At 36.7% G+C, this 1,153,433-nt stretch overlaps 3 protein-coding genes, 10 long non-coding RNA genes and 2 pseudogenes across 29 annotated transcripts; 9 read left to right on the top strand and 6 right to left on the bottom strand.

The window, feature by feature from the left end:
* Positions 1–18,525: 18,525 nt before the first annotated feature.
* Positions 18,526–36,578, bottom strand: C4H5orf22 (chromosome 4 C5orf22 homolog). Its single transcript, XM_077896354.1, has 9 exons — positions 36,427–36,578; positions 34,638–34,783; positions 32,702–32,851; positions 29,912–30,341; positions 27,376–27,438; positions 27,017–27,138; positions 23,934–24,000; positions 22,365–22,504; positions 18,526–19,300 (listed from the first exon to the last, which is right to left on the bottom strand). Exons 1-9 carry the CDS (start codon positions 36,526–36,528, stop codon positions 19,168–19,170), a joined length of 1,353 nt encoding a protein of 450 aa, XP_077752480.1. The 5' UTR covers positions 36,529–36,578; the 3' UTR covers positions 18,526–19,167.
* A 170-nt stretch (positions 36,579–36,748) lies between these two features.
* DROSHA (drosha ribonuclease III) lies at positions 36,749–157,606 on the top strand. Of its 8 annotated transcripts, none has more exons than XM_077896349.1 (35): positions 36,752–36,921; positions 38,201–38,327; positions 39,721–39,786; positions 40,962–41,795; positions 46,269–46,361; positions 51,955–52,065; positions 52,300–52,531; positions 56,251–56,392; positions 58,053–58,207; positions 61,130–61,210; positions 68,180–68,266; positions 70,935–71,021; positions 76,805–76,876; positions 78,649–78,730; positions 79,692–79,766; positions 89,781–89,950; positions 97,518–97,618; positions 99,274–99,373; positions 100,812–100,919; positions 110,737–110,844; positions 111,369–111,507; positions 111,847–111,907; positions 121,478–121,537; positions 122,889–122,988; positions 126,836–126,938; positions 128,851–128,921; positions 134,770–134,814; positions 136,293–136,450; positions 137,923–138,028; positions 148,857–148,998; positions 150,504–150,586; positions 150,678–150,781; positions 152,866–152,958; positions 153,775–153,821; positions 157,190–157,606. In XM_077896349.1, the coding sequence occupies exons 3-35, from the start codon at positions 39,770–39,772 to the stop codon at positions 157,318–157,320; spliced, it is 4,098 nt and encodes a 1,365-aa protein (XP_077752475.1). In that variant the 5' UTR covers positions 36,752–36,921; positions 38,201–38,327; positions 39,721–39,769; the 3' UTR covers positions 157,321–157,606. The 8 variants fall into 8 exon arrangements, 7 of the variants coding, with proteins under 7 accessions (XP_077752475.1, XP_077752476.1, XP_077752473.1 ...); XM_077896347.1 differs by having other exon boundaries at positions 36,753–36,921; positions 97,518–97,642; XM_077896350.1 differs by lacking the exon at positions 70,935–71,021 and having other exon boundaries at positions 97,518–97,642.
* Positions 65,124–145,960, bottom strand: LOC144313042 (uncharacterized). Its single transcript, XR_013378722.1, has 3 exons — positions 145,787–145,960; positions 144,497–144,549; positions 65,124–67,154 (listed from the first exon to the last, which is right to left on the bottom strand). It is a non-coding gene; the product is annotated as an uncharacterized LOC144313042 (long non-coding RNA).
* Positions 157,607–211,118: 53,512 nt separating the features above from the next.
* Positions 211,119–334,567, bottom strand: CDH6 (cadherin 6). Its single transcript, XM_077896355.1, has 12 exons — positions 334,414–334,567; positions 266,022–266,378; positions 242,522–242,816; positions 239,196–239,315; positions 237,076–237,243; positions 234,892–235,079; positions 232,316–232,569; positions 226,717–226,853; positions 224,072–224,193; positions 222,894–223,011; positions 222,519–222,770; positions 211,119–217,150 (listed from the first exon to the last, which is right to left on the bottom strand). Exons 2-12 carry the CDS (start codon positions 266,247–266,249, stop codon positions 216,660–216,662), a joined length of 2,373 nt encoding a protein of 790 aa, XP_077752481.1. The 5' UTR covers positions 266,250–266,378; positions 334,414–334,567; the 3' UTR covers positions 211,119–216,659.
* LOC144313045 (uncharacterized) lies at positions 264,093–293,495 on the top strand. The gene is made up of 5 exons (XR_013378725.1): positions 264,093–264,358; positions 275,519–275,596; positions 288,477–288,598; positions 289,336–289,424; positions 291,564–293,495. It is a non-coding gene; the product is annotated as an uncharacterized LOC144313045 (long non-coding RNA).
* LOC144313043 (uncharacterized) lies at positions 313,491–317,064 on the top strand. Its single transcript, XR_013378724.1, has 2 exons — positions 313,491–313,713; positions 316,386–317,064. It is a non-coding gene; the product is annotated as an uncharacterized LOC144313043 (long non-coding RNA).
* Positions 334,568–360,721: 26,154 nt separating the features above from the next.
* Positions 360,722–915,306, top strand: LOC144313047 (uncharacterized). Of its 9 annotated transcripts, XR_013378733.1 has the most exons (9): positions 360,722–360,884; positions 477,161–477,288; positions 579,116–579,176; positions 684,149–684,238; positions 695,106–695,217; positions 735,083–735,219; positions 763,832–763,979; positions 886,381–886,552; positions 891,351–891,940. It is a non-coding gene; the product is annotated as an uncharacterized LOC144313047 (long non-coding RNA). The 9 variants fall into 9 exon arrangements; XR_013378734.1 differs by lacking the exons at positions 579,116–579,176; positions 695,106–695,217; positions 891,351–891,940 and adding exons at positions 906,348–906,507; positions 915,154–915,306; XR_013378728.1 differs by lacking the exons at positions 579,116–579,176; positions 695,106–695,217 and adding an exon at positions 512,343–512,443 and having other exon boundaries at positions 360,723–360,884.
* LOC144313050 (uncharacterized) lies at positions 379,816–397,573 on the bottom strand. Its single transcript, XR_013378740.1, has 3 exons — positions 397,253–397,573; positions 396,763–396,863; positions 379,816–380,428 (listed from the first exon to the last, which is right to left on the bottom strand). It is a non-coding gene; the product is annotated as an uncharacterized LOC144313050 (long non-coding RNA).
* LOC144313048 (uncharacterized) lies at positions 391,238–418,283 on the top strand. Its single transcript, XR_013378737.1, has 2 exons — positions 391,238–391,478; positions 417,873–418,283. It is a non-coding gene; the product is annotated as an uncharacterized LOC144313048 (long non-coding RNA).
* LOC144313046 (small ribosomal subunit protein eS24 pseudogene) lies at positions 451,857–452,414 on the top strand (annotated as a pseudogene).
* LOC144313051 (uncharacterized) lies at positions 482,888–509,074 on the bottom strand. The gene is made up of 3 exons (XR_013378741.1): positions 508,694–509,074; positions 507,033–507,230; positions 482,888–483,420 (listed from the first exon to the last, which is right to left on the bottom strand). It is a non-coding gene; the product is annotated as an uncharacterized LOC144313051 (long non-coding RNA).
* On the top strand, positions 558,123–559,069 carry LOC144313052 (uncharacterized). Its single transcript, XR_013378743.1, has 2 exons — positions 558,123–558,180; positions 558,926–559,069. It is a non-coding gene; the product is annotated as an uncharacterized LOC144313052 (long non-coding RNA).
* Positions 722,835–725,810, top strand: LOC144312005 (transmembrane protein 125-like; annotated as a pseudogene).
* On the bottom strand, positions 781,029–793,646 carry LOC144313049 (uncharacterized). 2 transcript variants are annotated; one of them, XR_013378739.1, is made up of 4 exons: positions 793,511–793,646; positions 786,772–786,931; positions 783,980–784,182; positions 781,029–781,210 (listed from the first exon to the last, which is right to left on the bottom strand). It is a non-coding gene; the product is annotated as an uncharacterized LOC144313049 (long non-coding RNA). The 2 variants fall into 2 exon arrangements; XR_013378738.1 differs by lacking the exon at positions 781,029–781,210 and having other exon boundaries at positions 783,762–784,182.
* A 166,407-nt stretch (positions 915,307–1,081,713) lies between the features above and the next one.
* On the top strand, positions 1,081,714–1,093,946 carry LOC144311953 (uncharacterized). Its single transcript, XR_013377423.1, has 3 exons — positions 1,081,714–1,081,824; positions 1,091,919–1,092,039; positions 1,093,851–1,093,946. It is a non-coding gene; the product is annotated as an uncharacterized LOC144311953 (long non-coding RNA).
* The last annotated feature ends 59,487 nt before the right edge of the window (positions 1,093,947–1,153,433 follow it).

The raw sequence follows: 1,153,433 nt of genomic DNA on the forward strand, positions 1-1,153,433 counted from the left end.
TAATGAAATAAAATCTCTTCCACAGGGAAATTACGATCCGGGGCCACTTTACACAACTAGCTATAAAATAATGTGAAAAGGGAAAGAAAGAATAAAGGGTTGTGAGAATAGAGAGGACTCAGACTTTGCAGAGTGTCTGGATAGGATACACTGGGAAGAACTCTCCAAAGAGGACACTTTCTTGCTTTGACTTGGAAAGTCAGACAAGTCAGGGGAGAGAGCCTAATGCCCTCAGTGGGGGAGCAGCAGACGCAAAGCATCCAAGGGCTATCCCAGTACCTCTGCCTCCAGAGGTGATTAACTTTGGGTCCCTTGTTGCCCTGACCCCATCATTCCCCTAAAGTCACCTACATCCCCTGGGAGGACAATCAGAAGCCTTGAGGCTGTTGAGTTAGAACTGGACACGCCAGCCAGCTGGGGTGGAGGGCAGGGAGGGCTCCATGGAACAGGGAATGGCTGTTTCATTTCTAGCACAAAGAAAAATGCATTGTAAGCACATATGAATAAAGGAGTGCTCTATGAATAGTACTAAATTTGAAATTCTCGAACAAAAGGATTTTCTTCAAGTTCCAGACGATTCAGGTTAATGCAAGAGAAGACTCGACAATTTCTATATGCAAATCGGCCATGAGATGTTCTTTCTTTTAATAATTACTTATTGGGTTGCCTGCTATGGGCTGTTGTCAGTGTTCAAGGCACTAGGAATTTAAAAAAAAAGTTCTTGTGTTTGTGACATATTCTAAGAGCTTCTTTTTATTTATAGTTCATCTTTCTAGATTAAAAAAAACACCATTGCCAGAAATCAACTTAACAATTCACCAAGGCCAATTTACAGGATTTACTAACAATATCGAAGATATTTAGATGCAAATGTGAGGAAATGGTTTTTAAAAATTACAAGAAAATTTTACCATTGCCCTTACTGATACAGAATTACAAAACCGAGGGCTTCTTTGAGAAATCTGGTGATCTAGTGCCACCTTGTGCCCCAATTTCTCAATTATATGACTTAACAATAAAGAGTCTGTAGGCCTTTCCTATTTGCAGCTGTAGCAAATTCCCACAAATTCAGTGGCTTCAAAACAACACACATTTATTATTTTATAATCCTGGAGGTCATGAGTTTGTAATGTATCTCAGTGGGCTAAAACCTAGGTGTCAACAGGGCTGTGTTCCTTGAAAGCCCTAGAGAAGGGGCGCCCGGGGGGCTCAGTGGTCCAGCATCTGCCTTCGGCTCCGGGTCCTGGGATGGAGTTCTGCATCAGGCTCACCGAGGGGAGCCTGCTTCTCCCGCTGCCTTGTCTCTGCCTCTCCTCAGTGGGAGAAGCAGGCTGCATGCAGGGAGCCCTAGGTGGGACTCGATCCCGGGATTCCGGGGTCACGCCCTGAGCCAAAGGCAGATGGTCGACCACTGAGCCACCCAGGTGTCCCAAATAAATAAAATCAAAGGAAAGAAAGCAGGCAGAAAAGCAGGAAGGAAGGAAAGCAAGCAAGCAAGAAAGCCCTAGAGAAGACTGTTTTCTTACCTTTTCCACCTTCTGGAGGCTGCCTGAATTCCTAAGCTGGTGGCTGCCTCCAACTCCAGAGCCAGAAATGGCCAGGAGATAAATCTTTCTGACGCTACCTCTCCTCTTGCATTTATAAGGACACTTATAATTACATAGGGCCCACCTGGGGAATCCAGGATAATCTCCCCGTCCCAAAATCAGTTGATTGGCAAACTTAATTCTATCTGCAATTTTACTTCTCCCTTGCCACATGACATAACGTATTCACAGGGTTTGGGGATTAGGATGAAAACATATTTGGGAAGCGAGGCATTATTCTGCATACCACAGAATCTATTGTGGGTTTTTTTGGGTGAAAATATGCGACTTTTTATGTTTCAATCAAATCAGTCAAGACCGTAAACTGTTCTGCCCTTATTCATAACTTGGAACTGATAAACAGAAAAAAAATCTTTTGACAGTGTCTGCAAAATAAGCCATGCACTTAGAAATCCTCCCAGTGAATTTTTACTTATGTTCTACTAATCTTAGCTGGAATAAAACCCAAACTAAACATATTGTTAAATCCATCTTTTTTTTAGAAAAGATTTTATTTATTTATTCATGAAAGACACACACACACACACAGAGGGAGGGAGGGAGGTAGAGACACAGGCAGAGGGAGAAGCAGGCTCCATGCAGGGAGCCCGATGTGGGACTCGATCCCGGGTCTCCAGGATCAGGCCTTGGGCTGAAGGCAGGTGCTAAACTGCTGAGCCACCCAGGGATCCCCTCGTTTGTTTCTTAAATTCCACATATGAGTGAAATCATAGGGTATTTGTCTTTTTCTATTTTGCTTAGCGTAATACTTTCTAGCTCCATCCATGTCCTTGCAAATGGCAAGACTTCCTTATTTTTGTGGCTGAGTGATACTAATATTCCATTATATATCTATACATATATGTGTATACGCCACATCTCCTTTATTCATCAGTCGATGGACACTTGGGCTGTTTCCATAACTTGGCTATTGCGGGTAATGCTGCTATAAACATCAGAGTACATACATCCTTTTGAATTAGCATTTTTGTATTCTTTGGGTAAATATCTCGTTGTACGACTGCTGGGTTTTAGGGTATTCCTGTTTTTAACTTTTTGAGGAACCTCCCTACTGTTTTCCAGAGTGGCTGCACCAGTTCGCATTCCCACCAACAGCGCCAGAGTTTTCCCCTTTCTCCACATCCTCGCCAATACCTGTTGTTGCTTGTGCTGTTGATTTTAAAGTGCTTGGGTTTTCAATAGCACCTCCCCTACCTTTTCTGGAATGTCACATACAGTGTGCTATGGGGAGGGTACATCAATATTATCCAGGTAGCTTGAGAAAGAACATAATTGCAGATTTATTTTTCTGTTGTAAAATTTTTTTACCAACTATTGGCAGGACTGACCTGGTAATGCAAATCTTTTCAGGGCCCATGTAAGGCCCAGCTTGAGGAAAGCTTCATCAAAACATTAAAACACCTCCAGCAGGATCTCCTTACAGAGTATTTCAATAAATTAGCAGTCATTTAATTACAGTGTAAGTCTTGGCAGTAATGTGCTACAGTTTTCATTGTAGAGGTTTTACATAGCTTTTGTTAAATTTTCTCGAATTATGTGAGGTTTAAGGCTTTTAAAAATACTAAAGGTTTTATTTCTTCCTTTGTAATATGTGTGACCTTTATATCTTTTTCTTGCCTTTTCACACTGGATGGGACCTCCAGCATCATACTGATGCAAGTGGTGCAAGTGAACATCTTGTCCTTGTTCACTGTCTTGGGGGAAAAGTATTTAATATCTCACCAGCAAGTGTGATGTTATCCTCAGGTCCTTCCTAGATGCCATTAACAAGAAGTACCCTTCTAGTCCTACTTTGCGAAGTGTTTTTTGTTTTATTTTATTTTTTAAAGATTTTATTTATTTATTCATGAGAGACACAGGGAGAGAGAGGCAGAGACACAGGCAGAGGGAGAAGCAGGCTCCATGCAGGGAGCCCTACGTGGGACTCAATCTCGGGTCTCCAGGGTCAGGCCCCAGGCCGAAGGCGGTGCTAAACCGCTAAGCCACCTGGGCTGCCCAGTGGTTTTTGTTTTAAAATCATGATGGATATTGGATTTTATCAGAGGCATTAAAAAAAAATTTATCGGGATCTCTGGGTGGCGCAGCGGTTTGGCGCCTGCCTTTGGCCCAGGGCGTGATCCTGGAGACCCAGGATCGAATCCCATGTCGGGCTCCCAGTGCATGGGGCCTGCTTCTCCCTCTGCCTGTGTCTCTGCCTCTCTCTCTCTCTGTGACTATCATAAATAAATAAAAAAATTAAAAAAAAAATTTATCGGTGATCATACAGGTTTTCTCCTTTGTTCTGTTAATGTGACAAATAAACATAAATATATTTTCAAATGTTAAGGCAATCTTGCATTCCTGGAATAAGCCCACTTAATCGTGATGTAGTTAGTGCTGCTAACTTTCAAGTTGCTAAATTTCAAGTTACTAATATTTTTTGAAAGATTGTTGCACCGTGAAAGAGGTCAGTCTCAAATTTTCTTGTCTTTTGTCAAGTCTTCCACAGGGTTACATTGGTTTCATAAAATGAGTTGGAAACAGTTTCTATTTTATAAAAAAAAGTTTGTGTAAGATTAGTATTATTTCTTTCTTAAATGTTTGATAGAATTCCCCAGGGAAACCATCTGGACTTGCAGTTTTCTTTGTAGCAAAACGTTTGATTAACATTTCAAGTTTAAAAATAGAGTTACTCAGATTTCTCTTTCTTTTTGTATCATGTTGTAAGTTGTGTGTGTGTGTGTGTGTGTGTGTGTTTAAGAACCTTCTATTAATCTAACTTGTCAAGTTTACTGGCATTAAGTTGTTCATTATATTCCATAACTTGCCTTTTGTGTCTGCAGAATCTGTAGTGATATCCCTGCCTTCATTTTTTTCTTTTAAGATTTTATTTATTCATTCATGAGAGACACAGAGAGAAAGGCAGAGACACAGGCAGAGGGAGAAGCAGGCTCCTCACAGGGAGCCTGATGCGAGAATTGAACTTGATCCCAGGACCCCGGGATCACGACCTGAGGCAAAGACGACACTCAACTGCTGAGCCACCCAGGGGCCCCCCGACCCCACCTTCATTTCTTATGTTGGCAATGTATGCTTTCTCTCCTTATTCTCATGTTCAGTCTGCAGCAAAAGTATCTCATGGCAGTGCTGTTGTTTTTCTAGGATGAGCCAAAAGGATGATCTTTCAATATGAAGAGGTAGCCCCCTCTCTTCTTCTGTTTCCCATTGTACATACACATACTTTCAGGGAAGACAGACTATACCCAGGAGATCCCTCATTTCCCAATGACAAGTTCCTTGAAATGTTTTTTTTTTTTTCTTATTTTTTAAAAGACTTTACTTATTTATTCATGAGAGACACAAAGAGAGGCAGAGACACAGGCAGAGGGAGAAGCAGGCTCCATGCAGAAAGCCCAAGGTGGGACCTGAGCTGACAGCAGATGCTCAACCACTGAGCCACCCAGGCGCCCCTTGAAATGTTTTTTAGACAATTAAAATATATAAACTTTGGGGGATATAGACAAAATAGAAAAGTATCTACTTACAATTGTTAATCACTGTGATTATACATATATTTATTTTTTTAATATTTATGTATTTATCTTAGAGAGAGAGATAGAAAGTGCAAGCAGGAGGAGGGGCAGAGAGAGAGGGAGAGTTTTAAGCATCACTGAGTGCAGGGCCGATGCAGGGCTCGAACCCACAACCCTGAGATCATGACCTGAGCTAAAACCAAGAGTCAGCTGTTTAACTGACTGAGCCACCCAGGTGCCCCATTCAGATATATTTCAAATCAAATGCTTTATTGTGTTAAAAATATCTGGAACATAAAACTTACCATTCTGGCCATTTTTAAGTATACAGTTCAGTGGCATTAAGTGCACTCACCTTGTCATGCAACCATCACTGCCATCCATTTCCAGAAGTTCTTTATCATCTCAAACAAAAACTCCTGTGCCCATTAAACAGCTCTCTATTTGCCCTCTCCTTCCAGCCCCTGGTAACCTCTATTCTATTCTTCTCTAGGAATTTGCCTATTCCAGGTACCTCAGACAAGTAGGATCATGCAATATGTGTCCTTCTGTGTGTTATTTTACTTAGCATAATATATTCAAGGTTCATCCATGTTGTAGCATGTATCATTCCTTTTCAGGGTCAAATAATATCTTGTTATATGAATGGACCACAGTTTGTTTATCCATTCATTTTTGATGGACATTTTGGTTGTTTCCATCTTTTAACTACTGTGAATATGCTTGTAATGAACATTGGTGTGCAAGTATCTGAGTCCCTGCTTTCAGTTCTTTTGGGTATATACATAGGAATAGAATTGCTGGACCATATGATAATTCCATGTTTAACTTTTTGAGGAACTGCCAAACTGTTTTCCACAGTGGTTGCACATTTTTACATTCCCACTAGCAATATAATGAAGGTTCCAATTTCCAAAGCCTTGCCAACATCTATTTTCCTTTTCTAAAAAAATAGTAGCCATTAAGGGGTGTGAAGTGCTATTTTAGTATGGTTTTGATTTGCATTTCCCTAATGATGAATGATATTGAGCATCTTTTCATGTGTTTATTGGCTAGTTGTATATCTTCTTTAGAGAATTATTTTTATATTCTAGATATTAATCCTTTATCAGATACATGATTTGCAAATATTTTCTTCTATTCATTGGACTGTCTTTTCACTTCCTTGATCATGTTCTTTGATGTGCAAAAGTTTTTAATTTTGACAAAGTACAATATATCTGTTTTTCCTTTGTTGCCTATGCTTTTGATGTCATATTAAGATGTTATTGCCAAATCCAACATCCTGAAGATTTTCTCCTATGTTTTCATCTAAGAGTTTTATAGTTCTAGTTTTTAAGTTTTTAAGTCTTTGATCTATTTTGAGTTAATTTTTGTGTGTGGTATAAGGTAAGGGTCCAGCTTCATTCTTTTTTTTTTTTTTAAGATTTTATTTATTTATTTATGATAGAGAGAGAGAGAGAGAGAGAGAGAGAGAGGCAGAGACATAGGCAGAGGGAGAAGCAGGCTCCATGCACCGGGAGCCTGATGTGGGATTTGATCCCGGGTCTCCAGGATCACGCCCTGGGCCAAAGGCAGGCGCTAAACCGCTGCGCCACCCAGGGATCCCCAGCTTCATTCTTTTTTTTTATTTTTTATTTTTTTTATTTTTTATTTTTTAATTTTTATTTATTTATGATAGTCACAGAGAGAGAGAGAGAGGCAGAGACACAGGCAGAGGGAGAAGCAGGCTCCATGCACCGGGAGCCCGACGTGGGATTTGATCCCGGGTCTCCAGGATCGTGCCCTGGGCCAAAGGCAGGCGCCAAACCGCTGCGCCACCCAGGGATCCCTATTTTAATTTATTTTATTTTATTTTAAAAAGACTGATTGATTGATTCATGAGAGACACACAGAGAGAGGCAGAGACACAGGCAGAGGGAGAAGCAGGCTCTCTGCAGGAACCCGATGCAGCACTAGATCCCCGAACTCTGGGATCACAACGTGAGCCAAAGGCAGATGCTCAACTGCTGAGCCAGCCAGGTGTCCCCATGATTCCATTTTAATCAAACATTTCAGATGCAACTTCAACATAGCCTATTCTGCTACAATCCTTTAAGGTGGATTAACTCATATGAGATTGGAAAGTAGGGAAATGAGGTCAGTATGCCATGGAAACTATATTGGTTCATCTGCAAAATTTCCCAGCATGTAATATTTTGTGCCACCAAGTAGAGCAGCGAGATGCAAGCATACTAGCATGATTGAATACAGTAAATACAAAGACGTAGAGTATTAAAAACAATGCCCCTTCTCACATGTTCTTTTTTTTTTCTTTTGAAGTAATTTTTCACTTGGAGGAAAGTTACAGAAATAGTCCAAAGAGTTCACATACGCTTTTTTTCTGACTTCCTCTGATTTTCACAATTCCGTGACTATTATACAATCACCAAAACCAGAAGAATAGCATCGGCATGTACTATTAACCAAGTGCAGACCTTGTTTTCTTGATCTTGATAGTTGCCTTGTGGAATGTCTTACAACTTGGGTTCATCTGTTTTCTCATGATTAGACTGGGATTTTGCATTTCTAGCAGGATTACCACAAAGGCAATATGTCCATCTCAGTGCATCACCCTGAGCCAAAGGCAGATGCTCAACCGCTGAGCCACCCAGGGGTCCCAGTATGTGTTCTTTCAGTCTTTAGCATTTCAGTATCCAGTTAATATGTTTTCCTAAGTTACTTAGGTTAATTCTTTTCTTCCCCATCTCTTTCAGTATGAATATGTTAGTCATTTTTAATGTGTTTAATTTGTTGATTTGTTACTCTTTGTATTCCTTTTTGGGTTATTTTCCTGTCCTGGTTGATTTTTTAATAATTTGTGTTTTGGATATGTGAAACATTACTCCAGCTCTGAGTCAAAGCTACACACTAGGTATATTCACTCAGAGGAGTCTCACTATCTTCTAATTCCACTCTTCACCCCTTTGCTACCCACACCATGTAGGTTACCAGTCACTTCCCTTCAGTTTCTGATGTATCTTTCATATATATCATGTATATAAGATGCAGGTGTATTTTCTCATATCTCCTTTCTTATGTGGAGGGTAACAAACATACTACACTTTTCTATACTTTGCTCCCCCCCGCCCCTTCACTGCCTCTTCTTTTTGGCTCAATTTGGTGATAGGCTCTATTTTTGATTTAATACTCAGTTTTCACCATCTTTGTGCATTTTGCTTTTGTCACCACATCCTGGAAGCCCCACTCATTCTATTTCCTTCTATAAAACCACTCTCACCCTCCCCCCCTTTTTAAGGGTAAGATTCTAATCTTAGTGTGGTCTTTCTTTATTAAGTATTTGTCATTTCTTACTATACCAATAATTCATACTGGATTATAACCCTTTAAAAAATTATTTTGTTAGAGAGTTGTAGAGGCTTTGAGGTCCTGCTTCAACACTTCCCCTCCCCACCCATACACCCTGTTTTTCTAGTGTGCAAGTTTGCAGAAGATAAGGCTTTTGCAAAAACACTTCTATCAGTGGTTTTATTATTACTTTTTGAGTCTTCTAACACATTTTATTTTTTTTTCTCTAACACATTTTAAGAGTGTATCAACTTCAATTCCATCTAAATTTTCAAAAAAAAGCACACTTTTGATTTTGTATGTGAGACTGTTATTGGAAACTTCATTCTGAGCCAAGTACCCATGTACTATTTGTTATATACACAACATAACCATTTACTGTATTTTTTCCAAAAGCTGTTTATAACATCTTGCAATTGGGAAGCCATCCTGTTGGAATAAACAGTGAATCTGTGTACATTTCTTTACCTCATTTTTTATGAAAACCAATTCATCCCATAAGCATCTAAAATTATTCAAACTTGGGACGCCTGGGTAGCTCAGCAGTTGAGTGTCTGCCTTTGGCTCAGGTCATGATCTCAGCGTCCTGGTATTGAGTCCTGCATCGGACTCCCTGCATGGAGCCTGCTTCTCCCTCTGCCTATCTCTCTGCTTCTTTGTGTCTCTCATGAATAAATAAATAAAATACAATAAAATAATTCAAACTCATCTAATTAAGGAAATTCAAGCCAAGATGCTACTGCTTGATAATTAGTGGGTGATGGCTCAACTTTTGTTAATGAAAGTCTTCATTAAGGTCAGCAAAGGGTGGGTTTGAGATGTTTGAATGGGCATTCTGACAACAAGACTTCTCCTTTGGCATGTTTAATTGTGATGTATAGTGGGCATTCTTGCAGTTTAAGATGGCACTTTAAAAATAAAATTCTCTCCTGATGACTTGCACCCTGCCACTCCAGCAGAGAATCAGCAAAACCTGTAGGGTCTTATTTGGAATTGACATTTTCTATTGTAATTTCATTTCTGTTTATTTTTAAATCTTTTTGTTTCACTATAAAGGAAAGATGATGATACTCAGTTTTAAATGTTAGAAGTGTTTTTAAAAAGTTGCTTTGTTACAATAAAATGAAGCATGAAAAGTCCTCACCAGGTGCAAAGGGAAGAATAGCTAAAAGAGCTTCTCAACACTGGTGATAATGATGCTAATATTATTTGACTAGGGTAGAGCTTTTAAGCTCTACTAGGCATAAAAATTAAAAAGGAATCTTGTTGAAATGCAGATTTTGGTTTAGCAAGTCTAGGGAGGGACCCAGGACTCTGTATTTCTAACAAGCTCCCAGGTGATGCTGATGCTGATTTATTATTATTTTTTAAAGATTTTATTTATTCATGAGAGACATGAGAGAGAGTCAGAGACACAGGCAGAGGGAGAAGCAGGCTCCATGCAGGGAGCCCGATGTGGGACTCGATCCCAGGACTCCAGTTTCACGTCCTGGGCCAAAGGTAGGCTCTAAACTGCTGACCCACCCAGGGATCCATGCTGATGCTGATTTATAGACCCTCCTTGATGAGGAAGGTTGGAGATATTAACAGGGTAGACATCAATAGAACCTTTTGGAATAATGGAAGCATTCGTATCTGTGATGTCCAGTACAGTGGCCACAGGCCACACGTGGCTACTGAGCACTCGAGTTGGGGCTGGATGTTTAGCTACAATCTAGTCACTTGTTGAACTCTGTTATTATTTGCCAGTTTTCATCATATTCGTTTTCACAGTCTATCATTTGGTAGACTAATCCTACCCTGGAGCCTCCATCTGTATCCCGAATCTCTAGGAATGACAGAAAAGTCATGTAAAGAATAAAATCCAGGGCAGCCTGGGTGGCTCAGTGGTTTAGGGCCTGCCTTCAGCCCAGGGTGTGATCCTAGGGACCCAGGATGGAGTACCACGTCGAGCTCCCTGCATGGAGACTGTTTCTCCCTCTGCCTGTGTCTCCCTCTCTCTCTCTCTGTGTCTCTCATGAATAAATAAATAAAATATTAAAAAAAATTAAAAAAAGAATAAAATCCACAGCGTGGAGAAATACCCACACTTCCCTTTCCCCATGTGCACCACAGTGTGTGATAGTATACTGTATACACTGTTAATCATTTTATATTTTCTGCTCCCTCCCAATAGTTGTTCAATATCAGTACACAGAGGGGACCCTTCTACTCATGGGTGATACTGTATGGATGTACAGTAATTTCCTGTGTCCTGCCTAGGAGCCCTTTGCCCAATCTTTGACTATGACAGTTGAAAATCCCCGTATGCAAGTCTGTGCACAGATATCTGCAGGATCAGTTCCTAGGACTGAAATTCCTAAAACCTGGATCAAAAAGGATACGCATCTTCACTATTGATAGCTGCTCTCAAACTGCCTTCACGGAGGCTGTCCCATACACGTTCTCGACAACAGTACACAAGCACACTCTTTTTCCACGCCTTCAGCAACGCAACCTATTTTAAATGCTGTTTAAAATTGCCTGAAAGAAATAGAGAGAACGGGCATCTGAATTCTTTTTTTGTAGCAGATGCTGCTGAAGTCCCACCAACTTTACCTGCGGCCGTAGAGGGCAGTTCTGGCACATTCTGACCACCTAACTTGTGTCTGGATCTTTCTGCTTCTCTTCCTGAACTCTTGTGTGGCGCCACAGGAGTTTGCTTAGCTTATGCAAGGGTGGGCCTCCCGTGGTGGCTGGAAAGTACCAGCAAGTCAGGTTCTCAGAGGCAGCCTTCAACATATGAGCACTAGGAACCAGTGGATCAATGGGCAAGCTTCCCTTTCCCTCAGCCGGCAATTCTAAGCCATACTCTCGCCGATTCCTGAGCGGAGTTGAACTCTTGTTGACTACCCTCACTGGTATATCTTTTACTAACTTTTCCACCTTCCTGACTTACTTTCCCTACTCCCTCATGTCTTGATATTGCCTTTCAAATAAACCACATGCACTCAAATCCTTGTCTCGATACCTGCTTTGGGAGGACCCAAACTAAAATAGGTGGTTCCATGTTTGGTCCTAGAAAGTTGACACTCAAGAATCAGACTGGAGAATTTGTTGAGCAACAAGAATCTCACTGTGGGTTTAACTGGGGGTTGTGATCATGTGTGACATGCTGTAGCAGCGCATTTACTAAGTACATCGTGCTATTGTGGTTGTTTGGGATGAGGTGGACGGACTAGGCTATGGAGTAGTTATTGCTCTTGAACCACATGGGGCAATGGTAATTAGTAAGGACTGAGGAGGAGGCTGATTTCTGTTAACATTCCTGGAAGACTTGGAGAATGATGCAGGTCAGTCAAGGATCAACTCGGGGCATGCCAAGAAAGCTAGAAGGCTTTCAAAACCAAATTGTTTTTTTTTTTTTTTTTCAAAACCAAATTTAATTAATTAGGCTCGGGGATCTCTGGGTGGCTCAGCGGTTTAGCGCCTGCCTTTGGCCCAGGGCACGATGCTGGAGTCCTGGGATCGAGTCCCACATCGGGCTCCCTATATGGAGCCTGCTTCTCCCTCTGCCTATGTCTCTGCCTCTCTCTCTATGTCTATCATAAATAAATAAATAAATCTTAAAAAAATAATTAATTAGGCTCTCATCTCTTGAGCAGGAGGGCAGACTCTGCTGAGTATGAGCCTCAAAAGACAATCATAAAAATGTCCGAGCCACACGGAGACCTAATGCACAGCCAGAGCAGGTGTCCTCCCCTAATGTGAGAGTCAGAAAGGAAGAAATAGGATTGTGAGCCTCGGCACGGTTGTATTTAGGTGAGCACTGCACAAACCTCACCGAGTATTTCTCTGTATCTTCCGGGCGGGCATGCTGATTTAGAAAAAGGCCTTTTTCTCCTGTGTCTTCTAATACTTTTCTTCCCTCCCTCCTTTGCTCCTTTTTGTTCAAATTTAATCCAACTTTATTTTGTTGTAAAGAGTTAATTGGGAATCTGACTTCATCTTTTTTTTTTTTTTTTGAGCCAGCTGTCCAGTTCTTTGGCATCAGTTTTTGCATATTTTATCTTTCCCCACTGATATAAAAGGCCAGCCTGACGAATTATGCTCCAGTATGTTCTTGGGTCTTATGGGAGAGAATGCTGGGTATTCACCAAACCTTCTCCCTCCTCTTTTGGGGCACACAACAGGGTGATTCCTAACTTTCCATGAAGTTAGGAAATGATGGACTTCGTACCTAAAGTCTTCTGCATGTGACCGTCCATCCTCCTAGCCTTCTGCTAGGTGGCATAGAGATATCCTCCAGGAAAACTCAGGGAGCCACGTGTCCAGAATGGCAGAGCTACAGATGCAAGGAGCACGATCCCAGAATCCTTGTTTGCAGGAGAGCCTGCCAAGCAGAAACACCTGTTTTGGATTTTATCCAAATGAGAAAAAATCTTTTGTTTTGTATGAGCCATTTTGTTTTTCCTTTTCCTTAAACTAGATATCCTTCTTTTAACTAATATAGACTATTTGTGGACTCTATTCTGTTCTACTCAACTATCTAACTGCTCATGTGCTATTATTAGTTTTAATTAATATAATTTATAATGTATTTTGGTACATAGTAGGACTCATCCCTTTATTAACTTTTATGGTTTTTTTTTCCAGTTTTCCTTGCATGATCACTTTTCCATATGAACTTTAGAATTAGCCTCATTACCTGAAATAATATTTCCTTCATATGTTTATTGAAATTGCATTATATGTGGTTTGATATGGGAAACACTGACATCTTTATAACTCTGAATCTTCTCAAATAAACACATCTTTCCATAGATATTCATGTCTTCATTTATATTCTTCAACACCTTCATAAAGCTTTTTTTGTATAAGTGTTAATGTTTCCTTTAGTTTATTCATATGTATTTTTTGAGTGAAATTGTGCTATTGTAAGATCTTGTCTTCTGTTATAATTGGTTGTTGCTTATATAGAAAGCATAGTAGATTCTGTGTTGCCCATTTAGCATGATGTCAAATAAAAATAAAACACCAGTCTGACATCCAAGAAAAGCACTTAAAAGTAAAATAAATCTTTAAAAAAAAAAAAAAGGTTTTAGATGTCTATACTCCATGGTAGAAAAACAGACTGTATAAACAGAAGGTATGTTATGGTGGGTTTATTCAGAATGGTCAGAGAATGTCCTCCTTTTTGGTTGGGATTCCAAAGAGCAACCACATTTATAAACCTTCCATACTATTTAACAAACATTTTCATGTTGGGGTTTGTGGAAGCCCAGTAGACCTAACTGTTCTCCACTATGTTTCTAAAACAACTTAGAAGTAGGCATTCAGGCAGATGAAGATAAAAGTGTCACCATCATTTCTGATAAAACTGATGTTAAAGAACACGGCTTAAACCTATGGCAACAACGGGCTTCCTGATGCTGCACCCCAGACAGCCTTTGCCATCACTGCACCACTGTAAGCTCTCCCACAGGGCCTGTTCTTACAAACCATGGCATGGAAGGACAAAGCAGAATGTTCATATACTTCTAGAGGAGGGCATTTTAGAATTCCCTTCTTTCACTCTTCCTTGCTCTGGAGAGGAGTAAAGGCACAGCAAGGTCAGGACTCTAATGGAAGGTGCCTCCATATGGAAGGAAAATCGGAAGTGAGGAACTGTTACTCTGCCAACACTCAGCAAAGCTATACTCCAAGAACAATGTTCTTTTTAGGGACCAAAAGTTCATACCCAGTTTTTGTATGGTAGTGTCAAATGTGATTTTAATTTTAGGCCAAAATTCAAACTTTAACATAAGCATTGTGGAACGAGGTTCTTACCAGGTTTTTATCCCTAAGAGAAGATTGCAAAATGGCTGGTAAACTATTGCCTTTCTTTTCATTTATAATGCAGTTATTCTAGGGATATAATCACTAGATTATATGTATTATCTTTTAGCTCTTTTGGACTCTTGTTTTTAACACACCTAATCCTTGGTAAATGTTCTTGTATTAATGCTTCCGTTTGTTCGATTTGCTCTCAAAGATAGCATGCTCACAAGAGGATGTACAGTATAGGGCACATAGTAAGGCTTGTTACTGCCAGGCCTCTAAGGACAACTGGTATTTTCTGTACTCATTAATTCATTAAACATGATGACAGGGACTATGACAGAGCCTGGGGCTACAAGATGTATGACACGACCTCAAGGAACTCATGGTACACTGGGGAGAGTGAATGTAAACAGCTAACTACTGTGCAGTCCCGGGGCACAGTAGAGTCCCTGAGGCACACAGGGCGGATCTCCAACCATGTTGAACACCAGGGACTGTGACAGGTTAAACTGTCGGGCTCACATCATTAGGAGCCAGCAAGGGAGTATTTGAACTTAGATTTCAAAGCCACCAGTACCTTCTGTTTAAGGATGCTGCCGCCCGATGGGGCAATGCTGCAGACGGCGGATGGGGCTGCCCTCCAGTTCCCAGGGTGGTTTCTGCCTCCACAGCTGGCTTTCCAGGCTAGCTCCAACCCTGACTTAAGGGAGACAAGGATGGCTCTCCCTCCTTGAGCCATCACGGCCACGTCTGATGGGCTGCTACGTAACCTTACCAGGCCAAGCTGACAGAGGCACGCCCCCCCGCCCCGCCTGTCTCTGATGACCCCATTTTCCTTAAGGTTCACCAGGCACATGCAGCTGTGTAGTAAGGCCGAGACCTGGATGAAGGATGCTTGTGAGGGGTCTGGAAATAACAGTGAAATATTTGTAGGTACTGACTCTACCCCCACCTCCCTATCAGGCTCTGGCTGATACAGGAGGGACTTTTTTTTTTTTTTTGCTTGAGGTCATCTATAATCAGCAACTTCAAAAATGCTGAAGATAATTCTAGAGTCTATGAAAGTAAATTATAAGTTGGGGGTAGCAACTTCCAAACACTGATCGTATCAAAGGTTTAGCATCACAAATCCTAGCTTTATCTGCAAGCAGGCAGCAGGTAAAGTGTAAAGAGGAAAAAAACCCTAGGCAGGCTTTGACTTTCCTGACACCTCCCCCAACACCCCTGCCACCACAGGCCCTGACATGAGTACAAGTTGAATGAGTACAAGTTCTTAAATTGTGAATAAATGAATGCTTGAACCAATTTCAAGACAAAACTTTTATACTATGAGTAACTCTGCTCAAAACCGTTAACTCTTTCTTTATGGGCAAGGATCGGCCTTCTTTGACTAAAGACATTGAAATCCCATCATTCATGGAAATACAGTGGAAGCTGACAGAGTTAAAAAAAAAAAATCATGGGGCGCCTGGGTGGCTCAGTGGTTGAGTGTCTGCCTTCAGCTCAGGGCGGGATCCCGGGTCTGGATCGAGACCCCCATCGGGCTCCCCTCAGGGAGCCTGCTTCTCCCTCTGCCTGTGTCTCTCCCTCTCTCTGGGTCTCTCATGAATAAATAACTAAAAAAAAAAATAAAAATAAAAATAGAAGTCAGGATTTAGGAGAGGCATTAGAAGAGCAGTTGAAAGTTGGAATAGCCATCATTGGATTTTCAAAGTAGAGCTGAGTTTGGAAATAATGGCCAATGTTTACCGAATGGTTCTTGTATTAAGGGTTTCATATGTGTTATTTCTCAGAATATCCCAACAAGTTCAGTTCTTACTGTGATAAGGAAGCTGAGGCTGTGAGGGCACAGGGCGAGAATGTGGAGAAGGGACACTGGAGCCAGGGAGTAGCTCTTGTAAGTTCACACTACTACCACTATGCTCGACTATATTCAGTTGTAACACTTCTTATCTTCATTTTGGCACGTTTCACATCAACTGCGGTGCTAAGGCCCCTGAACAGTGCTGATGGATATGCTTCGAGGTCTACCTGCCATTGACGAGCACTTTGAAGTTACAGACATGGTAGGGAAGCTGTAGCTGGAGGTCAGCTGACTATTCGACAAGGCCCTCAAAGGAGGTAAAATCCTACGATCTCAGCCTTGCTTCAGCCTCGGTGATGAGCTCCTGCTTCTGAATTATAGGAACCAAACTCATAAGACAGTAATGTATCAAATGCCGACTTACTACTTCCAATGATAAGACATACCCTTCCAGTGAGTGACCGGAATGTTTACTGTTCAGGGAACTCCCTAAGGATCCAGGTCCACAGAAACCTTCTCAGTGACTGTAACTTCATTTGTTGAAACCAAATGAGAATAAAGGGGAGAATGGCACTGATGTTTGGAATCCCAGGAGTACAGTTAGAACTACAAACCAGACAGTGCAGGACCAGTTAACTTAGAAACAAGCGCTACAAGAGAGTGCTGGGACTCAGGACGACCAGGCACAGTCCAATAAGGACACAGTTACACAATTGACCCTCGTGTATCTCGAGCAGTTCTGAAAGATCCCCAACAAAAACTCCTTCAGTTTTATGCAAGTGCTTTCTCTTAAGATGGATGGTGAATGAGATAATCATTCCTGTATTAAAAAAACACCATTGACTATAAACTACTAGCAGTAGGATGTATCCATTGCCAGCAATCCAAGCCACTACTGCTAAAACAGATAAAGGATTTGGAGAGAATATCATATAAAGAGTGAAGAACTTTGACTAAGAGCTCCTTGAGGAGCCAGAACACAAAGATAGAGGTCTACAGAAACTATTTCTGAAGGGGGAAAAAAAAAAGACTTCTCTTCTTTGATACTGGGAAATATACACTTGTTAATACCAAAGCTCTTGGTCAATGCTTACATTTAAGTCACACACACACACACACACAAAATTGCTCAAAATCCCATACTTCAGTGATATTTGCACATAATCCAAATCCCTGTATGGTGGTAGTCCTCATTGGTACTTAGAACACGAATGAAGAATGTCTTGATAAAATATCTTCCTATTTGAAATGCACAGTGACATAATTTATCAAGTTGGTGGTAGTCAACAAATAGGGACTGAATTTCATTCAAAGAGAATCACAGAGCAGGAAAACTAAACAATATGAGTATCACAAAAAAATAAATTGATGCCCTTTTATTTTACCTGAGTTAAAACAATGATGAGTCACATCGAGTTATGAGAATCGTAATAAATGACTACTCAAGCAGATTAATAAGATCAGTGCTATGAACACACTGAGATCATATACAATTAACTAGTGCTAGTTTGGTTTTAAATCTTTAATACCTCAAAACATACCTTTTTTGTTTCTTTTAGCACACAAAATAATTTACTCATAAAAGTAACATCTACTTACAACTCTAATAACATTTTTTCGAAATTTAAAAATAAACAGCACTGTTAGCAATTCTGAATTTACAGAGAAAACTTTTTGGCACGTAATGTTCTATCAAAGTGGAAAGCTGAATCACTTTGCTTTGTTTTTCACAGCAGAAATAGGCATTCACACTACCAGCCTTGGGAAATCAATTTGGTGACAATTGAAAAATGTGCTGGAAAACAGCATTTTTGGAAAAATGGGATCTGGTGCCATCTACTGAGTGGCAATGGTAATGTGACTCGGTGTTAGCCATCAAGTTATGTAACCACTACAATTGTAGCTACATGCAACTCAACATGTACACATGTGGTCAAAGCCAAAAAATTACATGCAAAAATGAAAAACAACTGCTGTGCTAGGACCGAGGAATGGATGGGTGTTTTTCCCCCTCTAAATACCATCCTATTTAAAAAAAAAATCAGGTAGGTAAAAATTATTGCTGAACATGAGGAGTACTCAAGAGGGAAGACTTTGATAAATTAAGCAAATGAAAAGTTCCCTGATTAAGAGGGACTCAGGCTCTCTTATGCATGGAGAGGCCGATGGAAGGCAGTTAAGTCTTTGGGTATTTACGGTAGGTCAGAATTAAGAATTAATTAATTATTATCCTTTTTTCTATTTGTATTAAAAGCTAACTTATTTGACGAAATTATCAACCTGGGCTGCCAATTAAGTAGCACTCAGGAACTATAATCGATGCCCATACTGATGATCATCCGGAGGCACTGAAAACCCTGAAGAACTTTTCTGATTAGCAAAGAAAATTTTGTTAGTTGACTTCACTCTTCCATCCCAACTGTGAGAGCTGGGCCACAACCCTGGCAGTCTTGGCCACAACCCTGGCAGTCTTGGAAAGGTAGATTTTCTGCAATATTTTTGTGGATTGCAAGTTTGTTTACTTATTTATTTATTTTTGGTAGTAGCTTTTAAGAATGTTACTTTCTTATACAGCCTAGATACCCTGAGTACTAAAAGCTTAAAATAGTTTGTGGTTGTCCTTTCCTTCATAATACTTCTCATAATCCAGAATTTGTTTCTCAGCTGTCCTCTAAGAGGGCAGGAGACCTTGTCTATTCTGTTCATTACCATACACCCAGCACTTAATCATGTTTGGCACTTATAAGTGCTCAATAAATGTCAAGTGGTTGAGTGAATAAATGAATGAATGAATGTTGTACAGTCCAATTAGCCTAGAGGGAAAGTGGAAAAATACCAACCCTTACAAAATGAAGAAGACAATGGTGAAAAGGAAGAAAAATAAGCAACAAATGGTGGGGGTAGACCTGATGTTAAAAAAATTGTCATCATTCAACAACTGATGATATCTGTCTTGAGATACAAAATACTGAAACGATTTTAACTTAAAGTTAATATAAAAACCAAGTCTTCTCTGGAAGACTCATTTACAAATAAGTTAATGAAGACCCTGTTATTACAACTAGATGTAATAGGAGCCTTGTGTTTTGTTGTTTCAAGGTGGAGAACATTCTGCTAAATACACCAAGTGAATGTCTACAGCTCCATAGAGGGAGCGTAGCACATTGAGGACTTTCTCTTGAATGGTGTCAACTTGCTCAGAAGGACAGTAATCGTCCAGACTTGACCTGGAACCAAGAGGAGAAAGAAAAAAAAAAAATGTAAATAAGATGAGATCATACCATGTCCTGAGGAAAAGTCTGCATGTGTTGATTTCAGTATAAAATAGAAATGAAGGTATGTTGAATTTTGCAATAGTAACAGTTAAAAGCTACTAAGTTTAATCTAGGTCAGGAGCATTACATTATGTTCTTTAAATCTTCTCAGCAACTCTATGAAATATATAGTTTACTATCCCTTTAAAAGAATCTGAAACAGAAAATTAACCTGCATAGGTCACCTAGTTCTAAGTGCTGGTGATGGGATTCAAAATGACACATCATGTCTTCAAAGCCTCAGTGCTTAATTGCGGCTGTTTCCCTCAAAGGGAGATACTGCAAATACTGGGAGGTTATTATCTTAGTGATTGGGCGTCTTTCTCATTCTTTTATTATGGGAACAGAAGGGCTAGAAATTATTAAGAGTAGAGGCTTTCCAACTGATAAATGGTTTCTTTTTTTAATTATTTTTTAAGATTTTATTTATTCATGAAAGACACAGAGAGAGAGGCAGAGACATAGGCAGAGGGAGAAGCAGGCTTCATGCAGAAAGCCCAATGGGGGACTCGATCCCAGAACTCCGGGATCATGCCCTGAACCAAACATAGACACTCGACCACTGAGCTACCCAGGCATTCCTGATAAAAGGTTTCTGCTTCTAAAAACTACTTGTCAACTATACAGGTATATAGAATTATCCAAAATGAAATGTGGAGATGTGCTGGTATTGGGATTAGTTTCCCAAGTGGTATTAAGGAGAAAAGAAGGGATATATATACCCATATATACATGCAGATAAAGACCTACTTTGAGAAAGTTATCATATATAAAAGTTTAATTTATAAGCCTTAACAAATAAGGAGTACTTCAATGCTTTCAAAAAGATATCTGGCTTCTTTAAAACACTGTTAGAGTAGTTCTTGGGAGCTACCCCCAAGAAGGAGTATTGGAAATCTGTAGGTACATTTTGATTGTCACAGTAACAATTAATGGGCCAAGGCAAGAGGGCAAGGCTGCTAGAATTCTTGCAATGTATAGGACAGTCCTGCAATCTGAATGTAAATAAAAGTACTTGTCTTCTGTCATATATACTTTCCAAAGTCCACAGAACACTCACATAAGTGAAAAAACCTGTTTTTAATTTTTTAAGGCTAGAATTTAATACTCTTCTACATATGAACAAAGTATTTTTGAAAATGGATTAAATATGAAATTTCCCAGAAATGCAACTACTCTGTATATTTAGGGAAGACTGAACTTTAAGTTCAGAACTTTACCAAGAGGTTATGACTAGAAAAACCGTGTCACTATGGCAGTGCTGTGTTCATAGTATCTGTTCAATACATCACATGAGCAATTGTCTGCACATATAATTGTTCTATTTAGTGACTCTTTGTAAAGATGCTAGTTTTCTGTGGCTTAAAACAATTTTTTTTTTTAAAGATTTTATTATTTGAGAGAGAGAGAGGGCGTGCACGCATGTGAGTACATGAGTGAGGGGAAGGGGCAAAGGGAGAGGGAGAGGCAGATTCCCTGCTGGGTAGGGGGCCTGAATGGGACTCGATACAAGGACCCCAAGATTAACCTGGGCCAAAGGCAGATGCTTGACTGACTGAGCCACCCAGGCACCTTTTGTGTGGCATTTTAGTGCATACCAGTTTATCAGTTACTTTCATTTCTTTTACGTTACGATGATTTGTGTGTGTATATACACATATATAAACATATATTTAAATTATGTGTACAGGTAGGTTATTGCTATAGACTAAATATGTCCCTCCAGAATTCATTCATTGAACCTAATCCCCAATGTGATATTTGGAGGTGAAGCCTTTCAGAGGTGATTAAGTCATGAGGGTTCTCATGAGTGAGATTAGTGCTATTATAAACGAGTCCCCAGAGAGCTCCTTTACCCCATCCATTATGTGAGGTTATAGGGAGAAGATGGCTGTCTGTGAACCAGGAAGGAGGTCTTCACCACATTGAATCTGAGTGACTTTATCTTGGACTACCCAGCCTCCAGCACTGTGAGAAAGGAATTTCTGCGGTTTATAAGCCACATGGTCTATGGCATTCTGTTATTGCAGCCTAACTGGACTAAGACAATTATATTATCTATATATATTATATATAACATTTCCATATACTTAAAGTGTGTATGTATGTATGTGGATTACGTTACCTATGAATTTCATTTCAGATGGTAAAAGGGCACTATAAAATATTTGTCATAAAATACATTAAAGTGTTAACCTCACAGTTCCATATAAAACCAGCCCAAAGATTAATACAGAAAAGTTTCATTAAATTGTTGTAACTATGCAGCATATTATTTTCAAATCTGAAATATGGCATCAGGTAAATATTCATCTGTAGACACACAAATGGGAATTCTTGTGTTAATCTGAATAGTATCACCAACTTTAAAGACAAGATAACAAGAACTATATGTTGTTTGCCAACCATTACTAAGAGGAAAGAGAAAATACAAATCTGAATTTTGAGTTGAATAGGTAAAAAATTGGTTAGAATTACTGTATTAGTTGTAATTATTAGATTCATCTATGGAGACTGTATTAATAATTTCCTATGGCTGCTGTAACAAATTACCACACATTTAGTGGCTTAAAGGAACAAAACATTATAGTTTTGTTGGAGATCAGAAGTCCTAAAATGAAGATGCTATCAGGGCCACATTCTTCTCTAGGTTCTAGGGCAGCATCTGTTTCCCCGTCTTTCCAGCTTCTAGAGGCTGCCTGCATTCCTTAGTTTGTGGCCCTAATCCTCCATCTTCAAAGCTAGCAGACAGCATCTTTTCATTTCTCTGATTCTGACCCTCTTGTCCTCCTTGCTTAAGGACCACTGTGATCACACTGGCCCACTGGATAATCTAGGGTGATCTCCTCATTTCAAGATCCTTAAGTTAATTATATCTGCAAAGTCTCTTTTCCTGTACAAGATAACATATATACAGGTTCTGGAGATTAGGATGTGAATATCTTTAGTGAGCCATTATTCAGGCTACCATACTTACCTTGCAATTGTCACAAGAGTAGGTTTTGGTAAATTTTTCAGTAAATAATATACAGACTGAATAAGATACTCAATTTCTTGTTCTGTGCTGATATGGTGAGGAAGTTCTGAGTAATCGCAGGTTAGACCAGCCTGGTGAACCTGAAAATAAAAAAAATTAAAAATTACACTGTAAGGCTTTGTTGTTTTTAGAAGATTCTTTAACCATTAATGTCCTTGCTGATAAATCTTACCTGTTCTCTAAAGTTTTGGAAGAACAAGCCTGTACATCTGTTTGGGCCTGATGTCTTTTTTTTTTTTTTTTAATTTTATTTTTATTTATTCAATCATGAAAGAGAGAGAGAGAGAGAGAGAGAGAGAGAGGCAGAGACACAGGCAGAGGGAGAAGCAGGCTCCACGCAGGGAGCCCGATGTGGGACTCGATCCTGGGACTCCAGGATCATGTCCTGGGCCGAAGGCTGGACCAAAGTTGGCCCAGGCTAAACCGCTGGGCCACCCAGGCATCCCAAGCTCAAAGCATTTTTAAACCCTAAGTATCTTCTAACCTTATCATTCTTAAAAATTGCCATTAAAAAAAAAAGTGGGTTTTGGGTTAGGTTCAATTTAACCAAAATATTCTTTTGCTAGTATTTTTTATTCTTAAAAAGTTGGCACTAAATCAGTATATAAATTTCAGTTCAAAGAAGGTGGTTTGATTGTATTCTGCAACTAAAGAAAACACTAGAACAAAAACACAGTTTATTGAAGTCAAAAAGGCACCAGGAGTAAAAGAAGATGACTTGCAGGTCTCAGTTTTGGCACAAAATCTGAGAAAAGGCATTTGAACTTCAAATGAGAAAATTTATACTTCAAAGACTGCAAAATGATATAAATAAAAGAAATTATCATTGAAGGTATCCACTTTTACCACAGCTTTTGGATCACTATTGGCAAACAAAGTCAGTGATACAGCTGATGTAGCTGAGTTGCACTTGCCAGAGCACCTTCTTTTGTCTTTCTCCTGGTTTTTACAATCAGAAAAGTTTTCAGAGAGAGGAAAGAAAAAAGAAGGGAGTATGAAAATAAATTAACAAACTTTAAAAATTGTATACTTCCTTCTCTCTGGCAAGTAGAGATCTGACCATAAACAAAATAAAAAAATACAGCACTTTTGCTTTATACATAAAATTGGGAAAAGTTTATTTTTTTTTAAAGATTTTATTTATTTATTCATGAGAGACAGACGGAGAGGCAGAGACACAGGCAGAGGGAGAAGCAGGCTCCATGCAGGGAGCCTGATGTGGGACTCAATCCTGGGTCCCCAGGATGACGCCCTGGGCTGAAGGCAGGTGCTAAACCGCTGAGCCACCCTGGCTGCCCTAAAAAGTTAATTTTTTTTCTGGAAAATCTTTCCAGTATTCTGACTTCTAAAAAGTTATATATTTTTTCATTTCTCATTTATAAAAAATAATTCATTTACACTTTCCTGGAACACAAATAAAAGAAAACCACTTTAACAAAAAGTACTTTTTCTACCCAGAAAAATGCTTTCCTAAAGGATAAATTTTATACTTCAATATAAAGTATTTACCATTTCATAGTCTGGTACTTCCATCCGTTTTTTCAAACTCTGTACAAGTGGAATTAGTGATTCCATTCTGGAAAAAAGTCACCCTTTAATTAAATATCACACTGCCTCAACTAAAATTACAGAAGCAAATGATATATTACACTTAAAATTACCTTTAACAATGTTTCATATGATGCTTGAGAAATGAAAGATAAAGATATTCAAATATCTTAAAATATTAAAAAATAAATGTTCCCTGTTTTTTCTTACCTCCAAGACTACAGATTGTGTTAAAGGTTGAAAATTAGTATAAGAAATTGAGATTTTCCTTTTATTTAAAAATGTGACTTTAAAAATTATTTTGAACAGCAAGAAAACTAAGTTTTTAGCACACGGTGATAAAAAAGTTTTCAAAAAATTTAAGAGCAATGACATACACAATTACAAATGGCAAAGTTCTAACAATAGTGATATAATTAAGTGATATAATTTAGGTGGAACACTTTGGGAGCCATGATTAATTAATGTGTCTAGTATTTTGCCTCCCCTACCAATATCTACTCATCTGGTGGGAGGGGGGAAAAAGAAAGAAAAAGTGAGGCATGGAGGCCTATTTGTCCACTCAACCTGTTACTTCTTTTTATTAGGAACACTCTCTGGGCTTCTGGACCCTCATCACCTACCTCCTCTGCTTTTTAATAGTGAAGACTCCTTCATGCTGAGGATCTGGCCCTTCAGGGGCATGGTAAGTTTTGGGGAGACCTTTCTTGCTTGTCTCACCCACTTTTCCTCTGTGCTATTCTTTTATTCCCCCAATTCCAGTCATAGTGTGAACTTGCTTCTGTTGTAGCCTCAGTGTTTCTTCAAGTCTGAGATAGAACTCTCTGCAGGTGATGAAGAGTTAACTGGGCATGCTCATCGGGCACAGTAGATATCAGTGAAAGGTGGCTCCATCTATGGGCTAGATTCAGGACTCCAAAGTTTTCATGCAATTTTGTTTTAAGTTTTAAACTTGGCTTGAGACATCAAAAATCACAAAATAATAGGTACTTTTCAATATTTCCAGAAAGAATCACATCTTGTGAATTATTCCTACATCTCCCTCTTCCACCATAATTTCAAAAAGGAAGGAATCATTTCTTGAACTAGTTCCCTATACTGAAGAGGAAAAGTGTGAACTGATGTTCAAATGCTCGGTCAATATTGACTGATGTGATCAATATAATACTACAGTTTTCCTTAGTGATAATAAAGTTTTATATTTATATTTCAGAGATGTTTCTCATTATTTTGTCTTTAAACAAAAATTACACTGAATATTTTGAAGAGGTAATATACACATAGTAAACGATTTTTCTTTCTCCTAACTTCATCTTTTAGTCATAGAATTCCTCTCACCAAAGACAACCTCTATTTGTTTCTTCTGCATTCTTCTAGTTATCTGATGAATTATTTTAAATAACTATGACATAACAAGTCTTAATGGCTCAAAATACTACGATTCTAACTCTGATTTAAAGAATTATTTCAGAGACCTAACATCACTAATCTCCAGGGAAATGCAAACCATAATCACAGTGAGAAATGATCTCAAACCAGTCAGAATAGCTGGAATCAAAGAATAGGAAGTAACAAATGTTGATGAGGATGTAGAAAAAGGGAGACTTTGTGTTCTATTGATAAGTATGTAAATTGGTGCAGCCACTGGGAAAATAGTATGCAAGTTCCTCAAAAAATTAAAAAATAGAAATATACAATCCAGTAATTTCACGGCTAGGTATTTACCCAATGGAAAAAAAAAAAACCACTAATTCAAAAAGATCTATGCATTCCTATCTTTACTACATTATTTACAATAGTCAAGATATGGAAGCAACCCAAGTGTCTATTGACTGATGAATGGATAAAGAAGATGTAGCATATATAGACAATGGAATATTACCCAGCTATAAAAAAGAATGAAATCTTGGCATTCATTGACAACATGGATGGACCTACAGATTATCATGCTAAACGAAGTTAAGTCAGATAAATACCACATGATCTGTATATGGATGTATATGGAAGCAGAACAGATGAACAAACAAAAACAGAAACAGATTCATAAATACAAAGAACTGGTGACTACCAGAGGGGGTGGGGAGATGAAGGGGATTAAGAGGTCCCAACTGCCAGTCCTACAATAAATAAGTCACACAGATAAAAACTAAAGCATAGGGAATGTAGCCAATGGTATCGTAATAACATTATATAGTGACAGATGGTAACTATGCTTATATTATATCTGTATAATACAAAGAATTATCAATTCATTATTTTATATACCTGAGATTAATGTAATATAGTAATGTAATATAGTATGTCAACTACACTGCTCTAGAAAAAAAATAGATTTAGTTCAGGGAAAAGTAACTGTACTATTTATCTCAATACTCTTCCAAACTTGCTTTAATACCAAAGGCACTCTTTACCCCACCCTATAACTTGACAGATGCTATGCCAAAAGAACTTTTTTCTCCATGTTTTCAAAGTAATCTTAATGCTGGACAATCGGCCAAACAGAGGACCTGATGAAGGATCCAGCTATCAAATCCAATTCTCTCATGCCATGGCCAGCTTGAGCTTCTACTCATAGTCAGGCTATCCTTAAAAGGAGGCAAGTTTTCACATTAGAATTTCCTTGTCTAGTCATTTGCTTTTTTATTGATAGGTTATTTTTTTTTCTTATTCTTACAATAGGGGCTGTCTTACCAATCTCTAATCTTCCTTAAGACCTAGCACCACATCTTATATATAAAACAGGCAGTCATTATGTGATTTTACGTGATTTTGAGCAACTTAAACCTCTGGGCCTTAGTTTCCTCATGTATAAAATGAACATAATAACAATGAAGCCATCAAATTGTTGTGGGGGATAAGTGAGAGAAATGCAAGGAAAAATCTTAGAATTGGGCACAAAGAAAACACTCAGGAAAGGCTAACCATTGTTAGTAAATTTGTATTGGCACTTAATATTAATTTTTAAAATGTAATTTATCTAGCAAATTAAACAATATATCTATGAGTAGAATAGAGTTGGGGAAAAATATGTTTCAAGGTCTTACCCAGGGTTTGAAGCCCATTTCTGTACAGTTTCTTCATTGTCACCATCACACAAATCAGCAAAAGCAGCTTCTAAATCTTCTAACTGATGAATTCGAGTATCAACACAATCTACCAAATCTTCCTTTAAACATATTGAAAAGCCAAGAATATAGTAATTAGTCTTTGAAAAAAATAAGTGAAATCCCATTGGAATTAAAATACCAGTTCAATTAGTTAAAACCAGGACTTGTAAGTACTAAGCATGGGCTTCCCCAATAAACACACAAAGATTTTGGTTAGATGTGAGAGCACTCTAACGAGCTATATTATTAGATATGTGATAAATAGACAAAACCCAAAAGAAACAAATGAAGGATACCTCTGTCAGGTTGGTACCAGGCTTTTTAAACTGGTACAACTCTTGTAAGATTTTGTACTCTTCCTGGAAAACAAAACAAAAATCCATATACTAGAAAAAAACCCCAATTGTTGTTATTTTTTTTTTTTAAAGATTTTATTTATTTATGAGAGAGAGAGAGAGAGAGAGAGAAGCAGAGACACAGGCAGAGGGAGAAGCAGGCTCCAGGTAAGGAGCCCGATGTGGGACTCAATCCCGGGACTCCAGGATTACATCCTAGGCTGAAGGCAGGGGCCAAACCCCTGAGCCACCCAGGGACCCCCCTAATTGTTTTTTAATGATATGCTTTAAAAGTAACAAATGGCTATGATATAAGGAGAATATCTTAGACAATCATTTAAAGATTAGCCTGTGAAAGTCAGGAAAAATGTATAACTCAGACGTCATTGTAAACAATGTCATTTCTTTAGGGTAACTCTATCCTGACAAGAATGCATGAAAATTAGCTATGGAAAAAGACTTGACTTGAAAGAAGATTTCTAATAATATTCTACTGTATAAATGGATACATCCTAGGATCTCAACAGATTTTAGCTATGTATAGGAAATAAACATGTCTTTAATAACAATCAAAACTCCATATTCACTTTGCAGTCCTTTCCAAGCCTGCAGAAGAGAACTTGGAAGTTCAAAGGCAATACTGGAGGCAGATATAACAGAAGGATGGCTGCTAAGCGAAGACTTTGCAAGAGGATGTCTCTCCCCATTTAGCACACTAAATAGCTCCGTTATAGGTGGGTGTATCTGGCCCCAGTAATCCCATTTAGGAGTGTTGTTGGGAAGAGTATACATGCAAGAGCTGAAGTTCACTAAGCACAATGTGCCACTATCCTCATCATACTAATCCTGTGAATTTTGTCATTATTTTGATTTTATACTTGAGGAAACCGTGGGTCAGAAAGGTAAAGTAACTTTCCCAAGATCATACAGCAAATAAGCAGTAGAAATAACAGAACTAAACTCATTCTGGACTTCAGGCCATGCTCTTTAAAAAAGGTAAACAACTTTTTTTTTTTAAGATTTTATTTATTTATTCATGAGAAACACACACACACACAGAGAGAGAGAGAGAGGGGCAGGGACATAGGCAGAGGGAGAAGGAGGCTCCCCATGGGGAGCCCGATGTGGGACTCGATCCCAGAACTCCAGGATCATGCCCTGAGCCGAAGGTAGACGCTCAACTACTGAGCCACCCAGGTGTCCCTATAACTGACTTTCTTTACTGTATTAAAAAAAGGCTATTAAATTATAAAATATAATACATGCTCTTTTTCAAAAGTTCCATAGTACCAAAGGGCATAAAGGATACAAAAATCTCCACTTCTCAGGTCTCCTGACAGCTTTGGAAAAGGAGTGACTGTCATTAAGTTCCTTATATAACTTTGTAGAAATTTTCATTAAAAATATGTGATGAGAGTATATTTGTAAGATACATTCCTAATACCTTCCAGATATGCCTGTTCTTCAAGTTTTATAATAGTTCTAAGGTCATTTCATGATTCTAAAAACATGGTTTATAACCACTGGCTCGTGTACAAGAGCAGGAAGAAACAGCAATTTTTCTCCCTTATTTGCAAGTTGGGAGAATACTCTAGTTCCCCCACTCTTGTTTCAGATTACACTAAATTCTCAAATCTTACCTATTTTTTAATCAATACTTATTTAGAGGTCTTTGATAAATCACAAAAGCTTCCAATACATATGCAAATTAGGATTGTAAAGTACAAGATCATTAAAATCAAAGACTGAATTTAGGTAGAAAAAATAGTTAATTTTAATTTCAAAAAGATTAGATTTGAACAACCTCCCAAATGTTAAAGTAAGCAGTTACTGTGCCATAAAATGTACCCAGGCATGCTCACTTGGGAGTTTCTCAAATGTTGCTTCTCAGATCTGTGCATGCTAATATTGTTTGGCTTTCTGCATTTAAGATCTGATGAACAGGCCTGAAATATTAGCTCCAAGAGTACATATGTAACAGGCATTTCACCTCATTGTCCAGTGAAAATTTGTCACACAGCTCTTTATATACATATAATATCTCTGGAAAGATACACCAAGAAACTGGCCATGATGTTTGTTTCTGAAGTAAGAAACTGAGGGAATGGGGATGGGGTGAGAGAGTGATATCTTCAATGTATAAACTTACTTGTACTACATGATTTTAGTTTTTTTTTTAACTACCCATGTAGTTATCACCCCAATTAACAAATAGAAAATAATAAATACTATCTAGAGCAGGGATCTGCAACCCACAACATATAACCTGTTTTTTTGTATGGCCCTCAAGTTAAGAAAGATATATACACAATTCAATTAAAAAAATAGCTGCATATTTAAAAAGGTTTAACAACAACAAAGAATGTGTCAAAGAGATCATATGGGACCTCCAATAAAGTAATTAAAATCTAGCTGTTTGCAGAAAGTTTGCTGATCCTTGATCTAGAGAAGTGTCATACAAGTCTTAAGATCTACATTTTAAAAATGCCACATTTACCTGAGTGAACATTTCTTTGAAGGGATTCTTGACTGAAAAAAAATCCAAGTCAATATCTAAAACAAATGCATCCCCTTTCTTCAGAATTTCCAGAATTTCCCCAGTGCTGATTGTAGTCTGGCATTCTTGGCTTTCAGAAAAACATGAACATGATTGCTCTAGGCAAGTCTGGCCCCTCCTCTGTGTCACTGTGTCCTTTTCCAGTCCTTCTGAATAGGAGTCACAGTTACTAGAGGCAGTGTTTTCTGCATCTTTCAGTGCTAGCTTTGGCTTCTTAGCAGAAGACACTGCATCATTTTCTTCTTGACTATTACAGAGTTTATACGGTTTTACCATAATTACATCCAATTGTAAAGGTTTTTGGTTCTCTAGCTGGTCTTCAGTTACATAAAGGCCATCACTTAGAAAGTAATGATCTGTACTTGTAACCCTGGATTAGAGGAAAAAACTATTTTAAAGACAAATGGACAAATTAGTTGACATTTCAAATAGCATTTCCAAAGCAGTGCAGAAATGTAACAATATATTTAACAAAAATGGAGAGCTTTCTCTACTTTTGTTAAGTCTTGTTCCTCTGCAGAAATAGTATTCCCCCAGTTTTTAGGTGGGCACATAACTACCTGAAATACGTAAAGGCTATACTTCGTAGCCTATACTGCAGCTAGGGGTGGCCATTTGACTAAGTTCTGGACTACGGCTGTGAACTGAAGAGAAGGGTTCATAACGGCACTCTCCTCTACCTGCTGACTGGCACGTGAACGTGGAAATGGCAAGCCCGCCTTGGATTATGAGGACAAGGGCAATACTCTAAAGATGAAGCAAAAAGGTAAAAGGAACTGGGGTTTCCAAACCTGTAAACTGCCAGATAGGCCCTGGACTATGTGCAGTAAACTCTAATATGAGAAAAAATACAAATCTTTAAGCTGATGTCTTGGATCTTTCTCATACCTGCTGCAACTTCGTCGAAATAATCACTAACGGAAAAATTACATCTGGAAAGAATTTCTCTTAACAAACGCTCCTTCAGATGTGTTTCAAAGTTTTGGCAAACTTTATATAACCATAATTTTTTTTTAAAGATTTATTTATTTATTCATTCAGAGAGAGCGAAGAGAGAGGCAGAGACACAGGCAGAGGGAGAAACAGGCTCCACGCAGGAAGCCCGATGTGGGACTCGATCCCGAGTCTCCAGGATCACACCCCAGGCTGCAGGCGGCGCTAAACCGCTGTGCCAACGGGGCTGCCCTAACCATAATATTTTAATGTGGAAAACGACTTTAAAAAATCTTATACAATGCAGAATGCATTTTACAAGTTACAGATTTCTGATTTTAGACATATCAGTATATTCTTAGCTTTTCAACTATATTATACCTTAGGAAGTACTTGGAAAAGCAAAAATAAATGCTTCTTTCAGAGCCAGGCTCTATTCAACTAAAATAATGGTTAATATTTATTTTATACTGAAAAATAAAAAAAATAAAAAAATATTTATTTCATACTCACCTTCCTCCAGCTATATAGTCTCAAATTTTAAAAGGTATTAATTTTCCAAAATAAGATTAACGACATAATACAGCTGATATCCAGGCTTGTTATAAATTGTGCTGTCCTAGAAAAACAAAGGCTATATCCCCCAAACCTAAATTCGTATTATTCCTTAATAAAGGATGCTTCACTTTGTTCATATCTGTATGAACACATGCATCTCAGACTGCATACCTGTATGTGTCTCTTCTATAAACTCTTACTTACCGAATTCAGTAAAATCATCAGATAATCAAAATCCTCCTAATATTGTTGTTTACATTACGTTTCAAATGTCTGTTTGAAACTTAAAATTATTTGATTTTGCAAAAACCTGTTACAGGTCAAATGAGGTCTACTCACTGAAGTACTCAATATATGCACTACCATTCTTTCACATATATCAGTATTATATATATTTATTCTATGTGGAGTTCTATTTATTATTTTATCCCAAGTACAATTTTCATGTATATAGAAAGTTATTTGTGTAATTAATAAGAACATACAACAAAGGTTAACTATATCATTAAGGATAAATCAAAACTAAAAAGTATCACTTACAATGAGAGACTGTGTATTTCATTTTCAATATATTACTACCCTTTTATTCCACTCTCCTTTCCCTTTGAGAAAGTTATGCCATCACTGCTTAAAACATTCATTCCATCATAAGAGACTGTAGAAAGTCAAGGATATGATAATATTTTTAAAGACGTTTGCAGTACTGCAATATTCCTAAAACGTTGGTTAAACAGCTTATTTAACAAAAAGTTGCACATGCGACTTAAGTCAGCTTTAACTTAATTTAGATTCATTATCGAAAGCTAATCATATTACTAAAATTAAAACCCCAAATCTACTTTTTAGTCATTCAATTTAAAAAAAAAAATGCAAAATGAGATAATTTTGCTTTTTTAACTGCAATTGTTAAATTCAGCAGACAATAATTATATTGTAAGGAAGCAGTGAAATGTATCATTAGAAATGTAAATCTATAAGATACTTCAATAATTTAATGGAATTAAGTCATCAACACAGCCAGAATTCCAGAGGATGAAGATATTATTCTCAACCAACCTTACCAGTAACAAAATATAGATGGTTTGTGAAGGTCAAGAGACATGAAAACCTGTTCCTGGTGTTTGTTTAATCTGAGCCCATCTGTATGTAGGCAACTCATGAGTTATGGGGATTCAAAATAAGACAAAAGCAGCATTCACTCCTTTACATCCCCTTTCATACTCATAAATATGAGATTACCTGATTGTTGTAGTAGAAGTGTCTCTGCCTACTAAAAAGTGATGTTTGCCCTCTCTGATTTGCTGAGCCCATGGGGGATGAAGCCACAGAACATGAGAAAAATGGCCAGCATAAACTGCAGGCATAATCCAATTCTCAATACTTAATTCTCTGAAAAAGAAATAGAAAGCATGGAAATTACTGGTGAGTGGTTTTTCCAAATATAATTTCACCCAGAACAAGAGTTTAACAATTTTCCTAATAGCATTAAGGCATCATTTCCCTTTTTCACTGTATTGACATTTGCACTGATGGTACAAGACAATTATGGGTTGGCATCCTAAGACTGATGAAGGCAACAGTACCAAGTCTACTAGTAGTCCCCCTCTAAAGCCAGTTTTATGTAAAAAGTTCCTTCATAATTTTATTAAATTTTGAACTTGAATATACATTTTAAATATTCTGGGTGGTAAAATGAGAAATGCGCAGAAAGTACTTCTGCTACAGTCTTCGAAGTATAACGGTTGTCTTAATGAAAAGCACTTGTAATTCAATTGACAGTTGAACACCATCATTTTTCTTGAAAGAAAGACTGATCAACATACAATGGTTATTCAGACTTGAATTTGAATTGTTGGATTCTACATTTGAACTAAGCTTTAAAAAAAACACCACTTGTCAAGTTTTGGTATAGTATTGAATATTCATAATTATCTGAAAAGGCTATAAAAATACTCTTCCTAAATTTTCTTCATTTTACTTCCACCAAAACAACATATGGCAACTGACTGAATGTGGAAGCAGATATGAGAATCTAGCTGTTTCCTATGAAGACAAATATTAAAGAGATATGCAAAAACTTACACATTCTTACTCTTCTAAGTTTTTTGCTTTAGAAAATACATTTTTTAATAAAAATAATCTTATTTATGGTAACATGTTGAAGTCTATTTTGAAATGAATTAATATTTTAAACATTTCTCAGTTTTAATTTCAAATATGGTAAATGTGAATAGATACTACCCAAACTTAGAAAAAAAGCTTAGTAATTTTTAAGAGTATACAGGCATCCCGAGACTAGAAAGTTTAAGAATTATTATTCTATGACTAACTGTACATACTTGTTTCATAATTCTCTTCAATTTCTAAAATATAAAAACCTTTAAATATAAAAGACAGTTAACAACAATGGTAGAGCTACCACACTTTAGAAATCAGTGGTCCAAAAAGGGGTTCCAGAAAGTCAACTGAAAGAAATGTAGTAGGCTAGAGTTAATTCACCCAAGCATCTATCTTGTAGTTTCATATTATAAAGAAAAATAACTATTTTATTTTGTCCGGGCTGCCTTGAACAACATGTTTAACACATTTTCTTGTGCCTTTGTATCCAGATTTTTTAAAGGAGAGAGGAAGGGAGAACTGGCTCAGGTAACTTCTAAAGTCTCTTCTACTTCTAAAATTCTAAAGCAGAGGTTGGCAAACATTGGCTAGGCCATCTGTTTTTGTAAATAAAGTTTTATTTTAATATAGCTGCAGACATTTGTTACATTAATGTCCATGGTTGTTTCCTATACAGAAAAGAGGAGAGAGAGGTATGAGAGGAGAGAGAAGGTAGTTGCAACAGAGACCATATTGCAAGCAAACCTAAAATATTTACTATCTGGCTCTTTAGAAAGTCAACATTTGCTCCAAATAAAATAAAAAGGGAAAACGAAAACAAAACTCATGACCTCAGAAAGTCTATTTCCCTTAATTGTTAATCATGTACTGCAAATTGTATTTCAAGCATATAAAAGATCACTAAGTGCCTGGCTGGCTCAGCTGGTGGAGCATGTGACTTGATCTCCTGGTCCTGAATTTGAGCCCCACACTGGAGGCAGAGTTTACAAAAATAAATAAATAAATAAATAAAATAAAATAAAATAAAATAAAATAACGAACAAAAACCACATATTACCCGAAAAGTGTTTCCTTGTCAAACACAGTGTCAGCTGGCATATTCACAGGAATAAGGAGGTCTGGATGTGAATCAAAATGCACAAAACTTATGTTACCGGCAGGAAGATGCTTCGAGCCAATGGCCCGGTATATATAAGGCAGGACCTGTGAAAACACATGCATATGTTCAGAAATGTCACTGAAATCATGAGCACACACTCTGCTGCAGCCTGAAAAACAAGGCTTAACGTAACTGCATATAATGTTAAGCACATCAAGTTGCTAAAAAGTAGGGAAATATAAAACTTGTTCACTGTAGACGGGCTTATAGAGAGCGGTCTCCAGTTAGCTTTATGTTTTCCTCCTAAGTTCCCGCTTGCACCTCCACAGGCTTTACCCGGCATCTCCTGCTTCCATCTGGCCCCGCCACAAACTCAATGTTGGTAAACACACAAGGACTGGCCCTCAGGAAAACGTACAAACTGGCAGTTAATGAACATTCTGGCACAAAGAGGTGTTCAAGGTACCATGGGTCTCCCGGCCTTTGCCACACCTCTGGATGATGGATGAACCTAGGTGGTCTCCAAGTCACCTAGTGCTGCGTTTTTCTTTTTTAAGATCTTATTTATCCATGAGAAACACACACACACACACACACACACACACACACACACACACACAGAGGCAGAGAGAGAAGCAGGCTCCATGCAGGAAGCCCGATGTGGGACTCGATCCCAGGTCTCCAGGATCACGCCTGGGCTGAAGGCGGTGCTAAACCGCTGAGCCACGAGGGCTGCCCGGGTTGTGCTGCGTTTAATACTGAATTTGAAAGCACCGCTTAACCCGTGCCTGTGCTTTTTCTCAGGCCCATCCTCACTACTCTTTCTACGTCCTGGGAAACCCAACTTCCTCCAGCCATAAACCCTCAATCATCGTGTCCCTCTTTCATATCCAGAGAACCCCCAAGGGGGCTGCTGGTTAAAACAATAAACAAAAAACAAACAATAAGCAAAAAACAAAAACAAAGTTTTGACTCTATGGGCCTCCCTTATAAGGCTTCCAGAAGATGGGATGAAGTCATCATTTTAGCTACTCCAATGGAAGATAGTTTTGGTGTTTATAAGAGCAGGGCTCGGGGGATCCCCGGGTGGCTCAGCGGTTTAGTCCCACTTTAATCCCAGGGCGGGATCCTGGAGCCCCTGGATCGAGTCCCACGTCGGGCTCCCTGCGTGGAGCCTGCTTCTCCCTCTGCCTGTGTCTCTGCCTCTCTCTCTCATGAATGAATGAATGAATGAATAAATAAATAAATAAATAAATAAATAAATAAATAAATAAATAAATAAATAAATTTAAAAAAAAAATAAGAGCAAGGCTCGGGTACGCAGACTCGTGTACACACCGAGCAGACAACACTACCAACGGCCCTAAGGGTGCCACGACGCCAAGTCTCTATCACGGACGGCAGCCCACATCTTTCTTTTTTTTTATTTTTTTGATTTATTTTACTGGAGTTCGATTTGCCAGCGTGTGGCAGGACCCACGGTCAGTGCCGTGACCCCGTGACCCCGGCCCGCGCCGCGGCGGACACGAGGCCTCCCACCCAGACGCCGGGGCCGCGGGAAGGCTCGGCTTCGGCTCCGGGCGAGCGGCGAGGGGTGAGCGAGCCGCCCGCCGCCCAGCCAGCGGACCCCAGCCGCCCGCGCCTCCTCCTCCTCCGGCTGGTCGTTCCGGCGCCTCCCCCGCAGCCATGCAGCCGCCGCGGGTCACGCAGTCCGCTTCCCTCCGGCCCCCCGCGGCCGCCCGCTCACCTCCTGGTGATCCTCCACGACCCACACCGGGAGCGCGGGGTAGCGCCGCAGGCCCGCGCGCCCCGCCGCCGCGTCGCCCGCCGCCTTCCCGCTCGGCAGCATCCCCGGCGCCGCAGTCGCGAGACCAGGACCCGGGCCGCCCGCGCTGCCCCTCCCGGGTGGAAACGCGCGCTCACCCGGTTGCGGTTCCTGATTGGAAGCTGTAGAGGGCAGGGGGCGGGCGCCGGCGCGCTCCACGAAGACCATTGGCTTACGTGTCCATCGCTCTCGAAGACGCGCCAATCACCGCGCACCAGGCGCTGTGGGCAGCCCAAAAGCTTCCCCCCACCGCCCCCCGCACCACCCCGCGGTCGCGGTCCAGCTTCTTCAGGTTCGCTTTTTAATTTCCTCGGTTTCCTGTTCCGGAGGCGCGGGCGGCGCTAGGGTCTCGGCGGCTGCAGAATCAGCCTGGCTTTGCTTTGACGGCTCCCTCGCGGCCCGAGAGCGTTTTATAAGGTAAAAGGGAGGTGTGTGTGTGTGTGTGGGGGGGCGCCTTGCGGGTGTGGGAGACGGAGCGCCGCCGAGTGTCGGGCGTAGGCGTCCGGGACTGGGACTGGGGCTGGGGCTGGGGCTGGGGCGGGTTCGGGTCGAGCGGCCCCCTCCTCGGGTCTGCAGCCGACGGGCAGAAGAGCGACCGTAGGCCCGAGCCCCGCGAGCAAGTGGAAGTGAAGAAGGAGACCTTTTCATTCATTTGTGGAGCGCATGCGCGGGTCCCGGCCTGGGGCCGCCCGGGGTCGCCGCGGAGGGAAACCCGGAGCCCAGCGCTGGCCTCGTGGGGCGCGCGGCCTGGCGGGAGATGCAAACGGGAACCACGCAGCCGCCCCGCAGCCGGGCCGAGTGCAAGTGCGGGGAAGGGAGGCACACTTCGCGGCCCTTGCGACGTAGACCGATGCTCCCGGACGTGTTACCTTGGCCAAACAGCCCCCGCAGCGTCCCTGCTTCCTGGGGTAGGAACCCAGCAACCTGGGGGTAGACACGCGGAAAACAACTACCCTCGGCCGCTTGCAGCGAATTTCTTGACTCTCGATTTTGGATCAGTTTGTGCTGCAGCAGAGCCGGACTGTGCCTTCAGAATGTCAGCTTCATAATCCGTGTTTTCAGGTATTCTCTCTATAGGAACATGCATGACCTAATCGCGGAAGGTCAGCTGTCGTGCACTGTGCAAGTGTTAGTGACCCCGTTTGCATCTCTAGGTTTGGCACACTCCTTTGTGTTCCCTTAGACCCTGGGCGTACCTCTTTTCTCTTGTTTATTTTATTTTATTTTTTAAAGATTTTATTTATTTACTTATGAGAGACAGAGAGAGAGAGGCAGAGACACAGGCAAAGGGAGAAGCAGGCTCCATGCAGGGAGCCCGACGTGGGACTCGATCCCGGGTCTCCAGGATCACGCCCTGGGCCAAAGGCAGGTGCTCAATCACTGAGCCACCAAGGCGTCCCTTTTCTCTTGTTTATTGACTTATTTATTTATTTTCCTAAAAACATGCCTGTAAGTGGTTTCAGAACTTGAGTCTTGCAGGCTGTGCATCTTACTCAACTTGGAGTCCACACGGTCAGCGTGACAAATCTGGGCTCATTGGGTATCACCCGAATCTGTGAAAAGGCCTCCTCTTTGTCTGGATTTGATAATGCAACTATGTCGTGGGTATATGTGAAAGGGAAACGGATGGTAGCAACATAGAAACATTTGCCATTGGTAATGTAGTAAACATTTATTGACCACCTACTATGTGCAGGACATTGTGCCAGGGGCTGTGAAGGATACAGAAATGACCATGAATCAACCCATGTCCTCGAGGAGCTAAAAGTCTAGTGGAGGAGTTAGAAATGTGCACACATGACTATAATATGAGACAGTCTCTGGTAAGTGCTGTAAAAGAAGTAAGTAAGTCTAGAGGGAATGGGATTACATTCTAAAGGGACCTAGGAAAGGCTTCACAGAAGAGGTGGCATTTGACATAGGTGGATGAAATTCAGTGGGCACATTCACAGAGCAGGGGATTTTAGAAGAGCAGGAGCAAAGAACAAGCTGGGTAATAGTACTTGGTATGTTAGGCACCTGGGAAAATCTGGGTGATAGGCACTTCACGGGGAAGGTGATGGAGGATAATTCTGGAAGAAATTGGGTCTGGGTTGTAGAGGGTTTTATTTTATTTCAAGATTTTGTTTATTTATTCATGAGAGACACACAGAAGCAGAGACACAGGCAGAGGGAGTAAGTAGCAGGCTCCCTACAGGTAGCCCGATGCAGGACCCGATTCCAGGACCCCAGGATCACACCCCAGGTTGAAGGCAGCGTTAAACTCCTGAGCCACCAGTGCTGCCCTGTGGAGGGCTTTCTTTTTTCTTTTCTTTTCTTTTCTTTTCTTTTCTTTTCTTTTCTTTTCTTTTCTTTTCTTTTCTTTTCTTTTCTTTTCTTTTTTTCTTTCAGATTTTATTTATTTATTCATGAGAGACACAGAAAGTGAGAGAGAGAGAGAGGCAGAGACACAGGCAGAGGGAGAAGCAGGCTCCATGCAGGGAGCCTGACGTGGGACTTGATCCTGGGACTCCAGAATCACACCCTGGGCCGAAGGCAGGCGCTAAACTGCTGAGCCACCCAGAGATCCCCGTGGTAATGGGTTTTAAATGCCAGACATGGGAGTTTGAATTAGATTCTGTTGGCCAGGAGCCATGAGTAGCCCATGGTGGTGAGATCAACTGTGTAGGTCCTAGGTTTATCATGAAGGCCTTAGGCTGAATAATAGTCACCAATTAGATGTTTTTAGATGCCTGCTAGTTATTAAGCACAGTGATTGATAGAGCTAAAAAATCTGACATTACTTTCTTGAGCCTTTTGAAAATCTACCTTAAGCTTATCGGTGAAACTTTTAGTTAGATAGACCTTAGGAAGATACCACTATAGTCAAGTTTTTTGCACTTAGTATTTATTTAAGTTTTAAAACTATCTTGTTGAAACTTAAGCATTTGGAAAGCCATTCATGTTCACAGCATTCTTCAGTGGAAAGCTGAGGATGAAATCAAGGATAACTGTTGTGTTTACAAATTATAGTTATATTTGAATTTGCTTGTTAGTCTCACTGTGTGATAAGGACATCTTAAAAGTTAGTTGTAAACTTTACTTCGGGGGAATATACTCTTAATTTTGTCAGTATGCTCAATGTATTGGAGAATGCAAAATCATTGTTAAGAGAATTGCAGACATTAGCAGTTTGGGAAACCTTTTTATGCCTGTTTTATTCTTTCTGTCCCCTAGCGCTTATATTCCCTGTGGAAGATGTGACATATCCAGACACCGTGTCACGATGCAAGGCAATACGTGGTGAGTGGTGTGACGGTAATGGTGGAGGTTTTGGGAGAGCAGAGAGAAGAGCAAACCCCGATTTTGGTAACGGGAGAGGAGGAGGTGTGTTCATGTGGGCCATGGACATGGCTAGGAGCACAGACCAGCTCCTGCCCTCATGGAGCTTATAGTTCTGAGGTGCAGGCAAACATGAATGGTGGAATGAGGTAATTAGTTGGTAAATTGTAATTACTGTAGGACCTACCAGGAAGCATCACAGAACGTGAGAGCAGGGAACCTAACAAAGGCCTGATGGGTAGTGCTAGTGATTATAGAAAGACCAGTGGGGTTGTTACTATAGCAAGGGAAGAAATGATGGTGTGAAGTGGGTGAACTTAGGAAGTATTTATGAAGCAGAAGTGATGGGAATTTAAAATACATTTTTGGGTAAAAGGGGTAAGGGAGGAAAAGTTGTCAGATAATTGGCTGATGTATGACTTGAGGACCAATAAATGCTATTATCTATTGAAATAGGAAACACTGGGGATGCCTGGGTGGTTCAGCAGTTGAGCGTCTGCCTTTGACTCAGGGCATGATCCTGGGGTCCTGGGATTGGGTCCCACATCGGGCTCCCAGCATGGAGCCTGCTTCTCCCTCTGCCTGTATCTCTGCCTCCCTCTCTCTCTGCCTCCCTCTCTGTCTCATGAATAAATAAATAAAATCTTAAAAAAAAATATAGAAACCGTAAAAGAGCAGCCATTGGTATTGTTTTGGAGGGGAGGGTCGTTAATTCCTTTTAGGACCAGGTATGTTGAATTTGTGGAGTCTCTGCTGAGTGTGGAGGAAGGTGAAGACAGGAAGGTGCTGGTGCAGATGTAGAGAGTGGTGTACAGGTGGGATGACATGGCGAGGTTCAGATTTTTGGGGAGCCTGAGCAAGGACATAACAGCATATGATTAAATAGTCGGATGTTGAGTTCATCATTCTGGAGGAGGAGCAGCTTTAGGGAATGACAGAAGCCAGGGACTGAGACAGGGGAAGAGGACTTTATTGGCCATGAGGAGTTTGAGGTATTACAGAGAGCTCAGTGTCAGGTAGGTAGAATAATCCAGGGGCTGAAGGGGTCAGTTGCTCTTGAAGATGGTCAGGCATTTGTGACACCCTGTTTATGGTGAGTTTTTGGTTTTCTTTTCTTTTTCTTTCCTCCCACAAAGTCATAGAATGTCGTTCCATCCAGGACGAGGGTGTCCCCGAGGGCGAGGAGGACATGGAGCCAGACCCTCAGCCCCAGCCTTCAGGCCTCAAAATCTGAGACTACTTCATCCTCAGCAGCCTCCTGTGCAATATCAATATGAACCTCCAAGTGCCCCTTCCACCACGTTCTCGAACTCTCCAGCCCCCAATTTTCTGCCTCCACGACCAGACTTTGTCCCCTTCCCTCCTCCCATGCCTCCGTCAGCCCAGGGCCCTCTTCCCCCCTGCCCTATACGCCCCCCCTTCCCAAATCACCAGATGAGGCCCCCCTTCCCAGTGCCTCCTTGTTTTCCTCCTATGCCACCTCCAATGCCCTGTCCTAATAACCCCCCAGTCCCTGGAGCACCTCCTGGACAGGGCACTTTCCCTTTCATGATGCCCCCTCCTTCCATGCCCCACCCCCCACCCCCTCCGGTCATGCCACAGCAGGTCAATTATCAGTACCCTCCAGGGTACTCACACCATAATTTCCCACCTCCCAATTTTAATAGCTTCCAGAACAACCCCAGTTCTTTTCCACCCAGTGCTAATAACAGCACTAGTCCCCATTTTAGGCACCTCCCTCCATACCCCCTCCCAAAGGCTCCCAGTGAGAGAAGGTCCCCTGAAAGGCTCAAGCACTACGAGGATCACAGGCACCGGGATCACAGTCACGGCCGAGGCGAGAGGCATCGGTCCCTGGATCGACGGGAACGAGGCCGAAGTCCTGACAGGAGAAGACAAGATAGCCGCTACAGATCAGATTACGACCGAGGGAGAACGCCCTCCCGTCACCGGAGCTATGAGCGGAGCAGGTAAAGCACATGTGTGGTTTTAGTGAACTGCAGAGGTCCAGACATGGGCCATTTGGGTTTCTCAGAGGACCGAACCAAAAAGGTCCAGCAGTGCATTTTGGTTTATAAAGGGAAGAAAGCATTTTTGGAGCTGTTTTAAAGAGGAAGAGACAACTGACAAGTAAAGTAGTTAATGTCAGAAAAGCCACTTTTGAAAATCATTTCAAAATCATCAATGTAGATTCATTGCAATGAGCGTAAGCTGATTACTCTTGCAAAATACAGCTGATGTTTTAATGGTGATCTAATGAAAGTTCACGTACTACTTTTTCGTGTTCTTTGCATTATCATATTTACTTTTGTTCAGTATGATCACCATATCAGGTTAAAACACCTGAGTTCATTTGGAATCGATCTCTATGTTATCAATGAGGAATCAAACTAGTTCTAGTTAAGTGGAACTTGCTTTCTGGCTTTTAAGATAAGTGGAACTTTATTGTACATAGTTGCCTTCTTGCTCTGTTTTCCTTGTAAAGTGCAATAATGTTGGTTACACATCATCAAAGTTTTCAAAATAGCATTTATTTATTTGTTTATTTTTTCAAAATAGTTTTTAACTTGATTTTGTTGCATTGAAATGTTTTTATACTGAAGAAAGTTGTATTTGAAAAAATACTGTTTCATTCCAGATTACATGCGTTTTTTTCAAGAGACCAAATATGTGTACCAGATACATGTAAGAAAGTGAGATTTCCAGCAGGCATTTCTAAACCAGGATTCTTAGATGGGTTTATAGAAATGCTCTGAAGTTATATGCAGAATGTTATATGTGTATGCATGTTTTTCTATAAGTAAATTGGTAGCTTACAGCAGAATCTCAAGACTTTTCTCCAAAAGTCTAAGAACTGTTGGTTTAGGTGGGAAAATAAAAACATTGATAACGATCATACCAAATACTTTGTACCTTCAGTGAACTTCTTGTATGGTTGAAGCTTCCCATTTGTTTTTTTTTTTTTTTTTTTTTTTAATTTTTATTTATTTATTATAGTAACAGAGAGAGAGAGAGAGAGAGAGAGAGGCAGAGACACAGGCAGAGGGAGAAGCAGGCTCCATGCACCGGGAGCCCGATGTGGGATTCGATCCCGGGTCTCCAGGATCATGCCCTGGGCCAAAGGCAGGCGCCAAACCGCTGCGCCACCCAGGGATCCCGAAGCTTCCCATTTGTTGAGCTAGTAGCGATGCTTCTCTTTCTGTCCCTTGTGGTGTGTTTACTTACCTTCATTATCCTTAGGAACTTCTGTGCTTAAAGGGTTTGAGCTTACCAAACCGAGTCACTTCACTATGTGGGTTTGTAGAGAGCTGGTCTTGGTTCCTTTGGAATCAGTTTGCTTCTCGGTTTCCACATTTTTATCATAGCTGTTGAGTTTTCATGTTCATGACTGAACATTTTGCCAGTAAGTGGTGTTGGTCATTCCTAGTCCTGAAGAGAGTGATTAGTGGTTGGAAGGTTTGGAAGGAAAATGTGTTGTTTCCTCTTCCTGATGCCCAGTGGAAGGTAGAAGGAAACTTGTTTCCTGCAGAGATGACTGATTTCTGGTGAGCCAGAGCTAACTCAGAGTTGATAGACTAAAAAATTTTCTCAGCACGAATTACCAATTCTGGTCAATTTTGTCCTTAACTATTCTCTGATGGACTAATTGGCAGAGGCCTATGATAGTTTATTTTAGAATTTTATGATGAAACTCTAAACTGGAAAGTGTTTGTTAATAGTTTTCTTTAGACTTTGAAGTGATTGTTAATAATCCTATTTCTAGGGAAACACTTCAATGCAAACTTCAACATTCTAGTGGGCACTTTTTTCCCCATTTTGGGGTGCCGCAGTTAAGAGTTTTTAGGACGCTGCTGTAAAAATCCTAAATTCTTGAATCAGGCTTAAACTTAGAGCTATATGTTTGCTTAAAGAACTTCATGTCCTGTCAACTGAGGGACCTGTAAGTGAAATCAAGTGCCAAAAAAAATTACGATTAATATGCGTTATCCTAAATGACACTCCTTGACTATGGAAAGACCTGCTTAGGCAGTTAGCTCATCTTTCTAAACGGCCTTTATTTATCTTGGAGTTGTTTTGGGATGCACTTGGGGTGTTTGCCCTAGAGCTGCCTTAGTGTCATGGCCACATAATAACCAGCTCCCTTTGAGGTCTTAGGTAGAGTGTCAGTCATCTGTTTTATATGGAATATTCCTATAAAATAAAAATGGGGCATGTGATGTCGTAGCATAACTTCTGGAAGTATATTGGAGAAAACCAAAACTTCACAAATTTGTGCATTAAACTGTATTAAGTTTTTTTTTTTTTTTTTCATTTATTTATTTATTTATGATAGTCACAGAGAGAGAGAGAGAGAGGCAGAGACACAGGCAGAGTGAGAAGCAGGCTCCATGCACCGGGAGCCCGATGCGGGATTTGATCCTCGGTCTCCAGGATCGCGCCCTGGGCCAAAGGCAGGCGCTAAACCGCTGCGCCACCCAGGGTTCCCTAAACTGTATTAAGTTTATGTTAGTTCTATGGTCTGTCCTCCGGCTACTGCTCCCTTTGCTTCTTAGGGTAAGTCAATCTATCCTTTCCCAGATTCCGTCTTCCTTCTTTTTCTTCTCTAAAATGTGATTGAATACAAATTACCAGATTGTTTTAGAACAAACTATTTCTAGAGGAAGTTTGTGAAGAAGTGGATATGTGCATTTGTTAAGAAAAATTAAGGTTACTCTGGGGAATGGGAAAAGAAATGGCCACAGATATAGTGCACTCGACATGCTGTTCTGCAGGGTGGTGGGGACAGTGCAGTGGCTTCCCGTAACTGAATGGTGCTACAGCACGACAGTCCCCATAGCTGTCCTGGTGAGTACAATGTGTAGCCATCAGAGAGCTAATATTATGTACCTAAGGAATATTTTAATGCTTGCAGACAAGAAAGAGTCTTTGGAAAAGTAACCCAAACATCGTTTTTCTTGGTTTAAATGGATTCACTATATAGTATTACTAATGTGCTTTATATTATCCAAATTGGCCTTTTCAACTCATACCCACTCAGAGGTAGCAATCATCATCAGAAATGTCGTTCTCAAATGCAAAATTCTATTGCCTGAATGTTAAAATACAAAAAATTAGGAAGGTCTTTTCAACAGATTTTTACTTGGAAATATAGATGATTATTCTTTTCAGCCACCATGTTATTACATGTTATATTTTATCTGTCACGTGACACCACTCGTTAGTTGGGATTTTACTGCTTTAACGTAAGCTGTAATTTTATTTATTAATTTTTTAAAGTATTTCCTACACCCACTGTGGGGCTTGAACTACAATCCCGAGATCGAGTGTTGTATGTTCTACTGACTGAGCCAGCCAGGTACCTCAGTAAACTGTATCAAATTAAAAGAATGTAGACTCCCAAGCTCCAGCTACTTTATTTGGACAGCTAATGTATACCTGAGGCTTATACGTATGTTAAAAGTATATTATTCAAAGGAATCTTTCTTGAGGTGGAGGTGATCTTTAAGTGAAAAAACAATTTGTTTTAATATCTATAAACAGTCACATTTCTCAATCATTTTTGTAAGTCTTGATTTTCAGTGTGTTTATATTTCCTCTCTTTGGCCATAGGTTGGGGGAAGTTTTTGAGTTCAGACATTTTTATAGTCTTCTTATTGGACTCAGACTAATATAACATTTTTTTTCCCCATTGTAAGATTGAGTGGTTATTTCCCTTAGGTTTAGCTCTGATTTAAACACCCTAGAGTTCCAAGTTTTTGTTCCAGATCTTCATTGCACTTATTAAATAGACTCAGAAGTTATTATTGTTATCATCATCAAATTCCCGTTTTACATTGAAAAATTTTAAAATCCCTCATTCTGTCGTACGTTGTGGATACCCAATGTCTCCATTTAGAGTTGTTTCCGATGAAAACAGCATTTAAAGGTAAAGTGATTTAGAATCTCCTGCCAGTCACCTATACCTAGAACTACAACTCAGGCCTCTAACATATAAGAGTTTAGAACTCTTTAATTATAGAACCTTATCTCAGTTTTCGCAATAAAAGCTTTAATTTACACTTATTTGATAGATGAAATTGGGAGTTTTCTAGAATTCACTAGGTAGTAGAATCCTTTAAAGTTTTCCCTGTAGGTCCAACAACCAGGGGTAGGCTGGTTGGAACATCTGGAGAGAAGATTGTGATAAATACCTTTGTTGCTTAGCATCAAGTAGGACTTCTTTCTTTAAAGAAAACAACAAAAGACATCCAAGTTAGTTAACTTTTGTAAAGTGAAGAGCAACTTTACCCTTTAATAAGTGATGAATAAAAATATCCCATAGAGAATAGTGCCTGAAAAATTCATAGGTGAGGGCCATTTATGTAGAAGATGAATTCAGTAAAAAGAGATGGTGTTTTTGAGTCTTTCTGTTGAAAACAGCTCTGTGTATTAATTCCTTTAAGAGAGCGGGAACGGGAGAGACACAGGCACCGGGACAGCCGAAGATCACCATCTCTGGAAAGGTCCTACAAAAAAGAGTATAAGAGATCTGGAAGGTAAGCAAGGAGTTGACACTGAAAGAAGTCATAGATCTCCTTGAATTCAGGTTTTGTGCTTATCCATAATATCACCAACTCTTCAAAATAGCCCAAGAATCTATCCAAAATGCCCTGTGAAAAGCTAAAACAGCCGATAACTAAAAAACCTTTACTTTCAAGATGTATTGATGACACACAAGGAAAATCTTGATAAATTTCCAAAAAAAAAAAAAATTAGAAATTATATAGGCTACTTTTTCTGATCTCAATTGCTATCAAATTATATACGCAATAATTCAAAGCTTAAGATTTTGGAAATTCATAATTATGCTCTTAAATTTACTTGTTTCTGAGAAGAGTAAAACTGCGATCACACTTTATGACATTGATATTGTTGTAACTCAAAACCTATAGGGTGTAACCACTTCATATATTGAGAGGTAAAATTTATGGCCTTATGTAATGGTAATCAAGAATAGCAATCTGGAATCTGACAGATTTGGGGGCAGTTATTCTCCCAGCTTTGATATTGGGCAGAGTTATCTAACCTTTTTAAGCCTCAATGTCTTTGTCTAAAATAAGAACAGTTATACTTGCCTTATTGAGTGGTGAGGAGTCATTGAGATAAAAATGTATAAAAAACTCTTAGAACTGGGTCCAAAGTTAGTGGCAAATAAATGGTAACTATATATGTATATATTTTATATATGAGATTACATATAACATATAAAATATGTTTATATCATTATTCTCTGATCACTTAGTTGGTAAAGTATAAGAAAGGTTAAGAAAGATTTAAAGATAAAAAGTTTTTTTTTTTTTAAAGATAAAAAATGACATAGGAAACAGAACTATAGCACTGTAACAATATTTAGAAGTAAATGCAAGACTTCTTTGAAAGGTCATATGATTTAAAATGTGGCAAATCAGGAAAAGAAAAACACATTCCATTATGTAGAAGAATGTATCATAGGAATGAAAGGGATTTAAAAATTATAATATGTTGGTATAAGTACAGATACCATATTTACAAAATTTAAAAACTTGGATGTGATGAGTTGATTTCTGTAAAAGCAAAAATTCCAAACCACATAAGAAGCAGAAAATTTTATTAGGCTGGTAACTACAGAAAAGTGGAAAAAATTGGATGTGTATCACCTCCAAAAAAAACATTTTAGACTGTTCTAGAACATTGATGAAGATGGAAGGAGAGCTTACTTAGCTCCATGCTGTGGTGTCCAGAAAACCAAGATGGCTAAACCTAACCTGATGGAAAATAAACTACAAAGCAATCTTTTTTATAAATATGGATATGAAAATGCTGAGTATATTAGCCAGTTGTTTTCAGTAGTGTTAAAATAAATTTACTAAAAAAGAAAAAAATAACAGTTTACTCCAAGATTGCATGAATAAATAGGTTAGTATTAGGAAATCTATAATTCTATCAAAATCTGTAGAGCTATTTCAGTTCCTGTTTATTAGATATTTAAAATAGAAACAGGATCCTTTTAGAAATAGAAGCTTTGGTAAACTAGGTATATAAGCAGACTTCTTTCACATGATGGAGAATATTATCTCATGATGAACATGATTGACACCATATCAGAAGAGCCAAATTTAGTTTTGAAACCTTTAGGCTTTCCCATTCAAGTGAGGAAAAAGATGTGGCTCTGTTGCCTATCGCTGTCACTTAATGTATGACTTAATCAAAAAGTGAACAAAGAACATCGCACCCTGTGTGTCCCAGGTATTATATTGGCATAAGTGATACAGTCATTCACAAGAGTCTCCACTTTACAGGAATGAGAAAGTTAAGTGCCTTGAGAAGTGCTTTTGACAGAGCAATTACATGTTGCTCTGGGAACACAACAGTGAGAGCTCAGTCTTGGGTAGTCATAGAAAAATTGACATTTTACCTTTTTATAAGTGATACTTGAAGTGTGTGTAGGAATGCATTAGGGAAGGGGATGGTAGAGGGAGAGAAAAGAGCATGTGCGAAAGTTGCAGTGGAGACAAGTGCTCTGAGAGGATCAAGCCTGGACGAAATAAGTTTAGATGTCTTTTTTAATCTGTACAAGTGATTGTACCTAACCAGCGCAGTGGCAGTGGTAATGGGGAACAGTAGAGGTAATTGAGAGGTATGTATGAGGTAGAGTCAGTGGGATAACTGATGGTGAGGAAAGAAAAGTCAGTAGCCATCACCTGAGATCTGGTGGTCCCCATTGGGGATGGGGAGCACTAAAAACGATGCAGGGATGTGTACAGTTTGGGCATGTGGAGTTTGAGAATCTGTGAGACCACCAAGTGGAATTTGTAGTAGTTAATTGAATACACAGATATAAAGTTCAGAAAAGAGATCCTAGCTGGAAATATTAAATGCCATGGATTAGAGATTAACTAGGAAGAGTTTGTTCAGAGAGAAATGACCTGAGGAGGAAGAGCGAAGGACAGGAAAAAAAGCCAGGTACTGTGTTGCTAGAAACCATTGAGGGCCACATTTGAGGTTGGTGAGTTTCATTGTAGAGTGCTGGAAATCTCTTTGTCTAGTGGTTTCTTCTCCAGTGCCCAGTAGCTTGTGGAGAAGGCAGAGACTTGGATTCTATGAGTTCCAACTAATGAGAAAATTAAAACCAGAGATGTAAATACTATAAAAGAGGAAAGAAAACTTAGCATTTGTATATAGCTTATTGTTAAAAAACAAGTTCAAGTTTGGATTTTGAAATTTGAAGTGCCTGAGACACTTACCTAAAAAAGATGTTTTGTTCCTGTTTTGAAATGACCTTCTCAAAGTGTTAAAAAAACAAACCAAGATTAATTGATGGTCACAACAGACAACCTTAACTATCCATCATTAAAGAGACCTGCCTTGAGGGAGGTGGCATGAAGGTGTTTTTGCCCTTGTTTCTAGGTAATAACAATAAACATTTGGTGAGATTTTTTTTTTTTTAAGATTTTATTTTTTTATTCAAGAGAGACAGAGAGGCAGAGACCTAGGTAGAGGGAGAAACAGGCCTGATAAGAGACTCGATCCCAGGACCCCAGGATCATGACCTGAACCAAAGACAGATGCTCAACCACTGAGCCACCCAGGTGCTCCTTGGGATTTTAGTACAGGTCAAAATGCCTGTGTCAAACAACCGTATTAGCATTTAACTACCAACTTACTAGCTTTGTGATATTGGGCAAGTGATGCAGTTTCTCATTCTGTTTTCTCTGTAGGAGATGTTCACATCTGCCTCATAGGATTCTTCTAGGGATTAAATCTGAGTGTAAAGTGCTAAGCAGAGTATCAGGCTTGCAGTAAGCACTAAAATAAACATAAACCAACCCATACTAGTGGGAGCTAAAGGTTGCCATTATTAGCTAATGGTATTAGCAGGAAAATTCAAGAGGTTCAGCTAAGAAACCAATTCACTGAAGTTGACAATTATAAAACAAATATATCAAAATTAATATCTTTCCTAAATACTGGAAACACCTAAGAAAATGTAACGGGGAAAAAAATGTACGTTCACTATAGAAAGGTTCACTATAGAAAATTTAACTAAAATTAAATATCTTAGTGAGCTTTAAAAATATATAGATCAGTTTGAAGCAAACTAGAAATGTAGCTGAAGAGAGGGTGACAATGAGTGGAGGGCGTGCCGTAGTCCCATAGTGGAAGTGGAAGACAGTGTTGTGAAAATAACAGTTTTCTTCAAATAACTTATAATTTCAGTGTTACTTCAGTTGAACTACTGGTTTTCAAACTTTATAATGACCCAGATTATTCTTTGGAATAGAAGTGAGAATAATGAAAATAATTATGCAGGGATACTTACTTTAGTAGAATTAAAACGTTAAATACATAGAATGATTAAAACAATTTGATATGGGTATAAAATATCCCAAATATTGAGCAACATTCAAGTAATATACAAATTTACATCTATCATTAAATTGTTTCACATTTGAGGAGAAACTGATGGGATAATTGACAAGCCATATGGAGTAAAAAAATGAAATTGTATTTCTTATATCTTAGTTAGAATTTAAAAATATAATGTTAAGTAACTGAGGAAAGTAGAAAATATGTATTTAACTTTGGGATGGGAAAAGATTCTAAGCATTGCACTAAAAGTTAGGCAGCATAAACAAAAAAGTCTCTAGAATTAAAAGGGAAACAAAAAAGTGAAAAAGGTTGCGTTACATTTGACAGGAGCAGTTATAAAGAAAACTTTTTCAGTAAATAAAACTACTAATTTTAATAGTACTGGAAATTGCACATGACTGGGATGTTCATAAAGGGAATGAGCATAAAACATTATTTCAGTAGTGATAAAAATTATAAGTCAAATAAAATCCTTCTTTCATCAGAATGGCTGAGATTAAAAATAATCATGTTGACAGGATGTGTGGAAATTGGAACTTGCATATGGTTTTGAGTGTAGTCTAAACTGGTACTACCTACCTATAGAGAAGCCTTAAAAAGAAAGGTATACGTTCTTTGTGTGAAATAATTTGACAAGTGTGCAGAGAACAAGTGTTTTTACAGTAGCATTGTTTATGTTGGCAAAAAACTCAAGAGGTAATAACCTAAATGGCTATGATCAGATCCGTTAAATTATGGCATACGTATGTAAAAGAATAGTAGGTGCCTATTAAAAGTGGTTCAGTTATAGATGTATTGAAATAGAGGATGTCCTGATGTTCTCTTGAGTGAGAAAGGTAGGCTATCAAGTTCCTTTTTTTTTGTTAAAACATGTATATTATTATGTATATGCATAGTCTTATATCTGTATATTTTAACACATTTGTGAAATGTAGTGGTTATCTTGGAGTGGTTTTATGGATGAGTTTTGTTTTTTTGTTAATGCTTTATTAGCTTGCTACAGTGGATGTATGTACATTTTACTTTACAGTAACTCTGGTAATAAAATTAATGATATACGGTGTAGCATTTAGAAGTTATATCAATAAGTAATCAATATATATAGTCTTTCTAATCAGGTACCCATTCCCCCTACATACACACTCCCTGTCATAAAATTAGAAGTTAGTGGTAGCGTTGGTGCGAATAGTTTATGACTTTAATCCAGTTGTAAACTTTCTTGGATTATAGTAACTTTGTTAGTGTGCCTGCAAAGGATGCCGATGTAACACAAATAAAGCAGTTACTCTCTGTGGTTGGATTCTTAGGGTCTGTATGGTTGCATTTAAATATTTGGATCTTAAGTTAAAATCTATCCTGTAGGTTTTTCCCTCAATGCGTCCATAGGATGGGCCTTTGCATATTTCAAGCCTGAGAAATTCAAGGAGATTGAGTTGTTTTTATCCTTTGTAATTGAGTTAATACTAGTATATGCAGGGATCAGAATTAGAGTGGTGGTTCACTAAGTAGTAACCCAAGTGTGGGCTTCCAGAGAGATGGTTAGGGATGATATAACTGGTTCACTCATCGATTATGGTCCTCAGGCTAAATTTATGGCCAAGTTGAAACCATGTTTCATGAAGTTTTTCTTTTTTTCTTGGCAAAGGAAGCTGTGGAGGATTCAAAACTAGTATTCTCATCGCTGAGATTGTCTCATTTGTGGAGATTTTCAAATATTTCCGAAATATCTTTCTCTTCTAGGAGTTACGGTTTGCCGGTTGTCCCTGAACCTGCTGGATGCACACCAGAATTACCTGGGGAGATTATTAAAAATACAGATTCTTGGGCCCCACCCCCGGAGACTGTGAATCAGTAAGTAGATCTGGGGTAGGGCCTGGGAATTTGTATTTTTAAACAACTAACTTCAGGTGATTCTGATGCCATCAGACTAGTGTTTGGGAATCACTGGTTTAACAAAAGTAAATACGTCTTGGTTTGGTATGGAATTTTTATTATAGGTGAAAAGTGAACTTAAACAGGTGAAATAGAATAGTTTACAATATAAGTGCATTTTAAATAATGAGCCTCCTTTGCCTCCTTTTAAAGTCGCTCCCCAAGTAGGGAGAAAAAAAGAGCTCGTTGGGAGGAAGAGAAAGACAGATGGAGTGACAGCCAGAGCACTGGCAAAGAGAAGAATTATACCTCAATCAAGGAAAAAGAGCCGGAGGAGACACTGCCTGACAAAAATGAGGAGGAGGAAGAAGAACTTCTTAAGCCTGTGTGGATCCGCTGCACCCACTCAGAAAACTACTACTCCAGTGACCCCATGGATCAGGTGGTAGGTCTGAGAAGCCGTTGACCAGGCTTTCTCCACTTTGGCACCTTTGGCAGTCTTTGGCAGAGTCGGATAATTCCCTGTGGTGGGGCCTGCCCTGTGCACTCTGAGATGTAGAGCAGCATCTCTGGGCTGTCTGCACAGCCCCTCCCCACCTGTGATACCAAAGCTGTCTTCAGATGTTGCCGAGTGCCCCTGCCCTCCTCCCCAGTTGAGAACCACTGCTGTAGACCAAAGCTGTTTGATCTGAAAAAAGGCAAAAGTGTAGTAGATTAAAGTATCTCTTCAATCTGCATTTTATAACACTGCTAGTCTTGATACTGGCGGTTTTATAAGCTTTCACACATAACTACTCTATGCAGCTTGTGGTTGTACGTGTATGTGTGTGTGTATATTTTCCTCCCAAAATGGGAATTACAGAAACCTTGAGTTTGTCTTTACAAGTCTGTCCTTGACCAAAGATGACCATAGGAAGTCTCCCGTGCATATTGTTTGGTATTGTGGAATGGCGGCATCGTCACCCTTCATAGTCTCTTGAGGGATCCAGTGCACATGCTGCTAAAGGTCCGGCTCCCAGGCTTGGCAGCTGACTTTCGTTGCAGTGTTGGACTCCATGACCTCTTTCATGTGCTCTCTTCCTTTTCCTTTGTTTTCTTTTATCTCCATTGTATTTTTGGTCACTGTCTCTTTGTTTAGTTACTTTTTTTTCCTCCTGATAGGTGTTAGGGCTCCATCCCGTTAATTTAGGCCTATTGGCCACAGGGTAGACACATATAATGTTCATTGATTAAATGGATGAATGAAGGAATGATCATCTACCAGTTTGGTGGGATGTAAGAGATTGGAGATGGCAGCTTTAGTGGATGGGGTTAGATAGAAGAGCTTTAAATTTAGAATTTTATGAGAACAGCTTCTCCTTGGCCTGGGCTCTTCTCTATAGGGGACTTAAAAGTAGACTGTCTTGTCTTTGGGAAAAAGAATTTGAGAAATCTCATGGTGGTGTGATATTTTACTTGATGAATAAGAGTAGAGTTTTAAGTTGTGGTTCATGTGATATAGGAAAGGGAGGGCACCTGGGTGGCTCAGCGGTTGAGTGTCTGCCTTTGGCTCAGGTCATGATCCTGGGGTCCTGGGATCGGGTCCCGCATCAGGCTCCCTGCAGGGAGCCTGCTTCTCCCTCTGCCTATGTCTCTACCTCGTTTCCTCTGTGTCTCTCATGGATAAATAGATAAAATCTTAATAAATGAAATAAATAAAATCTTAAAAAAAAAAAAGAAAGGGAAGCTCGCATACTGAGCACCCCTATGGTGTCACAGCTTTTTACTCGTGCTTCTCCTATTGCCTTACATAATCCTCAAAACATTCCTGGAAAAAAAGATATGTCAGTTAAGAATGTGGCTGTGAATAATAATATGTGACTAATTGTGACTTAAGCCAGGTTTATTTTTCTCAACAGGTTTTCTGGAGGGAGATGGTACCTAGTGTTCATTTAGTGGCCCAGAGATGGCAGGTCTCTGAGTTGGTATCTGGTGCTTTCTGGAGTGTCAACCATGGTTGCAGGATGACTTGCAGGCATCGTGTCTTTACATACTCTGTCCAGACACAGGATGCAGGGGAGTGTTGGATGGGGCCTTCTGCCAGGAACTTGCCCAGAGCTCCCATGGATTTTTTCTTCCATCCCTTCCCCAGAACTACATCATATGTCTTTCCCAGGGCTTCATCTTCCAGTGCTGCCATAACAGGTTTCCACAAACTTCATGGCTTACCAGCACATGCATTTATTATCTCACAGCTTCGTAGGTCAGAAGTCAAACTTGGGTCTTCCTGCCTAAATCAGCATGTCAGCAAGGCTGTGTTCCTTTCTGGAGAGAATCTATTTTCTTCCTTATTCAGGTAGTTGGCAGAATTTAGGTCCTTGTGGCTTATAGGATGGAGGTCTTTGTTTACTTGCTGGCTGGCTGGTGAAGGTTGTTTCCTGCACCTTGAGGCCATGTGCATCCCTTGGCTCAGAAATCCCTTCATCCTTAGGTCAAGTGTCTCTTGTACTTTGAGTATCTCCTGCCTCTTCTGTTGCACCCTCACTCCTGTTGGGAAAGGTTTTCTGCTCTTAAGGGCTTGTATTAGATTGAGCCTACCCAGATTATCCAGGATAATCTTTTCTTCTCAAATTCTGTAATCTTAATCATATCCGCAAAGTTTTTTTTTTTTTGCCACATAACATAGTTCCCGGGGACTAGAACAGGGATATCTTTGAGGGTGAGAGGGACTCTGGCTGAGCCTACTTTTCCTGAGACCAGGAATTTTCTACTCCCAATCATGGTTCTTTTAGCAAGGAAGAAGAGGAGAATGGCTGCTATGGATATTATTTTTAAAATAAAATTGAAGATACAGAGGTTCAAAGAGTTTAAACAGGCACAGGTGTTTTTCTTTTTTTTTTTTTTTTTCTTTTCTTCTATTTTTATGGATGTATTAAAACTGGTATAGAAGGAAGGCTAATAAACCTGAAACCCAACATTTGCCTTTGTGTTTTGTCATCTGGTGCAGAGCTGGCAAGGATGTCAGCTATCCTAGCTTTGCCAGTGTCAGTAATGAGGGGAGCTTCAAAAAAGCAATTACTCTCTTTTGGATTAACTGCAGATTTTATGATTTGCTTTAATTTGCTTTTTATGTTTGATAGGTCTGGTTCTTACATTTTGAAAATTACTAAGTTGAAGAGTATGGGCATTTAAAGTGATTTCAACCTGGGAAGAGAGAGTGGGGGGAGAGTGGAGAATTTCCTCTCAGAATGCATTGTAGAACTCTGTAGAGTGTGTGTGTGTGTCCATCCCTGGGTGTCTGGGGTAGTATATATGTATATGGGGAGATGTAGAAGATTTTTTTTCGTTTTTTTTTTTTCTTTAATTAAATATTTTATATATTTATTTTGAAAGAGAGAGTACACAAGTGGGGGAAAGGGCAGAGAAAGAGGGAAAGAGAATCTCCAGCAGACTCCATGCTCAACTTGCTCTCATGACCCTGAGATCATGACCTGAGCTGAAACCAAGAGTCAGGCACTTAACTGATTGAGCCACCCAGGTGACCCTGTCTTGACATTTTAAATGCTACCAGGGTGTTTCTTTTTACACATTTTTTTTTAATTTAAGTATAATTGACAGTGTTACATTAGTTGTAGGTGTACAACATAGTGATTCAACATGTCTCCTTTACGCTATGCTCACAAGTGTAGCTACTACCGTCTATCACCATGCAATGCTATGACAGTGTCATGGACTATATTCCATATGCTGTGCCTTTTATTCCTGTGACTTCTTCATGCCTAAGGATATTTATTTTTGATCATTGTGGTTAATGTGGAAGATAGACTCTCAGTGATTTTTAGTAGCAGAGAAGTGCATGTTCCCTAGGAGAGTGTGGGGTATCATGAATTCTTGGGGAGGGGTCATGATTTATTTTGTCATATCAAAAGGACATACATGAACAGTTCTTAATATTTCTCAGTATTAGCAAAGTACATGTTCTTGAGGATTGTGTTAGCCTTAAATGTTGTATGTGATTCAGGACACCATTGACAGTATTGGGAATTTTGTTTTTAAATGTTTGGTTAAATCGAAGAAAATGGTATCTTGGATGTTACAAATCTTTGATTATTTATGAGGTCGTATGTCTCTTTGGTATGACTGTTATTAATGAAGTTCCTAATATTGATCCTTTATTTTTCAAAGGGAGATTCTACTGTGGTTGGAACAAGTAGGCTTCGTGACTTATATGACAAATTTGAGGAAGAACTGGGGAGTAGGCAAGAAAAGGCCAAAGCTGCTAGACCTCCGTGGGAGCCTCCCAAGACAAAGCTAGATGAAGATTTGGGTGAGTCAGAAGTTCTTAGACCAAGACCCTGTGCTCTTGTTATTGCTTAAACCTTGACTTTGGGGATATGTTCTTGAGAGTCTCACATTGAAATTTCCTCTTTTTCTTTTTCTTTTCCTTAATTATGGTCAGCAAAATATATAACAATGGAACTTTGTCTTTTTGTTCTTATTTTTCCTTGATTACATTCAGCAAAATAGATCTCATTTGCAGGGCATGTTAACAGTTGTGTCCCTTGTAGAATTGTCCAGTCTTCAAATGAGGAGAGACCGTAAGTGTGGCCTCCCCATCAAAAGCAGGAGCCTGTTCCCTGTGCCTCAGGCCTCTCATGGACAGACATTCCCTGTAGCCCTCTCCACTGCTGGGGAGCCCTTGCTTTGATGAGGAAACACCAGCGCTAGGCCAGTCTGATTGAAGGTTTCTTTCAACTCACATGGATAGTTTCTGTAACTTTTTCATATGGTGGTCTATTTTTTCACAAGTATTCTGAGGTTCCAAGTAGATGCTAAGGTCTTTTAGGGTAGAAACTGCTGTCCTAACTTTGCAGCCCCTAGCAGAAAGCCATCCACAGATGAGGCATTCCCTGTGCCTTTTCTGTGTTTTCTGTCCCTCATCTGCCCTCCTTCATTATGTCTCCTGACTGAGAGGCAGTGTCCATGGTGGGCAAAAGCACTGATAGGACCAGCTGGCCTGGGTTCAAGTCCCTGTTCTGCCACTTGGTATGTGACCTTGGACAAATGATTTAATCTCTCCATGTCTTTTCTCATCTGTAAAAGAACAAAGACTGTAGCATCTATCTCATGCAGTACACTATAAAATCCAACTAGGTAAGGCTTGGGTTTTATTACTGTACTATACTATATTACTTAGGTTTAACCTAAGTTCTAGGTCTGTTTTAAATTGTGGTAAAGTACACATAACACAAAATGTACCATTTAACCATTGTTTAAGTATACAGTTCAGTGGTATTGAGACCATTTACATTGTTGTGTAGTCTTCAGAACTCTTTTCATTTTGCTCAACTGAAACTCTGTACCTGTTAAACAACTCCCCAGTCCCTCTTTCTTCTAGCCTTTTTCTACTATGCTGGTCGGTGGAAAAATCACTTTTTGCTCACCAATTTCCAGAGAAGCACACCAGCATCCTACATCATTCTACTTTCTGTTTCTATGAATATGAGCTCTCTAAGTACCTCATAGAAGTGAAATCACACGGTATTTGTCTTTTTTGTGACTGGGTTACATCAGTTAGCAAAATTCTCAGTCTGTTTTTATCCAGTCACTTCCGAGGACTAAAATCTTTTGCTACCACGGAGAGAAAAAAACTTAAATTCTTCAGTCTGGTATTCAGAGCCTTCAATCTGGCTTTCATGACACTCGAACTCCATACCTCCTGGTATTTTTCTGTGGGGCCTTTGCTCTAGCCATTATCCCTGTGCTCCTCTCTCCATGCTTTTGCCTGAGTGCTTTTTGGTCTTTTTCCAAAACTCTTTGTTTTCATTGCTTCCTTAACTAGATTGTGACTTAGCTCTCTGGGCTGTATTATTTTCATGATACTGCTCAGCAGAGTGCTTGGTGCGGAACAGGCACCCAAATGTTTGTTAAAAGAATAAACAATTGTGAATTCCTTCATCTACACTCTTTCCCCTGACCTCTATTAGAGAGTTCCAGTGAATCTGAATGCGAGTCTGATGAGGACAGCACCTGTTCGAGCAGCTCAGACTCTGAAGTTTTCGACGTCATTGCAGAAATCAAACGCAAGAAGGCCCATCCTGACCGACTTCATGATGAACTTTGGTACAATGACCCAGGCCAGGTGCGCATGTTTTTATGTCGTGTTCTTGCTCTGAAGGTTACAGACCCACACATCACATTTATTACTGTAGGCTCAGAAGATGCATGTTGGCTGGTATGAAAACTGAATTTTACTCTAAGGTTGTGTGTCATTTCTCGGAGCTTATTTCTCTTCAGCTTCAGAGTTTGGCACCAAAGCATAAGCACCAGAGCAACTGTCTCTTGAATCATGTTTGACGACGTTTGTAAATTCTGTGTTAGGGAGCAGAATAATGGTGCTGCCTCATTAAACTTGCACTAAACGGAAGGAGACAAATGGTAGGCTGAGGGAGAGAGCACTTGTAGGTCCTTTTAAAAGCAGTTCATCTGGAAGGCATCTTGCAGCATTATAGTAAACAATGTCTTAAGTCCAATAAGGCTTTAGGTTGCTTAGTTGATAATAGTCACAACTCGTTGTAAGTTCTGTTCCTTGTTAAGCAGTTTTGAGCTAATGATGTCATAGCTGGACATAATCATTTTTATTTTTACTTACTGCTTTATTACGAAGTAACAATATCAAATAGTATCTTTATAAAAGATTTGTTTTCTACAAATATACAATACATATAAAAAATAGTACTTTTAATGCATATGAAGTTATTAACCATGATAAAACAAACACCTATAAAAAGGTAATATAAAACATACTTTGTAAATAAATGCATACTGTTTTATATTAATTTGAATGCTTTTCTGGTTCTTGTTAGATGACAGCTATCTGAGTGGCTTTTTTCTTTAGAACTAATATAGTTGGAATGCCTGATAGAAATGTATTTTGTGGTGCTTTTTGCTCTTGGAATTGAGCAGAAATGTTTAATAATTGTGACTGCATTTTGAAGCTTACTTTGTGTTATTAACCATGCATATGATCTCTTTAAACAGCTTTAGTGAATTACAATTCACCTAATACGCAATTTACACACGTAAAGTGCACCATTTCAGTTTTTTTTTTTAAAGTGTAGTCACAAGATTTCACAGCCATGATCACAATTTAATTTTAGAGCACTTTTGTTTCCCCTAAAAGAAATCCAATCCTCTGTCCATTAGTTGTCACTCCCTTTGCCCCGTATGTGGTCTTTTTAACACATTGTTCTATCAAGAAGCCTGTCCCTTGGTTTCTGTATGTTCTTATTTTTATTAGAGATTTACAAAGGCCTTCTATGTAGTCTCACCATTCTGTTCACTATATTTGGTTTGTATCCTCTGTACAGTTGTGCCTTGTAAAGGGTGAACCTGCACTGGGGCTGAGACCCTGGTAAAAGGCAGGAATGTAGGATGTTGGTGTGCTTCTCTGGAAATTAGTGAGCAAGAAGTGATTTTTTCCACTGACCAACATTGAGGAGAGTGTGTTGTGACTTTTAAGTGAAGCCCATCACAACTCGGTTTGCCAACTGTTACTTTGGATAATATCTTAATGTGATTTATTTTTTTTTTTAGGGAGCAGTGTTATCCCTTTGCTTGTGCTACCTGAAGCTTTACATTTCCCAAAAGGATAACGAAAGTTATTGTTTTTCACTTTTAATATTTCTTTTCGAAGTTTTATTGAGACATTTTATTAGATATGAGTTATAAATCCCTAGAACTTTAAGGGAGCATGTTGTGTTATGTGTTACGTAACACATACATATATATATATATATATATATTTTTTTTTTTTAATTTTATTTATTTTTGATAGTCACACAGAGAGAGAGAGAGAGGCAGAGACATAGGCAGAGGGAGAAGCAGGCTCCATGCACCGGGAGCCCGATGTGGGATTCAATCCCGGGTCTCCAGGATCGTGCCCTGGGCCAAAGGCAGGTGCTAAACCGCTGCACCACCCAGGGATCCCCCATATATATATTTTTTAATTAGTACAAAGAAAGTGAGAAATGGAACTATACTTTTCCATTCTCCACACTGATGCTCTAGTCTGTGTTTTGATTCAGTACTACCATTTGTTTGGAATAAACTCATGCAACTGGCTTTTAAGGCCCTTTATGATTTTGACCTCAGTTCTGCTTCTTTGGTCTTCTTGCTCACATAAATGATCTGTTCTGTTTAGATGGGTATCATGTCCCTAGAGCAAAACATAGGCTTTCTTCCTTTCCTTTTTTTCTCATGCCTGTGCCTCGCGTGGAGTAGCTATTACCTTCTTTTCCTGTCCTCTTCTGCCCTTCACATTTGTTTCTTTAAAGCCAGTGGTTTTATATTGCCACGTGGACTCTTTTTCCTTAAATTACTAAGTATGTTATTTGCATGTTATTTGTCCTGTCTAGAGTAAATATTCCTTGAGTATATGGACCCTGAGTTAGCAGTCATCTTTCTACCCAAGAGGCATCCAGGAATTATTCAGTCATTTTATCATGTGGATGGAGTTCATGGCAGTAAAACAAATTCAGGTGAAAAAACAGACATTGACTCACCTGATTAGCATTGAGTTTCTCCGCTTTAGTAACATTTTTTTTTTTTTTTATTCCTCTCTGCTTTAGATACCTTTAGGTTTCTCTTTTGGAAACATTTAATCTGCGGGTCACCTTCAAAGCATTCTCTGTGTTCCTTCAGGGTATAAAATATGCTTTTCTTTTGTGAAAGAGTCATTTTTTCTGAAATAAGAAATGGGAGAAACTCACTGGAAAGTGGTAAGGGAAGACGGGGGCAAACGGTATACCGACATTGATATTTTCTGCTTGGCTGCACAAATAACTTGGGAATCCACCGTTGTCATACGGTTTCCCTTTATCAGACAATATAGACAGTCTGCAGCTTTATTGGTTTTGGAACATCCGTTTAATCTTCTAACCGTGACAGCCTCTTCAGAGCTCTCATACTCATGACATTAAAACCCACACAGTTTCTGAGGCCTCGTCGTGCGTGGTGTGGATTTTCCCCCCAATAAAAAAGAATTACATTCTGTTTCTGACAGATGAATGATGGGCCACTCTGCAAATGCAGCGCCAAAGCAAGACGCACAGGAATCAGGCACAGCATTTATCCTGGAGAAGAGGTAACTCATTTGGGTTATTATATTTGTAAGTGCTGAGAAGCCAGAAGTAGACAGATGCTGTTACTGTTCTTTCCCCATAAATGAAATAATACCATTGAAATAGTCTTTTTATCTTCCCTAATAGTCTCCGTTACTGATAATTGGAGAAGAGTGCTTCGGTTTTTGAGGGTGAGGTGGGGAATGTTATAAAGGAAACTTTAACAAGTTTTGGAAGATATACTGTTTAAAGTAGGCAGAGTGTGTTTGAGGGGTTTTATTGTTACTTTAAATACCTTAAAACTGTACATAGAGTAATTTTTTCATGCCTTTATTATAAATGGTTATGAATTAACCTGGAAAAATGATTTTATTAAAATACTGTAAGACACATATTCTTTTTCTGTTGGGGCATGTAAGCTATTGTCTTTGTTAGTCTGGTCCCTACTAAACTGTGAGTGGCACATGAATGATTTCACCTGTGTACCCCATCCCCTGGTTTATCGAAGACACTCCAAATATATTTGACTAGATAAGTTGAATACTTTTTATCATTGAGTTATATGTAACTGCTCCCTTTCAGTTATTTTCCTTCATTTCCCCCCCTGCTATCTTTTCTCTGTGTGTTATTCTTATTTGTCCCAGATTATCACTTAATGATTTAGCACATTCTGTTTGTTTGCTTATTTATTTATTTATTAATTAAAGATTTTACTTATTTATTAGAGACAGAGAGAGGGAGAGAGAGAGAGAGGCAGAGACACAGGCAGAGGGAGAAGCAGGCTCCATGCAGGGAGCCGGATGTGGGACTCAATCCCGGGTCTCCAGGATCATGCCCTGGACTGAAGGCGGTGCTAAACTGCTAAGCCACCGGGGCTGCCCCTCTGTTTAAACATAGTATTTGTAAGCCCTTAATTTCTATGTAAAATTGTTTGAGACCATAACAATAAGGAGAATAAAGACTATGAGGCAGTGATGGATATTTTTAACTACTTCCTTACTTTTACTTTGGCTTTGAGTGTCAGCAAGTGTAGCAATGAACTGTGTGACAGGATCTGCACCTTGTGAGCGTCCACACCTGTGCCACAAGTGGGGCTCTCTGAAAGCAGGTGCTGTAGAGTTTGCAGTATGACATGTTTTGTAGGGATTAGGCAAGAAGAGAGTGGAGGCAGGATTGAGCAGAGGGAAAAGTCCCCGAGACAGGTCTCATAAAGCTGGAATTATTGGAACTATCTTGTATCAGGCTGGCATAGCCTTCACACCTCCTTTGCCCTCTGTCTCCAAAGCAGGCTGCCCTGGGAAGGACATGGTCTTGGGGAAGGGGCTCTGTAGTAGAGGCTGACCTTGAAGGAGCCGGTGGCTGTAGGCTGTCTACTTTCCCTATAGTTACACAGCAGGCCCTTCCTTGAAGGAAGATCTGGATGGCTTGCTGGCTGAGGACTGGTGAGAGGCAAACCCATACTCAGAGTACATGTTTATTCCTGTGAGAGCAAACTTGTGGCCCTTTCAAGATAGATGGGGCATATGTAGTCAACTACTACTAAGTAGCAGGTTGGTCTCCTCAAGAAATGGTGCCATTTTGGGGGGCCCATCATTGGTCATTGTTGATGGCCTGTTAGATGTTCAGTATTGGCGGGTGGCTTAGCCAGCTTAGCCTTGATAAGTCAGATCCATGCTGTTGGGCTCATGTGAAGCCTCCATCTGTGCTACTGTGGCCACTTCATTCATGTGCCCAGATTGTCAACTCTGAGTAGCTGATGATTGAGGCTGGCTGACCCCAACTGGCTGAGTCATTTTGTCAGTGAGATTTAGTACCTCTTCTGTGGTGTGTGCCCGCCAGTGTACACCCACATGTGATAGAGATTGTTGCGTTCACTCCCGCTTGTTCACCCACATGTCTACTCCAAGACCTTTTGTTAAATTTTATTTTTTAATTAAAAACATTTTTAGTAATCTCTGACACCCAATAATGGGGCTCAAACCCACAACCTCAAGATCAAGAGTCACATGCTCCACTGACTGAGCCAACCAGGCACCCCTACCCCAAGACCTTCTTATCCCTGATCTTCCAATCTTTTTCCTTCTAGGCCTCTGACCAGCTGGCATGGCCACTTGCTTCTGCCATGAGTCCATCTATATTCTAACCTCAGGCTACTTCTCTTTCCACACAAAGTGGATGACCAGGTACATTGCCTGAAACTCTGCTCATTGGACAGACTTCCCTCATTGCTGTCTTTCAAATTCCTCCTGGAATGAGGCTGCAGCACAGTCCATCTTCAGCTTGCTCCCCCATCCCTGACTGACTCATTTGCAAACCAAGCTTGGGCTTTTCCCTCTGCTTTCATCCTTCTATCCTTGGTCATCAGCTGAGGGAGGGTGCTGGTGCCACAGTGGTGGGCCACCTGCTCATGCAGCTTGTCTGTGCCTGCTGCTCCAATGTGTGCCTGATTCTGGATGTACAACCTCCATCTTATGATGGATTGTTGCTGGTCCCTTCCAAACTTCCAGCTGGGTGAAACCCACAGAACCCAGCTTATGATGGACAGTTCAGCCTTAGGCCTGTTTCTGTCCCTTGGCCATGCCTTCCATATCTACCAGGGCCCAGTAGCACACTGGTTGTTTTTCAGAGGCATATAATTCTTTACTATAGATGGCATGGCTTTGCTCCAGAACACTAGATACCAGCATTGTAATTCTCCCAGTATGGCCACAGACTCCCCTCTGCATCTTTTCCCACCAGCAATGTAGGATTTGCTGAATTATATGGCCTCTGCAGCAGGGCTGCTTGCACTATAGCTTGGAACCACAGAAGCGGATTTCTCACTTGAGCCATACTGACAGCTAGAAGCCTTGTGCAACACTCTATTAATGAGCTGGAACAATATTCCTAGGTGGGGGCTATACTGCCCCCCAAAGAGGCCTGCCTAGTGTTGTGCTTTCTTCTTCATTGTAGGAGGTGGAAGATGCAGTGATTTGTCTTTTACTGTGGACTAATGTCTTGGCACTCAGATCACTGGCTCATAAAAATGGTGTGGCTGGGGTAAGCCCCTGAATCTTTGTAGGGTTTCTTTTTCACCCTTGGGAGCATGTGTGCTTTTTCAAGACTTTTAGTTTGATAAACATAATACCACAGATGCAGTGGAGCGTTAGAATGTTCTGCAGTATGTCCAGAAGGTCAAGAGCTCCTTGGGCTGTTGGGACAGTGAGTGGGGGAGTTAAGACAACCTGGCAGCAAAACTGTAGATGTTGTCTTTTCTCTGTGAATGAGCATAGAATGTGAACCATTTCTTATCCTCATTCTGATTGGGATGGAAAAGAATACATTTAGCAAATCAGTTGCTGTATACTTTGTACCTGAAATCATATTACTCTAAACTGTAGCACCTGGCACAGCTGGTGCAATCAGAACTACTATTTGGTTGAGCTTGTGGTAGTTTGTAGTTATCCTATAGGATCCCTTTAGATTTTCTTTTTTCCTCCCAGAAGCCAGATTGTTGAGTTAAAGATAGGTAAAGACTGTCACCCCTGTGTCTTTTGGATCCTTAAGGACGGCACTAATCTATACCATTTCCCCAGATCCTGGTTTTGATGCCTCTGTCAGGGATGGTGGTAATTTTGGTGGCTTCTACTTGAGCTTTCCCATATGATGACTCTTACTCCATAGAACAAGGACCCAGTGTGGGGTGTTGCCACCTACCAATTTTGTCAATTTCAGTGAAACATTTTGGAGACAAGGGGAAATGCCTGCTGAGCAGATCTGTAGACTCAGTGGACCTACTGTAAACCAGACCTTGACTGAGATTCCTTTTTTTTTTAAACCTTGGCTTTGTATCACTCTAATGTGTACCGAGGTGATGTATCAGTCTCTTCCGAGTATTAGTGTTGATTCAGATGCTGTATCTGATACTCCTTTTTTTTTTTTTTAAAGATTTTATCTCTTTATTCATGATAGACAGAGAGAGGCAGAGACACAGGCAGAGGGAGAAGCAGGCTCCATGCCGGGAGCCCGATGCGGGATTCGATCCCGGGACTCCAGGATCGCGCCTTGGGCCAAAGGCAGACGCCAAACTGCTGAGCCACCCAGGGATCCCCTGTATCTGATTCTCCTTAAACACTCTTTGGTTCCCCTTTCCCCGGTGTACAGTTTTTTTGGTAAATGGCCATAGGGCCCTTTGGGGAAGGACAGGGTTGTCGAGACTATTTTTGCTTGTAATGGTATTGCAGGGCCTTTTTTACTATAGGGCTGGAACTGGGAAAGGGATCATGACTTTAACCTGCCTTCAGCCCCTTGGTTAACCATTCTTAATGTCTTCTGTTGGTACAAACTAAGTATTACTCGTCAGCTTTTCGGTTATCTTACCTAAGGATACTGTGTTCTATTAACTACTTCCATGACTTTTGTGGGCCAGACCTCTATAGTTGCCTCTTTGATCTTGCTGGTTATAATGATAGTGTGAGATCTGGCTTCTAGCAGTTAGTCCCATCATCTTACCTCCCTTATTTTCAGAGTCCTGTCATCCTCATTGCTATCAGCAAGCTCTGCTCTCTGACCCCCTTTTTTACGGTTGGCCCTGGCCTGCAGAGGAGACCACCACTGACCTTCCTAGTGAGGCTGGTGTCCCTTCACCAGCACATTTCTTTTGGCCCCTAGGAAATGGCCTTTGGCATCTCCTCTGGGCCTTCAGTTGAATATGATATGATAATCTGGTATATTTTTCAGTCATAGATATTGTATCCATTCTAATGTGCTCACTTCCTGACTCTTTGAATTATTTCCTCCTCTGTCATGGCAGTTTGGGTATTTTAACTACACTCATGTGGGCCATTGCTTTTTCATGCTTTCAGGAGACATCTTAATAGGGAGTTCGTGGTATCTGGTGTTCTTGAATCCTGAATGCTCGCTAGTCAATAAACTCTTCCCTAACCACTTTTATGTTCTGGCCCTTTTTGGTCAAGCACTCTCAGCATCCAGTCTTGTGCAGACTCCTGCTGCTGGCACATGCTGGCCAGTTCTTGCAGCTCCTTTGGGATATAATCTCTCTTGGCAGCACCTCCCCTGCTGGGTTATGCTGTGAAGTGACCCTAATTATAAATCTGTTGGCCAGGAGGGGAGTCTGGTTGTGGGGAGGCAGTGTTGCCTTGCCAGTGTTCTGTGGCCTTGAGACACAGGTAAGTGATCACCCCTGATAGATAGGATTGGGCCTCCTCTGAGGAAGTGGAGGGTTTTAAGGAGTCTAGGCGCTTAAAAACCTGTATGTCCTCTCAGGTTTCTAGGTCCCATCCCTTGGCATACAGATCTACCCTGGTTGGCCATTAATTGTCTCTAAGATCTACCCATCTCTGACCCTGGGCTTGGTCTTGGCACTCTCGGATTGATGCTGCAGGGGACAGCTTCTTTGTGTGCCTCCAGTGGTCTGTCTGGCTTCCAGTTGCCTTTCTTCTCCTTCTGTTACAGTTCTGTGGAGCAGTGGTTCTTCCAAGTGTCTGCTTCACCTGGGAACTCATTAGAATAGGTTCTCAGCCTGCCTCATCTGCTGAATGAGAAACCCTGGGGGTGGTGAGCAAAACATCTGAGATTTAGCAAGCCCTCCAGTGGTTTCAAGGCACACTAAAGTTTGAGGGGCATGCTAGATCATCAGTGGTGCTTAGCAGTCGCCATCTATCCTGTTACCCTCATAGGGCCCATTTTCTCGTAGTCTTAAATACCTGGTACACTGCACTTGCTTCCACTGGTACACCCTCCCAATTCACCATCTTTGAAAGTTTTCACTTGGTCTGCCATCTGGTGCCAGGGACTCCACCTATCACCATGAGGGGGTCCTCATTGCCAGCAGGTGGTAAGTGATTTGGCTCCAACATCCTGTGTCATTCTGCTTTCTTGAATCATTCCTGGAGCTACACACTGGATTCTCCAGAAGCAGATGCTAAGATGAAGTTTGGGTGCCTGATGTTTCTTAGGGATCTTCACCTGTGAGAAGAGGAGTGTGTAAGCAAGACTGGACATAGGGATTAGGTAGTTGAGCTGTGAGTCAGCCCAGCAGAGCCCCGGTCAACCTGGTGGTGATCCAAGGAAGAAGAGCAAAAAAAGCATCAGTTTCTGTCCTCTTTTTCCCATCATGAAACTTCACGCATATTTTATTCTGCGCCCTCTTATGTGTCCTTCATTTCTGGTCCCTTCTATTTTTACTCAGTTTATTTGATCCTTCCACTGTTTTTGTTCCCCCTATCAAAACCTGCTTTTACTTTTCAGATTTTTTTTAAAGAGTTTTATTATTTATTTACTTGAGAGAACAAGTTAGAGAGAGAGCACAAGTGGAGGGAAGGGGCAGAGTGAGCGGAGAAGCAGACTCCCCGCTGAGCAGGGAGCCCGATGCGGGACTCAATCTCAGGACCCCAGGATCATGACCTGAGCCAAAGGCAGACTATTAACCAACCAAGCCACCCAGGCGCCCCACTTGTGAGGTTATTTTTTTTTTTTCTCTCTCTTTCTCTTTTTAAAGATTTTATTTATTTGAGACAGAGAGAGAGAGAGGCAGAGAGAGAAGCAGGTTCCATGCAGGGAGCCCGATGTGGGACTCAATCCCAGGTCTCCAGGATCATGCCCTGGGCTGAAGGCGATGCTAAACTGCTAAGCCATCGGGGCTGCCCCCCCCCCCCCTTTTTTTTTTAAGCATTTGGGAGTTTAGCCACAGGTCAAGTATTGTGTTTTGTTACGAATAAAAGGAAGATAGTCATGGAAATTAAGATCCAGAAAGATCTTTATGTTGTCTGACCCCCTTGTATCACATGCACATGAGGGAAATGGTAGAGTCCTGGTGACCAGCTGGTTCTTTTTTTATTCATCTAGTTCCTGGTACTGCTTTTCTTACTGACCCGTGAAGGAACACACATAAAACCTCTCTTGTCAGATGCGAATTTAGAAATGCAGTTTGTTTTTAAATAAAAATATTTTGCTACTTGACTCTTAAACTCACTTTTATTTTTCTCCCTCAGGCCATCAAGCCCTGTCGTCCTATGACCAACAATGCTGGCAGACTTTTCCACTATCGAATTACAGTCTCCCCTCCTACCAACTTTTTGGTAAGTTCCTAACAAATCAGATTTCATTTATTTTAAAATATAAATAGGTTGGATATATACAAACAGGTTAAAAATGTGAATAGGTTCAATACTAATTCAGTTTTTAAATTTTCTTTAAAAATATTTTTATTTTTATGTTGATAAAACTGGCTTTTATCTTAATGACTTTTATTTTGCCTTCTCTCACTATACTGCTTTCTGTACCTTTTTGCAGGTCTGTTTTCAGTATCACATAGTAGCCACATTCATAACAGCCATGACTTCTAGAGCTATTCATTGGAACTATGGAGTTGGAAGAGTTACATTCACATCTCTTAAAAATCCTTGACTAGCTAATATATTACCTAGTCAACCAATCAAGAAGGTCTATTATATTTATGATAGTAATAATAATACCTAATATTTGTTGACTATGGTACCAGGCACTGCTCTGAATGTTGAACACGTATTCACTTATTTCTCACAACAAACTGTATTTCTCACTACGCAGATGAGGCAGCAATCTATGTTTTACGGATGAGGTTAAGTAACTTGCTTAAGATTATTCAGCTAGTAAGTGGCAGAGTGGGGATTTAAACCTTGGCAGTTTGACTGTAGTCCGCACAACTGTCTGCTAGTCTACCATGCTGTTAATCTTTCACAGCGCAAAATTGTTCTAGTTATTTCTATCCTCAAGAAATTTCTGTTTCAAATTTAGATGATTAGTAATTAAATATTTTAACAACTTTATCAAGATAGCATTCATATACCATAAAAATCACCCATTTAAAGTATATATTTCATGATTTAATTCTTTTCACAGAATTGTGAAATCATCACTGCAATCTAATTTTCGAACATTGTCATCTTCCATTCTCAAAAGAAACCCTGTACTCATTAGTAGCAGTCAGTTCTTTTGTATCCCTCAGCCTTCAACAACTGAGATACTTTCTTTCTCTATCATTAGCCTGTTCTAGATATTTCATATGAATGGGATCATAGAAAATGTGATCTTTTTAGCTTCTTTCACTCAGCATAATGTTTTTTAAGATTCATCCATCTTAGAACATATAACTTTATTCCTTTTCATGGCCAATTAATATTCCCTTGCATAAAAATACTGTATTTATCCATCTATTAAGTTGATAAACATTTGGGTGGTCTCCACTTTGGGGCTCTTATGAATAATGAATAATGCTGCTGTGAATGTTTGTGTAGAAGTTTCCATATGAATGTATGTTATCATTTCTCTTGGGTATAAACCTAGGCCTGGAGTTGCTGGATCATATGGTAACTCTGTATTTAATATTTTGAGGAACTACCAAATGTTTTCCAAAGTGGGTATACCTTTTGTCAGAAGTTCTTTTCATTATATTTAATTTACACTAGCTTTATTTAGAATTATTTAAATACAAAGTAACAGTAATACTGGCAAAACAACTAATGTACATGTGGGTGTTCTTTAGCATCCTCCTCCAGTTCTCATAAATATATAATGTTTAAAAGAATAATGTTCAACACCTGTGCTTAAAACTGTGTTTTTCAGGGCAGCCGGGTGGCTCAGTAGTTTAGCGCCACCTTGATCCCAGGGCGTGATCCTGGAGACCCAGGATAAAGTCCCATGTCAGGCTCCCTGCATGGAGCCTGCTTCTCCTTCTGCCTGTGTCCCTGCCTTTCTCTCTCTTTCTCTCTCTCTCTCTTCTCTTTGTGTCTCTTATGAATAAATAAATAAAATCTTTAAAGCAAACAAACAAAACTGTTTTTCAGGGTGCCTGGGTGGCTCAGTTGATTTAAGCATCTGCTTTCAGCTCAGGTCATGATCCTGGAGTCCCAGGATGGAGCCCCAAGTCAGCCTCCCTGCTCAGCAGAGAGTCAGCTTCTCTCTCTCTCTCTACCTCTGCCCCTTCTCCCACTCATGCACACACTCTCTCTCTTGCTCACTCTCTTTCACAAATAAATAAATGAAATCTTAAAAAAACCTCTTTTTTAGGTTGCCTATCTTGATAATTAGTTCCATATTTAGCATCTAGGATTAAAAATGATGGTATATAAGAATAGCATAAGGAAGAGAATCTTGGATGCTTAGATTAACATTTGTATGTTTTAATTATAAATTCAATTTTCAAATAATTAAGATTTTTGACATTATGTGGGAATTGATTTACCATATGTGGTGGGTGGCTTCCCCTTGGAGGTCCTGGGAAAAGAGCTGTGAGGGGTTGAGCCTCTGGCACCCTGAGTCCTTTCAGGGCCTTTCAGGCTGTTGTTAGTCTTGACTGTCATTATGCTGAGTCTTTTTCCACTTTAAGCTATTAGTTGACTGTGCTATTATCTTGTTCTTGTTAGGACTTTCATTAGTTCAGAATACAGTTCAGTAAGAATAGATCTGGTAGTGTTGTGGGATTAAATAAAACAAGTTCCTAGAAAATGAAGCCATATAGCCTTTTTCCCCTTTATCATACCCATAATAAACATTCTTGAAGGTATCAATATGTAAATATTACTGAAGCCAGAGAATTCCACCTAAAATTAAACTTTTATATAAAATTCTCCCTGGTGGTTTAGAAAAATGTTCACGGAGCCTATGGAGTCCATGCACTTCTCCCGTTGGCAACTTTGTGTTCTCATGGATTTTGGCACATGCAAATCATGTTATTAAATTCATTCTTTGTGTTTCTCTTGCTTTTAGACTGACAGGCCAACTGTTATAGAATATGATGATCATGAGTATATCTTTGAAGGATTTTCTATGTTTGCACATGCCCCCCTGACCAATGTAAGTATGTGCTAATTGGCTGGCTTTCTCCTTTCCTGTACCCTCTTCTTTCCCTTCATTCTTTGTTTCTGAAGTCAAAATAAATTTCTTTTCTTCTGACTTCTAAGTAACATTTACTTTGTGTCCCTCTGCATGAGCTGCAGGAAGTCTGAGGCAGCGTGTGTCAGGTGGGGGTGTGACATCTGTGCTAATGAGTCACAGGTTTGGTCCACATTAAATGGTGTAAGTAAACATGTGTCAGAATAGCATTTTGAGAGTGTGAAAGATTGAAAAAGAAAGATAAACTGTGGAATAATGTGTCAAAGCTATTTTGGGTTGGGTGTCCTTCAAAAGAAAGTTGGAAAGTTTTAAGGAGCAGCTATTATCTAGTGTCTGAGCAGTAGGAAAAGAGAGAGCTGTGTTCAAGACATTTGGAGTCTGCATTAATTTCCTACATTTCTCTGCTTTCGAATCCCAGGACTATGTTTTAAGAGATTTTGTCTGACATACAGATCTGTGATATTTTTATATAATATTTTATATTAAGCTTGCTTTGTTGGTAATTGGTTCAATGGAAGTTCTGTATCTGTGAGTCAAAATGTGCTGTCTCAAAGCTAACAGTCTTGGGAATTGTCTTACTTCTGTATTCTAGTTGGACATAGAGTAGAATTTGCTGGCAGCTCAGGAAGGGAGCAAAGCAGTATATTCAGTCTGTTTGAGAACTTGTGAAATTATAGCTGTGATGTATCTACATCAAAATACAGTGTTCTTTAATCCTTTCTGAATTGGTTATAAGAAATTACATCCACAGTTTAAAAAGTTATTTAAGTGCTGTTTGCTCAAAATGTGAAATTCTGTGTCATTGGAGAGTAAGGAATAAAATTATTGCCTGACCTTGTTCCTTTCTATCATTCTTTTTTTCTTTATAAGTAGACATGATTCTATAGTAGTGATACTATATTAGTGATACTAATTTAAAACAAATTGTTGGCTTAGTGTGATTTTCCTTATTCCACAGTATGTTTTATCTTGGAGAATTTTATTTAGAAGGTGATGACATTCTAAATATAAAAATAAAATTGTTTGATAATACATATTACATTTACCTCCAATGTGGACCATAATGTAGATAGGGGCATAATATTGGGCCATTCTTTTTTTAAGATATAATTGACATATACTATCATATTAATTCCAGGTGTACATACAATGTAATAATCTTTCAACATTTGTACGTAGTATGAAATGATGAAATGATCACCATGTCTAGTAACATCCATCACCACACGTAGCTACCAGTCTTTATGAAAAGGCACTACTAAGAGGTTTGAGTTTTGATGGTTCTTTGCTTTTTTTTTTTTTTTAAATGTCTCAGCCATTCAAACCCTTTGTTATACCAAACCTTGTAGTCTTGGACTGGGAAAGGCCATTGGAGGTCCTCTGGTCCAGCTCTTCCCACATAATGCATTTCTCTCTCTCTATTTTTTTCTTCCCCAGTGGGCTTGCAAATGTAAATAATTTGGTTACCATGAAAATCTTTATAATTATCTTACTTCTTATTTCCTTAGTAGTGATATAGATCTCATTTTAACTTTTAGGATCACCTTACTCAAAGGAGGAAAGCAGTGTGGCTTTAGAGAGACCAGGGTTTAAACAATAGTGAGGGGATCCTTGAGTGGTTCAGCGGTTGAGTGCCTGCCTTCAGCCCAGGGCGTGATCCTGGAGACCCAGGATCGAGTCCCGCATCGGGCTCCCTGCATGGAGCCTGCTTCTCCTCTGCCTGTGTCTCTGCCTCTCTCTCTGTGTCTCTCATGAATAAATAAATAAAATCTTTAAAACAAAACAAAAAATAAACAATAGTGAATTCCACTTACATGCTGTATGATTTGACATTTCAATCTTTATAATTCTTGATTTTCTTATCTGTAAGATAGAGGTATTAGTTGTAGCAATCTTACTGGTTTTTGTAAAAAATAAATGAGTAGACACATGAAAAGTGTCATGGTTTTTGGCGTACATGTTGTCATTTCTTCTTTTGGATAAGATGTCAGACCTGGGTTTGTGTCTTCTAATTCTTTTTTTTTTTTTTTTAACCAATTCTTAATATTTATGTGATTTTGGAGGAGTGATGCTTTGAGCTTTATTAAAGCCTGTCAGCACAAGGTTTGGCACTGAGAGGCTGCTAATGCTCAATTAATTGCAGTTGTTACTGTTATAAAATGAAAGATAGGACTGAAAATTCCTGACTCCACATATATTTTATATAAATACTCAAGTTCTTCAAATTTGAGAACTTCACTCTGTAATGAGAAGATAAGCCTCATCATTTATGTTAGAGATGTTGATAAAATAAATCGAGTTTTAAGCTGAATGTTGTATAGTTCATAGGGATTAGATCCATCAAAGGCCTCTTGAATTTGAAATAGCCTCCCAGAAAAAGAATTATTAAATCGCTTTACTGATCTGATTCATTTTCTTGCTAGAGAGAGCATAGCAGCAAGAAGGGCATGCAAATGATGGTAATGTTAGAATCTCAGCCAATCTAGTTCTAACAAGTTTTCTTAAGATCTTCTTGAATCGGAGTGGATTGAAAGCTTTGTTGGCTAAGTATAGAGCATTTGGGAGCGTTTTATCCTTTTATGTAGCGCATTTACTATGACTTAGAATACCTGATGTTATTAAGGACTTTGACAACATAACTAAAGTTATAAAGATACATGTATTATAACTGTATAATATCTTATCCTCCTCAAAAGCACAAGAAAACCCCTGCTCTTAGTTGGCTTTCCATTTCCAGTGGCCTCACTGCCCTGGATTTAGCCATTCAACACCTGGAAGTAGTAGAGGTAGAACGTAGAAGTTTAGGGAGGGTTTTTTTGTTTCTTTATGATAGGATGAATTAAGAGTTAATGTCAGTCGGTATTCAAACATGTTTTAAGAAATGGTAGGCATTTATATTATTTGATTGACCATTGATCTTGCAATAAATTGAGCTCACCATATGTAGAAAAAATGACAAATTCTCTTTGACACTTAGAGATGGAAGTTTGAATAGAAATGGAGATCTTGCTTTTCCAGATTTGTGTATCTCAGAAGGGCTCTGGTGGTATGGATAAGAGCCCCAAAGAAAATAAAATATATACAAAAGAAGAGCTCAAAGAAGGAATCCCAAGAAGGGATTTTAGTTGAAATGATCCAGGGGTAGGACTGTCCTTGCTTAAATCATCCAGCAGAGTTGCTTTTGTGCATGCCTGCCTCTTGACTTCCCAAGGGCTCTGGTCCTTTTCTCTTTTGGATGCTCTGAGTATTACAGTCTCAACTACAGTTTTTCCTTCTGTGCATCTTTGGATTCCCCCCCCCCCCCCCAAGTTGATGTTTGTAGCTATGACATGGCTCTGTGCTCCACTCACATTTCATATTGCCTTTTGGACATACCCACCTTGATGATATCCCCTCAAGTTCCTTACTGTCAGCCTATGCAAAACTGAACTTGTCCTCTTCCTCGTATATTGAATTTGAGGTACTTGAGGGACATCCTATGAATTTCTTTGTATTAATGACATTGTGATTTGTATTAATGTCATTAGGCTAGAAACTTTTCTCTCTTCTTCTCTATCAACTTCCACATCAGAATGGTCATTGTATATTTCAGTAACATCTTCTATGTTTAAAATTTGCCCTCTTGCTTCCAGTCTTTGTCTTTCGGCTTCTGGACTGTTTCATCAGACTCCATTCTGGTCTTCTGGTCTTTTGCCTTGCTCTACTATAATCCATTTCCATAGTGTTTACATACCAGCCCATCCAAAATGTAAACTATGATAGTCTCTCACTTAAAGTATTTGGGTGACTTCTCATTACCCTAAGGACAAGCCCATAATCCTTAAGGTGGTTAATATGTTTTTTTGTCTAGAGTCTCCTTGCTTCTATGTATTTCACTCCTGAACAGCTAAAAGACTTGGACTCCCCACAGCGCCTAAACATCGTTCTTTCCCAACTTTATTCTTCTGGATGACCTGGAAACTTATCTTTAAAGACTCAAATGTTAACTCCTACTTGGTTCTTTTGTACTTTTTACTTTTTTGTTTGCGTATTTGTTTTTAATTGCACTTAATACATTATATACATTATATTTTATTTATACTTATCTACATGCCTGTCTTCATCTTTAGATCCTTACCTTTTAAAAAAGGTAGGGGCTGTGGCTTGTTTTAGAGTAACTACACACCTAATGCAGGTTGTTAGCAAAGGATAGGTATTAAAAATATGAATAATACACAAATTGGTGACTCTCAAATATGTTTAAATGATTATAGGAATAAAGAACTTAAAAATAATAGTGGCCTTTGTGTATCACTTTAGTTCGTTTAAAACCCATTACCACGGGGATCCCTGGGTGGCTCAGCAATTCAGCACCTGCCTTTGGCCCAGGGCATGATCCTGGAGTCCCGGGATCGAGTCCTGCATTGGGCTCCCAGCATGGAGCCTGCTTCTCCCTCTGCCTGTGTGTCTGCCTCTCTCTCTCTCTCTCTCTCTCTGTCTATCATGAATAAATAAATAAAATCTTAAAAAAAGAAACCATTACAAGGTTGAAAATGGATTTTTTTAGTAAAGTGAATTATAAATTTCACTCAAATTAGCCATTATCCTTAAAAAAAAAAAAAAAAAAAAGACAAAGAAAAAAAAGAAAAATCACCAAAGAACTAACCTTCATTTCTGAGAAAAGGATTTCCAGTAGATGGCATTATAAGACTATTTTTGTTTTTCTTTTACCATTTCTTTTACTGGTAGAATTAAAGTTTCTTTCTTTCTGATTATTGTGGTTTGTAAAACCAATTACATCTATATAAAATCATCTTATGGACAGATTGGCCAGAAAAGCCTGCTTAATACATCTCTAGGCTTCCAAGTTTATTTTTTTTCTCCAGCTCGTCAGCTAAACCACTTGAGTAACCTCACACTTTCCCTCTCATTCCTTCCTTCATTGAAAAATACACTTATAGAAAACTTACTGTGTGTAGGCACTAGGCTAGTGTCTGATGACCAAACAAGATAGATGTAGATTTATTTCATCTGTGCCTGCCTTCATTTTCAAATAAACCTTGAGTATCCATATGTAATGAGAGGTGTATATTCTAGTGGCCCAGAGCCGTACCAAGAGTTTCTTAGATCGGCTACCTTAGACAAGATACCTGATGACACTGCCTTAGTTTACTCCTCTGTATAATAATTGTGCCTATCTCATGGGTGTGGTTTCATGAGCAACAGTATGTGAAGCAGCACAACAGTGCCTGGCTCGATAAGTGTTAACTGTTAGGATTGTTACTACCATGGTCTCTTTTGCTCCAGAGCCGAAAGGCAGCCCGAGTTGCGTGCATTTCAGTGACGTATGAGTCTATAAGTGATGGGTTGTCATCTTGTTATCCCTGATCTACTTGAAGAGCTAAAGATTTTGAAAGATTTAAAAAACCTGAGAAAAAGAAATCGTTAATTGTGATTTTATCAGTATTTTAGAGGTGCTATATTTGGTTTTAGTGAATTCTTATGTTTGTGTTGCTACTGCTGATACAGTTAATTAAGCACCAACGTTATGCAAGTTTCCTATAGAAGCTGGGCTAGCTGGGTTCATGCCACTAAAATCCAGCAGTTGTGGTCAAAGCTTCATGTACAGTACTGCTGGCAGCTTGGATTCAGGTGAAACTATCTCACTGGGTTCATGACCTTGTGGGTCAGATAGCAAATACCTATGCACTGTGAGCCTGCAGGAAGGTAGTGCAGAACTGAACTTCTCATTTTTATTGTTGCAGATTCCACTGTGTAAAGTAATTAGGTTCAACATAGACTACACAATCCATTTCATCGAGGAGATGATGCCTGAGGTAAGAGAAAAGATTATTCAGTGGCCTGATGTGGCTTGTTCTTTTTGTTTATTCCTCACTTATATCTTTAAAGCATTGAACCTGGCCAGCTTTGGCTATTTGCCATAGGAATGCCCCTAAAGAATGGTGTTCGCTGTTGAACGGGTCAGTGAGATATAGCTCTAGGAGCAAGATTAAAATTTGGGTCATTTTTCAACTTCTGTTGACCTATTTTTGACCTTATTTCTCCTCACGTTGCATCTGCTGATAGTAACTTTTACATCTGTTTCCATTTTGTTTTGGATGGGGGGACAGATTTTGGTTACTGGTCGTTATCCGAGGGGAAATTAGAACAGTGAAACCAAATCTGATAGCTGTTGGAATAATCTTATTCATTATCTCCAGTGACAAGATCAATGCTTGGTTCATTTTTCTTCCCCATATATTTACATATTTTTCCTAATTGTTTTTCATTGCGGATGCTCAGCAGCAGATTTATCTAAATATATGCAAGAAGTTTAAAATTCCAAAGCAAGATTAATGTGAATCTCAGAATGATTCATTGCCCGATCTTGAATTTAGTGGTGTCAACAAATCACACGAAGAAATAACAACTAGACAGCAAAGAAGCTTGTGCACTTAACATTTGTGGAATCGGGGTCGATTTCCTGAGCCCCTGGCTCTTCTTGCAAACCTTGTTTAACAGTGAAGCTCTGTCATGGGCAGTGGAGCACTGAGGGGGATTGATGAGCATGACACACGTGCTTAGTGTGCACCTGTTTCACTCTGAGCTAGTCCTGGTAATTCTAGCTGTCCTTCAAAAAGAATTAAAGAGAAAGGGCCACCCCTTCATTCTCCAACTTAGAAGGGCTTCCTTTTGATTTTTAAGGTCATAAGCCTTCATTTGCTATTGTAGAAGTTGATGACTTTTGGCGTGATCTCACACAGGGTGATTTATGGATCCTAGGCAAGACAAGTAGGAGGAAGAATTATGAGACAGGTCTCACTTGTAAACATATCATCTGTTAAGCTTGTTTACAGGAGGAATTTTGGTACAAAGTTTTGTGGTTTTTCTTAGCCCTATATTCACCTTCATTAAGAATTTGAACTTTTTTGGCAAAAGACCTCTTTTTATTAGTGATTCTGGGTATGTTTGAAGGATGGGGGTGAGCAGGGGTGGGGAGGGGGAGATAAACCTGCCAGTGTGTGTACACGTGTGTACGTGCATGTGTGCTTTGAATTAATAAAAAAATCCCCAGGAGATTCTGAGATTTAATTGCCTAGAAAAATATAATGAGATTTTAATTTTTTATTATTTTTTAAAGGTTTTTTTAATTTATTCATTTGAGAGCGGGGAGAGACAGAGCGGAACAGAGTAGGGGGGAGGGCCAGAGTGAGGGAGAAACAGACTCTCTGCTGAGCAGGGAGCCCAACATAAGGCTTGATCCCAGGACCCTGAGATCGTGACCTAGCTGACGGCAGATATTTAACTGGTTGAGCCACTCAAGCACCCTGAGATTTTAATTTTTTAATTTCACATCATTTTACTTGTATGTTTGTAAGGGCTGAGTTTACATTCTTGTAGGAATCCTAATGGTATTATTGCCTATTTCACTTATGTCTCAAGCCAATGAGCTATTGTAGGACAGTGGCTAAACTTTTTAGGAAATTATGTGTTTTTTTAAGTATAGTTTTAATACATACTTTTTTAAGACACTTGACTAGAACAAGTTGAACGTTCAGTCTATATACATTGACGATACTATAGTAATTTGATTGGGTTTATTTTTCAGAATTTTTGTGTGAAAGGACTTGAACTCTTTTCGTTATTCCTGTTCAGAGATATTTTGGAATTGTATGACTGGAATCTTAAAGGTAAATAACAAGATTTAAAGAAAAGTATAATGCTTGTAGGAGATAATTGTGGTATATATAAAAACTTGAAGCAGCGAGAAGACAATTGAAATTCTCCTTATTTTAAGTACGCAGGAAAAAGTATGTTATTCATAGGAACACTTGCTATACTTTGACATGAATAAGTCCTTATGGGTCTTATTTTAAGTTTTAATACAATTTGACAGTGTTTATTACCTAAGATTACCATTATCTGTTATCTGATACCTAAGAAGATGATACCAGTTACTATGAGTAACTACTATCTTGATTTATGTACACCAGGGAAACCTCATTAGTTAATATTTTAAATCTATTGAACCTTACTATAATAAACTTCTTACAAGATGACAGTTTGTTAAAACAGAGCTTCAGTCAGCCTTCAGAGCACACATATACACTTTGAGTTACATAAGTTCAAAACTTGGTTCTTAGATAATTGTTCATTTCTTTGGAGTGTTTATATTCCAGCAGACATTGACTTATTTATTTTTAAAACAGTGTATTGATGAATGGCTTTTGAAACCAAGTTTTTAATAGTATTTGTTACTTTTCCCCCCCAGTGGTATTGATTAAAATAGAAAAGAATGAAAACACAAGCATATTATATCATGTAGTAGTTCAACTATAACAAAAATCTTTATATTTTTGGATTTCTAAAAATAGTTTTACTGCATATGTCCTATATGGGGTATATCCTTGGAGCTTTTATTCCCCTCTGACTTTGAGTAGTCCTCTCACTGCAGTCTTCATTGGATGTTTGTGGCAGTTATCTCATGATTGATTGAGCTACTGAGGAGAAGAAGGGGTGGTGTTTTTTTATGTCCCGACTTCTCTGGTGGTGTTTCTTTGTGGTTATCATAAATCTTAGGAATTAAGGCACAGTGTTTGTTTTCTAAGGCTGTTTTATTTATTTTTTCTCCTTTTCACTTGTTTGCTTTAGGCCCTTTGTTTGAAGACAATCCTCCCTGCTGCCCAAGATTTCATTTCATGCCACGTTTTGTGAGATTTCTTCCAGGTAAATCTTTTGGCTTGTCAGTGACCTGGTGAGATAGTGCATCTGAAAATAAGCCTGCCATTCTCTTTTTAATCTTTAGGGACAACTTCCCACCTCAGACACTGTTAATTATCTACTTCTCAGGTCAGGGATGAAATGTAAAATTATACACCCTGATTTGTATCCCTGTGTAATTTATGGTAGCCCCAAATTAGATGAGCAGTGGGACAAGTGATAAAAAAAAACTTTGAAAATCTACCTGATAAAATATCGTGCACCTGTTTTTTTTAATATTGTGCAACTATTAAAAGTAACATGGATAAATGTTGCTCTAGAAATGCTTATGGTTAATTGGAAAACAATTAGTATAAAATTTTGTATGTACTATGATTATGTTAAAAATTACTGCAATAAGTCTATTAATGTAGTGATATTATTGGTGATTTTTTTCCTATTTTTTTGACACATTCACGTTATGGTGAAAAATTAGTTATTTTCTCACTAATTAAAATAGGTAAGTAAATATATTTTACTTTTTTAAGGCGGTATTATGAGCTTTAAAATTTTTTTTCAAGAGTCTAGCTATGAGTGTGGCATTAGTTATATTTCATGTTTTTAAAAATGGCTAGGTTTTATGAAATCTTTGGATGCCTTTTGGTGTGCAAAATCTTCACTTAAATGAATTTATCCCTTGAATCTCACTCTGGCATCTTACTTTCTGGTGACATTTTTATATTCCTCCAACCTCTTATGCCCTAGTCCCTTTGCTTCTACCTGAATCTTCCCTTTTCTTCCTGTGTACAGCTACCTTTCTTTGCTTTCTCACTTAAGTCTTGTGCTCTCAGTTCTGTGTCTCAACTCTAGTGACCTCAGCGCCTTGTGCCAGCCACCACTTTCCACTAAAATGTCAATTCTGCCATTTGCCTTTTCTTGTCCTGTTTCTGGGCCACTCAGTGATACTGGAGAAAAAAAACAATTAGCTGCTATGTTAAATCTGTGATCCACAATTTCAGATGGGGAGCTTTATGGAATGTAAACTTTTTTTTTTTTTTTTAAGATTTTATTTATTTATTCATGACAGACACAGAGAGAGAGAGAAAGGCAGAAACACAGGCAGAGGGAGAAGCAGGCTCCATGCAGGGAGTCCGATGTGGGACTCGATCCCGGGTCTTCAGGATCATGCCCTGAGCTGAAGGTGGCACTAAACTGCTGAGCCCCCTGGGCTGCCTGGAATGTAAGCTTTCTGCCCACATCTGCATGTCAGCAGTTTCAGGAAATCAGCCCTGTGCTCATACTCTCCTTCCCGTAGCCCTTGTCCTCCTGGGGGCTGGAGACCTGGCCTTCCCCATGCCTTACTACCCTGGTTTGAGCCTGTCACACCTTGTGGTCCACCCACAGCTCAGCTTTGCTTGGGCGCCCCACTCCCTCTAACACTGTCCCTGCCCTGCCACAGCTGCTGATACCGAAGCTAGCCTCCCAAAGATCACATCTAGTAGACACACTGTAGTTCCAGTCTCTTCCCTGATGTGGTACCTGGGCCCTTAACCCTGTCTTCTGTGTGCTGAGCTCTCCTTGCTTTCCTCCTGGCTTTCTGATTTATCTTTAGTTTCTGGTCTGCTCATTCTAGTTTAGATTTCAGGATTTTGTCCTTGATACTGTTCCCTCAGTTCAGACAGTCACAATGGCTTATTTTTATTTTATTTTATTTTTTAAAGATTTATTTATTTGACAGAAAGAGAGTGCACAAGTAGGCAGAGCGGCAGGCAAAGAGGCAGGCAGAGGGAGAGAGAGAAGCAGGCCCCCGCTGAGCAGAGTCCCGCAGAAGGCTTGAACCCAGGACTATGGGATCTTGACCTGAGCCAAAGTCAGATGCCCACTTGATTGAGCTACCCAGGCACCTCTTATTTTTATTTTAGAATAGCATTACTCATATTTTCAGTATTATTGTTAATGGTTATTTCATTTGGAAAATGCATTCAAAAGCTTTTCTCCTTTGTACAGCTGGTATTATCTTATTGAGAAATCTTTTCTTTTCACGTGAATGCATCTTTGATTTTATAATGGAGCTTTAGCAGCAAACTTATTAGAAGATGGTGCTAGACTGAGCTTGTTGAAAGCCTTTACTTCCCCTGTCTGCCTCTAGGCATTTTATGACCAGACAAATCTCTGAGAGAAAGACAGTTATAAAATCATCTTAAAGAAAAATCTTATGTCGAGATTTACTTTGTGAGATTTGAACTCTTGTAAAATGTTTCTTATAACTATGTAGGGATAACATTTAGGTTGTCATAAAGAAAAGGCCTATTTATTTATTTATTTATTTTTGGATTTATTTTTAAACAGGATTTACCTTTTCATTAGACTTCCCTTTGAAAATACATATATTAAAAAGCCCTGAAAGATACAGAAAAATATCTAATGTGTGAAATGTATTTTGGTATTGGGTGGCAAATTAGGATTGATTTGCTTTTTACAATATGACTTCATTAAAATCTTTTACTAATGGTAAATTACGAGGCACCTGGGTGGCTTAGTTTGTTAAGCGTCTACCTTTGGCTCAGTTCATGATCCCAGAGTTCTGAGAGAGAGCCCCACATGGGGCTCCCTGCTGAGCTGGTAGCCTGCTTCTCCCTTTCCCTTTGCCCTTCCCCCCTGTTTGTGTTCTCTCTCTCTTGAATAAATAAAGAAAATGGTGAATTAAAAAGAAAAACATTTTAATATATATTTTCTTTTTTTTTCTGTGTGTAGGCTATTTCTACCTAATTGTCATCATACTAATATATGATTTTGCATCCTAGTTTTTTCTAATTCATTAAGCAGATGAATATTTTCAAGGAACATGGTAGGTAGTGCCAAATTTCTTATCAAAAGAATAGCATCAATTTATGCTACCGTGAAAAATGCATTCTTAGTCTTCTTCATATTTTGGACCCCCCCCCTTTCTTCACTTCTTCCTTCTTCCTTCCTTCAACTCCGTGAGGCTTCAACACAGTGTCTGTCTTGTGTCAGTGCTAACATACTACTTGGCACATAGCAGGGACTCAGTAAATACTTGTTTACTGACTTCATTTAATTGAGCACAGTAGCGCCTTAGCTAATTATTGATGTGTTTTTTTTTACTAATGAGAGTAAATTATTTTTAAACATTCTTTGGTACTCTCTCTTATTTTTTAAAAGTAAACATTTGAAGTATGACGTAAGCACTGAATTGTGCACGTCATAAATTTAAGACTGAATTTTCACAAAGTGAATGTGACTGTGTACTCAGCACCCAGATCAAGATGACCAGCATTCAGGACTCCCCTTTCAGGCACTTCCCAGCTTCTCAAGGGTAGCCTCTATTCTGACTTAAAAACACCATGTTAATTTTACCTATTGTTTAATTATAAGAACTAGAATTATGTGTTCCTCTTTGTTTTTGTCTTCTTTTGTATTACGTGTTTTTGAGACACCTGTTAGAGTTAATTGTAGTTGGTTAATTCTCATTACTACATAGTATTATATGGTATGACTAAGGTGTATTTAAGCTATCTGTGATAAATGGACATTTGGATATTCAGTTTCTGGCTCTTTCAAATAGTATACATATGTTCACCATTACACTCATACATGCCTTTTGGAGAGCATATATTTATGCTTTCCCATTGCAGATATTTACCTAAGAGTGGAAATTCTAGTTTTGTTTACATTAAGCTTTGTAGATAGTTTCCAACAGTTTTCTACAATGATTGCTTCATTTTCCCTCCCCACCAACAGTGTATAGGATGCTTCAGGATAGTCCACATTTTCACTGACACTTGACATTTTTCTTTCATTTTCAAGGTAGCCATTTTGATGATTGTTTTAATTTTCACTTCCCTAATGACTTATGAAATGGAGCCATCATTTCATATATTAATTGACAATTTGGATATTATCTTCTGAAGTGCTATTTGAGTCTTTAGCTTATTTTTCTATTGGATGATACCTGTGTTTATCTCATTTATTTGTAGATATTTTCATATATAAATATATATTGTACATGAGACTTTTGTCAGATGTAGAGATTGCCAGTACCTTCTCTGTGGATTGCTTCTTCACCATGTTAATGGCGATTTTTGATGGACAGAAATTCTTAATTTTAATATAGTCCAATTTACATATTCTTTTATGCTTATCTTGTTTATGAAATGTTTGCTTACCGTGAGGTCATCAAAAAACCCTCCCTATATTTTCTAGAAATTTAGATCTCTAATCTGTCTCAAAATTTGTTTTTCAGTTGGTATGAGATCTGAGTCAAGATTCCTTATTTTTATTTTTATTTTTTTAAGACTTCTAATTGACTTATGGATATCCAGTTGACTCTGCAGCATTTTTTGGAAAAATCATTTGTTTTTCATAGAATTAAAGTGTTACTTTTACTCTTTATTGACTCATCTCTGTGTGTTTGTGTACACAAACAATATGAAAGTGTATAAAGTAAAACAGTAAACACCCCTTTCTAGATGTGTGAAAATGAGTAGGTACTATATATGATTTGGTTTGTATTTGTTTTAATCTATATAGGGAAAATTATACTTTTTTCTATAAGTGGATAACACTAAATATATTATACAATTTGCCTTTTTTACTCAACTATTTCAGATGTCCTCTATAAAAAACATTGCCTCATTCTTTCACACCTCCATAGCATTCCATAGTATGAGTGGACATAAATTTTTTTGACCATTCCTCTAGTGATGAATATTTTTGAGGTCTCTATTTTCCCCCCATTACATATAAATACTTGACAGTAGTCTTATGAATCATCCATAAGGTAGAATTCCAGAAGTAAAATTATTTGTTAAGACAGTATTTGGAAAGTTGGTGTCCGTTGTTCTCTAGAAAGGACATGATATGTAGCTCTAACCAACATTTTTAGCAGTACCCTTTTTCTGTTTCTGTGGATATACAGTCTGGATGTCATGTCCTCTACAGTTGTGTCCATCTGAGAGACACAGTGTAACCTCATGGTTATTATTTGCCTCTTACTTGAACTGTAATGAGAATGAGCAGCTCTCACATTTCAGGTATTTCACTCTCCTCTCATGCTCATTTGCTCTCATCTACATCAGTTTATTATATCTAATTGAAGTTTTATCAGTCATCATTTTTCTCTAGTTTCCCAGTTTTGAAGAAACGGTCTCATTTGCTCCATACAAATTTATCTAAAATTAAGCTTATAGCTTAAACCAGGGATTGATTGATTGATTGATTATTTATTTATTCTTTATTTATTTATTTATTTATTTATTTAAAAGATTTTATTTATTCATGAGAGACACAGAGAGAGAGGCAGAGACATAGTCTGAAGGAGAAGCAGGCTCCATGCTGACAGCCCGATGTGGGTCCTGATCCTGGGACTCGGGGATCAGCTCTGAGCCAAAGGCCAGACACTCAACCACTGAGCCACCCAGACGTCCCACACCAAGGATTATTTAATTCAGGCCAGGAGTCAAATCACAAAGCAACCAGTTTATTGAAATTTTAAGAATGTTCTCAAATTTGTGTTTCTTTCTGATCCCTGCTTCTACCTTTGGTAGCCAGTCCATTGATAAGAGCTCTCATAAATGTAGTTTAAGGTTTTATTCTTGCTGGAGCTAGGGCTAGGGGAGAATTCAAGATAGGAAGGCTGCTCTCATGGAAAAGCTTGTTCATTACTTGTATCATCAGTGTTTGCAAAGCTTCAGAATTCCGGAATCAGTTTTGCAAATTGATTATTGTGCAAATTGATTTCTGGAAGTTGCCCCATTCTGAAGAAGTAGTTTGTAAGTATGGCTGAGAGAGCCAGGGGTGGGAAACTATCTCAAAATTCCCAGGGAGCTAAGTGTAGTTTAAAAAACATCATTCGATACAATATCTTAATATAACTTGCTATTTGGAAAGTAATTTTTTTGTGGGGAAATTTAGAAAATATCCGTTAATACAGATTTTCAAAATTTAAGATTATGTAAAGACATGTTGGCAAGAATATACAGGAGACCTAATAATTCGGTTATACAGTTATTCTCAGTGTAGGCAAACAGAAAGATATTTTTATAGTTCTTAAAATAACTTACTACACTGTTGAGAAATACTTGTTTAACCAGCCATATTCTCACCACAAATCCCCTAACAAATTGCCCCCCTTACCATATAAATAATCAAGCAATATAAGCTGAGAGAATTGGGCCTCTAAGAAACAGTTTATAAAGTCTGTCAGTTCATTAATGACTGTCCAGATTCATTCCCTGAAACACAAACTCCAGTTCTTCCCGAATAATGAGCCGTTGTCACAGTTCCAGTGCCAGTGCTGGCGGAGTTCCTGCTAACCTTAGCTTACCCGCTCTGATTTCTCATTTATATCATGTCCTATTTATCTCAGCCAATGAGATAAAAATTACTTCCTAGCCTTCGGTGACATAGTTCCATAAATCCCCAACATAAACATGTAGCAAAGCAGACAAACCAAAAGAGCCAATTCATTAACATTAGTAAGTTCATGGCAGTCTGCAAGCAAGTGGCTGTGTTATTTATCTGCTTCAGAAAGTCATTCCACAAATATTTATGGAGTGTCTTTTGTTACTGGCCTGGGTGTGAGCGAGGCAGCCCTTGCCCCATGGGCTCTGACAGGACCCTTGCCTGGTCTTCCGTGAGGACCGTGCCTCACTATGGAACCTGGAGCAATGCCTTGATCTCCCTCCTCGGTAAACCTGTCATTTCAGGTTCTCTGTTCTGGGTTTCTGCTTTGTCACAGTGATAAATACCGGTCTTTCTTAGCTTTTAGTCGCCATTTAGAATATTTAGCAAGTTTCAACGTGAATTTATAATTTCTCCTTCAGCATTACTGAATTTGCACCTGATATATGTTTTTAAATGTCTCTAGTTTCTATGCTGCTATAAAGATCTCCTTTCTCATTAGCAGCTTTGCACTAAAGCATTCTTACAAGCATTTGGTGGCCTTTTTTCTTTTTTTAAGATTTTATTTATTTTTTTGAGAGGGGGGGGAGCGCACAAGTGGGAGAGGGGCAGAGGGAGAGGGATAAGCAGACTCCCCACTGAGCGCAGAGCCCAAGTGAGCAAGTACAGAGGGGTTTCCTTCTTTTTTTTTTTTTTTTTTTTTTTTTTTTTACAGAGGGGTTTCTATCCCAGGACTCCGAGATCATGACCTGAGCTGAATTCAGATGCTTACCTGACAAGCCACCCAGGCTTCCCATGGCCTTTTTTCTTTATATTGCAGTTATTCTTCACCTAAATTGGGCCCTGTCCTTGGTTTGTAGGCTCAAGTATTCCCCTCTTCCAATAGCTTTTTTAGTTTTTTAGTCTTTTCACTTTAAATTCATAGCACTTAGTCTATTTCACTTCTATTTGCAGTGCCATGAAGTCAGCCCTCTGTAACTGCTGGTGAGGAGATTTTAGTGCTGTTCTGTATACCTGGCATTGCATATATTTGCTCCTTCTACCATACACCAACTTCCCCAAATAAAATCTGGGTCTTTTTTTCTAATCCTTGTAACAAAACAACTCTCTCCTTCCTACAGCATGCTGGGCTTCTGATGGATCCTTGTAGGCTCACAGTGCTCTTTAGTGATACTACCAAATATAGAGATTATGAGCCAAATACTATTTTACTCTTTTCTTGATTCCTAGTGAATCTAGTCAGTGTGGTAGTTCTTTTCAAGGCTCTCTAGGGTTCCTTTTTGTCTCTGCTGTTCTCAATGTGTACACATGCAGTGTAAATGAACATATTCTGGCCTTAGTGTTCTCTTTTTCCATCTGTTTGCCTCAGACCCCCTAGAAGTAGAGACTACTGTGGGCTCAGACACGGACAGACATTGTGATAGGCATTATGGCTTTGCCAGGCTCCTTAGCAAAGAGGGGAACATCATTGATTGAGGGAGGCATGTTAAATGCAGGGAGATTGAAATGTCTTTTGAGACAGACTCTTGAGAAATATGCCCTTTACAATAAAAGTTTGTTAATCAAAGGTGACTCTTGGGTTTAAAGCAGATGTTTTGTAATGAGGCATAAAAAATTTCACTGCTGTGAACAATAATCTGAATCAGTAGGTAGAACATGTCCTCATGTGGGTTGATTGTATTTTAGTCACTTCGTGGACAAATTTTTGTTTTGTTTTTGTTTTTAGAGATTAGAGACTCAGTGTCTTTGATTAAGAGAAGTCTGCTTTTAGAATGTTATCTACAAAGATTCCTCTAGGAACTATTGTGACTAATCATTATTAGCCTATATGCTTCTTGAGAGCCTTAAAGCTTTTGTTTTTGTTTGTTTTTTTTTCCATGACTGTGACACAGGACCACTCATAGTGCCTGGCACATAATGATAAAAAACCTACTCATCTGAGAATAAAATCCAGAGCTCTTCCTGTGTTCTGTAGAAGAAGCTTTGCAAGATCCAACTTCCCTGCCACCTCCTTCACACTCCATCCTCTTTGCAGTTGCTGGAACACATCAATCCGACTTTACCATAGGACTTCTGCTAGTTTTTTCTAAGACAGTCTTCTTCCAAATTGCTGCATAGTGGACTCCTCTCTTCTTTCTAGTCTTTGCTCACATGCATCTCTTCATAGATTCCTTTCCTGACCACTATTTTAAATATGGCTGCTGCAGTCCTTTGCCCGTTTTGATTCTTCTTTATAGGAGAATCTTTATCTTAACCTAATGATCTATTATGTGGTTGTTTTTTACTGTGTCTTTCCTTTCTCTGGAATATAAGGGGTTTTGGTTGTTTAGATCACCACTGTATTCCCAGAGTCTAGAAGAGTGCCTGCTGCATAATAGGTACTCAGAGAATATTTGTTAAATACAAACAAGTATTTAATGAATGCTTGCCTGCATATATGGTCGCTCTATAGCAGCAATATGCTCTAGTTCCGTAACATCTGAAATTTAAAAAAAAAAAAAGAAAAACGGATCAAAAAAAGATTTTGATCTTTGCTCTCTTTCTCAGATGTGTAGTTCTGTCCAGGTTCTTAGCCTACAGCAACTGGTATTTAAGATCTTTCATCCTCTTTCTAGTACCCCAAATTCCTTGGGTGCCATTAACTCCTCTAGCACGAATATGACACTCTCATTTGTGCCCACCCATCTCCACCATCTTGGCCCCTCATTTCTCCGTGGAGTGATTGGCCCTATACTGGTGTTCCTGGCATATCTCATGACCTGGGGAGGGTAGTCGTTGTCCTCCAAACCTTCAGAGCTCTTGTCCTTTCTTGGGTTGGGATTAGGCAAAGAAAAGAGGGATAAGGTGATTGCATGTATTGATCAAGAAGTTAAGCCCAAAAAAAAGGGGCAGAAGCTTATGGACCCAAAATTAATGCCCACATTATATGAATGTCTTTGGTTCATCAAGTATCAGATTGACTCTTTCTAAGGCACTTTAATTATGTCCCTTGTTTTTATCCTCTGTATTTGGTAATATATGCTTCTGTAAGCCTCAGAATAGCTGGTATTTTTTCCATGTACTAACTCCATAATGAACTTCATGATAATAGTACAGGCTTTTTAGCGCCATTCATCACGGCAGGTGCAGCACATTAGCACCAAAAAATTAGACCATAATGCAACAATAGCTTATTGGAAACATCCATAAATATCTCATAAAAGCTTAGAATTTCCTTAAGACAGTAACATCACTTCTAAAGAGCTTTCATCTGTTACCTTAGAAGGAATAATAAAATATTTAAGACATAACATAGTTCTGTATATTATAAACTGTGGCTCTTATGCTAGGTGGTTTTAAATTTATTTAGGTAGGCACTCTTTTTATATTCATACCTCACAAATGGAGCCTTTTATCATTTATAATGTTGTTGCCATTTTAGTAAATGAGATGGATTATGAGCACTGTTCATCAATGAAACAAATGGCTTTTGTATTATTTGGCACCTGGTTAAACAATGTAAATTCTAAATTTTTATAAATGCTCTTTTTTTCTTCATTGTCTTTGTTTTTCCTTTTTTGGCTGATGATTGACTGTTGAGTAGCTTTATTTTTGCCTCTCTTTCCACTCCCACCCAAGATGGAGGAAAGGAAGTGCTGTCCATGCACCAGATTCTCCTTTACTTATTACGATGTAGCAAAGCCCTGGTTCCCGAAGAGGAGATCGCCAATATGCTTCAGTGGGAAGAACTTGAGTGGCAGAAATATGCAGAGGAATGCAAAGGCATGATTGTCACCAATCCTGGAACGGTATGTTCTGGTGCTTACACATTCTGAGACTGACACCCCCCCCCCCTCCGCCCTTCTTTCCAGTTTGTGTGTTCACAAAAATAGTAACAGAACATTTAAAAAGTTTTAAGTATTCTTTCTTGTTCTTTGAGTAAGTTTTTCTTTTAAATACTTATTAGTAAATTAAAAAAAAATATTACAGTGTAGTCATATTTAGTAGTAAATTCACCTGATTAGTAAATTCTGCCCATTATGGAGAATTTCGAAGTTTTTAGATATGTTCAGATCTGATTTTTTTTTTTTAAGATTTTTATTTATTCATGAGAGACACAGAGAGAGGCAGAGACATAGGCAGAGGGAGAAGCAGGCTCCCTGTGGGTGCCTGATTCCAGACTTGATCCCAGGACCTTGGATCACGACCTGAGCCAAAGGCGGATGCTCAACCACTGAGCCACCTAGGTGTCCTCAGATCTGATAATTTTTTTTTTACTATAAAAGTAATATGTTTTCATTTAAAAAGTTAAGAAAATAGAAAAATAGCCCAAAGAAGACAATAAAAAGTTATCTGTGATTCCATTTTCAGAGATGTTAACTGTTGTTCACTTTTCTAGTCTTCTTAGAGACTTTCATGTTGTTTTAAAACAAAATTGGCATCATAAATTATTCTTACTTAGACCTTTTTGTTCTTATCCTCTTTCAGAAACAACGATCACAAGATTATTTTTCCATAGTCTTAAATTTCTTTACAAGTGTAATTTTAAAAAAGGCTCCCAAGTCATTTAATTAACTCGCTATTATTGGACATCTAGGTTGCTTCCAGGTTTTTGCTGTCATAAACAGTGCTGTATTGAATTTGTATATGTGTGTATAACCACGTATATACATAAACATGTATATATCTTTGAAGATGTGGCCATTTAATTTTTTTAGGAAGATGTCCTATGAGTGAAGTTAATAGACTGAAGATATGCACATTTTTAAGGTTTTGTTGTAAATTCCCTTCTAGAAGTGTTGTAAAATTTGCACTTCGACCAAGAGTATATGAGCATGTCCTTTTCTTCAAATTGGTTATACTGTACTAGTTTAACAAAAATAACTTTTTGATAGGAAAAAAAATTACGTAGTTCAGTTTTGTATATATTTTGGTTTCTAGCAAAAACTGATATTTTAAATGTTTTCTTTGGTAATGGCCTATTAATATCACTTGTTGAATTTTCTTTTGTGATATTTGTCCTTTTTTATCGACCCTTTGTCATACTTACTACAAATATTTCCCATTTCTTTGTTTCTTAAGGTTTTTGTATTAAAATTAGCTTCTGATGTTAATTTTTGAAGTAAAAATATAAAAGGCAGATTTAAAGGTTAAGTAGATTTATGAAGAAAATGCCATTTTATATATTTATGTGAATTATAATTTTTTTCTCAGAAGTATATTATTGTTTCATAAGATAGTTATATATTGGCATCTTATCAGGATAAAGTTTTACAGAAATGGAGAATTAAAATATTTTTATGTAAAGAAACAATAATCTATTCACACAAAGCTGTTGTTTTTAAAAGGCTGCCAAATTGTTTAATAGCCTTGATTCATAAAAATAAAAACTCTAGATCAACTTTTTGTAGCATGACAGTAACATCTGCACAAACAAAATGTTACTATTTGCAAATCAAACATTCCAGCTAATACTATTTCAAAAAATCTAGAAAGTGAAAGTGTTTTATAAAAATGTTTAAACATAAAACTTGTTTCAAACTTAGGAAAATCATACTCTAGTAGTTTTTACTATTATATTGTTAAACCACATAAATAATTGTTCAAGTAACTCTAAAAGAAACATACAGGTCATAGCATTATGACAATAACTCTGAATTTGAATTTTCTTCTTTAAACTGTTGCATAAATTTACATTTCTTCTGCTAGCTTCACAGTGGGATCAGAGGGTGGGTGGAAGTGAGGGTGGTGTGAGCCACACCTTTTCATCTTGGTAGGTCTGCTTGAAGAGTCCCATGGTCTACAGTGGACACTTTGGGACTTTCACCCTGGGGCTTCCTTCCATAGCATGGTTAACATTTCCAAAAATCCTAGAATCAGTTGGAGGGCCTTTGAAAATGTAAGAATGCCCTGATCCTTCTCACCCCATATATACTCCCAAGTAATGGGGCCCAAGGATCTATAGTTAAAAAAAAAAAAAAAATACCCAGGTGCTTTTCTGATTTATCCATTACTTGTTTTTGAGCCAGTGACATAGAGGACATTTTACTCCATTACTATGATTATTATTTAGCTTATTTGTTGGAGGGGATTACTATTTGAGCCTTGTGCTAGTGAAGTATATAGATTATACATACTGTTTGTCCAGGCACAGGCTCATGGTATATCCATATGAAAGGAGACTGTGATGAATTATTGAATTCTTAGACCAGTCAGTACAAAAGCCAATCAGGAAAGCCTGTAGTTTCAGGCAAGATCACTGGACCAGGATGGGAGGGCTACTTCATAAATGCTAAAATGAGGTTAAGGAATCGAGAAATCGTATGACTTATTGGCATGCTTAAATGTATATACTTGGGAGGATATATGGCCAACTTTGAAGATAATAAAACCAAATTAGTCAGGATGAAAATTTGATGTTGGAAAGTAATCAGAAATAAATTAAGAAAGGTAAGTTTGGGTGCCAGACTTGGAAACATGTTAAAGTTAATAAAAATATGTTTGAAGGAGGAAAATATCCTGAAAACTTGGTATCATGAAAACATCTTTTCATTATATCTTTTGCAAATACAGCGGAGTAGACATGGCACCACATTTCATCCTCTGCAGTACTTGCTTTGAAAGATTACCCAGTGGTAAGAATATTGGGGAATTTATTAAAATTTTCAAGCCATTATGGTCACATTAAGTACTTTATTGCTGCAGAACTTAACGGAATTAATCTCCCTCCCGAGGCACTTTGCCTCTGCCAGGGAATACTTTGGTCATTAGGGAAAATATTTTTTATTCTTCCTCAAAGCTGGTATGATGGATATTGTAGGGTGTGGCCAAAGTCTAGAACTTATTTCATCTCTCCCCCCTATAAATTTAAAGATGCTACAGATATTTTAAATCACTGTTTCCTTGGTTGATGCCATAGCATAGTGTTTAAAAATCACAAAAACATGAATAATTCAGTAGCACTTTGAGTTGTGCAATTCCTCCTTTAAAACTCTATCCTGCTGCTTTGATATACAAAATTTTGACAAGAATTCCTAGACCTAAATAACATATTGCTACTGATGATGGGCATTTAAAATAATTTTATATTAGGTTACCTGTGACCAAAATCTTCTGTAGTGTATTAATTTTGAGAGCAGAGGTCAACTTTTCCAGATACTAGTGACCATTAAGTGACATTCATACATTCTTTTAAAAACTTAAATGTAAGTTTTTTTTAAAACTAATGTGTATGAATTTACACAAATCTATTCACTTTGTCACCTGCTTGTATTTGTCAGATGGCTGACTGCGGCTACAGCTGGGGGAGAGTGGGTAACCAACCAGCTTGTTTCAGTTGCTGGAGGCTTTCCTGGTTTTACCATTGAAACCACTCTGTCCTGGATAAAACCAGACACTAACCAGACTCTGGTTGTGGGCATTGTTTTCCAAAAGAATGAAATTTGTTGGCCTCCATGTGGATCAGTTCTATAGCATTTGGCTTGAAAGCAGCTGAGCCAAAGATGCCATAATCTCTTAGTAAGAGTTTAGTTTCTAATTAGAGACTGCTGTGAGAGTTAAAAGGAAGGAGGTTCCTAAAACTGTGATTTCACCATCTTTTTACAAACTTAAACTTTTAGGATGAAAGGATGGTGTTTTGTTAACTGAAGAAGGAACCACCTGTTCGCTTCTTCCTGTATTAAATGTTTTTTTTTTTAAATGAGGTTTTCTATTAAAATTTAAAAATGGCCTACATGGTCATAAGAGAAGCTTAACCATTTGGTTTTTGTACCACCATACCTTCTATTTTGAAGATTTGAATTAAAGGAATATATTAGACCAGGAGCAAGATAAAGATGCCCACTTTTATTCAACATAATAGTGGAAGTCCAGAGCTATTAGGCAGGAAAAAGAAATAAAAGGCTTCCAAATTGTAAAGGAAGAAGTAAAACTGTTACTATTGGTAGATGATATGACTTTACATGTAGAAAACCTTTAAAGATTCTACAAAAAAGCTGTTAGAGCTAATAAATGAATTCAGTATATTTGCAGAGTAAAAAAATTCAGTACACAAATTTTTTTGCATTTTGTAATATACTAACTGAACTATCAGAGAAATTAAGAAGCAGTTCCATTTATAATTACATCAAAAGAATAAGATACCTAGGAATAAATTTAACCAAGAAGGTGAAAGGCCTGTACTCTGAAAACCATAAGACATTGATGAAAGAAATTGAAGGAGACACAAATAAATGGAAAGGTATTTTGTGCTCATGGGTTGGAAGAATTACTATTAAAATGTCCACATTACCCAAAGCACTCTATGAATTCAGTGCAAAACCTGTTAAAATTCTAATGGCATTTTTCACAGAAATAGGATAAACAGTCCTAAAATCTGTATGTAATCACAAAAGATCCTGATTAGCCAAAGCAGTCTTGAGAAAGAAGAACAGACCAAGATCTATAAAGAACTTATTAAACCCAACACCAAAGAAACAAACAATCCAATCATGAAATGGGCAAAAGACATGAACAGAAATCTCACAGAGGAAGACATAGACATGGCCAACATGCATATGAGAAAATGCTCTGCATCACTTGCCATCAGGGAAATACAAATCAAAACCACAATGAGATACCACCTCACACCAGTGAGAATGGGGAAAATTAACAAGGCAAGAAACAACAAATGTTGGAGACGATGCGGAGAAAAGGGAACCCTCATACACTGTTGGTGGGAATGTGAACTGGTGCAGCCACTCTGGAAAACTGTGTGGAGGTTCCTCAAACAGTTAAAAATAGACCTGCCCCACGACCCAGCAATTGCACTGTTGGGGATTTACCCCAAAGATACAAATGCAATGAAACACCGGGACACCTGCACCCCGATGTTCATAGCAGCAATGGCCACGATAGCCAAACTGTGGAAGGAGCCTCAGTGTCCAACGAAAGATGAATGGATAAAGAAGATGTGGTTTATGTATACAATGGAATATTACTCAGCTATTAGAAATGACAAATACCCACCATTTGCTTCAACGTGGATGGAACTGGAGGGTATTATGCTGAGTGAAGTAAGTCAGTCGGAGAAGGACAAACATTATGTGTTCTCATTCATTTGGGGAATATAAATAATAGTGAAAGGGAATAGAAGGGAAGGGAGAAGAAATGTGTGGGAAATATCAGAAAGGGAGACAGAACGTAAAGACTGCTAACTCTGGGAAACGAACTAGGGGTGGTAGAAGGGGAGGAGGGCGGGGGGTGGGAGTGAATGGGTGATGGGCACTGGGGGTTATTCTGTATGTTAGTAAATTGAACACCAATAAAAAATAAATTAAAAAAAAAAAAAAAGAAAGAAGAACAGAGCTGGAGGCATCATGCTCCCTTATTTCAAACTGTACAACAGAGCTATGGTAATCAAACAGTATGGCAACAGACACACTGGTCAGTGGAACAGAATAGGGAGCCCGGAAATAAACTCATGCATATATGGTAAATTAATTTATGACAGAAGAGGCAAGAATATACAATGGGAAAGGACAGTCTCTTCAAAAAATGGTGTTTGGGAAAACTGGACAGCCACATGTGAAAGAATGAAATTGGACCTCTACCTTATGCCGTACACAAAAGTTAACTCAAAATGGATTGAAGACTTGAATGCAAGATCTGAAACCATAAAACTTATAGGAGAAAATATAGGTAGAAGCTCATTGGCATTGGTCTAGGCAATGATTTTTTGGACCTGACTCCAAAGGCAAAGGCAACAACAAATGGAACCACATCAAACTAAAAAGTTTGCATACAGTGAAGAAAATCATCTGCAAGATGAAAAGGCTACCTCCTGAATGGCATACGATATTTGCAAATCAGATATTTAATAAGTGGTTGATATCCAAAACATAAAGAACTTACATAGCACAATAACAAAAAATAATCTGATTTAAAAAGGACAGAAGATATGAATAGACATTTTTCCAAAGAAGATAATGTGGCCTGTAGGCAAATGCAAAGATACTCAACATCACTATTCATCAAGTGTAAAGTGTAAATCAAGACCATGAATTATCACCTCATGCCTTTCAAAATGACTATTTTCAAAACAATAAGATCGTTTTGGTAAGGATGTTTGGAGAAAAGGGACTCTTGTGTGCTGTTGGTGGGAATATAAATTGGTGCAGCTCCTATGGAGAACAGTATGGGAGTTCCTCAAAAAATTAAAAATAGAACTACAATATGATTCATCAGTTCCACTTCTGAGTATTTATTTGAAGAAAACAAGATATGCACCCCTGTGTTCACTGCAGTATTATTTGAAATAGCCAGATATGGAAAAAAATCTAAGTGTTCATCAATAGATGAATGGATACACACACACACACACACACAAAACGCACTCTGGAATACTACTCAGCCATAAAAAAGAATGAGATCTTGCCACTTGCAATAACATGGATAGATCTTGAAGATATTACCCTAAGTGAAATAAAAAGACAAACACTTGTGGTTTCACATACATGTGAAATCTAAAAAAACAAAACAAATGAACAAACAAAGCAAAACCAAACTCAAATACAGAGAACAGATTGCTGGTTTCCAGAGGGGAAGGGGAGTAGGAAAAGGAGTGAAGGGGATCAAGAGGTATAAACTTCCAGTTGTTAAGTAACTAAATCATGGGGATGTACTGTACAGCATAGTGACTATAAGTCAATAATACTGTGTTTCATATTTGAAAGTTGCTAAGAGAATAGATCTTGAAGGTTTTCATCGTAAAAAAATTTTGTAACTTTGATGGTGACAGATGCTAACTAGACTTCTTATGATGATCGTTATACAGTGTATGCAAATAATGAATCATTATGTCCAGCACCTGAAACCAATATAATGTTATTTGTGAATTACACTGCAGTTAAAAAAAAAAAAAAAGAAAAGAAAAACAGGGTACAGAGAGACCTAATGGAGAAAAAGTATATAGAGCGGTTTCTGTGCATCCTGGATGGAAGTAAGCCATTCATTTGAAATGTGAAATGAAACAGAGTAAGCTAGCACACTTCTTCCCCATGATGTGAAATATTTTCCTTGTGCCTTTGGAGAGGTTAAAGAAAACTTATATCTGGCTAGGTGTCCTTTTAAAAGTTTAATTTTTAAAGGTTTCTATGTGGACTGCAAAAAAGGACAAAATCATTGTTCATTATTCCAAATGGCATAGACTCATTTACAGGGATGACATTATAGTTTTTATCTAGTATAGCCGCTATGATTAACGGGTTTTAAGTGACATTTTCCCTTGGGGGATGAGGCTTTCCCAGAAAAAATCCGCTTAAGTTCTTCATTAGGAAGGTTAAAGTCAATACTGAAAGACTTCTTATGGGAATAAATGGCTTTGATTTTTCTCTCTAGAAACCTAGCTCTGTCCGCATTGATCAACTGGATCGTGAACAGTTCAACCCTGATGTGATTACCTTTCCGATTATCGTCCACTTTGGGATACGCCCTGCACAGTTGAGTTATGCAGGAGACCCACAGTAAGATATTTCTCGGTGTTTGTCTTAGCCAATTTCACCTTCTACTAACAGCTGAATTAGCAGGGGAATACCCTTGAGTGGATATTTTATTAAAAAATTAAGACCGGAAATGAGCCATGATTCCAAATTTAGGTTACCAAATGAAACAAGTTTTAGTAGCTCCTGAAAAATTATTTTCTCTTTCGATTTGACTGCAGGAAATTATTACTCATTAGATTATCCTTGGCAATTTTGGTCAACATGAGTCCCATATATTTTTAACCTTTAAGGAACTTTTCCTTCATTCATCATTATAATATTTATTGTTATTATTATTTATTTTTTCAGTGCTCTCTAGAGGAAAGTAGCACCATGTTGATTCCTAGCACTGCCGGATTTATGCAGAATTCTATTTTGGGAGGCATCTTAATAAGAGCTCAAGATCCCATGCAAAGTCAAGGGTTGTGTTGTAAGGAGAAGGCATGACTTCTGACACTTAGAGTTGATGTTACTTTGCACATTTGAGTTTTTCCAACTTCTTGTTAGTGTTTTTCTGGGAGAAGATGAGGATGTGTGGGAATGGAAATAGTACCATTATATTCTTCAGAAGTGTTTGGATTTCCTACCTCGTTAAACAAACAAACAGCTTCTTGACTTAATTTTTTTTTTTAAGGATTCAAAATGGGAGAAAAGGGCATGGGAGATTTTCAATTCATAAATACATTTCTGGCTGATACATTAGAAGAGGCTAAAGGGTTTTGTTCTTTTTTTCCCCCCTTTGGATAAAAGTATGAAGCAGTGAACCAGGCACTGTGTAAGTACTTCTTTCTTTCCTCCATTCTCTAAAAAATTGTTACCAAAAAGGAGAGACCCAGCTAAGGCCAAGAAAGGAGCAGTTTTAATAGGGACAGAAAATTCATTGAAAGTCCCTTCTTGTCACAAATGTTAGTAGAATGTGATAGGCTCTCGTGGATTCTCAGGTGGCAGGACTATGTGCTGCTGCAGGACTGCATTTCTCTTCATTCCCAGGATGTTTTAACAAGATCCTTTAGTCTGATCCAGCTTATCACATATTTGTGATATGCTGCAGCAAATATGCTTATTTTTGTCATGGTAAATACAAATGGATGCACACCATTTGTCTTTTTCCTTCTCCAGTGGAGAAACGGATACAGCTGTAGAGCTCGGGTATTGACACAAGTGGGATTCTCTTTTCTAATACTCTTCAACTTCTGTTTTCAATGTAGGCAGTTCAGAGACCAACAGTCCTTGTTAAGTAAGAGGTCTTTCTTTCAATAACATCAGAAAGTACATATTTAAATAAAATAGGTAATGATGAGAAATAATACGTGTTTCTGTTGGTTTTTATGTGTCTATGAATTCTTTCCACAGAGATTCGGGCACTTATAGGGTACCTCATTTTCAACACAGACTTAAAATTATCAACTTAACCACTAGGTTCCAGATGACTCTCGGTCATCCTGCCCCACTGTCCCCAGATCATATGCTTCCTTAGAATGAAGGTTTGTTGCCATTAAGGATATCTAAAGAATGTAATTTATGATTCAGCAGGCCTATTAAAACAGCTGGTTTTATTGCATTTCAGATTCTCCTACTTTTTTTCTGAGATGTCTGTCTGTCCTTTTCCTTAGGTACCAGAAACTGTGGAAGAGTTATGTGAAACTTCGCCACCTCCTAGCAAATAGTCCCAAAGTTAAACAAACTGACAAACAGAAGCTGGCACAAAGAGAGGTTGGTATCAAATCCTGTTCTTCTGGGATTAATGTTGATGTGTTTCATGTTTATTTCAAGATTATTGCATTATACCATACTTCTAGAATAAAATGGAAAAACACTTTTAAAAATACACTTTTCTTTCCTCACATTAGTATACAGATTGATATTTTTTTCATCTTTTAGTATCTAGAGGAGCATTATCACCACCACCACCACCACCACACCAAAAAAGGCCTCTTTCTTAATGGATTCCTACCATTGGGAATAAATATATCTTATAGAGATTTTTCAAATTTTAAAATTGCTGGGTCAACCTTTTATTGTTAATTAGACTGTACATAACACAACTTGGGTCTTGCTCAAATTTCTTGTACTTAAGGTCGTAAAAGATTGCCTTTCATATGTCTTCCATATGTCTGTTAGTTTAGTAGGGTAAACTTCTTTCATAAGGTTTTATGTCCCAAAGTCCATATTTTTTACTAATGGGTAGTATTATCCCTGTACTCCAGGATCATTTTTAAGAATAAATCAATTCAGTATCAACATAAATTTTGTTTCATTGAGGTTTTATTTTGCTTTGGGCAGTGTTAGAGAGCAAGGCTTTGAAGCTGGGAAAAGTGTTTGAATTCTGGTCCAGTCACTTCCTGTGACTTGAGCCAGATAGCTTCATTATAAAGAGAGAACTAGATTAAGGGAGGATGACTGAAATTTGTTTCTGTTGGTGCATCTGGGAAAAAAAGGTGGTTGTGTGGACTTCTGAAATACTCCGTTTAACTTTCCTCCGATGGTGTTTGATCTGTAGTAGGCATTTAATGAGGCAGGTGGTGTGATAGTTCCTGTTGTTATGAACTCTTATGAGATTTTTATTGAATAAGTGTACAAATATAAAATTATTTTTATAATTAATTATTTGAAGGGAGGTAAAAGGGAAGAGTCAGCTCCTTTATATCTTGCAGAAGTTTTAAATCATTGTCTTTTTTAAATAAAAAGGTACCCTTGCTGCAAGAGGTTTTGTAAGGGTTTTGCAAATGAGAAGACAGCTTTTAGAATTATGTGGGTTGCAGATTAGTTTACTGATTGTCTTTCTTAGATGTAAATGCTTAACATAAGGCTTGATATAAATATAATTTTTACATGCTGATTTTAAGTCTCAAACATCACATGTTGTTTCTTTTATCAGCAAAGGGGCATTTTTTGTTTGAACTCACCAGAATGGTCGATTTGGTTTAGATTTTTTCATATCTAGGTACCAGGAAAGGCTGGCATATACCCAAGGCTTTGAGCATCCTGGCCTTCATTTCAAATAAAATATTATAATTTAACATGAAGAGGTTTGAATACCTGAATGTAAGGGTGATATTGAATGAATCCAGCTTATTTTCCAATGCTTGATGTTTGGCTTAATATTGCTTTACAGCTGTCAGTTTACTCATCATAATGAGTTCTTTTCTAGGAAGCACTCCAAAAAATACGACAGAAGAATACAATGAGGCGAGAAGTAACAGTGGAGCTAAGTAGTCAAGGATTTTGGAAAACTGGCATCCGTTCTGATGTCTGTCAGGTGATGACGCCTCTAAGAACACATTATACCTATATATCTCTTTAAAAGGCATCTGCCACTGAAGTTTTCCTAATGCGGATGAGATGAGTTGCTACAGAACATACAATCTTGTAGCTAAATGGAACACCAACCATAAATTGTTTTCTATTGTTTGGGTTTTGTTTTTGTGTCAGTTTTCATCTTGTTTAGCTGTGTGTGTGTGTGCGCGTGTGTGTGCCCCTGCATGAATGCATGCATACATGTGCACGGTGGTAGGATGAGTTGGGGGGCAGTTACTTAGTAATGCTAAATTCTGTCTCTGCCTGTTGAGTGAAGGCAAGTGTGTTTTTCAAATGCATCTGCCTGTGTGCAATGCGTGTGGGCGCTTGTCAAAAGAGCGATTCCAGCAGCTGTACAGGCAGACTCCTGAAGATGATGTGTACAGACTTTCCAGACTGATGAGTCAAACTTACATTGCAGAGAACTGAAGGCATTAATGAACAAAATCAGTATGAATTTCATATTTGAGTCAAATGATAACAGATTTTTTCCTTAGATGAACTAATAGAGGAACATTTCAACTATATATAACTCTCACTAATAACTATTTTTGTTTTCCCTATGAGTGGAATTTATAATATATTAGAGACCCCTAAAACCCAACATATTCTCTGACTCTTCACTCAATTCTCTTGTTATGATTGATACTGGTTGTGCTCCATGGGAATTATAGTAAAGGCGAGGAGGTCACCCAGGCAGGGGTCAGGTCAGGTAGTGTAGTGTGCCATGTTCAGCCTTTGGGAAGAATGCTTACAGGCTTCCACTCACTCTTGTTTTGTGTAGCATGTGTTTGGTAATACGTTCAAGCAGTCTTGGGTATTTATTTCATCATAATGAGGTATTTTTTCTTTAAGTCAGTGTTGGCATTTAATTATTATATTGAACAGTGGGATTTAATCTTATTATTAAAGGTACTGCTAGGTGATTCATTTACATTGTGATTCCAGAGCTATATATTTTTGTGTTAAGATGGACTACTGTTGATGCCATGTTACTAGATGGAGAATTAATTCTCTATAGTGGCAGCCAGCTGTATCTACCAAGTTGTCAGTTATTTTGCTAACTGACCAATTTTTTTTTTTTAATTTTTTACTCTAAGTATTCAGAAATGAGTATCTTCTGCTGATTTTTTCTTAGGACCTTGACGCTATATTATCTAATTTTTATTTTCCTCCAAAACAAACATAATGTCATCCTAAGGTAGACAGCATAAGAATGATGAGCAGAGGGTGCCTGGGTGGCTCAGTTAAGCCTCTGCCTTTGGCTCAGGTCATGATTCCCAGGATCCCTGCTCAGTGAGGGGCCTGCTTCTCCCTCTCCTTCTGCCCCTCCCTTCTGCTTGTGATCTCTCTCTCTCTCTCTCATCTTTCTCTTTCCTTCTCAAATAAATAAATAAAATCTTAAAACAAAACCATGAGCAGAATGTTCAACAATCTGCTCAAAATCTGGTCCTCTCAATGATAAGTCAGAGTTGATAGAGACATCATAAAATTGTAGAGCATTATTAACTGGAAGGGACCTTAGAGATCTTTCAGCTCAGTGAATTTTAAACTTGTGTTTTTGGTTAACTTTGAACTTTTTTTTAAAAACAAAATTCTGTAGAGCCCTAATTTGTAAAAAGATAAAAAAAATAACTGATTGGTGGGTGGTGGGTATGGAGGGAGTTCTCCCGTTGTACTTGATTTCCACCCTGTGTAGCAGGCCCTGAGGCAGTTCTGTTCCACTGAACACAATTTTGTTTAAAGCATCGAGCCCGCTTTCCTCTTTCTTTTGGCGACATGCATGCATACGGGTGCAGAATCATCTGTTCCATTGCAGTTCTGTGTTCTTCAGCTGTGGCACAAATATCTTACGCTGACTTCTTAGATGAGAAGCAGCCAGAGGACGAGGTTATCAGATCTACATGTATTATATTTTACATTCTGTTTGGAGACTGGCTGGCAAAAACACTCAGTTCCTTTGACTAAATGGTCAGAGAAATTGGATCCTGATTAAAACTCCTGCCAAGGTGAATACTCCTTGATCTAATAATAGTCCCTTCCTCTGTAGGACTCCCCCTCTTCCAAAGACAACTGCCATCTGTTTAGAAGCCATGTTTCCAGTTTCCAATCCTCCTATTTTTTACCAGTAATGTTGGCTTTATTTAATTTCTTATCCTGGAATAAATGTTTCTTTTTTGTATGTGTTCCTCAAATAAGATGGCACCTGGCATGTAATAATACAGTTTAAAACCTTCAAAATAAAGGCATTTAGTATGTTTGGTATTGAAGGAGAAGAATCTGAGAAATAACAGTTAAATAATAATCTTGAATAATCTTTTTTTTTTTTTTTTTTTAATTTATGATAGTCACAGAGAGAGAGAGAGAGAGGCAGAGACACAGGCAGAGGGAGAAGCAGGCTCCATGCACCGGGAGCCCGATGTGGGATTCGATCCCGGGTCTCCAGGATCGCGCCCTGGGCCAAAGGCAGGCGCCAAACCGCTGCGCCACCCAGGGATCCCTCTTGAATAATCTTAAAGCCTGTAACAGACTCGTACTTAATTTTAAGGAAAAAAAAGCACTTCTCTAAAATCTTCAGGGGTGGGGATAGGGGAGGGATTCTCTATTTGCTAACTCATTGATACAGAACCTACTGTTCATTGGTAATAATTGCCAGTAGGTTGCTGGCAAAAGCCTTGTGATGTTACCTGGCTGCTGCTGGAGATAAAACTTGTTTTGATAAATCTAAGGTAGAGAAACCTAAGTACCAGCCTCTTCTTCTAGAAGTATAATTTCCCAACCAGAGAAGTTATTAGGGTTTTTATGTGGTTAGAAAATTCTACCTGATGCCCCAACCAATGTTAGGAGGATGGAAATCCAGGGCTGGGCCTGGAACCTGTAATTACACGTGAACTAAATGCAGAACTTGAAACTGTATAGAGACAAAACTATTGAAAGGTTTTTTTCTGTGTTGCTGTTTATTAGAGTGACTTCTAGGAAATACGGGGGCCAAAAGCAAGAATTAAAACCTGAAACTGGGGCAGCCCCGGTGGCTCAGCGGTTTAGCGCCTTTGGCCCAGGGCCTGATTGGAGACCCAGGATCAAGTCCCGCGTCAGTCTCCCTGCATGGAGCCTGCTTCTCCCTCTGCCTGTGTCTCTGCCTCTCTCTCTCTCTCTCTCTCTCTCTCTCTCTCACTGTGTGTGTGTGTGTGTGTGTGTGTCTCATGAATAAATAAATAAGATCTTTAAAAATATATATATAAAAATAAAAAAATAAAACTTGAAACTGAGGCTGAAAAATTCAAGTATGCCTCAGAAAAGGAAGAAAGGCAGCATGTTGCTACAGGATCTGTATTTTAAGAATGGGGTCCTGCCCACCGAGGTTGAATTGGTATCTTATAGAAGCAGGTACCGGTATCCTCTGCTGTAGTAAGGAGGTGGTTCGTGAGAATCCGTAAGCTGAACCATAGAACGGGGAATGGATAAAGGTGACAAACAGACCTCAAAAAAGGCGCAAGGAATGCACTACCATTATGGTTATATAACCCTTATAAGGTTATGCCGTACCTGGGGGTGCTAACTCCCTGAGCAAACTACAGAGGTCCAGGTGTGTGGAGAATTGCCCTTGGCGCCAGGAAGACAAGCTGAGCTGTGACAGTTGGTATTTGTACTGAGTAGACATAGGGCTGTTTTTGGACTCATTAATAGCTGTGATGTCTTCACGCAGTGACTCTGGAATGCAATAGAAGGCTGCCATGCAATATCGCACTAACTGACATTCTCACTTCGTGATCTACCAAGGGGTGACTGAACGCTGAAGAAAAATATCGAGAGATTAAGAGGTTTTGGACAACACATTCAAAGGAATCATTTTCTAAGTTAGAACTTGGGGAGGAAATGGAGATTTATACCTCTGAGAGACATATGGCTTCATAGTTACTGCTAACAAATTTGGGGGCCATGTGAGATAGTTCTTTTTTTTTTTTTTTAAACTAGAGATAGTGCTTCTTCTAAAGGAAGAGAAGCAGATTTTGCTTGAAGGCTAACTGGCCTGATAGAGAACTGTTAAAGTTACATTTTTATTATGCAAATTTCGAACATCTACATGATGAAAGAAAAAAGTGTAGTGAGCACTTTGCCATCCTCACACAACGTTAGTTGTTACCAGCAGCATCTCTATGACATCACATACAGTCACTGTTCATGTTTTCCAGATTGTCTGCTAGATCTGTTTCAGTTTGCTTGAATAGGCATTCAGACAAGGTCTGTACATTGTGATGAGCTGATGTGTTTTAAGTCTCTTTACTCTTTAGGTTCTCATTGCATTTTTCCCTTTGTTTTCCTTGCAAATCTGTTCTAAGGTCTAATATGCTGATTGCGACGTCATGGTATTGTTTAACATGTGCTTCTCTCCCCTATATTTCCTGTAAATTGTTGTAAACTGCTGTCTGGTACAATACCACTGACCATACGTGGCTATTAAATTTAATTTAAATAGAATTAAATGAAATAAAATATTTGGTTCTTAGCTGTCCTAGCCACATTTCAAGCACTTTATAGACACATCTGGCCAGTGCCTATTACAGCAGCGGAGGTGCAGAATGTTTCCAGCATCAGAAGTTCTGTTGGTGTCAGTGATCAGATGTAAGTTTATTTTTTTGCACAACTTTTTCATAGGTGGTAGTGTAGTTTCTCTCTCTCTCTCCATTTTTATAATAAGTGATTATCCAAATATTTAATAGTTCTTTTAGAGAATAAATTCTGTTCATAGAAATCTGACCAATTTTCAGTTGAAGAAATAAGTCTTCAAACTAGAATGTATTTCTTCTCAATCATATACATTATGAAATACCATGGTAAGTGTATTATGGTTTTATTGACAATATTCCTTGTGCTGTACTTTTTATCTCTGTGACTTATTTACTTTATAACTGGGAGTTTATACTTCTTAATTCCCTTTACCCATTTCATCCATTCTCCTAGCTCTGTCCTCTTTGGTAGCCTCCAATTTGGTTTTTTTTTTTCCAATATGTTTTTTGTATTTATGAGTCTGTTTGACTTTTGTTGTTTGTTCATTCATTTTGTTTTTTAGATTCTGCATAAAGTAAATCACAGAGTTTTTTTGTTTTTCTCTGTCTGGCTTATTCACTTAACAATACCCTCTAGATGCATCCGTGGTCTCTTTTTTTGTGTGTGACATTATTAGTCACTGATGAATAATGACCTAGACCCAGTATTCATTAAGAGCTGCCAAAGTGATCTTTTAATTCTTTATTTTTGCATTTATTAATTAGAATACTTGAAAAAAAGAATCTTCTCTTTGGTACTGATCCCATATAGGGATTCCATATAGCACCAAGATAAATTACTCATTTGATTTATTCTGTAATACATAAACAGTAGTCCCAGAATAACAATATTAATGGCTACACCAACAAAATGATTACGGGAAGTAGTTGTTTGTTTGTTTGAGGGTATTCCTTTTTGTCTGTGATTATCTACAGTTATATCACACAAAGCATGCACTCTCAGAATACTGTGTTTTAGGTCACTTACGCTTATACTACGAACTGGTTACACAGATTCATTTATTTCATTTGACTTTCGATTTTAAGTATTTCTTTTAAAAATTAAATATTATTTTATAATTCTGTAAAATATTTACCATAATTTCAAACTCAGGTTTACAAAGCCAAGTCTGTTTTAAAAATCTAATTTGTATCTCTTTTCTTCTACCCCATTCTTGCCATCCCATATTCCAAAGGGTAGCCATCTTTTAGAAATGATTTAATTTTCTTTTTTAATATAAGCACACACACACACACACACACTTTTCCCTGAGTTTTGTAACTTCTTTTCAAATCTTCCTTTCATCCAGTCATTTCATTTCTGAATTACTATAACATTATATTATATATATATTATATATTATATTTATATAATTAATATTTATTTGTAGTTTTTTTTTATAGCTTCTGTTGCTTTCTTGATTTTGTTTAGCATGTTTTGAAATGTTAGGTTACAGCTTTCGTCTGTTTTGTTGGCATGTTTTTCTGGCTTTTTAAAAAATTACTGGAGGAAACTTATTCTATTCCTTTTCTCTGTTTCCTGATAAAATCCTTGGGTAGAATTTGATCATGGTTCTTTTCTTTGCTCTTCAAGTTAAATAATGTTGTATAAGTAAGTGAAATATTTCCCTGTACTTTGAGGAAAGAGGTATAAGCCAAATTAGCTTTTCATGGTTCTAGAGCCCCTCCTGCTGCTTTTGCAAAGTGATTTAAAAAAAAAAAAATGGCCTCATGATACGTGAGACCTTCCCCTGCTGCTTCCTGCCCCTATTTTATCTGGACTTTCTCTTTTTTTTTTTTTTTGCCCTTTATTCCTCTCCTGCTTAAATGTGACTTACTCCCAGCGCTTTCTTCACACCATGGGGCTTTACCCTGGAAGGGAGCTTCAGTTTTTAATTTTGAGCATATAGAGGGCCTCTGCTTCTTGGGCATGATTATACAGTCCTCTTGTACTTACCCAGTTGGTTGGATTCTGCAGAGCCCTCTCCAGTTTTGGTCATATTTCTTATGAATATATGTTATTTTGGGGGTTCTTGCATTATTAGGAGGGTCAGAAGCCCTGCTATGCTCCCTGTCTTTTTGATCACTGATGCTGAGACCTCCTTGGGTCTTTGTCCTCAGCCTGTCTTGTTTAGGCATTTACGGGGGTACAATGTCTAATTCTAACTGTTCATATTGTTTATAGTTCTGTTTTGCTATTCTACTTGCTCAGTTTTAATGAGAGAATTTAAATAGCTTTAAAAACTACATAATGGGGGCACCTGAGTGGCTCAGTGGTTGAGCATCTGCCTTCTGCTCAGGTCATGATCCTGGGGTCTTAGGATCAAGTCGGGGTCTTAGGATCAAGTCCCGCATCAGGCTCCCCACAGGGAGCCTGCTTCTCCCTCTGCCTGTGTCTCTGCCTCTGTGTGTGTGTGTGTGTGTCTCATGAATAAATAAGTAAAATAAGTAAAATAAGTAAAATCTTAAAAAACAAAAAACTACGTAACAGTCATTGCCAAACAATCTATAAATAAGCTTTTTTTAATGAAAACATTTGCCAGATCTGGGTTGGTGGGTTTCAGGGGAGATGCTCAGCGATTATATTTTAACATTGCAAAGATTGATAATTTAAAAAAACAGAGCTAGAAATTTTAACAGTCTTGCAGGTAACATTGAGACTTTGTTGTCTCGGTTATAGGATGGACTTGGGTCATATATATATATACCTTTTAGTGGTATTCACAAGAAATACTTTCCAGGTATTCTTACCTGGAAAGAGAAACTGGTTCCATTTGGAGCAAGTTTAGAGGAAGTAGTGAAGGAACTCAAAGCTGTTTAACATGAGTGAAGGTTAAAGGAAATAAGACTTAGGGTAACCAAGAGAAGATGTGGAAATGTTGCTGTTACGTGTTATTTTGTTTGTTTCTGGGGGTACAGCTAGGTTAAAGGGAAAAATCTTCAGAAGAAACAAATTTGGGCTAAATGTTAATAATAAGTTTTTAATCATCAGGGTACTCTAAAAAAGGTGTTCTTTCCTTTTTAAAAAAATTCATTAAGTATAGTTGGCATACAGTGTTCTATCAGTTTAAGCTGCACAACATAGTGATTCAACAATTCTATATGTTATAAGTGCTCACCATAAGTGTAGTCACTATCTGTCATCATACATTATTACAACACTATTGACTATATTTCCAGTTCTGTACTTTTCATCGCTGTGACTTATGTATTTTATAACTGAAAGTTTGAACCTCTTAATCTCCTTCATCCATTTTGTCCATTCTCCAGCCCACGACTCTTCCCACTGGAAACCACCAGTTTGTTCTCTGTATCGTTTTGGTATACTTAAATTTCATTTATTTGTTTCTGTTTTTTGTTTTGTTTTTTAGATTCCACATGTAAGTGAGATCATATGGTATTTGTCTTTCTGTAATTGATTTATTTCACTTAGCATAATACCATGAAGAGCGTCATTTTCTTGACAGGTGATGATCCATCCCTCAGTGGAGATATTAAAAAAATATAGGATTCACCAGTTTGAGTTCATACTTTAGAAAGATAAGTGCATTGTGTAGTCTTCATGACCTTTCTGCCTTGAGAAAGGTAGAAATAGAAGCATCAACTCTGTTGAGCTTTCTGCAATTTAAATGCCTGGAAAGTGATACTATCCTTTGGCCACACATTTTATTTACGTATTACTGTATATTTTAATGCATCACTTATAAAAACAAAGTGGACAAAATGCCAGTAATTCAGATCACAATGACACATCTCTGGTAAGCCCTTGAGGGCAAAGAATGTGCCTTTATCCTTTTTCTCTTCCATAACTGTAGTAAACCTTGGATGAGGAGGTGCTCAATCTGTATTTATTGACTTGAACTGGAAAGAAGGACTTCCTTTTGATTGGAGTTCCTACTTGGGAGCACTAATCTTTCCTTATTGAGTTAATACAGGAAACTGATTTCTGCAGTTTCAAGCAAATCCATTTTCATGTATTTTTAAACAATACCATTTGAAAACACTTCAAAGACTAAAATGATATAAAGCACATGTCAGTCATTCTGTGGGCTGTGCCCGGCCTCTAGGTTCTGATGAATAAGAATGACTCCTCCTTTCTCTTGAGTTCTAGGGAAGTGTTATTTAAAAAAAAGAAAGAAAGAAAGAAAGAAAAGGCTATGCTTCTTATGAAATTATCTCCCAATAAGGAAGGAATCTTTAGTCGAATGAAAAGTGATTGAAACAAAAGTAAAAGTTCTATGTCCTCAGGTGATTTAACTGTATTGGTGGTTTTATAAAAATTGTCCTTGAAATATTAGATCATTAAGTATTAAACCTAGAATGGCTTTTTGAGATCATCTGGCTAGGAAGTTCTTTTTTTTTTTTTTTTTTTAATTTTTTTTTTAATTTATTTATGATAGGCACACAGTGAGAGAGAGAGAGGCAGAGACACAGGCAGAGGGAGAAGCAGGCTCCATGCACCGGGAGCCCGATATGGGATTCGATCCCGGGTCTCCAGGATCGTGCCCTGGGCCAAAGGCAGGCGCCAAACCGCTGCGCCACCCAGGGATCCCCTAGGAAGTTCTTACTTAGAGGATAGTGGTGGGCTTTTAGGGGTCTGTGAACCCATTAAAATTGCATACATTTTTGGTATGTTTGTGCACATAGGCATTTTTCTGGGGAAGAGTCATTTTCCTTAGTTCCCATAAGTGTCTTGACCCTGACAGAGTTTCGGAATTTGTGAGTTCTGGTCCATTCTCTTAGCATTAAAGATACACAAGGAGACACAGAAATTCTGCTGGCTTACTTGAGCTTACCCTACTGAGTACTGATGACGAAGGGCTTTTCCTACTTGAGTGAGTGCTAAGGCTTTGTACTAAACAGTATTTTGTATCCGCTCATTTAATCCTTTTAACCACTGCCTTCCCATCCCCAAAGTGGCTAGCTATCCTGATTATCTCCATTCTGTAGGTGAGGAAACAGAGTTCAAATAACTCCCCTGCCAAGTCCCACAATGAATGAGACACAGCAGGAAATCAGATGCAGGCATTGTGATTCCAGAGACTATACTCTTAGCAAATATAATGCACCACCCCTCAAGAGGGAATTTGCAAGGATGCCATGCGGCCAATAAACTGTTTCATGGCTTTGGCAGTTGAAATCTGGAATAGGAAAAATGGTTCTTGTTTGTTGTAAAATAAATGAAGCAGTAAGTTTTTTATAAAGTTAAACATATTGAAATTTTTTTCTTAGCATGCAATGATGTTACCTGTTTTGACCCATCATATCCGCTACCACCAATGCCTAATGCATCTAGACAAGTTGATAGGATATACTTTCCAAGATCGTTGTCTGTTACAGGTAAGAATTACTTTCCTGTACACTCGCATAATAGCAAAATAAAGTAATTCACCTTGCAGGTTACAAATGCAGCATTGAGATTCTCCATTCAGGGAGATGATGAGGATGTTTAGAAGAAACATTGCTGTCTTCATTACTCCATTCTGGTTGCCACTTCCAAACACTTTTTCTCACTTTTTTTTTTTTGGGGGGGGGGGGACACTGTCCCTAAAGAAATAGATGAAAGCTAAAATTTGCCTGTCAAACCTGAATCTCTTCTTTCAGTCTTCCCTTCTGTCAGGCTCTTCTTTCCAGATGATGACTGTTCTAATTCTCCTTCAAAAATGTGATTTTGGGGTTTCCTTTTAGAAAGGGCTTGTACCAGAGCTCTAGAAATTTGACCCTGGAGAATATAAGATGGAAAGATCAGGGCTTAAAATTTCGACTGGATAGATAGATCTCTTTTCTCTTTTATTTGAGGTGATATAAAGATGGCACTTCTATGCTGAGTTTTTAAGACTAAATTTGTTTTGTTGAAATTTTAGCTGGCCATGACTCATCCGAGTCATCACTTAAATTTTGGAATGAATCCTGATCATGCCAGGAATTCTTTATCTAACTGTGGAATTCGGCAGCCCAAATATGGAGATAGAAAAGTTCATCACATGCACATGAGGAAAAAAGGTATGTTTGGATTCTACTCTTGTGTTTTGGCCTGTGTTCCCTATTATAAATTAAATCCCCATCAGGAATAGTTTCCTGGTGACTGTTGCATGCTCTCATTGTGTAGTGCTTTCTGACCCATACATAACAGCATTTACTTTGAGCATTATTAGAAGGATGAATGAGTTTTCTAGGAAAAGTTTTTGCTCCTATCAAGTGTTTTAATTAACTAAGTTGACTTGTAGACATGCAAATATCAAGCCTTTTGAAGTCAAATGGGGTAAGATAGATAATTTTCTTTCTTCAGATCATGGTCCTAGAATGCTTCTAATAGTATTCACTTGTTTATTTTTTAAATAGGAATTAACACCTTAATAAATATTATGTCACGCCTTGGCCAAGATGACCCAACTCCCTCAAGGTAAAGTAGCTTTTGTTAATAACAGCTTTATTGAGATATCTTTCACATACCATATAAGTCACCTGTTTAAAGTGTACAATTCAGGGACACCTGGGTGGCTCAGTGGTTGAGCCTCTGTCTTCGGCTTAGATCATGATCCTGGGGTCCTGGAATGAATCCTGTATTGGGCTCATTGCAGGGAGCCTGCTTCTCTCTCTGCCTAAGTCTCTGCCTCTCTCTCTATGACTCTCATGAATAAATAAATAAAGTCTTTAAAAAAGTAAAAATAAAGTATGCAATTCAGTGATTTTTAAAATGGTCACAAAATGGTGTGATCATGATCACTACTTAATTTTAGAATGTTTTCAGCATCCTGAAAAGAAACCCATACTCTCCATTTCCCCTGAGTCTGCCCAGGCCTCAGCAACCACTATTCTACTTTCAGTCTTTATGGATTTGCCTATTCTGAACATTTTGTATTAATGGTATCATACAATATGTGGTCCTTTGTGACCAGCTTTTTAAAATTATTGACTTATAATCATTTTTATATATTCCAGATACAATATGGTATCATAGAATATGTGGTCCTTTGTGACTTTTTAAAATTACTGATTTATAACAATTTTTATATATTCTATATACGAGTTTCTTATCAGATACAAATTTGCAAAAAATTTTTTTTCATTCTGTGGATTATTTCTTCATTCTTTTGAAACTATCCTTCAAAGCAGAAAAGTTTTGATGAAGTCCAGTTTATCTATTACATCTTGTTGTTGCTTGTGCCATTGGTGTCATGTCTAAGAAGTCATTGCCTAATGTAAAATCATAAGAGATTTACATCTTTTTAAAGAGTTCTATAGTGTTTTTTTCTCTTGCATTGAGAGATTTGGTCTCTTTTGAGTTAATTTTTGTTTATGGTGTGGTATAGGGGTCCAATTGCATTCTCTGGCTGTGGATATCCAGTTGTGACTGCATCATTTGTTGAAAAGTCTAGTCATTTTCCACTACATTATCTTGGCACCTTATTGAAAATTAATTAATGGTGTATATGAGGATTATTTGAAAATTAATTAATGGTGTATATGAGGAGATTATATCTGTCAGTTCTTTTCCACTGATCTGTATGTATGTCTTTATGTAGTACCACTCTCTTGATTACTGCAGCTTTATAGTAAGTTTTGAAAATAAGAAATGCAAGATCTCCAGCTTATGTTTTTTTTCAAGATTATTTTGGCTATTTTGAATCCATTACATTTCCATGTGAAATTTTGGATTAGTTTGTCAGTTTTTGCAAAGAAGCCAGCTGGGATTTTGATAGGGATTATGTTCAATCTGCAAATCAGTTCGTGAATGATTGCCATTTTAATACTAAGTTTCTGATGAAACTTCTCATTTGTTAGCTCTAATAGTTTTATAATTTTTTAGTGGATTTCTTAGGATATTTTTTGTGTATGTGATCATATTACCTACAAATAGAGATAGTTTTACTTTTTCCTTTCCAGGCTGGATGCCTTTTATTTCATTCTCTTAACATAGTTGCCCCGGCTAGAGCTTCCAGTATAATACTGAATAGAAGAATAGATCTTTGTCATCTTCCTAAAATTTTTAGGGGAAAGCATTCTTTTGCATTGAGAATGATATTAGCTGTGTATTTTTCATAGATGTCCTTTATCAGGTTGAGGCAGTTCCCTTCTGTTCCTGGTTTGCTGAATATTTTTATTATGAAAATGTGTGGAATTTTGTTAAATGCTTTTCTGGGGGGCATCTATGGACATGATCATCTGCTTTTTACAGTTTATTCTACTCATATGGTATATTATGTTCATTGATTTTTGGATGTTGAACCAACTTTGCTTTTCTGGGATTCATCTCACTTGGTATGGCATATAATCCTTTTTATATGCTATGAACTGTTAGTATTGTGTTGGGATTTTTGTGTCTATATTCGTAAGAGTTTACTGGTCTGTAGTTTTCCTTTTCTGTGATGTTTTGTATGGTTTTACTATTAGGATAACACTGGCCTTCTATAATGGTTGGAGATACCCTCATATACTAACATTCTTATTTTTGTGTGGCCTTGAGCCACTAAGAATCTGGGAAGGAAGTGGACTGGGTCTGAACTCATTAACACCCATGGAAAACTGAAGGAAAGCAAAATGCCTAATGGCTGATGAAGCTCTGATGTCGCTCTCAGGAGGCTTATCTGTGTGTGAAACACAGCAGGTTATATTCTGGAAGCCAGTAGAGATCACTTGAGGGCAGATTTCTTTTTCAAACAAGCCATTGAGAAGTTGAATAGCCAGGCTTGTTGTCCCTCTTGGGTTCCAGGGGTTAGATTGATTAAAGGTGAGTAGAGCAGGGTTAGAAGTGACAGAGTTGACAGTTGCTATAGCTCATAACTGGCCTCCACAACCAAGAGAATGACCAGCCATAGCCAGCATAGCTTCCTTTTCTACCTTTTTTTTTTTCATCTGTCACTTTCTTTTTAAATTGGCTTGCCTTGAGTTGCTCTTTTGAAATTATCATAGGCCATACTATCTTCCTCTTCAATCAAGAGGTAAAAAGAAAGGCAGGATGAAACTTTAAAATTCCTGTTTGAAGATGATCATACGCCTTACTATGGTATTCTGTGAGAGTCTAAGATCAGAAAAGAACTGTCTAATTAAAAGAGCCCTTAATCACACCCTCAGGGATAGTGTGGCCATGATTTCATTTTACCCTGCTATATTGTAGAGTCTCCAGATGACCAGTTCTGTATTTTAATAAGTGGAACCCTGAGTTTCCTGCAGCCCTGTTAGCAAGGCTACACATGCCCTACACGTGTACTTTTCAGTGATGAAGGCATGAACTTAAATTATTTTTGTCTCATCTATCCCAGCCCTAGTTGTTGGTATATAATTGTCTTTTGATAGCGTTGTTCACATGTCCTGATTTAGGTTTCCTTTTGCTCTGTCAAAAAGAAATGGCTTTCTCACTGTGGCAGAAGGAATTGTATCTGAGAAGCTGTATTTTTGAATTCAGCATGTTGAAAATGATAGAGAATAAACAAATATCTCTTGTCCTTTGCTGCTTGTGGTGAGAGCCTCTTGCCACGTATGTACCTGATTTAAAATTGCTGATGACAGAGTTGAGCCCAAGTTTCTGTTTAGGAAGAGCCTCCTCGTTTTTCCGGTGGCTTTGGTTTGCTGCTGTCCGGCAGTCAGTCCCAGCTGTGTGCAGCTGTGGGAGCCGTACTTAGGAATCTTCATACAAATGTTATTCAACAGAATGTTTATCTAGTACCTTTTGAGTTCGAGGCAGTTTGTAGGTATTTTAGAGGAATTTAAAGCAAGTAAGACAAAACTCCCACTCACCAAGAGGTGTGACTACCTCAGGTGAGATGAGTGCTACAAACATAAATAACTTTTTGAAGGTCAAAAACAACACATGCATAGTCTGCTGTGGGGCTGAGGATAGCCCTGGTGGTTGTTTAGGGATTATAGGTCAGTTTTATGTTGTGCACTTCAATAATTGAGTTCACTTGAAATGATTTGCCCTCTCCCTTCTTTGTTTGCTATTACAAAATGGGATGCAGTTGTCCCTGCTCCTTGGAAGTGTTTGTAGATCTTTGAAGCAAACACTATCCAGTTGCAAGTGTCAGTGGTTGTATATTTTCTCAAGCAGCTTGCTCAGAACTTCAGGCTTGAGGAAGGAAAGAGGGTGAGCTTCTCATGGTAGTGGGGATGTGGAGGAGCTAGGCAGGCAAGAGAGAGGGTTGAGGGGAGGGGCTCTTGATCGAATTCTTTTCCTGGTCCTTCTGGAAACCACTCTTCCCAGCCCTGCCCATCCTGCACTGCGGTTAGTGACCACATTTTGCCAGTTCTACTCTCACAATGCCTCTGCAAGTAAGTCATCTTGCTATTTCTGAAGACTCGATTCTAGTTGTTAGCTGTAACCTGGTTGAAAGCTTTCAGTGATGTCTCATCTACTGGATAAGTCTGAACGTCCCCATCTGAACCCAGCAACCGTGACCTGGCCCCAGGCTGCTTTCCTGGGCACATCTTTCTTTTCCCTGTGATGCTTACATGCCAGTAAGACTGAGGCACTCATTGTGCAATCAGGCATACTCTTTTCCTTCCTCCAACGCCAACAGGCATTGTACAGCTCTTCCCTGGAATGCCTTGGAACCCTGTTTTATGGCCTTATTTTCTTTACTATAAGCATTTTGAAGGTTTATTATCCTACTCTTGCTCTCTCTTTTTTTTTAAATTTCCTTTTATTTTATGCAGATAGTGCCATTTACAGAGCAGAAGCTCAGTAAATAAGTATTAAAGGAAAGAATGCCATTCATGATATTGCTTTCATCTCAGGTTATTGTTTACCTTTCCCTAGAAATAGGGAAACTTGGATGTTAAGAATTGTCATGGTCAGAGCCAACAGCAGAGGTTTAAATAGCAGGTTAGTATCTTACTTAATCTGATTTGGCACCAGCTAGGATTTGCAGAAAGGCATGAAGTCTTCAGATAAATAAATAAAAACCTGCCAGGGGCTCCTGGGTGGCTCAGTCATAAGCATCTGCCATTGGCTCAGGCCATGATCCCAGGATCCTGGGATGGAGCCCAAAGTCAGGCTCCCTGTTGAGCAGGGAGCCTGCTTCTTCCTCTCCTTCTGCTTGCAGCTCCACCTGCTTGTGCTCTCTGTTTTTCCCTCTCTGTCAAATAAATAAATAAAATCTTTTAAAAAAAATCTATCAAAACTATAAAATAATTAACTTTAGTGATATCATCTTGCAAGAATATACCACCCATAATTTTTTTAAATGTTACTATTTAATCACATAAATCTCAGTTTTATAATCATATTTAATTTATACCATTTGCAATGAATTGTTACCACAGAAGGGTCTCTGAAGGATTAGGCTTTTGGTCGCATTCAAGTAATCCATGTATTATCAGTAAGACCTTTGGGAAAGAGGGACTAGAAGACTGGTAATGGAAAAATGAGCTGCCTTGTTTCGTTTTGTTTTTTGATTGGTTGAGTCATTGATAGACATAATGTTTAAGAATCTATTGGAACAAAGAGAGAGAGACACATATGGACTATTATAAGTGTCTCTGTTTAAAGAAATGGTAGTCACAAAGTTTCTATCAGTTGTATATAAGTGTCTTCAATTCAAGACAATAAAACATGCTTGAGTATATGTGAATTCCACTAAGTAGATTTGCTGGCCTAAATATTTCAGGTTAAATTCCAGAGATGCTTAAACTGGGATCCCTAGCTCCAGTGGGTCTCAGATATAGTAGCTCTGTGACCTCTCCTCCCACTAAGTATACAGGTAGATGTAATGAATAGAAGGAGTTCCTGAATTGGGTGGAAGGTTCAGCTGATCTCCAGCACCCCTTCTAGCTTTACTTCACCTGTCACTGGTTGAGGCCTGGAATGCAAAGGTGAGAAAATGTCCATACCCTTTCTGTAGCAGTTACCCTTAGACTCGGCCCAAGATGGTTTTCCCTGGAGTCAAGGACACCTTACAGTAATTACTATCACAGGGAGACTGTTATGTTTTATAAAGTGCTTTGAATTACTCAGACCAAATGTGCTATATAAATGTTATAGTTAATCTAGATTTCATAATGCTTTTGTTGATTTAGTTCTCAAAAACAAATGGAGTGTTTATTGCTCAGTAAACATTTCCTCTTAGAGCTTGCTAGTATTTATAAAGAGGGTGATTAAAGAATGTAGAAACAATAGAAGAGGGAACAAAAGCTTTGCTGCTACACTCAGCAGTGACTAGCAACTCACTCTGTCCTTTTTTTCCAGATAAACCATTGGATTAGGAATTGTCCAGTGTAATAATAAACTAAAGTGGTATTTAATCCCCATTTTTGTTTGTGGCTCCTTGCCAGTGTTTAGTCACAGTGTAGATACAGAAAAACATATGCTGGATATGGGCAAATTATTTATTGGATGGCAGACTCACTATTGAGTAAACCTGTTTAGAAATGTGACCTTGTATTTTAACACACTGAATAATAGTCTAACTTTGTGGTTATTAAAATCCTAGCCATAATTCTTGTCTCCCTAAAAGTTTATAAAACAAATTAAAGTGAAACTTAGGCCAGTATGACTTCATTCAAATAGTATATGACTCAAAGCAGCTATTATTCTTTGACAAGATGTCTTATTTCTTAATAAAATCATAAGATAGTCCAAATATGGTTTGTCCCCATCCCAGGTGCAGTTTCTGGCTTTCCATGTCAAGTAGATTTTCTTGTATAGTACTTTGAACTATTGGGAATAAAATAAAGTCTCTGCCATAGAAAATACTAATTTCGTTTTACTGACTTTTGGAAAAGAACAGGGTAATACTAATTTCTTTCTTTTTAAAAACTCACCATTTCTTTTCTTTTTTCCCACCATTTCTCAGGACACCAGTTTATTAGGTTTCTCGAAATTAAGTTGGCAAGAAGTCTGAGGGATTAACATGTTACCATGTTAACTAGGGCCTCTGTTCCTTGATGCACTCGCCAAGAATGATGACAGACACTTTTGGAGTACTGGTGTATTTGACAAAAAGCAACATGCAGTATAGAATAGCTTCTAAAAGACATATTTTTTAAATATAGTGTTAGTCAAGGGCGTCTGGGTGGCTAGTAGATTATGAATTCTTCACCACAGCCATAAATGGTTCACTCTTTCTTTTCATTTTCCATTGCTGGCTATTAATTGCTTTCCAGAATGCCTTTTTCTATAAATAAAGGCCATATATTGAAATGAGCATTCAGAATCACATCTTTGTTGCTCAGATCTGTCTAGTTTTCTCCTATTATGTTTATTTCTCCTTTAAAATTCTAAAATGTGGAGGAATGTTAGGGTGGAAAAATTAACTTATGAGATATGTGAAATAATATGAAACTAAACTCAAATTACTAAGTAGATGATTTGGTAACCAAGGGTTATTTAATTTATAAATAAATATATTTTTTATTTTCCGCATATATTGAAACTATCGGGTGACTTTAGATATGGAAACTAAACTGGCACACATGAAGCAGAGAACAATAAAAGATAATACATAATTTTGAAATAAATTGAGTGATAAACATTTCAGTCATATGGGGACAGGGGTGTGGGCAGGCAGTGAGGGTGGGCCAGTGTTCCTGGAAGCTCTGGGAGTTAAGGCAGATCCCCAGCTGACTTTAAGAATGAACAGAATTTGGGAGAGGTAACAGAAGGGAGAAACAGGCATGTCTGCTAGAGTTCAGAGATTGGTCAACTCAGAGTTGTGAATTGCTGTTGAAAGTGGATGAGTTGGGTGACCGCAGTGGAACTAGATAAAGAATGGCCTTGAAAACCAGGCAGGTTTGGACTTGATAGCTATTAAATTTTTAGAGAAGATGAGGCTCAGTGTCAGAGATATTTAAAGAAGCGCCTGGAGTCAGACGAGATCCTGCTCAGGCCTAGGCCTGTCCCTTGCTTTCTTTGCTCAGGTCCCAAGGGCTCACTCGATGAGCTCTCCTTTCCCTGTCACTTTTGTCACATCCTTTCTGGTTTCCACCTGTTGCAGTCCCCCATAGTTCGTCCACTGCTGGCCCTAAAACAGACACTCAGGTTCTTCCCATGTGCAGCTTCAGACACATGTCACATCGCAACCTGCTCTAACCAGAATCAGGTGGGTCTTCCCCACTTCACACCACTGGCCCCCGGTGGCCTCCACAATGTCCTCAGCATTGCTGCATCAGGGCTGTCTTTGCATCTTACTCAAATCTGTCTCTTTCTTCACACTTGCTCTTGTCTTTTATCTCCTTTTCTTCCCCTCACTCCAAGCCAATCCTCTTCCTTTGCTGGTTTCCTTTCTGCTTGACCTCAAGTGTGACCCTTCCCTGGGTTCAGTCCTGGAAGGAATTGGGAAGGCTCAGTCCTTTTCTCAGGGCTCAGCTGCGTTTTCTCCCTAGGTAGTATCATCCAGTTCCATTACCTGAAATCCTGTCTAAACATTGACCACTCCTGAAGATTTTTTACCAGCTTTGTTCTTACCTGTAAATATATTATATAAATAATGTATGCTGGATATATAAATATATATACTAGATTTTTCCATCTGGTTGTTGTATGGACATTTCAAAGCGAACAGGTCTAAAATGCAAGTCCTGCTTCTGCCCAAACCTTTTCCCCTTTGATGTCTTCTCCTTCCAGTAAATGGCACCACCTTTCATCCGGCTATGGAAGCCAAACTCCAGGCACTGACCTTCATTACTTCTTTTCTCCCCTCTTCCGCCATCACCTCCCCAGCCTGAGCCTTCATCATATCTCACCAAATAGCCACAGTACCCTCCTCAGTGCTTGTCATCATTCCATGCATTCTTTGCACAGCAACCAGGGTGGCCTTTTAAAAACCTAAATCAGATCATATCACATCTCTGCCCCACCAGAGATAGTGATCTATTTTAGCACTGAGGGAGGCTGGCTGTGCTGGACTTACTGAGAGGTGGAGAGAGGTTTTCTATGGACCACCCTCTCAAGTCATTTCAGCCTTCTACTTGGACCTGAGGACCTTAGTCTGTGAGATATGCCTTCATCATATGATGAAAGTATAAATAAAGTGTGAGGGCAGCCCGGGTGGCTCAGCGGTTTAGTGCCACCTTCAGCCCAGGGCCTGATCCTGGAGACCCAGGATCGTGTCCCACGTCGGGCTCCCTGCATGGAGCCTGCTTCTCCCTCTGCCTGTGTCTGCCCCTCTCTCTCTCTCTCTCTCTCTCTGTGTCTCTCATGAATGAATAAATAAAATCTTTTAAAAAGAAAGAAAGAAAGAAAGAAAGAAAGAAAGAAAGAAAGAAAGAAAGAAAGAAAGAAAGAGAAAGAAAGAAAGAAAGAAAGAAAGAAAGAAAGAAAGAAAGAAAGAAAAGAAAAGAAAAGAAAGTGTGATATGTACCTAGGAGGAAGTATTAATTTTGATGAGAGGAGTCGGGCAGGGATTCATAGAGAAGCAACATTTCATTAGACCTTTTGGCATGAATACGTTTGGCTCAGTGTCCAGGGAAGATGGTGGAAAGCTTCAGCACGGATGCCCTTTTCAGAGTACCACTCAGTCTTGGGGCAGGAGCCCAAAACATAGGTGGGAGAGGATAGCAGTGGATACTGGGACTTGAAAAAGTAGATTAACTTCTTTTGAAGGACTTCAGAAGCTAAGTTAGGTTTAGAGTTTGGGCATTGGGAAGCTGTTCTTAGAACGTTGTACCAAATGGATTTTTCACTGTTCAGTTCTAAGTCCTTAGGAATGTATTCTCCTTTCTCTCACCTACCTGATAGCAATGTGGAAAGATTCACGGTTGTTAGGGTGATATCTCCTTGCTTTAAATCTGATTTGGAGGGGAGGGAAGCCCCCAGTTTGGAAGGCCTGAACCACATAGCAGGATACAATGCCCCCTCCCTTACCCAGGAGGTGCCTCATATTCCGGCTAAAATGGTGGTCAGTGCTTTTCATTATGAGAAATATGGTAGGATGTTTCAATTATAAAAGGAGCTAACTCTCATGTGTCTTTTCTTTGAGAAGAGAAGGCAGGATGTAAATATTTCCTATTTTAAGTGATCTTTTTAATTCTTCTACAGGATTAATCACAATGAAAGGTTGGAGTTCCTAGGTGATGCTGTTGTTGAATTTCTGACAAGGTAAGGAGGTTTTTCTACTGTCCCCCAAGAATTGCATTTTATAGGTAACATGTTTATATTACCTTCTTTATAATTAGCTAAATAAGGCATTGAAACACCATGTATTTTATCCCTTCTGTAGAGCTTGAAAGACACATGTCTTGGCTCTTGCCCTGATAACTTGTACTCACTGACACTGTAATGCACAAGATTACAAGATGAAAGGCTAGTGTCTTTGTCCTGTCAAGTTTATGTTCAAGTTGCCACAGCCACAAGACATCAGCTTGTCTTGGTCTAGATGCTTCAGAGCTTATATTCAATTTGTAGAGAAAGGGGTGATATTTTAAAATGTCATTTCATTTTCTAGGATTTGTCTTTGATTTATTTCTCCCTCTTTCCTATCTCAAGGGAAGTAAAACTTACAAGTAATTTTAATTACGAGATTTTGGTGTGTATGTATGTGTGCCTGTGTGTGTGTGTGTACATTTACACGTGTTTTCTCCCCAGAAGTATTTTTGTGTTCTTAATTTGGTGGTAGGGGTAGGAAAGTGCATTTTCTGTTTGTTTCCATACCCACATAGTTTCTCTTTTAAAGGCAGACAATACATGCTTCTCTGGGAACTGCCTTGAGCTATTTGTATTGTCTCTGGGTCATTTCTTTTCCCCAGAGGGACAAAATGAAGCAGAGAGGTAGCTCTCCAAGCCTGCCCTCACTGGACACAATAGGACTAAATAAGCTTAGCTGCCCTGATCAACAGTGGATCCTAAAAACTGGTGTGAGATTTAGAGAAGGCAGTTGCTGCTGTGGTCCAAATTGGCTTTGCATGTGGCCTTCTTCCAAATCCCCACACTTTTCCTCATCAGCCAGTTCAGTTCACTTATCCTTAGGGCACAACCAGCCACACGTGCTACTCAGTTCTGTTTCTATGCCTGTCCCTGTCCCTCCTCTAAAGGACATGCCACCACTGCTGCCTGGCCCAGGCTTCTTTTCCGAGGCCACTCGTAACACAGCCCAGGCAAAGGTATTTGTTTCCAGGCCCGGTTTCTGAGTGCCACGTAGCTTTGCTCCTAGCAGTACGTGACCAACTGCTCAGGTCTTTGTTGCCAATAGATTTGTCACAGAAGTCTTCTACCAGAAGTAAATGTGAAAATAGAAGTGAATGGTGCTGTTCGGGTTTTAGCATATTCAGATATACTGTGCTTACTATTTAACTTTTAAAGACTTTTAATCAAATCCTTCAGTTTAGTTCAATTCAGCTGGTATCTGTTGTGCAGATACTGTGTCCAGGTTTATTTTTATGATGAGGAGATACAGGCAGAATGTTGTGAGGATGCATATTTATTTATATGCCTTTTTTTTTTTTTTTTGCAGTGTCCATTTGTACTATTTGTTTCCTAGTCTAGAAGAAGGAGGATTAGCAACTTACCGGACTGCCATTGTTCAGAATCAACACCTTGCCATGTTAGCAAAGGTATGTCAAATGTCTGACGCATTTGTAGTAAAGTCTGACATTTTCTTCTTCAGTCCACGCATAATTTTGCATTTGAATAAGTAACTCTTTAGGGTGTATTAGGAGTTTAATATTTTATAGACTGGGAAGGATTTTTTTGTTTGGGTTTTAAATATTCAACCGTATTAGTTCTGTTACCTTTGTGAGTTCACCATCAGCTAATGAACTCCATGGTGAAGTAACTTGATAACAGAAGAGGAAAAATTTGACAGATGTGTGTGAACAGAGTTAAACATTTGGGGAAAAGAACAAGAACAGAGCCAAAGAAATGAAATATTTTGTATTTTCCCTTTGTGTAATATTTCTGTATTACACTTGTCTTTAATTTACATTAATAAGCAGCATTATAGCTTTGAATAGACTATGTCTGCCCATTCATACCCACAAGAGATACTTTATAGATCTTTGAGAATCCCCAAACATCACAAATTCCAGTAATTAAGATTTAGGGTTGAGGCTGTCTAGCTTACCACACTAACTTCATTTTTTGACTAAGAGAACCTTTTCTCAATTTAGATTGCTGGTAGACATTTTACTTATTGACATTATCTTATTTGGTATTCCTATCTCTGTGTGGTATCTTAGTATAGTAAGTTACAGCACACAGAACACAGTTTGGATTGGCCATTAGATTTCCAGTCCACGCCCTTCTTGCAAACGGGGGGCGGGGGCATAGACAAATTGTCTCTTCTCCAAGTCTCTGCTTTCCTATCTGCAAAATGGAGATGGCATCAGCACCTGCCACACAGGGTGGTTGTGAGAATCAAATGAGATTATTATTTGAGTTTTAATAATTCAGGTTATAAAGTGCTTGGCACAGTCCTTGCTTGTAGTAATCACACAAATAGGTAAATAAATTAGTAGGAGTTGGTTGTTTTTATTGCTGCTACTACCACTATTCTCATTATAAATTATTACATTTTATAGACCTGTGGGTTTACTCAATAATAGGGGAAACTGGCTCTTAAATTCCCCAACACCAGTGATTTACTGGAAAAGCTTTTTTGAGTTTTCCTTGATTTTTCATGTAGGTATTTTTTGTTTCTTTCCCCTTCATTTTGTTATAAATGTGTGAATTTGATAGAAAAGACTAGATAAAACCTAGTTGTTAATTTGATCTTGCTAAGGCATTAAATAAGTATAGTCAAAATGGTTAATTTTAGACTCTGGTTTTTATGTTAGCAAGAGTGCATTATTTTATTTATGTAACATCATCATCATAGAAATGGCATTTGAAAATATAAATAATGATGTGTTAGCAAAGAGCTATAGGCAACAGGATGGCTCAGTTGGTTTTAGCAGCTTTACCATGAATGAAATTCCACAACTTTACCTAAAACTGCTTCAGTGTTTAGTTGATTTGATTGTCAAAATGTTTCCTGATAGGGCACATAAATGTCCATTAGAAATACTTGTGAATAAGTAGTTTTCAACCCACTCCCAATTTTTTTTTGAAGATTTTATTTATTCATTCCTGAGACACACAGAGGCAGGGACATAGGCAGAGGGAGAAGCAGGGTCCCTGCAGGGAACCCAATGTGGAACTCGATCCAGGACTCTGGGATCAGGCCCTAAGCTAAAGGCAGATGCTCAACCACTGGCCCACCCAGGCCTCCCCCACTCCCAATTTTTTTTTCAGCTTAAGATATAATGGAATTGTATAATTATTTTTCAAACAGTTGTAGGGAAGATACTTACAAAGTGTTAAAAATTGCCATAATAGGAAAACAGAAACTGTTATGTGCCACATTAGGCGATACACAGAGCCCTCAGTAATTTTGGCCAGTTTCGGCCTTCAGCTTTCTATATGATCTTCTTCCACCCCAAGTACTGACATTCCCTACCATTCAACACCCATCTACTCTGGTAGAAGGCACTGGTGTCCTTGCCCTTGTTCTAGACTAGTGACTCTTAACAACCACTTGGTGACTTGGGTGGGGGAGAGGACTTGACAGAGGATTGCTGAGAATTTTTGAGAATCTAATGAAAGCTCCAGGTCACCTATCCAGACAGTGAACACTTCAACACATGTACCAGCTGAACACTACTCTCCTTTTTAAAAGTCCTACTAATGCCTACATGAAAAAGTAAAGATGTAGAACAGGAATTAGGAAAAGTTGGAAAATTCATAGCTTTCCAGAATAGTTGTTTGTAATTTAAAATATGGCTTGCAGTGTATTCTCAAACAGGGCTCCAGAGATTAGCAAACAATTGGATTTTCCCAGTGAAGTTGTGAAATAGATGAAATTTACATATTCTAGCGTAAGCTCTTGCACTTAGGGATCAATTTTTTAAAAGAGGTGTTTTCTGCTGTTGCATTTGTGGTAGTCAAAACTCATTTGAATATATTTTATACTCATGAATCCCTAGCAATACAGAATACTGATAGCATATACCTCTTGTTTTTATTGTCTCTTTTTCCAGTATAAATGGATACATACTGAGACACACAGTATCTTATCTGAGGACTGATGAGACTCATTGTCCTAGGTTGTTCATTGACTTGTAATTTGTTCCATATTACGTAGCATGTTCCAGCTTAGTACGAATTTATTGAATTGAATTATAGGGTAATGGAAACAGATTTATTGCATGCTTATGCAATGTTTGTATTTTTCGCCTTTTATGGAAGGAATTATGATTTCCACTTATTCCGTCTCAGTTTTAGTTAAAAAAAAAATCATACCGTGTCTAGTACTAAAAGGACTTGAATTGACTTGTATATTATAATACAGTAGGATAAGAAATAAGTAGGTACTGAACCTAGACTAAAGAAAAGATATGGTTAAGACAGGAGAGTGAAGCCAGGAGTAAAGTTACTATTCACAGATATATTCATAAGTCCTCTACTATTTCAAGATCTTGGCCACAAATTTGGTTCTAAACTTTTCCGAGGCCAAAGAAGAAAAGGAAGCATAATTCATTACAAACAATATTCCTAGAGCCCTAAGTTAAAGCCAACCCCATTGCTCAGAAGATCTCACTGAGCCTTCAGAAAGAGAAGTCATAGGGGTGGCCCCAGTGGCACAGCGGTTTGGCGCCGCCTGCAGCCCGGGGTGTGATCCTGGAGATCCGGGATCGAGTCCCACATCGGGCTCCTTGCATGGAGTCTGCTTCTCCCTCTGCCTGTGTCTCTCTCCCTCTGCCTCTCTCTCTCTGCCTTCTCCCTCTGCCTCTCTCTCCCTCTCTCTCTGTGTCTCTCATGAATAAATAAATGAAATCTTTAAAAAAATATATAAGTCATAGAAACCTTATAAAGGACATAGATAAAAAAATAAAGGGCCACAAAAATCCTTACCAAATTAAAAGAAAAAAGATTTAGAAATGTAAGGCATTTTGAAGTCTTCTGAGGGTCCCCATTTATTCTACCATATAAAAATCCGTTTTATATATATAGTACAGACATCAATGCTGTGTAACTCAGGAGTCTAAAGAGGTCAACTTTGGGTTGGGTTTGTGTCTCTCTAGTCATGTTGGGTAAACCCAAAGGCCCATTTTCTTATAGCATAGTCTTTTTCCAGCTTGGACTAGTGCTTAGTCTGAACCTGGATTTAGACTCAGATCTGATCAGTTCTGAACCATCAAGAGTTGAAACATCAAAGTTCATCGAAGCCTACTTGGGGAAAGGTTGAAGTTAGTCAAATATGAACCATATGTAAGGGCTCCTGATGAATGGTAAGCTAAACTCTTAATAAACTGACACAAGGCCAATTAATTTGCAACCATTACTCCTTATCCCCAGGAGATGTTGAATTGTTACAGGTATGACTTTGCCAAATTCTTACTTAGTCCATTTTGAATTTTGTAGAAACTTGAACTGGATCGATTTATGCTTTATGCTCATGGACCTGACCTTTGTAGAGAATCAGACCTTCGACATGCAATGGCTAATTGTTTTGAAGCATTAATAGGTAATTCCTCTTTTTATAATCTGTTTCTTGCACGTTTAAAATGTTGGGAGAGCATATAAAATTCAGTGTGGAGACTTGGGACAAAATTACTTGTTTCCAAAGCATGTGAAGTCCCTAGTATAACACTAACTTTGTTGTATTGTGGTTAGTGTAGCTCTTGCAGAGCCTGCAGTCAATGCTTTCTTTTCTTGCATTCCTAATGCCTGAATTGGTGTCTGATGTCATGTGCGTGCATAGTTAGTATATACTGAATTGAACTGAAATGAGTTAATCTGTAGGTTTCTTTCCAGATTCAATTCAGGATCACATGCATAAACAAACAGTACATAGGTTGGTGATGAGGCCCCAGTATTGTTTTTGATCACAATTTAATCTGTTTACAGGATTTTCTGATTTAAGCATCTTGAAAACACTGCGTTTTTTAAATCCCAGGTCTTGAGTCTTTATGACTACAACTTATTCACTTGAAGCAAAACTGATGCAGGCACTTTACTTCCTCAGTTTCTTTTTTACTGTAACCAGAATATAGTTAGCTGTTGGTACAAGAAAGTTATGAAGAGTTAATTAGCTGGTGATTGCAAGTATGCTTTACAATGAAATGTTACAGTAGATTGACAATTCCTTGATTTTTTTTTTCAAGTAAATGATTGAGTACATTTTATTTTTCAAAGGCCTTTGTACTTGCTTATCAAATTTTCCTTCTTCCTTTGAAAATGAATATAAAAGCATCCCATTATAGTTTTGTGCTGATGATGGTAACAAGAGAATGTTTAATAATTATTATCCACAGTCTTTTCACAGCTATGTCTATTTTGCACAAATATGTCTATTTTCAGAGATTTTGTCACATGGAATTACTGTGCTCTGTACACATAATAATTTTGACAGTGTTATAGTTGGCTCCCGAGCCAGGCAGACATGATTCAGTACCTTTTTGCTTTATTTATTAGTACTGTGTCTTCACCAAATTATTGAGTCTCTTTGAGCCTCAGTTTCCCCATTGATGACATGGAGATAGTGTCACTTATCTCACAGAATTGTTGTAAAAAATCTTAATACCCAATCCTGGCAACATCTAACTCCCAAGTTCCATTTCCTCAAACCCTTCTCCAAATAACCTACAGGCCCAAATCCTATAAATCTTTTGTAGTATTCTCTTACTGAGGTGCTGGTGAAGGTAAAGATAAGAATGTGAAAATGCTTTGTGCTGTGCCTAGGGCATGCATGGCCCCCAAACCATGGCTTCTACTACTATCGTTATCATTATTATTAGTGTTATTATAACTACAACTATTGATAAATAACGTATTCATCAAAGACCCTGGTGACTAAGTGTCTTAATATTTTACACTAAAATGCCTTTCTGAAGACAGATATAAAAATATGATTTCAAAAATACATGACTACCTTACTCTAGAGTTATTTGATACCCAATTAAAATGTTATTTGATTGGATACCCAATTTAAATGTTAAATAGTTATTTGCAAAAAGCCTTCATTGATTTGAACTCATGTTTTATCAGGTTTTTTATGGTCTGAAACATAAACTATACATAGAAAGCAAAATAAAATAAAACCTAACATGCTCATAAAGCCAGTGTTTGTGCCTAGTTCCCTTAGTAAGTTCATACTCATACCCCATATGGTAGTTCATATTAGGAGGCCTCTTTTTACTTTAAATATTGGGTTTTGATTTTAGTAAACTGAATCTCATATTTCAGTCTAATTTGTAATACAAATCCTAGCTAAAAGAGGGGAAATGCTACCTTTAGAACAATTGCTTCTGGTCTTGTCGATTTTTTTTTTTCTGTGAGTGGGTTTTGGCTTGCCTTTTTTGCTTTTTATAGAGATATGTAATTTTCTCTGAATATTAATACAGTCTTCCTTTTGGCTTTCTCTTCCTTTTATCTAGGAGCTGTTTACTTGGAGGGAAGCCTGGAGGAAGCCAAACAGTTATTTGGACGCTTACTCTTTAATGATCCGGTATTTATCTTGAATCATTTGCTTTTTCTCAGTTATATTTCATTACAGAAGATTTTATATTAATTAGTGACAGTGTTTAAAGAGTGTGCAGGAGAAACAAAGTGCCCGAATCTGCCATAGATGGTAGACTTCAAGTACGTCAGAATAGCTTACTTAACTCTGTTGCAAATGGGAAAGTACTGTGGACACTTACATGAGAGGCTTGTCTTCTACCTGAAACCCTGTCTCTCTTCATGGCCACTTACAAATTCAGTATGAATACTTTGCTTTAATTTGAAGTATCTTGAAGTTAATTATGATTTTCTGTTTTATAATCATTGGGTACCTACCCCAAGCAGGCTAATATTGCCTTTTGGCTTTTCTGTTTATGATTTATCTTTATGTAAATTATGTAGACTAGATAAATGTATATTTATTTTAGAAAGTCAGTTCATAGGGAGTTTCTGATAGGGCCATGAATAAAGAGTATGGAAGTCCTTTTTTTTTCTCTTAAGCAAATTATAGTTTAAGAACAAATGATAGATTCTAAAATAGTTTCTGTTGTTACTAAAGTATTAAGCTATTAATATTGCTAGAGCTACCTTTTTAGTCCTGCGTGTACTAGAGCATACTAGATGCTTTTTGTACCAAAACAAGTCAATTTAACATTTAAAGGGAGAGGCAACTCTGTATTCCAAATTGAAATGTCATTATAATTGAGTGAAATAGCCCTCGTGGAGCAATAAAGAACATAGGAAGCCAGTGTTTTAAACCTTTCTGAAACCTTCAGCTTAAGTTGCTGTCAAATGTTATTACTGTATTACTTAAGATAGTTTAAAAAAAAGAATCAATAGTTTTGAAAAATGTGACCTGGATGATGTTCATATCTGAGGATTTGATTTTTTATATTTATTTTTATAGAGATATGTGATGATTTTATGTGTGTGAGTTTTCTCCTGATGGGAAAGTTATCTACAGATGTTCCATGTCCCCATTTTGTCCTACACACATAAATGAGTGTGCATCTTGATTTATATCTGTAGCAGATGGCATGTATTTTAAGTCTTTTTCTCGAATCTTAAAATATCTTTGTTCTGGCCTTTATCTTTTGTTGGCAATTTCAGCAACCTCTTTACTTTTTTCCTCCCTCCAATCTTGCCTTAAACTGGTCCTCCTGCCCCCTTCTCCCATATTACCTGCATCCCCACCCCCAATCCATTCTGTATTCTTCCTTTCCTAAATTATATGCAGTTATGCACTGTGTTCTTAATTGCATCAATTTTTGTTTAGATTCTTTTTTCTCTTTAAATTCCTTTTGTCCCACTTGTCTCCTTAAGCAAGCTTATCTTATATTTCCAGTAGCTAGTGCAGTGCTGGCAAGTGCAGCATTTAATAAATATTTGTTAAAGGAATGAAATGAATAAGTGACTAAATGAAAAAGCAGAGTCTGAACATGATCTTACGAACAGGATGGCTGAGATTCAGAATTTGTTTGTGTGTCTTTTATGAAACTGAGCAGTGCTTAGTAATAATATATGGTTGTTCCATTTCAGAATTTTTTTTTAAAGATTTTATTTATTTATGCACGAGAGACAGAGAGAGAGAGAGGCAGAGACACAGGCAGAGGGAGAAGCAGACTCCATGCAGGGAGCCTGACATGGGACTCAATCCTGGGTCTCCAGGATCCCACCCAGGGCTGAAGGCGGCACTAAACCGCTGAGCCACCGGGGCTGCCCCATTTCAGCATTTTCAAGTGCACACACTAGGACATTCTAACGCATTTGACATCTCCCTACCAGTTTACGTCTGTTAGGTGTGGCATGTGGGACACACTGGTGAACCATTGAACTTTCTTTTGAGTAATGTTATCATGGAAGTCTAATCAGCCACAGGCAGCCAGACACAAACCTGTAGGCCCAGAAAGTCAGATTGATTGAATCCATGTAGCAGGGGAGGTGTGAGTCCTTTCTTAGGCCTGGGCTGGTGCTGGCAGAGTCTAAGGAGGGGCCGGGGAAGCAAGGATCAGTTCTTGGTTGCCTGCCTTTTCTGAGGCTGGATTACAAGAAGCCAGGGATTAATTTGGGATTGGGTGATTCAGGAGCCAAAAGCAGGTTAGCAAAAGTGTCCCCAGTAATTTTATTTAGAGGATAAGACATAGCAAAGCAGGTCAGAGGGCAACACTGGCAGGAAAGCAGTAGTCCCTCAAAGAGGGTGTCTGTTCCGACATTTTACAGATGCTGTAAGATGGTGAGGGAAACATAGTTTCCTGCTAACTTGCAGCAGGCTTTATCTGTTGTCGTCCCTCCAGCCTGTTAACAGCAGGGCTGTTTTTCCCTTCTTAGCCTGGTCTGCTGTTCATTTACTCTTTCAGCCCAGACTGCTTTCCCTGGGTCCGTGTTTTCATCTTTGTGTGACCCTTCGTGGTTTCCCAAGACCCTCAGATCAGTTGTTGCAATTTGATCATCCCAATGGGCCTCTTGGAATGATAGGGAGAGATTCCTATATGATCTTTCATTTTCTCCCACTCTCTCCCCACCCTGTTTTGGCCTTTACATATCTGTCCCGGTAGCTCCGACCCTGGCCTTTCTCTGGAGCTCCAGAAAATGGAGTGTCTTTTCAAATTGCCCCTGGGCAGCTTCACGCGGGTATTCCACAGACACCTCATTTCAACATTTTTAGCATTTGAACTCATCACTTTAACATCAAAACATACTTCACCTCCCTTACTTTTATCATCTAAACCCAAAACCTTAGGATTTTCTTTTGTCCTGAGGCTTTTTTCTTCCCCTTTCCATTCAGTTGGCAACTCCTATCAGTTCTGTCCCTAGTATCCCTTGAATCAGTTCACTGTTGGCCGTCCAATTGCTTGAGTGTTTGCCCTTCTCATCTCTCACATGAAATGTTGAACTGGTTGTGATACCCCACTACTCTAGTTCCTCGTTCGTACTACATTTAGTGTTGTCTTCTTTTTAATGCATGAGTTTGATTCTGGTCTTTCCTGCTTAAGGTCTTTGATTTTTTTTTACTATCTGCCAAAATCTGTATTATACAACGGAGCATTTAATAGTTTTCATAATCTGACTCTCATCTATTTTTTGTCTCCCAGCTTCTTACTCCCCCTTTGTGCCATTCTAGGAATTCCTTTTTTTAATTAAAAATTTTTTAAGGCGTGATTTTTGTTAGAGCAGCTTTAGATTTAACAGCCAGACTGAGAGTAAAAATTTCCCATATACCCCTTGCTCCTACACATTCATAGCCCCTCCCATTTTACCAACATCACCCATCAGGGTGGTACATTTATTACAATTGATGAACCTACATTGGAAGATCATGACCAAAGTCTGGTTTACCTTGTACAATCTGTGGGTTTGGATAAATGTATGTTGGCCATGTTTCCATTATAATATAGAGTGCATTTTCACTGCCTTGAAATCCTCTGTGTTTTTCCTATTAGGAGTTAGTTAACTTTTTGTGCCTTTGTTCCTTGAGACATACCATTTGTGCATGTATGGTATCAAAAGCATTTTGATTCCCTCCCCCTGTTGATGTGCCAAATTCCTCATGTTCTTCAGGGTATATCTGAAGAGTTACCTCTTCTTTGAAGCTTTATCTAACAGCCCCCAAGCAGAGTTTTCTTTACATTTAGTATGTATCACTATTCTAGAACCTCTCTCACTCAGTTCATTAAATTACACTTACTTACTTTCATTTTTCCCTACTATGCTCCTGTGAAGATAGTAATGGTATCTCATTATTCTTTGTAAGCTAATACGTAGTAGATATTCAATAAAAATCTGTTGCTAAACAAGTGTTGACAAAGATGAGAAAAGGAACGCTTATGGACTGTTTGTGGGAATGCAAACTGATTCAGCCAGTGTGAAAAACAGTACGGAGTTTCCTCAAAAAGTTGAAAATAGAGCTACCCTATGATCCAGTAATCACACTATTGGATATTTACCCTCAAAATACAAAAGCACTAATTCTAAAGAACACATGCATCCCGAGGTTAATTGCAGCCAAGCTATGGAAGCAGCCCAAGTGCCCATCAATAAATGAATGGATAAAGAATACATACACACACACACAGGAATATTATGCAGACGTTAAAAAGAATGAAGTCTTGCCATTTACAACAACGTAGATGGAACCAGGGATATAATGCTAAGAAAAATAAATTATAGAAAGACAAACACCATATGATCTCTCACTCATATGTGGAATTTAAGAAACAAATGAGCAAAGGAAAATAAAAGGAAAGACAAAGGAATAGACTCCTAACTATAGAGAACAAACTGCAGGTTAGCAGAGGGGAGGTGGGTGGAGGGATGGGTCAAATAGGTGGTGGGGATTAAGGAGTGCACTTATTGTGATGAACGAAATAAAATAAGAAAAAAAAAGTTGCATTAATAAATATCCCAGCATTCGAGCATTTTCCAGGACACTCTGAAGGTAGAAGTTTTCCCTTGAGCTAGTAAATGCTAAAGCTGGAAGTCCAGTCTGGATTTTTTGCGGGATATTTTCTCTGGCATCAAGATACGGAAGAACCTGATGTCTGAGCAGGGCAGATGAAAGGAAATGGAGGCAGTTGAAACAAACTAGTTGTGGGGAGTTAAGCAGTTACACGTGGAAGACATCTAAGGCACAATCCTAGTGTCACTGAGTGAAAAACACAGGAGACAGGAAAAAGAGGAATCAAGTTGCTGAGAATTTTGAATTTGGGAGATGGGAGTTGGTTGGATGAGATGGCTGTTCATTGTTACTGTTGGATACGATCAACATTAGTAGTAGCTCTTTCTGCATGCCAGAAGTGGGCTCACTGTTTTGAGAAGGAAAAAAAAGCATGAGAGAACGTGAAAAAGTTGCAAGAAGGAAGTGACATTCAGCATAATTCATGCTACAGAGAATTCAAGGGAAAGGTTATTGAGTTGGTTAAGAGAAGCTCTCTAAAGTGCCTTAAAAGAACAGTTTGATATTTAAGCTTTTTAATTTTTTTTAATACTGGCAAAAATAAAATCCCTCTAAGTGGGATGCAAGTTGCTTCAAAACACAGGATATTTTATTTCACTTTGTCATCCTGTGTGTCATAGTGATAATAAATATTCCTATATTTTGTTCCCCCTAAATTTTTAAAAATATTTTTCCCTCTTTTTAAAATTTTTGGTTATTTGTTTGAAAAACCTAACATCAAGGCCAGAAAGTAGATTCACTCAGAGGCTCCCTAGAGTCTAAAACTGCAGGAAAGACACTTTAATCCTGAGGAAGTTCTAATTATAACTGCCTCTAGATTTAGCTCAGTGGATAAAATAAGGTACTGGGCTTCTCCATAAAATTCACTCATTTCCATATTTCAAGGAAACATTTGTAGTGACCTGCAATAAAAGTGTGGTCTTATAGATCTGAGAATTTAGGAACTAGATTTGGATGTTTTCCACCCCATCTTAAAGCAGCTCAAATGCTAATGAATGAGTGCCTAAAATAAAAGACATCTGAGATGAGTTTTAATTACAAAAGGCAGAGCTGATGCACATTTCTGGGGAATGGTAAACTAAAAAATATGATTAAAACAGCAACCTAATCCCAAGTATTAGGTTAAGCAAATGTGTAACTGAGTTTTAAAAGGTATCTTTGACTTCTGGGGGTGGAGGTGGCTCTTTTCCTCCCCAGCTTAATAGGCTAATTAGAGTCACTACAGGCAGTTTGAGTGGTGAATACACTTTAAAAAAATTAGTTTGCTAGCACTATTGAATTTGCAATAAGTGGAGTCAGCATCTGAAATAGTTCACTATTTCAAATAATGGCGTTTTATTTAGTACTCCAGAGCATGTTAAATGGCTCCCTGGAGCATTAAAGGCATCACTCTGTTTTCCAGGACCTGCGAGAAGTTTGGCTCAATTATCCTCTCCACCCACTCCAAGTAAGTGTTACCTTCCTGTCTGCAGTGAGCTTTAGAGCTGCATGTTTTCATGTCACTTTAGTTTGCCTGTTTTCCCTCCTACATTTATAAACCTCTGATTCCTTTCAGTGACATTATGAGCTTGAGCTAAGCATCAGGTAGAACTGGAAAACTTTGGAACAGATAGTAAAACAGACTCATTTATTGCATCTATTCTCTGGAGTGGGGCGGGGGAAGCAATGGGAGTCATCTTCCCTTACAAGGCAGGAGGAACTACTTCTGTGGTTGTGGTTTGGTGCCCTCTCTCCCCCAAGAAAGTGATATTAAAAACTTACTGTGTTGATCCAGTATATCTCCCTGGCTGCTTTATAGAGCAAATAATGTGGAAGCAAGTGTGCGCTTAGTAAAAAGAACAAATACTAAATTAACATTGCTAAATGGTAACCTAATTTAGATCTTGGAAATTGAAGGCTTTGACTCAGATTGCTTAAAACATACTGTAAATTAAAATTTTAGTACAATGTGATGACTTTTTACTAAAGATTTTGGTATTTAAAAGATCTATATGCGATAATACCCTTTTTCCCCAGTTGGTTTAAAAATTCTTTGTATTCTTTCCTTTTATTTCTGTTTTACGTGGAGACATGTATATGTATGCATGTACATATGGGTACATTATACATATATAAGAGTCACTAGTGGCTGAACTCTAATGAGAGGCTTTACAGTAATAAATGGCATTAATTCAAAGAACTTTAGAAACGTTAGTATGAAATTGTCCAAAGTTATCAAAAATGTTCACTTTACTCTTTTCGTATTTGCTCTTTGCTCTCACTTTTGCATTGAGTTGTTCAAAGCTCATTGTTATGTGGAGCACCTGCCTAGTGGTATAATAATCTCCAATGTAAGCTGAATCCAGCTTTAATCCTGTTCATTTGCCAAAATAGGCTGGTCCCTAGAAGACATACAGTCATATTCCTGTAATGCAGTGGTTCTCAAAGGGCAGTCCCCATACCAGTAGCATTTGCCTCTCCTGGGAACTGACAGGAAGATTCTCAGTCCTTACTCCAGACATACTGAATCAGAAACTCTGGAATAGGGCCCAGCCATATGGATGTAACAGGTCCCTACAAGCATTCTGATGAACGGGAAAGTTTGAGAACCACTGCATTGCCAGATACACATATTCTCCACCAGCAGTTCTTCACATTGCCTCTTCCTTGGAGAGTTAGTATAATACTTGGGATTTTGAACTATCTGTGTACAGTACTTGGCCTTGAAATTTGAAAGAAGATTGGAAAATATTATTTGAGCCTTCTTTAAATATTAGGTTTGTTTGCCATTCTAAGGGATGAGAAAGAAGCTTCCGTGTTCTGTTGGCATTTTAGAAATTTCTGCCCATGGGAGAAGGAATTTTACAAAACACTATCCTAGAATTGATAATTATTCTTGTAACCAAAAACTGCACATGATTTTTATTTATTTTTCTTTTCCTGCAGCTACAAGAGCCGAATACTGATCGACAACTTATTGAGACTTCTCCAGTTTTACAGAAACTTACTGAGTTTGAAGAAGCAATTGGAGTAATTTTTACTCATGTTCGACTTCTGGCAAGAGCATTCACGTTGAGAACTGTGGGATTTAACCATCTGACCCTGTAAGTTAGAATTACCCGTGTAATCCCAATGTGACCATTTAGACAGGCAGTTCCAAACCTTTGCTGTGTGCCTTTCAAAGACATTGGGATTTCAAACATATTTCCAGGAAAGTCACATCATGAGATGGGTGAGTAGCCAGTTGCTGGTGTGGATCAGGGGATAGGTTTCCAATACAGTATTTCTTGTTTCATAGGCTCCAATCCAGTGTTTTTGGTTTCATTGTCATGTGTCTTATTTCTTCATAAAGTATAAGAGAAGTGTGTAAATTTTATCTGTAAAGGGACATATACTAAGTATTTTAGGCTTTACAGGCCATGTGGTCTCTGTTGCAGGGATTTGACTCTGCTCTAGTAGCATAAAAGCAGCCACAGAGAAAATGTAAATGAATGAACATGGCTGTGTCCCAATTAAACTTGCAAAAACAGACCGTGGGCTGAAATTGGCCCTCCATCCTAGCTCTAGATGAGCGATTTGGAGATGAGCTAATATAATAATTAGGAAAATAACCACAATGTTATTTCTTTGCGGTTGTTTTTTATTCAGTTCTTGGCTTCTCTCCCCTAAATCAGATATTCACAGCTCTCTTTAAAGTGTAAAGATTTGGGATCCCTGGGTGGCGCAGCGGTTTAGCGCCTGCCTTTGGCCCAGGGCGTGATCCTGGAGACCCGGGATCGAATCCCACGTCGGGTTCCCGGTGCATGGAGCCTGCTTCTCCCTCTGCCTGTGTCTCTGCCTCTCTCTCTCTGTGTCTCTCATGAATAAATAAATCTTTAAAAAAAAAAAAAAAAAAAAAAAGTGTAAAGATTTGAGATTCTTGTCATAGATTTTTTTTTTTTTTTAGTGTCCTTAAACTGGATTCCAGATTTGAATGATAGAGAGTATATTTCTTTTTTTTTATTTTTTATTTTTTATTTATTTTATTTATTTATGATAGTCACACAGAGAGAGAGAGAGGCAGAGACACAGGCAGAGGGAGAAGCAGGCTCCATGCACCGGGAGCCCGACGTGGGATCCGATCCCAGGTCTCCAGGATCGCGCCCTGGGCCAAAGGCAGGCACTAAACCGCTGCGCCACCCAGGGTTCCCGAGTATATTTCAATAAAGAAGTAAAGATTTAACAAAGAAAATTCTTGGACTGTTTTGCTTTGTTTTGTTTGAATGAAAGTTAACTATGCAAGATTGTTATCTATACTTTATTTTTCAACTAATACTCCTTAACTTCTGACCAGGCACTATTTATCGGTTGTTTAATTCTTAGACGTTAGTCATTGTACTCTTCTTCAAAACTCAATCTACATTGACTCAGATCTCTTCTCAATTGAGGGGCTTAAGGAGTTGTATTTAGTCTTATGTTTTAAAGCAAGGTGAACATGTTGCTTTTTTTAAAACCATACCTTTTTAGAAATTATGTTTCTTTTTTTTAATATACAAACACTTTATTGGTCTCTTTGCATTGATGTTGTTTTTTCCAGAGGCCACAATCAGAGGATGGAATTCCTAGGTGACTCCATAATGCAGCTGGTTGCCACTGAGTACTTATTTATTCATTTCCCAGATCATCACGAAGGACACTTAACTGTGAGTTTGGGTTAAGTCATTCCCTTCAGTAAGATTGCTGTGAAATAGAGTGAAGATTAGAGGAGCCAAATATGTATTTATGTAATTGATTACTTAGTTCTTGGTGATGTTAGCATATCACATGGTTTTGTTCATTTCATTATGCAAATTGTATACAAAGCAGTATGTGAGAAGAATTCTTCCTGTACTCCTTCATTTAATGATTACCAACCCTGTGCAAGACATTGAATTGAGCTAGACTTCATGGGAAGAGCAGATAACTTAGTCGACACCTATCCATAAGGAGTTTAAAAACCATTAGCAGAAATGGAGAATATAAGTAAATAGCTACAAATGTTGTCTCTCTCTCTCTCTCTATATATATATATATATACATACATTATATATTATATATATAATGTATGTATGTCATGTGTGCATGCATACATGTACACTGAAAAATAAAAGTAAGTAATGGTAACTAAATATAGGAGAGAACCATGTGGAATATTAGGAAGAGGCATAGATAAACTGCTGCACTTGTGTTGTTTAGAAAAAGATAAGATTTCTTTTAGCTCTGGATTTCCAAGAAGGCTTCTTGGATATGATGATGTCTGAGCCTTTAAAGATGAGTGGGATTTGGCCACCAGGAGTTAATGGCAGAAATTTCTATGCAAAGACATGCCACACTTTGGGCCTACTGAAACAAAGGGACAACATGAAAAACCAGAAGATAGAGAGACAGCAGGGAATCAGTTTGGCTGGATCCAGGACAGAGTTGAAAGGGGCTTAGAAAAACTAAGTTTGATTTATGAACAAAGTGAAACAGTCCCCATTTCTCTCACTTTTGTTTCATTTTATAAAATGGCATTGAGCTTTTTTATTTGTTGCATATGGTTTGTACTCTGAAACTGATCAATAATATAGCTAGAATGGTGAACAAAGCATGTTTGGAAGCCAGTCGTTGAGGATCTCTCAAGGCGCAGAAATAACCTTTGAGAAAACCCTCTAGAGTTGGGCATTGAGAAAGCAAATACTTTCTTGGGCCAAGAAAAATAGTATTGTGCTCTAAGATATTTTGTTAGTGTGTAGCCTTCCTTTTTTATTATACTTGAAGCAAATAATAAGTCTTTCATACTTTGTATCTCTATGATTTATATGCATGTTTTGCTCTGAATAGAATTGGATCTTATCTCTGCAACTATGTACCCTGGAAATAGTTTATGTGAGACACAAATATTGGAATTAAGGAGAATATGATGATTTGACTATGTTTAGATGTAATTTTTCAGTGAAATTTCTAAGCCTAACAAAATACAGTTCTTTTAGTCACTCACTCAGTGAGTATTGTAGTTCTCTCACTATGCCCCATACTATTATATAGGAAATCAGCAATACTCTTTGTTTAAATTGTTTTTGTTTGTTTGTTTAAATTGAATTTAAAATCAATAGTTGGATTACCATTTAAAGTTAACTACTTTTGGATGGACAAGGAAGTAGTTCCTCTCGATTAATATTAAATTTTTTAAGGACATAGGAGTATTTACCAAAAATGAACTAGTATCTTGTCTAAATGTCTAGTATCTTGCTAGATATCTAGTATCTTTAAGGAATCAATAAATTTTTTGTCAGTATCTTCCATTGGGGAATAGACTTCACTGCTGTCAGAGTATCTGGTTGGACTGAGGAATGGCCAAACCAAGTCAGATATCTTGAAATCGTAATTCATTTTTTGGCCATATAGAGGCCACTATTGAAAATGCATGACTTAAATGCACACATTTGCCCCTAGTTTCTTGCAAAATTAATTGTGAACTCTGGGATTTTGTGGAGGTGGGATGTTATAGATCAACAAGTTTACTGCTTCCCATCATGGTCTAGATAAAGGCAAAACCAGGACTATACTAAAGACTCTAGTTTTATGTTCTTTCCAAAATTGCTTCAGTTCTATAACCTTTAGTTTTATTCAAAATGTATTTATCAGCCTTGTTGTCTTAAAATTAGAGGATTATTGAAGAGCTTATTAGAAAGATGGTAAATGACAAAATTATGATACGGTTTTATTAACTATGTTCACAGGAAGCTTTGGTAGAAATCAATAGGACTGACAGATCTGCTGGTAAAATAAAGATGATCTGTCATCAGTTGAATACATACTTTAAAAGATATTAACTCTCGGGATCCCTGGGTGGCGCAACGGTTTGGCGCCTGCCTTTGGCCCAGGGCGCGATCCTGGAGACCCGGGATCGAATCCCACATCGGGCTCCCGGTGCATGGAGCCTGCTTCTCCCTCTGCCTGTGTCTCTACCTCTCTCTCTCTCTCTCTCTCTGTGACTATCATAAAAAAAAAAAAAAAAAAAAAAAAATTATTAACTCTCATCAGTACTGGCACAATTGTCCCTCCCTCCTTTTTGAAACACTGTCCCTCGTTGGCTTCTGTGAGCTTCTGTTAGCTTCTCTCATTCTGTACTCTGGTTTTCTTCTCACCTCTTTAGCCACTCTTCCATAGCTTCCTTTGCAAGCTCATCATATTCTGTACAGCTGATGGAGATTCCAGCATCTGAAAGGTTCCCACCTAGGCCCTTGTCTCTTGTCACAAGAGCACCTCCTAGGCAGTCTTTTCCATGTATGCACTGTCAGTTTCACTCTAGAGACAATGACATCCAAACAGATCTCTTCAGTCCCATTTCTTCCTGAGCCCCACTAGGTAGCTGCCCTCTCAGCGTCTCCACATGTCCAAGAGCAAATGAACTTAGAATTTCTTCCAGTGTTCCCTGAGTAATTGAACGACAATGTCAACCATCCTGTGTTGCCTGTCAGAAACCCAGGAGTCATCTTTGATTCCTCCCTCTGCCTACATCCCTATATTCTCGACCACTTGTAAGTCCTGACATTGTTACTTCTTGAGTAAACGCCTCGTCTTCATTACCTAAATCCTTTCAACCAACGTCTGTCACCCAGACTGCTGTAGCAGCTTCTGCGTCGGTAGCAGAACATTACAGGAATGTGCTTGACAAACCCCGTTAGAAGGGGTGGCATTTATTAAATTGCACAGGATACGATCTTAAGGTTGCCTTTATACCAAGCATGAGGCAATGCAGGATGTTCAGATTTCCCTGATACGTATGCCACTGTTTGCAAAGCCGTCCTTTGTAGTTCTGTGCTTTCCCACAGTGGACATGGTCTCAGGCAGAAACCCTGCAGTTGGCCCAGGTTTCAGGCCTGTTGACCCTGTCGTAGCTTCCTAACTGGTCTATCTACTCTTGCTCCATCTTTTGATGCATTTTCACAGTGTGGCTGGTGGTGTCTTTTCACAGCAGAGCTCCTATGACCATATTCACCATTCATCTTCAGTCTGCTTTGGTTATTCCTCTTATCTCTCCAACCGCTAAATGCTGGAGCACCCCCCTTCTCAGATCTCTTCTCTTTTCTCTTGACCTCCTTTCTGTGAGTGATCTCATGGCTTTGAGTACTTCTCCACACCACTTCCTAAGGTATGTCTTCCACCTGTACTTCTCGCCTTAACTCTAGGCTCTTTGTTTATATCTTCACATACACTTGAATAGCTAGATATAAAGATATACTGGAGGGACACCTGGGTGGCTCAGTGGTTGAGCGTCTGCCTTCGGCTCAGGGTCCTGGGATTGAGTCCCACATCAGGTTCCCCACAGGGAGCCTGCTTCTCCCTCTGCCTGTGTCTCTGCCTCTATCTGTGTCTCATGAGTAAATAAATAAAATATTAAAAAAAAGATATACTGGACTCTCTAGTTGGATTTCTATTAGGCATCTCAAGCCTAATATGACCAGAACAAAACTGATATTCACCCCAAAGCCTGCTTTTCTTTAGGTATTCTCCGTATCACCAAGGATCATTTCATTCTTAAAGTTGTACAGGCCAAAAACCTCGAAGTCATCCTTAATGGTCCTCTTTTCTTCATGCTATACCTGTTAGCTGCTAGCATATCCTGTTGATTTTACCTTAAATATTTGCCCAGAACATGACTACTTTTCACCACCTCCATTGTTATCACCCTGGCCCAGGCTATTATTATCTTTTCCTTAAATTACAGCCATAGCCTCCCAGCTGGTTCATTCCCCGCAACAACCCCCCCCCCCCCAAGCCATCAGTCTATGTTTAACACATCATCCAGAGGGACTGTTTATAAAGGGAAGTCAGATTACAACCCTCCTTTTGTGAAAAACCTTCCAAAGATTTCCTGCCTTAAGGGTAACAGTGTTGTTACCTACAAGACCGCATGACCTTTCTCCCTGACTGTCTTTGTCTCCTAGACTCTTCACATTGGATCCTGTGCTATTCCTGTAGAACACTAAGCAAGCCTTTGCCTCAGTGCCTTTGTATATGCTGTGGCCAAATTCCTTATGTCTTTCAGGGCATGGTTCAAATGCTATCTTATCAGTGAGGCCTTTAACTTACCCTGCTTAAATTGTGACCTCTTCCCCTTGTCCCTAGTCCCCTTCTTCCAGCTGGGAACCTCATTTCCATTTTCTCCTTAGCACATACTATGTATTTTACTTGTTTACTTTCAGTCTTCTCTTGTCAGAGTATAAATTCCTTGAGGGCAAGAGTGTTTGTCTGTTCTCTTCATTCTTGATTCCCTGGGTCCTTGGAGTTCCTGGCATATATTAGTGCTGAGCCGATAGGCTGAATGAATGATCATCCTATCCCAGGCCAGTGCTGTTTGTTTATTCTTTGGATAGTAACTAAAGAACAAGCACGGCCCTGGCTGGTCTGAGTTGCCCATCTGCCCTCCTCCTGCTATATGCTCTTCTTTTCATTATGGGCCTCTACACTGCTCTGTTTTGTGTTCCTACAAGCCCCTTCTTGCCATCAGGCTTTGCATGTGCTGTTCTTATTCCTGTTTCCAACCCTCATCTGCCTGGTGTCTCCTACTCTTTGATTAGATGTTAGTTCTGGCTTGACTTCTGGCTACAAGGAGAACCTTTCCAGATGGCCTCCTCAGTCAAATTCCATGTTCTTTTCTTTCCTGGCACTTACTGATTTCCATTTGCTTGTCCCACTAACCTAGAAGTTCTGTGAGAGTGTGTTTTCATGTATCACTCTATGCCCAGCCATATGGTAGGCTTGCAATACATGTTTGATAAATAAATAAAAGAAAGAGTTTTGTAGGTAGCTAAGATGTATAGAAAGGGAAATAGAAGTGGCGTTGGAGGGAAGTGACATGTTGTTTTATGTATAAAGAAGGAGGCTGGGGATCCCTGGGTGGCGCAGCGGTTTAGCGCCTGCCTTTGGCCCAGGGCGCGATCCTGGAGATCCAGGATCGAATCCCACGTCGGGCTCCCAGTGCATGGAGCCTGCTTCATGCATGGCTCTGCTTCTCCCTCTGCCTATGTCTCTGCCTCTCTCTCTCTCTCTCTGTGTGACTATCATAAATAAATAAATAATTTAAAAAAAAAAAGAAGGAGGCTGTTATTTATGAATGTCTATAGATTAAAATTAATTTAAAATATGTGGAGGATTACTTACTACAGTTGCATTTGTATGAGAGGGGTGGCAAATTATTCATTATTGTGATTAAAGAACACACAATTACATTAATTCACACCGGGAGGCATTAGTTAGCTTTGAGCCATTACTTTGTGTGCTTGTTTTACAGGGAATAGGACAGTTGAACAAATGAAATCATGGATTTGAAGTTTTGAATGCTGATGGGGAAAAACATAGTGTTGTGTGAGTTGGATCAAAAAGGCCTGCTTGGGAAGGAATCTCAGGCATAGATAATTGTTATAGGAGGACTGAGGTTGATTTCATAGACTGAAGTATTTGATTTTTTAGGGTAGGACCTGCCCAGTAGGGATTAGGTAAGTAGTGGGAGGGTCCCAAAGATCATTAGCTCAGACCAGGATGCCTGTCTTGTCACACTTGCAGGTTTTAACACCTGCATATCATTCTTCTCTCTATATCATTCCTTCTTCTTAGTCTTCACTGTGTGCTACTGAGCTAAAAATAGTTGCTAATCCCATGCCTACTGTGTGTAAGGCACAGTGCCCACTGGTGTGTGCATCAGTGGAATGAATTTGCAGACATTTTTGGTTTTTTATAGCGGAATGATTTGGGATAATGAGAAAGCAGGGATTACAAATAAAAAGTTTGAGAACCAGTGATCTAATCCCTCCCTGTTGCCTCCTGCCAGCACTAAGCATAAATCATTTAGACAAACGCAGATTTCATCTACAGGATCTCTTTGAGAGGATAGATTCCACAAGCCTCCTGTTGGAGAATTTCTCTGTCACTGACATAATTTGGTTCTTTGTATCTGACCTGCATCCCGCCTGCTAGCATTTGTGCACCTTTTCTTTAGTTATCATAGGAAATGGAGACCATCTGGCTACCACTCTTGGTGTAATAGACCTGTGTGGTACATCACTGTCACTTTTAATAGTATATTCTGCTTTCACCCCATGTTCTTATGTTAAAGCCCTTAAAATAATAAATCACAGTCTACTTACTTTACACTAGGTGGCCCTCTTCGGTTGCTCATGTCCCACTGCTGTGGCTTCCTCTTAGAATCAAAAGCGAATAGAGAGGTTGAAGGAAGAATGCCAATATGTTTCTTTGTTTGTTTTAAGCCAATAAACCTTTTTCCTATTAAAATTTAAGTTTAGTCATGAGAAACTGCTGTGCCGAGATAGTAGAAAACTCCCTGGATTCTGAAAGTCAGAATTGGAGACATGTGACACTTCTGTTGGTCCTGCCATTGCATCAGGGACTCGGCCATCTTTTTTCTCAGCTTCACAGAAAGCCCTGACTACAGCTTTCTTCATTTTTTCTGGTGATTTCAAGTATAATTTTGTCTTTGGTGGGAGGAAGGGTTGAAGAAAAAGTTGTGAGGGACAGCCTAGCACTTGGTAAAATGGAGGGCTTCAAGGACAATATGTAGACTGATATCTAGAACATCTGTGGAAAATTCAGAGGAATTCCTAAAACTTTCTATAACCAAAAGAGTGAGCTCATCTGGCATAATAATGAGGATGCCACTGTGGGTAAAAACAGCAGCTAACATTTCGTGTGTTTTGATCATGTGCCAGCCATCACAGTGTAATACATTACAACCCTGTGAAGTAGGTACTGCTTTGCTCCATTTTATAGATGAGGAAACCATACCTCAGAGAGATTTAGTAACTTACCCAGGGTCACTTAGCCAGGAAGTGGTAGGGCCACAGTTTGAACCCAGGAAGTTTGGTGCCAAATCTCTAGCCTTTCATTACCACATCTAACAGAAGGCATTGTTTGCAAAAACAGTCTAATAACTAACTCAAGCTCAATTGGATACTTAATATTCATTTTCTAGAATTCTACTTAAAAAGCAGATATTTCCTCTTTGTAAAATAATAATCAATAGCATCAGCGTCTGCAGACTTTCCAACCATATGTCTTGTCCCAGTCAAATCCACTCATCAAAATGATCTTTCTAAAATCAGAATATTATATTGCAACTGCTCCTGTTTGACACTTTTTAGGCTTCCTTCTCCCTTACAGGAAAGTACAGGCTTCTTTACATGACCTGCAAGACTGCCCAGAGGCCAGCCAGCCTCGTCTATATTAGCTCTCCCTGACTCTGCTCTGACCTATCCTCCAGTCCCATCCAGTGATTACCTTGCTGTGTCATGGCCCTTTGTTTTGCCAAAGCTGTTCTCTCTTCCTGGAAAACCCTTTCCCACCATCTTACTCTATTTAAGCTGCTAGAACAAAATACCACAGACTAGGTGGCTTATGAACAGTAGAAATATACCGCTCACGGTTCTGGAGGCTGGAAGTCCCAAGATCAGAGTGATAGTCTGGTTGGGTTCTGGTGAGAGCCCTCTTCCAGGTCACAGACTTCTCATTGTACTCTCCCATGGGGTAAGGTGCTAGAGATCTCTCTGAGGCCTCTTTTATAAGGCCTCAGAGATCATATATGATCCCATTTATGAAGGCTCCACTCTCAAGACCTAATCACCCCAAAGGCCCCACCCACCTCTTATGCCATCATCTGTAGGGATTAGGATTTCAGTGTAAGAATTTGGGGGGGAGGGAACACAGACATTTAGACTATAGCACCTACCCCTCTGGCAGCCTCATTTTTTTTCCGGTTCTGACTCTGTTCATCAGAAGCTACCTACATGAATTTTTTTTAAATGCATATGTCCAAGTTGTATCCCCAGAAATACTAACGCCTTGGTTCGTGGAAGAGGCCCAAGCACCCGTATCTCAGAAGCACTTTATGATTCTGATATAAGAGCTAGGTCAGTGAGCCTCTGAAGTGTTTTTACTCAGGGGTCAGATCCTTCAGGAGGCTTCTGGGGAAGGCTGGGGTAGAAGGGGGCTCCTGCGTGCCCTGTGTCCTCCGTGCTGTCACAGCAGCTACCGCAGAGCATCCTAAGGGCCAATTTGTGTGGCTTCCTTGGGAGATGAGCAGCAGTGGGTGTCGATCATGTTGGGGTCTTCAGCTGTCAGCACAGTGCGTAGCACAGAGTTGGGCTCCACAGCCCTTACACTGAACTAGCTGAAGGTGCTTTTCTGCCTTGTGACCCCCCCCCACCCCCATCTTGATCCCACCTGTTGGCAAACAGTGTGATTCATTCTGGAGTCCAGCAAAGGCCAAGGGTGGAAGCAGACATTTAAAGAACTGCCATTTGGCAATTGTTTAGGTAAAGTACAAGGTCTTACTTCTTTTCAATTCATCTTCTAAATTTAAATTGACTCCAAAAATATGGATGATTTATAGCTTCCTTCTCCCACACTGAGTTTTGATTCAGGCTCAGAGTTCTGGCAAGAACTTGAAGATCACGTTCTACTGGTTACCCTGTGGCTTCATGGCCTGTCAGGGTGTATCTTAAATAAAACTGGAAGCATTTGTTTCCATCCTCACTGCTTTCTTCCTTCTCCGTCGGACAACCTTACTGGATAATAACCAAAGAAGGAGCCCTGACACCGGAAGGCAGCTGCCGGGGCCTGGTAACTGGAGATATATGGTGTTTTGTGTGCATTTGTGTGTTGTACCTCCGATTCGTTGATTTTGAAGCATGAAAACTCCATATAGGCAGCCTAAGTTAGAGCTTTATCTTCTCACCAAAGCACATATTAAGAGAGAACCCAGTGGTGCTGTTGCTCAGCACAACCGTATTCTCAAAATAGCCTTCCTGTTCTCCCCCGGCCTCTACTTTGAGAACTGCCTCCTGCCATCTCCCCATTGGGAACACAAATGAAAAAAAATCTCTCCCTTTTAGCTCAGTTATTTTATAATTACAAGATATTAGGCTGATGGGCTCCTGTTGGTTGGGTCTTCTAATATTATATGGTAGGCCTTTTTAATTTTGAGCTTCTCTGTGGATATTAATTTTAATGAAACATTTTCTATATTGAGGAAAAAGAGTTGGGCGAAATAGGAGGAAGAAGGGAGCTGAGACAAAGAATAATAGTCTGTAACTCAACAGCAGGCATGGCTTATGAAGATCAAGTTGTATTTCTGCTTCATGCATCACTGTCAGACAAATTAAGAACATATTGTTTCTTATTTATCTATTGTCAAGGATGCAATCTCAGGCATTGAGAATAAATCTTGATTTTCATAAGCTCGGTTGACACTGGAGTCACAGAGCATAAAACTTGCATCTAATAAACAAAGCGCAGTGTGGAACGGCCAGGGGTAGAACACTAGCACAGCCCACAGCTGCTTCCCGCGCCTTGGCCCTGGTGTCAGGGATGGTCCTTAGCAGGAAGGGATTGTTGTAGTAGGACAAAAATTTGTTATAGCCGTTGTGACAAAAGTTCTAGTTTTAGGTATGTTATTCCCCGAAATCTTAGCTTTTATTTGGTCCATCGTGGTTTCTGTCTGCTTCCCCCAGGCTCCTCCCCACTTCCTCTAGTGAGCCATTACCGAGTGCTCAATTCTTGAACCGTGCTTGCTGTCTGGGAACCTCTGTGATGGGTTTGTTGTGTAATTTTCATGTGCTGTGTAATGTTACTACTTGGGATGGTGTTTGGAGGACTCTTTGCTGCCCGAAATTGGTACTAGAAATTTTTGTTTTGAATTTTTAAAGTTGAAATATGAAAATTCCATTTTAATTTGATTAGAGATGAAGAGTCCCAATTTGATAAACTATGACTCAGGATATATAGTATACATCTTTAAAATAATAAAAGTAAAACTCTAAATAAATAATTTAAATATTTTAAATAATGCTTACTAAAACATTACTTCCCCAAATCCTATAATATCAAAATTAGCATCAGTGCTGTGAAACTTGAAGTTGTAGACTTTTAAAAAATGCTCCTTTAAATCTAACAGTGACAGAAAGTAGGTCAGGTTTGCCGGATGGGTGGTACATCGGATTGATTGATTATGATTACAAAGGGGAACATGAAACTTATTTGGGGGTGAAAGAAATGTAGAAAGTTGTCAAAACTCACCTAATTGTACTTGAAATGGGTGCGTTTTATCATTTGTAAGTTATACTGCAATAATGTTGATTAAAAAAATTTTAATGCTCCTTTTACTTAGTAGCATTACATTTAGCAGAAGGTATGATCTTTAATCATAGTTTAGTACCCTCCCCTCACCACGGCTCACTGCTACGAAACAACTAAATAAACTATTCAGATGTTAGCTAGGTAAAATCCAGGAGCAGAGGAAGTTATTAAAGGGGAAGCTGGAAATACACGGAGGTTGTCACGGCAGCCTGGGGGTAGAGGTTGAGGACTTAAACCATTGCTTAACTTGGCATCCCTGTCAGTGACATGATCTCGGTCTGTTTGGGCCCAACACTGAAGGAGGAGAGAGACCACATTGAAATGGTTTCTAAACATCCCTTAATTACTCTTGGTCAGTTGCTGCGAAGCTCTTTGGTGAATAACAGAACTCAGGCCAAGGTAGCAGAGGAGCTGGGCATGCAAGAATATGCCATCACCAACGACAAGACCAAGAGACCTGTGGCCCTTAGGACCAAGACCTTGGCAGACCTTTTGGAATGTGAGTCTTAAGTTTCTCTTAACCTGTAGACTCAGAATTTAAATCAAATGTACCCACATTTATCTTACTTCTCATTATTATTATTATGTTCTAAGTAAAGAAACCTTTTCTGTTTAATTTTTATTCATGCTTTTTCCAAAGTTTATTACTAGAATAATTTGGAAATAAGACATGTAAATAATGAGTTTTATGTTCAGTCTGTATTCAGTGGTATCAGCCCTCCATCCCTGCCTCTGTACCCTTCCATCCTAATGCTCAGCAGTCACATCCTTTATAGGAAATGGTAGCAGAGTGTGGAGATTGGTAAAAGTGACTCATAGCTTTTTTTTTTTTTTTTTTTTTTTTTTGCCACCCAGCAGCCTTTATACAGGGCCATAGAAGAAAGAAGGCTAATTTATTCCTTACATACTAAAACTATTATCTGTTGTTTTGAATAAGCTCAAAACTCTATGGACATAGTTGTCATCTTTGGCAACTTCTGATATGGTCTGGAAGCATTATAAATAATCCTATTATGGCTAACTAAAGGATTATACACATAATTTTATTGTTTCTGATACTGGTTTAAAACGAGTGGGCCATTCACTGGGGCTTGGAACTTTAAAATAATATATTATGATATTTTTGACTATTGGAATTATATTGCAAGTATTAAAGTCTACCGTGCAAAACCAGCTCATTTACAAAGTGCAAAGGTAGTCTGACTAAGAAACTTAAAAGAACCTCTTTTTCAGTTAAAGAAAGGTAACTTAAATTAAAATTACAAAAACGTTGAATAATCTATTTCACTGGCAGGGTTTTTGGGGTTTTTGTTTTTTGTTTTAAGCTCAGTGAAAGCTGTTTTTATACCTTTTAAAAACTCACCATTTGTTTCCTTGGTTAAAGTATCTTTTAATCAAGTCCTCTCTGGGGTCACCATTTATTTATTAATGCAAATTTGATATATTATGTTGTCACTAAGCCCAGTATTAAGGTTTTCTTTGTGTGGGCAGAGACTCTATAGTCTCTCATAGTCCTGAGACTCTATAAATTGTCCCATATCTGTTCATGAAATGTAACATAGCCCCTTGTCAATGGCTAACCTTCTCAAGATTGGTGTTGAGAATGGCAGGCCCCAAGAATGTGCTCATTCTGGTGTCGCATCTGATCTTTAGGTTTTCTTTTGATTTGTTGTTAACATGGTTGTATTCCCAGAAATCATTTTCTCCCAGCTGTATGAGAGCATTCTGTGTGTCATTTAACTATTTATTTAGCCTTTAGCCAAATGTAATTTGGTCTTTGTACTCTTTGATTTTTGCATTTTTAATCACACATCTATGCTGTTGCTTCTGATATTAGTGATAAAGGGAAATACTTGTTTGAAGAAAGAGGATACGATAATTCTAAAAAATAAAGAGGGCCTGGGAATTACAAACCTCATTACATTTCTTAAAAGTCTGGTCTCTTACTCTTTCTGGGAGATGGCAGTGCATTGTGGTTTTATTTTTAAATATTCTCTTTTTCAGCATTTATTGCAGCGCTGTACATTGATAAGGATTTAGAATATGTTCATACTTTCATGAATGTTTGCTTCTTTCCACGATTAAAAGTAAGCTCATATAAAATTTAAATTGGTTATCTACTTTATGCTCAGTGATTCCAGAACCCATTACTAAATACTTCTTGGGAACTTGCTCCAGGAGTTTATTTTGAATCAGGATTGGAATGACCCCAAATCCCAGCTTCAGCAGTGTTGCTTGACACTCAGGACAGAAGGAAAGGAGCCAGACATTCCTCTGTACAAGTAAGTACTTGCTCTCACGGGCATTGGATCCAGTGAGTTCAGAGCCGATGCTCCAGGGGTCTGGAGGAAAAACAAACCACTGGGGTAATCATGATGAGGGGCCTGGATTGGGACTTCTTGACACCGACTTTGGGCCCAACTTGAAATCTCTTTGGGCGTCTCAGTCTTTTCATTCTAAGTAAGTGGGTCACCTTTGATTATCTGTGCTTTTTATGTTTGTTTTATTTCTCGTAACCTCTGCTGGGCTTTGCATCTAGATCAGAAGGTTGTGCTTGTTTTAACAGTATTTGGGTGTCTCTCTCTATTCCACTTTGAAGCCTGATGGCCTCTGTCCCTGTTGTCTGACAGCTATGGCGTGCTCTCTCAGGCAGCCACTGTAGGAAGCAGGGCAGTTCTTCACTGCCACTCTGTTACTCAAATATTTGGAGTTTTTCTTCTATAGAATGTGTATCAGAAACTGCTGTGTACTTTTGAATATCTCTAGTGACAAATCATTATCCTCTGAGTGGTAGCCAGAAGTTATTCAAAAAGAATGCAGGTCACTACACACATAATACCAGTTTTGATGCAAACAGGAGATTTTACTGGGAGGTAGAGTAATTATCCTGAGACTCTCCTTTGTTGACTCAGAAGGTGTTTTCAAAGAGGAATTACAAAAGGAAAGGATTATCAAAATAGGTGGATTGCCTCCCGAGGTATTTTCTGGGTATGTGTTTTTAAGGATGTTTAAAAATCTAGTTTGAATGCAGGTTTACTCCTTGTCTGTGCACACACATGGTTGCAAGTGCACACATTTGTGCAAATGTTCCATATGGAATAAAAGCCCCTCTCTGTGGACTTTCTCAAACTTCAAAAGGAAAAACACCAGAGTGGCAGTTGCGAATTTTAAGTCCTTTTTTATGTGTTTATTTAATAGTCACAACACGTTATAGGCTTTTTCGCTACAAGAACTGAGGCCAAGTGAAGTTTGAGTCACCCCACAGCAAGCTACGATAAATTGTCCCAAGAAACTGTCACTGCTAAACAATGTTTCCTTTACTTATTGGGAAAAATCCCCAAATGTTTAGAAATAGCACTTTAATATGTACCTAATAAGCATAATGAATATCCAAACTGTATTACATGAAAGGCTCAAAATATTTCCTCATCAAAGTGATAATTAAAGTTCAATAAATAAAATGAGGATGATAAACTTCTCATAGCACAGGCGTGATTACTGTCATAAGTGCTACCTTAAAGAAGGCATCCATGTGCTTTCATCCCACGGAGTATATCAACACAAAGGAAATGACTCTGCTCCCTTCTCATAAATCCCCCAAATGCAAGTACACGATGAACTTGTTCTTTTCTATCAAGATGACAGGGATGTTTTACATATTTTTTTCAAGATTACCGTGTTCGTTCCATTATCTTTGTTGGCTACTTTTAATTTCCCTTTTCCATAAAGTTATCAGTTTTACTGCATTAGAAATCTGCGCCGTGTCATTAAAATCCAGAGTACCTGGAGTTTTGTTTTTTTGGCAGTTGTGTTGTGTACTCAGCATTATAGCCTACCTTTGAAGTGATCTCAGATGTTTCAGAAATTAAATACATTTTCCGATCTTTTAGATAAGATACCAGGCATTGGAGAGAACTCATAAGGGATGAAACCATTCAGATGTGGCTTGAGATGCATTGCCCAGATATTTATCATTTTTAGTTGTGATTAGCATTGAAGAACAATTAACAGACTAAGATGGTTAACTTTTCACTGCTGAAAAGTTTGTTAGTTTTAGGATACTTGGAGTATACACGCTTTGAAATTGTTTAAGACATTTTATACTTCACTGGTAGCCTTCAGGTGCTATTTATAATGCTTTGGGGAAAAAAAAAACGTATAAAAATCCAGTGTAGAATTTTAAAAATTTCCTACTTTAAAAGCTCTCTATAGATTTGTCAGCATAGCAAATAAACTTACTCCTTTAATTTTCATGTTATTTTTACCTTTCTCTAAGTGATAAGTACACGTTTTCTTAGAGTTATATATTAGCAATAACAATGAAATAATACCTTACCATAATTAATGTTCCTTTTTTTTCTTTCAGAACGCTGCAGACGGTAGGACCCTCCCATGCTAGAACCTACACTGTGGCAGTGTACTTTAAGGGAGAAAGAATAGGCTGTGGGAAAGGACCAAGGTATGAGAGAAGATCCTTTTAACTTCTTCAAATGAACATCCTGTGTGTCTGAAAAGTCCCTACTGGGTACTTCCAAACTTTGCAGTCTGTCATTTTAAACTCAGAGTATAGAATGTTCAAGGGTAATAAAGCGAATCCCAAGGATTAATGTCCCCACCAAGCCCAGCCCCAAACATGAGCTTGGCCTTGGATAGTGAGAGTGCCATTGCATAAGGAGCTTGGCTACCTTGAGAGGGCCTCATTACCTGGTGTTGTAAAGGTAAGATCTGTCCAGTGTCAGTTACCCAACAGGGTACCCAGTGTTGCTGCAAGCATTTTATAGATACGTCGTGCATGACACAGCCATTAAACATTTGATTTCTCACTGCTACTCACTTGAGCTTTGTTGGAAATGCTACCTAACATCTTCTCTCAGGTAAAAAGAATTATGTATATTATCGTCTTTCTCTGAACCCTCTAATTTATATCTTAAACTGAGAAGTGATTGGAAGTCTGTCTACATTTTTTAACTCTCCTCTTTTTTAAACTTATGTTAAGGAAGTTCAAACTTAAAATACTTCAGACCTAATATAAATGGAAGATATTTTAATCCAGTATTAAAAATGTGGAACAAATAACCTCAATAGGCTTTGTGCAAATAAATGATGTTTCTGCATGCCTTTGTGTATAGTCCTAACCTGTGTGATTCAGTATGTGACAGAAGTAATCAGATAAAATTTTATGCATCAGACATGAAAACCTGAATAATGTGTGGCCATACCTTGTGTTTTTGAAAAAAATCTTTAAACTGCACTTTACCTTTATTTTATTTGATAGTATTCAGCAAGCAGAAATGGGAGCAGCAATGGATGCACTTGAAAAATGTAAGCCTCTCCCTTTTTCTATAATTATATGTTCATAATACATGTTTTATAGAAAGAAAATGGGGAAATATAAAAACGGTAAGTACTGATAAAATGTGATTTTTTTCTTCATAATTACTCTCCACATAGAATGTAGTAGAATGTAAGATATGTATAAAATGGACTGATAATTTTTCTGAAAAGTATTCCTGAATGCTTTTTGATTTTCATTTTCCTTTCTTGTGTGGAGTCCCACTCAGCCCAGATTGCCCATATGAACAGCCCAGTGTATCTTTTTCGATTTATTTCCCTATACTTCTAAAATTTTATACAAGTGAAGGTTTTTTTTTCTTTTTAGTTTTTGGCCATTGTTTTATGAGAATGAGATATTTACACACTTTTCTGCATCTTTTTGTTCTTGCTCAATAATATATCACAGGTGCCCCTCATTCATTCTTTCTTAATGGCTGCATAGTATTTCATGCAATGGATTTGCCATATTCTAGTCAGCTCTTTTAGTTTTGATGGATACTCTTTCTGGTTTTTTTTAAATCACTGTTGACAGTAAATGTCTAAATAGTCCTTTTGGTTCTATGGGATAGATTCCCAGGAATGGGATGGCTGAGTGGAGGATACTTCAGTGATGTCATTGACCATGTAGGGAACTGTATAGTCTTTTGTAAATTGAAGGCTTAAATGCAAAGAATTTTTCTTCTGAGGTCTACTGTGCTATACTGCACAGTCTGTGCAAAACAGGACAGTGCAATTCCGTTATGCTCCAAGTACCAGCTAAATGTGGGACAGAGCAAAGCGCGGGAAGCTAAAGTCAAGAGGCCCAGGATTCTCAGTGTGGGAGATTCCAGGAAAGGAAAGAGGGCTAGGAGTCAAGTGGAAATCAGCAGACAGTAGCTTCCTAGGGTCAGGGAAGGGAGGACAAGTTGGCAGTAGCTTGTATTTCCAGGTTCCAGTGTCTATGGAATCTTCACTGAAAGTTTTAAGTTAACTCTGTTGGGGAATTTTTTCATTCATTATATACAAATGCACAATCACCTATTGAAATAAAAGTGAGATTCCATTTTCGACCTATAAAATTGCCAAAGGTTCTCTTTGGAGGTTTTTTTCATTCACTTTTAACAATAAAACAGTACTGGAGAGATGGTGTGTTCAGAGACTGACCTCCACATGCATATTGGTAGGAGTGAGTCATTTAAACTCCCAGAAAGCACTTTAACCGTCTGTTTCTAGTCATTAAAGAAGTCCATACCTTTTGATCTGGAGACTTCATTTCTAGGAATCAAACTTAAGGAAATGACTGGAGTTACGAGCCCCAGTTCACATGCCATGATAATAGTGACAACTTGATTTATAACAGCCAAAAAATAATTAAGTCAATCAAACTGCATGTTTAACAATAGGGAAATGCTTAAATAAACTATGCTATATTGCAGGGGTTGGCAAACATTTTTTGTAAAGAACCAGATAAAAAATATTTTAAGCTTTGCAGGCCACACAGTCTCTGTCACAATTACTCAACTCTGCTACTGTAGCGGGCAGGAATGAATAGTATGCAGATGAGCAGATGTGTCCGTGTTCCAATAAAACTGCATTTACAAAAACAGGTGGTGGACTGTATTCGGCCTATGGGCAGTAGTTGACCAATTCCTGCTTTTATCCAAGTGTTCTTACACTTTGTAATCATTAGAGTGCTGATACAGAGAAATACTTATACTAGAATAAGTTTTTTTTTAAAAATGTACCCATGAAAATGTATGTATGCCATTCTCTCTCAAAGTAAGGGTGCATGGGGGAGTGATTAAATATTCATATGTCTATATAATACATGCACATTTACACTATGTATGTATGTGTGTACCATAACTCTTAGGAAACTGTAAGGATACATTCTAAAAGTTTATCAATGGTTAGAACTGAGTGGTGGGATTTTTTTAATGCAAACTAAGTTCTAGAATAGAATTTACCAAGGAAGTAGGGTTCATTTTGTAGTAACTAGCTTTACAGCTGACTTTTTTCCGATTTGTTTTTTCCAAAAGCACTTATAGTACTTGAAACCTGTGTTTTATACAATACATAGGGTCAACTTGATATCATTTAGGGAATAGGATTAGGTTCCTGTTTTATTTTTAAAATACAGGTGTCATTATGTATCTCTTGTTTAAAATCAGTCAGTGACTCAGATATTCAGAGTCTTTACTGATTGACTGCCTGTCTCTCAGATACTTTTCCTAGCACCCTGCTCCTGTCCCTTCCTCTCCCCTGGGGCGAGAATGGGACATTATATAAAAAGGGAGAGAATAATTTAGGAATTTGCTGTATATTTAAATCCCTTTTGTTATTCTTCAACCCAGACAAAAGCCAAACTTGCTCTTCCCCAAACATGCCATCTCTCTCACATCTCTGAATCTTCATATTTAAAATATGAAGTAGGAACTCTTGTATATAACAACCCCTTACCCAGTTAGAGAGAAGAGTGTCATTTTCCCTCTGTGTTACAGGTAACTTGTGTGGCTCTCATTCATGTTTATATGCATCCTTTTTTTTTTTTTTGTATGCATCCCTTTTTGATGTTTGTTGTTGAAGTGTGTGTTTGTTGACTAAGTGTATAAAATGACTTTTTTTCTTGTTCCATCCTCAATTTCTTACTCTGCCAATGTACTTGCTATATACCTCAAATGACAACTGAATTGTAACATTTTTAGACCTTAACCAAGATTTCCACTGTATCTTGCACAGGGTCAAATATCAGACCAAATGGAGCTTAAACTGTACCGTTGAGTGACATGTTTCCTTTAACCAAATAAAAAATGCTCTACCTGCATTGCTGTTGCTAACATAGCATTGGGGAATCTTATGGTAAACTTTAAAAATAGAATGATCAGAAATAATAACTTAATGCCTCTGTCCTTCAGATCTTTTTCCTCTTTTCTCAGAAAATTTAATTCTTGGTAACTGGTGTGATAATATCATTATTGGGAGCTTTTGGTTTGAGCTTTGCAAAAATACATAGGCCCATTTGGCTACATTCTGTAATCTCTCCCTGACCATCACTTCTTACTAGGAGAACCTTGTTCAAACCTGCCTGAAACCACTTGGAAACAACACATCTGTGTTTTAACACTGCTATATGTTTTGGTGCCTTTTATACTCAAATCCACGTCAGATGTTGCACTATAGCGTCGGGGTACTGGTGCAGACGACGATTGGGTTTCTGAATGACAAAAGACCAAGGGAAGACACCGAGCAGTTGTCTGCCCCCTGCCTTAGAATATAGAGCTCTGTGTTTCTCGTGAATGTGTGTGTGTTTAGTTTGCATCGTTCTTTGCACCAGAGGCTACCCTTTATTGAGTATAAAATGTATTTCCTCGTGTCAGATAACTTTCCCCAGATGGCCCATCAGAAGCGGTTCATTGAACGGAAGTACAGACAAGAGTTAAAAGAAATGAGGTGGGAAAGAGAGCATCAAGAGAAAGAGCCAGATGAGACTGAAGACATAAAGAAATAAAGGAGGGCACGGAAATGGTGGCGTATTTACTTGCTTAATAACTGTGACTGTTGCCCATCGAGATCTAGCCTAGTTTTCCTGCAGACGATGAATGAAGTGTGCTCGTTGAAATAAAACACAAGGTCAACTCGCTATTGTTGTTTTACCGATCTAATATGTTATTTTGAGCTGGATGGTCTTTATTACAAAGTATATGGTTTCTCTTCTCTTTAATGGAAAACCTCACTTTGGTGGATGTGCATATTCCCTTTTATTTTGTTCTTTCAACAATAAAATTCAAAAAGCATCTTCTACGTGGAATAGATCCTGTTTTTCTCTCTCTATCTGAGATTGTGACATAAGACTTCAGCTGACAAATGAAAAATTCACCTCACCAGATATTTGGGCTACACTCTATTAACATCTATACTTTTGGAAGTCTCTGGATTATTAACTAGATTTTTCAGCTTTCATCTGGATGTTTAACGTCTTCTCAACTGCAAACACTGAACTTACTCTCACTAAGCATTGAATCTTTTGTAGAAGGGATCCCTTTAATGTTTTAACTGGCTAATGTGAGTGGGGAAGGACATATTTGAATCAAATATATCCTTTGAATCATTAGAATAGGAGGAGAAATCATGATTCCAAGCCACACAACACTTTAAATCAGATACTCTAATCCTGGGGTCAGTGGATGCTTTAAGAAGTTCATAAACAGACTTGAAGGAAGTCTCAGAACCTCCTGAAATTGTGTTTGATTTTATGTGTGTGTGTGTGTGGGGGGGGGTGGGGGTGGTGGTGAGGGCAGTGGTGAGGTTGGGAGTGGGCCGGAGCAGGATGAGGAGTCTTTATAGCTTTCATCAACTTGAAGTGGTCCCTGCAATAAAGGGCTAACATTACATTGAAAGACATGACATTTTTTTAAAATGTTATTTTAAACTGAGTATCATTTGTTTCTTATTAATAAAGACAAAGTTTGGGGCACCTGGGTGCTCAATGGTTGAGCATCTGCCTTCGGCTCAGGTCATGATCCCAGGGTCCTGGGATCAAGTCCTGCATCAGGCTCCCTGCAGGTAGCCTGCTTCTCCCTCTGCCTATGTCTCTGCCTCTCTCTGTGTGTCTCTCATTAATAAAATAAAAACCTTTTTTAAAAGGGTGGGGGCAAAACTTCTCTTTTAAAACAAATGTGTTTTTATTCATTATTTTAATAAATATGTGGTGAGTACCATCTGTGTATCATGCATCATTCTAGGCTCTGGAGCTATAGCAGTGAACAAAATAAAATTCCCTGCCCTCAGGAAGGTAATGTGCTAGTAGAGGAATGCATACAATAGACAAGGAAGTAAAACATGTGGCACTTGATGGTGTAGATGACGGCCAAAAACAGAGCAAGAGGGTGGGATGGGTGCAGTTTTAGTCAGGTGGTTCGAGAGATCCCCCTGAAAAGGTATCATTTGAGTTAAGATCTGAAGCAGGAGAGGGAATGAGCCTTTCAGGTATTTGGAAGGTTTCTTATTTATAGGACTATTAAATGTTACCTATACAAGATGGAAAATTTGGGATCCCTGGGTGGCGCAGTGGTTTGGCGCCTGCCTTTGGCCCAGGGCGCGATCCTGGAGACCCGGGATCGAATCCCACGTCGGGCTCCCGGTGCATGGAGCCTGCTTCTCCCTCTGCCTCTCTCTCTCTCTCTCTCTCTCTCTGTGACTATCATTAAAAAAAAAAAAAAAAAAAAAAAAGATGGAAAATTTGGAGAATATATTACTTTTATTAGGAGGAGAAAGAAACAACTGCTACTTTGGAAATCTTGTGGAGAAAGTCGAAAGCATAGGCAGAAAAGTAAATCACCCACAATTCCATCCTCTAGAACTTTTGTATATTGTCAGACCTTCTGTGTATAGACACACGTACACACATGCACTCAAGTGTGCGTTAACAATTAGATACCATACCCGTGGTTTCCATATCCTTTTCTTTTTTATTAGCTACTACATCATGGATCTCTCTCTGTTGAATCCACATTTACATTGATGGCTGCATATTAATGCATATCTTAAATACCAGTTATGGATGCACTATAATTTGTTGACTAATGAAAGATGTATAGGTTGTAAGCAGTTTGTTCCATCATAAATAATCCTGCACACATGTACACATATATATTAGAGAAGTGAGAGAAAACCTCTAGGGCTTTTTATTTTGTTAATCATAAAATGTAAGATTGTACCTGTAAGAAAAGGTTGTCCTGCTGCTGCTCCTCCCTACAAAGAGCAAAACTGGAAGGGAAGGCCACTGTTGTCATCAGTGGCCTTGCAAATGTTACCAGGGAAAATATTTGAACTTTTTTTAAAAAGCTTTTATTTATTTATTGCAGAGAGCAGAGCCACAAGTTGGGGGGAGGAGCAGAGTGAGAGGGAAAAGTAGATTCTGTGCTGAGCCCAGAGCCTGATGTGGGGCTTAATCTCAGAACCCTGAGACCATGGTCTGAGCCGAAATCAAGAGTCGGACACCCAGTTGACCACTCAGGAGCCCCTGAACTTTTTTTAAACAAGCACTTCCACTAGTCTTCCATATGCATCAAAATAATGCCAAAGCCAGCATGCTGCTTGGGACTTTTTATTGGGCTTTGACTTTTTCTCTCTGTAGTATCGTGGCCTTTTTCATTTTCTTTCTCCATATTAATAGCTCTTGAAACCTGAAGTGAAGTCTGTAAGACACTAGAGTACCTCACAGTGAAACATACCAAACACACCATCAGGGCGGGGTAGCTCCCGGGGCTCTATAGGAAACAAGGAGGCCAGCAGCCAAACTGTACCCAGGCACATAGACCAACTCAATGTAACAGGCCACTGTGACCACCATGTCCACCCTGCCTCCTGCCCAACCCAGCCCAGCCTTACTTTCTAGTTCTGATCACAAGAAGGGCCAGTGACCGTGCACATTCTTAGTTACTTCAACTGTGCTGTTACTGCTCATAGAGGCTGAATATGAAGGTTACTTCTCATAAGTCACTTGGGTCAGGGATGCCTGGGTGGTTCAGTGGTTGAGCTTCTGCCTTTGGCTCAGGGCATGATCCCAGAGTCCTGGGATTGAGTCCTACATCGGGCTCCTTGCATGGAGCCTGCACCTCTTCCCTCTGCCTCTGTCTCTGCCTCTCTCTGTGTCTCTCATGAATAAATAAAATCTTAAAAAAAAAAAGTAAGTCACTTGGGTCTAGTTTGGGAAACACGTGATGGTGTGTCTACAGCCAGGGGTCTTCAACTGAGACTGGAGGGGGAGGAGGGAGAGTAGACCACACAGGAAGGTTCACATAAGAGTTAATTTTGGGGAGTTAACTGAACCTTAAATATGAGAGAAAGGTTGCAAGATGGGGGGAGGACATGTGCTTTCAAAGGAGCAACAGGATTGGGTGGAAAGAAAATGGGTAGGGGCGCCTGGGTGGCTCAGGTGGTTAAGCATCTGCTTTGGCTCAGGTCATGATCCCAGGGTCCTGGGATCAAGCCCCGCATCAGCTCCCTGCTCAGAGGGGAGTCTGCTTCTCCCTCTCCCTCTGCCCATCCTTGTTCATGCTTGCTCTGTCACTCTCTCAAATAAATAAATAAAATCTTAAAAAAAAAAAATGGGTGCGGATCCTCTTGTATTTCACGGGAGATAGGATAAAGGACTGTAACAAGGCATTGGGAATTGGGGTGCTGAGACAGAAGAGATTTGAAAGATACAGAGGTGATAGACCCTACAGGACATGGAGTAGGGCAAAATACCTTTATCCTAACACTGTTGGCACATTTTGAGCTGGGTAATTCTTTATTGGGGGCAGGAGGGACTGTCCTGTGCATTGTAAGGTACTTAGTTACATTCTTGGTCTCTACCCATTAGATCCCACTAGCATCCCTTCCCCCTGGTTGTGACAGGTGAACCTGTCTCCAGACATTGCCAGCTATCTCCAGGAAGCAAAATCGCCCCAGGCTGAGTACCCCTGAGGTGGGAGAAATGAAGTGAATGGACACCAGGCTAAACTGTACAATTGTGGAGAAGCAGAAGTAGAAAGATGGTGAGCTTTGTTGGCTGTTGAGGGGGCCTGAGGTCGGTCTCTGGAGATGTTGAAGAAGCAGTTGGACACAAGGTTTTGTAGCCCAGTGTATTTGAGCTGGAGTGCAGATTAGAAGTGCACTTAGCACCTTCGGCGGCATTTGTACACCTACAAAGGAGAACACTGGTTTTCCCAAGTTGGAGACAGGACACCATTCCAGTGACGAATCACTTTGAAACCATAGGCTTCACACATGAGAGAAATGTCTACCAGAGAAGGAACTGAACACTCACCCGAACTATTTCATCTCTAGATGAGATTTTCTTAGACCAGTGGGCTGTTTTCGGAATTACTTCTATCATCTTCCTTAAGCTTTGGAAAGTTCTTGTGACATTTCTCTACAGTGACCTTCTACAAAGGGAAGAAGGCCCTTCGTGAATTCCTCGGGTTTCATGAGATGTCCTGAACTGAGAGTAACAATGTATTTACTAAAGCACTGCAGACAAGTTCCCTATAGCCAATAGCCCCAAATTCTTCACTAGACCCTTATGACTTCTTCTATTTTATGAGGGATGAAAGAAGCATAATTGGGCATAGTATTTCATTTGTATAAATGTCAGAACACATAAGAGAATGACCTGTGGAAGAGGTGCTTAACTGGCCACAAAGGATTTTTGTTCTTTGTTGAATTGTTGTCAGGAAGTCCCTGCCCAACTGGGCACCATATTCCAGCCTCTTTGCCCTGAAGTGAGGCTGAGTGGCTAGTTCCCACCCCTCAACTGTCAAGAGGGGTGGGAACGAGGCACTTGTCTTTTTACTTCAGTTTACTAATTAGGGGTCAGTATCCAGGGAGGGTGACTTTGAAAGCCACCTTCAGTGAGAATGTGCATGGCTGCATGGAACAGAGTCTTTACCTCTATCACACCACTTGCCCTCCCTCTCTTGAGAGGGGGCTCCTGCCTGGAGTCTACGTAAGGGAGAAGCAAACAGCTGTGTGTTAAGCCACTGAGATTTGGGGGCTTATCTGTTATAGCAGCGAGCATCACCTCAACTAACAACTATTTCTGAGGCAGGCACTGAACAACCCAAATTCAATCTCTGCCAGTCTAACCACATAAAAAAGAACATGTTCACCTACCTGTTACTGGATGCCACACTGAACCAGTGCTGACGTATTTCTTATTCAATTTTGATATGTTTTCTTTATGGTTCAGAAATGCCCTCATCTTATATTTTGTGATGTTAAAATGTAACAACCGTGAAGTAAGTAAATTCTCACTTTTGACTTAGGGGTTTGGAGAACGTTCATCCTAGGATTTATTAGTGTTGGTAGCATCTACTCTATCCTAGGTGTGGAAGATTGAAGCAGAGTCCTTGTCCTCAAGGAGTTCACTATTTAGAAAAGGAAACACATACACCCATGTGTGTAAGGGACCATATAGAGGATGAGAGCAGGCGTGACTCATTCCTTCTGGAGGAAGGGTGGGCACCACAGGATGTCAAACCTCAGTTTGATCTTGGGAGAGGTATCAGCCCCCATGACTGTTGACTCTCCTGCCCGTGACAAAAAGCCTTTTTTTCAGGTCAGGTCAAACAATTGTTTTGTTTTTCAATTTCTGTGACACCAAACAAAATCAACAAAAGCTCCTTAATAACCCCTGATAACCAGTCCATATTCAGAAGTACAGCTAGTTTGTCCAAGTAATTATTCAAGCAGGATCCATACATTGCCTTTGGTTTTTAGGTCTCATAAGTCACTTTTAATCTAGAGCATTCCTCCACTCCTCTTTTCGTAATTAGTTGAAGAAGCCTGGACAGCTGTTCCATAGGATGTCCCACATTCTGGATGTGATGCACTGCTCTCTTGTACCGTTTTCTTTTTTCCCTTTATCCTCTGTATTAGATCTAAAGGCTTGATTTTAGATTTAGGTTCAAAATTTGTGGCAAATGTGGTCATTTTAGCCCTCCTCTCAGCAATAATGATTTCAAATTCTTTTGGGTAATAAGTGGTTGCGATGGTTAATTTTACGTGTCAGTTTGGCTAGGCAAGGGCAGCTAACTTTATGGTCATTTGTTATATAGTGATGGGAAACAAATACATTCTCGTTCTGTTTCTAAAGGGTCAATCTCTTCATGTTACTATCCTGTTTAAAATACTTCACGGGTTCCCCATTGCCTATAAGATAAAGACCAAATTCCGTACCAGGGTGTTAAATTCTCTCATGACCAGAAAATCAGAGCTGCTGCTGCCTCCCCCTACTCCTGGCTCCATCCTGACTGAACAGGTTGCAGATGTTTAAACAGATTTTTACGTTTCCCCTCCAGAATTTTGCACCGCCTGAAATGGGCCACCTCCTTGCTAATTATCTCTTACTTACTTTTTGGGCCTCAGCTCAGGAACTATCTCCTGCAAGCCTTTCCTCACCTCAAATTCAAGTGCACATCCATGGGCTCCTTCCTCAATCACTTTCGTCATGCCATCTTGTCATAACCCCTACTGTCCCCCCATCTTTCCTCGTTAGACCAGCAGCTCCTGGCAGGCAGGCCAATCACTAATTGCCCTTGAACTGTGGGCTCTCTGTCACTGTCATCTGAATAAAGATAACCAGACTCATTCTTGCCTCAACTACCCTAAAGCAAAACCCCAGCTTGCTCCTGCAGGAACTCTGAGGCTGAGGCACAGAGAATGACCCATTGGAGACGGCATCTGCACGCTCTCTGAACCTCCTACACTTGGACGCGGTAAGGAGCCTGTGGCTTGAGTGGGACGGCACGAGCCCAGGGGGACTCTGAAGGAAGCAGGGGAGCTGGCTTGCCCCCTCTTGTCTACCCGGAGCTGTTGCTCTCACCCCTCTCCAAGGTGGGGAGCTCACCTACATGCACAAGACAATGAATAGCTCCAGGAGTTTTGTTCTAGATGATGAGATAGAGCCACAGAGCCCAAGGAGGAGAGGCGTGGTCATCAGTGACACCTCCAGACAGGTGACTTGGGACAGGCTATAGTCACCTGACCTTGTAATCTCCAGCAGCAACTCCCTCTCCAGTATCTCTTGCTATGGACTAATGATCTTATTCAACCTCATATAATTGCCCCGTGTCAACGCAGCTCCTGTTGGCATCTCCAACAGGATTGCGGCTCCTGTTTGGGAATTTGGGAGCTGCTGTAACCAAATGAGGGCCAAACCCCCAGTTTGCCCTCCATATCACCCCAACTAGATTCTGCATCTCCACCTCCCACCATCAGAGGCCCCAGAGACATCCCTTTGAAGAGACCCCTGTCAGAGCTCTACCAGTAACCCAGTGGTGAATGAACACAGCTGTCGCATCACCCAAATAGCTGCTTCTCGAAGTTTTCTCTCATTTCTCCTGAAATATTAGTCTGGCTAAGGAAGAAGCTTTGAATGAAGTTTAAAAAACAAACAAAAAAAATACAGCTAGCTAATCATTTGTATGCTGAATATTAGCCCATCACAATAGAAAACTCCCAGATAAAACAACTCATAATGAAAATGCAGCAAGACCCTTAACTGTAGCGATGCTAATGCTCACCTCTATTATTATAATAATAGGGGTCTCAAATGGAGCTGCGGAGAACAGTGGCTGCCCCTGACTAGAATTCAACTGGAAAGATCAAGAGAGAGCCCTAATTGCCTTTCTTCTCAGATCAAACAATTGACTTAATTCTCCAGGCCTACACACCGAAATGTGTTTGAGGAGATTCAAATAGGTTACTGTAGAGGATTAAGGTTTCCTCTGCAGATTATACTTTTATGCCCTGTAGTTCATTGCTTGAAGTGTTAAGTAGTTTTGTCAAAATAAGCAGGGCTGGAAGGATTTTTGGAATCTTACAAATCACACACACTTGCTGAGTAACACAAGGGACGTCTGTTTTTCCCCTATTCCGTCTTTTATTATTATTATTATTTTTAATTTAATGTTTGAGTCTGGGGGGGTGGGGAGAAATTAAGCACATTAAAGATTAGTTGGAACTTGCAAGAGGCCTCCCAGATAAGAGCAGTACAAGTATGGGGGGTTATTGTGTTTCGCCTTTTAAAAATTGTTCACAAAGTGATGCAGCTGAAGAAGCTACATAAAGAGAAGGGATTTTCTTGTGAACGCTTAACCGCCTGAAGAGAAAGTCCAGAGGGGCCGTGAAATCAGACCCTTGAGGCTTCTCTGCAGTGCTGTGCTAATCAGGGTTATTTTACTCGCTAAGACTTCATTTCTGCCTAAAGGAGTTGGTGGCAAAATAAGCTTTCGTTTTCTTACAATAGAGTATTCCCAGGAAAGGGCACTTGTCGGAAAGTCTTCAGTGACCCTCTGTCCTTGGTTCCACAGGTGGCTCGGTACCCTGCCGGGGCCCCTCCGGGGAGTTCATTCCTCCTCAATCAGAAGGTTGTTGGATGCACTCGCGCAGGGGGCTCACTGCGGAGCTCTGGGGCCCGCGCCGCCCCCTTGGGTTCCCGGGCCCACCCTCTGCACAGAGCCGCGTTCAGTAGCATCGCTGATGGGGCCGCGTTGCACACGGTACCTGGCAAGCGCAAACTGCCCCGGTAACGACTGGACAGCCTCGGTGTGAACCTTCCCCGCCTCCCCGGAAACCTCAGCAAGTCTGTCTTGCTCCGGCCTGGCTCAGGGACGGTCACTCCTGGGTCACCTTTTCAGTTTTTGCCGAATGCGCTGCGTCTTGGCAGGTGCCAGGAAGATTATGCTTCTTGGTTTGACCTCTCAGCTCTGGCTGGGGTCTGGCCCCACTTTCCTCAGCCACGTCTGTCTTCCCATGTGTGCAAAATCCCTACAGAGACAGCAGCACTTGCCGATACTTCCAGACCACCAGCGGGGACGCTCACAGCACCACCACGGTCCCAGTGTTCCGGGGCCAGGAGGGCCAAGAGAGCTCAGGGGTGTTTCTGCGCCCATCTCCTCCCTGTCCTCACCCCTTCCCCCAAGCAGGTCACTTGCTCCTTAGACCTCGAGGAAGAGCGGGGCTGTGAGTGCTGGGATGCCAGGGGCCCTGGACAAAGCTAAGTCAGGAGAGGAGAGGAACCAAAGGCCTGGAAGGAAGGAGAGACTGCAGGCCACTGGGGTCCTCAGAGGCTGGGAGCATCCTGCCCTGAGAGAGGAGGATGGGTGGCTGAGCGGACGAGGTGCAAGGACAGGTGGGAGTGGTGCTGGAGAAAAATCCAGTGCAGCATGAGGGGGGTCCCAAGTGATCTGTTCCTCACTGCAGACTCCCTCCTGTCTCCCTAGAGAGAGCATCAGAGCCCTCTGTTGCTCCTTTCATCCCTATTGCTCGGTAATGGGAGAGAGACATAGAGTGAACGATGTTGGGTCCAGTGCCCAGACTGCCCACGGAGGCAGGGAGACCCCACCAGGACCTCCTTGGATCTGGGCCCATCTCCAAGGGGACTGATGAACAGATTTCTTCCACTGCTAGCTTTTTTACATCTGTGCTCTCCTCTCTGTCACATTTCCCTTTTTTTTTGGCCAACCCTTCCTGGTTGAGTCCTAAATGGACCCAATCTGCTCCTTCTGTCCCCAGGCCTCGGTATTCTCTGTATAGAGAACACCTGTCCCGTAGATTCTCAGCTTAAGTCCCTGTGTGGTATGGCAGTGTTTGAATTGATGAGGACCTTGGACTGAAGAGCAGAATGAATGCTTTAAGACAGTGGTCAGCAGACCTTCTGTGTAAAGGGCCAAAGAGTACGGATTTTAGGCTTTGCAGGCCAACAGGCAAAAATCAAGAGAATTACGTAGGTACTTCTAGAATAAGAAAAAATAAGTTTTCACAAAATTTTTTTGTTAAAATTAAAAACCATAGACACTGAAATTTGAATTCCATGTAATTTTCACATGGCACAAATGTTATTCTTTTGATTTTTCCCCCCAATTATTTAAAATTGTAAAACCTATTCTTAGCCTGTGGATCATGGGGTGGATTTGGCACACTGGCTAGAGTTCACTGATGCCTATTTTGAGAAGAATGAAAAATATCACTGAAAAGGAAGCTGCACTCACATACCCGGTTCCATTTCTACAGATTTGTTTGTGATGATCTGGGTAAAAATGCTGGTCATCAGAACCTCAGTTCCCAAATCAATGCCTGCGATTCAAGACAGGTAGGCAAAGGGAGCGAGTTATAGAGTTTCCTGGTCTCCTTACAGATAATTGCCAGAGGCCCAGGCGCCTTTGTAATGAACGTAGCTGCATCCCCATGTGTCCTTTGTCAGGCATGCTGCTTGACATGGGGACGATCTTACATTTTTGTGGCAATAACACATGGTTTTCAAAGCACTTTAACTTACAATATCTCATTAGTTCTTAACAATCTGGGAGGTTGACAGGGTGATTATTATCCTCATTTTATGATTGAAAAGAACCTAAACAAAATCAAGTCTTCAAGAAGTCGTGGAGTCACCTACGATCAGGGATCCAGTAGAGAGTGGGGTTCAGACCTCCATTGTTGCTAGGAGCAGAGGACAGAGCAACAGACACAGACTTGGAGCTTCCGCTGAGAGGGGCAACAAGCAACAGGGAAAATAGAATAATCCTACCAACATTAAAAGCATATATTAAGATGAAAAAACACTCCCTCTTTGAATTTTTCCAGAAATATTTAACCTTGTTTATTGTAACCTGAAAGCATATCTTAAGGCAAAAAACTCTAAAGCTGAATAAATTCAAAAGATAAAAAGAACAGGCTTCAAGGTAATAATTATACTTCCAAAAAACAGTCCCAGGATGCTTCTAAGGGTCGGTCCCTAGAATGCGTGTTTTGTTATTACCATATGTGTTAGTCTTCAAGCAGGCAGCAAAGAGAATGGTAAGAAAATCACAGAGTACAGGTTGACCCTAAAGGAATGCATGAATTGGGGGACACAAAGGCGGTGATCATGACCCTTTGTCACAGAACCGGATGAGATTACAGAGCCTGAGACTTTAATGAGCCACGGCAGGTTAGTGATGTAGGCTGTCCGGCTGCCCACTTACAGCCGGCTCCCTTCTGAGGAGAGGTCAAGGAAGCAGGGACAGCCTGCTGCTGCTGTCTGCTTCTATCACAGCCACACGGTGACATCACACAAGTCCAGAGTCCTTTGAACACTGCCCTCAGGAAGTGTCACTCAGTGACAGAACTAATGCACTTAGAGGATAGTGGTTAAGAGCAAGAGCTCCAGAGTTGCACTAGCCTGGGTTCAAATCCCAAGTCCTCCCCTTACTGGCCTTGACCTTTGGGGAGATGGCCTTTGTGTTGTAAATAGCTTATAAGGGAGTGTTACCATATACCATTGGCTCGTGGGGAGCACTAATTGAGATGATAATGTATATAAAATGCCTGGCACTTAGCAGGTCATCATAAGCGTGCACCATTGTTATGGGTGTTATTTATTAGGCCCAGCAGCAAACCTGAGATGGCTAATCCTCTGGAGAGGCAGCTCAGAGGCAGAGGAAGAAACACTGGGCTGGGATCTCAAAGACTCGAGTTGCACGTCAAATTCTGACCCTTGGGAAAGATTAAGTAATCTTAGGGAAGTCACTCACCGAGCCTAGGTTGCCTCATCTCAGAAATGGAGTTACTAATGTCTATTTTACAAGGTCATCAAGAGCATTGAGTAAGATAGGGTGTGAGATTGCTTTATATAATATTATGTAGTTCCACAAAAATATTCATAGCAGTATCTCTAAACACAGTAGTATATAGCTATATATATCACGTTTTATTCCATAAAAGATTTGAGATGTTCTGCAAACTTTAAGCAAAGCTCAAACCCCACATCAATAAAAAGAATCCACACAAAATAATGAACCATAAACATGACTTAAAAATGAGGACCCAGGAATAGGTAAGAGTAAGAACAAAAGAGCCAGGAGAAATAAACATTCAGAATTGTAGATCAGAAGATTTTTATCTGCTATTCAAATTGAATATCCAGTTTATGTCTTAAGTTTTCTGAGAGTCAAAGGGAAAAAAAAGGAGATGTGGTTTTTCATTCTTAGTGAAAAAAAGTACATCTCTTTCGTGCCCTCTCCTCCCCGCTCCCTCCTCAATTCTTCAAGAGAAGCAATAATTGGCAACCTTTACTACAACCTTGGCAAGTAAGTACTATTTATAAATGAATAAACCGAGGCTCAGAGAGGTTAGCTCGCTTGCCTGAGATCATGCAGCTAGTAGGAGGCAAGGTCAGGCTTCAAATTCAAGTCCAAAGGCACCAAAGTCTTGCTCCCTCCACTGTCCTGTAAGTAAAGTTGTTGGGCAGGAGCCCTCCTGAGCTGTAGCGGCCAAGGACACTGTTCCCTAGGGAGTTAGCTGGAGTCTGTCTTGGTGCCCCAACTTTCTGCTTGACGTGTGATTCAGTAGATGATTACTTTTGCAAGTAACATACAAGGCAAAATATGCAAAATTAAACCCTCTTATTGTGTCAGTGCTGGGCCAGCAGAACCAGCCTTCATGGAGGGTGTGGATTGGAGGCACCGAGGAAAGAAAGAGGCAGTTTGCTCCCCATGGGCTTGTAAGTGGACTCAACAGAGGGCACTTGAAATGGTACCCTCCTAAGGCAGCAATTGCTGAAGGCTCATGTGACATAAATGTGAGCAAGTGCACAGAATCTCGCAAGAAAGTGCTCAGAAACAAGAAAGAAAATTTCAACTGTAGAGCACATTCATCAGCAGGAAAGGGACAAGGCAAGAGGAGGAGGAAAACAAAATGATTCTCAAAGTCCCAACCAGCCAAGCCTTTTATTAAGGCCTGGTAACTGATACCACAACTCTGTTGTCCAGAATTCCCAGTCATCGTAAATAAGTGAAGTTCAAGTTTACTATATAGTATAAAGTATATAGTTCCCACTGGTCTTTTTAATAGATCCATAAAGTCCTGAGTTAAGGAGCTCCTCCAGGCACCATCATATTGATATCCAGACTGGAGGAACCTACCCATTATTGTAGCCCAGAGTCCGCGACACCCGTGATTTTAACAAGGTTTATATCTCTTCGGTTGGCTATAGATTATGTTAGCATGGGTTCCAAAATGCATTTCGTGGTAGGTTCATAAAAGGGGCACAGAGTGACTGAGAGTGCAGTGTCTTCAAGCGATATTCCTACAGCAAGTGTGGCATCTGGTCTGGTAAGCCTTTCCCGCTACAATCCCTCGATCAAAGCCGAGGGCTTGGCGCCTAGGATACAGCTTGGGAAGGCAGTTCTGCAGAAGCCAAGACCACTTGATTCTGTTCTGCGCCTTCTGCTGTCAAGTTTGATCAAAGGATAGACTTTCTGTGCCGTTGGGTCATATATTCTAAATAATTGTCCATGGGCATCCCTGTTCTGAACCTGATGTTTTGATAAGAATTGGACAGTCGACGGTTGGGTCTTGTATTTTTGAACACTGTCTTTTAAAGAGAGACAGTAGGGGAACTGAGGATGGAACTATGTTCTTTGGAAATAAAAAATAAACAGATGGCGATTTTATACTACTTTATGAAATGTCAGTAGACAAAATATGTTGTCTACTCGGATTGATAGCCGCTGGACCACTGCATGGAGGCCGAACGCAGAAAACTGGTATAGTTCTTAGGAATCGGTTCTGGGGCTTTTTTGGTACTTGAAAAAAAAAATGATAATTAAGTCCTGAAAATTTTACACTATATAGAGCATGCAAAGAAGCTTTAGGCCTGTAAACTGTTAGAGCACTTGTTACTAGTTCCCCTCAATGACCACATAAAACCTGGATAATGTGCCCACAGATAACACAGTCTTGATCAAAGCAGTGTTCTGGTGAAACTGCCAGGATGCTTTAATTGAAAGATGTACTCGCTTTAGCTTCTAAATAAATGTACCTGTTTTATGAGATAATTGAATATGAACCAATTACGTTTTGGACAACATCTGCCAAAAATGATTTTAGTTGGGCCCTATAATTAATTAACTAGAGGTCCTCTGAATCCGAAGGGTTTGTTTGTTATCAAATGTAATTTGCAGGAATTTTGGGCATAAATCCTCAGCAGTGGGGATTGTTTAACTTTGGTCATAAGTGTTTTAGAGCAGGAGCTGCTGTATTTCGAAGAGGGACCTAACTGGAACCCTTCCCTCTACTTTGAATGACAAACATTCACAGACAGGACCAGTGAAGAAAGACACAGGGGTGACCAAGACAAAAAATGCGAGGGAGCATTTCCGAGGCCAGACCTTACCCAAATGAATTGGAATGCCACATTAGTAAGTCCAGATGGTATCAGGCTTCACAAGGAAGTCAATAACCACTCTGCTGATGGGAATCTAGCTTTGACAGTAAGGTTGTAATGGTTACATATTATATTTATGTTCTTTTTGTTCACACATTTTTGCTCAGCAAAGATACCGCCAGCATAACTAGGAATAAGAGAGTCTTTTCAGACTAGACATTTTGCAGACACTAGAAGTGGGAGCTTATCAAGGAAGAGCCTCAGGTAGATGATGGCCTTCAGGAAACCGGGTCCGTTGTCAATAAACAAATATTGTCTTCATCCTTTGGGATGCCGGGGGGTTACTGAAGGAATGTAATATCCCACTTATCCGCCTTACATCTTCCACTTCAAAATATCAACTTCAAAATGCAGGTCTGACTCAGAAGTATTAAAAAGCCTCACTTCAGAAACTCTGCCCCAAATGAAGCCATGTATTTACTTCCTTAGTTCTTCTCTCAGATTTATTGGATCTTCTGGAGGAAGCTTCTTAGCAAACACACGAGCCTGGCTTATCCTGCTCTTTAGACGAGAAGCGGTGCACTAAGACAGGAAGAGAAAGCCAGAGAAATGTTAAGTTCAGAGTAATAACAATAAAAAAGCCAATTCTAGACATGGAACCATATTTTATATAAGAATAAAATATTGTATATGATAACAATTCTGAATCAAGATCTGGCCAAAGTGCTCTTTTCCAGGGCACAAAATAATAAATGTTAAAATTGACCATAAAATAAATTTGTAAGGTCAAAATAAAAAAAATATTTTATCATGAAGCAGATTTCACTATATGAAGGAAATCAAGTTTGTACCAAAGACCAAACAATAAGAGAATTAAAAAAAATTAAATGAAGAAAAGAGAAACATTGATTTAACAGCAATTGCTTTCCACAGGATGTTGCAGAAAGCAAACATCAGGCTTCTCACAAAATCTGGGCCACAGAAGCTCAACGTGGTTGGCACACATGACTTAGAAGAGATCACTGGCCATTAGGCTTTCCATCAAGGAAGAACTGGGAGGCCACAAACCAAGAAACTCAGGACACAACACCACTCTCAGAAACATGTATCTGTACGAAGATGGGCCTGCCCAGTGAAGCGTGGACACGAAGCCAGCAGCCTGAAGGAACTGCCTGGGGAGGTACAAGCTAGATGGAGGCTGTGCTGGGTGGAAGCCTGCTGTATAAATGTGCAGGTCCAAATATGTGTGGTTGTGAACATTTGGGGGAAACCAAGTCAGTGTAAAGAAGGCATTACAGGCAGACCAAAGTTCCTCTTCTTCCTCTTCCTCATGTTTACCTATCAGCAAGGGCTAGGGGAGTTCATTTGAAGATGTGTGAGTTAAACTGGGATCACAGCAGGACAGGCACTATTTTGGTTTGGTGACTAGGGAGTAGAGATGAGGGGCCATGTTTAGTTTTCCCTATTTTTGAATCTTTGGAAATGTATGCTCCATTTCTGAAAAGTTTTCATAAAATATATTTAAAATAATAATTTTTAAAAAACGCTGTGACCTTCACAGAGGTGATATTGTATAGTGGTCCTGTATCTGACAAAACAAGTTCAAGGCCTGGCTTTGACTCTTGTTATTAGCTGTATGACGCCAGGCAACTTTAGTTACCTTACTTTTTTTTTTTTTTTTTAAGATTTTATTTATTTATTCATGAGCAACACAGAAAGAAAGACAGAACACAGGCAGAGGGAGAAGCAGGCTCCATGCAGGGAGCCCAACGTGGGACTTGATCCCGGGTCTCCAGGATCACGCCCCAGGCTGCAGGCGGTGCCAAACCGCTGCACCCCGGGGCTGCTCTAGTTACCTTATCTTAAATGAAGAAACAGACCATCTCAAAATGATCAATACCATTGGCAGAGGTGTGGTTGGGAGTATCTGTGTCTCACCTGAGGGGCATCACTGGTGACCCATTGTTTGCTAGTTTTCCTGATTCTGAAGTCTGCTGCTTAGTGTGTGCCAGGCCCCTTCCAGTGCTTGCTTGTCTGACTTGTGGGGAGAGTTCACAAATGAGATGGAGTGACTGGAGGAGGCACCATGGAGAAACTGGAATTTGATCTGAATCCTGAAGTAGGAGACAGGCTTTGGAGAGGCAGATAAGTCCCCACCTGGCCTGCTGGAATTTATAGAGGCTGCCAAAGCAGCTCTTCTCCTGGGGGTAGAGAACCTCTCAAAAGGCATTGTTTCCACTGTTTCTCAGAAGTCTCATCGTCTCTCAGTCTCAGTTTCCCTGAGAAAAAGGCCAGAAGGCACAATAGTTATGTTCAGAGAGCCTGATCTTGGGCTGCATGAGAAATAAAGGCCATTTCCTTGATTTCCTCCTGATTCAGCCACATCTGGATTCTCAGAGTAGATCTGTTTGGAGAGTAGGCTTGGCTGAGAGTGTTTCCTGAGCTAAGTGAGGCTGAAATGAACAACCTCCTATTCTGTTTCTCTTCCTTTTTGGTGTGGTCTAGAGAGCCTCCACTTACCCTTCTGCCTCCATATTCTTTGAATTCATTTGTCCTTTCCACGCCCATAATCTTGAACGATGCTGCAAGAGTCAAGAGATGCAGGAAGCAGCTGGGCCTTTCAGACCTAGTCGTGCAGTCATTGGCTCCTACTGATGGATGGATGTGTGGGAATCAGGGCTGCCTCGAGCCTCTCCTTGCCCTGCATGACAAAACACCTGTTCCTGGGGAACACCTGTTGGTTTGCCATGACTCTATTCACATCCTGGAACTGACATCTCCTGCCTTGGTCATCTCTGGTCTGAGTGAACGCCATGGGCTTGGCCTTGGAAAATCCATGCAGTCACAGTACTTAGTGAGTGGCTCTTTTGTTGCCCACCAAGGTGCTGATCATGTGGAAGGCAAAAGTCCAGAGTCTTCCCACAAATGCAACTCCTGCAAGGGAATGGAGCTGGACACTGGTCCTGAGCAGTCCCAGTAACCTCCTGCTACTAGGGAAGGGCAGTTATCACTGTTTCTGGGGCCTCCAGTGGTGAGTCCCTCTTCAGGTGGCCTTGGAGAGGGAGAGTGGAGGATGGGTGCTATTAGAGCAGCATATTCAACAAAAGCACAGAATCTTATTTTTGGGTAGAGGCACAGATGAGGTGGGGGATGAGGAGCTTGGGGTTAGGATGCAGGAGATAGGTGGTTGGGAAGGACCATGGGGACTACCAAGGCAGCAAAAAAAAAGCTAAAGAATGGAGGCAAGGCAGAGGTGGAAGGTGGGGTAGGGGATGGGGCCAGTAGGGTTTAATCCTGTACTATGGCAGAAAAGCCTATAGTGACTGGAAGGAACATCAAGGCTTGGTGTGGGGTACGTGGCCGGGAAGAGTCTTCTAGATGTTGCAATATCATACATGGCAGAGAGTCCCAGGGAGGAACTGCTGGGGAAAGACAACAGCAGAAAGAAAAACAATGCCTTTTGAGGGGATCTCCTCCCATAGAAGAAGAGCTGCTTTGGTAATCTCTATAAATTCTAGCTGGCCAGGTGGGACGGCAGTCTTATGTAGGGTCTTATCCTTATCCTCTACCCTCTCTCTGTAAGTGCACACTAGCTATCTAAACTGTTACTCTATAAAATCCTTGTTTTCAAAGAATTTACAATTTGGCTGATGATATATCATGTTTGTTCAATGGAAGGTTAAACGAAAACCTAGCAGCACAGGGTAAGTGGCCAATAAGTGGTATTCAGAATGAGTGAGTGTTCTAATAAGAGGGGGTTCACAAATGAGATGGAGTGATTGGAGGGGGCAGCATGAAGAAACTGGAATTTGATATGAAGTACAGGGCAGGCTTTGGAGAGGTAGTCGCTGGAGAGGTGTAGGAAGAATGTACTGTGACAGAGTTGAGGAAGCCATGTTTTCAGGAAAAATACAGCAGGCTGGGTGGAAACTGTATGAAGGGGAAAATGGAAGATGCTTGGAGAATAGCAAGTAGGCCACAGTGCTCTGTGGAACATGGAGGAAAGAAGGCTGTCAGTACACAACATGCCAGAGCTTAGATGCGGGTCGCCTTTAACACCAAGCTGTGTTTTTGGCCTAGATTGCATTGTAACAAGATAAAATATATAAAATTAACACATATAAAGGAAACAATCACAAAAAGTGGGATTAGTCAGTCTTATAAGCCAAACAAAGGAAAATTTGGCCATCCCCATCAAAGTCTGTCAAGAAGGGAGTTTTATCCAAATGATTTTGTCTTCTGGTCTTATTGGTAAGAATGTCACATGGGCAGATGTCCACTCCAGAAGCTTTGAGTAGCTACCCAGTTAGATGAACAAATAAATGATTGAATTTTCAGTTAATCTGATTCTTCGTCTCTCTTTTTCTTTTCTTTTTATACTCAGCAAGCATCCTTTTGATTATAACTTAGAATTCCTTTTAGATTTATCTACAGACAATGACTCATCATAGATGTCTTAAATATTTTAATCTCTACCACAAGAATTTCCTACTGTAAAATAATAAACTGGCATTCTGGTTTCCTACATTATGCTCATGAGTTTGACTAATGGAAAAGATCCATTTTTGGTTTCTGAGGCTATCAGACACTGGATGGTGGTCAATTTCACAAAAACATCTTTGCATGAGGTTTCATGAGGACAGCCTTGCCATGGGTTGAGTAAGTGCTATGTGCAGCCTGATTATGAAGGGTGTTAGTGCCAGTGCAGTGAGTATTGAGTTTATTCTGCAGGTATTTGGGTGTGGCTCAGGTCAGTGAATACTCTGAGCACTTGCTGCAGAAGAGGCATCTGTGGAAGCATTAATAAACAGTCTCTACGATGTAGTAGGGAAGGCAGCTCCTCACAAAACCATTGGTGATGAATACTGAGATAAAGGTAGAAAGTAGACTTCAGGAAAGAAATGGCTTTCAACCTGGGCCTAAAAGAGGAAGGATAATTGTAACTGGCAGGACTAGGGGAAAGGCCATCTTAAGATATGGGAGTGACAGGATGCCTGGGTGGCTCAGCAGTTGAGTGCCTGCCTTTGGCCCAGGGAGTGATCCTGAAGTCCTGGGGTTGAGTCCCGCATCAAGCTTCCTGCATGGAGCCTGCTTCTCCCTCTGCCTATATCTCTACCTCTCTCTCTCTCTCTCTCTCTCTCTCTGTGTGTCTCTCATGAATAAATAAATAAAATCTTTAAGAAAAAAAGATATGGAAGTGAGCTAAGAGATGACGAAAATCCCTTGAAGATGAGTGATGAGTATGGGAAAGAGAAAGGCCGGGTGAAGCAGAGATGACCTTGATCAATGGCCTATCCTGTTCTGGTGGTTTGTGAACAGGCAAGTGATGCAAATAGATTGTATTTCTTTTAGAAATAAGTTCAAAGGTTATGAATAATGAATCTGAAGAGGACATTTTGGTGGAGAAATATATATTATAAGACTGTGTTGTGTATCAGGTGAAAGATAAAGAAAAGCCTGAACTACAGATACAAAGAAGAGACAGTGGGAGTGGAAAGAAAAGGGCAGGTTTCAGGGCAGAGTTTTTAGTAGTGGCTGAGAGGCTCCTACAAATCCCGTGGATGACCTAAGGGGATGCATGAACCTCAAAATCTGTGTGTTAAATTTTGTGGGAGTGCAAGTGTGACTTTTTAAAAATGATTTTATTTATTAATTTTGATAGCAAGTGAGAGAGAAAGAGGAAGAGAGAGAGCACAAGCAGGGGGAGAGGCAGGCAGAAAGGGAGAGAGAAGCAGGCTCCCCACTAAACAGGGAGCCTCATATGGGGCTCGATCCCAGGACCCTGGGATCACGACCTGAACTGAGCCACCCAGATGCCCCACAAATGTGAATTTAACTGAGGAAAGGATTCTGTTAGCCTGCATCCCCCATCAAGCAGATGACAACATGCCCTCAAGAAGAGTATAGATTGAGCAGAGCAGAAGGTCAAATGTTTTTGTTTTAGATGGAGATACTGAGCTTCACAGTCCTCATACATGGTTGAGAGAAACCAGGGTAAGAGTGTGAAGGTGTGGTGGAACAGGAAACTTCTACTATTGTCTGAGAGTTCAGAAATCCTTCTTGGTGTTTCTTGGTGCCAGTTATTTATCCACAAGACTTGAATTTCTATAAAGCAGAAGTGTGTGGAGGATTGATTCAATGTTGTCCATCTGAATAGCATGTCTTTCTTTTTGCATGGCAGTTGTTTTAATTTCCTCCGCGGAGTGGATTTTCATTACATCATTTTTTGTTCTGGGAATATTTTGTTTCTAGTGTGAAATTTATGCTTTTAACTGTTTAGAAAATGCAAACTTTCTAACACAATATATTTCCTCTTTTCTCTTATTACTAGAGCATTACTCAGTACTTAATTGTAATAATGGCTTAATCTTAGTCCTAGTAAGTGATTGGTAGTATATACTTGGTGAATTACTGAATGAATGGACTAGTTTCTTCTGATCAACTTGGTTCTTTTTCTGAAACAAATGTCATATTTTACAGTACGCTTGAGCTTGTAAATTATTTCAGGTTATCTTGGAAGTAGACTGAAAATTAATCTTGGATTCAATCTATAAAACAAAGAAGCAAACTGCATCTACAAAAAAAAAAAAAAACAACAAAAGAAGACAATGAGTTTCTTTGATTTTTTCCCCACATCTTAGTGTAATACAATGTCATGTATAAGAGCACAACCAATGTTGATTTCATCTTTAAGGAAAGTCAAAAAGAAAAATCACTATTCATACCATTTTTAGTTAATACTTTGAATTGGTTCAAAGAAATAAGGTCAAGGGAGGAGCATTGTCTCTGAAGTCAGACAGATTATATAAAACCTGCTAATGTTGTGACCTTGGAAAGCTAAATAGCTTCTCTGAATTTCAGCCTCTTTGTCTGTAAAATGGAAGCAATAATGCCAGATATCTCTTAGGGTAGCTTATGAGTTAAATGAGATGAATTATAGGAAGCCCTGGATGTATGCTCAGAAAGAGCTGAGTGTTCGGAGGATTTGAGATCCCTCCCTCCCTTTCCTGTGAGCATCACCACGAGCAGAAATTCAATTATGGGAGAAGAAAGGCAATCAAGGAACACTCAACTTTCCTTGCTCTTATAAATCAAGAACATATTTATGAGTTATATTTTAGTGTGCTTTACCAGAGAAAATGAAAACAACAAACAGAAAAAAACAGGTAGAAAAATCTCACTGTTCTCTTGTATTATCATGATTGCAAAATGTCTATGGGTAATTTTTGTTTGGCATTTAAAATCTGGTGTGTCTGAGTCCTCCGAGGAAGCCCACAAACCACTCACTCGGCTTCAGGTATTGACATTCCTGTGAAGAACTGATATTTTTTATAGGATTATTACTCATCATGACTGAAGTTCAATAGATAAATTAAAAACACAGCCACTCCTCAGCCCTGGAAGTGACTCACTTCTCAAGTAATGCTCTGTGTTCACTTCAAGATAGGCTTAAAGATGCCCTGAATCAGAAATGCTCATTGTCAAAGTGGCCTCTGGACTGTTCCCAGAAGAATTTGTGGGTTGTCTAATAGAACTGCACAGGCATTTGGCCGAGTGCTTTCTGGAGCTTGTCCTGCAAATTCCTGTAATTTGCACCAGGTCACTTGTTATCCATTTTAGCTGACTGAACAGTTTGAATCATGGGTGTGAAAAGGCAATAGTTAGCAGAGACCTTCCAGGAATGTGCTCTTGCCATCCTGATCATGTGTAAACAGGGCCATGAACTATAGCAAGCTCTACACTTTGCAGTGAGCGCGCGCGCGCACACACACACACACACACACACACACACACACTTTAAGAATAATTATCCATTGCTGTGAAAACTGCCTTACAATGAGAATCTGCAGGAAAAAAAAAAAAAGAAATTTAAGCCTGCCTGGAAAATACTTCAACTAACTGAAAGCAAACGCATTTAAACTCTAATGAGTCTCCAGCCTTTTTTTTTTTTTTTTTTTTTTTTGGATATTTTCCGTGTCCTTTTTAGATTGATTAGAGCTTAAACAGTTCAGCGTTGTTCTCTATGTATGTACATTGCGAATGTAGTGTTCAGGTACTTATTTTCCAGTTTAGCATTTCACTAATAGTCTGTTATTTTCCGCCTAGGTTGCTTTGTGACAGTCTCATGCAGAATTTCCTCTTATGTGGTCCTTTCTCTTTTAGATATGTCTTATTATCCATTAAAGAGTAATGAGATAAATAGGTGCCATCAAGTTACTGTAGGGAATAAGTGCCCAGCACAACCTTGCAAATAAATAGTTGCTCTCTCACCTGGAGAGCTTTAAAATATGTCCACACTGGAGACATTTTAAAGGGCTGATTTAAAAAAAAAATCTTTTCTTAGTATTGCATCTATACTGTTCTCACAGGAGCTTTGTTAAAACTCTACTTATCATGAATACACGTGGGAGTTTATAGAAGAAAGAAAGTGAATATGAAATGGTTTTCCTGTTGGGCATGTTTCATGCAGGTTGTAAAACACAGAAGTGACCAGAAATGCTAGATTTTTAAAAAAGATTTATTTATTTATTTTAGAGAGAGAGAGAGAGCAAGAGCAGGAGGGGCAGAGAGAGAGGGAGAGAGAATCTCAAACAGACTCAGGCTGAGTGTGGAACCTCGGGTGGGGCTTGATCTCATGACCCTAAGATCATGACCTGAGCCAAAATCAACAAATTGGATGCTTAACCAACTATGCCATCCTGGCGCCCCAGAAATGCTAGATTTCTGAAGAGGAAGCCAGCTACTCAGCTCAGAGCCCTGAGTAACGGTGGTTGAAGGCTGAAGTGCTATGACTAGAATAGCTGTCTGCTGCTGTCACCAGGGCAGCAGGCACTTCGTGGGCTTTTATTGCAGGAAGGAGGAAGCGTAAGTTTCCCCTGAGGACCTGATCCTCTAAGGTGGAAGTAATAACCTGTGGCTCACTGTTGAATATAAGGGATGAGGCAGGCTGCCAGTTGGGCCTTCTGCATTCGATGTTGGGAGATGCTTATTAGAACAGGAGGTAAAATGATGCACCTACAATTCCAGACACTATCATTTGCTGCCTGCTAAAGTGTCCTATAGAGTTGCCACATGGTCCGTAGCATTCTCTGACCTCTGTGTTCCATGGTCAGTGTCCAATCCTCAGATTCCTTCCTAGTTATATTGGTGAAATGGACTTCTGAAGCTGGAATAACTCATAGATTACAGTCCCAGAAAGTTAAAAATAATTATTCAAAAAAAAATTATTCAGAAAATCTCTTACATCTCCTCTATCCACCTGAGTATCATGGGAATTCAAATTTAGAGATTAGTTTCTCCTAAAATCAGGCCTAATGTTCATGTTGCTGTAGTAACACTGCTAATGAAGGAGAGTTTCCATGAGCCCCATTTGTCAAACTCTGTTCCAATTACAAGGGCTGGATTTAAAAGTTTCATAGACTACTTCAACTTTATTCCTCCTTTGCAGATTCATGTATTATTTTATAGGCAGAGAGCAAACTATGTAGTTGGATTAAAAATTAATAAAATACATGACTGGTAGGCTATCTACTTGAGACATATTGGGAAGATCATGGCCATCATTGTACACAGCCAGTGTTTTCTTTGTTGAGTTCATAGAAGCTTTAGGGGCAAATTTTTTCCAAATCCTACCCTTAGCCATGATATAAAGACAGAGGCTATTAGTTCTCCCCAGTCCAGAAAAACACCAATATATTCAAACTTCTGGAGTTTTGGTAAATTAAGTCCCAATCTCATATTTTGACTTTAACCCCATTCTCAGTTTGATGTTATTAGTAGTGTGCAATGCATTCCTTCAGAAATGATATGCTGGGTGTTACAGGATATACTCTGTAACGTATGTGCTTCATTCAGTTTGAAGATGGAAGATTGAACACATATTTGCCTTTTGACATTTCCCAAATACGATTGGGGGAAAAAGGATAGAAGTAATTAATCCATAGTGAGAAGACCAGGTTAAGGGGAAAGAGAGATATGTCACCAATGGATAAGAAATTTCAATGAATTTCTAGGTGATAGAGAATGGAACTGTGTGGAAGGAAGGAAACCCAGAACATGCTGTGGAAGATAGCAGTGCAAGTAAAAACCAAGAACCTTGAAGAGACTCCAGGTTCTGCATCAAATTGTGGGTTAAAACAGGAGAAAAGGCCATTAGTCAAGGATAATATGGAACAACTGAACAGGTGGGTCCCACACTTCTGTATGTAGGCTAGGACTTATCTGTAAACCAAACCAACCACCCAGCCAACCAACCACCCAACCACCCAACCAGCCATCCAGTCCACCAATCCAACAACCAATCAGCAAAAACAAAAAGCTTTTTTCTAAAACAAATATAAACTCTGGAAAAAGTTAAGGTCCCAACTGTTAATGACTAGAGTAGACCCCCCTTCTTTCTGTCCCTGGCTAACCTGCAGGCCAACAGAAGCTGACCTTTCAGTCATTGTAAAGCAAAACTGGCAGCTGACATATCTCATCCATGTGAACAGACTTCCCAATCAGAATTCCCTCAGAAAAGGAGAGGGCCTCTGAGAATATAGCTCTACTTATACAATAGCAGGAAAGCCACACCAGTCATTCTGGTTTCTGCTCTCAAATGTGAATTTACATTATCAGTCATTGAACAAAATAGGACAAATCATCAGTCCTGGACAAAAACCAGTCACATGGAAAAGAAAGATCAAGTAACCTCTATCAGCTAGGATGCATTCAAGTGTGAGTAACAGAAAAGTCAACTAAAATGGACTGGAGTAAGGAAGATGTTTATTTTCTCATATAAAGAAAAATCTGGAGATGGAACAGTTCTTAAATGGAGTATCTCCACAATGTCATCAAGGATTTGGGATTTTCATCTTTCTACTTCACTCTCCTCAGCATGTTAGTGATCTCTTTCTTCATGGTTATGGCTGGCAGGAGGTATTACATGAGTAAAATTGCTTTTAATTTTTTTTTTACCAAGTGTTACTTATTATTAGTGATACTATCTTTCCCATAAATGTTGAAGGAGATTTTTCCCTAGGGTCACATTGGAGCTCATGAATTGGGTCTCACCCCTATAAAATCACTAGAAATGGGAAGGAGAGTATTGTGTATAGCCTAGACCAAATTCTCCCAGCCTTGGCACTATTGACATTTTGGACCAGGTAATTCTTTGCTGTGGAGGGTTGTCCTGGACATTATAAAATATTTAGCATCATTCCTTGCTTCTACCCACTACATTCTAGTAGTACCTCTACCATGTTGTGACAACTAAAAATGCCTTTAGACATTGCCAAACGTCCTCTCGGGGGCAAAGCCACTCCCATTTGAGAACCTCTACATGACAGTAATTCCCAGACCTTTGATTTTGCACTGATAGGAAGTAGACTGCAAAGTCCTATATCATTCTAGAGGAGTCGGTTCTCAATGAGTCTTAAGTAGGCCGTGAAACACAATGAACAATGAGTTTCCTAGAGAGCAGAACCAAGGGTAGGAGAAGGACCATCAAAGCTGCATACAGAAAGCAGAGCCAAAGATCAACTTTGCTATAGTGGGATTTGATAAAAAAAAAGCAAAACAGTCACCTCTGTACACTTCCCATTCTGCCATTTTCCAGATGGGCGGTATTTGTCCTGTTTTGTCTTGTTTTTTGGTTTGCTAGTTTTATTTTTATTTTTCAGTTATTATGTTTCTTCTTCTCCAGTGTGTATCAGGTGTACTGTTTCTTAGCATAGACCGCTTGACCCCAAGGAGAACCGTCTACACCTGGCAGAGAATAATCACTTAGGGACTGAGAACTTCAAGCTTGACACAGCATCTGAACGACACTCTGTGTATGTCTCCCGTGGTGAAGGGATGAGTGTGTTCTGCTAGTGTATGTGGATATTGATGAGCCAAAGGGAGGACTTTGGCAGATGCTGTAAATTGAATTACTCAACATCTATTTCCAACCTCCTTCACTTTATAGATTTAGACAGAGGTTGTAAATGTACATACTTACCCAGTCACCCACACAACTAATGGTAGCCACATGACACAGTTCTGATCAGTAAGACATAAGCAGAAGTTTATGGAGGAGACTGTTCTAGGGAAGCATTTGCTTTGTTGATAAAGGAAGCAGATGCAGATGGTCCCAGCCCTTTCTTCCTTTTTCCACTTCCTCCTGCCTGGATCCCAAATGTGATTCCTGGCTCTGCAATCATGTTGCAGCCATGGGACCACAAGCCAACATGCTCAGAATGGCATGATGGGAAAACAGAGTCTGGATTTTCTATGATCTCATTACTGTTCTATCGGTTCTGGCTTGTCTTTGCTGGACTTATTGATAATTGATTTATAAGTCAGATATTTGAGTCATTATAAGTCAGGTGTTCTGTCCTTTGAAACTGAACAACAACTGATCGATGACATAAAAGAAGGTCGAGTGAAGGAGAAAGGGTGTAATGAAGGATAGGGATGCTAATAGCTTCACCTTATATATGGTGGAATTGAGATATTGACTTCTGTCTTTGGAATCTGGCCCATGATAATATTTGGTAATTCCCCATCTACCCTCACCTTTTTTTTTGTTTTTGTTTTTAATCTCAAGATCTTTTCCCTATTAAATATAGTCTATTTGGCTGAGGCATTCTGGGCTTATTACCTGGAGGAAGGCTGACATAGTCAAGTGCATCAATCAAGTTCTTGGCTTTTGAAATTCTAAGTATGCTTTTGAAATTCATTTTCTTGAAATCCAAAGATTTTCAATTTGTAAGAGCCAGGCTTCTTGAGAAAGAACATGTAGTTAAATTCCAGAGGCTGGGTTTTAATTATCCAGAGAAAAATCTCTGAAGGAATGGGGACATAAAGGAGGGTGTGCCTGAGGTAAGAGGGAAGGCCAGAGGTTTAGGGAGTTAGGAGGAAAGCAAGTACTTGGGAAGTCACCTGCACTCTGCCCAGCACTCTTCACCCTAGTCCTGGAGGGGGAGAGGGTGGGTTTGAAAATGTAAGAGTAAAAAGAAGCAAAGCATTCTTTTATGCATTCCAGTCCTGGCAGGCAGCAAGCCAAACAGCAAACCTCACACAAGTCCCCTTAGTGCCTAAAAGAAAGATGCTTCAGCTGTACCATGGGCATTGTGGGAAGTCAGGCCAAGGCAAAGAGTTAGACAGCCTCATTGGGTCTGCTCTGTCCTCATACATCATAGAGTCAGAAAACTGCTTATGGCCCCAAAAAAGGATCAGAAAAGGGTTAGGATGGCTAGTGAATCTAAAAGGATCTTTTATCAGAGAACACAGATACACAGTCCATGTGAACTAGTGATCAGAGTTTCTGCTGGTGCCTGGATCAGCTCAGTGGATGTTAAAAGACATGCTGATGACCAAAGATCAGGAGATGCCAAGGAGGACAAAGGTCAACCATAGATGGAAGGCTACCTACTTGGAGAGCTTTGGTACCACATAAATACCTTAGGAACAACCTTCACTCCCATGAACATAGGCAAGAGAGGAATGAAACCTGACTACATAAGAGTTTACATGTAAAATGATTGAGTTTGCTTGGAATTGATAATGATTAAGGTTTCTGCCAGCTGGTGCAATAGGATCTTTTAGTTATAGAAATGAAGTTAATCCTATTTATGCCCAAGAACACAGCCTGAGAAAATTGAAACTCTCTATGTAAGAAACTGAGGCATGAGTATGTTATTGAAAGTAGTTAAGATAAAGAAGTAAATAAATAAAAATGATAAGGCACAAAATATTTTAAGGAGGAATGGGTGGGAGAGAAGAGACAGTGGTTGTAAAAGTTAATTAAATCCTCATCTTTCATTTCTGAAAGACAATAGACTAACTATAAATTTGATACATTCAGAAATCATATATTCATGTTGTTTAGTATTTTGAAGGTAACAAGTGTAAGAACAACAACAAAAAAATCAGATTGGAGGTTGCTTCCTGGGGGAGGGGCTGGGGGTAGGCAGGAGATTTTCTTTTCATCATTAATTGTGCTTTACTATTTGATTTTTATTCTTACAACATAGTCATGTTACTTTGATATAAATTAAACTAGATAAAAAACAATCATGAAACTGTGTGTGCTTTGCTATATGCTGTAGTGGCATATGCTAGTAGAATATATACACAAAAGATAACAGCAACATACGGAATATAATCAATGGTATTGTAATAGCGCTGTATGGTGACAGACGGTAGTTACACTTATGGTGAGTTTGTCATAGGGTATAGGGATGCTGAATCACTATGTTGCACACCTGAAACTAATATAGCATTGTGTCAACTATACTCAAATAAAACAAAAATTAATGATAAAAGTACCCTTAAATTTTCTAAGAATATGGAATATTATGCACTAGAAAATGGTTTTGCAGAGCCCTGTAAGAATTCCTAGACTCTGTGGGTAAATATGGCAACCAGTAGGCCATGAGGAAATGGATACTATGGATCAAGAAAGAGAAGGATAAATATGTATGAAGCTTAGATAGGGAGACTTTTCAAAACAGTTATTCTGAGAGAGATTGTATCAAAGGTTGTGTCCTGGCAGCTGGAGCTGCGAGATAACAAATGTGGAATTCGAATGGTCTTGTGTGAAATGTACTAGGAGCATTTAAGGCATAAATATACACATGTGTGCACATCCACCCACCCACACACACGCATACACACACACACTCATATTGAGTTTAGCTTGCGCTGTAGCCCACCAATCATCTTTTTCTCATTTGGCCTTCAGATCGGATACTGGGAGCCCCATTTGAGGCCTCAGAAATAAGTCTGTGATGCTCTCTGATCTCCCTACTTCATCCATGGCCCCACACAGACAGAGGGCTGACAGACAAGGGCTAGGAGGTCATGACTGCAATCAGTGGTCACTTGACCCATGCTGAAACATGCAGTTCCTGGAACAAAGGACTGAGACTTCAAGGGGGTCTAGGAAACAGACCAGCAATCTTTGTAGTGTTAAGCACATGACCCCGTGCAATCAAATCTCTCTCTCTCTCTCTCTCTCTCTTTCAGTTTGGGTAACTTTTGTACCAATAACTTCAGCGAATAGCCTTCATTATTATTTTCGGGCTGATGGAGCTGTAAAAGTAGAGAAACATTCTGGGACAGGTGAATTAGTGATGTGGATGGCATCTGCTAATTGCTTTCTTCAGGGCAATCAATGCAAAGTAGCATCTTCAACATGCTACCAAGTTCATTCTCGTAGCGTCTGAAAAGGCAAGTAAGGGTTATATGTATTTGGAGCCCAAATCAGTTCAAGTTATTTATGTCTGGTAACAACAATTAGTGGGACTAATTAAAATTTTCAGCCTGACAAATTTCCTGAAAGCATTTGCAGAAACTCTTGAAAATCAGAGAATAAGCCAAGATTTGTTTTTTAAAATTGATTTCAACTTGTGACACCAAGGGTATAATCATGCTGTTCACAACTATATTATGGTCCCACCAAAGAAAAATTCTATTCATGTGGCTACAGAGAGGTGAATGGGAACTTCTGACCTCTAACAGTGCAATTTTGCTTTCCCAATAACAGCATCCTAGAAGCACTGGGGTAGATTGCTTTCGCTAGAATGCAATACCTGAAAACTGGCCTTTGCTTTCTGGCCATTCATTTGACCACCTAGGAGAGGGCTTATTCACAGCTGACAATACAGAAAGAGATTTAATCAAAATCAGGCTCCATGCACATATTTTATACCTACAACAGGGTGCTTTGGTTGAAATTCAACCCTAGGATTTTTGAAGTCTTGATGGGTAGGAGTTGGAAAACCTGTCATTTAAAAACTGCCAGCAGCTGTCTAGTTCATTGGAAGCGTCGGAGCTCCTTTCTGCACGAGATGGTTCTTTTGTTCTGGGTGAACCACCTGAATGGACTGCCTAGTCGACTAAGCACAAATACACCTAACCCTCTTCTATCAATTTGAATTCTTTCCTGAAACCCCTGCCATTACGTGAAAACCTGCTACATGAAAAATACTTCCATTAGTTGTAATGAATTCTGTCCTCACCTAAGGTTTTCAGTTTCATCCGAGAGAGCCATATGTCAATTGGATAATTAAAATAAGATTCAATAGTTAATGAACAATTGTAAAATACACAGAATTTGCACATAAACTGTAACATAATGGAGGTTTACTGCACTTTTTCTTCTTACACTATTTTCTCCACCAATTCTTCAACCGTTTTAGAGCTCATGGTTATCTGGATCTCAAACCACATTTAAAAATAAATTTAAGCACAGAAAAATATCTTTAGGGAGAAATAAAGGCTAAACATGAGAGAGAACTTCGAAAGACATGGAAGTATGTAAGACAGACTGAAGATCAGCAGATGCCACCTTTCCATTTTTCTTGCTCCATGTGGTCACACAAAGCAAAGCATTGAAGCATACAAATATGTGTGCAGTTCAGACTTGTTCCAGATAATATTCTCTAACCAGAAGCTATTGGCCTAAGTAAATTAGTGAATGTGTCTTTGCCTGAAAGTAGAATTTCAAAATATCACTTCTTATGGCTATTTAGCCTGTTTTGGGATATGAAGTCATTATGCTGGAAAAAAAGAGTATGGTGGGCAGTATAATGGCCCCCTCTCCAAGATATTTAAGTCCCAAACCTCCAAATCTATGAATATATTACCTTACAAGGCAAGAGATTTGCAGATGTGATTACATTAAGGATCTTGAGATGGGAGGATTGCTCTGGATTATGTGGTTGGGCCAGGTGTGATCATGAGGGTCCCTACTGGGGGGAGGCGTGAGGGTAAAGAAAGAAGTGTGATAATGGAAGCAGAAGTCAGAGTGATGCAAGGAAGGAACCACCGGACGAGGGGCAGACCAGTGGCCTCTAGATGCTAAGTAAAGGCAGGGGGGATGGATTCTCCCCTGGAGCCTCCAGCAGAAGCATAGTACTGCCTGCCATTCCATTTTAGATCTCTTGCCTGAAAAGTTGTAAGAGAATTAGCAACTTAAGTGTCCATCAGTGGATAAACACATGAAAAAGGTGAAGTATAGCTAAAAAATGGGATATTCTTCTGCCGGGAAGAAGAAGAAAGTTCTGCTATTTGCAATAACATGGAACTTGAAGGCATTGCACTGAGATAAGCCAGAGAAAGACAAATACTGCATGATGTCCCTTGTATATGGAATAATAATAATAACAATAATAAAAAAAGTCAAACTCAGAAACAGAGAGTAGAAAAATGGTTGCCAGGGGCTAGAGGGCAGGGAACATAGGGAGAAGTTGGTGAAGGGGTGCAAACTTTCAGGTATAGATAGTCAGATTTTAAGAATTAGTTACTGTTGTACACTAGGTCAGAGAATCATCTTTCATTTTAAAGACTTCTAGTTGAACACAAAGGGTCTGCTGATTACTTACCTAAACAACCAGAAATTTAAAACATGGTTTTGAAAGTTATTTTCCATAGCTCTTCCTGGGCTTGATACAACGTGGGCTTGATAAGTAGCAGTGTATCCAATTCGGTTCAGCAAACCTTTAGTGGATATTTGTTCTGTTTTTCTCTTTCAAAATTCTGTCTCAGGAAATTCATGGGAACACTTTTCCCCATTGCAAAAATCAATCTCATTAAAAGATGTCTGTTAAAAAGCTGCTATGTGAGGTACTATGAGATCCACTACTGTAACTTTAAACCTGGCCCAAGGAGAAGATACCATATGTCTGGTACGAAGAAGAAAAAATTATTGTTGGAGTCAGAAAACCAAACTCAGATAGGCTTAAACAAATTTAGAAATTTATTGACTTAACTGAAAAGTATAAAATTAGGCCTGGCTCCAAGCACTGTCTTCCCAGAGTTTCAAAATATCACATTTTCTTCATGATTCTTTTAGTTGTCCCTCCTTTTTGTGCCAGATTTATCTTCAGGCTGGCTCCCCTCATGTTAGCAAAATGACTTCTACAATTCTAGACCTCACACTCTCAGCACACCATCTGAGAGAGAGAATATGTCTTCTTGGAGTTCCTTCAGAAGATAAGGGAGACTTCTGTTCTCAAAGCCTCAGCAGATACTTCTTAGGTCTCATGGGCTTTAACTGGATCATATCTTCTTTTCTGAACAAGATATCAAGACTTAGGGATGGAGGGCAGGGTGGGACTAGTGGATCGTTTATGTTCCACTTGAACCACAAAAGAGGAGTAAATTCCACCCAAATCACATGGCTGAGAACAGGACGGGAGCAATTGTCCAAGGAAAAATGTGGGTGCTGCTCGAGGGAAGGGATGAATCAGTATGTGTCTACAGAGGAGAGTAAACAAAATGCAGTGAGATAAGCACAAAGTGCTATGATGCTATGTTATCAAAAAGAGAAAGGCTCAGTCTTTTGTCAGTGCTGGGGAGATAAGAAAAGATTTCATTAAATAGCTGTGATTTGCCTATTGATTCAAAGGTCCATCTTAGAGAGGGGAAAAAAGACATCTTTTGAAGTAGGAACACAGCAGCAAAAGGAAGGAGGCAGAAAACTGTAGAGTTGTGTTATGGTGACACTAATTAATGCAGCTTGACTACAATACAAAACATTGGAAGACAGCTGAAAAGGGAAGCTGGAGCCTTATTGTGTAGGACTTCCCTTGAATTCCAGCAGGAGGAGTCATATTTAATTTAGAAACCAAAGGGAAGCCATTGACAGGTTTTGAATAGGGGAAAGATATAACCAAATATGCCTGCTGGAAATATTAATCTGCCAGGAATGAATTGGACGAATTGCAGCAGAGAGAGACACAATTCATGGAGAGCAGTTAGGAGGCTATTGTAGTATTCTGATGAAAATAATGAAGTAAGGTGGCAGCTAAGAAGTGGGAGGAGAGGCTGGGCATGAGAGACTTAAGATGGTGGGATCTTCATACTTGCTAATAAATTAGTAGTAAAGAGTTAAAGGAGGAGGACTAGCAAGTGACACAGAGCTCTGATGTCACTGTGATTAGCAAGACAGTGGTATCGTTCATGAAAATGGAGAACTCAGAACCATGAGATGTTGTGTGACCAACAAGCCCCCCAAGGAGGGAGCCACAAGACTGCCTACCCCTGTGCCAGTGGATCCTTAATTGCTTGAAAAGCAAAGGGCCCCTCTGCTATAATTCACTTCTTTTATGAGCAAAAGTAGTTAACTCTGACCTTTTTTTATTGTGTCGATTCATTAGCTCTTAACATCACAGAGCCATAACCCAGGGGCAGAATCACGAGCCTTCAGGAGTGTTAGGGTTTGAGTGGGTTAGAATGACATCTGTTTTTTCTCCCCCCCCCCCCCCCCCGCCCCAAGCAGCTTCAGATTTGAAAGTCTAGACTCAGGAGATGGAGATCAAAATATTATCTCTAGTGCTGAATAAAACTGTAGGAGAATGAGGCTTAGTGTGAGGGTCAAATGGACTTCCTTAGAATTGCCCCTGAGAATTAAAGCAACTGCCTGATATACCGTCAGTGCTCGGGATCAGGTTTTCTCCTGCAGGGACAGAGCCTCTGAATGAAGACTTACTCCACGTCCTAAGAGAATGACCCTTTCTCCATGAGCAGACAGGTCCCAGAGAGAAGAGGGAGACATACTAGCCCATTTCTTTTATTCGACAGTAGATCCTTCTTCTTCCCTTGGGAGGAATGGGTGAGAGGGGCAGAGGCAGGCCTGGGGTTTTGTTCTGACAATGGGACTGTCTTGTGACCCTGTGTAGAACTTGTCTTCCTTTTCTTCATCATCAAAGACTGGTGTCCCTGACTCATGAGGGGCTCTGGATTCTGATGCCCCTGGCCTCAAAAAGATATAGAGGAAGCCAGATTAGGCAGATTTCCTAGTGACTATAAGGAGCTTGAAAGATTTGGATTAATGACCTGTAGTGGTGGGGTCGGGGTTTTAGAAGATTCATTCTGGTGACAATGTAGGAGAATGGCACATGGTGGAAAAGCCAGTTAAGGAGTTTGGGCTGGGCGGTGCCTGGGAGCTCAGTTGGTTAAGCATCCAATTCCTGATTTCGGCTCAATGATCTCAGGGTGGTAAGATCCAGCTCTGTGTAGGGTTCCTTGCTCACTGGGGAGTCTGCTTCTCTCTTTCTCTTCTTCTCCCTCTGCCCCTCCCCCAACTAGTGTTCACTCTCTCTCTCTAATAAATAAATCTTTAAAAAAAAATTTAAAAAGGAGATTGGGCTGGAATCCCCAGGGAAGGTGACAAGGAGATGTACCAAAGCATTGACCACGGAGTTGGAGCTGGGGAGCAGATTCAAGAGCTAGTTAAGAAGAGGAATCCACAAGAATACAGGTAGACAGAAAGAAAAAGTGAGATAACGCCAGGTGACTGCCTTGGGCCCATGGTTGAACAATGATGTCACTATTCAAGAAAACTATAGGAAGATGAACATATTGAAGGGGGGCAAAGTGAGATTTCATTTCGTGGCCTTTTAGCTGCATATGGTGTTTCCAAATGAAGATGACCAGAGATGACTTCGCTTCTTTTTGAAGTACAGATGAAAAAGCTTGAGATGGCTTGAAGTGGGAGTATGGAGACACTTATTTTTCTTTTCACTTCTCACATTTCCATAGAGAGGAGGGAGTTACACTGTCCCACCCAGAGGAATAAAGAACACTCCCAAGCTCTCTCTAATACTTTACTCACTCCTTTGAGGGCATCCTCCCTCTTCCTCACTGGTTTTGTGTCCTCTTTCTTTCAGATCCGTCTGCCTATCCAGATAGTGCTTCTTCAGCTCCTTCAGCCGATGTTTCCAGGCAAGGCCTGCTGCTTTGGTTTCAATGCAGGCTCTATTGACTACCGATCCAAAGCCACATTCCTAAATCAGTTTTATCCATATTATAGCTTTGATCCCATCTCTCTTTCCTGTCACTTGTTTCTCATTTGGCTCAGAACTCTGGAGGAGCATGTCTTAGCTTGCTAGGGCTGTTAAAACAAAGTATCATGGACTGGGTGGCTTCAACAACAGAAATTTATTTTCTCACATTTCTAGAGGCTGGAAGTTCAAGATCAAGTTGTTGGCAGGGTTGGTTTCTTCTGAGGCCTTTCTCTTTAGCTTGTAGATGGCTGTCTTCTTTCTTCACATGATCTTTGTTCTGTAGTTGCCTATATCCAAATTTCCTTTTCTTACAACAAGATAGTCATATTGGATTAGGGCTCACTTTCATGACCTAATTTAAACTTATTTATTTATTTATTTATTTATTTATTTATTTATTTATTTATTTATGATAGACATAGAGAGAGAGAGAGAGGCAGAGACACAGGAGGAGGGAGAAGCAGACTCCATGCTGGGAGCCCGACGTGGGACTCAATCCCGGGACCCCAGGATCGCGCCCTGGGCCAAAGGCAGACACTAAACCACTGAGCCACCCAGGGATCCCTTAATTACCCCTTTAAAGACCCTCTCTCTGGGGCACCTGGGTGGCATAGTTGGTTGAGTGTCTGCCTTGGGCTCAGGTCATAATCTCAGCACAATGGGATTGAGCCCTACATCAGGCTCCCTGCTCAATGAAGGGTCTGCTTCTCCCTCTCCCTCTGCTGCACCCCCTTCTTGTGCTCTCTCCCTCTGTCAAATAAATAAAATAAATAAATAAATAAATAAATACCCTATCTCCAAATAAAGTCACATTCTGAAGTACTGGGGTTTGGGGCTTCAACATATGAATTTGGGGCATGGGAGAGAGGTCACAATTCAGCCAAAAACAAAGATTGGTATTTATTGACCCTCTAAAACTCTATAAACCAACCCTATCTTGTCTTCTTTCTTAAATACAGTCTCATACACAATTTTGAGACAGATTTTTTTTTTCTCCATTTATTTCAGTGCCAAGAACTAAGAAAATTTTAATCAGGGCACTGTTTAGTTTCATTAAAAAAAAAAGCAAGGCCGTAATGCTCAAAGGCTGGTTTCCGGGGTGGGGGTGGGAGGGTTTGCTAGGTTGTGTATCACACAGAATTGGTTCAGGATAAGACCTGGTAAGAACCTGATCCCCTGATTATTAGGCATCTGTAAACCTTCCCTCAGAAACAGTATGGAGCAATGAGATGATTGTTTGTACAACCGTATGGAATTTACAATTTGCCAATATACTCATGGTCGGTATTGTTGCATATTTAGGTTCATAAGTAATTATAAGGCTATAATCCAAGACTGTTTCTCCCATTAGTTTTGCTCTTTGATATTTCTCTCACCAAGTTTGAGCTTGAATGGTTTTCCCAAGGGGAATATGCCTCTGGAGTGATGGCTGATTTTATGGAATTCTGTTAATATCCTATGTGACTGAAAATGGTCATTCAGAGCTTTGTTTCAGGGACATAAAACCTTTAGGCATCTTCGCACAATGAAAGGAAGAAATGACAGATCTGTGGCGAGGAAGCACTTTTTTTGATCAGTGTGATTATATTAGAATGCTCAACTTGGATATATTGATTTGTCTTTGAGAGCGCTTTGTGCCACATAAATCTCATAGAAATATCTTTAAGGAGCTGCCCCAGAAGGCCACTACTTCCCTCCTCAGCAAAGAGAAGCAAAGCCAGGGAGTCATTTGTCAAAGTTTCAAACAGAATGGTCCATTTATGAACTGACACTGCATGGTTTCCTATTCTGACATTCATGGGATTTTAAAACAAAGATGCATTTTATGATTAACCTCGGCATATAGAAGCAAAGAGCTATATTTGTCTCTTTTGAGTTCAGCAACCTGAATTTTTAAAAAATCACCTTCAAGGAGAATCATATTTATTATACTTCAAAAATTCAGTTTATATGCACCATTGTTCAGAGCAATTTCTTTTTTCCTACATTTAATAGCCAAGTGGTCATTTGTTTTGAAGTTGCATTCATGCTTTGGAAGATTTGGCCACCAATGGAAAAGAACATTCTTGAGGGTGTTTTTTCCTCTCCCACTGCCTTAGTACCGGGAAAATAATTCTAAAGAATTATACATGAATTTTAAAAATATTGATTAAATGTTATCACTTGCTTTGTATTCTGGGACATATAACCTTAATTTTCTAATTTTTAAGAGCTGTCATGAAAAGATCATCTTTTTTCTCTCTCTCTTTTGAATTGGATGACCTTGAGCAAATTATTGAATTGAAATTTACTTTTTTCCCCTCATAAAATGAGTATTATGATGTTTGTATTACTAAGCAGGCAATATTGGAGAAAGAGGAGGGTAGGTTAGCACATTATTTATTTAGGAACATGGATTTTGAGCCAGTGTGGCTTGGTAAATCTGTTACTTACTATTTGGATGATGCTGGACATGTGACTTCACCCCCTAATCCTCAGTTTCCATATCTTTTAAGTAGGCATAACATTGCTCCTTCTTCATGTGGTTGTTTGAAAAGAAAATGAAATTATTTACACACATAGTACCTAGCACACTATAAATGTGAGCTCATCATCATCATCATCATCATCATCATCATGAATATAACAAACAACTATTAACTGGTTTAATTATTTTATTTCCCTTAACATAATGAGTAGGATATAGACCCCAAAGGAAAGTAACCATAAAATTAAAACTATGTGCTGGGCAGAATGGATTGAAACCAGATTTATATAATTTGGAATATAACTCTTGAATATCTACATTCATATATACATATACATGTGCACATATATATACACAGATACATACATAGATACTTAAATAGCAATATGAAAAATATATCTATTTATAGTCAGTTGAAATTTCACAGAAGTTTTAAATAACATCAAACGTATTTACCGAGATTTTATATTACAAATACATTTCCGTTTCTAATGCAAAACCATTTTCTAAATAAAAAAATATTTAGTCACAAGTACAAAATTGGAATAAGATTTAATAATCTCCCCTAGGAACTGATTTTAAGGTTTAAACTGTCCTTTTATGAACACTGCATTAACTCTTAAATCCTTCTTATAATGTCTTCATATTTAAGCTTCAGTGGAGAAAGAGAGGGGTGCACCATTCTCTCACTTATTTAAAAATATTCCTGGATTTAAAAATATTAAGAGGTGCTTGGAGATGGCAGCATAAAGATAATTGTATTAAGCTCCACTCTCTAATATCAACTGAAAAAAATGACAAATTCTAACAAAAGAGTCCATCTTTAATGAAACCAGGAGACAGATACAGCCCCAAACTATGAAGAATTGCTTCTAAATATAGGGCCATTTGGCCCCAATTCCAGGCGGATGCCAAAAGTGAATGCACACTTTACAGTCTCTGCACACTTTGCAGAGCGTTCCAATAGCAGGTGCCACAGCTCAGAAGCATTCACCAGTTATCCCTTACTGGAAACCATCAATTCCACATCCCACACCAAGGCAGTGCACACCAGATGGGATTGGCAGGAAAGGAAAAAAAAAATCCATTAACTTTGCAGGAATCATCCTGGAGGCAGCATATATACTGGGAATGGTAATACCGCAAATAACAGTATCAACAGTAACAGTGGCCAGTATTTGTCAAGCGCTTACTGTGTGCTAGGCCCTGCTTTAAATGGCTTTCATAAACCAACCCAAGTGATCCTCAGTGACCTGATGAGGCTACTATTACTATGCCAGTTTGACTCATCAGTTACAGAGCCTGCACTTTGAACCCTCATGCCCTGCGGCATTTCTGCGGTGTGTACAGAGTCAGCTTCCACCAGTGGCTCAACATCAGTTGAGGAGAATGAAAATAAATGTCCAGTCCTCACAGGAACTGAATTCTTCCACTAACCGGCATGGACTTGGAAGCAGATTCTTCCCCAGAGCTTCCATATGGTAGCCCAGCCCAGCTGACCCCTGATTCCAGCCTTGTGAGACCCTGAGCGGAGAACCTGAACATACCATGCCAGATAGAGAGAGAGAGAAAAAGAGAGAGAGAGAGAGAGAGACAGAGAGAGAGAGAGAGAAGCAGACTCCTTGCTGAGCAGGGAGCCTGACACAAGGCTCGATCCCAGGATTCCAGGATCAGGACCTGAGCTGAAAAAGGCTGGCACTTAACCGACTGAGCCCCCCAGACACCCTCACCATGCTAGACTCCAGGCCTTACAAAACTCTGAGCTAATAGGCGGGTGGTTCAAGCCACCAACTCTGTAATAATTTTTAGATAGCCGTGGAAAGCTAATACATAAACATTTTCTAGCTTAATAGGTCTCAGAGAAAAATATGATGGTAAATTCTAGATGGGAAGAGGTTAAGGTAACACTGCAGTGCTTTTGCAAAGAGTGACTAAACCAAAATATAACTAGCTCTTTTCCTTCTTGCCTGTCCATTGTCCTCATGGTCACCAGACCGGAAAAAGCTGGTAGTCTTCAGAGCCCCTGCTTCTTTCTGTTCCTCTCTCTTGGGCAACTGGTTCTGTCATGTGTACATCCAAAATATTTCCTCTAGTTCTTATTCTCACTCAGTGGTCTTACTTAGAAAACTTCATTACTTATTAAATTTTATTTTTTTATTGAGACATAATTGACATATTATGTTCTATTAGTTTCAGGTGTGTAAGATAGTGATTTGATATTTATGTATATTGGGAAATGATCGCCACAATAAGTCTAATTAACATCCATCAGCACATATAGTTACACCTCTTTTTTTCTTGGAGGGAGAACTTTCGTGATTTATTCTCTTTGCCTTCATTACTTCTTGATTAAATTAGTATAGTGACCTCCTAATTCAGGGCTATACTCAATTCTCTATCTTGTTTTTGTTTTGAGGTTTCTGAATCCCTAATTTGATTCCATAACTTTTCTACTTCAACTCCTTTAAGGACCTCTTATAGCTTTTAGATGAAAATTCAAACTCCTTGGCATAGTATTGCCAGCTTGAATTTCTCCCACACTTATCATTGGCTGTAGTCATACTAAATTACTTGCTTTTGCTACAGTGAGGCATATTTTTGCACCACTCCATGCTTGGAAGACTACTGCCAATTCTTTCTGGAAAATTGCTATTCATCCTTAAAACTCAATTTGAACATCCTCCCTTCCAGAAAGTGTTTTATGAGCTAGATATGGACACTTCTTTCACAGGGCCTTCTTCATTAGATAGTTCAGTGCCTTCTCACTGGGTTTCTTCCCTTCCTCATTCAGATTCTGACAACCACTTTCACAACAGGCAGAGGGACCCTGAATTTAGATCAGGGTCACACAGATGTGCATCCAACAGGGTCTAGTCCAGGCCCAAAAGTGTAACTCAATCTCTATTGTTGTCTTAGGGTATGACCAGCTTTGGAGCAGAGATGGGGAAATTTGTGTAGGCAACTCAGAGGTGTTGGGAAAGATGGTCTAATCATTCCTCCACTTCTTCGCACTGAAATTTGATTTTGTAGAGACATTAGGGTTGATAGGCTTTACCTGATGAACATCTAATGATAGAGAAGAACAGAGAGAGTTGTGAAAGGTTTAACACAAAGGGATGGTGTTTCTGGTCTAGTAAGTGCCTTGAATGGGTTCATGTGCATTACGTGGGAACGGAGAGGATGGTGACGCAGGCCCAGCAAGGCATGGCCCATCTTGATAGACAATATGGATCACCCTCCCTTGAAGAATGTCCTCACAAGCACCACCAAACAGGATGGTCAGCTGCTGCAGCCATGCCTTGCATTTTCACTCCAGGATGGCTCTTTAGCCTGAGGGGGCAGCCTTACACCCGTGTAAGTGGCTGAAGAATGGAAAGAAAATGGATGCGACCTGAAGGTCTTGGCTGGTTTCCTTCATACTGAGGGAACATTGGGGAATAGGCAGGCCCCCTTGAGGAGCTATTATTGCTTTGATAGTTGGTAGCATGGGGTCTTTGTTCTACTTGTGGTGCTTTGGACATGATCTGCCCTAGCCAGCTTCTACTCCTGAGCCATGTTGCAGGTGGGAAGACACGGTGGACTTCCCTCTGCTGTCAGTATATTAGTGTTTGAGCAGAGTGCTCTGTGACCTAACCATTGCCTATTGTCACCCCGAACTACCACTTTTTATAAGTTTTCTTAGTAACGTTTTGTTTGATTAACAGAAACAAAAGTCACCCTTTTACTTTCCTCACTCCATGCAAAATAGTACCAACAAAACTATGTAAGTACCTCTGTAAGTAACAGAAACAAAGCTTGAGCTGCCAAAAGCAAATGTCTAACCAACTATGGGAAGGAGACCTTAGTTGTGCTGAGGTGGAATTGTCAGTGTTCAGCCAGTCATGGCTGGGCATATGTCTCAACAGGTGTCTACAAGAACACTGACCTATATTCATTGGTTTGCCTGTTGGTTTACCCAGCCAACTTTTTAGCATTTTAAAGTCATTCTTTTTTTTCCTATTTCTAATGAGTATCTAATTCACAATAGGCAATTCAAAAAATGTCAAACCGATTTTAAAAATGCGGCATTTTATATCATGTATTTTTGTTCTTATGTTTTATTATGATACCTGGTTTTACAGACATAACATGCATTCTCAAAGGAAGATGAACTCTGATAATTAAGTGTGCTCCTTAATTACAAGTTATTTTGATACTTGAGAAAAATATTTGATGCAGATTTGTTGGTAACATAATTTTGTTTAATCAAATGAATACCATGAAAGTTATAATAAAAACACTGCTCTATTAACACATTTAAGGTGTACTGTTTTCCTCCAACTTTGAAAATTATCTAAAAAAAATACAAAGCTTTCCTCCATAGAAAATATAGAACAAGTTAGCAATAAAAAATACATATCAAATGATGGTAGTCCTAAATGATATTTAGTTACATCAAATGCTATCTCACACCAACAAGAAATGTTAAATATTTATTTTTTTTCATAATTTTCCCTCGAATTCTGTGAAAGGAATTAGTAATTCAAATGATAAAGCAGGGACACTAGTGATTTGGATTATTAATCTCTTAAAAATTTTACTACAGATGGGAAAAATACTTTCCATAAAACCTTTTTCCTTTCCTCACACTAAGCAAAATAATGCAAAGTAAAAGGCTTTGAGATACTTAGAAGCATGATTCAATGTATCCAATTCTACAAATGGAAATGTAGCCTATTAATTTCTCCTTGGGAGTTTATTAACTCAAGCCACACAACAGACTAGTTAGAAAAGCATCCATTATAGGTAAAATAGCTAGAGGTATCAAGTAATTTTTTCTTCTAACTGGTGAGAGTATATACAACCATTTTTAATGAACAATGCTGAACCATTCCCAGCATGAAAATATTTAACAACTCTTTCAGGATAAACAAGAATCCTACTCCCTTTTTATCTCTGACAAGGCTTTCTAAAGAACTTTGCATGGAGCAGGTGCATGACAAATGCTTTTAGAAACAAATAAATAAATGTATGCAGAAACAAAGAGAAGTTAGTACAAGAGTTTGCTTAAAGCAAAACCCACATTAAATATCTTGGATGTTTGGGATGTTGAGAGTAAACTTAGAACAAAATACTTTTTGCATGTAAAAGTTTTCCATTTCATTAATGCTCCTTTGGAAAACCATTATTTTTTTTTATCTAAACCAGTGATTTAAAACATCTTTTTTCCTGGCCTGAACTTTCTGGCATTGTGCCTCAATTTTTTCTCTTTGTCACGCTCTCCAACAATAGACCAATAGACATAGTTAGTGAAATTCAGAAAACAGTGTTTTCTTTTCACAAAGGGCCCCAAATTCAGAAACAATATTCATCCCAAATCTTTAAAAGAAATAACCTATTTTTGAAATTTCGAAAAAAGTATTTTCAAAGCTTCTAGATGAGACGTTTTCCCATCAGCTTTGATTGTGCAGCATTTTCCGTGGTCCACACGAATATCCTAAACATTCTGCTTGCTCAGCACCATTCTCCTCTCCATTATCATGTATTCAGAAGAGATGAGCATTGCCTTTCAGTGAATGTATAACAGTTGTCCCCCAGGTATTCAGCCTCTTTTCTCTTTATTAAGAGGCCCAGCTGCAATATTCAACATTAAAAAAAAAAACTAACGTCTTTTCCTGAGTCACCATCCAACATTGTGCCCAGGGATTTCAAGGTCAATGTGTGTGATAGCCCAACACACACACACAAGCCCAATCTTGACTATGGGAGATCATTGCAAACGGGAAAAAAGATGCTTTATGCACTTGCTATCTGAAAGTGAATGTGAAAGCATGTAAAATTTAAGGTATAAAAGCTTAGGAAAATATTACAGTTGTCATACTTGATTACTTTTAGACACAGCTTGATATTCCTGAAGAATAGGTATTAAAGAGTAACTCTTCTTCAAAGATATAAAAATTCACTCATTCAGGTATTCAATAAATATTCATTGGGGGCCAACTGCGTACATAACACAGCAGGTACATTGATGGGTAACAAAGATGTATAACGTATCGTATTGACCATGCGTATCATTTCCTAGAGGGCTTTTACCAATGAAGCAGAAATAAAGAGGACTGATTACGTATTGTAAATGGTGTTGAAAATTATTCTTTATGTACCATAATAACATGACCAGGCATACCTTTAATAACCTTGTCCCCCCAAAGATACATTATATACTACCCACCAATAACAAAGGAGAATCTTAAATAAAGACTCTTTGATGATGGAAGTAGATCCAAACCAAATTTGATTGAGGATAGGTAATCTGAGCACCAGTGCTTTAAAAAATTTCCAAGTGAAATGAGATAAGCCTGACTTGATTATAGAGGTCATCTGTTTTCTGAGAATCATACAGATTTAAAACAATAAGGTGTCAGTGCAGTGCAACATTGGGATTCCAAGATTAGGAGGGGGAATTTTGCATTTATAGGAAGCTGCTCATTTCTAAGGACCTAATGAATAGCCTTTGAAACTAAGGGAGCAAGAATAATCAAATAGGTTGTTTAAAAGAATCATTTAAAGCCTTTCCCCTGAAGAAATATGATCTTTCAAATTGTGAAGTAGGTTGTCAAGAGACTGAAATTTTAACACTGTTGAATATGTCACTGGATTGTTCTATAAAATACAGTATTACTATTTCCCTAAATTTTCTATGTAGCTTACAAGTGTGATGGAAAGGTGAATGGCTTTATATCACCTTCCATCTTTTAGGCTTTTGGAAGTAAGGAGATGGTTCAAATTTCACATCAGGCTAGAGACTGGAGCTACTACAAATTCATGCTCTTGAACAACTTGGACCTTAATGCTACCTGGAAAGCTTTCTCTCTTCAGTCATGTCTTTCTCATATTCTCTGTAGAAACTCTAGAAAGCTCCTGACCCTAAATCTGTCATCTTAGCAGTACCTCACGTCCTTGCCATTATACTCTCTCACTACTTCTTAATTTCTGGAGAGTTGGTAAAGTTCAGGACTTCACATCCTTACCCAACAACCTGGCTAATGTCCCATCTCCACTGCAACTGCTGTATCCAAGGTCATCTACTCCCTCTTTTTCTCTGTGTCCACTGGAAACTTGTCAGTTCTTATTTTAGTTAACCCCTGGGTAATATTTTATACTGTTGACTTTTCCATCTTTATTATAACTCTTTCCCTAAATTGGAAACAGTGACATCCTGATTTCCTCCTAGTTCTTTTTTTATTAAAGACTTTATTTATTCATTTATTTACTTACTTACTTACTTACTTACTTATTAGAGACACACAGAGAGAGGCAGAGACATAGGCAGCGGGAGAAGCAGGCTCCTCGCAGGGAACCCAAATGTAGGATTCAATCCCTGGACTCCAGGATCACACCGAGCCAAAGGCAGATGCTTAACCACTGAGCCACCCAGCCATTCCTCCTCCTAGTTCTTGAGAAAATGTTTCTCAACCTACATAGCAGGTTCTTTTGTTTCTGTCTATCTCTTAATTGCTGGTATTCTGATAGGTTTTGTCTTGTCTCTCCTTCCCTTCACAATCTACAGACTTCCCTGCAGTCTCATCCATTCCTACCTTGAAATTGTTGCCTATATTCAGCTGGCTCTAAAAGCTACATCCGTATCCCAAATCACTTTTCTTAAACTTCAGATCTATATATTCAACCACTGCTTGACTTCTCCTCTTGTCACATGAATGCCTTAAACTTAGCGTGCTTAAGTTGAACAGGTTGCCTTCCTTCAAATCCCTTCATTTTATGGGACCTTGTCTCTGATGGTATCACAAGCCATGTAATTTACTCAGTCCAGAAACATGTAGGAATGGCCCACAATATAGTCATTCAGCAAAACCCTTCTAAATCTCTCAGGAGTCTGTGGACATAAACATAAAATCGTTATTACCCCCATGCTGGTACCAGCTGTTTTCACCTCCTGTCTGAATGACCACACTAGCCTTCAACTGTGTCTACTTGCTTTTAGTTCCATCTGCCTTTCAAGCCTTTTTCCATGCTAGAGCCAGAGGTTTTTCTTTCTTTCTTTCTTCCTTCCTTCCTTCCTTCCTTCCTTCCTTCCTTCCTTCCTTCCTTCCTTCCTTTCTTTCTTTCTTTTCTTTCCTTTCTTTCTTTTTCTCTTTCTTTCTTTCTCCTTCCTTCCTTCCTTCCTTCCTTCCTTCCTTCCTTCCTTCCTTCCTGTCTTTCTTTCTTTCTTTCTTTCTTTCTTTCTTTCTTTCTTTCTTTCTTTCTTTCTTTCTTTCTTTCTTTCTTTCTTTCTTTCTTTCTTCTTTCTGATTTTATTTATTTATTCATGAGAGACATAGAGAGAGAGGCAAAGACACAGGCAGAGGGGGAAGCAGGCTCCCTGCTGGAAAACCCAATGTGGGACTCCATCCCAGGACCCTGAGATCATGACCTGAGCCAAAGGCAGACGTCTGTTCAACCACTGAGCAAGGCAGGTACCCCAAAGTTATCTTTCAAAAGAAAATCTTATCACTCCCCTTTTCTAAGTCTTATCATGGCTTCCATTACAGAATAAAGTCCAAACCCTTTAAAATGTCTTCTACTGCTCTTTATGACCTGGCTTCACTCCCCTCAACCTTTCCTGTCTCAGTGTGTGGCTTCTCCCTCACACTGTGCTCCAATTATACCACATTTTTAAAGTTCTCTAAATGTACCATGTGATCTGTCAATTTTGAGTCCTTTCATAGGCTGTTCATTTTGTTTGGCTGTTCTTTGTCTCATCTCATACTTCTTTTTCACTGTTTAGCATAATCATTTATTCCTCTCAAAAGCCATGGTTTATAGTATCCGTACCCCCCATACTTCTATCATAGCTCTTTATTACAGCTGCTTATTTATCTTTTCTCTGTTATACTATAAACCCCCAATTTTTTATGTTCAAAGTTGTAGTCCCAAATATTTATCTTGATAAATATGTATTCATATTCACTGATTGAATATAGGAAAAACACGTTTAGAAAAACTTTAAAAAGATGAAAGGAAGATAAATGAGTGGCAACTTACTTAGTAGAATGGAGAAATTGAAGCCTAATTCCTAGCATGGGGTGTGAATCAGATAAGAAGCAAGCTGATCCATAATGATCTAAGGCAAGGTCAGAAAGTGGAGGTGCCGGGACCTCTGACTGCCAGGGTGTGGGGTGTGGCTGAGAACAGATTAACTGTAAATCTGTATCAGGAGCAGGTAACCTCAGATCCTTTTCCTACCCTGCATAGCCAAGGTGACTTTTCTTCACTATTGTTTCTCCATCCTAGAAGAAGGCAAGAGATTTACCCTCTAGAAAAGCTGAATCAAAGAGACTGCACTCAGGAACAGCAGGTACGGTTGAGAGTCGGAGGTAGCTCTACCTTAAGATTAAGTGAAAAATCTAGATTATGAACATTGAGATCCTCCCACTTCCTACCCCACTTAAAGCTCTCTGAATATTGACAGCTAGGATTGGACCTTCAGGGAGAAGATGAGAGGTACAAAAGATTTACAAATGCTGACACATTTGGGTGCTCCAATGAAACCATCAGTGTCCTTCGAAGAGCCTGTGGTCAGGCCCACCCGCTGACAGCCAGAGCTTCTAATGAGCTTTTCAGGAACTCATTATTAAGTATGAATAGACAGCTAACAATCACTAGACATTTGAGGAAGACTTTTAATATGAAAAAAAAAAAGACCAAAGCAAACACTGAAATGAGATTCAGATAAAATAGAGATAAGCGGCAGAGAGCAGAAGAAAATGTTTTAAAAAATTATTCATGACATTGGAGAGATGGAGAATTTCTGGAGTCATATTGCAAACAACAGAAAACTAGTGGAGATTACGTGGTTTAGAGGAATTTTAGAATCACATCAGGAAGTTTTTGACTGAATTATGACAGGTATGTAAAACATTAAGCAATTTTTTTTTAAAAAAGAGGCAATTATGAATTTCAGGAAAAAATTAAGTTGAGTGAGAAAGAAATTTACATTGCAGTATAGGCTCAATTGTGAGCAATATTTACATAGGGCAAATGTAAACTCTTAACTACCAATTGTGTTATAACTATATTGGAAGGATGGGAGAGAAGTGAGCAATATGTATGCGTGTACACATTTAGGATGTTGTAGTAAATCTAAATTTTTATTCTAGCAGGAAGAGTAAGGTAGACAATGTTCAAAACTGTAAACCCAAAAAGTGGTAGCTTTAGTTTGAACTGAGGTTGTTGATATTTACCACATTTTACCCACAAAAATGACCATTTCTTATGATTCAACCTAATATGAACAGCATTATTTAGAAATGTGGGAGTAAATACTAGAAGAACTATCTGGGAGAGTTGAAGGAGATTACCTCTGGGTAAGAGAATGCGATCGAGTGGTAAGTTTTTGCTATAAGCTTTCTAGAACTATTTGGCATTTTAGACACCATACATATATTAATTTAATAATAATTAAAATTAATAAAAGAATGAACAGGTGGCTTACTTCCAAATTACCTAATTGAAAAGACCTAACTTTACTTCCAGGAATGATTAGCAGTGGTAATTGATCTGATTATGCTCACCTTTTCTCCTTTAAGGATTTTTACCTTTTAAAAAATGACTATTAGGAGAGCTTTCTCTGAAGAGACAAAAATAGCTGTTCTAATAGCTCCTTTAGAACTTTAATTGGAAATTTGGTTGTGTCTTCTTCCAATTAAGCTAATTGAAGTGGAACTCTGATTGGGCCCTGGGAGAGGAGGCACTCCCCAGCTGAGGCTCATAGAATAACAGCTGACTTTAAGAAGAGAGAAATAGAAGCAAATGCTTGGGAAGACTGGTGAATCAACTCTGGAGGGATTTCAATTATTTACTTACTGACTGACACATACAGGGAAAGTAGCCAGAAAAGTTCTGGAAAAAACGGTGGGGGAGTGGAGAGCTTCCCTTGAGGCTTTAAATAGGTATGTATGGACTACTGGCATTTTAACTGAAAACTTGCAAACTTTTCTAGGGAGGGCTCCTGTGTTAATCCCTTTATCATTTGCTAGACAAGTACATGCTTTGCATCCAGTAGGTAAAGGAAAATCGGAAGGCATGTGTGAGAATATTAGCACTTACATCTGTCCTCATCCCTTGTAGGGTCTTCTGTGCTAGTCAGACTGACCTACCTCCAGTTGCTTGAGTACGATTTTGCCTTAGTTACTTCACTAGCTTCACGTGGATCTTGAATTCTGGTGTGTATAAAAATCACTGGGGAACTTGCACTAAGTGCAGATTCCCAAATCCCTTCTTCACTTTAGGATGTCTTTGCATACATTAGGCAAAACACACACACAGTACCTATTTGTTCTCAAATGAACTATAACCCCCCCCCCAAACCCAAATTTTAGAAAGGGAGACTTCAAAATACACAAGGAAAATTACAAAAAAAAAAAAAAACAATAAAAGTCTAATGGTGTATATATTATGTAAAGTAGTACACTGCAACCTGATTCATGTCTTTGAGGCAAAGTGTGGGTACATTTTAATATGTTTCCTATAATGAAAGATGGAGAGCCTCCAAAATTTGGAATGGCCTACGGTCAGTGAAGAACATAAAATAGCCCTCATTGATTCTGGAGTGGGACTGGGGAATTCACATTTTCGAGAAGCATCCTCATGACTTTGCTGTAGGTTCCAACGCTCTTTTGGAGGCCCAGCTCAAGTCTTAATGCTGGAATCAATCAGCCTCTCAACCTTTCTCACCCGAGAGCTATCATTTGAATTTTGGTGTCATTTTGTCAAATTCTTTTAAGGTAGATATATTTCTTTGGCTCCAAAGGGAACCAAACAGTCTGGATTTAACATGCTTATTGTTTTCAGTATAAATCATTTGTTAAATATATATTCAATTGTGATTTAATTTTTGTAACTTTGTGAGATTTTTCATGTAAATGTATTCACAAATCAAAAAACACTTTGTCGTGATCTTCTTGACTTATTGTTAAGAAAAACTATATTTTACATATAAAGTAGGTAGGAAAGTTCTCATCGTGTAGTTGTTCAGAAATCATTGAAAACTGGCTCAGTCTTAACATATTATTTAATATATTTTAATACTACAAATGAATACTTTTTGTAATGCTTGAGACAGTAAAGCAAAAGAAAATACCGTTATAAATTCCCATTCAATTTGAAATATTGACATTCCGTGGTAACTTTCAGCTCTGAATCTTTGCCGCAGCCATAAGTCAGGAGACAATCAGGTGTCTTTCTTAAGCTTTTGATCCCGACCTTCTGAGAATGAGAAGTAATGACAATAACATAAAGAAACATTTCTGATCAATGAACTTCAGCCTCCCCATTTTGTGATAGGTGGAAGGACCAACAGGGAGGGCTAAGAGAATTCTTCTGGTTTTTTGTTTTGTTTTGTTTTGTTTTTTGTAGAATCCACCCACCCTTCCCAGCTCCCTGAGCAGGTTGGCTTTAAGCCCTGACTGCCTTCTCTTCCTGCTAACCCCAACTCTCTATGTCACCATAGCTTCTTAGAATTAGCGGTAATATCAGGAAGGCTTGCAGAAAGAAACCCCAAATGATTAAAGTTGACTTTCTGCTGCTCGCAGGAATCAAGGTTCAAAACAGAAATTAAGCTCAGTTATAGAAAAATATGGAAAACACATTACTTGTTTATAAACAAAGATTTATAGCTACTGTTCTGCCACAGGGACACCACCTCACTGGGCTGGAGATTTTCCGGGGCTATCACAGACACCATATTACACTGGAGAGGGTACCAGGATTTAATGGGTGCTCGAGGCCAGAGCAAGTCCCTCTCCTTCCACAGCTCCTGCTTCAGTTATGGAATCTGAAGTGCTTAAGGAGTGCTAGGAAGTCCTCATTCCTTGCCTTTTCCCTATCCTGTTAGAGGGCATTGCTGCCCTACAGAGGACTTACCACAATTTGATGTCTGAAATACCAATACTGTCAAGATTATTATCACAGAAACAGCTACAGCTCTTGCTGTCTTGGGTGGAATTTTATATTTCTTGGGAATACTTTTCTTTGGGAACACTTCTAATTTTATGATGGAAATCAGTCGGATAATTGGGATCAATAGGCAGAATTTTCTTCTCAGGCTTTTTTTTTTTTTCCTTCACAGAGCATTTGGACTGAACTTATAGGTAGAAAGGCCTTTGAGGCTACAGCCATCAGCAGAATCCAACCTCATCTGAATTTGTGTAAGGAAAAAAGAACCCTTTTCCACTCCCAATAAATATTTCTCTCAAACGGATGAGATTGGATTATGTATACAAAGAGGAAAATGTAGGGTCCAGTGGCAGGCTTACAGCGCTTGGGTTAAAAAAGTGATTTTAATTCTAATTCCTGTGATGAGACCTCAGGACAAATGACCCCACTTTATTTGTTTGTGTAATGGGAATGATACAGCCTATTGTGCAGGGCTTTTGTGAAAGTTATATTAAGTCATATATATAACAGTTATTTCTAAAGTGCTATATAAAAGTAAGGCATTATTATCAGGCAGCTAAGCAAAGTTAAAAGCCTTAATAAAACCTATCCTTTACTGACTATAAGGAGACATTTTCTTACCAATGTGCAAACAAGACATATTTGCCATTAAAAGTTTAGTTTTTGCGACTAAATGGCTCAGGAAGCAATAAAGATGATCTAATATGTCAAGGAAGACATTTAAAAAAAGGAATAAGTATATTATAGACAGAAGTAGGAGACAATCTACTTTTTTAAAAGAGCCATATCTATTCATAGCATATTTAGAAAAGTATTGAATTCAGGAATATGAGACCTAGAAAAGCAATCTAAAGAATTAGGGTGTCATTCAGTATAAAATGTTTAGTCAAGCAAACTAAGATTAATAATGGGAGATTAAATCATGGCAGTCCTTGAGAGAAGGGTATGCATAGAGCAGGGAGTGTATCTGTCTCTTACCACTATAACCCAATCACCTTGATTTGTGCCTGGCCCATTATAGATTCTCAAATGAATTTTGCAGAATGAATGCAGAAATTCAGGAGTATCACTGAGGGGATATGCGTTCCCCAAGCCGAAATTAATATCTGAATTGTTCAAAGACACATATGCTTGTTGGCTCAGATTTATGAAATAAAGATGTGGGCTACTTATAATGGCAAGTGAAGCTTTTTAGCTTCCTTAATTATTTCAAATTTTTGACAATCTCAGGATGAGAATGCTCTTCCCAAATATCACTGGTGGTTAGTCAACAAAACTTAGAATGAAAGAAAACTAGTCTTTCACTGGAGAACTTAATCTCTTAGGTTTGGGATACCAAATGGGTCAATATTATTCTATCGTTGGGGCATTCCTGTTAGGAGTTCTAATGCTATATCTGGAAGATCTATGAATGCACTGATTAGAAATATCTGCCATGGGCATTGAGATCAGGGATGGTAGACGAACTTCCTTTAGAAGGGTTTTCAAGTTGAAGGTTGAATTTGTGCATGATTTCCTAACTTTCTCTTTTGATAACAACCTCATGATTATTATGAGATGTGGCTTATTATGATGACTGAAACTGGAGGGATTTGGGAACAATACTGCAAGACTGACAGACACTGAGCCTGTAAGTGGCAGATGCATATTAAATATATCTTACATGTAAGTTACACTCACCAGAATGTATCGCCCAATACACAGGTGTTTGTCTACATCTCCCAGCCTCTGTCCATGTAGTGTGGGACCATACGACTGAGTTCTGGCCAATGAATTGTGAACAGAAGTGCTATAAGTGATGACTAGGTCCTGCGCCCTTAGAAATATCTCATATGATCACCCAGCAAACTCTCCTCTCCTGCCATGTAAACCCTGGAGGCAGTGTGCTCCAAATGGCAGAGCTACAAGGAGAAAGGCTCACAACCAACCCAAAACACCATAAGGGTAAGACAAACTTTATGGAGATTTTTTTTTTTTTAATGGAGATTTTGGATTTTGTCTGTTGCAGCAGCTAGAGTGAATTATTCTAATACATACTAATACAAACCACTGTTACGGGAAGTGGTTTGTTTTGGTTATGGGAGATGGGTTAGGCTGTCTAAATGTTTGCAGGAAACCGCTTCCTGAACTGGGTCCTTGACAGCACATTGCCCTTCCTGCCTACCTTACCATCACATCAAGGAAGTTTCCTAGATCCTGCAGACTCTGCTTGCCTTGCAGTCGTGAAGAGCTGGGTGTGTGTGTGTGTGTGTGTGCAGGGGAGGGGCTTCGCTCTAGCACATTGTGCATACTACTGTGCAATGTGCATATCCTTCAAAAACGTGTATTTCTAATACCATCATTCCTTTCCACGGGGTTCTGGCTCCCACCAAGTTAACTTTAAACCCAGTGGCAAAAGCTCCACAAAAAACAACAAAAATCAGCTGCTATGGTAAGTGACCCTCTGTGTTCTGGTGCCCCGTGACTTTTCCAAGCTTCTTCCCTTTCGAGGGAGCCTCAGCTAAGATCAGTGGCATTGCTTAAACATCCCTCTCTCTTCTTTCTTTTCCCTGCTATTCTTCTTTATTTCTTATCTCCCTTTATCTCAGTCCTATGAATTCCTAAACCTCCCACACACTCCTCCACCTGGGCAGAAACAGTTTCTTCTTCCTGTGAACATTTGCATCTCTCCCTCTCTGAAGACATCTCCCCACCACCTTCTGGTGGACACTATAGTTAGGAGTTTGTGGCAGACCTTCCTCCTGGACCATGAACTTCTGAGGAGAAGGGAAAATATATCTATTTGGCTTACTGTAGAATATTTCATGGCACACAGTGGATTGCCTACTACTGAACAAATGAATGAATTAATGGAAGTCTCCTTTGCAAAGCTATGAATTCTCTCAGTTAAAAAGTTATGAAACAGCTTCTGTAAAAATAGGAGAATAGGAGACAGCTTACAAGAGAGCAAGCATATGAAATATTATAGTTCTGAATATGCTAAAAACATTTTATTTACTCATAGTATCAGAATTCTGGAAGGATTTTATCCTTATTTCCCTCTGGTCTGGCTCTTGCTTTTTCTTTTTTAAATCAGAGATCCATAGACATTTTTTTTTTCTATGGGAGTGAAATAAAGGATGGAGATTTGGGATGGGCAAAAATATAGAACTGTCTTTTTTTATCTAAAGCAATTACCATGAGGAAAAACAGCTTTCTTCTTAATACAGCAATTCCATAAATAACAGTAAAATTCTTGATGCCCCAGCAGTAAGGAGTCTGCAGGGCAGCACCAATGATGTATATTGCTGGCTGGGAGAAACTATTGTTTACAAGCTAATTATCATATAACAAGTTGGCTTTAGTTAGCAATTTGAGAGGTTCAATCAGCAGATTTGGAAAGATAAAGTGTGTATCGGCAGGTACATTTTTTTGAAATCTCTGATTAAAAACAATAGCTTGAGAGAATTGGAAAAAACAACTTAGAAAAAAACAGTTTATTAAGTAATATCATATAAATAACTTGTTACAAAAATTGATTTGCAAAAGGCATATTTACTCTTTGTGAGAAATCACTTTTTAAATTGCATTCTTTTCAAATTTATAGTCTAAGAAAACAAAGGAAAATAAAAGAAGCCATTTCAAGGAGCGTGTATTTGCCATTTGACTACACAAAAGGCCCGGCCACACTGCGCTTGAAGGTAATCATCTTACCTCTCCTTCTAATACAGGAAGCTTTCTCATGTAAACTGTGAAGTTATGGAAATCTCCCCAACTAGAAATGTTGATGAAAGCTGAGCAGTGGTGGTTTCTCTCAGGTGTTCTCATCGCCAGATATAGGCGATACTGAGAAAAACTGTATGACTGAGCATTCCAGCCAGTAAATCTTCAAGGGTGGCATCAGCTTCAATTTATACTTGGGAGTATTTTTAATTAAAAACAATCAATACCAAAAAGCTTTTATTTTCTGGATTTAAAATCACAAATTACAGTAGGAGAATGCCAAATTGCCTTAGCTTGGTACTACTGAAGACGCACGTAGCATTTATTATAAGGCCTATTCTTATGCAGTTTACTTTCAAAGCAATGAAAATAATCACAAACAAAACAATATGGTGGTTTTGAAGTGTTCCTATGTTTTTTTTTTTTTTTTTTTTTCCGAGAGCAGATCGGTTTGTTTGCTACACAGCATTCCCCCTGAATGCCTAGCAATTCTATACATCTGATTCCTTAATAAACACTAAACTAATAGATCATAGAAAACTAAAAGCTTATAGAAGGTGCCTCTAGACATATTTACATAAATAACATAGTCTCGCAAGAAAGACCAAGATCTCATTATAGTGGAATGCTTTTTCCACAACGCTGGGTCCATGCCTCATTTGTCAAATTAACCCCATTTGAAGAGAAATTTGAGTTTGTGGTCCATGGGTTTAAAAAAAAAAATGGAATTAAGCAACTTGTAAAAGCTCTTTTGAAATTAATCTAATAACCCAGTGGCTCTCAGGCTAAGTGCCTCGGTCCTGTCTGAAATACAGTGGGTAATAGGCTTTGTTTCCATTTGACCTCCTTTTGGCACTTTCATCTGCTGGCTTCTGTCGGACTAACGTTCCCCCCAAATTAAAAAAATGAAAATGCATCATAAATAAGGTATTACAAAATGGGGAGTAGATTAAAGATCGTCTCAGCAATGCTTAAATTAAATTGACGATGCAGAGACCATAAACTTCTGGCTTTAAAAATGAGCTATTTCTTTATTAACTTTTAACAAGTGTGTGAGTCAATGTCTTTCCTTTCTAAGAGGGTTTTCTTCTGCACATTGAATATGATCAGGGTCTGATGTTTTTTAGTAGAGAATTGCCCCTTTAGAAAACTGTTCCATAAAGATGCCAAAGGGAGATGAAAAATGCTACAAACGTAATAGTCACTGAACTTTTAAGGTGACCATACTGTAATTCTGTATTCTCTGGAAAAGAAAGCTGCTTGTTGGACTTTGGAAAATAGTTCGTCTTCCTGAAGGTCTGTACACTAAGTCTTACTCTTTCCACTCTTATAATCTGATAAAGGAGGCTGGGTTTTAGTGTTAAATGTAAATGCTTGGCTGTTTAATCCCCTGTCACAATTCAAAAAAGATTTCATCTAGATGAAATCATAAAAAATAAAATTACACTAAAATGATCCTTTTTAATAGGATATCTTTCAAAATAGTGGGGCATCATGACTTTCTAGAGTGTTCTTCCAAAGTAATTATATTGCTTCAAAACTAGTGACTAGGGTAAGATAATTGATTTGGTGGTTTGGTTCCTGGGGAAGATGAATTTGGATGATTTAAATACTTAGTTTGTGTCCACGAATCAACTCTGTTTTTCCCTTTTAACTGCTTACTTTTATGGCCCTCAAGTATGTAGAATTGAGAATTCTTAATTCTTAGTTTATACAGGATTATCTTCAATGAAATGCCCATTTCAAGGCAAAGTGTTTGATGAAAGGAATTGCTCAGTAAATCAGGACATCTAATATTTATGTACTTAGAAATGAAAGTAATGGAGATTTTCTGAAGTTAATTTGGTTTCGTAAAATTTGGATGCTTCCAAGATAGAGATTCAACTTTTAAAGAATTTTTGTACAACTTTTTTGAAGCTAAAAATGAACACTAAGCCAACATTTTTTTTTAATGAGTTAAAATTGAATTGCCAGGTTTTGTTACATTTGAAAATGGAGTCAATTTGTATCTGAAAATCCCTGTATGCAACTAAACTTAAAGCTAAGAAAGCTCTGTAAAAAAAAAACATTTATTTACTGTGCTCAGAGCTCCTGTCAGATGGTTCCATGGAACCATCTTTTCTTTTCTTCCATTTGATTTCATTTTTTTAATTTGGGGACAAATGTTTAGGACAAATGTTTCTGTTTTCAGCAGAAAGTGGCTATGAAGTGAAGAGGTTGTAAACTTATGCACGATAGCTTAACATTTAAAAAAATCGCAGCTTGTTTTAGGGAACATCTTGAAGAAACTCTCCCCTTTGAATGGAAGGGAACAAAGTTTCAGAAGGGCCTCAAAGTCCTTGAAGCAATCCACTAAACTGATCTGCTTATAATTAATGAATTTTAGTTTCTTATTTACTAAAGCAGATATTAAATTTTACCTCTTCCCATTTTCCCTCCATCCTTCTTGTCACTAACATCTGATATCAGGACAGGGACTTTGTGAAAACTGAGCCAAAAACTAATTTTTTTTTCTCTCCAGTAATCATTCGTGTTGACTGGGGTCTTGGACTCGATATCTTGGTGAGAAGGAAGTGAGACCCACACAGAATGATGGAAGTATGGCTCTCATGATCTCCATGACATCAGAGAGTTTTAATTATAGGAAAAATACTTATAGGACCTTGTACTAAATATTCAGCTGTAGTCTTAAATTGTCCAATTTCTTAGAGATTCACTTCATCATCAGGTTTTGTGGCAAGAGATTAGGCAGTTATTTCAATATTTAGTCATATTAACTTGTTCTTGGTCCACTGTACCATCTTCAAGATGGGATAATATACCCTGCCAATTATATCTCGAATTCCATTACAGAACTGCTTACTTTCACTTACAGGGAAAGAATAAACCTTACCCTTAAACAGTGGAAGTTGCTAGTGTCGACCCTCAGACATTCCAATTAACCCAAAAGTTCAAAAGGAAGACTTCTGATGATACCTTTCTTTTTACAGTACTATCTTTCTTGATTCAATTTATTACATGACATGAAACATAAGGACAGAGAGCTCTTTAGTTTTACAGTAAGTCATGTGATTAAGGTGGTTTTCTATTGCTATAAATAACTAGTTCTTACTAATTAACTTCCCTAAGCTATCTTTTTTGCAACACTTAACTGTGACTAAGATATTCATTATAGTGAAACCCTCCTGTAGTATTTTGTTTGCATTCCTGCATGTGTAGGAAGAACTAGCCAAAGTAAACCCTGAAAACATGAAATACTTGTTAGTATGTATACGGGGAAGTCCGTTATAAAATAGGAAACCATTCGGTAAACGCAGGGAAGAATATGGTTGTAAAACTTTTTCACTCTAATTGAGTGACCCAAAAGACTACATTTCTCTTATTTTGAAAGTGCCGTCTTTACTTCCTGGGTAACACACCTATTTAAAACTTAATAAAAGTGTGTTTCCAAATAGAAGGTATGTGCTCATATGACAGGATCTCCAAATGGAAATGACATTAAGATTATCTGTAGGAAATTAACATTAATTGAAAATAAATCCCTAAGACTAATAATTGAAGTCAGCATATTCTTAAGTACATAATATATATATATATATATATATATATATATTTATAAGTATACAGAGCCTGGGTTTGGTTTTTTTTTTTTTTTTAAATTTTCAAGACAACTATGTTTTCATTACAGTACTTTGGAAATTTCTGATGATCGAACAATGTAGGATTCTAATGATACAAATCATTAGAACAGCCATATGAAATAAATGATTTGAACCTGCCAAAAGGATTAGTTCAGTTCAGTTGGGTCCTCTGGATAATAACTATGATGCTAATTGCATACTTAGAGAAATAATAGATTGGATGGATTGTACATTACTTTTCCGTTGTAGTATGAGACCACTACTTTATCATTAGTTGAAAGACAAGGATGGCAGGGTTGCCATAGCAACAAAGTCAAAAACAAGGAAAAAATATTAATGCTTTTGAAAGTCAACTATCATTTTAATAGAATCTTAAACACTCTTACTGAAGAGAATCAAATTTGTCCCTATGTAAGCGTCTTCCAAACATGTAATACGTAGTTTTGCACTATGATCTCAACAATATATCTAGATCTGTCATGTCATATAAATATATAGATGTTCCCAGATGTGGAGGACAGGATATCAAGTTCAAGTGTGGCCGGCTCTCATTTCCCCATTAAACTCTGAGGGCGGGATTTGAGTTTTATTTAATCTATCTTTACTAATGCAACTTAATTGTGTACGAAGTATCTGAAGAATATGGATTATTGTACTTCACGCTGCTACTTTCAAGTATATTAGAATAATACTGACAACAACTACAGACAAGGAGTTAAAATTTGTCTCAGAAGAGTTCCTTCAAGAATTTTTAACAATTAGACTTATTTGTAATTAGCCTACTGATGGTTGAAATAATTTGGAGTGATCTGTGGTACTTTTGGTGGCCCGAACTTTAAAATATGCCAAATATTTCCTCCGTTAACATCATTAGCTGTTTTCCCTTTCTCTTTATGTGGTGCAAGGGCAAACTTTTGCAGGTATCGTATATAAGAAATTGTGAGTTAGTGGCAAGGAACGAGGTACTATTACATTTTGCTCGTTTGCTGTTTTTGAACGTCGCCATTGCATTTGCTTCTAGTCCTAGAGAGGACCAAGAATCTTAAAACGTCGGCGGGTCTGATGTTCGCAATAGTCGTTGGTGCCAGATGAAGTTCTTGAAGAACAGAACAGGACGGGCAAATGCCATTTTAAGTCCTTTGCAACGCACCCGTAATACACACCCACGTTCAGCGCATTCATCTCCTTGTGAGCTGATGTACCAGGGCAGGACCCACCTGGCCGTTGCGCCCCCCTCGTTTCTCTTTTCCGAAACTCTACCTTTACCGTCAGAGCTCGGTCCCTCATCGCCTGAGCGCGGGAAGTGTGCGGTCAGAGCAGCCGGCTGACCCGAGCCCCCGGAGTGTGGCGGGGGGCCCGGGCCAGGGAAGGTGAGCAGAGCCAGGGAGGGAAGGGGACGACTCGGGCTCGCCCTCGTCCTCCAGCACGGGGCCGGTCGGTTGAGTGGATGCGCTAGAAAATTAAACCTGTGCGTCTCGGAAGCTCATAAAAGTGTGCTAGAAAAAGGTGTCTAGCGCGGGCGCCGCAGGCAGGGCCGGGCCGTGGGCCGTGGGCCGTGGGCCGTGGGCCGTGGGCCGTGGGCCGCGCGGTGGGGGCGCCGCCCGCAGACCTGGGGCGTCCTGCAGGGCGGGGGGTGGGGGTGGGGTCCCGGGGCGCGCACTAGGAGTCCCGGTCGCCGTCCGCGGCCCCGTACAGGTCCGCCAGCTTGCGGAAGCGCGGGCCCCACTCGCGCAGGTAGTCGTAGCTCTGGTCGCTGTCCGTGGTGCTGGACTCCAGCGAGCTGAGCGAGGCGGCCGCCGAGCCCGCGCCCTCGTAGGCGTAGGTGGCCAGCGAGTCGTAGGGCGGCGCCGTGGGGTCCCGGTCGTGCTCCTGCAGCCGCTGGCGGAGGAAGTCCCGCACGTCCGTGCTGTCGGGGGCCGCGGGCGGCCGGCGGGCCGGCAGGAGGGCCTCGGGCGCCACGTCCCTGCGCAGCTTGCCGTCCTCCAGGGCCGCGGGGTTGCGCAGGGTGCCGATGTCGAAGGCCTGCGTGTCCTCCTCCCCGCCGCCCTCGTCGTTGTAGCTCACGATGTTGTCCCTGATGTCCTCCTTGGATATGATCAGCGGCTCTTTCTTGCGCTGCCGCCTCAAAGCTGCGAACAGCACCACCGTCACTGGGGGCAGAGACAGAGCAGAGCGGGAGGGGTTAAGGCCCGCGACCAGCCCCGCGACCTGCCCCGCGACCTGCCCCGCGCGCCCAGCCAGGGCTTCGGGCCTCGGGCCTCGGGCCTCGGGGCGCTGCCACCCCGCGCCCCCCTCCCCCACCCCGCCCCCAACCCCAACGCGGGGCGAATATCTGCAAGAAAGTTACGATTTAACTAGAGGATGAAACACCTTCCCGGGTTGTCAGGACTTAGTTCCCTTTGGCTCCGACACGGCAAACTAGCTTCAAGGGAAGGGAAGAGGAACGGAAGGACAATAATGATCATAAAAAGGCTCAAACGCAGCGAGAGTGCAAATTATGCCGAACACCTAAAATGCTCTGAAACTGCTTACAAGCACAAGGCTGGCACCTTCGGGATGTGTTGAAGGTTTGCATAACTCCGCAGCTAAAATAACTTTTGCACCATGCCTCCCTTATTTTATTTATTTATTTTTTCCCCTGAGAGAAGTGTAAAATTAGTGTAAGGCCCAAAGTAGAGATGTGAATGTCTGCATGCCTTTCTACATGGAAGAAACACTATTGCAGATAAGACCCGGAGAGGCCCAGGTGCAATTCAGAAAGCCATCCTGACCTTCAAGATCAGCCCACTTGAAAGGGGGCAGGTCCTAAGACTCGCACCAGCTTGTTTCTGTTGTAGCCAAACAGACACATGTAAGAGGGAACTTTAAAAAAGAAAAAAAAAAAATCTTTCAAAGGTCACATTCTCCAAGTTTGTTGCCTGGAATGTTTGTTCTTTTGATTTTTTTTCTCTCCCCCCCCCCCACCCCAACTCAAATTAGAGGCCCAACAAGAATTGTGTTTAAATAACTCCTGATGGTTTTTCACAGCTCGCTGGGTCAAATGCAGTTGGCTTCCTGTAGAGAGACGCATCTAGGAATGGACATAAGGGTAGGGAAATAAAAGCATAGCGACAGCTTAGAGAGGAAACAGCCATGCAGGGCAGAAAATGCACTGTTAAACTGGGTTGGTCCAGGGGTGTTTATTACAGGAAGTACTAGTAACTGTTTTTACTTTCTCATCCATGTCATGGTCCTGATTTTATGAGCCATAAAAATGGAAATATTGTAGTAAGAGTTACAGAATAATGTCTTTTGGTGGATATGTATATTTACCTATATAATGATGGATATATCCATACCCATATGTATCTATATATTAAAATTTCAAGTGTTAATAGTATTAATAATAATTATCTATTGAGAGAGTTCTGTGTGCCAAGCACTGTGCTAAGTGCTCTATATACTGAATCTCATGTAATTATCACAGCAGACCTACAAAGTAGGTATCATCATTTTATTATATACATATTATATAATATAGTAACCATCTTTCATAGGAGAAATTGAGTTTTAGAGATGTCACATATACAAACAATTGAAATCCAAGTCAGACTAAAAAGCCAACACTCTTAATCACCATGCGTTAAAGCATGTTTGGATTATAGACTACTTTTAAAGGATATCCAATGTTGCCATTTCAAGTGCGTGGTTGTATAACATACTGTACACATCCTCTCTTGCTGCCAAAGAGCATCCTCATGCCTCATTTGTCCCAGCCATTCAGGGCATTTATATATTTACTTATTCACTAAATATTTATGTAGTTCCTACTCTGTCTGTGCCAGGGGCAGTTCTAGGCACTATCAATGGAAAACATTAATCAGGAGGTGGGCAGGAGCGGTGGGGGTGGTGGACAGAGACAAATAATGTGTATAATAAATAAGGAAATTATTAGAAGGTGATATGTATACCATAAACAAAAAGTAGAGCAGAGGAAGGAAGATGAAGAGTGCTTCTGTGTATGAGTGAGGGACTGTATATGTTTTTTAGGAGGAGATTGCATCATTGAGGAAGTGACATATGAGCAAAGGTGTGGGGAGTTATTCAAGGAGCTGTCGGGTGAAATGGACAGAGCTAGAAGAAAGGCCCTGAGATGGGAGGGTTCCTGGAGTGCTTGACAAACAGCCAAGAGATGCTACAGCTGGACCACAGGGAGCCCTGGTCAGGGGACAGGAAAGGAATAGGGAAAAGCCATGTATTTTGGGGCTTGGAAGCTGTATGTCTTCATTTTACCCTGAGATGTGGGTGGGTGGGTGGAAAACTGCAGGGCTTTGGGTGGAGGGATGCTTAATAATCTATTCTTTATGGTGGATTCCAGTGTGACCAATGAGAAGGATTTGCAAAACAAGAGGACTGTCACTAAGGATGGCCTCTGGGGTTAGTGAATAGAATTAAGATGACTGTCTCTCAAAGCATTAAACCCTATGTACAATGGTTCATGCCATCATTTAAGGCAAGATAGCGGCATTTATCACTTCCTAATTCTGCCCCAGTTTAAGTTATCTGTATCTTTTGTTTTAGTCCTTTGCACACCCGAGAAAGTGTAATGTCTAGAAGAGAGAGAGCACATTGGATAATTCAAAGACATTCATTCACTGCCTAATTCCTAATTCCCCTACAGCTACAACTGCCTGTATCTTTTCTTTTTAGCCCAATGTACATCTGAACAGAAATTCTAGAAGGGAGATCTTTCTTAAAGCTAACTTTTATAGACTTGAAGACGTGAGTTCTAAGCACATGGAACAACAACAACAGAAATACATTCTGAGAAAGTAATAGCTTTCTTCCCAGTAACTATTCTCTTCCCTTTTCTCTACCCGCTGAAGCCAGAGGACAGCAGTGAGATTTGGGGTGAGGGATGCTTGGACCAATTTGTGCTCAAATCCCATTGTAAAGTTAGAAGAGAGCAAGGCATTTGAAATCAGGCTGCCTAGGCTCCCTTAAAGAATTTGACCCTTTTAAGTCTCGTTTCTTTCTGTAAAAAAGAGGCAATAACACAGTGCCCCATGTTGTCATCAGGAATGAGTTAGTAGGGGATCCCTGGGTGGCGCAGTGGTTTAGTGCCTGCCTTTGGCCCAGGGCATGATCCTGGAGACCCGGGATCAAGTCCCACGTCGGACTCCCGGTGCATGGAGCCTGCTTCTCCCTCTGCCTCTCTCTCTCTCTCTGTGTGTGTGACTATCATAAATTAAAAAAAAAATTAACAGAAAAAAAGAGGAATGAGTTAGTAGGGCAGCCCCGGTGGCCTAGTGGTTTAGCACCACCTCCAGCCTGGGGTGTGATCTTGGGGACCCGGGATCGAGTCCCACGTCAGGCTCCCAGCATGGAGCCTGCTTCTCCCTCTGCCTGTGTCTCGGCCTCTCTCTCTCTCTCTCTGTGTCTGTAATGAATAAATAAATAAAAAAAATCTTAAAAAAAAAAAAGGAATGAGTTAGTAAATGTGAAAGTTTTGTAGATTCTTAAAGCACCATAGAGACACGAGATGTAGTAGTTGTTTTCACCGTGGTTTTATTTTTGTAAATAAAACAAGAGATGCCACATGATCCACTTTATTGACTGCAGATTTCCTCCTATATCCGTGTGGCTTTCCTTCTCTTACAAAAATCTCAGGTTTGCTTCCACCTTCTTCAATTGTTTCATTTTCAGTTCGGGCTCTCTTTCAGCCTGGAAATTGCCCTGCCTTCTGTAAGCTCACAAAGAAAGTAGAGTGCAGTGTGGAAGCACCAAGGCTCAGGGGGAGAAGACCTGGGTTTGGAACTTTGTTCTACCACCTGTTGGCTGTGTGACTTGACTACATGACTGCACATCTTGGAGCCTTGGTTTTCTTATTGGAGATGCAGATACATGTATACCAGATGGTTCTGAGGGTTAAATGAGAAGAACAGTTGTGAAGCATCTTGACTAGTGTGTAGCCCACAGTATTAGTCTAGTAAAGGGTCAGTCCCATTTAGCTCCTTTTTAAATAGGTACAGAATTCCAAAGAGACTAGACCCGATGTAGGGAGCATGGAGACAAGTTAGGAGTAACGAGGAGACAGTGAATTTATTAGAGGAAGAAAATGATAAAGAGAGGATAAAGGGAGTTGGTGAGGAGGAAAAAAAATTGGGTGGTGGTGGCAGAGAAAATGGGTGAATGATGAAGGAAAGGAAGCATCACCTCTTTGAGATGAGAGTCAGCTCGCCTTCTATAGACCACAGAAGAGTCCATGGAATTCTCACTGACTACAGCCCTGCCAATTCAGCCCTTCTAAAAACAACCTTTTTTTTCCTAATCAAAAAGAATATTCATATCCTCCTCTTCCAAAACAATTTTTACAGACTCACACCATTAGAAACACTGATTTGTCTTTGCATACTGTCAGCTTTTATTTATCCTCATATCTTAAAATACTTTTCCCCAAATTTTCGTTGACAAAGAGAATCACAGTTTTGTAGTTTAAGTTTCAAGACTTATAATTAGCAAAATTGATATGGAATGTGAAGCTCTTAAGCAGGGATCCCTAGGCATTCTCTTCTTGGAGAAATGTAGGTCTTGTACTCTTTATTCTTCTCAAAGTCGCTATACTGTCATTTTAAAAAAGAGGTTTCTCTCCTGTGCAGTCCAGGTTGACACTTAACTTCGTACCTTTCTTCCCCTTGCGTAGGCAAGCTTACTTTGATTTTTGGAAAGACTGAATTAACTAGCATTTGATTTCTTAGTTCACAACAGTCAATGGCCTATTGAGCATTTTGAGCCCAACCTGTGTATTTAATTCATGGGCTGGGGGAAAAAATTTTCATTCGAATCATTGCTGGACCTCGGTTTTTACTTTGATTGCATTCATTTCCTTTAGGTCTCAGATTTATTTCCTCAGTCACAGAAGTTGTTTATTATTCAGAGTCTGAGAAATAATAGACATTGTGTATGTGGCAATCAGGGAGCAATGCTAAGAAGGTAGTTATTCAAATGGGTAGAACAAAGCAAGTTGGCTGGAAGAAAATTTAATCGCTTTTTATTTCCTTATATGAGAGAGAAAAAGTCATCACATTTCTCTTTCCACTTTCCCATTGATCTTTAAACTTTACCTTCTTAGAAAGGGCCATCACCACACCCTCCATGCCAGATGACTTTCTCTCTTTAAAATTTAACATGTTTGCCAGGTTAAATAGTAAACAACAAACGAAATGAAAAGGGCATATTGACGGTGCCCTCAAGTCCCTCTGGGATTCATTCCCAGTCTGCCAGATGAGAGATTCTTTTAGTGGAATGATTCCCTGGGTAGGTAAAGACATGGTCAGGTTTCACATCTGTTCATCCTCTAAAGCTATTTTCAAGCAAAAACTAGTTCATGAGTGAACAAAACAAATTCTCAGCATATAACTCTACTCACCTAGATTGGGCTGTATGCCTTAATGGGGGAGGCAGATAAATCTAGGGTGTCACAGTAACAGTGTGTGCCCCTCAGCATGGGGAGATAGGATGCAGGGAGAAGCAGTTTACCTAGTAGGGTCACGATGCACAGAAGGATGGCAACCAGAGCCCCCGTGCTCAGTCCCGTGGGGTGGATGAGGGCCTCCGCGTGGCAGGACTGCATGTTCCCATGGTGGTCACATGCACAGACCCGGACAGTCACTGTCCCAGTGCTGCTTTGGACTGGGTAGTCGTTGTCTGAAATGACCACAGGCAGGAGATAGGTGCTCATCTCGTGTCTGTTGTAGCCATTTTTCCGAGTTAAGATTCCTGCTGTGTTATCTGGAACCAGAAAGCAAAGTAGTGAAAGTTATGTTCGTACCACATCATGGATTGGAGCAATTGTGATGCTAATAGATAGACAGAGGTATAAATGTATCGACAGAGATGATCACTTGGACTCACCTTTGTTGTCTTGAATGGTAAAGTTTGAGCCACTGGCTGCTTCAGGGGCCAAAGAGAATGAGAACTGGTGCCCGCTGTAAGGGTCATCTTTGTCAATGGCTCGTAGGGTCTGAATCAACTAAAATCAAAACCATAAAGCTGCTATAAAGTTTTGCTAACTCAAAAGTGTTCCTTATGGTTTTGCAGTAAATTGCTTGAGTAAATGATTTCTAATTTTAACTTAAAAACAATAGCCTCTAGAGAATTTTCAACGAATCTGCTTTACGCAATGAACTGACGGGTTTGAAACAGAGCTAGGAATAATGTTTTGTTATGGGCTGTCCTGGGTCCTGTAGGATGTTTAGCAGCAAGCCTGGCCTCCTCCCACTACGTACCAGTCACACTTTACACTTTGTGACGATCAAAAATGTCCCCAAACATTGCCAAATGTCCCCTGGGGGCAAAATCACGGGAGGTGGGAAACACTGCCCTAGAGTAACACAAAGCTATAAAATATCACGATGATTTATGATAACATTTCAGCTAAAAGAAAATCCAGGCATTCTTTGGATGCAGCCTGTTTAGAAATGCAGTCTTGACAAATATGTAAGCCACTGACTTGCATAAAAGCTAAAAGAAAGTTTGCACATAAAATACAAGTTCAGCTTCCCTCTTTCACATGTATTTTAACAGTGCCCTTCTATTTCGACAAACTGTAACATAATTTTTATATCGCTGGCAGAAAAGACCTACTTCAGGTAGGGACAAATGTATAAAACAGGAAAACATTCACGAATTTGTATTACTTGTACAGATGGGCAATATAAATAAGTGAAACTATGAATTATAGGCAATTGTAAAATATGTTCTGGTTATTGCTTTCCAGTGTATATGGTAATTAAAAGTATCTGCTCACCAATTAAGATTTTTCCAATAAAGCTGTGACTAATCTATTTTAATGAAAACATAAGACTGATTTGAATCAGCATCAGTCTCTGAGAATGATGAACTTCCAGTTCTTAAAAACTATTTGTTCTCTTATGCAAGTTAAACATTCATTCTGGCCCTTATTTATAGTATTAATTTTGTTAGCATTTGCTTCATAGATAATTTAAAACTCACCCTCAGCTCTGCGTATTAGAAGATCTAAATTAATCTGACTAAATTAATTTACTTTTTTTTTTTTTTATGAAACTCACCTGATCTGCTTTTGCTTTCTCACAGACGAAGGTTTCATAGAATTCAGCAAATTCTGGGGCATTGTCATTGACATCTAGAACTTTTATATATAGAGGGACTCGGCTGCTTTGCTTCGGATTATCTGCAACATGTCAAAAAGAAATGGGCATTTATATATTGATCACCAATCCCCTTTAAGATAATAGTCACTCCCTCCTTTCATACACAGTTTCCCCAAGGCTGCTCTGAGTACCACACGGCATTGTGTACCAACTTAGCCACAAAAAAGAATTAGATAGGTACTTCTGGGGTTAGATACACCTGCTGGAAATACCTGGGAGACAAAGCTACTTGTGTCAGTGTAGTGCTATTTTGTATAGCAAACCCCGGAGTCACAGAAAATGAAGAAAAGCTATCTAGGAAAGGCAGTTTAGAGGCAGATTTTAAGAGAAGCCAAAGAAACAGGGAGATGGGGAAATTTTGGACAAGAGAAAGAGCAAGGGGAAATGAAAGAAACCAACTGGCTGTTTTGGCCTTAGTTCTTTAGTTTTTATGCTGAATACAAGCTAGATATGGGGCTCAGCCCTTTGCTATACTATCCTATTTAATCCTTGCAAACTTTTGAGGTAAATACAGTTATTGCCCCTACTGTATAGATGAGGAAACTGAAGCACAGATCTGTTAGGTAAGTTGTTCATCTTCTCAGAGATGATAAATAAGAAGTAGAACTTAGATTTCAACTTAGGTCTGTCTGACTCCAAGGCCCCAGGTGTTCATCCAGGATAATGAGAGAGCAGCATCCGTGTTTGAAGATGAGGAGTGGGGTGGGGTGTAAATGAGTATTTTGGGTAGTGTGGATGACAGATTCCCAGTCTGAGAATCAGGGGTTGGAATCTCTGAGCTCAGCGCTCTTCATTCACTTCACTTATACATCTGTTTGTTCACATCATAAATATTTAGTGAGCATCTAGTGTCTAATATATGCCAGCCACTCTTTGGGGTGCTGGGACACGTGGGGAACATGACAAAGATCCTGCATCTCAGAGCTTTATTCTACTGGGGGCAGACAAGCTGTAAACACATAAATATATAATGCGTGAGATGGTAAATGCTGTGGAGAAATTAAACAGAGAAAGGGACTGGAGAGAGGTGGAGGTGCTACTTTGAGTGGGATGACCACTCGGGCTCATCTGATGGGATGCCATTTGTACAGAGACACAAATAAAGAGAAGAATTAAGCCATGTGACTATTTCTGGCTCTCCACATAGAGGGAACAGCAAGTGCCAAGGCCCTGGGATGGGAGTAGGCTGGTTTTATGTAAGCTCTGGGCTTCTGTTGCATCAAAGATAGTTAAGAAGTTTAGACAATAAGATTCTTAAGCTCCTTTGCCTCTAAAATGTTGCTCACATTATTCTTCCAAAGTTAGAGCTGCCGAAGAGGAGGTTTTAAAAGGTCTTTATCGCTAGTACTTTCAAATATATCACAGAAACATTAAATCTTAAAAAAAACTTTTTAGGCACAAAGCTTAAAATACACAAAAATGACTACTTCAATAAAATATAAAATTTCATGATGTTATAAAAAATGGTCCTTTTCAATGTGAAAAATGATTTTGTGATTTTAAAGCTTTAAGTATGCTCTGTCATTGGTATCTGCATTAATCCCTCCACATAAATTCTGAAGAGCAAATTCCTACCTAACAAATTTGTAATTAGGAGCTCTTAATGCTATCACAAAGCGATGCTTCATTTTGTCCATATTGGTTATTTATTATTCTACTCAATATTCTTCAGACATTTCAAATCTCATGAGTAATGTTGACAAAGAATACTACTATAATATACCATTAGATATGGAATATTTCACACTAGATACCCAACTGAGCTAAAAATATTTGAACTTTTAAAATCAAAAACAAAAACTAAAAAATGAGCTATAATTTGGAAGCCTATATTTAAACATTTAAATGTTATTTTAAAAATACTTTTTCTTTCATGTACTTAGGCCTACACATTGTGTTTACATTACACAATTCTCTCTGTGTATAATCATTTTATTTGAAGCATTCATTTGGCACTATTTTTCTTTGCCTTCAATTTCATGGGGACTTCCATAAAATTCGCTCTAAACATTTTATTGATTACTTGGTGGTTTGGATTGCTCACTTTGGTGTAGAGTGGAAAAGCAAAAATTTATATCTCTTACTTCTGTAATGATTTTGAAATAGAAATTCTGTAGAAAGCTGGAGGATAGATCTCTGAAAGACTTCTAAGTAATGCCTACATTTTTAAATGTATGTGATTCCCCTCCCCTCCCAATTCTAACCATGAGCCCATGTTTTTCAGCTTCTTCTGTGGTGTTCTGATTTATAAAGCTTTGTGGAATCAAATCCAGTATGTACCAGTTCAACCTCATTTGAGAGATGCATTCTCATTTCATTATTTGTGAATTACAGGTCATCCATAGGTACCTCTGCATTTGTGAATGAGTTAACACCTGCCTAGAAGAAACATTACTGCAAATCGTTAGGCGGCTCTTTCCTTCAATATGTATCGAGTAGGCTATCTGTACATGGTGATGAATTTCAGCCTTGCTTCAACCCGCCCTTGCCGGGACACTCACTCCGTCAATTGGGGGACAGTTGCAGTGTGAGGTTAAACTTACTGATCTCTGTTGCTATCACTGTAATGTTGTGCCACAGCAATGTTTCTCGGTCAAGAAGTTTCGACGTAAAAATTGAACCATTTCCAGAATCAATGTTGAATATTCTGTCCATATCTGTGTGTCGATCAACAGAATACCTAAAAATGCAGAGTAGAATTTAGAATGGTTTTCTTTTCTTTTCTTTTTAAAATGAAATATAGTTGACACACAGTTACCTTAGTTTCAGGTGTACAGCATAATGATTTGGCAAGTCTACATGTATGCTATGCTCACCACAAGTGTAGCTACCATCTGTCCCCATACAATGCCAGAAAGGTTTTCTTTGTATTTGTTATTCTCTCATCCTAAAACTATTTCCAGAATGCCTGTTATGTGATTTTTTTTCTACTTGTAGCACATATTGCATATCTATAAGTTAATATTAAGCAAAATATTCTGGGAAATTCTTTACAATTGAGGTCCTAATGGTAAACCCATTAGACAAGTTCCATGAGTTTGAGAATCACCAATAAAGTTTCTTGTATATGTAATTTGTATCAAGTTTATATAGTAATGGTCACATTTTAACTCAAATTTCTAGAACCTTAGAACTTTAATGTGTACATGAGTGTTTATGTGCATAAGTAGGGTTATTGTCTAGTTTTCTGTTATTCACTTTATTTTTAAAATCATTACGTAGAAAGAAGCAAAAACTGGCCAGTGTGGCTACAGTTAGTGAGGTGGGAAAAGGGAGAGAGATAATGAGGTTGGGAGGGACCTGGGTGGCTCAGTGGTTGAGTGTCTGCTTTGGCTCAGGTTGTGATTCTGGGGTCTTGGGATCAAGTCCCACAGGGAGCCTGCTTCTCCCTCTGTCTGAGTCTCTGTCTCTCATTGAATAAATAAATAAAATGTTAAAAAAAAAAAAAAGAAAGAAAATGAGACTGGGGAGAGATTCAGAGTCTGGACTGTAGAAGAGTGGGCTGACCATGGCAAGGAGTTGAAGTTTGTTCCAAGAGCAATGTGAATCTACAGTGGATTTTAAGCAGGGAAATGTTCCAATCTAAGTCACGTTTAGTAAAGATCACTGGTTTGAATTGAGGAGAATGGTTGGTTGGTGTGACCACACACTGATAGAAGAGAAGAACAGAATTTGGGGAAGATCCTAAGTTTCCATTTTGATATATTGAAGCTGAAGTGTCCAAGGAAAGTCCGGGAAGGAAAAGGTCTGGATTGACAACTTAGATTTCTCATTTGATTGTTTAGGAAGAAAAGGTCTAGGGAACAGAGAAAAACATTAAGGACCTGATCACTTAAAAGATGATGGGAAAATGGAGACCCACAGTGCTCAAAGCAGTGCCCAGAGCAGAGTAGGCACTTGATAACTATTTAAGGAGTTTTGAGAATTCAAAGAAAACTGAGAAGTGTCTTAGAATTCAAAGGAAGACAGAGTTTTCAACACCGAAATTGATGGAAGACTAGGAGATTTTGAGAAATGTTATTTTCTTTATACATTTATTACCAATTTTTGGAATAGCTATATATGGGGAAAATATGTTTGCACTCTACTTTATGTAGGGGACATTAAAGAGAAAACTCAGGAGACATTTGATATGTTAAGGTCATTAGAGGAAAAAATTTGCTCATTTCAGCTGGAGTCTCAAAATTTATGTCATGATGGGAGATTTAAAAATGTTGGCTCAGTAGAAATACAATTAAGTAAATGAACTAACTAATCATATACATGTAGACTTATTATGAATGCTATAAGAAAAATAAGCACATTACTAACTTGTAATAGTGTACCATGTTCAAGGTTTTATTTCAATTGATTATTTTGCTTTAAAATGTAACTGGTAAAAAAAATAAAACTGGTAACTGGTAAATTATAATAAATATATTTTATTATTTATATTTATAAAATATAAATATATCATAAATAATATATTTTATTATTATATTGTAATAAAATATATTTTCGTCATCTATCAGGGCAAAATAAAATATATATTTGATTATTGGAGGCTATTTGAACCTGATATTAAAGAGAATTAAGAAGTTCAAAGAAATATATTGGGCAGCTCTGGTGGCTTAGCAGTTTAGTGGTGTCTTTGGCCCAGGGTGTGATCCTGGAAACCCAGGATCGAGTCCCACGTTGGGCTCCCTGCATAGAGCGAACTTCTCCCTCTGCCTGTGTCTCTACCTCTCTCTCTCTGTATCTCTCATGAATAAATAAATAAAATCTTAGAAAAAAAAGGATATATATGTATATATCTCAAGTTAGGTTAGAATTTTAATTTTAGTTTATGTAAACCTAATATTATTATTAAGGGTTCATCTCCTGCAGATAAAACAGCTATTATTTTTGCCATTTATGTCATGAATCAACGTTTATTAAGAATTTAGGCAACTCATTGAACTTGATCACCTGCCTTCATTTTTAACTTGAGAATGATAAATATTTATAGCACATAACTAACTACCCCAAAAGAAATCTCAATATTCATAGATGTTGCAAGAAATTTAATAATTGCTACAAATATTTTTTTCCCTCATGGAAAAGTTCAAGCTTAAGATGTGCTGCTTACTGCCTTTATAAGCTGTTACAATTATATACAGCAGTAATCTTTTCTTGTTCTTTGTTTTCTTCCTGCTATAATTTTAAGTTTTACAAGTAGTCATATTTTCCTGTTTAAGCCTTTGAAATAAAGAGTATGGGGTGAGGAATTTTTAGTTGAAGCCAGCTTTTGATTTTAAAGAGAAAGTAACTATTTAGGAAATACCAAAATTGTACCTGAGTATTTCCCTTAATTGGGAGATTTAAAAATTAATAGGAAATTTCAGATGTTTACATTGTTTAGGAAAGATGTTTGCACATGAAGCCTTATCTGTTTTTTGTTTTTCTTTCCAAAGTCATTTCAATTCATATCTAGTATATTTACCGCCCAGTCACATTAATTGTAGTCATAACAGATAAGGAACAAGGTAATCAATCTTAACATGATTATAGCAGATTATTTTGCTAGGTAGCTCTTTCTCCCCCCCCAGAAATTTATTATATTCTGTGATTCAATAATTTGTCTTCTAATGTAGCCTCTCAAGTCAGGGAGATTTGTGGGTCATGAAAGGAAGTATGTTTGCATATAATTTTTCATAATGTCTATTCAGAGTGACATTTTATAAGACTCATGGAAGTCAAGGGCATTTGTGATAAAGTTACTGGAAGAAAATTATTTTATGTAATTAAAGAATTAAATATTTGTGTCTGCATAACAATACATCAATGTTCTGGGAAAGATTATCTAGTATTAATTATGTACTTAACATATTGTCTAGCACCTAATTGTTCAATATTTACATCTTGGATAACCAAAAACTATGTGTGGATGAACTTTCCCAATATAAGAATCATGTTTGTCCTAAAAAAGGGCTCATTGGAATAGAATTTATATACCAATATACCCTTATTAGTATTTTTATCCTTAAATCTATATCTACATATGAAATCCATATGTACCAAGAAAAGGCTGGCATAAAAAACTTCAAAATTAGCTGACAGCCAACCCAGTCTGACAAGTTAACTACTTCTTTTAATAAAACATAAAATAATGCAGTGGTATTCATTATAAAAAATAAAATAGACAAAAATGTAGCCTGAATTCCCAGGAGACATTATCTCTTTCAATTAAAAACATGTGGATTGATTAAAGAGGTAACAAAGCTCATATTTATATAAACTTCCAGCATTAACACTTTTAAATTGGTCTTGACATTGACTTGCTAAGATTTTTTTTTCTCCATACACTTAGGACAAACTTCAAGTGAGAGAATCATTGTGAAAGTACTTAAAATTATTTGTGTTGCACAACAAAGTCTGTTATTCATTTTCCTTATTAATAATATTAAATGTATATGGAAGAACACTTGATCCATGGAGCTTAGATGTGGCCGCTTTGGGTTGACCATAGTCCAGTTCAAGGAGTCTATAGATATTCCAGTAGAATGATAAAACAACAGAGTCTATTTTCCCAATGATTTTAAACTATTCCCTGAGAATAAGCCAGCCATTTTTGTGTTTTAGATGTGGGACTTGCCATCAAGTTTCATTTGAACAAAGAGCTTATGGCTGAAAAGTTAGAAAATGATTGCCTTAGAAGCTCTAACTCTTTTTATCTGCAATAATATTCTTCATGCGGCAGCCAGTGTGATCCTCTTAAAAAGTAGTTTTAGATTAGGTAATACTACTTTTCAAAGCTTTGCAGCGGCTTCCTACCTCAGTCAAATAAAATCCAGTCTTTACCAAGAGCTACAAATGCCCATAGGACCTGCCACACTCACCACCATACCTCCCTTTTGCCTCCTACCCTACCAACCACTCCCCGCCTTGCTTATTCTTTTCTAGGTAAGCCTCCTTGCTACTCCTTCATGCCAAGCAAGCTCTGTTATCAGACCTTACCCTTTCCCCCCCCTTCTTGGAATGTTCTCTCAGGTATCATCGTGGTTCATGCCTTCAATGTTTACTCAGATGAATTCCTACCAAGGGCAGGCCTGATTACATTATGTCAAATGGTACCCCATTTCCATGGTATGGAAACCCTTTGTTTCCGTATTCTGTCCTATTTTACTGCTTGCAATGTATTTTATCTGAAATAATGCATATTTGTTGTTGGCCTATTTCTGTCTGCCACAATAAGAAAGTAAGCTTCATGAGATCAGGACTTGATATTGTTCTCTGTTAGATCTCTAAAGCCTAGAGCATAACTGGCATATGGCAGGTGCCCTGATTGGAATTTATCCATGGGCTCACTGGCAAGAGTTCCGCTAGCTTGTCAGTCTGCTGCCTTTTTTTTTTTTTTTTTAATGGGGGCAAATTGATACAATGATATTTTGATTTAGCAGTTTTCTCATCTAGTCAACTAAACTACTGACTCAAGGCTGGAAGTTGTTGACTCCGGCGCTTTCATGATAAAATTCTAGAATACTAAAGCATCTATGGTTTCAAAGATCAATGAGGTTTTCTTGCAGTGTGATTTACAGCTAAGGTATAAGGAATATATAGGGAAAATAGAGCTTGCTTACACAGTATAAATTATGATTCAGCTCTATTAATTTCCCCAGGATTTCACAGACATAATCATGAAATGGTTCTTATTTTTATCCATGTCTGAAAAAGAAAAAAATTACGCATCCAAATGGAGCATAATTCTGCCTGTAAGTGTTACATGAGAGGTTCTTGCAAACTTGAGAAACAGACTCTCAGCTCTGTGTCTTGTTTGTTAAAAATCACAGAGCTCTCTCCATGTCACTCTTTGACAAATCTAAGACCTTAGAGAAAAATTCCAGGCCATTCTGTTGTATTTCCTTATACCATTTTTATGTGAGTAGTAAACTCCTATAGATCATTTTGTGTTTTCCCCTCAAACTTTGTGTTTTTTAGATTCACACTGCTGCCAAAATAATGTTTATGTTGAGCAAGGAGAGTGAAGATGCTGTTTAGAGTAGTTTTTCAGGAAGACACAAGTGTTTCGTTGGAAAAAAGGATTAATTTTCTAACTTGTAGATGATACTTGCACAGCAAGTGGCTAAAGCTTATGAAAGAGACGTGTCGCAGAAGTGTGCTTACTTGACAGGATTCCTGGCAGCATCTGGATCTTGGGCTGTGACTGAGCCTATTGTTGTGTTTATCTGAGCATCTTCTCTTATTTGTAGGATGTAGGCCAGTTTGCTGAAGACGGGAGGCTCATCCACATCTTCCACCATAATTCTGACTGTAGCCGCATCTTTGAATGGACCCAGGTAGAGAAAGCGGGGTTCAACATGAGGATTGGAGGCTTCCACTTTGAGGGTGTACACTTTCTTCTTTTCAAAGTCTAAGAGCTTGAGGTGGGTAGGAGAAAGAGACATATTTGAAGCAACCAAGACACACAGAAAGACAACACATGAGCCATTTTTAGTGCAAATCACATGGGTAAATGAATATGACTGTATTGCTTAGAGACATCACCCCATAGTGTGATATTGGGCAAAGGCATGGGAGTTCAGATACTACACCATCCTGATGAAAAATGTGGGTTGAAATTGTTGCCTTACAGGTGGGTGCAAGGGTGCAAGGTATCATGGACAAGGAAGGGAACCTGGAAGGGAATCTCATAAGATCTCCTTTAAACATTTTTTTTTTAAAAGATTTTATTTACTTATTCATGAGACAGAGAGAGGCAGAGACACAGGCAGAGGGAGAAGCAGGCTCCATGCGGGGAGCCCAATGTGGGACTCGATCCCGGATCTCCAGGATCACACCCTGGGCTGAAGGTGGCGCTAAACCGCTGAGTCACCAGGGCTGCCCTTAAGATCTCCTTTAAAAGGTTCTTGTAGGGACGCCTGGGTGGCTCAGTGGCCTTCGGCTCAGGGCATGATCCTGGGGTCCTGGGATCAAGGCCTGCATCAGGCTCCCTGCATGGAGCCTGCTTCTCCCTCTGCCTGTGTCTCTGCCTCTCTCTGTATCTCTCATAAATAAATAAATAAAATCTTAAAAAAAAAAAAAGTTCTTGTATTTGGAGGGAGCCATGTCAGGGGCAAGTTGGCAGATACATAGTATGTTATTCTGTGTCATACCTGGCTGTAATTGAACACTTAATGAGTGTTTAAAAATTTGCTAGTATATGGACCCCACCCCGGATCATTAAACTAAAATATCTGCAGTGGGGGTGGAAATCTATACCTTCAAATACCTCCCTGAATGATTCTGATGTGCACCCAGAATAGAGAACCACATGTTTGTACCATGACCCCCTCTTCCTCATTGAGATAAAATAGATTTAATATGGTTTTGGTTTTTTTGTGGGGTTTTTTTTGCATGTGCATGAGTTGATAAAATATTCCAAATGATATCCTGATAAGGGCATTGGGCTAATTACTTGCCAACGAAAGTAATGATCATTGCTGTCACAGGTCTTTAGGAAAAGTATCTCTACTTCTGGAGACATAGTGAACCCAAATGCTTATTGCTGACTTTTAGTTTTAGATGATGATATGACAAGGCTCACTAGAAACACAATTAATCAAGGCATTAGTGAATGTGATTTAGTTGGCTAGGCAAAATTTCAGTTTGAATCTGATAAGGCACTAAGAAAATTAAAAAGGTTAATGCACACTAATGGGCTTCCTAATTATATTATAGTATAAAACATTGGTCTGAGTGTCGCTTAAACATGTTTTATTGTGTTTCCAGGTATTGAGACATGTAATCCAAAGCTTAAGAGGAAAGAATTTTCTTGTTAGTTATGTCCACCTATGCTTATATTTACCAGCAAAGATAACAGTGTGCTAAAGGAGAGAGAAAATATTATACCACACATGATAACAGTGCAGTGATTAAAAAAAGTGACCAAAATTAATATATTTTTATATTGAATAAATATTTCTATTGAAGCACACAGTTTATTGGTTTTAAATTTTTTTCACACTTCTGTGTACTGCTCCGTGGTGCTAGATAAATTTGAGGAGTAAATAGTGAATGAGTACATAGGGCAAAAATTGGAATTCAGAAATTAAACAAAAATTATTGTTGTTCTAAAAAGTAGCTACAGAACTCATTGGAAGTTTGTGTTAATTTATTTTTGTGGTCTTTTTATAGCCTCTCTCTAATTCAGGCCATCTTTATCACTGCTTGTGTTACTCTCTTCATTCAAAGCATGTAGCAGGATTTATAACTATACATTTGTTTGTTTGTTAATTTGTTTCCTTGTCTCTTTCTGCCTTAGATTGGCAGCTCTGCGAAACCAGAGACCATTCTGCTGAAGGTACCATTGTACCTCCAGCATCTAAAATAGTGTCTGGCACACTGTTCATTTATTATTCATTGACAATATTTATTTTATGTACTTTAATATGTATTATTTATATCATTTATTTATACTTATTAGAAGGTTCTTAACATTTATTAAAAGTATGAAATTAATGAATGCATCAGATTCTCAAGGACTTCTAAAAGCCAACCATTAGACTTGGTGTTTAAAAAAAAAATTAGTAACAGAAGAACCTAGAGGAATGTTCATGTGAGGTGTAATTGCCCCACTTACTCGGGGGCCGGGGGGAGGCAGAGAAAAGTGAATGTCTCATTTGCATGGTATTTAACAAACAGCATTACCTGTTTTATTTATTTATTTATTTATTTATTTATTTATTTATTTTTAGCATTACCTTTTTGACAGTAATAACCCCTTCCTGGGTTTCCTGGTCGGTGACGACATCAAACATGTCCAGCCCCTCTCCCTCTGTAATGCTGTACTCAATTTCAGCATTTTCTCCCATGTCAGCGTCGCTGGCTTTGATCCTGCCAATTGGTGTACCCGGTGGAGAAGACTCGGGGGTCTTAAACTGGTATGTACCTATTAATCACCAGACAGATACAAGTCAAGCACAGATGAAGGATACTCTATCATAATAAAGACAAAACCTATTTTCTAACAGTTCTTGCAGACATTACTGGGATGCAGGCAGATTGGTACTTTCCTCACAATAATTAATGGTGCTCTAGCCTCCTTACATCCTTACTTTCATGATTGTTCAGAATATTTCTCCTGTCATGACCTGTCTCTTTGCAAATGGAGAACACTTTTCTTGTCCTGTAAATGATGGCAGGAGAGACTAAGCGGCTAGAGGGGGGTGCAGAAGGTTTCAAAGCCCCCGTTAACTCATCTAGCAGAAAGAATGGGGAAGAATTTAACCTGACCTGTGATTGAGCCAATTACGAGATAGTTCTTAAAAGGGTTCTTTGTGTCATTGCTAATAACAACTGAAGGTGAAAATAAATGACAGCGATCTGGAGGGTGTAACCAAGTACTGTCTCTCTCATACAGGGAGCTGGTCTGGCTGTAGTTAGGGATACAGATAGAGGCATGGAGAGAGAAAGCTCCTAATTGTTTCCTTACTAATCCTTTCTTTTACATTTCAATACAGTATTTTTTCTATGCGTAGGTTTCTCCCATTCTTGTATCTGTACTGCTGATTTGAAACCTGTATTTCGTAGATGTACATTTTTCCTTTTTTTATGATGCACATTTTTCTGATGTCCTCATGTTGCAAAATGAGTTTAAGGAGACTGTGTGTGGGTTTCAATTTATATATGCCAGACCAGCATGTACTTAGGACAAAAGAGAGAGAGAGAGAGAGAGAGAAGAACAAAATTATTTTGGAAAAGACACAGACTATGACGCCACTGGAATATAGTCATGCAGTAGTGTTAATCCATTCAGTAAGTGTAGGGCTCATCCTTGGCAAAATGATAACACAAGCCAAGGTTTTCCTCTAGAGTGACTCCCTTCTGCACATTATTCAGCAATGATCTCGGGCTCTCCAAGGAGAGGAAAGTGGTTTTCTAGGTGGTGGCGAATACTTTTGTTATCCTCCCCCAGGGCATTCCCATGTTGGAAAGGAGGTTCGTGGGCAAACCTGATATTGTCATTTCAGGCCTCTGGGGGTGGGGCTGGGAATTTTAGGGCCTGTAAATTCTTTCTCCTACCCATTTCATCAGCTAGATATTCTGTTTTTTGCAATTCACTGTGACTAAGTGCTTGAAAAAAACTAAAGAAAATTCAACAATTTCTTGTTGATCCATATGTATCTCCATTATAAAAGAAGCCCCTGTTAGCTGACCAACTTTAAAGAAATGCCTTGATTGGGTAAGTGGGCTTTCTTTTAAATGGTGGGCAGCTATTTTCTCCTGGAAGACAGGATTCAGCTAGTTTTCTTAGATCACAGTCAGAAATGAATTTTGTTCCTGGAAGAGATATTATATTACAACCAGTACCCACTTGAAGTGCTCTCTATGAAGGGCTCTAGTATACTGCTTGATACAAAGTGGGCATTTAAGAATGTTGTTTTTCCTTCTTTTTTTTCTACCTAGTCATGAGAGTTAATGATTTTAGAGATGACTTTTCATATCTCAATTAACCGTAATGTAGAAAACTATTTATGATTACAAATGGATTAAGTACATGGTTATTTCCCCAGTTGTATTTTTAGAAACAGTAAAATGATAAATCCTTCCCTTATAAAACTTTGCGAGGATTTAAAAGAGATTACATGACTGATTAAATTCACAAAACATAAAGTCAGTTTTTTTCTAACCAATAGCAGCACGCTTGTGTACATATGTTCTGCACAAGCAAATTCATGTCTGTGGTAGTCTTTTTAATAAGGAAAAATAAAACAATTGTGTTGCCTTTACAACAATAACCATAACAGAAATTGCCCATCTAATAAAGGTATGGTTCTTACTAAGGTCACCAGTATTGATAATAACAATGGAAAATAAATATCATTCTTAACGTTAGAGTTTTACAAAAGTGCACTGAAGAAGTTCATTCAATCAAATGTTCCTACTCTGGGGAAACCGGGGAGGGTTGTCGTTGACGTCAGTCAGAGTGATGTTCACTGTGGTGGTCCCCGATAATCCCCCCATCTGGCCACCCATATCCTTGGCTTGAATCACCACTTGGTACTGCTCCCTGTTTTCTCGATCCATGTTGAGCAAAGCTGTCTTGATGATGCCTATAGATGTGAAATTCAGAAGTAGAAAGGGATGTATTAAAAATACTTTATCAAATTATTTATTTATACAAACATGGTTTGATTGTAGATAGCCTTCATGCTGAAGGAAATTGCAACCACATGGGGGAGATAGTCTATTTAAAAACAAAACAAAACAAAAAACACCTATCGTACAAGGAGAGTTAAGTGCAAGTCAATTCTACAATGGGATAGATTGTAGGTAGTACAAAAATCATGTGTTATAAGATAACATAGCAAAATGTAACTTGGCATGTGGTACAATGTTATCCTCCTATAGCTGCTTGATAAAAGACATTTAAATGTACCATGAGGAAATTGTTATGCCATTTATTTGAACTGAGCTTGAGTTTTGCTTTATCGAATGAGCTAATTGCTCATCAACTATACCAACCGTAATGAATGTTGGGAGGATTTTCTAAACTACAAAACTATGGTCTTTAGAAAACACAGCATCAGTTCTCCCACAGTTATCATCCTGTATGATCCTAGAGGACTTAAGTTTTCCTAAAGCTGATGTGAGCATTAGTTCAACTGGTCCCAGCAGTGACCAATGTTCTTATGTTGGGTTACATTTATCTCTGTTGTCAGGTAGTTATAAAATAAGTAGTTGAAAGAACTTCTCAAAGTTTGCCTAATCTCTATGTAGGCTTTATACTTAAATTAACAACATTCTTTCAAAAATCTTTATAGGCTTTAAAGTCTTTGAAGGCTTTAAAGGCTTTATAACCTTCTCTGGTAGCACATTCCAGTGCTTAACAACTAATGAAGCTGAAAATATCTTTTTTTTTTTTTAATTTTAAACATGAGTAGACAACAGGTTAATCTTATTCCTGTAGTCCTGGCTTCAGTGACCATGCAGCTGCACCTCCCTTCTCCAAGGACAGTACTTCTCCATTTAAACACAGGAGATTCCCCTTAGCCTTTTGTCCTTTACATTGCATATTTCTAATTTTTCATCCTTATTGTTTTTCAACTCAACATTTTCTTTTTCCTTAGGATTCTTTCCAAGTTCATTGCACCTCTTAACACATCGATTTCCAACTGGATGTAGTAATCTAGAAAAATTTTTATTTCTACTAACAGTAATGGATGCTTGAAAAATGTACAAAAGGAACCCGACTCCTATTATGGTAGCAAAAATATATGTAGAATTTACTGTACAGCACAGGCAATTATTTCCTAAGAAACAATTCATCATAAGATAATATGCCGCTCTGTGGAGAAAATGCAGAAAAATGAGATGTTTAAAAAAAGGAATCCATTAAGGAAACCATTTTGTTGATTAGGACGGTATCAGTGAGGATGAGCTAGACAATGTCATAACAAACCATGCAAAATCTTACTCGCTTAACACAGCTAACATTAATTTTTTGTTCATGCTCTGAGTATACCAGCAAGAAGCTCTGCTAAGGATAACAGACATCCAGGCTGGAAACCAGTGTCAACATTGGTTTCCATTCATGATCTCTGTGGCAGGAGGATAGGAATGTGGATTGTGCACCAGGTCTAAAAGTTCTGCTTGGAAGTGACTTGAAATACTACCCAAACAAATCTCGCAGCCATTTCTAGCTTCAGAGGAGGGAAGAGATACCAAATAACTAGAAAAAGAGGAATTGGAATATTTGTAAATAGCCCTAATGGCTATCAGAAGGGATTGGTCTTTAACCTCAGCCCAAACCAGAAGGAAAAAGAACATTGTAGAAGTTTTTCTAAATCTACCCTATATAAACATAATGGATGAAACATCTATTGTCAGATTTCTTCGTTGAAATTATGTAGATATCATGTTTATAAGTATATTGTTGATATCTGGCAGATGACTAAGAAAATTCAATTACACTGACTTTTTAAACTAAGAAATATGCCAGCTCAGCTGAACATGTTGATTAACATTATAGATTGTAAAAAGAAGATAAAAAAGGAATTCTAACCTGTTTCTGATTCAACTGAAAAATAGGGCTGCCCCTGTAGGATACTATACACAACTTTAGCACTGTTCCCATAAGTTGGATCATCAGCATCAGTTGCAGTGACTTGGACAACAAATGTGCCTGTAATGACAGAAACATGAATTGAAAATGAATTAAGGGTTCGTATGGATCCTTGATGCATAGCCAGAAAGAGAAAGCATGATCTTACTTTTGTACAAAACTCTCATGGCAAGGGAATGGAGAACTTCAGGACAGTATTAGGTTAAATAGCCTTGGATTTCTCTGAAGGAGTGTGATCAACATTTTTAAATGTTGTAAAGGTTAAGTTAAAGAGAAGCATGGGGATGGTCATGACCTTGGGTGGAACCAATACCAATCAATCTCCAAAGGATGAGATTTGATTGGATTCTTGGTACAGTCATCCTTGGAAGTTATCCAGACCTAGTCAGTCAGCATCTTGCATTACTTTGTCTATAGGGATTACTTTTGGGGTTCTTCAATCAGGAAGCCACTTGTTGGGAATTCTGTGTCATAGGTGCTTTTTCTCCTATACTGTAATGTGCTGATCTAGACCCTGTCAGTGCAGCAGCTATTTTGTGACCTCAGAGATGCCTGCCTGAGGACAAAGCTGAATAGGACAGGAAAATTTCAGAGGAATAGTTGAACCCAAACCAAACCATGTCTGAAGCCCACTTTGCTTTTGACTTAAGTATGACTTAAGTCAATAAATACTTGTATTTGTTTAAACTAGTTTATTTGGGTTTTCTGTTACTTGCAAATATAAGTACCCACTGATAATTCTAGGAGATTGAAAGACCTTAAACCTTAAAAGAGATAGTGTTGGATTAAATTAGAATACTAGAGCATTCGCATCTGGAAACTGTAATTCCAAAAAAAAAAAAAAAAAAAAAAAAACACAAAGAAGGTTATGGTATTTTAGAAAAGCATTCTTTTTTTTTAATTTTAATTTTTTAAAAATTTTTAAAATTTATTTATGATAGTCAGAGAGAGAGAGAGGCAGAGACACAGGCAGAGGGAGAAGCAAGCTCCATGCACCGGGAGCCTGATGTGGGATTCGATCCCAGGTCTCCAGGATCGCGCCCTGGGCCAAAGGCAGGAGCCAAACCGCTGCGCCACCCAGGGATCCCTAGAAAAGCATTCTGTTTTTAAGGACCATTGTCACCTAATGATCATCAATGTATTCGTAACCCCCATGAGATTCCACACAAGCTTGTGTGTGTTTGCTTACATGTATATTTCATTGAAGAGGAGATCTATAGATGTTACCTTATTCTCATGGGGATCTGTAACTTCCAAAAAGGGTAAGACCCTCTGATGAAGATCGTTTCATGGCTGACTTTCAATATTCATATCAGAGAAACAGTAAGCTTACTGTTAGAGTCCATGGAAAGGGCAGGGAAGGTACAATCAGGGAATATGGAAGTTTTACATTGCTTTTGTAATAGCTAAACAATCCCATTTGTTGGGCAAGTATATTGTGCTGTGTTAGGGTTGGATGCTCTGGGTTTAGCATGTTGATGCATGAGATAGACCACCCATCCTTGTAATATGGGAAGGAAGGTGGGGAGAATGAAAGCATTTATATGATTTTAGAGCAAGAGCTAAGAGTAGAAATGAACAAACACCCACATTCTTATTTGACATCAATATTAAGTTTGAATGCTTTAAGGTATGATTGTCTGGATTTTAAGCCCCTGTTAGTTGCCAGATATTATACTGGGGGCTCTGCACCTGTTTTCTCATTTCATCTTCATGATAATCCTTAGGCGTTGACCTTTATTATTTTTGTACATACGGAACTGAAGGATTGGAGACATCGGGTTGCTGCTTATTAGTAGAGTTTCAAACTCAGGTCTGTTTAACATCAAAGTGCATTTATACCACCCTGCTGCTGTCCCCCAATCATGATGTAATTTCTTTAAGATGCCTTTTTATATCATAATAATGACATGTTAATTTATGATAATGGTTAATATGAACATAACTGTGCCTGTGTGCAAATTAGAAAAACTTTCCTTCCTCAAGACACGTTAATTCTAGCTACCTCAAATATTTGTAATACATACTTAATTCTATAATGGCTTCAAAAGTGAATGGCACCCCCATAGTTGTGCAGGGACACCTTGCACATCAAGTTTTGTTTTCTAGAAACTGTTTTATTGGGTGGTGCTCACAATGAGACTATCTTTCATTAATGCTTCCTGCCTTTTACCGCATAGAGGAAAAATACTTTTTCCTAACAAATCTTCCTTTTAAAATCTTCCTTTTAAAAGAGTTCTAATCCCTCTTTTTTGCTTTGTTGATGGTTTGTGGTTTTTCTGAAAATACAGAGTGGCTTTAATAATGAGATGAGCAACTTCTTGATGAGAAAGATTTAGAGGGTTTACAATAATTTCCATGGATTAGGTTTTTCCAAGTCTTGGAACTGTGACCCAAAACGCCTCTGATATCTGACTCACAGAATTATAGAAAAGTTATTATGTAATTTAGCCCTTCTGAGTTTGATACTGAATGAAAATAAAAATAACTCTTGGTTCAAGTAGCTTAAAATTTATCACTGTCTCCCATGAAGTATTTTAATGTGGCTAAGACTGATGTCAGTAGGATTTTTTAAAATTTAAATTCTGTTGACCTTCTCCCAATTTAAGCAAATTAGAGGCAAACTTTATTAACTTTGAAATTGGTAGAACTGTGCACAAAATATTAATTCACTGTATTAATGTCATGAAAATCTTTTAATATCCATCACTTAATAAAGGATATATCCCCTAGACAACATCATCTGCACATTGTTTATGGATTTTTTAAAAAAAATTTTCTTTGGGGCTCTTTCTCAAATACATAGTTAATTAAAGCAACTGTTATTACTCTTGAGTCTGGATTGTAAATTAGGCTTTTGTTTTACACTGGGGAGATCTTCACCTCAGGCCCAGTACCAATATGTGCTAAGAGAGGTGGAGAGGGCTGCTGTCTCTCAGTGTGAGGAGCAGAGTGGGCACTTGGGGGGTAGGAAGTAGATGAGGTGATGTCTCTTTCTTCCTCCTGTTCTTGCCTGCCATTTTTCATCCCTTTATCATGAGAGGAAATGCTATTTTCTTAAAGATAATGATAAAATGAGACTAAAGTAACATTAGGAAACGCAGGTGCATTTACAAAAAGGTCATAAAGGAATTGTTTGAAATACGATAGTTTTAGAATTTAGCATCTAAATTCACTCAGCTCAGCAAATTTCACTCATAGGATCCCTTATTCAGTTGATGTACTAGAGGAGAAACATTGTGTGGTTGAAATTGCATCTCACTCACCAACATCAGACATTTCGGGAACAGTGGCTGTGTAAACATCCTTGGTAAATATTGGTTCATTGTCATTGATGTCATGGATCTTGATGATGAATTCGGATTCAGGCTCCACGGGTCTCCCTGTCCTTCTGTTTATAGCTTGAGCTCGAAGGATGTAAACAGGTTTTTCTTCCCTGTCCAGCCTCTTGGTGGCCTGTATATCCCCTGTGTTTTCATTGATAATGAAGAGATCTCCTGCTCCATCTCCTGAAAGGATATATTTAAGTGATCCATCTCCTCTATCCTGGTCTGAATGTAACTAGTGTAGAAAAAAAAAAATTAAAGAAAGTAAAAGTCAAGCATGTGATTCTAAACTGTTTGTCTTTATGATGCTTGCTATGTCAACTTTCATTCAATCCTTTCTGAGGGATACAGGTTTGGAGGTTTTCTTTTTTCCTTTTACTGTTTAATTAAGCCCTCAATAGTAATGCCATTCATTAAAGAATATGTTTCCTTACAATTATAGAACTTTCCAGAACTGGAACAGAGCTTATAGAAAATGCAGTAATCTTTGTTTTGAAGAAGGGAATTCTAAAGGCCAGAGTAATAGCAATTGACCCAAGGACATATTAGCCTGGTTGGAATGAAACTTTTTTCACTATATTCTTATTTTCACGACAGCATTCAGATTCTACAAGTACACTCTCCTCCTCACTTTTATGTATCTGGACATACAAGAGCAATGATATGCTCTTGAGGAAAGGATTTTGATTTCTGAAACAGAGACCTGAGTACATTCTGCCTCATTATATTCCTATCTTGGTGAATTTAGGGAAGCTACTCAGTCTCTTTGAGTCTTATATGATGGAGTTTATAATCACTTTTCTGGGAAGATATGTATTTATTTAATTATGTATGAAATTCAACTCAAAGCACTTGAGAAACATCTTAAGTGTTGCCATGAACAGTGCTTTGAAAATCCCTTGACTAGGTAATTTACAAGGTCACTTTGAACAAGAACATTATTTCATTTAATATAGGTGAGGATATTCTAAAAAGTGGAGCCAGACTAAAATGGAATAGTCTGCCTTATGAAGTAGTGGGTTCCCTGCTCCTGAAGGTAATCAAGCAGAGGCTCTGATGAGATTAAGTGTCAATGAAATGGGTCTGGGTTAAAGGTTGAATTAAGCAAATGCTCATATACCATTGAAGTAGAAGATAATGATTCTATCTTGGATCACTTGCCCACGTTGCCTATCTCAGAGATGGTTTCAAGAGTGTTGAGTTCCTGTTGTGTCCCTAAATCCCCTTTTCTCTATCTAAGCAAAAGTTTAGAAAGTATTTTTCCTAGGTCTTCAGATAAGCTAACCCTATTCACGAATTTGCAGAAGTGAAAATCAAGGAAACTATTTTAAGGTCACAATTATAAGTATCAGCTACATACAGACCAGATAATTTATTGGGAAGGCAGGTAATCCTTAAACCTTATTTTAGCTCTGTCTAAACAGAGTACGGGTTGTGTTACAAGAGCGGCAACACTAGCAACAGGTAAGCCAACTGTGTCCTGTTGATTCATACTACACAAAATGCCCAGAGTAGTGTCTTTGAGGCATTTGAAAACAGACTCTCAAGCCAAAAAGGGACTTTTAAAATAAGCTCATCCAGTCTTTCTAAAAGTATATTTCATGGACTATCGTTTATACAAAGTGCTAAGGAAAAGGGGTTCTTTGCTCCCATGTTTGGGAAATACTTCATTTTCTGTCTTTGTCTTGGGAGTCACCCAGTGTACATTAACATATTAAAGGCAGTGAATGCCTACAGTTTAAAACTGTACTTGATTTTATTTAATCTAGGTTTCCCAACATTCTTGTGTGAAGAAACCTTTTTGGGTGTTGGCATTCCTGAGGACGGTTTTCCAACACACTTTGGGGAATGTGAGCTAACTGAATCCATCATTGTGGAGTCAAGAAAACCAAGGCTCCGGTTTATGGAGTGTTTTCAAAGTCATATACACACCTTGTGTGAAAGTCAGAATATTAGAACTTGAGCACAAGAAGAGGCCCCATAGATTACTCGGTGCAACCTTCTTGTTTTTAGAGATAGGCATACTGTGTCCAATGCCACACAGCTAATGCTGGTTAATAGCAGAGTTTGAGGAAGAGAATATTATTCATACAATTAGTAGCCTTGAAAGCAATTTGGCAGAAATAATGGAAGATAAATGGCAACGGGGAGGGATTGCTTAGAAGTGAGACAAACGCAATAAGAAATGTAAAACAAAAGAGGACTCCATGATTTGTGTAATGTGATAAGCTAAGGAAATGTTGAAACCATGATTACACAGAAAGAGCCACTGGGGAAACTTTAACTCTCAATTGTCAAATTCTAATGACTGAAGAGAGCTCTTAAAAAGCTATTTCATTAAGTCATGAGTAATGAAACCAACATCACTGCCCATTGGATCTGGCTTCCGGGCAGCCATGGTTAGCAAACCTGGCACAGTGCAGGGGGCACCGCACCAGAGTCCCAAATAGGAGTTGTGTTCATTCTCTCTCACTCACCAAGTGTAAGGTCATAGCAGAGTCAATTAGCCTCCCTGAGCCAAGATCCTTATCAATAAAATGAGGTTAATAGAAGCACAGGACCAGGCTATCAGGAAGATCTAATTAGAGTCCATGGCCAAATACTATATTAATTCCTATATAAACATGCAGTAAAAGCGCATTTTAAGATATCATTCCTATTAGCCCCTCGTTCGTAAGAAGAACGTTTTGGCTCTTATTTTGACTTTGAGAAGTTTGTCGTGAGGACCTTGAAAACCCAATTTTACAAACACATGGTATCTCTAAGGTAGAATCTGTCATCAAAAGCTAGTATTCTTCTACCGGGTGGCAATTGCTGTCTTTCCATGTGATATATTAGATTCCACCTTCCACAAGATTGTAGACTTCCCTTGGCCGGTTCTTTCATCACTCTCAATATTGTAATTGTTGCAACTTAGTAGGTGAATACCGCATCTGGTCACAAGATTTATTCAGGTAAAAGTAATCAGAAACTTATTTTTAGCTGTCAGGAGAGACCATTTCGATGACTTATAGAACAAACATCCGAGACAGTATGAAAGGGCAGTGGAGACACCAACTAAGAGTATGAACAGGATTGCTCTCCAGATCCCAATTCTGATTTACCAATATTTGAAAACTACTGGGAAAATGCATCTCTTTACTCAGGCATTGTCTGATAATAAAACAGTTTAACCTCATCCCCCTCGAAGTGCAGTGCCTATGTCTGATAGAGTGCAGAGAGCAGAAACCTCCAGAAGCCTTTATGTGTTCTTTCTCCTTCCACTGAATTCCCCTGGGGCCAGTTCTTGTCTCTCTTCTTGGAGAAAAGAGGAAACATAACACATCAGTGCTAGTGAACGTGGTGGTGCCAACCAGACATTAGGGGTTTATTGAGCACTTAGATTTTAATTGGATTTTTTCTTTTGTGATGTCATTCATCATGGCCACTGTAAAAGGCAGAAGTTAAACAACAACAAATAAAAGGTTGTAGGCTGCCCGAGGCATGTTTTTACTAATTTCAGTTTAATGTGGCTGTTCCATTAAGTTTAATCATCTGGCTCACTTTTAACGATTCACCATCAAGTAAAAATTATCCACTTTCCTCAGAAAGTCACATCTCATCTGGGGCTGGCAGGACTTTTTACTACTGTACCTGCAACATTTTGTTCCAGAAGGAGCTCGTGGTCTTTGTTTTTCTGTTGATTTATTATTATTTTAAAGTGCAGCACCTTGACAAATAAATACAAGGATTTGGGGTTGTAGACATGGCCCCACGGAGGGTAACACCAAAGCAGTGCCAGCCTCTTTTTACCCGCTACGTGTGCCAGCTCTCATCTGGATTTTGACTCTAACTCAAAAGTATAACACTAATTGTGCAGGTTTTTCATGGTTTATGAAACTAGCTAATGCTGCCCTATTCCTCCCATTACCTATGGGTCACCAAGTAACTATCTGGCTCAGTAATCAAACTGAATCTTCTACGCATATGAATCATCGAGACAGAAAACAGTGTAAACCGTAGCTTACCTCTGTGGTGTGCCTGGAGAACTACCCACAACAGCCCGAAAGGGGTTAGGTGATTTTTTTGCTGAAGTAAAAAATTAGATTATGGCTGATAGGCTCATAGAGTATAGTGCCAATGTTATGTGGCCATTTAAGAAGTGTTAAAGGTTGATAATCAGGTATGTCATAGGGCAATGAGAGAACAGTTGTGAAAAGGTGTCTGAATGGGGCTGAGACAGAGAAAGGAGTTACAGCAGAGAGAGAGAACATCTTTCTGCTAAACAGATTGAATATTATTTTAAATTAAGAAAATAAGTCTACAATCAAGTTAGGACAAACTGAGGCTTCACTGAATTCAATATATATACACACACATATATATATTGAGTATATATGTGTATAGTACATACTTCGCTCTCTGCAATGCTAGTGAATATTCTTAATTTTGTGAAGGCTGTAAAGAGCTTATACCGGGAAGAAATTCAGCCTTGCTTGAAGTACATGGTGGGGATTAGAAGTAGGTTCTGTATTAGAGATTATAGGGTCAGGTAAATAAAAATATCTTTCAATAAAATTTTATGTTACGTACGTGTTTTAATATGCTGAATTTGCATGTTAATGACTTAGTATGAGTTAACTACTTTATATCTGATGACTGCTTTACAAATTAAAACGCTGATGGCAGCATGTTATTGTGGCAGGTTGCTGGAACTAGTTGGAAATGGGGCAAATTCTCAGGCCCCACCAACATTCCAAATCAGAAGCTCAAGGAGTGTCATCCAGCAATCTGTGTTTTAAGAAGCCCCTCCAGGTAATTCTGATGAGTGTTCAAGTTTGGGGCTGCCTTAACTAGTATAACCACAATAGTTAAAAGCATGGACTTGGGCAAGGGAAAGGAATGGGCGTAGGGGAGCCTGGCTGGCTCAGTCGGTGGCGCATGTGACTCTTGATCTTGGAGTTCTAAGTTTGAGTCCCATGTTGGGTGTAGAGATCACTTAAAAAGATAAAATCTTAAAAAAAAAAAAGAGATATGGGTGGAAATGCATGCTAGGTACTAGCTGTGTAACTTTGGGAAACTTCGTTAATCTCTCCGAGTCTCAGTTTTCTCATCTCTATGTTAGGAATAATAATGATACTTAGTTTATGGGGACATTACTCTGAAAATTAATAAAATAACATATGTAAAATGCCTCAAAGGACGGCTCAGAGAAATGCTTCAATAAATCATTTTCACATCATAAACATGAAGTATTCAGAAGGTGGAAAGATTTGGGTCTGAATTCTGACTTTCCTGCTTAATTAACTAAATTAATGACACTAGCTTAGTATAATTCTGTCATCCATAAGATAGAACTCAGAATAAGGAACATCGCCAGCTATTCCTCCTGTACTTGCTGCTTAACAGTTGGTCACCCTTAAGCCGATGTCTTAGATCCTTGTCTTTCCTCATTTCACATATTTTTCCCCTGATGAGATCATCTCTCTATTTTCTACATTCAAATATTATCTGTGCGCCCTCGATACCCAAACCTATAGATGACCCCAGGGCAGACCATCTTCTGGAGATCTAGAGTCAAAGATGCATCTGATTTCCAGGTGAGTCTTGTGGACAACTTGTAGACAACTTACACTCAGTACTTCCAAGCCTACTTCATCACCTTCTCTCCAAACCTGCTCCTCTGTCCCATCTCCGTAAAGGCCACCACAGTCATTCTAGACCCTCCCCTCTGCCTCCATCATCCACTTCATTAAGCCACCAAACTCTTGTCAGTTCTACCTCTTGCATCTATCTGGAGTCACCTGCTTGTCTTCATTTCCACCACTCTGGTCCAAGTTACTGCCATTTCTCCCTGGTCTATCGCAGTGAGGCCCTCACACATACTCTGTCTTGCTTCCTCTCAGTCTATTTTTCTTTTCACAACTGGCCCGACTTAAACAGTAACAACACCAACTCTGAGGATGCCATTCTAATTCAGTCCTCCAGGGTTTTCTCTTTACTCTCAGGCTAAAAGTGCCCAGCCTCACTCCTTAACATGGCCTCCAAAGTCCACAGTGGTCTCTGCCCCTTCACTAGCCTCCTCAGCCACCATTCTTTCCCTGACACCCATATTCCAGCATACTCTGCTTCTTCCTAAAGGATACATTGATCTCTTTCATATCTAGGCCTCCTTGCATATGGTCCCCTTGGCATAAAGTCCTTTTGAAGAACTTCACCTGGTGATCCCACTCCTATATCAGGTCTGCATAATCTCTATCTCCTCAGGAAAGCCTTCCCTAAGCTACTAGTCTAAGTTAGATTCCTCTGCTATACATTCTCAGTTTATTCCCCACTTAGCCATTAGAGGATTCTATCCTTTTGATGACTCGTTTTCATGTTTTTTAATCAGTAAATAGCTAGATTGGAAGTTGCGTGAAGGAAGGTACCAAAACTGTCCAGTTCATTTCTATATTCTCAGCACCTGACATACTGGACATTATAGGTCCTCAATAATGAATGATTTTAAAGAAAGAATGAATGAATTTTGTAAAGATAAAATTCGACAAAATATCAATAATCAATGAAGGTTCTGACATATAGAAAGTAATCAATAAATCTTAGTGTCCTCCATCTCCCATCTCACTGGATTTTAGTGTGACTCTATGTACCAAGATTATACATTCCTGAAGTTGCCAGATCACTTAGCAATCACTACCAAACACCAGGCACATGGTCCAATCTGAGCAGTCTGAGGGAGGAGTTCAAGGTACTGCCTTAGATCTAAAAAGCTTTCTTTAATAATCAATTAAATCTTAGTACAATAATAAAGCTAACATGTATTGGGTTTGGTGAAGAAAGTAGACAAGTTATAAATACAGTGAGTGCACTGAACATTATAAGTACACTGAGTGTTGGGACAGAAGTCATCTGTTAAAGGTGAAGGAGCTTCAAGACTTATGGTGCTATATTTTAAATATCCTCCTATTGTAGAAACTAATGGATAATGAATGGAAAATGCTCCATTTCACAGAAACATTATTCCAATAATAAAACTAATTTAACTTTGTGAACCAAGACCATTTGGAAACATATATGGGCCTGAAGAGCTGCATGAGACAGTGAATAAAATAATAAAAAAAAAAAACGCAGCACACGTGCCTTCTACAAACTTGCAGTTTGGCTTGGAAGTACTCTGAATAAAAGCAGAAATTAGACACTTGAGTACTCTTATTAAGTATTAAGAATAATAAGATAAGTAAAAAGTTGGGAGAATAGCATAGAAGGCACTTCTATATTGGATAAGTTAGAGTCAGGGAACATGTCAACCTTTGATGGTTTATGGAGACTTCCTGGACGAGGTAACATTACTGATGGAAGAGAAATGATTTAGCATCCAGCATGAGCACGTGGCATGGTTTCAAGGCTCAGTGTGGGAGAAAATCAGAGGAGGCTTTGAGAATGTGCCTGGGGTAATAAAAGCAATAAAGTCAGCTAAAATAGAAACACTGCTTCCCTTGAGTTGCTGGGCCACATATTTTCGCACACTGCACTCAGATGTGCAAGGGAAGATGCAGCTTCCTTTTTTTTTTTTTTTATAGTTTATCCCTTAAGCTCTAATCCTATTGAGTATTAGGAACTCAATATTAGGTTGCACATCGAGTCAATAATTTAGTGCAATCCAATAACGTCTACCTGATTCAATAATAGAGTCTCTTTAGATAACTCTTTTAGATAAATCTCAGTCTTTCTGGCTTCTGCTTTCTCCCCTTACCCCTGATCCAGTCCAAGATACCATCTGGGTGTATAAAGAAAAGAGACTCAGATGGCCTGTTGTCAGAGGGAAACTTGGGGGCTTTTGGAGTCAAGGGCAGTCCTTGTATTGCCCTCTGGCCCACTGGTTTCTTGGAGATATCTCTCATCCATTACTTTCCTCAGTGGCATCTGTGCTTTTTGGCAGGTGGAAGCATGATATCAGTTTTCCAAGATCAAAGCTGAGTAGCTCCATCCTGTATGCCTCATTGCCATCAAAAAAGCTCCTGATGTCTGACTGTGACTTCCACTACCCTTGGCTCCTGTGGTCTCAGCTACTGGGTTGCTTTGTCTTTGATAGGTACCAACTATGGGATCATCCATCCCTTCCTTGCCCTGGAGAAGCCTGGGAAGTCTCCTGGGGGCTAAGAGGGGGTTCTCCTTCACCACATGATTGCCCCAAAAGGAAATGGACAAAAACCAGTCTACTTTCACTTTTAACCCATAAACCTGCCACTGCTCCCTGGGGACTTCAGATACATAATCTCAAGGCTATATATAGAAAGGACTTCAGGTCTGTGGAATCCCTCCCTTGATTTTAGAAATAGCAAAATGAGTTTTGGTGACAGGAAGAGCCAATTCCCAGTATAAAAAATTAAGAAGTCAGTGGGAATGGAATGGAAGCATGACCTGCAGCCAAGAGCCTGGAACCAGTAATTTTTGGTGACTATATTTATAAATGGAATTCATGAGTTTTATTCTAGTTGGTTGGGCCCATCTCTTGATACATTAAATGGGCTTTAAAAAAATCAAGAAAAATCTCTTTTTCTCTGACAAAACCTAGGATCAAGCTGCCTCCATATCCCATGTTCTTTTTCAAGTGGACTATGTTGCTTTTTTATAATGACCTGAAAAATTATATTCTTCTATACAATATAAATAATTTGATTGATTTTTATAACAGTGGAAATATTTTATCTTTAAAGCATTCTCTTATATGATTCATCTGTTTGACAACTGGTCTGGCTGGGTTTTGGGAAAATAATAATAGCAGACATTTATTAAGCCTATTCTGTGGGCCAGGAAATGTGCTGAACTCATTACATAGATACATAAATTGTTACGCATCATGACACTCTTCATATTTCCTCTTAACTGATGAGGAAACAGAGGCAAAATAAGAGTTAAGTAATTTCTTAGCATCATACAACCAACGAGCAGTATTTGAGTCCATATGATCTGATACCTCCATGTATTCTGTTAACTACAACACAAATATTATCTCTGAATGTTTGCATTCAGATCTATGAACGTTCATTAAAGGATTACTCTGTACCAAACAATATTTTATTTATTTTTTAAAAATTAAAAAAAAATTTTATTTATTTATTTTAGTGGGGGGGGGAGGGGTAGCTATAGAGAGAAGCAGACTCCCCACTAAGCACGGAGCTGGACTTGGGGTTCAATCTCATGACCCTGAGCTGAAATCAAGAGTCGGGTGCTTAACAGACCGAGCCACCCAGGCCCCTCCCAAACCGTATTTTAAGTGCTGAGTTACAAAGATCTATCTAATTCAGGATTTTCAACCTCTGCAATATTGACATTTTGCGCTGAGTAACTCTTTGTAATAGAACCTATCCTATGCATTATAGGATGTTTAGCAGCATTCCTGGCCCCTACCCACTAGATGCCTGTAGGACTTTTCAAGTTAAGACAATCAAAAATGTCTCCAGATGGTGCCAAATGTCCAGTGGGGGACAAATTGCCTCCACTGAGAACCACTGATTGAATTCTGTTTGTCTATCTATCCATCTGTCTGTAGTCTATTGTCTTTCTATTCTTCCATTTCTTTCTCATTTGTGTACTTTGTAAATTTAAAATACATTCAAATAATACTATACAGATTCTGCATTTGCAGAGACTCTACACGACCCCACTCAATTCAATTTTTATCTTTTGTTAGATTTAATAACCATTGAAACAGACCTTGTGTTATGTGGAGGAGAATTTCTGACAAAGTGCTAAAAGCAAAAGAATTTTAAATCTAAACTCAGGAGAAAATTTTTAATTCCCTTGACATTTATCTTTTATACTCAATACCTTGAATTTAATGTCAAAAGTACCAGAGTAACTATAAAATGAACAAAACTTTAGTGCTGTAATAGTTGTGGGAGGCAGGATAATAGCTCTCCCAAAGATGTCTATGTCCTAATTTCTGGAACTAGTGACTAAGTTACCTTACCTGGCAAAAAGGACTTTACAGATGTGATGAAGATAAAGGTTTTTACACAGGGAGATTACCCTAGATTATCCAGGCAAGCCTTATAAGGGAAGGAGGTAGGGGAGAGTTAGAGTCAGATGGAAATGTGATGATGGAACAGAGTTCAGAGTGTGTGTGTGAGACACAGTAGGCTGCTGACTTTGAAAATGGAGGAGGAGACTATGAACCAAGGAACACAGGCAGCCTCTAGAAGCCCAAAAAGTCAGACGGATGCTCCCAGAAGAACATCCTGCAGACACCTTGATTTTAGCCCAGTGAAACCCATTTCAGACTTCTCACCTCCAGAATTGTAAGATAATAAGACTGTACTCTTTGAAGCCACTGAGCGTGAGGTAATTTGTTTCAGCAGCCATAGGAAACTAAGGCAGTAGTTCCTTATCCTTGGAATTCAAGGTGGTCTGAAATTGAATGTGGTCCTTCAAGAATCCCAGCAAAAAGTAAGAACACTCACCTTTGGTGAGCTCTTACTATGTGTCACATACTGCAAGAAAGTGTTGTGTGTTACATCAGTTAATGCTCATGACTCCAGGAGCTAACATTTACTCTCTCCATTTTTTTTTTCTTTAGGAGAAACTGAGGTCAGGGAGGTTAAGTAACTTACCCAAAGTTCAGGGCATGGGCAGGAGGGATACCAAGATCTGCCTGTCTCCAGTGTCTATGCTAATTCACACCAGAGCATACTGCCACACAGCACTCCCCAGGATGATTACAGAGGTTTCTGCATTCATTGTATTTATTATATTAGACCCCAGGCTAAGTTATTTGTAAATTCTATTGGCACAAATGATACAAACTGTAATAGATGTTATTGTTCATTTGGGATTTATCAATTAAACAAATGCCTTTTGGTTTATTCATCACATGAAGTTATTTCCCCAAAAAGGCATTGTTTACTGCCTTTAGCTTGACTCTGGATGGCCAAGGTCTTTGGCAGACTGTGACATTAGTCTCAGCTCTTGCTTAGTCTAACATTTTCATTTTCAAAAAGCCAGTGGTAAATCAAGCTGAGAGCCAGATACCCAGTCAAAAGTTGATTTAGTAAGGCACCGTAACTCACTGGTTACAATCCTACCTTTTTGCCTGATGGTATCATCTCTTTAGTAATTGTCAAATCTAAGGACACATGCCCACACAAAGGTACATGGACGCTCCCTGGGTCCCTCCTCTCTGATTTCCCCTCTCGCTCTGACACATACACTTTGGAAGAAAATATTAAAATATAAATGCAGACATTTGAGACATGATGACTCAAATGGCAGAAATTTCTTAAAAAAGGTTTCTCACTAGCTAATGGACTTTTCCTAAAATGTGTTTTTCTTCAGCAGTAAAAGATATGTAGGAAGGAATATTCTTATATTGACTCTTAGAATCTAAAAAGTTCAAGTTACAATTTTTATAAAACAAGTAGTTTGTTTGAGAGAGGGACTATTTCTTGTTCAAATCTTAACTCTCAAGCATCCTGAATGTACTCAATAAATGATGACTAAATGGAATTCTGTAACCTACTCATAAAGTTCTGGTGACTGATTCTAGGAGATAACATTATAAACACATTCATTTATTAGTTTTCCTTGCTTGGGAACCAGTTTATAAGTTATGATTTGAACAGTTTCTTTTTCTTTTTTTGTTTGTTTCTTTCTTTCTTCCTTTCCTCCTTCCTTCCATCTTTCCTCCCTCCCTCCCTTCTTTCTTTCCTTCCTTCAAGAGGCCGATGAAACAATCAGCGAAGAGAAATGTGTAGGATCTGGATGGCCAGGCTGGAGACAGTGTTCACAAGTGAGCTAATGCCATGAATTTGAGGGCTCTTCTCATACAGTTCCAACTTCTAAGCAATTATGCTTTTGTTTCATCTGTCCATCATGTCTAAAATACTTTCTGCTACTCCAATCACTTTGCCTGCCTGGCACTGATTCCTTTTGTGTTGTGTTTTCTATTCTGTCTCTTTATCCCGTATCCTCGTACCCTTCCTTTCTTTAGAAAGTACTTGATGGTTTGCCATTGTAGTAAAGTTTCAACTGCTGCATTATCATTTTAAAACTGAAGTAAGTGATGTCTAGACTGTTGGAAGGGAGATAAAATGGAGTAAAATACTGCCACTCAAGTTGGACCAAGTCACTTAGTTTTTCTTGATTTGGCTCTAAAAATATTTTCCTTAAAAAGGAAGGTGGATGGGTGATGACCAACATCAGAGCTTTTGCACAAGATAAATAGCCCCTCCCTTTTTTACTCTTTTTACATAATACCCATAGTTGGGAAGATGGATAGGACACTCAAGATACAAATCGTCTCATTACAAAAAGAATTTTTTTCCTTTCTTTTTTTTGTCTATATGAGATGAATCCTAGCCACGCCAAACCTCGTGTAGTAATAGTTGTTTCACAGCATGTAAATCAAGACATCATACCTTACACCTGAAACTTAAGTAGTGGTGTATGTCAATTATTTCTCAATGAAAGTGGAGAAAAAAGATACAGTTGGACAAGAAGGTAACTTTTTACAGTCCATTCTGCTTTACTTGACTTCTAAAGTGGAAGTTTGCTTTCCGGAAGGTATTTACCCTCACTGGGAGGTGAGGTGAGGAAGGGGGTGAGGGTGAGGAAGAAGCTGTAGGCTATAGATTAAGTAAGGAAATGAGCCAGTCTCATGCTTCCCAATTTGTAGAAAGAAAACAATAAAGCATGCTAAAATTTTGCATGACTGTATGTTAAAGCCGAATTTTTGGGCATCTTTTTTTCCTGTTTCTCTTCTGAATTGTGCTCATCTATAAATGGTAGAAAGAGTTAAGATGAGATTATTTTCCAGAAATGATTATTTTTCCTCTGAGAACTCAAAATATGTTGATTAGGAGAACATACAGTTGGTAAAGAAAAGAATTGGTCATTATATAGAATTTTTCTCTTCCTATATTATCACATTTTCCCCCATAGTTGATTTTCTGTGTGTGAATCATTGCAATCAACATTTTCAGGTCTTAAATGATTTCTTTTTTGCCAGGCCCTTGAATTGTCTGCACAATGTAGCTTTCTAGGAATTTTAGGAAAAATGTGCTTTCTATTGGTCAACTCTCACTTTTTCCCATTTTGCTTCAAACTTTCTTATACTGAGACCCTAAATGATGTCTGGTTTTCATTTGTAAAAGTCCTAAAGGAACGAACTTTTATGATATGATATTATTTGCTGTATATTCTCTTTTTATCTTTCTTGTTTATGCACATACAACTGTGTTGTCTTCAGTTTCTCTGGTTTGCACTAAGGTAGCTTGAGCTTTTTCCATTGTATCATAAAATATTTGTGTCATTTTGATGTGAAATTTCCAGAGGTAGCTTCCATGGAAAGACATAATAAATTTAGTTTATATGTTTACTACCTAATATATCCTTGAACTTTAAAGACTTTAGATTTTCAGTTGTCAACCCAGTGACACAAAACACTATCAGTGATATCCATATCAAACTATGCACACCAATAAACTGGGAAACACTTCTAGATTACATGGCAGGTTTTTATCTCTTTAGTCATTGCAGCTTAATTCAAGTAATATTTGGTTGTTTCCACTGTGCATATCTGTGCCAGGCACTTTTAAGGATACAAACATGAATAAAACATGTAGTCTAGGGTCTTGCAGAGTTTACAAAGATATAAGTATGTGAAGATTCAAATTCAATATCTAAAGTACTAATTGAAAAAGGAGCCCTGGGACCTGACATAAAACACTACTCAATATATTGAAGGTCAGAGTTGAACTTTAAACAAAGAATTAATTATTTTGCTCTTAAAAAGGTGAAGCATTCAGGACAAGAAATTAAGTCAAGAGTGATTTTCCCTCAGTAAAACTTTGGTTCAATAACACAAGAGATTATGATATTAATTCCAACCTAACAACTTAATTACGATTATTCCAACTTAAAACATGAGTATACCCTAAGTGCAATAGTCATTTCTTGCATTGTTGGATGCATTCAAGTTTGTACTGAAAAAATAATGAGACCTAATCAGACTTTTACCATTTCATAGTGATTTAAATAATATGAACTCCAAATTGTGCCGTAAGGGGATGATGTTTTAAAATGAAATAAGAAATAGCCTTACTAGAAGGATCTACAAAAGTTACCAGGATCATCAAACAAGGTGAAGAGTAGTGCACATTTTATTTTTAGTTTGGTTGGGATAATAAGGAAGACTTCATATTTTTATACATGCGTAGTTCTGTGAATTGCTGTTCTGAGTCATATCTGCAGCTGCCTTAGCGGCTTGGCACCGTCTTCTGGCCCGTGATACTTGACTTCACGGAAGGAGACTGAACCCTAGTGCAGTAATCCGCTGGGCACCTTTGCTTCTTCCTTCTCTTCCTTGGTCCCATTCTTTGAAGGCACACTTGATTGCAGGGTGACTTCCCTTCTTAGATGGTCTTCCCTTTGTGAGTATATGCCAGACCCCGTTCTAAGCCTTTCTGTGTATTAATTTATTAAATCCTCACCTCAATAACTTTCTTACTCCCTCATGTAACAGTCGAAGAAATGGGGAGCAGGGATGTTAACTACCTTGCCCAGTATTACCCAGGTGGTCATAGTGTAGCTGGGGGCACAGACACAGGCAGCCTCCTTGGCTATTAGCTTAACTCTCTAGTGCATAATTGTCGAATGAATGAAAAGCATTTTCTCTCCAAACCTATTAAAAAATGTCATACCCGAGATAACTTCTTCAATTGCCTCCTTATCTCCAATTTCTGTGTCCTCTAGTCACCATTAAATCCCACATCCAGCCCCATTCCTGCCCTCAGGTCTTCTGAAACATATCAATTCAAATATTCATATATTTCACACATCTAGACATTTTAATCTTTCAAAATGCCCCTCTTTAAGAAAAGAGTGTGTATGTATTCTCTGTGAATGGAAAACTGGAAGAAGCTGTGACTATTTTCCTGGTGAAATATTTTGTCATGCTGCTTTTCTTTTTTTATTCCAGGTCACGTAATTTCAAATTTGATTCCTCACATTGACCTTTGAGAATATCTATTCTTTCTACTTATTTATCAAAATAGCAATAAAAAAAATCTCTTTGTCTTAGGAGAATTCTGTACTTTCATTCAACCTCTTCTTTAATTCCAGATGGAAAGATAGGTTGCAAAGAATATTGATATATTTAGCATGCTCATGAGGATTATATTACATTGTCATTTTAATAATTGACAACATAAAAGCTTATAGGAAGGTGGAATTTGCTACTAGCAGACTACATCTACGAAACAAAAGATGCCTTCTTTAGATTCCAATGACACATTAGCATATCAAGATAATGTCTAAATTTGATGAAGGTTATCAAAGGCAGAACCTCTACCAAAAAAACCTTGTTTATTTTGATAAAACAGGACAGAGCATAAGGAAGACATCTTTTAATTTTGACGGGAGAGATAAAGCCTTCTGAAAGTTAAACTTATAACTCTGGTTACAGTATATTCTTGGCTTCTCGTGTTGAAATTAATGTCATTTAAATCAGTGGAGATGAAAAAAAAATCAATAAGTCAGGGATATTTATCTGAATTTTGCAATAAAATTTAGCCAAAATGATAATTAAGGATTTTGATTTGAAAAGAAATGTCAACCGGGATGTTGGCATTTTGCATATTTAAATTCCCATCTCCTATGGTGGGCTGATAATATGACAAAAAAAAAATTCTGGTGCAAATCAAATATTTGTATTACTTGATAACTGCACAAATAAGTTAAGGTAATCAGTAAATAAATACTTAGGAATGCCTATGGTATAGATTGGAGGGGATTTGTTATAATGAGCATGTAGAGTGCCTATAACTTTCCAACAACCCCTAGAACTGTTCAGTTTGTGGAGTTAGGAGATAATATAGCTCAGTGGGAACAAAAAGGATCTGACTCCTTAACTCTCTTTTATTCACCTTGATCCCTCCATTTTGTTCAACAAATTGAATTACAAGCAGGAGGATATGGGATTCCACAGACATAAATGACATGGAAGTTGGAGGATCTGGGGTTGGGTCCTTCTTTGCCTTGTTATATTTTACTTTGATTGTGTGACCTGGGCAATCGAACAGTGTTGCCTTTGGGTTTATGACCAAGGTCAGACATTCTAACCATTTTGCTCTCTACACGAGCAGCTGTGCAGAGAGGGAACGTTTAAGACTCAGAGAACTGCTGTCACACAGGACATCTTAGCATCAAATAGCAAATTGAAGCTTATGTCATTAAGAAAGGGAACTCAGTTGGCGAGAATGGAAACACAATGAGGATTACTGCCAATATTGGCAGTTGGGAAGTTACTTTTTGAAATATTTCTTTCAAAGTACAGTCGACCAGCCATTCCACGGTCTCTTAAATACACTAACCAATTGAAATATAAAAATGTTAAGTGGCCTAGCATTAAATTTAAATGATGAAAAAGAAAGATGTGCCCAAGGCACTTGTCCTGACTCAGGGAGAAAAGATTATTGCAGGTCATTGAACCAGAATAGAAGTTTAGAGGTTATCAAGGGAAATAAAAAGAAAAGACACACTTTCACCACGATGACCAAAAAGACTGCTAATTGCATATCTAGTTTTAAAATGCCCACATGTAACTATTTTGAATATCACTGATGTAGTCTGAAAATTAAGATCAAGAGAAAGTAAAGGGAATGTGCGTAATCATAATGCAAACATATTTGTGTAGCTCTTTAACATTAGTCTTAATTTTTTTTTTCCCTTTCTATTTACCCTTGGGTTTCACACATCAGATTCCTAGCAGATATTTCTGGCATTGAGCCACATGCAGTCACTGAATGTCAAAGCATGTTCTGGGAATGTTTTTTCATTCGTGCCTTGCAATGGCTCTGTGAGTAGTGGACGTAAGGGGAAGGACTCTAAGTGAGCAGTTGTGAGGTCAGCCAAGCTCATTGCCAAGTCTAGCAGGCTGAGCACTTAGGCGGAAATACTTGAGTACTCTGAGCCTTGGTTTACTCATCTGTAAAACAGGGATATAAATCATATCTTGGCATTAGTGTTGCTATGAGGATCAATGAGATAAGACACTCGAAGCCCTGAACAGAGTGTCTGGAAAGAAGCAATAATGCTCAGGAAATGTTAGCCGTGACGATGCTTTTAATCAGATGCTGCTGTTTGAAGTGACTGACGGTGGTGAAATGACTCTCCGAATCACCCTTCAAATTAGTGCCAGGAGGTTTCTATACTGAAACTTAAGAGGCTCTTTTCAGAAAAAAGAAAGAAAAAAAAAAGGAATACAAGAAAGCAGTATCTTAAGGATAGCATCTTTTAAGTGGCCTTCCAGGATGAATATCATATTGCTTCGTGTTTACTGAATTCAGACCATGTGATTCGAGGAACAAATAACTGTTCATTACTAATTTTAAGGGGGTATATGGATGACAACTTTTATTTTTACACACCGTTAAAACATTACTGTTGGGCAACCCTGTCGGGACCCCTCTCACTTTTGAGAACTTTCTCTGTTTCTCTGCTTAATAAACTTCTATCTCTTGGCTCAAAAAAAACAAAAACAAAAACAAAAAAACCCAAAAACCCCACAAAAACAAAAACCCCACAAAAAAGCAAAAAACAAAACAAAACAAAACAAAATAAACTACTGTCTAATTATCCTTTGTTAAATGGGGTAGACATTAATTTTAAAGACTCAGGAGACAGGCATCTTAGGAGGACCTGTACATTACAGCCTCAAACAGAACCCAAATTTTCATGTTGTTTAAAGAAAGCACAGGGCAGCCGGGGTGGCTCAGCGGTTTAGTGCCTCCCTTCAGCCAGGGGCCTGATCCTGGAGACCTGGGATTGAGTCCCACATTGGGCTCCCTGCACGGAGCCTACTTCTCCCTCTGCCTGTGTCTCTGCCTCTCTCTCTCTCTCTCTCTGTGTGTCTCTCATGAATAAATAAATAAAATCTTAAAAAAAAATAAAGAAAGCACAGCATATCTATTTTTTTGGGGAAAACTCCACAAGAGAAAACCATCATCAGCTTCCAAAAGGGCATCAACTTCCAAAAGGGCAACATCAGAAAATATCTATGAAAATGCACAGTTTGTCAAATGAAAACAGAACTCCTGGTATGCCGGTACAAATAGAAGTATCTCGAATGCTTCTAATGGAGATTCATCTCATGTATACATATTATGTGGAAAGAGAACAGAGAGAACATTGTAAAGAATAAAACGGAGAAGACCAGGGAATTCCACATTGCTGTGGGCAGTTTAATGAGCATGTGCAAATCTTTTGCCTAAAACTGGGCCAAGGTCTGAGGTTTTCAATATTTTCATCCTTTTTTTTTTTTTTTTAAGATTTTGTTTATTTATTCATGAGAGACACAGAGAGAGAGGGGGGCAGAGCCACAGGCAGAGGGAGAAGCAGGCTCCATGCAGGGAGCCCCACGTGGGACTGGATCCGGGGTCTCCAGGGTCACGACCGAGGCCGAAGGCAGGTGCTCAACCGCTGAGCCCCCCAGGCGTGCCTCATCTTTGTATTAATGATGCCCACAAGCCCAGGATCTAGTCTCTACGGACCTACGTTCTTCTTTTCGTATTGAACTTCGTCTCCACCGCAATCATCATCGAGGAGCTGCGACACTGTGTGCAGCTGGCAGGGCCCTTCTGCCAACGACGATGCTGCTAGTCCACTCAAGCCAAAGGTAACCTGGGCGGATTTCGAACGAGATCCACCCGCCTTCCTGTCCCCCCTTGGCGGGAGGGCAGGTGCCTCCGGGTCTTCTGTGCCAGCGGTAGCGCCGCTTCCCCCCGCGGGCGGCCTGCGGGGTCGGGAGGGTCTCGGCGTCCGCCCTCCGCTGCCTCCCCGTGACCTTGGCCGTGTCGCCGCTGACCTTGCCGCCTTCTCACCATCGCGGCCCCTATAGGCGGCCGAGTCCATATCAGCATCCTAAACAACGCAAAACCAACTAAGATTCTCTGGCGGAGGGGACTCTGATCTGGCACCGTCCTCGCTTATCACAGATACTACGGGGGATCCGGGGGCAGAGGACGTCGGCGAAAGGATGACGAGATCCTTTGAAGTCGCCCCCAGATGGTCAGGTGTTCGGGGAACAGAATCCCATCCCTTATCCCCGTCTGTCTGTGTATCTCAGTCTTAAGCCCAGGAACTGACCCATACGGGGCAACCCTCCCTTCCTCCCTCGCTCCCCTACCTGCCACCGCCTTCTTGGGGCGGCGCCTTGCTCTTGGGGAGGCGCGGAGGCTGCTCCTAAACCCGAATCTGGACGGTCAACGTCTCACCCTCACCCGTAAGGGGCCTTCCCCACCCTCGGGCCCAGGAGGTGTACCCTTCCCCCCTCCCTCCCCTGCCTCCCTCCCCCTCTCCTTCCCCGCTCCCTCCCTTTCTCCTCCCGCCTCTTCCCTCCCTCCCCCTTCCCCCTCCCTACCCCTCTCCCCTTCCTCCCTCCTTACCTTCGCCCCTCCCTCCCCCCTTCCTCCCTCCTCCTCCCCTCTTCCCCCTCCCCCCTCCACTGCCCTTCTCCTCCCCTTTCCTTCCTCCTTCCCCTTTCCCCCCTCCCCCTCTCCCTCCTTCCTCCCTCCACCCCTCTCCCCTCCCTTCTCCCTCCCCTTTCCACCCCCTCCCTCCTCTCCTTCCCCCCACTCCTCCCCCTCCCTCCCGTCTCTACTGCTCTCCCCCTTCCTTCCTTCCTCCCCTTTCCCCCCCCTTCCCCTCTCCTTCCCCACTCCCTTCTCCCTCTCTCCTCCCTCCCCCTTCCCCCATCCTTCCCCCATCCTTATCCCTCTGTCCTTACCTTTGCCCCTCTCTGCCCCCTCTTCCCTCCCCCCTTTACCTCTTCCCTCCCCCTCCCTTCCTCCCTCCCTCCCTCCCTCCCTCCCTCGCCCTCTGCGCCCCGGCTCTGCGCTCGCCTCACCGGCCACGGGACCCAGGGACAGGCCGGGGGCCCACGGGTCCGGTCGCCTCGCCCCGTGTTCCAGGTTGTACGTGTCCCCTGGTCTCTCGGCGCCATCGTCACCCCGGCCTCGGGGCTCCCTCCCTCCCTCCCTCTTCCCACCACCGCCCTCCTGCACCTCGGGACCCCGGGATCCGCCCTCCTGCACCTCGGGACCCCGGGATCCGCCCTCCTGCACCTCGGGAACCGGGGATCCCTCCTGCACCTCGGGAACCCGGGATCCCTCCTGCACCTCGGGAACCGGGGATCCCTCCTGCACCTCGGGAACCGGGGATCCCTCCTGCACCCCGGGACCGGAGCCGCAGCCGCAGCGCACGGCCACCCGCCCCCAGGCGCGGCCGCACTTGTCTCCCTTAGGGCCTCGGGCCCTCGGCGCGGTCAGTCTTCACCTGGTTCGTTCCGGGCCCCAAGGATAGACTCTGGGAACTGCCACTTAATTCGGCCCACAGCAGGGCTTAAGGTTCCCTTGGCCCCGGGACACCCCTTCCCGCCGACCGAGCGCGCTGAGCATCGGGGAGCCCACGGGGGCCGGAGGCATTTTCGGATTTCTTTGGATTTCGAGCAAAACAGCGACACTTGGGCTCCGTCGGGCTCCGGGTGGTTCACAGGGTAGTTCACAGTTTCAACAGTAGGTGGTGCTACCTTCCTTTCGGTGATGTCATCTGTCCCCGGATGCCCCACAGTGTCCGTGCTGGGCGGGGACAGTGCAAAATCAATGTGGAAAGGAAATAAGGGGCAGGGTCAACCCTTAGAAGTTGTGCAGTGCCCAGTAGGCGCCCGCATCCGGTCAGTAAGGAACTCTGATTATTTCACAATAAGATCAAAATACTATTTTTTCTGTTAATTGCTGTGTATTCCCCCCTCCCCCAAATAGCTACTTATTTGTTAGAACAAAAATACCTATTAAGTTGTTTGGACCTGTTTCTTGTGTCCTGAGCACACTGTGAAACCAATTATTGAGATAATAAGGGTACCGTGAACCAAGAATGTTTTGGAACCTCTGCTATAGTCTAATCCTATTTTTTCTTGTTCTTTTCCAAAAGTTTCTTAACATCAGGTATATGCTTTGTCCCAGATCTACTTAAAAGTAGACCAACCTGTTGCTACATAAGGAACAGACTTTTCTTAAAATTTTTTTTTCGGTCTATTTTTAATTAGTAAAAGTATGTTATACTGAAATCCTTTCATGTGTTGATCAAACATAACCCCAAAGGTAGATTCGGGGGGAAATGCCCTGTTAATAGAGCAAGAACACCTCTTAAACACATCTGACATAGCAATGCTGGGGACCACGGCAACCTCAGTGATTTGCCCTGGCCTTTTTTTTTTCCCCCAACAGATATTCTCTTATGTGTCACAAGGAAGTGGAATGAGGTAAGGATGATGGTGAGGTAGGGAAATATGTCTAGCTGCCAAAAGAAATATCCACCTCTGACTAGTTACATTGAAGCTGTGATTGGGAAGGGATTTTGCCACCATCCTCTACATTTCTCACCCACTGAGAGATCCCTTAATTTCCTCATTTTACTTCTGCAGTGATATAAAAATCAATATCCCACTTCAATGCATTACAGATAATCATTAATAGAGTGTAGACATGGATTTTGTCACCAATAATAAGAACATCCTTATGCACCTATGTGCCAGCCACTAGTTCTCTTAGTTTAACGACACTGCGACTCCATGACGTAGGCACTGCCTCCTGCTTCTTCTCGACGAAGAAACTAAAGCCTCGGAAGGTTAACAACCTGGCTGGGGCCACACAAATGGCAGTGCAGTGACGCAGCCTCAGATCTGCTGGAGTCCACAGCTCAAAACTTTTCCCCGTGGCAAGATTACCTCTCACAATGATCATGGTAAACTGATTCCTATGCAGTTTCCTCCATTTCAGCTTCTAGCATCCTGAAATATCCTAGCCTTTCTTTAAAAATACGTAGTATTTTTGCTATAAAATGGCATCACGATTTTAGAAGAAAAATGGAAAGAACGGGGAATCAATTACTTAAAGCATTTAAAACGACTTAATCTTCTATGACAATGTTATTTGTACTATAGAAAATTGCAAAGATTAAAGATTGCAAGATGATGATTATTATTATTTACAACCATTGCTCTGTTGATACAGTGCTTGCCAGTCAGATTTCACAAGGACATGGAGTGAGGTACAGGTGAGTGGACTGTCTTTCTCCAGCAGTCACACAGCGTGTGAGTTTCACATCAAATACAAGGCTAAACCCTTGGGGAATCTGTGTTGACGTTCACCCCTTCACTGAATACTTCCTCTCCTACTTTATTCCACATTAATAATTCATTCATTGGAACAATGCCTGGTTACCTCAGCCCAAGCCATGGATGGCTTTCCTTCATTTATAGTGGTAAATACTTAAAGAGAATATTTGCACCTCCTTATTTAGGGATATCTGATAACAGATTGGAATGTGAACATGCAGCCCTTGGAATCTGCAAAATTTACGCTATTTGCATGATATCCCAACATAGTCGTTTCAAAATCATAGCTGCAATCATAAACAAAGACATTTTATCATTTCTGTTATGTTCATCCTGTTTACATAAAGGGTATGTGACAATTACATTTCCTATCAATACCATATTGTGGGACACAGAACCCTGCAAAAGTGCAAATCCGTGTCTCTATTTTTTCCCCCATCTTTGCAGTATGCAGAGACTCTGCAACAAGAATGTAGCTGATGATAAAATTTCAGTGAAACTCACGATGACAGTCTAACCGAGCTGTTTCCCTGACTCAGCTCCAGTAACCTCGAAGGGCTATGATAAGTGACGCCTCCTCATTCTACTTTCTAGAGTCAATAAAATGGTCAGATGATATTGGGAACTAGCACCTTTACATAACCATTTGTCTCTTTTGTGAACCTTGCCACAATTAAGTCACAAGTTTGCGAAATGCCTGGCTCTTGCCAATTATTTGAGACAAGACAAACCCAGCGGCGGTAGCAACAGTAACGGCAACCAAATCTGAGGCAGTGGTGGATTTTGAGGACAAAGGGCTCCGTTTGGTCAGAGAATGGATGGCACTGTCGGGAGCAGTGTTAAGAAGTAGTTAATTTGAACCTGGCCAAAGGACTGACGCTCAGAATGTTTGCTTTCAGAATGAGAAAAAGGAGCCTTCCTTCCCTTACAGCTTAATCGCTCTATTCCTATTTTTAATACCATCCTACTTTATAGAATAGCCGGACCACATTTTTCAAGCTAAAGTAAAAATTAAAGGATTTATGATAATCCTATGTGGATGGTTGTGGGCGTTTCTTTTTCAACTGAAGCATTTCTTTCTTTGTTGCATTGCTAACATTTCCCAGCTTCTTGCTACAGTCTTCTTCCCGAAACTACTCAAGTGAAGGGAAAAAAAAAAAAAGGTCTTACCAGATAAGCAACAATTCTTACTGTATTGGGGGAACAGTTCACATCCTCCCCATCTATTTATTAGGAGTAACTTCTTCAGGCTTTAAAACCAGAATGTCAAAGCGCCCAATGGAATCCTACCTTGCCCACATACTGATAATCGGATCCCGTATATTCCTCCAGGAGAAAGAACTGATTCCACATCCAGCTCCTTTTCGAACGGTTCAGCTCATTTTTGCTGTTTCCAGAGAGCTCCAGGGCCCGTTTCTTTGCCGGGAAACCACTAGTCCTCTTGGATAACGGGGTTGAGAAAGTTGGGTAGGGCTGACCAACCCAAAAGAGTAGCAAGAAGTACCGGTAAGTTCTCATTCTGATGACACAGTCCAGTCTCTGGGTAGTGGGTACCCTGCTCCTTGAAGTGTCTTTTTTCACTGCACTGTTTCCAGCATCATTCCTCCTTTCTTCCTTAATGTTCTTTGCTTGGCTCTCAGAGGATATCTGGAAAGAATAATAACATATCAAACATTTTTAGAGATGCTTAAAATTCAGTGTTAGAGCAAATAAGCTCTGGAAAAAGAGGACAGAAATTTGAATAGCGAAACAACAAAAATAAGTTGGCTATCAATTTTGAAGTGAGGAAACCGTTCTTTCAGATATGCTAAATGGAAGGCATGTGCCGAGTCGGAAGCTGCTGCTTTCCTTTCTCCTTTTCTATCACTTAAAAATCCTATTTTAAGTCATAGCGTTGCTGTAGGTCAACATGCCAGAGTCGATTATTTCACTACTCTTTTTCCTCTCGCGTATGTGGGCCGAGATCTAGTTAGAAGGAACGAGTCTGTGTTTCTGATTCCATTTGCATATTTATCCCCATGAACAAGTCTGAAGCAAAGAATATCATAGACAATTTCGGTTCGATTGAAAGTGGATAACGTTGAAGTTTCACTGGAATGTATTGAGTACCTGTGATGCATCAGCCTAAGTCAAGACAGAGCCTATTCTTCAGACTCTTGGCTTCAAAGATGTGTTGGGTGGGAATAGACCGGCCTGTAGGGTCTATCCCAGGTCAAGTAAGGTTAGAAAAAAAAAAAAAAAACCACACCATCTTCTCTTCGGAATGCATGCTAGCATATTGAAGTTTCTGAAGGAAAATTTTATAACAATGATGCAAGCCTACATTTAATAAAGGGTTTCCCAAACTTGACCAGGAGGCTTTTTTCCCCCTCATATGACCTAATAACACTATAGGATGGGTTACTGAACAACCTATAGAATGTGTATATAGCAGAATATAGGAGTTAAGTGAGCAATTCTGTTTAAGTTTCTGTAGGAAATCCTGGGCTTTCATCTCTAAATTTTACTTGTATCATAAGTCATCAAGGATATATACAAAAAACTGGTCAAATAATTTCTAGGTAATTTTCACAGGTACATCAAATATATGTCAGTATCACAGTGAGGAGAGTCGACTACAAGGTCTCCAGAAAAGTCAGCTCTTATACTGGTGTATAATGATTTTCCATGACAAATATTAATTTTCAAGACCATAATCTCGCATTAAAAAAATCCTTGGGCCAGACTGTCTAGCAAAGATGTTACGGTGTGGTTTACTATTTCCTGTAATTAGAGCAATACATACCTATATTTCCATCCTAAACTTTTCCACATTTCTTGGAAATCCAACAAATTACTCCTTCATTGTACTATTCGATATGAGAAAACTATTTTCTTAGATAATACTAGCACTAAAAATGAAGCGCTTGGTAATGTAGAACGTAAGAGTAATTAACTTGGTAGCTTCACTGAATAAATGCAGATGAAATCTGTTTTAGGTAATCTGAGAATTGTTTTTTTCTCTATGTCAGAAAAGATATGTTCACTTGTCTCCTATTATTCTACCTAGTAAAGTATATATGACCAGTGTTCTGATTTTTTTTTTTTATTCCAGCAATGAGTAATTATAGTCAACCGAACATGCGGTTTAGTGAAAGCTTTCTATTGGAATATCAGTGAAGAATTTCATACTGTTCAGCATTTTTAAACCTTTATTCCATTACTATGCATCTTCCTGACAGCAGGCGGGGTGGGGGGTGGGGGGAGTTGAAAATTCCACAGGTGAGTAAATTAGTACTGTGACAATTAGTCATCCTGGAAAAATGCCAGGCAATCGTATACTTGTCATTAGATAGCCTTGGTACAGGTGTGGAATAACTGATGATCAATTAGGCCATGACAATTCTTCTCTTCTCCTGGATAGTATATAAAGGGGATTGGGGGAGCATATGGAGAAAAGCCCTCTGAAGACATCTATTCATTTTTAGTAGTAGAGATTACACTGAGGTCGATTCAGTGGAAATTACATTTTTCTTAATTTCTCATATTCTCCATTATTTGCATAGACAAATCCTGCAGTGAAGAATTACATGTCTGCGGCTGCACTCAGTGTGTGCCCCATGGTGCTGGCAGGAAAGAGGGATTCAGAGAATGGAGGTGTCAGCTGTTTAAAAGACAGACTCCTAAGGGCCATTTTAAAGAAAAATCGATCCCTGTGGGCATTGTGTGGAAACTCTACAAGCTGTTGCCACTTGAATATTAAATATTAGTTCTTTTTAATATCACAGATACCAAAATGTCAAATATTTCTTTTCTTTTCTTTCTTTCTTTCTTTCTTTCTTTCTTTCTTTCTTTCTTTCTTTCTTTCTTTCTTCTTTTTATTTTTCTTTTCTTTTCTCTCTCTCTCTCTCTCTTTCTTTCTCTTTCTTTTTTTTTTTTGCTTAGTTGGTAATGAGCTTTTAAAGTGATGCAAATTTAAGCAGTGTTTCTAAGTGTGTTAGAACATCTAGATTTGCCATCACCCAGCTCATTTTGTATCAGCTTGGCAGGGTGTGTCCTTGTTAAAAACTCAATATGCAAAATTACTAAAATTACTGTGATCCACTCATATTTAGTGTTAGCTTTTTAGAGGGATAGACTTCTGTGTGAAAATCATAGTTTAAAAAACTCCAACGAACTCTGGACTATTGAATGTATAACTTAGCAATTCTTATTTAATACTTCGTGATAGGCAGGATTGCCAGTGGTGAAGATTGTCAGTGCTGGAGCCAGACTGCCTGGGTTTAAATCCAGGCTCTGTTAGTTGCTGTGAACTGCTTAATCTCACCGTACCTTAGTTTCTTCTGTAAATGAGGATAATGATAGTGACTACCTCATAGGGTGTTGTAGGGATTAAGTCATTACATGCACAGCACTTATAACAGTGCCTGGCATTTAGTAAGGTATTAATAGGTATCAGCTGCTATTATTATTATAACTATTGTTATCACTATTGCTATTGTTACTGTGATGCATGAAGAATCCATCTACAGCACACCACAAGAGTCTGCAAAAGATAGCATAGGTTTCCCTCTTCTGCTTGAACATTTTTCTACAAGCATTTCTGAGCGAGACAAATTATTTTAAAATTAAAAAATAGAAGCACTTTAAAAATCAGAATTATGCCATTTGTTGATCTTTTTCCTCTGTGTAGACTTCAATTCGGGATTTCACAGTCGTAGTGTAAAAACAGAGAAGGTGGAAGCTTTATGCCTGCTGGCTGCATGAAGAATGTGGGCAAAAAGGAAAGTTCACTGGAGGATGGATTCATTCATAGAATCTGTGTTTTTTCCCCTTTCCATTTTGTTATGTTAAGATTTTAAAAATCATCTTTACTTCATTCACATGAAAAAAAAAATCAGAACCATGGGACGCCTGGGTGGCTCAGTGGTTGAGCCTCTGCCTACAGCTCAGGGTGTGATCCTGAAGTCCCAGGATCGAGTCCCACATCAGGCTCCCTGCATGGAGCCTACTTCTCTCTCTGCCTATGTCTCTTTTTTTGTGTCTCTCATGAATAAATAAATAAAATCTTAAAAAATCAGAACCAGTTTCAAGGTAGTAATTTTGACCTTGTAAAAATGGTACTGGACAAATGTGTCTTCTTATAATTAACATGCTGTTATTATTCTAATGCTACATGGGATAAGAATTTGATAAAGTTTAAGTGAATGAGGAATGAATGATGTATATATATTTTAGACTTTACTTAATCTAAAAAATATGATGAAAAAAATATTACAAGCAAAACCTCAGATGCAAAATACAGGATTCTTAGGAGGCAAAATGGCCATAGGTCAAGGAGGGAAAGGGCCCCCGTGTAGCATAACTTTGAGAAATATGGTGAAGCTGCTGAATTCTGAGCAGTCCAAATACAGGGAACTACATGGCAAGTAGTAATCAACTGTGCTGGGTCATTTTGTGGACGTCAAGAAGTAAATCAAAAGGACAAAGAAGTAGGGCACACATAGTGAATTTTAAAATAGCAGGTGTGGTATTCAATCAGGAAAGAACTAGAAGATTAGAGAGTGGGAGGGGAAAGAACGCAAAACAAAGTGGATATTGGACCTTTACGCCACCATCCCCTCATGGCACTCAGAGCAAGTCATTTAGAAATATCAAAAACTCTATAAAAATAAAACTTGAACTGCCTAATTGCAGCCTAATGATCGTTTAGCAACGGACTTAAAAGATTACTTAATAGATCACACCTCTACTTCTTATTTTCTTTTTTGCTGGCATCTGGCTTTTTGGAGGGAATTTCTGTTTCTTATAGGCAGTCATTTGTATACTCTGAAATTCAATGTGCAGAAATGATTGATCCAGAAAAAATAGTTTGCATCTTTACAGTAGCCCCTTTTCAGTGATGTGTAGAAGGTAATTAAGATGTTTATGGATAGGGGGGTAAGGCCCACACAGGGTTAATTGTATACTTTGTAACTTTATTCAGCCAATATGCACATATACTTCCATCTTCACAAGAATACATACATGGTCAAGTCCAGCTCTTATTTAATCCATGTCATTTAGGAGGAGCCTAGACCTCATTAATTCATGATCTACCAGTTTAGAATATGTGATAATTAATGCAGAAGCTGGGGTAAAGTTTTCCTTTGATTAGCAAAACCTTTTCCCTTAGATTGTTGGAAATTAACAATGTAGAAATATTTCATAGGGATATATAGAATAAAAAGACAAACTGCAATGTATTCAAGTTCCCTGGAGTACTCTGAAACCACCTTTTATTTGCAAATAATTAATATGCTAATTAGAAAACTTCTCTATTGATTGAATCGCTTCTCTAGTGACTTATGTTTGATAATAGTCTAAATGACTCAACTGTGTTATCTAGGTTTGAGATACTGATTTTATTATACTTTTTACAGACAAACAAATAAGTAAATACTAGGCAGATTTAAAAGCAATATAATTACTTTAAAGTTTTAGAATTCAGACTTAGCATACATTTGTTCTAGTATTCTTGATTAATTCTAATCAGTGCAATGATACTAGAATACTATCTAGGCTTACAAATTAGACCAAGCACATTCATTCTTTGGTATGCAGAACTTTAACCTGGGCATTGAAAGCACAGTAAGCATTTAATAAGCAACATTATTAATATACTTTAACCATTTACCATAGTAAGAGAATGTTTTAAAATCTGGTAAGAAATTGTTTCTTCAAATAAATGGCGTTGCATATAAATGCTGTAGGATGGTATTTTGCATGATGCTGCTCACAAAAAACATCTCTGAAAATATCGTCTACACATAAGTCATCCTAACCATCGGCATACCCCATTAATAATACAATGCCCTTATTAAGGGAATATAAGTATTATAATTCTCTTATTAAGTTTTGGTATATTTTCTCACATTATATCATTAAAGAAGTAGAAAACAACTGGTTGTTTACAACTTTTGAACATTTCTCATTCCAACTCTAAACCTGAAATTGCTCTAGTCCCACAGTCTTTGGGTGCAGTGGGCATGAAGAAAATATTTACTCCATTAAAACCCAGCAAATTCAAGAAGCAGAACTGTGAAATCAGAGCGAAGCCAAAGGTATCTCAATGCCTTTCTACAAGTAAATCTTTAAAAATATATATGTTCTTTATTCTGAGAGAAGAGTTTTACAATCAATTAAGTTTGTTCAAGATCAATTATCTGATCTACCAAGAAACTTTGTTTTAAGTAAGTTGCCACCTGCTGTGAATAAAAAATCTATAGAACATGGCTGATCTAGAAGTGGTGGCATAAGGACATAACCAATTTGCAATTTTTGGTAGAGATTTCACATGAAGTCTTCATTTCTAAACCTCCATTTCATTTTTCTGTAAATGTCAAAGTCACTGTTGAGTAAAATTGGTTCTGTTTCATGTGTGTAATGAACTCCATTGAAATGTGTCAAACAGCTTTGGCATCTCTCATCACGTAGCATTTCTCTTGTGCCAATGAATCATTATGGCAACAGCCATCAAATGATGCCTGATTTTTTTTTGTAAATGTTTATATTTGTGGATAATATGCCAATCTGTTTGCAAACTGATGTATTTCCAGATGAAGCTATTTTAACAGTATTACCCTCGTTCTAAAATCATATTCCACACATTGCATTAATGAAGATAAAATCAAATGTGTTACAGCACATAAAATGGTGTTTTATGTGTAGTCCAGGCTCAAGGAATATTTGTGGATTTGAATTACTCATTTGAGACCAAAAAAAAAAAAAAAAAAAAAAAAAAGCAACAATAACAACAACAAAAACCAAAACCCAAAACTTGAATCAGAGAATAAAGATGAAGGTATTTTTCCACATATTGGGAAAAAATTCCAACGTATATTATCATGAGAGAAAGTATCAGAGTGTGGTTAGGAACAGACTCTGGCACGCCACACATTTGGATTAGAAGCTCAACCCTACTCAACACTGGCTGGGGATCAATGTGTGTCTCAATTTGTTTGTCTATAAAATGGAACGATATTAAACAGTACCTACCCAATAGGATGGCTGTGAGGATAAAAAGAATGAATTTATGTGAGATCCTAACATTAAGATGGCCAGGATGACCTAAACTGTAAAAAAAAAAAAAAAAAAAAAAAAAGCCTTAGCAGAGGACACACACATTGACCACCCAAGGCACAGAGTTTGCGTCTTAATGTGTTTCTCATTTTGCCTTTCACAATTAAACTGAAATCAGCTATCCATCTTTAAAGATCAGGGCTTGCTCATTTTTGGATCAACTGGAAACATCAGAAGTTCTGGTGACTTTTTTTTATTTCTGGAGCGGATGGAGCTCCCTCCCAAAGCACTGCAGGTGTTTCCCCACCAGTCCCTCATGATGCCATTCAATTGCTCTCTTCATTCCTTTATGCATATTGCCTGGTTCCCGAGGGTGTCTGGGCTTGTGGATGCTGTCTTTTCCCAAAAGATTTACTCAGGGAAACAGAGGAGAAGAGAATGCACTTTACACCTTTAATTAGATAGTCATAGCATGAATTTCAAACAATTTCTGTAGCAAACTATACATCTAGGTTGCAGAAATATGTGAAGGACTTGGTTTCATACTACTTCCTGCTTGTAAGTCAGGCTCCTTGGCAGCTCCACTAATTCTTTTAGATGCATAACCATTTAAGACAATGAAGCTTCGATAAGACTTCAAGATGTCAAAACCCACTGGCACAGTAGTGTGAATGATTTCAGTGAGTTTGCTCTTTCAATAGCTCAATGAAAGGGCAGCCTCAGAGTACTGGCTGGGAGCTATGGGCTGGCAGGAGGCTAGGGTTCCTTAGTGGGTGTGAGAAGTTCAAAACGATTTAAATTTATGTATGTATGTATGTATGTATGTATTTATTTATTTATTTTCAGATTTAAGTTTATTAAACCCTAAAAGAAGTCACGTGGTTGGGTTTATCAACATGTCATTGCAAAACCTGGCATATCGCAGATGATTTTTAAAGGCTCATTCTGGTACAAAGTGTTATGACGAGCGGAGATGTTGTATTTACTTCTCCTGATACAATGTCTAAGCCTTTTATCACCTACATGAAGTCTAACTCATAAATGATAACACTGGTGAGTCTGCCCTGTTCCATCCCTGACCTTACCCTGTGCTAGCACCGTGTTAAACATACCACAAACACGTCTTATTTTAATTCTCATGCCCATTCTGTGAGGTGGGTAATCTTATAATTTCTGTGGATGAGAAACTGAAGCTTGGAGAAGTGGAGTGACTGGTTCAAGGTCACACCACGAGTGTGTAATAAAGCCAAGTCTGAGCCTCAGCACCACAACCCTCAGTCCTTGCTCTGAACACACCCTGAGGAGTCACAGCCCAAGATCAGAGCTCAGTGTGGCTGTGACCTTAGACTCGAGTCTTCATGACTTCCCTAAAGTGGTAACAGCAGTCCAGGTTTCTAGAGGTAAAAATAGTTGTCACAGATATATAAAGCTAAATAAGAACAAAGGTTTGCTTTGTGCCCTGTAATGGGATAAATGCTCTATCTATATGTAAGTCTTAACAATCCTCTGAGCTGGAGACTGTCTTCCTCTTTCTCTGCCTTAGAGAGGAGAAGTCCAGGTTTAGAGGGACTGGATCCTTTGCCCAAGGGCACGTTAGCTACTGGTTGGCAGAAGCTGGATAAAGCCCAGCTAATCTAGAGGCTCCTTCTTAACTATAACTTTCACTGTCTCATTTGTATTTCACTCATGGAAGCAGCATCTAGGTTTTATTTACTCTCATTTCAGACAAATTTGAACAAATGTATCAGCAGGTTTCTAAATCCCCAACACATTAAAGGGATGGTGTCAGGAGAGCTGGAAGCTGGTGTAGCCATATTGAGTAGGAGAGGGCGCTGAAAGGGGCAGAGGGTGGCTGCAAACGGGCAGCAGAACTAGACGGAAAGGATGGAGTCAGGGGCTGGCCTGGTGGGTTAGTGATGCTCTGTGTGCCTAGGCCAAGAGCAGCGCCTGTGCCTTGTGACCGTAGGTAGGCATTTGTAAAGTAAGGGCTATGGATGAGGGCACAGGTGACCCAGTAGAAGTGCCTGAATTAATGACAGGATGACTCATGGCCATCAGGGTGAGCATATGAATTCTTCACAGCACTTGAGGGTATTACCGTGTTGCAAATCCAGCAATGAATATTCATAATGATGACCTCGGATCATTAAGAAAGGGTCCACATTCTCTTGAATGTTTGAGAATAGATCCGTAGAGTTCCTCTGAACCCTGTGACTGTCAAAAGTTGTTATGGGGGTATTTAGAAGGGCTGGGTTTTGGGCCTCATTGTGTTTCTTTCGCTTCCTATTTTATCTCGGGCAAGCTACTCCATCCCTCTGAGTTTAGGTCTGAAATTAGGGCCTGTGTGCTATCACAGGGTGACAACGCATTGTGGTTGGAAGCACAGCCGCTTCACCCATGTGTATCCTGGCGTCAATACTCATTGTCTTGAGTAGTTGTCAAGTGAATTGACATGATGTGCTTCAACTTTCTCATCTTCATATTGGGAATAGTAAACTTTGGGGTCTAGGTAGAGGCACTTGATAAAGAGCACCCAAAATTCCAAAGAAATTAAGAAATAAAGCAGTGCTAGATGAGGAGTCAGCTATCACATTTATGACTAAAATAATAAAAGGCAGATTGGAAAGGTAGCTCAGTGTGAGCACAGAGCAGACTTGCTGAGTAACCCCCCCCCTCCCCCCCTCTCCACATTAGTCAGACGCCCTCTGGAGTCAGGGTTACATCTTATTTCACTTTTTCTTTTACAGAAACCCACAAGGTGGCTCCAGTTCTATGGTGCAGAGCCAGAGGGGATGACTTTCTGCTCCCACCTGTGGATGGCTAAGGTACAGAGCCCAGGGGTCTGAAGAAATGATCCCGAGAAATCTGTTTTAATCCTCGCTAATTAAAAAAGATCATTAGAGACATTCATGATCTTGAGGGCCAGTAAGTCACTTATTAATTACCAACAATTCTTGTATTTAGAGATTTGCTTTTTGGAGTTTACAGCATCACTAAAAGGAAAATGTATGAATAATTTACAGATAGGGAGTTTGAAGCTTCCCTTAAAATATCTTTCACTTCAGGACAATCAATGCATTCCTGCAAAATGAATTCTTTTTCCATCTCTCTTCAGCTTTCCCACTGTGCGGGCGCAGACACACACACACACACACACACACACACACTCACACACACATACATAGTGGGGAGAGGACAGAGGGAGAGAGAGAGGGCACGAGCAAGCAAAAAGGGATAATGATCTAGATGTTTTTATGTGCTTTGGACGTTTGCCTGTTAGCACTGAAACTACATGCTATTCTCACCCAGAGGGGTAGCACCATTTACAGAGGTGTAACCCTTTACATCAAGTTATAATGGGAAAAAATAATCGAACCCCGACTTGATGTTTGGGTAGCTTCACTCATTCAATGAGTTTTATGTAACACTTGGTTTGTAGAGGATTCATAACCTAAATTAGATGCTTCTCATAATATCCTGGTGTAATAACTTAGAAGACATGTAATTAAATAAATACTATATAACAACCTGAAGGGGATACTGCAACGTTTAGAGGTTTGCTCCCTGAGCCTGACTACAGTGGAAGGAGGTCTGTGCAGGTAATGGCATCTTAACTAATCCCTAATGTTAACTGACCATCAAATTAAACTTGCACAGACAGGGAGACAATGCGCTTGAATGGGCTGCTGGGTGTTTTATCAATTTTGATTGCCTTTATTTAAAAACTTTAATTAGAACCTCTGTTTACTTGAGTCAAATTGCGCATAAAATATCATGCAAAACATTTTAAAAGGGAATTTTAATTATACCACTAAAGAAATGCCCTCGCTCAATGTTTACTAAACACTTGCCAGAACGAGTTAATTAATACATGTTTAAATAAGTGAAAGAAGGGAAACAAACAAACAAAAAAAATCACATTCATCTTTTGTCAAGTTTTCCTGCAGTTGTCAAAGAAGTTCAATTTCTAATTTAACAACTGTGCTGTTACAGTGTACATGTGTAATTATAAACAATGGGGCACCAGAATGCGATGAAGGCCAGTGGAAAGCTAATTCCCACTGGAAGTTGTTGTTCAAAATAATTGTGCTTTGTTACTTGATGTTCTGCAGTCTGCAGTCATCAAATCAAACACTTTTCGATTTTGTGCATCTATTTATTTATTCCGTGGTAGACGATCGGAATGTTCAGATGGTACTAAGGTGGCCTTTTAATTGTTTAAAGCTACAGAAAAATGCTTTTTAATAGAAACAGCATAATGGGCAGACAAAGAAAAAATTTAATAGTATTGAGTTTTTAGTTCCTACTTTAATATACCACCAACTCTTTTACTTTATTTATTTTTTAAGAATCCCAGTCTTTCCTATTACTGTAAACCATGCTTGCATTAGTAAAGACCGATATGGGAAAGCATTTGATAATTTACTAGAAAAGCCAAATGAAATCAGTCTTTCTGGGATATGCCCTATATTCGTAGCTTTGTGAAAAATCAGAGGAAGTACCCGAAGTAATTTTGAAAATCTTCAGGGATAGAAATTGCACATATCCCATTAATGATCTCTACCATAGTTAAGAAACTTATTCTTTTAAATAGCATAACCCACACTATTATCGTTTACTCCCATATTGCTGAAACGGATCACCAAATTTCTCAAATCCTGTAAGAAGCCACCTTGTGCTCACAGTGTGGGAAATGACAGAGACTTAGGATCAGGTCTCCCTTGGGTGTGTTATTTGAAGTTCCACTGATGGGCCTGGCCAGGCCAATAGAGATGGTTGAATTAAGCCTGACTGGTTTGTTATAAAAATTAAATATGATACAGTATGCAAAACGCTCAGCATGTTGCCATGTAAATGGGCATTGAATATGAGCTAGTATCCTTTTTGGTAAGCTCATTCATTGCTTACGGAAAGCCAATCTTATGCAGTGCAAGAATGGCACATGTAATAATCTGCAGTCTTTGGGCCATTTAATATTAGTAAAGAGCATGAAATCAAGATGTCGTAAAAGGCAGCCTACTTAAAAAGCAAAACAAAAAACGTTTTCTTCTATATGTTATTTTTCTTTTAAAGAAGAAAACTTTATTTCTAGGAAGAGGCGTGTTTGATACTTAAACATGCCACTGACTTGCTCTGTAATTTCAGCTGGCAGGGGAAATAGAATGTCCTAATGAATTTTTCCTAATAAAATAAGAACCTGAAGTGCCAGCATGTTTGCTCACCTACTAATTATGAAATGAGTTTCCCTGGATATTAAAACTAAGCCAAAATATAATTTAGTCCTATAAACTACTGTCAAACTCAGCTATAGTTCCATTTGAAGGATTAGAAATTATTTGATTAGCAACTGATTAACGGACTTTAATGTGACTGATTTTTTTCCAAAACACAGTAGAAATTCTTTTTGTAAAATGAATATATGCACATATACATATATGTATAGATGTATACTTAAACACTTTAAAAGCGTCTTTGAGATTTGAGAGTCAAGTGCTTCCAACATCCTGACCTTAGAAGATGTTGCAACTCTGTCACTGATGTGTAATTTATTTCAGATGACTGTAAATAAAAATCAAGTGTCCACGATTATAAATACTCTAGTTCCACATTTTCTTTTAGCAACAGCAAAAAATTTCAATTAATTGAATCTCAGCCAACTACAAATAATGCCAGAAGTGCAATACTTGGTGTACCAGGTCACGGGCAACCATTAATTAAGATGCAAAGGATCAGCATTAAAGGTCCCCCAATACAGGATTTTTGTCCCAGAATTTTTTTTGATGGGTATGGACTGAAATATCTATAAAATGCAGTTTCAGCTATATGGGAAAAGAGGGAATTGGGTACAATCTTTATTTTGCTTGCTCTGGAATTTTTGATAAAGTTCTGAAGTGTCATTCTTGAAAATGAAGATGAAAATAATCTTACTTAAGGATTTTTATTTATAGAAAAGAAAAGCCCTTAACGTTCCATGTTATCTTTATTTTAAAGGAGCACCGATTCAGTGATTTCCTTTTGGAGAGATGGAGGGGGAAGGCAAAACATCTTTTTGAAATGGTTAAAGCCACCAAATGTGAAATTTGTAAACTATGACATACCTTATTTTGAAAATTTTCCCCAAATCGTTTACCAAGAGGCCAATAGAAATTATTTATTTTCAAGAGACAATCTACAATCTGTCATGATATCTAGATTCGGGGTGGGAGGGAGGCAGTGTCAGTGTGTGTGTGTGTGTGTGTGTTGCTTTCCAGAATGTAGATATTTCTTCATGTTGCTTTATGGTGGTTGAGTTCAAACAAGAAGAATTCTCAGAAAAAGATCAGTACAACTTGTTAGCCTCCAATTTATCACCTACCTATCCAAGATTTAATGGTTGTGTTAACCCGGAGTCTCAAGAATAATTATAGTCTAAAACAAGTCCTTCAAGTAAGGAGATGAAAAGAATCGTATAAAGTGAAGGCTGTCATGAAATAGAAATTGGACAAGCAAGGGAACTTTCATCGTGTTGAGTAAGTACTTTACTATGGGATTCTTTTTTAAATTAAGGTGCCTGGTAAGTTGGGTGAAAATAAAATATGTATGATTAGCAGGGAATACCTGGGCCCAGAGAAGTTGCATAGGAGTGGAAAAAGGACAGAGAGGTGTTCCCCCCCCCCAAGTCATTACCAGCTTAGTTCACAGAAAAGTTATTTCAAATACTTTCTTTGAAAGACTGCTTTGAGGTCTGCTTTTAATTTGAACAGTTAAATATCATATTCATGCCAATGAATCTTTTTCCTCGTTTTAATATCATTAAGAAGAAAGCCTCGCAGGCCAGAGTGAATAGTGTAATTGCTTAAAAGAAGAGATATATGGCATACATATTTAATTCAGACCTTTAAAACAATTTCCTTATGGTTGGCTAGGTACCTTTGTTTATGTAAGACAGTCTTTTAGTTTTTAAAGTAACTAAACTACATCGAACCGTATGGAAAAGTCTCTAAAATAAGATTTTAGCAAAATAATTAATCTCTCACGACTCTTTCTCTGGTTGTATCTGACTTCCCTGGTTATATCTGTTTAGGCTGCAGGTCAGTTTTATAGGATCCTTAATTTTTCTAATACAATTAGAGTAAGCCACACTCTATAAATTTGAAAAACTCCTAAGAGCAAGATAGGCGGCACCACGAAACTTAGGTCATAAATTCCATAAGCAAGTGCTTTGAAATCTCCCATGTCTTGAAATGCTCCCACCAACGGAAGAATATTTGTTTTTGTGAAAACTTTCTAAAAAAATAGAATGAACCGCACTTTTCATAGCTCAACAGATTTCTGTCTGCACGCACGACATTTCCCACTGCTTATAACTAAAGAGAAATGACTTTGGCACTTTATCTGTTTGATGAAAGACTGTTATTGCAATTGCCCTGTGAGACACCAAGCCACCTGCCACAGCATCCCTGGCTATCTGAGGCAGTCCTCTCCAGTTGGTGCGGGAATAGCAAACCAATATGCCACCAGATAGAAGTAGCCAGAGCATTCCAGCTAAGAGAATGGACTTTGGAATCAGCCAGGTAGAAGCTGAAATTTTTATTTACTTACATGACTTTGGACCCGTTAGATAGCCTTTTTAAGTTTTAGCCTTTTAACTCTTAAACTGAGAATGATCATGTTCAGGTCTTAGGGTATTAATGTGGGGATGAAATGACAGGGTGTACAGAGGGAGTAGATACACGGTAGCTATTATGAGGTCATATTTTGGTAAAGACCTAAGGGACTGATAGCTTTTGAGATGCTTTGCTTTTCCATCATAACCTTTCAGAGATGGTAGCAACTTGTTCCTCAACCTCCTCTGCAGACATGTACTGAGGAAAGATCCCTCGGAGGTATACAGTCAGGACCCAATGTATTCATGTCTTCAACTTTATTTTAAATACTTAAGCATGTTTTGCATTCTGCTCAATAACAGATCTAAATTGTTTTATTACCCAAATTATTATTTGCCCCTCAAATCTTATAAATCCGAGGTTCTGGTGTTACCATCACACTGTGGCTTTGCCCAGCCTCTGGTACCTTGTGGGGTTGTGGGGTATGAGAATGGCCGGCCTGGGGCACACAGGAGAAAAATCAGACAACCTAGACTTCTATAAACTCTGCTTTCTAGTGCCCTTGTACCAATGGTAGGTGGAGCTCCCTCCTTCTGACCACTCCATCTCATTCTGAATCGAAACATAGGCAGGGTAGGTTCTCTCTTATGGGATATTCTTGCCACTTAAATGTAAAATTTTGGCTGATTTGGCTGAGAAATAGGTGCATTGGGGTGGGGAAAGGGCATGGAGAGAACAACTTTTCATTTCTTAGTGAAAAAAAATAAGACCAAGATATTAAATAGTAAAACATATGCCCACTGTACATTGGCCCCTTACCCATCCCTGTTTTGGTGTCCTTTTAGAAAATACTAAGATAGCCTTAGAGTCAGGAGTGTCGCTCTAGAAATTATGACATATGCTGAATCTCATCCTCTCGGAAAAACTAGTGGGTAGTTTTACAGATTAAGTGGGAAGGAAGATAAAAACATGCTTTGGGTGGCTGGCAATATAGATAACTGAGTCTTTGCTGAAGCTAAATAACATTTCCTGTAAGTAAAAATGGAAGATGAAAATAAATCATAGTTTCATTCATGAATAAATAAATCCTTGATATAAATTATAAAATCATTGTTTATATTAGTTCTCAACCTTCTGTCACTCTGATAGATTAAACCACTATCCAACTTTTTTTTTTCCTTTTTTAAGTTTCGATTTAAATTCCAGTTAGTTAACATATAGTGTAGTATTAGTTTCAAGTGTAGAATTTAGTGATTCATCACTTACATACAACACTCAGTGCTCATCACGAGTGCCCTCCTTAATATCCATCACCCATGTAGCCCATCACCCTGCCCACTCCCCCTCCAGTCACCCTCAGTTTGTTCTCTTTAGTTAAGAGGCAGTTTCCTGGCTTTCCTCTCTGTTTCACACACTCCCCACTCCCCCCATTTTGTTTTTTAAATTCCACATATGAGTGAATTTGTATTTATCTTTCTCTGATTGGCTGATTTTGTCTGGCATAATACTCTCTAGCTCCAACCATGTCATTGCAAATGACAAGATTTCATTCTTTTTTAATGGCTGAGTAATATTCCATTGTGTGTGTGTGTGTGTGTGTGTGTGTGTGTGTGTGTACCACATTTGCTTTATCCATTCATCAGTTGATGGACATTTGGACTCTTGCCATAAATTGGCTGTTTGTCAACAAAACTAAAAAGCAACCTATGGAGTAATAGTGGATATTTGCAAGTGATATACCTGATAAAGGATTAGTACCCAAAATATATAAAGAATTTATAAAACCGAATACCCACAAAACCAAATAATCCAGTTAAAAAATGTGCAGAAGACATGAACAGACATTTCTCCAAAGAAGACATACAGGTGGTCAACAGACACATGAAGTGATGCTCAGCATCACTCATCATCAAGGAAATACAAATCAAAAGTACAATGAGATATCACCTCACAGCAGTCAGGATGGCTAAAATAAACAACAGAAGAAACAACAGATGTTGGCGAGGATGAAGAGAAAGGGGACCCCTCTTGCGCTGTTGGTGGGAATACAAAGTGGTGCAGCCACTGGAGAAGACAGTATGGAGGTTCCTCAAAAAGGTAAAAATAGAACTTCCCTATTATCCAGCAATTGCACTACTGGGTATTTACCCACAGGATGCAAGAACACAGATTTGAAGGGGCATAGGTACCCTGATGTTTAAAACAACTATCCACCTTAAAAATAAAACCCCATAGTGTCCTCTGTGCTCCATCAGCCTTTTTAACCGTGTGTTGCTGGGGCACATAGGTTGAAGAAATTATGGAGGTAACAATGGTACTTGTTAACATTGCATCCTGGATAAAGGCCCATAAGGTAGAGAGAAGAAGAGAGAGGGAGAGAAAGACAGGAAGAATAAGGGCAAATTTTGTGATGGCTCAACTCACCTCCCGCTGTTTGTTTACATTTTATGCAGTGAAAGTAACATTGACTTGTTGTTGGGGCTTATGACGTATTTGGCCGTTCTTACTTCATAGATGGGCTGTTGTCTCAATTCAGTCTTAGTGTAAATCTTCCTTTCTCAGCGCAGGCTTGCTTCCTGCTGGAAGTGTGTGGTGGAGATAGGGACATGGCTCTTCTGCTCCCGGTCTCCCAGCCCCGAGCCCCCAATTCATTAGCTTCACTGTCTGCCTCCTGTCAGTGTCAAAGTTGTTAGTAGGGAGGAAGGGTAAGGTAATGGGATGGTACTTTATGCTTTCTCGGCCTGTCAAATTGTTCAAGCTGATGTTTCTGGTGGCTCAGGTATAGGATTATAGTGGACTTTCCTCTTTTGGGGGACTTTGTTGGGCTCCTCAGAGGTCCCTTGCTCCAGGCATATGTGATCTATTCAGGATGGCCTAAAAGGACCATTCACAGCCCTGAACACTTTTACACTCTTCTTGCTGAGGTCACCTTGATCCTCCAGGTGGCTCTATTGTATGGAGCCCAATGACTGTCACCTCACCAGTTCTTTCCCCTTAGGCTCACATGTATCCCCAGGAAGCACTCACATCCATACCTTGATAAACTCCTTGGAATGCCCCAGCTCTGTTGCCTAAAGCGTGAGGCAGCCCCTTCTGAGACCTCAGTTGACAGCCTGCTTTCCCTCCCACAGCATGAGTCAGGAACTAGCCTTAGCCTTCCTTATGTTTCGCAGCTTCAGGGGCACCTCTCACAACAATCTGGGGGCCTGGTGGATGTTTCTTTTAATGCCAAAGTCTCTCTTGATTAGGTTTAGGATTGGAAGATGGCAGCCTGTCTTACAAAGGAGGGTGGGGACTCAGGCAACCACAGAATCTGCCAGTAATATCCTGCCAGGCCCTCACTCTGATCCCCTTTTATCTTCTCTCCCTGGAGAGGCTGGCCTTTGAGCCATTTACGAGTTTAGCACCTGATGGGAGTTGAATCCACATCCTTGATGGGAGTTGAATCCACATCCTTATTGCCCATATTATCTTGGTAGCTGAGTTTTTACTGGGTCAGGAAGAGTCCTCTTCCTTCCTAGACACAAATCTGGCTTAATTCAGTTAGGAAAAATAAGCAGGCTCTCCGTGATAACTACAATTAAAAAATGTATAAATACGTCATTAAAATTAAGTCACTGCAACACGTTTAACTTCTCTGGCAGGTAACCCAGTACTTAAGAGTTTGATTTGACCATAAAACAAGTCTGCACAAAATCAGTCTGAAACTGTCATAAAAAGAAATGAACTTTAAAACTGTATCAAATTCACATCGTGAACTTTTCCTTTAAAAGTGGTATTTATAGGCTTGGTGCCAGCCCTGTAAGTGCCATCTGAGCAAACATTTCCTTTGCACATTTTCGTGAGGTGCCTTTGATTATGTTGAACAGAGGATGGGTAAGATGCTGGTTTGTTTTAAAGTCATGCAGCAGAGCCCCAGGTTTGAGCGTGAGCCGTGGTTACCTCTGGGATTCTAACTGGTCTACGTGTGCCTGGCAGGCCCTTGGGGTCAGCCTGCCCAGAGTCTGTGGGCATGAGACACCGTGATGCCTCCCAGGAGGGAGAGTGTCTTCAGGGAGGCAAGTGTCAAGCAGACAAGCTGAAACCTGTAATGAAGCCTCAGCCATCACACGAGAAGAACGATCCTGAGCACGGCATGATGCTGCCATTTGGATTTGTCCCCTAAGGGACTCAGGTCTGAGTCCTAGGAAGGAGGGAGCTATGAAGAAACTGAAAGAGCTATTTTCACTAAAATCTTCTGAGACACTGAGGATTTGGATGACCTGAATATCCCCAAACCTCATTTGCCCCCTGTGCCTCCCTGGCTGGAAGAAGCAGCACCTCCTCTGTCTGGTTGAGACTGAAACACTCTTGCCTGAAGACAGCCTAGTAACCCCAAATTGGGATAGTTAGCCTGCAAGGGGATGACAATTCTCCTCATGTCCCACCTTACCAAGCGTCATTGCCTCTAGACCTGTATCCAGTGGTAGACCCCAGTGTTAACTTCAGCGTAGAGCCAGTGTCCACATGCCCACCACAATTCAGTTACTGAGTATATAGTTGGAAGAGAGAAACTCAAGAACTGAACCTCTACATTAGCTCCCTGATTCCTGGAAGGGGAGCATTGTAAGAGAAGGAGTCAAGTGGAAGTCAGTGTAGACCCCTCTCTCTAACAAAGTAAACCAAAAGAAATACTGTGGCCAGAGGGATTTCAGAGATAGGCCACCACTAAAAGTGTAAAGAATTTGGGATCTCTCTCTTTCTTTGTACAAAGTAACTCTGGTAAATGGCTACAAGAACCCTCGGGGAATGCTGGGGTCAATAGAAGGCCTGATCTCAAAGATTTCAAACCTCTTCTTTCACAGTTACTAGGTTTAGGAATTGCCTTAAGTCTTAGAATTTTGTTCGTGGCTTGGTCGCTATATGGAGTGACTCTTGCTTGCTAAATCTGGAGTTTTTCAGCTCTACAGATCAAGGAAGATCTTAGTAAACTATTTCAGTCCTAAGATCTCTATGATCCTTTAGCCACCACCAAAGATTTCTGCAGGTCACCCCTCTTTGATCATCACTCCCGTCCAAGTGTCTGTTATGATGCCATTCCCACCTTGTCTCCTGAAGTCATATATTGTGCATTGCCTCTGCCATCCTGGCAGCATATAATCACTATGGAAAGATTAGCATCACCATATGCATCACCAGCCTACAGAGAACAACTCCTTGGCGCTCTGCAACAATGCTGGTATAATATTTTCTCAATATATTAAGGAAAGGAATATTTTTCTGGGATACCTGGAGGTATATATTGTCAACAAAATCCAAAAAACCCTCTTTCCATTCCGTAAGGAGGACCAGGAAGCATCTTGGTTGCAGTTCAATTCTATCAGCTGTCTTCCCTCCAGTCACTTATCCTGGCTGTGGCTCTGCTTTCCCTGCATGCCATGATTCCGCCGCTACCACCATCACCATCCGTGGACTTACATTGCATTATTTGCTGTCATCATAGTAATCCACCCAATACTGCTCTGAGTAAGAAACTTCTACAGCAACAACAACAACAACAACAAAAAGCCAAGTGCTGGGTGAATGCCCATGGGATTCTCTGATGGTACCATGTACCTCATTATCCTGAAGCAGCTGGCCTTAAAGAAGGGCGGATTGGCCAATTGAAAACTCCATTACAGACGCAATTGGGAGACATCATTGTGAGACTGGGTTACGTCCTACAGGATGCTCTGATCTAGTGAATAATATATGGTGGTTTCTCCATAAACAGAATTCCTGGAGTAGGATGATAGCTCTCATTGTTATGTCTAAATCTCACATATCATTTTATAGTATTTATAATATTTTACAGCCTCACAGATTTGAACTTTGCTGGTTCAAAGATCTCAGGATGCAAAAACAAGTTGCCTCTACTAAGGGACATAATGATAGGTCCATTTAACTGAATGTTGAGACTGCCACCTGGTTATTGGGCTCTATATACCACCGGGCCAACAGGGGAAAAAGATGTCACTGTGTTGTGGGATAATGCCTAATATTCTAGGGGGAAATAGGTTGGTGCTCTTTAAGAGAGGCTTAGAGTGTTCCAGGGATTCTCTTAAATGATCCCCAGTACTGCCATGGAAGGTGGTAAAAGAAGTAAAGGAAGAGTGGAACAACCCTATAGCAGAGACTGTGGTATCACGAGAACACTTTTCCTTTTTCCTCCTAGGCCCTTGGCTAGATTATACTTTCCAGCCTGCTTTGAAGCTAGATGTGAACATGTGACTGGGATCTTTCAGTGGGTTGTGAGCAAAGCATTATATGCTACTTGCAGGCCTAGCCTATAAAAGCCTCCCGTGCGATCTTCTGTGCCCTTTCTCCTCCCAAGCTGAATGCTGAGAACGGAAGGGCTGTAGAGGAGGGCAGAGCTCTAAGATAGAAGGAGCTAAGATATCAGTAGACATCATCATCAGTCCAAGGGCAGTCTCTTCGGACTTTATTTTAAAAAGGAATAAACGTCTTCGGGGTTAAACCAATGAAAATTTCAGATGTATCTGTTATAGCAGCTGGCATTACCCCAACTAAGTACGCATGATTGTCCCACGAGTTAATGGCACACTTCAGAAGAAAGCCTGACCACAGGCCTTTATGCCTGTATTCGACCCAAGGGGAATGCTTTCTGGATGAGGGGATCCAAACAGCAAGAACCACAAGGAGATCTAAACACACTTGGAAGAGGTTGAGCTGGAGTAGATCTCTCACCTGAGGAAACTGCAATTGAAGAACCCTTGTTGGACACTTGAAGCACCCCCACTTGGTTCTTATGGGAGAGCTTTATTTGAATGTCTGCCCTACAGACAGTATTGATGGTCAAGGGGCACCATGGCCAGTAAGACAAGAGATGCATGCTTCATCCATCTCTCTCTTCTCTTGGTGAAGAGGATTGAGAGCCAGAAGATTGGTGAGAATGAGGAGAAAGGAAATAGCTTGGGTCCAACCCATGTTCAGCCTGACTGAGGGCAAAGCAGTAGGAGAGGGGTTGAGGTCGGATCTGACATTGGAGCTTCCGATTGGACAGGACTAGCCTGGACCGTAAAATAGCAAGGCGACCAGAAAGTTATGGAAGGTGCCCAAGATAAATAGGGTGAGGGAGAAAGATTCAAGAAAGCATGAAAGAATGTAGAAATTGAAGAAAAAGAAAATAATTTCCTACTGTTCGACTTTACTAAACACGAGTTAGAGTGACGTGATCATTCCACACTCTCTACTTTGCACTGTGTGTTGCCAGATGAGCGTGGAGAATAATCAGAACGAATCATACCATTATGCTTTCTAATTGTGGGAGAAACTAGTTCATATTAGTAAACAAACATTGGTGTATTTTTTATCTGGCAGTTAGTGGGCTGAGAAGATTGAGGTTTTCATCAGGGAAAGAGGGAGGGAGGAGTTCTTGATGGAGCATCATGGGATATAAGGTGAAGGTGTCTTCCATTCAGCATCATATTTTCTATTCTCAGAAAGACCTACATGATCTGGTTGTGTCCTTCCACACTTTATCTCTAAGTGAAGGTCAAGATGACTCAGGCGCTGATGTTGGCGAATATATTCCCTCACTGCCCTCCATGAACCATTGTTTCTGGTCTGGCCCACCGCGTTTGCTTCTCCCCCTTTCCTCAGGTTGAAGAAAGAATACACAAAGCTGGCATTTCCTAAAAGAGCATTCCATAGGGCTCTAGTTCCATGGGATGTTTAGAGATGCTGCAGAGGAAAACAGTTCTCTATGATCAGTTCACTTGGGTAAATCTGAATTAAACAAAGGGGAAGAGTGTTTTTCTTTCTTTTTAACCACAGAACTTCTCTCTTAGCCTTTATGAGGCTACCGTGTGTGGTGGAGCCTAGGACAGAGATCCCAAGAGCACCATTTCACAGACTTCTACATCTGGGGACCCTTTTTTTTTACCCCAGAGGACTGAATGTTCATCAGCCCATACTTTGAGATCCGCTGCTCCAATTCATTTCCCTTTTTGCAGAAAAATTCACAAGTAATGAATTGATGTGAATAAAAAGAGAAAGGGTAAAATTCTATTCATTTATCTAAGAGACCATTTGAAGAACTGTCTGTGTTAAAAATCATGTGCTTTTTTTCCTGAACTAGAGAGAGGGCAGACTGTCCCTTGATAAAGTGAATTTCCAGTGAAACAGGAATGCATGTTTCATCCCAACGCCAAAGAGCTATGGATTCCTCTGTGACTCTTCTAATATATATCTTTTGTGCAGGTGAGTTTTAAAATGAATACTATGCATTTCCCTTGTCAGATTTTTCACTTTTCATCACATGCACCGCCTTTAAACTGCCCATGTGGACAAGAGAAGCAGCACCTGCAAGTCACACATTTTGTTATAATCAGAGCAGACCCTAAATTCACCTTGTTTTAATTTTTAAAAAGAGATTTACTGAGCACGGGGTCTGACGTAGGGCTCGATCTCAAGACCCTGAGATTAGGACCTCAGACAAAACCAAGAGTTGGATGCTTAATCGACTGTGCCACCCAGGTGCCCCACACCTTGCTTTTAAAGCTGGGTTTATTAACCATTCATTTATAAATATTTATTTCCATATACTTCAGGGGATGCTCTTCTTTACAATTTCACATCTTTATATCAATGATTTCTGATGAGCTAAATTTTATTTAAAAATTCTGAATATAAGTGGAGTGATCATCTTCTTCTGAAGTAGTATGGGGATTAGAAATATGGATTTGGTAATTACTTAAAATACGGGAGCAATAACTAAGTCAATTCTCATTATTCAAAAAATAAAATAACTCTGAACTTGGGAGTCAGGAAATCTAGTTCCATTTCTTCTGTGTTTCTAATAAGTTCTGTGGCCGTTGGTGTGTTTCTTTAGTTTTCTAGGCCTCAGTTTCTTCGACTGTAAAATACTGGAGATGATATCCTCTAAAGATCTTTCAAGCTACAACATTCTATGATTCTGATACTATTTTTTCCTCCAGATTTCCACATTTAGCAGATTTCAATATGTATCTGTCATTGTGATGCCCTGCAGAGGAACAGTTATGATTTCTAGAACCACAGATCCATGGTATGTTGAAATAGATGACCTAAGCGGAAACATCCTACCCCATTATTTTATAAAGGATGGAGCCAGCATGGTTCTTTTAACCATCGGTCAAAAGTGTGTTTGAATGTTTGGCTACTGAAGTTATGTCCATTTTTTTCCCCCTATATGTAGATGGAGAAATAAATTGGTGGCTCAAAAATCAGACTAACTTTTAACTTTTGAATATGCTACAATGCAATTAAGAACAAAATTAGGCACAAACTGATATATTCATAGCACAGGGAAGGGGCAAAAATTTCTAGAGCTGTGCTGTCCAATACAGGAGCCATTAGCTACATGTGTCCACTGAGCACTTGAGATGTCACTACTTTGAATTGAGATGTGACTAAAATACATACCAGATTTTGAAGACTTTGGTTAAAAAAAAGAGAATAAAATACATCACAATTAATTTTAAAAATATTGATTGCATGTTGAAATGATAGTACTTTGGATTAAATAAGTAATCTGATTAAATAAAAGATATTATTAAAATTAATCTTATTTGTTTCCTTTTATTTTTTTAAAATATGGCTGTTAGAAAACATAAAATTATACATGTGGCTCTTATTATATTTCAGGTGGACAGCACTGTTCTAAGGGATTCTGTTATGCTAATGAAGGGAAAGGTGCTTTAGATACCAACAACGAATTCTACTTTATCCCCATAGAAACATGAATCAATATAAGTAGCTCCACACTTTTAAGTAGGCTCTGTTTCAAATTTTTATGTCACTCTTCTCTCAATTAGAATGATTAAAAAAAATCAAAACATTATTATGAAAGACTGGTTAGTTTCCCAGCTTAATTCTAAAATTTATTTTACCTTTAATGCAACTAAAATATTACATATAAGTAATGAAAATATTAGGATAGTAAATAAATAAATAAATAAATAAATAAATAAATAAATCTTTGTTGGTTATTTTTTTTAGCTTTTTTTAGAATAAGATTTTATTTATTTATTCATGGCGACACAGAGAGAAAGGCAAAGACACAGGCAGAGGGAGAAGCAGGCTCCCTGTGGGAAGCCTGATGTGGGACTTGATCCCAGGACCCCAGGGTCATGACCTGAACCAAAGGGAGACACGCAACCACTGAGCCACCCAGTTGCTTGGTTATTTAGGCTGAAATTAATTCTGTTCAGCTGAGAGAGAATACAAGGAGATGGAAAATTTCATCGTGGTCCTTCAGAGGACTATTGGGCATTTTCAGAGATTTAAATCTTTTATGTCTCTCGTTACTTCAACAGTTGCCATTTTTTCTCTTTAAGACATATGTAATTCTTTCACTTCTTTTTTACTTCTTGCCAATAAACAAGTACTGATTGTTTTGATATGCAACATTAAAACAAAAGGGAAATAGAGACAGAATTTGGAGAGACTCCTTTCCACTTTCGAAAGGACCAAGGGAGCTTGCTCTGAGGTTGGATGTAAGTAGAACAACTTTGGGGTGTTAAGGTGTGGGGACAGACAGGGGTTGAAAGCCACTCCTCTAGATGGCCTTTCTTTCTTTTTTTTCTTCCCTTTCTCAAGTTTTTATTAAATTCCAGTTAGTTAACACAGTATAATACTGGTTTCAGAATAGAATTTAGTGATTCATCACTTACATAGAATACCCGGTGCTCATCACAGCTGTGTATGTCTTTTCTTTAAAATGGTACTTTGCAATGAGTTCATTTCAGTTCTTAATCAATTATGCCTATGTAATGAAGCCTCCATTAAAAAAATCAATTGGTTACTTATTTAAAAAATCAAATACAGGAATATTTGAATAAAGATTTAGGTGGCCCTAAGTTCAGAGTGTATCTTTCTCTCTGCCTTCAAGTTTTTAGGGAGGGGAAGAGCCTGAGAAAAGGAAAGAATTAGCACCTATTGAGCACCTTCTCTGTACCAGGCATTGTGCAAGGAGACTGAGAATCTTCGGAATTTTTAACTATTTCAGCAATCCTGCAGGGCAGACATTCTCATCTCCCTTGACTCATGAGGAAACTAAGACTTGGGGGTTTTCTAGAAGTTGCATAAGCTGCTCATGTTTGCACAGTGAGCAAACTGAGAGTCAGAAATGGATTTGGTATCTTGTGCCTTAAGAGCCCATTTAACTTTGTTGCTTCTTCTGCAGAAGAGAAAATGTGAGAGGAAGAACACTGCATGGAAGAGAAGAATTGCAGGTGCGGAACATATTTCACATGCAAAGAAATATCGGGAAAAAAAGGTCGAATCCATTCTTTTACCTCTGTCTCAGGAATGAAAAGTCAATTTTTAATTATATGGGTAAGGTTGACCAGGGGCCAACTTATCAAAAATGCTGAGTTTAGGGTTGGAGATTAAATGTAAAAAGAGGTTCAATTTATTACTGTTTGGAAGAAATAAACATCCGTTTGTAAGAAAGGCTGGAATCTGTCTGCCTCCAGCCTGCCTTCGGCCCTGAGGTAAACAGCATGATCTCTGGGGACAATAAATGAATAGTAGGTGGAGAGCATGATCCAAACTTTCTGCCATATATTCTGAGGTTGATATCAAGTGTGGGAAATCATGTGGCTATCACCATCTGCTGACACCATCCTTTTTGGGGGCATAGATGTGCTCGGGTCATATAACATCCTTGGGAGCCTACTGATGGGTCCGTTTTGCCTTGTGATAACAGAGACCCCAAACCCTGTGCTTGATTCATGCCTTTCCAACATGTTTCTGATTGCTAACCATTTATTAAACGTTATTCAATATGTTCACCTACCTTGTTCAGCTGCCTTAAATCCTCTCCAGAACAAGACGAGATTTACACAAACAAACTGGGTTCATTTATACTTAAACATGCTACCTTGCCAAACAGGTATTTTTCTGTGTCTTGAAATATGTAAGATGGCTAAATGGCAATGTATTCTTAAACAATACAAATCTAAGTGGATTTCCTTCAAAAATGAGATAAATTTTGTTCTTTATCATCTTATCAGCATGATTCCACAGTACTCCCCATGCATCTGAAATCACATTGAATAAGGTACTAACTATGATGAAAGACAGTTAGGGGAGAGAACAGTGCACTGGGACCCTCACTCTATTCAGATGTTGGGCACAAATATTGACGTGAAGTCGCAGCCCAGAGAGGCCAGATTTGCAAATCCTGCTTATCAAAACAGGTTTATTGCCAGCACATTCAAGTGTAGATAGAGGACAAAATGACACTAGGAGGCAGGGGGAGAGGGGAGGGGATTCCTTCCAAGCAGAGCCTTTCTCTTTATCCACAAAGTGTCCCAGTAGATGAAAAGCAGCAAGGCTGGCCGAAGAAGCTGGGAGGGGATATAATGGTGTTTGCGGTTGGACAGAGCATGTGGCCATGAGTTCACCACATGGCTGAGCCTGGGAAGGGTTGTGTGCCCCTGAATACTAAGTAGATCAGATGGAAATTTGCCTCTTTCCCCCCTGCTTCACATCAGCCTCATTCACACCGTGTTCACATCATTTCTTAATTAGGGGAGTATATTATACTTCAACGGGTCATTACAAACTATATAACTGAAATAAAGTTGAGTGATTTGTTTCAGTGAAAGACACCTTGATTGAGGTGGTTATTAGTAAACTATAAAGTACAGTGAGGATAATTGGTGTGAGCGCTATCATTATTTAGCAGTGTCTCAAATTTTCCCATTAATTTTCCGACGATTAAAGAAACTACACTTAGCCAATTAAATATAGAAAAGGAAAATCATTTGCCAAAATATAAACTTGCTATTTATACTTAAACCATTAATAAAATCTATACTTCATAATAAATTGTTACATATTTTAAGACGTGCTTCTTATGCAAAAGCCTGGCAACTGTTTTCTATTGTTCAAAACATGAATGGCAAAAAAAAAAAATGCTTAGCAATTAAAAGCAAATAAACTGAAAATATCAATTCTGTTAGTATAGACAGTAGGCATAAATTAATACAAATAAGGTAGACTAATGTCGCAAAATGTCCACAGATTCCCTTTTTCTGATCAAAGAAATACAAAACCTGTAAAGCAGGTATTTATAACAAATCTAACATGTAATTTTCTTAATTTTTAAAAATGTCACTAACGTGTAACTTCTTGCATGTGTTACAGTATCTTCTTGGCCTTTCATTTGGGATTAAAAAAAGAAAATATGTTTGGAAATGAGATTTTCTTTCATTTGTTCCTTGAAAACAAGTATTATTTATTTGGTTTTCATTTCTATAAATAAATTACTCATTTGAGGCTTGTTTCTCTAAAATGAAGGGTTTATGCAATCAGTCATGCATAAAATGTGTTATTTCCCCCACTCAGTCCAGTAGCTGCTTGAGAGAAATTGTATGAGTAGTTAGTTCTCACTGTCATTACAGCAAACCAGAGACAGAGGAAGGGTGGGGGAGAAGAGTAGAAATCAGATACAGGAAAACTCTAAATGTACCATGATGGCAGATAGCAATAAAACTGTCGACTTTGAAATGAAATCACAGGACAATATTTCCTTATAAATATATGAGCACAGAGAAAAGCCACTCAATCACAAAATTATTCTTTAGTTGTTGTTGTCTTTGATACAATGTATTGGCTAAAAAAGTGGAATTTTTCTAACTTTTCAGTAGAGCCAGAATATACTTGTTATGTAACTTCAAAACTATAAAGAGTACATATAACTATAACTATATATGTAGTTATAAATATACATAAAGACAATATATGTGTGTATGTAGGTCTATATACATATGTGGGTATCTCTATGCACACATATATATGTGTATGTATATATGCATGTGTTACAGATCTGTGTGTGTGTGTGTGTGTGTGTGTATATAAAATGTGGGTTAGTCATGGTGATACTGGAGGCCTAAGAAAGAAGGCCTGGGGCCTAGAAGAGAAGACAGGTTTATATGTATGAACTCTGACTGAACACATGGGGGGTGTTGAAGAGAGGGTTGCCACAGAAGAAGTGAAACAAAGAAGCAGAAATGAAGGAATGCCAATGTTCAGTGATTTATGGTGAGATCCCCAAGCTGACAGGGAACACAAGTGCTGGATGGGAATGTGATTCCCCATCCACTTTCCCTTTGCTTCCAGATAAGATTCTTAATGGCAGACATTAGGAAAATAGCGTCTCAGCTCCTATTATTTGGTGTCATTACTCTGTGGATACTTTCCCATTCTCAACCTGTAATAGTTTTACTAAGTTTAAAGACGTAATTAGCAGACACATATACAATCAATATATGTGATAAGACTCTGAAGTCATTACACAATCCATTAAAAAATATAGACACAGCCCTCGAGTTTTCTCCCAGTGTATAGAAACATAAAATTAAAGCATTTCCTTTTCTGGTATTATTTTAGTATAATCTTTGTGTGTATTTAGAAACCTAACGTATCATAAGTTTTTGTTACAACATCAGACAAGGTAACATTAACAAAGAACAAAAATATACTCTTAAATATAATTATTATTAGATTGGAGGCTTATACTTTTCTAGACTCTATTTATTTTATTTTATTTTTTTAAAGATTTTATTTATTTATTCATGAGAGACACAGAGAGAGAGAGGCAAAGACACAGAGGGAGAAGCAGGCTCCCCGCAGGGAGCCCCCTGCAGGACTCAATCCCAGGACCCTGGAATCATGACCTGAGCCAAGGGAGACACTCAGCCACTGAGCCACCCAGGTGCCCCTCCCCTACATCTAGACTTTAAAATATAATATTCTCTCAAAATATTTATTAAGCACACACATAAAAAGAATAGCATTACAAAAAGGAGGTTTTGAGATATTGACTATCACCATAATTTCCCATTTACCTAAAAGCCATCAAAATTGAATTTTATAATCCAATCATTTATTGAGAATTATTTTTGAGTTCTATTATGCCTGTGTAGACACAAAGTCCAACCTTGTGGGGTTTACATTCTGGTGTAGGAGACAGACTATGAACAAGTGGATGGAGGTAAATAACACATTTTGAACCATTGATAAGACCCATAGAGATAAAACGGACAGAATAAAAGAGATACTGAGTTATAGACAGTGAAGGGTGACTATTTCACAAGAGCAAGGAGGGCCTCTTTGTGAAGAAACTGGAATCATGATGAGCCACTCATGGGAAAAACTGGTGGAAGTTTCTTGTAGAGCAAACAGCAACTGCCATGGCCAGAGGAGGAAACAAACTTCCAAAATCTTAATAAAACAAGGTCACTAGAAGGTGAGATAACCAGAAACTATAATGAGTAACAATAAGTAATAATAAGGAAACAGGATAAGCAGAGTTTGATAATTTTACAACACATTTCTCCTCTCTTAGCTTTTATACTTTAAAAGATTACATTTTTTTCATATAAAATATACTCCTTAAAATATACAGTCTCTTGAGGTGCCTGGGTGGCTCAGTCAGTTAAGCATCCGCCTTCAGCTCAGGTCACGATCCTGGGGTCCTGGGATCGAGTCACACATTGGGCGCCTTGCTCAGTGGGGCGCCTACTTCTCCCTCTCCCTCTGACCTTCCCCGCCCCACCCTGCTCATGCTCTCACTCTCTCTCTCTCAAATGAATAAATTAAAAAATATTCGATAAAATATAGTCTCTGTATGTTTGTGTATATGTATTTAAATGTGTGTGCAGCATGTGCATATATGTGTGTGCACGTGTATACATAAATATATCTACGTATGCATGTATGTGTATTTTCATCTGTTCGTTTCATGTTAGGAGGATGGCATAGTGGACTTTGGGTTGCCTGGATTTGCGTCCTGTCTCTTCTGTGTTCTGGCTCTGTGATCTTTGATTTAACTTCTTTGTGCCTTTGTTTGCACATCTGTACCATAGAGATTATTAAAGGACCTGCTTCAGAGGGATGTGGTGAGAATTAAATGAACTAATATATGTAAAGCTCTTAAAACAGTGCCTGGCACATAGTGTATGTAGCAATCGCATGACTGCAATATTCAGGATTACTCTGATAATTTCCTCAACAGCTGACATTTTATCCAAATAAGTAGAATATATTGTAACTATTAATTCCAATTTACACTCCCACAGGCAAAATCAAGAGTGAAAGAGCTTGATTTGATATTTCCTCATTGGCCACTCGTGTTCATATAGTTGGCAAACTAGTTCAAACTTTATTTGTAGAATATTTCAAGCTTAAAGTGGAAACTTCTTCTGCTTCTAAACTGGGGCAGTTCCATGTTTCTGGCTTGACCAGAAGGTGCAGCCAAACAGGTTTTCTAGAGGGTAAGGGTGCATTAAACATGTGCCCACCTGAGGGAGCTCCAAGATCTCTGCAAAGCCGGCGTCTTAGTTTCTTCAGGCCTGCAACCTGGTGCCCATGACGCTGGGCTTGGGTGACATTCATGGTGGAAGGAAAAATGTGTGCGTCCAGAGTTGAAGTTTGGGGGGAAAAAGGGCCAGGTAATAAAACTGATAATTATTTTTACTGTTTTCCAGTTATGTATTTAATTGAGGGGAACAGAAACACTTTTTTGAGAACTTCAAACAGCTCAGCTAGAAGCACAGGAATTAGCATAAAGTGAAATATTTATGGGAGCTTAATACTGTTTAAGACTCATTTTCTCCTTGCCTTAAGACACGGAGTCAAATTAACCATTTCTAATTAAAGAGTTGGAAACAAAGTAGTGGGAGACCAGAAGTAGAAGCTAAATGGTAATGTCTAAGCTGTGGAAAAGTCATTTGACATAGAGGTCAAGAATAGGAAGATACAAAAGAATTCCTGTAGAACGAGAGAAACAAATCAGGGTGATTAAAAAATATATATAATTATGGCAGGCTTGGGATGCCTGGGTGACTCAGCGGATGAGCATCTGCCTTCAGCTCAGGCCATGATCCTGGGGCCTTGGGATCGAGTCCCGCATGGGGCTCCCAACAGGGAGCCTGCTTCTCCCTCTGCCTGTGTCTCTGCCTCTCTCTCTCTGCGTCTCTCATGATAAATAAATGAAATCTTAAAAAAATATATATATAATTATGGTAGGCCTACTGCCACTCCTTTCTGCACAAATGTTCTTCCCTTGAGGGCAGAGTTCTAAAACCGGACATGATAATGCCCCTTTGTCTCTCTTTGTTAGTAGTTCAGCTACAAAGGAAGCACACACGCAATATTCAAAACAAAGTGGGGATTGCTTTGAATATGATTTATGGGAATTCTGGACCAAAGGAGCAGCCAATTATTAAGGATACTGAAAAGATAAGAAATTCTCCAAATCCAATGACGCAGTCTGGCAGGCTCCAGGCCTCTCTTTCTCTCTCTCTCCTTATTTCTAAACCACTGTATAGATACACAATGATTTACCTAAAATATCAATTTTATGCATGGATTTTAATTTTTATTGCATCACGAGTAAACTACTAAAAATTTTTGAACATTTGGCCCTTAAATCACCATAGGCTATCATCGAAAGATGAAAATAAGGCAATAGAGACTATTACCCAGAAGAAAAGGAAAATATTCATTAGAATATACTTTCAACAAATGAAAACTATAATTAAAATATAATCATGTGATTAGAAATAAATTACAAAGAACATATCATGCTTCTAGCATATTCTCTATATGCTTAGATCTTAAATTTTGAAGTTTGTCTTAATGTGGCTTTAAGCATTTCATACAGAGATTCATATCAATCTTTTCATTCATAGTTCCTGAAATTTCCTACAGTTGTTTCTCCATTAATTAATGTATAACATTTTTACCTGAATGGTATGCTAACTATATTGTTAAGCTACTTTTGTATACATCTCAAACATCCTGATTTTGACTAAACTGAAAGGATCTGTTGTGCTACTTGGGAACAGAATCAGGATTATCCTGCAGATGGTTTCTTAAATCTTTTTTTTTTTTTTAAATAATTTCAATTTCTCATGGAGCATTTGTTTCTTTTTGCTTTGCCTATAAGTTTCTCCTCTTGTTTCCATAAGTACATTACCTCATGTCTTAACCACCTTGTGTTGCCTGCTTGAAAATGAAACAAGACAGCATGCCTGTCGAGCAAGCCTAATGCTTCTGTAGTCTTTCTTAAAAAATAAATTGGAAGTGTATTTTAACGGTATTTAACGCAAAGAGTTTAATACATACGCACAGAGAATGTTTCTCTGGCAAGTGAGTGGAAATGAGCCAGGCTTTTTGGAGATTTTCTCTGTCTGTGATGGCTACACAGACAAGCCTGTGCACAATCTGTTTACACAATATCCGACATCCCACAGGCACATTCCCTACGTCTTCTTGGAGACATTATCAAATGGTCAGACAGGACTTTCTCTCTACATATGTTGAGTTGATCTTTTAATTTGCAATGGAGAATCTAAATGTTACCCTGAATGAGGACTTGGAGGACTACAGAGGCCCTAGGCTTCGTAACCACTGCTTCTACATTGGGACTTTAGTGCTTTCTGTGTGAGAGAAAAAGCAAATTCTTTTCAACTGGGCTATTCTGCAATGAGTGAGATGACTGTTATCTTGACTTTGTTGTGGAGACAAGCCACAGTGGCATCAGAGATATAGCATCAGTCAATTAAACTCCAATACAGTATTCAAAGGATATGGAAGATAGATTTTAATTATGAAACAGATGACACCACTCAATCCTAATTGTCATACCAGGATCTAAGTCAAGGGCCTGTTAATCACCAGCCAGGAGAATGGATAGCAAAACATCTTACGTCACCGAGGGCAAAAAGCATCAGGCCATAGTTACACTGTGCCTTAAAATATCTACTAGGAACAAAACGACAAAAACAAATAAAAACTTCTCTTTATTTTCTGTAACATTAAGTACTGGGAAATAATTATGCCATTACTAAGATGGTGGTAGGCAATTAAGTTTCTTTCTCATAGTTAATTCTTTCACTAAGAAATCCTTAGGTGAAACTCTGGAGTTTCTTTAATTCTCACAAGTATTTTGAGAGTTATGATTCTTTTTACATCAAAAATTAACCACACTTATTGGTTTAGCCAATAATATCAGGGGAACTAGAGACCTATAAAAGCTTCCAAATTGGCACCAGCCATACACTCATAAGAGCCAAGCTGCCTTAACAACTTGTTACAAATGCCTAACAGCTCCAGAGAGAAAATATTTTCCTGAGCCCACAGTTTCTCATCTGTTTTGCTTTTCCACAAACTTCCCAAAGATACTGGGCAATATGCCCCACTTGCCATACACCAATCTATTTTGGCCAAATATCTAATCTCTAACCAGATGACCAGAAGTAGAGAACAAGAAGTATGCTATATAGAATAGAAAAACACAGGACTTGGGAGTGAAAATGGTTGGTTTTCAGTTCCTGCCTTGACACTTCTTCCTTTTTCACTGAGTAAGACCCTGAACCTTCCTTAGATTCCAGTTTTGGAGATGGAGTAGCGTTCATGGATTGTTGTGTGGGTTAAGAAAGATGATTTGGAAATGCCATACAATTGCTAGTTAGCATTACGTGAGACTGGAGCTATAACATCAGAATGCACAGAACACCTAAAGGTCTATCATTAGGTCCTTCTGCATTTTAATGCCCTAGTCGAGGTCTGGTTTTCTCCATGATACAGGCAAAGAAACAATTACAAAGAGATTAAATAACATGCTTAAGATCATACAGCTTTGTTATTAGCAAAACTGGGGTGGGAATCGAGGTTTCTCTAACTCTGGGATTATACTTTTTTCCATTCCTCCCAGTTTGGGATCAAGGTGAATGGTGCTTCCTTCTTTAGCTGATTCAACTCATGAGTCCTGGCAGAGAGAGAATCTATGTTGGCAGAATCATGGCCCCCAACGGTTTCACTTTCCAATCCTCAGAACCTGTGAATATGTTGCTTATGTGGCAAAGAGACTTTGCAGATGTGGTTAAGTTAAGGATCCCGAGATAGGGAGATTATCTGGATGGGTCCAATGTAATCACAAGGGTCCTTATAAGGGGGAGACAGGAGGGCAGGGGGGACGTGACAGAGAGTCAAAAGTTAGAGAATTTTGAAGGTGCTACACTGAAGGCTTTTAAGTTAGAGGAAGGAGCTCTGAGCCAAGGAATGCTGGTGACCTCTAGAAGTTGAAGAGTTGAGGAAGCGAATTGTCTCCTAGTCTCCAAAAGAAACCCAGCCTTACTGACTTGACTTCAGTCCAGGGAAATTTCTGATCTTCGAAATTGTAATATAATAAGCTCGTATTGTTTTAAGCCACTGAGTTGTGATAATATTTGTCACAGCAGCAATAGGCAACGAATGCAGGATTCCTATCTTTTCTGGGGCTGTCAAGCTTTGCTTATCTAGATGGAGGGTGGCTTAGCTTGAGTCCCTTACCTCGGGAGGTGGATGGGTCATGGAGGCAGAGCAGTTGATAGGTAAGGAGTGTCTGAGAAGTATAACCACATCTTGTGGCTGGGATGGGACCTATACTTGCCTTTAAAAAAAATAAAGTTGGGGTCGGAAGCCACAGAGATGTAAATTCTGGAGGAAGCCTCAGCCTTTGAGGTTTAGCAAGAGGTGAAGGAACTAAGGTGTTGACTTCTGATGTTCTGTTGGGGCAGGGAGGGGGTCTGGTCTGCATTCTAGAACCTTGGGAAAGAGAAAATGCTCCTGTTCCTTAACACATAGAATGGCAACTTCCAAAAATTGTAAAGCACATAGCCTCCAAACACACACACACACACACACACACACACACACACACAATCTATGTTCTTCTGTATTAGCATACAGTATATGGTATTGAGCAAACAAAAAATATAAATTGAAAGTATATGTGACAAAAATAATTAATACAGAAGTTCAAATATCTTCTTCCCAAACTCCAATAGATTATCTTCCTTGGTCACCATGAAGTGATGTAAAGCATGAGGGAGGTTTCGAAATGTGATCTGATGGGTGGTGGGTGCCCCCTTCATATTTCTCTTTCCTCATCTCTTGCTCGATTTAGTTTAAGAAAGGAGATGAAGATGGAAAGGACTAGAAGAAACCTCCACTATTTTCTGAGTTAGCAGACCCCCTACATAGACAGATTGTGAACTTTGAAGACTGGGGAGTCTTGCTTTAAGGGAAACGTGTCTGCAGGTAATATGCTCTGTTGGGAGAACAGGCACAGTTTCCCAGGAGGAGGACTTTTTAGGCTTTGAAATTATGTAGTTTGAACAGACTTACAATTTTCTTATGAAAGTCATGAGATCATATTTCTTCACATTTGATTCTGAGGAGCATACAATACTGCAAAATCCTTAATTAGTTTTATGGAGTGATTTGACTGCATAATAATTAGGATTGTGGGAATTTACCGTTGTCATCTTTCTTCTTCAAAGGACTAATTTTCTGCAACATGTTTGTGGTCCTACACAATTTATGAAAATAATGAAGATAATGAGTTTGTGTCCCTAGTTTGTAAAAGCATTTTACCAGTTCAAGAGGAGGACAAACCAACAGGTCTCCTACCATCAGCCCCACTGCAGGGGGAGCAAGTCAAGGAGGTGGGCATATGCAGGAAAAAGCAAAAAGAGACTGGAGGTAGGTGAGCTGGGCTCGGGCACACACTTCCCCTAACTTGCTGTGTGAGCAGAATCAAGTTGCACAACCTCTCTGTTGCCTTGGTTTCTTTTCCCAGGAAGGGAAGCATCTGATGAGAAGAGATGATCATTCATACGCCATTCTAAACACTCTATCTTTATATGCTGTTTTTGAGATAGCAGAGTGTATTTTTTTGGTGAAACGAGAAGATTTCTTCTCAAATTCTTATGTCCAGTGGGCTACTCAAGTATCTCTAAACTGAAAAGTGTTAGTGTTTATTTGAGAAAAAAAAAATCCCACCTTAGTATAGTAAAGAATTAGGGCAGAACTCAAGAGCTCGGCATTTCTCTTGCTAACATATCTGGAATATAGTGAACAGAGTTGGTATCTGAGATGTGAATCCTGGTCCATCTACTTACGAGCTTATACGACTTTAGCAGAGTAACTTAACCCCTGTACAGGTTCCTTATATCCAACATGGGGAAAATCATACCTGCCATGCAATGCCGCCATGAGCACCTGAATATATAACATAGTCGGACAGTGTATGTCTAGAATGGGCTCTCATGTTGTGTCTATAGCAACAGTAGTATCAAGCCCGAAGGCTACATTACTTCAACTCTCCATGATTCTAAGGGATGATGTAAGCCTTCTACATTTGTGTTATCAGTCTCTCCTACAAATACAAGATCCAGAGTCATTTATGGATTAAAACAGAACAGTTAGAACAGAAATAAAGCCATATAAAGACATGATTACCAGAAAACCCTTCACTGGGCAGCTCCTTAAAACAGGATTTTACAACCTCAGCACTGCTAACTTTTGGGGCAGGCAATTCTTTGTTGTGGGGGCTGTCCTGTGAAAGGCAGGCTGTTTAACTGTATCCCTGGCTTCTACTCACTAGGTGCCAGCTGGACCTTCTAGTTGCGTAGTCCAAATGCCTCCAGACATTGCCAAACGTCACCTGGAGGGCAAAGCCCACTCTCCTCCCCCTTGAGAACCACTGCCTTAAAATTATGAGCTAAACAATACAGAGAACTACAATGCAATATAAATGTCATGAGATAACTTCTTATATTCATGAAGACTGAAAATACTAGCAAAATTGGTTGAAAGTTTGTCTCTGGCAACTTTCACTCTGCCACTAGCTATCTATGTGACTTTAGAGAATTTGCTGAACCTCTCAAAGTTTAAGCTCTCTCATTTGTGAAATGGAGACAATGATCATATATGTCTAACAGGTTGATGTGAGGATTAAACAAGATAATGTTGTGATGTCCGGCCCACAGAAGCAATTAGTAAATGTTGGCATTTGTTTTCATTAGTAGTCATCACCACTACCATCACCACCATTACATTATGGGTAGATCCCTCTCCAAGCATCACTGAAGTGTTTCTTAACAGGAGACTACATATAGTTTTAAAAAATAATTATTTCAGAAAATACATTTGTAACTTCTTTATAGGGTTTCAAATGTCAGCCTTCTAAATGAAAGGCTCATCAAAATATCTATTCTTTTTCCTTATGACTCATTCATTCATTATGAATCATTATACTGGACACTGTTAAATATGCATTTCATCCAGTGAGACCCACAGGGAACCCAATGCAACATATACCACCAAAACCAAAATGTAATGTTAATGGAAATTAACGAAAGACAAATCATTCCATAGCACACTAATTAGTTTTTTAAGAATTAAATCACCGGGAGCCGCACATTCTACAAATAATTACAAAAAAGAATAAAATAAGAATCTCATTAAACTATTTAAACAAAGTACTGGATTTATAAAACTCCTAAGTTCCACATTAGAGAGCACAAGTATGTTTCCCAGAAGGAGGGATAATGTTACAAAGCTTCCGTTTTTCTGAAATCCTAATTTTATTAGCAGCAAAGTAATTAATTTTTGTGACAACAAATTCTTCAAGGAGAAATAAATAGTAAGTTAGAGCAATGTGAGCAAAGCAGTTAAAGAAAGGGAGATGAAAATACATCAAGGAAGCCTTAAGAGCAACTTTTATCCTCTACTATGAAACTATGTCCTTAAATTCTGGTTCATTTTCAAAAGGGCTTCTAAACAAATCTCCACTACTCAAAAGATGAAGATGGCATCAATGAGCTTGCAGAAAAGTCAACTGGGAAAGAAAATGGGGGATATTTTTCCTCAGGTACTGAAAAACACTATATAGATAGAAGGAGTGAAGAGATTGGTAAAAAGAAAGCTGTGTGTGTGTGTGTGTGTGTGTGTGTGTGTGTGTGAGAGAGAGAGAGAGAGAGAGAGAGAGAAAGAGGGAGTGAAAGAGTGAGAGATTGAGTTGAAGCTGTCGCAGAAGAACAAAAGATTTTATCTAAAAAAAAAAAAAATGAAGACTTTGTAGGGCATTTGGGTGGCTTAGTTGGTTAAGTGTCTGACTCTTGATTTTGGCTCAGGTCACGATCTCAGGGTTGTGAGATCGAGCCCAGCATCAGGCTCTCTGCTGGGCATGGAGCTTGCTTGGGATTCTCTGCCCCTACCCCTGCTTGCTCACACACACTCTCTCTCTCTCTTTCTTAAAAAAAAAAAAAAAAAGGACTTCACAAAATGATATAGTCTCTCAAAATAAGTAATGATCATGACATTAATCAGGTTAATTTTTTTTTTAAGATTTATTTTTATTTATTTATGATAGACAGAGAGAGAAACAGACAGAGACACAGGCAGAGGGAGAAGCAGGCTCCATGCCAGGAGCCCGACGCGGGACTCGATCCCGAGACTCCAGGATCGCGCCCTGGGCCAAAGGCAGGCGCTAAACCGCTGAGCCACCCAGGGATCCCCTAATCAGGTTAATTTACTAAAACTACTAAAAACAGAAGATGGCGTCAATTCATATTAGATTGGCTTAATTTTATTTTTGCCATGTGCAATTAATGATTAGAGGTTATGTGGAAGTAAGTAGACTTTAAGTTATAACACCTTCATTAACTAATTGTTCCACCTTAAGTAAGTTTCTTCTTTGCATCTCAATTTTCTCATTATTGTACAGATGATGAGAAATCTAAATACTTATATATTTATATCTTATAAATATTGAGAGGATTAAGTAAGATAAAAGTGTACTAAAGTCTTAGCGTTGAACTTGGCACCCAAGAGGTGATTCTTATGGTATTGATGTTTGAGTCATCAGAAGAAAACACTTTCATGTTAACCTCAACCTAATAGACTCTTTTGGAAATTTTTTTAATTAAAAGACGTTCTGTAGCATTATCCCAGGCAAAATACAAATTCATAAAGTTTGATATGTGTGACAAATAGAAGAATAAGGGACTTGAGATACTTACATCTAATTTGCTCTGTCTGATTTATGTGCAGGCCTAACTTTTATATCTGTATCAATCACTTTTACAAGATGGTGGGATTGCATTCTCAGAGTAAGGAAAATTGGTTTTAAAGAATGTTCGCGTGGTATCAGTTTGGTTGTACTGTATATCATATATCAGAAGCTATATATTTCAAATATTAAAACAGCAGTGTATATTTCTGTCCAAAAAAAAGTTATTTGGGTCATTTTAAGATTTATTTCTCTCTCTTTTTAAAAAATATTTTATATATTCATGAGAGACAGAATGAGAGAGAGAGAGAGGCAGAGACACAGGCAGAGGGCAAAGCAAGCTCCATGCAGGGAGCCTGATGTGGGACTCGATCCCGGGTCTCCAGGATCATGCCCTAGGCTGAAGGCGGCGCTAAACCGCTGAGCCACCCGGGCTGCCCAAAATTTATTTCTCTTAAAATAGAGATAGAAAATCTGATTTGGGAAGTTTTTCCTATTCCTAAAAATACAATGAGAAAGATATTTCATAGTTTTACTGAAAATGTTAATAGGTAAAAGAAAGGCAAAGTAAAATATACTGAGAGCTTACTTTTTGAGAGCAAGTGTCCCTGATGGTCTTGCATATGGCTTCTCATATACTCCATACAACAAAGATAGAACTTTTGGTCCCTATTTTTATAGATGAAAAAAAGTGAAGTTTAAAGAACTTGAGGAACTATTTATCTCAAAGACTCAAACTAATAATGGCCAAGTTGGAGGCTTAACTGTCGTATAATCCTCTACAACCCAAGCTTTTCCTACTACATCATGCTGCCTTTCCTTCACATCCCTCCCCTTAAACACCTCAAACATTCAGGTTGATTAACATGCCCGAATCTGTTAACTCATACTTTTCATAAGAGATATGACATACTGTATTTTACAATGAACAAATGAGGAGTAGAAGAAATCAAATGCAAGATGGCACGCAGTCATCAAGTTCTGTTACTACACTAGATTGGGTCTTTTGATTTCTTCCAGTTCCTTCTGTGAGTCACCAATCTTTGATGGCAGCCTTCTCTCAGGTATATTTAATAAAATGTTCAATAAAGGTCAATAAAAATACATTCAAAAAGGTAAAGTATTAATTAGTGAGATGAATTTTCTAAAAGTCTGGAGGACCATTCTCACTGAATTCTAAGATTCTATGACTTGGAGGTGTGATACCTTAATTCTTTCAGAATAGAATTAAAGCTGATTTCAGATCATCTGAAATGCAAGTGGGCTGAGTGCAAGACCAATAATAGGTTTCTGACTTTGGCTTCCAAAAGTGTTCCACAATCAACACTATTGGTATGTAAGGAAGAGAACTATTGATGCAACCCCTCCAGTCGGAAGTGTTTACTTCCTAAAGGGTTCTGGTAGTGAGTTGGAATGCTTGACTAGGGAGTGAAGAGTGGCCGGGGACAAACTGAATTGTTGCCATTGACAAAGAGCTTCCTCAAAGCACAGCCAGGCTATGCTTGCAGGATGGACAACCAAGACATCTAGTAAACTGAATTTTGTTGAAGAGATTCAATTTACATGGCAAACTACATGGTTGGGTTTTTTTTTTTTTTAAGATTTTATTTATTTATTCATGAGAGACACAGAGAGAGAGAGAGAGAGAGAGAGAGAGAGGCAGAGACACAGGCAGAGGGAGAAGCAGGCTCCATGCAGGGAGCCTGACGTAGGACTCGATCCTGGGTCTCCAGGATCACGCCCTGGACCGAAGGCAGAGCTAAACCTCTGAGCCACCCAGGCTGCCTTACATGGTTTTTATTTACATGTTTCCCACACCAGCCTGCATACCTTGTGTCCAGGGTAGGGTAATATAGGCAAAGATCTTCCCGAAGATTAAAGGAAAGAGAAAAATCATGATGATTTTAAGGATGATGTCCCATGGAAAAAGACCCCTTCGATTCCTAAGCTGGATCAAACATATTTGTCCCTTTAGTCCTTACCCATACTGCCCTCTCTTCCTGGTACCCTTTCTCCATCTCCATCTCCCCACCCTCTTTTCTCTTGGCTTCCTTCTCTTTATTCTTCAGGGTGGGGAATAAACTATCAAAGAGATTTGCAAAGAAGACTTTCGTAACTTTCCAATCAGACTGTATTCTCTATCATCCCACCCAAGTCTGTCTCCTTCATAGCACATATTATAGTACTTAAATAACATGTCTATATGTCAAATTATGTATTCATTTGTATTTTCTTTCCTCTATCACAGTGTAAGTTTCTGAAGGTCAAGGACTATGTCTATTTTATTCACCAAGGTATACTTCTCACCTAGCTCACTACCTAATACTCAGCGGTGCTTTATAATGCAACAAATGAACAGATGAAGGAATAAATGAATGATTAGAGAATTTGGCCACCCTCACAGTAATCAACTACATTAAGTTGATAAGATACGAGATCCAAGGTGTGTGGTGGAATATATTTATAAAGCAAAAATATTCTAAACACTTGTAAAATGATTTAGCATATCTGCTGGAGTTGGTCCTGCTTCCTGAGTTCTCATGCTTTAAAAAAAAAAAATCAGTATTTGCTTTCGTTTTGGCAATATAGGAAATACCATCTCATTAATTCAAAAAAGAAAAAAAAGAAATTAGTGATTTCAGTCTTTGGTACTAGGTCCACACTCTGACAAGACCCTTTAGTGCTCTCCAGTAGGAGTGATTTGCCATGGGAAATATAAAGAACTGCTTTTAGTTGTGGAAGTTTACAAAGGAAGAATAAAATTATTGACTCAATTTAATCAGATTTATTAGATGAAACTATGCCAAAAAAAAAAAAAAGAGAGATTTAGGACAAGTTTGGCATAGAGTTGAGTTTTCCCATTTAAGACTTAAGTACTACAACGATGTGTGAAAATTAACAGATGAACTACAACTTTTTCATGAGATATTTAATTAGTTTTCTACTTCATTATGTGGACTCTAGATGCAGAATGACCTCCTTGACTAAATAGAACCTGATGCTTGATCAACGGTGCCAAGAAAGCAATTTGAACTTTAACAAGGATGCTTTCTTTATTAATTTGTTCACTCATTTACTCAATAAATACAGCACGCTTACTATGTCCCAGGCATTGTTCTAAGTGCCGGGGACCCAACAGGGAACAAGATGTAACAGGTGTTTTCCTTGACAGGATAGAATCAGTCAGGGAGAAATAGATGATATACAAGCAAACAAATGAGTAAGGATCATTTCAGTACTAGAGAGGAAATGAAAGGAGGTGATATAATGGAGTGTCTTGGAGAGCTATGTTACGCTGAGACATGAATGAGTGAGGAGGCAGTTATATGTTGAGCCTGGGAAGAGAGTTCCAGAGACAAAGAACAGCAAGAGCAAAGGTGTTCTCGTGAGAAAAGGTGTTCTAGTATTATAGGTGTCGAAGGTATTATAGGGAGAAAAGGTTTGGTGTTTGATGTGTTAGTCAGGATTCTCCAAAAAGAAAGAGCCAATGGGATATCTAGCTAGCTAGCTAGTTATCATCATCTCTAGATTTATTTTTTTAACCTAGTGAATCCAAAATCTGGGGTAGGCTGACAGCCTGGAGACTCTGGAGGAGCTGCAGTGCATGTCCGAAGACCATCTGCTGGCAAGTTACCTTTTGCTGGGAGCAGATGCGTGTATTAGTTTTTGTTCTCTTAAGGCCTTCAAGTGATTGGATGAGGCCCACCCACCTGGTGGAGGGTAATCTGCTTTACTCAAAGTCCACCAACTTAAAAGGCCATCTCATCTAAAAATCGCTTTCATAGAAAATTCAGAGTCATGGGTTTGGTTAGGAAATATGACATAAAATTAACCATCGCATACATGAAATTAACCATCCCATTTGGGGAAGAAAAAGAAGTGAAATGTGATTGAAGTGCAGTGTACAAGAAAAGAGGTGGTGGTGGAAAAGGAGAGCAGGTAAGTGCAGTGGGAACCACTGGAGCTTTGGAAGCAGTATGTTTAACATGTTCTGTTTTAAATTTTACAGAAGTTTCTGTATGTAGAGCCTGATTTCACAGAAGTAGGAGAGAGAACTCAGAGGGACAAGTTTGCTTGTTTCTGTGGTAGTCCGGGCAAGAAGAAATGGTGGTTTGGATTTGGGTTCCGGTAGCGGAGGGAGAGAGAGAAAAGGAGAAGGATTCTGGGCATATCTGGGAAGCAGATGTGACTGGACTCTGACAGACTAGATGTGGGGCTAATCCCAAGGAGCCTCGTGCCTACTTCTGGGGCCTAAGTAAGATGGGGAAGAGTGGGAAGCACATAGTTAGGAGTTTCTGAAAATGGGAGTGAGTGTAATGTCTTTAGAACAACAACAACAAAAAAAAAACCCCTCCGTTTTCTTACATCTACAATTTATATCAGTAAAATAGGTTCTTTGTTAAATGGATGAAGCTGCAGTGCATTTGGAATTACCTACCCATGTTTTTCTTTAATTAACTATAAATCTTTAAGACATGTGAGATAAACCTCTTTCAGATATAGTTTTCTTTTAGCTAGGATTTCAAATGCAACAATTTATTGTGTACCTTTTTTTTGCTTTTTTTTGTGTGAGTTTTTCTGCTTATAAAATGTCTAATTGCATCATTGGATAATATAGTATAATTAAACTTAAAATAGTAATGGTTACAAAAAGATATTGCAGGTATATTTCAAGTTAGTATTTCCACAATTACAAATGCTCTGCAATTTTGAATGTATAATAATAATAATATTATTATTTTTCATAATTTGGTTATAAAAACGAACTTAAAAGAGTTTAATGATGATGGGAAAAACAAATGCCTTCTCTGCTACTGATGCAAACAAACTTCTAAATGCTTGTTCCAGTATCATCTATACTTACACTCAAATTATGTCTATATTTAAGCTAAATAGATCTTAAAGTTTTTTCTGCTTTCAAAAGCTGGTTTAAATTTTGGGGGAGTGATTAGATCCATCTAAATAGCAGAACAGGAAGTCATGTCCTAAATCCAGTTAATTAAAATATTAGCGAAATAGAAGCAAAGCTGGGCCTGGGAGTTGGGTTTCTTTACTTGCTTCTGGGAATTTGATGCTGTAATCTGGATATATCCTGGTTAAACTGAGCAGTGTTCCAACTCCAAATCATTTATTCTTTACTGGTTACCTTCCTAACCAAACATTCAGCCCTTTGAGGTGAGGAAGGACATCTTTTTGATCATAATATCTCAGTGTCTGGCATGTGTCTGGTCCAGGCAATTATTATGGTGCTCAATTAACAGTTCTCAAAGAACTGATTCATTCAATTCACTTGTGAGTATTCAGCTATTTATTTTGAAATACTGTAGACTCAGCTTTTCAAACCGTGGATTCTGACCCATTAGTCAGTCATGAAACCAATTTAGTAAGTCTGATGAGAATTTAAAAATAATTAAATGGAGTAGAATATAATAGAACAGACAACTATGCATGCAGAAAACTTTTAAGTTATAAATATATATAGGAATATGTGCATTAGGTCAATATATAAAATGTATTTTTCACTGTGGTTTGAAATAAAAACATTGAAAAGTTGCTCTCGGTATTAAAGTTAAAATGACCGTGCTTTAAAAAAATCCAAAATTTATAAAAATTGTGCCTAATAATAAGAGACAAAGAGGGGACTATACATAATTGAGGTTATCTTGACTATTTAACATACATTAGCATAGAATTAGTGGATCTCACCTCATTTAACAAGTATGCAGTATGCACTTAAAAGTGCTCTTGGCTGAATATTGTGAGGAAGATAAAAAATACCAATATCAGGTCCCTCTGCTCAAAGACTGTGGGAGCACCCAGCGAGAAGAGCTGCATGTTTTCAGTCAGGAAAAGATCTTCTCTGCAACTTATGGCTACCTATTTCCAGACTTCATAACTCAGGATCTTAAATAAAGTTAAAATACATTTTAAGTTAATCAGCATTTGTGGGTTAGCCCAGGAATCAAATTGCCATTTATTATTTAATTCTCATGGACAACCGACTTCCAAATGAATTTATGTTCTAAAACCTGTTTCCGAAGAACCTGAGTGGCTCAGTCGGTTGAGTGTCAGATTCTTGGTTTCAGCTCAGGTCAAGGTCTCAGGGTCGTGGCTTAGAGCCCTGAATTGGACTCCTCGCCCAACCGGGAGTCTGCTTCCTCCCTTCCTCTCCTTTTGCTCCTTCGCCTGCTCATGCACACTCTCTCTCAAGTAAATACATCTTCAAAAAAAAAAAAAAACCAAAGAAAAAAACCTGTTCCTGAGTTGGATGTTGCTTCAACAACTTTTTTTTTTTTTTTTTTTGGTAGCAGGGCTTGCTAATGAGAATTGCTCTCTGGCCCTTTTTTAGGCTTTGTGGACTATCCATGGATTCTGCGGTAACTACTCAACTCTGCTATTGTAGTGTGAAAGCAGCCATAGATAATACTCAAACAATCTGTTCCAATAAAATTTTACTTATGGACACTGACATTTGAATTTTATATATTTGTCATGAAATACTCTTCTATAGATTTTTTTCAACCATTTAAAAATGTGAAAAATGTTCTTAGCTTGCAGGACATACACAAACTGGCAGTGGCTGGATTTGAACCAAGCTACAGATTGCAAACCTTGTATTAGAGCAACAACATATTTTTTCCCAAGAGATTTACTGTAATGGTTTTGTACGACTGAATCAGCAAAATAAGGCATTAGAAACTGTCTTAAGCCCAGAAACTGTCTCATTTATTTTTTAAAAACCTTAAGTTTAAAAAAAATGTCAGATGATATATTTTAAGTTCTAAAAATGTACTGAATGTTTGCATAAATAAGTGATTTAAAAAATATAGTAGACTATCGGGTAGAATTTGCAATCATGTAAAATCCACACATCCCTGGTGTAGGAAGACAGAGATTTTGAAAAAATCAAAAGCTTGCCTCCTGTTTTACACTGGGAATTGTGTTTTAAAGTATAGTCATTATCAGGAAAAACAGCTTTTAAAGTCATCTGTCTCTTGGTCCTCATGTGGAACTTCTTCCTCCACCATCAAATTGGGATTTGGAGGATTCAGAAATCACAATTTTATTTGCATATAATATGCAATAATAAAAATATAATAATAATATTAATCAAAATGGCCAAGATTTATTGAGTACCTACTGTGAGCCAAGGATTGTGTGATGGCTTTATAATACATCTCACTTAATCCTCACGATAATATAAAGAGGTAGGATATAGATGAAAAATGATTGTGATTGATTTAGTCAAGGTCTCATGACTGGTGAGAATCCAGATAAGGTTCTGACTTGATCACCACCTGAAACTGCTTCCATACGACAATGTTCTTCAGTTGAGACGTGAAGCATTAAAATCACTGTTTTGGAATGAGTCACGTGTCCTCTATACACCATACACAGAATTCACAATTTACCTAACTTTATTAGAGCTATAGTATATTAGACTAAGTCTTCAAAGCATTGATTTGCTCCAATCAGCATGATTTTACATAGTAGAACTGAATTGGCCCCAAGCTATTTGGTTTTACATTTTCTATTACCTAAATATTGATGGTTTCCCCCAAGTCTATCACTTTCACTGTCTTCTTAAAAGCATGTTTTTACTAACAAAGAATGTTTTACATTATTTCAGGGAGCCAGTGTAGGAAGTATATTGAAACATGAGTTGGATAATATTCACATCCATAAAAGTTTATTATAATTCAAGAAATATAGATCTAATTCTGTGTGATATTTATATTTAAATATAAATATATAAACATATAAATATATTTAAAGGATTTAAGGATTCAGGGGTGCCTGAGTGGCACAGTCGGTTAAACGTCTGACTTTTTGTTTTTGGCTCAAGTCATCTCAGGGTCGTGAAACTGAGCCCTGAGTCGGGCTCCATGCTCAGAGCAGTTTGCTTAAGATTCTCTCTCTCTCTTTCTTGTTCTCTCAAATAAGTAAGTAAGTAAGTAAGTAAATAAATCTTAAAAAAAAAAAAAAACCTTCACTGAATATTTTCAGTAAAAAAGTATTATATAAAGAATGCATCATTAAGCAGTTTGATTTGTGCTTACTGAACAACTTTTTTGTGATTATAGTTAAAATATATTAAAGTTAAGGATAGACATCATTCAGAAGAGTATTCTGAGAGAGTTATAGTAGAAAGGAGTTTCTTGTTCTCCTTTTTGCCAATTTGTCCTAAATTGGGTAAGATATCTCTTTATCAGTGGGACTGTAATTTCAATTGTAGCAACTAGTTAAAAAAAAAAAAACAAATCTAATAATTCATATTGTGACGATTCATTTCTCTTAGATTTCATGAGTCAGTTAATATGAATTGTAATGCTTTTTACATTAAAATGTCCAACTTTTTATTTTTTTCTAAGTAGCCTCCACGCCCAACGTGAAGCCGCATGTGGGGCATGAACTCACGACCCTGAGATCACGACATGAGTTGAGATCAAGCATCAGCTTAACCTATTGAACCATCCAGGTAACCCCAAATTTCAAACTTTTTGAAACTAGACATTCTGAAACTAAGAAAAGGAAAGTCATAGTATAAAATCATTTAAAGTTGGTAGTTCATAGGAGTTCCTAAAACTTTACTAGGATATGTTCACATTTTTCATTAATTTCAGGTCAGGACTCCTCTGTAATCAGTAAATAAAAGCTTACAGAAATGTAGTTCCATTGCCAAATGCTTTAGCTTCAAATGTAATTTTCTTTCAACGTGATTTCTTTTAGATATAACACAATTTCTTTCTGATCCTGAGCATATGTGTCTATGCTAATATGAAATGGTGTCTTAGAAAGGTTATTTTTGTTTTCTGCAGGGAGTAGTCATCCTTTGACCTATATTCAATACGTGACACAGATCTGATTGTGCAACAACCATTAGCCTCATCTGAAATCTCTAGTTGGAGGTCGGGGCTCAGGTCAGGGACCATTACTCCTGGGTGTCAGAGCTAAACTTAATTAATGCCTTTTAAAAATATATGGATGATATTTTGTTCCCCTTAGGATGTATGAAAATGGCAGCAGAATTTAATCCTGAAAAATGTTGAAAACAAGAATGGTTTAGTTGTTTGACATGTCCCCATGACCTGTTTCTCAAATCATCAACATTGCCCAGTGCATTTGGCTTTTTACATGCCTCCTGACCAGTTCTTTCTTTCTTTTCTCTTTTTTCTTTTCTTTTCTCTTTTCTTTTCTTTTCTTTCTTTTCTTTTTTTCTTTTCTTTTCTTCTTTCTTTTCTTTTCTTTTCTTTTCTTTTCTTTCTTTTCTTCTTTTTTCTCTTTCTTCCTTTCTTTCTTTCTTTCTTTCTTTCTTCTTTCTTCTTTCTTTTTCTTTCTTTCTGGCACAAATTCCTCTGTGCACCTTTATCATCCTCAAGGCACCCTCTGGTAAGCCATGGTCCATTAAAGATGGGCCCTAGCCCCTTGAGCTGTTCCAGAACCCAGGAATGTTTAGCAATCATTTTCCAATGAGAATTGGCAGTTGCCTGCCAGGACAGGATGTTATGTCAGCACAAGTGTCAGCCAAGGAGGGAGGTTTCTGAGAAAGTAACTGGCACATCAGTTAGGGTCGGGAAAAAATGAAAGATGCCAGTGCAGGTGGGAGGAAGAGGGCAAGGTGCTCTCCAGCAGATAGCTTTAAAAGTAATTTTTAACCAACATTCTTTAAGAGCCTTTTGGAAAGCAGATCCCCCTTTCCAGAGGCATCTGCCAACTGACAGTACAACAGGAAAAGAGGAAACTACTTCCGAAAAGGCTTTAAAAAGAGACTTTTAGAGGCTGTTAAAAAGACATACAATCACATTCTGCGTAAGTCTGTTTAAGCAGCAGCTTACTGCTCAGGCTGGGCTTCTTTCACTTTACAGCCTGCTGTTTTCCCTTTACCCCCCAAATCAACACCCACTCTCCAGAGCCCTTCACCCAGGAGCTAAGCAGCACCTCTCTTTTCTGCCTATACTCCACACAGGATGGGGGACCCCAATAGCTATTCCCCTATGTGTGGCCTGGAGACGTGGTCTCAAATTTTACTCTTTCATTTTTACCGTAAAATGTATCTGTCCCACCTCTGAATATCTGCGACGTGTACTGCTTGGGAGATTTTGCGATGGTATATTGCAGCCTTCGTTCTGCACGTTCACTGTTTGCATTCTAATGACCTTTCCCACCATCCACTGTCCAGCCGGCAAGTAGCTTGCATCTGTGTTTTTAGATTTAAGGATGCGTTCAAAGTAGACCCTATCAGTCCTTTTTGAGACAAAGTTCTCAGTGATGGCAACAGGAATTATGTTCACCATTGTATCTGCTGTAATTAGCATTTCGTAAGCAAGCAATCAGTACTTGCTGAAAATAAGAATGAATACATGAATGAGTGAATATGAATATCAGAAGAATACAAGCTGGGAATAGTGAGGGGAGGTGTTCAGGAGCACATACTTGGGCTAGAAAAATAGCTCCAGCCAACCGGTAGCATTGATTTTAGACTTGTAACTCCCTCATTTATTTTTCATATGCAAATACCTTATTGGGGAGTGTTTTCCCAAAGAGAATTTTGGGGCAGCAAAGCAAGAAAGAAGGAGAACCAGTTCAAGGAAGTGTTATTAAGTTGGCTACCACTTCATGAAATCATCCTAGAAACCCTATGAAATGCATCATGGGACAAACTGCCAGCACTTCAGGATTGTATATGGTTTTAGCATGAAACAAGTTCCTGTGGTGTCTCGCTCTGTGCCATCAACAGAGAAGCCCCGGGGTGGAAGGCAAGGTGTGCATGACCCAGGTCCGACATAAAGCACCATCAGGTTGCACCTGCAGAAGTGTGTCAGAACCTGTGAAGAGCTGGTCATCATGGCAGTGGCTGGAATGAGAGACAGGTGAAGCCAACCAGATGTGAAGTGGTACCTGGGTGATATCTGATACAGTCCCCCATATACTAACATACTACATGGAGCGGCTCATTTTTAGGAAAAAAGATGTAAAACATTTGAATTCATAGGTTGAAAACTAGAATTTTAAGTATGGTGTTTAGGAATGTAAGTTGACTGTGCTATTAGTAAAACCGTATCATTATAGAGGTAGAGAAATAGAGAATGAGACTCATCTGGCTCTGTGTGTGTCTTCGTCTATTCTTATTTTTGAGCGATATATTTTCAGGAGACCTTACAACTGGAAACTTGCCTGGAGGGACCTGTGGGCCTTATGTTTTCCCCACTCATGTTAGGGGAATGACTGCAAAGGAATTATCCTGGGCTTGGTGCAGAGTTACCCGGATTATATTTCTGGGAAATCTTAATGTCGGCTTCTGAGATGTCCCAACTGATGAATTTAGGGATGAACCAGAGCCTCGGAGCAAAATCACGTCAGCTACGCTGGTACCATGAATACATTCGCATTAGTCTTCTGTGGTCTACCATAGCCTACTTCTGACTTTTTGCTTGCATGTCAATGAAAATAATACTGAAAAATTTATGTATTTCTTCCATTTACGGCCAAAATATTTTACTCTAAATTTGTTGTTAAAAAATAATGCACCTCCTGGCCAATTGTGAATATTAACATTAAAACAAACGATCAAATCCCTTAAAAAAGATTCCAGTGGAATCTTAATGCAGTCGCAATCCAATAGCCACAATGTCTCATTTAAAAATATGTGAATAAGATCGTTAATAGTCTGAAATTTTACACCATTGCTCTTCATGAATTCATTTCCATTCAACTTCCCCCACATATTTTAATGTAATGTAGTTTTTTTTTTCTTTTTATGCTGGAACATCTCATATTGATCACATATGCCTTGCAAAAATTATGTACATGAATTAAAATCTGAAATTAATATATTTTTCCTGGAAGTCTAATAATTTTGTTCTGAGCAGATTTAACTTTATCACGACACAAAGCAACTCTGCAAATTTTTTGTAGTTATATAATTCTATCTATACACATAAAAGTAACTTTATATGAAAAAGGCTCATGGGGACACCTGCCTGGGTGGCTCAGCGGCTGAGCATCTATTTGCCTTCGGCTCAGGGCGAGATCTGGGAGTCCCAGGATCGAGTCCCCCATCGGGCTCCTTGCAGGGAGCCTGCTTTTCCCTCTGCCTCTCTCATGAATAAATAAATAAAATCTTAAAGAAAAAAAAAAAAGAAAAGAAAAAGGCTCATGCAAATGTATACAGTGCACAGGGGCTGCAAGCCTGGGTCCCGCCAGGCACCAGGCCGGTGCAAAGACCTGACCCCGGCCGAGCCGTAGCAGCTCCGGCGGGGCCTCGCGTGTGGCCCCCGAGGGCGCGCCCTAGGCCCTGGGTCTGCGCCAAGCACCCTCCCCAGGGAGCCCCCCAGGCACGCAAAGCGCGCGGGGGGGGGGGGGGCACCAGAGCCGGGGGTCACGGCGGTCACGGGCCCAGGGCGCCGCTCCCACGCGGGGACCTCGCGGCCCGGCCGGGGGGCTACGGGGCTTGGGGCGCCTCTCCGGGGCGCGGGTGGCGGGGCTGGCGCGCAGGGCCTCTCCCGGAGGCACCCAGCCGGGGTGCCGGGGCCCTTCCCAGGCCGCTGGGCCACGTGCGGCTGTGGATTTGGGGAGTTGGCGCCGCCGGAGCCTCCTTATCACCGCTGTACCTGAGGGGTCTCTGCTGGTGGAGCTGAGGTGTGTGCAAGTGCATGCAAGTGCGTGCATGTGCAAGTGCGTGTGCAAGGTGTGCGCGTGCCCGCGTCGGTGCGTTCACACGGGCAGGCGGGCGACCAGGAGAGAGGAAGACCCGCGGGCCGGCGCATGTTGGTGCCAGAGAAGCTGCGCCTATTTTTTTTTTTTTTTAAGATATTTATTTATTCACGAGAGACCCAGAGAGAGAGTCTGAGACCCAGGCCGAGGGAGAAGCAGGCCCCATGCAGGGAGCCCGACGCGGGCCTCGATCCCGGGTCTCCAGGGTCACGCCCCGGGCTGCAGGCGGCGCTAACCACTGCGCCCCCCGGGCTGCCCCTTGCCTCCTTCGGACCCTAGTTAGTTGGCACCTTTTGCAGCCTGAATGAGGAGCCCAGCTCAGGTTGCAGGTTTTTCTGGGGAACAATGCTGCAGAGGCTCTGAGGAAATTCCGAATTTAAGACACATTTGGCACATTCACTGTGTCAGCCACAACACGATTCAGTGCGTAGAATTATGGGCACATTGCCCCCAGTGGCACATTACATTTGTGACATAAAAAATGTGCTTCATTCCAATCAGTGAAATTAAGAAAAAAAAAAATAGCTTGCAGCATGTTAACAATAACCCCCAAACCTCGATTTGATTGAAAATTTGGAAGAAAGAGTGGTAACAACAGTAGTAACAGCAACAGAAACCCCTAACACATGGGGGGGGGGGCGCCTCCTACACGCTGAGCGCTCTGCTGTGGTTCTTCTCAGCCTTCCCTTGGCAACTCCTCCCAACACCCTTATGGACTTGAAACTATCATTATCCTCATTTTATTGGAGGAAACTGTGCTATGAGAAATGTCCAACAGGGTTATCTGTCTGGCTACCAACAGTCAACCTGGGATTCTTTCAGTTACGCAGAAGTAGGGCAGCTTAGAGGTTCCAAGATAAAGATGCCCCCTTTCCTTGATATTTCATTCATTACTCATCTCCTGATTAAATACAAAGCTGTTATGGTCTTAGTCCCTTAATTCTGCCCCCAAATTGCTAGGGGAAGAAAAGAGAGTGAGACATTTTCGTCATAAACATTTGCAGTTAGGTGGACTCACACTGTGGCAAGGTCAGCTCTAAGGGAATACAAATAAGATTAGGAAAAAAATAGAAGATTTTAGACTTTAGACTTTATTACAGGATGTTTCATAACATCCTGTTGTGTGGCATACATCACATCCACATTAATGCATTTGGAAAAAAAAAAAAAACACACAACACAATCTCAGAACCTTTTGCCTAAAATTATCCAGACAACAGGGGCAGAGCTCTGTTGGGTTTTCATTTTATGTTTTATAATTATTTCTTACTGTTTTGAGTTGGATTTAGATAAACATCTGCATTTCAGCTTATTTGCCTTTCAAATAAAACCTTAAAAAAAAGGGTTCTTAAGGAAGGATTCAGGTTATTTTTAGCAATAAAGAGACAAGAAAATTGTTTTGTGATGCTATTTTTAAACACTTTTAAAAATTTTGTTAAAGCTCCAGTGGTCAGGACAGTGCTAAAGGCAAAAACGTTGCTTTAGAAAACACTTCAGAACATGCTAGAAAAGTTAAAGTCCGAGTCAAGCCCCCGGAGAGGAAAGAAAGTGCTCACATGGCATAATGTCTTTTGAATCTCTTAAGATTATTTTCTAAATGAGACTGTAGGAACAAAATGAAATTATACTTTCCTTGCAGCTAGTTAAGCTTCAAATGGCTAGATGAAAACAATGTTTTCTTTTTTGGACAGTGATGAATTTCTAGTCTATTCCCAAATCAAATACACCCAAAACCTGCTTTATGCACAGAGTAAACTGAGATAGGAATAGAGGTCATTCAAATGGTTTAAATATCATTCTGATTGCCATTTTGCAGGTAACCCTCTCTTGAAATGGTGGATTTTGGTCTTATTTATTTTATTACTTTTAAAGCTATAGTTTGTGAAACTGAATCCCATTGAAGTGCTCACTTATATAATATAGTACGGGAATCAAGGGAAGCTGATCCCAAGAATGGCTCTTTAGTCTAAAAAGCCAATTAGCATATGGGATTTCCATGCAGTTAATGTATTAAGAGTGGTTGCATGACCTAAACTGGCTTAATCGGACTGTCAGACCGAAGGGCATTACCCTTAATTCTTGATTGTGAGAGAGGTTTCTCTGTCTTCTGCTACACAAGAATAAGGAAGTATGTGGTCCCATTTGTCACCAGCAACCATGTTAAAGGCTGAGATTTTAAAATCCCCGGTTGAGTGATTTTGATGCCTCAGGTGGGGGGATGGAGAGACAGAAAGATCCTGAGTTTTTGATCACACCACTTAGGCGTGTGAGTCACTTGAAGCCTGCTTTCCTATGGGCTGTCATGTAAAATGTAATTTTATTTGTTTCTTAATGCAGTTTGAAATGGGATTTACTCTTACCCATAACCCAAAGCATCCTAACACAGGCTGAAAACACTTAGTGAGAAAGCGTACGAAGTAATCAGATCTTTAGGATGCTGAACATGAATTAGTATAGCTTGCTTTTCTGATCGCCTTTCCTCTGTTAATAGGCTTACTTATTGGCTTCCCCTTTACCCCCACTAGCTTAATCACTCCTGAAAATCCTTTAATTCTCTACTTAACCATTCTCAGGTTGGGGATGTGAGTATGGGAGAGGACTGCCCCTAAGCGGTGCAGATTATTTGTGTTAATGAGTGATGTTACTGATTGGAAGGTGTTAATCAAGAGAATGGTTGAGAGGCAGAGAAGAATCTTGGGAGCCACTGCTTTAATTTTTCTGAAACCTTAATTTCTACTCTGCTTCCTCAGAAGTTACAATGTCCCACAGTTTTGAGATGTAATAGAAAAATTTGATAGGATATACCACCATATCTATCCTAGTCTAGAAAATCCACTTCTATAAAACAAATCATTGTATTGTATTGATTAATAAGTTTAAAATTCTCTATGTATCTTTGACTTCAGGCTGATGGATATCACATTAAAAGGGAAAGTATAAAGAACATCATCCAAACCTCTCCCACTTCATCTCACAACTTTACAAAACATTTGGCATGCTCAGATAGAGCTGGGCTAAGTGCATATTTCATTGCCAAGCAATATTCATGAAGATTCTATCCCATGCATTGACTGCCACTTAAGGAATGAAACAGGACTACATAATCAGTTGAATTTAATTCAATCTATTTTGTGCAGCCATGTTCAAGGTTATAACAAGGTATGTAGAATCTTGTATTAAGCTTCGTCATAGAACCTCAAGGCACATTTCCAGGGTAGAAATTTAAGGGAAAAACTATTTTGCTCACAAAACATGTACACAAGAATGTTCCACAGATTGTTTTGTAGATTCAGTTTGATGTACTACTATGGGTGGATTATAAGCCAAAAGATAATCAAGGTTTATCACACTAGCCTACACAAAAGAGAGAAAATATATGGCCACAGTTTTCAACCTGAACACATAAATAAAAACTATAAACGATTCTATGCCTTGGTGTAGAGTGACCAAATGTCAACTTGTAGATAAGAAAACATCCTAAATAAAAACAACCTCAAGTGTTGTACTGGGAAACCTACCAGTTACAGGGTCTGTAACTATTTCACATATTGGGCCAAAGTCACCAAGGTTGTCCTAGGGATATCACCCTTCTATTGGGTGTATCACTTTGGTCTGGACAGTCTGGAAGGCTGGCACTGACTTTCTTGCTGCTTAAGTGTATTCCTACAATGTGGGTCCAAAAAGAAATCTGATCATAAGTAAAGAAAACGAACATCCAACATGAATAATATAAAAACACATAAATGTAGTCTAGAATAATGTGTTCTTGCCAAAAGTCAAAAACAGTGCTAGGCCTTAGTGGTAAAAGTAAGACCCAGAGGCCTCTCTCTCCAGAAGCTCACAGGTGATGCTTATAGGCGAGACCCAGATGATCATGCAGAGACTTTGGGAAAGATGCGTTTACAGTTGCATTGAGGTGAAGTAAGGGCTATTAGAGAATCATACAGTGAGAAGTCTAAGCCGAGAGCAGGCCAGCTGAATGAAGTCAGGGAAAGCTTCTGGGAAAAATAGACTCTTGCCCTTTTCCCCTGAAGATCCAATAAGATTTGGCCACGTGAAGATGATGAGTGGGGCTGCCAGAGGCAGCAACCCGAACGGTTGTCCCAGTGTGCGCCAGCTGAATACTCTACACAGTTTAGGCGTCAACCATTGAGCAAAAGGAGACCCTAATCTGTTGCGTGACTAAAAGACTCAATCCTGACAGAACATCTATCTGTTCATTAGGTAAGTTTCTAAAATGGCATTTTGTGAGCAGTCATATTTTATATTAAATACATATTGGAACCAACCTGACATCCTAGCGTAGTATTACCCGTGGCACCTGAGACAACGCCTTGCACAAAAGTGTTAGTAAATGCTTCTTGAATTGAATTGAAATTCTATCATCGGAACCTTAATTTCAGCTGGTCTTCCTCTGTAAAGTGACTTCTTGCTGAATATATTTCTACTGGTCAATCTATGTAAGGCTTTCTGCTGCACACCAAGCTCATTGGTGAAATTGCAGGGATTGGGGGAAGAAACACTGTGAACATACTCTGAGGCATCCTATCAAGAGTAAAACTCTAATAAGCTTTTGGTATGAGTGGCTTTGGCTGTGTGGTTGTTTCTGCACTGGGGTGGAAGGTCAGAAGCCAAACCTAAAAAATGATTAGATTTTTCTCCATTTCTCCGTACAAATCATGATGTAACCCGAAATTAGTGGCTAGTTTCTATATCCATGTAAACTGTCACTTGGGAGAAGACAAGACATAATCAACTCTGAAAGTCCCATTCATTATCGACCAAGCTGGTCCTACTGGCCTACTATTGGTAGAGCATACATTCTAATGGTGCTGTGTTCCTTCACTTTGTTTTTAAGTTCTGGCTTCATGCTTAGCAATTCTATTACTCTCTCAACATTGTGAATAGAGATTTACCTAATTGTTGGCTAGTAAAGTTCCAGTTTTATTTTGTACTCCTAAATCCTGTAGTCCCTATAGGATTTATCTGGTATAGAGTATGAAGAAAGCATCTATTTCCCCCAAATTGCCAGTGCGTGTCTGTCTTGTCAACCGCTGGCTCTTCTTTCTGCATGGGACACAGGAGGCCTTCGGTAAATATTATAGAATGAATAAATTAATGAATGATGAATCTGAACCTCCCAAATACTCTTGCTGGGTTCCCTTTGGGGACCAGCATTAAGTGGTTGCAAGACTAACTCAAATTACAGTGAATAGCCAGGCCTAAAACTAAAATGCTTTCATGGGGCTGATGATATCTGGTGTTTTGGGCTATCATTAATTGATGATTAATTGTTATGCAAACGTACTGATATAATCATTGAGGGATGAAAAGGAAGGATGTGTTTTCTTGTTTTCTTCCTAGTTGTATTTCTGAATCCTGAGAAATGTGTACATGTTACATATATTATATACATTGCATATCCCCACACTTTATTTTTGGATTTGAGATATATACATTTGAATCTATCCACCCACCTATCTGTATCTATCATCTGAGTATATATACATATACATATATACATACATACATACTAAGCATAAAAAGCATAAGAAAGAGTATTGGCCATCAAAACTGGATTTAACTTTAGCTCTCATAGGTACAGCTGACCCTTGAACAACATGGGTTTGAACTGTGTGGGTCCACTTATACGTGGAGCTTTTGATAAGTAACGTACAGTACTGTGAATGTATTTTCTCTTCCCTAAAATTTTCTTAACAACATATTCTTTTCTCTAGCTTACTTTATTAGAGGAATACAGTATATAATACATATAACATATAAAATATGTGCTAATTGACTCTTTATGTTATTAGTAGGTCAGCAGTAGGCTATTAGCAGTTAAGTTTTGGGGGACTCAAAAGTTATACCCAGATTTTCAGCTGTGTGGGGATGGTGCCCCTGACCCTTACGTTATTCAAGGGTTCAACTGTACTAGCTGTGTGTCCTTGGGCAAGTTGCTTAACGGCTCTGTTTTCCAGTCTTTAAAATCAAGAGGATTGGTCAGAGTATTGATGTGAACGTTACATCCCTATAAGACACTTTGAAGAGTGTCTAGAATATTCTAAGTGCTAAGTGTTAGTTTTTATTGTTACTCTACTCTGTTTTCCCAATCATCTTTCTTATTTTCTTATTTCACAATATTTTTAAAAGCACATAAAGGATTATTTGAATGCAAGCTGAAAAAAATCACTCACTTAGCAAAAAAGCAACTGCTTTATTTATTATAGAAAACATACACGCATAGATACTAAGACTGTAAAAGAAAAAAAAACCTCAGAATAACAATGTTTAGTTTATGCTTGAATTTTTAAAAATAAAATATATTGAAAGTGTCAACTCAGAGCCACTTCCTGTTTCCAAACAGAAATTAAGAATTAAAAAATCAAAATGACAGACTTCTTGCTAATCTGCTTAGGAAGGCATAAATTGTTAATCAGGCTCCAGGCAACATTGTTTCATACCAAGTTTAATAAAAAGTCTGCCTGAAGGAAGAAGAGGTCTGGTGGCCCGATTTTGACGCTGGGCAGCTCTGTTTACATGCTTAGCCCTTCTAGCTCTTGGGACACCATGGATAGGGTTTCCTTTGAAATCAGCTCCTTTTGTAGGAGTCAAAATACTAAGAATGATTAGCGTGGGATAGAAAAGTTATATTTTTTTTCCACTGGTGTGAATGAATTTGAAAATGAAATAAATTGGAAAAATATTTATTTAAGAGAATCTTTGGCTGCTTGTATGACAATTTCACTAAGTAAGCTTATTGAGCCCTCACTATGTGCTTATGTTTGCTAGTGATGGTTTCATCTAAGACTGTGATCTGGGGATGGAGAAGTGATATTTTAAAGCCATTTCTCCTTTCTCCCCAGCCTGGATTTATCTATTCCATAAGGCATCTTACATGTGGATCAGGTGGGCTCTTGCTGTGCAGAGAATCAAGTAAAGAATTTTCTAAAAGTCTTGGCATTGTTTTTAGGAGCACTTGTCAATCAGGTAAAACCTAAATTGGAAAGTATTTGACAAGCACAGTATCTTTTTAGCTGGTGGAGCCTCATGGCTGCTTCTTTGGATGGTTGAGTTTAAAAACCTAAATTTCGCTGCTTGCTTTAAAGTCTTTCTTAATAACATTATGGATATTAGTGTGTATTTCCCAATTACAAAGCAGGGCAAGTTTGGCTCTTGTTTTCTGTGATTAGTTTCTCTAATCAGCTATGATGAAAAGATTGTCATATAGAGGAAAAGAAAAGAAGAAAAAAATAAGCCTTTTAAAAACCCATTTTAATTTACTGACAAATTGGGAAAGAAACATATGTTCTATAAATGTTTGAAACATTCAGGGTGCAAAGCAAACTTCTTGCTCTTCGGGGCCCAATTAATCCAGCATAGCGTTTCAATGATTTCTCCTCTCTCTGTCCACTATGTAAAACTCTTCCATTACATCATGTTAAACGCCATCGCTTGAGAGCATTTTACTCTTAGGTAGCTGTGTTCACCTTCCTATCTTAAATAAAGTAACAGTCCTATATAGTGTTCTGTTTGGTGAGAAAGTGGATGTTCACATGATCACCAGACATCTTGCAGTGTCCTTCCTTCTATTGTGGTCATCTCTAATTTAATTCCATTGTTTTTTAGAACATAAGGTACACACACATTTAAATTCAGTGGGGAGAGATTTTAAGAAAAACAAACCATGGTGCTATTTGGAGAGATATTTTGGAATGTGGCATCCGAGAATTAAAAGCAAACTTGAGGAAGAAAAGCAGGTCTCGTGAGATAAAATTTTTAAATATGAGATCTGTATTTGGCATGCCTGTACTCCTTTCAAAGGTAGTTGACCTGCAGGTAAATATACTTCCTCTGAATACAAAACTTACTGCAGAGTTGTTAGTGTCTCTTTCTGGATCTGGAGGTTTGGGTTCACCTCCTCCTGGTGACACTAAGCAGTAATGGGCTCCTTGGTTCTGCTGTCTTAATTAGGGCCTGCCCCAAATATTTTTTTTGGATAAAAAGGCAGATAAGAGAAAGAGAGTGAAACTGTGGTACTGAAATTTATCATTAGGCCTCCATCATAGAATTCATTCTTTATGAAACGCTGACAAAAATCCCAACTAGATACTTTTAAACAAGTAGTTTAATATGAGAATAATTGTTGGGAGATACAGTTGCTCGACTTGGCTCAAATTAGGATTCAGCAGTAGTACTCCAGTCTTGGTGGATTTTATCATTTTGCATTGGTGATTACTTAGTCTGACCACACCATTTTGATCTGTGTTAAATTAGAACCTGTTGCTAAGGAGAGCTTAGAATATTTTAGTTGAATGTGAAATTGAGCAGTTTCAAACATTTTATAAAATGGATGATAGTAGATTAATGAAACTCTCTTTTTTTAATCCTGCAAAAGAGGTTTAAGCTTTGCAGCTAAAAATACGATAAGCTCATTTTCATGACTGAAATCTACACTATAAGCTAGAAGGCAATTGCTTTTTGAAGTAAAAATGCAAACCTTAAAATACAATGCAGCACCTTAGAAAATTTGTGTTTGTCCACAATTATGTAAAGTTCACTTTTATGGAAAAAAATAGGTATCTTTTTTTGTAATGTGAATGGTTAAATTGAGCTGGGTTTTCTTCAAGTTATCAAATTAGATACGAATTTAAAACTTTATTTTGTTTTCCACGGAATAATCCACTATGTAATTGAGTAGACAAATTCATTGTTGATGACACATTCTGGCCATGAGCTCAGCAAAGCATATTTTGGAGGACTTCTATATAATCAAGGACTGTATTAGCACTGCAAACATTAGTATTAATCTCTATAAGGTTTAATTAAGGGATCCAAGGATACCTTTTGATTGAATGACTTTTGTTTAGTTTGTCTTTTTGGCTGTCTATTTGGCTTTTAAATATCATTATAATTCCCCTTTACTTTTTATTCATCCAAATAAGGAAGAGAAGTAGGTCAATCATTTTTCAACATGATGTTATTCATTATCTAACTCAGTGGTCCTCAGATTTTTGGATTTCATGGAACATTAACAGTTTCTTTCTTTCTTTCTTTTTTTAAGGGGGTAGAGTTGACATTGGTTTTCTTGCCAGATTTTAATTTTGCTAAGGGAAGAAACTCCAACATAATCTATCCGTACACTTTCATGAAAGAATTGACATTTGAACTCCAAAGAAGTGGGAAGGTCACTGAGTACTTAAATTAAATAAATTGAGATATATAAAAAAAAACACAATAGGTTGTCATAATTTTTCATATCTAATCACTGACCAATAAACTATTGCTTTCAAAGATGGACACTTTGGCTAGTCTGGAGAATCACTGACTTTTTTTTTTTTTAAAGATTTTATTTATTTACTCATGAGACACACACACACACACACACACACACAGAGGCAGAGACAGGCAGAGGGAGAAGCAGGCTCCATGCAGGGAGCTCGATGTAGGACTCGATCCCGGGTCTCCAGGATCACGCCCTGGGCTGAAGGCGGCGCTAAACCGCTGAACCCCCCCGGGCTGCCCAGAATCACTGACTTAGATGGAGCTCACTCAAAACAACCATCAGACCATTAAAAATAAAATGCAAACCCAAGTTTTATAATGTGCCCCCTGCCCCAATAGCGATCAAAATTTTGAAGGAAAAAATTAATTCTTTACAACAGGAGCTTTACAAAATGGTACGAAGACACGAAATTTCTAAAGAAGTCTAAATCCTCATTTTCTCTGTAAGTTTCCATGTCTGTTCCTTCACAGCATATTTGTAAAAAATAATATTATAAAGTTCCTCTTTAATTTTTAATGCCATAATTAAATGGTGATTTTAAAAAGCAATATTGCCCAGCAACTAGAAGTTATAAAAGAGAGGGATAGAGATAACTCATTTACTTCTCTGGTCATCATGTATCTCAAATGCAAATGATGGGTGTTGGGTAAAGTTATTTCTGAGCTCCTGTCTGTCTCCCATTCTCTGATTTTATTTGTAATTATCACATTGTTCATGAAAGCTAGATTAACCGTGTGAGTTTCTGAATATTGGCAATAGAAAGAATAGAGAATGGCTCATCAAAGTCAACCATATATGATATTATTATATTGTTAATAGGATGTCTTCTGTCTCTACCTCAACTTTTTTTTTTTAAAGATATATTTATTTATGTTAGAGAGCGAGATGGTGAGAGAAAGCATAGAGGAAGGGGCAGAGGGAGAGGGAGAATCTCCAGCAGACTTCACAGCATGGAACATGGAACCAGACAGGGGGCTTAATCTCACAACCCTGAGATCATGACCTGAGCTGAAACCAAGAGCTGGGCACCCAGCCACCCGTGTTCCCTAGGCATCCCCCCCACCCTTTTTTTGGTGTGAAATTTCACTGGGTAAAGAAATCATTCAGAACAGATATTAAACTGTGATGGTAATGAAATAACAAAATTAGGATCATAAAAGAAGAAAGTAATTACTTTTACTTATCATATATGGCCTTACTCGGCTCTACCCACAGTCCTAAATGCTATATACAGAGTGAGCATATCAAATGCACTGAGAAAGGACTCAAACCTTCAGAGGGTACTGTGCAGGTGGGATGCCCCATCATGAAATGAGTTGTTGTCACTTTTAGCTACCTTCCTCAAATACTACTCCAACATCTGGCTATTTCTGAAGGCCGGAGAAGATCATCTATTCTCTTACAAAAAGTGCTCAAATGGCTCACACAGTACTTTTTAGTACAATTATAAACTGTAAGCATACTTGCAAGTAGTTTCTCAAAATTGAATAACCTACAAACATTTTCCTTAGCCTTAAAATCTGCATTGCTTTGGTCAAAATAGATCATTCCCATGTACTCTTCTGCTATGCATGTCTCAGAGTGTCACACTAAATTCTAAGAGATCACAAGTGTTTGTAAATAGCACATTCATTAAATGCTTAGCTCAAGCAGGAATTCCCTGGAAATTCAAACCAAAAAAGGGATAACTGCAAAGGACAGAAGTATAGCATTTTCCTTTGGACTTAGTGTGTAATTGTTACTGTACAGAATGTTATAAAATACTTAGAACAGCATGTAACATGCAGAAAAGCTCATGAAAAGTTTATTGTCATTTACTTTATAATCACCATTATCTTTTGAATGTATAAAAATTCTGAGCCTAATGGTCAGAATTTTTTATCTTGGCTATCGTATATGCATATTATATGTGTGTGTGTATGTATAGACATATATATACACACACACATATATGACATACTTGTTAACAGGCATTATGGGGTGGGGGCGGACTCTCTTGCTAGTCTTTCATGATGTACCACATACAGAATCCAAATGGGTGACTTATATTTGATGTGTATCAGTATTACAGACTTTGGTTTGCAGGTGCCCAAAGATCACACGGTATATCTATTTGGCTTGCAGGACAATAAAGATAATAGAAGGAAAAGAGTCTGTATTCTTCAAAGCACTAAGAGAACCTCTTTCTTTGATTCTCCTGAGATTTCAGATCACTTTTTAAAAAATGTACTTCTTTGGTTATTTTATGATTCATGCAGGATCATTTCCTTTAGATGGTGATTTTTTAAAGGATAATTTTCAAATTTGCATTCCGTAATAGAGAAGGATAGTGTTTATAAACATGTTAATGATGTTGCACTTATAAAGTTGAGTTTAATAGTAGCAGGATTTATAAAGTGCAAAATGCACACTGTGTGAAATCAGCAATTTTGATTCTATTTCTATTCTTATGTTTCCTTTTTTTGTACAAATTCACCTCCTCCTCTCTTTTCATTTTACTCGTACACCTCCTCAATTTATTTTTTTCTTGCTGTCTTCTATTCCTGTAACTTATTAGGTCTCCTAAACATCTTTTGGACAGATCTACCAATTTAGGAAATTATAGAAAGAGAAAAACACAGTGCTCTTTCAATATGATCTATGAAGACAAATCGTACCCTGTGGTGGCTACCTTTATACTCCTCATCTTGATGAGATGCTCTCTTCCACAAGATGCATATGGTAGGTGAAGCTTGGGACCCATGCTGCCCATTTATACTGCACATCAAATTTAATAGTAACATTCTGGCTTTAATTAAACCCTTCCTCTTATAAATCTCAGCAAGGTGATCTGATTAATAGAGGAAATAAGCACCCAACAGTGTTAATATGAAGATATTAAACAGATGAAACAAGGTAATATAATCTGGAATCTGTGGGGATGGGGGACACAGCACCCTCTGCATATGCATCTAATTTACATGTATGCACATGTGCTCAGCATTCTTTCTTCAGTGAGTTTTATTTGTTGGAAGAGTTAAAAATTTCCAGGACAGTACAACTAGATGCTGGCTGTTTCTGGTCCTCTCTGCCCCAACCGTTTTGGCTTTAGTCCATTTTTACCTTTTGTAGTAAATGAAGGTGTACCAGCTTCTTGAATGGTATTTGTACAAATTTCCCCCTCTTATCTTCCTACTTTGCGAGTGATGCGGTTACAAGGACTGTATACACTTGGCTCTACAGTTAATTAGGGACAAGCTGAAGTTCCTCATATGACTGCTTTCAAAAAGGGAGCATTCCTTAGGAATAGGACTTTTAAAATGTAGGCCAGTTATCTTCATAAGAGGAAAGCTCAAACAAAAATATTACTGTTCAGATCCAGGGAAGTGCCTCAACCTCATCTGTCTTCAAAGTAAAATAAAAATCCCATTGGAGAACAAAAAGAGAAATAGAGGAATGAAGAGGAAAAAACCAACCCAAGTCCTACATTTCTGAAATATTTCCTCACTGCTATTATTGGAACAGTGTCACAACTGGGTGCTTGTACACTCTCTCGCTCTGTGTATGTGTGTGTGTGTGTGTGTGCGCGCGCAAGTTTTACTATTTTTCTTTCAGCAGTGTCCCTATTAGCATGATGTTCTTGGGTCTTTGTATCTAGAATTATTATTCAGAAAAAAAATTTTAGACCAGAGGAGGTTTGATTATCTACATTTTCACCTTTTTGTGAAGCAAATAAGGTAAGCTCAGTAGACACTAGCTAGGCTGAAACACTATTAAAAATGCCATTCAGACTGAGTCACTGTTCGTTATTTTTATAAGCGAGACCCTAATTCTGATCAACCCCAAAGAATGGGCTGCAGTGACTAAGCAAGCAGCACAAGGCAACCGGCTTCTGCCGGATGTTATCTCATTTGGAACACATTTCAAACTTTAGAACAGATTTTTAAATTGGAAGTTGAAACCTGCAGACTGTCAGCAGAAGAAGCTGATTCACCCCTAGAGAACTTACTTTAAGTCCCAGGCAGAGTTTTCTAAGCAGTAGGTTACCGAACAGGTGTTGTGGTGCATCAAAGAGAGAAATAAAAACACCTCACGGAATAAAGGTGATACATGCGTCCAAACAAGATTTGGACTTTTAATATATTCTTATTTGAATGGGGGATTCCTTTAATTTAGAAGTCTTTAAGTTCAATACACTTGTGAATGTTTATGGATCTCAGAAAGGCTAATTGATTTTTTTTAAGCAAATATTTCTTTGGTGGTGGTGGGGGTTCTTTGCATGGAACTTTTTGCGTCATAACTATAATGCTTATTCTTATTATTGGATACATTTGAAGGAAGGCAAAACAGTCTTGGTAAGGCCAGGCAGGAATGAGGAAAATCTTATACTGATGGTGGTGAATTCTTCATTAATTGGCTAAAGCTTTCGTTTGGAATCATAGAAAAGTTACCGAAAGCCTAGATAACCAGAAAACTGTGCGGATACTCCTGAGTTCCTCAAATTAGAGGAACTACACACATGGTAGCAAAAATAATGATTTTTTAACCTGGCATAGATGTCAAGGCAGTACCTGGAGGACATTAACTCATCTATGAAGAAAAAGCTGTTATACACGTATTATCTTAGATCACAAAATCCGTGATGCCACGGAGCTACAGGGAGAAATGCATGGAGTGACCCACTAGAGGTCCCTTCCAACTAAAAAAAGTTTCGATAGTTCAAAGGATGCAGCCTTAGTGAGTTGGCATTCATGACTGCAAAGCAAGTAAGGGCCAGAAGGGGGGACCACACGTTTCATTTCCTTAGGAAGACACAGGGTTTTATCCAGAATATTTGTCACATTTTCTTTTTAAAATCCCTATGTGGGACACTCACTTAGTTAGCTTTAATTAGATATTCAGAACTTGTTGTTCTAGCTTATTGATACATTTGCCATAAGGAATTATCTTTTGATGTCCTGGAACTGTACTTGCGCTTTCTAGAAATTTTCTCTGTGTCAGGTTTCTCAGAGCAGTATTTTGCAAGACAGACTTTTTTTTCTTAAAAAATGAAGAGTGCCTTAAAGTGAGTTTTTACTTGCAAAGCTGATGGAAGTGGTGGGTGGAGGAGGTAAGGTGCATGTTTTCTGATAGCAGGCAACTTGGTTGAAAATGATTTTGTTTCTATACATTATCTTTGCAAAGTTAGCATTAAGAAACGTAATTGCAATAAATTGATTTAAAAGCCAGATAGTAAAGGGACTCAAAGTCCCTATAGAGAATCCAGTCTGTCACTTATAATGGCAGTAAAAGATAATTTTTAGACAAGTACAGTAGAACTAAACCATTGCCATTTTCCTTAAAAAATGTGCTGCTGCTTCTCATGTTTTTCTGAAGAAATTGGTTACTTCCTCTGCTACAAAAGTATGCCATGAACCATCAAAATAGGTAGAAAAGATATGCCTTTTATTTTCCCCCAATACCATTTTAATTAGAACATACCAAAGAACAAAAGGGAGATACAATCCCTGTGCAATTCTATCTTCCAGTAAATTGTTGGATTTCTTTTAAGTTTCTGAGCTCTGCATTGAAAACCTGGCCTCTGGCATAAACTTTGCCCTCTTCCTTTTGACATAATGAAGACATCTGCTTGATCATATCCCCTGTCTTCACACAACTTAACTCTCCGAGTCTCTCCAATAAGCAAACACAGAGCCATGCAAGTGCTATTACACAAAGGATGACACTCGAGCTAAACTGGAGGAAATATTTTTTTTTCCCTCCAGAGTAGAATCCTAAAGGTTTTCCTTTTCAGGTAAACGTGTCAGCAAGAAAAAAAAAAAAAAAAAAAAAAGGAAATAAGCAATCCTTGGCTTCCATGTGTATGAGCATATCTGTTATTCATTCTTAGAAGAGTTGAACATTTTCTAGGTATATCTCTGTGCTCCTTTTCTGACACAGAGAGGAGTTTATTATCCCCCCCCCCCCAGATAATAAGCAGAAAGCCCCTATTTCGGGTGTGCGCCCCTCCAGAGCCCCCAAACGTGTACACAACCAGCCACTCCAGCAATATTCCAGATGGGGGGGAAAAAAAACCTCCTCTTTCCCACTTTAGGGGCTTCAGCAAGTCAAAGTGAAGACTGGCAGGGACAACCAGGGGTGATGTACTTCTACAGTGGGAATAGCATAGTTAAGATGGCTTGACCAAAAAAAAAAAAAAAGGAAAACGAAAGAGACAGAGAGAAACGTGTGACTCTTCCACACGATTAAACTTCTTGGTACTTGCGTTTTCTCAGTAGTTAACTCCGGTGAACAGCCCTTTGCACTAACAAGGACCTGCGTGTGACTCCCCATAAAATATGGATTTCATTGCAGCAGCGACGGCACCTCGGAGCCGCGAGCTGACCTCCCCGGCAGCCTCCGCCGCCCGAGCTCCCGCGACCCCGCCGGAGAACACCCACCTCCGGGGGCGCCCCCAGCTCGGGGCAGCGCAGGGCCCGCCGCAGCACGAGATGCCGGGTGCACACGGGGGTGCCCTCTGCCCGCCTCGGACCCTGCAGCGCGGCTCCGCTCCGCTCCCCGAGCAGCGGGGGGGGGGGGGGGCGCCCCAGGAGCTGCGCCGCCCGCAGGACTCTGCCCCGGACTCCGCCGCGCCCGGGCACCAGCTCCCCGCGCCTCCCTGGGCTCCGCGCCGGGTCGCCCCCGCGGCTCAAGTTTCCCTGATCCGGAGCGTGCAGGAGTTCGCAAGCGAAACCTGATTTTCTGCTCCCCCCACCCCCCACCCCCATCGCAAACCCCACAAAGGCAAGAAACGTAACTCAGCCGAGCGGCCTCCGCACCGAGCCCCCCGCGGCCCCGCGGGTCCTGCCCGCCCGGCGCCCTGGGAGCGGCGCCGCCAACTTGGCAGACGCGGGGGCTCCGCGGCCCGGCCCCGGCCCCGGCCCCGGCCCCGGCCCCGAGGCCGAGCTCCCCGGGACCCGCGCCCGCCCCGACCCGCGCCGCCGGGCTGAGCATCCCCGGACGCCCGCGCCCGGCGGCGGACGGGCTCCCGCGCTGATTGGCTTCCAAAGACGCTACAGAATTAAAAAAAAAAAAAAGAAAGAAAGAAAGAAAAAGAAAGAAAGAAAGAAAGAAAAGGGAGGAAAAAAAAAAGAGAGCGAGAGAGCGAGCGAGCGCGCGAGGCATCAGCAGCCGCAGCCCCGAGCGCCGGCGGGGACCCACCTGGCTCGCCCCGGCCCGGGCCGCCGCCGCCGCCGCCGCCGCCGCCTCGCTGCTCCCGCGGCCCCGGGCTCCGTCCGCCGTCCTCGCCGCCGCGCCCCGAACTGCAGCTCGCGGGCTGGAAGGTGACGGGCTCGGGAGAGCGGAGCCGGCCCTCGTGGGCACACACTGATTTGCAAGTGAATGAAGTGGGAGGGAGCGCGGAGGGGAGGACTCCGCCGGAGAGGCCCTGCCCCCTCCCCCGACAGAAGGGCTCCCTGTGTCTCCAGTCCCGAGCCATCGGCTCCCGGGAACGCCCCCGGCCCAGGCTTCCCTTTCCTTCCCTCCCTTATTTTAGGGGGTGGGGGGTGGGGGGGTTAAAACAGAACTTGTGCGACTCCGTCTGCCTCCTCCTTTATGCACCTTGTGCTATTGCAAGAGTCGGATGTTCTTTTTTTTTTTTTCCCCCCTTTTTTTCCGACCGAGCACTTGCAATTTCCAGGGACGCAGGAGCTCTGCTCAGGGCTTGCACCCTGCACACCACCCCGGCCTCCCGAGACCCGGGGCCCTTCCGCACAACCTGAGCAGGCTTCCCCGGACACGTCTGACTGTGTCTTGCCTTCCCTCCTGCCAGGGAGACCGTTTTATTTTTTATTTTATTTTATTTATTTATTTATTTATTTATTTATTTATTTATTTTGCACAATCCTGTGATCCCTGTTACTCTCCCCCGGAGTGAGCATCCTCCAGATGTTGTAGCATGAAGCCCTGCTTCCCCGGGGCTCGCAGGAACACTGGAAACCCAAACCCCCAGGCTGGCCGATGACCCGGGGCTGGTTGCATCTTTCTAACGGAATTAATCCAAGGATACAAAAGACTTGCGGAAGAGGGGCGTGTGTGATGATATTCAAGGTCTGCCTAAGGGTTGAAGATCTTTCAGGAAAGTTCCTGCGGCAGGGTGACCTCTAAATTAGACTCATTGCTACACCTAGCAGTCGGAACAGCTCTATTCACAGTTACAGAAAAGTAATTTCTGGTATTAGCTGTAAAAATCTTTAAGCACGCCAAAGGACTATTAAGCGAGAGTTACGGTTCTCTACATAGGAGATGTAGACATGAGAAAGCCAGGGACTGTCGGATTAGGAAAATTAAATCTAATTACCACAGTGATTGCACCCAGAGTCAGCAGCATCCCAAGCCAGCTGTTTGTGTAAGCTGCAAGTTCAAGGGGGGTGGGGGGATTTCCATTGCATGGTGCTCTAAAAACAAAATCCGGGGGGCTACTTTGGCTCCTGAGTAATTACACTGTTTGCAGGCCGGTCTCCTTCCCAACTGAGCTCTTACTAGAAAATCTTTTGTTTCACTAATAGAAGTTCAGGCATTTGGATAAAGCCAAAATCAAAGTACTTCCTCTAGGCAGCCAGTGCTTCAAAGAAGTATGCATGGAATGGTTTTAGCACAGATGTTCCACACATGGAAGATGGAAAGACTCTGAATTTCTTTTCTTGAAAAGATCTTCCCTTAACGAAGAATTGCCACCAATTTACAAAGAAAGACTGAACATTTTCTCTTCATGCAGCTATTTAAATTATTGTGGAGAAAGGATAGGCGAGAGGAAATCTGCTTTTGATTCATGGTTCATTCCTCAGATTATGAATTTCTTATATATTTAATGGGAAATACTAGCTCTTTATGTTCGTATAGTCCTTTATAGATTACAGAGTGCTTTCATAGACTATTTTATTTAATTCTTCTTTCTGCAAGTGGTATGATTTTTCCTCATCAGGACGGAGGAAATAGATTGATGAAGAGATCACACAGGTTAAGTAACATGTCTAAGGCAATATAACTGGTAAGCAGAAGAGGAAGACATATTCCTGGTAAAATTGTGCGCAGGTGTATATGTATACATATAAGATACTCATCCTGTCTTTAATTTATATGTAATATAGAGGATTATGTACTTATAAGTATGCCAATAGAAATAAGTCATATTTTAAGACTATCCTTTATGGAAAGATATGCAAATTAACTAATTTTGATGGTAAAAGTGGGGTAATAGTGGGGTTGATGTTCTACTCGTTGAACAAGTTAATATCTCACAAAGGAAATCTCTAATTGTTTGCAATATTCTATTCTTCAAACCCCATTAAGCTACATGTCAAAAGTGGTTAAAACAACTATTTTTTAACTTTAGAATGGATAAATAATCAACTTGCTTCTGAACACTTTAAGTGGCAGCTTTGAGTCACATGAAGGATGGTATTTTTATACTAAAAAGGGTTTTTGTGTGATTCTTGAGGATCTCTAGTCACATTTATCACAATCATCATTAATTTTCAATTACTGATATTAATATGGATGTAAATATCCATAATTTATCCCAATTTCAGAGATGAAAGAACTAAGGTTAAATGGTTAGTTACCTGGTGTCATATAAGTGCTGTTTCCGATTCATTCTCGGGCACACCAAAGCATGGTGACAAGTCACAGAAGCTAACTAGAGATAGTTAAACAAATGTGGGGAGCGTCTCTGCTATCATCATGTGGGCTCTTTTTCTGAAATGTGAGTGGCAATTCTGCAGGGCCCCTGGAAAGGCCTCAACGCAGACACTCAGGAGCTACCAGCACTCTGCTTCTACTGCTACTTTTTTCTCCTCACTGCATTCTATACTTCTGGATGCGTGGCCTGGCGCTGGGGCAGGGGGAGGCAGCAGGGTTACCTACACGCTGGGTCCCCTCGAAGCTAGGGAATGTCCTTGTGAACTGGAAGACATCCCTAAAAATGTCTTCTTTCTTTCTTTCTTTCTTTCCTTTTTTTTTTTTTAAGATTTTATTTATTCATTCACGAGAGACACACAGAGAGGCAGAGACACAGGCAGAGGGAGAAGCAGGCTCCCTGCAGGGAGCCCGATGTGGGACTCGATCCCAGGATCCTGGGATCACAACCTGAGCCAAAGGCAGATGCTCAACCACTGAGCCACCCAGGCGTCCCTAAAAATGTCCCATTTCACATACTCTCTTGTTTAGTAATTCGGTACAGCTGAAGTATCTCATCAGCTTTTAGGTTACTTCATTATTTTATATGCTTCAGTCAAAATTGCTTGTACTTCTTCCCTTTACAGCTTGCAAAGTTTCAATTTAAAAAAAAGAAAACTCCTTCATAGACCATTACTAGGGATATTAATTTTGATGACGGATTTTTCAACTTCCACTAAATCTCTCTTCAGATGATTAAGAGGCCATCTTATCCTTATAATGGGGATGCATATAAATAAATAATTACAAGTTCTCTGACTTTCTTTTCAATAATATACATCTGTATGCAATGATTATCTGGTAAAAACATTTTCATGATCATCAACAATTATTCTTGATTAGAAGAAAAAGTTCACTTTTAAAACCATGCGCCTAATTAAGAACCTTGGCATGAGTGGATGTGTTTCAACCAATCCAAATCTTCCATCTAAAATTTACCTTGAGTGTGTTGCTACTAGAAAAAATGCACATGTTATAATGCTTATTACTTAATACCACGGTGTGCATAAGTGAAGAGATTTCACTGAGGAACGAATACCTAGGCCTTCGCTCTGCCCTGTGTGTATATGTGCACACGAGCGTGCACAGAGGCCGCTCCCCCATTCCCCGCCCCAGCAGTGTTTAAGGGGGATAAAAGATTTAACCACTCTGGGTATTATTGAACTGAAACAAGGAGACAGGAAACCTCAATGGAATTCCCCTTTTGTAAGAGCCATAGACATCTCAATACAAGCTAAAATAAATTCACACAAATTTCATGTGCTTATCCAGGTTTTCTACTCCTGGGAGAGGTTCCAATACTGTATTTAAAATGGGTTGGATCCCAGGATGCATTAAAACATTTCCCTCTTGATCATTATATTTGACTCATCACTATAGGTAGATTACGCTAGCCGGGAGACTTCCAAATGTGATAAATGCACAGCGACACAGTGTTATTGACCTACCCAAGGTGTTTTAGTGCTCTGGGAATTTCAGGGTCAGTAGAGTGGACTTCAACTTTTTGCTAAATTCTTTTTACATCTTATTCATGGCTTTGTGGCAGAGTCTAAACTTGCCTGATCAGATGTGTACAATCCAAGTTTGGTGGATTGTACCATGTCAATGAAGGGACATGTCCTTGTTTCAAAAAAAAAAAAAAAAAAGACCCATTAAGAGTAAGTCACAGTGTATTTTCTTAAATAATTGTTGTAGACCAGGATGAATCGAAAATCCTATACTTCCATCCGGAGGGTAAAATAATTTCTTTCTCTTGCTAATTCTTCTCTCAAATATAGAAGCACTTGATGGGAGTAGTGGCAGGCTGGAGTAGGAAAAACAATATAATAACATATGTTCAAAAATATTTTGGGATTTTATAGATCTTTGAGAGCATTAAAATTTTATAAAGTTTGTCAAAAAGAAGACAAGGACAAAGACCAGAAGATGATTATCCTCTGTACCGGTATAAATGTTCTTTTTAGAATAGATCAGACTTCACCTAGAGCCTTCTTTTCCCCCTTAGGTACCACACTTAAATCCCCTCTTTCTCTTTTTGCCCCTTCTCGTGTGTTTCCGTTGTCCTCTGTAGAATACCTGTAGTACTTTAGCTCAACCTCATTGTTTACATATTCTTTTCATCTACGAGACTGGATGTCATTGAATTAATGAAGGTAGAGCTCTTGTCTGTTTTGGTCATCATTTTATCTCCTGGAGCTTGGAAGAGTGCTTGGTACCTGCATGTGTAAATAAGTTAGCGATACAGACAAAGTAAAATGGATTTGGTGGACAGAATCTAGAGGTGACAGATGGACTTTAGGCCATGTTTATGAACAAAAGGTAATAAGACTGGAAAAGGGAAGGTCCGAGCAGGCCATGAGCACTCTTCAAGTACTTGAATGGTGCTGTGGGAGAAAATTAGACTGGCTTTTCTGTGATGGAAGCTTCCATTAATATCAACTGGTGGAGCCACTGGAAGATACTGCATTTCACTGATGATAAGACACCCATATTTTCATATGTTAACATGTCTGAAATTATGATGCTTCTTACAATCGACACGATAAGGAAGCATCATGTCATGGTATAATTGGCAGTATCTTTTCTTAATGACACATAAAATAATGGTGCAACTTACTACCATTGGCATCTTAGATCTGATGACATGCAGATGGTAGGTTTCAGCTTAACATATGGAAGAATTTTCAAACTATTAGTGCTGTTCAAGATGAAAGGTACTGGCAGCTTCCGGATAGAGATGAAGGCATTCAATCACAGACTACACAAACACTTGTCATAAATGAGCTCAAGCATCAAATTTGGGTTTGTATGATCTTCTACATCTTTGGTAAACTTGAGTTGCTTGAATTTTGATCCAGCTCTCTTAGATTATAGATGAGAAAATAAGATCACAAAGATGAGAAAATCAGATCACAAAGGTTACATGCTTTGTCCAAAGTCACACATCTCTTTAGAGGCCAAGACTGGACTATCCATGCCTCCTACTTTCTAATATGACTATATTTTCATTTAATGCTTATCCTTGTTTTCTCTTCAGGCTTAATGTATAGAAAATGAGATATAATATTTTGATAAAAGCAGCGATTAGCACTTACTACATGCATATGATATGACATTTCTTTACAAGTATTATTTCATTTAATCCATCTGATACCCTATGTGCTAGGTGTTATTATTCTTGTTTTCAGATGAGGAAATTGAGCAATGGGAGGTAGAAAAATTTGTTCAAGGTCACATAGCTAAAATGAGTCAGATTGAGATTCAAACACACATTTAAAGTGAGTTCCTGTACTCTGAATCACTATATAGGGACTTAACAGATTCACAGAATTTATTGCGTAATCTATACGCAGTGATGTGCAAATCAAAATCTGCCATAGTCCAAACTTTTTTATTTTAAGATAAACATGGTTTGGATGTTACACTATTATCTTCTTTATTATTTGCCTGAAGATATCTGGATAATGGTTTCAGTTCTCCACTGCATTTATGTACAAAACAAAACCTTAAGTGCTTTCATTAAATTTTAGGGCTAGCAGGAAGCAAAGAAAATGTGGTTTTATTCTTTGCCGTGTGTACCCAACCCATGCCTACTTCTACTCTCTTCCTATCTGGAAGTACCCTAATGTTGAGGAAAATCAGTGTTTAACTGATTTCCTGACCTCTATTTCTTATTCATTGTGGGCCCTTGGCCATCTCTGTAAAGATGTGTTGAATCTTACGGGTCTTTTCTGTGGAAAAGCTCTCTTTGTGTGCCTCAGGATCAGTCTTTATTTCTCAAAAAGGAATTCTTCATAGAGGATGCAAGCAGAATCCTTGGTCACAGCTGAGGTCTTCTCATTGCCCCCTGGGAATCTATACTTACTAGCTCTCTTATAAGGAAAAATAAAACGAGAAAAAGCTGCCCAGTGTCAATTGATGAAGAAAATTTTTAAAGGACCTTAGTTAGGTTCATTTTGAGGGTACCTTTTTAGACTTCGTAATATTCAAAATTGTAAAAGAAAATTCTCATATATTTATGAGTTACTGAGAAATTATGTAGTCTTGACCAACCCTTTGTCTCTTGGCCTTAATTTATTTATCTGTAAGATGAAGGTGTTGATACAGTTTTCTACTCTAGTGGTTTCTGCAGTCGTTTCACTACATGTTGCTGTTTTGTTTGTGGCCACTAGGGGGACAGAGAACAGACCTTTCTTTTGAAAAACTACTAATTTATGATAATGGTCTCGCAGAACAACCATAGGGAAAGCGGATTTTTCTTAGTGAGACATCGAATGTTTTAAAATGCCTTTTATTGATTGTTATTAAACTGTGTTATGAACTAGTACTTCTTCGTAAAATCCGGGGATTTTTGGAAAACCATTTTAGTAGTCTCTCTTTATCTGTGGGAGCTGTGTTCCAAGATCCTCAGTGGATGCCTAAAGCCACAGATTGTACTGAACCCTAAATATACTATGTTTTTCCTATACATACATACCTATGATAAAGTTTAATTTCTAAATTAGGCAGTAAGAAAATAGTAGCTGGTAATAGTTTCTAATAATAACAATAGTACATAATAACAAAATAGAACAAATATAAAAGTATCCTGTAATAAAAGTTATGTGAATGTGGTCTTTCTCTCAAAATATCTTATTGTACTGTATCCATCCTTCTTCTTGTGATGATATGAAAAGAGAGGATGCCTATGTGATGAGATGAAGTGAGGTGAATGACTCGGCATTGTGACATAGTGTTAGGCTACTGTCGACTTTCTGGCAGTACGTCAGAAGGAGGATCATCTGCTTCTGGACTGCGTTGACTGTGGGTAAGTGAAACCATGGAAAGCAAAATCTCAGATAAGGGAGAAACTACTGTATTACTATTTCTGTAACCAGTAAAGTCTTTTAAGAATAATCATGTATCTCCATGAACATTACCACGTAGGAGATTTCACTAAGTTCATTAAAACTATGAGCTTTTTGAAAAGTATCACAAGCCACAACATTGTAGGAATGGAGATACAGACACTTAAAGGATATTTAAAAAAATTTTTTTCACTTAAAGGATATTTTGAAAAATTTTAGTAGTTATCAGAGTTGGTAGTAATTAGTTAATATTTTCAGAAACTAAAACAATACAAATAAGAAATTTCCAATTGCAAAGTTGAAAGGAAACTCAATGTTTTGTAACTGAAAAAGGTCCGTAGTATATAATAATCTTTAAAAGCAATTTAGTAGCTAATATTTATTGAACACTTACTACACGTCACCCAATGCATTAAAAGCTTTTATTTGTCCAATTTTTTTTGGGTACCACATACAAGTGAAATCATATGGTATTTGTCTTTCTCTGTTTGACTTCACTTAGCATAGTACCTTCTAGATACATCCATGTTATCACAAATATCAAGATTTCATTTTTTATGGCTAATATTCCATTGTATATATACCGCATCTTCTTTGTCCATCCATCTATTGATGACCATGTGGTTTGCTTCCCTACCTTGGCTTTCCAGAGAACAGACTGGGAATTGCCAGAGCGGAGGTGAGTTGGAAGGAGGGGTGGTGAAATAGGTGAAGAGGATTAAGAAGTACAAACTTCCAGTTATAAAATAAATAAGCCAGAGAAGTGAAAAGTACAGCACAGGGAATATAGTCACTAATATTTTTATGATGTTATATGGTGACAGATGGTGACGACACTTACTCTGGTGCACACTGAGTAATGTATAGAGTTGGCAAATCACTGTTGTACACCCGAAATTAATATAACCTTGTTTGTCAACTATACTTCAATAATAATAATTATAAATAAAGCTTTTGTTTATACTCTTTTGATTCTCTCCACAAATCTGTGAAGTAGTTACTTGATCATGCCCGCGAGTAAATGGTGATTTAGGGTTTCATTACCATGCCTGTTACACTGCTGGCCCGTCCTCTTATACTCCTGGACGTGCTCTTACCCACCAACTATATCAATGCCCATTGGTAATAGCCGATGCAAATTGGCCTTTCTTAATTATAAAATGCTTCATGTTAATTACTGCTTTGCATGTTTACTACAGTTCTTTTTAACAGAGGGTGCCTGTGTTGTTAGCCTTTGTGTTTTCTGCAAGAGCAGGCCAACTCAGGAAGGTTAAGAGTCCTAAACAAAAATCTACAGTTTGACTTCAACAGAATGCATTTAGAAACGAGAGTATTTTATCTCCAACTGTTAGAACCAGAATCTGGAATGGAAGGAAACTTCTCCTTTCTGAGCTCTTGATTTTGAAAAGCTTATGCTTATAGTCTGGTTGTCTCTAACTTTAAAGACAAGACCCTAAAATCCTCAGAAAGCTTCCAATTCCCATTTTTGAACATCAGTAATCACCCCGTTAATCAAATGCCTGTCATGCCCGTCAGTGCTTTTTAAGCTGCCTTGTTTGATTGCTCATGGCAACTTCCCAAGGTCAGTATTTATCCCATTTTACAGAGGAGGAACACGAACCTCAGAGAGATTAAGTGACTTACCTGCAGTCACACAGCCAGCAAACGGTTGAATTTGAACCCAGATCTTAAGTATGACTTGAACTCAGCACACATAATGAGGGTCAAGATAATCATATTTGTTTGAGATGGTGTGGTGACACTTTCTACTCTTAACTATACATATGATCCAAGTTGCAGATGGTAAGCCAGGAAGCCTGCGGCTTTATGTGGTTATGAAGAAGTATGTGAGGTAGAAGGGGAGGAGAAGGTTTCTGTCAGTTTATTTTGCAAAATACGATCATTTTTTAGTGAAGAATAAGACAGAGCTGTCCTATCCCTGGAATGATTGGTTCTGAGCAGTGAATCACGTAGCTGGAATGCAAGGACTGTCTACTGGTGTGATAATATCTACTTAATGCTCCCTCCACCCCCACAACTAGGTGGTAGGATCTTCCTGTCTCCTGCTTGATCCCCCACAGCTCAGCCTTTTATTTTTCAAAGTTCATTTTACTTTTTGTTCATTTGAATACAATAATTGTTTAAAGTGGGAGGAAGGAAGCACAAAGCCTGTTTTCTTCAATCCCCGTAGCTTCTTTGAGATGCTTCTGGAAGACCAGGTGGGGTGGGGAGGGGAGAGTTCTGATTATGTCTTGTTGGTATTTTTCATCTGTGACAATTTGTCCATGAAGGTTTTGGGTAAGTACATGCAAATTATATTGTGAGCTTAAAGATTGTAGGTACATTGGTCATTTTTATTTGTGCAGTTATTTACACACGTATGTAGCTTTCATCGAAGCTTTATTGAAACTTACTTGAAACAACATTTTGCACTGAAAACTTGCTCTTCTTTCTTTCTTTTTTCTTTTTGTCTTTCTTTCTTTCTTCTTTCTTTCTTTCTTTCTTTCTTTCTTTCTTTCTTTCTTTCTTTCTCTTTCTTTCTTTTCTTTCTTTCCTTCTTTCATTAGCAAAAGAGGCCAGGAGCAGAGGGAGAGAGAGAATCTCAAAGAGGCTCCAGGCCTGATGCAGGCTCAGTCTCATGACCCTGAGATCATGACCTGAGCCAAAATCAAGAGTCAGACACTTAACCAATGGAGCCACCCAGGTACCCTGAAAATGTGTAGATTCTTGAACTGTGACTTGTTTCATGCCTATCTGTAGTCAGACTCCACCCCCCACTGCATGTCACTCCCTTGCTTCTGCACTTGGGACTGTCCCATGAAATTCTAAATATGGCAAAATGATTGGGAGAACTTGAATTATCTGCATAAGTATTGCAAGACTACATCTAACTGTGATGTTCTAGTTTGTCTCCTTACTGCCCCTTCCTCCCTTTTCCTCCCTCTGCTTGGAGAATCTAGGCTACTCAAAAAGAAAATGATTATGTGATTATGATACCAGAGAAAAGTCGTTATGGTGTATCTTACTAGACCAATTTTGGTACATATCTTATTCCCTTAGCATTCATATGGCCCGTGATTACAAACATACAGAATTCTTGAAGATTGATTAAATGTGAAAAATACAGCATCCTTTTGCATTTCTAAATGAACATCATTAGAACAGGCTATTAAAAATGGCAGGAAAGTACATAGCCTATCGGAGGAAACGTTTAAATTCAGATTTTTCTGGTGCAAGTTTTTATGGTCGAAACCGTGTGAGAAATATGACTTAGTTCACACCTCCTTTGAATCCCTCTGCATGTTGCTGCCTCTGCAGCGTTTTACTAAAAAGTTACAGTGACTTCAGTGAGATTCTGTGATAAGCTGAACTCCTCACAGCTTGATCCTTTTCTGACTTTGTAGTGAAAACCACTGTTGTTGAGTGGAACACAGGTTGCTGGTTGCTCTGCTGGACCTGGCATTCGACCCAAATGCCTCATGTTTATTCCTTGCTGTCTTGTGTCTTGTGTCTCCATTTGATTGCCCTTCTGATGCATGCTTCTGAATATATACTTGGGTGGGATACTGTTTTGAGGCTCAATACCTAAAAACAGAGCTTAGTGGTTTGGATCTTTCCATAGAGCCGATTTCCTGGTTTGTGGTTCGCCCTCTCAGAGTCGAGACTGATGCAAAGATGCTGATGGGTTTTAGAGGCTGGCCTCTTGGGATGTGGCAACTTGCCACGATGCCATCAGTTGAGACTAATGATTGTACAGGATTCTCATGAAGCAGATGGCTACTAACCACAATATTAATATTATTTTGCTTTGTACATTTAGAAAAAAAATCATTTTCACAGTTGCAAAGGAAAACCTCGCTTGGATTTTATAAAGAATGATCTGCAACAGAAATAACATGCTGTCAGGACCTGTTTTATATGCTTTCATTATCAGTGACAAATTGTGATATTAATTCTATAGCAAATTTGTGCTTGGGATTTTAGCATTTCTCTCAGCCATTTCCTTCTTCTGCATAGCTAGCTGTAGAATGAAATGCTGTGAATTTTACCTTGGAGGGATCGACAGCTGGATTTAAATGTTACCTTCATAATTTGCTTAGAGATACTATTGTTTATAAATTTGAAGAGTGGATATTCTTTGACAGGATTCAGAACGAAGTCTGGGTTTGAGGTAATTGCTTAGATAATCCAGGTAGCAGAGACACTTCTGCCTGGATTCCCCCATAACGTAGCCAAAACAAAACAAATTTATTTCTGTTTGAATTAGTCAGGTAATTACTTTCGTGCTCTGCTTTGCTTTGCTGATGACATTCTGGTTCGTACGTGTTGGGAGAGATGATGGTAAAGTCAAGTTCATGTTGATGAAATGGCTGTCCTGCGACCCGTGTATTTCAGCCATGGGGTGCCAATCACGATTTTATTTTGATCAGTGATCTGGACCTTCTGTAGTGCTATTTTCAGGATAACTCACAAGCAAAGGTAACTCAGGAATGCCTCATATGAGGGCATTAGGGAATTTAGCATGACTTTGCCTCAAGCACAAGAATTTTAAAATTTGGAACACAGAGTGAAATGGGACACTTGGCAGTGGTATACACCAGTTTCCTGTTCATCTCTCAATCATGAAGCCCAGCGTACAGAGACGCAATTCGTGGTGTGGTGTTTTTTTTTTTTTTTTGAATACACCAGGTGTTTAGAAATAGTTCTTTATCTGTTTGATTTTTTGACTTTCTTATTCTTACGAAGTTCTTAAAACATAATGTAAAAAAGGAAGGGGAGAAAACCCCTATTTTTTGGACCTAGTAGACTAATAAGAGAGACATAAAATGGTAAACAGATAGGAAATGACTAATGCATAAGAAAACAAGAAATTGCATCTTTTTTTTTTTTTCCCAGATAGAGTTGGAAAGCAGACATAGTAAGGGATGAGAGTCATATTCCACTTAGAAGGTCTATTTTGAACTCCTGGTAATTTGTTCCAAATCCAAAACAAGAAAAGTAAAGGCTTACTCAGTATCCAAGTGACTGTTTCTTAACAAACCATCCTTAATTATACTCGACATCTAGTTTTTGATCACTTAGCAGTTTTGCAGCAATAAATTAAAAGGACAGAGGGTGACATGATATTAGATGGAAGTTTAATGGCAGTGGAAATGACAGCTGACCTTGAGTGGAACGATAACAACCAGCCCCGCAAAAAAGCAGACATTGAGGGTATTATAGCAGAAATACAATGATACATCCTCAGGAAGATGGCTCTGCAGTTCAAGAAAAGTTAAATTATAGCCACTTTCCCTTAGAAAGCTAGGAATGGTTTCTTTTAGAGGCTGATGAATGAGTTGGTGATGACATTTGGCATATGAATAGGTATGCTTCGGTAATTTGGAAAATTCATTTATGTGGAATAGTGGATTCCCAGTGATGCAGTTCATTAGGTGTCTTTGCATTTGAGTTGGGTCATATCAAATCAAATACTCTATCCCTCCCTGGGTAGTAATGATTCGAGGAATACCGGTGTGGGTCAAATATCTGAAATTATTCACTTGGTGATTCATTCCTTTGGGCCTTGAAGGCATTTTCATTTCCATTAACCTCCTTATTTAAATTAAAATGCCTGTAGGTCAAATAACTGTACCCTGGAAATCCATGGGAATTACATTTATTAGATTACTCTGGCAGCTAGATACTTGTAAGAATTTTACACAGGATGGGCACCTAGTTGTTTCCTGAGCTAAAACTGTCTCCCTATTTTGGGTACTGAGGAAAACACTTTGAAGTAAACTCAGCTTCTTCCATTCTACAACACAACTGTGCAACATTCCTTTTCACCTTCCGAGGGGATAGACATCTAGGTCTGATGAACTGGAAAATCCATCCACAGCGCTCACTGTAGCTGATGAATTACCTGGTCGCTCTTTTTGACAACATGACAACTTAGTGGGTTAATGATAACTACAATGGCAAAACCAAACTTCGCAATTGAATGGCATTTAGTTATATGCAAGGAAAGCTCAAGGAGGATTGGCAATGTTGCAGAAGTTAGGTGGGAAAATATTAAACACATGCAGTTCCAGCCCATACCTCTATGGGCCACGATGCTTCTTGTGAGTAATAACAAGGGAGAGGCGATGGAAGCTGCAGAAGGGGTGAAGGAGAAGCTGTGGCTGTAGCAAGTGTGGAAATCAAGCAAACAACTGGCCAGGTGGTCCACTGGTTGGAGGTGGTCAGCACTATCAACTTCCCTTCCAACTGGAAAAACATTTTGTAGGAGGATTGCTTAGCTAAAGTGTTATCACCCATCCTAGTTTGCCTTGGACAATTCCAGCGTGTGCCTGTTGTACTGGTTTAATTATTGATAGGGCTTTATTTTGCTGTTCAGAACGTTCTGGATGGGACATTAAATAATTACGTGGTTACTCCACTTAATTTTGAATGAAACAGAAGAGAAAACATGGAGCTGGTTTTGGAACTGATCATTTACAGATATCCTTACTCACAACCTCTTACTTCCTTACAAGTGAAATAAAAATGCACCTGACAGTCGTAAGTCTAGTTTCCTACCTAGTAAAGAAATGACATCAAACTCTACAGTGCCTACAGCCTTCTCCCCCTACTGCCTTTATGTTTTATGGAGCCACCTATGTTCACTGTGAAATTGAGAATAACTAGGCAAAGATGAACCTTTCGGATGAGAAATGTAGAAAAAAACAATGCTGCACTTCTGTGTTTTTTTCCAAGGTGTATTCCAAGTTTATTCCAAAAGGAATAGGAGGGGAAGAAATGAAGTCCTTAGAATCTGTCCGGAGGAATGTTAATATCCCCAAACTATAGCCTGCTGTTTCTACCTGAGTAGTGTTCCTCCCCTGGCAGCCCACCCCATACTACTAGCTGGGGAGGTTATTTTTTTTTAAATTTTATTTATTTATTCATGACACACACACACACACACACACACACACACACACACACACGCAGGCACAGACACAGGCAGAGGGAGAAGCAGGCTCCATTCCATGCAGGGAGCCTGACGTGGGACTCGATACCGGGTCTCCAGGACCACACCTGGAACTGAAGGTGGCGCTAAGCCACTGAACCACCCGGGCTGCCCTGGGGAGGTTATTAGAATGAATTTGTCATCCTATGGCAGTCATTAACACCAACCAGAGTGGACAGTAAATTTTTTACACTCTTTATGAATGAGTCTGGAAAGCAGTTTCAGAATTTTTCAAAGTGACTTTTGGGGCAATATTCATTATACCAGGGCTATCCTTACAAACAAGAACATGAAGGTCTGTCTCTCAACAGTCACAGAGTTGCTTTTAGGGGGTTTCTATTGTTAAAAATCCCTACTTATTGATTTTATGTTCACTCTCTGGCATAACGCATATTCTTTTACCATTCACTCTTGGAATATGCTGGTTATGTGCCTTACCCTTGGTGGAGGCCGTTAAGAAATTTCTGGGTGTCATGCTTGCCTAATCAGACCACATCTTACATTTTTGGTATCTGTTCATTACCTTCTTTCTCTATGCTTTCTTTTTGTCCCTACCATGAAAACACTCTTGGGGCACCTGAGTGGCTTATTTGGTTAAGCATCTGCCTTCAGCTCAGGTCATGATCCTGGTGTCCTGGGATCGAGCCCCATGATGGGCTCCCTGCTCCACAGGGAGTCTACTTTCCTCTCTCCCTCTGCCTCTCCTGCAGCGTGTGCTGTCTCTCTCTCTCTCTCAAATAAATAAAATCCTTTAAAAAAAAGTGAGGAAAATTTGAGGGTCAAACAGGAAGATTCCACAGGCCATAGTACAAACAGGGAAATGTGACAGGTGTGAAGAGGGCACATGAAATGTGGGGTGAAGTGTAAAGGAAGAACTTAAGACAGTGGAATGAAGAAATGCTGTTTTTAGGACCCCAATACTGGGAAGTAGGCATAGAGAGACCAGTAAGCAAGAGGTGAGCATGAGCCCTCATCAGAAGTGATACGGTAGCTGGGATCTGAGGACAGATGTAGTGCAGGATTCTGGGTCTAAATTCTAGCATCTCTTCCTAATAGCCATGTGACTTTAATAAATTTCTTAATGTCTCTCTGCTTTAGTTCCACCTTAAACTGGAGGTGAGGGTACTATTTAACAGGGTTGCTTAAGGATGGTGTGAATCAATCTATGTAAAGAGCTTGGAAAAGTCACAGGTACATTGTGAGCCCTCATAATATTAGTAAATGTTAGTTCCCTAAAAAGACTCCTCCTGGCTGTTGGCTTTTGTCCCGACTCTCTCCCTACAGCTGTGTATAGTGTAACCAAACATGCCTGAGCCAGGAAGGACTTAGCCAAGAAGTCTGGGAGCAACATAGCCAGGTAACACCAGCAGCATTTTTCTGTAGCAGTGTAGATTTTCACCCAACGGGCTTGAACTCACAATTCCCTTCTGGGCCAAAGAAGAAAACAATACTGGATGATTACCACATAAAATGGGACAATTATGACCACAAGTCTAGATGTCCATTGGGGAGTATCAGTTGGTCCTAAAAGAATAATCTCCCTTTGGTAATAAGTGCTAGGAAAACAGAAAGTACCTCATCTCTTCTTGTTTTCTTATAACTGTGTCCTTGAGTTGGTGTTTAGCACTGGGAAGAGTCTATTACCCCTTTGCAGTCGAGGACAAATCATGCTGTATTACTGAGGTATCTAAAAATCCTGTTTGATTATATCCTTAAATTTAAGACATGTTGAGTATTGGTTATCCAAATATACCCGTCTCTCTTATTTCTAATATCAATCGTCAATAAACTGGCCTTTATTGAGTATATCTGTGACTGTGCTGGAGATAATGGACTTATAAGACATGATCTTGCCTTCCAAGAACTTATGATCCAGTTAAGAAATAAAACTACAGTTTGGAAAAACAAAACCAAACCACTCAATCCATTATTTGTATGTGTTCTGACAGCACAACCCTTCCTCTCTTACTTGTCTTAACTCACCATTGTAGTAACACAATACTTAACACTGCACTTGGGCTGTTTGGCATGTAGTAGGTTACCAATAAATGTAAACTAATCACTCCCTACTTAGTCTTGCCTGAAAAAGAGACATTGCTTTTTTTTTTTTTTTTAATTTTATTTATTTATTCATGAGAGATGGGGCGGGGGCATAGATACAGGCAGAGGGAGAAGCAGGCTCCATGCAGGGAGCCCGACGTGGGACTCAATCCCGGGTCTCCAGGATCATGCCCTGGGCCAAAGCCGGCGCTAAACCGCTGAGCCACCCGGGCTGCCCGAGACCTTGCTTTCTATGTGCATGTGTGATTTGTCCTGCCCTTACATACCATTTTCATATCTGAAATCTTTGCTTAAGCACTTTTTTCATCCCCATGATTTAGTTGTAATGTTTAAAATCTTTTAAAAAAGTTAAATTGAGGTCATCTAATGTAAGGTGCCTATAGTATGTAGGGCGTAGAAAGTGGTCAATGAAAATTAATTCAACCTGGCAATACTTTTTTGTTCTGCATTTCCAAATCATTCTTCTCAATCCTGTAACGTAGTCAAGTCCATTTCCATTTTATGCATTTATTCTTATATTATGGAAGATGAAAACAAACATGTACAACACAAGGAGGACGGTCATCTCTACTGGGACAGGATCATGGACTGGAGTAATATATTCTGTGGAGCAGGGGTAAAAACAATAAATGTCCTGAATAGACTTCCCATTAAGCAGGTAAAATTATTTTCCTATTTTCATAGCTTTGTATTTGAAGCTCTGTATTTTATTTACAGTGTAAATTCTGTGCTCTTTTCAGTAGATGCTGCTGCTTGTACTGAGCAATGGTTACTAAAGACTATTTTTCACCCACCCCCATGTAATGTGCTCCTGATACACAACCAAGGCTTTCCTTCACTTAACCTGCTTGCTCCTTTCATAGCAGCATGGAGCAGTATTTTAAAACCTTGGAAACCTCGGGCTTATACGTGGTATCATTTATTTGTGTAGTCTTTAAAAATATCCTTCCCGCACAAAGTAACTTTTGGTTATTTCTTTGAACTTAATTTTATAAAAATACAGTGTGGCTGAGTTTGGATTTTCATGATTCTTTCTCAAATTTGACCTTTCTTGTCACTGACAGATTTTTTTTCCTCTTGGAAGATTAAGTGCATTGTATCAGTAACCTCAGAGGGCTCCTTTGAGATGAGCAAAGGAAATAATAAACACGGTTCTCCACTTTTTTTTTTTTTTTTTTTTTTGGAGAGAGGGAGAGAGAGATAGAGAGAGAAAGAGAAAGAGTGAGTGTGAGCAGGGGTTTGGGAAAGAGTGGAAGGAGAGGGAGAGAGAGAATCTTAAGCCGATTTGCTGCTGGCTGGGGAGCCCAGCACTGGGCTCAACCTCAGGACTCTGAGATCATTACCTGAGCCAAAGTCAAGAGTGGGTTGCTTAACTGACTGAGCCACCCTGGCCTCCTCATGGTTCTACATTTTTAAATGGGTGATTTGTTCTAAGACTATGACCATAATGGAGAAAATGCTAACCATTCATTCCTTGGAGGTTTCTGGTTTTGGATTCTATACACTGAATTTCATCAAGGTGTTACTGGCTGGTGGAAGCTCAGGGCCACTTCCCCTCCCTACCATGGTCTTTACCAGTTTTGATTCTCTTGGTGCATCCACTTGGCTGCTTTGGATGGTACATTGACAACTGATACACAGGTGCTTTGGCCCTTTCTATTATGGCGTCCACCGGGGATACGAGAGAACTACTACTTATGATTTCATTTAGAACTTGTACTGAATGTTACAATATCTTTTAATCTCCTCAGAAAATGAAATTAATTCAAAATTTTAAAATATTAATCTGAAAAGATGATGAAGATAGATGACAAATATTCTCTTCCCACTTCAAAACTTGCTTTCCATTCAAGATTAAAGATTAACTCTGGCTACCAACCAACAAACAAACCAAGAAACCAGAAGATTTTGTTCTTTTCTTTTACCTAGAGGATTGGTTTATCTTCATTTGTGTTGGTTGGCAGTAAAACTCAATGCCCGGCAAGATGAAACACTGGTAGATATTCCTCAGAAATGGCTCAGAAAATTTATCCTATTCAGACCTCGTATCTTATTTAGAAGTGCAGCCAGTATTCCAAATACATATTCTTTTAGCACAGCACAGTGTCTGAGACTTTTCGGGTTTCTATTATTTTATACAACCACCATTTTTACTGTCCATTCTGGATGGACAATTAACCACTTCACTGAACTTTTATCTAGATCTGAAGAAGAGAAAAAAGATGAGTTCTAAAACTTTTGTAACTTGGACCTTTGGTTATTATAACCATCTATCTTTTTTAAGACAGTCATGGTAGGCTTTTTAACTCTGAATCTTTTTTTTTTTTCCCTATGCCTTATTTATGGGAAGTTGGCAACATAAGGTCCAAGAGAAACTGAGATAGAATAGAAGAAGTTAAGGATTATCTGTGATTTGAGCTTTATACCTGCATACATTAAATAATGACACATTTAATAAGAGAGATTAGAATAAGAAGACAAGAGACATAAAAATATCTATGTATCTATTCTGTGCAATTTTTTTCCATATTCAAGACATAGACTTATATTTAGAGGAGAACTTATAAATCATCTTGGAGGATATTGCATTTAATGCAATGTCTGTATGGGTGACCAGTTGGCTTGGCAATGATAGATGGACTCACACAACTGGGTCCAGTGGTTCAAATGTAGTTCATTTTGGCAGTGACTAAAAGTCTTTATGATCCAGTGATTGTTCAGCGACCTGAATGAAATGAATTGGTCTCTTTCCTAGTGAATAGCTGTCCATGTCACAAGACTAGAATGTAACCGGTACTAATTGTTTCCCTGGTTGATACTTTCAGAAACAGGGTTAAAGAGGTCATAAGGAAGGGTGACAAAATGCTCTGTCTTTTCACACCATCGCTCATTTATTGAGCTCATTGTACCAGGTCATCCCATTGGCTAGGCAAAGAGGGATGCATTCATTGTTGCAACCTGAGTTAAACTGAGCCTATCTTAAATGACATTTCTTTAATTCTCTTGATTATCTCTGTGACAAAATCTTTGTAATATGCCAAATTTAGTCCAACACCTTCACCCCTGGTGGGAGGGACAAAAGCAAAAGCAGTGTCAGAAAAGAAAAATAGTCTTTAAAATGACAGATGCTTCTGATCATTTAGAGCAAAGTCCAGATTTGAAAAAGTCATGGAATTAGCTTCATAGTTTCTTTATAATTATATCCTACTGTGTTGGAGAATTGATTTAAAATTTACTCTCATCAGTGCTTGTCCTTCAGGACCCATTAGAGTATTTTTTAACATTTTTGTTCTACATAAAATGAAGTCCAGAAGAATTTTCCCTGGATGGGAAGAATTAATAATGTGAAGATGTCAGTCTTTACTAAATGAATATAAAAATATAATTCAATCCCAATCAGCATCCAAAAAATTGATATTAAAATCCATAGGGAAAAATTCCAAGAGAATTAATAATAATGAGGTACACACAATAATATTGAAAGAGACAAAAGAGTTACTGCAGTAAAATAATATGAGCCTGGAAGTTAAACAGACAAGCAGATCAGTGGAACCCAATGGGACTGTGGACACATACACACATCCCCACATATGGAAACTTGGTATTTGTTAGGCATGGTATTTCAAATCCATGAGATGTTTGGACAATTAAGTATTCAAAAGCAAAACACAAAATTGGAATCCCTCCTCACACTATACACAAAAGATAAACTACAGATGGATCAGAAATTTAAATGTAAAAATCATAAAAGTATTCGAAGAAAATGTAAGTTTGGAGTAGTATTCCTAAGTAAGATTTGGAAACCAGAACCCATAAAGAAAGCACCATGGGCAGATTTGAGTATATTAAAATTCTAATTTCTGTAAAGGATAGCAAATCCAAAGTTAAAATATAGGCAGGTAATGTGAAAACATTCGTACCATACGTAACAGGTGTATGTAACAAATATTCTTCATATATGAAGCGTTCTTCCAGCAAGTGGAGGAGAAATATCAACCTCTTAATAGAAAACTGAACTAAGACTATGAACAGACAACTCAGAGATGAAGAACTAGAAAGGACTGATAAACATATAAAAAGTCATTCAATGTAAGTACTAATGAAAGGAATGAAAATGAAAATAGGGATACTCTTTTTGACTGTTAGATTTGGACAATATAAAGAAAATTGAAGATATTTGTGCTGTGCTATGCTAAGCAATGCTGTGGCATGAAAATGACCTTTTCTCACATTATTGTGTTAAAGGAAATTTACGCAACTTTTGGAGGTTAGCTTGGTAATAGCCATTAAAAATTCAAATGCACATTTTCTATAACCTAGAAATACCATTCTGAGGGATCTCATCTAAAGCTGTGGGTTCAAAAGCATACATTTGTGCCCATCACAAACATAAGTGTCTATTAATAAGAAAATTGTAAAATAGATTACATCATGTTTTTACAACAGTTTCTATGTGACCATTGAAAAGAATGGAGTAGAATTATACGTGTTAACATGAAAAAAATATTTGTGCTATAAAAGTCAAGTGAAAAAACGTGCAATATGACAGACAGTTCTTGTGTGTGTGTGTGTGTGTGTGTGTGTGTATTTCTGTATAACCTTAGGAAAATATTGAGAAGTCTGTGTCCCCAATTGTTAAAAGCAGCTAAAATTTCAAAGCAGTTGGAAGGGTGAGTGGAATTGAAGAAGGCATGGTGAGACTTTTGCTTCCTTAAATAACTTTAGAAGGATGGAAACATGGGTAGTTTTCTGGCCATGAGATTTCGGGCTTTTCAGTGAGATAGGCTTGTGCCTGCATGGCCGTACTGCAGCATATCATGTCAATTCCTGTTGCTCCAATAAGGCCAAAGCAAGAATGATCATCAACCCATTGAAGAAGCAATTCGGATGTGGCAAGGAAGGCCATTGTGAGTGTACAAAGCACCAACATGGCTTTGAGAGGTGCCTGCTGGAATATGGGCAGAAGGAACGTGACTATTAAGTGTCTGTGGGGAGAAGGACTTCTTGTCGCTGATGCTTAATCTCAGAGTTCTTTGTGTTTGGTTTCTTTTTTGTTGGTGGTGGTGACATATGATACCGTCAAGTGACTCTCAAGCAAATATCAACATTGTGATGTGATTGCCATTTGGAAAACAATATTTTTTAAATGTTTGGGTTTTTAGTTCCGTGTTTTAATAACTTGTGAAGATTTTTAAATTTTTCTTTAATTTTTATTTTTTAAAAGATTTTATTTATTTACTCGTGAGAGACAGAGAGGAGAGACACAGGCAGAAGGGAGAAGCAGGCTCCCCATGGGGAGCTCGACATAGGACTCGATCCTGGGACACCGGGATCATGACCTGAGCCAAAGGCAGACAACCACTGAGTCACCCGGGTACCCAATAACCTGTGAAAATTTTTTAAAAATGAGAGCATCATTTCTCTTTCTGTCTGTCTTTTTTTGTACTTCCTTCCATAAACAGTTTTAGTAGTTCATGTTGTCAAATTGGCATTTGAATCAAGAAGAGAATCAGTGGCCTCCTCAAAGAGGTATAGCAAAGATTTCAATTACTAAAATGCAAAACTTGTTCTCTCTACTCATGTTTTTATAACACAGCATGGAAATATGTCTTCTGATGTCTTAGAGTAAAGAATTAGTTTCTAAAGTACCAAATTGTTTTTAAAGACACTTCTTTCTCATTCCCACTCCTTTTTCTTTTGTGTAACATTTTTCAGCTATTGGCTCTGGAACAGATTTGTTCTTTACTTTTATGTAGTGTACATCAAAACAGACATTCATATTTTCATATTTAAATGAAGTTTTTTTTTTTTACCATGATTGCTATTCTAATTTATAGTTATAATGTCAAGGTGATATCCCTTATGTGGGAGATATTTTATTGCTAGATTGGTTGTGAGCTTTTCTTCTGTTTATATCCAACTTTTCTATTATCATTTCTTCTAAGAAATATTCCTATATAGAAAAATTGTAAGTGAAAATCCGAATTTAAACAATCAGTATTGGGGAGTGATTATGGCATTTGCCCAATACTAGGTTAGAAATAAAACCTAGAGAGAAGAAATTATGGAGATCAATTTTTCTGAGATGCTGCTTTTGACTTGTCAATCTGGTATTCAAGATTCTTTAGTACTTTAATTCTATAGCATCTCTTGGCTTTCGTAAAGTAAAATAAAACATATGCCCCAGATCTTCTCTAATAATCTGTTACCACCCTCTTAATACCTGAAAGGGCCAGAGAATGATGAAGAGAAGGTTTCCTCTGGTGCAGGACAGGCCTTGAAAGAGCTCACCTATTGCTCAAGGAGAAACCGCAAGGAAAAATGATCCTTACATCAGTAATGTTCTTGATATTTCCTCTAAAAAAAGGAGGGAAGACAAAAACAGACATTAAAAAGCTAACAAAAGTGAAGTATAAACCAAGGCAAATTTCAGGAGACATTGACCCTAAGTGGATATTTGTATACAAATTTTATACATGAGAGTAAAAATTAGTCGTTTCAAAAGCACTTTGGGGATCAGATTTAGTAGTGGTAATTCAGATTCTAAGCAGGAAGGTCCTTGATGTCAGCTCTGGATGTAGGACAGTTTTTTTGGCTAGAAATCCGGAGATGGGGGAAAATGGCACAAAATTGTTGGAGTAACATTGAAGTGATACCACTGAATGAACTTGAGATAAAAATAATTTATATGTGGTTCAGTAATGAAATGATGCAGACATTATTTTAAGTGAAAAGCAATACAATATAATAAAGTTTATGGAAACATTTAGATCCAGGCTAAGGGGATGTATGTACAGAATGGCCTAGTGACAAATGGAGGCACAGTAAATCACTCATTATGTAGAGACTGAGGGTGACAGCCACTGATCCAAAGGGACAGCTCTGTGCCTGCTTACCAGGGTTTGCACAGCACAGAGTGAGCTTAAATGACTCAAGTATTCAGAGGAGTAACAGAGCCGTGAGCAAAGAAGCTGCTGTGTACCTGGTGCAGTGGATGAGAAAGGGCACACGCCATCCACATTCTTGTGCGTGCTCAGGAATCAGGCTTCTCTTGTCTGGTTTGCATGTTTATTGGGCAGGAAATGATCTGTCAGCTTAATTCAGAGCTTGTATTTTCAACGGAGCTGACATTGGGTTAAAAAAATCAATACAAGACTTACAAGATAAAATAATGTTATCTTATTGACAGCTATCAATAATGGGTAATGAGGCCTTAGCTTGAACCTCCTTGAACAAACAAGGACTTGAGGCCATTAATAGGTTATAAATGAAATCCTAATTATGTAGAATAGTTAGCTTGAATTCTAGTCTAAGACATTAATGTAATTAATTTATGGAAAGGCGTCAGTTTGAGTGTGAGAATTCAAGTGCATATTTTGTTAAGTTTTTTTTTTAATAAACAGGTAGACTTTTAGAGAAAAATAGCTTTCTTCTTTGCAAGTGGAACTATTGCAGATGTATATTTGACGTGTAAACACGTGTGTATGAGACCGATTTGTTTGCAGTTTATGGGATGTCATTATAAATTTCCTATGTAGAAAGGAAATATGAACTGCTCAGGCAATCTAATAAAACTCAGATAGAAATAATTGAGTTCAAGTTCCTCAAGTTCCTCAGTATCAGCTCAAAATTAAAATAAATTTTTGTATTCTGTGACTGTAGGGTCACTTAAAAGTTCCTGTTTTTTCTTTGCCATGGTTTAAAATACCAGAACAAAAGCACAACTCCAGAGGGCTTTCCATTAGGTTGGCTTTTCTAGAAAGGTAGGATCCTTAGAAAGAGAGAGAGATTTAAAAAAAATATCTCTTCTGCAGTTTTATCCATAATGGGCGAAACTTGTAAGCAGCCAAGATATCCTTCAGTAGGTGGATGGATAAACAAACTGGTATATCCATGCAATGAAATATTATTCAGTGATAAAAAGAATGAGTTACCAAACTACGAAAAGACATGGAGAACACTTAAATGCATGTTGCTAAGTGAAAGAGGTCAGTCTGAAAAGGTTACACACTGTATGATTCCAAATATTTGACATTCTGAGAAAGGCATAACTATAGAGACAGAAAAAGATCAGCAGTTTCCAGGGACCGGAGCAGTGATGGGTGTGAGTTAGAGGTGGGGATTTAATAGATGAAGCATAGGAGATTTTTGAGGGCAGTGACAGTGCTCTGTATGATACTGTAATGGTGGGTATGTGACATTATGTCTTTGGCAAAATTCATAGAATGTACAACACCAAGAGTGAACCATAATGTAAACTATGGACTTGGAGCGATAATGACTTGTCGGTGTAGGTTCATTGACTGTAACAAACATACCACACTAATACAAGATGTTAATAATAAGGGAAACTGTGTGTGTGTGTGAGGAGGAGGTGGTGGGCAGAGAGGTAGGTAGGTGTATGAGAACTCCTATTTTGTTCAGTTTTTCTGTAAACCTAAAGACTCTCTAACAAATAAGGTCTATTAATTTTTTAAAAATTCTCTTCAGAATTAGGCTTTGAAATAGAAACTTCCAACTTACAAGATTAAGGCTGCTCTGGGTGAACACAGCCCATAAATCATCAGGGTCTATGTTATATTGACTTTCCATTTGGCTCAAAGCATTAATCTAGATACAGCAGGATGAATTAGTGATTATATAGACTTTGCCCTGCCCCACTAAGATGGTATCTAGGCTAAGTACATCATTACTAACAGCCCTAGCCAGTGAGTTGACGCTGACCCAAATGCAATCCAGGTTGAGGTGGTGACATTGATCCCTTAAGTCAAGGACAGATTTTGTGCAAAGTTTTCTAATGAGATGGCTCCCGCTGTAGGGATAACTGCTCATAGGTGCATAAGTGATAAGTTGGTTATTCCTCCAGGAAACTCCCTAGAGTAACCAAGACTCTGCTCATCTTGGAACGATCTTCACAGTCATCTTTGGCTACATAGTCTGCTGATAGTGTTTTCCCGACATTTGTAAATCTTTTATACTCACTCCCAAGGTGCAAGTCAAGGTATTTTGGGGATGGAGGTATGTAAATGTTTGGCTTCCCAACAAGCAGTATGGTCCTGGGGACACGAGTGGTGTCTTTGGAAAGAAAGTAGCATTTCTACTGTTGTGCCCTCCCACGTGAGATATACCATGGGTCACAGAGACCAGGATGACAACGCCTCCAGTGTGGTGTTGCAGCTGACTGCTAAGCCTTAGGCTTCCCAGTTTATTTTGAATAATTGAATCGAGACTTTGATTTCAGAAGGAATAACTGAGGACAGCTAGTTCAATCTTTCCTGTCCACACCACAAGCCAGGGGGCGTTTTTCTGTTGTATGGAATGACTTAGACTGGGAAGTGGGGAGGCAAGAACATCAAGATGTGTTAATAGATATTTTGTGTGGGGAGTTGGGGGGCTGAGGCCATCCTGCTCTTTCTCTTGGACTTATCAGTAAGGCAAACAGTGAGGAAATTGTAGGCAGGGTCACCTAGTGGGGGATGAAACACCTGCCAGTCCGCTGAACTTAAGGTGCTTACAATAGTTTAAAGAGTTGTACTGCATTTCCTTTCATAAGGAAGGTTCCATGTGTGAAATTCCTCCTTCCTTTAAATCGTCCAAGGATCTAAGATGCTCCCTATCTAGGTGTCTGAGTTGTTGTGTGCTCTCTCTCTCCACTGTCACAAAATTGTAGTCTTTAAGTAACTTTATGTTTTTCTAGTGATACCCTACTTACTCTCAAACTTTTTTTCTAGAAATATGAGGTGTGAGAGGGACAGAACATCATTATAAAACTTATTGAGACCCTAAATTGTGCCAACCTCAGCCAACTGAGCCCTTGTAGGGGTTCTTATGAGGTCATTATAATGATCTAAGGTCATTGGACGATACTGGTCATTATTCTTATGACCTAAGATCATGTCATTCTAACAAAAGAATACAGGCAGCTGAACTGGAATCAAGTTAGAATCCCCCAGCATCATTTTTGATTGGGTTGTCATCCAGAGTGTTTGAACCAGATTGGCCTGGAGTCAGTGGGAAGTGGGGAAGGTGATGCATCATGCCCAGGACTAGTCAAGGTAAGATTCTGAATTTTCAGAATTGGTCTATATAAATCCCACTATCCCTTTGTCTCCTGATCATTATCTAGGGATTAATTATTCTTTGTTGTGTATTACTCCAATCTTACTTGTACTTTTTCATAAGTCATATTGGTTATCTCTCTACATGTCTGTTTTTCCTAAAAATAGTAAGTTCTTTAAGGCAAGGAATTTTGACCTTCACTTCTGTATTCCTAGGGCTTAAGAGGGTACCTGGTACTGTAGAAAGACTTAAAAAGGTGTTTCTTGGGGTACCTTGGAAGCTCAGTCTTGATCTCAGGGTCATGAGTTCAAGTCCCATATTCCATGCTGGGCATGGAGCTTATTTCAAACACACACACACACACACACACACACACACACACACACATATGTGTTCAGTGTTTTTGAACTAGATTCAATGGTGAAAGATGGACTAGGATAACATTATTCAAATCAACTGTGGCTTGTATAAAATCCACAGAATCTGATTAAAAGGAAATGATTATTGATTCGTTATGTGTAGAGGAAAACAATATATTTGGGGATAAATATTACATATTTCTTTAAAAATTCTATAATTGCATATAACCAGGAAAAAGTCAATAAAAATTTAGGAGATTAGTATATGTTTCTTGTGTTTTTCTTTCTCCCATTGCATTAAACTATTTAGTAATGTTTTGACATTTAATAGCTATAGAATTATTTGATTGGATTATATTAATTTTTCGGTCTTAATGATGCTTATCAAATTAGTTCATTAAAGTAGAAAAATCAGACTAAATTTCAGAATGCCTGCTTGAGATAAATACCAACTTCATGAAACTAAAAAAGAGGCAAGCACTTAATTAGATTTCTTCAAGTTTTGTTCAGATATCTTGTGTTGAGTTTGGGCAACAATGGGGAAAGGGCTCTGGTTCTCTGGTTTAAGTACTGATGCGCTTATAGTTGGAGAAGTTCAGCCAGCCTGTTTTATAAAGGCAACATGAGAAGAGAAATTGCTGTAGATTAGTGAATGGTCTATGAATGGCATGGGTAATCACAGACTGGTCTCAGGCCATGGTGACTCAGTGGCATGCTTTACTTGCCGACTTTCAAGTCTGAGTTACTGCTTTACTGCTGGCCTACAGGCTCACTTTTCCTTGTTCTTCTCATTTCTTCTGAATGCACTCCCCAGGAAGTGAAAGTTACAACTTGCCTTGATGGACATTCCAGAGCCTTTAGACTTTATGGACATAGAGAATGTATTCAGAAACTTCCTGCTTGGGGATCACACCCTTTGTTCTTTTGTGCATATCCTAAGTGAACTTTGCTCCAGACAAATTAGCCTAGGGTGAGGCGTTAAAAAGAGGAGATTCCAAGAAAGACACAAAACACAGGAAAAGGGAGTCCTCATTCATTTCCATTTATGTTCCTATTTTTAGCCAAACATTTATCATTTTCATCTTTAATTCCTCCTAAGAATGTGAGTAATTCATGGTTTCCTTTTGTTGGGAGCATAAAATTGCTTCTGTCCTTGAAAGTTTTTAAGCATTGGTTAACTAAGGGGCAAGAAATCCTTACATTAAATGAGGAAACAACCTGACCAACATGTGGGCTTGAGGGTTTTACTATCTGGAATTTGAGATAACACTATAGATGTTACAAATGAATTATGCTCAATCACAATATCCCACCTTGTGCAAATCTTAATATCATTAAGCAAAATGTTGCCCTTCTAGTGTTTGATTCAGCAGAATATCGATGTCATTTTTTTTTTTTCCTAGGATGTATTACCTGACTGCTGGGACATTATTAGAAAAACATAGAAAGGGAGACAGAATGTAAAGACTGCTAACTCTGGGAAACGAACTAGGGGTGGTAGAAGGGGAGGAGGGTGGGGGTGGGAGTGAATGGGTGACGGGCACTGGGGGTTATTCTGTATGTTAGTAAGTTGTACACCAATAAAAAATAAATTAAAAAAAAAGAAAAACATATCACACGTGTTATGGTTGATTGTGTGTATGTTGAGTACGCATCTGGCTTATTAGTGACTTGATGGGGAAAGAAGAAATTTCTCGTTGTACCTCAGTCTATCCATTATCTAGCCCTGTACTTGGTAGAGAGGAAACACATTGTCCATTGCTTGTTGAACTGAAGTAAATCCCAGTCTCATCTAAAAACTTACTATGGTTGCTTAATTTTAATAGGGACATGAAGATGAATTGTCATAATGATTTCATTCATGAGCAAGAATTTCTCTTCTTAAATTAAGATTGTAGTACAGGCTTTCCTTTCCTTGTTTTGTAATACTATGGTCGTGCTCTAAGTTACCACTTTTGGTATTTTTGTGGAATCTTACTGGATTCCTCAGTCAGGCTTCTCTTTCAGAACTGCTTCTTCTATTACATCTTTGCTCAAAATCCTTGGAAACATCCCCATTAGGAAGGGGTGAAGGGGGCTACTTTGCATCCCTTGCAGTGGCTGGCATGGCGCTTTGTGCAGTTACTCAGTGGATGCTGATTAACTGGGAGATGTCAGCCTGGAGGTGGTTCTGACACTGGGCTGCTGAGCTCTGCTTTTAGCCACATCTTGTTAAATTCATGTATCAATGATGTGTATGAATACATAGAATGTATGCTTATCAGATTTGCAAATGACCTGAGGCTGAGATGGATAGCAAATATATTAGATGACAGAATCAGAATCTGAAAACATTTTGACAAGCTTCCTTTAACAGGATGAAATTTAATAGGGATAAAGGTAAAAGCTTACCTTAAAAGCAAAACAAAAAACAGAAAACTTCTGCTGAGGAACTGCATGTAGAAATGTGGAAGATTCTCAGAATGCACCATTAGTGGTACAGAAGCCACAGGCCAATGGAGTCATAGATTATTTGGAGAATAGAAGGAAGGAGGTGAAGGTTGCTCCATTGGCATTGGTTAGACCCCATCTGAAGCCTTGTGTGCAGTTCTGGGTTCATTACTGTCACAGACATATAGACAACTTGGAATCTAGGTAGGGGATGTCACTGGTTCTGAAATCTATGCTGTGAAATGAATATTTTTTGATGATAAGAGAAATTTTATAGGAAATATGCTGGTATTTGTTTTTTTAGCAGTGGAAGTACCATCACAAGGAAAAGAGATTTGTCTGGTATTGCATGTTCTCAAAGGTTTGACTAGCATTTAGCTATCTGTCAGTTATAGGGAAAACAAGTATGGTTAACTCTCAGGAAAAACTTTTGAATAACCAGCTTTTAATTAAATCACAAATTGCCCAGGAAAACATCAAGTTGTCCAATTTCTTTCCAAGATAGGGAAAAATCCAGTAGGAAAAGGCTGCATGAAAACAACAGATACCACTACATACTTATTAGAATGGCTAAAATCCAAAACTCTGACAACACCAAATGCTGGCAAGGATGTAGAACAACGAGAACTCCTACTCAGTTCTGGTGGGAATGCAAAATGGTATAACCACTTTGGAAGACAGCTTGGCAGTGTCTTGCAAAACTAAATATACTCTTATCATACCACGCAGCAACCATGTTCTTTGATATTTACCCACATGAGTTGAAAACTTATGTCCACACAAAAACATGCACTCAGATGTTTATAGCAGCTCTATTCATAATTGCCAAAACTCAGATCCAACCAAGATGTACTTCTGAAGGTGAATGGATAAACAAACTGTGGCACATCCAGTTTTTATTTATTAGTCAGTAATAAAAAGAAATGAGCTAATCAGGCCATGAAAAGACAAGGAAGAACCTTAAGTGCATTTTGTTAAGTGACAAAAATCAATCTGAAAGGGTCACGTGATGAATGATTCGGAGTATATCACAGTTTGGAAATGACAAAACTGTGAAACACTAAGAAGATCAGTGGTTGGCAGAGGTGGAATGGGAAATGGGGAGGGATGACTAGGTGGGATACAGGGGGCTTTCAAGCAATGGTTTCTGCATATTATCATTTTGCTTTTTCTGCATGATATTATACTGGTGGGTACATATAATTATATTTGTTAAAACCAACAGAATATACAACAGCAAGAGTGAGGTTTAATGTGAACTATGGACTTTGGGTGACAGTGGCATGTCGATGTAGGTTCACAGATTGTAACAAATGTACCACACTAGTGCAGGATACTAATAATAGGGGAACCTGTGTATGGGGTTGGTGGGGCATATGGGAACTCTCTGTACTTTCTGTGCACCTAAAATGACTCTTTCATAAAAGGATCCATGAGCTAGTGATGGGGTAGGGCATAGTGACTGGGGTCTACTGGGCTGAGGCTTTTCCTATGGTATTTGATAAGGGTTCATAGAGATTGCAGTGGAGGAAGAGACCTCAGTAGCAGAGGAGCAGTGCTCAGTGTCAGGTCCAAAGGACACTTGGAGATCACAGATGGGAACTGCAAATAAAGAGGAATTTACACGGAAGAGTATCAGGCAACAGGAGAGGAAGCCTCCAAGATAGAAAACAAAAACATAGCAAGTTGTTAAGTTGTCATAGCTTCAGGACTCTGAGGTGGGACAGCTGGTTCAAAGGCATGTAGAATGGCTGGCTGGCCTTGAACTTCCTGTCTCTGGGCAATTCACAATAAACTAGGGGACTCCTTTCTGGATATGCTACACACATGGACACTGACACACACATACACACACACACATATACATACCCACATGTACACACACGTGTGTGTATATAGACACACTTACAACATATATACACACATACAGATATGTTTATATGTAAATGCATAGGCACATGAATAAATAGGATAATTTTAGATACTGATAAGCACTATTCAGGAAATAAAATAGATCCATCAATGGAAATGACACAAGCAGGGTGCTTCATCAAGGGGGGTCAGGCAAGGTCTCTATGGAGTAGACAGACATTGGAGCTCTTGCTGGAAAGATGCAAAGAAAGCAGATGGGAGAAGAACTGAAGAAATAACACGGCAGCCAAACTACATATTTTTGTACTTAATTATTAATATTCTATTAGTTTCCTTTGGGAGAGAGAGAGAGAGAGAGAGCGAGCAAGCGAATGTGTTATGCAGGTAGTAAGGGAGAAGGGAGATTATTTAGAAAGCAAAGAAAGAAAAGACAAAAATAGAAACCAAGTCATTTCAAGGGTTGAACCTAAGAATTTTGCAAAAAGTGTTTAGAAAGACATGGAACTCTAGTATTTACCAAGAATGACATTAGATCATTTTTCTTGTAATGGATCTGAAGAATAGTTTCCTATCCAGCCTGGGAAAATTTGATTACTTTCCCAAGTTAAAAAAGATAAGCAAGGATTGCGATAATAGCTTTGGATCAAAATTTCTAGAATTAAAAAAACATTTTTTGGATGAATTATCTAGCACAAACTGTATACCTCTCAGAGCAGAACATTTATTTGTGAGTGTGGCATTTTTTTTTCTTTTAAAAGAGGTAACAGGAAAAGAGCACGGTAAGAAAGACTGTGAAATGACCACGCTGTGCACACCGTGGAGGACGTGTCTTCTGCTTCGTGTGGCCCGGGGGGAGATGTGAAGAGATGAAACACGTTCAGTTGTGCACACACGCTTTGCAAGTGTGCACGAAGAGCCAGAACAGCTAAGAGGGGAGACCCGAGTGGGGACAGGGAGTGGCAGGAGAGAAGTGGGGCGGATATGATGGCCAAGCAGCAACATACCGAAGAGAAAGAGGAGAGGGAGGAGAAAGGCCCATGACTCCCTGTGATATGACCTGGGCAAGAACGTTTAGGCCACGAACTCATGAAGAGATGCACGGGCGGGTCACAGATGATCTGGTAACGCCGACCAGTGCCAAGCTGCAGTTGTCTGAGTAAGGTTACCTGTAAGAAATCAAAAGTGTCATGTTCTCTTGTCTTTTTGAGTAGATGTGTCCTCCCCATGTTCCTGTCCTGTGAAAAGGCAGGTACTCGTCAGGCTTGGTCACACCTGTTTTAAGGTCTTACCCATGATTTTGGTGGGTGGCCCTCAAAATGCTCGCCCACCACTGTTCACATCTCTAGGCTGCAGTGGGGAATCGGGGAAGGGCTGTCCTACATGATGCTCCTCCGACTCCCACCCCTGCGACTGCTGTCAAACAGTTGCTCTCAAGGTCACACATCTGCAAATTCAAATTCAAGGGAACCCATTCAACACAGTGAAATTAAGTAATAATTTAAGTGGATATACTTCAGCACAAAAGGATTTATTCTGGTGTGTTTTTAGGGCTTGGTACGACACACTGATACAAAAATACTAAATCACCAGGAGAAAAAAAAAACACCAAAAATGTAGTATCGTAGAGGATGTGAGAAGGGGAAAAAAAGAACAAAGGACTTTTCTCCAATCAAATGCAAATGAAAATGACCCGCAAGATTCTGAAAACACTCTTTCTCCTGACAATGAACATTTTCATGCAGTGAAATCCATTTTTGAGACTCATTAGCAAACGCTGTGATCTTGCTTATTTTGTATAGCAGCGTCTGGTTATTTCAAATTGATTAGGAGACCTCTGATGTGGGAGAGCGAATCACTGAACTACCCCAGGTATTTCTGTAATTGGTTATCATGCTTAATTACAAATGTTTCAGCACAGCCAATTTATTCTGGAGCAGATTTTCCCTGCCTTTCCGCTGCCGCTCCTGCCAGTGCTGTTTGCTGTTTGCAGGGAGAGAAGGGAGAGAGAGAGAGAGAGAGAGAGAGAGAGAGAGAGAGCATGTGCACGCAAATTAACCTTCTCCTGGGCATGTTTTGGTCCTAAAAAAAGCAGATTAATGGATTGATAGATTCATTCAAGGTATTTCATCAATAGCAGTGGTTGAAAAGGAAAGGAATGGAAACATGTATGTATTGGTTTGCAGTGGGAGGTCACTCATTGCAAACTGTTACCAATCTTCCTTGGTTCTATTATTTCCATTAACTAGTGCTGAGAGCTGGAAGTTCAGTGCTCTCATCTCTCTCACCCTGCCACGGTGCTGGCTGACCTTCCTGTATTCAATCCACTTGCTCCCGAGCTCATCAGAAATAAATGGACTAGAATAGAACAGAATATGGCTCCACATTGCGCTATTCATCGTCTGGCGATCCTGAAGATCTGAGCAACTGGCTAGTTGTGCTGGTGTCCTGGGCTGCAGACGGAGCACGCATTACATTCTCCACAGTCGCTCATTCACAGCCTGGGGCATTCCAGAACCCAATGATGGGAGGTGGGATTCTGGCCAGGGTCCTGCCTTGTGCCTCCTGCCTTGGCCCTTCTGTGAAGATCTGCATGAACTTTGCAGCACCAAAGATTGCTGCCAAGACCCCGAGTTTGACATCTTATGATTAGAATGAAACTTAGGGAAATGTGGACATTTTCCCCCAGGCCATTCCTGCTGGAGACTATACAGCACCTGTTAAGAAGTGTCTTCTTACCTGTGATACGACAGATGTTTTTTGGGTACAAAAGCAGAACATGTGTTATGTCATGTCCACTTTGATTTCCGTCTAAACTTTCCAATCTAAAGAGTGTTGCCATCGTTATATTAAGAATTAAAGTAAACTTTCCTATTTACTTTAGGAAAAAATCCTATTGCTAAAGATCCTATTGCTAAAGAATGGGAGGGGGTTAGATTCGATCTAGTGTAATTCCCCGTTGGTGAAATTCCCTGGATATCTGTGGGAAATTATTTAAAAAGTGGTGCGGGGAGGGCTTCTTGAAATAAGTGAGGCTAATTTGCCTTCCAGATGACAGAGATCAAGACAAGGCAAGTGACTTTTCAAGGTCAATAGTGGCGGAGCTGAAATCAGAATCTAGCTTTACTTTAGATGTTGAGGAAAAGAAAAAGTTTTCTGTTTTCTCTGTAATCACCCAAACTAGCATCCTCCCTATGTCAGGAATTTTCTATCCTTAGAGAGTAATTTCATTTTGCTTTTGTTGTGCCGATATATAGGCATTATTGATGATAATATGATTAATCATTAGGAATGATATTTCAAATTGAAAATTTCACTTTTTAATTTTCTTATTTCAGAATCTAGTGAAATTGTGTTTTTTTTTTGTTTTTTTTTTTTTTTTTTTTAGTATTTGAGTACATAGAGACAGTACTTCTGTGGTGAAGAGATCTATTTTATAGTTTCTGCTATTTACTATCAGCACTTTAGTAAACTTATGTAAATCATTATCGAGGGTGAGAATTAATTTTAAGAAAAGTAGCCGTTGGCAACATTCACATAAATGTGTGAGAAAAATATTCCAAATGGGGATTTTATAGTCACTGAAGGAAAAGCTCTTCTGTTATATTAGAGCTGCCAAAGAATTCAGAACTCGAAAGATCCAAATGACAGCAAAGCAGATTGAAGCCACTCTTCCCTCTACATTCTCCTTTCTTTATGCATTCAGGGCTCTGCATCAAGAAAACTTATATGCAAGGGGTGCAGAACAGATCCAATTATACAGAGCTCTAGCTAATGTCTGATGCTTTAAGTACTTTTCAAAATTTCTGTGGATCACCATAGAGCCACCTCTCAATTTCTCAAAGTAATGAGGAAATTACCCCAAAACCCATAGAATGAAGTAATTGGTTCTCATTACCAATTTTATTTTGATGCCTAATTGCACTTCATACCCACATATTGATTCAAAAAACTGGACAGTCAAGTAGCACTTACTATCATTTATTATATGGCTATGGAGAGAACATTTGAAAGGAAGTTTTTGCTGCTCCAAAAATTCTGCAAGAATTTGCACACAGTTTGATAGAGTGCTATGATTCATTGAAAACCAGACCTGACACCAGTGAGTGGAACGGGCCTTGGGAGGTTCTTGATCAGTAGGAAGGATACCATTGCATTTGAGGAGCGGCCCTGGGTGAAGGTGGTGATGTATGTGTCTTCTGACACCTATTATGGGCCTAAATGAGCATGGACAAAAGTTTGAGGGACTTTGGCATGAGAGTCCACTGAGAATGATGAACTAGGCAAATTTTTGTTTGAGGGGCATACTTTAGATTTTCTGCTCTGTTTTAGGAAGGGGAAGACCCCGCTAATCTTTGTTAGAAAACACCAGAGGGCTGCAAATGTCCATAAAATTAGCTCATTTCATTCTGGCTTCCTTTAGATCACCACATTAACAAAATAGAAAAAAATGTACATTTGACATTTTCACTCATGGGAAATTTCTGGAGCCCTCTTATAAGCCAAGCAATGGACCAGGAGCTTTTGCTTGCCTATTGGGGCCCAAGCAACAGAAAACACCCTAAAAATAGGAAATTTGGGAAGGATATAATAATAGGACAATTAAAAAAATATGTAGGTTTTGTGTAGAAGAACTCTGAGAGCTGGTGAGTTACTTTAGGGCTACGAAGTATAGAATTAGAATGTCTTCATTTTAATGAAGTTGGAAGTCAGAGGAAGGACTGACCCTCAGGAGTTCTATCAGGAGGGATACTGAACAGTTAGCCTTTAGAGAAAAAGCTGGAAGAGTAAGCACTTTCCCCCAATTCTCCTTCCTCCATCACATCTCATGCTGGGGCTTTCTATTGGCTGAACTCCATTGGAAATGGGAGGAGCAGGGAGCTCTGTTGATGCGGTCCATTGTGGGTGCACATTTTGGTGGACAGATCAGGGTGTAGAGGGAGGTCAGTAGAAAGGGAATGTCCTGAGAATGCCGAGGATGCACGTTTTCTCTCAGTTCATTGCGGAGTAGTGCGCAGTGTAGGGCACGGTTTTTAGTTGCAACAACAGAAACCCAACTTTGGCTGGCTTAAAGCAGGAAAGGATTTAGAGAACCTTCTGGAAGCCCTGGGACACCTGGAAAGCCAGGTTCTGGGGGGACACCACTGCTTCTTACTCTGAGTTTTCGTCAGAGACACTATTGCTGCTGCTACTCCGGTAACTGCTAGTTTTGCCTTCACAGCCAGTGATTCTTTCTCATGGACCCTTTTCCTCGTTTTACCAGCTGCTGATTTAGAACGAGTGTGTGCCTAAGACTGGCAGACTTTAGGTCTCTTGATTGAACTTTGCTTCAAAAGAAGGTGGAAGAGTGAGTACTTGGCATCATTAACTTTCTAGAGAGGGACAGCGCGTCTTAGAAGAATTTTTAGGTAAAGAATTCTCCAAATTTAGAGATGACAGTCCAGTGATGGGTGTCCAAAGAGCATGTCAGATGTCACCACATGTGGATTTTATTAATGCCTTTTTGCAGTTGAAGATCAGGTTCAGAGAGGCTAAAAAACTTGCCAAATTTATAGCTTTAGTTGAGAATCAAACCTTAAGAGCAGGTTTTGGCTCTTTCTACTATGTCAAAATTTCTCTCAACTCTTTCCGATAATTCAATCTGATTTCCACTTTAGTGAATTCGTTTGCTTTTTAAGACAGCACTGAATATTTTTTTGAAAGTGCAAATGATTCTCAAGTTAACTTGGATGAAGAAATGTATGAGAAAAACATAAAAAATAAGGAATAGTGAGAGGAGATATGTGTTCTGAGTATTGAAATGTAATAGAATGCTGTAGTAATAGGAATAGTGTGGTATAGGTACAGAGACATACAGATTAATAGTCAACTCGAAGTTCCAAAAATAGATCCACCCAAGTGTAATACTGAGAGTGTGACAAAAGTGGAATTTTAATACAGCAGAGGAAGGGGTAGATGTTACCAATTTGTGGGGATCACCTGCTGACCATTTGATTAAAAAAATTACATCCTACACTAATTGAGTTCCAAAGGCATTAAGTGTTTTAAAATGAAAAGTGGAAAAGAACAAAAGAAAATGTAGGTGGATAGTTATGTGATCTTATCTGTATAAAATGTTTTTAAGTATGGCACCAAAGTGAAAAAGACAGAGAAAACTATTCCTAGACTAGTATGTAAAAAGTAATTTTACATACTAGTGATTTCTTCGTAGCAATCACAATACAATACATTGCCACCTGGAAAAACACTTGCAAAATATATAAAATAAAAGAGCTAACATTCTTAGTATGTATAGAGAAAAATTCACAGAAGAAGACAGGATATAGCCAATTAACATATGAAAGGAAGTTAATCTCATTTGTAAAGTAATCAAATGAATTCATGTTTCAACAAAGTTAGCAGAAATTAAAGCAATTAACAATATCAGAATTGGATTAGTGTTTTTGGAGAGTTATTTGACATTATGAACCAAAACTCTTTAAAATGCAAGTACTCTTTATTCAAAAAATTTTACTTCCAGGAATTTTTCGTCTTGAAATAGTTCAAGACACACATAATTTATATGGAGATGAATATTACAATGTTATTTTTAACTGAAAAAATTAGGAAAAGAATTACTCATTATTCATAAACTGAGGATGCTAAATGATCCATGTAGATTTATAAAGTGGAATAGTATTTAGTCATGAGAAGGCACCTATCTGTCTTCGGATATCAAAAGAGATCCATGATATATTTTTAGTTGAAAAAAATAAGGCATAAAATACTATGAATAGCATATGTAATATTTGTAAGAAAAAAGTATTATATTTAGAAATAACTGGGAAGTTTATGCTCTAAATTATAAACAGTGATTTTTACCTCACTAGTAGCATCAAAATAGCATTTAGTTTTCCTTTACCCATTTTGACATTTTCTAATTGTCTTATGATTAAACATTAAAAAGCACAATAAAAAACAAGCCATTTCTGTTTTGAAAAGTGAAGTAATAGATATGTATCATCATGAAGTAACATATAAAGACTAGTTTCCATTTCTTATTTTACATGATTTTTCTAGCATAATTGTGTGTGTGTATGAGAGAGAGAGATTGAGAGAGAAAGAAAAAGGTAGAGAGAGGCAAGGAGGAGAGAATGATTTGTCCTAATTTTCAATCCTCGGATGATGTGTAGGGGGAGAACTGAGGACTGTCACCTACGCCTAAATCCTATTTCTATCACAAGACCTTTCTTAATTCTAAAGGCCCACTCGGTAGGTGAGGTTAGGTTTGATATCAGTCCTGGAGGGAGCCGATAGGGCCTCAGCTCTGAGAACTAAGCAACTTCGCTCTTCTGGGCTGCTGCTCTGAAACCCAACTCCTAGAGAGTGGGCTTTTCTGTGGGTGGGCTGTGGATAGAGAGAAGGAAGACAGTGGCTTACAAAGAAGAAATAAAAGAGAAAAAGGGAAAGACCATGTATAGAGAGGAACAGGAAACAGAGCCCATAAAAAAATAAAGGAGAGAGTCAGACAGTTAAATAAAGGAGAAGCTCGTTTAAACTTCTTCCTAGTGTACGACGAAATGGATCAGTGATCCTCTCCATCCTGTTCTTAGAACAGATAAGGGAGCCGAGGCCCCAAGAATTTAGGTGACGTGCTCAAAGCCATTCGATTAATCAACACAGATCTAAGACTGAATTCAGGTCTAACCCAGTGATGTTTCTACTGCACATAGTTCTTTCAGGAGGTGTTAGAGCAGCAAGGTCATCATTAATTAATGAAATTAGTGTAGAACAGTTACAGACATTAGTACAGCAAGATGACTAATAATCTCAAGGGTTTGAGATTGCTTCTTTTATAGGGATTTTGCTACTTTTTATTTTGTCTAATTTATAAAGTTTAGTAGTTTTTTTTTTTTTTCCTAAAACAGAATATTGTGTTTAGGAAAGTGCCTTTCAATATGAGAGGGCTCACATGAGACACATAGAGCTAACTTTCCAAATAGTTGAATAATAATCTGTGAAGGTCCCAAAGAATAGAGACCTGATGATAGTAACACTTATTTTTCTTGAGCAAGTATGTTCATGTTTTCTGTTGGAAAAGATCAAAGGACCAATACTCAAGAGACAACTTCAAAAGGCAAGTCAGCGTTTTTGACCAAGTTTTCTCTCTTTGCATATAGGCAATACACGGCAAGAACAGCAGCAAAGGGATTTGCCAAGTGAAAGGAAAGAACGTTTGAAGCAAGAGAGAAATAATTTCCTAGCAAGAAGGGCTATGTGATGATGGTTCAGCTGGTGATCCATTATGCCTGTTAAGAGGCCAAAGAGAACTGTAGATCTCTCAGGTCCATGGGGGCAGAGGCAAGGGAATAAGTTGAAGGGAACATCGGAATAAATGAAGTGCCTTAACAGCTGAAAAAGGCTGATGGATGTGCTCCGCACCTCAGAAGACAGAGCTCCCAGCAGGAGAATAAAGAGTGCAACAGAGCAGAGCCTGCTAGAACCACACAGTTAGGGAACTGATCCTCTAATAACCTCCCGTTTCAGGAGTTTATAATGTGCTATAAAAACCCCCTGTCTCTAGACTAAAACCTGGCACGACCACACTTAACTGCATTTTACTGCCATCACACAAATCCCCGATTTGCTGTTACTTTCTCTTAAATAGGGCTGGATCTATTTTCAGCATTGCAGGTGCCAAGATGTTTTGTAAAAATTCTCCGTGGAGAATGGATTTGATTTTTAAAATGCAGAAACTGGATTTCAATTCTTAAATTGAAATGCTGGACTAGGCACCAAGGACATTTTGATTAAATCATGCCTATGTTCAGGCTATTAATTCCAACGCGGATGGTGTCTGTAGATACAGAAAACTACTTGAAAAGCAGAGATAGTCAGAGTCTCCAATGGGTGAAGGTCACCCAATAGCTAACCCTCTTCAGTGGCCTTCATGACAAAATTTCGAGAAGTTTTTACTTCTGACACATATCTGCAGTTCCATTTATGATCAGTGAAGACGAAATGAAATCTTTTACTTTATAGAAGAGTCTACCCATACTTAAAAAAATTGACCCAATAATAGACCTGGTGCTTACATGTGTGTTTCAAATATTGTAATCACCAGTAATGAGTATTCTTATACTCATCATCAGACACAGTTTTATTTCAGTGGTTGGTTATGGGTCATGATCTGTCCATTCTATGCTAACTAGAATGTTCTGTGTTAACTAAAACAGGCTAACTAGAATCCTAGTTAAATTAAAGGGTTGTACGCGGTCAAATTCAGAATTCAGAATCGGAAATAAAAGTCAGGTCTCTCCTTTTCTTTTCTTTCTTTTTTTTTTGTATCTCTCCTTTTCTACATCATGCTCTATAATCAGAGTACACGATAACATATTGTCATTATTCACTATTTTCCAAATACCTCTTCCTGGGCACACAGGATATGCTTACAAAGTAGAGGAGGAAAAAGGCTGCTGTCATGGATACATAAGAGACTGAAGTAAAAAATCACACTTAACTGTTTAGAGAACCAAAAGCCTAAGTAAACAATTTATAATATTTTATATTTTCTCAGATTCGTTCCTGAAGAAAGGTTCACTTTGATAATCCAGCTGTTCCAGCTAATTATTTTCAAAGTGAACTGCTGTTTGCTCTCGCCTCTATTGGTTTATTTACTTTGAAGTTAGAGGCCCAGCTTCAAGCCGATATTTTGAATTCAAAGGTCAAGATAATCCCCTTCTTCCTATTTTGAGAACCTAGTTGGCTAAATATGCTCTTGTAGGGAAGAAAAGTTTTGTACAATGGGTGGAAAAACCTTATAGTTTTCCCACCTTTAAGCTACATGCTGTGTTTTTCTTTCTCTTGTCACCAAGGCTGGTGTATGGAGTATTAAAAAGCCCCCTTACATTTACCCATAGATTATTATTTTAACTGATCAAGGCCGAGTTCCGGAAATAGACTAAGAACTTTCACAGGGTCTCTCTCTTGTACGTGGGTCCTTTGCAAGCATTTTGATTCTGTTTTTAAGGTTGAACTCTTTTACTTTAATTACCCGGATTATGGAATGGTGTATTGCTTTTTATCAAAACTTCTTCAGTTCTTCTTGTGTTTTTGGAACTCTGTGAGTCCATTGGTGCAATGATTAGAGTGTAACTGTCTGTAGTTGTTTTTGTCCAATTTTCTGAAGTAGTCTGTATGATAAAGTTCTAACTGAGATCTGTCTGTATGTGGTGCGCTTGGAATGTGTAAAAGAAACACATTGTCTAGCCTGGGCGATGGCTTCCTGGAAGAATGTCTTGAGTTGAATCTTGAACAATCAGTATAAGCTGCCAAATGCGTGTTTTTTTTGTTTTGTTTTGTTTTTGTTTTTTTTTTTACACATGAAGGCGGAAGGAACTGTGGGTGAATTTCTAGAGATAAGAAAATATGGTGAATTCATAAAATTTAGTGTGACTGGAATGTGGGGTGTATGTGTAGAAGGAAGGGGATTAATGTGGAGGAGAAAGCTAGGACCTGAAGTCTGGAAGGTAGGCAGGTGTATAATGGCCTCGGTGGCCAATTGTATACAGTTAGACCAACTACTTACCATGCTGCGCTGGAGCCCTGTGAGAGCTTTAGAATTCATCATTGTGCCACCCAGCATGCTGTTTTCCAGGCTTCATAAATTGACGGTCTCTCAGCTGAATAGAGCAGTTTGCTGAGCTTCCCAGTGGCAGGGCTTACCCTTTCCAGGGGCAGTAAATTCCTTTGGATCTCTTCCTTCCTTTTTTTCTCTCCTGTGCTTTTACAGTTCCTGATTCTTTCCCAGGTACAAACTCTTGTATTAATGGGTAAATCTAGATTAAAGTTATCCCTCCCTTGTCACATATTTGCATTTGAGCCAGGAATCCTCAGAAATGGCTTTCTTGGCCATCTCAGCCCTGGTGTCAGGCACCAAGAGATGCGAGCTCTCAGCTCATCTCAAGCGAGGCCATGCAAGGGACTGTCTACACTGACTTCAAAGACATTTAGTTTTGGTGCTTAATCTGCCTGTGAGAGGCTCACCATTACACCTTCTAAAGCTAAACCAAGTATGTGCGGGTGTGTATTTAGATTGAGCATAATGGTGTGTGTATGATTTTCTAAATTTAAATTTCTTTCTTTTTTTCTTTCTTTTTTTTTCTTTTCGTTTTCTTTTCTTTTTTTTTTTTAGTTTGTGCTTTCAAGAATCAACTAAGAAAGTTCTGTTATTTGATCCTGCTGATGTTCCCTTTCAGACAGCTGCCACCAGCACCGCTTGGCCACTTCCTTTTTATTTCCTATTCCCTTTTAACTGTCTAGCTTACTTTGATATGATTTCATCTCTCTCTGTAATGGCAATGAGAGAGGATGTTTTTTCCCAAGGCCATGGCATGATATGCCTTTTAATTCATTTTAGGCTTATTACCTTGCAAATGTAAGAATGAATTAGGGCTCTATTTGCCTGGGCCAAGCATGCTTTAGACATGTGGAAAGGTGAAAGTGTGCATCAGACCCCACGTACGCTTGACAGACTTTTACTATGACAGAACTGGTCGTTAGAGGTTTGGTTCTTGGATCTGCCACTTTTCTACATTGTGACTTTGGATAACCCACATAATCTATCTGCGAGCTGCCTCTTTCTTTATAAAATGGTAAAAAGAATATAATTTTACCTTCCTTTCAGATCAGGTGTGAAAGTTGCTTTGAATTCCATGAATTCCACGTAAGAATGCTTTTAAAATAGCTTAATACAAAAATGTTAAGTAAGAGAGCGTATTTTGTTTTGGAAAACAATGTATTTTTTTAGAAATAATATTTCCATTACACAATTAGAATAAAAAAATTTTTTTACTGTGACTTCTGGATCTTATTTTAACACATGATTTAACAATATGCTGTGCTTTTGACAGCATTATACATCTTTCTCTAGAAATCTGTAAGACTGTGCTGTTAATTTGAACCTAGGGAGTGAATCTGGTCCCCAGTGAATATTGCCACCACTGAACCTGTGTCCTGTTAACAATCCACAAAATAAACATCACAGGTAATGCTGCTATGTTGTGGAACAACTCTTTTCAGTAGACCATAGTGCCTATTTTGCAATGCATTTTTTTTTTCTTGGTCATTTCCTTTTGGCTGACCTATTGGCAACTCTGAAGATAGGATACATTACTCTATAACTTTAGGGGGAAGAAAGCTTTGTAATTAACACGGATACCATACATTTATATTAAGTAATATGCATAATGAGGTGCCCTTATATTTATATTTATAATTCCTCGTAATTATATACCTTCGGTTCTTTCTGTGTTGCATGGTGGCAATTTGCCACTATTTTTTTTTTTTTCCAGAGGAGAGGGAGCATATGGTCAGTTCCCTAGATCTGAAAATTCAGACCATACATACCCACTAATGAAATGATTTTGGAATTATGGAAATTGCTTCTTTCTCTCTAAAGACTAAAGCTGTGATTCCCAGCTCTGGTTTTACTGCCCTCCAGGGTAGCTTCAAACATCCCAGAAAGTGGCATGAAAATTTTAAGACAAAATTAATTTAAACTCATTCTAAATTAAAAACAAATGCATGCCAAATGGTGCTGTTAAAGAAATATTATCTTGATATCTGATAAATGTAATTTCTAACCTGAAAGTGTTCCATTCAATGCATACTGTGTACAGATGGGGACTAACTATATGGAGGCATGGTGTGGAAAAGAGCAGACCAGGAGGGAGAATTTCATTATTCTACAGAAAGCTCTTTTAACAGATTTTCTGATTAAGGCTTAACATATTTCAGGACAATGTGAAAGAGGCAAAATTACAGTTTAAGGTTGACCCCTCTTTCCTGAGTTCCATTTGAACTATAGATACACCTCCGTGCAAGGATGAAAAATGTTTTGTCTCATATTCCTTTCACTTTTTGTTGTCTGTCCCATTAGTGCTTGAGTTGCTGTTCAGTCCTTACCTGATGTCATCTACCAGCTGTCTATTAAAGTGCTCATAAGAAACTTACTTCACTGCATCATTACCATACTTTTAAAAGAATTATTGTGCCAATTAACTGGCCTTCGGGAGTAAAGACATTCTTTGGTAATCATGGCAGTCTAGGGGCACCTGGGTGGCTCAGTAGTTGAGTGTCTGCCTTTAGCTCAGTGTGTGATCCTGGGATCCTGGGATCCTGGGATCGAGTCCTGCACCAGGGAGCCTACTTCTCCCTCTGTCTATGTCTCTGCCTCTCTCTGTGTGTTGCTCATGAATAAATAAATAAAATCTTAAAAAAAATCTTGGCAGTCTGATCATAAATATTTTTGCATTATTTTTTCTATTCTGTTCCCTCTGCTGAAGTTCAGCATAATTTCTTTTGAACCCAAAGGCATGTTCTTTCCTTTCCTATGGCTCTATAAGTTATTTGCCTGATTTTTTTAAAGATTTTATTTATTTATTCATGAGAGAGAGAGAGAGAGAGAGAGGCAGAGACACAGGTAGAGAGAGAAGCAGGCTCCATGCAGGGAGCCCAACGTGGGACTCGATCCCAGGTCTCCAGGATCACACCCCAGGCTGAAGGCGGCGCTAAACTGCCGAGCCATCCGGGCAGTTTATCTGAGGCCATCTTTGCCTCATCTTAAATGGGACTTTTTTTTCTTAACTTAAAATATCTTTAGGATTGTTTCAAAGTAATTTTTATGTTTATAGTTCACACAAATCTTATATTCACTGTTCCATTTATTTGAAATCAAAGTATAACCACTTACTTTCCTTGACTCATGAGTAATTTCTCTAGCAGTGGGGAAAAAAAAAGCTAAGATTTATTTAAATTTTTTCCTGCTTCATTGATATATAATTCATATATAACTGTGTATTAGTTTGAGGTATATGGAAAGGCTAAGATTTAGATTTCACAACTGCTTAAAGTTGTATTTAGAGCAAATTGGTGATGTTTGGGACAGTGGAGCCTGGGTATGTCAGTATGAACCTCAGTTAACAATTTGATTAAGATGTGAAAAAATGTAAGTAAACAAGGTCATTATACTTCTGTACCTCAGCCGACTAGATGCTGAGGCCCTGGTGGATCAAAGACTCTTCTAGTGGTAGATTTCTATGCTTTTTGTTTTAGAAAATAGGGAAACAGGTTTCATCATAAACCTAAAACTTTCAAGGGGAGTAAAGAATGGAGTGATAAAGGATGAATACTTTTTAATAAATGCTGAAATTTTTTCTCATCCCGATTTTAAAGTATTCTTATTATTAGCACTATTTGATATAAACATCTTGATGCAATTGAAGTCTACTTTAGTATTATGGAAGGGGCATAACAGATATTTTTGTTCTTTTTTTTTTTTTCTTTACGATTTTATTTATTTAAGAGAGAGAGAGAGAGATGGGGAGAGTAAGCAAGCACAGCAGGGGCGGGGCAGCCAGAGAGGGAGAAGTAGGCTCCCCACTGAGAAGGAAGCCCAACATGGGGCTCCATCCCAGGACTGGGATCATGACCTGAGCCAGTGTCAGACACTTAACTGACTGAGCCACCCAGGTGCCCCAATATTTCTGTTCTATAACAAAAAAGATTCATTGCATGTGGAATTGTGTGTGATGATTTGACTCCCCCTGTAACCAAGGTCTTTAAAGGAAAAAACATTGAGAAGAAATGCAAATGACACGTGAGACAGAGACACTTGGTTGAATGGTCTGTGGAAACTGTCCAGTGTGGAATGATGCAGCTGCATTTCCCAGTTCCTTTGCCCTCAGAGGTGGGCCTCTGTGACTAGTTCTCAATAGTGAAGCATAAGAGAAGTGACTTCCAGACCTGTGTGATTGAGAAACAGATGGGTCATGGCCATAGTCTCTTTCAGTATCCACCGGGTGAATGAAGAGAACTCCTGGGATCTAGAAGAGGGCAGCATCCTAAGGGAGACAGAAGAAGTATGGGCACTGAGTGGCCATGTATAAAACTCCCCAACCAAGACCACCCTCACTAATTGTCCTGCAAAAAATAAACTTTTGTTGTGTTAGGCCACAGAAAAGTTGAGGTTTATCTATTACAGCAGCTAGCATTTACCTTGACAAATATGATATGAAAAATATATTCTAGTTATGAGACACTCCGCACAAATCATTTGTAGGATGGTCAACAGTAGGAGGAATAGAAATGAATATACATTTCTATTCCTAGAATATAGAAATGAATATTCTCTTCAGTTCTAGCACTTGGAAAATATTCTAAAATAATCCCCAAATCTCTAATTTCATTGATCATCTTTTTAAGTGAGTGTATCTGAAAGGTTTTAATGAACTTGTTGAAAGACTAAGAGCTTTGAAGGTCTTTTATTTAGAGGATTATAGTACAGTGGGTCATCCAAGTGTGTGCTTATCATTTATGTAATACCTCAAGCCCACGGTTCAAATGCACAGCATGGAAAGGTTTACCTTTGGCCATATATTAGCATTAATTGTTTGGATATTGTACAGCACAATATAATGTTATTATTATTATGAGATACTTCAGGTTATTTACATGTCATAAGAACTAGGGATGCCAATGCACTGGACATCAATACGTAATAGAGAAAAGGACTTAACATGCTCTAATATTCTAAATTTCACCGTTTTCAAGCATGGAGATTTCTCTCTCTCCCTTCTCTTCTCTCATATAATTCTATGGAGACTTGATAAGACTTCAAATTCCAAAATGTTCCATCTGCAATATGACATGATAGTAAATATTAAGAAGCATAATTCTTATTTTACTTACCTGCATTCAAATGTGTGATAGTTTTGAATACTTCTGGAGGTTTCGGATAAATTTTACTTTAGATACTACATCAGGAAAATTTTGATGTTGATCACAGATGGGACTATCATATTTATAACTCAATTGTAATTCAATCATTACTTTGGGGACAGAAAGTCCTCCAGGGAGAGTCACACGTTTACATGATGTATCCCAATGCTCAGCTGGGTATTTGTAACGCTGTTTCTATCAAGAGATGTGTAAAATCACAAACGACTGGTCAACTCCCTATTGGATGCAACTGAGAGGCCTTATGAATTCCATTTTCCACTTATTAAAATTTAATGCTCTAATATTAATAGAGGCTGTGAACTGGGGTTTTGCTAAGATTTTCAGATGAGAATCTGAAATTGGGCCAGGCTTAAGCTGGTACCCAGGATTTTGAAGTTGGATCCTTCTCTTTTTATTTCTAGTATGCACTTTTTTCCCTCTTAAACTTCACTGTTCCTTTTTCACTGTATCCCTCTTACATCCTCTCTTGGTGACCAGTCTTTATGTCGTGTGTGGTTCTGTTTTCTGTTATCTCAGAGGGAGACAGTTTATATCTTTGTCCGTAGCTTCCTATTCTATTCCTCTCTCATCATCACTTCTTGCCTGGATTACTGCAATAGCCCTCTGACCTGGTCTCTCCTCAAATTCAATCTTCTTTCTTTCTAGTTTGTTCTCCAGATCGTATCTAGTATAATGCTCTAGAATTGCACATCTCTTCATGGCTTTCCCTACTTATAACCTTTCAATTTTTTTGCCACTGTTCTCAGGATAAAGTCCAAAGTCCTTGCAATGTTACAGGGTTTGGATTTGAGGTCCGGCCTGCTAGTTATGACTACGTGACCTGACCTAGTTATATCTCAGTTTCATTACACAGTTAGTCCCCATTATTTGCAGTAGTTCTGTTCTGGCAAGTTGTTGTGAACACTGCATTAGTGAATACTGAACAATCACTCACAGGGAGAGTACAGGGTTAGGTTCCTGTGAGCCTCTGGTCATATATTTCCATCAATGGATCAATATATAACCTTGTTTTATGTTTATTTCTACTTAAAGACGGCTTGCTTAATACATATTATTGATTGATTAACATTGAACTCCTGGCCAGCAGCATTCTAACATGCCTAAATGAAGCTTACCTAACACATGTATTTTTCTCTGTATGGCACATCACAGCCTTCTAGCACTGGACACTAGACAGCAATTCAGCACTATTCCTGGAGGCCATTTAAAATAGTGAAATAACCAACATAGCACAATATGCAGAAAACAGGGCACTAAATAGACTTGAGAAGGATACTTATTTATAGAGCTGAAACATCACCTTGTTTGACTTCAGCTGGGAACGGGCTCCTGTCAGGTGACTCAAAATTTTCACTACTCCACTACTCCACACATGAATGACCACAAAAGTACGTAAGCATTGATTTAGGGGTTACAAATAAATTTTAGTGAGTAGGGAAATGTACAAATAAGGAATATGTGAATAATAGGATTAGCTGTGCATTAAAAAGAATATTCTATAGCAAACACTTAGTTTCTTGCCCTCCATACTCAGTTGGCTGATTTCTAATTTTGAAGGAGTTGTGTTCGCTGTTTCTTCTGTGGCCATGTGCTCAGGGAGGAGGCCCTAGACCCCTACTAATTCATAACCATCTGAACCAGTCACTTTACCAGTGAAAGGTATGGGGGGTGGGCATGTGACCCAGTGTAGCTAATGAGCTCTGAGGGACGGGGAAGGAGCAGTGAGCTGCAAAGCTTCTCAGAGAGATTTTCCTGCTGACAAAAGGACACAGACACCTCTTCTCCTTTTCTGTTGGAAGTTTTTGTGCCTTCCTGGAACAGCAGATAACAGGGATGGCCTCTAAAACTGTGAAGACAAAGTTGATATACTAAGTATAACCCAAAGAAAATTTCAACAAAATCTAGGTTTTGGAGGACATTGCTGAAAAACAGAATTAGCCAATGAAGCTTTCTTGATACCTGAGCTAATTAACTTTATGCCAGTTTGAGTAGGTTTTGTGTATTAATTATTTGAAACCTAAAACATCCTGGTAATGTGCTTTATCTTTCATAAGGCTGAGGTTAGGAATGAGTGGGATAAAAAATAAATAATATACATATATGTGTATATACACATGCCTTCTTTGTTATATTTCTATAGGTATGGAAGGAGAGTGTGAGTTAAAGACTAAACTATCCAATATTTTTTGTCAGTGTTTCAAATTAATAGTAAAATGAGCTGATTCAAAACCTTTTAAGGTATTTTATTTCAAGGTTTTTGCTTAGAATTACGATTCCCTTAGTTCTCTTTTCCCTCTTGGCCATTTGTAACTCAGCTGTTCACTTTTTTATTATATAAGGCATTGGTCAATACTTTATTTTTTATTTCTTTAAAGATTTTATTCTAAGTAATCTCTACACCTAATGTGGAGCTTGAACTCCTGAGATCAAGAGTCGCACACTCCATCGACTGAACCAGTCAGGCAACCCGGTTAACACTTTAAATTGCTGTATCATGATTATTATAAAATTGTCACAATATTACTAACAAATCCATCATGCTGTGAGTTAGAGAGGCCCCATATTGCAGGGGGCTTTCTGAATCTACCAAGTGAAGAGTAGCAAGTTTTCAGAAATTGAAATTTATGCATAAAAACATTGACAGACTTCATCCTCAGCCATTTTTTTTATTCATTCAACTAAGTATTTATTAAATCTACAGTTATCAGAGCATGGGCTGGGTTGCAAAGTGCTGTAGCAGATATACATTATGCGTCTAAGATATAAAATACTTGGCATGGCCTAGGCTGTAAAGTTTTGGAGACCACAGGGTGCTTTTCAACCATCGTTGTGTTGTCCATGCCACCAAATCTAGAAACTTTAATACAATAAGCCCTCAGTAAATACTTGTCCAGTAATGGTCAGTTGTTAGGTAGAACGTGTGTGCTTGCATCTGCTCTCTCTTTCTATCTTTCTCTCTCTCTCTCTCTCTTACACACACACACACACACTCACTCTTATGTAGAACTACTATTTGCCAAAAGAATGTATGAGCCTTTCCTCTACCCAATTTTTAAATAATATTGATTTCTCTGCGTTCTAGTATTTCCTCAAGCTAACACACTTCTCCATTAATTACACACCCCAAACCATCTAAGAAGTGTCATTTGTCCAGCTTCATAGAGTGGTCAGTTACTTCATGACACTGTCATATCTAGTGGTTCATAGGCGATAGCATTTGGTGACTTTATGATTTCACTTTCCCAAGAGGCCTGATGAAGCCACACCATTCAGCGAGGATTTGCAGTGCTGTCATCTCTTGTGAGTGTACACTGGGACCTTGAGCTAATGTTCTTTAACTTCCAAATGATTTCTCTGAGATATTTCTAGAATTCTGACAAGTAGTCTAATATGCAGTTATTTTTTTTCTTACAGATCATGCATTCAAGCGTCTAAAATAAAACCATTTTCCCTCTTCGATGTAGTATTTAGTTTTCTTTTAAACATTTAAGCCTAATATTTTCACTTTGCCATTTTCAAAGTGCATTGCAATCAGTATTGACACAGGAATTGTCATGTTATTCTCTGTAAACCATGTACAATAAAACTAAGAAAATTCTATTCAGACCTCCCTCAATCATAATGATCTTAACGTAAAATGTGAATTTATTTAAACTGTTTTAGGGTGCTATGTAAATGTTTTTACTATTAACTACTATGTCAAATCCTCATGACTGCTGAAAACCTCACTATAATAATAAATAGCCATTTTTAATGGAAAAGTGCATCTTTTAAAATATACACAGCTTAGATTTTAAAATGAAAGAATAAGTGGCCTTTTAGAGATTTGTAGGGGTAGTTGATTTATGTTATTTTGAATAAGCATGCAGTGGTGATGGCTGACTTTGCTGCCTCCTTTAGGATGCTCATGTTTCTCTGTGAGATGATGTGTTAGGGTACTCTAAGTTAAGTCGCAGTAAAAAAATCTAAAATCTCAGTGGACTAATACCACGGGAGTTTATTTCTCCCCTAGGCTATATGTTTATTTTGGATTGACAGAGGGAGGCACTGCTCAATGTGGTCACTCAGGAGTCAAACTAATGAAGGCTCCATCTGACCATCAGCTTCCCAGGGAAAAGAGAATGCAGCCTTAAAACTCCTCCAGAGAAGTGACACTTGTCCTTTGTACTTACCTCTCATTGTCCAAAGGAAGTCATATGACACAATAAACAGCCAGGTGGGCACGAAGGACAGCCCTCCCACAGAGTGGACAGAGAATTGTGAATAGCCCTAATTCATCTGTGAATAGCCTTAACTCATCATCATTGTTGATAACATTCACTGGAAATGCAATTGGAAAGAGGAGTTTGGGGCCATTTCCTGAATCTGTGTTTGCAAAGCAGACAAATGACTTTTATGTTTTTGTGGGTTGATATTTTTAATTGGGGGCATTGATGGGAAGACACTAAGAGAAATAAGCTTTAGGTGATGCAAGCTACTTTGCCCCATCTGTGTATTTCTTTGGGAAGTATAAATAATGCCTAACTGTGTGAGGGCAGTACATGAAGTACTGCATGAAAAACAGTGAGGTATCTGCGCACATCAAGTTCATCGTTTCCTTTACTTATATGCGTGAAGTTTAAAATAATCAAATGGTGATTTTTTTTGACATCAGCATCTACTGCTTTTATTATCTGTGATGGAATGATACAGTAAGATCCTTAACCTTGTTATAAGAAATGAGATAAAAAAAAAAAAAAGAAATGAGATAGAGCCCCCCTCTCTTAGGTGCTCTCTTGACTTCTTTTGAAGACACATATACTCTTTCACTTCTGAACTGAGTACCATAAAAAAATCCTAATGGCAAGTCAACAATCATATGTTAAGTGTGTTTAATGATCACTTGATGTACTTGTATTTTTCTATTGGTGTCAGTTTTCTGACAGACTTCAAAAATTTAGAAAAGGAAAAAGAAAAAAAAAAACCAGAAACTAAAACAATGTCATGGCTACAAGTAAGAGTGGTTTTGGGGAAGGAATTAGAATGACCCTGTGTGGTAGGTAGGTTTTATTGTCCTGAGTACACATCAAAAGGCTATTTTCAAAACTGGTTTAGAGAAATATCAGGCAAAATAAAATAATTTTAATTTAGTATGAATTAAAAAAAAAAAGAAACCCAAAACATGGGCATATGCTTTCTTGAACAGAGAAGCTTAGCATTAAATTGACCAATATGCCAATTGGAAAATAATGCCCTTAATGGAAGTATAATGACTAATGAGGTCAAGAAATGGATGTACTCTAATTATTTTCTTAATAAAGAACAGACCTTTATTCTCTAATTTCTTTTAATTTCAACAATAAAGATTTTTATACAGTAGACAAAGGGCACTAGGCTAGGCTTCTGTTTTATAAAATGTCATTTAAAAGTCTTAAAAAGTTTTTAATAAGACTGTCTCCTACGTGCTGCATTTGTTTTTCAGCAACTTTGAAGCTTCAGAGGTGTTCTCTTTTGTTAGTGAGTTAGCTCCCCTGTTGGTTTATCACCACTTTATTAAGGCTTGTTCCTGACAGGAGCAGACTTCCTCCTAGTTGCACAAAGCAGGACCTGCACATGTTTGGTCCAAGGAGATAATCACTGGGACCAACAAGCTTCTACAGAGATGTATCTCTGCTCACAGCAAGAGAGGAAATAGGAAATGACTAGGGGCCAGTCTTGCTAAGCTGGAAAAATGAATTAGACACACTCCCAAATGGAATCTAAAAGCATTATAGTCAGAAAAAGGAGAAAGGGTATGTAAAAGATTGCTTACCATTCCCACCTGGGAACTGAAAAAAACATTTATGGCTGTATAGTACCTCCTGACAGTGCCAGGTTTCTTTTCAGTGATGTTAACCAGAAAGGGGTGTCACCACCGAATAGATGTTTTCATTATTTTGGTGGATTCTGTCTTTAAAATTTTTAAAATAGTTTAAATTATGAGATAAGGCCAGTATACTGGAAATCAAAATTAGTGAGCTTCACTGAAACCAGCATTTCCCCCTTAAAAATTTGTGAAATAAAACTGTACCTATACCTCTGACCTCAGAGGCACTAGCCTTCTTAATATGTAGAGTAGTTTCATCTCACATGAGGTCTAGGAAAACAGAAATTACTACAATTGAGTTGCAAGCTTTATGTTCTTAAATCCTGTCATTATTTTGTCAAGTCATTGGAAGGGAAGCTGGAAAAGCAAATTTTATCTCCCAGAAAAAAGTAAATCTCCAACAATAGCTTCTGCGGGTCTTCATGTTACTCTAGTATGTTCGGTCATTTCATGTTTCTGTTTTCGTGGTAATGAATTAAGAGTTTGAAAGTCTGAAACTTAGTGCCAGGCACACATCCTCTCATTGGATGAACGCTTAGTTTGTGTTTATTTTTAATCATATTCGGTAAGGATATTTAGGAAATTACTTCCTTAGCCTGTTTGGGTATTTATTTTTATTGATTCTGAATACCAGAAATTCAAAAAACAGGATGAAATGCTTATTCTCAGGAAGGTGTAGAGTCTATAATCAAATAAAGTGTAGACTAAACAACAACACAACCAAGGAAAACAGAATATGAGATGACAGAGACACCCTCCCCGCCCCAACTCCAGCATCTCAGGATAAAGCAGTCATTAGTGTTTACATCAGTTGATTAGGGTATGTAAGTAGGAGAGTTTTATGGGCCATTTACTTCCTCTATCTTCATCTCTTCTCCTCCTTCTCTTGCCTTTTCTCCTCCTTCTCCATAATGATAATTGCTAGTAATTCATGCAGAAAAGAAAGTTGATAAACAAAACTTAAATGAATATTAATCACCTTAATAGAAAATAATATTTTTGGACACACTAGAGATACAGGCATCAAGGGAACATTCTCCTGGGGAGCACTCTCAATGACCTTGCTTTGGGAGGGGGGATGTAATTGGCACTGGTGTCATAGCTTTGTATTAGGCTTATATTTTATTCTCTGTACTTTTATTTTATTTTATTTTATTTGTTTTGTACTTATATTTTAGAAGGCAGGCTGACCACTGTACATTTGGTGTCTGAACATGAGTTCTAATAAGGTTTAGAGTTTAAAAAATCAGTTTCTCAGCAAAATTACCATTTTCATTATTGAACATTATTATTATTATTTTTTTACATCCTGTTTCTACCGCAGTCAGGCTTCCAAAGGAATGAATAAATCAGTGCTGTGTTGTAACACATACATTCTTTAGCTCCTATAATAGGTTTTTTTTTTTTGTCCTTAAAAGGTTTAAAAGTTTTTTGTTTCCACATCTTGGGTTGAAAAGTATTATCTAATCTTTACGCACGTCTTTGTTGACTCTCCTTAATTGAGTCAGTTTTAACACCTGAGATATGAGACATTTGTGTGGTCATGACTCTCAGGCAGTCGAATGTGTTCTTTCCCTTAGGTGATAACTCAGTGAGTGATGCGGGTTTCGACTCCAAATACAATGGTTGACAGCACAACATGTTTCAGCACCATTGCTCTTAAAAACCATTTTGGTCAAGGGTAGAACTTTTTAAAGATTAAAACAGATAATGTGGTATCAAAAGGCATTTTGCTGGTCAGCTAAAGTTCTTTGAGGATAGAATTATGCACCATAAACCTTATCCTCCTTTCCTGATGATTTTAAGATATGATTTTTACAGATGGATTAAATGTAGATTCCCTTTGTATTTGTAATACATATTCCAAATTACCACAGTAGATTTACTGTGCAATTTTTCTTGAACTCCAGGGATCTGAAGGCTGGCGTGGTCAAAGAGTGCTCTGATTATTAACATGCTTAATGTTGTAAGCCAGATGAAATAAGGAGGCTAGCAGAAAAGCCCAGCTTTCTTTGGAGACAGTGCACTGTATCTTGCTTTAATTTGCTCCTTGGAGTCTTTGCATGCTATTGGTGATATACGTAAGACAAGGTTACAAAAAGGTCTTTGTACTCTTTCTCCAAGGCAGGATTTCTGCTTTATACTGAATTCCATAAATTTGGACTTCGTTAAATGCTTAAGTAGTCTGAAATTCACGAAGATATTACAGTCTGTTTATACTAAAGGTTTATAATCTGCCATTTAAAACTCTTAGGGCCAGAAATGCTTAAGAATTCAAGTTGCCACCTGCCCCTCAATTTTGGAAAGGTAATATTGTTCATATGCATACTATGTAATACTTATAGCAAGATCTGGGGCAAAACCTCACGATCCAACAGATTAATATTTTCCCAGCAAAGTTTAACATCCACAGTAAGATAAAGAGACTATGAATAACCTATCTTCAGTTCAGGTCAGATCTTTTTCACCAAAATTTATGGATGACTCCATTTTTTCAGAGCGTTTTAGATTTTGGGATTTCAGATAAGAGATTCTAGGTCTGTATAATTTTGTTTTCTGCTACAACTTGGCAGACTTTGTGAAGCTTTTAACTATCAATAAAAGGAGGCATTGTAAAATTGTTTTATTTATTTTTTATTCTTTAGATTTTATTTATTTATTCATGAGAGGCAGAGAGGGAGAGAGAGGCAGAGACACAGGCAGAGGGAGAAGCAGGCTCCATGCAGGGAGCCTGATGTGGGACTCGATTCTGGGACCCTGGGATCACGCCCTGAGTCAAAGGCCCGACACTCAATCGCTGAGCCACCCAGGCATCCTGTAAATTGTTTTAAAACCTCAAATGCTTATAATATCTAACATATCTGGAAGCCTTTGGTATTCTAGTGTTGTTGATATAAAGACAGTGCAGTATTGCTGATAACTAATTTAAACCAGATCAATATTTGCTTCAGTTATAAAGATGAGATCAAATTATATTTTTAGATTTTACAAAATTTTCATTAGAAACATTGAATACTGCTATACACATAATCACATCCCTCCCCCAGCTCTCTTGATTCCATCCCCACTTCCCTACTTCAGGAATTTCCCTTCTATAGTTACTCTCTTTCCTTCTTGGATTGTTTTGGGTCATTTTGTTCTTGATCATTCATATCAACTTATGGGCTTGCTTTAGATTATTCTGCGTTAAAAAAAATCTGCGATGAGATTTAAAGTTGCAATTTCAGTTGAGGACCATAATGAAATAGATGCTGCATTCCGAAGCAGGTGCTAAATCATACGCAGAATCTAGAGGAGTTTTAGGGAAGTGGTTATGTGACCCTTGAATACTACACTCAAAATGTGAGTAAAAAAAGTCAGATATAAAAGCAGGGATTTGGAGAAGATTTCTTTGAAGAGCAGCCCATGTGAGATGAATCTTTCTCCTCCTTCTACTGTCCCTCATCTAAGATGTGTGAAAAGATATTCAGAGAGTTGGCTTGGAGAATATGATGATTTCTTAATGAACCTAGAGTGTGACCCCAAACTGAAAAAAAAGAAACAAAAAACAGGCAGAGATGGAATGGTTTAGAAAACCAAAGTGAAAAAACTTTGATGCTGCCTAAATTCTTTTTTTTTTTTTTTTTTTAAAGATTTAATTATTTGAAAGAGATTGCAGGGTCAGGGGGAGGAGCAGGAGCAGAGGGAGAGAGAAACTCAGGCAGATTCCCTGCTGAGCAGGAAGCCCAACGTGGGGCTCAATCTCAGGACTCTGAGATCACGACCCTGGGAACATGACCTGAGCCCAAATCAAGAGCCAGACGCTTAACCGACTGAGCCACTCAGGCACCCCAATGCTGCCCAAACTCCAAGTATAATCCCAGGGTCTATTTGGGCAAAGAATTCAGGAGAGTCTCTTGTGGGTTTGTTGGGGTCATAAGTGAGAAGAGGCTGCTCTGGAATCGCTGCAGATTTGACCTAATAGAATCATCTTTAGAGGATTGAAAAGGTTTCACCAGATAAGAAGCTGGAGATGGTGTGAGGTGAGATGAAGGAACTGCTAGAAATGGAGTATGTGTTCCTCTGATCTAGGGAAATACAGGTGAGAGGCCACAAGTATTGTGAGGTCACCCAGGAACCCATGAAAAAGTTCCACAGAGGAGACAACTTTAAATTTCCATTGAGCCAAAGAGCACAAAGCCAGCTGATAATAGCACTGGCATGTGGGCTCTTTCTTATGCTCCTCATCCGCCTTCCTTTCTGTCTCCTTCTTCCACCCTCCAACCCCAGAAAGGATGAGAAAGAACAGCCAGCCATGAGAGGGGGAGGTAAGAGAAAATAAACTCACTTAATTCTCTAATATTTCTTATATCACCCAAGGAATTTACAGGTTGTTATTTCTATGGACATGACTGGATTTAAGCTTAGATCTCTATCTACAAAATTTCCACAAAACTGTAATTTATAAATGTCTTTCCTTTGAATGAAATTGGAGGCTTTGACTCTTATATGGTATAGGACATTTTAACTACCAAGCTGACATCAAGTTTAGTGATTAAAGGTAGGAGTTGGGAATTACTAAGAATAATTAGAAAAGTCATGGGATTGCCTGAATTTTCATCCAGGGAAAGGAGAAGCAAGTAATCCCTGAGTAGATTTTAGGTAAAATCTATAAATAGGTAAAAAAATAATTTTGATCCTGTTTACCTCCTCTGAGTCTTTTTTGGATGAATTCAATGGTTTCAGATTTTCTCACTTCTCTGTTTCCTTCCAGTCGGTGCCCATTTTTTTTCTATTTTCTATAGAACAAAACTTTGCTTCCTTATTGAAGAAACATTTACCTAGACGCGCTGCTTTTCCTTCCACACCTCTCATTCATAATGCGGTTCCTTCAAAAAACTGTGGTCATTTCTGTCACTCCAGGGAAATATCACCAATGACTTACCTCTTGCTAAATCCAACATACACTTTTCCCTTTATTCTTTCTTACTGAACCTCTTAGCAGTGTTAGACCTAGCCGATTACCCTATCTTTTTGGAAATAGACTTGGTTTCTGTGACAGACATTAACCTTATTTCCTTTTTCTCCTTGCGACATCTTTTTTTCAGGCTCCTTATTGACTCCTCCACTCTCCACTTCTATGTTGATGTAGCCCATGGCTCGGCTACAGGTTCTATCTCTTCTCTGCACATCAGATGACTGCTTTAGGGCCATTGCTTTGTATCATTCATAGGCTGATGACATACAAGTTTATATTATCAAACCTGACCTTTCCCTTGAACTATGGACTGTATATTGTTATTATCTGGATGTCTAATGGATGCTCCAAATTTGTCCATCAGGCAGTTTTCCCTCAAATCTCTTCTCTCTGTCTTGCCCATCTTAGTAAACGGCACCACCATTTACTCATTGTCTTGGACCAGAAACTTAGGAGTTGTTACTGTCCCCTTTTCTTTTCCCACATCTAAGCCGCCACCATCATGCCTTACCAGTTTTATTTTCAGTATTCATTGTGAATAGAGAATCTACCTCTACTGCAACAGTCCAGGTGAGGGATTATATTTTTAGATTATTCTGATAGATGTATGAAAAATAGATGGTTGAGGACAAGAATGAAATATTCCCAGCGTACTCTTATAGGGGTCTGAACCTTACCTCAAACACTGATGCAAAGTACACTCCCCTTAGGTGACTGTGACCTAGATAGACTTGCCTCCTCTTGTTCTTGACACATGCCAAACTCTTTCCTAACTCGAGGCCTTTGTATTTGTTGGTCCTCCTGTCTAGACATTTTTTTGTTTATATATTAGTTTACTTGCTTATTTCTTTTTTCTTGCTCTTTTCAACTAGGGTGTAATATATGCTGTCTTTCCTGTTCAGCTCTATATTCCTAAAGCTATGGAAAACCAGTATGCAGTAATTGCATGTCAATATTTTTGAGTGAATGAAAGAATGTAAGTATTTAAGGCTTACAATATAACTAGGAAAAAAAAATCATGCTGTGATAGAAAGAGGCTGGGAGACCTGTGTCTACTCCTGAGTCCTGACTCAGCTACTCTGACGAACAGAATGAAAAAAACTTCTCCATGTATTTTTTCTTTACTCCTAAACATGCAGCTTCTTGTGTCCATTAACACAAATGACAGCCCACGGAAATAAAAATGTAGGACATGCATTTCCACATTGAGTTCAATACAGCAAAAAACACTTATAATTTTAAGCAAATGGTCTCTCTTCAGTAACAGTGCCCTTTTGATAAAATTTTACTCCACAGGAAATCCATTACAATAAATATCTGTTCCAGTATCTGTCCATTTAGCAATAATTCTCTTTATGCTTGATGCCTCTTCCCTGATGAACTGTCCTAGGGACCCTCCTCTGCTTCCCTCTGAGATTTCCAGAGTTTCAACTCTGCTTCTGAGTACTTGCTGTTGTCATGGTAGCTTGCTAATTTTGCTTATATTTTTTCCCCCATATTTTCCCACAACCTTTGAAAAGACCAAGCTAAAGATGTGCCAAAGGCTATTTCTGACTTAATGTTGTAGGCATGAAAATATTTCTTTTCTTAGCCTGTTGAAAAATGTTAAATGGTTGTCTCAGCGTCATTGATTGAGACTATTTGTTTATTCCCAGGGCTGAAAGTTAAGGCCATTCTATTTTGATAGAACTATTTATTTAAAACAAGCCTGAAATCAAAGCCATCTCATACAGTATGCAGGGAATGCTGTTTAACCCAAGTAATCCCAAAGTAAATAATTTATTGGATTACTCGGTGGGTTGAGAAATGAAGGTAGGATTTGGGTGTATTTGGTTTGCCTTTTTCGTTTTAATTACTCACTAAATAACTGCATGTGTTGTGTGAGTTTAGAAAAAAACAAAGTCTTCTTGGAAGAAGACGTTATCCCAGTGGTGACTTTGAGTGGTCCTGAGAAAGAACAGATCCCCTGGAGCAAGGGCAGCCCTGCTATCCATGGCAACATCTTGGCCACACTTGGATCTAATACCTAGCTTTGCCATCAACATCTGTGTGGCTGCAAGAAAACCATTTAACCTCTCGGTGCTCCAGTTTATAAAGCAAGAAAAAAAATCTCTCAGGTCTCTACTGGCTCTGAGATTGAGCCATTCTCTCTGAGACCAACCAAAATTTACAGGATTGAGGCAACTACATGGCAGTTTAGCCAGGGCTGAGAGACCATAATGTGGACTTTTGTGCAACTCATGACATGGATGGCTGACTCCCTTCCTTTTTTATATCAAGCATTTGCTTCATTTTAAGCTGAAAAAAAAAAGTCGTTTGTGTGTGTGTGTGTGTGTGTGTGTGTGTGTGTGTGCGTGTTTTCTTTTAAGGGGAACATGCTACAGATCTTGTACCAAAGTTGTTTTACTCTTGTGGATAAAAAAATACAATACAAATTCTTGTTCCTTATTCTTGCTTTTTCAATGAGTTTTTGGATCACTAATATTTTGTTGTCAATTAAAAGTACATCTCTCCAGGCCCAGATGTTCATGGACCCATGCTGGTTACACACCCTGCTTCTTTGGTGGTCAGGCTCCTGTTATTATGCCCTGAGAAACAAGGCTTGCTTATTTATTTATTTATTTATTTATTTATTTATTTATTTATTTATTTATTTAAGAATCCTGATCATTTGCTCTTTCTAATAAAAAGAAAGAAATAGCCTAACTAACAGAAAAGACTTAAGTAGACTATAAGAAGGAGCTTATTGACCCTGGGTAATAAAAAGCTGGCATGAAATGCTAGGAGTTGTAGATGGACCATCAGGAACCACCTGTTTGGGAGGATTTAAATATTTAATCAACTCAATGTAAAGACTTCAATTAGAGTGTCCAGGAGCACAGTTACTGGTCTACCAACTCCCAGCCTCCTTCAGTCTGGAAACCCTTGGAAATGTATGTGAAGCAGGTAGTTTAGGCCAAATTAAAGGCAATAGATTTATAGAGCTCGTTACACAAAAAGCACACGGTTAAAATATTGTCAGATGAGTTTAAATGAATTTATGGGTGAAGATGCATTACACATTAATAAAGGGAACCATGGACCTTTGAAAGAGATACCTGATCTAAGAAACGCTCCTGATTATGGCCTCAAATATTTTGAAATTGACAACATGCACAAAATGTACCTTGTTGCCACTCTCAGAGAGAGCACATCAGACTAACTGGCTCATTAATTTGACCTATTATGGCATTTCTTATGATCTTACATTCCTGTGACCTCCTTGAAGGCTCGTTTGGCCTTGAAGCACCACAAGGTGAAAAAAAAAATCTCAAAATTAATCGAGAAGTTACCCAGAGTGCTTTTACATAAGCTTAGCAAATTTTCAGCTTATCCTTGAAAGAATGGCTTCTCCCAGAATCTTTTTCCCTATGACAGTGGCAAAGGGGAAGAGAAGGGTTTGTGAAATTGCTGCCAGAGGCTGGGCTTCCTCCCTAATTCTTGTCTATCCTTGAGCCAGACACAGGAAACTGTTGAGTTCAAATATTTAGATAAACTCAGATGAAGGAACACAAATCTACTCATTCCTTAGGGTTTCAAGGTAAGGCTTGATTAACTGGACACAATGGGCAAATCAGGTGTTTTTCATTACTAGTCAGAAAATGAAAACTGACTCAGCCTAAAGTAAGGAAATCCACCTGAGGCAATGAAGGCAGTGCAAAATGTATGTTATTTCAAAATTTTATAATCTTAAAGGTGTGGTCTCTTGAATGTGTGTGATCTAATGAGAAAGTAATTAGTTACCTAGGAGTGTTTACTTTGACTTACGTCTCAGGTACAGAACATTTTACAGCCAAAATAAATAAATTGAAACAGTAGTAACGTTCACTGTGAGTAGACCTGTTTTGATGAAAAGCACCAGTATACAAACTGTTTTCTTAGAAGGTGGACACTTCCTCTTGAGGTGGTGGATTCTTTCACCTAGTCTTTATGTCTGAAAAATTAATACTTGTTCTGCAACTATAAACCCGCCTGTACATGACAGCAGCTCTGCCAACATTGTTTGAGTCATTAGAGGAGTCGGCCAGTTGTTCTCCTGTCCTTTCTGCGTGGCTGAATTTTCTTAATGACCAATTCATTGTGTGTCTTCAAGCATGACACCTGAAAAGCTGTGATCTCTTTAATGAAGGATCCATTAGTCTTTCAAGAATGTGAACATGTGAAGTTGAAAAACCTATTCAATAAGGTATCTCCTTGAAAGAACTCTAATCATGCTGTGAAGTACATTTACACAAAATATAACTTCTTCATGCATGTTTAACTGAGCAGAATGGTTTTTGGAGTCACATTAGCTGACCCTGCGAACACGGGCTCAGTTTCTCTAAATACTTTCCATTTTCATAAAATTGCTAAAATGCCACTCCTCTCTTCCATCTGCATCTATATATAGCAGAGCGTTCTATCTTAGAACATAGGCCATTGTACAGTCCTCTTTCTGCGTTCTTTGAACCTTGGCAGCACACTATCTCCAAGATTCCACGATCACAGACAGTCCCCCTGCTGTTGTGGGCAATGTACTGCTTTATACAAATCTTTCTGGTGCCATTGGAAGTGACTCCCAGGAGACAAAGCCCAAGAATGACCCTGAGTATTACCTTTTTGTATATCCACTTCCGCATTTCATCTTTGCAGTTCTAAACCTATTCAAAGGTCTTTCTGTTTGAGCTTCTAAAATTTAGCATATCCTCTGCTGAATCTAGACAGAAAAAGATGTAATTATAATACACGAACCATTCTTGCTCTGCACATTAACACAGTAATAGAAAATAGAAGTTTTTCAATACAAAAAATAGGTTTTTGCTCTTATTTCACATATTTAAAAATAATGCAATATATCAGGAATTAATTTTAAGGTAGTCAAGTGTGATTCATCACCATTAAGTCACTTTTACCAAGGAAAATAACTCGATATACTTTCTATATCATAGGAGAAGAAATAAAGTATATTTCATTTTAACACAGAAATACAATTTTGTCCTGCAGTATAATTGGATTAGTGATATAGGAAGGTATCTCCTAATAGGGTTTTATTATATTTTTCCCTAAAGTTGCATAGTAAGTATCAGCTTCCACAAAGGCACTTACCTGCAAAATCATCTGAATAGTTCCTTCTCTGAGTATAGCCCGTAGTTTCCCTTGAATATGTTCACTTGGGAGATTTCTCGTCTACTATTAACTTTTACGGAATATTTGGATATTGATTATTTGAAAAGAATTGGAGTTAATAAAGAATTCGGTAAGCAAAGACATGGTCTATTAACCAATTTCTCCTAGTCAGGAGAGGTTGAAGCTAATGGTTTTGATTACATGTCAGGTGAAAGTACTACAAATGCTCCTAGAGCGAGGGTCTTGCATGAGCTGATCACCTTGGATGCAGACATGTCTGGGCACGTCTGCAACCCTGCAGAGTCCTGCCCACTCACTGCATGAGGTACAGAGGAAGTTTCCTGGGAGAGAATGCCTTCTGAGGTCAGAAGAAGGGAAGCAGTCAAGCTTAACTCAATAACAAAGACTTAATCTTCAGAAGGAAGCAGGGAGTTTGAATTCAGCATGGAGTCTTGTTTGCAGCTGATGTGTTTTCCAGTCTAGACCCCCGTGGACTCCTTCCTGTGGGTTGTGAGTCCTGTGAGGTGCATGTGTGAGGAACCTGGGTGGGCCTGTGAGGAAGGATGATTTTGATTAAAACCTGAAAGAATTGAATGACTAGGGATTCCCTCAGACACTGTTTTGGTACCAACACTAATAGATGTAATACAGAAGTAGGAAGAGGAATATCCACCTGCTTTGCAAAACAAACACAAAAACAAAACCCCAAAAAACAAAAACCCTAACCAAAAACAAACAAGTCCTCAAACCAAAAACGTTGCTCTTTTGAGGTACTGCCAAAGGATCCATTCATCGGTAGTGTGCGAAATTGTGTGGCCAAGTGGGAAGTGATGTAGCGCAGCAGAAATGCAGAAGTGTGGTACAGGATTTAGGGGAAGAGGCCACTGGGAGTGGTGTGCGAGATGGGGAAGAAGATAAAGTGAATCAATGAGGCCACTTGTGATGAATTTTTGTGATGACAAACAGCGTGCTTTCTTACTCTCTTCCATTTTTACATTATTAAAATGGATTAGTACTGTTTGCTCACTTTCATATAGAATGGGTGGTGAAACTCTTAAACAACGTTTATTTACTTAAAATTTAAAAACAATTGTCTTAAGGACTTGCCTAGTTATAAAAAATCTTTTTTTGTTACATTTGAAATGTTAGGAAAAATACTCTTCACCCTCCACGTGGCATGAAGTTCTCCTCTAAACTGGAGAGCTGAGGAGATATAAAGTTGGCTACACTCCTCACTCTTCTGAGCCCCCCCAAAAGTTAGTCCAAAAACATCTAATTCAGGGTTTCTCAACCTTGGCATTATTGACACTGTAGACTGGAAAATTCTGTTGTGGGGGACTGTCCTGTGTGCTGTACTATGTTAGGAGCTTCCTTGACTCTACGCACTAGATGCCTGTAGCACACTTTCCCTCCCCTTGAGTGGATACAATCAAAAGTGTCTCTCAGCATTGCCAGGGCAGGGGAGGCAAAATTGGCCCACATTGAGTGTCATTGATCTAAGGTCACACAGTGTACTAATTTGAAATAAAAGAACTCTGATAAAATAATGTTGGTAGAATTGACCATAAACTTATTAAAGTAATACTTGCATTCCTGTGCATTCCTTCCTTAATTTTTGACACACTTGTTTCTTGATATGTAAGTATGATAGATGCTTAAAACTAAAAACAATAACAGCTGCCATTTCCTGAGGACTTCCTGAGTGCCAGATACTGTGCTAAGCGGTTTATCAACATCAAATTCTCTTTGTACTTGGGCACAGCCTTTGGAGGGTTACTTTATGAGTCAGTTGGGGTCCTTGCAGGAAAAGGCTCACTCTAATCAGGTAACCCGATGAGACTTTAACGAAGCTCAGATGTACATTTGAGGGTGGCAACATCAACAAGGAAGGAGGAAAATCCCCTGTGTAAGTAAGAACTGGTGGATCTTATGCTAGGTCTGAGGGGGCCAGAGGAGGGGGTGTTTACAGAACCCAGAAAAGAATGGCTGTAGTTTGAGATGGTTGCAGACAGCAGCACAGAGTGGGTATAGCCAATTCAACAGCTGCCAGGCAGGAAGGCATCTGGGGGAGGTAATATGTTAAAGCACATCCCACCTTCCACCCTTTGACCCCTCACTGATGACTCCCAGATCCAACAGGAAGCGAAGGAGCCTGTTACTGTTGCATCCATAGCGGTCATCTCCTGGGGCTCAGAGCTGGGGAAGGGTTAGAGAATGAATCTGGAGGGGCAGAGGGCAAAATTCTGGTTTGCTCTAACCTTAATAAACCTTTATATAATTAGGATATTTTATTAAGTGATCTTGAGCATTTACACAGACCATGACAATAACTACTAGTAATAATGTGTTAAAAGATAAACTGAGGCATATTAGGATTTTTTTGACTTTGAGTATCCATTTGAATGGGGCAGTGTCAAACCAGAAATGGTAAGGTGCACGTGACCAGCAGGAGCCAGGGTAAAAGTATGGAAGCAAAGAAAGGAAATTATTGATTGGCTATAGCTTAAAGCCTAGTTGGCTGTTTGTGACTGATTGTCCTTAGCGTTTTGATTTTGTAAACTTGAAGTATTTATAGGCTTGGATTTTGGTTTGCTTGCATAAGCCCTCGTGGCATTAGAATCATCTCAGTCTAGTGGCCTCCCTATTTAGTTAACTTAAAAGGATTGTAGTAGGTGTGGGGAAATTTCTTTTGTGAAGGGCCAGAGAGCAATATTTCAGCCAGTATGGGCCATATCATCTCTACTGCAACTATTCAACTCTGGCTATAGAGCAAATGAATAAATGAGTTGGCCATATTCCCATAAAATGATTATTTTTTGGTTCAAAGGGCTGCAGTTTGCCAGCTTCTCTGCTATAGGAAAACAAAGACTACATACCGTGCATACTAAATGATGTCAAGTTATTGATCCCCCTTAACTCCAAAAGCTAATAGAAAACAAATGAAAAATATAGCACATTTCATATATATATATATATATATATATATATATATATATATATATACACAATTACCCTATCTAGGCTTAGAACATTAAAATCATCTTGCAATAGGATTTGTGAATTTTATTTTTTGTCATTTCAACACTATTGTTGTAAAAACAGGCTGAATGAAGTGAATGACTTTGTATTTAACATCCTCTAAAGCCCAATGCAGTGTTTACTTAAAAGTGAGAAAACCAAGCAGAATGAACAGAATTGTGTTTATGAAGTCAGTAAATATGTGGAAAGAAATAAACATGTGTGAATAATAGTATATGGAAAAAAATAAAAAATTATAATGTTTACCTAAATAATTCTTATTAAATGGAACCAACTAAAAAAGGTCAGGCCATTGAAACTCTTATGCTGATGCCGTATGAGGGATTATTGAGCTTGTTGTGCCACAGAGGTCATACTTTATAAGGGGACTAACAGCATATAAAGATCCTAGAGAGAAATCCATAATCCTAATTACAGAAAGGTACCCTTGACCCTCTTTTCCTCCCTTCCTTCCTTCCTTCCTTCCTTCCTTCCTTCCTTCCTTCCTTCCTTCCTTCCTTCCTTCCTTCCCTCCTTCCTTCCTTCCTTCCTCATATATAGATTGAAATTGGCTTGATTAACCCCAACCCATATATCACTAAATTGTAACATCTTTCTGAGGTGTCTGGGGATTCTGAGGGAGGGCTTATGTTTCTCTAGTCGTCTCTGCCTTCAACTGTAGCTGTCAATTTTATAAGTCATTTCACCATTCCTAGGGTGCTGCCTTGGTGTTCTGACTATGACAAGGTTCCCTTTTCTTGATTCCTCAACCCTTCTCCCCTCTTAACAAGGTCACATGTGTTGTGTCTTATATTGATGATTTGAACAGATGTAGGAGGCGTAGTAACACAAACAACTTGTGATTGAGACACAATTCTTATATTCTGTAAAATCCTTCTTTGTAGTCTCTAGTCTCCAAGATGTTTGCTTCTCACCCAATCTCTCTTTTCTCCTGGCCCTAGAAACACCTCCTCCACCTCCCATCCCCAAACCTCTTCCATTTTATTAAGGGGAACATTCTGGGTTGCCAAACTTCCACATGAATATGGAAAACTTGCCCATATCCTGTGGTTGGTGGTAGATCATCTGCTTTGACTCTTACGCATTTCACCTCCTTTACTACCTGTAAAGGAAAAGAAGGAATCAGGTGAGTTGTTTTTCCCTGGCATGAATTAACCTACCCTAGCGGGCAGAAGCAAAGGGTCTTGTTTAGTTAAAAAAAAAAAAAAGAAAAAGAAAAAGAAAGTCTAAATTTCCGTTGTGCATTGTAAACTCTAGCACTTAAGAAATTGAGATTTTATCCATTAATTTTTGTTTTATTTTATTTTATTATTTTTCTGGCTGCTACTAGTCAAGTACACAAAGATGATAAGGTCCTACTGACCACAAAATGGGAGAGGATGGCCATAGGTTAGCTAGGAAACCCTTTTCCAAAATTTTTCTTTGGGGTTATGTTCTTGGCAAGATACAATTAAAAATTTTGGATTTATTTTTGAAAATACTCATTCAGGCTTTTAAAAAATAGTATTTTATTTATAGGACTTTCCCCTTTGCTTCTCCCTCTTCTTTTGTCACCTCCTCAAGTTGAAAGTGGTCAATTAGTGTACTTAATTGGATAATTTAGGTCTCAAATCCCCTTTATTTTAAATGATACATATAAGATCATTTATGTCCTATTTAATTTTACCTTCAGAAGATCCAATCATAAAGAACAGGTATAGAAAGTTTTTTTCTAAGAATAATTACATAGCTAGAAAGCTGAAACTAGCTTGTTTAATTCCTGAGATACTGATTGAGATGATCACAGAGTAATTGAGAAGAACCAGAGGTTGGCTCTTGGTAATACAGGAAACCTTTTTCTTTTTTTTTTTTTTTTTTTTTAACAGTTTTGTTATTATTCCTAGGAACAAGCCAAGAGCAATGAATCAGGCTGAAGATGGCAAGAAATACATAGCTATGTCAATGGTATTAGACCTGAAAGTATTTATACAATTTGATCAAGTGAGTTCTGAAAAAAAAAAAAAAAAAAAAAAAACCAACATAGAATATTTTGCCTTTTAGAAAAGCTTATTTTAAGGAAATTATGTACTTCATGGCCTAAGGAATCTTAACTACAATCCTTTTGGAATAAAACTCTACATTACTACAATGTTGATGTTATGGAAACCTGTAGAGGAGAAAGTCTGATTAAAATTAATTCCTGTTCCTATGAAGGTAAAAGGCAGCCAGCCAAAGTAAGGGCAAAATGAAGTATATGCCTTAAGGAAGAACAGTTTTAGACTATAAAATTGTGAGTCTAGAAGAGGAGGGAATTGGGATGATTTATTTAACTCAGTAATGAAACCTAAACGTAATCTAAGTAATGGTTTCTAAAGTAACCTAAGGTGCAAAACCCTCCAACTGTGAAAATTTAACTCTGAATGTATTTTAATTCATAATAAGAAGGTATATCTTCACATATTGACTAACAAAAGAAGTTCACAAACAGAGATTTCCAGAATATAAATCCATAGAGAGAAATGGATGGCAGATACATATTCCAAGGCACTTCTAAAATTAGATTATTATTTGAATGCTTCAAATTTTGTGATTAGCATAGAATTGGAAATCTCCAATAAAACTCTTAGCAGGGATAAAGGCAAAGATTCTTTCTTTGTAAAATTCAATTCAAATCCTCAAATATTTTTGAGGGCCAGATGATCTCTGGGGGCCTTTCACAGTAACATTCTGAATCGTAGGAGCAATAGATTGATTTGCTACTTGGTTGAAGGAAGGTTTGACCAGAGCATTGGATACATTTTTTGATTTCTTGCTGTCTCTTTCCTTCCCCCGCACCCCAATTTTTCTCATTCAGCTCTCCTGCTTTCTTTATGACATTTTACTCTTATTCTATTGTAGTGAAAGTGTTCCTCATGAGACTAAGTCTCTTTCATGAAAGAGTCTTATCCTGAGTCATAGCATGTATGATGCCCTGTTTTAACAGGGATCCCAAGGACAGTGGTGGCTTTTGAGGCTTTCACTGTGAAGACAGTGCCTGGATTTCAATTATTCATTATCTTTAAAATATACACAGGAGTGAGAGGGGATATCTCCTGTACCCCTGTGTTTGTTTTCTGCTTTATTCTTAATGCATTTACATGAAGACATGCTGCACACATCACTTTTTATGTGGCATCATTTTACCTTCACCTTCAGACCAGCTGTATCATCCATTATCACCAAGTAATAAAGCTATCACCACTGTCACCCTAGTCTAAACTAATGTCATCTCTCTCCTGGCTACCAAAGTAGCTTTCCGATTGGTCTCCCTGCTTCCACTCATTTCTCTGCAGTTCGCTATCCACATGTCATTCAGAGTGGTCTGTTGAAAGCATGAGTTAGATTTGCCCAAAACACAGCAAAGGCTTTCCATAATATTTAAAGTAAAATTCAAACATGATTTTGCCCCTGCGTCATCCTTAAACTTATCTTACCCTGCTCCCCCTCTGGTCTACTGTACCCCAGGATCACTAGCTTTCTTTAGGTTCTTCCTGCAGGTTTGTTCCTTGGTGGACAGTGTTCTTTCCTCATTCCAGACGGCTAGTTGGAGCCACTCGGCTATTGGTCACAATGTGTCATTTGGAGATAGGCCCTCTCAACCAATTCACTGGAAGTAGCCACACAATACCATCATAACACCTCTTCTGATTCTTCACATACACTTACCACTATCCGATGCTCATTGCTTTTATTATTGGGGTTTGATCACCTTCAACCAATAAAACACAAGTCTTTGTGACTGAGAACCATACCTGTTTCCTCAGAGCCTAGAATAGTATTTGCTATGTGGTGAGTGCTCAGTAAATATTTATTGAATGAATAATAACCATCTTTACATTTTTCACCTGGGTTGCAAGACCATAAACAAATGATAACAAATGTAGTTCTGTTGTAAATTCAGTGGGTTAATTGTGTTCTTTATGTAAATAGTGATAAATGTAACTTTCCTATAATAATACAGAGTATCTCTAATGTGCTTCTGTTTTTTGAATTTCTACTGCCCTTGAACAGAAAGCAATTTGATAGCTTTTTCATTAGGAATTTTATGCATTTAATTTGAATATTGTATTCAGTCTTCAACATCAAAACAGATTATCTTATCTTTCCCTTCTATCTCTCCTTTTAATTTCAATCATAGATAGCTGTAATTTTAGGATCCAAAGGCCAAATGTTTTAATGATCATTCTACTTTGGAGAAGTGTACTGAAGAAGTCTGTCCTTGAGTTTGTGGTACCTGACAAGGAAGCCAGCAGAGATTGTTCGTGGCCAGGAGCACTTATTTTAAAAAATTGACCCTAAATAACACTGGCACTGTGGAAGAAGTCAGATATCAAAATACACTTTGCCTAATGAAGCTTCAATTTTAATATTAGAAGTTGGAAGTAGTACCCAAAAGGTAGTGAGGCTGGGAAAACAAATTTATGACCCACTCAAACTGAAAGTAGAGGGTATATATGGATTTAGGATTGATTCAAGCAAATACCTATCACCCATACTTATAGGCGCTGACAAAAACAACTCATGTTTTTAAAACCCTTTTTGGAAAGCCAGATTTAATTTATTTAGGGAGTGTGTGATCCTTAAATCCATGACACATTTCAGTAGATCCATTCAAAATAAAGATCTAGACTCAAGTGATATCATTCAAACTACGGCAAGATGACCCATTAGTAGATTGTGAAATCAATTAGTGTGTCATGATTGGTAAATTTTTTTTTTAAAAAAAGGACATATAGGGATCCCTGGGTAGCGCAGCGGTTTAGCGCCTGCCTTTGGCCCAGGGTGCGATCCTGGAGACTTGGGATCGAATCCCACGTCGGGATCCCGGTGCATGGAGCCTGTTTCTCTCTCTGCCTGTGTCTCTGCCTCTCTCTCTCTGACTATCATAAATTAAAAAATATATATATTTTAAAAAAAAGGACATATAATAGATCGAATCAAATATAGAAGGTATCATAGGGCATCACACATTATAAAACTTACAACAATTTCATTAACATTTCCTGTCAGTTACGTGATTGTAGCAGGTATGGCATCATCATGTAAAATACATTTCTCCCTGTGAATGGGATCAAAAATCTATAAGAGCCACCAGAGAATATTCAATTGGTTTGGATTGGGTTCATCTGACATAAAATGAAGAATAATTTCAGAGAGAGTTTTCCCAAGGGTATAAGGACTAGTCCCATAATAAGGACAAAGTCAAGTTGTCACTGATATCCATGAAGTAGGAAATTATTGAAATATAGAAGAGAATGTGTTGGAGTCCATTATTCATAATTCCCACAAACATGGCCTCATATGCTTTGCTTGCTGACGGTTCATAACTTGCTTAATCAGGTTTTGAGCTTCCCACCCAGAAGTTAAGCTCCTTGAAGTAGAAGTGGTCATATAATTCTTCTATGTGTCTTGTAATGCTGAGAATGTAGTGGTTACATAAAACATATGTGTTAGTTGACCAACTGGAAGAAATGTGAGTAGCTAAAGAAGATCATACGTGATTTGCATAATTTTGGTTGGCCCAGTAGTTATGCCCACTGTCTCTGTCATTAGCATACATATCAGTTTTCAAGTCAAGTCTGTTTTGAATTGATTAAAAATAGGACATGTGATAATTATCAAATATCAAAACACCTTTCAAAAATTCCAAATAGCTTATCACAGTCAGTTCTATTTTTTTTTTAAACTTTCGAATCTGTGGTTCTATCGAAAGAAGATCGCATTCTCCTGGCATGATTTGTTTTTCATTATAACGGTAAGCTTGGAATCCAGAAGAGGTTAGAAATGGTTTCAGATTCCTATTTAGAGTCTTTTATCTAATTCAGGTTTAGAGTCTGCTCCTCCTGCACAATCCAAAGTCGTTGAGTTAAATTAAACAAGAGATTCCTGAGAAGATGAAGCCAACCATGACTAACGTCTTGTCTCAGACACATGTCAAGCTTGGTTAAGAATTAGACTCCCCTTCGTTATTGCCTGGACAGAGGGAAGTCTCTTTTTTAGTATGACCCAGCATGAGTGAGCAGGTCTCATGTTCATTTGAAGCAATTTACTTTTGTATTCCTCTTTTGTAGTTCACAGCAGGTCTTTTTAGAAGGAATAGAAGGGCTCGCTCTGCAATCTACCTTTATTGTTTCACTGAAGAGTAGAAGCAAAACATATTTTAATCAAAAGAATTATACCTGAGTGCTCTAAGTGTTTCCAGAGCCAACAGAGAAGGCCCTGCTACATTTAAGGCCAGGGATGATGTTTTAAGAGGAAAATGTTGATGGTAAACTCATGGGGAAATAAAATCTTAGACTATTCTCAGTGACCTATCTCATTGGGTAGTAATCAGGAGATAAGGCCAGAAATTCCAGAGATTAGCTCCAGTAGATAAGATGCTCAGACTTCTAAAGAAAAAAAGACATTGCTAGGATACGCAATAAGTTCCATGGAACTTGAGTGCCACTGTTTTACAGCAGAGCCACCTTTCTATTGATTAGTGTTAATGAGATGAGGGGGTCCCACATTGATGGATTATCAAAGTCTACCTAATCTTGTTTTTTTTGCTATTTATCCTTTCTTGTTGCTATGGTTAGAAATATGTGCAAACTAAATCTTTGTTTCTTCTTTCACTTGACCTTATTCTGATTCATCAAAGTGATTCTCTTACACTCTGAACTATGCCAATTATTGTGTCTGTCAAGCCACACATTCATTAGAGTATTGGGACTAATGGACATGCTGTAAGAGCACATTCATCTTTAGAAATACGGTAAAAGCTAATTCTTTTGGCTCAGCAAAGCTCAGGTTGACATCTTGCCACTCTTCTGCTGCCAGGAATATCTGGTGACTTAATGAAGCAAAGATCTTAAACACGCAACTCAGTGGATTATTCAATATCAAGGTTTGCACTAGCGTCGGTGAAAAAGGATTAACACTTTCAGTTCTACGAAAGCAGAGGCAATGAATTAAAACACAAGAGGACTACCAGAATGGACAGTGCATCGGAAGGCTTACAGAGTAACTTGTACTTCAAGAGCCCATTGATCTGCCTTTTCATATGGAATTTAAAAAATAATCTTTTATATGCCGGTGGTAATACAATGGGATTAGTGAAGCCAATGGGCTGTGACTGTTTAAATATTAATTGGGACAGCAATGTCTAAATCAGTTGTTCTCAACCCTGACTGCATATTAGAATCACCGAGGGAGCTTTTAAAATTTGCCGATGATGCCTAGTTCCCCCTCCCCGCCCCCAGAGAGACCGTTTAAGTTGGTCAGGGGCAGTGCCCTGGCATCAGAATATTTTAAGAGCTCCCTTGGTGATTTGGATGTACAGTCAGCTTTGAGGACCATGAGTAAATAAATGCTAAAACAGAATAGTTTTTTGTTACCAGGATGCCTGATTCAAATATCCCATTTTTGAAAAAGATTCTCCATGGTGTATCTTTTGTTAAAACAATAGAACAAGCATCTTGTTTCATTCAATTCCAGTCACTTTGGTCTTTGCCCTGTGATAGCATATTATGAGTTGAATGCAATTAAAATATTTTGGCCATTTTCAGGAAGGCTTTTGAAATTTTCCAAATATATTCAATATGAAATTGATGCTCTAGAAAAGTCTCTTACTGTTTGCAACATCATGGAATTTGTTCACCAGACCAAAAAAAAAAAAAAAAAGTAAAATATACCCAAAAATTCTTTGCCAGTTCAATAAACAAGCAAACAAAACCCTTAAAACCTGTTTTTGTTTAGTTAGTTCAATTGACTAAAAAAAGGAGACAATTAGTTATTCATTAATTTGTGCCAGAAAAAAAAAGTGTTGTTATGAGAGGTAGTGATACACACACACACACACACACACACAGAGAAATGCTATGAAACCCTCATCCCACCATTAAAAAAAATTTTTTTTTAAGATTTTATTTACTTATTCATGAGAGACACAGAAAGAGAGAGAGGGAGAAGCAGAGGGAGAGGGAGAAGCAGGCTCCATGCAAGGAGCCCGATGCGGGACTCAAACCCGGGAACCCGGGATCACACCCTGAGCCAAAGGCAGGCACTCAAGCGCTGAGCCACTCAGGCATCCCCCACCATTAATTATCTATGGAGTTTTGATCAAGTCACCTCAGCCTTCCTTGGCCTCAAGGTCACAAGTTCGTGGTGGAGCTGAGATGAACACCCACGATTTTTGTCTCACACTCTGTGTTCTGCTGCTTGGGAAAAGAACAGTGAAGACCAAGAAGGTAAAGAAGGTGATGATGGGGGTACTGGAGTGGGGTGCTTTCTTAGGGATTAGACTGGTTTCTACATTTCTCTACAGGCTACCCCCCTACCCACATGTATCTGAGTGTGCCTGAGTTCTTGTGGAAAGGCTGATGTGAAGCCTGAATTCCTTCCTGGAGTCCAATGTGTGGCTGCTTGCCGGGGTGAGGACCTTCCGCAGCAGTGCTGAGCACAGACCCACAGCCACCACCCTCCTCTCGGGGCTCCCTGTGGCCTTTTGTTTTGCCACACATCCCTGCTAATGATTTCTCTGAACTTCCTCTAAGCTGGCCTCAACTGCAAGTACTTCTGTGCCTTGGATAATGACTTCCCGCCTTTCAGGTGGCTTCTTACTTAAATGCCATGGAAAGAGGAGCAACCCAGCCGGGGCAAGCAGGAGAGATGTCACAGGTACAGCGCAGCCTTTGGGGAGACTGGAACCTGATTTGGTTGGATTCCTACAGTCTTGTCCTACTTTCGTGTTTTGCCTCATTTTTTTTGGTTGTAAAAATGCAAAGCATTCACACTTCTTTGCTTTCTCTCCATGTCTTTGCTTTCCTAAAGATCTATATATTTTTCTCTGAATTCACTAACTTCACACATTTATATTCTAGTAATTCTGATACGTTTCTCTCTAATCTGAATTTCCTCTCCGATTAGTCTACCTGTGCAACATCTAACATACACATCTTCCTGATTTGATGCCATTTAGGACATATTTTTTGATTAGTCCTTTTTTCTTATTTTATTATGTATTTTATAATATAACGCTAAAAAGAATGGTCTGACAGTGCAGTTCTTTCATTGTATTCTTATAAAAGTGACATCTGTATGTTAGTAAATTGAACACCAATAAAAAATAAATTAAAAAAAAAATAAAAGTGACATCTTCTTTATCAGGTGTAATTACTAAACTTAGAAGCAGTATTTATTGACCATCATCATTTACTTTTTTCTGCTTCTTGCCCCAATTTAAAAATACGTTGCTATCTTCCACTTCGATCTTCTCTACTCCAATACATGTACTGTTTTCTGGCATTTTTTTTATAGCATGTTTTGTATGTGTTAGTGTGTGTATGCTGAATTTTGTCAAATGCATTTCCTGCATCAACCAAAGACATCAGGTGACTTTTCACCTTAGTTTGTTGACATGATGATGGATTGCATCATTTGATTTCAAATGTTGAACCAGCCTTGCATCCCTGGAATAACTCCAACTTGGTCATGGTGTATAATTCCTTTTACACACTGGTAGATTCAATTGCTAATATTTTTTGATTTTTTTTGCATCTAAATTCATGAGAGACATTGGTTTGTAGTTTTGTTTTGTTTTGTTTTAATGTTTTTTCAGTCTGGTTTTGAAATCAGAGTAATACTGGCTTCATGAAATGAGTTGGGGAATGCTGTTTCCTCTGCTGTTTTCTGAAATAGAGTGTAATTTAAAAAAAAATCAGTTTATTTAAACAAAAAGAATATATCATTCATTTCTCCTATCCCTCCAACCTGCACCCCCCACCCCCACCCCTCCTCTGGCAACCACCAACACCTGTTTTCTGGATCTATGAGTTTGGCATATGATTTAATTATTGTGTTTAATGATTCTACATAAAAGAGAGATCCTACAGTATTTGTCTTTCTCTTATTCAGTTTGCATAATGCCCTTGAAGTCCATCCATGTTTTTATAAATGGCAAGACCTCATTGTTTTTTACCACTAATATTCCATTGTGTGTGTGCTCATACACACACACACACACACACACACACACACACATCTTCTTTACATTCATCCATAATTGGACACTTAGGTTGTTTCCGTATTTTGGCTATGTGAATAATGCTGCAATGAACATTGGGTGCATGTATCTTTTTGAGTTAGTCCTTCTGTTTTCTTTGGGTAAATACCCAGAAGTGAAATTGTTGGATCATAGGGTAGTTCTATTTTTAATTTTTAAGGAGATTCCATACTGTTTTTCATAGTAACTGCACAAATTTATATCCCCACCAACAGTGCACAGGAGTTCTCTTTTTTCCATATTCTTTTTTAAAAAAATATTTTATTTATTTATTCATGAGAAATGCAGAGAGAGAGGCAGAGACATAGGCAGAGGGAGAAGGAGGCTCCCTGCTGGGAGCGTGATGTGGGACTCGATACCATGACCCTGGGATTATGCCCTGAGCCGAAGGCAGATGCCCAACAACTGAGCCACGCAGGTGTCCCGCTTTTTTCCATATTCTTGCCAACACTTGTTATTTCTAATCTTTTTTGGTAATAGCTATTCCAACAGGTATGAGCTGATATCTCACTGTGGTTTTGATTTGCATTTCCCTGATGATTAATGATATAGAGCATCTTTTCATATATACCTGTTGGCCATATGTATGTCTTCTTTGGAAAAATGTCTACTTAGATCTTCTGTCCATTTTTTACTCAAATTGTTTGGAGTTTTTTGGTATTGAATTGTATGAATTCTTTATATATTTGGATATTAAGTCCTTATCAGATATGTGATTTATAAATATTTTCTATGATTCAGTAGGTTGCCTTTTCATTTTGTTGTGCAAAAGTTTTTTAGTTTGATGTAGTCCCACTTATTTATTTTTGCTTTTGTTGCTTTTGTTTTTTGTATTGGATTAAAAAAAACTCATTACCGAAACTTATGTCAAGGAATTTACTACCTATGTTTTCTTCTAGGGTTTTTATGGTTTCAAGTTTTAGATTCAAGTCTTTAATCCATTTTGAGTGATTTTTTGTGTATGGTGTAAGATAGTGGTCCAGCTTCATCCTGGCTCTCTCATTTTTCTAGCCCCATTTATAGAAGAGAGTATCCTTTCCACAGTGTATATTCTTGGCTCCTTTGTTGTCAATTCATTGACCAGATAGGCACGAGATTATTTCTAGGCTTTCTATTCTGTTCCATTAATCTATCTGCTTATTTTTATGCTAATACCATGTTGTTTTAATTACTGTAGCTTTGTAATATTGTTTGAAATCAGGGACTAGGATGATTACAGCTTTCTCAAGATTGCTTTGGCTATTCAGGATCCTTTATGGTTCTATACTAATTTAAGGATGGCTTGTTCTATTTTTGTGAAAAATGCCACTGGAATTTTGATAAGGATTGCATTGAATTTGTACATTGCTTTGGGCAGTGTGGCCATTTTAGCAGTATTAATTCTTTCAATCCATGTGCATGGAATATCTTTTCATTTATTCATATTGTCTTCAATTTCTATAATGTCTAATAGTTTTCAATATACAGGTCTTTCACCTCCTTCGTTAAATTTATTCCTAGATATTTTATTTTTTTTGATGCAGTTGCAAATGAGACTGTTTTCTTAATTTCTCTTTGGTAGTTCATTATTGGTGTATAGAACACAACAGGTTTATTTGTTGTGTATTTGAATCCTGCAACTTTACTGAATTTGCTTGCTAGTTCTAACAGTTTTTTGGTGGAATCTTTAGGGCTTTTTATGTATGTCCTCTGCAAATGGTGACAGTTATGCTTCTTTTCCAATTTGGATGCTTTCTAATATCTTTTCTTGCCTTATTGTCATGTTGAATAAAAGTGGCAAGAGAGAGCATCCATGTCTTGTTATTGACCTTAGAGTGAAATGCTTTCAGCCTTTTACCATTGAGTATGATGTTAGCTGTGAGTTTGTCATATATAAGCCTTTATTATGTTGAGGTTTGTTCCCTCTATACCTGCTTTATTGAGAGTTTTTATTATAAATGGATGTTGAATATTGTAAAACTTTTTTTGTATCTGTTGAGATGATCATATCATTTTTATTCATTTTGTTAATGTGGTGTATCATATTATTGACACTTTGCAGATTTTTAGCTGTCTTTGCATCTTTGCAATGGTTCCTTCTTGATCATGGCGTACGAACCATATAATGCATTGTTGTTAAATTCAGTTTGCTAATAGTTTTTTGCAGATTTTTGTATCTCTGGTTCTCAGGGATATTGGCCTGTATTTTTTTTTTTTTTTTCAGTGGCATCCTTTCTTGGTTTTGGTGTTGGGGTAATGTTCGTCTTGTAAAATGAGCTTGAAGGAGTTCCCTCTTTTATTTTTAGGAAGAGTTTGAGAAGGATTAATGTTAATTCTTCCTTGAATGTTTGGTAGAATTCACTGTGAGGCCCTTTAGTTCTGGACTTATGTTTGCTGGGAGATTTTGGTTACTGATTCAGTCTCCTTACTAGTAATCAGTCTGTACAGATTTTCTATTTCATCATAATTTAGTCTTGGTAGGTTGTATGTTTCCTAGAATTTAACCATTTTTTCCAGGTTGTCCAATTTTTTGGCATATAATTTTCATAGTAGTCTCCTATGATTCTTTGTATTTCTCTGTTATCAGTTATAACATCTCTTTCATTTCTGATTTTGTTTATTTGCTTTTTTTTTCTTGGAGAGTGCAGCTAAATGTTGGTCAATTTCATTTATCTTTCCAAAGAACCAGTTCTTAGTTTCATTGACCTTTTCTACTGTCTTTTTAGTCTCTATTTCATTTATTTCTTCCCTAATTTTTGTTATTTTCTGTCTTCTATTAATTTTGGGCTTTGTTCTTTTTCTAGTTTCTTGAGGTATAAAGTTAGAAACTTTTTTGTTTCTTGAAGTAGGTTTGTATTACAATAAGTTTCCCTCTGAGAACTGCTTTTGTTGCATCTCCTAAGTTTTGATACGTTACATTTCCATTTTTGTTTGTCTCAATGTATTTTTTTGATTTTTGTTTTAATTTCTTCTTTGACTCATTATTGCTCAGTGGCATGTATATTTACTTTTCACGTATTAGTTAATTTTCTAGTTATTGTGTAATTAATTTTTAGTTTTGTACCATTGTGGTTTGAGAAGATGCTTGATAACATTTTAATCATTCTAAATTTATTTGTGGCCTAATATGTGATCTGTCTTGAAAAATGTTCCAGTACACTTGAGAAAAATGTGTATTCTCTTACTTTTGGGTGGAATATTCTGTAAATATTTGTTAGGTCCATTTGGTGTAATGTATCACTTAAAGCCAATGTTTCCCTATTGATTTTCTGTCTAGGTAATCTATCCATTAATTTAAATTGGATAGTAAAGTTTCCTTCTATTATTTATTGCTGTCTATTTTTTTAGGTCTGTAATACAGCATATTTTGAACATGTAGAACAGTATGAAAATAGTAGTGAGTACCTACTTGCTTCTTGACACTTTCCCCAAAACCATTTCTGTTAATTTGAAGGAATAAGATACTGCAGAAACATATAAATTAACCTGCATACCCTTTTTTCTTTCTTCCATTTTGTCTCCTGGCCTCCTCCAGGATAAGCTCTGTCTTAACTTTATTATCATCTCCATGCATGCTTTTTTATCATTAAAAGCATATATCCATAAATATAACATTTTATTCAAGTGACATTTTATGAAGTGCTATTCTGCAGCTTCTTTTTTTGGCTCAGTATTAAGATTTTTGAAATACATGGCTCAAATTTATATATTTTAACTCTTATATCATGTTCTGTTGAATATTCATACAATGTATTTTGCTAGTTGAGGTGCAATTAGTGTCTTTCCAGTCCTGAATTATTATAGACGGTGTTTCAGTGAACATTTCTGTTAACTGTGTCCTTGTGTAAACAGGTTGGGTTTTTTCTGTGTCCCGAATGCATTGTTGGTTGTGTAACAGCTCCTCTAAAATTAAACTCTCTTACCATTTACTACCAGGGGGCTGAAAGGCAAATTTCCTGGTTTCCATTTCATTTCAGTGCACTCTAGGAGTGTCAGTAGTAAGGTTCTGATCAGGACAATTAAAGAGGTTGAGCTACCTGGCTAGAGTAAAAGCAGCCTGTGGTGTGAACTCTTGGTAATTTATTGGTTCCTCTAACTGTAAATTTGCACTGCTCTTGCAGTAGATCATTTCTGATATGTCTCTTCCCCTTTGTTTTCTCTAATTTACCTTCTACTTGGAGCTTGGAGGAAATTATTCTGTTCACCCTTCTAGGATGAGAGGATTTTCTGTGAGGTCTTTCAGATATGTGCAATATGAGCTTCCTAGAGCAATCAGAGATTTAATGTTTGAGGTCACTGTTCTAACTTCCCATAAGATGAGCTGCTGCTCTTCTTGATGAAACTGGAATCACAATCACACATTTCTTTTGCTTTTTAAAAAATTTTTAAAGAAAGATTTTATTTATTTATTCATGATTTTAAATCTTTAAAATAAAGATTTTATTTATTTATTCAAGAGAGAGAGAGAGAGAGAGAGAGAGAGAGACAGGCAGAAGGAGAAGCAGGCTCCCTGCAGGAAGCCTGATATGGGGACTCGATTCCAGGATCCCGGGATCATGACCTGAGCCAAGGCAGATGCTCAACCACTGAGCCACCCAGGTGCCCCTCAATCACACTTTTCTGATAATTGCACTCAGCATTGGGCTACACTTTACCCCAACTCTACCTTGGGCTCGTTTCTGTAATAATAGGGAAGTATTTTCTGCAAAGCTACATCAGATAATTTTAACAATTGAGGAAACATAAGAGATTGTGTAATATTGCATTTTTAAGTGATGTCACTGAGCTCCATGCTTCATGGAATTGCTTCCTTCTTTCCTTCTCTCATGTCTGGGTAGATGTAGGTCAAATTTTGCTTCTTCCTGTAACCTGAGCTGCTTCCAGTTGGGAAAGGATGCTGGTTTACATTACACTGTTCTCCTTGTACTCCGATGAACTCAAGAAAAGTTGACTAAGCTAGACTGCATAGACCACCACTCCCCTCACCCAATTTTTTGTTCTGGAGACAGCCTCATATTTGATGCTTATAGTATCCTGCAGAGCTATCAATTTCTGTCTTATATGCAACTTTCATATTTTTGCAGCAGAGTTTTTCTACTTCTATCATATTGTTCACAAATACTTTCAACTTGAGCCACATTAGTTCCATTAGAGAAAACAGAACAAGGGCCAACATTAAAAAATAGAGAGGATCAATTCCTTGAATCAGTATCCTGATTGAACAGTACTCATGGCTCCTCCACTTTCAATAAACCATATAACATTTGAAACCAGGAAAATTTTAGGTGATGTTGCCTACTCCAGGTGAGTTACAGTCTTTATTTGAGCTTTCATCAGCTGAGCCGAGCTCTGATTATTCCACTATGTTAGGAGTTAGGATGGCATGAATGGGTAATGCTATTTTGACACCAAAGTCTGTATTTATCATAGGAAGAAACATGAACATACCTTCCATTGTCAAATTTCCCTTGAAAGAAGGGCTACCCTCTACATTCCCAACCTTTTGCTTCTGGCTGGTACCTATAAGCTGGTGCCATCACTATTAGAAAAAAATCATATTAATTTTCCACAGAAATGGGAAATCTTTTAAGTATTCTAATTCTCATAGGTAAAAATATGGGTCAGATCAAACCAAACCAAACTAAACCAACCAACCAACCAACCAACCAAACAAACAAACAAAAACTCAAACAAAATAAAGTAAGAGATAGTGTTAGTCCTAAGAGGTTAGTTGCCTCACATCATTGGCTTGTGTTTTTATCTAAACCCATACACAGGCCTAACATGGTATATGAAAACAAAGTGGCCCTCCCATCTTGGCTAAGGAGAAAGGATATGACTGGGTCTGTTTACCATAATTACTTGATTTTTCGCCTTAAGCTGTGCAGCTTGTTGTGTTGGCATGCCCATGTGTGAGCATGTACTATTGCCACTCTCCATGATGCTAATTTATTTAAATCCAGACAATCTGCTACAGATTCTTCCTAAACTGAGCTGTCAGTTTACCCTCCCTTGGGGTGACATGGTGATGTCTGGGATCCCAACACTGGGCCTTCCATTCCTTTATCCTAGTTCTGATCTGAGGGGAAGGAGTGACTGAGCTTTGCCTGCCCAGAGCAAGAAAGAATCTCCTAAAATTAATCATTTGTCGCTTGTGAACTTCTAGTCTTTTGCCCATTATTCAAATTTCACTGCTTGAGGATTTTGATTTTGAGCTCTTACTGATAGTAGATGATCAGAATACACAGACTTTAATCAGTCAACTAGTGTATGTTAGAAATGTACTGTAGGTCTCTATTTAGGGTAGGCAATAAGCACTTATATGGCTCTTGCCTTTGATAGTAAGTAACTTAGATGGTTTAGTAGTCCATGGATGATTTGGAAAGTGTGTGTAATTCATATCAGTGGGTAATATTCAGATGAAACATACTAGGAGGGCCAATGCCATGCACTGAGCGGGACAGTACTGTAGCACTGGAGTGCCAGTAGCCATCCTTGATCAACTGTGGAAGCTGCCTTGAATACTGCCATAGATCACAGGAACTGTTTTTTTTTTTTAATAATAAATTTATTTTTTATTGGTGTTCAATTTGCCAACATACAGAATAACACCCAGTGCTCATCCCGTCAGGTGCCCCCTCAGTGCCCGTGTCACCCTTTCACCCCCACCCCCTCCCCTTCCACCACCCCTAGTTCGTTTCCCAGAGTTAGGAGTCTTTATGTTCTGTCTCCCTTTCTGATATTTCCCACACATTTCTTCTCCTTTCCCTTATATTCCCTTTCACTATTATTTATATTCCCCAAATGAATGAGGACATATACTGTTTGTCCTTCTCCGATTGACTTACTTCACTCGGCATAATACCCTCCAGTTCCATCCACGTTGAAGCAAATGGTGGGTATTTGTCATTTCTAATGGCTGAGTAATATTCCATTGTATACATAGACCACATCTTCTTTATCCATTCATCTTTCGATGGACACCGAGACTCCTTCCACAGTTTGGCTATTGTGGACATTGCTGCTATAAACATTGGGGTTCAGGTGTCCCGGCGTTTCATTGCATCTGAATCTTTGGGGTAAATCCCCAACAGTGCAATTGCTGGGTCGTAGGGCAGGTCTATTTTTAACTCTTTGAGGAACCTCCACACAGTTTTCCAGAGTGGCTGCACCAGTTCACATTCCCACCAACAGTGTAAGAGGGTTCCCTTTTCTCCACATCCTCTCCAACATTTGTGATTTCCTGCCTTGTTAATTTTCCCCATTCCCACTGGTGTAAGGTGGTATCTCATTGGGTTTTGATTTGTATTTCCCTGATGGCAAGTGATGCAGAGCATTTTCTCATGTGCATGTTGGCCATGTCTATGTCTTCCTCTGTGAGATTTCTGTTCATGTCTTTTGCCCATTTCATGATTGGATTGTTTGTTTCTTTGGTGTTGAGTTTAATAAGTTCTTTATAGATCTTGGAAACTAGCCCTTTATCTGATATGTCATTTGCAACTATCTTCTCCCATTCTGTAGGTTGTCTTTTAGTTTTGTTGACTGTATCCTTTGCTGTGCAAAAGCTTCTTATCTTGTTCGATAAAGGAGGCAAGACTATCCATTGGAAGAAAGACAGTCTCTTCAATAAATGGTGCTGGGAAAATTGGACATCCACATGCAGAAGAATGAAACTAGACCACTCTCTTACACCATACACAAAGATAAACTCAAAATGGATGAAAGATCTAAATGTGAGACAAGATTCCATCAAAATCCTAGAGGAGAACACAGGCAACACCCTTTTTGAACTCGGCCACAGTAACTTCTTGCAAGATACATGCACAAAGGCAAAAGAAACAAAAGCGAAAATGAACTATTGGGACTTCATCAAGATGAGGAACTGTTTTCCTACAAATAAATGCAGATGCCAAAAATGGTAACATGAATGAAGATCATGAGTTTTTACATCTTTGTTGACTTGATGGCTGGATGGGATCTGGTTAGTTAGGAGCTTCTTACTACTCTCTGCCCCTCAAAACCACCACACCATCTCCAGCCTCTAGCAGTCTTTCAGGTTTACTCAGTGTGTTTCACGAATACCATTATCATATATAAAGTGATGTGGAAATATTTGTAAAGCTCTCTTTAGATCAGTATTCTTAGCCCTAGCTGTACTTTAGGATCACCTGAGAGCTTTAAACTAAAAAGACCCACTACTGGGCCCAATAGATAATTAAATGAGAATTTCTGGATAAGACGAGGGCAGTGGCATTTTAAAAGTTCTCCCTAGATGATTTGAAAGTGATGCTAGGGCTGAGTACCATTGCTTTGGACTGAAATTCAGACTAGAGGAATGCATATTGGAGGTTAAAGTGGGCAAAAGAAATACATAGGAAGGAGGTGGGGTAAGGCTTTGTGATTTGATTGAGGCTAGAAGTTGAGAAGCCAGGTTGGGACTGAGTGATGCCCAAAGAGTACTCACTCTGAAAGATTTACCTTCTTTATTTTTAACTCTCAGATTCTTGGAATACTCACCTTTGTGCCCCAGCATTACATTTCTAAATCCTATACTGCAGTTCCTTTTAATTGCCGGAGGACAGAGCTTATAGAGGGAAGTGCTGGCTGCCCCACACAAATTGTTCTCTCAGAAAAGAGGTTTGTAGGGAGATCTAGGAAGTTCTAGGTCTAGGAATTTCCAGTGGTGATCAACAGTTAGGTGAACCATGATCCAAGGTGAATCTGGGCATGGTGGGGAAGTGCACGTGTTTGTAGGAGTCACTTTGAAGTGGACTAGTAAAAAAAATGACAGAAATTTGCTTTCATAGTGTACTAGAGAAAGGTCATACTTGAAACTAGGGGTGAATAGTTGAATTGCATAGATAATGAAATAGAACTCATTGCCCGTGTATGTGTTTGTGTGTGTAGAATGGTTACATCATCCATTTTACTCTTCACTACAAATACCCGGTCTGGTGAAGTAGGCCAATTTGCCCAAAACCAGCCCAACAAATGATTATTTAACTGAATTGCCAATTCTTCAAATAGCCAGTTTGTCATTTTCCCACTTATTTCCATTTACAAGAAACTTAGGTATTCAAATGTGAGTAAAATTAATCATATTACATTGAAATTTAAAAATTTATTGCTAGAAACACAAATTAATGCTTGCATGTTAATTTCAGGAATCGACACAGGAATTTTAAGTATATGTAAGATTTTTAAAAAATAGAAAAGTAAATAACTTTTAAACACAATTGATAGAAATAAGAAGTAGCCAAAATAATCAACTCACAAAAAAATTTTGACTTCTAACAAATGGAATATATTGATCTGGCAATGGTTTGAAAAGGTATTTGCAAAACCTGAAGACCATTCAAAATAGTGGAGAGGAAGTGAGAATGCATGGAAGGTATATGTGTCACTACCATTTTTGGTGACAGTGATGAGACAGTAAGTATAAATGAAGAAAGAACAATAAAAGAACAAAAAAGCATAAATTTATTAAATCTTACAAATACTAAAACCTTAAACATGCTAAAAGATGGGTAAGTGTAAACAAGACAGAGACAAGAACAATCACATTACTTGTTAAATTTTGACAACTAATTGCTAGAGATCACATATTAAAGTTGATGTACTTATTGATAGAAGAGAATTGGAAAGACATCTGGATAACTGCAAAGTGTCCTTAAGAAATTCTGAGATCAGTCAACTAAGACTTTGCAAAAATCTTCAAAATGTCATAAGCCATCCTGTCTTATATAAATCACTATAAGCTTTATAACTAGTTGCTTTTAAAAAATATTTTCAGAAATAGATACATTAGTAAATATGCCAGTTGGCCACTTAGCATGTTGATTTTTTTGTGAACTGACTAGAATGGTAAGGTACATAGTGACAGCAGAATTTTCCCCATTTTCTAAAGTGACTAAGTTTCATAGATAAAGGAGCAAAATTCACGTCTGTTTTATGTGCACCAAGGTATGGTTGCATGTTTCTTAGAAACCTGAAGACTGTAGACTAGATGATTCAAGCTCATGTCTGACATTTGAGAGGTACAATAAAAATAGTTCATAAAGCATACTAATTAAAAGATATCAGATAAAGAATATGAAATGTAAAATAGCTAATTGCAAGAAAACCTCCTACCAAGCTTTTTAGAAACACACATAGTGTCACTTGAGCTCTTATGGAGAAGAAATAAATCCAAAGCTAGAGAGCTCCAAGTGCCAGTATATATAAGAAAATTGTCACTTCCAGATCTAGGATGGTATTTGGCACATGGTATGACATATGTCATCTTCACTGCAAGCACTTTCTTATGCATATGGTCCCTGCAGCTAGAGAAGCCCATCTACAGTCTATTTTATCAATAGTGAAGACACCCAGACTGAAAATAATCTTGCATTAAATAAAATCAACTTATATTTGACCAAGAAAGCAGTATATATTTTATAGATACACTTTTTTCATTAAACCATTATTGCAGAAAATACTGTGTACCAATGGTACAGAATAATTCCATGCCTTCATTCTAAACATTAATTGTATTATAACAAGAGTTTAAGAGTGTTCGTTAAGTATAAAGGATTTGCTGTGGGTTCTGTGAGTCTCATACCTGACTAACTTGGAAAAAAGAAAAAAAACCTTTCGTTTTTCAATTAAAAATGGCTTATGACTTTTAGATCCATTTTTTCTGATATGTAGTATTGGGAATACTATTAGTCAATAAAACTTAAAGATGTAACTTTCAAAAGGGAGTTTGGCACAAATTCCTTGATTATATCTGACCATTCTCCTTTTTTTTTTTTTTAATTTTTATTTATTTATGATAGTCACACACAGAGAGAGAGAGAGGCAGAGACACAGGCAGAGGGAGAAGCAGGCTCCATGCACCGGGAGCCTGACGTGGGATTCGATCCCAGGTCTCCAGGATCGTGCCCTGGGCCAAAGGCAGGCGCCAAACCGCTGCGCCACCCAGGGATCCCTCTGACCATTCTCCTAAAGTGAAATTGTTAAGTAGCTAATATGAAAATGCAGTATGTTAAAGGCAAACTTGTAAGGTTTTTAGAGGAAAATCTAAAAACCTTAGGTGCACATCATTTATGAGTTCTGTATTGATTCTTTGCTGTCTTTAAAAATGCAGGAAAGTAATTTTAGAAACTAAAATAGACCATAATTTAAGTGCTGTTTTTAATAGTGAGAAACAATATTTTAAAAAATACATTTTACTCGGTGTGGCAAGTAAATCTCTATAGACATTAAAAGAACTCACAGCTAAACGTCAGCTGCTATTTTTAAATGTTGGAAAGGACCAAGGGATTATTTTGAATATCAAATAAATGGAATTCGGAAATGCCCAGGAGTTCAGAAAACTAAAACTAACACTGTAGTTGAAGAAAAACACCACACTGCTAAAGAAATCTTTGTCATACGATTTGCAAAAATGGCTTAGCACTTTTCCACTACTCTGTGGATTAGAGCCAGAGAATCTAGACTTTGGTAAATTACAGTGGAATTTTAGTGTCATGCTTTTTATGGTGGTGCCATATTTGATGCAGAGTCTCCACAGGCAAAAAACATTTAACTCCATCTCTCTTTCAAATTATTTTTGGCAGCTACAATGACTGTCATAAGAGCCTGTCTAGATATTTTAGCTCAACTTCTGGTCCTGTGGTAGAAGTGTACCGTTCCACTCTCCTTGAAATGGGACATGACCACGTGACTTACTTTGTAGAATGAAAGGTGATTGGAAGGGGTCTATCATTTCTGGGTGGAAGCTTTAAGAGGCCTGTGCCATTTACTATATTCTCTTTTCCTCTGTCACAATAATGGACACCTGTCTGAGGGGAGAGTCTTTGTCAGCTTGATGCCTGGAGAAAGGGTATATGGGGGCCTACAGTCGACACAGTGGATATGAGAAATAAGCCTTTGTTGTTACAAGGCATTAAAATTTGGGGCATTGTTTATTACTGTAACATAATGTGTATCTTAACTCAATTTAATAATAATAAAAGCAGCAAATTAGCTACAATCCCAGAAGAGAAAACCAACTAAGAGAAATATAACGCAAACTACTTGCAAAGGAGACAGTACTTATTATATAACATGTGAAGAAATATAGACAGTGAGAAAATTAATAATTAAGACAGTGTGTTAAAATTTTTTATTTGATTTTAACATGTGACACGGAATTTGCCAGTAGTCTTGTGTCATTTTATTTTATTAGATGGAGGCCAGGAAATTCTTTTTTCTCTATGTGGACTGATAATAAATATTTTATACGGTTTGCAGGCCATATGATCTCTATTATAACTATTCAACTCTGTCACTATAGCCAGAAATTAGTCATAGACCGTAATGTAAATGAGTGGGCATAGCTGTGTTCCAATAATACTTCATTTAAAAAAATAAGTGATAGGCCTGATTTGACCTAGTGGCTGTAGTTCAACGTCTGTTACTAGATAACATATTTGTTAGAGCTAGTACATTTATATTGGCATCTCCTATATTTTCCCACATGACCAACAAACAGGTGTATTTTCTAAAAATGGATTCCATTTTTTTTTATCATGTTCCAACTCTTTGTGGTATAGGTGGTATAACTGACATCAATGGAGAAATCATATTTACCATACAGTGAAGAGGATGCATATTCAATTTCTGATTTACTAAGTAATACGATTTTTACCAACTTAAATATTTTACTTTAGCAGATGAAGCTGTTGAGGCACATGGAGACAAGAAGGTTGTTTGAAATCATGGAAGCAGTTTGCAGAAGTGCTAGGCCTATAACCCTGGTCTTTTGGAATCTACCTATTACTGTATTATTTCCATTATTACACACTGACTTCCAAATGATTAGAACAAGTTCAGAAGCCTTGGACCCAAGAATTTTAAGCAAGTTTCCTAATTTTATTTAAAGACTATAGAAAGACTATAGAAAACTATAGTTTTCTATAAAAGACTATAGAAACTATAGCTTTTAATATTGAATAGAGCAGGTGTTATATGAGTATATGTGAATATATACAGAGTGTATTAAACTTCACTTTAAGTTTTTTTTTTTTTCCAGGTAGAGGAAAAGGAAGATGTAAAGTCCTGCTATTAACCTAATTTATGATGTTTACTTATTCCTACCTATCTGACTAATGCTCCTTTTGTTCTCTTTATAATTCTTAGTTTCTATCTACTACCGCTTTCCCCCCAAGAGCTGCAAACATTGGCTGATTAATACTCAGTCTTCTTAGCTGCTGTGATCAGTGGAGGTAATCTCTCATAGCATGTTGATATCTAAATCACCTTTGCTAATCTGCTGGAATTTGCTTAGTATTTCCTGAGCTTCTATCTCCACTACAACAGTGTCTTTAGAAAAAGAAATACCCAGGACATAGAGATATGAGAATTCAATTCTATATAAAAGAATAAGTTTCATTTTTGCAGTTTGAAGCATTTCATTAAAGTTCTGAAAAAAGTTTCCTTCCTTCCTTCCTTCCTTCCTTCCTTCCTTCCTTCCTTCCTTCCTTCTTTCCTTCCTTCCTTCTTTTCTTCCTTCTCCATCTCGCCCTCCCTCCATCTCTCCCTCTTTTCCTCCTCCTTTCTTTCTGGTTTAGGTCATACTGAAGAGAATTTTCCCACATACAAACCATCACCTTAGATGATCATTTCCCTTTATATTTCATAGTCTGTTTCTCTGTTCCTAACTAATGTATGAGAAAAAAAAAGAAAAATAAAGAGAGTATGTTAGAAATCTGCAGTCCAGCTGCATGTTATCTTGCAACTTAAAGTGTCATTTAATTTACTTTCTTGAAGACCTAGATTGCTAATTATAGCCAAATCTTGATTACTTGTATGCTATATGGATTCTCTGTACTTATGCTTGATCACAGATTGAAAGTGGTTACTGTGGTAGCCTGAAAAATTACCCATCAAAGGCAGCCACATCACAATCCTGGATGCTGTGAATATGTTATTTTACACGCCAGCAGAGATTTTGCAGATGTGATTAACTTAAGGCTCTTGAGATGGAGAGAATATATTGGACTGTCCAGATGAGTCCAAAGTGATGATCAGGGTTCTCATAGGACGGAGGTGGTAGCGTCGGAATCAGAGAGAGAAGGATGTGATGATGGCACCAGAGGTCGGAATGATGTGCTCTGAGGATAGAAGAAGGGACTGTGAGCCAAGGAACGCAGGCAGCCTCTCCAAGCTGGAAAAGATAAGGAAACCGAATCTTGTCGAAAGCCTCCAGAAGGAATGCAGCCCTGCCAAGGCCTTGAGTTTTTTTAGTTCTCCAAAACTGTGAGAGAATACATTTGTGGTGTTCTGAGCCCCTCCGTTTGTGGTGATGTGTTATAGTGGCTATCAAACTATTATAGTCACCTTCCTGGGTTATCAAAGATGCAAGCAGGTTTGACTTTCACCCATGAGCACCCCCAGTGGAAATAATCAGCTTCTCTTTCTCAACTAGTAGAACACTTGTTTTAGTAAAATGTAAATCTGTTTTACATTATTTGTCATTTTATCTGTTTTTCTTTCCCCTGTTTGGGATAACTGAGTTCTTAGAAACGTGACTGACTTCAGACTAGACTTCTGGTTGTTACAATCGCTCTGTGTTTATTCTGGTAATCTTGTTTATTTTCTTCTTGCTTTCTATGAAATTTAAGGAACACGGTGAGGAAGTGGAAAGCTGGCCTCCACTGGCTGGTGTTAGCAAAGCCTAGAGGAGTGAGTATGTGGGCTTACTTCCAATTAGGCACAGAAAGTGTCTCATTTTTTCCCAAGGCCATTTCACCTGCATGGCCTGAGGTGGGGCCAGGGGCCAAAACACAAAAAGGGAGACAAAAATCTCCTGTTACAAATTAATTGGAAGAGAGGACAAAAAACAAAACAAAAACAAAACCAAACCACACTTCTTTACTTTTTCTCTTTACTCAAGTGGCTTGTGAACTCTAGTTTTAAAGGGAAAATTAAACTCCATTTTATAATCAAACAGTTTTTAGAGCTGGCCAGAGCCAAGCCTCAGAGGCCTTTTACAGACACAATAGTCCTAGCATTTTCTAGGACTTTTAATAATAAACCGGGAAAAATGCTCAGTCACTTGCACAGACCCCCACACCCTGTTGCCATGCATAGTCAGTGCGCTTTGAAGAATCAGCCTGCAATTCCTGTGGTTTTATTGTACCTGTTACTCGTAGCTGGTTTCAGTTTTTATTAAGCCCAGAAGGAATACCTTTCCTAAAATATTGAAAGTTGCGAAGTTTAAAATGTAGATTCCAATAAACGCTCCATTTATGTATGTGATCCTTCTGTCTTCCGCCCATTGGGGGCTGATTTGTTCCGTTTTCCCATCTGATTATAGAAAATATTTGTTTTATAAAGTGGTTATCTGATTGATGGCCCAAGAGAAAAATAATCTTTACGTTGGTGTTGCATTAAAAAACTTTATAGTTGGTTCTTTATAAATTGATGTGTTCTCGGGAAAGAGATTAAGAGTTGAGCAGATAGTCCTCATTGGGCTCTTGGTATTGTACACAATAAGATGAGATGCTATTATTTCCCTCAAACTATTTCAGACCTTACCGGGGAGGCAAAATATAAATGCTTTGGAAAGGCTAGTTCATAAAGCACAACTACATGTGGTCTCTCTCGAATGTAGTGAACAACGAAAAATTAAAGGAGCAAGAAAAGAGAGTAGGCTGGATGGAGGGATTGATACAAAATTTCCAGATGGGATGGGTTGAGTTAGGTTGTGAAACATGGGGAGAATTTAAGAATGTGAAGAGAAGGAAGGAGAGGGGAGAGAGTCCAAGACTCCAGGAGATGCCAACAGCAATTATGAACACATCATGTCCCAGAGATTGAGTGGAGTCCTGATTTGTGCCGCTGAAAATGTGCACTTATAATCTAATTTGAAGGAAGGTCAGTGCAGTATTTTTTTCTTTGAGTTTCTAAAGAGAAACGCACTCTTCATTCCAGGTGGGGTACAGCTTTTCCTCTTTCGTGCCAACCTCAGCTGGTGAAGTGCTGTCTTAGCCGTAATAGCAGACTCTTCTCCAACAGGCGCAGACTTATCTTAGAAGGCGTAGCATCCTGTCACTTTTCACTTAGCATTTGCTTCAAATAGATGAAAAAAAACGTTCTAGCAATTGGAAGTTTTGCAGTATCAACAAAACCTGTGTTAGAGCTAGTCCTTAAATGCATATTTTCCCTGTTAAGGCTCAGAGGTATTTTGGGTTCCCATCCCTCATCGTAATCAATAATAAGGCATAATTCTGACATTATCGAAACTTTGTCTTTCTCTCTTTCATTTATTCATGACTAGTTTTGAGCAAGGTGCCATGAGAAATAAAATGTCTTACCATTCCTAGTCTCTGCCCTGAGATTTCAAAATTATTTTTTTTGTCCTGTTTGAAAATATGGCAAACTCTGGAAAACCATGCTTTGGAAGTGAAAACAAAGTGGGTTATGTCAGATTTTGTTTTGAGGCATGGCTTTCTGATTATCTGGTGGGACTCAAAAGGCTTTTAGATGAAAAACCTAATTTTGGAAATAAAACTTCTTTCCAAGAATGAAAACATGCCGCACAGCTGAATTATGTTATTATAACCAAGAAGGGAACCCGCAGGCTGTGCATGAGGCCAGCAGCCATGGCACCTTCTGTACTGGTTTTAATATGCATATTCACAGATCACTCCCCAGCCCACCTTTCCTAGCTCTTAGTGTTGGCTTGGTCTCCAACCATCACTGCTAAATACTGCATTCGGTGTCTCCCTGTAATAACAATATAAACTTTTGAGAACAACAAAGAATGCTTTACATTCAAATAAAGCTTTCAATAAGATTTTCCAAAGCTCTTCCTCTGTGGATCAATTTTAGAGCCAAATATGTTATTCCCTGTTGCCCGTGCGTAACACCTCCATGTGGTAACACTAGAATGTATCTATTCACATTTGATCCGTGGGTTCCATTTTCATATTTCCAACAACCAACTGGGATGAAGTTCTCTAATTCAGTAAGTCCAAAGCCAAACTGAGTAATTTTCACTCCTATTTGCTTAAATTTCCTACTTCAGCTAATTACATTGCCATTCATTCTGATGCCTAAGCTCATTCATGATCTCCTCTTCTTTACTATCCTTCCTTTCTTGCATCTCCATTTCAGCAGGGACTCTGGTTCGTTTCAGACTCTTTAATTTCTTATCCAATTAACACCACAGACACCTCATTCTTTCTGCTATCTCCAACATATTCTTTGCACTGCCTCAAATAAAACATCTTCCCCAAACACAAATCTGTTCGTTATACTGTCCTTTCAAAATCTTTTACCCAAAGAAAAATATCCAAATTTCTTGGCACGGATCATGTGCTCCTTCGTAATCTGGCCTCAAACAACTTTATTTTACAAATTTTCCACCCAACATTTTCATATACAATATGCTGTAGAAGCATTGAACTTGTCAGTTCCTTCTTAAATACATTGCTCTGTTAAGCCTTTTTGTTTTTCCTCATTTTTACTTGGCATTCTTTCCACACGTTAAAATTCTATCTATCCTTTAAGATAGTTCAAATGCTGCCACTCAACTTATTTCCGATCTTACCCTCTCAACTCCCATTACCTTTTATTTCTTTCTCTACTCTGGCACACATCAAGTTCTACCTTAAAACATAATTTAATAGAAGACAGCTTGGAATTGTCATCACATGTTTAGGTTCAAGTCTGAGTTTTTCCTTATCTCTGATCTTGGGCAGGATATTTAATTCCTTCTTGATGAGCAAGGAATGGAGACTATTTCTCACTTTTAAGAGATAAGGTAGGTAGATATCCTTATTAAATTATGAAGTTCTACAAATGTGATTTGTTAGTATTTGAGGAATCGGAAAAGGGATATGATACTAAGGTGATGCCTGAAGGTTCAATGGGACAAGAAGATTGAAATAATAACTTTTACTTGAACTAGTCAGTAGCACCATTGGCAGTGGTCAAAAGAATCTTTGAATTGACAATGTCTACTTCTAAGTTCATAGAGGTCTGGTTGCTATCACTTGTAAGTACATTTGTATGGTGTTTGGAGATGGGCAAATCTGGGTTTAAACACCGAGCCCGCATTTAAGCTACCTTACTTCTTTAAGATTCCACTCCTTACCTGTAAAAAATAATTCACCAGTAAAGATTTGCACGGACCTGTTATAAAAGGCACCAGTGCTGTGAAGAATCAATCACTCCTTTTAGATGACACAATTGTAGGAAATTTAAAAGAAAAGGATATTGATTCCTGTAAGAAATGAAGGAGAAACTATTTCCTGGGTACCCTGAAGAAGTGTTTTCAGCTGTTAGCCCAGTTCTAGAACTGGGGTTTCTCATTTTAGAGCAATTTCAGCCAGTAGTCTGTGCATCATTGAAGCCGGGCTCAGGAATGGTGCAGTGCTAATAGAGGGGTGCTTCTGAGAAAAAAACGTGGGGCCTGTCATTTAAGGGTTGGAAGGCTTAGGAAGCAAACACATTAGTTGGCTATTTTCTTTCTTCCTCATTGTCTTTAGCTCTGTCCTTGGCGCATGGACTGAGTGCAGGTGGTGGTGTTTATCCCATCTTTGTTGAGTACTTCTCAAAAAACCTTCCTTGTCAGCTTTTCGATATCTGAGATAACTGCTAAGGGACATGATATTCTTTTAAAAATCATGTTTCAAAGCATCTCTTCCTCTCATATGGTAATAAAACGAATTTAATATTATAATCACATGACTTAATGGTGGAGGGTTGCTTAGGTGTATGCATACGTAGGTGAGGAGGGTGGAGGACATGACTTTGAGTTACTACTGATTCCTGGCCTTTGACCTGTTGGTAAAATGAGAATAAAAAGATTGCCATAAGAGTTAGATAACATTGTTTAAAAAACATTATTGTTAATGCATGGTAAGGAAGCCTTTATTCAAGTTGGGGGGCCCAAGGCAATGGGTTTAGGGGCTTCTACGATGGAATTTTGCAGTGAAGGAAAGAGATTGGGCTCAATTTGGAACAGAGCATGGGCAAGTGTGGATTTATAGCCAAGGATTAGGGTGAGGATCAGTGGATGGAAAATTACTAAGATGAAATATCAGGGGTTAGAGAGCTACTTAGGCTAAATCAACCTAATGGGATTCTTGCTGAATCACAAGTCAAACATCACCTAGAGGATGGTGGAGGATGAAGAACTTGGCAGGTAATGAGGGTAGGGGTTCTGGTTAACCTGACTTGGAGGGGTTCTTGCTAAAACTGGATTTCACAAGGAAATATGCAGATGGGCCTAGGAGAAGTGTTAGATGCCTAATTAAATTTTGGTCAAGCAAAGAATCTTTGTCAACATATACAAAGTATATACTCCCTGGCTAACAGGCAGTAAATAATTCCTTCCTTTCTTCCCTCTTTCCTAAAATATTTTCTCTGGAACTTAAAATATTTCTGGCAAGAATCCTATATAGGATGTCAAATAGGTTCAACTCACCTCCCAAGACAATGATTAGAAGTGGCGGTGTTAAGAAGGATTGCAAAGCTCTGTCTGAACTCATTGGGAAAAAGTGCTGCAGTCAATTAATAAAATTTGCCATGGTTGTGCCATGGGGACAGTGGCAGCAGGCAAGCAATGTGTCTTCCATCGTCGTCGTGTATAGATGACATGTGGCTATTCAGTTTGAACAAATGTTCCTGGAATGGTTCAGAGGCTCCACTTGTTAAATACATGCACAAGCGTTTAAGGTCTAATCTCAAGCCCAAGGATCCTTGCCTAATTTTGCAATCGTGGGATTTTGATTGTATAAATGAAGTTGTATTTTTGTCATTGTTTAGACTAGAGATGCTGATAACTAAACTCTTTGAAAACAAACAAACAAAACCACCAAAATTTATTTATTTAATTTATTTTTATTTTTTTAATAATAAATTTATTTTTTATTGGTGTTCAATTTGCCAACATACAGAATGACACCCAGTGCTCATCCCGTCAAGTGCCCCCCTCAGTGCCCCGCAATGGATTGTCATTACCCCTAATAGGATGAACTCTGTTTTTCAAAATATACATGGGCTTACATTCTGTACTTCTTCAGTCCTCAGTCTGAAAAAGAAACCTAACAGATAATGCTTTTGAAACTCAATTATATCATGATGAATAAAGGGACTTACCACTAAACACGACTGTAGCATTAATTTTTAGAAATGTTAAATATACTTTTTAGAAATGGATTTTCCTGATTTGGGTCACTTCCCTTTGACCTGAAGGAATATTTGCAATACATCTCAACTTTTCCTCTCTATCTGAATAAAAGCTTCTCTACCCTTCCTGTACTCTTCTCTGTCTGTAGAGCTGGCTGAAAGGGTTCTTTTTGCCAATCTACTCCACAGGAGCCCTGTGAGAATTTATGGCTTCTTTGTGGTCAAGAGCAGATTTCCGGTATCTGAGTAACTCAGGCAGAAGCACATGCTCTGTCTCTCTTTTTATTTGGTGGGGCAAAGCGGAGTATTTAAATTTTCAGATCAGTTACCTTAATCCTTTTCTATGTTTGCCCTAAAAACTAGTCTGTGGTTGTTGCTTGAGAGTGACGGTGTGTGAATGTTTCAGTTGCTGCCAGGTGAGACTCAATCTCATCTCATTCTTTCAGGACCTCAGGGGATCTTTTGCTACATTGCTCAAATCCCCTCTCAGTTCCCCTACATTTGTTAAACTGAGGCTCAGAGATTACACTTAAGCCTAGCTGTGCATGCTGCTCTAATGCTGATCATTAACTGCCTGTCCAGATGGTCCCTGCTCTCACTGACAGATAGTAAGTCTAAATTGTTCATCTCCAGTGTTTCTTGTAGACTGCCCAATATGTTTACTGTGGTCCAATTACAGGAGGGTGACATTAAGCAGATCTGATGCTAACATTCTGGCACTAGTCCTGATGAGCCAAGTGGCAGATCTGGGGAGGAATGTGGAGGATGCAGCAAATGAGTAAGTTACACCCGAAAGCACCAGCATTCCGAGGGCAGCCGACTATTTTAGACATCTGTCAAAGACAGGTAGGAATTTAGGCTTAGTGCTCCATTCCTGCTGGCCTGGAGAAGATTAGCAGTGCAGCAACTGACACCTCAAACTACTTTCCTTTAAGTCATGGAAACAGCAAGCAAGCAACAACAACAACAAAAAACCCCACCAGCCTCACACCTACCTTAAGGTCATTCTCATAAATGTCAATCATGCTGAGATCAGTGGGGCTTCTGGAGACACGCAGCACACAAGAGACTTAGAACTCATTCACCCGCATGCTGCTTAAAAGTTGCATTCTCCTTTTCAAGTTTTGTGTTAATGTCCACTTGATCTCACTGTTCCTTCAGCCTCACCTCTCTCCTAGCTCAGCTATCAACTCAGTTAATGCCAATCTTTATTTTCTGGCTCTGGGAGCTGTAAACGCTAACTGTCAGAACCATCTTTCCTCATTTTCCTTTTTTTGTTGTTGTTTCAAATAATTGGGTGAGACTACTTGACTGTGCAGGTTGACTAATGAAGAGTGCATAGCCACGTTTTGAATGGTGATATTAAACCTCTTTAAAAGATGGATTGAGTGTCAATTATGTGCGAGGCACTTGGCTTCACGATATCATGGATCTCAGGAACTACAAGTAAATTCCTGCTATCAAACAATTTATATGAATATCACCAGGCCTTGGGACACTGGGTGGCTCAGCGGTTGAGCGTCTGCCTTCGGCCCAGGGCGTGATCCTGGAGACCTGGGATCGAGTCCCAAGTCGGGCTCCCTGCATGGAACCTGCTTCTCCCTCTGCCTGTGTCTCTGCCTCTCTCTCTGTGTCTCTCATGAGTAAATAAATAAAATCTTAAAAAAAAAAAAAAAGAAAAAAGAAAACCACCAGGACTGCTAATCAAATACTTGGTAGGTTATTCTTCTGAAACCCTACCATGGGTTGCACAGTTTCCAAAAAAGCATTTATTGTTTGATAGTCAATTTTTAACCATTATTACTATTATTATTGTTAAAGATCTATTTATTCATGAGAGGCACACAGAGAGAGGCAGAGACATAGGCAGAGGCAGAAGCAGGCTCCTTGCAGGGAGCCTGATGTGGGACTTAATCCCAGGACCCTGGGATCACGCCCTGAGCCAAAGGCAGATGCTCAGCCATTGACCCAGGCAGGCGCCCAATTTTTAACCATTATTTATAAAGATGTGTAACTCGAATAATTCTGATTGCCTTTAAAAAGATGGCTGGAGAGTGTAAGAGGAGAGACAGGACAGCCTGGTAATAACCTGACGCAGGGTATTGGGTGTGAAGCATACAAGCCAGTGCCTCGCTTGCTGGGGAAAAGGGTAACTGCAGGTCGATGCTGTTACTGTAACATTACCTGTAACTTGTACCTCTCTAGATCTCTTGGGCTTAAAATATACATATTTATTTTCCTGTTGGAAACAAAACTACACAAAATATTTCAGCCTCTCCAGATATAAGGAATAACAATGTTTGGCACTTACTCATTTTTATTAACTTAAATATATTTTAGGCAATGAAAATAGGCCTTATATGTTAGAGAAGAATTATAATTTGAGAGGAAGCAAATCTAGATATGAAAGCAGCAAGATAATTTTCCTCTAAGGTTTTTAAAGTTCCATTCAACTTCGCTCTTTGATAGCAGTGGTGATGGAAAGAAAGAGTGTTTGGTGTGTGTGCTTCAAGCCCCTGAAATGATCCTCCTTTCTCTGGACTTCAAAGTATAGAAATTGTTCCATCCTACTTTTCGACTTCAAACCACACTGTCTGGTGGTCAGACTTTGAACTCTGGGTGAGAATAGAATTAGCCTCAGGAACTTTGGGGGAGATTTATAAAATAAGCAATGAACATTTCTCTGCTCTCTAAAGACTTTTTTGCTACCATTCCAATAACATCCCTGGTGGGCTATAATAAGCATACTTAAAAAAATTTTTTTCCTCTTGGATCTCTACTGCCCCACTTTCTGGTTTTGAACAGCTACCCAGGAAACTATTATCTCTAAAACTGTTTCTAGTTTTATGTGGAGAAGGCAGATATGGGAAGGCTCCGTTAGTCTTCTCTAAAGGTAGGATTAGAATTGAAGAATAGAAGAATGAAGAGACATTTTAGGACATTTCACCCAACTTCATCTTTGTAACTTGACTCAGTATTTAGATAGCATTATTTTCTTTAATGGTAAGGAACATCCACTTCTGTTATTTTTTTTTTTCTTTTAGCATCTTGGGATTTTGGTATGATTAAGGTACATTTATGTTTTGCGGTACTCCTTAATAATCAATTTTTTTAAATAGGGTGATTGATTGGAAAAGCTCACCAATATACTAGGAGTTTTTGAAGGAAACAGTTTTTATTGAAAGGAACTTCAACCTTAACCCTTTCTGGGAAATTGAAACTTCCTGGAGTTGCCACCCGAGTAACTGTAACAACGTCAAATTTAACAGATTTAAAGATGAATTTTGACTATTCTTATACAACCTTCTCTTCTTTTACCACCATTCCTGTTGGGTGGCATACATCTGCTTAATCTTAGAAGGAGAAGCATGCAGAATAGTCTTTGTTTCCCCATCTTCTTACCCTCCATGATCAACAAGTCCTATTGATTCTGTTTTCTGGGTGTTTATATCCTTTTTTCAAAACCCTTTACAAATTGCTTAGCTTAAACTTTTACATTGATGGAGCTACTGATGTAGGTTTGTTATTTCACCAGGCTTCCCTGCTACCTCTCACCCTGTGCATGGTACCCAGAATGATCCAAACATGCACATTTGATTATGTTACCCAGCAATTTAGGGTCCTCTATTACCTAGAGTCTCTAGTCCACAAGTGCTGGTATGTGGCATAACTCATAGATCTGGACCCTGACTTCTGTTCAATTCATTTTTCTCCAGTCATTCTTCATGACTAACACTCTAACTATAATGAACTAGGCAGGGTTGCCTTAAAAAGTCAAGCTATTTTATTTTTAATATTATTTGCACAGGCTGTTCCTCTGCCTGAGAAACATACTTCAGGCACTGTGCTAAAAGATAGTATTATTATACCCATTTTATAGATAAGTAGACCGAAGCTTAGTGAGGTTAAGTATTTTTCCTGTTGTTGTTATCCTACTAATCATTTTTGTGTCTCTGATCACCATATGTTTCTGATTCTACTTATAAATATATTTCTATAATCTACTTTTCTGTTTCTTTTGCTATTTCCGTAAGCATTCGGGGTTTTTTCCCCATTTATTCAACAAATGTTTACTCATGATGCACTTAATGTGTGCCAGATACTTGAAGGTAATCTAGTGGTGCTCTCTCAACATCAGTTATGCGCTGAAGCTGGTTTGTCCAACAGTGAGCCTTTCTTCCCTATTTACTGTTCAGTGACATCATTTTGGAGCTGAAGAATGGCCAGAGATCAGAGTTTTGGAGAGCCAGATGTTGAATATCTGCCAGTCTCCTCATCCCATCTCTTAATCTTTCACCTCTTAGGTTAGCCTCGTGGTTGGATCTCTTATTTCATGATCACTTCTTAAGCAAGAATAATAAGACAAGAATAATAAGACTGTCCCCATTTTAAAACACAGATTTGATATGTCTCTTGCTTTTTTTCCACTGTTAACAGCTTATAATCAAGATTCCTTATTGTGGTACATATAACCCTTCTTAAACTGGCTGCCTTTCCATATTTATTTCCTATCGCCATTGCATTTTATACTCTGGCAATACTAAGTAGTATACTGATTCTGAACGAGCCCTCTTGTTTCTGATCTTCTAGTTTTTGTACATACTGCTTCCTGTGCTTAGAATGTCTTCTTTATTTTTTCCTTCTGGTAAATTCTGTTCCTCAGCATTTAACAGCTAGCTCAGTGTTTGGCACAAAGCAAGTGAGCATCACATTTTACCATTTTATTGAATAAACATTTATTTAGTATTACTTGTTTTAGTAAGCTTTTCTGGAATCTCTCCCTTTCATCATTATAGAGGAAGTTAAATGCTTTCTCATAGTACTTCTTTGGTTACCATATGTATATATCCATGGTCACATATAACTTTGCATGATCAATCCATTAATTTATAAATCTGTCTCCTCTATTAGCCTATATTCTTAAGGACAAACATCAAGCTATTCATTTCTGTTAACGTTTTGAAGTTGAGTAGATTGCAGAATAACATACATTTAACTGAAAATTTGTGTAGGGCCTATTACTTCTCTTAGTGAGGATAGCAAAGGTTATGCTGTGATGATAAATACATCCCTAAATTTAGTGAGTTTGCATGATAAAGTGTATTTCCCACTCACACACAGTCAGTGATGTTGGGGGCAGTTTTCTAGGGCATCTCTCCTCTGTGCAGATGTCCAGGCTCCATTCTGCTTCTATATTTTCAGAGAATTCCATCTGTGCCTTCCAGGGCTTATCAGAGGAGGAGAGAAGAGGAGGAGACATAATATCCCACATATCACCTCTTCGTAGAGTTCATTGACTCTAACTCTGAGGAAGATTTGGAAATATAGGGCCAAATGTTGATATTTGGAGAACATTAACAATCTGAGCCACAAAACATTAAAGAACATAGTAAAAAGAAAATGATATTATCAGGTGGCAGAGTTGTGGGAAGCTTTATGGCAGAAATGGGGCTTAAGCTGAATTTAAAACAAGGTTAGAATTTAGATAATGAGAAAGAAGAGATTCCAGTCATTTCTTGATCTAAAATATAATTAAGCTCTGACTTCATATAAGATTATTTTCTAGCTTCTATATAACTTTCAGATTCATAATTTTACTTATGCTGCTTGATATTTTTTAAAAATCTAGAGTATAATGAAAATTCATTTATTTAGTTTAGCGTAGAATTTTCATTAAAAACTCAGCAGGGGCTTATGGTTACTAATCAAAGACTGTTAGAACAGTTTAGGCAACATTTAGGCCTGGAAGTTTGGGAAAAAATGGCATGTTGTGGAAGACCAGTTGTGTTAGTAATGAAAAGGATGGGATCTTCTACATAAATAGTCCAATAGTCCATTAGTGCATTTTGCTAGATATAATCTTCCACCATAGAGAAAATGAGTCTGTCTCCTTGTGCAGTCTTGATGCTCTACTTCTGAATAAGCTAATTAAGCTTTGGTTAGCTCAACTAGACCATTTTCCAAATGGTAACAAATAATGATACCTCATCTTGTATTGTGCTTTCAAATTGCAGAGCAATTTCATATTCACCACTTTCTTTGATTTTTATTGTGGATTGGGTAGATATCATTAAATCTCATCTTGAGATGGAATAAATTGAGGTTAATTGACTTTCCCAAAGTAACAAGACAGACTACTAGTATTGGAAACAAGACTGAAATCTATATTTTGGGATCCAAGCAGGGTCATTTTCCATATCATATACCTACCACTTTCATTATCTTTTGATGTTGGTAAAATCAAACTGTGTCCTGGTTCAAATTATTATTGAAGCTTCACAAGGAAAACTGACTTCTCTAGAGTCAAATATTACACTCAAATAAATTATTTTTTGAATGCTGACTGAATTTAAAAAATAGAGCAAAACAGCGAATTGTTAGAGGGAAAAAACAACAGATTAAAATGCTTAAATGAAGTCATTATTTCCTCTAATCCTAGAGTTTCTGAAAACAGTTTATATAACTTTTACTATACCTGAACTGTAAATCTCATGACTACATCTGCTTGCTTATATATCAACATTCATTCATTATTATATACTGACCACTTATAATATGTTAAGCATTACAGTAGACATTAGAGATTCAGTGGGGAGCAATGTAGAGTTTGTACCATTACAGAGAAATTATTAGGAATTGCAGTAATTGCCAAGATGGGGTTAGTACACGAGTGGTGAGAGAATGTGGGGGGAAGGGACCCCACAGAGTCCACCGGGCATAAGGACTTTTCTTTGGAAGTGCCCTGAAAGACAGGGCAGGATTTAGGTATGCCACAGGACTGCCCCTGAGATGCAGCATCATGAGGAAGGTGCTGTGTTGGTTCTGCCTGGAACCCAGAGAAATATGTAGACTCTTAAACAGTTCAATTCTGATAAGTCTGCAAGTGTATTTGTCATGTAGATATAGAGATATTAAGAAAAAGAAACACTTTTTATAAGGAAAAGACTCTTAGAGCAATAGTTCTAAAGTTCTAGTGTGAAATTCTGAAATTCAAAATCACTGAAGGCTTTATTATAGCGGATTGCTTGACCCTAACCCTAGAGGTTTCTTTTTTCTTTTTTCTTTTTTTTGGTTGTTGTTGTTTTGTTTTTGTTTGTTTTTCATTCAGTGGATCTGGGCTTGGTCCTTGGAATTTGCATTTCTGGCAAGTCCCCAGATGATTCTGATGCTGGGATTCCAAGGACCACACTTAAGCAGTCCTGGAACAAAGGATTAGGATTTGTATGTTAGTGACTTTCAGCTTTACGTTTGCCATTTGCCCTTAGCATACACTCTGAAAGCAATTAGTATTTGTTACAAAGGTTCTTCACATGGTACTGAATGAATAAATCAATGAATCTAATTAATTATCCTCCATTGGTTACAGCATTTATGTGGATTTATGATTAATTCAGATTCATGAGAAATACACAAGCTATAAACTATAAAAAATGACTTTTCTGAAAAACGGCAACTGGAAGAATTTACTAGATTTGCTGGCTTTGTATCTTGACTATATTTTTAGGGCAACTGATTGAAAAAATTTATTTAAAAATAGGGAAGAGCTCACTTGGATATTTATAACCTGACAGGTTAAAACTATCACAACAACTGAATGGGAAATTGTGACTCTCAAAACCTACACAGACAGTTTCTAAGAACTCAATGAGCTGATTTATAGGAAATTGTACTAAGAAATCTGTGGTTCTGGACAAGAACTCTTATAGTTGAGATATCTTCCTAAAAGGGTTAACACATTAAATTATCTACCCTCTGAAAAAAATTCTATTAAAGGGAAGCTATATATTCATCACTATAACATGCAGATACTCCTTCCCCTAGGTGTTTCCTGGCAACAACTGGAAGCAGATGGAGGGAGGGAAAATAAAAAGTCTTGGCCTTTACCCAGACTCTGATGCCTTTAGTACCTTCTCCCTAGCTTCACTTGTTTAAAGGGCCTAATTGGGCTGGGAGGAGTAGAAAGAAAGAGCCATCATCCCACTTGATTCAAAGGTGGAGTTGTAGTTCACAGAGGCTGGCTGGTTGTGCTGGGAAGGAAATGTCTGTGATTCTAAGGTTCTGATCCATTTAACTGAGCAAAGCCTTATGGACTGGAAGGAATGTCATTTAGGGGATTGTTTTAAACATGGGAGGGCAAGTCTAGAAAGATGTTGAAATGTAGAAAATCCTAACTCAGTACAAGGATAGGGACACCAAAGTGATAAACCAGATAAAGGAGGGAAGAAAAAGTACCTGGGTACTTTTCATCATCTGCCAGAGAGATTGATCTCATTTAATTCCACCAGCAATCCCGTGAGATGGATGTTAGTATCCCCACTCTACACAGGACAGTAGTGACACCCTGAGTCTCAACAGAGCTCGTAAAGGAGCAGGGCTGGGATGAGACTGCAGGATGTTGGACCCCAAAGTCTGGCCTTATTTCACCATACCAACCTAAAACTTTTCAAGTAAAGGCAGGCATCACCATTGTATAGCTCATAGAAGATGATTATCAGAGAGTGTGGATAGCTAAAATATCGGAAGGGATTTGAGCAGTTTTCATGAGAGCCAGGACCTTTCACTTAAGCCAGAAAAATAATTAAACCACTTTTACACAAGACTCATACTTCTCGGGTCTCTTGGAAACTCCTTCAGTTATTTCCTCTGCTTCAGACCTAGGTTTGTAGTAATATCCTAGATTTATTTATTACCATGAAGGCCTGCGCTTAAGTGATCAATTCCCCATCTGTTACTGATTTTCTAAAACACACTCATGACTGAGTCTTATTGCCAGCCACCAATGGCCTGTCATACTCTCACTTGGGACCTCTCCTCCCCAGAGTTTGCCTCATAGGATTGCTCTTTTAGGATCCTTCCTGAACTTCCAACAAAATATCATTACTAGCTCATGTCTAAAGTCTTGTGCAGAGTGACAAGACCATCTCAGATGGCCATTTTTTAGGACAAAATTATGAACAATATACTAAAAGAGTAACATGAGCCTTTCCTTTTTTTTTTTTTTTTTTTTGCATGAGCCTTTCCTAATTAGCTAGTTCTTTCTCTTACCCTTTTCTGCCTTGGACTCTGTTTAAATACAAGATTTTTTTGACCCACATTCCATATTGACTCGCATCCCACATGCCACTGTGCCTTATGGAATAAAAATCTTTGACATTTTTCCAAGGGAGCATCTCTCTTAAGCAATTAACCTTCTAATTCAGGAGGACTCTTATTACTCCAGTTTCCATATCACTAGTTTTAAGAAACATTTTAAAAAGAGTGTCACCATAATATAAAGCATGCAGCTTTGTGAATAAGCATGTAAATCATTTTTGTAAATAGCTATTTACTAAGGATGAGCAGCAATTTGTGCTGGGTGGGAGGTAAAGAATGAGATTTCATCATTTAGTGGTGAGATACACATACTTCTCAATTATCTGTGCTAATGGGGACAATGATAACAAGGGTAATGGAGTCCATAAGAAATCCATGGTGGAATTTAAATCAGTCCTTTTTGCTGCTTCTTAGTAGTGATAGAAAACATTTTGCTAGAGTGAAAATTTAGATTGTTTATAGATTTCAATTACTATGCTATTCCAGTTCCCATTTTTTTTCTCAACAACTAAAAGTTGGATACATAAACAGATAAGGGCCTTGCTGCATTTTGAAAATAAAGGTACTTTAATCAGGCTGTCTATGAATATATAATACCCAAACAATGGCCTGTTTTTTCCCTCTGTAGAGTTGAATAAATGTTGGCATTTGGCAAACAAAGCAAATCAAACACTTTTACTAAAATTAGCAGGGCATTTACTAGAGAAAATTCAGTGATGTTATCCAGAAATGAAATGGATTGAATTTGTTACGACTTCCCTTAAACTCATATAAAGAATTATAGCTGCAGGTGGTAGGTATTCGCCAGTAGTTGGCTCTTTTCCTATTTATGTCAAGAATTTCGAATGAAAGACTCAACATCCTCCAGATAAAACCACCCCATGCTTTTAATTTTTGCTTTTCGTATACAAAGGTATGACTTTACTGGATAGCATAAGTGTTTCAAAATATTACGATGAAAATGTTATAGAAATTAACAATTTATAATAAGAACAATAAAGTAAAAACCAAGGCACAAATGAGCCTTCTCCCCTAATATCGCATCTGCCTTCTATTCCATTCATATGTAATTAAAACTTTAAACACATTTATTTTAGTTAGAATACCTTTACCTCCTGAGCCCAGAGTTTCAAAGAGCTTCACTCGTATAACCTGGGCAAAAACAACCTTGTAGCCTCAAACAACTTTAAATTTGAGAGGCCTTAATGCATCTCTTGAAAAATCCCATGTGTTCAAAGGCTCTTGTGCGAACTCCAGTCTGTTCCCTCTGGCAGCAGATCCGTAATTAGGAGCTTACCCCACACATGAGCTAACACCTTTCTGGAGAACTGTCTTCTGCTAATTCCAGCAAGATTTCTAATTTGCTACATATTTTTGCCAACCACATCAGTAAATTTTCTTCCTCTTCCAAGTCAGAACAGAAAGATATAGAAAAACAATACAGCCTCCTATCTCTTTTGAGCAGACCAACCCTCTCAGTGTTCTGAATGTTTTGCAACAGAATTTTTTGAGTGGGAAAGATACCATATTAGCCTGATTTTGTTCTTTGCTATTTTTCTTTTGGATTTCTCTCACTTTTTTCCCCTGTGAATGACTTAATTAACACTGAATCAGGATTCTTTCCTGGAACTAGAACTCCTAGAAGTGTTTAATAATTCACCCAGATTTGTAACTTTTTATTCAAAGAAACTTTTCTTTACACTTCATTCTGTAAACATGTTCTGATTGTTTATGGTGCTAATCAAGCTTCCAAAGACTCTACCACAGAGAGACTTAGTTGTCTAGTATGGTAGCCATTAGTCTCACGTAGCTATTGAGCCCTTGAAAGGTGGTGAGCCTGAATTGAGATATGCTATACATGTCAATACATACTGGATTTTGGAGATTGGAAAGCCCCCAAAATCTCACTCACAATTTCTAATGATTACCTGTTGAGATGGTAATATGTTTTTTAAAAGATTTTATTTATTTATTTATTTATTTATTTATTTATTTATTATTTATTTATTTGAGAGAACATGCATGTGCATGAATGTGCAAATGGGGAGAGGGGCAAAAGGAGAGGGAGGGAAAGAATCTCAAAAGACTGCTGAGCAAGGAGCCCAGTGGTGGGGCTCAATCTCACATCCCTGAGATCCTGACCTGAGCTGAAATAAAGAGTCATCTGCTTAACCAACTGAGCCGCCCATGCACCCAAGATGGTAATACTTTTGATATATTGTGTTAAATAAAATATATTATTAAAATTAATTCACCTATTGCTTTGTAATTAAAAATGGCTATTAGAAAATGTAAAATTAGATATGCAGCTATGATTTGTGGCTTGTCTTACATTTCTAATGCTTGGCATTGTTATAGACAGCAGCCCCACCACTGTGAGAGCAAAGTTCAGGATGCTTTGACTGGAGCTGCTATTCTAGCGTGGACAAAGAAAGAAAAGTTATCTGGGGGCAGGGGGATCCTCTTCAGATGTGTCTCAGAGGACAGGGAAGAATCACTTAGGTGGGAAAATGAGCCAGGTATATTCTAAGAAGGGGGAAAACGAGCAAAAGTCAAGGTTTAAGGTGGCTGGAACTTAGAGCATGCATTGAAAGATGATAGCTATAACAAGGACAATTTTAGAACAATCTGTTAATCCAAAACCTGTTTCCTTTAAATAGGGTGTTCATATCACAGAGTTTTTTTCTCTTCTAGAAAAAGAACTAATGATACCAAAGAGGAAGCTTACCTTTACCCTACCCAATTTTGAAAATTGTGGTGAGAAAAACCCAGAAATAAGGGGAGCTCAGGCTCTCAGATCCCCCACTTTACTTCACTTATGGGGGTGCTTAATATTTCCAAAAGCATGAGGGAAGCAAAGACTCTTGGGGGCTGGAGAGGTCAATGACATGTTTTCTCAACAAGAGCCCCCCATCCTTAATAGCTCTCAAGCATCTCAGGAAGACAATAGGCTGGTGTTCTGGAAGGGGAACGGTGAGACAGATGAGCCTGAGAAGATCCAGGGGCCCAACATGACCTGGCATAGGATTGAAGGTTCCAGAATGTGGGCAACTTGCACAGGGCAGACAGCCAGGTCCATGTCGACCAGACACCTTGTTGATCCTTTAAGCAGACCTGACTAGATATTCTCCAACAGGGGCCAGTGAAGATCCCTCAACACACCCTCCCCAAATGCCTTGGTGTCATGTCAAACAAGAACAGGGGAAATGGAGTGGGGAGCAGAAAACTAGAAGCTTCAGCATTTATCCTAAAGGGTACCAATGGAGGTAAAGTTTGCCCCTAGACTATCTAGCAGCTTGTGGGGATGATCAAATACAGTTGTCTCCCCTTATTCAAGGGAACACATTTTATTTTATTTTTAAATTTAATTATGTTTTTTTTCTTTTTAAAGATTTATTTATGAGAGAGAGAGAGAGAGAGAGAGGTAGAGACACAGGCTGAGGGAGAAGCAGGCTTCATGCGGGGAGTCTGATGTGGGACTCGATTCCAGGTCTCCAGGATCACGCCCTAGGCTGAAGCAGGCTCTAAACCACCGAGCCACTCAGGGAGCCCCAAGGAGTACACATTTTAAACCTCTAGTGGATGTCTAAAACTGTGGATAGTATCAAACCCCATATATACTCTGTTTTTCCCTGTACATACATACTTATGATAAAGTTTATTTTATAAATTAGGCACAGAGATTAATAACAATAATTATGAAATAGAATAATTATGACAATATACTGTGATAAAAGTTATATGTGTCTTCTCTGTCAAAATATCTTACTATACTCATCCTTCTTCTTGTGATGACATGGGATGATAAAATGTCTACTTGATGTGTGGTGAATAATGTAGGCATTGTGAGGTAGCCTGTGACCATCAGCTTCCAGGCAGTGGTTGACCATAGGTAATGAAAAGTGAAATCCTGGATAAGAACTACTGTATAAGAAAGAAACTACATTTTCTTTGGACATCTGAGTATAGCTCATGGCTGCTGCATGTAGCAGAAGTTAGAGAGAATAGTTTCTCTTTTATTTTTTATTAGAGAATAACAGAAAAGTGCTAAATACAAATGTATGTGATATGTACATTTTTATATTGTTATAAGTATACACACCATTTGAAGAAAGACATTAACTAAAACACATAGAAGAGAAAATATTTAGTGGGAGTAAAATGAGGAATGAAGAATAAATTTATGGAGCATAAATAGCATATTTATCTTACTATGTGGATTTTTATTTCCTTAGTATTTGTGTTAAATCAGACAAAATTTCCTTTAATATTTGCCTTTGTACAAATTTGTACAATATAGAGTGGGGTAGAAAGAGGGGGTATGGAAAGAAGGATAGATTATTTCTCTGTCTTCTAAATATGCGTATGTTTTTAGTTTTTGTCCCTCCAAAATTTGAAGTAACAAAGGAAAACGTCATCAGGAAATAGTAACTAGGATATGAAGAGACCTATAGTGCATACATCCAGGGTGACTTTCCACTTCGTAGCAGTTTGAATAGCTCTTTACAGGATCATGCACTTGGTGGCAAATGCGCTCTTGTTATTTGGAGTATCTGAGGGATGTTCTCCTATTGTGTATCTCTTCCTTTGATTCAGAAAGCTATCTTACTATCTTTCCAGTGATTCCTCTTTACTTTAGTTAATTCAAATTAGTTTATGATTAGTTGTAGCCAAAAAAGTCCTGACTAATGCTTGGAGTACTTAATAGCCAAAGCAAATACATTTTTAAGTATTTTAGAAGGATAGACTCACATATAGGCAACGCAACTGACAGATGCATAGTAGTCAACAATGCTTTAGATTGTGCTATTATTTAAGAAATGTTATTCATACATTATCCCCATACTTTAGCCAGGAAACATATTAGTAACCTAGATCAAGTTACTAAATAAATATGAACACAATAAAACAATTTAGTTTTATACCCCAAGACTGCCAATGAAATTGGATGATAAGTATCAGTGAGATTTTACTAAGCTCCATTCTATTCTCTAATGTCTTTATTATATAAAGCAGCATCTCAACTTTGGTGGTTTTTGCTTCTTTCCTTTTTCATTGTCTGTCTATATGAAGAAGGCAGGGGTGGAGATTGAGAGGTTATGTATGGATGTATCTGATTAAAAAAGTTTTGAAGAGAAATCTCAAATGTGGTCCAGTTTAGATAATCACTTGCACATCTCCTCTGGAAACTTGTCTCTAGTTTAGTATGTAAGGATTCTAAGCTTGGGCAGTGCAAAGGCTGTAAGTATTTTAAAACAGTTTTGTTTTTTATGTAATTTTCAGCTCAAGGATCTGCAGCAGCTTTCTCTCTTATTTATGCTACCCTTCATTTAGTCATTTAAATAACTATGCTGCAGACTGTTGTGTTTTCATTTTCATTTGTCTCCCTATATTTTTTGTTTCTTCTTTAATTTCTTCATTTGCCTCAATATTCACAAATCAATCAACATGATACAGCACAGTAACAAAAATGAAGGAAAAAATCACATGAACATTTCAATAAATGTAGAAAAAGCATATGACAAAAGTCAACATCTGCTCATGATAAAAATTCTTAACAAAGTGGGTATAGAGGGAACATACCTAACATAAAAAAAGCTGTATATGAAAAATCCACAGCAAACATCATGCTCAATGGTGAAAAACTGAGAACTTTTCTTCTAAGATCAGGAAAAACACAAGGATATGCACTCTTGCTGCTTTTATTCAACAGTCTTAGTCACAGCAATCAGACAAGAAAAAGAAAAACAACCATATTGGTAAGGAGGTAAAACTATCACTATTTGCAGGTAACATGATACTGTACATATAAAACTCTAAGGACTCCACCAAAAAACTATTAGAAGTAATACACGAATTTGACAAAGTTGTAGTGTACAAAATTAAAAAATCAATTGTGTTTCTATATACTAATAGCAAAGTAGCAGAAAGAGAAATTAAGAAAACAGTTCCATTTACAATTGCACCAAAAAGGATAAGATACCTAGAAATAAACTTAACCAAAGTGGTTAAGAGTATGGACCCATACTCTGAAAACCATTGATGAAAGAAATATTCCATGCTCATGGATTGAAAGAATTAAATGTTGTTAAAATGTCCATCCTACCCAACGCAATCTGCAGATTCAGTGCAATTCCTATCAAAATACTAATAGCATTTTCACAGAACTAGAACAAATAATATTAAAATTTGTATAATACCACAAAATACCCCAAACGGCCAAGCAACATCAAGAAAGAAGAACAAAGCTGGAGGTATCACAATTCCATATTTCAAAATATACTACAAAGCTGTGGTAATCAAAGCAGTATGGTGCTGGCACAAAAATAGACACATCACATACATTAATGGAACAGGATAGAGAGTCCAGAAATAAACCTACACTTATATGGTCAATCAATCTTTGACAAAGGAGGAAAGAATATACAATGGGTAAAAAGACAGTCTCTTAAAAAAAAAAAAAAAAAAAGACAGTCTCTTCAATAAATGGTTCTGGGAAAACTGAACAACAATATGCAAAAGGATGAGACTGAACTACTTTATTACACTACATACAAAAATAAACTCAAAATGGACTAAAGATCTAAATATGAGACCTGAAACCATAAGATTTCTAGAATAGAACTGGAAGAGAACATAGGCAATATTTTTTTTGACATCGCCATAACATTTTTCTAAATATGTTTCTTATGACAAGGGAAACATAAGCAAAAATAAACTCTGGAACTACACCAAAATAAAAACATTTGCATAGCAAAGGAAACCATCAACAAGGTAAAAAAGCTGAATTGGATATTTGCTAATGATATATCTGGTAAAGAGTAAATGTCCAAAATATGTAAAGAACTTATACAACTCAACATAAAAAAAACCCAAATAATCTGATTAGAAATGGGCAGAGGATCTGAACAGATATTTTTCCAGAGAAGACATACATGGCCAACAGGCACATGAAGAGATATGCAATAACACTAATCATCAGGGAAATGTAAATCAAAACCACAATGAGATATCACCTTACATCTGTCAAAATGGCTAGAATCAAAAAGACAAGAAATAACAAGTATTGGCGAGGATTTGGAGAAGGAACACTTATGCACTGTCGATGGGAATGTAAATTGGTACAGTTGCTGTGGAAAACAGTATGGAAATTCCTCAAAAAAATTAAAATAGAATGATATGATAATTCCATTACTGGGCTATTTACCCAAAGAGAATGAAAACCTAATTTGAAGATACATGCAGCTCCATGTTTATTGCAGGATTATTTACAGTAGTTATGATAATTATTATACAAATTTACAATTACAAGTTTACAATAATTGTTTACAATGTATGGAAACAACCTAAGTGTTCATTGATTGATGAATGGATAAAGAAGATATGGTACATATACAACAGAATATTACTCAGCCACAGAAAAGCATGAGATCTTGCCATATGTGACAACTTGGCTGGACCTAGAGGCTATTATGCTGAGTTAAATAAAAGAAAGACAAATACCGTATGATTTTACTTACATATGAGGTCTAAAAAAAACCAAACAAATGATTTAACAAACAAACAAAAAGCAGAATCATACTCCTAAATGCAGAGAACAAACTGATGGTTGCCAGGGGGGTTGGGAGTAGAGGGTTGGCAAAGTCAGCAGGCGGGGTGGGGGGGCACAATAGACTTCCAGTTATGAAATGAATAAATCATAAGAATAAAAGATACAATGGGGCATAGAACCAATGATATTGTAATAGCATTGTTTGGTGACAGATGGTAGCTATACATGTGGTGAACACAGCATGATATATAAACTTGTTGAATCATACGTTGTACACCTGAAACTACTATAATATTGTATGTCAACTATATTTCAATTAAAAAAAACAGAAACTATGCTATAGATATTGGCTTGTCTACCAAGGGAGGGGGGTGATGAACGTTGGGTGCAACTAGACAGGCTTGTTGGAACTGTCAACCTCTCTCAGTGGTTCCCTCATACGCCCTGTCTTCCATGCTCCTTTACCACATGTGCATTATCCTGCTGGGATAATCCAGGGCTTATTTTTCCACTGTTCCTTTCAATGGTACTATCAATTCATCAGTTCTTGACTTTCAACAAGGATAGTTTTATACATTTTAATTTCTAGATAGCTAGGTTATTGATGAGGATAAAATTGGTTTTAGAAAGATCACTCTGCTCCTTGTTGCCAAATAGCTATTATGATACACTGCCTGGGCCCCCACTTAAAAAGACTTCAAGAAGTCTTTTTTGCTAACATTATCCCCAGCAAAATTCTAGATTTCATAATCCTGCTTTTCAGAGTGTCCATGTGACACTGATTCAAGTGTTTGGAAATAGTACTGGAAAATAAATGGCCATAACAAGCTCTTATGATCAAAATGTCCCAACATCTTTGGGGATTTAACTGAATAACAAATATATTGCAAATTGTTATTTAAGCAGTGCTTAAAGAACTGCACATTTTTAATAGTAGTTGGTCTTGGGATCTATGTTTCCAAGTCACTAAAACATCTTCGTGTTCACAGCTACTGTTTCACTGCAGTTTTCTGTCAAAATATTTAGAAATAACAAAATTCATCTTTATTATAGCTTAATTTAGAAGGTTTGGCTCTTTACCCCTTCTCTTCTCTACTTTTTTGAAAGAGAAAGGATTATCTTAAAACTACTGACTACACTCATGGCAAGATATTAACATATACAGTATATTAACACCTATCCTTAAAAGTTTGCCAAATAACAATCACAGGTGAATGAGATTTTAAAGAAATTGAGTACTCAAAGTTGTGATCTTCAATTATCTTTAAAAGCTTTGATGTAAACCTCAGTAGACTAAGAAGGAAAATGAACAGACAACTTCTGACCACCTGTCAATTATACCGTCAATATAGTAAATATCGTAAAAGTGGTACATGACATAAAAATGAAGAAATTTGTTATGTCCTTGAATTGAAATTGACATGGAAACTTTTATATTTGTATTAGGGAATGGAACTAATTTATCTTCTACCCCAACTAAAATAGGAGACATAGAAAGGGTAAACGTGACTTGTAGTCTGCTGGTTAAAAAAGAAATGGCCAATTCACTGAAAATTTATTTATGTCAACCTAATTATTTACCATGTGTATGTAATATCAAGAAGTGGATTGGTTACTATAATTTCTATTCTTTAATACATTGAGGGAATAGTGTGAAGACATATTTATCCATTTAGATGTTTAAATTAACCGAGGCAGAGGTGCGTGGGTGGCTCAGTAGGCTAAGTGTCTGACTTTGGCTCAGGTCATGATCTCAGGTCCTAGGATCAAGCCCCATGTCCAGCTCCCCACTGAGTGGGGAGTTTGCTTGTCCCTCTCCCTTTGCCCCTCCCCTTGCTCCTGCTTGCTCTTTCTCTCATATAAATAAATAAAATCTTAAATAAATGAACAGAGACATATTATCTTAACTCTGCAAGAATAGAAACATTGTATTACAGCAAAAAGCCCAAGGTAGCCAAGAGGCTGTTCAACTTAGGATGTTGATCCCATTTATTTCCTAACACTCGGAGGACAATGCATAGGGAACTTTCTAATAAAATCTCCAAAACTACTTTATTGGTATGTTTAATGGCATTGATGTTTATTCATTCAAGCAGTGAACTTAAATACAGTGCCTGGTATGCACATACTGCATTAAACAATTGGAAGTGGTATAAATATGAGTAAGATATGATGCCCACTGTCAAGGAGTTTATGGCATAATAGCACTAGAACTCAGTCCAGTGTTTGGGACTCAGTAAATATTCATCAAAAACATTTGGGCAATAAAAAAAGGTGCCCAAAATATTGTTGACAAACTACGTGAAGATTTGAGTAAGGGTTTAAAGAGTTGATCTTGAAGGATGAGTGAATGTATGCAAAGATTTTAAGGAAATAGGGTTTTTTAGAAACAAGAACAGACTTGCCATGATACAAACTTACACAGTGTTTGTTCACTTGAAGAAGGAATGGAGATAGGTTTATGATGTTGGACTTGAGACTCTGGGAACAATCATAGATGATGATGGTAAATATGGTGAATCTAGAGTGTGTGGTCCTGTTTGGCTCTATTTAAAGGAGCTTTGGAACTACTCTTTGGAATGTAGAAATCCAGAGTAGGTTTTAAAAATAGGAATTGTAGAAGCAGATTTGTGAACTTTAGAAGCAGTGTGGATATAGACTAGAGGGGAAGGTTGGTGTCAGGAAGAAGGATAGAGAATTTTTCAGGAGATTAGAAGGAATATATTAAAGCAGTGACATGATAAAGTTGGGGAGAAAAATGGACAGTTTTGAGTGGCTGACTTGGTGGTTGATTATATATGGGGTACAGGAGAGGGGAGTTGAATTTACCACTATAGCTTTTCTAGGCATGCATTCTTGAGCATAACTGCATAAAATAAATTGGATTAAATGGAAACTATTTTACAATTCAACCTCATGTTTGTTGTTGTTAAAAAATGAATTTGACAGGGCACATTCAACTAAGGACTGATGAGTCATAAATCATTAAGCAATAACCTTGGGACCTTGGTGAATTTTTCACTATTCTTTAATACCTACTGGAATTCCAGGCTAACATCAAAAGCTTTTTAGGGTTAAGGAAGCAATGCTTCCTATGCTGTAAACATTACATAAGTGTAGGAGTACCTCACACAGTAATTGAAATCACATTTTTTTTTTCCTTTTATGTGGGGGCAGTTAGCATCTTCCTCCATAATTTAGCACAGAGTAGGGGTTAAGAATATTTGTTAATTTGTGCATATTGCTTACATCTTTGACAATTAATGGCAGAAGCTTTTAAAAATGATCTCTTAACCAATCTACTGGTTAAATAACACTTAATTCCTTCTTAAAGCAGGCCCACTGTTGCCCAAAAAACTTTGAGTGCCTTGGCTAAGACTACTCTCTAGGCTACTTGCTCACATTGAATCCTTATGAAAAACGAATTGGGCTTGGTCCCAAACCTGATAATGTCATTTTAAGTGGTTGTAATGGTTTTGAAAATTAATTACATTGTATTAATAAAATATAAATATAAAATGTAAGGGAGATGATTTCTCTGAAAATCATGTCAAATGCGTTTGAAAGACTCAGTAGATATGAGTTGCTAATAATTACTATCCAAATAGATGTGAATAAAACATATGTGAAATAAATAGTGAAACTAGAAGATTTACTTCAAATTCTTATTTTGTTAGTGTTTGTATATTTTTGTTCTGTTTTGAAGAAAACTAAACCAGAAATCATCGATGATGCATTATGGATGAATTTGTTGATGAAAGACAACGGGGAAATCTAATCACTAGTCATATACACACTAAAAATAGTCTTGGCCTTGTATCAAAATAATAGCAAAAGATCTTTGGTTTTGGATTAAATAAAATGTTTATGAAGATATGCACTATTTAGAAAATTTCTGGTTTATGAAAAATATGCACTATTTAGAAAATTTCTGACTTAACTATTTTAGTTTTGAACAAACTGTCAGGTGATAGTTTCAATGTCATGGACAAGAGATCCAGTGAGAGCAACACATATTAAGGAAGTGTACATTAGCAATTAAACAGAGGCGTGGACATTCCTTAATAACTGTTCAAGCACACCACTGGGCTCTAGCCTTTACCATACTGGCCCTAGATAGAGACATTAACTTCCTCGTAAGATTGTTTAATTGCATGTTTACAGCTCTGTTCACATAATAAACCATTCCTATCAGAGAAAGGAAACATTAGGGAGGCATTTTGAGTAATCTTGGAATAATATCAAACAGAAGTGATTTGGAAACACAGTTATCACCTAGGTTCACACCATTGTTTAGTAATGTTACACCATGGTGAACAGCTATATTCCATTGGCTACTAAAATACTTCTCATTTTGTTTTGAGAAGTGGTCAGAACAAGAAATAAGTTATTTTTGTGGGACTGATTTGACCTTTAAATGGAAGGTTGCTTGCCAGGAAAAGACTCCTTGGACAATTAGGAATCTTAGGAATCCTCTCTGTAGTATGAGCTTATGGAAAATTCTTTTCATAGGTGTGGCAGATAGACCTTGGAAATGCTCTGTATAATCTCCTATCCTTGAGTGTGGACAGGACCTGTGACTTGCTTCTTACCAACAGAACATGGCAAAAGTGAAGGGATGTTTCTCCCGTAATTAGATTTATCTATCTATCTCTTCCTTCCACATATAATTGTGTCTTGTTGGCATGCAGTAAAGAGACTCTTCTGGCTCTTTTCCTCCCTGGCTGCTTGAAGCTCGGCCGCCATCATGAACGACACAGTAACTATCTGGACCAGGAAGTTCATGACCAACCGACTGCTTCAGTGGAAACAGATGGTCATTGATGTTCTTCACCCCGGGAAGGCAACAGTACCTAAGACAGAAATTCGGGAAAAACTAGCCAAAATGTACAAGACCACACCAGATGTCATATTTGTATTTGGATTCAGAACCCATTTTGGTGGTGGCAAGACAACTGGCTTTGGCATGATTTATGATTCCTTGGATTATGCAAAGAAAAATGAACCCAAACACAGACTTGCAAGACATGGCCTGTATGAGGAGAAAAAGACTTCAAGAAAACAGCACAAAGAATGCAAAAACAGAATGAAGAAAGTCAGGGGGACTGCAAAAGCCAACGTTGGTGCTGGCAAAAAGTGAGCTGGAGATTGGACAACAGAAGGAGTAAAGATTCTGCAGTGGCTTTATCTGTGGTGATTGTGTAGATTTTTCATGAGAGGATTAATAAACTAAGAACGTTAAAAAAAAAAAAGACTCTTCTGATACCCTTGAAAAACAAGGTGCTATAATCGGAACTGCCTATGAAGAGGGTCTGTTATAGACTGAATGTGTGTTTCTCAAAACCATATGTTGAAATCCTAACCCCTGGGATGATGGTATTTGGAGGCGGAGCCTTTAGGAGTAGATTAGATAGAAGTAATGCCCTTATAAAAGGGACCCCAGAGAGATCCCCTTGCCTCTTCAATCAGGTGAGGGCATAGGAAAAAGATGGCAGCTATTTGTGAACCAGGAAGCCGGCTCCTTCCAGACACTGAATCTCCTGGCACCTTGACTTTGGACTTTCCAACCTCCAAGGTGATCATTACTCCTGTGAGTAATAACATTTCTACTGTTTATAAACTACCCAGTCTGATAATTTGTTCTAGCAGCCCAAACAGACTGAGACAGGGTCACATGGCAGGAAAACATGATCTCTAAAAGCTGAAGGATGCAAATTATGTTATTTTGAAGTTTCCTAGGTTCTGTCCTTCCAAAATATTTTTTAATGTTTATCCAGGTTTTCTATTTATCTAGAAAAGATATTTCTGAGTGTTTTTTTTTCGTTTCTTAGTTGTCTGGTCTTTTACCCTTAGTTCTTACTATTGATATACACACATACATATATTATTTCTTCAAGAAATAAAAGAGGAAATCAGATTTTTAGGGCAATAAAAATGTGTGTTCTCACTGGATTTATTATATTGAGAGAGGAAGCTCTGTAGATGTTTCAGAGAAAAAAAGATGACATTGCTATCATAAGTGACCATGCTCTATTGGTTCCTTTAGAAATATAAAATAAATCCAGTACCCTTCTGCTCACGTTACTCTCTTCCCCATTGTCTTTTGCTTCTTCCAGTTTTTTTTCCCTCATTCCCAGTCTACCATATTACGTTTCATCACCCAGAGTTGGCAGATCTATACTATTCAAGTGATATAAAGGATATTTTCTTATGAAGTATAATCTACAAAGTGAAAGTTCCCCTTGATAGCTCATACCAGCATATATGTTGTCCATTTCTTCAGAAAGTTTCAGAGTCTTTGGAGATAGAGGAAGGCAAAGGAAGACCACTTTTATTTAAGGATTCTATTCATTACAACATTATAGGCGATTTTGAGTCTTCTTATAGAGTTACCGCTGATCTTGGGAAAATCTTCAGATGGAATAAATAAATACTATCTTGCCCTTAATGTCTGTAATGCTTTCCAGACATACAACCTGAGTCTGTGGCATTATTTTATGCTTTTAATTTTGCTCTGGAAAAACAACCCAATACTGGTTATTAATTTGATTCCGAATGAATCATACTCTTATGTGTATGGATTTGCCCACGTGGTCTCCTTTAATGTTAATGAGAGTGTAAAAGATTGACTCCGTGACTTGAGCTGAAAGGTTTTCACTTTCCAGCTGCCTTGGAAAGAGCCAACGAGAGCCCTTATGTCATTGTCATGCCAACCAAAAGTAAAATGTTTTTTACTTAATGATGAGAAATAATTTCCAGCTCTACCCACCTGGAGAGCAGTGAAAATGGCTGATTCATTTTCAATCAAGTTTTTGTATGTCAGTAATACAAACAGATCTTTTAAACAACCACAATAACAGAAAAGTAGGATAATGTTTTGATTTCTTTGTTGAGAACCCACGAAAAACTATCTCTTGGATCAAACAAAAGCAGTGAATAAGGAGATTCAAAACAAGATACAGTGGGAGATTCTTCTGTCTGTGTAAATAAAGAGCAAGTGTCCTAAAAGCCATACATTAATCAAGCAATTAACCTTTAAATAGTGTTATTTATGTTGGAGAGCAATTTTGCCACCCCAAGAATTATGGAGAGATTAAAAAATATGTTAACTCTTTAATAGTTTAAAGAGTTCGTGTCTTCTAAATGGCTGACAGATTGCTGTGTAACTAGAGCCAAGGAACTGATGTGCAGGAGTAGGCTGTCAGTCAAGCAGGTGTCATCTTTGCAAAAGTCCGGAACATGTCTTTTTTATTATTGAAGAACATTGTCATGTTGGCAGATTCAGGGACAGAGTCTGAAATAAAAAATATTCATGCAAGTAGAAGTATCTCATTCCCCAGATCTGCTTAATGCTTTTCCTCCCAAGGCTGAAGGCCTTCTAGGTCATTTCTGGTCATTAGACTCAATTAAAAATTAGAAACAGAAAATTGATCTTCACCCACCTCCAAAAGCATCCACATTAGGTGGCCCATGGATGTTAAACTTGTTAATAATTCAAGACTTGCATAGACATATTTCCTTGAAACTTAACAGTTTGGAGAAAAAGAACATATCCAGGTTACCCCAGAGGAGAAAACAAATTACCTTTTGCCTTTCTGACATCTTATTTTCCTTCAGTGCACCTGGCCAATCTCCACCTGGCAGTGCTCTCAATCACCCAGATGGAAAGGGAGTTTAGGTGGCCCCTCCAAAAACTGATGAGGTTCAGCCTCACCACTGTCTAATAGAATGTGCTCTATAGTGGAACAGTCTACATTATACGCATCTGTCTTTCAGGGGCCAATAGGCTGCATATATTCTTGTTTTGCACCATAAAGCAAAGAAATATTTTCCTGACTGTTTCCACATTTACTTACCCATGATATTATCAGTAGATTGCTTTTATCATTATGTCTAGTTTCATGAATAATACTTTAGTATTGTATCTTGCTTGATACACCAGTTAAGTACATTTTTTTATCTTCTAATATATGTGGACCAGAGATAACACTTCTTTTAATGATGTGAGTGTTTATTTTACTTCCAAGATGTTCAGTTTTTAAAAAATCAAGATAATATGGGAGGGTAATATGATGGATGCTCCTGTGTGTGCGCAAAATGGTAAAATAAATCAGCTAGCTCACTTCTCTGCATAAAAACCTTGCAATTGATTATTAAAACTTGTGTAGAACCTGTTGATTCAAATCCGTCAAGAGGGGGGATGGAATATTTGAAACTGTGAAAAAATCTTGATATCTATTCCTGCCCACTGACCAGAGAGCTGAATAATGCAAAATTTGAAGCGATTCAGTTACTAAACAGAAGTCCCTAGAGAATAACTGTAAGAGTTTTCATTTACATCACAGTCCTTGTGCATGTTAAGAAGGAAGGATCACAAAGTTAAGAGTCTATTTCTATTTGAATAATTTCAATACATTACCAGAGCTAATTTTCTGTAATGTCCCTAAGAAGGTAAGCAGAAACTTTATACTCCCTAGTCTCTTGTGATCAAAAACTTCCAAATCAGACTTGCAAATCGCCTTCTCATCACATCACTGGAGCTGCCAGATAAGAAAGTCTTGTAAGAAAGGGAACAACCAGAGTGCATTCATTAGTGTCATTGTACTCTAATTGAAGAAGTGACTTCTTTTGTATCCTAAGATGGAAAATCAGTAAGCGTGTGACTGGGCTTCCTATATGTAACTCCTGCCTGAATGGTAGAACAGCAATTACACATTCAAGAATACCTACGATGAGGGCAAATACTTTAAAATATGGAATCTACTCTTTGAAGTTTACTCTAAGATGGTGATTGCACTTGAGATACCGTTTATTGCTTGTCGCCTTAAAAATGATTGTGAAGAGCCTCCCAAAAGGGCATTTTCTATCATTCTGTTTTGCTTACTGTTTTGTATGTAGCATCTTTACTCGTGAAGAGAGGATAAGTCAGTCATATGTTTCTTTGTGGATTTGAAATACACGTGCCAAATCTATATTGGTCTCTGTAGAAAGAGCTCTTCTGGTACCAAGCTTCTTCCAGTGGTAGCAATTATACTCCCTACCTTTGGCAGGTAGAAGGATATGCTGGTTCTGGAGCCACCATAAAAATTAAAATAAGCAATAATTGCCTGAAGCTAGGGGTGCATTTTGTAGGGAATGAAAGTATATCCTAAACGTGTACATTTATCAGCTCTGGAAACCGTTTTATTACGTAGCTTAAAATTTGAAAGTTAGGCCATTCTATTATTTTATATTTTTATGTTTTTGAGCTTCAGTTTTGTTATCTGGACAATGGGATTAATAATTTCTACTTGGCATTAGTGTCATAAAGATAGAATAGGAAGATAGATATAAAAACATTTTGTAAACTTCAGTGCAGTAAAAGTGGAAGTTATTTTTTTACAAGAAATTCTTTTTCATCTCTCCTGCTGCTTAGTAATGGAGTAGGGTATCTTGCTGACTCCTAAGCTCCCAAATATGGGGAAATTAAAGCAGAAATTGTCAGACACACTATAGAGAGACAAGTACAGTGGAGGTGATGATTGGCAAGAGGATTACATGGTGTCTACCAACTATAAACCTCCCTGACCCTTTGGTTTCATTTACAGTTGTATTTAATTGTAAAACATCTTTGGAGGGAGTGGTGACGGGTTTGCCAAATATGTATATCGAGGAGCATATATCAAAACATTGTTTTAAAAATTATACAGATGTGGTAAAGATATTTGATTTGTGTACTATTAAGAGATGAATTGTGACAAGTAACTCCTTTAAGGTCACATTTGGCCAGTACATCTGTGTCTTTTAGAAATTGTTACCTATTCAGGGAGACCTGAGAACCTTAAATCAGTCTGCAATCTCAAAGGCAAAGTGAAAGTCTATTCATTTTATCATGTTATTTTCTTCATGAAGCATGGATTCATTAGATACAAATGAGTATTCAGTGATTAGAATAAATGTTGAAAGCACTAATGCTAATTTTTGCCTTTAGCTTGATAACATATTCCCCATGACTTGAACATGTGTAGGTTTATTCAGTGTCAGGCCCCTTTGCCCTATTTTTCTCCCATAGTTGGCAATATCCATCAGATAATGACCTGCCAACCTAACCTGACTTACTATGCAGAATAATCAAAGTAGGTGAATACCAGCCTCTAGGAGAATCATATTTCCTGCTTCTCAGTTTAATGTATGTGTGTCATAGGAACTCCCTGCAAAATTGTGCCTAGGGGCTTTAGGATCCAAGTCAAAGCGATTCATAAAATGGATGCGTTATAAATCTAGCTGTGGAAGATTGATGTTAAGGCTCCTTAAATGCTTGCTAAGTCCATTCACGAGCAGGGATGGTACAGTTATCTCCTTTTTAGTAGCCTGCCGTTTTATTGCTCTTTAAAGAAATCATTAAAGATATTTGAAGTTGTCAGATTCAGAGAGCTCAAATTTTGGAGGAATTCCAGGAAGGAAATGCCTTATACAGAAATGCTCTCAAGACGATTTAGATATAGCCGAAGTCTATCCAGTACAATAGACTAATTCAGGGTTTTAAAAATCACAAATACAATCACATCAGTTTAACTCACTCTTTCATTCATTTATTTATTCATGTATATATTTATTGTGACTTATGTGAGTCAAGTACAATTCTGGGTGCTTTGTTCTTAAGAGGGAAATAAGGCATACATAGTGCCGGCTTTCATGAAGCTTATGGTACAACCAATTTATATGCTGGGGGAAAAGATGGTGATAATATATGTGACCTCATGTCATTAGCAGCACATTAGCAAGTTGGAATTTGGTGCATATTAGCAGGATTAAAATGTACCTCCAAAAATGGGGGCTGGCATGTCTTTGAAAAAAAAAGTCACCAAAGTTAAGAGCAAAAACTGGTAGTGAGAGAATTGTGAAATGATAAGATAGATTTATTCAGAGAATTCAAGAAGTTTATACATACCCTGATGATGCAGTAGGCCAGATTATTGCAGAGAGGAGTTAATTAAGATTACTGTTAATGTATTTACTGACAAAAAAAAACATATTTCATTCCAATATAGGACAATGAAACAACATATTGTCAGAATAATGGGGAATCCAGACCTCAAGGAAACTAGGGGGTATTGGTGCCCATCTGCTTTCGCTTCCACAATCCCCATGCCACCCTCTTGCTGGGTCTGTCTCTTCAGGACTCAGAGTTGTGCTTGGTTGGGCAAACCAGATGTGTAACTGGTGGCTTATAGGGTTTTAAAGGAGGATATATCCTCACCTTTATATTTCCCTGCTTAAATGTTTCAATCTCACCAATAATCCATATGCAAACTCTCAAATGCCACCAGCAAATCACATGGACCTATGCTGGTTGAAACTGTCCTGACGAAGAGCCATTGAGCTCGGTTTTAAAGGGAAAGAAAGCAAAGATGCATTAGACAGTCCCTTTCGAGATTCGTATATTCTCTTGAGATAAGAGCGACTTATCAGGTTAACTGCTGCAAAAAGATTGAAATAGCATCTTGTGTTTATAGATGCTTTTTTCACAGGAAAGTAGCTGATGAATTGCCAGATGAATCGCTCGGCCAGGCCTTTGGCCCATCTTATTGGGCACAGGAGGATGAATTTGATCATCCTTGTTGCTCAAGAGAACCCCTCTTCATGAGTTAAAATAGCTGAGCTTCTCCTACTCACGTTAGGGGTTTCGTTTCCACTGAACACAGCCCAGAGAAGGATGAGCATTTTAATTGTCTTCCCCGTTTCTCCTTTACACCATGCCTCTTTACAAAGCAGGGATGCCTCTTTGGTGAAAGCGCCTTCCCATAGTTTGACAATTCGTCCCTCGTCTTTGAGTGCCTCTCTCCTTTTTGTTTTTAAGCTCGATGTTCAGATATTTATCCTCACAAAGGTGAACAGAGAGAACGTATTTAAATATGGCATCGATGTGTCCCGACCCAGATGAAAGCCTCTTAAATCAGTTCCCCTCAATCCTGCTACTAGACATTAACTCTGAACAGGATTATCTACCAACCTGCCAGTCAAGATGTTCAGGGGAAAGAGGGGGGAAAAAAAAGAGAGCAAAGAGCCTTTTTGCTCATCAGTCTGCTGTGGGACCAGTGGGATGAAAATGTGTTCTGATCTCACTTTATTCACATGGTTACAAGCTACAGTTCCTGCTGGATGTGCTGCCGGAAGAGAAAATGGATCAAACACACAGATGCTCCTTCACATTATCTGAAACTCCCAAAAGTTAAATAGAAACTTAGTCTTTATTTATCTGCATATGTAATTCAATAGCATATTTTTAATCGGTAGTTTATTTATTTATTTTTTTTTTGCTGTTTTGAAGATTTTAATAAAGATTAATTCTTTGAAGTTCTAGGTTGACTTCCTGATTTACATTTTATTTTTTATTTTTTATTTTTTTTATTTTTATTTTTTTAATTTCAATATTTTTTTTTATTGGTGTTCAATTTACTAACATACAGAATAACACCCAGTGCCCGTCACCCATTCACTCCCACCCCCCGCCCTCCTCCCCTTCTACCACCCCTAGTTCGTTTCCCAGAGTTAGCAGTCTTTACGTTCTGTCTCCCTTTCTGATATTTCCCACACATTTCTTCTCCCTTCCCTTATTTTCCCTTTCACTATTATTTATATTCCCCAAATGAATGAGAACATATGTTCTAATTGGTAGTTTAAATAAAGAAGAAATCTAGCAGTTGAGCTCTAAAGAAGTGACACTTTACATTGGGTTGGTTTGGAGTTAATGAAATAATTAGCACCATTTCAATGTGACTAATTTATAGCTGATATACAGCTATAAGTCCTCAGTTAGTTCAAGAAATTTGAGCACCCCAAGTGCTGGTTCAAGAAGCGATATGGCTCAGCAGTGGTAAGGTGTGATTGAAACTTAAGTCCTGAGAGTCACTGAAGTCAGCTACTGCCCAATCTCCAACCCCCCCACCCCCCATGGTGACCCTGGGGAAGGGCTTGTGGCAGGAGCTACATTAGCAAACCTCAGGAGACCAGAGGGGTTTGCGGTGTAGTAACTGGGATGTGGAGCAGGAGGGCAGGTGAGAAAGAGTTATTTGGGATATGACTCGTGAATATCCTCTAGACAATCAAAAGGGCAAGGTGTTTAGGAGCTTTTGAGTTGTAGGTTACAGGGATAAAATATCATTGCCATTTCTAAAGCCTTTCCAGTCTGTCTTATATAATTGAAATAAAAATGCCCCTCTCATGACCTTAATATATATGATGCCTCTGTTTTACTTTTTTGCTGGATAGACTTTCTGACCACCATGAGTTCTTTGTACTTTGTTTATTTTTAAAGCGCTCGGGTATAATTTTAAGCTTCTCAATCGCATCTCACTCAAAAATTTACAAGTCTGACATTTTTAGATTAGAATCTCCTAGAGAACAAGAACACATTTTCAGCTCAACCGTGCACAGCACCTGCCTGAAACTGGGAAAGGTCTGAGACTTTGCCATCCTTGCAAGCTTATTTGTTAGCCTGACAGTTTCATGGATGCTGGCAGAAGGCGGGAGACTCCTGGGCTGGAGATAAAGGACTTTATGACTAAAGGGAGTAGTAGCACCCAGAATATCGAATTTTTTTGGCACTTTCCCCAGACCCCAGTTCCCACAGGGCAATGCAGAGAGGGCCAGGTAATACCTGCACTTACAGTGTGTTGCTTTACAGGAGAGGAACGCTAAGGTCCGGGGACCCAAGCTTTTTATAATGGCTAGTAAGGATGCCTGCCTTTTGTTCTGGAGGGAGGCGTTGTTTCTATCTTCTAAGATTCTTCATTATACAAACATTATGGAAAAAATTGTCTGGAACAGCTATAGCAAGTGCCTCTGCTTGCAAGATGTTCAGAAATGTGCGAGAACCACAGAGAACCGTCTCCCGATAGTACCCAGCAAAATGTCTTGTGGAGGAACTAAGACTCTTCTCTATATAGAAGCAGACTGAGGAGAATCTGATGTCTGTCTTCATGCAACCAAGTGGAATTTCATCTGTGCTTCCTGGAGCTCTCATTAGGTAAAACAAGGATAAATGAGTAGAAAGTAAATTAAGTCGGATTTTGAGTCACTTATTTTGAGTTCCAGGCTACTATATTACCCTTCTGAAAAATTAAAATAATATATAAGTGAAAGCCCTCTTCACGGGGCTCCCCTACCCCACCTCCCTAGGGGTAACCACAGTTAGCATTCTGGTTCAAGGAAAGGACTTCTAGTGACTAAAGCTGTCCAGTGATATGATCGACGTTTCTGGGAAATATTTTCCTACCTAGATGAGCTGAACCACAACTTATTGGAGTTATTATGTGGGCAAGATGACCTTTACAACCCCTTTCAATATTTAAATTCTACACCTCTGGTAAAAATTAAGGTTTTGCGCTATAACTCAGTCTATGAATTACTTCCTTTGTTATTTTAAGGAAAAAATTAAGAGTGTGGTATATATCAGCTAAGCTGTAAGCAAGCAATTATTATTTTCAGTGTTGCTGGAATATCTAGGCAACAGAGAGGTCTCCAATGGGAGGGATTTCAATATCCTTTGCTCATTAACTTTCTTATATCAGAGTAGAGACCACTTGAGTAATGGTAAAGAGAAATTAGAACCCTTTCTCAGTTTGTTCTATCATGTAGATGGAATATGACATTTCCACTTTCGTTAATGTTCCACACTTGACAAAGATTGGTGGCTAGTGTCATGAAACAGAGGGCATTATCATATTCTTTTCTCTGAAAGGAGATTGTATATTGATTCTTTTTCTATGGCACTTTTCCCAGGAAGGAGAATGGAAGATTTTGAATATAAGCTGTGGTTGCTCATGAGCGTAAGGAACGCCAGATAAGCAAAATAGGAATGAATTTGTTAAATACCAGTTTTCCAAAATTAGTTGAAGCTTTGGAGTTTTCTGGCAAAGCTAACATGCTAGCTAACTAAAAAATACTGGATGTGAAAAGTGGCCCCATCTTAGTTTGAAGAATGGTTTGTTTCCCGAAGAAATCACTGTGGAGATCTGGGGTCTGAAGGATGGACTTCAGGGCAGGTGGGGGGAGGAGGTGCTGACAGTGCTGAGCACCGAGCCTGATGCATAGAAATCACACAGTCGAGGGCACTTCACGGGATGAGCACTGGGTGTTCCTCTGTATGTTGGCAAATTGAACACCAATAAAAAATAGATTTATTAAAGAAAAAAAAAGAAATCACACAGTCGACATTTGTTGAATGTAGGTGAAGCGAGCGGAATTGGGGAGTAGTTCTTCTCTCTGGGAGCCTCACCTTCCTCCCACTGGAGGTAAATTAGTAAAACTAAGGAATTTGATTCGCCCCACTGGTGACTTAGTAATTCCAGGGTTTTAACGGTGTATCCTAGACTGTGAAACTGAATATACCTGGTACCCAAACAGTATGGAATCCTAACGTAATAATGTGACCTTGATAATTTGGGAGGCACAGCTTTAGGACCATTCTTATGATCCTATTTTAAATTTGCTCTCTCAAATGCTGTTTTGGGGCTTTGGCTGTTTTGATTACATTTTGAAAAGGGGCCATGCTTGTAAACAGTCTGAGCAAGAACTTAAGAGACATCAACTCCAGGAATTTCTGTGGGGTGAGTGGGATGTAACTTGTCTTGAATGTTGTGGAGTCGGCCACTTGAACCTTGTAATTTGTTTAATCATTATATCTGATTATCTGCTTTTGTTTCTCTCAATATCTCATCATATATCTCCCAATATACGTATATCTATCCCTCATATGTATATATGTGTATACATACATCATATATATATATGATTTTATATATACATAATGTTTTCCATTTCTTTCCACTATTTTTTTCATGCCCTAGGATAAAAACCGCTTGTCTTCAACAGATACACTTAAAGATTTATTCATGAATCCATATTAACATGTAACCCAGAGAGCCAGATACAGATGATGTGAATCCCTTTTGAGTCTACTCTTTAATTTCTTTTAAAGAAGCTCTCTATCCTGTGCTGTAGACTCTGCACATAAGTCATTGTTTGTTTTCTTTGCTGGTTTAACATTGGAATTAGACGTTCTGTATGTTGACGTTGGTGTCCAGTATCCTGATGGTGAGCTCTATTGTTTCTTTTTTAAAGAGGTCTATTTTTTTTGACGATTTTATTTATTTTTTCATGAGAGACACAGAGAGAGAGAGAGAGGCAGAGACACAGGCAGGGGGAGAAGCAGGCCCCTTGCAGGGAGCCTGATGTGGGACTCGATCGGGGTCTCCAGGATCACACCCTGGGCTGAAGGCAGGTGCTAAGCCGCTGAGCCATCCAGGGATCTCCAGAGCTCTATTTTTCTTAACTCTGGCTCATAATGTAACAACAACAAAGTATAAGTTTTGATAAATAATTAGTTCAAAGAGAAATAGTTTTGACAACATGAAAGTTAAAATAGGATAAAGGAAAAATGGGGCAGCCCGGGTGGCTCAGCGGTTTAGCACAGCCTTCAGCCCAGGGCCTGATCCTGGAGACCTGGGATCGAGTCCCACATTGGGTTTCCTGCATGGAGCCTGCTTCTCCCTCTGCCTCTCTCTCCTTCTCTGTCTCTCATGAATAAATAAATAAAATAAAAAAAAATAGGATATAGGAAAATTACATTTATCTTAAAAGTTCACTGTCTATCCAGATCTATTTTTCTTTTTAACATAAATTCTAGTTAATATGCTGAAATCTGAATGAAGTCTTATTCAAGTATAATTTGGAACATAAATGTGCTACATTCAGCTTTTTCTTTTCTGGTTTTTAAAATAAAAAAATTAAAAAGATTGTATTTATTTATTTGATAGTGAGAGAGAGAGAGAGAGCAAGCACAAGCAGGGTGAGTAGGAGAGGGAGAAGCAGACTCCCTGCTAAGGAGGGAGCCTGATGCAGGACTCGATCCAAGGACCCCCAAGGACCTTGGGATCATGACCTGAGCCAAAGGCAGACCCTTAACCGACTGAGCCACCCAGAAGTCCTTGTTTTTTTTTTTTTAAAGGTTTTATTTAAATTTCAGTTAACATACAGTGTTATATTAATTTCAGATGTATAATATAGTGATTCAACACTTCCATACATCGCCTAGTGCTCATCACAAGTGCCCTCCTTGATCCCCATCACCTATTTAACCACCTATCCCACTGACCTCCCCTCTGGGAACCATCAGTTTGTTCTCTGTAGTTGAGTATGTTTCTTGGTTTGCCTCCCTCTCTTTCTTCCCTTTGCTCATTTGTTTTGTTTCTTAAATTCCACATATGAGTGAAATCGTATTTGTCTTTCTCTGACTTGTTTCTCTTAGCATAATACTGTCTAGCTCCATCCATGGAGCTATAATACACCCCCTCTCTACACACACGTAAACACACTACAACTTCTTTATCCATTCATTAACCGATGGACGTAGGCTATTTCCTAATTTGGCTATTGTAAGTAATGCTGCTATAAACATCAGGGTGCATGAATTCTTTTGAATTAGTATTTTTATATTTCTTGGTAAGTACCTACTAGTGCAATTGCTGGGTTGTAGGGTAGCTCTATTTTTAACTTTTTGAGGAAACTCCATACTGTTTTTCAGAGTGTCTCTACCAGTTTGCATTCCCACCCACAGTGGAAGAGGGTTCCCCTTTCTCTGAATCCTCATCAACACCTGTTGTTTCTCGTGTTACTGATTTTAGCTGTTCTGACAGGGGTGAGGTGATATCTCACTGTAGTTTTGATTTGCACTCGTCTGATGATATATGATGTTGAGAATCTTTTCATGTGTCTGTTGGCCATCTGTATGTCTTCATTGGAAAAATGCCTGTTCATGTCTTTTGTCCATTTTAAATTTTTTTTTTTTTTGGTTTATGAGTGTTTAGTTTAGAAGTTCTTAATATTTTATATATATGTTTTTTAAATTTAAATTTATTTAACATATAGTGTATTATTAGTTTCAGAGGTAAAGTTCAGTGTTTCATCGGTCTTATAAATACCCAGTGCTTATTATATCATATGCACTCCCAATGTCCATCAAGCACTTACCCCCTTCCCTGCAACAAGCCTCAGTTTGTTTCCTATGATTAGGGTGGCTTATGGTTTGTTCTCCCCTCTGATTTCATCTTGTTTTATTTTTCCCTTCCTTCCCCTATGAGCCTCTATTTTCTTTCTTAAATTCCACATATGAATGAGATCATATGATAATTATCTTTCTCTGATTGACTTATTTTGCTTAGCATATCCTCTAGTTCCATCCACATTGTTGCAAATGGCAATATTTCATTTTTCTGATGGCTGAGTAGTATTCTATTGTATATATATACACCACTCTTCTTTATCCATTCATCTGTCGATGGACATCTTGGGTCTTTCCATAGTTTGGCTATTGTGGACATTGCTGTCCACATATCACATGTCACATTGCTGACATATCAACATTGGGATGCAGGTGCCCTTTTGGATCACTACATTTGTATCTTTGGGGTAAATACCCAGTAGTGCAATTGCTGGGTCATAAGGTAGCTCTATTTTCAACATTTTGAGGAACCTCCATACTGTTTTCCAGAGTCGCTGTACCAGCTTGCATTTCCACCAACAGTATAAGAGCGTTTCCCTTTCTCTGCATCCTCACCAACATCTGTCGTTTCTTGACTTAATTTTAGCCATTCTGACCAGCATAAGTGGTGATCTCATTGTAGTTTTGATTTGTGTTTACCTGATGCCAAGTGATGTTGAGCACTTTTTCATGTATCTGTTGGCCATTAGTATGTCTTCTTGGGAGAAATACCTGTTCATGTCTTCTGCCTATTTCTTAATTGGATTATTTGTTCTTTGAGTGTTGAGTTTGATAAGTTCTTTATAGATTTTTGGATACTAGTCCTTCATCTGACAAGGCATTTGCAAACATCTTTTCCCATTCTGTTGGTTGTCTTTTGGTTTTGTCAACTGTTTCCTTTGCTGTGCAAAAGCTTTTTTCCTTGATGAAGTCCCAAACGTTCTTTTTTGCCTTTTTCCCCTTGTCTTTGGAGACGTGTCTAGTAAGGAGTTGCTGTGGCTGAGGTCACAGAGGTCACTGTCATGTTCTTCTCTAGGATTTTGATGGATTCCTGTCTGAAGTTTAGATCCTTCATCCATTTTGAGTCTCTTTTTGTGTGTGGTGTAAGAAAATGGTCCAGTTTCATTCTTCTTCATGTGGCTATCTAATTTTCCCAATACCATTTATTGAAGAAACTGTCTTTTTCCATTAAATATTCTTTGCTGTTTTGCCAAAGATGAGTTGACAATAGGGTCCATTTCTGGGTTCTCTGGTTCATTGATCTATGTATCTATTTTTGTGCCAGTACCATACTGTCGTTATGATTAAAATTTTGTAATATAGCTTGAAGTCCGGAATTGTGAGGCCACTAGCTTTGGTTTTCTTTTTCAACATTCCTTTGGCTAATTGGAGTCTTTTCTGGTTCCATACAAAGTTTAGAATTATTTGTTCCAGCTCTGTGAAAAATGCTGGTGGTATTTTGGTAGAAGTTCCTAATACGTTTTGGATACTAATCCTTTATTGGGTATGCCATTCACAGATACCTTCTCCCATTTTGTAGGTTTCCTTTTAGTTTTATTATTTCCTTTGCTGTGCAGAAGCTTTTTGTTTTGATGAAGTCCCAGTAGTTTTCTTTTGTTTTTGTTTCCCTTGCCTCAGGAGGCCTATCTAGAAAGAAACTGCTTTGGCTGATGGCTGATGTCAAAGAAGTTATTGCCAGTGTTCTCTCTTAGAATTTTTGGGGTTTTAAGTCTCATTTAGGTATTTTAGGTCTTTAATCTTTTTTGAATTTTATTTTTGTGTTTAGTGTAAGAAAGTGATCTAGTTTTAGTCTTTTGCATGTTGCTGTACAGTTTCCCAGTACCATTTGTGAAGAGTATTTTTTATCATTGGATATTCCTCTTTTGTGAAACATTTATTGACCATATAATTGAAGGTTAATTTCAGGGTTTTCTATTTTGTTCTGTTGATCATTGTGTCTGTTTTTGTGCCAGTATCGTACTGTTTTGATGATTATAGCTTTGTAATATAACTTGAAGTCCAGAATTGTGATGGCTCCAGCTCTGCTTTTCTTTTTCAAGATTTCTCTGGCTATTTGGAGTCTTTTGTGTACAAGTTTTGGGATTCTTTGTTCTAGCTGCTATGAAAAATGCTAGTGGTATTTTGATAGGAATTACATTAAATGTGTAGATTGCTTTGGGTAGTGTAGATATTTTAACAATATTTGTTCTTCCAACCCATGAGCATGGACTGTCTTTCCATTTCTTTGTGTCATCTTCAATTTCTTTCATCAGTGTTTTGTAGTTTTCAGAGCTCAGGTCTTTCACTTCTTTGGTTAGGTTAATTCCTAGGTATATTATTTAGTGTAATTGTAAATGGAACTGATTCCTTAATATTTCTTTCTACTGCTTCAATATTGGTGTATAGAAATGCAAGATTACGTGATTTTGCATCATGGTGACTTTACTCCATTCGTTTATCAGTTCTAGCAAGTTTCTGGTGGAATTTTTAAGGTTTTCTATATACGGTATCATGCCATCTGCAAATAGTGAAAGCTTTACGTCTTCCTCGACAAATTGGATAACTTTTATTTCTTTTTGTTATCTGATTGCTGTGGCTAATACTTCCAACACTATGTTGAATAAAAGTGGTCAGAGTGGACATTCTTGTCTTGTTCCTATCCATAGAATAAAAGCTCTCAGTTTTTCTTCCTTGAGGCTGATATTATATTAGCTGTGGGTTTTCATATATGGGATTTATTATTTTGAAGTATATTCTCTCTAGACCTACTTGTTGAAGGTTTTTATCATGAATGGATGTTGTACTTTGTCAAATGTTATTCCTGCATCTATTAAAATGATCATATTGTTCTTTTCTTTTATTAATGTGATGTATCATATCGATTGATTTCAAGTATTGAACCACCCTGGTAACCCAGGAATAAATTCCAATTGATCATGGTTAATGATTTTTTAAAAATGTATTGCTGGCTTTGGTTTGTTAGTATTTTGTTGAAAATTTTTGTAATTATGTTCATCAGAGATATTGGCCTATACTTCTCTATCTTGTATCCTTATCAGGTTTTTGTATCAGGGTAATGCTGATCTTACAGAATGAATTTGGATGTTTTCTTTCCTTTTTACTTTTTAGAGTAGTTTGAGAATAGGTATTAACTCTTCTTTAAATATCTGGTAGAATTCACCTGTGAAGTCATCTGGTCCTGGACTTTTGCTTGTTAGGAGTTTTTTGATTACAGATTAATTCTTTTGCTGGTTATTGGTCTGTTCAAGTTTTCTATTTCTTCTTGTTTCAGTTTTGATTATATGTTAACAGATGTTATAGGTGATATCTTTTAATATTTTATTCATATGATATAATGTTTATATTCCTATTCTAAATGTGAGTGTGTGACTTTCTATAGCCCAGTTTAGGTGCAAAATACTTACAATTCTAGAATGTTTATTTCTTAGTGAGGCATCTGGTTGGCATAGTCATTTGGGAATTGGACTCTTGGTTTCGGCTGGGGTTGTGATCTCAGGGTCATGAGGTTGAGCCCCATGTTGAGCCCCATGTTGGACTCCGTACTCAGCTCAGAGTCTCCCTAAGACTTTTCTCTCCCTCTCCCTCTGTCCTGCTCCCTGTGTGTGCGCACACACTCTCTCATAAATAAATATTATAAAAATGCTTACCTCTTAGTAATTTGACACAAAAGTGTAGTGAGTCAAAGGTATAAAGTTCTGCTTTGATATCTTCCTAGCTGAGAAATGAGGTTGTTTGATCCACTGACACAGACAGAGACAAATGCAGAGGTCTCCGTTGTCTTCTGGCTGTTTCTTCTCTCACCATCCTCATGGAGGGTTGGCTAGTCTCTCTTTCTGTCTCCTGCACTGACATTTGCTTCCATCCAGCTTGCTGTACTTCACATTTATATAGACATATCCCATGATGTCAGAGAGAGTTCTCAGTGCCTGGCCAATGGTGTAAGGAGTGGTTAATGGCATTCCGTGGGCATTTATCAGGTATCCGTAATGTGCTACATGCTATAATACTGTCTCATGACAGTGTCTAGGATAGTATAGCATAGCGTGGCAGGTTGACAGACTGGATTTTTTTCTAATTTTAATTTCTTAGGTTGAGATGGGAGTATTGGCCTATATTTTCACTTCTCCATGAGGAGCATTTAACTTTATTCTAAGTTGTGTTCCCTGCATACCTGCTGACAGTCTGAAGATAATATCACTTGGTGCTTAAAGCTAGAAACCCTTATTTGTTCTGATATTATATAATTTATGTTTGCAATTTCAGGCAGGTACAAATTTCTCAGAGTGTATGGTGTTTCTTGTAAGATACCATTTAGCAAATTTGTCTAAGCTTCTTTAAGGCTAGAACTTAAAAACTCAAATGACTACATTTGGCTCAATAACCACAGACAGTAATGACACCTCTAAGTAGCTAATGCAGGCGTGTAATATCCTCATAGCCCTGATTTAACTTTATTTACAGATTAAAATTGAATTGCAGTTGATTTATTGATATAATAGGCAGAAAGTGATTATCAGGCATCCATCACTGATGGAGGAAAAACCAATCAAATTATGCTCCAAGGTTTGCTTTAACCTAACCTAACTCATCACCTTATAAAACTCAGAGGATTTGAGTCATACGCTCTCACTAAAGTCAATGAGCCACAACTCCCACTAAACTCCTATCTGCTCCTTTCAAGGCATGTAGGAATTATACTAATTTGCACAACTGCAAGTTGTTATAAAAGGAAATGGCAGTAGGCTGGAGATTTAGCCTTTGCACTTCCTCACCATGCTTGCAGCCTTGGTAATATAATCCTGTGATGTTTGTTGCAAATCCATAAAGGCTCTCCGGTACTGGGCTATCTTACCTGTCCCGGAAAGATGTGGGGAGTAGAGGATGGTGATGCCTTCAACAAGCAGATTAGGAAAGATGTGTCCTTTTGAAGGGAGAACTGGGGTCAGTCTATGTTTCAGAAAGCAATGAAACACCTTGATTAGAAGCAAGCAACATGCTCACTTTGGCCTTAGATATTTTAGCTCTCTTTTCAGAACTGGAAAAGGTATGGGTTGGAAGAGAATACAGTGGAAAAAATCATCTATCCTGAGCCAACAGTTGAGCTTGGGCCCCAGGGATTCCTGGTCTAAGAGTGGCCTGGTGTGGATTTCCTTCCATTTGGACCACTAAAAGCTGATAAAATCAAGTTGAAAAATCCAGTGCCATCATATTTCAGAGGGTTGCTAATGTCACACGGAGTACAGAATTGACAGCAGCATTCATTCTTCTCACTTAGAGAATTCTTAAGCTGAAAGTTTTATGTTTATTTACTTGATTATTGTACGCACCGAGATACTTTTTTTCAAAAAAAGTTATCCATCTGTGAAATATCATGTGAAGTTATCCTCCTATGAAGTAGAATGTGACACTTTTAATTATAATTTTTATGTATATTCTCAACTACGTTGCCGCTGTTATTTCATATGTCTGATGGAAAATATCACTGTTGTCAATAAGTGCCATTTCAATTATACCTAAACCCTAACAAGGTTTGAAGAAGGCATAATTGTTAAAAATCTGAAGCCGTATAATGGCATATTCAAGTTTTTTAATTATATTGCTCATTTTTTACCTGTGGTGTTGTGTACATTATTAATTTCTTAAGCTATTCATCTATAGTTTAGAAAATGAAACTGCTCTTGCATTGTTCTTTTTTTTCTTGCATTGTTCTTAATACTATGTCCTCCAAATATGGATGATACTCACTGACTTTAAAGCATATTCCTTGTGTACTTAAGTTCCAAAAGGAATAGAAATAAATGAAATACTTCCTCCTGTTATATATATATAACAGTATAAATGAAATACTTCCTCCTGTTATATATATATATATATATATATATATATATATATATATTCATTCATTTTATTGTTCCACCTAATATTGCTGATCCTACATGGTAAACTTCTTTCCTAATGAATATATTTTGCTCATGTATAACCTTGTTCATCCTCCGCCATATACTTTCCATATTGTCCAGATAGGCATAATTTAAAGGAAAGAAAAGTCCAGATATCCAGCTCTACGTTGGAAGTAGGTGAGGTAGAGAAACACTGATTGGCTTCTTCCTTCTATTGCAGCATGCTTCTCAAACAGTAGGATACAGAGGCTTTGTTTTAGTCAGTGTGGGCTGCTATAACAAAATATTGATTAGATGACTTAAACAACAGACATTTATTTGTCACAGTTCTGGAGGTTGAGATATCCAAGATCAGGTGGCAGAGTAAGAGCCCTTTTCTTGCCTTGTGGATGGTCACCTTCTCTGTGTGTTCCCACATCCAGGAGGGAGAGAGTACTCTGACCTTTTCTTACTCTTAGAAGGGCACAAATCCCATCATGGGGGGGGCTCCCCCCTCATAACCTCAGTAAGTATAAACACCTCCCAGAGGCCCCACCCCCAAATGCCATCACAGTGGGGACAAGAACTTTAATATACAAATTTTGAGGAAACACAAACATTTGTAAAAAAATTTGTTAGAGAGGAGGTTGCTATTCTCAAAATAAATATTCTCATTTAAAAAATGGAGCCTCTGTGTCGAGCACCCAGTCTATGCCCAGCACATAACTGCAGCACCACTGTTCTTGATTCCGAACCCCTTCATCTTTTTACTTTGTTGTGTTTCCCATTATTGCCTATGATATGCCCCATATTACATATGATATTCTTTCCTAGGATAACCTGTGGGTTTTCTTTGTTTTTATGCTCTTCATCCTGCCACAAATCTCTCTTTCTGTTCTTTTTCCTGGAAAATCTCCTCTATCATTTTAGCATCTGCCCTTAATAGCTTGTCCTACAACCTCTCATCACACATTTCACTGTGGCCCCTTCAGGACCTGGAGTCCTCTCCGAGCTATCATGTTTCTCACTGTAACACTGTCACTAACATCCAGTGATTTCCATCCACTAAACAAAAACTGGGAACATTTAATCTTGGGAATTTAGAAAGCATGAGTCTTGCAGGACAGAGGATTCTCGCTGTTAACTTGCCTGAAAGATACTGACTGGTTCTGTTTTACTCTGAGATTCATTGCAACAATTTGTTTACTTAGAGGTAGCTATATTTCATCACTTGCAGAATATCACAAGAAATCATATGAACTTTAACAAACATTCTGTTTTACTGTGAGAATGAGGTTGTTGGCTTATTCTAATGGAAAGGCGAAGGTCTAGCTTTAAATGCCATTATCTGTGCACGCTTGCTAGAATTTTAACTTTGGTGCAGTGCTTTCACAGATTACCATGCCTCGGGGGACCTAGGAGCATTAAGCACAGGCCATTGATAGAATAAACCATGCATGCTTTGTAGGCATGCACACCAAATACTCTTATGAAAAAGCACTTGCTTTTCAGTGATTGAGTTGTAAGCAGTAGCTCCTTGACTGCTTCATGAGAAACTCATTTCATATTCTATTTCATTCAACTAATATTTTATTAAGCCCCTAGTATAATTCATTCATTGCTATGCGTCTTAGAAATATAAAGATGAGTATGGTTCAGCTCTTGCCCTCAAGACGTTTATGGTTTGGGGGTGAGAAAAGCATTCGTATAGTAGATACAGTGCAGTGAGATACAAATTAGCCAATTTAAAAATGTGAATGTGTGAATGGATGTATTTATGCTGCCTATGAAGAGTGAGGTAAATTATGTTAGTAGGAAGGGAGGAAACAGCCTTCCATAAAGAGACCAGCATGATGACCAACATGGGGTTTTGTTTTGTTTTATTTTATTTATTTCAATTTATTTATTTTTTGTAGGCATCATGGGATTTTATTTTATTTTAAAAGATTTTGTGTATTCATGAGCGATACAGAGAGGCAGAGACATAGGCAGAGGGAGAAGCAGGCTCCCTTCGGGGAGCCTGATGCAAGACTCGATTCCAGGACCCTGGGATCACGACCTGAGCCAAAGGCAGATGCTCAACCATTGAGCCACCCAGGTGCTCCAGCAGCATTGGATTTTAGACTCATGAGTCTAGGGTGTAGTCGGGGTTGGAAATACAGATTTGGGGATTTATTGATTTTTTGGTACTTTTTCTAGGAAGACATCTTTGAAGGAAGGAATGTGGAGAAAATAATAATGAATAGTTGGAGGAAGAGAAGGTAGTGAGAGACTAACAAAGCAAAGTCTGGAGAATAGTAGGACTAGACATGCTGAAGTTTAGGGGAGAGCCTGAAGAAAACAAGCAGTTGATATGTATATTTTGTGCAGATATGTCTAAACCAGTATCCTGAAAACTTGGTCATCCAAAACACAGAAGGATTTTTATTTTTTGTTGTTATTGTTTTAGAATATCTTAAGACATCTTAAAAGTCTTGTAAGATTATTTTTTCCCATGTGGAAACGCTGAGTGTCAAATTAATTTTTTCTCTCAAATGCTCAAGCCATGCCATAAATACAACTTTGTAAGAATGCTGATATTTGAGTGAGCTAGCTTGCTTTTTTTTTCTTTCTATCTTTCTTCCTTTCTTTGCATACCCAAGGTTAGCCCTGACTACATTGAGAAGTGTATGAAATCAGTTTTGGCACCCTTTCTTTATCCTCAGCCAAATTCTAGAAAGATGGTCTACTGGTACTTAAAAGAGAAAGTGCTAATAACTCACAGCCAAAGTGAAATTGCTCAGAATGGTCTTGCCAAATCCCTCTCTTGAGTCTGATAGGGTTGTTACCCTGAAGTTCAAGAATTTCAGGGAGCTGCTTTCACACAGAGAACGGTACAATTAGGTGAGCCGCAGGTGATTAAGCAATGAATGTTGACCAAGTGATCATTGCATATCTGGAGGGAGGCCACTGACCCTGCCCTGTTCAATACTTTCATCAGCAATTTGGATGAAGTCCAGGGAATAAACCAATGGCGAGAAGCCACAGGGATGCAGATATTTGTTCTGTAAAAGGTTACACTTTCTCGTGGTTAAAATTGTCCAAAAATGGTTTGGGCCTGTTAGTGGCAGAGAGCTCTTCATCACTGGGGGTGACAAGTGCTATAAAATCCTGGATGTTTTACGGTCATTTTCAGCTCACGGGGAGGGATTGGATTAGGTGACCACTGCTTTCTTTTCCAATTCTAATTTTTTTTTTAATTCTAAAGAGGTTCTATATGTCTGCATACTCTAGATGTGCTTTCCTTACAATAAGAGTGAAATCAGAAACTTGCCATGAGAATGGCATTCCCTTTGACCTCTTCACCCTGAGTGTAACCCCCATACTTTTTCTCCTCTGAGCTTGACCCTATGAAGCAATTGCACACCACAGAGCATATTCCTGAAGAATTGTGCGAGAGTCTATGGTGTATTGAGCCCTTGTTTTCACTTATTATCTGTAGCAGGTCACATCTCTGTGACTCAACCTTTATCATTGAAGAGAAAAAAAATCCTATTTCTTAAGCTCTGTAAGGCAGGCAATATTAAAGGAATCCTATATGTAGAGGGTTGAAACAGTGAACTGGAAGTGATTCTCCTTAGGGTCAGGGACACATGCTTGTTTTATATCTAACGTCTTTTCAGAATGTGTATCTAGGGCACAGCTACTATTATATAGCATCAGATCATAACCTGTGTGCTGCCATATCATCAGGCTTTGAACTGTCTGCATTAGGGCCACTAATTTACTTCACAACACACCAATTAGTCAAAGCAACTGGGGATCTAAATATATGCTTGCTCCTTTTGCAAAAAATCCCTACTTCCTGACAATCCCCAAACTTCTCACTTGATACATTTAGGGAATACACTCATGCCAAGATTCTGCACAAGAACTTCATTTTAGAATTTCAGGCATTCTTGGATTCAGCAAATCAGAATTCACTTCTTTCCTTTTCAGTTATATATTCGGGAAACCATATTAAGCTAACTAATCATGTGATTATTGTGACAATTTAGAATGACTAAATACAGAATTTCACACTTGGCTGATTGCCAGGGTTGTCTCTCTCTCTTTTCTGACATAAATTTCCTGCAGAAGAGAATCAGTGCAAGAGCCAGATAATTTTTTATAGGAATTCCATAGCTGTATTCCATTTCCCATATCCCTTATTTTACTTCCAGGTGCACATAAAATTGTCCAGTTAGTCTGTTACCCCTTTAATCTGCATGCTGTTTCTGGTAACCTATTGGCATTTGCATTTGTGACAGGTATTCGAAAAATTGGTGGCAGAACGACTTTCTTGAAAGGCAGAATGAAAAAAATGAGAAGGTTTAGAGGTCAGGCATTTTTAAATATCTTATATAATTGACAGTGGTTTGTCCCTGTCATGGTTCTTCTCTGACCTATTAGTGAAGAGCAAAATTCTTAAAAAGTGTTTAATTAACATGTACATTTAGTATAACAAAAGCTCTTGCCTTAACGTACAGACTACATGGAGAGACAGTCCATAAAATAAAAAAAGTATTTACCTCCCTCTACAATTACTGTGGCTTTTTTGTACTAGCATCCTTCATCTTATTAACATCACAGTAGGATGGTATCACTAACTGGTACTGGCAGGCGCCTATCTGCCCTGCTCCTGGGGAGACTTTTCAAAGAGGTCCGGGGCTTCAAATACCATTTGCTCCTTGTGAACTTTGCAATGCTCCATCCTTTCAAAAAAGTGAAAGCTCAAATTTTTTTACAAAACAAGAATTGTTTCATTGATTGAGAGTCCTGAATTTCCTCTTTTAAAATGAGTTGGGTTTTACTATAATAAATAAAAAGCTTGTGTAGAAAATTTTGCACTTTTTGATGTTTTTATAAAGATCCTCATCAAAGAATGTTTTGTGTCATCTTGGACACCAGAACTTAGACTCTATCTGTGACCCCCATGTTCTCTTCCAAAAAGAATTTTTAAAATATGCAAACCATTTCTTTTTGTTTGCTTTTTACTACAGCTGCGAATCTAAGTTGGTATGTCATCAGTGTATCTGTAAATTAAATGATTCTTTAACTATTTGAATGGCATGACATTTAAGAAAAGTACTATCACTATCAAAGAAGATTTTTTTGTTTGGTTGGTTTTTGTTTTTTATTGTTTTGAAATATGGCCAGTGGAGTTTAGAAATTTTCTCACTGTGAAAATTGGCTAAGTCAAACTCCAGCAGCATTTTGAAATGAGGAACTGAGACAATTATTCTGTGAATTAGATAAAAATCATACTGTTGAGTGAAAGGAGGGAGCTTGGGCCTGAGTTATGTTTATTTACATTAAACAACTAGAGCACTTGAAAATTTAGCAATTTTATAGCTAAGTATGAAGTTTTTATTACATTATTATATTTTCCTGCTTCGCAGTAAGATTTAGCCCGAGTTTTACTCACAGTTTAATTGATTTAGGATATTAACCTTGACAGGTGAGTTTCTGGCTATGAATACTTATACAAGGACCAACTAATATGTGATTTGAGCACAGTGAGATAGTGCCATGAAAGTGACCTATTAAAAAAACCTTCTTTTCATTTTTGCATTATGAAACATATATTTTTGAAGGGCATAGACAAATGTCTTTTATCACACCATGAAACATGATATGCACATTTCCATTTGTCCTTAAAATTAAAACTTTTCCAGAAATCAAAGAATTAAATTACTCAGTTCACAATAGTCTTTTTTCTCAGGAAAGCTTTTCAATTTAAACATTTTCTATAGACCTCTGAGTACATAGTACTGGGTAGGAGACGCGATGATAGAAGCAAAAGCATCCCTCAATTTCAGGAAAGACTCAAAGTATCTTCTTATGCCTGAAAATGTTGGAGGTCCTGATGGGCACATGGGGGGCATTTGAGGCACAGAAAATGTTAAGGGAGTTCTAAGAAGGTATTAATGCATTCTCTGCATGCTGATGCTTTCCTTACTCTGTTTGGTAGTAGATTATCCCTTAATTTATCCGCTGCTCAAATAGGTTCTCTAGTCTTTATTTTCTGATTATGTGTATTTGTTCCATTTGGCAGTCACTAAGGAGATGGAGAAGCAACTAGGTCATGAGATCCAATATTGTTACCAGCAGTAGTTAATTGAACCTGACAGAACAGAATTGAAAATGTAGACATTTGAAGACGAACTCATCAGCTGTAAAAAGGTGAGAGATGTTGTGAAAAATAGCAGACACAATACAGCAGCCACATAGCAAACTCTGTAGTAATTATGGCTTGAGCAAACTTGGTTATGCAAGAGGAGCAAGAAGAAAAGCATATGTAAGATTAGGAAGAGCTCATTTCAGAAAGCATGGCAGGGTGCAAGTGCATTGCTGAATTCTTAATTCCATCCTTAATTAATTTTTCTTAACATCTCTCTTTTTTAAAGCTCCTGTGTAGGAAATGTTGAGAGCCAAAGTTTAAAGTTTTAGAAACATGTTGCACTTCATTGAAGATATTTTACATTTCGACACTTTTTATTCATATCATAATACATTCTTCTTTTGATAATTATAATTCAAAGGAAGATTGTATTGCAGTGCCGTGTATTTGATATCTCTGAAGATCATAGCATAGTCCTACATACAAAGCAGGTGATCAGTATATGTTGAGTGAATTAAACTTCAAAATTTTAGAGTTTCTGGATTATCATTATCTAATCAATTAAGATTGTACAATTAAGTATTATAGAAAGCATATGATTTTATTGAGTTTTTTCCATCTTGTTAAATTATACTTATATGTTAAAAAAGCTGCAAAGTATCATTTTAATGCAATCTTAGAACAAACCTCACGACTAGTAAGTAATATTAGAGCTGTATTTCCCCCATGTTACAGTAAAGCATGATTGTTAGAGAATTTTACGTTAACTAAGTGAAATTCTTGGCATTTAGTTTTGGTTTACTTTCTTAGTTTGATGCACACTCACAGCTGCTGTGATGCTTGATGCTGTTTTGTTATGACATGGACTGTATAATGAGCTTTGTAGTAGTTTTTGGTTGGGAGTCCTTATTTATTTATTTCTATAGTTTGGCACTTGTTCCATTCGGTGGGGATAATGTGCTTCGGTGCATGCTGAGAATTAAGTGAGTTTGGCTTTGGGGAGTTATCAGGAAACAGAAAAAGAATGCCAAAGACTTCAGCCCCTTGGGGAAGACGGAACCTCGTGATGCAGACGTAGTTCAAATGTAAACTAGGCATTAAGACCTTGGGAATATTCAATTTGAAAGCAAGAGGGTATAGGCTCTACTTTGGACTCTTAGAATAACGTGGCTTATGTGCTAGATAAAAAAAGTGGATTCTGTTAAGAATTTTGTCTGAAATAAAGCAATGATGTAGCATGAGAGTCCTGTAGGTGGTAAAACAAATTCTGGACATTCGGAGTCAGCTCCAGATAACTGACTATGATTTAGGGTAAGGCTCTCTCATACATTTTTTTTTAAAGATTTTTTATTTATGTGAGAGAAGAGAGGGCATGAGTGGAGGTGGGGGGTGGGAGGGGAGGTGCAGAGGGAGAGGGAGAAGCCAACTCCCGGCTGAGCAGGGAGCCTGATGCCACCGGGTCACAGGATCCCCAGACCATGACCTGAGAGGAAGGCAGATGCTTAACTGCTGAGCCACGCAGGCACCCCTCTCTCATATGTCTTAATAAATTCCTGAATGTGTAGGGAAACCCCAAATGCTCAGAAATTCCAGGCAAAATAGAACCATACTTGGTGGTGGTGGTGGTGGGGAATCTGGATATCTTAGAATTAATTGAGGAAAGGTTGCTACTTCGTATCACCATGGTGACTTCAACGTGATAGTTTCTACATAGAGTAAATTCATACCTATTTTTAAAATTCTTTAGTATTAACCAGTTTGGTTCCTTTTTTCCAGTCCAGTTCATTTATGCATAATATGGGTTGCCAGATTACATGTAAGGTGCTCAGTCAAATTTAAATTTCAGTAAACAATTTTATTTTATATAAATGTATCTCAGATATTGCATGGGACATAAACTAAAAAAGTATGATTCCTACAGAAAAATAGTAGTGATAAATACTCTGAGTCTTTCAGATTTTACAATAAGTTTCAGTTATCTTTTTGGTATAAAGTGTAGTTTAGCTAGCCTAAAATTATTCAGTGAAACACTTGTTTTGAAAATGAAGGTTTCTTTTAAAAGATTTTATTTATTTATTCATGAGAGACACAGAGAGGGAAGCAGAGACACAGGCACAGGGAGAAGCAGAATCCACGCAGGGAGCCTGACGTGGGACTCTATCCTGGGTCTCCAGGATCACGCCCTGGGCTGGAGGCAGTGCTAAACCACTGAGCCACCTGGGCTGCCCAAAAAAATGAAGGTTTTTAAACATATAATTACATTCAGACATTTGTTCTTATGGAGGAGAAGGCTGAGGCTAACATTATTTTAATTTTTTTCTTCTAGGATGCTTCTTGGATTACTTATTTATCCTTGAAATTTAAGCTTTTATTGAGATATTTCTTGTTGTTGACATGTATTTAAATATGTGCAGGCAAAATTTCAGGTTTTAAAAGTTTGTTCTCATCTGGAATGTTTCTGTCTGTATCTTTGACTATCACTTCTAAATTGTTTGCTCTTGTAACTTCACTAGGGAAGTATAGTGTTTTCACTTTGCATCTCTGTTTTCTCTCCTCTCTGTGCCTAGTATCTCCCTCCTCATTCCATTTAGTTTTCTCCCCCTAATCCTTGGTTTATTTTTCTTATACTGTTGAATTAATTTTTTTGCAGTTTTATATCTACTTTTATTGTTTCCAAAAGTGATTTCTTGGGTTTATTTTATTTTTATATTATTGAACACTATTTTATGTATATCCTTGGTTAATAGAAGTTATTTTGTGCATGTGTGTGTGTGTGTGTGTTGGAAGCCTCTTTTTATTTCTTTAATATTGTGAAATTTATCTCAGGAAAAAATGATTTTCCTGTAAGTTCCTTTATTTTCTTGTGTTTACTGTTTATTTTGCAAATGCTTTTCTATTTGGTTACTGTGGCTCAGAAGTTATTTTAAAGAATCAGGTGATATTAAATTGACTTAATTTACATTTTTGGCTAAACACTTCAGACAGTTCAGATAGTTATTTAAAGCAATTTTGATTTTAGCTCTATTGATGTATGTATTAAAGATGTGTGGGGGAGGGAGTTTAAAGTCACAGATCTCTGCTCAAATAAAACCTGAAGAACAAAGATACTATTTGAGTTTTTTCCTCAATGTTTATTTCTGTCACAAATCAGTGACTAAAATTAAATAAAAAAAACCTGAGTGGTTGATTACAAATTACACTTCTTTTATCAGATCATAAGTACATGAGAAAAAAATTCTTATTTTTAAAAAAGATTTTATTTATTTCTTCATGAGAGACACACAGAGAGAGGCAGAGACACAGGCAGAGGGAGAAGCAGGCTCCCTGCAGGGAGCCCAATGTGGGACTGGATCCCCCAACCCCAGGATCTCGACCTGAGCCAAAAGGCAGACACTGAACCAGTGAGCCACCCAGGTCCCCCCCCCCCAATTCTTATTTTAAAGCTGAATTCTCTATTATATCTTCCTACTTGTTATATTCTTTCTTACACAGACTTACTGAATTACTTCCATCATTGTATTTCTATTGTGTCTTTACTTACGGATTTTTCAGTAAGAGCAAACAAGAGAAATAGCTTTATTGCCGTTATTCTCCTTCCTTCTTGGTTTAAATTCTGCTAGATTTCATAAAATCTCTCTTTAGCTTCAGACGTTGAACTGATAGACTTTCTGAGCTGGAAAGGGTCTCTGACCCTCTTAGCATTTCCTCCAATGAGTCTCTGCCTTCCTATTTTCCATCCTGAACTTTGTCTTTATTGGAGTCACTGGGTTACTTATTTACTTTTAGAGCCCTAGTCTCCAAAATCTCATGGCAGAGAGTAAATAACTGAAACAAGGATGCTCAAGTATGAAATTTATAAGGGATTTTAGAGAGGAAAGCAGATGAACCAGGTGTCACCTGCCAGATGTAATCCTTACTCCTTCTCACTCTGAGCTCCGTTTCCGTGAACTGTCTGTCCTTCAGATCACCATTGGTTATCCAGAGAACTTCTGTCCAGAGTCCCAGTAAGTTCCCTGTGACTATAACTGAATGAGTTATTTGGATTCTGGTAATATCACCAGCTTCCATCAGAATTTTACTTTATCCTAAAGTTGTGTTGTCACCTATCAGCTAGTAGCTCTGCCAGTGGCATGACACTTTAATGTCTCCAAAAAGCGCTTGTCTTTTACCTGCTGCTCTTATGTCTAGTTCTTTAAGAATGACATTCTATCTATAGTCTTTTTGGGATTTATTTTTTGAAAACCTGGTAATGATTTATTACGATGGGCTCATTGATCTATTTATGGCAGTAACATCCTTTGGAAAGTGGGTTACACCACAAAAAATAGAATGTGAGCAGCCATTCTGTGAACAAAAACAAAGGAATCTGACTTTCAGGACTCAGTCATCCTGTGTGTCACTTATCTAGCAAACTGATCATGATCCTTTATAGATAGAAACAGGATTACCTAACTTAAAATCTAAAACATGATTTCATAAGAAATATGATAGAAAAAATCTTTTTTTTTTTTCAGTGCTAATCTACCTCTTCCTTAGAAGCTCTTCATTACTTTAGATTTCTTTTCTCATCTTATTTAATGGAAGTTTGAAAATCTTTATTAATTAAGAGGAGGCACCATGATATTGTGGAAAGATTAACCAATCAAAAATCAGAGTCCTGAGTTTTCATCTCAACTGCTAAATAAAATAGCTGTGTGACTTTAAACTGCATTTCTAATCTCTGATCCTCAGTTTTCTCATATGTAAAAGAGATTAAATTCTAAGATATCATCAAGCTCTTTTTTTTTTTTTTACCGAGATATAATAGGTAATGACATTGTATTAATTTTAGGTGAACAACATAGTGATTTGATATTTGTATATATAGCAAAATGATCACCACAGTAACTCTAGTTAACATGCATCACCACACATAGTTACAAATTTATATTCTTGTGATGATATATATATATATATATATATTTTTTTTTTCTTTAAAGAGGGAAAGAGAGAGAAGGAGAGACAGAGGGAGGGGGAAGGCAGTGGGAGAGAGAGAATCTTAAGCAGGTTCCACTCCCAGTGCAGAGCCCAACATGGGGCTTGATCTCACAACCCTGAGATCATGACCTGAGCTGAGATTAAGAGTTGGATGCTTAACTGACTAAGCCACCCAGGTGCCTCTCCTGTGATGAGAATCTTAAGATTTATTCTTTTAGTAACTTTCAAATATGCAATATACATATTAACTAGAGACATGTTAATAGTTAATAGTTATTAACTAGAGGCATGTGCTATACATTACATCCTCAGGGCTTATTTATTTAGAACTAGAAGTCTATACCTTTTGGCCATCTTCACCCATTTCACTCACTCCCTACCTCCCCACCTCTGACAATCACTAATCTTTTTCTGCATCTATGAGTTAACAAACTCTAGACTCATTCTTAATGTTCTTAATGGTGGGTATGTATGGATAACTTGGGGTATCTGCTGTATATGAAATTCTCCCTTCTCCTCCCACAGTATATGAAAGCTAATCTAAAATAAGTTCTAGTAGCTGTCAGATAGGACAAAGAAAATAATTTTGATTATTGACAAGAACCTTTTATGTAATTCAACTAATATCTTTGAGGGCATAATTTCTATCTTATCACATTAAAGGAAATAAACAACTACCAGAAAAACAACTATAACTGTTTTAATCATATACTAATGGCATGAAACAAGCTGAAAAAAACACACGCAAAATTTTTAATTATACTATCATGATAGAATTTAGACCAATGCAAGGCTAATTTTATTCTATACCAATCTTCCGGACATGACAGATTTTATCTAATTGATCTTTCTCAGATGTCAACACAATTAAAAATGTATGATTATGGGTGAAGGAAGGAATATTTCAGGACTAGATTAGAATGAGTTTTCTGAAAGTCTTGAATTTCTTAAAGACTTTCATGTTTTAAGTTCAGTAAAGACCGTCATTTTCATCATTGAAGAATTAATTTCTTTGTCATGAAACATGATATTGGCAAAGCAGGGCTAGTGTTTTTGTAAGTTTTTTCCTCTTTAATGTGTATTCAGATATATCAAAGACTTTTTCTTTTTCCATTGGCCAGCCTCCAGTTTTGTTCAGGTCATCCTCTGTTTATCCTGTTACCACAGAGCACATGTTGACGCAGAGAAAAGTGTAATTCTGTCATTTCCTCATTCCTCTGAAACAACAGATACAAATTATTTATTTGCTTAAATACATCATAATTTTCTGGGAATATGACCAAAGAAAGATGAAAGTATGACTTTAGCAATTTAAACAAAATAATGAGATCAAACTGTCTTGGCTAGAAGGTACTTAGAAGTACTGTTTGGTTTATTCTCTACCAGTAATGCTATCTCTTAGAAATCACGTGCTGCCCAGACTTTCTACACATTATTAAGGAATATACGCTATTTAAAAACTCTTTTAAAACTAGGATATTATGCTTTTTTGAAAAAAAAAAAAAAAAGAAACAAATCAATAACCCCCCCAACTCCAGAACAACTCAAAAAACCAAACTCTGTAGATTTCCAAATTAAAAACAAAACAAAACAAAACAAAAACCCAACACCTCCCCCAATTTCTCTATTCGCAGATATTTGATTGACCCAATTTCCATTATGGTGTAATAGAAGGTATTAAGTTTCCTAAGTTAACAGCTTGATATTAGTCATTCCATTGATTTATAATATGTCTATGAATGGTACAATATTTGACAGATGGGCTTTTAAGAATTTTGCTGATTTTCAACCTGTTAGCTACTAATTTATGTTCTTTTACATGGATTGTATTAATCCTTTTATTAGAAACTGTGGTGCTAAATTACATTATGTGGACCATGTTCAAAATTAATAGAAATTCCATGCTTAACATATAAATATATTGGTTCTTTCTTTTTAGGAAACATATTCAAGTAATATGAGATCAAAATGGTTTAAGTTACTAAATAAGAATGGAGGTTTCAAATCTGTTTCTAATGCTGATTCATTGTAAGATGTGTGAATTTTTTACCCCTGATCTGTTGTAATTATAGTAATGAAGCACCTTGAAAATGTAAGCTGTTAATTAATAAGGCTATGTCTAATTGTAGCTGCTTTCTACCACTGTCTGGCATTTTGAACAGTAATCAGATATTAATGTACCCTCACATACACAGAGTTCTAACCACCATCTCCCCATAATTTATTCTTAATCCATCCTGTTTAGCTCTAAGAGAGAGCTCTCTCTCTTAGAGTCAATCAAGTGTCTCCCATCTCTTGCAGTAATTACTTTATTGTAATATTTTTACCTTTAGGAAAGATATAACTTATTTTCTCCCCCAGATGAGTTTAACTTGTGTCGTTGTCCTTTATTGGCCACATCTCATCTTTGCCTGTTTCTAAAATGAGACATCTCATTTGTTCTTTGAGTCTGTCGATACTTAACTTGTAAACTTTTTTTTCAATATGATAAATCTACTGTTTCAATCACAGCCATAACTGGATCGCATTCTCTGACTGAAATGGAGATAATTTTGATAGGGATTTTGTAGCATTTATAACATTCAAATGTTAAATGGGCACTAATTTAAAGCCAAGTGTAATGCCAATTAACATTAGATTAATCAGGCAGTTGAAGATTCAAGACCATGATTTGGGCATGTCCATTTATCTTCCTCCCTGCTAAAGATCTCATTGTAATGATAGACATTTTATTTGTAAAATAATGAAACCAAACTGGTATTGGAAAACATGGAAAGAATTCCATGAAGATAGAAACCCAATGGAATTGGAATGATGGAAAAATCAGAAGTGAGAAGATGGTAACCAGTGGAATCAAGGACAAGTATTATTTTTCCCAGAAGAAGCTAGAGAAGCTCTAAGAGCAGAGCTCTGCAGTAAAGAGTGGCATTTACAAATAGGCCTGGTTAAGGACTATTATCGGGAGAATTAATTAGCAACTGCATTGGAAATAGCTGTTTCTCTTGTATGTTCAAGAAAGCTACCATTCAGACTACTGCCTTCTCTAAAGATGTGCACCTTCCAGTCAACCTGGCGTGAAATCCTAATGTGGAGACCTGAAAGAAAAGCATGGTGGAGGTCCAGGTAACTCTGGAACTTCACCAGTTGACACACATGAACATACATGTCCATGGTCCCCCCACCCCAACACCCAGTATACTAAAACTGAGTTGTTGTTGAATTTTGAGCTGGATTTTCCACAGTTGTGGAAATCCTCCACCTGATTGTTCATGGCCCTCATTTCCCCACCAAGACACACACTACCTGCTTCCGCAGAACATGTAACCAAGTCTTATTTAAAAGAAGTTGTGGTACGGGAAAAGAAAGAGCTTATATAAATACAGAGGGAATTCCTACTGATTATTTAACCCAATCAATTAGAAGTTCATTCATAAATGCATAAGCATCAGGAATACCAGGCTTATACGGAAAACAGCATGAAGAGGAGCGCACAGATGAAAGCTATAACAAGTGGAACTATCTCAAAGGAAATAGAGATAGTATCCAACAAAATGTTTTAAAAATGCTAATTCTTAATTTCAAAGAGATTTCAGAAAATATCACTTGCCAAAAAGAATAGGAAAACATAGAATGAGAAACACTTTGGGTAATTAAACAATATGAATGCTAAAGTACAAAATTTAGTGAAGTGGACAAATAATGATAGAATGAACATGGCTGAGAGGAAAATTGGGATATGGAAGATAAAGTTGAAAAACTCCCGAATACAGGATGAAATTTTGAGGTGAGAAATATACAAGTATATTAAGCAAGTCTTAATAGAAGTTCTGTAAGAAGAGGATATAATTATTAATGTTAATAAGATAAAATTTCCCAAAGTTGTAGAAGGTTCAGGTCTCAGGAGACCTTGAAGGTGAACTGAATACTAAGAGAAATTATTAAGAAAAGGAAGAGAAAGTGTAGAAATGTCTTGTTTCAATTTAAAAATTCTGAGGGAAAAAATTTCTTTTTTTTTTAAATTTTTATTTATTTATTCATGAGAGACACAGAGAGGCAGAGACATAGGTAGAGGGAGAAGCAGGCTCCCTGTAGGGACTGGATCTCAGGACCTTGGGATCATGACCTGAGCCAAAGGTGGATACTCAACCATGGAGAACCACCCAGGTACCCTGAGGGGAAAAAAAAATTCTTAAAGGCTTCTGGAGACATGAACATAATTCATTTATGGAGGAAAGAGCAATAATTTTAGCAACTCTGGATACTTTGATGCAGTGACTTGAAAATTATACCAAGATGTTAGTCAGTTTGTAATTCTCAATGATAATTCAAGTTTTCATAAAATATTATCCAAAAATTAATATTTTGAACACAGAGATACCCAGAACATTATACATGATGCCCAATATTAATAAAAATTGCCCAGTAATACTTAGGAGAAAAGAAAAAGTAAAGAGGATGGGTTGACACATAAGACAGGGTAACAGCGCAATATGATTGTAAGAATATTTAAAGGGACTTGGGAGTCTTGTTATTGTTGACAACACAAGATTTTAAGGTACAAGTATTTTATTTAAAGGTACACTAATGAAAAAATAAAAGTACATTAATAACTACCAGCAGAACTAAAAGAAACTACTCCTACTAGTGATTGACTCTTGGAAGTGATTCTAGGAATGTAAAATTTGAGGGGTTTTTACTTTTCTATCTTTCTGTATTTCTTGAAATATATTTAACTATGTAAGTATATGATCTTATAATGATAACAATGACAAAAATAACTCATTTTGAAAAGAAAAAGTCCCATGTTCTTTGACATAGGATCAAAGAGTTCTCTCTTTTTAAACTTTTATAGATGTTTCAGATTTTTCTTAAATACTGGAAAGGGATTAAGGCAAACAGTAAAGGCAGCATTATTAGAGAATGGCAATGGATGAAGGCAAGGAGAGCTGGAGATTGCAACAATTTCTACACGTTATGAGGATTTAGAAATAAAACAGATTATGATCAGACCTCTAGCACTTGCACTGAGGAGAAGTAATAGACAGAGTGGGCTCGTGGCTGCTTGTGTACTTGTTCAGGGCCCCCTGCTCAGTAGCATTCCTTGCTTAATGTTCAATGCTCAGGCTGCAGTCTTGAAATGCTTAATCATTTTATCTTTGAATTTGTATTTTGTAAGAGTCCAGTGCAAAGCTAGAGTATATGCACTGGGAGCTCAGAACCTTGGAGACTTGGAGACTTGGCTCAGGTGTAGTCCCCTCAGCTCTACCTGCCCACCTCTCTAGTATTGGTTCTCAGCTTACTGGTCTCAGTCAGTTGGTTCTCTGGGTTCTGCTTGACCCATCCCCACCTCACCAAGACTGTAACCCTCCTGGTCCCATTGGTGGGAAATGTCTATATTCTGACACTGCCCTGATTCTGAGAGAACTTGGGCATTGGCACAGAGAAGGTAGGGGCTAGTCTAATACTTCATGGTGTCTTAGGATGGCATAAAACTTTGACCATCTCCTTTGTAGGCTGGCAGTGCCATGGTGCAATCTGCAGGCAACTTAGCAAGGGGCCTACAATGTGTGGGTGTTAGTTAAAACCTCTCAAAATTCCTAGGTTGAAACCCTAATGTGATGGCATTTAAACATAGGGCTTTGGGAGGAAATTAGGTCATGAGGGTAGAGACTTCATGAATGTAGATAGTGGCCTAGAGACAAGAAGAGACAAAAGAGCTATCTAGTTCTCTTTTTACCATATGACGATGTAGCAAGAAGATAGCCCTATGTAATCTGGAAAGAGGGCACTTACCAGCATCTCAAGCATGATGATTCCCTGATCTTAGACTTCTGGCCTCCAGAACTGTGAGAAGTAAATGTTCAAGCCTCTTAGTCTGTGGTAATTTGTTATAGAAGCCCAAACTAAGAGTGTTTCCCATTGCCTATCCAGGTACCAAGCAAAACACAGCGTGGAAATTGCAATACATTAGAATATATCTATCTGCTGTGGGGTGGGGCTGCAGGCCCAGGGGAAGGAAAGATTGACTTCCCTGTTTCCAGCAAGGACCATAGATTTTCATTTTGCACTAGGCCCTGCAAATTATGTAGCCATCCCTATGGGCCAACTCCATGTGAAACAGTGGCCGTGACGTCGTCCTGCTGTTTCTATGAAGGGTTGGGGGGTCATGATTCTGTCTTCCTATTGCCAAGAAATGATGGAACGTCAGGAATTCTTGTTGATCTTCGTGCTGGCACCTCCGGCATAGCCATAGCCACTTCCTGAGATGAATGCCTCCTTTTCATTCTCAGCAATATCTTCACTCAGAAATGACCATGTTGCTGCAAGCTTCAAAAAGTCTCCCACACCTTTGCTTCCAGGTCCAGTTCCAAATCACCTGGTAGGTATTTTTCTACCTAATTCATTCCTTTTGACATTTTTATTTTCCTGAATTTTTCTTTCTGTTATAGGCTTCCCTTATTTGTACTTTTCTGTCTCTCAGGCTTTTCTTCTTTGTTCCTAATCTAGTGGTAAGATTTAATTTATCTCTTACAAGACTGAAAAGTAGGTGGAATTTTAGATTCTTACTAGTATTTATTCTCTCTCCCCAGCTATTTTTTCATTTTGGAAATGGCATTTTTCAGCATGTCATTATTTGTTCTCTGAGCTTATGTTGCATGCTTTGTCTAAATCAAGATACAGTTCTCCTGAAATTTGGGAATACATGCTTTTAATTAACTTTATTTCTGCTGATCTTCATTTAAGTTCCATTTGAAATAATTTCTGAGAACCAGAGTCTATAAGGCTCAGCACTGGGGCCTGGCAAGTAACACAGAAAATTCTCTATTAGAGTATTTCAGGAGGGCTTTTGTAAACCAAATAAATTGAGAGTTCATCTACCCAGTAATAACTGACAAGTAAGCTTTTGCAGTGAAGAAAGAAGCTGATGGTTAAAAGTCCCAAACTCCCCGATGGTTTGCAAGTGAGGGTTTTGAAAGGCAAACTTTGGGGCAGGGGTCTCCTGAGAAGGTGGATGCCATTGATTGGAGGCCCATGAGGTCATGATAGCCGGTGTTACTTAATAACTGGTGCCGTTTTGTTTGGTTCCCCGGAGGTCCACTCCATCTCTGAGAAATATCTTTGTTCTGTATGTCAGAGATTTCATTAGTGCTGATTAACTACTTGTTCTACAGGTCCTTTTGAGTGATAAGCACTCCTATCCCTTGAGCCTAGGCCTTTGTGTTCCTTGGTGGGTCCAGCTGTACCTGTGGGTGATAGAGCCTTTAGTGTTCATTTTTCCATCTGAACTAACAAGATACATTCTGGCTTCACTGCTTCTATTTGGAGTAGAAGGCAAATATGTAAATTACAAGTATTTTTCATCTAGTCTATATTTCATTTTGGTGTTCAGTTGATCATTAGACATATTTCATATATAATTAATATCAGTGTTTCAAATATTACCACCAGTATTTCTTTATTTTTTCATACTTTCTCACCCAGCCACTAGAATGGCCCAGATCTCATACTTTAGAAATAGCAAATAGGAAAAGTAGAAAACAGTGATGAAGATGAAGTGGGAAGAAGAAAGAATATTAGAAATCTTTGCCAGGTCACTGTGGCCTCCTAAGGTCCAGCTTGGAGAACACCTTGACAAACTAAAAGTCATCTGGCTTTCATATTCTTCAATAAATATTAGTTGATAGAAGACAGTACTATAAATAGGTTCACAATAAAGGCAGAAAGAAAGAAATAAAACTATAATATTTGCTGTATCTTTTGTGTGCCAGGCCTTATACTAAATGCTTTACATGTGGTATATTATTTTGACTTCGGAGTTCCTCTGGGAGTTGAATATTATCCCATTTTTATAAGAGAGAGCAAAGGCTCAAAAATGTTAACTTTCCATAGTCTAGGACAATTAGAGACCGATAGAGCTCTGTTTCATACATGTCTGTCTGATTTTTGAATACTCTCCTGAACTACTCTGAGAATTCTATTCTTCCTTATTGTATTTGCTTCATTTTCCTTATAAACTCAATGGACTAATGTTAAACTTTAATTTTAACGAGACAACCTGCTGCCTGACCTGTAAAAACCTCACCTTTTCTCTTAGGAGCCATCTTAATTTAAAGAGCTGCCAGTCTAGGAAGGGTCAGTAAGCTCCTTCCTGTTGAATTATCATGCCTCATACACTTTGTTTTATGGCTTCAGATTAGAGCTAAAGTCCTCCCTTGTTATTCATTGCCTTGTTTCAATAAGGACAGAGTTGGTTAATGTTTTACTGGGAAGATCCCCAGTGGTCACAATCTGGCATGTGAGAAAAATTGGATTTATTTATCAATGTATAACCAGCTGTATGAGAGATATCTTTCCCCACCCATTTTCTTCCTTGTTGGTTACTTGATTTGGGAGGAATGTGCATAGTGAAAAGAGATGCAAATTTTGAAGTTTTGGTTCTTCAAAGGGAACAATCAATTCTGGGTTCAGTTTCCCTATCCTGCCCCTCAAAACCTCAATTTTTAAACTCTTTATTCAGAAGATCATGGACAAAAGCTAAGCCAAAATCAAGATGAGAGAGAAAATTGTTAGCAATGTCAGCTCTGGGGACAGTCATCCTTCTCAGTATTCCACTGACCTTGTAAATTTAAAAACTGCATAGTCCTAGATGAGGGTAGCTCAGAAGCAGCAAAACGAGGAGGATAATAACCTAACACTGCTAGCTACACAAAATGTTTGGGGCGTGGTTCTTGAGAAGCCTCCTCAGAAATTACCTTTGAAATTTTTTGCAGTCCTGTGTCCCAGGACTTTTTGTGTCCACTCATTTTCTTCTCCTAGTTTAAAAATTTTGCTCAAAACATTTACATAGTGTTTATCATTATCTCAACATAGAAATATTGAATTCCAACAAGAGTCCAACAAAATACATCAAAAGCAAGAAAATCATCACAATGAAGTCCTTTGCTATTCTTTTGTATATTTAGACACTATACTGCATCTCTGTAGTATTGTTTCATTTTAACTAAGGAAAACAATGAAATAAAATTTTCTGAATTTAAATTTACCCTTTCGGTTTTGGAATAATTAAAGTTGTACCTGGCAGTTTCACCTTTTTTGTGTATCACTGGATTTGCTCCCTGAATTAGTTTAGGGCTGCCATACCAAAGTACCACAGACTGTGTGACTTAAAAGAAATTTGTTTTTTCACAGTACTGGAGGCTAAAAATCCAAGGCCAAGGTGTTGGCAGGGTTGGTGTCTTCCTTCACATGGTACTTTCCCTTAGTGTGTCTGTGTCCTAAGCTCCTTTTCTAATAAGGACACCAGTCAATGGATTAAGCCCCACCCAATGACCTCTTTCTACCATAATTACCTCTTTAAAGATCCTATCATCAAATACAGTCATATTCTGGGGGACATATTCAGGTGTAGGGGAGAAAAAATAGTTTCCCCTTCACCTTCTAGGTTCTTGTCTGAGAACTCCCACCTCTAATCATAAAACACAAATTAACAGGAAAGAAACAAACAGAAGTTTAATAACATGCATACTTCACAGTGATGCCCAGGAAAACTGAGTAACCTCTGAAGTAGGCCAACCATCACCTTAAATAGTATCTTCAGCTAAAGACAAAAAAATGTTTGGGGGTGGGGAGGTCAGTGTTGGGAGGTTACTAGGAAAAACATAGTCAACAAGTAACAAAGGTGTGGTTGTTATGATGCCTTCTTTATTGATAAGAATTTCTAAAGATTTAGTCATCTTTTTCTGCCTGGTACAGAGAGGGAGACAGCCTTACAAATGGAAATTTTTCTAATAAATGTAAGATTTTCATACAAAAGGAATACTCCTATTTGGATTTCAGAGCTTCTCTTGTTCGACTGTTTCTTAAAAATATTTAGCCCAAAATAATCAATATGCCAAAGAAGTAAATTTTGGATGGCAAATTCTGCATTCCTTCAGGGGGTTAAGGACTTTGACATACAAGTTTCTTGGGGACACAATTCAGCTTTTAATAATCCCTAAAATCTATTCACAAGCTGGCAAGCAGGGTGATCCTTGCTTAACAAGAGTCAGACGGAGTCATTTCTCAGCTCACAGTTGCCATCTTGCACAGTCCCATCAGGTGCCTGGCATAGAGGAAGACTTAATTCATGGCTTTTTTTTTTTTTTTTGAATGAATGAATGCATGTTTTGAGTGTGCTTTTAAAACTTCAAATTGGTGTTAACATTTGTTTAATAAAATGTAGCTCTATCTACTTTTTCCGAAACTTCATGTAATAATCAAGAGTTTTGGTGTTCCAGGCTTTTGAGTTATTTTGATTCAGGTATATTCTGTACATTTAATGCATCCAAAAGAGAATTTGAAAGGCACAGAAAGGTCAAATATCAAAGATTTTCTGACTGTGTCATTTAGTCCTGTACGAGTTATCTTAACATACCGTGGGCAGCATATTTCTCAGAACCACATGTAACTGACTCAACGTTTAACTCTAAATATCCATACAAAGTAGAGAAGGCCTTCTTTTGATGTAATTCTCTTGATATCAGAGGAAATGTGCATCAAACTTTCTATTCATAAAGTATAACTTAGTGCTTTTAACAGCAGGCTCGGTAATTAGTTGGGCAATTAAGGGACCATAAATTATAATTTTAACTCAGATAGACATCCTCTCTAACACCTTGGGAAGTCCATTTACCATTACTTTCTCTATTTTCCCATCTATAAAATAAATCTAAATATAGATGCTCCATAAACTTGCTGACGAACTAAAGAAAGATAGGTTTAGAAATGGAAGAGGTTTTGCAAGGTTATCTGCGTAGGTCCCCAGCTTCCACGCACATTAATTTTGTAAGGATAGACAGTTGCATTCTCTAGTTTATTCTTGAAAATTATATATATATATATATATATATATATATAATGTATTTTAATGTTTTTATTGAGATTTATGTGAAAAATGCTACAAAGTGATTTCCATATATTATAAGTGTGTATCGTATGGAAAGCTAAATATTAGCTAATGTCTGCTACAGAGGTAAATATATTTACCAGCTGTAAGCTTGGTTGCATCTTAAATTTCAAGGTTAATCATTAATGTATTTAAACTAAGGTAATTAAAGGTGTTAGTACCTACAGATCCTGATTCATAGCCTCCTTTCTACATATCCTATTCTGGATTTAGAACTGAGCTTTAATATTCCTTTCCCTTTCTGAAATCATGTTCTTTTAAAAGTGCTGGCTTGTATTTCCTTTTCTTATTTTGTTGCCTCTTTTTCTCTCTCTCATTAATACATACTGTATTACAACCAAAACCTTCAATCAAACCTTTTATTCATTTTTACTGTTCTGCATTTGTGTTATCCCAAAGGGATTTTATTCCTATAATATTTACTGCTGGGCCACATTTAATCATCTTGTCTTTTTTTGGGAAAAAACCCACACATATCCTTTCTTTTCTACCACACTCTTCCCCTGGGACCCTGATGGAGTTGAAGTTCATAATACTTGAGAGGTTACACATTTTAGAATGGTGTCACCATTCTAAAGGTGTCCTATGGGCGTGGTCCCCAATTTGGGTACAGGAGGTAGAAGTCTACCAGTCAGTATCCTTGCCTTTTAAGGTCATGTGTTAGAGAAAAACAATCATTCTGTTGCTTATTAAATTCTTGACACCTATTCAGCTCTCGCCATAGGTGTTAAGATGCAACAAGGGAGAGAGAGATGAAGCTCAACTCCAAATAGAAGAACAAGTAGTGATATTTAGTTAGAGAGTGGAAGGGGTCGGGGTGGATGGGTTGAAAATTCTCAAGAGGACTCATCAAAGGTAGGGGAAATTCTTGTTAAACTGATCTAGCAATTGCTGGAGGCAGACCACGGTGAGGAGATAGCAGGTGTGAGATGGTAGGGCATGAGGAATTTGGTAGATATGAAGAGTGGTCAGATAGGGATCTGCTTTTCACAGATCTTTTCCTTTCTTTTTTTTTTTTTCTGTAAACAGTTATGAAACAATTATTATTAATAGATTTTATTTCCATAACACTTTTCTTCTGCCAGAATTCCCAGGGGATACTACATACACAAATTAAAGGGACGCCTGGGTGGCTCAGTGGTTGGACACCTGCCTTTGGCTCAGGTCTTGATCCTGAGATCCTGGGATCGAGTCCCACCTTGGGATCCCTATGGGGAGCCTGCTTCTCCCTCTGTCTGTGTCTCTGCCTCTCTCTCTGTGTTTCTCGTGAATAAATAAATAAAATAAAAAAAAGAAAATAAAAAAACCCAAACAATTATTTCTTACACCTCTTAACTCCACCTGATGTCTGAAGCAATCATTGTTAATCTCAAGAATTTCACAAGTATTTTGAGTTAAGTTCTGTAAAATCATCCAATCTTGGAGGATGGCAGCCTATTAGGATGAAATATTTGGAGGATGAAGAGCTTTAAACTTTAAAAACAACGAAGAGGTATATGAAATCTGACATTCTGGACAGAAAGAGCCTTGAAGAAAGTGAAGAAATGTGTAAATGTTACATATGTGGGGGAAGAGTTTTACAAATATCTAGCCAAATCTTAACAAGAAGAGCTTTCTAAATAATGAGTCACTTTAAACTTTAGAGTGTTTTTAAAGTCTAGATTAGAATCTTAGTCAAAAAGTATGATTAACTATAAGTTTCTGGTAAAGTTTGGATGTCATAAAAATGGCTAGATTTTGTGCCTGTAACAATTATCTTTCATCAGTGTCTCTTAATTCTCAGTGCAAAAAGCAAAGAATGCCTTTTAAAGTTGAAAACAGACTATACAGCATATGACACCAAAGCGTCATGTGTGAAGGTATCATAAACATAGGGGATTATTTCAAAGATAGATACATATTGGATATAGAAACAGTGATAAACTTCTCATAGAATACAACTGAACTCTTAGAATCCTCTAAACATAAAATGTGATTATTTTTTTCTTAGACTTCACTACATTTAAAAGAAGTTCCATTTTCTTTTTTGCTTATACATGATAAGTTGTCATGTCTCCATTACTTAGATTGTAGGCAAGAGTCATTGTCTGAGGTCAGGCGCTTTGTATAGACTTTTTAGAATTAACTCTTCTCTCTGGAGACTACCTAAAGTTTAGACATTTCCTTGATCCCGGTCACTCTGGGAATTAGGCTGTAGCACATGGTAACTGAGTCCTCTAAGGTCACTTGTCAGAGTTAATACCTTTTAAAAAATCAATAATTAGGACCACAGCTTGTCTGAAACCGGCTGATGATATGTAAGTCTATTTGTTTTCAGAAAATCCTGCACACTGACATGGCTCTTGAAATCAGTGGGGCAATGATGAAGTGGTTAATCATTTGTTCTCTAGCCTTACACATATCTGAACTTGTCATTAATCATCAGTGTCTGTGGGTGTGCTTGCATCTTTTTTTTTTGGACTGGTGAGTTATAAAAAAACATACAGAACCGGTGAGTGATGATTAACAGAAAGAGTGTGGAGAAATATTGGTGCTGCCAGTTCATTGTTTTGTGCTTAACTTTTGCCAGTATTCATTACTACAGAAGAATATTTGAATGACTTCATGTCAACACTATGACAAGCAGTTCAATCCTTCAGAAATATTCATAAAATACTTTGAAGCCATGAAAATTTTCACTGCGGCATATAATGATAAATCATCTCTCTCTACCGCTCTTGGTGTGTACGCCTAGCTTCAGACTTGGAAGAGTATGTCCCTCCAAAACTGAATTATATTTTATGTACGGATTATTTTAGGGTCCCGGGTAATTTTTTCCCTAGCTGTATATATCCACATGGTTTAAAAATTATTTAGGTTCCCTATGTCTAACTGTATTCTTTCAAAGTTAGATATATCTTAGTTAGATTTCAGGGAAATTCTTAGACCTGAGGCAAGTGAATTTTCCTATACTTTCTGGACCAGACACTAACCCTTCTGGGGTTTGCTCCGGCCTTGAGGCCAACCACCACCCACATGGGTGTCTCAGTAGTCAGAATTGCTAAGTCACCTTTTGGTTCTGTGAATCTGAGGCTTTTCCCTTTCTATGAATTTTTTTTCATTACTGAGTTGGTCTTTCCAAGGACAAATTTTTTAGCTTCTAGAATGTGAGGCACACAAGCCATGGCTCTTGGCAGTTACTATTATGTCTCTGGTCAATTTTCTAGTTGCACCGCTAGCATTTAGCTTTGATCAATTAGTGGGAAAATACATGAACAAAATTCCATATTGGTCAGATCTGGCTTTCATAAGGAAAGCAATAGCCACGTGTGAGTTTATGAGTACATGCTCCTAATCACTGAGCATCTCAGACAAGTTTCTTTGACAAACATAATCTTTGCCTTCCTTGTGTCATGTATTTGCTTCTTGAATCTCCAGTGCCTTACTAATTCCTTTGTTTTTGAGTGCACAATACTTAATCCCTGCTCGTTCTACCTCTGAGTCCCACAATCTCATAGAATGTTTATAAGAAATATTTACAGCATTTGCTTTTGGAGAGAAAAAATCAGAATCCAGAGGATTGGCTTAATGATTTGAAACAGTGGTATTTCAGGCATTTGGCCCATGATTCACCTTTTAAAAACTTGTCTGGTGTGTAGGAGACACTCAATAGATATTTTTTAAATAAATGACTGAACATTGAATTAATCTTTAATGGTGCCAACCAACCTCGCCCCTTATCATGCACCTTCATTTGCTGGTTAAACATTTCAGAGTTTTTTTTTTTTACTGTGATACAGTCTGATATTCAAACTCCTTATCTTGTCAGTCAAGTTTTAGAATAGTATGCACCATACATACTCTTAATCTTGCATTATGTCCCAGTAAGAGAGAAATTTTAAAAATCATTAATGCTAAAACTGTTATGTACTTATTATATATGAATAGCATACATATAGTACAATATTTTTTTAAATGATGGCTGAGGGATTTGAACATCATATATTAGGTAGGTATTTGAATATTATCTCTTCTCAGACTACAACATTTAATGTTGAGAACCAACTGGATGAGATTTTCCTTCTCACTGATTTTCCTCTTCATTGATCTTTAGTCATATTAACCATAAAATCATTATGACAATGTAGTAAATATATCTATGGATTGTTTCTTTTTTAGCTAAATTTCTTTAATGAAAACTGCTGGCTGAAATATATTTAGAATTGTTTTCCCTGTGTTTTTTTCCTATAATTTTGGATCATTTAAATGGAAAGAAAAAGTCGAATGATGCAACTTTAAGCAAAATATCACCATATAAAATGAATACACAATCTGAAATGTTATGATGATATTAATTAGTAAATAAAAGCCAAGTCTAGGAAGTCCAGGAAATCGGACTATATATATGAAATTGTAGTACATACTACAGTGTACTACAGTGTATATGCATGAATGCAAATACTTCCCACCTGTTTTTGTTGGAACATATTAAAAAGGTGAAGAAATATATTTTGCCAATGATGAAAACAATAGGAATTTATGATATACAAAATATTTTTCCCTAGATTTTGTATTTATGTAGTGTGAGCAATTGCTAAAACAATGAGAAGACGGGGAAGATAGATTTACACTTGGTATTAGTAAGACTTAAGGTTTAATTTCTCTAGCCGTATATCTTGATACTTCTCAGTGTCTAAACATGTTTAGCTGTCTTTCTCTTCAAAGATACAACATCACACCAAATCAAACCAAAATGCCTGTCTCAATCAATTTCTCATCTGGCTTCCGCCTTTTCCAATTTTGTACTCGGATCCAAGATTCTTACAAGACTTGTCTACGTAAGTGGCAACATTTTATCACTTTCCATTCACTCCTCAGTCTACTCTAGTCTGGCCTTTTCTTTATTTCAGCAAACTAGTTTTCTCTGAAATCATGAGTGAAATCCTCATCTCTAAATCCATACTTTGCTTCTCAGGAGCAACTGACACTCTGGTCGCTCTCCCTGAAATACTCACTTCCATTGACTTGAGCTATATGGGTCTTTCTTCTACCTTTCAGGTTACACCTTTCCTTTGCAGGCTCTTTTTTTTCTCTATTTGACCATTAAATATTGAAATTCCTTAAGACTCAATCATACTCTTTTCTGGTTTTTGTGTATTCCCCCTAGGATGTCTTCTTTACATCCATAGTTTAATTTACCATCGGCATAATAAGGACTCTGAAATTAGTATATTGATCTCAGACTTCTCTTGGCTTCAGTTTTGCATGTATGTATTGTTCCTACTTAAAAATCTCTTTTTAGATGTTTCTAAGGTGCCTTAAACTCAACACACCCAAAACTACACTCATGGCCTCTGTCCCAAACTCCATCCTCCTGTGTTTCCTGTGGCAGTAAATGCTATCTATACCTCTGATCACATCTCATTCATCCTTCTGTGCTCTGCTCCAGCTGCACTGGCCTGTCTGCCATTCTTTGAATAAACCAAGAAAATTTCCATCAAAAGACCTCTGTACTTGCTTTTCCTTTTGCCTGGAATGTCCTGCCTCTAAATCTTTCCAGGGCTATTCCTGGAAAGTCTTTATTCATTTCTCATCTCAAACGTGGCTGTCTCAAAGAAACTTTCCCCTGAGCACCTTATCTAAAGGAGTGGCTCGCCTACCCCTGCTGTTCTCTACATGTTGCTATTTTTCTTTTTTATGCTTATAAATATCTATTGTGATGTTATTTTTATATATGTATTGCATTTTCCCAAACTAGAATCTAAGCTTCTTAAAGAAAGTTACGTTTTTTTTTGTTGTTGTTCATAACTGTCAAAAATAGTGTCTACCAAATACTACAAGTCAGTTTTACTTTTTGGTTTTCAAATTCATGCCTCTTTATCCCCATTGCTACTACTCTTGTTTGAGCTACCAACCTCTCATGTGCAATAGCTTCCTTAATTACATCCATTTAGTTACTTTTCAATACACATATTTTCTGCCCTGCAACTAGAGTGGGGTTTTTACAGAAGCAAATCTGATAATGCTTCTTTACTTCTTAAAAACATTTAAGCATTTTCCCATTCTTAAGGTAATGATACAAATCTTTAACATGGGTTATGAAGCCCTGAGTGATGGCCTTCATTTCTTAATGCTTTTCCTCTTAGTCTCTTTCTTTTTAACTACTCCGTTGTTCTGCAGTTTACTCAAAAGCACCATTTTCTTCTTATCTTCAAATCTTTTATATTTTTCTTTGGCTTGGAAGTTTCTTCAATTGCATTCACTCACAGCTCTGGACTTCATCTGGTTAATTCCTATTTACTTCTCAAATTTCAGTCCAAAGTCCAGTATACTCTGTGTCTGGCAATGTGCTATGTGCTAAAATATAACGGTGAGCTAAATATATTTACTTTCTTACCCTTTAAATCTAGAACAAAAACAATATAAACTTACTGGATTCCCCAAACTAACTCTTTCTAACCCCATTAGCCCTTTCAGAATTTCTAAATATATATATATTTATGCATTTATGGGACGTTTTTGATCTCTCTCACTAAGCAATAAGCTTCATGATTTGCAATATAGGTTTGTGGAATGAATGAATGCATCATGTCCATTGAATAAATACTACTTAAATACTGTGGCACATGTCAGGACTCAAACTTGATTTTAGTTATTAATATGATAATATTTTGCATATTTGTTAGATATATACAATGAAGATCATTTCATGGTTAAAATTTGAAGCATCTGTTATTACATAGCTCAGGCTTTATATTCTGTAACATTTTTTTCTTTCTCTTGTAGAATCTAAGTTTCATTTCCCTGCACATCTCTAATTCTGTCTAATAGGAATCTTGCTCGTGCTCTTGTTTACAATATCCTTTGATGAAATCGCAACTTTGGTCAAACATAATCCTGATTGAATGGGCTCAGTGGTCTTTGCCACAAGCATTTAAATTAATCTGTTGGCAACAGGGAGAGAATGCATTTCTTTCTATTTGGCAGGATATTAACTCATTTCAGCCATGGAAGCTGTAATTTTCTGAATGGTATCCTAGTGGCTGGCAAAAGTTAATGCAGGTTTCTAGTCCCTTTCTTATGCCAATGGTACAATTTACACACTGAGAATCTGGCTAGACATACGTTGAGTTAAACCAATGCCTGATGTAAAACATGAGGAGTTCAGTTCAGCAAGTATGTTTTGAATTTTACTCTGTGGAAACTCTTCTTTTTAGCACTAATGGGGGATAGAATAAAACATGTGAGAAAGTCAGGTTTTTAAATAAGATTGTAGTCTTATTGGATAATAAAATGTACATATCCCTGGGGACTTCATGCCATCATCTGAGAGCATTACTTATTTTTGACTTCTTCCAAAACCTGATCCCCTGTTTCAAATTCCTTCTCTGTAAGGAGTCCACTATTCATGTGATTACTCAGTTTTGAAATCTTGGAATTCTATCTATCATTCTATCTCTTTTCTTTTATACCATGTGTCTGGTAGGTCATCATGGTATCTCTTCCTCTTCAAAACTTACTCTCTTTTTTAACTCCATTGCTTCCATTTCTGTGACCCACATTACCTTCTTTCCTCTTCAATGAATGATTTTCTATTTGAGATATTAGAAATAAGTTTCTATTCAAAAAAATTTTGTAAGTGATTTCATAGAGATGGACCACTGGAATGTCATTCACATAGACAAAAATGTAAGCAGTACTTCAAGGGCTGTGTGAGGAAGTGGATCTCCTATGATGTATCATCTAGCCAACCATTGCTAAGTTGGTTTTCAAATGTTTGATCCTTTCAAACGAGAAGAGATTCAGTACTTAACCAATTTTAAAATGTGGTGTCTCTAATGGTGGTAAGTTCTTCCTATAGCGTATAGAAATCCATCTTTTCTTTTTGGTTCTTACTATTTCTCCTATTTAATAATCTAAATATTTGAATAAACAGCAGTGCTCTACGAGATCTGAACGTCATCAGCTATGTTAATCTTTTCTCTAATTGTTTCTCATAAGGTGTCTAGACACACTCAAAACTCCCTTAAACTGGGATAGTGCTGGAATGTAGTTCTGTAGATTTTAGTATTTTTTTTTCCTGCAAATTTGTTTGTTTTCTCACAAGTGAATTTTGTTTTACCCAAGGGACTACTAAATTTAGTTGAATTTAATGTTGTAAAGATACTATTATATTTCAAGATACTTGTTCCTAAATATGATGAAGGGAAAAAAAAACATTGTTGGCAGAAGGGTACTTTAACAGCCTAAACCCACAGATTAAAATAATTAGTTGATAAAATTTTCATTTTAGTTATTATACAATGCTAAAGAAACCAATAGTCTACATTTGATAAAGTTTAAGAGACTCAAAATTGGAGGAGGTATTTGAGCCTGTTGTACTGAAGTGACTTTATTTTAATCTCTAACATGAATCTTTATTAATATTTCTTGGTGTAGAATATACTTGAAGTGACAAGTTCAACTTTGAATAATTGGTTAATATAGCAACTATTCTGTGCCTCGGTAGTTGGGATAACTTCAAGAAAATCAATATAATATTTCAAATATCCTCCTTGTTAAGATTGCTCATTTTCCAACAAAAGAGACATAAAAAAACTCAAAAGCAATTTTTTTGTTCTCAGTATGCTTTCAGGAGATAAGAATGACATTGTCTCAATACTCTTTCCTTTGGAATACGATAAGAAATAAATAATTATTTAGGATACAAATCCTGAGAGCTAGTTAAAACAGTATACTTTGTAAAAGCAGCCTATCTTTTTTTTTTTTTTTTTTTTTTTTTAGCGGCCTATCTGATTTGTTGAGCACCTGCCTTGCAATTCTAGCTGTTCATAATTATTTCTATAATCCAGAGGCAAAAGGAAGAGAACATAGCCACAGCATATGTAATTGCAGGAGAGACAGAACTCTTCCTATTCTTGGTCATTGCAGCAAATGGTAATACTTCCTTCAGGGACAGGACTTTGTAAAGGAAAGAGTTTATTTTTTTCATATCAGCCCTATAAGCAGGGACCATTTTGATAGACTTAGGTAGAGTAGCCCAGGGAGCATCATATCAAGTTCTCCCTGGATGAACCTTAAATTTATTTTCACTAGTCTCCCTAGGATAAATGATGGCCCTAACCTCTTTGTATCTTTTTGTATCTAGTGTATTAATGCTGTGTATTTTAGTACCCACATTTTTTAATGCACTACAGTGTTTGAATTCTTCCCTTAAACAGTATACTGTCATTTATATTCAAACATCCCCTATGATGTACTGATTGCCATAATCAGTGGGTATATTTCTGCCTTTCTCTTGTTGAAACTCGAGGTGGCATTTGATGCTTCTGTGACCCCTTGCTGTCACATGCTTCTCATAATGTACCTCTCTATACCCTTCATGTATGTGTTCCTTTCTCTTTATCCATCTCTGAAATGCATATGTTTCTCATGTGGCAGATCCTGCTATTACTTACTCAATATCCATTTTTCCTTTTTTTCTTTATCAATGGAAGACCATACTACAGGTAAATATAGTCACTTCTCCAGACTCTTAAGAGCAGTCCCAGGCAATGAAATGTAATAAATTCTAGAAGATGGGCTTATGGGAAGACTGTTGCTTTCTAGATAGAAAGGGGCAGGTACCTTTTCTCTTTCTCCTTCTTCTTGCCAAGAATGCAAAGCATGAGCATCAGATAGATAAGCCAGTTTTTGACCTTGAGGATGAAAGTCACTTGTTTAGAAAAGCAAAGGTTGATTGATCCTGGGTTTTTTTTATTGCCTTCTTGGTCTGCCACCTCCTGATTTCTCATCATGTCATAAAAATAAATCCTTCTTGGTTAAGCCAGTATGGTTTTTGTTTATTTGCAACCCAAAGCAAGTCATGCCAATCTCTGCTATTGTATTGTGTTTTTAAATTTTTAAAAACTAAAAATATTTTGTATTTGTTTTTTCATTTTTTACTTTATTTTTATATTGTTTTAACTATCAATTAACACTATGTCCTTCACATTAATAAAAACTCCTTACATGCAGAGGTTGAGGTTTTCATCCATCTACCCAAACTACTTAGCACACATCTGGAAAAAAGCAAGAAGTCATTCTGATTCTTTATATATGACTAAGAAACATACTGGGGAATCACAAAATCCATGGAAAGGTCAGCTAATTTTTTTTTTCAAGATTTGATTGATTGATTGATTGATTGATTTAAAGAGAGCATAAGCAGGGGGAGGGGGAGAGGGAAAGGGAGAGGGAGAAAGAGAATCTCAAGCAGACTCTGCACCTAGCACAGAGCCTGACGCTTGGCTCAAACCTATCACCCCAAGATTATGACCCAAGCCAAATTCAGGACTTGGATGCTTAACCAACTGGGCCACCCAGGCGCCCCAGGTCAGCCATTTTTATACTATTTGAACTTTTGATCTTTTTATATGTTTTTGGTAGAAAGTATAATAATTTTTAGTGGGGGCCCTAAGAAATAGTAATTTAGTACAAGGTTCCTTACAACCAGAAGTTGAAGAAAACCTAGTAAATATAGGGGGATCAGCTTGAAATAGATTAACTCACCTAATGTAATAGAAAGGAAGGAGAGAAGGAGGAGAGAATGGCTATTAGTTAGTAAAATGGAGATAATAATGCGGCTGACCTTGAAGGTTGAAATGGGTCAACACATGTAAAGTACTTAGAACACAGTAAATAAGCACAATATGTATTAGTTGTAACTGGTGCCTAATATATTAGGTATTATTATTGTTAAAATAACTTCTCCAACCCTCCTCTAATAAATTTAAGTTAGATATATCCCTACCCATTATACTATATGCATATTTCTATTTTTGACTTATCGACAGGCATTATAACATTGTGGAATTCAAACCCAGGGCATATGGGTTTGAATTTTAGTTCTGTTACTTACTGGCTATATGATCCTGAGCATGTTAATAAAGTGGCTCTGGGTTCCCTCTCATAACAGACTAGGGTAAACCTTTTTAATATGGCACTCCCCACCCTTGCATTCTCTTGCTAACTTGTTCTTGGCAGGAGTTCATCCAAAGCTGTGCCACGAGTGTGGCAGTGTGCAAGCAGCCCCAACAAATTCTCTGCTATGGGAGGGGAGCTTGAGCCACTTTAGAAAAAGTCCTTTTCCAGGGCTGGAGGGGTGAGTAGGCCGGGGAGCACAGGGGTGGGCCTGTGGTGCCGGCGAGGTCCATGGTAATTCCTTTGGGATGGGATCTGCAACCACCTGAGAACACTCCTGCTCCTCTAGCACATGCTCTGAGATAAATAAACACATCTCCCTTCCTTATGCCACAGGTGTTTTTAAGATCTTTTTAAACTTCTGCTTCTCTGCTGTTTCTCAGAGGGGCTCTTGTGCTCTCTCTTTAAGGGTGGGCTCTCATTTTCCTTTTGCCCTGTGGGGCCTCCCAGAGCAGCCTGATGATTTGTACAGTTCCATGTCCTAAGCCCTGCTTATTTTAAGAACCTATAAAGGATGTTAGGCCCCTCTGGTTTTCAAAACCAAATGTTCTGGGCATTTGTCTCCCCATTGCTGGTCTCTTGTGCCTGGAATACCTGGTGTGGGGTATGGCCCTCTCCCTTCTCTGCATCCCTATTTGGCTCCTGACTGGGTCTCTGCCCTTTCTACCCTCTTTGTTGTGACCTCTTTTCTTTGTTTAGCTGTGGAGAGTCTCTTCTGCCAGTCTTTGGGTCATTTTCTGGGCTATTTATACTGATGTAAACATTATGTAATTGTATCCAAGGAATGATGTGAGCCTAGGATCCTGCTACTCTCCTATCTTCCCCCGAAGTTAGTATTTCATTGTTTTTATCTATTCACTTCTCAGTGGACACTTGGGTTGTTTTCATGTCCTGGCTATTGTAAACAATGCTGCAGTAAACATGGGGGTACAGACACCTCTTTGAGATGGTGATTTCATTTCTTTCAGATATATATACCAACAAGTGAATTGCTGGATCATATTGTAGTTCTATTTTTAATTTTCAGGGACCCTCTATAGTTGTGTAAATTTACATTCCCACCAAGAGTGCACATGGGTTCCCTTTCCTCCACATCTTGGCCAGTACTCATTATATCTTGTCATTTTAATAATAGTCATTGTAATAGGTGTGAGGTGATACCTCATTGTGGTTTTGATTTGTATTTCCCTGATTATTAGCAATGTTGACACTTTTTTTTAAAAGAATTTATTTACTTACTTGACAGAGAGAGAGCGCGAGAGAGCAAGAAAGTGCACAAGCAGAGGGGAACAGCAGGCAGAAGGAGAGGGAGACACTGGCTCCCCACTGAGTAGGGAGCCCGACATGGGGCTGGATCCCTGGACCCTGGGATCATGACCTGTGCAGAAGGCAGATGCTTAACTGGCTGAGCCACCTAGGCACCCGACACCTTTTTTAAAAAAAGATTTATTTATTTTAAAGAGAGAGAAAGAGAGAGGGAGAGAGATGGAGAGAGAAGGAAAGAATCTTAAGCAGACCCTGAGATTGTGACTTGAGCAGAAATCAAGAATCAGATACTTAATTGACTGAGCCACTCAGGCACCTCACAGTGTTGATACCTTTTAATGTACTTGTTGGCCCTTTGAATATCTTATTTGGAAAAATGACTATTCATGTCTTTTGCCCTTTTAAAAAAATCACATTTTATTTTACTTTTTTGCAATTGAGTTGTAGTTATTGCTATAAATGTTCCTCTTAGAACTGTTTTTGCTGCATCGTATAATTTTTTAAAGATTTATTTGAGAGAGAGTTCACGTGTGCACATGTGAATAGAGGGAGGGGCAGAGGGAGATGGAAAGAGAAAGGGAATCTCCAGCAGACTACACAATGCATGAGGAGTCCCAGCCATCCATGTCACAACACAGATCATGACCTGAGCCAAAACCAAGAGTTAGATGCCTAACTGACTGAGCCACCCAGGCGCCCCTGCATCTCATAAATTTTGATATGTTATGTTTCCATTTACAATTCCCTCAAGATTTAAAAAAGTTTTTCCTTTGATCTCTTTTTTGAAGCATTAATTGTTCAGGAGCATGTGGTTTAATTTCTGCCTATTTGTCAATTTTCCACCTTTGCTCCTTTTATTGATTTCTAGTTTCACACTATTATGGTCAGAAAAGATACTTAATATGATTTCTGTCTTCCTGAATTTGTTGAGATCTTTTTTGTGTCCTAACATATGCTCTATTGTGGTGAACATTTCTCTGTACACTAGAGAAGAATGTGTGTTCTGCTGCTGTTGGATGAAATATTCTATATGTCTGTTGGGCCCATTTGGTCTATAATGTTCAAATCCACTGTTACCTTATTGGTTCTGTCTGGATGTTCTATCCATTAATCTTTTAATGACAGGACTGTGGGCTGGTCTCAACAAATCGTGGTTAGTGGAGTCTCAGGCTGTGCTCTGAGTTCATACAGGGCCACAAGCTATGCCCCCAAGTTGGGTGGGATCCTTAGCCATGCTTCATGATCAGGTTCCTGGCTGTACTCTTTTGTTTGGCAGAGTAGCTGGTTATGCTTTTTTTTTTTTTTTTTTAAACTTTATTTGAGAAAGAGAGAGCACAGAGAAGAGTAAGAAGCAGACTCCCCACTGAGCAGGGAACCCCACATGGGGGTTGATCTTAGGGCCCCAAGATCATGACCTGAGCCCAAGGCAGATGTTTAACCAGCCGAGCCACCCAGGCACCCCTGGTTATCCTCTTTGGTTGGGAAGGGCCCTCAGCTATATTTTGTAAATGAGTGGAGCTACTACTGATTGTGCTCTATGGTCAGGTGGGGTCACTGTCTGGGCTCCCTTTTTGGGTGGAGTTGCAGGCTGTGCTATGTGATTGGGTGTGGTGACTAGATTTGTTCCCTGTCTGGGATGGTTGTAGGCTGTGTTCAGTAATTGAGAAGGATACTCACTGGGCGAGTGGTGTATGCTGGACTCTGTGGCTGGGTGGTATCATCCTGGTTCCAGAGCTGCCCGGTGTCACTGTTTAGGCTCCTGCCAGTTGTGCTCCAGTTTCCTATGTTCTCTGTCTTGGCTTCTTGGTCAGGAGGGGCAGCAAGCTATACTTAGGTTGGGTGGACCTTCAAATTTGCTTCCATTCCTGGAAGAGGCTATAGAACAAGCTCCACTGCTGATATGGTTCATTGGCTGGGGACCCAAATAGACAAAACTGCCAACTAAAGTCCCTGGTCAGAAGGGATCACTGACTCGACTCTGTTAATGGGCAGAGCCTCTAGCTAGGATCTCTGCTCAGGCATTGCTACAGGGAAGAATAAGATCTGCCAAGATCTGAATACCAGTTGCTATAAGTCCTTCTCCCTTTTCCATCTCTGACTGATCCCCAGGGTCAAGCCCCACAGATTTCTCCCAGTGATTCCTGAAATGTGAAACCTGAGTGAGTCTCTCTGGAAGTGTGCCACAACCCTGGGGAGCTAGATATCCACCTTGGAATCTCTTCCTGCTGAAGAAACTATAGGCCCAAGGGGGCTTTCTCAGAGCACCACTGTGCTGGCCTTGAAGATGGGTGATGTGGTCAGGGTATAGTTGCTTTTACCGTTCTAATGTGATATTCTTGGTCTCTGTGGGTCAGGGTGGGTACTTCTGCCTCACCCCTGGGGGTGGGCTCTAGAATTTTCGCAATGGCGTCTTGTTTAAGAACTGTTGCTAGTTGGTCTTCTTGAAGAGGGGGCCTGAAGTCAGGAACTGCTGATTTTATCCTGATGACTGAAATTGAGCTTTCTGCAGGCAGGGTTTGTGACATTCATTTTATAAATTTCTAATAACTAATGCTGCAACAAGTATATCGTTGACATTCATCAAGTCTTTCTTGAATGCATAGATCATTTTTTTTCTTCTTCTTTTAGAAAGGAACAAAATTAAAAGTAAAAATAGATGAAGTTTTATTTAAATATTCTAAAGTTTATTGTTCAGAGTCAGATCATTGGCACACAATGGGTTTCACCATTCCTCTGCTAGTATTTCTTTATTCCTGTCAGATTTGATAAGGACTATAATAAAACTTAGAGAAAACATTAAACTGCTGACACTTGAAATATCCTGTTAGAAAATCTGATGTTCCCACTATTTTCACTCCCGTGGTTCCTGACTGTATTAAGCAGGTTTATTTAAGGGCAACTTAGGTCATGAGAGAACTTATTCTGGGTGACAGATTATACTGAGCCTATACCTTGTGTGTTTCCGTCACAATGCACTGTAATGGATGAAGCATTTGTCGAGTTTCCTTCCTTTTTTTTTTTTTTAGTTTCCTTCTATTTTATCATTGAGGTACCAGATAAACTTGGGTCAGGTGAGTTCCTCTTACTGTCATACACTTGCTGCTGGATATTGGGCCCTCTGCAAACAATCTTCCCAATCAGTTTGAAGATTTTATACAGGAGCGTAACATGATCCAAGTTTGTATTTGGAAAAGATCAATCTGGAGCTCATGGGAAGAAAAACTGGAGAGGAGTGACAGATCAGTGAAGAGACATGCAGTAGCCCAGGCCAGGAACCTAGACAGAAACAATCACGGGGTGCAGACATTGCCACAAAGGTTTTAGGAAATAACACTCACCCTTATTTCTTGTGATGCTCGTTATTTTTCCTTCCACTTTATTCCTTCATTTCACTCTGTTCCTTTTCCATTCTGTTCTACTGTATTTACGATGTATTTACATTCTGATACACCAAACCACCAAGTTGATTTTTACAAACTATTAAGAGGTCACAGTCCACGGTTTGAAAAACTCTGCATTAAAGATCCTCCTGAACCTCATATGGTTTAAAGGTAAATTCTACTAGTAATACCTTTATTGAGAGTAGGCTAGTGTACAAGAGTTTCTAGGAGACTAATTAGGGCCCTTGTGGATCTTCACGCAGAAATCTTGCTGAGGAGCTCTAAACCAGTTAGTTAATCATTTATTCATTTCCCATTCAGCCAGTGGATATTTATGGACTGCCTCCTCTAGGGCATTGTGCTAGTTGTTGGGGCTAAAGTGCTCAACAGAGGGCAGATCCAGTTTCTGGGGCTTGACACCTACATAATTTGGCGACTCATTTTGAGACAAATGATGTAAAACTGCAAATATAAAATTAGGTGCCAAAGTCATTATTTATTTAGGATGAAAAAAGATATCACACCATATTCTTTTTTTAATTAACTTATTTAAATTCAATTAGTTAACATAGTGTATCATTAGTTTCAGATGTAGAGTTCAGTGATTCATCCGTTGCCTACAACCCCCAGTGCTCATTACATCCTGTGCCACACCATATTCTTAACGCCTCAGGTCCCTCTGTTCTAGGATCTCTTCAGGGAATTTGCTGAAAAGGTTTACACAGTAATGCTTACTGACTGCAGCCTTGTTCCCCTCCTCACCTGGGACATCCTGCAGCTCCTACAGCTTCCCTCACTCACAGGGGCCTCTTTAGCAAATGGACCACAACCTGATATTCATTAGCTTCAAAGTAAATCCATTTGTGTTTACTTCTGTATCAACATGGGCAAGTCAGACACAATGAAAGGACTAGTCCTATGATACATTATTCAAGTATTTTGTGAGACAGAGAAGTACAGAGAACTGGTAGGAGAACACAAAGAAAGGAAATCAGACAGCCTTCAGCAGAGAGAAGATTTTCCTAAAGAAAGGCCAGCTGGAGAGAAGGAGTCCGAGCTCCTGTGCTGTAATCAGATCCGGGGACTGGTGCTGGTTTGCAAACTGTCAGCAACAGACCAGGACAAGACACATCCAGAAACTTAGAGTAAGTGTCTAGAACCTTTTAAAATAACCTGAAGAAATAATTCTGTGTCCATTACACCTAATAATATGGTTTAATCTTGCATTTTGCATGCCTTCCTATAATTCCGTTTTTCCAGAAATTTGTTTTTCTTATATTTACAAAGGTATGAATCTGCACAGATATCAGGAAAAAAACCTGGTTCTTCCTCATAGGTAAATTGAGAAACTGTCCGGGACTCTCCTTACAGCGGAACCCCACTGGTCTCTGCTTTCTGCATTCCATTCTTAGAATAAATAAAATTAAAGAGAAAACAAAATAAGATTTGGAATGAGAACAAGACATCAAGAAGTATTATTTTTACCTTAATATAGAAAACTTTAGTAAATAAGAATATTTTAAAAATAGGGTATGAGAGTTTAGAAAACCTCAAAAAGGGGCATGGATAATTAGGATGTGATAACTTTTTAAAAATGTATCAAATAACTAAAAGATAAATGACTACATAATATACTTTAGCATAGAATGAGTTCAGATGACAATGAAATTTTTCATGTAGGAGCTCAAAACCAAACTGACGTGCATGTACTCACAGCACCAGGTTTGTTTTCTGGCTGAGAGCCAATGGGTAGAGATGGATTCCTTGGTCTTGTCCTGGGTGTGTGACGGTTCCAGCATCCATATTGCTTTAAAATGCCAAGGAAGGAGGAGACACCAAATTCTCTCAGTGCAGGGAGTATGCATTTCCACATCCGTAGTGTGCAATCCAACAGCAACTCCAGATATTCCTATGGAAGTTGATCAAATGGTGACATAGTGATCACATTGCCTAGTCAACAGAACATCTGTTAGAAATACAAGGACAATATATTTCAATTTAAAAGAAATCCACAGCAACCAACTTTTTGATATTTATGAACTAAGAAAGAGTTTGCTTCTAAAAACATTTAATTTCATTTCACAAAGGTCAGTAAAAGGATGTTTAGGCATTATAGGAAGAGATATGCATTTTACCTTAAACATCAGCCGTTAAATCCTTTTTAAAATAATTTCTAAGTGTTCAAGAGGATTTAACCTTTTCATAAAACTTTTATTAGATTCATGGACAGAAAAAGAAACAAGTATCACATTTCTGTTGAGAATTTCCCTCTCGTTTTCTCCATCTCCTATTTTAAACTCATCACATATTTTCTACTTTAAAAAAATATTTTTTTAACATGAGCCCTAGTTTCTCAAGTAAAATTTATGTAATTCCTCTCACCAATAAAATAGCTAAAATTTGGTCATCTTAAGAAAGGCTTTATTAATACAGCACAAAGCACACTATTTTTAAGAAGTTGCTTCTCATAAAAAATATTTAAAGTATTTTTTTCAGTTGAGCTAAACTAGCAGATTATCTAATCATTCGCTTACCTCTCTAAGCTCCTGATTCTTGCAGGGTTACTATATTACAGTCTTCTAAAATTAATTCATAATTTTGTCAATTATTTTTCTTGACAGATTTAGAACATTGTGTATTGGGTGCGTTTAAAAAGTGTTCCTATATTTACAAAATAGCTGGAATGGATGACTTTTTTATTGTAGCATTCTTCCGCCATTATGTCATAATTGCTTAATTTAGACAAAGTAATGCCATGTCACAGTGGTAATTTAGCAAAGATAAATCACATTTTTGTTAGGTTGTTTTCCCTCTGTGTAGTTAGAATTATACACTTATATGGAGCTAGTGAAATTTATAAATGGAATCTACTTTGAACTGAATTTGAAGGAAAAAACATCTTAACTGAGATTAATGCAGAAAAGATTTGTGTTTACCTGCATTTCCTGTTTTTGTTATTAATGTTTGTGTAGATCCTTAAGTTTCAGAAAATTGAGAGAATTTTAGAGAAATGTCCTATACCAAAAGTGGAGCACATGGATTGCAAATAATTTATGTGAATCATTGAAAATACACCTGTCAACAGAAAATGAAAGAGAGAGAGAGGACTTGGGTCTCTGCTGGATGGATATTTTTTTCTTACAAGATTTTTTCTCTGTTTTGTACCATGACACAGAAATGTAAATGTCTCTTGGATAAATTGATGTTGATGGCATTTTCATAAATTGTGCTTTCATGAATACTCTCTGGTCACAGTATTTGGAAAGTGTGATAGCTATAGATAGCTTTGTGTTGGTTAGACTACTGCATACTATTTTTCTAATAGCATCAAGGAATGAATGAATGAATGAATGAATGGTACTGGGGGATACTTGGAACATTGATTAGAAGTCATTAAACCCTTGAAATATTTAAGATTTACTAGAAATTCAGTTTTTCCATGGACTTAATTTGGATAGTGTGATATGTTGGTTAGGTCCATTTCCCAGACTCCTGGAGGAATTTTTTTCAAAGAAACAGCAACACATGCTTGTATACTTTCTCTAATTTTCAATGCATTATTTATTTTTCTGAAGACACATTTCAAAGGTGAAAATACTTGTTGCAGATGCTGTGGATCTAATTACAGAAGCACACAGATGTCATCACAAATATAGCTTTAAGGCCCAGGATGTAAGTTCAGGGTTTGAAGCCCAGACCTCCGTTGAGGTAAGATCCATGGTTCTGTAGCAAACTAACATTAAGTGTTCTGAAAATGAGAGGCATGGTGAAATCTAGTAGTGCTTTGCTCCCATTTTATTGATGTAGTTCACCTGGGTCCAAATGCAAACTAGATAGAAATTCAGTCTTATTTTAGTTGGCTTCATTTGGGCTAGTTTTGATATACAGTTGTCAAATTAGATATGTATAGTAAGAGAAATACAGTTAGTTATCAGAGTACAGGTGAAATTAAATTGCTCATAAACAAGATAGTTATGAGAAGGGGAATAATTTGTTGGAGTGAAAAAAAGTGGATTTTGGATAGTATATGTATAAAATAGTATTACTCGATCATGCTTACAAAACATCTTTTGTAAAATCTAGATAAAGAAGTTATCCATGTACTCCCTTAAAAGTAATCAGTTTACCCCAGACATGGGTGTGAGAACTTAGCTTTCCTTCAGTTCAAACACATTATTACACAGCAAAGAAGAAAAGAAGAAAGAGATTAGGGGGAAAAGCTACTTAGTAGAGGCCAGAAGCCTCTCCAAACTGAATTTTAAGTGCTGCTTCTGATGTAGGTTTCTTCTTTTCATTAAAAAGGGGTATTAAGGAAGTAACACAAGCATAATAACTGTTCACACAGCCCCTTTCACAAGTTATTCTTAGTGGCTTGCATTTTTCAGGGCCTCGTGTTGGATAGTGGAATGGAACTGGTGCAGATGGTGGAGAAACAAATTCTGTGGAAGTGGCCACAGTGAGCAATATGGTATAATCTCAGACACAGTGTTTTCATTGTGCTTGATGCATTCATTCATTTGCAGATGAATTCATTTGCAAATTACCCCCAGCTCATATCCCTTTCAAACTAAGAATATGTCATTCCAAGAAGGCCAGCACAACCATGACCCACTAGATTCTTTAAAAGCCTGCCCTGGTTCTGGTTTTCCCCACCCTCTTTTATTTCCTGTGCAAGGCTGGAAGAGTCTCAGTGAAGAAAGCATGGGCTCACGCAGAATACGAAGGAGTTCCCCCAACTAAGCATGCCTGGACATTTTCCCTACAGATATTTCATTCCATGTCCATTTGAAGAACGAATTGAAATTGGTGAAATTAACCATAAATTGATGGAGTAATCTTGGGAGAGAAGGAATTACTTTAATTAAATTTACTTTGTCATCATGGATGTGCAGTATGTACATAGATACCTATTTTATTTAGTGGGGGGAGATATCTTGCATATTCTTATATTGGGTCAAGATTGTCTCTAATGCTTGGAGGTATAAAAGGAATAGAGAATGAAATTCTTATAAGAGAAGAAGAATAAATCACAAAAGGAACTATTGGTAAGATGGGATATAATTCTCCAGTAAGCAAGAATCAGTGCTGGAGGTTTCACCTGTGCCTTGCAGCATCTCAGGATAGATTGGCCAGAAAGATTCTTTGCTAATGCTAGACCCTGACTTTTCGAAACAGCCTCCACCTGCAAGTTGCTCACACCTGACAAAGGCATCTGGGCAGAGTGGAGTCTGGTTCTGCAGATAATCCATCCTTGATAATGAAACCGTGGAGCTGAAACCTGAAGAAATGATGACCTCAGAGTCCACTAAGTGCCTGTAGAGGAAAGGCCAAAATTTTTCCACGCAGGGGATTTAGAAAAAGTGAGTGTGTGAGATGAACAAGTAGCTTCAACATGGCCCTATGCTCTTCATTCTGTGCTCCCATCTCTATCACATTCGCTCTTCAAATTAGTTAAAGGGTCATTTATGTGTGAACTGAAGTGTATAACTAACTCGGTTTTGTCCTTCTGTTCTGAATGATACTCAATATATTATTATTAACGACAGGAATAATTTAAATAGATTTTGTTCCTTTTACATAGGTTGTCCAATTTTTGACATCTGTCCCAAGAAAGGTGTTAGTACAGATCAGTAGAAATAGTGAGAACTATGAAAACACATTGATCACTGGAAACTACTGTTGTTTGCACAAAATAAAAAACTCCACTTTCCTTTTTTTTTTTTTTTTGGATATTAGACATTACTTCAAAATATTACCTATATTTGTTCTCACGATATTCTGTGGGCAAATATTGGGGAGGATACCAGATGCTAGGTGGGTAAGTAATCATTTACAGAACTCATTAGTGGCTCATTTATCGTCACTCTGAAGTAAAATATCTAGTTACTTGCCTCTCGACTCTCTTCACTCCTGCACCATGAGCACTGAATTGAAAGATTAAAAATACTGTTGCCAATGTTGCAGTGTTACAACACACTTTTTCTCCCCTCTCTACAATAATGAACAAAAATAGCCAGCATCTATTATATAGTTGGCAGTAACATACATTTTCTTTAATCTTCACAGTGTTCCTTCCATAGAGGCATATTATATTCTGTACTTATAAATGAAAGAACTGAACCAAATAAAATAACCTACTTGAAAAGTCACATAACCCATAGTGTAAAGATTTCAGAGATGACTCTCTGGCTCCCAGACTTATGCTTTGCACTCTGTTTTCAACTACCTGTGCAAATTTTCCTTTGAATATATATATATGTCATCAAAAATATTGCCCATTATATAATCCTGCTGCTATCTCAAGATTGCATCTCTTATGGAAGGAAACATCTCTGGTAAATAAGGAAAGGGGTAAATATCCTCCATCACCCTAATTAGAATAGATAATTTTTGTATACTGATAACTTGATAGCTTCCAATATGATGAAAAGAGCATAAATACCATCATCATTTATTTTTAAATAAACTTTTAAAAATTTTGGAAAAAAATAGATTTGTATTAAAGATAATACAGAGTTGGCATATACTGGAGGATGAACACTGACCAATAGGCTGGCTGTGCTAAAGTTTATCAGAGAATTCAAGGACAGGAATAAAAAGTTTACTCATTTGCATTCCCTCAAAGAACACTGTGCTGTTACGATGTACTGAGTCATAATCATTTTTTGATAATCCTTTGCTTAGCACAGTATTGAATGAGTGAATACAATAAAAATGTAGTTCTTGACTCATTTTTTTACATGATATTTTTTTACATGAAATTCTCAAAATATTATTATTTAAGAGTAATTTGATTGAACTGGCAGGACAGTTTGGTTAAACTACTTGAATGTCTAGCTATTTGTAAGAGTTTAAATGAGACTTCCAATTCATTTCTTTTCCAGAAGGAAAGAAGGAGTATCAGATTAAATCTTTTTGTGTGTAGAAGCCCCCAAAGTTAAGTTTTGGTTTCAACTGTGTTTCCCCACAGTAAACTATGGTTTCAACTGTGTTTGAGAAAACTAATATATTTTATTTTCCTTGCCATTTCTTTCTTTCTTTCTTTCTTTTCTTGTTTTCTTTTATTTACAAAAGAAGTCACTTTCTGTGGAATTGAGCGTATATATATAGATATATATCTATATATCTATATATATATTTGCTATAAGTACACGTTAAGTTTGGCTAAAAGAAGAAGGGACATGGGAAAGTTCATTTTGCTACCCTGTTTGCAGTCATAACACCTATTTCTGAGATTCTTGAACATTTCATTAAATTTACTTTAAAATTTAATTATGTAAAACCAGTGCATTAGAGCTTGTGAAATCATCATGGCTTGGAAGATGATCACTCAAGAGCTGTACACCCAGGGGACCTGGGAGGTTGCATTACCAATTACCAAAATATGCTTAATGCAAGCCCATTCTTCCTCCTACATGATACAGCATTTATTGGAAACGTTCCAAAGCCTTATGAATATGTATGCCCTAAATTGTCCATTTAGCTTAGCAACAAAGAAGTGTTTCCTGTTACATTGTACAATATTGGCCATCAATTACTTTTAAAAAGGGTGCTGCACACGATTTTGAATAAGCAGGCAAATAGAAACTACAATATCCTCCCCTTTTGCCATATAGTAGTAAAAATAAAAGGTAGGTCCTGATCCACACACCTACACACACAGAGTATGTATACAGGTATATATTGAGCCTCCTACGTAAAAATATGTATAATTAAAGCAGTTTTTATTTTTAAAGATTTTATTTATTCATTCATGAGAGACACACAGAGAGCGGCAGAGACATAGAGGGAGAAACAGTCTCCCTGCGGAGAGCCTGATGTGGGACTCGATCCCAGGACCCCAGGATGAGCTAAAGGCAGACACTCAACCACTGAGTTACCCAGACGCCCTGCAGTTTTTATTTTATGTGTGGCATATAATGAACTTCCTGTTTTTTATGGACATATGAGTTGCACCCTTTTTATGAGTACACCCCTTTGACTATTACTCATCAACTTAATCTCTAAATTATGTCAGTTAATTTGTTACAAGATAGTTTTAGGCAAGGAGGAAGTCTGGGAGAGTGAGGCAGAAACTGTGCTGCTGCTGCTGTATGTCTAGTAGTTAGAGAAAGACTTTTAAATGTAATTCCTTCTATTGTTCAGTATGGCATCTCACTCAGGAGGCTTCCTGGAGTGAGCAAGCGTAATATTCTCTATGTTTGCTAAGTATGTATCCATTTTGTTCCTCAGAAGTTATTGGCAATAACTGATTACTAAATGCAGCTTTAACAGTCATAAACCCTACTCTGGGAGATGGGGAGAAGGCATATAAGAATCAGAGTCTGAAGCAACTGATGTGCCGTGGATCTGTATGATAAGCCACCCTTCATGGTGTTCTTTCTGTTTTGTTTTGTTTTACATTTGGTTTTAATTAGATTTATTGTGCAGGGAAAATTCTGAGCTCTTGTTCAGTAAAATGCTTGTCATGTGCTGGCTATCACATGAAGATAGTTTGGCACCAAGGAGAAAATATTCCTTCAGTTTTCGTAATTTCTTTCAAAAAATTAATTAATTAGTTAATTAATTAATTACTTAATGAGAGTGAGCGAGCGTGGAGTGGAGGGGCAGAGGGAAAGGAAGAGACAGAGTCTCAAGCAGATGTCCCACTGAGTGCAGAGCCTGACATGGGGCCCTGAGATCATAACTTGAGCTGAAATCAAGAGTCAGACATCTAACCAACTCAGCCAACCAGACGCCCCCAGTTTTCTTAATTTCTTAAGGAAAAACAATTAGATGTTACCTTTTGATTGAAAGAAGAGAAATGAGGTAGCAGCACTGACTCCCCCCTCCCCCAAACAAAAAAAAAATCAAACATTAAGAATAAATCAAGATTTATGAAATCTCTTATTTTAAAAAGTGTTTCTTTCTTTTGCAATTTTAGCAGTTGGGCCCATTTGTTTAAAATTTCTATCCTGAGGAATAAATTTTAAAAATCTTCCAGGTAAAAAAAAAAATCTTCCAGGTGTCCAACTATATTGCTACTGAGTCATATATCATAAAAGTCTGGCTGTAGTCAGTTTGGACAGAGTTCTTGGAAACATGACATATATTTCTACATAATAAATAGGAGTCATGAAAAATGAGGAAAACAAAGCACAAGATAATCTTCCATTAAACTTCCCCAAATTAAATTCCAAATATTTTCAAGTATTCATAGTTCCCTGGGGAAAAAAAAAAATCATGTTACCTGCTTGAAATGATAATTACTACAGTGCTATTTTGGAACATGCCAGGTACTTAGATTAGAATGGGACTTACTATCAGATATATGAATATGTTTGATATGGCTTCTTATATTTTATTTTTGAAAGATTTTATTTATTCATGGGAGAGAGAGAGAGAGAGAGAGAGAGAGAGAGAGAGAAACATAGGCAGAGGGAGAAGCAGGTTCCCTACAAGGGAGCCTGATGCAGGACTTGATCCCAGGACTCCAGGGATCACATCCTGAGCCAAAGGCAGACATTCAACCACTGAACCCCTCAGGCATCTCAGACTTCTTATATTTTAAAGGGAGATCAGATTTCTCATTTTCCCTTTGGGCCATTTTATTAGGAATTCAACTTGACAAGGACTTGAAGACATTTACTTCAAATCCCTTGCTTTCCTGGCCCTAGTCGTCTACCAGCTACAGAGCCTTCAGCCAGTCAAGCTGTAGTTTTCAGGAACCATCAACAGTTTTTTATTTTACCTTCTAATATTTATCTATTTTCTCCTTTTCTAGTAGCAAACCATCCCCAAACTTAGTGGGCTTAACAGCAGTAGTAGGAACAGTGAATCTCCACTTGAGCCCCAACTGGGAAGACTTAAAGGCCGGCTGTAGAATCATCAGAAGGCAGCTTCACTCCCACATTTGGCGGTTGATGGAGTATCATGGCTGGGACCTCAGTTGGGTGGTCAGCTGGTATTTCTCTGTGGCTTTGCCATGTGGTTTCTCTGTGTGGAGCTAGTTTGGGTTTTCTTATGGGAAGATGGTTGGATTCCAAGAGCAAGTACCCTAAGAGGGCCACATAGAATCTGCATCACATCACTAAGCTCAAAGACCACATAGTGTCCCTTATGCTGTAATGGAAGGGGAGGGAGTATTGACTCTACCTCTTGATGGGAGAAGTCTCCAAGTCACATTGTGACGGCCACTTTTGGATGCTATAATCTGCCACATTTTCCCTCTTCTCCTCACCTACAATCACTATTTTAGGTCTGTGTCTGACCACATTTGCTAGAAACTTCAGGCCAATGGCATCTTATCTGTTGGTCTTTCTGCCAGTGCTCTAATTATCTTCAAATGTACTCCTTACACAGCTGTAAGAATGATCTATCTAAAATGTAAATCTTTCTTCACACTGTTCCAAATCCCCAAAAGCTTCTTTTAAAAGAAAGGCCCTCAGCCTGGTGTACAAGCTCTTCATGTTCTGTTTGCCAAACTCTCTAACTTAGTCACAAGGCACTCTCCAATAAGCTTCTTGCGGTTCTCTCTCGCCCCTGTCCCTTTGCGCCCATACACATGCCTCTCATGCCTTTTCCAGGGGTGTCTCCTTTCCCTCACCTGCATCCGCCCTCTTCATCTTCCTCTAGCTAGTACATTCCAATTCTTTCTGAGTAGGTATATGGTGGTGTCTCCTTCACCCAGTATGCAACATGATTCCAACCTATCTTTTAAATTGTAATTCTCAAAAAAAAAATTGTAATTCTCATTTCCCTCCTCTACTAAATGGAAATATAGTCCTCCATTCATATGGCTCTTGGAAAAATTAAATGAATTTAAGACATGTAAAGTGCTTATAAAATAATACCCAACATATGGGAACTGCTCAAAAGATGTTAGGTATTATTATCGTTATTATTAGCTAATTATATCTTACATTTCTGGCAAGCTGGAAAAATTCTGGAAAATGTCCTGCCTCAGTATCTTTGCTTATGTTCATTTTTGCATGGGATTCTCTATCCCAGTTTCTATCTAGATCCATTCTCCCTATTCTTCAAATTCTGTTGTAAGTTCCACAGATTCTCGAAAGAGGACATCTAAAATGGATTAAATGTTTGTGTACTACCCAAATGTATATGTTGAATGCTCAAATTGATACGGTAGGAAGTGGGGACTTTGAGAGTGATTAGGTCACGTGGTTGGAGTTCATGAATGGGATTAGTGTCCTTAGAAAAGAGACCTGAGAGAGCTAGATTGCCCTTCTCCCCAAGTAACGACTCTGAAAAGGAGTCGTCTATGAACCAGAAGACGTGCCTCATCAGATCAGAATCTGCCTGTGCCATGATTTTAGACTTCCTGGCTTCTAAGGCTTCAAGAAATAAATGTTGTTTATAAGTCATGCTATCTCTGTTATAGCAGCCCAAACAGACTAAGCATATTTCTTCTCCTGACTTTAGACCCTCATGTCTTTGTTGCACACCCTCTTGGAATCTAGACATTTTTTAAAAATTAGTTTGTTTGAATGTGTCTTGTTTATGGAATCCTTGAGGGTAAGGATTACATCATATATTTTTTTCACTTTAAGTTCTAACTTTCAGCCTTGCTTGGAGTAAGCTGATTAATCAGTGCCATTAATTAGACTCAAGAAAAAAGAATTACTTTGTCAGCTATTTTGATATTATTAAGCCAGGACAAATGCGTGTTAAATTTGCCATTTAGTTTTATTATATTATGTCAGATATTTATTAATATATTTTACAAGATATACCCAATGCTTTGTTTTATATGTATTACATATGAAACACTAACTTTCATTTCTAGTGTTGATTTTGTCATGTTAATACCTACTTTTATCTTGTTTCTTTTCAATTATCCTTGCTTAAACTCTTTTCAAATTAATGCAAAGGGAAGCTATTATACGCACTGTCCCCCCAAAGCACCTTAAATACAAATTTTAAAATACATATTCATACTTGTTAATTTATAACTTATTTTGAATCTAAGATTTATTTCATGACTATTCAATTGGTGCCTGATATGGGATAACACTGGGGCTACAAGGATTAACAAAACATAATCTTCATCCTCAAGAAGTTTGGCATCTACTAGGTAGAGAGGGAGGAGTCAGCGGGGGAAACAGATAAAGAGATAGAAGAGTTCAAAAGGGTGATCTTATTTTTAGCCAAGAGGAACAGTAAAGGATTTGTTGGGGGACATGGTATTAGGGCTGGGTCTTGCAGGATAAGTTTGGTTTGATTTGGTAAACATTCGTTATTCCAGAGTAAAGAAGGAAGCAGAAGAGTTGTCCAGTGAAGGTAACAATTTAAATATACCGTGGTGGGAAAGCAGAGTGATATGCACATACGCGGGAAAGAGTTTGGTTGAAATGTCCTGTGAGCGTAAGGGGAGGAATAAGAAAGGTAGTGGAGCCTGGTGTCGACGTCTTGAAATATTCTGCTTTGTTCTGTAGGTGATGTGAAGCCATTAAAAGGTCTAGGGTGATCAAACTGAGTTAAAGGAAATTGCATGGGGGGGAGAACCACTGAAGGGAATGGGTTAGTAAAAGCATCTGACCTCAAATACTTTCTCTGTAAATGTTTAAAGAAAATCTAATTTGGATGTGGATATATTTGCTTTTACACTGGCAATCCTATTTCATAAGCTTGAGGTTACTTTTTAGGTGAGCATTTTCAATCACTCCCATCCCAACCAGGAATCACTCCAGTGAATGACCCTGGAGCGACAGCTCCACAAACCAATTATAGTACTCTGGGGATTTCTGCACAGAGTCTGTGTCACTCTAATTTCAATTAACATCTTTCTTAATTAGAAAGAAGTACAGAGGTACAGAGGCTAATGCTTTTAATTCATTGCCCCTTATTTAGCTTTCTGTCCATTTGATACATAAGATCACATAGATGGAAATTTGGAGAGCCAAATTCATGGAGAACCTGATTAGGACAACAAAAAGTTAGGTCAGAAAAATTATATACAATTTATAGTTTATTGCAGCATCCACATTTGTCTTGAAGAAATTGTGTGCTTGTGTTTCAGAAGCTGTATCAGTGGACTCTATATGTCAAACTGTAATGGACAATGCTCTAATTAAGCCAACATCATACCTAAGAATTAGGTCCCTAGTTCAGTTTCCAATACAAAAATCTGTAGCATAGTTACCTGTAAAACAACAAAACACCAAAATGAAACGAGTTTTCTTTCATTGTGCCAACTGTACTTTGAGACACTTAGTTAGGCCATTAGAGGTATATGTTAATTTACCAATGGGAGGTACTTTCAGTGTATATACTGAGAATATTACTTTGGCCAAGTAGAAGAAGACCCTGATTCACTATGACCATCCCAGCCTTCTGGTCTTTTCAGAAAACTGGATAACCTGTCCTTAACTTGATAGCTCAGGTGATAAAAGGTCAAGGGCAAATCATTGCTTCCTGAACTTAAAACTGACTATACTCAAATAAGAAAGGAAATGCCTGCTATGAAAATGGTAAGACAAAAGCAACTCAAAAGGGCTTTTATACTATAGTGAAGTCAACACTGTGTAATATTCAGTAGGGATGATAATAGAGAAAATCCTACCAGAAGTATTTATGGGCATTAAACACAGCTATCTGGAGGTAGGAGTCCCTAAGCTAGGGCTTTATGTCATCTTTCTTTAATTAAATAGGATGAATACTTTCATTTAATTTTAACAGAACCTGTGAAATGCTTTCATCATTTCATACACATTGTGATGAGCCTAACATGATTAATGGAAAGTGGGTTTTCCCTGTATTAGGTCAATAAAAATAGCTTCAATTTATTGAATGTTTATAAATGCTTTGCGTAAATTATCTTATTTTTCCCCCAAGGTTATGGGTTGATATAATCACATTCATTTTACAGGTGAGAAAGCTGTGGCTAAACATGTTCAAACACGTTTCCCAAATTATAAGCAGTTAAATGAGTTAGTGTTTGGATACAGGTTAGTATGAATTCAAAATTTGAACTATTTCCAATATTGTAATTACTGTGATGCATTATCTTAGGATCTTCCATGGGATGGTATTTTAAAGTGTACCTGAAATCTACATTGGCATTGGTTTTGGCTGCATGTTCAGCAATATCTTATTAATCGGGATCTTTTAATACTGAATTTGTGAGTTTCACAGGCATAATATCTTGATGCAAACTGAATTAAGAAAGGTTTAGTTTGTAAACTTCAGGTGACTTTTTCAGATCCCTAATTTGGTGAATGTAACTGTCAGAAATGAAGCAAAACCATGAATTGAAAGAGTTCTATTTGCTTTTTAGTCTGAGTAACTTAGTTATCTTCCTTTCCTTATACTACTCTTGTTTCTGTTCACAAGGTAGTATAATTGTGAATTGCCCCTTATATTTAGGACAATCTTTATGTAGCATGGTTTAGCCATTTAGAACTCAAGTGAAGCTTAGTACCATAGTTTAAATAAATACTTTACTTTAGACTGAGGTCTATGGTCTGAGTTTGTGTGTCCCCTCAAAATGAATATGTTGAAATCCTAACATCCAAAGAAAAAGTATGAGGAAGTGAATCCTCTGGGAGGTTCTTAGCTACGGAAGTAGACCGTTTCATGAATTGGATTAATGTCCTTATAAAAAGATCCCAGAGAATCCCTGGCCTCCATGTGAGGACACTGTGAGAAATCTTCCATCAGGAAAAGGGAGCTCAACTGACCATGCTGGCACCATGATCTCAGACTTCCAGCCTCCAGAACTGTGAGATTCCAAATTTCTGTTGTTTTATAAACTTCTCAGTCTGTGGTATTTTGCAGTTGCAGCCCAAATGGACTGAGACCCTGAAATCTCAAAAGTTTTCAAGCATGAAGACCTGCTTTTTCCTCTTATCTCCTTACCTGAATGCATTTCAGTAGGTCTAGTATTTTTCAGCTCTGAGTCATGCCTCCTTAGCTCACCATATACCCTGAATACCAACTAGCGCCAAGGGCTACTTCTTGGGTTTGTCCTGTCAATTTCTAATTTAGGAAAATGGGATGCAGTAACTTCCTTGTACTATTTATACACATTCAATACTTCTACACCTTTAAGCCCTCAGGGACATTCAAGGAAACTTCACACTTTTGTGTCATTCTCTGCTCAGATTCAAGGCCATCATAATTACAATTAAATTTGCATTTTAGACCCTTGTATAAGAGGATGTCACTTCTTGGAAATGCTACTGGATGATAAAGTAAAGCAAGAATCATCCTCTGCTCTGTATACACTTAATTAGGAATTCTAGTTAATTACTCATTATGTCTCTTTACATTTCTGAAAATTTATAGAGAAAATCTTCCCCCTTTGTGTAAGAAAAAAAAAAAAATCCATTCAGCACAGGAAAGCTTTTCTTTTTCATACAATCAGATCCTTAACTGACCTTTGTTAAAAATACTTTTCTATCTTGATGTTTTCTTTTACTTTTCTGTTGGTAAAAAAAAAAAACAAAAAAAACAAAAAAAACAAAAAAAAAAAACCTGTCTGAAGAGAGGCAAATTTTATAGTGAGGTAAACTAAAAGCACAGTATGGATGAAAATAAACGATTTGTTTTATTTTTTAAATTCAACAAACACTTGTATGTTAAGTGCCTTAAAATATTAGCTTATTTAATCCTTATAATAAGACTGTGAGGCCGAATTCTATTATTATCCTGTTTTATAGATGTGACTACATCTGCAGCCATTAATAGATATTAAATAATATCATTATATGGGAAATGATAAAATGTTCAAATTCTGTATATGGGTTTTGAAAAATAACAGAAGTAAAATGTTGATCACCAGCTTCTTTTGAAGAGCTGTTATTTCTCTCTGGGGCAGTTCTCTTAGACTTAATCTCAGTGGTGAGTCAAATCTGTGTTAGAAGCAGCTTCTTCAAGAATTCTAATGGACAAATTCCCAAACAAAGTTAATTCTGAAGATGAACTTAGTGTATTAAATTCTGCACCACAGTGAGCCCATTATAGTGAAGCCCCAACATGGGTCCTTTTTATAGTTAGAGTAGCAAATTAAAGGAGATTTCATTTGGTTTTGAGCCATTCCCCAATTTAATTGTTCACATTTATATAATAGGTGGTAGCATAACCTATTGGAAAGGATAGCCAAAAGCAATTGAGTTCTATTTGTTCCTCAACAGGCTGTGTGATTTTAGGTAAATCCCTTTATCGTTTTCTGATTTTTGTTTTCTTTTCAGTGAAACAGGAATAATGCTGCTTTTCTTTCCCTACCTATCTCTTAGGAATAGTCTATGATAAAACCTCCAAACAGCTCTCACTCATGAGGAGAAGAGGCACAGCTGTGTGCTCCCTTTTCTTTTCTTCTCTTTTCAGCTTATGTTAGACTACTTGTAATATTATCCACTATTCTTGCCTAAGTGACATTTTGTGATTTGGATGGACAAGAGCCCTTGCGCAGTTTGTCAAATGTCCTATTACAAAAGCCTTTGATAAAAGCAGGATTTTAACACTTTTCTGATCTTAGAAAGTTGCTCCTTGAGATTATACTTGTTTTGATGTAATGGGCATAGAGGTTAACTTCTTTATTTTTTATGGAAATATTTATTCAGTACTGCAATGAATGATAGGAAGGAAAATGGGTGAACATTGAAGTAGAATTTTAAAACCCTGACTTTTACTTCCTGCTTTACCATTTATAGGCCTCTGCCCTGTGATACATTATTTAAAGTAACTGAGATTTTGTTTCCTCATCTATTAAATGAAGCTACTACTATCTCATCTGCTTTTGAAAACTATAGATGCCATTTGTCTTATTGATTTTTATCAACAAATTGATGGTGATATTTAGGCGTGAAACTAGATAAAGGGGTGATGGTAACCTGTTCTGGTTTTGCATGAGCAATGAGGCTGTTAGTCTTTTTAATTTAAACGATGTTGTAGAAAGTTTCCTCTGCACCTTTCTTTAGGAAACCTGGAATTATCAAAGGGAACTTATTTGTGCTATAACAAAAATATCCAAATATTTTTTTCTGGGCTTTCTCTAAAAGCTTTAGTTGAGTTTGGACTCCGCAGATTTTCTTCAAAGCCTTTTGAAATCATGTAGAGAATGCTCATAGTGTTTATTGTGAGCTGAGGTCAAAATAGCATCGAGCTCCTTCCTACTCAACTACTCTTCTCCCTCTACACATGTCTAAATTGGATTTGCCATCTTTCCTCCAAAAATGCTTCCTTCCTTCTTCAGAAGTCCTGTTTCATACTCATTATAGGGTGGAAACCAGAATCATCATGAAATTCTTCCTGTGAGCTTATTCTTTCTTCCTCTTTGCTTATAATCTATAAACCTTTAAAACCCATTGGTTTCTTCTTTCTCTTATTACTTACACATATATTTCTTTTCAAAAATTTGAATGGATATGAGGAGTAATGTGTCTTGGGTAAGATGCTATGGAGCGGGAGAATCAAAGCCACTGAAATGACCATCGATAGTATAGCCTAAAATCAGTGCTAATCATAACAAAAAGAATAAGTATTTTATTTTTAAAAACAGATTTGAAGAACAGATTTGGAAAAGAGTAGTAGCATTCTGCTTAAGTATTTACTAATTGACATGGAAATTAGAGCAAATCAAGAAAGCTAGTATAAACATTCACCAATGTAAGACAAGCAGTATGTAATATGACATGTTATTTAATAACAAACTTAATGACTACAATCTGTTGATAATTTTTGATTGTCTTGTGTGTGTTCGTGTTGTGTTGTATGTCTGCTCCTGTGGGGTAGATACTACGGTACGATATACTATTATCATGGGTATAAGAAAATGAGCTAACCTATATTAAATATTCTTCTAAATGATTTCCCAGATAGACTCTTATTTAAACTTTATAATAATTTCATCCAGGGGGTACTATTATTATGCCCATTTTACAAACAGCCATGACTAAGGCAAAGAGCAGTTATTTGCCCAGCGTTACAAATATCTAATAAGCTGCAAAGCTAGGATTCTGATCCAGGATGTCCCAATTTAGAGTCTAAAGTCAGCCTCAACATGCTTCTCTTGTACCTCATGAGAATTTCATCATGATCCTTGATAATAGTAATGCTATGAGCCAGTCAGGAAGAATCATCAACGACAGAGTCTAGAATATAACTCTATTATCAGGGAAGTAATATATGCTTGGCCAATACACTTTGCCTGTTTATTGACATTTTCAAAATTAAATTCAACTGTGGGTGAGTGGTTGATGAGAGGTCACTGCATGGGAAGTAGATGACTAGAGAAGGGAGAGCTGCCCAGAGCTATGTATGTGAAGGAACCTGGGAATTGAGGAGGGGTAGACATGGTTTTTTTTTTTTTTTTTTTTTTTTTTTAGAAATGGGTTTTATCACAGAGTCTGCCTTAAGGATGATTCCTCAGCAAGTTCAGAGAGATCTATGATTGACCCTTGGGGAGAAATTTAAAGAGTGGTTTCTTAGTCTACTAGAAAATCTGTGACCTATTATGGCTGTTGTATAAGATAAGTGTATATACAGGGCAGTGGTTTTCAATTGGGGGCAATTTCACCTCACCCCTGGGTAGCATCTGGCAGTGTCTGGAGACATTTTTAATTGTCATGACTGGTGAGAGGAGGTACTACTGGGATCTAGAAAGTAGAGTTCAGGGATGCTGCTAAACATTTGACAATTCACAAGACAGGATCCACAACCCCCCAGCCAACAAAAAATGATCTGTTTCAAAATGTCAATAGTGCCACTATTGAGAAACCCTGATACAGAGGACTAGGTCCTCATCCTGTCATCATATAGACTTTAGCAAATGTTGTTTAACACAGCATAAATTCATAATTAGTAACCAGAAACACTATATTCCATAAGGTCCTAGCAGTAATAGTCATGGTAAACCACCTGATGCATCTTTATCTTCTTTTAGAAGAGTCTGGAAGAAATCTGGGACATTACTTATATGGAGGTATCAGTGGAGCAGTCTCTGGTGACTTTTAAAAATAGTAAGAAAAGAAGTAGAAGGAAGATGAGAGATTCTTCTTTCCTCCTTCCCCTCATTTCATCGAAGTCTGTCCTTCCTCCCTCTTCCCCCCTTTCCTCCCTCTCTTTCTTCCATTCATCTATCCATCCTGTCTTTGTCCTTTCAATCAAAACAGTTGTGCATCTCTTATGTGTTAGGTGATCTGTATAGATGAAAACACCAAAACATCAAAATGGAATAAAAATGATACTTTATGGTATCTGTTCATCTATTTACAACACGATAATGGTGAAACCAAGTGTATGAATAACATATACCTATGGGTCAAACAAATCTGCTCAAGTAAAGACAGAAACACTTTGCCTCATATCTCCACAGCCAATATATGTGAGCTCTCAGAAATTTGTACAATTTAATAACAAGGGAGAACCAAATAAGATTGTAGATATTTCTGTGCAAATCAATCATCTTTAATAGAAAAAGTCCAACCCTATAGTCCATGTCCTACTGACTAATCACTGAGATTATACTTAGACTGAAAAAGAAGACTTTTAATTAGGAAATAATTCCAACAGGAAATACAGATATTGACAGTAGATTCTCTACTTGGGAGATTGGGGGAGGGGCTCTGAATTCAATAGGTGTATTTTTCACAAAATTTTCCTAAACAGTGAAAAGTGACCTTCTATGTATATCTCTTTTTAGAAAAAAAATCTGTAAATTGTGTTTGTAAATTTTTAGTAATTATCTTCCTAGAATATTCTGCTAAAACCAAAAGGAATAGTCAAAGCTCCAGAAGAATCAGTAAGAAAAAAGAACAAAGGCAAATATTTCAGCAAAGAAAATTCAAAGCAAACACTGAAACAAATGAGGTTACAGACAATGGCATGAATGTTAATGAACATAAGGCCATATAGTGGAAATCTGCTAAATGCGTAGTTGAGGGAATTGAGAGGACATTTCCCTAACAGTTTGTTCCTGTTGCTTATAATTTTAAAAAAGGTATTGCAGGATGGCCCAATTCAGTCCCAACATCATATTATGCAGATGCATTACAATTCCCTACTGAAGTTCTGTGGAAGAATCGAGTCTAATTTAGCACAGTTGTTTCACACGATATCATCAAGATCAGTAAATGAATACCCAAAGCATGTGTGAAAGGCTGAGAAGTGATTGCAGTTTTGTAACCAAGAGCTAACTATTCTTTGGAGGTTCATAAATTTGTGAGAAGGGGAAAAGAAATTATATACAACAACAACAAAACTCACACAACAGTTAGTTAACTTTTAGACATTTACCTTCAAATTCAAAATACATTTTCTTTACATTTTTATTTATAATGATGAAACCAGAAAGCTTTACAGTTTTTAATTAAGGGAACTGCTCACCTCAGAAGTCCTGCTTATGTTAGGCTGAGAAGGAAGACATGTTGGCACTCTTAAGGCATAGCTGGTATGACAAGTCATGGAGGTAGGCTTATTGTCAAACATCCGGTCCCCAAAGTAGGCATGCACTTATATCTCAGTTCTTTCAAGTGCAGAAAGGATGTTCATGGACGATCTATTGCAATACTCTACTCAGCATTAACCCTTTCCACAGAGAGAACAGAATTTGTTTATGTACTTATTAATTTATCCCTTCAATGAAGATTTATGGGATATCTATTATGAACAATGTGGTGTGTCTACTATTTGAAATGTATAGTCAAATTGGGAAGATAAACATGAAACTAATGAACAATCATACATACAATTAGATAAGAACTAAAAACTTTGTAGAGCCTGAAGCACCTATGACAGAATGAACTCTTGTCTAGAAGAATGAGGAAAATTTAAGGATGTATTCACAAAAAAGGGATGGATAAGAAGATGTATAAAGGATCAGTAATATTTTCCTAGACATAAAGTAAGTATGAATGCTATGCTGCTTCTTTCATAAGACCACCTAATCCATCCACATGTCAGATACTAGCTAATTAAAAAAATATATGAGTTATAAATACCCACAAGCATCTTTTCAGTTACCCTGGAATCCATCACCACTTGTGAACTTTATCATTGTCAGGCTACAATATCCTCATCAACTTATTCTGGATTTTTTTTTTTTTATTCTGGATTTTGTGACAGACTTGGTGTTGTCTATGTAGACCCTGATCTGGCTTGCTGTTCTGAAGTCCTTTTTTGATTCTCTAAACACCAAACCACTGCTAGTAGTGATTTGCCTGGCATAAAGGGCAGACCACTCCTACTCCTCCTGAGAAAAGAAAGATTTACCAGAGTATCTAGAAGGGCACTGAGAAGTGATGAGTTGTTGGTGTTTCCAAGGAATTGATTTTTTTTTTTTTGTATGGAGCATAAAACATATGTGGGTCAGATGAAACTGGAAATACAAAATTAGTTCTTCTCTGCCATCTACAGATTAATTTTTTTAAAAAATGTGGCTGGTAGAGATCTACTAAACAACATTAAGTAAGGGAGAAAATGGATTAGATTTGTATGTTAGAAAATGACACAATGGACAAATAGAATAGAAGAGGGGTTGCTGATATAAAGCAGTCAAAGCAGTACCAAAGAAGAATGGATGGGTTTCAAGAGTTATTAAAAAGCAGTATCTCAGGGCTTGATTTCTTTTCTGTCCCATTTATTGACCACTTTTCTTATTCCCATGTTAGCAAAGAGCAGAGGATGATTGCCAGATTTTTACCTTGAAATAAAAAAAAAAAGCCAATGATTATTGGCATTGTGGCATGCATCACACTCAGTGCCTTACTTGCACCATCTAATCTAATCATCTAACAACTTGATAAGTTAAAAACTTGATGAGTAGTTGTTCTTATTAATGCTGTTTTGTAGTTGAGGAAACAAGGGAGGTCCATGCAAGGAATCTTGAGAAGGAACACATTTTCTGAGGTGGGTATGGGAAGAGGGATAAGAGAATGGGTAAAATTAAGGAGAGAATCTTTGGGAAGAAAAAGAGGCTCAGGACAGAATCCTGGGATAAACAACAGCATTTGTGGGGGTGGGCATGAAGAGGGGCCTACCAGAGGACTTATAAGAAGTTCTCAGACATCTAGAAGGAGAATGGGAAGAAAACAGGAAAGAGTTTTGGGGGAAAAAAAAAAAAAAAGAATGGCTTGCTAGGCAGTGCCCCAGACTGTGAGAGGTCAGGTTATTTGAGGATGAAAGGAGCCTTGAATTTGGCCTTTAGAAGCTTGTTCTATGCACTGTTAGCAGGGTGGTGGGGTAGCAAACTGAGGACAAAGGATGAGGAGTGAATTGAGTGGAACTAGTTCGTAGCCGCCTGAAGGGAGGAGATACTGAGGAAATCAGTGATGAGGAGGAGATGCACAGGTCGATAACCAGAAGACAAAGAGATTAGAGACATTTCATTTTTTTCTTAAGATAGAAAAGAGATTCATCATTTTGTTTATATAGAAAGGCTGAGGGGAAGGAGCCACTGAAGATGGTGAAGAGGAGCATAATTGAGAGAATGTCTTAGAGGATGTTGGAGGAGACGGGTCAAAGGTATAAAGTAGGGCAGAAGGAAGGACACCTCGTTCCTTGACCCTGGTTTCCAGGGTTCAGACACAGGTTTGAAACACGGGTAGTGTGAAGGAGAGGAAATGTGAAGAGACATCTGAGGGGTTGAGGAAGTTAGACATAGAAAAGCTTTTCATGCTATTCCTAATGTAGAACTGGGGCAGGCTGTAAAGTTTTATATATTTTTTTCATAAAGAAAAATAAATAAATGTAGTACATCTGCAGTATGACTTTGTACTAAAATGAACCTCACTATGGTGCCTTCTTCAAAATTAACAGATAGAGGCATAAAGTGTTACAGAAAGTAGTTTCATTTAATTTACTGTATTTCATTTGTTTAACATGGCATTTGCAATTGATGTTCCTTTTGGTGTGATAACTATCTACAAATTGCCATGCTTTCTTCCTCAGAAATTCACTGTTTTTGAAAAGAAAAGAGTTTGCAGATTAAATTAGACTTGTATTTTTAAGACTGTATATTTGTGAACAAAAAACATAAAACATACAAATCTATGTATTACACCAGTACATTTATCTAATCTCTCTCTCTCTCGCTATATATATCAAATTAAATATAGTTGACCCCTGACAACATGGATTTGAACTGCATCGCCCACTTATGTGTGGATTGTTATTTGGATAAATAATGTATAATACTGTAAATGTATTTTCTCTTATGATTTTCTTAATACTTTTTTCTAGCTTCCTTTATTGTAAGAATACAGTACATAATATGTATGTTGTACGTCATATGTTTTAACTGACTGTTAGGTTATCAGTAAAGCCTTCTGGTCAATAGTAGGCTATTAGTAGTTAAGTTTTGGGGGGAATCAAAAGTTATATGCAGATTTCTGACTGCATGGGTGTTGACACCCTAACCCCCTGCATTGTTCAAGGGTCAATTTTAGTTTTAAACAACAGCAACAAAAATAAAGCAAATGAAAGCAAAAGGAATAGAGGATAAAATAGCATAACATTCAAAAGAAAGTGAAAGATTTTAGATTCTTATATGGTATAAAGGGTTCATTTCAACTTCTTGTCTCTCCCTAGGAAAGGAGCATTTTCTTATAATAAGACTTATTAATAGAATATCTCAATGACATTTGGGAAGAAATTCAATTCCCAAACATATAATTGCGGCACTGAGGATGAGAACAAAAATCAACATTTTTTACCCTAAAAAAATGTTACTTTTAGAATTGAATGAAATACTAGAAAAATTAAGGTATTTTTACACAGAGCATGCCAGTAGGAGTTGCTTACATATATACCAATTAAAATTTAGTTATTATTATCCAGTCATTTCCTGGCCAGAATGCTAAGCCAAGATATATTTAAATGAAACAAAAAGCAATCTTTTATCTATATCCATAAACATATATTTTGGTAAGGAACTGAATATTTCCTTCTGGCAAAAATTTATTATGGGATAAGAATAATTATTTAAATATGACTCTGAGCCTACCTGCTTTCAGTTTGGTAAAAAGTTTGGTCTTTTTTTTTAATATTTTATTTATTAATGAGAGACACACAGAGAGATGCAGAGACATAGGCAGAGGGAAAAGCAGGCTCCCGATGTGGGACTTGATTCCAGAACCGTGAGATCATGACCTGAGCTGAAGTCAGACGCTCAACCACTGAGCCACCCAGGTGCCCCAAAAGTTTGCTCTTATGTTCTGTTTCCTGGATGTTTTTAAGACACTCTGACATTGGGAATAGGTAGGTCCTTCTCAAAAGGATCTCAAGATTTTAAGATCTAGATCAAATCTTAAGAGACCATTTGTGTTTTTATTCAATGTTATGTTCTAGACACCAGTGTTTCATTGATTCAACTATCTTGCTCTGGGATGGGCACTGCCTTCATTCCTTAAATATAAATGTCTTTGAGGGGCAACATATTAAGTGACTGTTTCCTTTTATTTTATTTTTTTAAAGATTTTATTTATTTATTCATGAGATACACAGGCAGAGAGAGAAGCAGGCTCCATGCAGGGAGCCTGATGTGGGACTTGATCCTGGGACCCCAGGATCATGCCCTGGGCCAAAGGCAGGCGCTAAACCGTTGAGCCACCCAGGCTTCCCCGTGACTGTTTCCTTTTAGAAATCAACTTATCAGAAGTAAATCCTCACTGATTAGGGGTAAAGAAAGCGTTTCCTAAAAAGTGGGCAAACTCCCCAGTAAGTGGAGCTAGGGGATTATCACAGAAACTTTTGCTTGCTTCTTCATTTTGCATGTGGCCAAAAGCACCCTCGTCTTCAGAAACCATTTGACACTGGGCTTTTTCATGTAGAAGTGCTATAAATGGACCTTCCAAGAGACACATCAAAGGGTTTTCATTTCTGTTAGAGTCTGTTTTTCAGCTAAGTTCATTCAAACAGAATTTCTTGGCGTGCTCATGTAAGTAACATGTCTGGATTGCCTAAAAATGTAATTTATTTCCCTTCTCTCAGATTTATGGAAAGTTAATGAAGGCCAAATTCTTCCCTTGCATTGTGGAAGAGCACAATTTAGTCTTATGAATGTGACTCTTACATATACCAAATATAGTATGGATTTTCAGAAAGCATTTAGTTTAGTTGGTCCCTAAATCTCTGAGCTAAAGAAATTGGGTTGATAATCATGACATTTCTACTACAATATTTCTGGGATTTAATTGTCTCAAAATAATGTAAGGAAGGCCTTTTTATTTATTTATTATTTTTTTCAATTTTTATTTATTTATGATAGTCACAGAGAGAGAGAGAGAGAGAGGCAGAGGGAGAAGCAGGCTCCATGCACCGGGAGCCCGACGTGGGATTCGACCCCGGGTCTGCGGGGATCGCGCCCTGGGCCAAAGGCAGGCGCTAAACCGCTGCGCCACCCAGGGATCCCGGAAGGCCTTTTTAAATAAACATTCTATGAATCAATTGTCTAATCTTGTGGAGTATCACTTAAATTTATTTGGGTAAAATAGTGATAGTTGAAAGCTACTCGTAACCAGTTGCACATCATAAACAGAACTTATTCCGTATATAAATCATGACTATATCAGGCAATTAGGAAATAAGTTTCAGATGCTTAGAACTTTTGGCTATTAGTCACTTTTTTTCTAGTTCCTAGCAAAAGTAATATTAGATATTAACAGTTAAACTGTCCCACACTGTACTGGAATTTATTTAATTATCAACAGTGATGCTGTTGCCAGCATCACTCCCTTCTTAGGGATGAGGATTCCCCAAATCAGAGATGGTGAGTGCTTGGCTCAAGACCTCACAGCCAGTACAGGACAGAATTAAGACTCAGTTCTAGTTTTTGACTCTGAATACAGTGTTTCTGCCAGCAAAGGCAAACAAAGCAGCCTCTCCATGGTCTGCAGTTGACAGCAGCTGACATTTGACTTGGAGAACAGAAAAAACAGGACAGTATGATTCCTTAGAGCAGAAAAAGGAAATGATTGTAGACTCTCAAGGAATTGAAGATTTTGAGTCTGTTTAATGCAAAGGGAGTTCCATGAATGACTTTCCTACTTACTGTTCTTTTTATTGACATTGTTGTCAATAAAGAAAGTCAGCATGATGAATGTGAGCCATACTCCCTAAGACAGAAGCAGGACATAAGTGCTTCTGAAATCTCTGTATCATACGTATTCAGCTGTACAAATACACAAAATCTCACCCTGAGATACTTGACTCTGAGACATGTGTTGGAAGAGTATGGAGACTCAAACTTGCAGACTTATATTTAGCAAGAAAAACATGGTCCTGTGCATCAAGGGATATCATGTAAAGGGTTAAAGATATAGCACTTTTCAATATAGAAATTCACCTTCTTCCACTTTTTGTTTTTGTCAATCACTCAAGTTATAGGAAAACAGATTGCATGGTATCTAGAAACATTATAAATATCTTCACACTAATTTATCTTGCTAACTGTGACCCTTAGAAAAATTTCGGTGGAAAGCCATGAAGGTAATTTAAAGCTTAGGATTTGATTGAATAGATTGGCTACTCAGAATTAAGACATCCACATTTCCATGACTACAAAGTGAACACTAGCTATGCCACTTAGTAGCTATGTGTCCTTGGTCAGGTCACTTAACCACTCTCTGCCTCAGATTTTCGTCTTTTTAATGAGACCTTAAGAGTACCTATCTCATTGTGTTATTATGAAGATTAAAGTGATTCACATCTATAAATTATTTAAAGCATTGCCTACCATATATATAGAATGTGTTTGCAAAATAGAAACAAATTAACTACATTGTCCTCAATTAGTGACTTATTACTTTCAGAAAATAATAGAGTCAGAAATTTAGAGGAAGGAGGAACCACACTAGTCTCTAAAGAAAAGTAGGGTATTATACAGTAGGTCTGCTCTCTAATGATACAATTCCTTTTTCAACTACCTGTTACTAAAAAGCTTCTGGTATCTCAATTTCATTGTAGTGAAGTTTCAGCTTTAATGAGAAAGAGAGTAATATGCTGGAACTGTTTATAAGGAATTAACTTGTGAAAATAAAATATCCCACTTAACGTCTGCTCTGTTTGCACAGTAATAGAAAAAAAACCCCCAAAATTCTAAGTGTAACTTTTAATTAAGCAAGCAGTATGGTATGTTTTAAATAGTCATATATCTGGTCACCTGTTGAGGCAAATGGCACTGATTGGTTAGATGAGATTCTCTGGGATGTTTTTTAATCACAGGGCAGAGGATAAAACTATAGGGATGTTTTCACTCTGGTTTCAGGCCTCCTCCTTGTCAGTCTGTCTTTATGAGATAATTAAAGGAGGACATTAAGGAATATAAATGAAAAAGTTCAAACTCTATTATTATATGACGATGTCACTTTTCCTTCTGGATATCTTGCTGCTTCTTTCCTGTTGACTACACATGGCAGCTTGAACATAGATACATACTGTAGAGATGCTATCATTAAAACAAATTGGAACGTTTTTCTTTTTCTGACTTTTAAAAAAAGGCCTGACCTTTTGGTATGTTAATCACTGTTTAAAGAAATCCAGTTCTCAACAGAATTTTACTTTCCTTACATGATACAGATTTTTGTTGTAATAACTCATATAAATGATTAGTGTCTATGGGGCAATTATTTTAATCAGTCCATTGCAAAGTGTCTAATTGTATTTTAGATTATAGTGGAATCCAGGGTCACATTGGTCTTATCTCATAAAATATCTTATAAAATTAGCAAGATATTTCCTTCTGACATTTTATTTGACATATTATTTTAATTTTTAAAGTACTTAGAGACTGATTTATCTTATCGTTACTTTTTTACTTTTATGTGTGTTCTATCACTATGCTAATAGCTGTGTTTGCATAAACAATATTCTGCAAAATAAAAATGCCTTATATTTCCAGTTAAATAAGAATGGAATTTTGTAAGTACATAATGTGTTATATAAATGTGTTTCATTATTTTATTATTAATTAGTCAATAGGAAAACATGAAATCTGTATTAACTGTGAATTTGGTTTCATTGGAAAGAAAGAAGGGTCCAATCTACATTATGTGGTCTGTAGTCAACACTGACCGCTGGTCTCTGAGACAGCCCTTTGAAGAATGATGAAAGAAAGAGAAAGATAAGAGCCAGCTAAGGGAGGCAGTCAGAAAATGGGGGAGAAATAAGTAATCTATGTGTAAAATAGTAAAGAGAGAATTAATTAAAGAGTTGTTGGTATAATACAAAAGCTATTGCCAACTGCAGTGAAAAATTCAGCCAGAAAAAATACCTGGAATTCAGCTTGCCAAAATACTTCTCTTCATTTGAAGAATGCTGTGCTGCACATTGTATATAGTCATACATTTACTATCTCATTATTCAGTAACATGCTGAATCTCAGCCTTTGTTCAAGAAATGTAAAAAAAAGATTATTATTCAGCCAATTATGACATAATTCAAAAACATTTCATAGATAGGCAGTGCTTAGTTGAGAAAGAAGTAATTTAATTCATTTAAGTATTTTTATAATTAAAATTATATTAATTGAATCCCCGAAGTCAAATACCCCATATTTGATTTTCATATATGCGCATATGCATATAATATATATAAATGCATATGTATGCATAAATTTTGAATTTATATTAGTTATTAAATGCATCTAGCCACAAATCTCGGTTGTATCAAAATGTAATGTGCTTATTTTTTTAAAATCCAACTCATGAGCTTTTTTTCTGCTTGGTCATAGCACCTTTATACTAGCCATTTTAAGGTAACCCAGTCACGTCCGAATTTTAAAATATATTTTTAATATATTTTTAGAGCAGTTTTAGGTTTATAGAAAATTGAGCAGAAGATATAGAGACTTCCCATATGCTCTCTGTCCCCACACATGCATAGCTTCCCTGTTATCAACATTCTCCACCATGGTTGTAGACCATTATAATTGATGAGCCTATGTTGACACATCATTTTCACTCAAATTTCATAGTTTACATTAGAGTTCACTCTTGGCGTTATACATTCTGTAGGTTTGGAAAAATGTATGATGACATGTATCCACCATTATAGTACCAAATGGAGTAGTTTCGCTGTCTTAAAAATCTTCTGTGCTGCATGTATTCATCCCTCCCTTCCCCCTAACCCCTGATAACCATTGAACTTTTCACTGTCTCCATAATTTTGCTTTTCCAGTGGAATGTCGTATAGTTGGGATCATACAGTGTATAGATTTTTCAGATTGGCTTTCTTCACGTAGTAATACACATTTAAGTTTCTCCATGTCTTTTTCATGAATTGATAGTTCATTTCTTTTAGTACTGAATAATATTCCAACAACTGCATATACCGGTCTATTCATCACCAATTTGATGGCTTTCAAGTTTTGGCAGTTATGAATAAAACTGCTATAAAAAGTATCATGCAAGTTTTTGTGTGGGAATAAGTTTCTCATTCCTTTGGGAAAATATGAAGGAGCATGGCTGCTAGAACTTATGGCAAGATTGTTTAGTTTTATAAGAGACTGTCAAACTGCCTTCCAAGGTGGCTGTGCCATTTTGCATCCCTACCAGCAATGAATGAGAGTTCCTATTGTTCCATGTCCTGGCCAGGATTCGATGTCATTGAATTTTGGCTATCCTAATAGATAGTAATGATATCTCATTGTTGTTTCAATTTATATTTCCTTGTTGACATGTAACATGGACCATCTTTTCATATGCTTACTTATACTGTATATCTTATTTGGTGAAGTACCTATTAAAGTCTTAGGCCCATCATATCCAATTTTAAACTCAGTAATTTTTAGGGTAAATATCCTCTCATTTCAGAATTTACCGCCATTACTACCCGTTGATGCATTCCTTTTTCCTTCTTGGTAACTACATTCCGGAGTTTCACTTAATTCTTTATACTGGAGGTGCGGTGTGAGGTGCACCTTTAATCCACAATGGCCTTTGGTATTTATTGGTCTCCAATGACGTGTATTTGTCCCTCATACTTTTGGGAATAACCTTTGTAACCCAGCTGTATCTGCTGTGAAGGTCAGTGCTTCCACATTAGTATGCAGTAGTCAGCTCCATAGAATATTCTTCTTCTCTTCTCTGAGACTGAGAAGTATTTACTAGCCTCTTCCATTTTCCTCAAGAGACTCAGCAATTTTCCTGCACCCACAGGGGTAGAAGGTATTCCTTGTAGCTGCTGCTTCAGGAACATTCTCCTAGATTCAGGCATGAGCCACTGGGGATTCATTTTAGCTCTCTGACTTTCCTAAAAAGTTTGCACCTTCTCAGTTTAACCTGGGAAGGCCAAGCACCAGTCCCTTCTGCCTCTCATGTACTCCATCACAGTTTCTGTCATCCTGTTCTTCTCTCCCAAGGACTTACTTATGCCCAAAGACTTCCTGGAACTTCTCAGCATCTAAAACCCTGTGAAATTTACTGTTGTTTCCCCTTTCATACCAACCCAGTGTTGATCTTTTTATCCCCCCCCCCCACAAAGGGAAATCATCATGATTCTTCCATTTTTAGTGTTATGACGTTACTTTATGTTCTGATTTTTTTCTGGGATTTGGTCTTGATATTTTAAGCAAAGTGATTGGAATTTATAAGAACAATTTTTTTTTTTAATTCAGTCATGTACCTCTGCCAGTCAAAAACCATGGTGTCAAGACCATGTTTGGCTATTTGCCAAAATTGACTCATAATTTCAAAACCCAAGAATTTGTCCTTTTTTTTTTTACTATATTATTCCTATCCATACAATGGTAGAAAGCCTCTGCTATTAAATGATAAAGAGCATAGTGATAACTTTTAAGAGTTTAGATCACAAACCTTATTCTATTACATTTACATATAATTGTAAATGTAACAATGATACCAGTTGTTTTGCTCCCTAGAAGACTTTCTTTCCTCCAAAAGCAATTTCTTTCTGTTCTCAAGCAATATGGGTTCAATGGAGCTTCCATTTTCTTACAAGACTTTATCCACTGGCCACATTTGATTGGTTATGTTAGGGGGAATCTTACTTATTAAGGATTAGTCAGATGCTTTGCAGGGATTTTTTTCAAAAGAAAAAATATAGAAGATATTTGAGATGTGAGGATTATGCATAAGAAAACAATTTGTGATGAGAGAGAATAAAGACAACTCACAAAGGCAAGTAGAGGTAAGAGACAGGGAAAGGCTTGAAAACACAATTGGGAAATCAGAGTAAAGGAACATCTGATCCTTCACTTTCTAAGGTTCTTTGGATATCCATCCAGGATGGACAGTGTTGGTGATTTGCAATTTTTGGTACCTGTGTGATCCTGAACATGTTATTTAAACTTTCTGGGCTACGTTTACTTTTTCTATGAAATGGGTTAATTGTGCCAACCTAAATAGTTTAGGCGTACACACTTGGCATCTGTTATTCTATAACTTGTATCAGATGGACTTAATGATAAAGCTAATCTTACCCCTAAATTAGTTTTTTGCTTCCTTCGTAGATGACTTTAAAAAGGTGATTTTCTATATCATCCTAGTTTTAGTGAACAGCAGTTCGTGGTTACTGGGAATAGAAAACATGGATGAAATTGATGTATTATTTAATCAGAGAAATGTAGGCTTAGCCAACTTCAGTCCCAATATTTGAATATATCTTATTCCCACAGAAGCATTCTGAAATAGACAGTGCTTGCACAAATCAATGACTAATAATTGTAGATTGCTAACCTAATATTTTTTGCGGTATAAGATTTTTCTCTTTTTTAATATTATAGGAAAAGAAGAGTTAAAAATGACACAATTCATTTCTATAACATTGATTCAAAAGAAATTCAATCCTCTTCTGAATCCTCTCGTATCTTTTTTATATTTCAATCATGACCTTGATTTTGGTGGAGAGTACAAAATATGGGGGTTACATTTATAATATTTCTGCAGAAATGCTAATGACTTTAACTTCATCAGATTGTCATCACAAAATTGCCTTGACAAATTGAATAGACATTATCTTTATCCGATAGTAAATGGAGGAAACACAGCCAGTGAGAGATGAAGGCTATTTTTTCATGGTGTTTGCGGTCACTTAGTGTTACTGGTCTGGGTCATTATAGATAGTGCTTTGTGTGGCTGAAACAGATGAATGTAGACAGAGGCGATGGACTTTGATGCCTGTTACCCTCTAAGACTGTACTTTTGCTTTTAAACTGTGGGAGGCACACTTTCTTGGCAGGAAGAACTTCAGTCCATTCATTACCTATGTTTTTAGAGCCAATTGTTCTTTAAGCACTTGAATTTGGGGGTTCTGATTATAAAAATAATTGTGTGTTTCTTGTAGAACATTTGGATCAAACAGAATATATATATGGATATAATACATATATTACACACACACATATATATATATATATATATATATATATATATGAAGAAGAAAATCACACCTTTCACTGTATCACCTAGAAGCAATCACTCTTCATTATTTCTTTCATGTCGGGTTGGCATATGAGAGATATTTCTGTGTAATCAGTTTTATCATCTGTCATTCTCACCTACTGTTGTGACATAAGCATTTCTTTCTAATCATTGAAAACCTTTTGGAAGCATAATATTTAAAGGCTGCATAATGTTTTCTGTAATATAATGTATTCCATCCTTGCCTTATTGTTTTTGCATTTTTTTTAGGTTTCTAGAATTATAAATAATGCTGTGATGAACAGTTTCTTTCTTTCCTCCATGAGAAGAGCATAATGAAAGCAGACAGAGCTTTGAGAGAGCAACTGCTCTTTCCATTCTGCTTTCCCATGTTTTGAGGTCCTTATGTTGTATAGGGATCATCATGTATTAAAATAGAGAGGGCGGCTTTGCTGGAGAGCATGCTCAGAAAGGGATATAGTTATCCCTTGTAACTCCACACCCTGACTGGAAATAATTTTAGTTTCTGTAGTTTATTGCTTGGTTAGGCTTTCAGTTATCGAAGACTCCAGTGTTCTCCTTGTGTCCACCATATTGCGTGGCTCTCTGATGCTCACCAGATTGTTTTCCTTGATCCATGCCATGTTGGGCACTCTGCAGAAAGCAATACGGCATGAAAGCCATGGTACTGATGATGATGCGTATCTTTTGTGTGTTCTCATGAACTCCAAATGAGGAAATTTAGTAAAACTTTCTTAGATAAGAAATGGTGGTATTGACTCCTAACCTGAATAGAGCAGAGGCATATTTTAACCACATCATATTTTAATCATATCGTGGCTATTAGTTACCCTCCAGTCTCTTTAGCATAGTTGTTGGGACATTAAGAATGTAGTAAGAATCATATACCCCCTGACTCCTGTCATTGTTTTACATTTTATTAAAGTTTCCCCTGAGTCAAACTGCCACTGCCATATGGTTATTTAGGAAAATAGTGACTTGGAAAAGTAAAACAAATATGGAAGGACTTTCAGACTGACTTTTTTTTTCAGATTTATGATATAAAACCACAGGAGCTCATATTCATATCCAGCTCTGCCCCCTTTCTCTCTCAACACTGTTTGAATAGAATTAGAGTCACATTGTGAAGAAAACCTTCATTTGTCTCTGAGGTTGGTTAGGCAACTCTAATTCACTAGAGAATATGAAGAGAGGCTTCACCCACACTGGCTCTGCACTTACCTGGCAGTCTAAAATAGCTGCATTCTAGATATGGGAGGTACTTAATTGGGAGTGTAATTCTAAACTCTCAACCTCAATATTGCTCAAAAATTCAGCAGAGAAAAACAAATGCTTATGGAGGATTGTCTGAGAGAAAAGCACTAATTCATTTCTGTGAATCAGTGATTCTCAGTGGAATGTGGGGAAGTGGAGGAAGAGGAGAGAAGGAAAGGAGGCGGAGTCCTAATGTCCTCTCCTTAGAAGGTCCTGGTTCCAAGATGGGGACATAACTGATAGCCACCGCTCCCCTCAGATGTTGATGTGGATAAAATTTGAGAACCACTGCTTGAGAATGCTAACGTAGGGTGACAAGCTAGAGATCTCTTAGTCAAATCCAGCTTGTAGACATGTCCTCTCCACTCTATATAAACACAGACACATAGTAACAAGGAATATAAAATTTGCATCACATCTAGATTTCCCTGGAAACAATAGAAAAGATCTGACCATACTGGGCACATATTCCTGCTGGCAACAAATTCAGGGAACCAAGAAATAGTTCCTTCTTCGGTCACTGTCCTTTTCCTTCATTCCTTTTTTTTTTTTTTAATTTATTAATGAGAGAGAGAGAGAGATAGAGAGAGAGAATGGCAGAGGGAGAAGCAGGCTCCATGCAGGGAGCCCGACGTGGGACTCGATCCCTGGTCTCCAGATCAGGCCCTGGGCTGAAGGAGGTGCTGAACCGCTGAGCCACCTGGGCTGCCTCCTTCCTTTTTTGCTTACTCCTGGCTCACACCACTGATTTAGATTACCAGAGTGGTCCATGCGGGTGCTAGGGTTTACAGCCTTTGACCAACAGGTTAACCCTAGATTAAGGCAAAGGAAAAAAGAGCTGGGTACCTGGGCCACATCATTTTACATTCTAGAAGCAATTTTTTGGATCATTTAGCCTGGGTTTTGTGACATAAGGAAATGACCCAGTCCAAATTTAACACAAAAATATTTTTTTCATTATTTTGGGCATTTTATAAATATAGTGACTAAAAGGACAGACTCTGGAGCCAGACTGCAGGGAACCCAATTTCAGCTCCTGAATTTTCGAGCTGGAAATCTTTGGCTTGGCATTTGATCTTACTTTGATTCAAGTTCCCCTTCTGTAAAATGGAGAAGTACCACTTACTTAAGATTTTTGTTAACATCAAATCTATTAGTGCAATGTGTTTAGGACAGTTCTAAGCATTGACATTGACAAATGTTTCCTTTTTTTTTTTTGACAAATGTTTCCTAACTGATACTAATATTACTAATTAGTATTACTAGTATTATTCACTTTTCCCTCAGAATTAAGAATAGTTGCACCTACTATTATGTACTTCTATTTTAGAGAGAATCTAAAACTTTTTTTTTTTTTTTTGAGAATCTAAAACTTTTAATGAGTCATGTTTGTGGTTCCTTATTGGCTGCTAGAAAGTTTTATGTGAAATTTGATACATCTGTTTGGTAAATATATCACCAAACATGTTTTGTTCTGCCTCTATCTTTTTTTAATTTTTTAATTTTTTATTTTTATTTTTTTTTCTGCCTCTATCTTATTTTCTTACTGTTCATTGTCGTCTGTATAATTCTTAATTATTCTTGATTTTTCTAATCTTTGCTCTACAGTATGCGTCTTTGCAAGTCATCTCAATTCTCTTTTGAAACAATAAATAAAAGGCCCTAAAATAAATCAAATGCAAACATATATGAGCTTTCCTAATGGACAAGTATGACCAGTAAAACTAATTATTTTCCAACATGAATTTCATGTGAAGTTTGTTTTTCTGCTGACATTCTGAGCTTCCATTTACTTTCAGCTCTGTCTTTTAGCTTTAGGGATAAACTGATCCAGTCATCTTCGATAGCGGCACTCGAGCAAGTTCCTGCAGTCATGTTATTTCCCAGATGTCTTCAAATATATTGCATTGCTGCAAATTGATTTTTAGCTTGTCTTTAAACCTAACATCTCAGTATCCTATGCCCAGCTGGCCTTTTTTTAGGTGACCAAAGGGAATTGTTTGTATATTTAAATTTGCTATGGTGGACGCAGTATTATAAGCAGCTACATATTCTATATGTCTTGTGTAAAGTAGGCTATTCCACCCATATAAATAAAGCTATTTGGAAATGGTCAGCCTCCTAACATTTACTCCCAAGAGACTTAATAGAATGCTTGGAGAATTTTACTATAATCATTTGATACAATGAGTGAGAAAATTTTATGATTACCCACCCTAAGGCTAGTAGAGAAGGCAGGGCTTTATTTCTCTCCTTTCTAATTTGATGGTAAATGAATGAGACAATTTTAGGATCTTATCAGCCATTTTAAATCAGTGAAACAGAAACCACTCTATTTAAGATGGGGATTTGGTTACCAAAGTGAAGGATGGGCAGTAAGCAAAAGGGAGAGAGGTGCTGTTGTCCAGGGCCTTATGAATCACACTCACCACCAACATGGCTAAAGCCCTTGTTTTGAGTGAGACCTGAGGAGCCCATCCTCTCACTAATGCTTATACTGCATTCCTTCCTTCCTTCTCTTCTAATCTCATGCAAGCTCCTCCCATTGGCAAAACTTAACTGGAATACAAACTGGCAAGGGGTTCTGGGAAGTGGGGCTTCAGACCTCCTTCTGGCAATCTGAGGCGAGCATAGAACATATTTTCCTGCATGTACTTCCATTACTCTGAGTCACTTTGCTGCTCTGTTGCTTTCATATGTTGTATTCATGTAAGAATTCTAATTTTAAAGCATTTGAACCATATGAAATATCTCTAACTCCAGGACAGTGTCAATTATGTCAGAAACACTTACAGGAGCCACTTCCAGCAGTCTAACGGGGAAATATTTTAAGTTCTTTTATTAACAGTTATATGGTTTTTGCCAATCCTTAAATTATAAATTTTTTGATGAGAGAAAATACTTAATGTACCTCTCTATTCTTTTAGCTACTTGAATTCTGTTCTTGTTATAGGGGTTAAAATACTTTAATTCTTATATATGGATATTTTTCAATTTATTTATTTGTATTTGATCTTCATTGTGGGTTTCTTGATTTTCATAAACATGCATTTGTTTTTAAATGTCCTCTGTCAAAGTATGGGTTTAACTATTCAGCTCCTACATCAAAAACTGTGGCTGATCAGCTTTTATCTCGAGTGCCAAAAACATTTGGAAGAATTAGGGATTCTTGAAATGCATCATAAAATGCACCCAGAAAGACTAAGGTGTTCAAGTGGCAGAGATCGAACTGCTCAGAGCTTCACCGTAATGGGGTTGGCAAGTCAACAGAATCTGAGTTGGAAGCTCATATCTTTCTACAGCCCTCTGTCCCCAGAAGGGTTTCTTGTCATTTTGGCAATGGTTGACAGGACTCAGTGGAGTCCTGGCATGTGCTGTGACTTCTGTAAGTGTTTCTGACATAACTGACATAGTCCTGGAGGCTTTTGACAAGTTTGTCAACCTAATGAATGGGCAACTAAGCTTTAAAACCACAGTAAAGATTGTGTAAGTTGTTCAATAAAGGGTGCAAAATCCAGGTAGCCAAATGATGGTTTCGGAATTATTCTGCTTGCTGCTGGCACTTCAACAGACCAAAATTAAAAAAAAATCATCTTTGAAATAAAGATTCATACTTGGGAATATAATATAGCATATGCCTTATAACAGAGCACCTTTTGTTTTAAAGGTATTTGTAACATTTATCTTCTCATTTGTGTTCATTTTCTTTTGTGTATATGATAGCTGGAATGCTTAATGCTTTAGGTCTCCGGTGAGTTCTGGCTCTGTCTGAAAGGTTTAGGTTACTGTGGTGAATGTTTCCCAGGAAATGGAACAGTGACTACTAAGTAACTTTGCTGATGTGAGGATTAACCAGAGTAATTACAATTGCCTGGGATTTTGTGTTTCAGGGGCAATGTTCTATATGGAAATCACTAGGGCCTCTGACACTCAAGTGTCACTCTATTTGAGCAGAATCATAATTAACAATAATAATTAGATTAAACTTTGAGAGAAACAAAAAATAACTGCACATGTCTGTACTTATTAAACAAAATAAAATTACATTCTTCCTTTACTATTCCACTTGAAAGGTATGGTTTTTGGCTTTTTCAGACCAGATCTACTTGAGTAAACCTAAATCTAAATTGAGTATCTAAATTGGACCAGAATTTTAATGTTTAAGTCCATTTTTCTTGGGGCTCAGGTCTCTGTTATTTCGGAAAATCTGTTATTCTCACTTTATACATGGATTAGGATATCTCCAGTGCAGAGAGTTCTGAGTTTCTTATCTCAAAGCCTATGAAGTAACTGATATTTTACTCAACTGGAGTGTAAAGCCAGAGGAGGGTATGGTCCAACAATCACTAAGTTTTCATGTACTATAATGAAGTTATAGTTCAGCCTGCTTTTTGGAGGGACTTTGATCTTGCAATGAATCTAACTGAAGATGCCCACCCCCTTACTCCTGTATTCATTCATTGTTAAAAGCTGGAAGGTACATTCAATATGGTCACATCCAGTGATTCTCATTTTTCCCCAACGGTGAGGTTTAGGGGTAATAAATGGGGTAGGTAACAAGGTGATTGAATTAGTAGGAATGAGTGTAAGGGAAAACACATACAGCTCTGCATTCCTACCTCAGATGGAATTCTGACCATATGATATTTATTGGAGGGTCTTGTGATATGTAATTCTGCTGCTACCAGTTTCCCTAGATTTCAGATGAGAAAATTTGGTTCCAGAGAAACTAAGTAGCTTGCCCAAGACATGAATCTACTTCATGGCCAACTGAATTCAGGATCCAGTTCCTAATGTTTTCTTTTTTAAAGCTCAATCAATAGTTTTTGATAGGATTTCTAGTAGCATTGGATAGGAAAAGCAAGAATAAAACTCTTATCCTTTCAAATGACTTACAGTTTAACAAAAGGTGTGCAAGTAAGTATGATAGATATATGCCCAGAGAGTCTCTAAACAAAAGAATGCCTCTCATGTGTTCTTAAGTAAATCGAGAGGTTTCAGAAAGCTCTTATTCTTTTTTTAAAAAATCTTATTTGTTAGAGAGAGAGAGAGATAGCACAAGCAGGGTGAGCGTCAGAGGGAGAAACAGACTCCTCACTGGGCAGGTAGCCAATGCAGGACTCAATCCCAGGACCCTGGGTTCATGACCTGAGCCAAAGGAGATGCTTAACCAACTGAGCCACCCAGGCACCCCGAAAACTCCTATTTCTTGAAGGTTTTTTCCTATATAGTATTAGCAGAGACATTCTAGAAACTCTCAAAAGAGAGTTGCTTATTTATAGAATTCTTACTCTATAGTCATATTTTCATAAAAGTAAGCTGATAAAAGAAAATATTTTAATTGAGCACAGACAATATTATCTAGAAATTCAAATATTTATCTAGAATTTTAGCATATAGGATGCGCTGCTTCCAATATGGATTTCTCTCTTGATTTGGATGATTTGAATCACATGTTGCTTGTTCTTCAGCCTCAGAAGTGTGCCTTGTCTGTTAGAAGTTAATAGTTACTATAAAAAATAATGATACTTAATTATTTCACATAACAAGTGACCTTGAGGTCTGTGGCTTCAGGGATGGCTCAACAATGACATCAATAATCCAGGATTTCTGTCATTCCTCAGTGTGTTGACTTTTCCTCCTCTGGTATATAACCGCATGGTTGCAAGATGCTGCTATGCCTCTGGCCTCAGGTATTCACACAGCAGCTTCCCCAGTAGGGCAGAAGGAAAAGAGAAACAACAGCTTTTGTCAGATAATCTCATGTTCATCCACCAAGAATCCTTGATTATTTTGATATTTTATTTTGATTAAATTGACTTAAATACAATATATTTTGGTTTATATTAAATAGAATCTATTAGGTGTGGGCTGTCCAACAGTGTCCACACTGTGTGTGTGTGTGTGTGTGTGTGTGTGTGTGTGTGATGTAAAACCTGTCTGTTCCTCACCATAGATAGTGGATGTGACATGGAAGGAAAAGTTTGTTCAGGTAGTCCATGTTGAGGGTAATGGGTTAAAAACCTGTTATGATGTTTTCCTCCAAATATAACCTTTATTTTTAAGGCATGAAGTAAGAAAGCTTGTACTTACCCATAAGTCTTTGCTCTCACCATGAGTAAACTCAGTCTATCATTGAGTACCACGGACATGGATATTTTTGCCTAAGTGACTTTCTCTTCTTTCCACACCACAGACCCTGGCTGAGCCACTTCACAAGCCTCCTAAATGGTCCTCCCATAGACACTGTACCCCCACCCTGCAGACAGTGATTGACTCTGTTTAGAAAAGTTTAGTAGGAGACATTGCTCTTAGAAGAGAAAGAAAAATTTTAGTTACCTTGGGGCTGACTCACCCTTATCTCTCCAGCTCCATCCGCAGGATACTCTGTTTTCTGAACTCCCATATTAGAGGTCCATTCAGTCCCTTGGATGCTCTCAGTTCCTTCCTGTCACCGATTGTGTTTGTATGTACCGCTGCCTCCACCTGCAGTTTCCTTGTACTTCTCACTTGCTTCTCTTCCACACGCTACCCTTTATTCTGTGGATTTAGGCTATGCTACAGTGTCTCACGAAAACCTGTGGCTCCGAGAGACTTTCTTCTCTTAGCACACCGCCTGTGTATCATTTATACGACTCTGTAATTTCATAATTATTTTTGTGGTTGTGTGCTTGGTATCCATTAGTATCCAGTTCTCTCCACTGGATAGATGGTGAACTTCATGGGCACTGGACTATACCTATTTATCTTTTAAATTTATCTTGTGTTCAAAATGCTTATGTGATACTTGGCACATAGTAAGTGCTCAATGTACATGTGTTGACTGTATCAATAAGTGAATGAATAAATAGTATTTATGGTGTTATCTGATCTCTGAATGATTTAAGTATGTCAATTTCTGAGTTTAGTTGATGTGGCTATAGAACAGGTGATTTTGGGTCCTCTGTTTTAAAGATTTTATTTATCTATTTAGTTATTTATTTATTTACTTAATTGAGAGAGAGAGAACATTCTTGGCGAGGGGCAGAGGGAGAGGAGAGAGAAGCAGACTTCCTGCTGAGCAAGGGAACCCCCTGCTGCTGCTTGATCTAAGACCCAGGTCTGAGCTGAAATCAAGAGTTGGACACTTAACGGACTGAGCTCTTTTTGGGTTCTCTGTTTTAGAAAATCAGTTAGAACTTTTTCCTTTTATTGGTAATTTCCTGAAAAATAATCCCCATGTGTCTTTTTATATGCTATATATATGAGATTTTAAGTTAGAGAACTTCTAAATACAATGACAGGTTTTCTCTTAATAAAGTTGGAACCTATAAGTGTATGATCTTTGAATTTAGAAGTCAGAGTACTATTAAAATGGTGAAAAAAAAAGACCTTCTATATATGGATTTGAGTTTGGAGAGATCCAAATGTCATTTGGAGTAGAGTCTATTGTATAGCATGGTATCCAAGAGAAATAATAAAAATGGTTAAAGTGATGTGGTTACCAAGTTCAGATGATTTTTTCCCAACATCCCTTATAACTTGTTATATTTATCTGAAACCGTAACACTTACTATCTTTGCCTTTGGAAATTCAACAAAATTAATGAACAGAACACTTATCAAGCAGATACTATGTGTCATTTATTAAGTTGACGAATAATTATTGGTTACCTCTTACTTGCCAGCTATAAAGTCGTGTTTTTGTCAGAAATTTATCTAAGAAAATGACACAGTCTCTGATTTCCAGGAGCAAACAGTATGGACCAGAACTTTCAAATCCAGCATGATAAGTACAAGTGCTTTGTTAGAAGTAAGCAGAGAGGGTGATGAGGCAATAGATTAAATGTCTCTAACTCAATTTCTGTTAAGGCAAGCGAGGAGAGAGGGGAAGCTGAGGGAAGGCTTCCTGGAAGAAACATGTGAGTGAAATTCTGAAGGGCAAGTAGAAGGTTTTAATGAAATACCTTTTATTGATGATGCTAATTTTCTTATTATATTGAATTGTTTAAGTAGTATTGTTATTTTCTCCCCAACTCTTATCATTTTTTCTCTCTCACATTCTTGAGAATTGGAAATATGTGTTATGTTTTAGGTATCTAACAAATTATTGAGCGTTGGGCTATGCATCATCTGGATACACACTGGTAATTTCTCTTTCTAATATTAAGTGGATTGAAGCTTTGCAGTGGTGGTTCTAGGAGACAAAAATAACAGCAGCAGCAACAACAACAACAACAACAACAACAATAACAACAAAAGGCACTTGGACCAGATTCCACAATGAACTGTGCTTTATTTAGATCATTTAGCTTAAGTAATTGCCACTATCCTAATATTTGGAAAGACTCTAAGTGGCTTTCCCTGTATGGACATTCATAGGTGACATCCTTTGGTTCTAAAATTTGGACCTTTGCACAGTCACAGACTCATATCAGGGTCAGGGTTTTTGAAATAATGTTTAATGGATTCTATCTTCAGACAGGATGCATGATGAGCATTTGATAAATACACTCTCAGTTAGTGATCAAGCTCACTGGTCTATGCATCTTTTATTTCTTCCTCTATTTAATCTGCCACTTTTGCTTTCAAAACGGGGAAAATTTCAAAGAATACATGCAGGTTATTTTAATTTAGAAGAGTGAGCAATTTTTAACTATTCTGAATTGAAGATACACCAGATATCTTGGTTTGTAGGACCATCTTCTGAACCAATAAATTGGTATTTAACTGATCTTGACGGAGGGCATGATAAACACTTTCCAAGATTACTGATGGAGAGGGAAGAAAGAATGACCTTATTAGATGCATTGTAGCATTACTTTTTTGCACTTATTTCCTAAGAAATATTGCTTCATCTGACATTTTTTTTGTTAAAGATGTTGAGTTTATTATTTTTGGTTTTGTCACTGGCTGGTAGCGTCTCCAGTTGTTTTCCCTCTTATGTGTTTCCCCTTCAGATGGATTATTTATTTTCTATTAAGTTGTTCTTCTCCACCTACATAAGTGAGTTTTGAGGAGCTAAACATTATCTGTTCACTTAATCTCTCTTCAGAGTTCACATTGCCAAGACCCTACCTTATTTTTAGAAGCTCTTCTCTGTATTTTTCCATACTTTTTCAACGGGGTGATGCCTGAACTGTTTTAATATCCCAAATGCAGCTTTCTAATGCTTTGTAAAGTAGCAATATAACCTCTCATTATGGAATATTTCTTTTTAATCATGTTGGGTTAGCACTGACCTTTTCTTTTTCTTTAAGAATGCTACATAGCTTAAGAAGCACTTATGCCAAATGCTCATTTAAAATGAAGAAATATACAGGTTAAAGCAGAAACACACACAACTACTTACTCATTGTGGAGTACTTACCTGACAGTTTTAATCATCAGAAGCTTCAATAAATGCAGGCAAAGGCCTCTTGAGTTGTAGCCGTTGCTTATGACATATTTCCCAGATAAATCTGTGGGCTGGGGGCTTAGTGGCTGTGCTTCTAACTAAACCCTTAGAATTTCACTTAGGGACTCTTTCCCCATGTTTACAAATAAGATGGTTTTTCTGATTTCTCAGCCTTCAACAGATTGGAAATAGTTCAGTAGAAACCAGAAAGGAAGCAGAGGACTGGTATGTTTTGAAATGGGGATGATATAAATAATGAACACATAGGAAAATTTATCCCATATATGACTCTCCTGATTATTAGAAAAGATAAAAACATTTTGTTGACCTTTATACGTTACATTTTGCCAATAGTTGAAATGGCTTTGAGTAGGAAAGAATGTTTTTAGTTTATCTTCTGGGGTTCTTTTTTGAAAACTAGAGATAAAAGAAGACAGAATGTGAATTATACAGATATATTTTTATTTGTTAGAATACTTTATAATTATGAAATATGGTATATCTCAAAGACACTGAAGATTCAGTTATTATACATAAATTACAGTGAGGATTCATCAACCTGTTATCTTTCTTAATTCAGTTCTAGAATTGTACAAAACAAGCATTCTTCACCAATCCTCCTTTGTGTATCTGAGAGAGTGGTGGCAATGAACTCTTGACCTATGGGAATTATATGTATTTGCTGTAAAACAGATAAAAGTAAATAATGTAAACATTAAAAGAGTCATTTCATTTCATGCCTGATAATGATAATGAAAAATAGAACATTTTAGTTCAGTCCTTTGAAAAACTTATCCACTATTTAAATAGTTTTCACATAAGCAAGAATATTCAAAGACTGGATTTTTTAAAAAGAATTTATTTATGAGATACATACAGAGAGAGGCAGAAACATAGGCAGAGGGAGAAGCAGGCTCCCCGCGGGGAGCCCAATGTGGGACTGGATCCCAGGACACCGGGATTCTGAACTGAGCCAAAGGCAGACGCCCAACTGCTGAGCCACCCAGGTTCCTCTTAAGATTGGATTTTGAGGCATTACACTGACACTTAGAAATCATGGGTGCTGGAAATGTGAGGGTCCAAAGGACCCCCCCCGAGTGCTCTGGTGATGATGACTATAATCTGAGAGCCCCCAACCGTTTCTCTATTCTCTAGTTTCATATATGACAGACTGCCAACAAGCATTGTGCCAAAGACTATTCGTGACACAAAATTCATGCTATTTGACGTAGCAAATAACCTTTCTCATGGACAGCCTTTTAAATGTTTTCATTAATACCAAATCATGATCCTAAGTGGCATGTGCTTATACCTTTTGGATTTTGTGCTGGAGACAGCACACCGCAGTCTAGCTCTCACTGTGCTAGGTCCAAGGGCATCACACATCATGCTTTGTGATGCCACCCATCCCTGCTTCTCTATGGCCCCAGGATGCCCTGTCAAGCATTTCACTGATGCTTTAAGAGCTGAATAAGCTGCTAAGATTATTGCTGGCTTAGTGAGGTAGGTCTGCACAGGAACATGTGAAAGGAATCTCAGCTAACACAGAGGTGGAGTTCAAATGGAAATCTTTTAAAATATAAGTATTCTTATATTTAGTTGCAGTTACTAGTTCTGTGTTGAGCCTGGTGATGTTGGTTGTTCCTTTCGTAATTAGCGAAGAGAAAACCAAAGAGAGTTAGAGGCCAATCCTCCTCTATCTTCTCATTCCCCTTCCCTCCTGACTCATCTGTTTTTTCATTTCCTTTGTTTTTTTTTTTTCCTTTTAAAGTAGACATGACAGTGAGGTGTTATGTTTACTTTGCATGGATATTCCTTTCCTGACCTCCCCTTGACCTGCGAAAAAACTCAAACGCGCACACACACATTTCTTCAAGTGTAATGGCGAAAGGTAAAATGGAAGAGGATTTCCTCCACTAGTTTCTTTGAAAACAAGATTAAGGAAACAATCTAGTTTGTGAAACAGTGTATTTGATCAGTAAGAGCAGTCCTTCAAAATGTGTGTACTCTGTGGTACAGTGTATTTTTTGATTTGCCAAGTTTTGTATCATCACAAATCGATAAACTAACCCGTCATCCTATACACCTGGGTGATGTGCTGCTTTCCTGGACTTGATTTGGCAGAGGACGAGTGAAGTGTGGGATTCCTGTTAGCTCTGGGTAGTGTGAACGCTGCCAGTGTGTGTTGAGAAATGAGTGTATTTCCTGGAAACACCCAAACTTAAAAGTTTCTCTGTTTCCCCCCTACACCACTGAGTTGAATTCAAAGAAGTTGTCAGCGTCTTTGATAACAGCAGTGTGGTCTGGTTGGGCATGGCTGCATTTTAATCACTTCATGGATATTAAGAGCTTTAGTTCCAGTTTATTCCTGCCTCTCTCTTCTTTCCAGAATTCCCCTTAATCTGGCTCTCGATAGGAGGGACTTGCCTGTAGGGGACATGCAGAAGCAAAAGATAACAGGAAGGCCCACACTTTGCCAGGGTATCTTGAAACATGAAAGGTCAGACACTACCTTTCACTAAAAATAAATCTCTTTCCACAGGGTCAGTAAAACTATCATTAAGGAAAATCTCCACTTTAAATTTCTTCTGTTTCCTCTAGAAAAATATGCCAGTATATTCTAAAGTGTGGCTGATTAACTGTTAACAGAGTTGAGTTCAAACCTCCCAAGCCCATTTTTAAACCCCTTTAGAGGGATAACTGATAAGATGTCTACGTTGCAATAAATATGCCACCACACGCCTTTAGAGTGTGGATCCATATTAGTATCATTATCAGTATTATTTTTTTCCTCCCTTTCTTCATTTTGCATAAATTGAAATTCTTTCAAAACTTCAGCGGCATGTTATTAAAGTATCTGTATACAAAAAAAAAAAATTGCAAATGATTTTCTTCTGGAGGAAACGACTGCTGAGGAGTCTTTGAAGCCGATGCTTTTGTTGTGAATCTGAGAGTCATTGTTACCTAACAGATTCATACCCTAGGCAGAATTGCTATGGAATCGTGTGCATAAAACACTGTGTGTCAGCCTAGTGCGCCTCAGGAAGAAGCAGGACCATCGAATGTCCATCAAAAAGAAAAATACATGGGTTTCAGCATCCACTGCTTTCCAACCTCACTATAATGGTAAAGCAAATTGTATACTCTTTAACTCTCTGTTTGCCTACTGTGAGGGAAAAATTGGAACAGATCCCAAGTCCACATTGTCCTCCTGCTGAAATGTCTGTCTTATCTGACTGATAAGACCATTTTCATGGGCCACTTGCAAATAAGACTGTGTTTTGCAATTCTGCAAGATATACATATGCATATGTATATCCACCCATACATAGATATACATAAATATATGTAAATATGCATGTATATATATAATATTTATCATCTATCTCTCTTTTTTGAAACTCTAGGGAGATATTGACTAAAAGCAGGTGGAAAAAGAACTCCCTTCAGTGTCAAAGACATCCTGTTGCTTTAATCTGCCAAGACTGCCATCTCCTTCTGTGATATGGGGTTGGTGTGTGTGGAGTGGGGAAGAAAGTGGGGGTGTTTCAGAGCATTCTTAAGTGTGTTTGTGTTTAAAACAATATAGAAAGGAGGGTTTCAAAATTTGAAGTCTTCAGGGAGATTCTATGTACTAATCTTTATGTAACAGCAAAGGTGGGGCAAGCTACAGGAACAATTATCCTGGACCTCAGGTCTGTACATCTGCTTACTGGGTTTCACAAATCTGTTTTGACCAGGTTAACAGAACCTGATGTAAAATAAGTTAATACTATATAATGGCAGGAGTCTTGAGTGGATAATGATACCTACTTGGAGGAATATATATACTTGGAGGAATTTTTTTGTAAATTAAAAATGAAAACAGGGATACTTCCCATTTAATTGAGAGATGTTATAATAAAGGAAAATTTATATTTCAAAAATTGCATTCTTTGGAGGCACTAAATCCAAAGTAGATAATTACTTTTTTTTTTTTTTTTTGTATTTCTGGAATATGGTTCATTATAAGTTCCATATTTTAGGAAATTCAAATGGTAATTAAAACTTTAAATCGTATGGGGTACCTGGGTGGCTCAGTGGTTGAGTGTCTGCCTTTGGCTCAGGGTGTGATCCTGGGGTCCTGGGATTGAATACTGTATCAGACTCCCCTCAGGGAGCCTGCTTTGCCCTCTGCCTATGTCTCTGCCTCTCTGTGTGTGTCTCTCATGAATAAATAAATAAAATCTTAAAAAAAAAACCTTTAAATTATATATAGTTGTTTGGAAAACATATAGATGGTACAGGAGCTTTCCTGTTTATCAAGTTTATTTCAGTTGTAGAAGAGGAACGCTTTTTCTCTCTTCTCCTAATTTGTTTGGATGGTCTAATAATTAAATTGACATAAGACAGACTAACATGAGAAAAAAACCTGATTTTGTACATATGGGAACCCCAAAGATATAAGGCCCCCTGACACTGAGATGGGTGACGTGTGTATGTCATCCTGAGCTAAGGAGAAGGGAGTAGGGGCCTGAGACATCAGAGGGGAGGAGGACAATTCACGGGGTATGGGAAGAGCAAAGTTTGGAAAAGCAATGTCTGCCATGTGTGTAGAGAAGCCTTTCTGATGTAAAAAGTTCTCTCTTGTAGGATCCCTGGGTGACTGGTGGTTTAGCACCTGCCTTCAGCCTTCAGCCCGGGGCATGATCCTGGGGTCCTGGGATTGAGTCCCACATCGGGCTCCCTGCATGGAGCCTGCTTCTCCCTCTGCCTATGCTCTGCCTCTCTCTCTCTCTCTCCCTCCCTCTCTCTCTCTCTCTCTCTCTGTCTCTCATGAATAAATAGATAACTCTTAAAAAAAAATAAGTTATCTCTTGTAACTGCTGTCTTCCTGATACAGGCTCCCTGTTTAAATTCTTTTAGGCAATTAAGGGAGAGGTTAAAAAAAAAATAAAAAATCTCCCTGAGTCTGTGAGGCCTTGATTATCTCTTCAGCTCAACATAATCCACATACCAAAGTGGCATATTTTGGAGTCATGAGTTCTGTTCCCCCTTGCAGTCCATATGAGATAACTATGAAATTAGAAAATAGAGAATTTCATCATGGAGAAATGAGATTATTTTAGTCTGCATATGACCAACCAATGAGAGAATAAGTGTACATACTCAATTTGATTTTAGATAAATTAATAAGCATATTCATTTCCTAAATTTCTCTAGAACTAAAATGACTTGCTCAATGACTTGCATTTTATAACTGTTTTCATTATTTTTTATTCAGGTTGAATATATACTCTACATGGAACTTTAAATGTTTAACACTAGAGAAATCTTTTCCTAGTTTCTTTTCCCATGAAGCATTTGGCAACTCATTTGAAATTGAATCATTCAGCTATATTTTTACTATTGTTTCCTGATACTGAAGTTTACTCAGTATAAGGGCTAACCAGTTCTAGAATGATTACTCAGTGAATTTCCCAAAGTTTTAAATGTCCCTGTCCCCCCAGCTTGTGACCTCTTGGAAGGCAGCTTCATTGGTTATCAAGAACTTTGAGTGCTGTCTTGATTTTGATAAACTATATATAATCACTGAATATAAAAGTCCCTCCTATTGAAAATATGATTCCCACAGTCCCCAATTTTCTCTTATTCTCCTTGAATGCATGAAGTAGTGTATTTGGGATTCTAAGGCTAAACCATTTTTTTTTTTTTAAGCAGTGTAGGCTCATCACTTTTCTTTCCGTAAAAGAGATACACTATTATGGATAATAATATTGGCTTACTCATTGATAATAATGTTCAAAATTGGCCCAGTGTTTTCCCTGAAAAATGGTGATTATTTTAGTTTGAATTTCAATTTAATCTTAACCAGGGTAAGCAAAATAATTAGCATATCCATTAATGAAAAGGGATTTTATCTTAAATTGGAAAAAAAGTTGGGTGCTTTGGAATAATTTATTCATGCCAGGTTTGTTTCAGAGGGTTGAATTTTTATTGTAAATTATACTCTATTCTTTCAACTATTTTATTCATCTACTATCTGCTAGATATTTACTCTTTTCCAAAAAATATATGAATCTATTGATTTAACAACCAGAGACAAACCAGCTTCAGTCTCTGTTAGACTAGGTTGAGGAAGGGTTGAAAAAGTTTCTCAAGATCCATAAAGTTTTTTTGTTTTTTAATTTTCTATACTTAAAATCTACTCTCACACAGTTATATAATGGAAACTCTTACTGTCTATATGTTAACACAGCTGTAAATTCTCTAGGGTGTTCCAAGTTTATTTGATGATTTTAATGTGTCATGAATCTGTAGAAAAGAAATAATAACCGAAAAAGAGAAATTGCAGATTTCAAAAATAGGAGGAAAAAGTTGGGAAGTTGTACTTTCCTAGAAACTGAATATAACCAAGATTTGCTTTCTATTATTTGCTTTTCAGGAATGTGTCTGACTCTTAACTGACAAAGACTGCATTGACAGAAAGCCTTTCCAAAGGTTAATTATTTTACAAAGAAAGAAATCAGTACTATATTGCTTGTTACCCTTTATTTTAATCTTAAAATTATTTTCCTTAATTACCTGACTGCATAGTTTCAGGGATGTTTTTGATTTCTGATTTACCTTATCAGTTAAAATATTTTTCAAATCTGCATCTTATCTGGTTAATCTTATTTATTCTGAAGAGAATAGATTAAATCCACTTAACTGTCCACTTTATTAAATTTTGGCTATAATTTATGTTACTGTAATAGAATCAGGACAGGAGGAAATTAAATTGCTTAAAAAATGCAGAAGAGTCTGTGGCTTCCATAGTCTCCTAGGTAAAGTCTGAAATCATTTAATGCTCTAAGTGGAGAGAGTAGCATTATAAAACTTCATGAAAACAAATGCCAAAATAACATTTACTTCTTTTCATTTTGATAGTGGCATATTGGAAAATCACTGGACTTCTGGGTAGGGATTTTGATTTCCCTTCGAATAATTTTATAATCATTCAAAAGTTTTAGGTAGAAAACTTTTTGTTCTAAAATTTTGACATCAGTTGCAGTAGTGCAGGGATTAGACTATTTCCCAGTATTTGTTCCCTGGGCAGAAATTAAATAGAGTTTGTATTGGTTATCAATGCTATAAATCAATGTATACAACTAATTTGGACCAGTCAAGGATAAAAATAATACTCCATTTTATTCTGTAATTATTCAAAAGATTTACCTCTTCTTTCCATTTCATTTTTTTTTAGCAACCCTACTTGGAAGGATATACATGGAAGATGCATAGATTTACGGAGATATGAAAAATTGTCATGAGGAAAGAATTGCTGGAGAAATTGTAGTACTGCAATCTGTTGTGTCTAGTCTGAAAATGAAATCATTGGAAACCTGAACTAATTTGTACTGCCCAAGAACCATTAGAATAGGACTATCTGGTGCCATTGTTTAGGAATGGTAATTTAGAACATGAAAAATGATACAGTTATTGGCACTTTTCTCAGTATCCACGTTTGTTAAGCGGTATGAGCCATGTACTGGGTTGTTTACCTGCTAATTAATGAGCCCTTTCTGATACCTACTGTGTATGAAGCAATAATTTAGGTGCTATGTGTGATGGTATGGAGGGTGTAAAGGACACATAAGAAAGGGACAGCTGGGTGGCTTGGTTGGTTGATTGTTGGACTCTTTGATTTTGGCTCAGGTCATGATCTCAGGGGTGTGAGATCGAGCCCCTAGTCAGGCTCAATGGGGAGTCTGCTCCAGATTGTCTCTGTCTCCTGCCTCTCTTGTACACTGGTTCTCTCTCTTTCTCTCAAATAAATAAATATTTTATTAAAAAAAAGGGAAAAAAAGACAAGACAGTCATGAAATACTGAAGGAAAACAACTGTATTCCTTCATCACAGGCTTTTAGCATGTCATAGAAACAATTATTTAGGAGCAAAGCAACAGAGTCAAATGCATGGTTTAAAATCCACATACATTGGTATGGGATAGAAGTGGGTCTGACTGTTCTCTTAACTTTTTAAACTGAGAGACCTGAGTTCTGATTTTAAAAATAAAGTTGTGTATTTTCAGATGCTCACACTGCCTAAGCACTGAAGACTGAATTCTGTGTTCAGCTATTTGGCTGTTGTTAGCACTGATGCATGAAGCAGAAAGAAAACAGCTTGATTTCCATAAGTTAGGCAAACTCTAGAGAGCTGGGAATGGCAGGGAGGCAATTGGCTTGCAAAATAAACTGACCAAACCGGAAGCCAAAATTAAATAGAGTGTATAAGGGCACCCCAGGGATCGCCTTAACAATGTACTAGTTACAAACTAACTATTGTCATATTACCACTGCTAATGAAGAAGCCATAGGAGAAGGCAAGCAGAGCCTCTCCCTGATTCCTGTGGGCTTCCGGTTTAACTAGCAAAGGCACTCAATGATCCTTTAAAAAATGAATTTACTCAAATGTCTTTCTGCTATTAGTGAGGATACCATTAGACATGGTTTAGCTTCAGAAAGTATGAAGACAGTTTGGCTAATGATGGCTAAAACTGCTGGATAAAACAACATTCTTAGACATAGGGTTTTTTTTTTAACCATGTTTTGTAACTTGATAATGATTTTAGCTTCTAATACATTTCTAAAAAATGATCCAGGGAAGTTACTAAGTGCCAATTTTCATTTAGAATTATTAGTCTATTGGCTTAGTTAAGTTTTAAAAAATATTTCTGATGCTCAAAAAATAGTTTGCCAGTGATGGCTTTTAGGACAATAGAGGTCAATTAATATGCAAAGTGGTGTCTTTCTAAAAGAATGCACCATTGGTAACTATACTAATTTGACTTTAGGGGCAAATAAAAACTAATGATTAGAATATCTATGAAAATATCTAGAGTATCAATGAAAATGATTCTTTATCCAGCCTTCTTATATTTGGAGAAAAGCAAAAGGTATTTCCTTATTTGATTCAGCACTTATTAATCATTTATTAATCTATCTAATAACAAATATTTATATTTCTACCACAGATCAAACCAGTTGATGAAAAATATAATATTGTTGTTAATAGATAACAACAATAATAAGTAATATTTCTTAAGTTGGGAACTTGGACTGGAGGCTACTGATTAAAGGCAAGACAGTAAGCCCCTACATCCTGGGCTGGAATCCTTACTCTGCAGCTTATTGATTGTGTGACCTTAGGCAAGTTACTGGTTTATCAGTTTTCTTATCTGTAAAATGGACATACAATAACAACACCCATTCCATAGGTTTATTGTGGAAATTCAATAAGGTAACATCTGAAAAACCATCTTGAACAGTGCAGGTTTCATGGTAAATGATCAATAAGTATTAACATTTATAATTTATTATTTTAATTATTGCATTTAATCTTTATAGACATGAGCATACCAATCAAATACTTGGAATGAAACAGGTAAACAATATAAGATGAGAAGGATTATAATTTCTTCTTTAGGAATTAAAATGCTGAGTTTCCACAGTATGATGTCTTTTTGTCTCACTTTGTGAAATAGAAGTCCTCACACCTTATTAAAAATAATAATAGCTATACAATAATAATAATAGCTATACAAGTAATAATGGGTTCTTATGGAATATTTATGAATGTAGTCTGATTGTCCACATTTTATACTTGAAAAACTGAGCCACAAAGAGGCAAATAACTTGTCTAATATCAAGCAGCTGCTAAGCAAAAGAGATAGAATTGAGACCCAGGCAGGGTGATTCTTACCTAGGTTGCTATGCTTTCTCCCAGTAGGGCCACATGGCTTTTCTCCAATTTAAAGATCACTCAAAAAATCACATATGAAGTCAGGTTTTGAGAGCAATTTACTCAGGGTAACATAGTCCTGAAAGCAGATAACAGCTCCAATCTTCTATGTAAAGCAGCTGTCTCTTTGTATCTGGAATAATTAATTAAAATAGGTCATTCTGATCTATAAAGCTGTAGAAGATCTGAATTCTGATTGCTTTAGAGATTAATTCTCTAGACTTACTGTCATGATCATCAAAGTATTTATGCTAATATTTCCCAGGTTTGAACTTTGGGAAATCAAATGCACCCCCCCCCCCTTTATTTTCACATTGTAAATTTTAGGCAACTTTCTTGATAAAATAGAATTTAGGTCAAATCTCTCAGACTCATGCAGGTTCTTTGTATATGGAATGAGGAAGCAAATTAAGAAGGAAAGAGAAAGACCTCAATTTATCTTAATCTTATGTTGTATGAGCCTGTGTTATGCTAGATGAAAAATGCATACATATACATAACAAATGGAAATTGCTCCTTGACTAGAATGTCAATTCAGGGTGTTATTGCAAACTGTAAATGTAGCAAAGAGAGCCGTTCCTCTCTCCTCCTCCCCAGAATAATGAAACTAGTACATATTTCCCCCTTTTCTTTTTTATTCTTTCCTTTTAGTCTTCTCTTATTTTTTTCTCTTCGCTCAGTAAAGAGTACTCAACCAGAGATCATGCTTGCTTCACATGAAATAAATACTTTTGCTTTTCTGGTTGTTGTCCTTCTCAGAATCAAACAAAAGTTTTTAGGCAGGAAAAAGCCCTGGTTTTCTTTCACTAGGATGCTATGCCCGGATTCAACATTTTGATTTGACTGAATGAGGAACGATATAATCTACTGAAGAATAATATTAACATAAAAACACAATAGAACTTGTCACAAAATGCATGGCAAACATTATAGCTTGTAGTCTGGAGCTTTAATTAACATATTTGTTAAATGCCAATTCTTCGAATAGACACTATCCACAAAGGGAAGACTTTCCCTAACACAGATAATGCAGATAGCTCGCCTTCCTTTAACAGAGATTTTGACAGTTATACTATTGAGCTCTGTAATTCTGCTGGGAACCAACTCCCATCTTTCTGCCACCCAGGCTTTCAAAATCAGAACAGAAGAGAAGTAGTAGCTTTTACTGCTCTACAATTTATTCCAAGGCAGGAGTTGTAAATGGATGTATACACAGACTCAGGAATTAGTATACTGAATACCTCCTCTCAGTTTTCATATGTCTGCCTCTGTCCCTGTCATTTAATTTGCATTTATTCACCAATCAAGTTTGTTTCCTGGATGCCTCACTTGCATGAATGGGTAGCAGAGTAATTACAGCTAAGTAAAGTGGTTTTATGAATGAAGGCACAATTTATAGTATTGTGTGTAAGTATCACCTCCCCTTCTCTTGTTTAATATTCAGACCTGTCACCTTGCACGCAAGCTGTTAGAAAAGGCTCCAGAAGCCACACTTATACTTCTAACAAATCACACCCGATTGTACTGCTCTGGAGGACTTTCTTGGGGTTGAGCAAAGAAGAGTCTTAACAAGAAGCCTGAGACACAAAAGCTTGATTCTTTATTGCATATGAAGAACAAAGATTTGGGGAACTGACAGGTAAAATGAAGGGAGAAGGTAAAATAGAAAAAAAAAATTACATTTTATTTTTGGAGAAGATTGAATTTTATTCCAAGTATTTGCTATAAGATTTTCTCTTTAGAACATTGATGGTTCAGTTCTTGAACACAGAGGAGAAAATTCAGTAGGAACATCTTTGTTGACCATGGAGATAGTACTAAAGCTTGAGGGTTTTCATGTGACATCAGGTAGGCATTTTTGAAAATGTTGCAGAATGTGTTTATAATCTGCTTACATGGATCAATTAGGAACTATTGTGACAGACATTTGCAAGTTATTCCTTCATTAGCTAGCTCACTCTCATTCCCTTAAGCCAGTTCTCAGCTGGGGGTGATTTTACTTTCAGGGCACACTTGGCAATGTCTGGAGACATTTTTAGCTGTCACTACAGGGCAGGGGCCAGTGCTACTGGTATGGACTTTATAAAGGCCAGAGTGGTTGCTAAATAGTCTGTTGTTTAGGACAGCCTCTGTCAACAAAATATTTGGTCCAAAATGTCAGTAGTGCCAAGGTTGAGAGACCGGGCCTTAAGCACAATTTGCAAGTATTCCTGTCCAGTAACTGCCCCTCCCCCACATCCCTGTTCCACCACTGCTTTTTCTTGAAGAAAATGATCTTGCCACTTGGCTCTTATTTTACAGAATAAAAGCTGGCAACCATGACCTCTTATCTCTTCCCATTCACCCACAAACGTGTTTGCACTTAAAGTCCTTCCTTTTAAAGTTTACTGTCATCCTTCTAGCCCTGAAAAAGAAGCCCCTTTTGCTTTATAAGGCTAATTGATTCATTTGTGTTCTAGATTTCATCTTCCCGTCTCCTTGTAGGCATTTCTTCATCATTCATCTCCTTACCCTTCTCTTTTATCTAAAACCTTTCATTCTCCATAGATTCAAGATTCATCAATTAAATATAAATCCTTTGACTTAAGGTTTCCTCTTTCCTTCACAGAAGTTTTCCAAGAGTATTTTATAGCTGCTGTCTCTAATTCCCCAAATGTTTATCCCATTAGTCCATTGCACTCTTTTTCAGCAACTGATCCTACTTTCAGTGTTTCTGTCAATTAGTTATTGCTGGGTAACAAACCACCCCAGAATTCAGTAGCTTAGTTTGCTTAGTTTACAAATCTATGGGACATCTGGATGATTCTTCCAGTTTCAGCTGAGCTCATGAATGTAGTCAGTTATATGTCTGGTATGCAGGATTTTAAGAGATTGAGTGAAGGTGGAGGCTCCTTCGGGCTTAGGGTTGGAATGGGTGCAGTTCTGCTTCCAGCACATGTCAGAGGCCGGCCAAATTTAAGAGGTAAGAGAATAGACTCCCTATCTTGATGGGAGGAGGAGAAAGTCTCAGATACAATAAGGGGTAGAGAATCAGAGCCGTTTTTGCAAGCAGTTTCCCAATTGTATTAAAATTACCGATGATTTAATATTCAAAATCAACTCTAATTTCACTCCTTCCTTGATTTTATGGCAGCCTTTGACAGTGAATACTCCTTCCTTCTAGAAACTTTACTCCCATGTCGCCTATAACACCATTATCTTTAATTGTCCAACTCTCTGATCACTTTTGATAATCCTTAATTATTTACCATAACCGATAAAGACTGTTGGTTCCAGGGTTTCTATCTTTGGATCTCTTTTTAGTCTACAAACACTTACTTGGCAATGTTATCCCAATGACATTTTTATTTTCCACCTGTATTTGACACCAAAATCTAAATTTCTAGCATTACATATTTTTGTTAGACTTGTATCTCCATCTGTATACTGGAAATCTTAACCTGGAGACTGAATGTATTATTCTTCCAACACCTGGTTCTCCTCAAAATATCTAATTATGTAGCCAGTTATTTTTGGCTCATCGTTTTCTCTCATCACCTCCAACCCTTTAACCATTATACTTCATTTAGTGGTTTATTAAATTCTACTGATTTATGTCATCGACTCAATTAAACAAGTATTTACCCAGTGCTTACTATGTGCTAGCCTCCACGGGGCTTAAATTATGTACTGTATACTCTGCTGGCTGATGATAAGTGATATGGAAAGATTTAAATTTGGGAAAGAGGAAGATGAGGAGAGCCAGTGGGTGTTGCCATTTTATTTGAGGTGGTCAGAAAGATCCATCGAGGAGGTAATATATTATGAAAGACCTGAAGGAGTTCAAAAGTTTAACTATCTGGTGAGAACATCCCAAGCCCACAGCAAAGCAAGGCTTAGGTCCTGCTGTGGCAGGTTGTGTGACCATTGAAGGAACAATAAGGTAGCCAGTGTGACTCATTTGTGGGGGAGAATGTTACTTATGATCCAATTAATATTTTTGTAAGTTTTATTATTGTGTTTTTAAAAATATTTTTGTCAATGTCTAGAATCTTTTTTACCCTCCCCATCAATAAGACAGGAACTTAACAAGCTTTTTTTGTCCCTATTTCCTTCCCCAAATCTTCATATACCTCCCAAATTGATGACTTTGTGATTTTAGCTTCAAGTTAGTATTTTCCTAAAGTTACTAACATTTATATGTAACTCTTCTGGTACAAAAAAAATTTTTTTAATGGTTTTTGGAGAGTTTTGTAGGATTTGCCTTTCTTAATGATAATTGGCTGGACATGAGATTCCTTATTTAGAACATCGACAATATCAATTCAGTGTTACCTTCTGGGTGGGGAAACTAATGAGGTTACCAGATTTAACAAATGAATATGTAGAACACCCAGTTCAATGTTAATTTCAGATAAACAGCAAGTACTTTTTAAGTTATAATTATGTTCCATTGAAATATGCAATGTGGGCCATACTTATACTAAAAAAACTATCCATCGTTTATCTGAAATGTATAGAGTAACTGGGCAGCCTGTATTTTATCTGGCATCCCTAAATCTAATGTAATCTGATTATCCTTTTTCTGTTTCTCTCGAAGGTCTTAATAAAAGCATGTCCAGGAGATTTTAAGAAATATGTTTATTTTTGGAATTCTAAAATGTCATCATGGTGTGTCTGGTTGTGCATCTGTTTATCTGCATTTTCTTCTTCAGACTCAGTAGTCTCTTTTAAACTTAAGCTTTCCATTTTGTCTTCATTTCTGGGATTTTTTTTTTTTAAATTCTTGTTCTGACAATATGCTACCTATAGTTTTCCCCAGTTCTTTCTAGAACTCCTGTTGAACAGGTGTTGAACCTTCTAATATAACTTCCATGATACATTCTTGTCCTTTCATACATTCCACCTCTAAGTTTGTTTGCAATGACTCCTGGAAGAATTTATTGGCTTAATATCTTTGTGCATTAATTTAGTCTTTAGCTGTGCATATTTTGCTATTTCCCTGATCATTACAAGCTTGGTTTCTGGGAATGGGGCTTCCCTACAAGTCTTGGAGTTAATAGTCCTCATATCATGGCCTTTTTGATCTTAGCACTTTTATTCCTCCATTAGCTTTTTTGCAGCTGCTTAGTAGTGCACTGGGCAAACTGATTGCAGAGAGGAAAGGAAGTATAGTCCTCTAGACAAACTCTAGCTCTGTTTCTTATACCTGCTGACTCTTAGTGGGGCTTTAGTAGTCCTTGTGCTATTTTATGTTATGGCCTGACTTGTGTTCCCCAAGTACACATGTTGAAGTCCTAAACCCCAGCATCTTACCACATAACTTATTTGGAAATAGGACCTTTCAGAGGGGCAAAGTTAAACAAGGTCATGACTGTGTGCCCTAATCCAGTATGACCATTGTCCTTATATGGAGAAGAAGAAATGCCAGAAACAGGCACTCAGAAGAAAGGTCATGATAGGACACAGAGAGAAGGCAGCCATCTGCAAGCTAAAGAAAGAAATCTCAGGAGAACTAAACCGCTGACACCTTGATCTTGATCTTTCCGGGCTCCAGAACTGTAAGAAAATAAATTTCTGTTGTTTAAGCCACTCAGCCCATGGTATTATGTTGTGGCAATACTAGCAAACTAACATATCTAACTGTAAAAAATGGTCACTTGATGTATTTCCTCCTGTCTCTGTTCTTACATTTTTGCTGATGTGTCAGTCTCTCCCTACCTGTGCCTACTTGTTGAAGATTTACCCATCATTCAAGGTGCTAACCACCTATTCTTGTAATGCTTTTCTCTTGCCATCTTGCCTTTGATATGCTGATACCCATTCTTGGCACCACCAATGTGCATTTCTGTATGTCCTTTACAACATTATGGCTAGGTATTAAATTATTTCTCTATATTTGTTTGTACTATTGTACTATTGAGGATGGAAGCTGATTATCTTTGCACCCTACTGGCTTAGGTATCACTAATACTCAAAAGAAAAATTGCTTACTACATGGATTACAAATGAGTAAATAAAAAAAAATGAGTAAATGAGAGTATAAAAAAAGACCATGAAACCTTGAGTCATCTTTCAGTTTTTAAAGAGTTTTAAGGACCATAAACCAATTTTTTATTATTTCTTTTTAAACTTAGCATTTTCTTTTGATTTCATTTCATTCCATGCCACCGATTATTGTACTGTCTTTTAAATAAAAATTGGCAGGTAGAAACTTCAAATCAGTTAAACCCCCCCCCCCTTTTTTAGTTAACCCTTTGTATTCATTAAAAACCTAAGTAAAAATTTACTTAAAACAATTAAAATGTAGGTCAACGTTTCTTGTACCTAATTTATAAATACAGTAGGTAATTGCCTTGGGACATCCAACAGGAGGGCAAAAGAATTTCATTTACCACTTGCTCAGCTCTGTATAATCCAGAACACTTATCCTGAAAAGGGCACATATTCAAAGAGGAGAAACAATTATCTGCAAGTGAAACAGGTAATGAAGTTTTCTATGTGCTATAATTTTAATTTAAAGAGCATGTTTGAAAGGCTAAGAGACCCAGACAGGCAGATATTTCCTTCTTCACAGTTATAAAATCTGTCACATCTTAGAAATACTCCCCCATTGAGTGGCAATCACAATTTTTATTCTAAAGGTTCCACATGCGTGGCATATTATGTAATGGACAGCACTTCAGAATAATCTAATGAAAAGAGAACTCTTTTCCATGCTAATAAACTTCAGATTCTGCTTGTTTCAAGAAAATGAATTCAGGCTTTGAACTGCTGAGGTCCACATAAATTCAGGTTATCCATACAGCCGTGCGGAAAATCTCCAAGATGAGTTCTTTATTAATAGCAAGAATGAGTGAGTCAGTCAGCTCATTTAATGATCTGGCCCATAATTTGAATCCATTGAAAGTTGCCTGTTAGCACCTCTGGGAGCTGGGATCAAGCGTGACCTTGACTTGTGATAGTCTGAATTAAATCCTTGTATGATAGTTTCCACCCCAGCTTTGTTTTGATCATTTGGCATGCAAGCAGACTCCTTGAACATCCTTATAATTATTACAAACATGAAAATTATAAGGAAGTGGGAGGAGGGTTATGCTAACATGTGAAATTTATTTTGATAGAAAAGAATAGGCAATTCTCCTCCTCTGTGAAATTACTTGTAGAGGTCTATTAAAAGTGATAAAGTTCATGCAGGCAGTTTTGTTAGGCCTCTGCAGAACATTTCATATACATGTCTATTTATTAGGATTTCCTATTTTTAAATATATCTATGATTATGATTCAAACAGGGAGGAAAAAAATTCTTTCTACCTATGAATGACATAGTTCTTCATCTCTCTTGGCAACTTGAGCTTGTGAAAGTTTAAGGTTTAAAGTCTTTACCACATCTTGGTAATCATTTTAGAATTTGGATCTATCTGGGGCACCTGGGCAGTGGTTGAGCGTCTGCCTTTGGCTCAGGTTGTGATTCTGGGGTCCTGGGATTGAGTTCCACCTCAGGCTTTCCGTGGGAACCTTGCTTCTCTCTCTGCCTATGTCTCTGCCTCTCTCTCTGTGTCCCTCATGAATAAATAAGTAAAATCTTAAAATAAAAAAAAAAGAATTTGGGTCTAAGCTTTTAAAATATGATAGCTTTTTAAAAAAAAGATTTTATTTATTTATTCATGAGAGATATAGAGAGAGGCAGAGACATAAGCAGAAGGAGAAGCAGACCCCTGTGGGGAGACCAATATGGGACTCAATCCTGGGACCCTGGGACCCTGGGATCATGACCTGAGCCAAAGACAGACGCTCAACCACTAAACCACCCAGGCATCCTATGATAGGTTTGTTTTAAGATGTGTTTATCTTAAGCATCCTATTATTACACTGAAATACAAAATTAATTTATACTTTTCATATGACTTTAATTTTTTTTTAAATTATTTATTTTAGAGAGAGAGAGAGAGAGAGAGAGATAGCATGGTGGAGAGGTGTAGAGGGAGAGGGAGAGTTTTAAGTAGACTCAGAACTAAGCATGGAGCCCGACGTGGGGCTCCATTTCACGACCCTGAGATCACAATCTGAACTGAAACCAAAAGTCGGATGCTTTAACCAACTGTGCCACCCAGGTGCCCTAGTTTTCATGTGATTTGTAGGTGTTGTGATATTTCTGCCTCTTCGTCTCCCTGCCTCCATCTTACCATTTTACTATAGGAAATGATAAAATGTAATTCCCTAAAAGCACAAAACTTCCTTTTAGGAAATTAGTGGCATTAGGACCCTTGCTTTATAATGGAAAGTGTGTACATTTCCTAGGGCTGCTTTAACAAACTGCCTTAAGCTGGAAGTTAGAACAAGATATGTTTATTGTTCTGGTAGCTTTGGAGATGAGAAGTCTGAAATTGAGGTGTTAGTAGAACCATACTCCCTCTGAAACTTATAGGATAATCCTTCCTCGTCTCTTGCTAGCTTCTGATTGCTGTGTTGCCATCTTTGACATTCCATGGCTGGTCAGTGCATCACTCTGATCCCCTGTCTTCACATGGCATTCTCTGTATGTCCCTGCATATAGTGCATGTTTACTTCTGTGCCTGAATTTTCCCTTTTTATGAGGTTCCAGTCATATTGGATTTGGCCCACTCTAATGATCTCCATTTAACTTGATTTCTCCTGTAATAACCCCCTTTCCAAATAAGGTAGCATTCTGAGGCAGCAGGGGTTGGGAATTAAACATATCATTTTTTGGGGGGAGGGGGGACATAATTAAACCCATAATACAAAGACAATTTAAAATGTCATATTGGCATGTATTTTTTTTCTTTTGGGTTTTGCATTTAATATTTCTATTTAGTATTTGAACTATTTTAGATGTATTTCTAAAGGTGAGATATGAATTATTTTTCTTGATAATGGCTAGGAGACAATGAGAACAGGTAGTATTACAGTACAGTGTAGATGTAATTTTATATGAAAGTGCCTCATACTGTGAATCAAACCAGTATGTCAGAAAAAAATATGTTTAGAATGACAACTTTAGATAAACTCGAAAACTAGAAATGGTTAATATTACAGATTGTAACAGATTGTCACAATTGGCATGTACTAGTGTTTTTTTTCTTTGACTTTTCACTGTGATTTTTCCATTGCTTTATACAGCAGAAGTGATTTGATTTTATCAAAGTGTCTTCAGTTTCTTGTATTAATAGCTTCATCACATCAGAAATGGCATAAATTCAGGGGAATGTACAATGCAGATTGATTTAATTTTTTGGATGTTTCTTAATTTTAGGGATCTTCAATCTTCTAAATTGAAATTTACAATGGGTGGGGGCAGTGTGAAGCACTTTTATACTTTAATATCATCCATAGCTTATAGGTTTAGAACTTTAAATAGTTTATATAGTTTTTTTTCCAGTTATGAATTAAAAAGCAGTAAAGTGAATTACTTGCAGGTAGCATGAGCTGGCTGACAAACCTAGGTATTCCATGACCTTCCCAATAATTTGTAGTCAGATAGAGTTCAGTACTATAATTATTTTAAGACTGGGAAGGGAAGAATTGAGTTTATGAAGTCAAATAAAAATCAAATAAGAATAATTTTTATTTAAGAGTGTCGCCAAGTGAAAATCACAGAAGGAGTTCCCTTTGAGGGCAGCATACAGAGATCTTATGTAACTATAGGAGAGGTCAGGCTCATTGTGATCAGATGAACAGAAATGTTACACAAGGACAAGTTACTCTTTTTAAATACATTAACATAAAATCATTACAAGCAGTACTTTTCTAGTTGATCACTAGACTCCATGAAGTATGATTTTACTTGATTTTTGGACTCTGTGACTAAATCTGCTGAAATACTTGGTCAATTTAATTTACTCTAGTTCATTAAGACTCTCTCATATGCATCAGGACAGTTGTTAGGTTTCATAAGTATAGATTTTTGTTGATACAAGATCATTTAATTATATCTAGCCATTCCATGGTTATATGGACAGAACATTAGTAAACTGAACATCAGCTTTCACGCTTCTTGAATATTCTGTGTCATTTATGAAACAAATATCCAATATACCTACCTATTCAATGCATTTTAAAAACATGATAACTAAGAAGAATCTAAATAAATAAGAGGAATCTTTCCAGGTCAATTCCACCTTGGAATCACTATGGGACTGTAATGCATATAAATCTTTTACAAAAAAAAAATATATATATATATATAATCTTGTCTCCTATTTTTTTTCAGTGCACACATAGCTTATTATGTTTCTGCTGTGACTCTCAATAGATGATGGAATGGAAAGTAGGAATAGTTTCTCGTTTATTACATTGCCAGTTTAATAATTAGTTCATGACTCTGTGCTTGTGGTCAATTGCAGTATTTCTAATCTGTTCCAGGGCCGGTCAATTTCAAATAATATTTCCAAATTGAAATCCATTAATCTCTTTGGTCTGACTTCACTAAAATGTATTTATGGAACAGGTTAATTGGAGCCACCACATCCATGACTGTGAGCCAGTCATTTTGAATGATATAGGTAGCATTAGCTCATGCTAGACCACAGCAAGCTCATTTTCCAGAGCCAATGCCATACTTGCATGCTGGACCTGGGCCGTCACTGAAGGGGTCCTTTTGGAATAGAATTATTCATACTTCACCACTATTTGCAGAAAAGAACAAAGATGACACCAAAATGAGAAGATGAACACTGTCCAAACCAATAGGAAGTGCTCAACTCCTGTGTGTGAGGAAAGTCAATAAATCTGGAGTCCTTGAAATGATATAGTTCATCTGTCTCTGGATCAGCGTGGTTTACAGAATAGTCAAGTCCACATTTTTCAATAGTGGCCCCCATAATTAGTAGTTTACATTGTATATTCTGTGTCCTTTATGAAACAAATATCCAATATACCTACTTATTCAATGCATTTTTAAAACATGATAACTAAGAAGAATCTAAATAAATAAGAGGAATCTTTCCAGGTCAATTCCACCTTGGAATCACTATGGGATTGTAATGTCCTTATCATTTCAAGGACTCCAGATTTATTGACTTCTTTCCTCATGCACAGGAGTTGAGCACTTTCCATTGGTTTGGACAATGTTCATCTTCTCATTTTGGTGTCTTCTTTGTTCTTTTCTGCAAGCAATATTGATTTTTATAAAAACTGTGATGTGTTGAGAGGCTCCATGTTTAGTGTATAGCTGTAGAACCTGACTCCAGCATGAATCAACTGATTATGCAGCATTTATTCTTCTCTTTTATTCCCTTATCAGGAATAATAATGCTTCATAATGCTTCATGTTTCATGGTATAGTATTAGAGAAATTAAATTGCTCAAAATTTTATAATTAATTTTTTTCAGTTTCAATTATGATTCACAGTCTACTAGCCTGGCACCTCCTGGCAGGCAATTATACAAAATCAGCAAAGGATATGTGTTAAGTTTCTTCTTCATGTGCTTTTCTCAGGAGATATTTCTTCCCCCTTACCCTTTCTCTCTGCCTCCTAAGTCATAGGTAGAATGTATATTGGGGTTAAGTTTGCTTCTTGAACCATAAGCACTTTTCTCAAGTGTGTACAATATTGCTCTCTACTCATCTGCTTTTTTTCCTGAACCTTATTTCTTTTAGTGCCTTTGTCCCTGGAATTTCCAGTCCTCATTTCTGTAACTCTGCCCTTAGTCTCTTTCTTATGTTAGACCAACTGAAGGTGCTGTGCTTATTCTGATCTTCATACCTGGTTCTCTGAGCCTGCCATTCATTCTTGTATTTATTTAACAGATATTTCTGAGTGTCTTCTATTAACTCACATTGAGTCCACAGTTGTATACCATGGGAACTTAATGTTAGCCATGTGAGGTGTCAAAGATAAAAACATAGATATATCAACGGTCTTGTTTATTATTACTTATCTTTGAGTTTTGCTAATGTAACCAGTCATTCTCAACCTACCCATATAAGTAAAAACGCAGGTGAAAAACAACAACTAGCAAACAAATAAGGCTCTAATTTCTCTGGCTTGTTGGCCTCTGGGTAGCACCAGTAAAAGCTGACACTTTTATTTAATTGACTGTGTGCCAGGGACTATTGTAAGTTGTTTTAACCTTCATAACAGGCCTATGAGAAACACAAAAAAATAATTTAAAAAAAAGGTGGGGGGGAAAGAGGTCACACAGAAAGTTTAAAAAACTTCCCAATCATATCCAGCTGATAAGTGGTGAAGCTGAAATTTGAACCTAATGGCCCTAGTCTCTTCTAGCTGCTATAACAAAATATCACAGACTGGGTGACTCATAAACAACAGAATATTACTCACTGTTCTGGAGAGTGGAAAGTTCAAAATCAGGGTGCCAGTTCTTTAGTGTTGGGTGAGAGCCTCTTCCTGGTTCATAGATGGCCATATTGTTCTGTTGGCAGAAAGACTGAGGGATCTTCTCTGGAGTTTCTTTTATAAGTGCAGTGATCCCCAAAGGCCCATCTCAAATACTATCACAGTGGGGATTAAATTTCAACGTACGAATTTTGAAAGAACACAAATATTCAGTCTCCAGAACTGACTTATCTGGTTCTAGGAGTGTTTCTATAAAGTCTAATGTATATCCTGTGAGAGTAAGGGAGGGCCTGCCCTGTTCCTGTGCCAGCAGTAGTATTTCCCAAGGCATTTCTGTGCTTCTTGAGTTTGAGAGCACAGACTTAATAGGATTACATCTTGTTCAGTGTTCCAAGTCTACCATCTAAACCTAAATGAATGGATGTGAGCAACTAAAACTGCAGTTATTATATGTGGATCATGGTTTACAAATTTCTGGAAAGTATGATTTTGAATAATTGAATAGTACACATTCAGATAGTATTTAAGGAATATTGCTTCATATTCTCTTTCACACTAAATATCTGATTGGGAGATATATTTTATTCAGTTTTTTTGTGCACTTTTGAATTCAATATTCATGTTTCAGGTGACCCTTTTCATATGATGTCTTATAGAAGCCTCAAAATCCAGCATGGCCTGGATTGCATTCCTTCATCTTCCCATGCCCCTCTCCTAAGTGGCTCCTTTTATGGATTGTATTTCAGAGAATGGCACCATTATCATGGCTTTTCTAGGCCTGATACTGGGGCTTCTTTCTTCATTTTCCCTGCTTGCTTCACGATACCTTTTACCCCCAATCAGATCATTCCTCATGATACATCTTTTCTACATCCTTAATATTTCTCAAATCCTTTCACTTCTCTTCATCTCCACAATTTAGTTTATTTTTAATGTTGGCTATTTGTGGTAGACAATTCTCTGTATCTCTGGCCCTCCCATCCACTGCCTTGATTTTTAGCATGACATACAACATGCTCTATTATGTGGCCCTTGAATCCCTTTAGGATTCAACTCTTAGTCCTTGACAATCTCTGCTACCTGTAATGCGGAACTGCAAGGGCAGTTCTTCAGATGAGCTATGTGCTATATTTCAGTCCTAGGATTCTACTCTTCACTCTGTATGGCATACCCATCTCACCCCTCACTCTTCCTTTTACGTCATTCCTGCTCACACTTTCATTCTGCCTTTCCACACAGAATCTGGCATATTATGAGTACTCAAGAAATATATATTAAGGGACTCCTGGGTGGCTCAGTGGTTGAGTGTCTGCCTTTGACTTAGGTCATGATCCCAGGGCCCTGGGATTGAGTTCCGCATTAGGCTCCCCACAGAGGCCTGCTTTTTCCCTCTGCCTCTAGCTCTGTGTCTCTCATGAATAAATAAATAAAATCTTAAAAAGAAAAAAAAAAGAAATACATATTAAATGGATAGTGGAATGATTATAGATGGTCTACCTAGAGAAATGTTAGGAGACTGGTTTATTTTTTTTTATTTTTTATTTTTTAAAGATTTTATTTATTTATTCATGATAGTCACACAGAGAGAGACAGAGAGGCAGAGACACAGGCAGAGGGAGAAGCAGGCTCCATGCACCGGGAGCCCGATGTGGGATTCGATCCTGGGTCTCCAGGGTCACGCCCCGGGCCAAAGGCAGGCGCCAAACCGCTGCGCCACCCGGGGATCCAGGAGACTGGTTTAAAGATGAAGAAATATTTGTGTTAGAGAGTGTAGGTGATATTTCCCAAAAGCTTATTGTTTATTTTTAAAACAATAAAACCCCCACCTGGGGGCACCTGGGTGGCTCAGTCAGTTAAGTGTCTGCTTTCAGCTCGGGTCATGATCCCAGGGTCCTGGAATCGAGCTCCACATTGGGCTCCCTACTCAGTGGGGAGTCTGCTTCTCTCTCTCTCCCTCTGCCTTTCTCCCTACTCATGCTATCTCTGTCTCAAATAAATAAATAAATAAATAAATAAATATCTTTAACAAATCCCAAAACACTTAATGTCTAGTTCAAAAGTAGAGTTTTTTAAATGAAGGTATGGTCTTGTTATATGAACCCAAAAGACAGATGAACTTGTTTCTATATTAGTAATAAATAGACTAGTGATCTCATTTTTATTTGTCCCAATTAAAACTATCCTTATCCCTATATATTAGAAGACACTGTGCTAAGTTTCTTTTTTTTTTTTAAAGATTTTATTCATTTATTCATGAGAGAGAGAGACAGAGACAGAGAGATAGAGTCAGAGACATAGGCAGAGGGAGAAGCAGGCTCCCTGCAGAGAGCCTAATGTGGGACTCGATCCCAGGACTCCGGGATCATGACCTGAGCCAAAGGCAGACCCTCAACCACTGAGCCCCCCAGGCGTCCCCTGTGCTAAGTTTCTAAAGGTAATTCCATGATGTCTTTATAATAACCTCTAAGCATACAATTTCTCTGAACTGAGTAGACCAATTTATGTGAGTTTCTTGAAACTGTAGACCATTAATATTTATTTTTCTAAATTGTAAAAAATATGTGTGATGCTTTAGGTACTTTTTGTTGGATGAATAATTTAAAGAATAAAGAAAATCATGGAAAATAAACAGTGTAGTAAAAACATGACTTGACTTATTTAGTAAAATAAGTTCACTTCTTTCAGTGCAGGTGGTGGTCAGGATATTACCAGCTCGCACCGATCTAATGCACCCCCGGCATAAGTGGCAGTCGGTCAGCAGAAGCACATGGAGACTTGCCAGTGTGCTTCCATTGACCCTCTCATATATCAGCTTGTTACATCATTGCGGTGTAAGAAATGTCAAACACTCGTTCGGAAATTGAAGTTGCTTTTCTTTGTCCCTCTGCTTGCCGTTTTACTAAGTATCCTCTCTAAATTCTAGAAGTTGACAAATATTCACACCTTAATCAAACTTTAGTCAGGCTCCTCAGAGCCCTCTGTTCAGCTGGACCTTCAGCTTCTGTCTCCATCCTTGTGGAGTCCAGTTTTAGCAAGAATCTTGTCAAGTCGGTTTAAGCAGAATCACCCCACCCTAGATGTCTGATCATCCTTTATAACTGATTGGGTTCCTCATCTTCCACCCTGCTCCCCCCCACCCCTCCAACCACCGGGTAATGTCTAATTATCTTAGCCTGGCTTCAGCCAGAAGAATCCTATTAGATTAATTTAGCAAAGAATTATCTTATCCTCTTAATTTTCCATCTACTGACCCCCTCCACTCTGCTCCTTGGCTACAAATTTCCCTTTTCTTTCTTGTATTTGAAGTTGCACCCAGCATCCCTCCCCTACTGTAAAACCCCCTGTGATAGTCCTTTATCTGTTATGACAGTTTCCCTGAATAAAGTCTGCCTCACTGTTGGAACAAGTGTCTGAGTAATTTTTTCTTTAACAAAGCTGAGGTATATAGTGTTCTGTATTTCAATATTGCAAAGACCACAGAACTCAGCAGGATAACAACTGAAAAGAAGAGGATTTGTCTCTAAGAGCAGGAACCTCAGAGACCAGAAGAAGAGTTCAAGATGAGGACAAAGAGAAGCAAGTCACAGAGTGGCTTTAGGAGTACTCCAGTGGTTAATTACAGTTCTTAGTTATTCTGGAAAATAAATGCTCCGAGATGTATGCAGGTATGAAAGTGTAGACTAGAGACAGAAGAAAAGAAAGAAGATAGAAATAATCTCACAACCTCTTGAAATTATGAAATTATTTTTAAATGGCAATAGTTCTAATCAGGATAATAATGCCATCTTCTTTCTAATTTTTAATTGTTTTTTAAAAAACCTGAGGCATAGAATACCAAGCAAGGGCAGGTTAAATTTGGAATAGATTTTTCCCAAATTAGGACATCTTGCTCTTCCAGTGCTTCATGGAGACGTGAAAGTTATGAAAATAGTTAAAAATCCCAAACCTGTAATTATGTCTTTTGCCTTAACATTTTAACTGGGATCTTGCTTTGAAAAAGCTTTTGTTCCCTTTGTTCCCCATTCCTATCACTGCCATTTTGTTTGTCTGAGAGCAGGCAAAAATATAGATCATGAAATGACTTTGGATAAAAATGAAAACAGCAAATGAAGCAGTCAACAAGAAGTCTTTAGGGGGCATTTGCTTCCATCTGTGTGTGTGGCACTTTCTTGTGGCTAGGCCTGTGGGTCAGTGGTCATAATTGTTTTTATTCTTTAGATGCAGTTTGTTGTACTGGCTTTCCCCCTGTCACTTGAGTTCAAAATGTTATATCACGAATGAGCAATTGCAGAGCAAGAATGACTGGATATGCTATGTGCTGAAATGATAAAATTGGAGATATTTTGTGTAACTTTTCCCCAACATATCATTTCTCTTTCTCTATGCACCACTTACAACAGATAGTGGGCGAAGAAAAAGAATGTAAGCTTGTAAGAAAGCAAGCAGTACATGAGAGAAGTCATGAGAAAGCAAGAGAAAAAGGCCCTGACATTTCAAGGAAGTGGCCCGTTATACCTTATCAGTCATGAACAACTGAGATTTTCTTGCAGAGCCCCTTCCTGTAATCACCTCGAGTCTTCTCGTTTTTTCCCTTGTCCCCTCCACTCCACCAACGCATCCAAACATGATGGCTGCCATAGGTGACCTCATTGCAACTTAATGATGTGATATGTCCTCCTTTCCTTCTTCAGTGTTTTCCAAGGTGACAAGTTCCTTATTTGGCTATAAGCTAATGCAGGGTGATGAGGAGCCAATCCTTTTCCGTCCTCCTCCTCTCATCCTCCAGGAATATATGCCCTTTATGTCATCCCTTATATTGCATAAAGCTGAGGATGACACTACGGTATAAATTTCCTTCCAGAAAACAAAAAGAGTGTGGTTTTTGGCATACCAATGGAGTGATGGATGGGATTTTAGCTCAGTATAAGCCCCACTATAAGGAACAAACCATGTGTTGCGACTGCCAAAAAATACAAATAAAAGCTAATGCAATGCACAGAATGTCCCTCAGCATTCTCATTAAAGGGTTTGCCTACAAACAAAGCTAATGGCAATTATTTGTACAGATTAAATAATGTTTATCAAATTATCCAAATAAATTAATAAAAATTACACCGTGGCAAAAATTTCTAAGCAGCCAGAGAGAGAGAATGCGGGCTTTAGCGATCGCTAGTCCTGCTGAGTTTCTGTGTGGGACTGCCAGCAATTTAGGAGTTCCTTACAGACCGCAGCAGCCTCCACATTAAAGAGTACCTTGTAGTAAGCACACTGTGTATAATGATTTACCATTTTCAGAGCACTTTCAGTATATTTCTTCAGCAGTAACTGTGATAGAGTAACTCCTCATTTTACAGATGCAGAACCTGGGAGTCCATGGGGTTTAATACTAAGAGAAGAGAAGCCTTGAGTTAGAAGGTGAGCCTCAGACAATCAGTTTACTACTATTTGTTTTGGACTGAATGCTGTGTGTTCCTAAAAATCATATGTTGGAGCCCTAAACCTCTATATGGTGGTATTTGGAGATGGGTCTTTGGGAGGTAATTAGGGTTAGATGAGATCACCAGGGCGGGGCCCTCACCATGAGATTAGCTCAGAAGAGACACCAGAGAACTTGCTTTCTCTCTCTCACTCTCTCATTCTGAACACATACAAGGAGGAGGTCATGTGAGCACACCAGGAGCCGGCAGCAATCTAGATCAAGAGCAGAGGGCTCCGAATGAAACTTCCCTCTCAGGCACTTGAAACACCAGCCTCCAGACTGTGAAGGATAAATGTCTGGTTGGTGCTTAAGTACCCAGTCTACGGTATTTTGTTATGGCAGCCTGAGCAGCCTGAGACATTCCTTTCATCTAGCTATATGGTTTAGCTCATTGGTTAGGTACCCTTGTGACATTAAGTGCTAACTAAGACCTGGTGTGCTACAATTTTCATCATTATTTTGTACTTTCATTCTTTCATGCAAAAGCATTTTCATTAGTACCTGTTTTGTGCTAAGAAGGGGCGTCAGGTGCTAGAGGTACAAAAATGAACAAGCCATATTCAATTTGCTCACATTTTGATAGGGGGATGACCCATATAAGAAGATACTAATAATACAATTTGATAAATGCTGTAATAAAAGTATTAAAGCACTTTGGAAGCATGAAGAAGCTCATGTATTGGAGGAACTCAAGAGATGCTTCACAAGGGAAGTAACATGGATGACTTTTTAAAGTGATTACGAGTGAGGCTTGGAACCCATCCACCCAGATGCCCTCAACAAGGATGTGGCTGACAGAGGGAAGGAGTGAAGGCAGGCATCACGTAGGCAGGCAGCTGCAGTTCTTGGGCTATGTACCTGGGCATTATGGTCAAGAGCAACCTAGCACTTCTGTCTACACTGAAATCCCCCCAGGGTTTATGTAAACCCAGAATCCTGAGTCTTGACCCAGATATGACCTAGCAGAATGTAATCTCTGGGCATAGCACAGTGAAATAAGCATTTTTAATAAGCACGCCAGATAATTGATACTGTAGTAAGAATAGTAATGCACTCAGGATACAGGAAGGAAAAGTAGGCTTTCTCTGTATTTCGGTGTGAATGAATTCTGATGTCAGATTTCCTACATACTTGTACATAGTCCTTTATACTCCAGTTTTTTTGTTGTTGTTGTTGTTTCAGCGATGAAATTTCTTCATAGCCCTACTTTCAAAGCATCCATACTGCTCTGTCAGTAGAATAATTCCTCCTTTTCCTCTTGATTAATAAGCAGAGCATCATCTGTTTTGTCAAGGTGATTTAGTTCTCTACTTTTACCTGAAAGATCTTACAGTTGGCTAATAAGAAACGAGGCTGCACAGCACAAGGCCTGGTGAACAATTACTACTAAATAGAGATAAGTTTCCTCCCGCAGCATCCTCCTCTTCTATTGTCTCCGAACCCCTCCCTGAATTTAAACCACTTCACAGGCATCAATTAGTCGTATTTAGATTCTTCTTAAAAAATGCTGAACATGTAATTAAGATTAAGATACTCTGAGGGCTTTTTCTACCTTTGAGGTCGATTCCTCCCTCTCTTTGGATGTTTGTCATTTAACCTCTCTTTTTCTATAAATGTCAAATGTACTTGGCCTGAGAGAACTTTTCTGAACATTCAGCAGTGATGTTAGTCAACTGCTTAGCACATAAAAAGTGCCAAATAATAGCTATGTGATGTGCTGGGCAGAAACTCTCTTTGGAACATCTGTGGTACTTGACCCTTTCTGTGATTCTCTTTTCTTGACAAATTATGTCATATTGCTTCACTGCACATGAGAGAGCAACAAGATATAATGTAAATAATTAAAGCCAAAATTCTTATCATCTATTTATGTAACATAGGAATAAAGAACAGCAATGATGTAGCACCACGGTATTTGATGCAATAAGAAATCAAGTATTTTAAAGGAAAAGTTTGAAAAAAGACCAAATAGCAACATGGGGTGCCACTGGGAACTTTCTTTCCTTTGAAAGAGCTCCATGTCCCTACCTATCAAAGCATGTGCTATATATAATCACAGCTGCCTTCTGGATTGTTTGGAAATCTGGGAGTTACCTTTGATTTCTTCAGTCTCCCCCACCAAACCAGCTGATCCTACTGGTATCTTTGAACTTGTCTATCTTTTCCCAATTCTACTTCCACTCTCTTATCTATCACACCAAATTCTTTCCATTCTCTATTTTAGTTACCCTTTAACTGGTCCATGTACTCCCTTATTACATCTCTTCCAACCCATTCTTCACACAGTAGCCAGAGTGATTCTTTAAAAATGTAAATCAAATATTGTCTTTCTCCCCTTACATCCTTCAGTGGGTTCCCAATGTACATAGAACATATGAGTTTCCTTACTTTCAGTTATAGAAGCATCGATATGTTGAACTCTGCTTACTTCTCCAGCTTCATTTTAAACCAGTTGCACTTTCTCACTGTTGCTCAAGTACACGCTTTAGTTCTTAGAATACTCCAAGCTCCAACCTACTTCAGAGCATCTGTGCACAATTTTTCCCCTGTAGAACCTTTTTACAATGTGTCCTTCCCTCATTCCTTGATATTATTTGAATCTCAACTAAAATGCTATTTTAAAAGTTAGCAATTTTCTGGGGTTAAAAAAAAAGGAAATCTCAGCACTTCCAAGCACTGTTTAATGTTTGTTACCACCAACCTGACCATGAGCTCAATGTGAGCACTGGCCAAGTTTTTTAACTTATCACTGTGTACCCAGTGCAGAGAATACTGCCTTGACAATTACTTGGGATTTAATGGATGATTGTTGAATAAATAAATGAACAGTAGAGAAGGTGGATCCTGTTTTGGGAATATCCATTTGTAGAAAGCTCCTAATTAGCTTGTATATCAAAAAAAAAAAAGGCTTGGAAATAAGCTCATAGTACAAGATGGGAAGAACTGAAATTACATCTGAGAGTGAAGAGTCAAGGAAGAGAAATGGAGAGAGAGAATAGCTGCTAGACAGATGAATAAAAACAAAACAAAACAACAACAACAAAAATACTCTAATGTGTTCTGTTGAGGGACTGAGTATAACACTGAGTTTCTCTATTTGCATTTTTTTTACATGCCCTTGATGTAAACTTAGCTTTCCCAAGTTACCAGAAAAGTACGCTAAACACGAAGCCTGATGTATGTCAGGGCTTCTGTTTTAGGTATGTCAGTTATCTACTTTTGCATAGCAAATTATTACACAAATCAGCATCTTAATATACATTATCTCAGTTTCTATGGCTCAGAAAACTGAGAATGGTTTAGCTGGGTCTTTTATTTCATGATCTGTCACAAGGCTGCAGTCAAAATATTAGCCAGGGCTGGAGTCACATCTGAAGGCTGGACTGGGGCTTTCCAAGTGTTGGACTGAGGGCATCAGTCTTAGGGGTTGTTAGACAAAGGCCATCTTTGATTCTTTGCCATAAGGGTCTCTCCAGTATGGCAGCTTGCTTCATAAAATTATGTAGTCCAGAAGGCAATAGAGAAAATCTGCTAAAAAGATAAAAACGACAGCCTTTTGTTACCTTCCAACAGAAGTCATATTCCATTACCTTTTCAATATTTAGTCAGTCACAAGCAAGTCACTAGGTTTAGGCCAGATTTAATGGGGGTGGCAGCTATTGATAAGGAGTCATTATGGGCCAACTCAGAAGTCACCTACCACAGTATGTTTTTTGATGTTTTGGTTAGGAGTATGTGTGTTTGTATGTGTATGTGTACATTTAGGAAGACTAAAATTTACGTTTAAAGTGACACAATTCAGTAGGAACAGACAGCTGAAACAGACATAATTGTGGAAACATATATTCCCTGAAAATATGAAGAAAATTTGGGACAGCCATTTGCATGGTGTTGATAAAGGTCTGAATCATTATTTCTTAGGTCCCATGGGGCACTTGGACCTTTAATTCTAACATACTCTAGTAACTGGATTATCTAGAGCACTGCCATAACTTTCCACTTTGCCTTCCCTGACAACTCTTTTGAAGATATAATACATAAAAAAGTTCTAAAGGTTGCCAAAGAGTTAGGAGGGAATTTTATAAGACTTTGCATCAGAGTCTCCACTTGAGTTGTACAAAGCCTCTAAGTTATTTTATAGTTCATCTCGGCTTAAGGTCTAATGTAGAATGTCAGAAGTTCTCCAGTGATCCAGCACTAACTCTGAAACTGTAAGCGCTATGATTGATTGGATCAGAAAAATGTTTTATTACAAAAACTGGATTATTAATATACTTATAGTAACAAAAATTTCTTTTATTTAAAATCAACTGAGGTGTATTGAGTGTTCTCTGTGTGCCAGGCATTGTGTTCGGCAGTTTCTCAGGTATAAATTATACATTGCTAAAATAACCATGGTGAGTAAACAATTTTGAAGGCTGATAGTAGAAGAGGAATCTGTACAAAATGTTCTAGCTTGAGAGACTGGATCATTTATGAAATAATTATTTGAAATATGATGAGAATAAGTTTGACTATGGGCAGATAGGAGATGACAAGTTCTGTTTTATCCATAAAATCTGACAGCATATACAATGATGTCATGAAGAGTAATGTGGAAATAGAAGGATCATATTGGGAAGTATCATGAGTAAGGAACGTAAGGTGAGATACCTGCTGTCCATCTTTTTTTAAAATATTAGTGTTATTCAGAGTTGATTCCAGCAGCTTTCTTTAATTTCTTTATGCCAAAAATGTAAGAATGCAATTGGTAGCAATAAATGCCTTTAGTATGATTGATGAATGAGTATTTATGTAGTAGTTGACACTTTGGGAACAGTGACACCTTCCAATTAGAACAGGCAGAACTTAGTGGTGGTGTGGTCACCAGATTGCATCAGGATGATCTCCTTTGCCTTTGGACCCACAGGAGAGCTGACTATTTGACTCTGTTAATGGACAGAGTAACATTCAGTAACCATGACAGCTGATGCTATTTTCCAAAAATGGAATTAGACATACTTTTCCAAATGATAAGTGTCCCATCTCTCCCCTTGTTCATTCTCATTAAACCCTAGGAAGATAGTTCTTCCAAAAATTCAGTTGGCATGGTAGTAAAGAAGGAGTCCTGCTCAAAAGGGCCTGCTGTACAGAGTGTAGTTGACTGACAGCCTGCATGTGGGGACCATGGTTCCCTTAGGCTGATACCAGCTGATGGCGGAGCATGGCAAAGGTACTTGAGTAGGTAGGGCCTTCCTCTCCAATCCTGGGCTCTTCTAATAGGCAAAAGGACTCCCCTTTGGCCTCGTTAAGACTTTCTTAGTCTTGTGCTGTGGTGTAAGGATCTTCACTCAATGCCTCCTTTTCTATTTCCTTTCATAGGTGTCAGACCTGCGTCACTATCTGAAAACTCTTTCCATCTATTTCTGCTTCTCCCTTTTCTGCCCTTCATAGGTGACTTGAACTGTTAAATCTCTTAAGCATGTTTAATGCCAGCTTGGTGTCAATGTGTTGAAGGACCTGAACTGCCCCAGGTAGTAAGTTCACCATCATAAGTGACGATTATGCCATACACTATTTTTAAGAGCATCCACAGTTTCTGAAATCAGCCTGTAGAAGCTGGCATAGTGACAAGGTTGTGGATGGCATTGATAGACTTAGATTCCTCAGTTGGATCAAAGTGGAGTTACATTTTGAGTACTGCATTTTATTTAAGAAATCAGAGCAGTATATTACCATATTAGGAGAATTCTTTGTTCAAAATAGGATTTTCAAATTTGGAATGTTTTTCCATTTCTAGGACAATTAAGTCACTCAGAACACTATGTTTGCATATTATGTCAAATGGATGAGGTATTTCATAATAATAATAATAATAATAATAGTAATAATAATGGCCTGGTAGGTCGAAGAATGCATATTTGGATTGAGTGTATTGCTTTTCTATGTGTTTAGATATATGTAGATGTGTGATGTTGGAGATTTGTTATGGACTGAGAGCAAAACTCAGAATATGAAAATTTCATCCATCCAATGTATAACCACCCCCAATTCACACTTTTCTGTTCAATCATGGTAGTTTGGAGTCCCAGCAGGATTTGTACGTATCTTCTGAAAAAACAGATTCTGGTCTCCGTGGTAGGAGCCTTCAGGTCCATGCTGTGCCTCACTGTGTTACTCAGTACAATGCTTCATACATGGTCGATGCTCAACAAATATTAATTGAAAAAAAAGAAGGACATTACGAGCAGGAGAGTTTTAATGATGAGAAAATGTGACTCTATTCTAGTATTCTGACCATTTTTATATGTAGAATAATGCATTAATCACAACTAGTCATAATTGTGTCTATTCTTCTATGATCTGTATTTCTTTAACACTGATTACTTTTTATGTGATGAGTAAATAGGGGAGTGATGTTGGTATAATATTAAGGAGGTGTTGACTTATACATGATTTTTCTTACGGTGTTAATTCTTTTTAAGTGATTGGGCTGAGCTCTCTCATAATTAAATGCTTTAGCAATGTGTAAAGTCCTTATGAAAAGATCTGAAACTCTACAGAAGTGCCTTGTTTTAGTGCAAACCGGGCTTGGCCTCCACTATGTTATGCTACAGTGAAATGTAAGTGCATGTGAAGGGCATGGTGCTGACATTTCCTCCCTTATTTAAAACAGTGGATTAACACAACAGCCTAGTCTGGATAAGATTTTTGATTTTGATGACTATGTCTCTATTGAAACAAGTGCCCTCCAAGAAGTGCATCTCAAAGCAAAATGTTTAAGTGCCAGAGTTCATGTTGCAAAGAGCTAACTGTGATACTTGATGCCAATGACAGCATATTTCAGATGTATTTGTGTTTTTATTAGGATTGACATTGGTTTTGATATTCTGGATATAGTACTTTTTCAGTGATTGGTTCCAACCCTGTTTTTTCCCAGAGCCAATGTTATTTTTACCATGTGATTTTACAGAAAGCATGTCTTCTCCCAATGTCTAAAACACACATATAAATATATATAGCGTGATAGCAAGAATGCTTATATTTAAAAGAAAAGCAATAGAGTAACTTGGTTAGGAATTCATCTCTAGAATCAAATTGGTTAGATTTAAGTTTCAACTTGGCCAATTCTGAGCTGAGTATATTTGACCATGGCACTTAATATTCTGTACTTTGGTATCTACAGTGGTAAGTTGGGGAAAATATTAGGATCTGTCTCATTGGGCTATTGTGTAACACGTGAGTTGATGTAGTAAAGAGCTTAGAAGAGGGCCAGGCATATAGTAGGCAGTCCACTGATGCTAATTGTTGTTATGGGATAAAGCAGCTCTTTCCCCAGCTAAACCACATAAGAGAGAGTTCACCCTGCTATGCGAAGACTTGGCATGGTTTCATAACTGGGACCTCAACATAGAAATTTCTTTAAGGCTTGACTCATAGTTCTTGGTAGGCATTTTAGAAACTAGTCCTCTTTTGAATTTGTACTCATTATTGCTACAACCTGTTTTAAAATTTTGTCTGGCTAGAGTCACTAGACTGTGACTTAAATTATAACTTTAAAACTGATTTCCTCCAGTTACTTGTGCTCCATACAGTAGAGTTCATCACACACTTACTGCTCTTACTTGGCATTTTCTTTTACTCTTTTTCTTGATAAATTATGACCTGTTATACCACTTCCTTTATATGTGAAATTGTTGCAGTATAATAGAAACAAGATGTAATATCAATAAAATGATCTATCATAAATACAGCTAAAACTGCAAAACAGATGTCCAAAATTAAGTGATACAGAATTAAAGGATACTTATTTTCCCCCCGGAAAAAGCTGATGAAACCAAAGATTAGAACAAGGACAAAAGCCTTTTAGTATCTCTAGAAATATTTGTATTTTGAGGGAATCTTTGGGAAAATTGGATACGTGCTGTTTGGGAGTTTGCTGTAAGAGTGGGATCTTGGGGCACCTGGGTAGCTCAGTGGTTGAGAGTCTGCCTTTGGCTCAGATCGTGATCCTGAGGTCCTAGGATCGAGTCCCACATCAGGTTTCCCGTGGGAAGCCTGCTTCTGCCTCTGCCTATGTCTCTGCTTCTCTCTGTGTCTCTGATGAATAAATAAATAAAAATCTTAAAAAAAAAAAAAAAGGAGTGGGACCTCTGGGTTTATATGTCCTTTATAAAATGCTTGGATTTCCAAAGTAGTCATTCGTGGCCTGGGGTTAAACAATGCTCTCTTCCAGCTGAGTGTTTTAAAATGACTTTTAAAATGGTAAACCAACTATACCGTCACTGGATTAATCCTGATGATCAAGCTGAGTGATAGGTTAGACAAAAAGATTTCAAAGATCCTTTGATTCTATAAAACACTCATTAATAATAAAGGGGGCTCCAACACCTGAGAATATTTTGTTGTCCTCCATTCATAGTGGAAGGAAAATATGAGAAAACCAAGGACTTTAGCAGAAAAGGACTATATGGAGGCTACAGTTCCCTGTTTTCAAATTCTCTATAGAACTGGGGCAGGAATCTCTACTATGAATACATATAAATAAAATTATGATAAGAGGAAAAAAACAAATTATATATTAAATACCTACCTCAGGCTCTGAGATTGACATATACCATTTCATTTAATTCCCTCTCTCTATCCCCTACCCCCAAAGGAAAACAGGACTTCAACATAGACATAATTATTTTTACTTTAGGGGTAAGAGATCAGGCTCAGAAAAACTGGGCAATGAACAGGTTACTCACAGTCTGTTTTCTTCCCACTATATCAGACCTTGCCTAGTATCTTCCTATTCTAGTTCCCCCTTTTTGACGTAACTTCTAGTTTCAGACCATTAGACTGCACTCTTTTCCCACCAATCCTCTCACTTTTAGCCTGTATAAGTCAGAATTTGAAGGAAGTGTGCCAGCATTGAATGTCAGCAGACTGTCTAGAGGATACCTCAGGGTGCGTCTGCCCTGATGATTGACTTACTCCCTAATCTAACTCTCAGTTTTGCAGGTCAGAAACTTGGTTTTTAGAAGTATTGAGAGTGACTGTTTCCATGTTAACTAAATCCATACATGTTGATGTTTGAAGCCAAAATATCAGTTGATTTCATTTACAATAGTAATCTGGCCAAGATCCTGAACTCTTACATCCCCTGGCTAATACGTTCATTCTTTGCAGATACATGTCTTAAAAAGCCACATTATAATCACAAAATTGTTGGTGACTACTGAGTCATTAGAACAGAAAGAATTAGTGATTCAATGAGTGTTGATGACATCTGGTAAATTAATATAGAGTATTCACATCCAAAATACATACATGATAAACTGATGAATAGAGTCAAGTCCTTGGGCAGTGGACACTGTCAATACTGTTTTTATCTCTCTGTCTCTCTCTCTCTCCCTATCCATCCACTCACCCATCTATCTATCCATCCTTGTCTCATACATGCTTGTGTTTCTGACAGTTCAACTTCTGATTGACTCATAACTCAAATTTTGCTGATTCCAGGGAGAACTTGTAGAACTTAGTGTGGCTTTACACATACGTGTTTTAATCCATTTAGTGTTGATTTTTAAATTAAACTTTCAAGCAGTAGCCTTATTTCTCTTAACTGGAAATGAATTTAGAGTTGGATGGAGGAAATCCCTCTGTACATCACAAAGCCATAGATACAAGATTTCTTTTCAAAAGAAAAGGACATATATGCCTTAGGACATAGATCTGTGAGGATTACATTTTTGGAAATTATAATTAAGATTTCGTGAGGTATTAATAATGGGACACTATACTTATATTTTGCTTCAGGAATTTTGTCTAAGAACTCTTACATATGGAGGCACCTTTTCTCAGACCATGTCTTATGGGAAGAAAATAGTCAATGGCTGCCTCCAGGATGAGATTCAGAAAGTTTTGGGAAAGATAGGCCTCAAAAATTTTTCTCACCATCTGTCTGTAATTCAACCTTTGAGACAAATTTCTTTGAGTTTTAAAATATTTTCCATTTAAAAAATTCCTTAGAATGTAGTACATCTATCTGGGATAACACATTAGGCCAATGTTTATCAAATGGATATCATTAAACAAGATGCAGTTATAATTTCAACATCTGGAAATTCTCTAGAAGAATTTAATTTTAATAATATAATGATAATATATGCATATTCTGGATCATCTGAATAACTATGTTATAAATGAGTACGTTCTTCTAATTTAAAGCCTGAATTTATGTTTTTGTTGTTTTTGGCATCAAATATTATTACTTTAATTGTCACTGGCTCATTAATGATGGGATTCTTAAAAAAAGGTCAAACACTATTACTACATTATATAAACAAGTCTTCTTAAAAATTTACAGTACAAAAAGAAGTGGGAGAATGGAATTCTAGCAAAGGGTAGTGGAAATAGATTGTACTGGATAATTAGCATCTGGATGACTCCTGATTTGAGGCAAATGGACATTTAAATCCTGCCGGTGGGGTGATCAGATTGAAGTCAAGCTTCCTTATATCAATTACTTCCTGAATTTGAATTAAAGATCATTTTATTGTCTGTTACCTTATCCCTTAGAGAAAAATATTGATGTCTCTGATTCCCAGTAGTGAAAAATGGGACGCCTTCCTCTATTGTGAGAGATTAAAATTGTTTGAAGTGATTTTTCATCACAGAATCACACAGTGGCTTACTTTTTATTTTTAAGAGTTTGTGGATTGATTGCTTACATACAGAGTAGGTTTAGAAGATTCTTAGATATTGATTTAAGAGTCTCAACCTATATAGATCCAAGAAATATGTTTTCCTTTCTCTTTACACCATTGAGCTCAACCTATTCTCCCGAGTTTAGGATATCATTTGAATTTCTGGGAAAAAAAAGATGGCTAAAAGCTCTGAGGATTCTAATGGTTGTCATGTTCAATAAGACTCATTAGTTAATGTAATAAATCTGTTACTAGAAACCAGAAACAACAGTTACTTTGATGAAGCATCCGTGTGAATGGAGAAGTTTTCCTAAGAAAATTGTGGTTGTATTCCACTACCTACCACATAATGCAACTCGTTTGCCTCTCCTTCTTTTAAATTCCTATTTCTTCCTTTGACTTTATTTTCTGTCTTTCTGATCTAAAACCTTATATTTTCCTTACTTTTTATTATTCTCTATTTTCTTCTTTCTTCATATCCTGTGAAAGAGAGAAGAATTTTTATTGATGCTGGCATTTATGTGTACAATAGTTCATTCATTCACATACCCTACAAAATAGGTAAATTGAGACCATGGGTGTATAAATAACAGCCTTAAGACAACTAATAAACGATAGAGACAATTTTGAATTCATGTGTTAGACATGAGTATTCCATACATAAAATACTATTTATCTTGCTGTATAGTATCTCACAATGTATAACATATAAGTATCAACTATCTGCCTATCTGTATATGACTACAGTGTGCTAAAAATCCCTTTCTTCCTTCCTTCCTTTCTTTCTTTTTCTTTCTTCTTTCTTCTTTCTTTCTTTTTTTTTCTTTTCTTTTCTTTTCTTTCTTTATTTCTTTCTTTCTCTCTCTCTTTCTTTCTTTTCTTTTCTTTTTTTTCCTTCTTTCTTCAAGAGCCCCATCCCATATTCCAAAGAAATGAAGAATGATTTAAGGCAAATAGTTGGGCTCCAAATATTTGTTGAATAGAAGACATATCTCTATTAGAATATATCTATCCTATTCTGATGTATATAGAGTATGCAGTATTCATGACCACAGATACAAGATGCAATCAAAGCACTTAAATTTAATTTACTTTTCTTTAAATGCCCCAAATCCAAAGTTCAAAAACATGAAGAAATTTGTACATCCTATCAGTATTGGATACTGTACAGTCCTTGCCATCAGAATTCATATTCTTCAATAATAGGATTAACATCACTTTAGAAAAAAGGATAATGACAGAATAAAAAATTAAGTTAACTTAGACATAGGATTACAAACTGAGTGTATTTATATTTGGAGGTAATCAATCATTGCATGTACCGGAGATCTATAAAAGATTGGCCTCAGAACTTACTATAGGGACTTTATCCTTTTCTCTACAAATTGCTCAGTTCCACCAAAGCAAAGACACTATTCCCCACTGAGGACTAAATAAATGACAAGCTTGAAGTGGTGAAAAATAAATTCCTTCTCTGAGTTACTTGAGTAAAAAGCTGCCTGAACAAAAATCACACATTTCTCTTCACATAATGGAAACTTACCACTTCTACCATACTGTACTTATTTGAGAAGAAGCTTGGGAAATTCATTATAAAGAGTAGGATATTTGGGATATTAATCCCACCACACCCACAAATCATAGAGAACATTGGGAATAAGGATCATTTGCCCTATTCATCCCCCCCAAACCTTTATCCATGTTATTACATTCCATATATTGTTCATATGTATGAACATTTTCTTGTAACCAGGGAGCACTTTATTTCCACGGCATGTCTATAAGAATGCAAAAATGTAAACATTGATCTACATAATCATATACATATATTAAGGGAAGCTTCCTGCAACACTGTGAATCAGATCATTAAAAAATAGTAAAATTGCAGTTAATGGCTTATTAGCTGAAAGTGGGTATTTTAATTATTCTAGATAGTTTGAATTCATGAATAACTTATTAGTCACTCATATTCTGTTTTTTTTTTTTTTTTTTCCTGCTCTCATAGTCCTGATGAGCCTCTGGTATTTAGATCATAGTCTTCGTTGCTTCATTATTTGAATTCTTGCTAGAAAGTTCTGGAAAATGATATGGCCAGCCAGGGTAGATGGAGTCCCTGTTCCAGGTCACCATCAGATTGTGTAATCCATTTTCTAAGAGAAAAAAGTACTAAAAAATGTAATGTAGGATACTTAGAAGCAAGAAGTCTTTTTTTTTTCTAAAGTAGATGACATGAAAAGATACTGAATTGTAGCAAAATTACATTTATGTATTTCACATCTTTTTGTTTTTAGGCTCTAAAGGAAAAAACATTGACTAGAAATCATGAGGAGACATAGGTTTAGCTCTGATCTTATATCAACAACTTATCCTTGGTTGTATTTCTTCAATACTGCTGCTGTTCCTTCAATCACTGCCACCAAACCCCCCACTGTCTTCCTTGTCACCATCTTGCTTCCTCTCCCATCCCCAAACTTGCCAGCTTCTTTCTTTCCTGGACTATACCAAGATCTTTTCTGCCTCACTGACTTTGTATGTTATTTCTCTTCATGTTTTAGCTGATCATCTCCTAATCATCCTTTGGGTCTTAATTCATAATCACTTTCTCAAGTAATTTTCAAGCCCACCATTTCTTTGGAGCTCTTGTATAATATGTTCATAGCATCCTGTTACTACCAACCACCAGAATTACTATTTAGAAATGTAAACTTACTTTCATTATTGTATTTTATTGTCTGGATAGTATAAGTTATATGTTTTATTAAAGCAGAGAGTTTGTTTAACACATTGTAGATGCTCAGTAAATATATGAGAACTAATAGATGAATAAATTAGTAATAGAGTTGAGGTAGGGTAAATGATCTATAAGATCTCATCCATCTTGAGTAATCTATAGTATGGGGGTGAATTCATAATTTTATTTCTATGTGAAGCCAATCCTGAGGAGACTTTATCATAAACCATACTTTGTGCACATAGTCGGGAATTGCAAGTGAGTCTCTTAAACTCTGAATTTTGGACTTTCATTTAGTCATTCATACCAAAGGATTAATCTGTAAAACATAAATCTTATCCCACATATTCTTATTGAAACTTGACCTGGCTCTTCATTGTATATAACATGAAGTCTAAACACCTTGTGATGATATGAAAATCACTCAAGATCTGCCTATTTTTTTCCAGCTATCAGCAAGACAAAAATCCTGCATTTGACATTTAAGACCCATGTAGAGTTTCTAAAATTCATAGTGCTTTCTAACTTTTTTTCATTTGGTGTCATGTCTTTACCTCAGCGTGTCCATGTTTTAAAAAGCCTCTCTTCCCCTTTTCCTTTTTAGCTTTTGTTCATTAGGCAAATTCCAACTCAATCTTTAAGATTTGGCTGAAATTTTGAATGCTTAGTCATTTTTTAATCTTTTCAGAAAGACTGAGAAACTGTATTACATGCATACCTCTATTATACCATTTAACAGATTTCTGTAATCATTAACCCATAAGACTATTTCCCCTTGACATTGCCAATCCTGAAGAACAGGGGTTGCATTCTTATCATGTATTTTCTTGGTCTCCAGCACAGTGCCCAGCACATGGTAGGCAATTCGTGAATATGGAATGAATGAATGAATGAATGAATGTGAAATCCAAATTAGTATGTTCAAGGCTTAGCTTATGTTTTCTAGTGCTTTAGGTGGGAGTCAGAGAAGTTGGTCTCTAACCTCCCAGTTTTATTCTAATATTCCAAGGTTTATTAATAATGTATCATTTTGTAGACTTGTCTTTATAAAGTTAATAACTCAACATTTTTGGATAATTTTATTGATAATTATTTTATTGCTTTTCTCTCAACATTCATGTTTTTATTTTTTTGCAGGTTTATTAAAATTCATTCAAACTGGAGGGAATCATCTATGTAGAAATAATGTTCCTTAGATTTTGGTAGTCATAATTCTGAGTATCTCAGCTTCTTGTCAGATTTTAAAATATGAGAATTATTTCCTTTAATCCTTTGTTCAATATTATATTCATTATTACTTTAAATCCTTATCTTTCATATTTAGTGATTGGTCTTCATTACCCACTGATTTTTTTTTCTATGATAAAAATGCATGATTGATCCTCAGCTCCTTTCAGTTGAATGTTGATTTTATTTTTTTGAGTACTCATAAATTCTGTTCCTGTTTTCCAAGACGTCAGAAATAAAATCATACATTTTTGCTTCTGATTGTAATGAAAAAACTCTGCATCACATCATGGTGTGGTACTCGTTAGTATGTTTCCTCTTCTCTGTCTCATATATCAAACCCTCTGAGGTCTCCGGTCTCCTGACCCTCCAGGGAGTCATGAAACTCAAATCAGCCCATTTCAGGTGTAGGTACTCAAGAGTTGTTTTTTTCAGTCATGTCACTTCTTAATGCCATTTGTTTAGTGTTAAATTGAGTTTCAGGTGACATTCTGATGATGGATGGGAAAAATTCAACCATATTTCCTTTTAAATAAGGATGATGAACTATCAAAGACCTCAATACATGTTGTAAAGTGCAAAACTCCCATCTTTCAGGTTTGTACTTGTAAAAGAAATGGAATCTCTAATAAAGACAAGGGAAAAAAGACAATTTTACCTACATCTGTTTCAGAACCAGCCTATGCTAATAAAACACGACTTTAATAGGAAGAAAAAAATCTTTCCCAATACTTGAATAGTCTTATTTTAATTATTTCTATTGGCTGACAAGCCAAGTGCCAATGTGCCCTTGCTTTAGTCTGGCCTCTAAATTATTTTAGAACTAGCAGTGGATTGAGCCTCCCTGGGGCTGCGACAGCCTGGGCATTTTATGAATGGTTCAATTGCTCCCTACAGGTTGCCTGTTCCTTCTTGCTGAGCCTCAGACTATCTTAACTGAATGGACTGAATGCTCTAGCAGTGCGACTTTTATTGATAAAAACATTGCAAACTGACAAGAGGAGGTATTTGATAACCAGGAAGGCTCATTCCCTAATTTCAAGTGAAAGCAACAGGACTGGTGCTGTGAGTTGGTAGGGTCTTTGATAGGATGAGGGATTAGAGAGAGGATTGGAGAGTCAGTCTCTCTAGTGTGCCTTTTGTGCCTAGAGATCAAGCATTTAAAAACAAGAAGAACATGATAGCTCAAGAATATCTATACCTCTTCCAAATGGAATCTAATGTGTGACTACAAACTAGAGTTTATATGAGCAACCACGCATGATTGAAGTGTACAGAAAAATGTTTCCAGGAATACTTAAACTATTACTCTGTTTATGGCAAAAGCATCTGGAGAGGGGAGAAGTAATTGAGGAGAGATCTTGAGGAGGAGGAAAGATGCATTTTTGCTCTATGTGCTTTATATTTTTAAAAACGTTCTGTTACAACAGAAATGTTATCTCTATTTTCAAAAAAAATATTTTCCTAAGTACACATCCCCTCCCCCCCTTTGGTAAATAGCAGCTTTTTTTTTTTTTGGTAAATACTAACCTAAGTGAGGTTCTCTAACCTTAGTTACTATGTAACTTACCAGTTTTGTAATGACTAATATTTTAAAAAGGTATCAAAATCTTTAGTATACACTTTAATTACCCTTTACCATTAGTAGGGCAAGGCAAATTATTGACCAACTGGAGAAAATCATATTTAGGGGACAGCAGAAGGTCCCCAACTAACTTACCAGTGGTCATTGTCATCATCATCATCATTATCATCATCATCAACATCATCGAACAGCAGTTTTTAAACAGTCCATCTGAGCATGGCATGGCACAGCACTCTACAAGGTTAATGAAACAGAGTGTCAAGGACTGTCATTTTCACTATTCCTATTCATACCAGAGACTAAATGTCAACAGGAACACGCACACTTAGCACTATAAAAACACTATCTCCAAAATGATTTTGGAGATGATATTGGCCATTACTAATTGAGGAAACCAACATGCCACAAAGGACATTCTTTTATGTTTTCCTTCTTTAAGAAGAGCTTCAGCAGGAAGTTATTTGAGAAGATATTTTGTGATATCATGGTTCTGATCTATAGAATCTTTGTTTTGAAGTACTAACAGTATGAGAATAGTTACTTGCAAGTAACAAAAAGTGTAATAGTTCTTAGTAAACACTTTTTTTTTTTCTACTGACCAGGATAAGATGCATCATTCTGGTTATATTTACTAGAATATTTCTTTTTGTTGGCTTAGGATGAGTACTCTTTTTCTTCACTGAATTTTCCACTATTGTCATGACCTGAGCTGTAGGAACATCAAAAAATATACATTTTTAAAATTTCTATTTTGGTCCTAACAATTATCTCTTATGATTGGTTTAGACGTTGATCTTGTCTTCATACTTTATAAGAAAAAATGGCAATCAATTTGAATTTTTATACAGTAAGACTCTATAAAAATATTTTTTTGTTAGTGGTGTTCATGAGTTCCAATAAAATCTTGAAAATAGTATGTTTATCCTTCTGAAAATTACTACTGTTATTTCTTTTTTATTTTTATTATTTTTTATTTTTTTAATTTATTTTTTATTGGTGTTCAATTTACTAACATACAGAATAACCCCCAGTGCCCGTCACCCATTCACTCCCACCCCCTGCCCTCCTCCCCTTCTACCACCCCTAGTTCGTTTCCCAGAGTTAGCAGTCTTTACCTTCTGTCTCCCTTTCTGATATTTCCCACACATTTCTTCTCCCTTCCCTTCTATTCCCTTTCACTATTATTTATATTCCCCAAATGAATGAGAACATATAATGTTTGTCCTTCTCCGACTGACTTACTTCACTCAGCATAATACCCTCCAGTTCCATCCACGTTGAAGCAAATGGTGGGTATTTGTCATTTCTAATAGCTGAGTAATATTCCATTGTATACATAAACCACATCTTCTTTATCCATTCCTCTTTCGTTGGACACCGAGGCTCCTTCCACAGTTTGGCTATCGTGGCCATTGCTGCTAGAAACATCGGGGTGCAGGTGTCCCGGCGTTTCATTGCATTTGTATCTTTGGGGTAAATCCCCAGCAGTGCGATTGCTGGGTCGTAGGGCAGGTCTATTTTTAACTCTTTGAGGAACCTCCACACAGTTTTCCAGAGTGGCTGCACCAGTTCACATTCCCACCAACAGTGTATGAGGGTTCCCCTTTCTCCGCGTCCTCTCCAACATTTGTGGTTTCCTGCCTTGTTAATTTTCCCCATTCTCACTGGTGTGAGGTGGTATCTCATTGTGGTTTTGATTTGTATTTCCCTGATGGCAAGTGATGCAGAGCATTTTCTCATGTGCGTGTTGGCCATGTCTATGTCTTCCTCTGTGAGATTTCTGTTCATGTCTTTTGCCCATTTCATGATTGGATTGTTTGTTTCTTTGGTGTTGAGTTTTTTTATTAAGCTCCTTTTGTCAGGGGTTATGGAAGAATAACCTAAGTCTTTCTTGCTTAGAGTTTTAAGAAGGCCAGGTAGAAATTGAGTCATGTTTGTGAGAGCTTATCAACACATATAATAGAAAGAGAAAAGGCTTAGCATTTCAGAATCACTTTTATTTTATTTCACTTTATTTTATTTTTAGAGCAGTTTTAGGTTCACATCAAAATTGAAAGGAAGGCGCCGAGACTTCTCAAATATTCCCTATCCCCACATGTCATAGCCTCTCACATTATTAATATCCTGACTCAAGCAGTACGTTTGTTGCAACTGATGAATCTACGTTGACACATGATTATTATCCAAAGCCAATAGTTTACTGCAGGGTTCATTCTTGGTGTTGTGCATTCTATGGATTTGGACAAATGTATAATGAACATGTATCTGCCATTATAGTATTATACAGGGTAGTTCCATTGCCCTAAAAATCCTCTGTGCTCCACCTATTCATCCCTTTCCCTGCTAACCCTCGGCAACCACTGATTTCTTATTGTCTTCATAATTTTACCTTTTCTAGAATATCATATATTTGGTACCATATAGTATGCAGTGTTTGCTGACTTACTTTTTTGCTTAATGACACACTCTAAGTTTTCTCCTTGTATTTTCAGGAGTTGTCATATAACTCGCCTCCTTTTAGTGTCAAATAATATTCCATTGTCTGGATATACCATAGTTCATTTACCTATTCCGTTTCTGAAAGACACCTTGGTTTCTTTCAAGTTTTGGAAAATATGAATAAAGCTGCTATAAACATCTGTGTGCAGATTTTTGTGTGGACATGGGTTTTCACCTCCTTAGGTAAGTACCAAGGAGCACTCATTGTCACTTTTGAAAAGAAAGGCAGGGACTCAAAATTTGGTGTCACAATAGCTTTTGTTCTGTTCTTTAAAAATCCTAGTTGGTGATGCTACTTGTTGTGCTATCTTCACATTAAGCCTTTTTCTCATTTGGATAATGTTTTGTTTAGCAGAAGGACTAATAGAAAAAAGGCTTCAAGGACTTTATTCTATGAGCAGACCATAATTACTATGAGAACAGGACTATTTCAGATTTTTTAGTATAAGCTAATAATGTTATAGATTCAGGAATATAAGTTTGTCAATGATGGTGATATGACATTAATCCATTTCATGAAAACACTTCATGTGGAAGTGTTATTGAGAAGTAGCTTTGGTTGTTACAGGAATAACGCTGACTTTCTATGGGGAATTCCTGAATTTGTGGCAGTCTGTATTAGACGTGATTATATTCTACTGATGCATTTTTTAAAATTAAAATCAAATAAAATACATTGTGCAGTAAGTTCAGGTTCATTATATACATATTCCTTCCCTTCGATAAAGATGCAACAAAGAACAATAGCAACTCTTGTTCTGCTATACTTCAAACTCTTGGCAAACCTCTTATGACTTAATATGTAAGGGAACCATTGTAAAGATCCTGAGTCAGTCATCTAGAAATGCTCCCACACAAAGACTCACAAGAGATTACTGATCATTTTTCAGACTAGGGACAGTCAAATGGACTTAGGCCTGAATAAAATGTAGTTATATAAGGAATCTAAAAGCAGTAAAAATTTTCCATTAACTGTAGAGAAGAGAAACCATTACCATTCTGCCATTTCAGCAGCATGATATAAAACAATGCTCTGATAAAAGATGAAAACAAATCTATAAATCCAGTCTGTGCTTGAGGAGGATGCATCCACAGTGGCATTAAATGTGACTTCAAATCACATGCAGACAACCTGAAGACCTTCCCAGTAGGGGTCAACCTCGGTGTGATTGTGAAACTTCGAAACTTGGCCCCACAAAGATAAGTGCTCTTATTTCCTTGAGAGGTTTTATTTACTTGTGAGTGCACAAATCTCATTTACTATCTAGACAGTGGCAATAACTTCCAGGATTTTGACTAGTCCATCAGCATTGGAAGAATATGACAAAGTTGAAATAAAATGTGTCTATTTAGCATCTATTTTGTGCCCCAGATTGTTCTAGGCATTTGGGGAAAAAAAAATCAAAGCTGTAAGAAAGAAGAACAAATTAAATTATTTTAGAGATGACATTTGCTTGCATGACAGAAATAGTGAACCACATAAGACAGTTCATAGTCAAATTTAGTTTTCTAAACAGAATATGAAGGGGTAAAGAAGCTCACAAGAAGGGACTCCAGCACAAGCTGCAGTACCCAGGCTTTGTGTGTAAAATGGGTCTTGGGCTATGCATTAAAAGGTGTTTCTTGGAATGGTATTAAGGAGAGAAGTTTGATTTATTTTGGTTGGATTAGCTATATGTGTAATATGAGTGAAACATGGCTGTGGAAACATCAATAAAGAGAACGAAAAAATGCTATAAGGACACTCTTAAAAGAAGTAGATACAGTACTGGGCACTTTAAAATATGTTAAGAGGATAGATCTCATGAGAACACATGTTAAGTGTTCTTAAAAAACAAAACAACAAAGCGAAACTTATAAAAGCATGGAAGGAAATTTTTGGAGGTGACATATATGTTTAGAATCTTGGTTAGAGCGATAGTATTATCGTGAATGTCCAGGGGTATGTTCAAACTCATAAAGATGTATACGTTAAATGTGTGCATTTTTTTTTAAAGAAGATTTATTTATTTGTTTGAGAGAGAGGAGAGGAATGGAGGGAGGGGCAGAGGGAGAAAATCTCCAAACCGACTCCTTGCTGAGTGTGGAGCCTGATGCAGGACTTGATCTCATAGCCAATGAGCCAAAACCAAGAGTAAGATGCTCACCAACTGAGCCACCCAGGTGTCCCTAAATATATGCATTTAAAAATATATCTATCATACCTCAAATATAGCTAAAAAAAGGGAAAGGAAATAATCTTGACATGTGGAAATTAGAAAAGTTACAGCTATACAGATAATAGAAGGTGACAGTTAAGGCTATGGCTTATAAATATTAGCAGAAGCAACTGAATGGGATACTTATTATACATAAAAAAATTGGCAGTTTTATAAAATTTTGCCAGTGTGTTGATGCAATAGAATAATCTCAAGAAGAATATAGAATATAGTTAAACTTTTGCATCAGTATAGATATCCATAGATATTGGTAGATGGATTCACATATGTGTGATTCTTGAATGTAAAGCATGAAAGATGATGTTTTAAAATAATTTAAAATCCTATCAAGTAATAACATATGAAGCAAAATTCTACAGTGAAGTTCAAATTCTAAACTATTTGGCACAAACTAGCAGAGGTATTGTCTCTTCTACCTAAAGTTAGTCCCTCCACTTCCCACAGGAAACCTATACTACCCGTTAGCCCTTCCGTTTATCTTATCTCTAATTGCTTATGTTTACATACATCTTGCTAAGCCAAATTGTAATTATTTGTCAGATGTCATCTTAAATATTACCTGCTTGTAAAATAGTTTCTGACTACCTAAATGTAATAAGTCTATAGTTATGTAAAGCTTTTTTTTTCCCTTTCATCCTTTGAAGCACCTAACATAAATATTTTTCATTGGCAATATGTGAAATAATTTGCTTATTGAAGGCTTCCTCTCTTGGGCTGTACCCTCTCATCAGCTGTTTATGGCTACAGCACTGAATTCTCAGTGACTGGATCAGTGACTGGCATACAATGACTCTCAGTGCATTTTTGTTGCATAAGAGGGAAGCTACAGGGCCTAGTCTTTCTAACATGTGGGATTACTACATGTAACTCTGGTCCTTTAAGATGTAGCTGGTGGATAGAAAACAGACATTCTATGCATGTCTTCAAACCTTATCTCTCTCATCTTTTCTCTCTCTTTGATTCTGTTTGGATTTTGTGTGTCCAGTTTGAAGAAAAGGAATGGTGGATAAAATATGGTAAATAAGAGAAATAAAAATAAGAATCTAAAAAAAAAAAAAAAAAAAAAAAGAATGATGGACAATATGCCAGAGTTCTGAATCAACTCCAACACAGACTTTGAGGAGCATTTCCTAGTTATCTGATCTGGTTGTCTGTAATGTGTTTCCAGCTTTATCAACTTTTATTAGTCCAGTCCTGTGATGAAACATAAGCACTAAAAATATAACTTGAGTGATCATTACTCTAAAAGTATTTAGATTACTATATGATTGCTTCTGAACTCCCAGGCTCTAATAATGGCTAGATCAATAGGATAGAATAATCTAATTGGGGCATAATTTAGCCATTCTGGCTTTTCCATCATCATCCTATTGTACCATGGTTGGTTACAGGCCAGAAACTCTCCAGAATGTATGACTTGATTCTCTCACAGGCAATCCACTCACATAAATTAGACACAGAAAGACACCAGGCAAATATTTAAGTGGACATGGACTACATTATAAATAAAAGAAAAAATCTGTTGAAATTTCCCAGTCTCCATTTCTAGGCAACAGTTCTGCAATCACTGGGGCAGCTAGAATGAATTCGTTGGCTCTCTTTTTAAGGGGTGCTATGATGTACAGTTAAAATAGAGAGTAAACTTTAGTGCAATTAAGGCATTTAATTTCAGCAGCTTTATACAGAGATTTAAAATAATTTTTAATTTTTGCTGATAGTTACAAAACTAAAATTGAGAGTTTTATCTCCATGATGGAGAGGATGCTCAGATTACTGAGGATAAAAACACACAATTATAGTCACCATAGTCATTCTTTCATAGTTTATGCCCACACAGGGGATAAAATAGAGCTTGGAATTCTACACAAATGAAAATAGTAGTTGGACCATTTAATATGGTCATTTAAATTTAAAAAAGCAAATTTGATATATTCATGTGCAGATGTATCTCTGTACATTTTATTTCTGATGTCTTCTGATGTGTACTAATTACAGAAGTTGAGTGACTTGTTCTATATGGTTGTGTTCTGCAGATTAGCATGAAACATAAAATATTTCTAATGAATTTAAATCCCTATTTGTTTGGCTTTAAATGCCGTTTTAAAACTACACCTCAAATTCCTATGCAAGTTCACTGCTTTTAGTGGATTATGATGCAGAGGCAATATGATGATCCCATTTGCTTTCCAAAAAGTTTGAAAATTATCTACTGTAAACTGTGGCACATTTGCCTTCCCTGCTTGATTGCAGGCTGCTTTTCTCAGTTAAACCAAAATTACCTAGTTTATCAATGGAATTAGGGTTTGTTACCCACTCTGTTGGGATTACAAAAAGTACTTTTGAGAATATATTGTCCCTGCAAGTTAAAAGTAAATGATAAAAATGTATGAGGATTTCCTCCCTTTTCTAAAGAAGTTAATATCAGGGAGATGCTTAGTCACTCAAAGCATTTGAAACATTTTCATCTGAAGATCAGAATTAATGTAGAACATGATTTTAATACCCTTTTTCTTGGCCTAAGAATGTGGACTATTCAATTTGTGTAGTAACACTCCTTCTGTGCGTAAAACCACACAGAGTATCTGGGGACATGCAAAGGATGACAATCTTACATATAAGATTTGACTTTCATGAACAGGAAGAAAAGCAATGCATATAAAGTGATTAATATGAGATGATATATGTTCAGACATCAAAAAGGTACAGATAGTGAATACCATAATATTTCCAAAGAGAAAAAAGTCAAGCGAGGACTTCAAAGAAACTTCACTGAGATTGAAGGTCTTGGGCTGGGCTCTGAAGAATGCGTAAGATTAGGGTGGACAAAAGAGAGATTGGTTCAATACTCCAGGCCATAGCCTAGTATAAGCAAAAGCGTAAGAGCTGGAAAATGTATGGGAAACAGTAGAATCACACAGTGAGAGAAGAGGCTAGAAACATTTGATTTTAAAATCCAGTCTATCATTTATTATTTGTGTAACTTTAGGCAATTTAATTAATTTTTTTAGTCTCAGATTCATATGCAAGTTGGGGTTATAAGCCCACAGTTAAATGTATGGTCAGAAACAATGTTTATTAACAAGTTTTTCAAAATGTCGTGGTGCTGAATAAATTTCGATTGCTCCATTTAATTAATTTATTTATTTGGAAGAAAGAGAAGATTTATATTGGAAGATGGAATACATTTAAGTTAGATTTTAGAAGACTTAAATGACATACAAAAAGCATTCGAACTTTATCCAATAGGCAATGGATGGATTTGGAACATTTTGAGTTTTGGATGGATTTTGAAACAAATTCACCTGGTGAATATATGCAGGATTTATTAGTAATGTGTGAGGTTGAGTCAGGAAGACTGGATGAAAGATTCATTTGATAAGGCCCAAGTTAAGGCTTGATGAGAGCAGGAAAAAGAAAGATAATTTTGTGAAGTGAATTATTAGTGATTGATAGGTTCTGATCAGTGTCTTTTGGAACTATACCTCAATTGGGATAAAGTTTCATATAAGTCACTCTACAATTCAGGGTATTGGCTAAAGCCCTTAACTTCAAACAAATAATAAAAACAGACTCAATTTAGATGAAACAGATTTAAGAAGGATAAGGTAATTCATAGATTCTCTGAGGGGTTTGAAAACCTTAGCTGTAGAGACTTTTTCTCCAGACTCTATGCCCCAATTTATACCCTAGACCCTTTCTGGCGGAGATACTACTCATATTATGGCTAAACACTAGACGTAAGGCTAGAATCTTGATAATGCTCCCTCTGGAAACAAGATGTACTTGCCTTGTTCTCCTGAAATTGGATTGCCCAGAGTTCCTCATTCTTTGTGTTACCTAGTTATCTGTGAGCTCAAGTCATATGCAAGAGAACCTGAGAATTTGGCTTCAATGGCAATAGGAAAAGATTCTTAATGTAGGAAATTCCCCAAATGCAGGAAAAGTGCTGTTTTGTATGAATTGTGTCCCCTTAAAATTCATATGTTGAAGTACTAATCCCCAGTACTCAGAAGTTTACAATATTTGAAGAGAGGACCTTTAAAGAGGCAGTTAAGGTTAAATGACATCTTTGAGGATGGACCCTAATCGACTTTGACTAATGTCCTTATAAAAAGAAGAGATGCAGGGAGGGAAGACTATGTGAAGATACAAGGAAAACATGGCCATCTATAAGGCTTAAGAGAGAAACCTCAAAAGAAACCAACCCTACTGACATCTTGATCCAGGATTTCTAGTCTCCAGAATTGTGAGAAAATAAATTTCTGTTGTTTAAGCCACCCAGTGTGTGGAACTCTGCTATGGCATCCCTAGCAAACCAATATAAGTATTCATAGGTACTGAAAAGCCAAAAATAATGGCATATGGCAAATATAAACTATGTTTATAAGAGAGGGGAGGGATCCCTGGGTGGCGCAGAGGTTTGGCGCCTGCCTTTGGCCCAGGGCGCGATCCTGGAGACCCGGAATCGAGTCCCACATCGGGCTCCCGGTGCATGGAGCCTGCTTCTCCTCTGCCTGTGTCTCTGCCTCTCTCTCTCTCTCTCTCTCTATGTGACTATCATAAATAAATAAAATTTAAAAAAAAAAAAATAAGAGAGGGGAATTTCTCAGGTGGGGAAACAAAAAAACAAAAACAAAAAACAAAACAAAACAAACAAACAAAAAAACCAAAAACAAAAACAGAAACAAAAACATTTAAAAAAGCCAAGAAAAAACATCTTGGCTTGTTATATATAAAAAGGCAACAAGTCAGAAAACCTTAGTACAGAATGCTGATTTGGATAGAGAAATGTGAGTTTATTTGAGACATTTGAGTTTGAAATGGTGGTGAAATCTGAGTGAGAATGTTCAATAAGCAGATGGAGATGCAGACCTAAAAAGTAGAATAGAGTTCAAGATTGATATATGAATGTAGGATCTTTCATGAAGAAAAGGTCATTGAAGTCTGGAGAAAGAATCCATGATAAGTACATCTGAGTAAGATAGAAGAGCTCCTTTAAGGACTAAAAAAAAAAAAAAAAAAAAAAAAGCCAAAGTTAGCAGAAGGAAGAGTTAGAGGAAATTCAGAGGAGAGTTACTACTTGTGTAATTCTCTCGCATCTCAGTGTCTTATAACTGTGTGCCAATATTTGTGTTTAAAAAAGTGAGTTCAGAGTGACGAGGGGCCCCAGACGTGGGTAAAGGGAGTACAGTATTGGCAAAACAAACAGTGAGTCAAGGGAAAGTATGGTTGGGGTGATAGGCTCGGCCGTTTCAGTAAATCAAAATTGATTACCTGGGAGAAGGGACAACATAGCAGGCATTTTTGTGGTAGGAGCTTATTGTGCTTGTTTCAGAGATAAATGATAAATATGGAAGGAAATAAGATAGACCAGCTCTATCCTTCTGGATCTTGCTTTCTCATAAGCATTGTAGGCAAGTAAACTGGCAGTTACAGTGTCATGTGCCATGACACAGAACAAATGTAGAGCCTGGGATGCTATAGGTACCTATAAGAGACAACCTGACTGAGACTTCAGATAGTGACATCTAAACTAAGATTGTGAGAATGAGAAGGAGATAGCAGGCTAAGAAGCTACAGGGAAATGGACTTACTATGTAGTTTGGATTTGAACCTATGAACACTGATAATTTTATGTAAGGGAGTGACAGATTTATGTTTAAAAGGGACAAGACTGAAGGCACAAAATCTAGAAGGGACTGCTGAGTATATCATGGTAATGGATGATCATATAGTGAACTAGAAAGATAATAGAGAGAAATAAATTTCCAGTGCATGTAGGAAATACAATCAACAGAGTTTGATCAGTTAGATGTGGAAAGTAAAGGAAAAAGGTAAAGAGCAATTCAAAGTTTACATCTTGTGCAAACGGGTAGGCTGGATACTGTTCACTGCGCTAAGGAGCATAACAGGAGGAGAATGGAAGTGTTGAGGAGGAGAAGAGAGTAGACTTCTGACCTGGATTAATTTAAACTAGATATGAAACTGAGTTCCAAACTCTTGCTCAAGAGAAAGATTTGGGCTAGAAAGAGGTTTGGAAGTCATCACATGCTGCTGCTATTACTATTAATATTACTACAAAGAATAGCAACCATAATTACAGACTGTGACGACTTGGTGGAAAGTGGTGGAAGGAGAATATTTCAAAAGCAGAAGTTGACTAAACTGGAGAAGGAAGCTATCAATGGCCAAGCTAGGTTCATAAGACAACAAAAGATTAGGATATATAGGCCATGGATGGAAGGTTGCATGTTATATCCAGATACAACATTAATTTCATGGTAAGAAGAAAAGGTAGGTGTAAATATGTCGGTCAGTTTGGAAGTTGGGAGTTAATGGTATTCATTTCTGGTAGCTCGTATGTTTATTTGTTAGAGGGGGAAGGGCTGTGGTGTAAAGGAACTACAGTAGTAAATTCAGGTGCCGAAAAACGTCTTTTGGTGAAGGTTAGTCTTATGAACATATTTGCTCTATCCTGTGATAGATTTGTGTTTGGGTGAGGTTTCTAAACACTGCACTACAGGAATATACTGATTGCATAATGGAGTTACCGCATAAGAGAAGGCTTAATATTCATGGATGTAAACAAGCTTATAAGGGTGTTATATTAAAGCTTTTGACCTCTACTAATGTCATAAAGCATCTCCCAAAAAATGGCAGTGCCAACACAATGTGAATTGGATTATATGTTATTTGATCCTACATGTCTTTTCTCAGCCTTCATGAAGGACACGAAACAGATGTAAGGGGACAGAAATCCAAGTATGTGAGAGAGCCATAGTAGTGCATAAAGTTCTGAATCATCCCATTATTTAGAAAGACTGTGTCAGTACAATATTTAGATTAGTACCTTTGACATTCTGGGTCCTCAGTGATGGGGAAAAAGAAGTGAAGAAGTGGTGCAGTATGGAGGAAGGTAAGAAACTTTCTTCCAGTGGGTTGACTTTATCACTAACTAGCTGTGGAATTTGAGGAAGATGACTTAATCTCACCAATTTACAGTTTTCTAAGTTAAAGGCAGCTAGGAATCTAATTTGTGAGTGCCTCTGAATGTCATCATCTTTTTATATGTTGTATATTTAAACTTCAAATGTATATTATTATTTCCATTTTCTAGATAAGAATATGGAAGCTTGGTTAAATTAAATCACAACTTCAAGTTTAAATAGCTTGGTCCTAAACCTAGGTCTTATCTGTATTCAAAGTGTATGCATTTTCCATTATACTGACTAATCTTCCGCATGCCCTTCAGCCCAGAAATCCTACATAGTATGAAGAATTAAGGAAGAACTTTTTTTATGTTGGTGACACTTCAGTTCCTACCTCTCCCTTTATCAATTCTCTGTACTGCCACATTCCTCTGTTTATTTTATAGTTCTGTATTTGGGTCCCTTGGCCCACCTCTGTTTTCTTTACACCCTCTACCACTCTCCTAATTTTTCCTCTTTCCCTACTATTAAATGAGCAGAGGATTCTGATCACCTGAGAAGGTAGCAGGCCATGGTCATAAAAGTGCATGCTCAGTATTAAGGGCAGAATTGTACTATAAAAGAAAATTGTGTCATAGAATGAGTTCTTTTTTTTTTTTTCACTGACCCCATTACCCTGGTAAACTACTCTGCTTTATCTATATTCTTAGCTGTAAATGGACAGGCCATATTTCATAGGTTGCTTAACCTAAAAATCTTGCTGGGCCCATCTGTTATGTAGAACCAATTTCCATCAGGAAATCTAAAATCCTACAGCTGGAAGGATCTCAAAGATCAGCTAATCATATTCGATCATCTTAAAATTGGAAAATTAGGTCTCTGCAAGAATAAGTACTTTCCCCAAGGTTACTAAGAGGAGCAAAATTCATACCTGCCCAATGGACAGCTTTGAATAAGCATGTTTGACTTGAAGTTTCAACATCTGATCAATTATTTAAATAGAAAGGGATGTGAAAGTCTTTGTATGTTCCCTAATGGGATAAGTGGTTAAGGCCATACATCTTTGTGGTTGAGAGGATGTAAGGTTAAAGTCACAACTCTACGGCTTTATATGTGAAACTCTTGTGCTCTACGAGCTCTGTAAAGACAGTGATCATATATCTTTTGGTTATCATAGTATATGCTGCACCTGGCATGAAACTGCTAAGTCAGGGTTACCTGACTTCATTCATTTGGAGGAATAAATGAATGCATCAGTAGTTTCTACCTCTTAAATCATTATGAGGTCTTTAAGGGAAGTTTGGCACACCAGGGCAGAAGAAACTGTAAGTGAATATTAGTTATTATTATTGCTAAAAGTAAAGCTGAGTCCTCTTGCTTTATATTCAACACTTCTGAACATTGAAGATCCTTCTGATCATGTTCAGTAAGTTCTTTAATCTTAAAGGTTATTCTGGGAGCCGAAGAGTGTTTATGGGGCCCTTAGAAACAATTATTAGACAAGAAGGACAAAAGAATAGACAGTGAACTTGCTATAACATGAACGGGCACAGATGGTACAAAGGGAGGTAATAAGGGAGTCCGTGTGTTGTAAGGTTGTGGAGAAAAGGGCAACAATGAAGTTTCAACTGTGTGGAGACTTTCTGCCAGGATTTTCCTGTCTCTCTTTTATTGATCTTGAGCAGGAACAACTTTTGTATCAACACAAAGTGTTGGCACTTGGTTTTCTGTAGTTCTTTGAAGTTTCCAGTGAAACTACACAAATTTAACTAAGCTTGAGGGACTCATTTACTTAGCAGAAAAGTACAACCCTCTTGTTTTGAAAAAAAAAGTGAAATCTATTCAATTAATACCTAAACCTATGTAAATAGGCGCTATAAACTATGGATTGAAGGAAATGTACTCTGTTTATTTTGGTGTTTAGTTTCTTAGTAATTTTTTGGGCATTCATATATTACATTAACAAATGATAACAGTCTGGCATAGAGGTTGTGAAAATGTAGGTCCAGATCATAAATGTCATGGTTGTGTTCAGCACTTATATTTGTATAGTGCTGAAATGTTTTCAGATTATTAATAAAATTAGTCATAATTCCTTAAAATATATTGATTCCAGCAGATTACTATATTTTGACTTTTTTTTACACTGAAACAATATATTATTATTGGTTTCTATGAGGGCTTGGGTTATATATAATTTTAGAAACAAATGAGATGATGTCAGTGGCTTGTGAATTACTGTATTCCTTATATGCTTAATTCTTAATATGGCATTTACAAAGCTATCTATGGATCTTTAAAATATTGCTCTTGGAATCTCCACTTGGGATAATGCCCTTTCAATCCATTGCCTGTGTCTGTAGAGAAAATATTTGAGGTCGAGAATAACCAAATCCTAGACAATACTACACTCTGTTAAAAAACCAGGGCATCTAGAATCCTTATTTAGGTACTAGTGATACCTATTGCTACTTTTCTCTCCTTATAAAATAATTCACATTTGTTTCAGTGATATGAAAAGGAAGCAGGCTACAAAACATTTATTTTTTTTATTTTGAAATGTCTTAAAATAATCAAGAAATCCATTTTTAAATGTCAAAATTTATTCGGAATATATAACCTTGTACAGATAATTCAAATAGTAACTTTACATATGGAAGAGAGCCTCATTAAATTGGATTTTAAATGGATGGGGACACATGATTGCATCTGACACACAGAATTTCTCTTTCCACCAGAATTCACAAAATCTACATCAGCCATGGTGAAATTCACGTAGGCTGTTGAGTCATTGATTAAAATATGAAAATAGTTCCTTTATAACACAAACATTTTTTCAAGGGCTTACTCATCCATAACACTTTATAATGTACGCAGTTACATGTTAGTGACAATGTTTTTTGAAAATTAGTAATGACATCTTATTTTTCACAAGTTATACCTCTTTCAACCTCTTTCATAAGCTTCCCCTTTTTAATCCTTTTGAATCATACACATTTATTGATGATCTTGATTTTTAAGTTTAAGTAACATGTAATTATGTTGGAGGTCTATTTCAGTGGTGTGGGAAAGACATGGCCTTAGGGGCATAGTGTTAGCACTAAGTAAGCCTATGTTCGACAAGCTAATTTAGAGAGAAAAAGGTCCAGGGGGGTCCAGAGTTTGATCAGGTAGGTCCAGGAAGAGGATATACATTAAGCCTGGCTTGTTTCTTCAATGTGGCAGAAATCAATATAGTGGAAACTATGGGGAAAGAAACAATACATTCCTCTTTTGTATATGCTCCTTCTCTACTGATGGATAAATTCTGTGGCCAACAGAATAAGGTGTTCCCTTCCTTAGCACCACTTTTCTGATCTCACCTTTCTCTGGAAGCATTGATTATATAGCTGTGGGACATTTGCCAAGAACCCTGGCCAATAGTGGTCTCCTTCAGTTTTAAGTGAACACATGGCATGAAGGTTCTTAAGGACTGTGCCTGAGCAGCTTGAGGAGACCAGAAAATTCAAGCCCAAACTCTGGAGCAGCTGCCCCTCAAAGGACAACTGATGCTGTGAGATTCTAGATTGCCTCCTTGGTTTATTTATGGCTCACCACTCCTCAGAGTCTGTTTGCTGCTATCTGCTTATTCAGAAGTTCCTAGAATTACCACTCAACCAGCGAAATTATTTTAAAAAATACTGAACTGGTCAATGCAGACACTTATTCTCTTAGAATTTCATTACCTATGTGAAATGCCTGACATAGTGACATTGACAATTTTCAGTGAAGTACCTATAGAGAAACAATGTCTTAGAAACAATACTTCCTTGCAGTTTATTTTCATCGAATTAAACATTAGGTATCCCATTTTCAAGAATTGAGAAATAGAGGCAAAAGAGGAAAGATACAAGATAGAGTTAAAAAAAATCTCAGAAGCTTCTTTCATATATATAAATCCCTTAGAATGAAACATATTTTATAGTGTCATAAGTGCAATCTATAAAATATCTTTATAGATATGCATCAGATTAGCACTGATCTATATTTCTCTTTGAATGGGAAATCTACTGTACTCTCCTCTGTTTTGGGTATGCCCATAGAAGCCTTAGTTAGATTAAGTGGGTTTAGTAACAGGGCCACATTTTTAAATACATGCTTTCAGGCAAGTTTATTTGTTTTGTTTGGGTTTGTTAGGTGGTGGCTAACATATAAAACCCACTATATTGCTCAATTGAATCAGTACCTACTTGCCTCCAGGACTGCCATTTGCTGTGAAATATCACGATGGGCATGCCATACTATACCTAACATCCTTCATTTCTCCTACATCATCCAACATAATCAGTTGTTACCGTGCCTGTCTTTACAAAGAATTACTCAGCAGAGGCATGTTTAGAAGAAAAAATAATATTAATACAATTTTTTTCTTCTCCGAAGCTCTTTTGATTTAGCTTCTTTTAATCCACCTTGTCACCAATGTATGTGAAGCATGCATGAACAGTATATAATATAAAAGAGTCAGGCTACAGAGGAAATAGTAACAGTAGTTGTATTCAATTTATAGATATGTTCACTACTCTACTTTGTCTGAAAATATCATACATGGTATAGTGGATATAATGCATAATTAAAATATTCATGTTTGTAAATATAATGAGAGCCAAAAAGCAAAACTTCATCAGCATGATTGCATAACCTCCCATACATTAAGCAGAGCAATTCCACCCTGTGACTAGTAGGCTGTCTGGTGATTCGAGTGAGTCACCCTACGTATACACATGTGTTGAATTGTACAAAACTGACAAAATATTGACCATGTCTTCTATATGAGTCATTCATTCTTTTGAATATTTACTGAATGCCAGGCACTGTACAGCAGAGTACAAGACAGATGAAGTTTCTTCCTGTTTGTTTACATAAGACTAGCCGGGGGATGTGGGACAAGAGAAATAGATACAAACAAATAATATTGTGGAAAGGGATGATGAGTGCTAAGAATGAGTAAGTGGAGGCTGTGCTAGAGAATCACAAGAGGACTTCCTTCATATAGAAAGAACAGTAGGATGTAGGGTGACAGCAGAGAGGCAGTCTCTCCCCTCAAATTGCTGACAGCCCAGGAGGTGGCTGAGATGTGTACACCGAGAGCCATTACTCACTAGTGTGCTATTTCTCAACAGAGTTCTGCCAAATTCTCATTTTGCAAGAGAGATGTTAATAGGTATTTTATGAAAACAATGAAAAGTTCTGTGGTCATATATATCTGGAGAGCACTGCATAGCAACGTAGCTCCTTTTGGAAATTCACAATGCACAGCACAAAGGAGTGTGGGCTCTGGGAAGCCCAGTAGTAATAAAAGTTATACAAATTTGCTTAATCCTGTATTTCAAAAAATTATTTTGACCTTGGATCCTGATTCCAGGCCAGGAAGTTCTTTATGGTTCAATGAATTTGTTGGAAAATCTTGATATTTCGGCTAGCACCCATACCATGAAGAGTCTGCTACAACTTTGTGAGCTATGAAATCATTATATTACGTTATATTTGAGATACCCATGATCATTTTACTAGTAGTCCATACCCCACTGCTTCTATAAAATAAGGGTAGTGACTCCTCTGCCTTCCTCCTGAATTGAAAGGCAAATATAAGCTAGGTATCCTGGATAATTAATCGGAGTCATTTGCTTTCTACTTAATTCTTCTTGCTTCTTAACTCTTGTAGGAGGATTCGGTTGGAGTTCTGCTCAGATCCCCTTGGATCTGTTTTACTGTTTCTTCTCATAACCCCTCAGATTCTGGATCTCTTGCTTCTTATGGCCTGTGTGTGTAACTCCACTGGGACACAACTACCTTTGGGTACTGGCACCACTTTGCTGGTGTGTAGCACTTTCTTAGCTCAGGCTGCCATAGCGAAATACCGTAAACTGGGTGGCTAAAACAACAGAAATTTATTTTCTCAAAGTTCTGGAGGCTAGAAGTCCAAGATCAAGCTTTTAGCATGATTGTTTTCTTGTGAGAGCTTTCTTTTTTTCTTGCAGGCATCTGTCTTCTCTCTGCGTCTTCACAAAGTACAAAGGAGAGGTAGAGGAGAGCAAGCCTTCTGGTTTCTTCTAAGAGTATTAATCTGATCATGAGGGCCCCATATGGTTTCATCCAAACCTAATTATCTCCTAAAGGCCCTGTCTCCAAATACTTTCACATTAGGGATTAGGGCTTCAATAAGAATATGGATTTGGGGAGGGGGGCATATTTTAGTCCATAGCAAGTATGGAGGTGGATGTGTGTATAAGCTGATATTCTTTGGGGCAGCCTTTAACTACTGAATAAATTGTGCCCGAGTTTGAAGTCTCACTTCCTTCACAAAGCAATGAGGTATGATTTATACTCCATGGGAATAATCAGTGTTATGTGAATTAGGCTGAGGAAGGGTGTGTTCAGAATGAAGGGTACTGCCTGGGTGGCATGCCTGTGTGTCTTGGCTCCGTATGTGACGGTAGGGTGGGGAGGAGGGAGGACATGCCTTTGAATTTTTAGTTCCAGAGATGGGAAAGTGAAAGAAGGTGGGAGGTCAGCTTTCAGATATCACCTTTCTCACTGTAATTCCCAGGAATGAGCTATAGTCATAGATTCTCTCTGAATCAAGGATTTATATATCTCTGAATAGTGATTATTTGCTCATAGAATAAGAGTCTTGGACAGACCATTCTGTTTTTTTTTTTTTCCCAGTTCAAGCAAAATATTTTCGAATGGAATAAAGGTCATTTTCCCCTTCACAATATAATCTATATGCATAAATTATATCTGATTTGAATCCTACTTCATATATTTAATAACAGTAATTTGACATGTTGGTGTGGTACCTTCCTGGAGCTGTAGAATTTGTTCATTTATTGACAAATCAGACACAATTTTTATACTGTCCTATCTGCAAAACATGTTAAGAGTCTGTCAAAATAACATTTTTATCCACCTGGTCCATTAAATATGTATAGTATAGGATAAAATTAGTATCTTTGACATTTTTTAATGATCAGTATAAGATAACCTGTCTTTAAAAAAATAGAAAATATTTGTTAATACTTCTGTCACTGGTATTATAACTACATCAAAATTGGTTTTTAAGTATGTATTATACACATTCAAGACTCTAGCTTGATAAACTAAATACATGTGTCTTTAAATATATAAGAATAACTTCATAAGCTAAATAGTGAAGGTGAATTTCTCTATCATTTCAAAACTAACATCATCATCTATTTAGATTCTCAGGGTTATAATTTTTGAAAACTACTGTTTTCTCCTATGAATGATGCCTTACACATCCATCACATTCCTGGCTAATTCCTGCACCAAACTTCATCATCTCTTTACCAGGCTGCCCAGATTGTTATCACTGAGTGTCTTATCCAGCACTGAATCCCCAGTATCTAATAGTGCTGGGTTCATTGCAGACACTTTGCAAATATTTGTTGATTGAATGGTGAATTGTTCTGTTAATTAAATGGTCCCCCAAGGAATCAAAATTAACTTTTGACCAATCTATTCTTTATGGATTTTCCACTTCCAGCTTTAAAAGCAATTTGCCCTATAGACATGTGATGAGAAAGTGATCTTTATTTTTCTATGGCATGTAGAACTCCCACCTGTCAGTTTTTGCAAGTCTTGTCTCTAGGCTAAAGATTTGGAAACTATATATATTCCTTTTTCTTTAGCATTAAAATGAGTAGGTTTCAAACTATTGGAAAAAGAAGTCAATTGAAAAAAAATTCAGCTTAGCCGGTGATTAATGTAACAGCAGGTGGATTACTTTACTACTTTGTCAATCAGTTTCCATAGCATGAAAATAATGATATTTGCTCCTTTACTTTTCATAGGGATGATGGGGAGATTAAAGGGGAAACACTGGTCATGGATTTCATCGCTTGTGAAGCCAAGCTGCCATGATGATTTAGCTCCATGTGGAGCTATTTTAAGCTCAAAATACTTCAGCCTGGTCTTTAGCTACCTAATGTCCTTTAGACTTTAAAAAGCCACCCTGGTTCTGCTGTGAGTGTAGAGTGCTGGTCAGAGCTTTTATGTTTAAAATGACCACTATCTAGGGACAGAGAATTTCTGTGTAACCACACGAAACACCTTTGGCTGTCTACCTTCAGTAGAGAACCATAAATGTTATACAGAGGGCCAGAAAAACCAACCACCTCGCTTTTGTGCAGTTAAGGACAACAGTAGAGTTTTCTTCGAGTTAGTGATGCGGAGTCCACTGCTGTGGAACATGCCTGTGTTCAGGCAGAAACTGGTTCAGTGGTTCAGTCATTCCACATGAAGTTTCTGCTCTCACACTGCATAGCAAAGTGCTGGTGTTCCAGTTCGGGTCGATTAATAATTCTTTATTGGAAGGTGGCAACAGAAACCAGAAATGGCAAGAAACGCATAGAGATATGAAATCAGATATAAAGCAAAACTTAGAAATGTAAGAATCTGTCAAGAATGGTGAAGAGTTAGAGATTTTATTCTAATTGCAAGTTAAAAACTTAGTCTGCCACAACTTCATGGATGCTGGCAGAAGATACAGACTTTTCCGCTGGAGACAAGGGACTTTACAACTCCCAGCAGAGCAGGTGGCCCAAGGTTCATGTTTGCATTAGTTCTCTTGTCTGTCACTCCTGGGGGGTGGTGTGTGGGGATGCTCTGAACCTAGTGGGTGTGTGTCACAGCTGAGGAATCCTGAGTTTAAAGAAATGCAGTATTAGGAAATAGAACAAGCCAAGTTGTCCAACTTTTGAACTAGGGAGACATACTCTCTTTCTTAGTCTGGTCAAGAACAAAACTGCCTTTTGCCCCAGATGGAGATCCTTCACCATCAAGGGCTCTTTGCTGTGAAAACATCCTGGAAAAAATAGTCGAGAACAAAAGCTATCAGTGCCGTTGCACAGAAGACATGCAGAAATGTGAAAGACCAATGGATAGTTGCTTCCCCAAAGTCTCATGAGACCCTGAGCTGGCTCTCCGGTGTCCTTAGTTGCCAATATTCTACAGTTCCTTGGGAACAGTGCCTCTCCACTGGTTATGCTTTTATACGTTATCTGTATTCTAATAAAGTGCTCTGCATGATATAAAATATTTTGGGTAAATGACTTTAAACAGTTAACCAAAGGTCTCATTTTCTGATGCCTGTGTAAGTCACTATTTTCTCCTCAGAAATTCAGTTCCGCTCAGCCATCAATCACTCAATGGGAAACTTTGCAAAGGTGGCATATCAGATAAATTCATTAACCAATTTAATCCATTTTATGTATATACTAGAAATTGCAGGGGGATATTTTATTGTGTTTCCAGCCAAGAGAAGAAATTTAATAATAAATTACATCTGTCATTTCATGCAGACTCCTCTATTTACCTTTTTTTGGGGCCACTTTTATTAGACTGTTGATTCCCAAATCTTCTTATGTATCAAAATCTTTTGAGATCTTTTATAATAGTCAGATGCCCTGGCCACTCCCTTAGAGATTCATACTGAAGATGTCTGTCTGGCATGTATTCTTGGAATACCTAATTTAGAAAACTTTCTGGGTGATTTTAAGGGTAACTTGGTGTGGGCACTTGCAGATTTTAACTATAATTTCACAGTTATTAACACTTCTATTTATGACAAGAGGAAAACATTTAAAATCTAAAATGTAAGGAGCAAAAAAAAATGTAAGGAGCTGAGGAATATTCTAATCACAACCGTGTAATTTTAATTGGGAAAACATATCTTTTGAAAAAATATGGGAATAAATTATTTTACACTTTGAGCACCTTTGGTGCTCTGAGGAAAAGTTTCCAGTTCAAGGACTGTTGGAACAAATCAAAAAGTGTGAAAGAGCTGGTAATTTTAAAAGGCTGGAATTACCCACATTTCGATCAGCACAGAGCTGTGGGTTTGGAGAGGATTGTGGTAGGAGCACAGTGGCAGAAGGGTGCCATTACAGCATCTTCTGGCCAGGGTGACTAGAGGTTGTGCTGAGGGTTTTGCTAAAAGGGACTAACCATGCAAAAGAAACAAGAGGAAGATGGAACAGAAATTTAGTATTTTGCAAGCTTTTGAAGAAGAGTGCCAAGTTTCAGAAGATTAAATACTGGACATTTCTAGATTCTAATTTTCAATGTAATCCCTTTTGGCAGCTTCTGGGTATGCTGCTGCTACTGCTACTACTACTACTACTACTACTACTATTACTACTACTATTGCTGTTGCTGCTGCTACTACTACTACTGTTTTGATTATTCTTATTCTAAGTCTCTGGCTATTTGGTTGAAATGAAGGTATGATGAACCCAACTGAGTTTGCAACAAGTTACAGTCCTGCTTACATAACTCTAAGTAGCCTTGTGATCTCTCAGAAATATGTTAATCCTTTCTGGCCTTTGCTTCAAATCTAAAACATGAGTGTGTTCTATTGGGTCAGTGGTTTAGAAGTGTTACCTCATAGCCTAATGCCTTGCCCCAACAAGATTTTCAATAACCTAACAAAGTAAAAAAATAGAAAATAATAACATTTAAAATATGTATGTAAAAGAACAACAAAGAGAAAGTTTAAACTCTTTATTCTTTATTCTGAGATTATGTTTTTCCCGCCTTTTTGGTGGTAGCACTCTGTTTTATATGTAATAAGAGAAAAAAATTATTTATACATTTTTAATGTTTCTATTTCTTGGCAAATTTAGGAAAAACGCTATGCTGATTTGTGTGTGTGTGTGTGTGTGTCTGTGTGTCTGTGTTTATTTCCTGTTTACTGAAATTCAAAAGTTTGGGAATTCTGTGGAAAACACTTTTGTAATTTCTCAGAAGGCTAAACATAGAATTACTGTAAGACCCAGCCTTCCACTTCTATATATATAAAGCAATGGAAAACAGAGACCCGAACAGATATTTGTAGACCCATATCATAGCAACATTCTTTACAATAGCAAAAAGATGGAAACAATCTGAGTTTCCATCAATGAATGAATGAACAAAATGTGATATACATACAATGGAATATTATTCGGCCATAAAAAGGAATGGAATTTTGATATAGATACGATATGGTTGGACCCGAAAATGTTATGTGTAGTGAAATAAGTCAGACTCACAGGGAAAAATGTTTATGATTCCACTTATATGAGGTACCTAGAGTAGTCAAATTCATAGTGACAGAAAGAAGTGACCCGGAGCTAGGAAGAAGTGGGGTAGGGAGAGTTTTTGTTTAATGGGTATAAAGCTTTTGTTGGGGATGATGAAAAGTTATGGGTATAAATAATAGTGAAAGTTGCACAACATTGCAAGTATATTTAATGCCACTGAATTTTATCCTTACAAATAGTTAAAATGACAAATGTAATCTTATGTGTATTTTACCACAATAATAAAAGCCTGGAAACTCCTAGACCACAGGGCCTTTCAATTTTTATGTCTTTCTAGTATTTCATTTTTAACTTGCCCTTGCTTAATAATATGCCAAGGATTTTTGCCTATAGCAGATTATATTTAAAGATCAAGGAGGACTACTGTTCAATTATGATAAAGTCTGTGGTTAATATTATATTTTATAGTACAGTCCCAACTCACTAAAAAGTAATAAGGAATATTAAAAGTGTTTTTTGTAAATTGTGGAATTTTGGTAGCTCCCTGTGTTTTCTAAATCTTAAGTAAACAGATTTTTAAGTAAAATAAAAGCTATTAACACAAAGTTTATAAATAAGAATTTCTGAATTGGGCTAGTGTGGTGGGCAGACCTCTGAGATGGCCTCCTATTATACCTTCCTCCTGGTATTCATGGGTTTATATATTCTCTTCCCTTCAAGCATGGGTTGACTCTAGTGACTTGCTTCTAACCAATAGAATAAGGCAAAATTTCTGCAGTTAGATTATGAAAACTCTAACTCCCAGTTTTCTGGCAGGTTCTTTATTGACTTCTTGGTTTTTAGGCTTTCATAAAGTGAACTGTTATGGTGGAAATTGTGGTGGTTAATTTTATGTGTCAACTTTGGTAGGCTTTAGTGCCCAGTTGTTTGGATTATCGTGAGTCTAGATATTGCTCTGAATGTATTTTTTGGTTGTGATTAGCATTTAAATCATTAGGCTTTGAGTAAAGCAGATTAAATAAAGTCGATAATGTGGGTGGGCCCTGTCCAATCAACTGAAGGCCTTAAGGGAAAAGACAGAAGTTCCCTGTGGAAAACAAAGTTTTACCAGCAGATGGTCTTCAGACTGGAGCTGAAACATCAACTCTTCTTTTGGTTTCCAGTTAGCCTAGTCTGTTCCGCAGATTTTGGATTTGCCAGTCCGCATGATGACATGAGCCAATTCCTTAAAATAGAACTCTCTATGTTTATATAAATCCTGTATGTTATGCTTTTTGGAGAATCCTGACTAATACAGAGAGATCTACATGGCAAGGAACTGAAGACAGATTCAGTCCAATGATGTGTGCTGCCTTAAGCTGCTAAGTTTTGGGGTAAGTTGCTATGCAATAATAGATGACCAATACAGTCTTGTTAAAAAAAAAAAAATATTTGTTAGCAAAATGAAAACATCTGGAAAAGAGCTTGACTTTATTGTATTTTCTGGAAAAAAAAAAGTTTTCTCATAATTTGTTTACCTGCCACTAGTCACCTATTTCCTTTCCTTCAAATTTGCACTTCCAATCTGCTGTAAAACATGACATTGATAGCTAGACATTTTAGCATTAATATTAAATAAGTTGTGAATAGTGAGAGTTTAAAACTCTTAAAAAATAAAATAAAAACGTTTTGTGAGAGAGGATGCATGATTTGACTCCCAAACTTCATGTCATTTATTTTGGTACCTAGGTGCCATTTTATTTTCTTGAAGTTTCTTCACTGAGTTTCTGGAAAAGAAATATCCCAGGGGATCATTAGAGGCTTTTTTTTTTTTCCACTTTATTAAAAACTTAAAACATAAGAGAGAGAGAGACAGAGACAGAGAAAGAAATAACAAGTGAATTTCATACATAAATTAGGAAAAAATGCTCACATTTTGGCTTTGAGAACGCATGAATCCTGAAGTAGTATTTTGGGCCTCCTTAAATAGTTGCAGTATTTTTTGGTGTTCAGCTTCGGTATTTTACTTTGACATATTTTCTATCTTTGAGGTTATATTGTCTCCTAATATTTGAAGAACCAGTGATTCAAAATGAGGGCAGAAATGTCAAATCATGTTTTGAACAGAGTACAGGAAGCAGAAGGTCTTGGGATTTATTTCTGCGTCCACAAGTGACTTGTAGTGCAGTAGGGCACTGTTCTGCTAAACCTCTCCAAAGATTGCCAGTCAACAACATGGGAAGATTCACAGGGTTTTGTAGGGGCAATTCATGTTTGTAAATACTCCAAGAACCTTGACCTAATGATGCTATTGAGGTGCAAAGTATTATTTTCAAGTGACTGAACATCTGGAACCTATGAACTCTACAGAATAAAGTGGTTTGAGTAGTTAACTTAACACTTTTTGTGTTTGGTTTTACTGATTGCTGGGCGGGAAAGAAATAGAGAAGATCCAAAACAAATGAGCACAGGGAAAGACAAGACAGAGAGAGAGGCAAACCAAGAAACAGACTTAACTGTAGAGAACAAATTGATGGTTACCAGAAGGGAGGTAGGTGGGGGGGATGGATAAAATAGGTAACGGGGATTAAGGAGAGCATTTGCCATGATGAGCACCGGGTGATGTATGGAAGTGTTGAATCACTGTATTGTACACCTGAGATTTTAATTACACTGTATGTTAACTAACTGGAACTTAAATAAAGACTTAGAAAATAAAAAAAAATAAATAAAAAGAGAGAGATTCCAAACAAAGTTTTCATCTTCATGTTTTAAAGAATCTGTACCACCTAGCAGATTTCACACCTAATTTGAGAATATTCCTCTTGGTATTCTTCAGTGTTTCCTCACTTTTTATGAATCTGTTTAGTTTTATGAATCTCTAGCTATAGCTACAATTAAAGAAAAAAAGGTTGATACCCTAGAGATATTGTCAGAATAACTTAGTAGCTGTGTGAGGCCACCAGGAGATTCCCATATCAATCGGAGCGGCCTGTCTTTCCCTTGCATTTGAAGCATGCTGAAGAGAAGGGTGATGCTGAGGGCAGCATCTTCAGTGGTATTGCACACTCTGCCTTCCAGGTTCCCCTTGAATACGACTCTTTCAAAGATACCCTCATCCCTTCAACTTTGCAAAAATATGAGAAAGTGTGACCAAGTGGCTTTCACCCAGCAGCAAGAACAGAGGGAGGACATGTGTTGAACTTGTCACTGATTGAAGCTCACTTTTGCTATAGAATGTTTTACACATCGCTGCAAGATAGAAGGGGTTTTAGCACATACACTTCAGTAGACGTTGAATTGCCTGCATAATTACCTTTCTCTGTATCTCTTGTTGTTGAGAAAAACCTTACTTGTTGGCTTTTTAGGATACACCGTGAGTATATTTTATGATTTTTTTCCCCCACTAGTTTCAGGTACTACGGTTAGTTATTTGCTATACCTCACAGCCATTTGATTAGCCTGTATAAATGTCAGTTTGAGTGAGTGGTTTCACTTTATGTAGTGTCTGGAAGTCTAACTAATGGTACCATTATAAAGTGAGGAAAGGAAACAACTCTAAGAATCACAGTCCTTCGTGGAAATTGTCTTGTTCCTTCTGATTTGTGAAGTCTACCAAGTGTTAAGAGCTCCTTGATTGAGCCTAACAGTCCTTGAGCATAGGGATGGAGTTGAGTTTTAATGCAATTGAATCGCAAACTATACAGTATTTTGTAGACTCACATCGATTGGCAGGCTTGAAAATGAGGACTGGCAAAAAAACTCACACCCATAAAACGTCTCTTAGGCTCATCTACCTCAAATGCTTTTTCTATCAGTGTTAGCATATTTGTCCCAGCTCTCTGGACTCAAGTCCTTGTGAGGAATTACAACTCAATTTTTCAAGATCACCTCTGAATCACATCAGTCACTACTTTTTCTTATATCTTGTGGATGAGATTTCTCTTTGTTGGTCTTCTGTTGTTCTCTCCTCCTCTGGCTCCTATACTATCACTTCCAACCACATTTTGTCCTACAACTTTGCCAGTTTCTTCTCTGCCTCCTTCTTCATCTAATTTCCTTTCTGTATCCCTTCATGACTCTGTTGCCTTCTTCCCTCTGCTCTCTTCAGGCTGTATTCCTTTCCTGAGAAATCTAATCCTCACTCATCACTTTATAATTGCTTAAATGCTAATGATTCCTGAACATATCTTGTCTTGACCAATCCACCGATGTTCAGATTTGTTACAGCCTGCTCTATCTATCCATTTGAGTTGGGTGGTAGCTCATATGAGACATGTTCAAAACTGAATCCGTTGTCCTTCTCCTCTTTGAATCATCCTCTTGAATTTAGAATAATAACTTACACACCACCCCCTGAATTAGCTGACAGAGACAGAAAGTCAGCAATCATCTTAGATATTTCCTTCTTTACTTTTCTTATCCAATAAACCCTGCAATCCTTTTCATTTAATCTCTGAAATATTTTTAGAGTCTCTCCTTAGTTTTTCATCACTGTTATTCTGCACGGGTTAATGCCCTTTCACATCAGGATTATGCTAACAGTGTCTTAACCAGGTTTCTTCTTTTCAGCCTCACCTTGTCCTAATTTTTGCCTTAAATGGAAACTTGTAAGACACATATCTGACCATAACACTCTTAAATTAGAGTGGTATCGTTTTATCTATAAAATTAATACCAAGCACCCAAATATGACCCAAAAGACTGCCTTTGTTCTCTGTATTATATTATGGTCTTCCTTCTCCAGACTGATTCCTCCCTCCAGCCATTGTAATTCTCCCTCAACCTTTAAGATTGCAGTTCAAGTATAACGTACTCAAGAGACTTTCCTTTTTCTCACTTAGGATGTGGGCTAAATGCCTCTTCTCTTTCCTCCACAGCGGCGTATCTACAACATTCTCTTTGCACTTGTGAAGTTGCAGGAGAATTATGTTCCTTATCCGATGAAGTCCTCAGTACTGCCATCCTTCCACTCCCAGAGCCCAGTGTAGTGCCTAGACCAAACTTGGTGAACTGAGCCAGGATATTCCAGGTTCTTATGATGTCAAACAAATGCTGCAGTAGCTTTATAAGCAGTATGCTTGCCTCCAACACATTCTCGCTACAATCCACCTTACACACAGTTGATACGTGAATATAAATAAAGCACTGCTCTTAGTAATTTTCCTTTCTACTTAAGATCTACTAAAGCTTCCTGATGGAGATGAAGATTTATGATCAAATTTATGAAGATTTATGATCAAATTTATCACTCTTTCCTCATGTGACTGATCCTACTTTATCCATTCAAATACATTAACTGCTGCTTTTCAACTATCTTTTCTTAACTGACACTGCTCTCCTTTGCTATCATCACTCAGTTCCATCCTCATAAACTTTCAACTTTAAGTAAACTTTTAGCATTTAAAATGAACTTACATAATGTGTGTTCATTCCCTAATTTTTGCTCTGCTTTTGCCTTCTCTGAATCCTAATTGAAATTCTATTTTCTTGAAGGTTCAAATCACAATTATCACTCCTCTGATATCCACAAGAAAATTTTGCAGTCTTTTTCTCAATTTGTACTTTTCTAATAAAAATAGTTATGCTTTTTTCCATATGGTTTTTCCCATTCTAAGTATCTCTCAAGTTTTCCTAATGCTTAAAGCTGCATATTGTATCTTTCTAACTAGCATCAGAGTTTCTCAAAGGTAAAGACTAAAACTTCTTTTTCTCTCTATATTTTCATACATAGTCCTTGGAACAGAATAGATTCCCTCTGTGGGTGGCATTTACTAAGATTTTCTTCTCCTTCTGTGAAGTAAATTTATTTTCTTCTCATACTTAAATTCATTCCTGGAAGATAGTTGATGTATCTTTAAGTTTCTTTTCTTGTAGTATCTTGTAGTATTTTTGGACAGTCCTTCAAACGATCAGGAAAAAAAAGATTTTTTCTGTATCATGACATTGATCTTGACCTGGCTCCCAAAATGAGATTTTGCTCTGCAATCAGTAAGACTGCTATTCCATGCACAAATAATAATCTGTAATATAATACACTGTATCAACATAACGACAGGCTAATAAACTAGACTGAAGTAAAGGATAAGGTGAGTTGTTTTTGTTTTTTAATCTATTTCAGTGAGGTGATAGAAACATAATTATTTGGAAGAAAGGATGTTGGGAAACAGGCTTACCTTCCTTGGTTGCCTACCATGGATTCCTTTTTATTTTCACACACATCAGCAGTATTATGTAGAAATAATGAGTGCTTATATCATGGAGACTAGGTCTTTGCCTTAAAAAAATAAAGCAAGTTTTAAATTGAACACAGTTGGGGAAAACAATGATAGTAATACAAAGATAAAGTACCATGTTCTGTGTAATGAGATCTACAACTACTTTTTCACATGTTATAATTGGGTAGGATTTATGTTTCAGGTTAAAGCTTCACAAGCAAGCAAATTCTAGAGATTTTTAAAATGTAAATTTAGTGGTAACAATAAATCCCCCCAGGGAGTCCAACATTATTTACAGAGTCAATTGGGCTATGACAGTGATCCTTCTTTTATCTCCTATATAGCTCCAACTCCATTTTTTTCAGCTTTTTCTCAGAGCTCTACAACCTATAACTTAAACAGCATATATCAGGCATACTAAAGTCTGCTCTTCTCATCAGGGGACTTGTGCAATTGACTTGCTGTCCTGGTGAGAAGAAGAGCAAATTGGTATGGGGCAAAAGGTCAATCTGCATTCATGGTGTGCTAATGTCTTTGTAGATGAAAAAATTATAATAACCCTCCTGGATATACCACACTGTATGCATATCTCTCTCTCTCTCTTTTTTTTTTTTAAATAAAAACACTTGTGCAAATTCTTTGAAGATATTTTAAGTATTTTAAGTGAAATTGAACTGGCAATTTTATCAGGGTACTACTTACCAATGGCCTTCTGCCTCCAATTTGAGAGGTACTTCCAAGGGAAAGAATGTTGTTCTGGAACTCTCCATTCAGACAGGACCCTTGTCAGACATGGGTCCCTAGCTGCCTTCATCTCTTTCATATTAATCTCATATCCAATAGGAAGTAATTTAATAAGAGGGCTCACTAGTACTTAATTTTTAATGAACATAGCATATCTGAATTTCAAAACATTAAATCTTAGTGTTGTTTTAATGTTTCATGTCCTGCCATATTGAAGGAATGTTTCTGGTAAAATCACTTAATTAACAGCCAATCATGACGAGGGGCCTGTCATTTGGAGTCAAGCCAGCATGCACCATATAAACATGATTAATAAAAGAACACCCTGGAGTAAAAGAGGTCAATTTCTGCATCATGACATTAAAAATTGGACTGTAGCATGTCAACAACTTTAATTGAGTTAAGTGTTCCATGAAAAGAATTGAAAAAGTCAGAATGAGAAACAGGGGCTTTCATTATTTCCACTTTTTTTTTTTCAAGTGGGGGAATCTTGCAACTCTAGAACTATCAAAGTGTTAGTCGGCCTCTCTGAAAAAGAATATTAAATACCTCCTTCAAAAGAAAAGCTAAAACATGATGTGATATGTATTGGATTTTCAGTAATTCTTGTTCTTTTTAATTTAAAAATAATAATAATAATACAACAAGAGAATTTAAAAAGAATGGTTATTTACAAATTCTAAAGAGGAATTTAATAAGTATAGACTCTTTTGCCTTTTATCAATCTATCCCAAACGCTCCTTTTTAGGTTACTAAAAAAAGTAACTTGTGATTGCTTTAAAAATTATGAATAATTTATACACAATAAGATGTATAGATTTTAAGTGGTCTAGTTTGATGGGTTTTGATGATTGCTTGCACTTATATAAAAGGAAGAGAATATTATACCATTTCAGAAAGTTTTTTCATGACCTTTCTATTAACCCTACAGTGAGGTGCAACCACTTATTCTTATCATCGTATATTCCTTTTACGTCACCTAGAACTTTGTACAAACGGAATCACACCGTATGTACTCTTCCAATGTTTCTGAGATTCATTAATGTGGCAGTAGATAGATGGTCTGTATTGGTAGTTTGCTCCTTTTTTTTGCTGATTATTATTATTCCATTGTGTGGATATAATACAATTTGTTTTTCTCTTTTCCTGTTGATGGACTTTTTGGTTGTTTGTAGTTGTCTTAAACTTTCAGAAATTACTCTAGTATTTTTCTTTTTAGAAGTGCCCAGCCTCTTTACTTTGCTGTCTTACTGCCTGGGTGGCTAACGCTGTTTCTTCATTGTTCTGAAGAGGGTGGGTAATTTTAAATGAGTGATGGAAGAAACATTGTTTGTAATTGTTGAAGAATTTAGCCATGGATGTTAATGTCTTAGAACAGATTGTACTTTTCTAAAAAGAAACATAATTCATTAGGATTGTTATTTAGAATGTAAATATAGGTATATATGAAAAACTGTAAAAAGAGTTTATAAGATGTTGTAGTTTATACAAATGATGGGTATTTGGATAATACTTTCAAAAACACCTATTCCATGGAACAAAATGTCTCTATTATACTTAATAAAATTAAAATTTTTCCATTTATTGATGTGCTTTAATCTTTCTTTGTTCTAGAAGTTTAAATCAGGGTATGCAAAGATACAGATTTGTGTGCATGTATTTTTAGCTATCAAGAAAATGCATGTTCTAAAATCCCATAATTATGTACAGAGCAATACCTCTGTCCAAAAGACTGTAATTATTTAGAATACAGTGGGCACACTGTTAGCATAATTTACCTCATTGTTCAAAATAGCCAAAGAAATGGTCCTACTTCAGATGACTGACAACTGCTTTGAAAGTCTCAAGGGATGGGCCCAAATATCAAATTAAAGGCATGCCATAACACATTTTTAGCTTGTCATTTGCTGCATCCAATTTTATATTCAGATTCTGATGTGAAATTAAATTTCCCATAATGGATGATATTTTTCTTCCCCCCTGCAAACTGTTAGCTCCTTGTGAACAAGTTTTGCTTTTTGTTCACCTCTGCGTCTTTGGATCCTAATGTTCACCCCAATCCCCAGATCCTGGTAAGTAATAAACATTGATAGGCTGATTGAATGCCTATATATGCCATTACTAGCCTTGGTTGATATATGTCCTGTTTTGTACTGCATCAAATACAAGACCTGTCAAGATGATCAAAAAAAGAACAAATTTTTCTTGGTTTTTGGTAGTTTATTTCAAATAGCTTTTCTTATTCAATCCTTACTACAAAGAAACCACATTGGTGGTGTTTGTTATTTGGCTAATGCTTTCCACTTTTCTAGTGTGAAACAACTCTCTGCATTTGTTTCTCAGAAAAATAGTTTTTAGAGCCTGTAGGCAGTGGAAAAATCTACACCAGGAACAGTGACAATTGTTGTACAACCTGGAAAATTTGTCTGTACCTCTTGTCTCTACTTCCTTGGCTCACATTCATTTTCCAGCCCTCTCCAATCTGCTTCTGGCCATAACATTCCACAAAATGGGGTCAAATCCAATAGACACTTATCTCTCATTTTACTTGAACTGGCTTAATATTGATGCAATTGGTTACTTCCTCCTTGCTTAAACACTCTCTTTTTCTGTCTCCTGGTTTTCCTACAACCCATGGTACACTTTGTCTTCTTTTTGATCCCTCTCTGATAATCCACATAAAAATCTTCTTATGGCCCATCTGGGCCCTTTCTTCTTTCTCTCCTCTCTCTTCAAAAAACTGCAGAAATCTCTGGCTTTGCATTCCTCACACAGACTGATAATTTCTCACTTTGCATCTCTAGCCCAGAGCTCTCCCTTGAGCTCTGGACTTGCATATGTAGTTGCCTACTTGACATCTCTTTTTAGATGTCTCACAGACATCTCAAAGTAACAAGGATTGCAAAAGAGAGTCTTGATTTTCGTCAGCCAAAAGTAGTCTGATAGTCCTTATCTGTCTACTCTAGTAAATGGAAGCTATTTACCCTCTTATTCAAACTAGATTCGTGTAAGTCATTATGGACTCTTCTTTCTTCCTATTCTTTCAATTTGTCATCATATCCTATAAATTCTACTTTCAAAATATACCTTGAAATCATCTACTTCTTTCCATTTTTCATCTGTTTCCACCTTGTTGTAATCATCTATTTTCTGGATTATATAGCCATATTCCCCACTTGGCCTTTTTCCCTTCTGTTTCCCCTTTAAATCTCTTCTCCACACAGCAGCATGAAGAATGAGATTTTTAAAGCATCAATTATAAAACTATATCATATCATTTAAAATCCCCTAGTGAGGTGGGTGGGGGGAATGAGGGAAATTGGTGAAGGGGATTAAGAGCACATTTACCTTGATGAGCAATGAGTAATATGTGGAACTATTGAATCACTATCTTGTGTACCTGAAACTAATATAACACTGTATGTTAAATACTCTAGAATTAAAAATAAATAAATGAAATCCCCCAATGATTCCCCAGTACACCCAGAAAAACTCCAAATTTGTTGCCCAGTCTATAAAACCATCCAAAATCTGGTCTCAATTTATTTGTCTAGTATTAGGTTTTGACTCTATTCCCCATATATACAGATCATCAAATTCCTTATAATACATCAGCTTCTTTCCAATATCATGGTCTCCTTGCCATAGAGAGAATATAGTGTGATGCTTATGTACCTATACTTTGCAGCCAGGATTTGCCTTCTGATCATACCACTTGCTAGCTGGGTGGCTTTGGGCAAATCCCTTAAGCTCTCTGTGATTATATTCTTTCCTCATTCATATGGAAAGTGAGGAAAATAATAGTGTCAGTGACACAGAGTTGTCCTGAAAATTGGACATAAAATATTCAGAAGAGTGCCCAGAAAATCCAGGCATAGCTGTTACTATCTGTACTGTACTGTAGTGTTGCCCAGCATTCACTTCCACCTTTTCTTATCCTTCAGCTCTCACCTTTAAACATCAACTGCCTCAAGGAGGTTTTGAACACCTCAGCTGAAACTAGCCCTTTTAAAAATATTTCTATATTTCATTTTCTTATTCGTCTCCATTATAGGACTTTTAATAACACTGTCCATTTATTTTATTTACTTGGTTGCTCTCTTCTGTGCTTCTATCTTCCTGCTTTTTGGTTGCTAGAATGCAAGTTCTTGGAAGACAAGGATCATGCAGCTAACTCAGCACCTGGCACATGATAGACAGGTGTTTAGTAAGTATTTTTCTGAATGAATCAATGAATGAAATTCTAGCAGCTGAGAATTCATACCCACATCTCAGTCATAATGTTAGTTACTTGTATATATTTATCACCTTCTCTTAGTGACAGATGCAACACGAGGGTGGAGATGAGAAAAGAAAGGCACGTTCTCTAAGCACTTAATTTAAAAGAACCTGTGATTCAAAAACCTCTTGATTTCTACAAGTTACAATGGAGTCACCTTAGTGTTTTTATCAGTACAATAAGGAGGTTAGTCTACATACTTCTACATAAATTTATATGACTTATATTTAGTTTTATGATTCTCCTATATATGAGTATGTATTTTCTTTTTTTAAAAAAATATTTTATTTATTTACTCATGAGAGACACACACAGGGAGAGAGAGAGAGACAGAGGCACAGCAGAGGGAGAAGCAGGCTCCATGCAGGGAGCCTGATGTGGGACTCAATCCTGGAGCTCCAGGATCACGCCCCGGGCGGAAGGTAGGCGCTAATCCGCTGAGCCACCCAGGGATCCCCCAGAGTATGTATTTTCATTAGATAATTAGTTCTCAGTTTCCCTCTTAAATTGCAAAATATAATTAAACAATTTTCTAAACTCATTCATTGTGCAATAATAGAGTTGTATATGGAGCAACTTAAATAAATCGAGTGAAGAAAGTCCATTTCCTGAAGATTTTCCTGTTTGTTTTTTAAAACAGATGCCCTGGTTTTAGGTATATGTATCTGAATGAAGAGAAAGGGTTTTCTGATTCAGTTACTTTCTGTAGGAATTGGTAATTAATTGCCATTTTTAATGACTCAAGTAAAAAATGATAGTCAACCCCATATAAGAGCACACCATGTATTTATCCCACTAATATAATACAGAAAATTTCACTTAAGTATACTCACTTTTAAAAAGTAAATTTATTCATATAAATATAACATACATAAAGAGAAGTTCACAAATATTAAATATACCTCTTGGTAAAGTTTCTCAAAGTGAATACATCTATGAAACTATCATCCACATTAAATACTAGAATATTACAAGCATTGCAGTCCCACCTCTCTCCTCTTGTCTCAATCATACTCCGCACTCCCCATAAGTAAACACAATCCTGAATTCTGAAATCATAGATAAGTTTGCTATATTTTTGAATTTTATATAAGAGGAATCATACACTATGTGCTTTTTTTTGTGTCTGGCCTCTTTTACTCTATTTTATTCATGAGATTAATCCATACTGTTGATAGTAGGAATAGTTTTTTTCTTTTTCTTTTCTTTCTTTTTTTTTGTCTTGTAGGTCCTATTTATTATTTATTTATTTATTTATTTATTTATTTATTTATTTATTTAAATTTAAACTTAATCAATTAACATATAATGTGTTACTGGTTTCAGAGTTAAAGGTCAGTGATTCATCAGTCTTCTGTAACACCCAGTGCTCATTACATCACATGCCCTCCTTAATGTTCATCACTCAGTTACTCTATCCCTCTATCCCCTCTCCTCCAGAGACCTTCAGTTCATTTCCTATGATTAAGAGTCTCTTATAGTTTGTTCTCCCTCTGATTTCATCCTGTTTTAGTTTTTCCTCTCTTCCCGTATGATCCTGTTTTGTTTCTTAAATTTCACATATGAGTGAGATCATATGATAATTGTTTTTCTCTGGTTGACTTATTTTGCTTAGCATAATATCTTCTAGTTCCATCCACATTGTTGCAAATGGCTAGATTTCATTTTTTTGATGGCTGAGGAGGATTCCATTGTATATATATACGCCACTTCTTTATCCATTCATCTGTAAATGGACATCTGGGCTCTTTCCATAGTTTGGCTACTGTGGACATTGCTGCTATCAACATTGGGGTGCAGGTGCCCCTTTGGATCATTACATTTGTATCTTTGGGGTAAATATCTACTAGTACAGTTGCTGGGTCATAGGGTAGCTCTATTTTCAACTTTTTGAGGAACCTCTATCCTGTTTTCCAGAGTGGTTATACCAGCTTGCATTCCCAACAAGCAGTAGTTATTTACATTGATGTATATGTTTACATTTTATAGATATCTTATATATTGGAGATTATCTCAGAGATTTTATGGAGATATCATAATTTATCTATTTTACTATTAATGGAAATTTCTTTCAGTTTTTGGTTACTATGAACAATGAGGCTACAAGCATCTATGTTCATGTGTTTTAGGGCATGTAGGTACTCTTTTCTGTGTATATACCAGTAATAGAAATGTTGTCTCATGGGATACAATTTAGAAGACATTGGCAAAGAGATTTTCAAAGTCATTATACTAATTTGAACTTCTATCAGCAATATTGAAGTATACATTGGTACGTAAGTTGGGAGTTCTTCACCAATACTCAGTATTGTGTTTTTGATATTGTTCATTCAAGTGGAAGTGTACTGAATTGTTATTGTGCTTTTATGTCATCTTATGTTTTGTTTTTTTAAAGTTTGTATTTTAATTCTAGTTACTTAATGTACAGTGTTATATTAGTTTCAGGTGTACAATATAGGGATTCAACACTTCCATACAACACCCGGTGCTCATCATGACACATGCACTTCTTAATCCCCATCACCTAATTCATCCATCTCCCCACCTCCCCTCTGGCAGCCATCAGTTTATTCTCTACAGTTAAGAGTCTATTTCTCGCTCTTTCTCCCTCTCTCACTCTCTCTTTTTCCCCTTGCTTGCTTGCTTTGTTTCTTAAATTCCACATCTTAGTGAAATCATATGAGATTTGTCTTTCTCTGACTGACTTATTTCTCTTATACTCTCTAGCTCCATCCTTGTTGCAAATGACACGATTTCATTCTTTTTTTATGGATGAATAATATTTCATTGTATATATACATCACATCTTCTTTATCCACTCATCAATCAGTGGATACTTGGGCTACTTCCATATCTTGACTATTGCAAATAATACTGCTATAAACATAGGAGTGCATATATCCCTCTGAATTAGTGTTTTTGTATTCCCTGGGTAAATACCCAGTAGGGAGATTACTATCTAGTAGGCTAATTCTATTTTTAGCTTTTTGAGGAAACTCCATACTGTTTTCCATAGGGGCTGCATCAGTTTGCATTCCCACTAATAGTGCAAGAGGGTTTCCCTTTCTTCGTATCCTTGCCAATATCTGTTGTTTCTTGTGTTGTTGATTATGACAGGTATGGGGTGATGATACCCAATGAAGTTTTGATTTGTATTTCGCTGATAATATGTGATGTTAAGAATATTTTCATGTATCTTTTGACAATCTATATGTCCTCTTGGAAAAATGTCTATTCATGTCTTCTGCCCATTTTTTTTAACTTAATTGTTTTTTTTTTTGGGTGTTGGGTTTTGTCAGTTCTTTCTATATTTTGGATACTAACCCTTTATTAAATATGTCACTTGCGCTTCTTCCATTCCAAAGGTTGTCTTTTAATTTTATTGATCACTTCTTTTCCTATTGCTGAAGCTTTTTATTTTGATGTAGTACCAATAGTTTATTTTTGCTTTTGTTTGCCTTGCCTCAGGAGACATATCTAGAAAGAAGTTGCTATGGCTGATGTCAAAAAAGTTATTGCTCTTGTTCTCTCCTAGGATTTTTATGGTTTCAAGTCTCACTTTTAGGCCTTTAATCCATTTTGAATTTATTGTTGTGTATAGTATAGTGTCAGAAAGTGGTCCAGTTTCATTCTTTTGCATGTTGCTGTCCAGTTTTCCCAACACCATTTGTTGAAGAAACAGTCTTTTTCCCATTGGATATTCTTTCCTGCTTTGTCAAAGATTAATTGACCATATAATTGTGAATTTATTTCAGAGTTTTCTATTCTGTTCTGTTGATCTCTGTCTTTTTTGGTGCCAGTACCATACTGTTTTGATGACTGCAACTTTATAATATAACTTGAAGTCCAGAATTGTGATGCTTCCAGCTCTGCTTTTCTTTTTCAAGATTACTTTGGCTATTTGGGTTTTCTTGTGGTTCCATATAAATGTTGGGATTGTTTATTATAGCTCTGTGAAAAATGCTGGTGGTATTTTGATAGGGTTTTCATGAAATGTGTAGATTGCTTGGGTAGTATAGACATTCTAACAGTATTAGTTCTTCTAACCCATGAGCATAGACTGTCTTTCCATTTCTTTGTGTCATCCTCAATTTCTTTCATCAATGTTTTATAGTTTTGAGAGCACAAGTTTCTCACCTCTTAGGTTAATTTTATTCTTAGGTATGTGATTGTTTTTGGTGCAATTGTAAATGGGATTGATTCCTTAATTTTTCTTTATGCTGCTTCATTATTAGTATATAGAAATGTAATGGATTTCTGTCCTTTGGTTTAATATATGAAACTGTACAGAATTTATTGATAAGTTCTAGCAATTTTTTGGTGGAGTCTTCTGGGCTTTCTATGTATAGTATCATGTCATCTGCAAATAGTGAAACTTTTACTTCTTCCTTGCTGAGTAGGATGCCTTTTATTCCTTTTTATTGTCTGAAAGCTATGGCTAGGATTTCTAATACTATATTGGATAAAAGTGGTGAGGGCCATCTGGGTGGCTTAGTTGATTAAGCATCTCATCTGACTCTTGATTTTGGCTCAGGTCATGATCTCAGTATCATGAGATCAAGCCCTGAGTTGGGTTCTGTGTTCTGTGGGGAGTCTGCTTGAGATTTTCTCTGCCTCTCCCTCTGTCCCTTCCTCTGCTCTTTCTCTCTTTCTCAAATAAATAAATAGATAGATATTTAAAAGTGGTGAGAGTGAACAACTCCATCTTTTTCCAGAATTTAGGGGAAAAGCTCTCAGTTTTTCCCATTAAGGATGAGGTTAGCTGTGGGTTTTCATATATGGTCTTTACTATGTTGAGGTTTGTTCCCTCCAACCCTACTTGGTTGAGGTTTTTATCATGAATAGATATGGCATTTTGTCAAATGCTTTTACTGCATCTATTAAAATGATCATATGGTTCTTATTTTTTTTACTGATGTGATTTATCATATTGATTGATTTGTGACTATTGAGCCATCCTTGCAACCCAAGAATAAAGCCCATTTGATTGCAGTGAAGGATTTTTTAATGTATTGTTGGAATCACTTTGCTAGTATTTTATTCAGGATTTTCGCATCTATGTTTATCAGAGATACTGGTTTGTAGTTCTCTTTTTTTTTGTAGTGCCGTTATCTCGTTTTGGTATTAGGGCAATGCTGGCTTCATAGAATGACTTTTCCTTCCTTTTCAATTTTTTGGAATAGTTTGAGAAGAAATATATTAACTCTTCTTTAAGTGTTTGGTAGAATTCACCTGTGAAGCCATCTGGTCCTGGACTTTTGCTTGTTGGAAGGCTTTTGATTACTGAGTCAATTTCCTTGCTGGTAGTCAGTCTGTTCAAATTAGAATTCTAATTCTTTCTGTTTCAGTTTTAGTAGGTTATATGTTTCTGGGAATTTATCCATTTCTTCTAGGTTGACCAATTTGTTGGCATACAGTTTTGTATAATATTGTTTAATTGTGTGTATTTCTGTGGTATTGGTAGTTACTTCTCCTCTATCATTGTAATTTTATTTATTTGAGTCCTTTCTGTTTTTTTCTTATTATGTCTGGCTGGGGGTTTATCAATTGTATTTATTTTTTCAAAGAACCAGCTCCAGGTATCATTTATCTGGTTTTTGTTTTTGTTTTTTGTTTTTTTTTTTGGTTTGGTTTTGGTTTCTATGTCATTTATTTCTGCTGTAATCTTTATTATTTCCTTCCCTCTGCTGGTTTTAGGTTATGTTTGTTCTTTTTCTAGATCCTTTAGGTTTAAGGTTAGTTTATTTATTTGATATTTTTCTTGCTGCTTGAGGTGGGACTGTATTGCTATAAACTTCCCTTTTAGAGTTGCCTTTGCTACATCCCAAAGGTTTTGAACCACTGTGTTATCATTTTTATTTGTTTCATGTACTCTTAAATTTCTTTATATTTCCTGGTTGACCTATTCATTGTTTAGTGGCATGTTAATCAACCTCCATATGTTTGTGGTCTTTCTGGATATTTTCTTGTGGTTGTGAAATGTCATAGTGATTTTATGATTTTTTCTGATAGCTAATGAGGTTGAGTGCCTTTGTACATATTCTTTGACCATTTGGATATGGTCTTGTGAAGTGCTTGCCCACGTCTTTCGCTCATTTTTCTAATGGGGTTTTCTGTCTTTTTCTTGTTGACATTTTAGCAATTCTTTGTATATTCTGCATATAAATCTTTTATGAACTAAAAATTCATTATACATATTCCTTGCTCTCTAGTTTGCTTTTTGACTCTTGATATGCTCTTTTATTAAGAGAAAGTTCTGTCAGTGTAGTCCAGTTTATCAATCTTTCTATTTTTATTTGATACTTTTTATGTTCTATTTAAAATTTTTTGACTATCTCAAAGTTGTGAAGATATTCCTCTCTATCATATAGAATTCTATCTTTTAGATTTAGATTTGTAATTCACCTGAATTGATTTTTATTTTTTTTTATTTATTTATTCATGAGAGACACACACAGAGAGAGAAGCAGAGACACAGGCAGAGGGAGAAGCAGGCTCCACGCAGAGAGCTCGACGTGGGACTCGATCCCGGGTCTCCAGGATCACGCCCTGGGCTGAAGGCGGCGCTAAACCGCTGAGCCACCCAAGGATTCCCCTGAATTGATTTTTAGATATGATTAAGATTTACTTTTGACTTTTTATTATACACACACATATATATAATATACATCATATCTTGTTTACTTTATACCATTTGCGAAAAGACCATCCTATTCCATTGATCAGTGGTGTCCCTTTCTAACAAACAGGTGTTTATATTTTTCAAATACTGTCAGGAACCTGTTTTAAAGAGGGCAGCCTGGGTGGCTCAGCGATTTAGCGCTGCCTTCAGCCCAGGGCGTGATTCTGGGGAGCAGGGATCAAGTCCTGTGTCCTACGTCGGGCTCCCTGCGTGGAGCCTGCATCTCCCTCTACCTGTGTCTCTGCCCCCCTCTCTCTGTGTTTCTCATCAATACATAAATAAATAAATAAATAAATAAATAAATAAATAAATAAAATCTTTATAGAAAACATGTTTTAAAGAGACGATATCTATCATTAACATCATCAGCCACATTTATTACTCTAGCAACAGTAAATGTTAAAACGTTCAACAGTAAATGTTAAAATGTTAAGCACTACTAATATTTTTTTAACCTTTCTTGTATCGAAGTGGCAATCTGATGTAAACTCTGAACTCTATTTACAGAAAAATGCACATTACACAAAAATTTTTATCATTCTAAAATTATTTGTTAACATCCACAGCCTATGTATTCTGATTTTTGAATCCCTGAGTTATCATATCCCGTGGATAAATGATGCCAGTCAACTGTGTAACATGAAAATTAAAATGGAATTTTGAGGGAGAAAAAGAGTGAGCGGGATTTCTGACCTTGCATTTACATTTTTTTCACAAAAGAGTTTAACTTTGTGATAAGTGTGTTATATACCTATATTACGTACATTTGTATTTTTCAACAATCTATTAATATGTACTGTGCAACTAGAACAAAGGAAGGAATGCTGCGTTTGACATCTAGTGTGAGAAACCAAACTTCCATCAAATAGTAATTTATCTTTGTAATAAAATGATATGAAAAAAAGCAGAAGTTTTAAGAACATGTTATTAGTAGCCTAAGTAATTTGTGGGCATTAGGGGTGAGTAATAGGCAAGAGTCATGGAAGCCTCACATAAGAAAAGGACATTTTAGTTGAGTCTGAATCATGGATATGAATCACTAGTTAAAGGGTTGGGTAGAGGAGAAAAACAAGCAACAAAAGAAGTGGAATTACATACAGTGTCCATATGGTAGGGGATAGTATGGTTAGGTTGAGAAGAAAAATCCAATCTGAACTGTTGGTGCCCAAAAAGTGAGAAAGTGTGGCATCTGACAAGGTTGGAGATGTAGACAGCAATATGGCCATTCTCTAGGAGCCCTGGGGACTGGGGAGACCAGCATAGTCAAAAGAGATGATGGTGCTTGTCATTGGGTAGTGTCATGTGAGATAATGGGTGGGATTGATCTTGAAAGGAGACTTTACAGAATTTGTTGACAAAGATTTGGAATATGGAGAGAGGAAGAGGGAAATCCCAAGGATTGGTTTCTAGGTTTTTGTTTTTTACAACTAAATAAATGGCTAATTAATTTATTGAGACAGGAGCAACTCTAAGACATGCCAAATGGACAATATCTTTTTCCTTTTGGATAGACAGGAATAGAGTGTAGAGTTTGTGCATTTAGCTTTGGATTTGTTGAGTCTGAACTGACTTAAGGTGAGGTTGAGTTGACAACATGTAGATTGTTCCGGAGATCAGGGAAATGGCCTGGCCAGTTTACATTAGGAGGTTAGAGGAATTTAGATGGCACTGAAGGCTAAGTGTGGAAGAGATTGTCAAGGAGGGCCCTGCAGGATATTTATTCAGAGAATTGTCTTTATTTTTCTTGGTTCAAGTTGGCTCTGTCTGAAATCAGCTAATGAAATATACTTTTACCTGAGAGTAAATACAACAGCTCTTTTGGTCTCTCTGATAATTTATCAAGATTGTTTAGTGGGCTAAGTGGCCTAAGCAGAGTCATTGGGATTTCCACTAAGAAATTTGGGAGTAGATTTTATTTAAGCCATTAGAAAGATAAATATCTTATTTTCCTCCCTATAATCAGAATCTGACACCCTTAAGGGGTTATGGTAACATGGATTATTGGTGTAGAAAGATGTGCGTGTGTCTGTGAGTTAAACTGAGTATTCAACATCTGAATATATATTTATACTACTTTGTTTTTAGCTTCTACCCATTAAAATCTCACAGTTTTATAAATACAGTTTAATGCCATGATATACATGTACTTAACAAGATTCGATTTTCTAACGGCCTTCAGAACTAGAAAAATGAATCCTGAGAAAAGGAGCCATAGGATAAAATATGCTATTTCTTGGGTTATTATGGAAGAAATTCCATAATGGTTGGTATCTGTGGAATGAATTTATCATATGACTCTGCAGGTTGCTAAAAACACTGACAGCTTCACAGTTATGTCTGAGGTTAATCCTACACTTTCTAGTGCCTGGCACAAATGATGACAGGTACTGGGCAAGCTTTACTGCAAGCCTTTCTCAACCCTGGCACTATTGACATATTGGCTGGAGATCCTTTTATTGTGTGCTGTCCTGTGCTGTGTAGGATGTTTAGCAGCATCACCAACTCATTTGCCATTAGATGCCAATGACACCCCGACCCTAGTAATGACAACCAAAAATGCCTCCAGATATTGCCAAATGTCTTCTTGGGCTGGGGGAGTGGGGTATGTGTGTGACTGGGGGATGATCAGAAATAGCTCTAGTTGAGAACCACTGATTTATTTAATGAGAAACCTTTCCTTTTTCTTCTTTTTTTTTTAAGATTTATTTATTTATTTATTTATTCATGGTAGACAGAGAGAGAGAGAGAGAGGGAGACAGGCAAAGGGAGAAGCAGGCTCCATGCAGAGATCCCTACACGGGACTCGATCCCAGGACTCTAGGATCACTCCCTGGGCCAAAGGCAGGTGCCAAACTGCTGAGCCACCCAGGGATCCTCGAAACCTTTTCTTTCTGACAGGGCTATTCTGAGTCCTTCTGGTCCTTTTCACCTATATCTGGGAGGGTAGAAGAGTCTTAATCTCTGGACAGTATGGGAGGAAAAGCCTGTTGGTCACCCTGTTGTAAGAGGCAGAGATCGCAGGGCAAGTCAGGTGCTGACGGAACATTTAGTGAGGGGTTGTGAGCCAGGGTTCAAGGCTATGGATTGTCTGCTAGGCAGCCAGGGTTCAACTGGGGCACACATGCATGCCTATTTTATTTCCTCTATGCTTTATGAAAGAAGGTTTTCACAAGATGACAGTGGAACCCTTGTGAGATATCTTAGCAGATAGGTCAGAGGTCGACTCTAGAGGTTAAAAGTTGCCATTTAATGGACTCCTTTCTCTTTAGGTCAAATGGCTTACAAAGAACAGTCTGAGGAATAAGGGAGTGAAACTGCCATTTCATGAGCATGAAGTTTCCTTTGAAAATATACAATTTAATGACCAAATAAAAAGTAGTTATGAACCTTCAGTTTGAATTTGCTTATGTATGTGACTAGTAATATTATCTGACATATTTCTAGGCTGGCTAGCCTTAAATGCCGAACGTATCAGCAGACGTCAGCTGTACAACATTAAGGGTGATGCAGTACTCGATTGAGGCTGCAAGTCTTTATGGTTCCTATGCTTTATACATTTATATTCTTTATGTAAGGGTTACATTGAAGAAGACAATATATATGCCTGAAGGTGAAGGATGGTTTCTCAGAATATCTCTGTCTGGAGGAAGAAAACAATTACGTTCTTCACCAGCACTTTTCCAGGTGTCTTTGACCATAACTAATATCAAACTTCTTTGCATAGTTCTAGGAAACACAGCTCAGACTAAACTGGCTGCTGGTATGACATGCCTTGACATAGGATAGCAGCCAAGTGGAAACATGTATTGTTATGACAATAGAGAGATATAAAATCATGCTGGCTGCCAGCAGGAGTGGAAACCTAGTAACCTAAATGAACTCAACCAGAAATCCATTGAAAGATTTAATTTTTGGTCCATTCAGCTATTGATTATATTTATAGTGCTGGAGCAGCAGCAGTAGTAATATCAAAAGCACCAGTGTAGGCCTGAGTAGAATTATTAAGGGAAATTAACTACTGTATAAAATGAATCGGCTCTGAAGGGGTTAGATTGACTAGAACAATAATTTTCTGAAAGGGCTGATTTATTCCCTGTGCAGTGAAAAAAAATAGATTTCTACAGATTGTTCATGTCAAAACATCAGACTATAACAGGTGTCTCAACATCTGAATGCACTGTGATGTTCAACAATTTTTGCCTTTCAAGAAAAATGAAAAAACAAATGAACAATAGGTTCATGTACAGTAGACCATGAGATCTTTCATGCTGGAGAGGCTGGGTAAGGTACAAATACTGCATGAAATGGGAGTGACAAAACGTAGTTATTGCAAGGCTCAAATTTACATTCAGAATATTAAATGTAGTAGAACCTGTTCCTGGTAAACTCAGCTGTGTCATATTATTTGTAGAGTAACAGAGAGACTTGTCTTTTTTTTTTTCTTTTTTTCAATGCTGTACTATAAGCAAGCTGTAACTAGCTTTAAAACAACCATAAACAAGCAAACAAAGTTCAAGCCCTTTATTTCAGGAAATGGAAAAATAGGATTATGAAAGATTCTTACTCTAATTTGAGGTATTGCAAGGAGAGAAGCATGGGTAGGATTCCATAAAAATCCTTTTCCAGATTTATGGAAGAAATCTTAAAACATTTATAGAACTTATTTTTACATTTCTTTTCACTACGAATAAAACACAGAAAGAATCCAACTGTTGGGGCTTTGTGAGGACCATACTCTTGTTAGTATTGTAGAGAAAGAAGGATAGGAAAAAGGCTCATGTGATTGTGATATTTTATTTTCAATGACTCTTAGACAAGGAAAATTTTGTCTTTGTCTTTCACTGGCTATAACTGGAGAGAAAGCAGAAACATGCAGCCTACAAGCCCCTGAACTATGACAAAGAGTTTATTTTTTGTAAGCATGAGGTTTATCAATCTTTGATCCAAATATAGGACAAATTTTTATAATCAACTATATCCTTTTTTCCAATTCAAATATATAAAGCAAAATTAATTCTGAGGTTCAGCTCAAACCAGTAGGCCTTCCACAACACCTGCCTTGGATCTGGAAGCAGAAATGATCCTGTTCTCTGGTAATACATTCTGGTGCAAATCTTATCGGCCTTGAGTTTATTCTAATGGTATAAGTAACAGCAATAGTCATAGTCATGGGGAAATCTTTTCTTTTACAGACTAAAGATTTTCACATTATTAATTATTCTTCCAAATAAAATCAAGACATTTATAGAAACAGTGAAATGAAAGCTTTTTAGTCTGGGAAGTAAGGAGTGAAACTGGCTGTGTGTGGTGATTAAGAATTATAGTGATTAAAGTTGAAGAGACAGATTTTCTGGATTCAAATGATGACTTTGCTGCTTCTAAGTCCTAAGATCATGGGATATTTTTTTCTTCTCTTTTCGGTCTCCTTTTTGTCCTTGTCTGTAAAATGAAGATAATGTTCCACTCAGCTTTTGGGGTTATTATGAGCCTTAAATATGTATTTTCCCCCCACCCACCCTGGCGTATACTAAATGCTCAATAGGAGCTAAATATTATTATTTGTCATTATTATGTCATTTGGTCACAAATTTAAAGAGAGCTAGATTTTAAATTCTGGGTAGAAACATAAGGAAGGTTGTGATTTTCCAGACTCTTGAACCAAGATGAAAATAGGAGAGAAAACGAAGATGTATTGAGGGTTTGCTATTCACCAGACATTTGGACATGTATTATTTCATTTAATCCTTTCATAAATGGTCTAAGGAAGATTTTATCCCCCAGGTATAGATGCAAAGACTCAAAGTGAGAAAAGCTTTAAGTTATTAAAACTCACACATAGTAGCAGAAGGAGTTGAATCCAAGTATCCTGAGAAAGGTTTTTTTCCACTTCATTACCAGCGCACACTTTCCACAATGCACTATGATCTCAGAATGTCAAGTCTTTCTAGAAGTGTTCTTCTAGTCACAGAGCCACTCCAACAGGGATAGCCCTTGGCTGCAATAATCCAAAGATACCCCAGAGATGAAATTGATAGATGTGACTTAAACAGAATTGCTTCCTACCCAGTCTTTCTCCCTTTTAAGGTCCCAGACCCTATCTGAATTCTTGGCAAACCCCTAATGCAACAGTGCTCTACAGTCTGTCTTGTAACTGACAGTAGTTTTGGTGAGCTGAAGTCAACCCCCAGACTTCAGAGCCCACAGGCTAGTGTTTCCAAGGCTCATCATTTATTTTAAAGTTCTTAGATCTAAATAAGTCTTATGTGGCTCTGTATAGTATGTTTTGCAAAAGGAGAATATGGCTTGGTTATTTGAAGAAAAACACAGGTAGTCCTCTACTAAATGGAACCGGGAAGAGTTTCCAAGTACACTCAAACCTGATTGTTTGGAGGTGGCTACTTGCAATGCCATGATGAAAAAGATTTTGAGGCTGTGTTCAAACATAGGAGGACTACTGTCATCAATAGGAATGTTTGCCAGGACCATGAAAATGGAAATTGGTATCATGTAAACTACTTCTTAGCCCTCTCTGGGCTAGAAGCAGAAATAGAATATGCAGTCAGTTTGAATGTGGCTTTTATCATCCGCGAACTAATTTTACAAATTCTCAAAAAAAAAAAAAAAAAAAAAAACAAAAAACAAAAAACAAATTCTCCTCACTGTTCAGGTGAGCCTTCTTTCCTCACTAATCTTTATGTACTCCTCCTGAAGATGTACGCTCTCTTGAAATGATAACTATCCTTTGGTCAAGTAGCTGCATTATTCTGCCAAAGGCAACAAAAACTAGCTTCTGGGAAGAAACACCCACACATTAGTGTATTTATTTTAATCTGTTTTGAGGGTGTTGGGAATTTCTGTTAGAATCCACTATGTATTACCAGTATAAATATCACATACTTAATGACAGTAAATTATGAAAACATAACAACAAGGAACATTTTAATAGTTTAGAGCATCGGTTTGAAGGAAGAGCCAGTATTTCTCCATTCTATTAGACAAAATCATCCTTTGAATATAGAATTATACAAAACTAATTTTTGCAATCAAGGTCTCTCAAATATGTGTGTTTTATTTTGATTTTCATTGTTCATGGATCATTTCCCAGGAATGTATTAAATGATGGAAAGATTAATGCTGTGGAGAGTTTTTGAGGATTTTCTTTCTGCATTGACTGATATGCTCTTAATCTTGAATGATATTGATCCATATTTAATAGAGAAGTGAGTATATTCTTTCTCAGAATACTCAAGTTGAGTATTAGCAATGGAATAAAGCAAAGCTACAGATAATGACCTTTATATCAACTGCAAGTGTATTGTTTCAGGTGTTAAATGATGGATTAAAGAAAGAAATCAGTAAAAGCAGGTGTGCATGCGCCTTCTTTTTCATGAGCTAAGATGGCACTTCAATTTAGAGACTTATTGAACATTTGAGCAAATACACGTGCCTTTTTTATGTTTTTTTTTTTTTTTTTAAGTAACAGCATCTTGGATTTGCTTACTTAAGCACTAAGTCCAAGGAAAATAACCAACTATTTTTATTTCCAAATGTTGCATCGAGTTATACATGTGCATATCCCACGGAATTGTCTTTTAACATATGAGGATTTGAAATTGATTAGAAGTGAATTGCTGTTTCAAACTACATTTATTATGGTCAAGCGAATTCAATACTTCTAAATCATAAAGATTTCTTTTACATTTGGATCATCACATCTGCAGATAGAGAACTGCTCTGAAATAAATAAAGTTGGCTTCTTGTGTGAACGTGGCTGCAGAAGTCAGCATTTTCATTCCTTTCCTTCAAATCGTAAACAGAGCAATAAGAAGAATGGAAAACAAAGAAACACAGCCCTGCAATTTTCATCTTCAATTAAACCAGGAGACAGAAATAACACACATACTCCAAAATATATGTAGGAACTGCCACAAGCACCTGAGATGGGATGGATGCCGTGAAGGAGGGATGAAAGGGAAGAAACTCTCCCTGCCCCAACCACCGCACCACCTCACCTACCACCACCAGGGGGAGAGGACTAAGGAAAGCAAACAAAAACTTCCTTAAGTGGGGAAAGCTTTTCTTCTATTTCAACAACGTTACTGAACCTAGGGTGAGCCAGGCTAGAGGCAGAAACATTTCTGGACTCCGTCTGAACTGGAGGAGAGAGGTGGGCCTACGCAGAGAGCTGCAATGCTTATGGGAAGCAGTAGATCTGTGTTTGGGACAACAGAGGAGGGAATAGTAGCAGAATTGTCTTGCAGGTCGTCAAGAGTCATCTGGGGCAATTTCAGTGAAAAGACTGGAAGTGAGTACTGAATATATTTGGCTCTGGGACAAAGATTATAATAAATGTGGGGATGAGAAGGATGGTATAGAATCTAAATCTCATTTGTTATCACAGAGGAAGAATTATTTCACTTAAAAGCATTGGGAGAGGAAGGGTGAAGACAGTGGGGGAACTATGTTTGATAATGGCTTCATTTCTAATAACTGAGAGTCAAACTTTTATTGAAAGTTGGAAAATGTATTAGGTTGAACTATATGGAATTAGTATTTTGTAATCCCCAAACAATTGAATATCAGAAATCTCATATAGTTCAAATCATATCTAAGGCACTCTTAATTGTGAAATGCTCTATTTTGAGATCTACCACTGAGTAAGAAAAAAATACACCTCCAATTAGAGTTGTAACTTATCCTTGATTATAGGCACATTTCAACTTTAGATACATTAATATGTGAAAGAATGGGCTTCTTCTATTCTGTAAAGTGAGGTAAGAAGAGAATAAAGTATATGTAATAGCCAAAGGAAATACATTGTACTATTGAAAATTACATGATAGAAGGAAAAAAAATGCTAATTTCTTCATTGTCTATAATACAAATACTAAATATTTAAATAGAGCACTATGGGACCATGGGTATGTATACATAAATCGTACATAATTACAAAGACGACCACTCTATCAAAACTACTACACTTTCTAAATATCAGAAGAGCTAAACATACCATATGTTACTATAGTAACATACACAAAATGTAAAATGAATTAAATAGCAGCGAGGTTTATTTCTTTCTTGTGTAATCGACCAAGGTACATGTTGTTGGCCATCAAGGGCTCTCTAAATACAGTAATTCAGGCACTTAGACTCCTTTAATTTTATGGTTCTGTCATCTCTTCAAGCTCCATCATCACCTGCCAGCAGCCAGCGAATAGAGAAGGACAGCGCAGGAGATGCAAACTCTTTTTCAAAGCCTAACCTGGAGGAAGATCACATGTTCTTTCATATTCTCTTGGCTTGAAGTCACACCATTGGGCTTGCTTCCTTGCAAGGGAGCCTGGGAAGTATATAAAATTGAACTAGGTACTCAGGAAGTAGAGGAAGCAGGATTTGGTGACCATTATTTACTCTCTGCCATAGTCTTCAACTCAAAAAGTAAGGAAAGGGATAGCAAAGTAAGGAAAATTAAAAGGAGAGAATACAGAAAGATGAAAATCGGCAATTTATGAATTTGAAGAGAAAACAGTTCTAGAACTAGTTAACATGCCTCTAAAGTAAGGAATGTTGTTTGTTCTGCTACCATTTAGATTAAAAAAGAGTGAATAATGAAGGATATATGTTTGCATTACTTGTATAAAAATACAGCAATGCTGGAAGGATAAATGCAAAACTAATGACAGTGGTTGCTGTATTTGAAAGGATGGGGATTGAGTGAGGGGACAAGGTGGTAGGGAGTCTTCCTACTGTATTTTTATATTATTTTCATTTTTCAGCCATGCTAATATACCGCTTATTTTTTTTAAATAGCATTAATGTAAACTAAAAGGAAATAAAGGGAAAAATTATTAATTAAGCAAAACTGAATTTGCAAACTTAGGTTCCAGGGTTACTTTCCATAACAGATTTTGACGAGGAAACATTTTTCACTAGGTGCCTTCCAAACAATCAGCTAATGAGGTACTGTTGTTATAAATAGCATAGATACTGTAGCTGTGAGACAATTCACATGGAAATTCTTAAGCAGAGTTGATTTTCACATGGCGAAATGATGGTAACCAATATTTGGCACAGCAGATGGTGACTTGCTTCCATAGTCTGGTCTTTGGTGGATTGTCTCCCTAGGGCAATGCTGAGAACTCTTAGACTCCTATTTTGATATTAGCTAATGCATTATGTGATGGAATTTTCTTGCTTTGTGACCGTGGAAGTTCAGAAAATAAGAACTACTGATCTTGATATTTTATTTCCTGAAGTGATTATATTAAACTTCTTTGATGACACAAAATATACCTAATTCATTCTTATTTCCCTAGTATGTAAAAAATCTCAGGTTCTGAATTGATGCTGAATGACTATAGTGAAATGTGGTGTCCTGGGCAGTAATTCAACCACAGGGTAAAACCAGGTGCATCAGTTTTTTGGAAGGCAGTGGAGAAGTCCTAGTGACTTATGAGGAACTTTGGGTACATTACTTCCATGTTCTTCTGGAAATAAAGGAGGAAAATGACTCAGTCAATATTAGAGCTCGCTGTGTCAGCTAGAGTTGCCTTACCAGTCAAGAGGGAGGGATTGAAGACTGAAGACAGATATCAAATATGTGGTCAATGGGTAAAAAAGAGGCAAGCTGCAAGAAGTACTCTAAAAGTGCATTCTAAATTGTTTCTTTTCTTTACACTGTACTCATCTTTGACCCTATTTTGCCCTTTAAATATCTCAAGATACTGAAGGAGGAGAAAGAAAAGATACTTCAAATAATTCATTTTTTTGTTTTGGATTTGTTTTTCTTCCCCTGCCCTTTGTTTTCTCCTATACAAGCAACAAGACTTTCTTCCGAACTTGAACATCTTTAAAAAAAAGTGACCCAACTGAGATGGGTTGGAGTGACAGACGAAAGAAAAATTTTTGTGAAGGAAGTGAATAGCTCAGAGTCAATGTTATCCAACAGTTTGAGCAAAAGCAGCCCTCCACAGCATGGTTTTATATGATACCTACTCAGATATGTCTGTGTCTGTGGGGCTAATTCCCCCAGAGTACCTTTTGTTGATTCACACGAGCAGTTTAGTGGGGACAGTCACAATGCATCCAACTTTGTGGTCATGACTCTCTTATTTGGGAAAACAGTATATGGACAGACACTACTGAGATTCCATGCTGTTTGAGGCCAAAGCAAAAGAAAAACCAGTAATTGTGCACTTATTCATCCTTTGGCTCTGATAAACTGCATTGAGGTAGGGGAGGGAGAGCCAAATTGAACTTTATTTTATTTTATTTTGGTGGCTGTTTGTTCCTTGGCCTTGGATTTAAATATGAGCTCTTACTTTAAAGACAAGGCAAAAGGAAATCTCCTCTTGGTTCTAGGCCTCCTAGAGTGCTAATTTTTAGGAGGATGTTTCCTTAATTTTTAAAGATGCTGCTGAGCTTCTCATAATTCTCAAATTTAGGAGAAATATGAGAATGACTAGGGTAGCTGTGTGTCCTGGTTTGCCTGTGACAGTCTTTGGTTATGCCTGTTGTTGCAGCCCAGTTACTGATAGTGCTTGCTTTCATTCTCAAAAATGTTGTGGTTTGCCTGGTCAACTTTATGGTCTCTCTAGGAATTACCAGTTTTGAAATCTGGAAATACCATCTGCGATATTAATAAACGATATACACAAGTCCCTTTTTCTGTCAATCTGATGAATGTTGAATGAGTGGGTCTCCATAGACCAGATTGGGACTAGGACCCCTGGAATATATGTTTATTTAAGACTGTGAATGGAACAAAAAGAAATCCAGCATTATGTGTCTCTGTTTTCCTATGAGTTTAACTAACATATCACACATAAAACAATCCAAGTCATTTGGGAATTAGCCAATTTCTATAATTTCTACGAAATCTATTTTAAGCAGAAAAGCCAAGATAGTGATATAGAGTGTCTTCTTTCTGAGCCTCTGTAGCAGGGTGAGACAAGGAGGGTGGTTAGGGTGCAAAATTGAAGACATTCACTTTCAGACACATGCAAGTGCTAACTGTGCACTTATGTTTTTGGAGAATACTGACTTGTGCTTCAGGACAAACCTCAAGCTTTATCTATCCTAAGGAGGTTCATATACTCTGTAGTCTCTCCCTATACTTACCTCATACTAGGTTATTGCCCCTCATATGCCCTCTGATTGTATCTTGTGCAAACAAATCACTGTTGTAGTGCATTGAAAAAGTGTATGTGTATGTGTGTTGTTTTGTGTTATCATTCCTTGAGGTAAGGGACCACATTTTACTCATTTTTATATCCAGAACACCAATGAGGAGTCCTAATGCATATCATGTGTTCAATGTTTATTGAACCATAACAAGAAAATAAATTATAAACAAATAATTGATTCAATTAAATTAATTATAAAATTCTTCTAAAAGTTTTTTATTATACCCTCCAGGAATTTATTACAATAACAATAATAATAAAAGCTAATATCTGTGACCTTAATAATTAAATGGTTCAAGCCCAAGTTTTGAGATATTTAATACTTATATATAGAAGAAAGCCTGAAGAAATAATAAAATTTACAGTGTTTTTGTGAAACCTGCAGAGATGGATTCTCATTGGGATATCTTCTGAACACTTCTACTGTTCCAGTGAGAAATAACATAAAGTAGTCTTTATTGTGGAGTGTTGACTTCTGACTCATTCAAAATGAATAGACTAGACTTTTATTCCTCTTTTGCTTACTTCTTTTCCTGAGGAAAAAGGCTAGGCTATTTTGGGGGAAATTTTTAAGAACATGCCAAGTAAATGTGATAAAAGCCACATATATACAAGGTCAATAAATCATTTTTAAACTCAGTTTTTGAGGGTCTATGATGTCTATTGAATTAAAATATCTTTTCATTTCTATATTTGAAATATGACTAATTAGATGCATCAAAGCAGTATAAAATCAAGCTGGATATACTTGGTAGGGAGAATGGTTTGATTCAATTTTAAGTCCTTGATTAACATTTGAATTTCTTCCTTAATATAGAGACAGACAAGACACAGTGTGAAACCATAAGCTTGGAAAGAAAAAAAAAAAAGATCACAAAGAAGTTAACTTTCAGGATCCCTATAATCATCTTATATTAATATAATCCCACACCCCTACTGCACATTTAGCAAGGAATTCCTGACTAAAGTTAAAGCAGTGAGATGCATAATTACATATTATATTGAATGAGCTCAGGACAGTTCAAGTGGAAGTGAATCACAAAGCTTCAATTATCCAGATTGATTCTCCTGATGAAGACCAATTCACTGGATAATTGTGCACTTCTCCATCCTTTTGGCCTGATAAACTCCCATTGAGTTGGGAAGGGAGAGAGAAATTAAACTTATTTTTTTGGGGTGGCTGTCCCTTGATCTTAGATTTAAATATGAACACTTGGCTTCAAACAATGCCTATCTGGACTTATAAGACGGCTGAAAACTATTGGTTTTTGTTCACCAGAGAAATTTTTTTGAGTCTTGTTCAACCCTGGCTGGAATGATTTCCATGGATCTGTTGTTAGCTGATGCATCACTGCATTATGCATCATTCCTGGACTACTCTTTTTATGAAAAAGCTGTACAGTGCTCTATTATTGATTTCTGATTTGTATTCAGTTTACAGTTTTTCTATGATATTTCTACCCAAGTATAATTTTTTTCATAATATTAATACCCAACATTCATGATAAGGTAACAGGGATGAATAACATATGTAATGTAGTTGTGGATAATGTTTAAATATTTAAAGTATCAAAAGCTAAAAAGTTGCATGGAAATCTTCCTTCATTGAAATTACTCGGTGGATATATTTTCTCGGTAATGTGAAGTTTTTATAACATAGATTTATCGTATTGAAAGTAAATGCAAAACTGGAACTTAAGAGAACAAGACCTTATACTAAATATTTATAGTCAGAAAATAAATATTCTCATTAGTTTTGCTGTTTGAAACATTAATTATATTGGGGAAGGATGAATTGGTTTTCATTCCTTATATATCACTAACTTCAGAAGACATAAAATCTTTATTTACCAATTCATTTGAGTAACACTGAGAATCCTTATTCTTGGCACCAGAATGTATAAACATATAAAAATAAGACATGAGAGATATACAGTTCTCCACATACAACAGAAGCTACGTGTTAGGGAAGAGGGGATTAGAGGCAGGGATTTGAGAACTGACTTCCAATTCCAAATCTGCTATTGCATCAGCCATGGTAACGTAGTGATTTTACTCTACTTATTTATAATATAGTGGTCATATCAGCCCTGCCCACCTCAAAGGCTTTTGTGATGATCAAATAAAGTTTGTAAAAATGCTTTGCAAACTATCAAACACTGTATAAATTTGGACACTGTTATTTTATTAGTTTTTGGTACTATACAGTTGAGTCCCCATTGATTGATTATGGAATCATAAATTTTTGGGTATTTACTGAGAAAGCCTCCAGTGAAAAAAGACAGTCTCATTCCTTTTCTTTGATATGATAAGATTAAGACTTGGGAGAAAGCTTAGAAAACAAATTTAAAAAGTCATTGCCTCAAGTACATAGATATTACAAAGAAAAAAAAAAGATGGTTCTTGAAAGCTAGTTCACTGGGGTAGGAGGATAGCTGTGTGTCAGGTAACCAAATCATGTACACTGGATTGTAGCAATTCAGTCAGTGTTCACAAAAATAGGCATAATGACTATTTAGCTGAAGGGAACAAACAGATTCAATGAGGTCCTATCAAGGCTGTGAGTTTCTGCACACCTTGGAGGGAAAGTGAGAAAAGAGTTCAGATTGTCTTTTAGCCTATAGAGATTTAAGTAAAAAAAAAAAAATGAATGTCAGAGATCAATTGATGATGATATGAAAGAAGCATCTCTCCATATATTTTCCTCTCTCTGCCCTGAGATAAATTAAATTTCATGTAGACCATTATTTTTAACTTGTGAAAGTTCTAGTATTTTTAAATGTAGACTTAAAATTTCTTTATTAACCTAGGGCACCTCTAAAGATTGCTGAACTGCTACCTGAAACCAATTAGTAATACAAATGGATTAAGATTTTTCTGTAATCATTATACGCTTTTCCTTGTATGTACACTTTTAATAAATCTGATTTAATTACTGGGTTTCCACAAAATTGTCCGTTATATTTTGGTGCAGTGCTCTCTATGCCAGATTCCATCGCTAACACTACTGAATAGTGAATATAAATTCAGAGTGACAGTCAACATCATGGACATTTGTTAAACCTGGAAAACTGATTCTTGACTGCTGCTATTTAGCTTTGATTTGAGGTAGTAATACTTCACAGGAAAATTTGCACGTCTGTGTATCTAGTGTGCTAGAGTATGTATGTCTACCTTCACATGGGTAATACTTGCAAGAAGTGTTTGGTTTAATGAGTTTTTATTATTCCATCTCATCAGATATAATGCAAATTTCATTAATCTATAAGGGATCAATCAAATTCTTCCCACAATCTTTCTCCTGGCATTTTCCAGCGCTCAGTATTATGTTAGTGGGAAACATGTCAGGATGATTTACAAATGGAAGAGTTCTATTATTTCCCTTTAGCAAGTAATCGCAGGCAATGAGCCTCTCTAATTGGGCATCTAGTGTAGCTGAACCTCTATAGTGAATACTGAGGAGAGTGTAAAGAAAGCTATGAATCTTCTTCTTTTTTTTTTTTTCATGAAGTTAGAATTGTAATGGACAAAGAACTACCCCTGGTTACAAGGGTAATGACATCTGAGAACAAAATAGTGTGTGTGATTTGGACTCATCCTTTCAAATATCATAAAATAGATTATTAAAACAAGAACAACTTCTTTTAATCTAGTGTTTCTTTATTTTCATTCAGGCCAACACTCACTGGTTCTTGTCCAATTCTCTCATATTTTGCTTTGTGGTGCCTTGATATGTTATTCAATTAATTTTTAGACCTCCACTGTGTGTTCTTAAAAATGCACAAAACTCATTTTGTTAAAAATTAAGCTATTTCCAATTTAGCTTGAAAACGCAGGATTCAATTTGTATTTTTTACCTATATCAGTTTACTTTCTTCAATAGACCATGTTTCGTTGCAGATTATTAATAGGAATTTATACTTTCAAGTAGAAACTGCCAACTGTGATGGCGGGAGAAGCAAGCAAATCACGCCTGAATTCATTGTAGTAGAACCGTGTTTAGGTATCATCAATGATGGCAGAAGGGAAGGCATGAAGGAGATAGAACAGCTTGGGACGTGGGAGAATTAATTTAGTTAGTCGGCATTTAATTTTTTTTCCTCCTGAATGTCTCAGTATCTTTTTAACACAGCAATTTGTAATCTTAGTTTAAACACTTTCAATTTGAAGCTCTAATTATAGTTTATATAATTCATGTTTTCCAAAGAACGCGGTTTCTTTTCACATGGAAACATTTGCGTATTTCTTTCAGATGTTTAAATATTTCAGCATTGGTAATAGGGAAAAAAATCCTTATAATAGCCTTATAATAGCCTTCTTGAATGGAATGGAAACCACATATTAGAAGTTAAAAAAACCTAATTTTGAAATTTGACTGTATCATTTTTAGTGGGTTTTCATAAATGTAAAATGTATGTTTAAGCAAAAATGTATAATGTTTGCAGGCAGAAAAGCAACAATAATCACAGCTACATTGTATTAAATTCAGAAATCATAGTGATTATGGATATTTGACAACCTGAAAATTGCCTATTGCTTATAATTTCATTTTACAATTTTCAAGAAGAAAAGCTGCTAATCTATTCTTTGGCACTTTGTTAGGAGAGATTTTACCCTTCATTGTCGAGTTATTTTACATTTTTGCCTTTTTTCACTACTTGCTTTAGAATCACCATGTCATCAGGAGGGATGGGAGAGCTTCTAGAAATCCTAAGAGTGGTAACTGACAATGGAAGTAAAATGCATATTGCATAATTTATGGTGCAATCAAAGATAGGACTTTTGTCCTTTAGGAGGAATTCCGGTTTATTTATAAGCTTATCTGTCAAGTGGGAAAGATATGGAATTCTATTCTCTAGAGCACTTTTCATGGATAAGTCATCTCAAAGTATTAGTAAATTGATTTATAAGATCCCGTACAAGTAGAAGGGGACTTGTGCAAATCATTTGGATGTTTCAAGGAAAAATAAATAGGTTAGTGGAATTACTCATGTATATCCTACCTTTGATTGTATACAGTGTTAAGAGATAATTCGTCCTTTGGTAATATATAAACTATCTTTAATTTCATTGATACTATTTTTTAGGGGGTGGGGCGGGGCAGAGGGAGACAGAGAGAATCTTAAGCAGACTCCGTGCTCAGTGCAGAACCCTTCTTGGAACTTGATCTCATGACCCTGCGATAATGACCTGAACCGAAATCAAGAGTCGGACGCTTAACCAACTGGGCCACCCAGGTGCCCCCATACTATTTTTCAGTTTCACTATAGATAATAAACGATTCTTGATGTCTTATATGTATAAATCAGGTGTTTGTGTGTATAAAGAGCATATGCTTGTAGAGATAGACGTGTATAATGTACATAAAACCCCAACACCAAAAAGCTACATACACAATCCTCAACCCCAAGAAGCTACTTAGTGCCTAGCACAAAGTGCTATATAAATATTAAACAAATAAAATGTTCAATAAATCTTTTAAAGTAAGATTATAGATTTTAGTAGGTGGAGAGATCTCTTTGGCACTTTGGGATGGTTTCAATGACAAATGATATACAAAGAGACAAAACTTGAGTTACATATCAAAGGCAGAAGAGAAGCGAAAAGATACAGGAGGACATTCAAATGGATAGGATGGAACGTGTCCTACCAGTGCAGGCTTGGTCCCAAGACAAATTGGTTTTCAAGCAGCAAACATAAAGGGAAGGGGATGGAGGATGCTGGGATGGAAGCTGCACAAACTGGCCTAGCAACAAGATTAGTCTCTGAGTGGAATCACCACCAATCAAACTCAAATGGCAAAGGGATATGGCATGGTGAATATGGACACCTTTGGAGTTGAATTTTGGTATCACCAGGGAAAGGTAACTGTGCTTTCCAGGAAGTTGTGATGTTCACTGATCACAAATGTCAGTTTTTATTTTTGGGTCATGAGTATATTACGGAAGACCTCTGGCAGTTGTTCACCTCACACCCTCTGGTGAGTTACCAGTGAGCTGTGACGCTGGCACTCACCAGCAGTCAAACTGTGTACACCAGTCCCCTCGATGGCCAGGGTCTTGTACCCTCTTGTTCTGTTTCCTCATAAGACTACCTCCCAGATGATGTCCTGGTACTTAACGAGTTGGATGCCTCTATTTTATTTGCAGTTTTTCACCCTATTTATCATCAGCTTCATGGCCTCCTTCTTTACCTTTACCACTTTATTTGGTATGATTTATGTTTATTCTTTCCAGGAAACAGCTCTGGTCATTCAGCTCTGGTCTTTGGGACTCCACTACACAGATGTCTCTCTGCCCCCCCATAGATGGAATCAAAATCCAGTAGCTGTGGGTTAGAGAACCAGGACCCACGAACCCAGCCTGCCTTGGACGGAAGCTGACAAGAGCCAGGCACGGGATTAAGAAAGCCAGAGCTCAGAATAAGACTTCAATATTAACAGGAAAGGGGAGTTCAAACAAAAGCTTTGAGGTGGAAGCTCTCTACCACGGGGTCAACGTGTCAAAGGGCTCAGGAAGGCTGTGCTTTTGGAGCTCATAATAGGTTTTCATCTTACAAGGAGGGATTCCAACTTCCACATCATATAAAGTGATTATCCATTTTTAGTTAAGGCATTAGGAAGAACTGAGCTCCCAGCCTGAGGCACTTTTCTGTACACCCAAAAAAGCCTTGAAGTAGAAGCTGAGGAGGGTTAATAAACAAAAATGTGGAGGCATATTCCTGTCTGTGTACTTGTGAAAAATAAATAGGGAATCACAGCATAGGGTCGAGTTGACTAGTACTAGCAGATAAGATTAGGGCCAGGAATAGCAGGCCTTTAATGACAGGAAAGGGGTTTGGATTGCTTTTCGGGCAGGGGAATTACTGAATATTTTGAGTACTGATGTGTGTAAAGATAAGCTGGCAGTTGTCTGTGAGCTGAAATATATCAAGAGATCAAGAGAAGAGCACAATTAGTATACTCTTTATTCACTGAGACAACAATATGAGTTTTAGCTTTTTCAGTGCCTGACATTAAGTAGGTACTTAATAAATATTTATGTAATGAAAGAATAAAGTAATTAATTATAGAATTAGTAGATAAATTCAACTAATCTAACCCTTTGTTTGTTGTATTAACTGATCTGAAAGCTAATCTGACTATCTGCCTCCCCCTTCCTCCCCTTTTTTTTCCTGAAGGAATTTATTGAATCCCCTGCAGGGGAGCAGCAGGCAGGCAGGCAGCAAAGGGGAGCCTGTCTGCCAGGAGGCAGTGGTGGGAGGCTATAGTTAGGGGAGCAGTGAGGGAGTATGGGAACTTAAAGAATTTTCCTTTTTTGATACCTGTGCCCGGTTGTAAGTAGCCCATTGGTCAGCTAGGGCCTGTGGATATTTTAAGGTGGATTTCTCAGTAAGCCTGTTTGCATTCAGCCCAGTGGTAACCGTGGACCCCTTTACCTTACTGTAGTGTCCATTACTCAAGCCTGTTGCCTAAAACCAGCCTCTACATTCCCCCCTGACAGACAGTGACAAATTTTTGGCATTTGGTTGGAGGTCTCATCTTTAGTAGCTGCTTCCTGCTGGATTGGAGGGGGGGGTTGGGGGGGCTGCAACTATCCCTACCTAACCTTGTTGATCCATCAGGGGTCCTATGCAATTATAGATCAGAGCATGGTATTATATTAGTATGCTGATAAGCAGTTTGAGTGAAATTCCTTGAAGGCCAGGTCCTTGGCATTTAGTGGGGGGACCCTCTGATGGTATGGGCTGGAATCCTTGTTGAATCACTATTGTATATGGATTTATTGGATTAACTAAGACATGTAGGGACATATTTTGTCTGTAGATCAAAATGGCAGTTGGATACCCAGGAACAAAGGAAACAAAGGGGGTATGAAAGAAATTAGGTGGCTAAGACTCAGCCAGCAACAGGAAAGGGTCCCAACCAAGTCCTTAATGATTTGTAGATTTGCCCTGGATGAGCCAATTGCACTGAATGTTGGGAAGGGAGGCCTCAAGGGGGCAAAGTAGGAAAGGAGGGGAAAGGGGTTCTTTGTCCTCACAGGCACAGTTAGCCACCCTGGCCAGATGTCTTCACTTGTCTCAGGAGTACTAGGGTTAGGCTGATGAAGGGACAGAAAGAGAGGAGAGGGAGGGAAGGATCCCTTCCAAGGGTGGGAGGGGAAATCTCTCATCCTTTTGGGCAAGAGCCATCTGGTGGATTCCCCCCTGGGCCTTCAGATCCTCAAGGAGTCCCCTCACCCAGAGGTCTTCATTTCCCCAAGGAGTACTAGAGCTGGTCCACCAAGGGGAAGTCCCAAGACATTCCTGGTGAACCTGGGGAGAACCCTGGACTTGTAAGGCATGGGTTCCCTGTGAGGGCCACCAAATATGGGGTGACCTGATTGAGGAGGAGAGCCTGTCTGCATAGGTGGCAAAAGAATTCACCCAACACAGCACAAAGGAGACAGAAATTTATTGAATACATTGCAAGGGAGCAGCAGGCAGACAGAAAAGGAGAGACTGCCTTGCCTATTTTTGTCATACAGAAAATCAGTATTATTGAAGCAACATGTCTTATTTGGTTTGGTGGCATTTTCCAATTCTAGGAAGGTTTGTGTTTATAATGAGCCAAAAGAGGAATTCAATGTCCTTGTCTTCTTTCCTTTGTATGTGATGACCACACATTAGTCATAGACCTCTGAAGTCATATCAAATCAATATCACTGCCTCAGAGAGATCTTACCCCCAAAGGGTCTGCCCATGCTGTTGTTATACATTCCGCTAGCACCTGTAACATTTTGTTTGAAGGACTCCTTGCATGGTCAATTACTTTTCCAATATCTATCTATCTATCTATCTATCTATCTATCTATCTATCTATCTAAGAGAGACAGCAAGAGTGAGAGAGAGCATAGAGGGAAGAAGGGGAAGCAGATTCCTTACTGAACATAGAGCTCAACGAGGGGCTCAGTCCCAGGACCCCAGAATCATGACCTGAGCCAAAGGCATACACTTAACACACTGAGCCACCCAGGCGCCCCTACATGGGCAGTTACTTATTAACATTTATAAGAAGTTATCTGCCTCATGTACTACTGAATCCCCAGAGCTTAGCATAGTCCTGACACAGTATGGGTGTTCTGTAAATATTTATTCTCCCCACAGTTTGCTATTGGTTGTCCACAGCATAAAAGACACTATTATAGACATGAGTGTTACACTAATCAAATAGATGGAGACCTCTCTCATGATGGAGTTTCCATTGGTAGCAGGAGAGACACAAATAATACACATATAAAAATAATATGAAATATGTCAGTGGTCATAAATGTGATGACAAAAAACCAAACCAAGTCAGGGGGTGGGTTGGAGAATGTTACATTAGAAATGGTGTTTACAGTATTTTCTCCATGAAATGATATTTGAGCAGAGGGTGGTATGAAGCGAGGGAGCAAGATAGTATACATGGGAGAAGAGATTCCAGGCCAAGAGTAACTGTTAAACTGAGTTAATTCTTTGCTTCAGGAAATCAGGGTATCTCTTAGGGATCACGATCCTTTTACCAAAACAATTCACAAAGAAGCTTGAAGAACAACTTTGTTGTTTGGCAGATAAGATTATGTTTTCTTTGAAATTGGAATGAAATCGGCATAGGATTGGATACATATGGGGGCAGATCTAGGTTTCATGTAGCCCAAAGCTTATATGGTTTTGGAAGAGTAAGAGTAAATGTTCTGTTTTCATGAATTCTACAAAACATATGAGCAAGTGAATATTGCCAGGGCTTTGGAAAGTGAGATCTGAAAACTTCAGCTTTATTAGCTTCATGGCACCTCTACCTCTGGACATGCTATGCATCTGTGAAGAAAAGAAATCATTACTTTTTCTATTGTTTCTTCTGTTTATGTCCTAATAAGGAAATGGCAGTTTGAGGTTAACATAGTGGTTTTTCTAGGCAAGCACCTAATAAATAATTGTACAATTCCATTCTAGCACAAGGAAACCAGGCCATTTTGGTGATGTGGATAAAGCACTTGGGTGAGATTCAAGGGCTCTAATTTTAGTTCTGTCATTTGCTAGCTCTGGGAACAAAAGACAGACCAACCAACCAATCTGACATTTTTTTCCCTTTTATGTGAAAACGTTACCTTCCAGTAGTGCTTCGCTGAGTAGTTTTAAGGTATTTACCATGTTAGAACACTACCTGTACTACACTTTATAGTTTTATAAAATCATTCATAATATTTACTTAAATTGATTTAAAGTAGATATGTCATATCACTATGAATACTAGAAAAAATTATTGATACTGAAAACCTGGCAAAAAGCTTTTGATAAAAATAGTGTATTATTAGACCCTAGCTATATTTCTAGCTTGAAAACATGTTTGAATTTAAAGATGTTTTGTGTATATTATAAAGGGAGATTATCAAGTATCAGGCTGTTGGTAAATATCTGCCCCAAACTGAGCCATTTTAAATGATGTTATAATGAATTGATAGAGAATTACAAATAAATAATATTGGTAAATAAATATAACACCTTATTATTCAGAGTTATTAATGATCTCCATGTATGCACCCCACCTAAGATAGTTTTGGGCACCATTAGGATTATATATTCACATTTTATTTATTCATTTTTTCTTTAAATTTCCATTAAGGAGGGATCAGCAGACTGCAGCCTGTAGGTCAAATCTGACCAGCTGCCTGTTTTTGTAAATATAGTTTTATGGGAATACAGCCTTGGCCATTTTTAATGCATTATCTATGGTTCCTTTTGCACTTTTCTGGCATAGTTCTGAGGGACACTAAGACCTGTTAAAATATTCAACCCTTTACAGAAGAAGTTTGTTGACTCCTGCATTAAAAAAGAGAGTGACTTCGTTAAGCTTTGTGTCTCTCTGGTCTTTATATTTTCTGTGATTAATATGAGTACAGGTTCAATCAATTTTTTTAGAGTAAAAGCAGATTGCCTACACTTAGATGTCTAATAGACACCTCAGACTCAACATGTGTAAAACAAAACGACTGATTTTCTCCATGTGAAAACCTTTTCCATCCGCACTGGATGCTGTCTCCATTCTTTTCATTGCTAAGGTGAAAAACTTTGGAGTCATCCTTTACTCCTTTTTCTTTCTTAAATTCATATTCAGTCCATTGGGAAAATCTTGCCAGTACCTTTCAAACAAATGCAGAATCTGAGACCTTCTCACCCCATTTGATACCGTTGTCCTCACTAAAACCATCATTACTTCTCCATTGACTTGCCATTATTGCCTACTTGTTTTTACCCAGACTCTCCATCATCTAATTTCAACAAAACACACAGCCAACTCATTTCACTTGTGTCCTTCAAACCTTCCACTCTATTCAGAGTGAAATCCAAAGTCATTCTAAGGGTCTGTAGGTCCCAGTGTAATGTGGTTCCTGTTACCTCTCTTGTGGCATCTTCTGTTGACCTTCCCTCCCTCTGTCCATTTGCACTGACCCCTACTTTCCAGCACATCAGTCCCACTCCCTTCTCCCTGGCTCTTTCTTCTACCTGGACTGCTTCACTGTCTTACGTCCACTGTTCTCATTTTATTTTTGGGTTTTCGCTCAAATGTTACCTCTTTATTGAAGCCTATTGAGGACACTGTCTTTAAATTTGCAATCCTTTACTCCAGTAAGCTGTAGTCACATGGTCTACCCCTGAGCTGTACCCTTTTATTGCAGTGATCTGGATCCCCATTGCTTGCTTTCCTTTTTATTTTTCCATAGAACTCATCCTCCTTTAACATACAATATGTTGTATATTGTATGTTAATATAGAAATATAATGTATTTATTTATGGTTATGTTATTACAGTTTGTTTCTCCTCACTATAATGTAAGCACCATGAACATGAGGATATTTGCTGTTTGATTTACTTATATATTTCAAGCATCTCAAAAAGTGCCTAGAACAGAGTAGACTATCGATGTACTTTGAATTCATTTTTTGAGTAAATGAACAAATCTAAAAGCTTTTTTAAAAATATTTTATTTATTCATGAGAGACACAGAGAGAGAGAGGCAGAGACACAGACAGAGGGAGAAGCAGGCTCCATGCAGGGAGCCCAATGTGGGACTCGATCCTGAGACTCCAGGATCACGCCCTGGGCCAAAGGCAGATGATCAATCACTGATCCCCGAGGCATCCCTAAAAGCTTTTTTTAAAAAAAATTTTTCTAAAAGATTTTAATATCTAATTGTCACATAATTTCTTAAAAGTTCCAACCAGAATTTTTTCAATATGTATTCAGGTTTTTCAAATTTAGAAGTGGACTAGAAGAGAGCTAGCAAAGTTTTCTTAAGCATGAAAAGGAAAGCTAAACTTTATATATGTAGGATTAGATAATTCAGTTATTAAACACCTCATTTGCTTCTTAAGTGTTAATTTTTCAAAAAAAGAAGTCACTCAATTTCATCTTTTCTTAAATGTATTTATAATTAGCAATGCCTAGTTAAATCATTTATGGTATTTGGCTGTCTCTTTCTATAATCAGGAAAGTCTCCTATAGCTTTAACCTTGTCTCAGAAGTTTTATTGTATCTTGGCTCTAAAAGAAAGTAGGCAGTCCCAGGAGGAAACTGCTTCCTGAGATCCATCTCTAATGGAAGTTGTATTTTCTCTCATATCTCATGTGACCTGGTAGCTATGAGGTAGTGGATGTGTCTTTTTAGCTCTCCATTTCTTCTCTTGCAAAAATCCTGTACAATTGAGGCTTCTGCCATCATTCTATCCCTTACTGCTTTTACCCCCAAAAGTTCTAGAAATTCCCATTATTCCTTGAAGACCTTAAGCTCTGAATCACCTCTTTCTACTTCAGCCTAACAGCTGTCATCATTTTTGTTTGCTTCTAAATTCCTGTGCATCACCACATTTCAGGACGTCTGCCTCTCTTGTGACCATTTGTTAATTTTTAGTCACTCATCTCTATATCTTCAATTCTGACCTCCAAAATATCAGGTGCCAACACCACACTATGTGATCACCATCTTCTCTCTGCCATATTCCTTTCTCAGTAACATCCTGATCTCATATCCAGTGATCCTCATTATTCTGTAGTCATACCTCATTCTCTCTTCTTTCTTGGCACAGCTTATGTTTCAAAACATTATTATAATTGCTCACTTTGCATTGTCTTCTCACTATTAATATTTTTATTTCCACTCTGAAGTCCATGGCCCATTATTCTCTCACTTTCTTGAAACATATCCCAATGACCTTGACACTTTCTTAATTCCTCCATAAAGTACCAGCCATGGGTGAATTCAGTCATTCATCTTTTCAGTGCCTGCACACAGGCCCCTGCATGAAGCTGCATGTCCACCAGAACATTCCCTTCACTTGAAATTAATTGTTCCAAACATTTGACTTAATTGACCACTTCCTCACCTTGAAGTACTCCTCTTTCTTGATTTTAAGAAACCATAATCTCCTAGTATTCTCTTACCTACCTGGCCACTTTATTTTAGTCATAATTATCAGCTACTTCTTGTTCACAATACATCTACAAATTAGTATTTTTTTTTCAAGAATTTGTTCCAGGTCTTTTATTTTTTTAATAAACTCTCGACCTAGACGATGTCATCTAGTTCCCAAAATGTCAGTACACTATCTACATCACAAAAAAGATTCCAGGAGTGCTAGGGTGGCTCAGTTGGTTAAGCATCCATCTCTTGATTTTGGCTCAAGTCATGATCTCAGGATCAGGAGATCCAGCCCTGAGACAGGTTCCCCGCTCAACACGAGGTCTGCTTGAGAATCTCTCTATCTCTCCCTCTGGTCTTTGTCTCTTTCTTAAATAAATAAGTATAAATAAAGGAAATATTTTTTTAAAAAATTCCAATTATATGTCCTCTTCCAAGCTTAGGCAGTTCTTATTGACATCATCACATGTGTCTCATAGACCTGCCAAGCTTATATGGCCAAAAGCTAACCCTCTTCTTTTCTTTTTTTTTCTTTTTTTTTTTCAGTTTTATTGAGATATAATTGACATATAGTATTGTACAAGTTTAAGGTATATAATGACTTTACTTAATTGTGTAAGCTAACTCTGATTTCTCCCAAATTGAATCTTTCCTAAGTATTCCTCATCTTAGCAAGTGGCCCTAGGGTCTTCTCACTTGTTCAGTTCTTGGTTCCTTTCTCTTTCTCATCCCCCACATACAGTCCAGGTGCCAGCCCCACTGACTTTACTTTTATTATATACCTTGTAAGATATTTATCCCAGCTCTCATCTCCTCTTGCTTAGATGACTGTGGCAGCCTCTGACTTGCCTTCTTTCTTTTGTTGCTCTATCAACCAGAGCAATCTTTTTATGATATGTATCTTATATTGCCACTTTCCATTATTCAAAGCATCTCTAGTGGTTCTTGGACCTTCAGTTACTGAAATTGAGAGTCCTGCTAATCTCAACACCCTCACCTCCTGCTCTTTTCCACTTTAACCTACACTGGTATTTCTGTTCGGTAAATACATCAATGTGTATATGGCTTCAGGGCTTTGCAGAACCAATTCTTCCTGTAGGGCCTTTGCACAATTCCCCAGGTAAGACCTTTGTGTTCACAATCTGTTCTCTCTTTTTCAAAGTTACCTCCCTCTCATCTGTTGCATCTTGACTAAATAGCTCTTTTGAAGATAGGTCTTTCTATTATGTCTTAGGAAGCACTGCTCCCACTTGAAACCTTTTCATCTTATTTTTTTTTAAGATTTTTTATTTATTTATTCATGACAGACACAGAGAGAGAGAGAGAGAGGCAGAGACACAGGCAGAGGGAGAAGCAGGCTCCATGCAAGAAGCCTGATGTAGGGCTCCATCCTGGGTCTCCAAAGGTGGCACTAAACCACTGGGCCACCGGGGCTGCCCAAACCTGCTTATCTTTTTATCACAAAACCTGCTCATTTATTTTATAGCATGTATATATGTTTTAAATAATTTATTTGTTGATTATTATTATTATTATTATAAATATTATTTGAGAGAGAGAAGAGAGCATGAATAGGGGGAAAGGCAGAGGGAAAGGGAAAGGGAAAGAATCCACAGCAGACTCCTGCTGATCACAGAGCCTGATGCAGGACTCAATCCCATGACCCCAAGATCATGACCTGAGTTGAAATCAAGAGTCCGTTGCTCAAGCAACTGAGCTACCCAGGTGCCTCTGTTGATGTTATTATCATGAAAGCTTGCTCACTTCTTTCCTTGTGCTTATACATGTTTTCAATGATTTATTTATTATTTATTTGTTGGTTATTATTATTACATGCTTTCCTCATTGTGTTGAAAAATATCTATGAAGGCAGGATCATGTATTTTACTAACCATGGCATGTTGGTTCTTAAACATAGTGTCTGACATTCAATATTTGTTAATCAACATTTTTGAATCACAGAATGAATGTGTGTTCGGTTTTTATAGAAAAGTAAGTAAGTGGTAAGACACAGATGATTGCTATTGGGCTTCACAGACTTTGGGGCACTTATTTTTAAGTATTATGATTTACTCTAAATTTTAGGTATCTTGTCTAGAAAAAATTCATCCTGCTAGTGTTGACCTGAAAGCAAAGATTGTAGATGCAAATTCCCTCTTTTATTGTAACTCTACTTGTTCTTTAATGCCAAATGTGTATTCCCTCTTGAAAACTTTTTGACTGGCTTCATCTATACTCATTTCTCCTCCTCCCAGTTCCTATAGCTTTCATTCTCCATAATGCTTGTTGGGGGCTTATATGTTGTTTTAAATTGTTGCTCACATTTTGATATATATATGTCCTGATTTTAAAAGTAGAATCTACTAATTTTTAATTCCCACAATTACTTTAGCACCCAATAATTACTGTCTAATAGTCAGAAAATTGCATCGTCCATCACTTTATTTATGCTATTTATAAATGCCATTTGAGATCACAATTATCAAGTTAAGCCAGTGATAAGTAATTTCACACACATGTAAATTCACATAATCAGGATAAAGCTCTGATTCAAAATGAGGATATTATGGGGCAATATCCTTCACCAGCCTCCAGATATTACCTCACCTCATTAGTCTTCTTTCTATAGCTCAGCTTCACAATAAACAATGAACTTTGCTTCACACTCCATATCTATCAACTGGTTATTGTGTTTTGGGGTAGTTGTGGTTTGGGAGGTCCAGTGATAGTCTTTGTATTATGTTGCAGGCAGTAATCTCAAACTCTGGTCCACCTAATATTTGTTGAATAAATAAACATTTTCTAGTGTGTGACTTATGGTAAGAGGTTTCGTGGCACCACCACAGCCACTGCTGTTACCACTAATAGCAGTCACACTAGCAGCAAATCCAACATTAGACATCATTTGAAATCACTTGCACTGTTCCTGTCTTCTCTAGTCTGTCAGAGAATAACATCAGAGAACACAGTGTGCATATTTCTTTATCTTTTGATCACAACCTCAATAATATTTGCCCAAGTCTTTCTGTTAATAGTGACATGCCTCCACTTCGTTTCACCTGTGAAGAACCTGTCTGAGAATTGATGGATCTGGACGAGAGGGTAGCCAATTAGGTAATGGCCTCCAGCAAGAGCGGACTCTGTAGAAGACTCGCCTTTGAACTGTGTGGAGTTGAACTAGAAGGCACAGCTGTTACATAAATCAGAGAGAAAAGAACAAGGTTACACCTGTAGCTTGACTCAACAGCTATATTTTCTTAGCTCAAATAGTAGAGTAGTTTAATGATAGCTAATACAATACTCGGATTAATTAAGTAATCTTGACTTCAATTATTTAGATAACTCAAGAAAGTGGGGAATTATATCCAAAATTAAACTCTTAATTTCAGAAATGGAGTCATTGTCTTAAAGAGTTCCTACCAGAAAAGTAGCTCATAGGGAATCAGTTACAAAAGGTCTTAACAGTTTAATTGCAAAGAAAATTATCAACAGAGCCCATGGTTATAAATTTAAAGCCAGGGATCTACTTTACTAAGTAGGTACAGAGAGTATCTCACTAAGTTTGGAAACATCTTTCTATAGGGATTTTTTAATTAAATATTTTATTAATTTATTCATGAGAGAGAGAGAGAGAGTCAGAGGGAGAAGTAGGCTCCATGCAGGGAGCCCAATGTGGGACTCGATCCCAGGACTCAAGGATCACACCCTGAGCTGAAGGCAGATGCTCAACAACTGAGCCACTCAGGTATCTCAGGAAATTGTTTTCTAACTACCTTTTCCAATCTAAACTTGGCTCTGACTTGATAAAAAGAACTGACTTGTAAAAGGAACAGATGAAATTCTGTGTCTACCTGGTCCTAATACATTACTGTTAAAATTTTTGCCATAGCAGAGCTTATCCATACCTTAAAATGGGTACCAGGGTCAGTTGCTAAAACTAGAGACATGCTGTGACAAAATCTCTAGCTGTTCCAAGTATGTGTACATTTATCACAGGCATCCCAGGATCTAATTATTTTTCTTTCACTGATGCATATCTTTTGTCTTCAGAAATACTAAAAATTAAAGTATATGCAATAGTGTTACAATTTTAATGAGGAATAATAAAATGTGAAAAGTCAAGTTTTTATTACACACTTATATAACTTTCTTAGCATTTAAATACAGTGGAATTGATTTGCTGCTGATCCTCAGGGTCCAGGGAAAATTTTGCAAAGGTAACAAAGTACAGTGAACTGTACCATGGTTTTATCATTTTAATCTCTCTCTGAAGATGTAAACTGAGCCCTTGGAAACCCAATTCAATCATCCAAAATATACAAAGTTCAAAGTATGAAATAAATGGTATCTTTCATCAATCCTATTTCAAAATTTAAGATGCTCACCTTTAGTATGCTCATTTGTGCTAGAAAAGAAACAGTAATATTTATGATTCATATTCTTGGCATGTGAACTCATACTCACTAAAAATAATCCAATACTGAACATACTGAATTAAATATATAAGCTCTCACTGAAGAAAAAAAAAACCTAAAAGTATAAAATAAGTCCTTATTTGTGAATGAATTAATACACATTACTTTTGGCACATATTGGGTATGTTGCATCTTAGATAATGATAATTTACATGTGTGGTGCTTTGCAGTTTACGAAGTACTTCTTTTTTTTTTAATTTTTTTATTTATTTATGATAGTCACAGAGAGAGAAAGAGAGAGAGGCAGAGACATAGGCAGAGGGAGAAGCAGGCTCCATGCACCGGGAGCCCGACGTGGGATTCGATCCCGGGTCTCCAGGATCGCGCCCTGGGCCAAAGGCAGGTGCCAAACCACTGCGCCACCCAGGGATCCCTACAAAGCACTTCTATATACATTTTCTTATATGATCTCCAGTAAGCCCTGTGGGGATGGCTAAGCAGGCATTTTTATTATCTAAAAAGAAATTGAGTCTCAGAAGGGTTATTTGATCATTTCACACAGCTAATAGGTAACAGAACCAGGATTTGATAGAACACAGAATCACATAATGGTAATAAATACCATTACATTCATTTTCTCCAAACCTCCAGCAGTATTGTCTATAAATGCTATTAATTGATGGACTATTTTAGAAAGGAATTCATCCCTAGAGATTTCATCAAGGTTTGCCAAATAACTTGGTAGATATTTCACGTGGTATTTTGTGCAGTAACTTGTTTTTCCGCTAAACTGTATCCTCAAGATTTATCTCTCTGTGTTTAACTAGATGTATTGTTTCAAGGATTGTGTCCTCTGGCTTCCATCAGGGATAAGTGACAGCTGTCTGTGCATTAATGAAGCACGAAGGCTGTTTTCCATCAGAAGGAGGAACAGATCATCGCTTTTCACCCTCATCCTTTGAACTATTTAATTTTACAGCCATCCAAGTCAACTTTTATTCTTTTAGTATGTGTTCTAGAATTTTAAAAGGAGAGAAGACAGAAAAGTTCAGCACCTAAGTAGACAGCTTTTGTCAAATCTAACTCCTACATTGTTTTACAAGATTCCTTTTGTTCTGTGGTAAATGGCAGTGCCTTTCACTGTAAAAGTAATTTATAAATATCTCCTTTTGGTGTAGACTTCTGTGTTTCTGATAGAACTCTTAGGTTTTGTTCAGAGTATATTTTTCCCTTTGGGGAACAGGAGTAGAACATTTTAATCTCTGACATTAATTCAATGTGTTACTATCAAATGGTTGGTAAAATGGAAAACGGACATGCAAAAATCATTCTTCAGCTTTTCCCTCCATTTTAATTAAATGGTGTAGTTGGAAGGAATGTGATCTTCTGAGTTCTGATTGGGAAAGACAAAGAGAGCAGCCCCTGCCATTCAGAAGCCTGCCTGGCACTCACAGCTGGGTTGTATTATTCTCCAACTAGACATAAACCATCTCACAGAATACCAACCTCAGACAGAGTTACTCTGAGATCATGATAAAAGGAGATAAAGCAAAGCCACGTCATAATTCTGTCTAAACACAAAAAGAGTCACAATGCAACCCACAAAATATCAAACACCCCCTTATTCATCCAAAATGTATGACTGCTACCTTTTTAAAAATTGGTTACAGCTTTATCTTCATTCTAGTCTCACCTTTTTTTTCTTTTTGTTTTAAGATTTTATTTATTTATTTATCAGAGAGAGAGAGAGGGAGAGAGAGAGAGAGAGAGAAAGCACACATGAGCCAGGGGAGGCAGATGGAGAGGGAGAGGCAGGCTCTCTGCTAGCAGGGAGCCCGAAGTGGGGCTTGATTCCAGGACCCTGAGGTCATAACCTGAGCTGAAGGCAGACACTTAACTGACTGAGCCATGTGGGCACCCTCACCTTCTTTTCAATAAGGTTTATTGAGGTACCCAATCACAGATATTCCCCTGCTTTCTGAAGCATTTAATATTGAGCAAATCCCTGCCTCTCTAGATCCTCCCCCAAATCACCCAATCAAGACAAAAATCCTATGATAGATTCTCTCTCTCTCTCTCTCTTTTAAAGATTTTATTTTTTTATTTGACAGAGAGCATGAGTGGGAAGGGGCAGGGGGAGAGGGAAAAGCAAACTCCTCGCTCAGCAGGGAACAAGAGGCAAGGCTAGATCCCAGGACCTCCCCACCTCAGAGATCACAACCTGAGTCGAAGTCAAATACTTAACCCACTGAGCCACCCAGGCACCCCTATGATAGGTTCTTTTTAAGCATCTTTTATTGAGATACCCTGTGATTCCCAGTGCATTATATATTCAACCAAACCTGCTCCAACTAGAGATATATTCCTGGTGGCCTTTGGCTGCAGAACATGGATATATATATATATATATATATATATATATATATATATATATAATCTTTGTCTCAGCTTCTTACTAGTAACTTGAAATCAAACATTATTTAGGCACTCTGGTCTTTGTTTCTTCTCTATAAAATGGAGATATTCTTATTCACCATAAGACTATTAAGGTATTAGTTAAGATAAACAATATAAAATACCCTAATGGTGCTATAACATAAGTATTAAATATAACTTTTCCCATTTCATATTTTTTATATTTTCTTCCTTCTCTTTCTGATTTTTCCACAGTCATGTCTTCTCAATTGTTTGATCTATGTTTTGTAACTCATATGATTTAAAAAATAGTTTAAGAAACCTTCTTTTATGAAGTTTAATTTGAAATCAGAATTTTTGCAATGAACTGGTCAAGTGTAAAACCACTGTCCTGACTTTGCTTAATTATCATTGTATTTTGAGAAAAAAAATCTGCTACCTCCTGCAATCATTTATTGATAACCCTGTGTTCTGGGGAGTAAGCTGGGCAGTGTGAACACAGAAAAGAATTAGACATTGTTTTACCATCATTTAATGCAATGTTTATCTCCAATATATTGCCAAGTATCGACCATACTAATAGTTCTCAAGCATGTTTCCAGTGTGCAGTGTGTCTGGGGTTTATGAAACAGTCCTGCAGTCATAGTGCTATACCAAGCTTCTCAATTGGTGAAATGAGATTCACTGACAAATATGATAATAAACCCAGAGGATAATCCAATTCCAATATAACCTCAATTACTTAAATAGATATCTAACAGATATAAAAGGAGAATGAAAAATCGACATCTGTTGGAGATTTTAATAGAAACTCATGGATTGGGATCCCTGGGTGGCGCAGCGGTTTAGCGCCTGCCTTCGACCCAGGGCACGATCCTGGAGACCCGGGATCGAATCCCACGTCGGGCTCCCGGTGCATGGACCCTGCTTCTCCCTCTGCCTGTGTCTCTGCCTCTCTCTCTGTTGTCTATCATGAATAAATAAATAAAATCTTAAAAAAAAAAAAAAAGAAACTCATGGATTAAGAAGGCAAAAATGTTGAGAATATATAGAAGGATTTGAACAACACAAAAACTGTCTTCATCACGTTTGTCTGTAGCTTCTCCCAACAAACAGAGCAAACTCATAGTTTTTAGACATGTAGAACATTTATAAAATTTGACCCCATATTCCACAAGGAATGCTTTAAGGAATACTAAAGAACTGGTAGTTAGTGGAAAACCTTCTCTAGTCAAAATGCAATAAAAGTAAAAATAAGCAATAGATTTGGAGGCTTTTAAATCCTTTTTCCAAACATGAGGGCTCTCTGGCTTTGTGTGACTTTTTAAGCTCTGAGCCACTGCTATTGAAGTCAAAAGCCAATGGCTTTAAGAACCTAGTGCATGATGATACATCACCCACTTGCTTTGTCATCCTCCTCAAACATCCCCAATATCCTGAAAGATTCCCAAAAGAAACAGCAAATATAAAAGGAAAATAGATACAAACTGATAGAAAAGACAGTAGACCAGTATAAGCAGGGGTGAATATAGCTTTGGTTGACATTAAGAGTTAGATAGTATTCTTGGGTCTGATATAACTAGAGCAAGAGTATTGACTACTTGAACATTGAAAAAACAATCAAATCCAACAGCTTTGGGAAGATTTACATAGAAAGTTAGGGTTAGAAGCAGTGAACAATGGAGAACCACTTTGTTTTCTCATATTATAAAATTGGGCTCTTAGGAAACTCGGTTTTGCAACTGTATACAAGACATTTCCAGAAGAAGAGATAGAACTTAGAATATTTATGAGATGATAAGTGATTGGCACTAGAAAAATGCCAGAGAGTAAGGTAGTGGGTGTTTTAATGATAGTATGCACCTGTATGAGATACCAGTGTTCTGGTGTTTGCTTCCAGGTTGATGTCCTGAAGTCACCCTAATAAGTATTTCTGTCTGGGCTAAGAGATTTAGTGAGAACAAGAAGTTCACAGAACAGTGTGCAAAAGCAAGTGGAAAAGAGAGGAACTCAGAAAGAAAGGAAAAAGAAAAAAAAAACTGAGTTAAGGAGCCATTTTATCATTGATGATGCTATGAGTACCACCATACTTACCACTCCACTTCTCACTCTGCCAAAACGCACTAGCAAGTGGGAAAAAAATGATAATCCAGGAAGAGGGATCTGTTCTTTCATCCACATAAAAACCAGAGTGTTATGCTGAAGGGCATTTTGAATTTAATCCAATCCAGCTATAATCCTCCATTCAAGAAACTTCCATTTGGCATGGAGAATACCAATGTTGATATCCAAGGAGGAAAGGAAGGAAATAATACTTTGGCAGCTTTGTTCCCTAGTTTTTTTCTTCCTTATATCTACTCCCCCCACACATACACATCTCATTATTTATTTTCATATTTGAGTTGGGAAAACTAGAATGAAGGTGAATGGAAAAATGCAATTATTCTCTTTTTATTCTGATATATTAAAAAAATAAAGATCTTGGAAAAGATTTTTAAAAGATAAAATCTTTTATTTAACATAAAAGCAATATGAATTTTAATTTGTTATCTTACCACACATTGAAGATATGACATACAGAATAAATTCCACTCAAGGGGCACCTGGGTGGCTCAGTGGTTGAGCATCTTCCTTTGGCTCAGGTCTTGGGCCTAGGATGAGTCCTGTGTCAGGCTCCCTCCGGGGAGCCTGCTTCTCCCTCTGCCTATGGTTCTGCCTCTCTCTCTGTGTCTCTCATGAATAAATAAATAAAATCTTAAAAAAAAATAAAAAAGGATAAATTCCACTCAAGTAATGAATTACTTAAGAGAAAAATTCAGGGCATTAGGTATTTAGAAAAAATGTTATTCTCTTTATTACATGTATATTTTATTGTGTTATATATAGACACTTAAAATACAAACATTATCACATTGATTCAATCATGTGTAATAAAACATAGTTCACAGTGATTTAAGGAGATTTAGAGCTCTATGTTTCATTTATTTTCCTTATTTGCAATATAAATGGGCAGTTAGTAAAATTTTGCTGTAAAGTAAAATGATCTAAATAACTCTGCTTAACCATATATTTAATATAATTTTTTTCTTATTCTTTTATTTAATCCAGAATTTCACAGAAGTATCATTTAATGCATATTTTAAAAAGAAAGATATTTTCATAGCTATTGTAGCTACTAGCTACAAAACACCTCTGAGCACCTTTATCAGAACAAAGTTTCCACGTGGTTCCTAGCTCAATAAAACTGGTTAAACATTTACTCAGGAAAAGAAATGAAAACTGATCTGTCTTCAATTAAAAAAAAAAAAAAGAGCCTGAGGTATGCAGATGATCAACAGACTCAGCTATCATTTTTAAAAAAATATTCAGAGTTGAAGTTTTCATTTCATTACCATTTGAACTTTGATAGTATTTTATAAGTTATAAGGCTGTATTAGGGTCCCAGCAGGAAACAGATACAGCAATCAATTCGGTAATTGAGGAGAGTTTAATTAAGGAACCACTGCCTAAGTCTGCACAAGGTTTAGGATTTCTGTAAGGTAATCCAAAATCCCCTGAGGCTAGCAGCAGTTTGGAGTCCTATTTACCCCAAGGCTTGAAAGGATATGAGAGGAAGTATTTTCTAGAACTCAGACCAAGGAAGAGGGCACTGTGGTCTTTGATGGTAACCTGTCAGGGTCTGAGCATAGAAAATACATATTCAGGCTATCCCCACCCTTTGGTCTTCCCTGGTGCTTTCCATTGACCAAAATCATAAATAAGTCACCAGGCAAAGGACTCCATTGATATATTTCATATTAGTCAGCTTCATTCCCAAGACACGGAGCTCAATGGAAGAGGATTTAAATTAAATCTGGGAGAAAAACAGAACACAGCCAGCATATGGGCCCAGTGGATAATTTAGGAATTCACTCAGAAAATGTTTATTAAACATCTATTATATACTATGTTACTGTGCTAGGCACTGAGGATGCAAATATGAACAGAACATAATTCTTGCAATGGAAAACAACCTGGGCTTGTTTTTCTTTTCTTTTTTTCTCTTTTCTTTTCTTGAAACTTAACACATTAAAAAAGGACTAAGGAAAACAAAAGTAGGAAAAAATTCACTGTGAAGGAAAAGATATTATGAAGCATAAAATATTCATTCATAGGAAAAAATATAGAGAACTACTCCCCATCCCAGTCTCCATCTGCCCTGAAAGATAAAGACTTATAAAAATTATTCTGGACCTAAAATTCCTATAAACGAATAGTGAGCCTAAGTTATATGAGGGGGCACAGAGAATTGATTCATGCTTAATAAACCCTGCAATTAATAAAACCTTGTTCCTAGGCTACTCCCTCCTCTGGGGAGCTCTCAGTATTTTATAGCCCTTGTCTAAGAAGCCTTATAACTCCTCTGCATTAGAAAGAATGGAATAAGTGTGTCAATGGGGTGGGTATGTTTTCTTTTTTTTCGTACCTTGAATCCTTTACTAGTGAGTCAGTGTTTTGCATCTCTAATTTTCCTATTTTATGGAGTGACTAAGAGGTAGCTTTTCTCTCCCTGCATTATGTCATAGTTGCTGGAGATCACAAATCCTCAAATAGTAAATTTTTTAATTAATTCAAAGAATATTAACTAAACTCTGTACTTCTGACCAAAAGAAAAAAAAAATTCTCCTTAATTTTTCCATGAACTTCTGTTTGTTTCTGTACTTGATAAAACGTTTTATGATGCATATCTAAACTGAGTGTGACATAGTTGATGGTGATAAAAATGACCCACTTAATAATTGATTGTTTTCTTAGTATAATCTCAATTGCTTAGAAATACCTGTCTGTTGGGGTACCTGTGTGGTGCAATCAGTTAAGTGTCTGACGCTTGGTTTTGGCTCTGTTCCTATTCTCAGGCTCATGGGATCAAGCCCCACATCAGGCTCCATGCTCAGTGTGGAATCAGCTTGAGATTTTCTCTCCCTTTCCCTCTGCCCCTCCTGTTCATTCTCTCTCTCTCTCTCAAACTCTCTCTCTCTCTTTCTCTCAAATAAATAAATCTTTAAAAAAAAGACCTGGCTGCTTAGGTATATATTGTATCTGTTGGGATTAATTTTTATAGGTTCATAAAGTCATTGTGACATTTTTCAGGCCATTGCTTATTTAGCCTCTGTTAGAATTGTCATAAACACCAACAAGTGTAAGTAAGTGCCCTTCTCAGCCAGGCAAGGCACCATAGTGTTGTATTGTTGCTGTTTATTGGTTTTGTTTTCTTGAAACTAATGGATGGAAGTTTCCAGCTAGGAATGAGATACACTACATGTTAACTGGGATTTTCTGACTTCTTTAAACTTGTTTGGACATCTGTTCATACCTAATGGAAGCCAAGGCAGTGCTCAGGGCTTCTGCAAGTCGAGGGAAGTGCGGTGCCCATGTTTTCCCACTCTATCTACTTTTCCTGTAAGCATTCACTTCTTTTTATAAAGATTTGTTTATTTATTTATTTGAGAGAGAGATTGAGAGAAAGACATAGCATGAACGCACATGCCGGTAGAGGGGTGGAGAGAGAGAGAAAGAGAGTTTCCAGCCGATTCTCCTCGGAACATGGAGCCTGAGTGGGTCTTGATCTCACAACTGTGAGATCATGAGCTGAGCTGAAATCAAGAGCCAGATGCTTAACTGACTGAGCCACCCAGGCACTCTGCTGTATGCATTCATTTTAATGGCATTTCAGTAGACAAGAAGCAGACCTTTGCCCAAATTTTCCCATTATACACCCCTCACACAAAAGTATCTGCAAGAATTGTAGAGTTGGGGAGGTATGGGAAGATATAAAGGGTATTTATAATGGAAATAATTTCAGATTGAGACTCAGCACCTTAAAATATTCTTTTTGTCTCTTTATTTCCCAGAAATTTCTAGTGACCCTCCCCATCTAAGTCCTTCTCCATCTCAGCTTATTTCTTGCCCTCTTGTCGGCTTCCTTCTCTCTCTATTCCCTCCTTCTCCCCCAATGTTTTCATCCTTCTGTAGAAGAGAGAATCAAAATATTTCCCTTGTCCCAAGGAGGTTTGTTCAACCTTCAGCTTTGTTGCAGCTTGTCCTGCTGGCACACATATTCTCAGGGTCATACATTCCAGATCAAGTGGCTTACAAGATTCTTCCACAAAAAAATCTATTCTCTCTCTAAAAGGGTAAATGGAGTTATTAAGGTAAGAGCAATTTCCACTTTGCTGTGGTGGGACATATATTTCCTAATAAGATAACATAGTTTTTTCATTTTTTTGCTTTAAACTTGAGAGAGCAGAGAACAAAATCTGGTTACATAATAAAGTATGGAAGCAAGGGGAGCTGTGTCTTTGACAATGCAAATACATTGTTTTGTAATGTGCTGATAATTCCACTTAAAACTCTGAACATGTACACAGCTTTTTGGTGAGTTAAGGACAATCTTACATAGATATGGGAACCAAGTAGGAAAATATATGAGCTAGGCTTAAACTGTGTATTTTTACATATTTTTCCTTTCATTTTTGAACTTTGGAGAATCTTAAACAATAGGGCAAGCAGTGAGATTCTTAAAGACCTGGATAGAATAAGCTTCAATTTCCTACATGACTTACAAACCAGCTTTTTGGTGGCTAAAATGTCTTTCAACAAAACTATACTCTACTGAGAATAAATAATACTAAGATAGAATCCACAGCAAAAATGAGTTAAACACCTGACAGAAAAGACCCCAGATAGAAAAAGTAATGTTGGAAAAGAAAACCATAGCTGGAGGCATCACAATTCTGGACTTCAAGCTGTATTACTAAGTGGTAGTCATCAAAATAATATGGTACTGGCACAAAAAGAGGCCCATAGATCAATGGAACAGAATAGAAAACCTAGAAATGGACCCACAACTATATGGTCAACTAATCTTCAACAATTCAGGAAAAAATATCCAATGGAAAAAAGACAATCTTTTTGGACAGAGACTTGCAGAAGAATGAAATGGGACCACTTTCTTATACCATACACTACAATCAATTCAAAATGGTGAAAGACCTAAATGTGAGACAGGAATCCACTAAAATCCTAATGGAGAACACAGGCAGCAACCTCTTTGACCTTGGCCACAGCCACTTCTTACTAGACACATCTCTGGAAGCAAGGGAAACAAAAGCAAAAATGAACTATTGAGACTTCATCAAGATAAAGCTTCTGCATAGGGGCATCTGGGTGGCTTAATTGATTAAGCGTCTGCCTTTACCTCAGGTTATGATCCTGGGGTCTTAGGATCAAGCTCTATTTTGGGCTCTCTGCTCAGCAGGGAGCCTGCTTCTCCCTCTCCCTCTGTCACTCCCCCTGCTTGTGCTCCCTCTCTCTCTCTCAATTAAATAAATAAAATATATTTTTTAAAAAACGTTAAAAATAGAACTGTCCTATAGCCCAGCAGGTGCACTACTAGGTATTTATCTAGAGGATAGAAAAGTGCTGATTCAAAGGGGCACACACACCCCAATGTTTATAGCAACACTATCAATGATAGTCAAATTATGGAAAGAGCTCACATGTCCATCAATTGATGCATGGATAAAGAAGAAGTGGTATGGGCACCTCGGTGGCTCCGTTCATTAAGTTTTTGCCTTTGACTCCGGACATGATCCTGGGGTCCTGAGATTGAGCCCTACTTTAGGTTCCCTGGTCAGCAAGGGGTCTGCTTCTCACTACCCCTCTGCTCCTTCCTCTCCTCCTCCCATTGCTCATAAATAAATGAGATCTTTTTAAAAAATGAAGTGGTATATATACTCAATGAAATATTAGCCACCAAAAAGAATGAAATCTTGCCATTTGCAACAATGTGGACAGAACTAGAGTGTATTATGCTAAGTGAAATATGTCAGTCAAAGAAAGACAAATACTGTATTATTTCAGTCATATGTGGAATTTGAGAAACAAAATAGAGAGAGAGAGAAGGAAAGCTCTTAACCATAGAGAACAGAGGGTCGTTGGAGGGGAGAGGGGTGGGGGGATGGGTATTAAGGAGGGCACCTGTTGTGGTGAGCACAGGGTGCTGTATATAAATGTTACTAAATTCCACTCTTGAAACCAATACTACACTATATGTTAACTAAGTTGAATTTAAATAAAATCTTGGAAGTAAAAAGACCAAGGAAAAAACGAGAGTCTAACACCTGAAAAGGAGAAGAAACAGGTGAGATGGGAAAGACTGAAGTTGCCTGTGTTAAATCTCAATTTTTGATACGTGGTGGGACCCTGCTAGGAAAGCTGCAGAAGGGAAGGCAGGGTTATTGCCATTGTGGTTGTTATCTTGTGCACTTGGAGATTCTACGTAGGTATCAAACTGAGAAACTCGGTGGTTGGCAACAATGTTGATGTCACGTGATTTTTATGTCACATAACAGGAGAGAACATGTGGCAGGGCTTAAGTTCAGATCCATTTTGGTGTCATGAGTGATAAAGAAAAGGAAGATAAGAGAATGTAGGGGACTCAAGTTCAAACAAAAGTTAATAGAAGTTGGAGAATACACCCCTGACATTTATGTTTTGATTCTCCTTCAATTTGATTTAAAATGAGTAATTTACCTCATGGACAAAATCGCTGTCATGGCCCACATTTCAAGATGTGTTCCACATTGTAACTGTTGAGCTTGGAGATGCTCAGACTTCACAGCTACACGTGAAAGAATCAAGGCAACACCTATAAATCAGGACAACGGACAGCATCAGCTAAGGAAATCTTTAGCAAGGTTAGGTAGGGAGCTCCTCTTAGAGGCATTTTCAGCAAGTATCTTAAATATATTCAGCAGTCAAAGCCTTTTTACAGTGTGATTACACGGTTACAGGCTCGCCACATGGCTTCCCAGAGTAAAGCATAACAAGCTGTATTTGAAGAGACCCTTACAGACACAGCTTGGCTGACCACGCTCAGCATATAGTTTACATACAGATCAATAAAGACTAAGTTCCAATCGAATCTCAGGCCTGGCTTCTAATTGTTTCCCCTAAATTATAAGTGGATCACTTTTGCATCTTCCTAACTGAATCAGGGATTTTAACTTATTTACTTCCAGAGACTATGCCCTAGGAGTATAAATGCTCACCTAACTAAAAAGCCTAGTGGACCACTTAGCAGAAAGCATTTTCCTTTCCTGGTGCTTGCTTACAGAAATCCAATAGGGCTTTGCTACTCTAACTATCACAGCCTGTTCTGAGCCTTAAAATGTTGTCTTCATCTGTTTGATAACATCTGCTCCACACTCTGGTCATATGGTAGCCCTTAGGAAATGGTTCTCTAAGTCAGAAGCATATTTCATAAGATTCATATGATTTACAAAGAAGAATTTTAAGTTGTATTGAGTACTTTTGGGGTGATTCATGCAAAAAAGAAGATTTCCATTTGCATACCAGCGAAATCCTGCTGCCTTAGAAAACCATGCTAAACTATGTAGTTAATCTTTGTACATGGGGAAGGATTTATTTTTCTTATTTCCAGTACCCAAGAAACAGATTCCTATAACCTTGGTCTCGAAGATATTTAAAACAGCCATGAACATAGCACCACGAGGTTTTAGGTTTGGTATGTGGTATAAGGAGAGAACAAAATCTAGTCCTCAAAAATTTCTTTTGCTTTTCTCTAATTGTCCTGTTGTTTCCCGCCTCTTTCTGCTTTCCTTTCCTAATTTCCTCCCCCTTTTTCTCCCCTTCCTCTTCTCCTTCTTCTGCCTGTCTTTCTCCAATAATGAAGTTTTCTTTTAGGAATATTTATGACCTGTGCTTGCTGTGTGTTGTAACTTTGATTTTGTTAATTTTCATGCTACAATCACTCATTTTCACACTGTGAAACTATTACTTTCAGAAAAAAATGCTTTTTTAAAGTCCTTCCAAATTGTAGCTATCTACTACCATTGGATTTCTAATTTTAGATATTAAACTATTTTTAATTTCATTTTTTTTTAATTTTTTTTTTTTTTTTTTATTTATCCATGATAGTCACAGAGAGAGAGAGAGGCAGAGACACAGGCAGAGGGAGAAGCAGGCTCCACGCACCGGGAGCCAGACGTGGGATTCGATCCCGGGTCTCCAGGACCGCGCCCCGGGCCAAAGGCAGGCGCCAAACCGCCGCGCCACCCAGGGATCCCTTAATTTCATTTTTAAAAGATTTATTTATGTAAGAGAGAGAGAGAGAGCAAGAGAGAGAGTGAGAGAGAGAGAACAAGGGAGGGGTAGAGAGACGGGGGAGAGAATCTCAAACAGGCTCCCTGCTGAGTGTAGAGTCCAATGGGGGCCTCGATGTCATAAGCCTGAGATCATGAGCTGAGCCAAAACCAAGAGTTAGATGCTCAACCGACTGAACCACCCAGGTGCTCCTAAACTATTTTTTAAATGTTGGACCCTTCGTCCAATAAGCAGATGCAGTAGAAAGAAAAAAAAAATTTGTTGATACCTATTCTTTTGTTGGTACCTATTTGTTTTTGAGAGATACCTATAACAGAAAGTAGGAGGTACTTAATTCCTTGGGATAGACACATGATTGAACTCAGAAAAGAAGTGATTCTGTATCTTTATGTGTATGTGTGAGTACATATGACTTACATGTGATTTTTGTCATGTTAATGTATCTTCTTTTGGAGGACTAGAACTGCTTTCCCTTTCTTTCACAATGTTTTACAGATTTTAGGTGGTATTGATGTTTCCTTCCTACCTAAGTGGCTGTGTTATGACTGAGACAAGTAAGAATGAAAGTTCTCCCTTCCCATGGCCAAACGACTGGTTCCAGAATGTGCTCCTGAGCTACATGGGCCAATCAGAGTTTTCCTTGGGATTTGTGTTGAGCTTTCAGGAGAGGTATGGCAATAAAGCATATAGGACTGGGACTGACTGTGGTTACCTTGCTACCCTAGTAAGAGTTTGTCAGAAAAATGCTACACAGAGGCAGGTTGAGTTGAATGAGAGCAAGAAAAGAGATTGAGTGGGTTGATGCCATTGATGGCATTCTTGGAGGTTTATACATGGAAGGCATTTTCCAGATATATATGAAATGGGTGATGGAAAGGATGACTTTATAGGAGAGAGAGCAATCAAAACAAATTCAAGGAGGAAAAAGGAGCATAGCACTTCTGGGACTTCAGGATGGGGTTCCAGGATGTTGGCTCTTTAGTGGCAGAGATGAGCTGAAAGGCAATAAGGGACTGATGATGGGGAGGACCTTGATTTCCAGGCTAAAGAGCTTGGATTTGATCATGAAGACAATGGACCCTTTAAAGGCATTTAAGGAGACATCTGATATGGTTAAGTTTGCCTAGGGCTAGTCTGTGTTAAGGAAGTATATAAACTTGGAATGAGTTTTATTTTTTTAAATTTTAATTTTTTTTGAAATGATTTTTAAATATCATTACTGATGTATTACATTCAGAAGCATCAAGCCAATAATAGGAAAATTTGAAGGTCTAAATCTAACTCTTAAAAATCAATTTTTTTAAACTGCAAGTTTTTCTTGTCATTTATGATATTATAAAACAGCGTGGAGACATTGTTATGAATATATCGATTTGATCTTAGACATTCCAGTTATATTAAAAAAGCTAAGTTAGCAAACAAAAAGCATTACAACTGCTGAAAACCAAATCAGAGAAATAACTAAAGTTAGGAAATAGAAGAGCTAACTTTGCAGTGAAGAACTACAATGAAAACTGAATTTGTTCTAATGCTCAGAGTAGATGACTTTATTAAAAAATCAAGTAAACCATAAGTGTTGTTTAAACATTTGGTATATCCGTAGTCAATTTTTTCTAACCAAATTCTCAAAATAAGTATTTTGTAGATATACTATTTTTTATTTAAAATGTACAAATTGCAATACCTATATATAAAGTAGTCAAATTTGAATATATATATATATATATATATATATATATATATATATATATATATATAAAGATTTTATTTATTTGAGAGAGAGAGAGAGCACACAAGCAGACAAAGTGGCAGAGGGAGAGGGAAAAATAGACTCCCCACTGAGCAGGGAGCCTGATATGGGGGCTCGATCCCAGGAACCTAGGATCATGACCTGACCCAAAGACAGATGTTTAACCCAGCCACCCAGGCACCCCTGAATAATATATTTTATGTTAATATGCAATGCTTTTTAGTTTGTAATGCTCTTTTCTATCTATGTCTGCTACTCCCGACATCCCTGTGATATAGACCCTGAAGCTTATTTTATGGATGAGGCTTGAAGATGGTGGTAGTAGCATACTCAAGGGCACACAGAGAAGCTGGCCACATTGGGATTTGTGTCTGTGTCTGAATCTAAAGCCCAAGACTTTCTGGTTTGTTTTTGCTTCAAATACTGTATCCTTTACTTTTCAAGGCAGCATAACAGATGACGCAGGCCAGCAAGCTAGCTAAGTGAGGACTTAGGCATCTAGCCTGCACCACCGATGCATGGGATGGGTCTGGCAGTCTAGTGGAACCAGTGCCTTCTGCAGATGAGCCTTGTCATTAGGCTTTTGATTACATTTCCTCTGCTATTTTACTTCCCTGAAGGAGAGTAATTTTGCCCTTGATTCTCTTATATCTTTTACTTCTCCTTGCCAAACAAGGTAAAGATGGGAATCTTTTCCAAGTAGTAAGGTGACTAAAAGTCCCATTTAGATGAGTGACTACCTTCCTTCTAATGGGCTGATTACCAAGTATTGCTACTCTACACAACTTGAGGCATTTCTCACTGTCTGAACTCTTGCTGTTGACTTGGTTAGGAAGAAGCCAGCCCAAATCAATATGGGGCCACATGGCATTTTGGACACTACATTTTTAATTGATGACCATATCTTCAGAGATGAGTACTGAGCTGTCCTTACAGATGGATTACCTGGAGCTCCCAGATTCCCAGTCTTGCTCATGTTCATGCCAGCAGGACCTTTCCTCTGGGTTATCCGGCTAATTCCTATTCCTACTCTCAGCTCATACATGTCTTCCCCCAAACCTTTCCAGACAGATTAGGTTTAGGTTCCAGACAGACTTAGGTTTTTTCTCTGAGAATTCCCAGTTGTGTTACAGAGGTCTCTGCCTTGAACTCTAAATGTCAGCAATCACTGGCTTTTTAGATGGGGGGCCTATGTTTTAATCTTTCTGGCTCCATTGCCAGCAACAAGGAGTCTGGAACCAATGAAGGCTTGTCTAGCTCAAAACTGACTGACTGAATGAAAATGATGGGCCTTTGAAATAATGAAAGTACATATCCTTAAATATGTATCTTCCATGTATAGATACTCTCTGTGAATGGCTTCTGCTCTTGGTCTTACTTTAAAATTGTTGGAAGAGACTCAGTGGGAGTATACTAGGAAATACTATAGCCATTCGGTAAAAGAAAATAAAGAGAAGTGAGCTAATATTTGTTGAGGACTATGTCCTAGGACTGGTGAGGACTGGCTTATGTATGTGTTATTCCAGTTACAGCAATTGCATAGGCAAATATATTTTATCTTCATTTTATGGATGAATAAGCTAAGTTCTAAAGAAGTTGAGTTACCTTCAGAAAATCTAACATTTAAAGTAGGACAGAATCCCAGAAAAGAAAGGGCTCAAAAGTCTGCTAGACAAACTTAAATGCTCACTCTGCAATTATTATGGTTAAAATATGGCAAACATTTATTCTTCCTGAGGCTCTTCTGTGTATGTGCATATCCGCGTGTATGGGTGCATCTGTGTGCATGAACCACGGAGCTGAGAATGCCTGGTCATCCGTGTTTCGCAAGGATAAATGAGCTAAGACACATAAAGTGTGTAGCAAAATGCCAGGTATTAGTAGCCTGGGTGACGATCATTCTGCTTTCATAGACTAATAATGACTGAATATACAATATACTCTCTTAGCGCCATAATGTGCTTCCATTAGAACAAGCAAATTACTGCCATATTGTGGATATCAGTAAACAGTATATGGCTCCTAGCTAGCTGCACAGGGGGCAAAGAAACACCTAACAGAGAAATTTTGCTACTAAGCTATTCCTTAAAGAATGACAGAAATCCAAGGCAGACCTAGAAATGAGATCCTGTAATGTTGGCCTTGGAAGGTCCAACCCTGGTAGATTCTTATCCACCGTAGCCTGATATTTGAGGAATCTGACTGTGTTGGATGTTTGAATTGTCTACATTGTGGTCTTTGCATGTTGGGAATCATTCTAGGTATTTGGAATTCTCCAGAGCAGAGGATCCTGCAAGGTGTTCCCTAAGCATTCTTAAGCATACAGTTGCTCTCTTACCCTGTTAGTTCAGAGCTCACACTGAGATAGATCTCAGGGACTGTCTTTATTTCCGGAGGGTAAGGATCAAGCCTGGGCTTGGATTACTCTCTCGTATTTCTTTAGCTCCTCTCAAACACAGAGTACCAGCTGACTAACACACTGAGGTAACCTGCAAAAAAGAAAAGGAGAAAAAAAATGCCTACCTAGTACATATGGCATGCAAATACTACCTACATGTGGAAAAAGTTCAAAAAATGTGACAAAGTAATAAAGTCTCTTATTTTTGCAAATTGGAGAAGACTCATCAGACAGAGTTAAGGGAAAAAAATCAAGGGAGATAAAAATATTTCTCTATCTATAGTGGCTGTCAAAGCATTGTGCTTACGGATGCTACATTAACTGCCTACAGCGTGCTCCTGTGCTTCTTAAGGCAATAGAAGCTTTCAGGGCCAAGTGGAGCTGCACTTCACAGTTCCTCTTAATGAAGTCAGTGAGAGCCCTCTGAATAAAAATGCCTCAAAGGATGTGGAATGGAATGAGAATCAGGTTCACCAAAAATGATAAAAAAAAAAAATACAGATTAAGTAAAAGAAATTTTACCTTAGAGCATTGACAAGAATTGTCTCGGCTCCTTGGGGAGCTCAGCCCTGTGTTGGCAGCATTCATGGTAACATTTCCTTTCTGAAACTTGGCTTTTTAAAAGCTGCCGTAACTTGAATCAAAGGGTCTTGTGAAAACGGAAGTTAACATTTTTTTAAACTTTCTGAGTTATTAGGAAAGCCCCTTCAAATGAAATTAACTTTAGGTCATGGAAAACAGTATTTTGCCTAGGAAACACAGTTCATGCACTTCAGATGAGCTGAAATACAATATTTTATTCATTGAGTGGGTGGGGAGGGTTTAGGAATTACTTTAAAAAGAACTAAAACAGTTCAAAGCTATTTCTTAAAAATATCTTATTTCATTGTAGAAAGATCTCTTACTGCTCTTATTGAAGATTTGGTTCTGTTAGTAATGATTTCTTACCCTTGCCTACAAATTCTGTGATTCATTTCTGTTATAACATTCTCTGTTTTATGAAAAGGTTTTTTTTTTTTTCCTTTTTTAAATCCAATCTTACCTGTGATTAGTCCTGCCCTACTTTCCCATGTCACCTTCAACAAAGTGATAAAGCCCGAGTTTCCTCCAAAAATAGACATTATTTGAGTCTCCTTGTTCTTTAGCTGTGGTGTCATTAGGGACTTATGTGGCAGTGCAGAGACGAAGAAGAAATATGTCATTTGGTTCTGAGGTCAGCCTAGTCTGGGGAGGAAAGAGCAATCTGGTGGTGAAACACCCTACAAACTAATATCTCTGATTCAATTCACAGGAAGTTCACTGGGATTCAAAGACATCACCCACATTTTTTCCCCATAAAGAGACCTGTGTCTACGTGACCTAGATTATCAGACCATTAAAAGTGAGTATGCATCCTTTGCAAAGTACGATCGTAAATTTGGGGGACTAAGAAGAAGCTTAACAGCTTTCTATTTCAACTCTTCTAATTCTTGAATCTGTCTTCAATAGTTTCTCCATGTGGTTTGGTTCTCTTGTCTTTCTAGTTATATTCCCTAAAAGGAAACCCCATACTCAAGATTGTGAGCTCTTTGAGGGCGTGAGCACTGGGTGTTTTTTGTTTTGTTTTGTTTTTTTTCTGCCTCACTAGCTTCTGAATCTAAATAATGACTGGTACTTATTAAAAGCTCACTAAAGTTTTGTTGAATAAATTAATGAATGAAGGACCACTTCAAACTACTCTTGACATAACTGCATACTAATTATGATGTAAAACATATATGTGACCTACCCTCTTTGTAATCCTTCTCTCTCCATCTCTTCACCCCTTCCTCCTCCTTGTGGCAGGCATAGAAATCACCCACGCTGGAAATGAGAATCTAACACTTAGTTCTTTGTATACTCAAAGTAACTTCTTACCATTCTTGCGATTGAAGGAGGCCTCATTAAATGTAAGTTAAGGTTTTTCTAGCTAGGTGACCGTTCTACTCAAGTTCTGCACATCTCAATTTTTCCATCTGTAAAATGGACATAATAATTGCATCTATCTGAGATGATTATGTGAAAACCCAATGCCATCTTGCATATACAGTTCTTCAGAACAGTGTCTGACCTATAGTAAGCACTCAGTACAATTAAAAAACTGATGCCTTATGAAAAAGCATTTTCTACATGTATTCATCTTTGTTCTGATTCTCTCCTGTTGCATAACTGCATCATTGTCTTTCGTTTTCCTCATGTTGAATGAACTCACATGTGTGATTGTCACTTGGGCTCCTCACATGTACATGTAGGAATCCAGAGACATCAGAATATTTGCGAGTTGGATGTCTGAGAAGGCACATGCCAAGACTGGGAGTTGGAGCTGCCTGTTGTCTGAGAGCTCAGCTGACCCAACACTAGAGTATCTACTTTTAGCCTTGCCAGATGATTTGAGCTTCTTATAGCTTGGTGGCTGGGTTATAAGAGCAAGCATTGTGGGAAACCCAACTAGAAGCAACAAGGCTGTTATGACCTGGCCTCAGAAGTTCCATGGCACAACCTGCTATATCCTGTTGGCCCAAGCAGTCACAGAGCTTGCCTAGATTCAGAAGGGTAGATAACAAAGACTGTAAAGTGCAAAGACTTTGGAAAGTTTCATTCGCTGCATTGACTATCATAACTTTTTCTTTTATATTTGAGATGAAACTCGCTTATGTATTATCTTTCTTCTCAAATGTTTAAAGCCATATAGAAAAGTTTAAACCCTCAAACCCTCTTTTCATAGGATAGGCTTTCAAAAGTCAGAAGATTGTTAATGTGATTTTAGTGAGTGTTTCTCTGAATAAATATTTGTAGATGCTTCAGTTTTTCTATAGAAAAATATGGTTTAAAAATCTTTTGGTTTTGTTCTCGGTCTTAGGGATTGGATGTGGTGACTGAAATAGGTCGAAAAAGTAGCTAAAAGCAATATACCATACTTGGTTGGTCTCATTAGATTGGGTTGAATGGTTTAGCTAGCCATCCATTTCACTCTTTTATCTTCAGATCAGCCAACAGAAATAAATTTGAATCAAAATCATTCATAATGTATATTACTTGGTTATTCATATTCCTATCTCTACCCTATCATAGTTCTAGCATAATAATAAATAAGATTTTATAGCTCTCTTTAGCTCATATAGTGTTTTTACATAAAATATCTCATTTGATCTTTATAATACAAGCTGGGTTACCTCATATATATTATTTCTGCTTTCTCATGAATATTTTGGAGCTCAGAGGGATTAAAAGATTTTTCCAGTGAGGGGGTGAGGATATAGGTATCCACTTTTTGTAAGTTCAGAAATGCTCATTTATTTATCAAATTTCTGATTCTTTTCTGTACAGTCTTCAAAATCAATAGCAGATCCAACAGTCATTCTCAACATCTTTCCACCTGTTTTATACTAATATAGTATTTAGAAACGCTGTACTTATTTTTCCAGCTTTCCCTGTAGCTAAGTGCTATCGTGTGAGATATTTTTGGCCATTAAGACATAAATGTAAGTCTTCTAGGAAGATTCTGGCAATATTTATCCTTTGTTAAAGAGGAAGGATGAAGCTGATACTGTCCTTTGCATTTTCTTTCTGCTATGAATGTAGTGAAAATGTCCACATGTGTTAAACAAATACAGTCTTCTTGGTTTAAGCTGATAATGGTTGGGTATTGTTACCAAAAGCAGAACACATTTTTTAGCTAAAATTACCCGTCTACCTGTCCTCCTCCTTCTCTCTCTTCCTTTTTCCCTTCCCTTCCCTTCCCTTCCCTTCCCTTCCCTTCCCTTCCCTTCTCTTCCTTCCACATGTGATGAATATATGAATATTGAAAAGTGTGAATGATACTAAAGAAGAAATAAAGCTATTTTAGAGGAGTTTGATGGCTATTGTTAAGAGATTTTACTATTGACCTTTCATTTTTAGGAAAAGAAACAAAAACAAAGCAATGGGAATGATAAAGTACTGAACCTAGACATACTCTAATTGGCTAACAAGTTACAGAAGTACTGTTTATTTTCTTGTCTCATTTACTCAATATGAATATTTGATTTATTAACTGTTTAATGATTAATTAATTATTTACTACACTGGTCATAAATTGGCCATAAATGAGCCATGAGATTGGGAAAGATATTTGGAAGTATTTTGTTGTTGTTGTTTTAAGAAAGCACACAATCAACCATGGATTCACTCTGGTGCATTCGATAAACCATGCTGTTGTACTCAAAGTATTAATGTCTGTAAAACAACCAAGAGGAAGTGTAAGTGTATGTTCTTTTTCTTTTTTTTTTTTAAGATTTTATTTTCTTCATTTGACAGAGAGCAAACGCGCACAAGCAGGGAGAAGGAAAGGGAGAAGCAGACTCCTTGTTGAGCAGGGAGGCCAACGTGGGGCTCCATGGCAGATGGAGATCATGATCTGAGCCAAAGGCAGATGCTTATCTGACCGAGCCACCCAGGCCCCCCTGGGAGCGTATGTTCTGATAAACATAGATGATGCATTCATTGCAGTTGGTTACATCTCTTTCCATTACCCTTTTCCTGTCCACACTTTAGCTCAGGGCATGTAGAGTTTCTTACCAGACACTTGCTTGGTCCAGTTTCCTTTGCCTGCAATGTATTTTCCTTTTTCTTTGCTTAGTTTATATTCATCCTACAAATCTCAGTTAAGGCTCACTTCCTCTGGAAAGATTTCCCTGATACATAAGGCTAATTTCTTTTTCCATTTGTTTCCATAGGGCCTTGACTTTCCTTTATCATGACTCACAGTTGCTTGTTGACTTGTCAATTACTTGATAAAGTCTAAGTTCCATGAAGATAAAGTTAACAGCTTTCACCTTTGTATTCTTAGAGCCTTGCCTGGTACATAGTGGGTACTTAAAACTTGTGGAATAACTGACAGAATTAATTCAATCATCCTTTTATAATTCTTACATTTGCTTTAAAGTCTTTACTTAGTTGAAAGTAGCAAGTCTACATCATTAGATTTACTTGTGTGATTTTACTTTTGCCATCATGACAGAAAGAATAATCCTTTCTTTTACTTTTTTATATTTAATACAGATGCCTATCTAATTTTCCAATTTTTTCTTTGACATTCTTTATATGCCAGAGAGTTATCAGTCTCCTTATTTCCCAAATCCTTGTTTGCCAAGTGTGAATGTTCAATGCTGGAATAATTTCGACGCAACATAGACTGCATTTTCCTACCTAAAAGATCAAAGAAAGATACTATGCTTGACATGATTTATTTTTGACAAATATGTGTAGCCTACCTTAATATGTGAAAACATTTTTCATTAGGTTCCTGAGGGGGAGAATTATGTCTCACTGGATATATATCTCCATTTTAACAAAGTGTGTTACTCTTTCCAATTTTGTTTTGTGTTGTTTTATCACCTAGTATCTCAAAAGAATACATATTCTTAAGTATAAATGTTTCTGGGACGGATTTCACAGTATATACTATAGGTGATTCTAAAACCTCTAACAGTGAGGTTGTTTAAACCTAATTTGAAACTCGTTGGGTTTTCTTTTGCAAGATTTTTGTAAGATTCGGATAACATTAACTAATAGCCAAATCAATATTCTAAAACTTAAATCTCCTTTCTTTACCTTCCAAACTGGCTGATTGATCTACATTTTCCTTTGTGTAATCTCATATCTTTCAGTTCATTTACACAATTATTTTCATTTTCTTTTTGTGTTTTATTTTGTTATGTGGCACCTCTGACACTATTCTTTTATTCATATTATTTTTTTAAAAATTATTTATTTATTCATGAGAGACAGAGAGAGAGGCATAGAGAGAGGCAGAGGGAGAAGCAGGCTCCATTCAAGGAGCCCGATGTGGAACTCAATCCGGGATCACACCCTGGGCCTGAGGCAGACTCTCAACCACTGAGCCACCCAGGTGTCCCTATTCATATTCTTTTTTTTAGAACATCTTACACACAATTATACAGCTCTTAGAAAATTCAAAATTGAAACTCATTGGCCTACTCACTTCTTTTTCTTCTCATACTTTTAGGGAATATATGATGATATGTGACCGTATATAACTCCTTAATCCCCAGCACTTCTTTGCTAACAAAGAGCACCAGACACCACTGTGTTGCTTAAGCAATAGTTGGAAAGCATTTTTTTTTTTTTTTACTCTTACCTTTTACTAACTCTCCATATGAAATAAATCTCAAAATCCTCTCCATGTGTTCCCTCAATATCTCTTGTATTAGTCTATCTCTCCTCCCCACTGCTACTGTCCCACTGGGCTTTTGTCATTTCTCTAGTTTAGCGAGAAAACCGCCTACCATTCCTTCTTTCCCATCCTGTCATATCTCCTTCCAAGTGATCTTCCATTGAATCTTATTCTTTTGCCTTCCTGATCTCTGACCTTTGGCACATACTCATTCTTTTGGCTGAAAAACTCTCCTCCCTAACCTCACTGCCCCACCCACTTTCTGTTTCTTCCCAAGGCTAACTTGTCCTCAGGTCTCAACTTCAAAAAGCCTTTGAAGCCCACCCTTTCCTTCCAAATAGGAGGTTCAGTGTTTTCCCTTGAAGTCCCCTACTCTCCTTCTCCTCTCTCTTAGACTACTGAACTTTTATGGTCCCTTGTGCCTTCCACCTTACTGGAAATTCTGTGAGACTATCTATATATTTTTCCTGCCTTGCCCCTGATTCAGAGCACATAATTGTTACTTATGAAATAAATTAATTCATAAAAGTTACTTCCTGAATGGTTTTGATTGTTTCCTCTCTTCTCTTGGGGACATCTCTAAGAGAGAAACTATTCCTTTAAGGAAATAAAATGCTATATATTTTTTTCTATCAATGTTATGAGCTTTCTAAAATTATGAATTTGAAGTCTATATTTTTAAATCTTTCTCAGACCTCTTTTAGTATTTCAAACTCCACAACTTTGTGATCACTATCTTTCAAATTGTCTTTCTTGAGAAAAATGAGTCACTGTTTGATTTGTATGTGCACTGACTGTGAGACCTTAAATTGTTACTTTATTATGCATAACTCATAGGGGCTTAGATTTACTTAATTGGAAAAGTCCAATTGTGTGGTTTCTAATTCTGCTAATGTGATGCTGTTGGACCAAGGGGAGGTATAGAGAAGTTTTTAAATTACTTGCTATTTCTATTAATTAATAATTGGTTCAGTTTTCCTTAGTAAAATGTAATATCCCTTTAATTGTACTAAGATCCCTCTATTATGGAGTGAAAATAAGGTAAAAAGCTATATGACATGCTATTTTGCAGATAAAGCTTTGCACAAAAAGGTTTAGAAAATTAGTAACTGGTGCTTTGTCAGGACATGAAATGATTACTAACTCTCTAATCTAATAGAGAATATTTTATATGATGAGAAAATGAGATTAAATAATTGCCTCCTCAAATACAAGTTTTTCTAGACTTGGAACTACCAGTATGAGGGAGAAGAGAAGTAAATTTAAATTACACAGCACTAAAGACAACAATTTATGGTCACAATTTTTTTTTAGGGTTTTATTAGTGAAATTTCATAATCCACAAGAACATGAAAGAGGATGCTTACCTTTCTTTTCAACCTTAAATCCTTCAGGAAGATGGATTTATATTCACGGACACAATTCACTTACCAATAGCAACTTATAGATGCATGAAAAAATATTAAGACATTGAATTCTAATATCTAGCCATGAAGTGGCTTCTTAAGATCATTTGGCAGGCAGTTCACTCACTTGTCTCCTCAAATGCTTTCTTTTGTCCAGATAAGTAACCACACACTATTACCCGTTAACCAATCTCTGATTACCTGAGTCATCATATCCTTGTAGTAGACATCTATTCAGATATCATCAGCAGAGCATATCTTTTCTGCTCTCCAAGAGTAGGCAGGCCCTAGACAGCCATATTTCTGTTGTGTGGTCCTATACACCCACCTTCACGGCCATGACATGCCTACCTGCTATGTTGAACCTCAATATATCCAATACTTAGTATTATCATTGCAGATGGTAGATGCTCAGTTCTTTTGAGTTAGTACATAAACGAATGATTGAGTGCATAACTCAGGCTGGACTCCTCGAATCCTCTCACTTTAAAATTACAACTGAGAAACATGGAACTGAGAATTGGTGGCTCAGTCCTATTAATGACAAAGCTCAAGAGGAAAAAGTCTACAGGTTGCTGATTCTAAGTTAGCCTATTCCACTGAAGTATGGCTCCTTTTCCACTGAAGTATGGTTGCCCAGCTGTCCTTTGAGTATATATAGGGTAATCTATTGAGAAAGTTACATCTCTTGCAGTTGCCAATTCATGTACTCTCAGGCATCATTTCGATCTTCTGAAAGTGTGTGAGTTTGTGTGGGTAGGACTATATTGCACATATGCACGTATATATGAGTATGTATTGTGTTAATTATAGCAGACACAAAGGAAATATATCAGTTGGGTGTCTGTGAATTGTATCTGTAAATGTGTGTTTATCGACCTGGAATTACATATAGATTATTACTTTTTGTAGGTTTTTCTCAACATCAGATATGTGTGTATCTGTACATAGAAATTTGGGAAGACATATGTTTCAAATTAGTATGGGTTATGCATGTGCAAATAGATGTATTTCGGACAATATGTGATTTTAGTGTAACTTACCATTTATTACAGTTCTCATTATGGATTAAAAGTCATTATGCCCTCTTTTATCTTTTTCAGATTGGAGGGATTTTATTACTCTATTTTGTGTCTATGTGTTGTTTTTATTAATTTAAAGATCAATCTATTTTTTAAAAAAGTTCTAAGAAACAACAAAAAGCAAAAAAAATCAAGATATTTCTTAGCTACTTATTGTTTGCATCTTCTTCTTTCTCCTCTTACATTAGCCACATTTGTTCTGGTTCATTGGTCAAAGTAGGCATCTTATGAGAAAGATGTTTCTATTTAGAGTTTCTTACACTTGAGAGATGAAAGTGTTAAATAATGTCTAATTTTGAGGTTTCCATTTCCTTTTGTTATATTCTTTCATATTAAAGGATTGTAGCCATTTTTACTAATGCTACTTTGATTAACCTTTCATATCATAGACTGTTTTAAAAACAGAATATTCAGAGTTTGCTGATTATTGCATGATATTTGGAGCTCTAATTTCTGTTTATTCTTTTCATAAGCTGGAAATTATGAAGAGTTAATAGATTAGTCTAAATTTGTACTTCTAAAGCAGAAACTTAAAACATTTCTAAATAATTATGAATATGTCGTTATGAATATGAGTGGATGTTTTCCTGAGAGGAGGGGGTGTTTTAAAAATGCACAGATGTGAAACTCAAGATTCACCGAGCTTCTTGCAGGGTCCCTATTCCAGGCTTGGTAATAATCCTTTAATGGAGAGAAGCTCCAAGGGTCTGGAGGATCCCATATGACTTAAAATTCTAATTGCATTTTTGCATTTTACTTTACATGGTGATGAAATGACTGCATGTGAATAGTTTGATGTTTTGTGTTAGAATTTTCCCATCTCTGCAGGATGTTAATTTTCCCCCAAATATCAACATATTTTGGAGATGATTTTCAGTAGGGTAGGGATAGGAATCATTCAAAGGGAACTGGCTTCAACTTTATTGTGATGTGAGCATTAGGGTTGTTGAGGTTACACGGTAAGCAGTTTTAATACTGGCAGTTCTTTATTTGAATCTTTTCTCATCCTTTGTTCTTAGATTCATTATTTAATGAAGTCTTTAAGGGATGATGAAACAATACAAAGGATCAAATTGTAGCTTAAACCCGGGGCAATCAAAGGACACAGGCAATTGCTTCTTTCTTTGGGGAAGTTTATCTCCATCAACTCAGCTCTGAAAATGTCCTTCATCTCATTGTCAAAGCCAGTTGCTCCCCACTAAATCCATGCATTCCATGTTTTTCTTTAATAAGTAACCTAGAAAATCAAGTGTATCTTTCTAAAACTATTTCATAGATAAGTAGCAGCGTCCATTATATTTCTGCTAGTATTTTATCAGGAAGTCTAGTTAAGAGCCGTATTTACACTGGCATTTGACAGAGGTGATTTTTTTGTGGTTTTATCATTTTAGAAAAGTTTATCTTTCTTGGTTTCAATTGGTTTATCATAGTAGTCTATCTTGCTTTGTTGTCTTGTAGGATATTCCAAGATGGGTCAGGAATTTAGGGTCTTCAAGGTTAACCTGGCAGTCTGAAAGGATGAGGGTATATTTCAAGTAATGTAGGACTGACGTAGGTGCTAAAGCATGATGTCTGTGATGTAGTTTTGATCTGTTTGTGTAAGATACCCTGTGGCATCATACAGCAAAGGCAAAGTTCATTATATAATGGAGATGATTGTACCAGAACTATGTAAGAAATTCTGGTTCCTACTTAAAAATATACTTCTTGAAGTTTTAAGACTATTTTCCACGAAATGTTTTTTTTTTTTTTTTTTGTAAAGAAATAGGCCTTTAGTGAAACACTGGGGAGTCATGTCAATTCATTGAGAAAAATGCCACCAGCTTATTTTTATTGATCATATTTCCATGAGTTTAAATGTAATTTTTAATTAGAGTTGTTACCAAAAATACCCTTTTCTATTTATTTTTAAAAATCAGATCATAGGGATCCCTGGGTGGCGCAGCGGTTTAGCGCCTGCCTTTGGCCCAGGGCGCGATCCTGGAGACCCGGGATCGAATCCCACATGGGGCTCCCGGTGCATGGAGCCTGCTTCTCCCTCTGCCTGTGTCTCTGCCTCTCTCTCTCTGTGATGACTATCATAAAAAAAAAAAAAAAAAATCAGATCATATTTTGACCCTTTTAACTTATAGCTAGAGTAACACATTTTTGTGAAGAGTTAGAAAAATTCAGTCTGTAATCTGCCCTTGACATGATTGGTCAGTTATTTCCTATGTAAGTGATAATAACACTTAAAGAACAGGCTATAGAGCTGATGCTTTTTTGCAAACCAAGTATATTAATTTACAAAATTATTAAATTGTATAAAACAGTTTGAAAAATCCACTACTATCTTCCCATATTTAATGATGTTGATTTTAGGAAAAGATCACAAAGACATTAAATACATTGATGAGTATATGTAAAGTATATAATTGTGATATTTATCCAAATAATTTAGTGCAGTCATTATCTTTGCTTGATAAATTATAACAAAAATGGGCTGTTATGTTGGCATTTACATTGGAACTATCTAAAATTTTCAGTTGTGCAAACAATTTTTCTTTAATCTCAAAATTCTTTTGTTTCTATTTTTTATAGTGTAGCAATGAAATCTTATATGAATCTGGAATTTCAAGAGAGTCTGTTGAGTTTTAAATAGTTCAAAGTTTGACAAGTTGTGATATAAAATGATATATATCTGTTCTGGTCCTGGGCCTGTTTTCCTTCAGGTCAGTTCTTGCTTTTTTTTCCCAGAAAGGAAAATCAAAGGGGGATTGCCCCAAAAGGAGGTGTTTCTCCTGTATATCTGTCTTTGGTGAGATTTATCCAATGAGAGTTATCAGTTGGCAACTGGAGGGCCCTGGAAAGGATTATTTCTCCTGTTTGCTCTACCTCAGAAAGTTTCTTAAGCAATAGGTTTATCTCCTCCATGGGTCCACCTTGGCCCTAGTCTCCTGGTAATCAAGGGCCCTGGGCCCAGATAATATCACCACTGCTTCCTGTTATCTCTCTAGTCTATGGGTAGAAGTGGTTTCATGCTTTTGCTAATCTCTGTGTTGCTTCCTCCCTCCTTTCTGGTCATTCAGCAATTCCATCATATGCTTAACCAATTCCCTGCATTAAATTTTATCAGATTCAAATACTTAGTGATTTCAGTTTCCTGGCTAAACATTGATAACATGTTCTAAAGAATACTGATTGTATAGCCTCAATTTTTTTTTTTTTTTTTTTGTTACTCAAAATCAGTTTTATAAATTGGAAGATTTCTGGTAGATCAATACTTCAGGAGTCTGCATAGGGTTAGTTTAGATAATATAAAACCAAGAAAGCAATTGGGAAATTCATTAATATTACTTTCTTTTATAACCTGTTATTTGCTTCTCCATTACTATAAAGCATTGAAACTATTTCTGTACTAGGAATTACAATGCTACTGGTGCTGGTTGTGTGAGAGTTTTGTGTGTTTATGTGTGTATGTGTGTGTGTGCCTGTGGATGTGTGTGATCACGTTCCGGGAACATTTATTTAGTGGGCTTTAATGCTATCACAGCTAACATTTGTGTATGTTTGTTTTCTTTATCTCAGCTCTGGTAAATCCATGAAAAACAGATGAAAGCCAAATCTTTCATTATTCCTAAATCCCTGATTATGACATGTTTCTCCTAAGATGTGTCCCCAAAGAGTGAATGAGGCATCTGTAAGTATGCACAGGTTATGGCGCAGTCCCCTCAGTGGCATTTTGTCCATATGGAGCTTAATTCTGTAAACTACCTATAACTAGGTGTAAAATTCAGACAGAAAATAGCAATTTATCACAAGTGTCCAGCTGGTTTCTTCTTCCAAGTGGTTATTTCCTAATCTGAAATCCAGCCCATTCACTGCCCACTTACATTTTTGAGCTATAAAATCAATAATAAATAGCAAGAACATTCCCTGGAGAGATTAGCCATGCATTCCAACTGGGAAGAACAAATGAAGGGCAATGCCATATTACTTTGTACTTGGATTTTAATGTGAAAAATAAAATGTGGAAAAACGGGAGTGCTCTTTTAATCCAGTTGATCAATAATGCAATGTAAAATTAAGTTTAAAATTCCTCCTAAATCTGGAAATGCTACTTAAAAGCAAATTTTTAAAGAGATATGTTTGCAATTAGTATGATCTTACAAATGATTTTTTGTGTATTTTACTGACTCACTGATTTTCCTTTAATATAATTGAAACTGATAAGTTCAAAATACACACTTTGAGCTCTTTTTAAAATGAAATCTTAAAAAATATGCCTTAAAATGTTGATATATTGCCCTCTGAGGAATTGTATCATTACCTCCAAATGCACATCCAACAGAACTATGCTGTCCAGAAATATCTACCCAAGATAATTTCTAATCTGGCTTACTTGCATATGTGCATATACAGATGTTTGAGAGTGTATTTTTGTTTATATAAACCTATATATACACATATACATGTACACTTATGTATATATTATCTATAAACTTAAATAAACAGATACGATAAACATACAAATATATTTATAAATAAACATACAAATATACATACATGCATACACATACACATAAATTTAGCATAAATTATTTAATGATAGGAAATTATCTTTCTATCATGTTCTTATTTATTTGGTTTATTCTTTCCCTAAGTGTATTATAGGAAAATGAAGTAAACAATCATTATTAAATGTTTCCCATAATTCAATGTTTAGTAATAGTATATAAAATAAAATATAATATAACTCTTTGGTTCTTAAGGGTTTACAAACTAAATGGTAAACAGAAACATATAAAAAATGTAGTATTATAGCAAAATCATAGTCAATAAGTACCAATGCTATTTTACTGAATTCTTACCATCACACTAGGAAATAGTTATTACTAATTTCATTTTAGAGATAAGGAAATCCATTCAGAAGTTAATTTAACCAAAGTCACATGGCTAGTGTGTAACTTACTGGAAATTTGAACACAAATATGACCAATTCTAAATCCCTATTCTTTTCAGCATATAATACTGACTTACAGAATAAAAACTGATACAATAAAATGAAATATATTGGAAGGTAGCCTGTAATTAAAAGACAATTGAATACAATAGAAAATAAACTAGCCATATTCAGAGTAGCTTGTGAAAATTTCATAAAAGAGGAGAAGTTTTATTATATCTTAAAAATTAGGTTAGGCTGTAAAGAAGAGAGCAGTATTAATGTGAAAAATACAGAAAGTGAGAAGGCACAGGATACATGTCAAGGAGCCAAAAATAAAATTTAGCTAGAGTATAAGATCCAAGAAGGTCAGAGTTTAGAGATATTGTAGAAAATGTTGATTACATCCAAATTTAGAGAGATATTAATTTAAGTTCATGAAGTTTAAATAATATCTTGGCACATAGGAAACACTCAATAGATGTTTTTTAGATTTAATTAATTAATTTATCTTGTAGGCAGTAGGGAGTGTTGATGCTTGTTAGCGTAGAAGCATGGCATGATGACAGGATTCCTTCACAGTGATTAATCTCGTGGCATTATTCAGCATGGGCAAAACTAAGTTAGGAGACCTTTAAGCATGAGATAAAGTCAGAAGAATTTTAAGGAATGGATGGATGAAGGACTCATTTAGAAGTCATATCAGGAAGTCAACTTTTATGGGTCTCTGGAAATGGAATAATTTATTAAATGCTACTTAAAAAAACATGGGCTGAATACCTACTAGGTGCTAGGTAAACAAAAGGGAACAGAGTAATGAACAATGTGGGAAAGGTACAGGAACATAAGAGATGATTTACTATGAGATTAAGAGTAATAGGAAAGTCATAAGGGACAGCTAGTTCTAGTGGACTTGACCTCAGCTGAACATTGAATCTTTAACTTGTTCAAGGATACCTAGTGCATAATAGGAAATATCTACCGTCTTACAATATACAGTTTTTCTCATAACAAAGTCATTACAATAAGATGAAAATACTGTAAAGTAATTCGGTTTATATAATTAGACATATATGTGCATGATTATTTCCAGGTACTATGAAAGGCAGTTTGTTAGCCATTTGTAAATTCTTTGAGAAGGGGAATTTTGGTTTTAATTTCTGTAATGGAATCTAGAAGAAATCCTAATCTATTTAGGAATATATTTTATATGTCTATATACATTAATATTTGCATAGTTATATATAATATTTTTATAATACATGTTATATAAATAATACCTACATATAATATTTATATAATATACAGTATATAAATAAGTATAACCTTGAATAAATTATATAAATAGCTTTATTTTAATATTTGAATAATAGTGTATCTTCAGATTCTGTGAATTCAAAATTTTGATCTTTGATACTTTGGAGTATGTACATTATATATATAAATATTGTTCTTATACATAGAAATATAGATGCATTATATAGTATATAATATCTACAACAAAATAACATCTATATTGCATATTAGGCCTGTTAATATGTAGAGAAGGAGTTGTCATTGGAAGAGTTAATATATAAATTTATTTTTGGATTTAACTCAATTTAGAATTTTATTCAATGAACATTTAATGAATTCAACTGTGAATTCAAACAAAATGGGATTGTAATTCTTTGTTGTTGTTGTTGTTGTTGTTGTTTTAAAGATTTTACTTATTTATTCATGAGAATAGAGAGAGAGAGAGAGAGAGAGAGGCAAAGACACAGGCAGAGAGAGAAGCAGGCTCCATGCAGGGAGCCTGATGTGGGAGTTGATCCGGGGACTCCACGATCACGCCCTGGGCCGAAGGCAGGTGCTAAACTGCTGAGCCACCCAGGGATCCCTGTTGTTGTTTTTCTTAAATAAATATTTTATTTATTTATTTGACAGAGAGCACAAGCAGGGGGAGTAGTAGGCAGAGCGAGAGGGAGAAGCGGACTCCCCTCTGAGTAGGGAGCTCGATGTGGGTCTTGATCCTACGCCCAGAGATCATGACCTGAGCCAGAGGCAGACACTTCACTAACTGAGCTACCCAGGGACCCCTGATTGTAATTCTTTGAATTCAATATTCATAACCTCTCTTTTGTTAGAAAGTCCATGATGTTTCATATTTGTTTCTGGACAGATAACTTTCTAGAAAAATACATTCCAGCACTAAAAATGTCACCAGCATAAAACTGTAAAAACTACATTTCAAATGCAACAACATGGCGCATGTTTTCCAAACATAATTGATATGATTCAGAACTTTCAGGGAATGGAATTAGCAAACATTTTTCTCTTTTTTTTCTCAAAGGTATCTCCTTCGTTCTTGTGAACAAATAGAGTGAATGACTAATGAAGTGATTTGTGTGTATTGCCAAGTAATCGTGTTCCCTAAACCTACCTCTAAATTTCTGAACTGAATTATGAATGTGAAATGGTGATTTTCAGATGCTTCTGGTTAGTTAATAAGGAATTTTATAAAGTTTTCAGCTTGGTGTTGAAAGAGCTTAGAATTCCCAGTATGATTCTCCATTCTCATTCCATAATCAAAGTATTAACCAAGTTGATAGAAATGTGTAGAGAACAATAAAATCCAGTCTAGAAGTTTTTTTTTTTTTTTTTGGTAGAAGTGGATGAAGTTTCTCCCCTATTTCATTATTTAAATGAATAATTAAAGAAAACAAGTGTTGACATATTTGAAGGGTTGACAAGGGAGCAATTGGAATGTGAATATGACAGTGATAATTTGCCCTGTTAGATGGTGTGGACCACATTTGCTCTCATAGGGTGATGTTATATTCCTTTAAACTTTGTGCAACCAAAATGCTTGAACACTGGCCATTTTTGTCTCATACACTCTGAAAGGAGCAATTTGCTATCAATGAATAATACAACATAAAGATAGAAGGATGCCTACCGTTATTCAATAAGTAAGACATGAACTAATTTTTTTTATTTCTCAGGATATTCTGAAAGTACAATATGAAACTTTTACAGGAAATGTTCATATAAAAAGTAAAAAAAGTACTGCAACTTTTGGGAAAATTATTTTCTCAAAGTAGCTCATTAGAGATTGTATGGACAGAATAATAAATAACACAAAGAATAAAATCTGGGTGGAAAGTAAGACCAACTGGAGCAAAATAATCTCCCCTCAAAGTTGTGATTTCTCTTTTAGAAAAGGTTTTTATTTTTGCAGCTTAATGATGCTATATCTTGGAAGTATCTGAGAAGGTTTTACTTCCAATACTAAAATAGCACAGTAGTTTCAAATATGAATCCCAAGATCCAATTTGCCTAAAAGTTAATAGTAACAAGAGATAGGAGTAAGGACATTAACTTTTTTTTCCACATTAACTAATAAATTTGATCCATAGGATGCTCACAATCAGAACTTTGAAAGATAAAGTTTGAAAGTTAAATTGTTTCATTCCTTAATCAATTTTTTAAATCACATAACAAGCGTTTCTTATTTATTAAATAATTTGATGATTTAGTAAATGGCAGGCACAGTGCTACTTGCTAGGAATTCAGAATCTTAGGAGATGATCCCTAGACATTACTGGAAGGATATAATGAAAGTTCAAATTCCTATTTGATTAAACATTCTCACAAATTAGAAAAGATGGACTTTCATTGCTAGCAGGCTTTAGAGAGTGAGACAGAGGAATACTTATATTTTACTACAAAGGGACAAAAAAATTAGCTGAACTAAATCATATGAATTTAATACAGCAAACCTATCACAAACTTTACTTTCTTGGTGAAAATGAGCTTCCAGGGCCTCACTGTTTGATTTTTCCAAGCCTTATTGTTTTATGCTAAATTTGGTATCTTAGTGACAGCTTTAAAGGAATGCCTGTGTATGCTTCTAGAATGGGCTGCAGCTGCTTCTCAAACTAACATCTTGGCTTGGTTTCCACAATTTTCTATTTGAACATGAAACTGTATTAGCGTCCCAAATACTGGCTATTAATCCTCTTGCCTAAATATGTGGCAATTCTAAAATTCTGAATGGCTTGCTTTTAAATTCTTTCACTCACTTCATTTGATTAGTAAGTGTTCCTTTTATGTAACTTAAACGATTATTTCAAATACTTCTTAAAAAGGCAAGTCTGTTCCTATTTAAGTACTTCTATACTACAGCACTTTGTACATGTACATAGCATTTCCATTTCCAAACGGTAAAGGTATGGAAGAAGGAAAAAAAAAGTTTTTAAAGTGATTGAGCCTATACATACCTGTGTGGTGGTTTTTTTCTGTGTTATATGTGGACTCTTCATAGACGTTATCTTCCTGTTTGCATAAACTTTGTCATCTAGAAGTGGAAGATGGATAGAAGAAGGTGCTTAAGGGTTGATTACTGTTCTGTGACCTGAGGAAGCTCAGAAAATTTTGCTTATTATCCTAGATTTTACCAATGTTTTAAACTGGACACCAGAATTGATTATTAGGTCAATATATTTTTTAAACCATTGGTTTAAGAGTAAGCTATTTTCCAATAATAAGATAAATAGACAACATTTCGGGTTAATTCCTATATTAAGACATTCAGAGACCAATTTCTAGATTATATGAACTATCATGGACAAAGAAAATGTGAATTGTTCAGGTGATTGTAAAAACATATCTGAAGATAAAGGAAAACCAGTGATAGTATCTAGAGCAAGTAACTTTGTGTGCCTTATGAAAAGGTGTCAGAAAAATTTGAAAATAAGATAGATTTTTAGAACGACCTATTAATTTAGGGCACCTCAGGTGGCTTGCTTGGTTGAGTGCCCAACTCTTGATTTTGGCTCAGGTCTTGATCTCAGGATCCTGGGATCAAGACCGACAACAGGCTCCGTGCTCACTAGGGAGCCTACTTCTCACTCTCTCTCTGCCCCTCCCCCTGCTTGTGCTCGCTGTGTCTCTCTCAAATAAATAAATCATTTGTAAAGAGTTCTATTAATTCTACAATGAAACATTTTTCTCATATTTGAAAATCTTGTAGAAAATGCAAAGAAATTCATTTGGCCTATTTATTCTGGGAATTCAACATGAGATTAGCATCCAAAAATCAATGAGTGTAATTTACCATGTTAGCAGAATTAAGGAGAAATATATCATATAATAATTATAATATATGCAGAACAGATATTTGATAAAATCCAACACCTTTTCAGGATAAAAAATTTTAACAAAGTAGGAATAAAAGGAAACTTCCTCATTTTCATAAAAGGTATTAACCAAAATGTACAGAAAACATATCCTATTGAGTGGTTAAATATTGAAGGCTGCCCCTTGAGTCAATGGGATAAAAATGCCATTATCTCTTCTATTCATCATTTTTCTGAAGAGCTTGTCCAGTGCAATGGAACTGAATAAGTAGAAAGGAAAAGTTATTGAAAGAGAAGAACAAAATTGTCATTATTTCGACATAATTTAAAAAAAAACTAGTAAAAATGAATGTAGATTCAGCTTCTGAATATAAAGTTTCTATATAAGATATTAAAAATAAACAAAAAAATTATTTCTAATGATAAGGGAAATTTAGAAAAATTATGTAATGATAACTTTAAGAATAGCTTTAAAGTACATCAAATAACCAAGAATAAATCTAACATAAGATTTGCAAACTCCCTTCAACAAAACTACTAGGTATGAGAGAAATTAAAGAAGAATAAATAAATGGAAAGAGGTTCCATATTCATGGACTGGAAAGATCCAATATTGTAACAATATAAAATGTACACTAACTGATCTATGTGTTTAATGGAATTCCAGTAAAAATTTTATCTTTATTTGGTAGAAATTGAGAAGCTGAATCTACATTATAAATGGGAAGAAAGGACCAAGAATTAAAATGATATTTTTGAAAAAGAATAAAGTGAGGAATCTTACTTTATGAAATATCTAGATTTATAAATCTTGAGAAATTCAGTAATTATTCAGTACATAATGGAGACTAGATAAATAAAGCAACACACAGCGCTAAGGAATAGTCACTTGAATTATGATAAAGTTCCCCTTCAGTGCAATAGGGAAAAGGTGTTCTTTTCAATAAATGGTTCTAGGTTAACTGGGTATCCACAAAACAAAACAAACAAAAAACCCCCAACAAAACCCAAAACAATCTTTAGCCCCACTTCAAATGATTAAAAAAGAAATGATGTCTCAGTGGGCTTTAGAACTAAATGTAAAGGTAAAATAATACATCTTCTAAAAGATTCATTAAAAGTCACCAATAAGAAAAAGAAAAGACAAACCAGAGTGGAAGAAGATGTTGGCAATATATATATCCGAAAAAGGACTCACGTCAGGAGTATGCAGAGAGCTCCTTTGAGTCATTAAAAAAATGCAGACAACTCAATTTAAAAATGATGGGCAAAAGTATGAAAGAGGCATTTCACAAAAGGAGATATTCAGATGTCCAATATGCGTATACAGAGTTGCTTAACATTGTTAATTATCAGAGAAATTCAAAACAAAACCCAAATGAGATGATACTAAAAATGAAACAGAATGAATTAACTTAAAAATGAAAATTAAAATTTTAAAAGATGAAAAGTTTTGATGAGGATATTGAGCCACTGGAACTCTTGCATTCAGATGGTGATTATGTAAAAATGAGTCAGCCACTTTGGAAAATTGTATGGAAATACCTACTGAAGCTGGATATGCACAAATTCTATGACCTGGTGTCCTACCTATTTTCATACCAGAAATGAAAACCTGTGTGCATCAAATGACTTGTATAGATATGTTCGTAACAGCAGCCTACAGTCTTGTATGAGCAAATAAACTGGCATATTCACATAAAGTGATGCCATAAAGTAAGTCAGAAGAGGCACTACGGCTACACACAGCATAATGGATGAGTTTTGCAAACACAATATGGACCAAAAAAAGAATCATAAAAAGACAAGCCATAGTATAGACCTATTTCCATACAGGTCAAAACCAGTTAATCAGAGATGGCCATAGAAACCAGCATATTGGATATTTTTTTGAAAGTAGTGTAATAACTTGAGCAAACAGGAAGGAGGCTTCCGTGATGCTGGAACTGCTCATTTTATTTATCAGAGTGGGATTACATGGGTGTGCTCACTTTGTGATAATTCATCAGGCTGCACATGTGTACTCTGCTCACCTTATGGTGTGTGGAATAGACTTCAATAAGATGTTTATTAAAAAAAGAAAAGATATTCGGCATTTCTATAAAGAAGAAGTCACTGAATTATTTCCTTAAAGTATATAAAAGAAAAAAATGTACTTCAGACTGAAGAGGTGGTATCCTTGGGTAAACACTGGATTTGAGGGAAAGGTTATGTGAATTACTTGGTAGATAAATAGAATCTGTAGTTTGTACAACTTAGAATAATTTCTCCAGTGTCAGAAACAATTTTGCTCCTTGTTCACAGATGCTAAAATAAAACTATAAATGGGTTACACAACTTACTAATCATTACAAGCAGGGGAATATGCAAAAAGGAGACAGAATTATTAAAATCCTACAAGTATTCTCTGTTCAGTCAGAAACTCTGTTGGCAGGTTCTTTCCTCCTTTAATTGGCATTACACTATTTTTTGAAAGTTCTGATTTTAGAGGAGACAATGGTACTAGATAATTCTCCCAAATAGGAGAGCAAATTTCCATAGATCAACCTGTAGGCATTTTGCAGTTGGTAACTTGATGATGCTTTTTAAACTGGTTTTGAACGTCTGAAAATGACTCTGTAATATCACATTGCTGGGAAAAATGCGAAAGGACCCTTTTCATTCACCAGGCCATTGTGCTCAGTGTCCTGCGGTGTTCTGTGCTGTGAACTTTATGTGGTTTTAATTATTATTGTTTACGATGATAATGCCTGAATTGTGAATGGATGCTACGTCGGTCCTGAGCGTCTTGGTGGAAGCTTCATAATAATTAAAGATACCATTTATATAGTTCCTGGAAAGTAAAGAAATAGCCAGGGCTCCTTAGGTAGGTTCTTGTGGGAGCTACTTGCACAAAGAATCAACGTATTTCCTATGAGACAGTAGGAGGTAGGATTAAAAAGCACATTTCTTTTCTTTTTAAATTTTAAAAAAAAATATTTATTTATTCATGAGAGACATGGAGAGAGAGAGAGAGGCAGAGACACAGGCAGAGGGAGAAGCAGGCTCCATGCAGGGAGCCCGACGTGGGACTCAATGCCGGGTCTCCAGGGTCATGACCTGGGCCGAAGGCAGCGTTGAACCGCTGGGCCATCGAGGCTGCTCTCTTTTCTTTTTCTTTCTTTTCTTTTTTCTTTTCTTTTTTTCCCCCTGCCCCCAGCCCAGTCCCTGCTTCTCCCACTGCCTTTGTGACTAACAAGGTTTACTTGTTTGTTTCTGTTTTTGTTTTCATTTGATCTTTCGCAGTGTCACCCTATTCCCGGCAGCCTTGATGCCATTATCTCAGCCGAGGCAATATACGAAAATTGTACTAAACATCCATGTTTCAGTGGTAATGTTTCTTTTTGATGGGAATTTTAACTTTTGCAATATCTATTACTATGAAACAAGTATTTATTAATATATTTAATGAAGGAAAGAATTTTGCAAAAATGTGAGCATTTCTGTGCATTGTGGTTTGTTCATTATTATAATTGGGCATCATATCATAGTTTCCATTGCTATGAAAGCGATTTTAATTGAGGGGTGCCTGGGTGGCTCAGTAGATTAAGTGTCTGATTCTTGATGTCATCTCAGATCATGATTTGAGGGGCCTGAGATGGAGCTCTGCCCATGACCAACTCTACTCTCGCTGAGTGTGGAGCCTGATTAAGATTTTTCTCTCTCCCTCTTCCTCTGCTCCTCCCCCACTCACTCTCTCTCTCTCTCTCTCTCTCTAAAAAAAAAAAAAAAAGATTTTAACTGAAATTTTCATTTTTTGAAAGTCAGTAGTTTATATAGTTTATTAATGCTTTTGTTCATTTTTTTGAGCAAGGAAATATTAGTTTTTCTGGGGGAAAGCATGATGACTGAGTATATTATTTCAAATGTATTTCTGTCTTTTCTACTAAAGTACAGGCATTATTTAATGATTACAAAACTTCATCTGACCATATAGGTTAAATAAGTCTTGTCTTCCTTCTGTTATTAAATTTATGACCATGCATTGGGTATGATCATATGTAGATCAAAATTCTTATTCTTAGGGTTGGATTTTATGATGTCTGTCATGAGGAAAATATCTAATATTTATTTACTGACTTTATTTCTTAAAGGAAATAGAATATGAACTATCTCAACTGATCAATTTTCCAGGAAGATAAGGATATAAAATAGAATTTCATGCTTTTTAGAGATTTTATACTGTAAATAATTATATCAATCTTAACTTGAGAATCCTATGAAACAGCTAACAAATGTTCTGTTACTAGTCTTTGGGTGTCTGACAACTAGAAATGACTTAATTCTACTGATGATTACTTTAAAAACAAAAAAGTCACCACAAAATGGAATTTGCATTTCTGAGAAAATGAAAATCATCAAAAACTTTTTAATAGAAAGCATTAGGAATTCTTACCGTAGTGCTACAATTTTATCCTGAATTTGTTTGAAGGATTAAAGATGAGGAGCTATAGTACCAAGATGTGTTTCACAGAGAATATTTAATATGTAATATTTTAAATTTTATATTGATGAAATGATTTGAGAATATGCTTTTTAAAAGAGAATAACTTTAAAGAAGAATAAATATACAAAAATTTATCTCCTAAGTATAATTCTAGCAGGTGAGAATGTACAAAATGCACATATTTCATTGACTTTCTTCTAAAGTGAGCATAGCTATTAACTATTCGCTGGAAAGATTGAATTTACTGCATTCTGACACAGAGGTAAAACACAGTGGTGAGGAGACTAGGGGAGTGTCTGGAAGAGCCAGTAGGAAACATATTTGTCTTTATTTTCCTGATTGAGATCAACATTTTGCAAACTATGAATCCACCTGGATAGGGATGAGGACAAAGTTCTGGAGAGCTCATTGAATATTCTATTCTGGACATTACTCTGTATCTTCAGAGGTTCAGTTTAATCATACACACTGTAGCTGCATCTGAAATTCTTTTAATGGTACCCCAGGAATCCTTGAGCTATAGAAATGGCCACTCCATCTCCCCAAGTAGAACTGACCATTCCTTTGTTCTTCCGTGGTATCCTTTTTACAGTGTGTACCCATGAATTTATGCATGTATTTCTCTTACCCAGATTGTAATGTGATTAAGCTGTCTTCATAACCTCGGGCTTATTACACTGCCTCACCATAAATGTGGGTTCAGTAACTAATGTGTAAATGGATGAATAAAAGCTTTAGTAAACCATACTTTACTGACCTGGAAATGTGTATATAACTTAGTGGCAACTCGGGAAGCTACTTTAGAGGACTATCCAAGAACTCAGTATAATCAGTTAACTCTTTGGTGGTTGGAAAGCAACTTAGAAAGCAAACCTGTCCAAGCCATAAGTTAACTGAGAGCATGTACACAACACCAACTGGAAATTAATGAATCACCATATGTTTTGGCTTTGAGTGTGTCCAAGTAGGAGTAACTGTGCTTAGAGCCATAGAGGTTTAATGAATATAGATTCTATACAAGGTCTGTAAAATTGAAAAATGGCGGTAAGATATACTAAGACTTCTATGAAAATATTTATCAATATGAATATAAGGAAATGCGTGGCATGCTGTGGTTTGGTATTGGTCATAGAAAATAGCTATATAGTGATGCAAAACAACTGAGAACCTTACATGAGACAAGCATCTTGAGGAAAGCAAGATAGGGGCATATCCTACGCTGAGAGGTGTACCAATTCTGCAGAACTAAGGCCCTACCCCTAATGTAAGGACTTCACTCTACACATGTTTTCCACCAGAGCTCCAACTAATTATACTTTTGTTTTGGAACTTTGATATATGGCAATGGGAGTTTTTTTATGATATCAAAAATGCAATTTTAATATTTCTCTTTACTAAAGTAATTATTTCTTTCAAGATCTTGCGTGACAGTTAAAGGAACAATTCATTAGTGTAGTGGTTAGTAGGAGAGAAGTCAGAAATAACCATGTTCTTTGAAAGTAGAGTTGGAGCACATCACAGTGGGCACCGGATCAAGGTTGCTGTGCACCAACCCGTAATGGGTGTTTTGGGTTCGTGATGGTAGGATTGGGGCTGATTATTTGGGCCATTTGGACATCTGCCTCTGCCATACGGTATTGCTTTTTTGGCAGAAGCTCCCAGAGCTCCTTTCCAAGTTTGCACCTGATCACGGACAGGACTCTGCTTCTTGTTCTTTTTTATGCCTTGTCTCTTTGTGCCCTATTATTGCACTCTGGATAAATGCTTTCTCTAGGTTCTGTGAGCTAACCCCTTTATTGCCCAATATTGAAAATGAATGTCGAGATTGAACCTAGTCTCTAACTCTCAATTGCATCCTTTCATTTTCTCACAATTTTCTTTTAACAAGTTATGTGACATCTGAATGCAGAATGGTAACACCTGTGGTAAAAGGGAGGAGTTATGCATATCAGGCAAATGGAACCCAGACCACTTCCAATTCCCTGCACTCGTGTATTTTTTTTTATTCTCATTTTTGGTATTTTCCCTACATTTCATTTCACTTTTGTACTTCAGCAAGCACACACATTCAGCTTCAAATATTTTTTTTCCTTTAACCTTAATAAGAATGAATCCTGAAGTTTTATTCAAATGACAGCAGAATTTCCAAATATAGGGGTTGGAGTCAGTTATGAACACACAAAGTATAATGAGATGAACAAAATGAGAATAAAAAGTAGACAGGAAAAGAGGACAGAAAAAACTTCTACAAAATTAATGAAACAAAATGTGAAAACATATGATAAAGTCATAAGTGATGTTAGCATGTTCATTGTAAATTAGCCGGCATTTCTTCTCGTCTTTGCCTCTTTTCATCTCTGAACTTGTTACAGCTACACAGGTTCAGCTTATGGTAGTCATTGTGGTAAGCTTATTAAGAGCTCTGAAACCCCATCCATCATTAAACCATCTCAATGTATTATTAAAACAACAGAATGACTTTTCCTCCAGGCAGACAATAAAACAAACTGCAACAACTTCATGCTGTGTCTATAGAACGGAGAATGAATGGAAATTTCTCACTCGCCACTTATTTTGGTCAATGTGCATGACTAAATGAGAGAGCTGGAGCCACGCTTTTACTTTGTAGCCTGAAGAGCCTGAACGGTTGCATCTTGATCAGATCAGAGCACTAAGAGTCAAATTTTTTTGGTTGCTTTTGTTTTGGCCCAATTATATATTTTAGAGAGGTTTTAGGTTTTTTAAAATCAGTTATCTCTTTTTCATCTTTTTAAAAAATATGCTGATTCAGAAAATAATGTGATAAAGGAAATTGGATATGTTTGAATGGAGGGAATGTAAAGAAATTAATATGTTCAGAGATTCTTAGATGAGATGATCAGAAAGCTATGGAAGAGTTACAGCACTTTGGGATCTGTTTTCTGCACCTCCATTATTTGTTTATTCCTAAAACATGAATAATACTAGGCACCTTCCAGGTACTTTTGCAGGTATGTATAGAAACTATAGTCCCTTCTATCAGGAAACTCAATATCCAAAGAGAGAGACAGACAGAAAAAAGAAATGATTGCTTACAATGTAATGGGAAGGGATAATGTACGAGTCATAAAATGAGGGTAGACTTAGGATTCAGCAGTTTCCCATTGAAGTTGATAATGATAATTATCATGAATGTTCACTATGTATTAGGCACTGTATTAAATTCTTTGCATGCATTAATTCATCTAATCTCCAACAAAATTTTGAGGTAACTGTTGTCAGTATTTTCATTTCACATATGAGTAAGCATGTTTAGAGAGACTTTTCGCAAAAAAAGCCTAAGTAGAAAAACATAACCTGACCCTAGGTCTGTCTGATACAGTAGCCTCTGCAAACCTCACTTTCAACATACAAAATTCCTTAGAGACTCACTTATCCTTACCTCCCACTAACTAAAGAGTATACAGTCCTCCTCACATTTACAAGTGCACCTCTTTCTGCCCACAGGTCCTGTTCCTGTGCTTTAATAAAAGCACATTTTGCATTGGGGGGGGGGAGTAAATACTGAAGGATGGCCAATGATTGATTTTCCACTAGGAATTGCAATTCTAGGTGTGTACGTTAGGGGGTGCTCACTTATATACATAAAGAGTTTGAGATAAGGATGTTTACTGCAGCAATGTTAATTTAAAAAAAAAACATAATAAACTGATGAGGGAATATTATTAAGGAACGTTAGATATTTATAAAGAATCCTCTGAAATATTGTAGAGAAGAATCAGGTCATTTGGATTTATAACCCAGCTCTTTTGTCTCCTTACAGTGTGACCTTGGGGAGGTAAATAAACTTTTCTGTGACTTTATTTTCTCATCTGTAAAATGGCAAGGATAAGAGGATCTCACCTATTTGTGACAATTAAAGGAAACAACACAGTAAAGCAACAAAAATGTCTTGCACATAAGTGTTCAAAGAATATCAGCTAATATTATGTAATAGACCTTCATAGTTATGAAGAACAGATATAAGTACTCAAAATGGAAAGTTCTCAAAGACATATTTCTAAACATAAATAAATAAGTTTCAGTTGACACAACATGATATTTATAAGCTATATATTTGCATAAATACATATTATATATAAAAGCACATTTAGCAAAGGACACTTGACAAAATCTCCATCTCACCCCAAAACAGCCCTTCAAAGCATCAATACAGCTCTCATAACTATCTAAGTAATAATTAATTGTGTCTATGCATCTATTGGGGGAAAAAAATGACTTGGGTGAGGTAAGGAGGAGGAATATCCGTTAAAGTTACACTTTTCATTTTTTTTATATAAACATGTACATATATGAATATGTGTGTGCCTTTCTAAAATTGGAGAAAGGCCAAGTTCTGTTGTTCCATTGAGAACAAAAATACATTCTGGAAAGATTTCAAATGTGCTTCTGCCAAATATGGCTTTCATCCTATTTTCAAACAAATATTGATGTCTTTTGCTAGCAGGATTCTTTAAAAAAGTAATGAAGTATAAATGTTTTCCTATCACTAAAACTATGTGCCTCTTTGGGAGATGTTTAGATTTTCTTAAGTTCCTTGGAATTTCTTAGCAGTCATGATTTGGATGGGTATTTTTGAGTAATAGGACTGCTTCTTTAAATTCCTTCATCTGTGTGGGTATAATTGTTAACTATCATTTGCCCTTTGCCAGAATGCACGTTTTATATACCCTTCTTAGGCATGTTTTGATTGCTCTTGTAGCAAGGCAGAACCAGCTTAGCACCATTGATTCTAGTGCACTCTTTCTCCAGCCATGCCAATCATTTCGCTTAGACTAGAGGAGTCTCAGCAGGGTTTATGAAAAGCATAGGCTCTCTAGAAGTATGGGGAATGACCAAATTCCTGGGATGTCATTAGAAGAAGATTTTTGGGAAAACAAAGAAACTCTGGTATTATCTAAACCTTTAGAAGCTCAAACAAATGAACATCTGTGTCTTGATGCTAAATCCATTACTTTTTGGTTAAGGAATACAACATTCTATTTTTAATTACCTGCTTTCTCGATTTAAAAAATTATTTTGATAGAGAATATATATATAACATATATATATATATATATATATATGAATTAATGTATGTCTATCTATCAGAGTACCAAAGATGACGTTTTTTTAAAGGCCAGGAAAACATTCCTTTTAATTTTAGAAGTTGACAATTTATTTTTAAAGTGGAATAAATTTTCTTTTTTTTTTTAAGAGGACTTCCCAACTAGAAAGTATGCAGTTAATCTGTATTTAGGACATTACGTTATTTGAGTGTTATTAACTAATTGAGGTCCTGGGTAACAAAATGAGAAAATATTCTACTTAAATATTTTAATATAATTGATAAGTATGTACTTATTTTGAAATTTACAGACTCCCATTAATTTTGTGTTTTCATCTATTTGTAAAATCATTCAATTTTTTTATCTTATTAAAGAAAACTGATTATCTTTTCCTAAAGATAACTAAACTTTTAAAATCACATGTCATCCCTTCCCCCAAGATTCTAATATTTTTGATAAATGAAGAAAACTTCTAAAATTAAGTCACTGCTGGCAGAAAATCAACAAGGAAACAGTGGCTCTGAATGACACACTGGACCAGTTGGACTTAACAGATACCTTCAGAACATTTCACCCTAAAGCAGCAGAATACACATTCTTTTTGAGTGCACATGGGACATTTTCCAGAATAGATCATATACTGGGTCACAAATCAAGCCTTAACAAATACAAAGAAGATTGAGATCATAACATGCATATTTTCCACTCACAACTCTATGAAACTTGAAGTCAACCACAAGAAAAAATTTGGAAAGACCACACCTACATGGAGGATAAAGAACATCCTACTAAAGAATGAATGGGTCAACCAGGAAATTAAAGAAGAAATTTTAAAACATATGGAAACAAAGGAAAACATACTGATCCAAAACCTTGGGGATGCAGCAAAAGCAGTCATACGACGGAAGTCTATAGCAATTCAGGCCTAGCTCAAGAAGCAAGAAAAATCTTGAATACACAACCTAACTCTACACCTAAAAGAACTAGAGAAAGAACAACAAATGAAGCCTAAAGCCAGCAGAAGAAGGGAAATAATAATGATTAGAGCAAAAGTAAATGATATAGAAACAAATAGAAAAACAGTAGAACCAATCAATGCAACCAGGAGCTGGTTCTTGAAAGAATTAATAAAATTGATAAACCCCTAGCCAGACTTATCAGAAAGAAAAGAGAAAGGACCCAGATACATAAAATGACAAATGAAAGAGGAGAGATCATAACCAACACCACAGAGATACAAAAAATTATGAAAATATTATAAAAAATTGTATGACAACAATTTGAGTAATCTGGATGAAATGAGTAAGTTCCTAGAAACATATAAATTACCAAAACTGAAAAAGGGGGAAATAGACAACGTGAACAGACCAATAACCAGCAAAGAAATGGAATCAGTAATCAAAAATCTCCCAGCAAACAAATGTCTAGGGCTAGATGACTTCCCAAGGTAAATTCTACCAAACAAACATTTAAAGAAGTTAGTACCTATTCTTCTCAAACTATTCCAAAGAATAGAAATGGAGTGAAAAACTTTCAAACTCATTTTACAAGGCCAGCCTTACCTTGATTCCAAAACCAAAGACCCCACTAAAAAAAGAGAATTAGAGGCCAGTATCCCTGATGAACATGGCAAAAATTCTCAACAAAATATTAGCAAGCATTAAAAGAATAATTCACCATGATCAAGTGGGATTTATTTCTGGGCTTCCTGGGTGGTTCAGTATTCACAAATCAATATGATACACCACATTAATAAAAGAAAGGATAAGAACCATATAATCCTCTCAATAGATGCAGAAAAAACATTGGACAAAGTACAGCATCCATTTTTGATAAAAGCTTTTCAACAAGTAGGGTTAAAAGGAATATACCTCAACATCATAAAAAACATATATAAAAGACCCACAGAGAATATTATCCCCAGTGGGGAAAGGCTGAGAGCTTTTCCCCTGTGGTTAGGAACAAGATAGGATATCTACTCTCACCATTGATATTTAACATAGTACTGGAAGTTTTGGGTTCCAAAACTTCCATTGCAGATGCCACAATACTCTAAGTAGAAAGCCTGAAAGACTCCACCAAAATATTTCTAGAACTGCTACATGATTTCAATAAAGTTGCAGGATACAAATAGTGTATAGAAATCTGTTGCATTTCTGTACATCAACAGTGAAGTAGCAGAAAGAGAAATCAAGGAATTGATCCATTTACAACTGCACCATAACATACCTAGGAATAAACCTAACCAAAAAGGTGAAAGATCTGTGCTCGGTAAACAATGGAATACTGATGAAAAATTGAAGATGACACAAAGAAATGGAAAAACATCCCATGCTCATGGATTAGAAGAACAAATATTGTTAAAATGTCTGTGCTATCCAAAGCAATCAACACATAATACAACCCCTATAAAAATACCACCAATATTTTTCACAGAACTAGAACAATCAATCCTAAAATTTGTATGGAACCAAAAAGACCCTGAGTAGCTAAAGAAATTTTGAAAAAGAAAAACAAAGCTGTGGACGCACAATTCTGGAATTCAAGATATAGTAAAAGCTGTAGTGATCAAGCCACTATTATGGGTATTGGCTCAAAAACAGAGCCATAGATCAATGGAACAGAATAGAAAACTTAGAAATGGACCCACAACTATATGGTCAACTAATCTTCGACAAAACAGGGAAGAATATTCAATGGCAAAAAAGTCTCTTCAATAAATGGTGGTTGGGAAAACTGGACAGAGACATGCAGAAGAATGAAATGGGCCACTTTCTTACACCATACATGAAAATAAATTCAAAATGAATGAGAGGCTTAAATGTGAGACAGGAAACCATCAAAATCCTAGAGGAGCACAGACAGTAACCTTTGACCCTGGCCATAGCAACTTCTTACTAGGCATGTCTCTTGAAGCAAGGGAAACAAAAGCAAAAATGAACTATTGGGACTTCAAGATAAAAAGCTTCTGCACAATGAAGGAAGCAATCAACAAAACTAAAGGGCAACCTTCATAATAGGAGAAGATATTTGTAAATGACATAGCCAATAAAGGGTTAGTATCCAAAATCTATAAAGAACTTACCAAACTTAATATCAAAAAGACAACTAATCCAGTTAAGAAAGGGAAAGAAGACATCAACAGACATTTCTCCAAAGAAGACACAAATGGCCAACACACATGAAAAAATACTCAACTTCACTCGTCATGAGGGAAATACAAATCAAAACTACAATGAGATACCACATCACACCTGTTAGAATGGCTACAATAATTTAGGAAACAACAGATATTGGTGAGGATGCAGAGGAACGGGACCCATTCTTGCACTGTTGGTGGGAATGCAAAGTGGTGCAGCCAGTTTAGAAAACAGTATGTACATGTTCCTCAAAAAGTTAAAAATAGAATGATCCAGCAATTGCACTTCTAGGTATTTACCCAAAGAATACAAAAATAATGATTTGGGACACATGCACCCCAATATTTATAGCAGCATTATCAACCATAGCCAATTTATGGAAACAGCCCAAATGTACGTCAACTGATGGATGGATAAAGAACTTGTGGTAAATATATATATATAATAATATGTATTATATATATATATATATTTCTCAGCCATAACAAAGAATGAAAACCTGATATTCATTGTGATGTGAATGGAGCTAGAGTGTGTTATGCTAACTAAGACACATAAGTCAGCCAGAAAAGGAAAACATAGGATTTCAGTCATATGTAGAATTTAAGAAACAAAACAGATGAACATGAAGTAAAAAAGAGAGAGAGAGAATGGGAGAGAGAGAGGTAAGGCAAACCATAAAAGAGGCTCTGAACTCTAGAAGACAAATTGGGGGTTGCTGGAGGGGAAGTGGGTGGAGGGAATGGGCTGGAAGGGTGATAGGTATCAAGGGGGGCACTTGTGATGAGCGCTGGGTGCTATATGTAAGTGATGATCACTAAATTCTACTTCTGAAACTAACATCACACTGTATGTTAACTAACTGAAATTTAAATAACAACTTGAAACAAACAAAGAAAAAATAAACCATTGCTTTCCTTATACTGGCGCTACTTTGAACAGAAACATTTTAGTTTACATAGACCTGCAAAAACAGTAGCTTTAGAACCGGAAGGTTTGCCTTAATGTTCTTCTATCACTAGCTGTAGATTTTACAAATTATATAACAAGATGACCTTCCATTTAAAATCTTTTTCAATTATGAATTTTTCAAAATCTTTCTCTTTTTTCTTTTGGTCAATTTTTTTTTATTGTAGATTTTCAGTCCTCTTTTTGGAATTTATTTTAAAATAGCACTTATTTTTTTCTGATTTTTTTCCTGTCATAAATACAAACCTAGCTTTTTTTCTTAGAAGATTTAGAAATTATAGAATGATACAATGCAAGAGAAAATAAGTCAGAGTTCTACCATCTAGAATAAAAAGAAAAGTTAATATTTTGGCTTACTGATTTCCAGATTTGCATTAGAGATACAGTCTTAAAACACAGGTGCTATGCAGAGTTTTATAACCCATGTTTTAAAATAATATATTTTAAGCATTTTGTAGGTCAAGTAAATGCATTTTAAAATATAACTTTAAAATTTCATGATATTTTCTCGTATGCTTGTATCAAAGTTATTTTATTTACTCCCTACTCCTTATCATTTAGATTGCTTACTAATTTTGCTTTTAAAATTAGTGCTAAATTAAACATCTTCATGCATTCATCTTTTCGCACTTGTCTAATATGTTTTTCTACAAGATGAATCTGAAAAAGTGACATTTTGAAATAAAGACTTATATCCTGAAAAGGCACATTCAGCATATGGCCATTTTGTTTCCCCGGAAAGACTACTAATTTGCATTGTCACCAGCAGATTTCTTTGAAAAATTTGTTTTGAGTATAGTTGACAATGTTACATTAATTTCAGGTGTACAACGTAGGGGTTCAACTCGTAGGTAAGCTGTGCTCACCACAAGTATAGCTACCATCTGCTACCCTATAATACTATTATAGTATCATTGACTCTATTGCCTATGCTGTGCCTTTTAACCTGTACTTACTCATTCCATAACTAAAAGCCTGTATTTCCGACTCCCCTTCACCCATATTGCCCATCTCCCCCATTCCTCTCCCCTCTGATAGTTAATACTTTGTTTCCATATTTACAGCTCTGATTCTGCTTTTCATTTGTATATTCATTTGTTTTGTTTTTTAGATTCCATATATGAGTGAAGTCATATAGTATTTGTGTTTTTCAGTCTAACTTACTTCACTTAGCATAATATCCTCTAGGTCCATCTATGTTGTTGCAAATGGTGAGATCACATCTTTTTCATGGATGCATAATATTCCTCTGTGTGAGTGAGTGAGCGTGTGTGTGGACACCACATCATCCTTATCTATTTGTCTATTGATAGACATCTAAGTTGCTTCCATATCTTGGCTATCTTAACTAATACTGCACTAAACAAAGATAAATACCCGGTAGTGGAATTATTGGATTGTGTGGTATTTCTATTTTTAATTTTTTGAGAAACCTCTATTTTGTTTTCACAGTGGCTGTGCCAACAACAGTACATGAGGGTTTATTTTTCTCCACATTCTTGCTAACACTTGTTATTTCTTGTCTTTTTTATTTTAACCATTCTGATAGGTGTCAGGTGATATCTCATTGTGATTTTTGATTTGCATTTCCCTGAGATGAGTGATGTTGAGCATCCTTTCATGTGTCTGTTGGCCATTTGTATGTCTTCTTTGAAAAAATGTCTATTTAGTTCATTTGCCCACTTTTTAATAGATTTTTTTCCTTTTTTTGTGTTAAGTTGTAGAGGGCTTATTTTTTTTTTTTTTTACATATTTTGGATATTAACCCCTTATTTGATATGTAATTTGCAAATATCTTCTCCCATTTAGTAGGTTGCCTTTTAATTTTTTTGATGTTTTCCTTCACTGTGCAAAAATCATAGTTTGATGTAGTCCCATCAGTTAGTTAATTTTTGCTTTTTGTTTCCCTTGCCTTGGGAGACATATCTAGAAAAATGTTGTATGGCTGATGTCAGAGAAATTATTGCCTGTGTTCTCTTCTCAGATTTTTCAGGCTTCAGGTCTCACATTCAGGTCTTTTATCCATTTTTAGTTTATTTTTAAGTATGGTGTCACCAACAGATTAAGTACCAATCTGCACTTACCCACACCTCCACTGGTATAAACATATTTTAAAAAGTTTTTGCTAATTTTTAAGTGAATAACTGAGCAGCACTGCTACTTTAATTATACTTCTCTGATCCCTATTGCGGTATAGTGTAACATATTATGCTAACATGAGACTTAATTATGCCTTCTTTGCTGTTGAAAGAGTTAGACTCATTCTATTTGGTTTTTTGATTGGTGTAAATTCTGAAGTATGTATTGGTATAGGAGAAAGGAAAGGGTGAATTTCACAAGAAAGTAACAAGTTGCATTAAGATATAGGTAGAATTGATGAGACTGGAGGGAATGTAGTTAAGTGTGATAGCTGGCATCCTCAGGAACATGAAGAAATGTGATGGATGTTCTGAATGGGCAAATAAATATTGGAGAACATGAGGAACTTGTCATCTGAGAAACAGGAAACTATCTTTTTTTAGGGAAAAAGCACTTTTAAATTGGAATGATCACCTCATATGACATCTTCTCAGTGAAGCAGAGGTGAAAGAATCTTTGTAAAGCAAAGATGTGGATTTGAGGAAAAGTAAAAGTTGCACTAGACTTTCAGGTCAAGAAATTCAAAAGCAAATACTTCCACGGTGCTATAGAAATTCTACAACAGTAAATTTTACAAAGTAAAATATGACAGGAAACAAGGTGGGGATGGGGAGCAAACACAAAGAAAGTACAAGGATAATACTTAATTTATTTAATGTGGTTGTTTTTATAGTTCTGACAAGGATTTAATGAAAGCTGTGAATCCTTTTTATCAGATAAATGCATGTTCATAGTATTTTACAAAGAATTTTAGCTAGTGAGATATTCTCCTACAATGAATTAAGGATCTTTACACAGTAAGGGAATATTTTTTAAAGGCTGTTACTCATTAAGGTGATATATAAGACTTTCTCCCAAGGTTTTCAACCTTGGGCTGCCTATATTGAGATGGAAAATGGAATTTTCAGAAACACGATAATGTCACCATTGTGGCATGTAGGCTTAAGTAGTTTTTAAAAATGAGAATAAATGGAAAGACAGAGACTCATTTACATTCTTTGATTATTACTTGGTTCTGCTGCTGCTGCTCAGACTCCTTTTTGGGTGAGCCTCCTCTGTCTTCCTTAATATGTAAACTCCTAAGGGATGTGAGTATGTTCCCTTGACTGTAATTGCTTTTTCCCTTAAAGGTTAAGCATGAACTAGGTAGGACCCTATGAAGATGAGAGATGGAATCTTTTTTTTTTTTTCAGAGTGGCTTCTACCTCAGACCTAAAACTAAAAGTCTAAAAAAGGGGTTGTTGAGTTCCATCCATGATCCCACTCATGTTCCTATAACAGGAGCACAAGCAGATATACTGCAACCAATAAAGGGAGTACATGTGACTCATATATACGTATTTCAATCTGCGAAGTTTGCATTGAGAATTGGTAAAGTACATGACTCATAATGGGAATTCCATTTGTAATAAATCCCTTCTCTTCTTAAGGAATTGAAAGGAAATTAACTAATCATGGTACTTACTGAAAATGTGTCTTATTTAAGGTCATGTCTCTCTGACTGAAAAAGAGCAGACTACGTCATTTTCTGCTATACTAATGCCAATGTTAATGTCTGTGTGGAGTTTTTCATGGTTGATTTGATCATTTCTTTAGAGTTGGGCCATTCTTATAAAATGTTACCAGACAAGTGGAATCAATGGTAGTGTATTGACAAGGTTTATTATCTTCTCCGAAATCATTTGAAAAGACAGACATGTGAATTTCACTCAGGAGAAAACTGATTTTGGTTATACAAGTTCTTATCCTCTTTGAGTCACCCGCCAGAAACATTTGTATCATTAAGGACATATCTTAGGTATAATGTGACTAGGATGTTACATATATTGTGCATATAATGTAGAAATCCAAGTAAAAGTGGAAATATTTGATATAGTAAGAGTAACAAAAGAAAACAAATATGAAATGATAATCTTGCAAAAGTAATAACTGAGATAATTTTGAGTGTTGAGACACATTTTGGTCTCTAGGTGTTTAGTGCTGAATCATGTGAGCATGGCACTTTGACAGAAACTAACACAACCAAATGAAATTCCATTTAAGATGCAAATGCAGGTAAAGTCACCTGTTCCAAGCCTCTATGCAGAGATGAATATGACAATAGGAAAAAAAAGTACAGAAAAGTTGATGGAATGATTGAAGCTTGCAGTAAGTCTATAGAAATGGTATCTGGGGGATGATCCAACAAGAAGATAAAATAATTTTAATTATTTATACACCCAACACAAGAGCACCTAAAAACATAAGACAGTTAATCAAGAAACTAACCGATAGTTTCAGGAACTCAATAGTAATGCAATAACAGTAGGGAACTTGAACACATCACTCACATCAATGGGCAGATAGTCTAAACAGAAAATCAAAATCAATGAGAAAACAGTGGCTTTGAATAACACACTGGGCCAGATGGATTTAACAGATATATTCAGAACATTCTATCCTAAAACAGCAGAATACACGTTCAAGTATACACAGAGTATTCTCCAGAATAGATCACATAGTCAGCCACAAAATAAGTTCCAACAAACTCAAAAAGATTGAAGTCATCTCATGCAGCTTTTCTGACCACACTATGAAACTAGAAATCAACCACAGGAAAAAATCTGGAAAGAGCACAAAAATATGGAGGTTAAATAACATGCTAATAAACAATGAATGGGTCAACCAAGAAACTCAAGAAATAAAAAAATTACATGAAGATAAATGAAAATGAAACACAATAGTCCAAAATCTTTGGGATGCAGTGAAAGAGATTCTAAAAGGAAAGCGTATAGCAATACAGGCCTACCTCAAATTTTTATTTTATCTTTGATATTTATAATTGTTATATCTTCTTGTTGGATTATCCCCTTTATTAATATAGCACATCCTTCTTTGTCTCTTGTTACAGTCTTCATTTTTTTTTAAAGATTTTATTTGTTTATTCATGAGAGACACACACACACAGAGAAGCAGAGACACAGGCAGAGGGAGAAGCAGGCTCCATACAGGGAGCCTGATGTGGGACTCGATCCCAGATCCCAGGATTATGCCTTGAGCCAAAGGCAGGCACCCAACCACTGAGCCACCCAGACATCCCACAGTCTTCATTTTAAAGTCAATTTTGTCCAATTTTGATACTTATAAGTATCACTTTAATGACATCCATTTGCATGATAAATGTTTCTCTATTCCCTCACTTTTGATCTGCATGTGTTTTTATGTCTGAAATGAGTTTCTTATGGGCAGCAAAAGGATAGGTCTTGTTTTGGTTTGTTTGGTTTATTTATTTGTTATTTATTATTTATTTATTTATGAGAGACACAGAGAGAGAGAGAGAGAGAGAGAGAGAGAGAGAGAGAATGAGAGAGGCAGAGACACAGACAGAGGGAGAAGCAGGCTCCATGCAGGGAGCCTGATGTGGAACTTGATCCCAGAACCCCAGGATCATGCCCCGGGCCAAAGGCAGATGCTAAACCGCTGAGCCACCCAGGCGTCCCTGTTTGTTTGTTTGTTTTAAATTCATGCTGTCATCTTATGTCTTTTTGATTGGAGCATTTAGTCCATTTACATCCAAAGTAGGTATTGATATATATGTTTTTATTGCCATTTTATAGCTCATCTTATGGCTGTTTCTGTTGTTTTTGTCTGATCCTTTTCTTGCCCTCTTTCATTTGTCACTAGCTTTCTTTTGTGATATACTTGGATTCCTTTCTCTTTATTCTTTGCATATCTATTACTCGGTTTTGATTTATGGTTACCACTAAGTTTGTGTATAACCTCTTCTGCACTTAGCAGTCTGTACTAAGTTGATAATCACTTAAGTTTGAACCAATTCTTTTCTCCTCTCCCCTCCATGTCTTAGGTAAATGGTGTCATATTTTACATCCTCTTATTTTGTGAACCCTTGACTGATTTTTACATATATACTTGCTGCTTTTGTATTTCCTACTTTTCATACTCTTACTTAGGATCTTTTCTTTGGGTTCGCTTTAACATTTCTTGTAGGGCTGGTTGAGTGGTCATGAACCCATTTAGTTTTAGTCCGAGAAACCCTTTATCTCTTCTTCTATTCTGACTGATAGAGTATTCTTGGCTGCAGGATTTTCCCATTCATCACTTTGAATGTATCGTGCCACTTCTTTCTGGCCTGCAAAGTTTCTGCTGAAAAACCTACTGATACCTTTATAGGCTCTCCATTGTATATAACTGTCTTCTTTTCTTTTTTTCTTTTCTTTTCTTTTCTTTTCTTTTCTTTTCTTTTCTTTTCTTTTCTTTTCTTTTTTTTTTCTTTTCTTTTCTTTCGTTTCTTTTGTTTTCTTTTCTTTTCTTTCCTTTTCTTTTCTTTTTTCTTTTCTTGCCTGTGTAGGCAGGGTGTGCAAGTTAGCTGGAGCGTTTTCTCTTTTCTTTTCTTTCCTTTTCTTTTCTTTGTTTTCTTTTCTTTTCTTTCCTTTTCTTTTCTTTCCTTTTCTTTTCTTTTCTTTTCTTTTCTTTTCTTTTCTTTTCTTTCTTTTCTTTCTTTTTCTTTTCTTTTCTGTTTTCTTCTTTTCTTTTCTTTATTCCAGTATAGTTAACATATAACCACTTTAAAAATTGTTTAAAGTTATCTTTTTATCACTACTCTTTGCCATTTTACATACCTTGTGTCTTAGTGTGGACCTCCTTGGGTTGATTTTGTTGGGGGATCTTTGTGCCTCCTGGATCTGGATATGTTTTCTTTCCCAGATTAGGGAGGTTTTCAGCTATTACTCAAATGAATCTTCTGCCTCCTTTTCTCTCTCTTCTCCTTCTTGGATCCTTATAATGCAAATGTCATTATAATTGATGGAGTTGCTGACTTCCTTAAGTCTAGTCTCCTTTTATATAATATTTTTTTCTCACCTGCTCAGCCTGATTCCTTTCCATTACTCTGTCTTCGAGGTCACTGATTTATTCCTCTACTTCCTTTAGCCTGCTGTTTATTCCATCTAGCATATTTTTACCTCCATTTATTGTATTTTTCATCTCTGATTGGCTCTTTTTTATTGCTTTGTTATGTTATGGGTTTTATTAATGTCCTCCACTCTTTTTTTCAAGTCCGATGAGTATCTTCATGATTCCTACTTTAAATTCTCTATCAGGCATGTTACTTATACCTGTTTCACTTAGATCTCTGGCTGTGGCCTTACCCTGTTGTTTCATTTGAGACAAATTACTATGCCATCTCATTTTGTTTAAGTCTCTGTGCATGCCTCTTTGTGTCAGGAAAGTCAGTGATATATCCTGCTCTTGAAAGTAATGGTCTTATGAAAGATAAGTCCTGTAGTGCCGTGAATTATAGGATTCTCTGTTCCCCAGAATGTGGAATTTCAGGGGGTGTCTCCTATGTGTCTTGGATGAACCCTGCTGTTTTGTCATGTCCACTTTTTCCTTTAGTTCAGTCATCTGTAGAAGGTCTCTTTACCTATCATGGGCAATGTGGTCCCTTGCCAGTGTGGGTCTTGCAGTTTTAACAAGGTATGAGTAGGTCTGCTTGTGAAATGAGATGTGCCAAAGCCATTTCTGGCATCTGCGTTGTGTAGGCAGGGTGTGCAATTTTAACAAGGTAGACCTCCTCTTCCTGCAGGGACCACCACCACTGCTGGTAGGACTGAGGCCCTGCAAAACACACAGGTGGGGAAATGCAGTGTTGGCAAGCTTTGGGCCAGTCTTCTGGGTGAGGGGACTCAGCTGGAACTGAGGCATTCATAACTGCAAAGGGCAGATCCACCCAAGTGCAGTGGGGCAGGGCTTGGTGTAAGCAAGTTAGTTGGAAGCATTGGAACTGTGCTGCTTCTCTCAGGTGGCTATGCGTTTGTGCTGGGGGGAAAGGGGAGGGAGATAGCACCTGCCAGCTCCTTTGCTTCTGGAGAAGTCTCTCTCTAGGACATTCTTTGGAATGGATAAACTGCTCTCCCTCCCTTATTCTGCAGGTGTTTTTCAAACTGCTGTTTCTACACTCTATCTCCTAGGGCTGTTTTTTTGCGCTATCTCTTTAAGGGTGGGACTTGGCTTCCTATTGCTCTCTGCCTTTTCCTAAAACAGAGCCCACTGATTTATAAAATTCCAGGCTTTAAGTCCCTCTGTGTGATAGTATGTTTCTTGCCTTTTTCCACACCTGTGGCCCTCTCCCATCTCTGCACTCCACGGATAGCCATAGACCATCTATTCCCCCTCCTGTGAGGAGTAAACTCTCTTCCTACCCTCTTGTATATGGCCTCTTCTCTATCTTTAGTTGTGGAGTTTGTTCTGCCAATCTTTGGGTCATTTTCTGGGTTATTTATGCTGATGTGAGTGTTATCTAGTTGAAGCCATGGGATGAAGTGAGCTTAGGTTTCTTTTACTCTGCCATCTTCCCAGCCTCTAACTTGAGAGCACACTTATCTTGATGAGTACTGAGTAATATATGGAACTATCTAGTCATTATATTAAAAGAAAGGAGGGATGCCTGGCTGTCTCAGTCAGTAGAGTATGTGACTCTTGATCTTGGGGTTGTGAGTTCAAGCCCCACATTGTATGTAGAGATTACTTAAAAAAATTAAAAACCCAAATGATATCTGCATTGATGTACTACCATAGGAAGAGTGATTAATTATTTGGCCACAAAATTTTTGTGTTTTAATCATGTTTAACTTATAGCTGAAAACAGATTATTTTTAAAAAATCACTTACAATCCCCACCCCACATTGATTCATCTAGTATTTTCAACAAAACAATTTGTGGGTGATAATTTAATTATAGATCATTTATATAATGTCTTACCTCTGAGGACTTCAAAGACTAAAATTATAGAACAAGAGAATATAGCAAATGTGGCAATGACATATGCATAGCAAAATGAAGGGAGCTATAAATTTAAGATACATATAAAGTCTCTATATTTTTTTGCTTACTTTTAAGTTTCAATGAAACTAAACACTTTAGCCCAGTAACTTACTTAACAACCAAAGAAAGCATATTTGCCTCATGAGTCAGAAATGTGCTATAGAGGCTGAAGGTTACTAAGGCAGGCCCAATATTGGAGACACAGGACTCCTCTGATGGGTTCAGGTTGTGCCAACAATTTTGTCAAACTTTCTTAAAACCCTCATGCTGTCTACTACCCTTGTACCCAGCTTTTCTGTTTTTTCTCTTCCCTCATAAGGGCTTCTTTTCAAGTTTCCCTCACAGATGTTTTCCTTAATAAATCTTTGCATAGCTAATTCTATCTTGGTATCATGTGCTTCTCAGAGTATCCAAATAACACAAGTGATATTGGGAGTTATCCAACAAAACAAGCAATAAGACAGGGACTTTGGACTGGCTTACTCATTGCCTGGTGGGGAAGAGGATGTTGTCCTGTTTGGCAGATGAAGCAACACTAATTCTTTGTACAATCAGTATTACAATTGCTCAAGGTTACAGTGATGGTGAATTTCATTAGTGGTGACAGGAAAATATCAAGGTGGAGGTCAATGCTGTGGCAAAATTTAAGGATTCAGACATTTGAAAGTTTTGGGTTAACAGTGCCTACAAAATTAGTGGAATTGGCTGGTTACTTCCAAGTTATATTGATACCCTCCAGAGGGATAATAAGGGACTGAATGAAGGCTGTCCACAAGCTTTTGTATCTTATGAAGAGCTCATCTCTCGTAGTGAAAGCACAGACAGAGCTGTGCAGTGGGCTGAGGATCTGCAAAATTCCAGAGATAGTTGAATGATCACTCAATGGTCTGCTTTGTTATACCAAGGCCAAGGTGCTGGTTGGAAAAATTGGGGGCCCTAAAACATGAGATGGAAATATCTTGGCACAGGACTCTGAGGATGTATCTACATTTGCCTATGAGCATTATGGGGTTCAGAGATAGACTACCTTTCCTGACAAAGACCTATCATTTCTGCTGCAGGACTTGTAGTGGGCTGTGGCATAGTGGCACAGCACTGCTGTCCTCCACCAGCAGCTGCTTGATTAAATGGTGGCTGGTGGAAGGCACTACTTCTGCCTGCTGTCCCTGCTGGTTCTGGTTAAGCAAATGATAAGCTCAACCACTCAGGACATGAATTACACATACCAGCCCCACTATGTTTCCCTAATATGCAGTTGTGGAGCTGTCAGTGTCCTCAGGGTGCTGCTCAGTGGCCCTGTGCTGCTGCTGCTGGTCACTGGCCTAATGCTGGCTGGCCTGGTCACTGCCCCTGCTCAGCCATTGGCTGCCTTGCTGTTCATGGGCCTAGCTTGCTCTGCCTTTGTTCTTGCTGCTGGGTTTGCTGCTGTATCATGTGAGTGTGAGTGGACACTGCCTTCGCATCTGTGTGGCCACTCCCTCCACCCACAGTGACCGTGTTGGCAATGGCAGAGTCTTCAGCATCTCAGGATGGTTGTCTGCTCATTAGTGTCATGAGACCACATCTAGCATCATCATCCTCATCTGATACAGCAAGAGCCTCTTTCCTACCACCTGCCTCAGTGTTCGCATATCTGTGCCAGGGCATGAATGTGTATGTGTGTGTGTGTGTTTGTGTGTGAATGTGTGTGCATGTATGCTCATGCACGAGCAAGAAGGGAATAGTGAATATATGTGAGTGTGTACACATTCCCAGAACAATATAGCCCTTCTGTGGGATTGAGTGATATGTGACTAAGAGCCTGTGTGAACCCACATAATCACACCATGGGGAGGTAAATGTATGTTTCCTTGGAACTTTGTTTTTTTGCTCACAGAACTATCAGAATCTTCCTGTCTATATCTGGGGTCTCTAGGTCAAGAAGTGTCTAGGATCTCTGAAGATTCTTGACCCCTATTGCCATAATTCTTTGAGTCTAAACTCACCCTATGACACCTGTTAGGGATTTCCACAAGAATGATTCATGGCCACCACAGAGACCCTTCACTGAGGAGAATAACTGGTTGCAAAGTGGAAAGAACATGGGCTCTGGAGTGTGACAGTTCTGGATTTGGATTCCCCCTCTATTACTTACCAGCTGGGGAGCTTGGGCAAGTGATTTAAGCTTTCTGAGCCTCAGTTTCTTGAAGATCATGGTTGTAGTCATGGTCATGGTAATTGATTGGTAAGGATGCAATGACATCTAGTATGGAAGGACTGGGCACATGGCAGATGTGCAATAAAAATGGTGGCTGCTGAAACAAAATAAACAGAAAAAATCTCCTCCCAAGGAAACAGGTGATTCCCTCAGGAGTTGCCCTTTTCTTCACTTCTGGCCATAGGCTGATAAGTCCTAGAATAGCCATATTGGGCCTGATAAAGAAGGAAGTAGACTTTATACATTGAATGAGTTCAAATAATTAGATAGTATATGCTGGTTTAAGTCAGAAGAATACCTTTGTGATGGGACTTTGAATGTGCTTCATCAAAGAGGCCAGAATGTAATCCTATGTAAGCAAGTACTGTTGATGTGGGGCAGTTGATTTTCTTGGGACAAAGCATATCCTAGCAAAGACTCTAGGAGATGGAGCAAACTTGCTGCTCTGGTGACTCTTGGAGGCCATAGAGAAGTGATGGCCAGCACTAAAGGAAGCAGAAATGCCTGGGTTGCCATATCAAGTGTTAAAGGAAGGAACAAAGAAGCCATGCTAGAGTCCATGATTTATGTAACGCCAGAAGATCCAGTAGACAATTATGTTCTGCAGGATGACCCAGAGGTCACATTTTCCCCAAGGCCATCATCAATGTGCTAGTGATGCTAGTGAGAAACCAGAATCAGAATTTCAGTGGTGGCCTACTCGTGTAGGTCAGGGATGATAGTACAAGAAACAGATACAGTCTTCAGAAGCCAAGCAGCAGAGCCAGATGCCAGGAGGCCACAATTACCCTAAAGATTGGCAAGGTCAAAGGGCCAGGCAAATGAGCTTGACCTAGGGGTAGATGTGAATATGACTAAGAGAACATGTGTCTCTGGGAGCAAGAGTGCTGGTCAGTAGTTGTAACAACAATAGCAATGCAAGCGCAGGGATGGAAGTGGAGGATGATTGCTCCAATAAATAATAACAGTCTCTGGCTCATTTCCCACATTTGAGGCAATTTTCACATGAGAACATCCAGTGGATGCGACTTACAATGAAAGAAGTAAATAATAGGCTATGGGATCCACTGGTTATTAATACTGTGCATCACCTAGAATCAACCAGCTTCACAGAACCCTGAAATAGGTTCTAAAAATTCAACTGAAGAGCCAGCCTAGAGCAATACTCTGGAATTACGGGAGCCATCCTCAGGATGTGGTGTATGCATTAAATAAGCAACATCTATATAAGACTGTGTCCCTGAGGGGAAGAATATATAGATCTCTGAACCATGAGTAAAAGTAGGTGCATCTGTACTTACCATCACTTTCAATAGCCAGCTAGGGATTTTATTCCTCCATACTCCTGTTGACCTTAAAAAACGAAGGAGTCAATTATTTCACAAGCAAACTATATTACACCAGCTCCCTGAGCACTTTGAACCGCTTGTACCCAAGACCTAAGAGTAGAAGAGAAGTCATCATACTGCCAGAAGCACTTGGCCCTTACTGCAAGAGGACATGGGGCTACTTTTTGTACAATAGCTGTGGGAAAGGATATGTGAAGACCCCAGATAATTTACAAAGGGACCCTCCTAGTACCCATGTGCCCCACCATAGCTATGAATGGATATATACAGCAGCCCCACCTGAGGAGCGTATGATTGCCAAGCAAACAGACATCCCAGGACTGAAGGTTTGGCTCACAACAAGATACACTACCAGCAACTTGGCTGAGGAGATCACTGAGTGTGAGGGGATTCTGAATGGAAAGTAGAAGAGGGATAGTTTGAGTATCATTTGTGGTCTTGAGATCAAGTGTATCAAAACTACCTCTTCTGATCTTCTCAGGAAGAGGGGACCATGGGGACCATGGTTAAGCCACTCCCCAGTCTGGGAGGGGAGCATAACTGAGCAGTGTCTCCAGCTGCTGCATTTAGAAATCCATTACCACTATGGCATCAAAGCTGCCCTTCCCAGTCACTTTTCCCAGTTTGTGGTGAGTTCACCAACAGGGTAGGGCATTCCTGGGAGATGGGGAACTCCTCTGATGGTCTGCTTTAGCTTCATCTTTCCTGTTGACCATTAACCTTGCCCAACTCTCTTAGAACTGCCTTCTTCCAATCAACCTTCACTCCTCTCCTTCTCCAGAGTCAAACAAATAAACGTCTTTGGTGAGGTCTCTCCAATACCTTCTTAGTTCCCTCCCAATCTTCTCTCATAGGCATTGTGCCTAATAAATCTCTCAACCTGTTTTAATTCTGTCCTAACATCTCCTTTTAAGAGAACCTATAGCATGCATCACTGTTGAGTGAAAACACGAGACAGCCTGTGGCATTTAATTAAACTGTATCCTAAATCTAGATTGTTTTGTAACACTAAGAAGGCCCTGAGTATTTCTTGCTGCTTGTGTATACCAAGTAGCTTTCATTTGTTCACTAAGGATAACTTGTGCTCTTACTCCATTGAGCAGCCTTTCAATTCTTTATCACTTAATGTAAGTCAGGAAGGATCAGTCAACAAGACAGTGAGAATATGTACAGTTTGCTCACAATTACTAGAAAAGCATCTCAAAACATGCGCCCTTCCGACAATAGACTACTTCTCAGAGAGGATCTATATTAGAAAGTGAAGTAGGAATATGGAGGAGGCAAAAATAACGAAAGTCAAGACCTCCACTTGCTTCCAATATCTGATACTTCTGCTTTGTGTAGTCTTTTCTTTGGCTTTGAATTCTGGTAATTAAGGAAGCTCACAAAATGGTTTGCAGAAAGAGAATATTAGTGAAAGTCTTATCACATAATTCACCCATAGTCTATTGATCAGGAATCACACATTTTTACAGTGCTAACCAACTTCTTGAATTAAACAGATGCTTGTGATTGGATGAATTTATAAATTCATATTTACATTACTAATGTTATGATCAGCATAAATATTTTATGGCATCTAATAATACAGAAGCTTTCAGGCGACTGATGCCTCCAGAAATATTTATTGATCTGAAATAAAAAGTATCTTTGAGAAATGGATTTGATTAGATGCAGACTGTAGGGGGTAAAACTCATGAGCTGGTGTGACAAAGAAATAAGGAGAGCGAGGTGTCATCAAATGGATCCTTCTAATACCATGTGTGGGAGAAGCACACCACTACATGAGCAGCTTAGCCTATGATGATTACAGCTCCCATCCGAACAGCCTAAATGATCATCGTGTTGTTGTCACAAAGCAGTTGATAATTTGGAGAAAGGCAAATTCAATGTGTATGTTTCAGTGTAGAACTCGGTCAGAAGACTCTACAGTGTTCAGTATAATCATGATTCCTCAGAAGGTAGGAGGCAAGTTTCTGGCCTTTGCAGATTTTTGACATCTGGAGAAAGAAAAAGTTCTCTAGTTTCATCCCATTTACCACTCTTCCCACAACTGTATCTCACAGTGGAGGTTAAAGGAAGTTAGTTATAGGGAATTTCTGTTAAATATGGTAATAGATAAAGAATAAAAGGGAAATGATGGCATATGCCAAAATTAAGGGGACGAGAATCCTTTTATGGATGTGTTTTGAAGAATCCAAACAGTTTTGTGACATTTTAGACAGAAAAAGTCATTTTTATACTGAAGTAATGTAGGGTTTGTGCAAACCTTCATATCAGCTGATAAAGAAAAATATTACTTTCATAGGTTCACACAAGAAGTTCAAGTATTTCATCTCAGCTTCGATTTTTAAGCCATTTTCCTGCAAACTGGCAAATTTCTGCCTACAGCAAACTGATGAAAATTCATGGGTGTTTTCATTCCTCTAGTTTAGGGAGGAATAGTAAAACTTTTGCCTTAGATCAAACTTTTGAATATTTGAGGGGGAGAAAAAAAAACACATCACTTCTCAAATGTGAATACCCAAAGTGAAATGTGGCCGTTTCCTACATTTTTAGATGCCTGGAAGTTTTCCACAAACTTCTATAACAGTCACTCTGCAGGCTTCTGCTATAAATGTTTCAGGAACTATCTAGGGAAATATTCTATTGAGAGGGAGAGGGAAAGCAGGATTATCTAGCAGATAGAGCGTGGAATTTGGACTTAGACAACCATCTGAGACCTGCACCTGCCTCTTTCGATGCCTTATGGTGCAACACTGTATAAATGATTCAGACTTACTTTGCTTATATTTTTCCCTGTGGCAATAGAGGGAAATGGGCAAAGCATTAGCCCCTTCTTAACAATCAGAGAACACCATCAAGGTAAATATGACATTGTCTACAAAGCGCTATGACCTGTAATCCAGAAAAATAGTGCAGAGATGTAAGGCCACAGAGTTTGTAGACATTATAACATCCTCTCATGGAGACCTGTCTAGCTTGCCCCTTGGTTCTGTGTTTAGTCAGGGGTCCCTATGACACAGTTGACAGTGAGTTTTTGCCAGTTTCTAATTTCTTCAACACACATCTTTCCTTCAGCATCTGGAACATATTAACCTTCCTCTCACAAAGTCAGTGAAGGGAAACAACCCATAACAGCCAATCAACTTGCATCTATTGATTGTCTAATATGCCAAATGCATTCTACTAAGTATTAGACCTTTCTTTAATGAGAGTCTATTAGAACAATAACAATTTATAAGGCAGAGTTGCTGCTCTCAAAATGTTTGTAATCATAATCTAGTTATAAAGGAGGTAATTCTGGAGTGTTAATAATCATGTAAAAGGGACATAGATGACAATTGATAGAAATAATGGTTAGAAGTTTAGAAGACAAAGGTATGAGGGTTCAAGGTGACTCTTTTACATACTGTTTTAATTTATAATTAGGAAAAATAGTACACAAATATAGAAAGAAAAATGCATATACACTCCGAAGTATAAAAAATAAAATTATATGTTTGGCAGTTACTATGCTAAAAAGATGGTTCATTAATATCTATGGCTGCCATCATATTTTTCACTATTCTCATTGAATTTAAGCAATTTTGCTCTGTCTTATTATTTCTTTCATTTGCTAAGTTTGAGAAATGTTGATGGCTTGTTTGAAACCCAGTTCAGTTAGTTAATATGAAATATGAATGTGTCTATGAAATAAATTCAGAGTCAGGTGCTGCAAAGGGAAGAGAATCAAATAAAGATCACATTGATATCTCTCTGAGCGATGGGCAGTCAATCTCTCAGGGCATCTGTGTGTTCATTTGTAAAATAAATGAGTTGGGCTAAATTTCACAGGTCAGTTCTAAAATTTTCTGGAGAGAAGTGCTGCTTCAAAGTTCTATATTTCCTTGTGTTGCTAGGGAGCTCATCTGGCTTTTGTATCTATCTGGATCCACAACCATTTTGTGTCATTAAGATCAATATCTCAATTTCATAGACCATGGATGCTGCCCATAGAGGAGGAACAAATGGTAATACAGTGCTCTCAAAAGCTGTTCTGACTGTAATTCTTAATGTAATCATATTTAGACTGGACATTCCCAAGCTCTATTAAATTTTAATACTCAACTCCAGAGAGCTTTAGTCTTGCCTGTAAGTACGAACTTAAATGAATAGGCTGGTTCTTGGTAATAGAACTTGTGTGTCAATGAGCAAGGCATCTGTAAAGCAGAACTGAGCACACGTGCTGGGGGTGTATTGCCCTACACTTCTATTTCAAAGCATATTGGCAAAATATTTGTAAATATGATACTGTGTATTACCAAAAGGTTTGACAATGTCAAAACATCCAGTCAATTCAGAGAAAATAGTAACCCAATTTTAAATAAAGTATGAAATTTGTCATTTGTGTGAGTGCAAGATCGGAAATTTAATTTTTTTTGAACTGGCATGTTTTAATGTGTCGTGTTGACAGCCTATGAGAAAACTAAAATTTATTCATCCTGCATGCTATAAATAATGCAAATGATGTTGTATATGGAATAAAAGGTCAGCTTTGTTGAGCATAAAAGAGAAAATCACTTCTCCAAGAAACTTTCTAGACTTGTAAAAAATATGGTTTTAAATAGCTGACATTATAAACTGTCAATAAATAATTGTGGCAGAAACGTCTATTTTAACATATTTTGGAATGGGTTCACTTATGCATATGAAGGACTTTTGTGATAGTGTACAATATATTATGCACAGTTTGGGCCAGCACTGTCCAATAGAAGTATAATGCAAGTCCCATGTACAATTTTAAATTTTGTAGTTTCCATACTCAGAGATGTAGAAAGACATGGGTAAATTTCATTTTTGGGGGGTAAAGTTTAATACAATATATGTAAATATTGTATCTGAACATGAAAATTATTGAGCTACTGTAATTTTTTTATGAAGGCTTCAAAATTCAGTGTGTATTTGGCTTATAGCACAAGTCATTTTGGACTAGCCACATTTCAAGTTTATGAAAACTGTGTGTAGCTGGTGACTATAGGATTGGCAGCCTGGGTCTAGAGAGTGGGATACAATAATAAACAACAGAGGCATGGTGACTCCTTACAGAGAGTTTATAGTCTGATATGGAAAACAGACTCTGAACAATAAGTCAAAATGTAAAATTTTATACTTTTTATAGTTTCTAAAAAGGATTACATAAAATTAATATTGTTAAAACAGGTATTTAATATATTTTCACTTTATGTATGTTATAGATAATGTGTTCTCTATATGGGTGAGATCATTCTTGTCATTTTTTAAGAAATGCATTCCAAATTAACACTCTTTTGTAGTCCATTAATATCATTTTATATTCATACATCCCATTTTTCCTCCATTAGTATTGCACTATTACGTTTGAAGTTAAAGAATCATGAGCCAGGAGCATAATAATCCTTTACTCATTATATATGGTTAAAAAATAGAGTAGCTAGGTACAAAATAAGGATAAACTATCAGAAAGAACTTCATTTATGACAAGAAATTCAATATTTTTTTCATGCTCTTCCCTAGCTTTACAGTTTTTGTGATTTCTGCTGACATATGTTTGCAAAGTCTTTTTACTAGTAAGTCTATAGGTCTTCTCTAGGTTTATTATAGAAGTAGTTTATTCCACGTGAAGTCTGCAACTATACCTAATTTGTACATGAAAACTGATATGAAGAACTTAGGCATTAAAATAATAATATGAAGAACTAAAACAATTAAAAATATACAGAGAATAGTGTATACGTGACATAAACGCAGTGTTGCTTAAAGACTTGCCTTAATAGATTCCATGTAGCTCAGGCTTAATTACGGACGACAGTGCTGAGGATGGTTATGTATTTACTGAGATTTGAAGAATGCCAGAAAGCACAGATGAACTAGAAGTGTAATGTTCACGCATATAACTAAAAATACATCTTTTCCCTTATTGCTTCCTAACTAAAATTGCTATAGAATGTCAGACAGAGAAGATTGTATGGACTGGAAGAGTCAATTCCATGAGAGAAATTTCCCTTAGCTGAAACTTAATGACTGGGTAGAGCTGGATTTTTCAGGAAGATGTAGGCAGGTCTTTCTCACTTAGAAAAGCAACATAAATAAAGTAAGAGAGTTGACATTGGCAAGGGCTGTTGGTAGAATAAAGCAGATGGTATAAGTTTGAGAAATTACAGTGGAAGTTAAAAAAGGGTGAGCAATCTAAGGCTAGTTAATGGAGACTTAGAATCTTAAACTTGATCCAATAGGTGATATGGCACCAATATAGTTTTAAATCAGTGAAGTGGCATAATGAAAATGGCATTTTTGGAAGGTTCCTCTAGCAGAGGTGACGGGATTGATTTAAAGAGGCTGAAGGAAAATATCAAGAAGGTTGAGTTGAGGGACCAGATCCAATAATAGATTTGGAGGATTTAAAACAGGCCTTCTTAAAATGGGAGACTCATGCTTTTTTGACAGCATAGGAGATAGAACTGGTAAAAAAGGGACTGTAAGAGAAGGCTGAGGAAAAAGAGAATAAATGCATGATTAAGTATATTCAGAAAGTAGGCTATAATAGGATTCAGGGCTCTGGTTGTAGAGGGAGGTGGACATAAAAAGAACAAAAGACAAACTGACAGTACAGCAGAAGGCAGTGATATTTTGAACTGTAGAGGTGAGTTTTCTGAAGTTTCTCTTGTCCAGTATAAAATATAGTGGGGTTACATTTTATATTATTGCTCTTAGACCTCATTCCTCAGAGCGAAAGTAAATTGAAAGTTGGTTGAAAAATTACTAAGTGAACTATGGCGATACCTCCATCTCCTTTCTGAAAGTGTACATATTTTGGGTTGAATTATTTAGGAAGTTATGCAGCAAAACAGGATTTATGTTTGCTTTATTTTGACATATGGTTTACATTTTTAAAACTTTGCCCTGGGATGGCATTGGATAAAATTATGATGATAAAATTGGGCATAGTGAAAACAAAAATCACAAAATTCAAACCAGTAATAGACTTTATAAATCATGTAATGACATGTGTAGAAAAACAACAAATATTTATTGACTATCCATCAGGTGCCAAGCCTATTGAGGACACTGAGTATACATATGTAGAAAAAAAAAAGAAAGAAAACAAAAATATGCCCCTCTACAGTCTGGTAAAGGAAATGATCATTAAACAAATGAATGAACACACATAATTATACATTTTGAAAAGTGCATCTTATGAGTTGAATTGTGTCCCCTCCCAAAATTCATATATTTAAGTTTTAATTCCCAGGACCTCAGGATATGACCTTTTTTTTTTTTTTTTTTGGTAATAGGTTTGTTGCAGATGTAATTACCTTCAGAGGAGGTTATGCTGGAATTGTGTGGGCCCCTAATACAAGATAATGTCTTCATAAAAGGGGAAATTTGGATATAGACATGAACACAGGGAGAACACCATGTGAAGATGAAGGTAGGTGTCAGGGTGATGTTTCTATAAGCCAGGAATGCCAAAGATTGCTAACAAACTGCCAAAAACTAGAAAAGAAAGACCTAGAACAGATTCTTCCTCACAGCCCTCAGAAAGAATCAACTCTGCTGACCCTTGGGTCTTGGATCCAGAATTGTGAAACAATACATTTCTGTTGTGTAAGTCACCCAGGTGGTGATATCTTGTTATGGCAACCCTCACAAAATAATACAGTTTGTAAAGGAGAATGATTGGTGATACTGGGGGTGAGTAAGGGAATAGAGGCTTACTTTGGATTGGATGGACAATGGAGGCCTCTTTCAAGAAGTTATATTTAGACTGTACCTGAAGAGGGGGAGTGAATCAGCCATGTGAAGTAATGTGGGAAGAGCAATCTGGGCAGAAGAAAGATGATACGCAAAGAAAAGTACTTGGGACAAGCAAGACCAGTGTGCCAGGAGCATAGCCAATGAAGATGATAGTGGCACAGATGAGACTAGATAGACCTTGGTAAGGAATTAGAATTTTATTCTAATAGCAATAAGGAGACTGTCACGGCTTTAAGTAGGTGGTGACATGATTCAATTTACATAATTTTTGAGAGATTTTATTTATTTATTTGAGAGAGAGAGAGAGAGAGAGAGAGAGAGCGATCACAGAGGGAGAGGGAGAAGCAGGCTTCTTGCTGAGCAGAGAGCCTGAGCCTGACTTGGGGCTTGATCCCAGGACCCTGAGATCATGACCTGAGCTGAAGGCTCAACCAACTGAAGTCAGAAGCTTAACCACACAGGTGCCCCCAATTTACATTTTTTAAATAAATTCTAACTACTGTGTATAGTACAGAAGGGGAAGTGGAGAATGTATTAGAAAATGACAGCATCAGACCAGATACTCAGCTTTGAGATAGGTTTGTGGCAGCAGAATAATATAGATGAAGTTTGTCCAGCCAAAGAAAGGTCTAAGAAGAATTGGGGGAAATGGAAGTTAAGTGAGGTGCATGGTGACCACAGTGTATCAAACATGAATAGCACAGTTGAAGTCTTCTCATTCCTGGTCCTGTGTCCTTGCAACCTGCAAATGTGCAGTCAGTGACTTTATAGTATTATGTGAACTAGATTGTAAGGGGCTACTTTCATGGGTTGTATTGAGAATAAATGCACAGGCACCTGTGTGGTACATAAAAAGGCCAAAATGGACAGAAAGTAGTGACACAATGTCAAGAGCACAGAAATTAGATCCCCACTTGGAATCTACTATTAGTCTTGCCACTGTTTGTTAATTGTGCCTCGGCAAAAGGAGTTAATGGTGTCAGATCATTTCTAAGGTGCCTATTAATTTTAAAATTTGATGTCTCCCCAGTAATTGCTCTTCTGGGTACATGGCCTAATAATATTCTTGTATATTTGCACAAGGGGACATGTATAAGGATCTGCACTAAAAACATTGTCTAAAACAGCAAGTAAAAAGGAACTTAAGCAGGCACCAACAAAAATAAATAATATATACTATGTTTATATGACACGATGCTATTTAGCGTTTTAAAAAATGACCTGTATCTATATCTCTCTATATAAAATCACAAATACAGAATGTTGAATGCAAAAAATAAGTAGGTCTTAGAATGATACTTGTAATCGTTTACCTTTTATAGAAGCACATGTATGTAAAAATGCTAGAAGTAGCTAGGAAGGAAGGAATTCTGATTAATTATTGGGCTGGAGAAGGAAACCAGACTGGGGACAGGCTATAAAGAAAGCTTTTCGAGTTAATGTTTTATATAAACTGATATTTAAACTATATATAACAGTGTTTAAAACGTTTGTTATGTTATTCTTTGTATATTTAAATTAAATTAATTTTATGACTCCCATAAGTAAGTTTAAATAGATTATTTACATTTTTATCATGGAGAATAAAAGTCTCATTTTGGTATATTGTATATTTTAATACCACACCATTAATTTCCTAAGCTTAGAGAAATCATAGTATAACTTCCACTTATACCTAACTTTCATAACTCCTTAAAGTTGGTGTTTCATTCAGTTAATAGGTAGTTTAAATATATTGAACACAATGCTCACGTATTTTGCATATAAGACCTATAAAAATTTTAGAAATACACATTAGTAAGTGAAGGAAAATAAATAATATTAGCTATTCTGTTTTTTTTTTTTAATCATAGAAAAGCTAATTTCCGTGTTATGCCTTGGTTTTATTTTTCTGAATGTAGCTATTACAGTTCTGCTCTCTTTTTTGGAGACTTAATAGTATGTGGTCATTTTTTTATGTTAAAATGGACAAAGATTTTGCTGTACTAAGGAACAGAAGTGTTTCTCTGTTATGGAGGGTGTAACTCTCTTGGTTGATTTTTCTAAAAAAAAGGAAAAGTATAAGACAACTTAAAAAAAAAAACCTACAACAAACATGTTTTGACAAGAGGTTCACAAATGTAACTTTACAGCCATTTAAATGTTTGCTTCTCTCTTTCTTGTCTTCTCAGCACATTGTCCCCATTCTTCATCTTACAGTTTTTGTTATACTTGAATGATGAGCTCAAAGCATGAAAAGCTGTTGTTCTCAACCTTTATTAATGTTTCCCAACTTATTTCCCTGTTTGCCTGTTGACAGCCTGCCAAAATCACCCTCAGGTGAATTGTAAAAAGATTGGGGTAGCAGCCATGGGACCCAAAATGTGTTGCAGATAATTAGTAAATCAGATCTTTGTCACAGCAGATACTTGGCTACCCACACATCTCTATTTTTAAGCTTTGTGTGTCACACAATGTGTATTCATTGTCTGCTTTAGTGTGAAGAGCACATCTCTGCATCGTATATAATAGAGCTGCGTTTGAATGAGGAATGCTATTATTCTGTCGTTTTGTACAGTCACTGGTTAACACATACGATGTACATATTTGGTGAATAATTGAAATCACCTTTGGCTTTTAAGTAGCTTTAAAAAGGGAAATTACCTGTTTTGCTACTTACTGAAGTAATCCAACCACTACGTCTTTGTTTCCCAATAAAGGCAGGAAACAAACATCTCCTTAGATGATCGCATTTGTTTTCATGCTAATTAGTTCAGACTAATTTGATTGGCAGGAATAGGAGGTCAGGAGATTAGTTCTTGAATCACACAAAATAGAAGAGCTGTTTTCAGTGTAAGATATGAGGTGATAAATTGAGGTAAAGAGAAAAAATTAAATTTTAGGGTGATGAAAATGCTAGGTTTATCATCAGGCTCTCACCAGAGTTGATTGCAGAATAGCAGGTCATGAATTATTACCTAGATATGTGTTCCTTTTAAATACTGTCTAATGGCATAGCTTCTGTGTGCATGGTGTGTGTGTGTGTGTGTGTGTGTGTGTGTGTGATACTACAGAGTTGCATTTGACACTTGCTCCATTTCATCGTTGTCTAACTTATGCCAACCTGTTTGATTAGCCAAGGAAATTTATCAGTTTATGTAGTATCAGTGGTCTCAAGGTATGATAATTATGTAGTTATGATATAACCAACTACTTGCTATAATATTATATCCAGAAATGACTTATTCTTAAAAAAGTAATAACACCAAAATCAATCTTTAAGTCTGAAAAAGCAGAAAAGATCATGCTTCCTCCTATAACTGAGAAGATTAACTTAGAGAAGTCACATAAACTAAAAATTGTAGATTCCTTATCTGTGAAGTAGGCACAAAAATAGCTGTTATTTCTATTTACAAGGTTATTATTAGGTATATTTGAGTTCATACAGGTAAAACCCCTCTGAAATTTCTTAGATGTGTTTTACAAATCTAAGGCATTATTAATAATCATCTAAATATTGACCATGGCTTCTTCTTTCCTAAATCAGCTTTCATTATTTTTCAAAGATTAATAGGTGCCTACTATTTTTCAAGTATGTACTGTTCTAGGCATTGGGAAGATAGCAGTAAACAAAACAGGGCAATTCTAATAATTCTAATTCAAAGAACTGAAACTTCAGTGAATTAAAATAGCAATAATAAGTGAAATTTCTAATGTTAATTGGTGATAAGTGCTATAAAGTAAAATAAGAGAAAGAAGATGCTTTAAATATGAGTCATTTATTGAATTAACTTGAAGGAGACCATGGCCTAAGCAGTGAGTAAGGCCAAGTTGCTTACTCAAATGCTAATTTAAAGAAAATGTTCATTCTTGAATGAATGGTCTTTTATTAGTTAATCAGAGCCATGTGTTTACCTTATCAATATTTGATTTAAAAAAAAACTCAGCCAAGTGAGTTTGCCATTTAAAACTTTTTTTGTCACCCCATGGTTTTATATTTCAAATAAAAAATTTAAAACAGGTGCACCCTTCCTCCACTTTGACATGCACACAAAAATTAGTAATACAAGAAAATGAGTGAAATGGGGTATTTTTTTGGTAAGGTCATGTGAGTGCAGTGTAACGCAAATTAATTTGGGATTTAACATATGCAAAGTCTAGGGTAAATCCACTCTCCAAAATAACAATGTAAGTTTTGAAAGTTTTTTCAAAAAGGATATTGTATTACCTTCCCTTTCACACATACAAACAAATGCACCCGTTCGTGGCACAGTTGCTCTAGAAAACAGGTTTAAAGACAAAAACTTATGTGTTAACATTTTATTAGGGAGGGAAATACCTAATTCCCTAATTAGGAGGGAAATTCCTAATTTTATTAGGTAGAAAAGGAAGGAAGAAGTGCAATTCTAAATTGGCTACAGTATCTTAGGCACGCCTGGTTGCTCCATGGCTTCAAGGAACATCATAAGAGAATTCCTATGAATTTCTGAATACCCTCAAAGTCTATTGAGGTGATGCATGAAGAGGAATTAAATAGAATTTATTTGGTGTCTCCTGTCTCCCATTGCTGTTCCCATGGAGCTCTTCTGGGTTTGGCCATCTGAAATTCCAGATGCCAAGACAGCACCAATGGCACCTGGGACCTGGAGTGCTTTACTATTCATGTCGTTCCATACCTGCTCACCTACAGTTTGCAACCTCATGGGGCAGGCCAGATGATCCAGTCACCTTGGGTCTGTGTTGAGTGGATCCCAGACTCTCATCTTTCAGTGGCAAGAGGGAACGTTTGAGGTAGGAGGTTAGAGTTGTGTCCCAGGAAGTGTCTGAGTGTGCCCATGAGGAATAAGAGAACCTGGGCTCATCCACTATCTCATTTCTGGCTACTGAACAGATGGAACATAAAATAAACCAGATAGAATTGGACCTCAATGAATTTCCTGCCACTAAAATCCCATCTTCTCCATGGCCTACAGGCATGTGACAGATGTCAGGTAATCTTAATTGGGGGTGGGGGAAGGTGGCCTCAGTAATACTGAGTTAAAACTATGGCCCAGTCATTTCAAGAGGACCATAAATTTGTCTAGGTCTTATTGCAACCTATTAAATTGTTTAAATTGTAAGAAAGAGAAATCTCAACTGTATTAGAAATCTATAAAATATAAATTAAACCAAAAAGATAAAGTTATCTTTTAAAATATCTATCAAATTGGTTAAGATAAAAACATCAATATACTGTACCATATTTTTGTTATATAAGAAGGATGCATTTTCCTATAAAGCTAATGATTATATTAGTTGATTTAACTTATAGAACTGTATTTCACTTTTTTAATATTTTTTATTGCTACACAATAACATGTATTCTTTCTCTCACACAAACACACAGCCATACACACAGCAAAACAATAATTGTGAATTAGATTAAGTCTCATATTTCTTTTTTTTTTTTTTTTTTTTAAGTCTCATATTTCTCAGAAGAGAGTAGCTACATGATGTGGGAAAAATATAGTGTACATTAGTTCAGTTGTTCTTGGTTCCCAAATTCCTAATGAGAATATATATCCCCTCGCAGTGACGTATATAAAGAGTTGGGCCTTTCCAGGTTGGGAAAGCCCATTTATTTAATGCACAGTTCCTTTATACCAGGTGTAAGGAAATTATGGCTAAAGGCCACTATATTATAAATAAAGTTTTATTGGAGCACAGCCACTCTGATTCATTGACATATTGTCAAAGGCTACTTTCCAGAGCTGAGTAATTGCAACAAAAACCATATAACCTATAAAGCCTACAGTATTTACTGTTTGACCCTTCACAGTAAAAGTTTACCAATGCTGTTTTGTATTATTGATTTATATTAAAATTCATGAAGACTATATAGTCACAAATAAAATGCCCTTACAAAGAGTATTCATAGACATCTGAAGCATTTTTGGGTTTCAAGCTAAAAGCATTAGCAAAACCTTATCCCTGTTGAGGATGGGTCAAGTGTTCCAGGTTTCCAGCCACCCAGAAAACTCATTTTCACATAGTCTACCCCCTGACTCTAACTATTTATACAAGGTCATCTTAATTAAAGATCAACAAAGTATCTAATCATAAAATTGAGGATGCCTATACATATGCATGTATATAGGCAAACTATGTAAAATGGCTTTTGTTCTAGCACATTCATCTCTGCAAATGTATGCTGAAGACATATTTGTGTACAATTTTGCTAAAAGGTTTTTCATTTATATAATGTTTGCATCAGAGAAATAAAAACAATTCTTAGGGTTCAAAAATTGGTGAATAAATTCTATGACCATTATGTTGTAATTATTATAAGTTACATATTGTGTAAAATGGCAAAATAGTTTACTATGAGTGTGTAGATGGTCACATTTTTCAAAAATTATGTTTGAATAATATTGTGAAATATAAAAAGTATTGTGAAATATAATTGATGTCATTTTCCATTCTTGATAACTATGTTTTAATCCCTACCCCCTCCCACCATTAGCAGCAGGCTACAAGATAGAGAACTTCTTGCTCTAGGGAGAAGAGTGAAAGCATCTTACAAAAGTGTTCAGTTCTTCCCTTAACTTTCAAGATAGGGTTTTTAAATTCAATTACCAAAGAAATAATCTGCAAACTGAAGCACATTTGATATGTAAGAACTAGAGGGTTAAGATAGAAAGTTTTTCTCTGAGTTTTCCTATACGTTGATATGGAAGATCATAAGCCAGAGCCTTGAGGACTCAGACCTGAGAAAAATCACTGAATACGGATGAATGCATGGGAGGACATAAAATCATAATGCTCCACACTGGGCGAAATTAACTGCTGCAAGTATTTTTCATATTTTAAGCTGTTGAATTCCTGTGAAGTTGATGTTATTTTATTACTGCTATTTTCTAGGTAAGAAAACTGAGGCACAAGCAGATTAGTTAACTTATACAGGGTTGTACACAAATGGTAGTAGAGCTGGTATTTTAATTCAAGTGGTTTGGCTCCAGAGTACATGCCATTCAGCTGTACGCAATGCAGCCCGTCCAAGATACAGTATTTCTTTGGCTACAAAAATAAACTTGATTCAGCCACTTAAGGGGTAGAAAGAGGAAAAGAATCAGAATCAAAAAGGAGATCAAGAGAGACAGTGTAGATGCATACACATGATTGAATCTCAGTTCTGCCTTCTGTGTTTGAACTGTGCTATCGAGTTAATGTTTGTGTCTTTTCATAATTCATGTGATGAAACCCTAATCCCCAAAGCGATGGTGTTAGGAGGTAATTATATTATGAAGATAGGGCCTTAACAATGGAATGAATACTCTTATGAGAAGATACCAGAGAGAGCTTGCTTCCTCTTTGTCTACCATGTGTATGCAGCAAGAAGGCAGCCATCTGCAAATCAGCAAGAGGACCATCAACAGACCTGTACCATGCCAACACCTTGATCCTGGACTTCCCCCACTCTAGAACTCTGAGGAATGTTTCTATTTAAACCATTCAATCTATGGTGATTCGTTATGGCAGCCCAAACTGACAAAAGCAAACCCTAAGGGCATGGGTGGCAGTGGGGCATAGAAATCTTTTTTTCTACTAAAGAAATTCTAGAAGGAAACCCAAGGAGCAAATTTACTTATACCTATAAAATCATATATCTCCATTTCCCTGGACAGTCCCAATTTTACCTATTATTATACTACAGTAATTATCAATAACACCTCTTTTCCCTCTCAAAAGCAACCCAGCTTAGGGAATATATTGTCCATCTGTTACCACCTGGGACTCAGGTAGGAAGCTGACCCACAGAGTGACCTTCTCCAACACCAGCAGAGTAGAACATAGAAATGGTGGCATTGAAGGTCCAGGCAGAGAGAGGACTTGTGATAGCCATCACTCTGACTGTCAGTTAGCTATTGCTATATAACAAACTGTCCCCCAATAAATGGCTTAAAACAACAGTCATTTGTTTAGCTGTTGATCCTGTGAGTCACAGTTTGGTCTGGTCCCAACCAGATTTGCTCTTTCTTCTGTAAGCATCTGCCAGTTTTGCGATTAGTTGGCAGATGACTACTGGATGCTTGCTGTCTCAGGTGGCCTCACTTAACATGTCTGACATTTGACTGGCTGTTGTCTGTGACAGCTCTGGTCCTTCAATGTGGCTCCACGTCTTCCAGCAGAATAGCTGAGACTTACTCACATAATGGCCTTAGTAAGTGCAGCAAGAGAGAGGACATGCTCCAACCCCTAAGCGTATTTCCAACCTCTGCTTGAGCTAAATTTGCTAACATCCCAATGGCCAAAGGAAGTCACATCATTGATCCCAGAATCAGTATGGAAAGGTTCACAAAATTAGGGTGTATGTTACTACAGAGAAAGGAAGAGTTTAAAAACTTTTGGAATGGAGGAGTTAAGTAGTTATCATGTACCCCATTGTGGGAGGGAGGAGGGTGCAGAAAATAGTTGGGTGTCCCATTTGTCAGGGAAATCATCTATATCTTTGAGCAGAGAGATTGCTCCAACTAGGACCTGAATGGGAGTTCAAGCACGGGCCAAGGTGACAACCTAGTCAGCAACTGGACATAATACCAGGGAGCTCTGCAGGAGAAACTGCCATGTGTTGCCTGTGACAAGGGAACATCGGCAGCAGATGCATCAGGAGCACACACACATTCAAATCCGTGTCTGTGGAGACCCCTCAGCCAAGGACCCTGTCTCTGTGCAAGCTGGGGCCTTCCCACCATGCCATCTGTCTTAGTCTTCTCAGGTTGTTCTAACAAAATACCACAAAACAAGTGGTTTATAAACAGCAGAAATTTATTTCTCACAGCTTTGGAGGCTGCAAGTCTTCTCTCAGGGTACCAGCATGGTCAGGATTACTGACTTCTAGTGGTAGGTGGTAGAGGCTCAGGAACGCTGTGGGGACTCTTCCACGGGCTCTGCCTTCATGATCTAACCACCTCACCAAATCATCCCCTCCCTGCCCTCTTCTAATGCTATCACACTAGGGACTAAGTTTTAACATATGAATTTCTAGGGGGACAAACATCTAGCTCTAGCACCATCATATTTTGGAGAGAAAGGAAAAGAAAAAGGAGGGAGAGGTTGAAATTTTGAAATAATGAGAGTGATCTAATGCAGAAATGATTAAGTTAAACAAAAAGTGTCTACATCATTTTAATATGGAAAATTCAAGTTTATTTTCTCCTGCAAATGTGAAAAGGAAGATTTGTGAACAAATCCAGTTATAAAGAAATAAAATCAAATGCCTGCACCTCTAAGTAGTGATATTAAATTTTAAAATACCTCTATTTTTATGCACATAAATAAACAAAAAGTGAGTATAGTCACCCAAATGTTAAGAGTAGTAATATTATGTGGTGAGCTTATGGATGACTTCTGTTTCTTTAATTTTTGTATGTTCTCTACTATCCTCAAATGAACATGTATCAGCTTTGCAATAAGGAAGGAAATTTTGTTTTAGAACAGATGCATTTGTGCCTTCACCCATTCTGTGCTCGATGAAGCTAGTTAATCTGAAAACTATTCCACCTTGAAGTGTTAATGAGCTAATAAGTCATTTCAGGGTGAGTTACTTTTCAAAACTGCTGAGATCATACCTCTGACTGCACTTATATTCTGTCTACTGGTAGCAAGGGCCTGGCTCTGGTGGATACTATCTAATGTAAGAAAACATGAATAAATATGCTCGCTGTCTACACAAATTCCTATAAACATCTAATTAATTGAAATAATCCCATTTTAATAAGTTGGTAACTACCCTTTGCTTCCACTCATTTCTCGATGTGAGGCCTTGATAGAACATGGCTTAATCATTCATAAAGTAGCAATAGAGTTCAAATTGACTTATATTCATTCTCAAAAACTTTGCCAGATATTAATACAGTTTTAAACCATTCATTTAATTAGAATTTGAAAAAGTAAAATGTAAACTGGGCTGTGAATAACTATAGACGAGAAGCTTGTGATTAATTGTGATTAATCATAGGAATGCCCCCAGTCCTATAATGTAAATATTGTATCTAACCATGTTAGAAAATCCATGTAAAGTATTGGCTGTGCAAGACACCAGTTGATGTGAATTGTAGCTTTAGAATGATTGACTTACAACACCAGTGTCTATACATACATACACAGAAACACACACAGACATAGATGCACACACACACGCACACACACACACATACATACCACTCCAACACCACCACCACCACACACAGAGAAATGGAGAAAGAGAAATGACTTGATTTTGAGTTTCCTGTTTCTCCTATATTTATGTATTTTCCTAGGGTGTCAGAACTCTCTGGTTCACTCTCTTTCAGTTTCTTCTTCTTCTTTTTTTTTTTTTAAATTTTTTTTAAGTTTTTTTTCTTTTTTTTTCAGGTTCTTCTTTAATAATTCTTACAGAAATGGTTCTCACTGTTATTAAACTCCTCTAGTAATTAATTATTGGTTGCAAAATGAAAGAGGTACTTTTATAGCTATCACATTCAAGACAAAATGAAACAGATTAGATTAGATGAATACCTACCATTTACATCAATGTAGATGGAACTGAAGGGTATTATGCTAAGTGAAATAAGTCAGTCAGAAATAATAATTATCATGTGGTTTCACTCATATGGGGATGTAAGAAACAGCATAGAAGAGGGAAAACTGAATGGAGAGTCATCAGAGAGACAGAAAAACCAAGAGCAACTCAACAGGAAACAAACAAAGGGAGGGTTGCTGGAGGGGAGGTGGGTGGGGGGGGATGGGTAATTAAGTGATGGGCATAAGTAGGGCACATGATGTGAAGAGCACTGGGTATTATACACAACTGATAAATTATTGAACACTACTTCTGAAACTGATGATATACTAATGTTTGCTTATTGAATTTAAATTTAAAAAAAGTTTTAGTAAATGATAAATAGCAAAAATACTGGGTTTAAAACATCAACTGGTTAAAAAATGCTACATCCTTCAGAGATGACAATCCTGGTATATTAGTTAAAATGCCTTATGCTGCAAATAGTGAAAATTCAAACTAACCTGGCTGTGACGTTAATTTCATGTATCAACTTAACTGGGCTAAGGGACACCAAGATATTTGGGTCAGCATTATTCTGAGTGTGTTTGTAAAAGTGTTTCTGATTGAGGCTGACATTTGAATTGGTAGAAGGAGTAAAGTAAATTGTTCTTTCACTCCCCAAAATGGGTGGGCCTGATGGTCTTTAAGCTGGGACATCAGTCTTCTCCTGCTCTCATACTTGAACTCAGTTTGGAACTTATACCATTGGTTCTCCCAGTTCCCAGGTCTTTGGAATCGAGCTGGGGTTTACTCCATCAGCATTTCTGCTTCTCAGGCCTGTGGATCATACTGGATCATACTGGGTTGTACCATCAGGTCTCCTGCATCTCCAGTTTATAGCTCTTGGGGAGATTTCTTGGCCTTCATAATTCTGTGAGCCAATTCTTCATTTTATAATGTATATATATATAATACACTCAAGTACTGAGAAGTCCATAGTTAAGGCGGGTTTAGGGTTGTTGATTCAGTAGCGCCAAGATTCTGAAGGATCAGTTTCTTAGATTCTCAGTGCTCTGCTTTCTACAGTGACAGGTTCATATTAAATCTACTTAACCTGGTGGTTAGAGAAGTTTCCAGTAGAAATCTGAGTTTCAAGTTTCCTTCTTAATTACCAGTATATTAAAATAGAATTTTGCTATTAAGTTGGCACTGATCCAATGACTATATCCAGGGGAATAGTAGGTGAAAATTGAATAGTCTGTCAGGATTCACAGCTATAGATGGAAGGAGTATCAGTGTCTGAAACATGATAGCTGAGTTTCAGAATTGTGGGCAATGATAATCTGGATAACAGATATATGTAAAAGGGTTTTGATTCTAGAGGTGCTATAATCAATGACCACTCTCCCTGAGTTTGTAGGGAGGATCCTATATATAGGGTCACAGTTAGCAGATAATATTTCTTTAGAAAGCTTGGGGCAGTTACTTTTGAGTTTAAAAATCCTCGTACCTCAGAGCACCTGGGTGGCTCAGTTGTTTAAGTGTCTGGCTCATGATCTTGATCTCATGGGTGATGGGATGGAACCCTGAGCCCTGCATCAGACTCCATCTCAGTGGGGAGTCTGCTTGAGATTGTCTCTCTCTCACTCCCCCCACTTGCATGCCTGTATGCTCTCTCTTTCTCAAGTAAATAAATAAATCTTAAAAAAAAAAATCCTTGTGCCTCAAGTTAGAGATATTTACATTATAATAAATAATTACAGATAATATATGATCAACAAAACTGGTTGTAGGAATGATATCAATATCATGGCAGTATAAGTTGTGCCTTGCTTCTATTCCTCCTTAACATCTAAAATTCATCAATCCAGGAAGAAAAATTCCTTTGTGGGAGTTGGACCAGCACTGTGTGCCAAGAGACATATGAGGAGTATCACCCACTTGTGCATTGGATTATAGGAAGACATATCTGGTGTGGACTATGAACCACCAGAAATGTATTCCTCCCTTGACCATGGCACCTGGCAAATGCTGACTTCATTGGATGCCCACAGATATGAGATCCTTTGTATAAGTTCAGTTTCTAAAGGAGAAATTCTAACACTCCACTGAAGAAAAAAAGTTTGGACATACTGGACTGGGCAAGAGGAACTTTGCCAGCATCTCTCCTCTCTGGAAGGTGGCACAGCTTACAAAAAGAGGAAGCTGGGGATCCCTCCTGCAGGGAGAAAGGAAGAGTGATGAGTGACCATTCAGTTTCTCCAGTTGTTCATGACACTGCTAAAGAAACCTATTCGTCTCCCAGAATATTAAAGCAAGAGCTGTATGATGAGAGGGAGGGGGGAAGGATGGGGCAGGGAGAAGGTTAAGAAAGAGGCAGATAAGAGTTTTAGAGGGCATTAAAATGACAGTTCCTGCTGACCGTGTTCTAGACTTCAGCGAGAAGAGCACCTATAAGTGGCTGGCAAAACTTCATCAGAACATCTCTCCAACTGGCCCCAGGCATTCCTAATGCCCCAGGTGCCAAACCCATACCTCCCTCTTCTCTGTGGCAAGCTCCTTATGCATACTTTCTCAAGGGTGACAGTGAGAATAGACTCGGTAGACAGGGAATATATGTAAAAAACAAGACAGGATCTATAGGGGAAGGGAAAAACCATAGCCTTGAGCTGTAGCACCACCTTTGATGGGGACATGGGAGGGAGTAAGGAGAGGTTATCCACAACTAGCCTGATGCATTGTAAGATTGAAGTAAGACATGCAAGCTTAAGAATTCTACCACAAGTGGGAACAAGAAATGTCAAGCTGGTGTATCCATACAAGGTCAGAGAAAGCTCCAGAATATAAGCAGGACCAATAAAAACTACCTCTCACCTGAAGGCAAATAATAAAGATTGGAGGAGGTGATGGCAACTTCACATGCATAAAGATAGATGCAAAACTCCAGGGGACATGAATAATCAAGAAAAATGACATCACCAAAGGATCACTATAAGCTCCCAATAACTGAACTCAAAAATCCAGGTGGCAAGACAGAATATCCAACAACTGCAGAAAATTTTTAAAATGTGTCACACACATAATTTAAATACCAGAGGAGGAAGACATAGAGAATGGAGCAGAAACAATATTTCAAGTAGTAATGGCTGACAATTTTATAAAATTAATAATAGACACCAAAACATAGATACAGAAAGACCAAGAAAACCAGAAAGGATGAAAATTTTTTAAACCCAGGCATACCGCAGCCAAAGTGAAGAAAACAAAAAAAGAGTACTTATTAAAAATCTTGAAAGAAGTCAGGTGAAAAAAAATGTCTATAGAAAAGTCAGAATAAGAAATTCAAAAGATTTCTAACAAGAAAACATGCAGACAAAAAGACAATGGAATGGAATATTTAAAATGTTGAAAGAAAATATCTACCAAAACTAGAATTCTATGTCTAATGAAGTTATCTCTTAGAAGTGGTGAAATAAAGATTTTTCTCAAATAAAAACTTAAAGAATTTATTGCCAGCAGGACCACTCTGCAAAGAAGCATAAAGAAATTGTTCAGGGAGGAGGAAAATTATATAAGAGTATCAGAAGAAAAAAAAATTAAAAAAAAAAGAGTATCAGAAGATAATAAATGGTAGTAAAACAAAAGCTTTTATTTTTTTTAATTGACCTAAAAGACATTTCTTTAAGGCAGTTGTAATAACAATGTATTAGGTGATTATAGCTTGTAGATAAGGGAAAGAAGAACAGAAATGTCATAAGAGACAAGATGGCAGATTTGGGGATACTTTCTTATAAGATACTTGAAGTACACATGAATTGTTATAATGTCAAAATAATCCCAGTCAGAATCCCAGCAAGCTTTTTTGTACATATTGACAAGCTAATTCTAAAGTTTATATGGAAAGGTAAAGTACCAAGAATAGGCAACCCAGTTCTGTAGAAGAACAAATTGGAAAAGTTTCCAAATTTCCAAGTTTCTATAAAGCTGTAGTAGTCAAGGCAGAGTAGTACTGGCAATAGAATGGACACATAGGCCAATGGAATGGGATTTAGAACCCAGAAATATACTCACACATGTATAAGCAACCAATCTATGAAAATGGAGGAAAGGTAATTTAATGGAGAAAGGATAGTCTCTTCAACAAATGGTGCTGAAAAATCCTATTTATATGTTAAAAAAAAAAGAATCTACATATAGACCTTACATTTTTCACAAAAATTAAATCAAAATAGAACATAGACTTCTACATGTAACACAAACCTACAATACATATAGAAGAAATTATAGGAGAAAAATCTACATGACTGGGGTTTGGTGATGAATTTTTGGATATAGCATCAACAACACAATCCACAAAAGAAAAATTGATGTTAAAACTTAACATGAGGAAAACAAACAAGCAATTAAAAATGAGCTAAGGATCTGAACAGACATTACACCAGATAACACATAAACATATATAAAGGTACTCAACTTTGTTTATATGTAGATAATTGTAAATTAAATCAATAGTTAGATACCACTATACCTGTTGGAATGGCTGAAGTGCAAAAACCTGACAACTACTGGCAGTGATGCAGACCAACAAATATTTTCATTTCTTGTTTGTGGGAATGCAACACTGGAAAACTACTTTTGAAAATAATTTGGTGAGAAGAAACGAAGGAAGGAGGGAAGGAAAGAAAGGGAGGAAAGAAGGAAGGAAGGAAGGGAGGAAGGAGTTTGACAATTTCTTATAAAACTAAAAAGTCATGTTAGAATATATTCTGGCAGTTTATAGATCTAAGCATAGAATTATCATGCAATCCAGGAATCACACCACTAGATATTTACTGAACTGACTTGAAAACATATCCATCCCAAAACCTACGCATGAATGTTTATAGCAGCTTTATTCGTAATCATCAAGACCTGGAAACAGCCAAGTGTCCTTTAATTGATGACTGGATAAGCAAACTGTGGTACATCCATGCAGTGGAGTATTATCCAGAAGTAAAAAGAAATGAGCAATCAGGCTATTAAAGTAAGTGGATGAATCTCAAACACGTTAGTGCCAAGTGAAAACAGACAGTCTGAAGGCTGTTAGAAGGCTATGTAATATATGCTTCCTGCCGCAGTTCCCATGGGGTTAGGGAGTTGGTTGGATAGCTGAAACACAGGCCAATTGTAGACAAGTAAAACAATTGTGTATCTGACTGCAAGGGTAGATAATGACTATGCATTTATCAAGATCTATAGAACTTTTCAGCACTAAGAGCGAACTTAAGTATATGCAGATTTTAAAAAAATTGGAGGCTCCCAGAATAGTATGCAGAATGTGACAAAATAACTGTAATATAAATGTATGAAACAACCTCACTGAAGAATGTGGTGGATAAATTTTATCCTAATTATCTTTATTTTATTTAGATTGTTTATTTATTTATTCATGAGAGACACACACACACAGAGAGGCCAAGACACAGGCAGTGGGTGAAACAGGCTCCATGCAGGGAGCCCAGTGTGGGACTTGATCTCAGGACTCCAGGATCAAGCCCTGGGCCGAAAGCAGGCACTCAACCACTGAGTCACCCAGGCATCCCAATCTTAATTAACTTTAAAAATGAGTGGAATTCGTAAAATTAAAGTAAAAAAAAAAAAAGAGCTGTGTGTAATACTGTACCCTGGTTGATAGTTTTCTATCAGAATCTGGGTTAACAATTCTGCTACTGTTTTCTATATGTAATGGAATTAAACAATTAAGGAAGTGGAGGATGGATGATGGGGGCAAATTTCTTGCTGTTAAAGGAGTTTAACATTTACATGATATGAATTAGAGTTGAATATACCTGTATGAACTCAGGTTTGATTTAGCTTAAGATACGTGCAGATAGTTACATATAGAAATATATAGATTTATGTCTATACATGGGTTAATATGCACATACATATTTCTTTGCTATGCCAATGAAAGGGCCTAGAAGCAATCAACTCCAGGAGTAACTGTACTCTGTATTTAGCATACGGATCTTGGTTTCTAATATCATTCCCTGGGATCCCTGGGTGGCACAGCAGTTTGGCGCCTGCCTTTGGCCCAGAGCGCGATCCTGGAGACCCAGGATCGAGTCCCAAGTCGGGCTCCCTGCATGGAGCCTGCTTCTCCCTCTGCCTGTGTCTCTGCCTCTCTCTCTCTCTCTCTCTGTGACTATCATAAATAAATAAAAGTTGAAAAAAAAAAGCTCTAATGTCAATCCCCAATAAAAAGGAACCAACTATCCTTGGAGCAATGATTGATTCTAGGACTGAAGCAGGAAAGATATGAGTCTGGTATTTTGTAATACCAGAAAGTATGGAAGAGTGCACACTTAAAGAAAACAAATTAACAACAAAACCCACAAATGATGGGGACATGTCAAAGGGATGCAGGTACTAACTGAAAGAGCTCCCAGAGTCCAAAGCTGGGGAAAAAAAAATGAGCAATAAAATGAATACAAGCTGATCTCATTTCATCAGGCTTTGTTTTATTGTGCTTTTCAGATATTGCTCTTTTTTCCCCTCTTTCTTTTTTCTCTTCTTTCTTTTTTCTCTTCTTTCTTTCTTTCTTTCTTTCTTTCTTTCTTTCTTTCTTTCGGTCTTTCTTCTTTCTTTCTTCTTTTTCTTTCTTCCTTTTTTTTTTAACAAATTGAAGGTTTGTGGAAATCCTGTGTCAAACAAGTCTGTTGGCACTATTTCTTTTTCAATAGCATTTGCTCACTTCATGTCTCTGTCACATTTTGATAATTCTTGCAGTATTTCAATTTTTTCATTATTATCACATTTGTTACAGTGATCTGTGATCAGTGATTATGATTTGCTGAAAACTCAGATGATGTTATCATTTTTGGCAATGTATTTTTTTTAAATTCAGGTATACATGTTTTTAGACATAAGGCTATTGTACATGTAAAAGACTATAGTATAGTGTAAACATTACTTTTATATGCACTGGGAAACTAAAAAGGTCATTTGACTTATTTTTTTGCAATGTATGCTTCATTGCAGTGGTCTGGAATGCCTTTAAATTAGTTTGGATTATAATCCAAAGCAAAAAATAAATATTCAGGAGTCCATATTGATATAAATAAGCAATTAAATAAGAAAATAAATAAATGGGAATGAGTAGACCATTTTCCTTCCCAGAAGAATTCCAAATAATGAATGTATATATTCCAAACTCTAGGAATTGGAGCATAGCTCCCCATTCCCTAAGAATGGGCTGCAGATAATGATTTCCTTCTAAGGAGTACAATAAGCTTGGGAAAAATATCAGAGTAGGTTTACAGTGGAGAAATCTGACAGACTAATTCAGCCGGGAGTTGAAGGCCAACATCAGCAGTGATCAGTCACATTGATAGATCATGTATATCCTTGCCATGATGTGATGAGGATAGCATTACATTTCTATGGTCTTCCTCCCCCAAACTCCTATTCCGCAGACTGATCATGACAAAAATATCAGACAAACCTTAACTGAGAGATGTTCTAAAAAATACCTAACTGCCTTGCCTCAACACTGAAGGGCATCAAAAACAAGGGAAGTCCGGGAAATTGTTACAGCCAAGAAGACCCTAAGAAAAGATGAAAACTAGTATCATGTAGGACTTTGGAACAGAAAAGGGACATTAGGTAAAAATTAAGACAATCCTAATAAAATACAGACTTTAGTTAATAAAAATGTATCAATATTTGCTCATTAATTATGATAACAGTCCAATACTGGTATAAGATGGTAATAATTTGTTATGAATTTGTCATTTTAATACCTGTTATGTGAAATGCAGGATGTTGGATGTTGAGCAGTTCAATAACAGATCACAAAGGAAACTGACATAGAGGTTATTACTCACAGGTCCTGGAGGAAATACACAGTATCTCTTGAGGGGCTGCATGGAGAGACCAAGGCAAAGTGCAGACAGGCTGGATCTGGGGCACATGCCTTTATTGGCGTCTGTGGCTTTAGGGCCTTGGGGTTCTCAGGCTAGGGCCAGATTGCTCAATTCAAACTAAAAGAACCAGTTATGATAAGACATGTGGGGATCTTATCTAAGGGCCATAAAGGGAAGATGCTGGGAGGAAGGGGAGACTTGATTACAAGAACTGTTGGAGAAATCATACCATAAACTTACATTGCTTGTGACTCTCTGGGCTGCTATCCAGGGCATGTGCTTATATGAGGAGGTTAGTGTCTGTTTAGGATCACTGCAGATTGCTTGGCCAAACAAAATGGACACAGAGCATCAGTCCCATGGAGTAGCTTAGCTAACCTCTTGACATAAGAGAAGCTGGGGCTGGTATATTTGGAACTCCTTGTATTGTCTTCACAATTTTTATGTAGATCTAAAATGAGTTTAAAAATTATTTTAAAAATAGTTTCAAGAAGGAAATAAAATTGGCATCAGCAAAATATGAATCTTCAACTATCTTAAGTAAAATTAAAATTTAAAGTTCTTTCAAGAGTGAGCGAGTAATAGGCATATTTTGGAACAGAAAGGGCATAAGAAAGTTTAGTGCACATGGACCTTTTTTTGTGTTTTAGTTGAAGGTGTCCTAAGTAAATTTTAATTTAAAAAATCTACAATAGGCAAGATTTTGGTATCAAGAAACAGTGGTATGTAAAGAAACAAGTAAACTTATAATTGAGACTAAATGATTTTTTAATGATAATGTAAAAATTATACTGAAATATCAGATGTTCCAGTGTGCTACGTAGCAGCTTCTAATGTATTCAAGAGATTTAATTATATGTGTTAAATATTAAGGGTTGCCTGTAACAGAAAAGAAAAAGGATGTGTAACTCCCGAATAAAAGGAAAAATATTAACACATAATAATAACAGAAACTACTGGATCAGTCGAATAGAGTGAGAGAGAAAGGAAATGGATTTAAAAAAATAATAAAAAGAATATATAAAGTAAAATGGCAGAATACATATAAGCATTCATTAATTGTAAAAGTGTTAGTGAATGAATTCCACTATTAATATACAGATATTCTTAAAATACAGATATTCTTAGAATATGTTAAAAATTCCCAAACCCAAATTCACTTGCTATATAAGAGCCATGCTTGAAATTAAAATACATAAAAAAGATTGAATGCAAAAGGGTAGAATTATGTATTGCCAGCAAATATTAATCAAAAGCAAGGAGTTGAAGAAATGTTATTATCAGACAAAATAGAATTTCAAAGTGAATGATTTATGTGGGGCAAAGGGAAATATTTCATAGTGGCAAAAATAGCAGTACACCAAGGTGATGTGACAGTCATGAACTTTTTTACGTACATAGTTACAAAATACCTAAAGCCAAGCTTCTGTGTGTATGTGTATATCATATGTGTGTATGCGTAGATATATAGACGTATCCTCAGAAAAGATAATACACATTTATTTTCAAACAAACATGGTATATTCAGAAACAGTCATTATGCATTAGAGTATGTAGAAGACAATTCTGGTTGCTCGTCTAACAAATCTAAATTTTCCTCACCCATTCTTTTTTTCCTGGCTAAATAAAACAATAAGGCCTTTAATTTCAAAAAAGAGAGCATAAGAAAGTGGACTTCCATGTGGAACGCTCTTCTGTGTCATTTTAATGCGCTGTGGAGAACAGGAACAGAAGCCAGTAGTTTAAAGATAGTGTGGTGTTAAGGAAGGTGTTTCTTTAGATTGGAAGACAGTATAGATTTTTATGCTAATGGAATGCCCAACCAGAGAAGTAGAAATTGGTGACCCAGCAGAGATAATTGCTGAAGTGAAGTCTTTCAGAAGGCAAGATAGAAAGGGCTCCAGAGCATGAGAGGAAGCTGAAGCTTTTGATAGAAATGGACTTTCATTTTTACCAGTGATTAGTATATAGGATGCAGGTTGTATAAGACAGATTTCCATCATGGGATTGCAAGTGAAACACCAGTTAAAGTAGCCATGGGACAAAATTGTAATGTTGGCAAGTTGGAAGTTGCTGAATTAAGGAAGAAACACCAATTTTTCTCTTAGTATTTTCCTTAAATCAAGGAATTTATGAAAATACTATTTTCACCAATTATTTGATTTATTAATATACTTGGTAAATATTATCAAAGGATTATTTTATCATATAACTGTGGGCAAGAAACAATATCGCAGCAAGGATTGTGAAACATTTTCTTAGAAGTGAACATAAAACATCTAGTTGTAGATTAATTGAAAAATAGATAACTGATAATGAGCTAGGGATTTCAAAGATGTTATGCTGGGGAAAAAAAAAAAAAGTATATCAGGCCGTGGTAAGGAGGAAAGAAACATCGATTACAAATTAAACCTTGTAGATCATGGAAAAACTCTTCGAGTTCTTTTTTTCCAGCAGTACTTTATCTGCCTGGACAATGATATTGAATGGGATCACAATTCTTTCATTTTCATGGCTGTGTTTCCTTTTCTATCGAATGATTGTAGGGAGGAGATGCCTTGGTGGAAATGAAAGAGAATGAACAGAATGTCCAGAGAGATGAATTTGATATGCTATCTTTGGCAGTTTTCTTGGAAGATGTTACTCTTTTTGCTATTTATATAGCTCCTCTTCATTCATTTTCCACCCCCACCCCCCAATGTTAGAGACTGGCTATAAAGCCTAGACATATATAAAATGCTAGATCTGGATGTTCTTCAAAATGTTAACTGCTGACTTCAGCAACTTGAGTTGTTGTCAATGAATTACTTCTTTGGGGAAAGAAAGAAGATGGGAAAAGAAAGCAACAAGAAAACTTGAGTTGATTGACAGATTGCCCTGAGGTAAAAATTTGCCTTCTGAGAAGCTAATCATTCATTGTAATTAAACCATAGGTGAGTTGCCTCCAGCACTTGTACTTTACCTAGTTTGGATTTGTGAAAAAAATCACACAAAGGGGGCATGCTTTCCAGAATTAGCTCAACAACTGGATTTACACAGTTCAAATGAATGAAACATTACTTTGCTGGATCTTCCTTCTGTCTTTTCCACCTTGTCTTTTTTTTTTTCCTCTGATGTAGAAATTCTCGTTTTTCATACAATTCTGTGAATCTTTTGTCATTGAAGTAGAATAATGTTTAGGCAATCGACAAGGCCCACCTTTTGCATTTCACCAGGTAATGTTAAATTATCTACAATCTATAAATGGCTCTTGTTTTGAAGTCTTTTAGGGATGGACCACAAAGAAAAGTGCAGCATAAAAGTTGAAATGTTTTAATTCTGAAATGAAATTTGGATTGAATGTCAATGGAGGTCTAAAAGAAATAGCTATCTATGGGAATGTTGACCCTGCCACTGTTGTAGAGATTCTAAATATGCATGCAGAAGAACTTAGTGAAGACAAACATATTAACCCCAAAGAAGAAAGTGATTGTGACAAACAGGGTGAAGATGTCCTAGAGGAAGGTGACACTAGCAAAATCCTCATATTAAAAGGAACTATCTGAAATCTCTCACAACACTGAAAGTGCAAAGAATAAAATGTTGGGAGCTAATCCAAATTTAGAATTATGCAAATCCAGCTAGATGTGGAAAAGATGCTGATTCCACATGGTAAATTGTAAGTTGAAAAGAAAAGGCAAACACTGTTCAAACTACTCCTGATAATTTTTTCTTACAAAGGCATAAAACACTTTAAATCTCTATGCTGTAAGTTAGAGTATGCAAAATAAATATTATTTATATATATTTTCTTATCCCTATGCATTTATAACTGACAATAAGAGTTTTTAAGGTTTTTGAAAACAAGTTTTATAGGTCACAGCACAATCATAATTTTCCCCATTAATTATTTAAGATCGCTTTGCATGGCTTTAGTGTGTATGTTCATTTTTATGGTCTCACACTACTGTGCAAAGTGAGGATTGCCTGTATAATGAAATAAAGCCTCCCATTTTAGGGTCTTTGTGTAAAAAGACTATTTTATCCAGCGTTTTTGAAGTGTGCAGGTGTCAGAAAATGTGAATTGAAGGAAATTCCTTCCATTGAAGGAAATTATTTAGGATATGATGAGATGCAGTGATTCCAAAGCAACACCCTTAAAGTCCAGACCAATGAAAGTATGACACACAGGGACGAGATTTCTCAAATAAGTTTTTGGCTTGATAATTCTTCTCAGAACCCAGCCACAAAAATCAAGTTCATTTTATTGATTAAACCCAATTGGAATAAATAAGTGGAAGCTGGAGGACTTATTTTAGTGATGCATAAGTAAGGAGACCATTTAATTAATCATCCAAACCAGAACACTACTGAGTGAAAGGCATACTAAAAATAATTATGCAATTTTAAAAATATTTCTTGATCAGGGAATTGATTTTATCATATTGTAAAAGCAAAATTTTTTCCAAATATTTTAAGTTATTTCTAAAAAAAATCAAAAGTAACATATTTTTGTACATTAAAGCATGATTTAAAAAAAAAACCTTCAGATTGAGTATGCAAACATTAAAAACTATCATGAGCAAAATAACTTTACTTGGTGCATATTTATACTTTTCTCAGTTTTTCAGTTATTCCTGATTCTAATACAATGCCACCTTTTCTGATAAAGAATTTAATCTGTACAGCATATGGAATATAGTCAATAGTATTGTAATAAATTTGTATGGTGATAGAGAGTAGCTAGACATTTCATGGTGATCATTTCATGATGTATATAAATATTGAATCTCTATGTTGTATACTTAAAACTAATATAATATTGTATTCAAGTATACTTCTTTTTTGAAAAGGATTTATTTATTTGAGAGAGAGAGAGACAGCACAGGCAGGAGGAGGGGCAGAGAGAGAGGGAGAAGCAGACTTCCTGCTAGGGCTCCAGATTTGGGGCTTGATTCCAGGACGCTGAGATCATGACCTGAGCTGAAGGCAGCTGCTTAATGAACTGATCCACCAAGGCACCTCTGTCAAAGAATTGACATATTTATATTATAAAGAATATAATCTGTAATAAGTCTTAGTGTTTTTTGTAAAATCAGCAATCTTGAAAGTTAAATATTTTGAGTAATACATTTAAAATATTAATAGTCAATTCAGTCATCTTTGCAGATTATAATATTTTAATTAAAAAATACACTATAGTTAAAGTACCTGGTAAATTCAGAAACCATGCTGTTAAATGGAGATTATTGTAAATACTACCTTTTTATTTAAATGTGTAAATATTCCATCTGAAATAAGTTCCCATGTACTTTTTTCTTTTTTTTTTAAATTTTTATTTATTTATGATAGTCAGAGAGAGAGAGAGAGAGAGAGAGAGGCAGAGACATAGGCAGAGGGAGAAGCAGGCTCCACGCACCAGGAACCCGATGTGGGATTCAATCCCAGGTCTCCAGGATCGCGCCCTGGGCCAAAGGCAGGCGCCAAACCGCTGCGCCACCCAGGGTTTCCACTTTTTTTTCTTTATGTAGAGAATTTTCTTTGGCAAATAAGACAAATATGTTTTTAAATAAGTTCGTTTATGATTCTTAACTGTTGTCAAACTACATTGCTATAAAATCATAGGGCTTTCTGATTTCATTCAGTTTTTATATAGATTATCAAATTATCCACTTAAAAATAGTGAGGGAGAGAGAAAGAGAGGAGGAGACAGAGAGGGAATTTTGTTAACTATAGGGCCCATTTATATTGGTAGGATGTTGTAGCTTTAGGGGAAGAATTATGAATTCTATCTAATTACTAAAACTAATTCCAAGAGCATCCTACTACAAAGCTTTTTTTAATTTACAAAGAGCACTGATATGACAATGTGTTCCATCAAAACTTGGATTTTTATTTCAGAAAAATATAATAAAAATAATTTTAACTTTAATAATAAAAATAATTTTAACTTTAATGTTTAACTTTTGAGCCAAATTTATAGTAGCATTCATAATAATGTCAAATGTTTTTCTTCAACTGAATGCGATTACAAATCTTTATATTATATAAAAGATATCAAAACACTATAGGAATGAACTTATTTTTTATTTAAAACATCTATGACTTTGATAAAAATCTAGTATTCTTCAACCCTTTGTAGAATTCTAATGCTGATAACCTATTAATAGTTATAGTTTTACTTTTTGTCTATATATGACAATGTCAAACAGAAAAACCAAAAATTAATGTAGAAATTGTTTGATCTAAATGAAAAGTTATGCTTTATAGAGTGATAAGTAAACATACCTTTTGAAACTATGTATGTTAAATTGTTATTTTCCATCCTAGAGTTCTTAAATAAAATAGTTATTACTATCTTTTGAAATAACAGATGGATCATCCTTTAACATATTTGTGCCTTCTGGTTTTTATATCCTTATATCACTACAGCTGTAAGAGGAGAGTGTCGGTAAACATCTTGTGCATGTTACATGTTCAAAATGATATTTCATGAGAAATGAAAATTGTTATTTAATTCTTTATTAACGTGTATTTTTGTTTTCTTAGAGTTCATTGCTGCCCAGTGTCATTAGAGTTCATTCAATTTCATTGCAAATGAATTTTTTTTCATTGAAAATGTGGGAATAAAAAAGTAATCGTAGATAGTTTTAGATTTATACTATCTTATAAATGAAAAGTGTAACGGGGGGTTTGAAATATTCTTTATGAACTGTACAACAGTGCAATTTGGTCTGTATTTGCTGCATACATTTCATGCATTATTAATTTACTACCTTTTCTTCTGAACACTGGTAGCTCTAGTAACTTCAAGTGTTATAGATTTCAGGACTCTTCCCACCATCATCAAAGACTGGATGGTGTTAGTGGTCCCTAGCTGCTTAGACCCTAACTTACTTCATTTTATCACCAGCCTATGTTCTATCCTGAAGGGAGGTATTAATTATCTTGTGCTTGGAATGGGTCAGGGAAAAAGAGTTGGTTTATCACTTGTTTCTTTCAGAGATAGCAATACATTATATTTGAGGCAGTTTACCAGAGTAATATGTAATTAAAATTGTGATGGGTTTATAAAAGAAAAGAACAGGGTGTTAGGAGAAAGAGTAGCAGGGGATAATTTAGAATAAAGATCAGAGTGCTGGAGTCAAACATACTTTAAAAAAAAAACATAAAATATTCCCAATTTCAGAGTTGAAATAAAAAAAAATTGAGAATGACAGAGAAGAATTTTTTTATGAAAGATGTTACATTTCACAGTGAAGATCTGCTGTGATTCTCTATACTTAACAGAGCATAATTTCAAAATCATTTTTTAAATTGTAGGAATGATAAAAAATATTGAAAGATTTGAAATATTGAAAGATTTGAAATTATCTCTTAGACCTAAAAAATCGAGTTGACAAAACCTGTAAACATACAATAAGAGGAGAATGTAATGAAGGCTTAAACCAGCATAAGCTATGAACAAGACATTAAATGTTTTAATGCTTTTTAATGATGATTCAGTGTTCATGATATTAAGTGAAAAAAGCAGAATACAGAACTATACATATAGTGTCAACTTAAGTATGCACATATATGTGGATCTATATCAAATGCAAATATTTTAAAGGAAACAGTATCAAATTACTGTGGCATTTTTTTGGTTGGAGTTTGGGTGATTTTGTATTTTCTTTTTTTTTTTTTTTGTACTTACTGTGGTATAATAAATGACATTCATGATCAGAGTAAATACTAGGTTATCTTTTTTTAATAGGAAGGATCATAATAGTTAGCTCTTTTAATAAACATAGACATCGGGATAAAGATACCAAAGTTTTGTTTACCTGTACAGTAGATCGATTGTGAAAATGAACCCAATTCTCACACTTCTCTTTATCAGCATGCTTTACAATCTGTGTTTGAGTCTCTTCTCATTAAGAAATGGTATCTCCTCACCTTACATTGAGGCTGTCCTTTGACTAATTTTAACAAGCTGAAGTGGGACTCAAAAAGTCTTGAATGTTTCTGCTCTCTTGTTTTTCTTTTCTTGACTTGGCTTTATCCTGAGAACACACTTGAACTGGCACATTGGTGGGACGTGAGAGGCACATGGAGAAGAGTAGCCAAGAATCAGCCAACTACATAGATTTGAGAGGCCCCAGTCAAGATCAGCAGAACCACCAATCCAACCCATAGCTCAGTGCAGACTTATTAGTCAAGACCAAAAGGACTGCAAAACCTATCCATAGCTTTGTGAGCAATAATAAATTTTAAGACATTGAGTTTGGAGGTAGTTTATTATATAATTTATTGTAGCCACAGATAACTGAGATAGACATTTATACTTGACAGAGGGTGCTATGGTAAGAGAAACTTGAAAGGTGTTAGCGTTCAGACAGGTTGTAGGTGGGGGCAGGAAATGCTAAGCAAATTGTGAACAAGGATGGGGAACATGGTAAGGAATTGTAATTGGAGTCTGAAAAAATGATGATCCATGTAATGTCATCACAAAAGACTTGACAAAACTGTTTCCTGCAGTGACTTGGAAGATGGAAAACGTATCTAATGAACTTTTGGATTTGCCTAAGGAGATCCCCAGGCAGAATGTTGAGAGTGTCAGTTGGGTTTTCTTAATTGTGTATGGTACAGCAAGAAAGTGATGAACTAAGAAAAGCCTGGCCATCTCCAAAGTAGAATTTAGAAGTAATATGAGAGAGAGACTTATGGGTTGCAAAAAGAACAGTTTCTCATCTGTGGTCCCTCCAGTCAGGAAGAGATTATCAAAGTAAAATATAGCCTCCAGGCCTAGATCAAATCATCAATATGGCTTAAGACACTTTGTTAAGACCTCTGAAGGAATTAAGAAAGTGCTTAACTGGTCCCCTCAGGTAGACGAAAGGGCTGGTAGGAACAAAGAGTGTCTCCCACAATTATCTAATATGCCCCCAGTGAGTGTGATTAGAAAGAATTTGTTGAATGGAACAGATGCAAATTACATTATTTGAAAGCCCACAAAAGTGTTTTCAGGAGTTGTACAGGCAATAGTGGCTTCATCATCCTGGCTCCAAGGATACTGAGATTATTCAAGATGTACAAACACTTCAGAGTCCCCATCCTCCTCAGAAGAGAAAGTCCACTAAAAAAGATATTCAGGAGGATATAAGTTCCCCTGATCTATTCAGAATGGGTAAAGTGAGAGATGGAAAAGGAAGGAGGCCTCAGGAACTGGAAAGGATGGACTAGGAACCCTGTATTAGGGGCAGAATGGATGCCAAATCTGGGGACATTCTCTTCTTCCGGTGTTAGAGCACCTTCAACATTTACCCAGTTAGATTTCAGAAGTTTTAAGGTACAGAGAGCTCTGGATGCCTCCTATCCTTGTCTCTTGAATGACAGTGCTGTTTAATGCAGTGTTCCTGTCCTTGTCACTATTGTAATTTTCCTGTTCTCGCCCTTGTATGCTGAATGCAAATGTTTAAGTACAAATAACTTGTGTTTTGGTTTATAAGTCTCTAATTGAAATGTGCCACATCTGAAGAGCCTTATCTAGACTTGATGTAGGTATCTTAAAACCTATGATAACCTATGACAATATGATAATGGGAAGAAACTTTGGGGAGCCTTGGGAGGGAGTGGAGTGAGTGTAATTTTCATTTGAGAAGCATATGAAATTGAGAACAGAGTGGAATAGTTGTAGACTGATAGTAAACATGGCCCCAATTCTTCAACCCTCATTAAAACTGCACCCTTTCAATATGACCTTGAGATCCTCTCATCAAAAGGTGGAGTTGATGTCACAATTGCTTGAATGTTGATAGGCTTTGTAACTTTGTTTTACAAGTCAAATACAGCATAAATAATTATTAGTTCCTAGCCTACCCTTCAAGTGGCCTTATACACTTCTACTTTCTTTTTCTTAGACCTCTGTCTCACCATATGAACATCCTGGGCTGATTTGCTGGAAGGATGTGACAAATACATAAAGAGCTAGACCCACCAATTCCTGGCAGCGACCGAACACTTGATCAGCCAATATTAGAAGAATGACCCTCTCCAACACAGCTAATGGTAGGTCTGTGAGTGAACCTAGCAGAAGTCACAACTGTCCAGCTGATCCACAGATCTGTGAGTAGTAATATACTTACTGTTTTAAGGTTCTGAATTGTAGGGTGGTTTGATACACAACATTAACATAACAATAGATAACTGACACAACCTGCTGTAGTAATTCCCAGTGAATGTCCTTGAATCAAGTATTGCAAATTTCAAGTTCCTGATCATTAATGGAGTGACTGGAAATTAGATGAATTCCTTTTTTAAAAAAAGAAAGAATTGCTCTTCTTAGAAGTAGAAAGACAATTAATGGGATCCCCAATGCTGTTGTGTAGATGCAGGTGACACTGCATTTTCTTTCTATTCTGAATTCTGACAAGTCACTTGGAAGTGAGAAGAACCTAAGAGAGGTAGGTACCTCTGGGGAATTACTTTGGTAGCCAAGCAAGGAAGACACTGAGGTAGAAGACAGCTGCCACTGTGATGGAAGCTATGGGGACTTAACCAGACCCTGAAAATCTGTTTACAAGATCAGGGACTGTTGACAGTTGAGAGAAATGTTTTCATTATTCTTATCATAATAGAAAAACATAGAAGAATCAAAAGTTTTAATATTTAAGGTAACTTTTCCCAAAGAGGAATAATCATAGGTTTTATATGAAAACAGAGCTCTGTGGTCAGGAAACTTTGGAAAACACTGGGTCAAACAAAGTGAAACACATTTTTTTTTTTTTTTTTAACTGCAGGACTTCCCAGACTCTTTACTGTACCATTTGTATTGTGAATCCCCCAAAGGAACATAAAGCATGCAATATTCTCGGAGTTTATTTGACCATAGGACTCCTTTTTTCACAGGGTATTTTGTAGGATTATATTTTCACCAAGTACACTTTGGGGAATGCTGAGTTCATGGTTTGTAGAGTGTGTAATTTTTACTTCCTTTTGTAAAGTTTTAAAATCTTCTCTATGAAGCTAACCTTTTTACCAGTGTTTTAATGTTCATACTTACTTGACTGAAAAAAAAAACAACAACAAAGAACTCCAAAAACATAACCTAGTGAAAAATGATGGCATTATATTCATGATCATTATTATTTTTTTGGTTCTAAGTTTCTATAATGTGATGTCACATGTTTTAACGTTTGTTTTTAATTATTGGTCAAAATAATGATAATAACTTTTATAAACATTCACCTGTCAAAAAACTTACCATATGTCAGGTACTACGTGAATTGCTTTGCATATGTTGTCTATGTTGTCGGAATTACAGTTATACTATGTTTAAAGATGATGAAATTGAAGCTTAGAGAACTATGGCCATGCCACAAATCAACTTCTTTAAAAGAGACAAAACTAAGATTCATAGAGTTCTACTTTAGGCCAGCATCTGCTCATTTGATGACTGGACACCATATTTTTTTTTTTTTTTTGATGACTGGACACCATTAACCAGCAGGTATGCCTCTGGGTTTTAGAGGAACACAGATCAACCACACTCTCTACCGAAATGACTGCACTCACTGTTAGAGAACCATTAAGAAACACATGCATCCAGAATCAATAGGTAAGTGGGTTAGTGAAGCTGATGGAAAAAAAGCATATCTGAAGACCATTTTGAAACTCAGCAGAGTTTTAGTCTTCACTGAACAAAGACATTGAAGTTAAGGAGCTCGTGTTAAATGTTGAAAATATCAAATGCTTTGACTCCCCTGGAATGGGTTGTTTTCCCAAAGTCAAAGTTTAGAATTTCTTTCTTTGTGATTTTTTTTAATTAGAAATTGCGGTTTTGATATGAAGTCTAAACACATACTTAGATTGACTATGTTGTGATGAGTATGATTAGTAAATTATTATTGTGAGTATACTTTGGACACAGAAGTGAACATTTGCAAAGACAGAAAAGAGATATTGTATATACAATATTTTGGCAGATGTGAGCACTAGTTGAAGTGTCCTATAATACATAACCCACGATTTTTTAACAGCTTTGTAAACATAATTGTGACATGCAATAAACCACACATATTTAGTAAACTAAATAAATTTTGGGATGTGCTTATATCCACAAAACTATCCACTGATAGTTTTGTGATATATTTTGAGTATATATCACCTCAGAAATTCGCTTATGTTCTTTTGCAATTCCTCTCTGCTATCGCTCCCCATTTCCAAAGTACTGGGGCACCCACTGATCAGCTACCACTCTAGGCTAGTTTGCATATTATAGAATCTTAAATAGAATTATACACCATGATTATGTATTTCTTTGTTTATCTTCTTTCATTCGGCATAATTATTTTGAAATTCACTCACACCGTTACATGTATTATAGTCCATTACTTTTTATTGCTGTGTAATATTCCACATAAACTCATCATAGTTTTTTAAGAAACTGTACACTATTTTCAAAATGAGTTTAAACCTTCTAACCCATGAGAGTTCTTCTTACACATCCTTGCCGGTGTTTGGTGTGGTCTAGCTTTTAAATTTTGATAGTCTAGTAAATCTCTACTATAATTTCATTGTGGTTTTAATTTGCATTTTGACTAATGATGTTGGGCATCTTTTCACATGCTTATTTGCCATCCATGTATCTTTCTTGATGAAGTATCCGTTCAAATATCTGTCCATTGTTTTATTGTGTTTTCTTAAGTTTTGAGAGTTCTTTATATATTTAGAATATCTGGTTTACTTGATAATTTTTCTTATAATGAAATGAGGATTTTGTTTAATTTCAAATTTTGAATTTTAAATTTCATATACCTGGTTTTTCTAGCCAGAGACTTAAGGTAGAAACCTGGCTTGCTTCCTTTTTCTTTCTATTTATTCAAGTGTTCCCCAGTTCCTCACCTTCTGGGCATTCAGGCATGTCCACAGTATGGGATGCTGGTACCTCTAATCCTTTAGGGTGTTTTTTTCCTATAGCCTCAGGGAGCTTCCTTACATGACAAACAGTACTCTGCCGAATAATTAAGGGGAATCTTCTACACATCTCTGGCATTCTCTTTGTGCAAGTCCCTTTTCCCTGGCACTCTGTCTGGCAGATTTTAGCTAATGCTATATCCTCAGACTTGCAATTCCTCTCTAACTTGGATAATTTATTGGGCTCCATCCACTTAAGTTCCATTTTCTGAAATGTGGCCTGAAAAGTCGTTCAAGGAAGTAAGTGGGGCAAATGTAGGGTCACATCATTTATGTTCTATTGGTAAGGGATCATTGCCCTTTATTGTGTGATGTCCAATGTCTTGAAAATTGTTTTCAAATATTTTGTAATTTTTGTTTGCGCTAGGTGGGAGGGTAAATCTGGTCCCTATTACTCCATCAGACTTGATGCTAATATCTCATTAACACTTTTGTTTTTATTTATGACAGTGACATTTATTGTATGCCTATTGATTTCTCTATTTTTATGTATTATTTTCCTTTCTTTGGGGTAGACTTTGTGTTTGCCTTTGTTTTATTTTTCCTTAGATTTTTTTTCATTCATCATATAGTCTCAGCTGCTTTTGGATAATATATTTCTACATTTATTCTATAACTGTGCTATGCTAAAAGCTGGAGTTACAGACGTAGTAATGACTTCTCTGCGTCTCCTATGGCTTAGATTAGAAAAAGGCAAAAAAATAAAAATAAAAATCACAAAGTGTTAAGTACTCACTTTGATTCCTTCATGATTCTTATGATTTGTTTTTATTTAATGTATTCGAGGGCAGGGGCTGCCTTATTCAGTGTTAAATTCTAGTACCCAGCGCAGCGTCCGGAACCCATTAGGTACTCAAGACGCATATGTAATTACACACCAAGGGGATAAGTGCTTGTATTAATTTCTTTTTGATTCTTAACAATTGATGTTTATTATGTGTTTGAGTGCAGAAACCTTAATTTAGTGTTGAATCAATGAATGAGATAGATATTCATTGGGTATCTAGTGAAGATAAGGACACCAGTCTGGGAAGTTAGAAAAAACATGGAGGAGAAGTATCTTTTGAAATGAGACCTGAGAGATGAGTAGAACTTCTCCAGAGGGAAAATAGTTGAAAGTGCTTTTTAACAAAACCTTAGAAGATAGAAAAAGAGTGAATCATTGAGAAACACTGAGCACTTCAGAGTGAACAGAGATGCTGTGTATATGTGTGTATGTTAGAGTATGTGTATGTGTGCTGTGTGTGTGTGTGTGTGTGTGTGCATGAATGCACGAAGGGACTCTGCAGCATGGAAGAAGGGGGGAAAGAAGGAGTAGGAAATAAGATTGGAAAGAAAATAGGTGCTGCATTGTTAAGGATCTTGATAGTATGATGTTTGGCCTGTATTGTGGAAGCCAAAGAGAATCAACTTGAATCCTAAATTAGGATGGACTGTTTGTATCTAATAGACAGTAGAATAGTGAGTGTGTTGATAAGCAAGAAACAGAGGCAAGAAGACAAAGTCGGAGGCTATTGCATAGAAAAATGCATATATCAATAGAACTTATAACCAAAATCTATCTGGGATAATATATTGAATAGTCCAGATTAGCATTAAGCAGGGAATTAATTATATTGTTGGAGGAAACTTTAATAGGCCATGCAATAGAAACTCATTCAGAAAGGAAAAAGTATGATTTATACAATCTGAGCAGCAGAAGGGCTTGATCTTGTAATTAAGTTTTTCTTTCCATTTAATACCTTTCAAAGTATGTATTTCAAAACTGTGCTATACCTGGCTACTATAAAAAAAATATTAGGGATTATCTGGTAGAACTTTTTCATTTTACCTCTTCCTCACACGGATAAGTGACGAACCTTAGTAGTACCATCTTACCCCCTCAACTTGTTTAAAATAAGATTGAAATATTATGAAAATAATATGAAATGTTAAGAATACATTAATAAATAATATATGAATAATATGAAAATATGAACACGTATTTATATATGTACACATGAATGCGTATGTACACACATATTAAGCTGATATTCTCTGTTCTTTTCATCTCCTGCAATAAAATCTATGAATATCTTATTTATTTTTATGTTATAAATTATCAGAGAAGACCATTTGCTTAAAACCTGTGGAATTATATGGTGGATAATAGCATATTTCTGAAGATAATGTTTGATTCTTTACTTTTTTGATTTTCTAAAGATTCTCATAAATGTTTTCAATTTATGGCTACTTATAATTGCCATATTGAAATACACACATTTTATGTATGTAATACCTATTACTATTCTAACATGTAGTTGGTGATTTGAAATTGTAGTGCATCTCTTTTAGACTATCACTCAAATAATGCAATTTCTAATAATTTGAAAGGTAATAACTCCATACAAAATTATTCCTCTAAACAGCTATGGTAATAATTTTAATTCATGCTGTACTCTAAAATTATAGTTGTTTCCTTAATGTTGGTAAGATTTTCAGTTATTAAAAATCATAACTTTTCGTAAATAGTTATGATGAGTGAAATAATCCCAAGACCCTCCAAACACTGGTGTTATTTATACATTCTCAAACAATTTATTATACAATTTTATTCTTAGGTTTTGAAAACTTTTGAACTTTTGTAGTTGGTTTGCTTGATCAGTTTCTTTATACTGAAATGAGGCTTGTAATTTCTACCCAGAGAGAGAAAGCAAGTCCTAGAGATCTGATTTACATCACTTGTTCTTCCTATTCACCATGTTCCTCAAGTCCTCACTGTCTGGGTTTGGAGCATGTTGATAATCCGCAGGAGTTGCTTCAGAGATTTAAGGTTCCAGTGGAAATGCTTAAGAAGTCCAGAGTCAGACCTGGCTGTTAGCTTTTGTCTTAGAATGGTCAAGCCAAACAAGATTACTGATAATTAAAATTTTGTTCTAAGTGCAAGATGAAAACCTAAAAATAATGCTATTTTGTCCAAGGTAGTCATCTTTAGATATCCTTAAATTTTTTCTTAGACTTGTTTATCAAAATAAAATTGTATTTGTCTTTTGATAGCTGTTCGGAATAAATATAAAAGACAAATTGCTGCTAGGAGTTCAAGATAAAAATATCAGATATTTCACTCCAAAAAAGGAGACATTTTCTTTTAGAATGTTGTAAATATAAGGAATATACATTCCATATATAAATAAAAATGGATAATTCCAAGTTAAAACAAAAATATTAAGAAATGGATCTTTAAACACATAACACAATTAGTTTCCAGTGTTCCTAAGTTCACATAATCTTTTTCTTTGTTCATACATTTCATGTTTTTTCAGCAGAAAACATAGAAGAGCAGCTTATCATGGCCACTTTCCCTGACTTAACTAAGCTACTGCCTCTGTGCTTGCTCTTTTCACCCTAATGTTTCTCTTACTTGTTACACTTGATCTCTTTTTTTCTCCAATTTACTGTGGTCATGATGGTGGTGTATGTGTGTGTGTATGTATATGATTTTGAGGCGGTGATGGGGGTGTTAATAACAATTCTCAGGTTATTTTCACTTCCCGTTCAATCCTCAGTACTGCTTGTTGGTTGGGCTAGAGTTAGTATATAAGCAGCAGTATGCCATAACTTTCTAATAGTTTCTAAGGTTTATGGCATGAGCTTAAATGGTTGTGTGGTTGTTAATGTCGAATTACGTTTTTTTTTTTTCCTTTTACTGTTTCTGTTCTTACTTGATAACAATTGAAGAAGGGAAATTATTTGTTTCAGCATTACCTTTCTATCTTTACCTAAAAATCTGGACTTAAGAAATAGCCATTATGTTTTGAACAATTTAAAGCTTAAGTTGAATGTAATGAAACATGTGTTTTTTTAAAATAGACCTATTCTTTTGATTTCTCTATATAATGAGGCTTCTAAGAAAGCATGTGTTCCAGAGGAGGGCAAAAGAGAAAAAAGCCAAATTTCTTTTGATGTTAAAATACAAACATCACATATTTGATCAATCAATCAAGCAAGCAGAATCAGGCTGCCAACATTGAATTAGATTATATAATAATTTATATATATAACACATGGCATTTTTCAAAATGAATTTTCCTTTTATGTGAATTTTTATACAAACAATGGATCATCCAATTAATTAAAAAGTTGTCAGAGGGAAGAATCTGTACCAAGTCAATGAAATAGATGAGAATGAATTCCAGGGGCTGTTGCTTTGTTTTCTCTCTTCATGGACCTGCATCTTTTGAGGGTTTTCTCTGCTTTTGAAAGCTGATGTACCTTGGCTTAGAATTCCTTGTTGTTGTTTTGGGTGCCAATTCATTCAATGCTGCCATCAAGAATAAAATAACTCAGCCAGAGATCTTCTAAAAAAGAAATGATAATAACAGGGAAGAGAAGAGGAAATAAATATTTGCAGGGTTTATATTTCAAATCCCTGTGAAATACTCATATTTTAAAGTGTTCTTAAAATGCATTTTAGCATAGGTCTGTTCATGAATGAGTTTCTGGTTATGTTTTATATTTAAAATAATTTCTAGCTATTATGTCATTAAAAATAGTTTTTGTGTTTGGAATGAGAGGATATTTCAGTTATGCTTCTTGCTTTTTGTTGTTGTTCTGAATTATTAGAAGTGAATCTCCCAAATTCAATACCTGGAAGAGGAAATAAATTATTTCTTTTCATTGACACTTTTGTAATTAGATATGCACTTACTCCTTTTTTTTTTTCTCTAGGAAAAGATTTCACTTTCCTAGGCATTGGATTGGATTTATCCTTTCAATTATATAATTATTGAGCAAATATTAATGAGTATTATTTGCACATATTGTGTGGGGCATTTTAGAGGGAATTTATAATGTAGTTGAGCAAACGATTACATTTATAAAGAGGTGTAGTTACATCGTAAGGTGTAAATTTCAGAAATGGACGCTGTCACTATGGTATGGAACAGTCTAAGGAATGATGTGTATTTAGAATGGTTGAAAGGAAGTGACCATTTTAAGTGAGTAGAAGGGAAAATAATGGGGTGGAATGGGAAAGCTGTAAAAAGAACTGACATAAAAAAAGCCAGTTTGAGGGGCTGGCATGTTGAGGAGCTTGGTGAGATTTGTTTTAACTAAAAAAAGAAAAAAATGAGCCTTTCAAGTGAATGACAAGAAATGCTATTTTATGTGTGGTCGATTGTTTTAATTTTAGGCTGCAGAGTTTCAGCTTGAGGCTGAATTAGAGGTAAGAAGAGGTAGATGATAAAGAAGTAGTGAAATAAAATTATGAAAAGCTGGAATACTTTTCAAATGATTTGGATAGAAAATGGAGAATGAATTTAAGAAGGCTAGTTGAGATTATAGTTTAAATATGTCACCCTGGGCACCTGGGTGGCTCAGTCAGTTAAGCATTTGCTTTTCAGCTCAGGTCATGATCTCTGGGTCCCAGAATCAAGCCCCAACTCAGGCTCCCTGCTTAGTGCGGAGTCTGCGTCTCCTTCTCCCTCTGCCTCTCTCTCTCTCAAATAAATAAATTAAATCTTAAGAAAAAATTAAAAAAAAAACACCAAATATGTCATACTCATAGAAGGGCTTTCATTGGGGTGGTGATAGAGATAATTGAAAAGTTCAGAATCTAATGGATCTCAGATGAACCATGGTCTCATTAGGGTAATTCTAAATATGAAGATATAAACAGTGGTGAAAAACAGGAAGGAAGAGTTGACTTTTCCTCAACATTTGAAAAGCAAATATCGTTGATAGCAAAGAGCCTTAGGAGTTATGAGGATTTAGGAATTGCCTAATTACTATTATGGGATATTTGCTATTATTATTATGAGATAGTTACTCTCTTAAATCCTTTATATTCATTATCTAAATTAAAAACAGTGTTTTAATAAATCAAACATCAATATTTTCTCTCAATTTTATTTTATTTTTTTAAAGATTTATTTGTTTGAGAGAGCAAAAGTGAGGGAGAACACGAGTGGGAGGAGGGATGAAGGGAGAGAATCTTAATTAGACTCCCCATTGAGGATGGAGCCCAATGCAGGGCTGGATGAAGAGCTGGACGCCAGACTCAATCTCAGGACCCTGAGATCATGACCTGAGCCAAAACCAAGAATCAGTTGCCTAAGTCACCCAGGCACCCTTTTCTCTCAATTTTAAAAAGATACTACCTGCTGTTCATCTTTTTTTAAAGAGGTTAGTAAATTGTCTCAGCAATACATATCATATAATTCATTCATTATCTTTGATTTAAAATATTGTTTCGAACATATTAATTTATTATTTATTTTTATTTTTATTTTTAAATTTTTTTACATATATTTTTTTAATTGGAGTTCAATTTGCCAACATATAGCATAACACCCAGTGCTCATCCCATCAAGTGCCCCCCTCAGTGCCCTCACCCAGTCACCCCCACCCTCTGCCCACCTCCCTTTCCACCACCCCTTGTTCGTTTCCCAGAGTTAGAAGTCTCTCATGTTCTGTCTCCCTTTCTGATATTTCCCACTCATTTTTTTCTCCTTTCCCCTTTATTCCCTTTCACTATTTTTATATTCTCCAAATGAATGAGACCATATGTTTGTCCTTCTCTGATGACTTATTTCACTAAGCATAATACCCTCCAGTTTCATCCACATCAAAGCAAATGGTGGATATTTGTCGTTTCTAATGGCTGAGGAATATTCCATTGTATACATAGACCACATCTTTTTCCATTCATCTTTCGATGGACACTTTATTCATTTTTGTCTCAGTAAACTGGCTATAACTTCTAAAGCTGTATCGAACAATAAAAGTATTTGTAGGCATTCTTTTTTAGGTGTATATTTATGTTAAGAGCTGAGCATACTGTTAGTTTTTCATTTAAGATCTGTATAATAAGCAGTCTGTGTACATTTAATAACAAATCCTGAGATGCTGGAATCTTTTTTATTTAAAAAAGATATTTACTTTTACTATAGGACTTTTTGATAATTAACAAGATGATTATGTTTTTTCTTTCCTTACCTGCTGAGATAGTTAATAATAGTTAGTATATTATGTTTCAGGTTTCAGATAATCTTGAAATAAAGTCAACTTAACCATGGTGTTTATTAATTTAATGTATTAGTTGAGTGGACTGTCTAGAACTGAGATTTCCTGTCATTGAGTTCTCTTGTTGGACGATGTCAGAAGTTACACTAGTGAAGTAAATCTCAAAGCTTACATTCTTAGAAGTTCTGGAACTCTTGGAATACAGTTCTTTGAAGATTTTGAAAGAAGTCATTGATAAAAGTTTTTGTTTGTAGCAATCGTTTTGGAGCAAAATCATTGGTCAAAATGTTCTTAATGTTTTTCAGATTTTTGTCTTCTTATTAAGTTTCTGCTAGTTATTTATATTTAAAAAAACATGAATTTTTTTCAATATATTAGTGTAGTATTCTCTTCTTTCTGTCAGACAGAAAGTTTAGTTTAATTTCTCTGTGTGTTTATATTGCCTTTTTTATTGGATTTTCCAAGGGGAACTCTATTTTTTTGTTCTCTTCTATAATTGTATTTTTAATTGTTTTCTAATTCATTAATTCTACTTTTAATTCATGCTATTCTTGGAATTATTTTGTTCTTATTCTAAGTTCTTGAGTTGAAAGTTTAGTTCAATTATTGATTTCTTTCTAGTCTAATAACTACAATGTTGATAGATATAACTATTAATTTAAGTATGGTTTTGTTCACATTCCATAAATTTGGATATACAGCATAGTTCTTATTAGAGACTACAATTGCAACTTTGTTTTCTTCTTCAAAATTTACATGATACATTTGAATTATCAAGTGATTTGGTTTTTAAGTTGTGTAAAACTTTATTTCATTCAATACTATTAGTTGTAAGCAGAGGATGTAGTTTATGTAATTAGTTCGAAAAAAATCATTCATATGATATTCACTAAGAAACAAATAGATGGGAAAAGTAACTAATGGTTCCCAAACTTTATTGAATATCAAAGTTATGGGGGAGCTTATTAAAATCCAATTTACTGGCTCCACTCTTAGGGCACCCTCAAACAGTGGGCCCCTGGGGAAAGCAGGAACACATGGTGGCAGATGAGAGGAAGTTAGCTTCACACCAATCAGGTAGCCTGAGAGATGGCCTCACTGTTGTTGTATCTCAGGCAAAATGTTGGTCCATAGGGTGGGATCTGGCAGAGAGAGAGCCATGCCTGCTGTGGTAGGATGGGTTGAAGACATAGGCCACAGCCTAAATGCCCAAGTGCACCATAAGGTTTGCTTTATGGGAAGACATATTACAGGATCATTTACTTACACGTGTGTGGTGCCTGGAGCACACACTTAACCATTTTCCACTAAAGACCAAAGGGAGGGGCAGTAGCTAAGACTGAAAAGCTGTTTTCTAAATACTGTTTAGTAAATCATTCCTTCCAACATAATAATAACGGAAAGCTATATCAATGAAAGGAAGGTAAATGTTGTTATCAAAGGATGTGCCTGCCATGTGTTTTATGTACGTGCATGAAATTCTCTCCAGCACAGTGCCATTTGAGTTGACATTATCCCTTAGAAATCCTTTACTTCCAAAAAATGTATATCTGGTAAGAAAAACTGAGTCAATGACTTGTGCAGATATAAATCACTTCATTCTTCCTTTCAGAGGCAATTTCGGTCTGAAGACCTCCCTTGGAAAAAATAAATAAAAAGTAAATGAAATTAAAATAAAAAGGGAAAGTAGAAAAGTTAGAAAACATAGCCCAAATGACAGTAAATGTTAATGGTCTGATCACACACGCAAAAATTGTCCTTCAAACTGAAGTGTGTATTAAATAGTAATGGATAGATATACTTCTCTGTGAGATCTGATTTGTCTAGCAAATCCTTACTGACATATACTCTCATTTACTACTATATAGCCTTTTGAAAATGCCATTCCAGCAGAGCATAAAAAAGGTTATTTAGATTAAGTATAGTTACAAGATAAGCAGTATACTGAGTTCATTGGACTTCATGCACACTCATTTAATTTCCACCGGTCCATTACTCTGAATCAAACTGTCCCTGAAAGAACAAGAGGAAGGAAAAGGGCATTAAAAAACACAAATCACAAAGTGGAGAACATTCTTCTTAAAAACGAAATGGTCTCCATGTGTTACCATTTAATACCATGGAAATACTTTCCTGACTTTTATAGCATGCAAAGAAATTGCACCAATCTATTAAAGAATGCAATAAAAAAAGACTTTGAGGTGGGTTAACATTTTCCAGGTCTTTATCATTCTAGATGGGCTTGGAACTTCAAAACACTGTAAAATATTATAAATGGTATCCATTTGCATCTGTGTGCAGCTTATGGCATAATGAATGCATGACCACTTAACCGTTTATTGAATACAGGAAGAAATACGAGAAGACCTTCAGTGATATCTTTTAAAATGAGGCCCAAAGCCAGGCTTTAAAGAAAGACAGAGTGCCAAAACAGTTTAATCTTCTCCTTTTTCCCTTAACTTTAGTGCCATTAAGTGACTTTTTGGACTTCGTTTGAAACTCAAGTAATTAATATAACTGGAGAAAATAATTTTTAGGGGGATAAGGTATTGCGATAAAATATAAACAAGAAAAGCCTAAAGTTTAGAGGACAAAACGACAGGACTAATACCAAAGTTACATGAGGTGATTTAAGTCATTGTTAAGACCTTTCACATGCTCAGTTTGCATTTGACAGTGGCTGAACTTTATTAGCCTTTAATGGCCTTCATTAAATTATATTTGGTATCTGAGAGGCTGTGCACTGAATGGGGATCATGAGGACATTCTCCTTTACTAATATATATTCCTCAACTAAGGAGGTATGACCCTGAGCATCTTGTTTGAGGGAATAGTATCCTATCTTGTTTCAGACTGTGGACAAATGGCAATTTTTCTGATATTCTCTCAGTGGGCTCCTTCCCAGTAACGCTTCAACAGTCTCTCTCTTAAAAAAAAAAAAAAGAATTCCCCTATGGATGCTTCATCGTCCCACAGTTACTACTCTAGGTGCTCTTGTGCCTTGTCTCATCCTCTTCACAAATAGGGAAAGGTTCTCTGCATCTCTTCACCCGCAACCCTGTCCCCAGCAGACTGTCACATAGCTTCTTCACTGACCTTCTCCCGCTCAGCTCACAGCAAGGTCGCTAGTAACTGACATTTAAATCACATTTGAACTTTCCATCACTGTCTTCCTTTTATTAGTTGCTACTAGAGCACTGTAGTTGGCAAAGAAAAAACAAAAAAAAATCCCTTCCTTTTTACATTATTTTTGCACGTTGCTCACATATGTGTAGGCTTGTCTGGGTTCTTTCCTGAGTTGGATTCTCTTCTGGACTGGAGATGGATTTCTAGGCGACTCACTCCCTGTCCTGCTTAGTGACTGACCCCAAAATACGTACCTAGAGCCGGACTGTAAACTCAGGAGAACATGACACTGGGCTGTGTCCACCAATGCCAAACAGTTCTTGGCACACAGTAGGCCGTCAGTAAAGATCCACTTCCTGGCTGGCTGACACATCTTCTTTCTGTTCACTAAGCCCATACAGCAAACTGCCTAGAGAACATTTTTTTTTAAGATTTTAATTTATTTATTTGAGAGAGATTGAGAGAGAGAGAGAGAGAGAGAGAGAGCGAGAGAGAGTGGGAGCTGGCAGAGAGGGACAAGCAGACTCTGGGCTCGATCTCACCATTCCCTGAGATCATCATCTGAGTTGAAACCAGTAGTCGGAGAGATGCTTGGCCAACTGAGCCACCCAAGTGCCCCATCTAGAGAACATTTTTAATTGGAGGTATCTTTGTTACCTGGAACTCAGAATTTCCTAAATTAAACATCTCCACAAACTACTCCTACCCCCATCTTTGGTTTTCAGGGGCTGGAAGGCAGACCCTGTGTCTTCAGTGGGCTTCCTAATTTACATCACGGTGGCAGCAGCAACCTCGTAGTCTGGGAGTCCTTCTTAACTCTTTTCTTTCCCTCCTTTACTTGCCACTGAGGCACAATATCCTATCTTTCTAATGTGACCGTATCTCCATCCTTGCCATTACCATCATGTATCAAGGAACAATTATTATTTTAGATTTAGAGTCCTTCTATAGCCTGTCAACTGCTTTTCCAATCTCCAGTTTTGATCCAAGGTATTTTTTTTCCTCTGGGTAAATTTTTTTTTTTTTTTCTAAAATCGAGGCAAACTCCGCTAGTGAAATATTTTTAATTTCTTTTTACTGCTCTTCGAGGGCAAAAAAAAAAAAAATGCCTAATTTGTTAGGATGATTTCAAAGGCCTCCACTAACACCTTTCTCACCTTCACTCCTAGTCCCCATTGCAATAATAAACTTCAATCACAGTAAACTTTGTTTACTCCTTCAAATCTCATATCTTTTTGTAGCATACATGTACTATTTCAATCTATTGGATTATTTTTTATTATTGTCATGTTTCAGTCAAATTTCACTTGGACCAGGAAGTCAACCCTGATCAACAGCCCCCACTGCCCACCTCCTCTATGCTGTCTACTCCTGTTCTTCAGTTCTATAGAATAATCTGCCTTTCTTTTAAGTCAGTATTGCTATAGGAGCAATATAACAAAAACGGGCATTGCAATTTCTTCTTGATTATCATTCTTATATACAGTAACATCAGTGAGTACAGAAATCATGTGTGTCTTGCTTACTGTACCTGATACAGAAATAATGTATTTCGTATACTCAATAAAGATTTTGAGTATTGGAAAATATTGAATGCCTTAACAGTATTGAGAATCCCTGAGGTCATCAGGGTGGACCCTATGGGAAATTTCAGCATGATTTTGTTCCTTTTTATAAAGCTCAGTCTTTAAAAAGAGGAACCTTTTTTTTTTTTCATTCTGAAAAGAAGAATCCTCATTCGTCACCTTTTTATAGAGGCACGGGAATTGCTATCTGTGTTAACATTAATCCTCTCCATAGTTTTCTTGTCAAACATGATTTATAAATTACCCCTGGTCCTGCCCTGCCTAGGGGGCCTGGAGTTGTCTCAAGGTTCTGTATATTTACTAGCAATTTATCATTTAAGCATTCATAAATTTGCCCGAATTATTTGGTTTTCATTCATATTTCTGACTATAACACTTCTTTCTTGTGTTAATAAATCCTTTTGTTATCTTAATTCTCCTGCATTCTAATTGTAAGAAGCTCTGTCTTCTATTTGTATTTTGGTGTTTGATGAAGGGAAACATAATTCCTTTAAACAGTAATACACAAATGTATACAGCATCTAGCATGGTCCCTCTTCATTTTTCGGAACTGACAAATTCAGTTACTTGTTTTGTCTTCATATCAAAGTTCACAGCCATCCCATCCCACTCTTGCTGTTGTCTAAGTCATCTTAATCTCTGTTTTTGAGTAATTATCAGTTCCATTCAAATTTATTTTTCACACATTATCCATATCTGGATTTTGTCATTATGTTAAATCCTTCATGTGGCCAGCTAGCGTCTGCTCTTTATGGTGTAGGGCAATAACTTGACAGTTTCTCTGTTGTGTCTTTTCTTTTTTCTTAGGGTATTTGAAGTTTAACAGAGATTCCTCACAGAGGACTATGATGAATCCAAATAACGTAACTCTTTATTCTTAAGCACTTTCACATGTAGATGGAGAAAATTGTATTTTCTGAGGGGGATTTTCCTTGGAAGATTCCAATCAACACAACAGGAAATCTCTTCTTGTCTATGTATACACATGGCTTTCCTCAGAGTTTGTGTTAATAAAAGATGATGTGGGCGCAAAGATAGGAAGCATATAAACTTTTAAAACTGGTAATATCCTTCTAAAGAGCTGCTGGTTCATTGTAAAATAGTGAGGATTCAGGCAAAATCCCCCATGTATAAAGCATTTAGAAAAGACATAAATAAATAAATAAATAAATAAATAAATAAATAAATAAATAAATAATAAATAAAACATAATTTTAAGACCAAGACATATTTAATATAAGAAATACTATACTTGAGAAATGAGGCACCTAGATATCCCCCAAGTCCTTGGCTCACTTGATTAGATAGAACTTATAAGGTCTGCATCAAATTGCCTTGCGTACCCTTTCCTCCAAAGGTGGAACCCAGCTTAGCTTCGAGTATCTCCAGGGATTTTTGGTGGGGGCTTAAATTTCACCTGGACTTCCTTGGTCCCAACAACCTTTTCCTACCAAACTGATCTCCAGAGTGTATGTCACCGATGTATATGCTATTCCATTTCCACAGTAGATCACCCCGCTGGATACTACACAATCACATCTGAGAAGAACTGTCTCTAAGAGCAGCGGTTTTTACTAAACATTTAAAACAATGGAGAAGGGTTATTGTTTAATAAAGAATCCAAAGCATTATTAAGCAAGCTGGGAGTCATTGATTAGGAAGTAATAAATCCGCAATAGAGCTAAGCATGTCTGTTTTTATAACCATGAATATATTAAGTGAGTTTGTAATGTTAAAATCTCCTGCCTTTTTTTCTGACTCAGATTCCAGTATCTGAAGTTTTCTAGGTCTTAAGATTCAAAATTAAGAATTTTGAATTATACTGGTTGTGGGGTCAACAATAATGTTGTCTAAGCAGCATTTACCACTATGTGAAGTATTTGGGGGGATATTATTAATATGAGGATGATTTTGGAACGCCACTATTGTTAAGGATAGCTACATACACATATGTGGAGCGTGTCTCTGTTTATTCGGTAGTTGATATGGAACATGATGTTCAGGATCACATTTCATGCTTTCTAGGTAGTCTTCAAAGTGACTTCATAGTGACTGAATGTGAAAATTTTCATAATGTAACACATTTAAGAAGGAATTAAAAACTTCTTATAAACCTTAGGTTCTCTTTTCACTATACATGAACAAAATGTAAAAATGATTCTAGGAGCATTTAGGAATCCCAAGCTAATCTGACCTTTGTGTTTGTTTGACTGGCTAGCTATGTAATGCATAGAGCTAGAGAGTCATCAAAGGAATTATATACAGCTGAATGACAAAGAAAAATCTCAATACATACAGAATAGAATGTCTGTATAGCATCTCAACACCAGTCAGTATTATTAAGCAAAATGTTTACAACTCTCTTTATGTTCATTGTTCAGAAAAATAAAAACACATGCAGTGTACTCATTATCATCTAAAAGCATTTTAATTTTTAAAGATTAGTGGTTTTGATAGTCAAAAATTTTAGTCATTCCTTCACTGTTTCTACAGCTTTAGTTTCTATTTTTCCTTAATCACACATACACAGATGTAGTCTCAGTTGCCTCTGAGCCTTATGAGTCATGGGAAGTTTAACTTCATTTTTAAATTAGGATTTTTTTCTTGAACCTGGTGGAAAGAAACAGCAACGTCATTTGTTTATAATTGCTATATATTATTCTTGTTTAATTTGGAGACTCTGAAATTTGTCAATAAAGGAAGTATAGATTAGTAGAGAATCTTCAAATAGTTATATTATCTTTTCTAAAATATAAAACTAGAGAGATGAACTTACTCTGAATCAGTCCCTCGGGTTTTACTTGAAGATTTAAAACATATAGAAAATAATAAAGATAATTAGACATATCTGTATACCTGTTTGTATACCTGTTTACCCATCACCTTGCCATTTTTGTTTCAATTTTTTATACAATAATTATTAAAAGTAAAGTTAGATTTTCAATCCTTTCCTAGTCTCTGTCAGCCTCTTTCACTCTCCAGAGGTGACTATATTTTTAATTAATCTGACTACACATACGACTTCATGAACTATATGCATTTCTTGTGTTTCATAAAATATGTGTAAATATCATTATATAATTTAACATTATGCTTAGTTTTCACTCAATATAATATTTCTGAGATTTGCCAATATGTTTTATAGCTGTGAATTAATCCATCATATGGATATGTTTAGATGTCTTGAATTATCCTCGCTTCCCTGTTTCTTTGATTTTCATTTTAGATTTACTCTTATACCACAGAGTTCAAACAATTTGTTCTATGATGGAGATAGTTGACTTTGGTGTTAGTTTGGATTAATGTTGATTTCAACATTTAGCCCTTAGATAGTCAACTAAAATATATATGCGGTTTATCTGTTGATACATGTGTGCATTGGCTTAAATTAATATCTTTAAACATAAATATGTATATTGAAATAGATCCTAAAGGGAGCTATCAATCCTATTCTCTGAGAATTAAAAATAGACCATTGTGATGTGTTATTCATCCATTTGTTCATTAATTTTTTTCCCTTTGGTTTCTCTTTTGAATTCAATGACATTCATATCCCATTATGATAACCAATAAAATAAAACGTTGCATCAGGAGATATAATACAAATTGCAGAGAGTTCTCCATCCCTCTTTCTGCAATTACCTAAAGATCATTTTGAATGTAGTGTGTTTAATAAGTGCTTATTCAAAAGAAATGTGCTTTTCTTTAATTAAGTATTGAAAATGCTGGTGATAGCCACTCAACATAAAATAGCATTTAACTTCTCATGTCAGTTAAGTGTCATTTTCTGATGAGAATTTTTTTAATGGCATCATTCTATGGAGAAGTGCCTGTAATGACTGTTCCACTTTCTCCATGTCCATATCTATAGGGACAAGGGAACAGAGAGAAGGAAGCAACAACATACATAGTTTCTGTGACCCCAAAATTAGTCTGAATAGAAAAATTGTATTCCAAATACTCTAGATAGAATTGAACCTTGCCTTTTTATAAATTCCAAATGCTGCTGCAGGTTATTTAAAAACACTTCACTTTTGACTCATAACCAACTGAACTCAGAAATTGGTTGAAGGATGACTTTTTATTTTCTATATTCAAACAAAAATGTCAAGTATTTAGACATGTGCCCAATAAGAAATGTGCAAAATATTTTCTGAGGAATATAAAAATAACAAATAATAATGGCAAGAATAAAAAAAAACTTGACATTTATTAAGTAGTATATCTACGGCAGGCTCTATAGTCATCCCCTGTATTTATTGCAACCACTTTGCTGGGGTAAATATTTCTGTCTGCCCATCACCATTGTACAGAAGAGGAAACTGCTTCTTTGTGCAAGTTTATATAGCTTCTGAATGATAGATCTAAGATATAGATCTATGTGACCCCAAAGCCAATTACCTATCCACTTTCTTCTGCTGCTTCTCTTTAAATCGATAATATCCAGGAAACATACTTGTTAACTTATTAAAAGCTAAAATGTTTTGAATCTAGTGGGCATCATAAAGATAGATTCAGTCTCCTAGTTTTAGAAATGAGGATACTAAGTTATAAAGAATATCAATGATTTGAACAAAGTCCTAGACTAAGTTAGCAAAGGGCCTAGACTCCAGTGCATAGCATGTCATGCAAAACTATGTTTATTTTCACGTAATATTTTCTGTAATTCCATGTCTTCTTTACAGATCTTCCTTGACTTACAATAGGGATATGTCCCAATAAATCCATGTAAGTTGAAAATGCATTTAATACAACTAATCTTCACTGAACATCATAGTTTAGCCTAGCCTACATAAAACATGCTAAGAACACTCACATTAGCCTACAATTGGGCAAAATAATCCAACCCAAATCCAACCCATTTTATAAATAAGTGTTAAATATCCCATGTAATTTGTTGAATAATATACTGAAAGTGAAAATCAGAAAGCTTGTTTGGGGCCGGAAAGGTTATAAGTGTACCAGTTGTTTACCCTCGTGATCACATGGCAGACTGCCAGCTGCAGCTTGCTGACCGGGCCTCATCTTAAGGGAGAATTGTACCACACATGCTAGGCCAGGGAAAGATCCAAATTCAAAATTAAAAGTACAGTTTCTATTGAATATATGTCACTTTTGTATCATCATGAAGTAAAAGAAAAAAAAATCAGAGGTTGAACCATTGTAAGTTGAGGCCCATCAGTATTTATTGGAATCTCGTCAGAAAGTTGACTTAGCTTCTCTTTTTATCTGCACACTGTTCCTCTTTCCATTCTTCTGGCCACAGTACTCCTTTTGCTTTGAAGCTTGTCTCTTCGCTGTTAATAGGTACTAGTTTATGTGGTTACTCATTAGTTTTCCTGCTCCTGCCCAACATACAGGTAGGCATGTGACACATACCTAGCAAGCAGCCAGACATCCACTATTCCGGTCAGAGTAGTTAACCCAGAAATGGACACAAACCCCAACACAAGTGAATCCCAAGGGTTTCCACAAAGATCCATCCACAAAGGCACTGGGAACTACAGTTTCTTTCTTTATTCAGAAGTTCTCCAGCTGAATTCACGTAACTTTAAAGTTGTTTTCAGCCATTTTCTTCAGTTCTTCAATAAGAAACAATACTATTAATACACAGATAACACATAGATAACAGTGCAGAAAATGAGGAGAAACTAAGCAGATAAAAGAAATACATCTGCACGTGTGGGTAAACACACACACGCACACACACACATTCAATAATCTCTAAAATAATTCCATCTCCTGGGTTTCCCATTTTTGGGGTTAATGAAATGCATTTTTGTTTAAACTGATTAGAAAACTGACTTATGACTGACATATTTGGATATGGGCTATAAATCGATAAAGACATAGAGTTACACATTTTGTTTATTTCTTAAACACTTTCTATTACTTTTCCTTTAGAGGCACTGTAGAAGGAAAGGGCAATGACAATGTTAAGTGTATTGTGTAGTATTGCTTTCAAACCTCCCTCACCTGTTTCATCCAGGGAGTTTTTCAAAAGTTAGTTTTCTTTAATGTATTTTATTTAATATTAAAGTCAACAGTCATGTGTGATTATTGAATTATTATCATATTGTTACTATAGGAGACAATAGTTAAGTATAACATATACATGAAATTTATTCAAGTAATATGTTATGTATATAAATATGTATATATATAAAATTTAGTTTATTTTTAAGCTACCATATATTTTTAGGAATATGTATTAGCCAAATACAAATCTACTTTACTCAAAAGAGAAGAGACAATTTCTGAAGGGGTATTAAAGATTCACAGAACTTTTATATATGCTTAATGCTTAATACCATCTTAACATTGTTTTTAAGTTTAAACAAACGATAGAATCCCTTTATAAAATGGCTCATTTTACAAATGCAAATAGGTCAAAATTTACATCAAGAAATATACATATGTATCAGAAAAAATTAGCATAATAAATATGTAAGATTCAGACAGTTGTTTCATATTCTGAAATTACTAAAGGATGATGGTATTTTCTGAACAATGCTTTCCATTACTGTTGGTCTATATATCAATAGTTAGGATCAAAGAGCATTAAATTAAAACTGTTAATAGGTAATATAATAATTTATATTTACGGAGAAATAAAAATGTGGTAAGCATTCTACATACTTTATCTTATTTATTATTCAAAATCCCTATAATATGACATAGTTTCTTCCTTGCTTTCCAGTTAAAAAATGACTTTCTAGAGTATACGTAACTTGAGAGTGGTGGAATCTGATTTGCACTGAGGTCTAATGACCATGCCCTTAACTTCTAAACATCATTGTAGCCCAAACATTATTTTTACCTTTAGTTATCATGATAGAACCCATTTTTAATCTCAACTTTTTGTCAAATTTGCAATAGAAAGAAACAGCTGTTTTCCATCTAAGCACTTTACCGAATTGAAACAAATGTATTCTCTAGTATTTGTATAGGTACAAATATATGTGTCTGTGTAATGGTGAGTACATATCCCTAATATACATGCTTAACATTTAAAAATGCATATCAAAGAGTTCATCTCTTGTATAAGAAATAAGAATTGTGACACTGGCCATTATAAGGTATTAAAAAATTCATGGCAACTTTTGAAAAAGGAGGAATGTTATTAACCTTGGTGTCTTGACCAAATTACAATTCGGGTAATTACATTTGTCTTCCCTAATCTCCTTTTCAACTTTCAATTGGGTAGTGTATTCTTAATGGATTTCATTACCAAGCCTCCCTTAGGATTTAAAATAGGACTTATCTTCCAAGACTGGGTTCATTCCAAATTTATGTTCTCTAACTTCAATTGAGCTGTCACTGCAACTCTTCAATTGTGTGTGCATATGTCTTCAATTCATTCCTATTTTGTTTTTGTTTTTTCATTTGGCTCTTCCAATCCATTTCCAGCCTCTTCAAGACCCAAACACACATTTCAGCCCAGCAATTATTTTTGAATGCCAAGTATCCAACTACTTCCCTATGTGCTGAAATACTGAGATCAATTAGGTATTGTTCTACTTTCCATGAGCTTCCACAGAAGGCATCACTCTTTAAACCCTTTTGGAGATGAATTTACAGGCTACTTCACTGAAAAAGATCAGTCACCTGGGGTGTATTTCTATAGCCTGTCTCTTCCTTGTGAAAATATATTCTTGTGACCACATCCTTTACTCTTAGAAACCACCACATCATTCTGCCATCTCCCCCCCACCCCCATTTCTGGCTGTTTTGAAGAAAGGTATGTGCCATCTTTCCCAAATGGCTGCCTTCACCTATGCTCTCAATCCCTCCTTCTTTATTGTCTTCTCTCAAAATAATCACTTTCACTAATTATATTCCATAAACATGTACAATATTTTTTTCTTATTAAGGGAAAAAAGCCCATTTCACATTGATTTCTCCAGCCCTCAGGCAATTACCCACTTTTCCCCCTATTCTTTTATCACTATGTCCTTCCAATTTTTTCATCAATTCCACACAATATGATTTCCTCTCCTGCCATTCTTTTTAAACCATTCTTTGAAGAAACCAACAAATTTCAAATTGCAAAATCAATACCTTTTTCTTAGCACTCAAAATTTGTATTTCTCTGTTGGCTTTAACATTGTTGACTGCCCCTTATTTATAAACTCTATGTACCTTTCACTTCCCATACATTTTTTTCTCACCTGATTTTCTCTTCCTGCCTTTGTGAATTCTTTAACTCTGTTGCTTGTTCTCTTCATTTTTCATTTTCATTTCATTTTCAAATTTTAGGGTAAGGTTGAACCAATGTTTCGCTGTTGACCTTCTTTTCTTTCTGTAATCTCTTTATTAGTGATTAAGTAACTAGTTCAGTTGAGCAAGAAAGAAAAAAAAAGGTAACAATATAGCATTTGTGTACTTATTATGTACCAGCCACTACATTGGAAATGTTACATAAATAATTTAATTTATTCTGTGAAAAAAAAAACAAAACAGGGATATTGTTTATCAGCATTTTACAGGTAAAAAACGAAGGTCGAATATGATGTAAACATATTTTAGAAAGCACTTCTTATATACCTAGCTTTGTATTCTTTTTTACTTAATTGAAATTATTCGGTAATCTCAGACTTAGTAATACGATTTCTAGTAGTTAGTTTGCAGTATTTCAGACAAAAGATGAGGAGTGAGCTATCCACTGTTTCATAGTCAAATTTTATAGTAGGTCCATAATACAAACTCAAGAATACCCAAATCCTAAGTTTATGTTCTGTCCTTTATAACGTTTTGCTTTGAAATGATTACTCTGTCATATACCTCCACTTATGAAATGTCTCTGGAATAGCCATCCTACTTTTCTGGATAAGCATTCATCACATTTACATGGGCATCCTACTATCATTATATATTCCACACATGTAAATAGCTTAATTCTAATCTTTTCTAAAAATATATTTCTCTATCTGCTATCACTGACTTTCTGTTTCTTTCAAGGAGGGCCTGCTTTTTATATCAACATTTATGTTTCCGTTTTCAGTTCTTTCCCTATAACTTCATTTAGGAACTCATGTGACCACATATCACTGACGCACAGGCCTGGAAAAGGAGTTGGTGAAGAGTGAGCTAAGAATTATGGAATATTTAACTTAATGGTTTAAAGATACACATCTGCTTAATATATTGTGTCAAATAGATGGGTGTGTCAAATTGATGTCCAGTGATGCTTACTCATGTCTTACACATTAATAGATTGTGAGGGAATTTATTGCAGTCTGAATGACTTCATACTTTGCACAAAGAAGCAGGGTTTTATGGACTGAATTGTTTTCTCAGAATTCTTATGTTGAAGCCCTAATACCCAATATGTCTATACCTAGATATAGTCTTTAGTAAATAATTATGTCTCGTCCTAATCTGACAAGACCATAGTCTTATAATAACAGGAATATTTCTCTCCCTACCCTCTTTTCCTCTGTCATGTGAGGAAATGGAGAGAAGATGGCCACCTGCAAGTCAGGCAGAGAGCACTCATCAGAAACCGACCAATCGACATATATAGTAGTACAGTACCATAAATATTTTTTATCTTCCTTATGATTTCCTTAATAACATATTCTTTGGTTTACTTTATTATAATAATACAGTATATAATATAAATAGCATACAAAAAATGTGTTAATCAGTTGTTTATGTTATTGCAAGACTTCCAGCCAATGGTAGGCTATTTATAGTTATGTTTTGGGGGAGTCAAAAGTTATATGAGATTTTTGACCTTGCAGAAGGTCACTGTCCCTAACTACCTCCCCCAGTATTGTTCAAGGGTCAGCTGTATATCAACGCCTTCTGAATGAGTTTTTAAAAGATACATATATATGGAGATCCTTTTATAGATTGAAATAAGTTTTTTCACTTTATAGTTATTTACAGCTTTTTCTTGAAGTACATTTGAACCCACATCATTTTCTTTCATGCTTATATACAGATTTTCTTCAAGTCCTATTTGTGATTATCTAGACTTGTGGCAATGAGTAAAATAGAGAAGCAGATCTCTGTGAGTGAGAAATTTTCAACAGAAAACTGTTATGCTTATCTCTCCTCAGAAAATAGGAATGAAATCATATTGAAGATATTTGTGTTCGAGTTTGCTACAGTTTAAAAATTTTGGATGAGTCAGAAAGGAATTAATCTTTTGATTTTGAGGTAGTATATACTTTTTTACCACTAATTATTTTCTAAAAATTGGTCTCATAAGTAAAATAAAACATTTCAGTTTTATCCTTGAGGTCTAATCCAACCTCAGCATTCCTGACTTCTTACTGCTTTACTGCCTTCCTTCCTTCCTTCCTTCCTTCCTTCCTTCCTTCCTTCCTTCCTTCATCTTGTTTTTTTGTTTGTTTTTGGAAGAGGGTCCATTTATAATCTACTGTTACTCATAGGTTTCTATTAACATTGTGAATCCTTATTTATTTTGTTGATTGTCTGCCAGCCTTGCTCAAATACAAGCTCTAAGAGGCTAGAGATCTTGGTATGTTCTATTCCCACATGGAACAATTCGTGGTCAGTACTCAACGTGTACTGAATAAACAAATGAATGATTATTTCCATTCCCCTTTGGCCAGGTCTAAATGAAATAAGCCCCAACCAATGTACTTGGAAATTTGGGAAAACGAGAACCTCTGGTTCTGAAGCTCAAGAACACGTGAGAGGATGGAGGAGGAAGAAATCAAAACTTGAGGCAACATCACAGTCGGTGATTTCTGCAATTCCCACTTCTAATTCAGTGATTCTGTTATTATAACAGCCCTTAAGAATAAGCAAAACATTAAAATATTAGGGGATGGAGTAAATTATGACCCCAAAAGGGTTAGGAACCTTGAATTCAAAATCATCCACATCCATCCTTAACAAGAATCTTAGAAAAAAAAAAAAAAAAACAGAAACAGGAAAGGGGAGTGCATAACTTTGTTGCTTTGCCTCTTGTCACTGAGGTCTCAGCAGCACCTTCCCCTGGCCCCCACAGCACTCTCTCCCTTTTTTATAGGGCTCCCTTGAGTTGAGTGGTAAGTAAAATATAAAGATGCAGAAGCTGGTCCTTACTTTCTCATTCTATTCCTAAAGCTTTTCTGCAGTTTGTCCTTGTAAAAGTTTAGCAGAGGGGACACCACATTTTATTCCCCTGGAGCTGAGCTGAGCTATATTAAGGAACTTATACAAGTTTAGATGGCTAGGAGATTCAGTGGTGGGGCCACAGATCGTGAATCCTGACTTTTTATCTCTGTCTTCCTGTATTCTTTTTTCAGATCTGTCTCATAACTTATTAATTCTGTAAGATGGGTTCTGTCCTTTCATTCATCCTGTATTCTTTTTTTTTCAGAAAAGTAATCAAACAGAGGATTTAATCATAGAGTTTGGGAATCAGTATTCTTGGGTTCAAATTTAGGTCTGCCACTTAATAGTTATATGATATTGAGAAAATTACTCAAGCTCTCTGTCGCTCTCTTTCCACATCTGTAAAATACAAATAATAGACCACCAGACATTGTTTCTGAAGTCAATTGTTGTTTTAAAATCTATTCACGTATTTATCATTTTCTGTGTTCTTTATTATTTCTTGAATATCTAATCTTCTTTCCAGGATCACTTTCCTTCTTTCTGAAGCATATACTTGAAAATTTATTTTGTTATGAATGTGCTAATGACAAACTCTTAGTTTTTATTTGCCTGCTCTTGTTCTTGAAATAAGTTTACACTGCTTACAGTATACTGATTTGAGAGATATTTTCTTTTAGCATATTCAAGATGTGATGCCACCATCTTCTGGTTGTCACTCTCATATAAGCGAAGGCAGCTGTCACTATAATCATTGCACCATTAGTACGAATCTGCTCCTTTGTGCCTGCTCCTACGATCTCTTTTTTGGGTTGTCATATTTAGCTGTGGGTATATGGGGATGGGTATTTTTTGTTTACCTTGCTTGAGCTTTGTTGCACTTCGATGGTTTTCTAATTTTATCAGTTCTGAATTTTTTTTTTACATTATATTTTCTGACATGATCTCTTTCTTCTTCACTTCTGGAACCAAAATTACACGTTTATTTATTTATTTATTTTAAATTACATGCTTATTAAACTTTCTTATTTTATTCTTCATATATCAACATCTTTCTTTTTATCTTTTTTTATATCTTTTTGTTGTACTCTTTCCTAAAAGCGGCAGCCTGATTTAATAATTCCATTCTTAATCTGTGTAAAAAACGTCCACTGGGTTCTTATTCCAATTATTCAGGTTTTAATTTCTAACAGTTCTCTTGAGCTATTTTTCAAATATCTTTGATTATTCTTTATTGTTTCTTGCTTGCTATGTATCTTTCAAGCTTAGGTTTTCTGTCCTTAGGCATAATCACTAGTTTTTTAAAATCTCTGTGTGTAATTCAAATATTTAAAATTTTCTAGATAAGTTTCTTTTGTCACTTGCTGGCTTTTGTTCATGGTGCCTTATTTCCTTCTATCCTTAGTTATTTTTGCTACTCCTCTTTCTAAGACACAGAAACAGAAAGAGAGAGAGAGAGAGAGAGAGAGAGAGAGAGAAATGTAGATACAGGGGAAAAGATTGCAATAAAAGGAGAATTTTCCAGAGACAATGTGGTTTTATTTTTTAGGACTAGAGTGTGAATTGAAGCAGCAGATCCTCATGGGGCCACATGTGGTTTCAAACCCTTGACGATATTCCTTACTCATGCTCTCCTGCTTTGAGTCAGCCTAGCTATTTTCAGTGAACTCCTCTGCAAGGACAGGATGCAGATTTGATATGAATCCATCCTGAGAGAATGAATCTTAGATTATTGAAAGGATTATTTCCCAATGTATTCTTTGGGCATGAACCAAGGCCATGAAATCCAAAGCTCATATTCATCAAGTGTGGAAATGCCTAAGGACAGAAAAAAGTAACCTTGCCCCATTTACCCCCAAACTTAACCTTTAATAGCCTACTGCTGACCAGAAGCCTTACCAATAACATAAACAGTTGATTAACACATATGTTGTATATGTATTATACACTGTATTCTCATAATACAGTAAGCTAAATAAAAGAATATGTAGTTAAGAAAATCATAAGGCAAATAAAATACATTTACAGTTCTATATTTACCAAAAACAATCCGCATGTAAGTAGACCCACGAAGTTCAAACCCATGCTGTTCAAGGGGCAACTACACATGCATATGCACACACACACACGCACTTTTGGAAGATGTATTATTGTCCTATGATTGCTATCACAAATTACACAAACTAGGTCACATAAAATTATTTTCTCACAATTCTGAATTCTGGGCGCCATATATCCAAAATTAAGGTGTTAGTGGGGTCACACTACCTCTTAAGTTTCTAGGGGATAATCCTTCCTTGTCTCTTCCAGGTTTTCATGGCTGTCAGTATTCCTTGGCTTCCTTGGTTTGTGACTACATCACTCCAACCTCTGCCTCTGTCTTCACATTGCCTTTCTACTTTGTGTGTCTTTCCCTCTTCTGTCTCTGTGTGTTCCTTATAAAAACACTTGTCATTGTATTTAGGGCTTATTACTGATAGGAGGGTCTGCGTTGTGAGAATGGAGGTGCTGGTTCTTGGATTCCCCACAAAAGACCTATGTGAGGATCCATGTTCCAGTAAAGACAACCAGAAAGCAGGTAGCAAGCACAAAGCAGGTTATTAAGACAGTATACTCTCCAGGTGGGAGAGTAGGAAGGCATAGAGATGGTAACTGGCCTGAGGCTACAAAGGTCTTTCCTTTTTATGTAAGTGGGGTCTTAGGTCATGGACATGGAGGGTGTGGTCTCTAATGCAGACTGCTTCCAGTCATTTGGGGGACTCCTCCCACCGGTCAGGAAGGGATGGGGGGAGGTTTTGATCCTACCAGGTTTATACCTGAACTGACTTGGCAGCCTTCCCCCATGGTGGGGTGGCACTGCAACTGCAAAGCAAGTACATCATAATGAACATAGGGGGTCATCTTGGGGCAGAAGTTGAAGAGAAGAGTACATGTTTCGCACCTGTGGATCTTTGTCAGCCAAGAGTGTTGGAAGCCACAAGGCTAGGATGTTGAAAGTCAGGCAGTCAGGATGTTGTACCCTCAGGCTTCTAATGTGTGACTTATTTATCGCTACCCTTGCCTCCAGCTCAGGTCCAACTAACTGCCTACTCTATTAGACCTACAGAGATAATCCACGAAGATCTTTTCATGAAGGTCCTTAATTTTATTACATCTGAAAAGATTCTTTTTCAAAAGTATAGTGCTAACGATAATAAATTCTGTGATTAGCACTTGAACATATATGTCCTTTTGGGGTCTACCATTCAATCCACTACAGGGGCTTTGATTTTTATTTTGGTAATTGTATTTTTATTCCAATGGTTTTATAACTTAAAATCTTTGGCATGGTTCCTAATTATGTCCTATCAATATACGCAATGAAAATATTTTAGAAACTAAAATACAGAATAACAGTGCAATTTTATAAATTGTAACATGTACCATCTGAAAGTATTGACTGAACTTTATATTTTCATGGGGAAATAATTGGTTAACTTTGATGAAAACAGAGACATATCATATAATCGACTTGATTTTCTTCACTCCTGCCACGAATCCCCTTAGTTACTTAGACAACCTTCTGTTTCTGCATAAAATTAAATGTTATATAAAATACCAGTAAGAAGTAAAAGGTCAAAGTGATACCTTTTTTCTTTTTTTGTGACAAAGGACAAAAAAATAATAGAGAAGGTCTGGACACATTGAAGCACTGATATAGGAAAATAGGATTGAAAAAAAAAAGAAAGAATTTTAATAAAATAAAAAGGAAGCATTTATGCAAACCAGCAGAAATAAAACAAAAACATGACTTTCAAAAGGGTTAAGGCACAAGTGAAATAGGTATTTGAAAACCTGATGAATGTATAGGTTGTATTTCAGATTTTCTGGTATTTTCTGATTCTCCCCTGACATTTGTGTATCCGGCCTCGCTGCCTCAGAGAATGCTGGGTGTTGGAAAACTCTTTTACCACTCTGGACATTTCAGACCTCTTCACATCTCCAGGACAATGATCTATTATGTGCCAATGGCAAGTCACAAAGGCCATTAGTAAGAATACAGAAGACCCTCTGACAACATTTACTTATCGGCTGCTACACTGTTCTGAGCTGATCACTTCCTTCACTCTTAAAACTTGCCTTTCAGTGCTGCACTGAGGCCCATTTTCCTCTCTAAGGAAGCTGTAATGCATTTGATTGAGTCTCTCTTTCTCTGAGAGTGACCAGTGTAGATTTATCTGTTTCCTCTCTTCTTTCTCCTGCCTAAGATCACACAACTTTTCTGCTCCAACCGCAAAACTGCACTTGGGTCCTTTGGTTCTTTCTGTTCTTGAACAATAAAGAAATATATTACCTCGGTTCAGCAACAGATTAAAAACAGAAAAGCAAAAGCAAATTTGCTGATTTGAAAGTCATCATTTATCCATGTTCTTTTTTTATGTCTTTCAAAAGAGAAGGAAAGTTCTCTGGCAGAATATAGGTGATCCCAAGGGGATGTTGGGCATGTTTAATAAAACCAGTACTGTTTGATCAATTGGCTTCTGCATAATTGAGAGGAAAAGCTTTGCTGTCAGTTGCATCCAGCTTTTATGATGGCTCAAAAATATCTTCATAAAAATGAACCTTTTAAAATGATAGAGCCAAAGCCATAGCATCCTACTTCATTGTCTGTATTCAATAAAGGTTTAAAAGACAAATGAAAAGATCATTATTCAGTTTTCATTCTCACCTGAAATCATTTGCTAGTGGTAAAACCGGTCAATGTGACAGGGATGAGTTCTAACGGAGACTGCCGTTAACTGTGAGGCCACTAAATCAGAAGGAACCAATCAATTGTGTTCTGCATCTCGAGTCTGATTTTTCCGACTTATATGTTACATCTGATCGTCACTCTTTCCTTTGTCAGTGAGTACTGGGTTGGAATTTAGTAAGATGAGAATATAAAAGATTCAGTAATCTCTCAGTGGCCAGAGAAAGCTGCTATGACTTGATACTTTACTTCTAGGATAAATGTGGTGGTTTTTTTGTTTGTTTGTTTGTTTGTTTGTTTGTTTGTTTTCCTGGGAGTTTGGGACAAAGCATGTAAGAAGATGTTATGACCTTTGGAGGAAAAACCCAATTCAAATTTAAGGGGGTGTTATCTTGGGCTTGAAGCTCTTTGCAAATCTACTTTAAATATTTAGCTATTTTGTTAGGTAATAAGAGCATTACAGTTTTAATCTCTGCTGTGATTTAGAAAGGAATAAAGAAGTAGTGATCTGTTTACAGTACATATTAACTAAATGCATTCATTTGCATAATACCTCTTTAGGGATGGACTACATCATTCAGAGATTTCTATATGTGTAACTACAGGGATATTTTAGGCTTCAGTGACACTGAGGTCTTAACTTAAGTCTATTAGATTAGTCCGACAACATTTCCTGATTAAAAATTCCCATTAGTGGTGAGACAACTTCTGAGAAGCACTTTTCACCTTATGGTGCCAGCAACTGGGGAGAATAAATATTCTTGTTTGAAAGTGAATTCCATATAGAAAGTCATGTGGTTGCTTTTAGAGATATCAAAAGAAATAGTTTTTGATGTGGAGGAATTTAAATGTTCTGGAGAAAAAAAAATCCACCACACAGCTCCATTCTTTTTAAAATATTTAAATTTCAAATTTCTAATTGAATATCTACAGGCAGTGATGTAAAAAAAAAAAAAAAAAAAAGCTAATTCTGTGGCAGATTTCAATTTTGACCCTTCATTAAAAAATGAAAAATGCTAAGAGTTGTTCTTGATTGTAAACTGTGGTCTTGCTTTTAATTGTATAGGTGTTTGTCTAGATTAAATTCCAATTTCCAAGTGTTTCCTCGCTTCACTTGTGAAAACACCCTCCCCCTCCATATTCAGGTTTGATCATGTGGTTTTTATTAGTCTTCCTTATGAAAAGATTTCTTCTCCACCCGTTGATAGAAACCTTGTCATGTGACTTGGTTTAAACAATGAGTTGCGAGAAGCAGTGATGCATGTTCCTTACAAGAAAAAAGTTTAAGAATCCCCAGTGACCTTCCATATCTTTTCCTCTGTCATGAAATGGAAGTATCCTAGTCTAGAGTAACTTTCCATCAAAAATTTGGCAGAACAAAACTTCTACTTTACCTCGTAAATAATAGTGTTTCCCATGTGTATTACTTTCGGTGCAACTACTCCATGACTAGTACTAATCTCTCGACCGAGGTCATTATTGTCCATTAGCCGAAGAGCATAGCACTGCCTTAAGGCAGGTGCTAAAATATGGTCAAGGATGGGGACATTTGGATACAGAGCAAGCATTTTGTAGGATGGAGTTACCTCCCATGCCTTCCTGACTGCTTTGAATTTTCAATTATTTCTAATATATGTATATTTATTTGATATATTTGCTTAAAGTTTTGGCTCTTATTTATAGGATATACTATATTAAAGTAAAGACATTCCTAGCATCTAAATTATGTTGCTCCAAAGTGAAATAAAAATGAAGAAAGTCTGCTGTGAGGAAGAATTAGAATCAGTTATGTTAGACAGAATGAGAAACGAGAACTGAAAGAGAATGTAAAACCAAAGAAACAAGAAGGAAAGAAGAAGAACTTTGCAAAAAAGAAAAATGAGATGATTTTAGCCATTAGAATTTTCTAGTAGTATGATCTTAAAACAATGGCCAGAAGTTAGACAGATGCATAATTCTGAGGACATAAAGAAAAGAAGCTCACGGATATTCAAATTAAACATATCTATATGAATATGGACACAATTAAGAAAAAGAGAAAACCAAGAAATTACACCTCCCTCTCCCCCATTTAGGTCTATCCTTCCAAGTCATGGTCTTTGAAAGAGTTTGAAGGTGATGCAAAATCTTGGAATGAGTCTGTGTTCCCTGAAATCTTCAAATTATGCTTTCCAGTGTTAGGAATTCAAAGTAGGTTCTAGAGAGGAGCTTGTAGTCATCTGTACCGTGGATAAGAAAGACAAAATTTCTGATGACCATGTTCAGAGGTGTCTCTGAATAACTGAAATCAGGCACACTTGTATTGTGCCTTCATATTCCATATTTTGTTTTCCTGCCTAGACACTAAAGTCCATTTGGCCTTATCCATTTTGAGGTAAAATAACATATTGCAATTCTCTCAACCTCTGCTCTGACTGTAATCTGCTGTCCCACCTATAAGTGTTGGGTGTGGAAGGTGAGAAATGAAGGAATAGGTTGAAAAACACTAGCGTGGTGACAAGGGTGAAAGTTTTAACTGGCATGGAATGAGCAGTGACCGGTCAAAATGGGATGATGCACAAATTAACGCTAAGACCTATATCAGCACTTATCAGTAGAAAATGAGTTCTGAACTTGTCAATAAGACCTCTGAGTTGGAAACTGGCCTACTGAGAAGCTGGGAGAGTTCATCAATATGGCCACAAGTTCTCATATCATTTGGTTTTAATGTTTTCTTCTTACAATTCCAGATTAAAAATATCCGTGTCCATTCTCATCAGCCCACTTTCCCTGCTGAGTTAAAATAAGAACAAGTAGAGAGTAGTACAAAACGAGTCATTTATATGTTAGTGTAACTCTACACCTGAACTGGGTCTAGTTCATCTAGTGGGCCATCCTGAGGAATCTCAGAGGCCAGAAGAACATCAGTAAGAGGAGGAGTTGGCAACTTCCTGAGTAAGAGACAAAACCTAAGACCTTCCTGTTGAAGTCAAAGTGTTTTCCTTTCCTGGGAAGCAAAACATTGTTGTGGTTAAGACAATGATCTGTGAAAATTAAGATGCCTGGATTGAAATCTGCCAGTCTGTACGACCTTGCCAAGCTACTTACACGTTCTGTACCTCAGTTTCTGTATCTGTAAAATGGAAAATACTGTATTATCTTCTATTTCATAGTGTTTGGGGAAGACCTAACTAACTAAATATGCAAACAACCTAGAAAAGTGCCCAGCACATACCAAGCACTATATACATGTGAGTTACCACTATCTTAATGATATTTTCCTCTAGGTTTTTCCCTGTAGTCTCTCTTGGTTTTGGCTTTAATCTCCATTCTTAGTTGTGATGAAAATATTGTCACCTCAGATTGGCCGTCTTCACTTTCTGTCACCAACTGCTTTTGGACTGAGCTTTTCTAGCAACTAGGTGAAGGCAGAAAGCAAACATGTGTGCTATTTAGCTCCCCTTCAGAAAAGGGAATTAGATAAAGGACTCAGGGAGACATCTCAGGTCTTGGACATCCTGGAGACAAAAATGTAAAAAGTCCAAGTGAAGCTGGATATTATTAGAGAATATATGTATGAGTTGCATCCATTAAAATGAAAATTAAATAGCACATAGAATGAGGAAAATTATCAACGTCAGTGTTTATTTTAACAACTGCAAAACTAAAATAACATGAAAAAGCTGTAGAAACTTAAATAGTATTTAAAGTATTTTTTTGTAAACTTCTTATATCTATTTTGATTATATCATGACTGAAAACATAAATGAAAACATTGTGTCATGCTATAAATTGGTTAATAGACACAGACCTTCATGGATGTTCAATTTCCTATTTATAACACGCTTTTCATTAAATGACACTGTTTACTGTGTTGGTCTTTGTTTTGCCAGGATGTTGCCGATTTCCATCCAAAAGCACATAGCACCCAGAGTGACTTGTCCTGTTACTTCTTTTAGAGACTGGTTTCCCACTTTGGCAGGAAATATAGTCAAATCCATATGACACTAAAATATATTTCAAGAAAGCTATTTTTGAAAAGGGGAGGCATATGACTTAGTAAATTTTTCTTTCTCTCTGAGATGTCACTCCTTGTTCTCCTTACAAGTCTACGTTGCTGGTTATTTTTTATTTCTCTCTTTTGGTTTCTTCTGCTTCCTCTTTTAATATTGATGCTATTTTCAGATGTCCTCATCTTCTCCTATTCTCTTAAATACACTTTTTTCATGCCACCTCATCCAACAGTGCTCCCACTCTTGATTTGTTAATAAAATAGATGTTTTCTGAAGAACCATTCCAAAATATTTGAAATGTACCAAAATGACTTTCAGTCATTTTCTTTGGGCATCAGAAGGTTGAGCTTCATAATCCATAGCCACAGAGACCCAAATATTTGACTAAAATCCTTATTCCAGAAGTAGTATGAGGAAAGTCAGTTAAGTCTAGTTATAGAAAATCTTGGAAATATTTTTTCTATGATTGTTAAAAATAGAGTTTTAAAAAGTTGATTATCAGTCTTTGATGAGTTGTCCAATTGAGTCAGTTTATCTTAAAAACTATAGTCCTTGATTGATAGTATTTTTAGTATATTTAAATTTCAAGTACTACCTAACCTACATCAGTGGCTAGAGATATTTGAGATAAAAGAGAAAAATGAGAATTTTCTTACAAAGAAGGAGAAAAATGTAAAGGACAAGGAGGAGGGTGGACAAACTTTGTAGAACTGCAAAGGAAAGCCAAAAGTTACTCTCAGAAGCTTCATGTTGCTTAGCAAAGCATTTCTTTGAAGTTGATTTAGCTGTATGGGGGAGTGTGTGAAAAGTAATTTGGAGGGAGAGATGACACATAGCTTATAATTGGACTAAGGTCTATAAGGCATATAATGCTGACCTTTAAATTACCTCTCAACCACTAAACAAGTTGAAGAGATAGAAACAGTCATCAGTGATAATGCTACGACGTGAAAGTTCAGAGAATAAACTTTCTCTGGTATCTACTCTGAGGTCCTAGACATGTTAGCAGTCCATGGAAGTACATTCTATGCAGTAGAATCCAATGTGGTATAGAAAGGCTATTATGCCTAAAGTTTGGGGATGTACAAAACTCAACAGCAGTTAAGAATCGTATATACCTAAGCATGTTTCTTATCTATCTTGGTAAAAGCATATAAATGTTTATACCCCCATTTTCCAACTTGAACAGATTGTTTTGTTCTTGTGAAAGCAACCCAAGACCCTAAATAACTTACGTAAACATGACTGACTCCACACAGGCAAACTTACTTACAAAATGGCCTGATTTTACAGGTGTGCTTCAGTAAAGAAACATACGTAATAATGACAGTGGAATAGAATGGGGAGTGGAAATAGTATCCATGAAGATAGATGAAGAAAGAGCAGGGTTTCTCTGTCTTCCTTTAATAATTCTTTTTCCATATATGTCCTAATACTCCATCCCTTTCTAATTGGCAAAAGGAAAATATGTACAGTCTAAGGCATATAGACAAGAAACTTCCGATGTAAACCAGTTGCAAAATACTTTTGGAGAAGCACTGAGAAGTATCCAACCCCTCATAATTAATCATCTAAACAACTGTACAATAATCATTTTTTTTATAAATATGAATCAGGAGAGATGGAATGGGTATTTATATTAGTATATGCAGTTGATGTATTTATTTATATATATATACTTTATATATAGTTTATATATGTATATATGTAAATTCAATAACCTCATATCTACCAGCTTTTTAGGTACAAGTATTATATTCTTAAGAATAACAAAACATGAGAATATAAGTGTAACAAGATCCAACACCTAAAATAGGAGATTTGGCACAAATGCAAATACCTAGGATATAATGTAAAATGTAGATAACATAAGAAACTTTATAATTACTTGAAGGAGGTAGGGTTAGTAAAGGTTTTTGAGTTAAACTTAACAGTGAAGAACATTTTGGGGTGGGTGGGTGGCACAGTTGGTTAAGCATCTGTCTCCTGTTGGTGGCTCAGGTCATCATCTCAGGGTCCTGAGGTCCAGCCCCACATCTGGCTTGTTACTCAGCACAGCAGTCTGGCTGAGACTTTCTCTCCTTCTTCTTCTGCCCCTCTCCTCTGCGTTTTCTCCTTTCACTCTAAAATAAATAAATCAATCTTTAAAAACAACAACAACAACAGTGAAGGACATTTAGCTAAATACCAATACTGGCTAAAGAATTCTGGGCAAAGGAATAGAATAAACAAAGACATAGTAGAAAATGGATGAATGAATGTCTGGGAAATTTCAACTTTATTTATGGAAAGTCAATGTCCCTTGGGTGGTTCAGTCAGTTAAGTGTCTGCCTTCAGCTCAGGTCATGATCTCAGAGTCCTGGGATAGAGCCCCATGTTGGGCTCCCTGTTTAGCAGGGAGCCTGCTTCTCCCTCTCCCTCTGCCACTCCTCCTGCTTGTGCTTACTTGCTCTCTCTGTCAAATAAATAAATAACACCTTTTTAAAAAAGAAAGTCTACACCACTGAACATGTTTAAGTAAGGAGAAACTAAGAATGGGTATGGGGTGCTGAGGCAAAGACATGTTCAGAGGTATTCTTCAGAAACGTAAAATATATCCATAGCCTAAAATGAATCAAATGGGAGAGGAGAATGAAATAAGACTCCAAAGTTTTTGACCAGCTTTGTTGTAAAAAAAAGATCTCTAACAGAAATATTGGGAATTATGAAGGATATTGGATTTGGAAATCATGTACACAGTACCCAGGATCAGAAGCAATGGGAAGTAATCAGATCATCATTTATGATAAAATTAACTGCCATTTATTAAATCTTAATTATGTTCCACTTTGCTTAGTGCTTCACATGTTATTTTATTAATTCTCACAACTCTTGGAAACACGTATTATCATTTGCATCCCTGCCCCATTTATAGAGGTGGAAGTGGTGCTCACGAAACATAAATAACTCGTTAAAATTTACTCAGTTAGCAGGTGGCGGACTGGAGATTGAATATATTCAAGCCCGAGACTTGAAATGCTCTTTGCTGCTGCTGTTTGCTTCTCAAAGCAAATCATTTAGCAAGATAAAGGAAAAAGGCAAGAACATGGGGATTCTCATAATCAGATTTGGTTGTAGGGATTCAGATGGGTTAGGGAGGAGGCAATTTAAGGCTAAAGACCTCATTGGAAAAATGAGAAAAGAACATTTTGGTTCATCATTTCATGGAAGGAGCAAGAGAAGCTCCACTCCACTTGATTGAAGTGAATGAATAATCACAGAAAGGTCAAGATATGGGTGAAGTGAGAAGAGTTATATTAAAATGATGACCATGAAAGCAGCCCTTCCCAAAAGGCCTTAAGTGTTTTCATAGGATCATTAGAAACCTGTTGAGGTATTGACACTTCCAAAGGCAGTTCTTGGTAAAAACAGATGCCAATTTTAAATTTTCCTCATAGAACAAACTAGAAAAAAATGCACTACGAAGCAGTATGGGCACTGTCATATTGAAATCTCAACTATATGACATTTAAGAAGCAGAGAAACAATGATGAGCATTTTTCAACTTGAGTAGGTTGTTTTGTTATTTTTCCAGAAAGAAACTTAAGATTCTAAATAATTTCTCCAAAAATGACTTAGCTTTACCTAGCAAGCTTATTTATAAAATGGTCAGTTCTTGAATGTGTACTCTAGTAAAAAACAAGATAGACACACACACAAGAGTTTTAAGACTATGATAAATCTAAAAGTTTCTGATATTCCAAATACTCATGGTATTTTCAAAAGCTGAGCTGTGCTGAAGCTATGGATGATTTGTATTATCAGTTGTAGTTTTGCCTCAGCTTCCAGACTGACAATGGAAAGTTTGAACCCAGACAAATAGGTGGGATTATCACAAGGGTTGCAGCCATGTAGTTTTAGAGAAAGAAAACAGGGGTTGACTCCTCTATTCCTTACTAGCTAGTGACTGTAGGCACCCACTTGAATTCTCCACTGTTCAATTGCTTCGTCCATAAGTTGGGAATAACATTGCCTATATTAGAATGGAGTTGTGTGGTAATATTTGTGAAAATGCTACATAAATTGGGAATTATTTTTAAGATACTTTAAAATATTTTAAAATATATTTTAAGAATTTTAAAAATAATATTTAAAAATGTTTTGTTACTGTTTCTGCATACCAGTTTGTTTCTATTTTGTTGTTGTTGTTTACATAATCAAACCAGTGGTCTTAAAGTGAAAATTTGAAACATAATCAAACCGTGGTCTTAAAGTGAAAATTTGAAAAATAAGACCAACTGTAAAAGGTCCTTTTTTCATATTTTAATTTTATTTTTCTTATGTAGTAGTTAAAATCTCCACCAAAGGAAAAGTGGGTCAGTTGGAGAACATAGATTTTTTATTAAAGCAATAATACATTATAGGAAAAAACCTTTAGGGTTATGGGATCATTTTTCATTCTCAATCGAGTTTTAATTTAAGGATTTGTGTGTGTGTGTGTGTTTATTATTTTCTGAATCAGCTACTCAAACAATAAGTCTTACAACTGATATATTACCCGAAGTTATAAATAAGGAGTATAATTTAGTGTGATTTTTCCTCTAAACTATTCACGAATTATATAAAGTTTTTTTTTAATCACTCCAATCAATGTTTCCTTATGTCAGAGAAAGAAAGAAGCCCTTGTAAAGTGCAGCCAGCATTTTACAATTTCCTTCTGCCTCCTGACACTCGTGTGGCTGTTAATGTTGCTATTGAATGCTTCCCCCCTGCGAAATGCAGAATCATGATGGGGAATTTCATTGTTTGACTTTCTATAACACCCTACTGAAGACAGTACACTTAATCATTGTATTTTGCAGATTAGATAAGGCTTCATCCTTGCTTTCCCTTTTCCTCCAGCAATTTAATATTTTATATGCTTGCACTTTTGTAATTAAAAAGTGACTTATGAAAGTGCACTACAAACAAGACACCCACACCCCTTAGCAACCAGTGCTGGTAACTAGTTGTAATAATAATAATACAATGTCAAAATGGTATGATTGTTTCAATGATTACTCATGTTTTTCTTTCAAAAGATGGAAAACATGCCATTATGCTTGATATTCCAAGAAAAGTGGTGCTTGGAGCAGAAGAAGAGGAAAATGATACTAATGTGCTTGCAATTTTTTGATGAAAGGTCAAAAAGTGTGTCTTTCTATACTTAACATTTTCATTTATCTCCTTGTGTATGTTGCCATTTTGTTTACATGGCTTTTTAAGGTAAAGCAATTCTCTTAATAACTTTGATTACCTATATGCTATGGAAGCTCACTAAACTCCAAAATAGTCATCCCTTGTAAGTGAGGATCATACCAGCCAATAACAGGGCTGCCCTGCCTCTGTGGTGACTCGATGAAGGTTTTCTTCAGTGTACCCACTATTCCATATGAGATTCCTAGCTTTGTGGACTTCTTCCTCAGGCAGTAAAATTTCTTACAGTTTCTCTTTGTCTCTCTCACTTTCATTTTATGAAATCACATATAAGTAAAATTTATTTCAGCCTGAAAATCATTATTATAAAACTGTCCCTCTGCCAGGCATGGAATTGGAGACTGAGGATAATTGATAACAATAGAGAAACAAACATGTGAACAGCCATGAGACAATCAGAGAAGGGGATGTCCTGATAGTTGAGGAATATATGGTTCTGTTGGGGTCCAGAAAGGACAGGATGAACTCGTCTTCAGACTAAATTCATATGAGTATCTTAACAGGTGTTTTCAAATTAAACTCTAGTATTATAATCAAAGTCCTTGCTAAACAACACCAAAAATTAACAGGTATGTCTAATAAATGTTAGAGGGCATTAAAAAAAAAAACTAACTTTCTACTCTGCTGTAAAGTGTAGTGGTCAAGCAGAGCGGATGAAAAGAATCCAAGATGCAAGTGTGAGTCACAAGGACTGAGTCAGGGATCAGGACCAAAGACATGGGTCTTGACCTGCTTTAAGTGTAGAGTTCTGGGGTTTAAACTTGACAGGTAGGTTTGACTAAAGATACAAACAAGTTGTAAAATTCTAGGAATGGTCTATAAAAGTGTTTCCAATGTGGCAAAGTTTGGATGATTGTAATATTTAGATACTAAACTGGAAAATACCCTTCCAGAGTAAGAGGGTACACTATTAGCAATTACATGAGATGAGAATAATAAACAGGAAATGACCCTGGGCAAATAGGGACATACGCTCACTCTAAATAACTCCAGTTTTAGGACCATGACCAATGTCAAGGTGTTTGACATAGGTTTTTCTATCTCCTTTTCCTATTCTCCTTTCTGCCTCCCTTCAGTGATGATAGAGGTCATTTCTGCATCAAGCACACCTCTAATCCCCTGTGAAGTTAGAGAACACTGAGCTAGACCTTCAGCAGCTTGCTGGTCTCCTTCACAATTTAGGAGACACTGCCCTCAGCTTTTCTACTCTTTCTTCAACCATGGGATTCTCCAAATTTTCCACAGTGGAGCTAATAATAGCAATGTATGTTTTTATATAAAATTAACTATATCAAGGTTTAATTTACTTACAATTAAATACGGTCATTTTATTTTTTATTTATTTATTTTTTAATACGGTCATTTTAAGTTCAGAGTTCTGTGAGTCTTGATAAACACACCAACGTATATACACGTCACTCTAAAGAAGATGTATAATATTTCCAACACCTCAAAAACTTCACTCGTCTTTACCAGCCCTGTCCTGTTTTCTGAAATTATACAGTTGACCCTTAAACAGCATGGGGTTGAACCATGCGGGTCCACTTATCCACAGATTTTTTTCAATAAATATAGTACAGTACTATAAATGTATTTTCTCTTTCTTATGATTTCTTAATAACATTTTCTTTTCTCTAGATTATTAGAATATAGTAATTAATACATATAACACACAAAATATTTGTTGTCTGTTTATATTATTGGTAAACAATTGATAAAGTGCAGAGTCAAAAGTTATGGGTGGATTTTCAACTGCATGGGGCAGGGGTTGGTGCTGCAAACCCCCACATTTTTCAATAGTCAACACTACATTAGCTGGCTATCCTATACTTTCATATAAATGTATTCTTTTGATTTTGACTTCCGTTGTTCAACAAAATGATTTTGAATTCATCCATGATGTTGATGTATCAGTAATTCATTCCATATTATTGCTCAGTAATAATATTCAATTATATGAATATATCACAGTATTTATCACAATATTTATCACTGGGTGTTAGGCATTTGATTTGTTTCTAGTTTTTGGATATCATGAATAAAGTCATTATTAAGATTCATGTCCAGGCCTTTATGAGGATATGGTTAAAGACTTTGAAAAGGAGTTTTGGAGTTTTATAGTTTAAGAAACTGCCATATTGTTATCCAAAGTGGTTGACAATTTTATATTTCCACCATTCTAGTATGAAAGTCTCTGTTATTCCAAGACCTCATCAACACTTCCTATCATCAGTCTTTAATTTTAGCCATCCTTGTAGCTGTGTAGTGGTATCTCGCTGTGTTTTTTTTTCGCTGTGTTTTAATTAAACTTTTTCTGACAATTAATGATGCTGAACATCTTTACATATGCTTATTTTGTTTATATTCTCTTGCAAAACCTATTTGAAATCTTTACTCATTTTTCTAAAATCATTATTATAAAAATTCCAAAAATACAGCAAATTTTAAAGAGCTTTGCAAGTAACATGTGTCCATCTGCCACCTATACCCAATCATTACATTTCATAGCAAGGTTTAAAAAAATCATATTCATCTATTTATCCTTCTTTCTATCCACAAATTAGTCTTATTTTTTTTTAATTTAGAGTAAATTGCTTTCCCCTCTAATACATGAATATAAAATCCATTAGTTGGATTGTACTATGCTTACAGTTTTGATGTGATTTTTGTAAGAAAAATGCATATACATGTATATTATACCCATACTGATACATAGAATGTTGCCTTCACCCCAGAATATTTCCTCATGTTATTTTCCAGTCAATCCCAACTGAAAGTCACTTTTTTATTTTTATTTTTATTTTTATTTTTATTTTTTTTGCCATTGGTTAGTTTTTTCTGTTCTGGAATATGATTTATAAATTATAGAAAATTTACAATTTTACATATTTTTTGGTTCAGCATAATTTTTTGAGATTTATTCATGTTGTTATTTTAGTTCCTTTTCTATTACTGAGTAACATTCCATTGAATATTTATCTATCCATTCTCCTATTGATGGATTTCTTTTCACTGTTTGAGTCTTTTAGGAGTAAAAGTATATAAACATACTTGTACAATGCTTTTTGTGAGCATATGTTGGCATTTTTCTAGAGTAAATTTCTATGAATGGGATTGTTGGAATATAGGGTATGTTTATTTTTAGCTTTATAAGAAACTGTCATAAAATTTTCCAGTTGTATTGTACCACTTTCCACTTCCACCAACAACGTATAAGAGCTCCAGTTGCTCCACATCCTTGCTAACATTTGATGTTGTCAGTCTTTTTATTTGTAGCTATTCTGAGGCATGTGGAATGGTATCTCTTTGTCATTTTATTTTGCTTTTTCCTGATGACAGTGACACTGGACACTTTTTCATGTGATTATTGGACAACTGCACATCATATTCTTTTAAATGTCAGTTCAAAGTGTTTTTCCCCATTTGAAAAAAAATTGGTTGTGTGTCTTTATTATTGATTTATACCCTTTGCTTCTCCTAGCAGCCCTTGTCAGATGTTTTCTTTCTGTTTGTGATTTGTCTGTCTTTTCCTCTTTCCTCTAGATTTTACTTTAGATGGAGTTCAATATATGATTTTTTTCTTTTGTGATCTATGCTGTTTGTATTTAATCTAAATTTTTTTGACTATTTTAAAGTAAAGATTTTTTTCCAATATTCTGTCCTTAAATTCTTAGCTTTAGTTTCTATAGTTAGGTCTATGATCTATTTCAAGTTAATTTTGTGTATGAGGTAAAAGGGTCAACATTCTTTTTTTTTTTTCCTCTCTTCTTTTGGCATACAGTTATCTTGTTTCAGCAAAGAGTTCATGATTAGAACCCTTTAAAAACATGGAGGAATAAATAAAGGAGTTACTCCTACAGAGTAATTTATCTCTCACAAGTAAAGACTAAGTTAACTCATCATTTTAAAGAGAGAGAGAGGGAGAGAGAGAGAGAGAGAGAAGAGAGAAGAGACAAAACAACCTATGACCAGACTTGTTAACAGCTGAAGCAATATTGGGTATAGGACTTTTTAAAAGTGCTGATGTCATTGAGCAAGACTGTTGAGCAAGCTTTAAGGTATCTTCTAAATATCTACCCTCCTATTGGCATGGCTGCCATGTACCAGAGTTGAGACTTTCTCCCTAGGTAGGTCTTAACCTTTCTTCCAGTTCCAGAGACTGCTTTCTTTCCACTTGCTGACAGTACTCATTAATAAAAACAAGAATCCTCAGAGTTCTAGTCCAAGATAGCAAAACCCAGAAAGAATAGGGACTTTCTCTCTTTCCCCAGTCTCAGTCAATTCTGCAATGATTCAGATTTTGTGGCCCTTTCCCCCCTTTATCTTATATTTTTTTCCAGATAATTGACAGCAAGACTGTATACTTCCCTTAAAGGATTCTCTACATCTAGCCATAAGGATACTGTCTGCTTGTTAATTCCAATAAAACAATCATTTCAGATTACAGTTGTTTAATTTCTGTACAGGAGATATATATACAGGTAGAAGAGGTAAGGTTATTTTCTTACATTTCTTCCTTATAAATTTTGTAATAAAAGATCAGCTCCTTCATTGATAAGAATTTACTGGAATCTGGTTTATTTATTCATAATTTGTCACATATAACATCAGTGGTGCAGACCAGGTTGTTTCACGCCAAGCCAAGAGAGTTTCTTTTATGACAGTACTGCAATGTGAGGGAAAGACCATTCTTTGTCCATTATTTTGGTAGTCTTCTCTAGCTTAACTCCTTATTTCCTTTGTGCAATAACTTAAATAACTGCACACAGCTTCCAGTAGCATGCAAATACTTTGAACACAAAGAACAATGCAAATTTATATGTGAAAAAATAACTTTTTTTAGTATAGCATGCCAATTCTATCAACAATGTTTTAAAGATCTCTTGGTCACCTTCCTGCTGAAGTTTGAGCTCTCAGACTCTCATTTCTCTATGATGCCCCAAACTCTCTGCATGAAAGACACTTTTACCAATCATGAGACCTGGGGAATGAGAGCTTAGCCCAAAGCTGATACTTGAAAATACTTTCATCTTCCCTCTATGATTTGAGGGATCATTGCCTTTTTCCTCTGCAATGAAAAACCTGAGTTTTCAGCTAAATAATATCTGACCTTTTTTCACTGATAAATCTGGCCATATAAGGTTATTTATATTATCCAATGATGACAGAGAAATTATGCTTAATTTAGTCTTTATTCCTAATCAGTGAGTAATTACTGAAAGGACAATCACTAAGAAATACAAATTTTGATTTATTTTGTCTTTGAATGTTGCATGATTCAGACTGATTCTTTATAGCTTAAGAAATACAATAAAGAATGTTTACTTTTAGTGAGCTTGAGCATCGTGATTCAATGAAATCATATTATGTTTATACCCCATACAAACTCCTGAACAGAGGCATACAGGTCACTTACTCATTGTCTTTAAATAAAAAGAAATAAACATACATGGACTCATGTTTTCCACCCTGTCTCTCATATTATCCATCTGTGAATTGATACCACCTGAATCTCATTTCAGCAGTTAAGTATATATTGCATTTATTATATAGATATGTGGTGTATATAGTGATATTTGGGTTCCTGTCTATTCTATCTATTATCTATCTATCTATCTATCTATCTATCTATCTATCATCTATCTATCTATCTATCATCTATCACCTATCTACCATGCTAGCCCCTATTCTATAGCCATATTTGTGCTCCTATGTCAAAAGGATTCTGGTCCTGAAAAACAAAATTCCCATAGAGTTCTTTAGGAAATGTGATAACTTCAAAGTTTCTAGGCCTACATTTTTTTTTTTAATTATTGTTTGCTTGTTTTTGGAAAAAGAATAGCTCAGTATAACTGTTACACTTGCATTGAATAAGAAGACAACCCAAAATCCAACCATATCTGGTTATTTATTTTCCTTGGTACAATTTGTCTTAGCATGGCACGTGGAAAATCTCCACCTGAATATTCTTGGGTACTTGCTGAAATGTAAATTCCTTAGCCATATTCAGACCCTCTGAGTCAGAATCTCTGGGTGGATATATTTGTATCTGTGTTTTCTAGCAAGCAATCATGATAATTTTATAGTTTGGTGGCTATAAAAGATTTTGCTAAGCTCTTAACCCTAGGTAAACAGAATCACAAAGGTTAAAGGTTTACTTGGCATAGGGTATTTCAGCTTAGGTTAAGGATTCCCAATTACTGGAAAGGTTTAAGAGTTGGTGGTATGAGGGCAGTTCATCGGCTGATCAATAGGCTTAATCATGTTTGTCTCTGAAATAAGAGAGGGGGCTGTTCACAGCCTTTATCTTCACTAGGATGGAGGTGGCTCACATGCTATTTCAGAAGGAAAAAAATATATATCTGCATAGCAGGCAGGAATAAGAGTGTTATGAGCACATTCGCCTTTTAATTTTGTATCAGTCAGGTCTATTCATAAAATAGAAAATATTCTACATATATAAATCTCGGGTAATTGAAGCAAATGATTTTTTTAAAAACTGAGAAGTGGGACAGGACAATAGGACAACTAAGAGATTCACAGCAATGGAAGGACAGTGCAAATCCTAGACTCTCAGAGAAACAAAGGAGGGAGATGATAGGACCAGAGCCTTAGGGCTTCTTCGTTCATTCAGAAGAAGCAGAAATAGTGGTGAACTTTCTCAGTGGAAGTTGAAGCCACGGAGAAGACACAGACACTGCCAAAGGCACTTGCAGGGACAGAAAAGGGCTACCTTCCAATCCCAGCTATAGTCTCAACTGGCCAAACTGCAACTTAACTGGGTCAGCCCTGTGATGACACAGCACAGAGGAAGGATGAAATGAATAAGAGGATGAACAAGCTAAGGACTGATGCTGTCCGCATTCAACCTGCTCTAGAGAACATGGACTTATTATTCAAGACCTGTTTTATTTCTCATCATCATTCTCTTCTTTCAGACTTGCCTTTCCTTTCTATAAATAGAACCATGTGAAATTGCTGCTATTCAACTACTCTTGAATTACAAAACCACTGTGTCATATGTATGGTTCAGCTTGACATTTTCCCCTCATATACATATACTAGTAAGGGTTGGTAAAGTGTAAGATAAGATTGTCCTCACCTATGTACATATATCTCCCTCTGCTAAGCTCTAAGAGCTTTGATGTCTGGAATGTGCCTCACTTAATTTTGTATCACTGGTACCAAACACAGAATCTGGTACAAAATTGGAACTTAATAAATGTTTATTGGATGAATGAAGGGAGGAAAAATAATTTTGCATTACAACTTAAATTATCAAATTAGATAATGTTACATAAGCAAAAAGCATTCAATAAAAACATATTTCAAAATAATATACTTTTCATGTTAGAAGGCTCAAATTCAGAACTATGAATATGCTAATAGTTAAGCAAAAAGGTGGTTTTTAGTCTATAGATTTGTGCTGTGTACTCAAGGAAGTTTTGAAACAGTGTAGGCATTGAGACTGGAATGACTCTAAACTTAGAGTCATACTGCACAATGATTATTACTGAGTACCTTCCAGATTTTTAATTTTAATTTTTGAACTCTTTCACACAATTTTTCATTCTTTATACAAAAAAAGATGAAATAGGCTTCTCTTGGTCATCCAGGAGTTTGAAACTTATTGTCATGTGGGTAAAATTTAAATATCATACTGTAGCTAAAGATGAAAAGAAAATATAAAGCGTTAGTACAAAAGGATTTCTCTTACTTTAATGTAAGACTAAAGAGTTAATAAACAAATCTTTAGAATGACTGACAAAACTATATATTCACCCGTAAAATAATTCACTCAGTGATATTGTAAATAATGTGCCCTTTTCTTTAAAAATATGAAACGTAAAAAAAAAATAAAAAATAAAAAAAAAAAAAAAAAATATGAAACGTGATAAAAATAAGTTGGAGGGTTTTTTTTTCCTCCCAAATGTTCATAATTTTTATAGTAAATGAAAAAAGCATGAGGTGGGAGTTTTCTGTGAAAAAGACAAGAGGATTAAAAGGCAAAATAGTAAGTACTTCATCATTTTTTGATTGTTTTTGAGAGTGCATTCTGTAAAATGCCTTTATCACAGTGTAGTTACCATATTAACTGAAGCCATAATCATCTTATTTATATACTATAGAAAGTCACTGAACCCATAAAGATATCATGACTTGTAAGCACAGAACATCCAATCAGAGAAGGAAGATAATGTAGCTAGAACTGTACAGAATAGCACAGGACAAATAAAATAAAAATCTTTGATTTATGATTTTTGAAACACAGAAATCCAAGAAAAAAAATGTCATTAATATTTTTTTCCTGAGTCTGGAAAATTTTTGAGCTCATCTCGTATATCCCAAAGGATTCCAAAGGATGATTTGGGGAGTGAATAAAATCTATCTCTTCATTTGATTCACTCACTCATCAAAGATTTATTGAAAACTTATTACATGCAAAGCTCAGTGGGAGATGCCCTATAAAAAGGGGGAAAAAAGTGAGCCTCATACAGATAGTTCAGTTCCTCCATGAGATTGCTGTCTTGATAGGGAAGAAAGACTAAGTGGTACCTATCTGAGTAAATTGTACACAAGATGCTGATCCGCTATGTTTTATGTTCATAGATATAGTTAACTCAAAGCCTGAAAATCTTGTTAGCTATAGAAATGAGATAAGTATAGACTGGTACCTGAGGATAGATAAAAATTAAATCTTAATACATGGGAGATGGAAAATAATAGTGTATTAGTTCATGTCTAGAAAGGGATGAGATTGGAAGTTTGACATGTAAAAATCATGGTGGGGAATAGAAAGAGATAAAGCTGGAAACATGAATGGACTGCAGATAGTTACAAGTTTCCACCAGTAAGTCACGTTTGAACTTAATTTAAGGAAAGACAGTGAGAATTTTGAACCAGGGATGAAGCCAGACACATTCTGAGCTTGGATTTAGGAAAATGCAGTAAGAACCTTGGATTAAATATCTTAGACCCCTTGAAGCTTTATAATTACATTTTACTATGGTTTGTAAGTACTTTGGCAGAGGGTATAGAAGAGTTAGATTGAAGAAGGTCTAGTTGCTAGAGGTTACCTAGGTGTCTCTCAGTGGGTATAGGAATGCGGGAATGCGGGCAGGACTATGTGTGTGGACGTCTTTCAGGGAGAATGAATAGAAAGAAATTTTGTAGAAAAATTGAGACCTGAGGGCATCTGAGTGGCTCAATTGGTTAAGCTTCTAACTCTTGATTTTGGCTCAGGTCATGATCTCAGGGTCATGAGGTTGAGCCCTGTGTCAAGCTCTGTGCTGGGCGTGGAGCCTACTTAGGATTCTCTCTCTTCCTCTCTCTCTCTCTTAAAAAAAACATAAATAAAACAACAACAACAACAAAACCCTGAGGGGAACTGAAAACTGCTAGCTGGGGAATGTAGGAGAAGTTAGGTTTTGAGTTCTGTTGGCTGGACTGTGTCACTATGGAGAATTGAAGGCTTGAAAGAAATGGAGTGAAGGAAGGCACGTTTTGTAATTTTAAATTTATATATGCTAATTTTTAGGTGTTGACAAGATATGTGCTTCTGAAACCATGTGAAATGCACTTGACTCAGGTGCTTAAATGTACACACAGCCAGCATGAGATCATGGATGGAAGATGAAGAACCCAGAGGGAGGGGTCTCATCTTAGAGGGACAATAAAGTTGAGAGGTAAGCCTGAATGGATCAAGTGCCAAGAAGTGAGTTGTTAACTCTGAGTGTGAATTAGAATCCAAAACTCAATCTGCCTTTGTCACTGACAGAGCATGGTGCAAAAAGCAAAGGAAATGAATTTTAACACATAATTGTGCAAAGAACTTTGAAGGCATTATCCCTATGTGGTCCCTTTGAAACCATATGTCCTATCGCAACATACATCTGCTATTCTTAAAGAATCATTAGCAGAATTCTGGAAACTGGAAGAAAGTCTAAATATTAGAATTATTACAGACAAGTTTTAACTATAAGACCACAACATGGTGTTATGATTATAGAAATTCATAGTAAAGTGAAGAGTCAGATTCAAACTATTCTGATAAAAAAGAAGTGGTCCCTTGGTAGAAAGGAAAATAATTGTCCATTTCAAGCAGCTCCATACATTGGTTATGGATAAGTGCTGGTTTTAATTTTGTGATGATCAAATGGGAAAATGCATGGGAATACCTTTGTATATTACACAGAAATAGATTTTTTTTTTGTGGACGTGAAATTATATATATATATATATATATATATATGTATATATGTATATATATATTCTCTATATATACTTTATTCGGTTCAATTATATTTTTCTCTGTTTCAAATTTTTATTTAAAATTCTAGTTAGCTAATATATAGTAATATTGGTTTCAGGAGTAGAATTTAGTGATTCATCATTTACATATAGGAAATATACAGTTCAAAATTACTAGAAATGAAATGAACTATTGAGATTTCAACAAGATAAAAACCTACACAGCAAAGGAAACATTCAACAAACTAAAAGGCATCCCTTAGGAATGGGAGAAGTTATTTCCAAATGATATAGCCCATAAAGCGTTTGCATCCAAAATCTATAAAGAACTTATCAGGGCAGCCCCAGTGGCTCAGCGGTTTAGCGCCACCTTCAGCCCAGGTGTGATCCTGGAGACCCGGGATCCAGTCCCACGTCGGGCTCCCTGCATGGAGCCTGCTTCTCCCTCTGCCTGTGTCTCTGCCTCTCTCTCTCTCTCTCTCTCTCTGTCTCTCATGAATAAATAAATAAAATCTTTTTTTTTAAAGAACTTACCAAACTCAACACTCAAAGACAAATAAGCCAGTTAAGAAATGGGGAGAAGACATGAATAGATGTTTTTCCAAAGAAGACATCCAGATAGCTAACAGACACATGAAAAGATTCTCCATGTCATTCATCATCAGGGAAATACAAATAAAAAATACAATGATATACCACCTCACACCTGTCAGGATGGCTAAAATGAACAACACAGGAACCAAAGATGTTGGTGAGGATGCAGAGAAAGGGGACCCCTCTTGCACTGTTGAGGGGAATGCAAACTGGTGCAGCCACTCTGGAAAACTGTGAGGTTCCTCAAAAAGTTAAAAATAGAACCACCCTATGATCCAGCAATTGCACTACTAGGTATTTACCCAAAGAGTACAAAATAATGATCTGAAGGGACACATGCACCCTGATGTTTACAGCAGCATTATTAACAATAGGCAAATCATGGAAACAACCCAAATGTCCATGAACTGATGAATGGATAAAGAAGTTGTGAGAGAAATTATGTCTGTGTGTGTGTATATATATATACAGCCTGAATGAATCAAGAAGTGAGTTGTTAACTCTGAGAATTAGAATACAAAACTCAATTGCCTATATATATATATATGCCTATATATATATATAATATGAATATAGAAATACCACGAACATGTAGGATATTCACATATAATATATATTATTATATATATTATAATATATATTCATATATAGAGATATGAATATTACTCATCCGTCAAAAAGAACGAAATCTTTCCATTTGCAAGGACATGGACAGAGCTAAAGTATATCATACTAAGTGAAGTAAGTCAGAGAAAGATAAATACCCTATGATTTCACTCATATGTGGAATTTAAGAAACAAAACAGATGAACATGGTTGGGGGGGGGAGAGTGAGAGGCAATCCATAAAACAGACTCTTAACTATAGAGAAGAAACAGGGTTGCTGAAGGGGGAGGTCTGTGGGAGATGGGCTAGATGGGTGATGGAGTTAAGGAGGGCACTTTTGATGAGCACTGGGTATTATATGTAAGTAATGAATCACTAAACTCTACTTCTGAAACTTACATTATGTGTTAACTAACTGGAATTTAAATAAAAACTTAAAACCTATAGCTTGGAATACTGAAAAAAAAAACATTGAGTCTGTAGGAAGGATAAATTGTGTGGTAACTTTTTAATTGTTAGCATTTTCTTTTCAGGTTCTATATTTTCTTTTCTTGACACAAAAACATTCCCAGTTTTTTTCTCTTTAGCCCCAATTTTCCTCCTGGACACTGAAGTCATCTGTATTATCCTTATTTGGTTGTAAGAATACTCAAATGTGAAAAGCTCTGAGTAAAATCCTGATCATATTCTCTCTCTGTATCAAGTCCTCATTCAAACTTTCTGGCTTCATGTTACCTCCTTCAGTTAACACAGTATTTACTCACACAGCACAACTGGATAGCTTTAAAAGTCATTCTAAAAATTTTGTTTTCTTACTACACCTCTTCCAGTTGTCATTAATTTCTACCAATAATATATTTTTATATATCTTATGTTTTTGTGATTCTTGCTGGTATACTTTCTTTCATCTAGATCTAGATTGTTTACATCATCTAAAAAGAGGTCAGCTAACTTTTTCTGTAAGAGGCCAATTATTAAATACGGTAGTCTTTGCAGGCCAATGTCTTGTCACAGATGTTCAATTTTGTTTTTAGAACATGAAAACAGACATAAGCAATATGCAAACAAATGGGTTACTGATAAAACCATATTTATAAAAACAAAAATATTAGAAATAAGTAAGTGCCAGTAAAACCTTATTTATAAAACAAAAAATATTAGAAATGAGCAATTATGATATTATTACAATTTGTATAATCCATGCCTTCTCCAAGGTAAAGATACATATGTCTGGTTATTATTTGGAAGAGATTCCTTTTGTAGAACTAGCAAAATTCATCTTATAAATAACACAGTATTCCTTTTACTCTGACTGTTCATCATTGCTTATAATTATAGCACTATAAAACAGGAAAAGTAGGGCTGGCAGGACATATTCAGGGTCCTAAATGAGAAGAACATGCAACCAAGAATACTTTATCCAGCAAGGCTCTCATTCAAAATGGAAGGAGAGATAAAGAGCTTCCAAGACAGGCAGCAACTAAAAGAATATGTGACCTCCAAACCAGCTCTGCAAGAAATCTTAAGGGGGCCTCTTAAAATTCCCCTTTAAGAAGAAGTTCAGTGGAACAGTCCACAAAAACAAAGACTGAATAGATATCATGATGACACTAAACTCATATCTCTCAATAGTAACTCTGAATGTGAACGGGCTTAATGACCCCATCAAAAGGCGCAGGGTTTCAGACTGGATAAAAAAGCAGGACCCATCTATTTGCTGTCTACAAGAGACTCATTTTAGACAGAAGGACACCTACAGCCTGAAAATAAAAGGTTGGAGAACCATTTACCATTCGAATGGTCCTCAAAAGAAAGCAGGGGTAGCCATCCTTATATCAGATAAACTAAAATTTACCCCAAAGACTGTAGTGAGAGATGAAGAGGGACACTATATCATACTTAAAGGATCTATTCAACAAGAGGACTTAACAATCCTCAATATATATGCTCCAAATGTGGGAGCTGCCAAATATATAAATCAATTATTAACCAAAGTGAAGAAATACTTAGATAATAATACACTTATACTTGGTGACTTCAATCTAGCTCTTTCTATACTCGATAGGTCTTCTAAGCAAAACATCTCCAAAGAAACGAGAGCTTTAAATGATACACTGGACCAGATGGATTTCACAGATATCTACAGAACTTTACATCCAAACTCAACTGAATACACATTCTTCTCAAGCGCACATGGAACTTTCTCCAGAATAGACCACATATTGGGTCACAAATCGGGTCTGAACCGATACCAAAAGATTGGGATTGTCCCCTGCGTATTCTCGGACCATAATGCCTTGAAATTAGAACTAAATCACAACAAGAAGTTTGGAAGGACCTCAAACACATGGAGGTTAAGGACCATCCTGCTAAAAGATAAAAGGGTCAACCAGGAAATTAAGGAAGAATTAAAAAGATTCATGGAAACTAATGAGAATGAAGATACAACCGTTCAAAATCTTTGGGATGCAGCAAAAGCAGTCCTAAGGGGGAAATACATCGCAATACAAGCATCCATTCAAAAACTGGAAAGAACTCAAATACAAAAGCTAACCTTACACATAAAGGAGCTAGAGAAAAAACAGCAAATAGATCCTACACCCAAGAGAAGAAGGGAGCTAATAAAGATTCGAGCAGAACTCAACGAAATCGAGACCAGAAGAACTGTGGAACAGATCAACAGAACCAGGAGTTGGTTCTTTGAAAGAATTAATAAGATAGATAAACCATTAGCCAGCCTTATTAAAAAGAAGAGAGAGAAGACTCAAATTAATAAAATCATGAATGAGAAAGGAGAGATCACTACCAACACCAAGGAAATACAAACGATTTTAAAAACCTATTATGAACAGCTATACGCCAATAAATTAGGCTATCTAGAAGAAATGGACGCATTCCTGGAAAGCCACAAACTACCAAAACTGGAACAGGAAGAAATAGAAAACCTGAACAGGCCAATAACCAGGGAGGAAATTGAAGCAGTCATCAAAAACCTCCCAAGACACAAGAGTCCAGGGCCAGATGGCTTCCCAGGAGAATTTTATCAAACGTTTAAAGAAGAAATCATACCTATTCTCCTAAAGCTGTTTGGAAAGATAGAAAGAGATGGAGTACTTCCAAATTCGTTCTATGAAGCCAGCATCACCTTAATTCCAAAGCCAGACAAAGACCCCGCCAAAAAGGAGAATTACAGACCAATATCCCTGATGAACATGGATGCAAAAATTCTCAACAAGATACTGGCCAATAGGATCCAACAGTACATTAAGAAAATTATTCACCATGACCAAGTAGGATTTATCCCTGGGACACAAGGCTGGTTCAACACCCGTAAAACAATCAATGTGATTCATCATATCAGCAAGAGAAAAACCAAGAACCATATGATCCTCTCATTGGATGCAGAGAAAGCATTTGACAAAATACAGCATCCATTCCTGATCAAAACTCTTCAGAGTGTAGGGATAGAGGGAACATTCCTCGACATCTTAAAAGCCATCTATGAAAAGCCCACAGCAAATATCATTCTCAATGGGGAAGCACTGGGAGCCTTTCCCCTAAGATCAGGAACAAGACAGGGATGTCCACTCTCACCACTGCTATTCAACATAGTACTGGAAGTCCTAGCCTCAGCAATCAGACAACAAAAAGACATTAAAGGCATTCAAATTGGCAAAGAAGAAGTCAAACTCTCCCTCTTCGCCGATGACATGATACTCTACATAGAAAACCCAAAAGTCTCCACCCCAAGATTGCTAGAACTCATACAGCAATTCGGTAGCGTGGCAGGATACAAAATCAATGCCCAGAAGTCAGTGGCATTTCTATACACTAACAATGAGACTGAAGAAAGAGAAATTAAGGAGTCAATCCCATTTACAATTGCACCCAAAAGCATAAGATACCTAGGAATAAACCTCACCAAAGATGTAAAGGATCTATACCCTCAAAACTATAGAACACTTCTGAAAGAAATTGAGGAAGACACAAAGAGATGGAAAAATATTCCATGCTCATGGATTGGCAGAATTAATATTGTGAAAATGTCAATGTTACCCAGGGCAATATACACGTTTAATGCAATCCCTATCAAAATACCATGGACTTTCTTTAGAGAGTTAGAACAAATTATTTTAAGATTTGTGTGGAATCAGAAAAGACCCCGAATAGCCAGGGGAATTTTAAAAAAGAAAACCATATCTGGGGGCATCACAATGCCAGATTTCAGGTTGTACTACAAAGCTGTGGTCATCAAGACAGTGTGGTACTGGCACAAAAACAGACACATAGATCAGTGGAACAGAATAGAGAATCCAGAAGTGGACCCTGAACTTTATGGGCAACTAATATTCGACAAAGGAGGAAAGACTATCCATTGGAAGAAAGACAGTCTCTTCAATAAATGGTGCTGGGAAAATTGGACATCCACATGCAGAAGAATGAAACTAGACCACTCTCTTTCACCATACACAAAGATAAACTCAAAATGGATGAAAGATCTAAATGTGAGACAAGATTCCATCAAAATCCTAGAGAAGAACACAGGCAACACCCTTTTTGAACTCGGCCATAGTAACTTCTTGCAAGATACATCCACGAAGGCAAAAGAAACAAAAGCAAAAATGAACTATTGGGACTTCATCAAGATAAGAAGCTTTTGCACAGCAAAGGATACAGTCAACAAAACTCAAAGACAACCTACAGAATGGGAGAAGATATTTGCAAATGACATATCAGATAAAGGGCTAGTTTCCAAGATCTATAAAGAACTTATTAAACTCAACAGCAAAGAAACAAACAATCCAATCATGAAATGGGCAAAAGACATGAACAGAAATCTCACAGAAGAAGACATAGACATGGCCAACATGCACATGAGAAAATGCTCTGCATCACTTGCCATCAGGGAAATACAAATCAAAACCACAATGAGATACCACCTCACACCAGTGAGAATGGGAAAAATTAACAAGGCAGGAAACAACAAATGTTGGAGAGGATGTGGAGAAAAGGGAACCCTCTTACACTGTTGGTGGGAATGTGAACTGGTGCAGCCACTGTGGAAAACTGTGTGGAGGTTCCTCAAACAGTTAAAAATATACCTGCCCTACGACCCAGCAATTGCACTGTTGGGGATTTACCCCAAAGATACAAATGCAATGAAACGCTGGGACACCTGCACCCCGATGTTTCTAGCAGCAATGGCCACGATAGCCAAACTGTGGAAGGAGCCTCGGTGTCCAACGAAAGATGAATGGATAAAGAAGATGTGGTTTATGTATACAATGGAATATTACTCAGCTATTAGAAATGACAAATACCCACCATTTGCTTCAACGTGGATGGAACTGGAGGGTATTATGCTGAGTGAAGTAAGTCAGTCGGAGAAGGACAAACATTATATGTTCTCATTCATTTGGGGAATATAAATAATAGTGAAAGGGAAAATAAGGGAAGGGAGAAGAAATGTGTGGGAAATATCAGAAAGGGAGACAGAACGTAAAGACTGCTAACTCTGGGAAACGAACTAGGGGTGGTAGAAGGGGAGGAGGGCGGGGGGTGGGAGTGAATGGGTGACGGGCACTGGGTGTTATTCTGTATGTTAGTAAATTGAACACCAATAAAAAAAAAAATAAATAAAAAAAAAAAAAAAAAAAAAAAAAAAAAAAAAAAAAAAAAACAGGAAAAGTTATATATATATATATATAATTTTGAACTAGGTGAAAGGAGTGAGTTGTAAATAGCATTCATTCAAATTCTGCTTAACAGTTGCTTCTATTACAATTTGTATGTATTCCAAAGGTGTTCTCAAATAGGTAGGAGAGGCAACTTAAAGCTGATTAATAATGTAATTGCCCACAGTAAACGTGCTATTTACCTATTACAGTCATTATTATCAGTACTATTTTTGTTATTTATATGTTCACACAAATCCAGGAACAAATGATAGGGAAAAGTGGCATTTTTAAATATAAGGATAGTTGAGAAGAGGTCTTTCTGCCATGGTGGAGAATCTTATGATTTTACTCACTTTTCTTGCTGTGGTCTTGTGATTCCTGTTTATTTAAATGGATATACCTTAAAAGATAGAAGATTTAAACTCAAATTACTTTTCTTAAAGACATCCATGTTACTAATAACTCAATGTGCAGTAATAGAGAAAGAAGAAAGTGGCTTCAGCAAGATGGCAGTGTAGGAAGCTCTAGACTCTTTTTCTTCCCATAAACAGAAAGAGTCAGCAAAAATTCACTGATAAATTCTTTTTGTGAGAAATGAATTGAAAGGCTCCTGCATTCTGGGAGAATGTGAATCCGAACTCACTGAAGCCAGTAGAGGATTCAGGACATTCTGATGAACCTCTATGCTTGATATTGAATCATACAATCAAAGAGACCCACTAGCTCCTAGCTTCTTCCTGGGATGGGAAAGGGTTGCTTTATGCATCCAGCACCCCAACTTTTCTGAGGAGGCTTCTCAGAAGACTGACACATTACAGCTTCCTGGAGGAAAAAGGGGAGGGCACCTTGGGCTGGTAGATGCCATAGGTCCTTCCCCCTACTCTGGAGAAGAAAATAATTGATCCATGTGTCCTACATCCTGACTTCCCTGGGGCTGCCCAAATAATTAGTATTTATCTTCTCAGTCTTGGAGCTTCAAAGGGTCTGGTGAATAGCCAGCCATCTCAATCAAGAGTTCAAAGTTGTCATCTCTGGGTATTGTGATGATGAGTGATTTTATGTTATTTTAAAAAATTTTTATGTTTTCCAAATACACTATATTAGAGAATAGATTATAACTAAAAATAGCACTATAAATTTTATTAGAAAGAATGCAATATATCCATGTTCAGGTGAAAGGGAGAATTTTTATTTTGTACTTATATATGGTTATTATTTCAGTTTTCTAATTCTGTGGGTATATGTGCACATCAAAATAATGTGAACACAATATTTTGCTCTCCCGGTATTTTCTTATTTTACTATGGATATCATTTGCTCAAGAGATATTGTAAAGATTAGGATCTAGCTAACTACTTAAATGTGTGACATAGTTCAAATCCATTTATTTGTTTAATTTTTTTTAAAAGGATTTTATTTATTTATTCATAAGAGACACAGAGAGAGAGAGGCAGAGACACAGACAGAGGGAGAAGCGGGCTCCTTATAGGGAGCCCGCTGCGGGACTCTATCCCGGGACCTGGGATATCGCCCTGAGCTCAACTGCTGAGTCACCCAGGCATCCCTTGTTGAAATGCATTTAAATGATTTCTGGTATAATGTGATCATTGGATTAAGTATTAAAAGTGCGATGATTTTGAGTTCTGGTCTTGCTACATAGAGGATGTTCCTCATTATCCCAAACAAACTGATCCATGAAAAAGCCCATTTGATGTGAATCTAATTAAGAGCGTCCAAATTTTTATGAAAATAATCATCAGAATCCACCTCAAAAAATAGAACTGAAGATCTGGGGATCCCTGGGTGGCGCAGTGGTTTAGCGCCTGCCTTTGGCCCAGGGCGCGATCCTGGAGACCCGGGATTGAATCCCACGTCGGGCTCCCGGTGCATGGAGCCTGCTTCTCCCTCTGCCTGTGTCTCTGCCTCTCTCTCTCTCTTTCTCTCTCTGTGTGACTATCATAAAATAAATAAAAATTAAAAAAAAAATAGAACTAAAGATCTGAAAATAATGTCATTTTTAATAGAATTTATATTATAATAGCAACTATAGGTACAATGAATAAATGACAAATCTTATGTATAATAAGATTTTCCCAGTTTTTAAGCCCCCAAGTTTTTTATTTTAGTGGTAAAGACTATCCTTAACTTTACTTTTGACTTTTGCAGAGTATGTTACCATGCTGATAGAACTTTGCCACCAAAATAACATTTGGTGTAGGGAAACCTACACTGCACCAATGAGATTTCTTATAATTTGATTAGGCGACATTGGAGACTTGGCATTCATTGGCCTACTGAGAACTCTGTTTTTCTTTGCATCTGCATGCCCAGGTTTGTTTCCAACATTGATGGAGTTTAAGGTACTCGTTTGCATTCTGAGAGCTCTTATGGTATGAAAATTATATTCTACATTACTTCTGAGTTACTTTGCTTGATCTCACTGCGGAGATGGACAGCTGCCCAAAGAAGATTTTTGCACGATTATTCAAATTGTTATTGATCTTGTCATTTTAGAATAATAGAGTTTGTGTTTGTTTCTCTTTTCCTAGGCTATTTTGAAAATTATCCAGTGGGTTATACTGGTGGTAAACCAAATACTACCCAAGATCATTGTTCAAAAAAACCCCTCTGTTATTATAGAGTTGAAGTTCATCAAACACAGACATACCTCAATTTTTGGTCCCTCCAACAGACTTCAGCACATGGTTGACAGAGACTTCAATGATAAAGCAAAACTTGAGATGAATATATAATTGAATGATCGACACTTTAGGGGGACCTTGAATGCAACAGGTTACAGCAGTTTTATATTAATAGAGTCATAAAATTTCTTTAGAAGACAGGCATTTATTATAAATGGATTAATTTGAGGCACATAATTAAGTTCCTTACCAAATGGCAAATAGCCAATGAGAGGTAGAGAATGATTTCTGACCTTTTCTACTTAGTCACCAATGAGAATGACTTCCCAGCTGATTGTGAGTCTCACAATTTTACCCATTTTATTAGCATTATATTTGGGAACAACTAAATCACAAAGATACAGATTCCAGTTTTCCTGAATTTGAAACCAGTTTGTTTAATTAAAAAAATGATGTTTGTATGTTGAAATCCTATCTTTAAAAACATATTGTTCAAGAAAGCCACATATTGTTTAATAGCAAGAATCAAAAGATTTCAGATACATCAATTGTGTAAAAGTGAAGTTTGAAGTTTCCATAATTTTCATGACATGAAAAAATACTCATTCTTCTATATCATGCAATGATTTGTCTAGATCTGCATAATCCCAGTATTTGTTTCTCATATTATTTGTACTAGTCTTTATTTTTTCTTGTTGCAGAGATTCTTAGTCCTAAAGAATCAAATTTTAACATAGTCAAAGGTTGACTGTCAGAAGACAAATAAGGCATCCTCACTCCCTCATTCATGACATACCTTTACCATATTTATAATATAGACCTTTTCTAAAAGGCTTTTAGTAAATCAGGAAAATTTCAAGTTGATAGATGAAACTGAAATTTTAATATACATAACTTATTTTGCTCATAAATGCAGAGCAAAATTCATAAGGTAATTATGATTTCATCAATCATAAGTTTATATTCTATTTCCCAAAGAACATTCATTACAACATAAAATTAAACAAGATGCTGATTTCATAACATGTAGGAATGCTTTTTAATGATAAGCATATACTTGTCTATTTTTAAATTTTTGTTAGAAAATTTATAAATGCATTAGTAATAGCTCAAAATTGTACGTTAAAGTAGTTGTCTAACTGTGGATTAGCCCTGAAAAGGAGAAATCTTGAAAAGGTCTTAGGCTTTGGAGATCTACCTAGTGAGGCATTATATAAGCCTAATGAAACTCCTAAACATGACATTACATGGCAGGCAGACTGCTCTTTCTCTAGGGAATGTTACAAAGGACATTCATTATCTATTAATGGTGTCAGATTCATGGTGAAGACTGTAGATATTTCCCTGAAACAAGGAAACTATTTCAAAATTACATAATTTAGATTTAGAATAAAATGTCCTATGCTGTTCACTGAGTACCTATTTTAAATATTTCTTTCAAAAACAAAACATTTATAAAATAACTGAACAGAATTTTAAAATAGATATGATTGCATGTCAAAACAATTTGGTAACTTTGTTTAAACCAAAATAAGTTTTCTTCATTATTTCCAAACAATGACAAAAAGTCTTAATAGCATTTTTACTGCTACCAGTTTATTTCAAGGATGAATGCAGGTGTTTCTCAAGCTATGTTCCAGGGAACATTGGCTCAGGTAAATGTTAATTGTTTGTTTGTTTTAAAGCACCCTGTAATAAGTTTGAAGAATGCCAAATTGAAAAGGCTTGGATTCATAATGTTTAGATTACTATTGTGATTATATATCCTCTTCAGAAACTCATTAGAGTTTATTTTTTTGAACTAGATAGAGAGGAGAGAGTGCTGTAGGGGAAACAGAGCTAAGAAGTAAAAGCAAAGTGAATCTGTGTCCTAGCCCCTTGAAAGTTCAGCAGAACACTGTTTCTTACATGACTATGTACCAGCATGGACCCAGTACTGAGATCCCTGAACAGGACATAATGAGGCAGTGTGGAGGTGGTCTGCATGGCCTAATCATTGAACATTAGAAACAGAAAGGAACACCTCAGAAGAAGATGCCACCTAGGGTAGGCAATGACAACCTAGACAAAATTTCTCCTGTCCCCCCAAGGGCCTTGAGCGATTGAAATTGTATTTCTACAACCAGCTGGAATGGAGACTCAAGTTAGAAATTATGCTTAGTAGAAGAAAAGTATAGAAAATTGCATTCTTTGCATATCTAAGTCTGTGGCTTGAAATTTATTTTGACTGTAGGAACATTTTTTTGGACTAAGATTCCTAGGAATATACTTTAGAAAACAGTAATCAAGCTAATTAATTCCTGGCAGTACATATATTTCATACTTACTGAGTTGAGCAAATTTATCTTCAAAACACAAATTATTTAATAGGTCTGATCTACTTAAGCATCATACTAGACGTATGAGGTATGGAATATTGATAATTAACTTAATCAATGAAGTAAAAGAAACAAGCTGTATCTAAATGATCTGTGACATTTTCAGTCTTGACCTTGGCTTATTTTAGACCTTGGTTCATACTGTTTTCAGCCTGTGGATCTTTGCTGTGGCTGTGATTTGTAAAGAAAAAAAAATTTTTTTTCATCCAGGAATGTGTTTTTCAATATAAATTATCCTTTTCTTCCAAAAACTACTGCAACCAAGCAAGATAATGTAGCACTTTAAAAAAATTTTCTTTGGAGTTATTTTACAAGCTATAATCAAAACTCTATTTTATCACTTTAAATTCACATATACTGTTAGATCAAGCATAGTATTACCTAAACTCATCACTATGTAGAATTTAGTGATTTTGCAAAGTTTAATGAACCATAGCTAGTCTTCAAAGTTGAAGATTTGTTACTATTAAAAACACCTCTGGTCCATAGTAGGCATCTGTTAGGTATTTGTTGAATAAATGTATCCTGAAGAATATACTCCAGATTCTTTATGCCTCTTCAAAGCCTAGTGTATCCAGTTTAATTGTTATCTCTTTACAGGGCATTACCCATCATCTTTCTCATTGGTTTTCTTCTGTTATTTTTATGTTAAAAATAGTGATAAATTAAAATTAATATAGTACATTTATTTATACTCTTTATTTATTTTACTCTATTTTTGAGGGTAGATTAGATAGGTAAGGTTATTAAATTTTAATCCTACACAATGTGTAGTTAGGTATGTTATAGGATAGTTGTTTATATATCTGGCAAACCTTGTATCATTGTCATTGTATTTGAATTGTCTTTATTAATTTTTTCCCTTAATCTAGAGAGATATTTTCAGCTACACAAAGAAGTGTGGATACATAATTACATTGAACATACTATAAAGAATTATGTCAATTACATATGTCAAATGGCTGAAAATATCGATTCATAGTTGTATGAATATTTGACAATTAAGTAATGAAAGCAAATTCCCAAAGCATGAAAAGTATTCTACTCATAGAGTGTTATATTTCTGTTTATATTGTTTCATTGGGTAGTTACTGGCTTTATCTGATCTTGAAAAATTGTTGAGAACTTATATTCTTATTGTTTTTATTCATTTGTGTAGCCATGGATCTTAAAGTGGGGATTGCAAGGTTATGTTTCAAGGTTCTGTGAATACTGCCAAAGTATATGCTCAGTTAGGGTGTAAATGTTTCAGTACAGTTAGTTGGGTAGAAAGCTGGGCTTTTATTATATGTTCATTGAATTATTAACAAAGACAGTTCAAGGTTATTGATCAATTTCTGTATTCTCTAAAAGTTCCATTGTAACAATTCAGGTTTTTATTTCCTATGATTAATATTTTGGCTTACAAACAACTCTTGATTCTCACTTTTACGTTCATATCAACCAACAAACATCCTGGGTGATTTTAATGGATTGTTCACTATTTAGGTGCCATGCTTTTAAGAAATCACACTTTAAATAGGAAGGATAAGAATATAAACATCAAATCAATAAATAATAAAGCACAAAAATCACCAAAATCAAGTGCTAAATTGCGTGGCAAAAGTTACAGATACTTCAAGAGTTTAGAGAAGTGATTTCTCTGTCAATGTGCACAAGTTGAGAAGGGTTTCAGAGAATAGGGGAGATGAAGTGACATCAAGCGCAAGTCTACACAGGAAACTGAAATAAGGAGACATGCCTAGAATTAACTCTATGTCTCCCAGACTTAGAAAGCTATCTTTTATTCAAGATTTTCATTTCAGGTTTTAAAGCCCAGCATTGAATTTCATAGTTGAATATACAATATTTTAGGAGTCAGAGTCATACGGCAAGTTGAAAATGCCAAGAGAATCGGTATTCTGTTATTATTTAAACTTTTCATACAGTGTTTTTTGGAGAGTTTTGATTGCCTTACTTTCCTTTAAGCATCAGAACAATTAGGTCATCTTATTAAAGTCTTATAAAGTACAGATTTGCACAATGGCTGAGAATGTTTACCAGGGCCTAAACTTTTGACTTTATTTGTAAGAAGAAGGCTTGTTGTTTTACAAATGTCAACAGAGAATTGACTCCATCATGATGTCTTTCCTTTTTTTAGTACTTCTGTCAATCGATTCTTTTTGCAGGTTGTTTTACAGGAATTTCTAAACAATTGATCAAATATGCTGTGAAGATTTTCCACTTTTCCTTCTGAGATTCTTGTCACATATAGGTTTCCTAAAATTTCATAGAATCATTATATATGAAATTAGTAAAGACCACTAATTCTCAGAGATACTATAGGTTTTCCATTAATTATAGATTTCCATGGTAAATGATGCTGGGTTACTAAATGTTAAATAGGTTCCTTTGCTGGATTTCCCCAGATTTTATTATACTAAAGTGTATGTGAATTGCTAGTGATAGATATATTATGCTGCATCTATTATTTAATCATAAAATATCTATTAATACTTAATGGAACAAATATTCTGTGGAACATAGTGAGGAGAATGCTAATTTAAGCCAAATGCCTGAATCCCCTTCCATTTTATAGATGGAAAATTAGAAACCCAAGTGAGTTATATGCCTTGTTTTAGATCACCCATGTGGTCACTGGCAACAGGAAACATTTATAGTGTCTCCTATGTGAAACTACATTATGATGAAAATAAAGGAGGTTTTAAAGTGTAGCAGTAGAACAACAGAAAGCATATGGAAGAGGAGTGATTCAGGAAATGGAAGAGAGGAATTGCCGTCAGAATATGCAATCTGTTAGCAAAATCAACATGGGCTCCTGATTCAGATGGATAACGAAAGGCAGCAGTAAGAAGTTAGGCAAGAAACAGAAGACTCACTCAGGATACCAGCACATAATAACTGACTCTCCAAACACTGCATATGAAAAGAATTTACAGGCAAATAATTAATAATAATTCAAATATACACATATTTGAAAAATAATATTTCTGACAAAAATATAAGCACTCAACTGAAACTAATCTTACACTGTGTGTTAACTAACTGGAATTTAAATTAAAAAAAAGGGCAGCCCAGGTGGCTCAGCAGTTTAGACCACCTTCAGCCCAGGGCCTGATCCTGGAGATCGGGGATCGAGTCTCACGTCAGGCTTCTTGCATGGAGCCTGCTTCTCCCTCTGCCTGTGTCTCTGCCCCCCTCTCTCTCTCTCTCTCATTAACAAATAAATAAAATTGTAAAAAAAAATAGTTTAAAAATAAATTTTAAAAAAATAGTAATCATGACATGACAGTTCAGCCAGTGTGGGTATTTGTGCTATAAATTAGAGCCTCTGTATTCTATTTGGGATCATCTGCCCAACACCTGTTCCTAAAACTTTTCTGCCAGTCAGTAACACCCACTGAGATACTGAGAGATCCCAGCAACCTTTCTATTGCCTCATTCTTAAATATGGATGAATTTAAAAAATCTATGAAATATTTGAAGAAAAAAATAAAAGAGAAACTAATCTGAAACCAGCCCTAGTGCAGACAGAGATAATTAAAGCAGAAATAAACTTTAAGGAAAAAAAATCTCATGATCAGCAAAATTTTAGATGCTATTTTTTGGGAAAAAAAAACAAATATTAAAAGTAATCCAGATAAAATATAGTAGAGCTAAGTTATTTAAGTTGTTATATATAAGACCAGAAATACAAACTACTATAAGAGTTGTTCAAGAAAGGAAATGCAATCATATAGCACATGGCTTGACAGTATATTAAACAATAATTGTAAAGTCACAGGAATGCATAATCTGGTTTACTGCATTTTCAATATTTAAAACTCACTAAAGAACAAAGAGAAGTTCTAATTATGATTAGGCAGCAGAGAATAAGTTCTGTCCCTGATGTAAAATGATGACAGAAAAGATCTATAACCTAGCAGCTTGATTTTATCAAGAATCTGTAGCAATGGAACGTCCAGACAGAGGTATGTCAGCATATTATTTCGATTTGAAAATAGCCATCAGAAAAATGAGAACACGTGAACAGTTAACAGTAGTTCTTCAAATGAGAGTAGCAGAGGGTTGAGCAGTGGGGAAGGAAAACACTGGCTTTTGAGCCCATGGGATTTTAAATTAGGAGGATGTATTGCTTTAATAAGAATAGTATTTCAAACTTAAAATAACATTGAGCAAATAGATTAAAATATGGATTATCTCTCAAAAGACTGGAAAGATAAATAAGAAGTCTTAATATATTTTCATTTTAGAGATTGAAATTTTTGCTTCATTTTTTTAATATTTCAAATTTAGTAAGGTTCATTATACTATGGATTTTGAGTGCAGACATATTCCCTATCTTTGTATCCTCAGCTTCTAATAAGTACTTTCTGTAGAACAGGTACTCAAATGTTGGTACTTTCCATAGAAACAAGAACTCAGATGTTGATAATGCATTAAGAAGATTAATTGAGATCATATTAATATTCATTAAAAAATCTATTTACTGCATTGATAATAAAATAACTGGAGAACAGATGACAAAAGGATGTACTTCAGTCTTCTCTGTGAAGTTCTTTCCTTGCAAACAGGCATATACACAATAGACACATATATTCACAAATATGTATTATGGATATAGATTCAAGTCTTATATATTTTCTTTATGTATTAAAGTCAGTCATTGATAATTTTTTTAAAGTTCAAAAGAAGATAATTGAGCTTTCTTAGAAAATATGTGGGATTGTATGAGCTCGCATTCATGCAAGGTAAAAATATTATCTGAAGCGTACCTAAATCAATTATGAGCATTCATCTCTTATGTAAGGTAGAGACTGATGAGTGTATCAATAATGATTCCAAATAAGAATTCTTAAATAAAACCTGGATCCTCTCAGAAAATGTAGTTATTTTTATTTTTTGCATGCTTAATAACGCATGCCAATCAGATTTTTTTTTTTTTGCAAGTTTAAGTAAGTGTGAACATATGCTTATTTCTTTTATTTTGTCCTATCTTTTTTGGAAATACTTATATTACTCGCAATTAATGCTGATCACTTATTTTCTTACTTGTGAATCCTGAAGAGGAATCATCATAGTGTTCCTGGACTATTATCTTTATATTAGCTGCTGTTAGAGGTCAGGGTTTACCAAATTTTAGGATATCCTTTATTATGATGTTAAGTAGAATTGCATATGTGAAATGCATCATAGATACTTTTGTCTTTTAATGTAATTACTGTATTTGCTCAGAATCCCATCAATAGAAGGTGTTTTAACATGTGAGATTAGGAAAGCAGCAGGAACATACTGTCAAGATTTAAGGGAAAAAAATCATTTTCTCACTAAGCCATGAAATCCAGGAGACTATTGTTTGATAGGATGAGCATGCAAATAAGGTCACTTGCTATTAAGTTTTATTTTTCCTGAAGCCTGCTTACTTGACTTATAATTCTGTATCCCTGCAAGACTATGACTTTCTGAAGGGAATTTCTGTCTCTTGTTTCATGGAAAGATTGAGGTAGCAAAATAGTTTGTAATAAGAAAGAAGTCAACCTTTGCCCTGAACACAAAATAAACCTCCAGCATACTTTCCAAAGCTCAGCAAAACTTGGATACATTGTTTAAAAGTGTGTGTATAGGTGAAACTCCATAACTTTTAATTCTGTCGGGGTCTGGAGACAATCAATGTGAAAAATGAGTAGAAAACCTATTCTAGGAGAAGTTTTTAGCCTCTCTAGGTGTAAGAATGAATACATGAACAGTGGCTGAACTCTTCTTTAGATTAGATAAGATTCTTCCAATCTCTTCCGTATTTAATAAGAGACCTAAATAACTGAGAACATAATGCCAACTTTTCCTTTCAATCCCAAAATCTATTGAAGAGATATTACACTCTTTTAAATTTGTTTACTAAGCAAACTTAAATTGAGTTGAAATATTCACATCTATTCTTACTTTGCTACTATTAGAAAAATATGTCCAAAGGTTAAAAAAAAGGTTATTTTATTATGATATAGAATTCATATGTCATTTCTTAAATGTAGATTTCATGTCAGCAAATATGACATCTGAGAATAATAGTAAATGGGCAGAAAAATAATATCAATGGAAAAAGCTTCACTTAAATCTTTAAAGTAATTATATCCTTATCACACACATAGAGATATATACACAATATAAAGACATATGGGATTAAAATCTAAATTAATGCTTAATTAAAGCTGAGTGATCTAGTTATTTCTTAAAATACAAAATTTCTCATTTGATATATTTTTTCCATTCATGTGACAATGAATTAACTTATTAAAAATAGATCAGTTTCTGTAGTTAGAACTTTATATAGAAAGAGAAAAAAAAAAGACAATCACTAATGGGGAGTGGAATGTCATAAGAATAGTAGGGATATTTCAATGTAAAGAAATAGATCTTAGCCAGAAATAAGAGATGGAAAATTAATATGATTTCTATCTGTTCACAGACTTTTTAAAATTTTAAGTGAATTGCTAATTTTTAAGTTCTGTTTTCTGTCTCATTTCTAAAGTTTCATATGTAAAATCTTAGTATATTCTCCTTTGGATCTGACTTCTTTCACTCAGTATAATACTTGTAGATGCAACCATCTTTTTGCATGATTAGTAGTTTGTTCATTTTTATTGCTGAGTAGTTTTCTTTTTTTTTCTTTTTTTTAAGTTTTTTTTTTTTTAATTTATTTATGATAGTCACAGAGAGAGAAAGAGAGGCAGAGACACAGGCAGAGGGAGAAGCAGGCTCCATGCACCGGGAGCCCGACGTGGGATTCGATCCCGGGTCTCCAGGATCGCGCCCTGGGCCAAAGGCAGGCGCCAAACCGCTGCGCCACCCAGGGATCCCTGCTGAGTAGTTTTCTATATTATGATTGAGGTATACTATGTCCATTACATGTTGATACTTAGAAGAGGTTGTGTGGGATTTATGTTATTTATTCCTAATAATGTTTTACAGGACTCATAAAGGTGTGGGGTTTTTGTTTTCTTTGCATGCAGTGTTTCATTACAAAATCAATTTTGGTGATAAATTATACAGCCATTTAGATTTTTTATTTTATTTCTGAGTCAGTTTTGGTAATTTCTGTCTTGCAAGTAGTTTGTCAGTTTCCTGTAGATAGCTGAATTTATTGACATTAATTTTTTTTTATATTCTTTCATTATCCTGGCAATGTCTATTGGATTTGTGAATCTCTCCTTCTATTTTTGATATTAGTAAGTTGTGTCTTTTAGTTTTTTTCCTTGATGATTCTAACTCCAGATGTATAAATGTTTTTAATCTTTTTAGAGAACTACATTTTTATTTTATTAATTTTTCCCCTATTTTTTCTTTGTGTTTTCTGTTTTCTCTTTCATTAGCTTCTCTTACTTTTTTTTGTTTCTACTTATTTGGATTTAATTTGCTCATAGTCATCTAGCAAAAAGCTAGATTTTTAAATTATTGATTTTAAATCTTTCTTATTTTTGATAGGAGTATTTAAAACAAAACATATAACTCTGATCATAGTTGTAACTGCTTCCCACAGACTCTGATATGTTGTGTTTTTACTTCTACTCAGTTTAAGATATTTTCTAGTTAACCATATGATTTCCTCCTTGATCTATGATTTAGTTTTCTGTTTAATTTTTAAAAATATTTGTAATTTTCAAAATATATTTCTGTAACTAATTTCTGATTTAATCTTGTAGTCTGAGCAGATTCTCTATGCAAGTGATTTTTTTTTTTTTTTTGGAATTATCAAGTCTTTTCAATTTTGTTAAAAGGTCCACGTGCACTTGGAAAGAATATGTATTACATTGTCATTGATGGGTATATTAGTTTCTTAGGGCAGTTGTAATAAATTACCACAAACTGGGTTCCTTAAAGCAACAGAAATTTATTTTCTCACCATTCAGGAGATCAGAAGTCTAAAATCAAGTGTTCACAGGATTTGTTCCTTTTGGAGGCTCTGTGGGGGAATCCATTCCACGCCTCTCTTCTAGTTTTTGGTGGTTGCCAACAATCTTTGGTATTCTTTGGTTTATAGAAGCATCTTTCCACCTTATGCCTCTATCTTTACATCATCTTATTCTCTGTGTCTTCTCCTTAGTGTCTTTATAAGGATGGTGTCATTGGATTTAGGCCTTCTCCTGATCCAGGATGATCTCTCCTCAAGATCCCTATCTTAATTACATCTGCAGGAGCTCTCATTCCAAATAGTTTTACATTATGAGGTTCTAAGTGGACATAAAGTTTTAGAGGGACACTATACCACCCACTGTAGTGGGCAGTATTTCATGAAGGCAAGTTAGGTTCAGTTGGTGAATAGTATACTTCATATTTTCTCTCCCTTTACTTATTTTTATCTTCTTAATTTTATCAGTATTAGCTATTGAAAGGACTGTTAATATCTCCAACCACAATTGTAGATTTATTTCTTCTGTCAATTCTTTCAGTGTTTGTTTCGTGTATTTTGAACATTTAGGATTATAATATCTTCTGCATGAATTGATCCTATTTTCCTTATGGAATACCCCCCTCTCTTCCTGGTATTATTCTTTGTCCTAACGTCTACTTTCTGATATTTATCCCATCACTCATATTTTTTTTTGATAAGTATGTGCGTGAGATCTCTTTTTCTATTATTTTACTTTTAATTTCTGTTTGTCTCTTTTAAGATGTATCTCTTTTTAAATGGCAAAGGGTTGTGTTTTATCTCTATCCAATCTTACAAGATCTGCTTTCTAATGATGTATTTAGATTATTTGCTTAAAATGTAATTATTGATATTTTGATATGTTTTCTATCTACCATCTTAGTCTTTGTTTTCTATTTGTCTCATTTGTTGTTTAGTTCTTGTTTCTCTTTGCCTTCATTCATTATTTCTGTCATTTCTGGATCCCATCACCCCACCCTGATGGTTATGGGTAATATTTGTTTATTTGTTTATTTTTTCACATCTGGTATTTTTTACTGGTGTATTGCCATCGTGTACTTTATATTGTTGAGTGTGCAGTTTGTTGTTTTCCTTTAAAGAGTCTTAGATTTTATTTTTGCATTTGGTTAGGTTATTTGTGGGTAGTTTGATCTTCTTAACATTTTTTAAGCTATTAAAAATGATTTGTTATAACTTTTCCACTGAGTTAATTTAGCCCCACGACTAAGGCATGGCCTTTCTGCAGATTCAGCTGCAGCCATCTAGTATTCAACAAAGTTGCTCCATGCTGGCTAGTGAGAATTTGAAGACTCATTGGCTATTAATGTGTTCTGCTAATTATTCAACTTATAGATCTCCTACAATTATTCTTTCCTTGAAAGTTGTTCTTCATTCAGCATAATGGAATTTTATGTTATAGAGGTCTTTCCTTGAAAGCTCCTCCTTTGCAGCATGCAGCCCTATAAATTCTACACTTTGAGTATTATGGTCTTAGGTGACCATAAATATTTTCCTTTTTCCTCATACCTTCTGCCAATTATCTTCTCTTCATTACCAGCTGATGGCTTTGTTTTCTAGATTTAGAGAAAAGTTGAACAATAAGAAGATAACTTTGGTAAGCTAATATCAACACAATCGTCTGTTCTGAGGCATCTGAACAGTCAGATGGCATCATATACACTGTCTTCCCTATTATTACCTTGAACAAATGGTTGATGCTATTCACCATGACTTATGCCTGCACATGTATAGTAGGAGTCATCTACTCTCACCAACTCAAGGACATCACTTCAATAATTCTTCCATCTTGCTCTTGATTCAACAGTACCTTTTCCTATATAGCATACAAATAATCTGTACTTTAAGAAAAAGCAACTCATGCCCCTCTCATTAGCTCAAAATGATCTCCATCAATTGCTCTCATTTCTCTGCTTCTCTGTGGAGGTAGATTCCTCAAAAGTTAATCTGTACTCTCCTCTACTACTTCCTCTCTCATTTTCCTTTGAATTTAGTCCAAACTTTTGTCTTTATCATTCTGTAGAAAGTTTTTTCCAAGTCACCAGTAATCTCAAAATTGCCACAACAAATCTAATCCAGGCTAGTGTAGCCTAATCCCTGACCCCATGGTACTCATCAATCATCAGAACTTGCAGTAATTGATCAGCCTCTTTTTCTTGATATACTTTATTTACTTGGCCCACAAGGCATTATTCTATAGGCTTTCACCCCCACCTTACTATCTATTCCTACTGGGTCCACTTTACTGATCTCTCCTCTTCAAACTTTCACTCTTAGAATACTCCATGACTTATTTCTTGAACTTCTTCTCTATATTTACTCTTTAAGTTGTATTATCCTATTTCAAGGCTATAGATTCTATTTACAAGCTGGTGGCTCTCAAATTTATATCTCAAAGCCAGACAACTGTCTTAAATTCCAGGCTTATCAAAGGTGACTATCAGAAAGATTCATAATGTATATTGATGTATAATGAACACCTCATAATTAATATTTTTAAAATCAAAGTCTTGATGTTGCTCCCAGACCACCTCCTCTCATCTTATCATCTCAAAAATGGTAGCTCAATACTCCCAGCTCTCGAGACTGGAAGCCTAAGGAAGCAGTCTTGGCTTTCCTCTTCCTCACTACCTAAGCAATCCATGTACAAATACTGATGGTTCTGCCTTCAGAATACACCTCAAGTCTATCTCTTTTCTTTTGCTTGTGCTACTACTACTCTGGACCAATAGTATTGGTAGCACAATAGTATTCTTCTATTCCATTAAAATAGAGGCTAACTTATTTCCATGCCCCTTTGTCGTATTCCTTTTTTCTCCTATTTTCCACGTTGCAACCAGAGATGCACCTTATACATGAAGTCATCTTTCTGCTGTGCCAGTCCAATATCTTTCCTTCTTATTCAGAGTAAAAGCCTAATTTGGTATACTTCTTACCTCTTGTTCTTTTCTCTTGTCACTGCTCTTTGATTGCTCCTCTCTATCCACAAGCTCACCTCCTTTGTGTTTATCAAATACACACTACCTTCAATTCACCTGATTTTCTCTCTGCTGGCCTTAGGCACAAAGTAAATATTCACTAATTGAAGGAAGAAACTGAGGTAGATGGATTATGTGACTTGGTTACTAAAATACCCCCAATTTAAGGCAGAATAGGACAGAAACCTAATCTCTGTCTATAGTTTTTTTCTCTAGATATCTAAAATTTAAAATTCTAACAATGAATGTATTTTCAAGTATAAACGTTACATATTGAGGCAAACATGGGGTTTATTTTTTGACTTTTTGATTAATCCTACCTTGCAATCTATTTATTTTCAAATACTATCTATAGAATTTTAGTATTTTCAAAAAAGTTTCTTATGTAATCATGGATGCTATTGGAGATCTTTCAATAGATTTCTCTTGATTGTAGGGAGAAATTTTAATTGTGCTAGTGTCTTATTAAAATAATCAGCAGCAATAAAACAATCTGGCTGTCTAAAGTCTTACCTAGAAAACTACTCAAAAAGAAAATATGTGTAGATGATTTACCACATGAAATTGAATTATAAAGAAATTCAACATGACTAGTATAATTTTGGCACAAAAGCTATGAGTTGTTTTATTCCTTAACTTCTATACAGAGCTGGTAGTGAAGTTCTGTCCATTTGGATGGTACCACAATTGTTTCATTGGGCAATTCTTCCTAATTCTGTATCACCAGCTGAAAAGAACAAATTGCATTTCAGTAAGAAGGAAATAGCTACACTCTTCCTCAATTCTGTCATAATGCAATTTCCTCTGCTGGCTGCTCCAGTCCACTCCTGGCTGGTGGTAGGCAGCAGCATATGGCAACATTGAGAGAATTTATAAAATAACTCTGCTAATGGTAATAAACAAATAAACAATCAGGAAGACCCAACAGTCAGGGAAAATTAATAAAGCTGGCAAATGCTTGGTTAGTAGAGCTTCTCACAGTGAACAAAGCCAAGTGTCTGCACACATCTTGGTTGAGCTTTCTCTCGTCAGGCAGAGCATATTAATTTCCAGGGCTGCACTGACTTTAATATAGTTGGAAATATAAGTATTTATTACTGAGTCCTCCATATTTCTTGTGCCATCAGTGACTTCCCAAAACTGAACTTTCAAAAATCAAACGGGTAAACTGTGATAATATTTGCAGAATGCAAAATCTAATTATTTATTATTGCAATGCAACAAACAACAACAAAAGCCATATAAACCTTGCTGAAACATGTAGTGGTTGAATGTCCAGAATGTGCCTTATATGTCTTATTTAACAGTACAATCTTAGACTTTTAATGATTCGACGTACAATAAAAATAAGTTTATGTTTTGAAAATTAATTTGCTTCTATCAAACTAGTTGCTAAGTCTCTCTGTCTTTTTAGTGACAAGTACTCATTTAACAGGTTTTTTTCAATTTCTGTTATCATAATACTTAATAAATAGTTTAAATTTTTCCTAATCCAAAAATACAAAAAAAAAAAACCATTATTTTAGAAGAATAGATTTTCTTCCTTTGCTTGTGTGCCTTCACTTTTAACTTTAACTAATTCTTCTAGACTTTACAGGTTAAGGAAACTGCTTATCTTTTGTTCCGAATTAGAATTTTCAGCTTAAATACACCATATAGATCTATTTCCTTTTCTAGATTGTGATGCTTATTTTCATGTGGGTCTTTGCAATATGGAATTGTTTCTTCTGGCTTTTTAGTTTTTCATGTGCTTTGAGTCTATTTAAAATGATCAAAGTTTCAGATTTTATACTTTAATGACGATCTTCATGCTCTTTTTTTGTTTTGTTTTTGCTTATGAGATATGAATTTCCCTCCTCCTTTCATGATGAGGAGAAGGATTATCAGTTGATTTCAGACTTAGATTCTGATGTTAATCACCAAGGGGAATTTAAAACAACAACAATAACAACAACAAACTATCTAAAATTGAACTCTAGATAAATAGTAGTAGACTTTGGACAGTGAAATTTGGAATCTTATAGACTGAAGAAGCCCAGATAATGACATTTATTTTGAAGCCTGTAGGTGACTCAAGTTTTAAGCACAGACAGGGTTAAAACCATTGACTGGAAGGTTATAGCCAGAGATTAACATCCGTTTCCCTGTCACCAATGAGGAATCTTCAGAGTTTTGGTCTTTTCAAGCTTCTCACAATACAAGACACAAAACCCAAAGCTTGGACTTCAAGTTAGTTTTTCCCCATCCCCTTCCAGCTGGGAAAGGGTGTGTTAAGGAAAACCAGAGAAATTCACCAATATTCAAAGGAATCCCTGGACAAATGTTCCAGAGTTTCAGTCTTAGCACATCTGAAACTTTGAGCTGGGCCATTTGAAGCTTGAAATGTATTTAATCCTGGGTGGCATTCCATCTCAGTTATCTCCCTTATAAATTATATGTCAGGGTCCTCCATTCAACAATGTTCTCTTACACTCTTATCTTCACATTGACTTGCATTTCATTATCACCAGAATAAACTGTAAAGCCAAGTGCTTTCAGGTAAGAAAGACCTGTTTGTAATTTTTTTTTTTTTTCTGAAATGTGCTTTCTAGCTTTGTAGAATAGAAAGCAGTACCTATGTCCTGGGATTACTTCAAGGATGACACAAAGTAATATATGTGGATGCTTAGTTTAAGCTTTGATACCCAAAAGCTATGTCCTTTCTAATCTGCTGCACACTCATGCATCCCAAGAATGCATCCCCAAGAAGGTCCTTGTAAACTAACTTCTCTATCCTTTTTTCCACCATCGGCTCTTCATAGTCCCAGTGGCCACTAAATCATATTCTTCTCTGAAATTGCAGTATCCCTGTGGCCTTCCCCAGGAAAACCGCTGGGATACTGCAGTTTCCACATCTCTATTATTTTTATGTTACATCTCCTTGAATTAACATATAAGCATATTAGAAAGTTTATATATTATATAACAGTGAAACCGAATCCACTAAACATTTATTAACTGCTTACTCTTTTTCTAGGCACAGTTCTAGGTAAAGAGACGTTTAGAAATTGGTCCAGGGGCCAAAGTGCAGTAAACAGTCAGTGCTCTGATGCAGCTGGTGGTTGTAGCGTTACTGATTACATTCTGCCTAAAACCTAAATATGCTTTTGTTCAGTGTCTAGATTTAAGTGGATTTCCTAACCAGCCAGAAAAACCCTTACTAATGCTGTGGATTTATGTACTAATAGGATTTACCACTTACCCCAAATTTAAAAACAAAACAAAACAAAACAAACAAACAAACAAAAAAAACAACCCACAACTGATTCATTCTCAGATCAATAAAGCTGTTATGAGTTGAAATGGCATGTTTTACTTCATAATGTATACTCTGCAGAAAAGTGTGCCAAAGGACAGCTGAGGATGCTAAGGGCAAATTTTCTATCTAGGGAGTAATTCTGCAATGAAGGGAAAAGCTGACTATACACTGAGTCAGAAACCTTACAATTAGATTTGGTATGTACATTACCTGGCTGTGATGACTTGAATCAGTTAACTCCCAAGGCCAGACAGTTCTCATCTGTAAGCATTCATGTAATGCATGCCTTGTGCCCTGAATACCGTTAAACACCAGAAAGTGTAGGTACAAGCTTAAGGACTTCATGATTTAACTGGAAGGAGAACGTCAGACATGACAAAGGACAAACTAAAATGGTATATTTTCATTCTACTTAGTTGGTTACAGGCTAAGTATTATTGAAAATCTGCGAAGAGAGCAAAATCATGACTGGCAGCCGTAGTCAGTGACGACCCACATATCACTACAAAAGGTTGTTGGCAGAATTAAGTTGAACAAAGGGGTTCCTATGGATTCTAAAGTGAAGATGTTCAAAATGAAGCATAAGATACCTTTATAAAAGTAGTTACATGATTAAATGCTGTAATTCTATGAACCCAGAAATCTAATGCTGAGATTTTTATGTCAGATCCACAGTTATTTCCTTTGAATTGAAACCATATAAGAGTAAATTCACCAAAGTGTTAGTCTGACTTTTGTTATCTGATATAATCGCCTAGAAAGCAGGTGGCCTTTATGGAGCTTTATGGTTTCTTCCAGTGTTATGTGATGTGCTTTCATCATTCACCGCCTGTTGCCACCAATCCATTCAGATTCTGTTTCTTTGGTATAAAAATTTTTATCTTTTCCATTAAACAGCAAAGGTCACCTGACAACAAATTTTTGGACAATGCCCAAATACAATTCTGGGCAAATTACCAACATTATGGGTGAGGTACTGGGGCTCTGTAGATCCTTCATAAATGGCCAAAGTCAGATGTGTGATGGAATTGATTATAGTTTGCATTTACATAGGATCTTCAAGGCTATAAATTCACAGACTTTGCAAACTTTGCCTGTCATGAAGGTGAAGAACAAACCTGAGACATAGCAACTGTATGCTGGCACACAGGGATTTGATAGACTGAAGTGTTACATTTAATTGAAAATATAAGAGAATGTTAAGTAAGAAGAGTGCAATTATGTGAACTGGAATAGTGCCAGGCCTCTGTCTCTGTCCTGGGGGCATTCTGGACTCCCAAGAAATGACCAGATTGTCAGTGCTAAGGCTTACGTGTGAAGGACACCACAGGGGCAACTGGTCGCTGGGGAAAGCTATAAAGTGGGAGTGGGGATTTTATTTCTTGCAGTGAAATGGCCCTCATCTAGATGACAATACAATCATAGGGTGGAGTGACCTAGAGAAAAGATCTTTGCATAAGCACTTTTTCTATTTTATTCTTTTGTTAGAAAGCTCAGAACAGAATATGAACTTTGGCTTAAATTTTACAAAGTGAAGTATTACCCATATAAAAATAATATAATGTAGGATGACGGATAGAATTCTGGAGTACTAACCACTTCAAATGAACCACACATATTTCCAACTAACTGCATATATTTTAAAGGCTAATTACTCAGGAGACAGGATAGATAAGTTCACTTTATATTTTGGAGCTGAAGAAAATACATATGAAAGAGTCAAGGAAAAGGGTAAGGCTACAAAGAAATACTTTCATGTAGACCATAATCCCAAAGGCAGTTTTATTGTTAATATTTATTGTTAATATTTTCGTAGCATTTTTCTATTTTAACATTTATTTTTACATATTAATGTCTCCTTTCTCAGCTCTTTGATATGGCAGCTTAGCATGAGTTCACAGGTACTGAGTGAAAAATGATGGCACTGATACAGTCTTATGCTTTATTTCCATTTCATTCATAAAGAAGCAATGGAAGCAAGAAAGGAATTGATTGGCAAGTGGCAGTGGTACATCAAGAACCCTAGGATAGGCCTAGGTACCTTTCTACTCTGCATTGAGAGTCATTTTCTACTACAAAATTCTTTACTTTCTCAGGTGTACCTTCAAGACACAGTCTCATCTCTCAGCTTCTTGTCTTTGTACTACAGCACTGATCTGAGTCCTTAATAAATAGTCTTCTTACTTCTTACTTACCTCGTTGCTGTTGCAGCCCTAAGCCCCATATTGACTCTATTTGGATCTAAGGATCCCACCCTTATGACTTGGGGCCATGAGGGTGGGGTCCTAATTCAATAGGACAGGTGCATCCTCAGAAGAAAAGCCATGTGGGGATAGAAGGGTCATCTACAAGCCAGGAAAAGAGTTCTTACCAGGAGCTGATCCCTGCCAGAATCTTGATCTTACACTTTCCAGCCTCCAGAATTATCAGACAATAAATGTCTATTGTTTAAGCCACTGTCTGTGATACCTTTATGGCAGTTGGAGCAGATGAGGACACTATGTCAGTCACACCTATTCCTTCCCCACCATATCCTCAACCCCAGCTATGGCCATTTTTAAAGTCAGAGATTGCGTTATTCTGGAAAATTGCTAATTAAAAGCAAAAATCTCAATCACGATGTGAACTCTTAGAATTTTCACCGCAGTGTTTACTTCTTGGCTGAACTTACCTGACTCCATAAAACTTCTCAGTATTTATCTGTGTATTGGGTCATAGGATTTCAGTGCTGGGAAAGAAATAGAGTGTGGGTGGGTTCTAGAAACTGAAAGAAATCTAAGATGGGCACAGCCCATATTGTGACAGGAATCGTGTGTGGTACATTGCATTATACATTCCCACTTACTGCTGGGACTTGCTGTGAGAAGCATATCCCACCTCCCTGTCCCCTCTTATTGTCAACCTCTGTCATTCACGTGATCGGTAAAACATGAGCAGAAGTACCAGCGTGCAGTTTTTAGCAGAAATTTCAATAGCGACTATTGGTTTTGCCAATTTTCTCATTTTTTCTCTATGGCAAGAGGATGGCATGTCCTGGGTAAGACTGTTTTTCAGCCTGGATCCTGAAGCAAGAAGCTATATATAAGAGCCACAACTAACTCATCGTTGCTGAGCTGTGCTGGAAGACAGTGAGACTTAGGACTTGGTTACCACAGCCTGACTTACCAAAAGATAACTGATACTGTGTTTTATGAAGGGTCTGGAAAGCTAGATCAGATCATGGAGGGTTTTACAAACTAAATAGTTAAATTTGACTTTACTGGCAAGCAGGAAAGCACAGAAAGGTTTTAAGGTGGGAAGGGTAAGCTTCACTTTACTTTTCTTTAGTTTACTTGCTCGATCTTGTTGAATTATATTGAAATATAAAAGGCAAATAATTTAAAAAATTAAATGGTCCTAAAAATCTTGTAATGAAAAAGAATGGTACCCTACTATACCCTTTCCCAAACATAGGTCCTGTTTCCCAGTGACAAAGAAGTTTAATGATTTATTTTACATATTCCATGATATATCTTCCATATTTCTTAAATGTTTGTTCAAAGTGCTTTTTATTTATACATTTTAAATTATTATTATTATTACTTTTATGTAGCTAGATATAGCAATTATTCTTAAAAATGGCTGGAAAATCTTTGACATTCTTCCCATTGGAAGATGGAGTCTATATTCCCCCATTAAATCTGGGCAAACTTTTAGCTTGCTTGTAATCAATCAATAAAGCAGAATGTGCATGGATTAAGAGGCTATGTGTGGCCACTTGAAAATGTGTGTCTCAGACTCCTTGCTATGGGGAGCAAAGTCACAGAAAGACAGACTCAGCCTGTGCTGGTCCACCTCAGTGTTCTCACAGAGATGGTGCTTCCCATACACTGCTCTCGGCCAGTGATTGAATGCAGTAGAGATAATAAGGCTAGCTGCCTCTTATCAGATGTGGGGCTCCTTTGATGGTAATTTTGGCTAAAAGACTTCTCGTCAGCTTGCCTGAAACCTTCTTAAAAAGGTCCTGCCATCAGAGGGTCAGCCTATCCAAGCTTCCTTTCTTCTCTTCTTCTCCAGATGTACATTGCCATATGAAACTCACTGTCTCCTCTGGCTTCCTCCGATCCCCCCTGCCCCCAGCAGGGGTATCACCCAATAAGTCTCTTGCACATCGGATCCCCATCATGATGTCTGCTCCTTAAAATATGCAAACTAACACTGGGTCAGGAAATGCAGTGTAGTTCTCTCCTTGTGAACAGGGGCCCTCTTTTGGAGCTCTGATCTACCACGTGAGAGGTGCTACTATCCTCACACTGGTCTGGTGGGTAACAGAAAACAAAACAAAACAAAACATGGAGAGGCAACTCGAAGGTTATTTGTTGGCTGCCCAGGAGAAGTCTTAGCTGACATCTAGGATCAGTCACTAGACATGTGTGAGAAGATGGAGCTACATGATTCCAACTCCCAGCCATCTCAGTCTCCTGAGATGTCTCCAAGCCAACTCCTTGCCCCCCGCTGCTCAGTCTCTCTGAGACTCTGATCATTGTATTTAAAGAGGAGCCATTTCTACTACTCATGCTGAAATTTTTTTTTCATGCTGAAATTCTTAACACAGAGGATCATAATCATAATAAAATTATTTTTTTAAGCCACTAAGTTGTGATTGGTATTTGTGCATTGCAAATTTAGCCAAGCTTGCCTGTCAAAGAGTCTTTGTAAAAACCCTTTATACCTAAAGTAAAGATATGTTCTTCTTGGGGAATTTTACAACCGTGTCTTTGAGGTACTCCGGGGTAATATATATGGTGCTATTTCTTTCTTTTTTTTTCTTTAATTGATTTTATTTTTTTACATAAAAAGTTCAGTAAAAAATGGATAATGTAAAGTGATTTTAAGCAGTAAATCGATCTAACCAAGATAGCACCAGGCTGACCGAAACCACAAGGCAGAGTGCTTTGGAATATTTATATGCTAGTAAATTAAACCTTGTAGGAGAACTTAAACCATCATTATAAAGTCTTCCTGTGATCTAGCACTAGGAGGCTAAAAGCAAAACCAGAAAACAAACAAAACTAGGAAGAAAACAAACCAATTCTTTTCAATATATTCACATGTACATTCAAATACAATCTAGATCGTCAGGGTGAGGGGTCATGGCTGGGGATGTACATGGTTGTGAGCTGACATGTCTCCGAGGAGGAGACCCAGGTTTGGGAGTGGGGCTAGGGATCTCAGCAAGGCTCCCAAGCCCTTCCCTCTGATGGCCTCCAGCCTCACCTCAACAGCTCATGACGAGGGATCACTCGTTGTACGTGGAGCTCATTTTCATGGCTTTCGATTGAAATCTGCAGGTCTCAATTCCCCAGGGTGATGTGTCACTGGTAGCACAGCCCTGATGGAGGGGTGGGACAATGGGCCCACGGGGTTTCTTCTCCTGAGTCTATCCCACCTGCTTACCTGTCCTCTCACCCTGGCCCCCACAAATCACTCTAATTCAGCGTCTACTTTGGGTTTGTAAACAGCTCAGTCTTACGTGTGTACTTCTTAACGTACTCTGTGATCTTGTGTTTCTCATTCTCATTGCACTTCAGGTCCTCAGGGTTCTTACAGTACCTCAGCCCCTTAGTCATGACGCCGTGAGTCAGCTCGTGAGCCAGGTGTTTGAAGACCTGTTGAAATTCTTTCCACTCCACAGTCAGGTTTCTGGTAAGGTTCAAGCCCCGGACAATGAACTAGGGCATCTCTGAATACTTCTTTGTTTTTCTTAGCCAACTCACTGCTCTGGTTCTGGTGCCTTAGGCTCTTTTGAGGTCTTCATGGGGTTTTCATCATATTTTGGGGCTCCTAAGTCCATCTCAGATTCATGCTCAAGGCTGGCATCATCTCCTGGGCCTTCTCAGACTCCACTGAGTCTGCTTTGTGATGTCAGGGTAGTAATAAATCTTCCCTCTCTAACCTGGGCTGTCTTAAAATTGGGAGGTAAGACAGCAGTTTTGGTTTGGGAGGTGAGGTGGGGTAGCAGATCCAGAAGATAACTTTTATTACTATTTCAAGGTGGCTGTTCGGTCTGAGGCTACCCTGTCGCAACTATTGTAGTCATGGCTGCAGTTGGCTGTACCATCCCTCCTTGGGTGTGAGCTGTGAAAATCTGTTGTCTCTGGATGTACTGAAGACTTGACTGGGCGTAACTGTACAATTGGTGGAGTTGACTCTAGGGAATAGGGTGATGTCCCACCATAGATGGTTGGACAGCTCTGTCCTTGATAATATGCGGTTGTTTGAGACTGCAGGAGAGCTCTGCTACTGAACACTGACGGACTATTGGTTTGAATTCCAGTATAATTCTGTCCCTGAACTGGGCCTGGGACTGGTACTGGCAAGATGGTGACACTGCAGTCTTGGTAAACCGCACAATCCCTTTGGGTCACATACTATGAACTGAAAACTTCCCAAGGGCTGCCACATGTGGTACCACTGGCACATGTGGAGGGGCAATGAGGGGTTCTGTACAATGTTCCATCAAGGGCTGAGAATGATCGTGAAGAGCAGGAACACACACAGGGTCCGTCTGTGTGTGGGGAGGAGCGCCTTTCCAGCATTAGGGTTGCTGGGATCCATGCAGGCCTGCATGGGGTAACCTGGGGAGTAGCCAGCAGAGGGATGATAGGGGCATTGTAGGCAAGAGAGTCAGAGGGTTGTGGAGACATCATTCCCAGGGGCTGCTGTGTTTCTGAGCCTCCTGTCGAGCGAACTCTTGCTCAACCAACTCCAGTGTTCCTCTCTAGAAAGTTTATTGTGGTCTTTAATTCATACTTTGTTTTTAGAAGTTAGCTGTATCATCTCTGCCATCTGGGTTTGTTCCCACCTGTGGGCAGAAGAAGGTGGTTAGAGGGAGCCCCTTTGTCTCCTTTCCTCTTTTTAGAGTTTGCTTATCTGGGTCCATTTCTCTTGACCTGTTAGGAGTCTTTGCGGCGGCCGTTCGATCTCTGAAGCCAACAGCATCCCCTCCTTTTCCATTTATTCTGTTCTCCTTCTCAGTTTGCCTTTTCTTTGGAATTGAGTATACCTCCTTTAGGTCTTTCCAACTGTCCAGATGCTCAGTGGCCAAATCATTTCTATCACTTCTGGTTCTTCTTGGCTACCCTCACTCCACATCAGATACACCTTCCTCTTTGTCTTGAGTTAGTGTTTCCTCAGCAATATTTTCTTCCAGTTTCATGACATTGCCCTCTTAGGCTGCATTTCAGCATCAGCCTCTGGTTCAAATGTGGAAAGCTTACTGGCTTCCATGGCGACTTCACTGTCAACTTCAGATTCAGGCAGCTGTTGTGTAACTGTTGTGACTGTACCTCTTCCGCGTCATCTATGGAGATGTTTTCTAACTAGATATGGGGCCATTTCTTTTTTTTTTAAAGATTTTATTTATTTATTCATGAGAGACACCGAGAGAGAAAGAGACAGAGACATAGACAGAGGGAGAAACAGGCTCCCTGTGGGGATTCTGATGTGAGACTCGATCCCAGGACCCTGGGATTATGATCTGAGCCAAAGGCAGACGCTCAACCACTGGGCCACCCAGGTGCTCCTATTCTGTTGTCTTAGCACTAAGTATTGCTGTTGAGAAATCTGGTTATGCTATGTTGAATGTTTTTCTAAAATTGTGCCCTAGGTTGGCTTCTTCCCATTTGCTGTTCTACTTCCACTTTATCCTTTTCAGTTTTTCCTGGGAGCCCACCCTTAATAAATCACTAACACACACCTCCAGTTCTCAGGGTTTGCTGCCTGAAATCACAGGTAAGACAGGTGGGAGAATCAAATGCTTTATCCTCCAAGAAATAAGCATTTCAAAGAAGTATAAAAAGCCATTGAAGTGCAGAGAGGTCACTACGTAGACCCTTGATTCTTGAAATAATTCGTAGACCCTTGATTCTTGAAGTAATTCGAGTAGGGAAGAATAAGAAAGCATAAGAAGTTTAATTTGAGAAGCCCAAAGGAAGTGTGTTTTAAATCGAAAGTTTAAAACTCTATACTGTTCTTCCAGACATCTGCTTTTGTGGTGAAATTTTAGCTTCTACCCTCCCATAAGCACCAGCTGGACACCTTTTGTTCCTGTCTAGATAGCCTTTGAATTCCGATAGGTTATTGTTAATAAGGTAAATATATTGCAAAGTCTAATCAAATTATTCAGTGTCTTGCTTTTTACTTATCAAATAAAAGATCACAGGCTTCAGATACAAAAAAATTTATTGAAAAGCTTTCATGTGCATCTAAACACCTACTACTTCATTTTCCTCAGGACATTAATCTTTCTATTTATCATCTTTGCTTTTTCATATGTTCGGACCCTGGCACCTTATCACAAATTCATAAGAACACAATAAAAACAATACTTACTTGTGCCCATGCTGTGACAAATTGTCACCACCTCTCCAAAGAGGAAAACATTCAAAGGTTCCACCTTAAACCGTGTTTTCAATAATATTCTTCATTTGCTATTATCTTTCTTTTATTGTCAGTCTTCATAGTTGCGTATGAAGATATTATTCCCACTGTTCATTAAAGTTCCTGCTGTGCTGGAAAGCTAGTTCCTGACAGTTCACAGTCACCTCAGTGAGAAGAAACGAGGACTCCCAAACTAAAATGCTTGCTCAAGAAGAAAAATGCTTATATATTTTCTTTCTACCATCTTCCGACATTCCCACCGCTGACAAAATATAGAAAGAGGGCAAACGAAGGATGAGTTTCATGATCACATTCTGGTACCAGTGTGGACCTCCCACTGGGATGTATTTCCCACCTGACAGGTAGTTTATTCTGCTCAAATTCTACTGAGCTGGTGAACTTAAAGCAAGAACATATGACCCACCCCTCAGACCTCAGAGCAGCAGGGTTCATATAACCATCTGAAAATTTCATGTTGAAAATCTTTTCTGTAACATCTTTATTAACTGGTGCATCTGATCTGCCCACTTAGAAATTTCTGTGGGTGATGGAGGGTGAGATAACGGAATGAGTGCCTTGTTCCTCTTGTGTTCTAGGGAAATCACTCACCAGTGTCTGAATGACTTCTAATGGGCTTTGATAACAAACTTAAGAAAACCATACTTATATCACAAAACAGAGTGTGTAATCTTTCTTTTAGATTAGAACCATTTTTAGTTTTGGTTTCCTTTGAGATTTGATAATAAATACATGCTAAGGCTTCTCATTATAGGAGAAACAGAGTTATTGGCAAATTTCCAAAGTATTAGGAAAAGTGAGAATCTCTTCTTTGTAATAATTACATATAACAGTAATTAATGGTCTGGGACTTATGTGATTAAATAGATCTCATACCTAGATTTTTCTGTAAGTCAATACACCTGAGTATTTTCAGTTTCTAAACATACCTACTTTCTTAATTCATATCGACCCCATTTCTTTTAAATTGTACCTCCAAGTATTTGAAGTTCTCCAAAGTGTATCTATTTTATCCTCTTTCAAACTCACAACAGAAGCCATTTCAAGGTAATTAACTTTGATAACCTATTTAGCATAAAGTTATTATAAGTGAACAAAGAGTACAAAAACTTTCCAGAAAATCCACGAAATTCTTAAGATTTTTATTTGGAGCACATGTTGCCATCTTCAAACCTTGAAAACTATCTATTGTGACAAAACAAATCAAGTTGTAGGTAAGTTCTTGAAAAAGTTCCTTTTTAAAAATTTTCAGGTGAAGACATACTTTGAATAAATTATAACGAAAAAAATTTCTAGAGATGGGCTTAATCATCAGGTTTCAATTGTGTAGATTTATAGGTAAATATTTTTCAGCCAAAGATCATCTCTGATCTCAACTGTGCTAATACTTTTTGAAGTTGTACTGGATTTTATGATCCTGGGTCTAACAGAAGAAATCTACTCATTTTGTAGCTTTTGCTTACATGACAGCTTTTTATTTATGTATTTATCCATCTATTTAACTATTTTTAAATTTTAATTCCAGTAGAGTTTACATATAGTGTTATAAGTTTCTTCTGTACAATATAGTGATTCAACAATTCTGTACATTACCCAGTGCTCATCATGATAAATGTACTCTTCTTTAAAGTTTTTATTTAAATTCTAGTTAATTAACATACAGTTTAATATTAGTTTCAGGTATACGATACAGAGATGCAACTCTTCCATACAACACTCAGTGCTTATCATAAGTGCCTTCCTTTATCCCTAACACCTATTTAACCCATCTCCCACCCACCTTCATTCTGGTAACCATCAGTTAGTTCTCTATAGTTAAGAGAATATTTATTGGTTTGCCCCTCTCTCTCTTTTTATTCCCTTTTGCTTCTTTGTTTTGTTTCTTAAATTCCATATAAGTGAAATTATATGGTATTTGTCTTTTTCTGACTTACTTCACTTAGTGTCACACTCTCTACATCCATCCATGTTGTTTCATATATATGTGTGTGTGTGTGTGTATACATATGTATATATATGTGTGTGTATATATACACACCACTTCTTTATCCATTCATCTATTGATGGACCTGTAGGTGGTTTCCATGATTTGGTTATTGTAAATAATGCTGCAGTATATATAGGGGTGCATATATCTTTTCAAATGAGTGTTTTCATATGCTTTGGGTAAGTACCCAGTAGTGGAATTACTGGATCCTATGGTTCTTCCATTTTTAACTTTTTGAGGAACCTCTATACCATTTTCCACAGTGGCTGTACTAGTTTTCATTCTCACCTGCAGTATATGGAGGGTTCCTTTTTCACCACAGCCTCACCAACACTTATTGTTTCTTGTATTTTTGATGTTAGCTGCTCTGACAGGTGTGAGGTGATATCTCATTGTGGTTTTGATTTGCATTTCCCTGATAATGAGTGATGTTGAGCATCTTTTCATGTGTCTATTGTACACCTGCATGTCTTCCTTAGAAAAATTCCTGCTCATGTCTTCTGCCTATTTTTTAATTGGATTATGTGGGGGGCAGGGTTGGTGTTGAATTGTTTAAGTTCATTATATATTTTAGATACTAATCCTTTATTGGATATATCATTTGTAAATATCTTCTCCCATTCAGTAGGTGACCTTTTATTTTTGTTGATTGTTCCCTTTGCTGGGAAGGTTTCCTCTTTATCGATTTTGTATCCTATGGTCTTACTGGATTCATTCATCAGTTCTGATAGTTTTTTGAAGGAGTCTTTTGGATTTTCTATATGTAATATCATGTAATCTGTGAATAGTGAAAGTTTCACTTGTTCCTTACCAATTTGGATGCCTTTTATTTCTTTTTCTTATCTGATTGCTGTGGCCAGGACTTCCAGTACCATGTTGAATAAAAGTGGTAAGAACAGACACCCTTCTCTTGTTCCTGACCTTAGAAGGAGAGTTCTCAGACTTTCCCCATTGAGTATGACGTTAGTGTGTGTTTTTATATATGGTCTTTATTATGTTGCAGTATGTTCCTTGTAAACCTAATTTGTTGAGGGTTTTATGAATAGATATCAAATACTTTTTCTACATCTATTGAAATGATCATATGGTTTTTATCCTTTCTCTTTTTAATGTGATGTATGATGTTGATTGATTTGCAAATGTTGAATCACTCTTGGATCCCAGGAATAATATAACTTGATTGTGGTGAATGATTTTTTTAATGTGTTGTTGAATTCAGTTCGCTGATGTTTTGTAGAGGATTTTTTTCATCTATATTCATCAGAGATATTGTCCTGTAGTTTTCTTTCTTTGTGATGTCTTTATCAGGTTTTGGTATCAGGATAATGTTTGATACATAGAATGAGTTTGAAAGTTTTCTTTCCTCCTCTATCTTTGGAATAGCTTGAGAATAGGTATTAGCTTTTCTTTAAATGTTTGACAGAATTCACTGTGAAGCCATCTACTCCTGGACTTTTGTTCATTGGGAGTGTTTTGATTACTGAATCAATTTCATTGCTGGTAATTGGTATATTCAAATTTTCTATTTCTTCCTTATTCAGTTTTGGGAGTTTATGTTTCTAGGAATTTACCTATTTCTTCTAGCTTGTCCAGTGTGCTAGTATATAATTTTAAAAATATTCTTTTATCATCCTTTGTATTTCTGTGGTGTCACGTTACTTCTCTCTCATATCTACTTTGAGTCCATTTAGCTCCAACTGTGTTTCTGTCCTTCCTACCCTCTTTGATGTGGCTCTGTCTATACATTCAGCTGTGAGAGTCCATTTTGTGGGTCTTCACGTCATTTTCTGGGTTATTTGCCTGATGTGGGTGTTACCCAGCTGTATCCGTGGGATGAGGTGACCTTAGGGTTCTCCTACTCTGCTGTCTTCCATGGGAGTACTTCTATATGACAGTGTGCTTTAGGTTTCTGTTTCATAGATTTGCTTCTTTATATATTGATTTGGTATTGGTTTGGCCCTCTAGTAATATATTAATTTGCTTTGGAAATCCTAGTTGACTGACCTCCAGATATTAGAAGGGAAAAAAAAGGCTTACTCTTTAAGCACATTTTAAACATAGGTCAGTATATAGAAATTCTCACAAAAGTACCGTAAGGAAGCTAACTGAGAGGACTGTCAGATAATAACTAGCCATATGTGTTTATACTGTGATTTATGTCATCTGTACAGGATAACTTCAAATATCAGCACATTCTCCTTGAATTGGGAAAACGAAGTAGAAAACTAACCAACTCTCTATGGTATCATAAGCCAAATAAAAATAAAACTTTTTCTTTGCTTGTTTTATTTTTGTCTTGTTTTTGTTTTCCTGTGTTTAAATCATTGCTAAAGGTTTTAGGTAAGATAGGAAAGTTTCCAAGTGGGAACAGAGAGATTGATTAGAAAATTTAGTCCGAATTTTCTTATCTCAGAGCTTAAAAGAGGCAAGGGGAATTGATATTTTATATGAAACCTTTGAGGGTTCCTTCCATCCTGTCTCAGATACTAGGCCTATTTTCTAGAGAAGAAAAGAAATCTCTGATGATACCTTTATAAATTTACCCAAACTAAAATATGTACAACTTTTGAAATTTTGGATGAATATTGTTGTTGGCTATTTTTTAGGTCTATTATCTGTACCTTCAATGTTCTAAAACTTAATGTGATCATAGAAAATTTCCTTCTAAAAAAAGTTTCAATTAAAAAAAAAACCTTATAAACATAATCCAAATATGAGGTTGATTTATTCAGACCACATTAAAATGATAATTAAAATAATTAAAATGGTCAAATGTTGGCTTTAAAATCTAAGGATGCATATTTACATGTGTGCAGCTAATTTTACCAATTTGAATGTATTTGAAGTTATAGAAAGCCAATTGTTTGAGATACAGTGTTTGAAGATCTAACTTTGAATGGGAAATTTGATGTTTTTGTGTTAGCATAAAATGCTGCCATTCAACAGAGGAAAGAAGGAAATATACGGAATTTGTTGCTAGCATTTACCAAAATTGAGACCTAATTTCCTTGCATTTTTGTTTAATGCTGTTCCAGTTGGAGGCATGAAATGAGCTGGATGCATCATCTGAGGATGGCAGCTCCACAGGAATCCACCAACCTGCTAAAAGGCTTTGCATGTGTTTGTTTATTTTGGGGATTGTTTTTCTCAGTTTAAGGATGCTTATCCAGAACCAGCTTTCTACACTGGCAAGCAAAAATGAATGTACTTCAAATGTGTGTGTGTTCTACTCATATTGACATACTTCATTGGGAAACGAAAAACTATTTGTTGATGAAAGTGGGGTGGGACTATCTGGGGATTTTAAAAGAAGAAAGATTAGTCAGATAAGCTTACATTAAATCTGGCTACTGTCTAATAGGTAACTGAAATAACTTGAGTGATGGAGACATATAATACATAAGCAATTTGTTATGGGAAAAATAACGTTCACATGTTAGAAATGTCAATATGCAAATGAAAGTGAACATGGTTTTTCTCTCCTGATCTCTGGCAGGCATGCACAGCATAGTGAATTTTCTCCCTTGATTTCTTTTGGTTCATTTATGTTATTGTATGGAGATGGTCATAAATAATACTAAGCAACTATAATACATAGATAGACATACGTCAACAGTAAATCTGTATATAGAGAAGTTAGGAGACTTGTCTGGAGATTTCCATAGTTGGAAATGCACTTCAGAAACCACGGGGCAAACTGGATGGACCATCCTAAAGGCAGAAACATCTTGATAAAAACTTTGGTAGTACTTTATTTTATAGGAATAGACTCATAGGTCTCATTTTGCTCAATGGTGATTTTTGTTATATATGTCTTTTGTCCTGAAATTTGCTAGGCACTTATTTTAAACTTTTCACACTCTGGTCTCAAAATTTCCTCCCAACTTTGTCCAACATCTTATCTGACATCCCCTTCTCCTTAAAAATGAGAAAATGAGTCCAATTCTTAGTCTCTTGAATCACATCTAACTTAGGCCGTTTTTCTCACCCATAAAATGTCCTTGCCTCTCTACCCCTCTACACTTTTTAAAACTGTACATGGCCACTACCCTAACTCCTTCAAGGGATATATATATATATATATATATATATATATATATATATATTTTTTTTTTTTTTTTTGAGAACTCTGGGTAGAATTGATTTATTCGTTCTCTGAATTCTCTCCCCCCACCTTTATGTTGTTGTACTACGTGTGTGTATAGTGTGTTGATGGCATGTTTTGTTATATTAGTTATCTATTGCTGTCATATCCATGTAACATGGATTTATCAGCTTAAAACAGCACTAATTTATCATTGTTTAATTCAGTAGTCAGAATTTAATATACTGTATTTATTTTTTTTTATTTTTTTTTTTTATTTATGATAGGCACACAGTGAGGGAGAGAGAGGCAGAGACACAGGCAGAGGGAGAAGCAGGCTCCATGCATCGGGAGCCCGACGTGGGATTTGATCCCGGGTCTCCAGGATCGCGCCCTGGGCCAAAGGCAGGCGCCAAACCGCTGCGCCACCCAGGGATCCCAATATACTGTATTTAATATACAGAATTTAATATAACCATCAGTGGTGATGGTTGGGTGCATACTTTTCCCCAAATCACCGAATCATATGCATTTAATATGTACAGCTTCCTACATATCAGTTAGGCCTCAATAAAGTGTTTTGTTGTTGTTGTTTTTTGTCTTTTAAAAAGTTTAGGCACAGAATGACTTAGCTGGTTCTCTACTTCAAGTCTTCCAAGGCTAATATCAACGTGTCAGCAGGGTTGCATTCCTTTCTGGGAAGCTCTGAGAATGATATTTCCAAGTTTATAAAAGTTGTTCATGTAATTCAGGTACATGAGATTGTCATAGGACCAAGGTCTTTATTTCCTTGCTGGTTGATGGCCTGAGGTCCTTTCTCAGCTTCTAGGGGGGCCCCTGCATTCCCTGGTGGGTTGCTTCATTCCTCCATCTTAAAACCACACCAGCAGGTTGAATCCTTATGTTTTGAATCTTTTTTTTTTTTTTTTTAACCTCCCCTTCCCCTTTTGCAGAATCTCTTCTCCCTTTAGCCAGAGAATTTTCTCTGCCTTTTAGGGTTTATATGATTATATTGTGTTCACCTGAATAACTCAGGATAATATATTTTAAGGACCATAATCTTGTTTCCATATCTTGGCTATTGTGAATAATGCTGTAATAAATGCGAGAGTGCCTATATATCTTTGAAATCTTGTTTTCATTTTTTTGAGGGGTGGGTATATATCCAGAAGTGGAATTGCTAGATCATATGGTAGATCTATTTTTAATTTTTTAAGAGCCTCCATATTATTTTTTATAGTGGTTGGATCCATATCAGTGCATGAGTAGATAAAGAAAATGTGGTATATGTCTATATCTCTACATATAGATCGACACACACATTACATACATACACATAATGGAATTTATTCAGTCATAAGAAAGGAGGATATCCTTTCATTTGTGACTACATGAATAGACCTTGAGCACATTATGCTAAGTGAGATAAGTCAGACAGAGAAAGATAAATACTATATGCTATCACTTATAGGTAGAATCTAAAACAGCTGAAGTCATAAAAACAGAGTGTAAAACAGTGGTTACTAGGAGGGAGTGGAGGGATAGAACAGATGTTGTTCAAGGTAAAAGCTTGCACTGAGTAGTAACTAAGCCCTAGAGATCTAATGTACGGCATAATGAATATAGACAAAAATATTTTACTATAATCATCAAACTTGTGAAGAAACTAGAACTTAATTATTCCAACCACTGGAAAGAAAGGATAATTATGTAACATGATAGAGGTGCTAATTATCACTATAAGAGCAATCATATTACAATATATAAATGCACCAGATTAACATGTTGTATACCTTAAATTTACATAGAGTTACTTGTCCAATATATTCAATAAATAATCTTTTAAAGATCATAATCTTAATTACATCTGCCAAATTCCATTTCAGCAAGTAGTACCTAATGGAAAGACTCAGGAATAGGCACATTGGGGAGCATCTTTAGAATCCTGCCTACCACAGACATTATCACATGGTTGGCCTCTCTCCTTTATTACCTTACTTCGGCCATGGTAGTATCTTTTTGAGTTGGCTCTCCATGCTCCTTTGAAATTAGTATTCTTGCTGTGATTAAATTGTGCTAAAGAAATCTTTCATGCCGATTTGAAAAGTACAAGTTAGAAAAAGGCCACCCTCCCATAGCCCCTTGCACATCATCTAGGGAGGTAGTCATTTACCTGAAGCAGTTTCTAGTATTCATTTTTGGCTTCCTGGGTATCAAGAAATAGCAGGGATTGCATTGGCTTCTTGATTTGACTCTCTATTCCCCGAGTTTTGGTTTCAGTTGACCGGTCTTGAGCTCATCTTGTCCAGGATGCCATGGCAGTGGGGGACCCAGTGGTCATCCCAGGGCTGGTCTCAAAGAAAGTAGCTACCCTGCTGAGCTGTTTCTTTGTTCATGGAGTCTTTCCAATAGGCTCAGGCTAGAGTATATATATATATGTGTATGTGTATATATATATACACCTAATATATATATATATATATATATATATATATATATATATATATATATTTCATTGGCTTCTGTAAGAGCCTTTCTCTTGTATTGTTTGTGCTTAAATGCATAGCAACAGTTTATGGTTCTTCTACTGAACCCTGCCTGACACAGTATTTGATTCTGGGAATAAGTGCATCATAAGAAATCCTTAAAATATGTGGCTTTGGATTAATGGTCAGGTAACAGGTATAGAGAATCTGATGCTACGGGTTAGGACCTTGTGAGTCTATGGCCAGACATTTGTTAAAATTGTCATAAATAGTAACCTGGGAGGAAAATGTTCTATAGTGCCTATGGCTTTGAGGGAAATAGTTCTATAGAAAAATAACATTGGTAGATCATATCTGCTCCTGACTGTTTTTAACAAAGTATTATATAGAACAGATGTTCTGTCATGGGCAAGAATTTTCAGGTGGGTGGGCAGAGATAGAAGGATATGAAAAGATCTAGAAATTTGGGGCTTCATAAGACTAAAAAAAATCTATGACTACCTCTTTGTCCCCAAAACTAGATTTTTAAAAAGATTTTATTTATTTATTCATGAGAGACAGAGAGAGGGAAGCAGAGACACAGGCAGAGGGAGAAGCAGGCTCCATGCAGGGAACCTAATGTGGGACTCGATCCCGAACTCCGGGATCACGCCCTGAGCCAAAGGCAGACGCTTAACTGCTGAGCCACCCAGGCGTCCCCCAAGAAGCAGATATTAAGGCCAAGAAAGGAAGCCAGTAAATAAGATAGAGTTAATATAATCACCACACTCAGAAAAGAAGTTTGGATGTGATTATTGGCATATGGAATCAGCTGTAAGCAAATATACCAAATGCCTAATATATTCTGAGGTAATTATGTTACTGAAGAAATCACAATTCTGGGCTGAAAAAACTGTTTTTTTTTTTTTTTTTTTCAGTCTCGAAAGTAACCCTCAAATTTCCATTCATGAACAAGCAGAAAACGTACAGGCCATGAAATGAGCAGCCTCTAAGGGGAGTCAACTCTCTAACGTCCGTTTCATTTTTGGCCACTAGAGATAATGGAGAAGAAATGACCTCTAAGAGAGCAAAACCCTAAAAGAGCAATAGAAGATACTGGAAATGGGACACTCCCAGAATACTGAGGCAGAGTGAGGGCACTCCCAGAATACTGAAGTGAAGAGCCCACTTCAATTCCAGGAAAAGAGTTTGGCCATTTTAGTCCACCAGAATTTTTCTTCACCAGTGACCAGTTGTCACTGAGGGCCTTTAATGCATCTCTTTTTTTGAATAGTAACTTTAAGTATGTTTACCTTGTTCTTACCATTCAGGTATCTCTCAGTTAAAGAACTTATTCTGAAATCACATAGGTAAAATGAACTATTATAAATCTGTCTTCGTGTAGGCATATTTTTTAATGCATAGGGAACAATGAGAGTGATCAGTTTTATGTCTCAGTTATGTTTCTCCTTTAGAAACATTGCAATTTTATACTCAACTGCATAATTTATACAAGAGTTAAATTATCCATTTCCTAATGTAACCAACTTAGTGTTATGAATAAATTTTAATAAATGCCTTGAATTATTCTATGATTTTCATATTCTGCCAAATTTCTGTAGTTTGTATAAATCATGACAAATGTTTCCTCCTTATTTCCTAAATAATTGAGAAATAGTGATAAAGAGATCTAACCTTTAGGTGAATCCAAACACCATTAAAATAAAACGGAATTTTTAGCTATTTGCACATTAAATAAAACTATCTTGATTAGTCGGTGGCTTCCACAGTTAATTTTTGTTACAAACTGTGGGAATCTGGATGCAACCTTTGATATGGTAGTGGTAAATTAATATGAGTTTTTATACTATGATACCCATTACTTTTGGGAACTTGTGAAAAAAATTTATTATGAAGATGTCTCATTCATATCTTCTTTAAAAATCCTTCAAATTATTATTGAAGTTATTAATGCAAATAATATAAATCAGATATTTCTCAACTACAAAGTTCTAGGCATACTTGTTATTTTTGTTAGGCATACTTGTTATTTATAATCTACTAGTACTTTGATATTATTTCAAATTACACAACTTAGTAATTTTTAGAGGTACAATATGAATCTTTAAAATAAAACAAACCTAAAGAATGACAGAAAATAGGAATACAAAATCATTAGGAAAGATAAAAAAGACATTTACCTATAGTGCGAATACACTCTGAGTTTGTTTTCTTGTAAGACTACCCCATGCACAGAACATAATACAATAGACACCCCATGAGTCAGTAAAAATCATAATATTTTGTCAACAGTGATTTATTTGTCTCCTCCAGCTTTCCCTATACCATTCATTTTTTAAAAAAATATTTTATTCATATATTTGAGAGAAGAAAGTGAGAGAGAGCACAAGTGTGTGTGACGAGGGACAGTGGGAGAGGGAGAAGCAGACTCTGCTGAGCTGGAGCTCGACTTGGAGCTTGATCCTAGGACCCAAGATCATGACCTGAACCAAAAGCAGATGCTTAATGAACTGAGCCACCCAGGCATCTCACCCTATACACCCCTTTAATTGAGAAAGAAATCTAGGTGTCTTGATAACATCACTAAGCCAAATGTGATATTTTGTAGAAGGATTTATTTACCTATGTTTTTATATACACATCTTGCAAATATTTTGAGAAGACATTTTCAAAATTTATATGCCCTTGAAATTTATTCTTTACTTCTTGCCTAGTAATTTTATAGTTAATTATACTCGATATCTTTCTTTCTCGTTTATATTTGAATATTTATTTCTCATTGCTGTGGGATGCGTCATTTTAGCAAGGAAGAGAAGTCTCATTCCCTCTCCAATCTCAAGCCTCTAGAATTCCAGGAAGAGGAAAAGTTCACTTAACTTAAAGGCATCCTACTTACTTCCTAGGAATCGGTGAAGTCATCTCACTTGGGTGGGATCAAGAGGTTGAAGTGAAAGGACTGATCATAAACCAAATACATGTATTTATTTTCCAATTTGTATTCTAGTAATTATGGCATAAAAGAAATATGTTACTTCAACTTGCAAAGTACCTGGTTAGTAAATATCAGTGATTCATTCATTTATTCCAAAAATGTTTATCAGGCCCTGTTATGCTTCATGTATTATAAAATATAACAGATATATAATCTTGGGATGCCTGAGTAGCTCAGTGGTTGAGCATCTGCCTTCGGCCCAGGGTGTGATCCCAGGGTCAGAGGACTGAGTCTCATATCTGGCTTCCAACAGCGAGCCTGCTCCTCCCTCTGCCTGAGTCTCTGCCTCTCACTCTGTGTCTCTCAGGAAATAAATAAAATCTTAAAAAAAATGGCTATAATCTTAAAAGGCATATTTACTCATTGTTTCCCTTGGCAAACAGTAGGACACAGGATTGAAGAAGGCTCTGATAGAACAATGGAATCAAGAATAACAGAACCAGGTAGGTGCTGTATTAAAGAGAGGGGCACACTTCTATGGGACCACAAAAAAGGCTAAGAGAACCATTAATTTTAAAATGGAGAGGGAGTGATTTTAGCCATTTTTTAAATAAAGATTTTATTTATTTATTCATGAGAGACACAGAGAGAGAGAGGCAGACACATAGGCAGAGGGAGAAGCAGGCTCCTCAAGGGGAACCTGATGTAGGACTCCATCCCGGGACCCTGGGATCACAACCTGAGCCAAAGGCAGACGCTCATCCACTGAGACACTGAGGTGTCCCATTTTAGCCATTCTGACAGTTGTGAGGTGGTGTCTCATTGTAGTTTTGATTTACATTTCCCTGATGTGCATGATGTTGAGCGTCTTTTCATGTGTCTCATGGCCATCTTTGTGTCTTCTTTGGAAACATGTCTGTTCAGAACTTCTATCCATTTTTTTAAAAATATTTACTTATTTATTTCAAAGAGAGAGAGAGAAAGAGAGAGAGAGAATGCAAGTGGGAGAGGGAAAGAAGCAGACTCCCTGCTGAGAGCAGTCTGAGGTAGGGCTTGACAGGAGGCTTGACGCAGGGCTGGATTTCAAGACCCTGAGACTGGAGCTGAAACCAAGAGTCCTAGGCTTAACCAACTGAGCCACCCAGGCTCCCCTCCTCTTCCATTTTTTAATCTGATTTTTATGGTTGCTGTTGTAATTGAGTTCCATGAGTTCTTTTCATATTTTGGATATTAACCTCCTATCATATATATATGATTTGCATATATCTTCTCCCATTCAGTAGTTTGCCTTTTTATTTTGTTGATGGTTTCCTTCACTGTGCAAAAGCTTTATAGTTGATATATTTATTTTTGCTTTTTTGCCATTGCCTTAGAGTTGATTCAAAACAAACAAACAAACAAACAAAAAACATTGTGAAAACCGATGTCAAGGAGCTTATCACCTATGTTTTCTTCTAGGAGTTCTTTGTTTCTGGCCTTACATTCAAGTCTTTAATCTATGTTACATTATTTTTGTGTGTGTGTGTGTGTATAGTATAAGATTGTCGTCAAGTTTAATTCTTTTGCAGTAGCTGTTCACTTTCTCAACTCCATTTATTAAAGGGACTAGTCTTCCCCCCATTGTATACACTTGCCCCCTTTGTTGTAAATTAATAACAAGTGTTGGTGAGGATGGAGAGAAAAGTGGATCCTTGTGCACTTTTGGTGGGAATGTAAACTGGTGCAGCCATTGTGGAAAACAGTATGGAGCTTCCTCAAAAAATTAAAAGTTGAACTGCCATGTGACTCAGCATTCCAGTACTAGGTATTTACCAGAGAAAGTGCAAACGCTAATTTGAAAAGATATATGCACCCCAACGTTCATTGTAGCATTATTTACAGTAGCCAAGACATGGAAACAACCCAAGTGTCCACAGATGGAAGAATGGATAAAGAAAATGTGCCATATATATGTGTGTGTGTGTATATATATATATATATATATATATATATATATGAATGAATTATCTTGAGATTTGAGATATCATGGATACACCTTGAAGGTAGTATGATAAATAAGTCAGAGAGAGAATGACAGGTGCTGTTTGGTTTGTCTTACATGTGAAATCTGAAATCTGAAACAAATGAACAAAGCTCATAGATATAGAGAACAGAGTGGGGGTTACCAGAAAGGAGGGCAGTTGGGGAGTAGGCAAAATTGGTGGAAGGGATCAAGAAGTACAAACTTCTGGTTATAAAATAAATAAGTCATGGGGATGTAATGTATAGCATGGTGATTATAGTGAATAACATTGCATTGCAATTTTAAAGATGCAAGAAAGTAAATCCTAAAAGTTCCCATCACAAGAAAAATATATTTTTTGTAACTTTGTAGGGTGACAGATGGTAACTAGACTTATTGTGGCGATGACTTCACAATGTATACAAATGTGGAATCATTATGTTATATATCTGAGTCTAATATAATATTGTATGTCACTTATACTTCAATAAGAAATAAATGGAGAGGGAGTGGAGGAGGTGGTGATGTGCAGTTTTAAAGAGGAAATAAAAAGTGATCTATGTGATTTGAGAAGCAGAGGATAGTGTGGGAGAAGAACATTCGATTCAGAGAAACTAGAAAAAAAAAAAACAAACCTGTTAGTATGATGAAAATATTTCGGGTCGTAAAGGACCTGGAATTACATGCTGAGGAAGCTGGATTTCAATGTATAGAAACGTATTTTAAGAAAATGAATTACATGATCAAATGTAGTTAAATGAACCATAGTTCTTATGCCACATAGTGCCAGATATCTACACTGTAAGATGTGTATCATTTGCTGAGCCTGATGACTAAATTAAGCACAGGGTGAAAACTACATATATTCCACTATAATTTAGCTTGGTTTTCCCATGCTTTTGCTGTTGAAGCCTATGACCAGAGCTAAAATCCTGACGGAGTAGGGACATTTTTCCTCTTTCCCTCCTCAAGACTCTGCTCAATTCAGGTTTATTCTTTAGTGGAGGAAAGAATTGCTGATCAGCATCCTGCAGCCTTGGGCACAGCTGGCATCTGCAATACTTTGGTGCGTGTCCAAAAAGCCGTGCAGAGAAGCGACATACTAGGGGGAGGGGGAGCTTAGAAGTCATTTCTCCACTCCCTGGAGAAGTCTCTACTCAACACTGTGGCAGAGGGGTTCAAAAGAGAGCTAAGGAAAGTCATTTCTGCACAGACACATAAACCTGCACCAAGGTTTCATCCCAAGATTAAAGTTAGTCTGGTGTCTGATTTCTTGGGTCAAAGTATCAAGTCGATTTTTTCCTATAATTACTATTGTGACCATAGCATTTGCTGCAAGGCTTGCATTTACATCACTTCCCTTAGGCAAGTCTATGGATTTGTTTATTGACGATTATTTACAGAGGAAAAAAAAATCCCTATGCATTCAGGATTGTGGCTTGTAAATGCTGTACCAGTGTAACTCATTGTTCTGGAGTTTCCCTGGTGAGGAAGAAATTTCATTTGGGTGTAATTTTGTCAGAGCTCTGGGAAGTGCTTACCACTTTTGACATGTGAGACATCACAGCTCTGGGAAAGAGCTGATTACCAAGTCATATTTGTTATGGCTTTCCAGGTGGCTGGGTGTTTCTAAAGCATCTTGCCTCTCATACAGCTGTACTCACACTGTTTCTTTAGAACACTGAGTCTACACTACACAGCAGCATGAGAAACAGTGCTGCCAGTCATGCAGATGATTTATGCTTCGTAATTAGGAGAATCAGAAAGGCAGTAGAGTGCAGTGGTTCCACACAGTGGTTATAGTGGATTATCCTTGGGCCAGTCATTATTCAGCACTATTATTGTGGGCAATTCACTAAGCATTTAAAATCTAATTTCCATAATCTGTAAAATGGGGTTAGCAAGAGCTCCCTCATGGGCATTCCTTTATGTTGTTTAAAAAGTTTTTTCAGTGGCTGTAAACATCTCAGGTAATTTGCCTCTCAATAATTAATAGCTCTTATTGATGTGTTACAAAAGTGTGAATAAGTTTCACATAGCATAAAACCTGGTTATGCGTGCTCAAAATAAGAAATTTATAAGATATCGGAACACCTATTCCCTTCCTTTGTAAAACCAGCTTCCATTCGTTTGCATTCTTCATTTTTCAGAAAAGAGACGTATCCTATCTGTAGTCTATATGGAGAATCAATCAACAGATTCCTTTCATTGGTCTTTTCAAAAAAAAAAAAACTTTCAGACAAATGGACAATTTTTGTTTACTTCTTTTGCTCATAATGCAGTCCACAATTAGTTTTAAATTACTTATTTTTCTAAATGGAAGAGAAGATTGCTAAAATTTTAGCAAAGGAATGCACCAATTCTAATCCATTAAAAGTAGTTGGAGCTTTATTGAAATAATTCTTTAAAGACCACAGCAGAACATTTGTTAAATTGCTCTCATTACTATTAATTTTGATATCATTTTGACATATAGCATAGGGTGTCTGGAACTTGACTTTATTGATGGGGTTAGTGGTAATTTGCTTTCTTCAGTGCCTTCCTTGATCAATGAATTTAGAACTAGAGAGCTTACATTTAATTCTGTAAGCCTGTAAATCTGTGTGAGTGTTTAAGCGTTGAGCATTTAAATACAATTAACTGGTTGGCAAGAATTTGGCAGGCTTTGATTTCAACAACCATTTATTTGTTTGTGTGTTTCCAGCTGGAATTGTACTGTATCATATTGAATGGTATCGATCAAGTCAGTTGGGTGACTGGTATGAACCGTCTGAAAATAACTCATCTCACACCCAGCACTGCTTGGCGCCAGATCATTCATCACTGTGCACAGAACATGAATGTCTGGGATTATTTTGCTTCCTTTTTTGAGTGGTAGTACTCTACTTAAATAAATAGAATGGTGAGAGGAAATTACCAGAATTTCCTCTATCAAAGTCTAGGTAGTCCTTACCAAAATTATTGATCAGTCCTGAATGAGGAGTAAGTAAGTCTTATGGAAATCATGAGTAAGATGCTTTTCAGATTTGAAACCTGATGTAAATAGAATATCAAAGGACAAGAGGAATGATCAAAATTATACAATGAACTAGCCAAATAGAGATAGCCATAGACTATCTCTAAATAACTATTTTATTAGTATCTATTACTTAAATATCTAAATATTGTAGTCCACCAAGCTGCTATGTAGCCTGTGGCTATTTTGAGGGAAATTTAGAGAGCATAATCATTAGTCTTCCTTTTTTGTAAAAGAAAATATACTTGAGCTTAAGCTCTCATCTTCAACATAGATATCATAATACCTACTTCATAGAGCTATTGAGTATTAAATGAGAAAACATGTTGCTGGTTCCTGGGAGACAAGCACAGGGAACCTTACTCCAACTTTCCTATTATACTCTATCCTTGAAATACTGGGGTTCATATCTTTTTTAATACTGACCTCATCACTCAACATGCACACTATGGCAAGAAACAGAAACAAAAAAGGAACAAAACTGACATGGTGGGTGATTAAAGCCTATGGAGGTGCTTGTTGCCAATAGGCAGGCAGAGGAATGCAAAGGAGATATAACTGGACTTTGTCCTGCTCGAAACACTTCCATTAATGTACTTACATTTTACATGAAAACAAGTAGGGAAAGGGAAAGTTAAATTCAAGGTAAGACATTGCTAGAAGAAGCATCAATCAGACTGAACCTGAGTGATGTCAATGCTAGAATGTATCTTCACTCCAAAGGAGTTCTCAGATTTTAAGAATCTCCTTTCCAGGGCCCCTGAGTGGCTCAGCCAGGTTAGCGTGGAACTCGATTTGGACTCAGGTCATGATCTCAGGGTCGTGAGATGGAGCCTACTTAAGATTCTTTCTCCTTCTTCCTTTCCCCCACTCCCCCCAATTATATATTTATACATCTCTCTCTCTCTCTCTCAATCTAAGGGAGAAAAAATGTCTCCTCTCCCCTCAACTAGTTATTATTTGGTATTAGGAGTTAATGAAATTTTAAGGCAGCCCCATTAGTTTTTCACCAGAGGAAGATTGAGTAAGGAATGGACTAAGAATCATTTTAAAGGCTGGAGGAAATCAATGATGATTTATTCTAGTAATTAAATTATTGTCATACTTTTTTAAGTAAACATCATAGAGCTTACAGTCCATAGATTATGAGAGTCTAGGAAAAAAGTCTGGGCAACCCAGGACCATTAAGATGTTCAAGATAGATGAGAACAAAACTGGGTTTGGAATATAGGAAATTCCAGGCAGTAAGTGAAGGTAGGGCTGGCAGACAGAACAAAGTCAGATAAACTTAAAAAGCTGACTCAGGTCATTTTTATTATTAGTTTATTTCACTTAGGGACTTCTTAGAACTTTAAAATGCAGATAGGTACTGGGAATTTCTAGAAAGAGAATCTAGGATGCTATACTCGGTGTTTGACCACAAAATGATTTTGTTTTCTGAATTGCTATTGATGTCTTATAGAATTATTCTTCTATGGGACATAATTGATAAAATATGTATATATAAAGCCCCTTTGGGTAAATCCTTTCTATATCTCCTCGGCTTCTTTATACTCCTAGCACTGGAGGGGATTTTGCACCTACTTGGAGATCCTGTTGAGTCATGAGCCATATTTGAATGAAGATAGATATCAATTTGTTAATAAAATATCTAACACGAATATCAGAGTAGTTTTACATTTATCTTTCCCCATTCCTATGAACAAATTCAAGTGGAATTACATTACAAGTCAATCAAATCAGTTTTACAAAGTTGACTAAGTACTCAAAATAGATTTGTCTGTTGGTTGAATTATGTTCTAATGAAAATGAGAGCTAATTTGAACCATGCCAATTACATCTTTTTAAAGTTATATATTTTCCATGAATATATAAATAAAAGTAAGGGCAACAAAAATGTTTTGAAATAAGTACATATTTCCTCTAAGAAAATCATGTATCTATGCATATCTTAATCTATAGCTGTCATTCTAACTATAACATTTTCGGGAGAAATTAAGAACATGACAAGTTTTATTAAAGGACATTTAAAAGATGTTGAGCTCTTTCAAAGATTAAAATTTAGGAAAAATGATTCAGAATATTCACTTCAAAATGTGGGCAATTGTTTTCATTGTAAAAGGATGCTCTGGAAGGCTGAGTGTCCCTGCCAGAACCAAGTACATTTGAGAAATCTCAAGGGAAGACTCATCCTCCAGAGATTTTCCGTTTGCTTTTCACTTCAAAGCAGTCAGGCTCAGCATCTTGATAATAAGCCAATGTGAACATCCAAACATCTGTAGTTTCTTCCTTCACACACTTGGTCCTTTTGTGATTGTGTCAGAATATGGCGATGTAAATCATAAAGAAAACATTGCCCTGTTACTTGGGTTTTAACTTTAACATCTCTCACTGAGTCAAATAATCGTATTTGTGTTTCTTATTCATGGAGTTAGAAAAGTAACTATTTGAAGCTGGGCAGGGTCAGAAATTCTGATTCTGCTGGTTTGTGGAGAATAAATGGTAGCTCAGAAGTGAGCTTAGTGGCACACGCTGGAGAAGCCAACCAGCTCTGGTGGTCTTCCACGAATCCTTCGGTTCCTTGAACTCTTCCCCACATGCAGTTCCAGAGCTGCTTTTTGCCACCTGCCCTCACAGCAGCATTGTGCGGGTCCAGTAGGGATGCTAAACCTGAGGATACTGTGACTCTGTTTGGCACTAGAGTAGCTAATGGTATCGTTTTTGTTTTTTTTGTTTTGTTTTGTTTTGTTTTGTTTTGTTTTGTTTAACCAAACGTTGAGAGACATGGTAAGATAATTTATTTCTAATGAGTATAATTCAAAGAGCTTTAGATGTATGCTTGCTTATACAAGAATACAAAGAACATAGAATTAAAATAATTTTGTGAGTATATGATGTCTAACAAGCAAAGTGACTTCAGGGTGATTTCGTAAATTTGTTTTTTTTCATTGAGGCATAATTTACACACAATAAAATGTTCGATCAGATGGGTTGATACCTATATTTATAACTAGATCTATATCTACTCTAGACTTATACATGAACATACGTCTATATCTTTATCTGTGCCTACCCATTATCATTAGTGTCTCAACCATTTGAAAACAAGCTACACACATAATACATCTTTACTCTAAATACTCATGTGAATTTTCCCTACACTAAAGATATTTTTTCACTATTTCTCTGTAACCCTCTGAATATGATAGCCAACTTTTTAGAAGGTCAACTGAAGACACAGACATACAACACTAATATTATACTTATGTACATGTATATATATAATAATCTATAATATACATATATGTATTATTTTAACATAAATATGTGGAAATAAGTGGATTTTTGGGGGGCAGCCACATTTTATTTTTTATGTAATAAATTTATTTTTTTATTGGTGTTCAGTTTGCTAACATACAGAATAACACCCAGTGCTCATCCTGTCAAGTGCCCCCCTCGGTGCCCGCCACCCAGTCACCCCCACCCCCCACCCTCCTACCCTTCCACCACCCCTAGTTCGTTTCCCAGAGTTAGGAGTCTTCCATGTTCTGTCTCCCTTTCTGATATGTCCTACCCATTTCTTCTCCCTTCCCCTCTATTCCCTTTCACTATTATTTATATTCCCCAAATGAATGAGACCATATAATGTCCACAATAGCCAAGCTGTGGAAGGAGCCTCGGTGTCCATCAAAAGATGAGTGGATAAAGAAGATGTGGTCTATGTATACAATGGAATATTCCTCAGCCATAAGAAATGACAAATACCCACCATTTGCTTCAACGTGGATGGAACTGGAGGGTATTATACTGAGTGAAATAAGTCAATCGGAGAAGGAAATAAGTGTTTTTTCGAAAAAGCATATTCTGTCTTTATTTTTCTCTTAAATCAATGCTCTTGTTTACGACTAATAGCATCAACTAGTACTAATTAATATTACTAGTTAAAATAATATATGTAAGAATATATGTTATAATGTTTCTGTCTTATGAAGTGGAAATTTATGTAAATTACTTTAAAAAATTATTTGTTTGATAATTTTATTTTATAGACTATGTTATTGCATATCCTTAAATGAATTTAAGTATTTTTAAAAGGAGAATGTTAAAACAATAAATCTAATTAAGTAGGTATTATCTATTCTAAACCGTAACAATGATATATTTCCCTGCATGATACAGTAGGATATTTTGACTCTCTTTTTTAAATATTAAACTTCTGAACTGCCTATAACCTTCACAGCCTTTAAGACATAGATTATCCTTTTTTTTTTTATGTAGTGGTAAAACAATACCATCAAACATAACATTCACTTTGACTTGCAGGTCTGCTTTTGTCAAGTGTGTATTACATGCATTCCTGATGCCAATTGAATGTGATGACATCAGGCTAAATATACTCTCAACAAAAGCTTTTTAGGATGAAATACTAAGATTTTTTGTAAGACGTTATTTTTTTAAATAAAATAATTTTAATTGGTGTTCAATTTACCAACATACAGAATAACACCCAGTGCTCATCCCGTCAAATGTCCCCCTCAGTGCCCGTCACCCACTCACCCCCACCCCCCACCCTACTCCCCTTCCACCACCCCTAGTTCGTTTCCCAGAGTTAGGAGTCTTTATGTTCTGTCTCCCTTTCTGATGTTTCCCACTATTTCTTCTCCCTTCCCTTCTATTCCCTTTCACTATTATTTATATTCCCCGAATGAATGAGAACATACACTGTTTGTCCTTCTCCGACTGACTTACTTCACTCAGCATAATCCCCTCCAGTTCCATCCACGTTGAAGCAAATGGTGGGTATTTGTCGTTTCTAACGGCCGAGTAACATTCCATTGTATACATAAACCACATCTTCTTTATCTATTCATCTTTCTTTTTTTTTTTTAATAAATAAAATTTTAATATCAAGAAGAAATAAGACATTGCCCTCCATAATGTGCTCTCCCATTAGAGGATTCTTTTTTTTTTTAATTTTTTTATTTTATTTTATTTTTTTTTTATTGGTGTTCAATTTACTAACATACAGAATAACACCCAGTGCCCGTCACCCATTCACTCCCACCCCCCGCCCTCCTCCCCTTCTACCACCCCTAGTTCGTTTCCCAGAGTTAGCAGTCTTTACGTTCTGTCTCCCTTTCTGATATTTCCCACACATTTCTTCTCCCTTCCCTTATTTTCCCTTTCACAATTATTTATATTCCCCAAATGAATGAGAACATATAATGTTTGTCCTTCTCCGACTGACTTACTTCACTCAGCATAATACCCTCCAGTTCCATCCACGTTGAAGCAAATGGTGGGTATTTGTCATTTCTAATAGCTGAGTAATATTCCATTGTATACATAAACCCGTGGCAGGATACAAAATCAATGCCCAGAAGTCAGTGGCATTTCTATACACTAACAATGAGACTGAAGAAAGAGAAATTAAGGAGTCAATCCCATTTACAATTGCACCCAAAAGCATAAGATACCTAGGAATAAACCTCACCAAAGATGTAAAGGATCTATACCCTCAAAACTATAGAACACTTCTGAAAGAAATTGAGGAAGACACAAAGAGATGGAAAAATATTCCATGCTCATGGATTGGCAGAATTAATATTGTGAAAATGTCAATGTTACCCAGGGCAATATACATGTTTAATGCAATCCCTATCAAAATACCATGGACTTTCTTCAGAGAGTTAGAACAAATTATTTTAAGATTTGTGTGGAATCAGAAAAGACCCCGAATAGCCAGGGGAATTCTATTCATCTTTCGATGGACACCGAGGCTCCTTCCACAGTTTGGCTATTGTGGACATTGCTGCTAGAAACATCGGGATGCAGGTGTCCCGGCGTTTCATTGCATCTGTATCTTTGGGGTAAATCCCCAACAGTGCAATTGCTGGGTCGTAGGGCAGGTCTATTTTTAACTCTTTGAGGAACCTCCACACAGTTTTCCAGAGTGGCTGCACCAGTTCACATTCCCACCAACAGTGTAAGAGGGTTCCCCTTTCTCTGCATCCTCTCCAACATTTGTGGTTTCCTGCCTTGTTAATTTGCCCCATTCTCACTGGTGTGAGGTGGTATCTCATTGTGGTTTTGATTTGTATTTCCCTGATGGCAAGTGATGCAGAGCAGTTTCTCATGTGCGTGTTGGCCATGTCTATGTCTTCCTCTGTGAGATTTCTGTTCATGTCTTTTGCCCATTTCATGATTGGATTGTCTGTTTCTTTGCTGTTGAGTTTAATAAGTTCTTTATAGATCTTGGATACTAGCCCTTTATCTGATATGTCATTTGCAAATATCTTCTCCCATTCTGTAGGTTGTCTTTTAGTTTTGTTGACTGTATCCTTTGCTGTGCAAAAGCTTCTTTAAGGACAACTTTAATTGAGATAAATTTCCCATAACATAAAAGGGCAACATTTGTTAACCATTTTAAAGAATATATTCATCATGCTGTATAACGATCATCTCCATCTGGTTTCAAAAGATTTTCAACACCTCTAAAGGAAAGCCTGCCCCATGAAGTAGTCCTTCACTATTTCTTCTTCTCACAGACCCTCACAATCCCTAATCTGCTTTTTTGTCCCTATGGATTTACATATGCAGGGTTATATTATATAAATAAAGTTATATAATATGTGACATTCCTGCCTAATTTCTTTTACTTAACAAAATGTTTCAGGGCTTACCTATATTGTAGTAGGTATCTGTACTTCATTCATTTTTTAATGATTTAATAACATTCCATTGTAAATATGCATCAAATTTTATTCATTCACATGTTAATGTATATGTATAATTTCCACTTTTGGTCTGTTGTGAATATTACTGCTATATATATTTATGTATATCTTTTTGTTTGAATACCTATTTATATTTTTTCCATGTGTATCTAGAAGTATAATTGTTAGATCATAGGGTAATCCATGTTTAAGTTTTGAGGAGCCACTAAACTGTTTTTCACAATTGCTGAAACATTTTACATTTCTATCAGAATATACAATATCCACATTTTTGCCACCACTTGTTATTTTCAGTATTATTATTATTATTATTAATATTACTACTACTACTACAAATACTACAGCTATAGTGGGTGTGAAGTTGGTATCTCATTGTGGTTTTGATTTACACCTTCCTAATGACTATGGTAGTACATCTTTTCATGTACTATTGGGACATTTTTGTAATCTTCTTTGCAAAAATGCCTATTTAAATCCTTTACACATTTATAAATCAGATCATTTGTCTTTTTGTTGTTCAGTTATAGACTTATTTATATGGCTATTATTGAGAAGATAAGAGACGACAGTTATTGGAAGGGATGCGGTGAAATAGAAACTAACATTGTTGGTGGGAATGTAAATTGGTCCAACTTTATGGGAAACAATGTGGTGGTTCCTCAAAAACGTAAAAAGAGATTTACCATATGATCCAGCAATTCCACTTCTGGGTATATATCCAAAGGAAATGAAAACAGATTTTTGAGGAGATATCTGTACTCCCATGTTTATCACAGCATTATTTCACAACAGTCAAAATATGAAAATAACTCAGATGCCCATCAATGGATGAATGGATTAAAAAAGGATGTAGTACATATATGCAAAGGGATATTATTCAGCTACAAGAAGGGAGGATATCTTCCCTTTACAACAACATGGATGGACCTTAACTCATTATGCTAAGCAAAGTAAGTCGGACAGAGAAAGCTAAAATCTGTATGATAATCATTTATGTGTGCAACCTAAAAACATTGAACCTTTAAAAATGGTAAAGTGGTGGTTACCAGGGGATATAAAAGTTATGGTGTTTAAAAGCACAAACTTGTAACAAGTAGTAAATAAACCATAGAGATATAATGCACTATAAAACAAACACAGACAATATTTTTGTACTACAGTTGTACAATGTGATACATATTGCTACATTAGCAATCATATGACAATATATAAATATATCAAAGCAACACCCTATACACCTTAAACTTACACAATGTTACATGTCAAATTTGTTGAACAAAAGACATATATTCTGGATACTAGATTTTATCATAGGTATATAATTTGCAAATATTCCACTCTGTAAGGTTTTATTTTCTTGATAATATCTTTTGATGCACAGGATTTTAGATGCTATGAAGTCAAATTTATCTGTTTTTCATTTGTTTATTGTGCTTTTGGTGTCTTATCTGGGTCCACTGCCAAATTCAAGATCATGAATATACGCTATTATGTTTTCTCTCAGTTTTATATTTAGGTCTTTGAAAGATCTTGTGATAATTTTTTTTGTATATGACCTGAGGTAGGAGTAATACTTAAAATTTCACTATTAATGACAGCCTATTTTTAGACTTGTAGGAATTAGCTCTCCAAAAAATGTCCAATCTACACATCTCAAGCTTGTTCTGGTAGACCAGCTGTTTTTCTCTCACATCTTTCGCATCCGTAAATCCATCATATATAGACTATCCATTTCTACAGTCTGAAGCACATAAGGTAAACCTTTCTTTCTCAGGAAAAAAATTGTTTTAAAGCACAGTAGTAATTTGCACTTGTGAAATTGAAGCTGGATTTCAAATGTTATATTTTTAGTAAAGAAATTGAGAAATTCTTTAAGTTGGCTGCACTGTTTTGACTTTGTCCTGAAGCAATCTTATTTCCAGAAATTGAATCTTTTTCGCTATATAGTTTTGTCATAACCTACACATAAGACTGAACAACTAATATAATTCTCATCCACAATATATTTCCAAATTAAGTGAGGGCAGTTGTTATTTGAATGTTGCCAAGAGAGTAAATTTTAAAAATTCTCATCATGAGAAAAAATTGTAACTATGTATGGTGATAGATAGTAATGATACTCCCTGTGGTGATCATTTTGCAGGGTACACAAATATTGCATCATGATGTTCACGTAAAATTAACGTAATGTTATATATCACTTACACTTCAATGAAAAAATTGAATTAGAGAAAGACATTCTTACTGTTCAACATTTTGAAACTATCATGGCTCATCAGGTCAACTTTTTAACGTCAAAAAATATTTCTGGCAATAGTGATGACCATCTTATAGGCATATGTTTGAGGAAACTATCTCCTTCAGTTTCTGTAAGGTCAAAATTCTCATTAAATGATTTCACATGTTTTGAGGAAACTGAAAATGACCCCCTAAATTGTAAAATCTTCAGCAACACAGGCAGGAAAATCACATACGTCTTAGTCGCATTATGTCCAGGGTATGCAAAACATTTAGTCGGCAATACCATTTTCTTTGTTAAGAGGGTTATAGGCTGAATAGAATTTGCCAAAATTTACATTTGCACTGTCTCCTGAATACACAAGTACATGAACAAAACCTAATTTTTATTTGGGTTTGATACTAACAATTATTTGGTTTATGTTTTCTGATGTTTTCTTGAAATCCTTGCAGAATCCAAGGCTATTAGTTGAAACTCCACATTTAAAAATCAAAATATTTAAGAGCTCAGGAGCTTTGTGTTGTTTGCGATTGCTATGATTTGATGCATCACTTGATAGAAAGTCTGATCTTGTCATGATCTTACAGAATCAGCTCTTCACTGTAAGTGGCTAATGCATCTGTCATCAAAATCTCTCCTTTTGTTCACCCTCAGGTCAGTTTAGTTGCAGCTTCTGGTACAGGAGATGTAAATTTACTGAGTTCCACGGATCAATTAAAGAAACAATACAATAATGTGTTCCTGTGGTACGCCCAAATTAATTCAGTACTACTTTTTCCAGTTAAGCAATCATGTTCTTTTGGGAGATGAAAACTTTAGATTGATTTAGAAAAACAGACATGCCTCATTCCATACTCATTAGATTCACTCTTCATATTTGCTTTCACAGTTCTTTCTCTACTACATCTAGTCCCAAATTATTTTCTACATATTGTAGAGTGGTCTCTCCTTTTCTCATTCACCTCCCTACTCCATTTGCATGTGTCCATCTTAACATAACACAGTAGGTGAGTCTTCTTTCTCAGTGTTATTTTTGTCATGCTGGCACAAATTCTGTGATCGTTCTCATTTTCCTTATTTCCAATAAGGAAATAGAAAACCCTTAGGAAACTCTTAGAAAACCCTTAGAAAAATAACCCTAATGCAATCTTAAAAACTAAACTAAAGCCCTCTGGATACAAAGCATAACAGTTATTCCACAGGGAACGTTAATGATGAACTGTTGACATCATGATTACAACTCACATACATTGCACACTTGTCACATCATTCAGAGTGAAACAGCAATGGGTACTCCAGACTCAAGACTCACAAATCCTTCTCATTATTAGTGGCAAAGTATAAAAACAGCACCAGCATTATGGGAGAGGGATACTCTATGTTGTACCTGGGACACAGAAAGAGTGTTTCTTCCTCCATATTTTGGCCTGTAGCATGGGTTTCGTAATTCTCGCCCCCGTCCCCGACCTCCTACACTTGTCCTCAAAAACAAGTAGACTTCAGATCTTTTGTGTCTGGGGAGAAGTTTCCCATAATATTACACTTTCTATGGTAAAATCTGTATAGTCTTGGACATATTAGGACAGGTAGTCACACTATCTTTAAATCAGATGATCAGGGTTGATACAACACTACCATTCAATTCACATACCTCATCCACTTTTCTGTTTCTTTTTTAAGATTTTATTGATGAGAGACCCAGAGAGAGGCAGAGACACAGGCAGAAAGAGAAACAGCCTCCCTGTAGGGAGCCTGATGTGGGACTCGATCCCAGGACCCCAGGATCACGACCTGAGCCAAAGACAGACGCTCAACCTCTAAGCCACCCAGGAGTCCTTATCTATCTGTTCCTATTTACATCCATGTGGACAATGTTTCTTTTTCCTTTCTGGTCCTGGGTTCAATCCAGGGTCGTGTGTAGCATTTGTCATGCCATTCCAGTGTTCTTCATATGGAACAGTTTCCGTGCCTCTTCTTTGAGGAACTTGACAGTTTCTTTTCTAGTATAAAGGGGATTTATTTGATGATTTATTCGATGTTTTCCTCATGATCAAATTTAAGCCATGTATTGTTTACGGGAACCCACAGAACTGATGCTTTGTTTGACACCAGTGCATCACACCAGGAGGTACACACTGTGGACTTCTCCTGCAAATGGTGGTGGTGACTTCCTCATATGGTCATTTTCGTGTATGAAAAAAATTCCACTGTAAAGACATTTTCCAATCGGTAACTACTAACGATTTTATTCGAAGAGCCAATAAATATTCTGCTTGTCATAAAGTTCAACTACCAGCCTAAACATCCATTGATGATTCCTGTGTCAATCAACCAGCACTATGCTCCTTGTCTAATTGTAAATTTGTATCTCCATCATTTCCTTTGTAGCTATCAGTTGTCTTTCTTCTATAAGGAGATACTTTCCCTTCCCTTGAAACTTCTTTAAAGACTTTGTATCAGTATGGACTCATGGATTCTTGTTTTAACCAATGAATTGCATTTTTGTTCCTATCATTATTAATTTTGATGCTGAAATTATTTTTAACACATGAGCTCTCTGCATCCTTTTGATATACTGCCATCATTTTTTGGGCACTTACTTTGCACAAATTGTGCAGGCTCATCTTGTATTTTTCCTAACTCAGCCATGAAATCAGCCATTTTTTTCATAAGCAGTAGATTATTTCAATAAAAAAAAGGCATTTAGAAACATTTGTGCTTATCTCAGCAAGGAGAGTTTTAGGAAATAAATGTATACAGATATACGTATCTATATTTCCCTATCTATGTTTATTTATGAATTAATAACCTTAACTGAAGTTCATACTGAAGCTTTAAATTCAGTATCTCTGGATTTTTTCCAGTATGTGAACATGCCATATTTGTAAATCCTTCTCTGGCATGGAAGAACCTGGTTTCCATTACCCTCGATTTACTTACTTATTTGCTCAATTCCTCCCCACAGCTTTGGTTATTGGACACCCTATCACTTCTGCTCACTTGTCCCACACTCCCACTGTTACTTTCTTAGATGTTAGGTCTACCTCATCTCTGCATGTCACCCCCATCATCACCCTTCCTCAGCTGCCAAGAAGATGACTGCCTCCACATGGCACAATAAACTCTTTGCTACGTGCTCATGCTCATCCCTCAGCTTTCTGCTCTCCTGTCTCCACTTTGTTAGACTTCAGTAGGATAGCACCTCTGCAAAGTTTCTCTGCTATCCCAAGGAGATATTTTTTTAAATTGCACACATATCTTGCATATCATCACTTATTCGGTATATCTATACTGTTCCTTTGGGGAATAGGATATGCCCTGCAAGTAGTCAGGAAACATTTATTCAGAATTACTCAAATTGTATCTGAGATTCAAAAATAGTCATTGTAAGGGTTTGATTATTATACATTTTTATTACCTACGATTTATTTATTTATTCATTCATTCCATCCATTTAATATCACTTAAGAGTTGTTTCCTTTCAAATTGGGAGGTGACAGAAAAGTTATGGTACCGACCTTTTAAAGTCTTATTTTCCACCTCCTCCTGAGCCTTTTATAAAAGGAAAAATAGTTTTTTCTGTTAGACAGGGGCAATGTAGAATCAAAACTAATAAAACTATTTTGTGAAAGTATCTTCTAGCCTTCTCAACACTTGGCTCACTCATAAACAACATGAGAAAATCAGACTTGTAAAGAATGCTCATGCTGGAACATTGAATTCAGAGAATAAAGAAGTTTATTTTATATTTTGAAAGATACATGTTAAAATTTTGACAGTTTCAATTCTTCTTAAAGTTGTGGCTAAGTTATTTTTGACAGGGTCTTTTCCACAATTATTGGCTTAAAACCATTCACGTTACTCATTTTATTTTTAATTTGTGAAAAATATTTTTTTCTTGATCAGGCTTGTAAAGTGTCTATTATTTTTTATTTTTTATTAAATTCAGTTTATTAACATATACTGTATTATTAGCTTCAGGGGGTAGAGTTTAGTGATTCATAAGTTGCATATAATGCCCAATGCTCATTACATCAAGTGCTCTCCTTAAGGGCATCCCCCACCCACCTCCCCACTAGCAACTCTTAGTTTGTTTTCTGTAAATGAGAATCTCTAATGGTTTTCCTCCTGTTTTATCTTGTATTTTCCTTCCCTTCCCCCGTGTTCATCTGTTTTGTTTTTAAATTCCATATATCATTGAAATCATATGGTATTTCTCTTTCTCTGACTGACTTATTTCGCTTAGCATAAACTCTTTAGTTCCATCCACATCATTTCAAATGGCAAGATTTCATTATTTTTGATGGCTCAGTATTAGTCGTGTGTGTGTGTGTGTGTGTGTGTGTGTGTGTGTGTACACGTGCATCTTCTTTATCCATTCATCTGTCGATGGACATCTGGGCTCTTTCCATAGTTTGGCTATTATGAACATTGCTGCTATAAACATTGGGGTGCAGGTGTCCCTTTGAAGCACTATTTTTATATCCTTTGGATAAATACCTCGTAGTGCAATTGCTGCTTCATAGAGTGGTTCTATTTTTACTTTTTGAGGAACTTCCATACCGTTTCCCATAATGGCTGCACCAGTTTGTATCCTTACCAACAGTGCAAGAGGATTCTCCTTTCTCCACATCCTTGCCAACATCTATTGTTTCCTGAGTTGTTAATTTTAGCCATTCTGACGAGTATGAGGTGGTATCTCGTTGTAGTTTTCATTTGCATTTCCCTGATGCCCCAGTGGTGTTGAGCATTTTTTCATGTGTCTGCTAACCATTTGTATGTCTTATTTGGAGAAATGTCTGTTCATGTCTTCTGCCCATTTCTTGATTGGATTTGTTTTTGGATATTGAGTTTGATAAGATTTTTATAGATTTTGGACATTTGCCCTTTATCTGATATATCATTTGTGAATATCTTCTCCCATTCTGTAGGTTGTCTTTTGGTTTTGTTTACTGTTTTCTTTGCTGTTCAAAAGCTTTTTATCCTGATGAAGTCCCAATAGTCCATTTTTGCTTTTGTTTCCTTTGCCTCTGGAGATGTGTCGAGTAAGAAGTTGCTGTGGCCGAAGTCAACAACTCAAGTCAACTTCTGCATCTATTGAGAAGATTATATGGCTCTTATCCCTTCTTTTATTAACGTGGTGTATCACGTTGATTGATTTGCAGATGTTGAACTACCCTTGCAGCCCAGGAATAAATCCCACTTCATCATGGTGAATAATCCTTGTACTGTTGTATCCTATTAGCTAGTATCTTGGTGAAAATTTTTGCATCCATGTTCATCAGGGATATTGCTCTGGAAATCTCCTTTTTAGTGAGGTCTTTTGTTTTGGGACCAAGGTAATGCTGGTGTCATAGGATGAGTTTGGAAGTTGTCCTTCCATTTCTATTTTTTTTGGAACAGTTTAGTTAATAGGTATTCTTCTTTTAATGCTTGGTAGAATTCCCCTGAGAAGTCAACTGGCCCTGGGCTCTTTTTCATTGGGAGATTTTTGATTACTGATTCAATTTTTTTGCTGGTTATGGATATGTTCAGATTTTTATTTCTTCTTGTTTCAGTTTTGCTAGTTTACATGTTTTTAGGATTTATCCATTTCTTCCAGATTTTCTAATTTGTTGGCATATAATATTCTATTATAATTGTTTATATCTCTGCAATGTTGGTTGTGAACTCTCCTCTTTCATTCATTCATGGTTTTATTTATTTGGGTCCCTTTTCTTTTCATTTTGATGTCTGTCTAGGGGTTTAGCAATCTTGTCAATTCTTTCAAAGAATCAGCTCCCAGTTTCATTGATCTGTCCTGCTTTAAAAAAAATTTCTATATCATTGAACTCTGCTCTGATCTTTACTTTCCCCTTCATCTGCTGAATTTAGGCTTCATCTGCTCTTCTTTATCTAGCTCTGTTAGGTGTAAAGTTAATTTGTGTGTTTGAAACTTTTCTTGCTTCTTGAGGAAGGCCTATCTTGTGATATACTTCCCTCTTAGGTCTGCTTTTGCCACATTCCAAAGGTTTTGAAATATTGTGTTTTCAATTTCATTTTCATTTGCTTCCATGTATTTTTTTAAATTCTTCTTTAATTTCCTGGTTAACTCATTCATTCTTTTATAGAATGTTCTTTAACTTCCATATATTTGTGGTCCTTCCAATGTTTTTTTCTTGTGGTTGACTTCAAGTTTCATAGTATTGTGGTTTGAAAGTATGCATGGTATGATTTTAGTCTGTACCGGTTGAGTCCTGTTTTGTGACCCAGTATGTGATCTCTTCTGGAGAATGTTCTATGTGCACTCAAAAAAAAAAAAAAATGTGTATTGTGCTGAGCTAGGTTAAAATGCTCTGAATATATCTGTTAAGTTCATCTAGTCCAGTGTGTCATTCAAAACCCTTGTTTCCTTTTGATCTTCTGCTTAGATTATCTGTCTGTTTCTTGGAGTGGGGAGTTAAAGTCCCCTACTCTTATTATATTATTATCAATGAATTTTTAAAAATTGTTATTAATTGATTTATATATTTGGCTGCTCCCAAGTTAGAGGCATAAATATTTACAATTGTTATATCTTCTTGTTGGATAGACCCCCTTTTTATGATTTAGTGTCTTTCTTCATTTCTTATTAGAGTCTTTGGTTTAAAATCTAGTGTGTCTTATATAAAAATGGCTACTCCAGCTTTCTTTAGATGTCCATAAACATGATACATTTTCTCCACCCCTTCACTTTCAATCTGGAGGTGACTATGGATCTAAAGTGAGTCTCTTGTAAGTAGCATATTCATGGGTCTTGTTTTTTTTAATTTTTAAATTTTTTTTATCCATTATGATGCTCTGTGTCTTGATTGAAACACTGATTCCATTTACAGAGTGATTATTGAAAGATATGAATTTAGTGTCATTGTATTACTTGTAAAGTCACTGTTCTGTAGATTGACTCTATTCCTTTCTGGTCTTTTTTACTTTTGGTCTCTATACTCAAAGGGTCCCGTTTAATATTTCTTGCAGGGCTACTTTAGTGTTCACAACTTCCTTTAGTTTTTGTTTGTCTTGAAAACTCTTCATTTCTTCTTCTATTCTAAATAACAGCTTTTCTCAATAAAGTTCTCTTGCAGCATATTTTTTTTTTCCCAATTACCATGCTGAATATATTATGCCAATCCTTTCTAGCCTGCCAGGTCTCTGTGGACTGGTCTGCTGACAGCTTTATGTGTCTACCCTTGTAGGTTAAGGACCTCTTGTCCTGAGTTGCTTTCAGGATTTTCTTTTTATCTTTGTAATTTGCAAGTTTCACCATAATATGTCATGATGTTGACCTATTTTTGTTGATTTTGAAGGGAGTTCTCTGTGCCTCTTGGACTTGAATATCTGTTTCCTTCCCCAGATTAGGGAAGTTCTCAGCTATAATTTGTTCAAATAAACCTTCTGTCATTTGCTCCTGCACTTCTTCTAGGGTTCCTATAATAAGGATATTGTTTTGCTTTATGGAATCTCTGAGTTTCCAAAGTCTATTTTCATTTCTTTTCCTTTTCTTTTCAGCTTCATTAGTTTCCATAATTTTATCTTCTATATTACTAATTCGCTTTTCTGCTTCATTCATCCTTGTTTTGTGGCCTCCACTTGGGACTGCATTTCAGTTATAGCATTTTTAATTTCGGCCTGACTAGATTTTAGTTCTTTTACCTCTACATAATAGATACTGTAGAGTGTCTTCTATGAAGCCCAACTAGTATAGTTGTTTTAAGTTTATAATCATTTATAATCGTTATATATAATGATTTTTTTAAGCCCAACTAGTATAATTGTTTTAAATTTATAATCACTTATAATCGTTATATATAATCGTTTATAATCATTTTAAATTCTGTTTTAGACAGCTTACTTATATCTGTATTGGCTAAATCACTGTCTTTGAGTATTGCCTCTTATTCTTTCTTTGGGGTGAATTTTTCCTTCTCATCATTTTGTCCGGAAAAGAAAAGAAGATTGAAAAAAACAAAACAAAACAAAACAAAAAAATCAATAACAACAATAACAGCAATAATAAAAACTTCAGGAAGTATTTCTGGAATATGCTGTGTACACTCTGTTATCTCATTTTGGCTGCTCTTTTCCACTACTTCGTCCTCTATGGAGTACCTCTTTGCTTGTAGTGGGGAGAGTTTGGAACTCTAACGAGGCATATTTTGATTTGTTTGTTAAGATAAGCCTGGAAGAGAGAGAGAGATAGAGAGAGAGAGAGAGAGAGAGAGAGAAGAAAGCTTCATCCAAGACAAGAGAAAAGGAACAAAAATTCAAACAGAAAACCAAAAAACTGGGAACCCTGGGTGGCGCAGTGGTTTGGCGCCTGCCCTTGGCCCAGGGCACGATCCTGGAGACCTGGGATCGAATCCCACGTCGGGCTCCCAGTGCATGGAGCCTGCTTCTCCCTCTGCCTATGTCTCTGCCTCTCTCTCTCTCTCTGACTATCATAAATAAATAAAAATTAAACAAAAAAAGAAAACTAAAAAACTATAAGCCCAATTAGAAAGAATAAGGAAAATAGAAGGAAAGATAGTAAGCAAAGAAGAAAAGAAAAAAGAAGCCTGATCCAAAAAATAAGAGAAGGAAACAGACAAACCAATAAATGAACAAAAAATTATAAGCCTGATACCAAAAAAACATAAAAAGATAAAGAAAAAAGGAATATATATATAATAAAAAATAAATAAATAATAAGAAATAAAATAAATAAATAATTAGGAAATGTTAAAATTCAGAAAAAAAAAAAAAGAAAAGAAAAGAAAAGAAAAAGCCAGCCTGGTCCTATTTCCACTAGAAGCTGACGTTGTGGAACACTCTTTAATCAGTAGACTTGGTACATGCAGGAGGCCTGTATTGATTGGTCTTCTGAGGGAGACTTCAGCTAGACTAGCTGACACCCAATCTTATCCTTATAAAGAAGCCCTTGCCAGGTACAGAGTTAGGGGGTTGGTTAGCATAAGGGACTCCAGCCTCCACTGGAGGTGCTGTGTTTTTCTCCGAAGTCCTACTGCGTTGGTGGCAGGGGTAGGGGGAGGGTGGTGGTGGAGGAAGATGACTTTAGGCTGCCCTCCTGTCTCTGAGGAGGGGACCTCCTGGCCACCACTGTTCAGGAGGCCCTGACTGAAAAGTGAGCAATCCCCAGGCTTTCATCAGATCCCTGCCCTTAACTTATCTGTTCCCAGGCTGTAGGCACCACAGATCTGTATTTTCTATCTGGCTGGTGGCTGGGATTCAAAACTTTAAGTTTTTTAAAGGGCTTCCAAGGTGTGGACCCACTCCCCTGCCCTGGGAAAGAATCTTACATCATGCCCAACACTATCCTGTCTCAGAAAAGCAGTTGCACAGAGCCTTGAATCTACTGTGGCTGACAGAGAAAAGCAGCAACCAGGTTACCTGCATTCTGCTGTCTGCACTCTGCTCAGCTGTGTCCCAGAAAAGCAGCCGCTCAGTGTGCACAGGGTGGTTTAAGCCTATTGTGGCTCACAGTGAAAGCTGGTACAAGGTTATCTGCCCTTTGTGCACACCTCTGTCCCTGCTGCTGAGTGCTGCTCAATGGCTCCTAGCTGGTCTCTTGTCCTTGAAGAGGCAAAATAGGCTCTTCCAAATGTACTCCAGGAAGGGGAGCCAACTCTTCCACTGCGACCCAGGGGCTCTCCTGACTGCAGCTGGTTAATCCTCATCTATTGCATTCTCTTCTGCTCTCTCCCTCTCCCTGACCTTGCTTCACAAAAAAGGTTCCTTCCCCATGTGGTTCCTCGGCTCTCCTCTCCAATTCACAGCTCTGAGCCTCCAATCTGCTGCCTTCTCTCCCTCCAACTGTGCAGATTGTTTTCATAATCCTCAGATCATATTCCTAGTTGTTCAAAATAGTTGGATGTTGATCTAGCTGTAATCCAGGGAGGAGACAAGCTTAGGGTCCCCCTACTGCTCTGTCATTGTAACTCCTCCTCTGTTAATTTTATTAGTTTATTTAATAAAAAATGCTTTTTGTTTACTGATATTTCTGAGTCACTGTAACATGAACTATCTATTATGAGCTACTGTTTAGAAAGATTAATTTTTCTTCTACATTATCTGTAATATGCTTATCAGCTGAAATTAAGTTTTATGCCAGGCATTCTAAAAATGTATATAATTTATAATATGAATTCTTGCATATAAAAATATTATGATGCTCATAAAAATGAGAATAAATTTGCTAAACAAAAAAGAGAAAGGATGTGCAGCTTCCTGAAAATTATGATCATTAAAATATTAGTGACCCCAAAGCAAATCTTGTTATATAAGCAGCAAAGAACATGAATTAATGTATGTAACTTAATATTTATATGGAAATAGGTGCATGTGAACATATAGTTTATAAATTCTACTTATTAGTGTGTTTGTAATAGATTTGTAAATTTCTCATTAATTGTAAATATAATGTCTAAATTATGGAATATTTTATTTTATTTTATTTTTTTAATTATGGAATATTTTAAAAGAAATCCAGATTAATACAATTAGATACAATGACAAAAGAAAAACTGCCATCTTGGATTATTTTTTCTATAAAAAGGCATAAGAGTAGGTTGTTATACTGTATGTTGAAAAGAAAATGTAGGCAGTTTTCATTTGAATAAACTAAATATGAAAAGGGCTACCTTGTAGGTTTTCTTTTTTTTTTTTTTTAAGATTTATTTATTTATTCATGGGAGACACAGAGAAAGAGAGAGAGGCAGAGACACAGGCAGAGAGAGAGAAGCAGGCTTCATGCAGGGAGCCTGATGCGGGACTTGATGCCGGATCTCAGGATCACGCCCTGGGTGGAAGGCAGGCGCTCAACCGCTGAGCCACACAGGCGTCCCCCTTGTAGGTTTTCTAATTAGTTTTTTTTAAATGCATAAAAATTATTTATTTCCCCAATTTAGTAAATATATTGCTACTAATCACGATTTAAAATCAACATATCTTTAAATTTGGTTAAATGTTAACATCATCAAATGGCTTAGCCAAATTATGATGTATTAGAAATTTAAGAAAATTTAAACATTATGAAATTTATTGTGTTGAATCTAATCATTGATTCTGCCTCAATCCAAAGCAAATGTTAATTAAATCATGTTGCATATCGCTGTGTGTTCAATCACATCGGGGAGCTTAGAGGCCCTTTCTCTTGTCTTTATCAGAGCAATTACCTGTTTTGCTTCATTAAATTCTTCTTGTACTTTCCATGGAAACTTTCTTCTTGGCCTGGAGCTTTTGAATCAGTTTACAAAATGAGAATTCATTAAATCATGTGACCTAACCTTTACCAATATTGAGAACATTTGCATAATCTAAATGCCTTCAGCATCTTCAGGATCGGATTGGTATACATTCTAATCACCTTAAAACATCTACTTTTGTACTATAAAAACCAAGTATGAAAGGGGGCAAAGTTGAACATAAAGAAAACATTTGTTAAAATAGTTTAACTGAAATTCTGAATTCCTCGGTACCGTATTTTTTATATATGGAGTAATTTTGCCTCATTTGCTATGTAAAGAAATGGAAGGTTCTAGCATATACCCTATATTATGTATACACAAGTGTGTGAGGGAATGTGTGTGTGTGTGTGTATGTGTTTGCATGCATTTGTAATATATCATGAAAGTTTTTTCTAATTCTGTAGTAGATACTGTTGGTACCTGGCCCAAATCCTTTGACCTTTTACACTTTCACTTAATTTCCAATTGCCAGCGTCCACTTTTCTTTGCCTGAGGATTTTTCTGTGGTAGTCAAACCTCTTTTGTTTCCATGTGGCAGGCTGGGAATATAGGAGAAATAACGGTCCTTAGGTAGCATAACTGTGAAACGTATGTCTATATTCCCCCAAAGCCGAACTATTGTTACCTTGTGGAATGCCAGTTGAGGGGGCAGAGAAGAGAAGTAAAGCAACCTCAGGAGTTTAGACACCTAGTCACGGTGAAAGTGATGAAGATCCGAAAACAGATTTAGAGGGAAATGTATGAGAAACCAGCAGGATTACCTGAGTGACAATGCAGGGGTGTAGATGGTGTTCCTGGTTGGATGGGGACATATATCTCAAAATGGGATATGATATCAGAAAAACTTTTCATTGCTTCACAGTGTGGGTACAATTTGCCTCTAAGTATCTATCATGTCACTATAGTATTTTATTCCTGGATTGATGGAAATGAAAAGATTGAAGTAAGTTGGATTATAATATACTAGTTGGTACCTTTTAGTTTTCAAAATGACATGTTCCCATCTTCTTACATTTTATTCCATAAATGACAAGACATTTGGCTAGCCAACTGCTAATGATGCTACAAATAAAATTTCCATCTATAAGAGAAACAAAATTAATTTTGATTGTGTAATAAATGCACTTTGCTAATCTTTCCTTCCTCATGAGAACTCTTTATACTCAAAGATGACTATTTTAACTTTTTTTATTTATGATAGTCACACAGAGAGAGAGAGAGAGGCAGAGACATAGGCAGAGGGAGAAGCAGGCTCCATGCACCAGGAGCCCGATGTGGGATTCGATCCCGGGTCTCCAGGATCACGCCCTGGGCCAAAGGCAGGCGCTAAACCGCTGCACCACCCACGGATCCCAAAGATGACTATTTTAAAGGTGAGAAACTGCCCATTCTGTGATTCATAAGTGGTAAGACTGGGGGATTTACTCTCTCCTGTCCTTGATGCCAAAAACCTAGATCTCTTCCCAACAGCAAGATAAAAATTCAAAAGTAAATGAGTGGTCTGCCATTTACCTATATGACTCTAATTAGTGAAAGCATCTGCATTTTTGGTGAGATAGTAGATTATAAAGCTCTGTTTAAACATTTCATTTTAGGGGAATTATGATTATTCTAAACAGGAATAGTTGTGATTGACACTAAGCCCAGGAATCCTGATGCTGCCATTGTGCAAAGATGAATTATGATTTAAAGATGAATGTGATTTAAAGTTGAGTGAACTTTACTAGAGAGGTTTGTGGCGGTATTCATTTGGTTTTATATTCTGAATCAAAAAAAGTGGGAAATTTTTGCTCAACTAGAACACAGAAAATTATATATAAATCATGTGTGAAAATTTGTTATTTAATTAATTCATAGTAGCAAGGAGAAATGGAAGGAGATTTACACATATTGCTGAATGTTTACTTATTTGCTCTCAAATTTGTATTGACAAAAGCATAATCAGGCACAATTATACATGGATAAAATTCTGTGGACTTAAAACCAAAGTCCCTTTTGATTTTAATGTGTGCATAAGAATAACTTAAGCAAAGAAAGGTATTTTTAAGCAATGATGTCAGATATTCTTTTAGAATAGAATGACCAATTTCAACACCATTACAATAGATCAGTATTGGCTTTACAACCTCTTACAAGGTTAATGATCATAAAGAAAAAAAAAAAACAACCCCAGAACATTCAAAAGTCAGAACAAACATTTTTGTTGAGGACACAAAGGCTTCTTAAAACATTGACCATTTTCAAAACCACTGACATCATCAATAAGTGCTGCATATAGGAATTTTGGCCTGGGTATACTGATCACTCTAGCAAGTACAGGGTGACAACAACTTCATATTTAGGAGAGCTGGAAACTGGTTCTTTTTCCACCCATGGTTCTTAGTTACCTTCCAGGGCTTCACAAAACACAGCGGCCTGGGTCTTTGTTTGAAGAAGTAAATACGATCATGCCTCTTCTCTCCTTACAACCCTTTAATGGTTTTTAATTGTTTTATACTCTGAAATATCAACATGCCCTCAAAACATCCAGTGTGATCTGCAGTCCCCTTGCCCTACTCTTTGCCTCTCTCACTGTATTTGAGCCACTTGGGTTTTTCTGAGGTCCATCTTGGATTGTCACATGTGGGGTTTTCTCTGCTTGGAATGGTCCTGTCCCTAATTCCATGACTTCAAACTTAACTATTCTTTCGAGTCTCAAATTGAACATTATTTTCGCTCTAGAAATCCTCCCCCAAATCCACAGTTTAGGCTAAAGCATTTTATTATATCTTCTCATAGTACAGGATGCTTCCCATCAAGAGCTCTATGCACAATTGAAGTTGATTAGATATGTATTTACAAGTAATTGTTAGAATCTAATGCCCTTGAGGCACAGAAGCTCCTGTGTGCAGCCCCATATGCCCTGTGCCTGGCACTAGTAGGAACACAGTCGGTGAATGTGGATGAACTACCTGGTGATAGTAGTTTCATACAAGAAGTGGTAAAAAATTGTAAGCAATGTGGGAAGCTTTTGCTTTCTGGACAAACCCATTAAGAGAGCAACAATGAAAAGACATTCCTGTTTTGACATGTGTATGAGGTCCTCTGCCATTTTGATTCTTACCTAATCTGTTAATGTCTGTTTTTAAGACAGGTATCAAAGTGGGCGGATGAACTTATATGCCAGTGGTTCTCAGAGTCATTTAACTCTTCAGGGGACATCTGGCAATGTGTGGAGAGATTTTAGGTTCACACACTGAGGGATGATACTGGTTTCTAGAAGACAGAGATGCAGCTAAAATCTTATACTGTACAGTGAAGGCACTCAAAGAATTATTCACTCCAAGTTGTCAGTAGTTTCAAGGTTGAGAAACCCTGAGGTAGAGAATGGGACTCTGGATTATTCTGTTCCAGGTAAATATAGTTTGTTTAATACAGCCTGAAAGAATGTTACTTTAAGGTAATTAATTTATGTTTGGTACTCATATAAATATGAATAGTATTCTTGCTTCACAACGTGTAACTGACTTATTTAGAATTCAGTATAAATAGCTTTCTATAGTAAACACAATATCTTGCACATTCCTGACATTCAATAAGTCTTTGTTGAGTTGAATTTTATTTGGCGTATCATTTCAGCTTGTCAAGATCATTTTGTATCCAAAACCTAATGTCTAAATTAGATCTACTTCTTAGTTTCGTGTCAAGCACAAAGTTAATCAATATGGTATCTATGCCATTGATAGAAGTAGTAAGTAAGACAAGACCATATATTAAGATGACATTCTGGAGATTCCGTTATGGAACATAAGCTTTATTTATTTATTTATTTATTTATTTATTTATTTATTTATTTAAAAGATTTTATTTATTTATTCATGAGACAGAGAGAGAGAAAGGGAGGCAGAGACACAGGCAGAGAGAAAGAGAGAAACAGGCTCCATGCAGGGAGCCCAATGTGGGATTCGATCCCCAGGACTCCAGGATCACGCCCTGGGCCAAAGGCAGGCGCTAAACTGCTGAGCCACCCAGGCGTCCCATGAACATAAGCATTTTTAAAATTACCATTTCATTATAGTGGTGTGTACTTTACCCTGTGACACCTGCTTTGTAGAACATTGATGGAAATAATGTGATTATACTTTCCAGAAGACTTCATGTACAGAAAGAAATGTGAGAAAATAGTATTTTAGAGTAATTATGAAAAATGAATTAATATCTTAAATTTATTGACATATACAGATTGATGAAAGAATATTATGCCCTCTATAGACAAATGGATAAAGACCAAGGAAAAAATATACAAGAGAGAATTATTTTAAAATATTATTAACTTAAACACTGAAAGTCAACATTTATTGAACACTATTTTTCAGGCACTGAACTAAGTGCTCTACATACACTTTCTGGTATACTCTGAAGTATGTATTCCTTTTATCTATATTTGATGGGCTCATCAAGGTTAAGTAATTTGCCAAAGTCTCTTAGCTATAAAGAGATATAAGAAAATATATTCAAATTTACTAAAGGTTAGAGAGTTGCAAATTAAGCAACCACATGATAGATTTTTGCATTGCAGGTTAGGGAAAATTAAAATTATATTAATAATTGATGCTATAAATCTTGGAATAAAATATATATACAGGGGGATCCCTGGGTGGCTCAGTGGTTTAGCGCCTGCCTTTGGCCCAAGGTGTGATCCTGGAGTCCCGGGATTGAGTCCCACGTCGGGCTCCCTGCATGGAGCCTGTTTCTCCCTCTGCCTGTGTCTCTGCCTCTCTGTGTCTCATGAATAAATACATAAAATATTAAAAAAATAATAAAATATATATATATGTTGATGGAGGTGAGGTCTTTAATTCAATAGAAATCAAGTTGACAATGTTGCTCAAGCATCAGAAAGCTCTTTATGCTTTAACTTACAATCCACATATAATTTACTAAGCAAAAAAAAATAACATAACTATATATGTATATTTGCTTGTATATAAACTTATTATTTGAACAATCAAGTTAACTAAGTATCTAGAATCATTGGAATAAATTGGAAAGATTATGAGTATTATTAAGGCCTATTTTAATTTTGAAGATTATATAGCAACCTGGAAACCTTTTATTATTATCATTTTGGGAAAAGAACAACAAATGCAGAATTAATTTATTGTCAATCAATCAAAATATGCCTACCTATAAGAAAATCTGGAAAGGAATTGTAAGAAATGAAAATAGGTTTATAATGTAGTACCAGAACAATTAAATCAATGAAAACAGAGTAATGCAGTGCATACATGCTATTCAAGTCTATGAGTACCCAAAATAAATTACCTAAAGTAATGCATTCTTACATTTTATTATAGAATCTATTATGTATCCAGAACAGAATAATTTGGAGTTATGCTCCCTCTGTCAGTGTTTCTCAACCTCTGACTATTGATATTTTGGGTTGGATAATTATTTTGTTGTGAGGGACTGTCCTTTGTATTGAAAGGTGCTTAGAAGCATGTCTGGCCTCTATCTACCATCTCATCATCCTCTCAGAAAATGTGAACTATTGTTTTGTAGAGGGTTGTTTGCAAAACTGGCCACAAACCTTCCTCTATTTGTATCAGTGCATTTTGTAATGTGCTTACAACTCTTCTCAAGTGGACTGTATTTTTCTGCCCCTTTCACCTGCCTTTATGGCTTTGTGACTTTGGCCAATCCATTGAGTTAGTAATTATGAGTCTCGATTCCAAGCACAGACCTTACAAGACCACATGGATTTATACTTGGGTTTTTTTGCACGCCTGCCTTTCATCTGAATAAGCCCAAACTAGAGAATTGGAGGATGAAAGATAACATAACCAGAGTTGTTACCCAGAAGCTCCAGCTGAGGTTCCATATACATGTGAGAGAGCCCAGCCAAGATAGCAAAAGACAACTCACAGGCAACCCTTAGCTAACTGCAAATTGTAAGGGATCCCACTCTCAGCAGGAGAATATCCCTCCTGAGTTTAGGCTAAATTCCTAAACCACGGAATTGCAGGCCAAATAGATAGCTATTTTAAGTAAATAAACATATGAGTGCTTTGTAACACAGTAGTAGGTAACCAACATATTGTGTCACTTAACTTTACAGCTTCTGGAATGCGTGTGTTAATGCCAAACCTCTGCAAAATAACATTCTATATCCTAGTTTACCTTCCTTCCTAGGAGAGGCGAGGACTGCTTCTCCCAAACCAGGTACAGCCAAGAAGAAGACTCCCGAGAAAGGCAGCCAGACCAAAAACCAAGAGGCAAGAGTGAGTGAGGCCAGGAATGTCTCCCAACAGCCAGACAAGGCCACGCAGGCCCTTCCCAGAGCCACGGGGCCCAGTGGGAAGTCAAAGGTCAAAGGCAGGAGGAATAGCCAAGGTGGTGAGACCCCCAGGAAAACAAAAGTTGGGAGTCGGAATTCAAAATCTACCATCCCCAAGGGCAAGAATGGTGCTGCTTCTCCAGCCAAGAAGGAAAACCATGTCCCTAAAGAAGTTGTTGCCCATGCGGCCAAGGAGGGACCTAAAGCCAAAGCTGCTGCTCCTCCGAATGGTGGCAGGTCTAAGACGCTGCCTGAACACCTGGCCAGGAAGACAGAGGCCCCCAGGGGCCCAAGGAGGGCTGGCATGCCCACCAAGGCCTCCTCATCCAAACTGGCCAGCAGAGACTGAGAGCTAGAGCTGGGGTGGAGACACTGAGGTCCTGCCTGAGTTTTATTCCCCAACAAACTGTCACTCTATTTATTTCATTGTAAACTATTTATTAATAAAGGCTTTTTTTCCCTTCAAAAAAAGAAAAAACTCATGACTCACTACTACTTCTAGTTGAAATATGCCTGGGTTTTCTGCAGGATGTGTGACATCCAGTCAAGTAGTAGAGACCATCCCATCTTGTGGATTTTGACTATATAAGTAGCTAGATTTACTCTGAGATATAATTTGTTTTCACTTGATAGACCCAATTAGATTTTATTCAATTTATTTTACACTTTTTTTCCCACTTAATGTATGCTTTATGGGAGTAATGAAGTTGCAAGGAAAAACAAACTATTACTTTAAGATATAAATATTTACAAGAAGTAGTTTGAAACTGCTGGGATATTTTGTGAAAATAATTAGGTTTGCAGATTAATGAAGTAAAAATTATTATAATTGTATTCTAGCAGTAGGACACTGCTGATACTGAGATTGTTTGTACCAGAGTCCTTTTGTTGGGTACACTTCCCACTCTTCTAGCAACCCATATGGTAAATATTCTGATGTAGTTGCTTGTTTGTTTCTTTTTAAAAATCTTATCTCACACTGTGGTGCTAACAATAATTTAATATAGGATCTAATTTTTTTCCTGTTTTGACAATTGATATTAGATTTTGTTTAAAGTATTTTTGAGGACATATTGAACAATCTTACCAGATATGTAATATTTTTAGACTTAAAACCAGAACACTTAGATTGTAGTTGAAAAATTGTACTATTGACAATTTTCAAATTTCTGTATTTCTTGCAGTTCCCTTATTTGAAATTTAGACATTGTGATCAAATGATTATCAAAATGGCCTCAATTCCTTCCCTTATCCTATATATGTGATTCTTGCCATGTGACTTTATAGGTTTTTCCATCAAGAAGTGGAGTTTCTTCTCCCACTCCAAATTGAACTGACTTGTAACTTACTTTGACCACTAGAACATGACAGAGGAGATGGTGCACCAGGTCTGGGACTAGGTCTTGAAATATTGTGCTTTGGTTCACTATCTCAGACTCATTCCTTTACATGAAATCTAGTCTGGCCGAGCACCCCCTGGAATAAGGAAAATCACATGAAATGGAGCCATTCAATTATCCACATGAGGCCACGCTAGACCAGTCAACCCCATCTGACCCACTGGCTGTTTGCAGATAGATGTTTGAGCAAAACCAACTGAGATCAGCCATACCTGGAGCAGATAAACAGAACCACGAAGCTGACCTCTTTTCTCTTTCTTTTCTGTTTTTTTTTTAAGATTTTATTTATTTATTCATGAGAGACACAGAGAGAGAGACAGAGGCACAGGCAGAAGAAGAGGCAGGCTCCTCGAGGGGAGTTTGATGTAGGACCCGATCCCGGAACCCCGAGCCGAAGGCAGATGCTCAACTGTTGAGCCACCCAGGTGTCCCCTGACCTCTAGTCTCATGGGCAATAATGAATCTTCTGGATTTAACCTATTATGATTTGCAGTGGTTTGCTAGGCGGTGTTGACAAACTATATTATATAAAATAATTACCACAATTTGTATACCTCTAGTGTAATTATTTGTATGAAAAGACAAGCACATATGTTTGGCCAATATTATTTTATATACTGATGCCACAAATCATTTTATAACTTGAATTGTATTGCATTTTCTAAATAAACTGTATAAACTATTTTATACAGGTAATACATTTTTGGTTTATCTAAATCTTAATTTTACTGATTTTTATTTGAAATTAACCATGCCAAATGGGAACACATTAAAATTTATTTTACATATGCCCAAAAGCATTATTTCCCAAATTGTGTTTTTAACTTGAGAAAACATTTATGCTACAGAATTATTTTAAAATAGAAAAATTCATTGAAATGTGCTTTTTAGAACCTTTTAAAAATCGAATTTGATGTGTCTTAAGTATATAGACATTTCTTATTTACATATGAAGCAAAGACAAGTTAAAGAAGACAAATCATTTGTCTGGATCACAGAGTGTTTCAAGATTTTTTAAATTAGAGATATAAATATTCAGTTATTTAAAACATTTAATTAAAATTAAAATAGGAAAAATCATAGACTCTCAACAATGAATTAGAAAATTATGCTTGTTACTTGAATGAACAGTTTAAGCCATTGTTAAGTGATAGCATTTTCTCTGATAGGACATGTTTGCACTGCTCTGATAAAGATAACTATTACTGTAATTTTCTTCCCTGAAAGGGCACATATGGGAAAATAACATTTTCTGTGAGTTTATTGACTTGGCTCAGGAATTGTCTTATTAATACTGACTGCTGCTAGAAAGAAACAGCCAGTAATTGTTTCAAAATTCTATTGGAATTTTGTGCTGGACTGGTGTTTATGTTAACTTTTGCAGGTGCTGTGCTGTTCAGGGGCTTCTATGAACTGCTGGTTTTCAGTCATTTGTCCTTGTTTCAGCTGACAGTGTCATTCATGACTGCACAGGTCTATAAATGATGGTCTAATATCACTTATCTAATTACTTGGCATCCTGTACTAAAGTTTAAGCATCCTGTGTCAATAACAGCTCTCAGCTTGGCATTCGACAAACAAGCATAGATATGTGTATGGATATATCTACGGGGGAGGGGGAATGTGTAGCTTGTGTCCTTTTGTGTATTATCAAGCCATGACTGACATACAAAAAATTATCCATGTTTAATGTACACTTACTGAAGATAAGTATATACCAGTGAAACAATTACCATAAGCAATGCTATAAACTTAGCCATTCCAGCTAAAAGTTTCTCCTCCAGGAGTACCTGGGTGACTGAGTTGGTTAAGCACCTGACTTTTAATTTTGGCTCAGGTCATAATCTCAGGGTCCTGGGATCGAGCCCCAAGTCAGGCTCTATGCTTAGTGAGAGTCTGCTTGAGAATTTCTCTCCCTCTGCCTTTCCCCACCCACTGCTCATACTCTCTCTCTCAAATAAAAGAAAAAAAGAAAATCTTAAAAAAAAAAAACAAAAGTTTCCTCTCCTTTTGTGTGTGTGTGATCTTTAGCAAAAGATCTACTCTCTTAACAAAGACTGCAGTATACAGTATTGTTATCTATATGCACGATGCTGTACAGCAGAGTTCTGGGATTTATTTATCTTGTATAACTAAAACTATATACCTTTTAACCACTATCTCCCCAATTCTTCCTCCTCTGAGTCCTGGTAACCACCACTGGATTCTGTTTCTATGAGCTTTACTATTAGATTCCTGACATAAGAGGGATCATGCAGTATTTGTTCTTTTATGTCTGTCTCACTTCACTTAGCATAATGTCCTCTAGGTTCATCCACATGATAGCAAATGGCAAAATTTCCTTCTTTTAAAAGCTGAATAATATCCTGTGGTATGTGTATACTACATTTTCTTTGTACATTCATCTGTTGATGGGTATTTGAGGTTTTTTCCCCCAAAATGTTGGCTGTTGTGGATAAGGCGGCAATGAACATGCAAATGTTAGTATCACTCTGAGATCCTGATGTCAATTCTGAGATCCTGATATCAGTTCTTTTGGATAAATATGCAGAAGTGGGGTTGTTGCATTATATGATAGCTCTATTTTTAATATATTGAGGAACCTCAAACTTTGACTCTGTTAGTTTTCCATAGTTGCTGTATCAATTTATATTCCCATCAAAAATTCCTTTTTCTGTATATCCTTGATAGCATTTGTTATCTCTTGTGTTTTTGATAATAGTCATCCTAATGACTATTAGGTGAACTATATCTCACCATGGTTTTGTTGTGTATTTTCCTAATGCCTAGTGAAATTGAACATCTTACTTGTTGCCCATTTGTATGTCTTCTTTGGAGAAATATGTATTTAGATACTTTGTCCATTCTTTAAGTTTTTATGTTTTTGCTATTGAGTTCTAGGATTACCTTATATATTTTGAATATTAAGCCTTTTTAAGATAATTTTTATTTAGCACTTAAAACACAAGATTTAAATGGCTGTAGTGTTTGGGAATCAGCTAAGATTTTTGAAATCCCTATAACTGAAATTTAATAAATTACAGTGGTTATGCTTAGAACTAGTCCATATTTCTCCATCTCCTGAATTTATTTCTTCCTACATTTTCCCTCTTTACATCCTCTATCTCTGGTCCTGTTTATATATTTAAAAATTCTTTTGGATGCTAGTTTTATCAGATGTACAGCATAGTGATTTAACTTCTCTATACTATGCTCAACACAATTGTAGCTACCATCTGTCATTATACAACGCTATTACAGTGTCATTTACTATATTCCCTATGCTGTAACTTGTATTCCTATTATTTTCTCATTCCATAACTGGAAGCCTATATCTCCCACTTCCCTTCACCTATTTTGCTGAATCCTTCCAGCCACCCGCCTCTGTTAACTACCAGTTTGTTCTCTGTATTCATAGGTCTGATTCTGCTTTTTATTTCTTTCTTTATTCATTTGTTTTGGTTTTTAGATTTCATGTATATGAAATCATATGTTATTTGTCTTTTTAAGTCTGACTTATTTCACTCAGCATAATATCTTCTAGGTCCATCCATATTATCACAAATGATAAGATCTTGTTCTTTTTATGGCTGTGTAATATTCCATAGGGTATAGATATGCCCCTTCTTTATCCATTCATCTCATCAATGGACACTTAGGTTGCTTCACATCTTGGCTATTGTTAATAATGCTGTAATAAATACAGACGTGCATATATATTTTCAAGTTAGTGTTTTCATTTTCTTTGGGTAAATACGTATTAGAATTATTATATTATTATATTATATAATATATTATATATAATATATTAATTATATTATTATATTATTATATAAGTTATATTATATAATATATATAAATATTATTATATTTCTGTTTTTTAATTTTTGGAGAAACCTCCATACTGTTTTCCACGATAGCTCTTCAAGTTTATATTGTCACCAACAATACATAAGGAAGGGCTCCTTTTTTGCCACATCCTCACTATATTTCCTGTCTTTTTTATGTTAGTCTTTCTGGTAGGTACAAGAAGATATCTCATTGTGGTTTTGATTTGTAAATCCCTGATGATTAATGATGTTGAACATTTTTTCATGTGGTTATTAAACCCTTTTTAGATATATCATTTTCAAGTGTTTTCTCTTATTCCAAATGTTAGCTTTACACTCTATTGACAGTTTGCTTTGCTGTATATATTTGCACTTTAGTTTGGTATAGTCCCTTGTCTATTTTTGCTTTGATATACAAGAAATCATTGTCATGACCAAGAAGGTTTTTACCTATGTTTTCTTCTAGGAGCTTTACAGCTGCAGGTCATATATTTAAGTTGTTAAATCCTCTTTGAGTTGATTTTTGTGTATGGCATAAATCAAGGGCCAGTTTCATTCTTTCGCATATAAGTATCCAATATTCCTAATACCATTTATTGAAGGGACTATCCTTTTTTTGTGTGTGTATTCTTGCTCCCGCAGCTTGTGAAAGATCAGTTCACCATAATTGTGTGGGTTTAGCAGCTTGTGTTTTAAGACCTTACTAAGTGTACATTTTTTATGAATCCCAAATGAACAAAATGTTGATTTTTTAAGGGCAAGCTTTAAAAAAACTCACTTGCATTCTTTTAAATATGAACCAGAACCATAGCTTTCTTTCATGAACATGATTTATGAAAATGTATTTACCTAATACTTTAACATATTTGATTAGTTGAACCACACCCAATTCTTTCAGGAGAAGTGCTTTATTGTCTCCTTTTAGTAGATGAGAAAACTGAGATGTGAGGCAGTTTGCCCAGTTTCACACCATAAATCACCAGCAAGGCTGGGATTAGTATTCAGTGAACATCCACATCCCTAAATCCATAGATCTGACGAAAGGTTTTAGAAGGTGAATTATCATTCATTTGCAAAGATCGCATATCCTTAAAATTACTTGGTAAATTTAAGTAGTCACACAAAATAAAAATTATTAAAAAACAAACGACTTCAACTCTATTTCTTGTGTTAGGAGAACATTATTAATATCTCTTCATTTAGTCCACTAGTGAAGTATGTGCAGGAGAGAGAAAGACAGAGAGGAAGAGGGACAGAGACTTAGGTCACCAGAATTCATATTATAATGTCTTTGCTTTGAATGTCAACTTAGTTCTAGCTTTATTTTAACTAATTTTCAAAATGTGTTTTATGTTCCAGGAAAAGGACATCATCTGTGATTTTTTTTAAGTTGAAGCAATTTATAGGAACTAATACATCCTTTTGTGCCTCTATAATTTATTTCTGAATATGATCAGGTTGATAATATTAGTATTGAGATAAAAGACAGTTTACCACATAGGATATATTGGAGGATATAGAAGTCTCCATACAAAATTTATTTTAAGGATAGGTTTTATGTAATAATACTCCTTTTCTGCATAAAAGTCCTCTCTTGATCATTAACAACATATATACTAGAGATTTTTACTACGTTTTTTCATAAAGAAGAAATCTCCTGAATTCTGCCCCTAAATAAATTCCCTTATTTTTTATTTTTTTAATGAATTTAACATTCGTTTGGAAATATATCCTTGGTAAGCATGTCTGTCCTTTATTATACCAGAATCAAAAGGAAACCAGGCTGTTTTAAGGTTCTACATCCTTGTCCATCTCAGATTGCCTGCTCGTTTCCCTTTGGAGTCATGTTTCCCTTCAAAACTAAAGACAACTGAGAGTCAGTTCAAGGTTTGTTTGTTTGTTTGTTTGTTTGTTTCATTGTTAGTACTTTATTCTTCACTTTGTGCTGGACAGTGAAGCCATGGCTTTTGAGAGTAAGTAGGACCTGGTAAAAGGATTTCCCTTGTAAATTCAGAAACAATTCATTTTTCCCACACTGAGGTAGTGGTGATGACTTTGAAGTCGTGTAGCTCAATATTTTCAAATCCTTTCTGTGGAATTCATATGCCTCAGAATTTGAATCTATGTTAGTGTTTTTACCTTATGCCAAACATCCCTTTAGAGATTATTGCTTCCATCAGAATTCTATTAGCTTTATTAGCAACATAGACAAAGCCTGGCAACAGCAGTATAAAAAACTAGAGATGCCTCTACTTTTCATTCTCCATAAACACTACAATATAAGAAATTCAGTGTACTGAAATGTAAAGCAGTCATTGTTGCCCTTAGGACCATAGAGTTGTCAAATATGGCATAGAGACTAAAGAATCAATTTATAAAAAATACAGTTAAAATATATTAGTGCACATTGGGTGTTTTGTTCCCAGTAGTAGAACTTTAGTAAAGTCAGGGGCACCTGGGTGACTCAGTGGTTGAGCATCTGCCTTTGGCTCAGGTCATGATCCTGGGATCCTGGGATAGAGTCCCGCATTAGGCTCCCCAGAGGGAGTCTGTATTTTCCTCTATTTCTCTCATAAATAAATAAATACATATCTTTTAAAAATCATTAAAAAAAGAACTTTAATAAAGTCATAAAAGAATCCACAAATATTTCTTACCAAGTTGCTGAATTGCCCTAATTTCCTCATGTTCTCATGTACAAAAAGGTGCTAAGTTTCTAAAGGGGGAAAATAATGTATTAAAGTTTCATCTCTATTATTTAAAATAATAAATACTGTGTCTCAGTACTTCTGCATAACTGTTTTTTTCCCCAGTTTAGCTACATTTAGTGTTTGCAAATCAGTATAGCAAAGATAGTAAGTAGAAAATATATCCAAATTATCTACTTCTCTGAGAAGAATGATAATAAAATTAAGATAGCTCACTTGGGAGTTCTCTGCTTACAGATTGTTTGAATTAGGGTAGGATGTATAGATTGGAGAGAGTTTTACTCTATAACTTAAATATGACTTAGGACATAACAGCATATGAGATCTGAAAAAGTTAATATAGATCATTAACATCTTGTGTGTGTACCTTTGTGTATGTGTGTGTACGAGACATATGTTAAATATTATTGAGTACCTACCATATAGCAGGTGGTAGCACTAAACACTGGAAATATAACTGCAGGGTGATTGTATTTTCTGAATTGTTGAAGAATAAAATTGAGCTCAGGGTGAGAATAGCAGCCATTTTTAGACTTCAAGTGTCAATCAAAAATAACTATCTGTTTCATTAGAGACAGAAGTTTGAATTAATTTTGAAAGTTTCCTTTGTTTTAGGAAAAAATACTTTAATAGTGATATGGTGGTGAGGCAATGGTATTGTTCTTAAAGAGGGAAGGGCTAGGCAATGGGGAGATAAAATGAACTTCATAATAATTTATAAAGATTTCTTTACTGTGATAAAAGAAGTTGTATCCTGAATATTTTAGTAATACTGCTCGCTAGTGGAACTGGTTTATGGAGCAAGCTGGAGTCTGGAGTGAGCAGAAAGCAACTTTGTTTATGTGTTTTTATTTACACTTCCTTCAAATTTGCTTCCTTGGATCACTCTTTCCTACCTCCAAATTAGATAAAATTATGCGCAGATGCCATAGTTTATGTTTAGATCTTCTCAAGTATTATCAAATAGCCATAATTTAGAGATATTCAAAAGTCTAGACTCACCAAATTAAAGCTTTTCTCCCTTATATCTCTCCTTACACCCAATTTTGGTTGGATTCAAGTTTGAAAATCCACACAATGGGGTTAATAAAAAGTCTCAAATTAGAAAAAAAAAAACACAAGCTATTACTGTTCCAATCTTGACTCTAATATATTCTTATTTTAGAAATAATGGAAAATATTCTTTGTTTATAGAAATTCTAAACATTTGCCCCTCAAAATTGAAGAAGTCATAACAATATGGAAGTCACAGGTTTATACTTACATTAAGCACCAGTCCCAAATGGTTTGAAAAGAGCTTAGTGTCTAAATATTGTGAACAGATAAATTCCAAATTGAATAAAATATTCTAGATCACAAAATAGTTTGAAAGCTATTCAGTGTACTTAATAAAACTAATACCCACACTATTAAAACTATTAAAACATAAAGGGCAGCATAAAATACAAAAATAAAACACGTTGGTTAACTTTAAATCAAGCAAGCAAACAAACAACAAAATAAATCCAGCACCAAAGTCAATCTCATATATCCATGTGGAAGTGTACATCTTAAATAAAACATTATTGAACTAAGTATATTGATGTACCAACACAATAATGTATTAGAGCCAAGTGAGTTTCCCACTCATGCCTTGTAATAGCAAAAAGATTCAACATTAAAAATAATATTGAAGATTATTTAAATATAAATATCATAAATATATTAAAGAGAATATGTATTAATCTCAAATGAAAATCCAAATATATTTGTCAAAATTCCACATCCATCTGATGTGTGTTTGTATTTACTTGAGAAAGAGAAGAGAGATTTTTAGCAAAACTCATACTCAGTAGAAAATACATATATAATATGTACATATGTTAGAGGCAATCTAAATTAACATAGCAGGATGACTGCCCTCATTAGCACTGTTCAATAATAAAAAGCCACTAGATTTCCTGTAAAAAAATAGTTCAGAAGAGAAATAAAGTATAAACACTAGATTGTATGTAAACATAGTCTTTTATTATATGCAGAAAATACAATAATCGATCTAGAAAATACATTAAAATCAATTGAGAAACATTAAAATACAAGAATTTAACAATATGAGCAGATACAATATTAACATAAAAATTAATAGGTTTATTATGCATCAGCAAAAACCAATTTAAAATAAAAGAGAAAGTTGTCATCCATAATAGTAGCAAAATTATAAAATAAATTGGAATAGAACTAATCAGAATGTATAATACCCGTATAAAGGGAAATATAAAACTTTCCTAATGAGTAGAAACTCCGACTGAATAGAGAAACATACCATGTTTCTACTGAAGTCTTCAGTATTGTAATGTGTCATTTCTACCTTAATTATACATAAATTTGGTGCAATGCTATTAAGAAATTTGTACAGTGTTTTCATGTAACCTTACGAACTGTCTGTAAAACGCAATGAAAACAAAATATAGGAGATTGCCAAGATAATTTTGTAAAACTTGTAAAACAAAGTAGTTTGCCCAGAAAAAATCAGTGTGGGAATTAACTATAATAGCGGCATTTTGAGACATTAGAGAAAGAATGAACAGGTCAATAAATTGTTTTGAGATCATTGGCTACTTGAAAAATAACAGAAATCTTTAAAAAACTATTTACCAAAATAAATTAAATTCCTAATAAATTTAAGATAAAATAAATAAAAATATTTTATTAGAAGAAAATAGAGGAAAATAAATTTATGACATTTAATTAGCAAATATCTTAGACATAATAAGAGATGCAAAGCAAAAGATACATTACATTAATGGATTGTTAACTTTTGATCCAGGAAGATATATCATTTAAAAAGTTGAAAAGCCACAAGTAACAACAAAAAAAAGTTGAAAAGCCAAGAGATTGATAGGGAATATTTCAAATATTTATAACAACTCAAAAAGAAAAAGGCAAATATCTGGTAGGAAGTGAAGTAAAGAATAAGAACTGACAATTTACTGAATAGGACATTCTAAATGTTAGTAATAGATAAAAATGTGTAGTTTTGATGGAAATCAAGGAAATCACAACTAAAATAAAAAACGCCCTACTTACCAATCAACACGTCAAAAAATATATCCAATATGTGTTAGAAGGCTATATAACAATACCTATCAAAATTCCACATACTTGTATCTCTACTTCAACATCTATGTTCAAAGCAACTTTCACAAGAATGATGCCAGATTTTAAAGAGATAGATAGATGATAGATAGATGATAGATAGATGATAGATAGATAGATAGATAGATAGATAGATGATAGATAAAAAATAAAACAAATGCAAAAACCCATCCATAAGGATTATTTGAATAAACCACATAGACACACATTTTATGGAATCCAACACAGTGGTAAGAAATATTAAATTCTATGAATATTTATTAAGATATTTTTAGTGTATTTAAAAAATTTCTTTATGCCTGGTGCCTGAGTGGCTCAGTTGGTTAAGCCTCTGCCTTCAGCTCAGGTTATAACCTCAGGGTCCTGGGATCCAGCCCTGCACCAAGTGTTCCTGGAGCTCCCTGTTCCACGGGGAGCCTGCTTCTTCCTCTCCCTCTGCTCCTCCCCCCACTTCATGAGCTTGATTTCTCTATCTCTCTCTCATGCTCTATCTCTCAAGCAAATAAATAGAATCTTAAAAAAAAATTCTGTATGCTTCTATATGCCAGACACTGACCTAAGAAAAGAAATTATATTAACAGCAGTAATCTTCCCCAAAATTTATGAGGCAGAAATGTTGTTCTACCCATTTTACAAATTGGAACAGGAAGTCACAGAGAACGAATATAAAATAAAAAAAGAAGCAATATTGTTTTTTTCCCTTAATTCTTATATAAGGATGTGATTATATTGAACAATTTAGATATAAAACAGTAAACTGGTAATGGTGATAATATTTATAGAGTGAGGCTGGATTTGGTTATCATATTCATGGAAAATAAGCTTCACCTTTATTGAAAATAAAATAAATTTTGTTAATTTGTTCATTTTAATAATTTTAATAATTTGTTAATTTTAATAATTATTTTGTCAATAAATAATTTTGATAAAAATTATTAAAATGAACAAATTAACAAAATTTATTATTTTTTAAAATGTATTTAATATAAAGAATGTGGGTCCATGAAGTGTAGTTTACTAAATTGTATGTTGGAAACAAAAATCTTTTATCTGAAAAGTAACTCTTAATATCTCAGAATCTTATTACAATATCTGAGATAAAATAATATATATTATTTCCGTGGTTAATAAGCATTGAAAATAGTAAATATCATAAATGTGCATAATTTTTTCAAAAATTGATAAAGTTCATGCTCTGTAAATAAAATTATTTCTGAAATAAAGTAAATGTCAAAAAGCATAGTAAAATATATCTCAGTACAGGTGTCAGTACTTTCAGATATCAAGATGTGCATGCACTATATACCAACAAATAAAATATAAATTTAAGTTAATCATAATGTTTAGGGAATAGAAGTTTCTGCTTAATTAAATCTTTCTGGAGTCCAGAGCTGTTTTGGTTAGTCCATTTTCATCCTACTTGCTGAGCATAATTGGGTATTTAAGAAATGATTGGGGAATGCTTAAAAAAGCCAGAATGATGAAGTTATGTCAAAGGGACCAACCTGAAAAAGTTCCTAATAGCCAAAGCAGCAACAATATACACAATACAGGATTGGATTATAATCTAAGGTATAATATAAAATATATGTGTGAGTTTCTATTGATATGAATAAATGATTGGATCATTCAAAAATTGAAAAAAATTAAAAATCTCAAGTACAGGAGAATTCCAAATTCCGTGTATATTATATTACCCATCCCTCAAGAAGGTAGAATTTATTCTCCATACCTTAAGTATGGAGTGAGCTTAGAGATTTGCTTCCAAAGATCAGAATTGGAAAGGAGAAAACAAATAAAAACTTCAGAGTGGGGCCATGTTGGCCAACACAATCTCAGCCAGGTAGTCATGTTAACATCATCCGTGTTAAATCATGTTGAAGTATGAACACTTGATCTGATAGAGAGATAGCTACTTCAACTCTTATTCTCCATAAGCCATAAATTATTATTTTTTCTAACGACTAGACATGTATCAGACAAACCCAAATTAAGGAACATTCTATAAAATATTTATGCAGTACTCATCAAAACTCTTAGTCATGGAAAGCAAGGAAAGTCTGAGAAACTCTCTTGGTCTAAAAGAGGCTAAGGACATATGATGACTGAATGTTATATGGTAACCTGTATTGGATACTGAAACAGAGAAAGGACATTAGGAGAAAAATTATAGAATCCAAATAAAGTATGGCATTTAGTTAAGAATGTAGCAATGTTGGTTCGGTACTTATAATACATGTACCGTAATAATGTAATACGTTGATCACAGGGCAAGCTGGTTATGGAGTAAATTCTCCATATGTCTTTACAATTTTTTTCTAAATCCGAAACTATTCTAAAATATAAAGTTTATAAAATGATTGAAAAGAGAGTCATACTTGGGGGTCAGTCACCATCTGAACTTGAGTGAAGAGGCAGTCCACTTCATGGTAGATACAGGTGTATGGATATAAATAACTAGAAATGGAAATACTTACAAATAACAGAAAATAATGTGGTCGCTTATTGTTAAAATCTATCATTCAGGTTTGTTTTGAGACTTGCTTATATATTAATGATAAAATATAAGTAAAGTACAAGTTGTTTAATTGAGGGTTTGAGCATCAGAGATCTTTTTTTAATTAATATCATGACACATTTTGGAGTCTACAAGCACTTCCTCCTACTTTAGCCATAGTTTAATCTCCCACTAAAATTTGATGAGTCTAGGAATTAAATTGATGGGTGTCAAATGCTTCACATCAGACTTTCATGAACTTGGATACCTCATTAACCTACATAATTGTTCTGGCTGCTGAGATTATTGGAGTCTTTAGACATATTTGTCCATGTATTTACTCTCCACGTCTGTGGGTCATAACACAGATCTACTTACTCTTATCAAAAATTCTAAGAAGACAAAGAAAAGTCAGATAAAAAAATTATTGTTGGGAAATAATTTCCTATAAATTCTGATTTTATAATGTATTATGAATTATAATGTATTCTGAATGTATAAGCAGAAAACACAAAATCTTCCATTGGAATGTAAAATGGATGTTTTCACAGAGAGGAAATGTCAGTCTTTCTTCCATAACTATGGGGTTTGCCCTGTACAAATTGCTTGTGTATGGAAAAATTTTCACTTATCTACAACTAAAAAAAGTGAAAATGAAAAAAAAAAGTGAAAATGAAACTGAGTTGAAATAATATTGAAATTAATAAGAATCCTACTTTTTTGTTTTCTAAACCAAGCTCCTTTTTTGACAATTTCATTGAACTCTGCAATATTTAACTGGGTACCTATTTGTAGATAGAGCAAATATGGGGATATGAAAAGATAATGATTTTTTAAAATTTTGTTTGCATCGTCTTTATAAAATGGGATATGATATTGACCTTAGGAGGAAAGAAAAGGTCATTTGAATTCCCTCTTCTTTTTCCTCTTTTTCCCTCTCTTCCTTCTTTCTCCCTTCTCTCTCTCTCTCTCTCTCTCTCCGCCCCCAGCTATTTTTGTGACAGTTGCAGAGTTAATGTGTCTATTTCACCTGTTATGAAACTGGTATACAGATGCTATACCCAAAATATCTGTACCCTATCATGACAGCCTACTTCAGTGGACTTCCACTTGCCAGGATGTACATCTTGGAGGTTTATTTGAAATGCTTTCTGCCTACAGGATCACATTGACCAGCCAGAGAATGACACTCCAGGCCATAGCATCAATCCCACAAGGAATAAGAGTTGGTATACATATGCTATATTATTTATCATAATTTCTCCATGTGGTTAAATTTTAGATGATCACTGTGGTTGCTGGCTTCCTGCCTTTTCCTGCCTCACTTCTCCACTACTCTGAGATTGCTTTCTGCACCTTTCAAAAAAAACCCTTGCACTTGAATTCTTCCTCGCATAAGATAACTTGGAATCTACTTTCAAGACAGCAAAAAGATGATCTGGGTAATTACAGAAAAGAGAATAGAAGAATATGAGAAAATAATTTGCTTCTAAATACATGAAATTTTAAGATTCAGGCAATTACTTATTTGCTACCAATGGGAAAAGTAAAACATTCATGCAACATTCACTTTATTTTGATACATCACTTGCTATATCTCTATATCTAATTTCCTTAAAGTCTTCAAATACCTGAATATTTTATTATTTACCACTAGTGACATCTTGTCATACATTTCAATTTGTTTATTTATTTATTTTTAAAGCTTTTGTTTATTTATTAGAGCGTGAGCAGGGGGGTGGGGGCAGAGGGAGAGGAGGAAAGAGAATCTAAAGTAGACTCTGGTCTGATCATGGAGCCCCACTTGGGGCTTGATCATGACCCTGAGAGCATGACCTGAGCTGAAATCAAGGGATGGCCACTTAATCAACTGAGCCACCCAGGTGCCCCATACATTTTGATTTAAACATAAGAAAATCACTATATTACAGGAGAATTAAGTGATTTATATGATGGGACCGCTAATTGAGCAAATCTACATGTGTCTTAATTTAGTGTTTTTCATACTTTTTTGACAGTGAACACCTTTGTTTTTATGAAAAAATAAAAAAGCAACCCATGCGCTGATGAATAAACAATAGACTATAACAATCTCACCAGCTGTTTGTGTCACCAAAGGTGCAGACATTTTTAAGGAAAAAAGACAGAAAATACCAAATGGGCATGAAGTGGACCCTATCTCTGAGAACTGGCAAGGGAAGGACTCTCTAAAAGGAACTAGTATGTTAATTATATTAGTCCCAAACTTACCCCTAGACTGAGGAAGACTTTATGATCGAATGCAGCACAGAGGAAGAAATTTTGCAGGAATATATCTCAGGTCACTCATGCATTTATTCATTCATTTCTCACATATTTGTTAAATCTATCTTTTGTACTTTGCCATTTTACATCATTGCACATTATACGTCTTCAGATGTTTTAACAGAGGGTTTATTTCCTTCTACTAAGTGAACTTTGAGAGTACTACTAATTTCAGGAAATTAAAAAAAAACTACTTCTTTTATCATTACAAAGAAGAGAGCAGGTTTATTCTTTATGCATTGAGTGGAGACTATCTCTGCCCTAGATTATTGCAGGTTATAATTTCAATACGCTGGGGTTCATAGACGTTGAGAAAAGAACCATAGGATATCATGAAAGGCAATTTCAAAAAAGTCTAATGGGGATATTGTGACAGGTGCAATATTTTATAATGATGTTAGTGTTGATGGTATTATTATGCTACCAACACTTTCTGTTTAGTGTGCATTATGCTAGACATTCTGCAAGGCCCCTTATATTTATTGTCTTATTTTATTCTCAGACTAACAATACAAGATAGTTGTTTTTTTCACTATTTTATATATTAAAACTGAAACTCAAAGCCATAAACCTAAATTTTCCAAGACAACACAGCAGGCTGGTGGAGTGATTCAAACACAGGTGCACCTAACCCTAAAGTCCATGCTCCTTAGAATAAGTGATGCCTAAATAATCATTTTGAGGTTAAAAAAGATTTATTAAGTGGGTAAGCAGCATATTAGCATATTTCTGCATACATGACTTAAAAACTAATAGCTGGCACTTGAAAAACTCGGGACTTTATGAAGGAGACAATTTTTATACATATTGGTAATAGAAAAGACAAAAGAGTCTATAAAATTATTTCTCCAACTTAATGACCTTAAGATCTTTATTTTTCTTTTAGTGACACTTTTCTTACCTGAAAATGTACTATTTTATTTTATTTTTTGCCTCTAGTTTATATTTGCAGTGAGAAACAAAAAGGGGATGCCTGAATTTTTAAGGAAGAAAGCACATTAATGTAATTTTTTCTCTTGGCTGTGGGAAACTATCAAAACTAGTATCTCAATATAACTTTGTTCCTTATAAATATCTAACTTATGAATCATGTGACTAATTTGTGTTCAGTAAGAAAATCAGCTCCCTACTTTGTAAGAATGACTCTTTATATTTGACAACATGAAATTACCTTTTTTTTTCTGCCTTCCTCCTCAAGTTGCAGGCTACACCAGATATTTAAAATGTACCTTTGCCAAGACCATATTTATATATAACTAATACATCTTTATAATTCTTGTGTCACAAGGAAGTATTTATTCATCTTATTGTTCTGTGTTCTTCAGCTATCTAAAGTTATTTTACATAATAAGTGAGTTTGTAAAAGTCTTTGGGATTGTATCATTTAATAGAAATTTTGCTATGTTCATTTATATTATTTTATCTTGGCTGATTCAATAATTCATTAGGGAAAAACTGTTTTTGGACTTGCTAGCACCAAGAGAGGAAATGAGAAAGAAGAATCACCCCTGAGTAAAAACCTTATTAACAACTATTCAATGAATTTAATCCTTTCTGGAATGCTGCCACCATTTATTTTTTTGGCATGCTGGTATATTAGATTTTATACCAGTAGTTCTTGTGTATACACCAGAAACATTCTTCTGATTATCAAAGCACCAGGGAAAATTCAACCTGACCTGACCTCTGCTTATACTATGAAAAGGGAAGGGATATAGCATTAAAAGTTATCAGTCTATTATTAAGAGATAAAAGAAGCAAGAGGGAAACTCATAAGTGAACTAAAATATGCTCATCAAAGATTAGGCAGTCTTAATTGCTACCGATGATTATTGTTCATATAGAGACACTGGGAAAAAGATATGTCCCATCCAAAATATGAAGCTTTTTCAAAATGACTAATTAAGAAATACTGATTCAGAACTGAAAATTTCACTTGAATGAGAATGTGCAGAGTTGCATGCCACTGACTTTTAAGTCTACAGAGGTCTGTATGAAATACAAATGCTGAAATCATAATTGTATAATTAAAACTTTAAGAAAATACAATGAAGAAAATAAAAGCTGGGTAAATGGACAAATAACTTTTAGACAGTTTTAACTTAGTTCAAAATACTTATTAAATACCATCTACTAACAAAGCAAAGTGGTCAATATATTTAAAGATCTATAAAATTTGGCCTAGTTCTTGGGTTTAATTGAGGATTAATAAGAGTTGATCAATAACATACAAAGAACAATAGAAAATAAAAATATCCGTGAAGATGTACAAGCACATTTCTATGCCTGCTCAAATCTTTGAAATAAAATTACATTAATTTATTTATATCTTCTCTGTTGAACAAGGCAAGCTTCTATTTGGTTTTGGAGACCAAAGAGAGGTATTCAATGAAGGAATTCATTTCAGGTGGATCTTGAAAGGAAGGGTAGGATTCCAACAGGAAGAAATGAAAGGAAGAAAATTCTAGGAAGAAAAAAATATGTATGTGTGATCAAATCCACCAAGTTTTGGTGAACCTTGGTGTATGTATGTGTAAAAAAGCTAGGCACTTCTTACCTGCATTTCATGGCTGTATTTTATACATTTTGATACATTTTACTTTCACTCTATTTCCAAGAAAATCTTTAAATTTGCCTTGTATTTCCCCTTTGCTTCAAGGTTATTTTTGTTTACCAATGAAAGGGCCTTTTCATTTCTGATACATTATTAATGTTGGTTTTGTTTCATTTTGCTCAGTTAAAGGCTATTTCTTTTACTTTGATTCTCTGGCAACTATTGAGGTGTGTTTTGTGTGTGTGGTCTACTGTATGGGAATGAACGTTCTGTAAGATCTGCAAAGTATATTTTCATCATTTATGTATATGTTCAAATATATATGTAAAATATTTACCACATTCTTCTGATTCTGTTTTTTTTATATCATGTGCATTTGCCAAAACTTTGTCCACTTAATTGTGAGAGATGTCTTAAAATCCCTGCAGTTGGTGAGTTTCTAGCCCATTTCTCTTTGCATTACCTGTTGTTTCTACTCTGTGAAAGCTGTTGCTGCATTTGGGGGGCATAACTATCAATCACTCTCTATTTGCATTCTCCTGGCACAGAATATGCATACGGGACGAATCATAATAGTAGTGTTGAATTGGTTTAAAAAAAGTGAGCACACTCATGTACTATGCAGTAGATCAATAAATAGATTGTTAACATCATCTAAGAAGTTCCTTGGCCCCTTCTAGTTACTTTTCACTCACTTCCCTTTGGTAGCCACATACTAGCTTTGAAAATCAGCTTTAGCTTTTCCTGATTTTGAACTTTATATAAATAGAATTAAGCCATTTTTTTCTCAACCTAGTATGATGTTTGTAGGATCTGCCCCTATTTATTTTTTTTAAGATTTTATTTATTTATTTATGAGACACACAGAGAGGCAGAGACATAGGCTGAGGGAGAAGCAGGCTCCCTGTGGAGAGCCCGATGCGGGACTGAATCCTAGGACCCAGGGATCGTGACCTGAGCCAAAGGCAGATGCCCAACCACTGCACCACCCAGAGGCCCCTGCCCCTATTTCATATAGCAGTAAGTTGTTCATTGTGATTGCCATAGTATTCCATTAATTGCTGGTGTTGAGAAGGGCTGCTCAGATCTTCCTTCAAGAGGACTTGCTTACCTGGCTTGGCTTTTGGGAGCATTGTCAGCAAAGGGCCACCTGCTGTCTCTTCTATCTGTTCTGTTTCAGCTGCAGAGGATTTCCTTACTTATATTATGCACTTCCTGTAACAATCCACATCTGGTTACTGAGCTTGGCAGATGTTATGTGGACCACCTTATTTTAATCCAGTTTAGACTATTCTGATCAGTTATCTTCATGCCCAAGATTCCTGCCTGTTTCGCACTGAGGTTTTGTTGGTCCTACGTCAAATTTCCATTTTCCCCTGTGTTCATTTAGCAATTCTCTTTCCTTCTTTTCACATGTGTCAATCTCTAATAAACATCTTCCACCTCAAGCTCTAGCTCAGAATCTTCTTCCAGAGAATTCGACCTGTGGTATCTATTTTAGGAGAATACTGTAGAAGAGCATCTGTTGTCTCTAATTATTGGCTATTACCAACAGAGCTCTAAGAGCATTCTAGTATATTTCTATTAGGAATATATCTAGGTGTGGAATTGTTGGATAATGGAGCATTTGTTTACTTAGTTTTAGTAAATGTATTTTTAAAAAATGAATATATTTACCACTGGTGTAGGAGAATTGCAGTTGTTCAACATCTTCACCAAATCTTGGTATTTTTAGTCTTTTATACTTTAGCCTTTTTAGTGGCTGTGTAATGGTCTCTCACTGTGGTATTAATTAACATTTTTGATTGACTAATGCAATTCAGCAAAATTTCAAGTATTCGCTGAATATTTACAGACGTATGTATTTTATATGAAGTAGCTTCTTAAGTCTTTTGCATGTTTTAATTGAGCTGTCAGTCTTTTTCTTATTGATTTTAAAGTTCTTCATTATTTTGGATATAAGTTTCTTTTTGAATTGATATAATATATATGTTGCATATTTCTTCTTTTAATCTGTGGTTTACTTTTATTATTCCTAGAGTGGTGATTTTGGTTAACAGACATTCTTAATTTTAATGTAGTCTAATCATCATTTTTTTCTTTATGTGAATAGTTTTTGCATTTAATTTAACAAAAATTTTCTGCAGGGCAGTTATTCAATAAATTTTTAATCCATCATTCCCAGAAAAGGGATTTTTAAAATCTTTTTAATGTCTAAAAGATCTGTGGTGGCATTTTTTTCATTCCTGCTATATAGTTTTAAAGATTTCTTTATTTAAGAGAGAGAGAGACTGTATATGCACAAGTAGGGGAGGGACAGAAAGAGAGAAACTCAAACGGACTCTGTGCTGAAAGTGGAGCCAACACAAAGCTTGATCTCAGGACCCTGAGATCATGACCTGAGTGGAAACCAAGAGTTTGCTCAACTGACTGAGCCACCCAGGTGCCCCTCATTCTTGATATTTCTTTTTTTTTTTATTTTTATTTTTATTTTTATTTTTATTTTATTTTTTTTTTATTGGTGTTCAATTTACTAACATACAGAATAACACCCAGTGCCCGTCACCCATTCACTCCCACCCCCCGCCCTCCTCCCCTTCTACCACCCCTAGTTCGTTTCCCAGAGTTAGCAGTCTTTACGTTCTGTCTCCCTTTCTGATATTTCCCACACATTCTTGATATTTCTAATCTATGGTTTCTCTTGTATCCCTTTACAGTTATCCGACTTCATATTTAAGTTTTCCATTCATAATTTGAAATGTGTCATTCCATTATTTTCTGTAAGAATATTTTTTTCCTAATGGTTGCATTTAAACAAATAACTTTATAAAATACCCTTAGCTTTACGTTCCTTTGTGGTTATTACTTACCCTTTTCTGCTACTAATGTTGAAATTATCTAGTAATTCTTCACAAAGCCTTTCATTTCCTCCATAATTTCATCTGAAGTATGATCATTTGACTCTAAGTTTCTATAAACAACTGATAATTTAGGTGGCTTTAATGAAGATTTAGGTGATTTTCTAAAAAAAAAAAATATATGGATAGTTCTTAAGTGGTGATTTTCATTCAAACTTCTCCATGTCCTGCTTGCTCTATTTTAAGAAGGTATCACTGTAATATGGGGTTCCCCAGAGGTAGATCCTTAGGTGAGGATTCATTTGTACATAATAAATTAAGGAAACACTTGAAAGCAAAACTGGGAAAGGAGTGGAGGCAGGAAAAGAGGAAAGGAGAATCAATCAAGGAGGGTGCAGTTTTCGGCAATGTCCTAACCTCAGCCATAAATTACACTAGCCTTTTTTTTTTCTTTTTCCTGGCTCTGGGAGCAAGAGCTGGGCTTACACCTGCATTCATTATTTATTGACTAAGAGATGACTGTGAGTTACCTCTGCTCTCTCTGCTTGTACAAGCAAATCTGCTCTAGTACCCGGAGGGCAGTATCCCAAAGAACAGTTGCAGCTGAGGGCTTGCTTATAAAATCAAACACACTAGAAAGCTGGGTAAGTATCACATAGAAAGGAGACAAGGGATCTGAGGGGGACCTGGGCTGAGCATGGGTAATTTCCACTCTACTAATCTTAACCGTCCAATTCCCTTACACCCACACCTTAGATATTTTAGATAGCTTACTCTTTATGGATATTGAAAATGCAAATGTTGATGAAATCTGCTTTATTAACATTTTTCTCTCTTTCATCATATATATGGAGAATACTGGCTTTGAAGAGACTTAAAAATGCTTACCTATATCATTATAATGGATATAAATAATTTATTTCAACTTAATATTTTAACAGTTATACTGAGCTTATTGTTTAATAATGTAATCAGAAGATCTAGCTGATTTTATTTCAAGAAAATTGATTGTATTGTAAATAAAATGAAATGTAGAGGCTTTGAGGGTTTTATAAAACTTTATAACTTCTAAAGACGACCAACTAGTGAGTACCAGGATCAACTAGTTAATATATATTACATAAATTCAGTGAATCTTTCTTTTCACAATTTTATGTTTCATTCTTCCTTATTTCCAAATGTCTATACCTGAAACCATTGTCATCTGAAGTGTAACCACTGAATGCTTTTGTGTGGTGGCAGGAGTAGAGGAGCAAAGGAGAAAGTACTAGATCCTAAGATAGGGGTAAGTTCATTAATACTCAATGTATTTTAATTAGAACAGATCTTCTTGTTAGTATATTCATGAGTTACTATATATTATCTATGCTGTTCAGGTCTTCTTTGATTTTCTTGATATTAAAGCAGCAGGATTTAATGATTATATTATTAAAATTCTTTAACCTACATGAATTAGGATATGATGGCTCAATAGTAAATAAAAGAAGTTTCCTGTAAAGATAGAAATCACTAAAAATTCAGCTGAATTTTACTAAACTATAAAAATTTTTAATTTTAAAAGTAAGCCAAGAATGTCTCAGGATTAGATTTTAATAAAGGATTGAAATACCATATTCCTTTAAATTTTGATACAACTAGCAAAATGGTAAGAACCTGAAAAAAGCTATTTCCAAATTAAGCTATCTGATTATTTGTGAACATGTAAGTGAAAGAAGTCTTGTCCTAAATTTATGTAAAATTTTTGGAAAGTATTTTATTCTACCTGCATATGCCCACATAACTTTAAAAAATATTCTTGAAAGGGCATTTTGGATACCATTCGTTGATATGATTTTATCCAGTGCGGGGGAAACATAAACTGTTCAAGTTTCTCAAATAGTGACAACCCAGGCCAGTTTAGTCAAACTATTATGAGAAACACACCTGTTGTCTCCTATAACTGGACTCTGAGGCTATGACTTATGGGTAGGAGAAGAAGTAAGGCTAAATGGATGTGTGAACACCTTGGTTTCTTATGATTATGACCCCTATGATAGGAAACTTAATCTACAATAACCCCCCAAATATTGAACTTCCTGACTCAGTATCATCTCTTATTGGCACACCAAGACTATTCCTCTGTATATTCAACATCTATATACTGAAAGATTATCTCTAAATCCCTCTCCTGTCCTTTCAGGAAGTTCATATAATTAGACCATTTATTGCCCTGTATCTCATTACTGTTTATTTCACATGCATCTGAACTTCCTTCAACAGAAGATAAAGGAATACGAAAATTTGAGGGGGAGACAGTGATGGTAAATATTAGAAATTCAAACATTAGATTCACTCCAAAATGCAAAATCTATTATGTTTAATTTTTAACAAAGGTTGTGGGAGATAGAGATTTCGAGGATGGTGGGAGAAGCAGAAGTCAGAGGTGGGCAAGCACCAAGTTGCAGCATCAAAGCTAGCAGCAGAGTCTGTGTCAGACCACTTACCTCAGAGATGAGCCTCAAGGCATGTTCTGATTTATAAAGTAGAAGAAATAAAGCTGCTTTTGGAAGAAGGAGAAATGGGGAAGAGGTGAGCATCCTTTCACTTATTCTGGTTTTGGGAAGCAGAGGAGGACAGGGTTCACAGGAGAAGCCATATTGGAAAGATGCTGTCTGTCTCTGGAGTAGCAGAGGAGAAAATCTATGACTCTGCATTTCTCTATCCTTTCATTTCCACAGAATCTTCTACAAATACAGGGCCTGAGAAAATCCTACTCATTTAATGATTAATTAAAGAAAAAAAAAAAGGAAAGGAACTAGCCCATAAAAGAAAATGTGCATAAACTTCCATAGAAATTATCAAAAACCATTATACTGACCAGAAGAATATTTCATAGAGCAAATTAAAATTAAAGCCAGAAGGAGAAGGAGGAGGAAGAGAAGTTAATTTTATGTGTCATCTCGGCTGGGCCATGGTCCCCAGATATTTGGTCAAAAACCAGCCTAGGTGTTTGCATGAAGGTCATATTTAGATCGAGATTAACGTCAGAGTCAGTAGACTGAGTAAAGCTGGTTACTCTCCATAATGTGGGTGGACTTCAAGCATTCAGTGGAAGCCTTAAAAAGAAATGAGTAGAGTTCCCTGAGAGAGAAAGAATTTTGCGTCCAGACTATCTTTAAACTCGAACTACGATATCACCTTTTCCTGGGTGTCCAGGCTGCTGCCTACCCTACAGATTTTGGACTTGCCAGACTCCACAATTGCAGGTGCCAGTTCCTTAAATAAATCTCTCTCTCTGTATATACATATATACACATACGTACACATGTATTTATATAATATATATATATATATTTATACATATATAAGTACATGGATATGGAAGATGAGAAAGAGCCAAAGACAAGGAAAGAAAGAACACGTACAAAGTTATCCTGTATGATAGACCTTTTTTGTAAAAGGTTATATTCTGTACTTGAGTTGGAATTTATTTTTGTCCCCAGTTTCAGTAAATTGCAAAATGCTCTATTCACACAAACAAAAGAGTTTGAATAAAGCTGATTTAATTTAGTCAACCAATTACTTGTCGACAAGAGAATGTTCCACTTTTTAGAATATTGTTATCATGTAAACGTGATTGATTTGTGCTTTGAGTGATTATAAGATCACTGGATGATCTGAAAATGTGCTTTGACAACATAAGATATTTCGACATTGCCTAATTTCCAGCATGGTAAAAACTATACCTGAAAGGATGGGTATGACTTCAACAACAGAGGACTTTTCAGAGTATATTTTAGACTCGTGAATAATTAGATAATACTTTGGCCTCTTGTCTGCAAACACATTTTTGTGTGTGAAATGTACACATTTGGTTAGCATCATTTTCATCCTCAGAAAAAGACTGATTTTACTGCAGTGATTTTTAATAAGAAATAAATGACTTTGAACTCTATTTAAGGAGGGGTAGGATATTTATGAGGAAAGGAGCTTTAGGAAGGCTCAAGGGGAAATGTCAGTACTCACTCAAGAAGAACAGAAAATGTCATTTTGCATTTTAAAAAACATGCTCATGACTTTGCTGTAAAATTCACAAAACCTTTTGTGGCAGGGGAAAACTTTACTTGATTAGGTGGCACCGTACATAGATATATATCAAATCCTAACTGCAGTGACTACCAGAGAAATGTTCATTGACATCCGGGGAAGACAAGCCCCTTTATATCACAGTGTTATTTGCACTTATATTGGAGTGGAAATACACCACAAGGACCGCAGCATTAAACTCTGTCAATTCTCAAATTTCAATTGTCTGCATGAGTAAGCATCATTTCCTAATAATAGCTAGAAAGACTGTTTTCAGTTGTAAACACTTTTCCTTTTGATCGAAAAAATACTATTTATGTCCTTAAGAGCTTCTCCAGGGTTAAGACTTGTTTTAAACATATTTTTTCCCCTTTGTGAATACCAGTGCCTATCAGTTTTAAAACAAGCCCCAGAATTCATTGAGTTTAATTGACTTCTGTTAATTATTAATTTTAAAAAAATTTAAAGATTTTATTTATTTATTTATTTGACAGAGAGAGAGAGAGAGAGAGAGGGTGAGAACATGAGCAGGGAAGCAGCAGGCAGAGGGAGAGGGAGAGGGAGAAGCAGGCTCCCCACCCACTGCAGAGCCTGATGCAGGGCTCCATCCCAGGACCCTGGGATCATGACCCAAGCCGAAGGCAGATGCTTAACCACTGGAGCCACCCAGGCACCCCCCGTTAATTTTTTAAATACAATATATGCACGGGATGAAAATATCCTCCAAAATTCTAGGATAATAATTAGAAAGGTGACACATTCCTTTGTTCCTTTTAACTTTTCTTCTTTTTATTTGTTTTGGTTTCTACCACCAAACTCCAAATAATATATACATTTCTGAGAGACGAGGGATGTGTTTTTTAACACTAATATTGATCTCACCATTATTGCAACCAAATTCTCCATATTTTAATCTGTAACACTTCTATTAATACCATTGCAGATTGGGTTTTCGAGGAAGCAAGCTGTGAGGTGAAGATCCGAGTGCAGGAAGTCTATTAGGGCGTGCTTTGACAATCTTAGCCTTGGGGGAGGAGGATGAAAGATGGGGGAAGAAAAAACCAGGCTGCCATGAAAGCTTGGCAAAAGCCCTTGCAGGCACCATGCAGAGCTGTGACACTGGAATGACCCTGAGTTGTCCCTAGGTAGGGACCTTGGGACTTATACCACACATTAACCAGCCACTACATGCCAGTTGCTCCCAATAAAGGCGTGTGACCTTAAGGAGGGTGACTCTTTAGACAAAGGGCCATTCTTGGAGTTGGCAGCAGTTGAAGACTACCTGCCAGCTGCACTCCCAGCGGTAAGAGGATTAAGTTCTTTAACGCTAAGGCAGAGTCTGAGTCTGAGCAGTGCACCGCAGTGCTCCCTACACTTGTCATTCTAACTAAGGGATGAAACACCTACTTTTGTACCCTGATCTTTCGGTTGCATGTTTTGACTCATAACAAATGCTTAAACATAAGATTATATTTTCTCTCACATCAACAAAGACAGAAGCAGGAAGTCCTGTGGTGTTCTGCTGAGTCTGTGGTAATCAGGAATTCAGGCACCTTCTATCTTTCAACTCTTTCTTCCATAGCTCTGGTTTCCATGCTTGAGATTACTTTATGTCCAGGGTAGATGTTAGGACTCCATATGCCTTTCCACTTCAAGCAGCAGAAAGAAAGGGCCAAAGGGTAGGTCATGCCCCAACTGACTGCCTAACAAATCTAAATATTTTTTTGGGAAATGACACAATCACCTGGTGCAGTGAGCATCAAGGAAGACCAGGAAATGTCACCTTGAGCTGAGTATATTGCAACATTGAAATAACTATTTGTTACTACAGAAAAAGGGGACCCTGAATATGGGAAACCAGTAGTCTTTGAAAGTGTGTGTGTGTGTGTGTGTGTGTGTGTGTACATATATTTATATGTAATTTTCTTTAGCTTTGGCAAACAATCATTTGTTCTCATTGATTTTAAATAGTGTTCTTAATTATGTGATAGCTAAACAACTATTTTAAATGTTCAATTCAATAGAGATTTACAACATTGAAAAATAGTTTAAAGCTAGGCATTCTATGTATGTCATTTAAACAGAAATATTTGAAACCTCTGCATTTAGAAAGAAAATTCTTCTTTTTAAGCTCTACCACCCATGTAACCAAATTGCAGAAGCATTCACAAAATGTTTAAGATCCAAATGTACAAAGTGTTGGAAACTACTAAAAACGCTATGACTATAACATATGTAAGGGAGGGCTAGCCAAGGCATCCTTGACCAAAACAGTAATAAAATGTAGATGGTAAGATATGTAAAAACCAAAAAAAAAAAAAAAAAGGAGATTTCCAAAGAGAAGAAAGGTTTTCAGAAATAGCTTTGAGAATATATATTTCTTTCCTTAACAAAACTCCATTCCTTTTCAAGAGGAAAAAGGCACCGGGTGTACTCATTAATTAAAATACATTCCAGTAAAATGTTATGCACCATTTGTTGATTATTAGAGTAGTTAATATTAGTCCTAAACCAGAAACCTTCTCATTATCATAGTATTATGAATTTTTGTCAGCTAAAAAGTAAAATTCCAAAGTAAGGAATGTAAAGTAGGAAGTGTTTGAAGGAAAGAGAGGAATTGAATAAGGTATATAACAATAAAAAGAAAAAACCTAGGAAGTTAACTATTGAAAAAGGAATGATTTAATAAATCTTCAAATATATAAAGGGCTTTGTGGAAGTATGGTAATCAATATTTTTCTTATATTGAAGACAGAACAAGGGAAACTAGGCTTAATATTAAGCATGACAGATTTGAGTTAGCTAGTAGTAAAATATTTTCTGACAGTGAGAAAGTTCAGTGAATCTCTTTCGAAGGTCTTTTAAACAAGAATGGATTTTTACTTTTATTCTTTATGCGTGATATGACTGATTATTGAAAAACTGGGTGATATGATCCATTTTCACACTAAATAAATTACGGATTGTGTGTGAAACATCCTCACTAAAAATACTTCCCCAAAAGTTAAAATAATCTTTATTTATGGAAGAAAATTAATAATAAATTGACTTGGAATAATATAATTCTATTTGGTATGATCCAGTCCTAAGTCTGTCATTTTTTAAATTTGGACCCTTACCAGAGATAGGACGGGACTGAACCCAAACATGAAAATTGAAAGGCAACTTTCCTTAATGTACTTTGCAAGAGTTATTGGGTATTTTTAAAATTCACCCTTTCTAAAGATCAATGTCAATTAGGAAAAAAAAAGTTTATTTCTCAACAGATTACAAATGGTAAAGTTTTGGGAACATAAAATAATAACTTGTCTTTCTTTCTGGTTTGTTCAAGAGCCATGGTTTCTTCTAAGCAACTCAGAGACATTCTCATGAGTTATTCTCACTTAGGGAGAAAACAAAACTTAGTTTTGCAAAGATTTTTCATGTGCAACCACCCATTGGGAAGGAGATTCTTTACAGGACTCTATGATGCTTACTCCTATACAGGCTGCCAACCATGATTAAACTTTCTAAAAACAGGATATCCCTGAGCAGCCTTCTGTAGCCATAAGTTTCAATAGTAAAAATGACAGGATAAGGTTTACTATTATTCATCTAACTTTGATTTTAAAATGACTTTAAAAAAACCCCACGGTTCCATTTAATAGAGAACTTGTCTTTTGGTCTGAGGTTAGTGAGGGCCGAACAGTCTGGATGTACATAAAGGACAAGAAAAGATTTATTTTTAAGGCTAGAAGTTTAAATTAATTTAGTTTAAACTGATAATGAATTACAAGAACTTTCTAAAGTTAAATTAGAAGCCTGTAAATTGAATCTTTGAAATATCTTTACATATCATAATTGCATGAAGCATATTTTTCAGACTGCTTGCAAAAAATCATTTTGTTTATCATCCCCAGGCTAAGACTTTTTTTCTCTTGGTTAGGAAAATTCTCATAAGCTTCCCATTCTGACTTAAAGAGCTTTCATGAGATTTAGGCTCTGGGCATGATCGAAGATGCAGGAGACTGGATTTTAGCTGTCCTTGATAATTACTTTTGAAAAGCAATGACTAATTCTATCAGCTTTCTGAAAAGGGTATAAATCTTGATGCTATCAGATATTTTGTCTGCTGAAACAACCAGAGAAAGAAAAGCAAAGAATCTACTTTGTGTATTTGGATTACTTGCCTTCATGCATTTTCTCTAGTTTGTATCTGGGAATATAAGCATGAGGAACAAAGTTCATTCATTTTTTAACCCTTAAAATAATGCGATAGTCTCCCATTTTCACATAACTCTTGGATCTGAAAGGACATATGAAAGAAGTCTTGTTAAAAGCTACTAGAAAAGGAAGCAACTGCAAAATAATCTCAATGTCGAAAGCATGAGAAAGAAAACAGGAACATAGAACACTAATAAGGTTCATGGAAACCTGTCAAAGCTCACTTAGATTTACTTAGGAATAAGAAAAAGTCTTCAATGAACTAATAGGAATATTGAAATAGTACCTCTTAACTTTTAACTATGGTTGATGTATAGGGGAGGTCTAATTCTCATTTATTCTCTGCGATGTTCCTAACACTACTAGCTTGAGAAAACTGTGATCAAATCAGGCAAATCATTTTTATACTCATTAAACAATGTATTCAACTTAAATTCGTTTTTGAATGACTAGCTGTGTTATAGGAAATGGAGTAAAGCGGAGAACAAAACAATAATCCCACTTAACTATATTTTACAATTAAGATCGTTTTGAGATTGGAGAATTTGGGAAAATGATGGAGATGACAAAATGCAAAATGATCTAGCAAGAAAAACTCATTTGAAATCTATCACGGGTTGGCTCTGTTTACATCAATGTGAAGGGAATTATAGCTAAATTCTTTATACCAGTGCTCTGCAAAACTCACATCTGGCATGGTTAAAAAATGATAATACTTATGTGGTAAACTGAAAGAGTGCTTGGCAAAAAACGAGTGCTTGTATGTGTATGTAACATAATAAATTTTATACATTTATCTAAATAATCAAATTCTATAAAATATTGAAATGGAAACAGGCCTATGACAAATCTTTTTGAGTAATGCATCCTGTTTATTTCCAGGAGAAACATTTTGGGAGGGTCCTTCCAAACTACTTTCACCTTGGGTCTCATAGTTAAAATCCACAGCAGCTTCCTGGCTTGCAGTTCTATAGAACAACTATTGAATTTTAGCATTTTTACAGTGCTTTCAGTATAAAAAAAACTAGATGTGGTTTTTGGAATAATAATGCTATTATTAGTCAAAACTTCTTAAGAATTATCTTCTAATTTCTTATACTCACCATCAATGAGAAGAATTTTTCACTGAAGTCAGCAGTAGCAAAAGACTGCAGACATTTTCCTTTTTTAAGCGTTAACAAAAATTCAGATAGACTTCTCTTTTCATATTTTATTTTAAGATTGTGACTGTTACTCAAATCTACCACCCTCTATTTTTATTGGTTAATAAATGTATTATTGAGCTTCTTTCATTGAAGTTTCTTTTTAAAAAATATTTCATTTAAATTCAATTTGTCAACATATAGTATAACACCCAGTGCTCATCCCATCAAGTGCCCTTCTTAGTGCCCGTCACCCAGTCACCCATTCCCCATCCACCTCCCCTTCTGCAACCCTTTGTTTTCCAGAGTTAGGAGTCTCTCAAGGTTTGTCTTCCTGTCTAATTTTTCCCCGCTCAGTTTCCCTCCTTTGCCTTATAGCCCCTTTTGCAATTTCTTATATTCCACATATGAGTGAAATCATATGATAATTGTCTTTCTTCGATTGACTTATTTTACTCAGCGTAATAGCTGAATGAAGTTCCATTCACGTCGAGGTTAATGAAGTTTCTTGATCATGTAAATATATCATTGAACTTTATTAGTTGAAACTTCCTGATCCATTTAAATGTTAAATGCATTTCAATTTTGCATGCCAAATATTTTTAAATACTGATAAAGATTTTGCTTGAGTGCACACAAATTTTTCTACACTAGTCATAACAATTCACTAGTATACAAATCACAATATTGTCTAACTATTATTCATAAATGGATGTTTTAATAAACTTTATCAAAATATAAAGTAAATATTGAAAATCATTTCCTCATAAACAAATCAGAAGTTGATAGCTTGTTGAATTAGCACAAACTAAATCAGCCTGTGAAATCTCGATCTAGCACAAGGGAGGAGACATATCCAGCACCCTGGGTGTCCCCCCTCATGTTCTTTTTTATCAGCATCCCAACTCTCCAATCCAAATGAATCAACAATACTGACTTTTAGCATCATGTTTTATGTTGATTCTCCTAGAATTTCACATTAATGGGATTATATGGTACATAATCCATGGGATATGTTTTTTTTTTTTTTCAGTTCTTCACCAAATAAGATATTTGGGAGATTTATGCATGTTGTTTTATGTGATAATATTTTCATGGTTTCCTATTACAGGGTATTCCACAGTATAAATATACTATGATTAATTTATCCATTTTGTTGTTAACATGCATTGAGGAGTTTCTAGTTTTTAATGCTTATGTGTAATGTTTCTATAAATATCATGGTACACGTCTTTTGTTTCACATAGGTATGAATTTTTGTATACCTAAATGAATTTTTTGTTTTGGGGCATTTGTTTTGCATTAGGAAATAATGCCAGTTTCCCCCAAGTGGTTATACAAATTTTTACTCTTACCAGCACTGTGAATTCCTATTGCTCTGTGTCTTTACTGACATATGGTATTTTCAGGATTTAACCACTGAGGTATGTGTATACCTGTTATCTTTATGCCACTTAATGTGATTAAGTCTGTGGTTTAATTTTGCATATAGATAGCTTCTTGGTAAACAAGACAACATATTTCTTAAACATAAGATTACTTTTGCTGAAATACTCTAGGATAGTGTCTCTGTGATAGCTTATGTGTTCACCTACCATCCTGATCATTTTAAGGTTTTATTTTAAGTTGATTTTTGTTGATATGTCTTTGTGGGAAAAATATTTTTTTCTTTTTCTTTTTTTAATAAAGATTTTATTTATTTATTCAAGAGAGACAGAGAGAGAGAGAGAGAGAGGCAGAGACACAGGCAGAGGGAGAAGCAGGCTCCATGTAGGGAGCCTGACATGGGACTCGATCCCAGGACTCCAGGATCATGCCCTGAGCCAAAGGCAGGGGCTAAACCGCTGAGCCACCCAAGGACCCCAGGATATTTTTTCCTATCATTTTTTTCAAGGATTGTAACTAGTGCTGTTAGCTATGTGCAGTTCCTAACCTCAGTAGATTAATCTAGTACAATGAAAACATCCATGCCAAATAAAGCATTGTACTTTTGATAAATAGATTATTATTGAATACTTACCTCACTGATTGAAATGCTCCAATGGGAAGGTCAGAGAGAGATGTCTGACATAGCATTGCTGTGGCTGACTTGTTTTCTCTTAGTGGGTATTAGCTGTAAAATCTTACAGGTATAATAAAGATGTGAAAAATAAGAGCACATGAAATCAAAAGCAAAGCTGAGTATTTTAAATATTCACATAAAAATAATTTTACTGATGATTACAAAAGAAAATTGACTGAAGTAATAAGACTACCTGGGATGATTAAATGTGTTAATCAGGGGAGATGTTCATTGTTATAAACTTTAAGGTTTCTTTCAAGTCAGATGCTAAAAATAAAGCTTTAAACGTCCAAATAATAGTTTTTAAATACAGAAGTTTTCAGAAAAAGCTATACCTAGTGTTCAACTATAATTACAAATGTAAATTTTTGAATGAATGTGAAAAATAATCGAAATCTTCTAACAAATTTGTAATGCACTGTGAAACACCATGGTACACTTATTGGGAAGCTATGTCTCTCTTATTCAAACAGATAGAAAGAGAATGAGAGAGAGGAAGGAAGGAAGGGAGGGAGGAAGGAAGGGAGGAAGGGAGGGAGAGGGTGAAGGAGGGAAGAAGGAAGGAAGAGAAGAAAGATCCATTAATATATTTTAATGTTATAGAATTTTAACTTTAAGTTAAATAAAGTAAGATTAAGACATAAAACCATCACCAGAATTAAAAATTCAGAGAACTTTAAACTGTTCTCTGATCATAGAACTTTAATTCTTCTAGTTAATAAACAATGAATATTTTTTTACAGCATTTCTTTTATAAAGTCTGGGCAGTATACTTTCTGAAGCAAACTTAGCACATTCTCAAAAAGTAAAATTTCACTCTGTAACTATAAACTTTATGTAGCATATTCTTTTTTTTTTTTTTTTAAGTAATTCTAAGCCCAATGTGGGGCTTGAACTCATGAGCCTGAGATTAGGAGTCACCTGCTTTACTGACTGAACCATCAGGCGCCCCTGGATCTAGCACTTCTTATATTAAAAATATTTTATACAATTGGTGCCCTTCATTTTTCTTTTTTTTTTTTGTATTCTGTACAAATCTTTTTAATCTACCATGATTATGAATTTTATGTACTATATGCACATTACCATAGATTCTTAGGGCAAATCAAATATAATTTGAATTGTGGGTTAATTCAAATGCTAAAACAGATGAGATAATGACAGAAATTCCTGTAGCTCTCAATCTGCATAAATCAACCAGAAATATTTATTCATTTATCTTGACCTGTTTAAGACCCTTCATATTCTGACCCTGTTAAATTTCGAATGTATTTTTTTAAGATTTATTTATTTATTTGAGAGAGAGAAAGAGAGAGAGCACAACCATGAGGGGCAGAGGGGGAAGGAGAGAGAATCTCGAGCAGACTCCTTGCTGAGCCTGGAGCCTGGCACAGGGCTTGATCTCACAACCCTGAGATCATGACCTGAGCCAAAACCAAGAGTCAGACACTTAAATGACTATACCACCCAGATGCCCCAAATTCCAAATATTTTTTCACAAATTCACCATTTTCAAGTTTTAAGCCAGCTGGCCAGCTCCTTTTTTAGAGAACTTGTTTTAATGCACACTGGCATCCATGACTTTAATAACATTGTCCTCTCTCTTGTCACTTCCATCTTCCATTTAACCAAACCTATTGAAAAAAACCCAAATCACTGTGACATTCAATTTGTTTATTCTGCTCCCTTAAACAGCTTCACAATACACTGTGTGTGCCCCAAGTCTGGTTTATGACATATGAATTACATATGACATATCAATTATACTGATTGATAACTATTTGTCATCCAAGCTTAGTCTGATAAGCTGACTGTACCTTCCTGAGGGTGTGGCTTGTGTCATATTTATTCTTACTATCTGACAGAAACTAGCAAGAAAATTTGATGTCTTAGGGGCAGCCCGGGTGGCTCAGTGGTTTAGCACCTGCCTTCAGCCCAGGGTGTGATCCTGGAGTCCCAGGATCGAGTCCCACATCAGGCTCCCGTCACGGGGCCTGCTTCTCCCTCTGCCTGTGTCTCTGCCTCTCTCCCTGTGTCTCTCATGAATAAATAAATAAATAAATAAATAAATAAATAAATCTTTAAAAAAATTTGATGTTTTAAATGAGTTTAAGGACAGAAGTAACTGATATCTTTTTTTCACTGTTTCATTGAACAAAAATCCTTGAGAATGTAGCTATTAACTAGTAAAATGTCTCTTTTTAAGCACCATTTATGCCACTGCAGATTGGTTGATTTCTGCCCCAGACTTTTCTTAGTGTCTCATTTTGCCACTTAAAACAATGTTAAGATGGGATGGCACCAATATTGCCCTTTAGAATGTTTAAAGAATGCTAGTAACTCAGATTGTGAAAGAAAATTTACCTCTGTCTGAACAGTTTCTGGATGATTGAACCAACTTCTCCCAGTAATCGTGACTCCAAAGTAAATATTTATTATTAGATAGCTGCTTACACTACATATACGCATTGAAAATGTATTCAGCATGTGTGTTGGCTGAGTCCTCATTAAGTGTTAGATTCTATATTAGGTAAAGAAAATTTAACCTTGAGTAGTAGACAAAGTCTACACTGTCACAGCCACCAGAGTAGCTTGATCCACATAGTGAGTGAAAAGTGGCAAGAACTGATATCAGAAAAATCCCTTCTGGTCAAATCATGAGCGGTTGGTTGAAATGACAAAGAGATTTCTACTAAGTGTGAGATGAAAAGTCATGGCTAGAGGGGTGCAAAGAGATTTTAAATGACCTGGTATAGGTCTGAAAAATTTTCTCTTGGCTTCCGCTGTTTCTCAAGGTTGAGTTCTATTATTGATTTATTTTGAAAAACTTACATAAACATAAGTATATGCAAATGATATATTATAAAATGTGTGTATGTTATTATATAAAATTATGCACACGTGTATTTATATATATCAGAGTTTTAACAGTGGTTGTTTCTAGTGATGGATTGAGAGTTTTCGCCAATCTCCATCGCTACTCCATACAGAGCTTGAGGAGGCAACCACAAACCTGCTGCAGGATCATGTCTTCATTTTGCCGCTCTGCCTCCATGTTTCCTGCATTCTACACCCATCAAGATGATCCTTCTAAGACAAAACTCTGTTGAGTTTACTACTGTTTAAAATCTATCAATAGCTCTCCATTTGCTGTCATGTGAAAACTCAGATTTTTAAGAAAACCTAAAAAGCCATCAGCTTCTTATCTCCTTTATTGTCCTCTTGGCACAATATTCAAATCAACACAATTTTCTTAATGTCACCAATATCTACACTCCTTCTAGCCTAGACACCCATCCCTTTGGAGGAATCTCTTTTCTGTACCCCTGGACAAAGCACAGGTGTCAAATCCCCTGAGAAGACTTCCCTGTTCTTTCAAGGGCGCCTTTTCAAGGTAAGCCTATGGCATACACTGCTAACCTCTTATAAGGTGTCTACAATATTGTGCAATAATTGTCTCCTTACCTGTCTGTCTTCTTAGTAGGTTGTGATCTCTAGTGGGATTAGAGCTATATCTATAGCTTATTATCTCCAGCAACTTGCAAAGTTCCCTGCACAATATTTATTAACTAACTGTCTTGTGTTCATTCATCGATAACATGATATTGTGAGGTTCTATCCATAAGGTACTTCTCAGTAGGGGCACAAAAGGCAGCACTTATTTATTTATTTAGTCAATACTTCCAGACTAGGCAAAAGCTAACCTGATTAATAAGGAATTTGGAGTGGAATAATTTTTTTAAATATTAGTAAAAATGTATTTGATGTTAAGAATTATGAACACAGACACATTTCTGAATGGACCCAGCTTTTACCTCTCCTGTTACAATTCAATTTGCATATAATGCCAGATTCATTTTCCTTCTAAAGAAGGAAGTTCTTTCCCTTGATGGAAATCTTTAAGGACTCCATTTAATCTACTGCCTAATGTGCAAATTTCTTATGGTTGCATTCAGTCTTCCACATTAGCTTTCTTATCTGTGATAGTAAAGAAAAAGAAATTACTCTGTAGAACTCACCATCTGAATTTCTGCTTCCTAAGGAAGAAACAAAATAATTCACTTGGGCATATACTCTGTGTTAAGAAAAATACCAAGGTGGGCTTTTTTGCTGTGAGACAGTAAATCTTCAAGGCATTGTCCAGAAGGCAGAAGTAAGATAAAATGAAGTAAATTGCTTTGCATAACACAGTGAGACAATATTTTAGCTTATTCGGACAAGTAGGAAGGATGAGAAGATCTTGGGGGTAGCGAGGGTAGAAGAATCCTAGCAAAATAGCAAGAAACTAGTTATTTTTATACAACAGGGCGTAGGGAGGACAATGCTTCCTTCTTTTAAAAATAGAACCTCCTAAACTTTAGTTAGGCACCTGACTGCCATAGTAATAGCTACATTTCCCAGATTCTCTTGCAAATAGATGTCACCAGGAGATGAGTTTGAGACCAGTGGGTTTTGACCAGACGTGTGCAGCTTAAGTTTGTTGACAGAAGACACCAGTTGCTCTGGGTTTTTTTTCATCCCTCTTCTCAGGGACTGAGAAATAATGGACACTAAAAGCCACCCTTTGACCAAATAGAACTATCACCCCAGCCCTATTCTTCTCATCTCTGTACTATTATTACATGCAGTTGAAATAAAGCTCTATTTTACTTGAGCCATTGAATTCTTGGTTCGTTTTATTTCAGTAGCTCTGTCTATTACTAAAAAGTATTACTAATATCTAATTTTAGGACCTTTCTTATGCTTTTCTACAATTTATTCTTCCTGTTACTCCAACACTTCAATAAAAGCCTCCTACATTTTCATTCTTATGTAAGTGATTGGCATGTGCCCCCCAGAAAGGACAATTTGGTAATCCATTCTGCATGAATAGAACTTGCTGAAATTAAGAAGTAAGTAGAAGCAGAAAATTAGTCAGGTGTGAGGATGGGAAGCATAAGTTCTCTTTGAATCCCTGGAGAAATACAGAGGAAAGAATGGGTTTTCTTTTACATTCGTACTAGTAGTTTTAGTTAAAGCCTAAAGACAAGTTATCTTAGCAGAATGGAGAGCTTGAGCTTCTCACGTAAGTGACTCTTGGGTCACATTACTTTTCCTACTTCATCTCTTACTTTTTCTCATTAATGAACCCTTTGCTCTATGTAAAATAAGTACAGTTCCTTGGCTTCAGAACAGATCGTGTTCTTAGGTAGGCTCTTTTCTTCAAGCTTTGCCTCTTTGTCAACACCTGTCCCTTACCTCTCCCTGCTTTTTATTATAGTTACTCTATTTTAGCAGTCTGTTCTCTAGTAAGTTTGAAGTTTGCCTATAGAGGACCCAAAATATCTAGTATGTATGTTTTAAATAAACTTAAGAGTATCCTTTGTCCTTTATTTTATTATATGTGTTGTTATTTAGTCTTCAACTTCAGGAACGTATAACTGAGGTGATCCTGTAAGTTCATAAATACTTGAAGTTTGGATAGGCCTATAAAACTTCCTACACACAATGTTAGTCATTTCATACTTCAGTGTTATTAGAAAACAAATGACTTGGATAATGAGTGATGTACCTTGACTCTGTAGCCCAGAGAGATTAATTACCTATTATCAACTACTTATTAACATGGTATGGGGAAGAGTAGGTTGCTTCTGTCCATGATCTAATTCAACTCTCTCTTCTGATAATTTGTCACTGAACTTACTTCTAACGGTCTTTAATTATGCTTTGATTTTTTATTTTTTCAGAAAATATATGTAAAGAGAATTTTAGTAAGATTATCTTCTTGTAATTCAAGTGCATGCCACAAAAAATGAAGTCAATGAAATGACTTATTTATTTATTGATAATGTCTTTTTTGATGAAAATCTTACGGATTCTGTAATAGATTCCAAAAACTAGGGATGACACTTGAGACACTAAGTAAGTAAAATGTGTGCCTTAGTCTTAAAAAAAAAAAAAAGAAAAAAAAAGAAAAAAGGGGAGTTGAGAAGAAGGGGTAGACAATGAATTACGGTTAAGCAATATTTAATTAGTATGAATTTTAGCAGAAAAATGATCATATATTTATTAAAATTAAATAATTTTCTCCATTTACATGCTCAGCTGTATATGGCCCTATTGGTAGGCAATACTATAGCTTGGTAACCCCCCTTATGTTTACTCTAATTCCTCTCGTACTTGCCTAAAAGCCTGGAAAAGGGAGTCAGTCGAGCGTAATAACCAAGTAGAGGGTCAATTAAGGTCTTAATTGCCCACTTCTTGTATTGATTCCTGCTGCCACAACTATTGAAATCATCCACATGGAGGCTGAAAATATTGGGTTAGTGTCACAGTGACTTCTCACCAATTAATGTTTTAGCCAATGTTGCAGTGGTTCTTCAGTGAGAACACAGATCCCATTTCAGCCTTCTGTCATGACCATAGTTGGTCTTATAGGACTAAAGTACAGATGTGTGAATTTCCATGCAATGGTATCAGTTAGAAGGCCAGCTTCCCCCAAGAATGTTTTTCCCCCCAATTTAGTAATGTTTCAACATCTGTAAATCCTAGTAGTCATGTTCTCCTTATCTCCCTAGCAATTTTTTTTTTAATTTTTAAGATTTTATTTATTTATTCATGAAAAACACAGAGAGAGAGAGTAGCAGAGACACAGGCAGAGGGAGAAGCAGGCTCCATGCAGGGAGCCCGATGTGGGACTCCATCCTGGATCCCAGGATCACGTCATGAGCCAAAGGCAGATGCTCAACCGCTGAGCCACCCAGGCATCCCCTCCCTAGCAATTTCTTTCCTTGGAATCTGAATTACTTTTTTACCATCCAAGGGAGGTTACCCTTGAATCTGAGATCTTACATTATTCTTATGATAGAAGCTACCTCTAGAAACTAAAGGTGATTATTATCACTCTTCTTAAGGGTGCTCTAAAGAGCACTCTTTAAAGACTGCTCAGCTTCTGTTTTCCTTAACTAGAGAAAATCCTTAAAAATTTATTTTAACTTCTGATGGGATATCCCACAACTACTATTATAATTGTTATTGCAGATATACAGGGACTAGTAGAGGCACAAAAGAGTGGTAATCAGTTTTACTTAGGAAGGTGGTTTCAGAAACATATCATGGAGAAGCTGATACGTGAACTAAATATTGAAATATAAATATGCCTTGGGCAGTTTAGGCAAGGATATTGCAATGTGGGCTTATGGGAATAGGCTCAGATAGACTTTTGGAAATGTGTAGGGTACTTTTTGGAAATGTGTATAATTAGGAATTGCTGAAACTTTAAATGTTTTTTTTTTCTCCAGTAAACATTTATTAATTGATGAGAAGAAGTGTTTCTAGAACACTTAAGACTGCTCAAATGCCATGCCCACTCAGAAAACTCCTCTAGAGTTTCCAGCTCTTACTCCACCCACAGATCAAAACTTGTGTGGGTCTCTCATAACAAGCACTTTGTGGTCTTCAACCCTGCATCTCCCCAACTTCTGTGCCTCAGGCATCCCCAAGAGTTGCTGCCTCTCCTCAGGTATTCTGACTCTCAACAACAGCAACAACAACAACAACAACAACAACAACAACAAAACCACTTTCTTCTTATTCCTTTCTCCTTCCAGCCAAACAATCATCTGGTGGTGTTAGAGAGCAGGCTCTGTAACACCAGCTCTTCTTCCTTCCACACCTGTTATTATAGAATTGAATCCATACAACTTGCTGATGATTTCTGGTTTGCCTCCTGGTCTCCATTTTGGCGTTTCAGTTGATTGAAGATGCTAGGACCTCATTCCTCATATTAATTACTCTCTTTTGAATTATCAAGCCTGACCTCTGTTTTCTTCACTGAACACTGATCAAATTTTGTTAAAAGTTTTACCAATATTGGTGACTGAAAGAACTATCAATACCCTCTGTAGAGCAGATCATGATTGAGTATGGTTTTACACTTTTCAAAGCAGTCCTCATTCCTTTTGTTAAGTTATCCTTAAAACAATCCTGTGAGGAGAGGCAGAGATCCAGAGAGATGTGACATATTCCTTAAATTTAAGACAAAAAAATATTAGCACCGTAAGAACAACTACAAGAACAAAAAGTTCCTGATTCAGCAGCTGAGACTACATTGCAGTGCCTTTTCTTAGGAGATTAATGTCTTTGACTCCTTCTAACTGAGTTGTATATGTTGCCCTCCATTTTTTTTTTTTTTTTTTTTTTTTTTTTTTTTTTTTTTTTAGAGATGTTTCTCCTCTGAAGTCACACACCAAGCAAAATTTAAATATATATACATGGGTTCATATAATTGATGCCAGTGTGGGAAGTTTTTATCTTAGACTTAGTATTTGGCTACAAATCAGTTTAATATGATCAAAATATTTCTTCCCAGAACTTAGAACTTTGGAAAGCTTTCTGGTAAAATAGGAAGGGAAAACCTGAATCTTCAACCTAGGTTTAGGTTGTGAGAAAAGTGAGATGTTCATTCTCCTCTATTACCCACCACCCCCCACCTCCCAACACTAAAACCATCACTGACACCATCACCACCAGCACCACTATTTCTGTCCTATTTCTCAGAACCCGGGGAATTTTAGGACTCTCTTACTATTTATAATAGAATGCAAGCATCAACATAGTTCTAAGGAATACTTTCTTAATCTGGGGCTGAGATTTCTCTAAAGCTACCCTAGAGCATCAGGTTGGAACTACTGAATGCAGGAAGATTAAAAATTTCCCTGGGGTCACTCCACAGTCTGAAGATTTTTGAATGAATACAGAAGCAGAAATTTAGTTTCCAAAACTGCTCTGAGCAAGCTCGTCTAGGAACTGTGTTTGGCCTGAGGACACTAACGCTCTCTCTTTATGGCCAGCTGTCCATCTTGGTTTTCCCAAGGCTGACATTATTCTAATCCCTATGGCTTGAGATCGTGGAGTTATCTTTAATTTCTCACCCTTCACTGTTGTCTGGTTCCAAACAAGCAAAAAGTCTACCTTATTTTTTCTAAGTATTTCTGATATCTTCCATCTTATATATCATTACTATTAATGTTTCTAACTTTAGCCTCATATTCCTCTGGGAGTATATTATTCCCTGATTCTTTTCTCTAACTGTTCCAATTAATCTTAAAACTCTTTCACCGGATTATTTCTCTACAGAAATAGTTTCAATGGGTCCCTAATGCCTGTGAAATAAACTCCAGAATATGCCTTCAGGATGACCCCATTGTAAGGTTACTAACAATTAGATTTACCCTATTTTCGTGACATTATCTATACATACTACACATTACTTCCCTTTAAAATCTCTAGTCTAGAAAGATCATGTTTATTCAGTGACTCTTAAATGATATATATGTGCATATGCATATATAGGTACTTCAACCAATTTTATTTTTACCCTATTTTTCATTCTTTGAATGTTTTCCTTTTCCTTGTGCATTATTACAGATCTGCCAAGTTTCAATTCAAATGCCACTTCTTTTTTAATTATTTCCTGATTATTCATCATTCAATTTATGGTTCCTTATTCAACTTTTATATTATACTGTTATATGTGTATATATGGAATATTTATGTCCTGAAGTCTCATCTCCTCATTTAAATTGTAAGCATATTAGAAATTGGAACCAATAATGTAGACTTCTTTGTGTGCTAACATCACTCAACCTGATATTTTGAATTCCTTAATACAATTGGAATCAAGGTAATCTTTGTTTATTCCCTAGTAGGCTGCCCTGTTTCTAACCTCCCACAACATTTGAGCCCATGACAACTTAGAGGATAAATGGGCATGTAGTTTTTGTTGTTATAGTTGGAAATGAAAGCAGATGTGTTATTCAGCATTAGTTTTTTTTAAACATTCATTTACTGATTTTGATATCCAAAACATCTTTGAACACTTTGAGAGTTTTTTTAGCTTCCTGAATTTTTGCCATGTTTTTGAAAAGCTATCAAATCTTCAGTGCATGCATCCTTCAATTGGAATGTACAAATGTTTATTTTTAACCTTCTCTTTGTCGTTTCTGATCTCAGATTTTTATGTATAACTTAAATGCAGTAATATGATAAATGGCTTATATGATCTATTTATTGGATAAGCTACATAGCAAATCTATGTAAATCCATATATTTCTAATAACAGATTGGTACTTAAAAGAGCCAAAATCCCAGTAAATGCAAACAAAAACAACTCCAAAGATTTGTTTTGTACCATTTATTTTCAATGTGCTTTAATTGCACTGGAACTTTAATTGAGCTGTAATTGCATTTTATTGCACGCATTTGTATGAATTAAAAAATACTTAAAGCTGAAATGTGGTGGATGAAACAATTTCATGCATATAGTGGAACAGTTACCATAAAGAAAAGTTTTATCATCTTTTTTATAGTATCACTGTCAGGCACTTTAAAAGTTAAGCTTGCAATCCAATCGCATTTTATTCATCTGTGCTTTTATTTTTCTGAGTATCCCCATTTTTTACCTTCAGACCTCCTTAGTTATTCTCAGTTCCCTATTTTGTGCTGTGGGGGTTGAAACATTTCTGGGTTTCCTCCTCCCCTGGCTTTATGTTGGATTCAGCCAGTGGGAGGCACTTGGAACAGAGGAAAGCTACGAGGAAAGACTGGTCTGGATGTTTGAACTCGCAGTTCTGTCCTCCATCCGTACCCTTCCTCTTGGCTGTCTCTCTCCCACAGATGGAACTCTGGGAGGCTCTCAGAAACCATGCACCTTCTCTTTGTCCCTTCTGCTCAAAGGTGGTCCTGGCTTCCTGCTGTTGCTAATTCCTGGGTGTTTCTCTACCTCTTCTTGGTGTCCTTAACTTCACCTTCACCTCTGTGTAAAGTCTATGCAACTCACTTCATTTAAACACTTTGAAGACCATCTGTTTCCTGCTGGGACCTTTAACTGATACATCATCCATACAAATTTATAAATCAGCGTCTTTTATGTGTTTTTAATATATAATAAAAGACATAAATGGCATTCAACTAGGAAAAAATTAACTGTTTATTAGATATAGCATGTGATATTAGTCTCCAGACTAAACCCTCACCTCCTTGTTCATTAAGTACCAATTAAAATGTAACTAGATATCAGTTTGTAAAAAGTGTAGGTTTCAAATTCTCACTGTTGCTTAGGCTGGATTAAGGGTTCTTCTATTATTAATTATGTCAATGTTTACTGATTAAGTTGGCTGGTGTGCCAATTCTGTAAGAAAAGGTCCTAGCCCTGAGACATGGCTAATTGAATCTATATTTGAATTAGACAACCATGAAAGCTCTTGACATATGACACAGACTTTTCAGTTGAAATATTTTCATTTTCATGACTATCTGTCGAATTTTGGTAAGATATACCTGAAATTTATCTAAGAATATCGTTTATTCCTTGTTTTTTTTTTTCTCTTTAGAATCTCATCACAGTTTTTCAACTTGCCATGAGTGTACTCTAAGACCAGATTTCTTAAGGTCTCATAATTATTCTTGTTTGTTCCCTCCATATTTATATATCTAATGGGCCATCAGCTACTCTCCATAAGTTTTCAGCAGATGTAGCATTATTTTCCCAGGTTCAATATTTGCAAAGCAATAAGCAGTTTATTGGCCATTTCTAACAAGGAACAATTCCTGAAATTTTTATACATTTTGTTTGCAGAGTTAGCTAAGATCTGCTCAGTATGCACAGCCATTGGTGATTTCACAGCCAGGCACGGATAGCAACTGTTGAAAAGAGTCTGCCAAAGCAGGTTATGTTAGAGCTTAAGAGATGAATGAGACTTAAAACTGAGATAGCAAATGACCTTTATTTAATATTAAACTATTTAATTTCTATTTTTGTCTACACTTATTATAACCTATGAACTATAATAATAATGACTGATGCTTTACTAAGGGCTTAGCGTATGCCAGGTACTATATTGTGTTGTTTACCTTACCCCTGTTTATACCTACTATTTGATGCTATTAACAATAAAATCCCCAATTACAGAAAAAGGAATCAAAGATTAGGGTAGTTCAATAATATACCTGTAGTCACCCAGCTGATATGTGGTGAAGACATATTTCAAATGAAGAATATGTTAACTGCAAGCCTCATTGACTCTCATAAAACTTCCTGGGACCTTTCCATAATGCTAGTGAGTGAAATTATAACATAATCATGTATGTATTAATGTAACAATTTGGAATATATTTGACCAGAATGAATATACTTAGGCAGGTATTGAATATATTAGACATAGTTCTTTTTAAATTTTATATATGACAAATAGGAATAAAGAATAAAAGAAGAATCTAATTAAAAAATAATTAATATTCTTTCTAAAATTGTATCAATTTTTTATTACTATTCAAATATTCTTCTTCAAATTGGAATATAGGTCATAGATAGCATTTTCTATTTCTATAAAAATACAGGTTGCTGCCTCATTTTTCCTCCTCTAGCTTTTCATTTCTGGAATAAAGGTCTTTTGCAATATCAAGATCATCTTATATTCATTAGAAAAAACATATGTGATATTGTAAATGTCATTTATGTCAGCAGCAAGTTATTTTTTTTCTATTCGCACTTATGTGGGGCTTTAATTTATCATGTCATCTACCATCTGGCTTTCAGAAGAGATTTTTATTACATTTTAATAAAAAGCATATTGAAGAAAGCAATTTTTTGTTGCTAAGAAAAGTATATACACTTTTTCCATGGTAACTTTTCAGTTGTAATTATTTATCATTTAGATTTTTAGTTAGTCTTTTATATGCACATGACAAAACCCATACAAAAGTCTTCTAAGAAAGTTTAGGGTCATATTATATATAAGTTACCATATTAGATATGATACTGTTGGATTAAAGGTATTTTAAATTTTTCAAAACTATTTTATTTCTATCTTTATAAATCTTGAAGTAATTAAATGCATTTAGAAAGAAATAGAGGTTGTGAGTGTATCTTCTTTAAAGCTTTAACAATTATTTTCAAGTTCTCTATATTTCAAAACATAATGCTCCTCAAAGAGAAGACCCTTTCCAAATCTATTATCTATTGTTCCCTTAATGGGAATAATCAATATTGACTCACCCCTAAGGAATCAGGATTAGATCATCTCTTTAACACTGGAATTTCCTGTAAACAAGACCTCCATTGTGAATAATCTATGGATGGATTCATGAGTAAAGTGGGAGTTTAGTCACCCAAGGCCAGCTCTATTTTATTTTAATGCATCTTCCTCTATAAAATGTTATAGATTTATGAAAATGCATTGTTCCAGCAGGATCTTTTTCTACTTAGAAAAATATTCATTGTGGTATTTTTGGACCATAGTGCAATGCCATCTTTTCTACAAAAATGAGTTGCCTGGTCTCTCTATATTCTTCACTTTGGTCTCTTTCAACTCTGATGTCAACACAATTATCTTATTAAGGGAAAACACAAAGGAAATATGAACAACTTTCATAGGCTGTCCTGGCTTTATTTATTTATTAATTTTATAAAGGTAAAGAAACTGAAAAGAAAGTGAAATCTCTGGAACTTCTGACACATTTTTCTAACACTTCTCATTTGCTTTCAGTTCTGGAATACCGTGAGATAGTCAGATAGACATTGGTGAACCTTTGATCTCACTGTATTTAATTAGGGAAACCAACAGGATCTTTTATGTTTAGAGGCCAGCGATGTGTAAAAAGCCATGTTTAATGTGAAGCCTGACAAATTGCGGTGAGTATTTTTGGACAGCAAACCTTGCAGGCCCTTTGTTGTCTGTGCACTGTCAGCTTTTGGCTCAAAGGGGGTGGATTAACATAAAAAGAGAATCCTCCATTCCTGGGGCATGCCTGGAAAGCATGAATCTGCCTCTTTTGATTCTTTCTTTCTTTTTTTTTTTTTTTCTGAGCCATGTCAGGTACAATATAAAACCATCTACAATTTATAGCCTTTAGCTTTTTTTTTTTTTTTTTTTTCTAATTGGCTTTAGATAGGTAGCTATCTACTCAGTGCTTGTTTTCTCTGGGATAAATAATATCTATTCCTTCTGTCTTTTAGAGTAGTCTTCCAAGATTAATAAATTAATGAATTTTCTCAGTGATAATACCATATCATATAATACATACATATAATACATACATATAATGCATATAATACACCAAACTTTTAACTTATGTGTGTGTGTGTGTGTGTGTGTGTGTGTGTAATCCACAGGTGAGCTGTGAAAAATATTCTTTTTGGGAAATTTTAGGATAAGTTATGACTACAAAGTAATGAGATTAATTTTTTTTTCAGGTCAGGGGAAGAGTGTGTTTGTGGTATTTACTGATATGGTACCTGAAAACTGAGGCAGGACCTCTAAGTTTCAATTCCTATTAATGACTGTGTAAAGATTCAGGATCTAAACACACATAATCCCTAAATTGAGGATTATGACAGGACAGCTTCTGTCAGATTTAGGTATTATAATCTTTGCCCTTCTGGCGTGCTCTGTTCCCTAGAGTCATTTCCATGGGGGCATCTCCCATCACACCCCAGGATGTCCTCTCATATTCCTGGGAGTATTGCCAAGGAATCAGTGTTATCTCTCAAACACTGAGAGGACCTATCAACCTCAGGCCCCCGACACATCCTGGAAACTTTGTTTCCTCTGCTTTAGTATTCCATCGCTTCATAGGCACTGATCACACTTTCGAGCATGGTCCTTCAATGGTTACAAAGCTTAAAGTTCAAGTTATCTACAATCTAAGAAAGAAATCTGCTTGCAGTAAAACTAGAAACTCCACACCAATCTCCATTCTCACTATTATGCAGATAAGCTTTCCAGCCATCTGGTCTCCCAGGTTCCTGGATGCCCAACTACATTTGTCTATGATTTACTTTAGTATTCTGTGCTTTGAATGCACATTATACCTGCAGAAGCAAGAGGAAAGACATTGAATATTGACCATGTATTGCCCCTTTTGTATTCTCTTTTTCCTAGTATAAGCCTAGCTGAAGAGGGCCAGGGTATGCAAAGACTCCCCATGTTGAATCATTAGAGTGGTACGCTATTCAAACTTGGCTCAGCTTTCCATGATGTGTGTAAATGCCCAAGCTTTCTCAGAAACTTCTAGACCATTACTTCCTGGCCACTCAATATTCTCATCCTTAGTACCCCATTTGGTCAACTATTTGTGTGTGTGTGTATATATATATATATATATATATATATATATGATAGGCCATCTGTGAAGATATTCCTTTTTTTTTTTTTTTTGTGAGGATATTCTTTGACCTCACCTTACCTCCATGCTTACCCAATCCTTGCATACCTAAAATTAATTAACATATTTACCTGTTTTGTTTTTCCTCCCCCCCTTTTCTTTAATGTTATGTCCCTTTTTCTTTTGTATGTTATTGATGATACCCTTCCTCTTTTTCCCTCCTCTTGGCTTTCTCCATTACTTATTCTTACTTTTTATATTTTCAATATCTTTCAAAATAAATTTTTTATTTTTCGCCTTTTTGTCTAACTAGATATCATTTGGTTCAGCTTGACATATATTTAAATACTCAGCACATGCAAAATGACTTGCTATGTGGTGTAGGATTTCTAAGCAGCTTACATTAGCTTGAAAATGTCTTTCTTTGATCTGGCTCATGCACTTTTCAGATTTTCTTCTTTCCTACATCTCTGAGTAATATGGAAATCTTTGCACTGTGTTCAGTTTTTCTTCTAAAAACTCTTTAGCTCATTATTCTTAGGCTTTAGGCCCTTCACCAAATGAAACTATATTGAAAGTCAATAATGACCTCCTTCTTAAAAAAAAAAAAAGAATGCCTACTTTTTGGATATCATTGTGTAATATTTTTCTACTGCACATGACACCACAGAACAGAGGTTATATTTAGCACTATTTTTCCCCCCTCAATTTCTGTGAAGGTGCACATTCTTGCATCTGTTTCTACTGTACTTGCCACTCTTTCTTAGTTTCTCTACAGTTACCTTGTTTTCCCCAGTCCCCTCCACTGGTACTTTTTTTTTCTTTGATATATATTTTTTAAAGGCGTCTATTTATGCTACTAATTCCTTCCTTTTATTCCAAGGATTTTCTCTGGATTTTATCAACCTCCTCATAAGTGTGAGGGTCTAGCTATCATTAGACACAGGCTTATCTGCCTGTGTTCCTGTTTGGCAGTATGGCTGTTCCTAGGCCATTTTTGATGAGTCTGTGTTAATCTGTCAATTATGCCCCAACCTCAGCTCATTATTTTCATGGAAATATTCCTCACTCATATTTAGCATCTACATTAGTGATATTACTACAGCCTCTCTCAAAGAGACCATTTGCCTCTTGTGACAAATGCATTCCATATAAACACAGATATGATATGGTTGTGCTCACAATTATTTTATTTAAAAAGAAATATGTACCTTTTCCTTTTACTCAAAGTCATATAACTTCAGAGATGGTTAATTTCCCTATTATTTATCTAAGTTCAAAAGAGAACTCTGAGGCTTTGCAGAGGGAAAATTAAATATCTCTGAGTTAGTTAATGGCTAAGGTAGATTTAAACCAAGTTCCCCTTGCTCCTAATCTAATAAATCTAATGCTCTTCTACTGTCATAGTTTATGAACTTGCTTCCTATCTTCCTAAAGACTGTAATAGATCCTTTACTCTGTCCCATTATTTGGTTTATTAGACATTTATCTGATGCCTCTTAAATGTTGTACATTGAACTATCCTTACCATATTGTGTATAAAATGTCATCATCTGCTGAAGAAAAATAATGACACCACATTTTTTAAAAATGAAATTATACTTCCTCAGAAAGGTGCTCTATGACCTGGTTTCAAGTCTTTTCAGTTTCATTTTCTACTAGTCTTTCCAGGTACTACCCCTCCAGGCTCATTCAAATAATCTGTCCTTTCATGACACCATGAAAGCTCACAAGTCAGTGTCTTTATTTGTACCCTGTGTTCCCTCAGGGTCAAATGCCTTTTGTCCAATCTTACAAAACAGTTTCCCTTCTTCCTTCAAAATGAAGTGTGAACACAATTATAGCTAGGTGGATAAAAGATTCTGCTTTTGAATCACACAGTTCTGGGTTAGAGTTCTGACCCTGACACCAGCAATGTGACCTTAATTAGTACTGTAACAATGTTGAGTGAGAGTTCAATTATTGGTAAATGGCCTTACTATCTTTTACTTGTTCAGAGATGTGTAAAGATTAGGTAAGATAGTATATAAAGATCTAGCATTGCTATTGTTATTAGGTGTAGAATTAGTAATATAGGAAGAATACAAGAAAGAAGAGGAAAATTCTAGAAGAGGGCATTCTTACTGCATATGACCACTTCTTTAGAATTCATCTGACCTTTTTATAATTCCTAATGCATTTGTGTGTGTGTGTGTGTGTGGCCTGTTGAAGTCCTTCTTACACATTTTGTTTAACGGGGCGTATGGGTTTCACTTATTGAACTTAAGTAACTTAAATTCAGGGACAGTATTTTTATTAAAATTTGAATCTTCTTCAATGCTTAATATGTTATCTGTTTATATAAATAAACATTACAATAATTAACACTTGGCAGCTTGGACAAAGGACTATAGGAATTCATGGCCTGCCTTAGGAAAAGGGGGATCATACCACAGACCCAGTCTGTTTATATAGTCAGAATACTTTCCATCTTATATCATAGCCTCTCTTGCTAAATATTAGAGGAAACAAAACCAAGCTGACCACAGAACAAGGAGTGGTTGGCACAGTCTCCTCTCTGCAATTGATTTATGATTGTTAGGTAACACTTTTCTTAGATTCCTCAGCTGGATAAAGATAAAAATATTAACTTAAGCCAGTTAAATCCACATAGAGTTGTGCTTTATGCACAAATATGGAAAATTAAAGTGCCTAGATGCATTAATTTGAGTAAATAAGATTGCTTATGCTGGAATTATCAATTATTGGTAGCTCTAGAGGCAAGCTATGCTTACTTCATGCATATATACCTGAATTTGAGGCATATATAATACACATTTTAATATATATTTTAATATATGAAACTGACATTTGGTCTTGGGATTAATACCCTCGTGTTTTTATTTAATGAAATTGGTTTTTAGAAAATATCTTTGAGTTGTAAACACAAATTCCACTTTTTATACCTTCAAAATGTATTATACTTAAAATGTGGATTGAGTAGCAATTATCAAAAAAAATGTGTAGATTTTAGCATCTATGATCTCTTCAGATTTAGTGTGTGCATTTTAAGGTTTCAGGTATGAAAGGAAACTGTATATTCAAGAAAACTTTTCTCCTTAATAAAAATTTTTTGATTTACAAATAGACATTTGGGGGAAGCAAGATATGCACTGAGTCAATTTTTAAGGATCTGTATAATTTTTTTTTTTTAATTTTTATTCATGATAGGCACACAGTGAGAGAGAGAGAGGCAGAGACACAGGCAGAGGGAGAAGCAGGCTCCATGCACCGGGAGCCTGATGTGGGATTCGATCCCGGATCTCCAGGATCGCGCCCCGGGCCAAAGGCAGGCGCCAAACCGCTGCGCCACCCAGGGATCCCAGGATCTGTATAAATTAATAACATATTTGGCAAAATTAATTTCCTCAAAATGTGATAGTTTTAAATAATGAGAAGAATGACAAATATTAATGATATCATTGTCTCCAGATGCTGATTTCAATTTTAGGTTTAATATTTAAAATTATATTTATTTTGTCAATGGAAATGTTCAGCTTCATTGTGAAGCAGTCAAATTTGATAGGTAGAATATATTTAAATTAACCTTTCTTGCATTCTTTGTTTATAAGTCATTAGAGTACTTTATTTTTTCAATGTTTTAAAAGATTATTTATTTATTTATTCATGAGGGACAGAGACAGAGAGAAGCGGAGACACAGGCAGAGGGAGAAGCAGGCTCCATGCAGGGAGCCCGATGTGGGACTCGATCCTGGGACCTGGGATCACGCCATGAGCCGAAGGCAGATGCTCAACCACTGGGCCCCCCAGGCGTCCCATAGAGCACTTAGGTTTTAAATTGAGTTCAAGTTATCTCAGGAATGTCCCTGATTACAAATGATTTTTCTTCAGCAAGATACCAATAGTGATTTCTTAGATTTTAATTTGTTTCAGTTTGCCAAATATTTTCACATTCACCATCTCATTCTAGCACTAGAACAGTACTATGAAGGATTTTTTCCTTTGAATAAGTAGGGAACCCAAGGCCCCTGTGGTTAATTGATTTGGCCAAAGCCCCAACTAGCAAGTAAAGCCATATAATTAGCAAAACTTAGATTTGAGATATGATTCTTATAACTTAACATTACTGTTTATTCAATCAGCCTTTCATTTGTTTAACAATTTCTTTTGTGACCAAACGACTACTTTAGGCATGATTATATGAAGAAAACAAAACAGATAAGGTCAGTACTCTCATGACATTTATATGCAGACAAAGGTGGAAAGATAATAAACAAATACCTTCAAAGAGAAAATAGTTCCACAAACATAATAAAACTGAATAATATCATAAAGGGTGACATATTGACAGTAGAGCTATTTTTTAATAAGAGAATTCCAAAAGACTTCTATGACATGAGATGCCATTAATGGGAAAACAAACAAAAAGCTGTCTATAACAAGACCTAGAAGAGGGAATAGTTTAGTTTATTGTTAAGTGTAAATGTTCTATATACTAATTGTATATTTCCCTTTGTGTACAATCTAATATGAAGGCAGATAGAGTATTCACACACATATAGTCCAATAACTGAATAAATATGTGGTTTATTTCTCTATCATGTGGTGCAACATGCAACAGATTAGGGCTTAACATTATTCTCTCACAGCCTCTGAGAGAACCTTGCTATAGTTTAGACATATTAATAAAATTAAAATTAATTCTAATGGAACAATTTCATAAAATTTTGGGACTCATGTTTTTTTGCCTACAAACATAGGATTACACCAAAATATATACAAAGAAACCTTTGTTGCTAGTTTCCCCTAGTGAATATTAGAAAGGTTGCCTTTAAAATGTTAAGTCACAGAGTCATGGAACATAGTTTCAGAGTAAATCTCAGAGGTCATCGAGTCCAAATTCCCACAAGGTGCAGATATATATGTGAATCCAATTAAATTGCTTTCCAACAAAAGGCCTTGAAGATTTCTTATAATCCTTAACATGAAGCTCAAAGTCATTAATATGACTTAACAGCCATACATGGGAAAGGATATATAGTCATGGCTGACTATATCTAAATCCCATTGATAAGCCCCTTATATGATACCTAGGTTAGAAAAATATGTCTTCTAAAACTTTAAGGGATGTCAGTTTTTTCTTGCAACAATCACTAAACTATTAAAAGACACACACACATATTCTACATTAGTAAGAAAATAATGACTGAGCATTGAAAAAAAATTTTTTAGGGGTGCCTGGTTGTCTCTGTCAGTTAAGCTTCTGACTCTTGATTGCAGCTCAGGTCATGATCTCAGACTTGTGGGATAGAGCCCTGCATCTGACTCCACACTTGGCAGGGAGTCTGCTTGAGATTCTCTCTGCCCCTCCCCCAACCCATGTGCGCGTGCACACACACTCTCTCTCTCTCAAATAAATCTTAAAAAAAAAAAGAAAATTTTTTTTAAAACAAAACACTTCTCTAAGGTTTAAATTCTTCATTTGAAAAATGAAGATTCTTTTTTTGCCTTCTTTAGGCAAATAATCATTTACTTATCATCTATTTTTTGTCAGATGTTATGATAGAATAACAGTGCCATAGTGAACAACCTAGTCAGGATTTCTTCTTTCATCAATTTTACATGGTATTTACACTCTCGTGAGGGAGACAAAATATACATGGAAAAGAAAGGATTCATTAAGCAAGTTTATATGAAGGAAATAAATGTTTATGAAATAGAGAAAAACAGACTGCTAAAGGCTAAATGGAGAAGAAGTGTAGGTTGCGTCATAATTGATGTGAAGAACCAGCAGGGGAAGGATGTCACCCAGGGAGAGAAATACCAAGAGGAAGTCTCAATGTGGCAAAGAGCTTTGTGCTCCCTGAGAAGTAACAGAAAGTGAGTGTGTTAGGAAGCTAATGACTGACTGAAAGCTCTGTAATTTCCTAAATTACAAAATTTACATATTTGTAAAATGATGACTCAGATTGTGGGTAATTGATTAGGAAGCAAGAATGGAACTGGAAAGACTAGGTCAATAGCTACTGTTATTTCTGGGGATGGACGATAATGGGGAGGAGGCTGATGGCAATAGGTATGACATGTGGGTAGATTTGGGAAACATTTTGGAAGTAGAATCAACAAAAATTGATATATAAATAAGGAAAAGCAATTTACCAAATAGGAACCTCTGACTTCGGATTTTGGTAAATAGATGAATAGTGGATCTTCACGAAAGGGTGTCTTTTATCTTTTTCCACAACAACATATTTGTATTTCCACAATAACAATGTATTAAAAAAATACATTGTATTTTAAGTACATCACTAAACTTTCTGTGAGGTGATATAGTTTCTGGTTCTGGATTTGCTCTAAAGTCTGCAATTTGAAGTAATTATCTCATACCACCAGCCATTTATTTTCTTGCTAGAGCTCATGTAGATATGAAAGTCCACATGATTTTGAATATAACTATAATTCCATTCATTCACCATCTGTTTCTTTGAAGAGACTCTATTTTGTCAAAATTCATAGAAGTAAGGATAGATATGTCTTCTGTGAAAGATAGGTTTCAGTGTTCCTGAGTGGAAAAAGTTTGTAATAGATCACAACACTATAATTTTATCATAGCTAAAAGACAGAATTGAGACTACAGATCCACACTTCCTAAATCCATATTTGGTATTGGTTCTGGATAAAACTATAAGCGTATTTGCTAATTTAGGTTAATGTATCAATACATGAAATGTCTCTCTTTCCATGTGTATATATCCCCATAATTTTCACCTGATTTTTTAACTTACAGATTACGTATTGCAAACCATATCAAATATATTAAAATCTATTTCTTGATTTTTAAGATAGTATTATTTTCTATATGAGAGCTTTTGAAAATTAAACTTTTGGTTATGACTCAAAAAGAAGCAGAAACCTCTACATATGTAATATATTTGAGTTACTCTTTATTGCACTGTTTAAAAGCATACTCTTTATTTTTGTAGACTGTTCTAAAGATGCAGGAAAACTGAAAAATGATGTATTCAGTTACTTGATATTAACATTTCAACATCATTAATAAATTAATGATCTACTAAACCAAGAAGAATGTATATAGTTGATTGTTGGAGTGTATACTTGTCCTCCAAATTTTGTTTCATTTTATCTCCTTAAATAAAATAGGTGCTTTGAATACCCGTGCTTCAAGTTTCAGACAATCTCTTTGTAATGTACAGAGCTCCTTTTTTTTTTTTAATGTACAGAGCTCTTGTGAAAAACTTACTTAGGGAAATAATGTAGAAGTGAAAAATTCCAAAATGGTATTTTGATAAATTCATAAGATGAACTTGGATATTGGGGGGAAAAACATCTCTAAGAGATTTTAATTTTATTACAATTAAAATTTATTCCAATATAAAGAAAATATATTATAATTTTATTTTAAACCTAGTATTTATAGTTAATTATTTGCATATATTTATTATATATTTAATTATATTTTAGTGTTTTCTCAGCTTTATTGAAGTATAATATACAAATAAAATATATTTCAAGTGTACTATGTATACTTTTGGAAATGATTACCACAGTCAGATGAATTAACATATCCATCACCTCACACAACTACCATTTTGTATGACTGTAGTGAGAACGCTTAAGATCTATGCTCTTAGCAAGTTTCAAGTACACAACCCTGTGTGACATACTGTAGTCACCATGCTGTATATTAGATCCCCCAAATCTTTCCATCTCCCATATCCTCCCAACCCTGGTAACCACTATTCTAATTGTACTTAACATAATGTCCTCCGGCTCCACCCATGTTATTGTAAATAGCAGGATTTCCCTATCTCATGGCTGAGTAATGTTTCATTACATACATAACATATATAAATATGGCATCATCTTATGTATTCATCTGTCTGACTTCATGGAATTATCTTTCTGTTTTTCTTGAGCTTACCTAAAACAACCATTTTGCATTCTTCATTGGGCAAATTGCAGATGCCCATTTCTTTGGGGTCAGTTACTGGAAAAGTATTGTGTTCCTTTGATGGTGTCATGTTTTCTTGATTTTTCATATTCCTTGAAATCTTTCATTGCTGTATCCACATATGAATGACCAGTCACCTCCTCTAGTTTTTACTAACTGGCTTTGGGAGAGAAATACTTTCTGTCGGCCCTGCTAAAGATCCCAAGGTTTTTCTAAAACTTTTCTGTGAATATGCCTGCTCCAAACTTGTTTCCTCTTGGGGGTACTTCTTGTAGGATTGTATGCTTTCTCTCAATCATGCAAAGTTAGGCCACATGTTGACAGCCTCCCATTCAATTTTCCCAGAGTGCTGCTGAAGGCTCAAGTTTGTGGTCTTTCTTCCACTCCTGCAGAGTCAGGCAGGCTTTCTCCCTGTGCTCATTACTTGTCTGCAGAAACATACTCATGTTTCATACTCATACTCATCACCGAGGAGCACTTGGAAAGAGCCAGTGGCTTTGTGAGTGTGTGTGCAGGTGAGATGTGAGAAGTGTTGGGGGTGTCCATGTGCCAGGTGGGGGGATCCACAGGTGAGGCATACCAAGAGGCTCATTGGTGGGCTTCCTAATGTTATGCCTAAAGGGAGCAGTAGGGTCTGCATATCCTTTTATGCCAGTTGAGAGCCTTGGCTACTGCTGTCCTGTCCCCTCCCTGCCCTACCCAGTCATGCAGCACACTGTAGCATTCTGGGAGGAGAGTGGGGGAGAAATGGGCCTCTTTGGCAGCACCTCACACAACTGAGGAAGGCAGGTGCTCATTGATATGCTTTTTTTTTTTAAGATTTTATTTATTTATTCATGAGAGACAGAGAGAGAGGCAGAGACACAGGCAGAGGAAGAAGCAGGCTCCACGCAGGGAGCCCGACAGGGGACTCAATCCCAGGTCTCCAGGATCACGCCCTGGGCTGAAGGCAGCACTACACCGCTGAGCCACCTGGGCTGCCCAATATGCTCTCATTTTATCCTGAGGGAGACAATGTAGGCCCAGGAGGAGGTTTCTTGGCACTGAGCTTCCCACCTTTGAGGACAGGTGATGTGGGTAAAGTGAAGTTCTTCCATTTACCGTCAATGCAACCTATCTTGGATTTTTTTATTCTTTCTTCAGTGATGAGCTGGGACTTTCCTGCTTGACTTCTGGACTCCCACAGCAGCATTCTCATTGGTGAGTGGTTGTCTAAACTGATACTTTTATGAGGAAGATGGTTTTTGTGGAGAAGAAACTTAATCTGCTGTTTTGCTGATGTCACTCCTCAATGATATTTTGTTTTAGATTATACTTTCCAATAGCTCTGGGAACTGTACAATTTGTAATTTTAAGTAAAGCTCATAAAATTTTGAGTATCATGAGAGCCGATGCCAAGTACTCATTTTGTGACAGCTTAAACAGTTCAGGGGTTGGAGAGAAATAGAGAAGGTGCCCATGGAAGAAAAATACATAATATTAGGAAGCAGAGACAAATCAATGACTATATTTCTTTACCATATCATAAGTGGAAAGAAGTCCATAGGGAGAAATGGAGGAAAATCAAAATTAATTGAAGAAAACCTATTTACCAGTCTCATTTAATTGTTTAAAAAATAATTCCAAAATCACTTACTGACAAAAACTCTTTTGTTTGATTATGGCACTTAAAAATAGGACATTTTAGGGGCAACTGGGTGGCTCAGTCAGTTAAGCATCAAGCATGGAACTCTCGATTTTGGCTAAGGTCATGATCTCAGGATTGTGAGATTGAGCTCTGTGCTGTGCCTGGAGCCTGCTTCTTAAGATTTTTTTCTCCCTGTCCCTCTGCTCCCCCATGCCCCCCACCACTGCACCTGCCACCCCCCACCCGTCTCTCTTTCAAAAAATGAAAAATACAAAAAGGACACTTTATTGAAAATTTACTTAACCAAGTCTATTTGGATTAACCATTATCAATTTCAGTAGTGCTATATCATCACAGGTGAGGATAAGAAACAAGATGTCTCTTCTCATACAGCCTCAATATCAACAGCAGTTTTTAATTATAACAGCACATCAGCTATTTTAAATTCTATTTATCTCTTAAGTGCTGTACAGATAATATTTTCTCAACATTTTCTATGACATGAATAATCATTATGTGGTCATAAATAATGCTATAAATGAAAAAAAATATTATCTTCATTTTACAGGTAAAGGACCTAAGGCTTACAAAGGTTGAATCACTTACCCAGTGTAATTCAGCTGGGAAGTGTTTGGGCAGGGCTTAAATCCAATTACTTCTCTTTTAGAGTTGAAACTTCTACATTTTTACGGTAGCCATAATGACATATATACTTTATATTGTGCATTTAGGAGCCTTTTTTACCCTTTAGAATTCAATAATTATAAAATTAGCCTTCTCGTGGCTTTGAAATCATATTATCAATACATAGAACTTAGGGACAAAATAGATACTTATTGTCTATCTTGCACGGCAGTTAAAAGCAGGTACTGGTTTTTTTCTTTACTTATTATTATATTTATGTAAAATATATTTGCTTACATATGGAGGTTAATATGTAATGAAATTTGGATTAGAAGAGAGGATATGGATTTTATTATGGTTGATGCTAATTTTTTCTTTGATGATATAAATAAAAAATATCAGTAAAAGTAGCAAGTGAGCTTTCATGTCTTATGTTAAATATTTTTTTAAAAACAAGCTATAATAGGGATCCCTGGGTGGCTCAATGGTTTAGCGCCTTCCCTGCGGCCCAGGGCGTTATCCTGGAGTCTTGGGATCGAGCCCCACATCAGGCTCCCTGCATGGAGGCTGCCTCTCCCTCTGCCTGTGTCTCTGCCTCTCTCCCTCTGTGTGTCTCTCATGAATAAATAAATAAAATCTTAAAAAAAACCACACACACAAGGTATTATATATTCAGCTTGGAAAGAAAAAAAAAAGTGGGAGAATGAGAGAGAGACAGAGACAAACAGAATTTTACTTTGTTCTAACCAAACAAGAATTCACCAAAATACCTCTTTTTCCCTTACACTTGCACGTATATGTTAGTCTGGTAAATACTGCTACATTATATTGTGGCATATGGCGGGATGGAAGACAGTTTGTTCTATTTTCACATTGTCTCGTCATATTCAACGAAACTCAAGGCGAATCTCCTTTGAGATGTTTTGTTGCTTTGTTACTGCTGTCTGCTTGAAGTTTCCACGGCCCACTGGTTGATGGTCAAAGACAATAACTCTGAGCTGGAGCCAGAAGACTTTCTTATTGCTCACATGGCCCTCTGAACAGGAAACTTCATCTTTCTCTATGTGGGTTCTTAGAACCCCACTCCCAACAATTGCAACCTGCTGACTACTGAGTGAATTTACACTGAATGCTGACATACTGGGAAATATAACTAGATCTCAGAGGCAATATCCACAGACCTATAAAGGAAACACATGAGGTTGAAATTCAAAGTGCTTGCACTCACCCACAGCACTGGGCATTTATAAGACCCATAGATCATAACACTTAACGATACAATCTTGAGAGCTTAGTGTCAGTGTTGATAGACAAAAGAATCCATGTTGATAACTGCAGTGTGGAAATAAAGGATAAAATCTTTTGTTTATCCCCATGCCTTTTTTTTGGATCATTGCAATGGTTCTTCGGAGGCACATAATATCATATTTATTCATTCCCCCAAGATATTTAAACTAAACTTTGACTTTTCTCTATATTTAGTGAGCACATAGAAGAGTAATTGAAAATGATGGCCTTTATTTTCATAAAGGTGCAGACAGACTTATTGATTTTCCCATGAATGTAAAATTATATAATAAGCACAAGATATACATAGCACAGTACACACCTTTATGTGCGTGTGTGTGTGTGTGTGTGTGTGAAAATTGCTCAAGGAAAAATTGTATTGGATTATTTAAGTTCACATTGACCAAGTCCAGTACGAATAAGCTGGAAGCATTTGATTTACTGAGAACCATTATAATGCTATATAAGCACAGGGATGTTCCCTTAAAAAATCTGCAGCTCAGCATGGACGCACTCAGAAACTGGATATTGTTAGGGTCTGGACAAAATTAGAGTTCACACTTTTCTGTGTAGTACTCATTTTTAAGCTTAGCAATAAAGCAAAACTTTTAGAACATTTATGCTATGCCTGCAGACCACTCTAGTATTATCTCATAATATTTATGTATTAACCACATTGTTTTAGTTCTCAGTTTAGGTGCTCTTGTCTTTTTGTTTTATATATCTGAGCAGATCTCAACCCAAACTTTTTTTTCAAAATGCATGTGGAAGAAATTTACCGCAAGGTGACATTTATTCTGACTCCTTTTATTTCTCTTAGGGCAGATATGATACGCCATGGTGAAGTCCACCCAGAGCTCCATTATTGCATTTGAGGCTATTAAAATGGACATGTCCTGCTGTGTTTTTTAATAGCAACTTTCACAGCAAGTCAACACACTTTTGGACAAATTGTCTCACTGAAACTCCATAAATATTACTAATTCATGGATACTTGCTTTCAGATCTTGATGTGATTTGAGATAAATAACTGCTGCAAATAACTTTTTTCTTTCTTCTACCATGTTTTTTTTTTTTTTTCTAAAAAATAGATTAAATGGGTGAGGATTAAGGGGCTTGCAGGACTATAAAATGGTGAATGATAAAGTTTACTGTTACACTGGGTAGTATGAACTAAAGGAGCATATCAATTCAGTTGAGTTCAGTTAGTGTGTTTTGACAGATTTAATATTTCAGGTCAATATATTGGACCGTGAGATCTAAGTATCCATCTAAAAGTTGTAAGGCAGCCAAAAGTTATATCAACTTTGGTGGTGATATTTCATTCTTATTTGAGCAGAACAATTACAGGGCTACGAAGATAAATTACTAAGTTTCTTATATTAAACTCTTCTCTGTTTGGCCATGTGGCATGTACTTTTGATTTGTGTGATATAGTTTCTTTTCTCAGGAACCCTTTGTAAAGGGGTACCAATGAGTTTGATAGAAGGTGAAAGTAATCCAATCCAACAAATCTCACCTAGTAGTAACTGGGATGGCTTGGGAGTTTTGGGAGTGTAGTGTCAACCGGATTGTCAATAAAATCAGATATACCAAAAGATGGAATGAAAGATGGAATAAAATGGGGTCCAGCAATTTTCATGTAGCTATTTCATTAATATTCTGCTAAGATGTTTCCATACAGTTTTACTTAATTTAGATACATTTGTGATTAAATTTAAACTAGTTGACCCAGTATCTCCCAAGTGTTATGGATAATATCTGATGCATGAAAAAGAACAAATGTTTATCTATGGACATTTCTATTGGTTTTAGCAAGGGTCATTACATATTCTACAAGAGAAGAAATTGAAACTCAGAGAGTTTAAGTAACTTCCCCTAGGTTGTATTACTAATAAAACTGTTCAAGTGAACATATATTCCTCTGGCTATTGATAATTTTAAATAATGATGCTAAACAATTTTCTTTAATTAATATAGTTACTTTTATGTGGTATTCGAGTGAAGCAGTGACAAGAAATACTATCTTTGTTTGTTTTAGAACATGAAAAACTATAATTTATTTTCCTTTTGCGGGTAACATAACATTAGGATTTTTTGAAAGATTCTATGGTCCAGAGATTTATAATGAAGATATATTTCCATTAATGTGGCCATCTATCAAGTAGTAGTTTATAGTGATGCTTATCAGGTTGTGTGCAAGCAAGGCTAACATATGACTTGCTTTTTATCATGCAGCACATTGACAGAATCATCTGAAAAAATAAATTCAGAGCCTAAAAATTTGGTTAGAAGAGAGAGTGCATTATAGTACATGACAGATTGGCACTTTGGTTCAAACAGGAGATTGATTGACCTATAGATTTTGCTCAAAACATTAATGTACAATGCTGTAGGCATAAGGAAGCATTAAGAAGTTATCAAGATGGATAGGTAGGGAGTACTTATTTTCCCTGGACCTACTTTCTTCAAGATAAATGTAGTAATGGAGAAGCACAAAGAACAATGGGCATTGAGAATTTCCAGGAAGCTGAATTTGTCAGATTTTAGCTAACAGAACATACAGGCAGACTTCTTCAACTCCTTTGTTTTTGCACCCCCGAATACAATCTGAACTAAAGAATATAGTAGTCTTTCCTTATCCAGGGTTTCACTTCTGTTTTTTTTTTTTTTTTTTTTTTCTGTTTCCCACTGTCAGTTGTGGTCAGGAAGCAGAGGATACTGGTAGCCTTACACTCTCACTATGCCTACATCATTCACCTCACTTCATCTCATCATGTAGGTATTGTATCCTCTCACATCGTCATGAGAAAGGTGAGCACAACACAACAAGCTACTTTTGAGAGAGACCAAATCCCATAACTTTTGAAACAGTATATGTTATAATCATGCCATCTTATTATTATCATTGTTGTTAACCTCTTACTGTGCCTCATTTATAAATTAAACTTTATCATAGATATATATGTATAGGAAAAAGCATAGTATATAGAAGGTTTGGTACTATCCATGGTTCAAGCATCCACTGGACGTGTTGTAATGTGTCCCCTACAGTTAAGAAGGAATTACTGTATTATTGTTTTTAGTATAGTTTATAGCATACACAGTTTATCAGTTTTTTGAACATGGTCATCTCTCCATTATTGTCATTTAATGCTTGGCTAATTCTCCCTTCCATTATAACCACTTAATAAAATGAATTTGTTTGACTCTGTTAGGGAGGATCAATGCTTCCTTGGGCACAAATTCAGTGGTCAGTAAGTTCTATCCAGATTTAGGATTTTTTTTTGAGAATATCTCAGAAATACACTATTAACATATTCATAACTATATTAACTAAGTTGTCATATTAAACATATGCATATAAGTTACCTATGCAAAAGTGATTGAATATAAATTACTAGATTTGCGTCATATTTCCTCTACAAATATGCATTTGGTCTTTTATATCAGTTATGCATTGTCACGACACTGTCGAATGTCAAAACACTCTGAACTGAGTGTCTTAAAACAACTGATTGTTGCTCATGAGTCTGTGGATAATCTGGATTTTTCTTTTGGTCTTGTTTGAGTTCATACATGTATTAGCAGTCACCTAGGGGTCATATAGGGGGTCATGCTAAACTAATTGGGCTTTCTTACCTGGCTTGATATAAATTGGGGTCAGTTGATCATGTATTTTCTCAGCATTGCTAATCATCATCTATCATCATCCAGTGGACTAGACCAGGTGTTCCCTCAGGGTGAAAGCAAGAATCCAAAAGAACGAGAGTGGAAGTGTGCAAGACTTCTTGATCCTTATCTGAGGAATTGTCTATCACTTCTGACATCTTCTATAGGCCACAACATTCACAATACCAACCCAGATTCAAGGAAGCAGGATTCTGTTAAGGTTATACTTTTTCTTTCTTTTCTTTTCTTTTCTTCTTTTCTTTTCTTTTCTTTTCTTTTCTTTTCTTTTCTTTTCTTTTTTTCTTTTCTTTTCTTTTCTTCTTTTTTCTTTTTGTGTGTGTTGAATTACATGGTTAAAACTATTGAATGTTAAATCATTTTCACTCTGCATTACTTTTCTATTGCTGCTACAAATTTGGCGCCTTAAACGATACAAATTTATTATCTTATTATTCTGTAGGTCAGAAGTCCATTACAGTACTCAGTAGGCTAATAAATGTGTTGATAGGGCTGCATTCCATTTTGAATTCTTTAGAGGGGGATGTTTCCTTGTGCATTTGGATTGTTGGCAAAATTCAACTCCTTGTGGTTGTAGAACTGAGATTCCCGTTTCCTTATGAACTTTCTGATGGTGGATAGCTATATACCACCTCTAGGGACTACACTTTTGGTTCCTGGATCCTTCTATTTTCAGAGCCATTGATAGCAAGTCAAGTTCCTTTCACATCACATCTGACCCAGCCAGGGACTATTCTCTGCTTTAAAGGATCAATGAGATTAGATTGATTGACATGGAGATATTTCAGGAAAATCCCCTCATCTCAAGATCCTTAACTATAATCGGATCTGCAAAGTCCCTCTTGCCATATAAAGCAACATATTCACATGTTCTGTGATCTTATCTCCTACTATGGATGTTGGTCCTCTTGCCTCTGTTCTATATGGACTCTTGTGATTGTATTGGTCCCACCTATAAGCCAGGATAATCTCCTGATTGTCCAGAATCTTTCAGTTTTTTACATCTGCAAAGTTGCTTTTACCATAGAAGGTAACCAGTTCTGGGGGTTCAGGTGTGATTGTCTTGGGGAGCCATATTCTGTTATTGTGTCTTCCTAGGACACTGATTTTTTCATAATGCATTAATTGTCAGATTCATTATCAGGTTAAATTAATGTCATAAAATAAATTGGTGGAAGTCTTTCTTTTACTCTGGAAGAGATTTTTTTTTGTAAAATTAGTGTAATATCTTCCCTAAATGTTTGAGAGAATTCGAAGATTTCATAAGAATTCCTCTGGTAGTTTTAAAATGAAAATCTAATTTAAGTGAAAAATATTCAATTTTTTAAATTTAATGTCAATTTTAATGAATTGAGCTTTCCTGTTTAGAACTTAATCTAAATATTCAGATTAGCTGAAATTTAATTTTACAAACAATTTTCCTATTTGTGTAGGAGTTTTGGTAATGTCTCCTTAATCATTCTTGCTATTGGATGTTGATGTTTACTTTTTAATTCAATTTTGGCAAATAATTTTTAATTTTTTAATTCATTTATAAAACCCTAGTTTTTCATGTTGATCCTCTAGATTTTATATTTTTATTTAATTTGTTTTTACTCATATCTTTTTTTTTCTTTTTTTGAGAGAGAATGAGTGTTGAGAGAGGGAGAGGGAGAGGAAGATAGAGAATCTTTAGGGGGATCCACATTGGGCTCCTGGGGCTCAATCTCCTGATACAGGGCTCGATCTCATGAACTTGAGATCATGACTTGAGCTGAAGTCAAGAATCAGATGCTTAACTGACTGAGCCACCAGGCATCCCTTTAGTCATATCTATCATATTTCAACTTTTCTTGGTTTGATTTGACATTTTTAGTTTGATTTAAAATATTCATTCCAGATCATTGGTTTTGGAGTACATTCCCTTATTTACATCCTTTGAAATTCTTAAGACTTGCCTTGCTGCCCAACATATGGGTAACTTTGCTAATTTTTCCATTCCCATTAAAAAAATTAAAGTATTGGGTTTTGTAGGTATAGTGCTTTATAAACACTAATTAGTGCAAGTTTTCTATCCATGCTGCTGTTTACTTCTTTTATCTACTTGCAGATTTTTGGTATTCTATCATTTGCTGAAAATATATTAAAACGTTGTTCTGATTATATATTTGTCTGTCTAAACTTTTTTGGTCAGGTTAATTTTCCCTTCATATAATGTGATGTTATCTAAATGAAATTAATTTGATCATTCCAGAGAATTGTCATTTTTATCATTAGCCATGTACTTTAATAATCTTTTCTACCTCCAAATTTTTATTTAGAAATTGTAAAAATATGGGGATTACTCATGTAAGCAATAAAAGCAATTCAGTGTGTTGTTTCCAGTAACAGACTCATGCTCATAGATTAATAATGCTAAAGCAGATTTCTAACCAAAAACACATTTGGAATATTTCTTTTAATTACTATTTTTCCTTTCTCTTTGCATCTCCTGTAGATATTTAGCTATAAGAAACTAAAGAGACCACAATCTGATTTTCAGTTTAAGTTCATTGAGGTGAAAGAGAATATAAAGGATTCTGTTCATGCAAATTCTTTGGCATTCTTAAAAATATTACATCACATTGCTGAAAATCACTTACTTAGTCTAGAGGTAAGTCCTCTTCAAATCGAATCCTTCCTGGTTCCTGATCTTATTATATCCTTCATACCATTAACACACCTTTGTTCTCCTCCCCCCCCCCCTTTTTTTTAAGAGAGAGGATACAATGTTGCACAAATTTAACAGAAAGTTTGTTGTAGGGGATCCCTGGGTGGCGCAGCGGTTTAGCGCCTGCCTTTGGCCCAGGGCGCGATCCTGGAGACGCCGGATTGAATCCGACATCGGGCTCCCGGTGCATGGAGCCTGCTTCTCCCTCTGCCTGTGTCTCTGCCTCTCTCTCTCTCTCTCTCTCTCTCTCTCTCTGTGACTATCATAAATAAATAAAAAATTAAAAAAAAGAAAGTTTGTTGTAACTTGTATTTGAAAGTAATAACTAGTGCTAAGTGATTAAGATGTTTAAACTTGTTTAGTTTCTATTAAAATAAAGTTTGTTTTTTTAGGATAATACTGGCTGCCCTTAATTCTGCTTCAGATTTCATATGAGATGCGCTTTCCTTGTCTTTCTTCCATTTTTTTTTTGTTTTTTTGTTTGTTAATCTTTTGATCCTCTTCACCCATTTCTTCCACCCTTTCCCAACCCCACCAGTCTCTAGAAACCACCAATCTGTTCAATATGTCTATAAGCTTTTTTTTTGTTTGTTTTGTTTTGTGTTGTTTTACATCCCAAATATAAGAGAGATCTTATGGTATTTGTCTTTCTCTGTCTGACTTACTTCCCTTCACATAATACTGTAAAGGTCCATTCATATTGTCACAAATGGCAAGATTTCATTCTTTTTTGTGTCTGAATAATATTCCATTGTGTATATGTTGGGTAGTGGTGGTATATGTTATTGTGTGTATGTTGAGGTTATTTCCATATCTTGGCTAATGTAAATAATAATTTAATTAACATGGGGGTGCATATATATTTTTGAGTTAGTGTTCCATTTTCTTTGGATAAATATCCAGAAGTGGATTTGCTGAATCATATGGTAGTTTTATTTATTTTATTTATTTTTTGTGTGTGTAAAATTTTTATTGAAATTCTAGTCACTTGGGATGCTTGGGTGGCTCAGTGGTTAAGCATCTGCCTTTAGCTCAGGGTGTGATCCTAGGGTCCAGGATCGAGTCCCACATTGGGCTCCCTGGGAGGAGCCTGCTCCCTGCGAGGAGCCTCTGCCTATGTCTCTGCCTCTCTCATGAATAAATAAATAAAATCTTTAAAAAATCTAGTCAGTTAACATATAGTGTAATATCGATTTCAGGAGTGGAATTTAGCAAATCATCACTTACATATAACACCCGGTGCTCATCTCAACAAGTGCCCTCCTTGATAACCATTTGATAACCCATCCCCTACCCACTTCCCCTCCATCAACCCTCAGTTTGTCCTCTATAGCTAAGAATCGTTTATGGCTTGCCTTCTCTCTCTCTCTTTTTTTTTTTTTCCCTTCCTCTGTGTTCATCTGTTCTGTTTCTTAAGTTCCACATAGGAGTGAAAACATATCATATTTATTTTTAATTTTTTTTGAAACTCCCTACTGTTTTCAAGAGTAGCTGCTACCAATTTCCATTCCCACCAACAGTGCACAAGGGTTCACTTTTCTCCACTTCCTCACCAAACACTTGTTATTTCTTGTCTTTTTGGTAATAGCTATTCTAACATAGGTGAGGTGATATCTCATTGTGGTTTTGATTTGCATTTGCCTGATGATTAGTGATGTGGAGCATCTTTTTAAAGTTTTTATTTTAATTCCAGTTAGTCTTTTCATTTATCTGTTGGCCATCTGTATGTCTTCTTTGGAAAAATGTCTATTCAGATCTCCTCATCTTTTAAAAATTATATTGTTTCTTTGCTTTTGAGTTGTATGCGTTCTTTGTAAGTTTTGAATATTATTGCCTTATCAGATATATGATTTGCAAATATTTTCTCCCATTCAGTAGCCTGCCTTTTCATTTTGTTGATGATTTCTTTTGCTGTGCAGTTTTTTAGTATGATATACACTCATTTATTTTTACTTTATTTTTGTTTTTGTTGTCAAGTTAAAATCACCAAGACCTACGTCAAACAACTTCTGCCTGTTTTTCTAGGTTTTTGATTTTCAAGTCTTACATTCAAGATTTTTAAGCCATTGTGTTAATTTTTGTGTATAGTGTAAGTATACTATACTTACTTGTATGCACTATATACAAGCTTCATGGTTTTCCATATAACTGTCTAGTTTTCCCAACATCATTTATTGAAAAAACTGTCTTATTCCCACTGTGTAGTCTTGACTTCTTTGTCATAAATTAATTGACCATATATCTGTGGGTTTATTTCTGAGCTCTCTATTGTGTTGCGTTGATTTATATGTCTGTTTTGATGCCAGTACCACAGTGTTTTAATTACTATAACTTGGTAATATAGTTTGAAATCTGGGAGGATAATGTTGCCAGCTTTGGTCTTTCTCAAGATTGCTTTGTCTACGCAGGGATATTTGTGGTTCCATATGAATTTTGAATTATTTATTCTATTTCTTTGAGAAATGCCATTAGGATTTTGATGATATAAAAAAAAAAGGATTTTGATAATAATGCTTCTTAAAGTCCAATATTTTATTTACTATTACCAAAGGCATATAAGCTTTTTTGGGCTAAAGGCTGTGTAGTGTATCATATTTATTCTTTAATTTTAAACATTGTTCTTATGATAAAAAATGGCATAACACTCATTTATATTTAAACTTGTGTATTTTGCCCATTAATATTTAATATAATCATAAAGGTATGTTTGTATGTATATAATCATACACTTGTTACCTACTTATCCCGCTTAATGTTTTTTTTCTTTCCTTCCTTTTTTGACATTTTGAATATGTTTTCAGAATTTAATTCTCTTGCTTATACTTTGTTGCTTCTACGTTCTTTTAGTATTATTTTAGTTGTTTACAGATTAAAGATTAGATCTGTCCTTGACTATTAGGGTGTATTATAAATTAGTAATTTTAATCTCATTTTTTGTTCAATTTAAGCCCCTTTGCCTTGAGTTCTCTTATGTGGTAAAAAAAATTATTGAATTTTTTATCTCATGATACATCTGAATAGTAACTTTTCTTTATATTTGCATGCATATTTGACTTTTCTATTTTTTTTCTTTTACATTACTTTCTATCTCTACTTCCATTGGCTACTACTTTCTTTCTGTTGTTGGTAACACAGACTATTATTCAACTTGTTGGTCTGAAAATCTCTGTATTTTATTTTCATTGTCAAAGAATTTTCACTGAATATAGCATTCTCGATTCTAGTAGTTTTAAAAATCATTTTGAAAAAAAACAACTTTGAAGATATCATTCCTTTATCTTTTACATGGTGTATATTTTTATTTTTGAGAGGTTAGTTTCCATTTGCATGATTTACTTTTGACAATAATAATCCCTCCATACACACCACTTAGATTCTTTTAGTATTTTCCTTTGTCTGTTTTTTAGAATTTTATCATAATGTATCAAAGTGAGACTTTCTGGGCAGCCCGGGTGGCTCAGCAGTTTAGCGCCGCCTTCAGCCCAGGGCATGATCCTGGAGACCCGGGATCGAGTCCCACATCGGGCTCCCTGCATGGAGCCTGCTTCTCCCTCTGCCTGTGTCTCTGCCTCTCTGTGTGTGTGTGTGTGTCTCATGAATAAATAAATACAATCTCTCTCTAAAAAAAAAAAAAAAAAAAGTGAGACTTTTTTTTTTGAAGAAGGCTTCTTGAAGATTTTAGCATGTCTTAGATCAGTATCTTGATGGATTTTAAAATACTGCTTTGATCTCATTATCTTTCACCTAAGAATACAAATAGTTATATATTCATTTTACTATTCTTTGTCAACATTCTCATCTTCCATCTTAATTTATTAACTATAAATTAATTATTTAAAAAATTATGGCTGATAACTGCAATATCTGCTTCTATCTCTAAATCAGTTTATATTGTTTGTTCTTATTGAATGTTATAAGTCAATCTTCATCCTCCTTTACTTTGAGGTGTTTTTGATTAAAAGATGGATGTTACTTAATAACTCTAGAACTAACATAATGCTGTGGATCATGATTAGGTTGCTCTTTCCTCAAAAAGAAGCTAAAAGTATACCCTTATGTGTTGAGATTCACAGTTATTTTTTTAATTAAGTAGGAATTGCTTGGCCTTGGATTAGTGTGAATCTATGTATAGGTTCCTAAGTTCTGTGAACCCACTGGATTCTGTGCAAATTATTTGGTGTGTATTGGCTTTTTAGTACATGGATCCCTTGAGGAAGAGTCTAGAACTTCTACCAGATGTTCTAAAGACTCATCAGTGAAAAAAATTTTAAAGACAACCTTTGTATAGGTTTATTACCAAGTTTTATGTGAAAAGTTTTCAATATAAACTTGAACATGTGACAGAGATAATAAAATTGGTTATTTTCCACGGGTCTCCTCTTTCTGAACAAATTTTCTTACTGTGTATTATAATTAGCCTCCATGCTGATTCTTGGATATTCTTCTGTAGGAAAGGAGGAAAAAAAGAAAAGAAAAAAGAATATGGGCTAATGCTTTAGACAGAACAATTTACATAATCTGGAAGAAATGATCAGATAGGGACTGAAAATCGTATTATTAACATCACTTGTTTTTTCTAAAAAAAAAAATTCAGATGAATGTAATAGCATTTAACTATCCATATTTTCACTTTTTCTCTGCTATTTCCTCCTCAGGCATGAGAAAATAGTCTTACTTATTCTTTATTTTAAAAAAAATATTTTAGACTCATATTCTATCACTTTTATAAGTATATATTCAAAGTCATAAACTTACTAAAATCTAGTTTCATGCAAGCACATCAAAATCTATACATTTAACTTTTAAGCTCAATTTCCCTTGCCTGATGCCAATGGCAAGAGCTAAAAAATAAAGCTGCTGACATGAAACCAGTGCAAGAAAAAATATCTTTTATGTAGTTAAATATGTTTTTGAGATAATGATACATGAGGTGAATTAAAGACAATGATGAAAAAAATAATTGTTAAAGTAAAAACTTCTTGATGTGAATTACTTATTTTTATAAATAATGGAGAGAAATTTAAAATTAGTTTGAGGCTCAAGGATACCTTGAATGTAGATATAAGTAATATTTACTTAAGATTGGTATATGGAATGTGTCATACATCACCATCGCTCCTATGTCTTTGAAACCTCACATTCCTATAAAAAAAGAAAATGTTTTACATCTATTTAAAAAAAACCACTTTGTCCCTTTGATTATTAATGTATTCCAAATAGAAGTGGATGTTTTGAGCTGATGTTTTGATTTAGAATGATAGGTATATTCACAGCTCACATCTTCTATTGACCGATAGGAGCAGCAGATATATATCTTAAACCTGACAAAATGAGCCAGTTTAATTGGGTACCATGACTTTTATTTTAATCTATTGCTATCCTGGTTCTCCTACAATTTTTTAAAAGTATTTATTTATTTATTCATGAGAGATACAGAGAGAGAGACAGAGACCCAGGCAGAGGGAGAAGCAGGCTCCTTGCAGGGAACCCAACGTGAGACTTGATCCCGGATCCTGGGATCACACCCTGAGCCGAAGGCAGACACTCAACCGCTGAATCACCCAGGCGTCCCTCTCCTACAATTTTTAATTAGAATATCAAGAGTCTATAATCGAGAAGGAATATACAGATATTTAATTTCAAAACCTATTTTTTAACTTAAAAACAATTCTTGCAGATAAATGTCTTCTTATCCTCTAGACTTGAAGATTTTTTTTCTCCCAAGTAGAAGTGACAACCAGAAAACAAAACTATGCAATCATTCTGAAATTATAATCTAAATATGGAATCTTTTACTTTTCAATATTCAAATTCAAAGAGTTTCTTCTTTCTCTTCCATTACAACAAAAGATAAATACAGATATTCACTGACAATATAGTAATTTCATGTCTGTTTTTTCTCTGTGCAACAGGGAGGTGGTAGTTGGATGGGAGAAATAATTTCTTCACCCGGCAAGACATAAGATCTTACTAGCTTTGTTCCATGTCTTTTATTGAGATCTACTTAGAAAGATACTTTACTGTGCGTGCTGTTAAATTCCATGTGGCTGACTAGGTAACAAATAGAAAAGACAGAAGCTAAGGGCCACAGGGGGTTGTGGTTGTCAACATGGTGATAAGCTAGTGCTTTATCATCAGAAACTAAAGAGTACTTAAATGATACTGGCTGCAGTTGTGGTCATAATTTATTGGCCTCAAGCGACTCTGTGTGAATGTGCGCTTACCCTTCCTAATCTTGGTTTCCGTTTTGCTGGAGTCTGCATTATAAAACTTCAGTGATCCTCTTACATGTAACCTTTATTTCTCGTAACATCAAAAGACTCAGGACATATGGCTTAAAATATCAGAAAAAAAATATTGGGGCAAAAAGTTAGAAAGTTAGTACAGAGAAAATGCCACTAGAAAGATGGCATTGGGCAGATGAAAACCCAAATGGAAAACTGAAGATTAGCAGGCCTGAAGCACAACCACAGAAGTGATGTTTTCAAATAATAATTCATTCCTAGGTTGCAATATGATGAGTTAAAAGGGGTCATATGAAAATGTTTTATTTTTTTGTAAAGTACATTCTCTAAAAGGAATTGATTTTGAAATCCATATCTACTAGGTCAGAAAATGCTTAAAAGATTTAGATTGCTTAAAAACAAGTTTCTTTTTAACACCTTAGGACAATAGGAACTTTAAAGCACTGATTTTTAATAGGGAGCCAAGTCCTTTTGCCCCATATCCTGAAGCTGCCAGTGAAGGAGGAGATTTCTGAAAAACAACAATGAAGGAGATACGATAGTAAAATATTTATTTGATGGACAGAGCCTTCCTATGATCACTTTGCCCCAGAGTATTTGTTCCTGTCCAAAAACTCAATGAGGAAACCTAAAGTAATGACTTTTCCTTCTTTCTTTTTAATTTATGCCATGAAGGAAAAAAAAAAAAACAGGGTAATGATATGAAAAGATAGATATATTAATTGACTTGACTGTAATGATCATTTCACTATATGTGTGTGTGTGTGTATATATATACATCATGTTGTATATCCTAATGTATATATAGACATATGATTTTTTTATTTTAAAAAAGAAACAAAGTCCATTGATAAATGAATGGATTAACAAAATGTGATATATTCATATGACAGCATATTATTCAGTACTAAAAAGGAATAAGGTATTGATACATGCGTCTATGTGGATAAACCTTGAAAATCTTATGCTAAGTGAAAGAAGCCCCAGCACAAATGCCACACGTCATATGATTTCACTTGTGTGAAAATTCCAGATTAGGTGGCAGATTAGTGATTTGGGGGAGCTCAGGAAGTAAGGAATGGGTAGTGACTACTTAATGGGTACAGTTTCTGGTTTGGGATGATGAAAATGTTCTGTCCTAGACAGTAGTGGTCAGGTAAGGCATAGTGAATGGAATTGATGCCAATGAATTATAAAATTAATTGTTTTTAATTAAAACATATATTCCACAAAAAAACATTATGATCAAGAAGATATAATTAGGATTGATAATCTCAAAGAAGACATGATTAAAATATGGAATAGAGGCACTTGGGTGGCACAGTCAGCTAAGTGGCCAACTCTTGATTTCAGTTCAGGTTGTGATCTCAGGATACTGAGATCAAACCCACATCGGGCTCTGTACTCAGTGTGGAATCTGCTTGAAGTGCTCTCTCCCTCGCCCCCTGCCTCTTCTGCTCATGCTTGCTCATTCTCTTTCTCTCTCAAACAATCAAATAAATCTTTAAAAAACATGGAATTAATTGCAGGGCATACTTTTATGTGTTTTTTCAGAAATATTTGTGACCTCTCCTGTCTCTGACAGCATTCTTAAGACAAAAAGACAGAAGGTCTGAAGTCATAGATCTGGTTCTCCTACAGATCAAAGCTGAGGTGGAGATTTACAGGCTGGTGGTTATTGGGGGAATCCTGACAAAAACAACACCTATAAAGGAGTGAAGGAAAGAAGGAGGAAGCAAGAGATCAGGCCTTTGCTCCGTGTTTCCACTAGTCATTGGATGTGAGCTATTCTCAAGGAGAAATTGAGGTAGCTCCCTTTGACTAATGGTAATTTCTGGGGAAGATCTGAGCTATGAATCATGAACTAGCAATAGTGTCACTTCTGATAATTTTTCTTGATTTATTTTGATTGTATAGATTGAACAATATCCTTTTAAACTGCCCATCTAAATCTCCCTAGAGTCCCATGCTCTAGTACTCATCTCCATCTTTCTCTGCCCATCATACTCCACTAGCTTGCAATCCAAGTTTGCCATTCATTAACACAATTCTACTGGATTTTACCCCACAAATAAACCTACCTAGATTTTTCCTTAATAATGAATCCTGCCACCTAGCCTCTATTATTTGGGACCCCATCATCACTACTGCTAATGGAGAGCCCAGTTTTTTAATAGCATCACTCATCAAAAACTCTGGCCAACAATACAAGCTACCACTGAACTTCTCAAAGATGTTTGTACCCACCCAACCAAGCCATTCCTTATCATATTGGAAAGTAAGATCCCTCTAGTCCCCCTCATGGAATATAGTCAGCTAGTGGTCATCCTGGTCATATGTGATCCTTGACTACAGAGTGCCCTTAAAGAGGATGGTAGGTAACCTGAGGGAAGGCAGTATCTGGAGAGGGACTCATATGAGGTATCAGCGAGCAACATTTCCAACAGGCAGCTGGGGTAATGTGTTCTTAGTTCCCAAAAGTGGGGATTTGAGTGATGGACCATAGTATTCACTACATGGATTCTGCCCTCACCTCTTCAAGGACATCTGTATTATCATGTCATTGTACATGGTAGTGTGCATTATGTGTGTGGTACAGTGTATGTGAGTTATGCCATGTAGAGAGCAGAAAAATGAAGGTCATTTGACCATTTTCCAGGATGTTTTTGATGATGTTTACAGATAAATTTCTTAGTATATGAAATTTTTGAGGGCACATAACTTATATAATGCTTATTTCACTATCTATACATCTATTAAAGAATAGGCCATAAATAAATGTCTGTGAAATGATTGTTTAATTGTCTGAATAAAGAGTAATACATATTGACCACTGGATACATTATTATAAACTGGGAAGAGCCTTTTTTTCTCATTTATCTTCCTCCCTCCATTTATTTCCTTTTTTTTTTTTCCTTCCCTCTTTTTTGCTCTTTCTTCTTCCTTCCAATCACCCAGTATCCTTATTTGGTTTCTTTCTCTCATTTAATATTGATCAGATATGTGGTTACATTATGGAATTTTTGTATGTTTAGATTTTTAATTTAGTTTTATTTAAACCAACATGTGATGTATTTATTTTAAAATCGCATCAAATTCTGAAAAAGTTAAAAAGCATTCTGTTCAGTCATGAAGGAAAAAAGGTTTAGAACATTAAAAAAAATCTCAGAACACTTTTTAAAAAACATTTTTTTTAAATATTAGGCTATAGAAAGGAAAAGCAGTCACTTTAGAGTGAGGACACCTGATAAAAACTGCCTTAAACTAACTAATACGTTGTGTTGATATCGTATACCCCTGATATGAAAGGAGGATAAGGAAATTTTAGGTCTTGAAAACCCATAGCTTCAATCTCATTATGAAAAAAAAAATCAGTTGAGTATAGACTGAGGGTTGTTTCAGAGACATACATGTGAAAAAATGCACGACTAGGACTTTTCCAGAACTGCCCAGGTCATGGAAAAATAAAAGAAAACAAAAGTCTAAGAAACTTTTGGAGATAGGAGACTAAGGTGCATGGTGACTGAATGTAATGTGGTGTCCTAGATTGTCTTTTGGAACACAAAATAGTAGAAAAAAGCTGGTAACATCTGAATAAAGTCTGTCATTTAGTTAATAGTAATATACTCATGTTAATTTCTCAGTATTGAAAATATACTTTGGTTACCTAGTCCAGGAATCAGAGAAAAGAGAAAATTAGGAAGGATCCAGGGGAAAGGGGGGGAGAATCGCAGGCCCAGCTACTGCCGTGTGCCAGCAGAATGAGTCAGTAGATCAACAGTATTACAAAATGACTGCTATCTACTTTGGTCATTTTCTTGCCAAGATTATTAAACTTCGGCCAGTAGACTGTTTCCTTAAATTCTAGTTTTCTCTTGGAACCTTGTTTCCTATAGCAATTGTTCAGCTTCTGTAATGTGGTGCAGTTGCATCTAAATATAAGCATTATTTTCTAGCCTTAGTTTCAAGAAATAAGATTAATACAAGTCAGTTAATTACTGTAGCACATTTGTGTTTTGTTTTTTTTATTAGATGGAATGAAGATGTTAATAGAGCCCTTGATATTTCTACTCATTTCATTAAATATGAAATGTATACTTATAAACATAAATATCTAGCATAATGTGTTGAATATTTATGTAATGCTCTGCTGCCAAAGTCCATATATGTACATTCATGGATTTTGAGATAATTTTCCAAAGTGATGGATTTATGCATATAATACAATGACTCTCTCTGCATTACCAACCTTTTAGTTATGAATAGCTTTCAGCTATTAGTCGTGAGGAATTAATTCACAGATGAATTTTGAACAAAAAGAGATCTTGGTAGCTCTTAAGATATATTGTGAAATGTTATGATGATATACCATTAAATTTATTCCAAAGGATATTTTTAAATTGCCTGTGGAAATATGAGTGCTTTTTTCCTTTCTTTTTAATCATGAAACTTGCCCCAGGTTGCTGAAAATGCAGCCATCAGCATTCTTTAGTGAAGGCAGCTTAGTACTGTTAGCCATCTTATCTTCCTGTTGTATGGATGATGTTTTTTATCAGAGAGTACAAACATTAAAATGGAACCATAATCCTACCTTAGATTTAAGGTCTCTAGTTGCCTCTCTGGTATTGGAACCTCTCTGCTAAAGAAACTGGGCACACAAATGTATTACAAAGTAACACAATTATTGTAGATGACAAATAATGAAATGATGAAGGACTAAAGACAGATTAAAGGTCAGTTAATAATTTTACAAAGATCAAATGACATCTGTGGAGCTGGACCCAAAATATCCACCTGTTATTTCTATACCGGAAATTAAATATATAGTTAACTCCTATTACTGTACTATCTTTTGCATACATTGACTTCTTATGACATGCATAAACACCTCAGGATATTTTATTATGATCTTTACACAAAAAACTCAAAGACATCATTTAATGCGTAAATGACAAAGAGAAGAATAGCAATTCTAATTATAAAATCTTAAAACTTGTGGCATAAAAATACATTGATGCTTGGCATCTAAAGCAAAGGGAACTCCATATAGATTTTCACAAATACTCTATTGCTGTATTGCAGCCGGAAGTTATTTTTACATAGATGCTTGAGCAGAAGAGAATACGCTTGAATGAAAACCTAAAAAAATTATTAAAAATATATCATAAACAGCATTATCCATATGTACCTTATAATCAAAGGAGTATTTATTAAGCACAAATGATGTGTCATACTTGTTTTAAAAGCAGGAATTATAAAGATGAATGATGCATCTGCTCTTTTATGAACCTACAGACTACTGGGAGAGCACATGTAAATAGCTAATTATAAACCTGATTTTAATGGTCTCTCTTAAGCTTTGAGTGCATGATGTTTCTACCGTTATTTATTAAACCACACAGATACATCACACACAAACACACACACATTTGCCCTTTCATTCTCTTTTGTAGGTATGATATATTTCATAGTATAAACTAATACTGGAAATACAGATTCTATCAGAGTGTAGCCATGCTATGTAAGGAATTCTCCAATTCATAATTAGAAAAAACTGCAAACTGAAACAAAACGACTCCTAAATGATAGCATGGTCCCAGTGCGTATGGATGTCAGCTCCACATTATTGTACAGTAAGTCGTGTGCAACTAGATGATACCCTTAGTTATGTACACTTCTAAATAGCTAGGTTTGGGTTTAGTCAAGTGTACTAGTTGTGTTAACTCAGACAACCATTAGAATTGATTCCATGTTCTTTTTTTTAATAATAAATTTATTTTTTATTGGTGTTCAATTTGCCAACACACAGAATAACACCCAGTGCTCATCCCGTCAAGTGCCCCCCTCAGTGCCCGTCACCCATCCACCCCCACCCCCCGCCCTCCTCCCCTTCCACCACCCCTAGTTCGTTTCCCAGAGTTAGGAGTCTTTATGTTTTGTCTCCCTTTCTGATATTTCCCACACATTTCTTCTCCCTTCCCTTATATTCCCTTTCACTATTATTTACATTCCCCAAATGAATGAGAACATGAAATGGTGCAGCCACTCTGGAAAACTGTGCAGAGGTTCCTCAAAGAGTTAAAAATAGACCTGCCCTACAACCCAGCAATTGCACTGTTGGGGATTTACCCCAAATTTTCAGATGCAGTGAAATGCTGGGACACCTGCACCCCAATGTTTATAGCAGCAATGTCCACAATAGCCAAACTGTGGAAGGAGCCTTGGTGTCCATCGAAAGATGAATGGATAAAGAAGATGTGGTTTATGTATACAATGGAATATTCCTCAGCCATTAGAAACAACAAATACCCACCATTTGCTTCAACATGGATGGGTATTATGCTGAGTGAAGTAAGTCAATCAGAGAAGGACAAACATTATATGTTCTGATTCCATGTTCTTATAAAGGATCTGGGTGACAATAAGTATTGCACTGCTCCCTCCTTCCCTGCCTCACATGCCTCTATGAGCCCGCACAACTCTTTGTCCTCAGATACTTCTCTCAAGGGCTCCCACACCCCGTCCTCTAATGTCTAGCTGAGATGCTCCCTTCTAGGAGGAAGTGTTTAGCTAGCTGCTGCACGTTGAATACAAATTCTAGCCAATCACCACTGTATCATATTACCAGTTAATAGTTTTTCAGAGCACTCAGCACAATAAAAATTATTCTGTTATTTGCTTATTCATCCCCTATCTCTTCTCACTGGCCCCTAAACTCCATAAGGGTGAGTAACCCACCTGTGTGGTTTACCACTGCCTTGCTAGTTCTGAGCCTGGCCCTGGTACTTATGGGACCATGCATATTTATTGAATGGAAGAGTAAGCATATGGAAAAAACACCTAACATTAAACTTGGGACAACAGTATTCAATAAATGCTAATTTCCTCTATGTCAAATCCATTATACTCCCCAATTCCATGTTAATCGTCTGAGAATACCATTTTCATTACTGCAAAACTTTCTTCAGAACAATATTTTTAGATAGAACAAGTTAAAACTATTATTCAAGTCTTACCAATATGTAAGTCTGAATTCCCTTTCTTACTTTATCTTTGACTATGTTCCCTAAAGTTGCACTCTCAACAGAAAGAACCTCTGCATTGTTTGCCTCCTTTACTTATGTTATCTGAAATACCCCCATCATGGCTACATATTCCTCCTTCCGAATCCAGCCTTGATTTGATCATGGAAAAAATTCTCCTTGTGGGGAGGTCTAGGGTATAAATGGTATCTAAAAGTTTCTTTCTTTTTAATATTAAGCCTAAAATCTACCCCAAAAGGAAGAAGTAAAGAGTGAAAGTAATCTTATTAATTGTATGCTTAAAGAAATCTAAAGATATTAACATACCTAAAATGCAAAATCAACATTTTATAATTCCTCTGAAAGTGAACTATGAGAATCTTGTATCCCTGGTATTGGAAATATATATACAAATTTCACATTTTAAATATATATCAATCACACACATATATAACATTACATTATACATATATGTACATTCTAAGCACTTTCCATTGCCCTCTGAAGTTTCCTGGACTCCATATTCCATAGCAATTTCTAACTACTTGGGAATATTAAAGCATTTATTTCTTACAATTGTTTTAACAATCTGTTTCCATGTAAACTACTTAGAAATATCCTCCTCTTTTGTAGATTCTGCATTGGGTCTTGCACATAATAAATGCTCAATAATCTGGGGTTAATTGAATGAATTCCATGTCACATTGTGGAATGCCAATTCAATTTTGTTTCCTGTCTTTACAAGACAGATACTGATCTCATTAAGAGAATTGCTTATATGGCAATTAGCATCATTAAGATAAGTTAAATTAATGGATCAGATATCCATTTCTTTGGTCTTTAGAAAACTGGCCTTAATGATTAGAAACTTTTCACCAAATTAACATTCATCAAATTAGCACTTCTCGTGTTCTCATTCATCCAAAACACACATTTATAGAAATTAAAAGATTAGATCAGTTTAAGTGATACTGAATTTTTTCCCACTTACATTCATTTAAATAAAAGCTTCAATACTTTACCCCAAATGAGGCTATTATAAATATTTCCTAGAGATAAAATAAGCTGCTGCTATGTTAGTATGCTATGAATTTTCATTTATTTATTTGTTCATTTTATTTGACCAGTAACCACTGAAATTAAACTAATAAAACAACACAGATACACTTTATCAAGTTTAAAATTAATATCACATTTGGTTAAAAAAAGACTAAAATGAAGATATTTACCAGTAGTTTTTGCTATGAATAAAGAAAAAAGCTTATCCTGAATTCTTAATGGGAGCTTCTCTCTACCATAGAAGTCATAATGCTAAGCATAAATCACTACAGAAAACATTTCTCTCATTAGTTTTCAAACATGCTAAGGTTGAAAGTTCTTTCCCTTGCCATGTAATATTTTGACCAGTTTCCCTTATGTTTTAGTAAATTTTGTCAATAAAAGGAAATCTATTTTTGCCTAATATTTAGTCATTAAAAACCCAATCCTACTCAGTTGAAAATACGTGTTCTGCATAGCCTTTTTTCCCCCTAATTTCAGTTCTAACCTTGGCTTAAAAATTCCTCTTGGGACAGTAAATGAGGTTGTGTTACTTGGTTGTTTAGCCTTTTCTTTTGTTTCTACTCAGGCTCTTTTATATCTTCTCCTGGGAAGGGTTTAGACTATAGGATAAGAGACAAACTTCATTTTCTATGCATTTTCTATTGAGATGGTGTTCTTAGCTAATGGACCTGGAGGTCCCACTCATTTTATGATAATCGCACAACTATTAGCTCTTTCAAGGATTGTACTTGTTCATAGTCACACCCACCTCTGGAACACAGCAGTACCTCATCCCCTGACCCCTGTCCTTGGTGATAAATCTAATTTCCTGAAATCTCACTTCTTGCCATGGCGGTCCTCACAGTGTTTCATTCCACAGTAGACAAGGCAACTTCTCATTCAGATATTTTTCTGGTTTTATTTCCAGGACTAGGCTGAAATTCATATAATGAGTTGGGGCATGTTGTCTCTTTTCTACTTTCTAGAAGACTGTAAAAAATGGACATGATTTCGTGAGTTCGATAGAACTTACTTGGAAAAAATATTTTGGATTTCTGTTTAGAAGATAACAAATATAATGTAAATATATAAACGTTTACTTATACATTTACATAGGTGTATAAATGTGTGTGGGGGCGAGGTTTCTATTTCTTTAATATTCTAATAGTTTCTTTCTTTAATTCCCATGCTTCAACTTTTCCTTTGGCACCATTTTAATGGTTGTCTGAAATTTAAAGTTTTGGTTATTATTATGGATATATTTTATTTGTACTTTTATTTTTTGGGTTGTCTTAGTTATCATTATTATTTTTTCTCTTTAAAGATAAAACTGGTCTCCTAAAGCATTTGATCATTTTTAAGTATATTTTTTTTCCTAAATTAGTTTTAAGTACTAATTCAAAATTCTTTTCCATTAAGGTGTTTGTATGCAAAAACTTCTGAAGCCTATATTCCATTTTTTCTGAAAACATTTTAATCATGATCTCATATTTGTATTGCAGTTTAGCTAGTTATATAATTCTCATTCCAAGATCTTTTCCTTCCTTACTTTGAAAATGCTATTTTTTTTCCTTCTGGCAATCAGTGTTACTATGAAAGAATTCATTATTATTTTTATTTTTTTTTATTAAAGATCTTTATTTATTTATTCATGAGAGACACACACACACACACAGAGGCAGAGACACAGGCAGAGGGAGAAGCAGGCTCCACGCAGGGAGCCCGATGTGGGACTTGATCCCGGGTCTCCAGGGTCACCCTGGGCCGAAGACAGGTGCCAAACTGCTGAGCCACCCAGGGATCCCGAAAGAATACGTTATCATTCTGTGTACAATCTGTGCTTCTTCTCTGAAAGCTTTTAGAATTTTCTCTTTGTCTTTGATGTGCTCAAATTTTAATATAAATTATGGGCTCTTATTGTTTCCCTTTGTTTTCTATGTGTATTCTTAGTCTAATTTGGTAATATGATGAATTTGTGTCAACTTTTTTCAAATATTTTCCATTTTATTTGTATTTTTTTTTCTTTTTCTTTTTTTTTTTTAAATTTTTTTTTATTTATTATTTATGATAGTCACAGAGAGAGAGAGGCGCAGAGACACAGGCAGAGGGAGAAGCAGGCTCCATGCACCAGGAGCCCGACGTGGGATTCGATCCCGGGTCTCCAGGATCGCGCCCTGGGCCAAAGGCAGGCGCCAAACCGCTGCGCCACCCAGGGATCCCTGTATTTTTTTTTCTTTTTGGGATTTCTATTACTTGGTGGTTACTATTTCTGCTCATTCTTGTTTTTATTGCATTTATCCTTTTCTTCTTTCTTCAAGTGAGCTTCTTAATCTTTTTTGCCAGTAGTAGACTAATTTATTTCTCAAATGTGTTCATTCTGTAATTTACTCTACTCGTCAACACAACAAGTTAATAACTCAAGTATTAAGATCTATGCAAGAAGCACATGTAATGCCAGTGTACTGGAGCAATTTGGAAGATGATGATTAATAAACATAATAAACATAATCATCATCAAAGACCAAGAGAAACAAAGAGGAGAAACAAAAAGACATAGTCCTCCCAAATCCTGCCATCAGACAGAAAGGAATGTTTGGACCTGACATTTTTGTATGAACCTTTATGTTCCAAGGGAACTTTATATACTTTTGTTTCTGAAAGTTTTTGTTTCTCCTCTTTGTTTCTTTTTTTTCTCACTCCATAGGTTTCCACATATATGTTTATTACACTTTTATATTTTTTGTTTCAATTTTTATTTAAATTCTAGTTAGTTAACATATAGTGTAATATTAGTTTCAGGAGTAGAATTTAGTGATTCATCACTTATATATAACATCCAGTGCTTATCCCAACGAGTGCCCTCCTTAATACTATCACTCATTTAGCCCATCCACCCACCCACCTCCCTTTAGCAACCCTTAGTGTGTTCTCTGTAGTTAAGATTCTGTTTTTTGGTTTGTCTCTTTTTCCCTCCTTCTGTTCATCAGTTTTGTTTCTTAAATTGTACATATAAGTTAAATCATGTGGTATACGTCTTTCTCTTACTATTTTGCTTAGCATAATACACTCTAGGCCCATCAACATCATTGCAAATGGCAAGATTTCATTTGTTTTGATGGCTGAATAATATTCCATTGAATATGTATACCATATCTTCTTTATACATTCATCAATCTATGGACATTTGAGCTCTTTCCATAGTTTGGCTATCTTCGATAATGCTGCTATAAGCATTGGGGTGCATGCATCCCTTCAAATCAGTACTTTTGTGTCCTTTAGGTAAATACCTGTAGTGCAATTGCTGGATTGTAAGGTAGTTCTATTTTTAACTTTTTGAGGAATTTCCATACTGTTTTCCAGAGTGGCTATGGAGCCCCATTACCTTGACTCCAAAACCAGACAAAGAGCCTACTGAAAAAGAGAATTACAGGCCAATCTCTCTGATGAACATGGACGTAGAAATTCTCAACAAAATACTATCAAATCAAATCCAACAGTACATTAAAAGAATCATCCACCACAATCAAATCAGATCTATTCCTGGGCGGCAAGGGTGGTTCAGTATTCACAACTCAATCAACATAATGCACCACATTAATAAAAGAAAAGATAAGAGCCCTATGATCCCCTCAATAGATGCAGAAAAAAAGCATTTGACAAAATACATCATCCATTCTGGATAAAAACCCTCAACAAAGTATGAATAGATGAAACATACTTCAGTATCATAAAGGCCATTTATGAAAGACTCCCAGCCAATGTTATCCTCAATGGGGAAAAACATAGAGCCTTTTTCCTACAGTCAGGAATGTCCAGTCTCACCATAGTTTTTTTTAGAATAGTACTGGAAGACCTTGCCTCAGCAATCAGAAAACAAAATGAAATAAAAGACATCCACTGGCAAGGAGGAAGTCAAACTTTAACTGTTCTCCCTTTTGTTTCTAAAATAGTAAGTAAAGGGGATCACTCGAGATTTGGGAGTACCTGAAATTTACTATTTATATTATAATCTTGCTGTTGTACAAAATATTCTTTTCTGGGATACAAGTAGCCTAGAAGTTTGCAAAAAACCATTAGTTTTTGCTTACTGCTGAGTTAACAGCTCCTGTGGCTGAGTTATACACATCATCCAGGGATAAAATGCCTTTCAGCATCATGTGTTATATTCTTAGTTTCAACCACTATATTCCTTACAATTAATTTTTTCTTCTTATTTGTTTTTATTTTGGTTTTCTTTCATTTGGCTAATATTGTCTCATAACTTTTAGTAAATTATTTTGCATCTTTGGTCCATCTATTCTAATATGCTATTATCTCTGTCTCTGATAGCATGACTATTTATCTTTTTTTGAAATAGTTGAACCTCTCAGAGTCAGATTATTTTGGTCTGTGAACTTGTATTGCTATTGAAGAATTTGGTTACTGTTCCAGTTATGTACGAAGAAAGGTGCTAACATCAGGCCTCTATCAGAGTTAGGTCCAGTGAACTTAAACTAAGAATGAATCCTCCATGAAATGTATAGATTTGAGAACAGTACAGTTAATCCATTTCCCATCTAAGAAAACAACTGGTAACTTCAAGACATTGTCTTCTACCTCCAAGGAAAAGCAGACTTGAGGGGAAGGACTCCTTGGATTATAGGTCACCAAACTTAGGTGTTCAGAAAACTAGTGTTTGGAAAACAAATTTCACTGGCTGGTTAGTTCTCACATGGTTTTTGTTTCTGACAACCAACCTAACTAGTTTTATATTTTATCCCCAAGTATACTTACCCCAGAGGTCTGATTTGCCATAAGTATGGCACCAGGCACTGACAGTTCAAAGGTAATGCAGTGTTAGACATAAGAAGTGATACCATAGAATCCTTTTTTGTTGTTGTTTTGTTTTAATCTTGTTGGAGTGGTGCCTATCTACCCCTTGTCATAAGCTAGAGCCACTCTTGCTAAGGCAAACCTGTTTAAAAGACAAATATTTTCCCCAAAGATTTCTCCTCAATCAGTGTTTCAGTCTTTAATTTCCCTCGTGTTGGTCTTGGGGAAGATGCCAGCAGTTTTTGCTAGATCAGCATAATGATAAGAACTAGTGGATCTAATATTTCTACAGTAAGAGATTTATTAAGGTTTACTTCCAATTTTTATAAATATTTTATGTCATCCAAAACTATTTAATCTCTGTCATCAGGGTTTAAAGATTGATCTATATTTTTACTAGAATAATACATTATATTATTTGGAAGCAGTGCTTCTTTCTTGAATTTATGGCAGTCAGTTAAATTTTCCTATTATGGACTTTATACTGAATTTCTTTTGTACTTCCCTCTATTTTGCTTTATAAATTTGATGCTTTTTTATTTGGTGAAGAAATATTTACAGTGTTTGTGTTCATTATGGTATCTCTTTTTTATTGTTTTAAATGTTGATCCTGAATCCATATTTGTCTATCATATTGTGACCCAAAATTAACATTGACTTGGTTAATGACTAATGACTTTGTTCTGGTTTAAAATATTTCAGATATTTGAGTGTGGTAAACTGTTGAGTAGATTGTGTAGTATAATCTGTGTTTAATATCTTACCTTTGTGGTCATTTGGAAAATGTATACTGTCATTTTGGTGGAGTACTTATGTACTTAGTTTATTAAAATGTTTTGATTTATTGCTTTTAAAAAATAAAAAAATAGATATTTTCCAGATTTCCTCAAGATAACAATGTTGGCCTGAACTGTTTTCTATTATCCTTTCTAAAATGCATACATCAAAAAGGAGAGTATATAAAATCATCCATAGACCATGATTCCATGTTTCTAGGGTACAGTGACAATCACTTTTATTTACATGTAAATGAAGGAATACATATCTGAGACTTATAAAGTTGGGTACAGGGCTCACAGTAGACAAAAATGTCAGACTAAAACAGGGAGGAGAGGATAGTACATTGGAACCCTAGAAGTGAAAATAAAAATATCATCCCTGAGAGTTTATTCTCAGAAGATGACTCGTTCATGAATGGAAATACTGAATGTATGTCTGTGACCAAATGATCAAAGGATTGGCTATGGTGATTAGCAAGGAAGGCTGCAAATAAATGACAGTCTTTGAATGATATTTCATGGAGAAGTTACTTTGGAAGGTGACATGTCCCTCATGGGCCTCATGATAGAATAAAAAACTGAATGGTGAAGCAGCGTAATAAGGCAGAAAAAAAGAAGCAGTAGGTGAGGGACAAAAAAAGAAAAGCACCATAGATTAGGGAAATGGTAATTTACTGCAGCAACAGAAGCGTCTGCTGTTAAACTAAGAAACTAAACACTATTTATGATGAAAAAAACAATCAAGTACAAGTCGTAAATGAGTATTTGTTATTTATATGTCATATATATGAAAAACAGCATCTTCCTTAATGAAGAAAGGATAAAAGCATTCTAGATAAATTCAGGAGGAAAGGAAACTCTTCATGTCCTCATTTCTGTTTAACATTAACTCAAACAAGGTAGAATAATTCAGAGACATAAGAACTGACTTTATTGGGGATCCCCAGGTGGCTGAGAGGTTTAGCACCTGCCTTCGGCCCAGGGCTGATCCTGGAGTCCTGGGATTGAGTCCCACATCGGGCTCCCTGCATGGAGCCTGCTTCTCCCTCTGCCTGTGTCTCTGTCTCTCTCTCCCTTTGTGTCTCTCATGAATAAATAAAAATATTTTAAAAAAAAGAAGAAGAACTGACTTTATTTGCATTTGAAAAACCCAAGAGTATCAGTGATAAAAAAGGATAACTTATGAGGTGATTTAATAAGATAGCAGGATATAAAATTAACATTTAAAAAATCCATCATCTTCATATATACTAGTGATTTACTGTGGGGTGCAATTTGCCTCCACTTCTCAGTGGAACATTTGACAGTATCTGGACCTATTTTTGAGTATCACAGGATAGGAGTAGAGTTGAGGCTACCATTGAGTTCTGGTGAGTAGCACGTAAAGATGCTGTTGCTAAGCATCCTACAAGATGCACAAGACATCCTACAAGATGCACAAGACAGGTCCCACCCTCCCTACAAAGAAGTATCCAGGCCAAAATACCAATAATGTCAAGATAGAGAAACTCTGATGTATACTAACAAATAGATGATATAATAGAAATGGGACATTTACTATAGCAAATGAAGTACAAAATATCTAAAAACAAACAGCTTAAGTATAAAATGTATCACAAAAAATGCTACTGAAATGAAATAAATAAATAAAATGAAATAAATTTTATCAAGTGGCAAAATATCCAAAGGTCCTCATAAAAAATATTAGTTACCTCTGAATTACTAAGCAAATTTAATGCATCTCCAATAAAGGAGCAAAGAGATTTTTTTCTGGACCTCAACATGTAGATTGAAAAACAAAAAGATGAAACAAAACAAAAAGAATATAAAAATAAACAAGAATGACTCGGAAAACAATGAATACAAGAGTATGTGGCATCTTGCATATGACAACAGTGAAATTTCAAATCAACATGGGGAAAATATTCCTGCAGGTACACATAATCCTATTGATTAAATATATACAGGGATCTTTAATATATATTTAATCAATAGGGATTATCTATCTGCCTCTCCCTCTCCATACTCCTTCAAAACACCTTTCATTTCATGTAGAAACCAGATTACTTTTCTTATTGCATTTCCACAGTCTGATTTCAACTAATGTTTTACTTATGGCATCATTTGATTTGGTCCTATTTCTTTTTTTCCTATAAACTAGTGGATAGATGTAGAGGTTTTATTACATTTACATTTAAAATTTAGGCAAAAATACTACTAAAAAAGTTACTACTTCATCAATGATGCTATGTATTTCCTATTACTTTATGAGGCACAGAAAAATATGATTATTTTGGGTAGAAGGATTGATCAGTGAGGTTAACCTGATCATTTTACTATAAATTGTATTATCACTTTTTCTTCTAGTGATTTTAGTTTTATTAATGAACATCTCATGTCTCCATTATTTATTCTAGATTTCAGCTGGTCTGGAATGTTGGTATACATGATAAGACCTGTGAATATGCACCTATTGCCTCACATCTTTGACTCTGAATTAAGTTTGACATCTGTTGTATATGCAAAATTTGCATTTTTATAACATTAGGAGGTTTGATCCAAAGACAATGAGAAACATGTGATTCAGGTATGGTCCCACATACAGATGGAATCCAAGCCCAACCAAGGTCAGTCTATATTAGCTGACTCTCAACTGATAAGATAATGAAAAATGGTTTTAAGCCATTGTGTTTCTCACACAGTGTTACTGAGACAATAGCCAATAAGTCAATATCATAATAATTAGTAAGACATTCCAAAGGTTCATGTTGTTGGTGGTACTGATGAACTTATCAAAAGTAAATATGAGGTAAATTCATATTTTTCTTATTAAGACAAATCTCTGCCCCTCCATAATGGAAGGCATTCAATAAAATATGCCTAATACCAGGTCACTGGCTTGTTTGTTAGAAACCCAGTTTAGGGTTCTGTTGTTGGCAGGTGACAACCTTGGTGAAAAGTCCATATTATGAGCAAATCCCTAACTTACATCACTGTTACCATGACCTCTCTCTCTCTCTCTCTCTCACTCTCTTTTTTTTCCATGAATTTTATGAGCAAACACTAAAGATGTTGGAGAAATCCCATTCTCTGCAGTGGTTGTCCTTTGGGAATATTCAAAACATATATTCTTTGAGGGCACACTTTTAATGTCCAATCACATACTTTGTGTAGGATCTCTTGGCTCCAAAATTGTCCTGTCTGTGGAGTGCATATAATTTACTGTGTAGATTCATACTTCTGACCATCTATTCTTCTGGGAAGTAAACAAGAGATACCCTGCTTGAAGTTCTGTCCATAGGGAGTTTCATGTCCCCACCATCTTTCTGGCAAAACTCATACTCGAATGCTGCAGTGGTCCATTTCTATATGTAATAATAGTATGATGGAAAAATATATAGAAAACAGTACTGTTTTTTTTTTCCTGTTGTCAACTAGTCAAAAAATTCTCTGAGATGCTAGGTATGGATTGAGAGGAGAAATACTTGGTCACATTAAATTGATGTTGACCTAGAGGAATTTGGCCATGTTGTCAGAGAATGGTAAGTAAACACAAGGATACACACAAACTTGTAGTTCCAAATTTTAGGAGAGAATATCAACCTGCTAAGTCTCTAAATAAGAAGGTGCTAGAACAGCACTGGAAATTTTTGAAAAAAAGTACTTCTGGCAGCACATACACAAATGATTCCACTGAAGAAGAATTTTGGAAGGTATTGAAATATAGTCACCTTAACTGCTTGATGGAAAAAAGCAACGTTTAAATGGTAAACAAACACCCAAAGAGCTTGATGTGATTTTACAAAGAACTCTCTTATGCTTAAATTGAATTTTTTGTATAAAACCTGAAAAGAATATAATTAAGAATCAGTCACATCCCAAATAATGAACCAGCATTTATGGGAAAAAAAGAAAACTAACAAAGGATAAGAAAGATGATTTCAGTTATGTTCAGAGGAAGAAGAGCCAGAAAGCTGTCAACTTACTCCTTGAGAAATATGTTATAATGCTAATGATGACACTGAGGAAAAAACAATTTCCTCCACTCCTGTTGTCCCTCTTTTTCTCTTGTTAAGGAAAAGAGTCACACTGGAATAGAAAATTTAGCACTTGCTATTGGGAGGATGAAATTCAAATCCAAACAAAGAGGGGGAATTGTAATAGAGCAATTACATTATTTTTTATATTATGCACTGTCTGAATTAAATTCTGAAGCACTAAAAGATATGGCAGTTAAAATGCAGAAACATCACCACTAAAAATTAGTAGAGAAGTATAGGAAAAATGAAACAGTCAAAGGCATTTACAAGTTTTGAGGCCAAATAGAAGGCATATTCTGCAAACTAGAGATCTTGATGCCAGGTTTGAATAATTTCCAGAGTCTATTAATAAAAGAACAGTGTTGGAACACCTATAAAGGAGAGTGGTGATGATGAGGAACTAATATAAGCTCATTAAATAAGTCACACTAGGCTGGTTCAATTGTCTTTTTTGATATGGTTATGAGACTCTAAACTCAGAAAAGTGCTACAGACAGAGCGAAAATGATTTTCAGCAAACTGTTTGACAGACATTTACATGGTATCCTGTTGTGTAAAATGGAGAATAGTACACAGCATGGCAAGTTGGGTGAATGATTATAACCAAAGAGCAATCAACAAAGCTCAAGTTCAGGACATTTTGACATGTTCTTTGAATTTCCCCTAAATGTTTCCTTTACCATATCTCTATGAATTATAGGCAAACTTTGGTAGCATCCTCACTAAATTGGCTTAGACGTGGACTTGGAAACAACAACATATTCTGGATGACAAACTCAGCATTTAAAAATAGATCTTCAGGCTAAGAAGATTAATTAAATGTAAGCATTTACAGTTAAAAATAGAGATGGACAGACGAAAACAACAAAAATAAAAAGACGAGGAGGAAAGAAGGACAACATAAAGGACCAAGGGAGAAGTGGATTTTAATAGCATGATGGAAAAAATAGCAATTTTAGTTAGGGGTCAGATTAGCCTAAACTAAAACTATAATTAAGACTTACCAATGGGGGAAAAAAAAACTTACCAATGGAAACAAATTTGTTTTGAAAAAATTCACCTGAAGATGGCTACCCAACAAACCATACTTGCCAGTACTCTTAGGATCCCTCAGCTTGAGTTTGTGTCTCGACTTGAATTTGGGAGGCCTGCATGATTCTTTATAAACTAGTAGAAGGTATCTGATATGACATTGAGATGACTTCTGAGGCTGACCAGAAAGAGACTTGCAGGTTCTGCCTTTGTCTGTTGGAATGCTCACCCTGGGTGAAGCAAACTGCCATGTGAGTTTGACTGCCCTGGGAAGACTCTGCAGTGAGATATCCAACTAGCTACCTTGAGAAAGAGATGACCAGCCAGTCAAGGCACCAGGTATATAAATGCAGAAGTCTCCAGTTGACTTCATTCTCAGCTACCATCTGACTGCAGCCCCATGTGAAATTCTAACCAATAACTGTCTCGCTGAGCTGACAATCTCCAGAACCATGACAAATAGTAATAAATTGTTGTATTTGGGCACAAAGTTTGAGAATGGTTTCTACAACAGCAAGAGATAACTGGAATGACCCAAAACTTGACTGAGACTTAGGGTTACATTGATAAAATTATATTCTTATTTATAGCAAGGATGGTACAGGAGAAGAGATGGAGAGGGGAGGGAAGAGTATCCTATTCTACTTATTTCAGGTCCTATAGCTCTTAGACTGAAGTAATTCATTTTGAAGGCTGTACTTTAAGTTTACTCACGCTTGGACTTCACAAGAAAGGAAGAACAATAAGATGATAAGAGGAACCATTTTGTGTAAGAAATGCCAAGAACTAAAGGGAGTTTTGCTTGGAAAAAGAACAAACAAATAAGACAAACCTATAGCTCCTCGTTTGCCTAGGGCAGTTTTAATTTGTGCCTGTTGCCTTAGTATTTCTTCTATTTAGCATTGAACCTCCTATTTAGCATTGAACCAATTCTTCACTGCATTAAAATGAAGTGATACACTAAAGTCAATTGCTATTTTATATGCTGGCACTGTACAATTAGAACGTGAAAGTTAAAAAAAAATAATTTACCTACCACCCAATAAAATAAAATTCTTTGGTATAAATGTATCAAATATATCAGGCACCATATGTAAAGAACAATAAAAATCTGATGAAAGACATCAAAGACGATGTTAATAAATGGACATCATAAATTAAAAGGCTCAACATTGTTAAGGTGTCAGATCTTCACGACTTAATTTATAGATTTAATGCAATCCCAATCAGAATTGGGATTAACTTCCCAGGAAGTTACTTTTTAGATAGTGTAAATCTGATTCTTAAGTTTTATATGAAAAGACAAGTAACATAGAGTATCTTAAATAATAGTAAAGAAGGACCTGGAGGGTTCACACAACCAATTTTCCAGACTTATTATAAAGCAACAGTAATCAAGGCAGCATGATATTGACAAAAGAATAGACATACATCAGAGTCAACAGGGTAGAGAGCCCATCTTTGACTAAAGAGCTAAGGCAATTTAGTGGAAAAAGGATAGTTTTTTTTTTTTTTTTTTTCAACGAATGGTGCTAGAATAATTGGCCATTCATATGCATATTTTATCTGCTAATACATAAATTCATAAATATATATCTTATTGTTTTACAAAGATTATCTTAAAATGATCTACACATCTATATGTAAAACTTTAAACTATAAAACCTTTTGAAGAAAGCATATAAGAAAAGCTAAGTGAACTTGAATTTGGAAATGAGCTTCTTCCCAGAAACATATAGCCACAGATTTATCATGAGAAAGTATCACACAAACCCCAACTGAACTATATCCTAAAAAATACCTGATCAGTACTCTACAAAACTGTCAAGGCCATCCCAAATAAAGACAGTCTGAGAAAATTTAAAACTCAGAAGAAACTTAAAGGGACACAAAAACTAAAAGTTACACAGCATCTTGAATGGGATCCTGGAACAGAAAAAGGGCACCAAAGAAAACTTGAAAAACTCTGAAGAAAATATGGATCTTAGTTAATCATAATGTATGAATATTTATTTACTAATCCTAGCAAACATACCATAGTGATATAAGATGTTATAATAGGGGAAACTAGATAAGGCATATGTTGTATCTCTCTGGGCTATCTTCACAATTATTCTTTATCTAAAACTGCTCTAAAATACAGATAATTTTTTTAAACTGTAAAAATATAGAAACTGAAATTTATAAATATTTCTATTTACATATGCATTAATTACCTACAACATTTATAACAAGACTGACTTGGAAAACACACAAAATACTTTGAAAGCAGTTTGATTGTTTTCTTTTTGCTAACCATCATTAATCAGATTTTTAAAAATTTAAAACTTAGATAAACTACTTCTTAAATCAACCTAAGAATCCTACATTGTGAGTTCTTGAAATTTTGCAAATATACACATAATTGCATTTGGAAGATACTTGTTTCAATAGGTCATATTTATTCTTTGTATCTGACTGAAATGAAATTGATATCTACAATTTTGTTCTACTCAAGTTTTGGGGAAATGTTCAAAAGAATCCTGAGTAGATATAATATCTTTAGATGAGTTTTGTCTTGGAAAAATATTTGTTGAAATAATAATTAAAATTATTTAAACTTAGTTTATTTTGCCTTTAAAATATTTAAAATATCTGTGAAAATATATAAATTATTACACATTTTAAATTACTTTTAGATCTTGGAATGAATGATAAACTATATGGCCATCTTCCTCATGAGAGCTGTAAGGAATCACTCTAGATAAGTTATATGAAGTGTTTTGACTACTGTATGTAACCAAAAGGTGGAGAAAAATGGTTAATACTACTTTGAAATGGTAAAATATGCATCAAGAAGAAACATTTCACTCAAGATCTTTCATGGAAAGAATATTACAGTTACTGTAGGATGACTAATGAATAAATTACTTTAAGATCTTGAAATCTATATGGAAGCTTCTATAAATTTCTGGAAACAATGATTCTGATAGGTTGACACATTATATTTCTAAATGGATGTGTATTGGGTGTGGGAAGTAGAGCTCATTAGACTTTCCTTATGAACAAGGTTTCATTTTTGTTGCCATCACTGAATGCTTAACAGTTGGAAGGATTTATGATGAGATCACTAAAATTCTCAATTCTAGTGGTGTTCACAGCAAGAGTTGGCCATGATTACAGCTACATATGTTTATAAAATACACAGCTCACATAAATCTCTGTAACCAAGATTCTGCATAAGTGGAGGTTGAGTATAACAATGATATTATGAACAATAGAGAAATCTTCTGTTAGTGTCTATATGAAGTTTCCAAAATTATGGTTGAATTAATTGAACTATTTAGGAAAACTTAACTGAACTATTTACATAACATAGTAGCCTGAGATGGCTGGTGTTTAAATGTTAAACAATTCTGGATGGGTTAGATAACAATAAATTCAATTAGAATCAGTCAAATACTTTAATTTTTTTTTTCACATTCCTAGTACTCGTTGGGTAATCTTGTGAAGGCAGTTCTTTTTCTTTGAAAAGTAGCTGTAACTTTCTTGGTCACAGAGTCTCATGACACAAAGTATGTGTCTTATTGCAGTAGAATAAAAGGGAAAGATTGATAGATTTGTCTTTGGTTACCATTAGCTTACTGCATCTTTACTTACAGAAACAAAACTTAAGAGGAATAAATAAGACAAAGGAGAAAAGACAAAAAATAGACATAAATTTTAAAAGAGATTGCTATGTTAATGAAGAATATTATTATCAATAGGTAAGCTAACTGACTATTGAAAATTTCATAGAATTTCAAATTTGGTTAGAATAATAAATCATTTAAAATTATTGAAATAGTGAGTGGTAGAGGAAAATTAGATTAGAAGAGAACATGTGAGAAAAAGAAGAAAAATGGAGGATTGATAGACAGACCCATAATGGCAAACATTAATTTAATATATATAAACATCCTCGGTCTCATGTTAAGAAAGAACAATATGTGGGATGCCTGGGTGGCTGAGCAGTTGAGTCTGCCTGTGGCTCAGGGCATGATCCCAGGATCTGGGATCGAGTCCCATGTTGGGCTCCTTACATGGAGCCTGCTTCTCCCTCTGCCTGTGTCTCTGCCTCTCTCTCTCTCTTTCTCTCTCTCTTTCATGAAAAAATGAATAAAATCTTAAAAAAAAAAGAACAAAACAAAAGTTTAGGTCAGTGTTCTTTTGGGAGTAGATCTTGGGGTAAGCATAGCAGAGAAAATAAAAGAACAAAACAACTTGTAATTGTTGGCCAATGAGGATCATCTCTACCTAAGAGCATAAGAAAATATATCTTTCTCTGGGAATCTTATTTAAAAAAGATTGAAGAATAATGGCATCTCTTGTTACCTTTCATGCATAAAACCATTTGGGAATTTCAGGCACTGGTAGGATTTTTGAGTGCATCGTTTCAAATTATGCTTTGAAAATTATGCTTAAATATTTTTGTTTGCTTAAGTAATCTTTAAGTAAAAACAATTAGGTGTCCACTTTCTACCCGAAAAAGATAATTTATAAGTGACAATAACTAGAGATGCATAGGCATACATTTAAAAAAGGATTATTAAGTAGACCATGTAAGATGCTAAACTTGTCCTTTTTTTTTTTAACTTTTTTTTTAACTTGTTCTAATACACACCTCTTTTCAATCCAAAATTGAAAGGAAAAAAAAATATATATATAATTGTAGTAACATATTTTGTTTATCTTTTTCTTTTTGCTTTTTTTAATTAAAAAATACACGCAGTAGGTATTTTAGTGTTCATGTTGTCATAGTATAAATGAAGAATAGATGTTTCATTTAGCTGCCAATTAAAAATACTGTGAAATACAGTTTTCAAGTCTACAGGTCTTTTGCACAGAGTAACAAGAAGTCACCTGTGTACCTGGAAGCACCTCTGTTACTTGATTTGTGCCTTTACGCTGTTTGGCCTCTGTATCCTCATTACTCACTATTGGTCAGCCCTGGAAATTAGAGGTGATATGATTGGCTCCTTCCCTAGGGCAGCTCCCTCTGCTGTCCTAAACTTCTAGACTCTTCCTATATAGTTTTCTCCTGGTATTCAAAAATTAATGGTGGCCTATTGGCTCAGTGGAGTTTTGTTATTTTATGGAAGAAGTAGATGTGTAGAAATGATATTGAACATTATAAGTTTTCTTTCTTTCTCTTTTTCTTTTTTCTTTTTTTCTTTATGAGAGATGTAGAGAGGGAGGCAGAGACATAGGCAGAGGGAGAAGCAGACTCCCTGTGGGGAGCCTGGTGCAGGACTCAATCCCAGGACCCCGGGATCACAACCTGAGCCAAAGGCAGATGCTCAACCACTGAGCCACCTGGGTGCCCCTAAGTTATTTTTCTGTTTGCAACTATTGAATTCTGTTCTTAATTACAGAGGACAAATGTGAACTGCTCTTTTTAAACATTTTATGATGGGAAATATCCAAAATAAGTCACATTGCTCAAATTCTCAAAGCAAGTAAATTCTATGATTATTAAATTATTTTTTTCTGGTATTAAAATTAGTGTTTTCTAATCAACTAGTGTTTTCTCTAATCTTAAAATTTCCTCTAGATTGTTAAATTATTTTTCTCTAATTCCTGAAGTCATAGGATTCAGTCTGCCTTCCTTGTATCCTCAGAAAACAGATTTTTTTTTCTTTCCTTTTTTCTCTTGTTCACCCAAAGGCTTTGGTGATTGCCTCCAATTCAATCCCAGGACACCACGCTGCAGCTCTTTCAGAATGAGAATCTAATACTAATCTGTCTGTACTGACTGTTTTGAAAGCACATTGAAAATCAGGTCACCTGTAATAGAATTGTACCACAGATCTGTGGAAAAGAATACATAAGAGTTGAAGGAAGGATCAGATGAACAAAGTAAAAACCAGTAATGGAAGTGGGGGGTCAGGGGGGCGGTTAAAAAACCAAAAGTGATCTTTATGCCTTCAGAACTAGGATTTAATCATGTAAGAATTGGAAAAGAATTAAACTAGCAGTCTTTAATTTCTTTTGTATAATTTTTAAAATATAACTTTTCCTATAGAAAAGTTTAGACTAGATAATTAATACAAAGATTGTACTAGAAATCCTATCTACAGCCATCCCATTCCCCTTATTAACAACTTACATTAGTATGGTACACTTGTCACAATTGATATTGATGCATATTAATTAACTAGATAGAGCCTGTATGTTCTAATGATTTCCTCAGTTTTCCCATACTGACCATTCTTTCTTCCTTGACCCAATCCAAAATATCACATTACATTTGCCATGTGTCTTTAGGCTCACCTTGGTTGTAACATTTTCTCAATCTTTTCTTACTTTTGCTGACCTTGACAGTTTTGAAGATCATTGGTTAGGAATTTTGTAGAATGCCCCTCAACTGGGATTTGCCTGATGTTTTTCTCATAATTTAGCTGGAAGGAACAATACACAGATAAAGTGTGATTCTTATCACATTATGTCAATGATACCCTATATAAATATGATTTATCACTGTTGATGTTAACCTTGGTCACGTAGCTTGACATAGTTTTTTCAGGTACTGTGAAGTTGCTATTTTTAAATTTTCCCTTTCCATACTCTGCTTGGGAAAAAGTCACTATGTGTAGCCTATACTTGAGGAATGTGAGGAGTAGGACATTCATGCTCCATCATCTTAAGAAAGAAGTATCTAGGGGATCCCTGTGTGGCTCAGTGGTTGAGTGCCGCCTGCAGCCCAGGGTGTGATCCTGGAGACCGGGGATTGAGTCCCACATCGGGCTCCCTGTATGGAGCCTGCTTCTCCCTCTGCCTGTGTCTCTGCCTCTCCCTCTGTGTCTCTCATGAATAAATAAATAAAATCTTTAAAAATAAGAGAAAGAAAAGTATCTATATAAATTATAATTCATATGAACATGAGATTCTTCTATTCTGCTCTATTGGTGTCTTTACTCATTTATTCAAAATAGTATATCATTGTGGGTTTTATACTGGGAGGAGGACCATTTATAAAGATTTTTGAAATTAGACATTATTTCAAGGCTTATGGTATATATTCCTACACAGTGCAAGAATCTGTCATTTCTCCAAGGAGACCTGGTTTATTTTTTGTAGAATTGCATTAAAAACCAAGATTTGGGCACTGGGATTGTTGGTTACTTCCGCAGTGTGCTCTAGATCCTTGCTAGGGGATATATGTATGCATAGTAACCCATGTATATTTATATACATTTCTATAAATATTTCTACATGTTGCATCTGTTTTTGGTATTTATTGTGCTTAGTGCTCTCTGAGCTTCCTGGATGAATGCTTTGGTGTCTACCATTAATTTTTGTAAATCCTCTGCCATCATTACTCTAAATATGTCTTCTACTGTGTTCTCCTTTACTTCTTCTTGGATCTTGGATATTTTCTTCTTGTGTACTTTAAAAAAATTTTTTGAAACAATATGATGCTTCTGTTGACATATCTTCAGGATCACTGACTGTTGGTGAGATGATCAAAGTCATGTTTCATTTCTGTTATAGAGTTTTTGATCTAGGATTTCCTTTTGATTGATTCTTGGAGTTTTCATCTTTTCACTTTTATTTCCCATCATTTTTTGCATTTGTCTACTTTTTTCTATTAGAGTTCTTAATATATTAATCATAATTTTTTTAATTCCTGTTTGACAATTCCAAAATTAGGTCCTATCTGGGTTTGGTTCTGATGCTTGTTCTGTCTCTTCAGACTGTTTTATCTTGCCTTTTAGATGTCTTATAAATTGTTGATATCCAGACTTGTATTCAGCAATTAGAATATATACATGTAGTTGAGGATTTATGTTAACATGGCTATGAGTTGGGCTTTGTTTAATGTTTGCTGTAGATGTAGAAACAGGAAGTTTCAATTACATGTACTGTCCTTGTTTTTTCTCCCTTCTTCTCTATAGAAAAGGTTTTTTTTTTTTTTTTAAGATTTTATTTATTTGTTCATGAGAGACACAGAATGAGAGAGCAGAAATATAGGCAGAGAGAGGTAGGCTCCCTGCAGGAAACCTGATGTGGGACTCGATCCCAGGATCCTGGGATCATGACCTGAGCTGAAGGCAGATGCTCAACTCAACCACTGAGCCACCCAGGCATCCCAAAGAAAAAAAGTTTTTTTCTTGCATCTCTTTAATCTATAATCCACTTTTATTACACGGAAGCTCTGTTGATGTTATGGTAAAATGTGGAGAGCAAGTTTTCTATTACTTTCCAATTAAATCACAATTTAATATGGTTCTGTGTTTATTTTCTGTTACTTTCACCAGTGTTTTCTTCTTGTATAGCTTTCATCCTCCTCTCCTTTTGATGGGACAGAAAGGTTAGAGGGACAGACATGGGAGAAGTGTCTTTCTCTCATAACACTGGGATGAATCAATGGTAAAGCCTTTTCCCTTGGAGAGAAGGGCTTTTTTATGGAGAAGGCTCTGGGTGCATTTCATAAGGATTATTCTTTGTTTGCTCCATCATAGATGCAAGAGGCTCATTCTTGTGTCTTCCTCATGAAAGCCTAATGTATTTCCTGGCATTACCAGGAAAGTGTAGAGGCTCCTCTAAGACTGCAATCCCACGTGTTTCTCAGTTACATACTAGTCTCCATTTATTCTCCAGAAGTTTGTCAAAATTATCATTTAAATGTACCTAGCCCTCTATGGCTTTAGTAGCTTCTGCTCCAGATAAGGAGATTTTGGCTTTTTCAGTTTACCTATCTCACCATATTTCAAGGTGGCAATTTTCCCCACAAAATAATTTCTCTGATATGTCCAAGAAAAAAATGCTTTTCAGTTTTTCTGGTTTTTCCATGTCATAATAACAGGAGTGAAAACTTCTCACTTCTTTACATGTTGGAGGTAAACCTGGAAATTCAATTTAAAAGATTATTGACTAAAGTCAAGTGGGATTTATTCCTGTGATACAAGGGTGGTTCAGTATTTGCAAATCAGTCAACATAATATAACACATCAATTAGAGAAAGGCTTTAAATTGTATGATCATTTGGAATAAGTAAAACTTTTGCTATTGCAGATAACATGATAGTCTACATAGAAAACCCTAAAGATGCTCCACAGAAAAAACTGCTAGAACTGATAAATGAATTCAGTAAGGTCGCAGGATACAAAATCAATGTACAGAAATCTGTTGCATTTCTACACACTAATAATGAAGCAAACGAAAGAGAAATTAAAAAATCGTTCCCATTTACAATTGCACCAAAAATAAAATCACATAAAAATAATAAAATACCCAGAAATAAACTTAACCAAGGAGGTAAAAGACCTGTACTCTGTAAACTATAAAACTGATTAAAGAAATTGAAGAAATTGAGTGGGGAAAAAATATTTGCAAATGACATATCTGATAAAGGGTTAGTATCCAGATATATAAAGAACTTAAACAATTCAACAGCAAAACCACCCCAAATAATCCAATTAAAAATGGACAGAAGACAAGAACAAGAGACAAGAGATATTTCTCTCAAGAAGATATCCAGATGGCCAACAGAGACATGAAAATATGCTCAACATCACTCATCATCAGGGAAATGCAAATCAAAACCACAATGTGACATCACCTCAAACCTGTCAGAATGGCTAAAATCATAACCACAAGAAACGAGTGTTTGTTAGGATGTGGAGAAAAAGGAACACTCATGCACTGCTGGTGGAAATGCCACTGTGGAAAATAGTATGGAGTTTCCTCAAAAAGGTAAAAATAGAAATGCCTTACTATCCAGTAATTCCACTACTGGGTATTTACCCAAATCATTGGAAAACATGAATTCAAAAAAAATATATTCACCCCTATGTTTATTAGCAGCAGTGTTTATGATAGCCAAATTACAAATGGACTTGGAAGCAGCCCAAGTGTCCATTGATAAATGCATGGATAAAAATGTGTGTATGAATATGATTCAGCCACAAAAGAAAATGAAATCTTGCCATTTGCAATGACATGGATGGAGCTAGAGAGTATAGTGCTAAGAAGAATAAGTCAATTCAGAAAAAGACAAATACCATATGATCTCACTCACGTGTGGAATTTAAGATACAAAACAAACAGGAAAAAATAAGAGACAAACCAAACAGATACTTCACTCTAAAGAATTAATATAACACTGTATGTTAATTATACAGGAATTAAAATTAAAAACAATAAATTAAAAAAATTAAAATATCCTTAAGTACTTAAGACCAGAAAGTAAAAAAAGAAAAAGAAAAACAAAACCCTGCAAACTCAAATTACCTTTTAAAACCATTTTTTTGTTTTGTTTTCTAGTTTGTCTATCTGATTGCTTAGTTGAGAATTGCCTCTAATGGAAATTACTATTCCCCCTTATGCTTTATTTTAATATGTCTTTTCAAAGTTCTTACATAATTTCTTGATTTTTTTTTCTGAAAACTACTTTCATATCATTTTAATTTTTGTTACTTGTACTCCCTTCCTTCTGATTCAGACTTCATTTTTTGCAATTGTAAACCTCAGAATTGTATCATGACGAGTTCCCAACTTCCCTTCTTTTAGCTTTTGATTCCTAGGCACTGATTTAAAATAGGGAATATTGACTCCAGTCTTTGAGAAAAATTGATTTTGTCGATTGTTTCTACACTCTCTTGGGCTGAATTTCCTGACAAATGCTAATTCTGGGATTTATGTTTATTAGCTTATTTAGTGCTTATTTCTTTTCATTCTTAATCACTTTGTTTCCATGTGTATAAATCATAAAAATAGAAAAATCACTAACACAAATCCTTTCTTGAAATCTCCTTTGATACTTCAGCTTAACATTTTCAAGATTATGCTTATAAAAACAACCAAAAAAAAAAAAAAGATATTTAAAAAGCATTGGAAGTCAATCTTTTGTTTCTTCAGGGTCATTCTAATGTATTTAGATTCTACTCCATCACTAAAAAAGGAGACATTACTAGAAAACCCAGGAGTTCTCATAAGATTTGTAAATATTAAACTATTAAATATTAAACTATTGACAGGTATCATGGATCTAAAAGTGAATTATTATGTGTAATTTTAAATGAGAGTTAAGTCTTATGGAACTGAAATCTTTAAATACTGAAATAAGACAAGGTTCCAGGCTTGGCATTTCACATTTCATATTTTGTGAGGTGCTTGTAATATACTCTTTTAATAAGCTGTGTTGCATGTGTACCCTTAGTCCTTGGAATAGGCTTGTAAACCAATGTAGAAATGATTATAATTAACTCTGGAGGACTGAAAGGGACAACACTTAGGCTATACTGTTTCTGAAAGTATCATATAGGTACAGTATGAGTTAGTTTTATTTCATTTGGTGGGATCCTGGGTAAACATCAAATATGGATTAGCACAGCATCATTGTACAGTTTAATTCAGGTTTTTAAAGGAGTTAAAAACATACAAACACAGGCCTAACGTTTCAGGCTACTAGTATCTTAAAACTAAATAAAAATGTTAACATATGGTGATATCTTGATAAGAAAGCAACTATTTGCAAGTGAAAGCAGCAGAAAATATACTGTGGACATCTCTGTCCTATTACATGTACTAGCTGTAAGAAGATTAGTCACAAAGTACAGGGAATTAATCATAAGCAAATCACCTGATACATTGTTCTAGGTAATTACTCTTAAAATCTACAAAAAAAAAAAAAAAGCCCTCAAAATCCAAAGAATTTATATTCAGCTGTGGTTTTGAAAATGGAAACACTTATAAAGAAGCATATTTTAAGATCTGATGTATTTATATTCTGGTAATTGACACATAATTTTCTCAGTTGGTAGATTTTACTAACTGGTAGATATATAAATTTGGACCAAAAACATAAAGTCCTTGAAAATTTTGCCTACATAATAAGAAAAAAGTAAGGTAGAGAAAATATTTTCTGAGACTTTAGGTTTTAAATATATTATGTCTCATACAGCAGAAATAATGTTAGTGTTTAAAACCTGGGATGAGATTTTCTTAAAAACATGATAACATTTCAATAACATGCATGTATGAACATTTAAAAACATACATTGTTCTAAAAAAAAGTTAAAAGTTCAGAAATGTTAGGAAATATTATAGGTTCTGGGTAAGTTTAATACAATTTTCAGGGAAATGCATGAATTCTAGTAAAGAAGCAATCATTTTTAGCTACATCAATAAAACAAACTCATTTGTGAAACAAGTAAAAGCATACCTTCTTTATTTTATTTAAAAACAATTTTAATTTATTTTTATTGAAATATACTTGACATAAAACATAACTTCTTTTAAAAAGTCAGATGATTTATAGATTGGGTTTTAGGTCTTGGTGCTAGGACTAAAGCATTAAATGCTTTGAGAAGATTATTTTCAATGGAAAATTTTCACTCAATTATTTTTTGTATGTGTTTATTGAATTATAAAAGTAGTCAAATTATTCCGAATATAACTGGACTAAATCAATCATAACTGTAGGGGAGAAAATGACAATAAACAGAAATTAACTCACACTAAGACTTAATTGAGCTGACTCCAGGGGTTAGATAAACATCTCTACATGAAGCACATGAATATTAGATTGTGATACCGTTGGCAGGGATAAAAATCTTGGACCTGACGTTGACTTTTGAAAGCAAAGAATTCTGTTGCGTAAATTATAGAAATAATTAGCAGCAGAATATTTTGAGCCAATTCAGGAAAATTTACAGAAATAAAATAAAAAAGTTTTCTGGTGTTTTTAAAATTTTCCCCCTTCGGGATTCCAGCATAATTTTGACTGCTTTTAACAGATTTTCCAAGACTTAGAAACAAAACATAAAGGTACGTTCACAAGGAGTAAGTACGTTAGTTAGTCTTGTAAATATTTTCTAGAGTTCCTTGTGCATATATCAGTAATCAAGAATATGATTATGTGTGTGTGTGTCTGTATGCGTGTGTGACTGAGATAGAGAGAGAGGTATCACTGCAGGCTTGCAAAAAGTAAAATGATGAATTTAAAATTCTAAATGTTACTCTATTTTCCTTGATTGTATTTCCATTTAATTACCCAATTAAGAAAAATTGAGAAACTGCGTAATACGTAGAATTTTAAATTTATCCTCTTGCTTTTGACATGGCCAGAATAATACAACATTTTCAGCTATTAATCCTCTCACTACTATTTTATTTCAAAATTTGTCTAAAGTCAGGAAGTATGTATATACATTTCAAGGCAAAGATTGTTTCATCCACTTTACATCCACGTCCTTTCTGTTAGGTAACTCATGATGACTTAATATTATTTTAGCATCTCTCTGGTTTTTTTTCTGTTTTGTTTTGTTCTCTCTGGGTTTTGTTCTGTTTTGTTTTGTTTCTTCTATCATTTCCCTCAGGTCTCAAAATCAAAGGATGTAGTGGAGTTACAATCCCACCTCATTTGATGCAAGGATTTGGTGGAGTAACTAAACTCATGGGAAGATTAGCTGAAGAGATAGCCACTAATACTTTAGAACCCAATGCTAGGTTTTCTCATTAGAAAATACTTACGCAAAATCTTGAAATGATAACTTACTGAATTGAACTTTACACCTGAGGAAACACCTGAGTTTGGTTAGAAAAAAAAAAAAAATCCCTGAACAAAACAATGTGTTTCTGGTCTTAATTTCTAGAAGACTGAGTCGACCTTAAAGTACATTGTAAATAATATAAAGACATTTTGGGACAATTCTTTGCTAGTGATTGTTTCTCCTAAATTAAATGTCTAAAAGCTATAATATCGTAATTTAATTTTCCAAGGATAGTTTTCACCAGTGTATGATAATTTGCAGGAAGTCCATTTAATATGGATATCGATCTCAAGAAAAGTTAAAGAAACAGTTGTCTACTGAGTGATGCATTTACAAAATCGTGTCATATTTCTGAGAGACTCTATCATATTTATGATTTGAAATGGAAATTGAAAATTATGTAGGGTAACTTTCTAAATATGAAATCCCCACATTAATTCCATACATTCTAGTTTTCATTGTTTGTGTTTAGTGTTAACATGACAAATGATTGCAAGTAGGAGATTCCAGAATGTATGGATAAAAATAAAATTTTATCGGTAGACAACTGCATCGGTTTCTGAAATATTAGCACATTACAGTATTTACCATGTATATGACCCACTTCCTTATAGCATAAATTCTTCCAAGCTTGCAAATGTTATTCATGCCCTGCTTGCACTAGGAGGCCATTTCAAACATGATTCTTACAGTCTCTTGTCTCTCTCTAATTTCTGATTTCTCTTCTTTCACTTCCAAATGTGAATGATCCCAACTGTACCTTAACGATGGCTTTCTGATTTAAATGTCATTTTCTTCCTCTGTATACTCCTCAGATGACATTGTCTTTGCTTTCACAGTTTTTGTTCAGCAGAATTTTGTTCAGAGGCAGAAGTCAGATCATAAAGTTTATAATATTGGACTTAATGCGAAAAACAAAAATAATAGCGATGGGCTTTAAGCAGCAGAGTAACACAGTGCCCCCTTGTGCTTTTCAAATAAGTCAGTATAAAGCAGGTCTGAAGGCACACGAGAGGATTACTGTATATCCGAGAAATAGCTGAGTTGTATTAACACAGCAGTTACAAAGATGAAGACAGATGGAGCACCAGTTACGCAATTGGTTGGCACGCAGTACTTGTCCAAAGATGGAGGGAGGTGAACAAACCTGAGCTTGGAAATCAATCCACCTGTACCCAGGTGGGGTGTGAAAATGAATGCTGCTCTCTGCATAAAGTCTATATTTGTGATGTGAGCATCTCCTGCTATGTTACTGCCTAATAGTAAGATAGGGAAATTTTGAAGGGGCGTGAGCACAAGTCCATTTCTGAATGTGGTTCCTAGTTTGAGTAAGAATGTTGATGTTTTTTTTCTTGGGCTAATTACCACTGCTTTGTGCTGGAAATCAGCTCCTCAGGTTACATCCAGATTGAGATACTCATTCATTATCTTTGACCACTGTCAGAAGGTTCTAGAGTCCTATCCCTGACTTGCAGCAGCCTGAGAATTAGGTCCTTGACATCTGCCAAGCAGAGAGTTGAGTAATTAAACAGGAAGTATGAAGTCAGAATGGGCAATTGAGTGCAAATTACATTCTATAGTTTTTATAGATCTGGGTTGAGTTACTTTATCTGACCCCCCGCTTGAAACATCACATTATTACGTGTTCACAAACTTTCTCAAGTGCTACATTCTGTAGCACCTACATTACTCCTCCCACATATAGATGATTTGGGACTTCTGGCTCAGTATTGTTGAAAATTTCGACACTCACTTGTCTTTTGGAAACCTGGTTTCTCAAACTGATCTTCTTCGGTGATTGGTGATCCAGTCCTAGCTTGACCACTACCTACCATCCTACTCTAAGGTTATCAGCAATAACTGATGGTTCCAAGCTCATACGTGTGGTAGTTTTGTGTATCAGCTTGGCTAGGCTATAGTGTTCTGTTATTCTGAACACTAACCCAGGTGTTGCTGTGAGACATCTGGTTAACATTCACCACCAGTTGACTTTGAGCAGTGGATAATCTTGCCCGTGTAGGTGGATTTCAACCAATCAGTTGAAAAATCTTAATGGAAAGGTTGTGGTTTTCCTAAAGAAAAAGAATTTCTGCTACAAGGCTTCAGTGTCGGCTCCTGCCCAAGAAAGTTTTCATTTTGCCAGCCCTGCCCTATGAAGTTCAGCTTGTCAGTCTCAGAAAGTAATGACATAATCCAATTCTTCAAAATAAATCTCCCCCTCATCTATCAAGTGTGTATTTATTCATTTGTTTACCTATAACACATCTAAACAGATAGATGTAGATCAATTTATAGATATTCATAGACATGTATAGATAGATCTAGCTGGAGGTAGATACACAGTTAACCTTTGGACAATGCCGAAGTTGGGGACAGTAAACCTTTCTCACAGTCAAAAATCCAAGAAAAACTTTTGACTCCTCCCAAAATTAACTAATAGCCCACAGTTGACCAGCAACCTTACCAATAACTTAGTCAATTCACCATATTTTGTATATGTATTATATACTGTCTTCTTACAGTGAAAAGGAAATGCTATTAAGAAACATAATTCCCTTTCCTACAAAAAGGAAAGTGTTATTAAGAAAATCATAAGGAAGAGAAAGTGCAATTACAGTACTGTATGTATATTTTAAAAAACATATAGAAGTGCACCTGTGTAGTTCAAACCCATTTTGTTCGAGGGTCAATTGTTTATACATGTAGATATATCTATATCTATATTTATATCTCTATCCATCCATCTATCTATACATACTCCCAATTGGTCCTGCTTCTGCTTTTCTAGAGAACCCTGACTGGTGCAGCTTATCTCTCTCGCTCTGAGCTCTACCTAACAGTCATTTAACTCCAGTGAGATCTCTCATGTATTGATCATCTCTTCTTTGACTTATTTCTATGCCTTTGATGTTCCCTCTTCCTCTTATCCAGTTTAAGTTTCATATTAAATCAATATAATCACTCCCTTGAATATATATTCTTAATCGCTTTGTGCTCTGTTTTCTTATTCATATTAGCTCAGAAAATTCACAACCTTGGTTAAATCGAACTCGACACAAACTCTGCACAGAGCTGCAGCCATTCAAGTGAGTAGCTGGAGAAAAGCACCATAATGGCAGACTAAAAAGCTCATGTGGGCTCTTAATGTATCTTGTCCAATCACATTCCCCGTGTCCTAGCGAATGGTTTATATCTTATCTCTTCTTCTCAAATATCTACCACCTTTTTTAATATTTTCTTTTATTTAATAGCCTTGCCTTCTACTTCAGGGGAAACTGAAATAATCAGAACGTTATTCTCATAGTGTATTCCTAGATCCCCCCTTACCTGAGCGGATGCATCCAATCCCAAGCTGCTGTGAGCATTGCTGCTAATTATTCATTACTGTGCAGTTCTCTAGAGACTTGCCCTTGGCCACAGGTGTTATTCTTGCTAGAATTGTTTGGGAGGTTACACCAGCCCCCTGACCTCATTGGCAAGTGATCCTCAGCCAATGATTCACTAATACAAGAACATGAACCTCAGTTGCCTGTCTTCCTCATAGGTTTTTCTCCAAGGAATATTTGCTGGATAAACCCCTTGTACAAAAATTGCCATCTTAGTCTCTGCTTCTAGGAAACTTAATCCAGGACACCTAGATTACCACCATCACGTACCAGCACATATACTCATATACTCTGGATTCATCTTCTCACTGCAGAACAACTATCCATGTTCCTATCTGAAGATATTCCCAACATATTTCTAGTAGGTCCCATCCTCAGGGAATATTTCCTACAATGCTCTCCTGTTTTTCCTTGCATTATTTTTTTATTCTTGTACTTTACCACTTCCATTAACACCCATACATTCTGTGGTTTCTTTGTCATATAAATTATTTATTCTTATTCTATTTCTTTTACTTATTTTTGTGATTCTCTTTGCAATACCTCTCAAAACTGTTGACTGTATCTGATGTTTCCAATTTACACTTTTCCATTTTTTTAAACGAATATCCAAAATAAAATTAAAAAATATATAGGATTAAGCCCTATAGATACCAATAACAATGAGTTTATGAACAACATAGCTGAGTTATGAATAATACAAAACACTTTCATGATCCAAACCATAGATGTCAACGTCCCGGATAATTCTTTGTTTTCATCTTGCTCTTTTTATCAACTTCAGTAATTTGAAAACCATGGCTATACATAAAAATAAATGTAAATGGCTCCCAAATCCATATTTTAGGCCACCAACTTTTTTTACCTGTCCAGTTCTAAAGACAAATGATTGATCCCAGAAATCATGTAATAACATGTGTCAATTGAGAATCTGTTTAGCTATAAACAACAGTAAATCCCTTCATGTAACAATTCTCCCTCTAGATGCTGTTTCTATAATCCAGACAGGAGGAAGAAGGGAAGGACAAGAGACTCCAGAGGCATGGCAACTAAATTTACCTACTTTAAAAAGACTTTTTCTAGAAGTCTCCAACAATGTCTCTCATACATATGTTATAGATTCAAACTGAGTTACATAGCCACTTCTAGCTGCAAAAATACCTAGGAAATTGATTATTTTTAACACCACTGCAAAGAACAAACTCAAGTGTTTTGGTGGTAGTGATTGTTGTTGTTTTTGTGAAGAAAACAGAGAATCATTGTTAGGTGGCAATGAGCAGGTTCAGTATAATTACTTCCAAGATTTTTATGAAATAGTTTTGTAATACCATATCAACTATAATTATTACAGTGTAAATCACAATAATGAGATTATTATTTTGCTGAAAATGAAAGCATATAAAAATCAACAATTCATTATAATTATTTAAAATATTTTAAAGCAGTAAGATATATACTAATAATTTGAACACCAATAAAAATTTTTATGTATTAGTAATATCCTTGTAGGAATCTGAAAGATAATAAAAATTTCATTCCCTGTAATAAAAATAGAATAACAATAAAAGTATAATGTATATAGAAAAATGAACATTCTTCATGGAGATTTCTAAAAGAAACTTGAATAAATTTAGAATCTATTAACTTCTGGTTAAGTACAAATGAAATAAAAATCTCAATGTCTTCTTGTTGTGGGGGAAGGGAGAAGAAACATTTTAAAACAAAATCATTCAAAAATAATCTTGAGTAAAAAACATGATAGAAAATAAAATGCCCAAATGTGTTAGTAATACTTAACAGGTATACTACCAAATCTTATAATGCATTATAAAATATGGGGTGCTTGGGTGGCTCAGTTAAGTGTCTGACTCTTGATTTCAGCTCAGGTCATGATCTCAGGATCATGAGGTTGAGCCTTGTATCAGGCTCTGCACATATTGGGGAGTCTGCTTGAGATTCTCTCTCTCTCTCTCTCTGTCAAATAAATAATATTTTTTAAAGATTTATTTATTTATTTCAGGGAAGGGGAAGCAAAGGGAGAGAGAAACTAAAATAGGATTAGATAGGAGATAGGTCAACATAACGCAATGGGGCGAAATAGGAGGAAGAAGTTATTAATATTTATCAAGTAAATATTGTTTGATAAATGCCTGATTTTAATTGAAGTACATATTTTAATTTTACTTTGTCCTTTCTCCAAAAATCTAAACATTTTAAATGCAGTTGTGACCCTCCAATTAATATAAGTGTGTTTGTAGTTTATTTATATGGAATTTCTTCTAATCTCTTATAATGTTTTAAGTTTTTTGCCCGTATGCTGCTCCCTTGGCACCTGTCAAATAATATATGGCAATTCCTAAAATGAGCAATAGTGGTGGCAGCTTTAGAATTGCTATATAGGGAGAGCAATCTTGTTGTAAGAAATAATCTAAAGAAGTGTTTGCATAGAACTTTACATAAAATTAATTTTAATACAATCAATTGCCCATATCAAAAAATGGAAATAGAACAACAAAGATTAAGGTAGAAGGAAGGCTAAAATCTTTCCTTCCCAAGATATCACTGTAATGACACTTTCACTGCTGATTCAAACTCTCATTTATACAAATCGCAGTGCCTGGACTTCTGAATTCCAGATTGTTAAAATTAGGATTATTGACAACCCAACATGACCTTTCTTTTACCTGTAATGTGTCCCTCTGCTGCCCTCATCTGGTAAACAGTGATTCTTCCTCTGTATTGATCTATGATTTATTTGGGGAGTAGAGAAGGAAACTGATACTCTGAATTTGGAGCATTTTTGTAATTTGTAACTTTTTAATCAGTGCATATTGAGTCTTTAGAAGTGATTTAAAAGGATAGATTTTTTCAACATTCCTTGAAAGAAAAAATATTTACAGGAATTGAACATAGCAATCGACAAAACATTTCTGCTCTTGTCCTGTGAACCAATAACATCAAAACTATGACCCCCATTATATTGGCAGAAATAACTTTAGCCCAACTCTACTTTCTCTTGTGTATAAAAAAAGAGGAGAAATTTAAGGTGGATCAGTATCAATGGTACATTCTTATTTTCAAAATAAGTCTATATAGATATAAATGTCATAAGTTTTGTGATTCTAACTCATCCTCCTGGGCTTTAGTTTGATATGTTGAACAAATTTTGGATTTATTATGTTTCTTCTAAATTTTTACAATAAATCCCATTTTGAATGAGATGAGTATCAATTAAATTTCATTACAGAAACATAAAGTATCCTCACTTGCCATATTTTTCTTTGCTTATGCATTTATTAATGATGAATATTTTGCATCAAAATACAATCATGGAAGATTTTAGTTCAGTCTATATCTTTGAAGTAGTTGGAATGAGAAGCTCAGGTTTCTTTGTGAAATTTGGTGGTTCAACTACTTAGTATCAGATGTTTAGCAATATCTCTGTGAAACCACTCATTGCTTTTGAGAAAATAAAACATCAGAATTTAAAATGTAGAAATATTTATATCCAAATATCTGGTAGACATTACTATTCTAGGCTTCATAGAAATAAAGTTTGAGATTCTACATTATACTATGTTTGGATTGTTAGGGGATCTGCATTATCTTTGGGATACTGTGCAGTTCATGCTTCAAAAAATATACATATTTTTTGGTTTATAATCCTAAGAAAAGGCAGACTGTCATCAACTTCTTCATTATCCTTAATTACTACTTTCCTAAGAGTTGCAAAAGTTACAGCCTCACTCAACTTTAATAGGTTTCTACAGTAGTAGAGAATGGATTTGTTTTCCTAGCTTCAGTTTTAACATAATTACATTGTTCCACTAATACAATAAAAAAATCTTGAGCTTCTAAAATGCAATGGAATGCAATATATTTTGCATAATTTATCCAGATTTTCTTGTAGTGCCCACTGCAGATACTCAGAAACAGTAGAGAAAACAACCAAATCATAATGCCATAGTGGCATAGTGAACTTGCCATCTCAAGTTCTGATGTAGGAGAGACAGTGGCACTGTCAGCTCCTTGAGAGACAAGCAAAGCACATTTTCCCAGGTAGGAAGGAATAGGAACGGGAGTCCAGTTTTGCAAATTGTGAAAACACATGTGTTGAAAGGTGAGTAGAAGCAGCAACCTACTGACATGACAAAGTCTGTAGAAATATTTATATCCAAATATCATGGATATACGCTTGACGAAAAAGGGGCAGTGTTCAGTGAAGTAAGCTGCTGTACTAGGAACTGGGGCTGAGGGGCACCTGGGGTCTTGATGGTTAAACCTCTGAATCTTGATTTTGGCTCAGGTCATGATCTCAGGGTGATGAGATGGAGCCTGATGTCTGGCTCCACATTGGGTGTGGAGTCTACTTAAGATTCTCTCCCTCCCTCTCTCTCTGCCTCTCCTCCTACCCCTGCTTGCTCTCTCTCTCTCTCTCAAATAAATAAATCTTTAAAACAAACAAACAGAAAAAACTGAGACTGAAAGGGAGAGATCTTATCTACAGTGGACAAGGAAGTCAAACAGGTTAAAGTAGGCTGACAGCAAATGTGAAAGCTGAAGAACTAGAGGGGAATTCCCGAAGACTCTAGTGACTCCGCATAAGCCTTTTCCTGCGTGTTTCTCAGGGGCAGTTTGGATTTTTTTGACTCTATTAGTTTCAGTCCTAATCTCTCTGCTTTGAAAATGGGCTACTACAGCTACCCAAGGCACAGAATATGTTCTAATAACCTTGGAAACTGTATGCATGCCAATAAATAAATAATTTGTATTTTGCTTTGGTTTCTCCTCTTTTCTTTTTCCACCTCTTCTATTATCTTTGGATATAGATATCTTCCCTCCCCTGCTTTTTTTCCCTTTTCTTCCTTCTACCTCTCCTTCCTTTCTTCTTTCAACTAACCGATGCACATCTACTATGTCTATACTGACCCAGGTCCTAGTTTCCCTGCTGATCATATACTCCTCTGTAACCTCCTTTAACAATGTATCTTGCATCATCTCCTCACATTAAATTTACTACAATAATATTCTGGCCTTGTAAATTCATTTCCCAAAATACATTATGAGATAGTTTTATTACCTATTGAAAATATTTCTGAGATTTTGGACTCAGCAATTTACCCTCAATTTGTTTTTCAGATAATCATTACTACCCTCTTGCATTTACTATATTTTAATGAAGCAAATATTTTATTATCCTCAAACCTTTCCATATATCAATGTTTCTAGAACTTTTCTTCAAAGTCCCACCAGTGACAGAATTAAGAAAGTACATATTCTTATTGTACTGAAGAGAATGAGAACATTTAGAAGACTTATGTTGTTTGTATTACAATTTACATTACATATATATGTAATACATATGTCTACTTATATATATATATCCATTTTTAAAATAAGAATTTTTTTTTTTTTGGTATCAGGAAAAAGGTAAAAATCTCAACACTTCTCATTGGTTCATGCAACAAATAGTTTTCTAAATCTATCAACTGTTGAAAATGAGACTTAAAAAGTTGACTGTGATTGGTACAATATACCACTTATTTACAATCTTTGTGTTGTTGAAATATTTTGAGAACCACAATTCAGTTAAATCTCTGATTATTATTTTTATGTTATTTTTTCACTGTTTGACAAGTTGATAAGCATTATCACAGGTACACAAAGTTCAGTAGTATGTCAGAGATATGGTATCCTGAAAATTAATCGAGCTACTGATAGTAGGAATCCCAAAAAGTGAAAGCTCCAAATGAAAGGTCCAAAAACATTTTATATGGCAGAATGATGGAATCTCTGACCATTAGTCTCTCTGACTCCCTTAGGGAGATCTTTGTCAAGTAATATTTAATTGCAAAAAGATGACTGATGATGGTTTCTATTTAACCACTGATACTGTTACTTTTATCACATGTAATTAAACTGTCGCAAATGACCACTAGTATCTATGATCTATTTTTTCTGCCAACTCATAATCTTCATCTTAATGACTTTGATGATGACGTATAGCAAAACCATTAAAAGTGTTGATCCAAGGGTTTTAAACTGAACTTAACTTCTAGTGGAGTTTTTGAGCTATATAATAATATGCAATCTATGAATTAATTAATCTTATGTTCTGATTATCAATTTCAGCATAACAAAGCAGCCCAATGCTTAATGACTTTAAATAAAAGTTTTCTCTTGTCTCTCATAGTTCTATAGATTGACTAGGCTCAGCTAAGCAGTTTTTAATTAAGATTTTCATAAAATTGCCAGCAGACAGTAGCTTTAGACATCTAGACCATGGCTGGCAGTTGATGCTGACTGTTGACCTAGACCTGAGTTAGTTTTGCAAATGAGGTCCTATTAATGGTATTTGCATTGCCTTGTGTTTCTCAACATATTGTGAAAGAGCATCCCCAAATCAATATTCCAAAAGGCCCAGATAGAAACACAGCCTTGAAAGTAAAACAGCATAATTTCCGCTGCATTCTATTGCTAATAGCAGTCTTAGGGACAACCCAGATTCAATGGTATGGAGAGTTAGACTCTTCTTGTTTAGAGAATCGCAGGATCATTTTGCAGATTATGTATAATAGGATATCTTGTTAAATCCTCTTTGCAAAATGCAATCTGAAGCAGTCTTCCCTCTAACAGTAGAAACTCACATCTTTTCTACATTTAAAATACATTCAGTCTATCCTCCAGAAGATGATACCATTACATCAGCAGTTGAAGTTCAGGCATCAGCTAACAATCTAGGATCGCATGTTCTCAGTCGCGTCCAGGCACAGATGAGGCTACTGGAGTTCAAATCTGCAATCCTATGGTCTCTTTTATCTGAAAACCTTTGGGCTAAAGAGACAAATTACCTGTGTCTCCTACCTTCACCATGTAATGATGAGGCAGGTGTATATTTGGGTATTCCCATGAGGAAACAGGAAGAATAGGAGGTAGCTGAAGTCACTGGTCCATTACGGTTCTGACATTCAGCCAGTTATATGTACCAGTCCCTTTAGTAAGTTCTAGCCCTTTGCCTTGGGGGTGGTTTTCTATGGTTCTGGTTTTACCTTCTGCCACATGGTTCTGACTCTGAGTCATTTCTCCTTTTACGTTAGAAATAACCTCAGTTTGTAGCTGAAATTTTGCCGTCTGCATCCTAAGCATAGAAAGTTTAAGAAGAGACAACCCCTTTTGTTTTGAGCTGCTTTTGTCACTTTTATCACAACATAAAGGTGCATGTCCCAGTACAGTTCTCTATAAAACAATGTGGTTTTTGCATGTATGTGAATAATATTGAGACTTGGGCAAAAGGAACACCCTTAACTTTCTGTGAGACAGGCCACTCTCTGATAAGGAATGAGTCAGGGTCATACAGGGCAACTTTAGGATTCTTTTTTTTTTTTTTTTTTTAGATTTTATTTATTCATTTATGAGAGAGAGAGAGAGAGAGAGAGAGAGGCAGAGATATAGGCAGAGGGAGAAGCAGGCTCCCTGTGGGGATCCCAATGTGGGACTCCATCCCAGGACCCTGGGATCATGACCTGAGCCAAAAGCAGATGCTCAACTGCTGAGGCACAAAAGTGCCCCTAACTTTAAGATCCTTAAGGCCTTTTGGTTTATCAGAGAAGGTCTAGAAGGCATTCCATTACAAAATTTAGATATCTTTTTGTCTAGTTCAGGGTTAGAAACTGTGGTCCATGGACTAAGTTTAGCCTACCACCTATTTTTTGTATATATTTTTATTGGAGAATAGCCATACCCATTCTTTCATGTATTGTCTGTGACTGCTTTCTCTTGACAATAACAATTGAATGTTGCTGCAGAAATCGTATGGCCAACAGCCTAAAATATTTTACCATCTAGTGTTTGGGGAAGAAGAAAAAAAAAAGTTTGCTGACCCCCTGGCCTAGATGATATGGTCTACAAGGCAGTGCCTTAAATCTTTCTGATGTCTTAACAAAGGATTTACAACCCTCCTTCCCCCCTACCCCCAGCCCTTGATGTCAATATTATCCTGAGATTATGTTTTGGTAGCAGCATCCTGGAATTTACCTTTGCTCTGATGTTATTTCCCATCTTAAAAACTTTTTTTTTTTTCCCTGATTGGAAAGACATGCAGTGAAAAACATTATTTTCTAGTTCAACAAGTCTTGGTTCCCTTATATTTTGACTAAATTCTACTTACAGTGAAACATTTCAAACATTACCTTATCTCTCTCTATTCCTTGCTACCACACATAACTAAAATTCTGTTTGGGAATCTCCTTAAACTATCCACCAGATCTAAAGTAAATTTTCTGCTTTCCTCCGTTAAACTTTTTGTTACACGTGTCATCTTTATTCCAGTTTCTTATAAGAACTTTTTCAATGTCTTTCTTTTTTCAACTAACACTATTCTTAATAACTTTCTGGCTTTTACCCACAGTATGATCACAAAGCTGATGTTCTACTTCATGAATTCATGAATTCATCTAGATTTAGTACCCGTTTGTGAATTAATTAAGAAAAAAAATTTGGCCCATATTTTTATTTTTTCCCGAGACACTTGCAAGAATCCATACTTATCAAAACATTGATTTCATATAGGTTTTAAAATATATGTTTAAATACATAACATTTGCACCCTTTTTTCTGTTGTCCTTATTATTGTGTTTTAAAATGATTCCTTAGAGACTCATACAAGAATTATATTTATTTTTTTAACACAGTTCTTTGATTTCTCAAATTTGGTATATAGAAGAGGTGATTCAACTATTTAAGCTTTAAACTCTGTAAGTTCCCTTTTCCTATTAATGTTAGTTTACTTTTGTGTTTCCATGGTGTCCTAATTTAAATTCTGGATTCATTTATTTTTATTATTTTTTTACTAAAATGTAACTGCTTTCATTTTATTCTACTGCCTCATTCAGCATTATGAAAGAGGATTTTAAGTATTCCTGAATAATATTTTAAGTGAATTACTGCTCAGTTTTTCTGGAAGAATAAATAGTAAGGTTTATGCCAATGTATCTCTCCATGATAATAAAATACATGATGCATTTTGAGGCATTTTTTAAATCTGTACTTTATTATTTGATTGATGCTGCTTAAGACAGATTCACTGGGCATAGTTTGGATAGTGCTTTGATCTTACTATCATTTCATCATTGAGAACCTTAGGGACAATGCTGTTACTGTCAAAATTAGCATGATTTCAGTTCCTATAATTTCCTTTCATTTAAAATCATTTTTAAAAGTCAAAAATGAAAGTAGTAGATACTAAAATTAAAAAAAACACTTCAATTATGTTATAGAAGAATACATAGCTAAGACTAAGCCTACACTTGTAAATTATTTAAACATAGTTTCTAAAGGAAATTTAATGCATATTATTTGTATTTGTAATTTAAAATTTGAAAACTACAAGCAATGCAATGTAAAATGATACTTAAAAATATTACCATACGTGCTAGCCTGCTACCCTATGGGAACTCATCTCTCTGATTCCATATTTTGAAATACATGAACTCACTGCATGATCTATATTTATACGTACACTACATGATTTCACACTAATATCACAAATTTCAATGACGCATAATTTGTGTTACTTTTGCTTCTCCAAGCACAAACATCATGCTGGTCCATTTGATCAAGCTGAGTTCCACAAACTGTGCATATGCATGACAAAGCCTCTTAAGAAAACACAACTTCAGTGTTTTCCAAAATTGGCATCTTTTATTCTGACCTCTTGTCTGAATCCTGCTCTCATGAATGTGTATTGCCTGCTTCATGTGTGACTGCCACTGTTCTCAAACCCGTGGATATAACGTAGGACAAAAATACACCATAGGCTGATAAAGTCTTTGTGAGTTATTGTGAAAGGAGCCAGCCAGTAAATGCATAAATCTCTAATACTCTGCCAGGGGCAAACCTATGAAGAAAAATGAAGCAGGGAGAAAGCTCTACTTCCAGAAATGGTAGAAAACATCTTTTTAACCAACTCTCTTGCTGAGGTTGACTAGGAAAGCAGGAAAAATTGTTTTGAAATATCTATGTGAAGTACCAAGGGAATAAGGATTGTGACACCAAGATCCCAGAGAGAATGGAAGTCCAGCACATGATCCCAATATTCAGTATGGCTTTTCTCATCAAGACATTTGATAATTCCAAATCAGAGACTAGAAATCTAAAGAATGAATAAAGCTTTCAGCAAAATCATGGGGCTGGAAAATGAAAAATCGTGTTGATGGCCTATTAAAGATGATGAGTCCTGAAAATCACCCAATATTTCAATTGGGCCATAAAGGGCTACAAAAAATATAAAGGGTATTGAGGAATTGGCCAATCCTAAAGACACTGAGGCCAAGTTCAACCTATTGCAAACTGTATATGGATAAGCTTGTCCATGGCCAGCTGCCCTATAGAAGAAAAAATATGTCCTCTTTGGAGAAAATATTATCTTGAGATTCTTTCATCAATGATATTATCTAAAAAAAGAAAGGCCCAGATATACAAAAGACAATAATTGATCATAAAGCATGTGCAATAACAGACAATAGAAATAAATTAAAAAAAAGAAATAAATCCATAGTATATCCAAAAATATAATTAGGGGTCCTAGGTGTCTCACTCGTTAGTTAAGTGCCCAACTCTTGATTTTAGCTCAGGTCATGATCTCAGGATCATGAGATCAAGCCCTGCATCAGGCTCCACACTGAATGTGAAGCCTACTTAAGATTCCCTCTACTTTTTCCTCTGCCCCTACCAGTGTGTGTGCTCCGTTGTTTGCTCTACCCCCTCACTCCTTCTCTTAAAGAAAAGAAAATAAAAAATAAGATAAATATAATTAAGTTGTCAATAAATTAAATGACATGGCTGGGAATTTCAGGAAATAATCTAAAAGTATAACAAGCTCTAATGGAACATCTAGAAATTAAATAAATAAAAATTGAAATCGAAGCCTATCTGAATGATAAAGAATTATCCAATGAGAAGGTAAGTCAGTAGAGAATGTGTACACTAAAGTGCAGGGCAGCCCGGGTGGATCAGTGGTTTAGTGCTGTCTTCAGCCTACGTGATCCTGGAGTCCTGGGATTGAGACCCATGTAGGGCTCCCTGCATGGAGCCTGCTTCTCCCTCTGCTTGTGTCTTTGTGCCTGTCTCTCTCTCTCTGTGTCTCTCATGAATAAATAAATAAAATCTGAAAAAAAAAAAAGAAAAAGAAAGTGTAGAAAGAAAAAATGGAGGAAACACATTATAGAGCGTAGGAGACATTTGGATCAAAGAAAGCTTTAACATGTATACAATCAGAGTGCATAAGGAAAAGGGAATGAGAATGAGTTCAAAGGAACAAATGAAAAAATAATGGCTGAGAATTTTTCTGAATTGTCTAGAACCCCAACCATGAAAAAAAAAGGGAAAAAAATACCAGAAAAAAATGCAAAAAATCTAGGTACATTATAACAAGTCTACTGAAAACCAAAAGTCAAAGGAAATTATGATAGTATCCAAAGAATAAAAACATATTATCATCAAAAGATTAAATCTAAGGTAAAAAGCTAATTTATTAAGAGAAACACAGGTAAGCCAGAAACTAAGGAATGATACTCTATTTAATAGAAAATAACTATCAAATTAGAATGCTACCTCAGAGGAGAGAGTTCTTTTTTGGGCAGGTGGAAAATCTAAGGTTTCATATCAGAGATATAAGGAGAAATGAAGAAGGGTGAGCTGATAAGCATGTGTGTGAAATAATTCCCTATTTGTGTAAAACAAAGCAATAATATTTTTTTACATGTTAAACATACAGAATTGAAATAGATTAACCAAATGCCAGAGGAAATTAATTTGAGTTATATGGCCTAAGATGCTACATTATTTGAGAAGTGATAAATATATCCTAAGGAACAAAAGCCTAAAAATAGAGAAAAAATGGAATTAAGTGATCTTAAATAATTTTTTTTTTAAATAGAGGAGAAAGAACAAAGAAGAGGTACAAAATAACACAAAGTAAGTGGTAAGACTTGGCCTAAATTCCAACTCATCAGTATGTAGCAGAACAAAAAATACAGCTAAAATATGAACTTTTTCATACAGGATAAAAATGAAATTGCATGCTACTTACAATAGTCACATGAAAATATATGAATATTTTCTAACACCAGAGTTTTAAATCTTTGTGACAGAAGTCTGTAAAACTAAGAAGAAAAATAACAAATCTAAAACTGGTAGGGTATTTTAAAAACTACTCTCAGTAATTAATACAGCAGCATAAAAAATCTGTAAGGATATAGAGGATTTGAAAAGCATAATAAACAAAATTGTTTAATTGCCATATATAACAATTAAACTCAACAATTGCAGCGCATACATTCTTTTTAAGTGCCCATGAAACGCTGACAGAAATTATCCATATGGTGGGTCATCAAGCAAGTCTCAATACATTTCAAAGCACTGATAAAATATGGAGTTTGTTCTCTGATCATAGTAAAATCAAGCTAGAAATTAATACAGAAAAACAAGCACAAATCCCCATATATTTAGAAGTGAATACACTTTTAAAATTGTGCATGAAAGAAAAACAATGGAATGATAAAGTATTTTAAGTAAATGGAAAACAGTATATTAGGTATCAGAACTTAAAAGATGCCATTGAAAAAGTGCTTAAGGAGAAATACAGAGCTCAAAACGTATTTTATATACGAAGAAATGCTGAAAGTCAGGGATCTCTGAATCCACTTTAATGAGTTAAAGAACAAACTGCAAATTATGTTTATAAGAAGAAGGAAAGAAATAATAAAGATCACAATTACTGTAACAGAAAACAAACATATAATAGAAAAAGCTAACAAATACAAAAGTTGATACTTTGAAAGGAGCAATTCAATTCTAAACTTGTAAGAAAGCTACATAAAGAAAAAGAGAAGTACAGCATCTATGCTAGGAATGAATCAAGGACATCAGGACATCATAGAAGCAGTCCAGGATTTTCAAATATACCCTATTCTCATCCTATTAACTTCTTTAGTCTCAATTAGCATTACATTATTACGTTTGCAGAAGTTGAAAACAAGGCTGCAAATTCTTTGACGCTTTTTCATTAAGAGTTGCAGAGTTGTGTCCTTTCCCTTACAATTTGAGTTTGTGAATACTTTGGGAGGGTGGGGGGAAGAAGCGATGCCATGTTATTTCCAAGGGCAGGTCATAAAAGGCCTCGAGGTTTCCTTCTTGCTGATTAGAAATAGTAATGCTTGGAGTTCTAAGCCACCATGTTAGAAGTCCAATGGTAGGAGTCTTCCATCCTATAAGGAAGGCAAACCCAGATAGAAAGGCTCATGTGTAGTTGTTCTGGCCAAATTCCCAGCTGGACCCAGCCTCTAAGTAATACCATTCCAGATGTTGGTGAAGAAGCCTCCAGACGAGTTCAGTTCTCAGTTCAGGTCACCCTCAGCTGTATTTCCAACCCACAGAGTTTGTGAGCTTAACAGAATGGTTTTCTCTAAATTTTGACATGGTTTGTAATGAGGCAGTAGACATACAGAACCCCTAGCTTCTGAGTATGGTCACTTAAATGTTCTCCTACTTGCACGTTTACTCTTGTTAGGCCATTTCTCTGAATGGAAACAGAGTCAATTTTTATTTTATTATTTTATATTTTTTAAGATTTTATTTATTTGAGAGGGAGAGAGAGAATGATAGAGCGAGTGCACGTGCGAGTGAGCAGAAACTAGGGAGAAGGAAGAGGATGGAGAAGCAGACTCCCCTCTGAGCAGGGAGCCAATGTGGGGCTTGATCCTAGGAACTTGGGATCATGACCTGAGCTGAAGGCAGATGCTGACTGACTGAGCCACCCAGATGCTCCAGAGTCAAATTTTAAAATGACAAATCTGATTCCATTTCTACCTTGTTTAAAACATGTTATTTAAAAAAATAAAAAAATAAAAAAATAAAAACATGTTATTGAGGGACGCCTGGGTGGTTCAGTGGTTGAGCGTCTGTCTTCTGCTCAGGGCGTGATTCTGGGATCCAGGATCGAGTCCTGCATCAGGCTGCATTCGAGGAGCCTGCTTCTCCCTCTGCCTGTGTCTCTGTCTCTGTCTCTCATGAGTAAATAAAATCTTAAAAAAAAAAAAAGTTACTGAATTTCCAGTGCTCTTAGCAAAAGAGAGTCAAATCTTTGTGGCTCAGCCAGCTCTCTTTGATGTCTACATTTGCCTAATATGAACTTTGGGGGCAGGTTAGTTTACCCCGTTGCATCCTATTATGCAATATATATTTTTTCCATTACATTTGCTTTATTTATTTATTTATTTATTTATTTATTTATTTATTTATAAGATTTTATTTATTCATGAGAGACAGAGAGAGGAAGAGACATAGGCAGAGGGAGAAGCAGGCTTCCTGTGGGGAGCCCAATGGGGGACTCGATCCCAGGACCAGACCTGAGCCAAAGGCAGACGCTCAATCATTGAGCCACTCTGGTGGCCTCAGTACATTTGCTTTAAACTGATTTTGTATAATCTTGTGAGATTATGTGCTTGGTGATTTACTTTCATTAAACACAAAATTTCTTGAATGCAAGGGGTTGTATCTAGTTCTGATGACCATTTTATTCCGGGTTCAAAAAAACAAACGTTTTGAGATGCTGGAGAGAGAGAAGTGATACAAGAAAAGATATAGAGTAAAAAAAAGAGGCAGTTCTAAATAACTATTTGTTTGCATGATTACAGGATCACCTACTTTGAGACAAGTGGGCTTATAGTTTCATTTTGACAGCACCTCTGTGAGAATATTGGGATGGAGCCAGATAAATTAATTAATGTCGAAATATAATACCAAAGCCCCCCCCCCAAAAAAAAATACCAATGCCCATTAAAAAAAAGTAAGTGGAAACACAATTTGCCAAAATTTTTTGCAGGCAAGGTTTTAAGATGGAATTCGTAATTTTGGAGAAGGGAGGTTTTGACAGCTGCTGCAAACTAACAAGACTCCAAAACAAGACTCATTTTGAGACTGTCATTTACATGCCCATCACAATTACAACCATATAAAAAGAAGCATGTATAGCATAATAAAATACTTAAACTTGCCAAATAGAATGAGGCAGGCATGTCAATCGAAGCACTACTTCCTGTGACTTTTTTTTTTTTTTCCTTTCTGTATCAATGATTATCTTAGTTTTGAAGGACAAACCATGGAATCTGTGGAACTGACTGGATTAAACTTGGTTCATTTTTTTGGTGCATATAGTGCTAATTTTTATTAGGCTGTAGGAGATAATGAGTATTGAACGTGAGTCAGTTTGTAGTTAAGGAATAGGTTTTGATGCCATTTAGAACTAACACATTAGGGACACCTGGGTGGCTCAGCAGTTGAGCATTTGCCTTTGACTCAGGGCGTGATCCCAGGATCGAGTCCCACATTGGGCTCCTGCAGAAAGCCTGCTTCCCCCTCTGCCTATGTCTCTGCCTCTCTCTCTCTCTGTCTCTCATGAATAAATAAATAAAATCTTTTTTTTACAAAAGAACTAACACAATATAGGTATTTTAAAAGTTAGTAGAAATGACAATGGAGTTAATAATTTAATATCACTAGCATAAGCATGTGTAAATAAGATGTTGTACTTAGAAGTTGGATGTTTTAGATGGAATTTATTTTGAAATTTGTTTTTGATGGAATTTATTCCATCATTTTGATGGAATTTATTTTATTTTGAGAGTTAATTAAATGATAAAGAAAATATGAAAATAATATAAAGAATTCATGCTGTTGAAGAACATAATACATTCCATTTTTAAAGAGAATGTTCATGGTGTGATAAAATGTTAGCCAGTGTCTCAAGAGATCAAATTCCTATAACATTAGTCCACCTACTGATATTTACCAGCATTTAGCCACCTATAAGGTTCTTGACAAATACACATAGGTAAGGCCTGCGGCAGTGATAATTTACACAATGCAGAGTTTTCTCAGGACTAGTTTTTTCCCCTTTTTTTGCTATTTATAAAAATGGTCTTCGTTTTTTTGAAAAAAATATTTGAGTATAAAAATGTCACACTAGTTTCAAGTGTACAACACAGCGATTCAACTTCTCTATCCATTATGTTGTGTTCACCACAAGCATATCTACTACCTCCTGTCGCCATTCAACGTATCACAATAGCATTGACCATATTCCCTATGCTGTGCCTTTAATTGCCATGATTTATTTCGTAACTAGAGGCTATATTTCCCACTCCCCTTCACTCATTGCGCCCATCATCTCATCCCCGCCTTCTGTGGCAACCATCAGTTTGTTCTCTGTAGTTATAGGTCTCATTCTGCTTTTTTTCATTTCATGACTTACATTACTGAAGGAGTTGATCCAGTTCTTAAATTGTCCTTACTTTTATATACAATAAGACAGGCCCTGATGAAACCACACTGAATTGAACAGAAAGAATGTGTGATGGGTGTGATGTCATGTTTCACCTGTCACACTTTATTGCCATTGAGCATGCCTGATATCCTTGTTACTCTCTTGCCTATGATGATTTCCTGTCTACAGTTAACATTACGTAACTTCTTTGATTCGTGTCAGGTAAATAAGAATGTGAAACTAATGTGTCAGATGATTTCTTTGTTCTGTGGAATGAGCTGTGGTTATGGGGCTAGAAATTTAGAAGGTAAGTCAAGGTTAGGCAGTTATTAAAGAGGAAAGAAAATGGAAATTGTTACCATGACCTTTGGGCAGTGTAGAGGAATAAATGAAACTAAGGGAAGGAAACCCTACATTTGAAAGATATGGTGCTGGAATGCTTTAATTCATAGAAGGAAATAAGTATAATTTGTCCTTCCACTTCATCCTCATCTTAACGTGGTGACATTGATATTATTGCTGGTATTATTCTACTTCCTGTAATGGTAACAGCAGCAGCAGTAGTAATAGTAGTAATCATAGTAATTGCTATAGTAACAGTACCAGTAGTTTTAATAACATCACTAGGCGTTTTGTAGCAGTGATGGTGGTGATGTGATGGCAGAGGTAGTAATTGCTATTACTATTTTAGGTTCCAAGTGCCTAGCTGGGAACACATAATACACTTGAAAGGCTTGATGGGAGAAAGGTTAATGTAGGATTATTTATAGATTCGTGGAAAGAACAAATGGAACCAGCAAGAGATAACGAAGAGACTAGTGACACTGGAAGCATCCCTGAGCTGGGGCTGATGAGTTAAAAGAATGGAGTGAGAGTTGTAGATGATGATGTGAGGCCATAGATGATGAGCCACCTACAGGGGCCACAACTGAAGACAATTGACATCAGCCATTCATAGGGGCAGCTCGGATGCTGGAGCACTAAATACCTCAGGAGCCCTATCCTGCCCTCTGCCATCCTGCAGCGTCTCCATGGGCAGCAGCCAATAGGCAGCCAGAAACACGGGTGCCCTGAGGAGACATTCCACAAGAGCAACCTTCCAGGGCATGGAACAGGGCAGAGAAGGGCATACGATGAATCTGGAGGGACACAGGGTGAATGCCCAGCTTACAAAGAGCAACAACAGAACAACAATGGTTGTATTTACTTTTGCACTTATGATGTACCAGACACTGTTCAAGGGTATTTACATGCAGCATTTGCTCCTTAATCAAAGTTATTATTCCTGATTGACAAAGAGTAACAGTTTAATAAAAACGAGTTGATCATACCCTCCTTTCACGTACAGGGTAGACATAGATTGCCTTGTATCAGAATTTAAGCAACAATATCACCTCCCATAAGCACTCGTGCCTAAAAATATGAAGTTCATTATTTTAAGAGAATTGCTCTCTCCTTTGTATGAGTTAAGGATGATACAGAAATGAGACAGCATTGACCAATCCTTTCCTTGGATTAGAGGTTGGATAAGACTGCATAGGTGGTGGGGGGCAGAAATAGCACTAAACTGAATGGAAAAAAGAGTAAAAAACTTCTTAGAGACAAGTTGAGTCACAGCAAGTCTTCTGACTCAAGGTTCTTTACTCTTCTGTATGGAAAAAAAAAAGAGCACATTCTCAAAGTCGTTTCTTAATCTGCCACCAAGGTACTTTAAAACCTTGATAATCTAAAAGTGAAACAGAACGTTAGAAGGGAAAGGCACACCCAGCAAGCAATGTTGCATCAACACACACAATTTTCTAACATCAGGAGTAACATCAGTGGCACAGAGTGCTTATTTTTCCCGGAGCTGTGTACATTAATGGTTTCTGTAGCCCTGGGAAAGGCACAGCCTTCTGCACTTTCCTTTGAACCCCAGGATTGTTTTTCCCTCTACTTTCTTTATCCTATTTTCCTTTTGATTCAAGGTACTAGGGAAATGAACTCCAGTGATCTGCAATGGTAACCTTCTGCGGTACTTGTCAAATATGATTTGGTAGTTGAGAAACCAAGAACAAAAGCAGTAAAATTCAGTAGAAAGAGCAGTGAACTAGAGAGCAGGTGACCTAGACACCAGACATAACCAGTAACTAGCTATGGGATTTCAGAGTAATTTTTTACTCTCACCATGCAGTAAGAATTTTACCTCCAGGCAGTCCCCCTTGCCCAGAATGACTTGTATTCCAAAAGTTCATTTTGTCTGTGTGCTTTCAAGAGCACAAAACACATTTTCCCATAGCAGCACTCTTCTCAAGGAAGCCCACAGTGTCTTATTTATGTGTGTTTCTCCTTGTAGCCACCTGATTGTATTGTGTGGTGTTTAGGAAGTGCCTTTTATGTTGTGTTGTGCTTGGCGATGGCAAGAGAGTATCAAGCTAGCTAGAATGCAATCAACTTAGTAATCAACACTTATTGACATGCATGTGTGCATTCACACTCACCAAAGGGGTTGTCTTTTACCAATTTTGATAAAGGCAGACTCTGAATTATCATTATTAAATCAATGGCACCCTTTTAGGGGCATTAGCATAGGCTTTTAATCATGATAATATACAACCAATATAACCTCCCTGTGGGCAAGGTAATGTGAAAAAATAAGGATTATGATTATTGAGGAGAGCAAGAAAGAAGCTTTTTTATGAAAACATAAAAGATGTTTTAAATTTTTTTTCTAAGACTAGAATGCAGTGAGAAATATCTAAAGTATTTTTTTCACAGTCATGTCGATAACCAGGTGATTTAGTAGTTTTTTTGCAGACAGTTAGAAAGTCAGAAAATATAGCAAGCTTAGTATGAGCTACAAATTCTTTCCACTTCCTTTCCCATGGGATTCCCCATCTGTGTACTAGCTTTGATCTGGAGTCACAAACAAAGACTATCTGTTTATTCAAGAGATCAAATGTTACTTTTGGTACAGACCCTAGGGAAACTCAGAAGAGGGACATAAGCTTTGGGAGTACATTGATTTTCAAAGTGTTGATCTGAATAATCCATGACATATTTAGTTTCTTCGACTGTTAGAAGATATACACGAAGGTGATGAACTCACAGGGCTTTGTTCTCTGAGCATAAATCCCCTTTTTCCCTTTGCGATAGTCTTCTATATATTCACACAGAAAATATTCTAAATGGAAAAGCTAGAGTTATATATCACTTGTATTCCAAAAGCCTATAATCCAGTAAACGTTCTTGGAGCTTCTCTGATCTTCCTGTTTTAGATTTTTAAAAACTATATACATACTCCTTAGATGGTTGCTTATTCTTGTATGTCATACTTTGAGCTAATTTTTTTCCCTAAAATTCTTAATAAAGCACACATTCTTAAAAAAAGTCTTATTATTTTTTTATAGAAGTTTCAGGTTTGCAGAACAATTGAACAGAAAGTTCAGAGAGTTCCTATAATCCCTCTGTCCCCACACATAGTTTCCCTTATTATTAACATTTTGTATTAGTGTGATATTCTTCTTTTTACGATGGACCAATACTGATAAATTATTTTTAACAAAAGCCTGTAGTTTGTATGAGGATTTGCTCTTTGTATCGTATAGTTCTATGAATTGTGTCAAATGCATAATGTCTTATATCTACCATTATAATATTATATAGAGTAGTTTCACTGCCCGAATAATCCTTTATGCTCTACTTATTCATCCCTCCTTCCCTTGCCTCAAACCTTTGCAGCTACTGGTCTTTTTATTGTCTCTATAGTTTTGCCTTTTTCCAAAAAGTTATATGGTTGGAATCACACAGTGTATCTAGCCTTTCACCCTGGCTTCTTTCACTTAACAATATTTATCTAAGGTGCCTCCATGTCTTCTCACATCTTGATAGCTCATTTCTTTATACCTCTGAATAATATTCTATTGTAGGGATACATCATGCTTTGTTTCATTAGTCACCAATTAGCTACCAATTTAGGGCAATTATGAATAGATCTGCTTTATACAATCTGTATATAGGCTTTGTGGGGACATAAGTTTGCAACTCACTTGGGTAAATATCCTGGACCACTGTTGCTGAGTTGTATGGAAAGACTATGTTTAGTTCTTTAAGAAATTGCCCAATTTTCTTCTGAAGTGGCTATCCCATTTGCATTCCCACAAGCAATGAATGAGGGTTTTCATTCCTCCACATCCTAGTCAGCATTTGGTGTTCTCACTGTTTTGGATTTTACTGGATATATACTTTACATTTTTTTCTCCTAATCTGTGATTTGTCCTTTCATTCTCTTAATTTTTGTGTCATTCCATCACTTTCAGGACAAAAGTTTTTATTTTGATGAAGTCCAACTTGACTTTTTTTTCTTTCAGGAATCAGCACCATATATTAAAAAAATTGTCATCAAACTCAGGAGCACCTGGGATCCTTCCTTTTTCTAGAAACTTTTATAATTTTGCATTTATATTAAGTCTGTAACCCATTTTGAGTTAAGTTTTATGAAAAAGCGTAAGGTCTGTGTCTAGATGATGATGATTGGCATGTGGATACCCAGGTGCTCCAGCATAATATATTGAAAAGACTATCCTTTCTTCATTGAATTGTCTTTTCTCCTTTACTGAAGGTCAGTTGACTATACATGTGTGGGTCTATTTCTGGGCTCATTATTCTGTCCCACTCACCTATTTGTCCTTTCTTCACCAATACCACATTGTCTTGCTTATTGTAGCTCTATAGTAAGTTTTGAAGTTGAGTAGCAGCAGTCCTCAGGCTTTGTTCTTTTTCTTTAATATGGTTGGCTATTCTGTGTCTTTTGAATTTCTGCATAAACTTTGGAATTAGATTGTCCGTATGAACAAACATCTTGTTGAGATTTGGATTTGGATTGTGTTAAACCTATGCATCAACTTGGGAAGAACTAACATCTTAATAATACTGAATCTTCCTATCCATGGGCATGCAAAATCTGTTATTTAGATTTTTTATTTTTGTTTGTTTTTTTTAAGAAAAAAAATTTCCCTCATGTAAATCTTGTTTTGTTAGATTTATATCTAAGTATTTGTTTTCTTTTGTTACCAATGAAATGTACCTATTTATCATTAAGACTTTCATCTTTATATGTACTGATACAGTCTTAACAGCCTGAAATTTAAGACAAGTTTGCCTGTTTATTTACTTATTGTAAATAATTTAAGGATTGGGAGTTATATTTTGAACCCACATTTTTATCAACTCTACATCTGTTCAAATCTTTGTATTTATAATTGAATTTATTATTTCTGTGTTGTGAAAAGTTAAATCTACTTATATATACCTAGAAGTTCTACTGCAGTTTTGTCTTACGACAGTGTAGGATATTAAAGGTAGATTTTAATAAATTAATGCATCATAGTGAAGTCTCAAACATTAAGCTCTTTAAAGGATTTTATAAAATTTCTCCTAAGTGTGGTCTTTACTATTATCTGAGATAATAGAAAAGGATGCCTATTCAAATGTCCACATTCATAGAGTTAGGTATAAAATTAAATTACCACAGAGATAGAAATAAACCTTAACAATGATGAGTATTTAGGAGAACACAACTGAGACTAGAAATTTGGAGTGATTTTGATAGGATCACATAGAAAGTTATGCTGGAGAACATCATATAAATCAGTTTTCTCTACTTCTAGACCCGTTCTCTTTCAACAAGTGGTACTCTCAAGCTTTTTATACTTTCTTGTCCCTGTGCTTGGAAAATGATTTAGCATCATTCTAGGCCACTGGAGAATAAGTCTCTGTAAAATAATCATTACACTTTCTATATGATTTCTGGGTGCCTTTTTACCACCAGTGACTGTTCCAGAGAGGCCATGATTTACATTGGCATATTTAGTTTAAAAACACAAGGATATTCATTTAATCAAGGAGAAGTAATAAATAGACACTGTGATTATACACTTTTATTTTAGCATCTTCGGAGACCATAAATGGTTGCTCTCCTTAACATATATGAAAACAACTCAGGAGGACACTGCCATATGTTAAACTTGACTTGGAGGGCTCTCATTATTCTGGACAATTTGCTTAAACCAAATTAATTCATGGGAGCATTTGATGAGATAAAGGCACTCAGAATGTACTTAAACCAAAATATTGAAGTCTTAGATTATTTTCCAGTGAATACAGAAGTACCTACTATTCTCATTCAAAAGAGGTCCTGGTTTATTTCTGGAGAATTGACACGCTAAAATATGCTGTGGGTGCCTGTAATATTACTCCATTAGATCTGTTGTCAAAAAATTGCACTTTACATTATCTAGCTTCACACACATTGTATAAATTGCCAGGTTTTGAGATGACTTCTCTATTTGTCTTTGTGGTGTTTCGTAATACTGTGCTAATATAATGCACTGCTTTGTCTGCCCAGGTCTGCATTTAGAACTTTATTTGATCAGATTCTGGAAGAAATGCCTTGTATAACATCACGTGTGTGTTTCCCAAGTAAACTGCTTGCATTTGTACCTGCATATTTCTTATCCACTTCCTTTTTGTATGGCTTTGGCATGCTTCAGAGAAAAGACAGTTTATAGTGTATTTGATTACACAGTTAGACATAATAGTTTAGCACAATATGCTGTAATCAGAACTACTCAGAAAAGCAATTTAGTTCTGATCTTGTCAAATTAAGTGTGGTTTGAATATATAACTCACCCTCACTAAAAAAAGAGCTATTCTGAGGCAGTAGAGAGCAAAAGACAACTATTATTTGTTGTCATTATTTTCTTTTAAAGAAAAGATTGGTTGAATCAGTTGAACTGTCATGGGACTAATCTTTCAATAATCTACTTTTCTGTAAGAGTGTAGAGGGGGTGGGTTGGTGGATAATACTATCAAAGTAGTATGAAATAAGATTAAAATAAAAAATAGAAGAGAGAGATGATGATGTATAACAAAATAGGTATTTGTGTGTGAAGCCACAATATATATTAGAGGAATAAAAGAAGGAAGAAAGGAAGGATGGGCATTGAAAGGAAGACACCCTTCTCCTTTGCTTGTCAGTGCTGACATATAAATAACAGCCATTCCAACATTTGACCCCTTGATATCTGTGTTCTCAAAACTAGAGCTTATTTCCTTTGAGTTTCATACTGACTGAACCACGAATACCTGCTCTACAAACTCCAACTCCCAATGAAATCATCTGGCTGTGATCACAGGTGGCTTTTGATAGTGGTGCATTACATAGCTTGTGTGCTTTTCAACTGGGTTCCTCTTTTCTTGCACTTTTTCTGTTACTACTCCTTAATAAAGATAAGAGATTTAAAAATAAAGTTTATTTTGTAACATATTTCTGACATACTATCAGAAGTTTCTTGGGAAAGAAGAAAATAATAATGGGCTCAGGAATTTTCCTATTCAAACTAAATTAATTTTGGTGATCATCAAATTAACAAGGTCTTGGGGAAGTAGGGATTTTTACATAATGTTAGGAGAGTTGTAAAATGGTCTAAAGTTTATTAAGAGTTATTTATCATTAATTACCCAAACTGAAAAATGTACCTGCCTCTACTTTTGATAAAAACAGCCACATTAATTTACTTCTAAAATATACTCATAAACATTTGCTGAATATATGTGCAAGAATACACATTATTAACATTGCTTTATTTACTTTTTTTTAACATTGCTTTAATGCCAAACAATAGTAAAAATTTGGTACAACACAACTACCTACTGAATGTGTATTAAATAAATAAATTATGGTACATCCTTATCCTGCTACTTTCGGAATAAATGAGGTTGGCCAGTAAGAGCTGTTAGGAAAATGTATAAAATATATTATTCTGTGAAAATGAAAGCACAATTTATAATGTATGAAGAGTTTGTTCATTTTTATGTGATTATGTGGCACGTCCTCAGGGGTGTTTTGATAATAGTCAAATCTGAGGGGTATCCGGGTGACTCAGTTGGTTTAGCATCTGCCTTCAGCTCAGGTTATGATCCCAGGGTCTTGGGATTCCCTGCTCAGTGGGGAGTCTGCTTCTCTCTCTGCCCCTTCCTCTTCTAGTCTCTTTCTTGAATAAATAAATAAAATATTAAAAAAAATACTCAAACCTGAGTTTTTATCGTCTATTTCAACTTCCTTCTGTATCCTGCCACAATTTAATATAATATGCTGTTTAATCTGATTTATTTTTATAACTATGTAAATATATGATAGACACACAAACATACCATGAAAGAGAACATAGCTGAGGAGGAAAACTCTAGGCTGTGATCTGCAAATTGTTCAATTAAATTGTAGAGACATAATTGTAGGAATTGGGAAGTATAATTAGTCTTGAACTACATCAAACCCTGGTGTAAGGTACCTGCCTTATTACAACTAAGCACTTGTAATTTCTGTTAATCAGTGGTGGAATCTTCTACAAAGCTTTTTTTCCCCTTGTTTACCTAAAGAGCTTTCCTTATTATTAGGAGTCAAGATGGTCAATGATTTTTTTTTATAATAAAATAAATGTTATTTTGAAAGGAGTAAACTAAAAGTATAGGATAACCCACATGGGCCCAATAAATATACCATACATCTAGGAAATAATGTAATAATATTTAGCATTTTTATCTCACATATTTATAATATAAAAGATCTATCTTCTTTCCTAGATGGGAGGATTCTCTAGGGCAGAACATGCATCTGTTTTCTTTGCAGTTGTTATATCAACTCGAACACTATTGACTCTCAATAAATATTTGGAGAAGGAATCTTTTGATGATTAAAAATAATGCCCTTTGCAACTAAAGGACAAATATCTCTCCAAGTGATCAGCTATTAGTTTGTATTTTAGAAATTCTTCCCTAATATAAATACACAACCAACTTATTTGTTCAACTGTTTAAAATAAATTGTGTTGCTTGCATTGTTGAAATATTCTAATTTATTCTATTTATTGTTTCCCTTTATCTTAGGGGATTCCTTCCAGATTGACTCTTTGGAGCTATCTCAACATTATTGAATGTAAATATCTTTCATTTTCATCATTTTTTGGAAAAGCTTCAGTTGCTCTATGTCTAATAGTATGCAAGTCATTGCATCGCCTAGGGGAAGCTCCATATGATTTCTGTCCTTACTTCCATGTAGATACTTGGATACTCAATTTTCATGGAAGTAAATGGAATTCTGATTTCTTTGGCAGACATGTGTATTCACTGTTTATATTGAGATTTCCATGGATCCTAGCATGCATTTCCTCAGCTCCTGCCCATGAGAGAGAAGACTAAATCACTGGCAAGTAATAATGTTCTATGAATTGTGCTTTTCTTTCTCAGTCAGCCTCTCAGTGGTAAGCTAGTTTTTGAGAGCAAGTTGGACTATTTTTGAAGCCACATAAACTATTTTAGGTGACAAGAGGACCATTTGGTGCACTGAAGTAGTAATTTGCTAGTGGCCTAAAAGAATTAATGAAGCTTTCAAAGGCATATGACAGACTAAAAAGGATTATGCACCCAAAAAATTGTTTTAATGTAAATGAAAACATAACTAAAAAGACATATGGTCTGTTCAGAGGATGCAAATTAGAAAAAAAAATTTCCAATGGATAAGAAGAGACTTGGGAAGAATGAAAACACAGAAAACAAATTTATAAAGATAAGCAGAATTTTTATATGATTTATATAACATGATATGATGTAGTATGATATATGATATAATAGAACCTATAATGCCATACATAATAAGTCCACATAAAGTCATTGACATGTGGCAGGAAATGAGTGTGGCATAAATCATTTAAAGCTGGTATAAAGTTTTCATGAAATTTACATTACAAATTTCAGAAGTCATAATGGAAAACTGCCATTTTTAATACCATATAGACATATAGCTATGTAATATAGAGCTCAAGTATCGCATATACAATTATAAATGTAAAAAGGGATTTTTTTCTAAATGAATGAATTAGCCTTATCGATAGACAAGTTAATATTATTTGAAAGTTGTCAAAATGAATAAAAAGGGATATACTTTATAGAGATACCATTCTGGCATATTAAAAAGATTATGCCCACTTAAGTTTAAAGAGAGAGAGAGAGAGAGAGTTTTACTCTCTGTAGCTCTTTCTCAGAATAGAGTTCTGCTTTTGTATGCAGAGCTGTGCAAGTTTGTGCCTGCAAGGGTGATGTGTGCAAATATCCTCAGCCTTCTTTACTTTTTTGGCCAACCAAGGACTGGATAGGAGCTTTGAGGAAGGGAGGAAAGGAAGTTCAAGTTATTTAATTTTCTTGTTCCTCCCTCCTTATGTATTTGCCACTTCTCAGGGAGGTGACCCTCTCTGTTCAGGGAACCCTCTCTGCAGAGGGTGCCCTCTCCCCAAAGGGAATTCTCTCCACACAGTCACCTCTCTTTTTGGGGTTTTGGGAAACACATGGCTCCCTGCCTTACCTTTTGAGAGTAGAGGCAGCAATGGCACCAACTTTCTTTAACCTCGGGCGCAGCCTTCTCTTTTGAGGTCTACTTATATTTTGATTGTAATTTAAAAAATGTTTTCATTGATTGCTCCTCAAATAATACCCACTTGAGCATGCCATTTATTTCCTTGCCAGGACTCTGACTGATTCAAGTTATGTTTCTTTGTACCCTAGCGGTAGGAGAATTTACAGTGGAGGTAATTGAGGCCTCATAGAGAAAATGAAAAAATCAAGAGTAACCAATGAAATCCTCAGTAAGCTTCAAATTAGTTTTACTAAGTTAAACAAAAAAAAAGAAGGAAGGAAGGAAGGAGAACAAGAAGGAAGGAGGCAAGCAGGCAAGCAGCACACTAAAAGAAATACTAAGGAATTCTTCCTAAAGGTCTTTAAGAAGTAATAGACCCTATGTTATATTGCATTTACAATCCTGATATATAGAGATGTGTTTGTAGTAATTTTTTTTCCCTCACTTCATCACTTCTCCCACCACCACCCCCTTTCAAACTAATATTTACGATATTGTTTCAGTTCCTGCAGAAAAACTAGTCAAGGTTTTAGTTGTCTGAGATATTGGGTTTTAGCTGTTTTGGACTCTGAAAACATTGAATCCTGCCCTTCACTCTACTGCTCCCACAAATTCAGTCTACCTCCAGTTGGAATGGTCACGTTCACTCAGCAGCTCCCTTCTGCACAGATGCCAGGGGAGAATGGTTCTAAGATCTAGAACCATTAATGATCTTCACTTATCATTTCCATTTACTTTTTTTATCCGGGCATCATGTAACATTATTCTTCCCTAAAGTACTCAAAGTATATTGATTTTTAACAGCATTTATTAGGATTCCAAAAAGTTACATGCAGTAAATTTACAAGTATTGAAATTTTCCATAAAGACAATGTAAATTTTGGGTGTGATATGCCAAATAACTACTTTGAAGGAGAAATGGAGTTCAAAATGAGTAACTGGTATATGTGAAAAATTATGGATATTCTCACTGAAACTAAGAGACAAAAAAAAATCCCTATTACTTAAAATAGTTGAAAAATTAATAATTGCAATTAGATGTGAATTAGAAATAAGAGATAAGAATATGAATCCGGGAATGGAAGAGGTATATAGGCGATATCTACCACTGTACCCTGTATTCTGTTTGTCTTACCCATTTTTTTCTCTTTCCTGGCTTCTCTTGGGTTAAATAACTTTTTTAAATCCCATTTTAATGTATAGCATTTGTAATATAACTCTTTGTATTGCTTCTTTAGGAATTTCTGTAAAGTTTGCAAAATATATTTTTAACTTTCATGTTCTGTGTGGAACTAATATTACATCTGTTCAGAGAAAAACGTAAGAACCTTGCATCTAAAAGATTGATTTACTTACCTTACTTACTTCCCTTTTTATATGCTTTACTTGTCATATGTATGACATTTACATACATTGCAAACTGGACAAAACTATGTTTTTCCTTTGGCATTTAACAGTAATATATATTTTTAATTGTGAAGAAAATAGTGTATTTTTATATTTATTCAGATATTTATCATTTCTACTGTTCATTTTTCTTCCTGCAGGTTTGAATTTTCACCTAGTGTCCTTTCCTTTTACCCTAGAGTTTCTTTTATTATTTCTTGTAGTGCATCTCTGATGGAAACATGATCTTTTAGTTTTATTTTATATAAAAGTAACTTTATTTTACCTTCATTACTGAAGGCCATTTTCACTGGACATAGAATTCTTAATAACATCTCTTTTGATTGTTTCTGTTGACAGGACAAAGGTCATTTGTATCCTGGATCCACTGAATTTAATGTGTTATTTTTCTCTGCTTTCTCTGCCTGCTTTCAATATTTTTTCCTTTATTTTCGGTTTACTTAGATTTGATTTATGGTTTACTCCATCTGCTTAGAGTTTTCAGACTTTCACTATTTCCTTATTTCTGGGAAGTTTTAGACCATTTATTTTCAAATATTTTTCAGACCCATTTTCTCCTTCTCTTCTGATTATTTATTCCTTTTACACTATTATCAAATCTTTGATATTATCTTGTAAGTCACTGACACTCTATTTTTCTTTTTTTTTTTCATTTTTGTGTTCTACCTGTAGGATGGTTTTTATTGATCTGTTTTCAAATGTATTGACTCTTTATTCTGTTAGGTTCAATCTCTATTTCAATCCACACATTTCTTTTTTGCATGTTCTATAATTTCAATTTATTTATTTTTACAGGTTTTAATTCTCTGCTGAGATTTCCATTATAGTCATTAACTATGGCAATGCTTAACATTTTATTTTGCTCGATATAGTTGCCACTTTAAAACACGTGTCTGCTAATTCAGCATATAGATTATCTCATGATCAGTTTTCATTGATGACATTTTCCCTTAGGAGTCATGTTATTTTTTTAACATGTCCTTTAAATTTGGATTGTATTCTTACTTTTGAAAATAACATTATATAGAGACTCTGGATTTTCTTCCATGCCTCTGAAAAATATTCATTTAGTTTCTCCCGTAAAAGTTACCATGGCTGGATTCAAACTACAAACTCTGTGCCCCTTGAAAGGGCAGGGACTAGAAAGTCTCTTCAGTTATTTTGGTCTTATTGCGGCTATTTATTGTCTGCCTAGTGCATGCCTAGTTTAGGGATCAACTGGGATTTGAACAGGATTTATATGTCAAGGCTCTCCTATGTGCCGAAATGATCCTTAGGAAATATCCTGTTTTAGTTTTCTGTTGCTGCTATAACAAACTACCACAAATTTTACTGGCTTAAAACAATACAAATTTATCATCTTACAGTTCTTAGAAATCCAATAAGGTATCACTGGGTAAAATCAACTTGTTGGCAGGACTGACTTCCTTTCCAGAGGCTTTATGAGGAGAATCCATTTTCTTGTCCAGTTTCTAGAGTCTTCCCCACACTCTACCACCGGAGTCTCCCTTCCTCCATTTTCAAAACCAGCATTGCTACATCTTTCTGACCCTCCTTCTGTGGCCATCTCTCTCTCTGACCATCACAAGGAAAGCCTCTCCACTTTGAATGATTCATGTGATTAGTTTGGGCTCTTCTGGATAATCCAGGATAATCTTCCATCGCCAGCTTCTTAATCACATCTACAAGTCCCTTTTGCTATATAAAGTAACATATTCCCAGGTTCCAGGGACTTGGATCTGAACATTTTATCAAAGGGTCATCATTCTGGCCACCACACCACACTACTCTATAGATAACAAGATGGTGTAGAAACACACTCATCAAGAGGTAAGGATCTCCTTAAATTTGGGCAGGGTTGAGATTCACATGGAAGTTGTGAAGGTTAATTTCATATGTCAACTTGATTGGGCTAAGAAAGGTGCAAATAGCTAGTAAATATTATTTCTGGGTGTAGCTCTGAGGGTGTCTCCGGGAAGAGATTAGCATTTGAATCAGTAGACTGAGTATAGAAGATCACTGTCACCAATGCCGATGGGTGTCACCCAGTCTGTTGAGAACCTGAATAGACCAATAAAGTAGAGGTGAATGTATTCTCTTGGTGGGACATCTGTCTTCTCCTGCACTCAGATCCTAGTACTTCTGATCCTTCTGGCTTTGGACTTCAACTGAATTACACCATTGGTTTTCATGGTTCTCTAGCTTTTCCACAGCAAATCTTAGGACTTCTAGGCCTCCATAATCAGGTGAGCCAATTCCTATAATAAATATCTTCATGTGTATGTATTTGATTTTCTTTCACCTGAGCAATCCTAACACAGAAGTGATGCAACATAATTTCCAAGAGCAAGTGATAAAGGTTAATACCATTTTTGTTGGTTTTGGACAACAGTGCTGAGATTGGCATTGGCAGCTAACATCAACCAACAGCTGTGTAAGTGACAGCCTTAAAGATGACATTAATCCCACCCTCCATCTAACTGCAATTATATGAGAGATGTCCAGAGAGTTGCTTAGCTTTACTCATTCAACCCCTAGAACTGTAAAGGAAAATTTCATTGATTATTGTTGGTTTTAGATATTGAGATATATATTTATTATTCTGCCATGGACAACCAACACTTTCACAGGTTCTATCCTTTCTGGGATTTCTACTCTTGATTTTTAGCTACTCTGTTTACCCCAAATCCTGCCCTCTGTTTCTTCACAGTAGAACCTGTAGGATTCTGTGTAGTTCTAGCTGTCTGTCCTCTATGGTGCTAACCACAGTCTGCATTTGAGCCAGTGTCTATGACACTTCATTCCTTTGTTTCAAACATAGAATCTTCTCAATATCCTGCCCACTTTCGTTAATTTTCTAGTGGTTGTTTGGTTTGGGTTTTATTCAGAATTTATAGCTGTTGCCAGTGTCCATTTGAAGCATCTGTGTCATTGCCAGAAACGGAACCACTAATATCAATAGATTTTTAAACATACTAATTTCTCAAATCAGTATTTTAGATTATTTCAAATATACAGAGCAGTATGTGTGCTGATGTACCTTAGACCTATACAACCTCCATTTCAGTATATCAAGTCTTAATAGGTTTATTAAATCCAAGTTATGATGATATATGCTTCAGACATTTTTTTACTCTTAAGAAATAATTCACTGAAAAGGCATTTGAATCTATCCTTCTTTGACCAGACTTACATTTCTAGCATAAACCCTATATGATACATTTTGAAATATACAGTGTTAGATTAAAGCTGTTAGTATTCTATTGGGAATTATTCATTAATATTTATAAATGAAAAAAGCTTTTAATTTTACCTGTGTGTATGCATAACTAATTGGGTTGTTACAAAACAGATGGTAGATTTAGAAATAAATTAGATGATTCCAATTTTGTGAAAATTATCTCTACAAAGATTTAAATAAATAGTAGTTAATTTTTCCTAAGAGATTTAATAGCACATGACTTGGAAGGTACCTTGGCTCGGTGCTACTTTAGTTAGTACATTTAGTTTCTATTTCATTTATTTTCTATCCATTTTTGTCAACTGCTCTTTGTTTAAAATATAGATATCTTGACCACAGATTATTTTATAACTCTGTTATTTAGTTATAAAGCATTTGTTGAGTCTGATTTTTATCCTGTTATTAATTTATTTTTCCATTTTGGTCAGTTATTAACTTTATGTTAATCTTTTAAAATTTATTGAGATTTGTTTCATTTTCATCCATGTGTTCAGGTTGTTGAATGCCCCATATGCCCCTGAAAATAATGTGGACTATCTTCTTGTTGGTCATTTGGTGGAATTTTCTAGGGATATCAATATGTTAAGCTGTTTGATACTGTTATTCAAGTCTTTTATACTCACATTGATTTTGTGAGTAATTTTTGTATCAATGAGATGATTAGAAATACGTGTTGGCATCTCTGCGTATACTTGTAAATTGTTTATTTCTTCTTTTACTTCTTTGAGTTTTTGCTTTTATGTATTTAGAAATTCAGTTATTAGGGATGTATGTATTTGGAATTGCTACAGTTGCTTGTTGAATTGACTCTTTTATCATAGTGAAATGCCCCTCTTTATGCCTGTGTTGGTTTGAAACCCTCTCAGGAGCTTCCCTGGGTGTAATCTGAAACTGGTCTCCATATGCAGAGGATAGGGAGAGAACAGAGAAAAGGTAGAGCACCCCAGGTTGGTAGGTGGTGGTTTTAATAAGCAAAGGATTGATGATCTGAGGCTGGTCTTGGGCAGCAGGAAGATGAATGCATCTCTGCATCTGCCTGCCAAATCTTAAAGGTTTATTAAGAGGCTAACTGGGTCTAGTTGTGTATACTGTGCAGGTGTTCCCTATACCAAATCACTATCTAAAGGCTTATGTCCTTGGAGCAGTTGCTGGGAATGGGAAGGCAAACGAAACTCACATTCCAAGGATAGGGGAGGTGGTAAGGAGCTTCTAGTCACCTGGGTCCTGTTCAACTGGCAGTCACATTTTTTCAATGACCAACAGCCTGGTGATATTTTTTTCTTGTGAAGTCTACTTTGAATGATATTACACAGCAACTTTCCATTTCTTATAAATAGTGTTTGTGTGTTATGTATTTTCCATTGTTCATTTTTAGCCTATTTTATTTTTATATTAAGCATTATTATCTTACAGAAAGAGTATAACTAGTTCTTACTTTTTAATACGATAAGGCAATGTTTACTTTTCAATGAGGATTTTTAGGTCATTTTACTTAGTGAGATTATCAGTGTGGTTGGTCTGAATGCTATCATTCCAAACATTTATTTTCCATTTGCTCTCTCTATTCTTTTTAAGCTATTTCTCCTTTTCCTGTCTTATTTTAGATTGAATATTTTGAATTAACAGGGTTTTCTTTTTGATCACGTGTTCATAAAATATTTTATTTGACTTTATCTTCACTAAAACTTGTTATCAATAGTGTTTCGAATATCAGAGTTGTATTTTTTTAGTGATTAGTCTAACTTTTAAACTATGCGTCTTTAACTTATCACAGTATTCCTTCAAATGATGTTATGCCATTTTATGTCGAATGTAAAAATTTTACATCAATATATTTCTTCCTCCTTTCCTCATGCTGTTTGTTTAATAGAGATTTTAGTTCCACATATGATACATCTCTATTCCATATAGATACACTGTTATTTTAAAATTTATTTTTAGGGACATCTGGGTACCTCAGCAGGTGAGTGTCTGCCTTTGGCTTAGGGTGTGATTCTGGATTCCCGGGATTGAGTCCTGTATCAGGCTCCTTGCATGGAGCCTGCTTCTCCTCCCTCTGCCTATGTCTCTGCCTCTCTTTCTCTCTGTGTCTTTCACGAATAAATAAATAAAATCTTTAAAAATTATTTTTAAAAGGAATAATATTTATTTCTTCTTTTTAAAAACTTTATCAGTATCACTCATCCCCCTATCACTTCCCCTTTGGAGCTACCAGTTTGTTCTCTGTGTTTAATAAGAGTCTGGGTTTTTTTTGTTGTCTTTTTTTCCTCATCTGCTTGCTTCCTTTCTTATATAGTACATATGAATGAAATCATATGGTAAGTGTCTTTTTCTGTCTGACCTATTTTATTTATTTCATTTAGCATTATACCCTCTAGGTCATCTATGTAGTTGCAGATGGCAAGATTTCATTCTTTTTTATGATTGAGTAATATTCCATTGTATGTATGTGTGTATTTTTTCACATCTTCTTTTACCATTTATCTATTGATGGACACTCAGATTGCTCCATATCTTGGCTATTGTAAATGATGCCATAATAAACATAGAGGTGTGTATATCTTTTCAAGTTAGTGTTTTGTTTTCTTTGGGTAAATAACCGGTAATAGAATTATCAGATCATATGGTAATTCTATTTTTAATTTTTAAAAAAGATTTTATTTATTTATTCATGAGAGACACAAAGAGAGAGAGAGGCAGAGACACAGGCAGAGGGAGAAGCAGGCTCCATGCAGGGAGCCTGATGTGGGACTCGATGCCGGGTCTCCAGGATCATGCCCTAAGCCAAAGGTAGACACAGACTCTTGACTGCTGAGCCACCCAGACGTCCCTATTTTTAATTTTTTAAGGAACCTCCATACTGTTCTCCACAATGGCTACACTGACTTGCATTCCCACCAACAGTGCCCAGTGGCTCCTTTTCTTCACATGTTCCCAACACTAGTTATTTCTTGTGTTTGATTCTAGGCATTTTGACAGATGTGAGATTAAATCTCACTGTGGTTTGATTTACATTTCCCTGATGATTAGTGATGTTGAACATCCTTTCATGTGTCTGCTGGCCATCTGTATGTTTCTTTGGAAAAATGTCTGTCTATTCTGGTCCTCCGCCCATTTTGTAATTAGATTATTTGTTTAAAATAATTGCTAAAAATAAATTATCTTTTAAACATTGATAAGTGAAAAGGTACTTTTGTATATATTTACCCAAATATTTACCACTTATATTCTATCCTTTTGCATAATTCCATATGTTAATCTGCTGTCATTTTTTTTTTCTTTAAGGTTTCTTGTCAAAATTCAACACTTTTCATAGTGAAAGTCTGCTGGCAAAAACTTCCCTTAGCTCCGGTCATCTAAAAAAGGTCTTTTTTCTCTTCATTTTAAAATATATTTTAATTGGATATAAAACAAATTTGATATACATAAGAATAAAAATGTATTATATTGACAAGTTCTTTGTTTTATCCTTGAAGATAATATTGCTATCCCTTCTGGAGTGTTTTTTTTTTTTTTTTTTTTTATCAGAAGCTTCTGTTAACTTTTATGGTTGTTTTTCTATTTATTTTCCTTTCATATTGTTGAATTTATTTGATGCATAGAGTTCATGGTTTTGATTATTCATCAGATTTGAAAAAAGATATTCTCTCTCTACCCTGGCCTTCTTGGGCTTCAATCCCACATATGTTCAACCACATGCTACAGGCCCACAGATTACTAAAAATTTTCACTTTTTTCTGTTCTTTTACCTATTTATGCTCTATGTGAATAATTTCCATTGCTTTTCAAGTTTATTAATAATTTATTCTTCAGAGTTTACTATGCTATTAATCATGCCCAGTGGCTTTTTATATTTTATTCACTTATTTTTTAATAGCTTCATTGAGTTTTAGTTGATATCCATAGAACTGTATATACTTAATGTGTGACATTTGATGAATTTGGACATGCAAACATCTATAATACCATCACATCAATTAAGGTAACAGATATATCCAGCTTTTCCTAGAAATTCTTTCTTTCCGTTAGCTGTAGCTTTTCATTTTGGATTTTTTGGCCCGTGTGTGTGTGTGTGTGTGTGTGTGTGTGTGTGTGTATAAAAACAATGTGAGATCTGTCCAAGTGGCTTCTTAACAGTTTTTGAAGTGCACAATACTGTATCATTAACTATAGATACTATGTTGAACAGAAGATCTATAGAACTTACTCAGCATAACTGAAGCTTCATAGCCACCGAATAACAACTCCCCATTTTGTCACCCTCCAGCTCTGATAGTATTGTATTCACTTCTGAGTTCGACTACTTTAATTAACTCATGTAAGTGGAATCTTGCAGTATTTGTCCTTCTGTGATGGAATTTATTTGACTTAGTAGGATGTCCTCCAGGTTCTTCTATGTGTCACAAATGACAGGATTTAAGAGCTGAATAATATTGCTAGTATATGTGTATATATGTTTTCTTTACATCTGGAAGTGGCATTAAGACAGACATATAGACCACAAGAAAAAAATACAGAGTTCAGAAATACACTTATGCATATATGTATGGTCAACTGATCTTTGACAAGGTTGCCAAGAACACACAATGTGGAAAAGATAATCTCTTCAACAGATGATATTGGAAGAACTAGTTATCCATTTGCAAAAAAAGTAAAGTTGAACCTTTATACCACATGCAAAATTAAGCTTAAAATTGAAGACTTAAACTTAAGATCTGAAACTAAAACTCCTAGAAGAAAACGTAGGAGAAAGCTTCTTGACATTGGTGTTGGCAATGGTTTCTTGAATACGACACCACAAGCATAATCAACAAAAGCAAATATAACAAGTGGGGCTATAGTAAATGAAAAAAAGATTTTTCATTTTAGATAGTGAATATGGATCTTTTTTATATCTTTCATTTCCCTCCTCATTATCTTCATGTATTTTTTGAAAACCTCGATTTTACTTTGAATACCTTTATTGTATTATAAACTTATTCTACTATCTCTATCATCTTTGTATTTCTTTCTATTCTTCTAGTTATTTTTCACATTTTCCCATTTCTTAGCATGTCTAGTAACATTATTGTTCAACGTCTTTTGAACTTTTTAGACTTGCTTTAAATAAATATTTGTTTCTTTTTTCTGGTTTGCTCTTGAGTTACTTTTTGTTCTGCATGATCATTTTGAGGCTTATTTTAATGTTTTATTAAGATTATCTAAAATAACATTTACTCTCTGAGTAATTTATCTTCATTATTTAAGCATGACCCTCTGGAGTTTCTAGTAAATGTTGTATTTGATTACTGAAGACTTTGTGATCTGGTGGGGACAGAAATAGTTTCCAGCTCTTTGTGACTTCTGGGAACAATTCAGCTTCTAGCTAGTCACTCTTACTGCATCACTCTGTGGAGTTAGATCCTATACATGAATATCTTAATATTCAACAAAGATTTAAGGGAATGCAGACTTTTGAAGCTTTTTTCTTGACTATTTCCCTCTCTTTAGATCTCTATCCCACCACCTGCAGCTACATCTATGAACTCTGATCTGTGTCTCCTCAATTTAGTAAGACTGCCACACTCTATTGATCTCCTTTCCTGCCCTATGATTCAGAATATGCCTTCTGGCATGAAGCCTGGACAATCTTAGGTTCACCTCATTTTTCCTTTTCCCAGTATTACAACCCCACGCTCCCTGTTGTCTATTGTCTGAACACAGTTAAATACATTTTGTTTAGATGTTTAAGACAGAAGGCCAAATTCAGTCCATCTTACTCCATCATTGTGAAGATGGGAAGGAAGAAAGTTAAACATTTTTAGTTACTATCATAATTTGAAAATCTCAGACTTTTTCAGTTTGAAAATACAAAATCCATGAATATAACAAATGGTCATAATAAGTTCCAGGAAATAAATTGATGATGTATGTTCTTGAGATCAAATACTCATTTAAAGATTAAGATATCTATGCATCTGAATATTTCATCTACTAGATAAATGCAAACATAGCAAAGTAAACAATGCTTGTAAGTGGTATGATTTACTCCGTTATTCTAATATGTAAGCCAGCGTCAGGCAATTAGAAAAATAGTGAGATGTAGCCGAAGGTTTGATTTTTTCCATAGAGAACTACATTCCCCAACTGGCAATTGTCTTATTGTATAGACAGAATTCAATTATAACAAAAATGCAGCAAAATTGAACAAAATGTATTTTCTTAAAAGCTTCATTTGAGAATTCAACAATACCAAAATTTCATCTGTCAAATAAGAAATAGCAGCATGTCACACCCTTCAGAAAACTCTTATGCCTGTAAAATAATTAAGTGTGAGGTTTAAAACAATATTGACCACATAAAATTAATTTGCCCATTAACACACAAGCATAATTAGTTTTATCTTGTTCTAAGAGAGCACATTTTCAAACATCTAAAGTGCACTCTAGCCACTGAATAATAGAGATGGGTTAATTTAGATAGGTTAATTTTTCTTCATTAATACATAATTGTGATAATTAAAGACTTGTTACTGAGGCTGTTTTAGATATCTATCAATTTGGAGAGAAAATACTAAAGCTTTATAAGCAAATGTTATGTGGATTATACAGAATGAAGCTAAACTTTGTTTAAAAACTCCCAAATGGGGGCAGCCAGGGTGGCTCAGCAGTTTAGTGCACCTTCAGCCAGGGCCTGATCCTGGAGACCCAGGATCCAGTCCTAAGTCAGGCTCCCAGTGTGGAGCCAGCTTCTCCCTCTCCCTCTGTGTCTCTGTGTGTTTCTCATGAATAAATAAATAAAATCTTAAAAAAAAAAAAAACCCTCTGGAATGTTTAAAGAGTAATATTTTATATTAACTTATTATATAATTATGATGTTCACTTGATGATTAAGAAAACACATCTTGGGATCCCTGGGTGGTGCAGCGGTTTAGCGCCTGCCTTTGGCGCAGGGCGCGATCCTGGAGACCCGGGATCGAATCCCACGTCGGGCTCCCGGTGCATGGAGCCTGCTTCTCCCTCTGCCTGTATCTCTGCCTCTCTCTCTCTCTTTCTGTGTATGACTATCATAAATAAATAAAAATTAAAAAAAAAAAAGAAAACACATCTTTATCATTTATTTCATTAAATGAAGTAATCACTTTTATTGTTTTAGAAACACAAAATAGTGCTGGACCTTTTACGGTCTTTCCCTCCTCACTCCTTCAGATTTTTATGAGGGAATTGGTCATTCCCCTTCATACCTTGTCCCCTTCATATCATGTGGTCTCACCCCATACACATTCTCCCACTCTTCTAAGAAATATACCCTACTGTTCAATCATGCTTCAGCTTTATTATAAGGATCTCTTATTTCAAGTAGGAAACATTCTATTATAAACAATAACCTTCACTTCTTTTAGTTTGAACAATAGTTTTATTTTATGATTTTTTTTAAGATTCTATTTACTTATTCATGAGAGACACAGAAAGAGAGAGAGAGGCAGGCTCCATGAAGGGAGCCTAATGTGGGACTTGATCCTGGGTCTCCAGGATCACACCCTGGGCCAAAGCTGGCACTAAACTGCTGAGCTGCCCGGGCTGCCCTGTTTTTGTTTTTGTTTCTGTTTTTGGTTTTTTTTAATTAACATAGGAGTTAATGGTGGTCCATTGGCAGGCAGATGTTTAGACTGATTGACTCAGAACTGCCTACTATCATCACCTGCTTACTTCTTCCCCACACTGATGAAAGATGAGTACAGCATTTGTAAGTATATACGAGCATAGAAAGCCCTTCACTTTCTTAGATCTCTTTTGAGAAGATGGGAATCTTTTCCCAGAAGCATCCAGAAACTCCTGCTATTTGTGTCTACAAGTCCATTGCTAATTCAAACTTTGTCATTAGGTCTTAAATTGTGGTTATTGGGTTCAACTAATCACTAGAGAAAAACTGGTCACTGTGAAAACTTCCAGGCTGACACTATTGCCCATCATTAAGGAAAGAGTATAGGAAGTGAAAATGCATAGAAGCCCAAAGATCAGAAGGATTAATATCATACATGGGGAGAGTACTGGAGAAAGACAGACGGAGATATAGACAGAAAGAAGGAACTGGAATTCTATTTTGGCTGAGTTGATTGGAGTAGTTTTTGGAATTTAGAAGAAGAGAAAAACATTATTGGGCAGCTGTGGTGTGAAAGAGAAAAATTGATTACAAAGAATATTGTAAGGAGGGCGGCTGTGATTTGTTTTTGGCTGTGGTTTATAGTTGCAATAAATATTTCTTTGGTGCCTTAGACACTTAAAATTACATTAAAATTTTGTTGAGCTGTTATTTTGTTGAGTTGGATCTCTACAAAATATTCCTTCAATTTGTTGCCCAAAGTTGCTTTTCCTTAATAGTAGTGATTGATAAATGCAATAAATATAAATATTTGATAGATAAGTTACCACATCTGTAAAAGTGGTGTGCTTCAAATCAAAGGCAAGTCTTTAAAAAATATGTTTTGTTTAAATTTATACTCCTGAGTTTGTAAATTAAAATGATATAGAAAAAAGTCTAGAAAACAGCTTTAGGAGGTATGAAGTTTTGCTACAAGATGTGTCAGTCATATCTGTGACTTAAACTAAGAAAAATTATCTTAAATGCCTAGAAGTGGAATTCCTGGGTCAGAGAGTGGGCATGTGATTAGTTTTAGAAGAGGTTTCAAACAGGGGCGCCTGGGGTAGCTTAGTCAGTTGAGTGACCAACTTGGTTGCTTAGGTCATGATCTCAGGGTTGTGGGATCAGCCCCATGTCAGGCTCCCCACTCAGCAGGGAGTCTGCTTCTCTCTCTCCCACTGCCACCCCCCCACTTGCACTCTTTCTCCCCTTTCTCCAAAGTAAGTAAATAAAAATATGTCAAATAGTTCTTTCTAAATAATTTTTTTTTCTTTCTAAATAATTAAACACATTTGCATTTCACCAACAATGTAGGAGGTCCAGTTGTTCCATGTTCTCACCAACATATAGTATCACAGATTTTTAAATTTAGACATCCTGGTTTTCTATATTATCTCTCTGTTTTTCATTACATTTCCTGGATTTAATGATGTGAAAGGAGCATTTAACACAGGCTCTTGGATATCTTCTTTTATGAAATGCTTATTCAACTATTTTCCCATTATTTGTCTTCTTACTGATTATCCCTGTGTGAAGATTGTGAAGATACTTTCTTTAAGCTTGCTCCTTGAAGCTTTGCAGTTTGACATTTACATTTACGTCTCTGATCTGTTACACACTTTTATACATCTTCTGAAGTAGATGCCAAGGTTCATGTTTTTCTACATATTTATTCAGTTTTTTTCCAGCACCATTTGCATAAAACATTGTATCCCTAATATTGAATATATAATTAAAATTTATTAAACCTAAAAAAATACAGATTAAGATGTCCCATGATCTAAAGCAACAAAGGCTGAGATGAGCCAGATTTGAGATTAGCAGATAAAGCCTTAAAACAGCGATGTTAAATGTATGCAAACACTTCAAGGAAAAAATAAATTATGATATTGGAAAGCCTGAGTGGCTCAGGCAGTTAAGCAACCGACTTCTGATCTCAGCTCAGGTCTTGATTTCAGGGTCATAAGTTCAAATCCTGCATTGGGCTCCATGCTGGGCACGGAGCCTACTTAAAAAAATAATAATTATTATGACGAATTACTATATGAGGAATACTAGGTAAAAATAGAAACTTAAAAACTGAGAAGTACAGTATGGGAAATGAAATGTTCCTATAATGTTCTTAATAGCAGATTGATGATAGTAGAAAAAAGGTTCAGCAAACATGAAAGCAGGTCAATAGATATTCTTCAATCTGTAGAACACTGAGTAAAAAATTAAAAAAAGGAACAGAGCAGCAGTGAGGGACAATACTGAGCAGAATGATGAGAAGGTAGAAAACAGTTTTGCAGAAATATCACCTCAATTTACTAAATATAATTAAGTAAAGCAACAAAAAACAAAACAAAACACATAGAGGTATGGATCTCAGCAAACGTAAAATAGCAGAGAAGATACAAAGAAAACCAAGGGGCATCCTAGTGAAATTGGTAAAGGCAAAGACACAGAGAATATTGAATGTATCCAGAGAAAAGAAAACTCCCACTTAGGGAAGCATTGATATTATCACATGATATATAAAGTCTCATCGTAAACAATGGAGGCCAGGAAACAGTGGACTAACATTTTTAAAGTGGTGACAACAATTTTACAGACTTTATCAACCCAAAATTCTACACACAGTGAAAATTTATTAAAAAATGAGAGCAACATGAACACATGTTCAGATAACTTTTTTTTTTTTTTAATGATAGAATTCAACTCTATGGTAAGCAGAACTGTGCTTCCAAGCACTAATCATGGGGATTTTGACCATATTACTTTACAAGGTAAAAGGGACTTTTGCTGATTTTATAATCAGTAGGTTATCTTGGATTATATGGGTGTAGCCAATGCAATCATATGTGCTTTTAAAAGTAACAGAAGAAGGCAGAAAAGGAAGGTAGAGAGATTCAAAAAGAGAAGGATTGATTGCTTCTTTAATGATGGTGAGAGTCTCAAGCGAGAACCAGAGAGATGTCTCTAGTAGCTGAGGGTGAAAGAGGATGTCAGTCACCGGGAATAGGATTCAGCCTGAGTCTGGAAGTAGATTCTTCTGTTGAGCCTCCAGAGAGTACATCCTGACTGACACCTGGAATTTGGCCTCGTGCAACTCTTGCAGAGACTGCAGACAAGCTTACTTGGCCTTCTGAAGCCAGAAGTGTAAGATAGTTAATGAGCGTGTGTGTGAAGCAACTAAATTGGTGATTTGTATGGCAGCAACAGAAAACCGATATAACCGCAAACAGAATTGCATCACAAGGAATACTAAAAGTAGTTCTTCAAGCTGCAATCATACCTGGTCTAAACTCAGATTTCTCCAGATTTAGAAAGTTATAAAGATCCCTGGAAATGGTAAATGCATGAGAAAATACACAGAACTGAGGCACGTGGGTAGTGAAGGTGGTTAAGCATCCGGCTCTTGATTTTGGTTCAGGTCATGATCTCAGGGTTGTGAGATAGAGCCCCAAGTTGGGTTCTGTGCTGGGTGAGCAGCCTGCTTGAGATTCTCTCTCCACCTCTCCCTCTGCCCCCTCTCTCCCTCTCCCTCTCTAATATAGATATATAATACATACATATTATAATTATTCATCTATATTAGAGGGAGAGGACTATTTTGTAAGTTTAATTTTTTTCAATGAAAATGTACTGTTTAAATCCAAGTTATAAATTTTATGTGAAACTTATAAAGAATACATATGTAAAATATGACATAAATTCCACTAAGGATGGAATAGAATATATTATACCATTGTCATAGGAGTTCAATCTCTTTTTATTTCTTTATTATAATTTGCAGGATTATATCCTTTTGCCTGCTTAATTTAAAGATCTTTCCTTCTTTTTATCTTTAGTGTTCAGCAGTTTTATAATGATGTTCCCTGGTGTGGCTTTATTTATATTTATGAAGCTTTGGGTTAGTAGGACATGTTGAAGTAAAGATGGATGTTTTTCATCACTTTTGGAAAACTGTCATCCATTATTTTAAGATACTGCATAGCCTCATTTCTCCTCTTTTCCTCTTTTTTCGAAGATTCCAATTCCCTACAATTACTGCAGTCTCCTTTCACATGTTGTTTACATATGATACTTGCTATGGTTTTACTTTTGTATTTTTCTCTTCATGCTTTCTCTTCATGCTTACATCTATTATTTGCTTCTGGTCCATATTCAAGATCATTAAATTCTTTCTTTTCAGGAGTACTGACTCTAAGCTGTATGTGTTTAACCTATGCATTTTATCAGTTTATGAATTTCATTATTTTTTAATATATAAAGCTTTTTGTCTTTTAATTTGGTCAGCATGATTATTTATTTATTTATTTATTTATTTATTTATTTATTTATTTATAGAATAAGAGAGAGTGCACTTGTGAGTGGTGGGATAGGTGTAGAGGGAGAGAAAAAACTTTCAAGCAGGTTTGATGGCCAACCTGGGGCTAGATCTTACAACCCTGAGATCATGACCTGAGACAAAATCAAGAGTCTGATCCTTAAGTGACTGAGTCACCCAGGTGCCCCAAGCAAGATCCTTTAAAGTCTGTGTCTGATATCATCATTACCTGAAGGCTGGATAATTTTAATCATTTTTTCCCTATATTCTTGGCTTTTAGTCATTTTCTTTGATCTAGTTTTGTTTCTGTGTATTTCCCATTTTAACTGAAAAATTGTTTACATACTTTGTGGATTTTGATAATATTTATTCCAAAAAGTATGTACTTGTTTTCTAACAGGTAACTAGGCTAGTGGCACAAGTACTTTTGCATCACCATAAACTAAACAAGAATTTAGATCATGGGAAACTGGGAGCCAGTTCTTGACTACAAATATTATTTAAAGCTTGAGTATTTGCCAGGTACCCCCTTGCCGGGCCGATAACCTCAGTGTTTATCTTTAGTGTGGTGGGTTAACTATAAATGAGCACACTTCTCAGCCTTTGGGTCATGCCATTGGAATGAGAAAGTGTCCTCTGGTGTCCAGCAGCTCCCCATAGGTCTACTCACCTTCCTACGTTACTCTTTTCCAGGTTGTGACAGCTTTCTTATGCCCTGAGATAAATATAATTTTTATATTTAAGTCCAACTTTTCTGGTTGTTCTCCAGTGAAAAGTTGATGCAGGCCACCTATTCCATCATTTCTGAAATGACCGATTGATTTTTACAAATATTAATATTTGCACAATGTTATCATGGAAAATATAGACTCCTAAAAATTTGACACACACACACATTTAAATACTTTTAGTAACTTTGGACACAGGTTATCAAGTGGTTAGAAAGAACACATAAATAAAATCCTTGCAGTTAATAATTTGATGTAGAGTGTTATAAAAAATAATGTGACTTGACTGTATAAACAGGGTTTGATTATTAATTTTCACATATAAACTCACTGACATTTTTATTTTTGTTATTTTGTACATAGATGCATAGGTGACACAGTATAGAGAATTAAATTATTGTTCGTGGAATTTTAGTTTTGTAGAAACCAATAACCACTGTAGAGCATCTTGATCTCTAACTTAGTTTTTCTTCAATAATAGTACAGCATTATGTACAAACAAATTTACTATGAATAAGTCCACTATATAAAAATAATTTGCAGTACTCTCAAACTTGTCATCTCATAAGTCTAATATACACTTATTAGAATCTCTATTCTATACCTATGACTTGAGAATTCAGTGTTAGTTTCATAGCATATGCAAATATGCAAGTTCATGGACATTACAAACCCCTTGAAAGCCCCTATGGGAGAAGTCAAAAGTAATGAGGCCCTCATCTGTTCCAAGGTTATATGTGCCTCATACCAAGAACTGCAAAATTAAAATAATTTGTAAAACACTTGTATCTAATTTCCTCTTCCCTGACAAAAAAAAAAAAAAAAAAGGTAAGAAAGAAGTGGAACTTTAAATTTGTCCTATGAAAATTTATAGTGGGTTATAGTTTATAAAAAGCAGATAGAGAATGTTGTTACTAATTTTGCATTGTTAATTTATAATCGCCAGGAAAAGAGCACAAAAGATTAAATTCTATCTTTTAAGTTTAAAATATATTGTGTTTCCAGAACCGAGTTTCTTACTTACATGTCATCAAATACATTAATCTTTTTCATTTCTAGCTTTATCTTTTTATCACTAAAATTATAAAAATATTATCCTGTACTTTTAATGCAACTATAGTTGACTTTATTATTTCTCTACTCATAGAATAATTGTTTATATAGTTGTGAATGTATATTGAAGTGTTTTTCAACTAAACATAAATTCTATAATTGTGTAATTCAAAAGTAATGTACATGGAGATGCCACAAAACCTGTTTCCACTAATATTCAAAATTCATTCATACCCTGGCAATAAGACGACTGATGAAGTATAAATATTTTCTTCATTTTAAAGACATTCTTGTTGATTAAGAACAGAGTATATGCTGAACACTTTATATCTTTTCAGAATTTCTTTTTCTAACAGTGTTTGGAATGAATTCAATGAGGGTAGATGAGATTTGCATAAGGGAGATATAACTGATTACATTAATATATGCCATTTGGTTAAGAGACCACTAGAGTCGTGAAGATATAATCTATGCAAAACAGAATTACTCAATATTGCATAAGAGAACAGAAAACATTCCCAGGAATTTTTAATTCATATAACTGAAAACCCTTCTTATAAAAAATTGGTAATGGTAAACTAAAAGCAAACTTGTTTATATACAGTTAACATCTACAATTAAAAATATCTATTGATGCCAGCTTCATACTAGTGATTACTTTTTATGTGAGTACCCAGGTGACATTTTCTGTGGCCTCCGGTTAGGAACCTCTGTTTGTAGCTCTCTGACTGTGAGCACAATGATAGCAAATCATTTCTACACACTCAATGCAAACAAGATGTCAAGAAAAGAACTCTTGCATATGCAGTTCCACTCAGATTCAGAGGATTTAAATCTATTTACTTTTTCAGCTGTGATCTAAATGATAAATTCTAAGCAAATCTCTCAACTGTGATTTAACTGAATGATGAAAACTTTTCTTGGGAGGAATTCATGATTTATAGAGCTTAGCACAAATAAAATTTCTTGGAAGCTCGAGAATTAATCATTTTTGGTAGAATTTTTTTTTTTTGGTATAAAAATATGTACTTCTCTTCTCCCTTACTACCCCCAGGCAGCCTCTCATTGCTATCCATTACTCACTGCTGTGTACAGGTGCCTCCTGGCTGACGCACCTTTCACAGCATTGGCCATAGAAATGGTAAACATTCAATGACTATTGACTGAATGTGACGGTGAAGAGCTGCGTGGAGTTAATACGGTGGGAAAAAGCATAAAATATATTCTCTCTTTCTGATCACTGGTGTTTATCATTTTGTGCTACTTTTTATTCCGAGGAACAGTTTTTCTGTGGTGGGAGAAGTTTTTATCGTTTCTTTTCTTTCTTTTTTTAAGTCAAAAGGGAAGGAAATAGGTCCTAGATCACATGAGACTTCTATTTCTATCTGATATAATGAATCAAATAACTGAAGTGGTAGATTTAACAGGCGTTTTCCTTTTGTGTGGTTTGGTATTTTCAGCAGATGTCACCTTCGCCATGGAATAAATAGCAAATCATATACAAACTTGGGGTTAACCAGAAGAAGTGGCTTAAATGAGATGAATTGTGGGTTGTTGGGAGAGCTCCATGAGCAAAACGTCTCTCAAGCTTAGGCTCTCTGTTTGACCTGTAGTTTTAAAGATAAATAGCATCTCTAAAGCTTCATAGACATTATTTATTCTGATGCTAGCATTACAGATTAAGAAATTATGCAGACTGAGAAAATTTAAAGATTAATTATAGGAACCAGTAATTATACGAAGTAACCAAATTCATCCACTGTGTACCCAGGCTTCTATCTACTACCTTTTAGACAACTTCTCAGATTTGGGTAAAATAAATTGATCATTTATTCTATATGCTTTTCCATTTGTTTTAAAAATTATAAGCTAACATTTCAATTTACAGCCAAATACTATTGAAAGCTTTAAGGCATTGCAGTGGTATTGTAACCGATGCCCTGTGATGACATGTTTAGGTTAGGAAGTAGTTTTCCAGAATACAGCATCCTGAGAGCAAGCCCTTTAGGGCTTAGGAGATGAACTTGATGTTGGCAAGTGTAGGTAGTGCTGAGGGATAGCAGTGGATCAGAGAGCAGCCCTGTATTGAAGAGCCAGCCAAGGGAAAGAGGGGAGCGGTCAGCCAGTATTAGATAAGAACTGGGAGAGAAAAGGAAAGACCAACAAGATATCCCTGCAAATTAGTATCAGCGTGGTCAGTGTTTTCAGAGACTGTCAGTGCAATGTCGTTTCATGGAAACTCATAATAAAATAGAATGAGTTGTTAACAATGTAATTTAAGAAATACTCTGCTTTGCTATGAAGTAAGACATATATGTTAGAAAATAAAATGCACTTCCAAAGTAGACTAGGAGTGGCATCATTCACCAGAAGAGACACAGCATTCTAAAAGACTGTGGGCAAGGAGTATGGGGAAGAATAGTGCCAAGATATGAGGACCAAGAGATTTGTAGCCGCAAGATCACAAGAGAATTTATAAACTATATTAAGGTATTTAGATTTTTTTCCTGAAGATACTGGGGCAGCATCATATTGTTTAAAAAAGGGATTCATATTTATATCATAAAAAGATCACACTAGCAGCAGTTTGTAGAATGCATAAGACAGGGGACAGGAAATGGTCAGGAGAACCAGACAGGAGTCTCTATAGCAAGACTACAAGGTAAGCCCTGATGTCACCCTGAACAAAATAAGACAAGGGGATAGAAAGATGTGGTTAGATTTAAGAAATGTTAAAATAGGACAATGAATAGAAGTCCATGTTTAAATAGGTATAAAGAATGAGGTAGAGAGAGTCATTATAAATAACTCCCTTGTTATATTTCTGGCTTGATGGTAGATAGTGGAATTATTCACTGAATAGAGGTCATGATAGTTTGTGACCATCCCTGAAGCATCCAAGGGATGGAATGATAGAAAAACACTGAATATTATTTTGGAGCGCTGAAGAGATCTTTAGCCTCTTAGTTTTGGGATTCATTAGGTTTGGGAGCTACAATTAAAGCTACCGATACTTGTTTTCTATGCTGAAAAAGAAATCATTAAAAATGCAAGTGTTTGAAAAATATTCATATTAATCTCACAGTTCTGTAGGTCAGAAGCATGTTCCAGGCTCAGCTGAGCTCTCTCTCAGGGTTTCTATCAAATCTCTATCCAGACTGGAAAAAGAGATGTTGGTTACCAGGGCTGCAGTCACCTCTGTGTGTCAGGGATGTCCTCTAGTCTCACTGGTTGTTGGCGTAATTTAGTCTCGGGAGGTTGCAGGACTGAGCTACCCACTCTCTTCCCCGCTGCCAATGGGCCTGCTCTCAGTTCCAAGAAGTCATCCTCCATTTCTTTCTATGTGGTTTTCTCTCTAGCAATACAATTTCTTTCTTCAAGGCCAGCAGGAGAATCCCTCTCATTTTGAGTTCAATTGATAAGGGACCTGAAATATATCTTCAAAATTCAGGGAAGTGATATCCCGTGATTAACAGGTCTGGCCTACACTCATGGGGAAGGGATTCTGTAGGGTATACACACCAGGAGGCAGGAAGTTTGGGCACCATTTTTTATTCTATTTACCATGGTATGGGTGTAGGCAAGTTCCCTAAAAGACAGAGAGCAGAGTACAAAAGAAGAGAGTTTAGAGAAGCATGAGAACAATAACACTTGAGGATTAATAAGAAAAAATCAATCTGCAAAAATATTATGAACTGAGAGAACAATATGAGAAATGTGTATGATTGGCTAGAACCTTTGGCCCTGCATTCTTAAGGCTATTAATCACTGTTACTGCCATGATTTCCTGCCTCATTTTACTGCACATTCCTTAAAATACTTATGGTCTTCCCACTGAATTATGACCAATACATGATATTATCACAAAATAATACTTTGGTTATAATTTATAAATTAACTTTTAGAATCCAAAAGTGTTGTCATACCAAATAATGACTTCAGTATCATTAGACCATGAAAAGCCTGGGGTTTCTGACAATTTATGTTAAAGGAGTTCTGCAAGGGGAGGTGTTTGTTCACAGAAAGTATACCTGGGCTTGAGCAATATACTCAAAATATGAAAGGCATAGAAACTGTATTAATCCCTGTCATTTGTGGATCAGTTTCCACAGGTAATATATATTATTCTCTTTTGTTGTAAAAATTGCCAGATTGTATGTTTGTGAATATATTTAACCTTAGCTCTTGGACCAAGATCCCAGAGACCACATTTCAAATATTCATCTTTTTGTGCCTATATATAACACTATGTCAAGAAAATATTGAGTATATGCTTGTGGAATAAACAAATGAAGGGAAAAGAAAGTGATTTTACTTCATAAGAAGACCTCTAATATATATTTTTTCTTTTAGATATTTTTGTAGAAATTAACATAATACTGATTTAATTTTAAATAAAATAACACGGATATGAAAGTGGACTGTTTCCTATAGAATGCTGCCACTGACAATATATGGACTCTTTAAAGCGGAGATGAATTTTGACATTTTATTGAGTTGGTCTCTGAGAAAAGACTGACCTGAAAAAGTGTCCATATAAGCCCAGGTCTGCTCAGTGCTTCACTTGGGAAAGAAAAGATCCATTTAAACTGACAGAAATGGATGCAATGACCCAAATTAGTGAAATAAGGCCAACTTTAGCTCAGGTTAAAAAAAAAAAACATTTTTTTTTATTCTTTCTAATATAAAAAGGACATTCTAGAAGTTAAAAGGAAGAAAAAAAAAGGAAGTTTAAGCAGTAGGAACTAAAATACAATTAGACTTACATCTAAAGGTTCACAAGAAGCCAGAAATGAAAATTTCATTATATATCCCTAGAAAATACAAAATATCAGAATCACTACAGTGAAACTATACTGATAGACATCTGTAAGAGGTCTATATTTCACATTCACAGAAACTAATATCATATTTATAACTAACATTTTTTAAAATGCGCAAACATAAACAAAATAAGTATATTTATTGCTTCTGGAGTTCTAAAAATTTAACTTAATTCACTCAAGCAAAATGTTAAAAAAAGTAATGATTATAATGTCTATTATTAATTTTAAATTCTATGATTTACTAATTAAAATAATGGCCTAATAGGTAAAAATGACTAGTGTTGCATTTTCTGCTTCATATGTACTAGTCCTAAGTATATTCAAATATATGAAGAAATTAAATATGGTGAAGTGATGGCTCAAATAACACATTGAACTGCTTCTGAAATTATTAGTCAGTTTTATACTGGGTAAAATCTGTTTCTTGTAAGTCTTATTTGACAGGTCTCCATTCTTCTATATCAGTGTCAAAAAACATATAAAATTATCATTTACTTCATATGCCCATGATTTATATATTTATTTTGTATAGCGATTGGTTTGTTTTTATTTCTTCATATTATTCCTACAATAATTTTGCAAAAAATGTGATGTTAAACTGTCTACTTCAGTTTCATTGGCTCTTTTTTCTTTGAAATACACATACTGGTAAAAGGATCAATTATTCTCTAATCTGTTCTCTACATTTGCAATTATGCATGGAAAACAAGAAAAATCATGGTTTGGAATTTCTCCTTGAAGTATGATTTCATATTTCTGGACAATCGTATTTAAAATACAAGTTGCAGATTCTGATATAAGGGTGTGTTTGAATCCCTATGGGTAAAGATTTATTTTTCTTCATTGAAAAAGCCAATATGGTAATTAATGTTCATTCATTGGTAGGTATTTATCAGTGATATGCATAGTTGAAGGAAGGATATCATTCAACTCTCTTCACTAAATGTAGTTATCTACTAATTAAATAGCATAAACTTTTCATGAATTTAGAAATGCTATCAATTTTCTTCAAGAATTATAAAAAACAATATTTGTTTGTGATTCTGAAGGATTGTGTCTTCCCCAGTAGTTAAGAGAATCTTTGATCTCAAAGATTAGTCCTAAGGTCAGGTTTTGGCCAGCTTCAGTTGTGGTGTCTCGATGGATTCTATACTGTGATATAATCTATTTAATCAATGGATTTGCATTTCATAACAGATCAAATTCTGTATCATCTATAATATATGTATACATTGTGCATACATATAATGTGCTGATGAACACGAATTGTTTTTTCTTTAGCAATACCTCAGATGCAGTCAATTTATAAAAACAATTTTGAATATAGAGAATCAATGATAGAATTTTCATTTTGAGGCTATGAATTATATTATCTCATTATGTGCTATTATATTATACTACTATATATTACATTGTAATATAACTTAATTGATATATTTCTAAAGGGATAAAAACTTTCACTGAACTTTAATTTCAAAGAAATTTATGTATTCCTTCATGTGTCTCTTTAAAAATATTCCTTTCTCTGTACATAATATTTCAGAAATTTCAGTAATTACAAACATACTTATGGTACTTAAAACACTGACAACACTTTATCTTTGATGTTTACTTTTTCCATAATTACATGTTTCGTGAATTTTATCTAAGAACACATTGGCCTTTAGTTCTATAGCTCTGTACTCATACTTTCTGTACAATTTGTTATAAAATATAGCACTTCTTAATGCCACAGATAGATGACTTTTATTGATAGTATCTTACAAAATGTACTCTCAAATTAGATGTTTGTAGGTTAAAGGGCTGCAGTGGCGCCTGCGCAGCTCAGTTAAGCGTCCAGTTCTTGGTTCCAGCTTGGATCATAGTCTCATGGATTATGTGACTAAGCCCCTTGTGGGGCTTCACACTCAGCAAGGTTTTTGCTTGAGATTCACTCCCTTTCCCTCTGCGCCTCATCCCACTTGTGCTTTCTTTCTCTAAAATAAATATTTAAAAATAATTGCAATTTGTTGAAAAAATTCAGAGAAGAGCTGCTTTTAGACCATTCTCTGTATTGCTGTGGCTCTGTGTTCATAAAATTTCATGAAAAGCAGAAAAATAAGCCACTGTAAGTTCAGTGGAAGGAGTGATCATGCCAATCATATAACATAAAATTGAGTAACATTTTGGTCACATAAAATGTAACTGCAGAGATTATATTTTAAAAGACAAATTCATATTAGAATTTGGATTCCTGTGAACCCTGAAAACAGGAGCTCTTCTATTGCATTGATCTTTCAGTGGTAAAGATGAAATTTATGAGTTTACAGTTTTTATGTCATTCTATAGTTGGTATGGATGAGTCTTTAAAAATGTGTTTATAGGAACTTAAAAGTGAATCATACAAGTAGTACTAGTTTTTTATGGTATGATTTCCTTCCTCCTCCTCCTTGTGACATTGTTTAAATTTTACATGTACTATGAACGATAGCATTGTTACCATTACTGCTTTGGACAAAAATGTCCTTCACATCAATTAAAATTAAGAAATATAAAAGAGTATGTTTTACCTTTATGTATCCCTTTTCCAATACTTACCCTTTCTTCATCATTCTGCCTGGTAATTCCATCTAAGATAGTACCAGTTCCAGATTCCAACCATGACTTAATTTTTTATTTTTTTTAAAGATTTTTATTTATTTATTCATGAGAGACACAGAGGGAGAGGCAGAGACATAGGCAGAGAGAGAAGCAGGCCCCATGCAAGGAGCCTGATGTGGGACTCGATCCCAGGACTCCAGGATCATGCCCTGAGCCAGGATCAACTGCTGAGCCACCCAGGCATCCCCCAGCCATGACTTTAAAATAAGAAATTTGCTTAGAAAAGAGCAGTAAACCTTATCTGCTCTCTGCACTTTATTGTGCACTTACTTGAATCTTCTCCAAGAGTTTTTTGGATCTTCTAGAGCCAGGTGACATTTGATGGCAAACATACTATAAAATTTGTATGCAGATATCGTTGAGTGAATTCAGCTTTGAAGGTAAGTATACAATCTGCTCTGATTATTCTGCTCAATCTGATTATTTTGAAAGTGCGCTTTGCTTGCTTTCACTCAAATTACTTTTTTATCTTGCTTACGAAGCCTCTTTCTCTGTTTCTTGACATTCTTGTTATATTATTCTGTATCTTTTCCTTACACTTTTCTTTAAATATTTGTCATGATTTTTCCTATATAAACACTCTATGATTAGGGAACCCTCATTGTAACTGCTAAAGGATAATAATCATGCTTTACTAATTGTTTCCTTATTTAATTTCTATCCTACTGATTGTGTGTAGTCCATACAGCACACATCACGATTATTCTATTTTTTCCTTCTCCTTCACCATTTCTTAAGATGAAAGATAGGAATTGATAAATTCTATGCTTTTCCATTGATTCTTTGAAATTATCATTAATCCTCTTAATACTTAAACACCCCTTCTTTTGGAGTTCACATCAACAACTTTGATGGCAATGTTTAAAATTATTTTGATGTTATCTAGTCACCTCCTTTCATTATACTCAATTATTAATGCACTTAATCATGATTTCCACTCTATATGCCTTTTAAGGGGTTTTTACTTTTGAGAGGGCTAATCACTTGTTTTGGGTAAAACCCAACTGCTTTATTTCATTCTTATTTTAGGTGACTAGATATAGGAGGGAGAAAAAAGTAAAGCCTTTATTAGATTCAATGACAAATATATTCTCTTATCATATTTTGGCTCTTGTTACCTTTCAGGAATCCTTTTTTTAATTGCAAAATGATGGCTAACATTCCAAAAATGGTTACTTTATAAATTTCACCCTGTCCTCAATCCCACAAATCTCTCCACTTTCCTAACAAACAGTAAAAAGTGTTGAATTTTGCTTTGCAAATAATAATGTGTCCATTATTATAAAGTATAATGAGGGTCACCTGGGTGGTTCAGATGGTTAAGGTCATGATGTCAGGATCCTGGTATTGAGCCCAGCCTCGGCCTCTATGCTTAGCCAGGAGTCTGATTCTCCCTTTTCCTCTCCCTCTGCTCCCCCATACATACACTTTCTCTTTCTCTCTCAAGTAAATAAAATATGTAAAAAATAAAAATAAAAAAGGATAATGAGAAAATACTCTCAAACTATACTTTCTGTACCTTACCAGTATATAGAACTTTCATTTATGGTCTCTTCCACTAGATTTTTCCTTGGGAAAAGTAGTGGTTAAATTTCTTCCACATAAACCATGGTAATAATTCCCTATTATTACTCTGAGTCAAATTGCTATTTTCCAATCATGGTCTATGCCCTCCTTCTTTATTAGATTATCCATGTTGTTCCCTTCAGGTGGAATGTTCTTTTTCCCTGTCTAATTATACAAATCACACCATCATAGGACTAATGCCACTTCCATGATGCTTTCCATAATCGTTCCAACTGAAAGATTATTCTTTATTCTGTGAACATAGATTGGATGTTTTTGCTTATAATATTTTACATTTAAAAATTCATATAAGGCTTATATATAAAATTAAATTTAGAAGTCTGATTATATCCCTATCATATATCCTTTATCAGCTGGTATAGTAATTTCCCTTCAGCATGCTATGTACTTTAATCAATAAGGTGCAATATTGTGGAATAGTGTTTCCAGGTTGCTTTTGACACATAGAAAGATCTTAAATATTTGCAGATATATAGACAAAGTTATAGCTTGCAAATGTGTATGCAGTAACTGTGGCTTCACATTTAAAATGCACAAGGAAATTAGTCCAACTAAGATTAAGAGTTTGGATGATAATTGGACTGATGATTATTCTTTCATTTTGCAGTTCTTAGTAACTACTCTTTTCTTGAGTGATAGGAATTACCAGATTGCTGTTCAAATTTGTAAAAAAAAGATAAATGACTGTAATTCCTTTTCTTTAGTGAAGTTCCTTCTGGATTTAGTTCCAGGGAATTACATAAGAGCCAAAGATTATTATTTTGGGTTAATATTTGGCTTGACCATAATTTTATAGTGTATAAAAGAGAAACTCCATTATACTTCCTATGTTCTGCCATTAACAGGAATAGGAGCCAAATAATGTGTCTATTATGTGTTGGACTTTAACTCAAGTGCTTTGCATTGTGCTTTGCATTGCATCGCTTTGCTTTATAGACCAGTAGAGTTCTACCAATGAGTCCATCAATGACATATCTTTGTATAGTTCCCTGTCTTTAATTCTCTGAATGTTGAGTCTGTGAATATAATGGGATTTTTTATTCCAGTGATTACAGAATTATCTTATCTGACAAAGATGAGGGAATTTTGATGATGCAATTAAACAACATTATGAGTAGAACTGGGCTAGCTTTCTGATAGGCTTTTAATATGTGAGGTGAGGAAAGTTAATCTAGTTAAGAATCAGGCCAGGTTTGAGATTTGTGATTCATACAATTAATCTACATTCTCTATAGTCAAGTTGTTCAGTGATATAACATTTAAGGTGAAGGCTGGTTTGCCAAGGTTCGTTTCTTTCTTTCTTTCTTTCTCTTTCTTTCTTTCTTTCTTTCTTTCTTTCTTTCTTTCTTTCTTTCTTTCTTTCTTTCTTTTCTTTCTTTCTTTCTTCTTTCTTTCTTTCTTTCTTTCTTTCTTTCTTTCTTTCTTTTTCTTTCTTCTTTCTTCTCTTTCTTTCTTTCTTCTCTTTCTTTCTTTTTCTTTCTTTCTTCTCTTTTTTTTTCTCTTTTCCTCTCTTCTATCCTTTTCTCTCTTCTTTCTTTGCCCTTCCCCCCGCCCCCGCCTTGTCTTTTATTCCTACTCTTCTTTCCAAGCTTTTGGCTCTACTTTATGCTGTCTTTCTGATTAAGCCTTCATCTAGGAGATGAACGTGATCCTGGTCTGAGGTGGTGCACCTGTTCAGTGCTCCTGCCCCTTCCTGGAATAATTCAGAGTAGAGCACATATGCCTGCTCTGCCCCTAGAGGTAGAATGTTTTTTTCTTGCTCACTTGATGTGTAACTCGTTTTCATCGGTGCCCTAACATGACAATGTCATCACCCTTCTGCCAACAGTTTAAGACTTTGAAGTTGCTCACGTTTTAATAAATTGTTCATGTAAGCTCTGAGAGCAATTGATAAGAGTAACAATGATCTTGCCATTCAGAGGGTGATAAAATGGCTTCTAGTGATATGGATCATAGGAATTTTGTCTTAATGCGATTTATTTGTGATTTCAGCTTTTATGCTGGAGGGAATACTTTACACGGACTTCATCTGACATCCAGCTTTTCCTGTTAAGCAGAATTCTAAGAAATGTTATCTCTTTAAACACTTCTCCCTAATAGGGCTTATCTTTATTCTAAATCTAGATATGGTGTGAATTCAGCAATGAGCCATCCACAATTACATGATTTTGATAAATTTTCTTCATTAAATCACCAGCTTTTATCCAATGAGCCCCCCATTTTCAAAAGGAAAGAACTGATAGCTTTCTTTCAAAATCTTTTTATCCTTAACTCAATCCTGAAGGCACAAAGGAAACAACACCTTCTCCTGAGATTTTTGTTCTTTGAATTTTAGAACAATGAAACTTCGCTCCAGGGGTATTGCCGCCCAAGGCAATGAATCAATCATATATTATTACCTTAGGATTTATGCTGGAGATACTGTCAATGACATACCATGAGATTCAATGAACAGTACCAATAAATTAGAATATTAGAAAATTGACAATAAGGTCAAACTATTAATTTTTCCTTTGTCACCAAGAATGAAAAGTAAAGAAAGGATTTCCATTATAATTCTGCATCAATTCAGCCTAGAGACATTATTTGAAACCATCTAGATCGCTGAGAGACATATTGCTGCTGTACTTTACCAACAGTTAAAATCAGAAGATATAATGGAATTCATTTAGAATGTGTCATTATCTTGGCTCAAGCTTCTGGCTACTGGATGAGCTGCTTACACTGCTTGTTCAGTGGTTGTTGAGACACATAGTTACTTATGACAATCAGTCACTGGAGATTATGCCCAGGGATGGAAAGAACACTTTGGACAAACCTATCCACCCTATCAAGTAGTTCACAATACAGCTTCCTCTATTATGACCTTTAACAAATAACTTATTTTTTAAACATTTTGTTGGATTTATATTTTTCCTGACTTCATTTCCACATAATTAAAGGTGTAATTCCTCTTGTCATTTTCTTATAATGCATGTTCTTCAGACGTGGAAGGGGTAGGGGAATAATGAGGGATCAGCAATGGAGGTCAAAGATATGTAATGTTTACATTTCTTTCACTTAAAAATAATTTACTTTTCCTTTTGAATTGCTTTCTATACAGTAAAATGGGCTATCCATGAGTTCCTTCTCATAGTTATTATTAACTAGTATTGCCCTGTTCATTTATATTTCTTATATTCTATATTTATAAGGGGATTAAAGGGTGTTTACTAGTTATAAACTAAATAAGTCATGAGAATATAGCACATAGCATAGGCAATAGAATCGATCATATTACCATATTACTGACAGATGGTAAGTAGCCCTATGGAGGTGATAATTTCTTAAAGTCTAAAAATATCAAACCAAGATGTTGCATACCTGAAACTAATATAATATTCTATATCAATGATAAAGCAACACATTATCATTAAAAAAAGAACTCAAGAAGTCTATCTTGAAAGGACATGCTGGTTTTATTTTTCTATAGATTATATACAGATTTGCTTGTTGATTCTAATTTATCTTGGGAAGAAATGAGAAGAAATGGTTTTAACAAAGATATATAGATTGCCCTATTTATATTATTATGTCTCCCAGTATCTTATTTTTTTTATATACAAGGTTATTGCCACCTTTATGGTTCAGTAAGTGACTGCAGCCTTATTGGGAATTTCAATAAGGACATCAAGGGAACATCTAGACTCACTTGAAACCATAGTTGCATTCATCTTGGAGTAATAGACCATCCATCATAGAGGCTTGTCCTGCCTGACCTAATATATGTCTTGTCCCGGGAATTTCAGAGTGGCCTGGTAGTTTGTCTGAGTCACTCGCCATTCTTAGGCAAAACTATGAGGGCAGATAGAGTTACCATCTACCTAGAAGGATATATAACATAAAATTAATCTTTACCTACTTGTTGTAATCTTTTTGTGTTGTGATTTTAGAGGTGAAAATCATGACAGAGAGTATTAAATATCTATTAGAGAAAAAAAATAAAAGAGTTTAAATTACATAGTTGAATCTGTATTTATAGATTACTTACCTTATTATTGAATTAAATCAGATTATTATTGTCTTCAGATGTAGTCAGTTTCAGTGTAAATTTTTAGTGATTATCAAGGTTAAATAAATAGACAAGTACTGTGAGGTAAAACAGTTGGAGTGTCTAAATTATTTGGTGTGATCACACCCACTGACAACAAAGTTATCTTTACATGAAAAATTAGACAGGATGCCATTAAAACTACTCTGTGCTAAATGAAATGGACTTATGTTTTTCTTTCTGGCAAATGTAATTCAAGTCAGATGATTTAGTGATGAACAAACAAAATAAAAAGACAAAAAAAATAACAGTTATGATGCTTTAGTGCCTATGTTGTTTGTGGTAGTTCCCTTCATCACGTTGTGGTTAAGTCTATCAGAATATCCCTTCATTTTGTGCCATGAGAATTGAGGCTAATTTCCTTTACACAGAACAATTAGAGAAACATGCCATACTAATCTCTGCTTCAGGATAACTGGAAGAGACTTAAAAAGCTATAGAAAGAAACTCCATTAGATAAAATGGTTATTTGTAAGGGGGGCAGACAGTTCAATTGATTTATTCAATGTAGTGAAAAAATTGAGTTCAGTAGGAGCATGAAGGGGCTGTGTTTCTTCTCACACAAAAATAGTCTAGGATTAACTCTTTTAAGGTCATGAACAGAAGAGGGTCATCCCATCCTAGCACAGAGTGACAGAGCAAATGTATATAAGTTGGCAGATTAAGGAAGAGAAGCTCAAATACACCAATCAAAATCCTGGATAACTTTGTTAAAGTTCAGTGATAAATGTTTAAATCTTTAAAAACATTGTCTAAACAAGTAAAAATCTAATTGTCTCACCCATTTAGAAAAGGCTATTCTGATTGGGAACGAGAAAATGTTTTTACCAAACACATCTAGGGCATAATTAATGTATTCACAAACCTTGATCAATTTCTGTTTAAGAGTTAAAAATAAGAGAAGACATGTGATTGTGTGAAGTGATACTTCAGGAATCAGGAGGTTTGTAATGTTTTGGAACACTTTATAAACCACTAGAAATCATTATTTTTAAAACTGGGGTCAAGGAGGTATAACAATTGCATGAGCTTTTTATAAATGCATTCAAATAAATTTTAACCAAAACTCCAAATTTGCCCCATGAATGCTTTAGTTTTGTCACCTTCAGAACATGATTTTACAAGAAATGCCATTGTCGATATAGCACTTAGCAATAGCATATCTGCTGAACATTTCATTTTGATACCATATTAACAGTAACAGTTCTTAAACCATATGGAATATATTTTATATCTTTGATATTTTGTTTGAAAGTTTAGATTTCCTAAGTCAAAGGAGGTTAAAAATAACTATGTAAATAGGATCCAGCTGAATGTTATATGTTCTCTCTTTATTCCCAAGGGTCATATTCATGACATAGCACTGAATTTATGTTAAAATATTGTTCTGAGAAGAGTGTTGACATAAGATAATGTGATTTATGCTTCCCATCCATCATATTGACAGATTTTAGACAGATGTCGCTGTTTGTCAAACATGGTACAAAACCAGGCAAAACCCCATAATATCATAAAAACTATTTGCCTTTATCACCATCTCATCCATCTTTCATTTCTATGAAAATTTTAGTGGTAGAAATAATGATTGATTCAATAGGAAATTTCAAAATATGTTTTTGTTAAACAATTTTCCCCTGAAGACACTTAACACTTGTCACTCAGTTGTCATTCCAATAAAATGTGGTATTTTAATTTCAGTCAAATAAACATATAAAATGTATTACATATGAACAGAATGAGCAAGGTTGAGGGATTTTGTTTTAAATAAATGAAACAAAGCAAATACTAGGGAAATAATGTCAAGTGAGTAGTTTCTTTTTCTTGACAAACCTAAAATACTGGTGATAGGAACCTTTGCAATTTGCTAAAATGCTTTTCAATATGTTCAGACTGCATTCTACATAGATGGGTTGAATCTTTGTCATATATGCAAATGTGCATTAATCAATCACGAAATGAGTGGTATAGTATCAAGCCTCTGTGGCAGGTGAGAGGGTACTCGAAACCACCCTCTGTGAATCGCAAATATCTGTGTTATTTATTATGCAAGATAACGTCATCAAGGTCATCCACCGGATACTTACCAAAACTTTTCTTCTTTTCAACTGACATAACTTTCACCTTATAATAATTTTCTGTTTTTTTCCACATAGTTCATTAGTTCCACATGTGTAGGGCACGTGTACAAATGCTTATGTATCTCTTCTGCGTTTGTTTTTTTTTTTTTTTTTTTCTTGCTGTAGGTTTGAGATTGGATATTTAGCACAGAGAATTTTCATTATACTAGCTGAGTGTTCAGGAATTTGTCAGATAAAACTCATAGGGACAGAGTATTTTCCTACTCTCTAGGAGGGCTAGCAATCTTGAAAACCTTTATCAATTGCTACTTTCATACAATTCTTAGTGTGGAATAGTACTTTATTGATCTCTACAGATCATACAAAAAAGGCTTAAGACTTGGACCCAGTATTTCAGGAGGTTACATTTTATTTGGAAAAAAAAAAGTGTGAAAAATGTCCAAATGTCCAAATCATCCAAAGCTTTTATACCACAGTTCAAGCTAGGATATTATCAGATGGTAAATATACAAAAAGTCACATTAAAGAATTATGTCCAAATGTGATCCACAGAAAGCTCCACAGTTTTATCTAACATGATTATTCAAATGTAGATTTCTTAGAAATTGAATCAAATAACCCCAAATTGCTGTTTGAAAATTACTGGGTAAGGGTTGGAGGAAAGGAAAAATATAAATCTAATATAGTTTGATATTTAGTATTTTCATGGATAGGAAATTAGAGCCTTTAAATTCTGAGTAGCGATCTCAGAAGTTTATTTTATTTTCTTGTTTTTTTTGTTTGTTTGTTTTTTGTTTTTTAGTGCATAGGTATGAACCCAGGAATCTTCATTTCAAACTAGTATTTCAGGTGCTTTGGCGCAGAGGTACCTAGAACAAGACTTTGAAAAATATTGAAATAAAATTTGGTAAGAATGTTCAACAGGAGGCGATATCTAAATGACTTAGAAGGGACTGAGGGCTATGTTTTAAAGGCAGAGATGTGACTGATTGCCTTACATAACGGGGACTTGTATGGATGCTAGAAGGTACTGGAAAATAGAAATATATCCAAAGACACACAGCAAATTATCTTGAATATAGAATGTAGATCAGGTCATGGGGAACATCAGGCAAAATAATGAATTGTCTTTTATTTTTCCAGAAAATAAGTTGCCCTTAACTCTGTAAATTCAGCATTCTGGAGCCCACCCAAATCACATCTCTTCCATTGTTTCTATTCCACAAATAACTTTCTCCAAACCAAATCTTAGCTTACTCATGGCTCCTGCTGCCTCAAAATATCACTCCTCAGTGTGTGGGCTTGCTTTTTCACCATTATTGTATTTATTAAGAAAATGAATGGCATGCAATGAATGCTAATGTCATACCAAACATATTTACATGCATGATCTTATTTACTTCCCACAGCAAACTTGTAAGGTGAATATCGGTATCATTAGCATTTTGAAATCAGAAAACTAAAGCTTAAAAAAAAATGAACATACTACAAATCACAAATGTGGTCTTGCTAGAGATATACTGATGATTCTGGATTTAGTTCTTAACCTTAGCCAGCTCTTTCCCAACACAGTATATTATTTCTTTGATTGACGGCATACAAGGGTGGAATCTGGACCCTACTCAGAACAGAGTTGGTTGTTTTTGTTGTTGTTGTTGTTTATTTGTTTGTTTGTTTGTTTGAGACTTTGTTCATTGAACTAAACTTATTGGCCAGTGATGACTTGTCCAGTCCAAATAGTTGACACCTAGAAAGTAGGCTCACATGGTTCAAGGCATGATATTCCATTTGCAAAGTTCATCTTCATAAAGCTGTTTATGGATCACATCCTCAGAAGAAAATATAATGTCAGACCTTGATTAGAACTATAATAATTTAGACATTAGAGAAAAGACTAATACTCATAACTCAACCAAAGAGGCAATTACCATGTTCACATTAGCTAATTTCTTATTTTCACATTTATATCATGGCTTTATGTTCCACAGTTGGAATTTTTCTGTGCATGCAGCATTGCAGTACATTTTCATTAAAGATCCAGGAGTAATCTGGTGTTTAATTTTCCTAAAACTTCTCCCCAAATAAAGGACTGATGTGTAAAATATTGTAAAATTTTATTAAAATATCAGAGCCATACTGAAACAAGAGGGCACGATCTTCTGCTCCAGAAACAAAGAACAAATATGTGTATTAGCTTTTTCTTCATTGAAAGGACCTCAAACTAATTCAGACTCTCACGTAACATGAAAACTTACACTTTCACATTCAGAGCAGTGCTGCATACATTCACATTCAGAGCAGTGATTTGTTCCTTTTGGGTCTAGTTTAAAAATCTCTATATCCAAGATTCTAAATCTATTCTCATAAATTTTCTTCTAATAATTCTAATTTTTTTCACACTTGGGTTTTTAATACTTTCCAAATATATTTTGTGCAGGACATTATGGGTTTTTTCCAATATGTTTATTATAAACCCAGTTTTGTCTATGTTAAGTCTTATACAACTATCTCATATCTTTCTTTTTTTTCTCATATTTTCTGTCCTTTCTTCATCAGGTATAGCTACCACTTCACAGTATTTTCAGGTGATTCATTGTGTTTTTCTTGTTTTTAATATTTAATTCCCTTTGTTAAATTTGTTTCCTTTCTAGCTGCTCTCTCAGCTCCAGTAGCTCATCTTTTTATATATTCTTAAAATCTTTTGTTTTAGACCTTCTGATCTCTTCTTTCAGGTTTTTCTTTTAAGTGTTCATCTTTTCTGTAATATATTTCAGAATATGAAAAGCTATTTGCAATTCTAATATGTTTATTAATCTGGTTTCCAATTTAGTTCTTTGATTCTTTTCTGTTTAAGCATTTTGATTTTTAGCTATTTTTCTGAATCAGACTATAGTTCAATTCTTTCTAATCAAGTCTTGGGAAACGGTTTTCCATATTACCTTCTAAATAATTATGGTGTGTGTGTGTGTGTGTGTGTGTGTGTGTGTGTTGTGGCTGATAAGACAATGGAGTGATGAGAGTGTGGGCTATCTCAACCTGCCACTTTCACTTGGATTTCCCCTTGGCTTTCACATTCACATGTCCACATGTTTTACAGAAGAATCTTCATGTCTCCTTTTTCTTTATTGAACTTTAACTGTAGAATTTTTCCTATGCTAGTAAGTTAGGCTATAGGGATCTATATTTCATTGATTGTGATCCCTAAATCAGCCATATCTTTATTACCTAGAAATTTGTTCTAAATGCATATCTGTGGGTCCCACATTACACCTAATGAATCGGAAATGTGTTTGAGTCCTGAAAATCTGTATTTCAATAAGTACAAGAGATTATATTGCTCAGTAAAATTTGAAAATCACTGGTAATAGACAACATAATAGTACTGCCAGTCCCTACTTGTCTCTTCTCTAATTTCACCTCTGTTCTAGAATGCTTAACATCTTTCCTGCTCTTGAACTCTTTCATGTACTCAATTGATATCCCTATCTTTTATTGTTCTATTCAAAAATAGATGGCTATACCTATTAAATCAGTGCAACCTACTTTGGGGAAAATATAGAGCCTTCTCACGGTCTCAGGGGAAATGTGTCAATCTTGGAATAGCAACATCATCTAGGTCTAGATTCTCCCACAGAGTCCGTGTTTGGGTATTGTAGCATTTCTGTTGTTTCATATGTGATAAGGGATTTTTTTGTTTGTTTTTTGTTTTTGCCTCTGTTTCTTATTCCCTTCCAACTATTCTGTAGGTTAAACTAAACTAAAAGTCCTTGGAGACAAAATATAATGAAAACAAAAGAAAATAAAAACAAACTTTAAATGCTTGCCATTCAAATCCAAAGCTACAAAGGAAAGAAAACAAAAAATATTTTTTTCATAAAATTGTAATAAATAAGACAACTTTAAACAAAGTAGAACATTAGAAAGAGATATTTATGAACTTTTGTAAAAACAAAACATTTGCGAAACTATTATGAACTTTTGTATAAACAAAAGCATTTGCAATCTACCAAGTTGTTTAATTGAGTTTGTCAATAATAATTTAGAAGTATATTTAAAATTAAAATATGTTAATAATTTGTAAGTGTATATCCTCAGTATAGAGTTTCACAATAGTTAAGATAATAGATCTCAAATAAAACCATAAATAAAGTCATAGAATAACCTTTATTTAGCAGAAATAAAATTTTAATGGGTAGCTTCATTATGCACAGAAACAAGAATCATCAAACAGGTGTTCCAGGAATAATTTTTTTTCTTAGCTAAGTCAAGAAATGAGCTTAATATCTAGTAGTACCATCTAGTCAATGAATTTTAGAGACTGGACAGCCTGGGTATTATTTTATATATTTATGAAATTAGCAAGTAACATACATATATAATAATCAGCCGGTCAATAGATATTAAAATTGTTCAGAAGCCTGATAGTTCTGGTATGATAGTATGTTAATGAAATAACTTTGATGTTAAAATGCTTTGCTTTTTGAATCAAAGTAAAAATGAACTCTGACAATGCTACAAACACTCTTTAATAAATAACCGTCATGGGATCCCTGGGTGGCGCAGCGGTTTGGCGCCTGCCTTTGGCCCAGGGCGCGATCCTGGAGACCCGGGATCGAATCCCACATCAGGCTCCCGGTGCATGGAGCCTGCTTCTCCCTCTGCCTGTGTCTCTGCCTCTCTCTCTCTCTCTCTCTCTGTGACTATCATAAATAAATAAAAATTAAAAAAAAATTAAAAAAAAAATAAATAACCGTCATCATAAACTTCTTAGCAGTTTATGCTTTTAAAGCTAATGTTTTCTGGCAACAGAAATCTTCATAGTCCCTTAGCCATTGATTAATTTCAATAATTACTAGCGACTTTGATAGTTAATCCTCAAAGCATGCATTTCATATTAATATTCTGATTCTTTTAAGCAGAAAATTAACAAATTTTGTAATCCAAAGGGAGAATGAATTCATAATTATTTGGCAAACAAAATGTCTTTCCAGGAAAATATCCATGAACTTATCTCTAAGCCAAGAAGATCTTTTGTTAGCCATTTATCATTAATAGCTTACTGAGTTTTAGTTTGGTCTCCATGTTCTTTCTCTTTTCCTTTTTCTCTCTCATTCTCTCTCTCTCTGTCTCTATCTTTTTCCCCTCATATTTTCTCTGATTAATAAGGATTTGTTAAGTTAGGTTTTACATGAGACACTGCTCAAATCATTGGAAAAAATATATGACTACATTTATGTAGAAAAAGTTAATTTGTTTCTTAACCTTCCTCCCAAGAACAACAAAAACACTCCTCTTTTTAGACTTTTCATATTAATAGGATGCTTCTAGTATGCACTAGACCGTGTGCTAAGGACTTAACTCACCATCTCATTTTATCCTACAATGTATTTTTAAGGAATGCATTATTTTATCCATTTTATGTTGGTGAAGAATTTCATAGTGATTAAATCATATAACTCAGAAATAGTAAGTGTTGTTTTGAGAATTTGAGTGTGGATCTATGTCAAAATCCCTCACTGAAATAGATAATTTTCTCAGAAAAAATTCTGTACATTTTTTTAAAGGAGTAGATAAATATTTCCAAGTCAACTACTTTTCCCATCTTCACTTTTTTTTTTTTTTTTTTTTGGTGGGCATGGGAATAGTTAGCCACTGAGGCAATTTCTTAGAATATCCACTACCCTCTGAAAAAAGACACATTCCTACTTAAAGCTCTCTTTCATGATAATCTTGATTTGGGATCTAAGCTATGAGACTATTTTTGATAAGGATGTATTAGACTATACTAGAAAGGCTACATTAAGAATGTCCTCAAGGATGAAAAGTACTGCAGAGGGAATATGGTCAGTATTGTAATACACATCATGGTGAAAAAAATTGAGAATGCTTTATACTATCTTAGGGATTTTGCATTTTTCCTACATTAATACAAGGTTTTATATGACAGAAGATACTCCGAACTTAAATACTAAACTTGGATTCATTTAAAATATGTATGAAAAAAATATGTATGAGTATGTTTTTATTGAAATGAGAGGCTTGAGTTTCAGCTAATTTTTTTTTTTTTACTTTATCAGTTAAAACTTGAAATTGTCAATAAAAATGCTGGAGTAAATAGAGCTCCATTTAAAATGGACAAATAATTTTCTGTGCTCTGTGAATAGTATCACATCTGAATATTTTGTGACATACCACTATTGCTATTTTCTGTTCCACATACTCACATTCACTGAGATAAAGTGTATTTTTAGTTCTTCTTGTGGCTTGTGTGGGGTCACAGTGGTTCATTATTTAAATGACTAGAGGAAACCTTATCCAAGTTAGTGGGAATATGGACTACAAGAGCATGGAATAGAAGAGGAAGACATTGACGTAATGTAGGTACAGGTCTCTTAATGCATAGACTATTTAAGAGATAGTGGCTATGTTGAAGATATGCCATATACTGTCAATATTGGCTGACATTGTTATGGGAAGTATTGATTCTAGTATAATTCTAGATTGGGGACAAGGTTCTTTCTCATCTTGAGCAGGTGATTGAGGGAGTAAAATAAGCTTTCTTTCTACTGGTTCTCTATATTCACTTCTATGCTCCACTTATCAGTTGGATTATTATTATTTTTTTATTTTTTATTTTATTTATTTATGATAGTCACAGAGAGAGAGAGGCAGAGACACAGGCAGAGGGAGAAGCAGGCTCCATGCACCGGGAGCCCGACGTGGGATTCGATCCCGGGTCTCCAGGATCGCGCCCTGGGCCAAAGGCAGGCGCCAAACCGCTGCGCCACCCAGGGATCCCTATCAGTTGGATTATTATTAGGCACTGTATCAACTTCTGATTAGACAAGGCCTCTGCTATAAAACCTTACATATTCTGGTGATAGATAGATAGATGATACATAGAATAAATGTCCAATTGCTAATTTACTTTCTTGGTGTTTAAAAAAAAAATAAAGGGAAAAAACACCCAATAGCAAAATGAGGCATCTATATTATATATAGAAAACTAGTTTTACTGCAAATATAAAATAACTATTTTTGCTGATATTATTAGCTATTTTTTGGTACATGTCATTGCTAATAATATCAGCAAAAATGGTTATGTTATTTAAAAGAGTAACTGGATATAATTTCAATTGGAAATTTCAGAGACTATTTACAAATTGAAAAAAAAAAAAAAAAAAAAAAAACAACCCTGAGGTCTACAAATACATGATCGAGCTTTAGCGACTCTTAACATTTCGTATCATCATCACTTTGCCAAAAAACTGATGTGATCAAAAACACCCAGAAATCCAACAAGGAGCTATTCTTGTTTTTCAGTAAGTATGAATGTACAAAAGAATGTAATAGAAGGAAGTTTTCTAGTATATCCCCAGAGATTTTAATCATGCTAACATTCTCTTTTATTCATTTCAGATTCCCCAAAGGGGGTTTAGTATAAGTGAGCTTTCATAACCATACAGCATTCCACCTGTATTGCTTAATGGGTTAGAAACAATATGAAATTATACATTGTTACAGTGATTAAATTTAGGGTTTGTTTATTTCAGAATACAGTGTATTCTTGACGCGTGTGTAAAAGGAATATTGAATGTAAGTAAATGAACCTAGTAAGGGGAGTGTTTAATATTAAAGGCATCTGGAGTCTCTTAGTAAGAATGATTCCTAACTAGGAAGACAATGCTGTTTGCTGGGTGTTGTATGTAAGCAATGAGTTGCTAAATTCTATGCCTCAAACTGATATTGCACTGTATGTTAACTAGCTGGAACTTAAAATCACTTAAGATAAATACGTAATTTTCTTATTATCTTGGAAAAAACAAAAGAAGGTAAGGCTGTTTGGAAGACAGGACAGTAGCTAAATTATCTCAGTATGTTTGGGCTGCTACAAAAAAATGCTATGGACTGGGTGGCTTATGACAAAACATTTTTTTTTTAAGATTTTATTTGTTCATTCATGAGAGACACATAGAGAGAGGCAGAGACATAGGCAGAGGGAGCCTTATGTAGGACTCGATCCCAGGATCCTGGGATCACACCCTGAGCCAAAGGCAGATGCTCAACCACTGAGCCGCCCAATCAGCCCCAAAATTTTTATTTCTTATCATTTTGGAGACTGGGAAGCCCAAGATCAAGGTACCAGCAATTTTGTGTCAGGGGAGGGCCCATTCCCTGGTTCATGAATGGCCGCCTTCTCACTCTCTTCACATGACAGAGGTGAGGGAGCCACTGGGATCCAGTTCATAAGGCTCCACCGTCATGACATCACTGTGCTGCAAGGACTGTCTCCATGTATCATCACATGGTGGGTGACGATTTCCACATATGAATTTTGGAAGCCCACACACCGTGTCCAGAATACTAGACAAAGGCCATGTTTACTTTATAAAGATTGAGGCTACCTGTAAGAATGTCTGAAATGTCATCAGGGACCAAGGTAGGGTGAAAAGTAATGTTTCAAACAATTAAAAAAAAAAATGAAACAAAAAGAGGAAATACTTCAAAAGACTGTTAAAATTCACTGAATGTCTATGTTGTTAAACGATTTTCTAGGGCTATTTACTTTAATACTGTTTGTAATCTTATGCAATAAGTATTTTATTTTCCATCTTTTAGATTAAAAGGGAGGCTTAGGGAGGTCTAGTAACTTGTTCAGTTTAACAAGCACATCAAGGAAGAGGCAGCAGCATTGTTCTGTCTGCTGTGGGCCCTGTTTTTTTTTTTTTCTTTTTAAAATTTTATTTATTTATTCATAAAAGACACACACAGAGAGGCAGAGACACAGGTGGAAGGAGAAGCAGGCTCCATGCAAGGAGCCCGATGTGGGACTCGATCCCATGACCCTGGGATCTGACCTGAGCCAAAGGCAGATGCTCAACCAGTGAGCCACCCAGGTGCGGTGGGCCCTGTCTTTTTATTCAGTATTAGGCCTCCTTTAAAAATACGTATTTCATCCAGAAAAAAGGAGTTGGGGAAAGAATGCACACTGATGGGAGATCCAAGTTAATAATACTAATTCATTAATTTATCAAATATATTTATTGAATATGTAATGACCACAAACATGATTCCTTTTGTAAGAGGCTTGCAGTCTTGTCAGAAGAAACAGACATATAGCTTGAGTATGACAATGTATCAGATGCACCAATTATATAGTAGACATTTTTATTTATATATTATTTATTTTTAAATGACCACTTACTACCTTTAGTTTTAGTGGAGACACATTGTTTTATTGAACATGAGGTCCATGGAATCAAACATATTAGTACCTATTATTGATAGTAAAACCACTGTTCTATTTAATGTGATTTAATAGAATGACTTCATTGATATAACCCCTGGTTTCCACAGGAAAGAGCCAAAGAAGCAAAATGGAAAGATGGGAAATATGTGGCAAAATTGTGGTAGCTCTTTGCTTCCAGACTACTCCTCAGAGGGGAAGACACCAGACATCATTCCCTACCACTCATACAGGGGTTGTATTTGACATTTGCTTGGAATCCGAATGTCCATTTAGCTTTCAGGCAAATTTTACATTCTCTTTCTCTCTGTTTGGAAATTGAAACATTTATGTTATTACATTACTTAATTATAGTGTATTACTTGGTTGACTGAAGAATAAAAGAATATTCTTGCTCAACTGAAAACCAATGTACCCAACTTACAATTCTTCTAATTTGAAATAATTATACCACACAAAGTGTGAAGCTACTTATTATATTTGATTCATCACATCAATTTTCTTCTAAACAGTTTCAGATATAATATGCCTCGGAAGAATCACTTCTGCAGCATGTGACAAAATTTCAAGAGAAAAAACAATACTGTATGGACATTATTTACCCCTAAGCAACTATCCCAAACAATTTAAACAGAGAGAGTTCCTGCATATTTATATATGGAAAAATAAAGTAAGAGTTGAAAGGAACATTGGAGAAAGAAGATGTATGAATCCATTAGGAGCACAGCAGATGGAGAATTTGGTAATTCTCCTAATTACTCTCTTTTCAGTTAATTCTACACACCTTTCAGACTCTAGTAACAAAAAGTCACACTTAGCATGACTAATTTGGCTAAACTACTCTATTCTTAGACTGGACATAGTTGCAGCCCAAGAGAAAATTACTGAGGTGGAGAATTACAAAGCTTTTCTTATCTCAGGAAATACACATTGTCTAATTCTAAACGGAACAATGTAAATTCAACAACCAAAATGTTTCTCTCGTAAGAACTTATATTTAAAAGGCATTTAGTTTGATCTATGAAACATTTTAATAAATATCTGATTTTGTGACATGAATTAAGTAACATTAAGTGACACAACTTTATTAACAAATACTCTTTAACATTGAAACTTAAATCATTACAGTTAGAGGAAAAGAGAAGATATAACCCAATTCTCCTGGGCCTCACCTAAATTATTTCACTGTCATCCTTGGAAAATCAGCACCATAGTGCACTGCCTAAGAGCGTGGTGTCTACAGTGCAACCACCCTGCCTTGGCTCTGATTCTTAGCCAGCTGTGCTCTCTTGGGGGTGTTCTTCATTTCTGTTAGATAAAATGGGCATAATAATGATATCTATCTCCTAGGGTTTGGGGGAGGACAGATAATGAGTTTTGAACAGCATCATTTATATGGAAAGCACCCAGGAAGTATTAGCTATCAACAGCCATGTTGCCTATATTTTACTGAAAATGGAAGTCTAAGACTTCTAAACACATAAACAAACAGTAAAATAATTTGTCATTTTCTTTCTCTTTTTAAAGATTTTATTATTTACTGGAGAGAGAAAGAGAGAGAGAGCATGAGCTTGGGGAGAGGCAGATGGAAGGGAGAGGTAGGCTCCCTGTTGAGCAGGGAGCCCCATGCAAGGCTAACTCCCAGGACCCTGGGATCATGACCTGAGCCGAAGGCAGGCGCTTAACCAACTGAATCACGCAGGAGTCTCATCATTTTCAAAATGTACTGTAACATAGCTCAGCTTGATTACTGAAGTCTTTTCTAACATTATGTAATTTTTTTAAACTTCTTGGAATTTAGTTACTGGTCAGAGATTCAAGATACAATTTGTAATCAGGTCCAGGCTTCGATAGTGTGGAGTTTAGATAGTGATGTTTTTCCATCTTTAAATTGAAGAATTTCCAAGAAACTTTAATATCTAGATTATCGAGAGATTGTATGCTTTTTAAGAAGAGGCACCCTTATGCTGAAATATGTAATGTTTTTTGCAGCGGTGCAGGGGATAGATATATCTAAGTTTAGAGAAGATATATCCTGGTGACTAAGACTTCTCTTGTCCTTTCTAGTATAAAAATAATAACTCATCTTGGGAAAACTAAGAGAAGAAAGTGTGAAAATTAAATATCATTTTGAATATATTTTTCATCTTCTTTAGAGTATTTTATATTTTATTTAGATTAAAAATGAATGAAACAACTGTTTATACATTTTTACTAGAAATCATTTAATTACAAAAATTATTTTTATTATAAAAATAAAAATGGCTCAAGAATTGGAAAAAAAAATTGGAAAAAAAAAAGTAGCAAAGGTATTGAGATCTTGACCATTCTAAGAAGTGACAGGCCATAATCCAGAGTCCCATTCATATGAGTAACTCTTCCATTTTTTTATATAATACTATTTTTTAAGTCAAAAAAATTGTTGTAAAAGAACAATGAAAGATTTCCTTAAGCTATGTAATTGATTGAAATGTAAAATAAGTTTTGAATAGTCTTCAGTAGAGAATTATACAATTATATTATTTTCAGCTTTAAAAACTTCAGTCTGATAGTTTTGGTTATATGAAATAATCAGTATGATCTTCTCCATCTGACAGATAATTCAATACTCATTAGTTTTTGCTTTGAAATTCACTCAGAGACACCCATGCAGATGTATAAATACTATGAAGCATCTTTTTAATACAGAGGTAGAAAGTCAAAAGATTTTTTATATACTCCTACATTCTTCTCTTCATTTGATTAAAGAAAAAAAAAGATTTTTTTTTTTTTGGTATGGGGGCTATAGAAATCTGAAGGATGACTAATTTGCTACTTTAAACATTTGTTTTAACTAACATAAAACAAAAAATACAGAATATAGTAAAATGAATTTGTACTATACCTTATACCATAAGAGAATATAAAAAGTATTCATATTTTTTTTGTTCTATAATGTTGCTTCCTATTTGTATCAATAGTAAATATCTAATTTTTACATATGAGGAACTATTGTTTTCTCCAAATATTGCAATAGAATCAATATCACTTATTGAATAGTATATCCTTTCTTAAATAGTTTGAATGTTACGCTTTTTATATATGAGTCAGTTGATATTTATGCAGGGATCTGTTTCTGGATTGTTTTCTGAAAGTCCATTCTTGAGCCCACATTTCACTCTCTGGATTACTTATGTTTTTAATGGCAGATACCCATAAGTTTTACTCTACTCTTTAATCTTCTTTGTCATGTTAATTGTTTTGACTCTTCTCACCATTTTTAAACTGATTGAGAACCAACATATTTCATTAAAAATTCTCAGATTTTTTGAATATATGTGCATTATATTTATTAATAAAATCACCACTTTAAATTACCATTTCCCATCCATAAACAGAATTAGTACTGATTAAGAACTTCTGGTGAGGGTACCTGTATGGCTCAGTTGATTAAACATCTGCCTTTGGCTCAGGTCATGATTGGGTCCTGGCATCAAGTCCCACATTGGGCTCTCTGCTTAGTGGAAAGCCTGCATCTCCCTCTCTCTCACTACCCCCCATGATCTCTCCTTCTCTCTCACTCACTCTTTATCTCACATAAATAAAATATATTTTAAAAATGAGCTCCTGGTGAAGTACAGCAACATTTTACATTTTATTCATACATAAGTCTTGCCTAGTCAATTAATTGATTCTTATATATTTATAACTTTGATTTGCAAATAGGATATTTCTATTAAATTTTCAATTAGATATTGCTGATGCATGTGAAAATTCCCATTTTTATTTATTTATTTATTTTTAAAGATTTTATTTATTTATTCATGAGCAACACAGAGAGAGGCAGAAACATAGGCAGAGGAGAAGCAGGCTCCATGCAGGGAGCACGATGTGGGACTCGATCCTGGGACTCCAGGATCACACCCTGAGCCAAAGGCAGATGCTCAACCGCTGAGCTACCAGGCATCCCAAAAGTTCTCATTTTTTTTTTAAAGTTAATTTTGTTCCTAGGTTCACTATTGAACAATATAGTGTTAGAGATATAGACTAAGCAACTAGACTACACGTGTTCAAGTCCAGGATTGGTCACTTTTTTGGTGTGTGACTTTAGATAAATTGGGCCTTAATTTATTAATTTATAAAATAACAACAAAAAAGACAACTGCTTTGTAGTTTTTCTATCATAACCAAAAGGAAATTTACATAAACCACGTGGTATATAATGTTATTTATGAACATTAGATTTTTGAATTTGTTGGGTAAGAGCATGAATGAAAGCAGAATAATTTCTTTTTAAAATATTAATAGGGGCAGCACTGGTGGCTCAGTGGTTTAGTGCTGCCTTCAGCCCAGGGCCTGATCCTGGAGACCTGGGATTGAGTCCCACATTGGGGTCCCTGCCTGGAGCCTGCTTCTCCCTCTGCCTATGTCTCTGCCTCTCTCTCAGTCTGTGTCTCTCATAAATAAATAAATAAAATCTTAAAAAAATAATAATAGTTACTCATCATTTTCCATCTTATCACATTGGTTTCTTAAAAGAGCCCAGGATGTGACTATCTTACAGATCAAATACCATTGTTCATTTCACTTGATTATTTGCGTATAAAATAACTAATAGAAATACCAATTCAGGTAACATGGATATATATTGACATCTGTAGACATTATTTGCTAGAATTGCCTGAGGATATAGTCATTATGTCCAAAGGGTACCCAAACTGGACTACAGTGACAGATTCCTTCAGAAAAGTCAGGCCTATGATGTCAGGTGAAATGAGTCCCTTTAATAATTATATTCAAGACTCTTTTTGGTCTAATGTGGGAATAGACACCATTTCACTCTTTGGTCTTTGTGTATGTAGAGGGGATATGCAGAACACAAGTTTAAATTGAATATTGTAACCGACCACAAATTTCTAGCAATCCACAGTCATTCTGGCTTCCATAGTTCATTGCCCTTAAGAGACATGGGGTTTGCTTTGGTATCTTGGCAGTCTCATTGTATCTTATCATTAATAGCATATTGGATCCAAAAACTAGATTCTATATTTTGAACTTTTTCTCCTTTATTTTTATTTTAATACAAATTTCAATAATGTAACTTTATGGTACTTGTCTTCCTCCTGAAAAGGATCACATATGACAAAGTGGGTTTTATGTCCAAGATGACAAGCCTGATATTAAGATTCTTTTCAGTTTAATTCTAGGACACTTCATCTCTTTGTCCCCTAGAGTTAAATGGGAGCAGATTATCTGATTATCCTAGAGGTCACAAAACAGCTGCTATAATCTCTCTGTTTTGATATAATGGTTCTCATTCTCTGCTACAGGGTAGCCTGATCATTTCAGGGCAAGTATATGACAAGCTATGGTTAATTATACCAAAAGAATTTTCTTCTATAGCAAGGAGGTTTAAGGCTTGTAATTTACCACTCACATAAGTTTAGATTTTCAACATCTCATAATGCAAATTTCATTTATCTTTCAGAATGTTTACTTGAATATCTATTTTTTAGAAGAAAATTAGATGCTGCTTTATAATGTAAATGAACAGTAAATTGAACTATATCAACTTATGGATATTCAAACATATGGGAGATCTTCAATGTAGGGAGATTATATGAAGAGTCATGAGGCAGGATATATCCTCTCTCCTTATGTCAATGATTTTGTCAGGGTTATTGACTTTTATGAGATTAATTTTTCTATCTTCCTTCTGTTATAAATGGACAGCGATCAATTGTTATGTGCTATAAATAGATAGTAGGGCTGTATTTTCTTCCTAGCAGGTATAAGGGGACCTCCGACTCCATGAATTTGTGATATTGGCTGGGGAGAAGAGATTAATGCAATGTTATCACATTCCTAGTTGTTATGGTTCTGTATTCACTGGAAACTTATGGCCTCAGGTCAGATCACATTTTATAACTTTCTATATAGAAAACAGGATCTTATTATATGTCTATAGAAGAAAGATTAATCCAGAGAAATTAATCATTGCATACCCTTAGTGGTGGACTAGAGGAACCATATAGGTTATGTACCCAATGCAGCATTTTCTTCTCTATGTTCCATTGTGCATCTTGGTTAAACAGCTTGTCATTCCAAATTTGTTCCAATCTTGGGTCATGCTTTGGGCCCCAAAGACAGGATTATTTTAATTAGATAAGCTATGGAGATACCACTATTGGGTAGGGCCTTATTGACCAGTCAAAAGTTACTTATCACCTTGACTAATTTTTCCATCAGTTTAATGCACATGCACATTTGGTGGCTGTTATGTACCTAGAATTCCATCCAGTTGGTATATATGGCCCATAATTCGTCTGTACTATTAAGACAAACTTAGATTCTACCATATCACAGGTATATATCCTGGTTTCAGTGAACCTTAGCCAAGATATTAATAAAAATGTTTTTTTTTTCTTTCTAAGAGAATAAAAGGTCATATCCAGGTAGACAAGACTAAAGAGATTATTTGTGAGTAATACCATTCAAGGAGAAATTGGCTGTGTTTGCCTCACCAAAAGTACAAGGACATTCAAGGACTTAGTGGAAGGTATATAGAATCCCTCTGTGTACTTGGCTAGTTTGTAATCTGTCCCAATCAACTGGTGATTACAACTAAAACATGAATCAACCAAACATGTTTTGTCATGTTTCCAAAAATATTTTAGCCATATTTATTATTTTACCTTCTAGTGTTCCAAGAAACAAAACTATTTAATGTTTAGACTATTCTTGTTGATTTAAGAATAAAAACTTCAATAGTTAAAAGATGCTTTCTGGATGTTATCTAATATTAATACTAGTGCTATGGTCAATGTTATCAATTGCTAAAAAAGTGATACAACCAATTATAAATTATTATTCATTAAATCATACTTGTAAGATTTAGTTCATCATCCCAACCCACCTGAATTCCCAAGTTCATTAACAGACATTACTGACCATTGCATGTCTATAAACAAATTATTAAATGGAGTGAATGGGTAGTGATTAGTTAACCATCAGACTATTGGTTTTGGTTCAGGTTGTGATCTCACGTTGTGAGATAGAGCTCTGGGTTGGGCTCTGCACTCAGTGCAGAGTCCACTGAAGATTCTCTCTCTTGAATAAATGAATAATTCTTAAAAAAAATATTGTGTTAAAAGCCTATTGGGAATTCTGGAAACTATAGTTTGTATTAGATAGATAGATAGATAGATAGATAATAAATAGGTATCTGCCATGCATTCTCGTTAAAAAAAAAAAAAAAAGTTTGTCAATATGACACTGAGATCCAAAGGAAATGGTCATTTATCCCTCTCAAGGATGTTGTCAACATCGTGGAGGATAATAACCAGTTCTCCAGGGATCTCACTTTAATATTGGCAGACCTCTGGAGGTATAGAGAAGCCATAGCAATACCTTATATTTTCTGTGGACAGTCTATGTACATAATATGGAGTTAGAGAAATTTTTCTTTAACTATTATTTACTCTTCATAATCATATTTAAATTTATCCCTTCTCCACCTCAAGCAGTGAGACATTCTCAAATATGGTTTAATGAACACTTTCATAAATGATCACAGTCACTTCTGCCATGAGCTGGTTACATATCTATAAATATGAGAGCCCCTGTTAACTGCCTATTCATATTCAATGACTTAGTAAAGGTCACAAATGGATCTAAAACACAGTTGGGCAGCTTGGTGAAAGTACAAGACACTACTGTGTTGGAGTTCACAGGTCAAAGAGAAGTGGCCAGATGAGATGCCCTGAGGCATGGAATGCCTTCTGTTGTCCTTGCTGACACTGGAATCTAACTCAGTCAAGAAAATAATTTACCAGATGTAGGACCTCAGGATAGAACACAGAACTAATTATCATCACAGTCAAAGATAATGCTAATGTCACTCAAGTGGGAACAGCTCCAGCACTCATTTGTACTAAAAGGTGAATTGTGTTTGCTGACCCATTTTGAAAAAAAAAAAAAAAAATCTTAGGTTTTCTAACAGTATTTTAGTAATCAGTAGTATTTTTCAGCCATTTCAGCCTCCATTTTAAGTCTGTAGGAGTGGCAACTAATACAATCTAAAAAGTGCATAAATCTTTTGCTAATTTGGAGGGGTAAGACAACCACAGCAATATCAAGGATAATAATGCTTGCTATTAAGGAATTTTAGGTGGTCCATGGTTTGATTTTTTGGCCATTCATGTTCTTTGTCTCCTTGAAACGGATTCTGAAACTGAGGCAAATCAATATCATCATTTTATAATTAATACATGTCAATAAATGTTATGTTGTTGTTTTAAAAATATGATTCTTTGAGGTAATACTTTTAATCTTGTTCCACTTATTGTTTATAAAGAATTATATACTTCATATGCTTTGTATATTTACATCTTATATTAACAAAGTATATGCCTTTGCAAAGATTTGAATAATTTTCTTAAGAAAATCATTCCAATGTCTGTTATACTAAGCAATTGAATTTAGTCAAAGATGTTAAGATTTTCCATTTCATACTCTATCTTGGGACTATTCAATGGCAGCCTCTTGTATTAAGTGAAACATTTGTTCAGATATTACTGACCATGGCATGTCTATAAACAAATTATTGTGTTGGGGTGACTGAGTGGTGGTTGGTTGGCATCAGACTCTTGGTTTCAGTTCAGGTAGTGATCTCAGGGTTGTGAGATAGAGACCCACATTAGGCTCAGCACTCAGCACAGCCTCCGCTTGAGATTCTCTCTCTCTCTCTGCCCCTGTTCTCTACTTCCTCTCAAAAAAAAAAAAAAATCTTTAAAAAATACTGTGTTAAAAGCCTATTGAGGAATTTTGGAAACTATAGTTTGTATTATATCAGATAGATGATAGATAGATAATAAATAGATATTTTTAACTGTTGATTTAAAGGCATTGTTCTGGATATTTCTTACCTAAGAAAATATCATTAACATCCCATTAGTGAAGTTTTGTTATTTGTTTTCCAATGTAGAATACTGTTCTTGACCTGCAAATTGTTTTGTCAAAACATTGTCATTTTCTCAGTCATCTACCATAAGAACTGCATAGAGACTTCAGATTTCAAATCCTTATTTATCCATGGGATATGTAATTTGTATCATTTGCCTAATAAGATTTTCCCTGGTTATACTAACATTTCTACATGGGTGTTACACACTTACTAAATATGAGGATCACAAAAAAATTTTTAAAAAACACTTCAGAGGACTTTTTATTTCACATAGGGCATGAGAAATGATATATAGGAAAACTTGTAAGAATTGGAAAGGTCAAATACTTTTCAAGTAGGTTTAAAAACATTTTATAGTGAATAAAAATGAAGGTTATACTTGATCAAAACTTGTAATCCATTATTATTTAGACAGGTTGCAGATACTTTCAGTCTGGAAGTTTTGGTTTCCATAAAAGCCAAGTGGCAATTACGACACTAATCTTACCTCAAATAACGATTTTAAACTTCAGACAAATTATGAACAATAGATTGAAAGACTTGCAGAGGTTTTAATTACAATGCACAACAGATTAAAAACAAGCAGAATGGAATTAGATCCTTGAAAGAAGTGTATCATATGGGATGAGATTTATGTTTATAAAACCTCTGCTTGGAGGGGACCCTACAGTTTCTGTGGTACAGGGTGGCTAGAAATCAAGCAGAAATTTGCAATCCCTTTGGTGTAAGGAGTCAGAAGATGGTATTTAGGAGTGCTAATTTAGAGAGAAATTGGGGAGATATTCCAGAAATGAGAGAACCATAGAAAGACCATCTCCATAACCTTAATATGAACTTTCAAATCTGTATCTGATCCAAGAATTGTGCATGAGTGAGCAAGTTCTCAAAGAATCAGAGGGGGAAAGAACCACTGCAAAGCTGAGAGAGTTGACCAGAAATCTCAGCTCTGGCTCACTTCAATGAATTTTAGAGTTCAAATACCACTAAGTTAGAGCAATGTGGCAAACTCTAACTGTAAGTGTTTACTATGTGCTGGGCCATAAAATGATCTCAATGAAAGTAAAAGAATTGAAGTCATATAGAATACATTTTCTGTTTACAAGGGAATTAAAATAGAAATGAATATTATGTCAAAATAACCAAATATTTAGACATTAAGTAAAACATTTCTAAATGAACTGTGGGTGTAAGTAGAAAATACAAAGATAAAATGAGAATATTTTTAACTACATGACAATGAACATACAACATATTGAAATTTGTGGTGTGTATCTAAAACAGAGTATGTCTTTAAATAATTACAATAGAAAAGAGGAAGTATTTAAGACTTAATGTTTTGAGGTTATATACCTCAAGAAGGTTATATACCTAGAGATTATATACCTAAAGAAGCTATATACCTCAAGAGGTTATTTATATTCCTATAGAAATTTTTAAAAAGGACAATTAGACACAACAAAAATTAAAGACTGTATTTTTAAAAAGGAAATAAAATAGTTTGAAAAATAAAATAATGTAAACAAGTAAAAAGTGGGTCTTTAAAATGATTAAGAAAAGTAAATGACCTTTACCATGTACCAATAAAATAGATAACACAAATTATCAAAATCAGGGATTATACTAAGGACACCATTAGAAAGTATTTAGATTTTGGCAACATAATAAGAAAATATTATGTACAGTTAATGACAATAAATTCAACAACTTAGATAAAATAGACTAATTACTCGAAAGGTGCAACTTACTAAATCTTAGATGGGATAATTATAATATTTGAAGAGCCATATAGTTACTAGAGAAATTGAATATATTATCGAAAATCTTCCGACCTGCAAATTTTATTTTACTAGTTGACTCTATCAAACATTTCATGGAGAAAAAAATGCTAATATAACATAAACTCAGTATAGAAAAGAAAGAGACACTTTTTAAAAAGTATTTATGAGGGTAGCATATTTTTGATACTAGAACTTGACAATAATATTACAAGAAAAGAACAGGGCAAGTTACAGCCTAATTTTCGTAACACATACTAAAATTTCTTACTAATCTTGAGGTAAAAACTCTCAAAATATTAGTAATGTGAATCCAGACATTATATCTATTAAAGACATATAAATGAGACATTATTCAAAAAAATATACCTTGAAGGAAACATTAGGAATATGAAGAGGTAAACCACATACATAGGGAAAATATCACAAGATATATATCTTGATCAAGGATTTCAATCCAGAATCTAGAAGGAATTCTTAAAAATCAATAATTAAAATGCAAAACAACCTAAAATATAAACATGGGCAGAATATTTGAATAGATCACTTAGAAAAAGAGAAGTCCAAATGGACCACAAGCAAATGAAATGATGTTTGAAGAAGAATCAAGTGAAATAGTCAGTTTGGAAAATAGTTTGGCAATTTCTTACAAAGTTACATACACTTATTTGATTAAACAATTCTCCTGTATATTTACCCAAAAGAAAGGAAAATGTGTCTGCACAAATTTTCTATGTGAATTTCATAGTCTCTATTTGTATTGGCCAAAATTGGGGAAAACAAAACAAAACAAATGCCCATGAAGACATGAATGGGTAAAAAGTTGTATTATACCACTAAGCAATAAATGAGAATCAACTACTATATTATGTAAAATGTGAATTAATCTCAAATCAGTATTTTTAGCAAAAGAACTAGGAACAGAAGAATACACTCTTTGTGATCCCATTTATATGAAGTTCTATGACAGACCAAACCCATTCAGGTGGTAGCAACTAGAATAGTGACTGTGTTGGGGTTTGGCCAATTGATGACAAAAGAGAACTTTTGGGGATAAAGGAAATGTGGTATTTATTAACTGAAGCTCTGCTTGCATTGACATATATTTGTCAAATTCATGAAAACTCATATGTAAAGTAAGACTGTACATTTTACTTTCTGTGGACATTCACATAAATATCTTAAAAATGAAGTTCATTATTTTCATCTCACTGGAAAGAGAAAGAATACAAGGTGAAACAGACATACTCATAAATAGAAGTGTCAAGTCTCTGGGTACAATCAGGCAGGACTGTTTACAAACTCTGATATTCCTGTAAAGATATGTGGCCCTAGTTCTACCTTCTCATGTAAACATGTCAGAGGCATGAAGGCCAGTGTTTATACTGCTGAAACAAAATATGTATCAATAGTTTTCTCTCCTGAAAACATCTGTTGATGTTAGCAAATAATCTTTAGTTCATCTGAGGTTCTTCATATTCACAATGTGAGACTAAACCTTGCAGGGTGTTCATGGACTAATGTTGTAGGAGTTTGATTTCATTTGGGGGAATATTAGTGAGGTGATTAGGATATTTTTTAAAAGTTTACCTAAGCTTTTTTTTTTTTTTTTTTTAAAGATTCTATCCATCTATTCACGAGAGAGGGAGAGAGAGAGAGAGTCAGAGACCCAGGCAGAGGGAGAAGCAGGCTCCATGCAGGGAGCCTGATGTGGGACTTGATCTGGGTCTCCAGGATCATGCCCTGGGCCAAAGTCAGGCACTAAACCACTGAGCCACCCAGGGATCCCCTACCTAATATTTTTTATGTAGTATGTTCAGAAAAAACATTAATTTCCATCCCGTAGCTATATTGTTAAAAGAAATCAATTTGTCATGAAATTTAACCATCCCTTCTTCAAAATGTAGTCACTCTCCACACAATCCAATCTATGAGTTTCTGTGAGGTCTCAGTGAGAGTGTTCTGAAAGTTACCCAACAAGTAGTGGTTTATAAATATACAAAAAAGATACATTTGATTGAGAGGGTGGCTGTTTGCACCTGGGGTATAAATGGTCAATAAATATTAGGAGTGGTTTTGCTCTTTTTTTTTTTTTCAGTTTCATGTACAGAACTGTGTCCTTGGGTGGTTGAAAATGCTGTGAGATATTAAGACCAAAGAATAGCTTTTGAGATTGAATCCTATCATACATCTTATCCATTTCTTACTCTCACAGAGCTGAACACACGAACCAGAAGTATTTATTCCTGTTCACCAAGTGGAAATCACAAGGAATGACAGCCCACACTCTAGCGGGTATTCTCAACTGCAAAAATGAGCTCTGAGTCAATAACTACCAAATCATTGAGGTGTGTGCCAGGACCATCAGAGGCAACAAATTGTTAGGCCCAAGGAAAAATGGATATTGAAAGTAAATTTGATGAATTTGCTTGGAGATTTAAATTAGGGTGCCACATCTACAAGGTAAAAGAATTGGCAGTTAAGAGAAGAATTTATTGGATCTTGGAAATGAAAAATATAATTACTGAATTAAAAAATCAATAGGTGGTTTAAGTGGCAGAATGCATATAGCTGAACAAAAATTAATGATGTGGAAAATTAGAGGGAGGAGTTTTTCTCAGCATACAGCACATTGGAATAAAATGGAAAGTAAGCAGGAAAAGAGGTAAGAATAGATAGAGAGGTGCTAACGTCTCTCTGGCAGAATTTTGGAGCAGAGAATAAAGGTAAAGAGAGCACCGTAGTTATGGAAGACATGAAAGCTGGGAGTTTCTTACAATGAAAGAGAGGATCCTCAGATTACAAGACCTTATTAAGCACCAATCCGTTTAAAAAAACACCTGCACATTTTAAAACATTGTGATAACTTTTTTCAAGACAGGAAATCCTAAAAGCTAGCAGAGTGAAGAGTGAAGACATCAATTACCTACACAGCAGTAAGAATCAGATTGACTTCACAATTCATGTCATCAGTATTTTATTAAGAAAACAATGAGGATAGTCTAAAAAATAGTATAGGAAAAATGATTTTGTGAATTCTGTCTCATAATCATTTTGTACCCCACAAATTGAATGATGAATAAAATACTCAGTAAATTATTTAGCAAATTTAACTCCACCAGATTCTCCCCAAAAGTTCTAGAAAACATACTTCCCTGAATTTGAATAGATGAATCCAGAAAGATGAAAATAGACCAAACACAAAGCGCGCACACACACACACACACAATGTTAAGCAAATAAATTAACTCATTTTTGTACAAATAAACATTTAAAAGAATACATGTTTTTATACTGATCTAGAAGCAAAATGTAAAGAGTATGGAGGTGGTGATTGAAGGAAGTAATATCATGATGAAGTGCTTGCCTTGAGAGGATAATGTTCATATGTTCTTAAAAATGTGTTACCATGATGAGTTTTGGCTGAGAATAAAACTCAAAATAGCAATGGTTTAAGCAAGGATGATATTTCTTTTTCTCACATGAAAATCTACAGTAACACAACTCAGGGCTGTTTGATGGGTGGGTCTGCTCTACTACTTCCCAAGGGAGCTTTCTTTTTCCTTGTCCTCACTTCATATACAACATTCTCATCTACCCCATGGCTTAAGGTATTGGTTCCAGTTCCAAAAACCCACCATAACCAGCTTAGCGAGAATTAGGGAAGGAAAAATAAAAAAGGTGGGGCACAGGGTACTCTTCAGTTGCCTTTTAATGAAGCTTTCACAAGATGTTTCGGCTCAGTCTCCTTGGCAAGACTCTAGTCCAATGGCTCAGCAACATAGACGTACACTATGGTCTTTGGGTGACGGTTTACTAAAAATCAGAGGGCATATTACTATGGAAGAGAAGAACAATTATCACAGAACCAACAGCTCTCTTTGCCACAATGCCAAAAAAGTAAGGGGAATAAAATAGAGCAATGAACACTTGATTAATCCAATGGAAGACTGAAGGCACAGACAGGAAGCAAGGAGAAAGCAGGTATATAAAAAACACAGACTATGGGAATTGTCCTCACAGACATGTCTAAGTTTTTAATACCATTTGTTTTCCCTGCAGCATTTAGTATTGCTTATTTTCCCATATTTATTTCCTCCCATGAATCTTGGGACTGTATTTCAGTCCCCCCTGCCCAAGCTGTGAGCAACTTGGGATAAGTAATGATATTTCAGTCTTCCTGCCATCATTTCTTTAACATAGTAGGCACTCAATAAACATTAGTTTAATGATTATTAGAGCAGATAAGTAACTGAGAGATTGGGTATAAGAAGGACATTTCTCACTTATGACTTATAAATAAATCTAGGAAGGGGAAGGGGCCATACCACTTAAGCCTCTTTAGCATCGATAGTGTCTATTTCTCAAAGGACAAATTAAAAAGATTTTGTGGTCCAGTGGCTAAACAAATTCTTTGATCAGATAATAAAGTACATGCCGACTGGGAAAAAGGCTAATGCATTGTTTGTCTTCAGCAATATAGATAAATCATTGATTTTTTTTTCCTGATATACCCAAATCCTGGGAGCTTATTAGTTGGTGCTGATATGATTTCATCTTTCCTGGAGGGAAAGTTTTAGTTTTAGAAGGAAAATGAGAAATAGATTTTTGAATAAATATAATTTGTAGTGGATGAAATGAAAATAATAAATGATGAATTTACTCCATACATCCTTACTGTAAATGCTTATATTTTATGTGTGTTTATGTGAGTAAATGTGTGTGTGTGTGTGTGTGTGTGTGTTGCATTTTCCAATGTACATATGATCTCTGGTGAAAAATTATATCTCAGGATTTTGTAAAGAAATAAAGGCTTACCAACACTCTTATTTCTGGCAGAGTAGTAATAAGATATTTCTAATGAAGGGAGGGCGTGCCCTTTGGCTACACTGTTGAAGTTACTGAAGATACAGGTTCCAGTTAGGAAAGGTACTGAGGCGGGCTTCATGAAAGCCTTATTCCTATCCAGGATGGATAGGAACTCTGAAAGTACGAAGGACAGGGCAGTCTGGCATAATTGTATTAATCGGAAGTTCAGAGAGTTAGCACACAGGAAATAGAAATGAAAGGAAACAGAGTTTATGGTGAGGGTTCTGAGTTTGTCATAACTGTGGCAGTGATGTTAAGAGTGACTATATATGTCAAACTCAATAAATTTAAATGAGTGCTGTTATTGTTATTTAGTTACTTGTCAATAAAGTTTAAAACAAAAATAATATTTCTCTACCACACCAAAAACCTTTCTTCTGACTGCCTAATACAATCATAGAAAAACTAGACTTCTCACTAATGGTGGTAATAAGTAAGGTGTTAATAATGGAGTAGGGACAGCAGACGGCTGCAGGAGGGAGCCAGCGCTTCACTTCATGGCCATAGAGGGATTTAAAACTACCATTATCCAGGCCGATTTTTCTATTTTGTATGATAAGAGTAGAAAGTACTCTACTTAAACATGTACTTGTCACCTCAATGGGCTTATTTCTCTTTAAAAATAAATAAATAAATAAATAAATAAATAAATAAATAAATAAATAATAAATAAAGCAAACAGTTGTTCTCTCGTATCTATTTTTCCTTCTTTTCTCTTCCTTTCCAATCATCCCTGCCTGTACTTGTTACTACTTGCCTCTAGCTTCTACAATCCTATTTTTAACTTACATGCATAAATAGATGTAGAAATAAGTGTGGTTGTAATTGTGATTTTGATGTGTGTGTGTAATGCACTTGTACTTGCTGGCTGTGCCTGCTGAGAAGACTTAGAACAAGTGACTTTACTGAATGTCCAGACCCAAATCTCTACTTAACCATTCTCCAGTGAAATTAACCACGTGTTCTTGCAGAAATGTCCAATTCCAGGACTGGGGTAGAAATAAATCTGGAACATCTTATTGTGACCGAAAGTAAGGAAATGTTTAAAGAAGAGTGGTGATGTGTCAAAGTTCATTTGAAAGGGAATTGCCTTTGGCTACATCTGGTATAATTTAAGCATCAAAATAAATAATGATAGTGGTGGATTTAATTCCATTGGGTAAAATAGGAATCAAGATTTCATGCTGAAATAAATAAATCTTAGTTGGCTAGGGCTGCTATAATAAAGTAATACAGACTGGGTGGTTTAAATAATGAATTTATTTTCTCATAATTCTAGAAGCTAGAAGTTCAAGATATTAGAAGGGTTGGTTTCCTTTGACTCTCTTTGACTTGTAGTTGGCAGTCTCCTCCCTGAGTCTTCACATGGTCTTCCTGATAGGCAGTGTCCATCTACTAATGTGTACTGGTAACATTGGATTAGGAATCACCTATTATGAACTCATTTTAACTTAACTACTTCTTTAAATATCCCACCCACGAATAAAGTCACCTTCTGAGATATTGAAGCTGAAGATGTCAACATAAAATTTTAGGGTAACATAATCCAGTCCATAACAAATGTAAAGGAAGATTCTTTAGCAAAATACCAATTAAAAGAAATGTGTATAAACAATGATTGAAATAGAAAAACTACATTTGGCAATTATCAGAGTGATTATTGATTTACACGTAGTTGTCAATAAAGGTCAAGGTTGGTGGTGGTTTGATGAGGAAGTGAAGAATAGGATATTGGCTTGATATTAGAATATTTCCCCATGATAACAATAGTCAACTTCAAAAGGAAAAATGGTAACATTTTAGTGAAAATACATGAAGAACACCAGTATGTTGAGGTGTCAAGGTTGGCACCACTTCTGATGACACAGGTCAACAGTGCTCACAGACATGATGCATGAAGAAAAAGAGCATAATTTTGGTGATATTCTTGCAAAAGAATCATGGCTTTATCTGACTTTTATCTTGAGGAAACATTGGGCACAGGTTGAAAGAATTGATATAGAGTACAGGCCTGTATTCTTTAAAATAATGGAAGATGTGAAAATAGAGGAAAACCAAGCAGTAATTCTATTTTGAGGAAAATGAGAGACAAGACAATTAAATGTAACCTGTGCTTTTGGATGGGATACTGAACCATAAAGGAAAAATACTTTGTAGGGACCAGTAGAAAAATATAAATGGGGTCTGTGGATTGGATGGTAGTGTGTTTCAACACTGATTTCCCCTATTGGAAGATTATATGGGGATTAGTAGGAGAGTGTCTGCTTTGGGGAGAAACAGCTTGCTTTCAAATGGTTCAGAAAAAGACCAACTGGTGATATTGTATGTGTGTGTGTATTTGTTTGTATATGAAAGAAATTTCATTAAATGCTAAAAATTGGGAAATACTAGTGAAAAAAGATATGAGAAAATCTTTGCATTATATTTACAAATGTTTGTATATTTTTTACAGCTTTACAACAAAATTTCTAGTCAGTGTATCTTTCTTAGTGATCTTTGTCACAAATTCATCAATTAAAGGGAATTTTGTTTTAATATATTTTCTTAGCTTACTTAGAGCAAGTCAGTAACTTCAAGATTCTGTCCAACTTCTGCTTAATTAGACTAATTGGACCAAAGTTAAACACATTTGATAAATTATTCATTGAAATTTAGTATTAATTATATAATCATCCAAGCTAATGCATTGTTGTCAGTAGATCTTGCCTTAGAACTAAAATAAAAAACATCATAGTTTTAAATAGGTATAGCAAATTCATCAGAAAAAAGTACCAAAATTCCTCATTGTTGTTTTTAATGGAATCATGTCTACTCTTGGAAATGGATATGAGTCTTTTAGTTCCAACTACAAAAATAATAATGCTGTATTCAGCTCATTAATCCATATCTACCAAGCTTTTACTCTGACAAATTAAGACATATTTTGGCGACCTTGATTATGAAACATTTTTTTAAAGTATATCAGATAATGACCCTTGTTCCTTGGAAGAAATTCCTTACTATTATTGTCATACCAGCACTGCAAAGCCCTGCTATTTTATCTTCCTCTTTATGTACATTTAGAAGGATGCCTTTGACAGGCATTAAAATAAGAAAATGCAAATCTATCTAATATTCAAACCAAGATTTTAAGCTAGTCTCATATTTTAAAGAATTAGATTTATACCTATTTATGAAAATAAAGTGATGATTCTGATGATTCTTCAATTTGTATTTTCAGTATTTGTTGATGGTGCCATAGTGTTAATAGAATGGAAAGATTTTTTCAGAAATCAAAGAGAATCTATAAAAATGAGACCAAAAATCAGTGATAACTATTTCTTTTATTTCCTCTGCATTAAGATTGTCTTTATCCTTTCATAATCTCTAAGATGAAGACAATCAATCTACTGATTGAGAGAAATTTTTATTCGAGATACCTATTTATCAATGGTCCCTTATAAAATTATCATTGTTATAATATCACAATCTGGATAGGAAATATACAACCAAAAAAATAAATGTTCCATTTATTTCTTATCCATTTGACATTTACGGAGGTAGGCTATCTGCTGGCTGTTATTGTTTTTCATGGATTATCTCATTGAGTTGTCACTATGACAGAAAGAAATATTCATTAATATTACCCTAATTTTAAAGATGAGGAAACAGAAAATCAGAGGAATCATGCAATATTCCTAACGTCACACAGCTAGAACAGGGCGGGGGAGGGGAGGGAACCAGGATAAAATCACTTCACATTTCTTAATAGTATGTGATTTTAACCATTTTGATTGATTTTATTACTTTTAAAAGTTTAGGAACATTTATTCATTGAATGGTTAAACACCTTATTATTGATTAATTTAGTTTGATTTAAAATTCATGCAAATATTCCCAAAAGTGGAACTAGAGAAATCATATTGGTAATATCTGTAATGTAAGGGAATAATCTTTTTTTTATTTTTGGAAGTGACAGTTTTATTTTTATTCATCATGTTCTAAAAATTAAATACTAATTAGGTCATTTATTTCTTGTTCAGTTTGGAAATGAATAAGGAAATATGTATGCAGAGTATCCTAAAATATAACACCTATGTATTTTCTGTGAAAATTTATTGACTCTTCCCCAAACCATAATTATTTAATCCATATTTACTTAAGCATTATTTTAGTTTTTGAAATGTGACATATGTACAGGAAGGAACTCAAATCATGAGTGAGAACTAGAAGCCTCTCCAGCATTCTCTGAATCACTGTGTCCTTGTCTCCAGAGGTAATGTCCCTCTTGGACTTGTAATAGCTTACATTAGTTCTGCCTGTTTGGGGAATATAAGTAAATGCAATGAACATTATCTATCCTACTGAGTCTGGCTTATTTTAGAATAATGTTTATGAGATTTATCAATTTTAAAGGTCAATCAATGCAATTCATGACCTTAATATAAAGGGGCAATAAACAAATGGTGATAAAATAATAGATTCAGAAAAAGCACTTGACAACATTCAAACAGTAGCTCATGATAAACGTTTAACAAGCTGGTAATAGCAGGATAGAATTCTGAGGTAAGATGTAAACAAACATCACAGTTTTGCAATGAATCTTCATTTTCAAAACCAATACTATGTAGTATTGTTAAATAACAAGTTGCTAAGTTTAATCAGTATCATCGTTATGTTATATTGCTGTTATTATAGGTGGTAAAGTTGATATATTTTATTACCATTTTAATACAATTTATTTAAGAGATAATTCATAGTTTCTTAATATTTTTTGCAGACTGTATTACTTTCTTAGGGTTATCTTAACAAATGACCACAAATTGGGTGGTTTTTAATGGAAATTTATGATCTTAGAGTTCTGGAGGCTAGAAACATAAAACCAAGGTGGTGGCAGAGCCTCCTCACTCCTTAGACTCTGGGAAAGACTCATTCCTTGTTTCTTCCTAACTTTTGGTGGTTTCTGGCAATTCCTGGCATCCCTTGGTTTGTAAGCACAACATTCCAATTTCTGGCTCTGCTGTCACTGTAGCCTTCTACCTTTGCACTTCTCCATGTCTTCACGTGGTCTTCTTATAAGGACACTAGTCATATCCTAATCTGATATAAACTCGAAGGAACTAATTATACCTGCAAGTATCTTATTTCCAAATAAAGTCACATCTTAGTTTCCAGGTGAATATGTGTCTTTGGAGGACACTCTTCTACCCAGCAAAAAGACTTCATTTTAATTCAGAACTATAATTTTTCCATGGGCTTTGGATATCTTTAAAAATATAGACAGTATTCTTTAAATTAAATTAAGGTAATAGTGAATGGTTTTATAAAAAAAAAGATTCAACATTAATGTCATGTTACACTCTCAGATACTCATTTTTAAATATTGATAACTATCAGAAATTTGTGATATGCCAATAATTTGTAAAGAAATCATTATTTCTATAATTATACTACAATTATTTCTTTATTAGTGAAATGTTTTTGAATTTCTAATGTTTTCCTAATGGTATGGAGAAGAGTAGAATTTGGCATAAGGATTATTTTAGGCTGGTTATTTTTATGGAGCAGCTGACTTAAAAAAAATTCTGAAAACTGAGAAGTTACCCTTTTGTAAAATACATCTACATTTATAAGGAAAATCCCCATTTATAAGGGTTTCCTTCTCTGTGCCATGAAGAGTAAAATGACTGACTCTAAAAACCCTTGTCAGTGAAGAAGACAATGCAGGACAACCTTGTCTACTGTGCTCTTCATGGGGGCTGCAATAACTGCCCCCCACAAATATTTCATTGTTAGCTAAGGCTGGTTTTTGGAGGTGATTGATGGTGTGAGCCATTCTGGAAAGTTACTCAGTTTTTTGGGTATCTGTGATGTATATACAGGAGAATATACAGATTATTAAATTTCCTTTTGCTTTTCTTCTGCTAATCTCTTTCATTAAGGGGAATCTCAGCCAAGAACAAGAAAGGATAAAGGGAAAATTAGTTTTCCTCTCCTACAGGTTCTTGCTCCTAATGTCCTCCATACAATGATGGATTAATATTACTAGATTCTTATATTGTGTAATTACTCTTGATCCGATTGTCTTGGGCCAAGGTGATAATAACACATTGTCATATTAAATGGTAGTATTTATATACACATATACCCACACGTATGTTATTTTTACCAAGGTTTTGCTACCTTATTTGTGTATAAAAATATACAATATCTGAATCTACAGGTGTCATTAATCTTTCAACAATAAGGCTAATTCTCATACTCTGATTCATTATTTTAGCAACTTATTTCACTTTCCCAATAATTCTCCGACGTCTTATTTTGAAATAAATGTATGTGTATGAAATAAATCTTATTTATATTTTTGGTTTTTTTTTAAATAATTGCATACTCTATATTACATATAGAAATATTACTATATAGAAAATATGTTGTTATAACATTATTTATGTTATTAAATTATTTATCAAAGCAGAATACATTTAGGAAACAAGAGAAAATAAAAAGGTGCCCTATCAAACAAAATGACATTATTAGGTAATCCAGGTAAAATTAATTATATAATTCATAGGCCATCTTCTACCAATAGATGCCATCAAAGTTCACAACTAATCACTGGGAAGATAGAAACAATTTAGATATTTATTTTCCTTTTTTAATGATATTTAAAAAATTATAGTGTATAAAGAACCAGCAGGATTATTTTTCATTAAATATCAAATGAGTGGGGATTATTTACGCAAATTGGTGAATAATGAAAGAAAAAAGCTGATTACTGAATATTTTGCCGGAAACTGTTTTGACATAATGGAGACACAGTCATTTACACCACCCTAATTATAAAAATTTTGGCAATTAACATAACACATAACAGTAATTGGAAACATTTTGCGATTCATTATTGAGAGACACAAATTTGATTTATCAATATATTGTTGAATTATGCATGTATTCACACCCTTCTCTCATTGAAAATTATTTTTCTAATTTTATTTGCTTGCTTATTGAATTGACTTACAGGGAATATTTAGTAATTCCAAATGATGTACTATATATTTTATTTTAATAATGAACAACTTTGTTAAACATGTAAATAGTTGGAAACGTTAGTTGGGGAGATATTCTAAGGAATATTTTTATGATGATCATTTAATTATTATTCCTGAGACCTTAGTTTCTTAGCACAATCTGCTCTTAAATTTCTTATGTCCTTAAAATTAAGAAGATATTGGTTAGATGCATAAGACTGCATTACTTTTTGGTATAACTTTGATGCTTCAAAAACCATTTTCCTCTATACTTCAGCTAAATAAGTTATCCAGAAGGCTTCAGAAATATACAATAAACCCAGAGTTTATGAAATCTTAAGATTATGAGAAAGCTTTCTATTGTTTTTAAGCTCAAGAGTTGCCAGTGAAACTATTATAGCTCTGGAAAGAAAGTATTCATATTTCAAATAGGCATTTCTTGTAACTACAACTCTAATTTCACTTGTCCAATGGAGTAATACATAGATGAAGTTTCTAGATATATTTTAATCCCATGCCAAATTAAGTAGGAAACTAATCTTAAATTTGTTTATTATGTTTCAAAGGACACCCTTTCATATAGAAACAAAATTATTCCATGTGCAGCATAAAGACTTAATATGTGGGAGTTTCCATTCTGGAGTGAGAGAATAGACGTACTTTTCAATGCCTTCCTACTGAACACAAGTAAGAACCCTGCACATTATGTATAAATTAAACATAAGATTTTGGAAAGTATTCTTTGGAAAACATTCTCTTAAATATTTGCTTCAGAAAGCAATGGTTTTATAAAATGTGTATAGTTTATTGATTGATGCTTTTAAAAGAATTAAGGCTTTCCAAATCTTAAGATTATTTATGAAGTGATTAGAAAGCTGATAGCAATCTTAAAATTAAATAATATTCAAACCATGTCTCACATTCTAATTTTTAAATAAATATTAGTGATAAGTGAAATGGTGGTTTGAAATCATGCACTAAACAATTTTCTCATCACTGGTGTGTTGACAGTAGTAAATTCTGGTGAAGGGTCAGCCATACCTTTATTTCTCAGATATTTAGAGTGCACCATGTGCCTTTAATATGCCAGTTGCTGTGCTGAGTTCTGGCACAGTAGTGAAGATGCTGATTTCTGTCACAGCGGTGAAATTAGATCAAATGCAAAGACAAGAGCCCAAGTGCATACAGGACGATAAAGAATGGATTCTGAGTGGAGCAAGGTATAGAGAGTGGCAGGCCTGAGTGGATCTTTGGGAGATGTAAGACCTGGCCTAGATTCCCACCAACGTGTTGTGGGATTTATGGATTGGTTCTTCCTAAGAGACCAGTGCTCCTAAAGGGAAATAGAGGAGCTGCCCTATAGGATGAGTTCGGGGAAGAGGATTGGGTACTCCATCAGAAAGCAGCAAAAAGAAAGCATCTTATTACCCAGGAGTTTTAAAAACATATATAAAAGCTATAAGACAGAAGTGTAATGGTTGGTATAGAATGTAGTGAAACTGGACCAGTGTAAGAAATGTCTGCTTTTACACCTCCACTTCCCATTCATACTTAGCACCCTTATTTTCAAGATACCTTATGAAACTGAGATTTAATGTTTTGAGGAAGAAAGTGCCACAGACTGCCATTTCTAGACTTAATCGTAGAAGGGATAATTTCCTTCCAAGATCTTAAAAACATATTTTTTCTTGCTCCTAGGATAATCAGTTTTCTCAAGGAACTTTGAAGAATATAGAGCTTTGAAAGATGATTATAGAACATACTACATATTTTAAATATTAAGCTGTAGGATAGCTAATAATAACCCTCAAGCTTTTATCATGAATTTTAAATTGTCTATTAAAAGAGAAATGCACACTCAGCATCGGTAGGACATCACAACTTTGTTGACACATATTTCAAGGTAATAGGGAAGAGTCCACTCACGCTCTCTTTATGGCCAGTTAAGAGAAATGGCATAGAGGATAGGATGCTATGGAAAGGGAATACAAATGAGAAGTCATGAAATCTTCTTTGCTAATCAAAAAAGATACCTCCTATTAATTTTTTTCTATATCTAATCCTTAGAAATTGTAAACCAGTCTTGGATGTAGTGGTGATAAAACTCAGAGATCCTTCTATTCAGAAAATTTAGTAAAGGTAATTTAATTCTAGTGTATTTTCAGTTCACCTACACAACATTTAGTTAGTTATAATTATGGAGCAATGTAAATTATTCCTTTTTTGACATAATACAAATGATCATTTTTTTTTAATTTGTGGAAAATATAGAAGTAAAAATCAGTAAATATAGCAACTGGTTTAATAGGAGACCATGTGGAACTAAAGAAAACATTGATTGCTTTTTCTATTCCCATAGTAACATTTTCTCACTCTATATTTATCAATATTGAAAATAGAAAAGGATTTAACAAATGTCTCTGAACTTTTGCCACAAATGAGTATTAAAAAGTTTGTATTAGATGATTATTTTTACACATTTATTTAATATTTTTTAGTAATCTCTTTACCCAGTATGGGGCTCAAACTCACGACCCTGAGATCAAGAGTCACCTGCTCTTCCAACTCAGCCAGCCAGGAACCCTTGCATTAGGTAATTATTAATACTGATTTACTCTGTTGTTCTTCCCAAGTCCACTTCCTTGCTTCCCAACCCTGAAACTGAGGTTTATCATGTTGTATTATAGTTAATATTTTTATACTCTTCACTAAATACATATATAACTCAATATATTCTTTTTATTTGTCTTAAATGGTCTACTATATTAATTGTGGAAGATTGTATTATTGTTCCTAATGATCCATGGTGCTTCCTTTCAATGAATCATGCATCCCCTTCTGTCTCCATGTGACTTCGGTGATGTCCCTCGCTCTTCTACTACCCCAAAGTCAGGTGTGGCCATGTGACCTGCTATCTCCATGCTGAAACTTCAGGTGGCATGGCATGTTCCTTTTCTTGCTCAGTCACAAATCAAGGTAAGGGCTGATCCTTCAGCGAGCGTCTCAGGATGGAGGGCATGTCTCATGGGACTGCAGCTGACCTGCACCTTTTGCGTGATGTGCATGAAAAATAAACTGTGTTGTTACCGTGACAGTAGCTCGTTATGTCAGCATACTGTGGGGAAGGTGACTAATACACTCATCCTTTTCACTCCATAGTTGATGTTGCTACAGAGAGCTTTGGTTCAGGGGCTGCCAAATGAAGACCCCCACATATAAATCTGATCTGTACAGGTTTTTGTACAGTCTTTTTTTTTTTAAGTATTTGGGGACAAAAAGAAAATGATGTCTTGTGGCATGTGAAAATTATGTGAAGTTCACATTTAAGTGTTCATCATAGTTTTATTGGAATCCAGCCACACTCATTATGCATTATCTATGGATGCTTTTCATGCTACAGTGAGGGAGTAGAATAGTTTCAGGAGTAAAGGCTAGGACGCGTCTTCCTGCCATGCCAACCCAGCCTCCAATATATTTGTTTACCTTTAACTAGACCTTCCTTACCATGCCTGCTGGCTACTGACATTTTGCAATTTATTTTCCATGTCCAAACACCCTTGGAAGTCCCCAGGTAATGGAGCCCTGAGGGGAGCTGTTCTGGCTTTATTCTCCTTCTCTCTTCTCCAAGAGTCACGTCTGCTTCACTGATCTGTTGGTGGCACCTGGGCCAACTCCAGCCCTCCCTCCCTAGCCCAACTCTACCACGTGATTGTACCCAAGTACTATCACTCTGTTTATATTTTGTTAATTAAAATATTGTGGAAATTTCTTCTGTTTTATGTAAATGCCTACTAGCATAGTTGATTTTGTCTCTTGGGCTGCAAAACCTAAAATATTTATTATTTATTTCTCAAGAAAAATATGCCCACTCCAGCTTGAGTTCATTCAATTTTAACACCTGTATGTTTTATCATTGTATGAATATGCCTCTAGTATTTGTTTCTCTATTGATGAAGACTTTTTTGTTTTTGCTTTCCTTCTTAAAATAATGAAATAATGAATATTCTTACTAAATTTCTTAGTGCAAAAAATAAAGAAATATCTTAGTACACTTGCACATGTTTACTATTTATATGTGAATTTAAAAACAAGAAAAAGTATAGAAGTCACTATAGTAGTGTTATTTTATATTATATTTTGCCAGATGAGGTCCAAATTGTCCTTTGGATCGTGTGTGTGTGTGTGTGTGTGTGTGTGTGTGTGTATATATACACACATATACATGTATATATGTATTTATGTATCTATGTACTTATTTGCAAAAAGCAACTCAATACTAAACTTGTTCTAGTAGCCCTTAATTATTATTAATAAATTATACAATTATAGTGTGACCTTGCTACTTAATTCTCTTTGCAAATTATTTCAGAACAATTTTGAAAATGTTTTGTCTCCTTTTTTGTCTTAGAAATGTCTACAGTTATTAAAATTAAACTTTGGTAAAAAATTGCCAAATATTTTAAATTAATACATTGTATTTATAGCATGGTATTTGGTATCTATACCTCTAAATAAATTATTGATGTAAGAAACTTTATTTTTTATACTATCTTGATTTGTATTTGCAAACTGAGGAAGAGAAATGCATCTAGGTTCAGAATACACTTTTTTTATAGCTCTAATTATTTCAGAAACAGAAAAATAAAAATCACTTCCTAAAGGAAAAAAAACAAAAACAAAAACAAACAAACAAACAAAAAAAACAAAAGAAAAGGTACAGAGAAAATTAAGGATTTAAAAAATTGGAGCACATGCACACACCTGTGTGCACATACCCATAGAGACTCAAATTCTTTACTGAAGCAATTTTGAAGTCCTGAGATTAATATTCTTAGTCATTGGAATCCAAAATGTGGAAATAAATACCTGACAAAAATGTTGGAATAGAATTTTGTAATTTGTTTTTGAATCTGAATGGTAGGTATGACAGCATTTCTAAAAATTGGGGCAAGCTAGCCAGCATTTTTCTAAAGAAAGAGTCAGAACTTTTCTATAAGTCAAGTGATATAACCTGACTATCTATAATATTTGATATTCAAAAGAGAAGATAGTTCTATTTTATTGATATAAATTACATGAAATGCAAAGAATCTCAAAACTTTACATTCTGCCACAGAATAATCTAATAGTTCAAAATCTAGGACAGGCCTCAGCAAACTTTTTCAGCAAACAAAGGTCCAGATACTGAATATTTTAGGCTCTGCAGGCCAAGAGGCAAAATTGATGATATTATGTAGATCCCTGTTGCAACTACTCAGCTCTTCCATTGAAGTGTGAAGACACAGAAAATATGTAAAAGAATGAGTATGGCTATGTTCTAAAGAGATTTTGTTTTAATGACAATGAAAATTTGATTATCCTTCTTTTGATTCTTTTTAATGATTTAAAAATGTAAGAATGAACATTCTTTGTTCATGTGCAGTATATATACAAAGGGGAGTATATGCTGGATTTGGCATGGGGGATGGATTTGGCCAACCCCTGACTAAGGACCTGAACCAATGAGTCATCCTACAATGTGGATAAAAGGCACATAAGATTAAGTATTGATTATTTCAAAAATCTGTTGATGATACAGTTTAGCCCTGAGCCTGAGACTGCTGCTTTCTCACACGTGTACCCATGATGCATGGCTTTCTATGTAAGTTTCTCAAATATGAACATTTACTCCTAACTTTCTGACAACTATTACAAACCACCTTAGTCTACCATATGAGAAAATAATGCACGCTTATCACCACCAAGTCAAAATTTCTTCTGAAGGAAATAATTTGTTAGAATTTTCAGAAAGAACAGTCATATTTCATAAGTTATCCATCTGTTATGTCTGTCTTCCTAATGGATACTGTAAACAAGGCCACTCTCTCTCTCCTCTCTCTCTCTCTCTCTCTCTCTCTTTTTTTTTTTTTTTACCTATGTGGTAGATTGAATGGTAGCACCCAAAAAGATATGTCCACATTCTAATTCCTGAAGCCTGTAAATGTAAAATTATTTGGAATTCAAGGAATCTTTGTAAAGGAAGTTATGGATCTTGATATGAAGAGATGACCCTGAATTATACAAGTGGCCCTTATATCCAATAATGAATCTCTTTACAAATCTTCTGACAGAAGACAGTGTGAAAATGGAGGCAGAGGGAGTGGTACAGCCACAAGCCAAAGACTAGGAATAGCCACCAGATGCTGGAAGAAGATGGCTTCTTCCCTAGAACCTTTGGAAGGAACAGAGTTCTCTCAACACCTTGAATTTGGACTTCTGACTTCCAGAACTGAGAGACTGACTTCTCTTGTTTTAAGATATCAAGTTTGTGGTAATTTATTATGGCAGCCACAGTAATCTAATACAACTTCATTTATTTCATAAAAGGCAATAAAGAATATTAGACCCTCATAACCCTAAAATACCATCTCTTTGGTTTTATGTGTTTTCATGAAAGTAAAGGTAAATTAATGTAACTCTTACAAACCACTCAGTGAAAGATGATAAAGACATTTCAAAGGGCTACAGATGAACCATGTAAAAAACTCCAGCTTTTGACATCAGCAACTTTTCTGAAATTAAGAGGAACTAAGCAAATTTCTAAAATATCAGACTGTGAAGGTTTATCAACTTCTTAAAATTGGCAGAATTAGTTATATCTTCCATACTTAATAAATATAAACTTATTGAGAGAAGATTCTGTGATGTATTCATTTTTTTTATTTTAATTTTTATTTATTTATGATAGCCACAGAGAGAGAGAGAGAGAGAGAGGCAGAGACACAGGCAGAGGGAGAAGCAGGCTCCATGCACCGGGAGCCCGATGTGGGATTGGATCCCGGGTCTCCAGGATCTCCCCCTGGGCCAAAGGCAGGCCGCTGCGCCACCCAGGGATCCCTGTATTCATTTTCTAATATCCACAAAGTCAAAGATAGTGCCTCCAAATACTGGAAGGTCCTGTTGTGTTAGGAATCAATGGATGAACCTTGGAGGAGCCACCACATATGAGATTTTTATTACTGCTGGCTTTCACTTTATGGTAAGACTACCTTACCTGAGACCTTTCCAAACCTTTTTCTCTGGACCAGAAGTGAAAGTCCGAGTTTTTAGAATATATAAAAGTGTGAACTTGGAGCCTAAAAGAGAGACTTAAAATGGAGATAAGCTGCTAATTATCCCAAAGGCATAGGAGCTTTCTTTGAGAGTTGCTATTTCAAACACCAGAATACTTTCAAAATTCTCTCAAATATTTGCTCTATTTTAGAAACCATTAATAAATTTTGAGCTAAAATATTAGGGAATTTCAATGAATCATGAAGTTAGGCTAAGATATAGTTTTGATTTTAATAACTCTTCATAGCTCTCTGTTATGCACTAAAAGGAATAACAACTGCCTCTTTTTTTTTTTAAGATTTTATTTATTCATGAGAGACACAGAGGGAGAAGCAGGCTCCATGCAGGGAGCCTCATGTTGGACCTGATCCTGGGACTCCAGGATCATGCCCTGGGCCAAAAGCAGGTGTTAAACCACTGAGACACCCAGGTGTTCTACAGCTGCCTCTTTTTGTTACTACCATTGCTGTTATCAATGAATTATTTGTGAAATACTTAAAAGTCAGTGGCCAGAGACTTTTTAAGGTTATTATTTTTCAGAGGAGAAGGAACCTTGCATTGAGAATTGAAAACCCTAATTTGGCCCATGCAACCATTGTGAAAACTAAAATTTTTCTTTATTGCCAATTATAGAATATTATTCATGTGAATTTTACAGTTAGATGGGATTGATTAATATTATTTTGCATGGTCTTAATATTACAATGGTCATACTTTCCAAGTTTTTTTTTTATAAAAACGATATTTGCCAATGTAATCCATTTTTTCCAGGGAAAAGCAAGAAATTTGTTTGAGGAAACATTTCTGCCTTGAAAATTAAGATATACTTACTTCATTCATTAGTCAATATCCAGACAAGAAAATAATTCTGAATAATGGATCTAAAAATTGTTATCATGAATGAACCTGCCTATGTTCTTCTCTCTTTCCCTCCCACCCTCCCTCCACTGCCTTCTTGTCATTTAGAGAAAACAAAAATCTTTTCTCTGAACAAAAAACTGATAATGGAGTACCAAATGGAAAAAAAAATGTAATCAAATGAAGTTGTTCTTTAATAAAACAACCTGTCATTTTAATACACTGTGGCTATATAGAAGAGAATTTTCAAACTTACTAAAATGTTAGCAAGATATCTCATTCTGGAAGAGAGAAGTAATAACTTGCATGATAGGGAAAGACACAGGATTGTTAATAGATCCGGTTAGACAAGACAATTTCCTTGAAATCTGAGGATTTTAGACTGGTTTCCCTCTTTCTATTAGCTGAAATGCAATTCTCAAAATACATAATAGCTACATATTGCTCTGCAGATAAAACCCTATGATCATTTAGTTTTTGTTGATTCCTGTTGAATATTTATATTATTTGAGAGTGCATCTATAGGCCTACCTCAGAGATATTGCAGGTTCAATTTCAGACTACAATAAAACATATATTGTAAGGAGGTAAGTCAAATACATTTTTTGGTTTCCCAGTGCATATAAAAGTTATGCCTTCACTATGCTATAGTCTATTGAGTGTGCAATAGCAGTATGTTTAAGAAATGTACATCCCATAATTAAAAATACTTGATTGCTAAGAAATCATCCAAGCTTTCAGTAAGTTGTCATCTTTTCATGGGTAGAGAGTCTTGTCTCACAGTTGATGGCTGCTGACTGATCAGAATGGTGGTTGCTGAAAGCTGGGGTGGCCCGGGCAATTTCTTAGAATGAGACTACAATGAAGTTTGCAGCATCGATCGACTCATCCACACACAAATGATTTCATAGTAGACTTCATCTCAAAAACAAACAAACAAAAAAAAAAAACCCCTCCACTTTCTTTACTACTCCATAAGAAGCAACTCCCTATCCATTCAAGTTTTATCATGAGATTGCAGCAATTCAATGCCATCTTCAGGCTCCACTTCTAACTGTAGTTCTCTTGCTATTTCCTCCACATCTGCACTTACCCCTCCACTGAAGTCTTGAACCCTCCAAGTCATCCGTGAAGGCTGGAATTAACTTCTTCCAAACTCCTGTTGATATTGGTATTTTGACCTTTTCCCATGAATCACAAATGTTCTTTTTAAGATTTATTTATTTATTGAGAGAGAGAGAGAGAGAGGGAAAGAAAGAAAGAGGCAGAGACACAGGCAGAGAGAGAAGCAGGATCACAAATGTTCTTAATGGTTTCTAGAATTCTTCCACAAGTTTTTCAAAATTCTTTGCCCAGATCCACCAGGGAAATCACTAACTATGGAAATTATAACCTTATAAAATGTATCTCTTAAAGGACAAGACTTGAAGGTTGAAATTACTTCTTGACCCATGGAAGCAGAATGGATGTTGCATTAGCAGATGTGAAAATAACACTGATCTCATTGCACACCTCCATCAGAGCTCCTGGGTTACCAAGTATATTGTCAACGAGCAATAATAGTTTAAAAGGAATTGTTTTCTGAGAAATAAGTATTAACAGTGGGCTTAAAATATTTAATACACCATATCGCAAACACATGTGCAGCCATATAGGCTTTGTTTCATTTAAAGAGCAAAGAAAGAGGAGATTTAACATAATTTTATAAGTTCCTTAGGATTTCTGGAATGGTAAATGAGCACTAGCTTCAACTTAAAATCACCAGTATTTATTAACCCCTAACAACTCGTATCAGCCTTTCCTTTGAAACTGAAGCCAGGAATTGACTTCTCTAGCTATAAAAGTCCTCGATGGCATCTTATTTTCATAGGAGTCTTTTTTGTATACATTGAAAATCTGTTGTTGAGTGTAGCCATCTTCATTAATGATCTTAGCCAGTTCTTCTGGATAATTTGCTGCAGCGCCTAGGTCAGCACTTCCTGCTTCATCTTATACTTTTGTGTTATTGAGATGGCTTCTTTCATAAATCTTATGAACCGGCCTCTGTTAGTTTCAACTTTTCTTCTATAGATTCCTCACCACTCAACACTCAGAAAATTGAACATAGTTAGGAACTTACTCTGGATTCAGCTTTGACTTAAGAGAATAATATGGCTGGTTTGATCGTTCACTGGAGTAGCACTTTTAACTTCCTTTAAGAAGTTTTATCTGCAGTCACAACTTGGCTAACCGGTGGAATAGGCCTACCTTTTGGCCTATCTCAGCTTTTGACTTGCCTTCCCCAACTAGGCTTAGTCATCTGTAGCCTTTGATTTGAAATGAGAGATGTGCAACTCTTCTCCACTTGATTAGTTATTGTGATCATTGATCACAATAACCCATTCACTGATCACAATAACCCATTGTAGGGTTATTAATTGGCCTAATTAACATGTCTCAGGGAGTGAGGAGGCCCAAGGAGAGGGAAAAAGATGAGGGAATGGCCAGTTTTTGGAGCCATCAGAACATACACAACATTTTACAATTAAGTTTGCAGTCTTATGTGGGTACAGTTTGTGGTGCCCCAAAAACCTTATAATAGTAACATCAAAGATCACTGATCACAGATCACCATAGCAAATGTTATAATAATGAAAATTTTTTAGATATTGTGAGGTTACCAAAACGTGATATAGAGACATGAAGTGAGCAAATGCGTTGGAAAAATGGTGCCAATAACTTGTTCAATGGAGCGTTACCACAAAAACAAAACAAAACAACACAACACAGTATCAATGAAGCAATTAAGCAAAGTGCAGTAAAATGATTTAGGCTCATACTAGATGTATCTGATCTGAATGGAGTGATATTTTTACTTCTGAGTTCAAATATTGTACAATTCCTCTACCACAAAACTGGAATACCATTACATAGTGCTGCTGGGACATGCAAGCATTGGATGTCTAACCACCAGCCCATGTGGAAATTTCAATACAAGTTCGACATTTGGGAAGTGATTTACCAACAACTGGAATATGTAGACTATGTGTTATACATGGAGCCTTGAATACGAACTGTGCAAATGGAATGCTGAACAAACACCTAGACTGTAGTAATTTGATTATTACTGTGGAAGGAATATGATCTCTGATGAAAAAGTAAAAGAATCTGAAACATATAACCCAAAATAGCTGACATTGACATGTTGGATTTTTTTTTGAGGAAATAATAATTTACTTGAATTTACAAAATATATTTAAATAGTAGGCAGCTCATTTGCCAAAGTAGTAGTCAGAAAAATATAAACCATTAATCAGCTTCATGATTTTGGGGTAACCTTCTCATTTCTAGATCTTCTCTTCTATGGATTTTTTGAAGTTTCAGATAAATGGTTAATAGATTCCTTCCAAATCTAACATTCTATGATTTCATTGGAAGAATGCCATATCTTTTCTTTTTTTTTTTTCAGAAACTAACATCTGAATAACTTGCTGCAGCTTCTACATCAGCACTTCCTGCTTCATCTGTAAACTAACATCTGTAACCAAACCATATAAAAAACTTATTCTCCTTAACTTGGTTTAAATTAATACCATATTATTTTATGGGAACAAGAGACAGATGGAGAATAGAGACAGAATATCACTGCTATTTATGTAACGATGCCAATAACAACAAGAAAAGCGCAGATCTACAAACCCTTATGAAAAAGAGCAGTAAAACATTAATTTCTAGATATTTTCTCAAAAATTGGCAAGGTGCCATTGCTTTGGTGGAAAGACAAATAATTATCTGCTAGGGAAGGTCAGGCACATCATTGCTAACAGTTGTATGTGAATTAGGCCACTTCCTTAGAATTAAGAGCACTTATCATTTTTAAACGTTTTCCATATGCCAGGGAAATGAGAGTAATGATGGGAAGAAAAATAATTTCTTTCTATTTATGGACTTGTCAACTCCAGATTGAATTATACAAATTTCCATTTTGGAGGTCAAATAATATAAAAAATAAGCAATTCTACATGGTTCATAGATATGTATATATTACACATACACATGAATGCACATGTATGCACATAGAATTTAACCATTGAGACTTTAGTATTTTCTTTTCTTGGGTCAAATGTTTCTTAATATCAGTTTCCAAAAAATGGTATTACCAATATCATCCTTCTGATATTTCAACAAGATCCTACTTGTTACAAAATTATAATATATGAGTATAAGGATTTAATTATTGATTTAAAAAATCTTAGATCTCACTGTTCTATTTTCTTTTTGTATCTCAATGAAGATTAACTACTCTCTAGTGAAGTATGGTCCTTTGGAATCTTTGGGTGCATTTTTATAATTTCTATAGACCCATAAAACTGCCAGTTAAGCCAACTGCCATTTATTTATAGATCAATACAATTGTGTAGTACAATTGTTCTAAGGTTGCTAGCAAACAAGAATGGGGTGATCATTCTAGTATTGATTGACTCGTGTCACAAGCTGTCATGGAAGAAAAGAGTGCCAAAAATATGCATATGGTATAAAAATAGATGGGTCTGGAAGGAAAAAAATCCATAAACTTTGCATTTTTTTCTAAGTTGTTTCCCAATAACTTTCTGAAAAACAATCAGTGCCCTGGCCACAAGTACCTAACTTACTGAGGCAAAGGCAGGATGGGGTTGTATTGGAATGGCTATGTATTTTACTAACACTTTGTTAATGGTAAGTGGGGAGTGATCACAGTATGTAAATAAAGAAATAAGTGTGGAATATGGAACAAACAATAATAGTTTTTTTTTAATCAATTTAACTAATGATTAGAAATGGCGGTCTGGTATAAAAAAGTTTCATACGTATTTCCATCAAGCCATGAGGATTATGGAAAAATTGACTTTATTAAGCTGAGGAAATATTGATATTCATTTGGTAGCTGGACATTGTGCTTCCAGTTTGAAAACCCTCTTGATATAATCAGGCCTCAAGGAGATGCTGCAGGCAGGACTTGATAGATTTCTCTTCCGTCTTGGTTATCTTGCATAGCTCCAAAAAGCCTAAAGTTTTACTTAGTTGGAAATGCCAACTAAGTAAAGAGCACACTCTTCTCCTCCACCTCCAAACTTCTGGATAAGTCACAACGTAGTGTGTCTAGTTCCCCCAGGGACATTACTGAGCCCTCCCATCCTGAGTGGCCCCCTGCAAAGATATAATACTGTGAACATATAAAAAGATTATGCCACATCCTGTGATTAAAAACAGAAAAAAAATTGGCTCTGACTAATGTTTTGTGCTCATTAGTAAGTCTTGCTTTTCCATGAGGAGATTGTTAATTTTGTTTTTTCCTCATAGATAATGATTCACTTTTACCAGCACAACTCTTGACTCTCAACTGAAGGTAAAATTTCCCTATAGTTCAATCAAGGCAGTGGATCTTAAAGTCCCTGGAAGACAGACTTTCTAGATTTGATCTTTGCAACAGTAATATGCAGAGTAAAAATATCATATGTCTAGCACACAAATGGTGATTTCACTAATTATTTAAATCCAGCCTCCAGTTGGCATATACCAGTATGCTCTGGAGATTCTCCTCCAACTTAATATTTGCAAACTATGCTCTCTTATGCCAGATAAAATTTGAAATGTCTCCATCAATTTGAATTCAAATAAAGGATATCACTTTCTTTCTCTGATAAATATATTTTATCACATTAGCATTTAAACATGGATTTAGTCTCTTAGCAAGATGGGATGTGTGATAAAATGGAAGGGGAAAAACAAAGTTCTGGGAAGGATCTGTAGTTCCCTGAAGGAAGTAATCTCAAGCTCAAGTTGGAAGCAAAAGAAAGAAGTACAAATATGCAAACTGAAATATTAATAACATTGCATAACATGCATATGTAAATATTTTATAGCCATTCATTAGAAAACTATTTTAAATCAATATTCAAATAAAAATCTAATGGTCACTTTTCCCCATTTTTTTACATCATCAGGCTTTTTGTCTAATTCTTATTTGACAACATCAAAAAGATTTTATCTCACTACACACTGACTTTAGCAAATTTCATACAAACTTAGCTTAGTGAAGCTTGTACTTATTGCGTGCAAAGGTCAATAATGCTGTTGCTTTCTCTTGAGTTTAAGCACATGATTATAGATATAGGGTTTCAAATAAAGACTCTAGACAACTTGCCACAATATGGAGAACACCATATTTTTAAAAATATATATTGTTTTATTCTCAGGGAATGTGTATGTGTGTTTGAGATGAGAGCAAAGATAAGGTCTGTGAGAGGAGCTCAATATCAGCCTATACAACTAGGTTCAACTTACTACTTAATATCATCAGAATTGTTTCACTGTTACACATTCATTGTTTCAAATGAGATCCTCAACCAGTAGGCCAGCTCATACATACTAATGGCATGCCATTTATATTTTTATGGGTTTGCTTAATCCTATTTTTTTTGACAGCCGATATAGCCTCTTTCAACAATGTCACAGCTAATATTAGAGGATGCAATAGCACATTCATCTATGTCACCTGTTGCATTGCTTGATCTTTGTTCCCTAGCCACCCACCTGCACCATTTCTCCTCCTTTCTCCCATTCTGATGACTGCTCTCTTCCAGCCTCTTAACAATTTGAGTCCCGGACAACCATCTTGTTCTTGCATGATTCTGATACTGAGTAGATCACTATTTCCTTGACATTTTGACAAAAAGGTGGCAAGAGTTTTAAAATATCAACCTCTTGATCTGTTGGAAATCCTGTCACTCCATAAGGAGGAGGCTTCTCTGTTGGCCACAAGAATGACATCTGAGTGCTGAGGTCATGAGAGAATTCAAATCCCCATTAATATTGAGTCCCAGTGGCTGCACCACTCCTCCTGCTGTTAGATTTTTCAGTCCCTTCATAACTTAATTATGTAATGCAATATTATTTTTTTGTGTGTGGTCCAAACTGGTCTGAAATAGATTTCAATAACTTGCAAATAAACTAACATGTGCTTTTCAACCAGATGCTAACTAAACAGTGTGTTGATGGGGAATAAGTATTCTTATTGTTCCAAAGAATGAGAAGCTTTTTGTTTGGGAATTTTATAAGAACAATGACAAAATTAGTTGGAAAAAAATGAGGCATTATAGGAAATTGCCTGAAAAAAGTTTTTAAAGATTTTTATTTATTTATTCATGAGAGACACAGAGAAAGAGAGAGAGGCAGAGACACAGGCAGAGAGAGAAGCGGCCTCCATGCAGGGAGCCCAATGTGGGACTCTATCCCGGGTCTCCAAGATCATTCCCTGGGCGGAAGGGAGGCGCTCAATTGCTGAGCCACCCAGGCGTCGGTTTCCTGAAGATTTTTAACTTTACTTAATATAAACTAAAAAACAGGCAACGATAATATTCAAGTACAGACACAAAACATCCCAGGTATAGGTTAATGTGTTTTATTAGATCATTTATTCATTTATGGAATAGGGTTGGAGACATACTAAATGTAGATAATGTCCTATATACTAGGGATATGTAATATGCGAAGATAAATTGTTTAGAGGCAAATGAATAAGGGTAAAAGCTGAAAAATGCAATAGAAATGTACTATAGTCACCCAAACAGAATGAGTGCAGAGGTGGAATAAAGTAAAAAAAGATTAATGATACATTTAGGATTTAGAATTTACAGATATGCTGATGGGTTAGACATGCATGAAGCCATCAAAAGAGGTGATATGCTTTTTGTTGCAGGAGATTCTTTGTCTCTATGTCTGAATTTGCTGCAATTTCTCAAGTCCCTTTGGGCTTTCTTTCTCAACTATGCAGACTTCATGCATTAAGTTTCTTTTGTTTTATTTGTTTCTGCAATTATAGTTGCACAAGTCTACGCAAAGTTCTTTATTTACTACAAATGACAAGTTCAGCCCTACTACGCATTAGGTGCTGCGTTGGGTACTTAGGTTGTAAAATTGGGTAAGCCTTGATGGTTAGGTTATCTATAAGTAGTGACAAACAGGAAGGTTGTCATTTAAGTGAAAATAGTGGAATGAAGTCATAGAGGAGTTGTCCTTAAAGAGTATCTGGGTGCTATTGGCAAAGAATGTGGGGAGATGGTGAGTTCTAGGTAGTGTGGGGCCCAGCTGAAGAATGACCTTATTGTTGAAAACCAAGTTGAATTCAAGGTGAATTGTGTAAGTTTTGCAGAAAAGTGGAGGGAGGACAATTCCAGATTGAAGCCTCCCGTGATTAAAAGATGTGTTGGCATAAAATGGATTGTTAGGTCTAGCAAATCTCCCACAGGTCAGTGGAAATGGAGTAGGTCAAGAAAGAGTGACAGTAAAGCAGATAAAAGACAAAACTAAAGTTCATGCTATATCAAGTGAATATGGAAGGCCGTTAGAGGTTTTGAAAGTGTAAAGAGCAAAATGCTCCCTCTTCATCTTCTTCATCGACTTTCTTTTTATTCCATCTGTTCTTGAGTTCTTACTAGAGTCAGTGATTGTGCCAAACATTTTATTTGGCAAACCTCTCAACTAGTCCTCATAACAGCGCAAGAAAGGCTATTATTCTTACAATTCTAAAAGCAATAGAACCATGGCTATGGAACAGGCTGAGGGCCATGAAGCTGAGAACTAGCAACAATGGGTCCAAATCCAGGAATATTTTCCCACAACAAATTCTTGCCTACAAATTTTTGCCTAAAAAATAAATCTCACTTCATTTAATTCACTTCTACCTTCAATCTTTTCCCCACCCTTTTTCCACAAACACCTCAAAAAGCAACCTATACTTCTTTTATTGCTTACTTTCTGTTCAACCCAATCTCTAATAACTATTTCTTATTGATAGAATAACACTGACTCATAACTTACTGATTTTCCTGGCACACATATCTGTCACTGCCTCTAAGCCCATTTTGTATAAAAAGTAAGCCATTCTTGTTACAGCCATTCTTGTTAAATTAATTACTCAAAAGGTATATTTAATTGGATTTCCCATATTACATTCCAGTGGTCTCTTTACATTTGTCTTCCCTACTGGACTGCTCCTGAAGGTGGGAACCATGTTTATTTTTTCTTCAATTCCAAGTTCTTTACTAGCATGGTACCCAACATATTCTAAGTATCCAACCCATACCTATTGATCTAACAAAAGAGGAAAGAAAGAATGATATCTATCATTGCCCATACTTTTAAAAGAATCTATATATTTCTTGAATTCACTTTTAAACCATCATCCAGTAAGTGCAATGACCCTGTTTAATTAAATTTTATAGCCCAATCACCTGCTACAGTTGCTCAACAAACATCAGTTAAATTAAAATTAAATTAATGAAAGAAGAGATGAAGATTAATGTAATTTGCATTTATAAATGTGACTTGAGTATCTTTATAGAAGAATCATTTTATGAGCCTGAAATTAGAGATTACTTTTAGATTGGTTACTGAACCATTTATAAAGTTAGAAAAAGCAAATCATGAAAAGTCAAGAGCTTTAGCATGACAAGAATGTGAATGTATTCTATTAGTATCCTCTGTAAGTGCCTTTAAATCCTATCTTTGCTTGAGCTGGGAGAGACTTTATAGTCCTCTAATAGTCAGAAGATTTCCATTAAAAAATATATTAGTGTGAGTCACTGGCCCAGAGGAAAAAAGTACCAAAAATACGGCAAAACAAGGAACTAAAACTCATGACCAATATGAAAAAGAGAAGTCCAAGAGATAAGGACTTACCAATCCTCTCAATACATAAACCCACATGAATGTAAGTGTTAACCTAAAATTCCAAGTAGTCCATCCCTAAAAGAACTACAAGTATTTTGAAAAGATTGGCTAGAACTCATTTGCATTTTTACCCAAAGTGTAAAGAGAAGTTAAAATATATAGAATACTAAATCTCACAATACTATAAAAAAAAAATAACAAGTACACAAAACATAGATTGAAATTATATAGAACACTCTGTGTAGACAGGACAATAAAAGAAATAAAGGAAAACCATGTGAAGAACTTATATTGGAGTAGAACATCAACTGCATTCTTATGGAACTTTTTTTTCCCTTGAAGAGTGATGACCAAGTGACCAAAAATAAATTCAATTTTTGGTAATTCACAGTTTGAAAGATGCCAAAATTTATTATACTGTTGGAGTTTACTCAGTTGTCTCAACTAAATCACACTGTAGTTTCTTCATTCTATATGCAAATGTAAGAGAGTATGTATGTGTATAAACCAAATACAGTTAATATTGTGTTTAATATATAGCAGAAAAGATAAAATATAATTTGTGTAAAGAAAATATAATACTGAAGGAAAGTATAGCAAATCCAATATATATTACCACCTTTTCATTTTCACAGCACAGAAAATACTATATCACAATGACTAAATTATATTTTAAGGACAATAATTGGATTAATAAGATTATTATATTTAATAATTAATATTCCTCACATAGACAAAAAAGTTTTGACCATAGAAAGTATCATTAACCACAAATAATAGAATGTTCTTATAATTTCTACTGCTGAATGACTTTGTTAATTTAGCACTTTATGGATTTCATTATTGGAATCAAATATAAAGAACAGTCTTGTATGTTTATTGTGTTTGGAAGAAATGAAAGTTACTTAAAAAAAAAATCTCTTCAAGTAAGTTGTAGAATTTTGTAGTAATTTTAGCTGCTCTATATCTCTAGGTCTTGCTGGCCTGTCACAGACCTGAAGTTAAATAAATCCCAAATGACTGGAGCCCTGCAGGCCCATCCCATAGAAATGATGGTGAGATGTATCTATTAATCATATGAGTCCAATTCTGCTTCAGGTATTATGTGGCAGGTGTGTGTCAGCAGAGTAAAAGCATCCGGCTGACAAGACATCTTTTAAAATTAAAATGTATTTTTTCAGTATTTTTCTTTGAGATTGAATGCAGTGTTGCAATTTACTGAATACATACTTGAATTCTTATCAAATAGTCAATGTTTCTTATTTTTGAACAAACTAATTTTTAGTTTGTTTTCAAATGTGATGGAGGTAACCATAAACAGTGTAAATTGAAAAGCCCGGGGGCTCTCTACTTTTTTAAAAATTATGTGGGTCTCCAAGATCAGCAATGGTGATGTAGCTTCATTTTTAAAATAATTCATCAGAACAATATATACCAGGGGAAGTCGCCAATCTTCTTTCCCATAACAATAGTTAAGAGCTCATATATAAAGACTGTTTTAAAGTTTCAAGGAACTTATCCATAAATTTCTCATCTGGACCTCAAAAAGTCCTGCCAGATGGGATGGACAGATATGATTTTTATCATTTATACAGAAGGAAACTGGGATTTATATCAGTTAAGAGATATGTCAAGTAGTATGTATGGTCAGCTGGTGGTAGAGCCTGAGCTGAAACCTGAATCTTATTTTCAAGCTCCACCAGGAGGCAGAGCATTTTAAAATAGGAGAAGAAATGTGTGGGAAATATCAGAAAGGGAGACAGAACGTAAAGACTGCTAACTCTGGGAAACGAACTAGGGGTGGTGGAGGGGGAGGAGGGCGGGGGGTGGGAGTGAATGGGTGACGGGCACTGGGGGTTATTCTGTATGTTAGTAAATTGAACACCAATAAAAAATTAAAAAAAAAAAAAAAAGAAAGAGCTTAGACTCTGAAATCAGATTTTTACATTTGAATCCCAGATTCTCCATGTGCGGTCTAAGAGCATATAGCATAACTTCTCCTAAAATCCACTTCCTTGTCTATAATGTAGAACTAATAATACTAAAACTTTTACATTTCAAGTGAGGATTGCATGATACCATTAACAGTTCCTTGTTAATAGTTATTTGTGTGTGTCATTTATTTGTTTAATTTCCAAATCCTTTCTACACGACATTGACCTTCTCTAGTAGTTTTATTAAAATTTTCTCGAAGTGAAAAAACATTTGCTGGAAGTGTTTTTGTGAAATGATAGGAAAGCCCACATTTGGAAACCAAATACTCTGATTGGGCTTTGTAGACTATGCCGCAGGAAAGAGCTAAAGAATAAGACCTGCAGGACTGAGAGCCTAGCTTCCTTTCTGGTTATACTGTGTGATGATTAAGTTTATTTGTCCACTTGGCTACGTCATGGTATGTGGTTTTTGGTCAGTCACCCATCTGGATGTTACTGTGAAGGTGTGTTTTAGATGTTATTTAAAATTTTAAACATCAGACTTTGAATGAAACTGATTATGCTCTGCCTACCCTAATATGGGTGGGCCTCATCCAATCAATCCTAAAAGAAAACTTGAGAGACTTTGAGAAAGAAGGATTTCTGCCTCCAGACTGCCTGTGGACTTGGTACTGCAACATCAGCTCTTCCTTGGGTCTCTAGAAAACACTGACTAACTTAGCCTCCATTTTTTTCCAGGGATTCAAATCAAAAAGTGAGTTTGGAAGTGTTTTAGAATATAGAAAAAAAAATATAGAAGTAGTAAGCATTATTACACTGAAAACTATAATAATAATAATAATAATAATAAATACCTTTGAGCACATCCTATATGTCAGGAACTATTCTAAAAGTGTGTGTGTTATTGGGGTGGGGGGAAGATATAGCTCTTGTAGTCCTTGAAACACCCTGTGATACAGGTACTCTTTTTTTCTCTCTCTTTAATAGATTAAGAGACTGAGTCCTAGGAATTTTCAGTAGTTAACCCAGGGTTGGACACTTACTAAGTGGTGGAGCAAGGATGCAACTAGGACTATTCATTTCTGAATCTCTGATCTAGACCTACAAACATATATGACACATCACTCTACAAATTTTCTGACTTGAACTGCAATTTTTACGTGATTTCCTATTACCTCAGCTCTTCAAAATTTCCTTCATGTGCTTTAAGCAGAGAAGAAACAGAAAGAAGTTCTAGGAAAACACATAGGGAAAAACACAAGCACAGAAGCAACAGAAAGACATTCTGTTCCCTCCACCGTGTCAAACAGGACACCTGTATCTGTCTTCCTCCTATAACCAAGCATATGCTCCCAGGCCCATATTTCCAGCCAACCTCTGCACTCTTGAAGGCTCCCGGACTCTGAACAACAGTGAGACTCCTCCTTTCCCACATTCGGCATCATCAACTTTTCCAGATCTGTAATTTCCCTAAACAAACACATTTGTGACATATTTTCTCTCTGAAAATAATAAAAAGCATCCCTCCATACCACATGCTGTTCTAACTACCATCCCACTGCTCTTGTTCTCTTTACAGCAAAATGATTTTAAAAGTTGTTTAACTTAGCTGTCTCCACCTCCCTTCCATTTTTCACTGAACCCAATATGAATATGAACCCAATATCAATATGAATCCAATATGTTTTCCCCCTCATTTCCCCTCTCTCCCCACTCCCAACCCTCCAGTCTCTTCTTCACATAGTAGCCAGAAAGAGCCTTTTAAAATTTTCAATTTATCACTTCTCTGCTAGAAATCCTGCACAGAATAAAAGCCAGGGGTCTTGGCTTGGCCCACTGGGTGGCCCGCTTGTGATCTGGCTGTTTCCTCCCTCTCTTCTCTGGCTCACTGTCCTCCTGTCTCATCCACCTCCTCGCTGCATGACCACATACACCAACCATATTCTGACCACAAGACATTGACACTTGCTGTTTCCTCTGCCTTGAATCTTTTTCCACCCGTTACCTTCGTGGTTAACTCCTTTCTTTCTGCTCTTGGCTCAAAGTTTGCCTCATCAAAAAAGCCTTCCCTCCTCATTGACCCTAAACAGCAATCTTCACCCCACCCCTCACATCCCCCATCCCTTAAACTGCTTCACTTTCTCCATAGCGCTCACAACTACTGGGCAAGTTAGATACCTATTATTTGTTTGCTTAGTGTGTGTCTCAGAAATTTTACAAGCTCCATAAAGGCAATTGCTTTGGCACTTTTTGTTACTACTCTAATCCCAGCACGTAGAATAAGGAGTAGCACCCAATAAGTATTTCTGGAATAAAAAAAAAAAATGAATGCATATTCCCAGAGCTTGTACCATGATTCTTATCACTCAACTAGCACTAATCCTAATGTTCTTGTACAAGTTACACTCTCCCCTGCTTCAAGAACATCCTATGTGCTGCACTCTCCAGCCTACACCTAGTCCAAGTGATTTCTCTTTCGTGAAGTCTCCTTGTGGTGAGATGCTGCATATGTGAGCTTAAAAGTGACAGTCGGTGAGAGTTCTTTGTCAATACCCTCCTAAGGGAATAAACACCCCTTTATTCTTTCTGTGGCCCTGGCAACCATTTTATTCACTTGCAGGATTACTATTTTATTTGTTTGCTTTGTTATTCCATGATGTCAAAGGCCATAACTTGCTATTTAAGCAGTTTGGATTTCACTGATTTTTCTCTATTTTTCTTTGTTGTGTTTTCAATTTCCTTGATTTTTGGCATATATATATATATATATATATATATATATATATATATATATAAAATTATGTGATTTAGATTGAGTTTACTCTTCTTTTACTAGTTGCTTAAGGTGAAATCTTAGATCATTGATTTGAGAACTTTCTTCATTTCTAATATGGATATCTATTGGCATACATTTGTATCTAAGCCCCCTTTAAACCCAAGACCCACAAATTTTGATATAAATTGATCCTTGAACAACACAGGTTGGAACTGTGTGGATCTGCTTATACACTGGTTTTCTTCCTTAAATGCAGTACAGTACTGTAAATGTATTTTCTCTTTCCTATGATTTTCTTACTGACATTTTCTTTTCTCTAGCTCTCTCTTTTTTTATAAGAACACAGTATACAATACATATAATATACAAAATTTCTGTTACTTGGCTCTTTATGTTATAGACAAGGCTTCTAGTCAACAGTAGGCTATTAGGAATTAAGGTTTTGAAAAGTCAAGAGTTATAAATGGATTTTGAACTGCACAGGGGGCTCAGCACCTCTAACCCCCCAGTTGTTCAAGGCTGCAGTGTATTGTATTTTCATGTTGTTTTGTCAAAAGCATTTTCTAATATTTCTTGAGGATTACTCTTTTATCCACAGATTTTCTAGAGGTACATTGTTGAATTTCCAAATACTTGCATTTTCTAGATATCTATGAATAATTGGTTTCTAGTTTAATGCTGTTATTCTCAGGTGTACTTTGTATGTGAATTCTCTTAATAACGTTGTTTTATGGCCAAGGATATTGATCTTTCAGGGAAGACATGAGTGGTGGTTTATATTATAGTCCAGTTCTCAAAGTGTCTGTTATGTTACCAGTGACCTGTTAAGTTCACTTGCAGCCCGGAGGTAAGCCTGAGACTTGGGTCAGCACAGGTGCAGATTTAGCATATCCCATTTTCCAGTTCCTTGCTCTTTCCTCTCCAGACTCTCCAGATCACAGAGGCCTTGTTCCCTAGTACCTTCGGATGAAAAATTGATTTAGCTCCAGGTTTTAACCACTTGCACTATTGTAGACATTTATGTAACTGATTTCCCTTTTCAGAGGGAAACAGCAAGAGAAAAATAGAAATAATAGTGATCTGCCCCCTATACTATTCAAACCATAGGATCTCTTTTTTACTAGTTTTTTTCTTGCCAGACAGGATTAGGTGTCAGCATGGCTGCGCCATCATCATCCCTGACACAGTAATAGTGAGATTTTCACACTAAAGATTCTTTTCTTGGGCTGAGCTTGGAGAGAGATATGAGGCAAACAAGGAAATCCTCCCTTACCCTACCCTTGGTATCTCACTGAAGGCTTTTCCCCCAGATTTTTTGTTAAAAAGAGATTGTTTCTCTCAGAGTTTTTACTGCCTGAGCCTGCAAGTGGGATTCTGGGATTTAGCTACCTTCAAGTCAAAGCTGAGGGCTATATAGGAGGGAAAAACAGAAAACTCACAGTGGTACCTGTCATTCATCAAGATTTGACTTTCCATTCTGATGTGCCTGTTACTACTTACTTTTCAGGGTCCTCATGTAGCTTCTTTATATGTTTAGTTTAGTTTTCAATTGTAATCAATGAGAAAAGTAGCATATGCTGGGCTAACTCCATTTCCACCCAGGGTAGAAATTTAAATGCTGGAGTTCTATTGATTCAAATATTGTTCAGATTAGACCCAATACAAATCATTTAATCAATTCTAGAGTAAAATGCTATGGATAAGATGCTTCATTCTCATAATTCTGTGAGTACCATCTCTGATAAAAGTAGAATTCAGCAGATACCTATCAAAAGTTAAAGAGTAAACCCATCTTAAAGGCACCATGCAATAATTTCAATAGAGAGTATATATTTGAATTTTCAGTACCACTGGCTATATGACACATAATAAAATACTCCCAACATAAATTTCCAATGTTCCCATCTGGCTGCTCCCTTTCCACTCATTCTTTATTTTTTCTACTTAGGCCATTTCTGTTGAGAGCCCTCTAGCCTAATAAAACAGATTAGCCTTATATCAATAATTTGGAGATACCACCATTTCAGAAAACAGTTTTATGAATAATCACAATTATTTAAAAAATGGCAATTCAAATCTTATCAAACAAGTCTTATGAAAATATATGGAACAATGGAACTTCATTAAGACTAGACCATGAATTAGAATGAAGATAAATAAAGTGGATGTTGTAATTCTAATACACGGTAGAGTTCAGAAAGAGTTTCAAATGAGATTCAGAGGTTGTACAATGAAAAGGATGAAATGAAGCAGGGAGAGAGTAAGAAACAGCAATATTATTATGATTAATTTGTCTTTACAAAATACAAAATAATAGAAGTGAACAAATATTTTTCTTGGATATATATATGTATCCAGTTCTTGGATATGTATAATTAATACCTGAATCCATGGGTACACAGTTATGAAATAAAATAACAGAGGCACCTGGGTGACTGAGTTGGTTAAGCATCTGACTCTTGATTTTAGCTCAGGTCATGATCTCAGCATCCTGAGATCAAGCCCCACATAGGGTTCTATGCTGGACTTGGAGTCTTCTTAAGATTCTTTCCCTCTCCCTTTCCTACCTACCCCTGCCTCTAAAAAAAAAATAAAATTAAAAAAAATTAAAAGTAAAAGTACAATATACTTCTGGGGCACTTGTCTGGCTCAGTCAGAAGATTCGATTATTCATCTCGAGGTTGAGAGTTTGAGCCCCACGTTGGATTTAGAGATCAATCAATCAATAAACTTCTTTTTAAAAATAACAATACACTTCTGGATTTTAATAACTGACTTCATTTTAGCATATTTTAGCATAATGTTTTCAAGATTTATTTATATTGTATGAATCTATACTGCTTTTTTTTTGTCTTGTTTCAAGTTTTTATTTAAATTCTAGTTTGCTAACACATAGTGTAATATTGGTTGCCGGAGTAGAATTTAGTGATCCATCATTTACAGATAACACCAGTGCTCATCACAATAAGTGAGTTCCTTAATACCCATCACCCATTTAGCCCATTGCCCTCCCCACCTCCCCTCCAGCAACTCTCAGTTTGTTCTCTATAGTTAAGTCACTTATGATTTGCCTCCTTCTTTTTTTTTATTCTCCTTTCCCCTATGTTCATCTGTTTTGTTTCTTAAATTATACATATGAGTGAAATGATATATTATTTGTCTTTCTCTGACAGGCTTGTTTTGCTTAGCAGAATACACTCTAGTTCCATCCATGTCCTTACATGGCAAGACTTCATTCTTTTGGATGGCTGAATAATATTTCCTTGTATAGATACACCTACCTCCTTTTTATCCATTCATCAACTGATGGACATTTGGGCTCTTTGCATGATGGCTGTTGTTGATAATGCTGCTTTAAACACTGGAGTGCATGTGCCCCTTTGAATCAGTATGTTTGTATCCTTTGGGTATTTAAGTACCAAGTAGTGCCATTGCTAGGTTGTAGGGTAGTTCTATTTTTAAAATCTTGAGGAAACTCCATACTGTTTTCCAGAGTGGCTGCACCAGTTTGCACTCCCACCAACAGTGTAAGAGGGTTCTCCTTTCTCCACATCCTCACCAACTGTTGTTTCCTACGTTGTTAATTTTAGCCATTCTGACAGGTGTGAGGTGATACCTGATTGTGGTTTTGATTTGTATTTCCCTGATGATGAGTGATGTTGAGCATCTTTTCATGTGTCTTAGCCATCTGGATGTCTTCTTTGGAAAAATATCTATTCATGTCTTTTGCCCATTTCTTTATCTTTTAGGGTGTTGAGTTTGGTAAGTTCTTTATAGTTTTTGGATACTAACCCTTTATCAGATATGTCATTTGTAAATATCTTCTCGCATTCTGTAGGTTGCCTTTTAGTTTTATTGATTGTTTACTTCACTGTGCAGAAGCTTTTTATCTTGATGAAGTTCCGATAGTTCATTTTTGCTTTTGTTTCCCTTTCCTCTGGAGACATGTTTAGTAAGAAGTTGCTTTGGATGATCCCAAAAGTGCAATACACTTTTAAGCACTTTGTCATATGGTCTTGGGTATGTATTTATGAAACTACATTAAACTTCACAAGCAATTGGATACAATATAGAATGCTAATGCCTTTGCAAAATAAATAGTATAATTGAGATTTAAAGTAAGTGTTTTACTTCCCTAAAACTCACATTGTTATATTCATCTTCTCTGTTATATACAGTTTTCAATCTCAGGACTATCCTTACACACACACACACACACACACACACACTCAAGCACATATAGCTAATATGTATGATTTTTATGAATTATTACATTTAGAAATATATCTTATTATTTTTAAATTATTTGATGTCTTTATAAAAATTTATCACCTCTTGTAAGCTAGCATCAGAAATATTAAAATTAATGTTTTGCAAACTGTTTCAGTTATATTGAAAAACATCACCACTTAAATCTTCAATAAAATACATATCTCAGACTAAAAATATATGACAGAAATTCACTTCCTATCTGAATTGAACACAAATTTAAGAGTTAAGTTCAATTTTTTTAAAAGATTTTATTTATTCACGAGAGACACAGAGAGAGGCAGAGACATAGACAGAAGGAGAAGCTGACTCCTTGCAGGGAGCCTGATGCAGGACTTGATCCAAGGATTGGGATCACACCCTGAGCTGAGGACAGACGCTCAATTGCTAAGCCATCCAGGTGTCCCAAGAGTTCAGTTCAATTTTTTAAAAATGCCTATTTCAGAGTGAGAGTTAAACTTCGTATGTAATTTAGTTACAGTTTTAACTCTTATTTCTGTTAATATTTTCATTCTCATGGGGGCTGTTCTTCTTCGTCATCATCATCATGAATTTATTTTGCATATTTACTATTTTCCAGGTTCTCTGATAGACATGTTTTTTTCCTTTAAGAATGGCAGTGTGATGAAATAGGTTTCCCATTTCACAAATCAGAAACTGGAGCTTAGAAGGAATCATTGCCACCCCCCCTTTCTACAGCTTGTGTGTGACTTTTCCTGAAATACAACTAAACTATATCAGACACAGAACCTAAACTCCTAAATAATAAGCCATAATCATTCCAGCTAGATGTCTACTTTTCTGGACAGTTAATACGAAACATTGGGATAAATGTAGAGTGGCTCTGTAAATAGGGTATATGTTCTGAGTAAGTGTGAAATCATTAGTCTAAATAAAATGACACCTAGGAATTGAAGCCATTTGAACCTATTAGTTTTTCTTAGTTATTTCCATTTCTTTCAATATAGTATGTCTGTGCCCATTCATTATTACTGGCAAGATCTACAAAGCTCTTGAGTCACTATTTCCAGCATGCATTTAATAGAGGTTTATGGGAAATACCAAATAACTATGTAATGAGTAATTGTTTTTCACCTTGAACAAAAGTGATTTGGAACTCTTCCTACCAGATTATTTTTAAAGCATCCTTCTTAGACTGATAAATAAGTGAGGCAATCTGTAAGCACTGAGCTGTGTTTAGGCATCCTGTGTATGTGGTCAAACAATAACATCAAATTAATGTCTTCATTTGTGTGAAATATGTAAAGCTATATCTCTCTAGGCTTGTTATACTTCATTACATGTTGATAAGAGAATGGAGTTCTTGTCTATTTGCTGATATAGAAATATTTCCAAGATATTTTTATTAAAATAGTGAAAAAAACCTAGGCGTATAAGAACATCTATAGCTTCTAGTTGTGTGTATAAAATATGTAGCATAAATGCTGCTTATATCTGCAAAATAACATTGAAAGTACCCATAAGAAAATAATATAAGTGATTGTTTATTGAGTATAAAAGAGGCCAAGGCTTGGATGTATCTTCTCAATGCATCCTCCTAATTAAGCAGTTTCTCTAAATAAACACTTAGTTTTAGATCTTGCTGTAAATTGCAAATCTCCAATTATTTCTTACTTGGATTTACCTACCTAATGAATCATTAAAAGCAGTAACTGCGAGTAATTCTGTTAAATTTGTATTAATCTCCTTAAACATAATATCATGCAAAGTCACATTTCCCAAAAATGAAAGGATAGAGTCATGTTAAGAAAAAGAAAAGGTAAAAACTATTAAACAATGCATCCTTAATTTTTCAAAAGTTATAATTTTGACACAGACTATAAAAACAGCTCCTATGCAATAATTAATTCAATAAATGATGCCAGGTAACACATGTATGTTTAAGGCTGTAATGTACAAAGTATTCCTTATCTATAGACTATGTGAGAAGCCAACAATGTGGTTCCCAAATTCTGTCTTAAGAAAAGTGCCAGTCCATGACAAAGTGTCCACCAAAGCTAGAGAAACAAGGATGATGACATACAGAATGTATTTTTAAAAATCATATGCTAATGATTTGAAAAATTATGAGTATACTGAAATTACTACTTCTAATTTTAAAAAGATTATTTATTTATTTATTTATTTATTTATTTATTCATTTATTTATTTATTTATTTACTTGAGAGAGAGTGTTTGTGTATGGGGGTGTGTGCATGTGAGCAGCGGGGAGGGGCAGAAGGAGAGGTGGAGAAAGAATTTCAAGCGGACTCCTCGCTGAGCTCAGAGCCCATTATGGGGCTCGACCTCACTACACTGAGATCATGACCTGAGCTAAAATTAGGAGTTGGATGCTTAACCGACTGAGCCATCTAGGTGCCCCACTACTTCTACTTATTTTGATATTTATTTTATGACATATTGGTGATAAACAAATGACTTGTTTTTATTTTTAATATATGCACCAAAAGAAAGTGCAACTTTATGTGACTCTGGCTCCTCATTTTTCTAAATAGTACAAAATCCCAAAATCACTATCCTACAGAAACTATAAAACACTAAACCAGGAATTGTATTCATAATGCTAAAAAGGTAATAACCATATTTATGTTCATGTGTAGATTTGATTATAGCTGCATTCCTACCTGGAAATTATGTTATTCCCCTGACATGAAAGGAATTTAAAACCTGCCTCTCATTTTTGCATCAAGACAAAAAGCATAGGCAGCAAAGGATGGGCTCAGAGTCACAAAGTTGCAAGGTTGCACACATAAAGCAAAAGGGATTTTCTTTTCTGTGCAAATTAGAAGTCTCTCTTTAGCCACATTAGAGCAATTCTGCATTTAAGACAGGAATTCTGAATGATTGTACAAGGAATGGAATGCTTTCATTCAAAGAAATAATTATTTGAACACAGAATCACAGAAAAGTGAAGCAATTGTTTAAAGCATAGATAAAAAGAGGAAGGGAATAAGGAAGGAAGGGGGAGGGAAAGAGATAAGGAAGGAAAGTCAGGAAGGGAAAAAAGGAAGGAAGGAAGGAAGGAAGGAAGGAAGGAAGGAAGGAAGGAAGGAAGGAAGGAAGGAAGGAATTTTAAAGAGACCAAAGCATATTACTCTCTCCCCACCCAAGTATTTAAATTAATTCTAAATAGGAATTCTGATTTATTAACAGAAGAGGACTTTATTTAGTTTATTGTTTATTATTATCTTGTCATGGCTGCTACAAAATACAGTGTTGTCAATATTACTATAATAGTTGGTTCAGAGCTACATGGATGGAATTTGAAGGGAAGAGAGGTCTTGTTGAGTTTGATGTCAAAGGCACAGTGACCTCCCCTGCCAGCTGTCTGGCCCTCCTCTAGAGAAAGGCCACTTCATTTAAGCCATCAGCTCATGTCTCAAGCTGTCCAGCTGGGATGTGAGCAGATTGACAGAAGGGTACCTTGGAATTCCCAGGCTGGGAGGGAGGGCAGACTGTTTAAGCTGCTACATGTGACCCCAAAGCTTCTGGGCTTCCAGTTGATTTTATTGCTTCATTTTGTATAAGCTGTATAAATTTTTATTAACATGGCTTCACTGAATTTAGATGTTCAGGTTCACAGTTTCACTCTAACTGGGACAAAACCAGCTTTAATAAATGGAAAAAGTATGTTACAACATGACTCTCATAAGCAAATTACTGCATCATGACTTTTCACTCACGTAAACCTCTTTGTATTACACAACCTTGACAATTATGATACTGTCACCGAATGTGCACAACACAGTCTGTGTGGATTCCCATAGCTGTATATTGTGAGGCTAATTTACCAATGTGATAAATTAATGCATAATATATATACTATTTTATTTATTGTTATACTTAATCAACTCTTTGTCTCAGTAGAATCCAAATAAAAGAATATTGTCTGCTTTTTTTGGTTGCTAGCTAATTAGGGGTTATAATGCAGCCAAAGTTTTTGTGTCTCCAGTAGGCATGCTGTGTGTGTAAAAACAAAATAAAACAAACAAAAAACCCTTAAAAAATGTTTCTTTATCCAGAATTCTTCCTTTCCAGTTATACCTGATATCAATTTGATGACATCAAATCGCATTATTTGCAAATGAGATCCTAGGCATGTCAAATAAGATGTTCTAAAAATATTGGAAGTTTTGTGATACTAATTTTATAGAAAGGCTCTCTACATATCTCATATATATTTTTTAATATTTTATTTATTTATTCATGAGAGACACAGAGAGGGAGAGAGAAGCAGAGACATAGGCAGAGAGAGAAACAGGTTCCATGCAGGGAGCCCGACGTGGGACTCGATCCTGGGATTCCAGGGTCACACCCTGGGTGGAAGGCAGGCACTAAACCACTGAGCCATCCAGGGATCCCTCATATATTATGATCATGAATATGTTCCAAAACATGCTCCATGCCATCCATGATATACACTAATTATCAACAAAATTGGTGTGAAGGGATATTGGGCGGAAGGTTTAATGATATATTTGGTATGTATTGTTATTTTTCAGTTTTTTTTTTCACTCTCTTTTCTGAGCAATGCCCTCCTTTTCTTCTGATTTTTTTTTTACATTCTGGTTTATTTTTTATCTTATTTTTTTTTAGCTCTTGCTGTGTTTTGATGTTTGCTGAAGATCCAATGACTATTCCCTGGGAATTTGAAGGCCACTCAGAGGTTATTATTCACAGTCCACAGGAGAATAATCCACCACTTGCAGTTATTCACACTAGTTTGGAAAGAGATCATGACTCACAGAGTTCCTTTGGGAGAGAATACTTTCCCGGCCAGCTCCTTTTTTTGAGTAGCCTACGATGGAGAGTCGATGGCTTTACTGTTACTTCTCAACCATTAGAATGAATTAAGTAAGCTTTTCTCAAGAAGGGGCCAAGCCTCATCTCTGGTCACGAAGAGAGGAGTGTTTTTTTCCATTAGTCTCCGTGAAATTCTTAATAACATATGGAGACAGTCCCCTTTGCTTCAACAAGCAAATGGTTTCACAGAATTGATTTGATAAAAAAGTTCACTGGGTTCAGGAAGTTTCTTCTTCTAAAATGGTCTCGCATGCTTATGTGCACAGTTCAACTATTTTATATTTTATCATTGTACAAATACTACTCGTAAACAACTTCAGATTCTTCATGGAGAGTTTTTGAATGGATTAAAAAGTTTTAGACTGCCAAACATTCTAAGAGGACCAGTAGAATAATATTTCAGTACATTTGAAACCTGTTTTGCAAATGAGATCCTAGAGAAGAATAAAATTCTCAGACTATGATAGATTAATATGGCATGATCCGAATCCGAGTAATTTTTTCAGATAACATAATTTTCTGAAATATTTGTGATCTTTTGTAGACCATGAATATCACGTATTAATTTAATTATTCAGTTGTTTTTTCTTTCAGTAGATATTTGAGAGTTTGTGGTTTATCAATCCTCATGCACCTGCAATGGAAGAAAAATTTCAAAAAGTATGTGCTTTGTTCTCAATGTAGTTTACACTCTTTGGGGCTGAAATAGTTACACACATATGGATGGCATATTTCTCTTAGACATCTTGCTCATTAATCTGAACATATGCCTTGTGCCAAGGACTAAACTGATTCCTATGAACAAATGAGTAACCAAGTTTCAATCTAAGTGAGAAGAACAAATCTAAAAATAAGTGATTTTATGCTATAAGATACAATGGTTCCCAGATAAAGACATAATTAATTCTGCTCAGTTGTTCCTTTAGCCATTTAAAGAATATATAAACTGGACAGACCGAAATAAAGAATATAATGGCAAATGTGGCATATGAGAAAACTAACTGATATGAGAAAACTAACTGACCCAAGGACAAGAAACTGAGTATTGTGGTACACCAGCTGTGCAAACTGACTTTCTGATGGTGTTACTACTCCTGTATCAGAGCACATCGGAAGACACATCCAAATTTGATTATTAGATTTGTGGTTGGTCAATTTCACTAGTAATCCACTATGTGAATACTACTAAATTTTAGTTCATAGTATAAAAGCCTAACTAAAATGAACATTATTCTGAGTGTGTATGGAAGATGGAGCTAAATGTCATTCTTCATGATGTGGGGACTCAGCTACCAGTAATGCTAACAGGCCAAAGAAAAGAATCAAATGGAGTCTGTATATGTGTTCATTTAGCATATATTAATTTTGGAATTTATGGCGTAGAATTTTATTAGGAATGTATGTAAAGATGGCATATCCAAAATAGTAAAGAGAAACAAAAAATAACACATTCAGTTTATTTTTTAATATTTTATTTATTTATTTATTTATTTATTTGATATATATAGAGAGAGTATGAGTGAGATGAGGGGCAGAAGGAGAAGCAGACTCCCTGCTGAGCAGTGAGCCCAATTTATGGCTCAGTCTCAGGACTCTGGGATCATGACCCAGAGAGTCGAAGGCAGATGCCCAACCAACTGAGCCACACAGGTGCCCCAATATGTTCAATTAGGGAGGACAACTATTTTTTCACCACTGTGTTAAATCATTTTTTAAATAATTGATGAATTTTTATGGAATTCTAGTGACAAAACAGCAAATGAACACCATAGAAAATGCTCTTTGACTATTTTTAGGCCTTTTCTACAGAAATGGATGTAAGACTTAAATTTGTTCAGAAACATTTAAGAAAAAAATAGCGTACTCTGTTATTTACACATGTATTGAAAATTACATGATAGTATTTGCCAGTTAAGTCTTTATTATGCCTTTATCCATGGGCTTGGATTTTAATGTGTGGAAATGTAATGGTAGTATCTTAATTATGGGAACTAAACTAAAGGGGATTTAAATATTTGATCAGTTGGCCAACAGGTATCCTAACAACAATCTCTACTCACAATTGGACTTCAACCTGATGCCACTGGAGCTCTGGTCAGCCAGATCTAATTGGATTTTCTACATAAATCAATTATACGAGCTTGTTAAGACTGTCAATAGCAGTTCTCCTGCTTACTCTCTTTATCCTGCTCTCACATTTATGGCCTGTTAAGCTTGTGCTCAAGCAGAGCTGACTGACAGATTCTGATTGTACAGGAGAGATTCACTCACCCAAAAAGCAGCAATGTTCTACTACCTGCCATCAAAAGAGTTTTGTTTTTTCCCCCCAAAGAAAATTTCTGCCATAGTTTTTAGTCATTGTACAAAAAATCAAGTGCTTCGGGATGAGTTGGGATGGGCACGAGTTTTGGAGCTATTGAGCCTTGCCACTCACTGCCTGGTTCTCTGAGTTGCTCACTGCAATTTTGGTTTGTCATCTGTAAAATAAGAATTCTGCATGCCTGCCTTTCAGAAGGTTTACATAATCCAAAAATATAGAGTGCCCAACATTCTACCTTATTTCAAAAAAAAATATTAATTTCATTTTTATCCCTCTTCAAAGTCTCCAATTCCTTTCTAAATAAATGTATATTCTCCATCTTTTTAAGAGGAGGGGATGGTATAATATTATTAGCAGAGCAAAGAAGCACACCATTTGCATAATACAGGCGCTGTGATTTACCCAGCGACTTTTCTGACAAAAATCCAGAGCTTCTCCATATTTTTGGATAGGTGTTTTATTCTCTAAGTTTAAAAAGCTTTTCTGAAAAATGTACTTTTTGAATTAAAAATCAGTTTTGATACACAAGGAAACAACAGAGAAACAATATTTTTCTTTTTTTCTGCTTGGACCTTCACTATTCATTGGCTGAGTTAAATATGATTGAGTATCTATGAAAAAAATTACTAGCAGTTGGAATTTATTGGATCTTGATAATCTAACTTTTTAAATTCTCACCATTTATCTAAAAAAAGAGTACTCTAAAGCTAAGTTTTTGTTGTTCAATAGAAAAATAATGAAAAAAGTCAATGAAGAGTTAACACTGGAACAGAAATTATATTGTTAAAATGTTAATATATAATATATAGTCTTTCTGCCACTCTAGTTTAACTTCTGGCCATGAAACTAACAAAAGGGTGTAACAAAGTAAAAAATAGTAAGATTGCTATTGTCAAATCTGAAATCATGGCAAGAACTTCACAAAAACTTGTAACAAAGATTTGTCATTGAAAATGTATGACTTCAAAATTACTACTGACAGCAACAGAAGTTATATAATCATTAGCAAGAGAATAGATGCTGTCTTATTTGTGTGATTCATTATGATTCCCAGTTTTGGCAAATACAACTACAGTAGATATCAAGGTGCTATTAAACCAACAGTCAGAATTCATTCTGAAATGTATGTCACATTTACATCTGAAACATTTATGTGTTTCAAAGCCTTGGATTCTCTTCCTTGAAAATGTATTACTACTTCTTGTGAACGTGCACTCTACTGCAATAGAGTATCCTTGCTTGGACCCCGTAACGGTTATTTGCTTCCAGGACCCCAGAATTTATGCCTGATCCAGGTTAAAATTTCCAAATACCTGAATATTTTAGGATTTAGAGAGACAGGATGGTGGCTCAGTTTCCAATCTGAATGACTTGAAGATAATTATCAGTCTTTTTTAAGCCTCTGGATTTTCATCTGTAAAATGGGTGATATAATCATACAATATGTTGTGAAAATGTACATAAAATGTGTAGAATCATGACTGACACTTAGTAGTTGATAAATAAATTTGCCATGTTGTTCTCGCATCTGCAATAAGCCGGAGGAGTGGAACATAAGTATGATTAATTCCACAAGTTTTCTTTTCAACTTTTGCATTAAAGCTTCCAATTTCCTAATTTTATCCTCAGCCATTTCAATTCTGATCTTCAACTAATGTTTTAATTTAATTGCTTGGGCAATTATCCTTTCCCTAGAACATTTACATTTTCTTAGCAGCTATGCTTTCTCAAGCATGACATTGATGTGTGAAATCTCCAATATTTCTTTCAATATTGACTATACTATTTTTTAGTTTTGAAATCTTTCCCCTATAAAGCCATTAGAGAGATTTCTTCTGTTTTGATGCCACAATTAAATGCTGTTTATTTTCTTCAGATGTTTGATGATAATTAGTTGTTAATATTTTAAAAGTAACTTCATATTTTACGATTACTTTTAAGCAAAATTAATAAGTATTCATCCTTAGTCCAAATGGGAATGTTGTTTCTTTCTGTCCTTATGATAAATTCAATTCTGATTATAGGAAGTAGCCCCCTCATGATTGCATCTTCCAGGTGTGGTAGTTTACTGCCTCTTCTGTTGCTCTGCTGTGTCTGGAGTCACTACTTTGCTGCTCTGGAACCAGGCCCACTCTGCTCAGATGGTTGTAGGACAGAATTGTGGATGGCTCTGAAATTCTGCATATTTCTCTTGCCTGCTGTGCTTCTAGTTCTGACTGTAGAACTGTTTGTGGATCTTAGTGAGCAACCACTTTCTTATGATCCTGTCATCTTTGTACGTGACTATGGATTCCTCAGCGCTGATGAGTATTACCATCAACCTGGTCCATTATGCTTTACATCTTCCAGAAGTCATTCCCTGTCCTTATTTCTTGTGCTCATGGCTTCTTATTTTTTAATGCTGAGGTCAAGTTCTTTTTATTTTTGTACTTCCTCAGTGTGTTCCTGGTCTGATCAATGTAGCGAAGTAGAGTTTCTTTCCATAAACCTACAACTTAATGTGATCCACTATGTACATGGGATCCAGAGGATGGGTGCAGAATTTTTGTTTGTTTGTTTTTCATGTTTTCCCTCAGGGTACACCTATCAGTCCCCTGCCTTCATTGAGTTATTGGTGACATCCAGGGGTTTCCCTGTCAATGTGCCTCATTCTTCTTTTAATTCAGAACAATCTTGGAACACCTGGGTGGCTCAGGGGTTGAGCACCGGCTTTTGGCTCAGGCTGTGATCCTGGATCCCGGGATCGAGTCCCACATCGGGCTCCCTGCAGGGAGCTTGCTTCTCCCTGTGCCTGTGTCTCTGCCTCTCTCTGTGCCTTTCATGAATAAATAAAATATTTTTTAAAAATAATTCAGAACAGTCTTCCCAGGTTGTCTATATTTCTCTTCCTTTTCAGGGGCTCCCCTTATTTCTCTCAAGTCTAACTCAAGCCCCTTACCAATAATGTTTAAGTGATATTTTTTCTTTGAAGAGTCAGAAGAGGAAACAGTTTCAGGTCTTTCAGGTCTCTTATTAGGGTTTTGAGGGGTGAAAAGAATGAGGACAAACTGTCCAACCAAACTTGAACCAATATATGAACCAATATGTTGAACCACAGATAAATCTAGCATTGGAATTTTTCATGTCAACTCTCCTTTTGTTATTGGAAAATAAGACTTTATTTGAGAGAAAGAGAAAGAGAGCACAGAGGCAGAGGGAGAATCAGACTCCCCGTTGAGCACAGAGCCCAACATGGGATCCATCCCAGGGCCCTGAACTCATGACCTGAGCCAAAGGCAGATGCTTAACCTGTGGAGCCACCCAGGTGTGCCTCTCTTTTCTTTATTAATATTGATTTTATTTTGTTAATGATGACAGAATTCATGTTGTGTTTTTCATCTTAACAAAGACCATCCTCTACTCTCCCTTCGATGCGAACCAAGACCTTAGGAGTTTGTTTTAAAAATGTTGGCCTAGGAAGAAAAGTTTAGCAAAATCCATAATGGCATATGTCATTTCAGTGAGATTCTTGAAAAGTGGGTGATTAAACCATTAGTTCTATTTATTAAGTCAGTTTTCTTTTTTTTTTTTTTGTTGCTTTTTTAAAAATATTTTATTTATTTATTCATGAGAGACACAGGGAGAGGCAGAGACACAGGCAGAGGGAGAAGCAGGCTCTATGCAGGGAGCCCAACGTGGGACTCAATCCCTGGATCCCTGGATCAGGCCCTGAGCCAAAGGCAGATGCTCAACCACTGAGCCACCAGGGCATCCCTATTAAGTCAGTTTTCAAAATGATAATATTTCATCTTAAACTAGAAGTTGTAAAAGAGAAAAATAAATAACATGAAAATCACATGTGTTTGAAATAAAACAATGATGTTAACTAGACCCAGTAAATCTATTGGGAAGACAGTCATATATACTAGACCATGTTTTGAAAAGAATAAAATCATTTTATAGTATGTCATAATATCAACTTTAAACGTCAACCAACCATGTGAAGTACTCTTTTGGGATGTCTCATAATCAATTCTAAATTTCACCAGTCAGATTATAAATTTTAGAGGTCTTTGAGTAAAAGAAAACATTGAAAATCACTTTTTACACTTTTTACCCTTTTATTTTTTTTATTTTATTTTTTTTTTTTTAATTATTTACGATAGTCACAGAGAGAGAGAGAGAGAGGCAGAGACACAGGCAGAGGGAGAAGCAGGCTCCATGCACCGGGAGCCCGATGTGGGATTCGATCCCGGGTCTCCAGGATCGCGCCCTGGGCCAAAGACAGGCGCCAAACCACTGCGCCACCCAGGGATCCCACTTTTTACCCTTTTAATAACAGTTTTTGAATAATCCTTGAGGTCAATAGAAAGGGATCCACAATTTCTCATGTCTTTCAATCCTTCCCGCTGTGGTAGACTATATGTTTTCTTCCTTCATCAACGATCCACTTAAATAGCCTACTTCACTTGGATTCTGATGCAAAAGCATCAGAGAACATCATATTGACCGGTTTTCCAGTTGAAAAGATATTTGTAATTTTCCCACTTAAGAGAAGCTAATGATTCCTAGGTAGGAAAAGCACATGAAACAGGGTTTTGTGTTTTGTTTTTTTTTTTTAAAGGTTTTATTTATTTATTTGAGAGAGCGAGAACATGAGCAGGGGAAGGGGCAGAAGGAGAGGGACAAGAAAGCAGACTCCTCACTCAGCAGGGAGCCTGATACAGGGCCCAACCCCAGGACCCTGAGATCATGACCTGAGCCGAATCCAAACTAACCAACAGAGCCCCCCAGGCACCCCTCGTGGAGCATTTTTAATCCCCATATCTTCATCTGGTAAATGGGCATCCCCTCTTCCGTCAGGACAAGATCAGCATGTTTCTCACAGTGTGTGTGGTAGTAGTAGAGCATTTTCACCTGATTATATGGTAACTGAGAAGTAGAAAAAGTTAGTGTTAACCCATAGGAAATGTTTTCTCCATGAAAAAATTACCAGAATGTGCTCTTTCTTTTACTACTGAGCCATTTTCTATCTGTTTTGTAATCCCTCAGAAGATTGCTAGATTTACTATAGTGTTGACATCTGCAGACAAATATTTAGTATAGTCTCGTTCTATGTACTACTGTTGAGATAAGGAAATCACAATTTGCTCGTATTAACCATAACCCAGCTATCATCCGTTTGAATTTTATAAGACTGCTGCTTATTTTGAAACCCTCATTATTGTTTGAAACTATGTAAGTGGCATACTAAGCAGTTCAATATCCCATCTTTTAATTTTATAATTAGAATGCATTCAAGCTCTGCTTCTAAGTTTTCCTAATGCCCTAAACACTAAATTGGAGTGTATTCTGAAATCATACATTAAACAGAAAATCTTTGAATTAGTAACTTAAAGTTTAGCTTTATACACCAAGGAGTTTTACTCATTAGCAGGTAATTTAAATTCTCTCTTCTTCCCACCCCTTTTGCCCCCGGGGAATGCTAAGCTTGTTTTTCAAACCCTCCTTCTGAAATATGAGGGGCAAACATAGTACAAAATGTTGGAATTTGAAGACACACAGATCCTTTGGCAGCCTCGATTCCTCTATTTGAACTCTTTGTATCAATCTTCTGTCTGAGGACAACTGGGCTGTCATTGGCAAAGCAGAGAGAGAATCTTACAAACCGGATCTGCAAAGAATTTACTAGCATGTTAGGGGTTGTTTCTCTTTTCGCTCCTGTATTGGTTTGTTAAGGTTGCCACAGATACTGTCATAAACAACAGAAACTTATTTTCTCAGTTCTGGAAGCTAGAAGTCTGAGATCAAGGCATGGCAGGTTTGGTTTCTTCTGAGGCCTCTCTCTTTGGCTTGTCATTTCTCTGTGTTTCCACGTATTCTTCCCTCTGTGTCTGTGTCCCAGTTTTCTCTTCTGATAAGGACATCAGTCATGTCAGAGTAGGACCCACGCTAATGATCTCATTTTAACTTAAAGACCTTATCTGTAAATATGTATAGCCACATTCTGAAATACTGGGAATTAGGATTTCAACATATGAATTGAAGGGGGAGAAATATAATTCAGTAAATAACACTCTCAATAAACTTTCTCATTACCACACAAATGATTCCAACACACCCTAACCCCATGGCTGACTGCAAGGAAGCGCTAGGGCTAAGTGTCCCCCTCGTGCTCTGACTCACACAGGGAACAATGTGACTATGGTCCCCTTAGAGAACTGTGGGTAATCGTGCCAACTCTAAACAAGTTTGCCCATTTGTGTGGCTGGGCTCCTGACATTTAATGTCTCTTACAGCCTTGAGCATCCATAATCTTTCCTTTCAAAATATTTGTATGATTCAGAAATGGTAATATTTTTTCATAAGTTCAGCATGGATGGGGGCTGCCATAGATGATATAGAAAAATGAAGATGAAATTTGCCTTGCGTGGTATTCATAGGCTTTACCATCCAGCATAAAACTACATGACTAAGTGCTTTTTCAAGTTTCTGCTAAGCCAGATATCTGAAGAACGTTAGAAGATGTTTTACTGATCTATAAATGCCATGAGTTTTGCTGATGGAATAACATATTTTGCCCAACTTAAGTTCTTGCACACAAATATATAATTTACAATCACTCTATTCTCAATTTTTTTTCCCCACCTAGTAGATTTTCCCATCCAATAAATAGCTGCACGGGCTTTTGTGTTCTAATTTATGTATGTTGGCTGTAGATAATAAGTTGCTGAGATGAGCATTATCCCAAAATTTAAATTTAGATACTGAAAAATAAACCAAGATGAAATTCTAAAAATGTTCTAAATAAAGCAGCTAGGACTTCTATGCTAGAATTCTTACAATGAGAACCGTTTCCTCAGAAACTTCTTTGAAGTGGAGACAGTTTTCTTTGGGATTGTCCCAAGCAATCATGCTTGTGTGAATCCTGGGCTGTCATCACCCATGTGCTCCCATGGGGTCTGTCCTTTCCCACTGATGTTTTAGGCTTTCTTATTTGTCATCTAGCCTTTATCTTAAGACAGTCCCCAAATGACAGAGGTAATACAAACAACAATGAATATTTCTCTCTAAAACTTCAAGGGGGTGGGTGAGGCAGAGGGATTCAAAACGCCAAATCAAAAAACGTTATTCTTTCACCTTCATGCAAAAATAGTTTCCCTCCAGCCTTGTGACACCTTTTTGTACTCTCATCTACGAAAAGACTGGATTCCAGCATGATCTTTTTTGGTAACTTGATTTTCATCTGAAGGCATGTTTTATTCTTAGGGGATGATGACTATTTCATTATACAGCCTCAGCATCCAATACATCCCTCACACCTTAAAACCTTCACTGTTCAGCTTCTGAAACTCACTCCCAAGCCACACTTGGGAACTGAAAACTGTCCCAACCCAAAGCTTCCTCTACCACCCGTTTATTGGTAATTCCCAAATCTTAGCAACCAGCTCCAATTCCTCTGATATTGCCTATTAGAAATCTGCATGATGAAGGGTCCTACAGACACCCAAAATTCAGTATGACCAAACGAAGTCATTTTGTCTCCCCCAACCCCCCCCCCCCATTCTCTCCCTATATATTTGGATTTGTAAATAGTACCTTTAGAGTTGAGACAGACAGAGTTTCACAGTCCAAGTGGCAGGATAAGGCAGCCTGGGCCCCCCTCCTCGCTCTGCAGCCGAGCAATGTAGCCAGTCTAAAGCTCCCTTTCCTCTTGTGTAAAATGGGTACCATGATATCACCAAATTTACTAGCCAGGTCAACAGAATTAGACGCCATAATTCAGGGAATGATCTTAGCACACAGCCTGGCATGTAATTTGTTGTCAAGAAAAAGAGATTGTTTATTTACTATCACAATAAGAATAAACAGTAAGAATTTAAATACAATTAAAAATAATTTAGTGGTCATCTAAGTCAGAAACCTGGGACACAAATCAGATTCCACCCTCTCTTGGAGGCTCCTGTCCCATCAGCCACTTAGGACTTACTTGTTTCTTCCTCTCTGATGCTGTCTTTATTTTTTATCTCATCTCTATTTGCTCCCCTAATACTGTAGGTCAGTCACGTACACCTCACTTGCACCGCCGCCTCGTATCCCAACTGGTCTTGGCGTCTCTAACATATCCTGGCTCTCTACTTTCTCCTGCATACTTTTCACAAAGCAATCTATATACAAGAAGCACGTTTAAATATATTACTCTCCCACTTTAAAAAAATCTGTTATATTCAAGATAAAATATACAATTTTTCATATAAGCATAATGACCCACTATAATATGTCTTTTCTTTTTTGATCTGTTCTGTTGCTTGCTAAGCTCCTGGGGTATAAGATAATTTATATTTTCAGTGCTACAGTTTCTCCCCCCCCCCACCTTTTTTTTGGTTAGTTATTTTTCTGGGGCCTGCACTTTCCTTTTCCTTATTTTTCATTTACAAAGCTTATTTAAAATTCAGTTGGTAGATATGTGGAATTGTTTCTTTTCTACCCATACTATATTTATTTAATATTTTCTTTAAATTGTCTTATTCTTTTTTTTAATAAAATAAGTTTATTATTTTGAAAGAAAACATATCAATGCTATAAATTTAAGATCATTACACCTGCAATAAATATGAGGTAATCATAAATGTTAATGCAATGGAAATAAAATAATTTTGTTACATTCTAGTTAGATCCTTTGACCTAGTAAAGAGGCAGTAAACTGAGATACTATATCTCTTTTTTCAAATGAAGAAAAATGTGATATATTAGAAGTAATTTTCATAAGACATAAAAGCTGGGAGGTGAGGTCCAATTACAGAAGCCTTTCATATGCAAAAGACAATCTATCTTCCTATTTTTGGATTCCAACAAATTTTTAATGTTGCTTTTGTTTCTTTTTTAAGGCAACATTTTTTCTTCATATTTCTCATAAGTTCCCTTATCTGTTTTAGTATATTGATTAGTAGATTCACAGTAATTCACATGTGGCTGTCCAATTTTATACCTGTTGCTCCAGTGTAATTATTAAGAGTAATAGTAATATTTAACTCCTTAAAGTATACCAATATAATGAAGGAGTATATGGTTGGGTTATTATTTTTTTCTAATCTGTGTGCTTTTAATAGGGGCTATGATCCAGTATTATTTTTCTTTTGAAGTAATTGTGCTTCTCATTTATTTTGGTATTTAGGCCCATGAGCTCATAATCCTGTGACATCGCTAGCTACTTGTCGCTGCTTGTCAAGTCAACGCATGAGAGAAAAGGCCAGATTGCCATATGTGCTATCCTGAATTTCATACTGGAAACAAATATGCTCACCTTAAAAAGCCCCAACCACCACAGTCAACTTCAGTAATTTCTCACTCTTACTCCTCAAATCAAGGTTTCATCCTTTGCCCCCTATAGAGAAGTGACTTTGGGAAAGACTACACTCCAGATTTTCATTCAAGAGTCATAATAGTTTGGAGGATAGCAATAAGCAGATTTGCCTGGAGTTAGCTGAGCCTCATCCATTTTTCTCAGCAACTTAAATCACAGTTCAGTGACGTTCCTGATTTTGCTTATGAGACACATGGGCCAGTGCACTAGTCACTACTGTGGACTGTGGTTGGTACTGTTTGCTCAAAGCCAATGGTGAGGTGGGGCTGAGATGGTAGAGACTGGACAAGTGGGTGAGGAGGTGAATGATTACAACCCAGTAGAGGTGCCCAAGGAGAGAGCAGGACTCAGTTTACTGCCTCACATCATCCTGCCATAGTGGCACCTGGTTACCTCCTGCCCCCGTCCCACTACTCTGGCCAAACCAGTTCAGTGTCAACCTCTGTCATGTCATGCTTTTCACACCATCTTTCTGTTTTGCATTTTCCTTTTGTCATTCTTTCAGGCGTCGATCCTTGAGGAGGGAACTCGGGGTGATGCTAAGTTCAGTTCTCTTCATAAGAAGTAGAATCCGATCAGAATCAGGGCCTCTTTTAATTTCTTCCATGTCCTGAAAAGCACCTCTTTAAGTTTGGGCGGTGACCAGCATGACTCTCCTAAAGCAAGGGTGTTCTGCTACCATCAGGCACTTGCTGCTCTATCTGCTAAAGTTGTGCACAGTTTCCCACATGGCACTCTTCATACCATGTTTTTCTAAGTATTTCGAAATTTCACAAAGACTTAAATCATGGCAGATTGCCCCCGAACAAGAAGAGGCCTGTGCTTGTTTCCTGCTGTCGAGTGACACATTCCCGGACGTTTGAGCAGCTCTTCCCACCTCACAGTTCTACAGGCTGGAATTCTGAGCGTTCCAGGATTCAGTCCTCTGCTCAGGATGTCACAGACTGAAATCAGAGTGTCAGCCGGCTCGGGGATCTCCTCTAAGCTCACTAGCTGTTGGCAAAATTTATTTCCTTAGAGTTTTAGGGCTGAACAATGTTTACCTTGCTGGTGGTCCAAAGGGGCTATTCTTAGCTGCTCGAGGTGCCTGCCACTCCCTGCCAAGTGATCTGCTCTGAAACAGGGCATCTTGCTTCTTTAAGGCTAGGACAAGAATCTACCTACCTTGTAGGATTTTACTCACCAGGGTAATATTCTTCTCAATCAACTCAGAGTCAGCTGATTAGAGACCATAACTCCTTCAGCCATAAAAGATAACATAATTATCAGAGTGATATCCCATCGTATTCACAAATCCCATTGACACTTGCGCCTAGGAAATTACATAGGGCATAGACTGAGGGGGGGAGGACATATTAGAATGTTATGAAGCTGCATAGCATAGAATAAATTCAATGTATATTGAATTAATTATCAATGGTCAATACCTTGGTCAATAAAGAATAGCAATTTCTATACCATCCAATAACAATTTAAGATGCAGACTATGAAAGTTCAAGTCTTTCCAAAACATAGACTAAAGCACACAAGAATTAAAGGTCACTGATTAACTTAAGAACGTCCTTTGCCAGGATTTGGTCATAGGGCAAATATTAGCTCCTTAGAATAATTAATAAATGAACAATAATTTACTTTTCTTGCTTACTTCTTTTGAATTCAGAGCAAGTAGCTTTATGAAACCCTCTAATTTAATTTATAAAGGATCAAAAGGCTATCAATACTAAAGTCCCCAATAATAACGTAATTATACCTCCACATGCTAGATTCCTCTCCTTTATGTTACTTTCTTCTCAGAAATCTCAAGCCTAATTTCCAAGTCTCTCAATATTTGCTTAAACATATATAAATTTGCTAACTCATCCGGTAATATAATACATTTTACACTGACCTTTCATATCTGAACATCAAGGAATAAATCTAAATAAGACTAATAATTTCAGGACAGTCCTATAAAAATCCCAATTACTGAACTGAGCATAAAGTAAGGGTACATTACTAAAGGGAAGACCACCAGATCATCCAGCTTCTTCTTTCATCTCTACTGATTTATTATAATCTGATGCACAACAATCTTTAATTTGATACGTTCTGTTTCATAATGCTATATGAAAGTTGATGACTTTAACAGATGGTCAGTTTGAGCTGAGCTGGAAAAGGAAAAGACAGGAAAAGCCAACGCATTATCTTCACATGAAAAGTAGAAAGCTAAGTACCGAGGGGGTCATTTTTCAAAAACAAATGATCCGAATTGCTCTGATGGTTAGTACTGGTCTTACACTACATGGAAAACTATGTACATTTCAATGCAATTAATGTAATCCTCCACTTTATATTATGATCCCTTGTGTAGATAATCAGTTAATCCACTTGAAAATAGAGGTATTAGTAATAGTAAGTTATATGCGCTGAGTGGAGTCTAATGGCCGTAACTGCTTCATGAGATTTATCTCTGTGCTTGAAAGTGATCACAGGTATCAGTGAACATCTCTTTGGGGATTGCATATACTATATTGATCTATGTTCAGGTTACATTTTTTGAGGAAATAGAGCACAATAGGAAAAGAGGAGAAATGGGAATCAGGGAGATGGGGTTCAATTTTTTCCTCACTTTGGCTATCTTAGTCAAATTACCTAACCACTTAGGACTTGATTTTACTTCTACAAACTAAAATAATAATAATAATAATAATAATAATAATAATAATAACAATAATAAAACATTGCTTATAAATTATATAGTGGCTAGAGATTCAAATGAGATATATAAGGTGCTTAACACAGTGCCTGTTATGTAATATATAATCAATAAGTGGTAGTACTTTTAACTTTTTGAAAAATTAGTTACAGAATCCATAAGTTTGGGAATACAAGTTTCCCCCTCTATCCGAAAGTTTGCTTTACGCCACTTTGCTTTTATAAAAGATCTATATTAGTACCTGTTTTTTCTTTACTGAAAGAAACCCAGAGGATTTTCACTTTAATGAAATGGTAATTACTTCTTCATTTCATGAGATTCCCACTTACAAAAGGTTTCATAGGAATGCTCTGCTTTTTGAGGGGAAAACCTGTATCCCACGCTTTATCTATCTTTTGAAAACTCAAAGTGCACAATAGTTAATGAAATGTTTGGCAAGTGGCAGTGGGGGAGACTTATGGTCCTTTTAATGTATTTATTTAAAACTAATATTATGGCAATTATTTCATAGATAGTGTGTGTATGTCTGTGTGTGTGAGAGAGAGAGAGAGAGAAAGGAGATGTTTTATGTTACTTGCATTCTGAAATCAACTACACTAGTACTATATTTCTACTTTATCTTTTCATGATCAGAAATAAGGCTCTCTCTGTTACATTAAACCTAGAATATGAAATAATTTAAATTGACAAAGTTAAAATTACATGCGGAAGCATTTTCTGTTAGATTAGGTAGCTCTTGAAATTCCACAAATTTTTATTTTACTTTTTCCTTCATAGCGGGGGTGTGCTGTTTTTTCACTTTCTCGTTGATGAGACATATTTGCTTGGAAAAAAAATTAAAGCCCTCTAGATTTCGTTACTAACTTATCTGGAAGCAATTCAAGTTTTGTGAGTGTAAACTAGCATCCCTTTAGACCTCCCTGTTTGATAATTAAATTTCCCATAGACATATCTATGCACATCCCGAATACTGAAGTTTTTATACTGGGGATTGCTTGGCACTGTCTTTGGTTATTAAATATACCCCATTCTTTAACATGGGGTCAGTTAATTACTCAATGTTGAAAGCACAATGAGAATTCATCAAAACGATTTCAGTATTAAGATTAACTACTTTTTAATACATGTAAATTTCAAATCAAACGCACTTCAGGTGAATTCTAAATTTTGGAAAAATGTGGATATCGCTGAAGCATGATTCATTGATTGATTTATATTTATTTTATCTTTTTTTTTTTTAGTTATAAATTGGGGATTGAGGAAGGGAGAGGGAAAAGCTATAAGAAAAGATGTGTATTTGCACTTAAATGGCAATGATTTAATCAATCGGGGAGCTCTCTTTCCAGATGTTACCCTTGGAGCATATTTGTAGCAGCTGTGCACATTTCCTAATACTACAGGAGCAGCAAAATGTCCTTCTTTTAACTTGCCTCTTTTCCCAGAGACAACATTGGCAGGTAGAATGGCTCTCTGAACACAGTTGAATGCACAGCTTTTAAAAAGAAGACGGGGAGGGGTGCGGAGGAGGGTAGGCAGGGGGGAGCATTACGGCTTAGTGGCAATTTTCAGGAAATCAAAATCATAGAGTTAAGTATATTCCCTTTCTTGTAAATATTATTGTTTTGATTCCCTTCTCAGAGTTCAAAAATAGGAAAGTTTATCAAGAACCACATTTTGTTTTGTTTTGCTTGCTGTTATTGTTGTGATCTCCTAAGGACCCTAATGGATAGGCGGAACAAAATTCAGGACAGACTCTCATGCAGGCATAATAGCCACGCAGGATTTTTTTTTTTTTTTGTCCCTCCTGTGCTACGGTCCCCTTCTCCCTCCTTGCCCCAGTCTTCCCCCTCCTTTCTATGCCATGTGGCACATAATCATAATTCCCTAAACAAATCTGCTCACAAAAAGATTTTATTTTTTTTCATGAATTTACACCCAAATGTTATCTCTCTAAAGTTTATTTGCATTTTAAACCTTATCTCAGTCTGTGGAAGCAAAGAATTTAACACCCTGTAAAGGGGATTTTAAGCATCACTTGGCAGGCAGAGGTATGTTTTCTGTGAGCAAATCCTTTTTCTGCTTCTCAGAAATTGTATTCTCTGTAGTTGCTTCTCCAGGTGGGAAGGCAAAACAGCTCAGAAATAAAATCACAAGGTTCAGGGGCAGGCGGACATGAATTTGGATCCCTGCTTCTGTCAGTTACCTCTTGAATGATCTGGAAAAAAAAATCACTTGACCTCTCATTTTACACATTAGTTAAGTGAGTTAAGTAATCAACTCTACCTGTGGCTGTGTGAGAATTGAATAGAGTATTGACAAAAATATGTAGTTAATAAATGGTAGCGATTAAAAAAAATAAATGGTAGTGATTATTATTGCTTTAGCCTGGTTTTGACTGAAGAGTTAGAAAATTCGATTTACCTTTCATTATTATTCTTATTTTTAATAGAATGATGTGAGTCTTGCCTGGTTTCATGGGAAATGTTAAAAACTCTTAAAATATTGATCACCTTGGATGGCTGCCTACGTCCAGCCCAACATCCTTGGAATTCTCCTTGATGTTTCCACTTGGGTGCCTGCCTGCCACCTCATATTCAGCATTTTCTCTGTTCTTCTTTGCACCAGGATCAATACCTACCTATAGCTGCCTGACCTCCTTCTGACAAGATATAATGCCTGAGAACAGGAATGCCTCAGGCTCAGCAAGAATAAAGCAGATTAGAGAGCAAGGAGAGTCGACTATAAACTCACAGATTAACCTAGCATCACCAGCACAGAAATTCAAATTTCATACTTCCTTACCATTCAGGGTTGAGATTCTAGCTCCATACACTAAGACCTGTCTTAGCTGGTTTTCTGGATGTGACAGATTTGTAATATCGGTGATATTTTCAAGATTTTGTTTTCTCAATATAATAATATCTGGTTATCTGATAACACCTCTTTATTAATCCTTCCTATGGCTTGCTGCTTTATTCATTAAACAATTTATATTCATTCAGCAAGCATTTACTGGATCCCAATGATACGCTTCTGAGGAGTCAAAGCATTAATGCATTCATCCAGGACCTGGGCCTTTTAAAATAATCTGTTGTAAAGCAGTCAGAGATAAATCCTTTATTATCACTTCAGCCAAATTCTTCTCTTCATTTTACATTTTATTTTAATATCACCCCCATTACATAATCATGCACTAACGAAAATGACCAGCTGCAATGTCTGGCTAATTCTTAGAAAGTAATGGTTCCTGTATCTCCTACACTATTTTTTTTTTTTTTTTTAGATTCTGATTACCATTAAGTTAATTCATATGGGGATCCCCGTGGTGGCTCAGCGGTTTAGCGCCTGCCTTTGGCCCAGGGCCTGATCCTGGAGACCCAAGATCGAGTCCTACATCAGGCTCCGGGCATGGAGCCTGCTTCTCCCTCTGCTGTGTCTTTGCCTCCCTCCCTCTCTCTCTCTCTCTCTCTTTCTCTCTCTTTTTCATGAACGAATGAATAAAAAAAAAATCTAAAGTAATTCATATTCTTACCATTTTATGCTAATACACATTCTTTGATTCACCTTTATTTTAACCCCAAAACATTTAATCTGAGTGATATATTTAGGTCACCTTTCACCTTGCAATTCATATACAAATAAATAAGTATATAGCCTAAGTGCATCTTCCCATCTCGCATCACACACAAATATTAATTCCTAGTGGAGTAAAGATCTCATTGTAAAAGAGAGAAAGTTTAAAATTAGGCTGAAACATACTGAAACTTATTTTCATGATATCTGTTTAGGAAAAGATTTCTTAAACATCATATAAAAAGAAAATATCTTGAAGGAAAATTTAATTAATGTGATTACATTAATATAAAAAGTTCAGTTCACCAAGTAGCATCATAAAGCAGTGCAAGTAGATAACTTAGCTCTGAGAAGACATCTGATTTGCAAGGCACAGACAATGCCTATGGATCAGAATATATTAAAAACATTATGGAGAAAATTTGGCAAATTTCTATTTTAATCGAGAGAATGCAAGTACTGTTTCACACTATCACATAGGTAAGAAGTTAGACTCTCTAACAATAGCCATTGTTAAAAATATGAAAACTCTTTTATACCACTAAGAGTGTGTTAATTAACAGAGGATTTGAAATAGGATATATGTTTTAAAACACAAGTACAAAATAAGAAATATAATTGTATTTCTCTCCCATTGAAAAGTCCAAACTCCGTTATCTCATAACTTGAATGGTTTCAAAAAACGCAATCTCTGTTTCAACGTTTAATCGTTTTGGTTGATCCAAGATGACCCACTACCATGTTGATCAACAAGAACAGGAATGTCTTGAGAAATCAAAATGAAAAAGAACAAAGCATGTCATCATCTAGAGAGAAAATCACATTTAAGAGATAGTTTGTTCATCCAATAATATATCCAGTAAGTATTTACTGAGTAACTATTCTGTGAAAGGCACTGGCCTAGAATCATTCCCTTTATGGCATTCCATACAGAGAAGTTACCACCATTGGAGCTGGGCATTGAGATAAAACTTAATTTCCATCATTCATATATCAATAAATTAAACTCTATGCTATAAAATATAATACCAATTCTACATAATATCAGTATGCCAACTGTCCTCCTGAAAACTTGGAGCAGGGAATTATTTCATGCTTTGTTTTTCCAATAACATGATTCCTAAACCAAAGCAAATAATTAAATATATACTAATTCAACTAATTTGTTAGCTCATATATTTGTGCATCCATCATATACATTTTGAACTTGACATGTTTCAGGTACCATGCCAGATAAAAAAACATAATATTTTACAAATATTTGTCCTCAAAACATTTCTATACTTTTGTGGGAAAACACCTATAAAAAAAAAAAAAAAAAAAAGAAAACACCTATAAATAAGTAATTACAAAAGAATAGGTTAAATATAATGATAAAGCTAGATCCAGAAATGTATTGGATCATAAAGGAGGATTTCCTGTCTGATGAAGTTAAGTAGCTATAGCTAAGCTAATCAGAGCACCTGGGTGGCTCAGTTGGTTAAGCATCTGCCTTTGGCTCAAGTCCTGGTATCCCAGCATCTGGCTCGCTGCTCAGGGGGGAGCCTGCTTCTCCCCCTCCCTCTGCTGCTTCCCCTGCTTGTTGCTCTCGTTCTCTCTGTCAGATAAATTAAAAAAAAAAAAAAAAAAGGCAGCTAAGCTAACTTTTCTAGAGAATATGATGCTTGAACTGAAAGATTAGATGAAATTGGCCAAAAACTACTACTACTACTAATAATAATAAATCGGGGTGGTAGGACATTTTCAGCAGGCAAAAGAGAATAAAAATGATTTGAAATTAAAAAGAAGATTGACTATAATCAAAATCAAGAATATTCAGCATAAGTATCTCTGCTCCAATACATTTTGGCATGCATATTTTTGGAGAAAAATGTCAGGTTATCAAACACTTTTATTTTTGGCCTATTTTATAATTTATTATAGTGCCAAGATTATGGTGGGGAGGAGGAGAAAGATGAGAACATAGGGGGCACTAGGAGGAGCAGAGTGATGGATAAGAAGATCTTCATCAACCAGTTGTGGTAATATATCAACTTTTTCTTTCTTTATTTTCCTAATATTCTCTCACACATATCTGATTATAATTTTAAAAAGTGAAAAGAAGCAGTTACTAGCCATTAGTTCAAACATCTGGTATTATAAAAATACTATGTATTGTAAATTAAGTATAAATAGATTAAATTATTCCAAATTAACGTTTGTTTCTGTTCTAAGTCTTTGTGGTAGTCCTACCTGAATACACCATAATGCCTAATAATTACTCAGCTAAGACATTGTTACTGGTATAGTATTTATTTTTAATGTCTTTCAAAAGCCAGATTTGTATGACAAACTTCCAGTCAACAGGTAAGGCAAATGGTTGTTCCAGTCCCATATATTTTGTTACAAAAGCAAAACTACGAGAAGTTGCCAGAAAGAAAAGAAAAGAAAGAAAAAGAAAGAAAAAAGAAAACTTTTTGTTTCCTGAGTTAATTTTGCAAAAACTTACTTAAATAATAATGGAGGTGATTTTTAATGATGATAAAAGCACAATGCAGATGATTTAAACTCAAAATATTTTACTTTTGGTCATTTTGTCTTCATTCTTTCAATCCCTGGCACAAATGTTAAGGCTGCTTTTCCTGATAACCTTATAACAAAATAAATGTATATTCCATTCACGCAATGGCTATTGGTGTGGAGTCAAATGTTTGATCTGTTACATTTTTCATTTTACCCAACCCTTACTCCTCACAAGAAGGTGTTTTCCTTTTTTGTTGCTGTTGGATCCCACCCCTTGTGTTTATCCCTTGATAGAATGAACACTTGCAAAATACAGATCTCTCAGTCTCTGTGGCAATACCTGCCTTCTTTAACTTCTCAATAAGTACAGAAGGATGTGTGTTGGCTTTGGTTATTGTGATTTTGGCCAATAGTGTGTTAATGACAAGTACATTTTTATCATTTCATCTAAATAATTGAATTAATAAATTCGAAGAGAAAAGTATTATTTATTGACATATATAGGAAGAACGCTACATACTGTGTGGATATTTGTTCTTAATTTAGAAATTCTGGAAGTGAAAACTATCATATATATGTATATATTCTTATTTATGTTTATGGAAGTAGAATTTAAAAAAAAACGAACTTATTTCCTCATCTAGTATATTTCATAAATTATCCTAATATGTCTATGTCTCCAATTTTCCTTTTTTTTCAATTTAGGTGGAGGGGAGGAGTACAAGATGATAAGTTATAGTCAAATTGATTAATAAGGTGATTCAATTCTTCAACAAATGTTTTCACTCCAGTATTAACAAAACCAAAAGATAAATTATTTTGTTATTGGTTTCTTTCTGCTAGCTTGGGATACATTTCTCAATTGCATAGGTTAATGAATTCAAATTAACATATTCTTCAGTGAATCGGAAAAAATATATTTGAAGGGACACCACAATAGAATAGAACCTTCGATTTTCTATGAGTGATATCTAATTAAATGAGTAATTTAGTTATCTATGTGGTTGATTTTAAGACATATATTTTATACGACAAGAATAATTAGTACATAATTTTAAATTATATATTTTTTAAAGTTCTAACATTAAATTTTTAATGTCTACAAATAAGAACAAAAGACAGAACATGATATGCTGTCTTTCCCAATTATATCATTATTATTTTGGTCTTCTAGACCCAATTTGATTAAGTCTGACTATGATACACAAGCTTAATAACTAGCACTAGCTGATATTTATTTTTAGCAGTTTTATGAGTGTGTATGTGGGTGTGTGTGTTGTGTGTGTATGTGTAAATAAGGATTATTTTACTCTGGGTATCTAATATTTTTGCTAAGTTTTTGAATTTAAGGTTGGTTGAACCACTTAAAATACTTGTTCCCAATATCCTCATCTCATTCATATTTTACAATGCTTCATTTTGTTCCCTGTGAGAAGTGCATCTGTAGAGATACAAAAAATTTATAGAATCTCCAGAACATTTAGACAAACACATTAAATTGAACAAATATAATACTATCAGCATATTTTTTAATATATTTTGTCGTCAATTTTATAAATACTTTAGTTAGGAGTAGTTAGGTTCCAAGTGAGATCATTTATATCTACTCAGAATTGTAATAAAGCTCACAGTTAAAGGATTAAAACATCCAATTCTCCTCACTTCTAAATTCAGAGATATTTCATCAGTTCAGGCCAACCACATTCCTATGAGTTCTCTGATAATCAACATTTCACAAAAAGCCATGCTTCCAATATCTACACTCATGCTCCCTACCCCAAACAACGTGAAAATATATCTGGGGACAAAGGTAGAGTCATCTTTCAGGGAGTATAGTGTTTGGAGAGAAAGATACCTTCCAAAAGAATAACTGTGTATGGGATAGACTGGCATTTCTTTCCCTGCGTGACCATGTGCTTACTCAGAAGGAAAGGGTGGGGAGCAGCCCGGGTGGCTCAGTGGTTTAGCTCTGCCTTCACCCTAGGGCATGATCCTGGAGACCCAGGATCGAGTCCCACGTCGGGCTCCCTGCATGGAGCCTGATTCTCCCTCTGCCTGTGTCTCTGTCTTTGTCTCTGTCTCTCTCTCTCTGTCTCTCATGAATAAATAAATAAAATCTTAAAAAAAAAAAAAAGAAGAAGGAAAGGGAGGAAAAGAAGGCTATGACTGTTCCATGGGGACTACCCTTCATGTGTGTGCACATCAGTGTGAAAGAGTGGAGGCATCCCACAGACAAATGGCCTAGGGAAGAAAGACAGTCCACAAGGGGGCTGGGAGCGGCACTGTGAGTTTATCCAGTCAGTAAGGAGTCTGTCTTGTGCCTGTCCCCCTACCCTGTCTGAGGACCAAGCATTTAGAGCAAAGGAGAAAAGTTGCTGTGGAAAAGCACTCCATCTGCTCCAAGACTTAAGAGGAACAGCTCTAATCTTAGCTGGTGGAGAGAAGAGCTTTGAATCGAATAGGAGACTGGGGTTTTCATAAAGTCCTAAATAATAAAAGTGACTTTTTAATAAAGAAGTATGACTGAGAAGCTGTAGAAACAAACTGAAATATTGTTAAGGAAGTGAGCATTCCCAGTGATAAAATGGAGACAGGTTGGGGATGGGGGTAGTGTTCAAATATCATATATGGGACAGTTTTATAAAACAAAACAAGCTAAGCTCTCGCCCTGTTTCACCAAATTGATCCTTTCTTATAAGAGTTACATATACATATCATATTAAATACCTTTATACTATTATATAATGATGTCCAATAAGTGTCATGTTGCCTGTTTGTGGGTCTAGACTCTGCTTGCTTTGGTCATTTCACAGACTATGTATTTACGCTATGGTTCCAAATGCCAATTTCCAAAACTTATCCTGGTAAGAGGTACTATTCAAGTAAAATGTTTTCATATAATTTATCTTAGTAGCAGTATTTTATAAAATATTCCTAAGAGCCTTGCATAATCCTTCCAAAAGATCTCTTTCTCCTTATAGTTAAGCATTTACAGCTTCCTTAACTGTGAAATGGACACAGGGATAACTATCTCCTATCAGAGAAATTCTGAGATAATTAGAAGTACTCTAACATATTTCTCGTTATCATTATTGGTATTATCATTATCTTAGAGAACACTAATAGACCAAGAAGAGTATGTTTTATTAATAGATGTCAGGAAAGCACTCCTTAGAGGCAATTTGCAATAGGACTTTTGAAAGATCTTTCTTCTCCATTCTCCAGACCGTCTCTGAGGCAGCTTATTCTCAAATATAATCCAGAGTTCTTGATTTTCTACAAAATCTGGGAACTGAGATGAGCATTTAGGATCTTGAGACACACGACAGATCGTGTAGTCCAGTCTCCCTGTTTCATCAGTGTGATACATAAAGGGTCAGGATGTCCTCGATGGCACTTTATCAAAGGTACAGCTCAGGATAAAAGCCAGCCTTTGTCTTCCTCCACCTACCTATTCTACTGTCTTCCGTCTACTGGTCTGCCACTTTAGCTTACAGCCCCCTTCAGTACCCAGCAGATCCCTCCTAGAAGACCACGCACAAAATCCTGTTGAAACATAATATTTGTGGAAGTAAATAAAGTATTACCAAATGAGAGAAACAAAAGCTATTTGTTCAGAGCTTGCTAGAGCTAGGTTGTCGGCCTCTGTTATATGCATTTTGGCAGAGAATCAAACACAGACAGAAGAGTGGGAAAGGTTTAGACTGGACAAAAGGGGAGGCTTCAGGCGAGCCCTGATTGGAGGCTGTTGGCACAAAAAGTTGTAGGCAATCGGAGAAGGACAAACATTATATGTTCTCATTCATTTGGGGAATATAAATAATAGTGAAAGGGAATAGAGGGGAAGGGAGAAGAAATGTGTGGGAAATATCAGAAAGGGAGACAGAACATAAAGACTCCTAACTCTGGGAAACGAACTAGGGGTGGTGGAAGAGGAGGAGGGCGGGGGGTGGGGGTAAATGGGTGACGGGCACTGAGGGGGGCACTTGATGGGATGAGCACTGGGTGTTATTCTGTATGTTGGCAAATTGAAGACCAAAAAAAAAAAAATTTATTATAAAAAAATAAAATAAAATAACGATACAATCAGGGGAAACAAACAAACAAACAAAAAAGTTGTAGGCAAACATTTAAAACGTGCAGCAAGGAAAACAAGGTGAAGACATGTGACTAGTTAGGATTTTGAGACATCTTTTTGCCAAGTTGGAAAGTGTGGAGAATATCTCTGAACAATGTATGCAGGGAAGTAATAATGAGTTTGCACTGTGATGTACTCACTCCGTTGTAATGAAGAGGAACACAAAGGGAGGCACAAAGCCTCCAGAAAGTGGCCCAAGAGTGACCCCATTGACATCATTTGCATTTTATCCACCCCCTTCTCCTTTACTAAATCATCCAGTTAGAACCATGAATGTATTTACTAAGGTGATGGAATTTAAATAAATGATATGAGTATTATATAATTTTAAACTTTGTCATTAAACCAAGAAGACAATAAATACACCTTGAATGAAAAAAAGTAACTTCATATTTTCGGCCATGTCATGATTTTTCTGTTTCCATTTTCCCCTTCCTTGTTTTTGCATATTTTGCATCTCAACTATTGTTGTTGTTGTTGTTTTAATATGTCTTCCTTCTGTGTACCTCCTCCCTGAAATCAGAGGGGCATCACTTTTCCACAAGCCAAAGGAACAAGATCATCATTACTTGATGCCCTTAAATAAATACATTAGTCAAAATGACAACCTCATTGGCAATCAATAAAGACGTAGGAAAAAATGGCTAAAGCAAGTGGTGAGTCCAGAAAAGCAGTCTAGTTAAACAATTGCTCACCTAACTGAACAAGATTAATAGTGATTGATTTCAAGTACACCTTACAGAGCATATTTGTCTAACCATTCATCCATCCCTATCTTCTTTCCACCTTTCCCCCCTTTCCTCTGTCACTTTTACTGATGACTTACAGATTTAGTGAAAGAGCTAATGATAAAGTCTTACTTTCTTAATACAAATCGAAGTTTCTAAATATATTAATATCATCAGTGGTTTGACTGTATTGAGGAATTTTGTACTTTATTTTGTAAAGAAAATATTTATCCATTTTTATTTGAAAGAGAGAGAGAGAGAACAAAGCGAGCCCATGCATAGGAGCCGGGGGAGGGGCAGAGGGAGAGAGAGAGAGACAAACAGAAGTCCTGCTGGCAGGGAAGCTCCAGGCTGGGCTTGATCCCAGGTCCCTAAGATGAGGACCTGAGCAAAAATCAGATGCTTAACCACCTGAGCCCCCCAGGTGCCCAAGAATTTCACACTTTATAAGAATGCTACTTAATACTTGTTTGTGCTGAAAATATTGTAATTCTATAAATTATCTGTGTGTACTTGATTGAAATACCTCGAAGAAAATGAAAAAGGCCCTTCCCTACCATAACTTTATATTCCAATTCATCTCACTTTTATGTACATCTGAAAAGCCATATTTTCTAATAATACTTTTCTGATTTGGTCATCCTCTCTTTTCTTTTTTTAAAAACACTCTTATTTATTTTCAGAATGAACTCTATATGAAAGAAAGGGGTTAGGTTTTTTCTGTGATAATTTAATAAGTTTGAAGTTGTTTTTTATGTAGTAAAATCTAGTGAAAGCTGACTAATTTGAATATGACAGGCACCATTTTCTCAGATAAATTGCACAGAAAAGTAAAATATTTTGGATCATAGGTATTGAGTTCAGTCACTGCCATTTTGCATTTGAGGTACCTGTTAATGTGTCCAAGAATTGTTATGCAACCAAATTTGGCTGGAGCTATAGATTTAGGAATATCAAAATTCCCTGATCGTCTTGTTCATGGAAATTGTATAGAGAAGGAAGACAAGAAGGCAAAAGGATAGAACCTGATATTAAGGGTCCCTAATCAGAAGAGAAGCAAATGGGAAAAAACAAACAAACAAACAAGGACAACAAAACTTCACAGGAACAGCAACGAAAAAATAACCCAATGGGAATTGACAGAGAGAAAGCAAACCAGGATCAAAAGGGGCTAAAGGAATATTTCTTTTTTTAAAATAATAAATTCATTTTTTATTGGTGTTCAATTTGCCAACATACAGAATAACACCCAGTGCTCATCCCGTCAAGTGCCCCCCTCAGTGCCCACCATCCAGTCACCCCCACCTCCCCGCCCTCCTCCCCTTCCACCACCCCTAGTTCGTTTCCCAGAGTTAGGGGTCTTCATGTTCTGTCTCCCTTTCTGATATTTCCTACCCATTTCTTCTCCCTTCCCTTATATCCCCTTTCACTATTATTTATATTCCCCAAATAAATGAGAACATATAATGTTTGTCCTTCTCCGATTGACTTACTTCACTCAGCATAATACCCTCCAGTCCCACCCACGTCAAAGCAAATGGTGGGTATTTGTCATTTCTAATAGCTGAGGAATATCCTATTGTATACATAAACCACAACTTCGCTAAAGGAATATTTCAAGAAATGGAGGAGAAGTGGCTATTGTTTTTAAGATAAAGAACTGAAAAAGTTAATTTTGCTGCAAATTACTTGTCTTAGAGAAATTCTTACCTATACTTATAGTATAGTTCTGACCAGAGTTTTACATTAAGCCAGCATTGTTGTTTGTGGAATTTTCCTACTTGGCCATAAATCTAATTCTTTCTTTTCTTTTCTTTTCTTTTCTTTTCTTTTCTTTTCTTTTCTTTTCTTTTCTTTTCTTTTTTCTTTTTTCTTTTCTTTTCTTTTCTTTTCTCTTTTCTTTTCTTTTCTTTTCTTTTCTTTTCTTTCTTTTCTTTTTCTTTTCTTTTCTTCTTTTCTTTTCTTTTCTTTTCTTTTTTTTCTTTTTTCTTTTTTTCTTTCCTTTTTCCTTATAATACAAGCTCTACTGGGGTACCTGAGTGACACAGTTAAGCATCTGCCTTCAGCTCAGGTCATGATCCCAGGGTGTTGGGATTGAGCCCTGGTATCAGGCTCCCTGTTCAGTGGGGAGCCTGCTTCTCTCTCAACCCCTCTGCCTATCCCCTTGCTTGCATTCTCTCTCTCTCTGTCAAATAAATAAAATATTAAAAAAACAAACTTTACTGTTGCTATGAAAATATTGTATGCCTTTAACATATATGACTAGACCCTTTAGTATGTGTTGACATGCCATAGAGACAAAACTATCTTAGAAAGTCAAGAGTGACAAATTGATGGAGGTGTGTGTGTGTGGGTATAATACCTGTGAACATATTTTGTAACATTCACAGAATGCAACTTAAATTATTATTTACATTTTTATATCTAGTTATGGAGAATGTAGGAAGAAGGTTTTAGGGTAACGACCATGTGAGAAAGAGGAAAATATCTATGTAAGAAGTCATAGAGATAGAAGGATGATAGAAGGATCCTTCTATCTCTATGAAGGATGGAATCAGCTTCTATTTAAAAACTATAATTTCATCCTTATCCATGAAGTGAACTCATATATGACTAAATAGACTGGTTCCCATGGCATCCATAAATATAACATTATGTAACACTAGAATTTGCATCAGGTTAAAACACAGACAATTTTTAGATTCCATAAGAAATTAAGCAGCATCTGAGTATTATTTACCTCGTGTTTGCCACTCTAAATTAATATTTCTGTTAATCTAATTCATAGATCAGAATACTAACCACTTAGAAATATATATATTATAGTATATTTATGTAATAGAACATCAAAATTATTTTTATTTTTAGTTTATTGGCTTTTCTATGATTTTTATATTGTCAAGCGATCTTTATTTAAATGAGTCATCAAAAGAGAAAGTGAGTTTTTGTTTACACCGGGGTTTCCATGAACATACTTTCACTTCCCAAAACACTGATGTGGAAAACTCTGCTGTATTCTCGTCGATCTCTGCTCACTTAGCCACATCAAGGGAACAACCAATTTTTGCAGAGACAAGGACAAAAGAAGTAAAGAGCAAAATATATTTATGTGGGGAAAAAAAAGCAAAGCAAAACAAAACAAAGACCCAAACTTGTTTTCATTGTTTTTGTGTCAATATGAAATTGCAAGAATGGACTTGCTGTGTATGTGGAGAATATCTTTAAATGTATCCTGGTGTACTGAGTAAAATAGTAGAAATAAAAGAGAATAAGAGGAACTACGTAATAATGCCAGTAGCTCCTTCTGTGACCTTGGGCAAGTCGCTTAACCTCCTGGTGACTCAGCTTTTCCATCTGTAAAACTGAATGGTAATTACCTCATTTATTCTGCACTCAATAGGTTGCCATTTGTATGAGCCTTGTTCAGCATCAAGGACATTTCTTCAAGGCTTCCTTCTTTTCATTGCCTGATGTCTATTTCTCACAATTTAAATAACGATTAATGTGATCACTGTAACAAAATGGGGAGGGGGAAAGCATCCCTTATCTGCTTTTGCTGAGCTACTGCTCTGAGTTAAGCCGTGCCTTATATACATTTTCCTGTAGGTACAAGGTTGTGAATGAAAGGCAGGAGCCAGAGACTAGAACTAAACTACATTTAAGTAGATAATTACCTACCAGTTATTTCTTAGTGATGTCTGTATTTTAACTCAGCTCCTAAAATATTTATAAATGTTCTCAAATCAGAGTCAAAGCCATCAGGAGAGGGAACACCATCTGTTGTTCATGCCCATTTTTACCAAACTTTCAAGTGTTTATTTGTGAGGTCAACTGCTTACCTCACTCTTATACTTTGGAAAAATGCAAGCAGATGTTCCATTTTCCTCTTGCATATCATCAGTTCTGACTAATGATGGTAAAGTTCATGTTGGTGAATTTTCCCTGGCCCACATTATATCTTCCAAATAACTTTGAGTCTCACTAGCTTCTTGACACCACTTTTATCATTCAGTAAACACATTGATTACTTGACAAAGAAGACTTCAGCTAAATTGAACATTTTTAAGATCGATTTAGACACTGTCTCACTATTAGAAGAGCTAATACAATTTTAAGCACATTTATTTTTTTCACATCTGGGATGCTGGCCTACAAACACACTTTAAACCAGAGTATAGAAATCTTCAGTGATTCTTACAACCCCAAATCCACAGTTATGTTACAATTAACACCCATAATCACTAACCCCAGAAATGTGTACAAGCAAGAGAGGAGGACAATGTTTAGATTTGTTGCATAATTAGAATCTTTGATAATTGTGGTTTACAGATTTGTACATCAAAGTAACATAATGAAGTGTTTAATTAGATATAATTTAAAAGGAAAAGTTGAAGATTATCATATAGTAAGAGTGGTATTTCAAGTCACAGAAGCTTGATATTACCCAAATCAACTATAAACCATGAGACTTTCTTTTTGGACTAATAAAATATCATCATGATACACATTCCCAGTTTAAAAAAATTCACAAATATGTATTTTTATTATTAAATACTTATTTTAATAAAACACCACAAATAAAATAACGCTATTGACTTTAGTGTGCTTCCTATTGTATCAAACATACGTGTTAAAAGCTTTCTTGAACACATGGTATAATGAACATCTATTCATTGTTCTAGGTTTTCACAAGTGCAGCATCACCAAACCTTTCATCACGTCCCAGATATCTCCTTTTCTCCAGGTTGCAGTACCATTTTCCTTATTATCTTTAAAAGCCCTTACGACGCCTTCTGGAAGCATTTCCAGATTTTGCTAATAGTTTATTTAAGTCCCCTTGTAGCTTCTGTCCTCTGCTTCATCCCAAAAGCAATGTTGTATGTTGAGAATATTTGGGGAAAACCCCTCTTCTAAGTACTAGATTCTTCTTTTGTTTTCTACTTGTGCATAGCAAACTATCTGGGCCTAAGTACTTTAAATAGCAAATTTAAAAATTATTATCTCATGTTTTTCTAGGTCAGGTATGAGGGTAGAGCTTGGCCGGTTAAGTCTTCTGAACAATGTGACATCACAGGAGAGAACATTGTGGTATTCACTTGGCAGATGGGCTCAGTTGCAAGATACACAATGTCTTCACTCACAAGTCCGGTGGCTTGGGGAGGATGACTAGAAGGCTGGTTTCAGCAGGAACTGACAGAGACACCTACAGGATTTTGATAGAAACAAAGTACAGCTCAGGGACCCTAAGGGAAGGTTATGAACTAACAGCCCGTCACTATTCCCTGTGACTATAGCTATAGCAGCCATTAATTCTCCCTTGGTAAGTAGGCATTTAGCTA

The sequence above is a fragment of the Canis aureus genome, chromosome 4 (assembly GCF_053574225.1).
Source record: "Canis aureus isolate CA01 chromosome 4, VMU_Caureus_v.1.0, whole genome shotgun sequence".
In the NCBI taxonomy this organism is placed as follows: domain Eukaryota; kingdom Metazoa; phylum Chordata; class Mammalia; order Carnivora; family Canidae; genus Canis; species Canis aureus.

What these genes read in the sequence shown, in the direction of transcription:
- DROSHA (XM_077896347.1), top strand. An exon ending in ATCACGAAGGACACTTAACT is followed by an intron (nt 138,029 to 148,856) that starts GTGAGTTTGGGT and finishes ACTCTTGGTCAG; the next exon opens with TTGCTGCGAAGCTCTTTGGT. An exon ending in GGCTGTGGGAAAGGACCAAG is followed by an intron (nt 152,959 to 153,774) that starts GTATGAGAGAAG and finishes TTTATTTGATAG; the next exon opens with TATTCAGCAAGCAGAAATGG.
- C4H5orf22 (XM_077896354.1), bottom strand. Translation starts at nt 36,528, where the DNA reads ATGCTGCCGAGCGGGAAGGCGGCGGGCGACGCGGCGGCGGGGCGCGCG. An exon ending in GACAAGGAAACACTTTTCGG is followed by an intron (nt 32,852 to 34,637) that starts GTAATATGTGGT and finishes TTTCTTTTTCAG; the next exon opens with AGAATTAAGTATTGAGAATT. An exon ending in AAATGGGCTTCAAACCCTGG is followed by an intron (nt 24,001 to 27,016) that starts GTAAGACCTTGA and finishes ACTTTTTTCCAG; the next exon opens with AATGGAATCACTAATTCCAC.
- CDH6 (XM_077896355.1), bottom strand. Translation starts at nt 266,249, where the DNA reads ATGAGAACTTACCGGTACTTCTTGCTACTCTTTTGGGTTGGTCAGCCC. An exon ending in ATTATCAGTATGTGGGCAAG is followed by an intron (nt 242,817 to 266,021) that starts GTAGGATTCCAT and finishes TTTCTACACTAG; the next exon opens with TTACATTCAGACCAGGATAG. An exon ending in TACCATTCAAGACAACAAAG is followed by an intron (nt 222,771 to 222,893) that starts GTGAGTCCAAGT and finishes TTCTGGTTCCAG; the next exon opens with ATAACACAGCAGGAATCTTA.